The 1,151,871-nt window shown below is 44.4% G+C and overlaps 9 protein-coding genes, 2 long non-coding RNA genes, 3 other non-coding genes and 1 pseudogene across 26 annotated transcripts in view; 6 read left to right on the top strand and 9 right to left on the bottom strand.

Moving 5' to 3' along the window:
- Window positions 1-1,400: 1,400 nt before the first annotated feature.
- Window positions 1,401-109,055, bottom strand: SPATA13 (spermatogenesis associated 13). 4 transcript variants are annotated; one of them, XM_043891706.1, is made up of 13 exons: window positions 108,826-109,055; window positions 61,075-62,673; window positions 47,994-48,359; window positions 46,011-46,155; window positions 17,411-17,547; window positions 16,519-16,698; window positions 16,048-16,233; window positions 13,976-14,155; window positions 13,032-13,264; window positions 10,121-10,250; window positions 8,129-8,501; window positions 6,388-6,462; window positions 1,401-5,045 (listed from the first exon to the last, which is right to left on the bottom strand). In XM_043891706.1, the coding sequence occupies exons 2-13, from the start codon at window positions 62,518-62,520 to the stop codon at window positions 4,870-4,872; spliced, it is 3,627 nt and encodes a 1,208-aa protein (XP_043747641.1). In that variant the 5' UTR covers window positions 62,521-62,673; window positions 108,826-109,055; the 3' UTR covers window positions 1,401-4,869. The 4 variants fall into 4 exon arrangements, with proteins under 4 accessions (XP_043747641.1, XP_043747642.1, XP_043747643.1 ...); XM_043891707.1 differs by lacking the exon at window positions 108,826-109,055 and adding an exon at window positions 88,681-89,467; XM_043891708.1 differs by lacking the exons at window positions 61,075-62,673; window positions 108,826-109,055 and adding an exon at window positions 52,605-52,819.
- An 84,370-nt stretch (window positions 109,056-193,425) lies between these two features.
- Window positions 193,426-193,498, top strand: TRNAE-CUC. Its single transcript has one exon. It is a non-coding gene; the product is annotated as a tRNA-Glu (tRNA).
- An 86,456-nt stretch (window positions 193,499-279,954) lies between these two features.
- AMER2 (APC membrane recruitment protein 2) lies at window positions 279,955-289,980 on the bottom strand. The gene is made up of 2 exons (XM_043892401.1): window positions 289,240-289,980; window positions 279,955-288,924 (listed from the first exon to the last, which is right to left on the bottom strand). The coding sequence occupies exons 1-2, from the start codon at window positions 289,958-289,960 to the stop codon at window positions 288,044-288,046; spliced, it is 1,602 nt and encodes a 533-aa protein (XP_043748336.1). The 5' UTR covers window positions 289,961-289,980; the 3' UTR covers window positions 279,955-288,043.
- A 36,061-nt stretch (window positions 289,981-326,041) lies between these two features.
- On the bottom strand, window positions 326,042-347,350 carry MTMR6 (myotubularin related protein 6). 2 transcript variants are annotated; one of them, XM_043892094.1, is made up of 15 exons: window positions 347,206-347,350; window positions 342,637-342,753; window positions 340,986-341,148; window positions 339,426-339,583; window positions 339,121-339,249; window positions 337,557-337,691; window positions 336,788-336,901; window positions 335,332-335,464; window positions 334,472-334,581; window positions 333,941-334,066; window positions 331,396-331,445; window positions 330,776-330,976; window positions 330,265-330,396; window positions 330,045-330,171; window positions 326,042-328,232 (listed from the first exon to the last, which is right to left on the bottom strand). In XM_043892094.1, the coding sequence occupies exons 1-15, from the start codon at window positions 347,227-347,229 to the stop codon at window positions 327,972-327,974; spliced, it is 1,980 nt and encodes a 659-aa protein (XP_043748029.1). In that variant the 5' UTR covers window positions 347,230-347,350; the 3' UTR covers window positions 326,042-327,971. The 2 variants fall into 2 exon arrangements, with proteins under 2 accessions (XP_043748029.1, XP_043748028.1); XM_043892093.1 differs by lacking the exon at window positions 336,788-336,901.
- Window positions 347,351-351,293: 3,943 nt separating this feature from the next.
- NUP58 (nucleoporin 58) lies at window positions 351,294-382,185 on the top strand. Its single transcript, XM_043891890.1, has 15 exons — window positions 351,294-351,596; window positions 356,306-356,445; window positions 359,368-359,517; window positions 360,119-360,256; window positions 361,816-361,926; window positions 363,532-363,556; window positions 364,540-364,605; window positions 365,118-365,292; window positions 365,951-366,030; window positions 368,003-368,121; window positions 368,483-368,565; window positions 371,330-371,531; window positions 376,913-377,011; window positions 378,568-378,663; window positions 380,079-382,185. Exons 1-15 carry the CDS (start codon window positions 351,490-351,492, stop codon window positions 380,246-380,248), a joined length of 1,761 nt encoding a protein of 586 aa, XP_043747825.1. The 5' UTR covers window positions 351,294-351,489; the 3' UTR covers window positions 380,249-382,185.
- Window positions 382,186-397,080: 14,895 nt separating this feature from the next.
- TRNAG-CCC lies at window positions 397,081-397,153 on the bottom strand. The gene has a single exon. It is a non-coding gene; the product is annotated as a tRNA-Gly (tRNA).
- A 5,895-nt stretch (window positions 397,154-403,048) lies between these two features.
- LOC122686919 (phospholipid-transporting ATPase IB) lies at window positions 403,049-845,262 on the top strand. Its single transcript, XM_043892282.1, has 37 exons — window positions 403,049-403,267; window positions 463,741-463,885; window positions 495,414-495,513; window positions 495,950-496,048; window positions 496,845-496,890; window positions 497,557-497,597; window positions 500,979-501,052; window positions 504,060-504,129; window positions 505,414-505,541; window positions 506,747-506,858; window positions 513,945-514,110; window positions 517,591-517,718; window positions 518,547-518,624; window positions 521,348-521,436; window positions 524,046-524,090; window positions 524,858-524,933; window positions 526,590-526,695; window positions 527,052-527,134; window positions 528,637-528,686; window positions 529,312-529,381; window positions 531,173-531,257; window positions 533,678-533,817; window positions 535,233-535,371; window positions 543,012-543,076; window positions 597,600-597,772; window positions 651,724-651,907; window positions 655,829-655,939; window positions 701,593-701,667; window positions 708,916-709,038; window positions 710,974-711,052; window positions 727,040-727,101; window positions 728,664-728,720; window positions 730,077-730,184; window positions 792,640-792,728; window positions 799,986-800,090; window positions 838,674-838,765; window positions 843,612-845,262. The coding sequence occupies exons 1-37, from the start codon at window positions 403,192-403,194 to the stop codon at window positions 843,707-843,709; spliced, it is 3,567 nt and encodes a 1,188-aa protein (XP_043748217.1). The 5' UTR covers window positions 403,049-403,191; the 3' UTR covers window positions 843,710-845,262.
- LOC122687118 lies at window positions 538,086-538,192 on the top strand. Its single transcript, XR_006339021.1, has one exon. It is a non-coding gene; the product is annotated as a U6 spliceosomal RNA (small nuclear RNA).
- A 31,202-nt stretch (window positions 845,263-876,464) lies between the features above and the next one.
- SHISA2 (shisa family member 2) lies at window positions 876,465-881,965 on the bottom strand. The gene is made up of 2 exons (XM_043892266.1): window positions 881,626-881,965; window positions 876,465-878,656 (listed from the first exon to the last, which is right to left on the bottom strand). The coding sequence occupies exons 1-2, from the start codon at window positions 881,954-881,956 to the stop codon at window positions 878,103-878,105; spliced, it is 885 nt and encodes a 294-aa protein (XP_043748201.1). The 5' UTR covers window positions 881,957-881,965; the 3' UTR covers window positions 876,465-878,102.
- Window positions 881,966-915,858: 33,893 nt separating this feature from the next.
- Window positions 915,859-985,318, bottom strand: LOC122686664 (phospholipid-transporting ATPase IB-like). Its single transcript, XM_043891866.1, has 33 exons — window positions 985,218-985,318; window positions 982,321-982,420; window positions 979,854-979,952; window positions 978,706-978,751; window positions 978,033-978,073; window positions 976,369-976,442; window positions 973,497-973,566; window positions 969,503-969,630; window positions 969,046-969,157; window positions 968,571-968,736; window positions 967,347-967,474; window positions 966,122-966,199; window positions 963,423-963,511; window positions 962,358-962,433; window positions 960,220-960,325; window positions 959,557-959,639; window positions 959,168-959,217; window positions 957,293-957,362; window positions 955,118-955,202; window positions 951,977-952,116; window positions 950,330-950,468; window positions 944,401-944,465; window positions 941,435-941,607; window positions 939,448-939,631; window positions 935,283-935,393; window positions 932,882-932,956; window positions 930,224-930,346; window positions 928,945-929,023; window positions 925,362-925,423; window positions 924,381-924,437; window positions 921,431-921,538; window positions 920,864-920,952; window positions 915,859-915,955 (listed from the first exon to the last, which is right to left on the bottom strand). The coding sequence occupies exons 1-33, from the start codon at window positions 985,316-985,318 to the stop codon at window positions 915,859-915,861; spliced, it is 3,204 nt and encodes a 1,067-aa protein (XP_043747801.1).
- Window positions 985,319-1,019,778: 34,460 nt separating this feature from the next.
- RNF6 (ring finger protein 6) lies at window positions 1,019,779-1,030,085 on the bottom strand. Of its 4 annotated transcripts, none has more exons than XM_043892257.1 (5): window positions 1,029,885-1,030,085; window positions 1,029,158-1,029,237; window positions 1,026,390-1,026,600; window positions 1,025,207-1,025,302; window positions 1,019,779-1,022,581 (listed from the first exon to the last, which is right to left on the bottom strand). In XM_043892257.1, exons 3-5 carry the CDS (start codon window positions 1,026,580-1,026,582, stop codon window positions 1,020,858-1,020,860), a joined length of 2,013 nt encoding a protein of 670 aa, XP_043748192.1. In that variant the 5' UTR covers window positions 1,026,583-1,026,600; window positions 1,029,158-1,029,237; window positions 1,029,885-1,030,085; the 3' UTR covers window positions 1,019,779-1,020,857. The 4 variants fall into 4 exon arrangements, with proteins under 4 accessions (XP_043748192.1, XP_043748191.1, XP_043748194.1 ...); XM_043892256.1 differs by lacking the exon at window positions 1,029,885-1,030,085 and adding an exon at window positions 1,029,665-1,029,738; XM_043892259.1 differs by lacking the exon at window positions 1,029,885-1,030,085 and adding an exon at window positions 1,029,527-1,029,664.
- Window positions 1,030,086-1,043,984: 13,899 nt separating this feature from the next.
- Window positions 1,043,985-1,115,377, top strand: CDK8 (cyclin dependent kinase 8). 5 transcript variants are annotated; one of them, XM_043891847.1, is made up of 13 exons: window positions 1,043,985-1,044,699; window positions 1,066,652-1,066,727; window positions 1,075,796-1,075,906; window positions 1,079,619-1,079,759; window positions 1,095,362-1,095,419; window positions 1,097,715-1,097,846; window positions 1,104,619-1,104,747; window positions 1,107,218-1,107,287; window positions 1,108,147-1,108,219; window positions 1,110,787-1,110,884; window positions 1,111,555-1,111,633; window positions 1,111,751-1,111,909; window positions 1,114,094-1,115,377. In XM_043891847.1, exons 1-13 carry the CDS (start codon window positions 1,044,572-1,044,574, stop codon window positions 1,114,217-1,114,219), a joined length of 1,380 nt encoding a protein of 459 aa, XP_043747782.1. In that variant the 5' UTR covers window positions 1,043,985-1,044,571; the 3' UTR covers window positions 1,114,220-1,115,377. The 5 variants fall into 5 exon arrangements, with proteins under 5 accessions (XP_043747782.1, XP_043747781.1, XP_043747783.1 ...); XM_043891846.1 differs by having other exon boundaries at window positions 1,043,986-1,044,699; window positions 1,104,604-1,104,747; window positions 1,111,754-1,111,909; XM_043891845.1 differs by having other exon boundaries at window positions 1,043,988-1,044,699; window positions 1,104,604-1,104,747.
- Window positions 1,066,826-1,066,924, bottom strand: LOC122687123 (annotated as a pseudogene).
- Window positions 1,115,378-1,142,874: 27,497 nt separating the features above from the next.
- On the top strand, window positions 1,142,875-1,149,660 carry LOC122686833. 2 transcript variants are annotated; one of them, XR_006338909.1, is made up of 3 exons: window positions 1,142,875-1,143,078; window positions 1,148,401-1,148,488; window positions 1,149,605-1,149,660. It is a non-coding gene; the product is annotated as an uncharacterized LOC122686833 (long non-coding RNA). The 2 variants fall into 2 exon arrangements; XR_006338908.1 differs by lacking the exon at window positions 1,142,875-1,143,078 and adding an exon at window positions 1,143,329-1,143,435.
- A 196-nt stretch (window positions 1,149,661-1,149,856) lies between these two features.
- LOC122686832 overlaps window positions 1,149,857-1,151,871 on the bottom strand; it is a 4,474-nt gene continuing 2,459 nt past the window's right edge. Inside the window, exons 2-3 of the long non-coding RNA XR_006338907.1 lie at window positions 1,150,665-1,150,888; window positions 1,149,857-1,149,971 (exon numbers count right to left, since the gene is read on the bottom strand). This is a non-coding gene — a long non-coding RNA (uncharacterized LOC122686832). The remainder of the gene's footprint in view (window positions 1,149,972-1,150,664; window positions 1,150,889-1,151,871) is intronic.

Raw genomic sequence — 1,151,871 nt, 5'->3', positions numbered from 1 at the left:
CCACACATGCATGCATGTGTGCACACACGCACACAGCACTAAAAACATGCATGCGTGCATGCTAAGTCGCTTCAGTGTTAACCCTATGGGCTGTAGCCCACCAGACTCCTCTGTCTGTGGGAAGCCCAAGAACAACACGGTGAAACCTTTTTTCCAATCCCATATAATCAGATTCCTCTCTTTTCCCGTCAGTCTATGAACGCTGATTTCTGACTTAAAAATAACATCAAGAGAACAAATGCCCCAATGCTCTTTCTCCGAGAACAGCTCTGAGGGCTCCCCTTTGGGGTCTGCTGGGGCCCTGCCTCCTGCCCCAACCCCCCAGGAAAGGGGCGGTCCCTGAAGTTCTCCCAGAATCCAGATGTTTGCTCCCATGTCACAGGACACGTGCTGCCTTTTAGTGATGCTCCAAGTGCTTGCCTCCAGACCACACACCCCACTGGACAAGCACCCGTCTTGCTGCCTCTCTGGTGTCCAGTGGGTGGGTGGGTGACTCACCTGGACCCCTCTGAGGACAGCCCTGCCCCCCAGCCTGCTCCTCCCCCCATGGGTGCCCCCCTGTGTCACTGGCACCACCCTCCGAATCCACACCCCCAGCCCATGAGCATAAGCCCCTCTTTCAGCCTAGCCAAAGGAGGTGGGGGCAGGTGGCTATTCAGATAAAGAGTCAGCGGCGGCCTCTGTGGGGACCCCTTCCTGGTGACCGCCACAGCAACAGTGAGCCTTTGCTGACTTTCCCGAGCTGTTAGTTAGGGAGGGAAATTCCCTCATTTCCCCACCCCACTGGCCTGGCTCAGTGAACATGGCTGGCTGAGCCCCTCCGGGGAAGAGCCAGCAGCTGCCTCCTGCCCCTGGGAACCAGAACGGGCCTCCTCACTCAGGTTTTGTCTTCTCCAGTCTCTTCCCAATGTTTGGGGGCTTTTCTCCAAGCCGAGTGGCTCTGTTCTCTCAGAGACCTCTCTCTTCCACACTCACCCAGCCGTCTGACCAGGTCATTAATGGTGACTTTTTGCTGAAAAGAAATCTACCGGCATCCAGACAGGGAAGAAGTTGTAAATCCCAGAAAGCTTCCTAGATACTTACTCTCCACTTAAAATATGCTACACACACATATATGCATATACACTCATACACACGCACACACCCACCCCATACACTACACACACCCAAACACTACACACCCACTCATACACTCACACTACATACACACTCATACACTACACATACATGCATACACACTCACACTACACACCACCCACACCTCCCACACACATACCTACACACTACACACACATACTCTACACACCCGCATACACTCACCTATACACCATACATACATACGTAATACACCCACAAGCCACACACACACCAGGAAACACACACACACTCAAACGCATTACTACAGTTTGACAAATTAACTTTAATATACAGATACAAAACAACAAATGTAGATTCACAGCATTTACAAGAAATCATTCAAATAACATTGTAAATAAAATTTTTTTTACAAAAACTTCAGAGAAAGTACATACTTGTCGTACAAGCAATCTTATACAACACGTCAGCTGACAACACCTATGTCATCAGTTGGGAAGCTATCACTTGACCTCAACAGATAATATCGTCTTGATGTTGACGAGCTGGAATTAAAGGAACAGGGCCTGGAAAGCCTTGAAAAGTAAGTCAGTCAAACATGACGGATGCTGACATTTACAAAAAAAAAAATTGACCAATTGTTAAATCACAGTTACAGTATCTTCTAAATTCGTGCCAGATACCTAATAAACAAGAAGGTAATGTTAAGTTTGTTGTCACTATATGTGTGTCCAGTGTTTAAGTTCCAGGTTTTTTTCCGAGATCAGATGTTTTCTACATGTTATTTTCAGAGTCTCTTGGATTCCACCTTTGTTGCATACATCCTGAGAACAGCATTAGCCAGGTGACATTTTAACAGGAAGACAATTTGTAGGTTAAGATTATTATGGGGACAACTTTGGGGCAGTCTGAGCTTGTCGTGTACCCAGCATCCCTGGCCAGCAAGCCACGTTGATCCACACTTGTTGGCACTCAGTGGTGAGGGACATGTTTTTTTCTCTTCTCCCAGACAAACATTACACACTCCGGTTTCTTCCCTGGTTCAGGTGGTCGGGCTGCTGTGTCCCAGCTGGGTAACTGAGTTGATCTGCATCGAGAACCAGCAGTCGGGGCTTGTAGAGATTCCCAAATGATAAAGTGCTGGGTGGTGGCTTCAACCGAACATTTCTGTTGTGAAACAGGTTTTGGATTAAATGCACTTTTGCTGTGTCTAGACAGCAGCGATGTAGGATCTGAGAGATTTTCTGAACAGGCATGAAGCTCAGCCTCTGTAGTATGAATAAAAAGGCACGGCGATATCCAGAAATGGGGTGGGGGTGGGCAGATGGGGGATGATGATGGACATGTTTCCAACATCAGGTCCACTGGATGGGGAGGAGGGTGAAGATCAGATCAACTGAGAACACACGAGTCCCAGGAAGAGGCTGGCAAATCATGGCCACTTCTTTCAGTTTGCAAGCCAAAGACAAGGATGCTACTTCTCCAGGGCTTTAGAAATATCCTGCTTTATGATAGCTCACAACCTATTGCAACACTGTTCTACATTTTAGGCTTCATCAAAACTGAGAATGCTGCTTCGGACCTGAGGCCATTTCCCAGGTCTTTCAACAAAGTTAGCAGAGACTTTAACATAAGTAACAGAGTAAGCGAAATTTATCACGTTATTCTATCTTTCTGACAGGCAGGTCCACCCATATTATGCAGTGTAGGGTTAAAAAGAAAAAAAGGCAGGACAGGGAGAGTGAGATTTCCAGAGAAGTCCATACACAATCTGGACAGAAGGATGTTTGTTTTGACTCCCTTTCTCTCCAAGTGGGACACGCAAGGAATCAAGAAGGAAGTTTGGCAAATGTGAAAACAGTACCCTGGCCCATCTATTCTGCAGGCATCTGCTAATAAACCCAAGGCAGACACACAGATTTAAAGAGGTCAAAGGATGCTACATCCTTTTAAACATATTTTAGTGATTTTTCAGATCATCTGGAAACCCCAGCGGGAGTCATCTGGGATGGACATCTGACCAAGCGACGGCTGCTTGTACGGACAGGCTGGGGGTGGAGGTGGGCAGCCTGGGGCACTCATGGCTCCTTCATTGGAAAGCCCCAGGGGAAAGAAGAGAGGGGAGTAGGGAGTCAGGGATCGGACGGGAGACAGACCAGGGCTGCCAACAGCACCTCCAGCCCTTGGTCCCCATGCTCTGGGGGTGGGGGAGCTGGGGGAACTGGGGGAGGTCAAGGGAGATGAGGGCCCGTTGGGTGCTTCTACACTGGAGCTGAGTCCTCACTGGAAATGTAACATGAGCAACTGATTGGCCTTACTTCCTCAAAGTAATCCTCTTTTATTAAAAAAACCACCAACCATCCAAGCAACCCAACCGTCCACAACTGCCATATACACACACAACTCTTTAGCACAGAGCACCTACAGTTTCTGCTGGGGGGCCCCACGAGAAGAATATATCATTATGCCTTGTTAGTAAAAAAGGTCAGTTATATAAATGCACCTAGAATGGAGACGTCTATTCGAAAAGGAAACACACGCACACTCGAGGAGCCAAAGCACCTCCGGGGAAGCCCCCTCACAGAAGGGGCCTTCATCCGGGATCCGGGGCCCAAGGTGCCCAGAGGGAGCACCTCCCTGGGGGGCGGCTCTGGGACCACACCTGGAGGCTCAGGTATCCTCCGTGAGGACAGCACAGGTGTGCCGATGCTCAAGCAGAGGCCTGGTAGGAAAGAGGGACTTCCGTGCTTTCAACATCACAGAGAGATTCTCAAGCAGACAACGCCAGGGCCTGACTGGACCCCCACCTGCTGCGCGAGGACGGGCAGCTCTCCTCCCGGCACCTTTACAAGTATTTTCATCAACATTTACGAGGAGACAAAGGCAAGGGGGTGACCGCCAATAGGTGTCAGCCGCGCGGCCCTCGCTGGAGAAGACTGCTCTCTTTGGACCTGGATCTGTTTTGTCAGGTCCCTTTCATAAGAAACACATCTTCAGAAACCTGTCGACGTGTGCATCACCACACGGCTGGCACTACAGCTGGGGTACATGTGACAAACGGAGGAACGTGCGGGAAGCGGGACCCTGGAGTGCCCTGCATTCACAGCAGCAGAAGGTCCATCTGTGTCACTGTTGCTGGATCAGGAAGGACAGACGGACAGGCACCAGGTGCTTTCTGAGCTGCTGCGCCTGCACGTTCACTTTATGGTCAAACTAAGGGGAACAGGGTTTCTGTTGCAAACGCATGTGTGTGAGTAGGTTCGTGGGTTCTGCCCAGGGTGTGGCACGCGGGAGAGGACTTGTGTACACAGGGAGCAGCGGGTCCCCCTCCCTGAAAGCTTCCATGTCTCTGGGGCGCACTGGTCTGTGCACTTCGGACCCTGGACCGCATGCAGACGCCGCCCTGATCTCCCTACCACCAGACATGGATTCGGAAGACGCCAGGGCACCCTGGGACCCCTGCGGGGCTGCAGCACCCATCCCCCACACTAGAGGAGAGGGACAGCCCCTGCACTGCCCGCCCCTTCAGGACGGAAGGCCAGTGACCCAACCCTCCTCCTCCTGCTCCTCCGGGAGCACAGCGCCCTCGGCCCCGCCCCGAGCCCGGACCAGCTCGTCATCAGCGATGCTCCCGGGGCCCCGCCCAGCATCACTTCGGAGCCCGAGGGGGCAGCCGGGCCTCTGCTTCCCCAGGCGGGGCCAGGTCCTGTCCTCGGCTGGAGTGGGGCCCAGGGAGGCCTCTCAGCACCGGGTCCCTGGGCCGCTGCCCCCCGGTCACTTCCTGAAAGGGGCGAGCTTGTTGAAGGTGTGCCAGAAGAGCGACGGCTTCCTCTTGGGCTCAGCCAGGGCGAACACCTGCTGCTGCGGCAGGCTGCTGGGCACGGTGACGTGGCGCTGGTGGACCGGCCGCAGGCTCTGGAGCGGGGGCGCTGCGGGGCAGCCGCCATAGCCTGGGGCGGGGGTGCAGAGGGAAAGCCACTCAGGTCACAGGTCAGCCCAAAGGGAAGAGAGCCCCCCGCGTCCCCCGGCCGACCTCCAGTCACATTTCCCAGGAGGACCCCAACGGCCGTCCAACAAACCCACTCAGATGCTGCGTGCTGGACACTGATGGCCTCCCCGAGGCCTCACCTAAACCCCGTCCCCGGACCGCCTTGGGAGGCCCCGAGGCCGGGAAGGAGCCGGAAGCCGGGAAGGAGCCGGAAGCCCAGCACTGGCGGGGCAGAAAGTGGACGTGGCGTGGGGGGAGCGGCGGTGAGACGCGCTCGGTGAGAGCCCGGCGTCATCCGCTCACCGCCAGCTGGAGGCGTTACTGGGTTTCTCTGAGCCTCGGTTTTCCAGTCTCGGAGACAAGGGAGTACAGTGCCCACCGTGGGGGTTATGAGAGTTGGGTGAACGCAAGTAATGTGCTTAGAATCGCACCGATGGCTCATCAAAATGACCAGAACTGTTTCTTTAGAGCCGGCATTTTAAATCTGTGCACCGGTGGTCGGAAGTGAAGTGAAGTCAAAGTGGTTCAGTCGTGTCCAACTCTGAGACCCCATGGACGATACAGTCTGTGGAATTCTCCAGGCCAGAATAGTGGAGTGGGTAGACGTTCCCTTCTGCAGGGGATCTTCCCAACCCAGGTTGCCCACACTGCAGGCGGATTCTTTACCAGCTGAGCCACAAGGGAAGCCCACTGGGAAGCCACAAGGGAAGAACACTGGAGTGGGTAGCCTCTTCCTTCTCCCGCGGACCTTCCCCACCCAGGAATCTAACTGGGGTCTCCTGTGTTGCAGGCAGGTTGTTTACCAACTGAACTGAGGTGTAAAAAATCAGCTATAGGACCACAAGCTGACTGTGATGGTCAGCAGGAGAGGAGGACAGAACAGGGGTTCTGGAAGATGGGCTCTGTTCATAGCCTCCCTTGTCCCCTGGCAGGAGAGAGAGGACAACACGAGGGAACTCAGGGAAGGGGCGACCCCGGAAACCTTAGGGCTTCTCCCAGCTGGCCGCCCTGTGGAGAATCCCTCCCTTGCCACCCATGCTTCCGCTGGCTCAGGGGGCAGAGGTGGGGGCCTACAAGCCCCCCGCCCCAAGTTAAACCATCTTACAGTCGCCTCTGCACATGGGAGCACACACACTGAAGTCCATTCAGAACCAAATGCAGGTGGTTTTAAACCGTCTGTTGCTTTGATCCGTCATTCTTTTTAACTCACACTTGTCTCCCACTCAGAGTGGGTCACACGTCACAACCTCAGGCATTTCTCCCCATTTTAACTCCAACACTGACACACACACTCCGAAACTCACCTTTTGACTTTCCGTGTGCTGCCTTTTGAGCATTTAACATGGCGAGTTTCTTCTGATTTTCCGAAATTTCCATTCCTGGATTTAGACACAAATGTGGTATGTATTCAAAACTCATGAAAACATTTCAGGATAAAACTTGCACCAAAACCCACGTTAACCCTGAGGTCCTCTCTACAACCAGAGCAGAGAGCCTCAACTGTTGAGGAGGCAGAAGGGGCCGAAGAGGGCGGACAATGGACAGCCACACCGCCATTTCCCACACCAGGACCCCGTGCAGAGCGACCACTTGTGTAAAGCCAGATGGACAGACACACAGGGCCTCCCTCACTGTCCGCTCACAAGGAGGGTGCTGGGGGAGGCCAGACCACAGGCCCTGTGAAAGCTTGGCTTCACCCCAAGCAGAGGTGATGTCTGAGCCAGGGGCGCTGGTTCCTGCACCCTGATTGCAGATCACGTGGACAAGGGCCAAGGGCAAGACTGAGTAGGGCCGGGTGGCTGTGCTGTTCTGGGCAGGCCCTCCACCCTGAAGCCAGAGACCTGGGCTCTGCCTGTGCAGCTGGCCGGCCTGGACCCACTGCCAGGACCCCCTCTACCTTGTTCTAAGGTAGAGTGTCCTGGGCCTTGGTCCCTCAGCATACTGACTCCTGTCCTGACAGGCCCTAGGATCCCCTCCAGGCTCCGGACCCCAGACCCGCCCAGCCCTCCACCTCCTTCCCACTCTCCACGCCTGCCTGGTTCACGGCGTCAGGGTGCGTCCAAGCAGGAGACACCGGGCACATGCGACTGGCCAGGCAAGGTCGGGGTACCTATCTCACCCCACATGCACCTGGGCCACAGGCCTGCCGGACCCTGGAAGACACATGCGTTCCTCCCCCTCATCCGCTCGTCCACCCATCCCTGTCCCCCAAGCCCCAGCTACAGGAAGCACAGCTGTGCCAAGAGGGGTACGGCCAGGCCCATCCAGGGCAGAGCTGAGAAGCGGTCACTGCTCTGCCTGACTGGTGAGACCTAGGAGGCCTCCGATGGGTGAGAGTCTCCGTGGTGGACTCGTGTGAGTCAGGGGAGGCTGCTGAAGCCCCTCCTGGTTTCCAGGCAAGCTCCCCTCATGGCAGAGCAGACCGTGGCCCCTGAGGTCTAGGACCCCGTGGGCTGCAGACACCGCCCTTCACCCCACTGTCTCCGGAGCCCAGGCCCTGTCTCCATGTGGCCATCTGTGCTCAGACCCCGGCCATGCCCAGGGGTGGCTCTAGGCTGGGCTTGGAGACCTGGGTGTAGCGGGGTGGGGTGTCGTAAATACCAGGCCTGGCAGCTCCAGCCTGGGGGAGTGGGAGTGGAAAGACAGGAGGGGGCTGGGCAGGAAGCAGGGCTGCCCTAGCGGCCCTGAGCTCTGGGGCAGGGAGGGGGCTGCTCAGCCTGGATGGACGGGGCAGCGAGGTGGATGCACTGTGTGTGATGTGCGGAGCAGAGCTGGAGAGCAGAATTCAGGCTCCCTGTGCCTCTCCTGGTCTGGGGCGAGGGGGAAGTTACAGGCTTGGGGAGAGTGTTAAACTCTACTGGCCGTGCTCTAAGCTAAGAGCAGGCAGGGCCCTGGGCCTCAATTTCCTCATCTGTGAAATGGGGACAACCACTGGACCCACAGCACCTTGCCCGGTCGGTCTTGTCAGCAAGTTTGGGAACATGAGGACCTGCGAGTGGTTCCCCAGCCTCCTCCTCGTGGGGGTGAGCGGGGCCCCAGGCTCACCCAGCGCCCGGTCTTCCTGCACCCGTCGGCGCTCGTCCCTGAAGGCCTGCAGCCACCGCGCCTTGTCCTCGGGCTTCCTGGCGCAGAACAGGTGCACCTCGTCGCCTGTTGGGCTGACCAGCCTGAAGGCGTTCCTGAGGCCCGGCCCGCGGGCTCCGTCGCGGCCGTCCTCCAGATCCACCAGCTCCACGGCGTCCGTGTCGGCGCGGCCGCGGTAGTAGAGCACATCCCTGCGCAGCAGGTCCTTCTTGCAGAACACCAGCTGGTGGTCGAACAGGAAGAAGGTGCGCTGCTGGCTCTTTCCCTGCCGCGTGACGCTGGTCAGCTCCCCGGAGTGGATCAGCTCCGAGCTGCGCTCCAGGAGGTCCTGGCCCTGGGGGCAGGGATGCAAGCATGTCTGAGGTCGCCTGAGGGAAGGTCTCCTCCAGGTGCCGGGGGTACCAGGGGCCCTGGCATGAACCCTCTGCAGGCGGCCAGGTACATGGGGCCCACGTGTGGGGCAGGCCCCCAAAGGCCGGTCAGACCTCGCTGACAGCCTCCTCAGGTGGGGAATTTCTTATCTTTCAGACTCCATGAGAAAATGTGAGCGAGCCCGTGTACCACCTAAGGGGTCCCCTCTATCAGAGAGACCTGGTGAAAAATGCTGGGTGGAGGGACCCCACCGGGAGCCAAAACAGTAGCAGGCCTGGATGGATCCTGAGAGCGCGGCGGGGGGGGGGGGGGGGGGCCCCTGCGGCTGGGCGCTTAAGCTGCAGGCAGGGGGCTTCTGAGTCAGGCAGCAGCTCCCCGCATAACCAGCTCAGGGCCTCAGAGACAAAAGGCCAGATGGCACGATGCCAGCAAGAAACTGGTAAGCTTCTGACAACAAACGGTCCCCGAGACATCAGAGTGCAAGGGCAGGAAGAAAAACATACTTCTGTAGTATTTAGTTTGGATCTAACTCAACATAATTTTACGCTATTTGCTATGATACTGGCCTTTAACATTTTATTCTCCCTTGATCCCAGTTATACACAGTGTTTTTGGAGGTAAAGGATCCTGACTGTGAAATACTAGCCTGCAGGGATTCTGTGCCCCAGCTTCCTCACTCATGGAACAGGAGGCTGAGACCCAGGGACTGTGAGCACCTTGAAATACTATTTCTCTCCAGCACTCACTGCTGTCACCCACTTTAGTTAAAAAAGTTCCACTTCCTCACTGCTTGGGGAGAGTTTCGACAGCTGATCAGAGGCAGGACGCCCCCTGCTGGATCTCACAGCCATCTGCATGTCACAGGCTTGTCCTTGGTGATGGCCAGGGGCCCATTCTGCTCCCTCACCTTTCTGTGCCTCGGTTTCCCCATCTGTTAAATGGGCTAATAATAGTTCCTATTCCCCAGGACTGTTGAGAGGGTTAAACGAGTTCATATATTTAAACGGCTTATACCAGAGCCAGGCATGTGTGAATCCAGTACAAGTCCAAGCTCTAGCTGCTGTCACTGTTGTTTTTATAAATAAAAGTGTGCGTGTATGTGTGTGTGCGCACACTGGACCACCACTCAGGCCGTGTGTCAGTGCTACACTGCACCGCCTCACACGGTCCTCACCAGCCCTGCAGGTAACGCCTCTCCTGCCTGCCCCCCACCTTACAGATGGAGCATCCTTCTCGCCCAGATCACAGGGGACACGCACTCCCACCTCCACACAACCTGCTGCTCTAGGAGCGCTCTCCAGCCGCCCTCATGGAGCCCATCATCAGGCAGGAGGGGAAAAGGGTGTACCCAATAAACTGATTATTGGGTACTCTGAAGACACTCTTCAGAGTACTTCCCAGTGGAGGTGAAGGGTCAAGCATTTGACTGCTAACTTCAACAGTGTGAATCAAAACATCACACCATGGAAGCCAAGAGCAGAGGGAACCTATCACAGGTTGTAAAGCGTGTCATCCCAGCAGGGGACCACAAGTTGGGGATGGAGTGGGGTTCGGTGCTGAGGGTGGCGGGCTCCAACGTACCTCCCAGCCCACGATGGAAACCTGCCAGCGCGCGATCTTGTCTATGCTTTCCAGCTTGCGTTTCCGCTCATTGATCAGGCAGGCGACGTTCTTCATGGCCTCGTACGCTGCCTTTATGTTGTCGTAATCACTGCAAGGTAAGGGGTTAATTTTAACCATGTAACAGGCGACGGGCAATCGAGGATCCATGAAGCAACACTCTCCACCCCTGATTGTACCAAAGGGAGTAGGAACCAAGGGGAGTAGGAACACTGACAGCCTAGACAAGACGGCCTCTAAACAACAGCCATTGTTCCTCCGTGAGTAGGCTACAGTCCGCGTAGGCTAAGGGGGCCGATCAAATGCCAGCAGAATTTTCTGGAATAAGAATGTCATCAGCCGTTTCCCAGAAACCACAGTGAATGAAAGCAGAGGCCACAAGAAACAAGTTTTAGTCACAGTGACGAGGGGTGATTTTCATTAACAAAGAAGGGACAGGCCTCTGTTTTGGCTCTGGTCCACACAGAGCTAGTTTTCCCTGTAGAGTTCTGTGACGGTCACCACTCATTCCAGGCGTTCTGATTGGCTGAGCCTCATCTTACATGGGAGGACATGAGTGAGTTGTGTAAATGCTGACCGGCATTTCCTGTGTCCAAGCACCTTCATTTTTGGTGCTTTCCACACACTGCAGTCAAACCAAACCGCTATGTCCCCCTGCCCAGCAGCCCCTCAGACCCTGGAGACACCAGGAAAACAGAGGCTCTGATCTGCATACAGGCTGCAGGAGAGCCTGCCTGGGGCCAGAAAGGTTTACATGCAGGTCTTGTTCTGCATTAATACTTTCAGTTCAGTTCAGTCACTCAGTCCTGTCCGACTTTTGTGACCCTATGGACTGCAGCACACCAGGCCTCCCTGTCCATCACTAACACTTTGGGGATGTGGAAAGCAGTTGCCTGGCTAAGAGCTAAGTCTTTTCCCCCAGCACTTTCTTGTGTCTTCCAGGACAGACACAGCCCCAGGGTCTCGGGTGGACTAGACTGCAGTCCTTCACAGCTGGGGGAAAGCCTTGGGAGCAGACTCTGCTGTTTACCAAACATTCCCCACCCCACTGAAGCTCCAATACTTTGATCACCTGATGCAAAGAGCCAATTCACTGGAAAAGACCCTGATGCTGGGAAAGACTGAAAGCAAAAGGAGAAGGGGGTGGCAGAGAATGAGATGATTGGATGGCATCACCAACAATGGACAAGAATTTAAGCAAACTCCTGTAGATAGTGGAGGACAGAGGAACCTGGTGCGCTGCAGTTCCTCTGTTCACAGAGTCAGACATGACTTAGCAAATGAACAACAACCCCACCCGCATCTCTAGGCAGATCAGACCCCACTGTCTTCAGACGGAAGCAGAGCAAAAAAGAAGAACGAAGTGGCACATGGGGGTTGCCAAAATAACGGGAGCAACCCCCCCAGAGAGGGCTCCAGCAATAAGAAAAGTGTGCAAAATTACTGTTTTTCTACAAATTTTTCTGTACAATTCCAGAAAAGAAGCAGAATGTAATGGTCTTTTGAAATATTTGGGTTTGTCTTAGTTCAGATGAGGAAATGGCTTTTTGTCATTTCCTTTAAAATGATTTTTTTTTGGGTGAAACAAAGTATGCAAATGCTTCATAGTGAAAAACGCCCTTAAAAGAGAAAAATTAGTGCTGAAGGGCGATGAGTGCACCCCTGGTATAGCTTTCCCGTCTTTCAAGATGTTCTGCTTCCTAAGTTGCATTTTTATTTTTTCTGGTTCCTCATCATGATGTCTTTTTATTCTTTTCAAAAAGATTTCTTCTAATTTGTGACTTGCCTGACTTTGCTATCTTTTCTTTATTGAAGTTTTCTGATTTTCCCATCAGAAAAAGAAAAAAAAAAAATCACAGCTTCTTTTTAATTTTTTTCAACAAACTTCTTCCTCTTAGTCCTTTCATCTTGATTCTTTAAACTAACATCATTGTCTGGGCATGTCGATAAGCGACCCTGCTCTTCCCCTCTACCTTCCATCTAATTGTGAAAAGCCCCCTTTCCCAGGCCTGTCTCTCCACAGGAGTCCAGCGGCCGAGGACAGAAGAATGACCCGTCCCCTGCACCATGCAGGGCGGGCGCTGCCTGGAGAATCTGACTGCTCTCAAGGCAATAGACAGATGTTAAGCACAGTTGGTGGTCTGCTGCAGCAAATTCTTCTAGGCACTGTCCTCTCCTGGCTCCCTCTTCCCAATGGACCCAAAGGACCCCTTGTCCTTCTGAGGGCTGCAGGCAGAGGCAAAGCCTTGTGTTGCAACACAGATGTCAGGGACAAGGTTTGGTTTTCCTAAACACAGAAGCATTATCCTAAAATACTGCTGGGTGACAGCCGTGTCCCCACTAGCCCTCAGCTGTAGGCTGCTGAAAACTCATCGAGGGATCATTGCCGTCAGCAAAGGGCGCCAAGCAGCCCGGCCTGTGGGGGAAACCCTCACCCACATCCCGGAGCTGACTGAATAGGTGACAGCTGACATCCAATCACAGCAAGATCAGACATGGTTCTGTACATGTGGGAAAACGACAAGCTGCTATTCGTAAGCAAAGGATAATTTGGGGGGTCCTTTCAGGAGAATTCACAAATAAGCCCCAAAGGGAGGTGGAGCGTTCAGTAACCACAACCAGAAGCCCTGTGCTCAGAGCCAGAGGGACAGGGTGGGCAGGCTGGTTACAGGAGCAAGCAAGCACTGGACCAGAACCGGGTGGGAGCCCAGCGGGACTTCAGGAAACCGTGGACCCCACTCAACACACCCTGGAAACTGCCTGCTCCTTCAGGGGTCCTGTGTGTCCTCCCCCTCTATAACGGGACTCTGATTCCACTAGGCAATACAGTATGACGCAGGCGGCCCTCCACGTCCGAGTTTCTGCCCCCCACCTGTGCTCCGGCGCGGTGTACTTGAGCAGCTCGGCCAGCTGCAGCGGGTACTTGCAGATTTTCTGCACGGGCGTCAGCAGGAAGCCGTCCAGCGCGATGTCGATCATCTGCTGGAGCAACCGGCAGGCCTCGAAGAAGTGGCGGTAGCGGCGCTGCTGCATCAGGCCCGCCAGCTCCGAGCAGGCGCCCGGGTGGTTGTTGCAGTACTCTGAGTAGATGGCAAAGCCCTCTTGCTGGGGAGGACGTGGAGCTGCATCAGCTCAGGAGCTCCGGGCCCCGCGAGCGCGGAAAACACCAGTCCCCCGACCCCCATCCCACACAGGGGCGCCTATAGCACAGACTCCTCCATGTGGGAAGGGGTGGAGGGGAGGCTGCGGAGGACACAGCATCCCCCCTCCCCCATACCGGCCCCTTCCAAGGACCCCCAGAGGGTGTGGCAGGGACACAGGCCTCCCTGGGGGGCGGCGCCCTCCGTGTCACCCGGGACAAGGGGGAGGTGTCGGTTTCTGCCCTGGCTGCCTCCTGCCCCCTCCTCTCCCGGGCAGGTGGGTTTCTCCCGGTGACCAGGGAGACGCAGAGCCTTGCCTCGGGGTCACGGGCCTCCTTCCTGGGCTGCACCTGCTGTCCACGCGCCTACCTCCTCCCCGCTGCCCTGCAACCCGGACTCTCTGGGGGCCCCTCCCAGCCACCTCCAAGAAATTACTCCACTAACTCCAAACCCCAGAGAAGTGAGAAGACTTGAAAAAAATATAGACCTGGGGTATTTAGGTCAAGATGAACCATATAAACTAATTAACTTAATTTGCAAGTGACACCTCCATCCTATGAGAAGTTAATCAAACAAAGAAATAAAACAGAAAGGGACCCCTCTTCTTCACAAAGAAACATTTCTAAATTACTTAACTGGATGTGACGTTATTAATAAGAAGTAAAAGGTGACGTACGTGCTGAAGGAAGCAGGACCCTATTTCACTCAGATGAGGTTCCTCTTTATTGTACTGCTTCTCAAGGTCTTTCAAGAACTTTCTTTGAAATCTGTAAATGTCTTCAATGTTTCCGAAAATGGTGGCCAGTTGTGCAACCGAGAACATCGCTGTGTGCTTGCGACACTGTCTGATGTAGCCCTACAACACAGGAAAGCAAACTCTTTTCTATGAATCTAGGAATTCACAGAAATTATTTCAACAATACTGCTTTTGGGGGCTAAGAGCCATGGTCTTAGAGTGGGCTTTAAAGGAAAAAAAACATATATATATACACACACACACAATTTTATTTTTTATTTTTGGCTGTGCTGGGTCTTTGTTGCTGCACAAGCTTTTCTCTAGTTGCGGCAAGTGGGAGCTACTCTCGAGTCGTGGCGTGCAGGCTTCTCATTGCAGTGGCTTCTCTTATGGCAGAGCATGGGCTCCAGGTGTGTGGGTTTCAGTTGTTGAGGTGCAGGGGCTAAGTTGCTCCAAAGCACGTGGGATCTTCCCGGACCAGGGAACGAACCCGTGTCGCCTACATTGACAGGCAGATTCTTTACCACTGAGCCACCAGGAAAGCCCTAGAGTGAGTTTTAACTAGAGAAAATTATCTTAACCTGAGGGGGTCTCTGATGGGCTAATTATACTTCCATAGCTAAGATGTACCCTAAATACGTTAAAGACAAAAGGAAAGAGAAAACGTAAGTGTGGTTGGATTTATAATTCAAGAAACCACAGAAAGCTTCCAGGTTATACTCATGAAACAGGTGGCTTGGTCTCAAACATCAGAGCTCAGAAATTGGTCCTGCCACACCTTCTCTAAATTCCTAAAATGCCCGGGCTCCCATCCTTAACTCCACATTACAGCCAAAAAGGCCTGCCCAGCATAGACGCATTGCTGACTGTTCCCTGTCACAGTCCAGGGCCAAGGATGGCTTAGCAGGGGCTCTGCTGGCACCCGCTTTCTGGAGAAAACGACACAGACCTGGATTTCTCCAACCCAAGGCTGCACTGATGTCAGCACCGCTAATTCTCTACACCCTGGATGCACACGGGCAGGAATGGCATTAGGATGGAGAGGCCATGGACACCTACAGTTGTCCCCAAGCGGGCACGATGTAACTGCACAGACTGAACTGACCATGGCAGAACAGACCACAGGCTGCAGGGTGGCAGGTTGGGTTTACACCCCAACCCCGCTTACTCCTGGGCACCTGGGCTTCCTCGCCTGCCCTCGGGGTGCATGGACCCGCCCTGAGTGCTGCATGGTCGACTTAACCCAGGGGAGGGGCAAGGCCGAGCTCAGCAGTCATCAGCAGGGGCTGTTCCCCTAAAATAAGGCTTTGCTCCCTCAAGCGTGGGTTCCCAGGGGACAAGACGGCCACACATAAGCCAAAAGCTGGGGGTCCTTATCTGGGGGTGAAGCCAACCCTACAGAGAGGGGCGCACTTGGCCTGCTTCCTGCTAGGCTCTCTCAGCGGACGGCAAACTGCAGGGTCCGCATTCACGGTCAGGAGGCTCGAGTGACCAGGGTGGGCACAGGACAGTCTAGCACACCGCTGTACAGAATCCACAAAAACGGGAAATACCGCGGTGAGGGTGGGGGCGGGGGAGACTGTTGCCAACGGGATCCCGAACGCTGTAGGACAGAGCTGGGGTGTCACCAGAGGGTACTGTGTCCCTGCCTGCGTCTGGGTGAGACGGGCCCCACGGGGCTTCAGAGGGGGTCAGGCGGGTCTCAAAGGTGTGCCCCCCAGGACGGTCACTCGCTCTGAGTTCCCTCGGGTCTGGAGGGGGTGGCGGCACTGCACCCTGAGGACGGCGAGCCGTCCTCCCTGCCTGGGGTGGACTAGCAACTCGTGAGCCAGCTGCCGTGGGGGCGGGCGGGGCTCTGGAAACACCGGAGCTGGCATACGAGTCGGCAGGGAGGGGCCTCGGGTAAGGGGAGGGGCTGCGAGTAAGGGGAAGAGCCGCGGGGTGGGGCGGGGCCGCGGGGCAGGGGCGGGGCCGCGGGACAGGGACAGGGCCACTGCGTCGTCCAGGCCCACCTCGCAGATATCCCGGAGGTGCTTGATGTACACGCGCTCGGTGTCCATGATCTCCTGGACCACATTGGCCCGCATCTGCTGCTTGCTCTCGGGGTGCTTGTGGCGGGCCCTACCCGTGTCCTCCTCCTGCTCATCGCCGGGGCCGCCGCTGGAGCCCTCCGACAGCTCCTCCTGGTTGACGCGCAGCTGCGGCCACACGGGAGGGACAGTCAGTGGGGGCGGCACCGGGCCTGGGTCCCCTGGTTTCCACTCCCCAGGATGGTCAGGAGGGCAGCAAGGATCCTGAGCCCGCAGGTGCCCAGCCGAGCATTGCAAATGCAGCAGCGATGCCAGCTGCCCAGCTGACCCCCGTGGACCCTGCTCCACCACCCACCTGACCGCAGAGAGGTCTGGCTCAATGGGTGATGAGGAAAGAGTGGCCCTGGCACTGCGCCTGCTCCGCCCCGCCGCTGGAAACAGGAGGACACTCACCCGTACGAAGCTGGCCGGGAACCAGGCCTCCCTGTCTGCGCTGCGGCCCCACCACCAGTCCTTGTGCGAAGCCTCCAGGACCTGGATGACGTCCCCCGCCTTGAAGCCCAGCTCCTGTTCGTCCATGGTCACGTGGTCCCACAGGGCCTCCGCGCAGACCACGCTGCCATCGCCGATCAGCTGAAACGGAGAGGTGGGCGCTCAGCACCGAGCCCGGGGGGACCCTGAGTCCCCCAGCCCCCAAACGCCCACATGGATGATGCTCAAGCACCTGATATCACAGGACACGAAGGGGGAAAGAACCAGGGGGGCACCCTCACATGCTCTTAAAGGAACCCCTGAGCCCACTCAATCCCTAAGTCAGTCACCCAACAAGTGAGACTGTCTGGACTGTTCACCCTCCAGGGGGTTTCTGAGCCTCCAAACAGGCTCCAAATGAGCTCCCAAGGCTAGAGGGGCTGCTGCAAAGACTTTTGTAAAAAAAAAAAGAGCTAACGACGCAGAGGGGCAGAAAGAAGCCCGGAGAAAGGCGTGCTTCACTTTGGCTCTGCCACCTGCTAGCAGATTGCTCAGCCTCTTAGTCTCTGAGTGTTTGCCAAAACGTGGACAGTATCTAACGCTCGCTGCCCACAAGGGCTGTGAGAACTTTATAAAGGTAGGCAGGGCACTGCCTGGACCGAGAAGCCCTTTCCAGGCGTCATGATGGCCTTCTGACTGGGAGGGACCGCTTTGGTTGTCTGCAACACTTAATCACATAAATCGCCCTTGAAAATGCCTAACTGGAGCTCTCGGTGTTAGACTATGTTCACTAAGAAATAACCAGAGAAACAAGTAGGAGTGGATTCTAGGCCTAGACACACCAGCTGCCGCCATGTGGAAGGGACCCCAGTACCTCGTTGATGGCTAGCTGCTCCCCGCCCGGCTGCAGGTATCGGGGGTTGGCCCGACACAGGTCCTCGTAGCTGAAGTCCTCCTCGCTGCCGTTGTCGTCCACTAGGGCAGACGGCTCCGCACCTCCATCGGAAGAAACTGAGAGAGACAGAGCGATTTAAAGGACGCAGCTAATGGCAAAAATATAAGGACAAAACCTGTGAGCTCTGAGAAAGCGTCCTCGTGGGAAAGTTGTCATTTATTATCCTACCCAGAGTAAGAAACCATTAGAAAACGTCTACTGAGCTATCATAATCCAAAGATAGCAGCTGACGCTAGGAGGAGCCAGGGCTTCATGTCCCAGTGGGTGGGAAGGGGACACTTCGGAGACCACTTCGGACAGTGATGTGCAGGGTTATTCCCTGAGTCAGGATACTGAGCAAACAATGTGTGATATACTTGGAAATTTGTGTTCCAAAGTGGATGTAAAAGATGCAGTGTTTCTAAATAAGCTTAAGGAGGAAAACAAAGTTGAAAATTTATATATATATATCTGTTCTGTTCTGTTCAGTTGCTCAGTCATGTCCGACTCTTTGCAAACCCATGAACTGCAGCACGCCAGGCCTCCTTGTCCATCACCAACTCCCAGAGTCCACCCAAACCCATGTCCATTGAGTCGGTGATGCCATCCAACCGTCTCATCCTCTGTTGTCCCCTTCTCCTCCTGCGCTCAATCTTTAAGTGTCCTGTCACCATGTTTCCCTGCAAGGCACAGTGTGTGCTGTTGAATCAGGAGATGCTGAGGGTATCCTAAGTGGAGCCAAGCAGCTGGGCTTCCTGGTCGTCCACACAGCAAAGGCTGGGGCTCACGTGTCACAGTTAGGAGTTACCCAGCACCTTCTGAAGATGGGAGCAGCATTCAGGATGGACCACCTGGCCACTCCAATCTCCTTTCAGGATGGCGGACTCCTCGCCAAGGCTCATCTGTCACCGAGCATCCCTGTGAGAAGGATAGGGCCTCCTGGGAGAGGGGCCTGGCCCCTGACTGTGGACACACGTGGCTGCACTTGGGCACCACAACCTCGAACAAAGAGGGACTGGAGAGCAAGGAGGAGCCTGGGCAGGGGAGTGATGGGTCCCTGGCAATGCAGATAAAGAACAGGTGTTAAGAGTCTGAATTCAAGCCTGCCCACCTCCAGGCAGGGAGCCCAACCAGGCACCCCGTCTCCCTGAGCCCCAATCCTTCTGTTGTAAACAGTAGTCTCTTTCTTTTTGGAGAAATAGATGAGATAATGTGTGTCAAGTCCGTAGCACCCTTGATTTGTGGTTGGAACTCGCTAACAGGAGTGAGGGCATCCATGTTGGTGGGCTGGGACGCACAAGAGCGACTTGGCCACAGCTTGAAGGGGGTGGGGGTGTGGGCAGGAGACCAGTTGCGGGAGGTGGGTCAACTGCAGCAGGAGGAACCACCGTTCTCCATCAGACAGACGGCTGGAGGGCGGGGACGGGGTGTGAAATTCAAGGACATGTGGGTCCAGGTAACAAGGGGGCAACCAAGAGGATCAAGTCCACCTGGTTCAGAAAATCCCAGGTTACTGGGAGAATTAATGGGAAAGGGAGTCAGGGGAGGAGCTGCGGTGGGGGCAGGAGGAGGAAGGTTGGCCGGTGATGGCGGAGGGAGAGCCCTGATGATTCTTTCAAGGACCCACCAGCTGGCATTTCCAGTCACTTCACCCTCAGGGACAGGTCTATTTCTAAACTGTAGAAGCTGTTTTTAAAAATGAGATTTTTGAAAATTATTTTTAACTTTTTAAAAGTGAGATATTTCCTGTTCCTTACTTTGTACCAAGTCTTCGTGACCTGAGTGCATCTTACATCCTCAGCCCATCCCTCTGGACAGGCCATGTTGCAGGTGCCCTGCAGACACCTGCCTATCCAGGGCCGGGCTCCAGCTTTCCTCTGCCATTCCCTCCAACCCTGCCGCTTGCTCAGGGCACACCTCCCACGGTGCCTGCTGTGTGTGTGTGTGTGTGTGCACACGCACGTGCATGTGTGTGCGTGTGTGTGTGTGCGTGTGTGTGCCGTGTGGTCACCCCTGCCCTGTGCTGTGTCACAGTGCTCTGCGGTCTTTTCGGGGGTGTGTCCGGGAGTTGGGGAGAGGACCTGGAGGAGGCAGACACACCTGCTCTAGGCACACGAGTCTCTTAGCAGACACCAGGGAGGCAGCAGCGAGCCTGCAGCCCGTCTCCTACGGAGCCCTCGGGGAGCTGCCTGACCACAGCGCGGCGTTCACAGCTGACTAGGGAGGGGGGACCACGCCACCCCAGGTCTGTCAGAGCCCCTCGTCCTTCTCCCCTTGTGATCTTAACTGCCTTCAGGATCTTAAAGCCCCTTCTAAGTCAATGGCCCCCTGTGCTCCTGTACTACGGTTCACACGTATTTCAGGGAGTGGGGTTTCTCCAGTGTCTGCATGGGAGGGGTGCGGGCACATTCTGACTGTCTGCACAAAGCAGGGTTCCTGTCACCCCACACTCCTGCCCTTGGTTTCCTGTCACCCCACACTCCTGCCTTTGTGAGGGTTTCCCTTCTGAGGTCAGAACTTCTTGAGGGAACAGGCGGAGTCTATTCTTGTACCCCAGCACCCAGTGTAACCCCTGGCATGCAGAAGGCACTCAAAAATGCAGACTGCTGGTGAGGGAACTCAGGCTCCCAGGAGTTTAACTCCTCCTCTGGGGGCACAAGGGTCGGTGGAGGCTGAGTACACACCCAGGTCTCTCTGCCTACCATCCCCACCACCCTCTCCAGCCACACCCTATGCAGATCCAAGGCTGACTTCTGGAAACACAGTTCCCTCATGTACATGAGAACCCCAGAGCAGCGACCAACTGCCTCAGTGCAGATTCCTCTGCAGGGAAGCCCCATTCCCTGCCAGCTAAATGCCCCCCTCCCCCGCCGAGCCCACCCCGATGGGCAGACCTCCCCGAGCCCGCCCGCTCACCAGTGTCGCCTTCTCACCGAGGCCTGTGTGTCACCTGCAGACCCAGGTTCACACGGGGCCTTTCCTGGAGGTTATTCTGTGACCCTCTTTCTTGTCTGGTTTTCAGTGGTGACTTTTTATTTAGGGCTGTTTTGCGTGATGTGAATCTACTACTGATTCTCAAAATGCACTTCTGCAAAATTAGGAGAGATGAATACATTCTAATAATGAAAGAGGAACCTTAATTAATTAGCGTCCTTCTTTCCTTCCTTTAGTGGTAAAACATACATAGAACAGGCCGTCCCGGCCATTTATAAGTGTACACTTCAGCAGTGTTGACTACATGCACACGGTTGTGTGACCAACCCCAGAACTTTCTCATCTTGCGAAACTGACACTCTGGCCCCACTGAACACTGACGCCCCCATTCCCTGGCAACGAGCCTTCCGCCTTGTTTCTGAGCTCTGAACACTTTACACCCTTCACTGAGTGATGTCCCACAGTGATTTTGTAGCGGGCTTATTCCCTTCAGCACCATGTCCTCAAGGTTCACCCATGTAGTTGCCTGTATCCGATTTCCTTCTACTGCACCTGATACCGCGCTTTCTTCATCCATCTAAACATCCAGGTGCGTTTGGGGTGCTTCCGCCTCTTGAACACAGCAGTGCGAACACCTCCTCCAGGCCGTGCTCTGGATTCTCCTGGATGTTTGTTCGGAGGTGGGATGACCGGGTCATGTGGAAATTCTACTTAGCTTTCTGAGGCTAAATTTCTACTTAGCACGCTGCTCCCCATGGTGGTTGCGCTGCTCTATGTCCCAACAGGAGCACTCAGGCTTCCAAGTCTCCAGGTCCTCACCAGCGGCATCATTTCTTTTATTGAGTAAGTTATTTTTGTTCAGTCACTCAGTCATGTCCAACCCTCTGTGACCCCATGGACTGCAGCATGCCAGGCTTCCCTGTCTTCACCATCTCCCTGAGTTTGCTCAAACTTGTGTCCATTGAGTCGATGATGCCATCTTAACCATCTCATCCTCTGTCATCCCCTTCTCCTCCTGTCTTCAATTTTTCCCAGCATCAGGGTCTTTTCAATGAGTCCGCTCTCTGCATCAGGTGACCAAAGCATTGGAGCTTCAGCTTCAGCATCAGTCCTTCCAATGAATGTTCAGGGTTGTTGAATAAGTAGGTGTGTGAAAGTTATGTTCGAAAAGGATCTTGTGAACGGTGAGCAAAGACTGTTGCAAACTGAAACGGAAACCTCGACCCCTATGACAGAGGAATCTAAGATGGGACATGCTCGCTCCTCTGTCCACTGCGCCCTCACAGCTGCGGCCACGCCCAGAGAGGACGTCCTTTGGGTCTAAAAGACCTGCACACTCATGACAGCACACACGCCTGCAGGGACAACTCTGGGACAGCGGAGCAATCATGTGCAGACATTCTACACGTGCGTAATGTGAACTACCCGTGCTTGCTTAATCGCCACGGTCAACGTCCCCTGGAAAGGCAGGCATCCCAGGACTCCAGGGGCTGCGCCAGGCAGACCACCTTCCCCCTCACCCGCCCATCCCTCACACAGTCTCATCCTAAGATTCAGACCCGAATTCTTGCCTCCCCCAGGCTCTGCTTGCTTCCTGCATGCACCGATCTGAGGAAACCCCATCTACCCTTCCAGCCCTGGCCCAGCTCGGCTTTAGGAACATCCAGGAGAGACCACTGTGGCCAAAGCGGACGTGCCTTCGTAGTCAGGACTGCTGCAAACACGGTAGAGACCATGCGAGCTTAGACACAAACGCCAACGAAGAGCAGTGTTCACGCCCCCTGGGAGGGTGACAACTTCTGTCCTGACCTGGATTTCACGTTTGTGAGGAACAAAACCTGGCAACGGGCCCTCCAGGCGAGTTTTCAGGACATGTCAATACCGCCACCGATGGAGAACCCCGGACTGTAATACACGCCAAGGACAAGGCCCTCCCACGGGACCCCAAGTCCCGCTCACAGCACACAGGCCCCCACCCCTGTCCCAGGGGGAGTTTTTCTCAGGACACAGGTCTCTCCCATCTGGCCTAATTTTGCAGATTTAAGGGCTTTTGCTTAGAGTGACAGAATTTCAAAACCACAAGAGCTTGCTGGGGTCCCAGCCAGGCCCGGGCCCGAACTTCCCCGAGACGGCCTTTCTCTTACCTGTCACACAGGGCTGGGGAGGGCAGGTGACAGGCGAGAGGAAGGTAACAGCTGACACAGTGGGAGTCATAACTGGGCACCTGCCTTGTGGGCCACACGGGTGCGGACACTCAGCACCCAACGGGCAGAGCACTCTACAGGGGGTTCCCACTAAAACACAGGTCACTTCAGGAAAATTCCTGCACTTGGAATAATCCATTAAAAACACACATTTTAGGAAACCTGCTGACCCCTCAGGCTTCCTCAGGTTGGAGATAAACTGTTCTCATTTCCCATCTTTCCCATCTGAAGAGCAAAACAGCAAACCTGGATGGGTGGGCAGGTAGCCTATGCTCAGAGCCCAGGGTGGACTTGACAGGGTGCTGCTGCTGCAGGGGGCTGGTCCACCGGCCACATCCCTGCACCCAGGGCGGCCCCTGAGCCATGAGATGCCAGAGAGGGTGCAAACACGGACACAGGGGGCTTCGATGTCAGAACCACCCTCCCGCTGACCTCAGGGCCACACCCCTCAAGGGTCCCCAAACACCCAGGGTCCATGGCTTCCCATCCTGGGCTGGGGGTGGGGGTGAGGGTAGGGAGGGTTCAGAAAAACACAGACTCTGGCGCTGGGCCAGAGAGCCAGGTCCTCCAGGGGGCGGGGGCGGGGGCGGGGGGAGGAGCAGAAGGGGGCGTTTGCCGAGAATCTCTTTCCAAGTGATTCTGACACCACGGGTGCCCAAGCTCGACTTCCTCAACCCCAGTGCAGGGACCAGCCCTGGGATGTGTGCTGTGAGACTCGTCTATGCAGCGAGACAGGCTGGAGGGCAGCGGGCTCGGATCTGGCTGCTTCAACACCTCGGCTTCAGCCACTCTGTGCCAGACAGTATTCCCTGCTCTCAGCGAAAAAAGGACACAGTCCTTCGGTCCACACTGACCGCTCCACCTGGAGCGACGCCCCAACCCAGAAAGCCCATAAGTTCCCCCTCCTCCTTCCAGGCGCCGAGCTCTCACTCCCTGGTGAGGGGTGAGGTTGGGACTTCGCGCTCCTGCCTACATTCCCCATTCCCCCGCCACTGGCCAACCCCCAGCCAGCAGGAACAGTCTCTGCCTCTCACATCCTAGAAGCCTATCAGATTTACCCCTTTTGAAATGCTCACCATATTTACATTGTCCTTATAATTCATCGGCTTCACTGTAACACACCCCTGAGCTGTTCTGAGTCTCTCATATCCACCCCTCCTGCCCCAGCGCTGTCCTCGAGAGACCAGGAAGCCGGTGCTGGTCAGTGTCAGCTCACGCCTAGTTACAGAAGACACCCTTCCCGTTCAGGGCTCAACCTGACACCATCAGGACGGCCCCCTTATGCCTCACCTAGACTTTCAAACCATTCCACACACAGGGCAGTGCTCTGTGAGTCTTCTAAACACAGCGATGACAATACAGTCAAAAAGGACAGTTGAGTTGGCCGTGCTGCCCTCCACTGATAAACCCTTCATGATGCCCACGGGTCTCCTGGAAATGCCCCTCCCAGGGCAGAACTTCATGTCTGGATTAGACGTGGGGCCTCACTACCCTTGATGCCCGAGCAGTGACAAGGGTCACACCAAGATAGAGCTTCATTTATACCAAAGCCCCCAGAACCTCCCGATTTATACCAGTCCCCCCTCCGAACTGATTCCTTAGAAAAGACTCTGAAGAGTTGGGAGCTGGTGATGGACAGGGAAGCTTGGCATGCTGCAGTCCATGGGGTTGCAAAGAGTAGGACATGACTGAGTGACTGAACTGAACTGATGCCAAAACCCCAGGTGCCCGGTTCCTATAAACGGTTTAGAAAGCTTTGGCTCAAACCATTTGTGAGTATTTTTACTTCTCGATTTAAAGGCAGGTCATGCCCTGTGCATCCTCCATGCTCTGTAGCCCCTGGGGAGGGGCCCTTAGAGTCCTGAGGTGGGTGGGCTGGGGTTGGGCCTCTGTGCTCCTGGGGGCCCAGAGGCGGGACAGTCTCAGCCCCCAGTGCAGCCCTGGGTTTAAGCTCTGGGTCTCTCAGTGTCCTGCCACAAGCCTTGGGTTCTCCCCTGGGCTGGTCCCTTGGCATCTCTCTCCCCTCAGCAAGCTGCTGCTACTCCTCAGGCTCAGCTCTGACGGTGGCTGCCCGGGCCTCTGGCCGCGCCCCACTCCTCCACTAGGCGCCCCGGCAGCTCGTGCCCACTGCACCCCTCTGGGCTCCTGGCATTGCCTCGTAGGCGGGCTGTACCACCCTGGGAAGGAACCCGGCTGCTTTCACCACATCCCCGGGATAAACTCCATGTGTACCAGGCCCTGCGCTGGAAGCGTCTTGGAACCATCACTGTCTGTCAACACAGGAGCAAACTGTGGCTCCCAGAGGTGAAGGAACTGCTCCCCAGTCGTGGGGCTGGAATTCAAGTCCTGGTCTGTCCGGCTCCAAAGCAAGCCTGCTGGGCACCTGCCCGGGGCCTCGGCCTCGCTAACCACGGCCACAGGGCAGCGCTGACCGCCCACCCTCCCCACCTGCTCCTGCCAGGTCTTCCACTGGGGGGCCGCCAAACTGTCCCTCAGGGTCCCCTGCCCACTCGGGGCTCTCATCTGAGACAGAATCCCTCCAATAAGCAAGCTCTCCACTTGATTCTCTGCTGTTGCATCTGCGGTCATTTCCATCACGTTTACACACATACACACTTGGCACAGTGGGTACATCAGAGACAGTGCTGGGAACACACGGAACCATCAGGAAGAGAGACGACCCCAGCAGAGCCCGTGCCTTCCTTCGCTTGGCAGCCAGGCTCAAAGGTGGGCAGGGCGGGAGCCTGGAGCCCAAGGGCACTCGGGGAGGGAGGGCGCAGACCCCTCACAGGAGGCCTGGCCAGCTGCGCCTCCCAGAGTGTTGGGCTCGGCGCAGGGGCTGAACCCAGCTTCTCTTGGCCTACACACACACACACACACACACACACACACACACGTGGGAGGGAGGACCGGGCCCTGTGCCCGCCCGGGGTGGAGGAATGCAGGGGGCGGGCTCCATCGGCCGGCTGCCCTGGGGTAAACACAGGCGCACCCCCAGCCCAGGAGGCTGGCAGGCAGCCAGCTCTCCTCCACATAGGACCTGGGGCCACCAGCCACTCAGTGACAGGCACAGCCACTCGGCGGGCAGGCCTGAGCCCTGAATGCAGAAACCACTGGGCCACTTGTGTTTTTTTTATTCTGAATTTGCGTCAGTGAAGCCCTCACCACAGCCCTGTCTGTGCTCGGCCAGCACAGGGAGCCAGTGGAAACAGGGAAGGCCAGTAAGAAGCACAGGGTACTCGGTGCACTGCGGGGAGGCCCACGCTGCCCTCCGCTGTCACCTGTAATTCCCATTCATTCCAGGGTGAGCAACTGGAATTCATTTAAGACAAAAACTGAGACAGGACTCTTGTTTTCTTTTTTAAGCATCCCATTGCATGATGTGTAGTAGTCAGCCAGAATGCTTTCCATGAAGCATTTACTCCTTTAAAAGAATACGTGAGTTCCAGGTGATAACCTCCTAGTGTGAGAGAACCACCTTTCTAGTTCACCTAGGAACTAGTCTAGTGACAACACTCACAAAAACACTGAAAAGCAACGATGGAATAAAGCTGCAAACAATAACCAAGTCCTGGGTAGTAACACTTTTTGCAAACAGTTGACTATTTTTCCAAAATCAATTCACACCGTTAAACCTCACACACACCAAATTAGCAAGGAACACCCGTTATGGACCCCAACAACAATCCTCTGAATAAAGAAGTTTCATGTAACAGAAGCAAAGCCTAGCACAACAAGAACCAGATCCATAACTCATAAAGAACAATCCACCTTTGACTCTTGCTATTTTCTATTTCATACCAACGGCTGCATAACTCAAACCAGCCTCTGATTTACTGGGTCCACAGCTAGAACTTTTGAAATGAGTTTGAGCAAACTCTGGGAGATAGTGAAGAATAGGGAAGCCTGGCATGCTGCAGTCCATGTCACAAAAAGTCAGACATCACTGAGTGACTGAAGAACAACAACAGCTACAACTGCCCTCAGGACCCCAGGTCCGGACAAAAGACTGGCTCAGACACACACACAGACACACACACAACCTGACAAGAGGCAGCAGACAGAGCCCTGCAACTTGCAAGAACAGAGAGAGGATTCAGCAACACGGCCAGTCTGCACACATACCCGGGTGAAGGCTCTCCAGACTCCAGAATCTTCCCATTTCCCCCCTCGCCACCATCCTCGTGTTTGGGAAACAGCCGCGTTCAAAGCAGGGCTGTGGGGTGACTGAGCATCGCAGAGGATCACACAGGCTCTGGCTGCGGAAACGCAGAAAGCGCTTATTCACTGCTGACGCCTCTGCCCGCCTAGCCAGAGCCTCACAGCTCACAGCGCCCGCGGGCGGCTGAGCTTGCAGCCCAGACAGGACGGCGGGGAGGGAAGTCTAAACTCAGACCAGACGGCCGGCCAGAAACCTATCAGGAGCCCCCGGAGCCTCCGATGCCAGTGACAGCAAGGCGCCTGCTGCTTTTCATTATAACCCAGAAGCCTGACCCCCAGAGAGTTTGCAAGATGTGAGCTATCACACATAGGACGGATAGACAGCAAGTCCTACTGCAGAGCACGGGGAACTACATTCAACATCCTGTGACAGACCACAATGGAAGAGAGTATGAAAAAGAATGTATATAGTAATACGTATAACTGAGTCACTTTCCTGTACAGCAGAAATCAACACAACATTATAAATCAACAATGCTCCAAATAAAAAAGAAATAAAAGGGCTCAGGAAAAAAAAAAAAGGACCTATTTCACGGGGGAAGAAGCACAGAGGTCACTAGGTTCAAACTGTAGTTGGGATTCCACGCTCTGGTGTGCCAAAACCTTCAGCTTTGACATCACATTTATATTAACTGTAAATCTGTGAACTCACTTTAAGAGAGATTTTGTTTAAAAAATGTGTATGTATATGTGTGAATATGTGTGCCTTCTATATAAAAAGCATATGCATATCTTTTACTGTATAAAGTACCTGTTCTCTGTAGTGCAGAAAATTGTTCTTTCTTTGAAGAGGCTCTCTCTAGAGGACGCGGGCCACTTATTTCCTCTCTCATTTTTGTTTTTTTCCCAGTTGTCTACAGTGAGCAAGTCCTATTGTGAAACGACACCTACTAACAAACGGCTTCCTTCCATTTCCTCAGGACAGGAAGATGCTAACTTTTTACCTTCACGAGCAAGGAGACGACACGCGCAGAGTAGTGATCATGTGGTCGTCCCCCAATAAATGGCTGAAAACTGAGCCCATGTGGGCAGGCTCTGGGGTGGCGGACCCCCCATCTCACTCCACCAGCTCAGACCTTCAGGGGCTCGTGTCTGGTCTGCACAGTGGGGACAGCCAGCCTCCCACAGTGCTCCCAGGTTCCTGAGAACATGTGGGGATTAATAAACAGGACTGTAGCTGCTCTCACAACCTGAGTCTGTAATCACTGGCCGGTTCCCAGACTTCATAGCAGGAGGGGTCAATGGGCAGAGCTGCAATGTCAGCTAAGACACCCACCCTGACCACATGCTTCCCCAGAGGCTTTTCTTATCCTTAATTATCTGTGGCTGTTTCTACTGACTCAGGGCATCCCACTCTTAAATCCAGCTAAGGCTTCAATAAACTACAAAGAGGCAAAACTTGCACACATATGAGCACACACACTACACTCACAAAACTAGACTGGATTCAAATCCATCCCATGCAAATATATATATTTTTAAATATTTTTTTTATTTGTCTGTGCCAGGTCTGGTCTATATGGGGGATCTGGTTCCCTGACCAGGGATTGAACCCCAGCTCCCTGTATTGGGAGCTCGGAGTCTTAGCCACTGGACCACTAGGGAAGTACCCCCTTGCAAATACTTTTTAAAAATGAATTAAAAGAGTCAAATTTTTAAAAATGATTAAAAGACAGTCATTCACTAGGAGTGTATATGTCCTTAATCAAGGCAGCGCTTCATTGCAGGAGGGACTCAAAAGACTCCTCGAGGTTGCTTCTCAGAGCAGCTCACTGTCTATGAGGTAAGGTTGCTTCCCATAGGCTCCAAGTCCAGATTACGACACCCGTGTCACCTTGTTTAACACAGAATGTCCCATAAGGCCACAAAACCCTCGTTTCACAGTAACATGTACTACCACCCCAAAGGCTGTGGTCCAGCAGCACAGGGTGATCGGGGAGCTGGTGGGAAGTGAACCCTTGGGGCCCCATCCTGGCCCGTGGAATCAGAGCCTGACTCAGGTCTGAGAAGTGTTAATTCAGAAATGAGTGAAGCCCATGGAACGCAAGGGTGGACCTGGTTTTAATGAAGAAGTGAAACGCTGAATGCTGAGACACAAAGCAGGGAAATGCAGGGACTCATTCTGATGAGCACACTTTCTAACGGAGACTGAAATCCAGCAGGAGGCAAAGGAAATCCAGAGTGCTTTCATTTTCTTAAAAAAATAATTTTTGTTGTTGTTGTTGTTAAAATTGCAAGGTTTCAAAAAAAAAACAAAACAAAACAAAACCCTCTCTTGGCTGCATTTCCTTGGCACTGTCTTAACTTGGGTCCACGGCTCACTTTCACTCTCCCTGAGCAGCTTCTTTCCCAAGAACTTTTTCTAAATCCAGAGATGGGGTCAGGGAGATTAAGGTCCTTGGGATCTTAGGATTTTAAACCAAAGGCATTCGCTGAGTAAACTTACTTTATTGAGCACACACTCAAAACAAACATAAAGATAAAAAGAAGGAAAAAAAGTAAATAAACAAACAAAAACTGCATTAAATGAGGCATTTCCTTAAAGGAAGATGAACCAACAACACTTCTCAGATATTTTTGGAAGAACCTGCACAGGCAGTTTGACTTTAAGATTTAAAAAATTCTTTAGTGACTAGAGTCTATATTAACCAGATCAATAAGAATATTGCAACAAACATCTCAAGCACAGCTGAAAGAAGTCTTGATCTCCTCCATGCTCTACCCCCAACCCCCACCCCTGGGAATAGTCTATACTCCTTGGTTAAGATGCTGCTACAGGGTTGGGACTAGGATGTCACTAACCTTGACTACTGGTAGAAAGAATTAAGAAAAGGGTTGAGTCCCACTGGAGAGCAGAAAAACCCCAACTGTACATTAATATCAAATATTTGGAAGTCAGAGAGGATAAAATAAAAGTTGGAATCACACAGGATGTTATGATCATGTTTACTCTACAGATATAGAAGGAACTAAGGCTATTTTTGGCAGAGTGGCCCTAAGACCCACACACAGCTACACCCATGCACACAGTCTGGAAAAGGAGGGGGTAAGTTAGTGGTGGAGCCTCTGACTAAACCAGCATTCATCCCTTTACCCTCCAGGACCGGCTCTTGAGATGACCAGGTGGTCGTTAAGGCTGCACTTAGCTTAGAGTTACCGGCATCTCCTTAAGTACAAAATGGTTCAGGTCTTCTTACATGGCCACCTTACGATTTGGAACGGAAAGGTCACCAGCATGGGCCATCTGCTCAGCAACCAACGTTCCCAGCTGCTGCTTCACCAAAGCTGTAGCTCCCTGCATGGCGCAGAGACTCCCTTAACCTGGGAATATTCTAGAACCTCCCCCACCCCAGGATTGGGTACCACCCCACCACCAAGACCTGCAGGACAGCCACAGGGTGGTAGGAGGCAAACGACAGGCATGCTGTGCCCCGACCAGCACTACTGCCAGCTTCAGAGAGTGAGCTGCAGGCTGGGACGCGTCACAACCGAGGCGGCTCCTGCCCCCGCCGGACTGAGCTGCAGCCCAGACCCCCGGCAAGCACCCAGAGTCACGAGGAACACAACAAGGACTCTGAGTCCACCCAGTCGCTGCCCTCACTGCTGATACCCTAAAGCTGGGATGGGGGTGATTTCTGAACAGGAAGTGATCAGCTTCATCTACCATGAGTTACTCAGACTCACGGGCTTCCTTGTGGCTCAGCAGTAAAGAACCCTCCAGCCAGTGCAGGAGACCCAGGAGAACCAGGTTCAATCCTGGGTCGGGAGGGCATGGCAACCCACTCCAGTATTCTTGCCTGGAGAATCCCATGGACAGAGGAGCCTAGCAGGCTACAGTCCATGGGGTCACAGAGAGTCAGACATGACTGAGCGACTAACCAGTAACAACTCAGACCCACAGTACCCTTGTCTATTAGCATAAATAATGGAGTGTCCAGAGGGGTCCCTGTATTCTGAATGGATTACGGACAGACATTAGCACTAATCTTACAGGCCACAGTTACGCCGTTTTTGAGAGAAGCAGAACACAGAACAGAGACCCTCAACACAACACAACACAAAACGTTTTCTAGCCCACACGGTCGTACAACCAACCACAGACCCCGCTTTGGTCAGCTGCCTGCTGGCAGAGAGCAAGGCAGGCCCCACGCAGGTCTTCCTGAAACACTGCTCAGCAGCCAGACTCCTGACCACAGAGGGCAGGCCCGTCACTCCAACACACGGGAAACGAGCGCAGCTGACAACAAGGGGTAGTGAGAACCGAAGGCAGAGGCTAAGACGTGGGTCTTCAAAGCGGCTGCTTTTCCACTGGAGGTGCCGGGGGCCTGCCCACCCTAACTGACAGAAGATGCGCTCTCACTGCCTCGGTGAACGCCACCCCGCTCCAAAAACACCCCAAAGACACTGGTCCTCCCGGGCTCCTACTACAACCTGTAGGCTAATTCAGAAACAGATCCAAAACTCTCCCTTTAAAAGACAAGCTGCCGTCTCAACGGTGACGACCGAGACCTGTCCCATCTTCTGTAAACAACCACGTGGGGTTTCCAGCCTTCAAGGCCTGGGACACATTTCAAACATAACAAGAGCAAAACAGAAAATGGAGGAACTTCACTTTTGTCTTTGTTTTAATCAAAGGCAATTATTAGGCAAGGCCTTAAAAACGGACATACGGGTGAACTTCTGTGCACATAAACAACTTCTGTGCACATAAACAGACGCTGGAAAACATAGCACCTGGGAGACAGTGAGTGGGACGGGAGCAACGTGGGCTTTGGGGTCTGTCTGATCTGCTCTGATCGCCGGCTTCACTGTCTTATGACTTAAGTCTCACTTAGCTGAGCAAGAAAAAGCACGGCCTTAAAGTTTTTAAGCCTCAGATTGCTCATCCACAAGACAGGGACAGGCATGCAGGCCAGGTGCTTGGCTTGGTGGTGGTTTGCTTCACGTTTATCTCTTTTGCGCTCCTCCACTTGACTTTTAATAGTCTTTCTTTTCCTTCTCTTTTAAAAAAAATTATTTTATAGACGTACAGATGACTCACAACATTGTGTTAGCCTCAAGCATATGGCACAGTGATTAGCTATACACATACAAATAAATATACTCTTTTTCACCTTCTTTCCCATTACCATCTATTAAAGGGTATTGAATATAGTTCCCTATTCTTTTCTTTTTACAATCCAGTTCCTGAGACTTGGCATTAGATGCATGGTATTTTGAAAACTTTTTAAACTCTGTACTTCAGAACGATTGGAACAGATACATGTGTTAGAACTGAGAATGTTTTAAAGGTTAGAAAGATGAGAATTTCAAGAGTTTGATGGAAATACGTTAAAAAAAAAAAAAACACTTCATGATGTTTTTCTGAGACAGGAAGAACACCATCTTTCTTTAAAAAAAAAAAAAAAAACTCTTGATTCTGGGCAACGATAAGGCTGAGACAGCAGCCAAGGCTGCTGGAGCTGACACCTGTCTCAGACTTGCAGGCCTGTGGTCTAAGGGCCTGACGTCTACATCTGCAGGACTGGCTCCTACAGGTGGCACCCTGTCCTGGTTCTAAATCCAGACATCCACATGTTCTCACAGTGCAGTCAGCAGGGAGAGAATTTAGCCAGGACAGTGTCAGCGTCTTCAGGCAAAAAGAACAGAATCATCTTGATTCTTCAGGCAAGTGAACAGAACAGAATCATCTTGGTTCACAAATAAAAACAACCAGTGCCTGTGATCCCAGGCAGGAGAGCCTGAAATGGGATGGGGACAGCAGAGAGCCCGACCCAGCCCCATCCACGCATGACCGTCAGGGCTCCACCGTCCCCACCTTTCAACCAGCCTCCCTAGAGCTCCGCTACAATCACCCTCTCCAATGGTGCTGAGCAAGGACCAGACGACTTTGTATTTTCTCTCTGATTCCTCACTGAGAGAAAACTCTAGGAAAGCAGATGCAGACAGAGGTTATCCAGAGAATAAGAGATCAGACAAGGTTTTCTGGTGCGGCTAAAGTAAACTCAAGGCATCACACACCCTTCAGCACCTGCTATTGCTCTTCTTTTCTTCTTTCAACAAAAAGTTTAGGCATTTCTAGGACATACTCTGGGAAATTTCTGATGAGGCCTGAAATTTGGTCAAGAGAGTCAAAAGAAAACATTCGGTCGAGTTACCTTTTTTCCCCCCTAATAACCTGAGTGTCTGCCTTTTAGATGGATTTAACTGACATTTGGATAATAATTAAACAGAACACTGTCACACATTGACTCCTGGGTAACTCCTAGGGCTGTCTGTACACATTAGATTAAATGACCTGTCAACAGTTAAACTGCTGGTTACTGATGCTGAGTTAGTAACTCAGAACTCTGGCTGCAAATACAACCCATCACTACCTTGTCACCAGAATAATGACTGCTTCTCTTTACTGCAAACTTAGAGCATACCAGATCATTCTCACACATCTGCGGACTATAGTAATATTTCCTACTGATAGACGAAAACATTAAGACTGGGGTGTGAAATGACTTGTCAAGGTCAATGAGGGACTGGGACTCAACTCTGTTTTGTTGACCCAAATGCCAGTTCATAAGAAAATCAACGTTCATAACAATTACTAGAATAGAACAATGCCAGAATTATAAATAGGATCATCAACAACAAAAAACTAAGGCAAAAGGGAAAAAACCTATTTTTTTTGTTTTGACCACATAAAAAATTAATCTAAAGAGTCTTAACAAATTTATTAACTTCACAACAAGACTTTTCAAAATATATGACTCAGTAATTTATTGTTGCTGTTGTTTAGTTGCTGAGTCCTGTCCAACTTTTTGCAACCCCATGGACTGTCACCTACCAGACTCCTCTGTCCATGGGATTTCCCAGGCAACAATAGTGGAGTGGGTTGCCATTTTCTTCTCCAGGGGATCTTTGAGACCCAGGGATCAAACCCATGTCTCCTGCATTGCAGGCAGATTCTTTACTGCTGAGCCAGTAATTTCTTAAAATTTATTTGATTAAAAAAAAATCAGAGCTTCCCTTGTGGTTTAGGCGATAAAGAATCTGCCTGCAATGCAAGAGGACCCCAGTTCAATCCCTAGGTTGGGAAGATCCCCTGGAAAAGGGAATGGCTACCCACTCCAGTATTTTTGTCTGGAGAATCCCATGGATAGAGGAACCTGTCAGGCTATAGTCCATGGGATCGCACAGAGCTGGACATGACTGAGCGACTAATGATTAAATTGCCCCCACTTTCTCAATGTTGGGGCATTACATCAGAACTCTAAACCAAGGAATGGAACTTTCTGGTGTATACTTAACATGACTATTTCAAAAATATTTAATAAACATTGATATGGTCCTATTAATGAACTTTCACATATGGTAACATAAAGCCAAGATAATTTTTAATATAGTAGCAAAACAAATAGTTTTTAATTAGTCCTAACACTTACCGGAAATTTTCAGCTATCAAATTAGAAAACCAACACGGATAAACCAAACAGCTAGAACCCCTCCACACTCATACACAAGGTGTAGACTTTTCCCCACAACCTTGCAGACACCCTCTGTGCATCCTGGCTCTGCCCTCGCACTGAACTGAAACTGTTTTTCTCAAAACTAACCAGATCGTGGGCTTCCCTGGTGGCTTGGTGGTAAAGAACCCACCTGCCAATGCAGGGGACATGGATTCGATCCCTGATCCTGGAAGATCCCACACACCACGGAGTAACTAGGCCTGAAGGCCACAACTATTGAGCCTGTGCTCTAGAGCCTGGGAGCTGCAACAAGAAAAGCCACCACAATGAGAAGCCCACACACCGTAAGAACAGCCTGCACAGCAACGAAGACCCAGCCCAACCACACACAAAAAAAACACCCAGCAAGTTCCTAACTGCCGCTGGATCCATGGAGATGGCTCAGAGCACTCAACTTGACCCTTACCACAGATGACACGGTAAGCACTGCCTCGCTGGGGCTCAGCATCCTTGGACAACTGGACACCACTCACCCGTCTGGCCATTCCATTTCTATCTTCACTGTGGATTTCCTTTCCTTCACGGGCCCCCCAGTGCTGCCCCTCTTCTCACTCCACACACACCCTGCTGGTACCTCTCCCTCACCGGCCTGGAGAACAGTCAGCCATGTGTGGACCACTCCTACCCGATCTCCCCTCGAGCCTGGGCCTCCGTCCTCATCAGACCACATAGAGCAGGCGGGGTGATGAGATCTCCACCTAGCTGTCCCACCAGGTCCTCCAGCTCCAAGGCCTGGAACGGACCCGAGCCCTGCACCCTTGTGCTTTTCTCCTACGCTCCCCTTCACCCGGGTGCAGGGGGGTGTGCCCCCTAATATCCAGACAATGGCTGGACTTTCAGGTCTTTGTTTTTCCAAGAGAACCATCATGTTCCTGGTTAAGGGCTCTGTCCACTGGTTGTCTGCTCTGTCCCCAAGCAGATCCACAATCTAGCTAGTAAGTCACTGAATGCAAAGCAAACCACTTAAAACCCTCCTGTGGCTCCTGGCTCTCCCAGGAGGGACCCTGGGGAAGGCCCTGAGCAGGCCGTTCCCTCCCACCCGCCGTGGTCTGATCCCCGGTACAGACCCGCAGCTCACCCCGCTACAGCCAACAAGTGTGGCCAAGCTGCCTGAAAGGCCCACGTCAGACACAGTACCCCCACATCACGCCCGGAACTCTTCAACTTCTACATACAAAGGTGCGGCTGCCTCATCGGTGTCATCCCCGAGGACCAGAGGTCTCCCCGCTATGTGATCACGGGACGGGTATTATGCATGTGAGACCACGATGTGTCAACTGTGATGGCCAGTTCTGGATGCTTTTAAGTGATAACCAGAAGCAGTCTGAGCTCAGAGTTCCTGGTTTTTCGACATTTTACGCTCTCAATTCTTACCTGACTGAAATAATTTTTTAGCAATTCATCTTTATCAAGAGCTCAATTTTCTTAAACGTGAGTCTCTTCTGAGCCTCATATTTACATTTCATTTGCTTATGGAGCCGGACAAGCTCCATGACCGCAGTAATGACCACAGCTGCCACAGCCCGGCTGTAGCCATGCCCCGACTCCCGGTAAGGACACGACCCACCCATGAGAACAGTGGTGGGTGCTGTGTCAACCCTCCCACCCCCTAGCCATCCCAAGCGAGCCCTGGGCAGGAGCAGGCACCACCTGCATGGGGACACTTCCCTTTGGTTGGGTTACCATGTGGTTGGGTTAAGAAAGCTTCTGAGGGGTGACCTGACCCTGGGCTTCCCAAGCAGGCTCTCCTCCTGCCCCCGCCCTCTGTATAGGCTGCTTCCTGGCCTAGAATAAACACACCTCCAACAACAGACTCCACCTAAGTCCCACTCAGCCTTCAATCTCAGCTTTGGTGTGGCTTTCCTGGGAGAATCTGGGACTCCCTGGACGGGATCTGCGACCCTGTGGTTACACTCACCTCCTTGGGCGCTGCCGTGGCTTTCCGGGCCCGGACACCTGCCGGGGGGTTCTGTGAGCTCGGCGTCTGGCTTCCTGGGACCCGCCAGCCTACACCCCAGGGCCCCTCTTATCACAGGGCACCTGTGTATACCCACGTCATGCACGGCAGCATGTAACTGTGCTCTATGCAGCCATACAAATGAGGTGTCTCCTGACCCAAGGGCGAAGTGAAAATAGCTCGACAAGGTTTCGGGCACCCTGCTCACGTCCTGAAAAGCCACTCTTTATCTCCTAGTGGCAAGTCCCGCATCATTTCCGGATAATATTAAGCTCATCGACCTCATAAGGAGGCTAGGTAAGCTGGCTTCTAGAACCGACACTAGTTCCTAAGTGGGGAAAAGAAAACGAGCACCTACACAAGAAGATCTCCGGGTCTGAGATCCCCTGGGTGTACTGAGATATCAGTACACCCAGGGCCAAAATCAGCCGGGAGAACGGGAAGTTGCGGAGGGAAAAATGGCCCCGAGGGGTTATGGCAGCCGCTCCTTGAAAGCGAGGGGCTTCAGGGGCGGGGGCCTCTGGACACAAGCCTCTCCCAGTGGACACACCAGCCTTGAAACTGTGGGGAACGTTCCCTCGAGGAAAGCCTGGCGGGGAGGGGGCGACGGTTGGGGGAGCGCACGCAACCCCTCCCTCCCCGCCGGCGCGCAGCATCCCGCGCAGGACCGCAGGCCCTCCAGCGCGGCGCACCAGGACAGGGGGCGCGCGGCTGGGGTTTGGGAGAAGCCCCGGTTCTCGGGAGGCTTCCCCCAGAGGTCTTGGGGGTTTGCAGAAGGCAGGGCGGGTTGTCCGGGCCGCGAGCCCACCCCGCAGAGCACCCTCGGCTCAGGGCGGGCTGAGTTGGACCTGCCCCGGTGCGCCCTTCTCCACGGACCCGAAGAGCACAAGGGCAACCCTGCAGTGGGGGCGGGACCCCTGGGGGCGGCCAGGCCACACCCCTTCAGAGTTGGACCCAGCTCCCCCAAGGGCCTCTATGTGTTCTCCACAAAAGGAAAAACGGGGCATCTTGGGCTTCTCGCCACCAAGTACCTTATTTTGTAAATTCTTAATCCCCACTCTTATCTCTAGATTTATATTCTTGTTGTAGGCCCTGATCAATTGCCCTGCGGTCTGTAGTATTTTTTCATGCTTTCTCACTGACAGCAGAACTGGGAATTTTTAAAACCTCAGAGTATGTTTTTCAAAATAGCTCCTCCCTCACCAAACCCTGGCTCCTTCTAATGTGCTTCACGGATAGGTGGCCTGTTGTATAATTTGGGTTATTCTTTTGTAGAACAAGATGTTTTATATAAATATATATATACATATCAGCCTATATATCAAGCTTTTAAGGACTGGATTCTTTGGATTTTTCCACATGAAAAATGTACACGGGTGGTTATGAGTTTGCGCTTCAGGACTCCCTTGTTAACAGCTTAAATGATGACATCATTCTACTGAAGAAGATTCTGGCCTGGCTCATTGGATAGCTACCCTGATTTAATGTCATTCTCTTTCCTACCTTGTGAAGTGACCATATTACATTAGTAAGAAATTAAGGTATGAAAATAAAATCAAATGAAGCAATAATTTGAGTAAATTTCAAAATAGTTTAAAAAGGCATAAAAAGTCCAATCAAGTCAACTCATGCTTTTCTCCACTTTTTATAATTAGTTATCATTGTACCTAACCAAGGATCATCGAAAAAGCAAGAGAGTTCCAGAAAAACATCTATTTCTGCTTTATTGACTATGCCAAAGCCTTTGATTGTGTGGATCACAATAAACTGTGGAAAATTCTGAAAGAGATGAGAATACAAGACCACCTGACCTGCCTCTTGAGAAACCTGTATGCAAGTCAGGAAGCAACAGTTAGAACTGGACATGGAGCAACAGACTGGTTCCAAATAGGGAAAGGAGTACGTCAAGGCTGTATATTGTCACCCTGCTTATTTAACTTCTATGCAGAGTACATCATGAGAAACGCTGGGCTGGAAGAAGCACAAGCTGAAATCAACATTGCCAGGAGAAATATCAATAACCTCAGATATGTAGATGACACCACCCTTATGGCATAAAGTGAAGAGGAACTAAAAAGCCTCTTGATGAAAGTGAAAGAGAAGAGTGAAAAAGTTGGCTTAAAGCTCAACATTCAGAAAACTAAGATCATGGCATCTGGTCCCATCACTTCATGGGAAATAGATGGGGAAACAGTGGAAACAGTGTCTGACTTTATTTTGGGGGGCTCCAAAATCACTGCAGATAGTGATTGCAGCCATGAAATTAAAAGACGCTTACTCCTTGGAAGGAAAGTTATGATCAACCTAGATGGCATATTAAAAAGCAGAGACATTACTTTGCCAACAAAGGTCCGTCTAGTCAAGGCTATGGTTTTTCCAGTGGTCATGTATGGATGTGAGAGTTGGACTGTGAAGAAAGCTGAGCGCCAAAGAATTGATGCTTTTCAACTGTGGTATTGGTGAAGACTCTTGGGAGTCCCTTGGACTGCAAGGAGAGCCAACCAGTCCATCCTAAAGCAGATGAGTCCTGGGTGTTCATTGGAAGGACTGATGCTGAAGCTGAAACTTCAATACTTTGGCCACCTCATGCGAAGAGCTGACTCACTGGAAAAGACCCTGATTGGGGGCAGGAGGAGAAGGGGATGACAGAAGATGAGATGGCTGGATGGCATCACCGACTCGATGGACATGAGTTTGAGTAAACTCTGGGAGTTGGTGATGGACAGGGAGGCCTGGTGTGCTGCGATTCATGGGGTCGCAAAGAATCAGACACGACTGAGCGACTGAACTGAACTGAACTGTACTTAACCTGGCCATTTTCTCTCCTCTGTTGTTCTCCTTCCTGGGGAACAATTCAGACATCACTTGGTTTGCCTCACAGGAGAAAACTCATCTGAACTCGACGGGCAGGGTGGGTAGAAAGAGAAGCATGCATAGACACGAGAATAAGAATTCTGAAGGGTGATCAAACTGGACTTCTGACCAGAACAGGTAGACCAGTTACTGGAGGGAGGATGGCAGGAACAGAAGTAAGTTTGGGAAACTCAGGCTGCCATGGAATAAGCTGTCTTGGATGTAAGAGAAAAATGTCATAAAGGAAAAGCGCAGATGGCAGTGAAGACAGTTCCCTGAGAAAAAGTGAGCACGCACAGGCACAGCTGCTCAGACCCAAGGAAGATCAAGGGGCACAGACTCCATTGCCAATAAAGCCACAGGGTTTGGCCAGCGCCTCCCAGCCGTGAACTTGATAAAAGCACCACAGTGACTCACGGTGGAATTCTATTATCCAACACCACACCCGAGCAGTGGGTAAACATGACCCAGGACTGCTCCATGTCACCTCTCCTCAGACACACATGAGCCAGGAAGATGAGACGGTGCTCTAAGCAAAGGGAGAGAGAAGGGAAAGTTCTGGAAGGGAACGCAGGATGAGTTCACTTTCACCTAAAAGGTGAAAAGGTCTTCACCTCTCAAAAAAATTAAATTGCTACGTTCAAATCTCTACATTTTGAGAAATTGTTACTTGCGGGGCACATCTTGATTTGAAGATTTTTGAGAGCACCTGACCAGGGAGGAGGAAATATACTGTTCACTACTTTAAAAAGGTTTTATTCTAGAAGATTTCAAACAAACTCAGAAGTAGAAAAATTATATGATGAACCCTTAAGGATCAATATTTTATCAATCTTTTCCAACTAGTTCCCAATGACTTTTTGGATATTTTAAAGCAAATCTCGAATATATCATTTCATGCAACAAATATTTAGTATGCACCCAAACGAATAAGGACTGAAAAATAACTACACTATCATTATCATGATAATGAACAAAATTGACAGTAATTCCTTCTGTAAATACTGAGTCCATGTGAAAATGTCCCTCCTCATCTCAAAATGACCTTTTGATAGCTGGTTAGTTGGTATCAGAATCCAAACAAGGTCCACACACTACATTTACCAAACACAATTCAGATCAAACCAGATCTGTCCATTTGGGTGGCATCTACCAGGGATTCTGCAAGTAACACACAGCTCCTGAGCTGGGTGCATTCCAGTACGTTGGTGGGAGGGGAACCGGGCCCCCAGGCTGCCCATTTCTGAGGCAGCTGAGGGGCAAGCCTCTGGCAGATGGAGAAGAAGGGGTCTGGGAGACAGGAATACTGGAGCTGGACTGTCAGGTTCTCACCATCCCCCGGGCTTCCCAAACCATATGATGGACACGGCAGCTTCTGTTAGTGGGCCAGGGGCCAAGGGGTCCAGGACTCCCGTGGCGGTGGGAGGTCCACACAGAAGAGCAGATGTCCTTTCTGTCCTGGGGGGCAGGGCCAGCTTGGTCACTGGGATGGTCCCTCCCACCAGACCTCCGGCTGTGCTAAACTTATCACGTGGTCCCAGGGGACAAAACTGACGAGTGACTCCATGAAGGTGCTGCTTGATTGGTGGGGCAGGAAATCCCCAAGTCAATGGGCAGGAGGCACACATGAGCCGCCACCACAGGGATCCGGGGATCTCGCTCCACGCCCCAATCTAAACTGGTTCCGACTCAGAGCCTCCTCCTGAGGCAGAAGCCAGAAGACCGTGGGGTGGGGGGTCCCATTTCTACAACCCTTCCTTCCCGTGAATTCCTTGGTGATGGAGCCCCCAGGACAGGGCGGTCCCCCAGCATCTAAGCGATGCTCTGTCAGAAATTTCTGACTGAGAGGAGATGGCCTCAGTAGAGGTTACGCATGTGGACCAGAGTGAATGGCTTGACCGAGGAGCCCCTGGAGGAGCTTGGGAAGGACACTGTGGGTTACTGGACTGCTCCGGGGAGGTTGTCACTGGACATATCAGAACACGCCCCAGCACAGGAAACCACCCGTCCCATGGAAATCCACTGCAAACGAGGTTGTTTAACAACTGTGTGACATTATGTCCACCCCGCAAATGCCCATCTTTGTTCCTGGTCATCTTGATGCTGACTCAGCGGATTCAAAAAATAAAACAGCCCTGGTGGCAGAAACAGATGCCAAACCTGGGCTCAACCACGGTGTCCCCTCAACAAAGTTAATGATACAGTGCCTTGAAGGACCCAGACGGCTACTTGTGGGAAGCTGATTACAGTGGACCCTTTTCACAATAGGTGGTTTGTCTTTCCTGGAAGAGACACTTATTCTAGATTTGGATTTGTTTGTCTTGCCTATCAAGAGTCCTGCTAGAATCTCCCCGGAGAGGTTGCTGTTCACCGCAGCGCAGAAACGAAGGGGTCAACATGGGAGTTCACAATCACTTAATGATACACTTGCAAAGTGTTTTCTTTCCACCCAGTAACTCTGCTCTGTCAAAGCTGAATCTCTTCCCCTCTCAGGAGGGGCTCCTAGCAGTGTCCCAGCCCTGGTGCCGTTGGCTCTGAGCTCGGGCTGGGCTGGCGAGCCTCCTCGTGCACGAGGAATGAGCACCCGGGGAGCACGTGGTGTCCTCTGCGGTCCCTGCCACCAGCATTTCCCAATTGGACAAATGCGGCAACCTCCAATCAGCCTCCTTCCTCTGGCCTCGCTCCCCGACGGCCTTGCTCTCTGAAGCCCAGCTGGCAACGGCTTCCACTTCGCTTGGAACAACCCTGACTCCTCGAGACCTGTGATGCCCTGTCTATCCAGACTCTCTCCAGCCTCCGGGCTGCCCCGGCCTCCCCCGTCCTGGACTCCCAAGCTCCAGGCACCCGGCCTTCTCACTGAACCTCGGACACACCAAGCCCCTGCCTGACCTGGGCATTCGATGTTCCTTTGACTGGGACCTCTGCTCCCTCAGATCTTCGCTCCCTGCTCATCTTCCAAGTCTCGGCTCCAAGGTCACCTCCTCAGAGACACGAGGTCACCCTCCACCACTCCCACCTTCACCTTCTCCAGAAGGCACACTAGTGCCCGAGGGAGCCCTGCGTATCCACTCACTGCTCCTGTTTAAATGCGGGAACACACATGCTTCATGATGCTTTATTCTCTGCTTTACTCCAGCAGGGACAGTGCTGCCTGGCTCAGACCTGATGCTCCACACATTTTTCTTTCTTTTTTTTGTAGACTGACAGGTTTTCAACTAAGAGGGGAATAAAGGAGACCGTGATGACTAGAAGCAAGCAGGACCACTGCCAGCTCAGAATCTTGGAGAAAAGGCTTGGAGCACCTCAGAGGGCCAAGATAAGCACCAGGTGCTGCGAGGGGCAGGGGGTCTGGAGTGCGCGGAGACCAGACTTGCAGAGGGAGAGACAGCACGTGTGCCCCACCGCCGGCCGCAGAGGGGAGGTACGTCCTTTCCTGGTATCGCGCGTATGCACGCGTGATGTCTTCGTGTTTTCTGTTTCCTCTCCTCCCACTTCTTTCCACTGGAGACGTGTGTGCTGCTTAAATTTACTTCTGGCAAACAGTGGTGGGCCTGGAGGAGGGAGGCACCTGCTCAGAAGCCCTGGACTTGGAGACGCCAGCAGTGACCGGTGAGCCTCTGAGCTGCTTCCAGGGAAAGACTGAGAGGGTTCTCATTAGACAGGAATTGCTGTGCCATGACCTTTTAAAAAACGAATGCCTGGGGATTCCCTGGCGGTCCAGTGGTTAAGACTTTGCGCTTTCACGGCTGAGGGCCTGGCTTCAGTCCCTGGTCATGGAACTAAGATCCTGCAAGCATGCACCATGTGGCATGCGCCACCCCCTCCCCCCAAAGAACAACCTCCACATGCTTCACCCTTCTTCACGGTGCCCCCGCGGTATTACAGCTCTTTGTTAACTCATCGTCCCCGCACAAGGACCTGTGAGATGAAAGGGGCTTCGCTGTGCTCCCAGCACATGGCAGGCCCTTGGCAGACACTGAATAAATGAATGAATGATTTCCCTGCAGGAGCGACCTTCCTCCACCGCAGTCGGGGAATCCACACACCTGCCGCCTCATCCCTGGAGGACCCACCCTCCTCCTGGCCCCCGTGCCCTGAGCTTGTGGACCTGTCACCTGAGCTGGGGGGCTGAACCCCCTTCCTGGGACTCTGTCTCCTGAGTGAGTGACTCAAGGACAGATGGATGGTGTCCTCCTTGGCTCCTTCCACATGGCTTCCCAACTCCCAGGGGCCATCCTGACTGCCAGGCATTTCCTACATGCATTTCCAGCCACCCCATCAATTTTGGGGACATCTGACACCTTCCCAAGACAGTCTCTTTTTGCTCCAGCTAGGCAGGGTTAGTTTTTGCTACTTCTCAACAAAAGAACACTAAACTCAAAACAAAACATGGTTCCAGAAATAAGCTGTTTGTGTAAGTACAGGGTTGGAGGAGAAACCATCCACATTCCTATCCACCTAACTACAGTATTTTCACTTTTGCACACTCGTGTTAAACCTTTGGCCACATGTGAGCATGCTGCATAGGGCTGCGATCATGGTTTGTTATGGGCTGAATGTGTACCCCCCAAAAGATGCTGAAATTCTAACCCCCAGTACCAGCGAGGATGTGTCCTGATTTGGAAACAAGCTCTTCATAAATGATCAAGCTGACAGGGGGTCATTAGGATGGTGCCCCTAATTCTTGAGGGCACCACGTGAAGATGAAGGCAAAGACCAGGGAGATATAGCCAGACGCTGAGGTCAGGGGACCCGAGGCCGCCAGGAGCCAAGAAACGGCAGAGGGTCCCCACCTCAGGCCTTGGAAGGAATCTGCCCTGCTTCCAGCCTTCAGAATGGAGACAATTCTGTCCTGCTGATGAAGGGACCCAGTTTGTGGTACTCTGTGACAGCAGCCCTAGTAAAAAACAATATATGTGTGATTTTATTTCCTTTTTTCCCTCACTTTTCTCACATTACAGTGGTCACCTTCCCTGTCGTTACAGACTTTTTCCTGAAGATGCTGTAAGCTGTTTTGAAGCGGTCATCCATAGACGCCGAGCTCACTGTTCCACCGAAAGTGGACACTTGCTTTGACTTCTTTCCATCACAAGTAACGCTGGGAAGGACATTGTGCGCTCAGAGCCTTTTCTCTCCTTGTAACAACTTTCCTGAGATACATCACCGGACGCTGACGACTGAGTGGGACAGAAGGGACTGCTGAGCAGAAGGATGACCAACGATGCATTTGTCACCGGGGTCCCCAGGGCAGTGGGTTTGAGTTCTGAGCAGAACAAACGCTGCCGTGTGTGAAGGGAAGGAAGGAGGTTCTGGGCAGAGTGAGGGTGTGAGCCAGGTGGCGGGTAGGAGAGCGGGTGGGAGACAGGAGAGGCGCAGATGGCAGGTGGGCAGGGGGCAGAGCCTGTGAACTCCTTACGGGGCTGGGGCTTTATTCCAGTAACCACAGGGAAGTTTGCAGGGAAACGGCAGTAAGAACCGAACAGGAATAGGTGCTCAGAACCAGTGTGGATAGAAGCCGGGCCCGAGGAGAGGCAGGGGCCCTGGGATGAGGGTGGGGGCACGATCCCAGGGGCCCCACCTGCTCAGCCAAGAGGACACAAATCAAGAGATGCTCGAAAACTTCCGTGGCCCCCAGCCACCCTCCAATTCCTCTTTCTTGTCGCCCTGTCTGATGAGAGTTCAGACTGGGTTCCTCCTGGGGTAGAAACCAGGCTACCTGATGGTGGGAGAGGAGGGGACAATTCCTCAGCCATACGTTCAGGCCGATCGCTCAGCCCCAGGCACGGACCTCCCAGGACACAGTCCCAGGACAACCATTTCTGGGTCACTTCTCCACGCGCCCTCGTCCTTCCTCCTCCCACTCCCTGAAATCTAAGTGACACCGAGCAATACCCTCCTTCAAGTCTCCAGAAAGGACACTCTTTAAATCCCGCCCCTTCTGTGGCTCCGGTCACCACTGTCACATGGAGGGCGTGCCCTCCGAGGGCGAGCTGGCGAGGCCTCTGAGCACCCTGTCCCTCACTCATGCTCATGTGCAAGGCTCGTCCTCAAAGACAAGACAGAAAACGTCAGCACTGAAGTTAGCAGAGACTGGCTAGCTGTCCATTGTCTCTATTTAAAGAGTCAGCACAGCTCAGTGGTTAAAAACATGGGCCTGCAGTGAAAATTCTACCTGATTGTAGATTCAAGTTCCTTCTTTGCCACTTCCTGGGTGGTTTATCTATTTACTGTTGGGGTTTCTGATCTGTAAAGCGAGGATCACAAGAGCATCCGCCTAGCACAGAGCTGAGATCAGATGAATTAATCCTCAGAGGACCTGGGAGGGTGTCTGCCCCACAAAACTGCCCATCCTATCCCCGCCTGTGAGCCGGCCAGGCCACTGTCCAACCAGCAGGCTGGCTCAGACATCGGTGTCCGTGCTCAGGAACCTAAAGTCAGGTCGGCAAGTGTTCACTGGGTAAGTCCCAGGCTGGCATATGCACGGCTTTATTAGATAAAGTCTTCCATGCATATACCATCTATTAGATAAACAGTATGGGTGAATCTCAAACTCTCAGGAAGAGCTTTCAGAGGGTTAAGACAAATCCCCAGGAGCCCATTCACGGTCAGATCACCACAGCAGGAACGCGGGACCCAGACTTCTCAAGGTTAAGGTCACTGGGATGACGCAGAGCCCATAGGGCACCTTCTCTGGACAGGGGCGCCGGGCCTACCCCTGCAAAGGTGGCTCTGACACCCAGTGGGCCCAGGGCAGGTCAGACGGGCGCAACGGACCGGGCTCCCGGATTGAGCAACAACTCCACACCCGCCTCCAGGAGAGGGACCTGCCCGGGGGGTGCTGTGAGACTCACCGTTGGACGCTCTCAGGTGCCGCCGGCGTCCCACGCGGTCCAGCCCGATGGGGGTGCTCTGGGAGAAGGCGCAGGGCCGCAGCCGGGCTGACACCGCCCTGTAGGGCGGCACCTGGTGTGCGGGCACGGGCGGCCGGGCGGCGGGCTGCAGAGGAAAGGAGGGGTGGTGAGGAGAGGCAGGAAGTGGGGCTGGGAGCCTCGAAGCCCCAGGTCACGGCTGCACAGGCTCAAGGGCAATCTTCCTCCAACGCGGAAACCCAGTGCAGACCCCCAGGGTGTCAGGTTTTCAGCCACCGGTCGGGACACACCGCGGGGACACTCAGGAAAGACCCCGGTGGAGGAAGTGACAGCCCCCACCCACATGCGTCCAGCAGCACCCCCAGGGAAGCCGAGGCGGTGCCAGTGACTGAGGCCCGTGACAGTTCCTTCCCACACCGCCCCCCACCACACACACACCCACCCGCAGGCAGGGACCAGCATCTGTGGAACACAGTTCTCGTTCACCTTAACTAACAGGACAGTGAGCTTTGTCTAAAAGGAGAGTTGGTTTTCCACCAATTTAGAACCATCTATAGCCCCTGGGATCTTCCGTACGAGTCGTCCCTAAAACGACACTGAAGGCCATGTTGGTCCATGCTTTCCATAGGCTTTCTCAGTATTTCTCTACCCAGTTCCCTAAACAAGGTTAGGGGGCAGAAAATTATCTTACTATGCTCCTTTTGGATGCTCTGAAGTGAAAAACTATCTTAAGTGCTTAGATTGCCCCTAGACTGTGTTTCACATTAGAACAGATTTGCTTCCATTCAGAATCATTTCCTGTGATACCATGGTGAGGACAGCCACCTTCAGAATTATTTCCTCGCATATAGAGCATCTCAACACAGCAAAAAATCTGCAGTATTCTTCAACATAATCTGCTTTCACCTTGACTGAATTCAAATTAGTTCAATTAAGCAAGAGATTTTGGGGGCACTTGCTATAAATAAGCACTGTGCCAGGGTTATAGGGAGAATGGAAACAGAAAATCCAATACCAATATATTACTGCCTTTTCAAGAGAATGTGTGGGTTATTTAGGGCTTCCCTGGTGGCTCAGGTGGTAAAGAATCTGCCTGCAATGCAGGAGACCTGGGTTTGATCCCTGAAGAAGATCTCCTGGAGAAGGGAATGGCAACCCACTCCAGTATTCTTGCCTGGATGCCTGGATGCCTGGATGCCTTGCATGGAGAGAGGAGCCTGGTGAGCTACAGCCCACGGGGTCACAAAGAGTAGAACATGACTGAGTGACTAACATTTTCACTTTCTTCCGGAGTTATTTATGATATCAACTAGCAAGTTAAAAAAAGGAAAAATGAAACCCACACTTACTCATGTATGGTTCTGTGGACCCTTGACCATGGCTGGGATAAGACCTCACCAAATATAAACTCCTTCTGAATGGGGGCCTTTATTTAAATGTTTGTATCCTCAAAGGGCTTTCTGGGTAATTGATAAGCATTTGTTGAATTTCTAAAATATACTAAGGGAATAATATTAAGATTTTAATCTACTGTCAAAACAGTTACAAAGCTGCAGCTGACATGTAAAGAGTAATAAAATGGCAGAAAAAATTACTTTCTCATCTAGAAAAAATCAATTTTCTTCTTGTCTTTCCATTTTAGGGATAAATGGCATTTTCTTTCCAGATTTCTTCTTTGAGGAAGCTCACTAAATACACACGGCTACTTTCCCCAGATGATTCAGAACAAACAGCAAACCAGTTTCACATATTATCTGAGATCCCAGAAAGACAGAAGATTAGTCAGAGCCATCCAAATGTCAGTGGGTTAGTTCTAATTCATGCATGTTTTCAGAGTCAGGAAGAAAGGCTGTGAGCAAATGCCGCCATCCCCGAGGCAGAGAGAAGAAAGGAAAACGTGTCTGGGAAGTCTGCAGCGAGAGGAGAGAGGCCAGGAGGCCCTGGGGGCAGCACGCCTGGTCTTACTTGGGGCAGGAGGGTTTCCCCCTCCTCTGTCTGGCTGCTCCCATAGAAGCTGACCCCGCCGATCACAGAGATGGGGCGTCTTCTCGGGCCCCCCCGGGGACAGCCCCCGGCAGGAGTCTGGTCTTCAGGGTCTGTGGGGGCCACGCTGGGCTGGTGGTCACTGTCCGCAGTGTCCTCTTTCTGGGGGTCCATGGCGATTGCGTCTTCTGGGATAGACAGACTTCGGGCGACCAGCTGGCCATAGTCCGAGAGTGGTCGGGGCCTCGACCTCCTCCCAGACCCCAGTCTCCTCCTGGGGATCCTCTGAGCCTCCGTCCTCTCTTCTTCTGGTGGGGGAGCCTGCCTCCAGGACCCCTCAGTCACAACCTTTTCAAATGCGAACAAGTTAAGTAAGGGTGATATCGAGGAAGGCAGTGAGAACAAGCCCCCATCCCTCCCCACCAAGCTGACTGTGTGCCAGAAAAAAGTGACTGAAACATGGATGAGAAGAGGCAAACCTGTCTTTAATCGGTAGTGATTAAATTTCAGTAGTGATGTTTGTGACCCATGATGAACCATCATACAAGATACTAAGAAAATCAGTGCCCATTTGTTTATTTTTGTTTCCGTTTTCATTAGTCTAGGAGGTGGATCAAAAAAGAATTTCCTGCAATTTATGTCAAAGAGTATTCTGCCTGTGCTTTCCTCTAAGAGGTTTATAGTACCTGGCCTAACATTGAGGTCTTTAATCCATTTTTGGGTTTATTTTTGTGTGTGATGTTAGGGAATGTTCTAATTTCATTATTTTACATGTAGCTGTCCAGTTTTCCCAGCATCACTTATTCAAGACATTGTCTTTTCTCCATTGTATGTTCTTGCCTCCTTTGTCATAGATTAATTGACCGTGGGCATGTGGGTTTATTTCTGGACCTTCTAACCTGTTCCATTGATTGACACTTCTGGCTTTGTGCCAGTACCATACTGTTTTGATTACTGTAGCTTTGTAGTATACTTTTACACAACAAAGGAAGCCATAAAGAAAATGAAAAGTCAACCCTCAGAATGGGAGAAAATATTTGCAAAAGAGACAACTAAGGAGTTAATCTCCAACATATACAAACAGCTCATTCAGCTCAATGCAAAAATAAATAAATAAATAAATGGGTGAAAGTGAAATAAACATTTCTCTAAAGAAGACATACAGACAGACAAAATGCACATGCAAGGATGCTCCACATCACTCATTATTACAGAAAGGTGAACCAAAACTAAAATGAGGTTATCACCTCATACTAATCAGAATTCCTACCATCAAGAAATATACAGACAACAAATGCCAGAGAAGGTGTAGAGAAAAAGGAACCTTCCTACACTGTTGGTGGGAATGTAACTTGGTGAAGTCACTATGGAGAACAGTATGGAGGTTCCTTAATAAACTAAAAACAGGGCTGCCATATGATCCAGCAATCCTACTTCTGAGCACATATCCAGACAAAACTGTAATTCAAAAAGATACATTCTCCCCATATTCACTGAAGCACTATTTACAATAGCCAAGACATGGAAAGAACCCAAATGTCCATTAGCAGAGGAATGGATAAAGAAGATGTGGTACATATACATTAATACAACGGAGCATTACTCAGCCTTAAAAAGAATTAAATAATGCCATGTGCAGCAACATGGATGGACCTAGAGATTATCATAAGTGAAGTCAGACAGAGAAAGACAAGTGTCATGTGATATCACTTATATGTGGAATCTAAAAAAAGGGTACAAGTGAAGCTACCTACAAAAGAGAAATAAGAGTGACAGATATAGAAAACAAGCTTATGGTTACCAGGCGATAAGGGGAGAGAGGGATAACTCGAGAGACTGTGACTGACAGATACACACTGCCGCTGCTGTGGCTTAGTCACTCAGTCATGCCCGACTCCGTGTGACCCCATGGACTGCAGCCTGCCAGGCTCCTCTGTCCACAAGATTTTCCAGGCAAGAGTACTGGAGTGAGTTGCCATACCCCCCTGCAGGGGATCTTCCCAACTCAGAGACAGAACCTGGGTCTCCTGCATTGCAGGCAGAGTCTTTACCACTGAGCCACCAGGGAAGCCCATGTACACAACTACTATAAATAAAACAGATAAATAATAAAGCTCAGGTAACACAGACCTGCAGGAGAAATGGCCCGGAGGCTGCATTTGCTATCCAAGGCACCCTCTCTCAGCAGGTTCACAGACAATGTGTCTTAAGGGGACTGAGTCTGGGCTGCTGCTCGGCCCAACACCTGGGGACTTGGTATGATGGGGTGAGCACTAAACCAGATCAGCCTACTAACCAGCTGGGTGTGCCTGAACGAGTCACCACTAACCTCTCAGGATCTCAGATTCCAGACCAGACAACCCCACAGGTGGAGAGTCTGCCGCCCGGAATTCGACACTTCCCAAAGTCTCAAGTGGCTGTTTCAGAGGCAATGCCATGTACTAGGAGAACCCCCAAGGTGTGGGAGTGGGCAGACTTCTATCTAGTCCGCCTGGGCCTGGGGTTGGCTCTGTGGCCCCAGGCAAGTTGCCTGAGGTCTGCAGACTTGCTTCAGCCACTGCTCCCATCTGGGCGCTGGGAGGACAAAATGCAAACGTGAGGATCAGGGTGCCCATCCACCTAAGCCCTGGTGAGTCACTGTTCTCAAAGAGCTGTGCGGGAGAACCACCACGAGGGCTCAACCCACAGACCTTCCACGTCTGGGCTCAGAGCAGGCAGCGGTCCCTAGAAGCCTGGTGCCCTCAGCTCCTCCATCCTGAGACACTGTGTAACAACGATTTGAAAGTAAAACAGAACCCCACCCAGGGAGGGCTGGAACAACCAAGCAAGTCAGGAGACAGCAGGGCAGGCAGAGCAGCCACTCTGGTTGATGTCTCCCCACCCCCAAACCCCCAGAGCCCTGCCCTGAGGACTGGTCCAACGAGCCCCGCCTCTCGCCAATCAGTGGCAACTGACACCTGAAATGCAGGTCACGTACTTCTGATCTGAGACCCAGGGAAGTCTGGTGACTTGCTCAGGGCCACGCAGACAGTCAGCAGCAACAGACACCAAGTGTGGGCCTTGTAACCTGTCCCCACTACACCACGATGTGCCCATATGCCAAGACGTTGTTGTTTAGTCCCTCAGTCGTGTCCAACTCTTTGTGACCCCATGGACGGTAGCCCACCAGGCTCCTTTGTCCATGGGATTTCCCAGGCAAGAATACTGGAGTGGGTTGCCATTTCCTTCTCCAGATATACCAAGTCACCTCTGCTCAGAAGGGAGTGGGCTCTGGCAAACTCCACTCCCTTCTGACCCGCCAGTTCGATTTTTACAGCCCGGACGTCTATTCCAATTCAAGTCACCATGGATGGGGTCCAGAATACACCATGGCGAATGAACACCACTTTGAGCTGCAGACACGTAAGAACAGGCTTTCCTTTTCCCTGAAAGCAGGAGAACTTGGTTGACATAAATCCCTTCCCTTCCTTGCAAGGAAAAGGTACTCTTTTCCTTCCTACCAGGGAAGACTGACTCTTATCACTAAGAGGAGAAGCCCTCAGCTAAACAGACACCAGCACAAAACTAGCCTGTCTCTCACCTATTCTACAGGGTCCTCATCTTTCTTAAAAGTCACTCATTTTCCATAAGTGGCTTTTCCTACCTCTTTCCCCTGTTAAGATGCACTAACCACTTCCAGTCACAGTTTTCTGTGAACTCCCACTTATTCACATGAATAAAAGTCATCTTTTATCAGTTTAATTTGCATACCTCCAGAAAAAAAACATAAGAGGGTGTATTAAAACATTTTCCTCTGATGCCACCGGAAAATATGAGAGTGACTGGGGAAAAGTTTGTATTATTATTATTATTTTGCAGTATGTACATATAAAAACAGGCTATTATGGGTTGCTTAATTCATTTACTAAATCAAACAGCACAGACAACTTAAGCACACGTGAGAATAAACCCATTTATATCATCATCCTGTGACAAAAAGGTTCAGAAACAGCATGCTAGAAAAAACAGAAGTACAAAAAAATTGCAGACAATAAACTGATCACAAATCTACAGGCAGTTGTTGGTTTTTCTTTTTTTTTTTTTTTTGCACTTACGCAACCTGCTTTCCTCATTGATACAGAAAAGAAAAAACAGAGAGACAGACAGATGGGTTTAGGAAAACCAGCGGCTGTCTTAGATGATCAGGTAACAAATCCTTCTGAGAGCAAACACGCTCCAGGAAGCGATGGGGGCGGGTGAAAGGAAGGTGTGCAGAGGCAGGAAATGAGATGCTGGCTCCTTTAAGCTCATGCCCACAGGGCAGCTTGGGGAGAACCGGCTGTGGCTGTGCTTTGACACTGCGCAGCCCCACCGGAGACAGGAAAGGAGAGGGCTCACATTCTGGGTGGTACAGAATTGTGATACATAAAACCAAAATGTACACTTGACTCAAAGCAGAAGCCCAGAGGGAGGGAGGGACAGACGGGGAAAAACCCCTCAGACTGAAGCTCACATCTGAACAGCGAGGCTTTGCCAGAAGACACATTCCTTGCAAGACACATGTGAAGCATCTCGCAAATTCTAAAACTGAATCATTGAGCAAACTTTACGTACTTTGAAATACGGCCATCCAGGGGACACAGCTTGATTGCGACTCTTCCTAGAACTACAGACACCAGCGAGCCAAGACCTACCCCAACTCTGCTGCAGGCAGTGGCCCCCAAACGCTCTGAAGAACAGCAGGGAACCACATCCATGTTCTCCAAGAGTGTTCCCTTGCTTTAGAAACATTCTCTTTGAGTGTAGGTGGCCGGGCCGGAGCCCCACCTGGTCCACCTTCTCACAGTCCAGCAGCTCAGCGCAGAACCACCCAGGGCTCAGAAAGCCTGCCCTAGACCTGCCAATTCACACCCATCATCAACGTCTGTACACAGACTTGTGTGTGGCCTCGTTAACCCTTGCTTCCTAGTACAGTTTTAAGTACTTTCCCTAGGCTGTGGGAAGAAAGCTGGATATGGAGTCAAAAGAGAAATACTGCTGACTCTGTGTGTATGAGCTCAGTCGTGTCTGACTCTCTGTGACCCCATGGACTGTACCCGCCAGGCTCCTCTGTCCATGGGATTCTCGAGGCAAGAACACTGGAGTGGGTTGCCATTTCCTTCTCCTTGGAATCTTCCCCACCCAGGAATCAAACCTGCATCTCCTGCATTGGCAGGTGGATTCTATACCACTGAGCCACTTGGGAAGCCCTCAAAAGAGAAACACATGAGCAATTAATGCTTGTTCTCTCCCTGGAGAGTTCAACACTGGTGTTACAGACTTCAGTTGTCCTGACAGGTGTAAAACTGATGATTAAATGTGCTGAAAAGAGTCTGTGAGCCTATGGCCTTTGTAACTTGTTTGACGGGCAGAATAGGTAATTCATTAAAAATGCAAATATTAACGTTCACGCTGACACAATTTACAACCGATCATGCAGTTCTCTGAGCATAAAAAGACCCTTACTGATAACTATGAAAAATCTAGACTCTTGAGGTCTCCCCTCCCCTGCCTTCATAATAATCATTCAGAGGAATTCCATTTTGGGGACTTAACAACCACCTCCCCCCCCCCCGCCACCGTCCTACTATCTCAGAATCAATAGCAGCATAATGCAAGAGCTGACTCACTGGAAAAGGCCCTGATGCTGGGAAAGATTGAGGGCTGGAGGAGAAGAGGGTGACAGAGGATGAGATGGTTGGATGGCATCATTGACTCAATGGACGTGAGTCTGAGCAAACTCCAGGGAAGCCTGGTGTGCTGCAGTCCATGGGGCCACAAAGAGTTGGACACGACTGAGTGACTGAACAACAAAATGAACAACAAAGAGTTGGACATGACTGAACAACAACAAAAATGTTCCAAAATCAAGAACCGTGTTTTAGAGCTGAACATGACAGAAGCCTATTGTTCTTCTACACCTTCTTGGACAGGAGACCTTGTTGATGCCGTCTGAACTCCTCTATACAGAGACGGAGAGGAATCAGGATGCAGGGAAGGAGGCAGGGAGGCAGGGCTCGGCTTACTCTCTGGGGAGGGTGATGAAGGATGGTGTTTGTGTTCCCAGCGTCAGTGAACTTCGAGCCACAGTTAGCAGTACAGTCATGCCACTCATCAGCCCTAAATGCCTGCAGAATCCAGGAAACCAAGGCTTTCTGGATTAGAACACGGAACAGCACCTTCATAAACATGCCTGCCTCTGTGTTTCAGCTGAGGAGATCTCAGGCACCCCTAACTCGTCCCCCTCCCTCTCCAGCCAGCCCCACCCACGTGATGACTATGTTCTGCCATCATTCAGCCTCTCAGAAGGAATCTGTTCACGGCTCTCGTGGAAGCAGTAACTCTCTCCCGTGTCTCTAATCCACTTTCCATCCTAAGAGGAGCGTGGCTAAGACTCTCCTAAGACTCTCAGTAAGACACACATCAGATCATGGCTGGCGATTCAAAACCTCATCCTATGTGCCTTTCCAGCTCCAGCTTCACCAGCCACACCAAACAAGTCACTGTTTGCCACACGTTATCTGATGCAATTGGAAATGAGGGAACGGCTGCTCCCTCCACTATACCTTTTTGCCCCTGTCCACCTGGAAATTTCATCCTTCAACATTCAAGTGAAGTATCACTTCCTGCAAGAAAACCTCATAAATTCCCCTGGGCTCTAAGTTCTGTTTTCTGTGGCTCTGTTAAAATCACTGCTATATTTTTATAGGCTTGATTTATTTATCTGGGTGTCACATGAAAGCAGCTACTTACATTCTTTCCAAATGATCTGATTCTATCATCACATCCCCAAAGTCTGGGAAACCAGCTGTTAGAAACCTTCATGAATGGTTAAGGGATGAATGGGGATTGGTGGGTAAAGGAGCAAATAAGTGAGCAGTTCTGGGTGTCAAGGAAGCAGTTTTCACCCTACACCCAGACATGACTTTATAAAAAGAACTCGGGGGGGAGTCAGAAAAAGGACACGACTTTCCCAGGATTCTTTCTTTTCGGCAGCTCTCACTGATGATGACTAGATCTGTCACCCCTCCTTTAAAGGGACAAGAGTCCAGCCAATGAACTTGATTGGTCAAGTAAACCCTGAGCCTGGTGAGATGGCTGTTCAGCAAGAACACCCTGGTTAAGAGTCTGGGGCTGTGGGTACAGGGACCACGGGAGGGAAGTCACAACCAGGAGCGGCGCCTGGTGTTTCATGAGAATCTAACGTGGATGCTGCAAAAGATCTCCAGTGTGCTTAATTCAAAACTTGCAGTATAAGTATTTCAGATGAATAATTTATGCCTCAGAAAGAACAAATCCAGACGCGCAGTGGAACCACGCTGTAAGTAAACATATGACACATTTATGCTGTATATCAGGGACTGGATCAGTCACACACTGTGTCCAAGGGCCATCCACCCCACCTGAGGTTCTGACCTTCCGGACATGGCATGGCTCTGGCCCCAGAACCACAGGCCCACTACTGTCCACACAACTTTCTCTCTTGTGCCATCGGATGATGCACCTAAATTGCCAGGAGAGGGATGGAATGAAGGTCCTTAGCAAGCGGCCCAGCCCACCCCAAGCTGCCAACTCCACCCAGAAAACCAAAAGGACTCTGCTCTGGGCAAGGACCCGCGGAGGTAGGATGTGGTCCACGCTCCGTGGCAAGGATGCTGGATGCAGGGACAAGAGAAAACAGTGAGGAAGCGTGCAGACAGCAATGACGCCAGCATCTCAAAACTGGCCTTCACTGATCCCACCTCATTTAATCCTAAAAGCCGTACAGTAGATACTTTAAATTCTGTTTTACAGATAAGGAAGATGAAAGGATTGCACCAAAGATTGGGAAACCAGAAATGGTCAGAATGTGTTTGCATGCGCATCCCAGCAGAGGCTCCCCAGGCTTTGGTATCCCTGGAGGCCTGGCTTCAGGCCCAGCCACAGGACTTGGAGGGGTGATACCTTTTCCAGGCCTCAGTTTACCCAGCATCTAAAGTAAACCCAAAAATGCTGACCTTGAGAGGGCAGCTGAGAAGGACCTTTATTAACCGAACAAGTCGGATAAACAGAGGTTGTTATGCATACTTTTAGTTGGATGAGTCAATGACATTTTTAGAGTTCCAATGTGAGCTGGTAAAATTCCATCCCCCTCCTCCCTGAAGGGGGAGTAGCCATTGACGGTCAACATATTTTAGACCAAATGCTTTATACCACCGTTCCTCCTGGCTTGAAAGGTTTTAAAGCCATTTCTGGGACCTGGCGTTTGTACTCTACAGACGCTCATGTCCAGTTGATAAGAGTTCGGTGGAAACACCAGAGTTACAAGTCATGTTTAACTCTTTCAGGAGTTACCGCCTCTCCTTCCTGAACCAGGAGTTAGCTGGGCAGAGCTGGAAGAGAAACGCCCAAACCTAACCTACAGGACATCAGGACCACGACAAGCCTGGCTGAGACAGCAGGGGTCCACACTCAGTGCCTGACCTGTTCCCCTGCGGGCCCTGTTCCAGGTCCAGGTCACGGCTCTGAGGCACAAGCTCCGGCTGAGGCTCAGGGTCTGTGCCCTTCCTGTGCATGCTGGCTGGGCCCATTCCAGACTCAGAGAAACTCTGGCTGGAAGGTGGAACGTGATCTGCAGAGTTTAACTGGTCTGTACTGAAAGGACTGACTGAAGGTGGCAATTTTAACTAACAATGACTCTGATAACAGCTAATATTTATGCTTTGTTATTAGTAGTAATAATATCAATAATAAATAATACCATAGTTTTAATTATATGGTAAATAATATGACAAAATAAAACAAAATTTCTATTTATAATGTATAAAATATATAAAATAAATGCTACATGCTAATGATCTACAATATAATGTTTAAAATGTAAAACATATAAAATATATGCATATTAAAACAATATATGCTAATGATATTAATAATAAAGATATTAAGCTAAGCAATCTTAAGGTACTATCAGTATATTTCAGGCACTGGGGTATCTTTTTAAAGAATATTCATGTGTTTAGTTATGTTTGGCTGCGCTGGGTCTTCGTTGTTGCGTCTGTTGCTTCACTCTCCGTCCTTCCTCACGTGCTGGATTTCCTCCCATCGCTTCAGAGCTCTGTTACCTCTGAGATCTCTGTGGCAATAAATTCCTATAGCCTTCTCTCTGGTCATCTTTCTCCCCAGTTCTCTTTTTTTAGAGATGGTGTATTAACTTTTCAAACACACAGTTCTGAGCTTGGCCCTTCTCTATTCAAAGACATCTCTGATCCCTCAATGCTTATCAAGTAACATACAGATTCTTTATATGGAATCCAAGAATCCACAGTCTGAACCTAATGATTTCAGCTTGACCAGGATGGTTCCCCGGGACACCAAATCAAACTATTGTGTCCTGTTCTGTGAAATCACATAAAACCTCTGTGTCTTTGACCACTGAACTGTTCCACTTCCACTCTATAACTACCAGCAGAAATCTCACCTTCTTCAAACCAGATGTGATCACCCCTATTAAGCCTGCCTGGATTTGGTGTGTGGGTAAGAACTACAACCCTTGTGAATTCCCTCAGCATCACGGTTTTACCCCTTTTGGGGGGCTTAACTCACTCAGCGTATTCTACTATGACTTAGATACATCTTAGGTCATTGATCGTCTCCCCAACATCGCCCACTGTTCCTCAGAGCTATATCTGAGTGTCCGGAACCTGATGGGGACTCGGCAATTTGATCCATAACAGTGTAACACGGTGGGTGTCAAAATCAGTTCTAGAAAACACTGACCTTACCTGGCCCCTGTCTGAAGGAGTCAGGTCAATTGAGGATGGGAAATCACAAAAGGACAGTGAATAGCAGATCGCGACGGCCGCTGGGAAACACTGAACCGAGCGTTCAACACATAATTTCCTCAGTTCTTACAGACCTCCAAGACAGAGGGAGCTCTCCTGTGCTCTACCCTCGAGGTGTTTAAGGGTCTGCCCAATGCTGGGCATCTCTCAAACGTCAAACTAAAAGTCTGAAGCTCCATGTAAAGGCGTTACAATGGATTCTCATCACCTGAAAGAGCTCATCTGTGGCACACTCAGCACCACCAGGAACCCAGGCATCCTTTCTGCAGGACCAAGGACAGGGCCCTAACTCAGCCAGTGAGCTACTGGGTGACTCTGCAGGGACACCGGCAACCACACTACACCCTGTGCCTGCTCCCTTATAAGGAACAAGCATAAACGCTCAACTGCATTTTTCAACCAAGTAACAACTTCAGTTTCATTCCCCAGGTCATTGTTGTTACACGATGTTTACCACTAGGTGGCAGGAATACAATGCTATGGAGGTGATTTGGGGACACACAGTCTCGTTCCACTGTGTGCAGTTTTTCAAAGATTGCCACTTTTATTTCTAAATGATTCTAAGTTAAAAAGTTATTCTCCTTTATTTAAAACTGCATGATAATAAGCATTTTTTAAAATGTACAGCTTACAATCTTTTAAAATTCAACAATAACCATAGCTCAAGCTAGCTTTAAACGTTTAAGTGGAATCACACATACTACGTACGTACTAAGTTGCTTCAGTCATGTCCAACTCTTGGTGACCCCACAGACTGTAGCCCTCCAGGCTCCTCTGTCCATGGGATTCTCCAGGCAAGAATACTGGAGTGGGTTGCCATACCCTCCTCCAGGGGATCTTCTGGACCCAGGGATCGAACCCACATCTCTTGTGTCTCCTGCACTGGCAGGCGGGTTTTTGACTACTAGGTCCACCTGGGAAGTCCACAAGTGGAACCATACTATTGATAAACTAAAAAAATAACACAGTGTACATTAAAACATAGTAAAGGCTGATATTTAGTTTTATTGTGGCTATATAAGATTGACAAATGCTGCTTCTAACCCAGGAAGATTGGAATTGCTGCATTTTAAAGCAAGGTGCTTTCTGGTTCGTTTTGTTTGTACTTTGCTTCTAAATGACAAAATAAAAGAGGAGGTTTCATGTTATATTTTACAAATACTTCTCTGCAAGTAACACTGAAGACTACCAGCATACACAACATAAATTGGGCAAAATTAGTTTTTTCTCTATTCGACATTTACTTTAACAAGCACACATAAGAGGAAGTTTGACGTGCTACATGAGAATTTTGCAGAAATAAATGCAACCTAAAAATGTAATAAACATCTTAAAGAAAATCTGTAGCATTATCAACATGCATGTACTATTAACTACTCGTGTCCTGCTTTCTCTCTTCAGTGATTTCTTGTGGGTAGAAATTAAGTGACATAAACTAAGAACAGCAAATATAAATGTGAAATTGTTTAACAGTCAAAAATTACCCTGGGAAGTAACTAAGTTAGAAACTAACTCTTGAATATATTTAATTAATATGTGCTCAGGAATAAAATACTTTAATGGCTTTTAAAAATTATTATTAATTTTGTTAAACAGAAAATGAAATCCCCACCGTTAACACAAAGAACCCTCTTGACCACAGCAAATCCCTCTTGAGGAGGAGGGAGGTGTCCTAAAATTCTCAGTATGGCAGGACAGGCTGCTTGGTGTAAGGAATTACTGGTCATCTCATTATCCAGGCAGAAGTGAAGCCCAAACTGGCTCAGGCCTTGATGAATAACACAGCCCATGGCAGAGGCAGGACGCTTCCCTTGGCTGGCACTGACTCCCATTTCCTTACAAGGGCTCCACGGATTCCTTTTAGGAATATGCAAATGAGCAAGTGGTCATCAACAAACAGGACCTCCGGAAGACAGATTGGCCCCGAGGTCTCCATGCAAGCCTGAATCCAGAAAAAAGTGAGGCAGTCTCGCCCTCTGGCTACCCAGGGACCCATGAGGCGGACTTAGATCTCCTGAAAGCGATCTGTGGTAGGCTCCCTTTCGTAGGCTCCCTATAACGCAGCATTTACAAAACAGTCCAGAGGCTGCCCTGGATTCCAAGTTTGCTGCATCATCACGCTCTCTGCAGGCATGAAGGCAAAACTGAGGTCCTCTCTGGGGGCCAGTGGGAAGGAACTACTGCTGGCACAATTTATACTTGTGATATAGTCTAGCTTCCCTGGTGGCTCAGTGGTAAAGAACCCGCCTGCCAATACTGGAGGCACAGGTTCGATCCCTGGATGGGGAAGATCCTTTGGAGGAGGTAATGTCAACCCACTCCAGTACTTTTGCCTGGAGAATCCCATGAACAGAGGAGCCTGGTGGGCTATAGTCCATGGGGTCGCAAAGAGTTGGACACAACTGAGTGACTGAATAACAACAACCACACAGTCTAGGATCTTATGGGAAGAATCCTTTGCAATACAGACACAAGCATGCATCTCCTTTGCTCTCAGCTCTGTAAGGGAACGTTACTGAATGCATTTATAGAGTAGAAATTACACAGTAAGGCTGCCTGGATCCTTGACAGGAAATGAAAAGAACATTGCTCTTGGAGCCTTGACAGTTATTAGTGAATTTGATTCATGAGATGCTTGTGTTCTACTCTAAAAATAAGTACAATAACCATCATAAAAATTTCTCTGAGCTATCATCACTCAGGGTTGACAGGTATAACAGTGCACATTTCTAATTCACTCTTGGGAAATGAAGCCGACTTAGAACATGTAATGGCCTCTTAACAAAGAATCTCATTCACATGAACTCTGTTGAAAAGGACATGGAAACAGTTTAAAGCAGAAGGAGAAGGAAGCTCATAATAATAATAATGTCTCAAAGATTAGAATTTTGAGAGCCCCTATTAGCTGCATAGGGTACAAGAGAGATGCCTTCAACTTTTCTCCCAAATCTAGATCACAGCTGGGCTCATCTCTCCTGGAGGAACTGTGCTGTATAAATGCCACCTCCAGGAGCTTCACACAACAGCGATACATTTCACAACAAAGAGAGAAATCACTTCTTAACCTGAGAAACAGCAACCGAAGAAGAAGACTCCTGAAAGCAACACAGCTCGGGCGCTGCCTCCAGGCAGGTGAAGGGACCACCTTTGCCCATCTCAGTGGGAGGAGGGTGGCGCTGACAGGCACCTGTCCTGCTTGGCAGGCCACCAGGGATCCTTACCTCTTCTGTCTTGTTTTCTGGACCGTCCACCCCTCCAAGGCTGGGCTGAGCGTGGCCGCCGGCGCCGCTGTCCTCCTTGCCCTGGTCACAGGCTGCTGGCACGGCCTCCTGAGAGCACCCGGAACTTTGCTCCCTCTGGGCAGGCCCCTCGGCCCTATCCTCGCTGTCCGCTGAGCTCAGCGACAGCGCGCTGACACTGTTGGGACACTTGGCACTCGCTGCGTCGGGGCTCAGAGGGCTGGGGGGCTTAGGCGTGGTGGGCCTCGGGGGCCCAAGAGGGTGCTCAGGCTCCGAGGGAAACCGGTCGCCAGGTCCCGGTTCATCGGAGCCTCTGTCCGACATCTCCCGGGCCGGTGGGCTGGACGCAGAGCCCTGGGCGCGAGGAGCGGCACCTACTGGGACCGTTGCCCTGGGCGGTCCGCCTGCACCCACCGGGCCCGGGTCTCGGGGCTCCGCGCGCCCCCGTCCGCGCCCCTCGGGGCCAGCAGCCGCGCGGCGGGAGTAGTCATCGTGCAGCCGGCTGAGCGGCCGCGGCCCGGACGCTGTGCTCCCGGGGTCCCCGGTCCGGCCGGCCGTGCCACCCCCCGCGAGCCGCAGCACCCGGGCCAGGTCCGGCACCCGCAGCGGGCTCCTCCAGCGCCTGGGCCTCATGGGGGCCCCGCCTGAGCTGTCGGAGTCGGCGGAAGAGCCGCTCAGCGTCCTGCGAGGCCCCCGGCCCTCCTGAGCGCCCCGCAGCTCGGCCAGGTGCGAGGCGGACTTCCTCCGGAAGGAGCTCTTACCGAGGAAGGTCAGGCTGTCGGTGCTCTTGCTGCGCCGGCAGACACCGTTCCGCTCGGGCTCGCGCGCTGGGGGCTCCGGGGCCTCACATGCCACAGGCCCGGGGGGCTCCGGATCGAGGAGGCGGATGCGCCCCAGGCCGTAGGCACGACGGAGGCTCCGCGACCGGAGGGCGCCGCGCGCGAAGCCGTCGTCCGGATCCTCGGGGTCCGAGCCGTCGGAGGCGAAGCCGGGCCCCAGAGCGCACCTGCCCGCAGGGGCCCCCGCCGCCGCGCCGTTGGGGATGGACTTGCCCGTGTCTCGATCTGAGGTTCCTTCCTTCGCCGCATCCCACCCCTCCCGGTTTTGAATGCCCTGGAGGACCGAGGACTTGAGTTTTTTGAAAGAGCCCATTTTCCGAAAGGAGGCCAGGGCGTTCCACGTGGACGAGCTGCCCACGAGGCCGGCAGGCCGGGGCCGCTCGCGGTCGGCGCGTGTCCTGCCCGGGCCGGCAGAGAAGAGGCGCAGGATGCGGGCCGGGCTGAGCCGTGCCTCCCGGGCGCCCGCGCCGCCGCCGCTACAGCCGCCGTTGCGGCACGCCGGGTGGGTTCCCATGCCGGGGTCCTTGGGGTCAGAGATGGAACCAGGGACCGCAGCTCCGCGCCCGTGGCCGTTCTGCGCCGTGGTCATGTTGTCCGGGCCGGGGGCCCGCGGGCGCAGGTTAGCGCGGCTCAGACCCACGCGCGCCTCGATGTCCCCCGGCCCCACGCGCAGGCCTTCTTCCTGGGGGCCTCCAGCCTGGCCTTCCCGCCCGCCGTGCACATTGGGCTCCGCAGTCACCGCCTGCAGCGGAAACAAAGCAGGGAGTTAGCCCCGTCACGCCAAGAAGAACCTCCATCAGCGCAGGCTTGGCTATTTTGTTTAGGAGTTGCTAACAGAAAACCAGGCCTGCCGATCACATAAAAATTATTTTCAATTACACTATTAATGAAATGTTATTTTTTCCTCCTAATTCATAAATGAAATGGGAAGAATGCAAATTTTGCCTATGGGTTGTGCATTCCTTATGATGGTAAACTCTGAAATCCACCCGCATTTGTTTCCAGAAAACTTTTGAAAAACTGCTAGAATGAAAAAGCCAAGGCGTAGTTCAAGATTGTATCTTCTTGTTATTCAAAATAGAAGACATCATCAATTATCTCACATAAACACACACAATCCAACAATATTCCAAAATGTCACAGGGAAACTTGAACCAAGTTCAATTTAATGCAGCTCAAAGGAGGCGAGTGCTCAGTACACAGGAGGCCTCAAGCAAGGAGCTGTGATGTCAAGACAATGAGCTGCGTATTGTCTGTGAAATACCCCAAACTGTAATGACAAAGATGCAAAACACCCCGGGGGCCACCAGAGCAGGAAGGACCAAGCTGATTCGGCCTGAGGTCAGGCTCTGGGAAGGAAACCACATTAGAGGGGCCTCGGACCAAAGATGCTAACTGGCTGGGGGAGTACAGAATTGAGGGTAATACTGAACTATGAGAAATCCAGACACACAAATTCACATCAAACCAATAGCACAGTGTCTGTGCTCTCCCCCAGTGAACACGCGGTTCCCATGGCCTCTGCCCATCAGGCCAGCCTGGCCTTCCCAGCGAGGGAGCATGGCTCCCCTGCTCTCAGTGAAGGATCAGTGATGGAATCGAGGAGGGTGCTCATCATCGTTTTACCAAGTGCGTGCATGTCAGACCCCAGCGCAAGGTGCTTCGGAAACAATATGGCACTGGCAAACCTATGAGGTCAACAGGACTATCCCTGTTTTATACACAGTCAGATGGACGCCTGGGCAGGTTAGGTAAGTCACCTGAGGGTCCCACTGCTCTCCCACCCCAAAGGCTATGCTCTTCTCCACTGCTTCAAGCTAGGATTTGAACACAGGTGTCCGACTCCAAGTTCAATGCCTCATGACATTGTTCAGTCACTCAGTTGTGTCCAACTCTTGACGACCCCATGGATTGCAGCACGCCAGGCTTCCCTGTCCTTCACCATCTCCTGGAGCTTACTCCTGTGACAGAGCCAGTGGAGGCCTGTCCAGAAGTAAGTGGCTCTCTCTCCAGGATGATTTAAGAGGCGCTGACCACCCTAAGCACCTCCCTCACATTCTGTCGCAGCCCAGGCCCAAGGCTTGTCCGTCCCAGAGCCAGCCCTGAGATCCGAGCACGGTCTGTCAATTGTTGCTGTTGTTCAGTCGCTCAGTCATGTCCAACTCTTTGCAACCTCATAGTCTGCAGCACACCAGGCTTCCCTGTCCTTCACCATCACCCAGAGCCTACTCAAACTCATGTCCCTCGAGTCGGTGATGCCATCCAACCACCTCATCCTCTGTCCCCTTCTCCTCCCACTTTCAATCTTTCCCAGCATCAGGGTCTTTTCAAATGAGTCAGTTCTTCCCATCAGGTGGCCAAAGTATTGGAGTTTCAGCTTCAGCATCAGTCCTTCCAATGAATATTCAGGACTGATCTCCTTTAGGATGGACTGGTTGGATCTCCTTGCAGTCCAAGGGACTCTCAAGAGTCTTCTCTTACACCACAGTTCAAAAGCATCTTCTTCAGCGCTCAGCTTTCTTTATGGTCCAGCTCTCGAATCGGTACATGACCACTGGAAAAACCACAGCCTTGACTATAAGAGCCTTTGTTGGCAAAGTGATGTTTCTGCTTTTTAATATGCTGTCTTGGTTTGTCATAACTTTTCTTCCAAGGAGCAAGAGTCCTGATTTTATGGCTGCAGTCATTGTCCACAGTGAGATAACCCTGACTTAAGTCAGGTCCTGGAAGTCCTCACGACACCAGTCAAGACCAATATTTTGAGGGGCTTCCCCTGTGGCTCAGCTGGTAAAGAATCTGACTGCAATGTGGGAGACCTGGGTTTGATCCCTGGGTTGGAAAGATCCCCTGGAGAAGGGAAAAGCTACCCACTCCAGTATTCTGGCCTGGAGAATTCCATGGACTATATAGTCCCGGGGTTGCAAAAATATTCTGAAGACAATGTTAAAGGTAGAAGAGAAGGAGCAAGGTGTATACAGACCTTGAGGTCAGGTCCCAATCTGGCAAAACCCTCTCACGTGCAGAAAAAAATCCAACCTCATGCAGAGATCTCCTCTGCTCCTCCACTCCAGATTCTGACAGGTTCGTCTTCCTTTGCCCCTAGCTTGTGCCCACTGAGGGGGATTCCCAAGGAGAATCATAGTTAAAGGGTTGATTCCATCTGGGACCAGGGAGGCTCCACGGATGCAGACCCGGGAGCCTCTCTGAGGTCCACTTAGCCAGCTCCCTTCATCAGAAGATGCCCTCTGAGGTCTACTGTTCATAGAGGTAAGGGGCCTAAAGAGCTGGGGGTTGCATCTGAATCAACTGTATCAGCAACATCCCAACTCACCCTGGCACCAAGGCTGGATACAAAATCTACCACCAGCCGCAGAATGAACCTAACACCCAGCATTGCCCACCCATCCTCACCTACTCTGGGAGGGACAGGCATTGTGGCTGTTGCTGCTTCTCACAATCTTGAAATGAAGCAGACAACTTATGCCTACTGCCATGTCCAGTCATAGGCACTGAGTGCACAGTAGGTAATAATAAAGGTCCTGTTATGAGCTGCTCTGGACACAGAAGAGCAGACAGTATCCCCGCCTTGTAATCTGGCTGGACGAAGACAGTGTCTTGACACCACAACCAGAGGGCGCTATGAGACCTTCTATAACCAAGGACCCATGGGTGAAGCTGATCCTAAGGGTTCAAGGGGTGCAGGGAAGCCTTGCTTTCATGTTGGGTGGTTTGAGAATGTTCCATGGAGGACTGAGGGCCAGGTCTATGTCTAAACTGTCGCCTGAATCTTGAGTAAAGCCATTTCTGTCATCCTTGCTTCAGCACCATCTATAAAATAAGAGATGCGGACATGTATATGTATCTCTGCTGGCCTGTGGGAGGTGGGCAGGATCCATGATAAATTCAAGGCGGTGACATGGCAATGGCCCGTTCCAGGGGGGGTCTAGCACAGGTATAGGAAGCTGTCCGTTGGCCCCCAGATGGGGGATCCTCCAGGCTGTGGGACTCTCTGAGGTGAAACTGTAAACTTCTTTGCAAACCAAGATGACGGTTGATCCTACACTAAGGATAACAATGTGGCTGGAAGAATGGTTCGATGTAATAGTGGAAACTCAGTAAAAACAGGTTTAGAAAAGCCTAAACCTTCCTTGGTCTAACACTTTAAGAGTATCTGCAGGTGCCACCTTTGAGAAGCCATTGCTAATTCCCTAAAGTGAATTAAACCTGTTACTCTGTGGGTTCCAGTTGTTCAGTTCCTCAGTCGTGTCCAACTCTCTGTGACCCCATGGACTGCAGCCCACCAGGCTCCTCTGTCCATGGGACTTCCCAGGCAAGAATACTTGAGTGGGTTGCCATTTCCTCCTCCAGGGGATCTTCCTGGCCCAGAGATCAAACCTGTTCCTCCTACACTGGCAGGCAGTTTCTTTACCACTGAGCCACCCGGCAAGCCCAGGCGGCTCACCGAACGGCTTTACCAAAGCGTATTCTGATGATATATATTTATATTTATCATTTTAACAGATTCATGTGGCTGCCTTCAGAACAAGACTGCTTAACTCTTTGGGAGTAAGAACTGTGATTTGCACAATTATTCAAGTTTATATGGATGTGAATTTCGTATCCGTCTTTCTGCCTTACTAACATCTGTACCAACAATTCATCATTACATACCACCATGTTACTCTAACAAGAATTTGTTCAAATTTTTACAACACTAAAAAGTGTGCACTTAAAGCTTTATGTCAGTTTCAGGATCCAGTAAAATACATGTGTATCTGAGTTTCTAATTGGGGCAACACGCTTCTTAAAAGACCAGTGACTTAGTATTCTATGAACAACGTGATTGTTGTCTGTTGCTTGGAACGAAACTGAAAATCACGGAAAAAAGCTTTTCCTGGAATTTCCGAGTAACATACCAACTTGCATTATTTAGAACTAATACTTTGACCTCTATTCAGTAACAAGGGCTGTGATTCAATCAGTGGTTTTGTAGCCAGTCTTGTAAATTACGGGAGCTCAGCCAGAGATATTTATGAACAGAGCTACAAGAAAGAATTTTAGATGGGAATATTGTGAAATCCATTGTCTACCAGCTGGATTCTGGACCGTATGAACTTTAGAAGGGAACATTTCTTTTCATTTGTAATGAGAATTCTCTGAAAACAACCATGATCAGTAATTTTTAAATGAGAACTTGTACTTGAATTTGAAATTCAGGAACATATACCAGGCTCACGTACAAATAAGGAGGTTTTGGTAACACGTTAGGGTAAATTATAGAAAATGAGACACTGGTAGAAAACCCAGAAATCTGGATGCTCAGGGGTGAACGCACAGAGCCCTGAGTCACAGCTCAGAGACCAGGACCCGCCATGCAGCCACAACCGTGAAGGGGCAGCCCTGGCTGCAGGCGACCTGGCTCCAGCCCCACCACTGCCGCATGCTGGCCAAACCCCAGGGTCATCCCAGCCCGCTTCCTTTCCCTCCCCATCTCGCTGGTTTGGCCTGAGGTTCGGAGCGTTTCAACAGTCCTGGCCTTGCCCCAGGTCCAATACCTCCACTGGGATGGCTGGCTACCCTGACCAGTCTCCTGTCCTACGGTCTGACTCACTCGCCCCCCAGCCATAGTGTCCTTCCCGTGTGCAAACAGACAGGCACCGCTGTGTCGAGTGTCACTGGCTGCCCCTGGACCTCAGACAGAGTCGCATCTCAGCCCAGCCCGCCACGCCTTCCCTCTACGAATGAGGACGCTCGCAGCGACCCCTCTTCGTGCTGTGATGCTCTGGGCCCCTTCCTTGCCCAGAGCAAAGAATAACAATGGCTCTCAGAGCCATTCACAGCCACTCCTGTCTGTGTTGGGGAACCACGGTCCTCACACTCTCCTGACCAATAGCTTCCGGCCATGCTGGCCAGGGGGTGGGCCCGTGGGAGACTCCGGGTGGGGGGTGAAGGGAGACGCAGGGTTTCCCCTCTGCTCGGGTCTCAGCCCAGGGTTGTTCAGCGCCCCCTCCTTGGCTCCTACTCCTGGTGGGGTCCCTGCCTGTCTGAGTCCCCATTCCAGGGCCTCACTCCTATACAGGGGGGCCTGCACCTGGCCCCCCATTTCCCTCCAGCCTTGGGAGGCAGCACCTTCCCGCTGCTGTCCACCTGAGCTCTTCTGGCTTCTCTCGTCTCTCAGCTGAGTAAGAGGATTCCTCTATTAGCTTCTCTGTTCTGAATACCTGGAGATGCTTCTCCTTTCCTGACAGACATGCACTCTGCCTAACCATCTTTAACTCAAATCAGCTCTTTCTTGGGAGGCATGGTCTCCTTCCTCCCAACTCAGACGCCCCCAGTCCTCAGGGGGACCCCATGTGCACCACCATTTCAGCGCTCGCCACGCTGCTCTGCAGCTCTGGTCCCTGTCACACTCTCCATGAGGCTGAGAGGCAGAAACCAGGTCTTACTGAACTCTGTATACTCTGCATCCAGCCAGTGACTGACTATGGAAAGGGGGCCCACTGAGTCAGACCGTCCTCAGCTATGAGGCTGGCTGTGCACTGGCCGACGGTCAACATTGCCTTTCGCTGAGCTTGTTCATCTCACTCTCCCCTCCCCCTTCCTGGATGGTCCTTTCCTTCTCTCATTCACTCCAACATCTTTCCCAGAATCTTGCTGAAATCAAGACTCTAACTGGGAGCTCAAACTCCAGTCCCCCATTTTATGAACAGGTTGTGTTCTAAACGACTCTGCAACCACATGGACCTGCCATCCATGGACATCTCCAGGCAAGAATACTAGAGTGGGTTATTCTTTCCTCCTCCAGGAGATCTTCCCAACCCAGGGATCAAACCCAGGTCTCCTGCATTGCAGGCAGATTCTTCATCGTCCGAGCCACCAGGGAAGCCAAGAGTTACTTACGGGCAATCTATTTTCTCATAGATTCTGTCCAGCAAACCACATTTAGCGAATAATATAGTGATAATATAGTGAATTTAACCATAATTTATAACATTTCTTATGCACCCAAGATTCAACGGTGGGTTCTAGTTTCAAAGATGAAGGTCCTCCCCCACTGCCCATCAGCCCTTAACACAAGACTCTCTCTCTGTTCTTCCCAACCCCCATGTGCACATGTCAAAGGAAGCCTGTCCTTCCCCAGGGACCTGGCATCCTCAGCATCTTTCCAGGAGAAGATGGGGGAAGATGCTTCAGCAGAGTGGCGCTCTGGCTTCATTTAAGTACCCAATCATGTAAGTGTCTAAAAACTGAAAGTATAAACAAAACTGTAGCTGGATGAGACTGGATCACTGCATCTTCTGCAAGGGTGTGGATTCTGTACAAGGTGTGACTGGCTGGCTGGCCTTATCTGGGTCACTAGGCTAAATCGCATTCCTGCGGGTGAGAATGGGATTTCCCAGTGAGGATGGATGTTTGCTTTGTCAATTCCAAGGGTTTGCCAAGGCAGGCCTTAGGCCAAAGAGAGGAAAACCTTCCTATGGTCTCTGAAGTTGGGGGTTGGCGGGTCTAACCAAGTGTGCTAGGTAGGTCTGCACCTGCACTGGGCTTCCTGGCCGTGATCCCAACATTCAGCAAAATGCCAGCCTCTGAACCCCGTTCCTGCACCCCACTCCAAACCCGGGGTTGAAAAGGCCTTGGAAGACTTCAAGAGGGGCACCGCCAAGGAAAGAGCTGCAGATGGCCTTCTTGGTTCTCACACCTCCTCCCCGGACCCCCCTTTCTCTCTCAGAGAGTAAGTCTGCAGCAGCAACCTCCCAAGTTCACGGTGAGGACTACTTCGTGCCTGCAGCCACCCCTGAAACGGATGTCACCACGGCAACAGGACCTCCCGGTACGGCACTGACTATTCAGAGCAAGGAAGGTTTCCAGATGGGTGGCCCTGATCTAGAAGGCACTTTGAAGGTCACTGGAGCAAAAGCAGCGTTTCTGCTCCCGAGAGGCGATTTAGCAGAATCCGGAGCGGTAGTGACCGGGCTCACCCTGCAGGCTGCACGGAAGTTCCCTCAACACAGCTTGTATATCCAGCGCTTGGTAAAAACGTTTACAAGAGTATATATCTGTGCTGCGTGCACTTATTTTACCTCCTAAGTCCTTTGGTTTTGTTGTTTGCATAAAATGCGTCTCTGGACACAGACCCCCAGTTTACAGCACTGCATTTTGGAGAGGACAAGATCAGCCTACCACCCCATTTCCATCCAGTTCGGCCTCAGTTTAGGGGGTGTGGGAGCAGCCGTGCTGCCAGCCCTGAGGAGAGATGGACCAGAGACCACCTTCCCTTGCTCGTTCACTCGGCGGCCCACATACTCACGCTGGTTTTCACAGCAAAACAGTTGCTGGAATGCCTTGTCTGTCTGATTTAAACTGCCTGCTTCTAACTGAACTGACATGTAGCTGTTGGTTCACGGACATCCTCCTTCAGGAGATTCCCTGGCACCCAAGGGTACCAACGAGACCAGAGCAGTGGTGACCAGCCACTGTCCCTGAGCAGAGGCTCCCCAGTCATGCCCCCAACTCAGGGGGCCGAGCAGGAGCTCAGCGGGGTGGAGGAGGGGAGGCTGCTTGGATAGAGGAGGGGGCTGTGGTGATGAGCCCTCCCCGGGGACATCCTGTGTCCCTCTGCAGCTGAGGACCGAGGACCCTGGTCTCCGCAAAGGAAACCTCCTCTAATGAGGGGCCCCAGCCTTACTCCCGAGGCTCAGAAAAGCCAACAGCCCCAAGTGCAAGGAAAACCGGATGGAGGAAAAGACCGCACCTGTCTCAGGCCCTCACTTGGTGCCAATCCCTCAGCTCATGTTTATCCTTCAAAAAATGACTAGTGGGCAACTCAGGAGAGCCCCGCGGTGGCTTCTTTTGGGAGTTTACTATTCTTTCTACAACAGAGACTTGTGCCAGAAGCTTCCATGGGACCCTACGGCCGCTCCATCACCCGGCTTCTTGCCCAGGACCGCTGCAGGCAGGTGGCCGCCCCTGGGGCTGTGCACACTGAGGTCTTCCAGATGGCAAAGGTGACACGCCTTCTGTGGACGCGGCCCTGTCACTGTCCACTCTCCCTACTAACCCACCACTCCCTGCAGGGGGAGCGAGTGCGGGAGACCGGCCAGATTTCATCTCTCCCTCCAAACACAGCCCACAAGCATCGTTCTCTCCTCCCAGCTTCAGTCCTGACCCTCTCCCCAGCCTGTGCTCCCGGACTCCCCAACCTCACGCAGCGTCCAGCTCTGCCGGTGGGGGGACCAACCACCAGCCGGCCCGTCCCCCAGCCCCATTTGCTCGATGGGATGCTGCTGGCTCTCACAGGCCGGAAGCTTCTGGAAGCCCAAGGGAATGAGGCAGGGACACACATGAGACTCAGGAACACCTGGGCCCCACCCCCGTGACACAGGGCTCCATGATGTTCTCCATATGTCGGCCGCTCAGAGGGCCTGATGTGAAATGAGCACTACATTCTGTCTTTTGTGAAGGGTTCAAAACCAATTCAGGCGCTTAAAAAAAAAAACTAAAGAATAACAACGATGGAACTGTCTTGAACCTAAAACAAGGAGAGTGGGAGGGGAGGGGGCGGGTCTCCCTGGAGGCCCAGGAAGGTGAGCCCCAGGCAACCAAGAAAGGACTAGGTCTGTCCACCCCCACAACCACAAGCCACTGGGGGCTGGAAAGGACCCAAAGACCACAGACAAGGCCTGGCGAGACCCTCAGTGAGACCAGCCTCAGAGAGTTAGGAAAGCCTGCCCAAGTCTGATGGTTCATGTTCCTGACTAACGATCACTTCAGAACCGTAATGACACAGCATCACCTCGGGTCCCCACTGTCCCTCCTAGACCGAGGGCTCTGATGCGAGAGGCTGTGCCTCAGCAGAAACGTCTCCTCCCTGCCTCGGAGCAGTGACAGAAGCATCTCAGGACCATGTGCAGGTAATCCGAGTGCAGGCAAATCAGAGAGAAGCACCAGCAGCTTCCGATTAAACAGATCACCTGTGGCTTGTTTCGAGACTTCATCTTGTAACAAGAAAACCTCACTTGAGGCTTCATCTGTTTCATCCATTCATTCCGCCACTGGTGTCGGGACAGACAGAGGATGAGAGTGGGGACAGTGGACGCTGTCTCAGCCAGCTGGGAGACACATGATTAAAAAAGCGACTGTAAGGAAGTCTGCGTGGTTATGACACCCGGACAGGCTCCCTCAGGAAGCGACATCACTGCCAGGACTGCAGGGGAGGGAGGTGGGGGTACCTGCAAAGGTCCTCATTTATTGACTCACCTTCGACAAGAACTGTCTTTCATTCCCTCGCCCCACACCTTAAATGTGACAATCCGGTTTCAATACCGATCTTCTAAAATTAAGAACTAAATAAAGTTAAAGCCTTACACCTACTGAGGTTTAACAGAGAAACAGAACAGGCCTTTTCAACAATTACTGTTGATGTTTTGTGACGACTGCATTCTCAAGCTGAAGTCCTAAAACTGCCCTGGTGCTAAGCATAGCCTTTGACTGTCTCGATTGGGGTTGGGACATTTCTTGCTGTGTCTTATCGCTGTTATACTGTGTCCCCTGAGGGCTCTCCAGTACTGACACTGAGGTCAACATGGGCCTGTTCTGCAGGAGATTACAGTCTTGTCCAGAAAACACAAAAACATCACTAGAGATTCCCATTTTCTGGGAATTTTGTGTTTTCTGCATAATTTTGTAAAAATTTAGGTTAAAGAAATCCCTACATCCAACAAAAAGTGAGCATAGCATACATGTCAAGACTTCTGCTTGCCTTCAAACTAAACCGAGCATATAAATTTCTGCAGAAGGCTAAGCTTTTCTTAATTTTCTTCTCCTTCTACACTTAGCAACAGCCGTTTTCGGACAGCTAGTTGAAAACTGCTTAATAATGGAATTATTAGGTGTTTCTTTTGACCGAGGGGCTGCATAAGAGACTTGCTGAGAAGCCAGGGCTCATGAACTGGGAAGTTTAGGACCTTCTGGGCCAGGGTTGAACCCACTTGCAGCCAAGACCAGCCTGGAACACAGCTTCTTCCACAAGGCCTGATTCATGACTGACTAGGAGCAGCTCGCTTAGAAATGTGCATGTGTCCTCCAGGACAGGCCTGTCCTTGTCACCCTCAGCTACCACGTGTACCCAGAGTGTCTGGCAGCTGTTAGCAGCTCAATAAATATTTGATGAAACGTTCAGGGACTCCTTGTGAACACTAAGTCTGCATGCCTACAAAGTAACCCTACCCACCTGTGGGAGGGACTGCCAGCTTCTCTCCGGAACTAACTGTGCATTGTAAGATCCAAAAAAAGAGTCTTTCTGGTCTCCTTTCCCACCTCTCCACCAAGAAAAATGAGAAATAAGTCTAATAAGTCTGAGACTTGGAGGGGCCACTGAATTTAAGCCACAAAAAATTCTGTATCTCAATTCTCGCTTTCAAGACCTGGCCCTGAAGGGAAGGCCCCATGTCACTGTGGCCAGGCTCTCCCAGCACACATGAGCCACCACGTGTCACACACAGAGACCTGGGCCTCATGGCACGTCCTCAAAGGTGGAGTTCAAGGAAACCATGAGAACGAAGGGTCAGGAGTCCACCCTTTGCTGGATTGGACACCTGGCTCCTCACCAAAACAGACTTTCATGAAAGGAAGCTCGTGTCTGTGAGGAATTGAGAGAAGGAGGGAAAAGCAGCCCTATGGGCATGACTTCCTTTCCTGCCGAGGGATGGGGATGCCCCAGGAACCAGTCTGCATCCTCCACAGAAGGGTCTGCTGCACTTGGGGTGGGAGGGGAGGCTTGCAACGAGGCAACTCCTAATGTGCTGCCCAGAAACCCTCATGGAATCAACCAGCTGCTCCCCTCTCAGCCACCCCACTGCCAGACTGGACAAGGACAGGACACTTCAGCTCACAGACCCAGCGGTGGTCCCTACTCTGTCCTCATCTCCTGTGGAGGCTCCATCCCCTGCACTGAGTACAGATTTCTGATCGCACATCATTAGAGAGGCAAGCGGAGACACAGAACAGAAGACAAAGCCCACGTGACGAGACCTGTCACCATCTCCACCCGCATCTTCCCAGCAGGAACAGGGGGTCTATTATCTGTTATTCTGCATGATTTTACCTCCTACGCCCTTCAAGTATTAAACCTCAATTTTAATTTTCTTCCCCAATTTGCACACACACAAAAAAGTCATAGGAGCATTCTAATATTGTACCTCAAAGTACAGATGAGACTGGAAAATAGGAACTTAGGTCTCTGATGGAGGCCAGTGCTAGAGTCCATTGATTCTGCTGGCTGGATGCCCCTACCCAGTCCTTCTGAACTTGAATCTTAGAAGAACTAGAAAACAAACTTGCCAACACACAACAAAGTGATATCCTTACTTATTATCTTTTAAGAGCAAGAATACACTCAGACGTAGCAAAGAATATAGGGATCAAGTATTACAGAGTTACTTATTGTCATTGTATAAAAATGCATTTATGACAACATGGACAGACTCCAAAAGCTAAATGAAGCCTTAAAGGACACAGTGCAAGGAGACAGACATGGAGGGGCTTCCCTGGAGGGCCAGGGGTTAAGACTCGGCACTTCTAATGTAGGTGGCGTGGGTTTGATCCCTGGCCAGGGACTAAGGTCCCACATGCTGCGTGGCTCACACGCTGCTGGTTTCTAGCAACTCCAAGGTGTCCAGGAAGGATGACTCTGCAGACACAGGAAGTGGAGGCTGGGGGCTGGGAAGGAAACAAGTGGTGACCATAAAAGGCCATGAGGGTTCTTCTGGAGACCATGGCTGCATAGCTCTGTAAAATTCACTAAAAATAACTGACTTGTACGATTGAAGAGAGTGAATTTTATGGTATGTGGGTTATATGACTAAAGCTGTTAAAGCACAAAATTGACGATATTAAGCATGATGGCCTTGTGAATCGTCTAATAAACATTCCGAAGAGGATTTAGACACATAATTCAAGGTAAAGCATATATTTGCTCTAAGTGTCTCAGGAATGAACTTAGGTCGAAAAAGCCGGCATAACTTCCCAGGTCCCCACCTCAGAAACGCCACAAGGTTCCCATCTTCATCACCAGCAACCTCAGGAAAAGTCAAAAGTCTTTTCTCCTGATGGTTTTTCCATCACTTTTTTTCAGGGACTTTACAATGAAGATCTTTATGGCTCAGCTTTTGCCTGTTTGGATTTGCAGGAGAGCAATCCCCTTCCTGTGATGGGTGACTCATGGTCCACACCAGAGGCATGGTAAAGTAACCAGTAAAGCAACCAGGAGCTCTCGAAAGCAGGCGTGAGCCAAAGGTGGGGAGGCATCTCCGCTGAAACCCAGGCTCCAATGCAGATGGCAGGCTGGACCACCTCCCTGGGCATCTTGAGGGGTTGCCCAAGTGGGCGCCTGCACCCAGACAGCGGGGCTGCCGCATTTCAGCTGGTGTGAAGCCCCAGCCAGCTAGGCAGGCACACTCACCCACATTCACACCTGCCCACATGCAAGGCCTTCCTGGCCAGTTCCACATTCGACATTGGTTACAGGCTGAAAAACTAGTCCTATAAACCAAGCAGCCCCTTGGTTGGCTGCTCTGGGTTTTGTTTTCTGTTTGTAAAGGCTTCATCCTCATGCTCTCAGCTCTGTCCAGCCCCCAGCCTCCCCTCATCTTCCTCTCTGGTCTCCTCCTCCTGGGGACTGAGATGTTGCCCACTCTCCTGGTGCTGGTCTTGGTCCTAGTCCTCAGCTGTTTTCAAAGACCGGATTTCCAAGGATTAGAAACGATCGAGACTTCTGTTCAATGTCTCATTTTACCAGTGAGAAACCAAGAGAGCAAATCAAAAGAGCTGACACGTTTACAGTAGCTTTATTCACAGCTGCCAACATTTGGAAACAGGCAAGATGACCTGCTAGACAAATAAACTGTGGTGCGTCCAGATGGCGGAATAGTATTCAGTACAAGAAAGAGCTGAGCTATCAGCCATTTGAAAACACATGGAGAAACCTTCAACTGCTGCTGCTGCTGCTAAGTCGCTTCAGTCGTGTCCGACTTTGTGCGATCCCATAGACCAGCCCACCAGGCTCCTCCGTCCCTGGGATTCTCCAGGCAAGAATACTGGAGTGGGTTGCCTTCAAGCATGACACTAAGTGGAAGACAATCCAAAAAAGCCATATACTGGATAGCTCTCACTCTCTGACATTCCAGAAGAGGCAAAGCCTTGGAGACAATGAACAGAATCGGTGTTCGCCAGGTGTTACAGGGAGGGAGGGGTGCATGGGCGGGGCACAGAGGATCTCAAGCAGTGAGACCACTCTGTGAGAAGCTGTCCAGATGGGTGCTTGTCACCATACATTTGTGCCAACTCAGGATGGACAGCACAACCCCAAGAGTGAACCCCAAAGTGAGCCTCAGTTCTGGGGGACAACAAGGTGGCAGTCAATATTGGGTCATGGACTGGTACAACTGTGCCAGGCAGATGTGAGAAGTTATAAGCAGGGGAAAACTGTATGCCAGGCAGACGGATATTAGAGAACACTGTACTTTGTGATTAATTGTTCTATAGACCGAAAAATACTCTTAAAAAGAGTATAGATTTAAAATATAAGTAAACAAAGAGCTGCTGAGTGAGCGGGACGGTCAAGCCAGCGACACAGACCTTTACTACTTGAGAGCTTTATCCACAGCAGAGGGTCTCTGCTCATCCAGGTGAGCACCCAAAAACCCACCCCTTGGGTCAGTGACCACCTGACCAAGGTCTGTGAAGGGAGAACCAGCACCATTGCATCACCAAGACTCAAGAACACTTCCATCAAAACCCAACTCTATGAGTGTGTCATCCCAACCAGCTGATTTTGAGGTTCACAAGAAAGAACAAGGGTTGGGGAATCAGCAATATTCTGGGGGGGTGGTGGTGTTGGGGTGACAGGGAGGGAGAGACAGGTCCCAAGTCAAGGGCCTCTATTAACACAAGGTTAAAGTTGGATTATTATGTGAAATCAAGCATTTTAATTCCATTAGTGAGTAGTTCATTTAAGCCAGATGTGAACATGAGATTTTTATGACCCACAAGTGACAGGGGAGTCGGGGGACCTGCCCGGGTTTCCATGGAGGCTGGGGAGGAATGCAGCACAGAAGTAATTCAAGGGTCCCCTGGGAGCAACAAACAAAGCTGCTCTACAGTCACACCCCAGACGTCATGCTTATTCAGCTAGGAGATTGCGTAAAGCAAAGAAATGTTGAGGGATGTGTTTCTAGGCAAAAAATCAAAAAAGAAAACTGAGGGAGTGACAGGGCTTCCCTGGTGGCTCAGACAATAAAGGACTGGCCAACAAAGTAGGAGATCTGGGTTCGATCCCAGGGTTGGGAAGATCCCCTGGAATAGGGAATGGCAACCCACTCCAGTATTCCTAACTAGAGAATCCCATGGACAGAGAAGCCTGGCAGGCTACAGTCTATGAGGTCACAAAGAGTCGGACGCAACAGAACAACTAACATTTTCACTTTTTTTCAAGGACTGATAAGCCCAAAATTCACAGTGATGGTTACCTCTCAGGAGGGGTTGTCAAACTTACATATGTTACATATGTTCTTTGTACAAGTTAAGTGTTTAATAAACTCATTTTAAGAAGATACACAAGTGTTAGAAGGATAAGGCAGAAAACACTAATATAAATAATGTACCATAACAGGACTAAGTGGGTGAGGGGCTTCCCAAGGGGGCGCTGGTGGTAAAGAACCCATCTGCCTATGCAGGAGACATAAGAGACCTGGGTTTGATCCCTGGGTCAGGAAGATTCCCTGGAGAAGGGGATGGCAACCCACTCCAGTACTCTTGCCTGGAGAATCCCATGCACAGAGGAGCCTGGCGGACTGCAGTCCACGGAGCTCCCAAGAGTCAGACACAACTGAAGTGACTGGGCGCACATGAATGCAGGCAAGTGGTGGACTGATCACTTGGCATCAGAGAGACCTGTGTTCAAATTCCAACTGCAGGTTTAGCAGCCATTCAACCCTAAACAAGTGACACAGCTCCTACATCTGGAAAAGGGGGGAAACAGTAGTATCCTCAGCTGGAACTGGGTTAAATAGTAACTTGCCTGTTGAAGAGTTCAGAGGCATCTGGGAAAGAGAGGAACAGATCCCATTCGGACCACTGACCACGTGCCAGAAGCCATGGGAACCCTACAAGCACAGTCCCACTGGATTATCTCCAGGTCATATAGCAATAAACAAAGGAGATAGAATTTGAACCCACAGACAGTCTGACTCCAGTGCTAGGCTCCTGGCCATCAGGCTAGTCTTTCTCTCTGATAAAACTCCTATATTATTAATAGTGTTGCTTACTATCATAAACATTAGGTGGCTTAAACAATTAGGTTAAAAATTACCTATACATCGCTAACATGGGGATACTTGACACAAAAGCAATTTATTTCAAGAAGAACTCAAAGGTAGAGAACCAACTGGCCAGTGTGATCAACATTGTCACGTGACTCTCAGAAGTTCCAATACACTCAATTCTACGATAGGAGAAAACGATAGGAGCTGAGCTCCATCAAAGAGGCAACAGTCTTTCCCAGCCCTACCCTAACCTGTTCCCTGGGCAGTTAATCTGTGATAACACACGCAGTCCTAAGTACCACATTTTAGAAGAACAGAGTCACTGCAGATTGGCCTAGACAACGGTCTGGCACCTATGTCCTTTCACAGACGATAAAAGGATCCTGGGATGCTCAGCTTCTAATACAAAATTTAGGAATTTTCCTATGGAAGGAGCACAGATTTATTCAGATGTGCACCCTCTGGGAGAATCAGTGCATAGAATGCAGTCGTTTTAGTTCTGGGACAAAGAATTCATGAAGCATCAGGCGTCTAGCAGTTCAGGATGGTTCAGTGGCCACAGAGGGGCTTGGGGGCTGAACGCATCACCTCTGACATTCCTCCGCCGTAGGTTTTATGATCCTGAACAAACAAACCCCATCTCCTAAACATGCAATCCTTTCAGAAACAGCAGAAAGGGCCCTTAGGAAGGGTACTGCCCACCTTGGATACCTTGCAGTTATTGCTCCTTAGAGCTCTTCCAGTCCTGCTGAGTCCCAGACACCTCTCAGGGTCCACACTCTCATGACCACACATGGGACAGACCCACACAACATCTGGGACAAGAGCAGAGCGGAACAAAATGCACTGCTCACTTGCTGAACCAGACGTCCAGTTTTAAGTCCCCACAACACTTACTTAGGAAACTGTCGTGAACTGAGCCACCCCAAGAATAATGCTTCACAGTGACCCCAGACCACACTGAACGAGACGTCCAACCAGACCTAACCAAGCATACAATCACACTTACCCAGGCCCCAGATGGGAGGCACCCACAGACCTTGTCACCTGACTCTAAAGGATTTCAAGGTGAAGGGCTTCAGAGACCTCTCGGCAATTTTTCCTGTTTCTGGAATACCCAGCAAAGCCATCTGTCCCTGACATAAGCTTGCTGCCTGATTCCCGCATCCATGCCGGTATGGAGTGGGGAGGGGGGGAGGAACCTGACATGGAGCACAGTCACTTTAGAAACAAAACAAGTGTAGACAAGGGGATGAGGGGAGGAGGAGCTGGAAGAACAAGGCTCTGCTTCCAGGAAACCAAATGTCTGTCACACCCTGTGCACTGAGCCCCAGGCATCTGGTAACTTCAGTAATGTTAGTGGCCCCTCTCTAACCCTTACACACATTTTAAACAGCAACCAGAAACGGAAACCCAGAAAAGGGTGGCACTTTCAATACCACATCAGAGCGGGTCCCATAGGACTCCCCAAAGACAATCTCATTCTCCAGAGAATGTGCCTATTTTTACTTGCTATTTCCTGCTGATTAGGTGAGTCACAGGTTAATTTGTAAACTACCGCACAATTGCACTCATCTCACACACTGGTAAAGTAATGCTCAAAATTCTCCAAGCCACGCTTCAGCAATACGTGAATCGTGAACTTCCAGATGTTCAAGCTGGTTTTAGAAAAGGCAGAGGAACCAGAGATCAAATTGCCAACATCTGCTGGATCATTGAAAAAGCAAGAGAGTTCCAGAGAAACATCTATTTCTGCTTTATGGACTATGCCAAAGCCTTTGACTGTGTGGATCACAATAAACTATGGCAAATTCTGAAAGAGACAGGAATACCAGACCACCTGACCTGCCTCTTGAGAAACCTATATGCAGGTCAGGAAGCAACAGTTAGAACTGCACATGGAGCAACAGACTGGTTCCAAATAGGGAAAGGAGTACGTCAAGGCTGTATATTGTCACCCTACTTATTTAACTTCTATGCAGAGTACATCATGAAAAACGCTGGGCTGGAAGAAGCACAGCTGGAATCAACATTGCCAGGAGAAATATCAATAACCTCAGATATGCAGATGACACCACCCTTATGGCATAAAGTGAAGAGGAACTAAAAAGCCTCTTGATGAAAGTGAAAGAGGAGGGTGAAAACGTTGGCTTAAAGCTCAACATTCAGAAAACTAAGATCATGGCATCTGGTCCCATCACTTCATGGGAAATAGATGGGGAAACAGTGGAAACAGTGTCAGGCTTTATTTCAGGGGGCTCCAAAATCACTGCAGATGGTGATTGCAGCCATGAAATTAAAAGATGCTTACTCTTTGGAAGGAAAGTTATGACCAACCTAGATAGCATATTAAAAAGCAGAGACATCACTTTGCCAACAAAGGTCCGTCTAGTCAAGGCTATGGTTTTTCCAGTGGTCATGTATGGATGTGAGAGTTGGACTGTGAAGAAAGCTGAGCGCTGAAGAATTGATGCTTTTGAACTGTGGTGTTAGAGAAGACTCTTGAGAGTCCCTTGGACTGCAAGGAGATCCAACCAGTCCATCCTGAAGCAGATGAGTCCTGGGTGTTCATTGGAAGGACTGATGCTGAAGCTGAAACTCCAATACTTTGGCCACCTCATGGGAAGAGTTGACTCACTGGAAAAGACCCTGAGGCTGGGAGGGATTGGGGGCAGGAGGAGAAGGGGACGACAGAGGATGAGATGGTTGGATGGCATCACTGACTCGATGGACATGAGTTTGAGTAAACTCTGGGAGTTGGTGATGGACAGGGAGGCCTGGTGTGCTGCGATTCATGGGGTCGCAAAGAGTCAGACACGACTGAGCGACTGAACTGAACTGAACTGAACTGTGTCCCGTAGCGATGCAGAATATTTCTGCCTTTCAGAAAAGATAACCACAGAGGAAACTATTTTACTGCCTGTGGGGCGTTAGCCGGTTTTGTCTCCCACTCAGCAAACCTCTCAGCCTTTCCTGACTGTCTGACCTCTGCCCCCAGCACCCTGAGTCCCCTGCCCTCAGCAAGCCAGCCCCCTACCTTCGCTCATGGGGTAAAGCAGTCTCTGACACATACTCACCACGGATTTGCAGGTTACCCGTGTTTTAACATTGTGAAAATTGCCCCTTGATGTATTTAATCTATATTCAATCACCACGGTCCCATTACTCTTTTCCTCTATAATTTCCTACTGAGTCTGTGTTATGTAACAGTTTTTGTCATTATCCTCGTACACTCTTAACTATCTTATACAAATATTATAGATTTAGACAGCAGAATTAAAGATCAACTCTTCCTCTAAATACGGGTCTTTTTCAAAGACTGAAAAATAATAAAACATAAAAACAATAAGTTCTACCAGAGTTAAGGTTTCTAAGTAACAGAGTCCCCTTTTTCCAATATATCTGATCACTGTCCATCTATACTGGCACCTGGTTGCTCCCTTCAAACCGGGCTCCTTCTCAAATTGGTTCTCTTTAAATACTCCAGTCTAATTTAGAAATCATGCCTGTTACTGTCTCTCAAAATATGCTACTTTCTACTAATGTGCCGATTTCTTTAGATCGCAGATAACCTTTACTGAACATTAAGTGACACATACCGTAGCAGATGTGTTTGAACAAAGAGGCAAAGAGGAAAGCAGAACTGCGGTCATCTTTACTTGGCTCTCTACAACCCTAACCCCTGGGATGCTTCTCAAAATCCTCAATCCTCCGAGTGCTTTCACCCTTTGCTGTCTCTTGTTCATCTGTATTATTATTAAAGACGTTAGATTGCAGTATGCTACTTGGACCTACTTAGCTTCTGGAGCTTTTGAAAATGTCCTCTGCTCCACTCACCCTCTGACCACCCCAGATCAGATGCTCCCAGGGGAGCAGGATCCGCGGTCTGGTCACTCCTGTCTCTGCCCCACATGCAGCTCTAACAACCCTCTTCTCACCTGAGGACCTGGGCCTCACAGCGGGGTGTAGGGCTCCCGGGAGGAGGCCCGGGCTGGGCACCACCGGGAGACCAGTCTGACCTCTTCCCCAAACCCTCTCAGCACAGCCCCGGCTCCAGAAATTCCTAAGAACTTGACCGTGCCTGATCCCCTTGGCGGGGGAGCAAAGGGATGCTTAGAGTAGGCCACGTGACCCTAGTCGGAGCAAGCTCAGGTCCTTCCAGCTGTAAACTGTCATCTTCAATGAATCAGTCATGAACATTCAAGCCCCCCCCGGCCCCAGGTCCCCTCCAAGGCATCTCTGTGTCTTTTTCATTTCGTGTTGCCGTGTGCTTGATCTCCTCTATCAGGTCCCAGTGCTGCTTCCTCGAGTACCTTTGTAGGCTTTTTTGGGAGTGACATAACACACCACCATATAGACAGTGATAACCAACAAGGAAATACTGTATACCACAGGCAAATACACTCAATATCTTATAATAATCAGGAAGGGAAAGGACCTGAAAAAGAACACACACACACACAATAGAATCGCTTACACAATGCTGTGAATTAACTTTACATCAATTTAAAACACACACAAAAAAAAGAAAATCTGTATTAAAAATAAAAGAACTCCTTCATACTAAAAAACACATGGATAACATCTCTACACTTTTTTATCCCTAGTCCAGGGACCAATAAACATTTACTAAATAAATGGATGGTTTAGAAAGGACAGTAGAAAGCTGTCCTCCATAAATCAGAACATCTCCCAGCTGTCTTGTTGCTGCTTTTGGCTGCACCACACGGCTTGTGGGGTGTTAGTTCACCAACCAGAGATCGAACCCGCACCCTCAGCTATGAAAGCATGGTCTTAACCACTGCACTGCCAGGGAATTCTCAAGGTGCAGCTATTTTTAACTGTTCTTTAAGACTGTTTTACAGTAAGGTAAATGTTAGATAGCGACTATGTGAATATCACGAGACAGAATGCAAATTCACATGACTGTTAGAGACTGGAGCTGACACCTCACAGTGACCGGCCTCTTGACACCAAGCCTTCACTCTATGGCAGCGTATCTTCCTTCTCACCATGGTGACAGGGGCTTCACAGAGAAAATCCAGAGAAATACTGACCAGCACACCTCTCACCACATTTCAGCAACAGTGGAAGTTCTTGAAAATATTACAGTCTCCTTAAGATGTTCTGAAAACTGCAAGAAACTAAATGGTGCCACTTTAATTTCTTATTCAAATACAAACTGAGGCAATAAAATTGAGCTGCAGTTCTCCCTATAGAGCGGTCATTCAGATAATACAGAAAATGGCTAATTAACTTTCAATATTTATATTAAAAAGACACAAAGTTTACAAATTACCGTAGTACCCCAGAACACAGCCCCAGAGTCCTGCAGAGAGCTACCTGCCATTAATCTAAAACACCACTTGAGCTAATACAGTCAGTCTTTTCTTCTTGGCCAACTTGTTAACAGGTGTTAATATGTACCTACATTAACCAGTTTAACTTCTCCCAGCTTCCCTCTTGTCCCCAGGGAAGTGAAACTAGATATTGTTAAAGTGAAACCAACAGGTCAGTTGCCTGGAAGACAAAGAAAAAGAAACCAAAATCCTAGAAAAATCTCACCTCACAGAAAATCAGTGCCTGCATAATTAGGAGTTTTCTAGAATACTGTGTTGTTCTGGACAATAACAAGTGTTGACAAAGACATGGAGAAACCAGAGCCCTCTTATACAACTGATGAGAATGCAAAATGGAGCAGCCACCTTACAAAAGAGTTGGGCAGTTTCTAAAAAAATATATGAAATATAAAGCTATCATATGACTCAGCAATTCCACAGCTAGGTGTCCACCCAAGAGAACTGCAAACAAGTCCACACAAAAACTTATACATGAGTGTTTGCAACAACATTATTCCTAACAGTTAAAAAGTAGAAACAAACCACATATCCATCCACTGGTGGAGGAGGAATAAGCCGAATATAACGTACCCACAGATCTGAATATTCCTTGGCCATAAAAAGAAGCACTAATACCTACTACACATGGATGAACACTGAAAATATTGTCCTAAGTGAAAGGAGCTGGTCACAACAGGCAACATATTATGCAATTCCATTTATACGAAATGCCAAGAACGGGCAAATCCGTGGTGACTAAAAGCAGACCAGCGGTTGTCAGAGGCTGGGGAAACATTTATGTTAAAGGACAGGGCAGCCTGGCGTGCTGCAGTTCATGGAGTTGCAAAGAGTTGGACACGACTTAGTGACTGAACAATTGTTCACTTCCCATGAATTTAGCCATAATTCATCTTCACAAGAGACACTGTTTCACCTCCTATGACAACAAATGGAGCAGCCTGCAACTGACCTTGGGGAGTACAGAGGAAATCATTGATTCATGCCCAGCAGGTGAAGACTCCACATGCATTAAGCAGGTGGAATTTTTAAACAGCGTACAAGTGAGTCGGCCACAGAAGATACTTAGGTGCCAGGAAGGGGAAGTCCCTGTCCTTCCAGCTTGGCCCAGCGGCCAGCTTAGTCTGAACGCCTACGCAGTCATCGTCAGGACCACAGTTCAGGTTTAGAAGATGTGAAATAACCGTCCTTTATAAAGTCACGTGAGGGGGAGGCAGGATGAAAAATCAGCAGTCCCTTCCCACAGCCCGTGAATGACTCAAACATCCACAGGAACCAACTGCAGCAATATTGGGAGCCCGTGCCAGCCGCTGGCCACATCCCACCTCCCGCAAAGGGCTCGGGACCCTCCTGTCCAGGTCCTGCCCCGCTCCTGCAGGCCACGAGGGAAAGGGAAATCTCAGGGTGATTTTAGTTATATGGACTTTCCTTTCTTTAAAAAAAATAAAATAAAATCCTGTTTTGAATGACAGAGGTTGAGGGCACTGAGAAATGCACATTTAAACCACTGAACGTGTGGGCACTAGCCTGACACAACTGCATGTCAGCTCCACATACAACCGGGTCTCATTACTCTAGAATCTGCCCTTCAGGGCCCCTCTGGGTGTGCAGGGGGTGCTGCAGAGTCCATGTAACTGGAGGCAGCAAAGACCAGGAGGCACCGTGGGGAACCCCGCTGCTGACTTAAATGCGGACCCACAGACGGGAAGAGGGGCCTCTGTGGTCCCCTCTGGACTTCTCCCATAGACCACTATCCTCTGATGACTATCTCACAGTGACATTTGAAAACTCTACGAGGACAGGGCCGCGTGGGTGGCTGCCCTCCATGCTTCTGCCAAACTTCTGGAAGAGGAGGCTGCAGAGGATCGGGCAGCAGGCTGGCTGAGAACTGAAGCCGCCCAGCCACTCGGCAAGGCAGCCCCTGGACCCTCGAGGGCCTCTGTGAACCCCAGGCACAGCCCCTGTGTGACCTGAGGCCTCAGGGAAAAGGTCTGGGTTTGCCTGCTACCCTCCCCTTTCCTGGGACAGTGAAGGGATTCCTGGGTCTGAAAGTCTGGAAGCATGTGACCAGGGACAGCACAGGTGGCGCTGCCTTGAAAAAAGTAGTTTCCTGCCAGTGTCTCAACAGAGAGCCCAGCGCCTGCCGGAACGGTCTCCAGAAGGAAAGGATTAATAAAAGGCTCTTTGTTGATCCCGCCCTGTTCGCACAAACCCGCTCCTACCCGTCTGACCCGCACGAAGGCCCTTTTAACTGAACAGCAAATCAAGTGTGAGAGAATCACCTCCTTGATTAATTAGCCGATTAGAATTTCCTGAGGACACACAAACACCCAATGCATACGATTTCCTACCCTACCTCTTGGAATTGCTTTCTTTTTTTCCTCCATTTCAAGATGGATTTTTTCCCAATAGTTCTGTTGCCCATTTCAAACAAGCTGCCCCATGGAGGACTTCTGGAAAACCTGTATTTTCCACACAGAAGACAAACGTGTGCCCACTCCATCACCAGGCTTTGCTGTCACTTCCTGAAACCCAACGCTGCAGAATCCTGGTAGGTAACTTCTCTCCAGCGAGCAGGCTGAGCATAGAGGCCTGACTCAGACCCTGATGCCAACAGAAAGTCATGTCAACTGCAGCCCTCAGTCGGAGGCATTGCTGAGGTTCTGTCTGCGTGCAGGTCTCAGGGGGCCGGGCCCAGGGTTCATGGAGGACCCCATGGCTCCCAAGGGTCCAGGGGCCACGTTGCTGAGCAGTCCAGCCACCTCCGGGCTCTGCCCATCAGTTTTGCTGGGCTGTTGCACTGCTGTTCCACCCCCACCCCCCACACCCCTCGCCGTCTGAAGGTCACTTTCAGCCCCTACACTCCCAGTGCATGACCTTGACATATCCTTGACATGCTCTCAACTCCTGTCCTTAGTTGCACCGCTAATTTCCAATCGCTGGTGAGGCATCACATTTTCCTGGTCACTCCCCGGCTTCCTAATTTTCTACTTTTACCTTGAAGTTAATTCTTCTTCATGTGAGCAGGTGGAGGAAAGAGGGCTTTTTAGTGTCCACACAGGGAAACTGACAACCCAACTCTCTCTCCATTGGGAGGTGGTGATGGTTACATCATGTGTCCACTTCACTGGGCCACGGTGTCAGTTATTTGGTCAAACACTAGTCTAGATGTTGCCGTGAAGGCACGTTTTAATGTGATTAACAGTGAAATCAGGAGACTCTGAGGCAAGCAGATGGCCCTCCATAATACAGGTGGGCTTGGGCAATCAGTAGATGGCCTTACAAGACTGAGGTCCCCCAAGCAGGAAGGGATCCAGCCTCCAGACTGCCTTCGGTGCAAGATTGCGACATCGACTCTGGCTGGAATCTCCAGCCTGGCCAGCTGCCTACAGACTGTGCTCTTGCCAGCCCCACATGAGATGATTCTCTAAAACCAAGCATTTCTTTTGTCTCTCTCTCTCATATCAGGTTTGCTTCTTTAGAAGAAACTGTTAAATTCCAATAATTAAAGACCTTCAACAAAATGCCTCAAGCAGTCGTTAAAATGCAATGCTTTGTGTGTTAAGACAAATGACTTGCTTTGCTGTTGTTGTTCAGTTGCTCAGTCGTGTGTGACTCTTTGCCACTCCATGGATGGCAGCAGGTCAGGCTTTCCTGTCCTTCACTATCTCCCAGAGATTGCTCAAACTCACGTGCATTGTGTCGATAATGCCATCCAATTATCTCATTCTCTGTCACCTCCTTCTCCTCTTGCCCTCAATCTTTCCCAGCTTCAGGGTCTTTTCCAATGAGCTGGCTCTTCACATCAGGTGGCCAAAGTATGAGAGCTTCAGCTTCAGCATCAGTCCTTCCAATGAATATTCAGGGGTGATCTCCTTTAGGATGGACTGATTTGATCTCCTTGCAGTCCAAGGGATTCTCAAGAGTCTTCTCCAAGACCACAGTTCTTGGAGCATCAATTCTTCGGTGCTCAGCTTTCTTTATAGTCCAACTCGCACATCCATACATGACTATTGGAAAAACCATAGCTTTGACTAGACGGACCTTTGTCAGCAAAGTGATATCTCTGGTTTTTAATACAATGTCTAGGTTTGTCATAGCTTTTCTTTCAAGGAGCAGGTTTCCACAACGAGAGCATATTCAAAGACTAGATATGCAGAACTGTCAATAGTCACGATGTCAAAAATCATAGGCTACTAGTGGACTCAAAATTAAAGAAGGAACTCCTTTCAGAGGTAAAATCCAAGTGCTAACTGAAATTTGGTCCTTTCAAATCTCAGTCTTCTCTGCACTGGTTTATTTCTTACAGAATGGATTTTCAAGTAGCTTTAGAATAAATTATAGCCTTGAGTCAGAAAAATCTAAATTACAGGCCCCTAAAAAAATCATACACACAACAGAACATTGCCAATAAATAAAATCCCTTATGAAAAAAACCTTTCATAAAGCAAAGCAATAAAATTTTACTACAGTTACAAACAAAAGCATTTATGGTACAATCTTTGGTCACACAAACTAGTACCTACTTAGTGCCACAAACACACATCACAGTGAGGTGCCCTGGTCTACATTGTTAGGAAAGGCTTATATTGCATTACATAAATGGGGAGAATGCCCAGATTGATAATGAACACAATTACAGAGTAGGTCCCTGGAGAAGCAAAATACAATGTAAAACGAATGCACTTTTCAAAAGACTGACTCCCAGCGCCTGCCCTGAAAAGTGTGAGCTCTTCCTGGTGGAACAACTCATAGAAAAAAAAAAAGTGTTGGTTGCTAAGCCATGTCTGAATCTTTGCAATCCCATGGACTGTACCCCTCCAGGTTCCTCTGTATGTGGAATTCTCCAGGCAAGAATACTGGAGCCGGTAGCCAAGCCCTTCTCCAGGGAACAACTCATAAGTCCACTCAAATCCTGTAGCAGTAAAGCATCCCTCACTTTTGGTACATGCCACCACTTGACCTTAAACTCAGAACAAAAATAATGGGTTTTCCTTTAATTCCAATCTCCATTAAGATAACAAAAGAGCTATTTCATAAAAAAAAAAAAACGGCAGTCGGGCCCCATCCTACCTTTCCAGGTCTTCAAAAGGCCACCACCAGGGTCGTACCACACACAGTAGGGATGAATTTATTCTAGGTCCCGGTGGCTCCACAGGAGAGCTCAGACCATGAAATTATCAGAGCTTTGAACTTTGTCCTATGCAGCACACAAAAACCCACCAGTGTGATTTGTGGGTTTGTGCTGTGGCCTAGTATTAAGTTAATGTGTAACAACAATTACACATCAGAGAGGAAAAAAATCAACAAGTTAAATATATACTTCAGAAAAACCCAAACTGACAACAACAGCAAGTAAGTGGTAATCTTGGCAGTGCGGCGTTTTCCCCACTTTCCCAATGTGTCGGGTGCTTGCTTGTGACCAGGCGGCGGGCATGTGGATGCTGACATCTTGGCCCACCTCTGACCCAGTCAACAGGGCTGGGTTCTGTCCAACCGCGTAGTTTGAGTTTCAGAACAAAAGCAGTCTGATTACTTGGGTTCAGGTAGAACCAAAAATTCCTCCCAGAGGATTTTCTGTATGGAATTTCAACACCCAAATGAGTTTAATACTGATTTCTCAAAATGAGTCATTCTCAGTGAGCACAGAGCTCAGATACCTATTCAAAATCAGCCACTCATACAGGCTGTCAGTACTTGCCATGAATAAAGAAGAAACTAGTCATTATTTGAGATGATTTGAAAACAATAATGAATATAATTCAACTCTCAAAATCACTACATGCCTTTCTTCCTTTGGGGGCTTTCTTAGGTAGTGCGGTGGTAAAGAATCCACCTGCCAGTGCAGGAGACCAATACGTGGGTTCAATCCCTGGGTCGGGAAAATCCTCTGAAGAAGGAAATCGCAACCCACTCCAGTGTTCTTGCCTGGAAAATCCCATGGACAGAGGATGCTGGCGGGCTACAGTCCATGGAGTCACAAGGAGTCGGACACAACTAAGCACTGATCGTACACACACAACCAACAAGGACCTATTGTATAGCACAGGAAACTCTGATCAATGTTATGTGGCAGCCTGGATGAGAGGGGAGTTTGGGGGAGAACGGATACGTGTATGTGTATGACTGAGTCCCTTCCCTGCTCACCTGAAACTATCACAGCATTGTTTGTTGATCGGCTAGTTTTAAAAAAAATAAAATTAAATTAATGTACATCTGTGTTTACTAAGTAGTCTCCATTTTGTAAACCATATAAATCACATGTCTCACATCATTCCATCAGAAGAAAAAGAATCTCTCTGAAATCCTGTAATCTTTGTCAGAGACTCATAGGTGGACTGTTAAAGGTCTATTTAGGCTATGTGGGAACTTGATATATGTTAATTAATAAAACTGGATGAGGACCACTCAGGTGGACCAGTGGTTAGGACTCCGCCTTCCAGCGTGGGTGGTACAGGTTCGAACCTTAGTCGGGGAAATAAGATCCCACATGCCATAGGTTATGGCTTAAAAAAAAAATCTGAATGATTTGTAATATTAAAAAAAAAAAGAAAAAGTTGCCAGTGACTCCTCACTTAGCACTCTGTGTAACTTCTCATGACAGTCCTGTGAAGGAAATTAGCTTTTCCGGGTGACTTTTAACAAGTTACCTAACCTCCCCAAGTTAGTCTCCTTCACAGGGTGGGAGTACTAATAGCTGTTCACTGCTTTATGTAGGAAGTGAACCAAGACATGCAAAACCCAGGTAGCCCCATTTCAGAGGACACACACATGATCGTTTTAAAAATCACACAAACTCAGGGCAAAACCAGGATTTGAACAAATGCTCCAAATTTCCAGCCCCACGGCAGGGGGGATCGGGAAGGGGAACACATGTAAATTCATGTCAATGTATGGCAAAAACCACTACAATATAAAAAAAAAGAAAAAGAAAATAAAAATAATTGACTCAGTTGAAAAAAAAAAAATTTCCAGCCCCAGTGTGGAGAGGAGTGTGTGTCCCCTCTTCCTTCCTTAGTCCAGGTATACCAAAGGTAAGGCCGCCGCCAGCCAGTGGAGAGCATTACAAAGTAAAAAAAGCCTTCATTTGATCTCTGAAAACTTTCCACGTACAAAGAGTTCTGACTTTTGGACACGACGCTTTTCTGAGCACCAAGTTTTCAGAGCGAGGCCTCTCGGTCCGTTGTTCCCAGTTCTGCCTTCATCCTGGTTTGCTTTGGTGGCATTTTCCACAGAGAAGAATCATGTCTGCCCTGAAGAAAATCTGTATTCATTATAGTTGATTTATAGTTGAAAATGTATGTTCAATTTATCTGATTTTTGAAACACTCAGCCCTCTGCTAAAACAACCTCAACGTGCACATAACAGAAAATGAGATGAAGAGATTTAGATCTGTAAGACAGAGAGAGCCTTAGAGGATACCGGAAATAAAAACTCAGAAAAAGGCTTTAACCTTATCATTAGGAAGTCATGCATGCACATAGAAATCTTTCTCTACCATTGCTGGCAAGTTACCATGAGTAAGAAACCTATGTGCGTAGATGTCTTTCTTGAGAAGTTCCATACACCGTAATCTCAAATGCAGCAATACAGTAACACCTGTTCTGTGAGCTCCCACCCTCCTCCCTGCTCCACTCCACAACCCCCTACCACCTCCACCACCCTGCCAGCACAGAGGACAGTGCCTTGACAGCCACCGAGGTACCCGCCCCATCCTCGGAGGTCTCATCAGCTTTGTTTGGATGGACTAGGCCTGTATTACAAAGCACAACAGCACAGTGAGTCTTCTAATACAGATCAAACCTGCACAGCAAACTAGATTTAACCCCATTAGCAGCACCCCAGATAACTAGAAATGAAGGTTTTGACAAAGTAAGGGATACAGCTTAGGGAAGGATAAAGACAGGACCATCAAATCACAGCACTGAAGCTGCACTAAACTCATCTTCCCACTGAGGGCAGGGGAGGAAGCTGCCTGCCTCTAAGAGCTTCAGGCAGGATCCTAGAGACAGGTGGCATGTCACCCAGCCTGGACTCCTTCACAAGGCAGGATTCCTCCTACAGGGAAGAAAAACCCACAGAGGAGTTTTCCATAAGTAGGTGAATACTTTCAACACAGCCTTTCACTCGGGCATTTACTGGCTGCCAGGCTACACAAGGTTCTCATGAGGAATATGAGCGCACCACCCCGGAGCCGTCAGCTCCTCCTAAAGGCCAGCAGCTGTGCTACGCACTCCTCTGCAGAACCTCTCTGAATTCTCAGTGGAGCCCAAGGAAGCAGGTCCCCATCCTGGGCATCAGGTGAGGAAGCAGGGGGACTCAGGCCCAGACCGGCTGATTCTGCAGCCCATGACCTCTGGCATTTCCTCAAGGGAAAATGAAAGTCTTCTATAAGAGCTTCCAGAGACATTCCAAGGAATTATTAGGGAAAAAAAAAAAAAGAATGCTCTTTGTCAGAGAATTTAATAAGGAAAAATTTCAGCTAATCAGCCATTAAAATTAAGATATTGAACCAAATCATCTATTATTTCAAATACATATTAGAACCTGGTTATTTATTAGAGAAATATTAAATATGGCTAATATCAGCTTCATTCTCTAAAAGGAGCTTAAGCCATCAGGTATAAGTCATTATTTAGTGGTGCTAATAGCATAAACTATTGGTGGTTTTGGGGGAAAAGAGGAGTGACTGTTAGTGGGCATGATGATTTCTTCTTGTGTTCTAAAATTGACTGCAGTGATGACTGGCATGATTCTAGATATACTAAAAACAATTCCTCACTTTAAATGGATGAGAGGTAAGGTATGTCAATTATATATATATATTTTTTAATTGAAGTATAATGTTGATCAAACCAGTCAATCCTAAAGGAAATAAACCTTGAACATTCATTGGAAGGACTGATGCTGAAGCTGAAGCTCCAATACTTTGGCCACCTGATGCGAAGAGCCGACTCACTGGAAAAGACCCTAATGTTGGGAAAGACTGAAGGCAGAAGGAGAAGGGGATGACAGAGGATGAGATGGTTGGATGGCATCATCGACTCAATGGAGCAAAACCTGGGAGATAGTGAAGGACAGGGAAGCCTGGCATGCTGCAGTCCATGGGGTCACAGCAAAGAGTCGGACATGACTGAGCAATTGAACGACAACAGTTGTGTTTATTTCAAGTGCAGAGCAAAGTGATTCCATGATATACATACATACCTACTCTTTTTCAGATTCTTTTTCCTTACAAGTTATTACAAAATATTGAGTATTATTCTGTGTGCTACACAGTAGGTCCTTGTTGGTTATTGATTTTATACATAGTAGTGTGTGTACGGTGTGTGTATACATGGTACGTCTTAGATAAATCAGGTGACTTCCTGGAGCCTCACTGTCCCCTGTCTGTGCAGTGACTCTGGATGAGGACAACTGTATATATGCCAAGTATACTTCACAGAGCTGTTTAAAAAAGAAGCAAGTGAGGCTGCTGGCTTTGCTGTGGTGTCAATTCATTCCTTTTTTAAATTTTTATTTCATGTGGATTATAATTGATTAACAGTGTGGTGTTAGTTTCAGGTGGACAGTCAATTCATTCTCTTTTTACTTTTATTTTTAATCAGAGGATAATTGCTTTACAATATTGTGTTGGCATCTGCCATACAACAACATGAATCAGTCATAAGTATACATTGGTCCCCTCCCTCCTGACCCTCCTCCCCTCACCTCCCTCCCCATCCCACCCCTCTAGGTTATCACAGAGCACCAAGCTGGGCTTCCTATACGACACAGCAGTTTCCCACTGCCTATCTATTTCACATGTGAAAGTGCACGTATATCAGTGCTACTCTCTCCATTCATCCCTCCCTCTCCTTCCCCTGCTGGGTCCACAAGCCTGTTCTCTGCGTCTGCGTCTCTATTCCTGCCCAACAGCTCTCGCTCCCCTGGAGCTCAGACTAGAGATGACAACGGAAACATCCGTGACTAAGTAGGGAGGAGGGAGTCTCTTATCACCACCCAGATTCACTGCACAGACAGAAGGACAACGAGGCTCCAAGAAGTCACCTGATTTGTCTAAGGCTCACTGTGTCAGTCAGGCTAAAGGATGTACGCCCAAGCTGTCATAAGGGCATATGATCTCTTTCTTCCAAATATCTCTAAGAACTTGATGTCATAGTAAAGTAACGGTGAATCAGGGGAGCAAAGCAGAGTCCATCCCGCTCGGCTGTGATTAACTGAGAAAGAATAAAAGCAGTCGACTAGAGCATTTCCCACTTCTTTTTATCCTAGGAAGAAAGAGGATGTTCCTTAATGAAATGATAAAAAATAAAGTTTGAGCCTGTTATTTTCAACCGTTAATAGCTCATCAACCAATCATCTACCATTTATTTAGATACATGGAGCTTTCTTAGAGACTTACCAGGAAACACGGTAATGAAATTAAAGAGCTACAAGGTGAGGGAAAGAAGACAGGACCTTCTCCAGGGATCACGCCAGGTTCCTGTGTGCTTAATCTGTCCTTGGACTGTCCTGGCCCCATTAATCAAAGCAAGTGGTTTTCTGGGAAATAACATGCTTTTGTGATCTGAAAAAGAGATACTAGAGGGAAACTATGATGTCACAGGGAAAAGGACAGCAAACACTGTGATAAATTTAACTGCATTTTCTCACTTCTTGTTGTGTTACATGTAATAGAGTAAGGTCTTTGCTGCCCTTCTGTAACTGTACCTGGTTAAACAGGTTAAACTAACGGTGTGTTTACAAAACGACATGAGGTAACGTCAGTATTGACACTGATACCAGATCTGTTTGTACTTAAATCCAACAGCACTTATGTAGATATTCTTTATATAGTTATGCTACTGAAAAAATTACTTTTTTCAGTACACAAATTTTTTTTTACTATACATGGAAGCTTCTATTTCTGAAGAAACAATACATAAAAATGGATATAGAGTATAAAATTTATACTTGGCCTCTATTTTTGTAACAATCAGACTGAAGAAAGAAAAGTACAAAAGGAGTTAGGCAAATCCAGACTCCCTGCACCTACTTCAGTGTGTGGCACTTGGGAGACCTGCAAGAAATGCCAGGTTTTTAACTGAATGTGACTCCACAACAATGTAATAAAAATAGTTTCTCCACATGGTACACTTAATATTGTTGCTCAAATTTAAGTTGTGTCATCTGAAACTAAAATAATCTTCAAAATTTAATTTACTCTTCGGTTTCCCAGTAATCAGTCTTTATGGAAGCCATTGAGATTTCTAGGTTTTCTTCTGTGGGAGAATTAAAAATACTTGAGTCCATGTCTCTCTAGTTAATTTTTATATTCTCAAGAACTAGCACCACGTCTGGAACAGAGGAATTACTCAACATGTTTTTCAGAATAGATTAAAAATATAGCTTTATATCAATAACCCACCACTCTGTTCTAGATCTAATTAAAGATTGAATACTTAGTAAGCAGTGAGTTAGTTAACTAATAAATACTAATCAACAAGAAGAAACCTAACCAATCTTGAAATACCTCCAGTCCTGGTCAGCAACTCCAGCTATCTGACCTCTAATTTTGATGGAGATCTAGGATGGTTTTCATCAGATTTTCTAATCCTAACTCAACAGTGTAATGAAATGGTCCTCTGGTACCACATTTCCAATAGAGAATATAAACTCTACCCTCCCCTTGGATGGTTGTCAAAGTTGCCCTAAATTAACAATATGGATTGTTATGGATTTTCAGTCTCTTTATTTTTACCAAAAAATATGAATTAAAATTCTTCACTGTCTAATCTTCATTCCCCTTTCCTCACCGGAAAAAAACAAAAACAATTACTATTAACATCACTGCAACAAAATACTCCATTTCAGGATTAAAAGCATTAACCAACAGGATTAGAAAGGCATAGTACACTCCACCCTACAACAGCAGAATATATTCTTCTCATATGCACACGGAACATAGATCAAGACAGACAATATCCAGGACTATAAAACCAACTTCAAAAATGCTTAACTGAAATCATACAGAATGCATTCTCCAACCATAAGGGAATAAACTGAAAATTAATAACAGATGTGAGGAAATTTTCCAAACATCTGGAAACTAAACACACTTTTAAATAACCCACAGGTCAAAGAGGAAGTCTAGAGAGGAATTAAAAAAAGACATTTAACTGAATGAAAATAAAAATTAAATGTGACATATCAAAATTTACAGGACAGAGCTAAAGCAGTGCTCTGAGGAAAATTTATAGCATTAAATAAATACATAAGAAAATAAGAAAGAACTCAAATCAGTAGTCTAAATTCCCACTTCAAGAACCTAGGAAAAAAGCAAAATAAACCCAAAGCAAGGAAAAGGAAAGAAATATCAGTAACAAAGGTAAGAGCAGATATAAAAGAAAGCAGATAAATAGCAAGAATCAGTAAAACTAAGAGGTAGTTCTTTTAAAAGATTAATAAAGTCAACAAACTTCCTAAAAGATTGACTAAGGGGGAAAAAAAGATAGAAGAAACAATATACCAATATTAGGAATGAGATGAGATAGCACTACCCTCCCTGCAGACATCAAAAAGATAGTAAGAGAGTACTATGAACAACTCTACACACAAAAAATTGGACAACTTAGAGAAAATGGATCACATGCTCAAAAAACAAAAACTACCACATCTAATACAGTATGAAATAGATAACTTCAACAGATATTAACCATTATGGAAACGGAATTTGTCATTTCAAAATTAAGACGAAATCTCACTGAAGAATTTTACCAAGTGTTTAAAAAAGACCTAACATTAATTCCATCCTTTGTCACCCAGGAAATGAAAGGCATTTTCCATTCATTGTATGAAGCTAGTATTACCCTGATACCAAAATCAGATCAAGATAGTACCCTACAACACTACCAAAACCAACCAAACAAAAACCCAACTACAGACCAAGATCTCTCATGAATATAGACAAAAGAACACTTAATAAAACCTAAGAGACTATGAGTGAGTGGAGTGAGTGAAGTTGCTCAGTTGTGTCTGACTCTTTGCAGCCGCATGGACAGTAGCCCACCAGGCTCCTCCATCCAAGGGATTTTCCAGGTAGGAATACTGGAGTGGGTTGCCATTTCCTTCTCTAGGGATAGCAATATATAAAAATAATTACGCACACAGTCAAGTGGGTTCCATTTGGGTTTATTCCAGGCATCCAAGACTAGTTCAATATTTGAAAAATTAATCAATATAATTCATTATATTAACAGGCTAAAAAATCATAATCATCTCAATTGATAGAGAAAACACTTGATAAAATCCAGTCATCATTTAAAAAAAAAAGAGATCAATTTCCTCAACTTGATAAGGCACATCTGCCAACAACCTACAGCTAACATTATACTTAATTGTGAAAAGACAGGATGCCCTCTAAGATCAGAAAGAGGCAAGGACATTTGCTCTCACACTCTTATTCAACATAGTGCAAGAAGTTCTAGTCAGTTCAATAAGGCAAGAAAAGTAAATGAAAGGCGTACAGTTTAGAAAGAAAGAAATTAAACCATCCCTTTTTGCAGATGACACAATTATCCACATTGAAAGTCCCAGGGAATCCACAAAAAAACCCTAGAACTAATCAGCAAGCTCTACAAGGTTATATAATACAAGTCAAACACACACACACAAATTTTTTTTACTGTATTTCTACATAGCAATGAACACATGGGCATTGAAATAAAAAATACAATACCATTTACGAGTGTTCAAAAGTGAAATCTATGCAAACATGAACAGAAACTACATGGTTAAAACTGCACAGTGATGATGAAAAAAATGGAAGACTGGAAGATTCAAAATAGTAAAGATGCCAGTTCTCCCCAAATTCTAGCAGATATGAGAAGATTATTCAAAAATTTATATGAAAGCAAAAGGAACTAGAATAGCTAAAACAATGCTGAAAAAGAATAAGCTGGGATGAATTGGTCCGCCCAATTTCAAGACTCAAAGCTGTAGTAATCAAGACTGTGATGTTGGCTGAGACACATAGCTCAATGCAACAGAAAGGAGAACTTAGAAACAGACCTACACAAATATGCCCAACTAATTTTTGATAAAAGTGCAAAAGTCACTGAATAGAAAAGGCGTAGCCTTTCTAACAAAAAAGGGGGCTGGAGCAATTAGACATCTACAGGCAAAAACCACAAACAAACAAAAATCTCACAAAAAAATACAACCTACATCTCACACCTTATACAAAAGCTAACTCAAATGAGTCATTGACTTAAATGTAAAACTATAAAACTTAAAAAACAGTAGAAGAAAATCTTCAAGATCTAGGGCTAGGCAAAGAGTTCTTAGACTTGACACCAAAAGCATAATCCATAAAAAAGGAAAACCAATCAATAAATTAGACTTCATCAAACTTAGAACATATTTGCAAGCCACACATATCTAAAGAAGTAGTATCATCTTCAGAGAAGTGTGTTGCGTAAGCAAAGCAATACCTAACATACAGTATGATTCCAATTTTATAATATTTTTGAAATAAAATTATATGCAGGAAGAATTAGTGGTTGCTAGAGGTGAAGGAAGGAGTAGGGGCAGGAGGGAAGCGGGTGTGGATATAAACGGACAACACAAGGAACCCTCTTGGTGATAGAAATGCTATTTATCTTCACATAGCAAGGTCAACGGGCTTCGGCGTGGCTCAGCGGGTAAAGAATCTGCCTGCCAATGAAGAAGACGCAAGAGACATGGATTCGATCCTTGGGTTGGGAAGATCCCCTGGAGCAGGGCATGGCAACCCACTCCAGTATTCTTGTCTGGAGAATTCCACAGACAGAGGAGCCTGACAGGGGATAGTCCATAGGGTCGCAAAGAGTGAAACATGCCTGAAGCGACTGAGCAGGCGTGCACGCACATCAATGTCAATATCCTGGCCATGATGTTGTACACATCACATAAATATCACTGCATTATACCATGCATGTGAATCTACAATAATTTCAGCTTTTTAAAAAAACCTTAATCTTAAAGATTAACAAGAATGTAAAACTCCCCACGAATAGAATTCCATATTGACAGAACTCTCAAATCCCCACTCTTTTCTGCCAACTCTTGCCTCTTGTGTGTCAGATTTTGACTCTTAACAAAGGCACTCCAGCTAAAGAAAACCATCTACACACCACATCTGAGTCTTCCGTACAATCAGGCACCAGGATCTGGGTATTTTACAGAGACCTTCCTGACTGTGCAAACCTCATGACTGACGGAGGCAGGTTCAGCAAGAGAGCCCAGGACAGGTGCCAGAAGTGTCTGAGTTCCTGCGTAGACAGCAGCAGGTGGACGTGGCCACCTCCAGCGGGAAGCAGCAGGTTCTGAGACCAAGGCCACCGCTTCCCCATCTCCCTCCGCCTCTGGCCAAGGCAGCACTGAGTATATAGGGGCCTCTGCACTCCGAAAGCAACAGAGCCGCTGCCCTGAGACCAGGAACCATGCAGATCCCCTCCTGAGCCCTTAGCGAATGGATCCTGATGCGGGTCTGAAGTTCCCTCTCTTCTGAGGTGAAAGCTGTAGGCTCCTCCCAATGGCGAAAATACCTTTCCATCTAAAAGACCATGAGAAACGTGGTCCAAGCTATCTGAGTCCTGCAGCTGTGAGTCTGTATGAGGAAAAGAAAGATTCACTGACCAGGCATGTAGAATATGCATGGCTAGTCATCTCTAGAAACAATCCCATAAAAGAAACTCTCCTGTTTGAAAGAAAGGTGTGTGCATGCCTGCATGCTCAGGTGCTCAGCCGTGTCTGACTCTGTCACACCACGGACTGTAGCCCGCCAAGGCTCCTCTGTCCATGGGAGTCTCCAGGCAAGAATACAGGAGTGGGTTGCCATTTCCTTCTCCAGGGGATCTTCCCAACCCAGGGATCAAACCCACATCCTTTGCATTGGTAGTTGGATTCTTTACCAATGAGCCACTAGGGAAGCGACATACATAAAGAGCCATAACACTCATGAAACCAGTGTGGTTTTTGTTTTTTTTTTTAATCCTCTCTCAATAATGCAAACCAAAGCACTTCCCAGGTCTCTTCAGTTGAGCTGCAAGCATACACAGAGAAGTGGCTGCCCGGGTCTGGGTGACAAGGGACCAGAAACCCGCCTGTTGAGCCAACCTTCTGTTTCTCCTGGACTGATCTGCACAGATAGCCACTATCTTCACCTCAGAAGATGAGTGTTCCAACTGACACAAAGACTTCTTAAAAAATTCCCAGCCAGAGAAAAACAGATGCACTGTGTGGAGAGACCTGCTTCTATGGAATCGACTTTCCAGGAAAGCCTAGAAACAGTGCTGTCTGCTGACAATGGCATTTCCTCCTTCCTTAGAGACGACTCATCTCAGCAGGAAAGAAAAACCAGGAGAGATTGGTTGTATTCACCCACAAAAATAAAAACAGGCTATTAAAGTCCTAGAGGAGAAAACAAGCAAAACTGTACTTGTCTACTGGGACAATACAAATTCAGTAATCCAGCATGCACCAGAATTTAATAAGCCATTTTGCTTCAGAATAATTGTTGCATGGGGTTTGATTTAATTAATCTCAGCAGGCTTGGGAACAGCCCCCAGGAAGTCAATGTGATAAACCCCCTTGGACGTGCTGGTATGTCAGGGCGCCGCAGACTCACACCTTCAGGCAGCAGCAAGGGCGCTGTGCACTCTGACCCACCCACTGCCAGCCTTGAAATGCCAGGACATGCGCGCATCCCTGTCCCGTATGAAGGCTTCGGGCGAGCACCAACTCAGGGCGAGCACCTTGGATGAGGGTCAGAGTAGGAACAAAGACCAGGAAAAGCAGAGAGAAACACTGCTTCCTCCTACAAGGTGATCAGAAAGAAGGTCTACCGAGTTCTCTAAGCCTGAGTATTTTCTCCTAATTTTGAGTCGAGCCACAGGAAGCCCTGACCCACGGCAGAGGAGGAGAGCATAGACAGAGCGTCTCCACCCTTCTCCAGGGCTCCCCATTTCCGGTGGTAGAAAAGTCTAGCCTGAAAGAGAGCCCGGAGAAGGTCATCCTACATCACCGCCCTCCCACCCAGCACATAGATCTAGGAGGGACGGTGAGACTGCAGGGAAGGATTAGTGGAGACTGGGAAGGGCCTCCCCATGGCTGGAACCACAGCTGCATTTAGGAATGGCGCGTCCGTCCATCTCAATGAGCACCGTCATCATCCGTGAGCACAAGACACTCTGTCGGGCACATGACATTTCAAGAGCTACATCTGGACACGGGCGGCTCAACCCTGAGCAGAACGGTTGACCCCGATGCTGGTGGGTGAGGACAACTACTGAAAATACAAATTGACTTCCCTGGTGGCCCAGTGGTTAAGGCTCTGCACTTCCACTGCAGGGAGCATGGGTTCGCGCCCTGGTCAGGGAGCTAAGATTGCACATGCCTTGAGGTTAAAAAACGAAGAAAAAATACTAATAGGATCCCATCAGTCATCCAGATTCCACAAGCTGCAAGTTTACAAGTCAGTCTTCTTCCTCACCCCTTGCCATGGCTTTTCATAAAAAAATGAATCTTCAGAAGAAGCTGCCACTTTCCTTATTCAGAATCCCACAGCTTCATGTCTCAGGGATGCCAGGCGTCTCAACCTGACTTAGGCTCAAGGATACACTGACTCAGCACAGCATGTGTGTGGGCCCCACCCTAGACACACACACACACACACACACACACACAGCATGTGTGCGGGCCCCACCCTAGACACACACACACACACACACACAGCATGTGTGCGGGCCCCACCCTAGACACACACACACACACACACACACACACACACACAGCATGTGTGCGGGCCCCACCCTAGACACACACACACACACACACACAGCATGTGTGCGGGCCCCACCCTAGACACACACACACACACACACACACACAGCATGTGTGCGGGCCCCACCCTAGACACACACACACACACACACACAGCATGTGTGCGGGCCCCACCCTAGACACACACACACACACACACACACACACACACACACACACACACCCCCCAGAGGTCACCGCCAAGAACTGGAGCTGGGCCATAACGGTGAAGTCCCCCACGCTTTTCTGGGAAGTGCGGGACACCATGGTCCTGGCAGAGAGGCCTGAGGACGCAGAGGGATGATCTAACGCCAGCGCTGGACTCAACTTGATAAAACAAGCAGGCTCTTCAGTAAGACGGGCCACTCAATCCACTCTGGGGAGTTTAGGTTTGTTTCAGAAAAGTCAAAGGTAGAGAAAGCAGGCCTGGGAGATCTTAGAACAGACCATTTTAAAGAATGACTTTTCCCGTGTATTGACTTTTCCCGTGTATTCTGGGTTATTTCTTAACCTCATATTTTTAAAATTAAAACACAGTTTTAACTTTTCTCATTTTAAAAATCTAACCCTTTTGAATATAATTGAAGCTGTAGATATTCATATATTCCCTCCTCCTTTACTGTTTCAAATGAGGGGTTGGGGGATGTTATTTCAGAAGGATTCATGGAACATTTAAGCCAGGGCAATTCCTGTGAAGGCCTGTATTTCTAAAGGCTATTCAGCCCGTGGGTAACACCAGTGATAATGCTAAGGCCACACAATGGAGGCTAGTCTTTACCATAATACTGAGCCACTTGTGTGCCGGCCACACAAAAGTTTCCCTAGTGGTAGATTTTCACTTAGTCCTCGGGCAGCGGAACAAATAGAGTGAATCAATTATTTCTATTTTCAACACAGATTTAAATGTACTCCGGCCAACCTAAAGAGTAAACATCAGCTCCCTATATACCCTGCACAGCAAAAAACAAAACCAAAAACAGAATCTAACTTTTCCACAGAGACAGAACAAATCATAAACCTGAGATATGAATTCTCCTATTTCTTGTTTCTTTAATTGATTTAACCAAACCACTAGGACGGACTCTAGACTAAAAGAAATGAGAAACCCACAGACCTTACACTGGATGGTGGATTTCATCCTGAGAGTACTAACTATGGTCTCCAGCCCCAGGCAAACTGGATTTTAATAACTGGTGGGGATATTTTAGGATAATTGCAGCACGGGGTTTGATTTAATTAATCTCAGCAGGGTTCAAAGAAGGCCCGTGGAGTCAACATGAAAAACGTCCTTCAGAGGTTCTATTATTACAAGTGGAGTGATTATGTCACCAAAAGGTGTAGAGCAGGCTGCAGCTATAAACTGAAACCTAAAGAAACGCCTTCTACACGGTGATAGGTATGCTTGTCCTTCCACAGGAAAGAGGGGATAAAACCATCAGCTCAGGCTCGATGCAAAGCAGACGCCCATCAACAGTTACTGAATTAACAATGAATGAAGGTTGAAAGAATATGTATGACAGGGCACAGTATGCAGAAAGGTCATATGTTATTTAAGTAACTGCCAGAAATACACAATTTATGATATGACATTTAGATCAGAGAAGACAGTCTGGTGTAAAGACAGAGATGGAGATGTTTGGTGTGTTCAGGTGTAAAGAACAAGTCTGGAGGTGTTTGGTGTGTCTGAAAACAGGTGTCTAGGTACAAATGACAGATTAGGGCAGGGTCAGAACCCCGGGGTCGGGTGGGGAGCATTCTTACTGGAAAGCACTGTGCCTTCATGAGTTTAGAATCTGGTTATATTCCAAAGTCAAGTTGTTCTGTACAGAGGATGGAAGACGGTGCCAGTGCTGGGAAGGTGGGCCGGGGGTGGGGGCCTGTGTGCTCTGCTCACACAAGACCTCTGCAGTCCTGCCTGGAGGAGGCTCAGAGTCAGACCTGGAGATGCACTCAGAATAAGATGGAACCACCAGGAGAGCCCCAAACCAACAGGCCCTCAACAACTAGCAAGTATTCATGGAACAAGTGACAATGTCTGCGCTTTCTCCCCATCCCATCAAAAAACCATCAGAGCCTCCCCTCCCCCAGCTGACAAGTGCCAGGACCTCTTCTGAGCACCCTGTAAGAATGGACTCTCCCATCCTCATGGCAGCCTGTGACCAACTTCACTGCCCCTGAACAATCTAACACTATTTGGGGGTGGGAGAAGGCATCAATCTTTCCGAAAGACCCCCAGGTAATTGCAACACCCAAGAAAGTCTGAACCACTCAGTGAAGAGACGAGTACCACTATCTACACTGTTCAGAAAGGCAACTGAGGCAGAGAGGTCAAGGCCACCCCAAAGTCACACAGCTGGCAAGCAGCAGAGCTGGGACCTGAACCGTTTATCTGATGACCTTGAAACAATAGGAAATCATGTCAGGGAGCAGTGTTGTAGAAATAGTCTACGTCACTAGTAGGGATGAAATGAAGCAGGGTGGGCAAGGCAGTTGTGTGAGTGTACACAGTACAGAAACACAAGGACGGTGGGCGGCGGATCCCAGAGAGAGGTCTGACCACGCAGGAATGTGATCCCGGATCTTTGAAGGAGCAATGAAGAGCTGCTGTTTTTCATACATTCTAGAGCGCTGGTTCTCAAACTAGCATGCAAGAAAGTCACCTGGAAGGTGTTAAAATACAGACACATACCCCTGAGCCTCTGATTCTGGGGGCTTCCAGGGGGAAAGTCCTAGAATTTGCTTTTCTAACAAATACCCGGGAGATAGTGATTCAGAACCACTGCTCTGGGCACACGGTGACAGTAATGAATGAAGGGCCCCTCAATTCTAGGGGCCACTCAGAATTGTCTAAAGGTCCCTCATCGCCGAACTGGGGTCTGTCTCCCCACCTCTTATTCTGTCCCCAGAGGCTGGAATGCCTCCCTCTGTCAGCCCCTTCCCCAACCTTAGCATTCCTGTTCAGCCCAGGCTGTGGTTAGCACCTCCTCCACGAAGGCTTCCTGGATCCTAGGCTTCTCATGGACTCCCCTAAACACCCTCCCTGCAAATTGACCCCTCACCTGCTATGGGTCCCAGGACTTTCACATGCCAGCCTCTCCCCCCGGAAAGTGTGTGAACTTCCCTGATGGTAGGGATGTTCCTAGCATCCAGCATATAAACTCTTGAAGCCACAGAGTCCCAACACCCCAATTGGACAGGTTTCTATACCTACAGGTCAGTGGTTTTAGGACTCCGATCTACTCTCTCTCTTTATACCTTGTATGTGGAGGTGACTGAGCAGGGCCTGACCCTGTTTAATGTGACTGAGGTGTAACTGTGATACTCCACGACAAGACTGCTTACTGCTCCTGTTATATGAACCGCAATTTCCCTGAAAGCCTGTGATCCAGGTTCTGCTACCAGGAGCATACCTCCTCCCTGGCCTCCTGACCCCTCTGCTCTGACAGTAAAATCAGGGTTCTGCCCCCTGCACCTACCCAGGATGCCAAGCAAAGACCCCGGCTTCCTGTGGGCTGCCTCCCGCCATGGCCACTTTCTAGGCTAGTCATTTCAGACCTGTGTGCTATTTTCTCTGAGGACAGCCTGCCAATCTCTGTAACAGAGCTAGTCAGGGAGGGAAAACTCCGGTCCCTCCCTTTCCCAGATTAGCCAGCGGGGTCCTCTTAGAGCTCCCCAACTCCATGGCTAAACCCCAAGAGAGAATGGGGGCCCACTCAGATCTGGCCAGAGAAGATGTCCCAAGTCAGGCACTCGGTCCCTGAAATGACAGCGCTGAGCTCGCAATGCTTCCATGGTGACGTGGAAACAGGCGGGGGCTATTTCTGGCCAAGTAATCAGGTCCTCGAAGGTCCTAGAGAGGGGAGGGAACAGTCCTCTGTCTAGGATACCTGAAGATCACAAGCACAGGCTGAGGCATGGGGCGTTATCCGTGACCACAAGCGTTGACATGCCAACCACAGCAAATGGCCACAACCACGTTTGGACTACCTCTGTCCATCTGGGGCTCGCCACAGTTCCTGGCTTCCCCCAGTCAGCAAGCATACCCCCGGTCCAGGAGGAAGATGAACGAGGGTGCCTGGAAACCCCCCAAGGCCCCCACGCACCCCTTTGTATCCCCACCTTGGCTCAGCACCAGGAACCTTCTAGCTCGTAAAAGGCCCTGAGGACGCTGCTGCAGAGGGAGCTACAGGCTTCAGAGGAGACACGCTGGAGATGCATGCATGTGGGTCTCCTGAGCCAGGCAGTCCCACGTTCAAACCTCAGCCTTGACTCGTCTTATGGGGCTATAGCCATGAACCTTGACGCCTTCACCTATGCAAGGGAGCTGTGAACCTAACCTGCTCTTCAGTTACACAGTCCTCATCCAAACCACAGGACACAGACACGTCTCATCAGTTCTCCCAGGGACGCACAGACCCACCCATCTCATTCGGGAACATCAGAGAGAAGTTAATTACATGCAACATACACCTGAGGGCATCAGGACTGGATTCTGTCAAGAACGGCAGATACGGAATGGTTGAGCAATCGTGGGGAGGCGGCACCTTCCAGGTTCCCTGAGGGCTCACGGAGAAAGAGGTGAACCGGACAGCAGGGAGCAAAGCTGGGAACTGGGGGGCACAGACAGGAGTCCCAGGTCAGTGGGAGAGACGGGTAGTCAGGGCAGGGCCAACACAGAGACAGGCTCCCTGTCAACCCTATTTCATCTGAAATGCAGAGATGAAGGGAACCACGTGAGTACTAATGCCTTTCTACTAATGCAAGTAGAAAATGCACTCCAACATTCCAGTTACTGATTCTGAAACTGCCATGGATTGTACAATGTGCCTCGAGAAAGCAGGGTACGTTTGGTGTTCCTGCCTGATGTTCCGGAAAACAAAAAATACTTCTTTCTAAAACACTTGAATTTATACTTCTGTGTTTTTATGATCCCATGTATGCCATTACAAATCTCAGAAGCAAATATTCTTAAAATATTTAGCTTTCAGACAAAAAAAAAAAAAAAAGCCCACGGACAATTCCATCCGCAATGAATCCTCCTGCTGCCTCTGAGCTCAGGAAAGGGTGTGGGGGCGGGGAGCAGCACTCGGCTGCTCCGCACAGCAGGTCTCCGAGAGGCCACCCTGCCAGGCTGCAGAGCCAGGCATGGAGAGTCTGGCCCAGCAGCCAGCAGGTCGGGCATCTAGGGCCAGCCCTACCGTCCAGCTGCCTCCCTTGGACATGTCATTTTATTTCTCTGGGCCACGGTTTCCTCATCTGTGGAATATAAGGTCCCTTCTAGCCATCGAAGCAGAAAACTTTCCCAAGACTCTGCTTCAGCATCAGCAAAAGAACAAATACTTTCCTACAACTCACAGGAAGGCAAAGGAGATATCCGAACAAGGCTTTAAATTGTACAATGAAATGGAAACAAACGAGACTCGCAGCATCACAGGGCACTCAAGGACCCTGAAGCTCTGGCCAGCTAAAGTGAAACTGACCTCTCACTGTAGGGGCGGAGCAGCCGGCAATGGTCTTGGCGTGAAGCTTTCTCGAGCTCTCCTGTAGCCAAGGGGGCCAGCACTCCCTTCAGGAAAGCCAGCTGGAGGCCAGTCCAGGCAGTGTCTCCGTCTTTTTGAAGGACGGGAGACAACAGCTTTTCCCCACATGCAACCTTACAGGTACAGCTATTATGCCCTCCACTGCTGTAAACTGCAGACTAAATAAAACACACAAATAATGACCTTATTTCCAAAGCCAAATCCCAACCCATGTCTGAGTTCAAAAGTTGGTGTGGTGAGAAGAGGGGCTCTGGGCCTGGTATTTCACTTCTCCAAGCCTCCCTTTATCCATCTGTAAAATGGGGCTAGGAATGCATTGATGTTACAGGGATGTGAGGAGGATTCATGAGCTATTACTGCATGTACTTCCTCAGAAGGGTGCCTGGCTCCCTGTAAGTGCTCGATAACTGCTACCTAACATTCATATCAATATAAGTATCAACACAGCCAGAGAACTTGTCTACGGGTGGTACTACTTCAGCAAGAACACACACACAACCAGGAACAGGAAAGGAGATCCTTGAATCCACAGTAGTCCTGGGGAAGCTGCTGCCTCCTCCTGACACTTTCCGACATTCTGAAATAAAGACGTCTGCCAGGTGATGGGGGACCGACTGGAAGAGAAGTGGACAGAGGGATGGCGATGCAGGAGAAAAATCAGCAACCAGAGGAACTGAAACAAAGTGTGCACTGGAGGCGGGAAAAGCACAGGGAGAAACAGGTAAAATATAAGCAGAAGACACAGGAACCCAGGCAGAAAGGCAGACCAGCAGCCTGGTGGGAGGAGAATGGCTGATCTGGGGACCAAGGCAGGTGGGTGAAGATGAGAATGCTGGGTAAGAAACAGTCACATAAAACTCTAAAGGGTGGGGGCGGGGGCAGAGGACAAGGTTCAGAACAGGGAAGCACAGACAACAGGTCCCCAGGACACTGCAGGGAAGAAGCCTGGTAGAAGGGGGACACAGAAAAGGAGTGTTTGTTAGGAAGTGGGGGTGGGGGGATGCGGAATAAAACAGGTAACGTTTCTCTGCCTGCTAGAGAAGGCGAGCACAGAACTTGGGGACTTGGCAGGGATATAACAGGGTAGTAAACACCAGGCACGGAAAATGACCTGAGACGCGGGAGCGCGACGACAGGACCGGCGCGTGATACACGAATTCAGACGGCCTTGGTAACAAGTGCTAAATAAACTCAAGTTATTCTTCTATTCATCGACAAGACTGTCCAGTGCTGGGAAGCAACTGACCGAGAGAGTTTTGAGAGTTTTGTTTGTCTGCTTGGTTGATTTGGCTCTTTTTCCGCACCTGGAGGGGTTGGGGGAGGGCATTGCTCGGGCTCTGCGACAGCACAGCCAGATGGTGGCCGTCCGCTCAGGTCACCCGAGTTCCCCAGACGTGGGCGCAGCACGGGTCTGTGACCCCTGGGGCTGGGGTACCGACTCCCCCCACCACGCCGACCACAGTGGAAGGAAAACGGCCCTGGAGCCCACCCCTCCAGCTCGGGATCCCGCCGCCTCTCTCGGGAGATGAGGCCCGGGTCACCAGGGAGTGAAGTTCTCCAGCGCATCCCCTGGGCGGCGCGGGCGCCCCGCGCCTTTGTCCCTCCCGCAGCCCGCGGCGGGTCAAGTCTCGGGGGTCTCCGGGCGCGCGGGGCTGGAGTCCCACGATCCCGGGCCGCCCGGCCACGCAGCAAACGCACTGAGCGAACCTCACGCCCAGGCTGCGGGGCAGGCGTTGGGGTACCTCCGCTCCCGGACTCGGGCTCCCCGTGGACACCCGGGCGCCGACGCTGCGGACCGCCGGCCCAGCTCCCCGTGCCCCGATGCAGCCTCACCTACAGCGGCCCCGCTCGCAGGAGCCTCCGAAGTCGGCCGATCCTAGACGTCCCGGCGACTTAGGATCAGTCCTTCCTGGCCCAGCGATGCTCTGAGCACGCCGGGGTCTCGGAGAAGCCTCAGCTCCGGCGAACAGACTCTGGGCTGGCGGGCTCGGATGCGGCGCGAGGAGCGCGACGCGGAGCACACCAGCCTCGGCCTCCCCGCCCAGGCCACGCCCCCGTCGGGCCACGCCCCCGTCCGGGCTCTTCTTCCGCCCCCAGGCCACTCCACGCCGTCTACTGGCCACGCCCCGCCCGGCCACGCCCCCGGCAGGGCTCTCCTTCCGCCCCGTTGGGCCACGCCACGCCCTCAAACTGGCCACGCCCATGCCCACGCCCCGCCCCTAGTCGGGCTCTCCTTCCACCTCCCCCAGGCCAGGCCACGCCACGCCTGTCCCCTGGCCACGCCTCAGGCTCAGCTTTGCCTCCTTGCTTCAGGCCACACCTCCAGTTTGGCCCCTAGACAACCCCCCCAGCCCCACCCCTATCCCAGGCCACCTTGGCAGCAGTCCCGCTACCCCCACCATTCTCCCAACCATCCCAACCCCAGCCCCATCCACCACGAGGATATCCCATCACCGTGTCGGGCGGCCCTACTACACTGCCCCCCGACCCTAGCGCCTCTTCCCCTCGGCTACATGCCCCAGCCCGGCTCCCTTCCATCCGCAGCCAACGACTCCCCCCATACCAGCACCCCCAGCCCGGCCCCCCTAAGCTCGCCCCCCCCTACCCCCAAGAACTCCCCAGCCTCGCCTGGGGCGGAGGGAGCAAGGAGCATTTGCATCACCAGGGCCACTGCGGCCCGCAGTCCCCTGCCCCCATCTCTGCCCTGGAAGGAGGTCACTGCAGGCCGAGGCGCCCTGGCTGCCCTTTTCGAGGGGCGGGTGTTGGGGAGAAAACCCAGAATGATGACTTTTAAACCTACCCACCCTCCAGGACGCGCAGCTGGTCTTCCGTGGGCTGTGTGGGTGAACCCACTCAGGTTTCACCTTCCTGGTGGCTCAAGACTTAGTCACTAATTCACGCAAAAACCACAGAGGCAAAGGCAACCCTCCAGCGCTAAGATCTGGGCCCTAAAACTTCCATGATTGTTTCCTGATGTGCACCTAATGGAATTCATAAAATAAACACGTTCTTTTTAAAACTGCCATCTTTTAGATGATTCATTTCAGTGGTTCTGTGTGCCAGCACTATTATTATAAACATGTGTTCCTTTTATAATCAAAGAACAACCACCTCTATTAAAAAACTAAAGAACATATAAAAATATTAAATTTTGAATGTGTGTGGTGTTCTTCGTTGCTCGGTGGTGTCTGACTCTACAACCCCATGGACTGTAGCCTGCCAGGCTCTTCTATCCATGAGGATTCTCCAGTCAAGAATACTGGAGTGGGTTGCCATGCCCTCCTCCAGGGGATCTTCCCCACCCAGGGATGGAACCCAGGTTTCCCGCATTGCAGGCGGATTCTTTACCATCAAAATTAATTCTATATATGCTTTCTTGAAGAGTGAAAAACTCTTCTGTGTGACATTCAAATGGTGGCTACATGTCCTTATGCATTTGTCAAAACCCAGAGAATATACAACACCAGGAGTGAACCCTTATGTACTCTTTCATCATAATCTATCAGTATTGGCTTATCAATAACAACCAATGTGCCACAATGAGGCAAGATGTGGGTAATAGGAGAAACTCGAGGGGAGGAGCTAAGGGAATCCATGCCAACTCTCCTTTCCTCGCAGTCTTTCTGTAAACTAAAAAAACAGCCCATTAATTAAAGCACAGGCTTCCCTGGTAGCTCAGCTGGGAAAGCATCTGACTGCAATGCAGGAGACTCCAGTTCAATTCCTGGGTCAGGAAGATCCCCTGGAGAAGGGATAGGCTACCCACTCCAGTATTCATGGGCTTCCCTGGTGGCTCAGGTGGTAAAGAATCTGTTTGCAATGTGGGAGACCTGGGTTCGATCCCTGGGCCCCTGGAGAAGAGCATGGCAACCCTCTCCTTCTTGCCTGGAGAATCCCCATGGACAGAGGAGCATGGCGGGCTGCAGTCCATGGGGTCACAAAGAGTTGGACACGATTGAGCGACACAGCTCGCCAATTAAAGCACACACACCAAAATATTAATGCTCATTATCTCTGAGTGGTGGAAATATGAGCAAATCTTTGCTATTGTTTGGATCTTTATTGAATTCTCCAAATTTTCAACAATGAACATAGTTTTTAAAGCAGAAACATATAGACAGGCAATAGAAAATTTTAGAGAGCTCTCATGAAAGGCTAATATCAAATATTTCATTTTATTTCCTTTTTATTATTGAAATATAGTTGATTTATAATGTGTTAATTTCTGCTATACAGAAAAGTGATTCCGACACATACATATATATTATTCTCTTTTTAATATTCTTTTCCACTATGGTTTATCACAGAATATTAAATACAGTTTCATGTGCTATACAGTTGTTGTTGTTTAGTCGCTAAGTCATGTCTGACTCTGTGACACCATGGACTGTAGTCCACTCGGATCCTCTGTCCATGGGGTTTTCCTGGCAAGAATACTAGAGTGGGTTGCCATTTCCTTCTCCATATTTTATTTCTACTTTATATAACTTTAACAAAACCTGCAAGAAGCTCTCAAAGTTGTTAAAAATGACATCAATTTCAATATTGTTTAAAAAAAGCATATCAAGGACTGAATTGAGTTTTTAAATTAGATCTTCAGAATTAGCAAAAATCAGAGGAAAAATGTTTGATTATTCTCTTTAAAAAATTAGTATCTCAAAGGATCATCTCTGCCTGCTTGGAAATTGTCACAAATGTTTACATGAACACAAGAACACTGGCCCTCAGATAAACAGGTTTCTCTAGAGCTGTAAAGGCTTGGCCTGGAGGCATCCTGTCCCTGTGATTTAGCCCTTGACCTTTCTGGGTTTGTTTCTTCAGTGAAAAGGGAAACACCCTCTCTTGTTGTTGTTCAGTTGCTCAGTCCTGTCTGACTCTAGGACCCCATGGACTGCAGCAAGTCAGGCTTCCCTGTCCTTCACCATCTCCCAGAGTTTGCTCAAACTCATGTCCATTGAGTCAGTGATGCTATCCAATCATCCCATCCTCTGTCGTCCCCTTCTCCTCCTGTCTTCAATCTCCCAGCATCAGGCTTTTTCCAATGAGTCGACTCTTTGCATCAAGTGGCCAATGGATTGGAGCTTCAGCCTCAGTCCTCACAATGAATATTCAAGATTGATTTCCTTTAGGATTGACTGGTTTGATCTCACGGCCATTCAAGGGACTCTCAAGAATCTTCTCCAGCACCACAGTTCAAAGGCATCAATTCTCCGGTGTTCAGCCTTCCTTATGGTCCAACTCTCACATCCGTACATGACTACTAGAAAAACTACAGTTTTGACTATATGGACCTTTGTCAACAAAGTGATGTCTCTGCTTTTTAATATGCTGTCCAGGTTTGTCATAGCTTTTCTTCCAAGGAGCAAGTGTCTTTTAATTTAATGGCTGCAGTGTTCGCTTAGGCAGCATATATAGTAATTTCATGGCTGCAGTCACTGTCTGCAGTGATTTTTGAGCAAAAATACCAAACTTTAGCCCATGTAGGACTCCAGGTATCTTAGTACATGTGGGTGCTTGATAATTAATTGTTCCTGCCCTTTAAAATATACTTTAAAAAATTTTTAGTGGGATTCTCGAGCTCTTGAGGTAAAAGATACTTCTGGTTTTAGATTGTTAACTTGTTTGATAAAACAGGATGGTTCAAGAGAGAAATCACTGATTGACATGAAGCGGCTGGGTGTTGTACACCAGGACTGGCACTGGTTAACAGGCATCAAGAGTATAAATCACCAGACTTCTCCAGCTCTCACTTCCCTAACCTGTTAAAGGAGTGACATGGACCAGTCATCTCAAAGTTTCCTTCAGCTCCCATCATTCCACTGGGAGTCTCACTGTGACTTCTTTTTTTTTTTTCACTGTGACTTCTGAGGACAAAGACCCTAAATCTCCCACAGTGACCATTCTCTGCCCACAGGACCCGCCGTCACTCACAGCCCTGCAAACAAAGCTGACATCTGCATTCCACCTTCCCCACCAACGGGAACTTCCAAAGGTTTCTTTGGTCTTTTTCCCATCCTAGTGATATGCTGCTGCCCAGCTCTGACCAGCAGCTTAAACTCTAATTCTGTTAGGAAGTCAGTTCAAAGTTTCCACCAAAGAGAGAATGAACTACCACTGGCACTGATACAAACCACCAGCTCTTACCAAGTCGACAGTGCACTTTTTTTTTCACATGATAACCTCCCCGACATTATGTGTCCCTCTGTTAATATTTCCTGAGCACTTCCCATGCTATGTCCTTCACACTCGCTCCACTGAAAGATTCAAAGCAGTGCTTGGTGTACCATTATCTTTTGTTGTTTATGATGGAGTAAACAAAGCTCAGTAAAGTTGAAAGAGTCACCTACAGTCACACAGCTAGTGAATGATGGAGCTGTGATTTAATTTCATGTACCTGCTTTTAAACACTATGTAGAAAGCAGGACTGTGAGTGCCCAGAGTTCTGAAGGAGCATTGCTGCATTCAGTCTGCCCCTGGAGTTTCTCAGGAGACAGGACAGGGGAGGGAAGAGTTATGCCCTGAATGTTTGTATCCCTAAATCCTTATGTTGAAGGCTAACACCCAACGAGATGGTTTTAGGAGGTGAAGATGTTCAGATAACTAGGTTTATATGAAGTCATGAGGATGGGGCCCCGGGATGAGATTAGTGCCCTTATAAGAAGAGGAAGAGAGACCAGAGCCCCCTCTCTGTCCCTTTCTTTACCCACCAGGAAGAGACTATACACTAAGAAATGGGTGCCCACCATTCACCGAATCTGTTGGTGCCTTCATCTCAGACACCAGAATAACAAGAAATAAGTTCCTGCTGTTTAAGCCCCCAGGCTGTGGTACTTTTCATTGCAGCCTGAGCTGACTAATACTGTAAGGAAACTCCCTTCTCATTTCAGATTTTTCTTTTTGAGGAGCTTCCACAAAGTAACCCTTCTGGCCTCAGGTCCCAACCTCTGCACCAAAGAAGGAGTTGCTGACAGGTGGGAGGAACCCATTGGTCCATCTACCTTGATAAAGTGAAAGTGAAGATCACATGATTGTGACTGACTCTTTGTGACCCCATAGACTTGTAGCCTCCATCCATCGGGATTCTCCAGGCCAGAATACTGGAGGGGATTGCCATGCCCTTCTCCAGGGGATCTTCCCAACCCAGGTCTCCCAAGTTGCAGATGGATTCTTTAACATTTGAGCTACCTGGGAAGCTGCTACCTTGATAGGATAGACCTAATTTATTAGTGGTTTGACAGTAATTCTTTAGAAGCACAGAGGAGTCACTCTTTTCTAACCTCTCCACCCAGATATCACCAGAGAGCAATCTGGAGTCAGGGACTGTCACCTGCAGGGTGGGTGGTGGGGGTGACTTCAGTTCTATGCCTGGCTGGGGGGCAGGGGGCACTAAGAGCATATTAGTGAGAACTTTTCTCAGACCTAAAGTCACAATCTACAATTGATTTCATTCGCAATATCACTGACATTTTTATCTTCATCTGTCAGTCTCCAGTGCCTTGTTTCTTCATTGCTTATAGAGATGGGAGGGGATCAAAGAAGGTGGGTTGATCCCTTCAGTGCAAGGTAACATCAAGAGTCCAGGTCTCCGCTCCAGCCCTGGGGCTTCAGGAAGATGACTTAACCTCCCGGGAGTCCTCCTTATCTGTGAACACTGGGGTGGAAATCAACTGTGAAAACATCCCAGGTCAAAGCCTGAGTAAAATGGTAAAACCTGAGTAAACTGGTAAAATCTCAGTAAATGGAGACTCTTTTTATCAATTAGAATGGACAAGCAGGATTCACTGTCTTCTGTTCTACAGTGTATTAGACCAGATATCTAAGTATCCTAGAATGAAAAAATACTGTTTGGTATTCATGAAATTATGTTGGCACATAAGTATCTACTAGGGGGAAAAGAGGGAGAGTTTACCTGCTCTTTGCTCGGGAATGGAGCATGGAGCCCACAGGGCTGGAGGGCACCTGGCAGGGGTGGGAGGTAGACATGCTGGGATTCCAGTCCAGTGTCTGTTGCAGCGCCCTCCTCCTGTGCTCAGCGAAAGGACTGCTCTCACACCTGGGTCTGGAGGGAATCTGATGGGCAGGGCCACCCTGAGATGAGGAGAAAGAGAAGAGGAGAAGGAACAGAAAATAGCTTTCTCAGCTCTTTCCTGCTGCTCAGAATTGGGCTTTCCTGGTGGTGCTAGAGGTAAAGAACCTGCCTATCACTGCAGGAGACATAAGAGACTCAGGTTCGAGCCCTGAGGCCCGGAAAATCCCCTGGAGGAGGGCATGGCAACCCACTCCAGTATTCTTGCCTGGGGAACTCCATGGACAGAGGAACCTGGCCAGCTACATACAGTCCATAGGGTTGCAAAGAGTTGGACACGACTGAAGTGACTTAGCACACACATATAACTGAACCACTTTGCTAAATACCTGTAACTAACACAACATTGTAAATCAACTATATTTCAAGTAAAAAAAAAAAAAAAACTCAAGAGTCCCCACATAACCCCCTTCACTCCTCCCAACAGCTTCCCTTATTATTAACATCTTCAGAGTAGCACATGTGTTACAACTGCTTTACAATATGAACAGACCCCTGCTAACACAAGCCCACAGCTCACACCCAGTTTCTCTCTTCTTCATGTTATTCAGTTCTGTGGGTTTTAATGGATGCATCCATCACAGGAGAGCTTCACTGCCCTAAAGATACCCCCATGCTCAGGACTCCCCTGGTGGTCCAGTGCCTAAGACTCCATGCTCCCAATGCAAGGGCCCCAGGTTTCACCCCTGTTCATGCCACATGCCACAACTAAAGATCCTTCATGCTGTAACTAAGACCTGGTGCAGCCAAATAAACAAGTAAATATTTTAAGCGCTATTCCCTGTGCTCTACTGGTTTATCCCCCCTTTCCCTCTGACCCCTGGCACCCACTGGTCTTTCCACCATCTCCATAGTTTTGCCTTTTCCAGAATGTTGTATAGTTGGAGTCGTACACTATGTAACCTTAGGGAGCATGAATGACTTTACATTTGATGGCACTCTAAGACTTCAGACATGCATTTGTGTTAGCACAGATCAAAGAGACCTCTGTAAGGGCAGCAATTTTTTTCCTTCTCCTTTATTGACTTTGAGATCTCCCACAATACTTGGTACAGAGTTCTGTGCTGTGCTTAGTCGCTCAGTCATGTCTTATTCTTTGTGGCCGCATGAACCTCAGCCTGTCAGGCTCCTCTGTTCATGGGAATTCTCTAGGCAAGAATACTGGAGTGGGTTGCCATGTCCTCCTCCAGGGGATCTTCCCAATTCAGGAATCAAACCCAGGTCTCCCACATTGCAGGTGGGATCTTTACTGTCTGAGCCAACAGGGAAGTCTAGGTACAGAGTAGGCACCAGGTATTCAATAAAGCAGTAAATGATAATAATAATAATATACCATTAGTTATTATCATGTGCTTTAAAGTCTATTACAAATATGAAATAGAATTATTAAAAAAAAAAAAAAAACAGTTCCTAAAATCAGGGATCTCACTGTCTAGGCATGCTGCCAGCTCTTTTGGCTGATTTTTGTAAGTCCTATTAAAACAATCATTCTTTTCAACTCCAAAATTCTAAGCAAACTCCTAATAACCATCGCAGCCCACAAACTCTAATTTGAAAGGAATCGTATGACCAGTCTTGAATTTCAACTCTGACCAATCTCTTTCATTTTAAAACCCAAGTTAATCCTTTTTTTCCCCACCAACTTCAAAAGTACTGGAGAACAGATGGGAGAAAACAGAATGATTCATTGTTTACTTATAAGTAACCTTTAAGTAATGAACACATTGGGGAGACAGTGTTGTATGTCTGAAAAACTGGGTTGCATTACAGATCCATATTCACTAAGGAATATTCACATAAGCCTCTAGACCTGGATAGTGAGGTGGGAGGAATAAATGAATGTGCCAGAAAGATGAATTATAACAGAATCATATTCTTAGAAAGTAGTGATGGAGTCATACACTTACCAAGTCAGTTAAAGAAACTGGTTGCGAATAATCAATATTCTTGTTATTACTGCCACTGTGACTATTCAATGGGCTTCTCCAGTGGCTCAGAAGTAAAGAATCTGCTTGTAATGCAGGAGTTTGATCCCCAGGTCAGGAAGATCCCCTGGAGGAGGAAATGGCAACCCACTCCAGTATTCTTGCCTGGAGAATCCCATGGACAGAGGAGCCTGGCGGGCTACAGTTGATGGGGTGGAAAGAGTCAGACACAACTTAGTAACAAAACAACAAAAAACAACAAACAAGATAAGACAATAGCCTACTTAGGTATCTGTCTCCTTAGCAGCAATTTTATTTATCATTTCCTATCTTTAAATTAAAACCATCAAATTTTTTCTGTCGACCCACCCTCATGGAAGACACTCAGAGTCTCAAGGATGCTCTGTGCATGGGGGCAGGGGGCTGGCTGAACTGGAGAACTGTCAGGTCAGGTTTAGAGATGCTAAAGCTCCCTTCCAAGGCAGGAACTACCTTTCTGCTGGGGCTGGAGGCCATACGCTGAATTGGCCGTGGTCCCTCATGATCATTTCTGAATGGGGGTGGGCTTTGTCAGCAGGACCAGGACACCTGAGGCCCATTGTCTAAGGGTCCCACATTGTGTGCAGAGGACAGTTGCCGTGTCCCCAGGCGCACCCTCCTCCAGTCAGCCAAGATGCCCAATGCCGTTTTCTCCTCCTCTCTCCCAGTGCTCTTCAGAAAGGGACCCCACACCACCTCTCACCCTAAGTGTCTCCACAGCCTCTACTCAGCTGCAGGCAGACCAGGCCTCACGTTGCACCCATGCAATTTGGTGGACACAGGTGCTTGTCCATCTCCTTCCTCTTTCCCCATCCCCTCAGCTTTTTTTTTGCCTCAACACCCAGCTGGGGTTCTCTCATCCACCAAGTTGAATTCTCTCCTCTGTTTTGCTCACACCCCTAGCCAGCACCACCAACCCTGTTTTTTGTTCATGCACCTTTCTCTTTTCCTGGATTATAGCGGAGGCTTCCTGCATTACTTTGCCGACAAAGGTCTGTAGTCAAAGCTATGGTTTTTCCAGCAATCATGTATGGAGGTGAGAGCTGGACCATAAAGAAAGCTGAGAGCTGAAGAACTGATGATTTTGAACTATGGTGTTGGAGAAGACTCTTGAGAGTCCCCTGGACAGCAAGGAGATCCAACCGGTCCATCCTAAAGGAAATCAGTCCTGAATATTCATTGGAAGGACTGATGCTGAAGCTGAAACTCCAATACTTTGGCCTCCTGACGTGAAGAACTGACTCCTTGGAAAAGGCTCTGATGCTGGGAAAGATTGAAGGCAGAAGGAGAAGGGGATGACAGAGGAGATGGTTGGATGGCATCACCGACTTGATGGACATGAGTTTGAGAAAGCTCCGGGAGTTGGTGATGGACAGGGAAGCCTGGCGTACCACAGTCCATGGAGTCGCAAAGAGTCAGGCACGACTGAGCGACCGAACAGAAATGAACTTCCTGCGTTGGACAGAGAGCTTCCGGAAACATGAATTACGTCGTCTGCATCACCTCTCATCCTGTTAAGTTTGTTCCCTTTTGCTTCTTGTGTGTGTGTCACACAAAATGCAAAGTCATACCTTGTTGGCCATTAAAAGTTCATGTGCCGGAACCATTTTCTCCATAGTATACACTGGCACTTTAGCCAAGTCCCCCCTGCCCCAGAGCCTAACAAAGCTGATCTCGGACAAATACCTTCATTCTCCCATCTGTAAGCTGGGAATTGGAAGAAGAATTTATTTGTCTTCCCTTGCTCTCCTAGCTCAAATCTAGCTACATAAATGCTGACCTCCACCTTCTGACTCTTCCTACAAGGCTTGCGATTATTTTCATTACATTGGCGAACATTTCATTTGAAGTCCTCTGTGTCCTCAGATTAACCGAGGTGTGATGCTCGTGATGTTTCCATGAAGCATGGGGTACAGTGGATCATAGAGCCAGACAGACCTGGATTCAAATCCTAACTCAACCACTTGCAGTCATGTGACCAGAGGCAGGGGCTTGGCTTCTCTGGGAACTGAGTTTCTACTCTGCCAAGTAAGGATAACAAGACCTCAGCAGGCCAGCACTAGGGTGGCCTGGATAGGGCATGCACACCCTGTGGAAACACAAGGTTTGAGGCTCAGTGAGTGGTCACCTACCGCCCCATGTGCTAGGGGCCTGGTCCTGGATCAGGCACTTCTCCCCGACGTGATGCGACCTTATTTAGTTTAGGGCACCCGTGTGAGGTGGGCGTGATTATTCCCATCTCACAGATGAGGAAGCCAGCGAGGCTCCTGGAGCAGCCCTGGCCGCATGGCAGTGGGAGGATGAGGGGCTGCAGACTGAGCACCCAGTCTCCGTCCCTCCTGCCCCTCTGCCTGCCCTCCTCCTGGTGCTGCCTCGGCTCCCCTCCCGGGACCTAGACCCACATCATGGTCCCCCGGTGTGGGGAGGTAGTGTCTTCCAGACGTACCCAAGCCCAGAAGCAGTGTGGCGTCAGTACAGGGGGGCGGGGGGTGGCGGTGTTGTGGACTGAGAACTGCTTGGGCAGGAGGAGAGGCTGCTGGCTGGTGATGAGTCTCCGCCCACAGGACGCAGAGCAGGAACCCCAGCCCCGGCCTGTCTCAGGTTCCCCAGAGGCAGGGAATCGAATGGCCTCCTAAAGGAATCTTGGTCTGTGAATCATAATTCCAAACTCTAAGTCACTGAGTGATTTACCAAATTCCTGAGACTCCAGAGATTATAAAATAATAATAATAAAAAGAGCAATTATCTTTCAAGGGGCAAGTTTGAAATGTTTTACATATTACTGAGAATGGTGCAATATCTCTTCCATGGTATTTCTCCCCCATATGCATAGCCTCAGTCTAAAACAAGAAAACATCAGGCAAATTCAAAGGGAGGGAGTGACTGGCGGGGATGTTGTGAAATGGTCAAAATCATGAAAGGCAAGGGGACCCAAGAACCACAACAGTTTGAGGAAGCAGTTCAGTTGGCCAACAAAATGTAGTGGGTCTCTCCCAGGTTGGATCCTGAACCAGACGAGGGCATTTGTGGGAGAAACAGTGAATAAAGTGAGAGGAATTGTGTCAGAGTTAACATCCTCCTTGGATCACAGCACTGTGGTCAAGCCAGATGACATCAGGGGAAGCTGGTGAGTGATATAGAGGCCCTGTCCTACTTTTATAACACTTTTATAAGCCTAAAACTATTTACTGTAAAGGCTAAAAAAGACAACCAACCAACCAAAACTAGGTTCCCTACAAATTCTTAACACTGTCCAAAGCTGCTCTAACTTTAGGACTGCAAATCGTAATTAGCAACAAAACAAAACTTGCTGGATTGTTTTAGTGAATAGTGAAAAGATGAGGATGAAAGCTGCCTGGTATACTTTTATAATCACACAAGCTGGGTCATCTGTTTCTATGTCATGTTGAGCTCATTCCTGGAAGCGCTGTTTCTAGACTGTTGCTTCTACAAGGTTCCTCTGAGATGCCTGAGCCTGGGGATAAACAGCTCCACAAAGACCCAACACCCCATAGGTCAGCCCAAGTTAAGTAGCAGTTTTGAAGAAAAGGAAAACACCAGACTTGCCCAAAGTAGTGGTTAGTGTGCCCTGAAACAGCACATTATCGGCCACGAAGTGATGAATTCGGGAAAAATCTGAAAACATTCACTTCATGGTACACCTGGGTCTGTTGTTCTTACTCATCTGAGGCTTCATGGTTACTGATATAAAAGGCAACGATGGTTATCAGTTGTCCTATTTCTTACCATATAACAAATACCCATTAAATTCCTTCTGGATACAGGGCAGTGGGGCTGCAAGGACAAACAGGATGCAGACACATCCTCACGCAGACTTCATATTCCTGCAGACACTGTCTGTCCCAATCATGTTATATGGAGAAGCTCTATAGCAGAGGAACAGGCAAAGTATTTGTGGACCATGGTGGAGAGAAGAATTAGTTCAGTGGGAGAAGTCAAGTAAGGCTTTGAGGAATGAGTATGATTTGACAGGTATAGAAAGAAGTGTGGGCTTGTGCAATACCATAATCTGTTCAGGAGAGGGTGACTAGAATGTACAGGGAAGCAGGAAGTGGTTGGGAGATTCAAAAGCATTGGCTTAATGTTAAAAAGTGACCTTCATTAGAATTCCTCAGAATACTTAATAAGTTAACTTTTAAAATGTTAATTCTTATTGGTCCTCATCAAGATCATGCCAAAGAGAGACACTTCAGTGATCGTAATGTTTAAAATGTGGCAGAGAGCCCTCGGAGAAGCCAAGTGCTCATGAGGAAAGAAGTTAGAAAAGCAGCCCAGATTTCATGAGCCCACCCTCCTCACCATATTAATTCTGGGCTTTTTCACTTAGGTGAACTACAGAGACGCAAAAACAATCCCTGGCTTGACTTTGATCCTGAATGCCTAATAAACTACGGAGAACTATTTCAGAAGGACCTAAACACAGACAGAAACACAAATGAAACCAGACTTCTGAACAAGCACGTTTGACCTTGGCAGAGAGACAGTGGCTCTAGATCCAAGGTGTCCTGCTTTGACATCTGACCCTATTTGTTTGGATTCAAGAAACTCTCACCCCAGGTCTCACCAAACCTCCTGCTTATAAAGGCCTTTGAAGATGAAAACCCTATAGTTGAATCGCTAGTTTCACTTTCCAACATCAATGAGCCTTTTACATTTTGAAAATATCCTCTCTTCCTTCAGAGAAACAAAGTATGGATTGATCATCTGAGCATCTCCACATCCACCAGAGTTCTTGACCGTCCCTGAATCCAACAAGGTAACAATGGTTTGACTATAAACTAACTCTAACCTATACTACTAGGCTTGTGCTTACCAAACACAGAATTGAAGGACCTTACAAATATACATGTGAAAACAGAAGCAAATGGATTTATCTTATGGCATTTGTAGCTGTAGGTTATTAGAATTAGAAAGGGCCTTAAAGGTGGTCTATTCCCTGTGGTTACAGATTTTGGAACAAGTAGAGATACATGAATAAAGCAAATTGTTCTAAGTGACATAGTTAGGTGGTGCTAGAAACCGGAATATTCAGAGCAGTCAACTCTTGGTAGAATGTTTTCACCTTTACAGATGGCTGGAATTTATTTTTATAGTTCTGGGGGTTAGAAGCCAGTATCCTGAAATCTTAACAGCTAGTTTATATGCTTTTATTTTGTCAATACTAAACAGGAATACTTTCCTGATCACCTCTGGACCCTGATCAGGTTCAAGGTGAACAAAGTAAAATTTCAATAACACACAGTCACAAGTAGGCAGATTCTACACAGGGTGTCAGACTGTATAAAAAATGACCTTTACAGTGGGGAGAGGGAAGGGGGGAGGGCAAAAGAAGGGCAGGGGATTAAGAGACACAGACTCCTGGGTCATAAAATAAACTACAAGGATATATTACACAACATAGGGAATATACCCAATACTGTACAATAACTATAAATGGAATAGCAACTTTAAAAACTGTGAGTCATTATGTTGTACACCTGAAATGTATAAAATATTGTACATCAACTATATTTTAAATAAATAAACAACAAAAGAGTAAAAATTTTTAAATAAACATAATGGCACCAAAAATAAAATAAAATGATTTTCACACTGGTTAAAAAACAAAATGGCATTTAGTCGCTGGTTTCTAAGACCTGCACTGACAAGGCACACGAAATTCTCAAGCTCTGGTCTGAGAGTACACATACTTCTTGATAAAACTTAATTTTACTTCTTAATGGTATCATGATCATTTATCATTCCTCCTTGATAATAATACTTAAGTGTTAGTCACTCAGTTGTGTCTGACTCTTTGCAACCCCATGGACTGTAGCCTGTGAAGCTCCTCTGCACAAGGGATTCTCCAGGCAAGAATACTGGAGTGAGTTGCCATTTCTTTCTCTTGGAGATCTTCCCAACCCAAGGATTGAACCCAAGTCTTCTGCACTGCAGGCAGATTCTTTACCATCGTAGCCATAATAACACTTAAACTGGATTTAAAAGAGATCTTATTTCCAAATCGGTATTACACACCACATTCTATAACTCTTCCCAGTAAGACATTTCCCTGTTGGAGAATGAATTTCTCACAGAAATCCTAAGCCCAGTTCTGTGTTCCCAGTTTTACCAAAGAGGAGCCCAAGGCTCAGAGACACCAGGAAGCTGGATGTGGGCCCCTGGGTGAAGTGCTGGAAACACAGGACCAGAGCCCAGGCTCATCTTTGTCACCGTGATGCTGGGAAGTCTGCAGCACTGACCTTCTCAAAGTTGGAGGGCCCTTAAGAGCTGAAACCGGAGGACATGAGAGCTTTGCCAAGTTCACAGGGCAGTTACAAGGTGTGCAGACCTGTCTCAGCCACAGCCACACCTCTCAGAAGTACGTGGATTCACTGCACTCAAATCCACTGGGCAGCCCTCAAACAGATATTCCTTGTGAGCCCTGCGGGTGCTGACCTAATGCCTGGGCTCCCTGTCCGGACCCCACGGTCAACCACGGGTGGACACTTGTCCCCAGAGCACAGCCATTTGTCATGGAGGTTCTAGAATCAGAGCTTGTGGACCACACTTTCTGAGTTTCCCAGTCATTTCTGCCCATAATTGTTTATTTAAAAACACGGAATTTTTGTGGTCTGGCAGTGAAGACCGTTCAGGACCTCAGACAAAAAAATTTCCTGTTAATAATCTGCTTAGGAAAAGCTCTCTCCCACACCCCAGCCGGGCCACGCTTAATGCCCTCTGCACAGCTTCTGAGGCTCACACAGGGTCACCCCTGTGTGAGGGTGACCGAGCCTCTCCAGCCCGTTCAGGAAAGTGACCACATTGTTCTCAGGACATCAAAGATGTGTCTAAAAGGAAGCTCCCCATCCCCAGGTCTTTCAGATTCTGCTAGATGGGCAAACTTTTGTCTCAACTAATACGCTTGCCTCCAGGCAACAAGTCGACCCCTGCACAGAATCCTCCATCCACACCATGACCGTCTCCTTCTACCCCCTCCACCCAGCAGTGATGCTGAGGATTAGCAAAAGCTCCTCACTAGGGAAACTGAAATCCAGTAAAATTACTGTTAAAGTGTAAAAGCAACGCACGTGAGTCTTCAATCCTGTCTTTGTAAAAGGCATTGAACTCCCAATTTAGGCAATTATTTTAACCCTGAACAAATGTGATTGTATAGGACACACAGTCTTCAAACCTCCATGAAAAATACATATTTGTTTAAAATCGACGTGCTGTCTCTGACCCAATGGTTGTGAATCTGAGGAAAAGAGGAGACAGGAAAAGGAGCATTTTCTTTTTTTCTTCTGAGGATGACTATCTGAGTTTGCTAAGGCTGCCATAACAAAGTACTACAAACCGAGTGACTAAAACAAGACATGTATTTTCTCCCAGTTCTGGAGGTTGGAAATCCAAGATCAATGTGTCCGCAGGGCTGGTTCCCTCTGAGGCCTCTCTCCTTGGCGTGCTGATGCCGTGTGCCCCTGTGTCTCTACATCAGTCATCGCCTCCTGTGTGTGTATCTTCTCTGTGCAAACTCCCCTTTTCTATAAGAACACCCGCTGTATTGGCCCAGGGCCCAGGGCCCAGTGCCTGTCCCCGTGACCTCATCTGAACTAATTACATCTGTATTACATTACATCTGCAGTGACCCTGTCTCCAATAAGGTCACATCCTGAGGTTCTTGGGGCTAGGGCTTCACTCCCTGAGAAGGTGGCTGGGTGCTGGGACCTTCAGGTGCAGTTTTAGGACCACTGTGTCAGGACCATCCAGATGGCCTCACGCCAGGGAGGGAAATTCATCTGGCCCGAACCCACAGCCAGTTACACAGCTGTGATGTTCTCTCCACCTGTTCCTCCTAGTAGGGTCCCTCCAGGCACCGTCTTCCCTCTGTCCTTTGTGTGGACCATATGGTACCTCTCTCTCCCGACCTGGGCTCAACGTTCCACCAGGAGCCACAGATACTGCATGTTTCGGAAGGCATATGGAGCCAGCTCTCTCCCAGACCAGGACCACCCTAAGGGATCATCATAGTCAGTGAAGTGAGAGAAAAAGAAAGACAAATACCATATGATATCATTCATACATGGACTCTAAACTATGAAACAAGTGAGATGATGAACAAAAGAGAAACAGACCCACAAACATAGAAAGCAAGCTAATGGTTACCAAAGGGGAAAGGAGGGGGAGGATAAATTAGGAGGTTGGGATTAACATATACACAATACTATATATAAAACATAATCAGCAAGGATCTACTGTATGGCACAGGAAGCTATACTCTATATGTAACAATCTATATGGGAAAAGAATCTGAAAAAGTGTATAAGTATATGTATATGTAGGGCTTCCCAGTTGGAGAAGGAAATGGCAACCCACTCCAGTACTCTTGCCTGGAAAAATCCCACAGACGGAGGAGCCAGATAGGCTACAGTCCATGGGGTCCCAAAGAGTCAGACAGGACTGAGCAACTTCACTTTCACTTTCCCAGGTGGCGCTATTGGCAAAGAGCCCTCCTGTCAGTGACGTGGGTAAGAGAAACAGGTTTGATCCCTGGGTCAGGAAGATCCTCTGGAGAAGGGCATGGCAACCTACTCCAGTATTCTTGCCTGGAGAATCACATGGACAGAGGAGCCTTGCGGGCAGTCTACAGTTCATAGGGTTGCAAAGAGTCGGACACGACTGAAGCAATATCGTCATGTGTGTGTGTGTGTGTGTGTATCAGTTCAGTTCAGTCGCTCAGTTGTGTCTGACTCTTTGCGACTCAATGGACTGTAGCACGCCAGGCTTCCCTGTCTATCACCACCTCCCAGAGCTTACTCAAACTCATGTCCATTGAGTTGGTGATACCATCCAACCATCTCATCCTCTGTCGTCTCTTTCTGCCACCTTTAATCTTTCCCAGCATCAGTGTCTTTTCCAAGGAGTTAGTTCTTTGCATCAGGTGGCCAAAGTATTGGAGTTTCAGCTTCAGCATCAGTCCTTCCAATGAATATTCAGGACTGATTTCCTTTAGGATGGACTAGTTGAATCTCCTTGCAGTCCTAGGGACTCTCAAGAGTGCTCTCTAACACCATAGTTCGAAAGCATCAATTTTGCAGCACTCAGCTTTATAGTACAATTCTCACATCCATATTGGACTACTAGAAAAACCATAGCTTTGACTAGACGGACCATTGTAAGCAAAGTAATGTCTCTGTTTTTTAATATGCTGTCTAGGTTTGTTATAGCTTTTCTTCCAAGGAGCGTCTTTTGATTTCATGGCTGCAGTCACCATCTGCAATGATTTTGGAGCCCAAGAAAATAAAGTCTGTCACTGTTTCCACTGTTTTCCCATCTATTTGTCACAAAATGATGGGACCAGATGCCATGATCTTTGTTTTTCTGAATGTTGAGTTTTAAGCCAACGTTTTCACCCTCCTCTTTCACTTTCATCAAAAGGCTCTTTAGGTCTTCTTCGTTTTCTGCCATAAGGGTTAGGGTCATCTGCGTATCTGAAGTTATTGATATTTCTCCCAGCAATCTTGATTCCAGCTTGTGCTTCATCTAGCCCGGCATTTTGCTTGATGTACTCTGCATATAAGTTAAATAATCAGGGTGATAATATACAGCCTTGACATACTCCTTTCCCGATTTGGAACCAGTCTGTTGTTCCATGTCCAGTTCCAACTGTTGCTTCTTGACCTGCATACAGATTTCTCAGGAGGCAGGTCAGGTGGTCTGGTATTCCCATCTCTTGGATTCCCATCTCTAGAAGAATTTTCCACAGTTTGTTGTGACTTCACTTTCATATATCTATATCTATATATACACATATATATAAAATCATTTTGCTTTATTCCTGAAACTAACACAACACTGTAAATCAACTCTATTTCAATAAAGAAATTAAAAGATAAAATAAAATTAAAAGGATAATTGAAAAAAGAAGACTTAAGCAACTCCCAGTAGATAAGCTGTCCTTCTGCTTTGAGACTGGCCTCTGAATCAGAGCCACACTAGGTGTAGACTGGTGCCTCTGCCCCTGACCTGACCCCTTGTCAAGTTCCCCTGTCCCCAACCCAAGAACTCTGCTTCCTCCTGCCTTTTCTTTGCACAACTCAGGGACTATTGTCTGCCCTGTGCCCCAGTTCTGTGGGTAGGACTGGCCTCCCCACCCCGGCCATCTGCTCACATCTCTGGAGCCCTCTGTCCGGCCTCCCCTTGCTGTTCTGGAAACTCAGGTGCATTTTGGCCTAACTGCCACCTGCTGCCTGTCTTTGTATGATTATAGGGTACCTGCACAACCTGCTGTTCTTCCCTCACCTCAGGGGTGTCTAACGCCTGTGACTTCCTCCCTGGCCACTCACCTGCCTACCTTCCAGGACTGACTGCTCCATCTCCATCTGGCAAGACCTATCTCTAGCCGTGTTTCTGACATAAGTAAGGGCCAGTTTCTGCCTCTGCTCTCAGACGATATGAGATTATCAGTGCCTGCTTGGTGAGGTCACGGGCATATCATCACAATGGAGGGAATAAAAATAAATGAGTCTGGCCCTGACTTCTTAGAAATTTCCTTTTGTGGAAACTCCTCGATGTTTCCTTCCCTACACTTTGAGTTCCCAATACCACCTTATCCTTGTGTCTTTCTCCTAAGCCCAGCCTGGCTCAACTTTCTTAGCCCTGGTATTAATGATGCTTCCTATTTGTATACAATTTTTTATGCTTTCAAAATGTTTTCAAGTGATTTCTGATCTTCACCATGGCCTGTGACTGTCAAGACACTTCTCTAGCCCCCAATTCCGCACAGAGAGAAATGCTGCCCTGGAGAACGGTGGATTTGCCGCAAGTCCTGCCATGAATGAATGACTCAGCCAGAGCGGGGACTCAGGCTGCCTGCCCATGTCCCTTCTCACACAGGGCTGCATATGCCAGACTTGCATCCAGCTGGTCGCAAAGACTTTGTGGCTGGTTTTGCTGGCTTCACTCAACAGAGGATTTATATTTCTCCCATAACATGAAATTTGGAGCAAAACCACCGAAGACTGACATAGCAGCTCTATAATGTAATCAGGTCTCAGGTTTCCCTATATTTCTGTTCTGTCACACTTGACAAGACCTTTTCCACCCCTAAGTACCAGCTCTGCATTGTGGGGTGAAGGGCAAAGGGAAAAGATCAAAATGATGCCTGGCACTTACTTCTCCTCTGAGAAGCTTTCCTTGAAACTCTGGCCCAGGTGCTCCATCTGCATCTTATTGGCTAAAATGTATCACCTGGTCAATCATAGCTGCAAGGGAGTCTGGGAGGCTGGGTGTCTTAATCTGCACACCGATACCCTGAACAAACTCTGAGCTGTATAAGGAATGAACGGTGGGCTATGTGTGAGACCGCTGATGACCCATCTAATCTGCCTTCCACTATTGCCAAGTAGGAGCCATTTCCTTGTCCTCTCTTGCCCCAGTTCCCCACCCCCCTGACAGTGCTACAACATCCCAAGACAGTCAGACTCCACAGTTGTCACCTGTTTCTCAGCAAAACTTCTATCTCCCCAGAAAAGTATTAAAAACAACCATCTCTTAAAGTAATTAACACAACCCTAAGAAAGGTTCAGAGAATCTGTGTTCATCCCAGATTCTCTGTTGGGTTTCCCACTTCAAGTCCATGGTCCTATTGTTCTCATAAATGGTCAGAATGTCTTGTAAATTCCAACACAAATCCCAACACTGCAGCATCCAAACTGCATCTCCTGGATGTCTGAAAGAAGTAGCACAGAGTCCCTTTCTCTCACATGCTGGGATTCTGAGCTGTGGACCCTGCCCTCCAGGTGCTCTCTGTGTGGATGGCAGACATCTGTGTCCTGCTCAGCAAGTGGAGGGGCATGCGTGTCTGCAGAAGTTTGGGAGACATGCCAGGAAGGGGACATCTGAAGGGATGAGGCATGTGCAGCATGTGGTATGAATTCTTCTTCTCCTTCTTTTTTTTTTGATGTAAACAAATGCACAAGAACTTAAAACTGGTAAACTTTGGTCTCCTCAAAGCAGCCACTAAGTGAAGTTTAACAATGCAGCCTCTGTTCAAAGCATTCCTTTGCAAATGCAATTTATTCGAATTGCAAGTCCTTTTCTGGATTACTTCCAAGATTATATAAAAATCTTTGGAATTTTTCTCACTGGAAAATCCTTGTCCCTTTGGATGGGTTTCATATCTGGACATGGGGAACTGGTCTGGAGACACATCTTTGAGTCAGGATGGAGCAGGGAGCAGCCCAGCCAAGAACTCTGCCCACGCTCATCATCTTGCAGAGCTCACCTGCTGAGAGGCCCAGCTCCTTAGATCACATATGCAAAGCCCACTGAGAAGAAAGCAAAGCATTCAAAAGCAGGGGAAATTTGAAACGGGCCTTTATTTAAATCCAAGACAATAGTGTGCTTACCCGGTCTGTGGATTTGTCTTCTTGGCCAGAAGACAGGTATTTATGACTTCACATAGGGTAGGGGTTTTATCCTGAGAAACTGTTCAGCCTTCAGCACAGAGACTTCTTCCCTTATCTGCTCAGGGGGCCTCCATGTGAAAGGATTCATCCAAGGGAGCCAGTCTCCTCTGTGCTTCTGACCTTGCCTGCCTGATAGATGGCTTGCTGTCTCGACACCCAGTCGAGTTGAAATGTGGCCCATAAATCAGCAAAGTCTTCTCATCACTTCTGACCTCTCCCCCTTTTCTCTCCTCTGGTTACGTTTTCTCTCCTCCCGGCTGGATCCCAGGATGGTGGTCTGAGTCCTGTCAGCTACACAGACACTTAGAGGTCAGGTGTCCACGCGGTCCACCCCGGACACTGAGGACTTTTTTTCCTTTCGGCTCTGTAAGTGCTGGATCCCCTCACTCAGTCACCAGCACCATCACCCCATTTATGCAGAGCCACCTCTGCTGCCTCAGCCTGTGGCTCCAAGTGTGTGGACTTGGAGGGAATATCCCTCCTCCAGCGCCCAGCCCTAAGCAGGGGAATAAGGCAGCCCGAGGGTTCCTGGCCAGTGCCGGGCAGAAAAAAATTCTTCCTGAGGGGATGGGTGGGTGGGCAGCATCCAGGTGCCCCACCCACCTCTTAGCACTTGTCCAGGTGTAGGAGGAGCCCCAGGTGAGTCGTGCATTAGGACTAGACACAGGTCAGCAGGAAGCAGCATGCGACCCCCCCGGCTGGGGCTGGGCTGCAGGTCCTCCGGGGCCCTGACCCCAGGCCCGGGGACTCGGGATTTTCCCTCCTGTGTGTGGTCCTCGTCCCAGAGGAGGGCACGGGCAGCCCAGGCATTGCCCAGCAGGCAGGAGGTGGGCGCTGGGCTCTGATCCTGGAGGGGCTCTGCGGACAGAACCTTGTGCATCCTGAGTGATGGATGATAGATGTCATCACTCAGCCCCTGGGCACACACAGCAAGTACACAAAGCGCGGGCCACCAAGGTCAGAAATCTCCGCCGGGTTAGAAGCCACCATCTCTTCTGTCATCCAGACCGGAGAGCCCTCCTGCTTGGCTGACTCCAGACCGACAGCTGGCTGCGAAGCAGGACAAACTCAGCTCTTCCCAAGTCTAGGCTCAGGCCTCCAGCAAACACCAGGCTGAAACACCAGTCACACCCTCCACCCTTTTCCAGACCAGTCCCCATCCGTGTTTTAGCAGATTTTTTGAAAAAAAAAAAAATCCTGAAACACAAAAGGTTAAGGGATTGACCTGGGAATTCAAGGATTAAACTCAGGCCTGGATTCTTGTCCACCCCACCCCTCACAGGACAGACTTCCAGGATTCTTTCATCACTGGCTGTTCCTCTGACCAACCCCCCGCCGGCACTGTGTCACCCTGTCACTGCGTCACCCTGTCACTGTGTCAGTGAGGGCTGGGGAAGCGGGCACCGAGGTACACACAGGCCCCGTGACAGCTGGCACCACCCGGCTTTGGATTCAAGGCCCGTGCTGCAGAAGCCACCCCTTCAAAATCAATGATCCTTCCAAGGTCTCGGCAGGTGGATGACTCAGCCACAGGGTGACCGCAGAGGGGGCTTGTTTTCCAGGTGCTGAGCTTATTTCAGCGTTTGCAGAAGGCAGATTAGATGGGGCCTCTGCTAGAACTTTTCTATAACCATTGTTGTCCTAAATAAAGAAAATAACTTGATTTTGGATAGCAGAGAACGTTTTAAGAGTGTTCAGTTCACTTGTTCTCTTACCAGTTTTTAAAGATCAGTACATCATAAAATATAGTATTGAAAAATGTAAGCATAAAATTAGTGATCTCAGAAAGAAGATAAACTAAGAACTAACCTTTTGTTCATATTTTTAGTGGAAAATAAGCAGGTTCTTAGAATGTAAGGTAGGATGTCTTTATGCTTAAATCCTCTTTCAATATATTTTTTGCTCTTGCTTCCAGGAATCTTGTTTTCAAAATAAGGCCACCAGATATCACAGCAATAGGGAGCTGTAAAAATGCAGATTCCGGGCCTGAGAACAGTAGGTTCTCAAAGCCTTAGTTGGGGGCAGTGAAGCACAGGCTGGCCGGTTGTGACCTGAGGCCCAGTGGACCTTCCTGTTTACTCTGCCCACTATCAGATTACCGGGCTTCACCCTTCTCTCCAAACAGCTACCAGAAATCAGAGAAATCTGGCCAGGCGTGGGGTTAGAATACATTAAAGGCACTGCTGCAGAACAGTTTGAAAATCTTTACGGAGCAGGTCAGGCAGGTTCCCAAGCAGCAGGTCATTCCCCTCTGGGCCTTGACAGGTGCATGCAATGTAGTCACTCAACAGAGCATGGAAAAGTGTCCGATCAACCATCAAGAAGTCCAGCTCTAAGGGCCAGGGTCCCCATCTGGGACAGATCCTACAGGCCTGCTTGTGAAGAGAGCATTACCCCCTCCCCTCACACCCCAGGCCCCGGGGGGGACACACAATGATCTATAAGAGGTTCCATCTACCCAGAGTCTTCCCCTGCCAGCAAGAGTCCCTGTGACTTCAGAGAAAAACCCGCAGACACCAGAGACAGGCCTGGGGGGTGAGCCCTCCATTTACAAAGCAGTTTACAGCCCTGTTGTTGGTTAATTACACTGTCATTTCGCCAATAGGAGAGTGAGAATCACTTGGATGCAAACTCATCTGTGGAGAAAAGTAAGACATGAGTAAAGCCGTAGCAGACTTGTTTTCTATTTCATCACCATCTCTGACGTCCCACTGAGATATACAATGTGGTCATCTTGAATATACTGTGTACATTACGGGGCTGCCCGGTTGGTGCTGGTGGTAAAGAACCTGCCTGCCAATGTAGGAGACATAAGAGACACGGGTTTGTTCCGTGGGTGGGGAAGATTCCCTGGAGGAGGGCATGGCAACCCACTCCAGTATTCTCGCCTGGAGAATCCCATAGACAGAGGAGCCTGGTGGGCTACAGTCCATGGGGTTGCCTAGAGTTGGATACGACTGAAGCGACTTAGCACGCACACTCATTACACTCAAGTATTACGTTTGAATGTCAGTATCTGATGCCCTTTCCAGTCTCTGGTTTCTGTTCAGCAAACACTGATTGGCATGTACAGTGTGTATGGGATGGGTGAATGCTTTGTAGGTGAAAGAGATGCCTGCTCTCCAGAAACCCTCAAGTTCCGGGCTTGACAGGCTCTGCACTGGACTGGAAGTGATCTGTCACAATACCTCTCATTCCCAGAGCCCTGCCAGGGCCGGGTGGCTTCTGTTCCCCCTACTGCTCACCTGCTCCACCCCGCTGAGTCCTCAGAGGCTGCCCCGACTGGGCTACACCTGGGCTCTTGTGCCCTCGGGCTTCTGCTGGGTTTGCACAACTGGGAGCCCAGCCAGTGGGGAGGGAGGGGGCAGTGGGGTCAGGACCCTTGCAGGGCAGCTCTCCACCTCGGGGTCTGGCACAGCCTCTCCTGGGCCTGGCGCTCCACGGCTACCCCCTGGGTGGGCACTGCCCTGAGGCTTCCCTGCCCCGGTGAATGACTCCTTTTTGAGATATTTTTCAAGTCTCCCCCTCCTGCCATGCCTGACTAGCATTCCTCCCATGACTTTGGTGTTATTGAATTAAATTCTCAAATATCACAGTGAGGTGAGTATTCCCAACTTCACTTTACAGACCCTGGGAGGGACTCTCAGGTGGGTTAATGGATCTCCCGAGACCGCAGGTGGGAGAGCGGACTTGGGGGAAGTGAAGTCCGTCTCTGTTTGGCTTCACAACCTCTGGTTTTCCTGATCACCGTGAGAATCATCCTGTGTGAGAGAAGCCTCATGGAACAGATTAGTCAAGAGCTGCCAAGTTAGTAATAAAAATAATAATGCTTATTTTCTGGTCTCTTTCCCTGAGTCTGTCCAGGGAAATGTGGTCAGGCCATCACTGGCTTCAGAATATGGCTCAAGTCTAACCGTTCCCAACGGGGAAGCTGTCAGCTGACCAGCTGGTTAGAGCGCGGCAGTGGTGAGACCACGTGGAGCCCCTCATTTCTGGTTAATTTAATACCATGACGAACTGTGTCACAGGCCTCAGGCTGCACCCCACACCACAGGGACCCCTGCCCAGGCCAAGCACGCTTCACAGCCACAGACCCCGATGGAGTTGCTCTGCTGCCCGCCGGAAGAGGCGGCCCCTGAGGCACAGGGGCAGAGCGGGTGGCAGAACTGCCCTGTCACTTCCAGGCTGGGTCGAGGGGACGGCCAAGCTCCCCTGTCTGACCTGCTCTGTCCCTGGCTCTCCAGGGGCCACAGGTCCAGCCTGAAGCAGAGCTGAAGACGGCAGCTCTTCACTACAGGAGCTTCATCGCTGGGGAGAGGAGTTGTTTGAGACCCATGTTCCAGACTGGGCTTGCTGTCCCCTCTTTTTCTCCTTTATTTACTCTGCCAGTGAGCAGGCCAGATGACTATGGAGTGTCCACTATTTTCAAGGCAAGTGCAGGGTTCCCACACCCTTCTGCACCATTTCCTTGGGTTGCCCTATATGCTTCTGCCCCTCTTCTTACTCACCTCCAAAATGACCCCTCTCCTTCTTCCCCTTCCTTGGCAAGACAAGCTTCCAGCCCTGGAATCTTTTTTTTTTTTTTTTTGACTGCACTGTGTCTTAGTTGCTGCATATGGGATCTAGTTCCCTGACCAGGGATAGAACCTGGGCCCCCTGCATCAGGAGCTCAGAGTCTTAACCGCTGGACCACCAAAGAAGTCCCCAGCCATGGAATCTTGACAGTCTTATGAGGGAGAAATTCCTTGGTTAATAATTCAGCAGGGTGGCCTGACAGCTCTCCTGAGCTCTCCCTGGGTCATTAAACCACCTGGATGACAATCACAGGATACAGGAAAGAGTTTGGGTTGTTCCCTGGCTTCCCTGGTGGCTCAGACGATAAGGAATCTGTCTGTAATGCAGGAGACAGGGGTTCTCCCCCCCGAGTTGGAACAATCCCCTAGAGAAAGGCATGGCAACCCATTCCAGTACTCTTGCCTGGAGAATCCCATGGACAGAGGAGTCTAGCGGGCTACAGTCCATAGGGTCACACAGAGTCACTTTTCACACTGAACCCCTGGAGGGGTGGCTATGTTCTGTGTCTGTGCTGGAGGAGGATGATGAAGGAGGAACTTGCAGATTCCCCACCTTCCCTCCCAATTTCCATCAAGAGGCAAACGTCTTCCTCTCATTGCTATCTCCCCTCTGCCCCTTCCCTGGACCCTGAGGCTCCAAATGCCCCTTCCAGGGCTCTTGTCCCAACGCAACAAGGGGACTTAACTCCCATTAGGAACAGAACCTACAGGCTCCTCTGCTGGAGAATCCAGAAGAGGTGGAAGAGGAGCTTCCAGATACTAGCTCCAGAGTCTGTGCCTTTACAGCCACCTCCACATGCAAGTTTAAGTGATGGAGGGGTGGGGTGGGGTTGGGGCAGGCACTGGAGCCTTACAGAGGATGCAGAGCGGGAGGCAGAAGGAGGAGACCTCGGAGCCACGCGGGCACAGGGTGGACAGACCCCACCTGGCCACTTCAGCCTCTAAGCCTCCCCTCTGCCTCCACCCTTCCTCACCCTGTGAATGGGTTTCAGTTCCATTCATACTCTGACTCCATTGAGGGACTTACTCTCATAAACCCGGGCAGCCAGGCTGACACAAGGATGGAAAAAACAGCTGACACAATCCTAGTAACGTCTGGTCCCTCTCCAAACACTTGGACAAGTCTTGTAGAGTGTTAGAAACTAGCAAAAATGGGACAAACATTGACTCTATAACAATACATATGAAAAAAAAGAGAGAGTTCAGAGCGGCCTGACTCACCGCTGTGTGTCACAGGGGGCGACAGGAGGACGTGCACAATTCAAAATGACTGCATGAAATTTGCAAACGGAGGCCAAATGCTTCCTTGCTTTTGAGAGGCCCATGCATTGCCTAACATTCAGGTAGGCTTGTTGAGGGCCTTTGCGTAGATCCACTTCCAGAACTGCCATTTCCACCAGAGTCTGTCAGACAGCAGAGCACTCTAAGGGGTCCACTCTCACTGGAAGTTGGGGAAGGACAGGGAAGCCTGGCATGCTGCAGTCCATGGGGTTGCAAAGAGTCAGACACGACTGAGCGACTGAACAACAACTCACTGGGAAGATCTGATGTTCTCCTGCTGCCCTGGAGGGAGAAGTCCGGCACGGCCATGGTCCCCTAACCTCACAGACAGGGAGTGAGAGCGAGTTTTCACCGAGTAGCTAAAACACCCAAACATTCCAAACAAAAACTTAAAAACCTCCAGTCAGTTTCTCATCAGCTGTCTTCCCTGAAGAACTCAGACAACTGCTTTCCTGGTGACCTCACATGCATGCCTTTGGACATTTGAAGAGTCAGCCTCAACAGGCTGGACAAGGTGTTGAAGGAGATGGGTTATGACAGTGATGAGTCCCGGCCTCCAGGCATGCCTACTGGTGTGGATCCGAGCGGCCCAGCCCTCCAGGTGCACCCCGCCCACCAGGGGCGGCCACGCGGTTCAGAGGTCAAGTCTCCCAGCCACTTGAGCCATCCTTTCCCACGGCCCAGTGTGCCCGGCTTATCTCAAAAGCCGAAAACAGGAAATCTGTTATGAGTTAACAATGGTTATCTCTGGGTGGAGGAGCTGTAAGTGACTTATTTCTGCTTTAAACATTTCTCTATATTCCCCAATGGGCTTTCATAATTTAAAAAAAAAGCAAGCCTGAGATAACCCCTGCTTCCTATTTATCATTTGTTATCTTGCGTTTTTCTGTCCCAGGAAGCTTCCGCCCACCTTTCACGGAAGTGCCTATACATTTCCATTTGTGAGGAGAACACGGTAAACTTCTCTTACACGTGGTTCTGCCTCTTCTGTTCAACTGTAATTGCCTGGGTGACAAGGATTCCAAAACAGGGGCAGCCCCTCCGGCTCCTAAAGTTGCACAGAGACTTTTTAGCTGATACTTTGATTCTGAGTCTAAGCATTTAGTAATAATAACAACAGCATTTAGGGAGAGTTTATGCCAGAACCTGTCTAAGCACTTCAGAAGCACTAACACTGGATCCTCAAGGAACCCTTGGAGCCAGAGGCAGTCATTGTCCCCATTTCACAGACGATACTGGGAAGGCACAGAGCGGCATAGTAAATTGTCTGGCATCCCACAGTGAGCAAGAGGCAGGGCTGGAGCTGGAATTCAGGCAATCTGACCCCCAAACCACAGTTTACATTTATTAATAAAAAATGAGCATGCTAAATCCCTTCAGTCTTGTCTGACTCTCTGTGACCCCATGGACTGTATCCCACCAGGCTTCTGTGTCCGTGGAATTTTACCAGGCAAGAACATTGGAGTGGGTTGCCATGCCCTCCTCCAGGGGCTCTTCCCAACCCAGGGACTGAACCCTCATCTCACTATGTTTCCTGCACTTCAGACGGGTTCTTTACCACTAGCGTCACTGGGAATAAACTTTAACTTACTTTCCTTGCAGGCCCTCCTGTTGCTGTGCATGGTGGGGAAAGACCAGTCACACCATCAGTCTTCCCAGAAACAACAGCAAGGCCACCATGAGTAACCCAGTCATGGGCCAGAGGGGCAGGAAATCTTTTGCATTCTGCTGTGTTTTCCCACACAGCAGGACACCAGTCCCTTGATAATCACTAACTAGAAGTTTAGCAGAAGAGGTGGAAGGTGATTTCTGCAAAGGAGCAAACAACCCCCAGGGGTTTGCAGAAGGAAGGAATCTCAGAGCCAGAGAAGATCACAGCAGGGCAGGAGCTGCCCATTTCCACAAACAAACCCACAGAGGCATTTGGTGGTTGCTCCTTGCTGCCATGCTGGGGAACATAACTACAAGACGCGGGCTGTTTGATAACAGTGTCAACATCTGATGCCCCAGTGGTGATCTGGTGGGAAGAAATTCTGTCTAAAATGCCGAGGTCTTCTGCACTGGGATGCTTTTTCAAAGCGTTCTTCTGGGTATGAGTGGATGGACTCATGCGTATCCGTGGACCTGCCCCTGAGGGTCGCTGCTTGTCTTGGGCTTTGGGCAGCTGGTGGTGGTCCAGCCCTGGGGAGGGCTGTCTGTGATGGAGATGGGAGATATGACTCCACACAGGACAAGTTTGGACCCCCAGCTAAGTGAGGAGACACACTGGGGAAAGCATGCAGGGGCTCTGCTCTGAGCAGGTCCTCACTTCTCAGGGCCCTCTCTGGGGCAGCCACTCTCACCAAGCAGATGTCATCACAGATGTTCACCTCAGTGGGGCAAAAAGTTTCTGGAGAAGAGGCTCCTGTAACAGCCCCATGAAGGTGCTTCCCTCCATGCTGTGTCCACAGGAAACCATCCACCAGAGGCTGGGGAAGGACCAGCAAAGGTGAGTTTGGTCGTTATTTTTTTTCCTGCAGTATCAATGTGAAAACTTTTCTGTTGAATTTGTACAGAATTTTCGAGTTTTAAAATAGTCTCAGGTTTATGCTTGGCAAGACTTGATGAGAACTTAAAAACAACAGCAAAGAAGAGAACAAGGCCTGGGGGTGTCGAGCATCTCTCCAGCCCTGCTTCACACCTGCATGGGGCTGCGGGCATGTGACCTCACCCCTCTGAGGCTCCAGGGTTCTCTGTGACCTGGGAACCAGAGCTGATGTCTCCCTCTGTGGCATTAGATCTGCGTTCAGCTCTCGGTGCAATCTGAGGTGTCGGTCCCACTGCTCCGCTGTGAGGAGTGTCTGGTGTGCTGGAGGAACGGGAGCAGAACGCAGTGCTGAGGTCTTCCGGCCTCAAGGAGCCCCACGTCCACTACTTCTGTCTATGAGGTGTCAGGGTATCCGGCGGCTCCCTCCTGCTGAGATGCGCAGTGGGGTGAAGCCGACCAGTAGCAGAGCCATCATGCTCACGGAGATCCAGTGCTGGTCCCCTGAGGCTGGGGCGTGAGTCCAGCATGTGACCTAGTGGTCAGCCTCCGCAACGTCTCCACACTAGGTGCTGCCCCCACGGTGAACCCTGCTGGCCTGTGACAACCAACCTCGCCCTGCAGAGATGATGGTGAGTGGCTTGAGATGAGGTTGCTTGGACCACTGAGACACAGCGCTCGCCTGGCCCACTCCCAGGGGACGTCCGCCAGTGATATGGGAGCGCCCCAAGAGGCTTCTGGAGAGGCCGTAAAGGGAGGCACTGAAGCCTCCTGCCGACAACCAGCAGCTGCCTGCCTGGCGAGTGAGTGAGCTGCTCTGACGTGGCCCTTCCGCCTGCGGTCCAGCCCTCACAGTGGGGTGGCCTGAGCCGACATCTGACGTCTGGGGACCCTGTGCTGGAACCGCCGGGGCGAGCTGCTCCTCAGCTCCTGACCACCAGCACCAGATTACTGTTGTCAGTGCTAAGCTTTGGGGTTAACCTGTTGTGAAGTGAGAGGTAACAGTAACTTTCACTCTGGGGGCACCTGGTAACCCAGCTGATGACTGAGGTTGGCTCCCTCAGGGTCCCTTCCTGATGCAGGAAGTGCCTGAATGTCCTTTAGGAATCATTTATTTGGGGACTTCCCTGGTGGCTGAGACTCTGCATTCCCAATGCTGGGAGCCCAGGTTCAATCCCTGGTCAGGGAACTGGTTCCCACATGCCGCAACTAAGACTCGGCACAGTCAAATAAACAAAAATCAATGTTTAAAAAATTGTTTATTTTCACCATCTCGAAAGGGCAGACCTGAGGACCTCCAGGGTCCCTTCCTTTCCCGTGGTCCTACAAGGCAAGATTCCCTGTCTCCTCCCCTGAGAGAACAATGATTCTGGAAACTTGTCATCCAGACTCCAGACCCAGTGGGTGGGTGGGTGGGGGGGTGTCCAAAAGCAAAGCCAGAAGGGTTGGACTGATCTTGAGCAATTTTTCAAAACCAAAAATAAAAACTGGAAGAAATCCACCTGAATTAAAAAAAATAAAATGTGACTGAGGCAGCATCGGCCTTAAAGTCAGCGGCCTGGTGAGCCGGGGAGGGCCCTGCTCTTGGCTCTGTGATGTTCTGCACACCCCCACACACATGTATACTCACACTTATACAAACACCCACACACACACATATACTCACACACTCGCACGCACATACACCCACACACGAGTGCACACATACACACACACTGAATTGGCTCCCACACCCTCACGAGCTGGTTTCCAGTCAGTTCTAACTCTTGGAAAGCAACGAGGAAACACACAGTCAGACCTGACCGACCCCTAGCAAGAGGACCAACCATCGCTCCTTCGTCCACCTTCGAGGAGCTGCCCTCCAGCCTCTCCAGAAGATGTTCCAGCCTCGCCACACATCTGAGTGAAGAGCCCGACCAGGTCGACATCTGTCCATCAGGCTAGAGATGACCTGTGCGCTGCTCAGAGAAGCACTCATGAGGGGTGAACTCTTCCACATCCAGGCTTGTATGTAGAAGCCTCTCATGATTCAAATGACCTGAATGAGCAAACCCATGACCCCAGAGAACTCTGCAAACTGATAACACCCCCATGCTTCAGCAGGTGTTTCTGTAACTTGGGTTATTTCTTTGTCTTATTTAAGAAGGTAACTCCCTGGCTTTACAGAACTTATTAAACCACCAGTTCAAAAATGAATATCACCGCTGGCGATGGTTTGAATGAAAATAACTTTTGCCTAAAATCCTAAATAACTGAAGCAAAAATGCCTCGGTATGAGCACAAAGCAGTTTTGTTACAAAACTAAACTTAACAGTGGACGTGCTCCAGGTCGCCTGTTCAGAAATGTTCCGGGGGCACGTGAGGGATGAGGACCAGGAAGCACCCTGGTGTCAGCCTGTGTCCCGACGCTGGGGGATGCTGCCCTGGGCACCCCGGCTTCCAGGAAGTCAGGCTGCCCCATCTGGAGGTCATCAGAGTAAGGAACCCCTCCTGCTGAGTGGAGTCTGTCAGGATGAACTATAAAACAGTTCTGGAAAGTGAACGAGACTGCCTGAACCATACAGAGGGGGCCTTGGCATGGCTGGAGAAACAGCACAAGAGGGTAAGTGCATGGGTAAGAATCTGCAGCAACAGTAGCCAAGATCAAACACCACATCTCGACACTGAAGACCCTGCAGAGGCAGGCTGAGTTTCTGTCCCCTGAGGCCAGGAGTGGAGGAGGCCTAGGACTGAGAATAAAAATGTTGTTGCTCTATCAGTGAACAAAGGATGTCACAGCCATCAGGCCATCACATTATAGCCGCTGGGATGCTGAGCCCTGAGGGAACGCAGGGTGGAGATAAACCGGCTGCCCACTGCCCTTCTGACCCTAACACAGCACTGTAGGTCAACCATACTTCGAACAAAAAGATATGGAGGCAATAACAGCCCCCAAGTAAGGGAGGATTCCAGAGGGCAGGATCCACGTTAGAGAAAGTCCATGAGCATCTGAATGAAGATACTGGCAACAGACATGGAACAGAGAGATGAGGTTACAGTTTATTTTTGTTGGAGTTTAAAATTTTTTGTTAGTCTGTTTATTTTTATGAATAAAGCAGGAGTCAATATAAATTCTCAGATAACACAACATTTCTCAGACCTTGTCAGTCTAGTGTCAGTTCACCCAGTTCCTCACACCCTCACCTGAAGTTGGTTATAGACTAGGAAGGTTTGCTCTCCTCTGTGCAATCTCTTTGTGGCTATTATCACTCTATTATCACAGGCTAGATATTTATTCCCTAAATCCTTTTCAAGTACCTTGTCAACAAGGATATATTTATTTCACTTTGGTGTCCCCAGGATCTAGCATGGTAGGGGCTCAATAAAAGCCTGATAATAAAAACATTATGATAAACAACAGATATTATAATAGATAATTATTAATAAATGAAATGGTCATGTACCCTCAAACACTGCTCCTCCTCCGCCTTCTGTTAAGTATTAGCTAAACCGAGGCCCAGATCAGGGTAACAAGTGCTGGGGCTGCACTCAGCATGCCCAGCAGCTCAAGAGGGTCAAGAGGCTTAGAGCTGACCCATGGACTTATTTTAATATTCAGTGAATGTGGCCCCCAAGTGCAGTCCATGCCTCAGGTCTGTCCTCACATTTCCCTTATTCCTTGCAGAATCCACTGGACAAAGAGGGCTGAGGTCTCCCCCACAAGCATTTTCCTCCCTCTTTCCTGCTCCCTGCCCAGCGCTGGAGGGCTGAGGACTCAGCGGAAGCAGGGTTAGATGGCAGGGGACACAGTGACACCGATTCAATGCCCCCCCCCCACTTCCTCTGTATGAAACTAAGTTCCACAAGTCCTCATATAGCTAGAACTAAATTATTAACACTAGAGGCACAAACAGTTAAGACAAGATGGCCTATTAGGTTTGCAAGTTTAAAAGTATAATAACATCCAAGGTTGCAAGAAAATTAGTACTGGCCTAGGATGGGGGTGAAAAACTGATATAAACTTTCTGTAAGACAATGAAACAATGTGTGCCAAAGCCTTAAAAACATGCAACCCTTTCATGAAAAGATACTTAACAACACTATTATCAGAGAAGGGCAAATCAAAGCTAAAACAAAGTATCACCTCACACTGGTCAGAATGGTCATCATCAAAAAATCTACAAATAAACACTGAAGGAGATGTGAAGAAAAGGGAATCCTCCTACTCTGTTGGTGAGAAAGTAAATCAGTACAGCCACTATGAACAGTATTCAGATTCTTAAAAAAACTAAAATATAGAGCTACCATATAGTCCAGCAATCGCACTTCTGGGAAAATATCCAGAAAAGACAAAAACTAATTTGAAAAGATACATGCGCCCCAATGTTCGGTCAGCACTATTTCAATAGCCAAGACATGGGAACAACCTAAATATTCATCGACAGGTGAATGGATAAAGAAGATGTGGTACATATACACAATAGAATATTACTCCACCAGTCTCCATAAATAGAATGAAATAATGCCATTTACAGCAACATGGATGGACCTAGAGATCGTCATACTGAGCGAAGTAAGTCAGAAAGAGAAAGACAAATACCATACGATGTCACTTATATGTGAAATCCACATGAACATATTTGTGAAAGAGAAACAGACTCACAGACATAAGAAAATAGTTTATGGTTACCAAAGGAGGAAGGAGTGGGAGGGATAAATTAGGAGTTAGGGATTATCATACACACAGTGCTATATATAAAGGAGATAAACAACAAGGTCCTACTGTCTAGCACAGGGAACTATATTCAGTGTCTAGTAATAACCTATAATGGAAAGGAGCCCGAAAAAGTATATATATATATATATATATATATATATATATATATATATACACACACACACACACAAAAGTACACACACACACGTGCGCACGCGCTCATGAAAAGTGAAAGTAGCTCAGTCATGTCCAACTCTTTGTGACCCCATGGACTACACAGTCATGGAATTCTCCAGGCCAGAATACTGGAGTGGGTAGGCTATGCCTTCTCCAGGGGCTCTTCCCAACCCAAATCAAAGCAGGGTCTTCTGTACTGCAGGTGGACTCTTTACCAGCGGAGCCCCCAGGGAAGCCCCTATATGTCTATGTATGTATATATCTATGTATATATGTATGTATATGTGTATATATACACACATACATATAGACATGTGTGCATGCTAAGCTGCTTCAGCTGTGTCCAACTCTTTGTGACCTGATGGATTATAGCCTCCCAGGCTCCTCTCTCCTTGGGATTCTCCAGGCAAGAATACTGGAATGGGTTCCCATTTCCTTCTCCAGGGGAGCCTCCCAACCCAGGGATCGAACTCAGGTCTCCCACATTGCAGTGGGTTCTTTACCAGTTGAGCGACCAGGGAACACATTCAGTTAATACATATATAACTGAATCATTTTGCTGTACATCTGAAACTAACACAACATTATTAATCAACTATTACCTCAATAAAAATCATAGTAATAAAAGCAAAAAAAAAAAGTGCAACTTTTTGATTCAGTGATTTCACTTCCAGAATTTATCCCTAGGACATAGTGACACCTCATATGACACTAAGATATCCACTGCAGATGAATTTACTAGCTCAATTTATAATCAACCTAAATGCCTGGTAATGAGTCCTGGTTAAATGAATTGCAGTCTCTCCATACAAGGAAATACTATGCACGCATTTAAAAAACAGTAATGATGTAGGGAATACTTTAAGATACATGGCTAAAGAGGGCAGAAAACCTCCAAAAGAGAATGTATGTTTCAAGCCCTTAAAAATTCCATTGGTTTTCGCTCTGATTCACTTGGCTGACTCAGGACTCATGTACACACACAAACACACAAACGGACACACACACTGGAGTGGGTACAGTCATCAGCGGAAGAGAGATTTTAAACCTTTCTGGAAGACAGAGCCAGTGCAAGTGTGTTTATGGTTGAAACAGTGCAGTGAGCCGCGGCCCCGAACACAGCCCTGGGTTGGGTGGGGGCCAATCCTACTGGCAAAACCCCAGGGAAGCTCTGGGCTTGGGGCCAATGGGCTTAAAGAGTAAGAATAAAAGAAGGTGCTGAAAACAGGAACCGACTGGAAGCTCTCCTAGGGAACCTCAGAGCTGTCTTCCCAGCCCCACTGTTATGGAAACCAGGGGCATTTACTTCACCCAAAACGGGGGCTTCTTCTAAAAAGTTAAGGACACTGTCCAGAGAGAATCCCCACTCCCAGGGCAAGTGATCCTGCACAGACTCACTCAGGAGTGAGTTCCTGGGTCCAGAGGTCCCGTCCACGTGGACTCACTCCCAAGGGGGACATGCCTGTGAGGGGCAGGGCTGCACAGCCCAGGCAGCCCAGGAATTGACCAAGATCTTGGCTCTGACAATAAACAGGCTACATTTTACACCAAAGGGTCAAGTCCAATGTTGGAGGAATAAGAAACATAAGTTTCAGCCTGGGCACAAAATGCAAAGGTGACCCACAGAAGAACTAACTACACATAGTAATTATTAAAATTGGCAAAATAGTGCAAACAAACTTCTTTCATACCAGAAGCTCAAAAGATATACCCTAAAAAAAATAGATATACCCTAAGTTGATATATTATCTCACACGCTAGCAAATATATACCATAAGTTGATAACTCATCTCACACACTAGCAAAGTAATGCTCAAAATTCTCCAAGCCAGGCTTCAACAGTACGGACACCGTGAACTTCCAGATGTTCAAACTGGATTTAGAAAAGGCAGAGGAACCAGAAATCAAATCACAAACATCCACTGGATCATCGAAAAAGCAGGAGAATTCCAGAAAAACATCTACTTCTGCTTTATTGATTACACCAAAGTTTTTGACTGTGTAGATCACAACAAACTGTGAAAAATTGTTAAAGAGATGCGAATACCAGACCACCTGATCTGCCTCCTGAGAAATCTGTATGCAGGTCAAGAAGCAACAGTTAGAACCATACATGGAACAACAGACTGGTTTCAAATCGGGAAAGGAGTACGTCAAATCTATATATTGTCACCCTGCTTATTTAACTTATATGCAGAGTACATCATGAGAAATGCTGGACTGGATGAAGCACAAGCTGGAATAAAGATTGCCAGGAAAAATATCAATAACCTCAGATATGCAGATGACACCACCCTCATGGCAGAAAGCGAAGAAGAACTGAAAAGCCGCTTGATGAAAGTGAAAGAGGAGAGTGAAAAAGTTGGCTTAAAACTCAACATTCAGAAAAGATCATGGTGTCTGGTCCCATCACTTCATGGCAAATAGATAGGGAAACAGTGGAAACGGTGACAGACTTTAATTTGGGGGCTCCAAAATCACTGCAGATGGTGACTGCAGCCATGAAATTAAAAGATGCTTGCTTCTTTGAAGAAAAGTTATGACCAACCTAGACAGCATATTAAAAAGCAGAGACATTACTTTGCCAACAAAGGCCCATCTAGTCAAGGCTATGGTTTTCCCGGTAGTCATGTATGGATGTTGAGAGTTGAACTATAAAGAAAACTGAGCACCGAAGAACTGATGCTTTTGAACTGTGGTGTTGGAGAAGACTCTTGAGAGTCCCTTGGACTGCAAGGAGATACAACCAGTCCATCCTAAAGGAAATCATTCCTGAATATTCACTGGAAGGACTGATGCTGAAGCTGAAACTCCAATACTTTGGCCACCTGATGTAAAGAACTGACTCATTGGAAAAGGCCCTGATGGTGGGAAAGATTGAAGGCAGGAGGAGAAGGAGACGACAGAGGATGAGATGGTTATACAGCATCACCGACTCAACGGATATGAGTTTGAGTAAACTCCAGGAGTTAGTGATGGACAGGGAGGCCAGGTGTGCAGCAGTCCATGAGTCGCAAAGAGTCAGACATGACTGAGTGACTGAACTGAACTGGGATGACACAGCAGTGCATTTGACTGTGAATGCTCTCCCCTGTGGGTGTAACTTCCAATGTTTCATGTGCACGTAGATTTTCTCCAGCAAAACCCAGGTAACTGGGACTCAGTAGAGAGCCAGGGCCTTACAATTTTTTTTTGCCATGAAAGGGAGACTTCAAAAGGGCATTTGAGCACCCAGCCATCTTGTAATCATCTTGTGTTTCACTCTCTCCTTCACTTACTATATCTACTTTAATTTCTAGTATTTCCTTCCCTGATAGAGTTATAAGAGCTTTTTCATTCCCTCCACTACTCTGGAAGCCTGCATTCCTTACCTCCCCCTTTTCACCGCCTTTATCTTCCCTTCAAGATTATGCCTAATCTGAAGGTTCCCAGAAATATAGCTTTCAGAGAGGAAACGCAGCTAAAATCCTATCAGTCAATTCCTCAAACGTTCAAAAGGGCCCATGGACGTGCACACATGGTCACCTTTCCAATCTGTGTTCCCACATTCGCTCAAATGCACCGGATCCACTTTATCTGGGATCTTGAATGAATTTAGGAACAAGATTTTTCTTTTGTGTCTTTTTCTTGACAAGCTTACCTATTACTCCCATTTCTTTCAGCAGGTTCTTGGCTTCAGACCTGTCGTGTGGGGTCTGTGTAGAGGGGCCCTGGCCCTCACCTTGAACTTGCCTGTGTTTTGCTCAGGAGCCAGAGCCAGCCCTGTGGGACTGTTGGGACATAGATCTAGTGAGACACAACGCTGGGATTGTTCCGTGCACGCCGCCAGCTAACTGCCGGCTCTGCAGGGACCGTCAGGGCTGGTCTCCGCTAAACAACTCTTCCACCAACTTGCGAGGAAATCTCATGATTCCCACCAACACCAGCAGTGGGATGGTTCACCTCTTCATTTCATTTCATACGAGCAGACACTGAGTGTAGAGAGAAGATAATTCAGGTTCTAACAGTGAGAGAGGAAAGATCTGGCTGGTTAATATTAAGCAGATACTCTCTGTGGCTTTCACAGCAGAAATCTATTTTCTCAGAGGTCTGGAGGCTGGATGTCCAAGGTCAAGGGGTCAGCGGGGTTGGTTCCTTCTGTGGCCTCTGTCCTTGGGGTGCAGCAGCCAGGGTTTTCTGTGTCTTCACATGGTCTTCCTCTGCCCGTGTCTATCCTGATTGTCTCTCTCATAAGGGTACCGATTGGTTTGGGTTAGGGCCCTTCCCAGGGGCCTCGTTTTAACTGAATTCTCTCTTCAAAGGCCCCTTCTCCAAATACAGTCAGATTAGTCAGATTCTGAGGTTCTAGGGGCTAGGCCTTCAGCATACAAATTTGGGGGGACATAGTTCAGCATAACAGAGACTTTTCATTTTTATCCTAAACTTTTCACATCTATCCTATTCTCTGCTGGCTTATTTTAGCTCATTTCCTATACCACCCTTTTGCTTTTCTACTCCCTCAATATATATATATATATATATATATATACACACATATACACAAAATTTTTACTTTATGCTTAAGAAGAGTTGCTTCACAATGTAACAATGATGTGTTACAGGTATATAGCAAAGAGATTCAGTAATACCCATACAAGTATCTATTCTTTTTCTAATTCTTCCCCCATTTTGGTTATTACAGAGTATTGAGTAGAGTTCCCCATGCTATACACTAGGTCCTCACCAGTTATCTGTTTTATATGTAGCAGTGTGTGTACGTCGGTCCCAAACTCCCAGTCTATTCCTCCCCTCACAACCCTTCCCCCCTGGTAACTACAAGTCTGGTTCTCTATGTCTGTGAGTCTGTTTTTGCTTTGTAAATAAGTTCATTCATATCATTTTTTTTTTTAGATTCCACATTTAAGTGATGTCATACGGTATTTGCCTTTCTCTGTCTGACTTATTTCAGTCAGTATGACAGTTAGTCATGACAGTCTCTAAGTCCATCCATGTTGCTGCAAATGGCATCGTTTCATTCTCTTTAATGGTTGAGTAGTATTTCATTGAATATATGTACCACATCTCCTTCATCCCTTCCTCTGGATGGATGTTTAGGTTGCTTCCATGCCCTGGCTGTTCTAAATAGTGCTGCAGTGAATGTTGGGTGATGCACCCTTTCAGACCATAGTTTTCTCTGGATACATGCCCTGAAGTAGGATTGCTTGATCATAAGGGAGCTCTATTTTTAGTTTTGTGAGGAACCTCCATGCTGTTCTCCATAATGGCTGCACCAGTTCACATCCCCGCCAACAGTATAGAAGGGTTCCCTTTTCTCCACCATCCTCTGTAGCATTCATTATTTGTAGATTTTTCTCTGATGGCCATTCTGCCTGGTGTGAGGTGATATCTCATTGTAGCTTTGATTTGCATTTCTCTAATAGCGAGTGCTCTCTCATCATATATTTATTGAGCTTCCATATTACTGAGCTTCCACACACACTGACCTTGCTCACACAGTGCTTGGTGTTGGAGACACCATGATGCCTCCCATCCCTGAGCAGATGACATGTAAAAACATCGTAACCATCTGGTTAGCACCTTAAAGAAGGGACAGAGAATGTTTTGTGGGAATTCAGAGGACCAGCAATTCCTGCCTGGGAGCAAAGTCTGAGCAGAGAAGACGACAAGCAAGAAGCTTTTAAAATGACATGTGTGAGTTTGTGAGGAAGAGACACAAAGGCAACATCATAGTGGAAAAAAGACAAGGAGTGCCAAGTGCGCAAGCCTGACAGGGTATGCACAGCGCAGCGTGTAGTTGCCAGCAGGCTGAGGGCGGCGAGTGGACAGAAACGGAGCCGGAGAAGCGGGTCAGAGCCAGGCCAGGAAGTTAGGACTTGAGCAGAGGAAGTGGACTTACGTTTACAAACAGTAATTAACTAGCAAATTACTCTATTAAAACCCAGGTTTCTGAATATGTTCTAAGTGCAAAGCGCCATTGTACATCACTGAGCCTTGAGCCAGCTGGACTCCAGAGACCACACACCTTTATCTCACACTTGCCTTCCCCAGGTTCCCAGCACTGTCACCATGAATGAAAAATAGGAGTAGATGAAAATGAAGTCTTTTCTTTCCAAGAAACAATCGTCTCTGTGCCTGACGCCTATCCACGAACACAAGGATGCCCACATACATATGTCTATATAAAACACTTCCCCTTCATATGTGTATTTAAGGGAAAGTGTTGTAAGCACTGCTGGATACATGCCTGTTTTCACAATGGTCAAATTAGAACATATCTAAAAAGCTGGATGAGTTGAATTCTTCATTTTATAGGCTGATGGAAGCAGGATCCTTTAAATTAAGATGAAGTGAAATCAACTGGCCCTTTTTGTCAGACATCAAACAGCCCTTTCCTAAAAAGCCCCCTTTGTTCCTTATACTACTCAAAACAAGGCTGTTTGCCCCACAGGACCCTTTCTTACTGGAATCTTCTTAGCATTTACACACATGCTGGACAACCTCACACTCACTTTATATTGCTCTCCAGTGGTTTCAAATAAGTGATTTCCTTTATAAACCATTAAAAATGTAACATTTATATCTTTCCATTACCCATAGCACCTGCTGTACAGAAAATATAAGAAGGGCAAACACAGTACACAGTGCCAAATTCTCTATGGATTATGAACTCTTTCAATTCTTATAAAAATCTGTGAGGTAGGCACCATTATTATCTTTATTTTAAAGATACATCAAAAACTGAAGCACAAAGAGGCCAAGCGACTTGCCCAAAGAGCCATGGCTAAGTGGGCCCTGTGGGATTCGAGCTGAATGTGACTCTAGAGTCTGGACCTTGACCACACAGTTAGAAGGTCTCCTAAGAATTCATTCACACTCAGTACACATCTGAGCCCAGGGACCAGGGACAGGACTGACTCCTCTGTCCACTCAGCTGCTGGGGGCGGTGGAGGGGGGCAGGCAGCAAAGTGCTGGGCTCCCAGGACAGTGCCTGGCAACGCGTCTCACCGCGCGCCCAGCTCTGTCCTGGGCGCCAGGCCGCCCAGCTGTGCAAGGTCAATAGACCTGTGTGTGCGGCCAGCTCGAGGCCACCGACAATGACCTGCTTTCTTCTCCCGGGGCGTCAGCAACGACATCACCAAAAGGCTTTTGTTTTTATAAAAATGGCTCAAAGAGACTGCAAACGGCAAATGGTGGTTATCATTACTTTCAATCTTTTCTCTAAAACTATGAAGAATAAATTATAGTTAATAATATTAATAACAGCTACCATTTATTGAGCCCATGATATATGGCAGGTACTGGACCAAGTGCTTGATTGCCCTGTCTCATTTAATCTCCCCCAAGACCCCAAGCAGGAAGAACCAGGCTCCCACTTACAGACAGAGAAAGAGGTGCAGGGGCGACACCAGCAGAGAGAGCTCCCCTCCTCCTCCCGCCCCCTTCCTTTTCCTCACTCCTTTTCTGCCCTCTCCCCTCTCCCCAAAATGACTTCTGATCCTGTCCATTTTTCTCTCTCTCTTTATAAACTGAAGTATACATGACACACAGTAAAATACAACTTATTTTTCAGTGTCAATTTCATTTAGAATAAGATAGCATTACAGTTACATATTTTCTTTTAGATCTTAATCTCTTATGATGCATAATAAATCTTTACAATGAAATGGTAAGATGTCTGCTTTGTATAAAAATTTTTCAATGAGGGCATAGATTAAACAAAAACAGGACACATCTGTCCCCAGGTCTAGGTGGGGACATTTCTAGCACCTGGAGGACCCAGCCCTTTGTGTCTACATTTATTGCCTCTCAGAAAAACCAGTAAAGTCCTGGTGAAATCCACATCAAAGCGAGAGCTTCTGGGTGACAACATTCTTCTGGAGCATCAGATTTTATCAGCAAAGCTATCTATGCCTGAGGTGCATTTGAAATCAGAAAAGTTGTATGGGAATTCCTGGTGGTCCAGTGGTTAGCACTCTGTGCTTTCACTGCCAAGGGCCTGTGTTCAATCTTTGATCAGAGAACTAAGATTTCACAAGCCACGTGGCATGGCCAAAAAATAAAGAAAATAAAATTCTATCTTTAAAAAAAAAAGAAAGAAAGAAAAGTTCTTGACCCACCCAGGTTAGACTTCACTTGGACCTCAGAAGCTAATTTCAATTTCAATTCAATTCAGCAAAAGTGATTTGCAGGAATCCTCTTTAGGAGGACAGGCATTTCTAAAACAAGGTGCTCACACAGAGCCTCTCCTCCCGCCCCTCTTGCATCAGGCTGAGTGTGGGGGTGGCCTGGGGCGGCCCCAGGGCCGATAACCATCACATGGCCACTATTATCGATGCTGTCCTTGTTTATGCTATAAACATGGTATAAAACTTACTTGGAGATAATCATAAAATTCAGTGACATTTGACAACCTAAATAGTATAGAAAAGCTGGCAATAATCAAGGACTTGGCATGTTCTAAAGCAGAACTGTGTTGCAATTTTTTAAATACCTTAAAACTTTCTGCAAGTGTTAAGTAGAGTAACAGATTGCTTAAAAGTTTATGGATATGCTTTTTTTTTTTGGATAAACTGAACTTCTAGATTCTATCCTATTAGTTGATAAACTTCAACTCCATCACATCTAGTTAGACTCTAGAATGAAGAGTCTTTGTGAAAGAGACTGCTTTGTGCTTTGTGAGTAAGGTGGTGAGTTGGAGAAAATCAGGAGCAGGTGGAGGACCTGCTGAGGCAGAGCTAACCTGAGAGGGAGGGTCACTTCCAGTGTGTTCTTTTTAAATACAGCAGGATTATTTAAGGCCACTGAAATTTGAAAGGTTGCAGAAAACAAATGAAGTGATCGCTGAAAAGTGCTGGAGTCAGCCCCACATGCAGCAACTCCTCCTCAGCTAATAACCAGGAGAAGGCCACACTGGGCCTTCAGCCGTGTGGGTCAAGAGGCCGCCTTTGCTATTTTCTCCCCACAGGACTGAGGAGATGGCAGTTCTGGAGAAAGCGCTGCGTCTGTGAAAAAGGATGAAAATTTCCGTAAAGGGATGTATGCTTGAGAGCGGGCTTCTCCACAGGGAACGCTTATCTCAATCCTCCTTCATCCTTCCTCCCTGCCCCTCAGATGCCACGTCTGAATCGCACCTGGAGAATTCATGGGCCTGTTTCTCTGAGCGTGTGGTCTCATGTGATGCCGGAAATGTAGCCCCTGCATTTATTCAGGTGCTGGGAGGAGGCATGAGATAAAGGGGGTAAAAAAGCCTTTTCTGTGGCCCAGGTCTCTGGACAATGTGAGAACGCAGGGGCGATGGCAGCAAGCGCTGATTCTGGGAGAAGGAAACACACTGCTTCCTCTGAAGCAGTGATCCTGAGCAGGCACCAGGCTTGCGTGCATGATGGCTGCCCAGGGCACTCATTCCCGGGGCAGAGCCCGGCCTCAGGGCTCCACGCAGCCGGCCCACCCAGTGAACACTGTCTCCTTCTCAACTGTGTGTGGGCAGAGCCTTGCCAACCCCAGGTCCAAGGAGAGAACACGGTGGGGCAGAAAGACCTCTGCTCTGCCCCTGCCTGGAAGGGCTCTGAAAGTGATGCTGAGCTGACGTTTACCTTTGGAAGGATGTTTCCTGCCACTGGGAAATACCGCTTTTTACCAATTTTGCTGGATATATATGTACAATTTATAGTACATGTATAATGTATGCATATATTTACTTATACAGTTATATGTATACACAGATACCGACACAAGAAGTGAAGGATCACAAAGGATCAGACAACCATGACCCCACCAAACAAAACCAATAAAGCTCCAATAACTGATTCTGAAGAAATGGAGATCTATAAACTCTCTGATGAAGAATTCAGAATAATCCTCTTATAGAAATTTAGTAAACCACAAGAACACACAGATGATTAAATGAAATTTAGAAAATAATACAGGAACAAAATGAAAAATAGAAACATCAAAATAAAACAGATTCCTAGAGCTGTAGAATACAATAGCCAAAGTGAAGAATTCAACGGAGAGCTTTGCAAGCAGACATGACCGAGCAGAAGAAAGAAGCAGTGATCTGGAAGGCAGATAACGTGGACTTAACACAGCCAGAGGAAAAGAAAGAATGAAACACAAATAAGGAAGCCTGTAAGGCTCATGGGACACCATCCAAAGAAACAATATATGATCTCAGAAGGAAAAGAGAAAGGGACAGAAAGTATATTTAAATGGCTGACACTAATGGGGGAAGGTGGTCAAAGGGTACAGAATTCCAGTTATAAGATGAGTCAGTTCTGGGGAACCTAATGAATAGCGTAGTGACTACAGTTATAATCTTATTCTGTAAACTTGGAAGTTAGTAAGAGAGTAGTTATTAAAAATTATCACCACACACAACATGGCAATTATCTGTTAACTAATCTTATTGTGGTAATTATTTAACAATATATTAAGGGGGCAACAGAGGATTGAGATGGTTGGATGACATCACAGACTCAATGGACTTGAATTTGAGCAAACTCTGTGGAGATAGTGAAGGACAGAGAAGCCTGGAGTGCTGCAGTCCACGGGGTCACAAGGAGTCAGACACGACTTGGTGACTGATCAACAGCAACATATATGAAATCATCATGCTGTACGCTTTAAACTTATAAATGTTATACATCAACTAATCTAAATACAGCTGGGGAAAAACCTGTGTGGCAAATGAACAGTGACAAGGCAGCTTAGTTAGGGAGAAAACATTTGAAAGCCATTTATTTAATAAGGGATTAATATCCAGAATGTATAAAGAATGCTTACAACTCAACAATAAAAAAACAAATAGCTTGATTAAAAAATGAGTGAAGGACTTAAATATTTCTCCAAAGAAGATAAACAAAAGCCCAAAAGCATGTAAAAAGATGCTCGAAATCACTAATCATCAGGGAAACACACATCAATACAACAATGAGACTTCACCTCACACCAGTTAGGATGTCCATCATCAAAATGACAAGAAACGACAAGTGTTGGTGAAGATGCAGAGGAAACGGAAACCTTGTGCACCCTTCATGAGACTGCAAAATGGTGCAGCCACTGTGAAAAGTAGCGGAGATTCATCAAAAAATTAAAAACAGGATGACCACAAGCTGTAGCATTGGTACTCTGGGTATATATACAAAAGAATCAAAACCAGGATCTCACAGAGGTGTTTCCACTCCCATGTACAATACAGCTTTGTTAAGAGCAGCCAAGAAGTGGCAACAACCTAAAAATGTTCATCGACGGATGAATGGATAAATAAAATGGGGCACAGCCATACACTGGAATATTACTCAGCCTTAAAAAGGAAGGAAATCTTATCATATGCCACCACATGGATGTACTTGAGGACATACTAAGTGAAATAAGCCTATCATAAAAAGACAAACGTGGTATGATTCCACTTCTATGAAGTATTGAAGAAGTCGGACTCAGAGACAGGCAGCGGGACGTGGTTACCAGGGGCTGGGGAGAGACGGGGTGGGCAGGTTTTCTGTGGGTGTAGAGTTTCAGGTTCATAGGATGGGAAGTTCCAGAGCTCTGCTGTGTCACAGTATGCACAAGGCTAACATTACTGCACACTTAAAGATGGCTAAGACAGTAAATTCTCGGTTATATTAGTATGTGTTTTTACCACAATAAAAAAATAGAGTAACCGAATACATAGTAGTATTAAACAGGGTTAAAGAAACAAAAAAATTAAATCTGACAGCAAATATAAACAAACCATGGGTTAGCACTACAACATGAAAAAAAAATTCAAGCGCAGCAGGGGTTCTGAAATTGATAACAACTTATTGGGCTTCCCAGGTAGTGCTGGTGGTAAGAAACCCACCTGCCAATGCAGGAGACGTGGATTCGATCCCTGGGTCAGGAAGATCCCCTGGAGGAGGAAATGGCACCTGCTCCAGTATTCTTGCCTAGAGAATCCCATGGACAGAGGACCCTGGCAGGCTACGGTCCATAGGATTGCAAAGAGTTGGACATGACTGAAGCGACTTAGCACAAACACACCCATGCATGCACTTATCAAAGCAGAGGACGCTCATGGCATACCTGTGATGAGTGGTGTGTAACAGAAGCCCATCTCCTCCTCTGCCCTCTGTAACTATCCCTGGGGTTTCCCCACGCTGACCACTTCCCAGCACTAGCTGGGTGTCTAAAATTCTATTCAGTTCCGACACTGTCCATCTGGAGTGAGCACAGACCCCACTGTTCACAGGCTCCATCTCATAAGACCACACCCCACTGAGTACAGGCTGTCACCTCTGCTTTTGTTGATAAATTGGAGGTTCCTAAACCCCCCTCCCACCCCCTCAGCTTCAGTCATTGGCTAGAACAGCTCACAGAACTCAGGAACATGGTCTACTCACGGCATTCCCGGTTTATTTATAAATAATCAGAAATATCTGGATGGACAAGAACACAGAGCAAGACACTGGGGAAGGATGCAGAGCTCTCAGCCCCACCCTCTGTGTTCACCCCTCTCCCAGCACCTCCGCCAAACTGGAAACTCCCCAAATTCCATACCTTAGAGATTTACACGGTGGCCTCGTTACCAGGCAGGACTGGTCAAATCAGTGGCCACTAGTGGTTAACTCAACTCCAGTCCCTCTCTCCTCCCCGGAGGTCTGGTGTGGAGTTGATGTTCTAACCCTCAGTCACATGGTTTCCCCTGGTGACCAGTCCCCATCCCGAGGCTCCCCAGGACCCTAATCACAGGTCATCTTGTTAGCTACCAAAAACAAACAAATAAACAAACAAAAACTCGTCAGAGGGTTGGGTTTCAGGAGATGTGAGCCAGGAAAGGGGGCCAGAAGAAACCAAATATATATTCATCGTGATGTCACGGTGAGTGTGAGTAGAGAAAGGGGTGGGAGAGAAAGGAATAGACAAGAAAAGGGGAGGAAAGAGGGGTGAAAAAGAGAAGAGAGTGAGGGGAGAAGCAAGGGCAGTTTCAGTAGGCAAACCAGAGTCAGATGTTCATAGTCAGCAATGGATTTCTTTGTATTTTTGAAGATTTTCTAATAGGCGTGTAATATGACAGCCAGAGAAAAGAGGCTTTTAAAATGTGAAAGGACATCAGATTAAAGAGGAACAGAAGGGAGCCGTGGGCGGGGGCAGCTCTGTGGTCAGGGGCGCTGGCCCACGGGGGCAGCAGCTGTACAGTGAGTGGGCACAGGAGCCCAGGACCCCAAGTGAGGGGCAACCTGAGGGGCCACGGCCACGCGAGCAGCAGAGGCACCAAAAGTCATGCCTCACCTGCTGCGGGTTATCCCAGGTGCCCACAGGGATGTGGATTTCCCTCGAAAGAGGCAGGTGAGTCTTCATTTCATGTTATTCGTGCTCTTGAATGGTGGCTATGGGTCTCAGTAATGATGCTGCGATGCCATTGGTCACACTGAATAGATGCTTTCCCCTTCTCAATGCTGTGAAGCCCAGTGGAAATTTATATCAAGAGAAAGCACAAATGTACCCTTGAAATTACCATCCAAACACCAGCTTAAACACAAGCGGCCCTTGGCAGGAGGGTGAATCTTATCAGCAAAGGTGAAAAGTGTGGGTGGCACAGACAGGGAGCTCTGGGGAAAACAGAACTCTGTCCTGGACTAGACAGAGGCTTTTGAAGAGAACACAGAACTGGGGGATTTGAAAAATCAAAGTTCATCCCCAGCTTTGCTCCCTGGAGTTCTGTGACTCTTTCATCCTTCTCCGGGGGATGCATTCTCCGGGGCTCAGATTTCGTAAGTGACTTTATTTACGTATTTTTGGCTGTGCTGGGTCTTGTTGCTGCACATGGGCTTTCTCTAGTTCTGGTGAGTGGGGGCTACCCTTCGTCGCGGTGCTCAGGCTTATTTTGGTGGCTTCTCTTGCAGAGTACAGGCTCTGGGGCAGGCAGGCTTCAGGAGTTGTGGCGCACAGGCTTAGTTGCTCCTCTTCATGTGGGATCTTCTGGGACCAGGGATCGAGCTCATGTCCCCTGCACTGGCAAGTGGATTCTTAACCACTGGACCACCAAGGATGTCCCATAAGTGACTGTTCGAGACGGTTGAATAGAATCAGTCATCTCTCTGTATGTCTCCAACAGAACATCCTACCAGCACCATGCGAGGAATTCTATACACTGCATGTTCTCCTGGAGAGAGTTTACAGAGGGAGGGCTGAGAACCTGCCGTCAGCAGCACTTTTCCAGACACGTGAGTTGCAGAAAAGCAGAATTGTCTGAAAATGAAGTGCACGAGCTGACAGCAGGAGCAAACGGAAAGTCACTTTTCTCTCCTTTAGAGAGCAGGTTGGTGCCTTAGAGGGAACCGAGTGCAGTCTTCTTAAATGTTAATGCAGTGGGGGACACACATGTCACTTATGTCACTTAGTAAAAAGGTTTGGCCAGGAAATGGAAAGATAGTAAATCAGGAGAAATTATCTTGTCAGAGGCACAGTGCTCTGATGAGGTACTCCTAGGTTCCTTTAAATCTTTTTTTCTTTTATTATAAAATAAAACTGCTGCCCCACTGGGAGACTCCAGTGGGAATCCGACGTTTCTCCTCATGACTGAGCCTGGTTTTCTATATAGTTTATAAAGGGTGAAAATAAACATCTTTGGGTTCACTCAGCTATTCATTCTTCCTGAATTGCATGAAAGTCAGAAATGCTGTAATTCACTGTCTATTCGCCAGGATCCACTGTTCTGAGCCACTGGAGATGAAAAAGTACTACAGCAATTTGCCAATTTTAAAAGAGACCTTGTAGTTAGTGATCCAGGTCCATGATCAGGTAACATGACCACCCCAAAATGAGATGGACCTCAGAAGGAAAAGTTGCTAAATGGTTTCAACAGAAATGCAAAGTTTGGGCACATTTCAGACATATCCCTGAGGACAGCAGAAAGTCTGGCCCAAATGCTCTTTGAGGTCTGGTCGACTTCTCTTCTGCTAAATGGAACAGTGGTTGGAAGAGGCCACGTCACAGAGAAGCAAGAGTAGCTTTTGCTTGGTGGCCAGGAGGAGGCTATAAGATAGGTTTCTTTTAAAAACTTTGAACTTGAAAAGCCTAGCTGCTTTAAGAACCAGAGTCTAGAACATTAAAATACAGGACAGAGATACAGAGCAGGAGCCAGTTTGTGGTCGTAGTACCTACTGGACTGCGTGAACACACAAACTGTGTGCTTGTTACAATGCAGCCTCCTGGGTACCAGCTTTCCCTGTACCAACAAAGCAACATCTAGGACATGGGATTTGATTTTTATTAGTCACCCTACCAGAATTTTATATACTATAAAGTTTGAGAACCACCCTCTAAGAACTCCATGGAATTCCTAGTTTCTTCTCATAAGCAGCTTAATATTCCAGTGAGCACAAGACTGAAACACAAACCAGATACTAAATTCTTCTCTCCTTTCTTAACTGTTACAACCTCTGCTTCCTGGGTGTTTTCTGTCATGCAGTTCTAACTCTTCCTTCTTCTCTTGGCTTCTTTAAACCACCTTCCTAACTCTTGCTAGTCTTCCCTATAAACAGGTTAACTTCTCCGGCCAATCATATGTTTGGTCTGACTCATGGTCCTTCCTAGTGGTACACGCATCTTGTCATAGAAAAGGTTTCATGAGAGGCAAAGTGATAGATTTGTCTCTCAAAGAAGTGGATTTATTTAGAGATACACCTTGCACAGAGTGTAGGCCATTTCAGAAAGTGAGAGGCCTCAACACTGTTTTAAAACTTCTGTCTCTCATTGGCTCATCTACTTTGAAAATCTAAACCACAATCTTATCATTCAGGTAATATTGATTAGAATCACTCAATAGCTGTATGCAATAGCAAGGAAGTAATAAAAGTCTACTGGGGATGAAATAAATAAGTGAAGTAAACACCTAAAGCTTTAACTCTTCCCAGAGGGCCTAAGCATCCCCTTCCTAAAACTGCCTCTCTTCTAGCACTGCCTAGTGTCCCAAACACCACAGGACTATGATTTCCTGCTTGAGGAAAGGCACAGTCTCTAAAGAGTTCCTTAAAAATGTCAGTACTAAAAAAAAAAAAGGTCAGTACTGGAGAAGCAACTTCCAGAATAGTGGGGTAAGGACCTTCAAAGACTTCTATAAAAACAATAATAAATGAACAGATTTGCCCAAAACTCCCTTTTTAGAAGACTGCAAATAGAAGGATCACAATTTCTGAAGTATTTATTCAAGGAATATGACTGAATCTCAGTAGGAGCAGTGAGCGCTGTTGGTGCCTTGGGAGCTATCAGCCACAAGAAAACCTAGCAGCAGAATGGTGTCATGGAAGCTCCCTGGAAGGCTCCATTCTCTGGGTTTGCATTTATTCGACCTCGTTCAAAGCAACTTTGGCACAAGAAGCTGTATCCCCAGGGCGTGTATCAAACACAAACTGTGGCAAGTGTTTAACATGGTGGCCGCTTGAGGTGAAACCACTGAGATTAACAAGAAACTGAACAAAAAAAAGGGAAATTCTGGGGAATGTGACGTTTACAGGGGGCTTTGTAAGGCTGTGACATGTTACGGAGACTCTAGAAGGACACACGCATGTGCAGGGCTGTGTGTTTGTTGCAGCAGGGTCCTAGAAGGTCTAATCTCTCACCTCTGGCTAACAGACTGTGTTCAAGAAGGGAGGGATGGCGAAGGAAGAGATGTAAACCATCTGCTGGAGTAGTGAAAGCATGACCTAACATACAGAGAGCTCCTTATAAAAAGCCTGGAGATATTCCTTCAATGCGGTTAAGAAATCTACAGGAAAATCAAGCTAAGCAGAGACTCAGCAGGACTTGGCAACTGATGGGATGGGAGTGAGGGAGGAGGTATCAGGTCGAGGTTGAGGTGGTGATACCATTGCAGAGAGGAGACAGCAGAGCTCACATTTGTGGGGATGTAAGTTCACTTCCGACAGCTGATGTTGAGGCTGTTGGGACGTCCAGGAGGAGGTGTCAACAGTTAGACACATGAGTCTGATGATTGGGACAGAGATGAGACTGGAGGTACAGAAGTGGAAGTTCCATCAACATCAAATCCCATTCACAAAGCAGACGTGTGTGTGTGTGTGTGTGTGAGACCCCAGTGAGACCCAGCAAGGCAGCTGCCACCTGTGGGTTTATAAAGGGAAACGGGTGCAGGTCCAGACAGAGAGGTTCACATAAGTGTAACTGGGTGGGAATCTGACCCATTCTTAGAATCAGAGTCTCTGGGTTTTATACTTAGTTCCAATTTAACAAAATCCCCAAATTTTTTCTCACAAATTGTGGTCAAGCTCTGCTTCCTCCCACCTTCACGTGACTTCCCCACTGGAAATCAGTCAAAGCTCTTGGTTTTAGGGTAGTGTTCAAAATCATTTGAAACCTCACCCTGACAACTCTTGAACTGGCCACCAACAGGTCACAGGTAATCAGAAATTCATCTCCAGCTAAAGAACTGTGGACTGCATTTCTTCCCGTAAGAAAAATAAGCCAGGAGTTTCCATGAAGTTTTGACAGGAAGGAGATATTCCTTCAGTGCATTTAAGAAATCGACAGGAACCAAGCTAAGCAGAGACTCAGAAGTACTTGGTGACTGATTGGATTGGGATGAGGGAGAAGGTGTCAGAGGGCTGGGGGTCGGGTCGGGGTGCAGAAAACACTCGGGGCCCCGGAACCCACTGTTAGCCAGCCCACGGCTGCTGCACATGTTTAGAAGCACAGAGAAGGATGCAGATTCCCTTCCTGGGCATTCCATCAACTGTAAGGTATGCTTGTGAGCAACTCCTCCATCACCCGTGCACTAGCTCTGCCCCCTCCACGGTTTCTCTCAAAAGCAGCCGATCTGCACGCCTCCTTATTGTACCTGGGTGCCTGGTGCTCTGTTCCCTTGTTTCCACCCACATCCTACCAGTGAATTGAAATTGTTCCCTCCTTTCTTCTTTCATCCAGCATGTTGCTAAGTTACAGAGACAATTAGGAACAGGTCTGTGAGCTCATTACAATTCCAGGCATGGTTCTTCCCCCCACCATGCTTTCTTCTCTCTCTCTCTCTTCCTCCCTCCCCCCCACCCCCATCTCTCTCTTTCTTTCCGAGAAGCAGGAGGAGTGGGAGAAAGATGTTTCTTAAATGGAAATCAACCAGAACCTTCAGTTTTCTGAGCAGGCAACCCAGGTGGTGGGCACGGTGCTGTGGACTCTTGTAAACTGCACTGATGATGCCACGTTGCTGTGGAAACCCCTGAAATCCTCCATCAGATCCCAGCCCCATTTTACAGAAAGTGTCAGGAAGTTATGTGCACTCGGGACAAGGCTGCTGGGCCAGAGAGGAGGGTGGGGCGGCCAGGAGAGGAGCAGTTAGAACTTAATAAAGGTATAAAACAGTTGAGTGGAAGCAGTCTGTAGCCCAAGGATCAGCACTGGGCTGAATTCGTTTTTTCAAGCCAGGAAGCGACTCCCAAATTCCCAAGCAGCCTGTGCAGGAGAGAGATCAGAGGGAAGCAGAGTTTTAATCCACTCTGATTAATGAGTGAGCTCCCCTGACACCTGGGATATTATTTGAGCAGACAACGAGAGCAGACAGGTCACCGTCACCCTCCTAAGGCCGGCGCCAGCCTTGGCTGCTTGGTCCCGGAGGGTCAGGCGCCCTTGGCCCAGTCAGGCATATTCCACTTTGACCCTGTTGCATGCTTGTGGTCTGTGGTCCGGGGCCCTTGCTGCCTGGGGAGGCAGAGCTGAGCTGGCACCTGGGCCAGGTACCCTTTGTCAGATGCTGGGAGCTGTCACCTGTCCCCCGGGTTTCCTGCTGGGCGCCTGTCTCTGTCTCGTTCCCTGGAAGCTCTCCATCTGCTGGTGCAGAACTTGCTGGGTCCGCAGATTATTCACTGATGCCTTTCTCTCTTTGGACTGGAAGCACCCTGAGGCTAGAGAAACTGCCTCATCAATCTTGGCAGCTGTAACATTTCTTATCAAACAGATAGATGAGTTTTCACCCTCAAGTAGAAGCTGTAATTTTTGGCCCACCTTCATTCTGAGGCTTGGGCAATTACAATCATTAGGCATTTAGGTTTATTCTCTGAAGCCCTGAGGACAAATTGTATGAAAATGCTACTCTTATAAATTAAACAGGTCTCCAGAAAAGACAGCCTTTTCATACTGAGATCACTGATCAGTTAAAAAAAATTTTTTATTGAAGTATAGTTAATGTACAATATTCTATAAGTGTCAGGAATACCAATATAGTGGTTCACAATTTTTAAAGTCTGAGATGTTTTTAGTTTTAGTGCTGTTGCATTTATGTGAGAATAATACAAAGATCTCAGTTTTATTTCCACTTTTTTTAAAACTTCAAAGTCACTCAACCATATCTGACTCTTTGCCACCCCATGGTCTAGTCGTAGCCCATCAGGCTTCTCTGTCGGTGGAATTCTCCAGGCAAGAATACTGGAGTGGGTAGCCATTCCCTTCTTCTGGGCATCTTTCTGATCCAGGGATCAAACTGGTTCTCTTGCATTATAGGTAGATTCTTTACCAGGGAAGCCTATTGCAGTTGAGCATAAAAATGTCCATGGCTCTCTGAGCACCCACTATGCTGGGCAAAACTCTGCCCAGATTGTTGGCCATCTCAAGGTGAATTCTCTACCAATGTAGCCACTCCCTAATAACAGCTAGTAATGCTATTTCAATAAAACAGATCTAGCACATTACTGGAGAAGGCAATGGCACCCCACTCCAGTACTATTGCCTGGAAAATCCCATGGACGGAGGAGCCTGGTGGGCTACAGTCCATGGGGTTGCTAAGAGTTGGGCACGACTGAGCAACTTCACTTTCGCTTTTCATTTTCATGCACTGGAGAAGGAAACGGCAACCCACTCCAGTGTTCTTGCCTGGAGAATCCCAGGGACAGCAGAGCCTGGTGGGCTGCCGTCTATGGGGTCCCACAGAGTTAGACATGACTAACGTGACTTAGCAGTTGCAGCAGCAGCAGCGCATCACTAATTCCTAGTTTTCAAATCACACTGAGCCCAGCACCAGGGCCTGATATCAGCTCAAATCCTGCCCTGCAGAGGGAGAGCTGCATGTCCCGGGGGAGGAACTCAGCCTTTCTGTGTATCTGTCCTCACCTGTCAGCTGATGTTGGTGCACGCCTCACAAAACTGCAGGTATTTTGGATCCTGCACATGAAGCAACTGCCACGGAGCTTGGCAGACAGCAGGTGCTCGACAAACGGCAGTGACCTTAAGATTGTTACTGTTCTAGATGCCGACCCGATTATGCACAAAAGGTGGGGTTGGCTGAGGGTGCTCTGGTGGCGCTCGGTGAAGATAGATGAGCACACAACTTCTGACCCGTAAATTCCAGTGAGCACCAGCCCTGGCACAGGGCCAGGTGATCTAGGAGTGTTCATGGCCAGTAACCTGGGGTTTACCTGGGGAATGGCTGAGAAGCAGACAGGAAGAAGCTGGGGTGCTGTGAGGCTGTGTTAACACAGCAAACACAGCATGCTGTTTTCTAAGGTTTAAGTCACAGGATGAGATTTCACAGCACAATACTAATGATGTCGATTGAAACTGTCTACGTACATGGAAAAACACCCTATTTTTCTTTTTTTCCCCCTACTTTTCAAAGATGCATCTAAGGACATGTGCTGAGCACGCTGGAGAGGTTGCTTACAGGATGAGAGAGGAGGGTTCATGGGAGGGCACTGGGGATAAAGTAGAACAAAAGAATAAATAAAACAAGAGACAGGTCTTATACAGATAATTAGTGAACTTTGTATGACTAATGCATTCCTTAACTTCATGTCCAAAAAAAAACCACAAGCAGTGGTGTCTACTGTATGGACAGATTCACTTGAAACAAGTCAAATCATCATGCCAACCAGTCCAGTGGCAAGACCACTGAGAGTAACTGATGTTTTCATTCATTTTTATTGTCACAGTACTTAGCACAGCACCAAGGCTATAACAGACAGAAAAAATGAGTAAAACCAAATTTATTCCTTTATGTAGAACCAGGACTTTCCCTCCTTAACTTCCTGGGGGCTGACAGATGACAGAGAGGGAGTGTTGGAGAACTGCAGGGGGTGGGGGCAAGGATGTCTCCAGGAGACACTAGGAGGGGTGCTGGAGCTGGCTATCCAGCCCTCAAGAGGCGGGTCTACTCTCTGGAGGGAGACAAGACTTGCACACATGAGGCCAGTCAATACAGCCCGCCAGAGCACAAAGCAAAGCGCAAAGTTGACCAGGGCCTTGGACCCTGAGCCCCACAGACGCCAGAAGATGACTCTGGCTCCTTGGCATGTGTTACATGGTTCATAGTACACGGTACACCAGTACATGGTACATGGTACACGGTATATGGAAATGGTTCACAGTACATTGTACAAGCCACCTCCTGGTGTGATTGATGCTCTGTGACATCAAGGTCGTCGGCCAAATCCCAGACCTAACTGCAAATTTGAGGGGCAGCTCCCCTCTGAGATGACACATGGCTCATCGGAGCTAATGGATCCCAGGGCCGACGGGGCTCAAATCCCCAGGTGCTGATGCACATGGCGACCCTGACGTCCCCTCCTGCCCTGCTCTGCATCTGCAGGGTGACGGTAGGCCTCTGGGGCATTTTACACAATTCGAGGCAGTGAGGAGGCATGCCACGGCGGTGAGGTGAGTAACTGGGGTCGAGCAGCACGTCTAATCCTTTGCCTTAGTTTCTGACAAGGTACCTAATTAACCTCGTCACCATCCATTTATCCCACAGCAGAAAGCTTTCCAATTTGCTGCAATGCCCCAAGTTGTTTGCTCATTACAACAAAACTTACCAGGGTGAGTAATAGAATCTTATTCTAGGTGCTTCTGTGTTGACATACAAACGAGGGAGATGGGTGGAGGGCAAAGGTAAACTTGGTGCTAAAAGGGTTTTGGATTTAGATCCAAAACTTGAAGGTAAGGAACACAAGAAGCAAGATTTTCAGAATTCTCAATCTTCTTCAGTCTAGGGTTAATGAATATTTTAATTCAATTACTTCTATTTCTGGTGTTGTTTCTGATTTGGAGACAGTGGTGTCTACAGATCAATCCTGAAGCAAGAAAAGCTGTTGGGTCTTCATCAAAACATCTTAGCATCTTCAGAGAGATGCTGGTTGGGATACAGGTTGATTTTGTGATTTATTGTAAACAGTCTGTGAACATCCCCAAGGAACACCATCCTCACCAGAGAGTCAGAAGCAGGGACCAGGAGAGCACTGGCCTTCATGGCTGGTAGGAGGGACCTCCCCTCTGACCCTTAGGAGTCCCCCAGGATCAGACACCTGCATGTCTTACTGAGTCTCAAGTCAGAATGATCGACTAAACCTTCTAGGCAAGACTCCCTGAGAACAATCAGCAACCAGGTCAGCAAAGAGAGTTCAGCCAGAGTCCTGCAGATGGGAACGTTCAGACCAGGAACCCTTGCTTCTCTCTAACCCCTTCTGTATCACGAGGCCAGAGTGACCTTCTCACATCGTAACTGGATCACGTCACCCCCTCCCCAACTCACCTCTGTTTAAAACCCTTCCACAGTCCCCAGTGACCTTGGTATAAAGATAGAACTGCCCAGTGGATCACAAGGGCTTGGACAGTCGGTCCTTGTCTGTACCTCCAGCCTCACGTCCCCGACACAGTTTCTGCTCCTACGTGTCTCACACGTGTAGAGCATATCCGCATGCTTCCTCATGCCTCGAGATCTCTGCACACGATGTCCTCACTCTTCCACAGCCTCTACTCATCCTTCAGTTGTCAAGTAAATATCACTTCCTCCAAGAAGCCCTCCCCAATTCTCTGGCTACGTCAAACCCAATGACAGGCTCACAGTACTCAGCACCACACTCAGAGCAGTTGCTAGCTGTAACTCTGCACTTACTGGGTGTCAATAGGATTGGCTGCAGGACTGTAAACACCAGAAGGCAGAGACTGTCTGTCAAGTCGTGTCCCCAGAATCCGGAGCAGTGAGGATACAGGAGGTATTTATTTATTTAACAATTGCCTCGATGGATGAATGAACGAATGAGCAAACCAGGGATGAGACTGGACTTGGGGAAGAACTGGGAACACATGTAGCAGTCACAGGACTGCAGATTTAGGAATACACCTTCATAGACTAGGGCAATAGCTATTTCTAAGCACACCTTCCGGGAGATGGCGGTCTGGATGGACAGAACCGAGAAGGGCAGTGATTTACTTACTGGGGTCTCCCGCCGGCTGGGCCCTGGCTGGAGCCGCACACAGGTTGTTTCTGAGGCTGTGAGTGTCAGTCTGAAGGTGCACTGGGCTAGAGTCTTGGCTCCATCACTTACCGGAAGTGATTCTCCAGGCAAATCACCAAAGTGCTGGTTTCCTTTCCTCATTTGTAAAACTGGGTCATAACAGCACTGACTTCAGACCGTGACTGTGAGGTGTGAGTGAACACAAAGTTCTCACAACGATATTTCTCACATAGTAAACATGAAGAATATCACAGCTATTATTATCAACATCCCTGTTTCAAACAGAAGGAAACTGGGGCTCAGAAATTTCCGTCAGTTGGTTTAAAGCCCCACAGATCATAGAGGCTGATAAGACCTCAGACTGAGGTGTGTTGGTCCAAAGTCCTTGTTCTCAGGACCCTGTTGGCTGAGGTGCTGGCAGCACTGAGCCTCTGGGTGGAGGGTTTTGGTGTCTGCAGATGGGTTGGTGTGGACAGTGAAAGCAGCAACAAGCTGGGGTCCAGGTGGGCAGGCAGCCAGCATGGTTGCGGCCATAAGGGCCCAAACCCAGTCTAAGCCCCGGGACAGGTGATGGGACCGGGAAGCACCATGGAACCTGACAATGGCTAGGAGCAGCTTGCAGTAGTGGGGACGGGCAAGGTGGCTGGGGACACGGAGCCAGGCCCTAGAGGTCGTTGGGTCAAGGTTGGGACTCTCCCTGAGCCTGCGGTGGGCCTAGCCCCATGGCAGGGGGACTATGGGAGCAACTGGGGGGTTAGAGAGTGCTGGCCCTGGGTCAGTGGCCACATAGCAGTGGGGCCACCTCCTGAGGCCTCAAGCCAAGGGTGAGTGGGGCAGGGAGGGCTGCAATCCTGATCCCCCATATTGGAGTGGGCACTGCTCTTTGCTGGAGAAAGAGCAGAGCATTTGAAATCCAACAACACAGTACATCCCGAGCCTCCCAGTGCAAATCCACTTTACACATTCTCTTCTTTTGTTTCAGTAAGAACATGCTTACTTGTCAAATCAAGAGTTCCAGTTTGGGTTCAGAAAATTTGGTCCCTGTAACTATGGTCCAGCTCTATCATAAATTAAACCGGCTCTTGTGGATTGGAACTGGGATCCTAATTCTTATTTCTACTTCCTGTGGGCAAGTTCCAAAGAACTTTTGGGCAGTGCCTACCCACTGGAAAAATCCACTTGCTGTTATTAAGTTCAACTGTAATGACATTGTGTTCTTCCTCGACATAATTCCACTTTATCCACAAGGGATGGTACTTTTTAACAGAAAACAGCCATGGTGAAAACTGTGGCTTGACAAGGAACCCAGGATCCCCTCAACAATGTCTGAATTAAAGGGAAAGAGTTTGCTGTTTTATAACTGGAAAGCTAATCGTTCTTAAGAGCAGAGCGAGGTTAACGGGGGTCACCGCCTTGATGGCCCACCAGGCAGCCAGTCCTTGAGATGCAGAGGGGTCTGGTCTGCACATCGGGGGACCGCACTTGAACTCTGCACTCAGCCTGCCTTCCACTTGACGTCTATTCCCTTTCTGGGGGGAAGCAACTTCCCTTTGATGAAGCATAACCTTCTGGATTTTCTGATTTCTTATGAACAGAATTCTTCCCTCTGTGACCGGTCCCCCAACTCCTGTCCTACTGAGTTACCCCTAGCCTTAGTTCTTGCTTTTACACTCACTGCAGCAACTGTGAGCAACCAGAGTCACAACACCATACATGATCTTCAATTATAAAGCCTCAGGTTCTGCCGGTTTGTTTATCAGTTCAGTTCAGTCACTCAGTCCTGTCCGACCCTTTGCGACCCCATGGACTGCAACACGCCAGGCCTCCTTGTCCATCACCAACTCCCGGAATTTACTCAAACTCATGTCCATTTGAGTCAGTGATGCCATCCAACCATCTCATCCTCTGTCAGCCCCTTCTCCTCCCACCTTCAATCTTTCCCAGAATCAGAGTCTTTTCACGTGTCAGTTCTTCCCATCAGGTGGTCAAAGTATTGGAGTCTCAGCTTCAGCATCAGTCCTTCCAATGAATATTCAGAACTGATTTCCTTTAGGATGGACTGGTTTGATCTCCTTGCAGTCCAAGGGACTCTCAAGAGTCTTCTCCAACACCGTAGTTCAAAAGCGTCAATTCTTTGGCACTCAGCTTTCTTTATAGTCCAACTCTCATATCCATACATGACTACTGGAAAAACTATAGCTTTGACTAGACAGACCTTTGTTGGCAAAGTAATGTTTCTGCTTTTTAATATACTGTCTAGGTTGGTCATAACTTTCTTCCAAGGAGCAAGTATCTTTTATTATTTCATGGCTGCAGTCACCATCTGCAGTGATTTTGGAGCCCCCAAATTAAAGTATGTCACTGTTTCCACTGTTTCCCCATCTATTTGCCATAAATGGATGGGTTCACACACCATGATCTTAGTTTTCTGAATGTTGAGTTTTAAGTCAACTTTTCCGCTCTCCTTTCACTTTCATCAAGAGGCTCTTTAGTTCTTCTTCACTTTCTATTATAAGGGTGGTGTCATCCGCATATCTGAGGTTATTGATATTTCTCCCAGCAATCAGCCCAATATTTCTCATGATGTACTCTGCATATAAGTTAATAAGTAGGGTGACAACCTATAGCCTTGATGTACTCCTTTCCCGATTTGGAACCAGTCTGTTGTTCCATGTCCAGTTCTAACTGTTGCTTCCTGACCTGCATACAGGTTTCTTAAGAGGCAGGTCAGGTAGTCTGGTATTCCCATCTCTTTAGAATTTTCCACAGTTTGTTGTGATTCACACAGTCAAAGGCTTTGGCATAGTCAATAAAGCAGAAGTAGATGTTTTTCTGGAACTCTTGCTTTTTCAATGATCCAGCAGATGTTGGCAATTTGATCTCTGGTTCCTCTGCCTTTTCTAAAACCAGCTTGAACGTCTGGAAGTTCACAGTTCATGTACTTTTGAAGCCTGGGTTGGAGAATTTTGAGCATTGCTTTACTAGCATGTGAGATAAGTGCAATTGTATGGTAGTTAGAGCATTCTTTGGCATTGCCTTTCTTTGGGATTGGAATGAAAACTGACCTTTTCCAGTCCTGTGGCCCCTGCTGAGTTTTCCAAATTGCTGGCATATTGAGTGAAACACTTTCACAGCATCATCTTTTAGGATTTGAAATAGTTCAACTGGAATTCCATCACCTCCTCTAGCTTTGTTCATAGTGATGCTTCCTAAGGCCCACTTGACTTCACATTCTGGGATGTCTGGCTCTAGGTGAATGATCACACCATTGTGATTATTTGGGTCATGAAGATCTTTTTTGTATAGTTCTTCTGCGTATTCTTGCCACCTTTTCTTAATATCTTCTGCTTCTGTTAGGTCCATACCATTTCTGTCCTTTATTGTGCCCATCTTTGCATGAAATGTACCCTTGGTATCTCTAATTTTCTTGAAGAGATCTCTAGTCTTTCCCATTCTATTATTTTCCTCTATTTCTTTGCACTGATGACTGAGGAAGGCTTTCTTTTCTTTTTTTTTTCTTTCCAGTTTCTTTATTTATTTCTTTTTTTCATTTATTTTTATTAGTTGGAAGCTAATTACTTTACAATGTTGTAGTGGGTTTTGCCATACATTGACATGAATCAGCCATGGATTTACATGTGTTCCCCCTCCAGATCCCCCCTCCTGCCTCCCTCCCCATCCCATCCCTCTGGGTCTTCCCAGTGCACCAGCCCTGAGCACTTGTCTCATGCATCCAACCTGGGCTGGTGATCTGTTTCACCCTTGATAGTATACCTGTTTCAATGCTATTCTCTCAGAACATCCCACCCTCGCCTTCTCCCACAGAGTCCCAAAGTCTGTTCTGTATATCTGTGTCTCTTTTTCTGTTTTGCATGTTGGGTTATCATTACCATCTTTTTAAATTCCATATATATGCGTTAGTATACTGTATTGGTCTTTATCTTTCTGGCCTACTTCACTCTGTATAATGGGCTCCAGTTTCATCCACCTCATTAGAACTGATTCAAATGAATTTTTTTAATGGCTGAGTAATATTCCATTGTGTATATGTACCACAGCTTCCTTATCCATTCGTCTGCTGGTGGGCATCTAGGTTGCTTTCATGTCCTGGCAATTATAAACAGTGCTGTGATGAACATTTGGGTGCACGTGTCTCTTTCAGATCTAGTTTTAAGGAAGGCTTTCTTATCTCTCCTTGTTATTCTTTGGAATTCTGCATTCAAATGGATATATCTTTCCTTTTCTCCTTTGCTTTTCACTTCTCTTCTTCTCACAGCTGTTTGTAAGGCCTCCTCAGACAGCCATTTTGCTTTTCTGCATTTCATTTTCTTGGGGATGGTCTTGATCCTTGTCTCCTGTACAATGTCTCGAACCTCCATCCATAGTTCTTCAGGCACTCTGTCTGTCAGATCTAGTCCCTTAAATCTATTTTTCACCTCCACTGTACAATCGCAAGGGATTTGATTTAGGTCATACCTGAATGGTCTAGTGATTTTCCCTACTTTCTTCAATTTAAGTCTGAATTTGGCAATAAGGAGCTCATGATTTGAGCCACAGTCAGCTGCTGGTCTTGTTTTTGCTGACTGTATAGAGCTTCTCCATCTTTGGCTGCAAAGAATATAATCAATCTGATTTAGGTATCAACCATCTGCTGATGGCCATGTGTAAAATCTTCTCTTGTGTTGTTGGAAGAGGGTGTTTGCTACGACCAGTGCATTCTCTTGGCAAAACTCTACTAGCCTTTGACTTGCCTCGTTCTGTACTCCAAGGCCAAATTTGCCTGTTACTCCCAGGTATTTCTTGACTTCCTACTTTTGCATTCCAGTCGCCTATAATGAAAAGGACATCTTTTTGGGGTCTTAGTTCTAGAAGGTCTTGTAAGTCTTCATAGAACCATTCAACTTCAGCTTCTTCAGCATTACTGGTCAGGGCATAGACTTGGATTACTGTGATACTGAATAGTTTGCCTTGGAAATGAACAGAGATCATTCTGTCGTTTTTGAGATTGCATCAAAGTACTTCATTTAGAACTCTTTTGTTGACTATCATGGCTACTCCATTTCTTCTAAGGGCTTCTTGCCCACAGTAGTAGATGGAATGGTCATCTGAGTTAAACTCACCCATTCCAGTGCATTTTAATTCACTGATTCCTAAAATGTCGATGTTCACTCCTGCCATCTCCTGTTTGACCACTTCCAATTTGCCTTAATTCATGGACCTAACATTCCAGGTTCCTATGCAATATTGCTCTTTACAGCATTGAACCTTGCTTCTATCACCAGTCACATCCACAACTGGGTACTGTTTTTCTTTGGCTCCATCTCTTCATTCTTTCTGGAGTTATTTCTCCACTGATCTCCAGTAGCATATTGGGCACCTACCGACCTGGAGAGTTCATCTGTCAGTGTCATAACTTTTTGCCCTTTCATGCTATTCATGGGGTTCTCAAGGCAAGAATACTGAAATGGTTTGCCATTCCCTTCTCCAGTGGACCACATTTTGTCAGAACTCTCCACCATGACCCATCTGTCTTGGGTGACCCTACAGGGCATGGCTCATAGTTTCATTGAATTAGGCAAGGCTGTGGTCCATGTGATCAGATTGGTTAGTTTCCTGTGATTGTTGTTTTCTGTCTGTCTGCCCTCTGATGGAGAAGGATAAGAGGATTATGGAAGCTTCTTCTTCTTCTTCTTTTTTTTTTGCATTTATGAATACTTTTATTCAAAAAGTCTTCCCCAAATAGGGAGTTCTAAGTGATGCATTGTTTGTTGTTTACTCACTCAGTCGTGTCCATTTCTTTTGTGACCCCATAGACTACAGCCCAACAGGCTCCTCTGTCCATGGGCTTTTTCCAGCAAGAATATTAGAGTGGGTTGCCATTTCCTTCTCCTTATGGAAGCTTCTTGATGGGAGAGACTGACTGAGGTTTTATATATGTATATATGTATATATACATATGTATATATGTATATATATATTTTCCATTAACAAAAAGCTTTGTTTCACCCTTTGCACAAATGATATTGTAACAAGAATAAAGACACAAAAAGAAAAAGACACAAAAACATAACATCCATAAATTCAACTTTCTTTTGGAACACACACCTCCCCCATCCTGGCCCAACTGCAGACCTGGATGTAACTGGCCTTCATCTATTGCTCAGGGATGGAGCACCCACATGGCCCGAGATGGTCACTCTGCCCAGGAGGAGTTTGGTCTGCACAGTTTATAATCAGTGTGGCCATTGTATTTCATGAAACTTTAATGAGGAAAATGGGACAGATTATTCCCAATGGGACGGACCTACTCCTCGTCTGTGAAGCAGGCAAGCTTCGCACTGTGTTCATTGCCAACTCCTCATGTTTCTGTTCTGGGTGTGATACAAAACCGATATTGATAGAACACCTGGATTCCTAGCCCTGACTTACAACGTAAAATCCTAATTGCTAATGTATTGGGATCCTAATTTTCTACCTCGCTGCATTAACTATAGTCCAGTTACACACCACATTTGTGTCAGTTCACAAATCATTCTAGGATTCTGCTTTTGTACTTGGGGATCTCTGAGAACTTTCCAGAAAGAAAAACGTACATCAGTGGTTCTTATTATCTTAATGAATTCCAAAGTAAACATTTGCTCTATTTTACACATAGAAAAACACGTTTGTATGAGACAGAAAAAGCTCATGCTCAACTTTGTTTGGACAGCTAGATAGGGTCAGAAGGTCTTAGAGTAAATGTAGTGCTTGCTGCCATATTATTTCTCAGTTTTAGGTACTTTTTTCTATTCTAGTCTATTTTAGACCCTAATTTTTCAATAGAAATTCTTTTTTCTGCAGGGAAAACTTCTCTTTCACAGGGAGAGGATGTCAGTTAAGGGAGAAAGAAAGGTGGTGAGTGACTGTGAGGACCTGCTTCCCTTCCCATCTAGTAGTGACCTGTGTCGGGACCCGGAGCAGCCCCGGGATCAGCGGCAGAGCCGAGAGGCTCCGGTCCAGGAAACCTCCTGCAGGCGAGATGAAAACCTTCACTCATTTCAACTCCAGCTGAAATTACAGACAGTCTCCACGTTTCTTTGAACTAAATACTTAACTTTTACTAAGCTGGATAAACAACTTTGTCATGACTTTTTCAATTCCATAAAGTAGAAATGATGCCAGCATCACAGCTAATCTGATCAGCAAACTCTGGTATCAGAATATCACACGGTCATTAGAAACTGGAGAATATTTTAGCCATTATACTTAACTCTTGAGTTGATTTAGCCTCCATTTAGAATTGAGTTTAAACTGGCTCAATGGGAAGAGTTCTCCTATATTCACAGTTGTTTTCCTTTCAATGATATTATTGTAAGATTCTAAGTTGCCAGAGATCCACTTATGGTCCATCTATTGTCTTCCATTTAGTGACTCTGCACCTACAATTTTCTAATCAAAGTCCTAGTGATGGGGTGTAAACAGTAGGAAGCAAACACAGGCTTATCCTTTCATGGAGCTTACATTTTATCAGGAGACTGGTGGTGAACAGAAAGTTGAAGAATGGTAAAACGGTAGGGAGTAAAAAGATCTAGTCAAGGATTTAATACAGGGGCAGCGATGAAGAATAACCACACAGTCAGGAAAGGCCTTAAACTCAGGTGTAAATGGCAAGAAGGAATCAGCTGTCAGAGAGAGGTCAGAGGGACGCAGCCCAAATCAGGAGCAGCCCACAGAGCAACAGTCACCGTGACGCTCCAAGGAAGGGACCATTGCCCACGGCAGTGCGTTCAGAGTCAGAGGCTGCAGATCGGGGCATCTCGACTCACAGCCAGGCTGGGGCACTTGAACCTCAGTTACATTGCCAGATTCAAGCAGCCAGGACCAAGTTCCCTTACACTTATGAGGCTTCTTTCCCTCCATACATGGTTTTTATTACTCACATAATGCAACATAGCATCGGTGCTGAATAGCATGATTACCTGCAGAACCTAAATGTGAACTATCGGTACACGTCTGCACACCAAGCTCAGAATGGAGGTCTGTTACATGGAAAGCAAAACCAAGTGCCTCAAGAATAAAGGTAAAACCTGGGACTGGACACTGCAATAAATCAGAAGTGGGGCCTCATGTTCATACTTAACTCTTTCCAGATGAAAAGAAATATTACCACAACACATCTAACTGTGCTCATTTATATATAAAACACATTTCACACATCACAAAGGACCTTCCATTATAATGCACAAGTGACATTCCCAGACGAGCATCGGCGACACGTCCTGTCTATCCTGGTTGCTATCGTATAACGCTATAGACGAAGCACTGTGCAGTTCTCACTGGTACAATGTGGATAATAATAGTGCCCAACTCATAGGCTGGCTGCCAGGTTTAGAGGGATTCATATATGTCAGAGCAGTATCTTACATAGACAGTCTGTATAAGGGATAGTCATTATTTTTAGTATTAAGAGTGCTAGGTATATACACCCGTGTTCACAGTAGCTAGAAGGCAGAAGCAACCTAGATGTCCACTGATGGATGGATGAGTGGATAAGCAGAATATGTGTGTCCAGACAATGGTGCAGCCACAATGGAGAACCATATGGAGGCTCCACAGAAAACTAAATGCACAGTTACCATGTGAACCAGCAATTCCACTTCTGGGCATAGATTCAGACAAAACTCTAATCCAAAAAGACACATGAACCCCAGTGTTCACAGCAGCATCATTCACAATAGCCAAGATATGGAAATGACCTAAATTCCCATTGACAGAGGAAAGGATAAAGAAGATGTGGTACAGGTGTACAGTGAGATATTGCTCGGTCAGAAAAAAGAAAATGCCATTTGTAGCAACATGGATGCAATTAGAGATGATCATACTGTGAAGTGAAGAACGTCAGAAAGAGAGAGACAAACACCATATGAAACCACTTGCCTGTAGAATCTAAAATATGACAAATGAACCTATCTGTGAAACAGAAACAGACTCACAGACATAGAGAACAGACTTGTGGTTGCCAGGAGGGGTAGGGGAGCGAAGGGATGGATTGGGAGTTTGAGATTAGCAGATGCAAACTATTATATACAGGATGGATAAACAACAAGGTCCTACTGTACCGCACAGGGAACTATATTCAATGTCCTGTGATAAAGCATAATGGAAAAGAATTTGAAAAAGAATATATATGTGTGTAACTGAGTCACTTTCCTGTACAGCAGAAATTAACACAATCTTGTAAATCAACCATATTTCAACTTAAAAAAAGAAAGAAGATACTGTAGCCATGAAATAAGAATAGGATACATTTTTAAAAGAAAGAAACCATTTGAGAATATAAAAAATGCTTTACAATTGATAGTAAAAAAGAAAAAGGCTGAGTTTTCAGTTTCCAGGCTAAACCAAGTCTGGAATTTGGGAGATGGTTTGGTTTGGATGTGGGAGCTGGGGAGCCATTTGTGCGTCGGGTTTAGCGCTGGATGAGACAGTCAAGGATGAAATCTTGGGTGATGTTTAAAGAATATGGTAAAAGAAAAGGAGCCAGTGATAGACACTGAGGAGGAGGCATCGAAGGCTGGAGAAGAACCTGGACCAAAGCGAGGCCAGGGGAGGAGACTTCTGAGCTGCCAAGAGCATCATGGCACAGAGGGGTGTGGAGAGGGAGACAGAAGGGCCTCTGGTTTCGCACACAGACCCCTGGTAACATTCCAGCATGTAGTTTTATCAGAAGCTCGGGAACAGAAGCCAGCAGCAGGGGATTGAACTGTGTAGGAGTGGGAGGTTCGGGGGGCGGAGCACCGTCTACATGATCCTGTGATGAGGTCTGTTTGTCAACCGAGGGGGCACGTCACAGGAGCCCTGATGTAACAGGGCAGCTGACGTCTGCCCCATGGGCACCCATGGCGGAGGTGGGCCTGCGAGGGGGTCAGTCTGAGCATCCATCATGGTGTGCCAGGCCATACACAGGCTTGCTTGTCGATTTCCCTTTCTGTGTCTCCCTCCATCTTATCCAGTATCTTTTCAAGGCTTCATTCAATTTATCCAGGCATGAAAATTCTAAGACCGTCTCAATCCAGAATAGTTCTGAAAAAGGGCACTTGCTTAAACAGGGACAATGGTTTTTTTTGGGGGGAGACAATGGTTTTTGACAGTGGTTCAGGAACTTTTAAAAAAAATTAATTTGCATCAGTGACTCTAGATGTTTTGTTTTGTTTCTTTTTCCTAGGGTTAGTCACAGCCGCTTCTTGTGATTCTGAGAAAACTTTTACCATGTGACAAAGAATAACTTTTTCCCTCACATACTTCTGTGTTCAACTTTAGTTTCTGCAATTCACTCTTACTATCCTTGACTGGATATGCATACTTCTTTTATTTTCTATAAACAAAATGAGAAAAGGACATATGAGTTGAATTATTAATATAGCAGGCACATGTTGCCAACTAACTCTGCCAACAAAACCATCAATAACATGCTGCAACCAACTGCAGACCCTCATTTCTTTAAGTCCTCTGGCTACTGGAGCCCCAGGGACAGCTGTTAATAAAGTGAACGCAGAGAGGCCCCTCTTGCTCAAAAATTATTTAAAGCCTCACGATGTTAAAACTTTTGCCAACACAACAACAGAGCCAACAGTCTTCTGGAAAGATCGCAAAGTGGGTGATGATGCCAAGAACCTCCTCCTCACTCCCGCTGTCATACATGGGGCAACAAAACATGTCAGTAGCAAGGATGCCACCTTGGATGAGCACGGTGCCATGAGCTCCAGACCACCGAGTCAGACCAAGGTTCACATCCTGGATCCATCTTAAAGAAGCAATTGAGCACGTGGGGTGAGGCCGTGCCGCGCTCAGTCCTGTCCGGCTCTCTGTGACCACAGACTGTAGTCCGCCAGGCTCGTCTGTCCACGGGATTCTCCCGGCATGAATACTGGAGTGGGTTGCCATGTCCTCCTCCAGGGCCATCTTCCTGACCCAGGGATCAAACCCACGTCTCCTTGCATCGGCAGGCGGATTCTTTACCACTGGGCCACCTGGGAAGCCAGTGGAGTGAGGCACTTCCGTCCTAAGGCTTAGGACTCTGGGGAATCAGACCCGCTTCACAGACTTCTTATGAGGTCTGAACATGGCAGCCCAGGCACAGGCTTTCTCTAGAGCCCCACACAGAGGCAGTGGCGGCATGGCTGTTATTGCCCTCGGGTACGTCCATTGATGCTCTTCAGAGCAGACTGAAGCCTGGCTGCTGTTGCTTTGGTTCTGCCATCTGCCGTCTGCCTTCCTGCCCTCTGCACTTGCCGCCCTCTGTCCCACGTGTCTAGGTGAGCTCTAGGCTTCCGTGAGTCTCCAGATATGCAGACTTCCTTCTAGAAAGGAATGATTCTGCCATGTTCAGGCAGTTCAGAAGGTGGGGGGGCGCGGTGAGGTGCTGGTTGAAAAGCCCACACAATACCATGCATTTCTAGTGTGAATCCTGTCCTCTCATCATTAAGGAGATGGTGTCTTCAGCCAGGTGTGGTTCACCTGCCCCCTGGCCCGGGAGGATGTTTTATTTCCCCGTCATCCGAGTCTGTGTTACCTGCTCACACTCCTCCGTGCCCACGCTGCTCTGAATGGTCAGGGGAGCTCTGTGTGGTTTCCTGGGGTGAGACTTGCTTCAGGGCTACAGGGGACAATATACCCAGAGCTCCAGTCTTGCTTCCTTCTCTCTGTCTCTGCACAGATCTGGGGAGTGGGGGTGGAATCCAGGGAGACGGGCCATCCTCCAGTGCCTGCTGTCGTCCCCCACCCCACCCCACCCCACCCGTACCCGCTCTGGAGCTCGGCACATGGAGGATCTCGGACATCACCCCGACTACGCAGTGGCCTCAGGGCCTGATCGCCTCCTAAAAAAGTTTTTTTCCTTTTTTTTTTTAAAGTTTTTTTCCTGAACAGACGTCATTGAATATGTTTTATGTCCTGTGTGCATTATTGGACAACCCACTGAGAGGTATAGCATCCCGGAGTTTTACTACCGAATGATTTACTAGCTTTGTCGATCATGAAGTTATATAATGTGATGAAGTTCTGCAACACACTGCAGGGGTCCGTGGTGCTGGGGCAGGACTATGACAGCCATGTCAGGACACTCTGAGGTGCTCTTGGCTGAAGGCTGGCTTGGTTTTCCTTGTTTCCCACGGGGCCCCACAGGGCCACGTCACTCAGTGTCTTCCCGTACGTGTCTGTGTTCTCCGCTGACATGACCTTCAAGATGGGATGGACAAGGTCTGTTTTGCTTACTACTTTCTCACCAGCATTCCTGCCGTGCCTGGTCTGAAGTGCTGGTTGGTACTGGACAGACAGATGGATGGATGGATGGACAGATATGGGTAGATGGATGGTGGAATGGATGGATGGATGGATGGATGGATGGATGTCCTGAGATTCAGCATGGTGTTTGGGGTGAGGAATACACCATGAGGTCTGATGTGGGGGCCTAGAGATCACTCTGCCCTGGCATAACTGACTCAAAGAGATGTTGGAATCATCAGAAAGGGATCTTAGGTAGATAATTCTCTATTTTGGTAAAACTGGCAAAGACAGTACAGGGGTTTCCTGTGCGTTCCTTACCCACCCTCCCCTCTTACATGTGTCAGCCCACTGTCAAGGGCACTTGTCATGACTACATGACCGAGGCGGGTGCCAGGTGCGACCTGAGCCCCGTGTGGATTTAGACACAGCCATCGACCACCCTTCCCTGTGTCCTAGGCCCCGAACCTGATGCCACACTGCATGAAGCTGTCACCTCTCCTTGATCTCCTCTGGTTTGGGATAGTTTCTCAGGCTTTTCTTATTTTTCATGACAGTTTTCAAAAAGAATTGTGAAGTAGTTTATAAAAATTTCCTCCAATTTGAGTTTGATGCTTTTCTCATTATTAGACTGAGCTTGGATCTGGGGGAATTCTCGCATCAGGGGTACACACATCCTCATGACATCACTGGTGACATCAGCCGTCCTCCCCTGACTCAGGCAGCACTGTGAGGCTGTGAGTGACTCTTTTCCTTTTGATTTAATTGCAGTGCTTTATATCCGCATGTCATTCCATCACTAAATCACAAGATGCGGGCTTGATGGAACCACGAGACACGAGCCATTTTCAGCAGTTTTTGTTGCTTTTATGCTGATGTGCTATGAGCTTGAGAACTTCCTCAGTTTTCCGGGATAGAAAACTAGGTTGACTCACTGGGGAAGACGTCTGGACGTGGGCCTGGTGCAGCCGACAAGCAGGTGCAGGAGAGACCAGAGAGGAAGAGCTGGGAGGGTGGAGGTCGTGACCGAGGAGAGGAGACCCTCAGGTGGAGCAGCTCCGGGTGTGGCCACGGGAGGCCCTGGGAGTGGAGGCAGCGCCACCTGGGATGTCAGGAAGTGTTCCAGATGCTGGGATGTGGGCTGCGGGAGGGGGTGACGGGGACACCAATTCAGATCAGCAATAAAGAGGGGCAGGCAGCTTCCTGACCCCACGATGGGCCATGGGGAGGAGGCCTCTGTTCTGATTTGTTTTACAAAATGTGAAACTGAAGTCGAGGGTGCTGACCCCTCTTCCTGCCCCTGAGGTTCCGGGGGCTTTGGGGCAGCGTGCTCCTGGGTGACAGCTGGGGTTCAGGCCAGGCGAGGAGGTGGAGGGGCACCTAGTGGTGATGTAGGCACTGTGTCTTTCTGCAGCCAGAGTACAGAAGGCAGGACAGATCCCCCGGGAGGGAGGTACCTGGGCCCTGGGCCGGTGAAGAGGAAGTTCAGATCAGCTCAGGGTCAAGACCAGAGGATAGCAGTAAGCCAGAGGGCTGGTATCTTGGGCTCAAGTCCAGAGTGACTGCGGCTCATGGACTCATCCCATGAATATTTATTGGGTGCATCCTTTGCACCTCATGGTGGCTTGGCAACAAGAATGCAGAAGTGAGCAGCACAAGGTCCCTACCACGGGGAACTGCCTTCACCTGCCTTGCCAGACACTCAGAGCAACGTGCTTATTCTCAGCTTCACCTGTCTCCTAGAACAAAGCCACCAAAACACACAGGCATAGATAATGATCTTTTAAGCACTGAGTATGCACAACTCAGAAGGTGAGTCACTAAGAGAAGCCAGCTTTCCATTCACTCAGGTCCACACGGTATGGGTATTCTCCACCTGCATCCGGACACTCCTGGCTCTGAGTGGACAACAGTGAATGGCCAGATGACACCACCACCTCCACGGAGCCGATGCATAGCACAGGAGGACAGGGCGCCACAGGAGGGCGTGGGAGGCGCACGCAGAGGGAAGCCTGCACCTGCCACTTCAATTCTGAAGGTGTCTGCACCTTCATCGTATAAATAATCCGTGATAACTCTCCCTTTGTTGACGTATTCACGTTTGAAAAATCCTTGTAAATGCCTACATCGTGGCCCACATGATAATCCATTCCTGAAAGGGTTCTGGTTCCCAGCCAGGTTTCAAATAAGCCATGAAGAAACTGAAGGAATTGTTTTGGTCTTTTAAAAAAAATTCTTGTCTGGGTCTGGACGGTTGAGTCACCAGCCCCCAGATATTACAAACATGAGACCAAAGCATTGCCCTAAGCGTATCTGCCGGGCTCCGGAGTTCCCAGGCAAAACAGAGCCGGCAGAGAGGGTGACGGCAGGCAGGGGCCTCCCCTGGCCTCTCGGGGACATCAGCCCTGCAGGTGTGTGCTTCTCGACACCTGGTGGCCGTGCAGAGAAGTACCTGCTCCTGCCACTACAGCAAGCAGGCGCTCGGGTGGCAAGCTGGCTGACCCTCCTCATGAGTCCAGGGTGGAAGCTGCCCAGTCTCATGGCTCCAGTGAGTGGAGTTGGGGCTTTGTCTCACAGATCAATTCTACCTGGACACTAACATGCAGCAGGTCCAGGCGAATCACCCACAAACCATGAGTGCTGAGAGGGAGTTCCAGCGGCTCATGGTTCACTAGGCATTTACATCTAAATGCAGTAACTTTCCAGATTCTATCCTTCATCTTTTATCAATCATGGCACTGTTTTAGGAAAAGAAAACACAGTGAAAACTTACACTCCAGCCTCAAAGAAAAACAGGTCAAGACAGTCTTGGAGAAGCGTCTCAGCCAGGGCCCTAGCTCTGAAACCCTCTGCAAACTTAACTCACACAAGACCTTTTCTGCATTTCATGATAATAAAATTCAAGCCAGCAAAATGTTTTTGCTCCTCAAACACTTCATGTTGTATATCTAAAATGAAAATATCACAGAGGTAAAGAACGTTGTGCTGTAGATACACACAGGTCTTATAAACTGAAAACAAGATGTTAAAAGAGACAAGAGATTTGCTATTTTTTAGCCTAAAGAGCAGCAAGGGAGGCAGAAAATTCAAAGGAATTAGGAATCAGAGCTGTTAAACCAAGTAGAAGGAAAAAAAAATCAAAAGCCAAGGTTCTTATTCCCAAAATATCCCTACAGGAAGCTCAGTGGAACAATTTTCCGTGGAAAACAGGAGGCATGTCTCATAAATAAAGAGCTGGGCAGGGCTGTGAGTCAAACAAGGAACCCGGATGGAGGAGGGGAGGCCACCAGGCGAGCTCCGGGTGTGGGCCTCCCGACTTGAAAAGTGGGGGGTGAAGGGTCCAAGGCCAAGATGCTGAATATCTATGTCCTTCTTATAAAATGCGTCTTTCATAGAGAAATTAGTCACATTCTATGTTTCCAGAGAGTCCCTCATACTAAGAATCTCTTACACCATCCGTCTCCCCTTGTCATCAGGCTGGTGTCCATGGAGACCAGTTCTCAGTTGGAAATGGGGGAGTCAGGCAGAGATGCTCTGCTGGGGGGTCCTAGCAACCTGACTGGAACATTTGTTTCTCACATGACGGAAAGTACACACACACACACAAACTGCACCAATAGGAAGAACTCTTACTGAGGTAAAGGCTCATTCTGAATTTAAATGTAAGATCATTTCTTAATGACAACCAAGAAACAAAAATGTTAGCATCAAAAAGAGACTTTGGAATCAGGCCTGGCCCTCCCGTCCTTCCACTGGGAGCCGTACAGAGAGCACAGACCCGAAGGGCCCTGAGGCCCAGCGCGGATGGGTGGGTATGCCAAAGCCCAGCTCTGCCTACAGCCATCGGGGCTCCTCACCGACCAGGCGTGTTCCCATCCATCCGTGGGGAGAGGAGACGCTGGGGAAGAGAACGTGGCACAGGGGACCCAGGGACCCAGAGATGCACGGTAGGGGCTGGACCGGGATGAGGAGCGGGACCGGGCACTTGCCGTCTGCCCCCCTCAGCTCCCCCCCAACTCTGGTCCTGGAGGACCAGCCACCACAGTTTCGTCCCCGTGATTCTGGCGGCGCTGCCCCGCTGCATCCAGGCCGGACCCTCCTCTCACCGCCTGCCCCTGAAGCTGCCCGCTTTTCTTAAGGTTCAGCTCAGAGATCTCCCCCTTAAGGAGCCTCTTCTCTCCTCTCCTCGTCCCTCGACCCCCGACAGGGACTGTTCTCTCCTCAAGACTCCATGTACGTGGCCAGCGGACACAGCATTACTCACGACTTCCTTCTACTGACCCCTTTCCCAAAGATAACCTCTCCCTCCATCTCTGGCATATTTATGTGCATCCCAGGACCCCCGAGTCCCACTCTTGGGCATCCTCCAGGAGCCCCCAGCAGGAAGCAAGGGGTGTGACCTGGAGCCAGACCCTGTTGGTTGCACCTGGTGAGGCTGGTCAGAGCCTGCAGGGGTGAGTGTGCAGGCGGCGGGAAGGGGACCAGGTAGGCCGCCCGGAGGCCACCCGTGAGGGGTGCTGATGCCACATGACAGGCTGCACCCGGAGTGCGTGGAGCTGGGGGACTGTGACAAGTGTCAGTGGGGCCACTGTACAGAGCTGGCACAGGGGTGTGTAGGATGGGGTGGGGTGGGGTGGGCAGGGACAGATTTGGGGCCTGAGGATCTTTCCATCTCTTGCAGGTGAGGAAAGATCATCCTCCCACAATGTCAAGACGGAGACAGGTGATCCTGATGATTGCAGACACAGCCTGTCCTCTGGACTGGAAATTGCATCTGCGGGTCACGTCCTCTCGGCAGGTTGCAGGGACCCTGCGACCAGGTGCGTCCTGTGTGGGAGAAGGCCAGGGAGAAGCTAGGGGGGTGGGGCCAGAGCATGTCCCTCGGTTCATGATTCTCACTCTCTCCAGCGTCAAGGAAACCAGAGCAGAGGCTTTCCCACCACATCTCAGCTAGTCCCCAGCAGGTCAGGCTAGAGCTCAGCTTAACTCACAAGCCCCTCACCCAGAAGATGGTGGTGGGGAAAACCCTCAAGCACATAATTCAATGACTTAGTTCAACAGCTAGTGAGGAGCGTGTTTCTAAATAACTGGAGGAAATAATTTCAAATGCTAATATGATGACATTAACCTGGCAGCCATTAAAAATCCATTATGAAAATTTCATCAAAATTATCTGGGAAATTTTAAAAAAAGCAAGTAGCACATCTCTGAGAAGTGAGGAGGTCTCCCGGGACATCACAGAGGCACCAGCGCGGGTGGCTTCCCTCCAGATGTCGTGTCTGTGTGGTACAAACCAGCGCAGCCAAACGTGGGCAGCATGTGGCTCCTGCCCGTGGACACGGAGGGTGGGCTCAGCCCTGTGGCTTACAGACACCGATCCTCAGCACGATGCAGATCCTGAATTTGGAGCTGGACAAGGCGGTTTCATGTAACATCAGGAAAGTACATCACCATCTCTGCATTTTTAAACCCCTGACTGAGACACAGCACAGAAAACGACTTCACCTCACTGAGTTCTTGCCCGAGGCCGAGACCCACCCTGCTGCCCTGGGCCCCAGGCCCCCCTCGTCCTGGCCTGGATGGCCCCTGAGTGGTGCTCCATAGTCAGAGCCTGCCTCCAGTTCTACGAACACAAGGCACCTTAACTGTCCTGCCCGAGTGTCTCTGTTTCACTTCACTGTTCTCGTCTTATCACAAGGATGTTGGTTTCTTTTTTTTTTTTTTTGGATGTTGGTTTCTTAAGAGGACTAGTCCAGCAGGCAAACTGGGCTCTGGGAACCTGACCAGTCAGCATTATCAGGTTTCAAGGAACCAGAACACACTGAAGATTTTCATCTCTTTACCAACTGAAATCAGCTTTATATCTGTTTTCTAATATCTATTATAGACAAGGAAACGTAAAAGAATTTCTCATAAATTCATGGTATCTGACTTCTACAGATGGTTCAGAAAGAGTCTGAAAACATCTGCAAACAAATATAGCCAGATTCACCTCTAGTTGGCTCGTACGATCCCTGCAGGTCTGTCAATGCTGGTTCCTCAATAAAAGTAGTTTAGGAACTTTCTGCAGAATATAGACACATGCAGAGCAGGTGCAGAGGCCTTGTGTGATAAACAGAGCTTCCATGCTCCCTTTAAAGTTGTGTGGTTTTTTTTGTCTGTAGTATTCTGAAGCGAGTCTCTTGGCAGATAATACACAGGAAGTCATGATACTGCCAGACTGCACTACAACAATATTGCATTTTTAGACCTTACTATGACCACTTACACTGTCTTGAGGATTACTCCTGCTCCTGCTATTGCTGTTTTACAGCAAAGGAAAAGCAATAAGCAGAGAAGCAATATGTTTGTTTTTAGGCAGGAGGACCCTTGTTGGGGTTGACCCGAAAGGGTCGATAACCATTTCTGAACCCTAATACTGAATTTTTGTAGCAAAGATTTAATAGTCCTGTGTTTACTCCATTATTATTGACTCCTATCTTAATTTCCTTTTCCTACATCCTTTGGGTTTGTTGGTTATTTTTTCCTTCCAGCATCTTAAGGTGAGTTCTAGCTTGTATTTTTAAAATTTTGTCTAGAGTCAAGAAAGCATTTAAGGCTATTTCCTCTAAATACAACTTTCCCTCGACCCCACAGGTTTGGTGTAAGTTTCTTTAGTTTTAACGCTCACAAGACGACATGTAACTTCTCCCTTGACTTCCTCTTTGCTCTGTAGCTACTTTACGAGGGTGTGCCCTGATTCCTAAGTACTTTGATTGGATCTTTACACAGTTCATCTCATTTTATTGGATTTTGATGAAAGACCAAGTGCTCTAAAATCTTGACTTTCTTGAGCTAGTCGAAATGTCCTTCCTCATCAAGTACCAAATTGGAAGGCAGGTATGCTTACCACTAAAAACTGAATTTTACAAATTTTGAAAGACAAAACACCTAAGGGAAAATGACATGTTATGTATTTGTAGGATACAAATTTCATATGTGTTAATACATGAGATTATGGACGTGTGCAGACCCTATGCACCTTTGATTGTTTAAAGTACGCTAGATCTGCTGAATTGCAAAATAAGAATATTTATACTCACTCATTATATTTGTGCTTTATTGAATTCTGCTTATATTTCTAATGAAAGTGAAGTCGCTCAGTCGTGTCCGAGTCTTTGCAACCCCATGGACTGTAGCCTAATAGACTCTTCTGTCCATGGGATTTTCCAGGCAAGAATACTGGAGTGGATTGCCATTTCCTTCTCCAGATATTTCTAATAGCTTTTGCCTTATTTGTTAGGTCCCATCTGTTTAAGGCATGCAGGCACCTTACTTCATCTAAACAATGTGAAGGTAATGTTAACAATGCATCAAATGCATTCATCACCTGGGAAATGCAGGTTAAAAGCTTCACGAGCTGTCACTGCACGGCCATGCGGTGGGAACACCAAACTGAGAAAGCAGACCACGCCAAAGGTGACAAGGAAGAAGAGGAACCCACACTTGTGTGGGGGTGTAAACTGGCACAAGCACCTTGGAAAACTGGTAAGACTTGTCACACTCACCAATCTGCAGACCCTCAAGTCAGCAGCTATACCCCCAGGTGTTTGTCACACGGAAACACGTACACACATTTACTGTAAGACGCGTACGAGAATGCCTACAGCCAGTTTACTCATAACATCCCCAAACTGGAAGTCCAAACCTCCATCCTCAGCAGAACAGACACACACATCTGGTGTCGTGCGGTAGACATCTGTGCAGCCACAGGAATAGACAAACCATGCCCTATACACACCAGGCACGAATCTTGCAAACGTCCCGTCAGATGAAAGAAGCCACACACGCAAGAGAGTGCTGGGCTCACTTGTGTAAAATCCCCACACAGGCAAAGCCAAGCTGTAGTGTCGGAAGTCTGGACAGTGGATGGACACAATTCTAGGGCGGAGTAGTGACCAGGAGGGGGCAGGCGGGGACCTGGGGCTGTTTCTTGGTCTCAGTGCTAGCACCTGGGAGTGTTCAGCATGTGAGAACCCCAGTGGCTGCCTGCACACATCTCACTTGAGCACCTCTCTCTGTGTGTGATATCTTCCACCAGACTCCAAGGAAACGTGCATCAAGTGCTGCACAGAGCATCTCTTTAATTTTGCTGTTGTCGTTAAATGGCCAGCACTGCCCATGGGGAAGGCGTTATGATCCCATTTCACAGATCAGCCAGATGAGACTGAGTGCAGACCACACACTTCGCTAGAGGTAGATCTCACAGAGGGGCGGTGGAGCTGGGGGTACTCTAGTCTCTTCAGTTCCTTCATCACTGTGACCACACGATGGCCTTGTTGAAGTCAAGAGCCTGGACTGAGGACAAATATCAGGAACCCAGTGTGCAGATTATTTTTGTCTACAGGGTCTTCCCTCAAGAAATTTCAAATGAATTGCTTAGAGATGGTTCAAACTAAAATTAACTGTACCATTAATTAATGGTACATCTACCTTCCCAGCTTCCCTTCCACGTTGGTTTTAATTTAATTCCCCATTGTCATAAAGCCTGGTATGGTTTATAGTTTCATTGTATACAATAAATTTCTTTCACAACAAGTTTTTACTCTTACAGTATCTGTAATGATAAAAAGAGTATATTATGTGATCCACCCAATTCCACGTAATAATATTACAGCTTTATTTAAGGCACTTGATGTGTTTATAGTAAATTAAACTCAGATCAAAAAATGTTTATTCAAAATGTACTGCCTATTTTCACCCTGCCTATTCCTAAAAAGCTTTGGTGCATAATAAAAGGTAACTATAAAATAAAGCTGAAATACATGATTTAAAACCTCACAGAAGGAGAGGAAATTAATTCAGGATAATACAAGGGCCGAGACTGAATATTAAATTCGGCTCTAAACATTCTGGAAGACAAGAAGTACACAAATCTCCTAATCCGATAAAAGGAAATAGACCCATTATTCAAAGAAGACAACTTTCCAGATACAAATTTCCAAGAGGCACATCAAAAACATTGTACAAAAGATTTGATAGTGAGTAATATGTAGATGTAAAGTGATATGAAGAAGTCCATTTTAGGAGGAAAATTTTACAAACAGCCTTGGATTTTATATTTAGAGAATGAGTTCTAAGGAAAAAACAAAAGAAAACAAACAGAGATTGTGGATTTTACAAGGCGGCAGAGACCTGCTGGGTTGACCAGGCAGCGGCTGGGACAGCAGGTCACCCAGGGGTCACTCAGCAGTTTTGGGGTTGGACAAGCCCCATCCTGTGCCTCAGTTTCCCTACAGAGAAAAGTGAGAATAACACTTACCCTGCAGCCTCACATTAAAGCACTTGGGGAAATGTTCAACCAGTATAAACTCATCATCTGACTTCTACCAGCACCATCAAATTGGGGGGAAAACCCACAACTCATGTTTCCAAGGCTGAGAAGCAGTTAACATCTGTCTTTCTCCTTGCAACCTTTGTCTTGAGGGTGATGTCATTTGTTCCACTCACTGTCCTTTGCAGCTGTGTCAGGAAGGCGTTTATTAGAAAATATCAATGGATAATGAATCAGTGCAGACTTAAAACAATGCACCGTTTCCTGCTGAGTGGTGCTCACCCAACGTTCTGTCCTTCCTTCCAGGACAGGACTCTAAACACAAAAATACCCCATTTAGAGTTATGAGAGACGTAAAAAGTGGGACCAAGTTCATGGAGGACTTTATCCTCCAGAAGAGTGTGCTCCTCCAAGTTGACAACCATGGAATCCCACCTGGAAAATCCCAGGTGGGAAATTCCCAGGTGGGAATCTGACACTGTGTGTGCATGTGTGACATGTATTCATGTACTGTGTTTTCACGTATGTGTGTGCATGTAACCCTCAAACACGAATCCAGAATCTGAGTGACAGAGGATTCTCTTCTCCCCCAAGCATCACAGACTCAATGGACATGAGTTTCGGTAAATTCAGGGAGACAGTGAAGGACCGGGAAGCCTGGTGTGCTGCTGTCCATGGGGCTGCAAAGAGTCAGACACGACTTAGCAGTTGAACAGCAACAAGACAAGAGGCTGTCTGAAATCCCCAAACTGCAGGGGCCACTGGAACAGGAGAAGTCAGTGCTGTGTTTGGTTTGATTTTTAAAAAGACATTATTTGAAAGCTGCTAAGACCACAGACCTTAGAAGTCCTCATCACAAGAAAGAAAAAACGAACTCTGTGAGTTCACAAAGTTAGCTAACCTGGTAGTAATCACTTCACACTCTATCAAACTATTAAGCTCTAACCTTAAACTTACACAGTATCATATGTCAACAACATCCCAATAACACTGGAGGGAAACCAAGGCTGACATTTCACCACCAAAACTTCTGCACTACGTGTACCACACATAGTCTCGACGTGTCATTGCCAAAGCAAATGTCCACGTGGGTCAAGCAGAGAAGTAACACAGAGTCATCAAGTCAGACAGGGGGTTAGGGAGGAGGCCCAGCTGGGCTGGGACATCTCTATGATGTATACCGACGAAGGACAGAACCACAGCAACACAGAAAAAATGCACTTAGGTTGAGTGAGTTTGTATGTTCCACAAAACTGAGCCACGACTGGCATCCTTAACCAATGAGTGAAGTCACTCAGTCGTGTCCAACTCTTTGCAATCCCATGGACCGTAACTACCAGGCTCCTCCGCCCATGGAATTTTCCGGGCAAGTGTACTGGAGTGGGTTGCCATTTCCTTAACCAACAGCCATGTGCAAAAGGCTTCACTATTGACTTACACCAGTTTAAATGTTTACACATATCAACATTTGCGTCATCCCATCAACTGTCACACTGCTGTGAAAGCTTTGAACTTGAATTTAACAAATAGCAGATTGCTCAGTAGGTGAAGAATCCACCTGCCAATGCAGGAGATGTGGGTTCATCCCTGGGTAGGGAAGACCCCGTAGAGAAGGAAATGGCAACCAACTCCAGGATTTCCAATGGAAATCCCATGGACAGAGGAGTCTGGCAGGCTACAGTCCATGGGGTCACAAAGAATGAGCCATGACTGAGCAACTAACACACACACACACACACAAAAGCAGCAGGATTTCCTAACCCAATCTCAGGTTTGTATGTTTCCAATATTTGTAAACCTTTGGCCTATACACTAGCTGATGAAACTGATACTGACTTTTTTGCTTAGTTCTATATAATGACATCTTTTATACCAGGGTCGTTTAATTATGTGATTCTGATTCTGAATTTAATTTGGACATAGGCATCAGTCAAGGTTTTCAACTGGGAAAACAAGAGTTAAAATGATGTGGGAAAGAAAGGAAGGAAGGAAGGAAGAAAAAAGGAAAAGAAGAAAGAATATATAAAAAGATAAACAGCAAGGACCTATTGTATAGCACAGGGAACTATAGTCAATACCTTGTAATAACATATAACGGAAAAGAATCTGAAAAAGAATACATATATATATATACATATATATATATATAGCTGAATCACTTTGCTTTACATCTGTAAATTAACTATATCTCAATTTAAAAGAAGAAAAGAAAGAAAGGAGGGAGGAATCAAAGCCAAAAACTCTTTGTATCAAAAACACAGGTCAAAAATCCCTTTAAAAACCCCAGTAACCTGTGTAACATTGAAATTGCCAGGAGACTATACAAAGAGAACATGTCACCTTTACGATGAGAATCAAGATTTCCCAGTTTTCTATGTGTTCCAGCACACTGAGGATTGAACCAAGCTAAGTGGATGCACTTGAACCATCCAGGCTCCATCCCCACCCCACAAGGTTCCTATAGGTAGAGCACAGGTTGCTCTATTCGTTGTTTCAAAGAAAAACCGCTTTTGCTGCCCTAGTCTAAAAGCGGCTCTGCAGGGTCTGCCTGCATCTAAGCCCACGCCGCCCTCTCTGCTCCCACCAGCACTCAGGGCTCCTGCCAGACCACAACTACAGTATTTCAGTTCATGCTGTCGGAGAAGTTCATGTAATCGGAGCAAGTTTTTTGTGACTGGATAATCACAGTCTCTGATCTTTATAAAGGAATTATAATCAATGGTTAGCAGGAGCCGGAGAGATTTAAACTATTAATAGATTTAAAATTGAAGTGCCTTGAAGTCCTTATTTTCCGCTTTCAACTGGCAAAATTTGCACCCAGAACAGAGAAATCCTAGCTGGACTCTCACCAGGGGACTTCCCATTGTTAACACTGAGCTTTGCCAAACTGGTCCAGCCCGGCTTCCGGCACTGCCTTCCCAGGACCCGATGCTGGGTTCACAGCGCCTTCAACACCAGCAAGCGGCGCCGATTCCTCCCTTCCGACCCCGTCCTGTCCGAGCACACAAAAGCGGAGTCTGCCGGCTTCTCTGCAGGGGGGTGTCATGAGTTTCCATCCCAAGCTTTAATTATTGCCTGTGTCCTCTTAAAAGAGCACAGACTTTGTTTCAAACCTTGGCTCAGCCACCTAACACGCGCGGGAGGTCTCAGAACCCCACTGCTCAGAGCCACGGCTCCCTGGTTTGGAAGAAGGGTGTGAGTGTGTGTGTTCAGTCATGTCAGACTCTTTGTGACCCCATGGACTGTAGCTCACAAGGCTCCCCTGTCCATGGGATTTCCCAGGCAAGAATACCGGAGTGGGTTGCCGTTTCCTTCTCCAGGGCATCTTCCTGACCCAGGGATCAAAGCCATGTCTCTTGCATTGTCAGGCGGATTCTTTACCATTGAGCCACCAGGGAAGCCCCTTGGAAGAAGGGTGTGTGTTGTGTTGGTAAATACACCCCTGCCCTGTTCAGAGCCTGACATGTCGTGAGCAGGTTGTTTTCCTCCTCTGCCCACTCCTGGACCAGCTCAGCTGCAGCAGTGCCCCTTGCCATTTCATTTGCTGCCCAGTATCTCCGCAGGGTCTGAGTTTGGGGAGTTGCTACCCAGTGGGCTTAAGTGGAAGTTTAGGAGGGTCGGGGCTGAAGATGCCAGGGGGACCAAACGGTGCTTGTGGGGTCAAACACACAGCCTCTCCCACTGACTAGAAGGGGGCTTTCTCAGAGCAAATCCATGAGGACCGCATTAATAGTTGCCAGGAAAACAAGTCCCAGCAGAAAAGACAAAGGACCAGGACCAACGATAGAAACTGCCCCCAGTCCTGGGCATGGCTGGGAGAACAAATGCAACCTACTAGAGACAAATAAGAAATGCAGAACTGATGCATCCCTCAAGTGGATAGAGCAGCGAGATGCAAGAGGAGGGACCGCCAGGAATGAGATGTAAGACATCCTGCTGAGAATAAACTAGAAAAGTTGCCTCTGGTGAGATGATAAATAGCAGAGACATCACTTTGCTGAGAAAGGTCCAAATTTTCAAGGCTATGGTGTTTCCAGTGGCCATGTATGGATGTGAGAGTTGGACTATAAAAAAGGCTGAGCACCGAAAAATTGACGCTTTTGAACTGTGGTGTTAGAGAAGACTCTTGAGAGTCCCTTGGACTGCAAGGAGATCCAACAAGTCAATCCTAAAGGAAATCAGTCCTGAATATTCATTGAAGGACTGATGCTGAAGCTCCAGAATGTTGGCCACCTGATGCAAAGAGCTGACACACTTGAAAAGACCCTGATGCTGGGAAAGATTGAAGTCAGGAGGAGAAAGAATGGTGAGATGGTTGAATGGCATCACCAACTCAAAGGACATGAGTTTGAGCAAAGTCTAGGAATAGTGAATAGTGAATGACCAGGAAGCCTGGCATGATGCGATTCACAGAGTCACAGAGTAAGAAACAACTTAGCGATTGAACAAATAAGTCTAAGCACAAGTTTTTAGATGCAGATTTTTGCACATTAAACTGTCCTAACCCCTTCTGTGTTTTCAGATCCTTAAAAGTTGTGAATCGGCTTCCACGTTGGTGACACTATCTCGAATTTCTACTTCCGATTCCTATGACCACCTGGCATTTCCTCCCTCCAGGAAGGTCCAAGAGGGGCGTTGACAAGCCCCACATTAAGAATAGCTGATGGAGGGATGGCGGGTAGCCCAGTGACAGCGGGTGCAAAGGCAGGACTTAAACAATCGAGAGACTGTTTTAGAGCCCTGGTGACATCACACACTGTGAACCTTTTATTCATCCTCTGCCCGGGATGGAGAAAGAAGGGGTCACTAATTACAGAGGTGGCGGATCAGGGAGCATTCGGGTTTTATAGCAGGACCTGCCCTCTCCTTGTCTGCGATGGTGTAAACAATAACCTTTTTATTGTCTCTGATGAAGGGTGCATGAGAACGGGCAGGATGATAACAAAATCACCCCATTCCTTGCCACATCACTGGGCTGCCTGTCTGGGCCGTTACCTGGATGGGGAGCAGCTGGTTCTCTGGATTTGTAGCTCGCGTTTGCGGCTGAGAGTACAGGGCCGTGCCGCAGGTGAGGCGCACAGATCTGACAGATCCGCTCACTTTTTCAGTGTCTTGCTTTTTGATAATAACTGGGGCTTCCTAAGCCCCAGGGAGTCATGAATTAGATCAGAGGTTGGCAAACTCTGGCCTGGGGGCCAAGTACAGCCACTGCCTGTTTTTGTTAACTAGATCTGAGCTTGGACACAGCCTCGCCCTCTGTCTACCCGAGTCCATCTTCCCTGGCTGCGTCCCTATAGCAATGGTAGATTGAGTAACAGCCACAGAGATCATACAAGCTGCAAGAAGCCTAAAATATTTACTGTTAGCCCTTTACACAAAGAGTTCTATGACCTCTTGCTTGCTTCTCAGCAGAAAGGAGGTGCCTGACTAACCACATGTCCTTCTTGCCTGGAGCTAGGGGCGTGTTTGCACAGGATGGATGAAGTCAAGGGGCAAACCAAGGCTTCTCTTCCAAACATAGACCCCCTGGGATTGCAAAGAAAAGATGACTGAAACTCCCACAGAAACACACAGCAGAGAAAACAACACCCACTGGCCCAGTCCAGGATGGAATTGCTTCTAGAGCTGAGGGTCCAAAGGATGGGACTGTCTCTAAGACCCTTCCTGACCTTGTGATAATAGATCTTGGGTTGAAAATTCCCAAATGACCAATCTGTTGAGAGTCTAGTTTAGTTGTCATTAACCTTTTTATGGGGGAAAGAGAGGGTCATACTTCTGAAAAATGAGATATACAATCACAATTTTATTTGCAACTTTGGGAGGCTCTTGGACCCCCAGAAGCCAATCCATGAGCCCCAGATTAAGAAACCCTGATCAGGAACTTCCCTGGTGGTCCAGTGGTTAAGACTCTGCACTCTCAATGCAGGAGACCTGGGTTCAATCTCTGGTCAGGGAACTAGATCCTGCATGCCACAACTAAGAGCCCACATGCCACAACTAAGACCTGGCATAGCCAAATAAATGAAAACAAACAAACAAAACTCATTGACCAATTCACTTTTTTTGCTAGTTGTGGGGAAAACAGAAAAAGTATTTTACCAAAAGCACTGGTCAAAGAGCCTGTTTCTAATTAACTTAATTAACAATTAGCAAGCTCTTGCTTGGCAATTAATTTAAAAGTAACAGCATCTAATCAGTGCCAAACAAGTGGTGCAGACAACATTATCTGAATTGAGAGAAGAAAGAGATCATTGTTGTTAAGTAAGATGAGGAGAATTCACAGAAATAATGTGATTTATCTGAGATCTGAGAGCAGCGAAGTCTCAGGCAAGCAGAAAGGGGCAGAGGGTACAGGGCTTGACCTACAGACAAACTCAAGGCTCGGAGAGCCCTGGGTCTTGGTTTCTTACATGTGGGCCCCAAGCAGAGAAGAATCTAAAACATCCCTAAAAGGCATCATCCTAAAGAAACAACAGATTTTAGGCATCAGAGGAGATGGCTAGGCAGTAAACTATTCCAGATCTCACACCCTGACCATCAGCACTATCAAGATTTGTGTTCATGCCAACAACCTATCTTGGGCAGAGCACGCTTGCATGGGTCTTTGGCTTAATGCTCTGCTGTTACTTTCTTAAAATTTCCAATCATTTTAAATCGAAAGGACTGCATTTTTATTTTGCAAGGGGCCCCACAAACTATCTTCTTCTGTTTCCTCTTATTGTTCAACTAAGACAACATATTGCAACAGATTCAGATGAAATACAAAAGATCTGAGGGTCCAGCTGAGTTCTGCTGAGCCAGACGTTAAAGGCGTCTGCAAAGCTTCAGAACAGTGACACACTCCTTACTTCTTTTCCTCTGTCTTGAAAAATATACTTAATTCTCATAAAAAATATGTTATTTAGGTTATGGGATTCTTACTGTGCCTTTTAAATAAATTAATAAGTATTTTGAAAACATCTCAATTTTATTTGTTTCGTGTGGCAAATATTAGTCGTCTAGCCCATTATAAACAAAAGCTCTTTGAAATCTTTGGTTTTTAAGAGCAGAAAGGGGGTCCTGAGACCAACAGGCTTGAGAATCCCTGCCTCATAAGAATGGAACACACTCAGGAGCATGCATCCTATTAGCCCTGTTTCTCTGGCTTGTGTCTGCTCGTGTCTGCTTCTTGCTTCTTCTAAGTTAGGCTGTGTGCCCAGAACTCCTGCCTGGAGGGTTCCCACTACTCTGTTCCAAGTCTCCATGGCCAAAGCTAAACCAGGTGGCTTAAGAAGATCACATAAGGAGAGCACACTTGAACTGACAGAGAAGTGGCCAGTATTCCAAATCACTTTATCTCTCAGGACCTGTTAGAATTCACTATTAGCCCACAGTGAGCATGATAGCCTCTAACCCAAGCATTTAGCATGGAATGATTGAATCCAACCATTTTCATGTAGAATTTGGTCTCCTATGTTATGTTATGTGATCCAGAGCAGAAAGGATAGTAGTTTTTTTTGTGTTTGTTTGTTGTTTACTTTAAACTCCACCACTTGGCAGTAACTGTATCAAGAAGAGCAGACTAGTAGATTTTGTAAAGAAGGTTCCCCTGGGTTTGAACTGAGATTATTATACTGCTGGATTTCTCAGCTGAGGGCCCCTCTTGACCAAGACTGTAAATCCCAGAATTTCCCAGCATCATTCCAGGAGTCTAAACAGTCTTTTAAACAGCTGCTGAGTGTCACTGGTCTCATGATTCCTTAAAGGAATTTGTCTGTGGGTGGGGGAAGTCACCGCCCATGAGTCTTCATTAAATGTTGAAGGCTGACTATGGCGATGAAAGAAACAGGATGGAATTCTCAGAATCTCGGTGTTGATAAACAGTCCCCTCTTCCATAAACAAGGACTTGCTACAGCAAACCTAAGGCCTCCATCCTTCTGTTCAGGGAAAAGCCCATTCTTGATAAAAGAAAAGGAAATGGGTGGTTCCCACAATTGCAGTTACCCAGGCTTCCTGGTCTCACCTTTTTCTTCAGATTGGAGTATTGCAATTTTGTGTTAGTTTCTACTGTACAGGAAAGTGAGTCAGCTACAGGTACACATATATCCCCTCTTTTTTGGATTTCCTTCCCAGTCAGGTAACCACAGAACTGAGTAGAGTTTCCCTAGATATACAGTAGGTTCTCATTAGCTATCTATTTTATACATCGTATCAATAGCATATATATGTCAATCCTAATCTCCCTATCCATCCCATCCTCTCTTCCCACCTTGGTATCCATATATTTGTTCTCTATGTGTGTGTCTCCATTCAAGTCCTGCAAATAGGTTCACCTGTACCTTTTTTCTAGATTCCACTTATGTGGATTAATGTATGATATTTGCTTTTCTCTTTCTAACTTATTTCACTCTGTATGAAATAAATCTAAGTGCATCATGTCTCTGAAAATGGCACAGTTTCGTTCTTTTTATGGCTTACTTTAACATGTTTCTTCTGGCGCTCACCTCCCAAGGCTCCACACAGGTGGAACCATAGGTCTCACCTGCCAAAAGGTAGATGGCAAGACAGCCAGAGCCAAGGTGATTTTCACCAGAGCCACACCAGCAATATTCTAGACAGAGCTGCCCCTCACCAGACACGAGACCAGGGACGCCAGGCACCCACAGCCCTTGACAGCCAGGGCCAGGGACCCAGAGCCTTGCCAGCCCCTGAAACTGAGGCCAGATCGGCTGCTCTGCATCCACTTTCTCCTAAGCCCTCCTTCACATCAGGTCAAGTACAAAGTCAATTTACCATCCTGAGCAGGAACCAGGAGGTTAGCAGGACATGTGGGACCGGGCAAGGCTCCAGGAAGACTTGTGAGCACAGATCCCGTCAGCATCCTCAGGAGTGGAAGGCAGTCTCCCGCCAGGACCTGAGGATCCGTCCCTCGACCCTGTCGTGCCCTTTCAGCCCCATCAAAACACAAGAGTGAGCAGCAGCTTTCCAGCCTCTCAACTCCACTGCTTTGACTTTCGTCTCCATTAGATTTTGGAAATTCTACTTTCCGAGCTGTTTCTGTTCGATGCGGTGGCTTCACACACCGTGCATAGGCTGGGTAAGTGGTCCTGCTCCCAGAGCATCCAGTCCAACCTCCTGGGTGCATCCCAGGGGGACCTCCATCCCATACCTAAACCCTGGGGACCTTCTGTGGGCCCACAGAGTTAAAGGCTTTTAAACAGTTAATTTGATGCCTTCCTTAGCTAGATGAAAATGTGACTTTCTTCTTTCTCTCCATTAAACATTTTATTAAGTGAAACTTTGCAACTACCCAAATTGAGCCAAACCAATAAATGAGTCAAATACCTAACCCCGGCCAGATCCACATCAAATACCTCAGTGTTCCCAGTTTGGGTGACCCAGAAAACAAAGATGAAGCCTCAGATCGGCTGACTCAACTGAGCTGCCCTGAACTGAACCATGAGGAAGCCCATCAGCCAGAACCTCGGCGACCCTCCAGGGCAGGGCTGCTGGATGGACCAGCACGTTCAGGGTCCATCCTGTTTCCTCCAATTTGGGTCATGCTTAGCTCTCAAGTGTCCGGTTACTTTGGAGTTATTCTGCTCCTGAACCAGACGCTCCCATGCTCCCCAGACTCCAGAGTCTTATTTGCAATCCCAAGCTTCCGCGTTTCCATCGTGACAGAAATAAGCCAGCAGGCTTTCCTCAGCCAGCCACCCCGTGAACAAACACAAAATGAAACCCAAGGTGTTTGTCATTGCTCCCTGGGAAACCACTGGCAGAGGCAAAGGGGGCTGACCCCGGCCACACCCTCCTCCTGCAGGGCCACGTGAGTCACTGTGAGAAGCCATGCCCTGTGTACACAGCACACAGGGTGACTGGGTGAAAAGTGACCTAAAAATGGAGCAGAGGGACCCGGAGAAGCAACTGCCCAAAGAGAAGCCTGTCCACACAGTGCTAAGACCCTGGAGACCCGGGAGTCAGTTTCCCCGGCCGGGAATGTTGCACGCAGTGCAACAAGTGAAGAATGCTCCACACAGACATAAAAAGAGAATTTTCTAGAGTTGACTGAGATGATCAGGTCCCCAGGGCAGGTCACCATCTTAGTCATCGTTGCATCCACGACACCTGGTGTACTGATCCTGCAGACACCCGACGTGTGTTTATCACTGTCCTTTCTGATTATTACAAACATTAATTTTGTTGGATATTCCCCAGCCTGGACAGAGGAGCCAGGGGGCGCTACAGTCCATGGGGTCCCAAAGTGTCACTTTCACTTTGCTTTACTTTCCACAGCCTGAAGACCATGTAATTACCTCAGGTCACTTAATTTTTCTTTTTCTGATTCCAAGTTCACCAAGCTGGTAACAGATGTGTACCTCCACCCCACCCCCATCTTGCCATCTGGAAAATCCCTGGAGTGTGGATGTAGGGATTCTGGTCCACCCTTCACTCTAAGTCAATACATTTGTACTGGAATCCCGGCCTCTGAGATGTATCCATATGAATCAGTTCTCTAGAATCAGATTAGCTCCAGGTAAACTGATACAATCGAGTTTCTGAGCCAGTAAAGCCAACAAGCTCCTGGTCTGTGCTAAATCTCTCCAGTGACCCCTGCGGCAGAGGGCAGCTCCTGTCTAAACCATGGGCCTGGCCCGGCTCCAGCACCACGGCTGTCCACTGGAGGGCTTCCCACCAACAGCAGGTCTGATTGTGGCATAAATAAATAAGTAAATCACAACTAAACACATAACAAGCTTTAACACTTTGGCTACTTAGTACAGTAAAAGGTATTGAGCAATGGAAGCGAATGCAACAAAGTGGGTGAACATGCAGGCTTTGCAGATCACAAGAGCTAAGATCGTATTTTGGGTTGTTAACTTCTGAATTTAAGCAAATTACTAAATGTTTCTGAATCTTGATTTTCTCTGTGGAGTTGAGGTAATAAGGCTACCTATTTCGTTAGGTTTGAAGGGGATAATCTACACCATCCTTTGACTGCTGGCAACAGAGTGGACAAGAGAACCTAAAAAGCATCTCACTACAGAACACCTAGGAATGCAAGAGTCGACATTTTTTAAATCGTCTTTTAAAATGCATGGATGAGTAGCCAGAGAGTACAGCATTCCTATGGAATCAGGAATGAAGCTGTAGGACAGATCCAGGGAAATGAGAGATTACCGACCATTCATCTAGCCTTAAGGGCCGAGAGCGTCAATCTCAGCAGAAGCCTGGGTGGTGGGGGGGTTAGTTCAGGTGAGAATCGGAGGGATCAAGAAAGGCAAGACATATAATAGGCTCTGCCCTTCAGAGAAATGTTAATAGGGAAACATAAACACCCTACAATCAGCAGGCGAAGGAAGCAATCATCTGTCTTGGTTTGGCTTTCAGAGGAAGGGAAAAAAGTCTCCCGACCTGGGTCGTCAGATACAGCAAATAAAAACACAGTGGGCTGCAGATTTCCTTCCCTGAATGTGAAGGGCACAGAACATCAGACTTCTAGAAGAATATATGTAGGAGACCCTGACTTTGGGATAGGCGAGGAGACTCACAAGGAGTATTAATCATAAAAAGAAGAAGACAGAATGCATTAAGAACTTCTGTTCCTCAAGATACTGTAAAAACAGTCGAAATATCAACTCACACACTGGGGAGAAGATATTTGGGGTTTACATAATAGACAGAGAATTAGTATCCAAAACATATGAAGAACAAGCAAGCCAATTTTTTTAAAAAGGACAAAATATATGATCAGATAGTCTACTGAAAAGAAAGGTAAATGGCTAATAATTATGTAAAAGGATGCTCAACTTCCTTAGAAGTCATAAAAGGAAAATCCAAATCATAATGAGGTACCATTTTATAACTAGTAAACTGCAGAAATTTGTAAACTGAGAATACCGAACTTCAGTGATAGCTACTTCTGGTTTTAAGTACGAATTAGTACAAACGCCTTGGGAAAGAGTTTAAGATTATTTATTATAACTGAATAACAACTCCAGTATAATCCAGTAACTCCTAAATGGATGCCCTAGGAATCTTGTACTCAGATTCTGGGAGACATGAACAGAATGTCCACAGAAGTGTGTCTGCAACAGTTAAGACTGGAAATAACTCAAATCTTCATCTGTAGGAGAAAAAAGATGCACACACATAGCTTCTGGGATTAAGTACAACACCAAGAAATACTTTAGTAAAAATGGATATGCAGTCTGGTTGCTAAAAAGCAATTAGAAGGAAAATGTCCCTCTGTTCTAAAGAGCAGCCTTTATTGAAGACCCAAGTCTGTTTGAACCATCTCCACCTGTTTTTTGAAGCTATTGTCCTGTAATTGAAGTTATTGTCCTGTTCCTTTTATATAAAAGCCCATACCATACATTTTTGCTTGAGTTTAATTCCAGGAAAGTTTCTGATTCTGCATGTGTTCATCAAATGGGAAAACATCCTGGCCACAGATTTTCAAAGCCTCTCAAAGTACTCTAAGGAGTACTTAGTAAAGACAATTGTCTTAGTAAAGACAATCAAAGCATCTAACTATGAATCATTTTTAAAAGATCACTTTCAACTACATTTTAAATTCTAAAAATGCTTCATTGAGTTTGTAAAACTATGAGTAATAAATATAAAGATTTGCTAAGAACCCAAGCCTAGCATGTGCTCAGTCAATATTTGGTGAATAATGCCTAGGAACAGGGAACGCGAACATTTTGCCTAAATCTAGCCCCACTGACCTTTAAACACTACTGGGACATGCTATGGGCTTGAGACCCACTAGGGGACACCGCAGGTAGCAAAGGACACGCTTCCCACCAGGGTTCTGCAAGCACCGGCCAAGGGTTCACCTGGCCACACTTTGACATTCAAAGCAATAACAGACAAGTCCTCCAGCATTTATGGGTCATCACAACGCATCCCCACGTACCTTTTCTGCCTGATATTCTCATCATCACCTTCGTGTGACCTATGCTTCAAGCAAGCCAGATTCTTCAGCGTTCTCTACACTCACACGGTTCTCAGCACTTAGACAATTTCCCATCTCCATCTATCACACCCTAGAAGCCCCCCTGCCCCCCACCCCATCTCCATGCCATTCTTAAATGCCACCTCCTTCACCCTGACTTTCTGGGTGCCATCTCTCTGTTCTGAAACTCCATAGCACTTTTTTTTTTAACAGTTCTTATAGATCATGTTCTACAGCTCATTTGTAATGCAAATGTACATACATACAAACATACACACATTTACGAAACATTTGAATTCTTTATCTTTATATCCCCCTTTAAATGAGTACCTTGTAAATAAAAGCTTAAAAGAATTCATTGAATTTAACTGCAATATCTATCAGTTATATGCATATATTTTGTTTTAATAGGAATCAAAAACTATGTCACTGCTTATTTTTCAATACATCGCATTATATTTTGAAGGTCAGATTACCTGAAGCATTTACCTGGTTTGTTGAAGTTCAAATGTTTCATTTAAGGTTCAACAGCTCCCTCTGGTGGCCATAGAAGGAAACTGGGTTTGCTGGCCATGAGAGGTTTAGTCAAGCCAGCATTTCAATTTACTTTTCAAACTTGAATTTGAAGTGATTCTCAATCAATTTCAGTTTTGAGGTTATCAAAACCTTCAATTTTGAGATTGCCACTGAGTGATAAATTTTATTTGGCATAAAAGTGTCATTTTTAGGCCAGGAATAAACGTAAGCAGTTATTTGAAATTTAGGTCAGTGCTTTCCATTTCAAACAACTGTAAACTTGCTTTAAAAAAATATTAATATAGTTTCATTTGAGTTGTCATAAAATACTCGATTAAGGTTAGAAAGCAAAAGTTTTCAGACTTTTTCCATGCATGGGAGTGAATAAATCTGGGAATTCAGTGAGAATACAAATAGGTTTCTGCTGTCCTTTTTCCTACTTTGGAATAATATTAACTGCAGAGAAGTTAAAAGCTCAAGCATTCTAACAAGACAAGCAAATGCTTAAGTTGGAAATGGAACTATTTCTTTATTATCTTTTTGGTTTTAATTTCCAGGAGAAGCTTTATTCAGATGAAATACTTTTAAACATTTTAAATGAAACTTATAACCATGCATTCAATTGATTCAGCAAATATGACATATATTGGGCATTGGCTTAACTGGGGTTGTCTTGGAGGCTGGAGGGGACTAATTTTAAAAAGTAAGCATGTTCCTTGCCCTCTTGGAGCTTACAGTCTGGGGTTTTATTGGGGTGGGGAGAATAAATAAAAAGTAAATGTGCAGTATAAGTGCTATGAAGAAAGAAGGAAAGGCAAAGAGACACCCCTTGGGGGTAGACGGAACATGCTCTTCAGGCCAGCTTGGTCCAACGCCTCCACTGTGATGAGAAGCCCTCTGTTTCAAGTGAATAAAACAAAGGAATAAGCCAGGAAACTATCTATAGGAAGAGCTTTCCAGGCTATGAGAAGAGAAAGGCCTGGGGCAGCAGAGCCTGGCGTGCTCAAAGCACAGCAGAAGGGCCAACGTGGTTTCACCTGAGAGGGAGCAGGTGAGATGAACCGGAGAGGTGGGCAGGGCCAGGTCACTTAGAGATTGGCAGCCGGAGTCAAGGCTTTAGCATGGGTCTAAATTACTATGACACTTATGGCTGGACTTTCCTCGGGGGCATGCTCTACGTTCCTTACTCCTCTTGAGGAATGAAAATAAACTAGCCAATCTAGAAGGATAAAACCAAGAAAGTTATTCCTGGCACCAATTGTTCTATTATTTATTATAGGACATGGAACAATTTAAAACAAAGAACTAAGTAACATCCTAAACGTTAAACCCACAGTACAGCTCCCACTGAGGTCCAAATCCCTCAGGTCACTGTGCCTATAGTGGGATGTTCTTCATGCCAGCAACTCTGGCTGCTGGGGGCTCTGCACTCAGGGGGGCTTCCTAGCAGGGCGGCTGGAGTCTACCTCGCACCATGAGAGCAGAAGCTTCAAGAAAGGCAGAGAGTCTGAATCCTGACATGGACAAAGCCCCAGCTGGCCCGAGGATTCCAAAGAGGGGCTCCTGGGAGAAAGGGGTGGCCATTCTGAACCCCTGCCTTTGCTGGCTCTTTCCCCCTGAATTCCCATGGTTGCATAGAACCTCTAAACTGCCAGGGGGCCCAGCAATTACTTCCAAACATCACACTTTTAGAAATGCTCCTATAGCATTTTATTTTGAAATAAAATCTAATCTCAGAGGCAAAATTTTCATTAATGATATTTATTCCTAATTGTGAAGGATGTACAAGGGAAAAAAAGGAAACCCACTGTCTGATACGTTTGATGCATTTAGCACATGACATTTAAAAGTGTTTGATATGGCTGAATAAATACATTTCTTAACGATGTGTTTATCAAAAAACAAAACAACAAAAAACATGTAGAAATTATAACTGGTTCTACTGCTATCAAATTTGTAGTGATTATACAGTTTTAAAAATACATACTGCATTTCTCTTTCATAAAAGTCATAAACCTTCAGGCTCCCTCTTCTTTAGAAACACACTGACTTTCCCTCAGTACCACCCAAGCTGTGACCTCACGCCTCTGATATCCACCCACTCAGGGGCTGGGTCGGGGCTTGGCATTCACCTTCATCTTGAACACTGAAAACATCCTCATAAAACAGACCGAGTACCTTTTAATAGTTTATCATACTTCTTTTCACCTGAGTGTACGCCAGGTGATTTTGAAGTAAGATACAAAGATTTCTGGTTATCCATTCATATAACATGCAAAACTTTGGAATCCAAATGCCATAATGTGATTTTTCCACAAACCAAATAGTTAAAAATTCAAAGAGAAGATATTACATTGGCAGAATACAGGAGAAAAAATAGCCTCTTCATTTCAGGTCAATTGCAAATGGTAAATTTACATTTCCGGAAAGCTCGATGGTGCTCTAATTAATAATCCTGTTTGAACTTCAAACAAGCCAGTGATCTCTGAGCTGATAAGCTGTACCTTAGTCGTCAGCAGTAGCTATTAATGGATAGACCTTTTTGGATTTCTGACATATAAATGTAATCTCAAGCTGAACTTTCTAAGTTTTGCATTGTTGAGCTTGGTTAAAGTGCCGTCCACTTTACTTGGGAAATAAGGAATACAAAGGGCTATTTCACACAATAAGTAAATGGCAAGTAAACACCTTACTTGTTAGCTGGGAAATAATGCTAATATTTAACTGACCCTCCACATCACTCGAAATCACTGTACCACATTCACTACCAACCTCTCACTTAATAGAATTTCAGATAGTTACTCACAAACTGTATTTTCTCTGTGTTTCAATGGAAAACCCATGGAATGTAGCAGACTTACGGCTGCTCCCTGCTCTGAACGAAGTCTCTTACCTGTATCGGTTCTTTTTTTATGGGTGCTGTCACACAGATGTGTTACGTGTTTTTTCATTTATTGTTTAATGTTTCTCCTATCCAGAAGTGAGTCTGAGTATGGTGGCTGCATATTGGAACAGGTGATAATTATGCAAGACATGCTGTACTGTGGTTTAGAAGGTCAACTCAAAAGGTCAAGGGAGTGGAAGTCTTTATTAAGCAGGAAAGAAATGTCAGTTATGCCACTGTGTGCAGAGCAAGGAACCCACTCCTCCATTGACAAAAATGCCGAGGCTGTTACTTCTTGTGTCTCGTAGGCAACTTTGATGGTCTGTTGACAAATCTGAAAGAATGTGCAGTCCTTGGGAAATGCCCTTCTAAACACTGTGTCCTCAGCCCCTTCTCGTGACATTTACCAGCTGTTTTTCATGTGATTATTTGTGACAATTTGATGAACTCAAACCTTCCCCACCCCCATGTCCCTGCTCCAAGAGTGATCCAAAGACAAATTTCTTCCCTCACCCGGCAGGACAGCTCTGTAACTGCATCTCTTCACCAACCATCGCATAATCCACAAGCATCCTTAAACTTGTTTTCACTTCATAATTGTAAATACTCTCTCTCCTGCTTCAGTCTGAGCCCCTGCCTAGGACCCCTCAGTCTAGGCACTAGGTGGGCATTCTGTTGGTCTAAGACACCAGGCAATTCTCACGCTGTCCAAAACGAGCCCTGACTCTCACCTCAGAGCACATGCACTTCCTTTAGGAACAAAGTTTCATATGTCCATCCAGATCAGTTAAACATTATAAAAATGTAAGAATTAAACCAATGTTGCAATGTGAGCACTTATACAAGCTGTCCAAGCGCAGAATTTCTTTTTACTGTTAAATGCTGGTGTCATCAAAAAAAAGAGAGATTGAAAAATCATGAAACATATCTACTACCTCCCCAGCTTCAGAGAAATCTCTCTCACCCCCCAAATAGCTGGTGCTTGAGCAGAGTAAGTGAACTTAGTCTCTGAGCCTAATCTGCTGTTCTGATGTAACCACTTGCCCTCATCCCAGGCTGCTGTGAGCAGGGGTGGGCTGAGTGGGGGTGGAGGGTTCTATGGGAAAGTGCCTTGGACCCCTTGGAAGGGACTCCAGTTGGTTTCTGTCCCTTTCACTAAAAGATATGCTTCCTGGGTAAATTCTTACTTGTCTCAGCCTCATGGGTTTGAATCTGTGGTCCAAGAACATAATGTGTGTGGTCTGCTGGGGGCAGGGGGATGCTCGATGTACAGGTGATCCCCTCCCCTGGCTGGGAGTGTCATGGGCAGAAGCCGGCACCAAGCGTGGGGCATCTGGAAGGGGCTTCCTGGGGGTGGGGGGCGTTGCCTCCTATTTGCAGGCGGGTCTGGTTGGCATCAGTGTGCACGATACACTTAAACAAAGCAGCATGTGCGCACCACCGACACGGTCATGGCCTCGTTAGTAGGGGATCCGCTAAAACCATTCACAAAAACAGTCTTACGTGTAAGACTGATGCCTGGACAGGAAATGCCACCAAGCAGACCCCAGGATGTTCTGTCCTTCTGTGCGAGGCCACGAGCCCTGACCTGCGGGCACACAGCGTCAGGCGTGGAATCCTGAGGGTCCTCGTGGGCCACGCTGGGGGGTGGGATGTGTTCATGACCTGCACAGAGCTGGATCCTTTCACCCTTCATGCAGCAACTCAGTCGTTGATGTTTTCAAGCCACATCTTTTTTGGTGCCTCCCGTCTTTCCCGAAGGCACAGGTGACAACACCGTTGTGGGGGGTCAGCACACGACACGAGTAAAAGTGAGATGTCCCAGCTAGAAATATGACCAGACGAAGATGCCCTTGAAAATTACACTTTAAAATGAACACAGGCTGGTTCAGAGCAGAGACATCCAACATCGCCTTAAGTATATGACGGACCCCAGGCCTGGAGAACCCGAGTACAGCAGACAAGGGACTCAACCAATGTGGACAACATGGAACCAGGCAGAGCGTGCTGGGAAAAAAGGCGAGCATGGCAGGAATGCACACTTGGGGGCAGGTGCGTGGGTATGAGGAGGGGGCCACACGTCTCAGGGACAATAACATCGCTGAGAATCTGTGAAAGTGACAACAAACTATCACTCTAAACACCGTTTATGTGTCAACCAAGTCTTCTCAACAACTGCAGGAGGTAGGTCTGTCTGTAAGCGTCTCCATTCTACAGAGGGGTAAACTGAGGCCACACCATGAGGCAGTATCAGGAGGTCCAGTCCCTGACCACGGCCCCACCTGGCCCCTCAGCCCCTTCCTCCTGCCTGCAGGCTCACAGAGCCACCCCACCGCACAGAACCAGCTCGTCCCCCTGGGTCAGGGTCCGGCAGGAGACTGTATGGCCAGATGGCCAGTGTCCTCTTCCATCTGTGAGCTTGGCTGACCTGAGGCCATCCCAGAAATGGGGGTACTGTGTTCTAGCCAACAAATCAGGTTTCTGACCCCTATGACATTTCGAATTTGCATCAGTTGATCTCAACCAGAACCACCTGAGGCACTTTTGAAAAAATGCTAATTAGATCAGAGTCTCTGGGTCTTCCCTGGTTGGCTCCGTGGTAAAGAATCTGCCAGTGCAGGAGACACAGGTTCGATCCCTGATCCAGGGAGATCCTGCATGATGCTGAGCTGCTAAGCCTGAGTGCCAAAACTATTAAGCCCCTGGGCCTAGAACCTGTACTCCACAATAAGAGAAGCCTGCGCACTGCAACTGGAGAGTAACCCCTGCTCGCCACAACTAGAGAAAAGCATGCACAGCAACAAAGACACAGCGCAGCTAAAAACAACAAATTAATCATTTAAAAAAATCAGAGTCTCTGATTGAGGAACCTAAGCACTGGTATTTTCAAAGCTCCCCACATGGGTGTGCATGCAGGTGGGACTAAGGCCCAGCCTGAGATGACAGAGGGCCCCGTAGCTGTGAGTCAGGGTCCTGCAGAGATGCAGAAAAGGGACATGTTATAAGGGTTGGTTCACACACCACGAAGGCTGATGAGTCCAAGAGCTGCAGTGTGAGTCTGGAGGCTGGAGGCCCAGAGGCCTGAAGGCCGAGCTCTAGTCTGAGCCTGCAGGAGAGAGCAGAGCCGTCCAGCTGGATGACAGAGGGGCAGGCTCTCCTAGCTCGGCCCTGCTGTCTGCTCAGGCCTCTGGGAGACCAGACGAGGCCCCCATATTCGGAGGGTCATCCGCCTTACTAAGTCCACCACCTCAAATGAGAAACTCATCTCGTCTAGAAATTCCATCCTGGAGACACCCAGAATAACGTTAACCAAGTGTCTGGGCACCCTGTGGACAAACGGGCACATGGCGTTCATCACCGCACAGCCCTGCTCACACAGCGTCTGCCTGTGTCCAGGTCTCTTCTTTGGACATGTCTGCACATAAAATCCTAAGGGCTATGCTGTCATTTTCACTTTCAGGGCATTGCCTGTCAGGATAAATGGTCACACATCTTTTCAATGACACATCCCAATAAGGAAAACTGTTAAAATTCTACACATCCCTATACACACTTATTTATTCATTTATAAATTATATTAAGGTTCTATTAGATGAGGAGATATATACATTCTGATACATTCTGAGAGGCCCTTGGACAGTAAGGAGATCAAGCCAGTCAATCCTAAAGGAAATCATACCTGAATACTCATTGGAAGGACTGATGCTGAAGCTGGAGTTGAAGCTCCAACACTTGGGCCACCTGATGCAAAGAACCAGTTCACTGGAAAAGACCCTGATGCTGGGAAAGATTGAAGGTAGGAGGAGAAGGGGGGCAACAGAGGATAAGAGGGTTAGATAGCATCACTGATTCAATGGGCATGAGTTTGAGCAAACTTCAGAGATCGTGAAGGACAGGGAAGCCTGATGTGCTGATGTCCACGGGGCCACAAAAAGTCAGACAGGCCTTAGTGACTAAACAACACCACTCTGACATACATACAGATGCACATCTATGGACATAAATATACGTGCATGTATGTGTACCTGTGTGTGTACACACATTCTGACACTTTCTGCCCACCCAAGAGTACTCCTCTCACTCCCACTTTGGAGATGACAGGTGTAGACGACGCACTGGGTCTTCGATGTCAGGGTCACTGCCGACTTCAGGCTTCTTTGTGGGCGGCATGAGGCTGGGTGCCTGGAGCACATGGTGATGTGTGCTGAGACATCACATGGGGCAGAGGTCTGACGGATATGCCTGTAATTAAAGGAGCCATCTTACTCTCGGCCATGCTGATGCTGCTGGAGGAATTTCAGGGCTTGCGCTGAGACCTCTAGCTGTTACCTGACTCCCTGGATGTGCTCCTGGGACCCTGGGGTCAACGTGGCTGTGACCCCGAGACCCGGCCAGTGCAGCCTGCACTCCAGAGTCCCAGGTGCCAAGAAGCCATGGAATCTGGGGCTGTAGGGCCCTCCCCAGGCCTGCGAGGGGTGCTGGCAATCGGGTCACAGGTCACTTTGCTTTCTTTTTCTGAAACTGCTTCCCCCTAATTGCATTCTTTTCAGGCCTCGTCATACCTGTAACTACCGCTGCCAACACCTTTCCCTGGTCTGTGAGCACGCGTGAAGGCCTGCTTTGTTGTTGCTGTTCAGTCACCCAGTTATATCGGACTCTTTGCGACCCCATTGACTGCAGCACACCAGGCTTCCCTGCCCTTCACTATCTTCCAGAGTTTGCTCAGATTCATGTCCATTGGGGTCAGTGATGCCATCCAACCCTCTCATCCTCTGTCGTCTCCTTCCTCTGCCCTCAATCTTTCCCAGCATCAGGGTCGTTTCCAATGAGTCGGTTCTTTGCATCAGGTGGCCAAAGTATTGGAGCTTCAGCTTCAGCATCAATCCTTCCAGTGAATCAGTTCAGTTCAGTTCAATTCAATCACTCAGTTGCATCCGACTCTTTGCGGCCCCATGGACTGCAGCACACCAGACTTCCCTGTCCATCAACATATTCAGGGTTGATTTCCTTTAGGACTGACTGGTTTGATCTCCTTGCACTCTCAAGAGTGAAAGCCTCATATTTTCCGGCTATTTTTCAGTGCATCCTGAGTTATACATCATCTAGTGTTAGTGCACCCACCTTTTGAAAGATGAGTAAGTCCTAAATAACATTAAAGCACACTGTGACAATAGATATACTTCCTTTTGCATGTAACCTCTTCCATAAAGCCTCCTACAGCTCCCACCTCCTAAAGTCTGTCCCCTTGATAAAACTGTTGTCACGGAGCCAGCATTTGGTCACTGTTGAAGAGCAGGTCTCACTGTTCTTAGACAAAGTTCCTGTTCACAGCAGTTCCAAAAGCCTCCCACAGGCTGTGGAAAGGATGCCAAACCAATGCAAATTTTCAACAACAGCCAATATAGAGAAGAGGGAGGAAAAACTCAACAGCCCAACTGAGACATGAACAAAGGAAATGAAGATGGCCCCAGTGAAAGAAAATGCAATGGCCCCGAAACACTCAGCATTTATTCCAGACATGAGAAAAGTCCATCACAACTGTACCGAGATAGCATTCTCCACCACGAGATGAGCAGAGATGAGGAGTTTGGTGATGCCGTTTTTAGTGAGGGGCGGGAAGCAGGTGGTCTCTGGGCTGGGTGCAAGTGGGGACTACATTCACAGAGGACAAATTGGCAACAGCTGAAACTTTATGATGCCTGTAACATTTCATTTTAGCAAATCCATTTCAAGAAGTTTGTTTACTGGATAGCCTAATGCAGGTGTCAAATGATCTAAGTTCGCAATTATTCACTGAAATACAGAAATAACCTGACCTCATCACTGGAGAGCTGGTTTATACAGTATGCTACAGCCATAGAACAGAATGCTAAACAGCCATTAAAAAGAATTAAAAAGGTGGAACTAACACAAAAGTCCATCTACAGATGAATGGATAAAACCAATGCAGTATATACATACAATGGAATATTACTCAGCCATTAAAATGAAATGACATTCTGATATATGCTACAACATGGATAAATCTTAAGGATATTATGCTAAGTGAAATAAGCCAGACACAAAAGGACAGCATTTGTATGATCTGCTTACTTTCAGAGGGCTTCCCAGGTGGCTCAGTGGTAAAGAATACACCTGCCAAGCAGGAAACAAGCTTTGATCCCTGGGTTGGGAAGATCCCCTGAAAAGGAAATGACATCCCACTCCTGTATTCTTGTCTGGGAAATCCCAAGGACAGAGGAGCCTGGTGGGCTACAGTCCATGGGATTGCAAACAGTTGGACACGACTTAGCAACTAAACAACAGCAACAACTTATTTTCAGATAGCTGGAATAGTCAAACTCTCAGAGACAGAAAGTAGAATGGGCTTAACCAAAGGCCAGGGGGAGAGGGAGTTAGTATTTAATGGGGATGGAGCTTCAACTGGAATGATGAAAAGTTCTAGGGATAAGTGGTGGTGATGGTTGCATAACAAGGTGCATGTATGTAATGCCACAGGAAATTTTCATGTACACTTGAAAATGGAACATTTCATGTTATGTATATTTTACCACAATAAAAATAAAAGAATGAAAGAGTGTTCTTATGTACTGATATGAAATACATCATTAATATATCATCACATATCAAATACATCATAATGTATCAAGTATAATATATTAATATCATCTCTGAAATATATAATTGAGTAAAAATAAAAGATCCAGAATACTATGTATACCATCTCATCACCTGTGTAAAAATAGAGGGGAATAGAAGAAAACACACTTCCCTATATAGGTGCAGACTTTTTCTGAAGCATATGGAAAAACTGGAAATACCAGCCATTCCCAGGGGTGCAGCTGGGTGCCCCGGAAAGGTTAGTGGGGTGAAAGGCTGCAGGAGAGAGGAGACTACTTTTCAGTAAATGTTGTTTCATATCCTCTAACATTGTAGCATGTAAATAAACTAAATAAAATTCATATTTAAAAATTAAAACAAAAATTTTAAATTAATACACTTTCAAATTTTTTCAATAGTTTCTTCTTGCTTTCCTAAAAACTCCATCTTTCCCACTATGATAATCCATGTTTAAATGATCAGTTTATTACAAATATATTCTTTAGTAAACTATTTGAATATATCTTTATGTTCAAGTAGCAATTAAACTATCAGGAACACCAGATTTTTAATATAAAAGAGGCTATTGACTCCTAAGCTTCCAATTTTAGAGTTCCACTAAAAAGTATAGTTTTTATAAGAAACTCTATCATTCATTAACAGTTTTTGAAAATTCTTTCACTTCTCTCATTTTTTAACAGGAAAAAAAGAGTCTTAGGTCATTGTCTAAAGGAATTTGCCCTTCTTTTTCTTTTCTTTTTAAACAGATTCTCATTGTTGATGGCATTTTAATTTTTCTTGCTTGTTATCTTCATATCTTAATGTATGGCTTGCAGTGTAGCTTTGAAGATTGGCCAATTTGAAATTAAAATTTGTACAGATATTATTTATTGTGGCCAAGAAAACTGTTTATACTTTAGCTCATCAAACTATCAAACTTCCCAAATTCAGGGTTTCACCTCCCAATTTGTCAACACTTAATTGCATAACCAAATTATTACTGGTCAAATCATGTCTTTCAGGGGGAAAAATGCCTCATTCAGTGGCTGATTGCCTGAGTTGGCTGAAGACAAACAGTGTTGGAAGAATGATTTGTTTGGGCAGATTCCCAGAGCTAATAGTGATTAATACACTATTTAATGTTAGAAATGTTTCAACTTTACTCTGAAGAATATATTCCCATAATCAGGGGAACCGCTGATTTTCACAACATTCCAGTTGTCTTTTATCCCACAAAAAGTGTGTGTATCTCAGAGGCAGTGTGATTTCTTGTTTTCAAGTTACATACATATTCAAGATCTAGACAGGAAAAAAATTTCCTTTTTTCCCCCGTGAGGTTGGACGCTAGCTCTGCCATTTAGTCAGTGTGCCCTCTGACAGGTGACAGAATTTCTCTGTGCTTCACCTTAATAACCCCGACAGAAAAATTACAACAGCCCCAAGTGCTGTGTAATTTCTATAGTAAAAGTCTGGATCATAGTCAGTGCTCATTCATGTCATTTCCCTTTCTTTATTTAAAAAAAAAGATATTTTTTTATACTAAGAATTAAGTGTATCCCAACACATTTCTTAAAATTGTAACCAACACAGTCAGAAGTTTTGTTAATTTCTCCCATCTGGGTGTAACACTGATGAGACGGAATTAGTTATCTAAGCAAAGTATTGAGTTAGAATTCCTCTCCCCTGATACAGGGAAAAGAAAGAAAAGTCCACTGCTTGGATCTGGGGCAGAAATCAAGGAGAAAACTGTATATATGTCTCATGCTGATGCTATGGGTACACTCAGCTCATAAACCAAAATATTCTTACTTAACTACAGGTCAAAATATGCATTTTCCCTAAGATTTGCTTAACTGGAAGCTTTCGTGGATTTATCTTTTTCCTTTCAAAATCAATACATATATAATTAGAAAGGGAAAAAAATGTTCTAAAACACCATGTTTACTACCTAGATAGAGACACAGCCATTACAAAGAAACCTGATAAACAAGACTCCAAGATGATAAATTCCATAAACTGAGAGATCTATATTCACTAGGCAGATTCAATTAGCTTCCATTTAGTTCAGTCCTCTTGTTCATTTAAAGTATAAATTCAAAACACCAAAACTTTTCAAAATTCCCTACTCAGTGTAAAATGATGAAAATTGTGCTTCGCTTTGTGTCTGCTGTAACTCAGTGGACAAGGAGATCCTTCCATGTTTCCAATCAAAGGAAATGCCAGGCACTTGAGCTGGGGAAACATCCCAAGATGCTTTCCTTGAGATGGAACGTAATAACCACAGAAACAGTCTCCATGGCCTGATGGTTTCTCAAGGCTGAGATCTCACAGCCAAGACATGGAAGCCAAGCGCATCCGGAGACAATTTTATTCTTACAAGGCATGAACCAAAAGAATAAGTTAAGGAAAACTAATTCTTACCTCTACACCTGTCCTGGTGACACTTTCTCAGGGTTATGTGTGGATTCAGGGGGGTGAGACCATCACTGACTATGACGGTCTCATGGGGCCACCAGGAGACTCACTGATGGGTACTTGACAAGCATTTGGGGTTCTTAGAGGTGACACATTCCATTTTAGGCTGCCTTTTAGAAAGAGCAGAATTCCAGAACACAATGAAACTTCAGAAATCATCTAATCAAGTCCCTCCTCTTAACAGATAAAAAAAGATCTATGGGAACTTGGCTTGCTAAAATATGTTAATTTGTGTTAGAGATGACACGTTCACCCAGGTCTCCCCACCTTCCTCTAATGCTCGTTCCGCTATGCCTTGGCTTTCCAAATAAAATTCTCAGCTGCCCTGATCTTCACATCACAAAGGCTTGCTGCTCAAAAATACATTTCACCTGCTGCAGGTTCAGAATACATTTTCTTTACCAATAGGATAACAAAACAGATCCTGGGCCAGCCCCAAATACCTAGCACAAGCAGAGGAAGCAGTTTGGCACAGTGTATAAAGAATCCACCTGGCAATGCAGGGGACATGGGTTCGATCCGTGATCTGGGAAGATTCCACATGCCATGGAGTCACTAAGCCTGTGTGCCACAACTTCTGAGCATGTGCTCCAGAGCCCGCACATCCTCACCAGTGAAGCCTGAGTGCCTAGAGCCCCTGCTCCACAGCAAGAGACGCTACCACAGTGAGAAGCCTGTGTACCTCAATGAAGAGTAGCTCCCACTCATTGCAACTAGAGAAAAGCCAAAGCCCATGCAGCAATAAAGACCCAGTGCAATGAAAAGCAATAAAACAACTTAACTCCCTACAACAGAATTGACTACGCAAACTTGAAGTGTCAGCAACAACGGAATCAGAGACTCAGCTTTCCCTGCCCAGGACCCTCCAGCTGCAGATCTCTGCTGACCATCATACAGGGGTTCTGGGCCCCTGTGGGTGAGGAGTGGGGAGTTCAGTCGTGGGGCGTATGGGCTTCTGGGGCCATAACCCCAGGGGACACGCCTGTATCCCAGGGCTGGCCTCCCAGCAACATGTGTTTTTCTCTCCCTCCATCTCCTGGTAAGAGTCAATTGCCGGTGCCCTATCTTGTCACCACCTCGGGTTTGGACGAGGACTTTTCTCCTCTCTGCCCTGCTGTGGCCGTCCACACAGCCTCCTGTTCTTATATTGCCTACATATCCTTCTGCCCTTGAAATGAACACTCAGGCAGTCTTTTTAACGGCTTTCCAAGGATTTGTGAACTCTATCAGTGAGGAGAGAGTAGAAATGACTCCCTCTTCTGCTCTTTTGGCCCTGTTCCTCCTGTTTTTCCTTCAAATCCTGATGGAGTCCCAGAAGCATAAAGGCTTCAAATGCTGTGACCAGATCCACTTTGGTGTAAACATGTCCAGCGAGCATGGAACAGTGGAAAAGCAAGAAAGGAACAGGTTAGGAGATTGGGGTGATGGGTACTTGAAGAGGATTCCCATCTGGGAAGCCATGCTGAGAAAGGGGATGCAGTTCCCTGGCTGAGAACCCCTTGAGCAGCGGTTATTGCTGGCTTCCCAGGGCGCTCAGAAGGAAAGAATCCACCTGCCAATGCAGGGGACCTAAGAGACTCAGGTTCAATCCCTGGGTCAGGAAGATCCCCTGGAGGAGGAAATGGCAACCCACTCCAGTATTCTTGCCTGAAGAATCCCATGGAGAGAGGAGCCTGGCGGGCTACAGTTCATGGGGTAGCAAAGAGCTGGACACGACTAAAGCAACTTAGCACGTGCACTCTTATGCTTGGGTGCACGACAGGGCCTCTGATTGTACTTTCTTATTTTTCACATCTGTTTAGCCTGAACTAGAGTATCAGCTGCTTGAGGAGGAAGCCCATGACATGTCTTCTCATGTCCTGCAGCCTAAAAAGACCGTGAGTCACTCATGAATACTCAATGAAAGCCTGGGAACTTCCAGGCCCCTTCAAGGTCATGACCTTCTCCAGTAACTGAAGGAATGAGGGGTACTTCACCAGGCCAAAACCTGGGGTGTCACAGTCAGCCACGAACAGTAGTTTCTCCTTGTTCTTCACGCATCTGTGTTGGCATCTTTCCTCCTAACTTGAGGGGAGTGCCTCTCAGGGGGGGTTTAATTAAAAGTGTTCTAGAACCAGCCGTTGAACAGACCAACCCACCTTCTGGACCTGTGCCAGCCAATTTGCACAACTGACCAGGGAGAAACGTCTGGCTTGAATCAGAAGGGGAAACACACAGTTCTGCCCTTCAGGAACTTGCACTAGCTTCCAAGGCTGACTTTTCAAACTCCAGGCGCTGGCATCCAGCCCCTCACTAATGAAGTACACTTTGCTCTGAGAAGGAGGCCTTCTTTTTCGGCTGGGTTAACAATAGCTGGTCCACACAAGCCTGTTTCTGAACCCACCCATCATGGAAGCTGCTGGATCCCATCCAAAGAGCTCATCTGGAAAGCTGCTGGTATTCCTGGAAATACATTCTCTGGTATGGACATTTCAGATCAGAGTCCGCGGTCTCACAATTGGAAGTAAATACAACAGCCATCAAAAATCATGACTCAGGACAGTGCCATAAAGACATAAAAGTGTCCAACTCTTTGCGACCCTATGGACTATAGCCCGGCTCCTCTGTCGATGGGCTTCTCCAAGCAAGAATACTGGAGTGGGTTGCCATGACCTCCTCCAGGGGATCTTCCCAACCCAGGGATGGAACTTGGGTCTCCCACATTGCAGGCAGATTATTTACCATTTGAGCTACCTGGGAAGCCCCAAAGACACAAATAACAACACACAACTTAGGAGAGTCTGGGGCAGCTTTCCTGGGACTGTGACAGCAACAGATTCCTCACAACAGACAGGGTTCCCATTCAATTTACCAAAAAGAGCAAAGAAATGAGCTATTAATACTAAGACTTTTAGCAAATGACCAGCTATTCTAGGCAAAAAAGTGGACAGCCACACTCTACCTTTCCTGAAGGCACAATAGGAAGGACATCAGGGAGACAGACAAAAGTCCTTTGAGAGCCTGACAACTGGTGAATATTGAAATTTCTGTTGCAGGAAATTCTGGAACTTTCTTGGGTCATCTTGAAACCTTGCCTGGATTCCTGCCCCCCTGAGGCAGGTCCTGTGGGGTCCACCCATGGGCCAGCACTGGTCACAGCATTGCAGGCTTCCCTCTGGACCTGGATACTCTATGACCACAGCATTTTAATAATTTGAGCCTTTGCAAGCATTCCAGTTATAAACTTGTAAGTTGTTCAGTGCCTCAGAGAAAACCTTCAGATTCTTCTGGCCACCATCCCAGAGCCTAAAACACAACACCAAGCATATCTTGTTAGAAATAAGCATGGAAAATGCCATGCAGATGGAAGGCTGCCCTGGCTTTTATCTTCATGGCTCTGAGGGTTGTAAAACCTACGCTTCCTTGTCCTTTCAGCACTGTGACTTCGTGTGTATAGGATTTATCATGCTCCACAGGCAATGCATGTGACTCAAATTAGTCCACAGCTCAAAAAAGGCAGCCACATCTCACCTAGCAGGAAACATGGGGTCATGATCAGCTTCATCTGCCCTGTCAAAACGTGACAAGGAAGCTGGCCCTGCAGAGGTGAGAGTAAAAATAAACTATGAAGCAGGCTAAACACAGAAGAACTCAGTTCTGAATCTCTTTGTTTTCTTTCCAGTGGAATATACTGATGTGAAAAATTGCCGCAACTCACCCAAACATTGATTGGTGCCAGAAGAGAAAACTAATGGGAAGCATACAGCAATTGAAATAGGTCTGGTCTTCAGAGTCATAGACCAAGTTCACTTTCCTTAGTCTCTATTATGGGATAAAATGAGCTCCCTTAAAATTCATATTGTTGAAGTCCTAAACCCCAGGACCTCTGAATGTGACTGTATTTGATGGGACCTTCAAAGAGGCAATTAGGGTAAAATAAGGTCAGATGGGTGGTGTGCTAAGTCATTTGAGTCGTGTCTAACTCTTTGCGACCCCACGCACTGTAACCTCTCAGGCTCACTCTGTCCAAGGAATTCTCCATGCACAAACACTGGAATGGGTTGCCATTTCCTTCTCCAGGTGATCTTCTTGACTTAGGGATCGAACCTGAGTCTCCTGCATTGGCAGGAGGACTGTTTACCCACGGAGCCACCTGGGAAGCCCAAATGGGTGGGCCCTAAGCCAATATGACAGGTGTTATAAGGAGAAGAGATTAGAACAGAGACACACACTCAGAGTGCAGACAAGAGGCAGCACCATTCAGCCTAAGGGGGAGTTCTCGGCAAAAACCAGCCTTGCTGACTGCCAGCCGCCAGAGCTGTGACACGTGGTCTAAGCCGGCCAGTCCGGGATACTCCATTACAGAAGCCCAGTGGACCAGCACACCTCTCTCTGGGTCTCCTCGCTACCAGTTCTAAACACTGGCTCCTTCTTTCATAGACTTCATTTCACTCTTTTTCTAACTCTTACTTTCTTTTGCTCCACTGAGCCTGGCTCCATCTCCTCCTTTCTTCTTTCTGCTTCTTTCTTGTCTTTTAAAAAAAGGTTCCCTCCCCTTTTTCCCAGACAGAGGTGGAGCCTAGGGGTGGTAACGGGGAGACAAAGGATTTTGCACACAGCCTAACTGGGTCTGTCAAGAGGCTCAGGCTTGGTCCCCAAAGCACACGGGTGTGTCTGCTTTGCAAGGGCATCACGCAGAATCACCTGACCTCATCAGAAGATGTGACTCTCCCTTTCTGGGTGACTCTGACCAAGTCACTCAACTTCTCTGAGTATCTGTTTTCTCATCTATTAAAAAATGGTGATGCAAATTCCTGTGAAGAGGTTTAGGACAACTCTCCCCAAACGTGCCACTTTGGCACATGGATTGTTTTGCACTGAAGACAATAAGGCCCCAAAAGACTTAGGAGGGGCTTTTGACCTCCCCCTCACCTGGCGCTAGTGGTAAAGAATCCACAGATCCTCTTGCAGATGATGACAAACAATGTCACAGGGAGTCCTGTGGATGGACGTTGGTGATGGTCACACAACAGTGTGAATGCATATGGTGGTTCAGTGGTAAACAACCCACCTGCCAACACAGAAGACCTAAGAGACCTGGGTTCAATCCTTGAGTCGATAAAGATACTCTGGAGAAGGGAATGGTTACCCACTCCATTATTATTGCCTGGAGAACCCCATAGACAGAGGAGCCTGGCACACTACAGTCCACAGGGTCTCAAAAAGTCAGACGTGACTGAAGCAACTTAGCATGCATGCAGCTTCCTACAGGAATTTAGGCTGAGGCCTGACTCAGAGAGAGGGTTATTACAGAGAGAACTTTTATCTGAATGACTGATCTGTACAGCAAAGCAACTACCAAACTTACCAAACATCTGTTTTCTCATTGTCCTGGGAATGACCCCTTGCCCATGGAAGCCTCAGGCCCCCATCCCTTTCCTCAGCTCAGGATGTTACAGAAGCCTCAGCTCCCAGACTTGTCCTTGGGTCTCACATCTTTGGGGCTCCTCTACATATATAACTAAATTTGTTTTCTCCTATTAATCCTTCTTATGTCAATTTAATTATCAGATTAGACAAACAACCCAGAAGGATGGAAGAAAAAGTTTTTCTCCCTGACACTTGCATGGTTGTTGTAAGGTTCAATTAAGATAATACACTGGAAAATAATTTATGTACTAGTCACCATAACTCTTGTTAATTCTTTTCTTACCTTTTGCCATCATCTATAGTTAATTAATTTGGATAAAAATTTCTATCTGCAAAGTAGGTACTGCCTAGAATTTTAGAGTGTGGTGGCATGAAAAAAACTTAGAATTTCTATGACTCTGAATATACATATTTTAAAGGATTATTTCTACTCTATATCTCATTGACCTGATAAAGTTTATTTTTGTTTCTCCTGCCAGTTAATAATTATGAAGAATGTTGCACTTGGTATTAAGAGGAGGATTCTAAAGACACAAAAGATCTGGTTTCTGTAATCTGTTCAGGAAAATAATATTTTAACTGTAAAAACACTTAAAAAATATTTTACAGTGGTTTTCAGGGCTGTGATGGGGTGTAGGTAGCCAAATCTAACTGCAGGTCAAGCCAGGTACCTGAACTTTCTAGGACAACTTTTCATAAGGCAATTTCCAATTATCACCCATCTAAAGACAATGCCAGGAAAGACTAACAAATCTGATTGAAAAGATTTAAAATCAGGAAAGATAATAAAAACATGAATGATAACTAAGTATACATTTTGCTTTAAAGAAGTTTAATTCTGTAACAGTTTGTACTTTAGAATACACAAGTACCTCCAATATCTTTAAAACATGATTTTAATAACCAGATCTTAATTTTCTTATTAACCTCTTAGGAACCCCTAAGAAAAAAAGATTATTGATGATAGCAACAGTCCAGTTGCTATCCAGTTGCAACAGTCCAGGAAAACCATACCTTCTTCAAAAATGAAATTGAAATCTGATTTTTGAAATACCTTGCTTTAGAAACAGTTCAACCAAAAAGAAAATTACATAGGTTTCTTTTTTTTTTTTTTTTGGTGGAAATTCACAAACTTCAAAGATAATTTGGTTTGTAGGGACATTGGGTCAAATGGTTTAATGCTTCAGAAGCAGGATGTCATAGCAACCATGTTTGAATTTAGATCCTGACTTAACTACTTACTGACTGTAAGTCCTAGGGAAAATCACTGTACTTTTCTGAGAATCACCTTCCTCATATTCTCAACGGGTACCTTTGCCTCGAGAGGGCAAGCATGGTCAGGGCACCACCTCCTTTCAGTAACAGAGGCCATTCTGAGTGGATTCCTAAGTGAGAAAGTATCATAGTGGATTCGGATCACTTACCAGCCTTCACTGCTCCCGAAATGGTGAGTTTTTCTAATTCATCTTTGTCCCTCTCACCACTCACTCCTTTTCTCTCAAGTCCAGCAAGGTACACAGCATGGATTAGAACCCCAACCCATGTCTGATGAATGAATACACGAATAACTAAATAGCACATAGATAAGTTTAAAATGGAGGCAGAGGAAGAAAGAGCCTAGTGTGTAGAATACATCTTAAGTACTGGTAGCAGATCCATGTCTTTGGCAAACAATTTAAATCTGGAGAAACAGATGAAAAACACCAAAGAAAAACCCCTCTTAGCTATAGGAGGATAAAAGGAAAAGAGAGTAGGTGCAAGTCCTACTGTAGCTGTCAGTCACTGCTTGGAAAATGTTATTCAAATTCTTTGCCAATCTTTTTCTGTAGTGTATAGCTAAAACAATCTTTTAAATAACAAGCCAAAATTATTCAGCACATTTACATGTAAGAAAAAACCCAATGAGGGTCTTTCCTGCTGGTCCAGTGGTGAAGAATCCATCCTGCAATTCAAGGGACATGGGCTTAATTCCTGGTCCAGGAAGATCCCACATACCTTGGAGCAACTAAGTCAGTGGGTCACAACTACTAAGCCCGTGCTCTAGAGCCCAGGAGCCACACCTACTAAAGTACGGGTGCATAGAGCCTCTGCTGTGCAAGAGAAGCCACGGCAACGAGAAGCCTATGCACCACTACTAGAGAGTAGCCCCACTCGCAGCAACTAGAGAAACCTCGTTTGCCGCAAAAAAGCCCCAGAGCATTCAAAACATTAAATAAATAAATAAATCTTTTTTTTTTTAAGGGAAAAAAGAGAAAGTACCCGGGGCGGGGGGGGGGGGAGGGGGGGGGGCAGGGGGGGTGGAGAAATGAAGTTAATTCTCTCACATACTTTTAAAGAGTCGTGTCTCTCTAAAACATTTTAAGATGCAACTGTCTGAATTTTAATATTATATGTGCTTTACTTTTGCAAAGATTCTTTATTAATATGCCCAAAAGGCCGAAGGCCCATTCGTTTTCATGAATTCAAACCAGGTTCTCGGTTTAGTTTTTTTAAGTGATAATAATTAAGGGATATCCACGTAAACGAAGAAACAAAAATACTTCTTTTTGTTGTTGCTTTAGAAAGGATATCGTCTAACTTTTTCACGTCTTCCTTCTGACCACAATCCAAGTATTTTCAAAAACAGAGTATTAAAGCATCGAGTAGGCGGTAGCCTAGAAGCCTGGTTACCTAACAGCGCTGCCAATAGGCTGCAGTTAGCCCGGAGCCAAGCGTCAAAGAAACACCAGACTTTGTGGCTGGTCCTCTGAGCAGCTACTGAGATGCCGCGAACCCCTCTCCGTGTTCCTCCGTCGTCTGGCAACCCGAGCACGCCGCGGCTCGACCCCGCCCCCGCTGCCACGGCGACGCACGCCGCGACCGGGCCCCGCCCCCGATGCCATGGCAACGCAGGCTGCGGGTGGTGCTCGAGCCTCCCAGGCACAGTTCCGCGCTTGCGCTGCACCTGCTGTGGCCGCGGCAACTTCTCAAACCTCCGACTCGGCCAGTGCTGCGGCCGCGCTCTCACGCCGCTCCTTCGCCTACTCTCAGCCTCCCTTTACAGAGTGGGCACGGACGCGGGATTTCAACCACCTGCTGCTTGGCGGTCCCCTTTCCAAGAGTGAGGGCAGAGGGACCGCCGGTGCAGAAACCCGCTTACCTTTCTCAGCATCCCTCCACGTCAGCGGGGTCTCCGGCGGGATCGCCCACCCCGCGCTGAGGTCGGGTGGGAAGGAGGTCACGGGGAAACAGAAGGGGAACTCGGCCCCGGCGGGCGCCGCCGCGAGGACACCTGCGTCCCAGTCATTTGCACGACAAAGGGGAGACCTTCGGCTGCTTGGGCGGGAGACGGTGAACCGGTCCGGCTGCTACCTTCCCGACCGAGTTCAGACGGGCTCCGAAGGGCTGTTCAGACTCCACGTTTCCGAAGCGACCAACATCCAGGGGCTCCTCTGCCGGGGCGAGCACGCCTCCGGGGCTCCGGGCTGCGCTATTGTTCGCCGGCAGTGCAGGGCGTGGTGGAGGCTGGGGGGCGGCCGGAGCCGTTAAAGGCCGACAGAGGTTGAATTTCTTGCAGGGCTTTCCTCTAGTGCTTCCTCCCAGCCCCTCGCTGCTGCATATTCATAAGGAGGCGGGGCCGCTTGCATCTCTTTTGAATCCTCGGGGTTGATGAAGTCCAGGCGAAGTGGAGATGATTTCATTTGGAAACAAACACTAAGAGGAGGACAGGGTGGGGAAGGAGTAACGTAAGTAAGCAAACAGAGGGGTCCTGTTTCAGTCACCCCCCCAGCCCCCCAGGCATCCAGGGCCCACACATGCACACACAGGACCTTCCTCAATTCCTGAACGGAGCAAAGGAAGCTTCAAGGAGAGTCTTACTAAGTCCCTTGGTCCTAGCTGCAGTAGTAGACTAATTGGGGAATTTGACTGGGGGCACGGATTTTTAACAGATGATTTGATCTATGTGCTCCTTCCTCATGCCAAAGAGAGCAGTTAAAAATTATATATGCAGACCTTACTCATTACATCCATTTTATTGAGTTTCATTATAATTGTCTGCTTTTAATGTAGTGCAGCCCTCCACCAGGCTTTAAAAAAAAAACAAAAAAACAGATTTTTCTGGGCTTCCCTGATGGCTCAGAGGTAAAGAACCCATCTGCCAGTGCAGGAGACACAAGTTTGATTCCTGGTGTGGGTAGATCCCACAAGTATCAGAGCAGCTAAGCCCATGCACCACAACTACTACCACAAATTTCCCTAGACTTAACAAGTGGTCCTCCAAAAGGGCTTCTCTTTCCTCCCTGAAATGTCCACCAGGGGCATCATCACTGAATTATATCACAGACTTCAGATCTAGCTGCTCCTCATAGCACAGGTGGTCCCTGAGGAGGTGACCTGAGGAATGCAGAAACTCTTCTGCTTAACACTTGACCCCCAAACGACCTGCTTTCACCACAGAATTCACTTCTCTGTGTTAAAGTCCTGTAGAGAAATCCCTGTTAAGATGTAAGTTTGTTAGCCAAAAGAGGTGACCCGAGCTCATTTCCCCTCACTATTTACAGCTGGTTAGACTTGTGGATGGGCTTCCCTGGTGACTAATCAGTAAAGAATCTGCCTGCAATGCAGGAGATGCAGGAGACACGGGTTTGATCCTTGGGTTGGGAAGATCCCCTGAAGGAGAGCATGGCAACCCACTCCAGTATTCTTGCCTGAAGAATCCCATGGACAGAGGAGCCTGGCAGGCTACAGGCCATGGGGTCACAGAGAGTCAGGCACAACTGAAGTGACTGAGCACAGCACAGACTCATGGGTGTTAGAAATCCCCTCATTCTGCAGGTCCTCACTGCTGCCTATCTACTAGTGAGCAGTGGGTGCTGCGGAGGCAGATGACAATGAAATAGCCCAGGGCACTGCCCTGGGAGCCAACCTTCTAGTACCAGACAAACTACCCCAAACAAAAAGTTACAGTTATCATCACTGCAGAGAAAAATAAAGCCATGTAGAAAGGCAGGTGCTTGAGGCCCAGAGGGTACAGCGGTGCCATGACTTCCTGGACGGAACCAACTGAGATTGAGTCCAGGTGTTCTGACGGGGTTTTAGGCTCGTTCTGTGGTCACCAACTGTGTGGCATTTTGAATTGCCCTTCTGAGTTTCTGTTTCCTCTTAGAGCAAACAAACAAAAGGCTAGGCTACCTTTTTAGTGGTTTTCAGTGGTCAGGGAAGGTTACTGTGCTGATGGCAGGCACACGGAGGGGCAGAGGGTCTGACGGTGTGGTCAGATGGTCAGTGCATGGATGCTGTGGTCAGATTACTAGGCGAGACCCTTCACCTCTGAGTCTAGTTGCCCCCGTTGTAAACTTGGGTAATAATATCCACCTCAGACATGCTGGGAATTTTAAATAAAGGGACAAAAAATAATAGGATTAGCTATTGTAATAATGTCTCACCTTCTGAAGGGCAGCCCACTGGCATATCCTTGAAAGGGTGTTTGCTTGACTATGAGAACTGACGTTGCTTTCCAGCCTTGACCCTTGTCTCTAGTCTGTCCTTGCAAAGGGAAGTAGAATGTGAGGGACAGGCTAAGACCTACGGATGCCCCTCTGGCACTCTTTGTGCATCATCACTTGGCCGCAGTCACCTCTAATCATTGCACAGATTCAAAAGAGAATCTGAGCACGGTTTTCCTTAGTGCTGTAGTCACTTCTAGAGAGTTAATAAAATCACTGTGAGACATAAAGACAAAAATACACCCCCATTCTATTCTAATCCGATGCCCTGCACATGCCATGCATGTGTTGTAAGTACTTGCTAACTGTCCTGTTGACCAGCCTTTCTTCTTGCGTTGATTCCTGTGAGTGACTCTGAAACATGTTTCTCCATTGTTTCTCAGGGCCCACTGTGAGGAAGGTCTCTGGTGCTGGCCATCAGTTTGTCTGTCAAAGCATGCAGAAGGTGCTTCTGGAGTTAAGATCACCCTTCCACAAATGATGAGGAAGAGAGCAAAGATGCAGAAGAGGGAGGGTGGGGAGGCCTAGCCATGATGAGTTGGCTGCCCTGTGACACAGCTCTGAATCAGGAGCACTGGGACCTGGAAAAGACGGCCGGCCAGGCGCCCACCCCAGAGATGCCATCTAGACCTCAAGGAAGTAGCTGAACCCCAATGAGGCTCCTCATTAGCATGTGCTAAACCCAGTAAAATGTTTGTGCACTTGTCTGGAGATCTTCAATCTTATCAGGAACACAGTACTTTGTTAGGTACTGTTGGCTATGAGGTTTGGCTCAGTGACCACTCTTGTTCATTCTTCGGTACTGTGATCATCTGTGGTCAACTAATTTGGATAGATATTTCTTCTGCATTTGAAGTACACAGAAATGCACTGTATTCCCTCCCTGGATTCCCAAGTTTATCGAAAAGAAATGTTAGGCTAATTATATAGGAAGATCTTTATCTAAGCCACAGGCAGGCAGAAATACACAAGGTAGAATCTCTCCAAATTTCAGAATGTGATGTTATTCCCATGAATTGCTCTAATGCATTATTGGGACTTGAATCAAACAAGAGGAAATCAAAAGTGGGTAAGAAAGACTCATATCTACTGCCCTAAATTATTCTAAGCATCAAACGAGCATGTTACCTTGGGGTCCTAAAAGTCACTTTTTATCATTTTCATTGCATACCCCAGAGAAAAAGACACATAAGCAAAACTGACAAGCTCTGACAGTGTCGTTAACCACCAGTGCCAAACTTGATCACTGTAGCACAGGATTCCCCTTGTGGTTGTGCTACTCCGTACAAACACCTGCTGCCCTCCATCTACCAGGTAGACTCGGAGGGGAGGGAAGCGAGATTGAATTTGAGGTTTCTTAGCAAATTAACCCCAGAGTGAGCCCTTAGGAACTGTCAGTCAGATTTCCCCCAAAGCATTGATTGTGTGCATCACTCTGTTGCTTTTGAAGACATAATAAGTCGTTACTCTCCACTTTGACTTTTGTTCACTCTTTCATTCAGTAACAGTCAATCGAGTAACTATGTATAAGGCAAGATGCTAGGCACCTGGGGAGTTTTTTTTTAATAAAGCAATTATCCATAAGGACATAAAAATATAGTGAGAACATAACATCTATGTGTATGTCAATTTTCTATAAGTTGTTTCAGTGTAGCTTTAAAAGATACACAGTGTGTTACAAAAACACCATAACTATGCGTGGTGATGAATGTTAACTAGACTTCTTATAATTATTTTGCAGTATATACAATATCTGGGCTTTCCTGGTGGCTCAGTGATAAAGAATCTGCCTTCCAGAGCAGGAGACCCTGGTTTGGTCCCTGAATGGGGATAATCCCCTGGAGTAGGAAATGGCAACCCACTCCAGTATTCTTGCCTTGCATATCTCATGGACAGAAGAGCCTGGCAGGCTACAGTCCATGGGGTCACAAAGAGTCAGAGTCAGACATGACTGAGCAACTGAGCAAAATGATGGCATATACAATATATATATCAAATCATTATTTGTACACCTGAAACTAATATAATGTTACATGTCAACTGTATCTCAATTTAAAAAATAAAGGGCAATTTCCAACTAAAAGAGACACAATTTGAGGAATTATGTGAAACATGGTTTTATAAAGCCAAGAATCCAATTGTAATATAAATAACAGCCTTTACTTGATTTTTAAGTTGGAATACTGGTATAAAACACATTTGTAAAGTTGAGAGGAGTCTGAGAAATGGCAGATTTCTTCCTGAAAGTTTTCCTGAATGACCTGGGTGGGGAAAGGCAATAGAGATGATGAGGGATTGGACAAGGACATGGAGAAAAGAGGTGGGGAGATGGCCAGTGTGGGAATGGGGACCCCCAAGAATGGGGAGAGATGAGGACACCAGGTTCAAAGGAGCCTCTAACTCAAGGCAGAGAGGTTCTGATAAATATGATTCAATGCCCAGTGTCCCCTGAGACAGGCTGGAGGCTATGATCGGTGGTCATAGGTCAGGACTCCCATCCTGGCAGCAGAACAAGCACAGATGTTAGTTGTGCAGGAATTGTTGCCATGGGGCTCAGCCCGGGTACAGGAGGGTCAGACAAGTTCAAGGAATGTGGAGAGAGAGTAAGTCAGCTCAGGAGGAGACGGTTGGGAACAGTCTCCAATGGACACAAATCAAGTAAAGGCTGTTACCTGAGACATGAAGGAAGTGAGATGAGCTGGGCTGCTCTGTGGGGGAGACTTCCAGAAAGAGAGCCAGCAAGTGTGCGAAGCCAGAGACACACAGTTTAATGGGCTAAAAGCATCGGGACTCACTTGTCTGCTCATGTCCTCTCCTTTCCACTAGAATGAAGCACCACAGTTTACCCAGTAAATTGAAAATTCCCCCACAAAGCCTTAAGAGATTTAGTGTGTCTCTGAGATTATAGTCCAGAGCAGACTGTTATCTTTCTTTAAAGTGTAATCACATAAGTAAGACACGTGGATTTTAAATGTACAGTTTGATAAACTTTGATAAATGTGTACACTTGTGTAATTACCACCTTAATAAAGACAGAGCAGAAATTTTCCGCAAGTCCATTTCTTCTCTCCCGCTTCTCCCCTCAGAAGCAACCACTATTCTGGTTTCTGTCCTCACAGATGAGAGGGGACTATTGTTGGGCTTTATCAGAACAGAATCCTACAATATGTACTCCCTTGTACCTGGCTTCTTTCACTGAGTGCACTGTTTTTGAGTTTCACCCACGTTGTGTACTAGGAGTTTGCTCTATTCCATTGCTGTGTAGAAATCATCTTGAAATGGACAATTAATGTATATCAGCAGACCTTTTTCATATCACTATAAGTATCTTCTCAATGGAAAGAATCTCCTGTTTTAAATTTCTCATCTGTTCGCTGTGATCTTGTTCCTTGGATACAACATAGGCCATCAGATTCAGATATAAAGTACCTACTTTCTCTTACTGACTCATAGATACACTGATCACATCCTAGGCCAGAGCTGTGGGCACTGATGGATGGGCTCAGCTCCCCCGTGTTGATAATCAAGGCCATCTGCTCTGGACTGTTATCTCAGAGAGACGCTAAATCTCAATTACAAGGCAGAGCTTCCATAAGCTGAGCGGATGCTGACAGACTGTGGAGCAGGGGAGTGGTTTTGTTCAGTTCAGTCGCTCAGTCACGGATGACTCTTTGTGACCCCATGGACTGCAGCATGCCAGGCTTCCCTGTCCATCACCAACTCCCGGAGTTTACTCAAACTCATGTCCATCAAGTCAGTGATGCCATCCAACCATCTCATCCTCTGTTGTCCCCTTCTCCTCCTGCCTTCAATCTTTCCCAGCATCAGGGTCTTTTCAAATGAGTCAGGTCTTCACATCAGGTGGCCAAAGTATTGGAGTTTAAACTTCAGCATCAGTCCTTCCAATGAATATGCAGGACTGATTTTCTTTGGGATGGACTGATTTGAGCTCCTTGTAGTCCAAGGGGCTCCCAAGAGTCTTCTCTAACACCGCAGTTCAAAAGCATCAATTCTTTGGTGATCAGCTTTCTTTATGGCCCAACTCTCACATCCATACATACATGACTACTGAAAAAACTATAGCTCTGACTAGATGGATCTTTGTTGGCAAAGTAATATCTCTGCCTTTTAATATGCTGTCTAGGTTTGTCATAGCTGCAAATGAAGAGAGCGACCAGTGAGGAAAACTGGAGCACTCTGCTCTAAAAAGAAAAAGAAAAAAATATGTCTTCTGGAAATAAACATAAAAACAGCTATTTATAAGGGCACTATGACCCCTGAAAATGACCCCACACCACACAAACCCTGACCACCGCTGCACAAGTGCCAGATGGAGGGAAGATCTAAGAAGACTCATCAGGAAGAGAGCACAAAGACCCTGAAACCATCAGGGCTAAAAGACCAATCTATAATGGTTATTTTATTTCTATATATTAACACCAAGCACAGGAAAATGACCTTTTAGAAACAAATATAGCACTCCTAGAGCAACCGCAAAAACAATGAAATTAGTTAAAAAGCCAATAGATTAACATTTACTAAAAAAAAAAAATTGTTTAATACATAAAAGGCAGGGAAAAGGACTAGAGGGACTTTTTAACTTTTTTGGCCATGCCACACAGCTTGTGGGACCTTAGTTCCTCAACCAGGGATTAAACCCAGGTAGGTCCAGGGCAGTGAAAGTTCTGAATCTTAGCCACTGGACCACCAGGGAGATCCCTAGTGTGATTTTTTTTATAAATAGAGATAAAACAAATAAAAAATCATCAGGCAACATAAATCCTATCAATAGTTAAATGAGTATATAGTCATACTTTGATTTTGATGGGACTTGCATAATTGCATTCATTTGCCAAAATCATAGAAATCTGTGAATGTTATTGAATGCAAATTTTCTTGAAAGATGAAAAATTCACATCTAAAAATGAATATCCTTCAAGTGTGAAAATAACAGTCAGGGAAAGAATTCAGTAGAAGCACCTGACTCCACCCCCAGGAAGGCTCTGCACCAGCTGTACCCGTGGGCTCTCTGGTCTTGCCTCTGGTTGAGTTTGGCCAATGGAAAGCCCCAACTAGAGCTCTAAGGTGGGGGGAGGAAAGGGAGGAGGCATATTTATTTCTTCCTCTGCCGCTGTTCTCTCTGATGGGATCACAGCAGGCTGGTGGTGTCCCTGAACCAAGGTCACAGTTCCTGCCTCCAAGGGGACCTCTGAGTGTGGGATACACAGTCCTTCCTTGCCCTCGACCACTCACACTTGGTGTGTGAATGGAGGCGCTGAGGCCCGCTGTGCACAGCCCAAAGGTACTAATTCCTCTGCCCTCTTGCTTCTATATTTTGTTCGCATTTTTGTAAATATCACGTTTCTCTTCTTTATCACATGAAGTTATCCAACTTAAATCGTGTCATTTCTTTACTTATGGAGCCTTTACTGATACAGAACCCAATCGAAATTGCAACAAAAAAGGAAAAATACATCAGAATTAACAAACAAGCAATTGCAGAAGTTATGTAAAGAAGATTGCAAAATCCACAGAAGACTTAAAGGGAAAGACACCCATGTACTTGGATGGGAAGCCTCAATATCATAAAGACATCAATTATTCCTCAGCTAATTTGTAAGTTAAATGCCAACTGGTACTTTCATTGTTGTGTCGCTATTATTGCTATTGTTTCATTTTTATATAAACAAACCAGTTTTATCATTCATATTGAAAAACAAACAATAGCTATGGAAACTCTGAAAAAGAAGGGCAAATAGTAAAACATAAAATTATCACTAGTTTTTAATAAATCCTATGGTACTGACCCATGAATAGAGACACCCATATAATTAAACAAAATTCTAGGAATATATGCAAATACTTGTGAAAATTACAATAAATTTTGCATCTCAAATCAGTGGGGAAAAGACTAGTAAATAAATGATTTGAGGACAGCAGGTAGTATTCTGGGAAACAAAGGCAGCTGAACATTTTAACATGTATTGGGAGAAATTCCAAATGAATCACAGATTTAAATGCAAAAATGGAATCATGAAAGTATTAGAAGTATCATGAAAGTATTAGAAGTATCATGAAAGTATTAGAAGTAAGTTAAAGGTGTTAGATGCTCAGTTACATCCAATTCTTTTCGACCCTATGGACTGTAACCTCTGTCCATGGAATTCTTCAGGCAAGAATACTAAAGTGTAGCCATTCCCTTCTCCAGGGGATCTTCCGGACCCGGGGATGTAATCCAGGTCTCCTGCATTGCAGACAGATTCTTTACCATATGAGTCACCAGGGAAGCCCTATCAGAAGTAAATGTGAGCCCTGTTAGAAGGCCTGTTAGAAGCAAGGGAATTTGCTATAACTGTGGAGTGGTAAAAGTCTTTATAATTATCTTAAAATCTAGAAGTCTTGACAAACATTACTGAACATAGATTCCAAAAAACTAGTAGTAATGTCTAAAGATGAAGTGGGAATAAAATATTAGGTTCCCAGAGATCCATAAGAAAAAGACAACCCAATATAAAAATGACCAGAAGAACAATTAGAAGGAAAAAAAAAAGAGTTTTAAAGGCAAGAGAAGATGCCCAACTTTTCTCATAATAAAAGAAGTGCGAATTAAAACAACACTGAGAAATCACTGTCCACTTATCAGCAAGAAAACTTAGAAAAATGACAAAGGAGTCCTGGTGAGGCTGTGAACAGAGTTTCCTCTGTATAGGGCTCTTAGGAGTAAATTGGTGACACCTCTACAGAGGGCTGTTGAAAACATCTATTAAAGTTCAAAATGCATTTACTCTTTGATCTAGCTATTCAATCCCTGGATATTTAGTCTGCAGACATATTTGCACAAGTGCAAAATTATGCCTACATAAACTTTCTATCTCAGCATGTTTTTAATAGCAAAAACCCAAACCCCCGAATAATCCAAATATCTAACCACGAAGAACTGATGCAATAAATTAACACATATTTATTTCCAGGTGGTAAAGAATTCACCTACCAATGCAGGAGATGCAGGTTCGATCCCTGGGTCAGGAAGATCCCCTGGAGTAGGAAATGGCAACCCACTCCAGTATTCTTGGCTAGGAAATCCCGTGGATAGAAGAGCCTGGTGGGCTACAGTCCATGGGGTCTCAAAGAATCAGACATAACTGAACAACTCAGTGCACATACATCTATAAATTGCAATATTTTGCAGCCTGAACACACATGGAGAATGCCCTCCACTTACCGATATGGCAGAATACTCATTGGAAATGTTAACTGAAGTAAGCAAGATTCCGGGGAGGGTGTGTAGTGCATTACAAATTGTATGAATGAAAAAGGAGAGGAAAGTAAGAAAGTACAGATTTATAGTTGCTTGTATATAAACAGGAATACTCTGAACAACAAGGTCTTACTGTATAGCATGGGAAACTATATTCAATATCCTGTGATAAACCATAATGGGAAAGAATATGAAAAATAATATATATATGTATCTCTGAGTACACCTGAACCTAACACAACATTGTAAATCAACTATACTTCAATGAAATAATTTTTTAAAAAAGAGTACTTTGAAAGAACAGGCAAGAAACTAGTCAGAGTGATTGTCTGAGGGACAAAGGTGAGAGGTAGTGACGGCTAGGTGGATGAAGAGTAGAGGTGGGAAGGCGATTTGCATCATTTACCTTCTGATATTTTGGGAAGTTGAACCCTATAACTATTACTATATCCTCTATTCAAAATTTTCAAAACATAGAGACTTCCCTGGTAGTCCAGTGGTTAAGACTGCAAGCTTTCAGTGCAGGGAGTGTAGGTTTGATGCCTCATGAGGCAACTAGGATCCTACATGCCATGCAGTGCAGCCCCCCAAAAATAATAATGATAATAAATAAATAGATAAGTTCTTATTAAAAAACATTGTTGTCATTGTTGTTTAGTTGTTAAGTCATGGCTGACTGTTTTGCGACCCCATGGCCTGTAGCCTGCCAGGTTCCTCTGTCCATGGGATTCTCCAGGCAAGAATACTACTGAGTGGGTTGCCATTTCCTCCTCCAGGGGATCTTCCTGACCCAGGGGTTGAACCTGTGTGCCCTGTATTGGCTTGCGGGTTCTTTACCATTGAGCCACTAGGGAAGCCATTAAAAACATTAAGGTATGTTAATCTTAAAAGTAGGACCCCAGAATGATGAATACTAGCATGTTACGTCAACAATTGCTCCTTAATTTAGCATGGGTTCTTCACATCCCTGGGGTTTACAAAGTGCTGTGAACACTTTCTGTTCTCATCCAGAGAGAACCAACAAGAGCAGGTCTATACCCTTTGTTCCCAGCCCGGACGCTTATTCCTCAATTCTGACCCATCTCAGGACTCAGAGGCAGGAGAGCCGCCCTAGGAATGATCCACTTCCCGTCATGTCGTGGGGATGCCCACGCGCGCTGGTTTTTGCAGGACTGTTGAACTTCTCTCTTTGGACGAGTTAATAAGTGCAACTGCAACACATTCAAGCTCACCACACAATTCAGCACCATTGCCGAAAAGAGATAGTCTTTAGTTTAGCCTGACAGCCTGTGATTGGTACTTTTCCTTTTTTTTTTTTTTGCATAAGAACCTACTTCATTCAGCCTTATTTGTGCATATGACTGACTGCCTTAAGTTTTATCTACAAAAACATCCAGGAGGAGGTGTTTTCTACAGGTCGTGGGCTCTCCAGTAGATGAGCATTCAAACCTGTCATTAAATCACGAAATGAATAGAAAGCTCCACAAAAGGAGAGGGAAAGCATAGGAGTCAGATGTGTGAATTTATTTTTCGCTTTATTTTGGAAACCATGGTGACTGAGAGCTCCAGTGAAGCCATCCAATACACCAACAATACTCCAGCATCAACTCAGGTGCATGTTGGAAGGAATATATCCCTTTGATCTATTTCTTTTCCTATTGGACAAAAATCAATGTTTGCCAACCACCATCAAGGTTTTCTAATATAAACCAAGTAGGTTTATAATAAACCAAACGGACCAATAGCTGCCCAGCAGAAATGACCTCCTGATGCGTAGCCTAGCCTTGTTCCAAATGCCTCCGTGTCCCTGGGCGTGGGATTACACCCTGAAAACTTCTGGAAATCTGAAAATGAAGTTACAGATTGAATCATAGGTCTCCATCCACTGCCACTCCACCCACAGGAAGGAATAAAAGCTGGTCTGTTTTCACGTCTTTGTGAATCTGCCTTCCTATCTATTTATACACTGAAATGGCTTTACTCTGCTGCCTTTCTTTGAAAGAAAAGAGCATTTTGCATTTGTTAATGAGGCAGAAAATTCATCACACATCTTAAAGTGATCACACCATTCTTAGCACCTGCTTTTTTCAAGACTGCATTCTTCAAATGATGTGTGTATTCCTAAAAAGCTGGGTATGAATCTAATTTTTAAAACTTTAATTGAATTTTGTATTCATGAAGACCGCTATTTAAAGAAGCTCTGGAATGAATTCTTGGTAACAAGGACAGACTCTCCTAATTGATCCTCTTTGTAGGACTGGACCTTAAAGGATTTTGTTAACAGAATTATTTCAGATTGTCAATTAATAGATACATAGCTACATTAAGTCCCAAGATCAAGGTTGTTTATTTTTGAGTGTAAAGCTCATAATTAACATGCGAATTCCCAGTATGACCCCAAGAGAACAAATATATACTTATATTATTAACATTATGTATTTGTTATTTATTTTATATAGTTACACATTTACTATATAGTTATACACTATAAAGTAGAATGTATTATATATAAATTAAAACATAATATTTTAAAAACCCACATAATATGTATATTAACAAAGTAGGAAGGAAAGAGAAAATTTTTCATTTGAGCTATTTTTTCCTACATTTTAAAATTTGGGATCTGATTGCCAGTCCAGGTTTCATGCATGAGACAAGTGCTCAGGGCTGGTGCACTAGGATGACCCAGAGTGATGGGATGGGGAGGGAGGTGGGAGGGGGGCTCAGGATGGGGAACACATGTAAATCCGTGGCTGATTCATATCAATGTATGGCAAAAACCACTACAATATTGTAAAGTAATTAGTCTCCAACTAATATAAATAAATGAAAAAAAAATTGCAGATCTGAAAGCTAGCCTTGGAAAATTATTAATTTTACTGATCTTTCTCTACCTTTTCTGAACTATGATTTTGGTATCTCCCAAAATATTTCAAATATGAAAATCACTTTTTTCATCCAAAATAATAGTGCTTATTTTCAATATTCATAAATGAAGAAAATACATAACTGCATAATGAAAAATAGCTATTATAAATTCAGCAACTTTTTAGAAAATCATAAGATTAAATTTTATGTTTTTTTAAAGATAACTAATCAAGATAAATACACAGATAACTTTTGAAATCTAGTTAAATAGGGGCATTCTTGGTCTTGATCACAAAGGTAATCACTTTAAACCACCTGGTTTTTCAAGACCACTTTACTGAGATGTGATGGACACACAAAAAGCTGTACACACTCAATGTACACACAACTTGATGAGATGGGGGATAAATACATACCCCTGAAACCTCACCACAAACAAGGCCACGACTTATCCATCACCTCCTCAAGTTTCCTTCTGCCTCATTTATTCATTTATTTGAATTTCTTTCTTTTCCTTTTGCAGTAAAAGCACTTAACACAAGGTCTGCCTCTCACCAAATGAAGCGCAGTGAGTGTTGCTGACCACGGGCCCTAGTTGTACAGAGCAGATCTCCAGCTTACTCAGGGCACAACTGAAATCTTGTATCCTTTCACTGATATGGCCCCCTCCTTCTCCCCCTGCTCCCCTGGGCTGCTGGTGCCCACGATTCTGCTCTCTGGTTCTGTGAGTCTGACTATTTGGAGAGCCTTGGGAATGAGACAGCATTTCAGCTGAGCCTTTAAACATGAGTGAGATTTGGATAGATGTTAATACTAAAAAGGAAGGTAGGTGTTACAGGCTAAGGGAATTTGTCCAAAGACAGGTGGCTATTCACCAAATCTCAGAGTTGTCTCCCTTCCCTGGAATCGAGTTGTTTCTGGAAAGCAGCTGTCCTCCCAGCTCCCTGTTCCATCTAGAAGGGGCCATGTCATGAATCCTTGTCCACGCTAGATACAGGGACCTTTCCACTGTCTGTCTCCTCATTTCCTGGAGGAAGAGCAGTCGCATCCATTAAAAGAAAGAGAAGCCAGAGACAGAAGCTTTGGCCCAGAGTCTCTCCAAGAACAAAGCTACTCACCAACTAGTAACACAAACTCCTTGAACTGGAAAGAAAAGAAAGCACGAAGTGAGGATCCAGGCTATGGTCCTGTCATTACAACACACTACATTTATCACTCAAAGGGGGAAGAGCCATCCAGAGATCCTTAAAGCATGAAGCTTCTAGTTGGTTAAAATGTTGAAAGAAAAAAATACTCATCTTCTAAATCTCTGTGGATGGTAACTGCAGCCATGAAATTAAAAGACACTTGCTCCTTGGAAAAAAATCTATGGCAAATCTAGACAGCGTGTTAAAAAGTAGAGACATTACTTTGCCAACAAAGGTTCGTATAGTCAAAGTTATGGTTTTTCTAGTAGTCATGTACAGATGTGAGAGTTGGACCATAAAGAAGGCTGAGCGCTGAAGAATTGATGCTTTCAAACTGTGGTACTGGAAAAGACTCTCAAGAGTCCTTTGGACAGCAAGGAGATCAAACCAGTCAACTCTAAACGAAATCAACCCTGAATATTCATTGGAAGGACTGATGCTGAAGCTGAAGTTCCAATACTTTGGCCACCTGATAAAAAGAGCTGACTCATTTGATAAGACCCTGATGCTGGGAAAGATTGAGGGCAGGAGGAGAAGCGAGCAACAGAGGATGAGGTGGTTGGATGGCATCACTGACTCAATGGACATGAGTTTGAGCAAACTCCGGAAGATGGTGAAGGACAGGGAATCCTGGCGTGCTGCAGTCCATGGGGTCACAGAGACACGACTTAGTGACTGAACAACAATCTTCACTACACTCTTTCCTTAAAATACATCCTTTGGGACTTGGGAGGCATTTAGAAAGGGCACAGCATGCAAGTTGAAGGCAAGGGAAGAAAGGGCTCCCCTGAAAGGATAACTTCATTGCGCCCTGTGGCCCGAGGCTGCAGCTGACAAACCTCAGGTTTATTTTTTAGTTTCCCCTGGGCTGTCCGTGGCCACCCCTTCCACTGGGAAAACTGGGTCATTAAATGGTAAGCACAACTGTCCTCATTTCCAAAGCTCTCTGGGGGAGCCCCGCCTGGGGCACCACTTGTAACAGAAGAAGGCAAAGCTACCAGGGTTTTCTGGGTGATGTGAAAGACGGGAGATGCAAGGTAATTAGGCTGCTCCAAGCAGACCAGAGTTCATGGATGGGATAGGCCTGCCTTCAGAAAGATAGGCTTGCAATTCAATAAGGAAATTAATGTCAAATCAGATTATATCATTAGACTTAAGCTGACACTAGCCAGTTAACATTTAACATTAGCCTTTAGGATACGTCAAGTCTAAAACAGTCAAAAGAAGAAGCTTCTAAATAAACAGGGACTCCTCTCCAAAATCACATGCCCATTAAGACATATACAAGACTGCACACAGATCTCTGTAATGAGCCACTCATCTGAGGCCGGCACACTCGTGTATGTTGATACGAAGCCCTGGAGACAGATAAAATCAGACAAACATCGGATCTATCACCTGGGATAATGGCATCACTGACTCCATGGACATGAGTCTGAGCAAACTCTGGGAGATAGTGAAGGACAGGGAAGCCCAGCGTTCTGCAGTTCATGGGGTCATAAACAGTCAGACACAACTGAGCAATTCAACAACAATAATGGCTGTTACAAGAATATAACATTTTTATTGTAAAAACTAAGCACCTTGGATTAAAAAGTGATCAGCTACCTATCCTGTCTTTTGGCTTTTATTTCCAATCGAAGGAAAATGGTGACCAAATACCAACCAACAGTCAACCTAAAGGAGAGAGATCCTGAGAAGAAGGCTTAGAATACACTCTGCCAAGGACCTGTCAGTGCTCCTGCATCACCAGAATTCACCATGAGATGCCATGTTCTCATGAATTATTGCTTAAGCTGTTTATATATAAATACGATGGGTATCATTTTAAGGGGAAGGCTGCGAAGCTTTTGAGACAAGCCTTCTCCTGCAAAGGCAAGAAGCTGCATCTGTCAGAATGGGGCTATCTCTGCGGGGTGCTGTGCTCCCCTGGCCCAAGGAACTGGACACCCAGGGCCTCCATCAAGGGCAGCTTGGCAGGTAAAGCCATGACTCTCCGAACACGCCCGCCTAAGTAGACGGAGCACACCTCCACCAGCGCACTTAGACCAACGAGACATGCAGGTGGCTTTACAGCGTCTGTTCACGTGTCACAGGCTCTCTGTCTCACGTAGCATCAGCAGTATTTGAGGAGGAGACAGAGCTGTGTTTTCAAGGGGCAGGAAGTGAGTAAGCAGGGAAATCATTAGGCAGCTTCCAGTGGAATTTATTAAAAGGATAGTATAGGCACTACACATTCTAGAAACATACCATATGACCAGTGTACCGCCAGGACGCACGTGAGAACATGGACCAGGATACTGGCTGCAGGGACCAGGCACGTGCATCTGAGTAGGAGGTAGGAGAGAAATCCATCCTCTAAGGAAATGTCACAGCATTTAAAAATTACCCATTTCCTTCTAATGCATTTTATAAAATAGTTTATGGAAGAAACTTCAAAATCAGTAGGCCACCAAGAAGAGCCTAGGTAGCCTGCCAAATTGGCATGAACTGATATTTTGCCAGGTCTGCAGTTAAGGGACAGAGGCTCACCTGCTAAGTATCAATATTTAAAAGCTATAAATATTAAATGTTATAAATCAACGAACAGCTAAATAAAATATGGTCGAGCTATTTTCCTTCTTTAAAAACAAATTTTTAAGTTTAACTCTCTGGTTGAAAATGGAATGATTAAGTTCAAAATGGAAAATGATCGTAGCCCACTTATCCATTGCCTTGTCAAATAAACCTTCATAACAAAAGAGTAGAAAAAAAGGTGTAGAGTTATGATTTTTATGTTTTGGATTTAAGTCCAAAAGTCACTGTTTATGTTTTTATTATCAAGCCATTTACAGAATTTCTGTTCTTCAACAATAATAAGCTAAGGGATTTAAAATAAAATGTAATGGTAGTCAAAGTGTGAAAATTTCAAGTATATATGGGACTTCCCTGGTGGTACAGTTGTTAAGAATCCACCTGCCAATGGAGGGGACGTGGTTTCCACCCGTGGTCCAGGAAGATCCCACACGCCTTGGGGCAACTAAGCATGTGACCCACAACCACTGAAGCCTGGGCACCGTATAGCCCTTGCTCCCCAACATGAGAAGCCACTGCAACGAGAAGTCCGTGCCACAACTAGAGAATCACCCCCGCTCGCCACAACTAGAGAAAGCCTGAACACAGCAATGAAGACCCAGCATCAGTTCAGTTCAGTTCAGTTCAGTTACTCAGTCATGTCCGACTCTTTGTGACCCCATGAATCGCAGCACACCAGGCCTCCCTGTCCATCACCAACTCCCAGAGTTTACTCAAACTCATGTCCATTGAGTCGGTGATGCCATCCAGCCATCTCATCCTCTGTTGTCCCCTTCTCCTCCTACCGCCAATCCCTCCCAGCATCAGGGTCTTTTCCAATGAGTCAGCTCTTCGCATGAGGTGGCCAAAGTACTGGAGTTTCAGCTTCAGCATCAGTCCTTCCAATGAACACCCAGGACTCATCTCCTTTAGGATGGATTGGTTGGATCTCCTTGCAGTCCAGGGGACTCTCAAGAGTCTTCTCCAACATCACAGTTCAAAAGCATCAATTCTTTGGCGCTCAGCTTTCTTCTCAGTCCAACTCTCACATCCACACATAACAACTGGAAAAACCATAGCCTTGCCCAGACAGACCTTTGTTGGCAAAGTAATGTTTCTGCTTTTTAATACGCTATCTAGGTTGGTCGTAACTTTCCTTCCAAGGAGTAAGCATCTTTTAATTTCATGGCTACTATTACCATCTGCAGTGATTTTGGAGCCCAACAAAATAAAAGTCTGACACTGTTTCCACTGTCTCCCCATCTATTTCCCATGAAGTGATGGGACCAGATGCCATGATCTTAGTTTTCTGAATGTTGAGCTTTAAGCCAACTTTTTCACTCTCCTCTTTCACTTTTATCAAGAGGCTTTTTAGTTCCTCTTCACTTTCTGCCATAAGAGTGGTATCATCTGCATATCTGAGGTTATTGATATTTCTCCCGGCAATCTTGATTCCAGCTTGTGCTTCTTCCAGCCCAGCATTTCTCATGATGTACTCTGCATATAAGTTAAATAAGCAGGGTGACAATATACACCCTGTTGCTTCCTGACCTGCATATAGGTTTCTCAAGAGGCAGGTCAGGTGGTTTGCTATTCCCATCTCTTTCAGAATTTTCTACAGTTTATTGTGATACACACAGTCAAAGGCTTTGGCATAGTCAATTAAGCAGAAATAGATGTTTTTCTGGAACTCTCTTGCTTTTTCAATGATCCAGCGGATGTTGGCAATTTGAGGCAGATATAAATAAATAAATATGTTAAAAAAGTGTATATGATAAAATGAGTAAATGAAAAAATTAAATTATTTTAATGTACATTTTTCAAAAAAATTTTATTAGAATATATTAAAATTGCTTTTTAAAATCTAAAGGCACCACTACAATATTGTAAAATAATTAGCCTCCAACTAATAAAAATAAATGGAAAAAAAGAAACACAAACAAAAAACCTAAAGGCAATATATAAATTATTAGTTAATGAGTATCAAAAACTTTTAGAGTCAAAATTTTTAATCCAAAATAAATCAAAGCTGAAAATCATATTCTTTCCAGAATTTCCCTAAATATTAAGCATTATTTTAAAGGATATAGATTATACATATATAAAAACATAAGACATATATCAATATTTATGAAAATAAAGCTATTAAAGTCTAGTGTTTGATGTTCATCTAGTTGCTAATGTAAGGAGTTGATAAGTACTTCACACATTGTATATACCCACATACAGATATAGACACATCTGTGGGGTCTTTGGAACCTCCCAGCATCTTGAGGACAGGTGTCTGCGACAGTGACAGATGTTAAGTACCAGCCCCTGCCCCCAGGGCCGGGGAGGGTGTGCGGCTGGGAAGTGGACCTGGGGCCCCGCATGTCCACTGGGTTCCCACATGTGCATCTGTGCATTTATGATGCTTCAGAACCTCGGCCAGGAAGGAAGGACATGTGCCACCCCCTGAAAGAGATGCTTTGTTACAGAAAATCCACTGCACGCCTGATGAGAGGAAGCCTTTGATAAGTTGTTGTTTAGCCGCTAAGTCGTGTCCAACTCTTGCAGCCCCATGGACTGTAGCCTGCCAGGCTCCTCTGTCCATGGAATTCTCCAGGCAAGAACACTGGAGTTGGTTGCCATTTCCTTCTCCAGGAGATCTTCCTGACACAGGGATCAAACCAAGTTAGATGTCTTTTCTCAAAACACTTCATCCACCAACGACCCCTGACCCTCAATTCCTCCTGTTAATCTGGAGCAAGGTCCACCTCTAAAACCAACAGCCACATCCCCAGTTTGCAAGCATTACGATGTAAAAAGCGAGTTCCCTGCGGCCCGAACCATGCTGCTCCAAGAGCAGCTGCTGCTAAGGCCAGGCTAAGCACGCGGATGCAGCAGTGTGGGCGGACCTTCGGCGCCGTCACCGGTGGGGGGCGGGGCCTCCCGGCCCAAGTCTAAGCTGGCTCTGCTTAAGGAGCGCTACAGCCAGAACTATAAAGCCAGCCCCGTGTTTCATTTTGAATTTTCTAGTAGCCACATTTAAAAATAAAAAGAGGTGAAATTCGTTTCAATAGCTTGTTTTCTTCAAGCCAATACAGCCAAAATTCATTATTTTAATGTGTACTCAATACAAAAATGATTCATGGGATATTTTACCTTCTTTTTTTAAAAAAAATCAAACTAAGACTTCAAAACCCGGTGGTAATTTTGCATGTATAGCACATCTCACTTCAGACGGCCACATCTAAAGGGCCTGGTAGTCACAAGTGACTAGCGTCACATTCTAGACAGCACAGGCAAGGCATCTACTTCCCACACCCATTTTTTAATGTCTTTTTTTTTTCAAATTTATTTAATGGGAGGTAATTGTTTTATAATACTGTATTGATTTCTGCCATGTATCAACATGATACTACCATATCAGTATGAATCAACCATAAGTTGGTAAGAATCATAAGAATCAACCATAAGGGAACCATGAGTCCCCTCCCTCTTGAACCTCCCTCCCACCTCCCAGCCCACCCCACCCCTGTAAGTTGACACAGAGCACTGGGCTTGAGCTCCCTGCATCATACAGCGAGTTCCCACTGGCTGTCTGTTTTACGTATGGTAATGTATATGTTTCAATGCTACTCTCTCAGTCTATCCCACCCTCTTCTTCCCTCGCTGTGTCCACAACCCACACCCATTTCACTAGAACAAAGGAACACAAAAATCTTCTCTGAACAGAAAATAATGACTACCATTCATGAAGTCTTTACTTGACCAGGTACCATAATAGGTATGCTATACTAATCCTCTCATCTAGCTCACTTGCAGGTACTATTTCTTTAAATATTTTAAAGATCAGGAAACAGACAAGAGAGTGATGAGGCCTTGACTGAGGAAGAAGAACATCTCAAGTCCTAGACCCTGCATTCCAGAGCCAAGGATGCCACTGGGATAGGACAACCCCTGAGCGCTCTGCTGCACTCAGTTCCCCAGACACACTCCACAGAAAGGAATCAGGAAATGAGAATATCATTTCAATGTCTTTGCCCACTACTGACTTGTTTGCATGAGCCCCATTTTGGATTATCCCTCTTGGGCTTTTCATACCAAATAAAAATGGCACTGCTCCCCTGCCACCCACCCTCCAATGCAGGAGCCAAGAGAAATTCCACGTGAGGGCTCGTTTATTCCAAGGGTAGACAGCCAAGTGGGTTGAGAAATTAGCTCCTGCTTGGATGCAGGAATAATGAACTTGGCATAAGGACTCAGCTGGTTCTTAATCTTGTGTTAACCAGACATTCTGGATGTGCAGCAGAATTTTCATCAGGCCTGGGGATCATGCCAATGTTAAAAAACTGGGGCAACTTTGCAGGTTAGATCACTACCCAGATAGCATCCATCAGTGCAGAGTCCTGTGGTAGGTTGGGCAAACCGACAAGGTACACTAAGAAGAAGGATTTCAGCTCCCCTTCTCCCCGCAAGACTAAAAGATATTGGGAAGTAAGGTGGGTCAGATATCTGTTAATAAGACTGAACAAAAAAAAAATCTGTAGAGTCAGGATTTTTCATGTAAATAATGTATTTAATCAGTACAGCTTTACAGCATAGTTTGAAATAATCAGGAAGACTGACACCTCCAACTTTGTTCTTTTTTCTCAAGTTTGCTCTGGCTATTGGAAGTCTTTTATGATTCATACAGATTTTAGGACTATCAGTGGGCAAAATTTCTTAAACAAGGCACCAAAAGCAGTAACCATGATATAAAAGATTAATAATTGATTAATAAGTTAGCCAGGATAGAAAAGATTAATAAGTTGATCTTCATTAAAATTAACAACTTCTGGGAGTTCCCTGTAGGTCCAAGGGTTAGGATTTGGCACTCTCACAGCTGTGGCCTCAGTTCAACCTCACAAGCCAAATGGCACAGCAGGAAAAAAAAACGTTAAGAATTTCTGTTCAACAAAAGACAACATTGAAAGCAAAAGGGCTAGTCACAGAGGGGGAGGATATTTGCAATCCCTTCCCAGGTTGTGCTAGTGGTAAAGAACCTGCCTGCCAATGCAGGAGATACAAGAGACCCGGGTTTGATCCCTGGGTCAGGAAGAGCCCCTGAAGGAGGGCATAGCAACCCACTCCAGTATTCTTGCCTGGAGAATCCCAGGGACAGAGGAGCTTGGTTGGCTACAGTCCATGGGATCAAAAAGAGGTGGACACAACTGAAACGACTTAGCACGCCTGCAAAATGTCTGATGAAGTACTCATTTCAGACTATTCAAAAAACTACAAAATAACAACAAAATTCAAATTCAATTTTAACTTCTTTTTACCAAGTGAGGGAAAGACTCAGCAAGCAGTTAACAAATATCCAAATAGAGAAAAAGTACCCAAAAGATGTTGAACATCATATATGGTCATCTGCTGCTGCTGCTAACTCATATATAGTCATCACTACAGCACAAATTAAAGCCACAGTGAGGTCACTACACCCCCACCGGAAGGGCTTAAAAGGGCTGACAGTACCAAGTGGGAGGTTGTGAAACAAGTAAAACATGAATATTCTGCAAGTAGGGTATTAATGGGAGCAACCGCTCTGTAGAACTGTTTGCTGCTGCTGCTGCTAAGTCGCTTCAGTCATGTCCGACTCTGTGCGACCCCATAGAAGGCAGCCCACCAGGCTCCCCCGTCCCTGGGATTCTCCAGGTAAGAACACTGGAGTAGGTTGCCATTTCCTTCTCCAACGCATGAAAGTGAAAAGTGAAAGTGAAGTCGCTCAGTCATGTCCAACTGTTTGTGACCCCATGGACTGTAGCCTAACAGGCTCCACTGTCCATGGGATTTTCCAGGCAAGAGTACTGGAGTGGGTTGCCATTTCCTTCTCCAGTAGAGCTATTTGACATCCTACAAAAACAGGATGTATGTATCATGATCCAGCATTTCCACTATATGTGTCCACCCAATGTAAATGAGTTCCTGGATCCAAAAGACGTGGACAAAAATGTTCACAGCAGCTTTATTCATAACACCCTGGAATGGGAAAATCCAAATGCTTATCAGAAGAATGGATAAATAAATAATGGGATATTAAAAATGGAGTGCTACACAGCTGTGAGAAGAAAAGACAAACTCTGATGAATGCATTTATGTGGACAATGTCTGAAGATATTTTGCTAAACAGAAGAAATCGTAACTGGAAAGATCCATCTCCATGATCTATTTATGTAAAGGTCAAGGACAGGCCATGGTCATCTATGGTGACAGAAAAGGAAGAGCAGCAAAACTTTGCAGGGGCGGGAAGGAAGCCTTGACTGAACAGAGACAGGGCTGATGACTTTCTGTGTCTGCATCTGGGTGGTTGATCAGTGAGAATATACATGTTTAAAAATTACACCTGAAACTAACACAACAATGTAAATTAACTCTACTCAGATAAAAAAATTTTTAATAAAAATTCACCAAGATGTACACTTAGGATGTGTGCACCATATTGTTTGTAAGTTATATGTCAGCTTTTAAAAATTAAAGGAGGAAGAGAAGAAGTGAGAGCAACACATCCCCTTGAGAATTGCTAAACCAAGTACCAGCCCTAGTGACAGGAACTTCAGTACTGCTCGAAAAACAAGAAACCTTCTTGGTAAGGAAAGCATGACACTCAGTCCTAATTAATTGCCTACAAGTGCAAGAACACATGCTAATTAGGTTTGTAGTGTGAGACAGAAGAAAGAACAGTGTTGAGTTTGAATGGGATTGAACTTCCCTGTCCTGTGACTGTCTTTGCCCTTCACCTATGTATTTTGCTTCTGACTCAGTTTGCTTTTGATCAAAAATAGAAAATCCAACTCCATCTGGGTTACACTGCTAAGGAATGTACTGTCTCCCTAAATGTACAATCCTCCCTAGGACTGGCTTGGTTGGTTGACAGTCGCAACAAGGAATCCTGCTGCTGTTGCATCTCGCCTCTTTATCATCAACAGTGTCGGAGGCAGTTTAAGCTAATTATTTCATGGGGGTGAGACAGTTGCATGGAGGCTACATTCTTCCTCATCCTTGTGAGAAGAACTGCTCCTGAAAATCTCCCCAGAACCTCCAGCAAATCACTTCTTGTGTCTTCTTGGCCCAAGTTTTGTCCTAGTTCCATCCAAACTAAGCATTGGCTGGAGTGGGGAGTGGGGCATGGGTGAGTGAGATGACCAAGATGGGTTTGATGGGTTTGATCTAAGGAGTGCCAACTCTAGGGCTGATGATGGGGTGGAGAGTGGGGGGAAATGCAGGGCTCTGTTTAGAACTAGAAAGGCAGGGGCTAGAAAAGGCATATGTTGGGTTGACAACCAATGATACTCAAGACAGTTTCCTCAACAAGATTTTAAGCACCAAGGTAGCAGTGGAAGTATTTATCCCCACAATATGGTACTGTCTGGAGACCATGGAAGATAGAGAACAGGAGACAGGTGTGTAGCACCCAGAGTTTCACACATCAGAGGAACAGTAGCTGATACTATCAGCTAACAGTCCAGAGATGTGGATGAGGTTTCCAAGAGTGCCCCAAAGTTTAGAAGAGTAAGGAAGACAACAGCTTCTACTGGACAGAGCCTTGTCCATATCAACCCTGTAGACAGTGAGCTAGAACAAAAGTCACAGCCAATCAAGGAGGACCGGGTAACCTGCAATGGAGTCAAATAAGAAGGCAATATTTCTTTCCCTTCTCCCTGCCCTCTCAGTAAAGAGTCTGGAACACGGTAGGAGCAAAAGTCTAGCTTGGAGGTTGGAGTAGGCAAATGAATTGAACATGAGCTTGAAGTTTAAGTATGAACAAGTCAGTGATAACTTAGGTGTACACTTTCATAACAGCCATATATATGTATAAAATTCACACATCATAAACTTCACCCTCTCAAAAAATGTAATTCAACTATTTCAGTCAATTTCCAGGGTTGTGCAGCCACCACCACTGTCTAATTCCAGAACATTTTCCTCTCTCCAAAAAGAAACCCAGACCCATCAGTTACTCCTCATTTCTTTCTCCCCTTAAGCTTTGGCAGCCATGACCTACTTTCTGCCTCTATGGATTTGCCTGTTCTGGACCTTTCACAGAAAAGGAGTCATACAATATGTAGCCTTCTGCATCTGTCTTACATAATGTTTTAGAGGTTCATCCATGTGGTATCATGTGCTGAATAATATTCCATCATATGGATGTACCACATTTTGTTTGTACTATATTTTCAGTGTACAAGTTTCACACTAGTTTGTAAATTTATTCTTAAATATTAAATATTTTAGCCTTTTTATGAAGCTATAGTGAAATCATTTTCTCAGTTTCATTTGCAGATTTTTAATAGTTAGTATACAGAAATCCCTGGTGGCTCAGTTGGTAAAGAATCCACCTCCAAAGCAAGAGACCTAGCTTTGATCCCTGGGTCAGGAAGATCCCCTGGAAAAGCAAATCACAATCCACTCCAGCATTTTTGCCTAGAGAATCCCATAGACAGAGGAGCATGGCAGGCTACAGACCATGGGGTCACAAGAGTCAGACATGACTGAGAACTAAACCACCACCATCACCATACAGAAATACAATTTATTTTTGCACATTCATCTTGCATCCTACACAGGGTATAAGTTTGCTGAAAGTCAGTGAATCTTACCACACATGCATTTCACTACACAAAGTTTACTTCAATAAACAATATGTAATTTTAAAGCAAGTAAACAGGACTTGTTTTTAGAATAAGACTGTTATAATAACTGGAAATACTAAAGGTTTATATAACTGGACTGGCTCCTCGCAGAGAGAAAGGAGTGGTGATGTTCAACAGAGCACAGCTAAGGGCTATTAATGGAAAAATAAAGCCGTTCAGTATCGATTCTCCAACGAGTGAAGACGACCCACTACATCAGTAACCATGGTGATAACAGATAGCGTAGGCTATTCTCTGCATTATGCTGACATTTACTTTGCCAGAGCACTCTCTCAATCAAAAAGGCGTTTGTTTCCTTTTAAAAAATACGTACTGTCTCTGTGTCAAACGCTTATTGAATTCGCCTCTGTCATAATCAGTGAGCACCCAAGTCCCAGAATCTTTGGGCTCGGTCCTCCTGTCTTAACCGCTCCCATCTCCAGGCACCTGGGGCAGAAGCAGCGCCTTTCCTGTCCCTCCAGCCGTGTTGTGAATGCTGAGCCGCTGCTGTTCAGTACTTATTAAGAGAGGTTTCGGCTGTCAATCAAGAAATAAGGCTCTTTGGGCGCAGATCTTGTGAAAATACAACTCTGACAAGTTTTTATAACTATTGAGATAGGCGGGTCCGCTTCTTGCTGTAGTAAAATCTATTTCTTCTAAAGAGTTCATGACACTAGAGCTCATGACACTAATGAACCTTAGTACCTATACGATGCTTCCTGGGCCTTCCAGAATTTATAAAGAATGCTTCAAGATCAGAAGCTCCTGGAGATGTTGGTCTTTGAGCTTTTATACCTTAAATTAAAGGAAAGAAGGCCAGATGGATAAAATGGGCTCCATGGATCAGGAACACTTTGTCAATGACAGGATGGTTCATCTTTCAAGTTCTGAGGTTTCAGCAGATCTTAGTCTAAAAAATCCTCTGCAAAACTAGCCAACATTTACTTAAAACAACCTGTTTGTCTTTAGTCTTCTAATGTGAACTGCTATCACGTAAAAAATCTAGGTATTCTTAAGATGATTACAAATAATCACCCTTCAAGTACATTTTATAAAAAATTAAATTAACATTTGTTGAGTGATGCATTGTTCTGGTGTTTTTATATATAATCTTCAGCTTAACAAAAATTTAAAATAATGAAAGAAAAAAATGCACTTTACCTGCCAAGTCAATTCAATAAATTTATGTTTGTTAAACAGACAACTAAAACATTGTTCATATACACTCCAGTTTTTTTCTTAATATTTTAAGCTTTCCAAAAATTACCGTAAAGGCATCAAAACCTAATCACAGTTCATCCTTCTGATTTTCCCACTGAAGGACAAGAGAAGAAAATTCCGTATCTGTCATCTAAAATCTATTAGTAACTATTTTGGCTAAGCCTTGAAACTGAGATGCCACAGATCAATTACACAGGTATGAGCTGACATTTGCTTCCTGCCAGGGGCAATATGCACAGGTAGAAAGAACAGCTTTTCTGAATCTTGTTGCAGAAGACAGTGTTCATGTTTGTAGGAATCTGAGATTTATGACTCTAGAACTAAAAGCTGTATGTTCCAAGAAAGGACTCAGGTGTGGGGAGTCTCTGGAAGTCCCACGTTTCCTTGGTGTGGTATCTCTTCAGCTGTCTTGTCTGGGTGTGCTGAAGCAGAGAGAATGCTCTTTCTTACTTCTGGCAGAGTTGGGCAGTAGTCAGGGGAGGAGGTAAATCCTTAATCCTCTCCCAATGCCTCCAAAAGAAGGTGAAATGTTACACCTGAAAGAGCCCTGAGAAGCCCACAGCCCTTGTCAAGCAGACAAGGGAATGAGGTCAAGACTGAAAGTGACTTCAGTTGAAGCTTCTGGACCCTTTGTCATCCCTGCATTTCCATATGTCATTTAGAGATGATACCCAAAAGTTTTGCTGGTGGGACTGGAACTTGGGTCCTTTTCAGTTGAGACAAGGAAAATGCAGAAATGATGTCTCGTGTGTGTGTTCTTGGGTGTGTATATGTTTTTATGTGTATGTATGTGTTCCTATATATATGAGTGATAGCAAAATAGCACAAAACATGCAGAGAGTCACTGACAGTAAGAGCAGTATCCCTTCCAAAGAACCTCCGATCCTCTCCACCGTGGCCCTCTAAGGAGTCACAGGTACACCCAGATGAATGAGTGTCAGCCCAAATGCAATTTCCACCTCGCAGGACCATCTACTAAAGTAAGGTGCCCTCTGCTTCACAATGGGCTTCAGGATCTGCCAGCCACAAACAGCTAGATGGAGACCAGTTGTTTTTAAAATACCACTGACATCCGGGTCACGTCGGTCTTCCGGGTATTTCCGATAGGGCTTTCTATGCCTCTTTTTTTCGGTTACTTTTTAAAAAAAATAAAATAAAATGCCACTGAGTTGGACTTCACTGTTATCCCAGTGGTTAAAAATCCACCTGCCAATGAAGGAGACATGAGTTCAATCCCTGATCTGGGAAGATCCCATAAGCTGTGAAGCAACTAAACCTGTGCATCACAACTACTCAGCCCACGCATGTAGAGCCAGTGCTCCCCAGCAAGAGAAACCACCACAATGAGAAGCCTGTGCACCACAACTAGAAAAAGTCTGCATGCAGCAAGGATGAACCAGCGCAGCCAAAAATAAAATAAATTAATTAATTAAGTTTAAAAATAAAAAAATTAATTAGTTTATACCTCCCCAGCGCTGATAGCTCAGTTGGTAAAGAATCTGCCTGCAACGCAGGAGACCGTGGTTCAATTCTTGGGTTGGGAAGATCTGCTGGAGAAGGGATAGGCTACCCACTCCAGTATTCTTGGGCTTCCCTTGTGGCTCAGCTGGTAAAGAATCCACCTGCAATGCAGGAGACCTGGGTTTGATCCCTGGGTTGGGAAGATCCCCTGGAGAAGGGAAAAGCTACCTACTCCAGTATTCTGGCCTGGAGAATTCCATGGACTGTATAGTCCATGGGGTTGTAAAGAGTCAGACGTGACTGAGAGACTTTCACTTTCATACTTCCCCGGGTTTGATCACTGGGTCAGGAAGATCTGCTGGAGAAGGGAATGGTTACCTATTCCACTAGAATTTCCTGGAGAATTCCATGGACAGAGGAGCCTGGTGGGCTACAGTCCATGGAGTCACAAAGAGCCAGACAAGACTAAGCAACTAACAATTTCACTTTTCCACTTTTTTCAGAATATTTACATTAACAAGAAGAGCATATGCAATCCCATCTAATAATGTCTTTCTTGGAATAAAGTTAACTCCTATGCTGGCAATAAAACAACCAAGTTCAGTCTTCCCTTATCTAAGAAAAAGACTGGTGTCCTTTCTGAGACACCCCAAAACACAGAGAACCCCTCTTACCAAAAGTCTACATTTGATAGATTCCCAACATTTCAGTTTCCCAGCTCTTGTAGCAAAAGCAAATTTCTAAGCAATAGACCTTATGCCTTGTTGAAGCAATAAATTTCAACAGCACATGCAATATTTATTTTCTGGAAATTGGGATATAAACACATGACACTTGGATTAGAAATATAGGAAAGGTGTTTTCCCCTGTTTCTCACATTTTATGATTCAAAATTATTGAGTGAAAGACTGATCTGTTACTATTTTTCTATGTAAAGTGATTGTTTTTTACTGGCAGTGTGTAATAATGGATTCTGGTAGGAATGTGTCTGCTCAAATGTGAATGTCCTGGATACAGTCTGAGATTATGGCGCAAGTGTGTCTCACTGCTGCCATCTTCTGGAGATTTCAGTCTCTGCAATATTGACCAGACCGTTTTAAAAAACCTCTGAATAATTAACCTCACTTAATGAAAAAGCCAACATGGCTACACTTGTGGCTTGAGGTGTGTTTATGGTGCAAAAGCTTGACTACCTGAAACATGGAAGAAAAATCACACAGGATTGATCATAGAACAGAATGTGCGATTCCTACTCTGTCCTTTAAGTGATCACCATAGCTCGTCATAACAGTCAACAAAAGAGTTCGAAAAGCAGTACTTGGATGCAATCTCAAAAACGACAGAATGATCTCTGTTCATTTCCAAGGCAAACCATTCAGTATCACAGTAATCCAAGTCTATGCCCCAACCAGTAATGCTGAAGAAGCTGAACAGTTCTATGAAGACCTACAAGACCTTCTAGAACTAACACCCAAAAATGATGTCCTCTTCATTATAGGGCACTGGAATGCAAAAGCAGGAAGTCAAGAGTAACCTGGAGTAACAGGCAAATTTAGGCTTGGAGTACAAAACAAAGCAGGTCAAAGGCTAATAGAGTTTTGCCAAGAGAATGCACTGGTCATAGCAAACACCCTCTTCCAACAACACAAGAGAAGACTCTACACATGGACATCACCAGATGGTCAAATTCTTTGCATGGAAGATGGAGAAGCTCTATACAATCAGCAAAAACAAGACTGGGAGCTGACTGTGGCTCAGATCACGAACTCCTTATTGCCAAATTCAGACTGAAATAGAAGAAAATAGGGAAAACCACTAGACTATTCAGGTGTGACCTAAATCAAATCCCTTACAATTACACAGTGGAAGTGACAAATATATTCAAGAGATTAGATCTGATATACAGAGTACCTGAAGAACTATGGATGGAAGTGCGTGACATTATACAGGAGACAGGGATCAAGACCATCCCCAAGAAAAAGAAATGCAAAAAGGCAAAATGGTTGTCTGAGGAGGTCTTACAAATAGCTATGAAAAGAAGAGAAGTGAAAGGCAAAGAAAAAAGGAAAGGTATACCCATTTGAATGCAAAGTTCCAAAGAATAACAAGGAGAGAAAAGAAAGCCTTCCTCAGTGATCAATGCAAAGAAATAGAGGAAAACAATAGAATAAGAAAGACTAGAGATCTCTTCAAGAAAATTAGAGATACCAAGGAAATATTTTATGCAAAGATGGGCACAATACAGGACAGAAATGGTATGGACCTAACAGAAGCAGAATATATTAAGAAGAGGTGGCAAGAATACACAGAAGAACTATACAAAAAAGATTTTCATGACCCAGATAATCACGATGGTATGATCACTCACCTAGAGCCAGACATCCTGGAATGCGAAGTCAAGTGGGCCTTAGGAAGCATCACTATGAACAAAGATAGTGGAGGTGATAGAATTCCAGTTGAGCTATTTCAAATCCTAAAAGATGATGCTGTGAAAGTGCTGCACTCAATATGCCAGCAAATTTGGAAAACTCAGCAGGGGCCACAGGACTGGAAAAGGTCAGTTTTCATTCCAATCCCAAAGAAAGGCAATGCCAAAGAATGTTCAAACTACCACACAATTGCACTCATCTCACACGCTAGCAAAGTAATGCTCAAAATTCTCCAAGACAGTCTTCAACAGTACATGAACTGTGAACTTCCAGATGTTCAAGCTGGATTTAGAAAAGGCAGAGGAACCAGAGATCAAATTGCCAACATCTGTTGGATCATTGAAAAAGCAAGAGAGCTCCAGAAAAACATCTACTTTTGCTTTACTGACTATGCCAAAGCCTTTGATTGTGTGGACCACAACAAACTGGAAAATTCTTAAAGAGATGGGAATACCAGACCATCTTACCTGCCTCCTGAGAAATCTGTATGCAGGTCAAGAAGCAACAGTTAGAACTGGACATGGAACAACAGACTGGTTACAAACTGGGAAAGGAGTATGTCAAGGCTGTACATTGTCACCTGCTTATTTAACTTATATGCAGAGTACATCATACGAAATGCCGGGCTGGAGGAAGCACAAGCTGGAATCAAGATTGCTGGGAGAAATATCAATAACCTTACATATGCAGATGACACCACCTTTATGGCAGAAAGTAAAGAAGAACTAAAGAGCCTCAGGATGAAAGTGAAAGAGACAGCGAAAAAGTTGACTTAAAACTCAACATTCAGAAAACTAAGATCATGGCATCCAGTCCCATCACTTCATGGCAAACAGATGGGGAAACAATGGAAACAGCGAGAGACTTTATTTTGGGGGGCTCCAAAATCACTGCAGATGGTGACTGCAGCCATGAAATTAAAGGACGCTTACTCCTTGGAAGAAAAGTTATGACCAACCCAGACAGCATGTTAAACAGCAGAGACATTACTTTGCCAACCAAGGTCCATGGTCATCTGCATCACCATCTTCGTCATCACCTTCATCACCTCCTCCTCCTCCCGCTGTGCAGGTTACAGCCCATTTCAGGAAAGCTCACTGGGGGAATGGTCTGTGCCTAGGGTCAGGTTGAGGGGGTGGACGGTGTCTGTTTCCAACGAGGGCCATCAGTGCCGGCTGAATGCTCTGCAGCATCACCGGGTGCTCTCTGCTAGGAAGAACTGCTACCCCATGCCCCAGCTTGGCCTCTGGGCCCCACGCTGGCTGGAGCCCATGTTCTGGGGCTTTGGAGCCCCTCTTCCTGGTGGACCTGTGCGGGCCTCGCCCCTCCTCATCTCTGAGGCCTGAACTCTGGGATTTACTTTTCCAAGGACTGTTGGGGGGTGTTTGCCACAGTCCTGTGGCTTCTGTAACAGCAAGCCATGTAGGAGAACAGCCTTTCCAGCTAAACAAACCCATGTTCCTTTGTTCATCAAAACACGTACACACCAGGTCCTTTTCCACAAGTCAGGGTGGCAAGCTTCCATCTCACCTTAGCTCCAGAAAGAAACAGAAGCTCAATCAAATGCAGGCAATTCAGTTCAAATTCAGTCCCAGGACACCAACATGTTGCCTCTATTTCAGGGAAGGCCATCACTGGAGGATGTGGCTTCTGGCTGTGGAAGAGTAGGCATCCTTGTGCCAGACCTGGGATGAGGGGGCTGTGTCCATCCCATCCAGGCAGGGCTGCCCCAGGTAGCCTGCAGCCCAAAGGGGCGCTGGAGCCAACCCTCAAAGGAGGAGGGGGGCAGGGCTGCCCTCCCCATGTCACCATCAGGACCAGAGTGGATGCTGAGGTTTAAACTAAGGCACTTCCTCCACCAAGAATGAGACACCCCACATGAGAAGGACCCTCATCCCAGCACATAATATGCAGCTTTCACAAGTAAAGCAAGAGTTTCACCATGAAAGGTAAAACTTAACTTCTGTGTCGAACCAGCCTCTTTAACTTGGTGGTAAAGGGCAGGTTCTAAGTCATCAACTGACAAAGACAGCAGGGGTCATTCTGAACAAATGGGTTTCTCTTTAGAGACACTTGTCCTTCAGTCATATGACCTCCCCCAAATCATCCTCCTTAAAGAAAATGACTTGAGTTTTGATAAGCACCTTAGAAACACCGGTGTCAGCAGATGGTGCTGGGCACCTGGGTTTACTGAGTGAGGGAGGGGTTTAGTGGGAAGGCTGCCAGGCCAGAAAGGCTGGTCCTGGTCTTGGCTGTGTGTGTGTGTGTGTGTGTGTGTGTAGTCAGCAAGTTCCTTCAGCACTGGAGCCAGGGGTTCTCAAACTTCAATTTGATGACAAATCTCCTGGAGGGTTTATTAAAAATGCAAATTCCCAAGCTCCACCTCAGAGCTTCTGACCAAGATCAGGAACCTGATTTTTAAATAAGTGCACCCATGTGATTCTTAGGCAGATGGTCTCTAAGCCATGGTATACGTGTGTGCTCAGTAGTGTCTGACTCTTTGCTGCCCCATGGACTGTAGCCCGCCAGGCTTCTCTGTCCATGGCATTCTCCAGTCAAGAATACTGGAGTGAGTTGCCATTTCCTTCTCCAGGGGATTTTCCCAACCCAGGGATCAAACCTGAGTCTCTTTCACTGCAGGTGGATTCTTTACTGCTGAGCCACTTGGGATGCCCCCTCTGGGCCACAATTTGAGAGAAACTGTGATTGTTCCTCGTGGGTGAATTTCAAACCAGACCCTCCCTCTGCGACATCTCTATAACATCACCTGGGAAATTGCAGCCCTTGCGCCGGCAGGATGCTTCTGTGGGTTAAACTTCATTATCTCCAGGATGCCTCCAATACCCTCCAGCAGAATGGTCTAGATTCCTTCCTGGGTGTGTAGAGCACGTGTGCGCAGAGTCTTGTGGGCTTTTTATGTCACACCCTGTGTTCCATTCTCACCATCCTCTTTACATGTCTTTCTCCGTTTCCACCCAAAGCCAAATGCTTCCCTGAATTTGGGGTTTTCCGTGATATCTGCCAGTCACATCTCAGCAGATTCTCTTTGAGCCCCTGCTGTGTCCATTTCACTGTGAAAACCGTCAGCCACAGGCACAGCCTGGGGGTGGCCAGCTTTGCCGTGGACTTGGGGAATCACAGCCCCTCAGAGTCCTCAGGGCCTGGCCCCGGCCCTCGGTCTTGTCCCAGCTTTGCTCAGTGGTGCTTTCACTCCTGGTCTGGCTGCCCGCAGGCTCACTGCCCTGTAACTGGCTCTGACCTGGCCGACGTCATCCATCCCCGATCTCTGGACGGGGACCAGGGGCCACACCTGCATGCTGGTCTCCCCCAGACACTTTCCCAGGGGCTGGCTGGGAACACGATTGATAGCCAATCTCATTTCAATTCTTCCAAACTTCCCAACACAAGATACCCACACCATCTGTGTTTTACTGAATTCTCATCCTTTCCTCTTATTCCAAATCAAATCTACTCTCCTGCCTGCTCCCACACATCAGTAAGCCGACAGGATGAAATAAATGTCTGCAGAACCAACAGGTCCGTGATTAAACAAGGTACTGATCAGGAGGGTCACTGGTCGTGGTAGCTAATCCCTGATACTTGTGGCGATGAAGACCCCCTTAAAACTCCCCTAAAAGTGCACTTGACCTTGACCAAGTGTCATCAGCCCTGGGGCTACTCATGCTGGGCCTTTGGAAGACCAGGTCACATTACTGTGCTTTGAGTAACTGTCATTTTCCCATTAAAATAAACATATTCACAGAGTCTTCTTTCTCTTAATAACACTCTTTTCTGCTACTTTGTGGCTGGGATGCTTACAAGTTTGTTAGTTGGTACCAACACACAGAGAGGCCTGATGGTCCCATATTCCTGGATTTGGGGGAGTTTTAACAAAGAGAACTGTGGGATAAATACTATTTATTTATTCTCATAAGTCCGTGGGATAGCTGTGGCTTGGGCATCTTGGAGCAAAGTGAGGTGTGGCCTGTGACCAAATGGCTCTCTCAGAGTGGAGATGCTTTCACACCCTCCTCACAGGTTTGCTGTAGACAGACTGTAAGTGGAAGCATAACAGACCCAGGCTGGTGGGTGTCCAGGGGGAACAAGCCTACCGCATAAGGCTCTGTTGTACTGTATCTATTCTGGGGGAAAATGACTCTCCTCAGTGTGTTGAGATCTGAGGACAGCTCTGAAACGCTATTCACATGAGACACTCCCACGGTAGGAGATGTGGCCTGAGTCATGGGAGCCAGTGGGGCAGATGGAGTGATGACCGAACTGGGATGCTCCGTGTATGCAGCGTCCACCTTCCCGCTGCTGGCAGGCCAGCCGTGTGGATGGAGAGGTGGATGCTGCGCACGGGCTGCACGAGACTTGGATCCTGAAGGCAAGGCTTTTCTGGGGAGAGGGTATGGAGGCGGCACGTCCTTAGCTCCTAGCTTCTCAAAGTTGGCAAAACCTGGGCTCTTTTTACAAGTGTGGTCCTGCTCAGATCCATAAAATTCAAAGGTGCATTTCATCAAGACCTCCAAGCAGCTCACACGCACATAACAGCTCAGCGGTGCTGGCCCAAATCTGGGAAGAAGGCACAGCCAAGGATGGAGACGAGGACTGGAGGGGAGGGACCACAAAGATGAGCCGAGAAGATGCTGATGGGGAGGATGTCTGGAGCATGGGGGCATCTTGAGCTGAGTCACCTCGTCACACTTTTTCTGGGATCCTCACAGTCAGAAACCATCTGCCTCTGTAATTCCGACAACAGCTAACACTTACATGGTGCCAGACATGCTTCCAGGCCCTGCACGTGTATCAGCTTGTTTGATCCTCATGACAGCCACGAGGTGGTGACTACTAGTATCCTGCAGATGAGAAAACTGAGGACTCCCTCATGCCCACACAGCCTGCAGTTAGACCAGGATTCAAACCTGGGTGCTGCCATCCTGATGCTATAGGTGTCACCACTGTGTTCGAGGCCAAGTAGGAGCTCAAGCTCTTTGCATTTGCTTTTTGTTCTCCTTGGAGTGTTTGTCTGTTTAACAGACAAACAGAAAGTTTGTCTCCTCCTAAGTTTCAGAAAGAGGAAGGGACAGGAGTGTCCTGGACCATCTCCTCCTCTAGCCCTGTGTTGTGTGAGCTGGCGGGCCAGGAACCGAGTTCGGCTTCCAGTGAGTTTTCCTTCACCAGAGGTGTTTTAAAAACCAGACATTTGCACACAAAAATCCCCCTGCTCACATCTCTGCCTCCAGATCACCACAGTCCCCACCACTCCCTGATGTCCTACATGAGGCCACTTCGTGGGCTCATATCTGCTATCTCCCCCTCGACACAGCATTTCCCGCACCCCGTGCCCTCCTCTGAACTACGAGCTCATGAGAACCATATCTCCCAGTTGTCCGTGTCCCCCTACAGCCCAGCACAGGGCCTGGAGCAGCCAGATCAACGATCCCTGCTCTGAGCATCCATGAGGAGCAACATGGGCAGAATCAGGGCCCCGAGGAGTGGAAGCAAGGGCAGGGGAATCAACGCAAGAATCCCTGACTCAGGGAGGAGGCTTTCGTAAGATGACTGTAAATGCTGGTGATCCAAAGATAAATCCCAACTTCAGAGCGAGCAGCTGGGAAATCCCCCTTCCCTTTGAGTCAAGCCCCACGCCTGCTCCATGGAAACCTGCCGTGCTGTCTCAAGTAGCTGATTTCTTAATAAGCGAATGCATTTTCTGCTGTCGCAGTCTCTCTCCTTCGCACACCATCTGTCGCTTTGCGTCTCTACAAATGGATCCCTTCCAAGACATCACAGGTTTTGAAGTGGGATGAATATGCTCAAAGATGCTCCACCGCCAGGAGGACTGTTCTGTCCCCCACCCTCACCAGAGCCGGCAAAGACCTCCTTACCCTTCTCCGCTTTTCCAAAGTGTGAGCATTCATGACTCATGTGTGTGCACACATGCTAAGTCACTTCAGTCATGTCCAACTCGTTGGGACCCCGATGGACTGTAGCCCACCAGATTCCTCCGTCCATGGGATTCTCCAGGCAAGAATACTAGAGTGGGTTGCCATTTCCTTCTCTAGGAGATCTTCCCCACCCAGAAGTTGAACCAGAGTCTAATATGTCTCCTGTGTTGGCAGACGGGTTCTTTAAACTAGCACCACCTGGGAAGCTCTCGTGACTCATGTACTCAACACTAAAAGTGAATTTTTAAGGGAATATAGTCATGTTTTTTTAAAGGACAACACCAGTAAAGCTGGTCTCACTGTGATTTGCTGTTGGAAAGACCAAAGTCCCCATATTTTCCACCTGTCAATTGGATTCTGGAACACAGCTCTGATAATGAAAGATTTAATACTATTTGCCACTAGTAGCTAAGTTCCAAAGGGGCTTCTCTGATGGCTCAGTCGGTAAAGAACCCACCCACCAATGTAGGAGACGGGATCAATCCCTGGGTTGGGAAGATCCCCTGGAGAAGGAAATGGCAACCCACTCCAGTATTCTTGCCTGAGAAATACCATGGAGAGAGAGGAATGGTGGGCTACAGTCCATGGGGGTCACAAGAGTCAGACATGACTTAGTGTCTAAACTATCACCACAGCTAAATTCAAAAAATAAGTCTCTGCTTAAAGCAAGTGAATATTAGAAAAGGACACCCTTGTATACTGTTGGTAGGAATGTAAACTGTGCAGCTGCTGTGGAAAACAGCATGGAGATTCCTCAAAAAATTAAAAACAGAATTACTGTATGATCCAGCAATCCTACTCCTGGGTATATATTTGGAAAAAATGAAAACACTACTTCAAAAAGATATACACACCCCCCACTGTTCCTAGCAGCATTATTTACAATTCCCAAGAAATGGAAACAACTGAAGTGCCTATAAATAACTGACTGGATAAACAAGATGCCATATATACTACATATAAAATATATTAATATTATACATACATATACACAATAGAATACTATCTCAGTCATAAAAAAAAGAATTAAATGTTGCCATTTGCAGCAAAATGGATGGACTTGGAGGGTATTATGCTAAGTGAAATAAGTCAAACAGAGAAAGACATATACTGAATGTTATCATTTACATGTGGAATCTAAAAAATACAACAAAGTAGTAAATATAACCAAAAAGAAGCAGACTCATAGCTATAGAGAACAAACTAGTGGTTACCAGTGGGGTAAGGGAAGGACAGAGGGGCAAGACAGGGGTAGGGGGTTAAGACATACAGACTAGTTAGGTATAAGATAAATAATCTACAGGGCATACTGTATGGCACAGGGAATAGAGCCAATATTTTATAATAACTATAAATGGACTTTAACTTTTAAAAATTGTGAATCACTATATTGTACATATGTAACATACAATATTGGATATCTATAATACTTCAATAAAATAATAAAATAAAAATAATAAAGCAAGTGATTAGTTCACATAGAAGAATTGTGCAAGGATATTAACTATTCTTGCAGCTCTTCCTTCTACTAGGAAAGTATCCAAAGGGAAAATCAGAGTCGGGTTATCATTTCTGGAAGGAAGAAAAATGAGCCTCCTGCTGTGGAACACAAGATGTTTATTAAAGCCTGAAACCCGAAATTGTCTCATTTCTGTCTCTTTGCCCCATCCTCACCCCCTCCTCTCCCAAACACATCCTGCCGACTAAGCCTTGAACTGTGTATGTGGTCATGTTCGTGCCATTCTGTGGTGTCGCTCTCTGCGTCCCTGACTGCAGCCGCCCAAGCACCAACCACTGAGTCGCACTGTCCCGGCTCTACCAGCTACGGCCAAGGGCCTCACTCTGCCAGCTGGCTGTTTCTCGATCTTACTCTCTGAGTTGATGCAAAACATCTAGAAAGGGACCTATGACTTGTTTTCTTAAGTGACATAGTAGATTAGTCCCTTTGAAAAGGATGGACATTTTCCAAAAATAATCCTGATGGGACAAGACCCTATTTTTAATATGTCTGTCTCAGATGTGTCCTAGAACAATGCATTTTGAACTTACAAGTTCATTCACTAGAAAAAATGTTTTGAAGGTAGTGAGTTCTTAACCTGCATTCCTGCGGTCTCTCATCTGTAAAATGGAAACAGTTACATCCATCAAAGAGTGACTGGAAGGAGAAAACAAGTGGACACGTGAACAGCATGAAAAGCACCACACGTCAGCCTTATGTACATACATGCTGCCTCTCACACACAGTTCTGCTGGAAAGTGCTCAGCATGAAAACCAGGGTCCGCACCAGGAACATATGACCGGCTGTCTGCGTAAGTGACTGTGGAAAAGGATACTCAGCAGGTATTCTGGGTATCCATTTTCCTTAGTTCTCTGCAAACAGTCACCTGGCTGAAGCAGCCAAGGTTAGGGATTCAAGTGATGGAAAAGCTGGCAAGGGTCTCCTGTCTGTTTGAGGAACCAGTGCGTGGAAGGAAAGGACACTGGCTCCTATAGACTCCGGTTTCTGCCAAGGTCAGTGAGCTCTCCTTATTCCTGGTCCCATCATTAGTGATGGCATCAAGGAAAACAATGGCTTACATTTCCACTTCAATCTTCCCACAAAAGAGAGCTCAATCTGATAAGGCAAAATGCTACCACATCTCAAAGCTCTCATTACATAATTCAAAGAGAGTTTAGGAGCTTTTTAAAATTTCTCTTCAATTATTCATAACAGACATCTTTGAAATATTTACACTCCTTTCTCCAGTGGTCAGAGGAGAATGCTGATGGAAGGCGTGCTGCTGCCTGGAAGACACGCGATGCGATGCTGGGGGCTGGAGGCAGGCAGAGGGGTAGGGGGAGATGGCCTCCCCACCCAACCTCGCCACCCGACCTCCCCACCCAACCCAATGCTTCTCGTTCTACAAAAGGCTTGCTCTGCTTTCTGAAACTAAGATCCAGGTTTTAGCAAATGGGATTTATTTTATCTAATGTTATTCTTGAGGAAGAGCCCTCAACCAAACCCAAGCAAACACGTGAAAAAGCGGGAAGGTCCTCCCCACAGCAAATGAGAAGCGGCTCGTTAGCAGATCATGGGGATGCTACTACCCAGACGCTAGTGCAGCTGGTACCCCTTCTGAGAGGGGATGATTCATTACCATGGTTACTGATGCCAGAAATATTACCTTCTGCAATCAGCACACACAAAGATCCTTTAAAGAGAGTGTAAAAATTAGAGCGCTGTCAACAATTAGTGAAAATTGCCAACGGGCACGGAGGCTGCACTCACACAATGCTGCTTTCAGGGCCGCAAAATGGGGTGGGGGTGGGGGGGCGAGGGGGGATGCACCACGGCTGCATCAGCCAATCTGGCTGAAAGCAAATGAGACTCTCATGTTCAGGGAGGGAGCAGAAGGCCCCACCCACAAGCATTTCTGTACAGATTTGCTGCCAGTCACATGGACAAAGTGAGCAAAAGGCCTGATTGGTCATCTCTGAATGATCAAGCTAATTAAACTCACAGTCAGTTTATTTTAAGTTGTAAAAATGGATTAAATTTCTTTTTTTAGACCAGTTTTAAGGTTACAGAACACCCCCTGTCCCCACCCCTACAAACTCCCCCAGCATCAACAACCCCCACCAATGGTCCACTGGGAACTGAAGATCCATCATGGACACATCTTTATCACCCAGAGTCCATAGTTTACCATGGGGCTCACTCTTGGTACAGCACATTCGATGTGTGCTCAGTCGTGTCTGACTCTTCGTGGCAAATTCTTTACCACTAGTGCCACCTGGGAAGCCCGTGCATTCTGTGGTTTTGGGCAAATGTATAATGAAATGTGTCTGCCATGAAAGTACCATGCAAAGTACTTTCAATGCCCTAAAATCCTCCATTCTACTCCAGTTGATCCCTCCCTCCCCTCTAACTCCTGCCAGCCACTGGCCTTTGTACTGTCTCCATACCCTTTCCCAGAATGTCACAGAGTTGGAATCATGCTATATGTAACCTTTTCACACTAGCTTCTTCCACTCAGCACTATGCATTTAAGCTTTCTCTATGTCTTTTCATGCCTTGATAGCTCTTTTTTCTTTAGCACTGAATTATATTCCACTGTCTGAATCGACCACAGTTTATCCATTCACCGACCAAAGACATATAAGTGGTTTCCAGATTTTGGCAGCTATGAACAAAGTTGCTATAAACATCCACGTGGATGGACCTAGACGTTATCGTTTTAAGTGAAGTGACTCAGACAGAGAAAGACAAATATCACACGCTATCACTTATTTGTAGAATCTTTAAAAATATGTAAATGAACTTATTTACAAAGCAGAAATAGACTCTCAGACATAGAAAACAAACTTAGGGTTACCAAAAGGGATGGGGGAAGGGAGGGAGAGATAAATTAGGAGTTTGGGATTAGCAGATACGAACAACTACATATAAAACAGGTAAACAACAAGGAATGGCTGACTAGCACAGGAAACTATATTCAATATCTCGTAATAACCTATGATGGAAAAGAATCTGAAAAAAATCTATATACAGAATATATAACTGAATATAAGAAGGTATAACTGAATCAGTTTACTGTATACTTGAAACTAACAACATTGTAAATTAACTATACTTTAAAAATTTTTTTAAATTTAAGAAAGAAATGAAAAAAAACTGCATGCAATTTTTTGTGCAGAAAGAAGTTTTTAACTCTTTCAGGTAAATACCAAGGAGCATGATTGCTGGATCAGAGGGCACAGGGATGCTGAGTTCTGTAAGAAACTGCCAACTGTCCTGCAAGTGACTGTACCATTGTGCCCTCCCACCAGCATGAATAAGATTCCCCCACAGCTTTTGCAAAGTGCCTTGGAAGATGCAGTGTATTATAGTGATACATCATTACAGACCAGTGCTGTTACATCTCAGTAACAAAATAAGGATAAAGAAGTTCAGGGAAAGGAACTGTGGCTGTTAAATGATGACAGTTTCATTTTCAACTGCAATGGATTATTTCCCAAGTCTTGAAATGGGAAGACAGACGAACTCCCACAAGAAAGCTTTGAATGGATGAGTCATTTCCGTACTTATTTTATTCTATCTAAAGAACATCAACACCTAGAGGCCACCCAGTCTTTCATAAACTCTAGTCCAAACCCAGCACATCCCAAAGTCCTACCCTGCTCTACCGAAATGTCTGTGGTAGAACCTGGATTGCATAAAACTCTAATTCCTATCACGATCGCTCACATGTTCAAAGGACAGAAGTTCACTTCCAGCAACATCATTTCTTCATACACCAGTTGTTAAATCAATTTGTAGTATCAATAAGATAATAACCTAACTATAGGATAAAAGTGATGTCACATTTTGTAATATAATCTTCAAAGTTGGTGAAACTTCTTTATGTCACATTTATTATCTATTCTTTAAAGAAAGAATAGCAGTTTATCAATACTTAATTAGCTGCTAGGATGTGACTTGATAAGTACAGGCACAGATACATTCTGTACATGCGTGTGTGTGTGCCCAGTTGTATCTGACTCCTTGCAACCCCATAGACCATAGCCTACCAGGATCCTCTGTCCATGGGATGCTCCAGGCAAGAATACTGGAGTGGGTTTCCATGCCCTCCTCCAGGGGATCTTCCCAACCCAGGGATCGAACCCACATCTCCTGCATTACAGGGAGATTCTTTACCGCTGAGCCACTGGGGAAGTCCCATTCTGTACACACACACATACAAAAGTAGATAGATGTATGTATAATGTGATCTCCAACTGAGCAATGTCTTCTTTTGTTTATATTGTCCACTTATCCCAAGAACCTAGACAAGTGTCAGCACATCAAAGATAACCATATAGTTTTCTAATATACACACACACACACACACACACACACGTGAATGACTATGAAGGCTCCCTCCCTCCACCCTTGAATTCAAAGCTCTTCATGTTTTCTTTCTTTTCTTTCAGGGAGAACACCTGCTCACCCTCCCTCAGGGCTGTAACTGTGCTTTGCAGGTCTGGCATCCCTGGCCCCCCAAGAACCCACAAGTGCTCACCTGATTCTTGCTCTTGGATCTCAGGTTTGATTCTGGTCCACTTGTCCCCACCTTGGCCCCCTGGGCTGCTTCTGCTTTGCCTCAGCTCCTGGGTCCCCAAAACCAGCTTGGAAAGAGCCCTTGCTTCTTCTCTGCTTCACTTTGAGGTACTTCTTCAAAGCTCCAAATAGTAGCTGAAAATGACATAATTGATCTGGTCTCGTCAAGCCTTACAGCATCCTTGTTAGCTGTTCCTTGGTATTAATGGTTGATATTCAAATCAATGCAACTAAGCACTCTCAGGGAACAAATGCCCTTGCACACTATTGCATGGTCAGCCAGAGCAAGACTGGCCAAAAGCCGTAGACCAGCTAAACTGCTGGGCTTGCTAACACAGTAGCTCCCAAACAGAATCCACTCAAAGGGGATTCAGCAGTCACTAAACTCTGCTTTTTTTTCTCTTTTAAGCAACTACATACATTCTGAGATTAACCAGGCTTGAGTACAATCATGTGCTTCCTGCTGTCTGGGGCAGAGGGTCTGGGGAGTGGCATAGGACAGGATGATGGGGGTGTTCGTCTTTCCAGTGCCTGCTCTGTCCCTCACAAAGTCAGGCTGACAGGGTTTGGCTGGCGTGGACCCCCTGTAAGGACCCACATTTCTCCACCTCAAAGGAATATCAGGCCACCGCTGGTCACGAAGACACCTGGGAACAGACAAACTTCCTGGTCAGGTCTGTCTTAGGAGACAGCTCCACAGTGCAGGCAGGGGCCTGGCTGGCAGCCTAGCACAGGGAGATTCCCATCTCTGATGTGTGCTACCTGCATCATTTTAGGAAAACTTCATAACTTCTCTGGGCTTCGGCTCCTGTCACTGTAAAATGGCAAAAGTCATCGCCACACACATAGGCTGTGACGAGGCGGGTACCAGTGAGCATAGAGTATGGGGTGCACAGGGACCCTGGGGTTCTGCCTGGACCATTCACCTACGGTCTTCATAATACCTGGATGGACCAGCCCCACCTGGCGACCTCTGTGCACACTCCGTGTCCCTCGGGTGCCCTCAGACCAGCTGCAAGTTGCAATAATGCGAAACGTGAGTTTTATTCAATATTTTATGAGGATACAGTAGAGAGGCCTCAGCAGCCAGTGCCCAGTAGAAACAATACAGCTTCCCTGGTTAACACCTTGGAAGTTTCCCTTGACAGTCATCAGCATCACATCTGCTTCTCTCCCCACAACACAGATTTGAAAGACCTTGGTGATCCCCTGCTCCATCCAGGCCCAGGGTCAGCTCCACATCCCACACTGAAACATAGGGCCCGGGGGTCAGCAACTTCCTGTCTGGCAGCTGGTGTAGACTTGAATTCCCACAGCCTTGACCCAAACGTCACTCTGGGGCTCCTCGGCTCTCAGAGAAGGAAAACACAGGCAACTCCGACGTGAGAAGGACCAGCTTCCGTCACAGCTTTTCAGTTCAGTTCAGCTCAGTTCAGTCGCTCAGTCATGTCTGACTCTTTGCAACCCCATGGACTGCAGCATGCCAGGCCTCCCTGTCCATCACCAACTCCCAGAGCTTACTCAAACTCATGTCCATTGAGTTGGTGATGCCATGCAATCATCTCATCTTCTGTCGTCCCCTTCTCCTCCAGCCTTTAATAATTCCCAGCATCAGGGTCTTTTCAAATGAGTCAGTTCTTCCCATCAGGTGGCCACAGTATTGGAGTTTCATCTTCAGCATCAGTCAAGTCCTCACAGTAAGGTGGGCTGAGGGCTGCCCATGCAAGCCTACCACTGCATCCCGACATGTCCAGCCTCTGTCTTGTGTGTCCGGGGCTTTAGGACCACAACTGCTTTTCTGTCCCCCATGCCCTGCACTGGGCAGGTGCAGTTTAATGAGAATACTGGATGCATCCAGATCCCTCCATCACCCATGACATAAAGTGAAGCGGAGTGTGAGACCTGGACTGCCTTTGAGTAATCCAGCCGCAGGCATGGTTTCCTGGCAGGACGGAGCCCCTCGCCCTTTTCCCCGTCCCCCCAGCCTCCCTTCTTCCCTCGGGTGTGTGGGCGGCTTATCTCCTGTTGCACCTGCTCCCGCCTGCAGGCCCAGGTCTGTGCAATAGTGAGGGGTGGAGTGTAAGTTTTGCATCTTCCTGCTCAGTGCTTGAATCTCGGGTCCCCTGCGTACTAGTGGGCGAGATCCTTAACCTCTTGGAGCCTCAGTTTCCCCATCTGCAAAACATAATAGTATTACTTCTCAGAGGGCTGTGGTTCAGACACAGTGTCTGCACAAGGCACTTCCCGACAGAGAAGAGAGTAAGGATCTGTCCTGATTCGGACAGAGCTGAGTTTGGGGTTCCCTTACCACCTGATGGGCTTTATTTCAAGGGTCAGCCACATAGGCCTGCACATCGTCCTCAGGGGTCACCATCCCCTCCCCGACCACATCACTTCCTGCCCATCTGGACCTCGGGATTTCTCTCTCATCACCCCTTGTTTTCCTCAGTGACCCTCAACTAGGGCAATCATTTTACCAGGTCCCCCACCCCAGAGGACACTGGGCTCTGCCTGGAGACTTCTGTGGCTGTCAGAGCTGGGGGGCTGGGGAGTGGGATTGGTGTGCTACCGGTAACTGGTAGGTGAGGGCATCAGACAGCGAACGGGATAGGCCCTGCCACCGAGAACTGTCCAGCCCCAAGTCCTGCTGAGCTGGGAGGTCTAAGACCTTGTATCCAGAGGTATATGCTCACAGATGAAATGGCATTTTTTATTAAGTGGGGAAAAACATATTGTTTGGAGGCACCTATGTAAGTGCACTTGTGGACAAATTCTCTGAAAAGAAAACCAAGACCTGTTATCAGAAGAGCAAGATCTCAGGTGACTTTTCTTGATTTTAAAATCTTCCTATAAGGTGCTTGGGCAACAAATAAAAAAGAAGAAGAAATTAATTATTCTAGAGTGCGGCACAAGATTCAGCTGATATTTAAAGATACTCAGACTTGGAGACTCAATGACATTCAGACTCTCTTCTTTTAACCAATGGGTCAATTTGTCCCCACCCCACACACACTAAGAGACACCAACATTGGCAGGGGGTAGGGTAAGAAAGTCCATCCAGGTGAAAACAACTTAAGTAGGGTTTTTTTATTCATTTAATTTTTACATCACTGTTCATTAAACCAGAAAATGACAGTGATTGCCATGACCAGTTAGGTCCATTTGGACAAAAATTTTCTGGTTTGACTGGTTTTTCCTTTAAAAAAATATTTTTTCCCCAGAAATTGTTTTGTCCTGCTAAGTCATTAAAAACTATCAAACCAATCTGTGTAAAACAGAACCAAAGAAATTTAGTAGCTCAGAGGGGGAAAGTCAGCACTTAAAATCCCTTCCACATTATGGACAGACAGCATCCATAATCAGAAAAGGAAAAGTAACAGGACCTTGATAGTGAAGTGGCTGAACACGAGAAGACATTATTAAATCAAGGTGAAAAAGGATTCCTACATATAACACAAAAGGTTAATCAGGGCAAGACATTGAAAAGCCCCATTCATTTAGGCCACAGAATGGCTTAGATCTCCAAATACTATTAAAGAACCAGTTACACCCCATGTTTCTTGTTAGCCAAATACGTGAGACTCGGTAACTGCTTTCAGCCACTTTCAGCGTGTTGTGTTAATTTGCATGTGATTTACATACACTCTTCTGCAGGCAGATTATGTTTTTCATAAGCCTGAACTTTTCATTATATTTTTTTCAAAGAAAAGAATCCATTGACTAATAATGTGGGTGTCTTTCAGCTGTTAGTTGTAGCAGCTTTTGTTGTTCTGCCTCTAACTGCTGGATATCAGCAAGCTCCTGAATTGCCCTTTTGATTTATTTACTAACACTGATCAAGGCAAGGTAACATGACACTCCAACCTTTAATCTTTGAGATGGTTCTATAGGATAGGGCTGAGCTTAGTTCCCCAGCAGAAAACACCAAAGTTATGAAATTATAAACTGTATTATTTATGAAAGAGGAATTTTGTCTTGACAAAAATTAGCTTTCAGACAGTATTCTGTAATGGGTACAGTTAATTTGATCTGCTCATTCTACCCTGTCTAGTCTTGCAGTCTTGCAGAAATAATCTGTTTATTTATTCATTGATTCATTTTTGCTGCACTCCACATATGCTTCTGGGAAGAACACACATGTATAATACACACACACACACAGAGTACTTGATGTGATAAAATTGAGGGAAAAGACTTAGGCCAGGGAGAGACTAGAACACAGAATTCAAGCCATGCAATGCTATGGAGCTCCCAGTGTGGGCTAAAAATTTGGTGCCAAGCTTCTCAGCAGTCAAAGCAAAAATCACTCCAATTATTACAAGATTCACAGAAAAAAAAAGCAGTTGTTCAGAAGTAGAGTGTTTCTTGATTATGAAAACTGAAAGAACATTCTTGTTGTGCCTCATAATGGCAATTTCTTGAGAGATTTGTCATATAATAGTAACACTTGTGTCTTCTGTCTCATTACTGTCTGCACTTATCTGTGCTGTTTCCAAAACAGGTTAATAGAACACAATTTTGAAAAAACACTGCCCTAGAGAAACCCACATATGTACCTAAGAGCATTGTTGCAAAGAAACAAAATAAATGTTCATCATTAAGAAAATGCATAAACTTTTATAGCCATACATGGGAATATAATACATCAGTTGAAATAAATGAACATATCATCATCAACATATCTCAAAAATATTGAATCTTAAAAAGCAAGTTCGGATATGACACGTACACTTTGTCTCCTTGAGTAATACTAGATAGTGACTATAGACACATATAATTAACAAAAACATATAAACTTGGGTGGGAGGACACAGAATAATTTCAGGATAGTAATTTCCTTAAGGGCACAGAGAGAAGGATGTGGTGGCAATGAAACTGAACACCACGTGGGGGACAGGACAGCAGGCCACTTCTCCTGCACCTCTAAGACTCTCTTTAAACACAGATATGACACAAACTTGGCAAACTAATTAACAGTCTAACCTTGGTTGTGGGCACTTCAATGTCTGTTACATTTTTCTCTGAACTTTTCTGTGTATTGAAATTTTTAATACATAAATGTTTATGTTTAAACATAAAAAAATTAAAAGAGTGAAAGTGAAATTTGAGGACAGAATTTGAGGGATGGGATCTACCATGAGATCTACCATGAACTTTATTCTCTGGGTATTCGAAGTATTGGAGCAGAGGGCAGTCTTGCCAGAGCTGTGCTCTAGAAAGATTGTTCTACCATCCACATAGCATTGATATGAAGGAGGAGGGCTGGAGGCAAAGAGATCTGCTTGGGAGTTGTTGAAAAATGCCCGCTATAAGAGAAAGCGTGCAACCTACCACATTAGTTAGGAAACATACATATATTTGCTTAAAGTAGGTAAAGTATCATGCTGTCACTCTTTCTATGATACATACTTAATTCCACGCTTATCCTTTGATGTCACAGTATCAAAGTTATTCCACAGGGATTATGGAACACTCACTGTCCCATTTCACCACCAGGATCAATGTTTCTTGACTCAGCTGTAGATCTTTGAAAGACAAGACTTCGTTATTGCAGGGAATGAATGAGAAAAAATGAGACTAAGGGTACAGAGGGGATCAAGAATCTAGAAACATATTTGCTGTGATTAAAAATACCCTAAGGGGAGCGACATAAAATTAAAATTGAAAGCAGAGTTTGTGGGAATTACATGCCAATTCACTGGTGGCCCAGCTATTTTAAGCACTGGCTTTGTTAGGTGTGATTAACTCGAGTCCTAAGAAGGACTCATCCCAACACCCCCTGTTCCTCCTTGTTTGGGGATCATTCCAAAGCGTGTCACTACACTTCCCCCAGGAGTAAATGTGCCGGCACAGAAAGCCTTGAGCCACGTCTGCTCCAGTCTGTGATCTGCGTGTGCCCCAAAACAAGGCCCTCCATGGGCAGGTCGGGAATTTCCCATGAGTCAGTGCACTGTTGCTGACATAGAGCACTTAGTTAATACATCCTGGCTAGAAGTGTCTGCAGTGGGTGTATTTCTACCAACATTTCTGCTTTCTCCCCTCAAACTCCAAGTGCCGCTAAAAAAAAAAAAAAAGTCTCATTACTGTGCCAATGGACTCAACTGTGTATTTGTGCTATCTAACCTCAGGGCCCTTGCACAATCCTTTAAGTCATATTTCAGTCCCCTCCTCTGGGTCCCCGCTGGCTGTTTCAGACTGTAGGTCATCTGAATTCCTCCCACTCTCTGGTCCTGACAGCAGAAGGCTTCCCTTTCCCTTAATTAAGGACATAGGAGCCCTCTTTGTGCTAACGCAGGCTCACCTATACTTCACACTGATCACCTGCCTCTTCGGCGTCAGCCTCCTGCTCTTCCTACCCCTCTGAGGATTTGGTTTGATCGTGGCTCACGCAGTCTTTAGGGCTGGAACACTGGACCCAGAGCTGACTCTTTTACATGCTGAAACCCCTCAGCCACATGACTGGATCAGAGGCGGTCACATGTTCTGGGGGCTGGCCAATCAGAGCCATTCAATTCCCCAGGGCACAGCGATGAGTTCAAGGATGAGCTTAAGATCTGAACTGGCCTAGTCCAGGCCAATGCAGGACTGAGGCTGGACTTCCAGGCGGAAACCTCTCCTCTTGCCCTGTGCTTGATCCCAAGAAGAGGAGCAAGTTGCCAGGGACTATCAACTGCGCTGAGAATTGGAGCCAACATAAAGGAGAGAGGGAAAGAAGCTAGCTCTGATGGCCTTGTCAGAAGTCCTGGATGCAGCCCTACCTGGGACTTGTTTTCCTTCTTTTAGTTTTTACTTTATATTGGTGTGTAGTTGATTATCAAAGTTGTGTTAGTTTCAGGTGTCCAGCAATGTGACTCAGTTTTACACATACACGACATGACCAGCAGCTTTCCTTTCTGCCTGAGCAGGGTTTCCTGTCCCTGTTGTTAGACAAGCCTGACTGGTCCAGCTGATCCAGGGCTCCCCCCACTCCCCAAGGCAGCCCCTGCCCTTCCTCTCCAGGCTCCACACCCGCTCCTATTCACCCTCAGCAGGCACCTGCCTCCTCCTCCTCGGAGAAGAGAAAGCACCAGGCACAAAGAAGGAAGAAAACGAAGAATAAAGGAAGGGAGAGAGAGAAATGGAGAGAGACAGAGAGGGGGGAGTGAGGGAGTGAGGGAGGGAGGGTTGAGGAAAGAAATGAAGATCACTTCCCTTTTTCCTGAAGATCAAGCTGTCATCCTCTTTCTTCATGTATTTGTTTCAAGAACATTCTGTACCCCTACCCTTCTCATCCTCCATTCACTCCTCAGCCTGCTGCAATTAGGATTCTGCTCCAACTTTCCTGACGTGGCCAAGCTCAGTGACCTAATTCCAACATCTCTCTACTCTGGAACAGTGATTCTGCTGATTTATCCTCCTCAGAATGGCCCCTCCAGCAGCACCCTCCCCCCCACCCCCAGAGATCTCACTGTTTCTCTCTAGGGCTCCCTCCTCCACTCTCCACCCCTCAAGCCAACAGGGCAATGGCTTTTAGGGATGACAAACCTACTGAAAATTTGGCAGAACCTATGGTTTCTTTCCCTAGAAATGTGTGCTTTGCACAGTATTGGTCAAGGTTGTTAGAAACAAACAAAGGGTCTTCTTGGGCTAGTTTAATTAGAAAGGACTTCCCTAAGAGGTCAGAGTTCCCATAAGGGTTGGGAGGGTGAAACTTCAGGAACCTGAAGCCACACCCCAAACCCCTTTGCCTCTGCCTGGGAAGAAGGAAGGCTTACAGACGGAAAGCCACCACCAAGTTGCTGGCACGAAATTGCCACCAGCTCTGGCAGGAACTGTGCCGGCAGGGGGGTGCCTGCCCACCACTCTACGCTCATGTCACTCTGTCCCAGATCAATCACTTGTGAGGCTCACGGGGCCCCAAAGGTAACCCAGTTTCTCATCAAGGTTGTTACAGCTCCTCTCACTGGCAGCACGTGAATCTCAACCAGAATCCAGGCTTTGACTGGGAGCAGGAAACATTTCCATTATCCCAGTTCTGCACAGGAGGAGGGGCTGGTGGGGGAGTGCTGGCTCATCAAGCACATGGAGCCCATGTACGTGTACATGCAACACCCAAAGACCAGTTTGAGAACCACGTTTTAACTGTTAATTCTTCCTAGTGCCTTAGTCAGGATCCTTTTTTTGGTTACAAGTAGAAATCAACTTGAGTAGGAAAGGGGACTTATTGGCTCAGTCACAGAGTGAGTTTGGTCACACTGTGTCCGTGAACTTGGGCACCATAATTGCTCACTCACTCACTCAGGTCTCTGTCCCCTCTCCACCGTGCCTCCCTATGTATCTCTCAGGTAGGAGTTCCCTGCCATAAATAGGAGATCTCTTCCCATGTCCCCAGCACCAGAGCAACCCTGGCAGACAAGGAACCCATTTCTCTGGTAGTTTTAGCAGAAGACCTAGGGTGATACCTCAAAGGACCAGGGAGCCAGGCACCCCTCCTGCACCCACCAGGTGTGACCAGGGACTGCTGAGTGCCTGAGGAGTGTGTCTGGGTGGTGTGTCCAGCCCTAGGTTCAGAGTGTGGGGCTGTCTGTACATGAACAGGTCAGACTGATGGGCGGGCATGGAGGTGCTCCCCCAGGAAACAGTACATTGTTACCAAAGTGGGGAGAGCAATGCTGGGAAGGCTAATTCAAGGGCTGTCCATCACACCAGAATTCTGTCTCCTGCCTCCTGGTTCACATTCCTTCTGGATAACCTCAACTACTTCTGTGATTTCAAGTGCTGCCTTGATGGAGGACCTGCTTCTCTGATCATTTTCATCTGAATTTCAAGTCACTGAAGGATACTGTCCAGTCCACAGGGATTTTTGAGAAGGGGTGGGCACTGTGGTTTCCTTTTTGGTCAAAGGCAACAGTAAACAACACCCAGAAATGACTCCCACCACTTCTGATCCTCTGCTGGAAATGGGATTACATGTATTCACTGGTGGATAATCCAGCTCACCTTGTCAAAAGGGTGGACACAGGTGTTTTTGTCCATAATATTTAAAAAATGTATTTATTACTGCTTCTCCAGGAACAGAACTCATTTTTAAAATTTATTTATTTATTTTTGGTTTCACCAGGTCTTCATTGCTGTGCTCGGGCTTTCCTTATTGCAGTGAACAGGGGCTACTCTCCAGCTGCAGTGTGCAGGCTTCTCTTGCTGTAGTGCATGGGCTCTAGGCGGGCAGGCTTCAGTAGCTGTGGCATGCGGGCTCAGGGGTTGTGGTTCCTGGGCTCTAGAGCACAGGTTCAGTAGTTGTGGTGCACAGGGTTACTTGCTCCACGGCACGTGGGATTTTCCCAGATCAGGGATTGGAACTGTGTCTCCTGTATTGGCAGGCAGACTCTTTACCACTGAGCCACCAGGGAAGCCCCAGGAGCAGAACTCTTAATCCTTGAGATCTTCTATTGAGATATTCAGTTAGTCATTTCTCTCACTTAAAAATGTTTTAAACTTGTGTGTTTATTTGTGTTCACTGTTACTCATCACATGAGAATCTGCTGAAATTTATGGTGTTGGGGATGCTATCATCTAACAGCTCAAGGGGGAGGGAACAATATAAATGGATTTTTCTGATATGAAATAGAGTGGATAACTGAAATTATAGACACTTTGTGTTTCCCTAAAATATGAGTGACTCTCACCTGAGTCTGGGCACCTCCTGATTGAGGAGAGCTGGACCCCATGCTTTTCCCTTCGAAGCCCCTATAGAAAATGACAACCTGTCCATGCTACTGTCATGGAGGAAGGAGGAAGAGTCTGTGGACAACCACAGGGCACTTGGTAAAAAAAATTACATTTTCATCATATTATACAGTTATGTCAAAAAATAAGATAGGAAGTATCAGGGAAAATATGTAATACTGATTTTCTATCAAACTTTTCAATAAAATTTCTTCAAGAACTTAGCTGAGAAAGTCCAGGTTGCTCTCCTGGATGTGGTTTGTGTCTGTCAGGGTTTCAGCCTCACTTGGCTCCACATTTCTTTTCAAACCCAAGACAGTCACCATCAGGGAGAAAATGTGTTCATGCAGATGGGTGATAAAAAATTGAAAACCATTTTGCAAAGCTTTCAAACATTTATAACGGTTGAGATTAGATTTTAAAAGTCAAGAGCTCAGCCTTTTCTTTCATGATGGAAGTTCTCGGAAGAAGAGCAAGTGGATTTTGAACCCAATTGGACTTTTTTGACACTAACAACTTTGAAATGTGGAAGCCCTCCTTTGCTTGTCTCATGGGTGTGAAAGCAGTCATGCTGGGGGCAGTTACACTGCAGAAAGTGTCCTCAGTCAGAAACAGACAGAAGCACTCTAAGTGGGTGGACAGACAGCACTGGGCCCACCTGGTCTCGTCTACCCCAAGTCTGACTGCACCCTGGGCTGTAGAGCCCAGCTCCCTGCCCTTTCCGGTCCAAATGCCACTCACAGCTCCATGCTTTGTCCATCAAATGGGCAGCAGGTGACTGAGCCTGGGTCACCTTGCCTGCTCTTTCTATCATGTCAGGGAACCCAGGTTTTCTCATCCATCCTCAGACCTGTGGGTACCATATGATGATGTCATGACCCCCATCCTCTGCCCCAGCCACACTCTACAGACCTCCAAACCAGAGTCTGGTGAGTCACTCCAGACACTGCCAGGCTGCCCAAGGGCTGAGGGGATCTGGTCCTCCCGGCGGACCTCTGAGGACTATCCAGTTAAAGCCATAAGCAATAAATCTTTAAAGGCTCAGAGAAAGTCTCCTAAAATTAACTCAAATCAAGCATAGCTGGTAGATCAACTAGGTATATAAGCTATAAGAACATAGTATCAATTTTTATTTCTTTTATTATAGATAACATAATAAAAATAACTTTTGATAATGTTTTATTTCGGGCTGATAGAATCAAGACTTTCTTTTCATTGTGTCCTTGCAATGCTGCTGTCCACTTCTGACACTAGACATGCCAACTGAGCAGTTTTCTGCTCTTTCTCTGCTCACCAATCAGGAGCCTATACCAAGAAGCCCCAGTGTCCAGGGATTTTGTTGGGGCTCATCACATAGGTGATTCAGTCATTGGCCACATGGTTGAACTCAGTCTCCAGCCCCTTCCCCTCTGTGGAAGTCAGGAGGGCAGCTCATATCACGGGGCTCAGAGCCCCAACCCTCCAATAACATAGCCAGTCTTTCTGGGTGATCAGTCCCCATGCTGAGTCAGCTCATTACATAAACTCAGGTGCAGCTGGAAGACCCACCGTGAACAAAGACAGTCTTATTACTCAGGAAATTCCAAGGATTTCAAGGCCATCTCCCAGAAAGGAACAAAAACTAGGCATGTTCTTTATAAAACAATCCCTGACTACACTAGTTTATCAGCACAACTCTCCGAGATAAAACAGATAGTACATTGATTTTTTTCCCTAAAGGAGAACAAATGAATTGTTGGGAAGGTGATTCCGGGTTAAAGGTCAGTAGGCAAGAAGGTTATTAAGGGAAAAAAGAGCAAAGAGAATAGTAAGAAAGAAGGAAAGATTTCAACTAAAAAACATAATCAGAAAAGATCCATTAGAAGATGCAAGTCCCTGAAATGGGGACACTTAGACCATGGGGAAAGGTGGAGCCAAGTAGGGTTTCACCTGTTACTGCTGTTTAAAGACCTACAGGTGGACGGGGATCACTGTTGCGAGGTCAGAACTCTCTGAAGCAAAATTCTGGGCTTGGACTCACCCATGGATGAGCCCCCCCGGAGAAGAAACTCCAGGACACACACTAACCAGACACATCCTGGTGAGTGTGGCATCAGGCCAAGAGTAAGACAACAAGACGTGACAGGAGGCTTGTGAAATGCAGTCCCGTGGGCAGAAGAAAGATTTAGACACTTGTTAAGAAGCACACTGCCATCTGGAAATAAGTACGTGACATAGATCAATGAGGAACTGGTGTCTTCCAGGAAACACTGAGGGGCTAGCTGCTAACGAAGAAAGATCTTTCTAGATTCTCACTCAGTTTTTGTGTGCCCAAGTGGAGGGCCTAGGAAATGAGCAAAGACAAGAAGCAAAAATGTCAAATGTACAGGTTCTCATTTTCTTCCAAAGTGAGAAGCTTGAGAAATAACCTTCAATTCAGTTCAGTTCAGTCGCTCAGTCATGTCTGACTCTTTGCAACCCCATGAACTGCAGCACGCCAGGCCCCCCTGTCCATCACCAACTCCTGGAGTTTACCCAAACTCATGTCCATTGAGTCGGTGATGCCATCCAACCATCTCATCTTTTGTTGTTCCTTTCTCCTCCTGCCCTCAATCTTTCCCAACCTCAGGTTCTTTTCAAATGAGTCAGCTCTTCGCATTAGGTGGCCAAAGTAATGGAGTTTCAGCTTCAGCATCAGTCCTTCCAATGAACACCCAGGACTGATCTCCTTTAGGATGGGCTGGTTGGATCTTCTTGCAGTCCAAGGGACTCTCAAGAGTCTTCTCCAACACCACAGTTCAAAAGCATCAATTCTTCGGCACTCAGCTTTCTTTACAGTCCAAATCTCACATCCCTACATTACTACTGGAAAAACCATAGCCTTCACTAGACGGACCTTTGTTGACAAAGTAATGTCTCTGCTTTTTAATATGCTGTCTAGATTGTCATAACTTTCCTTTCAAGGAGTAAGCGTCTTTTAATTTCATGGCTGCAATCACCATCTGCAGTGATTTTGGAGCCCCCAAAAATAAAGTCAGCCACTGTTTCCACTGTTTCCCCATCTATTTGCCATGAAGTGATAGGACTGGATGCCATGACCTTAGGTTTCTGAATGTTGAGATTTAAGCCAACTTTTTCACTCTCCTCTTTCACTTTCATCAAGAGGCTCTTTAGTCCTTCAGTTTAGTTCAGTTCAGTTCAGTTCATTCGCTCAGTCGTGTCCGACTCTTTGCAACCCCATGAATCGCAGCACGCCAGGCCTCCCTGTCCATCACCAACTTTAGTCCTTACATTTGTGTAATTCTGTACAGACCATTTCCCTGAAGTCAGAGACCTTAGTTGTGTCTATCTGGCATCATCTTCACTAAATAGTAATTGCTTCCCAATGTCTGGACATTTGGCAGCTGTGTTACCCAAACATCATAGGGCTTCCCCAGTGGCTTAGCGGCAAAGAACCCGCCTGCCAATGCAGGAGACGTAAGAGATGCAGGTTCAACCCCTGGGTCAGGAAAATCCCCTGGATGGGGCATGGCAGCCCATCCCAGTATCCTTGCCTGGAGAATCCCATGGACAGAGAAACCTGACTGGCTACAGTCCCTAGGGTTGCAAAGAATCAGACACAACTGAGTGACTAACATACACACAACCCTGTTTTACCCAAATGCCTGTCCGTGTGGCCCATGCACAGTGAGGCCAAACCATTCCAAAACATAGGGAGTTGGGTGCTTGTGCCTGAAAAAGCCCAAACTCCCCAAAAGCTTTCATCAAAGCCCTTTTCTAAGAAAGGTGAGGGAGGGGCATTGTTAATTGTTATAAACCCCTTGCTATCGGATCCTTTATTCTTGAGGTCAGATCATGGTCAGGTAACCAAACGTAATTCCCTGTTCGGACAAGAAAGAGCCAGATCCCAAGCACAGCTGTCGCCCTTCCAGGTCCCAGTCCTGACTGAGAGGAGGCAGAGCTCAGCTGGCGGCTCCCTCAGAGCCAGGTCCCCGGACACTGCCCAGGTGTCAGCCCTGAGGGAGAAAGGCTCCCAACCCAACAGGCCTTTGGACTCCTCAGGCAGCCATATAGTGGAGGTCAGGTCCAGAAGACTGCATGCTATGCCTGTTCTGTGAGGTGGCAGAGGCAGGGATGCAGAAAGAGTAACCACCTCAGGGTCTGGGCCCTGGTCAGAGGGCAGCCCTGGCGAGGGCTCTGGAGCCCTGCAGAACACAGCCCCCAACCTGTTTCCTGGGCTTCCCCAGCTCACCTGCTGGCCCTAGGCCAGGTGAACCAGAAGGACCTAAGGAAGAACGCTGGGGTCCGCCTCTTACCTCACTCTCCTCTTGAGGACCACTATTCCACTGAAGGTTGACAGAATGGGCTGCTAACAGTCGCTCCTTGACAGGTGGTTGCCCGTGGGAGGGGCCACTGCAGCTCCAACCAATGGCTGAGCAGGACCACTAACGGTTGCTTCTTGATAGTTGGTTGCCTGTGGGAGGGGCCACTGCAGCTCCAACCAATGGCTGAGCAGGACCACTAACTGTTGCTTCTTGACAGTTGGTTGCTCGTGGGAGGGGCCATTGAAGCTCCAACCAATGGCTGAGCAGGGCCACTAAGAGTCCTTGGGTAACCTTTGCCTGGTAATGGGGAGAGGGTTTGTAAAGTCAAGTACCAAAGTCCACAGTGCTAAGGTCTGGGCACCACCGCCCTCTATGCCAGCTGCAGACTCAACACTTGCGTATGTGTACTCAGTCTGTCAGTCATGTCCGATTGTTTGTGACCCAACATTTAGATAACTGTCTTGACCACCATGTGTCTGGTCACAGCCCTTGAGGCTGCCAACCCAGCAACCATCCTTGACGTCCTCCACAAAGACACGGTGTCATCCCTGAATCTCTCCTAAGCACACTTAGACTTTTCATTTCAGAGCGATGTGTCTCAGAATAACACACTCTGACCCCTCTCCTCCTCAGCAGGCTTCACTCTCTTCACCAATCAAAGCAAATTCTCTGTTCAAGAAAAATTCAATTCCAACACATCAAGTTTTAATGTTTATAAATGCCCCTTTTAGAAAAATAGAAGGAGCTAAATTAACATATACAAAAATATGTACTATGTCTTTGACACCTGCCTTTCTGAAAGTTAATCATGGTACAACTATAGTGTAGATTCAATCTCATTACCCTCCTTTTATAGAGCAGGAAACTGTGGCTCAGAGAAGTTCAGGAAACTGCCTGAATTCACACAGCTGGTAATTGTCCAAAGTGAAAGTGAAAGTTTCTCAGTCATGTCTGATTCTTTCCGACCCCATGGAGGTAGCCCACCAGGCTCCTCTGTACGTGGGGATTCTCCACACCAGAATACTGGAGCGGGTAGCTGGTCCCTTCTCCAGGAGATCTTCCCAACCCAGGGATTGAACCCAGGTTTCCAGCATTGCAGGCAGATTCTTTACCATCTGAGTCACCAAGGAAGCCTGGAATTCAAACTGGATTCTGTTTGATTCCCAAACTCTGTCTCTTTTTACCAACTTCACCACCTCAGAGATTTTAGGAAAGTCACGGCATCCCTGGGCTTTAGTTTACTTATTGCCTCATGAAAGAGGAATTTGGTTTGTTCTTGTGAGGTGACTTCTGTTGAATTCTAGGAAAAGCGGAAAGAGGAGGGTCGAGAAGAGCTGGGAGAAGGGGGAGCAGACAGGGCGTCGAGATTTTGTGAGGCTCATGTCTCACTGTTTATGGCTTTGTGTCCACTTACTGTGACTCTTCTTTGTGATGAATCACAGCTCCCTTTGGAAGTGTGTGCTTATCGTGTTCTATAGATAAATTTGAGTTTTTCTTCTTATTTAAGAGAAACGTAAGCAACTGCAGTATGGACAAACCCATTCTACTTCTAAGAGAAGTAGACTTTCAAACAATCTAGGCAGACTTCAATTCTTATTTTTCAAACAAAGTGGTGCAACCTCATTATTCATCACATTAAGTTTCAGAAGTACTTGGATTTGAATTACTAGCCAGATGTGGTGAAAACATACCCCTCAAACAAAACTGAAAACATCTCTTCAGAAAGATTCTAATTCGCTACTGCCTACAGTCACACGCAGCAGGTGAATCCAACTCACAGGGGATTATAAGGAACAGAGGTTTTCCTAGTAAAGGCTCAGAAATCAGATCAGAGTCAGAATAAAAAACAAGCTTTTCCAAAGGCATTTGCTCAAGCCAAACAGTAACTTTGCACCTGTTCGCAAACTGTGGAAATAAATACGGGCCTCCTGTTGGTCAAACGTACACACCACACACAGCACACACGAACCACACACCCCACACATATACACCACACACACACACTACACCCACACCATACACACCTCACACACCACACACACACCACACAATACACTATATACACACACCACACACACCACACACACCTCCACGCACTTCACTCATATCACACACACACTACACACACACCACACACACACCACACACACACCTCACACATATACACTACATACACCTCACACATACTATACACACCACACACACCTCACAGACTACACACACAACACACACACACTACATACACACCCATTGTACACATACCACACATACCATACACACTTCACACACACCACACAGACCACACACACACCACCACACACACACACACATCACATGGTCATTATTGTCATCACTAGTATAAACTCTAAAAATTAAAAGAGAGTGGAAATAAAATTTATCCTGGAAAAATAACCACCAATAGAATTCACATTTAATGTAAAGAAGCAACAAAATTTATTGACTGAATTAAACACAACATTTAAAATGGCAGTGCTGTACTTTCATTTTAAGATGTTTGAATGAAGAAAAGTGCTATTAGTCCAAGCTTCTTACATTCATTAAAGGAGTGACTATCAAAACCAGCAACATGCACAGTGATACATATGCACGAAATGGAATTATATCAACAAATATACAAAATACCCAAAATAAAATATTTACAGGTTTAAAAATATAAACATTGGTTCATCTATCCCATTAAACCATTGGAGAGGAGAAAAAGAAAAGACCCTATTGTTATTTAGAATCCTTTTTAAAAACAAGTCTTAAAAACATAGAGTAATTTTAGGAGACAATTTCTGATATTGGGGGAGTTTAACATTCTATTATAAAAATAATATCTATAAACCTACTAACAACTTTCCTCCTGTGCACAAAAATAATACAGCCAAAAGCTTGTCCTCAGAGATATGCTTGACTTTCAGGAAAACTAATTTTAGAAATATGGAGTTTCTTATTTGGATTTTCTTTGTCTTTATTTTCAACAACCTGCAATTCCCTATATTAAACCAAGATATTTTCTATAAATAACTTGGGCAAAACTGAAGTTAGCAATGAGCGTGGTATGTAGCTGGAGTCCATTAAAAGATGACAGGAGTTTATCTTGTCTATAACATCTAAACCATTTCCCCTGATATTCTTGGGAAAAAATACTACCATCTGATCCTTCATATTCAGTTAAATGCACACAATGTTAGACATTATTTTGTTAGAGTTTTTCCTCTTCTATTTAGAAATAACTCTATAGTGGGGCATATTTGAGAAGGTTTACTAATTTCTCCAGGCACCCTGAGTCCATTTCATTTTATGACGTGATAACGAGTATTTCTTGTGTGTCAATTTAATGCCCCTGTGTCATTTGATCAGTTATTTTTAGTATTTTCCTTTTTAGTGTATTAGGTAGGGATCTGAAAAAGTTTATTATGCCTTTAACAACCAGTGACCTAGGTTATATTTTATTAAAAATGATCTCACATAGAGCAGAAAGTTACTCTACCTAATTATTGAATAACTTCCAAAAATTACTCCAGTTTACTATTCAACACAATGATCACCTGTGATTAAATTCTTTCACTGCTTCTCATTAAAAAAGCATTTCACCAAGTGTGGGCAGCCCATATATGAATAAAATAACCTCTTTAATTGTGACAGTGATGCATTTCAAAATGATTTTCCCTAAACAATGACACTTGCAACTTCATAGAATCAGAGTGGAAGTAAACAGGCTGTAACCTGCCAAATTCACTATTGAAATTGCTTTTGTTGGTTTTTATTATATAATCTGTCATCAGATTATAAAATCTGTACGCAGACCTGCTAGCATGCAGTAATTGGTGCATATGGCTTAAATTTTTGACTGGCCAGGTGAGGAAAACAAAAAACAACCCTGCTAGCTCCGAGATCTGCCTTTCAGACTTGCATGTACAAAGGCCATCAAATAATTAAAAAAAAAAAAATCAAGTTCACTTTTAACTGAAACAGTCATCCTTTTAATGGTATCCACCATCATAAAACTCTGGTTTGACTCTTGCAGTTCAGAACTTTGATCAGTTTCTTAACTAAATCACACATAAATTTAATCGGACTTATAATTAAAGCACAAGCAATAGAGTTAGATTTCTGGTCCACATTCTGTCAGTGGCTTGCTAAATTGCTGCCATTTTCCAAAAGGAAAAGATATTTTACCTTTGCATCATTTTCCTCCTCGATAGAACAGAACCAAGCCCCACCTTGCCTGATTCTTCTGGACAGAATGTCAACAAAAACAGAGCACCATCTCAGCTCACAATAAATCCACAGCATAGGTTTAGACTTAGAGGTGTGCATGAAATATTAGTTGAATGAATGAACAAATCAGAAAATCCAGGCCAGTATTCAATGACCAGAGACAGAACATGGGATGTACTACTTTCGCAAGAGCCAGGAGTTTGTCTCTGCAGTTCAGAATCATGTTGAGGTGGATGTCACTCCACCAGCTACTAGTTCAACAAACAACACAAGACACCCAGAACCAGCCTAGACTGGGCTTAAGGTAGAAAAACAAGTGAAACGTGCTCAGCATGACTGAAATCCTATCAGGGCAGAAGTATCACCATGACAACAGAAGAGATGTCTGTCTACACTTTTGAAGTTAATCCCAAGAAGGTGCAGATCCCTCCCAAGCAAGGAGGATTGTCCGCCTCTAAATGGTACCCAGCGGCAGCCTCCCCCCGGAACAATGCTGAATACCACCGTCTCCGACACAAAACCAATTCTCAGCTGCATGACATGTGTGAGCTCTTTCTCTATTAAAAGTCAGCTGTTGATGAGATTTAGCAGTTAGCGCTTGTATTACTGTAAATCATTAAAGACTGTCTATCCTTGTCCTGGGTGAAGAGAGAAAAAGAGAGGGATGGATGGAATGAATAGGATAGAAGTAAACCAAAAGAATGAATTAGGTATGCTCTGTGAGGGAGGTAATATCACTTAACCCACATGGCTGTGAGAGGACTGAGTAAATATTTGTAAAGCTCCTGGAAGGGGCTGGCATGACGTACTTGACAAATGTTAATTGTTTGTATAATTACTATTCTTACTTTTAGAGGAATATGTGTGTGCGTGCTAAGTTGCTTCATTCGTGTCTGACTCTTTAAGACCCTCTGGACTGTAGCCCGCCAGGCTCCTCTGTCCATGGGATTCTCCAGGCAAGAACACTGGAGTGGGTTGCCAGGCCCTCTTCCAGGAAATCTTCCCAACCCAGGGATTGAACCTGCGTCTCTTATGTCTCCTGCATTGGCAGGTGGGTTCTTTACTACTAGCGCCACCTGGGAAGCCCTTTTAGAGGAATATGTTTGACTTAATCCATACCACCCTTGTTCAGTCTCACTGCATTCTGCTCCAACCCACAGACTATCAGCAAAATAAATAAATAAAAGTATAAAATGAAATAAAGGTGTTTCTAAGGAATATTAAGAATGTCTGATTCCAGTACAGCTATGTGTGAACTCTGAACTGAATGGGTTTTTATTAAGCACGAGATCCAGTATAAGCCCCTTGAATATGTGTTGCATTGAGTTAAAGTAAATATCAAAATCAGATGTGGCCACTTTCGGTTCTGGAGGCTTAGTGGCTATTTTAACCTTTTGTTTTTCAGTTTGAGAAGGAATTGCTTTCCATAATCATGAAATGACCATTCTGAATCAGCCCTTAGAAACATTGTCTGCGGAGATAACTGTCCTCGGAAGTGGCTATTGTTGCAACAGATTTCCTCCTCTCAGTGGTCATCACAGTGAAAAGGCTGTAAGAGGCCATGCAGGGTGGCCTTCAGACAACCTTCAGAGCAGGACAGGGTTTGCCCTGAGGAGGGACCACATGCCCAAATCACCTGTTACAGCTCCCTCCCTTCAACAAGTATTAATAAATGTTGGCCTGTGGTTTTCCCACCTGAGAAACCAGGCTGCCCTGTTAGTCTTTGGCTCCTAAACTCCTTTAAAATATTTGTGCTTACAAAATTGAAGACTCCTAAACAAGAACGGTGCTGTTCATCCCTTGGTCTGCCTGGCTAGCGGAAGGGAAGTGGGAATAGGGCTGGGGTATTTCAGTTTCTCCTCTTATTTCACCCAGGTACTTCTAACAGGCCATCCCCAATCACATATGGATGTGAGAGCTGAACCATAAAGAAGGCTGACCAAAGAATTGATGCTTTCCAACTGTGGTGCTGGAGGACTCTTGAGAGTCCCTTCGACAGCAAGGAGATCAAACCAGTCAATTCTAAAGGAAATCAACCTTGAATATTCATTGGATGCTGAAGCTGAAGCTCCAATATTTTGGCCACCTGATGTGAAGAGCTGACTCATTAGAAATGCCTCTGATGCTGGCAAAGACTGAGGGTGAGAGGAGAAGGGGGTGACAGAGGATGAGATGGTTGGATGGCATCACTGACTCAGTCAACATGAGTTTGAGCAAGCTCTGGGAGATAACAAAGGATAGGTAAGCCTGGTGTGCTGCAGTCCATGGGGTCACAAAGAGTCAGACATGGCTGAGCGACTGAACAACAGCAGCAGTGGTAGGAAAAAAGAGGTAACTGTGATGCTTTTTCCTTATGTTTAATGGTGTAAGATTCTTGGATTAATTTTTTATCAGTGATAAGGGGAGCTGAATATACACATGAATGTAGAAGCCAAGCACAGGGGGCCACATCCACATAGTCTTAATGCAAGAGAGAAATCTAGAATGTCTGTGAGCGAGGACCGAGCTCCACTGTGCAAGTGTCAAAACAGGCGAAGATGCTGAGCAGCATCCCAGTCTCTGCTCCCTGAGGGCACCACGGAAACAGGATAGAAACCAAAGGAGAGATCAGAAAGCTCGCAAACCAGTCTCTTCAGCCAAAGTTAACTGTAAAAGGTCGCTGAAAATTAATCTGACAAAGAATGTAAATAACAGAAACTCAGCAAGTTCAGCCAAAGACACCACCACCACTAATACCATCTTTCTACTCTGACAACTGTGAAGGTAAAGGGTTATGTGAATATTCATGGAAGTGCCAGTATACTGGCAGAAAACTATTTCTGAGATTAACGAATAAACCCTTAAACTCCTGAGTCATCACTTTCATAGACATCACACAATTTGTATTTAAATAGGCAGATAATTTGTGGGAAATGGAGTTAAAGGAAGTCTTTAATGTTCTACATTCCATTGTTGTTATTAGATGACATAATGCAAATCTACTTCCTCTTGAGATGATTCAAAATGCTCTAGGGCTAATGGAAGCAAGAAAACCTTAGTAAGAAGCACAGGGGTTCGAGCCACACTGCCTAGGTAACACAGATGCTGAAGTCAGGCTGTCTTTCTGCCAAGTTGTTAAAATGACTGATAAATGGAGGGCCAACAATTGATTTGGACCTAGAGGATGAGATGGTTGGCTGACATCACCAACTCAGTGGACATGAGTTTGAGCAAACTCTGAGAGACAGTGAAGGGCAGGGGAGCCTGGCACGATGCAATCCATGGGGTGGCAGAAAGTCAGACATGATTTAGCAAATGAACAACAAAACGATTTGACTTTTTCCTACAGAAGTTGGCCAACTCTTTGACTAAAGGGTCTCAACCAACTATCTTAGCATTATAGATTCACAGGAAAGGTGTCAGCAGCCCATATCCAATCCTTTCCTTTAAAAAAACAGCAAATATGGCCAAATTAGGTAAGAGCATTAATAATTACTGGAATGTAAATCTACTAAAATTCTAGAATACAATCTCTATGAACATGAATAAGAGAAAGTAGCCCTTGGCACAAAAAGGCAATGACAAACCCTTGTCTGTGGTTGGAAAGGTTAAGACACAGCTCCCTACACTGGTCTTGATTTCTCATCAGTGACTGAGGCCATTTTATTCATTGCCTGAATCCTTCATTTGACTAGTGTGGATGGAATTCTTAAAGATAGAGAGTTTAAAAAAAAAAAAAGTAAAATATATGGGAAAAAGAACAGGAAAAAATAGTTTAAATCTTGTATAAATGGTTCACTGACAGGCAAGGGGAAATTAAGGTAAACTTTGCTGACATTTTTCTTTGCTAATAAAGATACAACATAGAGGTACAAATGTAGAAACAAGTCCCAAAACCGTGAAAGCAAAACTAATTTGTTCCAGTGCTTACAAAATAGATAAATAGGTTGTCTTCCTATTACAATATTCTCATCAGTCCTTCAGGGCTTCATACCTTCCCTGTGCTATTGAACAAACAGAACTCTGTCATGGATTCAGGCTGGGGAGACTATAACCCCTGCAAGAAGATGCACAGGAAGAAAAGAAAGATCCTTTGTTTTACAGTTAGAAATAAAACTTATGTTCCTCCCCTTCACTAGGGGGAAATGGACATATTTTGAGTCTAAGTAGTATTATCAGCGTTGAATCGAATTCAAATCCCTTTCCCAAGACAAAACTAATCTCTAAGACATCTCCAAGTTCACGGTGAACGCCTTTGTCTGTTGGTTGTGCACAGCTGAGTGCCTGAGCGCGTGTGAGCTGCTTTATGAATTCCTGGTGGTATATTCAGACTGCTCAAGGCTATGTCAGCCTATAAGACCTCATCGACAGACATAGGAAATTAAATATTAAAACACTACTTTGAAATAACATTAAGGATCTGACACGACGCAATAAAAGCCAGTAATCTGAATAATAAATAAATTCAGTCAATCTCTACCACTTCTTCTAATGGAGTCATTGCAGGTTTAAAATGGGGAACAACCTGCTTTGTGCTATTGGCTAGGATTTGTATTCCTTTGATGTCTGTTTATTTTGTGACTTCTTTCATATTATTAAAATAGATCTTCATATACTTGCCTTATTCTTTCTTTTATAAAACAGAAAACAAACTTAACAAGCATGTACTACCAGTTCATTACTTAGGGAATCTCCCTGGAAAATGAGAGTTGAAGAGAAGCGTGCATGTCTTTTATGTGTGTGTGGTTTCACTTGAATACGAATCTCCCCAATACCATGAACCATCTCCTAGTAGAAGCTGTGATCTTTTGATTAAATACACTGAAATGTTTCAAAGAAGATATTTTATAACCATTAGACCCTAATAGTATTCTAGGAAAGGCTTCAGTTTATCATTCAAACTATCGAGGCATATGGTAACCCTTTCTGAAATAAATGCTTCATCTAAAATAACAGAAAACACACATATAAGTAAATCACTTTTCAAAAATAATCTTGGCACACAATGTTAACGATACATAAGTTTCCCAGTGTCATATTCTTAACATATGTGGCTCAGTTCTAAGTCATAAAGAAGAAGTCAATGAAAAAACTACATTTTCTATTGTTTTTCTTTACGTGTTCCTCGTTTTGGACTCCTCATACTGAGACATGGTTGAATACTAAATTTTTATAACCAAGGTAAAAATCTCTGAAAACCAGGGTTCAGGGTGAGAAACAGACTTTTACCCAAGACAAGGCAGAACCATTCCTTTGGGACATCAACACAATAAATTTTTTTTCCCCTACACTGAAAGCCAGAGAACCCTTATAAAACAAAAAGAGAACTGCTTCTGTTTACAGTACATAAAAGAACATCAATGGTTTGGGAGCAGTTACGGTGTCTAGCTATAAAACCAGATTTTAAACTGGAGGTTACTGACATATTATAAAAGGTTAACAGCTGGATAATCTGTAAAAGATGCGTTATCTACACATGAAAAGGTTACAGTTCATAAATGCTAAAACACTGTGTCTGTTGGCATTTAGTGAAATCTTGCCCTGGTCCTCATCTCTGCACTGGGTGGGGAAATAAAAAAAGAGAGAGAAAAAAAAGCCCTGCTCTGCTGAGGTTTTTATTTCTCCCCAAACAAATGATCTAAATAAACCCACCAAACCCAAACTCTGTGATCATCTTAGTGGTAGATATATATCTATTTGCATACCTAGCAACTGAAAGTACAGCAGGTTTTCTGCCCATCAGTCCTGCCTCTGCTCATCAGGTAAGTACCTGGCTCTTTCAGCTTTGCAGGTGTTTCCCACACAGTGATACAGCAAAGGGTGTTTTTGTTTTTGTTTTTCTTTTTTCCCCTGGAAAGGAAAAGGAAAATAAGGAAGTAAAGTGTCAGGAAGAGGAGGGCTCCTCTCTGGTTCTTCAGATGGTTCCTGGAGGCCCGCTGGACGGTGACACAGCCAAATATCATGGCATGATGCTTCCTTAGGTTGGGTTAAGTCTTATTTTCTGCAAAGGCAAGTAAAGGTGACTTCCGAAAGTTCGGTGCAATGAAGAAAAAAAGAAGGGGGGGGGGGCGCATTTTTAAAAAGGTTAAAAAAAGGAAAAAAAAAGTGCTTGAAAAGAATCCTCAGGGAATTATCTGGAGGGGGAATCCCGTTGTGCAGCATTCCCCTGCCTGGGGGCAGAGCTCCTGGGTCCAGGCTCCGAGTGGGGACTGTCGGCAAGGCCTTTCTCTGGGGACGCAACATTTGTCCGAGCAGTTTCCAGACAAAGCTGTATTCCTCGACATGCGGCCCCTCCACCTCGGCCTCGGAGACCTCACAACTTTTTGGCACTATCGTGGCACGCCGCGGCCCGGAGGGTGGTCCCAGCCAAGCCCCGGCTGCTGACCCGGCGGACCAGCACCTTGGACACCGGGATTTTGGTTCTGGGCAGCTCGCTCCTGGCTGGTGGCTGGTGCACCACGGGGTGGCTGGATGGCAGGTTCGCCAGATGCTTGATGCTGACGGGGATCTTGGAGTCCTTCAGCAGGCTCCCCGGCGTTCGCAGCGGGCAGGTGATGGTGACCGGAGACACAGGCTTTAACCGGGAAGAGCAGGACGTCTCCTCGCTGGCGGCGGGGGCGGCGGGCAGGGCCGCAGGGCTTCCATCCGGCTCGGCGGCGCAGAGCTCGTGGAGCGCGTCGCCACTGTCGCTGTCCCGGGGGAGGCCCGTCTTCCTCGCGCCGCCGTCCTCCTCCGGCCTGGGGGTTGGGGAGTCCCAGTAGCCCTCGTCGCTGTTGGGGACGCCTTCCTGCGGCTCCTTGTCTGGGTGCTTGGGTTCTTCCTTCGGGGGGAGCTCCGTCGGGACCCGGTGGAGCCTCCGGCGCTTGACCGAGGACGCGTCCTTGGTCACCTCCGCACACCTGGCTTCTTTGGGGGTCTCGGGAGCCACCTGCGCGTCGGACGCCGCCGCCGCCGCCGGGGCCGCTCCTCCCTGGGGCCCCTCTCCCCGGTCCTCGGTCTGGGACAGCATGTCCCAGAACTCCTGCAGGTAGGAGTCGTCCGCCTCGGCCGGGCTCGCCATCTCCTCCCCGCCTCCCTGGTAGGCCACCACGCCCGGCGGCTTTGTGGCGGGGCCCGGCTGGCCCGGCCCGGGGGCGTGCTTGGCACAGCCGGGCCCGGCATCGTCCTCGGGGTCTGCGATAATATCTCCGCAGCCTGTAAGAGAGTCAAAGCTTTTCAGTGAAGTCACGTCAGAAAACATCAGACAAATACGATCTGCCGATGGGTCGGAGGGCGGATCGACCGAGGAAGGGTCGGGGGCGGCGGGCGCGCGGCCGCCTTCGGAATCTGCCCGGGGCGCCGTCTCTGCCGGCGCGGCCCCAGGCCCCGCGGCGTCCTCGGCCGGCCGGCCCTCCCCGGCGCGCGGCTTGGGCTCGGGGGGCGCGCGGGGCCGCTCGGCGCGCCGCCCGGGCCCCGAGGCGCCCTCTCCCGGGGCGCAGGCCGGCTCGGGCTCCCCCGCCGCGGGCTCACCTGCTGGCTCCGGCTGGCGCGCGGCCGCGGGCGCCTCCTCCTTGACGCACTCCAGGCTGGCGGTGAGCGAGCCCGGCCGCGCCAGGCCGCCCGGGGCCCCCGCGCGCCCCGCCGGCGCCGCGTCCTGGGGCCGCCGGTCCTTCCTGCGCCAGCGCACGCCGCCCAGGAGCCCCCGCAGCCCCCGCTTTTGTCTGCCACCGGCCTTGCCCGCGTCGGCCTGCTCCGCCCCGCCGCTCTCGGGCCGCCCGTTCTTCCGCAGGAGCGAGAAGAAGCTGTGCGACTTGGCCACCGAGCCGCCAGCTGCCGGGCCCGCGCCTCCCGGGGCCGCTCGGGGGGCCGCGGGGCCCGGCCGCGCCCCGTCCCCGCCGCCCGCGCGCGGCTCCTCGCGGCGGCCGCCCTCCAGCGCCAGAGCCTCGGCCAGCCCGTCGTGCGTCCGGCTGCGCACCAGCCCCGCCGGCCCCGCGCCCTTGCCGTCCCCTTTGTGTTTGACCCCGAAGATGCTGGGCATCGCGCCGCCCGGCTTCCTCTTCTTGAACAGTTTGAAGGCGGCCTTGTTGATCTTCCCCGACGGCGGCTCGGAGGCCGGCGGCTCGGCGGCGCGATCACAATGCAAGTCCATCTCTACCGCGAGGGTCCCGGCCGCGGCCCGCGCCTTCCTCCCGCAGCCCCCCGCGGCCGCGCGCCCGCCGCTGACAGCCGCGCCGCGCCCGCCCGTCTCCATGGCGACGCGAGCAGCCCGGCGTCAGCGCGGCCCGCGCCCGCCCGCGGTCACCCGCGCTCTGCATCCGCCGGCGGAGCGCGGGAGGGCCGTCTCCCCTCCCGCCGGGGCTTATATAACGCCCTAACCCACTTCGCGGCCGGCTCGGCTTTGTGCTGCGGCTTTTCTGCGGCAGAGCCGCGAGCTGATTGCAGAAATTAAAGGCCCGTAATCTCGGAATGCAAATTCCACCCAGTCTCACCCACCTTCAGATTCCTCCTTCCGGCTTGCTCTTTCCAGAAGCCCAGTCCGAGGATCGAAAAATGCCCCCCACATGGACAAAGAAAGCCACGCCAGCACAAATCGCGGATCTCTCCCATCAGCCATCCCGGACTTCACGACTCTTCGTGCCTTCCCCACACCCTTCATGTCCCTCTTTATCTCTGGGATACCAAGCGCGGCTGCCCAGGTGGCACAGTGGTAAAGAATTCGCCTGCCAATGCAGGAGATACAGGTTCGATCCCTGGGTGGGGAAGATCCCCTGGAGGAGGAAATGGCAACCCACTCCAGTATTCTTGCCTGAAGAATCCCATGGACAGAGGAGCCTGGTGGGCTACAGTCCATAGGGTCGCAAAGAATCAGACATCACTGAGCAACTGAACAACAGCCACCACCACCAAGCCCTCCAGGCACAAAGGGTATCTGTTTACATCAGTCTTGTCCAGGGTGGAGCACGGTCTCCCAGGGGATATGGAGTCTGTGTTACTGTGGTTCTTGTTCGTGCCCCAAAGGCATGGGCCATTAGTCAGATACCAAAAAGCAACTCTCTGCCATGCAAGTGCAAGTTCTGCAAGGTGGAAGTGGACTGGTCCTGTGGTACAACCTTGGCTTTTATCCCAGACTCCAGCTACTGGGGCTGAAGTCACAGAAGCCATTAGCCAGTCTGACCAAGCTGAGGATAGGGCACCCAGTTTGAGACTCTCAGGTCCCCTCCACAGGTGGTCCATGGAGTCCAGGGTCTACCCTCTCCTTTTCCATCCAGCAGGGCTCAGGCATGACTCCTGCTGCTGCTGCCAGGCCCGTTCACCATCTCCCACGGCTGGTCTGTAGCCACCTCCCCTATGGGGCAAGAAAAAGCCTGGCAGGGTCCCTGAGTGCCACTTGGTCTGGCTGCTTGATCTGGGAAAAGGGAAATCTTGTCCCACATAACAGCCCAATCTGGAGATCTTTGCTATGTTCTGACTTTGAAAGTGGCTGCTGATATCTTTTTGTGGTTTAACAGCTGGTTTCTTTTTAATCGCTGAAGAATGTTCAGTTGTACACACGTGCCACAGTTTGTTTACCCACTGAGTTGGGTTGTTTCCAGGTTTTGGCAGTATGAATAAAGCTGCTTTAGGTATTCATATACAGGTTTTTCCATGGATGTAATATTTCTAGGCATTTGAGTAGACACCTAGGAGTACAATTATTAGAATAAGACTAGTTTTGAATAATTTGAATATAAGAATAGTTGGAATAAATTGAGTAAAACTGTTTACCTGGGTGAGAAGCTGCCTAACTGTCTTGAAGCCGCAGTACAGTTTTGCATTCCCGCCCATCGTGAATGAGCATTCCTCTTGCTCCACAACGGCAATTGGTGTTGCCAGTGTTCTGGATTACAGCCATTCTGATAGGTGTGTGTTGGTATCTTATTTTAATTTGTAAGTTCCCATATGACTTGGAGCATCTTGTAACCTTGACACCTGATTTGATGATCCTCACTGAGGGATTATTAGCAAATAAAGAAGAAAACTGGAGAAATGCATGAGGAATCATTTGGGAGCCCACCACTGTCATTGTCACCATCAACACCATCAATTCTTTTCTCATGTGTCTTCCAACCCACCTTTGCCCTAAGATTTTCTCTTAGCGGAGCCACCAGAATGTAACGTGGAGAAGGCTGGGTGAGGAGTGTGGCTTCAAGCCACAGTGTGGCTGCCAGAGGACCTGCCCCTGCCACAGCATCCCTATTAGGGAGACTGAGGGTTCTATCCTAAATTTGCATCAGGTCTTTAAAGGGATAATGTTTAATCAGTGAAATTTGAAGTGATATTTGACCTGGGACAAACACCTCTCAAGGACAGCCCCAGCTTTGCCCTGACCCTCACCCAGGGTTCATATCCCAGGCCTGACCCTGCCCTCCAAGAGATGTTGAGGTCCTCTTGTGAGCTGAGACCAACAAGGTGACATGCACAACTGCCAGGAGCGCATGAGTGGGTGCCCCTTGCAGGAATCCTGGCCAGGAGGGTCCCATGCCCTCTTTCCTGGGGGAGGAGGGGATGCTCTGGGTCAGGGCTGGCAGGATGAGAGCTAGAGGGTCTTGGCACAGACAGTCTCAAGCTAGATTGAAGTCCTTATGTTTTCTTTCTCACATTTTGATTCTTGATGGCTTCCCTGGTGGCTCAGATGGTAAAGAATCTGCCTGCAATGCAGGAGATGTGGGTTCAATCCCTGGGTTGGGAAGACTCCTGGAGAAGGGAATGGCAAGCCACTCCAGTATTCTTGTCTGGAGAATCCCATGGACAGAGGAGCTTGGAGGACTGCAGTCCATGGGGTTGCAGAGTCGGAAACGACTGAGTGACCAACACTTTCACCTGACTCTCATTTTGATTCCTGACTTCCCCGAATATCAGCTTTCACTATGGTTTGATAGCTGTTCAGAGTATGTACATATTCAGAAGATAAACTCATTCTAATGAGTAGATGCAGGTGTAAAAAGCCCAGCATGACTCGTGATTTTCTGCATTCACCGGGTGCACAGCTGGGGCTGCTGAGGGGACAGAGGTCTGCCTCGAGGAGTAGGAAGCCACAGGGGTTCTGGAATGGTCGGAGAGCTCAGCCCACAAGCTGCTCTGGACGCAACAGGTCCTCGCTCAGACGACGTCCCCTCAGCCCAGGCCCCATGGCTTTGTACCTGGATCCTGGAGCAAGAGTGCCCAACAGGAGACCAAATGAAAACAAAATGAGTGTTTCTCCGAAATGCCCCAGGGGCCCAGGCGCAGGAGCCAGGTGGCAGGGGGCAATGCTGTATTTGGGCAGTGGCCGTGCCTTTCCGGTGGCTTCTGGTGATGGCTGCAATCATGGTGCCCCTCGGCTTCTAGACACTTCGTCCTAAACACTGCTCCCATCTCCACACAGTGTTGTCTCCATCTCTTCTTAAAAGGACATCAGTCACGTGGGTCAGGGGCCCACCTCACTCACTCCAGCGAGACCTGATCTTTAATTTACATCTTAGTCACATCTACAAACACCCTGTTTCCAGTAAGGTCGCATCCCCAGGTGCCAGGGGTTACGACTTCAGCACACCTCTGGAGGGACACAATTCCCCTCGCAACAAGTGTTTTCAGTGGTGCTGACAGCACCAGCCACGCCTCTGTTCTTTGGCTTGGTCACCAGTACCCGGGACACAGATGTCCACGCTGGTGACTTCAAGTGGATCCTGGGCTGCTCCCGCAGGTGGGGGCCCTTGGCAGACGTCAAGATCATGGGTGGCACTTGTGGAATTGCCAGCAATGAGGGGACAGCACTCCTACCAGCCAGTGTAAACAAGAAAGTGGGAGTGGGCTGTGATACCCTGGGGAGCCTCAGATTATCAGGGGGAACTTCACCCAGTGATCCTCTTTTCTCCTAGTCTGCTGTCTAGCTGGGGCTACTCTTGAGAACATTCAGTCCAAAATGAACACAACATTGTTAATCAACCATACTCTTATATAAAATAAAAAGTGTTTTTAAAAAGAAAAAAATATTCCATCCCAGATTGCAGGGTGGGGCGGGGTCTCCCCAGACTCTTGGCACCAAGGTGGCCACAGGGAGGCCAAAAACAAGCAGAATGAGGTCAGGTAGCAGAGGGCATGTGGACAGACGCCAGGCCTCACACTTGGATGAGCACACGTCGGGGAAGGCCAGGCTCAGCCGCAGGAACCATCTAATCCTAGCGGGGATGCAGACTAGACCAGAGTTCAAGATGTGGGCCCACTGGCATGCATGCGGAGGCAAGACACAGGAGTTCACGAATGTGAGCCCGGAGGGGCTGCAAACAACCAGCCAAGCCCAAGCCCCTGGCCCCTCATTGAGCTTGTGCATCTGGCAAAGGAACTCCTTCCTGCCAGGAAGCAGCGTCACACATGCGGTAGGTCCAGCATTCTGAGCCGACACAGGTCACCTCTGAGCCCAGGTACACCCTCTGCTGTTCCTCACTGCCACCTCTGCTGGGGGAATCCCCTCGTCACCACCACGTGGAGGCCTTGAGTGGTCATTGACTCCCTTTCACATCTGTCTCAGAGATTCCAAAAAGCTCCCCTGCTTCCCCCACCCCTGCCCCACATGATACTACCTCATCCTCGCCTGCCAGGATGGCATGGGGACACACACAAGGACGCTCAGCCCGTGGGGTGTCCTAGCCCCGCGCCTTTGGGGTGGACCTGGGTGCAGGGTTAGCCACACGCTTCAGAGTTTATTTCACAATAAACTTAGCTTCTAAAGGTGAGTCTTCTCTGTTCTCCTGCATGTCTGCCTACCTATTCTAGTTTTCCGGCTCTGTCCCATCCGCTATGCACAACACATAAACAGTGGCTCTCACACTCACACTCTGTGTTCCAGCGAGTCTGAGCACAGCCCCTGAATAGCTGCTGGCCGTCTGCATCTGAACCACTTCCGCTGTCACCTGGGGTAGTATTGCCCCGCCCCACCCCACACAGCTTAGGATTCCTATGCACGCTCTCCACGATGGCAGGGACCCCAGGTCCTCTTGGTTTCTCTGAGCTGCCGCAGATTCCCACAACACGGTCAGGCCATTTTCTACCCAGCGTCCATCGTCTTGCCCAGGGCCCGCCCCTCAGAAGTGGGCTTTGACTTTGGGGAAACCAAGGCTGTGATGACAGCGAAGGGTGTGGTTCTTCCCCAGCAGGTACGCAGCTCTGTCAACTCAATAGGAGGCCGATGAAGCTCTTTCTGGGGCCGCCGTCTCCCTGTTTCGAGTCACGCAGGTGGGTGGGTTACTTCCCTTGGTGTTCTAAGGTGTTACTTGGAATTGTGCTGGCTTCTACAACAAATAGCTCCCCAAATATCATGACTCAACCCAATAGAGGACTACTTCTTGCTCACCCTCCGAGTCCCCGGCGGATGTTCAGGTCATTGGAGGTGGTCTCCGCCACAGGATCTGCAGAGTCCCAGCTGTCTTGCCCCACTGTCTTCTCTGGGGTCCGGTTGCTGTCTGCATCCGGCTGATGGGAGGCGGGCAAAAACCCTGGGAGAAGCTCCGACTGAGACGCGGTGCATTTCACTTCCTTTCAGGGTCTGTTGGTGACAACTAGGCATGTAGCTGCATCTAGTGACAGTGAGAGTGGGAGATCCCGTCTCAGCCGTGCCTGGCTGCATGCCCACAACTGTGGAAGGAGAGAAGAGATTCGCGCGGACAGCTGGCAGGATCTGCCACCCACCCACCCAGCCCCAGCCATGTGAGGAAAGGAAGCTTCCCACCCCCAGGGGTTCATCTGCCTTCCTGCCTCCTCCTCCGTGAGCCATGTGGGAGATCCCAGGACCTCCGGGCCCACACCCAGTTCTCATGCCCTGTAGCCTTCTCCTTCAAAGAGAATATTCTCTGTTAAAAAATAAGTGTATCTGGAGAAGGAAATGGCAACCCACTCCAGTATTCTTGCCTGGAAAAGTCCATGGACAGAGGAGCCTGGCGGGCTGTAGTCCATAGGGTTACATGACTGAGCATATGTGCATGAGGGTGGAGGGAGATGGGTTAGTAGCAATAAACTGGTAGAACTAAAAATAATAATAATAAGTATATCTAGTAAATGTTTGAAATGGGCTTCGTAGGTGGCTTAGTGGTAAAGAATCTGCCTGCCATTGCAGGAGATGTGGGTTTGATCCCTGGGTCAGGAAGATTCCCTGGAGAGTGTTATGGCAACCCACTCCAGTATCCTGCCTGGAGAATTCCATGGACAGAGGAGCGTGGAGGGCTGCAGTCCAGGGGTCACAAAGAGTCGGACATGACTTAGCAACTAAACAGCAACAACAATAAAATGTTTGAAATAGGCTAAATTAACCACCTGACCATGGTTATCTTAGGAAGGGTCCCCATGCCGCCTTAGCTGTACCATTCGAGTTTATGGAGCATCTACTGTGTGCCTGGAGGTTGGCAGAAATCAAGCATGATGCCAGCCCTGGACACTGACCAGGAGACTCGTCACTGTGACCCTTATTCAGTATGAAACTCTCCACCTGGCCAGATTGACGTGACCTGGTTCCATCTCAGTTGTGGACCAGTGCGATGGGGCCTTGGCAGTTCACATGTTAGATTTCTCTCCTTTGGAAAAAACAAAAAACCAAACTCTGTGTTTACCTCCAGGATGGGTTAATCCCCAAACAGCCCGACGCAGTGCTTGTGCCCAGACGCTGGCCCCTCCTGGGCTTGGGGCTTAGCCCCTGATCTGGCTTCACGCGGTTCCCATTTGTGTTTTCTTTGCCATCCACCACCACAAGGGTACTTTTTTCAAAAGACAGACATCTTAGCAGATGAATTCATTCTGGGATGTTTCCCGGACACACACCAGTGAGCTCATTAGCCCAAGCTAATACCAGGAGGCTTCCCCGCCCCCTCCCCTCTTTTTCCTTTTTCTTTCTTTTTTCCTTTTAGTTTGCAGCAAAGAGCAGGACCACGTGATGTCCTCCTCTGAGCTCGCACTAGTTGGGGCAGCAGGGACTAAAATCACCCGCGGGAAGGGAGGGCTGGGCCCTTCCTCTTAGCCCGCTTCTTAGGAGTGTCTGCTTTTGTTTAGCTGATGACAGAAGCGCATACAGGAGATTTCTAGGTCAGCTACTCTCTGCTCTAATGAAAGAGAAATCGAGCCAAAGAGCACAGCAAAACCGTGGCCTGGCTTTCTGGAGTGCCTTGTCTGATTACCCAATGATTACGGCTCAGACAAGGCAGGGATTAACCCCCGAGGTGGGACAGATGGGGAGCAGTCTTAAAGCACCCCACAGGGGGTTGCAGGCTGAGCAGCAAAGTGACCACCTGTCCCCATCTCTTGGGTCAGCCTGTCCTCATTCGTGGCCTCAGGATCGCTGTCCTTGAGGCCCAGGTGTAGAGCCAGTGACTGCCCCTGGCTGGCTCAGGACCCCTGCCTTCCTGCGTCTCCGTCCCCATTTTCTGCTCTACCCTAGAATGACCTGGTAGATTTGTTCAGCTAAACTGCCAGTGACTTAGGGCTCGGGGCCTTTGGGACCAGGGCTGGGACACTATCAGATCGTAGCGGACGGGACGGTTTCCATCCAGGCCTCCTTTGCTTTGTGAGCTTCTGAGTGGGCAGCTCCTTCCTTTCCTGCCCTCCAGGGGCCACCTGGGCTGCTTCTGTGTCTCGGAAGCTGGAGACAAGTGAACTGAGATCCGTTTCATGTCTTGTGCCTTTTCGCTTCTGCATTTGGGAGGTCAGGACAGTCTGTACAAATCTGGGCAAGGAAGTCCAGGGTGACCGCACAGGCAGGAGGTTGCTGTTAGCAGCCCATTCAATAATCAATAAACTATCCTTGATCCTTGAAGTGATGATGTTGACCTTGTGAGGATGGGTCCAGGAATATTCATGCTTGATGAGAAGACATTATGGCAAATTGAACATGTTGGGTGATCTCAAATTCGTAACGATTTAGCCAGATGAAGATTTCTTTCTTATCTCTCTAGTTCACATGTGCTCAGGAGCAGTGCATGGAGCAAAATGAGGGCCTCTTCCACTGGAGACATGGGACAGAGGACCTCAACCCTGTGAACAACAGCCCATGCACAACTGCAAGGCCCCCAGGAAAAGGGCCTCTGACATCCCCAGGCAGCTCACTCTGAGTCTGGACGATGCAGCTCACTCTGCGTCTGGACGATTTCACTAGAGACATTTTTAATAGAGTTGAATTATTTTGTATCTTATTATTATTATTTTGTATCTTCCATCCCTTCGTCCTCATTCTACCCCAGGTTTTAGGGAACAGGGATTGTTCTAAGTGATTCTCATGTGTTAAATTATTTAATCCCAACTGTCATCACATGTTTTACAAAAGAAACCGGGACAAAGAAGTTTCATGATTTGCTCCAGATCAAATAGCCAGAAGGTGGCCAAGCAGCTGGCTCCACAGCCTAGCTTCCCAATCACTGTCTGGTAGAGTTATTGCTAAATAATGTTTCTCTCCAAAACCTTAGTTGTTTAAAACAAGGCTCATTGGATTGGCTCGGCTCAGAATTCTGTGGTTTGGATATTTCAGGAGGGCTTCGCTGGGTGGATCTTCTGTCCCACTGCTATCAACTGAGGTCCCTCGAGGACTGCGGTGTGATGGCACTAGAACTGGGACGGGAGGGTGACTTCACACATGGCACGTGGCAAGGACAAGCCAAAAGGTTCCACATGACTTTTGCCAAATGACCGGTGAGTGCTTCTTTTCATGACAACTGGACCCCCAAAGCAAGCATTTCAACCTGCAAAGGCAAAAGCCGTATGCTTGCTAAGACCCAGAAGTTACCTGACCCCACATCCACCGAATTCTATTGATTTAACAAGTCTCAAGGCTGCCCAGCTTCAAGGGGAAGATAACCAAACTCCACCAGTTTATCAAAGAATGACAAGGTCATAACACAGAAGAACAGGTGAGGTGAGAGAGGGTGTTGTGGCCACCTGGGGAAACACCATCTACCAAAACCATGCCACCACACTGCATCTCCGGAAGAGAAGTTCATGCAACTTACAAGTGATACCTCTCCAGGTATGCGAAGCTCTCTCTCAAGTCTCTCTGAGCCTTCTTGTCAGCTTAGCCTTCTCATTCCAACAACTGTTCCTTATGAGAGTGGGACACACGCTGTCCTTCTCTGACACACCCAGGACATAGTGTCTGGTTCCAGGCTGTGTCTCAACCAAAGGACCATCATCCATGTGTTATAGCTGTGGATACAGCACTAGGAATTGGACACCGTCTCACATGGCAGTTCTGTCACCTGAAATTCTCTGTCCCCCATGCTGTACTTGTGCAATTGTTTCCAGGGACCCAGGTTAAATTCCATCTTATGAAATCCAGCCTGGCCCTCTGATTCACTGAGCCTTTCTGGATCTCCATCTTGTCTGCCACTGTATTCACACCCCTTCCCAGCTTTCAGTCAAATGTATGTTTGACTCACAACTCACCTCCTTCTTCTGCATCTTCTGCCACATGACCAACAAACCTACTGGCCTGTTCAGAGACAAGAGCGAAGCTCTGAGAACCACCATTTGAGCCTGTCTCCATGTTACAATCTAGCCATGAATCGGCAGCTTTGCAAATGGATGGGGCAGTTGCTCGGGGAGTTTGGGCTTCAACCTGCCCTTGCGTGCAAGCCACCTCTTTCTGTCTTGGCATAAGAGCCACTGCTGGCAGTTTGTTCAGGTTCCACAAACTTCCTGCTCCATGACTTCCCCTGGTGTGCAGCACAAGGATTTTAGTCGGTCGGCCTGGATTGCTTTATGGAGCCCCTGTGGACTCCTGACAATGGCAAATCCTCCCCTCCCCCAATCATCCCTTTAGCATCCCATGCTGGACCCCTGCCCCAACTTGTTCACCTGCTGCCTTGTCTGGATGTCACCGCACTGTCCACCCATCTCCAGCCCTTCTCCTGGGCTCCAGAGCCCTTCAGAGAGAACCTCGGGGATGCACTCATGGAATTAATCACAGCACCACAAGTCTGATCCTCTTAAGAATCTGGGTCAGCAGACATAAAGTTAGAGTAGCAGGTGCTGCCAACTTTTTTTCTAGAAACGTGGGTTTCTGCTCCCCTCAAAGAGAAGGGCATAGGTTCTCCCTTCAAGCCACTTACAGTCTAGTTCAAGGGTGCATGCCAGTAACAATCATATATTTATAAAAAGAATATAATTGCTACCTTTATGAGGGTGGAAGTGAGCCATGACAGGGTTTATAAGACAAATTACTTCTACTTGGGCAGGGAAAAAGCTTGTTGGAGGCAGTGGCATGTGGAGTAAATCCTAAATATCTGTTGAGCACTGGCGGAGATGCAGAGAGATGGCTTCTGCTCTGCTGCTTATAAGCCTATCCATTCGGGACATTCTTGAGAACGGCCAGGTGACAATGTAGCAGATTCTTTAACATCCTGCTACCATTTGATCTCGTGCTGGGCTCCCCTGGTGGCTCAGGTGGTAAAAAATTTGTCTGCAATGCAGGAGACCCTGGTTCAATTCCTGAGTCTAGAAGATCCCCTGGAGAAGGGAACGGCTACCCACTCCAGTATTCTTGCCTGGAGAATCCCATGGACAGAGGAGCCTGGCAGGCTATAGTTTATAGTGTCACAAAAGAGTCGGACATGACTGAGTGTGCAAAATCCAAGGAACTCATCCACACACAAAGATGTTCAAAGTGTTATTAAAATGATATTGCTGTTGAATGGAAGGGCTTCCCTGGTGGCCCAGTGGTAAAGAATCCACCTGCAATGCAGGAGACCGGGTTTGATCCCTTGGTCAGGAAGATTCCCCTGGAGGAGGGCATGGCAACCACTTTGGTATTCTTGCCTGGAAAATCCCATGGTCAGGGGAGCCTGGAGAACTACAGTCTAGAGGGTCACAAAGAGTCAGACTTGACTTAGCGGCTGAGCACGCATGCAGGCTGCTGAATGGAATGCTAGGCAGCCAGCAAAAGACCATGGTGGATACAGACCTGACCTCAGCTTAGGGATTTAAGAGGCCCTCACTTACTGACCTAGGTATACAATTAACATGCTCTGACTCTCCACAACTGGTGAAAATGCAATCCTTTCCTGATAATCGTGTAAATGACCAAGACTTTCCTTCCTCCCAGATGCTTTTTTCTGTCTATGCCCCCTGTCTGGGGCTGCCCAAACTCAGCTTCCACAGCCCCCCAAGCACTTTATGCTTTGGGCGACCTTACTGACATTGTGGGGATGAGCAAGGGGGCTCAGATGAGGCCGCTGGGAGTCAGCCCACTCTCAATTCCCTAGTGCAACAGACAGGTCAGTCCCCATGTTTCTCCAGAGCTTTTTCCCCAAAAAGGAGGCAAATTTTTCCCTAGAAGGAATTCCTGTATCAGTTGCTAATAATATACATTTCCCTACTTACATTAGTGTGTGAGGAATTTCTCGTGACATGGGAAAATGCTTATGATAACATGAGCTGTATGTGTTAGTCGCTCAGTCATGTCCGACTCTTTGTGACCCCTTGGACTGTAGCTCTCCAGGCTTCTCTGTCCATGGAACTCTCCAGGCAAGAATACTGGAGTGGGTAGACGTTCCCTTCTCCAGGGGATCTTCCTTATTAGTGTGTATATATTAATCCCAACCTCTGAATTTATCCCTCCCTGGTATCTTGCTGTCTTTCTGGACATCAAAGATGTAGAAAAAAGTGCTTACCAGTAAATAATCGAAACATGCATGCATTATGTGCAAAACACACGTACTAGAGACCTCAGCCTCCTTCCTGAGTAGAAGGGTGTGGCAGGACCTGGGAAGAGAGATAGAGAAGCAACCAGAGCTCAGATGGTAAGTTGTGTCTAGTTCATCCCACAAAGCAGGGCCAGCTTCGTAGCACAGCCAGTATCACAGGGCCTTGCTGGCTAATGGCCCATCGTTGCATCTTGAAATTGCTGATACTTTTTGCACAGGGGAGCCCTGCATTTGCATTTTGTACTGAACCCCACAGACTCTGTAGCCAGCCCTGCTGCACAGCTCAAGGTCCCAGGAGTAACAGAGAAGGTCAGTGGGGTCTCTCCTGGAAACATTGTTGGCGGCGGCACTGTGGGTCCAAGCGCGCCAGGATCACAGGGTGTGGCCCCCTGGGCGGCCTGCAGAGAGGTCCATGGAGATGAGCTTGGGGAGGGCCAGGGGCTAGCCAGACGGCCGGGTGAGCTCTCCTTTTGAGGCCGGCGCCTGGGAACAGCTGCTCACTCTGCCCGGTTGAAGAATTTAGCTGCAAAAAATCTAATTTGGAACTCCCTAATTAAGCTAATGAAGTCAAGTCATTTTAATCTGTTCTCGGTCCAGTCCTGTGTCTAATCCTGGAATAAATAGATAATTGTGACTTTGTGGCATATGTGTCCTTTTTTTGTGATATGTGAGACAGGCAACATCTTATTTGATTTTTTTTTTTAAACAGTTAGAAAAGGAACTGATTTTCCTTAGCCTTGAGTGTTTGAGATGAAGTGAAATTGCAGTACCTTTAAAATACGTCAATCATACCCTCATTTTACATTTATTGATGACTACGAACCAGTTATGCCCAAACAGCCCTTTAGTCCTGAGAGATCCTATGAGGTCCACAGGTTTTTCTTTTTAAAAGAAAATTTATGAACAATCAATGTTCATACATATGACATCTCCTGAAACGGGCTGAGGTTAGTGGAAGAGAGGCCAAGCTCTTTCTGTCCTTTGGCCTGGAGTTCTACAAACTAGGAAAATTCACTCACTAACCTTTAAACTGTATCAGATTATTTCCCTGAGACACACACATCTTCATAATGTCAGGAAAACCTGTAAAATCCAGAGACAGAGGGACCCTTGATTTCATCTGTCCAGTTTCCTGCCAATCACGATTGCTCCTTATGACAAATTGCTACCTTTCCTCAAATAACAGAGATGAAGTCATTCTCTCCCCTTTGGAGCTGATTGCTTCATTTTCTGAATTTTTTAGTAGGAATCCAAACACTAGGCCAGTTACAGGCATCATCTATTTCTCTGTTCGTGCTCAACTGCTCAGTCATGTCTGACTCTTTGCGATTCCATAGCCCGCCAGGCTCCTCTGTCCATGGGATTCTCCAGGCGAGAACACTGGAGTGGGTTGTCATTCCCTTCTCCAGGGGATCTTCCTGACCCATGGATCGAACTCGTGTCTTCTGTGTCTCCTGCATTGCAGGCAGATTTTTTACCCTCCGAGCCACTGGGGAAGCCCAAGGATCCAAAATGCCTCCCAGCATAAACTAAAAAAAGATTAAATATCTCTGCTGGAGCAGGTTTCTATCACTCCACTGACAGAAAGCAAGCAGCATCACTGTGTATTTTGGAAGGAAGATGTCTCCTGTGTGTGGACCCTCTGAACAAACAATGGCTTGTGTCCAGCCTTCTGAGTGACCCTATGCAGGCCCATGGAGGGCGAGCAGTCCCCGAGATGAGCCCTGTAATCAAGACTAACCTGTTAGCACCGAGTTCCTAAGGACCCCAAAGTGAGGAAGGGCCGATTCAAGGAAGACATGCCCAGAGGGGGACCTTCCGAAGCCTGAGGATGGAGAGAGAAGATGGAGGGCAGAGCTGCCTACGGGTGGGAGCACCCTGTGGACTTCCCCATCATCCTGTGACTCCCCCCAGCGACACTGGACTCTTTCAACCGTGGACAGCAGGGACCCCTGCCCTGCTTGACTGATCCAGGGCACCACATCTCCTACTGGTGACCCCAGAGTCCTGGGCTACCTCCACACTCTGCTGTCCCTCACCGGGGATTTGGACAAAGACTGTGAGGTAGACAACTTGGAGGGGGCACACTGGCCCCCAGGACAGAGGCTCCCCAGCCGTGTATCCCTGGAGAAGCCTCTGAGCTTCCATTTAGGTGGACAGAACCAGAGGGTTTTCATGAAGCTTTGAGAAGGAAACCTGGGGGACCAAAAATAACAGAGAAAGACAAATAGCTTTTCTTTCCTATTTTAATATTTGTCACTGAAGAGCCCCCTTGTTTATAACCCTCAGGGCATGTGCTCAGCTCCCATGACAATGCCACTGCGGAGCCAAAATGTGAGCTCAGACGCATTGTCAACCGCAGATGTGCGGCAGGGTCTGGGCGGGGGGGCCCCAAAAGGGGGGGCTGGTGTCAGCTGAGCACGAAGCAGTGGCTACTCTGTGCCGTGGACCCTGATCACTGCAACGGTCCAGCTGGGGGCTTTTCACGTGGTGCTGGAGAGCCCACAACAGAGAAGATTCTGGGAGACAAGAGGAGAACACAGCTGAATTTGGGTGATGAATTGAGTCTGGTTTCATAGAGAGACAGGGAGCTTCTCTGCAGTCAGGCATTTGCTGAACCAAGAACGAGTTCCTACTGTTGGCCAGTGGACACGTCACAGTGTCCTCTGGGAGATGACAGATGCCCAGATCATATTAATATTTAAGCTGATTAAAGATTTGTAGTAGCTCAGTTTAACCATGTCACTAGACTCACATCTTTTACTTCTACTTTAATTTTGAGGTTAAAATGAGAACCGTTGTGAAAACAAGCATGGAATTAATTTCCTGTCATCTTTCAGGAGGAATGTGACATCAGTACCATCGCTTGCACGGCAGGGCTGTCTGACTCGGTGAAAGTCGAGAGTCAGGCACTACTTTAAGGCTTTGGAAGGGTGACTCTTCTAGTGACAGAAGCTTTCCATTTAATTTTTATCCTCTGTTTTGTTGTCTGTATTCACAGCTGAGCTCCAGATTTCATGAGAAGAGGAATCAATTTGTTTGCATCTACGATGCCTTGCACAGTGCCCCAGAAGCACATAGTAGCCACTCAATAAATACTTGTTGAATGTATGAACATGAATGAACATAGTTCCCATGAGGCAGGGAAACTACGAGGCATATTTTTGGGGCAGAGTTTCCATCTCCTGCCCTTAAAGTGTGCAACCTGGTATTCTGGGATGCTTCTGTCACTAGGAGAGGCACCCTTCCAAAGGCTTAACATAGTGCCTGACACTCGACTTTCACCGAGTCAGACAGCCCTGCTGTGCAAGTGATGGAACTGATGTCACACTCCTCCTGAAAGATGACAGGAAATTAATTCCAAATGGACACGAGTTTGCACAAACTCTGAGAGATAGTGAAGAACAGGGAAGCCTGGAGTGCTGCAGTCCATGGGGTCACCAAGAGTTGGACACGACTAAGCGACTGAACAACAAAGGAAAGAAAGATAATTTTTTCAAAGCTCATACAAGGCTGACCGACTTAATTGACAAATGGGAGTGTCTCACATTTCCTTACGTATTCAGTTAATGGACTTCCCAGGTGGCGCTCGGGGTAAAGAACCTGCCTGCCAATGCAGAAGACATAAGAGATGTGGGTTCGATCCCTGTGCTAGGAAGAGCCTCTGGAGGAAGGCATGGCAACCCACTTCAGTATTCTTGCCTGGAGAATCCCATGGACAAAGGAACCTAGCAGGTTACAGTCCACTGGGTTGTAAAGAATTAGATATGGTGAGGAAAGGAATATAATATTTGACTGTAAAATAATTAATTTCTGTTCAGCAAATATTACTACAAATAATGTGAAATGAAAATTATAACCTTATACAATAAAATGATAACATCCTAAAAATTTAAGAATCAAATCACTTAAAAACATGCTAAAATGGTAACATTATAACATTTATTTTCGATGTTCCAAATGTAATCTCCCCAAACTGAAGTACTTCCATCCCCACAACATTCGCTGGAACACAAACCACCTTTCCCCAAACCACCACCATCAGCAGATCCTCCCATCTCCATGGAGAGGGAAACTGAGGGAACCAGCAGGATGCAGAGCCCATCTAGGTTGAGCTCTGCGTCCTGAAGGAGTGCAGCCCTCCAGGCCCAGAGCTGGGCTGCCTGCTGGCTCCTCCACCCTCTCTGGACAGGCCTTTCACAAAGCTCTTCCCTCGGCCGTGGTGCTAGGAAGCTTCTGTCCTGTGAGAAACAGTCCTGGAGGCAGAGGCCAGAAAGGGGCGGTCTGCACTGGCTGAGACGCCAGCAGACCAGTGCCCCGGCACTGAGAATTCTGCCCCTGTCTCTCACTCAGGAGTCCATTCAGAAGGGAAAATCATCTTTAGAATGGATATTTTTAAAGGAGAGAAGCCATTTGTGACATGAACATCAAAGGACAAAAATTATCTAGTCGAGAAAGCAGAACTTCTTTGGCATCTGGGCTCTTTTTTTCCCCCCAAAAAATAATGCATTAGAGAAACACAACCGAGAGATCGATGACGTCGATACAGACATAGATAAGAGGAGATTTCTTAGAGGAACTGGCTCCCATGGATATGGGGGTTGAGAAGGCTCAGGGTTTCCCAAACCTACTGGCTGTCTTTGGAGGCAGATAGGACATGTGCAAGTTATTCTAAAGATGGAATGCAGCTAATGGGGGGAAATGCTTAACAGAAGAACACAGCTAATTAATATGCAAGCAATTATATTCTTGGAAAATCACAATTTTGGGAAGAAATGGTGGAGCTTGGGAACAATCATCAGTGGCTGTTAAAATCCATCAGGAGTGACGTGAAGACCTGAGAGACCCATCCCACAAACGGAAGGCAAGGGGAGGTCCCGAGTGGGTCCTGATTTGAATAAATGAATCGAAACATTCATTTTTGAGCCAAGAGGAAAATCGAACATGAGTTGCCTCCTAAATATTAGATGTTGTGGGAATATTACTAAGTGTGGTTGGGCGTGATAACAGCATTGTGGTTATGCTCTTTTAAAAATGTTCGTATGTAATAAAGACACACGCTTAAGTAGCATCAGTTGTGATGCCATGTCTGGGATTTGCTTTAAAATCCTCCAGGAGACATCGCACAGGGGAAGAAGAGGTAAAACACAAAAGGTAGAATACTGTTGATTTTTAAATGGGGGGTGGTGGTTATGACTCTATTCTGTCTACTTTTGTGTACATATGAAACCCATGTCCACAAAAATTAAAGAAAATTTTTGTGAACAAGCTAAAGCTTCTCTCCAGCCGGTTCAATTCCAGCCTGAGGACAGGAGGATCTTCCATCTCACCTGGGGATTGGGGACCCAGCCCCTCCTCTGGCCAACAAGGCAGAGGCTTACTCCCCCTCCCCCGACACCCTACTTCCTCAGCTGGGGAGGGGGCCACACTAAGGACCAATACAGCTCCCAAGTGTGGTCTGGGGTATGTGCAGGAGAGAGAGCGGGGTGGGAAGGGGGTAAGGTGAGGGATAGGAGGGCAGGGGAGGAAAGAGAAAGGGCTGTTCCCTCCGTATTTGCAGGTAACACTTAACAGATTTTATGATACTGCTGTTTTCTGCTGCTGAACACTTGAGCAGGTTACAGCGTGGCTTATTTTAATTAGTCTGAATATCCCTGCACCGGGTGGGAGGTTAATTTAATTTTCACCACTGTAATAGACTAATCGGATTCTCCTCCTGGGGAGTTTGAATGTGAAATACAGAGACAGAGTTAGCAGAAAAGACTGGAAGCAGAGTGAGGAACCGACCGTACCAGGCTCTCCTGCCCTGAGAGCTGCCATGCGTTCAGACTCAGAAAGTCAGGTCTGCTCTGTCCTCCTGAGACCAGGGACCCAGACCTCACATCTCCATTTCCTCCATATCCGTTAACAAGCCCTCCTCACACAAGGTGACCAGATGAAAACCTTTTTTAGCACTAAGAGAGCTCACTAAGATCATTGTTCATTACTTACTGTTTTTTAACCCTCTTCAGTTTCTCAGGTGATGCAGTGGTAAAAGAACCCACCTGTCAATGCAGGAGACAGAAGAGAAGGGGGTTCAATCCCTGGGTCGGGAATATCCCCTGGAGGAGGGCATAGCAACCCACTCCAGTATTCTTGCCTGGAGAATCTCATGGGCAGAGAAGCCTGGGGGGCTACAGTCCATGGGGTCGCAAAGAGTCAGACACGACTGAGTGACTGAGTGCAGTGCAGTGTCTTACTTCTCAGTTTCCATCCTGAGTGAGTAAGTGAAATACGTCCCAGCTCTCTGCTCATGAACCACATTGTTGCCCAAGATTTGGTCTGGATGGTGTGGCCTGTGTGGCCAAAAGTGGAATTCACTCCTTTGTTCCATTAGGGAACCATTGACCAAAACTACCCACCTTGGCCACAGGATGACAACCACTTGCCCGAGTTGTCCCACAACAGAAGGGCTCAATACAGAGTGCAGTGCTGCCCCGAAAACTAACCCAGAGAATTAATCTGGAGAATTCAGGGTGAGGGACAGGAGGCAGGGGAAGGAGGAGGGAGGAGATGATTTGCCCTGCCAACTTCCCAGAATCTTTTGTGCTGGAATCTGTCTTAGCTGAGAGATGCGTGAACCACCAGGAAGGACCCTGAGTCATCAGATACAGTCCAAGCAAGATGATTGTCCAGAGACAACCAAACCATCACCTTAAAACCAAACCCATCACCATAAACCAAACCTATCACTGCAAAACAAACCCATTACCTTAAAACCAAACCCATCACCATAAACCAAACCCATCACCATAAAACCAAACCCATCACCATAAAACCAAGCCCATCACCATAAAACCAAACCCATCAGCATAAAACCAAATTCATCACCATAAAACCAAGCCCATCACCATAAAGCCAAACCCATCAGCATAAAACTAAATTCATCACCATAAAATCAAGCCCATCACCATAAACTAAGCCCATCACTGTAAAACTAAACCCATCACCATAAAACCAAGCCCATCACCATAAAACCAAGCCCATCGCCATAAACCAAACCCAGCACTGCAAAACAAATCCATTACCTTAAAACCAAACCCATCACCATAAACCAAATCTATCACCATAAAACCAAACCCATCACCATAAAACCAAGCCCATCACTGCAAAATAAACCCATTACCTTAAAACCAAACCCATCACCATAAACCAAACCCATCACCATAAAACCAAGCCCATCACCATAAACCAAACCTATCACCATAAACCAAACCCATCACCATAAACCAAGCCCATCACCATAAAACCAAACCCAGCACCATAAAACCAAACCCATCACCTTAAAACCAAACCCATCACCATAAAACCAAGCCCATCACCATAAACCAAGCCCATCACCGTAAAACCAAGCCCATCACCATAAAACCAAACCCATCACCATAAAACCAAACCCATCACCATAAAACCAAACCCATCACCATAAACCAAGCCCATCACAATGAAACCAAACCCATTACCTTAAAACCAAGCCCATCACCATAAACCAAACCCATCACCATAAAATCAAGCCCATCACCACAAACCAAGCCCATCACCATAAAACCAAACCCATCACCATAAAATCAAGCCCATCACCACAAACCAAGCCCATCACCATAAACTAAACACATCACCATAAAATCAAGCCCATCACCATAAACCAAGCCCATTACCATAAAACCAAACCCATCACCATAAAACCAAACCCATCAGCATAAAACCAAATCCATGACCATAAAACCCAAGACTGCAAGCCACATGGCAGAGCAGTCCTCCTGGGTCCCCTCAGCCCAGGGGTTCCCAGACTCCAGGATCTAATGCCTGGTGATCTGAGGTGGAACTGATATAATAATAATAGAAATAAAGTGCACAATAAATGCAATGCTTCTGAATCATTCCAAAACCATCAAACCATCCCCCGAACCCCAGTCTGTGGAAATACTGTCTTCTCTGAAATTGCTCCCTGATGCCAAAAGGCTGGGGACTGATGCTCACCCTACTGCTCTCTGTCTGGGTGCATCTTCCCAATCTGCCCTGGGTATCAGGTTAGGGGGTGTCTCAGGTGAGCAAAGTGGCATCGAGGTGTTACCAGTCTATCTGGAATATCTGACACTTTAGGAAAGAGCATGGAAAGACCAAAACCAAAAACAAGTGAACTATGAGGGAAGAAACATTCAAAAGATCCTTACTGGCTCCAGAGAAGAGGAAGAAAGAAGAAAGGGCAGTGAGGCGTCTGTGTCTTGATGGGGGTGGGCAAAGACGTGGGGGTTATCCGGGCGTGCACCTCAGGCCCCAGACAGCAGGTCCTCTCCAGACAGGCAGCCGGTCCAGGGGACAGCCTGAACTGGTCCTGCCAGCACCTCCAGTGCAGAAACACCCCTCAGCCCCTGAGGCTTGTAGGATTGGGAGGGGAGCCTGCTCTGTGTGCCCTCGGATGGGGGTGGGGTGTCCAAGGCCCAGGCAGCTGGAATGAGGCTGCACTCTGGACAAGGGTGGCCGTGTGTTTGGCGGTTCAATCTGAAAGATCATGAAGGTATTTTATAAGAGCCAAGTGCTGGTCATGGAGTGCCTGCAGAGCCATGTAGGGGAGTGAGGACACAAGTGTGTGCCAGCTCCCCGATGTGCTCCGAGGGAAGGTTAAGTGGCTTCCTAGATCGAGGGCTTGGGCCACGGTTTCCCGGCTACATTTTGAATCATTAAGGAGAAGGATCTTCTGAGGATAGTTGGCTCCGTGACTCAAGGCCAAAATGGAAGCCTGAGCACCAGGCTCGGCGGCTTCCCTGACGTGACTCCTCAGGATGTGGCATCACTCAGAGGCCCGCTGGTTCTGGACCTGCTCACATCCTTCAGACCAGGCCCTGGGTCACGGGCTCTGAGCACGTTTTTAGATAAGAATCACCAGAATGATTTTTCTTACTTTTAGCAACTGTGGGCCCTCACACTCAAAGAGTCCTGGTTCCACGTAGACAGGGCAATAGAGACAGTGGCTCCCACTGTCCTTTTGGGGAACCTCTCATGTGCCAGGTACCCCAAGAATTGAAGGAGGGAAGCTCTGCTGACCCCAGGCAGTGAACCCTGCCCCCAGGCCCAACTTCCTCCTTCACAAACTGGGGACCAGGGCCCCTGAAAGGATGGGTAACTAGTATTGTCACATGTTCAGCCCAGGAAAAGCCTTGAAAGCTAACTGTCGTTATTGTTCACCAGAGAATAGGGCGGGGCGGGGGGCATGTGGGCCCTTGATTGCATTTACTGATTTACACGCATCCTCGGTGGACGAAGGAGGAAACAGGATTGGCAGATGACGACACCAAGCAGGATGTCAGCCTGGTGGCGTGAAATTGTCCGAGTGTTGTCAGGGTGCTCTCAGCCTGACTGTCCATCTGGCCTGTCCCCCGACACTGCAGTGATCTGAAGGAGGAGAGAACAGCCCCATTTAGAGAGCGGCTGGGAAACGCCAGAAGCAGCTGCCCTTGGCCAGCCTCACCCGCTCTTGGGAAATGGGCGCCACAGAGTGGGGCCCAGCTCTAAGCTGGGAGCCCAGTCCCTCTAAGCGTCTGATCCTTACATCAGGTGACAGCAAGACTTCCTGCACACATCATCTATGGGTAATGATCCAAAGATGGAAGGAGATGCTGATCAATACGGTTCCTGGTGAAGTCACACAGACAAAGTCTTGGGGGTTTGTTCTGGTTTTGCCCAGCGATAACTCTGAGCCATGGTTCCCACAGAGCAACCCCAAGACCTCAGTCCAAATCCCCAGCATCTCCCAACCCTGCTTCCTCATCTGTGAGGTGGGCGAGAGCCTGTGAGCCTCAGCAGGCTCTGCTGTGAGCCCTAGCATTTACCCAAATACCATACGTATGCCATGATTCCCCCTTTTTCTCCCTTTAGAGGCCCTGAAAATTGCATCTCTGTTTGCCCCAGAGCAAGGGGAGGATTATCGCTGTTGTTCAGTCGCTCAGTTGTGTCCGACTCTTTGCAACCCCATGGACTTCCCTTTGGCTCCATGGCTTCCCATGGAAGCCTTTGCACACCAGGCTTCCCTGTTCTTCACCATCTCATGGAGTTTGCTCAAACTCATGTCCATTGAGTCAGTGATGCCATCCAACCATCTTATCCTCTGTCGTCCCTTTCTCCTCCCGCCTTCAATCTTTCCCAGCATCAGGGTCTTATTTCCAATGAGTCAGCTATTCATATCAGGTGGCCAAGGTACTGGTTTCAGCTTCAGCATCAGTCCTTCCAAACAATATTCAGGGTTGATTTCCTTTAGGATTAGTGGTTTGATCTCCTTGCAGTCCAAGGGACTCTCAAGAGTCTCCTCCAGCACAGTTCAAAAGCATCAATTCTTCGGTGCTCAGCTTTCTTTATAGTTCAACTCTCACATCTGTACATCTCTGTGTGCCCCAGAGCACAGGGAGGACTGGATCTTTCCAAAGGTTGCACGTCTGTTCAAATTCCATCAAGGACCCTTTCGCACACATCACTGGTGCTGATGAAACAGGGCAGGGTACAGGGTTTCCTTCCTGGGCCATTCTCGGCAGAATGGCCCAGGTAGGGCATTGGCCTCCCCGCTGCACGTGCGTGTCCTGTGTGGCTGCCCACATGCCTCTGATCTCCCGAGAGCTGCTCCAGAGAGGAAATATCTGACTGATCAAATGCTCCTGGGACAGTGATTCTACACGCTTTGATATAAAATAACATTTATGAAATACCCCAGGCTTTGGGTTGGAAGTGAAACATGAGGGTCATGAATGTTTCATCTCCTTCATTAGGCACAGCATCCCCGTGTCCCATGAAGCAGGTCTGCAGCTCCATCTATCACATTATTCTGTGCTGATCTGGAGAGCAGCCATGAGACCCTTCTGCGAGAGTGATGATTAAGGATGGAGTTTATAACTAGGAAATACAGAAGCCCATCTATCCTCGGATACTTACAGAAGTGCTGGGGGCATGAAATAGGATGGTTTGGGGTTCTGCCCCCTGGAGCTGCACTCTGGATGAAACTGTCTTGAGCCCACAGGGCCTGGGCAGGGGACCCCAAATCCCCCCCTTCCTCTGCAGGTCTCCATCCCTCAGCTGCTGCCCCCAGGAGCCCCACTTTGCAGGATGGACTCTCCCTGGGCTCTGTAAATCCAGTTTGATGGATCACTGAAGCATTACCCCCAGGTCTCTGCTCAGTCTCCTCGGCAGAAGGCTGAGTCCTCAGAGCCTGTCCTTTCTTCCCGCCATCCTTCCAGAACAGCTGAGGACTTACAGGGCCTGTCCGGATGGATGGAGAGGCATTGTGCCCACACCCTCTAAGGGGTCCTCGCTCCAGCCCCTTGTTCCATGCAGGCTTCGACCTGCCTGTGGGCTGTCCCCAGGGAAGGAGGGCACAGCTAGGTCCTGACCTCATGCCATAGTGGAAGGGGTCACACGGGGGACCAGCAGCTGGGGACCAGGCTTCACAGAAAAGGTGTCTGGCAGACGAAGCAGCAGACAAAGATCTAAGTCACCACTGGGGACATCTCCTGGTTTATCATGGGAGGTGGTGCCGACCAGGGACAAGTCAAGGGTGCTGGGGTCCTTTTCACTCTCTGAGAGGCAAGTGATCTGCTTGCCATCAAAAGGATGCTATAAAATGAAGATCCTGGATGGGACCTCTTCCGTGAAGCCCTCTTGGATTCCCATCAGCAGGCAGCATGAGGGGAAGGAAGCCTGAGAAACTGTTGATGACCAGAGGAGGTTACAGGGACACGACCCCTAAATGGAACCAAGGATAGGGTCCTGGAACAGAGAAGAACATTGAGGGAGAAAATGATGAAATTTGAGGACAGAGTGCAGTTTAGTGGTAACATGCCAATATTGATTCCTGGGGCAAACCCCACTGCAGTGAGATGCCAGCAATGGGGGAAATAGGGAAAAGCATCTGGGATTCTCTCTGTATCTCTGTTGTAAAACTAAGGTTATCCTAAAGTCAGGCATTTCCTAAAAAATTAGATGAGACTGATCAAAAACCAGTATTAAGCCATTTGTATAAGTAAGACTGAGGAGGAAATTCTCCAATGGTCCAGTGGTTAGGACTCCCTGCTTCCACTGCAGGGGGCACAGGTTCAATCCCTGGTTGGTGAACTAAGATCCCACAAACCACATGGCATGGTCAAAGACAAACAACAACAACAAAAATGCCAAAAACAAACAAACAACAAAAACTAAGGAATAGACAGACCAAAAAAATAAAAAAAACTAAGCTGAACAACACCTGGACCCTGTTATTTCCAAGACCAGTTAAGACAACACAGATGGAATCAAACGCAGACAACAACTTTGCCAAATGCCAATTAGCTCAGATTTGGGACTCAGGACACTCAAATGATTGGTGGCTGTACATGGAGTAATTAATTATAAAAGATTAACTAGACTATGATTCAATTTAAAGTTTGAGTTTCCAATCGTGCTGCCTTTTGACCTGGGGAATCCCAGTTGAATGTGTCTCTGAACTGTGAATTTACACTGGTAGTGACAGCCCAAGAGCCTGAATGCAATGTCCCCCTCCAGGAAGGGGTGACCAGTTGGCCCCACTCCTATCTGCTGCCTGATAGCAGCACCAGCAGCGTTAGCTAATCCTAGGTTGCAGGAGCTGAATGAGGGTGTACATTTCAAAGGGCTTCCCTAGTGGCTTAGCCGGTAAAGAATCTGCCTGCAATGCAGGAGACCTGGGTTCGATCCCTGGGTCATGAAGATCCCCTGGAGGAGGAAATGGCACAACACTCCAGTATTCTTGCCTGGAGAATCCCATGGACAGAAGAGCCTGGCAGGCTACAGTCCATGGAGTCACAAAGGGGGATAGGACTGAGCGACTAACACTTTCATCTTTTTTTTTTTTAAACATTTTAGAGCCTTAACTCTAAAAGTGCTGGTGCAGATGATATGGGTGATGCTGAGGGGGAGGGGCTGCACTTTCCCAGGGCCGTTTCACTGTGGAGATGGTCCTTGCATGCTCTCTGGGCCTTGGCAACGGGGTTGTGGACTTCCAGTCCTGCTGCGTCTGACTGGCAGCTCAGTGGGAAACCCAGCTCAGCACAATGAAAGCCCTGGTCCTCCAGGCCAAGGCAGGAACACCCGCAGCTCCGTTCCCAGGCCTCCCACAGAAGGGGGCGGGGGCGACGCCAGGGGTGCTGTGAAAGTGCCCTCCTTCCTGTGCCCCGCAATTCAATTTCCCATCACCCTCCCCTCTCCCCTCCCCCTCTTCAGCAAGTAAGCACTGGAACACTAAAAGTGGTATCGTGGTTTTGACAGTGGGTTTGATTTTGTCTTCCTAAGAAAGGATTCGTAATGAGAACAAAGGTTCCTTTCATCCCATTCTGGCTCGTGGCACACAAGAGGACTGCTGGCAGGGAAGAGGTTACATCCCCAGTCCCCAGCGAGGGGCTGGGATTTTAGTCCCCACTGAGGGGCTGAGATGTTATTCCCAGTGGGCCAGGGGGGCCATTGGAAGGTGCTGTCATTCAAGAACGGTGTGTGCTCAGGAGCACAAGAGGCCTGCCTGGAATGAGGGGAAAGTTTATGGGCTCTATCTTCTCCCTCATGAATTTTTCATGACACGGTAGGAAATTCAGGTCAAAAGAAAGTGACTCTTACCTTTAAGGTCAATTTCAAGCAGAGTGACTTCCTCAACCTGCAAACTGCCCTGTGAGCTGGAGTTGTGAGGTACACGTCCCAGAATGAGGAAGAGGGAAAATCATATGGGTGGGAAAACTGTTGTTCAATCACTAAGTCGTGTCCGACTCTTTGTGACCCCATGGACACAGAGTATACCAGGCTTCCTTGTCCTTCACTACCTTCCAGAGTCTGCTCAAACTTATGTCCATTGAGCCGGTGATGCTATCTATCCATCTTATCTTCTGCCCCCCCCTTTCTCCTTTTGCCTTTGATCTTTCCCAGCTTCACGGTCTTTTTCAATGAGTCAGCTCTTTGCATCAGGTGGCCAAAGTATTGGAGCTTCAGCATCAGTCCTTCCAATGAATATTCAGGGTTGATTTCCTTTAGGATTGACTGGTTTGATCTCCTTGCTGTCCAAGGGACTCTCAAGAGTCTTCTTTAGCACCACCATTTGAAAGCACCAGTTCTTCTTTATGGTCCAACTCTCCTGATGCTTCATCAGGAAATGCTTCTTTAATTGATTGTCTGGGGTTTTCATAGGCAGTCAACAATACTGTCTGTGACTTTCCGCTCCATTTAAGTAATTATATATCTTATTTCCACTTGATCTAAGTGCACTGCCCAGAGATTCCAGGAAATGGTAAGCAATGATAGCCATATCAGACATCCTTGGTTCACCCCCAGTATTGATGGAAATACTTCTAAGGTTTCACATTGAAGTCAGCTGCTGTTTAATGAAGCTACATATTCTGTACAAATGTGCACTTTCAAATCTCTAGTGTTTTAAGGCTTTTTCTTATCTCAGTAGGGCAAGAGCCTTGAATTTCACAAGTCTCTTCAGCCTCTAATGAGATGAACTTTTCCTTTTTGAGTTATTCATTTATTAATATATTAATATTAGTGTAGTTATTCTTGTATTCCTATAGTCAATTTTACATGATCATAATAAATGATTCCTTAAATGTGCTGTTCCATTTAATTTGCTAGTATTATATGTAGGATTTTCACCCATGTTTGAAGCTGAGGTTGGTCTACAGTTTTCTATTCTGGAATTTGGGAAAAATAAATCTTTTAACAAAAATTTTGATAATTTTTAATTATTGACCTATTCAAGTTTCCCATTTTATCCAGTTAAATTTTTTCCCATTTATTAGCATTTATTGTATTTTATAATCTTTTCAAACTCCCTTATACTTATCCATCCCTCCCTTCAACAACTATTGTGTTTTGAGTTTACAGATCCAATTCCTAAGGAGTCTGGCAGGGAGATATCACATTTTAGGTATAAAATCACTGTGCCTAGTTGTTGGTTTAGGTGCTGGTGATACAGCTGTGAAAATGCCAATAGAGCTTCCATCCCAGCGGGGTAACCATAGACAAAGTAAACAAATTGACTGTAGACAGTGGCATGAAGAGGACAAAGGGGGGACATGTAATGGGGACAGAAGAGTGGCTGCCTGGTACACAGTGCTCAGAGGAGCTCGGGTTTCATGGGAGGTAGGCCTGCGAAGGCCTAGGGCCAGCACTGCCAAGGCTCCAAAGCCAGAAAAAGCATGGCAAGTTAAAGAACAAAAAGAGGGCAGGAAGGAAAGTCAGGCAGGTGATGAGAAAGGAGGCCAGACACAGGCACAGAAGAAGGCCCTGTTGGGCGTCACTGGAAGACTGGATGGCTGCTGAGGGCAATGGGAGGATGCCGGAGGAGTCTCTGCATGGCTGGACAGAATCTCGTGCACACCTCAAGAAGGGCAGTGTGGCTGTTGTAGGGGTGTCGGGGCAGAGAACCAGAGTGGCCACGGGGAGACTCGCTCGGGATTGAGTGGCTGTCCAGGGAGGAGATGAGGGTGTGGCCACGTCCCTCCTCTCATTTTGTTTTAGTTCTTCATCTACCAAGTAGTTATTCTGGAAGTTTGCCTGCTTGATCGCTTTCATCTAGGAAACAGCTCTTGGCTTTCCTGATGCACTCTCTTCTGATGTTCTCTTGTCAATAATTCATCAGTGGTGTTCTGGGCTCTGTGATTGCTCTCTATTTCTTTTGACATTCTGTTCCTTTTGCTCTTGTCTGAGTCTTAGCTCATATGTGTGTTGCTTTCTTTAAAAACAAAAGCATTTAGAGACTTCGATGTATCCTGTTATCTGATAGGTAGCAAAACCTTAGTTCAGTAGACATGCCAGTTGGGGTACTAACATGGAAGGCCCAAATTTCACTATATCAAGGTCCAACATGGACAACTGTGGTTCTTTCTGAATGCTCCCAGGCTTGGGAACTCTCCACCCTACTGAGATGGAGCAGGATCCTGTGGTCCTTGCTCCCACATCCTCTGCCTGCCTTTCATTTGTGAAAAAACATCAGCCAAAGAATAAGTTTAATCAGAGAAGAAAATGCAGAATCAAGGGAAAACAGTCCAATAAGACTAAGTAATAATAGTTTAGTCAGTGGTGGTGGTCAGTTCAGTTCAGTCACTCAGCTATGTCCAACTCTATGTGACCCCATGGATTGCAGCACGCCAGGCTTCCCTGTCCATCACCAACTCCCAGAGCTAGCTCAAACTCATGTCCATCGAGTCAGCTGTGGTGGTGGTGGTTTATTCGCTAAGTCGTGACTGACTCTTGTGACTCCATGGACTGTAGCCTGCCAGACTTCTCTGCTCAGGGATCTTTAGTTCCTCCTTAAGGGCTATAGATACTATTCTGAGCCATGTTCTGTGAGCTGTCTTATAGAGACTGAGATCCCCACCAGGTGGAAGACGTTAGCTACATGATGACCACACCGTAGTCACGACATAAGCTGCTACAATTCTGAGAACTAGCTCCAAGGAAATTGGAAAAAACCGACCTGGAACTGAAGATTATATCTAAAACAATCAAGATGACACTGGTCAGACCACCCATGATCAATTTCAAGATGACTGTCAGAGCTGCCTGTGCTATTTCTGCATGTAGCCCCCTCCCGCAGCCTATAAAAGGACTTGCCCCCTGACTATCAGGGGAGGGAGTCAGCCTTTGGACAGGAGTCTGCCCCGCCCACTTCCTGGGTTGCCAACATCCAAAATAAAGCAAACTTTCCTTTCCACTAAACTGGCCTCTCTCTTGGCTTTTGAGCAGCGAGCAGTGGATCCCACTTTCAGTTACACTATGGAACACCGATGGCCTACCCCAAATTAAATGCAAATCCCAGATAACTGCCCACCTGTTTGGTGCCAGGAAACGCATGTTAGGCTCTAAACCAGAAGCCAGGGACAGGGGAGCCAGGGCTGCACACACCTGCTGGGACAAGGCAGCAAGGCCACCCCCACACACGGGGCCACGGAGCCGAGGGGAGCCGATGGCAGGAGAAGTTCCATGCAGGAAGGAAGACCAATCACATCCAAGGTCCCAAGAAGACAGAAGGGGGGGGCAAAGAGAATGGGCCATTGGAGGTGGCAATGGGGAGGCCATGGCGGGGGAACCCCTTTTGGATGGCGTGTGTTCTCACAAAACACACAGAAGCCAAGCCATCACCTGGAGGAAGGAGGCTCCAGGGAAGGTTGGAGAATTATAGGAAGGTGGCCCTAAAAGTTTTCAAAATTTTTTTAGTGATCAACATGGTGTGTGTGTGTGCTTGCTTCAGAGAATGCAGGAATACAAGTTAGATAAATTGCGCCCTTGTCTAAAGCCACTACCAGGAGAGAGAACCCTGGGTTGCCAGCAAGGTCCCTGGGTCCCCAGGTCTATGGAGGCAAATTCAGTGCCCCCTCCAGTCCTGAGCAAAGCAGAACCACCCCCTAGTTACGGCCTCATCTCCCACCAGGAAAACAGACTTCACATGCTTGGAAATTGAATTTCATTGATGTGAAATACCCAATATACCTTTCCCCTCCGATGTAGCTCTGTAATTGTAAAAACTAGTGGAGACTACTTCACAAACTTGCTTCTGCTTTTATTGAACACGACACGACTCCTCCCTCCTGGTGAGCACACGTTTTTAGTGATCTCTATCCACAGCCCACTTTCCTCTGTGGGTCAAGGCTCCTCTTTGAATGTACCCCCACCCTACAGGCGGGCTGGAGAGAAGTCAAGGACATAAATATTTGAGGTGGCTAAAAGCAGGTTTTCCCTGTCAAAATACTGTACTCCACCACCCAGAGTGAATCCAGACGTTAAAAGCCTTCTCTTGGAACCCGCACGCCCCCAGACGACACTTGTAACCTTGTCACTGGCTTTCTGTGGACTGCTCTTTGGTGACCGACTCTCCATTACAGGAGTAAGCTTCTCTCGCACACACAATGTCAAGTCCCCACAGCAGGCTGCTTTTAGACAGAATCTCCAGAGTGAATGCCAGATGCTAGAATCCTATTCTCATTTACAAAATAATCAGGTATTTGACTATCTGACACTCATTTGGTTTCCTGACCATGTTAACCATGAGTTGTGAACCTGGGAGGTTGACTGTTGGAGATAATGTTTGGTGTGGGTCCTTCATCATCGCCACTGAACTATACTGCACAGGCTTCTTTGTTGGGACCTGCCATCCCAACCTGGGTCTCCCTTCCCCTCCCCGAGAGAGGCGTGATGGGCAGCTGGGTGTAGAAAGTGGCTTTGGGAGGTACTCACAAGAGTGGAGGGAAGGGATTTCCCTGGTGACCCAGCAGTAAGGAATCCGCCTGCCGAGGCAGGAGACGCAAGAGACCCGGGTTCAATTGCCGGGTTATGACGATCCCCTGGAGGAGGGCATGGCAACCCACTCCAGTATTCTTGCCTGCAGAATCCCATGAACAGAGGAATGTGGAGGGCTGCAGTCCATGGGGTCATAGAGAGTCGGACATGACTGAAGCGACCTAGCACGCACACATGCACGGAATGCGGGAGCCTGGAGGGAGGCGGGCAGAGCAAAGCCAGCACAAGGCTGAGTTCCTGGGGCCCCCTGCGCCCCAGACCCATGCAGGTTGCCTCCCTGGACTGTCCACCCAGGAGGGGCCCAGGAAAGGTGCTGACCCACTGGCTTCCATCCTTCACCATGAGGGTGTGAAATCCTGTACTTCCCAGGTCGGGGAGGGGCATGGGGGGAGGCACCAGGGGAGTCTGACACCCGTCCCATCACACCCTTCCTTCCCAACATCTTCCTAAAATATAAGCTGATTTCATACCTCCCTGTGTAAAATCCCCCAATTCATAGCACCCACCATCAGAGCAGAGGATAAGGCCTGTCTGCTCCGGCCACCACTGCCCTCCCCACGGCGCCCCACTGCCCCCCGGCTCCGTGTCAGAGCCCCCGTGTCACCTGCACTCAGCACCCTTGGCCAGCCCTTGTGTTGGTTCATCCGCCTGCCTCTTCTCCACCAACTGGTGGACTCCACTCCTCATCTGAAACTCAACTCCATCACCACTTCTGTAGAGCCTTCCTGATTCCCACACAGCTAGGCCCCCAGCTAGACCCACAAAAAACCAGCTAAGGCTCCCTCCTCCTTTGTTCCTGTAACAAATAGGAGGAATAATGTACACAACTCTAATTCCACCTGTCAACAGTCTTGATTACATGCCTGTCTCTCCCCTACCATCTACCCTTGAGTGCACAAATCTCTATGTCTTATTTTTGTTTTTTTAGTGCCTTGAACAGTGTTTGACTCGTAGGTCACACACAAAGTATTTCTTGAATGACAGCATGGATTTGTCATGTAAGGAATCGGCCACTTGGCTGAGTATTTGATGCAAATGTCACTCAAGTGCAGGCAGGGAGGAATCAGAAACCTGTCCAAACAAAGTACACCTGGAAGGCACACCATCAGGAGGTGACCCGGCAGATATAAAGAGCTGAAAATTCATTCGTCTACTGTTTGTCTTCACTGAAGACCGCAGCTTTCTGCTTTCCCTATTCTACCCTTTAAAATATAGTCCTGTGAGAGCAACTGCTATAAAGTGTATTAGTTCAACATCCCCAATAACTTGCAAATTCTTTGAAGGAGGCACTGGGGGGAGGGTAAGTGGACATGATGACCATGCAGAATAGAAAATTGGATTAAAGTACTCCAGGTGACAACCAAGGAAAACAGCACCAAACACAGGGTCATCATGCAGAGGATGGTGCTTTGTAGCAACTGCAAAGGAGGAGCATTAAACATTTATTAATGTTGCTCATTTTCAGAAGCCATTTGGCCAAGAGCCACCTGGCCTGCCTCCTGGAGCAGTGGCCCTGGCCCCGAGGCTGCCAGGTGGCTGCCAGGAGGTTGCCCTTGGAGCATACTTCCAAGGCCTCCAAGTGGAAGCTGCCACACGGCATAAGGGCTTGGAGCCCAGCTGAAACATCCCTGCTAGGATCCTGTATTCTCATTAGCTGGTATCAACATTCAAATTTTAAAATCCTCTCACTGCCAAGCTCTGTAAGATACTAAGATATTTAGATTAAATATTCTGCTAGAATTATGAGGAAGGGAAGAGAAAGCATATTAAGAAATAGTCATCCTAGCAAATGGGGGAAATGACAGCCTATTTGAAAATTAAAAGTATCGTTCTTGGTATACATCAATATTTGAACATGATTCTGTTTAATTCCTTTTAATGCCATTTGAAACTAGAAAGAAATGACCCTAAAAAGGCTGGGGCTATATCTCTATCCACCCACCCAATCAATAAAGCTCTACTGTCCAACTGCTGGGCTCCTGGCCATGTGCCCTGAGCTGCGGATAAAAAGAGGAAGACGCCCAGTCGTTGAGAGGCTTGTGGTCCGGGACCAAGGGCGCTAGGAACTGCTCTTCCCTTTCTGTTCCATCCCACAGGCTCTGTGTGCTTGGGTTTTAAAAAACAACGATCTTTAATATACGTCCATCCTTCTAATGGGGAAGTTATATAGACAAGAATTTTGTTTCCTTCCTAGTCATAAGTGCAATCTGCCTCCGTGGTCTCTACTTATGCATCTCCCTTCAGTCGTAAAACCACTGAAGTCTGATTTCTGCCTGTACTTTAAGGAGGCTTATGTTAGTCACGTTAAGTGGTTTTTTTTCAGGGAATGGGATACAAGGGGGATGGAAGGGCCGCACAGAACAAGACTGAGGTGTATGTGAACAGCTGGTGACAAGCAGTGTGCCTGACTCACCTCTCGCAGACCTCACACGGGCAGGAGTGGAGGGAAGGCAGGCCAGCCTCCCTGCCCATCATCCCAGACTCCCTGAAGTTCTCTCTCCATCTACCCACTGCTCAGAAGCTCTCCCTCTCTCTGGCTCCTGCTAGCCTAAGACCCTGCATGAACCCCTGGCTTCACCTGCTATGGCTCTGCCCCAGTCCTCCTTTCCCCTCAGATGCCAAGACTGCACATCAGTTTCTGCCCGATGTCTGATAATTTCTAAAGACGGCATGATTGCACAAACTGAAGGCTCCAGGATTTACACCTATCTGCAGGAACTCTCTTGTGTACTAGCTTGCAGTTGGGTAATTATTTACCAACAGAGGGCAGGAAAGCGACCAATTTAATCTGTGAAGCTTTGGGAAAGTAAACAGAGGAACAGATGTGGGTGAGCAAGACCCCACTGGTTAGGTTTTTGTTGCCCCAGACAGCGAGAACATACGACTACGGAGCATGTATGATGTGGCAAGTCCAATGCAATGATATATTAACCACACCTAAGATGTATATATATATTTACACACAAATACACACATTTTGAACTATTTGAGTAAAAATAAAAATAAATTAAAAATAAAAATTAAAAATTTGGGTAAAAATTAAATTTAAAAAATAAAAATCACTGTTTTGTGATCATGCAATGAAATAACTGATTCAGGCAAATATTAGTGGATAAGTTGTTAGAGAATGGGATATCCACATCCTGCAGAGCACCTGCTAAATCCAGAGGGGAAAAATGCACCTTTATTTGGAGAGATCAACCAAGAGACCAAATCCAGCATCAGCACAGCTGACAGTCTGATGCTATACCCTCCAGAGGGATTCAATATGCAGTGCACAGCACCTTTCCTAAAATGCTTAATCTGAATCTCACCTCGTGCCTACTATACAGGAGGTACAGCTGATGGAGGAGTGAGCGGAACTACACCTGGGGGAACAGTTGGACAAGGGCAGAGTGGTACTTCACACCTGCTCTGGTTCAAAGCATCAGTGCCAAGGGGCAAAGGTCAGGCGACTGTCTGAGGTGGAGACAAAAGAGCTCCAGCCAACAGCACTGCCTGAACTGTTACTGGACATGAGTGCAAGCATCGTAAGTAAAAGGCCATCTGGGGACGGTGAAGAAGCGGTCTTCAGATGCAATCAGACTCGCTCTCTTCTTTGGTGTGTCCGTGGTCTCACTGTTCCTGAAGGGCCAGGTCATCTCCAGTAATAAGGTGCCCAAACTCTCAGTGGCTCAGAACAAAGGCCTCACTCTCACCCATGCAGTCACACACACACAAGTTTCAGAAGTAAGACGGTCCCCAATCTACTGCTCTTTGTATAAGAGCAGTTCAGTTTTTCTTTCAGTAATGAGAGACACTGCTTGAGGATCAGGGTAGATGATTTAGGGCAGTGCTCCTCAAAGTGGGATTCTCCTACCATTTTGCATCAGAATCTCCAAAGCATTTTAAAATGCTTTATTGCTATATAAATGTTTTTAACTCCACAGTCCCAACCCACACTTGCTGAATCAGGAGCTCAAAGCCAAGGCTTTAGGAGTCAACAAACTAGATTCTGAAAGTGGCTTTTAGCTACACATTCCACTATTTTACAGAAGTTGCAGTGCAAAAGGATATTCTACTTGTTCAGTGATGAGTAGCATTAACATTATTTATAAAAATGGCAGAATTCATGTTTTTATTTTATAAGATGGCCAGCAAAAAGTATATACTTCTTTTTGAGATAATCAGTCATTCTAAATTACAGGCTTTTTTCTAGTATAGGTTCTTAAAGCTTATAGTGACCTTTTGGTTTTGTTTTTAATTTTTATTGGAGTACAGTTGATTTACAATGTTGTTAGTGTCCGCCATACAGCAAAGTGACTCAGTTATACATACACATACATCCACTTATTTTTAGATTCTTTTCCCATACATGTGCATGTGTGCTAAGTTGCTTCAGTCATGTCCAACTCTTTGTGGCCCTATGGACTCTAGTCCACCAGACTCCTCTGTCCATGGATTCTCCAGACAAGAATATTGGAGTAGGTTGCCTTGCTGTCCTCCAAGGGATCTCACCGACCCAGGGATCAAATATGTCTCTCATGTCTCCTGCCTTGGCAGGCAGGTTCTTTACCACTAGCGCCACCTGGGAAGCCCCTTCCATATAGGTAAAGGGACATGTTTTTAAAAATAGGTTCTACATTTTATTTAGAATGTAGATATTTAAGCAAGATATGCTAATGCCAACTGGATTACTACACAGAAAAGCCAACGACATAGCTCAAACCTGGGGAACGAAAGTGGACCAATGTCAGTAACAGTCTGCAGCTGCTCTGTAGAGCACTTGCAGGGGACAGCAGGCATTTCGTCTCACTTGGGATGCCAGCTGGAAAACGTCCAGTATTCCAAAGCTGACCTTCTGCACAAGGGGGAGAAAAGCAAAAACCACTGGCTACACGCCCACAGGAAGGCCAGTGTCCGGATAACTGACAACGCCAGGTACTGGGCAGGGTGTGAAGTGGTAGGAAGCCTCAAGCATTGCCGGTGGGAATGCAGATTCCCACATGCAGAATGCAGAAATCCTTGCTGGTGGGAATGCAGATGCAGTACAGCCTCTCTGGAAGACCGACCTGCAGGTTCTTGCAACACTGGGCGCGCTCCTCCCCTACAAGCCAGTGGCCACACTCCTGGGTTCTCACCCACACAGAAACCTGAACACAGATGCAGATGTTCACATCTGCTTTATTCCTAACTGCCGAAACTTGGAAAGCAACCCAGATGTTCTACAGTAGGTGAACGGATAAATAACCTGTGGCCCATCCAGACGATGGAATATTACTCAGTGCTAAAAAGAAATGAGCTACCAAGCCATGGAAAAAAAAAAACAAAAAAACTTAAATGCACACGACTAAGTGAGCGACTCTGTAGCCAACCTGGAAGATTACGCACTGTATGACTCCGGCTGTATGACATTCTGGAAACGGCGACACTCTGGACACAGTAAAAAGATGGGTGGCTGCTGAGTGCTGGGGGGAGGCGGGGATGAACGGGCGGAGCACAGAGGACTTTTAGGGCAGTGAGACTGCTCTGTGTGACACGATAAAGGTCAATACATACATTTGTCCCAATCCACAGGATATGATACCGAGATGAACCCTAAGGTAAACTGTGGACTTGGGGTCATTACAATGTGTCAGTGTCTCATCAGCCCTAACAAATGTGCCATCTGGTGGGGATGCTGACGATGTAGGAAGCTGTGCACGTGTGGGGCACAGGGAGTACAGAAAATCTCTGGACTTCCCCTCCAGTTCTGCTGTGAACCCAAAACTGCCCGAAAAATAATGGTCTTAAAAAAAAAAAAATTGAGGTTAACTACCCCCTGCCCTGCTACCCCACAAACAAACTGGAAAAAAAAAAGGCCTTCCATCCATCTTTATTTAGTGAAGATTTCCCAAGCTACTTCTAGCCTAACCAACCTGCTCGAAACACCCTCATATAAAGTCACACGCTTCTCTGTCAGGCACCTTCTTCCTGATTACATGCAGGTTGGCCTCTGGGGAAGACCCTGCCCCTTGAAGAAACACACCCACTGGACACCATGTTCCATCGACGTTGAGAAGGGCGCAGTAATATACTGATGTGACATCAGGAAGTGACAGGATCGAAAGGAAAATGCAGTGACATTATCAACTGTATCTGCTGAAACTTTCAGCCCTCTATGGTTATTTTAAGTATTTTGAAAATGATTTCTATATATGTTACTATTTATCAACATTCACTTTTGAAACGTGAAATGCTCAAACCTTACCCTGTGATGACTGTGTTATATGCAGGTCATTTTGCCTAAGTGAGGGAAAAAACGTACCACAACTAGATCCCATTTGTTTAAAAAAAAAAATTCAATGTAAAACATGAGCATTTAATTACCTTTAAATAATATATGTAATAATGTACATGCTATACACTCCCAAACACACTGAATACAAATCCAATCTTATAAGATATACACAATCTACTTTTCATCAACATACACCCTGTAGGTCACTTAGGATGTTAACGGATTTCTCAGTCCACATGTGAGCACATGAACACACATATATATGCCTCAAGTTGAAGATGAAAACAATAAGCCAAAGAGCTGAAGATAGGAAGGGTGCTGTGGAAGATCCTAAAACCACAGTCAGCACCTGGAACCAGGTAACAAGGCACAAGAGCTTCCCTTCTATGGTCACAGAGATTAAGTTTCTCATCCCAGGGCTCAAATGTGGAAATAGACTTGGCTAAATCACAGACTATACGTTACAGTGTGTTTCTATTACTGTTAAAAAACAAGTGTTTTTCTTATTACATAATGCATTACAGAAAAGCACTGAAAAAATAGGATTAGATAAGCTCATACAATAAAGCCTGTTTTTCCATTTGAAAAAGATGTTTATGTTTAAAATCAATATAACAGATGTAGGTATAATAAAAAGCAGAAGGGATCCTATGCAGATTTCCTAGTACCCCTGAATCACAGCTTGTGTCACCCACATTGAATTTTCCATTTTAAAGCCAGCTGGGTGATACTGTCAACTGAAAGTAATTTTCTTTTATTTTTTCTTTTTCTTGTACTTTAACGATATGTACTAGTACAGAGAATAAACAGTTACTGTAACATGGCAAAATGAAATTCTTCCCAGCATTGAATTTTTTTGTTAAACATTACCTTTGTGTTAATTTTCCTTTTTTCTCTTCTATGAAAACAGAGAAGAAAATAATGTGTCACAAAGAAAAACTCATGCAACCAAGCAAAATCTGAACTATCTGTACTCCCTTTTTTAAACCCAAAGATTCTTGAGTAAATTGAAAACTTATTCTAGGAAGAACAATTCACTGAGAGATAAAACAGTTTGCAAATATACATATATGTACTGTTCATTGTTTCTAATAACAATTTAGAGCTTTAGCTTTGTAAACTCACACAGTTATCCAAGGAATAAGGCCAACCACAAAATAAGAATCAATAGGATGCAGTAATCCATTCAGAAAAGACGATCAAATCTAAGCACAAGAAATCAACAATTGAAGCTATGAATAATAAGTCATGAAATGTAGCACTAAACAAATAGTAACCAGAATTAAACTGCCAGTTTGGTTGTTTTGACTCCAGAAGTGGGACCAGTCACACCTGAGTTTGGCAGTGTCCCTTGACCATGTCTCCGTAGGGCCTACAGCTCTTGCGGGTGTGAGAGCAACCCCTCACAAACACAACCAGGCTGATCAAGCAAAACAGAACAAACCATTGCTCTTGGCTATAAAACCTAAGAGTGTTATAATGATTAATGAGTAAACTGAGGTTTTAAGGCTTTCTTAGAAATATTTTTCATGGCACTTCAACAATAAACACCACTGATAGGCAACATTTGCAAACACTCATAGTTACATAATTGAAAGTACATGCCATGTGAATTATTAAGTGAAGGACGGCTTTGTCAGTTGAGTCTTCTGGCAATCAAATTATACTTATGGAAAGCTATTCATGTTTGGCTGCAATTAACATGTAAATCATATAGACAGGTCACTTTACTAGTATACAGTACAAACTGTGTCTGGAGTACATTGGCCAATATATCACCTGCTTCTTACAGAAATGAAAGTCATTCATTCCTTGCTAGAAATGCAATTAAACTGACTTCTCTCACAAGAGTAGTTGTCACCCTGACTTCAACGATTAACCTGTTAAACTCTAGGATCATTATTAGGCAAATTCCTTGCATCACGCACACAGACCACCCTCACAATAATCACACCGCCGGCAGCCAGAAAGCCCTCTCCAGAAAGCCCTCTTCGAGCCTAGCAGGTCATCCTGGCCACGCCATACTCCAGGCTGACCACCGCAGGCTCGGCTTTGGAAAACTCGTCTGCGTACTCGCTGTAGCGGTTATCTGCAGGGCTACTGCCCTCTATAGTTCGAAGAACATCGTTCACAGGCAGCAGAGCCTGCTCCTTGAGACTCAGGGTGGCTTTGAGGGCGGGTGATTCAGGACGGACTGAATTTAACAATTCCTTGCTGAGAATTCCATCTGTTTGCTTATTTTTACGTTGCTTAATTTGCTAGAACAAAGTCAAATTTGAAAGAAATTATGAGCTGCACACTCCACATGTTCAATATATACTAGATAAAAGCTAGAAAAAGATCCCGCTTTTGCAAATGCTCTGTTTATGTAGAATGCAAAATTAAATCTCAAAAACTAAAATCTAGTGTAGGTGAGACAGGACTGAGAATCCGAAGAGGGTCACTAGACCTTCATATCTGAAAAGCACATACATTTCCTAGAAAGGATAAAAAGTAAGCATTTTACAATGTAAGAAATATGTATGAGACGGTCACCCTGAAATCCCAGCTGTACAATGTGACACGCACACTCGTTTAGCTGAAGATCTGCTGGCCTGATGAGCTTTGTTTGTGGTGAGCCTGCACGGGTCTGTTAGGCGTGCACAACAGGCGCTAGAACACGACAGAGTTTTTTATTTTAACAGATTTTAAAAGAATTCATTGGCAGAGTTCACACTCCACAGATCCTCGGACTGATCTCCAGATAACCTTCCTGTGCCACCTAAAACTAGGGCCTCTCGGACAGGTCACTCACACGGTCGTGGCCTCCTTATCTGAGAGCCGACCAGCAAAAGCCCTGCCTCAAAGGCAGACAGGACAGTCTCACTGAGATATAACAACTGGTTAGGCTTTTTAAAAACATGTACTTACTGATCCTTTTTGGCTATATATAATGGTAAAGAGATGTTTTAGGGTGGGGAAGGATTTCTTAAAAAAGATATTAAAAAAGGCGTAAAACAAAGACTGATGAATTTGACTATATTAAAATTCACAGTATCTATACAAAACACACCATCAAGAAAATGGAAAAAACAAAGACTGGACAAAGCCATTAGTAATATATTTAACTAAATAAGAATTAGTGTCTAGTATATAAAGAATTCTTAGAAACTGGTAAGAAAAAGGCAAATACGCCAACAGAGCAATGAGTACAGGTTTGAACGGGCCATTCGCATGCAGAAAGGGAAAAACCAAATGGCCAACAAAAACATGAAAAGTCATCCAACTTCACCTGTTGTGACAGAAATCCAAAACTGCAAATAACTGAAATGTCTAGTGTAGCCGAACTGACAGACTGTGCCACAGTCATACAAGAGAATATCAGGTAGTAGTCACCGAGGAAACAGATGAACTAAAGGTCCATGTACCAACATGGACAAATTTCAGAACAATGTAGAGCAAGGTGAAGCATGACAGTGTGACAGCCTTTGTATAGTTTTAAAATGTGTGGTTCCTGAAGCGGAGTGAAGGGACTGGGCAATCGTGTAGTTTGCTGCCCTTTATAGAAAACTGTTTTCTTCTATGTTTTCTCAATACATAATAAAAATAATATATTAAACCAAAAAAAGCTTGTGATAAATTGTTTGTGGATACAAACATATATAGAGGAAGTATAAAAACATGGGCAGGAGGGACCAACACCAGGCTCAGTGCAGTGAGAGCGGGTGGGAGCACGCAGCAGCGGCTCGCAGGCTCTGCAAACAGATCAGTAATGCTCCTTTTCTTCAGAGAGAAACAGGAAAGATCTGAATCAAATACGACAAATGCTAAAATCTCACAAAGCTAGGTGGTGAATACCCTAATATTCATTATATCTCTTTTTCCTATATACTTCAAATATTTGAATATATTTCAAAATTCAGAAAATGTGATTTGAACCAACCTTTCAAGGCAGCGGAGATCTGATTTTGAAGCAACCATAGGTACTCGTGAGATTTCTATATATACTGATTTACACTGAGAGCACAAATAAGGATTTAAACTAACTTAATATTCCAAATATATCACACAAGATGCTTCAGAATACTTACAGATTCTAAGTCCTTGATATCTTTCTCTAACTGCTTATTCTGCTCATTCATGTTCATAATTATATTAAATACAGACTGCCTAGGATGCAATGTTCGATCAAACTGGTGGTACATGTTTCTCCAAAACCTTTATGACAAAAACAGACAAAAAATAGAAAATTTTTTTCAACAAATTGAGAAAAATTGAGTATAATTAAGTATTTCAATAATGCCACCTTACTTAAAATTGAAAGACACTGTATTTGGCTCCAGAACTGCCGATTTCTGAGACTGGGAACCGTAGAGAGGGTTGAGGTACTTCTTCTGGTCATCCAGAAGAAATGGCCACAGGGAATACGTCTTCTCCTTCAACCTGATGTGATGAGATAAACATGAAGACCTTTTCCAGAGACGCTGATACTCTCCTATAAAGCAGGTAATCATTTCCCACACAGGTTTAATTTCCCCTTTTTCTTTTAGTCACAGTCTAACCTCACCTCTGAATTTTTCACACTTAGGTTATACATACTTGTCTGCACAGACACCATACTTCAAAAGAAATTTTTAACCATTAGCCAAGAGTGTGAGGGGTGCTCAGAGCTTACTCAGCTGCAGAAATACAGACAGCAAAATATTCATGTTAAGACCCAGTTCTATATCATATTGTCAAGATAGTTTAGGTTCAACTACAATTTATGTTAGACCTCAGCTAAATAGGGAAAAAAAAAGCCCATTTCAAACAACTGTCTTACTTGAGTTCTTCTCTTTCCTTCTGACAATTCCCAATAAAGTTTCCAAACTGGCATGAATGGATATGTTCATGGATCTGAAGAAGAAACGCTTCATTGAACTCGAAGGCTTGTGGAAACTGTTCAGTCAAATGCCACACACACTCCAAGAACTGAGTAAACACCGGCGAGACTTCCTTTGGGTCACCATCCAAATGGCCACACCTACCCCCCAGAAAGTACAAGCTTTTGAAAATGGCACTGGAAGAGGTCAATTGTTTGGGTACTGTTAAATTTAAATACATACACCCCCATCCAGAAAAAAAAAAGTCCTAAAACATTGTTATATTGGCATTAAAAAAACCCCCAAAACCTGTCATGTTTCTATTGAAACAATTTATGAGTTTTTCAACCACAGTGTAAAGGATCTATTACATTCTAACCACTACAATCCAGACAAAAAGGAAGGTAATTAAACTGCCATGAGAATTCATGAAAGTATGAGACTTGAAAAAAAATTAAATCGGTTTTCATACAAAAATTCACACCACTCTCATTTCCCATCATGAAGAACCAGAACATTCTAGTCATCTAAACTAGTTGTATTAATTTTACAAAATACCTGAATGTACATTGTGACTTACCTCTCTGAAAACTTATGTCCAAAGGAGATCCAATCTTTTTCTATTAAAACCTTAATGAGAAAAAGTAAAATCCATTTTACAACCCCCTTCAATTCCTTTTTTGTTTAGAATGGATTCAATCCTGTCATCTTAAAAACACATTACTTTTTAAACTTATGGTGGCAAATAAAACTGTTTAAATTATAGGCAAAAACCAGCAAGAATCTGAATTACAGGTTGGCCTAACAGAAAATGAAAATGATTCATAAAAAGAAGTATAGTAGTCTTGTGACTTAAGTTTATTTTTTTTCAGTTGCATTTAAATACTATATTTTAAGTGGAAAGCATGTTATAAAACATTACTGCATTTTGTATGAGTGATGATGATATATGTACAGAAAAAGGTTAGGAAAATGCAAACCCGGAGGTTACCAGTGGTTACTGAGTGGTAGACAGGGGTGGATGGTTTAAATCTTTTGGCTTACTGTACATCATTTCCATAATATTGATACTTAAAAAAAAAGAAAAAATAATGGTAAAGAAACCAACGAAAAGTTTATATTCAAATTCAAATGTTGATATCTAACCTCTTGAATGAACTCTGTATGTTTTCTCTATTACAACTCTTATTAAAATAGTAGGCTTCTAATTATTTTCGGTCTAATCATAACAATATTATCTTTGTAGTATTTAACATACTTTCTAATCTCATTATATAATCACCAAGTACATCCTTTTCGCTGTCGAAGTTGTCACTTTCAGCTCCTCTCTGTCCTGAATCTCTCCAAGAGGCTACAGCACTCGAGGGTAAGGTGCAGAACCTGACGTCACAGTGCCTGGGCTCAGATCCTGGCTTCCCTACATTCATGCCCCGCAACTCCCAGCACCTGTTCTTCCACCTGCAGCCCCGGACTTTACCGTGGGCTCCTTGCCACCCTCTGACACACTCACCTCTGAAACTTAACTCAGTACCCTTCTCACTAAACTCACTCCTCTGCTGTTCAAGTGAAGAGCAGAGTCGCACAATCCATCCTGCTCCTGAGCCCTGAGCCTGAGCACCATCCTAGGGGAGGACTCTTCTCTGGCACTACCTCCAGTCCCAGAACAGCTCTTACGCTGCTGTCCTGACCTCCCTGGAGGTGGACCCAGCACCCTCTCCTCCATCCACCTGTGTAGCACTGCCTTAGCTCTGCCCTCTTTTCTCCGTAAGCCGTCCTAGCAGCTTCCAGCAAGTCTCCAAGCCTCCATCCCCACCCCTCTGCCTTCAAGACATCAAGCCATTTTTTAAAAAACAGTTCTGAGCACGTTACTCTTCCTGCATTTAACGGCTCTCACCACCCAGGGAGGGTGAAGTCCAGACGCCACACTTTTCTTCCTCAGGCCTGTAGCCCACTCCGCTCTTCTGCACCCGGCCCGCCCCTCACACAGCCTGCAGGCCCCTGCAGGAGCCACGCTTTAGTTCTCACTGCTCCTTGGTCTGGGAGGCTCTCACACAGGCACTGGTCACTGCTTGAGTTCATCTGGACATCAAGACAATGAAAGCGAAACACGGCCAAGGAAACATCTTGTCTCACATGCTGGAGGCAAGCGGAACTGCACTTTATCAGCAGCACTTCCACTTGGCCTGTCCCCGATTCAATATGTTGGCGCCACAAACACAACGGTTCTGAAAGGGATCTGGGGGTGTCCAACCTTCCCCTGCTAAGCTGGCACTGTGTAGAGTAATTCTAAACCAAGGAAAACTGTTTACCAGCTTTTCACTTATGTACCTGCCCTCAGTTAAGATGCAAAGTTTGAAAACACAAGTTAATCTGATCATATGTTAAAAAGGTATATAAAACCCAGGGGCCAGGGTTTCAGGGCCACAAAACAAAATCTGTCCAGCTATAAACTGTCTCTTCAGATTTAAAACAAGCTTCCTAATGTGTACCTGGGCTTCCCTGATAGCTTAGAAGGTAAAGAATCTGCCTGCAATGCAGGAGACATGAGTTCAATTCCTGGGTTGGGAAGATCCCCTGGAGAAGGGAACAGCAACCTACTCCAGTATTCTTGCCTAAAGAATCCCATAGACAGAGGAGCGTGGCGGGCTACAGTTCATAAGGTTGCAAAGAGTCAGACAAGACTGAGCAACTAACACTTAACACTTAACGTGTACCTACGACTGAGAAAATGAAGGTGTGTTAAATACAAAGTTTCCTCTGGAATATAATTTATAAGTACTCTTACCTATGTCTTGTCTTACTACATTATTTACATTTGTGAGATTAAAAACAAGGGAGAAATGCTGAATACTTCTATTGCAATACTTTGCAGGAGAAAAAAAAAGTTTAAAACTTTTTGTCAAAGAGATGGCACAAGAAGAAATTCGTCTAACGCAGGGTTTCTCAGCCTCAGCACCGCCGACATTTTGTGCCAGGTACCCCTCTGCTGAAGGGTTGTCCTGTGTGTTACAGGACATTGCCAGCTGGCCCTCCACCAGCTGGAGCCCAGGTGTACCCTGCTCTTTAGACGTAAACATCAAAATGACTCCTGCTGTCTCCCCTGGCCTGGCCAAGCAAGCCCTTACCATGAACCCTCTGATCGTCCTGTAGTAGGGATCCAGCAGGAGAGAGCCCAGGGAGCAGACCTGCGAGGTCCTGTCCCAGCCGTCAGAGCAGTGCACCAGCACACTCGCGCTCTCAGCCGCGATTGCCTGAAAAGACAGACCACACACTTTGATTCTACCAGGACACATTTTAGGTAAGTCAGTAAGTTCTACTTACTCAAAAAACCAGATTAGCAGGTATGCATCATGAAGAAGAGCTAGGGTTGCAGTGATAATGCTGTCAGAGCATAATCTCCAAAAAACAAGACAAAACACAAAACAAACAAAAAACAGACAAAAATGTCATTTCAAAGCGCTGGGGAATTTCTTTTGAAGCTCCTATATTAACTGCTATATGATATTTTTAAAGCTCCAATTAAAGTAAATCTCACTACAGAGACAGAATGTAGTAACAGCGATCTGACTGGGAAGGATACGAGCACCCCACAGAATGAACCCATTCCTTCCGAACCACGGAAAGACCACGATCGAATGTGAGTGGTAAAGCATTACTTTGGCTAAGAAGATCGCAGCGTCCATCACAGCTTTGATGTGGCGAAGCCATCCTGAGCTCTCCAGACCAGAGTAGAAATCGTTGACGGAAAGCCCTTTGGTACCGTTGACTGCAAGGAGAGAGACAGTCCAGTTAGGTAGGAGCCTGAGTCCCCACTTCTATTCAAGAGACCCCCAGGGAGCCAGCTGGAGAAGACACAACAAACAGGCTAGACTCTTCATACATGGAGACATGCTATTAAAAGCTCATTAATGGATTTTTGGGTACATTTTTCTGTCACTCCTTGTGCTTTGAAAAGAAAAAAAAAGTTCCAATGTCCCTTTTAAAAAAATCTGCAACACAAGCGTTTAATTAAAAAGTCTGATATTTTAATTTTTTAAATTCCATATCAGGACTGGAAAGATAGCCTAATATTTAAACAGAACATTGTTATATATTAAATCTTCATGGTACTGACTGATGAAAATATCTAAACAATAGTATTTTTTTGTAAAACCATTAGAATTATACCACCCCAAAATATAGTAGCCACTACTGAAATATCGCTATTAAACACCTGAAATGTGAGTATTCCAAACTAAGATGTGTTGCAAGTGTAAAAGACACCCTAGCCAATTTATAGGACTTAAAGAGAAAAAACCAAAACATATTTTACTAATTTTTTACACTGATTACATGTTAGCATAATGTTTTTAATATATTAGCTTAATTACATTATTAAAATTTATTTCAATTGTTCTTTTTACACGTCTGAATGTTAACTACTAGAAAATTTTTAAGTATGTAACTTTAAATTTTATACTGTGACAAGCATTGTTTCTGTTGGACAAAGCTGCCTATAGGCATGCAATAATCGTACCTTCCAATAATTTCTGAAGGCTGGACCGCATGACATGGATATTTTCAATTCCAACAAACTGAAATCTAATATTAGAATAGTTGTCTTCATTTTCATAACCTTTTCCAGCTGCTCTGTTGGCCATTGCATTCAGCTAAAATTTTAAGTTTTAGAAATTTAGAGACAAATTGCCTTTCTCTTTTAACTTAATTTACCAAATATCATGAAAACACTAAATAAACCACCTTTTAGCTAGCAGAGTTTAAAGGAACTCATCAAAATTGAATGTGTTACCATTTTTTAATAATTGAAAAGTATCATCTATATTATTCAAAGTACAGAGGATCCTATAACAACACGCTTGCTACGTAAGGATCAGACAAGAAATTCCCTACGCATAATTCATGAAACTGATTCATATGTGTAGTCAGTCTTCCATATGTTTGTAACATTTCAAAATTTATAAAAGAATTATCTCCCATCTAAACTTTACACGATTCAGGGTTGAGCAGAGCTGTTACAGAATGAACTTTCAGACTCACTTCAGAACAAGCCTGGAGCACCTGATCACTCAGAAAGCCAAAGGGACCCTGAAGCACAGCTGAAACATAGGTCAGGTCACTTGGGATCAGATTACACAGTATACCACACAGCATGCAATGAGCTAGCCTGATACAGTTCCAAGAACTGGGCCCAAAACAACCTGATTTCTAGGGAGAAAAGACTGCCTATGGGCCCATGGTCTTAGGTTATTAGATCAAATGCTCTCAGAGGTTATTATCTGGCATGTTTAATTCTTTGAGACTGGGATTTCCTATGGTGTGTTATGATATTTGTCAATAGTCTTAAGGAGTTGGATGAAACAGAACCTAAACTGGAAGAAAAAACTGCTTTTCTTGCAGTGGACTGGGGCTCAGGTTGGTAAGAAGTACAGTTACATTGTCTACTGACTCACTGGTAATTTGGGATCTATGATAACTAAGGCAAGACTTAGATATTTATAAAATGCTTCCACATTATTGCTACTCAGGTTTAACCAGTAAAACACAACAATCAAATAAAGATATACATTTTTTGTGTGGACATCAATTATATGAGATATTAGTGCCTGAGAAACAAATCACCCTCAGACCTCATGTTCAGAAAGTTTTAAATTACAGTCATCCTTTATATCTAATATTACCTAAAAATAGTGCAATGCAATTAAGCCACTCAAATTATACTAGGAAGTAAACCAAAATTTTTCTTACAAGAGATAACACCAACACTCTTGACTTCTAAGAAAGTCTTTTTTTTGTTAAACAAAGATTATCAAACTATCAATCTCTAACTTTTAATACTTAATTTACACAAGTTACTCTTATCTTCTTTTTCTCCATTATCTTTTGTAAAACTGCATAATGATGAGAATTACTTCTAAAACAGCTAATGATTCCTTTCAACAAAGCTGCCTAAAATTGTGTTTTGTATCGCTCACTCGCTTTTTCTCATCGCTTTCTCTTATTTTCTCATCATTCCAGATTTTTGAAGAAATCCTCACTATAATTCTGCCAATGTCCTTTTGTGTAGCCCACCAGCTCTGCACACGATGCTACAATAAAAATTAAAAGTAATGTTAGCTATTACTGTTGAGGATTTTAATTATTTTAGTTTCAGGATCCTACATGAATTGGTTGTTTTACTGCACTGACAAAAGGAAAAAGGGATTCAGACATTTGTCCCAAAGATAAAAATTTATCTTGACATGATAGATACCTAACAGAACAATTGTTTGTTGTTCACTAGTTCAATGTTCAACGTTCAACTAGTTCACTAGTTCATTTCTCTAGTTCAATGTTTCTTAAGTTAGCTCACTGTCTATTTTCCTTATTTTCTTGAATATTCCATATTAAGGAACATCATTTTAACACAAAGTGTTTTGCCAATTAAAAATTCAATGAAAAGTAGTGAAAATTTCTAATTTTCACAACATACTTCACAATAACATAATGCTGATATACCATCTAGAGCTCCCGATATAAAATTCAGCTTTCCTAAACTTGTACATATATCAGAAGACATAAAAAATCACCACCTGGGTTACTGGGAACTGGGTCTCCTAAGTTGGTATCCTGTAAAAGATTGACTTCCTTAGCCTCGGTTCATTTAAAACTAGGATTCAGCATGTTTAACATGGACACAGTGCCCGGCTCCCACTAACTGAATCAGCAGAGACAGTGAACTGCCAGGCTGTACTGGACACATACTCTGGGTCTGGTGTCCATGACGTACATGTAGCAGTTGGCTGGGTTGGCCTTGCTGATGGCCTGAAGTAAGTGTTCATCTTCGAGGCACCGGGCACTGAACCCTGACAGCGGCTGACTACAGCGACAAATGGCAGCCTAGTTATAGAAAGAGAGAAAGCAGGTTATCTAGAGAAGTCTATAACACATCTTGAAAACATGCTTAAAAGAAAAAACCCACAGTTAAAATTAAATGTGCAATCTGTTTAAAAGCTGACAGGACGATTAGATTTCCCGGTGACTCAGATGGTAAAGAATCTGCCTGCAATGCAGGGACCTAGGTTCGATCCGTGGGTTGGGAAGATCCCCTTGAGACAGAAATGGCAACCCACTTCAGTGTTCTTGCCTGGAGAAGTCCACGGACAGAGGAGCCTGGGTTGCAAAGAGTTGGACATGACTGAGCGATTAATACTTTCACTTTTAACTTGGAAATCCTATTTGTATTAAATACTTTCCAACATATTGACATTTACCTAAGTTTTCTCAATACTCTCTTCTACTAAGAAATCTGAATACCTCCTTACTCAAGAGTTTGATGGAAAAAAAAAACAAACCAAAATCTTTGGTCCTAAGAAGTAACAACTGTTTGATTCCCTATCAGGTAACCTAACCAGATACCTGCATTCTGTGCTCTGCGTTACAAGATTCTTTCAAGTTCAAGTAAGTAAATTAGTCAATAAATGTAGAACAGAATTTTTAAAAATAGCAACATTTGAACTTTCACCTTCCAAAGTCATTCCGATATCTAATTAGAATCACTGACGTTTATATATAATGAGACTTATGAGAAAAATAAGTTTCAATTCAAATTTGGTTAAAATACAGTCAATCTAAGAGGGCAAAAATATCTATAATAAGCCGTGTGTGTTGGATTATTTACTGTTGCTTAAAGTCTTAAAAAAGATTTCTAAGATTTAGACCCATATACTTTTTCTCCAACCTCATTCTTAGTAACTCCAACTTGACCCTACCCAAACATTACAATTATAGTATCATGAGGGAAAAAAGTACACGTAAATTCACATTCACACAGTTTAAACTCACACACAAAATAAGATCATGGAAATTTAAGAAAATAGTAGAAGAAAATACAGATTGCCTGAGGTTTTTTTTCAGATCTATTTTCTGTAATTGTTAAGTTCAGCCCAGTTTTCCAATTAAAAAAATGTACACAAATATGGATGTGTCAAACAAAGGCTATAATGAGAGTGATAAAACTCCTATGAGTTTTCTGTGAAAAGTTGATGAGGAACTTCTGTTTAAAGTTTTATTTTTTACCTCTTGCTCCCTTCTAAAACCCGACTAAAATTCTAATAAAGGTGAGGGGAGGAAGGTGACAAGTATGAAAGTTTCCATATTTCAGGATAATTTTGTTTCAAAATTTCAGAAACATAATCAAGGGAAAGGTCAACACTTCTCTATCGGCAACACTGATGGTGACCTCTAAGTGTAGAGATGGGTATTCTTTTGGACACCTAGACCTGCAGAGGACTCGTACCCCACTAATAAGGTCAGAGCAACTCCCTACCTCCTTACTCTGGTGGTAGTAGGAGAGAACAGGAAACCTCCCCTTGCTCCGGAACTTGGAACTACCAACAATTATTGGTTTGCTTGCTATTCGGGGCACATACAGTTCTCTGGGGTAAGTTTCACAGATCTGTAAAAATCAAACAAAACACAATGATTCTACTCACGGTTCTAAAACCAGGTTAAAAATCACCTTTAAAAACCTCTAAAACTCACTAAATGCAAGAACAGTAAAAGTTCCTGCTCTGACGGTCCCTGACCCCAGCACCTTGTATTCTGAGAACCTCCAGAGAGGGAGATGGGTACCTTGTAGTCTCGGTTGGCGTCAGACAGCTGCCAGTTGGTATTGGGCACTCCCATCCTCTGATACTCCTCGGTGAGGTCAATGAGTTCCCATCCCTGCAGTCTTTCGGCATCGTTTTGTTTGGGATTGTAAGAGAACGCATAGAGATCTTCGTATTTTGCTACAGTATACAAAACACATGAATGTTAAGAGGCAACTTTTAGGACTTAGGACACTACAAATGAGAGTAATTTTTCAGTTTTATCTATTTAAAAAATCTTCAAAGAGACAGCTAACATCTGAACATACTACAACTTAACACTTCAGTTCTTTGAAATGGATGATTATACCTAAAGGCACACATATTGATCTGAGATTCAGTTTATAAAATCAGCAAGAGCTAGTAAACAATACACACGCATTAAATACTACACTGCAATATTTCCTTTTTCTCAAAGTAAAATTTTAAAGATACAAGTAGACATTCCCCAAATGGGATGTGAACTGGAAGCCCAGTGTGCACTTAGTGGAAAGCCAGAGGTGGCATGCAGAACCTGAGGCAGCACACACCCCACCACGGGACAGTGTGGACCCAAACCAGCAAAGACTGTGTAGAGCTCAAGAGACCACTTCCTCCTGAACAAGGCCAAGCCCCAAAGTCACAGGGCCATCCCTGCTGTAAGACGTGGCTGCCCTGGGGATACTGGGATCAATGGCACAGGCTGCAGGGCTGGGAGAGGGGAGTGAGCGTGGACCCGCTCCTAGACCACTGCCACCCAGGTGTTCCACACAAAGGAACATTCAGGAATCTGTGTGCTTCACCACCAAGAGACAGCAACAGATTCCAGCATGTCCTGGAAGGAAGCCTGCAGACCCCAGGGGCATAAGCAGTGATCTGATTCCTCCTTAGGGTGTGTCACACCCTCACTGCCACCTCTGCTAAAGAAGAGGTCAACCCCACAGGCTCCACTCCCCTGGATTATATGTACTAACCCCACTGCTATCAGAGGAGGCTGACTGCCCTTAACTGGAATCAATTTCCACATCATTTCTCTCGGTTGTGAGATACCCACTTAAAAAAAAAAAATCTGTGCTTCAGGTGATCAACAGACTTTGAAAACATCTACATAAATCTATGGTTTTTCAGTGGTTTTAAATGTTTCACACTTTCCTTATTATCACCCCTTCTCTGGGCTTCCCCGGTGGCCCAGTGGTAAAGAATCTGCCTGCCAATGCAGGAGACTCAGGTGTGAACCCTAGGTCAGGAAGATTCCCTGGAGGAGGGCATGGCAACTCACTCCATTATTCTTGCCTGGAGAATCCCATGGACAGAGGAACCTGGTGAACTACAGTCCATGGAGTCACAAAGAGTCAGGCACGAATGAGCAACTGAACAACAACACCTTCTTTGGAAACCAGTCTTATAATTCAGAAGTTTCTAACTATTTATAGGCCAAATTTTTTGGAATGACCTTGACTTAAGAGTAACTTAAAGTACAAAATAACAATAATGAGATATTTAAAAAGCAGCTTAGAGAATCCACGTCAATTGAGAAGTAAGCTTTGGTCCTGAAGAACAGCACCTTGCTTTGACAGCTGCAGCAGAGAGTTGTAAATATCGTGGCAGTCTCTCTCTCTGGGAACGATGAAGTGCACAGTCCGGAAGTTCTTGCACTGGATCACCAGGGGGCACCCAGAAGTCGTCAGAGCGAGCTTCTCCACGGAGGCAATATGGTGGTGCAGTATCTACAGCGCAAGAGAACATTCGCTCATCGTCATACCTTCAAAGCACTCAGCATCTTACTCTGCTAGAGAGCAGAAATGTTAGAAACGCCTCCTCAAACAGTCTTCAAGGTTACACACTCAAACTTAAGCTTTTAAACGACCAAATGCCCGTGCCAGAAACATGCCTGATACCTCCCTACCACTGTACCTGTTCTACACACAATCAGAGCTTGAGAACAGGACCCTAGAAACATCTTTGTACCCTGTCCTCTTCTCTCCATCTCCACCATCATGGCCCTGGGTGCAACGTCTCCACTGGTCCCACTAGAACTACTGTAAAGAGCCTCCGCAGGCTCTCTCCATAGCCACTCTTGACCTTCTCTAAGCCATCTTCTACAAGGCAGAGGAGTGACCACTGAAAAGCAATTAAACAGTTGACAAATGACCCAGCAATGCCACTCCTGGGCACACACCCAGACAAAACTACAATTCGAAAAGACACAAGCACTTTATGTTCACAGCAGCACTATTCACCATAGCCAAGACACAGAAACAACTGAAATGTCCATCGACAGATGAATGGATAAAGATATGCTTTATACAATGGAACATTACTCAGCCATAAAAAAGAATAAAATAATGCCATTTGCAGCAACACCGATAGACCTAAAGACTATCATACTAAGTAAGCTAAAAAGAGAAAGGCAAACACCATATGCTATTTACATGTGGAATCTAAAATATGATAAAAATCAACATACCCACAAAACAAAAATAGGTTCACAGACATAGAAAACAAGTTTGTGTTTGCCAAGGGGGCAGAGAGGTAGGGGTGGAAAGAAGTGGGAGTCTGGAACTAGCAGATGCAAACTATTACATATAGGATGGATAAACAACAAGGTCCCACTGTATAGCACGGGGAACTATATTCAATATCCTGTAACAGATCATAATGGAAAAGGATATATGTATGTATGTAAACATAAAGCTGAGTCACTTTGCTGGATGACAGAAACAAACACAACATTGTAAATCAACAATACTTCAACATAATTTTTAAAGATAAAATCAAATAAGTTAAAAAAAAAAAGGCAATTATAAAAAAAGCCGTCTAGTCATGCTATTCCCCATTCCTCTGCCTCGATTCAAGTCCCCCCACATCCCTAAGTTGTGACAACAGCCGTCTTTCGGCTCCTCCGACACAAGCTCCTTCACACAACACTGCGCTGCCCCCACCTGCTGGGATGAGGCAGCTCTAACTCTTCACCTGGGAACTTCGAGTGCTCTTTCTGGGCTTCACTTTCAATTCACCACTGAGAAAGAATGCCACTCACTCCAGTGACACCACTGTTTTATTTAAAGAGGAGGGCAGATGTAATCACGTGACTGAAATTTCCTCAGTTGAGACAGCCAGCTAACAGGAGCATTGTTTTGCACATGTTCAGAGAAAACAAGGCGCGAGTCCATTACTGTAATTACAGTGACGAGTGCAGCACAGGCCCGCCTCACCCAGGTTTCTTTCTGATGAGCATCTATGAAGAGCAGATGTGTGGCCGTGAGATACAGCGTTCCTGTTAACGACTTGTTGCTGGTACTGAACCGGTCAAGTAACTTCACTTGCTCAACCTGAAAAAGAGAAAGTGTTATTTCTCATTACAAAGTCATATAAGTTCTTCTTCTTTTTATCTCAGTACTTAAATGTACAGTTTCAAACTGCTTCCTCCTTCTGTTCAAAAAGATGAGATTACTTAAGGTTGAAAGTTAAATTTCATATATCTTGGGTAATATATAAGCCACCAACAACATTGGTATTACTTACAGCAACAAATACAGCCTGCAGAGAAAAACCCTGTAAGAAATTTAACATAAATATGAAAGGGAATCAGGGAGGAGGAGTGTGGTATAAATAAGCAAAAACATTTTTTTGTATCCAAGAGTCAATGTATTTTGTACGTTGGCAAGTCAAGAAATAAATAAGGTTATTATCCAGGGTTAGGAAAGTAAACTACCACTGCTCAGGACTATTTCTTCCTTAAATAAAAATCTAACTTTATTATACCACACACTTCTCATCAAAACATAAACATCTTTAAAACAATGGGATCAACTACTGTTGACTCCTCCTTAACTGTGTGAGGCTCAGCTGAAAAAGGACACTCTGGTCAGCCAACAGTGATACCTGGATTTAAAGCTCATCTGTCTTATTTCCTGCAGCAATTAAAGCAAAGTGCTCTAAAGAAAAGAGAACTAACGCATATACATGGAAGTAAAGGTTATTATTAAGTATCAATGCTACTCAAGCAAATGATCTGTGTTTTTAGTAATAACCTTTGCACATGCATTTATAAAAAAATGGGGGCACGTAGCAAGCTAAGAAGAAAGCATCACTTTTGAAATAACTCAATTTGAGCCTCAGTGGGATCAGATTTTCAAGGGATATTCCATTCTTTAACCAGCTCTAGGAAGTGGTCTTTCATACACAGAGCACCAAGGAAAATCCTCCCATTCCATTCTGTAACGTTCCATTCACAGCAAGCAGCACAACACCATTTGGCATCAACGTATGATGTCAGCCAAAGCACTGGGGCCTGGCTGCGGAAAGAGGATGCATAAAAAAGGACTGCTTCCGCACAGTTCCCTTTGTTTCCTGGCAAGACTCTCTTTAGGGCAAAGTTAGAGCTCAAAGTGTGAGACAGCTGCTACGCTGCTCACAAATACAGCCTGGAAACGCACTTTCAGAAACGCAAATTCAGACTTGACGTCTTTATTGACACTATACAGTTAGTAAGCCAAATGTGACCAAAATAGGATAATACATCTGATCCTAAATTTTAGAACTATAAAGCCATCTAATTACTAGTCAGCTAAAATACTTTATCTGGTACATCTCTGGTTAGTAAGCAATAATTTTTTAAAAATGACTAAAACAGTACAAAAGACAATACAATTTCTTTATTTACTTATGTCAAGAAGTTGTTTGTGGAAGAAAAAGCTCTTAGAATTATTAAGATTTCTGAATTAATATTAATACACTTGAACAAACAGACTGAAAGCAGAGAGGCAATGGAAAAGCCACTGTGTAGTTTGTGGGTGAGACAGCTTTGAGGTAAATCTAGGCTCTACCTCGGTCGCTTAAACTCTTGAAGCTGACTTCCTCTTCATCCGTAAATGGAGATAAAGTCCCCAAAGGCAGCGGTAAAAGATCAGGGATGATTTTGTATAAATTAACATATTTGGGAATTGTAAATATTTGAAATCACATTGTAGAGTTGGCTATTCTGACATACCCTTGCTCAATAAAAGGTAATTATTACTTCTCAAATACAGCCAGTCTGAACAACACAGAACAAATCAGTAGTTACACAGTTACTATTCTGACAATCAATTCTTGATCGTGACTAAACCGCACAGGTCAAAACAGCTAAATAAACTGAAAGCAATTCATTTTTAGTTTTCAAATACTTACAGTTACTTTTGCAGCAAATTAACTGTCCAGGTGAAGGCTATGTGTAATAGAAACAAAAATCTTTTAAGAATAATTTATTATTTAGGGGGATATCCAGCTCACTGAGCAACTCTCAGAATGTCTGTTCAGCTCACTGTTGTGGGCCTGACACGTAACAGTACCTAGGAAATATCTGTTTAACTGCAGTTCACTCACAGGCACTTAAGAGAGCAGGAATGGTCTAAAGCTAGAAAAATAACCCAAAGAAATAAAGCAGCACACTTGAAAAGTAACGTTAATAAGAAATTAGTCCGAGATCTTTTAGTCTTTAAAAAAAATTCATAAAAACACCTTAGTAAACCACCAGTATGCATCCATTGTGAAAAGGTAAGACATAATTAAAGTCCGTCAACTGGTAGTTAAAGAGAAACATCAGACCAAATGAAAGTCATGGGCAAGAAGCTTAAGAGCATGAGGGCTGCTACAACTACAGAGACAGAAACAAAGGTACATATTCATCATAAATTTCAGGTGAAAAGCTTTAAAATAAGCCAAGGGATCCTAAACATTTTCTAACATTCTGTCCCCTCTCACCAATCCTGAGGAGTAGGGTTTGCTCTGACTGCTTCAGTTCAGTTCACTCTTTACTATTTTTTCATTGTGTGCTCCACACTGTGGCCAGCAGGATGAAAGATGCAATGAAGAGGTTCATCTGGGCACAGGAGGAAGTCATGGTGCACACAGCTACTACCTAACACACACCCGGAAACTGGAAACCAGGACAAGACCCTGGTCTGAGTGTATGCTAGTCCTCTTCTCCACCTCTGCACCTTCTACTACTTTGCCTCTTTAACTTAGGCACCCTCTATCTTCAAACTTGAAGTGGCAGTAACTTGAATTCCAGAGTTATTTTATCTTTCCTCTCTTAAACATACAAAGAGAATTTTTTTCCAGTGGGATTACTTTTTAGCATCTTTAATTTTATTAGATACAGCATGTGCCATGTTTTTCTCTTTTTTTTTTTCAATTATTTTTATTAGTTGGAGGCTAATTACTTCACAACATTGCAGTGGGTTTTGTCATACATTGACATGAATCAGCCATGGAGTTACATGTATTCCCCATCCCGATCCCCCCTCCCCCCCCCCCGACCCGATTCCCCTGGGTCCTCCCAATGCACCTGGCCCGAGCACCTGGCTCATGCATCCCACCTGGGCCAGTGGTCTGTTTCACCATAGATAATATACATGCTGTTCTCTCGAAACATCCCACCCTCGCCTTCTCCCACAGAGTCCAAAAGTCTGTTCTGTACATCTGTGTCTCTTTTTCTGTTTTGAATATAGGGTTATCATTACCATCTTTCTAAATTCCATATATATGTGTTAGTATGCTGTAATGATCTTTATCTTTCTGGCTTACTTCACTCTGTATAAGGGGCTCCAGTTTCATCCTTCTCATTAGAACTGATTCAAATGAATTCTTTTTAACGGCTGAGTAATATTCCATGGTGTGTATGTACCACAGCTTCCTTATCCATTCGTCTGCTGATGGGCATCTAGGTTGCTTCCATGTCCTGGCTATTATAAATAGTGCTGCGATGAACATTGGGGTGTACATGTCTCTTTCAGATCTGGTTTCCTCAATGTGTATGCCCAAGAGTGGGATTGCTGGGTCATATGGCAGTTCTATTTCCAGTTTTTTAAGGAATCTCCACACTGTTCTCCATAGTGGCTGTACTAGTTTGCATTTCCACCAACAGTGTAAGAGGGTTCCCTTTTCTCCACACCCTCTCCAGCATTTATTGCTTGTAGACTTTTGGATAGCAGCCATCCTGACTGGAGTGTAATGGTACCTCATTGTGGTTTTGATTTGCATTTCTCTGATAATGAGTGATGTGGACCATGTTTTTCTTTAAAAAAAAAAAAAAGCTTTAATATAAATCCACCTTAGGAAGGTTTGTGAAACATTTTAATGATATCCATCTCATTCTCCCTGGGATAGATGAAGAAGACGGAAAAGAAGATGTTCTTTTCCCTACAGGAGCTGTAACTTGAGGATGGGCCACAACTGACTGATGGCTTCGACAAAACGCGAAGGGAGAATCAAGGCTCACAGCTGGTCCTTGTCCTGATTTTGTTAAAGGCTCCGCGTGGGCCATTCAATGCTTCTGATCTCGACTTGTTTTCCCCTTCCCAGCCCTAAGTTGAAGATGAACTTTACTGCCGACGGTCAAGCAAGTCGCCGATATTCCGATGTCACCCCCTTCCGTTTTCACAGCTGTCCCAGGATCACAACCCTAGTAAGTGCCCTTCACACACAACACTGAAGCGAGGGATTTCGTGAGCTCAGCGGCAGAGCGTTTCCCTCAGACACGTTAAGACGTGGGGTCACACTCCCCTTCTCCGGACCTCGTCTGTGCAGCTGATTGAACTCTACAGACCCCCGAGCTTGAAGCGGCGCCGGAAACCGCCACCCCAGGGAAAGTGAGGTGGAGCAGGTGATCGGGAGGGGAGGGAGGCCGCTGGTCCCTCGGGACTGACCGCAGGCCCCCGGCGCCGAACGCCTGACGGAAAACCCGCCCAGGCCGCCCGGCCCGCCGGGCCCTCCGCCGCGAGCGGCCGCCGTGCACCCACCTTGGTCGTACGGATGTGCTCCATCCCGACTAGGCGCCCACGGGCCGCCGCCGCCGCACCGTGAAGCAGAGGACCCCAGACCCGGGCCGCACCACCGCCAGCCCGCCGCGCCCGCCGCGCATGCGCCACCCACCCGCCGTCTCCTGGAAACACTTCCGCAAACCCCGGAGCGCGGAGTGGGCGCGGCGCGGCGAGCAGAGCGGCAGCGGACTCGCCCGTGGCCCGAGGCGGGACGCACGGCGCCCCCTGCTGGTGGAGGCTCTCCGATCCCCGGGAGAGTGTGGTCCTCTCCATAGCGACTGGCCCGCGCTTCTACCCGGTGGACGAAGTTGTGGGGACCGACCGTGCAGAGCATTCGGTGGGTGAGGGAGAGACGGGGAGTCCCTGGAGCCCCTTTACCCTATCAGGGGACGGCACCAAATCTCGATACTTCCGCTTTTGTCTGAGCTGCAGTTCTTTCACGAGAATCTCAGTTCAGTCGCTCAGTCGTGTCCGACTCTTTGCGACCCCATGGACTGCAGCACGCTAGGCCTCCCTGTCCATCACCAACTCCTGGAGTTTACTTAAACTCATGTCCATTGAGTCGATGATGCCATCCAACCATCTCATCTCATCTCGTCCCCTTCTCCCGCCTTCAATTTTTCCCATCATCAGGGTCTTTTCAAATGAGTTAGTTCTTCGCATCAGGTGGCCAAAGTACTGGAGTTTGAGCTTCAGCATCAGTCTTTCCAATGAATATTCAGGACTGATCTCCTTTAGGATGGACTTGTTGGATCTCCTTGCAGTCCAAGGGACTCTCAAGAGTCTTCTCCAACACCACAGTTCAAAAGCATCAATTCTTTGACACTCAGCTGTATTTTATGTAGTCTTATCTGAATCCAGCACCATCTCCAGTATTATGGGATTGTGATGTAAAGCATGGTATCTCCACAGTTTAATATCATCATCTCTTAAAAATTATGTGATGAGTCCAAGCAAGTAAAAACCTTTCTCTGTATTATTTTCCCCCAAGGTTTTGTCATTTTCTCCATTTCACATCTTCATACATGTATCATCAAAACTCTATCTCCCCGTTCTCTTCTCTTGTCATTTCTCATCTTTTTTCAGTTTTCATAGAGAGGTAACAATACTAACACTAATGATTACCAGGTGACAGAAAGAGTACCAAGTGCTTTATCTGTATTACGGGGTAAATACTATTATCCTTCTCATTTTAAAGACGAGGAAAGTGAAATACAATAAAGTAACTTGCCCAACATCATGCAGCAGATAAAGCCTAGATTTCAGAGGTAAAGCCAGACAGTCTGACTCTAGAGTCTGTATTCTTAACACTGTTCTGTATTGATTTGTTTTTCAAAATCCATTAAAATTTCATTTGTGGTAATCTGATAGGCTAGGAGATGAGTCTGTGCTTCTTTAAAAAAAAAAAAAAGGAAAATAATATCTAAAATAGAAAATCAAGGGACTTCCTTGGCAACCCAGCAGTTAAGATTTTGCCCTTCCAATGCAGGTGGTGCAGATTTGGTCCCTGGTGGGGGAGCTAAGATCCCAATGCCTCCCACCATGGCCAAAATAAATGTATGGATGAATAAATAAAATAGAAAATTGAATTCCATAAAGTACCAAATAACTGAGAAGAGAGTGAGGACTTACAAGTGCAAAATGGAAGGGAAAGTGTGTACGCAGAAAGGTAAGCAGGATGCAGAAATTCCTGCCAAAGGGCCATTTCCAAACCAGGTGAATTTAGTACCTCTTTTGACGCTCTTGCAGCACCCAAAGTCCAGGAGTCAAAGTCTAGGGCCCACCTCAGGTAGTGAGCACAATGGGAGATTTTACCTATGTGAAGCCAGGACCAGAAGGAGTCTCAACCACTCCAGTGCCCAGAATACTGCAGGAAATTTACCTTAACATTTATTGGATAAATTTATATAACCTAGTTCATCCCACCTAAAAGACTTTCAAAGAAACCTTCAGGTTGTGAATATCATTTTAAACGTTTGGGATTAGTGCCTAGGAATGTAAGAGGGCAATAGAGGATGAGATGGTTGGATGGCATCACCGACACAATGGACATGAGTTTGAGCAAACTCTGGGAGATGATGGAGGACAAGGAAGCCTGACATGCTGCAGTCCATGGGGTAGCAAAGCGTTGGACATGACTCAGCAACTGAATGACAGCAAGGAATGTTAGCATAGCAAACACAAATCCCTCCCTTTTTTTTTTGGTGAAATGCCACTCTATAATAAAATTTAAATAACCCTCACAATTAATTTTCCAGGGAAAATCATTAGTCACCATAAAAATAACTAGCACAAGAGGAAACAATTCTTAAAGAGATAATTTGCAAGAACAGCATAAGTGGCAATGAGAGTTCATAATTATCAGGCTTAGTTTGTAAAAAAGAAAATTATGCTCCTTATGCTTAAAGAGATCAGACTTGATGAAAATATCTGCAGTGTATGGGGGAAAAATAGTTTCTTAATGATCTAGCAGACATGAAGAAGAACCAAATAGAACTTTTATAAATTAAAAACAAATTTTTTTCCTTTAAAATAAATTTTCCTCATTTTAAAAATTAATTTTTATTGAAGTATAGTTGCTTTGACTTCCCAGGTGGCTCTGTGGTAAAGAATCCATCTGCCAATGCAGGAGAGGCGGGTTCCATCCCTGGGTCGGGAAGATCCCCTGGAGAAGGGAATCAGAACCCACTCCAGTATTCTTGCCTGGAAAACCCACGGAGAGGAGCCTGGCGGGCTACAGTCCATGGGGTCACAGAGCCCAACAGGACCGATCCACTAAACATTTCGATTATGCACACGCACAGACACACAGTTGCTTTACAGTGTTGTATCTGGTGTCTCATTATTAGGGAACCAATCCTGTCATGATGGTCCCAGTCTCACGACCTCATCTAAGTCTTATTGCCTCTCTTAAAGGCTCCATCTCAAATAACTACCAGGACATCGGGGATTACGTTTTCAACATGTGAGTTGCGGAGGGACACAGTTCAGTGCATATCAGGTAGTCCAAGCTCAAGGCAGGAGAAAATGCTGCATTAAGGGGAGCTGTGACATGTCAGGTTATAAAGATACGTCACGTATAAGCCACTGAGTACCACACGGGAAGAGTCATTGGGTTTCTGATCAAGGCAGTGTCCTGGTGGGAACTGTTTTGGAAAGCAAATACGGCGGTTGCTTATAAAATGTATTTTAATGGGGGGGTGGGGGGAAACACCAGCAGGTAGGAAAATCCTTTGCAAGAGTAACGTGACAACCTCTGATGGAAAAACAAGGTGCACCCGCATTTGGTGCACCTCAAATGCACCACCGCCCGCAAACCTTTCCTCATCCTCCTGCCAGAGGGAATATCCACTTTAAAACCCCGTTTTTCTTATGTGTAAGGTTTGCTTACGGAACCCTTACATCGTCCTCGCTTCGGAACTTTTTTCGTCCGGTCCACTGCGCATTTTCCCTGGCAGGGGGCAAATATAAGCAATAACTGAGATTCAAGAAAGCTGAGCGCCGAAGAATCGATGCTTTTGAACTGTGGTGTTGGAGAAGACTCTTGGTTGTCCCTCGGGCTGTAAGGAGATTCAACCAGACCATCCTAAAAGAAATCAGTCCTGAATGTTTACTGCAAGAACTGATGCTAAAGCTGAAGCTCCAATACTTTGGCCACCTGATGCAGAGAGCTTATTAATTTGAAAAGACCCCGAGGCTGGGAAAGACTGAGGGCGGGAGGAGAAGGGGAAGATAGAGTATAAGATGGTTGGATGGCATCAGCGACTCGATGCACATGAGTTTGAGTAAACTCGGGGAGAGTTGGTGATGGACAGGGAGGCCTGGCATGCTGCAGTCCATGGGGTCGCAAAGAGTCGGGCACGACTGAGAGACTGAACTGAACTGACTGAGATTCAACAGCCATACACGAAAGAAGATACAGAGCACAAAACCAAAACCGAACTGAAACCAAAGCACTGTCCCAGCGGTACCTCCGGGCCCCGCCCCCGTCCGTCCCAGGGCGCCTTGCGCGGCGCGCTGGCCCCACCTCTTCCCAGCAGCCCCTGCGCGGCGGCGCGCTTCCGGAGCTGCGTGCGCGCGACCAGCTCAGACGTGGGCGGTGCGGCCTCCACCGCCCTCAGACCTGTCTTCGCGGCTGCAGGGCTCGGCGTTCGCGCCAGGTCGCGGCTAGGCGGGAGCGATGCTGCCCGGCTGGCCTGGACCTTGAGGCGGGAACGGCGTGCCGACCCTTTAGCTTGCCGACGGCGCGCGGAGCCCGCAACCATGTCCACAGGGTTCTCCTTCGGGAGCAGCACGCTGGGTTCCTCCACCGTGGCCGCTGGCGGGAGCGGCACGGGTGGAGGTTTTTCCTTCGGGACCGGGACGTCCAGGTAATTGCAAGCGGTCTCTTTCCCGGCGGGGCTGGGGGCAGGCGGCCTTGGGGGCCGGAGCCTGAAGGCGGGGTGAGTAGGGGTGGGGGCCAGCGGGAGGCAGCCTGGGGGACGAGGGGCCTGTGGAGGGGGGGCGGCCTGGGGGGCGAAGGGTCTGTGGGGGGCGACCTAGGGGACGAGTGGCCTCTGGGGGGCGAGGGGTCTGTGGGGGGCGACCTGAGGGACGAGGAGCCTGTGGGGGGCGACCTTGGGGGCGAGGGGCCTGTGGGGGACGGCCTGGGGGACAAAGGGCCTGTGGGGGCGCCCTAAGGGGCTGGGGACGGCCTGAGGGTCGCGGGCGGCGGGGGTGGATGGCCTGGGTGGAGGCTCGGCGGCGGCATCGCGACTTCTCTGGGTCCATCCCGGCGCTCTACTGCGGCACCAATTGACTGTCAAGCGGCTGAGTGGATCTCAGCTTGTTGGGGTTAGAAAAAGACAATAGGAAATTTTAAGGGGGGAAAATGTCAAGTTTGTCCCCGATAGTTGAGACGCCGTTGCAGGATATGTGGTTTGGGACGTTAATGATTTCCTAGTTCTTTTAAACACGGTTTCAAACCTTTTGTGCTTCATGGAACCCTATCTGAGTTTTTGTGGGGTTTTTTTGTTTGTTTGTTTCAAATACTTGTTACAGCACTTATTGGCTGTAATTTCGAACAGTCTCTGCAAATTAGTATAACGCAGGTGAGGGTGTTGTGTCGACTCTCATTGTTCTTTACTTGGCTTGTAAAATGTAGGCACCACAGTCGACGTTTTTGTGGCGCCTGCTACCCACCTCCCTACCCCAAAGTGTGATCGGCTAGCTGATCTCCAGAAGGAAGCAGTATAAGATAAAGATCTTTTCAATGATGTGAGATTTAATCTTAAACTCAATCTTTTGAATATAAAAGTGGAGGAGATCATTAAATTAAGAGGCGTGTGTAGAATGAATTACAAGATAGCTCCTGAAACTTGAAGAATGTGGCTGTAGATTATCAAGGCCAAAAAAACCACACGGAAACAAAAGCTATAGCTTTGTCTGTACCAAAAGGGGAACAGCCTGTTGTAGGCTCCTCATTTGTAGAACAGGTTCCTGTGTAATAGGCTCTCTTTTAGGCGGTAAAATAAGTCCTGTTCTCCTGAAGCTTACATTCTTATGAAAATACTTAAGATTCCTGCCAATTTCTCAACCAGTGACCTTTCTCATGTTAGATGAAAACTGCTTCCATCTTCTACTTTGATTAGTTCCCTGGAATCCCAATTGTCTCAGCTGCATTCACGTCAGCTTTTTTTTTTAAAACAACATTAAATTGTTGTTAATTAAAACAATTAAAAATTGTTTTAATTTTTTAATTGTAATTTAAAAAATTTTAATTAAAAAAATTTTTTTTTCCATTGCCTTTCATCAGTGACTTTCAGCTGTTTTCCAAATGAAATAAAAATGAATCTTACCATGGTCCACTGGATCCGTTCTGGACATCCTGAGCCCACCTCATTTGTTTGCTCCAGTTTAGTAATCTAGCTAGGTGCACTGTAAACAAAACAAAACCTGCAGGCACACCAATAAGTAACTGAAACAAAGTTTCAACAAAAGATACTACAGTTACACTTTGATATTTTCTATGCACTTTGATCTTTTGATCTTTTCTCTTTTTCTTTTTTGACCTGTTACTCTTGTTTCTTTTTTTTTTTTTTCCTTTTCTTTTTTTTAAATGCTGGTTATTCTCCTGTGGTGGATCCTTATCTTAGTTTGAAAAACACAACTTGGGCATTTTCTCAGTTCCTCAGGTGAAGGAGGGCCAAACCCCTTCCAACTTGAGGGCAGTTCCCTGAGCTGATGCCTGTGTGGGCCTCCGGTGGTTACAGCCCAGGGAGGTTTTTCAAGACCTGTCAGCAGAGAGGGGTCTCCGTCCCTTACCTGATGTCAGAGCACTTAAATAGTTGTGGTCAGTTCATTTCATTTTTTTTTTGACTTGTTTATTGTCTGATCTCAACAGTACAGTGTAAGCTCCATGATGGTGGTGATCTTTTCATGCTGGTTTTCCGAGAGACACTGAGACAGTGGAGCTCAGTACATACTTGTTGAATGTGTGTGCATGTGCTAAGTTGCTTTGGTGTGTTTGTTGCAACCCTATGGACTGTATAGCCCAGCAGGCTTCTCTGTCTGTGGGATTCTCCAGACAAGAATACTGGAGTGGGGAGGGGGGATCGAGATGGGGAATACGTGTAAATCTATTGCTGGTTCGTGGCAATGCATGACAAAACCCACTGAAAAAAATAAATAAATAAATAAATTAAAAAAAAAAAAAAAAAAAAAGAATACTGGAGTGGGTTACCATGCCCTCCTCCAGGGGATCTTCCTGACCCAGGAATTGAACCTGCATCTCTTATGTCTCCTGCATTGGCAGGTGGGTTCTTTACCACTAGCACCACCTGCATGAATGATAAATATTTCTCTGGTTGGGAACTTCCTGAGGGCAAGGTCTTAAGCTAATTTATCACTCCCAAGACCCTGTGACAGTGCCTGGTCATATAAAAGGACTTTTATAAATACTTGTTGAATGATTGAGTAATAAACTAGAAAATTTTATACACGCTTTAGAAAGTCTTGGGAAATTAATAAAAGAAGAGATAGTCTAACACCTGCCTATTGAAGTACTGGTTTGGAGACCTAACATTCTTTTGGGAAATCATTTTGGGGAAGTTACTCTCCAAGCTTCAGTCCCATATCTAGGGTTGCTGGGTGAAATGAGTCGGTTTACTCTGTAAATGTCACCTGTTAGTTTAGCTCTGAAGTCCACAGTAAGGCCAGCGGGGAAGGTAAGATTCCATTCTGGATCAGTCTCAGTCTCCTGGCTTTTCTACAACACGTTCTGTTGAGGAATTGGCAGATAATTATATTGTTTAAGACAGTAATTGATTAGGTCTGGGGTAGCTTTTTGTTTTTCTTTCAGTGAACTTCTCTGCCACAGAGAAATTTCTCCTTTGCTTCTCTGGTGAAGTAAGATTTCACTTTGATGTATTTTCTTTGGTAATGTTTTCAACTTTATGAAGTTGTGAAACACTTCATTGTGTCTCCACTTGTCTTGAATTGTCATGAAATTTTAAATACCTGTCTTAAATGTGCATACTTTCACTATATATCTTTTGTATGTTCATGGGAAAGCAGCAAAAACATGGAGTTGCTGATTTGTTTCGGAGCAAGGGGAGCATAATAAGCATTTTCTTAATTTGATTCTGTTTTGTAAAATACAGTTTGATTCAGTTGATTGTAATTGTGGGTGAGACCTAGCAGCCCTGCTCTGCCAGTCCCCTGTGCTTATATATCCCAGGGGCACGTACACGTTGCTGATGAGGAAAGACACAGGGTGCACCTTCTCCTTCTTCCTGCTCAGTGCTGATGACTGATTTCAAGCTCTCCTTCTTAAGAAGCTCTTCCCTCTCCTTTCCTCTGACAGTGACCTCCTGGCATAATGCGGTGTACATAGTATGTTTAGTTGAATTTATAAGTGCTCCTTATGATAACAGTAGCAACAACATTTATTGAATGAAGTTAATGTGCTCTTCATAATCTTTAAATCTTTATAGGAAATCCCTGTTATTCCCATTTTGCTTATGAGGAAATAGAGGCTCAGAAAGGGTATGTTACACAAGTGCCAGGAGGTTGGAGGGCTGGTACTGGAGCCTGGCCCAATCACTGCTGCCTGCCCCCTTTAGTTGAAATGCTGCAGGCTTTGAAGATTCTTTTAAAACTGACCTTGGGTTGTGTTGTGGCATTTATGTCTATGTGGAAGAGCAGAGAGAGAAGAAATAAAGATTTGGGCATAGGATGAACGGGATTTCCCTTTATGTTATACAGGTTATAATCACTCTTAATTCTCCTACATATATTGAAGTCTCAGATTGTCAAGATATTTTGGCTTGTTTTCATAATTTGTTCTCCCATTTATAGATAGCAAATTTGAGCCTCTGCAGCTTGCTAAGAACGGTTGAAAAGCTGTGAACTTTGTTCCCATCACTTGTCATTGTCAGCTGCTCTTTTTTAAGCTTTCAGAAGCTCTGAAGAGCTCTGACTTCTGCTGATTTCACATTGCCGTGGTAGAGGGTAGTTTTGCTTTGCAGGTTCCTTGTGCCAGGACACATCTGTTTGTGTCCCTCACCCTGAGTCCTGCTGGTGGTAATATAGTGATAGAGAGGGGGTGGAGACAACTTAGACTGACTTTTCTCTTTCTGGTCATGTGTTTTCTGTAGCAGTTGGGGAAGGACAAATGAGCTTAGCAGTGTGAATCGTACATACTTAGTTAAAAAGGAGAATGATCCACATTTATAGGATTTCCTATGGTTGTTTTAAAATATGTCAGCTTTCAAACAAAAACTAGTGAGAGCAGAATATATGTGATCCTGTTTATAACTCCTTGGGAGTTATAAAATCCCAAGCTGAAATCCTAGCTGCTCTAGATCCTACTTTTCTTGAAGACTGATGTTGCCTTTTTTTAAGGGTGGGTTTTTTATATGTGGATTTATTATTAAAGAGAAGAGAAAAATATTTGAGCTTGGTTGGTTAAAGGTAAATTGTTAGTTATATTTGTAGCCTGTGGAGATGAGTGAGATACTAACTTCGAAGAGCTAGCTTGCATTTCTCTTAAACAATATTGGCTCTAGGAGACTTTTCTTTGTGTTTTTTTATAAACAAGCAACCCTTCTGTGGGGCTCAATTTTGGGACCCTTGGGAGCACCTCCACTCCAGCGACGACATCTGCTTCTGGTGGCTTTGGAACCAGCCTCTTCGGATCTAAACCTGCCACGGGGTTCACTCTGGGAGGAACGAGCACAGGTAAGGGGAATCGTCACATTCTCAGGGAGTGGGTTTCGGATATTCATTCTTTCCAGGTTCTGTCCTCTGTCTCCTCCCTTTACAAGAATCATCATTGAGGGGGGAAAAAAAAAGAATCATCATTGGTGGTAGACTTAAAAAAAATAAATACTGACAGGAAAAGCCATACAGGGATGTGGGATTAAGGGCCAGAGATAGGGCCAGCCATTAACTGTGATTTACTTCAGTGAAGGAGGGACAACACACATACATCTAAGAATGAAAGAAAATAAATCTTTTTAAATATAACAAAGTAATTCAAAAGTTTATGTTAGATTACACAACACAGTGTTTTACATTAGTGAAGATTAAGTCAGGTTTAGAGTTTGGACATTAATTTAGCATATATGGGACAGTCAGCTTCCTATTTTGCTGTAACATTGTAATTTACATCCCTAAGAGATGTCTTAAATTTTTTTTACTATTAGAAACAGTTGTTTCACTAGGAAAGGGCAGGAGGTGAAGCTTTCTGGTAGACATTTTAATAATAATTTAAAAAAATTTTGTTATAAGCCAAAAATATGTTTCACTGGAGCCACCATTTAAAAGTTTGCTTACCTTTGTCGTCTGCCCTCAGAGCCTCTGGGTCTCTGTTACCACCTTTGGCATTGAGCTGCCAGCCTCACTGTAGCACTTCCCACGGCTACACAGAGATCATGGAAGGACTGTAGGAGTAACGTGAGTGTGCCTCTTGAGACAGTGCTGGTGTTTTGTTGGGAGTAGCTTTTTTTTTCTCTTTGCTCGATTTTGTTATAGGCAGTAGTTGCTTGCATTTTACAACTCAGTCCCTAAGTAAGCAAATATATACAGTTTGTAATAAGGGAACCAGTGCTGTAGGAAGAATGCTGGTGTTAGATCACGATTGTGGTGGAAGATACTGTGTTGCCCGTCAGTCTCACCAGCAGTGTTACAGCTCCCTCAGGGTGATTTCAAATCCTCCCCTATGACAGGGCAAAAGAGTGCAGTCTTCCACTGATGATCCAAGCTTATTTCTCTTTTTGTCCCCAGCGAAAACAACAACTATAACTACAGGATTAACTGGGTAAGGGTTTCTGAGGGGAGGTCCCAGATCCGTGGTTTTCTGCCCTTTCCTGATCTCTCACAGAGTTGGGATATAGAAGACAGCATGCGAGGACCTGATACAGATAACAGATACTGACTTCTCAAAGAACTTTTCAGTATTTGAGTATTTAAAAAATTAAAAAATCAATGACTGTGTAATACTTTTCTACTTCAGAAAAAAATTTTAAATACAGAATTTTTTGGTCAAAATTTATTTCACAGTTATATTTCAGTCATTTAAGCCCTTTTAATGGAAAAAACGTACCAAACTTTAGGCAAGAAGTCTTGGAATTAGGCGCTGGTTGTACCAAAAGGAGTTGTGAGACCTTAGACAGTCATATCTGGCAGCTTTTAGTTATCTGTCAAAGGAGAGTATTGGAATGAAAGGTTTTAGATTCCCTTTCAGCTCTCTACTATCATAGTTGTCCATCATGATATGCTGTCAGGAATGTGGGTAACCAGGGCGACAGTTGCCTTGACCTTGATGCCAGGGAATAATGCAAAAAGATGAGAGGACAGTGAGGAACCACAGAAGTTAATTCATTTAGTTAAATGCAGCCTTAAAAGTGAAATAAATTAAAGATTGGTGGACTTTCTTTACTTGGATGCTGCTTGCCTGTTATCCACAGAAAGCATGTCTGTTTACCACTGAAGTTTTAGACAGGATTGGTTACACGGTCAAGCAGTTGGCTCCTCTTGTGAGATTTGAAAACCTGTATGTGTCCGAAGCACATTCCCCTGGCAGGGACTCCCTGGGCACTGATAGAGGAGCGGTGGCGGGGGCAAGCCAGTAGCACGGTTTCTGGTGTTTCTGGTTTCTTTTCTCTTGGAGAAGCCAGATGCAGGTCATTCATAATTTCTTTATGTAATAATTTTGAGCTACTGCTTCTGGCTGTGGCCTTGAGTCTGCATGCTTTGAATACTGAGTTTCAGCAGATTGTGATGGAGGTGCTGGTATCTCTGAAGTAGAATTGACAGAATGCAGGAGAGAAAAAGTATGCCACGGATGTTCATGGTCTCTAGTTTTAGCAACCCAGTTAGTTGACTGTGGGGATTTAGGGAAGTTTTTACAGGGAGGCCTGTGGAATCCAGAGGGACATAAGGCAGAGATAACTTTGGAGACTCAGGTAGATATAGACTTAGACCCATGAACCTACAGTTGAGATTCCGAATGTGGGCAAGATGTTTTAGGAAGTGAGAGAGCAAAAACAGAGCCAGATACAGTATGATTTAGTAAGTGAACAGAGATACATAACTAGTATGTATCTCTGTGTAAAGTATCAATAGACAGCATGGGGAACTAAATTCAGTGTCTCGTCATAACCTGTAATGGAAAAGAACCTGAAGGAAATAGTATGTATTTATAAAACTGAATCACTTTGCTGTACACTTGAATCATTGTTAAATCAGCTGTGCTTTAGAAGACGTGAACTGAGGAAGGAGACGGACAGGAGGGACTGGAGGAGCCGCATGGGGAAGAGAAGAGAGGCTGGGCTCTGATAGAGGAGCAGAGGAGGAGGGTTGCCAGCAGCAGAGGAGGTGTTTTAATTTGGTCTTGGAGAAGGAAGACTTTTTCTGTTGAGTATAAAAGAAAGGAGGGGAAGCACTATTCTAGGTAAATGTGGAGATGGGGCAGAAGGTGAACTCCAGTATCACCACCTCAGTTGGATTTTCCTCTTCATTGTTCACTGTGATTTGGTGAATGCTTTTCTCTCATTTATAAGTGCATATATCTAAAGTAGGATCTTAGACTTTTAGGGTCCTGATTGATATCGGTATAGTATACGCACGGTTATTAAGATGGGATTCTTTTTAAAACAGGAACGGCAGCCACGACATCTGCATCTACAACAGGCTTCAGTTTAGGCTTCAGTAAACCCGCAGCGTCCGCCACACCCTTTGCGCTGCCCATCGCCTCTACCTCGGCCAGCGGTCTCACGCTCTCGTCTGCACTGACGTCCACTCCTGCAGGTGAGGCTGATGGAGAATAGTGGCATTTTCTGGTTTTACTCTCATTTCGTTCAGTTAGTGAACACAGGTGGCCACCTTTAGAAAAGGTAACTTCAGTTGGGAAGATTTTTACTTCAGTCATTCAGCAGTGTTGACGCACTGAATACTGGTTTGTGAAGATCTGCCTTGAGCACTAAAGCAGCAGAGGCCCTCAACAGGGTACTGGATGAGAGGTCATGTGTGAGTCTGTTACTGTCTGCTTTGTTCTCAAGGAACATTCTGGTGACGGGAGGATGAAGACCGCATAAACCTTGCCTGGTTAGGAGTCATCTGGTCTTTAGTGTGGAGTTGGTAGTCTGGGTTGAAAACTATTACTGTCTGCGCTCTCTCACCTGATACCATGTTAGTATTAACCAAAGCCTATGCTTGTCACTGGTTTTTGCTTTAAAGGTACTATTTCTCTCTATTCTTAAGTATGTGTAATGTTATCTTTACATTTGAATAGTTTTCCCCAAGAGCCAGTTTTATCTTGACATCAGTTTAAGAAAATGCTTTGTATTTTCTATGATGTTCTTAGAAATGATGCTTCTTTTTGAAGTCTTACAGTTTTCACTTTTTATAGCATCCACAGGATTTACCCTGAATAACTTGAGTGGAACAGCAGCTACAACTACCACTGCCTCAACAGGCCTCTCTTTAGGAGGGGCCTTGACTGGTTTGGGAGGCTCACTTTTCCAAGGTACAAGCACATCAACATCAGGTAAATGGTGACACCTACTCTCCAGAAGAGTGAATAATAAGTTTTTCATACATAATTGGATATCTTTGCCATATTTTAGAAATAAATTTTCTCAACATTGACTAGATAAGGAGACAAAGAAGGACCTGTTTCAAGAGTTAGTAAACTGTTCCAGAGAAACTTGTCTTTTGAATAAATGGCAGTTGGATAGTACTGAATTGTTTAGCCTCTAAATTCACTGTGAGAACTTGACCTCCTGACCCAGGTTCTGGGAATGGCTTTTTGTTACAGATGTTACGAAAGGGTATTAGAGTGCTTTGAAGGCAAGGCATTAAGAGCAAGTATTAAATGATTTTATTAGTCAGTTTTGTAGGTGTCTCCTTTTTTTTTTTTTTGGTGTCTTCTAATAACCAAATCACTAGCTTACTATAGCATACATTTCTTTGCAGGATAAATATTTAAACATCTTTCCCAAAGATTCTAGTGAGATCAAAACACAAAAGCAATAGAAGAGTCAGGGTTGCTTTTGTATCTCGGTGTTGTTTCGGTTGACACAGTATTCAATGCTTGCTCTATGTTAGGTTAACCTAAAAGTGCCATTGATTTTTTTTTTTTTTAATTCATAGCATTTATCCAACTGTGTGTTTTCCACACATTGTCAGGATTTAAATCCAGTTTTCATTTATCCCATGCTCTTACCCAGTACACCTTGCTGTTTTCTGTTTTTTAAAGTAAATAGCATCTTGTCTAAAAAGAACACACTTATGTCAGCTTGAGAATGCATGGGTTTAAATGATTTACCAGGGCAGGGTCTTTGAAGTTTAGACTTGATTCACAGGTGTACATTGATGACCTAAGATTAACTGTAGTCTAGCTCTTCCACATCCTTTTGTCTGTGAAGTAGAATTTAAATAAGTGAAGTCTTTTTTTTTGTTTGTTTAATCAAAAGAACTTGAGAATGTGAAATTTTGATGTTTCAACTGTAAGTTTCTATCAGTTCTTTAAAATTCATTAATAGTAAAGCTGTTAGCTTTGTATTATACTAAAAATCTTATAAATTCATGCTAGATTATTTCTTTTTCCCCAGCTTTGTTGAAATATAATGGACAAGTAAAACTGTAAGATATTTAAAATGTACAACTTGAAGATTTGACTGTATACCTTATTTCCCCCATCAAGTTAATTTATACATCCAATATGGATGATTTTGAAGTATAGAATTCCAAAGCATGATTGGAAGACAAGAAGTAATCACCTGAAAAATGTGCACACTAAAACTACTTTGATACGGTTTAAAAACATCAAATAAAATCGAGTGTCCGTGTATATCAGTTAACAGATATATTCTGGCCCTCTTGATAAAAATCACATCATCCAAACTTACATATAGCACTGAATCCAAGTGAGATTATCAGTCTTTGTCCAAAGCATGCTCTGGACTTGTTTCTTTTTATTTGTCTAAGTCAAGCATGATGATAAGCTGGGATCCAACTTAAAGGTGTTAAGTGTGTTGGTCATTCGGGTAATTCATTATATATTAGGGTGAGAAACTTTATCAGTGATGTTTGGCTTGTTTGTAGGACTTGGACAGAGTGCTTTAGGCCTGACTCTGGGAACTACAGCAGCTACTTCAGCCGCTGGCAATGAAGGCCTCGGAGGTATAGATTTTAGTAGCTCATCGGATAAGAAGAGTAAGTAATGTTACTGTAATTTCACCTTCTTACAGTCTTATTGAGGGAATTATATTCCTGTGTCTGAAAAATTATTAGTTAAATATTCAATAGGGAAATTTTTAAGTTTGCATTATATTTCACAAATTTTGTGTGTGTTATGCATTTAAGATTTTATTTTTGTAAAGGACTGAGATTTGTATGTGCATTTGTCTTATGTAACTATCTGAATGTGTATATTAACACACATTTTAAAAATCGGGACCATGACCCATGTATTGTTTTGTAACCTGTTTTTTCTTGTGTAATATATCACAAGTTTTAATCAGAGTCAGTAATTCTTTACAAATATTTTAATGTGCTTATCATCAGTTTTCTGACTGGATGCATCATCATCCAGTCAGCCATCATCCTCCAGTCAGTGTTTCTCTCCAGACCTTTGCTTTGGGAAATGTCACTGTACTGGGCAGCCTTGCAGAGAGAGGCAGTGTGGTGTGATGGCCAGCCCGTTTGCTGGCCGTAGATCCTGGCTCAGCTGTTCACAAGCTCTGTGACCATATTCAAGCTCTTTATCCTCTTGGTGCTTTATGAAGTAGGGGAAGTAACAGTCCCTGCTTCATAGGGTAGGTTTGAGGATTGTAAAACCTTAGCAGAGCCAGGCACACAGAAAATGCTGTTTGATTTTATTATGAGTTTTTGTTCATATTTTGGTTATTTCCTTAAGGCAGATACCTAGAAATTGAATCATTGGCTTAAAGGGAGGGACATTTTGGAGTCCCATTGTATGTATTGTGAAAGTGCTTTCCAAAAAGATTTACTCACCAACCAGTATGAAAATGCCAATTTTCTCCAATCCAATACATTGTGAAATTTTTTCTTTGTGGTTATTGGTTCTGTGTGTGATTTGTTCTGATGAAAGCATGTTCCTCCAGAGTGCATACATACATACTGCACTGAACCTCTTTGAAGAACTTAGAATGACATAATGCATGAAGTTGTAGGATATTCAGTGTCCTATATCTGTATGGAATTTTTAAATTGGACATGGATTTTATTATTAGAAGTTACTATTATAGAAGTTACTATTATTACTATTATAGGGTGAATTACTATCCTGAAAGTTGATAAAGTCCTGTTAACCCTAGAAGATTTGGATTTATTTTTATTTGAATGAAAAATTTTAGACACAAGGTCCTATCTTGTTTTTACTTAATTTTCTTTGTAGTAATTCCATAATTCAAAAATAGCCTTAGATGTTTTAGTAGCTTATTTTTGTATTCAGATGGAACAGCCTGATAATAGGGCTTTAAAAAGTGTCAAATAAAGCTCTCAGGAGTTAAACTCCTCAGCAAGAAGATTTTTCAGGGAAGAGAGTTGAAAATGGAAGCTTCTTTCCCTTGAAAGAAATACTTGCAAATCAGCTGTGTAACCATTATAAACAGTTATATATGTCTGTAACATGCTATGATTGGAGCGTGACAAGTAATGACATCACATACTGTTGTAAGAGGTAATCTAAGAAATCCTTAACCATTTCTACTCTTACCTTAGTTTATGTTAACTTATTGTATTTGGAATACACTGATAAATAGCATATTTTTACACAAAGCTTTTTCAATTTTCTAGGTGATAAAACAGGAACAAGACCAGAGTAAGTTTACAATTTGACTTCTAAAATATTTTAATTAAAGAGTTTACTTATTAAACTGTAGGCAAATGGTATTTTTGGAAGTAAATGGAACCATACACACATTTAGAAGAAAAATTATTTTGAAGTTTTTGTGACAAAATAATAAACATAGGCTCTGGAGAGATTGTGAAAGGTCAGATATTTGAGAAAATTATAACTGTTTCTTTCTACAAAGTAGTTAGCTTTTCCTCAAATAATAAAAATAAACACAAATATATGTAGTGTCTCTTTACCTTCTTATAAGTATTGAACAACTCATGGAACTTTACTCTTGGACCACTTTTTATTTATATATACAAATTAAACATGTATATGTACCTTTTCTTTTATGTGTAAATTACTGTGCCAGCACCATTCACTTCCTGATGTTGAAGAGGGAGAAGGCCTCCATGTACTTTATCTGTATGTTTGAAGAGTTTCATTTATTCCTGTCTTTGTTAAGTAGTCTTGATTCCTTTCAGCTACCCCTAGGTCTTATTTTGTTGAAGAACAAATTGAAGTTATAAAATAATAAAAGTATTGTGAGCATCTCACTGTGAGAAGTTTGGCAGGCTTTCTTTTCTTTAATGAATGCTGTAATATTTTTGAACTGAACAAAATGTCAGTCCTGGGATTTTGGAGCTGGAGAAACTTAGTTTAATATCTCATCCCCCCCTGCAGTATTCTCTGATTTTTTTCTGAAACATTTAGTCAAATGCACCTATGTGTACTTGTAACAGATGCCAGTCTTCTTAGAACAGAAACCTCCATGTCAGGTGAATTGCTAGTTATTGTGTAGGTCAGGAAGTTTATTACTCTTTATAAGGAACTTTAAAATCATCCAGGAAAGCTATAAATAAGGAATATTTGCTCTGTTTTCACATGCTTTAACACACACTGTAGTAGAATTCAACTGCCAGCTTCGTATGATCTCGGGTTTAATGGGCCTGTGGCATCTTTCTCAGGGACAGTAAAGCACTGAAGGATGAGACTCTGCCTGCTGTCATCTGCCAGGACGTCGACAACCTCCAGTAAGTGCGTCAGGTGTCATCAGGAGCTAAGTCAGACTCCAACGCGGGCGGGGGTGGGGGGTGGGGGTGGGTTTCAGGGGGACCATATCCTCCTCCTCCTGAGCATTTAAACTTTGGAAACATTGGAATGCCTGTAGAAGTTAAAGAAGCAGAGCAATTGAACGAAGGAAATAAAGGAATTAAAATTCTGTAACTGCCATTCTGTGAACTGTAGGTGAATTTTTTAATAGTTGCTTCTCAAAACACTCGGACTTAAAACTCTGACCAATGTGTGGTAAATGTACTTTTTTTCTGTAGAAAACCAAAGGTGTATTTTTTTTTTTAATTAAAGTACTTATTTTAATTTATTTATTTGACTGAACCAGGTCTTAGTAGTAGCATGTGGGATCTAGTTACCTCACCAGGGAATGAACCCGGACCCTCTGTATCAGGAGCACAGAGGCTTAGCCGCTGGACCACCAGGGAAGTCCCCAAAGGTGTATTTTTTTTTAAACTCAGTTTTCTTTTTTTAGGAAATTTGTGAAGGAACAAAAACAGGTTCAAGAAGAAATTAGTAGAATGTCTTCAAAAGCAATGCTTAAAGTCCAGGAAGATATTAAAGCTCTGAAGCAGCTTTTGTCACTGGCTGCCAGTGGATTGCAGAGGAACACTCTTAATATTGACAAACTGAAGATAGAAACCGCTCAGGTAAACTGAGTGTAGTTTTGTTGTGGGGTTTTTCATTTGTGTTTGGTTTTTTTAAGTAGAAATAGGTCTTTTAAAAATTATGAAGTTTCGTGCATAAGAAAACCACATAGCACATGTACTTCTAAATTACTGTAATAGTTACTGGTTTTTATTGAGTGCTTACTTTGTATGAGGCAGTATTCTAAGCAATCTAGGTATATTAACCCAGTGATTTTCCACAGTAGCCCCATGAGGTGGCGTTGGTTAGAGGAGTAGAACCTGTAGCAAAGGGCTTGGTACACAGTGAGTGCTGCTGCTGTGGTCATCCTCAGGGTTATTTACCTTGTTTTTGTACAACAGTGTTTTCTGTGGTTGTGTAGTACAGGTTTTAAAATAATGTCTGTATCTGTGGATGAATAAAATTCATGAATCCTACATAAACCCATAGTTTAAGATAGACCAGCAGTTCATTTTACATTTATTATGAAATTTGTTCTTGAAAGTATAGTTTGTTCTGCCTGAAAGGAGGTTTCAGCACCTTGTGAAGGAGCTTCAGTCATAATATGTTCTCACAGCATATGAAGCTCTGAGAGTGGCTTTGTTGAAATCCTGAGATGGTTGGTATTTTTAGCCTGACTTTTAACTGGCTTTTTCTTTTTTAAAACCTCTGTTATATTAGGAGTTAAAAAATGCTGAAATAGCTTTAAGAACCCAGAAAACACCACCTGGATTGCAACATGAAAATACGGCTCCTGCTGAGTAAGTTAAATAAATGTTTGTTTTTAAAATAGCAGAACAATAAAAACAGTATACAGGCCATGGATTTCTTAGTTCACTTTTTAGCGAGTCTGGGTACTTTGTGTGAATTTTTAAAATGTAATTCTCATAATAATTCTAAGAAAGTATGTCACCCCCATTTTACTGGAGGGTAAGTGAAAGCTAAGGTCGAGCTTTCCAGCACTCTTCTGCAGTTGCACTTCATACTGTTTACAGGGTCTGTTCCACTTGATTATGTTGTGCAGGTAGTAGGAACTTATGATTATACCATAAGTACTTTCAGTTTAAAAATATTTTTATGATAGTCTCTTCCTTAAACAGGGCATACTAAGTATAGTTTAACCCTTTTATTTATTTCCATAAATTTATTTGCATCCATAACTTATTTGCATACATAATAATCTTTAGGAAGAAAAATTGTGTAGATAAGCAGTTTGACAAATCTACCTGTACCCAGCTTGTATATTCATCTAGTTTCCATACATGTGATATATATCTTGTTGTCTGTTTCCATATCCTTTTGTGTTATGCAAGAGGACAATAGTGAGCATTGTTAGATGCTTGCCATACACCACCTGGGTGCTTGGCTCTTTCCTGCCAGATCTGACTGCACAAATCCTCTCCAGCTGTCAGAGTCCAGTCTAAGAGATGGGGAGCCTGAGGCACGGAGATGGGAGTCCTGAGCTTCTGGGTGGGCGGGGTCCGTTGGACTCCTGGTCCCTTATTCTTTTTTTTTAAGTTTTGTTTTGATTTCAGCTTTGCAAAAAAGTTTCAAGAATAAAACCCAAGAATTCTCACATATCTTTCACCCAGATTCCCCGAATGTTAGCATTTTTACTGCAGTTGTTTTGTTCCTTGCTGTCCATGTTTATAAACACATTTCACCTGTGTAGAGTTGTTTGTCGAAATGATGCCCTTGCATGCCTGAGTGCTTCGGAGTATATTTCTTCAACATAAGGATATTCTCTTTCATAACCACAGTGCAGTGGTCAAACTCAGGCAATGACAATGATGGTGATAACTCCTGTTGCTTTATTCAGATGAGCATGGAGTGAGCTGCTTTGCTGGACTTCCTCAGTATCTTATCCTGCTGTCTTGTTCTTCAGTCTGCCATCAGAGCTAATTCTGAAATGGGTTGAATCATTATTTTCCACTGTAAAAGCTTTCACAGTTCCCTATTTCTTATAGTCAGTTCCAACTGTGTTTCATGCTATTCAAGGTCTCTTTTTATCAATCTCGCATTCTCTGGTTATGTTTATCAGAATAGTAATTGTAATTGTATACTCCTGTAGTACCCTGTAGTGTTTTCAGCCTATAAATAGTACTTCCAATTATAAATATAAGAACTAAGTATTTGGCTGTAAAATCTGGTTGACAATTGCACTTTTTTAAAAAAACTTTTTCTTTTAAATTTTAGACTTAAAGTTGTAATACTGGTAGTATAGTACAAAGAGTTTTCTTCCACTCCTTACCTGTTTCCCTTACTGTTAACATATTGCATAATCATAGTATAATTATCAAGACGAGGAAATTCACATTGCTACTGTATTAACCGAAATATAGAATTTACTTGAATTTTACTGTCTTTTCCACTAGTGTACTTTTTCTGTTCTAGGATTCTTTTCACATTGCATTTAGTTGTTATGTCACTTCCAGTCTACAACATTTATTCAGTCTTTTCTTTGATGACCTTGACATTTTAAAGAATATTAAGTTATTTTTTAGATTATCCCTTAATTGAGATTTTTCATGATTGGAGTAAGGATATGCATCTATTTTTGATACCTTGATAACTTATAAATTTGAGGTTTTGTTTCAGAAATACTTGTGTCACTTAAAGGTACATCGTGTCATCAGACTAATTTAAAGGCCATACTTAAACAGAGAGCTTTTTGAATATGAAGGAAGCAGTGTTTTTACACCATGGTCTGACTTGGTAAATGTTCTCATGTAGCTACTTCAGGATCCTGGTTCAGCAGTTTGAGGTGCAGCTCCAGCAGTACCGACAGCAGATTGAGGAGCTGGAGAACCATCTTGCCACCCAAGCGAACAATTCACATATCACCCCACAAGGTAACATGCTTTCTGTGGTCATTTTTTTAATAGTGCTTTTAGTAGTTGTCTTAAACTGCCATAAGACAGTTTCCTTGAAAGTCATTGATTATATCTTTATTTCTTACAAATATGAAATGCTTTATTATGAATGATTATGATATAATGGGCAGATGTCCCGGGTCCCACGTCTCCCAGATTACTGAGAGAGAGAAATCCTTCTCTCAGTCTGTTCTGCTGTCTTCTCCCGTCCTTGGAAGTATTGGTGTAATTTTTTTTATCCTACACGTTAACTGTGCCAAGAAATGGACTCAAGTAATAGAAGAATAATATTGATTGTGTTATATATGTATTTGTGTGATAATATGATTTTCTTTTATAGATTTGTCAATGGCTATGCAGAAAATTTATCAAACATTTGTAGCTTTAGCTGCACAGCTTCAGTCTATTCATGAAAATGTGAAGGTGAGTTCTCATTCCTTGTTCATTTATCTGGACATCTGTACCAAGTGAAGTATTTGTTCATTTGCAGGACAAAAGTGTCCATGCTCATCATAGAAATAGTTCAGATTACTTGTAAGTTAAAAAGACCAACTCTGAAAAATATGCCCAGACACAACCGGGCAAGTGTTCTGTGAAGTGTGTTAACTTTTTCATCAGCATATTGTAAATGACTTTCCACATTCATACATGTACTTGTTTGCCATCGTTTTAGTAGTTAAGCAGGATTTTGTTGCATGTATGTGCAGTTTGTTTAACCCATTGTCTTTTGTTAAGACATTTTGGTTTTTCCATCTCTTACAGCACTATAGAAGGTAAACATTCTTAGTAGCAGAAGCATTTCCCACTGCTTGAATTTTATGTGTGTTTTAAGTGTTTATTGGACCCTTCATTATAAAAAAACTTGCTAACACTTGTCCCTTCTAAACACAGGAAACTGTATTTATGAAATAATAAAAATAAAAAAAAATTGTCACTGACTATTTTGAACCTTGTGTAATATGTTCATTTTTAAAAATTACTTGGGTGAAATAAATATAGGTATACTTTACCAATCAAGCAAATGTAATTGGTCTTTCTTGGATTTATATATGGTCAGAGAAAACCTTTTAAAATTCAAAGCATCCTAACTTGAATCTAGATAAATTCTTAACTGTATAGATTAGAATTTCATGGAGATTACCAGAGTTTTTGTTTTTATTCTGATGCATGGTAATAGAATTTTTTAACTTTAACCACTTAAATCATACTATTTTTGAAGTGATAGCATAGTTCAGACCTTTTGCTTTGATTGATTAAAAATTTTAAACCAAATCTTTAAAATAACTTCAATTTTTTTTATAACTTAATTTTAAAGGAGGAATTTTTATTAAATTCTCTTGAAACTTTGTAATAAGTGTTTAGTTTTTTAAAGTGCTGAAGGTGGTTCTGTCTTGTTACTTTGAAGTCTATGTTGTATTTGGACTAAGTAGTACCACTGGGTCAGGATTTTCTTCAGTGCTGTTTAGCAAACCACCTGTCTTTAGTCTGTGCAACTAGGAAAAATTTGTATAATGCATCAAAATACTTCAGTTGTCACACTTTAAATTTCATACTTCACTATTCTTTTGGAACCCAGCCTAGCAAAATTTCCTCGGGGAAAGGCCCTAAGGAGATTTATTTCTGTTAAGAGAAAAAGTCGACTTTGGCAGACTCAAGAGCTGAACATACTGTAGATAACAAATGGTGTCTACTATCTCAACTCTCCGAAGTTTACAGAGTGTTGGGACTGTCACCTGTGCTTTCTGTGGGGTAGCAGGATAAATTTGGGCAGCTAAAATTTTCAGTTCAGTGTGCCTCCTAATTAAAAAAGTTTATGAAGGAAGTTGTAGACGTAAAGTAGCAACTGGCTTGCATGTTTGTTGCTGGGTTGTTGGTGGGGTTGTTTTTTTTTTTTTTTTTTTTGGTGAACTGGTGAAATTTTTCAACCAGGCATATGCCATTCAGTTTTCTGTCGGTCACACAGAACTGAGGGGGAAATGATTGTTGTATACACTTTGCTTTGCATGGTCTCATTTGAGATAATTGGTGTAAGAATCTTGACTTTTTTTATATTTGGAAACATCAAATAAAAAATGGGGAAAAAAAGTCTATGTTGTGCAGATATTTTTCTTCCTTGTCTTATTATGAAGGTTTTCAAATATGTAAAAAGTAGTATAAAGTTGATTTATTTAAGCAAAACTCTTAAGGAAAGTATTTAATAATTCCAGGGTGAAACAGAATCATTCCTATTCATAGCCTTAATTAAGGAAGATGTTGTGTTGGGTAATCCTACACATCTTATGAACTTGGTAATTTTTTTCTTGGGCTTCCCTGATAGCTCAGTTAGTAAAGAATCTGCCTGCAATGAAGGAGACCCCGGTTCCATACATGGGTCAGGAAGATCTGCTGGAGAAGGGATAGGCTTTACCCACTCCAGTATTATTGGGCTTCCCTTGTGGCCCAGCTGATAAAGAATCTGCCTGCAGTGCGTGAGACCTGGGAAGATCCCCTGAAAAAGGGAAAGGCTACCCACTCCAGTATTCTGGCCTGGAGAATTGTATAGTCCATGGGGTTGGGTAGAGTCAGGCACGACTGAGCAACTTTCACTTTCACCATGTTATTCTCACTGTAAAATAATCAAACAGTATTGATAAAGTATACCCTCCAAGCTCTCTTTGCTTTGGTGACATTTTAATGTGTCACCTGCACCTTTTAAAAGATATTTAACATATATTTTTTAATATATATATAATAAATATATATGCATATATATGTATTTAGTAGGCTTTTTTTTTTTAAGCTCTTTATATCTGAATTACCCAAAGGTTGGCTATTAAAGGGGAAATTGTCATGAAAAATTAGAATATTTAAAATGGAATTTTCGATATTACTCTGCTTGTCTGCAAGCTCTCTAACTTATTTTAAAGAGGGCCTCAGGAAGCCAGAATATACAGGCAGTTGATTGTAAAGACATATGGCTAAAAGCAGGAAGACACTATACAAAGGTGTGGTAGAACTCTCAAATTCACCACTTCCCACACCATGCGTGTGCAGTGCCAGCACTGTGATTGGCAAGTTGGATGAAGTGTATGATGCTGGCAGTGTTTTTGATCTGTCTTTGCTAACTTATTGCATGGTTATATTCACCCTCATAGTGTCAAAGTCAACACAAGACGTGATTAACATGTTCTATTTTTCATTCCTGTAGGTGCTTAAAGAACAGTACCTTGGCTACAGGAAAATGTTCTTGGGAGATGCTGTGGATGTGTTTGAAGCCAGGCGAGCAGAAGCCAAGAAGTGGCAGAATGCACCCCGAGTCACTACTGGACCCACCCCCTTCAGCAACATGCCAAACGCAGCAGCCGTTGCCATGGCTGCAACTCTTACACAGCAGCAGCAGCCTGCTACAGGTCTGAATGCATTCAAGTTATAGCTTCTTACTGTTAAAGTGCAGAACACTGATGTGCATTTTTATGAGTCTTCCTTTTGTGTTAGCACTGAAGAAATTTCTGAGTAACTGTTCCAGTACAGTCTAAAAATTGTGATGGACACAATTATAAACATATACCTGATAAAAACACAGGGTAGTCTTAGCAATAATTAATTATCAATTAGATACTGAATATTGTGAATTTACTTCATGTTATTTGCTGTGTTGCTATAAATGCCCTTTAGAACATGGTGTTTCACTACTGAATTACATTTAAGAACAAATTCTAAATTTGTGACTGTATCGTATATTGTTTTAAAGTCAGAGGTAAAGTAGCCAGAGGTTGCATTCTTCTCTCTGTGATGCTGACAGGCGGTATGTTCTCGCATGCAGTGGTTACAGAATGCCCACACTCAGGATGAAGTATGTCTTTTTTGACTGAAAGTGTGTTGAGAGCAGTAGGTTCGTATAATGACTGAAAACAGAACAGGCCTTCTTAACCAAATTTAGAAGAAAGTACATGCTGGAATTGTTCATACCTTTCAAATGAACAGAACAGTGGCAAGAGCAGGAAAAAGATGTTTTGAATTGCTCTGGATTGTGCGTGAGGTATGTGCTGGGAGGAGCAGATGAAATAACTGGGGAGCTACTGGAGAGCAGATAATTGTAGTCCTTGGTTTAATTTCACTTCCTATGAGAGAGACATTTCTGTGGTCCAGTTCTGCATGTTTAGTTTGGCCCTGGGTCTTTCAGAGATTATTGTCTTTTTATTTCTGCAGTCCCTGTTTTGTCAGGCTTGAAGTGTGACATAGAGAAATACAGTCTTAATGGATACTGATTTTTTTTACGCATTCATACTTTTTTTTTTTTTCATTCATACATTTTTGAATAGTGCTTATGAGTTACTCTATAGCATGTGTCTTTCTGAGAGTTCCATAGAGTCCAGTAGTAGGTTATCATGTACAAAAGTAAAAAAATGTGCATGTCTAGATTACATTCAGGCTGCCTCTACAGGAGAAGCATTCTCTGGGTTTTACTGTTGGCAATTTAAAAAATTGTTCTTCACACTTGGAGATGACAGAGTTGACTTAACCATCAGTGAATGGCTGATAATGGCTTTATGCCAAGTCCCCCACGTTCCATGGCTGGACCCATGTGGACAGTGGCCCACATAGGCACTGTGTAGTAGTTCTCTAGCTGGCTAGGGTGTAGGACTGCATTCTTATATTACAGAGGGAAAAAGTCATTGTGGCATTGGTTCCCAGCAGGTCGTTGTGGGGTGGGTAGAAATCGAATCAGCCCTGCACTGGTGCCTTCAGTTCTGATGATTTATTTAACCAGCTCATCAAACTAACTGTAGTACTAGTTTACTTTTCAGAGCAAATATTAATTCTAAAATAGACCAGAGAAAGCAGTACTTGGTTAGGTATTCTTTAAACGTAAGAGATTTCTATTCTAATCAGTAAAACCGAAGAAAAGTCAGTTATCTAAGCTGTTATGCTATAAGGGTATTATGTTCTGTGGTGTACGCTAAAATTGAGGTAAAGTCACTTGTTGGATTTTTGTTTTATACACTTTCTTACGTAGGCAGTCTCGAGAGGTTTGTAGGTTTCCCTGCATACGTTTTGGGCTTAGGAAGATACTTGTTCATTCTTTGAGTGCCTCCTCTGTGTCAGACTCCAGGGATAGCAAGGTAAACAGTAGAGATGTGTCTGTGCTCTCTGTAGTGGTGGAAAATATTAGCTTAATTTAGAGGAACCATCCTGAAGCACCCTTTGCTCATGTGCTTGGGTTCTTTTAGATCTTTGCCAGGCTTTGGGGACACTGACTGCCTTGTACCTTCCCTGCATTTGTGAGGCCCATCTAGGGCTTTCTGATCAGGTGGCAGGAATTGTAATTTATTAACCTAAACAGTCTTACAGTGTTTTCATTTTGCATTGTATGGATTTTTGAACTGAGAAGCTGAACAATAGTGATGGTTGTGTGCTGTCTTCTTGGTTCCCTTTTGTTTCTCTGAGGGTCTCCATGCTCTGTGGCGCATCCTTTCATGCCTCTCTGGGTCAGTCAGGGTCCGCCGCTTGAGTCATGTCGCCCACCACTGGAGTGAGCCTGAGCAGCTGTTAGATGCATGCAGCCCGTTAGAAACCCCTCTTTATCGCATCGTGCTTTGTACTCATCTCTTGTTCCTTATGTCCTGTGACTGGTGACATCTTTAAGTGCCAGTAACAGAATCTAAAGACCATCTAGGTGAAGCTGGGTGAGGCTTGTATGCTGTTTTTAATCAACCCTGTTGGTCTGTGCAGGGTTTGAGTTGTCAGGAGGCTTTGCTTCTGTTTGCATATAGGTTCTTGACTTTATTAATGTAAAAAAAGCAGACCGCTTCTTAGGCTGCTACCTTCTGAAGGTGCATTCTGTGTAGTCTTTCTTGGAGGTGGAAGTATGGACGTCAGTGACTTCATGATCCTCCTTCAATGTCTTTTAATGAAAAAAAAAAAAATAGACCTAAGGCCTGTGTGATTCTGGTTATTGCTTCTGAAAGCTGAAGAGAATTGATGACAAACTCCGCAGGCTATTTATGTATGAAGTTAACTTCATATGTGGATAGATTACGTGCTGGCATATCTGGAGCACGCTGTCCACCATGCTTCTGAAGCCTCTTAAAAAGCTTAAGACATCGACATTAGGCTTTTCAGTGTAATTTTTACTTAGGATAGATTGTTTTAAGCTAATGAACTGGGATTAAGTTTTGCTGTTGTGTTTTGATGCTTTTAAAAGTTCTTGATGTTTACATAAAAAGACTTTTCTCATGTGACTTAACTGCTGTTTTTAAGGAGAGCTGAGACATTTTGTTAGGAATTCCTACTTTCTAGCTTTTAGTGTAGGTTTGGACATTTAAGGTGTATTGCTAAATAGGAAACTTCTTCATTTGAGTTTCTTGTGGTTTTACAATTTTGTTGTATGTAATAACCAAAGGAGCATTCCCCACAAAATCAGTGAGCAAAAATTTTCAAATCGGGGAAAAAGCAGTTTTTGTTTTTTAAGAAAAATTATTACTTTAAAAAGTATGATTTAGGAATAACCATCCTAATTACATTAGGTATTTTGAATGATCATTCAAAATTATAAAAGAAAAATTTAGCACTTTAGTCCTTTTCCTGTGAATTCAGTTTTACTTTTAAGAAAGTAGAATTTATTCTGAAAAATATGAATTAAAGTGCTAACTTGATTTTGTTATGTGTGAATATAATATACAGTAACTTTTGTAAAATGTTACTCTACATGAAGGTTTCACTTTGGGCAATCACTGGGATATGTTACTACTAACTGGGTATTATTTATGGAACTAAGAGCCTCTCATTGAATGACTAATGACTATTCAGATTTTGAGACAGACTTCTTGAATTGTTTACGTAATCTTTGCCTGAAGGATGTAGATTCTGCTTTCTAAGAGTGAAACTAATTTATATGGTGGCCAGAGTGTAATATATGCTAATACTTTGGCATGGGAGATATTTATCATGAGTTTTTACTATTAAAAAATGTTATACATTTGCCTACTAGTTTTATAAATGATGTTGCCTTCAGAATTTGTGTGAAGGTACAAAACTCAAAATATCATGTACCTGTTGTGCAATGGAAAGTCTTGTCATTCTTAGAGTTCTTGATTACCTATATCCTGAATATTAATGATTAGAGTTGCTCTTAAAAGCAGACCCGCACACAACGAAAAGCATGTTATGTGAGTAACTCTTGGGACTTGTAGGGCTGAGGGCTGTGGTGTACATTATGCTCTAGGGTCTTCCACCAGCAGTGCCTCCTATGAACACGTGACACTTAAGTCTCTCAATGTTAAAGAAACTGGACGTGTGTTTTCTACATAATACTTCTGTTAGAAATAAGAAGGTAATATGCTTAGTTTCTTTTTCATATAGTAACATTTTACAAAAGAGCTGCTAGGCAGGTATTTTATTCTCAAGTTGATCTCAAACTGGATGTAAAAATTTAAATCTTTTCTAATTTATTTTTTAATAGTAGTATAAGAACTCTGGCTACTGTTGGTCTTTATTTTCTGGGTAGAAGCTATTTGGAAAGTCCAGTTTCTGTCCCAGTGTAGCAAAATGTAGTTTCTTAGTTTCTTTTTTCTTCTTTCTTTAATGTTTTATAATTTTACACTACCTTTTTGAATAAAGAAACCTCATTATTCACTGAACAACTTGAAGGCTTTGATTTCTTTAAGAAGTCTAAATATCAGTCTGTATGTTACTTTGGCAGTTCCCTCAACTTTGAGATGCACTGATCACTGTGCTTGAAAAAGACAAGACTGAAGATTGTACTATGAAATTTATCAAATAATTTTCATAAATTATCAAGTGAGAGATTTTTAGATTTTTGTATTCTGCTTAGTTTTAAAAAAAAAGTAGTTAAAAAAGAGAGGCTAGTAAGTTTGATGCTATTCTTGCCAAACAAACTCAGCCAAAATCTTTAACAAATGGGAAAAGGATGACTTAATCGTTTTGCATCTGAGTACGTTTTCCAAAATGTTGAGAAGAAACTTCTGAATTGAAATCTTGAATGTATTGAATCTGTCAAGGTACACAGCAGTGCCTTTGTAAATGTTCATTCTCTATCTTATTTAATCAGGTGATAAGTGGTGTGATGTAGCAGAGCCTAACAGTAGAACTCAGTTATCACTTTTTGTGAACAAGTTGGAATTGTCATGTTACTGTGTAATTGATTTGCTTTAAAATGAACAATAAATTTAATAAAATAAAACATTGTCTTGTTTTTTTATCTATTTATTTATATCATTTATATTTTCTGTAAGAAATCATGCCTAGTTTTTGGTACTTACACTTATGAAGTAACATGATGGTTTTGCATGTTAGTGTCAGTCTCCTTTGATCAATTGGGACTTGACTCTAACAGTAAGGAGCTTATTTTAAAAAGAAAAAAGTAAAAACCTTTACTGATTACAGCAACTAATTTTAACAGAAAGCAACTGGGGAGATCTAAAATCATTCTAGAAGAGAAACTAAAAGAACTATAATTTACAATACATTAAAGATTTCAAATTATTTAGTAGGTTAAACTAACACTCTTTTCGTATGGTAAGCCTCTTTTGTCTTAAGTGTGAACAAGTTAATTTTTTTTTAAATTTATTTTTGAATAGGTAAATCTGCTGGGACAGATAAATTAGGCTGGGGAGACATCCTGAAAACTAAGTTTTAGCAAATAGAATTTGTTAAAAATAATGACTGTTCATTTTAAAATTAATTTCATAAAGAAACTTTAATCTTGAAAGAGTAAGGCAAATTTGTTTTTTTTCCCCCCCATTTTTTTTTTTTTTTTTTTTTATACCAGGGCCACAGCCATCTCTGGGAGTTAGTTTTGGAGCGCCATTCGGCTCAGGTATTGGCACTGGCTTGCAGTCAAGTGGCCTAGGTTCTTCAAACCTTGGAGGTACACTTTAACTTTTCTCGTATTGCATTGCACTATGATACATTCGAATTGCTATTAGCCTGTAAAAACCTCTAAGAGGATCTGCTCTTTGGGAAGTTAAGGTTCTATCTGGCCAAAAAAAAAGGATTCTCTAAACATATCAGTGCTTTTTAAAATTATTAGATCTAGAATTTTAAAAATCATTTCCTCTCTGAACAGTAAATATAAAAATGTATTAAAATCAAATGGTAAGGGTGTTCCTATTTTCAAAGCAATATGCTAAAATATGAATTTGGAAATTGCTTTTTTTTATTAAATTAACTTTAAAAAGTTAGTTGGAGTTCAGGCTACTTCTGGACAGACATTGTCCTAATCATCTTTCTTTTCTGAAAATGCAGTGCTTTAAATGGGGAAATAATTGTATCATAAATTGAACAACCCAACTTCTGTCCATTTCTAAGCACTTTTGGCCTATTTGCCTTTATGTATACTTCTATACATAAGCAATTAAGTTGATTTCAATAGTTTTTATAACGTAACTAATTAGCAAGGAAAGCCTTCTGCAAAATATGCTGAAGTACAAATGCATTCCCAATTCTCTGGTGTGGGTATTTGTAGGTTGATTGTATTTTGACAGGTGCACTGTCATGTAATGAGTAAGAGTCCCTTATTGCCATCAGAATATATCATCATAAGAGGTGAAGCTTATTAGCTATATGGTTATGTAATATATTAGACTGTGTTAGGAATTATTAGAATTAATAGCAGACAGCATAATTCCTGTGGTCTATATTCCAGTTTGTCACCATATTTCATAGAGTTACAGGCAATAATACTGTCAAACTCAATAATTTAGATAAACTATTGCAAAGTAGGCAAAGATGATTTTGAATTTCATTTTTTGAGCACTTGAAACAAGTCTTCAAGTACTTAGCAGACTGTGCTCTAGAACTCTATGATGAACACATGTTCTTTATTTAAATTGTGACTAGTGTTGTTAAGAGCAAACCATGCTGCCCCCACTCCCAGTTTCTCAGGGTTGCATTGCTGGTACTGTTGCAAGAGCCTGCTCTTCCTGCGTAGAATTAGTGACTGACTCTCGTGTGGTCATGCACTTTTACAGTGGTAAACTTAAGTGAAAGTGTTTTTGTAAAAAGGAGAATAAAATTACTATGCGGTACATTGTGTTTAAATTATCGTGCATGTGCTTATTTATGAATTTAGTCTTTTTTCTTTTCAAAATGAAATAACCCCTATAGATATATGTATATGTATTTGAGGAAAGTCATACTTAAATGGTCACTGAAATTTCTAGTCTGTTTGGGAGAGAAAGTACTATTCTTATTTTTTTATGGCTTTGTTCTTTAAAAATTACTGAGGGGTTGTAAGCTTAGTCTAAGTAGAGCTAAATGTTTTATTTGAGAATTGATCTAGTTCTTCCAGAAGTCTTAGACAAAGGGGTAAATAGCAGGTCTCGATAGGGCCGTGGTTTCGACACTGTTTATTACTGGGTGTGGCTTGTCGGTACCCTTTCACCTGTGTTTTACCTCCCTGTGTCTCTCTATCACCCCCACTAGGCTTTGGAACTAGCTCTGGTTTTGGATGCAGCACCACAGGGGCCTCCACATTTGGATTTGGAACAACAAATAAACCCTCAGGAAGTCTTAGTGCAGGTTTGTGTGTTTTAGCCTGAATTTCAGGCCATTAGGTGCATTATTTTAAAAGTATAAGTGTTGTTACTTCCAATATCAAAAAAAGATCCCTGATTCAGTTTCTACCCCTGGATGAAGCCTACAAGCCCAATATTCATATAGCTTTCTCTCTCATACGCTGAAGGTCGGCTTAGTAGAACCTTTCTAACAACTTAAGTTTGATATAATAAATAATTACAAATGCTGTTAACTATGTAGAGATTATTTTGAACCCTAAGACTAGTTTTATGCTTGAACAGTTTTTCTTTCATTATTACAAAAATAAACCCATTGTGAGTTTTAACCCAGTTTTTATCATTATTCATTCAGGAGAATAATTTTTCTCCTGAAGAGATACAGTTACATAAGTTATAAATTCTTTAGTTGCAAGTCCCTCTGATTTTAAGAATACCAATCCTACAAATGATGATTAATTGGATGCTTTGCTTTTGAAATAGATATAATCTTTTGACACTTCTAGTAGAGAATTCCATCTGCTTGTGCATTTTTTTCTGTATTTATAAATAATGACTTGTTATATTTTATTTCTTTTTTTTATTTATTTACTCTTTGTGGTCTCGCAGCACAGCTTGTGGGATCTTAGTTCCCCAACCAGGGCTGAGCCCAGGCCCTTGGTAGCGAAAGTGTGGTAGATTCCCAAGCACTGAACCACCAGGGAATTACCAGTAATGACATATTTTATTGTACAATGCTTAGGGATTAATAGCATGCTTAAAATAACAACAATTTAATGTGGATTAGCTTTTTAATTGAGGAAATTTTAAGGAAATTCCATTTAAGTAGTGTTTAAATTCAGTAGTTCCTAGGAAGTAAGACAATAGAATTCAGTGATATCAGGATTATAATTTAAATATGATATGCTAACATTAATTAGCTAGGCAGTATTTGATCTTAACTATGTGAAGGCTCTTATAAAATAGTAACAATTGGTACTGCTCTCCCATGTATTCTTTGTCCTGAAAGTTGTGGTTTGAGGCTTTCTTAGAGGACTTAGAGTTGTGAGGGTGGGTCCAAAGGCCGGGAAAGTCTCTCCTCTACATTTTGGTAAAGTGTATTTGGATGGCTAAGGAGGAAGGCACCTTGGCATATTTAATTAACACAAAAGTGACTGCCAACTTGAAGTTTTCTGTTGATTTCAGTTACTTGTGTAAGGTTTCTCTCTTGGCTTGGATCACTCAACTTGTATCTATAATAGGGCCACTTAGTTGTCAGCTAAATTATTTTTCTGTAAAATTCCATGTTAGAAATTTAGGGCCCTAAGATATTTGCTGTTTTCATGGGCTATATATTCTTTCAGCTAGAGAATTATCCCCATTTTTTACATTTGTTTTTGTGACTTAACTTCTGATATGAATATTTTCTTCCCTAAACATAAGGCTTTGGCAGCTCAAGTACATCTGGGTTTAACTTCAGCAATCCTGGCATCACGGCATCAGCGGGTTTGACATTTGGGGTGTCCAATCCTGCCTCTGCAGGCTTTGGGACAGGAGGACAACTCCTTCAGTTGAAGAAACCTCCAGCTGGAAACAAAAGAGGAAAAAGATAAACCTATGAGATGATGTGCTGAGAGAACCCATAGCAGCATCATTCATTCTCTGAGTCTATTTTTCTAAAGTTGATGCAGTAAATAAATTGCATCCCAGGAGATTTATAAATTTTTGATATTTTTCCTTACTTCTGGAATTTGAACTCTGTTCTTGTTTGCCATGCTAAACAACTTTTCTCTTTGTGAATTTGAAACCTAGTTGTATATCTTTCGTTATTTTGATTCTCAGTGTAAGAAATATTCTTATTACATCGCTGATTGGTAAAACCTACTACTAAACCTAGTGTTTTAGCAATGTTTTTGTTGAAAAGGTTTACATTATGTGAATATATGCACATTTGTTTCTTATATGGATGTTATGAACTCTAGGACCTATACTAGAATCTGTGTGTTCCTTGACAAAAGGCCTTTTGAACTACACTGCAGGGCATCTTGTGAATATGTATGTAAAATATATACAGGATAATACACACAACCGTGTGTGCATATAAAATATATATTTACAGACCTACAACTTTTGCCTCAGACTGTTCCCCTTTTCTAAGGGTGTTCCATTTTTCACCTTTTATGCTTCAAATCCTCAGTGCTTGTAGAATGAGGAGCTAAAGGTACCAGGTCATTATAGTTACTTGCTTAAAGACTTAGTGAAATGGTTACTGGTGTAAATATTGGCCAACTCAACAACATTGCCCCCAGTCTGCCCTATTTTCGTTTCCACCTTAATCTCAGCAGCTCCTCCTGTCGAAGGCTGCTGTGAGACTGAGCAGACATATCTGTCAACAACTTAACTCCCCTATGTATTCTTATATCCAAGATGAACCTTCAGGAGCACCTTTGAACTCCAGACTGGTGTCTGGGGGCAAAGAGCTTTGGAGCCAAATTGATTCTATGCAGGTGTAGGATGCACTATTGCTTTAGTGGAAACTTCTCTAACTATTCCAATACAGAGTTCTTTCTTACAGGGCTATTGACATTGACACCAAATGGAGTGGCTTATCAGCCTCTTTTATGTCTTAAGTAAGTGCATAATTTGAAATAGAGAAATGGTATATTTTAAGAAAAAAAGTATTCTCTGTAGCAACAGTAAACTATCCCCTGTTTTAACAGTGAACAGACAGCTCCAGGTAATAACACAGAGACATGTCAGGTTCCATCTGTGTATTATTAGTATTAGTGATAGAGAGTGGGTGAAAAAGAGAGCCCGTGGAAAGAGAACTGCCTTAGCCATGATTTCAGACAGAAACCGTTATGTAGACCTATTTATCTTTCAAGTACAGTTTTCAGGTGAGATGCTGAACATGGAATTTCATTGAAAATAGTTTAATTTTTTATATAGAAGGTTTTGTACATAATGTGCATCAAGTGAATATTTTCAGAATCATTTTCACCAAGGCACCTTTTTTTCTAAAATAGGTATTACATACAATATATATACATATATATATATTTTAGTATAATGTTAGTTGGGTTTGACAAAAGTGTTGTCAAGTCTGTTTTATTTATCTGCATATATCGATGATTGGCTTTTGGAATTGAAGTTTTTGCACCTTGATGCATTAAAATAAGGAAAATGCTTTGTTTCTGAGCACTGAAGTTGTTTTTATTTTTTGCATACTTCTCTAATACTGCAGTCCCCAGATCCAGGTTTTGGGGAAGGGTAGGAAAACATGTGTTTAATTAAATACACAATTATAGCAAACTTTTTTTAAAAAAAAAAGGACATTGCATTGTGCTGCAAAAAATCTGGATATTTATATTTCTTGGGTTTTTTTCTTTGTATTTTACATTTTAATATGTTGACCATTGGGACTTTGTAATGAATCTGTTTGTGACAGGAGTTTAAATGTGTTGTCCCCGTGTTCACTGTGTCCCCACTCTGTCCAGAGCCTGTCATGATGTAAACAATAAAATTTACTGTGTCAGCTGCTTTGAATCTTTATAGGCGTCAGTAGTCATTCTTAATACATAATTTCCTTATTATTCCTTATTATTTCCTCTTTCATTCTCTGGTTGGTTTTTGGTGTTTTGTTTTCACTGGTTTATACATCTTGCTTTTTTAAAAAAACAAAAACAAAAGGCTGAGCACAAGATAGCAAGTACTTCATCACTCACTTTTGTCTTTGCAAAATTATAAAGACATTTTAAATTATAAACAGAAATACTGAGTGAAAAGTGAAAGTTGCCTTCAACTCCTGGGCCCCAGTCTGACTCTCTTCCGCACAGTGTCCAGTCTTCGAAGTTTGGTGTGTATCCTTTCAGACCCTTTAAAAAATGCCTTTCAACTTGTGTACAGATGTTCATTCTTTTTCTCTCATTTTCTCACATTTTATCCTTTTCCTTTTTTCTAACAAGTGGCTTAAAGGTCTATGTATTCCGTGACTTGCCTGTCTCTCCTTGAGTGGCGAATCAGGGACATCTCTGCACGTCAGTCCGTGGAGACTGACTCTTTGCTGACTGACCATGGCATGGACGCCGGGTCATCCGCTCTAGCCGCTCCCTGTTCTTCCCAGTATTTCACTTTTACAGAAAGAGCTGCAGTGAGTATCCTTAAACATGACAGTTGGTGCTCATGTTTAATGCTTCTTTGGGATTGATTCTAGAAGAGGAATTGCTGAAAGAAGCATACAGAATGTATGTTTTAATGTCAGACTGCCTTCCATAAATGCTGTATAAACATGCTCCTGCTCTGTGAGTGCCCGCTTCCTGTCTGCAGCCCTAGATAACCATCAGTCTTTTAAGTCCATGTGAGCTGGAGCTTTTTAGCATAAATGCTAGTTATTTGCATATTAATGTAGTTGCATATTAATATCCTGTGTCCATTTTATACCAGATGACTTGGGAGTTTTTTTCTTAATGATGTCTGTAGGTAACATAATCTAACATTTTTCTTAGGAGACAGACAACTCCTAGCTGCCTTTCTGGGAGTGAGCTCAGCTTCAGATCCCTGCCTGGAACCTGTGTGGTCCCTGGCAATTTCTTTTTTAGACCTCAGCTTCAGCACCCGCAAAGTGAGGACAATAAAGACATGTGGTCGTATGAGGGCTGTGTCTACATGAGGCACTTGAGTGCGATCCCTGACCCTGTAGAGCCTTGTGTTGGGTTACTGCTCTAGGACCTTTAGGGTGTATCTATTTCGTCAAGTTCGATTTTTTCTTAGGAAAAATACTTCTGGGATTTTTTTATTAGGTTTATGCAAATGAAGTCTGTACCTGGGGAGAATCAGTGTCTTTCTATGTACCACCTGGTATGTGCATTTTTTAGGTCTTGTCTTTCAGCAAGGTTTTCCAGTGTGTGTTAGCTCCCTGATGGTTTCCCCTAACAGCTTCTTAACTCTATTTCTCACTGAGGGTCTTCATCCTACAGTCAGTACAAGGTCATTCACATTATTACAGATGCAGATTAACTGTTCTTTTGTGATAATATAGTATGCCCAAGTTATGTACTACTAATCCCAAATAGGGGCTTCCCAGGTGGCTCAGGGGTAGAGAATCTGCCTGCCAGTGCAGGAGACGTGGGTCCGATCTCTGGGGTCGAGAAGATCCGCTGGAGAAGAAAATGGCAACCCACTCCAGTATTCTTGCCTGGGAATCCGCATAGACAGAGGAGCCTGGTGAGCTACAGTCCAGGGGGTCGCAAGAGTCAGATACAACTTAGCAACTAAACAGCAATCTCAAATAGTGTCTTTGCAGCAAGAGAATCTGAATGGTGCCTCCAGAAATTTTGCAGTGGGGATATTTCTGTGTGGGACATATTTGAGTTGGAATGGTTTATCAACAGACAGGCAGCATCACCTTCTATGAGCCTTGCTGCAGCCTCTCACTGTGGATGAGCCTGGCTGCAGTGTGCCTTCTGGAGCACACACCGCAAGGTGTTACTCAGGTAACATTACTCCATAATGTGGACCAGTGTCCTGGGAGCACCAGGGAGTGCAAATGTGAATCTCACTCACAGTCGTGTCTTGCTTGTATGTAGTCTGTAATGGGCAGCGCACTCAGAACTTTATATACTTGACCTTGTTTAGCCTCATTTCTCTCAAAAGCAGAAATCTTCCATGTCTAGATGAAGGAACAGGATTAAATTAAGCAGCTTCCATGAGGTCGCACAGCTGTTAAGTCCTGGAGCTGGGGATTTTCTGTGATACAGGATTTTCGTGTCCATCCTCTCCATAACACTAAAGGTCATGTGATGATTTTTACAGTAGGGTTACACACCTGCAATAGACTAGATCACGGCAGGTGAGGTGAGTACAGAGGTCTCTGTCATATGTGGGGTCTAAGGAGTGTTCTGAAGATATGGGAGTGCTTCACAGCCTGACCTCTACTCCCACCCACCCCTTTGGGCACCCTTGCACACCATGGCCCTTCTAGGACACCATGTCCCTTCCACCACTCCGCTTGTGCACCAGCCATTTCTGTGAAAGTGAAAGTCACGTTCGACTCTTTGCGACTCTGTATGGTCCATGGAATTCTCCAGGCCAGAATACTGGAGTGGGTAGCCTTTCCCTTCTCCAGGGGATCTTCCCAACCCAGGGATTGAACCCAGGTCTCCCACGTGGTCTGGAGTAAATGTTGGCCTTTCAGTGCCATCTTTTCTCACCCTGAACACACACCTGCAGTCTGCGTAGACTTTGGGTCTCAGGGTGCACGTAAGGAATTACGTGGTTTCCTTGATGGGTCTCTCTGTCTCCCACTTTAGATTGAGTAGTCCCAGAACAGGAACCCTGTCCTCTGTTGTTTTGGTTTGGTGTTGTATCAATACTTACCATCTCATTGAATTTCATAAATACCTCTGAATTAAGTAATTAGTACAGTGGGAAAAGGTTAGTTAATTTGGTGACCCACTGCCAACCTTTCTCTGGACTTTGGAACCACGCTGCTGGTGTAGAATTTTGCTCCACCACTTACTAGGCATGTGACCTTGGTCAGGTTTAACATCTTTGTATCTCTTTAGTAAAACAGCACTACTGATGTTCCAGGTTGACTATGCAGACTAAAATGAGTTAACTTAGGTAAGATGAAAGCTAAGCATGTAATAAGTAGTATCTACATGTGTCCTAGTACAGTCTAAACTATTTTTTTCTTTTTCTCTCAGGCAACAAATCACAGGTTTTAACTGGATTTCGAAAAGCCAGTATGACAGAAGTCAATGAGCTAGGAAGAAAAATCCAGTTCTGAGCAGGCACTGAGTCAGCAAATGTCTACTTTGCAAGAAACTTCCAATTGTCATCTTGGGAATCTCATTTGTCGTAGAGTGAGTCTGATCAAGATTTTTAGAACTCAGGAAAGAAAGCTCGCCCCTGTTGTTTAAGGACAACCTAATGGATTATATACCAGATCCTAGGAGTGTTTAAAGCAATTGCAAGCAGCCTGCTAATCCAGTGTATGCAAGGAGTAGAGGAAAATTCACAGATGGAAAAGGGAAAGCTGACCCAAAACGCAACTGGCCAAGTAGAGTGAATTAAATGTTTTTAACTTTACGCAATTCATACTATTTTTTAAAAAAGAGCTTTATTGAGGTATAATATACATACCATAAAGTGAATGAAGGGTGTGTTTCAGTGGTTTTTAGTGTATGGACAAAGTTGGGCAACATCACAGTCTAATGTCAGAACACATGGGTGTGTGTGCTCAGTCGCCCAGTCATGTCAGACTCTCAGCGACCCCGTGGACTATAGCCCAACAGCCTCCTCTGTCCATAGGATTTCCCAGGCAAGAATCCTGGAGAGGGTTGTTGCCATTTCCTTCTCCAGGGTGTCTTTCTGACCCAGGGAAGTCCTGGGGTCTTTACTGCACCTGAACATCTTTGCCACCCCAAAGAGAAACCCCATATACATTAGCAGTCACTTACCGTCACCACCACCCCAAGGACTCGGGACCGTTCATCTACTGTCTGTTTCTACATAATTTGCCTATTCTGGCCGTTTCATATAAACATGACTAGCTTCTTTCACTTAGCACAGTGTTCCCTAGGGCCATCCATGCTGTAGGAGACACTACTTTATTCCTTTTTGTTGCTGAATAATATTCCATTGTGTGGATATAATCTATAATCAAATGTATAATTTTTTTAATCAAACATGATTAAATCTGAAGGACAGAAAGAAACTGGAAAAATATGAATAGAGTTTTAGGAACCTGTGGTATAATGTTTAAAAATCCAACGTCCGTGTGAAAAGACTCGCAGAAGGGGAAGAGATAAATGATGGAGCAGAGACTGCTGCTGCTGCTGCTAAGTCGCTTCAGTCGTGTCCGGCTCTGTGCGACCCCATAGACAGAAGCCCACCGGCTCCTCCGTCCCTGGGATTCTCCAGGCAAAAACACTGGAGTGGGTTGCCATTTCCTTCTCCAATGAATGAAAGTGGAAAGTGAAAGGGAAGTCGCTCAGTCATGCCCGACTCTTCGAGACCCTATGGACTGCAGCCTACCAGGCTCCTCCGTCCATGGGATTCTCCAGGTAAGAGTACTGGAGTGGGGTTCCATTGCCTTCTCCAGGAGCAGAGACTACATGGAAATAAATAACAGCCAGACACTTTCTAAACTGGATGAAACACATGCCTTTACAGACTCAAAAGGCTCACCGAACGCCGAGCAAAACAAATTCAAAGACAGTCTGCCAGATATAGTCAAACTCCATGAGACCCAAGATAGAGAAAAAAGGGGACTTTGCTGGTGGTCCAGTGGTTAAGACTCTAAGCTTCCACTGCAGGATTCAATCCCTGGTCGGGGGACTAAGATACCACATCATGCATGGCAAAAAAAAGAAAAAGTTAGTATAAGAAAATAATAATTAGAATAATGATGAATTTCTCCTGAGAAAACATGTCTGTTAAGAGCACTGAAGGGAAATGGATGCAGATGTATGCTTACGATGACTCAGAGGCCAAGGGTGTTGGGGGAGACTAGGGAGGGTTTCCAGTTACTTGATCATGGCCAAGTTTATAGCTGTGCTTTCCAACACACTAGCCTCTAGCCTTGGGTGTCTATGTAAATGCAAATTAACTGAAAGTAAAACTGAAGATGCGGTTCTTGAGCCAGGCTAGCCACATTTGAAAGCCGTGTGTGACAAATGACCACCATACTGCACTGCATAGATCCAGGATGTTTCCATCATCACAGTCCTACTGGACGGTGCTGGGTGCATGCCCACGGGAGTGGGTACTGACAGAGACTCTGTGGAGGAAGGGAAGTTAAGGGACCCTGAGGCCAGGGTGCTGTGAGGACTATGTACACGGATATTGGAGTCACCCAGAATCTCCCAGGAGTAGTACTGGAAAGAGTGGGATTCAGAAGCTAAAGTCTTCCAGGAAGGAGAGAGGAGGAATGACCCAGAGTAGCCAGTGGTGCAGCCTCATGGCCTGAACTTTGGAGCGCAGGGATTTTTTGAAAGCACGAGGGAGGTTGGCCCAGAAGCATCCTCTGGCAGACACCTGTCTCCTGGCCAGGTGTAGGGGATATGAGAGCAGGCTGCCAGGGAAGCAGCGCCCTGGGGGGAAGGTGGGTTTCCGTCAAAGCGAGAAGACGAGAATCCGGTTCTGAGGCTGTAAGGGACTTTGCTGAGAACTGACCTCCACTGCAGACACAGAATTCAAGAACTGGGGAAGGGTGGGTGATAAGATTAGGGGTCAATGTGCAAGGGTGTAACATGTTTAAGTGTCAGGCTTGAGGGGTGGGTGGGGAGTGCTGGGGTAGCACATTGTTCAGTCGCTCAGTTGTGTCCCTCTTTGTGACCCTACAGACTGCAGCATGGACTCTGTGACTCTGTGGACTGCATGCACGCCAGGCTTCCCTGTCCTTCGCTATCTCCCAGAGTTTGCTCAAATTCATGTCTGTTGAGTCAGTGATGCCATCCAACGATCTCATCCTCTGTCATCCCCATTTTTGTCAGTCTTTCTCAGCATCAGGGTCTTTTCTAGTGAGTTGGCTCTTCACTTCAGGTAGCCAAAGTATTAGAGGGTAGCCAAAATATTGGAGCTTCAGCTTCAGCAGCAGTCCTTTCAATGTATATTCAGGGTTGATTTCCTTTAGCATTGACTCGTTTGATCTTCTTGCTGTCCAAAGAACTCTCAAGAGTCTTCTCTAGCACCACAACTAGAAGGCATCAGTTCTTCAGTTCTCAGCCTTCTTTATGGTCCAACTCTCTCATCCATACATGATTACTGGAAAAACCACAGTTTTGACTATATGGATCTTTGTCAGCAAAGTGATGTCTCTGATTTTAATATACTATCTAGGTTTGTCATAGCTTTTCTGGATCAAGCGTCTTTTAATTTCATGGCTGCAATCACCATTTGCAGTGATTTTGAAGCCCAAGAAAATAAAGAGTTTCACTGTTACCATTTTTTCCCCATCTATTGGCTGGGGGGATGGGACTGGAAGGCATGTTCTTAGTTTTTTTGAATGTTGGGTTGTAAGTCAGCCTTTTCACTCTCTTTCACCTTCATTAAGAGTCTCTTTAGTTTCTATTCCCTTTTTGCCATTAAGGTGGTATCATCTGCATATCTAAGGTTTATTGATATTTCTCCCGGCAATCTTTTGATTCCAGCTTGTGATTCATCCAGCCTGGCATTTTGCATGATGTACTTACTCTGCTTATTTTCAAACACATATGCATGCTTCCCAGGTGGCACTAGTGGTAAAGAATCTGCCTGCCAGTGCAGGAGATGCCAGAGACATGGGTTTGATCCCTGGGTCAGGAAGATCCCCTGGAGGAGGGCACGGCAACCCACTCCAGTATTCTTGATGGGGAATCCCATGGACAGAGGAGCCTGGTGGGCTACAGGCCATGGGGTCGCACCGAGTTGGACATGACTAAGCACATACTTCCCTAAACGTTTCATTTAGCTTGTTTTTGAGTGTTATAAACATGCTACCTTGTATGTAGTCTGCAAATTGCTTATTTTCTCTCAACATTATATTTTGAGGTTTACCCATGTTATATCTAGGTATATCTAGGTTCGTGAATTTTCATAATGGTATAACATACATTGTGTAAAGCTCACTGTTTCTGTCTCCTGAGGGTGGAGCTTTGTCATTCCTACACCGTTTTCTATGATGAACCCATGAACATTACCAAGTGTGTTCCCTGATACACCATGTAAGAGGGTCTCTGAGGCAGGGACCTACTAACTGATTGTGACCATGGCTCACAATTAGTGAGCCATGAAAACAAATTAACAGAATGCAACCAGCATCTGTAGATTTCAACCAGACCTGACATGTTTCAGTAAGCCCCAGAATGAAGAACAGACAGTGTACAGAGGAGGGGCCTGGTTGAACATAGGAGAATCCTCAGAAAAGCCATATTGTGGACCAGGGTACATAGCCTCACAGATGCTATCATGGCAAAGCTGAGAAGATTCTAGGACTTCAAACACCAGGCTTCTGAAACTATTGGATCAAAGATGATATTTACCAAGAGAATGAATGTGTGCTTTGAACACAATTATTTAAGCATTCTAGCAGAGACGGTGCTTCCAGAAATGTGAAGAAAAATGATCAACCACAAATGAAAGTGGAGAGAGAGGGGCACATGGATTCAGCTGGAGCATCTGTCTGCTCTGCCCAAAACGAGTCATTTGGGAAAAAGTATAAGCTTGAGACAAAAAGATAAGCACACGTCCTTCTATTCCACCATTCATCATGTCTCAGAGCTATGGTTTTTCCAGTAGTCATGTATGGATGTGAGAGTTGGACTACAAGGAAAGCTGAGCACCAAAGAATTGATGCTTTTGAACTATGGTATTGGAGAAGACTCTTAAAGAGTCCCTTAAGACCCTTAAGAGTCTGAGAGCCAACTGAGGAGGGCCAACCAGTCCACCCTAAAGGAAATCAGCCCTGAATATTCATTGGAAGGACTGATGCTGAAGCTGAAGCTCCAATATTTTGGCCACCTGATGCAAAGAACTGACTCATTGGAAAAGACCCTGATGCTGGGAAAGATTGAAGGTGGGAGGAGAAGGGGACGACAGAGGATGAGATGATTGGATGGACATCACCGATTCAATGGACATGAGTTTGAGTAAGCTCTGGGAGTTGGTGATGGACAGGGAGGCCTGGCGTGCTGCAGTCCATGGGGTCGCAAAGAGTTGGATGCTACTGAGGGACTGAACTGAACTGAACAGAAACATTTGTGGACAGGTTTTTGTGTGATTGCAGGTTTTCATTTTTCTTGGTAGATTCCTAGGAGTAAAATTGCTGGGTCATATGGTAAGTTTATGTTTAACTTTTTAAGAAACTGCTAAAATGTTTTCCAAAATTATCGTACTGTTTTACATTCTCACCAGCAACATATGAGGATTTTAATTTCTATCCACATCCTCACCAACACTTGTTATTGTCTGTTTTTTATTATAGCCATTGGGGTTTTAATTTGCATTTCTCTAATGACTAACGATGTGTAGAATTTTAAAATGCGATTCTGAGCTTTTGTGTATCTTCTATTCAAACCTGTTGTGTATTTTTAACTTGGGTCATTTGTCTTATTGAACTGTTCTGTGTAAGTCCTTTGCCAGATATATGATTTGCAAATCCTTTCATAATGGAGTTTTTTGAAGTGCAAGCATTTCTTATCTTGAGGAAGTCAAACTCTTTCCTCTTTATAGACTGTGTTTTTGGTATCCTAAGAATGCTTTACTTAATCCAAAGTCACAAAGACTTTGTTTTCTTCTAGAAGTTTTATGGTGTTAGTTTTTATATTCAGCTCTATGATCTATTATGAGTTAATTTTTTTATGTGGTGAGATGTAAGGGTTTAAATTCACCATTGTGTATGTGGATATCCAATTGTTCCAGCATCCCTTGTGGAAAAATGTTCTTTTGAGATGTGTGGAGTGAAAAGACGTTTACCTTCTTCCTAGGTACTATATAGATTTGTTACAGCGTCCCTGAAGAGTTTGTATATCAGCTGGCGTATCTATAGTCATGTTCATACACGGTTTGTGTGACTCTACTGATTGTCTCTAGTTAAAATAATGCTCACAAAGTTAACAAGTCACTTTAAAAACTGGGTGAACATCAAAAATCATCAGTCGCCTGTAATTGCAAACTGGAAGCAAATTGGCAGTGTTTCTACAAGCTCTGCATTCATGGCCAGTTCACACCATATCCACCCAAGTGCTCCCTCTTCCACTGGATGCTCCTGCTTTCCTTTGCATCTCCTATTTCTTCAAGGTGGAGGGGAGAGGAAACTCTTAAGTTTTCCTGAAAGACAGCTGGGGAGGATATAATGAGTCAGGACTGCCTTTCCGGCTGTGATGGCTGGTCGGGCGGGCAGGGGAGGGCAACTTCCTTTCCCAGCCTGTTTTCCAGATAATTCTGCCTTAAGGTATGGCTGACAGAGGGGTCCAGGTCCACTCTCTGCTCAGCTGTTCCCTGGGCTTTGATGTCCTGGATGAGAGGTTGCCCTCTGGAGCACAGGCATCATGCTGTACTCCAGACCCCGCATCACGCGAGGAACAAACAGCACACCTGGAGCAGACCCAGCTTCAGGATGCTTCCCATCCCCGTGAGCATGTGTGTATGCAGGTTACATCACACACCACACATGCTTGTGTCCCCCCCCGAGTGCCTGCCTTTCTCAGGGCCTTCGCTCACCCACTGTGGTCACTCTCTGGGGTTCTTTCTGTCTGAGCTCGAACGGAGCAGTTCTGACTCTCAGGTCACTAGGGACAGCGCTGTGACCACAGTCAGCAACCCGGGAACTCAGAGTCCATCCTGATGGACCATCCAGATGAAGGGCTGCTCTGTTCTCTGTTTAAGCAAAACAGAGATGGTCAGATTGAATCTAAGGCAGTTTTCTCAGAATGGGGCAGAGGCCATGCATATCAAAACCACCCAGAATGCTTGTAAAAAGGTAACTAACCATGACTTACTGAATCTGGTTGGGGGAGGGGGCTGTGTAGGTCCTCAGCTCCTGGGTTTAGTAAGAGGTGCTTTTCTTTGCAGAAGCTTAACTTAACCTACTGGTCCAGGGGATGTCACAGAAGGACATGTAGAACTGACCACAGTTGACTGCTGTTGAATGCAAGTGTGGCTCTTGGTCCTTTGTACGAAATGGACCTCATTATGTTTGTAGTCACTGCATTTCAGAGTTTAAAGAGACTTACTGCTCATCTAAATAAGGCCAATGGATACACAGTGGCTTGCCTGAAAAACCCATTTTTCTTTATTCCATTGTCTCCTTAGTGGCACATCTGTAAAAGTGCTCAAATGGGATGACAGACCTTTCACCCAAAGGTAGAATGCAACTCATAGAAAGAATTGTGAAAGGGAAACGGGAAAAAGAGAATTATGTATTAGTTATCTTTCAAATTCATCTAAACATGAAAAGTTAACTTTCTCTGGTGATGGAGAATATTCTGAGATAAGCAGAAAATGCTGACATAAATGTGAGTCTGTGAAACTTGTTTTACTAGACCTTGTAACTGAGTTTAAATTGTGAAATCAGATCTTAGTAGAAATCACATATTTAAAAGCCTTTATAAGTCTCTGAAATTTCCTGTTGATGTTTGAAATTTATCTTAGGTAGAAGGCTACTGCTTGGCTACTGAGACACTGAGTCCTAAACTTCCTCTAAGAAAAGGAAATAATCGAGAAAGTATTTGAGGAACTGTGTCATCCTTAAAGTTAGGAAGAAGTTACCTTATTCATGGACAATTATATAAATGACAATAAGATACTGGTGGGGAATTTGTAGTGGATGGGCATTCTTTATGTTCAAGGTCTTAATTACTTCCCAGGGAGCATCACACAATGAACATAAAAAGGTCCAAACATACATAGGATACAGGTTTAGGGATTTGCGGTTTGTGATGGGAACACCATGGCCAATATACCAGCTGATGCTCATAAACACATTTCGTTTTTGAAATAAAAAACTATTGAGACACTTTGAGAAGCTTGGCTGTTGCTTTGTTTTATGTTGACAAAAACAACCTATACGTGGGCTTCCCTGGTGGCTCAGCTGGTAAAGAATCCGCCTGCAGTGTGGGAGATCTGGGTTTGATCCCTGGGTTGGGAAAATCCCCTGGAGGAGGGCATGACAACCCACTCTAATATTCTTGCCTGGAGAAGTCCATGGACAGAGGAGCCTGGTGGGCTATAGTGCATGGAGTTGCAAAGAGTAGGACACGACTGAGCAACTTTCACTTTCATGCATCTATACACAGCATTCTTTATAATAGCAGGTTCCAGGCAAATCTGCTGGCAAAGAACAGAAAGATTCAGGAATGGTACAGGGATGTGTATTAATCAGTAATATTTTGGTTGCCAACAATACAAACATCATTGGTTTCAGGAGTGTTTGCCATACTTCAAGCTATGTTTCCTAGCTTTTTCCTCCCTAGATCCTTCCTATGTAAAGCTTCCAGAGTTGCACATTATCTGAAGTAAAAAAAAAGGAATTTATTCAATCACATAAAGTCCAGTGAGTGGACTGGGTTTCAGAAAAAGCTGGACCAATCAGGTCACACAATATTATCAGAAATGAATCTCAGGGAATTTCCTGGCAGTCCAGTGGTTTGCACTCCATGCTTCCATTGCAGGGGGCACAGGTTCAATCCCTGGTCAGGGAACTAAGATCTCACAAGCCACAGGTGTGGCCAAAAAAAAAATGAGTCCCAGTCTTTGCTGCCTACACATGGTCTCTCCCAGTGGTACTAAGACGGCTGCTGGAAGCCCCAGACTTCACATCCTTCTTATAAGTCCCTACAGTCCCTCTGTCCTCAAGTTTCTCTCTGTAAGTCTCTCTGTAAAGCCCTCTAGTTCCCCCTGCTTGGATCACCTTTTCCCCTGGAGGTAAAGCCAGGTTTCCAGGGAGACTTACTCTGGTTGGCCAGCGTGACTTCCCTGGCCACATCTTTGTGGGAGAGGGAGCCTGAAACATTGTTAATCTCTCCCCCCGAACTGCTGGTAGTAAAAGATGACAAGTCACAGATGTCTGTCCACTGAGGGTTGATGAACCTCAGAGTTAGTGGAATATGAGTTTTTACTCATATCGTATGTGAGAGTACATGTGTTCAAATCTGTAGTTACCTTTTTAAAAAAAAAAATTGGAATGTAGCTGATTTACAGTCTTGTGTTTCAGAGTACAGCAATGAGATTCAGTTATACACATACATATATCTATCCTTTTTCAGATTCTTTTCCATTACAGGTTATAACAAGATAATGAAATATTGAATATAGTTCCCTGTGCTGTACAGCAAGTCCGGTTGTTTATCTGTTTTATTTACAGGACTGTGTAAGTGTTAATCCCAAATCCTAATTTATCCCTCCCCCCAAAGCAATATTTACCTTTGTTGGTCCTTGGTCAGCAGATGTGAAAGAAAATACAGAAGCTTTAGTAAAGTCCTTCATTTTGTTTATATAAAACTGTGCTTTTTGTTTGTGCTATTACAGCTTCTAGATTTTTTTTTTTCAATCTCTCTGTTGGAAGACCTCTTTGGAGCTGCAAGAGAGGAGAGTAATTATGAGTGTGGCCCCTCGACACAGGTGACAAAGAGTTCGCTTTCTGGCTCCATGTCCTGCCTACCTGTGCGATCTTGGGCAAATTATTCAGCTTCTCTAATCCTGCATTTCCTCATCCACACAACAGAGGTAAAAATGTGCTTTCCTCTTTGTGTTGTTTGAAAATGAAAAGAAAACATGCAAGCAAAACTTTGAGCTTCTTGCTGCCACGGAGGAAGCACTCAGAAGTGCTGTTGTTATCAGTATTATGAAACCAGTTCATCTGCTTTTATGCCTGTTGGCTGTTCATGGTTGCCAGGTTGCCCTGTTAGCTGTTGAATTCCCCTGCACTCAGCAGCAGCTGCTGCGTTTCCTTCAAGAGGGGCTTCATTCCTGACCCCACCACCCTCAGGCTCAGCCTGGTCACCAGCACCTGCTCTGGTCACTGTCTGAATCTCACCCAGCGCACTATTCTTCTCTGTGGAATTCCAGCAAAGCGACACCTCTGAGCAACACCTCGTGCAAGAAGACACTTTTTCTTACTGTATTGTGAAAAATGGAAATATACCAACAAGTGTAAGAAGGAAATAAAAAACACCACCCAGAGGCAATAACAGCTAACATTTTAATACCTCACTCTTCAGATATGGGGATGCGTGTGTATATATATGTATACACACACACACATATGTAATAAATGAAAGTGAAAGTGTTAGTTGCTCAGTTGTATCTGATTCTTTGTAACCCCATGGACTGTAGTCCGCCAGATTCCTCTGTCCTTGGGATTCTCCAGGCAAGAATACTGGAGTGGGTTGCTATTTCCTCCTCCAGGGTGTCTTCCTGACCCAGGGATTAAACCTGAGTCTCCCGCATCGCATTGCGGGCAGCTTCTTCACTGTCTGAGTCACCAGGGAAACTTTCTATATATGTGTATTCAAAACTAGATCACAACATACACAGTGGCATTTTCTCTCTGTTCATTTAACATTTGACATTCACTTAACATAGTATGGTTTCTCAAACCATTAAATAGTCTTCAAAATTTTTGTTTTTAAAGAGAATCATTTTCTAGAAAGAATTTTAAATTATTTAAGTGCTCGTTCTTTTGTTGTTGTTATTGTTTTCCATTTATTTTTATTGGTTGGAGACTAATTACTTTACAATATTGTAGTGGTTTTTTGCCATACATTGACATGAATCAGCCATGGATTTACATGTGTTCCCCATCCTGAACCCCCCCTCCCGCCTTCCTCCCCATCCCATCCCTCTGGGTCATCCCAGTACACCAGCCCTGGATGCTCGGATGCTCGTTCTTTTGCTGTTGGGCTTGCTTTTCAGTTTTTTGCTATTAGGAATAACATTATTATGAGTATCCCAGGACAAGCATCTAAAATACTTGCTTCCTTTATTTAGTATTTTATTTTTTTTGGTTAGGTGGTGCAGCTTTCAGGACCTCAGTTCCCCAACCAGGAACTGAACCAGGCCACAGCAGTGAAAGCCTGGAATTCTAACCACTAGGCCACTGGGGAACTCCCTTTTATTAGGATTTTATTTTTTTGGCCACACCACAAGTGTGGTGTGCTCTTAGTTACACAAGAGCAAAAACTGAACCTGTGCCCCCTGCAGTGGAAGCTCAGAGTCTTAACCAGTGGACCGCCAGGGAATTCCCTTTATTAGCATTTTAAAAGTTGTGGTCTAGTTTCCCTGAAATATATACATATATATATATATTATATATATAACCTCTCTCTGTATGCATGTGTATGTGTATGTATATGTATATATATATACACACATATATGCTCAGTCACTCAGTCATGTCTGACTCTTTGCAACTCCATGGACTGTAGCCCACCAGGTTCCTCTGCCCATGGAATTTTCCAGGCTAGCATACTGGAGTTGGGTGCCATTTTTGACTCCATATATATATACACACACACACATATGTACATATATATATACACACATGTATACATATATGTCATATAAACACACCACAGTTTCTATATCAACTCATCTATGGACGGGCACTTAGGTTGCTTCCACATCTTGACTGTTATAAACAATGCTGCAGTGACCACAGCAGTGCCTATATCTTTTCAAATTAGTGTTTTCATTTTCTTCCAATAAATACCCAGAACTAGAATTGCTGGATTGTATGGCAGTTCTATTTTTACTTTTTTGAGGACCCTCCATACTGTTTCCATAGAGGCTGCACCAGTTACATTACCACCAACAGTGCATGAGGGTTCCTTTTTCTCCGCATCCTCACGACCACTAGTCCTTTCTTTTTTTAAACAAAACATTTATTTTTATCTATTTGACTGTAATCCTGTCTTAGTTGCAGCACACAGGACCTTAGATCTTAGTTGTGGCATGTGGGATCTAGTTCCCTGACCAGGGATTGAACCTGGGCCCCCTGCTTTGGGAGCACAGAGTCTTAGCCACTGGACCACCAGGGAAGTCCTGTATTTCTTGTCTTTGTGATGATAGCTATTCTTACATATGTGAGCTGATCCCGCTGTTTTGATTTGCATTTCTCTGGTGATTAGTGATGTTGAATACCTTGCAAGAGATTTTTATAGACCAGAGAGAGCAGGAACAAGGAAGTGATACTGGGCATTTGCTGATCGGTTAAGACAGGGTGGTTGTTGTTCGGTCACTACTTTCCTTGTAAGGAACAAAGGGAAGTCTTGGAGCAGACAGGAAACTTGTGTTGAGCAGACAAGCCCTGATGGGTGGATGAGGCTTTCCTTTTCTGGGAGAGTCAAGCATAGAGCATAGAAATTTTGTTAAGTTTCGGTTTGCTGATGTGGGGCTTGGCGTAAGCAACTCATCTTGGGATTAATCTGGTTATTTTAACATTTGTTGTTCAGTTGCTTGGTTGTGTCTTACTCCTTGCAACCCCACGAACTGCAGCAACCAGGCTTCTCTATGCTCCACTGTCTCCTGGAGTCTGCCCAAACTCATGTCCATTGAGTCTGTGATAACCATTCTTTATCTAATCTTTTGTGTCTTGCTTTCATTCAGCTTCCCTCATAGCTCAGTTGGTAAAGAATCTGCCTGCAACGCAGGAAATCCTGGTTCAGTTCCTGGGTTGGGAAGATCCCTGGGAGAAGGGATAGGCTACCCACTCCAGTATTCTTGGGCTTCCCTGGTGGCTCAGTTGGTCAAGAATCCACCTGCAATTTGGGAGACCTGGGTCAATCCCTGGGTTGGGAAGATCCCCTGGGGAAGGGAATAGCTACCCACGCCAGTATTCTGACCTGGAGAATTCCATGGACTATGTATAGTCAGTCCATGGGGTCGCAATGAGTCTGACACAACTGAGTGACCTTCACTTTCATTCAACATCAGGCTGTTGAGATCCATCTTGTTGTATACATTGGTAATTGCAAATGCATCCCTTTTTACTGCTGAGTCATATCCTATGAATATATTGCAATTGTTTATCCAGGTACCTGTTGGGTTATTCCCAGTGTGAAGTTGTTATTGTTCTTTAGTTGCTAAGTCATATCCAACTTTTTGGGATGGGCTGTAGCCCACCAGGCTTCTCTGTCCATGGGATTCTCTGGGTAAGAATACTGGGGTGGGTTGCCATGCCCTCCTCGAAGGGATCTTCCCAACCCATGGACTGAACCCATGTCTGCTATATCACAGGCGGATTCTCTACCACTGAGCCACCAGGGAAGCCCAATAAAACTACTATTAATATCCTCTTACAAGTCTTTTTGTAAATATGTGTTCATTTCTCATGGGTAAGTACCTAGAAGTGGTATCTCTGGGTTTATGGAAGGTGGATATTTAACTTCTACAGGGACTGTGAGTGTTCCAGAGTGGTTACAACATTCTACACTCTCACCAGCAATGTCTGAGTTCTGGTTGCTCAACACCCTCCACAATAATTTGGAGTCATTTATCCTTGACATCCTGTGGGTGTGTAGTGGACTACTGTTTTTTTTTTTTTTTTTAAATTGGAATATAATTGATCTACAATGTTGGGTTAGTTTCAGGTGTACTCAAAGTGCATCAGTTACACATGTATCCTCTTTTGAAAAGATTTCATTCTCAAATAGGTCATTACAGACTATGGTGTAGAGTTCTCTGTGTTGTATAGTGGGTCCTTATTACTTGTCTTTTTTATATATAGCAGTGGGTGTATACCAATCCCAGTCTCCCAGTTTATCCCTCCCCTCATCCTTTCCCCTCTGGCAACCAGATGTTTGTTTTCTACATGGGTGACTTATTTATGTTTCGTAAATAAGTTCATTTGTACCACTTTCTTAGGTTCCACACATGAGCAACATCACATGGTATCTGCTGTGATGTGCATTTTCCTGATGATGAACAAGTTGGGGCTGTTCTTTTAGTTGTGAGCTGCAGGAATTACTTATCCACTCTAGATCCAAGTCCTTGTTGAAAGGGTGCATTGTGAATATCTTTTCCTGGTCAGTGGATGGTCTATTTATTTTTTTGGCAGAAGAAATGACGTTTGATGATGTTCCATTTATTAGCTTTTCCTTTTCTGGTCAGGGCTTTTTGTGGCCCAGCACAGGAAGTATTTTCTCCTCCATTTTCTTCTAGAAGTTCTGCTTAGGTTTTCACTTTTAAGTCTGCAGTCCATGTTGAGTTAATCATTGTGTATGGTTAAGGGGGTCAAGGTTATTTTTTTCCTATAAACATCAAGTTGTCACAGCACCATTTATTGAAGACTACCTTTTCCCTATTGAATTGCTTTAGTACCTCTCAAAATCATTTCCCCACACGTGCAGGTATCTGTTTCTGGGCTCTGTCTACTACCATGTCCACACTCCAGTGTCTTGAGTAGTGTTCACATTCAAGTAAGACCTGAAACCAGGCAGTGTAAGTCATCAGTTTTGTTCTTTGGGAGCCTGAATGCCTTACTTTCAGTGTGAAGGTTCTGCACATATTCCACTAATTTTTCAGTAAGTGTTTTATGATTTTGCTGCACTTACCACTAATACTTTATGAAAATCACAATTGCTTCCTGGTAGTTCTGATAGACTATATTTCCCAAAATGGCTGCAACGGTTTCCAATCCTCATGCTCTTGCAGACTCCCGCCACTCTCCCATCAGTAGATGGGGTCTTCTCTTTCCTGTCCCCTGGGACTGACTGGGCCCTTGTGGCTGTTTCAGCGAACAGGATGTGGAGGGAGAGATGGTGCATGATTTCCAAGCTTAGGTTGGAAGGGCTGACAGAGTGTCCACCTGCCTCTCTTTCCTGGGACCCCTGGATCCAGCCAGCATGTTGTGAGGAAGCCGGGATTACCAGGAGTGGCCATGTGCAGCGGTCCTGCTGCAGCCAGCATCGCAGCTGGAAGTGAAAGTGAATGAATGACTGAGGGGGAGGGCTTGCCACAACTACCACTTTGTCATCAGGAAAATAGACGGGCAGTTCTACTGCAGGTTGCTTTTTCTTTTCTTTTTAAATTTTATTTATTTTTATTTTTGGCCACACTAGGTCTTCCCTGCAGCTCTCGGGCTTTCTCTAGTTTTGACGAGCGGGCGCGACCCTTCCTTGTGGTGCGTAGGCTTCTCTTGTTGTGGAGCTCGGGCTCTAGGCTTCATGGGCTGCAGTAGTTGTGGTTCATGGGCTCTAGAGCGCAGTCTTGGTAGTTGTGGTGCATGGACTTAGTTGCCCTGAGGCATGTGGAATCTTTCTGGGCCAGAGATGGAACCCGTGTCCTCTGCAATGGCACGTGGATTCTTTACCACTGGATTGCCAGGGAAGTCCCATATTGCTTTTTCTATGTCTGGTGTGGTCCACTGCTCTCTAAAAACAATGGGTAACATTGAAAAGAATCTGGAGAAGAGTCTTCGAAATGCACTTTGCAGAGTTCTTAAGAAGGAACAGGGGAATAAAGATTTCCATTGATTGCTCTTCCTTCCCAGTTGTTGTTCAATCAATAAGTTGTGTCTGACTCTGTGACCCCATGAACTGACCCTTTGCCTAATCCTGTCAGAGTTGCTCTTTGGTTTGTTAGTTTGTAAATAACATCAGAGGAGAGCCTGAAAGGAAATTGGTCTGGGGACCAGAGGGAAAGGAAGGATGTTAGGGACTGGTGGCTTTCTGTGTCTGGATTTGTTTGTTCCCTAAACTGGGGAGCAGAGGTGTGCATGCTAGCTATACGCTTATCTGTGCCTTTTTACATGCCATATATATGCCTTTCCTTTACAAATATCTATAGACATGCATCACATATAAACGTGTGTCTGTGGCTAGTTGTGTCTGACTCTTTGTGACCCCATGGATTGTAGCCCGCCAGGCTCCTCCGTCCATGGGATTTCCCAGGCAAGAATACTGGAGTGGGCTGCTATTTCCTCCTCCAGGGGATGTTCCTGACCCAGGGATCGAACCCTCATCTCCTGTGTCTCCTGTGTCTCCCACAGTGGTGGGTTCTTTACCATTGAGCCACCTGGGAAGCCCATCCATATATAAAAGGTAGACATGTATATGTATACCTACTATGAACAGTTTTAAAAGGAAGTGAAGTTTTAATTTGAGGAAAATAAAGGCTTAAAAAATGGCTTAAAATCTTTTTAAAAAAATTTATTTATTTATTTGGCTGCACTGGGTCTAGAGAAAGAAATGACAACCCACTCCAATATTCTTGCCTGGAGAATCCCATGGACAGAGGAGCCTGGCGGGTACAGTCCCTGGGGTCGCAAAGAGTTGGACACAGCTGAGCGACTTTTTCACTTTTGATGAACATTTAAAAAGGAAATAGGGTTTTAGCTTGAGGAAAAGAAAGGCTTAAGAAATGGTTTAATGTCTTAAAATATATATGTATACACATATGTATATACATATATATATATTTCTTTGGTGGCACTGGGTCTTATCTGCAGCCCGTGGGGTCTTTGACGTTCCCTGTGGCAGGGAGGTTCTTTTAGTTTCAGCATGTGGGCTCTTCAGTGGCAGCATGTGAACTCTTAGAGCACGTGGGATCTAGTTTTCTGACCAGGGACTGAACCCGGGTCTCCTGCATTGGGAGTGAAGAGTATTAGCCACTGGACCACCAGAGAAGTCATTTGAAGTCTTATTTATAAATTTATAAAGATGAACTCACTGATAGAAACTTTTAGGATCACCCCAACAGCTGTGATGACCTCCTAAGAAAACATCTTCTGCCACCCTGAAGTTCAGCCCTGCAGTTCAGAACAAGTCCTCTTCCTCAACTTCCTGCTAAAGGCTCATTGCTTATCAGGAACCTGTTTTGTTTTGTTTTAGGGCCCAGGATAGGCAGGAATCCTACTTGAAGCTGAAATTCCCAGCCCTCAGTTTCCAAAGCAAGTTGTCCATTCCTTCTGCATTTTTTTCTAAGAATGGAGGCAGAGGCCAGCCAAGGGGGAGCTTGGCACCACATGGCTTTGCGTCTGGGGGAGGATTCTCTGTGCTGAACTCTGTTCTTTTTTTTTTTTTCATTTATTTTTATTAGTTGGAGGCTAATTACTTTACAATATTGAAGTGGGTTTTGTCATACATTGACATGAATCAGCCATGGAGTTATACATGAACTCTGTTCTTGACAACCCTGATGTTTATGTTTTTTGAAGCTTAACGATCGCATCAGTAAATGCTGGGGCAGGCTCTTACTTACATCGTTGTGTGTGTGTGTGTGTGTGTGTTTGTGTGTGTTCACTTTGAGGTCAGAATTTTATCAGATATTAAACAGATTGTGCCCCCCTCCCTCACCCCCTCCTTTATGGAACTGTGCCCAGGAGGACCAAGCCCAGTTTCAACATTAAGGTAAAAACAACCAAAGTAGATCAAGTGATCTTGGACCAGTCCCCTCACCCCTCAATGATTCTGTTTCTGTGGCACAAGGTGTGAGTGTGTGTATGTGTGTGTGTATCCGGCGTTAAGTGATGCCCACATGTCTTATAGCTTTAACAACCCACCAGGTAGAGCTGGAGGGAGGTTGTGTGGTGGTGGGGGTGGGGGTGGTGGTAGGAGTCTAGGGACCCAGGACTTCACTGGGGATAAGGCTACCATCGGGCACCTTAGAAATACCTGTTCCTGTGAGGTTCCGCATAAGGCCCCAGCAGACCGGACACGGAGGAAATGGAAGAACAGAAACTGCGGGGGAGGGGGCGTAAAAAGAGAAAGCACGCGTCCTGACCGCCTCACATCAGCGCCCTACGGCAAGTGCAGGGAAACCAGAGACAAAGTCCCTGAGGGGCGCGCGTCCCCGAGGCGAACCCCCAAAGCACGGATCCCCTGCCCCGCCCCGCGCCTTCTCCGCACCTGCAGGCGCCCCATCCTGCGTGACGTTCGGCTGCTTCCCGGAGCCCTGGGCTCCCCCCCCGCACCCCGCGCCCGCAGCCCGCAGCCCCGGCGCCGCCGCACTGGGCGCCGCAGCGGCACGGAAGGCGCAGCCCCGCGCAGAGGCCGCCCGCTCCCGTCCGGCGCGCCCCCCATGGCCCTCGGGCCGCCGGCCCGGCGCCCAGCCCCGCGCAGCGCCCGCGGGGGGCGCGATGTCCAACGGCCCCGGCCGCGCCCAGGCTCTTAGGATGTCCCTGCCCGGGAGGCCGCGGATCCGCGCGTCCGTGGGTGAGAGCGGGGGCGCGGACTTGGGGGTTCTGGGCGGGGGCGCGGGCGGAGTGGGGGGGCGCGGGCGGGGCGGGCCAGGGGCGCGGTCAGGACACAGCGCCCCGCCCTCCGTCCGCGCCTCCGACCCCTCCCAGCGCTGCGAGGCCCAGGCCGGGGGTGGGGGCAGGTCCCCCCGGGATGGGGAAGCGAGGGGTCCGGCTCGCCTCCAGCCCCCCCATCTCTCCACCCCCACCCCCGTCCCCTCTGCGGTGGGCTCGGGGCGGGCGGCGCACCAGCATCTCGCCCCTCTGGCCTCGCCGCGCGTCTCGCTGCCGCAGAGCTGGGGTGGGGGGCGGCGGGGCACCAGGCGCTGTGACTCCCTGGGGACCCCGCGGCCGCGCGCAGCGACGCCGGAGCCGCTGACCCCCTCCCTCCCCCCACCCCCAGGGGCCGCCCGGCGCCCCCGCGAGGCGGCACTGCGCCTCGGAGGCCCGGTCGTTAGAGCCACACGCAGCCCGGCGCGTCGAGGGCGGCCTCGGGCCGCCAGTCCTCAGGAGCCGTGTGTGGTTTGTTATGTAAACGTGTGTAGGGACCACAGGCTTGTGGAGCTGGGTGTCACGTGATGGTGATACAGGATGCTCTATCGATACCCTTCGATCATAACATATTGAAAGGGCGCTTCTAAACGATTAGATTTCGTGCCACTTCGGGGCTCTTGACAAGTTTGTAGGTACATACAGGCAGGTGCAGGGTTTGCGGCTTGCAGCTGGGGTCGCTGGTAGTAGTCTCCCGCGGATTTTGTTTGAGAAAATAGGCATATAAAAATAAGTGACTTCCCTATTCCTGTGGCTGAATAATGTGAAAGGGAAGCAGCTTATCAGACAGTCTAGACTGGTGTTTCCGAGGCTTGAGTGATGTCGGGGCACCTTCGGAGTCACTTGCAGAGAATCCCAGCGGCCGAGGATAAGGGGGCTGATGGGCTGAGACCAGACTGCCGGAGTCCCGGGTCGGGGGAGGGCGGATGGTCCCTGTGTGGGTGCCAAGGGGGAAGGGGGTACAGCTGCCTTGTGTTTGAAGGTAGGACCTGCAGCATTTGCTCATGCTTAGGATGGAGGGTGTAAGTGAAAGAGGAGATGCAAAGTTGGAGGTTTTGGGTCCAAGAAATGGTTACTGAGATGGGAAAAAGTTCAGGAAGAGCAGGGTTCTGTTTTTTTGGGGGGGAGAGGAGATCAGGAGTTTGGTTTTGAACCTGTGAAGTGCCAGCCAGAGAGCCCAGTGGAGAGAGGCAGGCTGGTGAGGAGAGGAGAACCATGAGGATTGCCCAGCAGGATGGGCTCTCAGGATGGGGTTTGACCAGCACTCACTCAGGCTGCCATCTGGAAAGAGTCCCCAGTTTGCCTTCAGGCCCTGCTCTTGCTCTGTCGGAAGTCTTCCTGATTTTTGAGCCAGGGGCCTGTGCTTTCATTTGGCTCTGAGCCCTGCTGATTACGTAACCCATGTGTTTACATGTGGGCAAAACGAGAGGGGTCCTTGCCCAGAGCCCTGGGCACTCCACGTTTCAAGGTCAGGGAGATGCAGGCGGAAGCAGGGGGCTGCGAGGTTTGTCAGTGAGCTCAGAGGGAGCTGAGAGACCATGTCCAGGAAGCGGGGTGTCTGGCTGGGCCTGGCATCACCCCAGGCTCAGGACAGGTGAGGCCTGAGAATCATCCGTTTGTTCAGCAGCAGGAAGGGGAGGGCATTGGTGACCTTGCAGGACTGATTCTATGTGATCCCGGGAAGAATGTCCATAAGAGACAAAGAGGACAGGCGTTGGAAACAGCTTGACCAGAAAACTCTTTGGGGTGAACTTTGTTGCTAGGGAGCGTGGAGCAGAGGGGGAGTGGTCGCTGGGGGAGGATATGAGTTCTAGAAGGCCGTTTTAAGGCTAATGTGACAGTTGTACAGTTGTTGGCATGGACGTAAAAGCCAGGGGAGAAGGGAGGGCAGTGTTCTGAGATTCAGAGAAGAGAGCACGTCATCAGGGTGGAGCAGTGGAGACACGTCCAGAGGTGGAGGATGGGGGGGCCTCGCTCTTGGATAGGCTGCGAGATGGGAGTTTATTTGGGGTCTATTACACTTCCTGGAGGCTCAGATGGTAAAGAATCTGCTTGTAATGCAGGAGACCCTGGTTCGATTCCTGGGTCAGGAAGATCCCCTGGAAAAGGGATAGGCTACCCAATCCAGTATTCTTGGGTTTCCCCGGTGGCTCAGATGGTAAAGAATCCACCTGCAATGTGGGAGACCTGGGTTTGACTCCTGGGTTGGGAAGATGCCCTGGGGCAGGGAACAGCTACCCACTCCAGTATTCTTGCCTGGATGATTCCCTGGACAGAGGAGCCTGGCAGTCCTACAGTCCACAGAATTGCAAAAAGTCAGACATGACTGAGCGACTTTCACTTTTTCACTACACACTGTGTAAGGAAGAGGGAGGCCTTGACAGTGTGGGCTCTCTGGGGCACACATTTGAACTTGCCTAAAGGGCCTGTTGGGCCTTCCCAGGTGACACTAGAGGTAAACAACCAGCCTGCCAATGCAGTAGATGTAAGAGACATGGGTTCTATCCCAAGGTGGAGAAGATCCCCTGAAGAAGGGAATGGCAACCCACTCCAGTATTCTTGCCTGGACTGAGAAGCCTGACGGGCTATATTCATGGGGTCACAAAGATTCAGACATGACTGAGCATGCATCCAAAGACTAAAAGAAAAAAGGGGGGGGGGATTATTCACAAATTACAGTTTAAATTGGTTTTGCTAGTGCCTAGCAAATCTTAGCTACAGTCCATGGGGTCGATAAGAGTCAGACACGACTGAGTGGCTTCACTTTCACTCTTCACTTTCATGCACTGGAGAAGGAAATAGCAACCCACTCCAGTATTCTTGCCTGGAGAATCCCAGGGACGGGAGCCTGGTAGACTGCCGTCTATGGGGTCGCACAGAGTCGGACACGATTGACGTGACTTAGCAGCAGCAGCAGCAGCGAATCTTTGGGGTTTCTATATTGATTGTGTATCCAACAATCTAGTGGGCTGTCTTAAGAATTTTTTTTTAATTAATTTTTTATTGAAGGATAATTGCTTTAGAGAACTTTGCTGTTTTCCGTCAAACCTCAACATGAATCAGCCATAGGTATACATATATTCCCCCCCTTTTGAACCTCCCTCCCATCTCCCTCCCCTTCTCACCCCTCTAGGTTGATACAGAGCCCCTGTTTGAGTTTCCTGAGCCATACAGCAAATTCCCATATGGCTATCTATTTTACATATGGTAATGTAAGTGTCCATGTTACTCTTTTCATACATCTCACCCTCTCCTCCCTTCTATGTCTATAAGTCTATTCTCTATGTCTGTTTTTCCATTGTTGCCCTATAAGTGAATTCTTCAGTACCATTTTTCTAGATTCCATATATATGTGTTAGAATACGGTATTTATCTTTCTCTTTCTGACTCACTTAATTCTGTATAACAGGTTCTAGGTTCATCCAACTCATTAGAACTGACTCAAATGCATTCCTTTTTATGGCTGAATAATATTCCATTGTGTATATATACTACAACTTCTTTATCCATCATCTGTTGATGACATCTAGGTTGCTTCCATGTTCTAGCTATTGTAAATAGTGCTGCAATGGACAATGGGGTACATGTGTCTCTTTCAGTTTTGGTTTCCTCAGGGTATATGCCTAGGAGTGGAATTGCTGGGTCATATGGTGGTTTTATTCCTAGTTTTTAAAGCAATCTCCATACTGTCTTCTATAGTGGCTGTATCAATTTACATTCCCACCAACAGTGCAAGAGTGTTCCCTTTTCTCCACACCCTTTTCAGCATTTATTGTTTGCAGATTTTTGATGAGGGCCATTCTGAACAGTGTGAGGTGATATCTCATTGTAGTTGTGATTTGCATTTCTCTAATATAAGCAATGTTGAACATCTTCTCATATGTTTGTTAACCATCTGTATGTCTTCTTTGGAGAAATGTCTGTTTAGGTCTTTTCCCCACTTTTTGATTGGGTTGTATGTTTTTCTGGTATTGAGTTGTATAAGTTGCTTGTATATTTTGGAAATTAATCCTTCGTCAGTGTTTCATTTGTTATTATTTTCTCCCATTCTGTGGGTTGTCTTTTCACTTTGCTTATAGTTTCCTTTACTGTGCAAAAGCTTTTAAGTTTAATCAGGTCCAACTTGTTTACTTTTGTTTTTATTTCTGTTACTTTAGGAGGTGGGTCATAGAGGATCTTGCTTTGATTTATGTCATCAAGTGTTCTGCCTTTGTTCTCCTCTAAGAGTTTTATAGTTTCTGGTCTTACATTTAGGTCTTTAATCCATTTTGAGTTAATCTTTGTGTATGGTGTTAGGAAGTGTTCTAATTTCATTCTTTTACATGTAGCTGTCCAGTTTTCCCAGCACCATTTATTGAAGAGGCTGTCTTTGCCCCATTGTATATTCTTGCCTCCCTTGTCAAAAATAAGGTACCCATAGGTGTGTGGGTTTATTGCTAATCTTTCTACCTTGTTCCATTGGTCTATATTTCTGTTTTAGTGCCAGTACCATACTGTCTTGATGACTATAGCTTTGTAATATAACCTGAAGTCAGGAAGCTTGATTCCTCCAGCTCCATTCTTCTTTCTCAACTGCTTTAGCTATTTGGGGGTCTTTTGTGTTTCCATATGAATTGTGAAATTTTTTGTTCTAGTTCTGTGAAAAATGCCATTGGTAAGTTGATAGGGATTGCATTAAATCTGTAGATTGTTTTTGGTAGTATAGTAATTTTCTCAATATTGATTCTTCCTATCCAAGAACATGGACTATCTCTCCATCTGTTTATGTCATCTTTGATTTCTTTCTTTAGTGTCTTCTAATTTTCTATGTACAGTTCTTTTGTATCTTTAGGTAAGTTCATTCCTAGATATTTAATTCTTTTTGTTGCAGTGGTGAATGGCATTGATTCCTTAATTGCTCTTTCTGATTTTTCATTGTTAGTATATAGAAATGCAAGTGGTTTCTGTATATTGATTTTGTATCCTGCAACTTTGCTAAATTCACTGATTAGCTCTAGTAATTTTCTGATTCTATCTTTAGGGTTTTCTATGTACAGTATCATGTCATCTGCAAACAGTGGGAGCTTTATTTCTTATTTTCTGATCTGGATTCCTTTTATTTCTTTTTCTTCTGATTGCTGTAGCTAGGACTTTCAGAACTATGTTGAATAATAGTGGCAAGGATTTTGATAGTTTATGGATTCATTACAACTTTCAAGCCTAGGTAGTCTCAGTATCTGCCGATAGTCATTTAGTTTCTTCCTTTATAAATGCTATAATATTTTTTCCCGTTTGATTATATTTGCTAGTACTGCCAATAAATGGTTACCGGAAGTGCAATAAGGGGATGCTTCCAGGATCTTGTGCTTCTGGAGTGTGAAGTTTGCTCTCAAGCTGTAGTTCTGTTACACTAGGGAGGGACTCTTGCCCTCCTACCTATACCCGGTTCAGTATGGGCAAAGGCTGGTTTGCTTGCACCTTTTAGATAATCATAAGAAACCAGAAAATACATCAAGATTCCTGGTGGTTTTGGGGGTCTCTCCCTTTCACCTCTGGAACTTTGTGTTGATTAAAGTGAATCATGGAGCATCTATCAGAATGGCTATTATGAAAAGTGGTGACATCACCAAACACGTGCCAGGGTCCAGAGAAACTGGATCACTCATACCTTAGTGGTGGGCAGGTAAAACGGTCCAGCCAACCACTCAGGAAGAACGTTTGGCAATTTCTTACAAAACTGAACCTGCAGTGTCCTTTGACATAGCAGTTGTACCCTTGGGCATTTATTTCAGAGAAACAGAATCTTCCCTTCACACAAAAACTTGTACATCAATATTCATAGCAGCTGCACTAGATGGCCAAAAACTAGATGTCCTTCTGATAGCCAAAAACTAGATGTCCTTCTGTGGCTGGGTGATTGAACAAGAACTGTGGTGTCTCTGTACCAGGGATCACTGCTGAGCAATAAACAGGAACCTAGTACAGCAATATGGGTGGATCTGCAGAGAATTCTGCTGAGTGAAAAAAGTCCAGTCCCAATAGGTTATATGCTGTCTGATCCCATTGATATAACATTCATGAAATGCAACATTGTATTAATAGAAATGGAGAGCTGGCTAGTGGTTGCTGGGGTGCAGGAGGGTGCAGGGGTGGGAGGGGTACAGGGCAACATGGGCATCCTTGTGCTGATGGGCATTTCTGCGTCTTGAGTTCCTCCATGTCAGTATCCTTCTTGTGATGCTGCCTTATAGTTTTACAAGATGGTGCCACTGGGGGAACCAGCTGGAGGGTACATGCAATCTCAATGTTGTCTCAGTTTTAAATGGTTTTATTTATTTATTTTTTTAGCTGCACTGGGTCTTGGTTGCTTTAAGGGCTTTTCTCTAGTTGTGGAGAGTGGGAGCTGCTCTCCAGTTGCAGTGTATGGGCTTCTCATTGCAGTGGCTTCTCTGGTTTCTGAGCACAGGCTCTAGGGGGCATGGGCTCAGTAGTGGTGGTGCACAGGCTTAGTTTCTCCACAGCATGTGAGGTCTTCCTGGTTGAGGGATCAAACCCATGGCTTCTGCATTGGCAAGCAGATTCTTTACCACTGAATCACCAGGGAAGCCCTCAGTTGTCATTTCTTACAACTGCATGTGCATCTGAAATGATCTCAAAATATAAAATTTAATATACAAAAGTAAGGCATAGTCATTTTTCATCAGCTCAAATGGTTAATTGTCATGTTCCAGGTCTTGTGGTATATTCCCATTGAAGACATTTGAATTATGCTATTATAACTTCCATGATAGGATGTTCCTTCAGGGCAATTAGATTGCCCACCACCTTTGTCTGTAACACCACGGAGCCTCTGTGTTTAAGAAGCTTTGTGCTTGGCACGTTACCTCCTGCTTGATGTATCTTGGCAGGGTGTGAGCAGGGGTGAGCTTAGACAATAGGGTACTCCCTTCGAAGTGTGCTTCTCATTTTTTGCAAACTAGCAATGAAGGGATCAGCGGTCAGGGTCTGCTTTCAGATTATGTGCCAACAGACATAGAGAACAGACTTGTGGTTGCCAAGTGGGTGAGGGGTGGGGAAGGGGTGTCTGGGAGCTTGAGCTTAGTACATATAATCTATTACGTATAGACTGGATAAGCAGCAGTTCCTACTGTACGGCACAGGGAGCTGTATTCAATGTCCTGTGATCCACCATAATGGAAGAGACTGTGAAAAAGAATATACGTATGTATAACTGAGTCACCTTGCTGCACAGTAGAAATGAACACATTGTAAATCAACTAAACTTCAATAAAATATTTTTTTAAAAAGACTTCATGCCAAGCTGCATGTGCTAAGTTGCTTCAGTCATGTCTGACTCTTTGTGACCCTGTGGACTATATAGCCCACCAGGTTCCTCTGTCTGTCTATGGGATTCTCCAGGCAAGAATACTGGAGTGAGTTGCCACGTGCATCTCCAGGGGATCTTCCCAACCCAGGGATCGAACCTGCCTCTCTCATGTCTCCTGTATCGGCAGGCAGGATCTTTACCACTAGTGCCATCTGGGAAGCCCTCCAAGCTGCATACTGTTGAGTAAAATAATTCTAGGGTTGTTATTTCTCACCTACAAGACATCTTTGACGCCTGTCTTAACCTGGATATGAGATCTTACTTTGGTCAGCTCAAATATACTTTGTGCTGGTGTGTTTCAGACATTTTCCCTGGAGATGAGACTGCTAAGAGGGGGCCTCCTGCCTCTATAGAACTTACAGTTTGGTTGAGGTGGAGCCTTTCAGTTTGGTGAGGGAGGCAAAGGGGAAACAAAGTCATTGATTTGAACAGATATGTATGGGGGCCTGCTATGTGCTGGGCACACGGGATGCATGTCCTCACAGATGGTGCACGTGGGTGAGCAGGGAATCAGGCGCTGAGTGTGTTGGTGGGTGTGCGATAGGGGTGAGAGTGAGGACGGACAGGAAGTGGAGGTGTTTTCCGTGGACAACGATGTCTGGTGATATTGGGCAGCAGTTTACCCCTGCCTTATTCAATGTGTGCTGTGTTCTTAGTCGCTCAGTCGTGTCCAACTCTTTGTGACCCCATGGACTGTAGCCCACCAGGCTCATCTGTCCATGCAGATTCTCCAGGCAAGAATACTGGAGTGGGTTGCCATGCCCTCCTCCAGGGGATCTTCCCCACCCAGGGATCGAACCCAGGTCTTGTGAATTGCAGGTGGATTCTTTACTGTCTGCACCACCAGGGAAGCCTTACTGAATGTATAGATTGGCAAAGCTTTAGCCACAGTGAGCAGGCAGGAGGCACACAGACCAAATACCAACCCCAGAGGCTGACATCTCTTCCAGAAGAGCCCTCCAGATCCACACCCCACCCATCCATCTTGTCTGTGGTCTCCTGGTCTTCAAAGGTGGTTTTAATTTTGTTTTGTTTTAAAAAGCGTTCCTACATGGATCTAGATTTACCCTAACGACCTGCCCCAAGTTTTAAGGGGAGAATGAGGAGAACTGGGGCAGCTGAAAGGGCGAAGACCACAAATGTAAGGACTGGAAGAGATCTCAAAGTTTAATCCCCTCATTTCACAGAAGAGACACCAACCCCAGGTGTGTCTTGCTTGCTAGTCAACTTCCAGCAGGACAGCTAGTTTCCAAATCCAGGGTACTTTCCACCACTTCCAACTTGCCTAGTTCAGTAGCAGACCTGCATTCACAGAACAGGTTCATTCATTCTGTATTGTTTTCTGTTCCTCCAGTGGAAATAAAGAACTAGGTCTAATTTCTTCCATTTTCTGTACTGTCTATCCTGTGGGTACTCAATAAATTAAGATTTGGCTGAGCTTTGTCATGCATTATTTTTGAACTTGGTCTAACTTGGAAGATTCCTAGAGGTCACACATATATGGGGGTTAAAACATCAGGCTTTTGGGTTAGAGAAAAGTGGATTTAAATTTTGATACTCATTTGCTACCTGTATGACATTACAAAGCTTTCTCTATTTCTACTACCAATGAGGATGAAAATAAAAAATGTGTAGTTCATGGAGTGGTTGTGATTAGTGAGTAATATGTATAAAGGGGCACACATTAGTTACCTGGCCCATTAAAAAGAGGGCTTTGTGATCTGATTGAGCTCATATTGGCATGTCTGGTCTTTCTCAGGCTGCCCAGCATCAGCCAAGGTTCCACCACCTACTTATCCTGCAAACAGCAGAATTGGCAAAAACTTCCGTTGTTATTTTCTTGTCTGCATCAAATGATGGAGGCTTAACTGGGAGACGACTGCATGGTCGTCACTGGTTAATTTGTGTTCTGTTTGCGCTGTTGTCCGGTGTGCATGATTACCCAGCAAGCACTCTGATTTCCATCCTCTGATGTCTCTGAAGGTTGTCACCTTCTATTAGAATCAGTCTTCCCTCCAAGACTGTTTTCTACCCAACAGGGATCAATAAGCACATCAGTTGTTGACTTCTGCTATTTTATCATTCATTGATTTTACTTTACAATGGATGCTTTATCTCAAACCCTAATCTAACATAAGTGCCAGCTAGACAAATGGATTAAGTTAAAGTTATTCTCTGAAAAGGTTCCAAACATTTGTGGGTGGTGTGTACAGAGCACTTCTAAAGATGGGTCTCTACATTTCCAGTCTGGGTCTTTACATGGACTAAATATAACCTCTGGTCAATACCGCACTGCATACAAGGTGTTATTTATGTCCTTTTAGGCTGTGACAGTGCTTAGAGCAAATGTCAACAACCGTTAAGAAAGGCTAAAAATAAAAGTGATCTCACATCCGTGCCCTGGGAGCTTCTCTCCACCATCAAGGACAAAGGCAGAAGCAGGACCTTGGACAGAGCCCTCACCTGGACTTGAGGATGGTTGGTTACACTTGAAAATACTCTGACAGTGGAAGGGACACAGTCCCCCCACACAACTGCTTGGGTCTGCATGCGTAGCTGTGTTCCTATTGTTCCATTCATTCATCAGCACGTGTGTGCATGTGTCTGTGTGTGTCTGTGTGTATGTGTTGTTTCTGTGCACGTCTCTTGCTCTGACAGCTCATCTCTTACCTTGCTCAATGCCTCTCTGTACACACTGCTTTATTTAAAATAAATAACAAAAAAGAACTTACTGTATAGCACGGGAAACTCTTCTCAATGTTATGTGGCAGCCTGAATTGGAGGGGAGTTTGGGGGAGAATAGATACATATGTATGTATGACTGAGTCCCTTTTGTGTTCAGCTGAAACTATTGAAACATTGTTTGTTAATCAGCCATGAAAGTGAAAGTGAAGTAGCTCAGTCGTGTCTGACTCGTAGTGACCCCATGGACTGCAGCCTACCAGGCTCCTCCGTCCATGGGATTTTCCCGGCAAGAGTACTGGAGTGGGTTGCCGTTTACCCCAATACAAAATAAAAAGTTCAAAAAACCCAAAAAAACCAAAGACCCAGCACAGCCAAAAATAAATAATTTTTTTAAAAAAATTGAACCATAAAAAAGGAATCAGGAAAAAAAAAAGGAATCAGAATCTAATATACCATCAAATTTCACCTAAAAAAGACCCTAATCTTGATTAACTTTGATTTAGAGCTTATATATTTGCAAGCAAGTTTTCCAGTCATTTGTAACCTTATGCCAAATGGCGCATTTCCCACATTCTGGTGGGGCGTTTGGGAGCCCCTGTTTCCTTTCCTGTCTGTTAGCCATCAGTGGAACCGAGGATCCTGGGTTTATGGTAGTATTTTAAGCACATTACCAAGACTGGTCATCCGGGGAACCAGGGTGAGCAAGTGACATGTCGAGTCAGCACTTCTCCCCTCTGACGTCGGGAATCTCATTCCACCTCCTCAGTGCAGAGATGCTTGCTCTTCCCAGTAGCTGATACCTTCATACCAGGAGATACTCATGCATCTTCAGAGCGGGGAGTGACTCGCTCACTGCGGGTGATTTATTCAGGTCAGGGCGCTGCAGGATCAGGCCTCTTATCAGCTATTTTTAGCCTCATCATGCTGATACTTATTTAAGATTCTTCAGTTTTCTTTTCTTTAATGCACTGAGGAAGCATAACTCTGGTTTTAAAGCTACAGAATTTTAAAAAATGTTTATTGAAGCAGAGCTAATTTATAATGTGTTAATTTTTGCTGTATAGTAAAGTGATTCGGTTATACGTTGACATACATTCATTTTCATATTCTTTTCCATCATGGTTTATCACAGAATATTGTTTATCACAGAACATTGAACTATAGTTCTCTGTGCTGTGCAGTAGGGCCTTGTTTATCCATTCTGTATATAATAATTGGCATCTGCTAATCCCAAACTCCCAGTCTACCCCTCCCCACCTCCTTCCCCCTTGGCAACTACAAATCTGTTCCCTATGTCTGTTTCAGTTTCATAGATAAGTTCATTTGCATCTTATTTTAGATTCCACATCTAAGTGGCATATGATATTTGTTTTTCCCTTTCTGACTTCTCTTAGTGTGATAACCTCTAGTTGCATCCATGTTGCTCCAAGTGCCATTATTTCATTCTTTTTATAGCTAAGTAATATTCCACTATAGTTATATACGTACCACACCTTCTTTATCCATTCCTCTGTCCATGGACATTTAGGTTATCCATCTCTGAACCCCCAGAGAGGTAGTTACTGTATATCTAGCAACCAAGCTTCCGTCCTCTGGAATCTCAGGGACTCGCTCAAGGGCCAGGTGTAGCCGAACCAAATTGCCAGACGTGTCCGATTGTGCTGTTTCTATTGTGTGCCCTGCCCTACATGTCCCTTCTCTAAAGCGCCCTGCTTGTTTTTGCTGGTGAGAATAACGGAGAGAGGCTCCAGGTCTGCTCTGCACTCTGTTCCTGTGGCCCCCTTCCCGATGCCTGGGTCCCAGGGTCTCATTGGGGTCCACTTCTGAGTCGGGGCTCAGGCGATGTTTCTGGAGGGGGAACAACAGTGTGGGCAGGTGACTGAGAGGAGCCGCCTGTGAAAATGAATGGGACTGGGTGGAAACACGGGATCGATGAAGACTGCAAATGAAACAGACGGTTAGGGGCTGAGGGAAATGCCAGCCTGAACCAGGGCAACATTAGAGATGAAGAGGGAGGATGGTTATGGAATCACAAGCTGGAGAGACAGGCCAGGCATGTGAGAGGCGAGGAGACACTTTCTGAGGGTGAGCAAGGAGGAAAGCTGTATTTCCGTCTTGCTGGTCTGATATCTGTCCCTCAGAGAGCTTGGGGTTTCTGCCCAGAGTCAGACATTATCAACGCTGAAGGCATCCCCCAAGTCTGTGCCATCCAGTGTGGGGCCAGCAGCCCCATGTGGCTACTGAGTGCAGTAAAATGAACCAGAAACAGCTGTTGTATGAGTGGAAAATACACACTGGATTTTGAAGACCCCTTACAAAAATGGAATGTAAAATATTCATTAATATTTTATGTTATATATATTGAAATAATATTTTGGCTATGTCAGGTTTAATAAAAGCATATCAAAAATTATTTTGCATATTTCTTTTTACCTTTTGTAGTGTGGCTACCAGAAAATTTCAGGTTGCATATGTTTGATGTTGCATTGTGTTTCTGTTGGTAAACAAACATGGTTACCAGGGGGGAAGGCGTGGTGGGCAGGGATAAATTAGGGTATTGAGATTGACATATACTCACTGAGATAGACATATACAAAGTTGGCCACCTGATGCAAAGAGCCGACTCATTGGAAAAGACCCTGATCTGGGAAAGATTGAGGGCAAGAGGAGATGGGGGCGACAGAGGGTGAGATGGTTGGATGGTATCACTGACTCAATGGACATGAGTTTGAGCAAACCCTGGGAGACAGTGAAGGACAGAGGAGCCTGGCGTGCTATAGTCCATGAGGTTGCAAAGAGTTGGACACGACTTAGCCACTGAACTACAACAGCAAAAATATGTAAAATGGATAACTAATAAGGACCTACTGTATAGGTCTCTATAGAGTCTATAGAGTCTATAGACCTCTGTAGAGGTCTCTATTGAATAGGAACTCTATTCACTACTCTGTAATGACTTATATGGGAAAAGAATCTAAAAAAGTATACACACACACACATATATATATTTAAAACTGATTCACTTTGCTGCACACCTGAAATGAATACAACATTGCAAATCAACTATATGCAAAGAAAAAAAATTTTTTTAATGATAAAAAATATTTCTGTTGGATAACATGATAGATGATCTCGTCCAAATAGTTCTGATTGACTGTTCATGGAATTGCAGACTTTTTGGAATAAAATCATCTGGCAGTCCAGCGCCCACATTTCCAGGTGAGGAAACCAAGGCTGGGAGGGGTGAAGCCAGGACCCACTGGAGCTCCAGGTCAGTGATGGAGGCCAGGACCAATGCCTTCAAGCTCCAGCCGTGTCCTTGTCAGGGTTATTTTATCTTCCTCTTCCACTGAGTGAAAATCCCCCATGGGCATAGTCTAAAAGATCCACCTAGAATTAATTTAGAAAACAGACTGGGTCATAATACTGCAAAGGCCTATTATATTTCTTTGAACCAGTGGCTCAGTTGAAGACTCTGCCTGCAATGTGGGAGACCTGGATTCCATTCCCTGGATCAGGAAGATCCCCTGGAGAAGGAAATGGCAACCCACTCCAGTATTCTTGCTTGGAGAATCCCATGGACAGAGGAGCCTGGTGGGCGACAGTCCATGGGGTCACAAAAGAGTCAGACACGACTGAGTGACTCACTTTCCCTTTCACTTTCAATCACTCATAAAATTTAGTTGCTTGAGAGTCTTGGTTGTCAGGTATTATCCTTCAGTCTTTGCTGGGAGGATCTTCAAACATCATGCACTTGGGATTTACAGTTAAATGGACTTTTGACCACGTGTTGTGCTGTCTATGGAGAGCAGCTGACAATTCGGTCTGTGGCTCATCTTTTCATTCTGTGTCTTTGGCAGAGCACAGGTTTTTAATTAAAAAAGAATTCAACTTATCAATGTTTTCTTCCATGAATGATGCTTTTGTTGTTTCCAGTTTTCTTTGGTAAGGTTTTCCCTTAGTTTTTGGAAACTTGTACAAGAAAACCTATTCTTCTAGAGGGTGCCTTTAAGTTATAAAGATAGAATACACATATTTACTTATTTTTTTTCCTGTAACAGCTGCTAGAATTAATCAGTATATAGATCCCTTCCCTCTCCTCAACGAGCCCCAAGGACAGCAGGAGGACTAGCCGTGGACACTGTCTCCCCTCCCTTTCACTGCCTCCTTGCTGACATCTCTTGCATCTGTTCCACACAGCAGGGAATGGGTACCTACTAATTTCTTTGCTTACAGATCTTCCTGTTTGTGTTTCATTTCTCTCATTGGAAGAGATCCCCTAAGGTCTCCCAGTGACCATCTGTGAGTGGTAAACTGATTCTTTTGTCCCTGAAAACACTTCTGTGTCCTCCTTGCAACTGAGGGATAGTTTTGCTGACTACAGAGTTCTAGACTCAGAATGCTTTTCCTTCAGCACTTAAAAGATACTGCTTCTTTATCTTCTTCTACCTGGACTTGCTGATAAGAAACTGGCTCTCATTCCTTTGCAGCTAAGCTGGTTTTTTATTTTTGATTAGTCTGAAATATTTTTGTCCTTGATGTTCTCAAATTTTGGTATGACAGCCTCAGTATTTCTTTTTTCCATTAGTTAAATGTTCCATTCTGGGAAGCTCTTGCAATCTGAGAATTGTGTCTTTCTTTGGAGGAAATTCTCGTGTTTTCACCTCCTTTGTCAGTTCTTACCGCCTCCCCTCTGCTCCTCTTCCTCCCTGCAACCCTAGTTAGGTTGCTGTTGGTCCCTTCCCCAACTCCAATTTGATTTCTTAGTTCTCCTTCCCCCCGCCCGCCCATCTCTTTATGCCCTACTTGGGGAGAATTGCTTTGAGTTGCCTTCCAGTTCAGTAATTCTCTCTTCAGCTTTTCTTCTTGTCAGTTCTTCATATCTATTGACTTTTTGTTTCAACAATTAGATATTTTATTTCCAGAGTCTCTAACCAATTCTTTTTTGTAACAGTCTAGTATTGCTTTATGGATTGATTACTCCCTTCCTGGAAGACATAAATTATACTTGCTTCAGAGTATTTTCTGTTCACTTTATTACTGAATGTGAGTTCTTCTTGCTTTCTTCTTTTCATGGTGTGCATGCATCTTTGGGACTCAGTGATTCCAGAACTCTTTTTTTTTTTGAAGTTGAGAGTCACTGGAAGGGACAAATCTGGCTACTGGGACCGTCCACACAGACTTCAGTGAGTGCAGGATGGTGGGATGAGCTGCCAGGGCTTCCTCGTGGCCGGTCTGTTGAGTCCTGTCCTCGTCAGCTCTTCTGTGTACCCTGTGAACCGGGGACCCCACCAAGGGAAAACTGCTGGCCTTTCAGTTCCCAGAGGGCCAGTGTTTCAGTGGGTTAACCCTTTCTAGGCATTGGGGTCACATGCCCATGCGGGTTGTCTGTTCCACTTTTTCCTTTCTTTACTTCAGAGCGTGTGTGCTGGTTGAGGCTGGAAGCCAACCAGACACTCTTTTCTCCTTTGATTGGACCTGTGGTCTGGGCTGAGCACGAAAATACTTCTGTGTCACCCTTTCAACTGAGGGCTAATATTGCTGAATATAGAGTTCTAGACTGGAAATGCTTTTCCTTCAGCCCTTGGGAGGCTGCTTCCTTATCTTCCTCTACTCAGATTTGCTGATAGAAATCTGATTCTTTTTCCTTTGCAGCTATTTTTCTTTGTAGTTTCTAATATTTTCACCCTTGATGTTCTCAAATATCAATATGATGGCCTCAGTATTTCTTTTTCTGTTAGTTAAATGTTCAGTGCTGGAAAGTTCTTTCCATTTGAGAATTGTGTCTTTCTTTGGGGGAAGTTCTCCCCATGGGGTTTTTAGCTAGATGACTGCTGCTGTGGGGTTTGACCCTGACCCCTCCTCGCTAGGTGTCCTTGGGGAAGTGACCTCTTCTTCAGCACCACTTTCCTCACCTGTAAAACACAGTGATAGTCCTCCCTACTGCCTTGATTACTGAAAGCACTTCACACTGCCTGAAACTTAGTGTGACTATGAATTATTATAAAATTTATAATTAAAGCAGTGACTTGAATGTGATAATGTAATTATTTCAAGAACAATATACTAGGACTATAGGGCCCTTATCATCCAAGTTTATTTTGTTTATAACTAGATCATTAGCTTCTCTCTGTATAATGCGAGCTCTGTCTGTGTGGTTACAAATGTCTTTGGAAAGTCATATGTCAATCTTAGTGGGCTTAATTTTTAGAACAAATTTTTTTTGAATTAGAGTTTATTGGCACTGTCATGTTAGTTTCAGGGGTAAAGTGAAGTGATTCAGTTTTATATATATACAAATAATAATATAGAGAATATATATATTATTTTTTAGAGTATACATATATGTATTTTCTTTTTTAGAGTGTTTCCATCATAGGTTATTATAAGATTTTGAGCAGAGTTACCTGTGCTGTACAGTTAGTCCTTGTTGGTTATCTATTTTATATATAGTAGTTTGTTAATCCCAAACTCTTCATTTATCCCTCCTCTCCCCTTTCTCTTTTGATAGCCAAAAGTTTGTTTTCTATATCTGTAGGACTAAATAAATTCATGTGTATAATTTTTCTAGGTTCCAGATATAAGTGATTCATATGATTTTTGTCTTTATCTGACTTACTTTAGTTTGTGTGATGTTCTCTAGGTCCATTCATGTTCCTGCAAATGGCATCATTTCATTCTTCTTTTTTTTTAGTGGCTGATTAGTATTCCATTGTATATAATATGCCACATCTCCTTTATCCATTCTCCAGTCAATGGACACAGTGGGCTTAATTATTGAAGAGCATTAATCAATTCTGCTTATATTAGCAAGTGCACAGGAGAATTTGTCTCTTCCTGTGAAACAACATCAGTTTCCCACCTGAGGATGGTGCTTTGGTGAATTTAGGAGAATCTATGACATGAGGCTGCAGGTGGGGGTGGGTTTAATGAAGAAAGGCGTTTGCACGCCTGTTTATCATACTCAACTTTGGACTGAAGAAGTCCCCCAGATATTTCATTTATCTGTTTTTTAATGCAAATAAATACTTATTGAACATATCTCATCTACGTTATGTCAGGCAGTGACCTGGGTACCTCGTTGTGGATGAAGGATGCACAGGACTACATGGTCCGTTTCTAAGGATTTGATCATCTGGGGTAGGGAGATAAGAGCTGGGTATGTCATGAAAAAATAATGAAAAATAGATAACAATTGTGGCAATCATAAAAGAGCTGCCCACAAGGCATGATTGATTGCTGAATGGGTTGCATGGATGATAGAGGAACACTAGAGGCACAGAAGGGTCATGGGGAGCTTTTTAAAAAGAGTTTATTTATTCTTTAAAACTTTTAAAAAAGTTTATCTGTGTTGGGTGTTTGTGGCTGTGGTGGCTTTTCTCTAGTTGCGGCGAGCCGGGGCTCCTCTCTAGGTGTGGTGCTTGGGCTTCTTGTTGTGGTAGCTCCTCTTGTGGAGCACAGGCTCTAGGGTGCTCAGGCTTCAGAAGTTGCAGCTCTTGGGCTCTAGAGCACGGACTCAGTCGTTGTGGCACACTCACCCACCATCTATCGTAAGGTACAATATATAAGTACCTGGCCTAAGAAATAAAGCCACTTCCCAGGTGGCTCAGTGGTAAAGAACCTGCCTGCCAATGCAGAGGACACGGGTTCAATCCCTGGTCCAGGAATATATCACATGCCACAGCGCGACTAAACGCTTGTGCCAGAACTACTGAGCCCATGCACCCTAGAGCCTGAAGTCTGCAACAGGAGAGCAGCTCCCTACTCGCTGCATCTAGAGAAAGCCCGTGCGCAGCAGCAGAGACCCAGCGCAGCCAAAAGTAATACATAAATTATTTTTAAAAGGAAGACATAAAGCTATCAAATTCCAGGGCACGGAGGAGCAGCCAGCACGTCCCTGGCTCCTCTGTCCTAGTGCCGAGTCCATACAACGTGAGGTGTGGTCACCCTCGGGGCTCCACCTGGGAACAGAAGCACGGCCGGCTGGTGCCCCGGACCCATTGTGGAATCTGGGCTGTGGTGCTGGGGTCTGGACGGGGGCCCCAGCGGTGGAGTCGGGAGAGGAGGGAGACCTTTATAGAATTGTGCCCATACAGTGTGGTTGATACATTTTATTGAAAGCTGTGGGTGAGGTTGAGAGGTGGCGATCTGAGTGCTCATGGGCTCTGTGACTGCCAGCTCAACGATGGGCATTTTATGGTTTAGTGTCTTTTTCCTATGATCATGTCCTCAGCTGGCGTTAATGGTAACTCTTATTCAGTTCCCTGGACGACTGCTGCGCACGCTGGGTTAATACGGAGATAAATCGGCCGCATGGGGCCGCCCAGCTGGGAAGTGAGACGGAGGTCCTACCTGCCCTAAGAAGCATGTTTTCTTCATGAGATCTGGACACATTCTCGCCCTTGCAGTGTTGCAGAGTTGATGAGGATAATGAGAAGCACGCTACGGCCCTTTAAAGTGCTTCAGTGTTATAAATGAAGGATGGTCGTTTCTTTTACTCAAAGTGTTAAACATAGGATCTGCAAATAACTGGTGTGATGCTGTAATTGAAGCGACATTTTCTTACGGGCTTTCAGCCTGCCTCACTAGAGCAAGAGTGTGTATCTCTCAGGTTATAAATTGAACCTGAAAAAAGGGCTAGCAGCAGTATTAGTATTATTATTATATTTTAGTTTTAGGTCGTGCTGTGGGGCATATGGAATCATAGTTCCCCAACCAGGGATTGAACCCATGCTCCCTGCGTTGGGAGCTTAGAGTCTTAACCACTGGACTGCCAGGGAGTCCCCTGTATTGATAAATGCTTACTCAGGCGGACTCATTGAAAAAGACCCTGATGCTGGGAAAGATTGAGGACAGGAGGAGAAGGGGACGACAGAGGATGAGACAGTTGGATGACATCACCGAATTAGCTCCAGGAGTTGGTGATGGACAGGGAGGCCTGGTGTGCTGCAGTTCATGGGGTTGCAAAGAGTCAAACATCACTTAGCGACTGAACAACAACAGGCTATAATAGGAATCTCTTGTTTCCTTTAACTGGCAGCCAAAAACTTTCTTTTCCAAAAGTCACTGTTTTTCATCCCTATTCTCCTGCTTCAAGCTATTTCCACCCCCCCGAGCAATTAATATAGTATAGGCTAGATTTCGAGGGGCAAAGATAAGTGCTTTTTGTTTCAGGAGAATAAGGCAGCAGATGTGTGCATGAGAGCCAGGTCATCAGCCTCAAGCAGGTATCCTGGCCACGGGGCCTCTGTGCTGGAGGGTGTCTGTGTGGGTGAGAGGGTAGGCTTGATGGACGGTGCCCTTTGAAGTCAGCCTGTGTTCCGTGTTGGTTTGCCGGGTGCTGGCTCCTGGGACAAGTGTGGGATTTACTGGTTCAGTCTCATTTATTCTCTGCCTTTCAGTAGAGAGTGGCTGAGTCTGGCAGAATGCCAGTTCAGGACTCTGGTGGAAACAGAGCCCTCTGAATTTTAAGTTCCCCAGGCCCACCTAGGGACTATCCAGGTGGTGCTAGTGGTAAAGAATCCATATGCCAATGCAGGAGATGTGGGTTCGATTCGTGAGTTAGGAAGATCCCCTGGAGAAGGAAATGGCAACACAGTCCAATATTCTTGCCTGGAGAATCCCATGGACAGAGGAGCCTGGTGGGCTATAGTCCATGTGGTCACAGAGAGTTGGACACGACTGAGCAAATGAGCATGCTCATAGAGGCCCACTTACAGAGGCCTCCTTGATAGAATGGTTCTTGTTCCATGGAACCTTCTGTCTTGGTTAGTACTATTGAGCTGGAATAGTACTGGAGCCACAGAAAATATGAAGAAAACCATCCTTGAGTGGAATTCGTGGAGTCGTATGAGTTGTAAATTCTGTCTCCACCTTTGCCAGGAACTAACCAGGCGACCTTGAATCAGTTTTCAACTCTTCTGCATCCAGATGTTTGCTTCCAGGCCAGCTTTCTCCATACTGAGGTGGGGGGTGGGGTGGGCACCATGTTTCCCCAGAACCCAACTGGAACACGTGGTCTAGAGGCATATTTTTCTAACATACATTTATTTTTAAAGGGACTGTTGCCCACTGATTTGAGGCATTTGGTAGCTAGTTTCAGCCATGACACTTTGAAGATTAGGGCCTGAGAGGCGTAGAGACCTTGACGTTGGGGATGTCCAAGAAAACTCTATGTATGATTCTATAATCTGCATGGAAGTTATCTTCATTGATCACAGGTAAGGAATCCTGGGATCATGCCGGATGCAAGGGCGCTGGTTGGTGTTCTCGTCCATCCACTGGGACAGTCGTTGAGTACTTGCTGGGTGCAGGTGCTGATTAAGTGCTGACGCTGTGCCGCGGGCCCGAGGGATCCAGATGAGTAGACGGCTTGTTCAGGGTGATAGGAGCTATGACGAGGAGGGGAAGGAGGGATGTCTGGGGTGGGGGGGGCGCTCAGATGAGGTGGTCAGAGGAAGCTCCATGTGAAGACTGAGTCTCGGAAGGAGGGTTTTGGGGTACATGAGGGCTCAGGGCCCAGGAAGCAGCCTGTGGGGGCTGGATACATCTCGTCTGGGGAGCAGGAAAGCCCAGCTTCCTTAACAGCTTGAACTTCACCTGCAAAGTGGTGGAGGATCCTTTGAAGGATTCTAAGGTTCCACAATGGGTTTCACACTAGAGAGTTTTGACTCTGATTCCACTCTGGAGGGGGGCTTCCCTGGTGGTTCAGATGATAAAGAATCCACCTGCAATGCAGGAGATCCAGGTTTAATCCCTGGGTCAGGAAGATCCCCTGGAGAAGGAAAAGGCAACCCAATCCAGTATTCTTGCCTGGAGAACCCCATGGACAGAGGGGCCTGGCGGACCACAGTCCGTGGGGTCACAGAGTCAGACACAATTGAGCATGCACACAGCATGCAGCCAGGTTTGTAGCAGAGCAAAGTAAAAACTCTCCAAGTATTGTATTAGCGTCTTATTAATGAGTTCTATTTATGGGTTTTCTGTATTAAGCCTTTACCTTAAATCTTCTCTCTCCCAAAATAATCTTGGCCTTATTTTAAAAACAGTTTCATTAGGGAATCCTCATAGCTCCTGTGCTTTGGAACAGCTCTCATAGTTCCTGGAAACCCAACTTGTGTCTAATAATTTTAGGAAACTGATTTTATGTCTCTTAGTTTTGATTTCTGATTATAGGTAGAGAACAAGACTGTGATCCTCTTGGAATGTTGCACAAGAGGCAGCCTAAATGTAGAAAAAGTGAGCTTTCTGAAAATATGCAAAGAATCATAATAACACTTTAGTAAAGCATTGTTGTGGTGCTTGATTTTAGTATCTTCAGTTATATGCAAATTCCTATATCATATTGCAGAATTGTTATTTGAAGATCTTTCTTTTTTAGTTTTCTCTGCTCCTTCTGAACTGATGTATACCCTTTCTTACTTTGATATTCCTGTAAAGCTCACTTTTTCTGCAATCAACAATTTCTGGAAATAACATTGCTGGCTAGACCAGCGGGCTGGCTTTCATTCCTTCTCTGCCCTGATGCACACTCTGTCCGCTGCAGTATTGACTCAGAGTCTGCAGGCTTAGTACTAATGTCGATTGTGTCTGTTTACAAAAAAGGGATTTACTTGGGCCTCATTTCCCTCTGGGGAGGAAGGAGACGGTTACTGACATTTGTTTATCAGTCTGAGCATGATCATTACAGAGCGTGAAAAATACAAACAAAAGGACAAGCTCTCCGACATCCAGGGCTCAAGATCTAAGATGAAAAATTGCAAATACCATAGCAAATAGCTAAGCTGAAATGAGACAGAGATGGTGGAACAGATAACCTGGAAGAGTGAATGGAAAAAGTGATTTGACAGGATAATAGTGCTTTATTTCAGGTTCTTATAAATCATGACCTTCAGGAAGAGACAGAGGTCTGTGCCAAGCATGTCGAAGCTCCGGTCTAACAGGGTTGCTGCCTCTGAATTAGAGGGTAACTGGGAAAACCATGGAAAATACTAAAACTTTAACATTCACCAAGGAAACAGGACACACTGCCCAGTCTTCAGGAAGGACTGTAGGCCTCAGTTGGCCAACAGGGGTTAAGCCATTTTCCTGTTGCACCAGTGTGCTGCATGTGTGCTAAGTCGCTTCAGTTGTGTCTGACTCTTTGTGAGCCCCTGGCCGTAGCCTTCCAGGCTCCTCTGTCCATGGGATGCTCAGGCAAGAGTACTGGAGTGGGTTGTCATGCCCTCCTCTAAATCGAACACATATCTCTTCTATCTCTTGTGTTGGCAGGAGGGTTCTTTACCCCTATCGATACCCAGGAAGCCCAATATCTTGTCGTATTACAAGGACTAGCAGGGACCAGAGAGGCCGCCCCCGGGGCAGTGCTTTTCCAGAATAAATACGAAGCCCACTGCAGTGGGGCTTCTGCTTGGCCCCCACTGCGGGGCCTTTGTTCACAGCACACATGTGGCCGTGGACTTACATGTGTAGATGAGTTTGTACAGACATTACTTCTCAGGCCTTCTCCCTCTTCACGAGAATGGTCTCTCCAGTTTTGAGTCCTGAACTCACTTTGCCTTCAAAACCTGGCCCAAGGCTCTTTCTTCTGGGAAGCGTTTCTTCTTCTCATCAGTGTGGATATAACTTTTCCTAAAAGCCCCATGCACCGCTGTCTGTTTCTAGGGAGACGTTCGTTTGCTGTCTTATATTTATTTACACTCCTGTCTTTCCCACTGGATTCTGACTTATTTGAACTCACAGGCTGTATCTTCTTCTCCCTTCCGTTCTCAATGTCTTGCATAGCGCACAGCATGAGAGTACTCTCCCAGGAGATGTTTGCTGGGGAATAAATTAGTTCTAAATAAAGCAGAAGGATTGGGGCCCTAGTATAGCAGATCGTGTTGAGTCAGCACATGGTTTTCAGCTCCACCCATGAGGAGGGTGGGCATGCATTCTGAGAAGCCTGTCATCAGGATTGGAAGGTTCTCTGTCACTGATGAGCCCTGCTGTGGCCTTACCCCTTGGCAGCCAGCAGAGCCAACAGCATCTTCCCAGGGATCACACTTGGGAAAATTCCCAGAACAGGCTTTGCCCTACCCCGGGCCCACATCTTACCTTCATGTCTCCGTGATCACTGCTTCCACCATCCTCCTCTTTCTGGCTGTTCACACCTTCACATGTGGGGTCCTGAGAGGTTCACCCAGCTGCCTGTTCTGTTGTCAGCATGCCTGCTTCCTAGCGACACTGTCTTCCAAGAGTGCTGGGCTCCTGCCCACTCCCAATTAGGTTCTTCCCTTACCTCTTCTCTGGAAAAATGCCCATCGGTCAGTATGGCCAAAGACAACAACTTATTTATAGTGTCGTCAAGCATATTTTTAGTATCAACTTTAACAACCTCAGATATGCAGATGACAGAAAGTGAAGAGGAACTAAAGAGCCTCTTGATGAAAATGAAAGAGGAGAGTGAAAAAACTGGGTTAAAACTCAACATTCAAGAAACTAAGATCACGGCATCTGGTCCCATCACTTCATGGCAAATAGATGGAGAAAAAGTGACAGATTATTTTTTTCTTGGGCTCCAATATCACTGTGGATGGTGACTACAGCCACAAAATTAAAAGACAACTGCTCCTTGGAAGAAAAGGTATGACAAACCTAAACAGAATATTAAAAAGCAGAGACATCACTTTGCTGACAAAGATCCATATAGTCAAAGCTATGGTTTTTTACAGTAGTTGTATGTGGATGTGAGAGTTGGACCATAAAGAAGGCTGAGCACTGTAAAATTGGTGCCTTCAAATCGTGGTGCTGGAGAAGACTCTTGAGAGTCCCTTGGACTATAAGAACAAACCAGTCAATATTAAAGGAAATCAACCCTGAATATTCATTGGAAGGACTGATGCTGAGGCTGAAACTCTAATACTTTGGCCAAATTGAAGGCAAAAGAAGAAGGGAGCAGAGGATGAGATGGGTATATAGCATCACCGACTCAATGGACATGAGTCTGAGCAAACTCTAAGAGATAGTGAAGGACAGGGAAGTCTGGTGTGTTGTAGTCTATGGGGTTGCAAGAAGTCAGACATGAGTGAGTGTGCATGCGTGCATGAGCACACACACACACACACACACACACACACACACACACTCACACACGCAGTGTGGAGTTCAAACACTTCTTTTTTAAAACAAGAAAATGGAGGCTGGAAATGTTCCATGACCAGTGACCATGAGGCTTGTGGTCACCTCAGGAGAGGGCGTCCCACCTGGGAGACCTGCTTCTCCATTGCTGACCATTTGCTCTCCATTGCCTGGCCATTATTTCAGAATAAGAGTTTTCCATTCCTAAAAGGCCTTGTGCTGTAATCCCTCAATAACCCTCTGTTTTCATTTCTGTTTCTTTGATCCCTAATGAGGTTCATCATTTTCCTGCCAATGAGCTGAAAATCTTTCAAAGTGGAGGCCTTGTTCTTGCCTTAGTGGCTGCAGCGATGAGGGCAGGGATTGGCCAGTGTCTGCCGCGTGGCCTGGCCGTGATCAGAGCAGACCCGTTGGAGAGGAGGAGCCTGGGTGGGCACGGACCTGACCTTGACTTTCACGCTGTGACACTGAGACCCACAGGCACCCAGTGACTTTTCAGGGCCCAGGGCTGTGCCTGGGAACTCCAGACCCTTGACTCCGTGTCTGTCTTCTTGAAGGACTGTACTTCTAAACAGGAGCATCAGTTGCATAGGCTTTAAAAGTAAATATAATATGTTTTAGGAGGCGAAGCTGGCTGCTCTGTGCCCCAGGACACATTTAGAAGCGTCTGCATCAATCAGTCCTTGGAATCATCTTACTTCTGTCACTTTTCCATAAATTGAGTGCTTCCATGTAGCTTACTGAAGCCTCCTGTATGTTAAGGACCCTTGTCGTGTATTAATTCCGTGCTGCAAAGTCTCAGAATCACAAATGTGGCTGAATTTCATTGCCTTGTCTTGGTTAATACCTAATGTACATTTTGTTCTCTGAGAATTGCCCTTGGTTGCTTTTAATTTATTCCTTCCTCGTGTGCCCTCACCACTACCCAGCTGTTCTTCTGTCTCTTCATTTGTTCTTTTGTCAGTTCTTGGCCCAGGGCATGCTGAGCAGGTATTCTGTAAATAATTGACAAGGAGCACGTATGTATTTGGAATTTTCAGGGATGAAGCCGAAGAGCATGGTGCTCTTGTGGATCAAGGAGATGCGAAAGATGAATGGTTTCCGGGAGCGGACACTCTGAGCATACATTCCTGCCCAAACACTAACGTGTCTTTTCAGTCCACTTAGAATTTAGTCTAAAGCCCATCACAGGTGCAGGTCCTCTGTGACCAGCCCTGGGACCCTCACTGACTCCCTGCCAGCCTCCTGCTCCTGCCTGCACCCCCAGCGCATGGCTTCCCTGATGATTTTCAGACACTCTGGCCTCCATCGGGACGCTGTGCACTCACAGGGCTGGTTCCTACTTCCAGCATCTGAAACTGCGCTCCCGGCTCACCCTCTGAGCCCTTAGTCTCTATGTTTCTTCACTGAATATGTGATATGTGTGCTGTGTGCCTGCTGACTAGATCTCAGGCTCCACGAGACAGGCATCGCTTTGTTTTGTTTTTTGGCTGCACTGTGCAGCTGGTCAGATCTTAGTTCCCTGACCAGGGGTCGAACCCGTGCCCCCACTGCAGTGGAAGCTCAGAGTCATAACCACTGGACCATCAAGAAGTCCCCGGGCATTGTTTTTTTAAAAGTTAATTTTTATTGGAGTATAGTTGTTTTACATTCTGATATTAGTTTCTGCTGTATAGCAAAGTGAATCAGCTATCCATATATCCCCTCTTCTTTTTGGATTTCCTTCCCATTTAGATCACCCTAGGACATGGAGTAGAGTTCCCTGAGCTATGCAGGAGGGTCTCGTCAGTTATCTATTGTATACATAGTAGTGCAGCTATGTCAATCCCAATCTGCCAATTCATCCCACCCTCCTTTTCCCACCCCTACCTCCCCACCTTGGTATCCATGTTTGTTTTCTACATCTGTGTCTCTATTTTGGGTTTTGTCCACTGTTTCTGATACAGAAAACCAGTATTTGTGAAATGAATCATTGGGATTATCTGAGACTCTATTGCGATGATGAAGATTCCTATTAAAGCTCAGAGTTTTGCAGCTGCACATTATGGCTGCAAGGGTGCTGGCACCATGCAGGTAGTAAAATCCTAGGATTTCCCTCATGGTCGCTCACTGGGTCTGTCTGTGTGGCCCTTCCCCCCAGCCCCGCCCCCAGCCCGAGCCCATTTACCTTTCTGGATTTCACACGAAGGTCTCTGAAAGACTCCAGGGCAGATCCAGACACCAGACTCGGAAGGTGAGAGCCCTGCGTGCTATTCTCATGATCCGGCATCCGGCGACAGCAAGACGAGACACGCGTGCCCTTCCAGACAGCTCTGCTGTCCACGTGCACATCTGCTTGACAGGAAGCTGAGTATCTGTCTTCCCCAGGCCCTCTCCAAATGGGCTGATTCTAACCCCCTTGGGGCCCGTTCCTGCCATCCTTTGGTTAGCTTGTCACATCACAAGACGTACATGGCCCAGGAGAAGCCTGAACTGTCCATAATTCTTGCAGAATGACTAACTGCATTAATATTTAAAATTAATCTCCAAATGGTTTCCTGTTCCTTTACTCCTTTCTTTTATTCATGGGAGATCCTCACAGCAGCCCTTCTGCTTTTAGGTTTGAAAGTATTGGGACAGACACGTGTCAAAGGCCTTGACTTGGTCCTTGTGACCTGTGGTTCTTCTCGTCATGGGAGGTCTGGGCTCTCTCCTGCTCAGGACTGTCACCAGGCTTAAAACTTGGGCCACCTTGGGGGGGTGTTTTGAAAACTGGTTTCCAAATTAAGTGATGTCATTTATCAGCAATTCAATTACAAAGTGAAAGCACTTCATTTCTTTCCCCTGTCTGAAGACCCCATCTTTGCCTCTGGGACTTTTTGTCCTCAGTTTCACAGAATTCATGGCCGTTTCTGGAGGCAGGTAATGATTTCAGTTTCCCTAGGTTAGGCTCAATGTGGCATTTCCATCCATCCTTAGCCTGATGGTATAACGGGGTCTCCAACTTCTGGGATGCTGTGCCCTGAACACACGGTGAGGTACCCCCCGCCCCTGGTGCTCCGCCCCAGGTCCTGCCTTCTTGGCCTGGGCAGAATTTGTCACAGTCTAACGCCATGATCTTGGTCAAGTTAGGCTGACATTCAGTTTCTTTGTCTATAAGATGGGATGATTGTATTACACCCGAGAATTCATTCATCAGCAGATACATGGGTTTCGATCTTCATGGACACTGCTTAACTCTTATTTAAAGAATTTTTTTTTGGCGTATAGCTGATTTACAATGTTGCAGTAGTTTCAGGTGTACGGCAAAGCATCTCAGTAATATGTATTCATATATCCACTTCTTTTTAGATTCCTTTCCCATATAGGTTATTGCAGAGTACTGAGTAGGGCTCCCTGTGCTATACGGCAGGTCCTATTCTCTGTTTTATGTATAGTAGTGGATAACTCTTCATTGGGTGATTCATTTATTCATTGACTCACATTTGAGTTTGCTTCTGGGAAGAATTTGAGACAGCCAGGTAATAATAGCATTTGCCTTCACAGCATACAACGCACTTTCATGAAAATGATCCTCTCTTGGTTATCATAACATTTCTGTGAGGCAGGTCATTTAGATATGAGGCTCAGATGGTAAAGAATCTGCCTGCAAAGTAGAAGACCTGGGTTTAATTCCTGGGTTGACAAAGTACTCTGGAGAAGGGAATGGCAGCTCCGGTATTCTTACCTGGAAGATTCCATGGACAGATGAACCTGGCAGGCTACAGTCCATGGGATTGCAGAGTTGGACATGACTGAGCAGCCAACACTAACTGTAGATGCCCCTTCCAATAACCCAAATTTGATAGTTCGATAGTCCAGTCATCCTGTCATTCAGTTGTATAAAGATTCCATTTCAGCGATTCTCAGACTTCAGTGGCTATAAATGTGGAGTCTGTTTAGAGAGGAGATTTCTGACTCACTGTTTGGGGTGGAGCCCAAGAATCTCCATCATAACAAGGAATCATAGCTGTTCTGATCAGGGGGCTATTGGCTGCACTTTGAGAAACACCGTGTCTCCGACAAGGGTGCCAGACACAGCAGAAGTGCTCATCCAATGCTTATTGATTTAATCTATGGACAACCGATCTCAAGTCATATTAACCGTAGAAACAGAACTAAAATTTCTAAGTAGAGATGAACATATGACAGTGTATTCAGTGACATCAGCCCCTTGACCCTAGAGAGGTGACCTCTTAGCCTACTGAACTGCTGGCACCCCTCAGGGTTGTGGTCCAGCCTCTTACCTGCAGATCCTTTATCTGAAGCGTGCAGAAATACCCGGGTGGCTGTCTACAAGGTTTGTGTGAGGATTGGCTCAGATACGCATGTCAAAGCACTTCATACGTGATCGTGTGAGCATATGTGTTGTGTGGTCCCATCCTCATTGTTATGTGGGCCATCACCTCCATCCCAGCTATTGATTTTGGTCCTTCCTTATATGAGAGTGAAGGGGGCAAGGTTCCTGAGTCAGATCCTTCTTCTAACTCTTCTTGTGTGAACTGAATAGATTGCTGAACTTCTGTGATTCCCCCGTGGTCTCATCATTCAAACTGAGGTAACAGTATTCACCCCCTATGTGCATGTATGTGCGTGAGTGTGTGCGTTTAGCCACTCAGCCTCTCTTTGTGACCCCACAGACTGTAGCCCGCCAGTCTCCTCTGCCCATGGGATTTCCCAGGCAAGACTACTGGAGTGGGTTGCCATTTCCTACTCCAGGGGATCTTCTTGACCCAGGAATTAAAGCTGCATCTCCTTCGGCTCCTACATTGCAGGCATCCTGACCACTGAGTCCCTGGGAAGCCCCTATTCACCCTGCTAGGATTTTGTCTTGTGGCTCAGCTGGTAAAGAATCTGCCCGCATTACAGAAGACCTGGGTTCCATCCCTGGGTTGGGAAGATCCCCTGGAGAAGGGAAAGGCTACCCACTCCATATTCTGGCTTGGATAATTCTATGGACTGTGTAGTCCATGGGGTCACAAAGGGTCAGACACAATTGAGCGACTTTCATTTTCAGGATTTTGTAAAGTTGAAATCAGATGACATGCAAAGTGCCTGGCATGCAGCAGGCCTCCTCCAAAAGTGAGCTTGCTTCCCTTCCCTGCCGGTAACCTGGCTCCACTGACCTTAACCTCCTCCATCGTGGGGAGGGGCTGAGGGGGAAACACGGACCCCTGTGGCATCCACATTGCAAAAATTCCATGAAGTTTAGCTGATACCTGAGGGACCTCTCACCAAGGGTCTCTGAGTTTCTGTAACAGGACTGGCTATGACTCAGAGAGATAATAGTCTGTGGGAACCATCAGGAAGTTCATTTTCTTCCATCAGCCACAGTGTATTTAGTACAAGCACTGGTCCTGTGCAGGCTTCTAGATAGTTGTAAGACTTAATCACTTGCTTTAGGGAGCTTATATTTAACTGGATATATAAGCTTAAAACGGGAGATTCTACAAGAGCAAAATACAGTCAGGGGCTGTGATGAAAAATAATGTAAATAAGTGATAATAGCTATAGCTGACTCTCCACTTACGGTTCTTAACAATCCTAACTAAGGGCGACCTTGGCCAGGACTCTCCTGACAGTTGATGGAAGCAAAGAACTGATGCAAATGTGTGAGTAGTCCTGGAAAGCATCATCAGAGATAATTTGCGGAGTGTGTGTGTGCACACAGTGGCCCAGCAACTAAGTCATCTTCCAGGGTTCTGGGGTTTTCCACCTAAGGGTTTGCAGAAAAACCACCAGAGATACAGCCTTCAGACAAAGCTTGGGAGCATGTCCAAACTTGACTCATTTGGAGGATAGGAAGAGGGCCAAAGGGAGTTCATCCTTGGGACCCTTTGAAAAGAACCACTTTAGGATGAATTGCCTGGAAGTGGGTTGCCTCAGGCAGGACCCCAGCTTGTGTGAATGGCAATCAGTTCAGTTCAGTTCAATTGCTCAGTTGTGTCCAGCTCTTTGCGACCCCATGGACTGCAGCACACCAGGCTTCCCTGTCCTTCACCAACTCCTGAAGTTTACTCAGACTCAAGTCCATTGAGTCAGTGTTGCTGTCCAACCTCATCCTCTGTCGTCCCCTTCTCCTCCCATCTTCAATCTTTCCCAGCATCAGGGTCTTTTCAAATGAGTCAGTTCTTTGCATCAGGTGGCCAAAGTATTGGAGTTTCAGCTTCAGCATCAGTCCTTCCAGGACTGATTTCCTTTAGGATTGACTGGTTGGATCTCCTTGAAGTCCAAGGGACTCTCAAGAGTCTTCTCCAACACCACAGTTCAAAAGCATCAATTCTTCGGCGTTCAGCTTTCTTTATAGCCCAACTCTCACATTCATATATGACTACTGGAAAAACCATAGCTTTGACTAGACAGACCTTTGTTGACAAAGTAATGTTTTTGCTTTTTAATATGCTGTTTAGGTTGGTCATAACTTTTCTTCCAAGGAGCAATAGTCTTTTAATTCCGTGGCTGCAGACACCATCTGCAGTGATTTTGGAGTCCCCCAAAATAAAGTCTGACACTGTTTCCCCATCTATTTCCCATGAAGTGATGGGACCAGATGCCATGATCTTAGTTTTCTGAATGAATGTCGAGTTTTAAGTCAACTTTTTCACTCTCCTCTTTCACTTTCATCAAGAGGCTTTTTAGTTCTTTGCTTTCTGCCATAAGGGTGGTGTCATCTGCATATCTGAGGTTATTGATATATCTCCTGGCAATCTTGATTCCAGCTCATGCTTCCTCCAGCCCAGCGTTTCTCATGATGTATTCTGCATATAAGTTAAATATGCACGGTGACAATATATAGCCTCGACGTACTCCTTTCCCTATTTGGAACCAGTCTGTTGTTCCATGTCCAGTTCTAACTGTTGCTTCCTGACCTGCATATAGATTTCTTAAGAGGCAGGTCAGGTGGTCTGGTATTCCCATCTCTTTAAGAATTTTCCAGAGTTTGCTGTAGTCCACACAGTCAAAGGCTTTGGCATAGTCAATAAAGAAATCAGAAACCAGGATAAATTGAGGGGGTGGGGCAGGGGGCGGGCAGTTTAGCTGGAGCCAAGGCCAGGCTGCTGTGGAAGGGAGGTCTCTTTTGTTAGCATTTTACAAGTTGTTTTTTCAGAAATGGGATGTGCCAAAGATTATTACATTGAATACTAGACACACTTTAGGTGCAATATTGTGAGTACAAAATAAAACTTAATCGGATGACCGAAATGGACTTCACATTGAATCTATAAAGTGACATGCTTTCAGGATCACAGTCATTGATCTTAGTAGAGCTCAAATGTTAAAGGGTGAATTTAAGATTTAGCTGGGATAGGTAAAACCAGCTCTGTACAAACACCTTTTATCTTTACCTTAGGTCCACAGAATCTCTTCAGGGTTATTTTATTTAAGCTGTGCCTTCCCTGTATTTCCAAAACTTTGCTCCAAGTTCCAGGTCTAAATGTGTCTATTGTGTAAAGTGTGACAAAACTCTAATCACGTTCTTTAAGAAATGACCACTCTTAATAGAAATGCTCACATATTGAAGTCTGGGGAAGTCATTCTGGCTTACACATTAACTTGATTTTTATGCCAAGTGAAACAGCCTGCTTGTGGCCTGTCAAATGCTTTAATTACTAAAGAAAAGGGCACATTGACCAGAAGTAAAGAATGTCTGTGTTTAAAAATGAAAATAAAGATGAAATGCCTCCCTCCCTGATCCTCCTTTGATGATATGCCTTCCTTCCCAGGTGCCGAGGCCCTGTTGACTCGCTGTGCGCCTGCTGATTTTTTTTTTTAATTGTTTCTCTGACTTGTATCTGATAAGAAATAAAGCTGTGCTGAAAACCCTGCTTCTCTGGGGCAATTTCTCAGAGTCGTCCGGGAATCAGGCTTGCGGGCTCGTCTTCAGTTTGGTTTAAGTAAGACCATTTTCTGTTCCTGTTACTGCTTGTTTATTGATCATTTTCATTAGCATAAAATGCACAGGTCAGGTTGAACTTCCCAGGGATCATTCTCTTAATGGGCTGGGATTGCAGTGGTTCTCGGGTGCTTGCTTGTCAGAGCATTTTGTTTGTGGGATTCCTCCAGAGTTGTGTTCCCCAGTTTGTGTCGGGGAGCATAGTGACTATTCTGACATTTGTTAACCTGTTTCTCCGTAACTTCCAGTTTCTCTTCTCCTTTTAAAAGAGGAGTAAACTGTATGGCGACCTGAAAACAACACAAGTACTGATCGCTGGTTTTGCCTGCACAGAACTGGCAGTGCACAGCGGGGCAGAGAAAACAAAAATAGAGCTCGCTCAGTCACCATGTGCCGGCTCTGTTTGGTGCCGTGGAAATCCGAGATGGAGACTGGGTGTGTGTTTACTGCTGAACTGTGGGGCCTGGCAGGACTGACAGAGACAGCTGAAGTCCCTTGGAGGGTATTTGAATCTCTCTTTTTTTTTTTTTGGCTCTTTGTAAATTTATCACCACTTTTCTGTATCATGTAGTGTCCTTCCTAAAACAGTGGTACTGAGCAGTTACTGGGAGGGGATTAAAAACAGGTGCAGGACTGCAACCTTGACTTCTGATCTCAGGAAAGACAAGGCAGCGTCATCATCCTCTTCTGGATTGTGAGATGGAGGAGGGAGCTGGTGATCAGTGCCTCTCCCCGCTAAAGCGTGTCTTCCTTCCTAAGATGTATCTTACAAAGTAGACATTCATTGTGTGTGTGTATTACATACAATATACAACGTGTAACACTTATCATATTAGTTACATGATATAAATGTCTGTGTTTCCTATATATAATCTATAATCTCCTATCTTGATGATAAAGCCTTTGAGGGAGCCGGAAGACCTCAACGACATTCATTTTATATGCTTCCTCTAAAACAAATTTTAATCGATGTGTTCTGATGCAACTTTTATTTTGGGAAGAAGCCTCATGCAGTCACAACAAAATGGGAATTGATTCCCCCCAACTCCCTGAGCTCTAGAAGACAATCTGAGGTTATCTGAAATTCAGTTAAGCTGTAGCTTGATTGCTTCTAATTTAATAGGAGATGCTTCTGAGAAAAAAATGCTTGTAGCATTTTTTTATAAGTTTAACTTGTCATTAAATTATTACTTATAGAAAAGTGCATGGTTTTTCTTTTTTATTTTAATCACATGCATTAAATATACCCTTTTAAAGTGTACAATTCACTGGGTTTTACTACATTCAGAGTCCCATGGCCATCACCACATCTAATTCCAGAACATTTCCATCAGCTCCAAAGTAACCTTGTACACCTTAGCAACCCCTCCTCTGAACCCCTAGTGGTCACTTACCTGCTTTGTCTCCATGGATTTGCCTAGTTGGGACATTTCTTGTAAGTCTTAGGATATGGGGCTTTTTGCATCTGGCTTCTTTGACTTAGTATAATTTCTTTTTAAAATTTTATTTTATTATTGGAGTATAAAGGCTTTATAACATTGTGTTTCTGCTGTGCAACGTGAATCAGTCGTTGTTCATTTGCTCAGTTGTGTCCAACCCTTTGCGACCCCATGGACTGCAGCACGCCAGGCTTCCCTGTCCCTCACCATCTCCCAGAGTTTGCCCAAGTCCATGTCCATTAAATCGGTGATGCTATCCAATCATCTTATCCTCTGTCGCCCTTTTCTCCTCCTGCCCTCAATCTTTCCCAGCTTCAGGGTCTTTTTCAGAGCTTCCTTGGTGGTTCAGATGGTAAAGAATCAGATATATGTATACATATTTCCCTTCCCTCTTGAGCCTCCCTCCCACCTCCCCATCTCTAGGTCACTACAGAGCACTGAGGTGAACTCCTTGTGTTAGACAGCAGCTTCCTACCAGATATCTGTTTTACACATGGATATGCAGGTCAGGAAGCAACAGTGAGAACTGGACATGGAACAACAGACTGGTTCCAAATAGGAAAAGGAGTGCGTCAAGGCTGTATATTGTCACTCTGCTTATTTAACTTCTATGCAGAATAGATCATGAGAAACACTGGGCTGGAAGAAACACAAGCTAGAATCAAGATTTCCTGGAGAAATATCAATAACCTCAGATATGCAGATGACAACACCCTTATGGCAGAAAGTGAAGAGGAACTAAAAAGCCTCTTGATGAAAGTGAAAGAAGAAAGTGAAAAAGTTGACTTAAAACTCAACATTCAGAAAACTAAGATCATGTCATCTGGTCCCACTACTTCATGGCAAGTAGATGGGGAAACAGTGTCAGACTTTATTTTTTTGGGCTCCAAGATCACTGCAGATGGTGATTGTAGCCATGAAATTAAAAGATGCTTACTCCTTGGAAGGAAAGTTATGACCAACCTAAATAGCATATTAAAAAGCAGAGACATTACTTTGCCAGCAAAGGTCCGCCTAGTCACGGCTATGGTTTTTCCAGTGGTCATGTATGGATGTGAGAGTTGGACTGTAAAGAAAGCTGACCGCTGAAGAATTGATGCTTTTGAACTGTGGTGTTGGAGAAGACTCTTGAGAGTCCCTTGGACTGCAAGGAGATCCAACCAGTCCATCCTAAAGGAGATCAGTCCTGGGTGTTCATTGGAAGGACTGATGCTAAAGCTGAAACTCTAGTACTTTGGCCACCTCATGCGAAGAGTTGACTCATTGGAAAAGACCCTGATGCTGGGAGGGATTGGGGGCAGGAGGAGAAGGGGACAACAGAGGATGAGATGGCTGGATGGCATCACCGACTCGATGGGCATGAGTTTGGGTAAACTCCGGGTGTTGGTGATGGACAGGGAGGCCTGGTGTGCTGCGATTCATGGGGTCGCAAAGAGTCGGACACGACTGAGCGACTGAACTGAACTGAACTGAATGTATATATGTCAATTGTACTCTCCCAATTTATCTAGCCCTCTCCTTCCCCACCCCCTGCCATGTCCACAGGTCCATTCTGTCTGTGTCTTTGTTCTTGCCCTGCAAATGGGCTCATCTGTACTATTTCTCTAGATTCCATATATATGTGCTGGAGGCTTCCCAGGTGGTACAGTGGTAAAGAATCCATCTGCTGATGCAGAAGATGCAGGAGACTTGGGTTCAATCCCTAGGATGGAAAGATCTGGAGAAGGAAATGGCAACCCATTCCAGTATTCTTGCCTGGAAAATTCCATGGACAGACGAACCTTGCAGGCTAGAGTCCATGGGGTCTCAAAGAGTTGAACATGACTGAGCATGCATGCACACACATGTGTGTGTGTTAATATATGATACTTATTTTTCTCTTTCTGATTTACTTCACTCTGTATGACAGAGTCTAGGTCCATCCACATCACTACAAATGACCCAGTTTCACTCCTTTTGATGGCTGAGTAGTATTCCATTGTATATTACTTCTTCAATGTACATATCTTACTTATCTACTCATCTGTCTATGGACACTTAGGTGGCTTCCATGTCCTAGGTATTGTAAATAGTGCTGCAGCTGCAGTGAACATTGGGGTATGGGTGTCTTTTTGAATTATGGTTTTCTTAAGGTTTATGCATAGTTGTGGAATTGCTGGGTCATAGAGTAGCTCTATTTTTAGTTTTTTAAGGAATCTCTATGCTGTTCTCCATAGTGGCTGAACCAATTTGCATTCCCATCAACAGTGCAAGAGGGTTCCCTATTCTCCACACCCTTGCCAACACTCGTTATTTCCAGTGAAACTGTTAGTTGCTTAGTCATGTCCAACTCTTTTCCACCCCATGGACAGTGGCCTACCAGGCTCCTCTGTCCGTGGAATTCTCCAGTCAAGAATACTGGAGTGGGTAACCATTCCCTTCTCCAGGGGATCTTCCTGATCCAAGGATGGGATTGAACCCAGGTCTCCTGCACTGCAGGTGGATTCTTTACCTTCTGAGCCAGCAGGAAGCCCTGTTCCAGTTTTTTAGATAATAGCCATTCTAGCAGATGTGAGGTAATACCTCATTGTGTTTTTTTAAATTGAAGTGTAGTTGATGTACAATATTACGTAAGTCACAGGTGAACAATAGTAATTCACAATTTTTGAAGGTTACACTCCATTGATGTGCTTAGTAGCTCAGTCGTGTCCTACTCTTTGTGACCCCATGGACTGTGGCCCACTAGGCTCCTCTTCCCATTTCTTTTTCTCCAAAAAATGAGATGAATTAGAAAACACAAATTTGGTAGCAAATTCAGCCTTGTTTATGCTGAGATTTTGTTTCTGTTTGACAAATTATTTATTTCACCATAGTCCTTTTGTAGAAGGGTAGTTTATCCTTGACTGAATTCTATACAGTCAAGAACACTGGATCAGATAGCCTATCCATTCTCCAGGTAAACTTCCCGATCCAGGAATCCAACTGGAGTCTCCGGAACTGCAGGTGGGTTCTTTACCAGCTGAGCTACAAGGGAAGCCCACAATCTATTTATAGTTATTATAAAATACTTGCTATATTCCTTGTAGAAGATGTCCTTGTAGCTTATTTGATACATAAATTTGTAGATACATAAATTTGTAGCTCTCCCAACCCCTAAATTGCCCTTCCCCCTTCCCTCTCTCCACTGGTAACCACTAGTTGATTCTCTTTCTTGTTATAGTCACTAGTTTGCTGTATTTTTTAGAAGCCAGTAAGTGATATCATACAATATTTCTCAAGATAATGGTAATTTATTAATCCAACATTAATAAGGCATTAAAAAGAATAGTAAACTACCCTTCCTATTTTTTCAAATCATAAAATGTTTGCATTTTTGAAAATATGAGAACAGAAACAGAAATAAAGAAGAAAACAGTCGTCTATGTTCTAAAAGCCCAAAGAAGATTACTACTAACATTTTGGTATCTGTCCTCTTAACAGGAAATAATGAGTTTTAATTCTTTGCTTTCACTGGTTTGCTGTATTTGTATTTTTTTCAGAGTCACAATCTGAAAATCTTAAATCAGTGCGTGACTCTGAGGCTTTCTGTGATCCTTAGTGGTTTTTAACCAAGGGATAATTAAACCTTGAAAGCAGATGAGAAATAAGAGAAGTTCTGGGTGGGAGATTTATAACCTAGAAAAGTCCCGTAAGTATTTAAGGAAGAAGCCTACCTCTAAAAACCTTGTGTTTTCAGTAAGAACTTTTAATTGTTATCAACTTTGGGGGATGATTTCTTTATTTTTATTTATTTATTTATTTATTTTTTATTATTATTATTTTTTTTTTCCAGTGGGTTTGTTATACATTGATATGAATCAGCCATGGATTTACATGTATTCCCAATCCCGATCCCCCCTCCCACCTCCCTCTCCACCCGATTCCTCTGGGTCTTCCCAGTGCACCAGGCTGGAGCACTTGTCTCATGCATCCCACCTGGGCTGGTGATCTGTTTCACCATAGATAGTATACATGCTGTTCTTTTGAAATATCCCACCCTCACCTTCTCCCACAGAGTTCAAAAGTCTGTTCTGTATTTCTGTGTCTCTTTTTCTGTTCTGCATATAGGGTTATCGTTATCACCTTTCTAAATTCCATATATATGTGTTAGTATACTGTAATGTTCTTTATCTTTCTGGCTTACTTCACTCTGTATAATGGGCTCCAGCTTCATCCATCTCATTAGGACTGGTTCAAATGAATTCTTTTTAATGGCTGAGTAATATTCCATGGTGTATATGTTTAGAAAGATTTTCACTTTCTACAAAAAAAGATGAATTAGAAAACACAGTCTCTCTCAGCTTTAAACCAAATTTGGTAGCAAATTCAGCCTTGTTTATGCTGAGATTTTGTTTCTGTGTGACAAATTATTTATTTCACTATAGTCCTTTTGTGGAAGGAGAGTTTATCTACACATCAATATGGCACGCTGTGTCTCAATTGAAAAGAAGGGAGAAAATGGGCAATAAGAAAAAACAGAGGTAGTAAGAAAAAAAGAAGAAAACCAGAGATCAGAGAACGAACACTTGGCTCAGCCTTTAATCAGCAAAAACAGAAAGGAAATGTGCTGTATCCTGAGAATTAGTGTCCAGTCAAGGAGAAACTCTGCCCTGGGGCCACCGAGCTATTTCTGATACTGAGGTGAGAATGGGATTTCTCTCCTGGGGTGCAAACTGGCGCTGTGATCAGGGACCACAACCTCCACAGCATCCCTGAAGAAGGTGCAGCCCTCCCGGTGCTCATCGTGTGTGCCAGGGCTGGGCAGGGACAGTCCTGGGGTAGTTCTTGCAAATGGTCCCCATTAGATGTATCTGGAGCTGCCTCAGGGTCTCCCTACCAGGGAGGTGGTGCTACATCTTCCTTGGGAGGTGGGAGATGCTTCAGGACAGAAGTTACAGAAGGCAACACTGTTGGCTTTGCTGAGGGTGTCCCCGGTGTCTTTGTGAGGAGCTCCAGGCTCAATCTGGCCACTTTGTATAAGAAAGAGCCTCTGAGGAAAAAAAAAAAAAAGAAAGAGACTCTGATTTGTGCTATCACTTATCACTTTCAGGGATAATGTTTGCTGCTGCCTCTGCACATCCTTGATGCATGACAGGCTTTAAAAATGTCACAGGATTCTAACTCCCTCTACTGATTTTGGGTTTCAACTAGGACATATCCCATGTATGGTTTTGTTTATTATGTTGAGTTCGAGGACTTCTGTATATTTTCTAGATGTCAGCCAAAAGCCATCATGCTGAGAGATCTTTCCTATCTATGGAGTTGGAGGATTAAAATCCAAGAGTCATTTTATTTATTTTTAATTGAAATTTAAATAATTTGCAGTGTTTTAATTTCTGCTGCATAGTAAAGTGATTTAGTTATACATATATATATATATATACACACACACATATACATTCTTTTTCTTTTAATATTCTTTTCCATTAGGATTTATCACCGAGTATTGAATATAATTCCCTGTGCTCTACAGTAGGACCTTGTTGTTTGTCCATCCTATGTATAATAGTTTGCATCTGCTAACCCCAAAATCCCAATACTTCCCTCCGTAAACTCTCCTCCCCCTTGGAAGGAGAGTTCTCTGTTCTCTGTGAGTCTGTTTCTGTTTCATAGATAAGTTCAATTGTGTCTTATTTTTTTTTTTCAATTGTGTCTTATTTTAGATTTCACATCTAAGTGACATCATGAGATATTTGTCTTTTTCTGACTTAAAATGACATTCTCTAGGTATATCCACATTGCTGCAGGTGGAATTGTTTCATTCTCTTCCATGGCCGATCTTATTCCACTGTGTATATGCACCACATGTTTATCCATTTATCTGTTGATGGACATTTAACTTGTTTCCAAGTCCTGGCTGTTGTAAATAGTGCCGCTGTGAACATGGAGGTATAGGCATCTTTTGGGATTATAGTTTTGTCTGAATATATGCCCAAGAGTGGAATTGATGGATGGCACTTCTATTTATAATTTTAAAGAACCTTCATGGTGGCTGCACTCGTTTACATTCCCACCAACAGTGTAGGTAAGTCCTTTTTCTCCACACCCTCCAGGAGCCAGTTTATGGGAGGAGGTTAGCCAGGGAGAAACTGCGGTTGCATGTATCACCCATTTGCACCGTCCTTGTAAATGATGTGACGTGGTACTCGCCTGAATTTTGCAGGAAGATCGGTTAGCTGGGAGGCGCTCCAGGGCGGCCAGGACAGCCTGGGTCTTGGAGTGGCTCTCCCTGTGACTCGATCACGGACTCTACGATCAATCTTCAGATGTGACTGGGAAGTACAGCCAATAAGACCTCCTATTGATTGGAGGGTTTACTGTAGCAGCAGGAAATAGCACTGAGTAATATTCTTCCCTCCCTTCCCCCCCCCCTTCTCTAATTTAGTAGGTATAAAGGTTTGTTTTTAAATCAAAAATTCCCCCGCTCTTCAATTCCACGTGACACTCTACTACCCCTTAGAGTTTCTTGTGCTCGAGAGCTGTGTTTCCTGCCAGGTGAACTAGAGCAGGACAGTTTCAGGTCGTAACACAATTCTCCCAGATTATCGTGAGATCAGCCCTGAGCTCTGCTAATACTCAGAGACCCATCAGTGGTTACTGCCGCCTTAGTCTCCATGTGTCCGCATAGAGGACGGAGCGCCATGACCCTGGCCCACAGCTGGAGGAGATACTGCTCTATAGGTAATGAATACACCTGCAGCTGCTGAGCAGAGATGTAGCCCACACAGGAGTGCCTCATGGGGTCCCGCCGAGGAGCAGCAAGGTTTTGAGTAAATGGTTAGTCTGTAGTCAGCAATTCTTCATTCTTATGCCTTCTCAGTACTGAGCATGTGTCATTTAGCTTAAAATGAAGCCGAAACAGCCTTGATGATGATATAGGGAATTCTTTTTATTTTTCCAAATGTTAACCAAATATTTTAAAAATATTTGTTGAGAGCCTTGAAATAGCTTTTTTGTAATGCAAATATTTAGACGAAACCTTGAATTAGATAGTACCTAGGACAGAGGTTACATGTGAAAATGATCTAATAATATTCTGTGGTCTTGGAATAGGTTTCTTTACCCCTCAGCAGGTGAAAGAAATACTATAAGCTCGAAACTTTATGCTTCCAATTGGCAGGAGAGGAAGTAATTTTAATGTTGAGCATTAAAGATCCCCTATTGTTTTGTGTTTTTTTGCTATTTCTTTTAGTTTAAATATCATGGTTAGGTATTTAATTTGCTTTGGCAATGGTGATGGAATGACTGCTGAAGTCTAAAAATCCAAAGAACATGAGTTGAACTCTGAGTTTCTGGGCAACTTCTTTTAATTGGTAATAATTACAGCTGTTAACTTTGGCTACCTCATGCGAAGAGTTGACTCATTGGAAAAGACCCTGATGCTGGGAGGGATTGGGGGCAGGAGGAGAAGGGGACAACAGAGGATGAGATGGCTGGATGGTATCACCGACTCGATGGACATGTGTTTGAGTAGAGTCCGGGAGTTTGAGATGGACAGGGAGGCCTGGCGTGCTGCGATTCATGGGGTCGCAAAGAGTCAGACATGACTGAGCGACTGAACTGAACTGAACTGAACAGCTGTTAAACTGTAGCTGAACAGACTGAAGCTGTTTGTCAGGATACTGTGCTCTTTTTTTTTTTTTTTTTAAGATATAGTGCTTTTGGCAATCAAGTATTTTGATCCCTGCTCTGTTGTTAGAACCACAGCATCAGGACCTTGAGTCCAGAAGTGCTAGTCGTTTACTCCAGACCTGTGTGATGAGGTGTTGCTCCGCCAGGTACCATGAAGTAGTCTAGGAGCTCTCTCCTCCTCATTCGGTCTGCTATCCTGGCCTATCTGCTCATTCACTTTTTTTCTCCATCCTAACTATAACTTGGGACTCAGGTTTCTACAACCTGATGCAAACTATTCTTTCAGACATACTTTAAGTATTATTGGATGACCAAGAAAACTGCTGTGGTAAACACCCAACACTAAAATGTCATGCTTTGCATATATACGTTTTTCAATAATTAGACTGGACTTTTAAAAATTGAGATTATTGACCTATATAACATGTTAGTTTTGGGTATACAACATAATGATTTGATATTTGTATGCAGCTAAACGGATCACCACAGTGAATTTTATTGACATCCGTCACACATAACTAGAAGTTTTTTCCTGGTTGTATTCCTACATGTTACAAATGAAACCTACTACTCTCATGGAGGAGATGAGGAGTTCAGAGTGGTATGGCTGTAGCTGGCTACTCTCATAGAGACCTAGGACAATGGTGGTTGCCAGGAGCCTGGGGCTAGGGGAGGCAGGGAGTCAGTGTTTAATGGGAATGCGTTTCAGTTTTGCAAGAGAAAGAGTTCTGGAGTTTGGCTACACAATGATGTGAATGTACTTAACACTTCTGTATGCTTAAAGCACATATTTCTTAACCATTTTTACCACAGTTTAAAAAAAATACATGAAATTGTGTGTATCCATCATGACTCGATTTAGCCAGTTTATGGGGTCAATGCCGGAATGGTAACCCAGACTCCCTCCCCATCCCATTCTCCATCCTCACTCATTGAAATTTTTTTGCTATTTTACGTTTCTCCTTATAAAATACTATATAACTCATTTACTCTGTCTCCCCTACCCCAGATTGTGAGGGCAGACCCTTCTGCCTGTTTTGTTTTCGCTGTAGCTCTCATGTCTGGAAGGGTTCCTGGGGACCAGCCAGGTTCTATTGGTTTCATTGTTCTGCATGTGTTTCTCTAATTTTCCCAGCACCATTTGTTGCAGAGACTGTCTTTTCTTGGGTATTCTTGGCTCCCTTGTTGAATGTTAGTTGACTGTAAATGCCGTGATTTAATTCAGGGCTCCCTATTCTGTTTCATTGGTCAGTATTGAACTCCTTGTTAACTTTATTCTAGAGCTCACTGAACTGCATTTCTGAATTTTCCTTTAGCTCACTGAATTTCTTCCTAATAGCTGTTGTGAATTCTTTATGTTAGATTGCAATATTCCATGTTTTTGGGTTTAGTTGCTGGAAAATTGTCATTTTCTTTTTTTTGTGATACTGTACTACCATGATATTTCATAGCCCCTGGCGGAAAGTGCCCCTGCTGCCACACTTGAAGTCTTGGACACCTTCCTTATTTAAACTATTCTTCACTTACTTTGATTCTAATAGTTCAAATAGTTTGCTAGTTAGGAGTCTCCTTGTTTTCCAGGAGGTGGTGTTACAGCACAAGTTTTTGGTTTCTGTGCGCTGACTCCCCAGTAAGGTTGGGAGTGGGCACGTTAAAAACAGACCGAGAGAAACAAAGGGTGGGGGCAGAGTGGGGTGAGGTGTGTCTGTGGCCCTTGGGTGTGCCCACACCTGGTAAGGATGGCGGGGGGATCCCAGAGGTCAGTGGTGGTGCTCTTGCCTCCCAGGACAGACAGTAGGGGACACGCTCCTCCAGGGTTCTTCGTCTAATCCACTCCCTCCCGTCCCTTTCCCTCCCCTGGTCGCTGTGGCCCATCCTCAGAGAGCAGCTGGTCCTGGCGACCCCATGCACCACCTCCACCTTCCGCCGCCTCTGCCAGCGGTTGTGCCCATCTACTGCCTGGTGAACCGTCTCCTCTGCCCCCGCTGGCCCCATGTCCAGTCCCCTTGCCCCACAGCCTCCTCCGAGGTCCGGTCCACCCACTCTCAAGTGCACAGATGAGTGCATCTATCAGTGTCCTGGGCTGCTAAGCAGAGATGCTTTTTCAAAAAAATTTTTTATATCAGAGGATAATTGCTTTACGATGTTGTATTAGATTCTGCCACGCAACAATGTGAATCAGCCGTAAGCGTACACAGATTCCCTCCCTCTTAAGCCTCCCTCCCACCACCCCCCACCCCCCACACCATCCCACCCCTCTAGGTTGTGACAGAGCACCGGGTTGAGCTTCCTGTGTTATCCAGCAACTTCCCACCAGCTATCGGTTTTACACATGGAAGTGTATGTACATCAGTGCTCCTCTCCCAATTCGTCCCACCCTCTCCTTCCCACTCTGTGTCCACAAGTCTGTTCTCTATGTCTGCATTCATGCCCTGAAAATAGTTTCATCAGCACCGTTTTTTAGAGCCACATGTATGCATTAATAAATAATATTTGTATTTTTCTTTCTGACTTCACTCTGTATAGCAGACTCTGGGTTCATCCACTTCACTAGAACTGACTCATATTTGTTCCTTTTTATGGCTGAGTAATATTCCATTGTATATTTCTTCCACATCTTTTTTATCCTTTCATCTGTTGATGGGTATCTAGGTTGCTTCTGTGTCCTGGCTACTGTAAATAGTGCTGCAGTGAACATTGGGGTATATGTGTCTTTTTGAATTATGGTTTCCTCAGAGTATATGCCTAGTAGTGAGATTGCTGGGTCATATGGTGGATTTATTACTAGTTTATGAAAGAAATGGCCAAGGCGCTGTTTTCCCAGTTATAGATATCCATGAATCCATGAGCTTCCCAGATAGCTCAGTGGTAAAGACTTAACCTGCCAAAGACTCAATCTGCCAAAGACTCAACCTGTCAATGCAGGAGACATCTCCCCAGTGCAGTTTTCATCTCTGGGTTGGGAAGATGCCCTGGAAGAGGAAATGGCAACCCACTCCTGTGTTCTTGCCTGGAGAAATCCCATGGACAGAGGAGCCTGGTGGGCTATGGTCCATGGGATTACCAAAAGAGTTGGACATGACTGAGCACACACATGGATGTCTGATTAGTTGTAAATAACAGGGAGGGAAAAGAGGAATGATTTGCACCACCTTGATGCTGCCTGAACTTTTTAAAAACCCTGTTTCTGCTTAATGTTAAAAGAGGATATGTTCTGTTTGCCACAGCAAAGGGGGATAATAATTTGAGAGCGGATAGATTAACTTGGACTTCAAACCTTTGTCCTCTTTCTGCTTATACTGTTGAGCGTAACTTCCCTGGTTTGCCCCTCACCTTTCCTTTATGAGCTTTCAATTATAAACTTTTTTCTTTTTTAAAAATTGAAGTATAATTGACCTACAGCTTTGCTAGTTTCAGAGGCATGACATAGTGATTTGATTTTTTTGTGCATCTGAAAATGCTCATCATGATAAATCTAGTTACCGTCTGTGGCTGTACAAAGCTATTACAATGTTATTGACTCTGTTCTTCTGGCTGTACACTTCATCCCGAGAGTCATGTTGAAAGTTTGTAGCTTTTAATCTCTCCCACATATTTTCCTGCTCCCTCCACCTTCTTCCCCTCTGGCAACCTCATGTTTGTTCTCTGTATCTGTAACTGTTTCTGTTTTGTTACGCTTGTTCATTTGCTTTTTTCGATTCCAGATATAAATGAAATCAGTATATTTGTCTTTCTCTTGTCTTTATTTTTATTCAGTTTGACATACTTCCTGATTTTCCTTTTCATTTCTTTGTTTGCCCTACAGTTTAAAAGTGTGTTTTAGTTTTCAAATATGTGGAAATTTTCAAAGAGCTTTGCATTATTGATTTCTAATTGTGGTCAGAGAACATGCTTTGTATAATTTCAGCCCTTTTAAAGGAGTTGAGACTTTATAGTATAAATGTGGTTTATCTTGTCGAATGGTCGACCATATGCTTTTGTTGGGTGGAGTGTTCTGGAAGTGCCAGCTCTGTCAAGTTGCCTTATGATGATATTCAAATTGCTGCATGGTTGCTTGTTTCACTGTTGAGTTCTCTTTCTCCTTGTTGTATCAACTGCTGAGACATAATCAAGTCTCCAAGTATACTTGTGGCTTTGACTGTTTCTACATATAAGTCTGTTAGTTTTCGTTCATGTATCTTTGAGTAAAGGTGTAAATATTTAGTGTTAAGTCTTCTTGGCTAGTTGAGTCCTTCATCTTTCTGAGTGATGCCTTTTACCCTGGCAAAATTGCTGTAAAATCTCCTTTTGCCTGGTGCTGTTGTAGCCACACGTTGCAGGGAAAAAAACTCCCTCAGAAGGACAATGTAGATAGCGGAGTGCAGTTTATTACTTCACTAAATAAGCAGACTCCATCTTGGGCCAGACTGTGGACTTTGAGTTATATGCCCAGTATCTATGGAAACGATATACCAACTGGAAAACCAGGCCCCCAGAAGGAAGAGCCCCAGGGCTCTCCATCGCCTAAAAGAACACCCTGATTATCTGTGTAACCAAATAGAATCATACATTCTACTATGCTTATTGGGGTATGACCACAAGCCTATTGATAATTGTCTACTGTTAACTCTCTAGGCTTAAGACATATGAGTTATGGGTTAACTTTGGTTATATCTTTCTTCTTCCTTTGTTCAGACTAGTTTCAGGGAATTTGGGGAGGTGGGTTTGGGCACATACACTTAGGGTATATAAGATCTTCTCAAAAACTGGTCGGGGTCCTTGGCTAAGAGGAGACTCTGCCTTGGGCCCCCGGGTGTAATAAACTGCACTCCACTATCTGCATCGTCCTTCTGAGTGAGATTGTTTCCTGGAATGCGTGGCTACAACAGTTCAGTTGCTCAGTCATGTCCAACTCTTTGCGACCCCATGGACTACACAGTATGCCAGGTTTTCCTGTCCTTCACCATCTCCCGGAACATGCTCAAACTCATGTCCATCGAGTCAGTGATGCCATCCAACCATCTTGTCCTCTGTTGTCCCCTTCTCCTTCTGCCTTCAACCTTTCCCAGCATCAGGGTCTTTTCTAATAAGTTGGCTCTTCTCATCAGGTGGCCAAAGTATCAGAGCTTCAACATCAGTCCTTCTAATGAATATTCAGGATTGATTTCCTTTAGGAAAACAGTTTAGTTCCAAGTATAATTTGAACAACATACTTTTATGTTATCTATTAAAATTTTTAAAAAAATTTGTACAGAAATGTCCCATTTACCTAATATATTTCCAGTTTTAGGCATCCCTTTGTGTGTGTGTGTGATCTAAGTTTCTATCTATATTCTTTTCCTTCAGCCTAAAAATTCCTGTAACTTTTCTTGTAGTTCATAAATTCTGTCGCCTTTTGCTTTTCTAAAAAACAAAGTCTTTATTTCTCCTTCATTTTTGAAAGATATTATTGCTTGGTATAGAATTCTAAATTAAGTTAAACTCTTTGAAGATATTTTTCCATTTTCTTTTAGACTTGCATAGTTTCTGATGAGAAGTTTGAGATACTTCTTTGTTCCTCAATATATAATATGTCTTCTCTGGCTTCTGGTAAGATATATTTATTCCAAGCTTTGTCATCTGAATGTTGTCTGGCTTCTTTTATACTAAAAGGGAAAAGGGTCAAGTCTTGTTTCTGGGTCAGTCTCAGAGTGGATGAATGTGTTAATTTCTTCCTCCCTACAGCCCTTCACAGGATGTTTCCTGCAAGCTGAACAAAGGTATGGTAGCTTAATGCTCATTACATGGGAGGCAGGGTTCCCAGAGATGGGCCATTGTGTGCAATTTTAACTTACAGGGAACACTCCTGTAGTGATTAACTTGTAATAGCATACCAAGGTTCTTCCTTATTGCATCAATACCTATTGTAAGACACTTTGGAGAGCTATAATGGAATAGTCTTTGGTCTTTGGGTAATTTATGACTATACTTATCAGTCCTCTAGCCAGGAGGTTTATACCAGGAGATTTGGGTAATTGACAGGGTTTGTTTTTTATTTTTTTTGTGGTGCATTGCGTCCAAATTTGAGGGCGACCTTAAACCTGGAAAATATTTTCCAGTATGAGCTGTGACTCCACTGTAGGAAAAGAAGAGTTTGTCAGGTCAGATTGTGCAATATACAAGTGAACTGCTTTTTTGTGCAAGAGAAATATGGGACTTAGTTTAGAATTCTAAGGTATAGGAGCAATATGGTCAGAAGGACTAGTGGACGCGGGATACCCTTGTCAGATGAAACTTATCAGTGGATGGGGGAGAGGAATTCCTGGTTGGAATATAAAGTAAGTAAACAAGAGAGATTCTTGGGAGAAATGCGTCTTGACATAAAGAGAGTGATGCGTGTGTTGAGGAATTCTAGTAGCTGATATTTAGACACTTCTGTGTTATGGTGGTGTGGTTAGTCACTCAGTCATGTCCGACTCTTTGTGACCCCATGAACAGTAACCCACCAGGCTCCTCTGTTCATGGGATTCTCCAGGCAAGAATACTGGAGTGGGTTGCCATTTCCTTCTCCTCTTATGGTGCTGAAACTCTTTTATTTGACAATTACAGACATAGAGGTTCATGGAATCGTTAATAAAAAAGCTCTGTGCTTGTAAAATTTGTCTTTGTTAACTCTAACACCTCTCAGGAGGACCTATCAGTGTTTGGGGTCAGGGAGATTAAGAGATTTGTTATGAGGTCTGGAGGTAGGATTATGACGTTGGGTTAGACAGACTTGAGTTCATTGTAACATCTGGTGTCTGGCTGTGATGAGATCATTGCATTAATAGTGTCAGCTCAGGTGGGAAGCTTGCCACAGGCTTCAGCAGCTTCGTATTTACAGTGAGGCTGAAATTTCAGCCTTAGGGAGTGGCCGCTTGACAGCTGTCACCCGTAGCAACAGGATAGGAGAGAACTGAATTGGGAACCATGTTACCCTGGTAGCTCAGATGGTAAAGAATCTGCCTGCAATACACAAGATCTGGGTTTGATCCCTGGGTCAGGAGGGTCCCCTGGAGAAGGAAATGGCTACCCACTCCAGTATTTTTGCCTGGAGAATTCCATGGACAGAGGAGCCTGGCCAGCTACAGTCCTTGAGGTCCAAAGAGTCAGACTTGACTGAGCGACTAAGACTTTCACTTTTCAACACTTGAACTAGAGTGAGGCACTGCTGATGATAAGCTGTGTGTTTCAGGTGGTTACATCTTATGTATCTCTCAAGGAACTCTTTTTGGGGGATTGGATTTAATAATTTTTATTTTGCTATAAAACTTAATTGAACTTGCCTGGTGGCTCAGAGGGTAAAGAATCTGCCTGCAATGCAGGAGACCTGGGTTCAATCCCTGGGTTAGGAAGATCCTCTGGAGAAGGGAATGGCCACTCCAGTATTCTTGCCTGGAGAATTCCATGGACAGAGGAGCCTGGTGGGCTACAGTCCATGAGTTCACAAAGAGTCAGTCACAGCTGAGTGACTTTCACATAAAACATAATTAAGTTTAGAATGCTGACTTTTGACTGAAACTATTAATATCATTTTGTTTCAAAACTGTCTTAAAGTTATTCTTAGAGGATGATGGTAAAATTCAAAACAGAATGCAAATTTGTCTTTCAAACTGAAAGTTACTTAGGGGCTTCCCAGGTGGCTCAGTGGGTAGAGAATCTGCCTGCAATGCAGGAAACACAGGAGATGCAATTTCGATCCCTGGGTTGAGAAGATCCCTCCTGGAGGAGTGAATGGCAACACATTCCAGTATTCTTGCCAGGAGAATTCCGGGAACAGAGGAGCCTAGTGGGCTACAGTCCATGGGGTTGCACAGAGTTGGACACAACTTAGCAACTGAGTATGCATGAATAGGCCAAGATGCTGGCATGTTTCAACGATAGGCATTGATGTGAAACACGCATTCCTATTGAGAAGTGTGACTCAGCCAGGTGTGAGCAGGGGAGGTTTTGCTGGGCCCTCTGTGTCCGCCACCCCCTGTCTGTGGCCTCAGCTGGGGCTGGAACCGATTTCCTGGTGGCCAGTGCCTGTGAGACACCAGGGTGGAATATGTGTGTACAGACCAAACACTGACCGGAGACTTGGATGAGATGGGGAGGGGCGCAGGTGTGTGTAAGAGGTGCCTTGCTTCCCCTCTGCAGGTGGGTCTGAGAGGAGCTGCTTCCGAGGAGGAGGTCTGAAGGATGGGGAGGGTTATCAGAGCTGCTTGTGTCGAACTGCAGAGGAAAAATTCAACCTGTAGGTGTTGGGCTATTTGCAGAGTTATACTTCATGTGTGTGTATGTGTGTGTGCGTGTGCACACTCAGTCATGTCCAACTCTTTGTGACCCCATGGACTGTAGCCCACCAGGCTCCTCTATCACTGGGATTCTCCAGGCAAGAATACTGGAGTGGGTTGCCATTTCCTCCTCCAGGGGATCTTCCTGACCTAGGGATTGAAGCTGCATCTCTTGTGTCTCCTGCACTGGCAAGCGGGTTCTTTACCACTGTGCCACCTGGGAGTTACTCTTTGCCCCATTTTCTGTTTTCTCCCAGGTTGAGTATGCTTACCCTGTGATTGTTACCGGGATCGTAAGGGTTAACATAGATAAAATGCTTAGACAAGGCTCAAAAGAAGATAGAGGTGCTTCTTATCATAACCTCATATCTATGACCTCGTGACCTGATGGAGACAACGGACGTGGCGACACCACGTTGGCAGAGGGGCTCGAGCTCCAGATGTCTGCGTCTTCTTGGCGCTGCACTGCCTTTTTAGCGATTTCCCATATTCGAGACTTTCTCACTTCTCTGTCTGAGAAGAAACGTGATACACAAAATGTCACATCACTAGGAAAGTCGTGAGGAGCCATTACACTGGGGAAGAGTATCTTTTGTATGTGACGAGTTCGCCATGAAGATGGATGAGTTGCCTCCTTCAACTCTGTGCATCATTTTCGAGGTTACGTTAAGATTGTTGAAAGTACAGTGTTAGCTTTGCTTGTCACCATGGGTCATGGGACCCTAACAGACTGGTTTGCATGTGACACTGGGTGGTGGCCGATGCACATACACGTGCCTTTCTCTTGAACGTGGCATCTGACTTGTAGGCATTCAGAGTCCTAACGGCCATGGGAAGATGAGAAATTCCCGGAGAAACCTCATGATGCTATACCTCCCACCTCTCAGGGAGAGCGGGGACAGGGAAGCATGGATTTTGGTTACGAGGAGTCTTTGCAGGTCAGTTTCTCACACTTTTGTCATATTTACAGCAGATGTTGGGAGTCTTGACTCAGCATTTTCTAGCTTGAAGATGAGATGCCTCAGTGGGTTTTTAAAGGGTTGTTTGAAATCCAGAAGGATGGTGTCAGGGCCAGGCACTCAGAAGCTCGCCTCTGTGTTTGATCTTCTTGGGATAGAAAGGAGAGGGGTTGGGAGAGAAGAAACATTGGACAAGAGACATCTGAACTTTTCTCCTCTGGGAGCCAAGGTGTGGGGGACACATGAGGGTAAAACTGAGAGCTGATAGGTTTCATTTTCTTGAATCACCTGCCTGACTGTCGATGAGGTCCGGGAGCTGACTGGAAAGCCTCTGGCCAACCAGAGGCTGGTCCTGCATGGCTGCAGGTGGATGACTGATATGAGCAGCCTGGATTCAGACAATGGCAGGGTGGCGGTTTCGGCAGACGGAGCCCAGGTGAGGGGCAGCCTCCTGGGGACACGAATGCCCCCTGAAGGAGCCAAGCCAGACCTGTCACCAGCTGTAGCCACAGATTGCAGCAGGGGGCCTGGGATATCACCCTGTAAACCAGTGGAGACAGAAGGCATCCAAGGATCTGAGCTCTTCCCACGCCCATGCCCTGCCTGCCCCTGCCCCATGCTATCTGAAGATGAGAGGAAGAGGGTGAAATTCTGGCAGCCAGAACATCTTTCCTCAAGAGATTTAACACCACTTACATGAACTTTAAAAATTATAAAATTGGACTAAGTTCCAAAGAGAACCGGATATTGCCCTTTCTCCCCCAGGTCCCTTTTGGGTGGTACCTTAGGGTCCAATTTGCAACTCCTCAAATTCAATCTACATTTTCCTCTGTCCACTTAAGACAGGATGTGTTGTGGTCACATTCTGTTTGTTCGTTGGACACATTTATTGAGCACCTTCTGTGTCCCGTCACTGGGGACATGGAGGCGACTGACATGAGCAGGCCCCTGCTCGTGGAGCTTACAGCTAACGCTGGAAGTCAGAGGGTGAGCAAACTAGTTTCCTAGGCGCAGTGAAAGGAAGGATGCGGCCTCAGGGAAGGACTGAGCTGAGGAGTGCGGTGAGATGGCGGGTTGTCGGGGCTGTGATGGGATGGTGTCGGCAAAGCCAAGCCTAGAGGAGCAGATCAGGTGGAAGGAAGGGCATGTGCCAGCGCCCTGGGGGACAGAGCTGAGGAGGGGAGAAGGCTGCTTTGAGGGGAGGGGAGCTCCAAGACCAAGGGAGAGATGGGTCACCAGGGTGCTGGAGAGGAGCATGGGCTGTGAGAACATGGGCAGCGAGCCTGTGTGCCTTTGGCCAAGGTCTCGGGAGTCTCAAAACACGTGTGTGTGTGTGTGTGTGTGTGTGTGTGTGTGTGTGTGTGTGTGTGTGTGTGTGTGTGTGTGACGTGTTTAGTCACTCAGTCATGTCCAGCTCTTAGCAACCCCATGGACTGTAGCCTGCCAGGCTCCTCTGTCCATGGGATTCTCCAGGCAAGAATACTGGAGGAGGTTGCCATTTCCTCCTCCAGGGGATCATCCCCACCCAGGGATCAAACCTGCGTCTCCTGCACTGGCAGGCAGATTCTCTACCACTTAGCCACCAGGGAAGCCTAAAACACCTAGAATAGGCAAGCTACAAGTTCAAACTGGCCCTCTCCTAGGATTAACTGAGCAGACTGTGCTCACACATGTTGAATTGGTGGTGGGGTTTAAAGTCTGTCTGTAATTCCAGCCCAGTTTTGAGGCCCAGGGAGTGATGGAGAGTGTCCAATTCTAGCAAAAGGGGGACTTGCTTCAGAAAACTCACTGGGCTTGTATTTTAAGTCTCAGTCAATCCAGTCCGTGTTGAAAAACCCTCTGAATTGAATATTTGAAACATAGCTTTTCTTCTTTGTTTTTAGTTATTAAATGTATTTCCTTAAAAGTGTACTTTTTTCACCTTTACTTAGCCACTTTATTATAGTCTTTGTTGTTGTTATTTCTAAACTTTAAATTTTTAATTTTCTATTGGGGTATCGCTGAGTCACAAGATTGTAATAGATTCAGGTGCAACTCAGCCATATAAATACATGTATCTATTCTCCCTCAAGCTCCCCTCCCATCTAGGCTGCCACAGAACATTGAACAGAGTTCCATGGAAAGCATACTTGTTTTAATTTACATGATGGATTTTAAGGTGTCTGTCTCCCTGGGTGGCTCAGACAGTAAAGACTCTGCTTGCAGGGTAGGAGACCTGGGTTTGATCCCTGGGTCAGGAAGATCCCCTGGAGGAGGGCATGGCAACCCACTCCTGTATTCTTGCCTGGAGAATCCTATGGACAGAGGAGCCTGGCAGGCTATACAGTCCATGGGGTCACAAAGAATTGGACATGACTGAGCGACTAAGCACACAGGTATAAAATGAGCTTCAAGGAACAGCCCAGTCTGTGTAGCTGTGCTTATTGGACACTAGGCTTCGGGTGACCGTGGCTCACCTTTCACCCACCAGCTGGAGCCGGCCAGGCTGTGCATTAAGCATCACTGGCTTGTGTCTCTGCTCGTGTGATACTGTTCCTGGAAGGCTCTGCACTTTGTCTGCACAACCAGATCATAGCCATTCTTAATAGCTGAGTGCAAACTCTTCCTTAATGAAATTGCTCTGGTTTTCTGGCCGGCATGAGCCTGGCAGTCACATTTGTCTTCTGAATTCCCAGGTTATTGGTTCTTTCTGTTGCCTCTGTTAAATGTAAGCCTCTGCCCAAGCCTCTGTTAAATGTAAGCCTCTGCCTTTCCCCTTCCCACCTCCCGGCAACATGCCTCTGTCTGGGAGATGCCCCATGACTCCGGGTGAAATGGTGCCCCACAACATCTTAAATTGTAAATAGTCCATGGCCCATACTTACCCCTCATCTTTTCTTTCCCTGAAAAGAGAAACTAATAGGCATTTGCAGTCATGAGAGATCCTGACTTGTTGGTGTATTTCCTTTGAAATCTTGGGTGGAAGTGGATCACAGATGCTGTGTTTGGGGAGATGTGGTTTGCACAAGATGGGGTCTAGAAAAGGCCCCTGAAGTGTGTCTGTCAAGGCGAGAAGAGGCACATTTGTGCAGTGTTTTCATTATGTTGACTTTATTAGGAGAACTAACAGCCCCAGTGCCTCCCTGGCTACCAGACTGCTCTGTGTCTGTCTTGAAGGTTTAGAAACATCTTTGTTAATGTGGGTAGATCCTGGAGTTGAACTCGAAACTCCTTGGGAAGGAAAGAGGGTGTGTGTGTGTGTGTGTGTGTGTGTGTGTGTGTGTGTGTGAGTGTGTGCGCGCGCACGTGTGCACATTCATGTACCTCTTGTTGCAAAGCTCTGTGATGACTGCAGTCTTTTCTTGGAAATCTTTCTGGAGGCAAAAACCCCCCATCTTTACATACTTTACAGGTACATAAAAATTAGGAAAATAACATAACCAACTTAAAAAATTTTTTAAAATATTTTAATAGATACAAAAATAGTCAACAAAATGTGTTATTGAAATATAGTTGATTTACAGTGTTGCATTAATTTCTGCTCTATGGAGTGTTTCGGTTATATAAGCATATATTTTCATATTCTTTTCCATTATGGTTTATCACAGATAATGATATCCTGTGCTGTACATTGTGGGCTTCCCTTGTGGCTCAGCTGGTAAAGCATCCGCCTGCAATGCGGGAGACCTGGGTTCAACCCCTGGGTTGGGAAGATCCCCTGGAGAAGGGAAAGGCTACCCACTCCAGTATTCTGGCCTGGAGAATTCCATGCAGAGTTGAACACGACTGAGCAAGGACCTTGTTTATCCAGCCAACTTTTAACTCATGTGGCCAAAGCCCAAGCACCTGTGTTGCCAGGAACTCGATGTCCTGTCTTTTTGATAAAGGAGAAGTGTAATCTAACTTTTCCTTGAGATGGGGGTTGGGATATAGTCAGTTTAACTGTGAAAGGACTTGGTTTATATGAGTCAGCACAATCTGGTCTGAAGAGGGCCTAGGATGGTTCATGCATTTTTTAGACTTTGGTGTTTAAAAAAAGAGACTGAGGCCACATGTAGCCCCAAACCTAAAATATTTACTACCCAACCCTTTGCAGAAGTTTGCCAGCCCTTGATTTGTGTATTGTTTTGTGGCTGAAGAAACCAGGGCTCAGGGGGGCTGAGTTCATGGGGCAGCCGGGCCCAGTGGAAGGAGAATTGGGTCCAATTGTCTGCAGGTCTGGCTTTTAACCCTGCTTTCACTGGACCTACCTAATACATTTCTGTGACTGTTGAAGTTTCCCTTTTGACTCTGTCATCCTAGAATTCAGAGTGGTGTCTGCAATGAGATTCAAACACTAACTACCAGGAGTTGGTCAAACTGCACAGGTTAAGGACACAATTCTTTATGTCTGTCCTCAGTCAGACACCAGCTGCAAGGTCTGGGGTCCCCAGAGCTCCAGCACTTATGAGCAAATGGCTACAAATTCAGGGTTCCCATTGACCTTGTGATTTCAATAATAAACTAGAATAACTCAGAGCACTCAGGAAAGAGTGTTATTGGTTGTTCAGTCACTAAGTCGAATTCAACTCTTTGTGATCCCATGGACTGCAGCATGCCAGGCTTCCCTGTCCTTCACTATCTCTTGGAGTTTGCTTAAATTCATGTCCATTGAGTCGATGATGCCATCCAACCATCTCATCCTCTGTCGCCCCCTTCTCCTTTTGTCTTCAATCTTTCCCAGCATTAGGGTCTTTTCCGATGAGTCAGCTCTTTGCCGACCTATATACAGGAGTCCCATAAAAATATGGGAGACCCAGGTGACCAAAGTATTGCAGCTTCAGCTTCAGCATCAGTCCTTCCAATGAATATTCAGGGTTGACTTCCTTTAGGATTGACTGGTTTGATCTCCTTATGATTATAGTTTTATCGGACAGGGTACCAATCAGGACTAGCCTATAGAGATGGAGTGAGGCTTGGGAGGTTCCCTGTGGGAAGCTTTCTCCAGACACATCACCTGAGCTTTGGTGTTCATAGTTTTATTGGGATTTCATGAAAAAAGAAACTGGAATTCTCCAGGCAAGAATACTGGAGTGGGTTGCCATTTCCTTCTCCAGGGGATCTTCCAGACCTCGGGATCGAACCTAGGTCTCCTGAATTGCAGGGAGATTGTTTACCACTGAGCCAGGGAAGCCCATTCATTACACGGGTGTTATTAATTGGCCACATGACTGAACTTTCATCTGAGATAACTTTCTACCTGAGAAACTTCCCTGCATAACAGGGTGCAGGGCGACCTCTGTTTCCCAAACTCCTCTGCTTCCCGTGAAAGGTCTTCCTTCGTGTCCTGACACCCCCCTGCCCCCTTAGCTCAGGATGTTACATAAGCTGCAATTTCCTGGCTGAGTTTTGGGCCTCATATTTTTATGGGACTCCTGTGTATAGGTCTCCAGTCCCCATGTCTCCCCCTGAGCTCCCATCCAGGAGGTCAGGCTGATGTCAACTGGCTCAATCCCCAGCCTTCCAATCACACGGTGCTCCTGGCAGGTTAGCCCCCATCCTAAGACTGTCCAGGGTCCACAGGAGTCACCCCATTGGCATAAACTCAGGTGTGCTCAAAAGGTTCCAACATGAACAACAGATACTCCTATCACTTGGGAGATTCCAGGGGGCCAGAGCCTCCCCCTGGGAAGCGAGGACTAAGACCAGCTGAATTCTTGACTGTGCGACAGTGGCCGAGGCTTGACACTTCCCACGGAGCTGGGTGGCAGTGCTGCCAAAAGCCTTATCACTTTAACAGGCTTCTGACTTAGGAAGGCAAGAGTCTTTCCCAAGAATTCTTTCTGTGTGATAGTAAAACTTTGCATGCGAAAAGGCAGAAAAATGCTCCTTCTGTCCTTGGAGGTTCTCCAGTTGATCTAGTAATCAAATTGACATAAGACAGATTAACAGAAAAACAAATCATCTCCCTGGGTCCCATGTCAAAGTTTCCAGGAGGCAGACTCTTACTGGGTCAACTCGGACCACATAACTGCATAGCCCTTTGTGTACCCAGCTGATAGGAGGACAGGGGCAGAGTCGTGGACTAGAGAGAGCCCCTGCCCTCATGGCCCTGGCTGTCCATTGCCCAATCTGGGTTGCTCTGTGCTCATCTGAGTCTGTTCTTTCCTTTTACTTTGGCTTCTTTCTCAGTAGATGTTTCCTGAGTTCCTGCTGACACCAGGTTTCTGTATATGGGGGAGTTGTAAACATACACTTTGATTTTATACGGTGGTATTTTCCTAGTGCATTAACTCAGAATTCACCTCACAAGTCTGAATTTGAAACCTTGTTCATAATGTGCTTTGCTATATATGGTACAGCATTCTCCTTAGGCAAGACATTTTTAACAAATCATGTTAGTTATTTTCAAAATATTAATGTCTTTCTCCAAAGCAGGATTGGGTCACGATGCAGCCCCTGAGCTAGAAGAAGGTTATCTGAGTCCTGGAGGTGGGATGAGGAGGTAGGGACAGTATTTCTACTTAAAATTCCAGATTTGGCCCCGTAGTTGTATAGAAAGGTGAGCTGGCCTGATAGATGACATGTACTTGGGAAATCATTTGCTTCATGTTTTTTCCACCAATTGTGTCAGTAATTTTCCACCCCAATATTTATGATCCAACATTGAAATACTTATTAGGGAAAATTTGTTTCCATTCTTATTTCTATCAGGGATTTTTTTTTGGCCTCAGTCTTCTCTTCACACCCTCAGTTATCCAGTATTTCTTCTTCTTTCTGGTCCACACATTTTGTCCAAAAGAAGTCACACAGAATTTTCTTTTGAGCTGTTTCTCATGTCCATTGTTTCCCCCTTCTCCATGCAATAGATGCTTTTATCATTTTGCTTCTAGATGGTTGGGCTTCCCCAGTAGCTCAGCTGGTAAAGAATCTGCCTGCAATGCAGGAGACCCTGGTTTGATTCCTGAGTTGGGAAGACCTGCTGGAGAAGGGATAGGCTACCCACTCCAGTATTCTTGGGCTTCCCTTGTGGCTCAGCTGGTAAAGAATCTGCCTGCAATGCGGGAGACCTGGGTTTGATCCTTGGGTTCAGAAGATCCCCTGGAGAAGGGATAGGCTACCCACTCCAGTATTTTTGGGCTTTCCCAGTGGCTCAACTGGTAAAGAATCTGCCTGCAATGCAGAAGACCCTGGTTCGATCCCTGGGTTGGGAAGATCCCCTGGAGAAGGGAAAGGCTACCCACTGCAGTATTCTGGCCTGGAGCATTCCATGGACTATATAGTCCATGGGGTCACAAAGAGTCAGACACGACTGAGCTCCTTTCACTTTCACTCCTCAACGGTGAAGTTCATTTTCTGCCTCAGGTACGCTTGTCTCCTGCTTTGAAACCGTCTGTGGTTCATCTGACCTTCAGATGAAGTTCAGGTTTCTTCCCCTGGTGTTAAAATCATCCACAGTCTGGCCACTGACTATTTTTCTGAGTTTCCTGTCTATTATTTCCCGGTTTGGATGCTCAGCGCTGGATTTTGCCATTCTCAGTTGGCCCGCCCCCCACCCAATGCACTTTGTCTACGGGGCCTCTGTCTGAGGTCTTCTTGTCCTCACCCAGATTGTCCTCCTTTTCCCTACTGTAAACCTGGCCCAGAGGTTAAGGCTCTGAGACCCTCACATTGTTCTGACCAGCTCTCCGCCCTTGGCACAAAGTGGCCGCTGACCTCTGACCCCGCTGGCCCCTTCAGGTCCCCTCTTCGTCACTTGGTCCTAGTCACTGCTAACTGGGGTTATGCTGGTTAACACTTTTGAGAGCAGGAGCCAGCTTTTTTGTTTTTGTGGTCTCACCTGCATCTCACCATGGATTCCCAACCGTGGCTACCCATTCATATCACTTTAAGAAGCTTTAAAAACAAGAGGCACAATCGGTGAGGGCTGGACCCAGGAACTGGCTAATTGTGAGAGCTTTTCTGGTGATTGTCTGCAGCCAGAGTTGAAAGCCACTGAACGAAGACCAGGTGAGCTGCTCTGCCCACAGGAGCGTGTGGGGCTTGTGCCCTTGCTGCCCATCACCGCATCTCTGCCTGGAGAATTCAAAGCGACCCTTTACATGACTTACTCAACCAGCAAATACAAGTGCCCTTCATGTACCAGGCACTGTTCTGGGCGCCAGGTCCCTGTAGTAGACAAAACAAGTCTCTGCTGCTCTGGAGCTTCTGCTCTTGGCCTTGGGGAGACAGACCATAAATAAATAATGTCAGGTAATGATGACACCGGCTGTGGAGGAGAACAAAGTGGGGTGAGTGGGCAGAGAGGAAAGCAGCACTTTTGTATAGGCTGGTTTCAAAAATATCCTGTGTCGGCCTTAAATCAGCAAATGCTTTAAAACCAGCCTCCTCTGAGGTCCAGCCGGATTGAAGGTCCTGCTGCTCTCTGCTGCCCCCTGTGGACAAGCAGGGAGTAGAGCAGAGGGATGCCAGACAGTGAGGGCTACAGGGGGTGATCTGAGAATGGGGGGTCGGGTACTCAGACCTACACCCAGCTTGTGACCAGGGACCCGGTTGTGAGCATGTCCCATGAGAGCATGTCAACCCTCAATAGCCAGTGTTACACTGGGGTGTCCCCATCTTAGGATGCAGATTGTAACAGGATTCTAATCACTTGAAAAAGGTGATAAATTTACATAGCTCAAACTGTCTACTTCAAAACGTTTCTGAGCATGAAGTGGCTGTGTCTGAAGTGAGATGCCTGTTACCTAAGTTCTGCGACACCTGTTTCCTTTATAGGTGGGACGTGCGGCAGGTACTAGAGCACAGTAAGTGTTAGTCGCTCAGTCGTACCCGACTCTTTGCGACCCCATGGACTGCAGCCCACCAGGCTCCTCTGTCCATGAGATTTTCCAGGCAAGGATACTGGAGTGGGTTGCCATTTCCTTCTCCAGGGATCGAACCCGGGAGTCTCCTGCACTTCAGGCAGATTCTTTACCGGCTGAGCTACGAGGGAAGCCCAGCTGAGATTTAAGGAAAAGGAGAGAGGCCTCCGTCACCTGCAGGGCACTTATTTCTGTGAGCCTGGACTTCAGGGCCTCCTCCCTGAAGGTCAGTTCTCAAGCTGGGTTGCCCTGTCCAGGGAGGGAGACTGCCTTGTGGTTGGAGGTGTGTGTGTGTGGGGGGTGGTGGTGTTGGGGGGTAAGCCCAGGGAAGTGGTTTCAGTAATGGTTATGTGATCATTCCCCTTGCTGACCCCTCCTCAAGTGAAGGTGAGTGGGGAGTTTTAGCCCAAGAAAGGGTTAGCTGTATGGCTGAAATCGAGTCTTAATGAGACAGAGGGGCTTGGGTCTTAACCACAGAGACTTGGGATGCAGGCTCGGGGTAAGGCTCGCTTGTACCCTTGAGCTGGGATGGGCAGTGCTCTGTGGTCAGGTGGCCAGGGGCATCTGCTGGTCTGTGCAGGCTAAGCTGGGGGGGGGGTGGTGCAGGGCTCTGCACTGAGGTTTGGGAATTTCATCTTGAAGCACAGAGGTGCCCCTTCTCCTGGGCCCGAATGCAGGGCACACCCCCTTGCGGTTCCTCTCGCGGTTCCCAAGCACAAAGGAGCCAGAAAGCCTAGCTCCAGAATTCGGTCTCCGGGCCTGGAGGGGGAGCTCGCCCGGGGGAGGGGAGGCTCTGGTCTCTGTTCCCCACATCCCCGCAGTCCACGGGGGCCCTGCCTCCAGCCGTGCGCCCCTCACCATCCTCGCCGAGCCTGCGGGTCTGGCGCAGGGGCTGCAGGTTTGGGGAGGGAGGATGGAGAGAGGAGGGGAGGGGGAGGTAGGGGGGGAGGGACGAGTGGGGGCGGGGCCGAGGTTCCCACCCCCGGAGAGGCTCCTCCGCCTGGGGACCAGCGGGCGGGGCGGGGCCGGCGCCCGTCTCCAGGGCAGCGGAGGGACTGGGTGGCGCGACGCCCGGAGCATCCTTGCAGCTAGTCCCCGCCCGCCGGTGCTGCCGCCGCTGCCCTGCGTGACTTCTTTGTGTTTTGCGTTCTGCCCGTGCCTCTTCTCCGCAGGACCTGTCCGTCCTCCTCCGGGCTACAAGAAGGCAGACGATGAGATGTCCCGGGCCACGTCTGTTGGAGACCAGCTGGACGCACCAGCCCGCACCATTTACCTCAACCAACCGCATCTCAACAAATTCTGTGACAACCAGATCAGGTAGGCGAGGGCGGCCCAGTCGGAGCAGTTCATTAATTCCCCCATAGGAGGGGGCTTGGCTTCCTCCGAGACCCCCGCAGGAGCCAAGCCAGCCCCAACCCGTGTCCCTGCGGCCTCCAGCCCCATCCTCTCCCCTCCCCACTCAAGCCCGGCAGTCTATACCCGCGTTTCCCACTGGGGTGTGGGAATATACCTTTCATCCTTCTGTCCTTTGCGTTGGTTCTGTGTGCAGGCTGTCTGTGAGCCTGAAGGATGCTTGTAGGCTTCTGTCCTGGCAAAAATAAGGTTTCTTCTCTCTCTTCATCCCTGAGTGCCCTCCCAAGAACTCCCCCATCCCGTTTTTAAGCCCATTTTTTAGAGACAATTTAAGCCTGTTTTAAGCTCTCCTTAGCAATTTGCCGACTGTAATGTGGCAGAGTGCTTTATAATGGATCCCTCTTGTCACAAGAACTTGCATTCAGCTCTCAATGCCCAGAACATTTGTTAAGAAGGCTTTCTTTTCTGGGAAACTTTGCCCAGAGTTAGCGGGAAGACGGATGAACACTAAGATTTAGATGCCTGCTCTATGCCGGCAGCTCTGTTGGACGCTTTAGTTACACTAGCTTTATGAAACCTCATCACCTCTAGAAGAAGACAGTCTTACCTTCATGTGAGGAAACCGACATAGGAAGATAGATGTTAAAGGACCTGTGGCCATTTAGCTACCAAGTGGCAGAGCTGGACATAGAACCCAGCCTGTCTGGCTGCTGAGCTCAAAGTGTTTGTGCTGTGCAAAGCTAAATCTTTTAGGCACGGAAGCTGGCCTGTTTGCAAATTTCATTAAACTTTCAGGCTTCGACAACTTTATCCCTGGGAGGGACTTCAGAGGATGTGGTTCTGTGAGTGGCTCCGAACCGTGTGCTCAGGTGCAGAGAAGGGTCATGATGGGTCAGGTTTGCCAGTACTGTGTGTGTGCGTAACTGAATCCCAGTCCAGAGCTCTCTCTTGAAAGCTGTGGCTAAAACTTTGTTGTGTGTTGTGTCACCCTGAAGCCTTAGCACTTGAACTTAGCCTGAAATCTTTATTCAGAAAGGCCTGGCTGTTGGGCGTTATTGCAGCTTCATAGGGTTGGGGGTAAAATAATGGTGCATATCCTGTGCAGAAGTGACACTTATTAAAAGAGTGTTAGATTATCCTGACTTTATTTTGGGTTTTAAGAATGGCCATTGGGGCCTATTTTTTACTTAAATGTGTAGCTTGGAAGAACAACTGAGGCCAAAATTCAAGGATGAGTGGGTTTGGTTTAAGATGCAGAGCAGCGCACATATGAGTTACTGCTTCACCCACCAGGATAGCGCTAATCAAAAAGACAGTAGCAAGTGCTGGCAAGAATGGGGAGAAATGGGGCCCCTCCTACATTGCTGGCGGAAATGGAAAGTGGTGCAGCTGCTTTGAAAAACAGTTGGGCAGTTTCTTAAAAGGTTAAATGTAAAGTTACATATGATCCAGCCATTCGAGGTGAATATACCCAAGAGGAAGGAAATCACACATCCACACAAAACTGGGTGCAGATGTTCATAGCAGCTTCATCAAAGTGGCCCAAAGGGGAGACAACCCAGTTGTCTATCAACTGACAAATGAATAAACAGAATGCGGTACGTCCATACAGTGGAATGTCATTTGGCCACAAAGAGGAATGTAATACTGCAACATGGATTAACCTTGAACACATTGTACTAAGAGAAAAGCCAGTAACAGGTCTCATGTATGATTGCATTTATATGGAGCATCCAGAAGAGGCAAATCCATTGGGACAGAAGATAGACTAGTGGTTTCTAGGGTGGAGGAGGAGGTTGGGAAAAGGGGAGAGACTGTAATGTACGTGGGGTTTCATTGTGGGGTGATGGATCCATGACCCTGTGAAACACACCTACACCATCCAGAATCCTGCATTGACAGCATAATTCCATTTCCTCAGACTTTGTCATGTGTTTCTAACTTTAAGATGTTTTCAAGTAGTGTTTTTGCTTTGTTGTTCAGTTGCTAAGTCACATCTGACTCTTTGCGACCCCTTGGACTGCAACACACCAGGCTCCCCTATCCTTCACTATCTCCCAGAGTTTGCTCAGATTCATGTCCATTGAGTCAGTGATGCCAAGCAGCCATCTCATTCTCTGTCATCCCCTTCTCCTTTTGCCTTTGATCTTTCCCAGCATCAGGGTCTTTTCCAATGAGCCAGCTCTTTGAATCAAGTGGCCAAAGTATTGGAGCTTCAGCTTCAGCAACAGTGAATATTCAGGGTTGATTTCCTTTAGGATTGATTGGTTTGATCTTGTAGTCCAAGGGACTCTCAAGAGTCTTTTGACTAGTTCCTTAATTTCAGTATTCATTTGTGGATGCTTAAAGCTGGGAGAAAGAAATAGGGGTCTTTTTTTTTATTTTGGGGAGTCTTTGTTTTTTGTCTAAATTCTCTAGTTTCCATGGAAGGTGAAGATTTTTAAATGTCTAGGTAATGGGGTCTCACAACCTGTTCTTTAATTGACTCACATTGACTTTTAAAAAAATTTTATTCATTTATTTTTTATTGAAGTATCAATTGATTTGCAATGTTAGTTTCAGGTGTATAGCAAAGCAATCAGTTCTACACACAGCTCTATATATACATGTATATGTATAAATCCTTTTCCAGATTCTTTTACACCATAGGTTATTACAAGATACTGAATATAGTTCCCTACGCTATATAGTATGTCCTTGTTAGATCTATTATATATATATATAGTTGGGTGTATATGTTAATCCAAAACTCCTAATTTGTCCCTCCTCCCATCTTTCCCTTTTGGTGACCATAAGTTTGTTGTGTATGTCTGAAGACTCACTGACTTTTGAGACTGATTTTTATATCAGAGATTTCCAGTGGCTGCTTGATATACAGTTTCATTTGTACTTTTTTGGAGTGGGGGAGGACTAAATGGGAGTATACCATAGGTGGAATAAAGGAATAGGAATAAAAAAAATAGGAATAAAAAGAGGAATAAAGTAGGTAGACACAATCATTCCTTATGTGTGAGTGTACAATTGAATTAGTTAAATATTCTTACAGTTCATACGGTTTCTGAGTTCATGGCTTATACTGTGAGAATCGGTTTCAGAATACATGGAATAGGCTTTTAGAAATTAAGGTGTGTTGCCTGCTGTCCTAGAATACGGTCTTCCAATTTTTACTTTATCTTGACTTTATTTAATTAGGAATTACTAATGGTAATGTGACTCATAGTTCATTAAAGAATTGATTTTAAAGCTTCTTGGCATTATGGTTTAAGGATTTTATAAAATGTTGAGCAACATTGTTTCAGCACTGGACCATTCATTTTATAAAATACTGATTAAAAAAAATAAGGCTTCTTATCTTGGTCATGAATGTTTGCTGAAAGTTGATAAAGCTACTGAAAGGGATATTTTCATTAAAGGGAGTTGATAAAGGATTTCTTTTTCTTAATAGCTTTTTCTTGAGAAAACACTGATGGATTTTCTTGGTGGGTCAGACAGTGTCATTCCAGGCAGTCTGCATCTAAATTGAGGCTTTTGAGAAGAAGGGACCACGTGATTGGTGGAGGAGGGTGTTGGGGTTGTCTGGCATATTTGACACTCTGCCCTTTCGAAGGCTGGTCTTCCCTGGGACCCAGCTGTCACTCACCTTCCCCCATCCCAGGGCCTCCCTGGATTGGAACCTGGTAATGGTGACAGTTGCTCTTGACCACCTTCGTGGGCAGCTGGTGTTTTGACTTCGCTAGAGTGACTGGAGTTTGCCAGGAAGGGATATGGTGGTTGGGTGTTTGGGGAGGTTGGTGACGGCAGGATGGTACCATTAGAGTAGGGATGGACGGTCTGGGGTTAGCATTTGGACTGGTGTGTCTGTCCAAGGAGAAGGCGCCACCAGGCTAGTGGGAGTGAGTTCACTGCCTGGGTTGACTGTGGCCTTGGCGGCCCCAGGGGAATGCCAGTTGTCGTGACTCAAATTCCAAGTTGTTTCCTGAAATTCTGGGAGGGTCTGTGCTATGTGAACAGATGTCTCTCTTAACCTTGTTCTTGAAACTTGACACCAGCATTTAATTTGACCTGAAGCAGTGGTAGGATGAAGTTTTCCATTACTGAAGCCAGTGAATATAGATTATCATAGTTATAGAGACACATAACATGGTCTTTTCTTGTGTGTGTGCTGTGTGCTAAGTCATTTCAGACGTGTCCGACTCTTTCTGACCCCGTGGACTGTAGCCCACCAGGTTCCTTTGTCCATAGGATTCTCCAGGCAAGAATACTGAAGTGAGTTACCATTTCCTCCTCCAGGGGATCTTGTCGGGATTGATTTTTCTAGGACCTTAACTGTGAAGACAATAGTTGTCTTCCATTATCCAGAAATGGGTAGATTTTGCAGTGTAATTATTACATCTGTACATGTACGATTATACGTATATCTACTTTATAAGATTCCTTTTCTGAAGTGTACAATCACATCGCCTTTAAAATTGGACAGGTTTATTGAGAGATAATTCACATACCATATAATTTCGCCCATTTAAAGGATACAGTTTTGTGGCTTTTAGTATATTCAGAATTGTACATGCATCACCACCACTTCAGAACATTCTGTCATTTCTCGAATAAACTGTTCCCATGGCTGTCATATCCTAGTCCCTTTCTCTCCAGGCCTAAGACAACCACTAACCTACTTCCTATCTCTGTAGACTTTCCTGTTCTGGATATTTTATATGAATGATACCATGTCCTTTAAGCATTTTAAGTTAAATATTAAATGCTTATAGAAAGTTTGATATTTAGAGAAACTTGGTATTAATTATTCTTGATGGAGAATAATTAATTTCATGTATCTATATCTTAAATGTTTCAAGTTAAATTTTTTTCCAGAAAATATCTTCATGATTTTATTGGTCAAAGGAATGGGCAATGTTTATACCATCAAGTTCAGTGCAATCTTTTTATGTGAATGTCAGCACACCATGTAAAACAGTGAGTATCAAGGCTATCAGATGGTTTTCTCCAGTGTTTGAAATGAGGTCTTCAAAGCAAGTTAGGAATGTTTACAGATACTCAGTTTTGAATGAGTCATTCACTTCAGGTAGGAGTTTTAGGTAGGAAAACTCTTCATCAAAGCAGTAACTTGAACTTTGCCAAGCTATTGCATTGCTTTAGGTTCCTTTGTGTTGAAAGAAATTGACTTCATGCGAATATTCTGTTGGTTTTGCCAGGATAAGATTGAAATAGAATTTTGCCTTTATAGAAAGGAGAATTGAGTACAGGGTGGTAGGTCTTGTAGCATCATAGTTGTATAATATTCTGCTGGGATCCTGATGTCTGAGAGGATATTTTTGTCTTAAGTGGTGAAGAGAACAGAATCATGTTCAAAAGCACTTTGTGCATGAGTACGGGTGGTAAGTGATGATACGGTACCAGCTCTAAGACCGTGGAGGACTTCGAGGAGCAGTGACTCTTCCTGGGCGGCTACTGCTGCAGAATTTAAGTGGGATCTGGTCTCACAATGAAGGTGCTTACAGTTTAATAGAGAAAGAATACCAAGATGCTGTTAACAACTCTAACTTCCTTTTGATTCACGTACAGATTGTTGTATTAAGAACCATGGTTTACAGATCTCACTTGAGATAGTTATCCTTGTCAAGATTGGTGAAGGTATATAAAAACCCTTATCAAGAATAGTTGATTAAGAGCTATACAGAAACATATATCTATTCTATTTCAGGTTCTTTTTCTAATAGGCTATTAGAGTATTGAAGAGAGTTCTCTGTGCTATAGTAGCACCTTGTTATTTATCTATTTCATATAACGTAGTATGTATATGTTAATCCCAACTTCCTTTGCATGTATCTTCCCATCATTTCCATAGAATTTGGCCAACGAAAGAAAGTAAATTCAATGTGCAACACCAGCCACCTCCTCACCCCAAATAGTTGATTATGTTGAAAGCATTGCATTTACCTACTTTCAAATGACCAAGATTTTCTTCCATTTAATGTTCTTTTTATTTTTCTGTTTACTTATTTTTTTAATGAAAATTGTATGTATTTAGAAAGTGAAAGTGTTAGTTGCTCAGTCATATCTGACTCTTTGTGAACCCATGGACTGTAGCCTGCCAGGCTCCTTTGTCCATAGGATTCTTCAGGCAAAAATACTGGTGGGTTGTCATTCCCTTCTCCAGGGGATCTTCCTGACCCAGGGATCGATCCCTGGTCTCCTGCATTACACATGGACTCTTTACCATCTGAATCATCAGAGAACCCCAATATAAATATATTTTTAATTTATTTTAAATATTTTAATGAAAATTGTATGTATTTAAGACATACAAAATGAGATTTGATTTATGTAGTGAAAAGCTACAGTTTAGCTAATCTGTTCACATAGTTACCATTCACTGTTTTTTAATTTAGAGCCGTATGAATGCATGCTAAGTTGCTCCAGTTGTATCTGACTCTGTGAGACCCTATGGACTGCAGCCCACCAGGTTCCTCTGTCAGGAATTCTCCAGGCAAGAATACCGGATTCTGGTGGGTTGCTGTGCCCTCCTCCAGGGGATCTTCCAGACCCAGGGATCAAACCCACATCTCTTACATCTAACCTGCATTGGCAGGCAGGTTCTTTACCACTGGTGCCACCTGGGAAGCCCTTGGAGCCATATATTTAGTCTCCAAACCAGGCACTCCTATCTTATATTTCCTGAACATGAATGTCACAGTATACTGAGAATCCTTACTTTATACAAGCCAGTAGCAATTAAGGCCACAGAAGCTGCTTGTAATTAGAACTCTTACCAGGTTTGCACCACTGGACAAGGCTTTTGAGGCATTCTGCAGGCAAAAGCATTCAAGCTCAGGGCCTCTGGCATTGTATAGTTTGGTAATCAAACACTTGAGCTTTCTTGAAATATATTATTTTTAGAAACAGAAAACCCTGTCAGCCTTGGGCCAGTTTTGTATTTGTTTCTAAGGAAACAGCAGATGTCTAGGGGAGTTGACTGGGGTGATTTCTCCATCAAGTTGACCTTGTATGGGTAGATCTGGTGCATGTTTTGAATTTAATATTCAAAACTAAATATTTTTCAAAACTAAAAACACAGACTAAAACGTCTGTGCCATTCTGATCTGTAAAAACTGGGAAAGGTGCTGGGTTTCAGTTCTGGTCACTTACTTATTTCCTCTCATTCCTGATCGCAGATTTTGTTAACTCGTAACATCCTCTGTGAACTTAGCACTTCTGATCTTTACCCATGAAAAGAATGAAGCATCAGGATTTGTGAAAAATGCAAGTTAAAATTAACATAACTGGAGGAGACTAGGACGATGTGACAACTAAATGCAGTATCAGTTCTAAATCAGATTTTGGAACAGAAAAGGTACACTGGAAGAAGCAGTGGAATTTTTTTTTTTTAATTGAAGTATAATCGATTTACAGTGTTGTGTTGATTTCTATTGTACACAAAGTGATTCAGTTATACATATATATACATTCTTTTCCCTGTCCTTTTCCATTATGGCTTATCTCAGGATATTGAATATAGTTCCCTGTGCTATACAGTAGGACCTTGTTGTTTATCTGTTCTATATATAATAGTTTGCATCTACTAACCACAGACTCCCAATCTATCCCCCTCTCCCCCTACCCCCTGCCCCTTGGCAACCATGAATCTTTTCTCTATGACTGTGAGTCTGTTCTGTTTCACAGATATGTTCATTTCATGTTGTATTTTAGATTTCACATATAAGTGATATCATCTGGTATTTATCTTTCTCTTTCTGACTTAGTATGATCATCTCTGGGTCCATCCGTGTTGTTACAAATGGCATTATTTTATTCTTTTTTATGACTGAGTAACATTCGATTAAATGTATGTAACACTAGTGAACTTGAACTCTGTAATTTGAGGTATTCTTATGCTGATGCCATTATATTAGTTTTGATCTAATTTGATCTAGATTATACTCTGGTGATTGAAGATACCGACATGGGGGCAGGGTGAAGGTTTATGGCAGCTCTGTACTATATTTGTAACTTCTGTGACTATAAACTTATCTCAGGATAAAAATATATTAAAAATGAACAAGAACTGTCTGGGAGATTAGGAACTAAATGGTCAACTCTAATCTTTCTGTTGGATGCTATGGGAAGTGTTGGGTCCTTATTGGCGAGAGCTGTGTGTTTGAAGGGGAGGTAGTCAGGGAGACTGGACTCCTATCTTCACACGTTTATCCTGATGCTGTCCAGACAGGGAGACAGCATCCCCTTAACTGGCAGTACTGGAGCTTGTCTCCATAACGTCTGCTCTAGCTGTATTGAAGTTGAAAAAGTAGAACTGTGGGCTATAGAAAATGGTGCAGTCAGAGTTCAGTCTTGTGAGCTTTTGTGTAGTGATCTAGAAAGTAGCATCTAAGTGTTCATTCTACTACTTCTGGCTGAATCACTCAACAGACAGCAGAAGCTTACTCAGAAATGCCAATCAGCAGCCCTTTCAAGAGGGACAATGCTTCCAGAGAACAAAAGGCGAGGGCTGACCATTGCAGAGAAATTTCCTGAAATTGTGAGGTTGAGTTTGATCATTTAAATGCTGATCTACCCTTTTCTGCTAAATGAAAGCCTCGTCACAACTCAGACTGTAGGCTTTTAGCTACCCTTGCGCTGTGCTGTGGTTAGTTGCTTAGTCGTGTCCGACTCTCTGTGACCCCATGGAGTAGCCTACCAGGCTCCTCTGTCCATGGGATTCTCCAGGCAGGGATACTGAAGTGGGTTGCCATGCCCTCCTCCAAGTATCTTCCCAACCCAGGGATCGAACCCAGGTCTCCCACATTGCAGGTGGATTATTAGATGTAATTAGGGAGAGATTTGGGGTTGAGTTTGGGATGCTGTGATTCATCCTTCAGAGAAATTATTCTCTGTATCCTCGGTATTCATCCTCCACAAGCTCCTGGAGAGTGTTGGCTGGCTCAGGCTTTCAGACCTGCCTGAGATAGGATGACATCTGGGGAGGGGCCCTCCCTCTCTCACATCAGCTCTGCATCTGTATCAGTGATCTCCACACTTTTCTGATCACATGGCCCATCAGTAAAACTTTTTACCATGAACCTGTACTATGTCTATTTCACTATCTGTCTGTCTGTGTTACCGGGCTTCCCTGGTGGCACAGTGGTAAAGAATCCACCTGTAATGCAGGAGATCCAGGTTCAATCCCTGGATCAGGAAGATCCTCTGGAGAAGAAAATGGCAAACCACTCCAGTATTCTTGCCTGGAAAATCCCATGGACAGTACAGCCTGGTGGCTGGCTGCCCATGTAGTCGCAAAAGAGTCGGACGTGACTGAGTGACTAACACTTTGACTTGATGTGTGTTACAGTTATCTGAAGACCCAACATGTATTGACCAAGATTTCTTGGTTAAGAATTGTGGGTGTCAATCCATATCATTGGTAACTTTCTTGATTTTTAAATACTTTGGGCTGATTTATCAGATTGGATTAAATTATGCTAACACAACCTGGAAACATGATTCTGAAGAGCTTTTCTTTCCTAGAAGTGCCAGTTCTGCTGTCTGTGGGCTTGTCATTAGTTTATCATTTTCAGTCTGCAGTTTGCTTCATTGCATCAGCCTTCAGCCCCTTGTTCTTTTTGGGAGGGTTAGTTGGGTTGAAATGAGAGAAATTAATCATCCATGCACCTAGCTGGACATGGAAACTGAAACACGCCGTGATAAGCAGAGAGAATGACGAGGGAGGGTCCCTCTGTTACTCCCTGTCTTAAGTCATCTCAGCCGCTGAGACAGAACACCGTAGACTGGGCGCTTACACCTCAGGGATGCATTTGCTCACAGTTCTAGTGGCTGGAAGTCCAAGGTGAGGGGGCCAGCAGGGTCAAGGTCTGGGGAGGACTCTCTTCCTGGCTTGCAGACAGCCTCCTTCTCACGTGGTGAGGAGAGAGAGAGAGCAGGCTTTCTCGGGTCCCTTCCTGCGCAGGCGGCAGTCCCATCCCAAGGCCCAGCCTCATGACCTCATCTCAGCATCATCACCTCCCAGTGGCCCCATCTGCCAAGGATGAGGGCTTCGACCTGTGGATTCAGGGGACACAGTTCAGTCCACAGCACCCCACCCGCACTGTTAGGGTGCTCCCCTTGCAGCTGGGGGTACCAGTGTCAACACATTCAGTAAATGTTAGTAAAGCGTACTTTTGGAGGCGCATGTACACATAAGCTGTAAAACTTCCTCCAGCACTCCCCGGTGGAACCATCTGCTTTAGATTCTCTTTCTTGGGGAAAACCTGTCCTGCCCATTCAGCCTCAGCAGCCATAGACTGATCACTGAAGGGAGACTTGAGTGCCGCTTCCAGGCCTGTGTTGGTCTGTACGAGGGAGGGTGTGAGCCCCCTTCTGTCAGGAGTGATGTACGATGGGGTGGGCTAGGGGGTGGCCTGTGGCTCTGAGGGGCGGGGGAAAGCTGCCTGCAGGTGACCAGTGAGCTGGGTTGGAGTTGATGTTGGAAGGGCAGAAAGTCTCGGAGCCACGTGTGTGCCTTTCAGAAACCATGTGGATGATGCTTGAGTGCCTGGAAGGGCCAGGCTCCAGCGGAGTGTTGGCCGCAGCCAGGAAGGCTTTTTTTTTCAGGAAGGCTTTTAAAGGGACAAGTGACAGCGATCACTCCTGTCTGAGACCCTTCTGCCTGACTCAGTTACATAAGGGATTATTCCTTAAATTGGATAATTAAATTGGATAATTTAAGGAATCAAAAAATTCCTCCTTTATTTCTGCTCCTGCAAAGGGTGGAGGTTTTGAAAGTATTGTCTAGCATATGAAATGTGTTACCGAGCTCTGACAGTTTAAAAATAGAGCTCTTTACTTGAAAAGAGGAAGGCTGTCGACTGAGTAGTGTATACTTACTTCCTTAATATTCCATCTCTGTTAGAATAGTTAAGCCTGAATTTTTAATGTCGCCATTACAAATTAGAGTTCATTAATCATTCTAGTGTTGATATATCAGAATAAATGGAAGTATTTCATGAAACAACCATGGTGAGGGCAGACAGAAACATGGACTTCTCTCGGTGTTCCTTTTTTTGCCTGTCAGCTGTCACAGGATTTCACTGCTGCTGCGATTTCAGTAACATTTTATTCATTCTGTTTCCTTAGATGTTTCAAGATAAATAATTTTAAGGACAGGAAGGCATGTGTGTGTGTGTGTGTGTGTGTGTGTGTGTGTATGTGGATTCAGTTATTCTCTATATGGAGGTCTTGATATGAGTCAGCCATGTTTATAAGCCAAATATTGTCACTATTTTGCAGTCAGGAAACTCCAAGGCAAAAGATAACAACATGGGACATTCCTTCTGATGTCTTAACCAGTCTCTTTCCTCCATTCTGTGTAAACGTGTGTCCATGCACACCCCTTCCCCATACCAGAAACTCTCACTTACTGCTTACAAATGAACACCTGTTGGATAAGGCAGAAGGGTTGGAGAAGTTATCTACCATATTTTTGCCCTTAAAACTGTACCTGAAAACTCTAAAACTGCATGCTCATGTTGAACTTTGAGGACGTGTTGAGAAAGTTTGATGTTAATCAGCTACTGACCATTTATTCATGTTTCTAATTCCAGTTTCTGAGGACAATGTATTTTGACTTTTGTGGTCCATTTGATGGTCTTTCTTTGGATGGTTCATGGACACAATATAGTGCTGCAAAGGTTTGTTTCACTCATACACTTAACCTAGACAAGAAACTATTTTTTAATACAGTGCTGGTGTTTGCCATCAAGTAAAATAAATGTTTTACAGAAACCAACACATGACATCTAAGGATTGTGGAATATTGGATTGCTTTATTATTTATTTATTTATTTATTTTTGGATTGCTTTATAAGAAAGTTAGCTGACTTGATTTTAATTCATAATCCCTTCTATATAAGTAGTCTGCAGATACTGATTTAACATTCTTCACAGCCAAATATGTTTTTGCACACAGTGGTTGAAGACAGATTGATTATGTACCACCTGTTCTTTTGAACTGTTTGGGTAAGGGACCTCATGAATTTTGGTGTCTTGAGATATCGTGATTAGAAAAAATGAATACAATAAGAAAGCCTAGGGTTTTTGAGAAACTCATATCCTGTTTACTTTTTGAAATACATTGACTATTTAAAAAATTAGCCTAAAAATGGGTCCACAAACGTCCATGGAATAATGTTTCTGATGTACTGAGTAGCGTAGTGGTTGAGTGATACAGCTTTGTCATAACATCTGAGGTGTATTCTCTGCTTAGCAAGAGTTGGAAGATAGTCTCTGACAAAGGGGTGAGGGTGGGGGAGGAGTGTATTGGGACTTGGGGATTGGAGATGCAAACTATTATGTATAGAATAGATAAACAACAAGGTCCTAGTGTACAGCACAGGGAACTATATTCAGTATCCTGTGATAAACCATAATGGAAAAGAATATGTAAAATAATATATATAACTGAATCACTTTGCAAAGCAGAAAGTAACACATCATTGTAAATCAACTATACTTCCACAAACTGTTTTTTAAAAGTGAATTGTCAAAAAAAAAAAAAAGAAAAAGTGAATTGTCTCTAAAATCTTTTTGCCAGGCTTATGTAGCCTGTAAATGATGAAATACATTTTTGTGAAATCTTTGCAAAATGGCATCAGTGCCAGTGGTCACTTTTTGCCCTCAATTTCTTGTTATTATGATACTTGCACTCCACAGGCTGTATTGTGCTTCTCATTTCCTGTCGTAGAGTTGGGGAGACCAGGAGATATAAATCACCAAAAATAAATAAATAAATAAATAAATAACCTTACATTGCATAAGAAGGGGTAGGGCTCTGATTTCTGTTGGAAACCAGCACTTGGTGATTTTGAAGGTGGTCTCATTGTCACCCTGTCCTGCAGAATAGAATATATGCATTCCGCCCCCCCCACCATATTCTTTTCCATTACTGTTTATCCCAGGAAGGTTTCATATCACGGAAGCCTGTCTTTCTTGTTTCACATCCCCCCACCTGCCTTGGCAAGTCCAGCCCCTCTCAGCCCCACAACGCTGCACTGACTTTTCTGTTGGGGAATGAGCTGGTTAGGTTGCATCACATCTATCTTCATGGTTGACTCCCGAGCTCCTCTGTATCATCCTTGATGGCAAAGTCCATCCACTCTACCCAGCATCCTTCCCAGGACCCAGTCCCCATGCTGGCCAGTCGGAAGCTGGAAGTCTTTGCTGACTGACTTTGCTCCACAGGTGAAGGTTGGAACCAAGCAAAAAATAGGAATTGGCTTCACACATTGTTCTAAGATTTCACTTTCTACTTAATTGCTTATCGAACAGAGCTGAACCCCCAAAGCAATTACTTAAACCTTGGAAATTGATGTTTTATGTGGTTTTGATGTTTTGCTTTTATTTATGAAGTACTCTTGAAAGGTGGAGGGTATGCTGACTTAAATACTTTTCACATCAGTTCTTCAGACTTAACAGATTGATATTTGCCCTCCAGGGTGGGTGCCTTTGGGATTTAATGTGATCATTGGCATCCTTAGTCATTTCTGTCCTTCAAAGTTTAAAATGTGTTCATTCGACAAATTTATTTTTAGTCCCTAGTATACCAGTCCCTGAGCTGCCACTGGGGATATGATGGAAAAGCAAGGCATTTGTGACTTGTCTCCACCCCTCCCCCTTTTTTTTCCTGCTTTAGCTTTTTGGGTGGGTTTGGGTGCAAGTGATGACTGAGGGACCACACATTTTGTCCAGACCTGAGTCCTACTTAATTGTTTATCAAACAGAGTCAACCCCTCAAAGCTAGTTGTCCTCTGCTTTCTGGCTCAAACCCTCAGCCCCTTAGCAGAGGATTTCTAGGAGCTGGAGACTCAGATAAGCCTTCATGGCTTTTGTAACATTTGCTCCCATGGCACCTTCCTTTTAGGCTCTCCTTGGGGTATAGACTTCGCACAGGCAAGGGGGCTAGGTTCCCATGTCCAAGCCTTCATCCCAAGGAGAGGCTGGGTGGGAAGTGTGGGCAAGGCAGAGCTGGGATCCCCACTTCACAGGAAGACCTGCAAGGAAAGGGTCTGTAACTCACCTGAGCCTCACAGTCCATGGAGGACTAAGGAGCCATCTGCCTGAGATGCAAACAGTAAAACCAACTAAAAGTCTGTCTGCTGTGCAATTGTCTCGTGCACCAGCAGTGGTCAGCAGTGTTGGCAATAAAAATACTCCTCCCTGAAGAAGTCTTCAGTTGAACTAAGGTCTAAACAATTGCAATGATGATTAGGTTCAATTCAGTTCAGTCACTGAGTCATGTCCGACTCTTTGCAACCCCATGGACTGCAGCATGCCAGGCTTCCCTGTCCATCACCGACTCCTGGAGCTTGTTCAAACTCATGTCCATCGAGTCGGTGATACCATCCAACCATCTCATCCTCTGTTGTCCCCTTCTCCTCCTGCCTTCAATCTTTCCCAGCATCAGGGTCTTTTCCAATGAGTCAGTTCTTCGCATCAGGTGGTCAGAGTATTGGAGTTTCAGCTTCTTTCATCCATCAGTCCTTCCAATGAATGTTCAGGACTGATCTCCTTTAGGATGGACTGGTTGGATCTCCTTGCAGTCCAAGGGACTCTCAAGAGTCTTCTCCAACACCACAGTTTAAAAGCATCAATTCTTCTGTGCTCAGCTTTCCTTATAGTCCAACTCTCACATCCATACATGACTACTGGAAAAACCATAGCCTTGACTAGACGGACCTTTGTTGGCAAAGTAATGTCTCTGCTTTTTAATATGCTGTCTAGGTTAGTTATAGCTTTTCTTCCAAGGAGCAAGCGTCTTAATTTCATGGCTGCAGTCACCATCTGCAGTGATTTTGGAGCCCGAGAAAATAAAATCTGTCACTGCTTTCAGTGTTTCCCCATCTATTTGCCATGAAGTGATGGGACTGGATGCCATGATCTTAGTTTTTTGAATGTTGAGTTTTAAGCCAGCTATTTCACTCACCTCTTTTACTTTCATCAAGAGGCTCTTCAGTTCTGCTTCACCTTCTGTCATAAGGGTGGTGTCATCTGCATATCTGAGATTATTGATATTTCTCCCAGCAGTCTTGATTCCAGCTTGTGTTTCATCCAGCCTGGCATTTCACATGTTGTACTCTGCATATAAGTTAAATAAGCAGGATGACAATAAACAGCCTTGATATGCTCCTTTCCCAATTTGGAACCAGTATGTTGTTCCATGTCCAGTTCTAACTGTTTCTTCTTGACCTGCATACAGATTTCTTAGGAGGCAGGTCAGGTGGTCTGGTATTCCCATCTCTTTAAGAATTTTCCACAGTTTGTTGTGATCCACACAGTCAAAGGCTTTGGCATAGTCAATAAAATAGAAATAGATGTTTTTTTGGAACTCTCTTGCTTTTTTGATGATCCAACGGATGTTGGCAATTTGATCTCTGGTTCCTCTGCCTTTTCTAAATCCAGCTTGAACATCTGGAAGTTTTTGTTCACATACTGTTGAAGCCTAGCTCGGAGAATTTTGAGCATTCCTTTACTAGCATGTGAGATGAGTGCAATTGTGTGGTAGTTTGAACATTCTTTGGCACTGCCTTTCTTCAGGATTGGAAGGAAAACTGACCTTTTCTAGTCCTGTGGCCACTGTTGAGTTTTCCAAATTTTCTGGCATATTGAGTGTAGCACTTTCACAGCATCATCTTTTAGGATTTGAAATAGCTCAACTGGAATTCCATCACCTCCACTTGGTTTGTTTGTAGTGATGCTTCCTAAGGTCCACTTGACTTTGCATTCCAGGAGGTCTGCCTCTAGATGAGTGATCCCACCATTGTGATTATCTGGGTCATGAAGATCTTTTTTGTATAGTTCTTCTTTGTATTCTTGCCATCTCTTCTTACTATCTTCTGCTTCTGTTAGGTCCATACCATTTCTGTCCTTTATTGAGCCCATCTTTGCATGAAATGTTCCCCTGGTATCTTTAATTTTCTTAAGAGATCTCTAGTCTTTCCCATTCTGTTGTTTTCCTCTATTTCTTTGCATTGATCACCGAGGAAGGCTTTCTTATCTCTCCTTGCTATTCTTTGGAACTCTGCATATCTTTCCTTTTCTCCTTTGCTTTTCACTTCTTTCTTCACAGCTATTTGTAAGGCTTCCTCAGACAGCCATTTTGCTTTTTTGCATTTCATTTTCTTGGGGATGGTCTTGATCACTGCCTCCTGTACAATGTCACGAACCTCTGTCCATAATTCATCAGGCACTCTGTCTATCAGATATAGTCCCTTGAATCTATTTGTCACTACCACTGTATAATCATAAGGGATTTGATTTAGGTCATACCTGAATGGTCTAGTGGTTTTCCCTACTTTCTTCAATTTAAGTCTGAATTTGGCAATAAGGAGTTCATGCTAGGAGCCACAGTCAGCTCCTGGTCTTGTTTTTGCTGACTGTATAGAGCTTCTCCAACTTTGGCTGCAAAGAATATAATCAATCTGATTTTGGTGTTGACCATCTGGTGATGTCCATGTGTCGTCTTTTGTGCCATTGGAAGAGGGTGTTTACTATGACCAGTGCGTTCTCTTGGCAAAATTCTGTTAGCCTTTGCCCTGCTTCATTTTGTACTCCAAGCCCAAACTTGCCTGTTACTCCAGATATCTCTTGACTTTCTACTTTTGCATTCCAGTCCCCTATGATGAAAAAGACATCTTTTTTTTTTTTTTGGTGTTAGTTCTAGAAAATCTTGTAGGTTATCATAGAACTGTTCAGCTTCTTCAGCATTACTGTTCGGGGCATAGACTTGGATTACTGTGATATTGAGTGGTTTGCCTTGGAAACGAACAGAGATCACTTTGTCATTTTTGAGATTGCACCCAAGTACTGAGTTTTGGACTCTCTTGCAGTGATGATTATTTAGCTTTAAAGATTGTATTGGGCTGGGTTGGCCAAAAAGTTTGTTTGGGCTTTTCCATAAAATGTTATAGAAAAAGCTGAATGAACTTTTTTGGCTAACCCAACATATATGTAAAATGCATGCACATATATGTTCCAAGCTAACACATTTTTAAATTACTTTATTATCTTCGACATGGGGATCAACTAGGGACAGTCCCAGGCAACCCTCTGGCCCCCATCTACTGCATACAGACTAAGTTAATCAAAATCTTACAGCTGAAACTTTTTCATAATTATTCATTGTTTGAAAATTTGGAGACCAAATCAAGAAAATAAAAACCTAACATTAGTGGTATGATTTAGTAGTTGTCTAAATTACATTTTCTGCAGACATTCCAGTTTTCTTAAATTTTGCCTGTGAGTTACTTGACAATTATGGACATAAATATTGTAGTAGCCTGTAACCGAAAGATCCAAGTTCAAGCCACTACGAAGATATAAAAATGATTGAATGAATAGTTGTGCTTTTTTGGTACTATAATTTTAGTACAGAATTAGCCATGATTAGATAAAACTTGATCACAACATTTCCTGTCTGTTTCCTGGTCTGTTTTATATGTTTTAATTTCATGATTGTTACTGAAAGTAATTTTTCAACACAGAGGAGGGGATTGTTACATCCTGTGTCCTTTGGGTGTAACACACTGGATGCAGGCTGGCCTGGCCCGATCCTGGTCTCTCGCTGTCCTTGACCGTGGACCCCATCTCCTGTACCTGGGCAGGTATAGTTGACCATAGCGCTCTGTCTTCCGGGCCTTAGTCTCCTCCTGTGTTAAATGAGGGGCTGGAAGGAGATCTTTCAAGGTCTGTTTCACCTGTGATCTGTGGTGACTCGATGCAGAGCCCGTGGCCTGGTGTGAGGGGAACAGGTTTGGTGTGACCTGTGAACCCGTTTCTGCTGTGACACCCCCCCCCACACCTGCCATCCTTAGCACTGGAGGTGGGTGGGATCGGTTTCTCTTGCTGGTTGGCAGACGTTGCAGGTGGCCCGTGGGCATGTTGTGGATTCCTTCTTGTTCCCTCAGACTAGGAGAGAGAGGTGTGCCTAGGTCTCCCTTTGCACTTGGGAGGAAATAGATTCTCTGTAGGTCTTGGAGTTCCTTTGTTCACACTTTCACATCAGGGATCCCCAGCCTCCAGGATCTGATGCCTGATGATCTGAGGTGAGGCTAATGTAATAATAATAGAAACAAAGTGCTTGGTAAATGTAATATGCTTGAATCATCACGAAACCTTCCCCCCAGCCCCATCCGTGGAAAAATTGTCTTCCACACAACTGGTTCCTGGTGCCAAAAAGGTTGGGGACCACTGTTTTACATGACATTCTATGTTCTTACCTATCCAGTTAGTCTGATAATATCATCAGTCTCCTCTTGTCACAGATTTTTTGGCCAATGTGCTCAGGATTTTTGCTTGACTTGCTTCACACTGTGTCAGTACCTAGAATTTACCACGCTGGTGGTGACTTGGCTCTAATTGGTATTTCTCAAGTGTTTGTTGCTCAGTCGTGCCCGACTGTGACCCCCTGGACTGTAGCCCACCAGGCTCTTCTGTCCATGGGATTCTCCAGACAAGAATTCTGGAGTGGGTTGCCATTCCCTTCTCCAGGGGATCTTCCCAGCCCAGGGATCATACCCAGGTCTCTTGCATTGCCCATTGATTCTTTTATCTTCTGGGCCATCTAGGAAGCCCACAGCTTTATGCATATTGGTTGTTCTGGCCTCAGACTTGATTTTGGTGGAACAGAACAGCCTTTGCTTTCTTTTTGCTCATGTTTGTGTTATTGCTTGTGAACTTGTTCTTACTTTTTCTAAGTGACAGACTCCTCACAGAGGGACACTTGACCTCTCTGTGTTTGTTTGGTCTCTTTGCTTTCTTGTTTTTTCTGGACTCTCAAGCATGGTTGTGGACGCTCATCATGAAAGTACTAACCAAGTGGGAAATGGGAGGCAGAGCCATCAGCTTGGACCATCAGCGCTGACCTGGCAGGTCTGGGATGGGCCGGCAGGTGAACCCAGAATATGTTGGTTCAAGGAGGGCTTTTATGGTAGAGGTCAGGGCTGGAGGTGGACTTGGTGACTATGTGCACCCTGGTGGCAGTTTGAGATATGGAAGTGAGTGGAGAGATGCTCAAGGACGTTGAGCAAGAGAGGGTCCCATCTAAGTGCCCATCAGTGAAGGAGGGAAGGTGGTCCCCAGGGAGGAGGCCCTCTGGGGAGGGAGGTGGGCAGGAGCCCCTTCCTCTGGGATAAGTCGATGAAGAGAGGTTGATGAAAGGGAGAAGATCTGAAGGATTTTAGATCAAAATAGATCTTGCCGCAGAGTTTTGAGCCTGTTCATAGTCTAAGGGGTAAGCAGTGAGGGAGAGGAGAGGAGAGCAGAGATGTTGACTTTTCTGATAGTACCCAGTCCTGGAGGAGGCACTGGGGGTTAAGGGGACGACCGTGGACTTGGACAGGATGGGAGAACCATCCCTTCCCAAGGGAGGATGGGGAGGGCGGAGCTTGAGGAGCTGGGGCAGCTGGTGAGCTGGAGATCCAGGTGAAACAAGTCTCATTACCCCAGTGGCCGGGGGCGGGGCACAGCCTCGGAGGAAGGGGCGGGGCTTGTGGGGAGGGGGCGGGGCGGGAGCAGGGCCCCGGAGGCTGGGGAGGGGTCTGTCCCCTCCAGAGGGGCCCAGAGAACCCAGGGAGACACGTGGGTCACTGCACAGTGGAGGGTCTGCTGGGCTTTGCTTCCTGGAGTAACATGCATTAGTGTTTTCTAAACCTTTGTTGAAAAAGAACGCTGAAATGAAGTAAAGAGACCAGCCTGGCTCTGAGGCAGTAGTGACTTCCGGGTGTGGTAGAGACCGGCTCCGAGGGGCTTTGTGGGTGGGGGAAGCTTTGACCTTCCTGCCACTGCAGAGGGTTGAAACATGAATAAATATTTAATTAGGTTTCCTGGGAACCAAACCGCCGCTGCAGAGGGTATGGAGGCTGGTTTGGCAGAGACGGATGGGAGAGGCGGGTGTGACAAGAGAACAGGGAGGACGCAGACTGTGTTTGTTTCTTTGTTTTCATTTTTCGAGGGGCAGGGACTCTGGTACCCGTGAGCTTTTAGAAGAGCTTTGCTTTTCTGGTGTTCAGAGGACCTTCATCTGTGTTTACAAAACTGAAAACAGAAGGACAAAATCTGATCTGAAGCTTTTGACATTTTTATAATTGTTTTGAAAAGCAGTCACCTCTGTCTTCCCGTTTTCTCTTTTGGACACCTTCTGCCCACATCCAAATTTCTAGAAGAAATTTGATGGAAGTACCTTTCGATTTGACACCAATCATAAAAATTTACATGGCACAGCTGTTCTTGAATTATGACGCTGAAAGAAACATTACCGAAAGATCAATGAAAAATAACCATATGAGAGGAAAGAATGAATTCTTTTTATATTTTTTTATATAAAAACTGCTACAAAATTGTTGTGCGAGAATCAATTTAAACAATGAAATATGGGGAAAAGCTTTATAGAATACCACATATTTAATAAAAAATATTGTTTTCTGGATGTTAGTGTAGTATATACCAGCTTTCATGAATTATTTGGTAATTCTTTTCCCCCCTCATTCTAAATAAGTATTCACTTTTGTACTTTGTTTTGTTCTGGTGATTTTGTTTTTTTTTTTTTAAAAACTGAGATTCTCAAGTTGTATGCCTATTATATACAAATCATATTCTCAATCCCACAAAATCTGGATCTGAATATTTAAATGAGTAAATTAAATGAAAAGATGAGAAAAAATTTTAGGATTACTTAGAGCTCAGATGATAAAGAAGCTGCCTGCAATGCAGGAGACCCAGGTTTGATCGCTGGTTCAGAAAGACCCCTTAGAGAAGGAAATGACAAACCACTCCAGTATTCCTGCCTGGGAAATCCGATGGACAGAGGAGCCTGGTGGGCCGCAGTCCACAGGGTCGCAAAGAGTTGGACACGACTGACCAACTAACAAATTCACATTCAGGAATGAACTAGAATAGTTTATTTTTAAAATGTTTAGTGGCCACAAGTCAGTATTGTTGTTGTTCAGTTGCTCAGTTGTTTCTGACTCTTTGCCACTCCATGGACTATAGCACGCCAGGCTTCCCTGTCCTTCACTATCTCCCAGAGTTTGCTCAAACTCATGTCCACTGAGTTGGTGATGCCATCCAACCATCTCATCCTCTGCTGCCTGCTTCTTCTCCTGCCTTCAATCTTTCCCAGCATCAAGGTCTTTCCCAATGAGTCAGTTCTCCGCATCAGGTGGCCAAAGTATTGGAGCTTCAGCTTCAGCATCAGTCCTTCCAATGAATATTCAGGACTGATTTCCTTTAGGATGGACTGGTTGGATCTCCTTGCAGTCCAAGGGACTCTCAAGAGTCTTCTCCAACACCACAGTTTAAAAGCATCAATTCTTTGGTGCTCAGCTTTCCTTATAGTCCAACTCTCACATCCATGCATGACCACTGGAAAAACCATAGCCTTGACTAGACGGACCTTTGTTGGCAAAGTAATGGTTCTGCTTTTTAATGTCTAGGTTTTTCATAGCTTTTCTTCCAAGGAGCAAGCATCTTAATTTTATGGCTGCAGTCACCATCTGCAGTGATTTTGGAGCCCAAGAAAATAAAGTCTGTCACTGCTTTCATTGTTTCCCCATCTATTTGCCATGAAGTGACGGGACCGGATGCCATGTTCTTAGTTTTTTGAATGTTGAGTTTTAAGCCAGCTTTTTCACTCACCTCTTCCAAGGAGCAAGTGTCTTTTAATTTCATGGCTGCAGTCACCATCCGCAGTGATTTTACTCAGGGTTGATATCATTTAGGATTGACTGGTTTGATCACCTTGCTGACCAAGGAACTCGCCAGAGACTTATCCAGTGAATTCACATGGACCAACTATTAAAATTAAATAAAATGTGAACTTTCTTCATTAAATACTGGTCCTCTGAGGCTTTGTTAGGAATGACTGAGGACCCAGGTCTGGCTCAGGCTGGATGGAGCAGTGAGGTTTACCGGCAGAAACGCCGCTGTGATGACCAGCCAGCAGAGGGCGCTGCGTTGCTGTTGTGCGGGGTGCGCGTTCTCCACCTGCAAGGCAAGCACAGGTGGTTAAGGGAGTGGGTCTTTGATGTGGCTCATTGAGCCCACCGCTAAGAGCAGATGGAATTGCTTTTTCTCTCTCCCCCCTACCCGTCCTCAACCCCCCACCCACATTGACACACGCAGCTGAAATGATTGTGTTGGGAAGGCATGCATAGGGAAAAGCTTGCAGGGAAGATGACCCCTTGGGCTGTTGGCTCAGAAGAGAAGGATGTGGTTTGAGAAGAAGAAAGAAAGATGTTCTAAGAATTTGGCAGAGGATGACAGGAAGCAAGGGAACTGAGGAAGAGCTCGATACTCTTCAGAATAAATGATTTCCATTTAAGGGGGAGGAACTTTGCTCTTGTTGCTTCTGTGGGCTGAGTTACAGGGTTGAGGCTCCCATCCTGAAAGCCAGACTGCTCTTCTCAAAGGGACCAGTGGAAAAATGCCTTGTACCTGGGTTTCTGGGCTGATGTCCGCTCCTCATTAGGCTCATGGAGGGCAGTTTAAAACTCCCTTCCTTTTATCCCTCACCAGAGGCCCAGAAGCTGCTGGCAGAAGAGAGTGACCATAGCAATCACTGTCAGAGATGAGTGTCAATAGATTGTTTTGTGCTAGGAGGTACTATGTGAATAACTTAGGTCTTCAGCCTGATTTCATGTTCTAATAAGCAACTCCTTATATGCGGCCATTCCTGAAATTAGCTTAAAACAGAAGAACCGATAGTTCCCTTGACAGTTACATCTGGGTACTATTCTTATTTAAAATATTTATTTATAAAATCATACATGAAGGTAGTTAAAAGTTCAAATGCTATAGAAGCTTAGCATGAAAATCAGTAACTCCAGCCTCATCTCTCCCATTCTGATTTTACTTCACCAAAGGCAACCACTGTTTTTAATTCTTTTGGTGGTTTCCACCATGTTTCTAAACTAGATTTAGAAGAAATCTCTCTGAATTCTCTTGTAGATGGATATTTAACTCATTTGCTTTGGGATGAATTAATGAAGCAGTGTATCATGTTCGTCTCTTTTCTAATGCAAGTTACTTTCCCTGTGTTATTTTTCTACTGGAATTTTTTTTTACATATCAATTCTTATTTTTCCATCAGAACATTATATATTTATATTTTGCAGCCTCTCACTGTACCTTATTTTTAAAGTGTTTTTATTTTTTCTTCTATCTGTACTGAGATATAACTGATGTATAATACTGTTTAAGGTGAACTGTTTTGACAACATATTTTACATCTTTCTGTGTATTCCTTAATAATTATTGTGGATATAGACATCACTACTAATGTTTTTAACCTTCCTACTAGCTTTATATATGGCTGATTTATTACCTTTACTGTGTACTTTCCTTTTGTGGTTGTTCAGTTGTTCAGTCAAGTCTGACTCTTTGTAACCCCATGGACTGCGGCACACCAGACTCCCTTGTCCTTCACTATCTCCCAGAGTTTGCTCAAATTCATGTCCATTGAGTCAGTGATGCCATCCAACCATCTCATCCTCTGTCGTCCCCTTCTCCTCCCATCTTCAATCTTCCCCAGCATCAGGGTCTTTTCCAGTGAGTTGGCTCTTTGCATCAGGTGGCCAAAGTATTGGCACTTCAGCTTCATATTTGCCTTAACTAATAATTTTTTCTTTGGTGACTTTCATATTTCTAGTTGTGGCCTTTTCTGCTTAGAAATGTTCCTTTTACAATTTTTTATAAAGTTAGCTTGGTGCTGAACTCTCCATGGTTTTGCTTGTCTGTAAAACTGATTTCTTAATCAAATCTGAATTCAGCCTTGTTGGATTGAATAGTCTTGGTTGTAGGTTTTACCCTTTCATCCCTTGAAATATATTGTGTCACTCCCTTCTGGCCTGCAAAGTTTCTGCTGAAAAGACCCGATCACCTTATGGGAGTTGCCTTGTATGTAACTTAAGTTGCCTTTCCTTCGCTGCTTTTAATATTCTCTTTAATTTTTGCCTCATTGAAATTGCAGTCTTTCTTGGTGTGTTCTCTCTGGGTTGATCCTCTTTGGGACCAGAAGGCCACAGTGCCTCTGTTCAGTTCAGTTCAGTTGCTCAGTCGTGTCCGACTCTTTGCGACCCCATGAATCGCAGCACGCCAGGCCTCCCTGTCCATCACCAACTCCCGGAGTTTACTCAAACTCATGCCCATCGAGTCAGTCATGCCATCCAGCCATCTCATCCTCTGTTGTCCCCTTCTCCTCCTGCCCCCAATCCCTCCCAGCATCAGGGTCTTTTTCAATGAGTCAACTCTTCGCATGAGGTGGCCAAAGTATTGGAGTTTCAACTTCAACATCAGTCCTTCCAATGAACACCCAGGACTGATCTCCTTTAGGATGGGCTGGTTGGATCTCCTTGCAGTCCAAGGGACTCTCAAGAGTCTTCTCCAACACCACAGTTCAAAAGCATCAATTCTTCGGTGCTCAGCTTTCCTTGTAGTCCAACTCTCACATCCATACATGACCACTGGAAAAACCATAGCCTTGACTAGACTGATCTTTGTAGATCCCTCTCAAACCACAGCTCATTTTCAGAAGGCATCTTAGAGGTGAGTAGATATCATTTTTTGCCAGAAGCAGAAAGGAGTCTATTTCAGGGGGAAAAAAATCGCCTTAGCTAATAATTTCATTCCTCAATTTTAAACACATGGCATTCTTTCCTACTATTTTAACGGTGCCTGAGTAGGCAGAAGTATAACATGTGTGTGTCCATTTCACAGTTGGGTGTCAGAAGCCAGGTCCCCTTGAGACTGGGCCGTTGTTGCTCTCAAATCCACTCGTGGAGACTTGACACCCCTCATGTCTCTGTGTTAAATTTCAGGCAGTCGCCTCCGTGGTTGTATTCACTTCTGGAAAGTCCAGTTGTATCCTTAGCTCATCCTGCATGTAAGAAATTGCACAGAACCCAAAAGGAAATCTGTCACTAAAATTGAACATTTGGATTAAGTTTGGCAATTATGTGAGAAGTTGACAAAAATAAACTAGAGCTTCAGGTGGCTCAGTAAAGAATCTGCCTGCAATACAAGAGACGCAAGAAGCGCAGGTTCGATCCCTGGATCGGGAAGATCCCCTGGAGGAGGGCATGGCAACCCACTCCAGTATTCTTGCCTGGAGAATCCCATGGAGAGAGGAGCCTGGAGGGCTACAGGCCATGGGGTCACCAACAGTTGGACCTGACTGAGTACATGCATGCGCACACGTGCACACACACATCCACACAATGATGAAGGACAGACAGACTTTTGCTTTACACCAGCCCTGAGTGAGGTTTCTGTGTGAGCCCTGCACCCTGATTCCACCTCCTCCTGGTCTCCGGGTAGCTGTCGCTCACTGCTGAAGCTCACAGACTCTGCCCACTGGGAAGTGACCTCTTGGACTAGTCACGTGCCCTCCCCTTGCGACCCGCAGCACCACTGCCTCCTTGACTGAGGGCAGAGATGTGCGCGGTGGACTTGGATGCTTCTGTTTTTATAACTCAATGTCAGAGTCTGGTCACACCTTGTTTGACATCTAGGGCAGCCTTAATCCTTCCCTTCTGAGAGGGCTTGTTGCCCTGGGTTTGGAAAGAATATAGTGAATTCTGAGCAAAGGGCCAAGGGTGTTGTAATTCAGTGGACTGACCCATATTGCTTTCTTTCTGTGGCCCAGTGGTAGGATTGGGCCTCAATTGTGACCACTTCTGTGCTTACCTGCCTTTAAGACAGATAGTTTCATAAGTATCTGCTGTTTTTTTTTTTTTTTTTTTTTTACTGAAGATGAGACTTCTCATGGAAAAGGATCCTTGGAGATTTGTGATGCAAAATTGAATGAGTCTCAGAACTTCTTTCCATTTGATTTTACCTCATAAAGTTCACACGTTTTCTTGTAAAGCAGATGAATCTAACCTACTCTTTCATGGTGCTGTGTTTAAAGATGTTAGCCATCAGCATCTAACGTCAGACCTTTGAGAATGCTTACCTAAGAGTTTTCTGCACTGAAAGACTTGCTTGGCAGCAAGTACCATGCTCAAGATGCTATCTTCTCTTTGTTATCTTCTTCTCAGTCCATGTTTCTATGGAAAATAAATTGCTTTATGGCCAAAGCTATTCATTGAATAATGTACTGAGTAAAGAAAACCAAATTAGGAATGTGAAAGGAACAAGACTCTCATGCTGTTTAATAGAAATTATGAGGGTATCTAACTTTCAAAGGTTTATTTATAAGCTGATTAAAATTCAGCCCATTTTTCTCATTGAATGTGTGTTATAAAGATTAGGCTGATCTTTCAGCTGGCATGATCTATAATAAAGGCTATAAATAATTATAGCACTAATAGCACTGCTGGTCTCATGACTACATTCTGGTCCAGGCAATGAGGCCAGGCAGTATTTAGCACTTGTTTCCCAGCTATAGACCAAAAAACCAGAGAAGTGTTGAAAATAAACATGTCAACATTTTGAAATGAGTTAATTAACCTCTGATGTGCAACTGGTAAAATTTTAGTAGTTTAGTAAAATGAGGTAAAACTTTCTAGTGGTCTTATATTCATGTGGATGGGCACTGGTGATTAACAGGGATTTTTGCATTTGAGATTTCCAGAATATAATTTGGGAGGGGTGGTTGACAACACACCAGGAGTCCCAGCCCGGGGAGGGGATGGTGGGCCTGGCCATCTATCGGCATGTCTTCCTGGGTGAGCCCTAGGTGTGTGGTGAGACCAGGTGTCAATGAGAATGGCAGGGGGTCTCCTGGGGGCTTTGCATAGAGTGATCTGGGTTAGAGAATAATGGACTCTTAAGGGGTAAATAGGGCTTTCCTGATAGCTCAGCTGGTAAAGAATCTGCCTATAATGCAGGAGACCCTGGTTTGATTCCTGGGTTGGGAGATCTGCTGGATAAGGGATAGGCTACCCACTCCAGTATTACTGGGCTTCCCTGGTAGCTCATCTGGTAAAGAATCTGCCTGCAGTGAGGGAGACCTGGGGTCGATCCCTGGGTGGGGAAGACCCCCTGGAGAGGGGAACGGCTACCTACCCCGGTATTCTGGCCTGGAACATCGCATGGACTGTTCCATGGAATAAATGGAATAAATGAATGAAGGGGTAAATGAATGAAGCTGTTTATGAGGACATGAATGACTGAGGACATGTCTTCTTCCTCCAGTAATTCAGAACTTCTTTCTCATTGAGTATGTGAGAGCAGAAAGGTGGAAAGTCTCCTGCAGGGAGCTGGGGAGAGTGGAGGGTATCAGAACAGGGTGTTAGAGCCCCTGGTCAGCTTAAAGAGGTGAAGGGGTTTAAACAGGCTCCTGCTCTTCCAGTAAACATTGAACAGCTCGGGTACATTAGGCTCATGCAAGAAACTTATTTGTGTGGGGCCAGAGAAGGAAAACACCCCAGTGTGTGTTTACTGTTCACACGTAGAGTGTAAGCTAGTTTGGTTCCTGGGTTTCTGGAGGCTTGTTATTCAGGGAAGTTACACTTTGAGCAGCTGTTGAATTTTTAGATTTGCCTTTGGAAATCAACTTGAATTTTTCTCCCAGCTGAAAATTCGCACTCAGACATCATTTCAGGGTTGGTCCTGGGGCTGCCTTCTGGAGGTCAGATTCTGTAAGTGCTTGTGACTTGTGATGGGTGGGGAGCCCCCGACCCACATTTCTCCAGGCCCTATTTTCTGATGGGTTATTTCCCACACTTGCCACATTGTAAGAGTTTCCGCAAGGTGTGTATCCACCGCACATGTAGCCAAGTTCCTGCCCTGCTGAGTCAGGCCCCCAGAGAGGCCTTTGCTCACAGGTCACCTTCTCAGCGACATGGTCCCTTATCACCATTGAAAGTAACCTCTTCCCCCGCCCTCCATCCCTGGTCTGTTTCCCTCCATGGTATTCATCATCATCTATCCTGCCATGCATTGGTTTTTAAATCTCACTTTCCTCTAGAATGTAATTCCCTTGAGACTATGGTTTTGTGACCCTCCGGTTTCCCACAGTGCCCGGCCCAGTGCCTGGTACATAAATGGGGCTCGGGACATACCTGTGGATGCATGGGTGGATTTTTGTCAAGCCCCTGGTCATTCTTCATGTCACCCGATTTCAGGAAACACTGGTTTGACAGGTGTTTAGATGGACTGAATGACAGGGTACGGTTCTGTTTTCTCCTGGTCACTTCTCCCCGTGCCCCAGGCCCTGTGGACTCGCTCAGTGCCTGAGATTCGCTGGCAGCCGACGCTGGGCCAGGTTCTCAGGGGTGCTGCTGCCTGCAGACTGAGGGGGAACGTTGTGGGGTCAGTGAGCTCACCCCGTGGACAGACTCTTCTGTTGGGAAGCTCTTCCTTCACCCTGGTCATCCTGTACGTGTTCTTCACCCGGGGCAGTGATGGTAAAGATCTCCCATCCCATTACATCATGTAATGTTCAGCTGGACTGAACTCAAATGTGAGATTTGAATACGTCTACCTCCTCAGGGGTAGCTGCCACTCAAAACTGTGGTCCTCAGACCAGCAGCTCTGGTCTCACCTGGGAACTTGTTAGAAATGCAAAATCTGAGACCCACGCCAGACCCACTGAATCAGGAAGTTAGTTGCTCAGTCATGTCTGACTCTCTGTGACCCCACGGACCGTAACCCACCAGGCTCCTCTGTCCATGGAATTCTCCAGGCAAGAATACTGGAGTGGGTTGCCATTCCCTTCTCCAGCAAATCTGCCTGACCCAGGGATGGAACCCATGTAGCCTGCATTGCAGGCAGATTCTTAACCATCTGAGCCACCAGGGAAGTCCCACTGAATCAGGATATATATGCGATGGTTAATCTTCCATGTCATTTTGGCTGGGCCATGGCACCTGGATATCTGGCCAAACATGTCTCTAGATGTTTCTTTCAAGGTGCCTTTTGGATGAGGTTTACATTTAAATTGATGGGCTTTGAATAAGGCAGATTACCCACGGTAATGTAGGTGGACCTTGTCAGATCAGCTGACAGCATTAATGAACAAAGAGTCATCTCACTGAGGAAGAAGCAATTCTGCCAGCAGATGGTCTACAGACTTGAATCGCTACATCAGATCTTCCCTCAGGCCTCCAGCTCTCCAAAGCCTCTCCTTCTGGGTTCTCACGGAGGCTTCATTGCAAACACACAGTTGAGTGAATCATTGGCTGTTGGTGATTGAAATCAATCTCCAGTCCCTCTTCTCTCTTAGGAGGGGGCAGGACTGAAATTTCCAACCCTCTGATCATGTGGTTGGTTCCTTTGGGAACCAGCCAGCATCCTAGGGGCTTTCCATGAGTCACCTCATTGAGGTAACAAAAGATACCTTTATCTCTCTCTCTCAACACTGTGGCAGTCCCCAGGGTTTTGGGAGCTCTGTGCCAGAAACTGGGATGAAAACCAAATACATGTTTCTTGTGATGAAGGACAATATCACAGCACCTTACGCAGAAGAAGGCTAAAGATAACTCAAGGATGATGGTAATCACCGTAAAATGAAACCCCAGGCTGTGGTCCTAGGTCTTCCCTGAGGCAGTGGCCGCAGATAGCCCACGGAGCCGCTGCTCAGCTCCATCAGGTGGCCTGTGGCTGCTGTGCTGTTTGACTTGTCTGCTTTCATGTTTCCTTCTGTCCTCCCAGGTTTGGTCACTGTTAGGTCTTTAAGGACACGGTCTTAAGGACCTGTGTCTCAGGTGGCCTGTCTTCTGAGCCCTTGGCTCTTCTGTCTGGTGCTTCTAACTGAGGTGTATTTTCAGTTCAGTTCAGTCATGTCCGACTCTTTGTGACCCCATGGACTGCAGAATGCCAGGCTTCCCTGTCCATCACCAACTCCCGGAACTTGCTCAAACTCATGTCCATCAAGTCGGTGGTGCCATCCAACCATCTCATCCTCTGTCATTCCCTTCTCCTCCTGCTTTCAATCTTTCCCACCATCACAGTCTTTTCTAATGAGTCAGTTCTTCGCATCAGGTGGCCAAAGTATTGGAGTTGCGGCTTCAGCATCAGTGTATTTTAAACCTAGAAAATCTCTCGAGACTGTATCTCAGATAAGAGTTGGCTTCAGAAGGTGAGCTAGGACTCAGGCAGGTACTTTTATGGATGAGCCTTTGAGCAGCTAAAGGAGGCATGGTTAATTTTATCCCTCAGATCTCTAGTTCAGGCCTTTTCATTATTTCATGGTTCATTGATTATCTGCTATGTGCCAGGAATATACGAAGTCAAAGTTGTTTAAAAAAAATTCAACTGAGTGAATTTTAAAGATCTTACTGGCTTTATTCAATGATTCATGAGTTGGGCAGCATTCCATTGAGCAGATAGAAAGGAGCTCTGAAGAGCTGTGCAAAGTGGAAGACTTTTATAAGCAGATAGGAGCAGGCAAAGAGGCTGCTAGCAAAGAATAGGTTGTTGGGGACAAAGTCACCTTCCTTTGGGGGGACAGCATGGGGGTCTGTCAGGCAGATTACTCCCGAGTGCTCGGCAGGTGACTCCAGACTGGTTGAGAATACATTCCTGAGAGAGGCTGAAACTCATCCGTTAGATCTGGCATTGAGTCTTGGTTTGGAGATGTGGGCTGAGCACTAGTGACTCCATTTTGGGTCTGTTAGTTCTTTTTTTTTTTTTTTTTTTTAGTAAAGAAAATAATCTTATTATTCCCAGAGTCTATTCTGGGAGTAGATAAATATAATACAAAGCAAAGCAGAGACTGTGTAACAGAGGTGTAAACACCACACTATGACTTGGGGGAAGAGCCTTCGAATTGGACCAGACTTCATGGAAGGGTAAGATGGGTAGGACCATTTAGTCCTGGAGACACCACATGGAAGCGCAGGACATTGGCCGTGGAAGCTGGAATGTGAATGACCGTGGCTGACTGAAGGGTGTGTGGAAGTGGCGTAAAGTGTCTGTGGTGAGTGCTCAGAGAGGTACATTAAACAGCCAACCATGCACCTGTTACCATGTTCAGCAGAGTTGACTTTCTACATTGAATCAGCGACTGTGTAATGAGAATTCTAGTGCATCGCCAATCCCAGGGTGATAATTCTCCCTTGATTGTGAGTTTCTCAGTTGATGCTTCACCTCTCTGTGTTCATATCTTACTGCGTTGGGAACATGTGCCTCTTTCTGTTTTGTGACCTTTGACACATGCCTTTATCTTTAAAAACATCATTTGCACACTCACTCTGTTCACAGCCCGAGGCTCCCAGAAGGTGGGTTCATGTCCCTGCTTACACTGTGTGGCAATAATCAAACACATATCCATCAAAGTCTGAAAGCCGAGATCACATCAGAAGATTTTCTTAGGAAAGGTGTCTTTTTACACAATGAAGCTTCGTAGGAGTAGGCCAGCACAGCAATCTTCTTATCCTGAGTTTTGAAATATTTTGTTCTTACAGTTACTCGTGTAATTTTGGGATCTTTGTTTTCATTGTGTAGAATTTCTGTCTATACCTGATAGCAGTGTTGTCCCTTGCCCTCACAGTACGGCCAAGTACAGCGTGGTGACGTTTCTACCTCGATTCTTGTACGAGCAGATCAGGAGAGCTGCCAATGCCTTCTTCCTCTTCATTGCCTTATTACAGGTGACGTTTATTTAAAATTCATAGCTTTAATTGCATGCAAAATAAGCTCTTGCTGAAAGGTCACTTAACTGAGAAAGTGTTATCATACTTGATGAAATTTGCTTCCTTCATCCAGTCACTGTTTGCATGAATGCGATATTTGCATAAAGGTAGAGTTCTTTAGGTGTTTGCTTAAGGGAATTGCAGTTGTGAAAAGAGGCATTGAAATATGATTGTGGGGTCCCACTTTAACCCTATTTTTGTTCCAAACACAGAGATGTCGGGTAAAATTTTAAAGACATGTAACACACTTAGCTAGATTTTAAAATAAGGTAATCACTTTGCAACAGAAAAGGAACAAAACTACAGAAGAGTGAGGAATGTGCGCTGTATTTTCTTTTTCGTGGAGAAGATTGTAATGTGCCCAGTCCCTACTTGTGGTCTTTTTATCTTACAGCAAATTCCAGATGTATCTCCAACAGGAAGATACACCACCCTGGTGCCATTGATCATTATTTTAACCATCGCAGGCATCAAAGAGATTGTAGAAGATTTTGTAAGTTTTTGCTTTCGGCTAATAACAACACGTATTGACTGTAACTTACAACTTACTTGTTGCTTTGGAGTCTTTCAGGAAGAAAAATTGGTCTGTAGGCTAACCAGCCTCTCAAGGCTTGTGATGGTATTTTGGGGAAGAAAATGTGCACACACACTGTCTGAAATACCCATACAGTGGGACAGAAGTAGTTCAGTCTGTGTTGACTGATGTCAGGTTGTCTAGGGTAGCAGCACTGAGGTTATTTTTACAAGACTCTTCTCCCTCTCATCCTTGTGTCAGTGTCTCCAAGTTCACTGGCTCATACTCTCCTCTGTTTTCTGTCTTCTTTTCAGGTTCTCTCTTCTCCCTTCCTCTCTGTCTGTCTCCCCCTCTCTCTCATACGTGCACACACATTTTTTCTGGAAATAGATAAATGAATCAATGCAATATAAATCAAAGCCAAGGTACTTTATCCATAAAGTTCTTTATTAATAAAATGAACTCTGTTGTTTGTTGGTAATCATGTAGAATAATTCTTTTTGTTCAATCTAAAATAATCTAGGAGTAAAAGTTTTATACTTCAAAGTGCTTGTTCCTTGCTATAGCCAAAATGTAGGCATTTAAACCTCATTTATTGTTACTGTGTTAGCCTCTGAATTTAGTGAGTGACCTTGTCCATCGAACTGAATTTTAGGACATTAGTGTTCCTGCCAGTTGCCTTCTTTGTCCTGTTTTTGCCCAGTCTTATTGTTCGCTGTTTCAGTTATTCATTTGAAACTTTTGAAACTAACATCTTTCTTCCTTTCTGTAACAGAAGCGACATAAGGCAGACAATGCAGTTAACAAAAAGAAAACCATAGGTAAGATTCCAGGCTGACTCACTTTTTCTGCTAGAAAACTTAAGAACAAGACTTGCACTTAAGGAATTTTAAATTGGTAATTAACGGTGTTGAGATAAATTGAGGGAAGTAATCTATAAAATACATTAAAAATAGCAAAATGACAGATGAGTCCAACAGAAGTTGAGTCCTGGTAGTTAAGATTTAAATAGGATTTGTGTAAAATTTAAGAAAAGATGGTAGTTTTCAGGAGCGAGACATACTTTGTGTCTGTAAAAAGTCAAAGCATTCATACTCTGGCTTTGTAGTTGCTCCCTACCTCTGTCTACTTATTCTAGCATTTCTAGAACAGTAGCTCTGTGTTATTAGGGGGTGCATATGTGCTTTGGTAAAATCTTATAGCAGCACAGTGATGTACTTTACTTCATATGGGCTAAATATGCATAGATGTAACTTCCTTGCATATACATGTATTTATGTGTGTTCATTGCTGAATATATGGTATGTAAGTACCCTGATGGGGCTCTGTTTTGGGGAGTGGTGGTGTTACACCTTTATGTCTAAGGATATGGTATATTGGAATTAATAAGTGGAATTTTAAAAGAAGCCTTTTGGAGTTTGGAAAGCTGATTTTATTCTGATTATCACCAGTATTAACCAATACATTGTTTTGTTTTTCTTTTTTAGTGTTAAGGAATGGTATGTGGCAAACCATTGTGTGGAAAGAGGTAAAGACTGATTTTATTTTTTTAAATTTATGTATTTTAATTGGAGGATAATTACCTTACAATATTGTGATGGCAGATATGCCAGAAAGTACTGTCTTGGAGACTTGTAATTAATTGTTACTGTAGATTTTGGAGTACGGTTTGTGTTAGGACACAAGCCATGTCCATTTCAGGTAAGTGCGGCAGGGTGGTTTTCCCCTGAGACTTCCCTAGAACGGGTGTGTGTATCCTTTGTTCCTGGATCTTCTAGGTGTTCCCCCATGTCGGCTCAGAGCTGGGAAATTCATTGCTCTTGATGGATGTTTCTGAAAATTCACAGCATTTTCTAGTTTCTAAACCCAGTTCAAGAAACATTTTCCTCTGGTCTTCTGTTGCTATCTTAGTGTCAGTTCAATTTTTTTAAGATTTTTTTTTTTTTTTAACTTTTGAGATTCTCACTTCTGACATTTTTGGTGGAAAGGGTTTGGGACTGATTAGCACTAAATTTGAAGTGATGGAGTCGGGGTTTGGAATCGTCTTGTGTTGGTCCTGAGGCTGAGAGTTGTTGATGCTTTTAGCTTTACAAGAGCAAGAAGGCTTTGCATCCACACGCCTGGAGGTTGGGGTTGGCAGGGCTTGAGAACGGCCTGGTGATTTGGTTGTTGCTAGTGAGAAATAGAAGACTGAGAAAGGATCTGCTGTGCCATCTGGGTATTTCATGTCTACTAAAGTTGGCTTTTTCAGGGAGTGTCTGTTGTGACTGGAGCTTAACGGTCACAAGATGTTCTTGGAGTGTGACTCATGATTCCAAGATGCAAAGCTGACTATCTTCATTTCAGAAGAAGACTGTCTTTTAGAAGGGTGACTTGTAATAGTTTCTCTCGCTAAGCATTTAATAAGCAACGTTTCAAAGTGTCTCTATAACCTTGTGAGTCTCCAGGATGCCCGAGATGTGGTAATGCAGCCTTCATTGTAGTTCTTTTCTTTTAACTTTGTTGCTGGCGATCCATTAAGCCCCCTGGTAGAGCACCTTAACCTGGTAGACACCCAGAGGTCCTGTCCTGTAAATACTAACTGATCTCACTTGGATCTCATTAGGAAGTGGGATGGCCCTCCGTCAAGTGGTTGGAAATTCTTGCCTCCACAGAGGGTGGCAATGCTCCCAGTACTAGAGAAACTCGAAAACCTCCCAGGCACTGAGGAATGGCTTTTCTGTCCCCAAAGTCCCTGCTGCCACTCCCCACCTGCTCTCCGGAAAGGCAGTCATCCTGGCCAGAGTGGAGAATTATTTGAATTTGGGATCTCCTGACACTGCTTGAAATTGGAGCGATGAGCTCAGAACTTTGGATCTAGGAGCGGACGGATTCAGATTCCTAAATCTCCTTACTGTTTCCCACACACGTTTGCTGGAAGAGGAGAAAAAAACAAAACAAATACCTGTTATATGCTTTGCCACATGCATTTTTATTTCAGTTAAAAATGCATTGTGCTTATTAATTGGATCTCTTAGCATGGACCAGACTTCCCAGGTGGTGCTAGTGGTAAAGAACCTGCCTGCCAATGCAGGTTAGATGTAACAGACATGGGTTTGATCCCTGGGTAGGGAAGATCCCCTGGAGGAGGGCATGGCAACCCACTCCAGTATTCTTACCTGGAGAATTCCATGGACAGAGGGGCCTGGCGGGCTGCAGTCCATGGGGTTGCACAGAGTCAGATATGACTGAGCGACTTAGCATGAAGCATGAAGAGCATGGACCAGAGGCAGTCTTAGGTGCTGAAATGCAGATAAGAATTAAGCCTGGCACCTGCCCTTAGAAGGGTTTTAAGTGGTCAGGCTTCAGCTGGCACCCCAGTTGCCTGGCGGGCTGGTCCAGTGATGTCCTGGACCCCTCTCTCAGACCCTTTTATCCAGCAACTCCAGGCTGGGGCCTCAGAATTTGCATTTTTAAGAGTTCCTCGGTGAGGTTGATGCTGTTGGTCCAGGGATCCCACTCCAGAATCACAGGTGTAGTGGAAGTGATGGGCAGGTAAACAGGATGCTGTGTGGACACTGAGCCCTGGGGTGAGGCCTGCTTCAGATGCCCAGGGCCGTCAGGGAGGGACATGTGGTCTGGACCCACCGGTTCAGGTCAGGAAAGGCTTGCTTCACAGATACTGCAGTGAAGAGCTAACTGGGCAAAATTAGAGGTGGTGGAGAGCCGGTGCATCCGCAGAGCTGCTCAGAGCGAGGCTGAGAAGGTGTGAGAGGACAGGTGATGAGAGGTTCGGTGATGTGTGGGGGGGATGGGTCAGGCGTGGGGAGCTGGCTGCCTCGCGGGTCCCCAAGCAACATGACTCAAGCCTGAGACTTGTAAGCTGGACTTGGCCGTTCTGGTTCTTCAGCTGCAGCGGCAGCTTCGGGGGCGAGTCTGTGACCCTGGCTCTTTGGCGGGACCTTCCTCTGCGCTTATTCAGAACTGTGAGCAGCCCTGTGAGGCAAGAGGGGATTCAGGGACCGATGGGGGGCCCTTTACCCCCTTGAGAAACCTTCCTCTAGATATCTTACACACGTAAGGGACGACCACACATAAGAACACCAGATAGAAAACTATTTTCAAATGAAATTCCAAATAAGTAGTTTCTCGTATATAAAAGACTTCTTAGTACTTTTTTTTTTTAATCTAAGAAGCATTACTACCCCATTAGCAAAGACAAGGGAAAGCCATAATTTCTCTGTCCTCCCACTTTGAACTAAAAATAAAAAAAAAAAAATTCATGGCCTTTTTTCTTTTGAAAACATGAGTAATTTTCCTTCCTAGTTTTTTCCGTAACTAATTGCTTCTGATTTTCTTCTGTGTAATTAAACTATTCACATAAAATGTTTTTACATTAAGAAAACATTTTCAGTTTTCGTAAGTACTTTTGCTTGTGCTGGTTGTCAAAATAGGTGTGTGTCATCTTTGACTTCATTATGGGATCTCCTATAATTATTTGCCTTTCTTTTGCCTTTAAATTGGATATAAATGTCAAATGTTTACACTCACAGGGAAGGGGTATCCCTGGGGAAGGGGGATTGATCCAGGCAGGCTCTGGATCTGTGCCCTTAGCCACTCGCCCGGCTGTCCACAGCCGTGGGGATGGACATGCGTGTGTTTGTAAGTGGATGAATAGCTGTGAGAAGGTGAGACCTTGATCGTTTTGACTCATCTCTCTTCTCCTGCTCCTGCATTCAGCATCATTGTAAAAAGGCAGTATTACCATTCGTCTGTATTGAAATGTTTTTATTCTTGTCGAGGAAAAGAATTTGAGCTTCTCTGCCTTAAACATCATGGCACAGTTACACAGTAATTTTTCCTCCAAATGTTTAGCCACTTTGCGCTTTCTTGTCTCTCATGCGTCTGTGTCCTTGTCCCCGGGTTCTAGGTGGCCGTGGGAGACATCGTCAAGGTCGTCAACGGGCAGTACCTTCCAGCAGACGTGGTCCTGCTCTCCTCCAGGTCAGGTGGGCTCGAGGGACGGCTTTGGAGTCGGTGTTGAGAACAGTAGGGTGTCGCCAGGAGCCTGGAGAGGACTCCGGTCGCCTTCCGCCCACCCCCGGGTCACCACCCCCCCAGGCTTCTCCTCTTTTACTCCTTTGCGTTGTCCTGCCTTCACCTTGCCCTTTTTCCTGAACTTTTCTGTTTTTTGACTCGTTTTCATCTCATGTCTGTTCTGGGCTGTTACTTATTGGTAGGGAAACGTTTCAGAGCAGCGGAGTGATGTGTTGAGTAGCGTCCAGGTCACAGAGTCTCTGAAACTTGAGGCCCAGCTCTGATGGAGGGTCCAGCCCAGCAGCCTTCCCCAGAATCCAGGCCTCCCTTCGCCAGAGGTTCAGCGACCACAGGCATTTTTCATCATCCATGTGACTTGCAGATGGTCCATATTTTGCCCCTTTTCTGTCCAAGCATCATTGCCTTGTTTTCTAGGTAATTTGTGTCACAGAGGTGTCATCACCAAGGAGCATAAATGATAGACATCTCAGTCCTTGACTTTCCCCTGGATGATACATAAAAATATCTGTCAGAGAAGAAAAGCCCAAATCAGGATAAGAATACACTTGAACTTGAGCTCAAGGTTAAACTAGATGCCGTACTGATGTGCTGCTGGGAATCAGCTGTCACACTGGGTGTGTGTGATTTGAGCGCAGACAGACTTTCTTTTATGGGGCCGAATCACTCATTTTGTCAGATTTTAAGCCTTAGCATGGATTTTCCCCTTGAGATAAAAAGCTTAGTAAAAGCACCCCAGGCCTGTAGAGAGGGAAGAGCACTGTATACACGGGGGCAGGGCTCATGTTTGTCCCTAATGATCAGTAACCAAGGAACTCTCAGAAATAGTAAAACGTTGATCGCTTGATAGTTTGGGTTATGAGGGCTGGATGTGACCCTCAGAAAGCCTGGTTTGAAGGCAGCGTGTCTGAGCAGACGTCGCGTTTCCCATATGCTCGTTGGCATTTGTGCCAAGCCACCTGCTGAGCCCGTTATCGCATCTAATCTTCCCACCGACCCTAGACATCCCTACTTGGTCCATGAGAAAACAAGGGTTGCAGAGGGGACAAGGGACAGCTTACAGAGACCACCCCACCAGGAAGGGCAGCACAGGAGACTGTACGTGGCCGGTGGTCACAGCATCTGTTCTCTTAACCCGAACTCTGCTGCCTCGACCTGAATATCCGAAGTCGGGGCATAGTCTCTGCCATGCTTACGTTTCTTCTTTGAATTTTCTGTCCTTGAAATTAGGTGTTTTGATTTAAAAGTTGCCTGTAGACGTAATAAAAACTGTAGAAAGAAAAGGTCTGCAATCCCCTGCCTTGGTTTCTCAGCTCCTCTGGCCATGATCTTCAGATGCCATGTGTGTGGGCCTGATCCAGGCAGCTCTTGTGGTCAAGGGCAAGTCAGCCTCTGCTGGAGTCCAGCCCCAGCAGGTCCAGGAATACCTAAGGGATGAGTGGTGTCGACAAGAAGAAGTACACGAACTCTGGTTGCAACGCAAGAACTCGTCTACTTTATTTTTTAACAGCTCAGATTATATAGAATTATTTTTCTTGCCTCCCCCTTACCATCACCCCATGTTACATCAGATGTTGGTTTCATACTCCCATCAACATTTTCCCTCATATCTTTCCCAGTGACTTCATCTGGAACAATCCCGATTACAGGTTTTTACCTTGAATGTCCCGTACATAGTCTTCTTGCCTCAATGGCCTAACATTTTCATTCTGACAAAAACAATGTTCCATAGATTCCAGATATAGTATGAATTCTTTGGACAATAAAACAATACATGGGAAGGGTTACAAAAAACATGTTTGACATTTCTGAGAATAACCCTGACATTTTTCTTTACTTGAGACCACAAAACCTCAATCTACAATATTTAACTATGAAGCAGCAAAACACCTCTAAAGCAGCAAAAACACCTCTATTAATAGTGAGGTAATGGCAGTGAGGCTGGTTAATATAAATCTTCTATACTATTGAAATCCTATGCTACATATTTCTAATTCTACAAAAATACCCTTAATATTCTATGTTTATTAAGGGAATGGAAACAGTGGACAAACAGCAGCACTGAAATAGCAACAATGAAAACCCTCTTGACCAAAGAACATTAACCTATCATACATCTACTTCTGAATCTAAATGCCTCTACTCTTTTCTAATCTAGAACATTATAATCTTCTAAGTAAGCAGCCAAACTATGCCTGTGGCCTTTTCCTTTTTGGCTTGGTACGGTGCTTATGGTCATGTCCTGGGCTGAAGCAATCATGAGCATTTCTATACCGTGGAAAACTACACTGACCAAATCCATGGCTACATACCATCCTTTCATATCTATTTATCCAATGAGGAGGATCTGTGAGATATCTAAATAAACCGTTCATTCCTGGTTGCTCATAAGGCTCTCAGTGACCTGGAGGCATGGTGGGTCTAGGCTTTGGGGGAGAATTCCTGATAGGCTTGGGCTGTCCCGGGGAGGCCTGATTACTACATATTACATTTCCAAGATTTAGAAGAAAGCACAACAGTAAGACAGAAAGAGAAAGGGGACAAACTGGGTCCCCGGGGCGACCTCGAGGGGAAGAGCTGACTTGCAGGTTCCTCTCTCGTCTCGTGACCTTGTCATGGCCTGGGTGCGTCCCGGCGGCTCCCGACAGGCCTCCGACTTTCAAGGTCACCTGAGCCCACTGGGCCGGTCTTAGCTGGGACATCTTGTGCTTCTGTTCATCCTCCATTACTTCTGCCCACGTGGGGTCAGGTGCTGTTGTGTGGGGTCTTTGTGGGCGGATCACTGGACTGGAGGGTCCGTCTGTCTTCCCAGCCAGTCACTGCTCCCGCGGTGGTCGATTCTGACACCCCTGTGAGGGTCCGTCAGCAGAGTTTCTGTGGTGGAGGCTCTGTGAGCCGTGAAGTGCCGGAGTGGACCTTATTCAACTTGGCTGTTTTGTTTTTTCTCTCTCCTTAGTGAACCTCAGGCAATGTGTTACGTTGAAACAGCCAACCTGGACGGGGAGACGAACCTTAAAATACGTCAGGTAACGTGGCCCTTTACCACCCTCATCATCACAGAGCCCAGATTGTAAAGGTGCTTCCCACAGGTTAACCGTCGGTGCTGTTTCCAGTGGGAACAAAATGTTCTGTCACAAAAGGTTATGCCTTCACCCTGATGGGATCCATGGGAAGAGCACGGTCAGGGGAGGGATTCCTTGGGAGTGATGACAAAACTAAAGCAAGTGGGCTTCCTCAGAGCACAGGCCACACAGGGAGCCATGTCTTGATTTATATCTTACTGGACTTTCCACCTGGTCGGGTGGGAGGAAAGGGATCCTGGGAGAGGCCGTGGGCAGCAAGTGCAGTGGACAGAGGATCCAGATGGTCTCCGGGTGCCTCACTGGACTCTGTTGTTTTCATGGAGATTCTAATTCTAGAGAGTAGTATATTAGATTTCCAGTGTACAAAATGTCCATGCCTAACATAAAGCTATTCTTACCATATATTTCAATTATTGAATGGAGATTAGTCTTTGATAGAAGAGTTTTAAGTCTCAATAAACAATGATTCATATTGACACTTCAGTTTTCTGCGGTACCAAGCTGAATTTGATGCTTCTGTCCACATAGTTTTCATTTCTGTGTTAGATATTTGGCATAGACATTTTATTTTTCTCATTAGAGAAGAGTTACAGGGCATTAGACATCACAGTGTATTAAAGGGGCACTTTATTCTGTGTTTATGGTCTTGTCAGGATACTGCTAATGAAGGATGCTTTCTGTAAGGTGTTTTGGTGTGCTAATTATCATACGGAAGCTCCAATACTTGGCCACCTGATGCAAAAAGCTGACTCAGTGGAAAAGACCTTGATGCTGGGCAAGATTGAAGGCTGGAGGGAAACGGGACGACAGAGGATGAGATGGTTGGATAGTATCAATGACTCAATGGACATGAGTTTGAGCAAACTCTGGGAGATACTGAAGGACAGGGAAGCCTGATGTACTGCCGTCTATGGGGTCTCAGAGAGTCAGACAGGACTTAGTGACTGAACAACAAATTATGACTTTAGTATGAATGTGTCAGCATAGTAGTAGAGTCTTGACTTCCTGCTTTATTGAACTTTTTTGAACCTTTTCTATTCGGTTGCTGTGGCCAAAGCCACCTATGATCCATCCTGAGGGGTTGCTATGTTTGAGGAGCCCCCTGTCCCAAAACTATTCCATTTTAGTTGATTCAGGCTTCCCTTTGGATTAACAGTAGGGGTGCTGCATGTCGTTCCTAAGCCTGGAAGGTTGTGTTCAGTTTCCTCTTGGGGTTGAACGTTTCAGGGTTTGAGTCACACTGTGGACATGCAGACAAGGGAGGTGCTCATGAAGTTGTCCGGGACCATAGAGTGCGAAGGGCCCAATCGCCACCTCTACGACTTCACCGGGAACTTGAACTTGGATGGGAAAAGGTACCGCTTCCTCTTGTCTTAGTGGTTTTTATTTTAATCTTTAACGTGACTTAAGAATTATATATAGGAGCTTTGGGAAATATCAGTTTGTCTTCTGGCTTCATAATGTTTTAAAACAAGATTTCTCCATGTTGAGCTTTTCTCGAAACACCATTTTAATCAATTTAAGGCTTCCCTGAAATTTAAGGAAAGACCTGATTTTTGGCAAGAAAATGTCACAAGGGTCTGAAATGAGGTTCACAAAACTGGCCTGGTGTGTCTATCTGTGTGTATTACCCATCAGGTAAAAGACTAGTTGGTTTTGAGTGCATGAAATTGTGCAGAAAAGCAGAAGAGAGGTGTCTGAAGTGTATAAAGGCTAACAGCTATTAGAGAAACATCCTTTTCATTTATCTTTTTGCTTTCTTCTAAGTAGTCTATGCTTTTAGCAAGTTAAATGAAAGGAACAACTACCCTTCCATTAGAATGTTCACTGCCCTGTTGTCTATATTCTGTCATCCTTGTCCTCTTGGCACTTGTTTTATCATTTGAGTCATTTTTTGTCATTACATTGGGGTGCAGTGTCTCTCCTCTGCTCATCTTTCATCATCATGCCTCTTACTAGTGCTCCCTGCCTTCATATTTGAACAGACCCAAAGGGAAGGACCCAGCCATAGGAATCGACCTAAGATAACTCTGACAACTCTAAGCGTGACAGCTTTCTCGGTTTCACGCAGTCCGCAGAGCAATTCTGTAGACTATCTTTTTTAAATTTCTAAATTTTCACTCAGGCTTTTATTTAATGAAGTCATCTTTGACAGATCTGATAGTATAGCTTTGGTGTTTTTTTTTTTTATTTTTTTCTTATAATCTATAAACTGACTTTCCCAAATGAATAAACTTCTGGTTATCTTAACAAGTTCCTTTTTGGATATTGAGTTTCCTAATAGAGTTATAAGAGACACTATTTCCTCTTAGTGTTTTAAAGGAAAAAAAAAAGAAACATTTTCTGTATTGATGAATGGATGAGGTCAGCCTTTCTGTGTGGGTCTCTTTCAGGGTAGATTAAGCCAGTGGTAACCTTTATGGCTGCTGTGTCCCAGTGAAATAGTCCAAATGTGACTAAAGAAAACATTTCATTTATTGTGGGTTTTTGTTTAAGGGGAAAACTTATGCTCATTTTTTTGGAACTCTCATTGAATATAAATGTTGTTTTTTGTTTTTAGCCCCGTTGCCCTTGGGCCGGACCAGATCTTATTGAGAGGCACACAGCTTAGAAACACTCAGTGGGGCTTTGGCATAGTTGTTTACACTGGACATGACACCAAGCTCATGCAGGTAAAACATTTCTGTGCTGAGAAACAATGCCGATTTTAGTCTTTTTTCCTGTTTTTTTTTTTTTTTTTTTTATGGAGTAGAGGAGTAGAGGGTGTAAAATGCAGATGTTGCCTTTAAGAGGCTCGAGTTTTGTCTGTGAATCTAAATTTGGAAAGGAAGGGCCTTTATTTTGGTTCCCAGGTGGTTTCTCCTGGTTTTCTTTTATTGTATCAGGTATTTGTTACCTCTTGCCTGAAATATCAACTGTCTTTATTTTCTGGATCTAGTGGGACAATCAGTCCTCGTCTGTTTTGTCTTCAAATTCAAGGGGTGGGGGGATTTGTTCTAACTTCTTTATTTTTCTTTCTACCTCTCCTTCTCACACGATTGATTAAGATTTTATAGGAAATTGTCTTATTTAACTAAATTGTAGGCAGTTGAAAATCAGCTAGTTTTGAAATTATGTTTGTTCTTTGTATCCTATACCAAAGAGAAAAAGTACTAAAATGGTTTTGTTCTTTCTCCCTGTTCATTTTTTTAAGATTATTTGTGAATTTATAGCCTGTCATTCTTTTATGACACATTTTGCCAGATGACTTTGAAATCCTGCATAAACCAGTGTCCCTCCATGTTCTTTCTTACATTGCTTAGCTATCACTTGGCATCTTACTGGGCTCATGGTTGTTATTCATCAGGATTGGCTTTTCAACTTGTCTGCCCTTTTGTATAACCCCCGAGGCGCATATTTGGTGATGTTTTTTGATTTAAAAGTGTTTAGTGGCCACCATGCACCATGTCTTGTGCCAAGCTGTATGGATACAATAGTGAAAGGCCCAGTCTTGCCCCCCGCCCCCCACCCCCCAGAGAGTTAGATAGACTGAGGAGTGATGGGGATTATAGAGTGGAGAGATGATTGTGTGATGCAGGTCATTACTGAGGGTCATGGGTCCATGGGGACTTTCCAGGTGGCTCAGTGGTAAAGCGTCCACCTGTCAGTGCAGGAGACACAAGAGATGAGGATTCAATCCCTGAGTTGGGAAGATTCCTTGGAGTAGGAGATGGCAACCCACTCCAGTATTCTTGCCTGGAAAATTCCATGGGCAGAGGAGCCTGGAGGGCTACAGTCCATGGGGTCACATAGAGTTGGACATGACTGAGCAGGCACACACACACACACAGTCCATATGGAAGGCCAACCAGCCCAGGTTAGGAGGGTTGACCAGATACCAAGAAGCACATTTTAGACGTTGAATTGAAGAACAGAGACTGTTGTGTTGGTCCACTCCTGAAGGTTAAATGATATAGAAGGAGAGAGTTAGCTATTGATTAGGACCAATGGGGTGATATAGCCCAGTGTCTACACCAGCTGGTCACTGCAATGCAGACAGGAGAGGAAGGTCGAGGGGTTAGAAGGGCTGAGACTCACTGAAGTGGAGGAAGATTGCTGAGTGACAGGCCTCTGTGCAGGGCGCTTGGCTTTGACCTCCTGGGGAAGAGGGTTTGTGGAGTGGAGACCCAGACCTGATCCCCGGAGGGTAGGATGCTAAAGGAAAGCTGTTGGAGGCCATTGAGGAGTGATGGACGACACAGGGACCACAGCATTTGGTGACCGTAGGATGAGGGCCAGGTAGAGAGGACGCTGAACGTGGCTCGAGTCTTCAGGGAGTGGAGGGAGGGGAGAGTTGGTGGACTTGCTGGGGGAAGGGGCAGAAGGCAGTGTAGTCAATGCAGGAATGTTACATGTGGGTTTTAAATGCAGCACTGGAGGAAGAAAGTGTCACAGTATTAGCGGGTCCTGAGTACACGCTTAGCAACACTGTCTTCTGCAGCATGGGAGTCTGCACGGAGACCCCTCTGCCAAGGGGACCTCCCTGGAAGGGGTGGGTGAGGCAGGGGCAAGGAGGAGGGCCTAAGGGCCTAGGGCAGTCCTGGTCTTGGAGGCAGGCGGGTTGCTGCAGAGGCTGCACTGGGCAGGAAGGGTCCGTGGCCACACACAGAGAGAGGAGCTGGTGAGTGCTGAGAGGCAGCTCTTGAGTGGATGAAGACTTGCACTTACCTGGGATGCACCTGCTCCAGCCTTCCTGTAGGTCCTCACCTGTCCACCAGTGCTGATCAGAACACGTGAAGTGTGTGGGTTTTGAGTGGCTGTGTGGAAGACCTGATCTCCATGAATAGCTTAGCACCCTGCCACCTGGGGAGGGTCCTCACCCTGCCCCAGCCTAGCATCAGCGGCCAGAGCTGGAAGCTACGCCAGCCACACTTTACCTCCGTCTTTATGATGAAGTGACAGAGCACGAGGCACCCGCTCAGTATTTGGGCAGGGCCCTGAGACTAGTTTTCAGGTTGTGCATTTTACAAATGTCACTGCTCTCTAAGATTCCTTGTACCCTGAGTGGTTCTTTTTTCAGGGTGCAGTACTGTTTCTCTATGGAAATCTTGGACTTCCCCGATGGCTCAGTGGGTAAAGAATCCACCTGCAATGTAGGAGACTCTGGAGATGCGGGTTCTATCCCTGGGTGGGGAAAATCCCCTGGAGAAGGAAATGGCAACCCACTCCAGTGTTCTTGCCTGAAAAAATCCCATGGGCAAAGGAGCCTGGCTGGCCACAGTCTGTGGGATCACAAAGAGTCATACGTGATTGAGCGACTAAGTATGCTGTTTCTCTAGATCATGTGTTGGTGATACAGCTTTGTAACTAAGGCGTAAGAGATACTTAAGTGACACTCAAGAATGATTCTGTCCTCCCTTTGGTGAACAAGGTACACTCAGTGAACTCATGAGGTCTGTGTCCCTTGAGTGTGCTGGGCACCTTCCTTTCCTCTGCATGTGGTAAGCCTCTTTGTAAGGCTTCTTACACGTTGACTGCTCCAGTGCAGAATAATGGAAAGCCCCAGAACAGCTGTGCTAGGGTTGTTGTGCCTTTAGGGCTAAAACAACAAGTAAAAATAATGAGTTTTTAAAAGGAATATAATATAATACACGTAGCTGGAAGCCATCCTGTTTGTGAAATAATATTTCCCGTCTGTACTTGTGCTGCTTGACCACAGAGAGGAAACACTGTTGCTTTAGGGTTCTTCTTTCTGTTTTTTCAACTCTCACCTCAATGTCTTCCACTCTTCAAAGTGCCCTCATTTCATGTTGAGAGTACTTACTGGTAAAAATATTTCAATGTCTGATGTTTTTGTTGTTTGATTGAATGGGAAAGAGATACTGTCACATTAATAACAGCAAATAGTGCCCCATGCATTGTTCCAAGGAACTTGCATTTATGAACTCACTGATTCCTCACAACGGTGCTATGAAGAAAATATGAATTGTTGTTCCCATTTTCTAGATGAGGACACAGGCACAGAACCTAAGTAAGTCACCAAAGTTATATTCCCAGTAAGAGAGAGCTGGGATTTGAACCTAGGCAGTCTGGCTCCTTGTTCTGACTAGTACCCTGCTGACTATTTTCTTAGAAGGGAATCAGGATGGGGAATACATGTAAATCCATGGCTGATTCATGTCAATGTATGACAAAAACCACTACAATATTTTAAAGTAATTAGCTTCCAACTAATAAAAATAAATGGAAAAAAAATGAAAAAAAAAAAGAAGGGAATCAAACAAAGGATATCAAATCAAATCAGGCCTAAAGTTCAGGCCTGATTTAAGATTTTGCAAAATCTAACATTTTGGCCTGTTTCTATCTAGAACTCCATCACTCAGAAGTAGCAGTATTTTCTGAGAATTTTGGAGAGAAACTTATATCAGGTTCCTACTTGCATTATTACAGGTTCATCACTACAAGGAGAAATGCTCAGGGAAGGGGGATGAGCAGGTAGACCTAGTCTCCCCTAAGTGCGTGGGCTGAAACTGGAAGTTTTGGGTTTTTGCTCTTGTGTTTAATGAAACACAACTTCTCTTAATCCAGTTAACTGGCTGGGATTCAAACACTGGGAAAGATCAGAAATTAGTAAACTTACAGAGTCATAGAAATAATGTTTATTGTAAATTTTTTTCCTACTTGTATCTCCAATGAATGTTTATTAAAAATAACTTTTAAAAGGTTGGGGTAGGCAGTCTTAAAATGGGTCTTCTGGATCTTGCCATGAGGCCAAAGGTGATGTGTTGACCCTATCAACTTTGATATGATATTTGATAAGTTGGCCTTTACTGATGGATTTCCATTTAGATTCCAGAGGAAATTTTTAAAAAAATCTTCAAAGGATGAATAATTTAGTGAACTATAAAGTGAAACTAAAGTGAAGCTCCAAAATCACTGCAGATGGTGACTGCAGCCATGAAATTAAAAGATGCTTGCTCCTTGGAAGGAAAACTTTGACAAACCTAGACAGCATATTAAGAAGCAGAGACATTACTTTGCCAACAAAGGTCCATCTAGTCAAAGCTATGGTTTTCCCATTAGTCATGTATGGATGTGAGAGTTGGACTGTAAAGGAAGCTGAGTGCCGAAGAATTGATGCTTTTGAACCGTGGTGTTGGAGAAGACTCTTGAGAGTCCCTTGGACAGCAAGGAGATCAGACCAGTCCATCCTAAAGGAAATCAGTCCTGAATATTCATTGGAAGGACTGATGCTGAAGCTGAAACTCCAATACTTTGGCCACCTGATGTGAAGAATGACTCACTGGAAAAGACCCTGATGCTGGCAAAGATTGAAGGCAGGAGGAGGAGACGACAGGATGAAATGGTTGGATGGCATCACCAACTCAATGGACATGAGTTTGAACAAGCTTTGGGAGTTGGTGATGGACAGGGAAGCCTGGCGTGCTGCAGTCCATGGGATCACAAAGAGTCGGACACAACTAAAAAACTGAACTGAACTGAAGGTGAAATGGAGAAAAGAGTATACATGAAGGAAACGGTGCTATGCTGTTTGGATTCTTATAAGACTACAAAATCACCAGCTTTGCAACTCCTAGACTCCCCAGCCTCACAGAAAGCCACAGTAACAGCAGTCTTGGTTTTGGGGATAGAATTCAGAGAAGTTTCAGCCTCCTGTGGTCTGAGATTCTCTATGGAATGTAGGAATGAGTCGCCTCTCGTTTTTATCTCGATTTTGTTCTCACGTTGTGACTTTGTGGTCTTATTTTCAGGGACATTTTCATCCTAGCTCTGTTGGGGTCAGATAGATTGGGAAGAGGGAGGGAGAGAGTGGACTCGAGTTGATGCCTTTTTTATGGCCAGTCAGTGCCCTGCAAGCATTCCGATCATCTGATCTTGCGAATCAGTGTCGCCTGTAGAGGGACAAGGCTCAGGACTCATGGAAGGAGACTGTGGAGTGGAGCTCCTGCCACCTCACCCCCGCTGTCCTCTTCTGGCTTTTGCTCTGTCCTTCTCCAGGAAGGGTTGTCACCTCTGCTGTATTGCTGTGTCAGTTTCCTGTCGCTTCAACAACAAATAGCACAAATGCCGTGGCTTGCGACTACATGAAGCTCTTACATGACGTTCTGTAGGGCAGAGGTCTGATGAGGGTCTCATCCACATTGTGGTGTTGGCCGGTAGCCTTCCTCTTTAGAACATTCCAGGAGGTTCCAGAGGAGACTCCTTTCTTGCCATTCCCAGCCTCCTAGAGGCTTCCTGAATTTCTTGGATGGCAACCCACTCCAGTATTCTTGCCTGGAGAATCCCATGGACAGAGGAGCCTGGTGGGTTACAGACCATGGGGTTGCAAAGAATTAGACAGACTGAGGGACTAAGCCCGTCCATCTTAGGGATTTCCCTGATGGCTCAGTGGCAAAGAATCTGCCTGCCAAAGCGGGAGACTCAGGTTTGATCCCTGGGTTGGGAAGATCCCCTGGAGAAGGGAATGGCAACCCACTCCAGTATTCCTGCTGGGAAATCCCATGGACAGAGGAGCCTGGCAGGCTATAGTCCGTGGGGTCATAAACAGTCAGACAGGACTGAGTGACTAAACAACAATAACATCCATCTTCGGAGCATCAACACTGCATCTCTTTGGCCATTTGTCTGTAGTCATATCTCCCTCTGACCATAGCTGGGAAAGGATCTCTTCCTTTTCTGCTTTTGAAGACCTAAATAATTAAATTGGGCCCATTTGGAGAATTCAGGTTAATCTCCCTAAGTCAGACCAGAAAAGCCCCTTTGCCATGTAAAGTGACATATTCATGGTCCAGGTCATCCTGAGGAGGAATGTTATTCTGTTCCCCACAGCTTCCTTCAGAGATTTTTAAAAAATGACTTTGAGTGAATACCTGTCCAGTGCAAACAGTTGTGTTGACTTTTCCACTGCAGAGGATATGTGGTTCCAAAGGTGATGTGCAGTGGTCCTCAAATCTGGTCTTAATGAAGCTTTCTGGACTCACTCGCTTACTGTGTAGCTGGGCTGGTTTCCCCACCAGCAGTGAGAAAGCAGGCCATGAGCATTTACAGGCAGCTGCACTGTCTTTCTGCTTTTGTCGTTGCTTCCTGCCCATATTCTGTCTGTGGTTAGGAACTTAGGACTCTGTTCAGAATTCTCCTGGCCCCTCAAGCTTTCTTGACTCTTCTTTGTTCCTGTTCACAGCTTTCCAAATGAACTCTTCATCTATCCATTTCTTTTTGACACCTACTGTTCTATTTTGCATTATTGATGTGTGTGTTTGTGTATGTCTTCCCCACCCCCGCACCACCCCAATTAAAATTTGAGCTACTGAGCTTAAAAAATAGCTCATCATGTATTAATTACAGAGCTATGTTATTCTTTTGAAGCTTCTAGATTTTCCTGATGTAGAATCTTTGTTTCTCTTAAATTAGCAACATCTTGATTTCTTTAAAACTGGATGTAAATGATGTAGAACCTGCCATGTCTAAGATCATACAAGTAGCTAATTTTTTGTTAAAATGTAGTCATAAGAAGTACAGACTGAATCCGGTAAAGTTGAGACGATTTTTAGAGTGTGTCTTCTGTGTTCTTTATGTAAAACTAGATGTTGATTGATTAAAGGTACTACTTTAAAATTTCTTTGCTTATTGGGCAAAGAAAACATAGTCTTTTTATTTGTTGAATTTGGTTAACTTGCCTCCTTTTCCCCCTCCTCTTGGCCCCTGAGTGTATTCTGTGTATTCTGTGACCCTTATTGATTTTAAATGCTCCTGTGCAGAATTCCACCAAAGCCCCTCTCAAGAGGTCGAACGTGGAGAAGGTAACCAACGTGCAGATCCTGGTGCTGTTTGGCATCCTCCTGGTCATGGCCCTGGTGAGCTCGGTGGGGGCCCTGTACTGGAATGGCTCTCAAGGAGGGAAGAACTGGTACATCAAGAAGATGGGTACGTGCTGGGCGGGCTGCTTGTTGACATGGTCCATCCTTCCAAGTACATGCCATCCTTCCTTCTTCTTCACCCTTGGGCTGTTGTACACAAAGCCCATCTTTGAAGAACCGGAAGAACAGGAGTCTCGTGATAAAGTGAAGGTGGACTCATCTGGGGATTGTTGTATATTCACATGATTATTTCTTAAAATTACTTATGTTTTGGCTGCACTGGGTCTTCACTGCTGTGTGCACGCTTTCTCTAGTTGTGGCAAATGGGGGCTCCTCCCTAGTTGTGGTCCGCGGGACCTCCTCACTGTCATGAGAAGGCGCACGGGCTCCAGAGCCTGCGGGCTTCAGTACTTTTGGCACGTGGGCTCTGAAGTTGTGGCACATGGGCTCAGTTGCCCTGAGGCTAGTGGAATCAGACACGTGTCCCCCGCACTGGCAGGCAGATTCTTAACCACCGGACCACCAGGAAAATCCCAGATGATTCCTGTTTGATTGTTAGTGTTGGAGTTATTTTCTTAGTGGTTGCTTTAGGACTTAACAGCATATGTCTTAATTCCTCAGCATCGACTTCAGATTAATACTAACTCAATTCCAATAAAATACAGAAACTTTAGTGTAGGTCCATTGTCTCCTCAACTTTGTGTTGTTATTACCATGTGTATTACATCCATCTTTGTTATTAAGCCAATAATACAATGTTGTACTTACTGCCTATGTAATTTTATGTCTCTTAAAGAAGAAAAAGAAAAAAAATGAGTGTATTTATAGAGTTGTTTCACTTTAACTTACTTATTTACTCTTATTCCCAGTTCTTTTCATTTCTCCCTGTGTATCTGAGTTACCAACTTGTCATGTCTTTGCTTCACATACCTTGTTTCCTGACTTCTTTTTGCTGACATGTATTTTACATCGAGGCTTCCCTAGTGGCTCAGTCAGTAAAAAAAATTTCGCCTGCTCTGCAGGAGACTGCTTGCAGTGCAAGAGACATGGGTTCAATCCCTGGGTTGGAAAGATTCCCTGGAGAAGGAAATGGCAAGCCACTCCAGTGTTCTTGACTGAAGAATCACATGGACAGAGGGGATGGGTAGGCTACAGTCCACGGGGTCACAAAGAGTTGGACATGACTGAGCAACTAAACCACCACTGCCCTGTTACATCTAGATATGTCCATCGTGCAATTTTATAATCTTTTACCACTTAAAAAAATCCACGTGGAAGTATAGAACATATGTAACTATATTCTTTTATAAGTACTATGTAATTACCTTTGTTGCCCTTGTTTCTTTATGTGCATTGAATTGCTGTCTGGTGTCACTTCCTGTTGTCCCAGAGAATATCCTTTGTTATTTCTTGTAAGGCAGACTGGATAGCAACAAGTCATCCCAGGTTTTTATCTTGGACTTCTAGGGGATCAGCATAGCTTGGAAGTCAGCCAGTGGGTGGTCAGAGGTTGTCCTGACCTTCCCTTGAGCCAGTGAGGGGCCAGTTGTTTGATCTGTGTGTGGCTTCGGAGTTGGCCTCACTGATGGGAAGTTTAAAATCGACCCCACATTCAATCAGGGACTAGAGGCTCACAAGGACTAGTCCAGTCTCGTGAGCAGGTGGAGCCTTGCACATGGACCTGCCCTCCGGACCACCAGGGCTGGGTATAATCTTAGCTAGTTTTCCTTGGCCATCTTTCCGTGGAGCTGCCTGTTTAATTTCTATCTAGTCTGCTGGTTTGTTTGCCCCCACTAGTATTGGGAGAGATTGGTCTTCCCTGATCAGGGATGTCTATTGTTTTTTCACAGTGCCCTGGGCATGGCAGTTTGGTGCTCTGCTTCAGATACTGTCGGATCCCTCAGGCTGTTCCTCTTCTGACAGTCTGTCCCACCCTGGGATAGAATTTATGCAACTGGGCTGGGGTGGGGGGATGAGAGTTGCCAGTCCTCAGGGCCCTCTCCACCTACCACCCAGGGCAGAACTTAAGCAACGTGGATCTGGGGGAGAGAAGGGAAAAACAGACTTTGGCTTAAGTGCCAAAGTCTCCCACTCATTGAGATTGAGCAGTTATTCTTGAATTCATGCTTTTTAATTTTTTGTGTGCTCTATGATTGGTTTCTCAGCACTTTGAATGCTTGTTTTGATAGTTTTGTCTAGTTTTATGGCTTCTTGTTTTGAGAGATTTGCTAATCTCCTTCCACAGCAATTCCAGAAAAATAAGTAAAATTTAATGACAAAATAAATAATGATAAGTTGAGTAATACATTTGAATATTAAACTTTGAAGTATTTTCTTGGGATAATTATTATTCCCACCTTTCTTTATATTTTAGTTAAACTGATGAAAACATTTTTTTCCCCTTTCCTAGTTATCTCGTATAGAAAGCTCACACATTTTGAACTGCCCAGGAGGACTCTTGTTGCCACTTTACTGATGGAAAAAGGCACTGGGACTTCCGTTGTAGGTTGGGTCAAAATTCCTTGATTTTGGTTCTTAAAACATGGATTTCAACCATGTTGTATGTTTAGCTTCAAAAGTGAAGACAGATGAATCTGTATATGTGTTAGTTGTAGCATGTCGTGGTTTCAGTACATAAGCAACAGTGACACTGTACTGATATACAAACTTTGTGGAAACTGTCATTTAAATTGCTCAGCTGACAGCAAACTCCAGTACTAGCTGCATGATTTACAGTGAAGAATCTACTTATTTTTGGTTCCATTCAGCGCTTTGTGCCTTGTTATCCTTAGGTTGAAGTCTGAGTAGCTCCAGTGAAAGCCATCAGACTTCACATTTGTGCCATCAGGGTCAGAGCTTTGACTTCAGAGAACTTTCCTCTTTGACACTCAGAGACCCTGTAGCTCCCCCTCCTCTCCTGGTCCCTCCTCCTGCCTTAGCCGATTCTGCCTCAGATTCTTCCTTTAGGGACCGTGTTCCATTAAGACATTCTTTCCCTTGTCTTCTATAAATAGGCTCAAAGCTTCCTGTCCGCCTCCCTGTCTGCACCTGTTTCGCCTGTTCACAGTTGCCCCAGTTTGATCGATTCTCTGGGGTGTCCCCAATACACTCCTACCTTAGTGAGGTTGTAGGTATTCCTACAACCGTCTCAGACGCCTGTCCTCTTTTCTGCATCCTTTTCAGTTAGTTGCCTTCTCGCCATCCTCCAGAACTTGTTTTAAGCCTCCGTTCTTCTGGATGGTTTTGAGTGACTGTGACTGTGCTTTCCCATTAAACCCCTGCTGCCGTGGTGTCTGCATGCCTGTGAAGTCCTCTTTAATCGATATCTCCTGCTATGTGATCACCTTGGCAGATGGCTTACTTCTGCTCACCCCCTTCCCCCAAAGCCTCCTATTGGAAGCCAGCTCTTTATTGGAAGGAATTGTGTCATCACAGCCTTGTGTATCCACAGTTCATGGCACAGAGCAGGTGCTCAGTAACTATTTCAACTTGAATCTCTAAATAAACGGAGACTAAGCTATGCACATATTGTGGTTTTCTTCTGCAGACGCGACCTCAGACAATTTTGGGTACAACCTGTTGACATTCATCATCCTCTACAACAATCTGATTCCCATCAGTCTGCTGGTGACTCTCGAGGTTGTGAAGTACACACAAGCCCTCTTCATAAACTGGGTGAGTATCACACAGGGCTGGAAGCAGAATTGCTGGGGACGTGTCACTTCCTAATATCCTGTTGGAGCCTTAGTGATGAAACTGGGCCTCCAGAAAAGGAAGAGCATCATTGATTTATGATTTGATCTGGGATTTCACTGCCTAGAGACTGGGCAAGGTTGTCCCTGAGCCAGTGGTGGTGGTGACTAGTCACCTAGTGCCTCAGTGTCCTGGGCCATGAAACAGGCACGTGCTCTCAGGAGCATCAGTGGGATAATGGAGAAGAAGGCAAGCAGGTCCCTGTCTTCCAGTGTGTGGGGATGAGTGGCTGCAGCTGCTCATGCTGTATAGTCTCCCCAGTGCAGAAGGAAAGCTCTCTTAGGTGTGTCTGCTTAAGTGTTCTTTATATCAAAATTCACAGTGACAGTGAAGTTGGGTTCTGTTGCAAGAGTCCAGGAGGAATTTTCAAGGACCCTGCCATGGTTGTGAAGCTCTGGACCTCAGCAGCTAGTATTTGATGACCAGACACTTTCATGTGCATTTTTTTTTTTTTCATGGGCATTTTTATTTGCGCTTCACAACAACCCTTTGAATGAGGTGTTAGCTAAGCTCAGAAGTATGAGTTAGTCTAGGTTAGGAAATGATCATCTGGAAGCCAAATCTTCTAGATATAAATCATGTTTTCCCCTATATCTCAGTGTTTCTGTACATAAACAGACCCTGTATTTTTACCACTAAATTAAAAATTAGCATTTATTTGAGTTACCTGTTTTGAGCTTCTTCTTAATCTAAATGAACGATGGATGGTGGATATTTGCTGAAGTCCTTCCACTTTTTTCTCTCTCTCAGGACACAGATATGTATTATCTCGGAAATGACACCCCTGCCATGGCCAGGACATCAAACCTTAATGAAGAGCTTGGCCAGGTGAGAGCCTTTTGGGGACTTTGGGACAGTGATGTGAGCACAGGGGCAGACAAGTGTTGGAAGAACTGTGGAGAGATTGTGCAAAAATAATTCTCCATAAAGGTGGTTTTGATGTCTGAAGAGCTCTGTAGTATTTGAAGGTATTATTCAATACAAATGTTAATTGATCTTGACTTGCTTTCTGAGGCATGGATAGATCTTATCACCTAGAAGATCTTATCACCTGCAACACATTCAGTACAAAAAATATAGTGCAAGGTCACTTTGTATGCAAGATTGTTAATCAGGAGCAAATAAAGGGAAGATGATGGTTAAGATGCTTGGATATTGGGTTGTTATTCTGTTGCTAAGTTGTGTCTGACTCTTTGCGACCCCATGGATTGCAGCATGCTAGGCTTCCCTGTCCTTCACTATCTTCCAGAGTTTGTTCAAACTCATGTCCATTGAGTCAGTGATACTATCTAAACGTCTCATCCTCTGTTGCCCCCTTCTCCTTTTGCTCTTAATCTTTCTCAGCATCAAGGTCTTTACCAACGCGTTGGCTCATCGGGTCAGGTGGCCAAAGTATTGGAGCTTCAGTTTCATCATCAGTTCTTCCAGTGAATATTCAGGGTTGATTTCCTTTAGGGTTGACTGGTTTGATCTCCTTGCTGTCCAAGGGACTTTATGTGGGGGCTAATTTGAAGGACATAAATCCATAAAATCTCTCACATGTTCCAGATTTTGTCTCTGTAATATTTCAGGGACCCAGTTTCTTTTCTACCATCAGCCCCAAACCCCTATTGCCTTTTTACTGAGTTACATTTTGCATTATGTCCTCATTGTGAGTTGAAATCACTCACAAAGTCTAGGTCTGTTGAATATACTATAATTACAGATTATAATTTCATTTTATTTACTTATCTTTTAAGATTCTCCTAACAACCCCATGAAGTGAGTGCAGTATGTATCAGACTAAACTGGCCTTCTCTTTGAACCCTGCTGCAGTCTTCCAGCAGAGTTAATTTACCTCTCTTCAATGTTTCTGCAATAATCTCTCCAAACATAAATACAGTAAAAAAGAGTGACAGTGATATGTGTCTGTTTCCAGATTTCTGAGCCTGTTCAAGGGGGTGGAGACGAGGTCTTTGGTCATCTTTGCCTGCCTTCGTTACTTTAGCATAATGGTTAGCGTACCTTTGTTCTCAGATGCTGTTGAACTGGACCCAAATGAAGGATTCAATGTCCTCCAGCCCCTACAATGAGATAGTTCATCCTAATTGGGAACAGGAAAAGTTTGCATGGGGAAGTAGTTCTGAGTTGGAACTGAAAAGACAAGTCAAAATCCAATAGGCAGAATAGAAAAATCTTAATTCCTTATTATAAAATTGTCATTTTAAAATATTTTGATATCATCTTTTAACTTTTAAAAAAGAAACAGGAAGAGATACTGCTTTTTGAAAGGCTGATTCTACTGAACTTTTTATACCCCTAGTCTTATATAAAGCTTATATAAAAACTTGTTTATGGTTAAACATTCATTACTTTAATAGTGTACTGATTTCATATTTCTGTGTACTATTTGACTTCTTTAGGATCATTAATAATCATTACTTGAAGGCACTTTAAAAATAATTCTTAGTATTTGCTTATATTGTATCAGTTAGGAAAAGTCTAGAGTACACAATTCTTGTTATTAATCTGTCTTGTATAAAAACAGTGCAGTGTGACTTCCCTAGCACGGTTCTTGGGAATTCCTGGAATCCATCTCACATCCAGCCGCAGTCATGACCCCTCTTTAGAAAGTCACTGAGAAACGGGAACTTTACTGGAGATAGTTGTTAATTATGCCCCCTCACTAATCTATGATGTAATTTCCCAGAAAGTTAGACATGGAGTAATGTTACTTATCTTCTGGCCAAACCCTTATGGACGTGGACGTTGAGTCCCAGAAGGCTGAGGTGACTTTTCCAACGTGCACGATGCAGAGGCTGACCTGGACTCCCTTCTCCTGTGGTCCTGAGTTCTTTGCCCTTTCCCTCCTCGGAGCACCCACCCAGGAGGCAGAGCGCGACCACACATGTGCGTGTGGGCTCATCTCTTGTGCACTCAGTTAACCATATCCAAGTGGTTTGCTTATTGACTTTCACAGGAGTTCCTCTTTTCACCTTTGTATATTGAGATCCTAGCACATTAAATCTGTAGAACTCTGTGCCTTAGAAAGTTGCATTAATCTGTTGCAGTGCCATGCTGCCTTTAGGTAACCTCGCTATGAGGGTGGCTGAAAAGCTTAGTGTTCTGTGCTATTTCAGGACATGCTTTCTTAGTAAAACCAAGGGATGGAGTTTTAAAAACAATTATTGTGTGGTTGCCACAGTCTGAGTTTGTTGTCTTGATGTATTAAACACAAGAATGAATTCTGTGTAACTGTCATTGAGATGCCTTGTGGCGAAATTCAGTGCTTACTGATATTAAATGGATTCAGGGCTGTTACTAAAGTCTCTTTTGTATGTTTCCACACACTTGGAATCCAGAATTGTGGTCTTAAGCTTTAAAATATATTAGTTTTATAATATATAGTTATCATATATAACATATTTAATTATAAAATGTGTTTTGCTTGCCTAAGGAAATTTACCTTTGAAAACTAATACAGATTTTTAAACATGTAGAATAAAAGACTTCACTTATGTGTCTTTGCATGTTATTACATTCTTGGCATTATATCTTTCTCTTTGATTTAGGTAAAATATCTATTTTCTGACAAAACAGGAACTCTTACATGCAATATCATGAATTTCAAAAAGTGTAGCATTGCTGGGGTAACCTATGGGTGAGTGTCTTTATAACTTACTGAATTTTATTTGTATTCTTCATCAAAAGAAGTTTATTTTTAGCCACTTAGTCAAATACCTTGACTTTCTGATACTTTGAAAGGGTATTTATAAGGGATTTGGTTTCATAATTACTACCGAAGATATTTAAAACTGAATGAGTCCCAATTTAGAACAGTTAAAACATGGTTATTTCTATAAATACTAACCTATGAGAAATCTCAAGGAATATGTAACTTTATATTTCCAATCTATTAAGTATACATCTTAACTACTTCATGTTTTGATCTCAACACTTTCCTTTTTTAAAAGGAGCATAATGCATTTGGCTATGTTCTTATTTCTCAAGGTTTTGTGAGTCTGTATAAATTTTAGAATTGTTTTATTTCTGTGAAAAATGCCTTTGGAATTTTGATATTGATTGCATTGGGTCTGTGGATTTCTTTGGGTAGTATAGACATTTCAACATTAATTCTTCCAATCCATGAGCACAGAATGTCTTTCCATTCATTTGTGTTGCTGAATTTCTTTCAGTAATGTATTACACTTTTCAGTATATGATCTTTCATTCCTTTGGTTGAATTTATTCCTAGGTATTTTCTTCTTTTTGATGCAAGTATAAGTGGAATTGTGTTCTTAATTTCTCCTTCTGATAGTTCTTTACTAATGTATAGAAATGCAGCAGACTTTTGTATATTGATTTTGTATCTTGCAACTTCACTGAATTTGTTAGTTCTAGCAGATTTTTGGTGGAATCTTTTAGAGTTTTCTATATATAAAATCATATCATCTATAAATAGTGACAGTTTGTTTCTTCCTTTTCTATTTGGATACCTTTTACTTCTTTTTCTTGCCTAATTGCTGTGGCCAGGACTTCTAATACTATGTTGAGAAAAAAAATAATAAGAGTGGGCATCTTTGTTTTATTCCTGATCTTAGAGGAAAAGCTTTCAGCTTTTCACTGTTGCGTATGATATTAGCCTTGGATTTGTCATATATTATATGGACTATATTTATACTGGCGTACATTCCTTCTATACCCATTTTTCTGAGAGTTTTTTTTCATTATATGTGAATTTTGAATTTTATCAAATGCTTTTTTTCTGCATCTATTGAGGCAAATCTATTGGGGTTTCCCTCATAGCTCAGTTTGTAAAGAATCTACCTGCAATGCAGGAAACCCCAGCTTGATTCCTGGGTTGGGAGGATTCACTGGAGAAGGGATAGGCTACCCACTCCAGTATTCCTGGGCTTCCCTTGTGGCTCAGCTGGTAAAAAATCCACCTGCAATGTGGGAGACCTGGGTTTGATCCTTGGATTGGGAAGATCCCCTGGAGAAGGGAAAGGGTACCCACTCCAGTATTCTGGCCTGAAGAATTCCATGGACTGTATAGCCCATGGGTTCACAAAGAGTCAGACATGACTGAACAACCTTCACTTTCACTTTCTTTCATTGAGGCAATTATATGATTTTATTCTTCATTTTGGTAAAGTGGATGGTGTTGTCATATTGATTTGCAGATACTAAACTGATCTTCCATCCTTAGAATAAATCCCACTTGATCGTTGTGTATGACCCTTTTAATGTATTGTTGAATATGGTTTGCTAATACTTTACTGAGGATTTTTGTGTCTGTTATTCAGGGATATTGGCCTGTAATTTTCTTGTGATGTTCTTTTTCATTTGGTATCAGGGTAATGCTGACCTTGTAAAATGAGTTTGGAAGTGTTCCCTCCTCTTCTATTTTTTGAAAATGGTTGGTATTAATTCTTCTTTGAATGTTTGGTAGAATTCACTAGTGAAGCCTTCTGGTTCCAGACTTTTGTTGGGAGTTTTTAAATTATTGATTCAGTTTCTTTAGCAGTAATGGGTGCACTCAGATTTTCTGTTTATGTTATATGTTTCTAGGCATTTATCTGTTTCTTCTAGGTTGTCAAATTGGTTATCATCTAATTTGTTCACAGTTGTCTTTTGTGATACTTTTATTTCTGTAGTGTCAGTTGTAATGTCTTCTCTTTCATTTCTGATTGAGTCCTCTCTTTCTTGGTGAGTCTAGCTAAAGGTTTCTTCACTTGATCTTTTCAAAGAACCAACTTTTAATTTCATTGATTTTTTTTCTATTGACTTTTGAGTCTGTATTTCATCTATTTTTGCTCTAATCTTTATTTCCTTCCAACTTTGAGCTTTATTTGTTCCTTTTCTAGTTATTTTCGGTATAAAGTTGTTTGAGATTTTTGTTTCTTGAGGTAGGCATTTATTGCTATAAACTTCTCAGAATTGCTTTTGCTGCATTCTGCAAGTTTTAGTATTTTCATTTGTCTCTAGGTATTTTTGGATTTCATGTTTGATTTCTTCATTGATCCATTGGTTGTTCAGTCACATGTTGTTTAATCATCACATATTTGTGAATCTTCCATTTTTTGGGGGTAATTGAGTTTCAGTTTCATATCTTGTGATAGGAAAAGATGCTTGCTAGTTCAGTTTTCTTAAATTTACTAAGACTTGTTTAGTAGCCTAATGTATGATCTGTGCCGGAGCTTGTACTTTGTGTGAATACCTGTGTTTTTGATCACAGTTCTGTAACTACGCTGTTTCTCTCTCTGGCAGTCATTTTCCAGAACTGACAAGGGAACCATCCTCAGATGATTTCTCGTAAGTATATTTTAACAGTTCTTTATACTTTAGTGGGAAAGGCTTTGGAACAATTTTATATTAGCATTTCTCACCTGATTATTTTGTAAATAAAAGTTGCATGTTATTTCAAGAGAGAACCAGAATAAAAATGAAACATGAGGATGGTTTTAGAAGTCCAATCGTGCTACAGGGCTTTTAACAAAAATACCCAGCTATCGGTCTGATACGTCCTGCTCACTTCCCACTTCCCAGCATAGTATCTTTAAGGTTGTAACATACATGTTGTAGCATGTATCAGAATTTCATTCCTTTGGAAGGCTGAGTAATATTCCATATATATACACCACATTTTGTTTGTTAATTCATCTGTTGTGTGACTGTCTGGGTCCAGCACGGTTGTGTTTTAGTTGTTCACCCGTGTAATGGTGGGCTACACTCACTGCCCAGAATCATGAGAGAGGATTGTGTCATGTGTTGCCAGCCTGTGGAGAGATCAAAATTCAAAGATTGAAAGATGGTTTCTACTGAATGCTTATCAGTTTTGCACGACTAAAAAATTATTAAGTCAAAACAATGTAAGTCAGGGACCATCCTTATTTTGTTTATAGTCAGGTGTGAGATTTACTGTCTTGAGGTTTGAAATAATACACAATATTTCAAATCTTTAAAAGTTTAATATAAATTTATAGATTTTTTTATGTGTGGTTCTTTCTGAAGACAGATTTTTCCTAGATTTGAGTTAAAGGAACTTTGGAGCTGAGTAATATCTCCTATTCTCTTCTCAGCCGGATTCCTCCTCCACCTAGTGATTCCTGCGACTTTGATGACCCCAGGCTCTTGAAGAACATTGAGGATCATCATGTAAGGGACATCATTCATTTCTGGGACATTAAACATTTTATGATGCACTTGCATTCATGTATGTATGTAGCATCTTGAAAGTTGCTGTTTTGGAACTTGGGGAAGAGAAGTAGCTTCACTTCTATGGTGTTAGTACTTTAGGAAAATGATCAGTTTGTGAAGAACACTTTGCGTAACTTAATTTGAAGCCCAATTAAGTATGTAGTGAAGTTATAAAGTAAGCACATCAAGATGAATCTGATCATAGAATTCGCTAACATTTCAGATTTCTGTTGTTTTGTAAGATTTCTGCAAGACTGTTTCTTCATAGTTGTGAATCTAAGAGGTCATGTATTTTGAAAAGTAATTACAGTATCTTTTGGTTAGGATCATTTAGGAAACAAAATATAATATGCAGGATTTATAGCATCCTATGTATGTGCTAGACATTTGAAGTATATTTCCTTTAGCACCTGAGTCACCTCAGAGAGATGATGGGGAGTTGCATAGAAAACTTGACTTGACCAAAAGTTACCCAGCAAACAGATGGAGAAATGAGAGTCAGAATCTTAATCTGTTGGATTCTTAACTGTAATGTCACATTCTGAACTATTGTGGCAAACCAGGATTTACTGCTGGTCCATATACATGCATTTTTGTTCTAAAGGCTATTCTGAAAAATACTAACTTTTTCAGTGATCAGAACATTTTACAACCAGTTTAACCAGTATAAATTAAACCCAATATGACTTTTCTAAAAAAAAAAATTCAGTTTTAAAATTAGGTAAACTCGAGCAACATTAAAACTTCATCTTTCCCAAATTTTGTGAAGAGATAGATATACTTAAAACGTTCTCTGAATTTTCAGCAAAGAAGTTTGCTATACCATATTTCAGTTAGTGCCTATTTGTTGATGCTAGAACTTTCCCAGCAGTGTTCTGAGATGTGAGCATGGAAGGCACCCATGCTTCCGGGCTGGGATGCAGCTGTCCTGCTTCAGCCCCAGAGATGCTGGCCAGGTGGTCCAGGCTGCACAGAGGATGCTGCTGAAGGCCGTGCTCTGTGTCAGGATCACAGACGTTGATACTGTCCTTTCCTGGGTTTTGGTCTCAGAGGTAGATGGCGCTACTCGGCTAGAGGTCCTTTAAGCAGAAGAGTGGCGTCTCAGAAGAACCTTCTGTGGAGGAGGGGAGTGTTAATTAAGGATGTTAAAGAAATGAGCACCTGTGAGGACTTGCTTTCTGAGAAAGGACTCAAGCGTCCTCAACGTGTGTTAGGTTGAGAGTGATAACGCAGATGGATGGCTACAGTGGTCTGTTCACATTGGGATGGTGAAGGGTAAGAAGGAAGTACAGGTGACAGCAGCAAAGGATTTAAACTGTCAAACAGCAAACTGGCCAATAAGACTCATTCGTTTAGAAACAGTTTAAGGGCTTAATTCACATCAAACACCTTGCTGGGTACCAGGAGTAGGGGGGGTTGTGAGCCGCAGGAGATGGGCCAGATGCTGAGCAGGTGTGAATGGAAGGGTGCCTGGAGTCCACACCGGGGCTCCTGACCTCTCTTCTGGGGGGAGCAGGAGGGGACCCCTGGATTCTAAGCAGGAGGTCCCTTGAGCCTGACCCTGAAGTAGGTCAGGGGCGTCCTGACAGCCACTGACCTCGGCTCCGTTTGCAGCCCACAGCACCCTGCATCCAGGAGTTCCTGACCCTGCTGGCCGTGTGCCACACCGTGGTCCCCGAGAGGGATGGGGACAGCATTGTCTACCAGGCCTCCTCCCCAGGTGAGACCCCGCGGCCAGGGTGCTTGTTGCCCCCTTCCCCAACCTCTGGGCGTTTGCGGTGCTGTTGCCGGCCCTGCCAAGCCTCGCCGTCTGTCTCCGGTCTCCCGCTGGCTGCAGAGGGTCCTGGGGGACTAGTTCCAGGCCCATGGCTTCTCCTCTGAGGGAGGCGCTCCTTTCGGGGCCCTAGTAGTGGGTGAGGAGCGAGTGGGCACTTTCTAGGTCCTCAGTCTTTACTGCACGGAAGACCAGGTGTCTGCCGCTGGTGTGGGTCTTTTTCATGTGAAAAATAACACTTGCTGAACAGAATGCTATCCTTCCCAGAGACGAGTCAATGCCTCCTCTGTTCTTATTGACAGACGAAGCTGCTTTGGTCAAAGGGGCCCGGAAGCTGGGCTTTGTCTTCACAGCCAGAACGCCCTACTCTGTCATCATCGAGGCCGTAAGTGACAGCCCCAGGCACCGCCGGATGCTCCTGGTCACCTGCTTTCTGGAAGGCTGTCTGTTAGATATAATACATCTGTTGTAATTAGGAGAGCTGGTTGTCTGAGAAACTAGGCGTGTTGAGAATTGACAGGTTGTGTGGTTCTGCTGGCTCAGTGTGGTATGTTTTTATGTTGTTGGCTCAGGGTTGTGTTTTTGCATTTCTATCATCTTTCTCTCTCAAAGGCACTACCCATGGTCTTCTACCCGCTGATGTGGAATAACGTGCAGGAGAGAACGTGGGAAGCCTGATACTGGGTCTGTGGTTGTTGGGAATAATTCCCTATCCATCCCCTGCCCCAACCCCATCCTCAGGGGTGGGTCTGTGTCTGTCTCTCTGAAGCCCTTGGTCTCTGACTGTGGTCTCGGGCTGGCAGAGGATGGTGTTGTCACTTAAATTTTTTTTTTTTTTTTGATATGGGTTTTTTTCCACCCTTGAGATCAAGGAGTTTGATTTTTTCTGAGTTTCCCTCTCAAGGAGCTAGAGGGAAAATTTGGGGATAAGAAAAGGTTTAAATCAGGAATGAGGTCGGATAGGGGTCTTGGGGTGGCGTAGGGACACGGGTGGGTGGGACGGGTGTTTTCTGTAATGAGCTGAGAGGGGCCATGCTCACTGTCTTGGTGGGTGAGGGTCTGTGGGCAAGTCCTCTAAAGATCCCCACCCTCCATTTGGGGAGGACTCATGGCTCTTTACAGCTCTTAGCTTTCTGCATCCTCGGATCTCATGGATGTGTGTGAAGTTCATGTCCATTTGGTGTAATAAGTCCATGTTGTTCCTGACCTGGCGGCAGTCCATTCTTTTACTTACATGCAAAACTTATAAAATATCATATTCCAAGTTGTTTTCAGAATTCCCCTGAATTTGGAGTGTGGACATTTGGTAGCAAAACCTAATGGGACTGCCACGGGGCTGCGTCTGTTCTGTGTGACTCTCAGCTAGCCACATGTCTTGCTGCACAGGCTACAGTCCACGGGGTCACAAAGAGTTGGACATGACTGAGTGACTAATACTGCAGAAAACCCATGTGTTGTATAACAGGGTGCAGTCCCAGTCCCCCGGGAATGTAGTGGGATGTAGTGTGTGTATATACTTCTACGAAATGTGAAAAATTCTGGATTCGTGAGCCTAACTGGTCCCAGGTTTGGGATGGACCCATGTAGCTCTTGTCCTTTATTTGTGTGTCTTGGAAGTGACTCTTGTCACTAGCTAGTGGGACGGTCACTCCTGGTGAAGGAAATGAGAAGCTTCCCCCAGAAGGGGGCGCTGTGACCCTACCAGACTAACTGCGGGGACCCATACAGGTTGGAAGTCTGACCGGGAATAGATGGAGAGAATGAGGATGGAGGAGGGAAGGGGAGGGGGGCAGGTGTGTGTAGAGAGGTTTGTGAGTGGGGAGTCGGTTGTTTTGAGATGTTAATGCTTCGCACTTCAGGTAAGAGCTTTTTTTTTTTCCCCTCTAGATGGGACAGGAACAGACATTTGGAATCCTGAACGTCCTGGAATTCTCCAGGTATGTTTCTCTTTTCTTAAACTCTCTCTATATATACTGATCAGCAAGAAGAAGAATCAGAGGGAGAGGGCAGGTGCTGATGGAAGATGTGCAAGGAGGCACGTGCTGCGGGGGGGGGGGGGGGGCGGGTGGCGCTGGGGAGGAGCCATGGAGGGACCTCAGTGCTAAATCACGAGGTTCTCAGAATCCATCATCTCTTTCCACTCCAGTCAAAAGAAGGCAGGATGAGATGCTTTTGAGTGAAGTGGGTTTGTATTCAATCTTCCCCTTTGTTACTTGGCATGTGGCTGGATATTTTTGAGCTGTGCAATGAGAGTACATGGACAGAGTATCATAAGAAGAAAATTAGATGCACAGAGGAGGCACTCAAGGTCTCCATTTCTGTCTGTCCTGCCATCAAGAGCTGTGCTAGTGAGTCTCCCTGGTAGGGAAAAGAATAGGTTTATGTCCTTTATATGTAAATAAGAGAGTAGGAGGCACACCAATTTCGACTTGGAGGAGGAAGGTGGGGAAGATGGAGATTGAGGCAGCCAGACCACCTCTTGGGCTGCTTACTGTTTAATCACAGGATGTGATCCTGTAAAACAGCAATGACAGTTTTTTCCTTTGTGTCTTTACTCTTAAGCGACAGAAAGAGAATGTCTGTGATAGTGCGAACTCCTTCAGGACAGCTTCGACTCTACTGTAAAGGGGCTGTAAGTACTGGCTGATGTCTGCATGGTGGGGGACCCCTGCTTCTCCCTTACCTGCCATTCTCAGCACCCCTCATGGTCACCCAGGTTGAAAGGCTCCCAAAGCTCAATGAGAGGTAAAAGCCCTCTGACCGTGACGGGGGCTCAAGCCAGTGTGGCTAGGACAGTCAGTGGTTGGTTTCAGAAACAATAGCTGGCTGTGTCCTCCAGAATCCTTGGCATGTGATTTCTGATTGCTGTTTTCCACCCTTGCGTTGTGGCTGTGACAGATGCAATCATTTGTGTTGACCTATGATCTTCTAGGGTTTCCCAGGTGGTAAAGAAGCCCCTTACCAATGCAGGAGATGTAAGAGATGTGGGTTTGGACCCTGAGTCAGGAAGTTTCCCTGGAGGAGGTCTTGGCAATGCACTCCAGCATTCTTGCCCGGAGAATCCCATGGACAGAGGAGCCTGGGGGACAACAGTCGATGGGCTCGCACAGAGTCAGACACGACTGAAGGGTGACTTAATCTTTTAAAGACTCTGGTGTGTCTTTTTTCTTTAGTAGTTGCTCTCAGTATTTGTGGTTTTTATTCACCAAAGAGGCTGTGTGGCAGGCTTGAGGCAGTGTCCATCTGTGGTCCATCATCACGTCTGGTCCCCTCTGGTTACTTCCTACATCAGGCTTTTTGTCCTCTCTGCCTCCTGGTCATTGAATCTAAATTTTTAGGGAAAGATGCTGTTGTTTATGAGCCTGACTCACAAAACTACATTCTGTAACACTGTGGTCTTATGTGTTGAAGGAAAGCTTTATTAAGCTCAGTTCTTGAGTCTGTGTCAGGAACTATGAAATAATAGTAGGATCAACGATGTGTTGGAAACCTTACTGATCTTTACCAATTGTGGGAAGAAGTATTTGAGGACACTGTGACCAGAGTTTTTAAAAGTGGGCAATGTGTGTGAATTCTAAAGGCATCCTATGTGAATTCATTGAGGTCCAGATTATGTTAGGTTTGCAATGTACCAGTCTTCCCTGTTCTTCACCATCTCCCAGAGTCTGCTCAAACTCAGGTGAGTTTGTTGGTGATCACTTGAGTCAGTGATGCCATCCAACCGTCTTATCCTCTGTGTTCCCTTCTGCTCTTGCCCTCAGTCTTTCCCGGCATCAGGATCTTTTCTAATGAGCTGGCTCTTTGCATCAGGTGCCCAAAGTATTATAGGATTTAATTTTTTTCCAACTTGCCTCCCCTCAAACCAAACTAGATTTCTTAAAAACTTTGGGGGAAGCCTAACGCTGTGCCGTTTGTAACATATTTTCTGCATGATCTGTAGCCTGCAATCCTCCAGCCCTACTTTTGTAGGTCGTGAATAATCCCTGGGTGATGAACTGTCTATACTGTGTGTTCTCAGCTGAATTGGATTCTGTGCCGGGCAGGTTGTGCCTGCCCCCAGGTGGGAGTCCGGCAGCGCTAGGAAGAGACCCTACACTTGAACAGTGTAGGCTGTGTGTTTATGCTTGCCACTTCTGCAGAGGGTATTATAAACTCCACTGTGAGCTTCACAAACCTGGGTGAACATGGGCCCCTTTGTGTCCCTGATTATGTATCCTCCTGACACCCGGGGTCCTCCCTGATTTGTGGACCCACAGCCGATTTGCTTTCCACAGCTTATGACTGCATCCAGCCCAGAGCTGTCCTTCCCCTCCCCACTCAGGCCTGCACTGGATGGAAACCAGGAAGCCAGAGCTGGGCTTGCGGTGCTGAAGGGTCAGCTGGCCTAAGGGTGTGCCAATTACAGCGTTTCCCTGTTTTATAGGATAACGTGATTTTTGAGAGACTTTCAAAAGATTCAAAATACATGGAGGAGACTCTCTGCCACCTGGAGTACTTTGCCACGGAAGGTGAGTGGAGCTGGAAGTGTTATTTCTGCCGGCACAGCCGTGCTTTCAGGGCCACTCTGGTGAGCCTTCGCATTCACGTGTCATCTCTGGGCAGCGCTTGGCTTTTTCACAGGCGGATGGTGGTTTCGTGCCGACCCCGTCCCCACCTCTGGTGTTCTGTGCCCCTGGCAGTGACAAGAGTTGAGGCCCCAGACCAGCTGTGCTCTGTGACCTACACGGGGACCCCCCAACTCTTAACCCGAGGGATGCGGGTGAGGCAGGTTCACACCTGATGCTGCACAGAATCATCTTCTAGTTCATAGTCCCTTTCTGGGAAAACTCCCCTTGTCGTTGTTTTCCTTATGACACTGGCTTACCCTTGATTTCCTGTGAGAATAACCCACTGAACCCACAGAGGACAGGAAAGGAGTTCTCTGCAGGGCTTAGACAGACTGATGTCCGGCTCCCCTGCACATGGGTGCGATGAGAACCGGGCCCCTGCGTGAGTGCCGGCCTCTGCTTCCTCATCTCCCTGGGCTCCCCTGGGCATGTGTACCCACGTCTGTGCACACACGGGGATGTAGGGGAACACACACATGGGCACACACATACACACATGGGAGCACACTCACACAGGGACACATGCACACATGGGAACACACACGCATACAGAGACACATACACACACAGGGACATAGGGGAACACACCTGGGAACCCACACGCACACATGGGAACACACATACACCTGGGAACACACTCCCACACAGGGACACATGCACACATGGGAACACACACGCATACAGAGACACATACACACACAGGGACATAGGGGAGCACACCTGGGAACACACACGCACACATGGGAACACACATGCACACCTGGGAACACACTCCCACACAGGGACACATGCACACATGGGAACACACACGCATACAGAGACACATACACACACAGGGACATAGGGGAGCACACCTGGGAACACACACGCACACATGGGAACACACATGCACACCTGGGAACACACTCCCACACAGGCACACATGCACACATGGGAACACACACGCATACAGAGACACATACACACACAGGGACATAGGGGAGCACACCTGGGAACACACACGCACACATGGGAACACACATGCACACCTGGGAACACACTCCCACACAGGGACACATGCACACATGGGAACACACACACACACGTGGGAACATAGTCCCACACAGGGACACATGCACACTCACACACATGCACATATGGGAACACACACACACACGTGGGAACATACTCCCACACAGGGACACATGCCCACGTACACGCACAGCCTGGCTGATTGAAGCCCGTGTCTTTTTTTTTTTTTTTTTTTTATTAGTTGGAGGCTAATTACTTCACAACATTTCAGTGGGTTTTGTCATACATTGATATGAATCAGCCATAGAGTTACACGCATTCCCCATCCCGATCCCCGCTCCCACCTCCCTCTCCACCCGATTCCTCTGGGTCTTCCCAGTGCACCTGGCCCGAGCACTTGTCTCATGCATCCCACCTGGGCTGGTGATCTGTTTCACCACAGATAATATACATGCTGTTCTTTCGAAACATCCCACCCTCACCTTTTCCCACAGAGTTCAAAAGTCTGTTCTGTATTTCTGTGTCTCTTTTTCTGTTTTGCATATAGGGTTATCGTTACCATCTTTCTAAATTCCATATATATGTGTTAGTATGCTGTAATGTTCTTTATCTTTCTGGCTTACTTCACTCTGTATAAGGGGCTCCAGTTTCATCCATCTCATTAGAACTGATTCAAATGAATTCTTTTTAACGGCTGAGTAATATTCCATGGTGTATATGTACCACAGCTTCCTTATCCATTCATCTGCTGATGGGCATCTAGGTTGCTTCCATGTCCTGGCTATTATAAACAGTGCTGCGATGAACATTGGGGTGCACGTGTCTTTTTCAGATCTGGTTTCCTCAGTGTGTATGCCCAGAAGTGGGATTGCTGGGTCATATGGCAGTTCTATTTCCAATTTTTTGAGAAATCTCCACACTGTTTTCCATAGTGAAGCCCGTGTCTTTCGCGTGGTAGCGTGGTGGGCCTCTGTTGCTGTCTGACAGGCGTTCCTGCTCCCTGGCCCTGGCTCCTGGGTGTGGGTCGTACCCAGCTCTTGTCCTGCTCTGCAGCTGAGGGCTCACTCTTGTGGCTTCTTCTCTACTGTCAGCATCTGTAGAAGAGCTGATTTATATTAAAATAGAATTGCTTTTAAATTCTCTTTTTGAGCGTGTGAACATGGAGTCAGAGTGACCCTACAGAGCCGATGGTCTGTCTCACTTTTGCACGTGCCAGTGGGGTCGCACGGTGTCCCCTGGGGGTAAGCCCCCTACTGGCCCACCACCAGCGGCCTCACCGAGAGACGAGAGACGCCGGGGCTGTCTTACAGGCTTGCGGACTCTGTGTGTGGCTTACGCCGACCTCAGTGAGCGGGATTACGAGGAGTGGCTCCAAGTCTACCAGGAAGCCAGCACCATCCTGAAGGATCGCGCTCAGCGGCTGGAGGAGTGCTACGAGATCATCGAGAAGGTAACCGCACTTGGCGGGGTTGTTATTGCCCAGTGACACCCAGCAGGCAGACAGTCTGTGAGCAGGACTCCTTTTGCTCTATCTGCACAGTGATGTTCTCTGTCTTATGAGTGTCTTAACTCACCATTAGCTCTTTTTGTTTTTCTCAATAGGAAAGCGCAATTGATTGAACACAAAAATTGGCAGTCTGATAACTTACTTTATGACATATTATCCTTACATAACAGTTACCTGATTATTTGAAACTTTTCGTAAAATGAGTTCACTAAATCAATGAGGTACATCAGTGAAGAAAGATACACTTTGGAAAAACTAAAAACCAAGTAAAAAGTCATCATTAGTTTTTAATCGTTTCTCTTCTTTAAGAAACCATCAGTTTTTATGGGCTACTGGAAAGGTCTAGCCACCCTCTGCCAAACATTCGTGTCTTAAGTATCTGGGTCAAAACAGCATCTATGACTTTCTGGGCTGGCCTGAGATGAGGCTTAATGAGATTAGTTGACCCTGTTGAGTCTCCTGGGCCGATAGAATGCCTAGGCTGGTTGGACATCATACCTTCTGTTCTCACACTTACTATCCCAACATGGTTTGAGCTCTGCCTTTGCTGTTCCATGTTGCTGGTGTGGATTTTGTTGTTATTTCATTCTCCCAAGATGTGAATTAGCTTTCTACAGGCTGATCCCCTGAAATCTGGGAGCCAGATTTCAACCTTTTGTTTCATGTCAGCAACTGTTGGTCTATCCGTTTTCCAGTTTCAGTAGCTTCAAAGTCATTGCTTGCTTGCTTTTCTCATTCCTTTATTTATTTATTTATTTTAATTCACCTTTGCTTTTTCCCCCCTTGTTTGTCATTTTAATGAAATTTGGGTGCAGATGGAGCTGAATTCGCATGTCCATTTACCCTGATTCCCTGAAGATTCCAATATTTACTTTGTGAATCATAAAGCAATTAAATAGACGCAGTACCCATGTGGCCCCATGCTAGCGGTGGGCACTCAGGACATCGTTGGCTTGCTGGTCACTGAGTCATTTCTTCTCAGGCATTAGCTGGACCACTGTCCTTGGCTTGTCAGTGAAGTGAGAGGGAGGGCTCAGTCCTGTGAGTGTCCCCAAGGTGACCTGCCCAAGTGCTCTGCTGCCAGAGGGTCTCTATCTCAGGATGCCCGGGTACCCAGAAGTAGATGATGAGTGCTAGCCTGCGTGTGTATGTGGGGAGTAGGGGGCTCTAGCCTTGTGGATGGTTTTGAAATGCCACACGTGTCTATCATTAATTATCTGCAAACAAATGTTTCATGTAGAGGAAATAAGGTAATTACTTCAGAACATTTTGACCGCCTTTCGTTTGTGAGGAGTTTTGTCATTCATGCCACTCTCACATGTTTCCCCATCTTTAATTGAAGCTGTTTTTCAATCCAGAATCTACTGCTACTTGGAGCCACCGCCATAGAAGATCGACTTCAGGCAGGCGTGCCGGAAACCATAGCAACTCTGTTGAAGGCTGAGATTAAAATATGGGTGTTGACAGGTGACAAACAAGAAACTGCTATTAATATAGGTAATTCATTTAAAAAATAATTGCCTGATGCTGATTTTTGTCTTGTATTTTTAAAGGCTTGTAGAAGTGTCCATGGGCTCCTCAGACACACTGACAGATGGTGTTTTATAGAATTCTTCATTCACAAGGTCGAGAAAAGTTTACTGAAACCAAATTAACATGCTCTTTATGAGCATTATCTGCCTGTTATAAATATTAAAACTATGACACCTTCCTGAAAAGTATTTAGACACACTTATAGGGCTTCCCCAGTGGCTCAGCAGCAAAAAATCTGCCTGCAATGCAGAAGACACAGGAGAGGCCGGTTCAATCCCTGCGTTGGGAAGATCCGCTGGAGTAGAAAATGGCAACCCACTCTAGTATTCTTGCCTGGAAAACCCCATGGACAGAGGAGCCTGGTAGGCTACAGTCCATGGAGTCAAAGAGTCAGACACAACTGAGCGACTGAGTATACATTCATAAAACTTAGAGAATTCAAGAGTTGATGACAGCTTGATTTTCTTATTATTTTTGATATTCTTCTTATTCTTGATATTCTTATCTTTTCACAAAAATTTAGTCTCAGAGACTAAGCATATTTTCATTGTTTAAATATGCATTACTATTTTATATAGTTATAGCCATTTTAATAATTTTTACCTATTGATATGTTTTTTTAAGAGGCTTGCATCTTTCCCTTCCCTGTATGAGTTGACAACCTCTTTGGTTGCTGAGTATTGCAGAAATGAAAATTGAAGAAAGGGAATTTGAGTCCAAATGACTTGATGAGTGTTGCTGAAGATGGCTTTGTTTCTTGTTTATGGCTGAGTAGTATTCCACTGTGTCTATACCACTGAGTTAGGGCATCAGTTGAGCCTGTAGAGGATATAGTGCAGATGTCTAGACTTAATGTTAGACTTGTCCGCATCAGACCATAGGCAACGGCTCTGAGCAGCCTGAGGTCGTGCTCTAGGTAGAGGACAATTGTCAGCCTCTGTTCTAGTCCCATGTTCCCCAAACATTCTGTGATATGAGCTGTTATCCGTCTGTTTCCCACAATATGGACTGGATATTTTGTACATTTGAGTGCATCCTATGTGTATGTTAGGGTACCCAGAAGGTACTTGGGAAGCAGATCAAGGGTCTGGCAGTTCTCCTTCTAGCTGGAGTAAGGAGAAGAGTCCCGAGAGCCAAGTGCTGTGCTGGGGGTCCTTTCTCTACCATGTCTTTGGTCTTCACACATCAGCAGTCTTACAGCCCTGGAAGCGGGAGACATCAGAGTCTACAAGGTCTCACGCTACTTAATGACCAAGCTAGTTAGTGCCGGGTCTTGGGGCCATGAGTCCTGGTGCAGGAAGCATTTTAAACAGATTCACACAGCTTTCACGAGCACGCTTCTCCAAAATTTGACTTTGAAAACCCTGGAGAAGGTACTTTATTTCATGCATTCTAAGACACATGTTGTTTTCATATTTCACTGCCTCCAAAGTTGGAATGTCTTATGACTGTTAACTCTTATGGTTTTAACTGGCAATGTTTCCCTTTAGAGGTGACATTTGGTGTTTGGTGCTATTGGCTGTCTTTAGTATTTGCTCTGTCTATCTCTTGTCATTTATCTACCACCTGTCCAGCCATCTGTCTATCAGATGTTTGAAAACTTATTTAAAGCATACCTTTTAGTTTGTATGAAGATAAATACATGTAGTCAAATTAAATTCCAGGATATTTGTCTTGTATGAGCTTATGAATATTAGGTAGACACAGTCATCCCGCGTGTGACTTTGAGGTCCTTTGGAACTGGCACAGTGCCAGGACTCTGCAGTGCTGTGCTTGAAACACACTAGTGAGCTGTGTTTCCGGGAACTGGCAATTCTCTTGTTTAGCCTAAAAATTTAGCATCAGCTATTCTAAAGTGAAATTTCAGCTGTAGCCTTTGTGAATCATTTAGTTGTCATTTCCTATTATGGCTGGATGAAGCATCTATTACGTAGTAAGAAAGTAGATGTGAGGTTTTCAGAGTCTATAATTTTCTTCTAATGGAGGCAGCATAAGTGAGAACAAACTCCGAATGCATATTCCATTTTAAAGTCATCATGCTGGGAGCAGCTTTCATTGTGAACCATCTGAGCTGGAATTCAGACTCCCCCTCACCCCCCACACACACATTTTGTTGTCATTTGATACCTTGAAACCACTTCTGTAGTCTTTTGCAAGTTTAATTTCTGAAACCCATGAACGTGGACTTGCCCACTGGCAGGAGGATGAGTCTGGTTGTCGGGCGGTGCTGGGGGAGCACGGCCCCGGCCCCAGTGACACTCACAGAAGAGTCAGGTGCGTGGTTTCTTGATGACCTGCAGCTCCGTAGTTGCCAGATGCTCCCCTGTAGACTGGGGAGCTTAGATTCCCAACTTGGGGCCTGAGTGAATCATGAGACCAACTCAGAAATGAGATAGATGAGAAAGTACATGCAGTGTAGGTGCTGAGCATGGCTGGCGTTCATAGTAGTTACTCAGTGAATGTGCGCATGGTGGTTGGCATATGCTAGCTAAGTCCTCTCTGTAAGTCTTACATCCCTTTGAGATCGACATTATCCCCTTTTAAAGATGAAACTGAGGCACAGAGATACCAGGTATCTGTGGCCTGGGCCACACCTAGCCTGAGAGTCTGAGCGTGTGAACTTGACATGTGATAGTCACTTCCCAGAAGGAAAAATGTGCGTCAGAAAGACCAAGGGAGTGCTCGCTTCAGCAGCACATCCACTAAAATTGGAACAATACAGAGAAGATTAGCATGGCCCCCGTGCAATGATGACACGCAAATTCGTGATGCATTCCATATTTTTTATATATGGCATCTAGGAAAAATGGTTCTGAAGAATTTATTTACAGGGCAACAGTGGAGAAACAGGCATAGAGAACTGACTTATGGACATGGGGAGAGGGGAGGAGAGGGTGAGATGTATGGAAAGAATAACATGGAAACTCACATTACCATATGTAAAATAGACAGCCAGCAGGAATTTGCTGTATGGCTTAGGAAACTCAAACAGGGGCTCTGTATCAACCTAGGGGGTGGAATGGGGAGGGAGTTTCAAAAGGGAGGGGATATATGTATACCTATGGCTGATTCATGTTGAGGTTTGACAGAAAACAGCAAAATTCTGTAAACAATTATCATTCAATAAAAAAATTAATTAATTAAAAAAAAAAAGAAAGACCAAGGGAGGCTCCGTGGGTGAGATGGGTTTAAAACTTGAACTTCAAGAATTTGTTTCAGACAAAGAATGAGCATAGCACAGGTCAACGATGGCAGGGTTTGCAGGGTTTGTGGTGAGGTACAGTTGAAGCCTTTCTGAGAGGCATCTGAGGATCTGGCGAGAAGGGTGCCTGGGTGTGGTTCTGTGGACAAGCCTTCAACATTCTGGCTTTCTGATGGGGAAGGTTCTTGAGCCTTGACCCAGTCTGGAGGAGATTGAGTTCCATCTGTCATCGTCCATTTTTGACGTCTGGAGCTATGTTCCACATGCTCACACTTGAACATCGGGTGACCAGATTCTACCTGATATCATTTAGAACCAACAGCACACTTGTCGAGGATTTGGACCAAGGTGAATCCCTCTGTCAGGTAGTTTGTTGAATCCCAGGTTTATGGTTAGTAAGAATCAGTCATTCCTAACCCTTCCAGAGGGCTTCCCAGGTGGCGCAGTGGTGAAGAACCCACCTGCCAATGCAGGAGATGTAAGAGACACGGGTTCAATCCCTGGGTCCAGAAGATCCTGTGGAGTAGGAAATGGCAACCCACTCCAGTATTCTTGCCTGGAGAATCCCATGGACAGAGGAGCCTGTGGGCTAGAGTCCATAGCGCCACTAAGAGTTGGACATGTCTGAAGTGACTTAGCATGAACACGAACCTTCCAAAAGTGTCCCTGAAGAAATCTGGGTTGAGCTATCTTTGACAATATATGCTTACCTCAAAAAAAAGACACTGATAGTGAGTTCCCAGAGGTTTGGTTTGGTCATATTTTCTAGTGTGAATGATGGTTTTATTAAAGTCAGGTCCTGCTCTAAGTACCATAGATGCTGTAATATTTTGATTTCTTTGATTCTACTCAGGTAGCAGAAAGACTCAACACTTTTGTGGTGTACTGTTAACTTCAGCCCTAGTAAAGAGTGAAATCCCAGAGGGCCCCTCCTCAGTCATTTTACGGTCGTCTTGTTAGATTGTGAGATTAAAGAAATAGACCTCAATTTACAAGAGTAGATTGACATTTCATACCTGGCTCTTCTCCAAGAGTTGATCTCATTTTATCCAAAAACATTAGAACTCAAGCACAGCAAACTTGGATTGACATAATTTAATTTGCCACATTAGCTAAGTCACATTTAACTGTGTTAAACTTCCATGGTCTGTCTAGAGCAAGTGTTCTGTGTGATAATTCTTTAGGCAAAATCTTGCTTCGTTTTCCAAATTAAAAAAAAAACAAACCTGTTTCTTCTCAGAAGCCTTGAGTTCTGTGTATTTAAATTCATGAACCTGTCAGTGGTTTTATTTATTACCCTCTCCCTGCAACGGATAGAAAAATACTTTGAGCTTTTCCATAATATCTTTATGCAGCTTCAGTTGTCAAGTGGCATTTGACTTAAATTGCAAAATGTAAAATCAAGCGGCAGGCGACGGCTTAAAGATTACAGCTTGCTTCTGCAGCTGTTGTTCATATCAAAAACTACCAGCAAATCCTTTCACATGAGTTATACTAAATTTGTAGCAGTCTCTGTTGTGTGGAGTTGCTGGGAGTTTCGGGGGCAAGGGAAGAAAAATGATAAAAGTTTCAATATCCCTGTTTGTCAATGAAAATAAAATCTTGACCTCCCTTCTATACTTCACCTAAGAATTTACAGGAAGGAAGAATACATTTGTAAAATTTGGGGGAAAGAAAGTTCAATTATTTCTATCCTGCTCTGTAGAACTTTTAATGGCATCCTGGGAAACTCATTTCTACTCATCACTATTGTTAAAATACAGACTTGAACAAGTTTGGAAATGCTCTATGCAATGGTGCTGTGTTTCCTCCTTTTTTGCCCCTCTCCCCCTCTTAGAGGTTTAACAGGTGTTTGCTTGTGTGGTCCTGTTATTTTTGACTTAGTTGTTTTCACTTTAAAAACATTAATAATATGTGGCGGTTGTAACCAGCCAAATAGTCTCATTCCCTTGAGATAATTGTTATTAACTGCCTGGACTAGGTATTCTTGATGGTATTCTTAAAAAAATTACCACTGGATAAAAAGCCGTAGTTTCGTGCTTGAAAATTTGTGTTCTGAGATGGCTGCTAAATATTCTTGTCAAATGACCATCATTCGTGAAGATTATACTTCATATATTCCAAAATAACTAATAAAAAAAATAATATACTTCATATATTCCAAAATAAACATAAATATTTATCACCCCCCCCCCCCCAAAAAAAACCAAGGTTTTTCTCATCTTAATTTTAGTCTGTCTTGAGTTCTATTTTGTGCTTTTTAGTAGTGCTTTCTGAGGATGAAAAGAGAGCCTGCCGGGTAGAATTGAGCACATACGCACAGTAGCTCTGTGACTTGTTCATCCGTTAAATGCCTGACGTCCTTTCTAATAAATACAGCATCTGTGGGAAGGGTTACTTTGGCTCTTCTGTGGAGGACAGCCCTGGCCCCTGTTGCTCAGGGAACAGCATGGGTTAAGGCCCTTCATGTGATGGTCACCTGCATCCTTGCATGAAGGGTGATGTCCTTCATGCTGATAACTTGTTCCCTGTTTCTGTGGTCAGTGGTCCATTATTGCTGTAAGGGCCACTTTTCTAGGTGGGAGGACTCTCTTCTTGCCTTTTCTCAATGAGATCAATTGAGTAGGGGTTGGTGGTGAATGCATGTTGTTGCCAGCTCTCTTGAGCAGGGTGATTTGAAAGAAAGCCCAGGGCCCCTATAAACACCCTTGGACTTGGGATTGACTAAGCCTCTTGATGAAAGGGAAAGAGGAGAGTGAAAAAGTTGGCTTAAAGCTTAACATTCAGAAAACTAAGATCGTGGCATCTGGTCTCATCACGTGATGGGAAATAGATGGGGAGACAGTGGAAACAGTGTCAGACTTCATTTTTTTGGGCTCCAAAATCACTGCAGATGGTGACTGCAGCCATGAAATTAAAAGACGCTTACTCCTTGGAAGGAAAGTTATGACCAACCTAGATAGCATATTAAAAAGCAGAGACATTACTTTGCCAGTAAAGGTCCGTCTGGTCAAGGCTATGGTTTTTCCAGTGGTCATGTATGGATGTGAGAGTTGGACTGTGAAGAAAGCTGAGCACCGAAAAATTGATGCTTTTGAACTGTGGTGTTGGAGAAGACTCTTGAGAGTCCCTTGGACTGCAAGGAGATCCAACCAGTCCATCCTAAAGGAGATCAGTCCTGGGTGTTCATTGGAAGGACTGATGCTGAAGCTGAAACTCCAGTACTTTGGCCACCTCATACGAAGAGTTGACTCACTGGAAAAGACCCTGATGCTGGGAGGGATTGGGGGCAGGAGGAGAAGGGGGCGACAGAGGATGAGATGGCTGGATGGTATCACCGACTCGATGGGCATGAGTTTGAGTAAACTCCAGGAGTTTGTGATAGACAGCACACACAGGGATCCTGGCGTGCTGCGATTCATGGGGTCGCAAAGAGTCGGACACAACTGAGCGACTGAACTGAACTGAACTGACTGAGGCCCACCTCCTCCTCTTCCCCAGAGCCAGGGGATTTGAAGGCAGGAGTCAGAAGAGGCTCTCAAAGTCTGAGTAGGAAAGAGCTTCATAGAAATATATTCAGCTTCTGGGAGGAAAAGTGGGAGAGTACCTGGCTTAAATTAACCTACAGAGGAGAGGTACTGTTGTTTAAAATGCAATGGGAATTATTAAGAATTAGCACTGAGATACTTTATTCCAAACCTTTTTTAAAGCTCGTTTAATTTTTGAAATGGGATTGCTTTGAGCTTCTGCAGGAAAAGTAACTCTGTGTATCATAGGATTCCTTAGAAACCTGCATGAGGATTGAAGTAAAAGTGAAAGTGTTAGTCACTCAGTTGTGTCCAACTCTTGGCGACCCCATGGACTGTAACCTGCCAGGCTCCTCTGTCCATGGGATTCTCCAGGCACAAATACTGGAGTGGGTTTCCATCCCTTTCTCCAGGGGATCTTCCCGACCCAGGGATCGAACCCGGGTCTCCTGCATTAGCAGGTAGATTCTTTGCCGTCTGAGCCACCAGGGAAGTCCCAAGCAGGTGAGGGACTTAATGTCACAGTAGGCGCGTTTATGGTGACTGAGGAGGACTTTTGGGTTCCATTTGTCTCCAAAAGTGTTTGCTGTTGTTCTAGAGAACCCAGAGCTCCTCCTACTGTTCTACAAGGATAACAGGGATAAGGGAAGATCCACAGAAAACTGATAAGTGTTTATGCTATTTCAGTCATTAGTTATGGAGACCTTCTTGAGCAGCACGGGGCACGCTCTGCTCGGTTCCTCTGGGTGAGCCCATAGGCTTAACATGGTCGTCAGTCAGGTGCAGGAGGGGGACTGAATTCAGGTCACTCTGAACATGGTGCGTTCCTGGCGGGGATGGTTAATTCACGTATCTTGTTCTTTTTTTCACTCTAGGTTATTCCTGCCGGTTGGTGTCACAGAACATGGCCCTTATCCTACTGAAGGAGGATTCTTTGGACGTAAGTAGCTTTTCAAAACTTATATTTGATATAATTGTGTTAAACCTTTTCTTTATTTTATCTAGTATGGCTGATAAGCAGTGTTTATTTATTTTACTGAAAAGCAACTGAAACTACTTGGTGTGTTTTCTGTTTTTGTTTATGAATGGATGGCATAAAGTCATATCTTTAAACATCAAAATAGTGAGTTTAGGACATTGCTTTGTGAGCTCCATGATGATGCTTTGTTTTACTCACCTAGAGTTGTACATTTATAATGGAGTAGTCCCAGTCCATCCTAAAGGAGATCAGTCTGGGTGTTCATTGGAAGGACTGATGCTGAAGCTGAAACTCCGATACTTTGGCCATCTCATGCGAAGAGTTGACTCATTGGAAAAGACCCTGATGCTGCGAGGGATTGGGGGCAGAAGGAGAAGGGGACGACAGAGGATGAGATGGGTGGATGGCATCACCGACTCGATGGGCATGAGTTTGAGTAAACTCCGGGAGTTTGTGATGGACAGGGAGGCCTGGCGTGCTGCGATTCACGGGGTCGCAAAGAGTCAGACACGACTGAGCAACTGAACTGAACTGAACTGACTGAGTCTTAGTGTGGCTTGACTTCCTGTTAGGATCTCCATAGAGGAGTGATGGTCAGCTCAAGTGTTGCTTGCTATGGAGACTTGCAGAATTTCCTTTCTAGTTTCAAGTGTCAGGAGTTGTCTCTGTGTATATGACAGTTGGTTACACAGGCTCAAGGAGAATGGAAGAGACCCCTATTTGCCCTTTCACAGTCTAAAGCCACTGGTAAGACCCTGGCTGGGAGCTGATTTGAGGGTCACCAGTGGTCTGCTTGGCAGTTTGATAAGATACCAGGAGCTCAACAGTGAGGTTCCATTTGTAGGTCACTTAACAAGAGCTTGTTCCTGGCAGGCACCCATGGCAGTGCTTATGGTCAGTGTGTTATATATAAACGCCAGCACTCCGAGCAGGTGTTAAGGTTAGTTACACTTGTAAAGGGGGGAGATGTGCGACCTGCAAACTGGGGATGTGAATCCTCCTGTCAGGGCCAGGATGTGGTGTACCCGTTGAGGATTCCAGGGGCGGAAGTCAGGGGTGTCTGTACCTCTGAAGGCCTTCATAAGTTGATGTGGATGGTCTCTGCTTTTCCTCCCTGGGATGTGGTGCTGAGTGAACCACGAGAGGTAAGAGATGTCACTGATCACTCTTCTGTTTGGATGAGCATTTTCTTTTCCGTCTTTCAAGATGAGGGCAGTCTTAAATGCATGACTCAAGAACATGTTGAAGAAAAAGAATCCCTGGGCAGATAAAAACCCAAGCTTACTGTATAAGTAGGAATAGGAGTCTTCTTTCTTAGAGATGAGCTGTCTGCTCTCATTGGGTAAATTCTTAAGTTACCACTGTCTCCTTCTCCCGGTGTAATCATCTACTTCTTCCACTTAAATTAGAATCATAAACCTCATGGAAGATGTTTTAGTTCATGTGAACTTATTCATTTGATCTGAACATTATTTTATTGAGGTACTCTTTTCTCTTATTACCCAGAACTTAAATTTTCAGTGTAAAATAAAGCGACATATTAAAAAAAAAGAGAAAACTTTCTGTAAGGGGTTAATGAGAAGTCAAAATGGTTTTCTCTGCTGTCCATGGTGATAGTCGCTTGCCATAAGTGGTTATTAATTACTTGAAATGTAACCAGCTTGATTAAGGAACTATCAATTTCAAGTAATTTAAATGAACATGTGTGGCTAGTGGCTACTGTATTGGAAGACAGTGTAGGTCATTTTCAGTCCATTTGTGCAGGGGTCAGCAATTTCTGGCCATTGGTCCAAATCTAAGCTTACCACTTTTTTTTTTCCTCTCAGTTTTATTGAGACATAATTGACATACAGCACTGTACATGCTGGGCTTCCCTGGCGGCTCAGACAATAAAGAATCTGCCTGCAATGCACGAGACCTGAGTTCAATCCCTAGGTTGGGAAGATTCCCCAGGAAAGGGGATGGCTACTGACTCTAGCATTCTTGCCTAGAGAATTCCATGGACAGAGGAGCCTGGCAGGCTACAGTCCATGGAGTTGCAAAGAGTCGGACGCGACCCTGTATCCGTTTAAGGTGTTCAGCAAAATGACTTACCTGCATTATGAAATGATGACCATAATACACTGAGTGAATGTTATCTCCTAGATACAAAATTAAGTGGAAAAAATATTTCTTGTGATGAGAACTCTTAGGATTTACTCTTAACAAACTTTCATATATAACTTACAGCAGTCAATAAATAAATTATATTTATCATGTTGTACCTTCCAACCCTAGTGCTTATTTACTTTACAACTGGAAGTTTGTAGCTTCTGACCACCTTCCTACACTTCCCCCTCCCTGACCCCCCACTTCTGGTACCCACAAATCTGATCTTTTTCTATGAGTTTGCTTTTGAAATATAATTGACCTATAGCACTGTTAGTTCCTGTTACACAACATAGGGATTTGACTACCTGTTTTTGTAAATAAAGTTTTATTGGAAAACAGTCATTTACATATTGTCAGTGGTAAATGTAAGTAATTGCAAAACAGAACAAATGGTCCATCAACCCTCAGCTGTTGGCTGTCTGCTCCTTTGCCCTCCGTGATCAGAGGGAAACTGACCCCATTCTAGTTCCATCGTGTGCTATTGCTGCATCTTCTAAAACAATGTTTTTTGAACTGTTAAGAAGCACTAATAGAGAAGTAGAATCTTTGGCTAATTTGGGGGAGGGGGGAGATCCAGATTTATAAATAATTAAGTACGTGTCCCTACCATGAGTCTTGTGCGATTTTTAATATGCTTATCACACTGTGAGTCAGGCAGAGGGTGATACAGAATATTTTGTTAACCAAACTTATTTAACCACTGAGTTTCTTTTTTGATGAGTAACTCTGTGATAGCAATACAGGTTTAGAAATGCTGATTTTAAAAATATAGAGATTTCCTCTTTACAGATGTGATAAAGTAAAAGCAAATAAAAGGTTACTGATACTGATAAGAAAACAGAAAAACACATATTTAACTTCAGAATTTATATGAAATCAACAGATATTTGAGTGTCTTAGTAGGCCAGGCAGATTGCTAGAATTGCAGACACAACAATAAATGACAGTGTAATCTCTACGCTCAGGTTTATATTTTAGCTGAGAAAACAGCCCTTTAGTATTGACTTAATTAAGCTTTTTTTTGTGACAGTTGCCACAAAGGAGAAGTGTAAGGTAAGATGCTAAGTACAAATAGTTAGGGGGGTTCATGAGCTGTCTTGGCGAAGGATGAGATGGTAAATATTTTAGGCTCTAGGTCACAGCTGCTCTTTTCTTCCCCTTTAATGAGAAAGCAGCTGTAGATAGTACACACACAGGTCACCCATACATAGATGTGAGCGTGCCCCATTTGCATACATACATCTGTCTCTTTGTACTCATGTTCTTTAACACATTTATTGACCAGGGGATTTTGTAGACACTAACACTTGTGGCCATAATACCTCTCTGGTCAATAATGATTAAGTATTTTCCAAAAATGACTGTACAAGTCATAAAGAAAGTCTTCATGACATTTCAGAGAATTGGTTATCATTTGGCTTGTTCTGTGAATCCAAGGTCCCACACCAACAAATCAGTGATTTAAAAAAAGTTTATTATAAAACTTCCCTGGTGGCTCAGCTGGTAAAGAATCCACTGGCAGTGTGGGAGACCTGGGTTTGGTCCCTGGGTTAAGAAGATCCTCTGGAGAAGGAAAAGGCTACCCACTCCAGTATTCTGGCCTGGAGAATTCCATGGACTACAGTCCATGGGGTCGCAAAGAGTCAGACACGACTGAGGGACTTTCACACTCATAAAAATCTGTACTCTTGGAAATTTAAAAACTACACTCATAAATAATTCAAGAGTCAGAGAGGAAATCACATTGGAAATTAGAAAATACTTAGAATGATTTAAAAATACTTTGCATCAAAATCTGTGGGATTTGAATTTCCCAGAGAGAGAAATTTGTACCATCACTGCTTATCGTATAAAAGAAGAAATACTTAAAATTAGTAAGCTATTCATACAATTTAAGATGTTAGCAAAAGAGCAAGATAAGATCAACAAAACTGAAAGTGGATTCTTCAAAAAGACTAATGAGATTAACACACACAAAGCTGGTCAGGGAAAAAAAAAATGTTAGGAATGAGAAAAGAGAAATAACTCCAGGTAGAGACAGCAGTGATTAGAATAATATGAATGACTCTGTGTAAATAAATTTGAGGCTTAGATGAAATGGGTAATTACCTAGGAAAAACATAAAACTTCAGACTCGAGGAAATAGGAAACCTGAATAACCCTACAACCGTTAAAGGAATAGTGTCATGACTTCTGATTTTTCCTCCAAAGAGAATACATTATACTCTAGTTTTGTCAAGAATTAAAAGAGCAAACAGTTCCAATTTTATAAAAAGTCTTCCCAAAAAATACCAAAAAAAGTCAATACTTTTCAGTGTAGGTTGATGTTTGAAGTAACGTTTGGATCAAAAGCAATAGGGGCAGAATGGTAAAGAAAAATTGCAGATCAGTCTCAACTGTGAACGGAGAGGTAACATTCTTTGATAAAAGATCAACAAACCAAATCCAATAATATAAAAGAAATCAGACATATGATACAGTTAGGTTTAATTCCAAGGCTGTAAGCATGTGTTTTCTTGAGAAAAAATCTACTGTTAATATACTTTACCTCATTAACAGATAAAAATAATACAGTCATCCAATTGGATGTAGAAAAAAATTTAGTATTTATCTTTAACCAACAACAGCAACAAACTTTGAATCCTGGAGTAGGTGTGCACTTAACTTGATAAGGTGCATCTACTGAAATCCTATGTCAAATAACTGTATTATTCACAGTCAATGATGGACTCATTTTCTCTAAAGTAGAGAGATAGCATGTTCCCGCCAGGAGTCCCTTTTATTGCTAAATGTCCTGTTATTGCCTAGATGTCCTGGGTTGCTAGATAACTTTTTAAAGAAACAGAACATTACAGATGATTGAAGCTTCATTAGTTCTCCTTTATCCATGGTCTAAAACCTTTGGGTTCCTTTGCCATCCACGCGTGTATCTATAAGCTATGTCAAACCTGGTGTTGAAGCTTCAATTTTGAGATCGTATTTTATGTATCTCTGTGCAGTTTGCTTTTTTCACCTGTGTTTTTGACACTGACTCGTGCTGATCAGTCTAGTTCTAGCTCATTGCCGAACAGCATTGAAAACTTGGTGGTAGACGTGTCGGATTGAGTTTCCATTTTTGTGTGGTTGTGAGTGCTGCTGAGAACGTTGCACGCATGTGATCTCTGTGCCCCCTGCACCGAGAAACAAGTCCAGCTCCTCAATGTGCACACTCACTGTGTCCCCAGGTGATGCTTCTCTCTCTCTGGGGTGGTTCCACCACACACTCCTCCTCCAGGCGTGTGTACAGGTTTCCATGACTCCAAACCCCATTTCCGTGGATGCTCCATCCATAATACAATAGGCACAAAAAGATGTCCATTTCCCGTTATCTTTGCCGAAGGCTGACAGTCACCTCTTAGTGGGTCTTTTTCGTACTGCTTCCTGACTGCTTGGGGAAAGTTTTCAGCGTGCTCCTCCACTCTGATTTCTCACAAGAACTTCTGGGGCCTATGTGATGAATTATGTTGTCAGTGTGTGGAACGTCATTTTCTTCTTAAGGATTGTGGACACCACATGCTCTCCGTACCTTTTTGGTGGTCTTTTTTTTTTTTTTCTTTGTGGGTAAATGGTTTCTAAAGCAGTTCTTTTCCCCCAGATAAATGAAGACGAATCCTTCTTTGTTGCCATTCTTCAGTGACCACTTAATGAAACCGAAATTTTAAGAGCAGTATTTGGTATAGCTTATCTCATCAGATTCTTCGAGTCCCTGAAGTTACCTGTTGGGGATCCAGAAAGAACTTCTAGGCTGCCCCCACCTCTAGAACATTTATTTTCTGTTCCTGAATCATGAATCCTAGGAATCACTCTTTGTTCCTTCAAAAAAAAAAAAAATTAGCAAATCTAATAGATTGAATTAGGTTGTAGGGGACAAATTGCTGTGGCCAACCAAGCACATATGGCTCCTATTGAAGGTAATCATAGTAACCCTTTGACACGTGTGGCAGCTGCTGCCAGCCTCCAGCCAGGATCTAGGCTTAGAGGGCGGTGCACATGTAATTTAAGCAGTAACCTCGAGATTAAATATGTCATTGACAATGATTTTGCAGAATAAAGCTGAAGCCTGCTGTATCTTGAAAAGGAAATTATTTCAGACGTATAAATAGCTTACTGTACAGTTTAATTATAGTCTTAGTAGTAGACAAGGCTCAACTGATGAGTCTCCACAAGGAGATTCATGTAGGACTGAAAATCTTGCTGCATTTGTATGGAAATAGCAAAAGCTATAATGCCAAGTGGAATGTAACACCAGTTTCAATTAATTTTGAAGTTAATTTTTTGACTATAATTGTACAGAGAGTTATTATTCCATGACCATGTACAATTTCTTTATCATTGTCTAATAGATTAATTTAAAGGTCTTTTCCTTGTTATTTATGTGGCATTTGCAGTATTTAGATATTAGGTTTTAGTTTTAGAAGTTGATTGTCTTTATATATTATTATTTTTTTGACTGCACCTTGTGGCTTGTGGGATCTTAATTCCCTGACCAGGGATTGAACCTGGGCCTCACAGTGAAAGCACCAGGTCCTAACCACTGGACCACCAGGAAATTCCCTTGATATCTTTATTTAAATTCTGGGATTTTATGTTCCGTTGAATCTGAATTATAAGCACTTTTCAATATTTCAGTTCTTTCCATTGAGAATTTACAGACTAGTTTTGAAAGTGGGTGTTTATTTTAAGGGTTTGGCCAAATAGAACTGAAAATTGGTTCATCTGACAAAAACTCCTAAGTTGGATGCCGAGACAAGGACAAGATATTTGCTTACCAACCTGATTCTTTGTTGGTGTTACCTCAACTTTGTTGTTGTTTTTTTTTTTTCAACTTTATTGTTTATTGTGGTTTTCTGTATGGATTTCTTGAATTTATTTTTGTTAGAATCATGCGATTTACTGAATTACTTGTATTTTCCCATGGTTTTTCTTCATTACTTTAGAATTTAAAAAAGTGAGTGTGATCTGGTGAGAAGATTTTAAGAAACACCCCTCTTCCTTCACTCTTAGCTTCTGTGACCTTCCCCTCATCAACCTTATTATCTAGACTTAAAATATACATGATGGATAAAGAAAGGAGTGGATTTCTAACTGTTTTGCAAAAGAGCACTTGGTGGTGTGATGCATGTTTGTGTTTAAAATTCAACCGTTTCTATCCATGTAGCCTACTGAACCCCTCTGCCTCATGACACATTATTTATATTAGTTAATTTATGTGTTCCTATGTTTTATATTATGAATTTAAACAATACAGAAATTGATTACTGGTCTGGAAATTACGTGCAAGTGGCCAGCATGTAAGTATGCCATATTCACAAAAGCAGGTTGAGAATCTAGGGCTTGTTGCCTGTCCTGTAGAAAATGTGTAGGAGCTGAAAGATGGTATGAACTTGGATGGATATTTGGGTGGCAGTGGGGAAGGTGATTCCGTTTTGAACTTTAGAACTGAAGCTATTTCTTGTTTCTAGTTGTGATAGGTCTAAGCTTAACCAGCTCTCCTGCTGAAAATAAGTAAGGCTGTTGAATTAATATTTTTATACGTGTTGAAGAGAAGACAGGTGAGGAATTCTCAGATAAAACTGAAGGAAGAACAGAAGCCTTGTCCTGAAGGCCTTCGTGGCCATAGCCTAGGAATCTGAGTGAGCCGGGGCGAACCTGGCTTCCTGTGGGCTTGACACTGGGTTCTTCTCACCTGTCTGGTGCAGAGTACTCACAGAACTAGGGCTGAGAAGTTGAAGTTTGTATTTTGTACAGAAAGAAAATGGCCTTGGGTGGAAGACCTAAGTTGCACAACAGACTAAAAAGCAAAGAAAGTGTAAAATGAGTGATAAAGCCTAGATTAATACTGAATGTATTCAGTAGTACCTGGGGATATAGTATCAATTTGAAATATCACATGATGATAGCCTACAAGTTGAAGAGTGGGAAATAGATATTAGTTGGAAACCCTCATGTTGTTTGGAAATAGTTTTCAAGCAGAAATTGCTTTATGGTTGATAGAAATCTTAAGACTAAACAGCTTTTTCCTCCCTTTTAAATAGAATAATGGAACCAAATGTTCCAAGTAGACACTGTGAATGCTATCGCTTGGTACCTGTCATCAAGGGGGAAAGTTGGAAATCAGTAAACCAATGATGACATTACTTTTTATTGAAGTATAGTTAATTCACAAAGCTATGTTAGTTTTTGCTGTGCATCAAAGCAATCAGTTATATATATATATTCCTTTTTATATTCTTTTCCATTATAGTTTATTATGAGATATTGAATATAGGTCCTTGTGCTACATAGTAGGACTTTGTCATTTATCTTGTTTATATATAGTAGCTTGTATCTGTTAATACCAACCTCCTAATCTATCCCTCTCCTGCCTTTCCCATTTGGTAACCTTAAGTTTGTTTTCTATGTCTGTGAGTCTGGTTCTGTTTGGTCATATGAGTTCATTTGTGTCATATTTTAGATCACACATATAAGTGATATCATATGGTATTTGTCTTTCTCTGATTTCCCTTCATATGATACTCTCTAGGTGCATCCGTCCAAATGGCATCATTTCATTCTTTTTAATGACTGAGTTATATTTCATGTATATATGCACCACATCTTTGTTATCCGTTCATCTGTCAATGAACATGTATGTTGCTTCCATGTCTTGGCTCCAATGATGACATTTTAATTTTATTTCAGTAAAATTGTATGAAACTATAGGGGGAAAAGAGACCTAAATAAATGAAAGAATCCTCAAGGAATGTATGATCATTGTGATGGGGAGCTGGTTTGAGGGCGTTACAGTGAGGGTTGAGCCGTGGCCCTGTGGAAGGATTATCAGTGTTGCTGTCTGGCCTGTGTTTTATTGCTCCTCTTGCTATGTTAGTGGGACTGGTCCCAGCGTCCTCCACTCTAGGCTCCGCATCCCCAGGGAAGGCATCTTATCCTACTTACTGTTATGTCTGCTCTCTTCTCCAGTTCACAAGAAGGTACCTTGAGATGCATCAAGAAATATTTACTTAATAATCAGGAGAGATGCTCTCAATATAATTTGTTTTGTGCATTAGTAAGTATAAAACCTACTTACGTGTCAAATATCAGATTTCTTAGTCCCTGGGCTGAGTGTTGGTGGAGACATTGGAAGACAAATTAACCATTAGACTCAATTAGAACTAGACTAAATAGGTTTACTTCACTTTTTTTATTTTCCACAACCTGTTTTGCTACTTGGTGCTTACTTGCCATTGTCTTGGATTTTTAAAATTAGTATGTTTAACTCCTAAAGTATTATCTTGGGCTGATAATGCTTATAAATGTCAATCTTGGAAATTCTTGAGGGATTTTGCAGAACAGAGAGATCAGTTCCTTTCTCGTAAGTACAATTGTCTTAGGTTTTATTTAATGCACTTTCATTTTTTTACCAAAATCTAATTCACATACAGTTAAATTCACCGTCATTCAGTCTTATTTCTGTATTATGAGACATACTGAAACATGGAGTTTTATTTTTGTTTCAAAGTTTTGAGACAATAAAAGAGGAATTCTTTCTTTAAGTAAGCTCATACATTTTGTTTTAAATTGCATTCATGTGGAAAATACTTACCATAAATTTAGTTCATGGGACAAAGTACATTTTCTGTTCGTCCTTTCTATAGGAACTCCATTAGGTCATTTCTAATTCTGAATTTGTATCAAAATCTACATAATGGCAATGAATAAATGATGTAAAATACTTATTCAAATAAAAGATTGAATTCTAGAGAAAAAAAAACACAAAAAAGCTTACTGTGTAATCTATGTTCTTCCTAACGAGAATCATTATGGACAGAGATCTTCATAGATTTTTTGGTCAGACCCCAAAGTCCATTTTTTTAATCATTCCAGCTACTGTTGATATTTATCAAACGCAGTCCTGATATATGTGAGGAAATTTGGGGGTGGGTGGCAGGTGCAATTGCTTATATAACAATGGGCTCCCCTCGAAGTATTTGAAAATCTGTTTCTTTTGAAGTATTGGTTGTCAAAATTAGAAATCGTAGAGAACAAGTTTGTACTGAATCTAGAGCAAATTTACCCCAAAGTTTGTCTTTAAAATCCACAGTGGGCTTTGAATTTTGTCCTGTGGACATGATTCAATTACACCTTGACCCTGTGTTATTTTTATAAATAAAGATGTTCGAGGAATTTATGTGGCAAGTGTGAGATGTGTAAGTGGAGCTAAGCAGATTTTGGGCAGCTGGCCTGTTTAGTGCCTAATGGAGAGAAAAGAAACGGAAAGAACCAGTGACGTAAGCAGTCTTGTGAGGGGTAATGGTGAGCAGAAGCCAGGAGAGAGGGTGTCACAAAGCAGTGGGGGTACTGATGAAAGAGAAAGACAAATCCCACATGATATCCTTGTATGTGGAATCTGAAACATGACACAAGTGAACCTCTCCGTGAAACAAACAGAATCATGGACCTTAGAGAACAGACTCGTGGTTGCCAAGGAGAAGGGGAGGTAGGGGAGGGAAGGATTGGGAGTTTGGGGTTAGCAGACACAAGCTGTTACATATAAGATGGATAAACAGCAAGGTCCTACTGTAGAGCACAGGAACTATATTCAATATCCTGTGATAAACCACAATGGAAAAGAGCATGAAAAAAATGCATATGTATGTATAACGGAATCCCTTTGCTGTCCAGCCGAAAGGAGCACACCTTTGTAAATCAACTATACTTCAGTGAAAGCTTTTTAAAAAGTGGTAATGTTGAGGTATAACATTATTATATTTTGAAACCTAGAAAAGCAATGAATCTTGTCCTGCCTCCCCTTCCTACCCTTCTCCCCTCTCCCATACTTTGGGAAAGGGTGAAATAATCTGAAACAAATGTTTATAGGAGTTCCTATAGGGTCATTACAGACCTAAGTCATCATGTAAGAGAAAAATGGATTTGCCAGGATTTTCTCATTTAAACATTTGTGTGTAAATCTGTTAGAGATATTCTCAATTAAATGTCTTTGCTATAAATTATGAGCCATTGAAGTTTAAAGAATATATTGTAATATGCATCTTCTCAGCCCCCAAATTAAACTTGAACATGAGTTCAACTGGGGTCCAGTCATCAAGAGACAAAGTGTTCTTTAAGAAGACAAAACCTTGTTCTGTTTGTTTCCTTTTTTTAAAATTATTTTTTGAATAATATACTTGATTTACGACATTGTGTTAGTTTCTGCTGTAAATCAAAGTGATTCAGTTACACATACACATGTATATACATATATATACACACACACTCTTTTTCATATTCTTTACCACCATGGTTTATCACAAGACATTGAATATAGTTCCCTGTCCTGTACAGTAGGGCCTTGTTTATCTAGCCTGTATATAATAGTTTGCATCTGCTATTCCCAAACTCCCAACCCATCCCTCCCCCACCTCTCTTCCCTCCCTTGGCAAGCATAAGTCTGTTCTCTATGTCTGTGAATCTATTTCCGTTTTGTAGATAAGTTTATTTGTGTCATATTTTAGATTTTGCTTATATGTAATTTCATATGGTATTTTTCTTCGTCTTTCTGAGCTCACTTTGTGTGATAATCTCTAGGTCCGTCCATGTTGCTGCAGATGGCATTGTTTCATCTTTTTATGGCTGAGTAATATTCCATTATACATCTGTAGCACATCTTCTTTATCCTTGCATCTGTCAGTGGATGTTTAGCTTGTTTCCATGTCTTGGCTGTTGTCAGTAGTGCTGCTGTAAACTTAGGGATGCATGTATCTTTTTGAATTTTAATTTTGTCTGGGTGTATGCCCAGGTGGAGAAGGAAATGGCAACTCACTCCAGTACTCTTGCCTGGAAAATCCCATGGACAGAGGAGCCTGATAGGCTACAGTCCATGGGGTCGCAAACAGTTGGATACGACTGAGCGACTTTGCTTTCACTTTTCACTTGCATGCATTGGAGAAGGAAATGGCAACCCACTCCAGTGTTCTTGCCTGGAAAATCCCAGGGACGGGGGAGCCTGGTGGGCTGCCGTCTATGGGGTCATACAGAGTCGGACACGACTGAAGTGACTTAGCAGCAGCAGCAGCACACCCAAGAGTGGGATTGCGGGATCATACGGGAGCTCTATTTTTAGTTTTTTGAGGATCTTCCATAGTGTTTTCCATAGTGACTGCACCAATTTACATTCCCATTGACTGTGTAGTAGAGTTCCCTTTGAGAGAAACTCCTTCTTTATCAGTCCCTCAAATGCAGTCCTTGAAGACATCATTTAATGAAAAGGGTGTTGAATCGCAGTCATGTGAATAGGACTTAAAAGACTTGGCTCTTCACGCCCAAAGTTCCCTGCATGGTGTGAAATGATTGGCCAAAATTACCTGTGCTGCTACAGTGATTGAACTCCGGCTGCTAAACGAGCCCTCAGGTCTTTAAAACTGCACAGACCTCAGCAATTCAGAGATGCCTGAATTATGCTTTCTTGTGGGATCCACCATCCGTGAGTTCGAGCAGTAGGGAAGACGGTCTTGGAGATGCCAGGTGATAGGTGTTTCCTTACAGCTTTGCTGCCTGGCACTTGTGTGTGAGGTGTGGGCTCCTTCCTCAGAGGGGAGATTTGATTCCTTCGCAGGTCTGGAAAAGCTGAGGTTTCTTGAATTGTTTGACTTTTGCTTTGATTTTTCGATTGATCTCTGAGTATCTAGAAATTAAATGACTTATGAACCGAAAAGTGCACATTGGTATATAACTCAGTTCCTGTTATTTAACTCTCCCGGCAGCTCTGTCTCCCTCTCACACATGTGTGTATTGGGCATTAAGGAAAGAAAAAACTGAAAGAGATAAAAGTTGGTAAACAGGAAAGATGATAAGGACCCCGAGAGGCCGACTACCTGGGTATTGCAATCAACCAGAGGGACGGTGCCCAGGAAGGTCCAGCCAGGCTTAGTGGCGGTTGGTTACAGACCGTGCCACACTGTCTGATGCTGTTAAATGTTTAAAGTGTAGGAGGAAGTTCTTCTTTCTATCACAGCGTTTTTAGTAATAATTTTATTGTTTTGATATTTGAGAGAGAACTTAAGATATGCAGGGAAGGGAGAATATAATATTGCAGTTCATGTGGCAGCCACAGTTTAATTTTATGACAAAATCACGGACTTTAGAAAGGGTGATGTATTTATGGAACTGAAAGCTTTGTGTTGGCAATTTCTTTCAAAGAAAGCGATTCTTATTATTCTGTCATAGACCTGCACCACCCTCACGCTATTAAAGACACTGTTTCCCCCTTCCTTGAGAAGGGAACTGGGAGGGAAAACCAGGCGTAGGTTGTTTCAGTGCTTGCCTTCCAGGGTTTTATTTCTAAGTGAATGGAGACCATATGGTCACATAAAGCTGAAGCTAGGAGGTTCAGAGCTTTAATTTTGTGGCCTTGAAACATTTCCAGTTTCGCTCACAATTAGTGGGAAATAATGTGTTCATAGGACAATTTATAACTCAAACCCACCGTGTGAGCCCCACAGGCCAGGTCTAGTTACTGTCGTGTGTCCAAAAGAAGTGGCAGGTCTCCGTAGAGATGGCCAATCAGAGGACTCTCTGCCCTTTCCCTCTTTATCTGACGACATTTATTTGGTGTCACACTGACGTTCCAGCGTCAGTTTCCTGGCCAGTGTGTCCCAGCCGTAATCCTCATTTTACACACAGGCGTGTTCCTCCTTCATCCTTCATGGATGAAGCTTAGCTCCAGGCAAACAATTTTAAGTGCTGGAGCTTTGCCTTGCTCACTCAGCCAGCAGTGCTCGTGTCCTCTGATGAACAGAAAGCTCTTCCAGGTATTTCCTAGAGGGAAAGACTCTGCAGAAAATCTGGAGGCAGCCTTTATGTTGATACACGTAAAATCCGCCGCTTAGCCGTGCATTTTGGTGGTAATCGGATAAACGGAGTGATGACTGAGTGCTCCAGCTTGCTGATTGGCTGGCGAACAGGGTGTTTATGAATCCTCCAGACACACCAAAGGCCAGTGCATCATTTATTGAGAAGTTGTTCGAGTTCTCTTTCTCCTCCTTCATTTTAACTTGCACAAGTGGTTACTGCTCTTGGGAATGACTTGGGAGTGTTTCCTGGGGATTAAGTCTGGGTATGAGACTTAGGCTGTGCTGGAGACCGCAGGCTTCACGGTGAAGGGCCTCTCTCATCGGAGCTTAATCACAGCATCTTGAATTGTTGATGGTGGGTTTTCAGAGACCACGGGAGCTAAGAGCAATTTCCTTTTCAGTTTCTGACCCAGCAAGTGAGTAACTTTCCCCAAGTAATTGTTCAGTAAGAGAAAAACACATGTGATCTTTGCAGGGGGAATAACGGGTCTTCAGAACTTAAAGCAGCAGCGTCCCCTCCTGCAGGAATGTTCGTTCGTGCTCTTCATGCCCTAGGCCAGTGTGCCCAAGGAGCTCAACTTTTTATTCTCCTGAATTTGTGTGTAACTTACCACATGTGACTGGTAGCTGCCTCATCAGGCAGTGTATTAAATAGACTGAGAATATTTTTAAAGACCGAAGATAGTTCTGAAAGTGAAAGTGTTCGTCACTCAGTCGTGTCAGACACTTTGTGACCCTGTGACTCCTCTGTCCATGGGATTCTCCAGGCAAGAATACTGGAGTGGGCTGCTATTTCCTCCTCCAGGAGATCTTCCTGACCCAGGGATCAAACCCCGGTCTCCTGCATTGCAGGCAGATTCTTTATTATCTGAGCCACCAGGGAAGCTCCAAGAATACTGGAGTGAGTAGCCATTCCCTTCAGGGGAGATTTAGAGTATTTTTAAAGACCAGAGATAATTCTACCTGCTGGAGATAATTCTAAGTAAACTTAGTGTACTTAGGTCCATTCCAGGATACATTTATATTTTTGGTCCTGAGTTGATGTGAGGAAGAGGCTTATGTTTTTGAGATCATCTAAACTTACTCTTTATGCAACATCATTTTGTCCCGTGCTGGGTGAGGATGATGACATTGACTTTTGAAGAAAAAGCTTGCTGCTCATGTGGGAGAAGAGTAACCTGGTGGGTCGTACTTCATTCACAAGCTGAAGAGAGCAAGGCTGTATCTGTCTTGGGCATTATACAGTCTCACCTGAGGATGGATTAGCTTATAGTGGCCCAGGGAACATGATGACAGTGTTTTTATTTTTATTTTTTTTTTTTTTACTGTTTTTTTTTTATTTTTTATTTTTTTATTCGTTGGAGGCTAATTACTTCACAACATTTCAGTGGGTTTTGTCATACATTGATATGAATCAGCCATAGAGTTACACGCATTCCCCATCCCGATCCCCCCTCCCATCTCCCTCTCCACCCGATTCCTCTGGGTCTTCCCAGTGTACCAGGCCCGAGCACTTGTCTCATGCATCCCACCTGGGCTGGTGATCTGTTTCACCATAGATAGTATACATGCTGTTCTTTTGAAACATCCCACCCTCACCTTCTCCCACAGAGTTCAAAAGTCTGTTCTGTATTTCTGTGTCTCTTTTTCTGTTTTGCATATAGGGTTATCGTTACCATCTTTCTAAATTCCATATATATGTGTTAGTATGCTGTAATGTTCTTTATCTTTCTGGCTTACTTCACTCTGTATAAGGGGCTCCAGTTTCATCCATCTCATTAGGACTGGTTCAAATGAATTCTTTTTGACGGCTGAGTAAAATTCCATGGTGTATATGTACCACAGCTTCCTTATCCATTCATCTGCTGATGGGCATCTAGGTTGCTTCCATGTCCTGGCTATTATAAACAGTGCTGCGATGAACATTGGGGTGCACGTGGATGACAGTGTTTTTAAAGCGCACTTAAAAACTGCTGCTACCGTCAACTTGGGTACTATCCGTCTACTTCTTCCGGTTTTGTGCATTCACAGCTCACCTGGTTTTTGCCCTAAGGTGCCTGTCCTTCACCTCGCACTCTCTTTGACCTGGTGGGCTTCTGCAGGCTGTCGTCAAGGTCACAGCACAGGGGTAACTCATGGGGGAGGGTGGGTGGGAGGTAGATGGACGGTGGGATCCTGGGCTGCGAGGGGCAGTTCTGTGGGAGCATCTTTGATTTAGAGATTCAGAGGAGGTGTGGACATCTGTGTCTTTGTGATGCAGGACCTTCTTGAGTCCCCAGCTCAAGGGGGAAGCTCTCTTCTCAGGCGAATGGGGGTGCCCTGCTCACCCTGCAAGTTGTCACTTCCGCAGGGAGGGGACTCTGGAAGATGCTCTCAGAGTCTCACGGTTTATTTACTACCGGCAGTTTGAAGCTTTCATGCCTAGGTGACCAATTTTACGTAAAAGTGCTGAGTCATGGGAGTATATTTAGTGTCTAAAATTGTTTGGCTGATTTCCAAAGTACTGAAAAAGGGGGTCCTGGGGATTGGTTTCCTCCAGCCTCTACTTACTCCCATTGGCAAAGAAAAATGAAGTTTTATTCCTCTGGAGCTTGGTGACATCCATTATTATAACCTTTATAGATTGAGGTTGATCTGACCTAGCATGCTCTGTTTTTACAAACAGAGTCAAGATTGAGGTTCCCCAAGTGTCCACACCAAGTAAGTAACGACCTCTCTTTAGAATGGCATGTAAAGACATGTATTGCTTCCTGGAGTATTCATTGTATATTCCATGTTCACTGCTCATAGTCTGATTTTAAGGGGATTCATCCTGTAGTGTGATTTCAAAGAATGAAGAGTGAATACTATCCATCATTAGTCTGAGTGGTTTGAATTATAGCTTTGTCTTCCTTTCTAGGTGGCTTATCTGGTGGCTTAGTCAGTAAGAACCTACCTGCAATGCAGGAGACCGGGTTTGATCCCTGGATCGAGAAGATCCCCTGGAGAAGGGAATGGCAACCCACTCTAGTATTTTTGCCTGGAGAATCCCATGGACAGAGGAACCTGGTGGGCTAAAGCTCATGGGTTCACAAAGAAAGAGGTGGGAGGTGGGGGCAGGGGGAGAGGAAGAAGGAGAGAATGAGAATATGAAATGCATCAGCATGTGAGTAAGATCACATCTTTGACTTTTTATTGGGTTGGCCAGCTAGTTCGTTTGGGTTTTTCTGTTTCTGTCTAGCCCAATAGAAATCTCAGATGTTGGCATCAAAATTAATTTCTTACTTTGCCCTTTCAGTAGCAGCAGTAAAATGACATGTGATCACAGTAATGACGCTGTAATAGTCACTTGCTGTCAGTTTGTCTCTGGGAGGACAAACTGTGCACTGTAGGAATGAGGTGTGGGATAAGGTGGATGTAATGTAGCATCAGCAAAATCAAGATTGTAGTCAAGAGTACCTTGCAAATATTATTTGTTGATGGAACAACCACCTGAATATTAAACATGATCAAGAAAAAAGGAACTTGAATGCTCTCAAAATCTGCAAAACTTCACCCCAAAATGTAAGAACTTTAAGGATTAACTCAGTCAAGCTTGACACAGACCTGTGCTGTCTCTGCTTTTAGCTACAGATGTTTTAGGAGACAGTGTCCCCAAACAAGTCTTCAGAAAAGCCGTCGGTTTTTCTCTGGGAACCGTTACTACGGTTGGAAACTGTGCTCCTGATGGAGCAGGCAACAAATCAATTGAACTCATGAATATTAATTTCTAAAAAGTAAATACTAGGTCTCTAGCCCTTTAAAATGGTCACATTCTGCTTTAAACTACAGTAAGCGCTCTTAGTGGGTGTGGGTGTTCAGTTCATCCAGCCTATAAAGTGATCGTTCAGAAATAAAATTCTAACACATCGTAAACTTAAGCTACATCTAAACTGTGAAAAAATTCAAATTTTAATGAGAAGTAGTTCATCTTAAGGCTTTTCAACTATGACTATAACAATCTCTTTAGACTCTCTAAGGAAGTTGAAACTGATGTTTTCTTTTAAATCCTCCTGTACCAAGTAGTGGCATGAAAAATAAGTCCATGTTTGGTTTGCTTGGGCTTCCCTGGTGGCTCAGAGGTTGAAGCGTCTGCCCGGAATGTGGGAGACCCCGGTTCGATCCCTGAGTTAGGAAGATCCCCTGGAGAAGGAAATGGCAGCCCACTCCAGTACTCTTGCCTGGAGAATCCCATGGAGGGAGGAGCCTGGTAGGCTACAGTCCATGCAAAGAGTCGGACACGATTGAGCGACTTCACTTCTTTCACTTTCCTGTGGTGGTACTTTTGTATTCTGTCTTCAGTGGAAAATGTTGGAAAGAAGACTTGTGTCAAACCTTTCTTCCACTTGCCTCCTTCCGCTTGTCTTTTCAAGTTGACATAGAATTGCAATTTTAACTCTGGTCCCTGACCAGCTAGGCCTCCCAGGGGAGTTAGGGCCCTGAGGACTAACCTCTTTGACACTAACCATCATGGCTAGCCATTGGTTTGGAAGTTGTAATCATAAAAAACACAATTACCTGATCATTAGCAAACACTCTTTTTTTTTTTTTTTAATTTTAAAGAGAAGGATGGAAATACCTACTGAAATTGCTCTGAGGAATGTTCCTTCTAATTTAAAAAAAAGTACCAGAAACAAAGCTAGGGGGGAAAAGTGAGTTTGCATTGCTGTGTGTGCACTGTCTCTATCTGCCTAGTGTTTATCAGGTTTTACTACATGGTAGGGGCTTCGCTCTGTGCTAGGGAGGCAAGCTGTCATCATTAGGGTCACCAAGCTCAGTTCAAGGGAAAACGGACCAACAAAATGTTTTAAAAATGCAAACTCATGAACCTAGAGAGGGCTGTGGAAATAAGGGGGGATGTGGACAGGAGTGGGCTAAGATCGGCAAAGGTTAAGGCTGAAGAAATGAATTGGAGAGAAAGCATGGGGTGGGGGTGGGGAAATGAGGCTTAAGTTCCTCCTTAAAGAAGGTTGCCATCATGTGCAGAGTGTCCTGCTGTAATATCTGTACCCCAGGCTATGAGCCGTGTCCATGAGAAAGAGCGATTGTGGCTGAAATTTTGTAATTTCTCCTTAAGGTCTCCTGTATACTTTTAGATTTATTTCTGGGTATGTTATGTTTCTCTATGTTGTGATAGATAGTGACTTCTTCCAAATTTTATTTGCTACATATACATTGCTGGCATTTCTAAATGGAATTTATTTAGTAGGTTATTTTGTGATCTAGGAACTTTGCTAAACTCTAATATTCTAATGTAAATATTAGTTTTTAATGAAAATGAAATGTTTTTAATGAAACATTAAAAATGAAATGTTAGTTTTTAGTGAAAATGATAATATACCCTTTGAATGGCATTGTGGTACATCTTCCAAGTCCTCGTGGTTTATCCCCTGTCTTGACCTACCTTACTGACTGAGTCGTCCTGCACATTGCCAAATAAAAGTAGTCAGGGGGCTGGTTTTGTTTTTTCTTGTCTGAATTCTTTTCAAGTTTTACCTTTAAGAGTGATGTTTATTATAGGTTTTCTGTAGATACTCTTTACCATGTTAAGATGAATGGATGTGAGTTGTATTAGATTCTTTTTGTATATTCATTCGGAGGATCTGTTGATTTTTCATCTTTCATCTTTTAATTTTTGAGCTACAATTAATTTTCTAATATCTTTTCATTTATTTATTTTTGGCTGTGCTGGGTCTTCATTTCTGCAAGGGTTTTTCTCTAGTTGTGCAGCGCGGCGGTGCCTCTGTAGTCGTGTGTGCTGGCTTCTCATTGCAGAGGCTTCTCTTGGTGTGGAGCATGGGCTCTAGGGTGTGTGGGCTTCAGTTGTTGCCGCTCCTGGACTCCAGAGCACAGGCTCAAAATTTGTGGTGCTTGGGCTTAGCTGCTCCGCAGCATGTGGGATCTTCCCAGGTCAGGGATTGAACCTGTGTCTTCTGCATTGGCAGGCAGATTCACTGAGCCACACTGGGGAAGCCTGGAAGTACACTTAATTTTTGAGCTACATTTGCATTTATTCAATATTAAACCACTCTAGCATTCCCAGAAATATCCAACTTAGGATGAATTACATTTTCTATTTCTTACTGACTTTTATTTGCAAATGTTTATTTAGAATTTTATATCTATATTTACATGTGTAGAAGGAAATGTCAACCCACTCCAGTATTCTTGCCTGAAAAATCCCATGGACAGAGAAGCCTGCTAGGCTACAGCCCATGGGGTTGCAAAGAATTGGACACGGATGAGCAACTTCACATACTTTATATGAGTGTAATTTGTCTGTGATTTTTGTTTCTCTCTGTTGTCCTTGTTGGATTGTGATATTGGTTACATAACACACAATAAGTTCAGGACAAGTTCTGTGTTTTTCTCTGATGGTTTGTATAAAGCTGGAATGACTTTTTTTTTTTTTTTTTACAGTTTGCTAGAGCTCATTTGTAATTTTCTTTGTGGAAAGATTTAAAATACGGAGTCCATTTCTTGATGATTATAAGATTATTCAGTTTTCTTTTTCTTGGAAAGTCAGGTTATTATGCTATACTGTTTTTCAGGGGATGGGAGTTGCTCATATCGTTCAATTTTCAAATTTATTGACTTAAAGTTATTCATAGTTATGATCCTCTTAACTTTATGACTGAAGTGCCTCTCATTTTAATTCAGTTTGTTATTGATTTATTTTAGATCTTAGTGATCAGAGCAATATTACCAGGGACTATGTTAGACTTTTCAAAGAACAGACTTGGGCTTTATTTGATAGCCGTTCTGAAGGGTGAATTGTACACATCTATTTCACTCTTGTCCGTCATAATCATTTTTCTCATTTCTTATAAGTTATGTATTTATGAAAGATATTAATCATTTAACACAATTTCCAACTTTGTTGTAAATGATTTTCTCTGCTATTCTTCAGTATTCAGTCAGATTTTTTGTTTGTAATTTCTCCCTTTATTTTTAGACCTGAAAAGCCATCTTCTATCTAGAAATTAAAGATTTAGAAATTTCTTCCAACTTGATTTTACTTGTATCTCTAATGAAACTCTAACCTGAAGTGTTATTCTGACCTTGGATATGAAATAAGATTCTAAGATTCAAAATCCCAGCTTTGTGATCAAGTCACCCGAAGCTAGTCCACCTGGTATTAGTATCTAGAAGACAGCTCAAAGGACACAGCTCAGAATATTGTCTCTAGCCCTTGATGGGGAACCAAAGGGCAAGATCATTTATTTAATGATGAAACTATTGCTATTTTGTTTTAACTACTTTTTCTATATTTCCTCATTTTTGTCTGATTAAATTTATTCGGACTAAAATTTGTCTGTAGACGAGAGGCAGGTGGAGGACATGGCAGGGGTAGTGGACTGTCCTGGGAGGAACCCACAGGGTCGGTCTTGATCCATTTCGCAAGCTCAGATGCCTCTGGGGTGAGATAGGGACATACATGAATGTGGTGGCTGGGTGGGGACTGTCACCAGGCAGAACCTTTTCCTTCTAAAGGTTCAGCCACCGACTGGTGCCAACCATTTGTTTCATGTAGGAATTCAGGCCCACCGTCCCAGAGTCTGATTTTTCAAAAGAAGCAGAAACTTAGATTTTTACGTAAAATCTCTTGATTTTGGCATGCTGGAAATGATGTTTTAGGAGCACTGCATGGCCCCAGTAAATCATATCTTAGGATCCAGGCTTAAAACCATCTGTTGGCTTTCTTTGAAATAGGAAGAACACATTTACTATACATGTAATGCAGGAATACTGAGGGTGTCAGGTGACGTTACTGGAAGCTCTGAGTGAAGTGGCCTGAAGTGGACTAGTGAGGGTTATTGTGGGCTGGCCGGTCTACTGTGGGATGCCTGAGTTATTCTGGGCACCCGCTGTTTGAGTGAATACGTAACTCCGCCCACAGTTTCTCGGTAGAGCAGTTGCTACAAGTCAGACTTGGCCCAATGCAGCCGACGCCACCCTGTAAAATGCTTGGAATGCTTGTCTTTTGCCTTTTAGTGATGTTTCCCTTGTCAAGGTTCAAGGATTGGGTTCTTCTCTTCTTCCGTGTTCAACTGATTGCATCATCTGCTAAAGGATCTCAGTTTTATGGGTCAGAATCCCAAAATCAGGGGAGTCCTAGGGGCGGACAGAGACACCCGAGCTTGCAGGACCCCCAGACCTAGGCGTGGATAGCAGACGGTCATCTTAATACATCAGAGCAGGTTGAAGTGACTGCTTGGCCTCTTCAGCAGACAGTTGTTTGGCTTGGGCTTTTGTTAGATTCCCTAAGTTGAATTACCTGAAAAATGTATGTGACTTTGCAAATTGACCGTATAGACAGAATTACCAGCGTCCAAGCCACAGGCACCCACACTCTCTCCCCCAATGGGGTGGCTACTCTGCTTTACTGTTTGACGATCGTGCCTTCCTTGGGTCTTTCCATCTTCTTGATAAAACTACCAAGATCCCTGATCACAGATTGCCCCTGCTTTCTGACAGCCCCCAATCCAGAGAGAATGCGAGCCTTCTGTGAAGCTTTCCCCAAATCAGCTGTCAGAACTCAACCTGTAACAAGCCCCTCCTGGACCTGTTCTGGAGCACCCCCCCCACCCCCACTCCAGTTCCCATTGCCTGTTGGCCACCTGATTCCCACAGGCCGTCCTGGTGATCTGCAGGTGAAGGGCATTGACACCTGTGTAAGAGTGGATGGTATTATTACATCATTACTTTCATTACTTGAGAAACATTAGAGGCAGAAGGACACATTATAGGAGAAAGTTTATAAAGGGAGATGGATGGTAAAAACTGAATGAATGATCCATTTCATTAAAAGCTGCTTCACACATGGTCTCTCGTCCAGGCTATGAGACCTGGAGGGGAGCGGGGTGGCCTCTGCAGGACTTGGGAGAGTCAGGACATCTCAGGGGCGGAACTGCAAACGCAGCGATTCTCAGTCAGGAGGAGCTGATGACCCTTGGCAACCCAGGTCGAGAATGTTCTTTCCAAAAGCTATCGATTGTGCTGATTACGATCCTAGCAGGTTTCAACCTGCTGTCCAAGTCTGGAACTTGAGACAAGTTAAGATCAACAAGCATCTTGTGGTCGAGTTTCATTTAATTAGCGTTCACTGCCAAGTCATGGTTTGGAGGCCGACTTCCATGCCAAGTATGTTTCAACGGTCAAGGTAGACAACCTCCCAGTATATGCTGCCTTTTACCCAGATCGGTTAGCTGGTAGACCCAGTCCAGGGGGGTGGACCCTGGACCGACCCTTCCAGCACCACTGCCTGTAGGGCTCTTTGCTGCTGATGCATGAAGACAAAGCGAAGCCTATGAGGTGGTGGAATTAGGGAAGCCATTTGGTAGGCTTTCCCCAAAGCCAGAGTATTTTTAGTCCTTTATCAGGACAACTTTTTTAAAAAATGTAAGCTGACTTTTATTTTTTCAGGTCACTTTTCTAGGAAACAGGCAAGGTCCTCTCTCAGGCGCTGGCAGCTCCCTTTGTGAAAACGCAGAGCCTTCTCTTGCCAGCTCTATTATGTCATTGAATTAATAATGTTGTAAAGACGAAATCAGAAGTCAATTTGGCAGCTGTGCCTTTGGGGAAATTTTTGGAAGAGTGACCTTCCATTTTTAATAAGCATGTTATTACATTTAGAATTGTATTACTGAGAGCTGAGCCACCCTCCTGAATTTGCTATTAGCCATTTTTTCCCCTTTTATTTTTAATGAACTAGAACCAGTCGAAGCCAGTTGTTGCTAACAGGACGCAGTCAGAAAGGAACTCAATCTTTTACTGTCAGGCCCTTTATTTCAGACAAGTTTAACTCTTCCAAATGTTAGACTTAAAGAAGTCTTTCTAGACAGCATCCATTTCTTTTTTAAAAAATTAAAGTGGGATGGAAGAATCCTTTTCATTACTTTCAGTACCTGTCCTCATGCTTGAGCTTTCTCCCCTAAAGTCAAATACATCATCTTCATTGAAATCTTGTGATTCTGAAATTCGTGCGGAAAATAAATGGGCCAGAGAGGCCAGTAGTGTTGGGTTGGCCAAAAAGTTTGTTCAAATTTTTCCATAACAGCTTACTTAAAAACTGGAACATTTTGGCCAACCAAATATATTCTGAAACAACAAATCTGAGGGGAGGGCTTAACCCATCAAATACTAGAGCCCAAGTTAACACACTGATCCTTAAAACAGTGTGGTGCTGGGGACACATAAAATAGCAAGAACCCATAAGGCAGTCGAGAAATTGCCAGCTAGCAAGTTGAGTCTATTTTATTATCAAAAATTACTCCCAAATAAGACATTGGAACTCTTCAGGAGTGATGGTGGCATAGAAAAATGGCAGTTTGGAGCCAGAAACTTAGATCCCACACCATAGACCTAAAACAAACAAAGAGTGCCCCCACATTATCTAATGATAACAAATCATCAAACTATAGAGAATATCATAGAAAATAAAAATAGACTATGCTCAGGTGTGAAGCAACAAACCAAGTCATAAATCTAGAAATATTCCCTTGTTATCTCAAGATACCCTTGAGAGCAGGGCCTATCAGGTACTCTTGGTTTCTGGCAGTTAACATACCTACCCGGTTAAAGCCCACACACTGGCAAGGGTAGGTTAAAGAATGCGGTAAATGAGGAGCCATTGTCTGAACTAGCCTGTGGGGATGTGTAAGGAAATGTACAAAAAATTTAAAATATGCTGGGATGATTACAGGGTGGATAATTTTCAAGGAAAATCCCTTTAACATATTTGCAGCAAATTGGGAAAAACAGTAAACTAAGCAATATGATTATATATGCTTTTTAGCTTCTGTGAAGTCTTTGATCCAGCAACAGGTATATTATTTTGTTATCTGTTTCTCAGGTGGATGATGATGGCAGGATTTGTTGAGTTCTCATCACATGCTGGATGCTTTTAAAATGATTACCTTTGTTCTAAGCAACTGTGGGGCTTCCTGGGGGGCACAGTGGTCAGGAGTCCACCTGCCAGTGCAGGAGACATGGGTTCGATCCCTGGGTCAGGAAGATCCTCTGGGAAAGGAAATGGCATCCCACTCCAGTATCCTTGCCTGGAGAATCTCATGGACAGAAGAGCCTGGTGGGCTACCGTCCATGGGGTTGCAAAGAGCCGGACACAACTCACACACTCAGCACACACATACACAGCAATTGTATGAGATATCTGTGTTTCTGAATTCATGTTAACCGTAGATCTGTAGTAAGAACTGATGTGTGTGCATGCACATGGGTCTGAGAGAGAGAGAGATGTGTGTGTGGGCGGTGGGTGGGGGGTGGATTTAGAATCCTCTACTGAATCATGAGTTCCTTGAAGTCCAAGAATATTATGATACACAAGTTCTCTGACACAGGAACACACCTGACCCACCTATCAGATACTGACTATAGGACCATGTCTTCTACTCTTTCATTTCCGTAAAACCTGCTGCTGCCCCACTTAATCTAGATGGATCCAAAGCTGAATAAATGCATAGTATTAAAGATGAGAAATATTTTTCTACTTATACTTTTCTTGATTCAGATAATATTCATTCATTCATTTTGCTTATTGACATATAAATGGGTCTTTTGGTCCTCATTAGGATAGACCAAAAAAAAGAAAAGGATAGACAAACAATTTTTGTTGTTGACCACAATTATTATGTAGATCGGGAAGATCTGCTGGAGGAGGGCATGGCAACTCACTCTAGTATTCTTGTCTGGAGAATCCCATGGACAGAGGAGCCTGGTGGGCTATGGTCCGTAGGGTCACAGAGGGTCGGACACAACAGAAGCAACTTAGCACGCATGCACATTATATAGATCGTTGAGTGGGGTCAGGATTATCTTTTCTCTTGTTTATTAGCCTTGATATTTCAGTTACATACTAAATCAAGTGAAAACTGCTTGAAGGAAAAAGGGGGGAACTTAAGCAGGATAAAATCAATTTGCATAGCTCTGGAGAGGCTATATGTCACTTCTGTAAAGCAGGATTTAGAAGATGTGAGATGTAATGTCTGAATCATGAACCATGTGACTCTACTTAGCACCCATTTCTTACATCCTGATGGACACTGACATAAAATTAACCCCATTGTTTGGGACTGAGGAGTAAATTTGTTGTTTGTATAAGAATGTTTTAAAAATAAGTGAAAGTGGAAGTCACTCAGCTGTGTCTGACTCTTTGCCACCCCGTGAACTATATAGTCCATGGAATTCTCCAGGCCAGAATACTGGAGTGGGTAGCCATTCCCTTCTCCAGGGATTCCTCCATCCCAGGAATCAAACCCAGGTCTCCTGCATTACAGGTGGATTCTTTACCAGCTGAGCCACCAGGGAATAAGGCATCATTTTAAAGGAGAGAGAAGGATATATGCTAATCAAAGTGTTGGTGTGAGGTTGGCGTTGACACACGTGCAATCACTGATGTGAACTGAGAACCAGTGGAAACGTGAGGATTCTGTACTTTGACCACGCTTGTTTCCATCATACTTGAGGCAATATAGGGTAGCGATTAGCCCAAGAATCCTGAGGTCAGATGGTCTGAAACTGAATCTGGTTGTAGTACTTTGTGACTGTGATCTGGACCAAGTTTCTTAAACTCTCTATGCCTAGACTTTCCCTACTATAAAATGGTGGTAATCATAACACCAACCTCAGGATTATCAAGTGAGTTAAAATAGGCACACGAGCACACTGCTGTATTTAAAATTGATAACCAACAAGGACCTACTGTATAGCACATGGAATTCTGCTCAGTGTTATGTGGCAGCCTGGATGGGAGGGGAATTTGGGAGAGAATGGATACATGTATGTGTATGGTTGAGTCCCTTCGTCATTCACCTGAAACTCTTACAACGCTATTAATTGTCTATGCTGCAATACAAAAAACAGGCACTTGATAGCGTATTGTCAGCACTATGTGTTGGCTACCGTGACTTGCTGTGATGAATGGGCAGAGATTGACTAGGACACAAAGGCAGCTCACAGCATCAGAGCTAAGTGTTTTTTTGTGGGCTGTATCCTTGATAAAATTTGGTAGTTGCCTACAATAAATGATAACGGAAAAATATATAAAAAAGAATATATATATGTATAACTGAATCACTTTGTACAACAAAAATTAACACAGCATTATATGTTAGTAATAACTCAATTAAAAAAAGGTTTAGTAGGTGCCCCAAGATGGCACCCCATTTTTCAGAAAGAAAGTACCTGTAGGCCTAATGTGTGACCGATTGGAACCTATGTGCTCACCACCCCTGTGTGAGCTTCTGGATCTTTGTTCTTTTCTAGCTTTGCATGTTGAATGTTGTTTTCTTAATTGTATTAAACAGAAAAGAGGTCGTACTAAGTTTTAGATCCTTTGGTATCAAAATAAGAATGTTCTTGAAATGGTCTGTCTGAGAGAGAAACCTGACTGGAAGTTAATAGCGAGTCATTGCAAGCTGAAATGAATTATTCTAAGAAGTGTGAATTTACAGTCACTGTTCTAAAAGGGAATTAGTGATTAACCTAGAAAAAAAAATCCCTTGGCAACAAATAAACCTTACACATCGAGGTGAAAGTCAAAGTATTAGTTGCTCAGTCATATCCAACTCTGTTGTGACCCCATGGATTGTAGCAAACCAGACTCCTCTGTCCATGGAATTCTCCAGGCAAGAATACTGGAGTGGGTTGCCGTTCCTTTCTCAAAGGAATTTTCTGACTCAGGTATTGAACTCTGCTCTCCCACATTGCAGGCAGATTCTTTGTTGTCTGAACCACCAGGGAAGCCCTCACATTGAGGTTCCTGTGTGTACTTGTCTTTAGGCTGCTCATGTCCCTTAAAATTATTAGCTGAGGGTTCTAAGAAGGTGCTCTTGAAAAAGTTTATAGAAACCTGGATCTGTGCTGAAGGTTCTTCTGGGAACTGGGAATATTTGCTTGTAGCATCTGTTACAATGCAGAAGAAGACCTTCATACACAGATACTAGCTCATTTCCAAGTACTCTGTCAGTGAAAAGATGGCAGCAGCCCAAATGCAGAGGATCACCCAGAACTCACAGAGTCACTGGTAGGGAGCCAGGTGGACACCTAACCAACCACCCTGCCTGCGCTTTGTGCTGGCGTCCTCAGCCATCAGTCCAGTGAATGTGCCCTGGCATCCAGAAGAGGGACACAGTGGCCTCCATCTGGCCTTTGGAGGAGAGTGAGCCTGCGGGAAGAAGAGCATCCCAGCCAAGATCGCACACAGCGCATGGCAGGGCCAAGGCTCGCATCACTCAGTTTGGAGTAACTCCAGAGCTGCCGAATCTCCTGAAGGTGCAGGTTTCATAAGATTCAACTAATGTGTCTACAAGGTGATTCAATGCAACCAGGAATATCTGCCTGTAGAAAAGACCCTGATGCTGGGAGAGCTTGAGGGCATGAGAAGAAGGGGACAGCAGAGGACGAGATAACATCACCAACTCTGAGACGTGAATCTGAGCAAACCTTGGGAGATAGTGAAGGACAGGGAAGCCAGGTGTGCTGCAGTCCATGGTGTCGCAAAGAGTCAGACACAGCTTAGCGACTGAACAATAACAAGCATCCTGTTATAATGCAGAAGAAAATCCTGATATGTAGATGCATCAGCGTTTTTTAATTGATGTATAGTTGCTGTACAATATTATATAAATTACAGGTGTGCAATATAATGTTGTTGTTCAGTCACTAAGTCATGTCCGACTCTTTGGGACCCCATGAACTGCAGCATGCCAGGCTTCCCTGTCCTTCACCATCTCCTGGAGTTTGTTCAAACTCATGTCCATTGAGTTGGTGATGCCATCCAACCATCTTGTCCTCTGTTGTCCCTTTCTCCGCCTGCCTTCTATCTTTCCCAGCATCAGGGTCTTTTCCAGTGAGTCGGCTCTTTGCATCAGGTGGCCAAAGTATTGGTGCTTCAGCATCAGTCCTTCCAATGAATATTCAGGGTTGATTTCCTTTAGGATTGACTGGTACAATAAAGTGATTCACAATTTTTAAAGGTTATACTCCTTTTATCATTATTATAAATCATTGGTTCAATGGACATGAACTCGGGTGAACTCCGGGAGATGGTGAGGGACAGGGAGGCCTGGCATGCTGAAGTTCACGGGGTCGCAAAGAGTCAGATACAACTTAGCAACTGAACAAAAACAACATGGTAGCTCTACTTTTAGTTTTTTGATTTTTTTTTTAGAAACCTCCATATTGTTTTCCACAGTGGCTGTACCAATTTACATTCCCATCAACAATATACAGGGGTTTCCTTTTCTCCACACTCTCTGCCACATTTGTGTTCTTTTTGATGCTAGCCATTCTGACAAGTGTGAGTTGATATCTCATTGTGGTTTTGACTTGCATTTCCCTAATGATTAGCAATGCTGAGCATCTTTTCATGTGTTGTTGGCTATCTGTATGTCTTCTTCGGAAAAGTGTCTGCTTAGGTATTCTGCCCATTTTTTAAATGGAGTTGTTTAGTTTTTTGATGTTGAGTTGTATGAGCTGTTTAGATATTTTGGATATTAATACCTTATAGGTCATATCATTTGCAAAGATTTTCTCCTATTCAGTAGGTTGTCTTTTTTTGTCGATGCTTTCCTTTGCTATACAAAAACTTTTAAGTTTAATTCAGTCCTGTTAGTTTATATTTTGCTTTATTCCCCCTTGCTTTAGGAGATGGATCCAGAATAGTTTGCCACAGTCTAAAAATTTGCATTCTACTTCTTTGCCTCTAGGAGTTTTATGGTTTCTGGTCTTTTATGGTTTTAGGTCTTTAATCCGTTTTGACTTTATTTTTGTGTATGATGTTAGAAAATGTTGTAATTTCGTTATTTTACATGTAGCTGTTCAATTTTCCCGGTAACCGTGCTGGCTAGGTTTTTTAATCCAGTTGGATTATTAAGCCTTGCATAATCATGAAATGTGTGGTAGAAAATTTAAGATGAACAATGGTGTTTCTTTCCTTTGACTTTTATTGGCTGGTGGGAAGATCATCATAGGCTTGTAAGCAGAATGTTTACCCAGACCAAGGCAGGTGTGCCTTCCTGTTCTCAAAAACTGGCGTGGTATGACATGGGCTTTAAACTTCCTGGGAAGAGATTCTCTGGAACTTTGAAATTGTCGAATCTTAAGAATAGTAGTTTTGAAATGAATGATTTAAGGTTAAATTTTGCTATCTCACATATTGGGGTTTATTATCATAACTTTGAATTTTTTGGCTTATAAGTGGATATTTTTTGGTATTTTTCCTCTTTTCATTGTTATATATGTTAAACTCTGAGAGTCTGACACCAAGCTGCAGCAAAGGAACATGCATTTTAACTTTGCTTTCAGAAAGATTAGGGCAAAGGAATAAAACTTTGAGATGGATTTGCAACTAGGTTATCTGGTTAGAGGCAACATCAACATGATCCTAGGACTTCTGATGTCTCTGTAGAGCACCGGGAACTGTACTCAATATCCTGTGATAAACCATAATGGGAAAGAATATGAAAGAAGAATGTGTATATATAATTGAGTCACTTTGCCATGCAGCAGAAATTAACAGCTTTGTAAATGTGAAAGTGTTAGTCCCTCAGTCATGTCTGACGCTTTGTGATTATAGCCCATGGATTGTAGCTCACTAGGCTTGTCTGTCCATGGAATTCTCCAGGCAAGAATATCGGAGTGGGTAGCCATCCCCATCTCCAGGGGATCTTCCTGACCCAGAGATCAAATCTGGGTCTCCTGCATTGCAGGCAAATTCTTTACCATCAGAGCCACCAGGGAATTCCCTAAATCAACTATACTTCAGTTAAAAAAATTAAAAAAAAAAAACAACAAGCACCTGTTAACTTCAAAATGAAGCCTCAGCTTTAGTGGCTCCCCTTCAAGTGCTCCCTTAACCCAGCCTGGTCTTACCAGCCCACCAGTTCCCATTCTGTTCTGCTGTATTCATAGTGAGCCAGTCACCATTGCTGGTGTAGAGCCTAGGGGTCTCCCCCTTGTCGTTCCCTTTTCCCCATGTTTCCCCTCCCTCACCTTCTCTCCTTCATGGGTCTGTAATCTACCTGTCCCTCAACATCTGTCTCAGATGTCAAATCTGCTAGCTGTGGAGGATTGGAAAGTTTTGTAAAAGAAACATCTACTTAAAAAAAAATTCCTTATTACTTTACTACTTTTTGCTCTTAATGTTCCAGTGTCCTGTATTGTAGTTATTTTTGGTACACATGTTTTCGTATTTACTTGTCTATTATATATCACACCTCAGCCTGTATCTTCTAGAAACGGACAGAGGAACAGGATACAGTTTTGTTCAGTAAGGACCTTGTAGGCTGTAGCATCTGCTTCAGATGGGTATCAGCTTGGAGTTAGTATATGCCAATCTGTCTGTCTCTTATCTCTTTCTTTGACTATCTCTTTGTATGCCTTAGTCTTGTTTGAAGATTGCTATTTTTTTTTTTCCTATAGGGCATCAATACAAGATGCCCAAGGAGATTCTGATTCTGTTTCAGCCTGTCTTTACAGGCCACCGTAGAACAGGTTGGAGTAGGAAATGGCAACATGCCCTAGTATTCTTGCCTGGAAAATTCCATGGACAGAGGAGCCTGGCAGGCTACAGTCCATGGCATTGCAAAGAGTCAGACACCATTGAGTATGCATGTGCTAGAGCAGATACGTCAGGCTTTTTGTCTTTTCTGACTGTATTGTCCTAAGCATTTCTGTAAGTACTAGCCTCTTAGAGCATCACTTGACAAGGTTAGTCCGTTTCTCTTTGGGGCTGGATCTTGGGGATGGGGCGATATTCTTTTCTAACATATTTGATATGGGAAGTCAGATCCCAAACTATAAGGAATATATTTTTTAACATGTGTGCTTTCTTTTTTTTTTTTTTTTGAGAGGCCCTAAAGTTTCCTTGCCTCCAAACTTATTCTGGCTGCTGTTTCTTTTCTTCGTTCTCTAAATTCATTTGTCAGCAGCATTTCTGGAGCTGCCTCTTCCAGTTGCCAGACGTGGGCCAGTTTGTTCCTTTGTGAGTGTGGATGCATCTGACCTTTGGATGGGGTGAAAATCTGTACCAATGGGTCCTGGTTCTGCCTTTTGGAGCTAATATATTCTTCTAATTTCCCTCACATATGATAGCTATTAAAACATTTTGAGACTGTGAACATGCTTATTTAAGACCGGAAGAGCCTGGGTCATAGAGGAAAGAGGAGGCAATTACAGAGTGGGAGGGGAGTGGGATGGGACAAGCTCCGGTGGTTTCAGGGACTTTGGGAGATGTGAATAATACAAGGCATTGTGGAAGAGATGGAAGAGGCAGGACAGGGACAAAAATTTTGTTCCTGTGGTAGCTTTTATGGTCAGTATGCCCTGAAAGCCTCTGATGACTCAGATGGTAAAAAGTCTGCCTGCAATGCAGAAGACCCAGGTTTGATCCCTGGGTCAGGAAGATCCCCTGCAGAAGGAAACAGCAACCCACTCAAGTATTCTTACCTGGAAAACCCCATGGACAGAGGAGCTTGGCGGGCTACACCCCATGGGGTCGCAAAGAGTGAGACATGACTAAAGGACTAACACACACACACACACATGCCCTGAAAATAATCTCTCCAGCTTCCATCTTCAGAATGAAAATGAGCATGGTATTTTAGATGGAAAATCACAGAATTCCCATGTCAGCACTGTCTTTCCATGTGACCCTGCTCCTGTCCTACCAGCAGAGGAGGACTAGAGGGGAGACTGAGGCATTCCTACATTCTCAAAGCTCTGGCTTTGAGATCATACCATTTGCATATTTCTGTTGAGATTCTTACCAGTGAATGCTGATGGCCTTCTGTAAACTCATAAGGGATTCTATTCAATAATTCTTGTTTAACTTCCCAGAGACCAATTGCTGTAACTAGAAAGCAATGACTCTCATGTCTGTACACCACAGAGGAAATGAAATCTCATTACTCCAATCCTGTTGTGTATAATATCGATGTAATTATAGGAATGGAAGTAAAAAATATACTGTAACTAATGTGATCCTGAGAGTCATACAACCTTACTAACTAATTGACCTTAATTTCATGACATTTACAAATTGGCATTTATCACTCCCTGTTCACCCTGCTTTGTTCCTCCAATAAGCTAGGTTTCTTACTCTAGACAAAAATGGAGTTGGAATCTTCCATCTACTCTACCCAGATAGCTCTTCATAAGTGGGAAAAATGGTTTAGGCTTATAAAGAATACTTTACAACAGTGGAGTTTACAAAAAGAAAGGAAAATGGCTACTGAACTAACGGAAAAGGAACCCCTTACTTTGAAAGATGTATTTATTTGCTTTTGTGGTCCTAGTTTTACTTGGTCGCTTAAGTGGACAGGAGAAATACAAAAAGTGAGATCAGGGAACAAGTGAAAGACGGTGTAGGACATTGGTTGGAAATTTTATGGTCCATGTGCTGCTTTGTCCTCCTGAAGCTTGTGTTTTAAAGTCTTGGTGGTTCAGCAGGAAACACCCAGAAGTGTGACTGCAGCTATGGAATCCATCATGGCTATACCTTGCCTGAAGAATGATGCCTTCGGGATGGTGTTGATGTCTCAAGTTATAACCGAGCCATCCAAGGAGCTCCATTTTCTGCCCAAAGTAACATTTCTGCACTGAGAGAAGCCTCCAGATCTCTGTGAAGGGAACAGTCATCCTGGTCATAGTGCCTTTCCAGGGGTCCTTTGGAAGGTCCAGATGTCAAGAAACTGTATCAGTTCTATGAGGACCCTGGGCACATTCTAAGAAGCTTGTTTTATTTTCAGCCATGTGTGGAATAAAGTATGCAAATTAGGTATTTTTTTTATAAATCATGACTCCTCAAATAATGGTTTTTCCATTCCAGGCAGTTTTCGGCCTCCAATCAAGTCATTAGGTCCTGAATTGGTTGAAACAAATTAGCTTTTAAATGCCTCTGATTCCTGTTGGCGCCCATATTTCAGCAGGAGGAGGTTACCATGGGCTCCCTGCCAGGACAGCCCTCTTGTTTCTGCCTCGCCTAGTAGGTGGTGTATTTGTTGCTTTATAATCCCTGTAACAGACTGGAGTTTCCTATTCTTTTTTTTTTTCTCTGAAGAGTATAAAATTACTATCAGATTTGGAGAGCAAAATGAGACTGAGACTTTGAGAGAAAGCACATTCTCTGGCACAATCTCCATACCCTGGAATCCTCAGTGGCACATTTCTTCCCATTGCTTGGCTCCCGAGAGAGTAATACTTGACTCCCTTTTCAAAATGGCAGTGTGACTATAGCTCTAAATAGCATGGAATTGGGAGCAGTGCTGAAGTGAGAGAGGCTTGAAGCTTGAAACCGAGTCTAAATTGTTTCCACTGGCCTCAAGAAGATCATCTCATGGGTGGGCTTTTGAAGGTACCAGATTCACTGGTTGTGTTTCTGAGTGGTTTGAAAGCAAACTGTAGTCATCAAGTGAATATAGGGAGCCATGGACGGACCCTTTCATTCTTTCCCTTCCTCCTATTATTCCTGGAACTATTCTGGGACCAGGTGGGGGTGAACCTGCTTTTTCTCCCTCCCTTTGTCCCTCATGCCGATTCTCCCCCTAAATGTGTCCACCTGCTTGTTAGCATCAGGCTTTACAAGGTATGTGAACAGATGAAATGGACATGGTCCCCATGAGGTGGAGGGGAGGCCTCCTGGGACAGAATTTGGGGAATGGCAGCAATGCATGTTACATGTCTGTTGTGTCTGTTGTCCTGAAAATTTGGGTCATGTGACCTGAAATGCCAGGTGGCTGAGCGGGAGCCAAGCTGTCTGTCTGTCTCCAGGACCAAATGCCCTGCAGTTGCCAGTCTGAAATGCTTAAAGACGTCTGACATTCTTCCATTCCAGAAGGCATGTCGTGTGTACACATGGTCACTGTTGAAGTTGAGCCTAGTGGATACATGAGTTGTAGAACAGGACAGACCGAATCGCTGCAGGCCAGGTACATGCCTGCAATATTTTTAAGATGCTGGCGACTATGTGGAGGTTATGTGTTTTATCAAGTAGGTTCTCATTTTAATATCTTAGGAAATGTGATGACATAACCTTTTCTCACTAATATCTTGTGTGCTTTTGGTAGAATGTGAAGTCATTCCTCCAGAAGTAGGAAAGAATTATGGAAGAAGGCTGTCTTGTAAACAGATTTTAGCAGATTCAGACATTAACTTTTGTTCTGATGAGTATGTTTTGGAGAGTGAAGGTGTTTGGAAGAGTGTTGAAAATCTTCTCCTGGGCTCTGCTGGAGTTCACGAGCTGAGTATGCTTACTTTCGATTAGCAGGTCTGAGTGCTGCGAATCAGTGATGCAGAGGCTCTAAAAAGAACATTTGATTTTTAAATTTTATATTGGAATATAGTTGATTTACAATAGTGTATTGTCTCAAGCATACAGCAAAAGGATTCATTTATACATATATGTATATCTATTCTTTTTCAGATCCTTTCCCCAGAATATTGAGTAGAATTCCCTGTGCTGTACAGTAGGTCCTTGTTGATTACTTTATATGTAGTGTAGTGTGTTTATGGTAATCCCAGATTTAGTCAGTTGTAGTGAGGTGGATGAACCTAGAGCCCGTTATACAGATTGAAGTAAGTCAGAAAGAGAAAAACACATGTCATTTATTTATGATATATATACATATATATATGGAAGCTAGAAAGTTGGTACTGATGAATCTATTTGCAGGGCAGGAATAGACACAAATGTAGAGATCAGACTTGTGGACACAGCAGGGGAAGAAGGTGTGGGATGAATTGAGAGAGTAGCATTGAAATATACACATTACAAATGTAACATAGCTCGCTAGTGGGAAGCCACTGTATCGCACAGGGAGCTCAGCTCAGTGCTCTGTGACGACCTAAGGGGGGCGTGGGGGGTGGGAGAGAGGCTCAAGAGTGAGGGGATATATGTATACTTATAGCTGATTCATGATATTGCACAGCAGAAAGCAACTATCTTCCAATTAAGAAATAAACCCCAATCTCCTAATTTGTCCCTCCCTACTTACCCCTTTGATAACCATAAGTTTATTTTCTATGAAAAAAAAAAGAACACTTTTAAATGGAAATCTCCCAGTTGGTGCTTTCTTCCTTTGATTTAGGTTACATAAACTCAATTACTATAATTACATTACTTATTTATTTACTTGGTTATTTATTCATTTGAAAAATCAGAGTGCCTTGGAGGATAAGTCTTCCGACAGAGAGATAATGGTTATAAGCTCATGATCTGATTGGAAGTACAAATCAGGGGATTGAAATTTCAAATTAAGGGGTAAGTTTCCAACTTGAGAGCTCAAGCATAGAGATCGTCAGATGTCCTTAATGTTCACGGGCATCCAGGGAGGGGTGAGCTAGGTTGTTTTTCTCATAGATCTTTCTGCATTTGCTTCCCTCAGTAGCTCGTCACCAAAGTTGAGTTCTACCAGGAAAGTGCAGACCTTTGTGTGAGGCGGAAGGTGGTAAATAAGTCATTTCAGGGGAGTGAGGTCCAATCTGGTTTAGAGACCACTGTGAGCAGTACCTGAGGATATCCTGACCATTTCCCTGGCAGCAGTTGATTTTACATGAGTATATCATAAAACCTAATACCTTCTCCCAGCCTCCCCATACTTCAGAAATAGATTGTTTTATGTGTGCCAAACTAAAAAGGCTGAATTTTGCCAAAATGGAAAGGAAAATGTAGAAATTCCTATTACATGATTATCTTACATTTTATATATCCTGTCTAGAAAATAATAATTTTGTGTTTGATTTGATAAAATGATGAACTTAGTAAGGGCTCAAAATCTCTTACTGGTAGGGTTAGTCAATTGAAAATTCAAATTTGACAAGTTAAAGCTCTCAAATGGAAAAACATCTTATGGTAAAGAATCTGCCTGCAATGCAGGAGCCCCAGGTTCGATTCCTGGGTCAGGAAGATCCCCTGGAGAAGGAAATGGCAACCCACTCCATTGTTCTTGTCTGGAGAATACCATGGACAGAGGAACCTGGCGGGCTACAGTCCATGGGATTGCAAAGAATTGGACATGACTGAGCAGTGGCCACCGGACTGGAAAAGGTCAGTTTTCATTCCAATCCCAAAGAAAGGCAATTCCAAAGAATGCTCAAACTAACGCACAATTGCACTCATCTCACATGCTAGTAAAGTAATGCTCAAAATTCTCCAAGCCAGGCTTCAGCAATACATGAACCGTGAACTTCTAAATGTTCAAGCTGGTCTTAGGAAAGGCAGAGGAGCCAGAGATCAAATTGCCAACATCCGCTGGATCATCGAAAAAGCAAGAGAGTTCCAGAAAAACGTCTATTTCTGCTTTATTGACTATGCCAAAGCCTTTGACTGTGTGAATCACAATAAACTGTGGAAAATTCTGAAAGAGATGGGAACCAGACCACCTGACCTACCTCTTGAGAAACCTATGTGCAGGTAAGGAAGCAACAGTGAGAACTGGACATGGAACAACAACTGGTTCCAAATAGGAAAAGGAGTGCGTCAAGGCTGTATATTGACACCTTGCTTATTCAACTAATATGCAGAGTACATCATGAGAAATGCTGGGCTGGAAGAAGCATAAGCTGGAATCAAGATTGCCAGGAGAAGTATCAATAACCTCAGATATGCAGATGACACCACCCTTATGGCAGAAAGTGAAGAGGAACTAAAAAGCCTCTTGATGAAAGTGAAAGAGGAGAGTAAAAAAGTTGGCTTAAAACTCAGCATTCAGAAAACTAAGATCATGGCATCTGGCCCCATCACCTCATGGGAAATAGATGGGGAGACAGTGGAAACAGTGTCAGACTTCATTTTTTTGGGCTCCAAAATCACTGCAGATGGTGATTGCAGCCATGAAATTAAAAAAACGCTTACTCCTTGGAAGGAAAGTTATGACCAACCTAGATAGCATATTAAAAAACAGAGACATTACTTTGCCAACAAAGGTCCATTTAGTCAAGGCTATGGTTTTTCCAGTGGTCATGTATGGATGTGAGAGTTGGACTGTGAAGAAAGCTGAACGCCAAAGAATTTATGCTTTTGAACTGTGGTGTTGGAGAAGACTCTTGAGAGTCCCTGGACTGCAGGGAGATCCAACCAGTCCATCCTAAAGGAGATCAGTCCTGGGTGTTCATTGGAAGGACTGATGCTGAAGCTGAAACTCCAATACTTTGGCCACTTCATGCAAAGAGTTGACTCATTGAAAAAGACCCTGATGCTGGGAGGGATTGGGGGCAGGAGGAGAAGGGGACAACAGAGGATGAGATGGTTGGATGGCATCACCGACTTGATGGACGTGAGTTTGAGTAAACTCTGGGAGTTGGTGATGGACAGGGAGGACTGGCGTGCTGCGATTTATGGGGTTGCAAAGAGTCGGACATGACTGAGCGACTGAACTGAACTGAGCTACTAACACACTTTCAATGCTCCCAAATGGAAAAATGTCTTATCTTCTATAGTCTTGTGGTTTTTGTTGTTTTGTGTTTTTAAGGAGTTTAGGAAACCCCCTATTCTTCTTTTCATTTTTCTTTTCCTAGTGCCTTGGTGGTGGAACAGAGTCCTCTCTTTCTCCTCCCTTCTAGAGAAAGAGAAGTCTGCTCAGATTGCCTCCAGGGGCGCTTGGCTAGTTTCCCTCACTGGGTCCTCAGCATACTACCTGCACTCCTGCTGAATCACACTCATCTTTTAAAAAAAATCTTCTGTTGTGGCATCACCATAGTCTAGAAATCTGCCCATTCCTGTTGCCGCCAGCTGTGCATGGGTATTTAAATTAAACACTGCTGAAAAGTTAGTTCCCTGGTTGCTTCAGCCACATTTCAGGTGCTCCATGGCCATGTATGGACAAGACAGAAGAACACTGACATCCTCACAGAAAGTTCTATTGGTGATGCTGGTCTAATGTCCATAGCAGTTTCCTGTTCTGTAAAGCTTCACGTGTAAACACCTTAACCTGGCTTCTAAGCCTTCTGCAGTCTTGCTGTTTGTACAGACTGAGTATGACTCACTATCAGGTGGTGAGGAAAACCCAGGGGCTGGAGCTCCCAAGAGACTGGGTGGAACAGATGAGGCATCTCATTCCTTTTTCAAGAATGAGTGGTGTTCCAAAAGGCAGGAGGTAGGTCTGAGGAAAGGTGTGAATGGGAAGGTCAGTTTCAGACATGTGGAAGATCTTGGTGAAGTATAGGGAATAAAGGGCAACCTCTCAGGCTGTTTCATCTTCCCAGAACGAGGAGAATAATTCCCACTCTCTGAACCACTGCAGGCTGATGGGTGAAGGGAATTTGTGTGGAAGCATTTTTTTGTTGTTGTTTAATTGAAGTCGGCATCACAGACTCAATGGACATGAGTTTGAGCAGACTCTGGGAGATGGTGATGGACAGGGAAGCCTGGCGTGCTGCAGTCCATGGGGTCACAGAGTCACACGACTTAGTGACTGAACAACAAACAACAGCAGTTGATTTTACAATGTTGTGTTACTTTCTGCTGTGCAGCAGAGTGACTCAGTTATACACGTGTTTACGTTCTTTTGTTCTTTCCCATCCTGGTTTATCACAGACTGTTGAATATAGTATCCTGTACTATACAGTAGGACCTTGCTGTTTATACATCTTATATACGCTGGTTTGTATCTACTAACTCCAAACTCCCAGTCCATCACCCTCCCTGCTTCCCTCTTGGCAACTGTAAGTCATGGAAACAGTTGGTTTTAAAGTGACTGATTCTTTACAAGGGCTTCCAGGAACACTGGGAATTCTAGATGGGCTTTCTGGAGAACAGAGTCTTTGAAGCTTAAGAAACTGGAAAATAAAAGGAAAGATCTGTGTTTAGGCAGCTGGACGTCCCAAGGTCCAGGGCCTGAGGGTGGCAAAGGCATTGCAGGCTGGTTGTCTATGTGTCCTGTGACTCCGGACACATGAGAACCTGTGTCTTCAGTCCATTCTCTTAGAGCTGCTGTGTTGGATGGTGAGCTTGGCCTAAGTTCAGTTCAGTTCAGTCACTCAGTCGTGTCCGACTCTTTTTGACCTCATGGACTGCAGCACGCCAGGCCTCCCTGTCCATCACCGACTCCCGGAGTTTACCCAAACTCATGTCCATCGAGTTGGTGATGTCATCCAACCATCTCATCCTCTGTCATCCCCTTCTCCTCCCGCCTTCAATCTTTCCCAGCATCAGGGTCTTTTCTAATGAGTCAGTTTTTCGCATTAGGTGGCTGAGGTATTGGAGTTTCAGCTTTAGCATCAGTCCTTCCAATGAAGGACTAAGTGCTGACATGTTGAAAGCTTCGTCACATATTGGATGCAGCATGAAATATTTGTGTTCCCCTCACTCATGTTTTCTTTAAGTTTCCAAGCTGTGGTTACTCCAGAGATGGATAGGTGTGTGACTTTGGGTTAGCAGCCTGACCTGTGTGCATTCCTACCGTCCTGGCCACTGTGGGCTCCTGGCAAAGCCGCCCTGGCTGGCAAGGAAGCAGCAGGGAACCCTTCTCGAGGTTTCCAGGGCAGCTCCAGAAACAGTGGTTTCTCCCAGTGGAAGAAGAGACGTGGTCCCGGTAGGAAATGTGGACGGCCCTGCTTGCCCTCCATAGATTGGCCATTCCATTCCTTCTCTTTTTACCTCCCTCCTCCTCCTTTCACCAAGACCAAGCACCTGGGTCCTCAAGAACTGGAAGTGTGTGAAAACAGTGATCTGAGATGGCAGGAGACAAGGGGAACCTCAAGGCCTGTTCCCTTCCATGCACCTTTCAGAACAGAGGGAACGAGGGGACAGCTGTGGGTTGACAGCTGGACACATGGTCTGTGTGACTAAAACAGGCTGAGTCTCTAGCGAGTGTGCTGGACCATAGTCCAGGCCCTGAAGAACACTCTGGTCCTTGGCTGACGCTGAGAAGCAAACCATGTCACATAGAAGCAAGATGAATGTGTGTCGGCTTCTGCTTGTAACTGTGTGTGTAACTGTAGCTGCAGGAACACTAACGTGGGGGGAACAACTTGTGGTTGCTGTTCTCTGTGACCCAGACAGTGTGGAAGGAAGAAGTACTGTGGCAGTTTTCATGAAGATGTGGGCACCCTGGCCACAGGGGCTTCTGGAGTCCCCCGTCGGCCTTGCCCCTTCCCCGTGGGTCTGTGTTTAACTGGACCCTCCATGCCCACTCCTCCCCAGACACCTCGCAGTTCTGAGAGGGGGTGTGACCAGGCCGCAGCCCGGCCCTGGGACCCCTGTGCCCTCCAGCCGGAGTGGCCCGGCCTCCTGGTGTGCTCCCCAGCCACTGGTTTCCTTACTTGTGCTGCTGCTTTAATTGGCCCCAGTTCTCTTCATCTGTTGCGAAAACTCTTGAAAATCATACGAGAGTCATTTCCCCCTTCTTTACTGGGATTCTTTTCTGCACGCGGTGCACGGCTGGTGAGGAGACCTGTGCCCTCTGCTCAGTTCTTGGCAAAGCCATCAATTGGTGGGTTTCTGCGGGGCGACTGATCACGTTACACCCGAGGAGTGCTGGACCTGGTTAGTTCTCAGCTGCAGGATATCGTTCCCCAGAGTCCTCAGGCTGGGGGGCCTGCTCTGAGGGTTCCCATGTGCCCATGGGTTTGCTGCTGCTCCTGTTTAGTTGCTCAGTTGTGACCCCGTGGACTGCGGCACTCAAGCTCCCCTGTCCTTCACGGTTTCCCAGAGTTTGCTCAAACTCGTGTCCATTGAGTCGGTGATGCCCTCCAACCATCTTGTCCATGCTGGTGAGTGGCACTTTGTAATTGGCCACAGACCCCCGCCACTCCTCAATGTCAGCTATACTTTTATAACCTGCCTGGTGCCCTGAGGTCATTTATCTGCACATAGATACATTTGTGTGCAGATAAATGACCTCCCAAAGCACATTTTCAAGTTCTTCCTAACCAAAAGCCGATAGACAGGCAGATTTCTATTCAGTTTATTCAGTTGTCCCTTGACCCGTTATTAGAGCCGGGGTTAGGGGCACCTACCCCTGAGTAGCTGAAGATCTGTATTCTACTATCTCTGCCTCAAAAACAAAGAAATGGATGACTCATTCAAATGCACAAAGCTGAAACGTTTGGGATAGACTCAAACCCTCCTTTTTCTGATTTCACATTTCGTGATCTCTAACAATATCAAAATTTTTCCCCAGTTAGTTAATTTAAAGATCTATAAAATGAGAATATAAGCACTACATTTATTGAAAACCCTATAAATGTTTAAAATTCCATATAAGTAGACCCACACAGTTCAAAACCCATGTTGTTCAAGATCAATTGTATTTGTATTTATCTCTCCAACTATCTTCTGATAGTGGTTTAAAATGAACAGTTGAGGGGACTTTCCTCATAGTCCAGTGGTTAATTAAGACTCCACACTTGCACTGCAGGGTGCATGGGTTCGATCCTTGGTCGGGGAACTAAGATCCCACATGCCAAGCAGCATGGCCAAAAAAGAGAAAGTTGAAAATGAAGAGTTGAAACAACATTCACGAAAGGAAATAAAACTGCTGAAGGATAGACTAGGAAGGCTTAGGGCCAGGATTACAGATTAACTGCTTTATTAGTCTGTTCGTTGGTGGCGTTGATCTTAATGACTGTGTTTAGGGCGGGAAGCTTGTATGCTTCACACTGACTGAGTGAACAGCACTGGTATTGAGTGACCCTGGTTTCACTGCTTTTGATCTTACTGGACAGATTTTTTGCTGCTAGGTTTCCCTTCTTCCCCAAATGTTGCTGAATTAACACAAGCAAAATCTTCTCCGTTTCACATCTCTTATTTGTTCTCTTGAAAGTGTTGATTTCGCGACTGGCTACAGCCTGAGCCTGGCTGGCAGTGGTGTGATCAATTCCTCCCCACGTTCCTCTCTGTGGTCAAGGGCTGTCTTCTGGAAAGGCCGTATCAAGTTCGTCCTCTGTTGTGAATGAAAATAATCAGTTGGTGAAAGCCCAGAATTAGAACCCTCTTGGTATATTTATTTCTGTGTCTCAAGAATTCTGATTTAAAGCAGACATTATTTCAAGTCATGTGAACAGTAGGTCGTTCAGGAGTCTTGGATGAATCAATGTTTTCTTCCCTTCTCTGTAAGAAAATGTATTTAAAGTAAAGGTCAAATCTAGCCTGGATTTAGAACCTATTAAATGTGGGTCTGGAGGGAAGAGCTGCTACTCTTTTAAAAAATTTTCTACATAGTTTTCAAGCACTAGGGACACTCTGGTCTTCTGCATATCATCATTTCACACTTATTTCTGGTGTTGGTATTTTTCTTTTCTGCTGGGCTGTAGCACAGATACCTAGTGAATTTGAGCCCATGTGGGTCTTTGGGCTTGCTCAAAGAGTAAATTGTTGAAGGAATAATTGTTCAAGGAATAAATTAAGCCTTTAAAAATCATCTTGGAGGAGTTTATTAGGCTTTGAACTGCATCTGAGAAGGATGGATCAGTGCCCCTTGTTTGATTAAGAGGCTCAGAAGTCAAACTCCGTGTCCATCCGTCCTGCCCTCCCCCGATCCCTCCAGCCGCCCCCAGCTCCATGAAGGTGGTCTAGCTATTGTTGGAGGTGATGGCCCCTCCCACAGCCTTACTCTGTTACCAGCCCCCCTGGTATTTCTGCTCCAGAGAAATCTCCAATCCCACACTTCCCCAGCCCAGCCTCGCCCTCTGTGGCTGTTGGCACAGCCCCTTGGCTGGTCTTCCGCTCCCCACCCACGACTCCCTTCCCTAAGCGCTCCTGCTCAGGAAAGGTTGGAGCATACTCTACAGGGTAGGCTCAGGAAAAGGCCATGGGGAGGGCATCAGTCCAGGGAAGAGGTCACCTGTGGAAACGCGACCGTTCCTATGCTCTTTACTGATTTATTTGGTTTTATTTTTTCATTTTTCAAATGCGTATGCAGTGGAGTACACCCCTGGCTTTTCTGACCAGAGACTATCGCTTAGAAAGTGTTTAAGTCTGCAGCAGTGTCCACGAAGACATGAGATGTTTTCCTAACAGAGCTGAGGGTTTGTGGACAGCTGGCCTCTCACGTGACAAATTCTTCTCCCAACGACTGCTGATTCAAGGAAAAGTGCAGAGGACCTGTGGGCAGACTCTTTGCAGAACCAGGCCGGGGTGGGTGGTTCCAGTGGCAGCTCTGGTGGCAGCTCTGATGGCAGCCAGGCCCAGTCCTCCCCCTTCTGTGGTCCTGCCTCAGTGCCCCCAAATGAGAGCCCATGGTCCCTTATTCTTCCTGTGGGTGACACTCTTCACTGCCCGCTTGCACAGCCTGCAGCTGCCACACATGCCACACACAGATCATTTTTATGATCTGCTTTCACTGTTTCTCTTTCAGAAATTTTTTTTACCCTCTCTGTTGCTCACACAAGTCTAAACACAGTCTGGACACATTATAATTCCTCTCAGAGTCCAGAAGCCTTTAGAAATAGGAAGTGCAAAGGCCATATCCTCGAAATATTAACATTAAAAGCTTAAATCTCCAACGTCAGGAAATTAACTAATATTATGATCATTTTTTACATGGCATCCATAAGGTTTATTTTAAAAGTCAGCCTGTGCTTTTAAAGAATCTGGTCTCATCGTACAACAAATCAGTAGTTCAAGAACAGAGATGATTTTGTAGTAGTTGCAATGTGCTCCGCGTGAGGACGTGACAGATGTTAGCATTTGTCACTGAGGAGCAATTTAGGCCTTTAGTTTGTAATTGGTATTTTATCTGTTTTTTTAATTGAAGTGTAGTTGATTTACAATGTTGCATTAGTTTCAGCTGTATGGCAAAGTGTCAGTCAAACACATATGTGTCTGTATGTGTATATGTCGGGCTTCCCAGGTGGCTCAGTGGTACAGAATCTGCCTGTGATGCAGGAGACACAGGAGACTCAGGTTTGATCTCTGGATCGGGAAGATCCCCTGGAGGAGGAAATGGTAACCCACTCCAGTATTCTTGCCTGGGAAATCCCATAGACAGAGGGGCCTGGCGGGCTACAGTCCATGGGGTTGTAGCGTTGGACACGGCTGAGCACACTCCAAGCACATACACATGCCCAGAAATACCTAGACTTATGAATTTAATATATAAACTATACAAATATTTTATAATAATCTACAAGGTAAAAGAGTCTGAAAAAGAATCTAGAATATATATATATATATGTATGTAGAGAGAGGGAGAGAAGAATATATTTTCTAGATTCCTTTTCAGATTCTTTCCCCTTATAGATTATTACAAAATATTGACTATAGTTCCCTGTGTTATACAGTAGGTCCTCGTTGAGGTATGTTATGTTTCCTATGTGAGATTAATAGCACTGTCTTCCTTTGCCAAAGTTTACCTGATGTAGTTAATCACACAGTTCATTAGAAATATTCTACCAACTTTTTCTGTAATACTTTTCTTTTTGCATTTCTCAGCTCAGTCACCATTGTATTTGCTTTGGGCATTTTATAATTCCTCCAAGAACCAAGGCAACTTTGAAATAGTTAAGTGCAATGACTATATCATAGATAGGTTATAAGTTAAAAATGTAAATCTGGAAAGGTAAGGAAATTAAGCAATTAAGCTGAGGTTGTTATGTGGAGAGTAAAATTGTTCCTGGTGAGTGTCTTTTTTTGTGTGTGTGTGGTTGGGGAGGGGGATAAGGCCCAGGAATTTTGGAGTCCAGGAGGTACTTTAGTGATAAATGTGTTATTTGTGACTCTTTCAGAATCACTGACGATACTTACATCTTTTTTTTTCTGTTGTATTTGTGTGTGAGTTCTTTATCTTTTTATTTTTAATATTATTAAAGTCTAATTGATTTACAATGTTGTTACGTTTTGCTGTATAGCCAAATGACTCAGTGACACATACATATGTTCTTTTCATGTTCTTTTCCAATATGGTTTATCACAGGATATTGGATGTAGTTCCCCGTGCTCTACAGTAGGACCTTGTTGTTTATCTATTGTGATGATTGTAAATATATGATTCACCATGTCCCCAAAATAGACAGCTACTTCCTGAGACCCAGTCTGGACAGATGTGTGAGAAGCAACTGTTGCGTGGAATTATAGAGGGTCATTTTCTACACAGCTGAGTGATCACTCACAAATGCGGATGTCACATTCTTCTTGCGAGAGGGTCATGCTTTGAAGTCATCTCTTAAAGAAAAAAGTTATCTCTTTTCTCCAACATTGCCAAAAGGATCCATAGCCAAAATTCAAGTACCAAATGTTTTTTCATGCATCTACATTATTTCTGAGATCTTATTATACACAGTTGGGCTTCCCTTGTGGCTCAACTGGTAAAGAATCCGCCTGCAATGCGGGAGACCTGGGTTCCATCCCTGGGTTGGGACGATCCCCTGGAGAAGAGAATAGTTACCCACTCCAGTATTCTGGCCCAGAGAATTCCATGAATTGTATAGTCCATGGGGTTATGCAAGAAACATATCTGTTCAGTCTATAAAAGGATTCCTGGTGCTGAAACCAAAATCTAGTTTTCTGGAAGAAAATAAGTTAAGCATATTTGGGTTGCTGCTTAATATCCTTTGAGAAGTAAAAGGAAGTACATATTTTCAGGGAGTTTTTTAACCTCAGTGATGTGAACTGTGTTAACAACTGTTAGTCGAACTTTCTTTCAATAAATAGTGGAGACTGATAGTTTTCAAACTTCCTAGGCTCTGAAGCCTCAGTGAATAAATGGTCTCTTTCTTATAAATGATACTTGTGGGTCAGTGGCTGCCGCTGGTTTCTTTCACATGCCCCACTTGCTGAGTCTCTTTTCTAACACTGCTGGGGCTGCCTTTTCAGGAAATCATGGATCTTTGTGGATGTGAAATGTAAAAAGAAAAAAGAACCTGAGAAAATAGAATGTTCTGGCCCTGAAGAGAGATTCTTGGTGCTAGCCTATGTACATGGTTGTTATTAGTCAGTCAGTGTTAGTTGCTCAATTATGTCCCATTCTTTGTGACCCCATGGACTGTAACCTGCCAGGCTTTGCTCTCCAACTCTCCAGGCAAGAATACTGGAGTGGGTTGCTATTTGCTTCTCAAGGGTTCTTCCTGACCCAGGGATCAAACCCGGGTCTCTTGTGTTGCAGGTGGATTCTTTACCATCTGAGCACATTATCCTACATAATGTCCCCCGTGTATTATGTGAATTATTCCACTGCACTTTGTTGCATGTCATGAATTCCAGCAAATAGAAGTGTGTTTAATTCTTTAAGCATCCAAAGATATTTCAAACTGTTAGTCATTTGAGAAATGCCAATGAAAACTACTAAATCTAACACTACCTATCCATTAGAATGTCTGACATTAGCAAGACGGATGGTGTCAGTGTGGACAAGGATGAGCCATAGTTAGAAAGCTCAGCTGGGACTGGTGAGAAGGCAAAATGATACAACCACTTTGGAAAAGATTCTCAGTTTTCATAAAGTAAATATGTATGTGTTCTATATGTATCTGTATAGATGGTAAGACAGAGTAATTCCAATCTGAGAATCTACCAAAGAAAGATAAAAATGTATGTCCACACAAAGACTACTATACAAGTTTTTATAGTAGAATTAATTCAAAATATCCTAAAACTAGAAACAATCCCCATGTGTAATAACAGGTGAGTGAATGACTGTGGTATAGTCATACATTGGAATACCACTTGGAAACAAAAAGGAATACACTATTGGTAAGTGCATAAATATTGGACAGATCTCAAAAGATTAGGCTGAATGGATAGGTGAGAGAGGAATGACTAAACTCTGCTTCTATTTATATGGCTTTCTAGAAAAGGGAAACTGTAGTAACAGAAGTGGCCAAAGGCTGGCAGAGGAAGGGATGAAATTGCCTGTGGAATGTCAGGTGGGGACATGTTGGAGTGATGGAGATCTGTATTTTAATCGTAGAAGAGGTTACATGACCAACCTATAGAGAGATTCTTGGGGCTGGCCTATGTCCTCCATTGTTATCATTGTTTAGTCCCTCAGTTGTGTCCAACTGTTTTTGACCCCATGGACTGTAACCCACCAGGCTCCTCTGTCCATGGGATTTCCCAGGCAAGAATACTGGAGTGGGCTGTCATTTCCATCTTCAGGGGATCTTCCCAGCCCAGGGATCGAACCCACGTCTCCTGCATTGGCAGGTGAATTCTTTACCACTGAGCCAGCAGGGAAGCCCTGTTGTTATTACCCTACACAATCCCTGTGTACTACTTGAATTATTCCTCTTCATTTAGTTTTATGTCTTGACATCCCTTTGTATTCTTTTGGCAAAACTCATTGAATTGTACACTTAAAGTGGCTCAATTTTGTGTTAATTATAACCCAATGAAGCTGATTAACAAAACCAAACCAAATAAACCTCTGGATAGGCTTTTGTGCTTGTGCAAATTTAGTAAATTGGGTTGGTTTACTCTGAGATTAATTTTTTTAAAATCGGAAATGCAAGTATTCTATAGGAGGTGGAGATGGCCAGTGCAAGGAAGGGCCTGATGGGAGTGGGGGATGGGGTAAAAGGTGATGTGAGGATACCTGACAAGCACCTTGTGTTTGTATTAATAGCAAGAGACCACGTGATCTCTTGAGGATGTTTGCTTCATGCCTGTGACATATCATGCGTTTTCCCTGAAATTATTTGTGTTATAGGAAGTCTTTGAAATGTTACACATCTAACAGATTCCTCTTCTCTTGAACCCTTGGGCCATAGGATGGCCATGAGCCTAAGAGGCTTGTGAGCCCAAAGTTCCCTCAGGAGAAGGTAGTTCGCCCTCGAACGTGAAGGCTGTGCAAGTTCTTGAGTGTGATTTGATCGAGTTGCCGGCCCTGAAATTCAAGCCATCTGGGCTTTTCAGCATCATCAGCTCTGAGCGCGTTGGAATTTACAGAACATCAACATGAGCGCTGAGGCAGCTGCATCTCAGACATCCCTTAGGATCCTGCCAAGGTCAGGGAAGGGGACAGTGAGCCGTCTGGACAGAGTTCAGTGCTGCTGCACGGTTTAATTTTGAGGAAAGATTCCTGCTATCTGCAGACTGGAAGTCATGCATCCAGGGTCTAGAAATGGTCGTCTCTCCCGGTTTGTTTATTAAGTCTAAAGTCAGAACAGTAGCACCACCTTCCAGATCCCATCTGCCTGTAGGCTGAGCGGAGTGCACTTCAGCTGTGCTCAGGGGCCATCTGATGAACATCTGATCTGTGAATCTGCAGAGGAGAACCATTTCCTGAGATCACAGGGTAGCACTGTCTATGTTGTTTATCTAATCATATTGAAAAACCCGGAAAGGCAGAGGCAAGCACTGACTTTACTGATAAGAAGTGCAGGGTTCATTGTACAGCACTTCTGGGTAAAAGTGTCTGGTGTGACTCAGGGATCAATCTTCACTCAGAGTTGCCCACTTTTGGCTTTAAGTCTTGTGTGCTTTTAATTGTGGAGGAAAATGGAGAATGTGTATGAAAAGCTGGAAATGTAATTTTTCATAGCAACACCTAAAAGGCAAATTCTAATGAAGAATTTCGGAATGTTTCGCATCTTTCAGGCAATGAAACCCCAGCCCCAATTCCCTCTGCCCCTCGTAACAGCCAAGTCTATTGTAACTTTCTGTAATTGGTTTTTTATTAAAATAAGAGAGTGTAGTATAAATTTTAGCAACTAGGCTAAATAGGTATTAACAGGCCCTGGGATCCAACCACAATTTGTAACATCGTTCCTTTGGGAAAATGGATTCTAAGTGCCCCATAACTAACTTACAAATAGACTTTTGAATCATAGTCCATTTGAGAATAAGGAACTGTTTGTGATAGTAATACCTCCGATTGGCTTGCTCCAGAATTACACAGAAGGGACCTATATTCTGCCACACATGTGTGGTGAGCTGAGCTAGTCTGGGTTTGATCAAAGATTATTGCTGAGTGGGCATTGAAAGCATAGGAATTAAAACCAAAGTAGAGACTGGGGACAAGTCAAGGGTGGAGCTGGAAGGATGGGTCTGGAGGGGGTTTAGTGGTAGGAAAAGTTTTTAATCTCAAAGGCACAGGTGTGGTTCTGAGCAGATGAAATGAAGGGAGAACAGGTGACTAGGGAGGTTAAGTGTAGAAAACATTGAAAACGAAAAGGCTAGGTAGGATAGGAGGAGGAAGGTGAATCAAGAACCAGTCATTCTTTTTAAACCTGGAAATATAAATTATGTTTTAATTGGTTTGCAAATATTCTTATTAAATTAGAGACGGTAAGTTATACCCTTATCTCTTTTATAGTTGATATTATTTCCCATACATTTATAGATTTTACTGAGAAGTGTTAAATCTAGTGGCATTCTTTAAAAAAATGAAAGAATGTCATTTGTAGCAATATGGTTGGATCTAGAAATTATTATACTAAGTGAAGTAAGTCAAAGACAAACACGACTGACATCACTTATATATGAACAAGAATAAATACGTGGAATCCAAAAAAAGATACAAATTATAAATGAACCAATTTATAAAACAGAAATAGACCCATATTCATAGAAAGCAAACTCATGAAGAACCAGTAATTTTTAAGGAAATATAATGTCAAATGTACCAGGAAGGCTGGATAGCTCACGTCTTCCAGACAAACAAATGCCTCTGAGACCTATAAATAATCTCTTAAAGATACTACACTGAAGGATTAGCTGAGACACATTCATTCATTTACGAAGTCAGCATATTTACTGAGCAGCTGCTCTGGGCTCGCATGATCTGAGTTTGGCAAAGGAAGTTTCTGCCTTCATCAAATTTACAATTGAGTACAGTTCCAGCCAGACTCAAAGATGAGCCAGAGCTGGCTGGGGCAGAATGTTGGTGAGACCTATACTCTGTCCTTAAGAATATTAGGTTTTTTATTCACTCTTCTGTGTGTGTACTTGCTACCCTGACGGTACAATAGGACTTCCGGGGGTATATATGCCCCTAGAGCGTAGTAGGTACTCGAGTAACCACATCTTGGTTGGTTGATGGTAATAGGTCTGACTCATGTAATTGCTTAGTTGAACCCTTTTTATTCATGGGGAAACTTGTATTTGTTAATGTACTGCACTCTTTACCAGTGTATGAGAAATTGCCCAGTCAATGGAATATGAACGTGAAATCTCTCTCTTTTTTAAAATGTTTTTTAGTAACATTTAGTGTTCTTACTGCAAGTGGAGAGCTTGGTTGCCCTGTTTTTACAGGGTGTAGCTCAGCATAGCCAATGGGCGCCACCTGCCCCAGTGGCCATGCCCTGCTCACCCCATTTCCATGTATTCATGGCCTTGTCTCCCATGTTGCACATATCTGACACCGCTGTTGCCACGCTGGAGTAGAAGGCTCATTCCAGACAGTAAATGTGATGGGTTGTTGGCTTGTTCAGTGACGATGTCCTCCTGGTCCTTTCATCTCTGTGTCCACTACTCCAACAAGAGTGCTGCAGCACCCGTGAATTCACCGGGTGACCTTCTGTCTTGGCTCAGGCTGCTGTCACAAAAGTACTTAGTCTGGTGGCCTAGACAACAGGAGCTCTCTCCTCATGGTTGTGAAAGCTGGAAGACCAGGACCCAGGAGTAGAGCCAGTGTCTCATGTGGGCTTTCTTCCTGGTTTGTCTTCATGAGGGTTGAGAGGGGAAGGAAGAGAGAAGTTCTCCTGTCTCTTCTCCTAAGGGCACAATGGGGTTATTATGGGCTCATTGAATTCTGTCCTTTGTGCGTCTTATCTCGGGCCACTGTCCTGCTTTTCCCCGTCTTGAACCCCCAAGGGTGCACAGTCAGGGGCAGCTGTGGTGGCTGATGGTTTGATGGACTGCAACACCCTTTATATACTGATGCGGCAGGTGACATTTTTGGCCCATACCATCTTGGGCCTAGTTGGTTTTAACCAGTTTTATTCTCTGCAGCTTCTTTCTAAAACTTAGATAAGAGCAATTGATTGACATTTGAGGGAGGGTTTGGGGTATGAAGGGCTTCCCTGGTGGCCCAGTTGTTAAAGAATCCACTTGCAATGCAGGACACCTGTGTTCAATCTCTGGGTCAGGAAGATCCCCCAGAGAAGGCCACGGCAACCCACTCCAGTGTTCTTGCCTGGAGAATCCCATAGACAGAAGAGCCTGGCAGGCTGTAGTCCATGCGTTTACACAGAATCGGACACGACTGAGTGACTAACTTTCACTTCAGGGTATGATTCCAGGGGAGCAGCCTTGGTAACCCTGGAGCACGTTTTATCAGCACGTTTCTGCCATCATGTGCCCTTTGCTCAGACTTCTTCTGGGCCCACCCCCCATTCATGCCTGAACCTCTATGGACCACATCTGCAAACCCAGTCTCATCACTATGGTGAGAAGTTTCCCAGGAGGGTGCTCTGGCCACTGTGCACTGACCCCGGCAGGCATGCTCTCCAGAATTGCCTGGACCTGTCTCAGTTCCCCTGGAGGCATCTCCAGACTGCCAGGCTGGAGTTTCCCTAAGTGGCTGGAATTGTCTTCTCTCCCTAAATTCTGAAGGACAGGCTGTTGGCACAGATAAAGTAAACATAGATGTTTTGTTTGAGATTCAGAATTACGCAACTCACCAAGAGTAAGAAGCATAAAGTGTCCTTTATTTTTATTTTTAGTAGGAGTCCATTTAACTTTTTTTCTTAGAGCATTATTTTATGACTTCCTCTATTACCGTGTTGACAAAGCAGGTCTTGTCACGGATGGCATTTATTCACCGCCTGAAGTGGCAGAGCTGTGTGTTTTCCTTGATGTGGGAAGTTCTTATTGAATAAATAGTAACAGGAAGAGGAATGGGTTTGACTGGAGGCCTATTATGTGCCAAGTGGGTTACGCTGAGCAGCTCATTTTTCATAAGAAGGGCGCTATGAAGTGAGTATTCTTAGCTTCGTTTTACACTTGAGGAAACTGTTATTTAAAGAGGTTTTGCATCTTGCCCAAGGTCACAGAGGCAATAAGGGGAGAGTTGGGACCGGACCCCAGGACACTTGACCATAGAACGACAATTGTGCCTTAGATGCATCTTTTTTAAAATTAATTTCTACTGGAGTGTAGTTGCTTTGCAGTGTGGTTGTTTCTGCAGCATAGCAAATCCTTTTTTGATATTGACAGCCTCCTGTTGAGAAGGAAAGCTGAGCAGTCAGACAGTAGAACCTGCTTCTCACCTTGTGACGGTGGCTGATCCTCAGTTTAATGAGGGGTAGAAGAATTCCAGTTCATTCTACATGTTTCTTAACTGTACTCTATGTTATCAGATGACAAATATACGTATATGTCACTTAATAGCCGAAGGACAGTTGTCCAAACAGAGTAATTTCAGCTGACTGGTGTGCATCTCTGATTAATTTAAAGCAGGTTTTTATTATGAGCCCCAAATATCGTCTTATGTTTGAACTGGATATCCTATTCGTAATCATGAATTCCCTTGGAAGATCAGAGCATCCTTTTTTTTAATCTTAAAAATGATGCTCTAATGAACTTATGGTTGCTGGAGGGAAAGGATGGGGGGAAGGGATACTTAGGGAGTTTGGGTTAGACATGTATACACTTTTTCTGTTTAAAATGGGTCATCAGCAAGGAGCTGCTCTATAGCACAGAGAATTCTGCTCAATAGTTATGCGGCAGCCTGGATGAGAGAGGAGTTCGGGGGAGAATGGATACATGTACATGCATGGCTGAGTCCCTTTGCTGTCCATCTGAAATTCATGCCATTGTTAATTGGCTATACTCCAGTACTAAAATAAAAAGTTTAAAAAAATGGTTCTACACTTTAATTCCATCTGATAATAGATATCACATGAAAACAGTTACTCGGGCTGGTAGTAATGTTTTAAAAGGTACTGGTGATTTCATTTGCTTGAATATTTTTTGTAACATGAAAAAAATGATCAATTCGTTTCTTACTCCAATGATTCATGAAGAAAAATGGTTTAATCTGCAGATCTCAGTAAAGAAAAGGAAGGGACCTTTTGTGTTATTTTTATATCCTCTAATTTCTTTTGCATGCTTTGAAGATGACCTTGTGTAAACTGAGAAGTTCTTGACATTTAAGTTCCAGCAATGTTATCACCCTCACCCCCACCCCCGCCAAGAAAAAACATTTGTATTTATAGAATTTCCTGTTCTAGGAACACCAAGAATAATGTGTATGTAGGTAAAGGAGGAGAGAGAAAGATAGTCACAGGAACCTTAGCAATTAAAGTTCCAGTGGAAAAGAATTTGGATGCTCTAGGTCAGCTGAAGATGGCAACCACAGTAGGTTATTGTAAATTACACTATGGGGATGTTTTCACCCATAGCACAGACCTAGGCTGTGGTCTGTTGTAATATCAATAGGCCAAGTTGAGCTGTGTTTGTATGTTTTACGTTATAGGGGGCATGTTTTCATTTTAAGGAACTTACTTTGGATTTCTGGGTCTTTTTTCTGCTGTTTAAAAGCTGCTGCTCTTTCTGCTACCCTGAGATGTAACACCCCGCCTCCCCCCACCCCACCGCCTTGTTTCAGGCCACCCGGGCGGCCATCACCCAGCACTGCGCTGACCTCGGGAGCCTGCTGGGCAAGGAGAACGACGCGGCCCTCATCATCGACGGCCACACCCTCAAGTACGCGCTGTCCTTCGAGGTCCGGAGGAGCTTCCTGGACCTGGCCCTCTCGTGCAAGGCAGTCATCTGTTGCAGGTAGGTGCCAGGCTGTCCCAGGCTCATGCTCTGACTTGTCCATGTCCTTCGTTTACGTAAAAGAACCACACGTGGGAATTCTAAGGATGAAGTTTCGGGGGGCAAAAAAGCAAAACAACGATACAGATTCAACCGTCCGTTCACAGATTTTGTGGAAGGCAGTCAGTGGTTTTTGCATTTTTGTTTTCTCTACTGTCTTCTGAGAAGGTAGAAGTGATCAGAGCCAGGCTGTCTTGGCAGGCACACTGTGGTGTCTGTGAGGTGTCACCACCCGAGGGTGTCACTCACACTGTCTCACGCGGAGCCGGAGGTCACGGTGAGAATGTCACCATCCCCAGCAGCTGCCACGATGGCCAGGGAGCCACCACCCCGCCGCCGTGGTGAGCAGAGATGCACCAGACACCACCAGAAACGACACGGAAAGTCTGGTAGGCTCTAAGTCCCAGCACATGTGCTCTAATGTCATGGTTTTTCAAAGGGAAAGCGAAACGAGCCCGTTTGGGTTTCTCAGGGGAGAGCAGGAATGCCTTCCAGGCTCTACGGGAACTCACACTCCGCTTGCCAGGTGCTGGACACCAAAGGAAAACATCTTTCTCCCCTTCTGACCGTGGCTGCTCCCTGAGGCCTCTGTGTGTCCCACCTCACTGGATCCCTCACCGCTTCACAGGAAGGCGTTCACCCTGGAACTGGCACGGAAGGAGGAAATTTCAAATTAAATACCGTTACTGTATTTAATAATACAAAATAGAAGCATTAATTGAAAAAAAAAAAAAAAAGAACCTGGGATGGTGCAGTTTTACCTACAGAAGATGTTTCTTGGCTGGTCTCACATTTAAGATTAAGGGGAAAAAACCCACATACTTCTCTTTTTTTTTTAAAGTGCATCTTTCAGTTGCTTTCTCTTCATTGAGAATTTAAACTTTAATATGTGACTTCAAATATAAGGTTTAACCTTCCATTTAAGGTTGACCGTTTCATCTTTAAAATGTAATAGTTATCAAAGTTACCCTTTTCTCTAATAATAGAAGAAAATAATTTTTTTTCAGAAAATAATTTTTCACGGACATTGTTTTGTGTAGTCTCCCAGCAGTATTGATTCAAAGACTGGCAAAGGCTGTGTGAAAATGGATAAATACTTTAAAGAAATATTTTAGGCAGCAGAAAGATGGAAAATGGAAGAATTTAAGATTTTGCTGAGATTGGAATCACACTGTTTTGCTAATTACACATCGTTATACTAAGATCATGGCATCCGGTCCCATCACTTCATGGCAAATTGATGGGAAAACAGTGGAAACACTGACAGACTTTATTTTCTTAGGCTCCAAAATCACTGCAGATGGTGATTGCAGCCATTAAATTAAAAGATGCTTGCTCCTTGGAAGAAAAACTATGACAACCTAGATAGGCTATGGTTTTTTCAGTAGTCATGTATGGATGTGAGAGTTGGACTATAAAGAAAGCTGAGTGCCAAATAACTGATGCTTTTGAACTGTGGTGTTGGAGAAGACTCTTAAGAGTCCTTTGGACAGCAAGGAGATCAAACCAGTCAATTGTAAAGGAAATCAGCCCTGAATTTTCATTGGAAGGACTGATGCTGAAGCTGAAGCTCCACTATTTTGGCCACCTGATTCGAAGAACTGACTCATTGGAGAAGACCCTGATGCTGGGAAAGATTGAAGGTGGGAGGAGAAGGGGACAACAGAGAATGAGATGGTTGGACGGCATCACTGACTCCGTGGACATGAGTTTGAACAAGCTCTGGGAGTTGGTGATGGACAGGGAAGCCTGGCGTGTTGCGGTCCACAGGGTCTCAAAGAGTTGGATATGACTGAGCAACTGAATTGAACTGAACTGATACCAGAGTATTTTTTCATGTGCTTAAAATTCTAGGAAAGTCATCATCTGGGCAGCAGTACATTTAGCGATCAGTGTGGATGACAGCTTACTGTTGTTGGCAGGGATGTTGGCATTTATTTATTGAGATTTCAAATGAATAGTCTGCTAGGGTGTTTACTGTAGGCTTGATATTCACACTGTATGTTCCTGGACATCATAGGAGAATAGAGAGAAGACTGGTCTTTGCTTTCAGTGCAAATGATGAATGTGTGTTTGTAATCCTTGCTTCTGGTATCTTCCTTTACTTCTCTTGTACTCCTCTCCTCCTTGAAATCAGGCCTCCTCCAGGAAGGCCTCCATCTTGCCATATGCACAGCCTCTCAATTCTTTTCTTAATTTGTCCTCAGCATCTGATGTTGAGAGCCACTGCCCGTTGGATTCTCCTCTATTTCCATGACACCTTTCTCTTCTCCCTAGTTTTGTGTTTCCCTCATAGGGCCTTTCACACCAGCTTTGAGACTCCATATTTTCAGCTTTCACCTTTGGCCCTGTTGTATTTTCAACCCATGTCTCTTCCACACATGTGTCCCCTTTGCTCTTACAGCTCATCTGTCTTCTCCATTAGAGATTCTCAGTGCTAACTTCCCACTGGATCATCTGGAGAGCCTAAGACAATTTCTTTAAAAAGTTAAGCATAGAATTACCCCCGTATGACCTAGCCATTCCACTCTTGGGTAGCTACCCAAGAGAATTAAAAAGAGGTAACCAAGCAAATAGTTGTGTGTGCATGTTCAAAGGAGCACTAGTTGTAATGGCCAAAAGGTGGACACAACCCAAGTGTCACTTGATGGATGAATGGACAAGCAAAATGTGGTCTGTCCATACAATGGATGCTTTTTCAGCCATAAGAAGGAATGAAGCACTGATACATGCTGTAGCATGGATAAACCTCAAAAACATACCCAGAAAAATAAACCAGTCACAAAAGACTGTGTATTATAGGCTTCCATTCATGGGATATATTCAGAATTAGCAAATCCACACAGAGAGAAAGTGGCTTAGTGGTTGTCCAGGACTGGGGGAGGAGGAATTGGGAGTAAGTGTCTGGTGGATATGGGTCTCCTTTTGGGGATGATGAACGTGTTCTGAGACTCCACAGCAGTGATGCTGCACACAGCACTGTGAATGAACTGAGCTATTACACTTGACGTGGTTAATTTCATGTTAACTTTGCTATTGTCGTTCAGTCAGTCAGTTGTGTCTGATTCTTTGCGACCCCATGGACTATAGCACACCAGGCTTCCCTGGCCTTCGCTATCTCCCAGAGTTTGCTCAAACTCATATCCATCGAGTTGGTGATGCCATCCAACCATTTCATCTTCTGTCGTCCCCTTCTCCTCTTGCCCTCAATATTTCCCAGGATCAGGGTCTTTCCCAGTGAGTCAGCTCTTTGCAGTCAGGTGTCCAAAGTATTGGAGCTTCAGTTTCAGCGTAAGTCCTTCCCATGAATATTCAGGGTTGATTTCCTTTAGGATTGACTGGTTTGATCTCCTTGCAGTCCAAGAGACTCTCAAGAGTCTTCTCCAGAACCACACTTTGAAAGCATCGTTTTTTTTGGCCTTCTTTATGGTCCATCTCTCACATCCATACATGACTACTGGAAAAACCATAGCTTTGACTATACAGACCTTTGTTGGCAAAGTGATGTCTCTGCTTTATAATACACTGTCTACGTTTGTCATAGCTTTTCTTCCAAGGAGAATGTTAACTTAACTTAAAAATATAAACAAATGAACCAAAGAATTCATCCATGGCAATGACATGTTTGTTGAATGAAAAAATGGAATGTTGAATGGAAGTTTTATTAATTCATTTGAATGAAATCTTTGTTGAGAAAATAAGCAAAAAAAGCCTGAGCCCTAGACCCTATCCCAGGATAATTAATGTGGAATTCTAGGAATTTTATGAGCCTCCGGGTGGTTCTGATGAATAGTCAGGGTTGAAACTAGATGACCTCCCCAGGCTTTCTGTCCCGTGCGACCTCTCCCTTGAGCTCCAGCTTGAGAGCTGCTCCATCTGTGTCTGGGGTTCCTCACACTGACATTCTTGGGCACCTTGAGTTGGAATGTGACTGAGTTGGTTACTGTCCTCTGGGCTGTGCATCTCCTTATCCTTGTCAGTCTTCCCACTGGTTTTCCAGGTTTACTGTCTCAGTGGATGGTACTCTTCTCCATTACCAGGGCCTTTTTGTAGCAGAACAGTCATGATTTTATACCCAAGGAACTTTTAGAGAGACTAAACTACATAGACAGATTATGACATCGAGGTCAGAAATTGCAGGCTCAAAACTTATTCTTGAAAAGTGTTGTCTTGATTTTTTATAAGTGAGGAAATGAAAGCCTCAGACAAACTACATCATCTTGCCTATGGGTTCAGTGAGTGATGGAGGCATTATCCACTTCTGAGTCATGAAGTTGTCTGTGTCAGAAAATCGGTGGTCCTGTGTTTATTACTGGGACCAAATGTAAGGTTTGATTTTTAACACATTTTTCAACCCATAGAATTTGTTTGAACCTACTCAGCATACAATTTTGTAGGATTTATCATTCCCCAGAGTGCTTCCCAGGTAGCGCTAGTGGTAAAGAACCCACCTGCCAATGCAGGAGTCTGAGAGATGTGGATCGATCCCTGGGTTGGGAAGATTCCCTGGAGGAGGGCATGGCAACCCACTCCAGTATTCTTGCCTGGAGAATCTCATGGACAGAGGAGTCTGGCTGGTTACAGTCCATGGGGTTACACAGAGTGGACATGACTGAGGCGACTTAGCAAGCACACACGGAGGGATAGCAGGCATGTAGAAAATGGGTTGAAAGAAGGAATCCTCTGTTCTCCCCTGTTCCCATTACCTAAAATGACTATTTATCTTGTTTTCTTATTTTTCCTTTTTCTGTGAAGCTCTTTATTCTGGAGAGCTTCAAAATGGAGATCAATTTTGTAGGCACAGATGAGAGTCTGGGGACACTTTGACTTCTTGAACTTTGACAAATTTAAAAGTTTATCTTGACAGGAAGAGAGTCATGAAAGAATCATCAGGGCCGGCTTTGTGAGGGAGCTGGTGGATGGCCCCACCGCAGCCCCCTGCAAACACGGGGTGCTCACAGCCCCAGTGCCGCCACCCGGGCAGAGGTGATTTATGGCTCTGTGTCTCTGGGCAGGAGATGGAGTGGAAGGAAAACATCACAGCAGAGATTTACCCTGGTTGTGCAAATTAGGCATCTCAGAAGGCATCGTTTATTTTCTCCAGTGTGTTTAGACTTCTGTCTTTCAGGAAAGATGCAAAGATAAACAAGTATGTACCTACTCTCATACCATGGGAGTAAAGATAGTGCAGAGGAGAGCGCAGAGTGGGTACGACCAATGTTTCTGAAAGCTTTGGGGGCTTATTTTTCTAAGAGTGATTTATATTTCTTGTAGAGAGAAGTCAGAAAGTGCAGATAAACAAGAAGAAAGAAAACAGCATTCCCAATCCTGTAGACTAGAGATAAGCCTTTTTAGCGATCAGTGTCTAAATGTACATCTTTTTCAGTTGAAATGGCTTTTCTTGGAAGAGGGTTAGATTGTCCACAATATGTGGAGTGCAAAGATGTTTTAACAGTATTTATGGCAAATAGTAACATAAATGTGTTATTTAATTTATTCCTCATTGCTGAATATTCAGGTTAAGAGGGGTTCCCCCCTACCCTCCACTGATTTAAGTATCACTATGAATAAGGTTGTTATAGCTCAGTCTTTGTAAGGATGCTTGATTTCCATAATATAATAGTGGATTCAAGAGGGAGCAATACAGAAATTTACAAAAATGTCTGTGCCTTTCCTCTCGGAAAGCCAAGTGATGACTTGGGTGTGGTCAGTGGTCACTCTCTGGTTCACTGGTCCACTCTCTGGTCACCCCCGGCCAGGACAAATGTGCTGTCCTCTGTTTGGGCAGCAGAGCTGGCCTTTGTTAGTCTCGCCTAGAAAGAAGAGCAATTGAGAAACTATTTTGTGTCAGGACACGCATATGCAGAATCTAGGGAGAAACCACACTGCATTTTTACCTGCTGACAGTGTCATTCCCACAACTGGCTCAGTCTTACACTTTCTGAACTCCCTGAAGCTCCAGACTCACTTATCCAAGAGGTCTGTGCCTCTGTCCCCCCGGGAAAGGAACTGTTTCTTCCCACTCAGTCTCCCTCCAGCTCCGCTCTCCCATTAATGAGGCATGATGGACTTTGAGACGTCTCAGGGCGCTGTGATTTTGCATGGGGTGTCTTTCAGCCTGTGAGCCATCCACAAGAATAATATCAAAGCAGAGCTCGGATACACTAATTAGAATTGTACCACCGATCGTGTTTGGGTTGGCCTCGATGTTGGTAGGGATCCAATTGTACACTTGCAAAAATAAAACTTTTCTTTGGTTTCTTTCATGATGTGATTTCTCGGCATCCTACGTGTTTGGTTACAAGTCAGCTTCCTCCTTGGACCTTTTATTCCAGAGAGCATTATTAACTTGTCGAGTTGTAAGTCTATCCTTGGGTTGTTTGTATTACAGCTTAAGAGTATGTCAGCTCGTTTGTTGATTAAATGCAATTAAGGGAGAATTCATTTTTAGACAGGTTTTCTCTTTTTTTGGTTAGCTCTAGCATGAATGCTATTATTTGAATGATTACAGCAATTTTATATGGTCCTAACTGGCTTTATTGTTACTCTGCTATAGAGTGCTTAGGTGTAATGGTTCTTTGGCAACACATTGAATGAAAACAATTTCCAGAAGCTCAAAGTTTAAGAAATGTTTTTCTACCCACAGTTTTACTAGTGTTTCTCCAGAATGAAAATGAGATGGATGTAGGTTTTGTAATGTATAAAAAATTCCTTATGTTAACCGTTGTAGAGACTGGCATATTTGAAGGCTTCAGAGTATTAATCCGAAATAGTGAAAGGAATCCCTTTCTAAACATTCCATCTTAGAAAAAAAATTTTATTCAACTTTTGGAAGCCAAAGATAATTTTGACTATGACTCATGTTTAGAAATGGACTATTTTCATCTTAAGTAACTATTGCAGGAAATAATTTATGCTAATCACTCTGAGATCAACTTTTGACTTTTAGAGGTCTCTGATATGTTTGATTCCCCTCCAGCTAAAAGTTATCTGTTACCACTGTTTACATGTAACTCCTTCCAGTGAGACGTAGAAAAGTGAATTAACCTGTCAACTTAGTTGCTTGTGTCCAGAACTAACAAACTGATTTGGTAGACAGATGGCTTTTTATAGTACATGTGATAAAACATGGGCAAATATTTTAGTATAGATTCAGACTGCAGGAAAATCCTCTTTAAGAAAATCTAGTATAAGTAATTCAAATGAAAAGTTGGTACTTACAGCATGACAACATGATAGAAATATCTACTGGGGGACATTTGATAATAGGGTTTGATCTATAATAATATGCTGTGTTATTGGAAACATCTCCTAGAAGAAAATTCTTTTTAGTTATAAAATTGGTGTTGTATCGCCTTTCATCTGTAAGGAAAGTATTATTCCGAACATTTCTGAAAAGTGGTTTATACGACAAGAGTTCCCTTGGATTGGTGATCTTCACATCAGTGTGTCTACATAGAACCTCAGGTAGAAAGTAGGCAGGGGAAGGATGATGGAGACCCTTTTCCTTTTCGGCAGTAGCCTAAGAATTATGGTAACAGGATTCCCCAGCTCTCCATCCTTCTGCTCTGCTGCTTCCAACACCCGGCCCAGCAGGAGATGCCAGAGGAGCCCAGAGACACGTCACGTCTCACGTTTTTTTCCTGGGTTTCTTCCTTTCCCCCCTTTCAGGAATGATTAATTCGCCGGTGCATGTCATTTTTGACAATGCTGCTTGCCAAACGAAACAGGGTGATATTAGGTCAAACCATGGTCCAAAGTTCTGAAATAGAAGCTCATAATGTTTGGCATCTTTCCTACTATAAAAACAAACCAGTGGAGGACAAAGTCAAGAACAGAGCTCAATTAAACATGTGGAATATGTCGTGAATATTTATGTCCCCAGGTCTTGCCTTGTGATAGTATTTGTACTTAAAGTGCCTTTTTTTTCCCGTTTCCTGTAAAGTCGTCCAGAACGTGTTTCATTAATACAAGAAAGTGTCATGTTAACTTTCATTCGGAAAAAAATCCCACTTCTCCTGACAGCACTGATGTCTTTCTGATTGAGAATATGCAAAGTAGCTCTTACCTTAATTGGTCCCAAAGAAAATTATGTTTTCCCTTTCCCTGTCTATGTATCTGATGCGTTCCCTCATTTATCACCTCTTGAATTATCGATGCCTTCCCTGTCCTCATCTGACAGCTAGGATTCCTCCGATGACTTTGAACATCATATGGAGTGCTCCACCCTGAAGTTTCACTGTCCCCCAGTTTGAATAGGAAGGATCAGGGTTACAGTTTGCATCCACAGACTGAAGGCGTCTATGTTTCTGCTTGTATTTTCCAGCTCTATTAAGGTGTAATTGGTATATAGAAACCGCACATAATTAGCATATGCAGTTTGCAGAGTCCAGACATATGTATCTACTCTTTTCACCATCACCACAATCTGGGTAATTAACATATCCACCACCTCCCAGGGTTTCCTTGTGTCCCCATTGGCGTTTTTTTGCTTGTTTCTTTTGTTTGATGTAGTAAGGATGCTTAGTGTGAGATCGACTCTGTGGGCAGATTGTCAAGGACCTCATCGTGAACTCCAGCAGATCTCTGGAGCTTACTCATGTGTTACTGGAAGTCTGTACCCACTGGACAACAGCCCCCTGCCCCTCCATCACCACCTTTCTGTTGTTGATTACTATGAAAAGAAGAAAGTGAAAGTGTCAGTCGCTCCGTTGCAACCCCGTGGATGGTAGCCCGCCAGGCTCCTCTGTTCATGGAATTCTCCAAGCAAGAATACTTGAGTGGGTAGCCATTCCCTTCTCCAGGGGATCTTCCTGACCCAGAGATCAAACTGCCACCGCAGGCAAATTCTTTACTTTCTGAGCCACCAGGGGCTCTACCATTGACTATTTCAGACGCCTCTTGTAAGAGGAATCGTGCAGTGGTTGTCCTTCTGGGACTGATTTGTTTCACCAGCTTAACATCTTCCGGGTCCATCCATCCTCTGTGAGGGCAGGGTGGCTTCTCTGCTGTGAGCCCCCGAGATTCCATGGTGAACTTGAGAGAGGATGCAGGACAAGGGAGAGACTGCAAGACAGAGAAGAACATTGACATCTTTTGTTTCTCAGAGTTCTTGATATGATATTTATATTCCGTCCCACTTTGGATTACAAGCAGAATTGTGAACAGGAGAGAAGTCAGATTGGTGGAGTCAAGTTGCCAAATTTTGGAAGCCTGGGCTTGGTTTGAGTTTTCTGATTGGTGATTTCAGAGCTTTGTTACCAGGGTCCTCTGCATAGCTTTGCTGGGTCAGCAAAGGCTAAGAGCTTTTGCTGAAAGTCTTGCTTTCTGCTGTTTGTTGATCAGCTGACTGAGGTCTGCCAGCCAGTGGTCTCCCGTGGCTGAGTTCTGGATAGGCTGGCAAATGAGAGAGCGAGGTAGACAGACAGACAGCCACTCTCACCCAAGTACTCCATCATTTGACATCCGGATCATCTGAGAAGAGCAGAGCCAGCCTTTCTTCCTACTAAGCAAGTACTCATTGTGGCATCCTTTCAGTTGGGCATACCAGCCATTAAAGACCAAAGTAAATACACCAGCTTGAAGACAATCCTTTCACAAATATGCAAGCATCAAGTTAAAACCATCTGTCAATCGTGTTTTTCCTTTTATTTGTTTTAATGAATAGGTGTTGTTTGAATATACCAGAGCCTGAAAAATTAGAAGTTTTATGTTATCACAGTATTTTGTCAATGCACGGATAATTGAGGCTTAAGTTCTTATTTTTTCTTTATAAAACCATGATGAACATAAACTATTGTCCCTGAAACAAAAGATAGCAACAATAAGGGAATAGATGCTTATTTGTAGACTACTGAACATGTGAACATATAGGTTCAGTGTTCTTCAAACCCTAATGGTTTGCGTCACAATAGGAAGTTTGAATGATCAAATCTGGGAACAAATGCAAGATTAATATAGAAAAATATTTTGAAATATTTGAAAAATGGAAGAAAAATGTTGCATGGTGTTCACTTACTTTCATGGCACTTGGGATCTGGGTTTCTATTCCCATATAGCTGTAATTGTATATTAACCCATGAGAGTATAAACACAGCTACTTAAGAATAATAAATAACAACTGCATTAGGGCTGGTACCAACATTACATGAAGTTTAAAATATTTATTATCAGAAAAGTTAAAGAGAGAAGGCAGGGGTTGGTTGTGGTCCTATTTGTGTTTCCTGTGTTTAAAAACTGTGTCTGAATCTTTAGCGTGAGTCCACCCTTGGGGGCCTTGCCGTATTTCTTTTGTATCTGAGGTTGTCTTGTGCTAAAGATTTCTCTGGATTCAGTGTCATGTTATTTAGAAAAAAAGAGAAAAAGAGGGCTTTTAAATATTTTCTAGACCTGCCAAAGTCTAATTATGGTTAGAGTTAATATTTTTATATATATTTTTAATTGAAGTATAGTTGATCTACAATGTTGTATTAGTTTTAGGTGTACAGCAAAGTGATTCAGTTTTATGCACATACATATATTCATATCCCTACATACACACACACACACGCATATATATATATATATACCTTTTCAGATTCTTTTTCCATATAGGTTATTACAAAATATTGAGTATAGTTCTCTGTGCAATACAGTAGGTCCTTCTTATTTATCTGTTTTATACATAGTAGTGTGAATGTGCTAATTCCAAACTCCTAATTTATCCCTCTCCTCCACTTTCCCTTTTTGCAAACCGTAAGTTTTCTATGTCTGTGAATCAGTTTATGTTTTGTTAATAAGTTCATTTGCATCATTTTTTTAGATTCCACATAGGAGTGTTATAATATTTGTCTTTCTGACTTAGATTGTTTAGTATGATCATCGCTAGTTTTCTATGTCTGTGAATCAGTTTATGTTTTGTTAATAAGTTCATTTGCATCATTTTTTTAGATTCCACATAGGAGTGTTATAATATTTGTCTTTCTGACTTAGATTGTTTAGCATGATCATCGCTAGTTCCATCTAGCTGCAAACGGCATTTGATTAGTCACTATAGTTTGTGCAGCTACAGGACGAAAACAAGAGAGAAAGACTCTGGGCTGCACACAGAGTCACCCTGAGCTTACATACAATCTGGGGGAAAAAAATATAAATAAACATAGTATGTCTTTAGAAAATATATAAAATAACGCATGTAAATGATGAGAGCTGATTGCAAATTAAATATCATACAGTGGCAAGTTCTAGTATTTATCATTGTAGTTTGTTTGATCAGTGGACGTTTTCTGGAGGAGGTGAATTCCCTTTGCAGCTTGCAGAAGTGATGGAAATTTGTAACACGGGGAGAGGCTAGTACTATCCTCCTAGGGGGTCAGGCAGGATCTGAGTGGACAGGACTTCAGGAGGAAGGTGCGTCACAGCTGATGCAGTATGGGACACCAGGTGACATGGTTGGCATCTTTCATAGAACAAATGTTCTATGAGTGTTCCTTTTTGATTGCAGGAGGAAACTGGAATGTTCTGTAGTTGATTCTGGGGGGCCCTTGCCTTTCTGTATTAATTTCCTTGATGTGTGAAGTTGCACCAACAAGCAGCCACTGAAAGCCTGTGCTCTCCTCTATCAACTTGCTGTGTTTCCATCAGCTGCAAGTCGCAGGGCTGCTCTTTGTCTTTGGGTTTGTGAGCCAGGCTACTGAAGCTGTTCCCCATGAGAAAAGGACTCTGAGCTCCTCTCGGTTTGCACAGAACATGGGGGTTTTCACCTCAAGGCACAGAGACCATCCTCATCGGTCAGTGCCGCTCCCTCTAGGTCTCTGGAGCCAAGAGGACGAGCCCTGTAGGAAGTCCCTCTCTCTCCATGCAGGCTCAGAAGAGGAGGAAGTGCCAAGGAAGGTGAAGCATCCTCCATAACTCAGTCCCCCTGTCAAGGTCACCGAGAGGCAGGGCTTTGGGTAAGGTCAGGCTTGCTTACTCAGTAATGAGCCTATTCAGGGTAATGTGAGTATGCTGCCTGTATCCAGACCAATTGCATGGGTTTGCTGGAAGTCTACAGACTCTAGGGGACTAGATTACAAGGATCTAAGCGGCTCCCTTCATGCTCTGCTTGAGACCACAGACACAGTGAAAGGGAATCTAAGTGCTATGGACACAATTATGTCCTCCCAAAATTTAACTGATCAATTCTAAAAGAAATCAACTCTGAATATTCATTGGAAGGACTGATGCTGAAGTTGAAGCTCCAATACTTTGGCCACCTGATACAAAGAATCAACTCACTGGAAAATACCCTTTTGCTAGAAAATATTGATAGCAAGAGGAGAAGGGGGCGACAGAGGATGAGATGGTTGGATGGCATCACCAACTCAATGGACATGAGTCTGAGCAAACTCTGGGAGGTGGTGAAGGACAGGGAAGCCTTCAGTCCATGGGGTCACAAAGAGTCAGACATGACTTAGTGACTGAACAGCAACAAAATTTGTATGTTGAAAGCCTAGCCCCTAATTTGACCATGTTCACAAACAGAGCCTTAGGAGGTAACTGAGGTAAAATGAAGTCATAAAGGAGAAGAGGGTGACTGAGGATTAGATGGTTGGATGGCATCACTGACTCAATGGACACAAGTTTGAGCAAACTCCAGGAGATAGTGAAGGATAGGGAAGCCCGGCATGCTGCAGTTCACGGGGTCGCAAAGAGTTAGGCATAACTTAGCGACAGAACAACAAAAACACAGCAACAACCTGATCTAATATGCTTAGTGTCCTTGTAATCGGTACCAGAGAGCTCTTTGCCAGGTACGCACACAGGGAGAAGGCACTGTCTGCAAGCCAGGAAGCAGCTCTCCCCAGAAACCCAGCTGGCCAGCAACTTGATCTTGGACTCCCAACTCCAGAACAGTGGGAAAAATGTCTTTCTGTTGTTGAAGCCCCCCAGTCTGTGGTACTTTGTTTTGCCAACCTGAGCCAACCAATACAGTAAGCTTAGGTCTCCATACTGCTCAAGCTAATTAATAAAATCCTCAAGTCTGAGTTTGTGTATGTAAAAGGATTTGCGGGGGTATGAATGATAGGTGAGTAGAGTTGCGTGAGTAGGAAATAATAGCCTTAAAAGTATTTCCTTGTGAAATAAACCAGGAACTGCTTGGAATGGAAATTTATGCCGTTCCAACAGAGCATATGGAGAAGGAAATGGCAACCCACTCCAGTATTCTTGCCTGGGAAATCCCGTGGACAGAGGAGCCTGGTGGGCTAGTCCATGAGGTTAATAGTTGGACATGACTTAGTGACTAAACAACAACAAACAGCAAAGGATAAGTTATTTCAGCTGATAGATGGGAAAGTGAGGGAAATCTTCATGGAACTGAAAATTTAATACTGTATTTAGTTCACTATACCAGTCTCCCCTTAAGATTATCCTAAGATTAACTTGATTTATTTTGTCTTAAGGTACATTTAGTAACTTAATCCTTAAAAATCAACATGGTGATCACTGTACACAGTTCCCTCCTTTCCCAGAATGATGTCTGTTTCTCTTACTAAGTTCCCAGCTTTGTCAGTTCATCCCATATTTCAGTTTTTATGTCAGCTTTGAGAAGCAGAAATTGCCCCCTCTGTTTCCAACTTGAAAGGCACGTTTACAATTCTGTGTAAAAAATTGCATCATTCTCACTGTGTCTCTGTTATCTGATAGGACTAAGGGGTGATTTTCATTGGCTTCGGAATTTTTACCAGTTATATATATATATATGTATATAATATTATTCAAGCATACCTTTGTGTATGAAAGGGTGCTGACTTAGAACCAATTTACATTAGCCCACTAATTTTCAAATTCCTGAAATTAATCAGTCTGATTTGGAGTGCCACAGCTTTCATGTAGATATTTTAGGGAAAATAAATATCTTACTGCCGTGAGCTAAGGTTCTCAGGCAAGATTCTGGAAGAGTTCAATTTAAATCTAGCAGCTGCTAATGATTTGTAAATTTTCCCTATTTTTACCTTAGTGCCTTTCCTGTGACCATCCCAGAAAGTTCTAGAAGTCTTCTAAAGATTAATTCAAATGTAGGTCACATTGTGTGTCTTGAGTTGAAAATCAAGACGAAATTTGCATATGTGTTGAATGAGTTAAAGGTACGTAGTATAAAAATATTCCTGCCCAATACCTCCTGGGGCTCCTGGTCTGTTCTGGGGACACATCTGTACAGTTGCAGGGGAGGGAGAGGTGGTGGAAACAAGGTCTCACATGTGTTTCCATGCTTGGGTTGAACGTAACAAGTCACACACTAGGTGGGTAGAACGGAATTGGTAAATAGTCTCCTGGAAGGAAAGATGTCTTTAGGCGTCATTGTCCCATAGGTGCTGTTTTCGCCTGTGAGTTTTTCATTTAAAGTGTGTTTCCAACTGCTGGTGACAATGCCAGAGATGGGCAGACTGAAAAAATGGTCACTCTTTCATTTATTCAGCTCATTCATTCATTCATCCATAGTCAGTCAGATCTTGAGTAGCTTGGATTAAGGAGTTGAAGAGAAATTCACAGATTTGAGGGCGGTCAGGATGGAAAATGGAGAGGACTCTAATTAAGTATGAAAAGTCAGAGTGAAAGGAGCAAATTGTCAAGAATGGGACCAGGGATTCAATATTTTATTGGTAATGATAGCTATTTAATGCTGAGAATGGGATCCCTACTGAGCAGCTTCCAGGCATCATTTCACATGATGTCCAAAAAATTCTTTCAAGATGAACACTATCACCACTGCCATCAGACAAGACCAAGTCTTAAGGGTATAAAGTCACAGGCCCCAGATCTCAAAACTGTGAACCTTGATCAATAATAGTTCCTCTTACTAGTGTGCTGGACTTCCTTTCACTTTGTCAAACTCCTCTTTTCAAAAAGTATCCAAAGATGGAATGAAAGAATCTATAATAACTCTAAGTAAAACTTTTTCAAAGAAGGAAAGCTGACCCCTCCCCCAAAAAAATTTCCCATAATCTCACTGACTCTGTAATGTATGATGATCTTTTGGTGGCTGTGCTTGATTTTGGGGGGATGAACCCTAATCTGAACACTTCTCTTTGTATAATTGACCCTAGTCACTAGAGCATGTGCCCCACTAAAGTTCCTTCTGGGGTGGGCAAGGGCCTGAGGCACACAGTTGGAATGAAGAATTGAGATCAAGCTTGCTTATCTTTGGCATTTTAATTTCCTCCCTTTTACTGCATGATATATATTTTAATGATAGCACTTTAAAGTCCAGGCTCCCAAGCAAAAGAAAATGATATTGCATGTAAGGACTTGGGGATTAAGCAGGGGGGTCCTGGGGCCTATTATAGGGGGCTTACTCCTCCCTGATGTCACATGTGTCCCAAGATCTTTTTCCCTTGATGTTGGGACTGGTTAGGTCATGGGATTTTATCTGTGTGGTGATGTCCTAAATTTTTAGAGTGGGATGGTGATGTCAGGGAAGTTGGCCTAAGATTACTTTTTTTGTCATAATGATGAAATTCAGCAACAGTTTCTAAAACCAAGCATTTGTGTCATTCCTTGAGTTGAAGGGAAATCTTGGATTATAAAATTTATTAAAGAGCATCTTAGTATCTCGGAGACTCAGGGTCAGAAGAAAGTTAAATGACTAGACAGTTTGTTTTGAGCTTTGTTTCCTTTTTATTGTCCTGCTGTTCTGAATCTCTTGGTTCTTTTTTATATGTTTATTGCTCTTGGGGTTACGAATGCCAGCTAGTACACAAAACTGAGAGCCTGTTTGCTGTTGTTTAGCTGACACTGTGTTAAATCTGGAGGAATATGTATTTGTTTTGCCCAAGGGAGCTACAAAAGTCAATATATACTAAAAAAAAAAAATTAAAGAAAGTGCTGAAGAACCAATAATAATCTAGGAAACATCCTCCAAGACCAATACAGAGGCCAAGCCTCCTAAAGCAACGACTTGAGGAAATGAAAACAGGTAGGTTTTTTTTAGCTAAGAATAACAATGAGAGATTAAAACAATAAATGCTGGAAAGGGTGTGGAGAGAAGGGAACCCTCTTACACTGTTGTTGGGAATGCAAACTAGTACAGCCACTATGGAGAACAGTGTGGAGATTCCTTAAAAAACTGGAAATAGAACTGCCATATGACCCAGCAATCCCACTGCTGGGCATACACACTAAGGAAACCAGAATTGAAAGGGACACATGTACCCCAGTGTTCATCGCAGCACTGTTTATAATAGCTATGACATGGAAGCAACCTAGATGTCCATCGGCAGATGAATGGATAAGAAAGCTGTGGTACATATACATGATGGAATATTACTCAGCTATTAAAAAGAATGCATTTGAATCAGTTCTAATGAGGTGGATGAAACTGGAGCCTATTATACAGAGTGAAGTAAGTCAGAAAGAAAAATACCAATATGGTATATTAATGCATGTATTTAGAAATTAACGCATGAAATTTAGAAAGATGATAATGATGACCCTGTATGTGAGACAGCAAAAGAGACACAGATATAAAGAACAGACTTTTGGACTCTGTGGGAGAAGGTGAGGGTGAGATGATTTGAGAGAACAGCACTGAAACATATATATTATCATATGTGAAATAGATGACCAGTCCAAGTTCGATGCATGGAACAGGGCACCAGAGCCAGTGCACTGGGACAACCCTGAGGGACGGGATGGGGATGGAGGTGGGAGGGGGGCTCAGGATGGGGGACTCATGTACACCCGTGCCTGGTTCATGTCAGTGTATGGCGAAAACCACCACAATATTGTAAAGTAATCAGCCTCCAATTAAAATAAATTAATTAATTAAAAACAAACACACACCAGTACACTGTTCTAAATTGATCTTTCAGAAGTTGGTTAGAAGTAAAAACATACGAACATGGGCCAGTTTAGTGAGTGCTCTGTTGTAACTGGCTTCTGGCTTAGATGAGAACAAACTGAAGGAAGGAAGGAATGAGTGAACAAAGTTGGTACACAATGGCAGAGGGAAGAAAGGACTGCGCCTTGTTCAAGTGTAGAATCACGCACGTGGACTCCGGTGGCACCGTCTGTGTGCAGGGTCTCCCAGGCTGTGTCTTCTTCTGGCTCTTTTGAGTTCAAATGTGGGTGAAACACTTGGCCATCAATGTCTGCGGGCGCTGTCACCCGGACTTCCTTCACTGGGCCCTGCTGTCCTGGGACTCCAACTCAGGCCCAGAGAAAGACTTCATCATTGGGCCTCAGGCTTCAGTTCGGAAAGTCTCCCTATTTCATTTCTTCCAGAATAGTTCCACCGCATCACTGCCGTGTGCTGGCTGGACAGCTGCCCTTTCTCCCTCAGGGATGACCACAGCAAAACAAATACTGCTGTCTCACACCCGGGCCAAGAAATGGAACCGAATCAATGGTGCTGAAGCCCTCTGTACCCGAGACCACACCCCCTCCTCCCCCACGGAGCTGACGGTGCCCACCCACCTTGTTTGCTTGGCCAGTTGCCTTCCTCCCAGTTTCTTCCTGTCTGTGACTCACGTTGCTTCCCTGTATGTATGTTTGAGTGCGGCGTAAATGGAGTTGTGCTGCAGCGTGGCCCATTTTGTTCAAGGTTGTTTGCATTTAATCTGTGATTCGTGTAGCTGTGGTAGTTTATTCCCACTGCCACACAAATGCCCATTGTATGAATATCCCCATGACTTATTTTATTATTCTCCCGTCAACAGGCATTTATTTGGCTTGATGGCAGATTATTACACATACACACAATGTGGATATGGAAATAGTAAACGTCCCTTTGTGCACATGTACAAATATTTTCCTAGAGTGTAATGCTTGGGAGTAGAATTTCTTGGTAGTGGGGAATGTGCGTTTTCAACTTTTCTAAATAGTGCAGAATTGCTTTTTCAAGTGAATGGTCAGCAGTTTATAGAAGTTTCCCCAGATCTACATACATGCTAAGACATGTATTTTTTTTTACTTTATTGAAGTATGGTTGATTTGCAGTGCTGTTAATTTTTGCTATACAGAAAAGTGGTTTACTTGTGTGTGTGTGTTTGTGTGTGTGGTGCTGGTTTAATTGCTAAGTTGTGTTCGACTCTTTGTGATCCCATGGACTATAGCCCACCAGACTCTGGTGTCCATGGGATTTTCCAGGCAGGAATCCTGGAGTGGGTTGCCATTTCCTTCTTCAGATGTGTGTGTGTATTCATATTCTTTTCAATTATGGTTTATCACAGGATATTGTTTATAGAACTTGTTATTTATTCATTCTGTATATAATTGTTTGCATCTGTGAATTCCAAACTCCCAGTCCATACCCCACACTGCCTATCCTATGGCAATCACAAGTCTGTTCTCTAAGGACATGGATTTTTAAGGTGTTTAACTCTTGTTCAGTCAGTAATTTGTATCTGACTTTTTGTGACCCCATGGACTGCAACACACCAGGCTTCCCTATTCTTCACTATCTCCCCAAGTTTGCTCAAACTCATGTCCATTGAGTCGGTGATGCCATCCAACTATCTCATCCTCTGTCACCCCTTTCTCCTTCTGCCCTCAGTCTTTCCCAGCATCAAGGTCTTTCCCAGTGAGTTGGCTCTTTGCATCAGGTGGCCAAAGTATTGGAGCTTCAGCTTCAGCATCAGTCCTTCCAGTGAATATTTAGGGTTGATTTTCTTTAGGATTAACTTGTTTGATCTCCCTGCTATCCAGGGGACTCTCAAGAGTCTTCTCCAGAACATGTTTAACTCTTACCAACCTCAAAAATGTGATGCACCTTATCTCCTTGTCCCAACTTTGCTCCCCACTTGCTCATGAGAGGCGTTCCTGTATTTTTAGCAATGCTTTTTTTTGCCTTACAGTCTCATATCTGATACTAATTTAGCACAGTAATGAGTTCTCTTTAGTGAGCATCTGCCTGGCACATCCGTCCCTATCCTTTCACTTCTGGCTCTTCTGTGTTCCTTTTAAGCATCACCTAGCTGGCTTTTGTTAGTTTACGGTTTGTAACTCTGTTGGGAGGGTCAGTGTAGCTGGAGAGTGTGGTCGTTTCCCGGAGGCTGTGGTGATTTTTCGCTGCTGTTCGGGTGAGTGAAGGATGGGAGGGATGAGTTGACGTGTAGCACCATCTGTGCAGTGATCCAGGGTGAGGAAGTCATCACTGGAGGCTCATCACTTACCCGTGAGAATGGACCCAGAGGTTCGGGGCAGAGTCTGAGTGTGGTGTCATGTGCCTGTCTTGCTGACCAGGGCTAGAGGTGGTGACTGTTGACCGAGATGTGGTCCGAGGGCCTTTTCAGACCCAAGGTTCACTGCAGACACTGTTCCTCTGAGGTGAGCATTCCCAGACCTGAAGGATGGAAGATTGGGGCAGGACAACAGAGGACTCACTCTTGGGTGGATGCAAGTATGGAGAAGCAGGGAAGCCAGGTCCCACAGCTCTGTCGCTGGGTGCTGGTGGCAGAAAACTGTGCATCTGTGGTCGCCAGGCTGCTGGGTGTGACTCCCAGACACATCTGTTGGCCTGGACCAGACACGGTCGGACGGCCGCCCTGGGGCCTGCCCTGGCTGAAAACCTGCCACGTGCGTTGACCAGGCCTCAGAGTTTATTACCGAAACACTATACTCTTGGCCCCTTAGCTGCTGGACCCTTCATCCCACCAGCTTCCTCTCTGTCTCCTCCTGCTGATATCACCCTGGTTTGTTCCTGATGGTCACACATAATGATGGGTCCCCATTCCTGTTTCAGTTCCTGTATCATTGATGATGTTCTTGTTTCTGGTGTCAGGAGGATGCAGCCAGCCACAGTGGGGATATGCTGTGAGTTTGCAAGTGGTGAGACTGGGAAGTCAGATGAACTGGGTTTCCAACTCATAGACCCATCGTGTGCCTTTTAAGTCCTAGAGCACGGGGGATCAATGTGATACCTGTGGCTCAATGTCACATGCCAGGGCAATGACACACGCTGAGTGCTCATCACGTACCGGCTGTTACGCAAGACACTTTATATGTAATTTCATTTGTGTGGCTACACTATTTTTCTAGAAAGCAAGCTGAAGCTCAGAGGGGATAAGTGACTTGACAAGCACTCTCTGAGCCCATGTTCGCCTGTGACATATAGATACACATTTAATAGAAAACTCTGTCAACATATTTTGGACCTATTTATTTCAAAGGCATCAGTGGTGTTTATTATTTAAAGAATTATTAGATAAGAATTATTTCCCAAAGAGGACATACTGGATATATAACAAAAAAATTTCCTATATATACAATATTTAGGATATATATATAGGGGGGAAAAGTTTCCAATTTGGGTGAAATAGATCATCATGTTGTGTTGTCCAGAAGCTGAGGCAAACTGTTTAGAAGGCAGACAGGACTCGGGAAGCTGCAGTGGGTGTGGGAAGCATGACAGGGATAGATGCGAGGAGGGCAGGGAGCCCCTTGCAAGCTGGGCGGTATCAGTAGTTTCCTCTTGATGCTGTAACAAGTCTCCACAAGTTCAGCAGCTATTCTCTTATGGTTCTGGAGGCTCCAGAGGAGATTGTTTCCTTGTCTTTTCCAGCGTCTGGTGGATGCGGAATTCGAAAGGGTTTCTGTTTTATTTATTTATTTTAATTGGAGGCTAATTACTTTACAATATTGTGGTGGTTTTTGCCATACACTGACATGAATCAGCCACGGGTGTACAGGTATTCTCCATCTTGAACCCTTCTCCCATCTCCCTCGCCATCCCATCCCTCAGGAGGGTGGGATGATTTGAGAGAATAGCATTGAAATGTGTATATTATCATATGTGAAATAGATCGCCAGTCCAGGTTCGATGCATGAGACAGGGTGCTCAGGGCTGGTGCACTGGGATGACCCTAAAGGGTTCCTTTAAATGAGAAACTCCTCGGCTTGTGGCCCCTTCTCCTATCTTCAGAATGCATCATTACAGGCTGCTTCTGTCATCACGTCACCTCCTCTGCTTCTGCAGTAAACTGTCCTCAGTGGACGGCAGTGATCACATGTAGAGACCACACAAATAATTCCAGATAATCGCTCCAGCTCCAGCTCCTGAACTTAATTATGTCTGCAGAGGTCCTCTTTGCCATAGAAGGTAACATTTATGGGTTGCAAGGATTAAGATGTGGGCGTAAGCTTTTATTCAGCCTAGTATCATTGGCTTGAAAGGACAGAGAAGTCATTTAATGGATTCCAAGGAGACCTTTCCATGAGAAGGCTGGATTTCTAGGGGCTGGAGGAAATATCCAGCAACAAGACAGAAATGCTAGGAGGCTTTGTAGGGAAGAGCAGTTAACAGCTTACTGACCAGGGAGGAAGTAATACATCTTGTGTTCAGTTCAGTCGCTCAGTAGTGTCCGACTCTTTGCGACCCCATGGACTGCAGCATCCAGGTTTCCCTGTCCATCACCAACTCCTGGAGCTTACTCAAACTCATGTCCATCATGTCGGTGATGCCATCCAACCATCTCATCCTGTCATCCCCTTCTCTTCCCGCCTTCAATCTTTCCCAGCATCAGGGTCTTTTTCAATGAGTCAGTTCTTCTCATCAGGTGGCCAAAGTATTGGAGTTTCAGCTTCAACATCAGTCCTTCCAATGAATATTCAGGACTGATTTCCTTTAGGATGGATTGGTTTGATCTTGCAGTCTTGTGTTACCGGAACGTTATTGACTGGAGTCATAGCAGTATCCCTTATCTAAAAAATCTCCAGCCACAGACATTAGTTTCTGCAAAAACTCCCCGGTCATAAAGTGTTAAGCATCAGCTGGAGGAGGAGAAGTTGGGCGGACACGTGTGTATACATTTCAGCTCCCTTCCTTTGTCTTGATGTTCAGAGCAGTGCCTGGTACCTGTAATACCACATCCCCACCCTCCTCCAGCTGGGGCAGGGTGTGTGCACACGTGTCCTGTCGGACTGGGGTGATCAGAGCCTCACAGAAAACCTGGCCCATCCAGGGTACATTTTTTTCCCCGCAGCTCTCAGAGGAAAGTCTTTGTGTATAAATTAACCTCACTGTGGTATGATGGAGACTGTAAAGGTCACCTGAATTTTCAAGGTAAACCATGAAACTCAAAACCTTTTCAAGCTTAACCCTCCTGTGACAGTTTTCCATACTCTGAGGAATATTGTTTATTGCACTGAAATATTACAGGAAGAAGTTTAGGGCTTTGGGGGTTATGTTTGGCGTCATGAAAACCTTGGTTCCCACAAGATGCTGTGCACAGCCAGGGAAGTAATTCTGTCCGTGGTGTCATTTGTGTCAGGACCAGAGCATCCACCACGCGGTAGGGCTGTATTTGCAGTATAGAAAAGCAGACACCACGGGCCTTTGAAGAATTTGAGACCCTCTGTCCTAGAGGACTGGGAGTGCTCGCAGCTGAAGTCAGCCCTTACCCAGAATCAACTTCCCCAGAGGGAATTTTCCAGACTTACGCAGTGGACCAGTAATAAAACACAAACTGTAAAGAGTCCTCCGGCAACAAAAACACGTGGGATGTTTTCGTATATAATATTTCACACTAAATGTAATTGTAGATTAGTTTTTATAGAGAAAATATTTATTGAAGCCAGATATGCTTAAATCCTTTCATTTCCTCAAGTATGACGGAGCGCTGGGAATATGCCCCTGTGTAATTTCCTACCGGTTCGCCTCAGTTACGGACAGAGCATGAACCCTGAAGAGGCTGCATGTGGGGAAGAACCCAGATGGAAACCTTAAATTGCCTGTAAGCCCTCTCTTCTGAGGTTCAGAGTCACAGTGCACCTGTGGTCCCTGGCCCACTCCCCAGGTGTGGCCCTAGCCCTTTGCAGTGGGAGTGGTGGGACACTGTGGACGTAGTATGGGTGGACGTAGTATGGGCTGGGGGCATGATATGGGGGTGACAGGCATTGGTTTGGTGTCTTGGGAGCATGGCAGGGGTGCTGTGGGTGGGGTGTGGGCAAGGCAGGAACATGGCATGGGCATCCACAGAGCCCTCTCCTGCTCTAAACTGGCACATGGTCTGTTTAGTTAAACCTTTGTCAGATTTAGTTAAACCAAAACCCATGTTTGTAGTCTTTACCAGACATCAACATTCGCACCAATATTTTTTATTACTTATTATTAAGTACTCATTATTAATAATGTATTATTGTTTAGAATTTAACAATGTCTAAATGGCTGGTGTGAACAAACTTAGCAGCTATAGTTAGGAGGGTACAGGTTCTGAACCTTGTCTCGTCCACCTGCTAGTTGTGGGGCCTCATCAAGGAACTGACCAGAATCATGTATTGGGTCTCCTGTTTGATGCGGGGACATCTGCCTCACAAACCCACCTGTGCAAATGTGAAGTGCCCAGCACACTGCCTGACTGATGATATTACCTGTTTAATAATGGAGGTAAAAGCTGCAGTGAGGTCTTGCCCAGTATTACAGGAAGAAGTTTAGGGCTTTTCCTCTGAGCTTCTCATCTTGTGCTGAAACCACTAGGACAGATGGCCCCTGATTTATGATGGTTCAACTTACAGTTTTTTGACTTTATGATGGTGGGAAAGTGATATGCATTCAGTAGAAACCATACTTCAAATTTGGGGTTTGGATATTTTCTCAGGCTGGAAATAGGGGGTCTGATCCTCTCGTGTGATGCTGGGCAGCACTGGTGAGTGAAACTCCCCTGCAATCACAAGGGGACGCACCTGACATTGCTGTCATGCAAGATGCAGACAATCATTCTGTTTTTCACTTTTGGTACAGTATTCAGCCAATTACATGACTTGCTCAATGCTTCAGTATGAAATAATCAGTGCGTTAGATGAATGTGCTCAACTGCATGCTAATCTAAGTGTCCTGAGCATTGAAGGTAGGCAGTGCTAGGCTGTGGTGTTTGGTAGGTTAGGGGTATTAATGCAATTTCAGTTTACTGTATTTTCAACTTGATGATGGGCTTATCAGAACATAACACCATTGTAAGTTGAGGAAGATCTGTACTTAAAGGTCATATTTCTTTTTAGGACAACTGAGGATATTTGAGCCATGAAATGGACAGATAAAAGGTCCTTGCCTTAGGGAACAAATGGACTTTGTAAGTGGTCAGGATGGCATCATACTGTCAGCAGCAGATATTTGAGTTGAGCATCTGAAATCCAAGTGGTGAAGCATCTGAGCCTGCAAGAAGGTTTGGTGCTGTGTCCCCAAGAACAGAACCACTAAGATCTTCCCCGCCACCACCCCTGGTCTCATGCTGTTTGCACAACTGTAGCTTTCAGGTCGAGGTTCTCACTGCATCTCTTCGGTGTGTGTGGGGAGATCTGGAATTGGCACTTGGGTGTGCATGTCTAGGCATGTGCCTGAGACTGTTGTGAGGTTCCCACTGGATTCTCCTTGGACAGTGACTGCAGGCAACGCTGACTCTGAAAATTGTTTTTCACAGGGCAGGTATAGCTTCATCTTAGCCTTATCAGATGGGTCTCTTCCTGTTGCATTCATACACCCTCAAGGCTAATCTTGCTTTTCTCTCTCTCTTTTCTTACAGAAGATTTCACTGGTCTATTGGGTCGCCCTCACAGGAGCATGTCCTTTCAACTTAGAGTTTTCATCTTTTCTGGATATATGCCCAGGGGTGGGATTGCTGGAAAGCCATAATCGTTAAAATATCAATCAATTGAATTCTTGTCCTGATTTCTGCTTTCTCTTTCCAAACTCTTTTGGCCACAGACTGCTTTTTATTTGGAGGAAGACCTGTCCAGTCTTGTACTTCCATTTTTCTGAGTCAGAGTGCTGATTCTATGAGAGCTCATGTAAGACACTTAGGGTCACTGCAATAGTTAGTGGAATGTCTGTTGCAAAAAGTGGAATCGAATGCTTTCTTGATCTTAGGGTGACACCATCAACACTGGAAAACCAGACTTTTTCCACAGGTGGGTAGTGCCTCCCCCTTGGAGCTCTGGTGTCCTTGTAGGGTCCCCAGTGTCACCCCCCACTGGTTCCCCTTCCTCTTCACCATCCCTCTTGTGGTGCTGTACCTGGGGCATGCTGCTCAGTCTCCTTAACATCAGGAGAGAAAACAAGCTTTTCTCTCCCCAGCCCAAAGAGCTCGACTTTTCCTGGAGGAACGAGAAACCCCTGGTCCAGTCATTAGGTTTGGAGGAAGGAAGCCCTTCTCCCCCTGTACAGTGTTTGGAGGCTGGATGTGTGGATGGTCCCATGTGGATGAGATGTGCTCATGGGTTTCCAGGGATGAGCAGCATTGCATGATGGGAGAGTGTCTGGACCTGTGTGGCCACATGGAGACTGTCACTCACCATGAGTCCCTTGGACAAGCTGTTCACACTTCAGACCCCTATTTCCTGATTATAAAGTAGGAATAGGCTCCACCATCTCCAAGATATTGTTTATTGTTCAGAAATTGTAGATAGTATTTAAATTTCAGTACCTAAGAGAAATAAATGAAATCTCTCCTGAATTTACTTTGGGTTTATAGCTTGTAACCAAGAATATTCATTGATGTCAATGAGTCATTTCAGGAAGTGCTTTTTAATTTTTCTGTGGGATTATATTTGACTTGAGATGTTTTATTTTCATGGCATCCTGACTTGTGAAGGATCTCAGCCTATCTATGAGCTGAGTTGGTCTAGCAAACTCAGCGATAACAGAATGGATGCTGTCTTTAATGAGTTAATCAGTGAGGTCTCAGAGGGATAAAAATTATGGAAAAAAGTACATAATTTGCCTCAGTAAAAGAGCTAACTTATCACTGAAAAGAATACCTCATACCCAGTATTATTGCTGATTTGTCCTACAGGTGTGAATACACTCAGAAAGCGTAAACATTTGGAAGTTATTGAAAATTTATTGGAAATGTAGTACAGAACTCCCACCCTTTCTTTGTTCCTGTCCAAAAATCGAGAATTATTATAGTTGGCTGGGATTTGTCTTATATCTCAATGGTGTCATTTCCCACATGTGAGAAAATTGAATAGGGTGGATTGGAGAATAATAGGCTGTTAAACAACAGTTTTACATGCTTTTAGGATGAAATACGGGTGGTAGGAAATGTGCGTTGTGAAGTCTTCAAGCTGAATACAGGAAGAAGCTGACCCACAGCAGGTGTTTTGATTAACAGAGAAGTTAGTTTATAGCATAATAAAGAATGGCATGAAGGATTATATTGCCCCCCAAAATAAGACAGATTTGGAGTGGAGTGGGAAGGGGAACAATTTCTCCCTCCCCCAACTATAGAAGTAATAGATATTAACTGCAGAATTTGGAAAAAGTGCAGAAACTAGAAATCACTAATGGTGCCACCATTTTCAGACAAATACTATTGTTTCCTTATAACACCCTTTGCTACATGTACTTGTATGTGCATGCACACGTGGGTCTCATTTCTCTTGATGTACACAAGGTGTATCATGCATTTTCCACAAGGTCAAATAGGTCATCAATGATGTGAGAAGATTGGAAACCTAGGTCAACAAGACCCAAAAGTTCTACTCTTTGTGTTAAGAACTTTTCTCTTTTCGTTTATACTAATCTAGAAGCTACTTATTTTGTTCTTTGTACTTGGTCAACCCTCCTACTTACTGGGTTTTAATAGTGTTTCCAAAGGATGTGTTGTTTAGTGGTTGCAAGTATGGAATCACTTAGTCTATTTTATACATGAGCCCACTTTAATCAAAAGTCAATCCGTCGTGATCCAATGAGGTAGCTTAAGAATTTATCAGTTCCTTCTCATTTCTTCAAATAGAGCCACCCAGATTCTCTCAAATGGCTTAAGGACCTCCTGAAAGTAAAACTGTAAACCACAAATAGTGTTTAGCACCCTTTGATGTCAGCAAATTATTCCTCCTACCAAATTTCAATACCTTGTGGCACAGCTTACCCCATTTCCTTTAGATTTTTCTCCCTTGGAGATGGGGAACAGCTGGTCAGCTCTTCTGTAACATTACCTTTCCCCAGTGTACAGAAAAGACCAAGTTCCCTCTAACTTCCTCTTCTTGTTAAACTTCTTTCCATCCTCTTTTGTCATGATGAGCTGACTCTGGACTCCTCGTATATCATGTCTGCCATGTGGTATGCATTCCATAGATATGTTCAATTGTATATCAGTATTGGTTGTGAATTGTTGTGTAGATAAAGCATCACTTTCCCTACTTTTTCTTTATCTTCATATCCTTTTCTGTCTTCCTGGTTCATCCTACTTGGAAAGGCCCCTATGTCTAACTGGGAATGGGAACTAGGCCCACTCCTAAGACAACACTTGGGAAAATCAGAATTTGATCAAGTCCGGACGAATGGCCTTTCCTTCTGCAGGTTGTGTCTGTAGGACAGGTTGTGTCTGTAGGAAGTGAGTGGTAAGCTAAACATAGAACAGTTGGCAGCATAGGTCTCTCTCTTATCTTTTGAGCACTACTTTGCACAAAGCATTTCGTCTCTTAGCAGGCATTTATTGGGCACCTGTTATGCTGCAGTGGGTGAGGTTACTGGGACTTTAGGGCTGCTCAAGACAGCTCTTACCTTGAGTTCATAGCCCAGAGGAGGGATGGCATGTAATGAATACTGGGTAGCATGTAATGAATAATCATGACCTATTGTGATAGCTGTTTAATAGAGGTATGATCAAGGTGCCATCATGGCAGAAAGGAACACATGATCAGTTCCATCTGATGGTCAACTGAGACTCAGGAAGAAGCAGTTGACTTGGTTCCCAGTGCACCACCTAAAATTCAGTTTGATTTATTTAGTTCTGTGGTTCCATCCGCCTCCTAGAAGGTGGGTATTGGAAATCCTTGCATAGGCAGCTGGATCTATGGATGGGAAATTGTTGGCTATGAAGACAGAAGTGATTATAGATGTAGATGAAGCCTGGGGGGCCATATCTTAGGGGACACTGAGTGAGAAATAAGAGTTGAAGGCTTTTGATGCCAGAAAAATGACTGACAGCTGGGGCAAGGTGATGAGAAGAAGGTGAGGTGGGGGAGGGAGGAAACCAGGGGAGAGTGGATGGGGGTGCTTAGAGAGCTGGAGGTGAGGCTGACCGCACTGTGGCAGGTGGATTCCTGGCTGTGGGTGGGCCATTCCTCCATTAATTCCAAGTGCAATGCGAGGGTGAGGGATGACAGGGGTGCAGGCACTTGCAGATGTTTAGAGAGCAGCCTGGGAGACACCCGTGCCAGTGTGACCTGAAGCACAGTCTGCATTGAGGGTTGGCAAACCTCTTCTGTAAAGGGTCAGATAATAAGGATCCTAAGCTTTGTATGGCTGTGGGTGCTCCATAACAAGTGAAGTGGGCTGTGTTCCAGGACGTCTGTGCTTACGAGATTGGGTGGTGGGCTGGAATTTTGACCCCCGGATTACGAGAGTGCCCATGTGGAGTTTGCCTTTGAACATGTACCCTGTGGCCCTGTGACACAGAGCCCTGTGGAACACTAATCAGAAGATAAAAACTGGGAAGAGGATTTCAGCGTTTGGGGAGATGTGTCAAAGTCAGCTGTCACCGTGACTGTCTAAGTGCTGAGATAACAACCTTGTGGCCCGTCAGGCAGGGGGACGTGTAGGGGAGGGGTAAGCCAGAAGGAGGGACGCAGGTAGATTGGAGGGTGAATAGAAGGTGGGCAGGTGAGCACGGGGGTCTTTACCAAGTCCAAATGCAAGGAAACAGACCCTTGCAAAGGTAAAACAAATTACCCAAATCTGAGCCCAAACTCAAACTCAGGTGTCTGTGTATAGTTAGTTTCTTACTGTACCCACCTGGGCCCTGATAAATTCTTTTGGTCATTTTGTTACATCACACATTAAGAGAATCTTTTCCTGTTTTACCAAGGATAAGTCACCCATTGGTCTCCTGTGTGCAGGTAAAAGCTTCTCTTCTACAAGTCATCCACAACAGACTTGATAGTTTATTTATTTTTTTAAAAAAATTATTTATTTTAATTGGAGGCTAATTACATTACAATATTGTAATGATTTTTGCCATACATTGACATGAATCAGCCATGGGTGTACATGTGTCCCCCATTCTGAACCCCCTTCCCTCCTCCCTCCCTCCCCATCCCATCCCTCAGGGTTGTCCCAGTGCACCGGCTTTGAGTGCCCTGTTTCATGCATTGAACTTGGACTGGTCATCTATTTCACATGGTAATATACGCGTTTCAGTGCTATTCTTTCAAATCATCCCACCCTCGCCTTCACCCACAGAATCCAAAAGTCTGTTCTTTACATCTGTCTCTTTTGCTGTCTCGCATATATGGTCATCATTACCATCTTTCTAAATTCCATATATATGCATTAATATACTGTATTGATGTTTTTCTTTCTGACTTACTTCACTCTGTATAATAGGCTCCAGTTTCATCCACCTCATTAGAACTGATTAAAATGCATTTCTTTGTAATAGCTGAGTAACATTCCATTGTGTATATGTACCACAGCTTTCTTATCCATTCGTCTGCTGATGGACGTCTAGGTTGCTTCCATGTCCTACCTATTGTAAACAGTGTGATAGTTTATTTCTATAAACTTATTTTCACATCCAGAGACCAGATGACCCTTTTTGTACATAGGGTGCTGCTGGCTGAGTCCTAAGACCATGTCGTACTCTGGACCCAGAGTGTTAGGCATGTCAGTTTGTTTAATCTTAGATCAGCCCTCTGATTTCAGGAGTGTTGTTTTCATTTTACCCACAGGAAAGGCTCCAAGATACCCCCAGAGTAGGTGGTGGCCCAGGATTTAGATCCCCGGGTGCTGAAACTTCGGCACGGACTGCAGATTCGGAAACACAGATGTGATGTTTCTGTTGTCTTGTCTGTTCCTCTTGTTTCTGCCTGTCCCCTTGCCCCACCCCCACCTCCTTTTCTGATCGTTGCTCTGGTTTCATCTTTAAGAAGGTTGTAGGGCTGTGGAATTTTGTCATATCCTGTGTTCTTATTTTGAGGTCTACCGCCATGGCTGGGCTTCTGAGCTTAGCCAGTAGAAATTAATGGGAATGGTTCGTGATGGGGGGAGGTGGGTAAGGGGGTGCCCAGGGCAGGAAGTAGAAAGGGATTCGTGGTGAAGAATGGGGAGGGGGCCGCGCCTGGGGGCCCCTCTGAATGTGTCCGTGTACCCTAAACACATCTGTTTTCAGCTGGCTCACTTCTGCTAACAGTTTCTCAATTTACATACGTAAGAACTACAGGCAAAATGGCTGGAATCAAGGCTCGTACCACCTGGATCTTTGCCAGCTTTTATTTCGGGCTGACAATATTTTGGATGTAATACAAGATTTATAGTTGTTTGTTTCTTCTAATGAGGTGGCAAGATAAGGCTGCATCTGTTACAGCTGTTCAGAACAGGATATCTGAATATTGGTTTCCTTTACATAAAGAAACATGAAACATGAAAACGTAAAACTTTACAACTCTGAAAATCATGGGAATTATTGAGCTGATGATTGGTCTCATCATGAATAAACTTCTGTTACTGTGTTGGAGGGTGTGGAAGGGAGACATGAGGCATGAAAGGGTAGACTGGCATGTGAAATTGGTGAGTAAATGTTCTGTTTTTTCTCTCAAACTTCTGGGGCAAAAGTGTCACACCCTGCATTTGAAGAGGGTCTCCAATGCCTGCCTAAGTGCCTGCTGGTCACAGGATGAATGCTGGGGTGCCATTCCTCACAGCACCTGCCAACACATGTCCCAAAGGCATCTGCAGCACTGGGTGTGTCCCCCTTGCCTCCCAACTTTATCCTAAATGGAGCTTATTGATGTGATGCTCTTGTTTGCAGGAGAAATTCTTTTCTCCTTCAATCAAACCATATTGAAACAGAGAGAGAAACAGGAGCTGAAAGATTTAAAGGTGAAACTTGTGGACATTAACTTTTTTCTCTGTAACTAGATAACCAAGAGGTGCAAGTCATCATGATACAGAATAGAAGGAGGCTTTCTTTCCTTCTTATTTTTCTACAGTACTTTTGACCCTGTTCTATTGCCAAGTAAATTCAACTTGGCTTGGAGAAGAGCCACACAGATGGAAAATAGTGGGAAGACAGTAAATAAATGTACGATAAATGGCAGGGTTACCACTGTAGCTTGACGTTACGGGGATTTGTACGATCGATCTTATTTTATCTCAGGAGGAACAGATTTCATGTTAATGAGGTTGGCAGGTGGTCTTGAATCATGAGATTTCAAAAATCTGGAAGAACAGAACTATTATAATTATACCTTAAGGATTAAAAATATAGGCAGGAAATAACAAAATGAGATACAGCTTGGAAAACGCAGACTAATACAACTGGGGGAAAATAATGTAAAGTGCAGGATCCAAGTGAACAGAAGAAATGTGTTCTAAACTGCCAGAGAGCAACAGTATTTGGAAGTCTCCATTGGACTGTGTAATACACTACAGAGGACTAGCCATCAGGGCCACCTACGTTGCATATCCTCAATAAAGAGTTGCTTTAGTTTGCAGAGAGATGACCAGCAGTGCTGAAGTTAGCTTCCATCATTTCACTGTTTAAGAGACAAGGAGATTGGAAGGCACTGATTGGTAGATGTTCGCATGACCCTAGGGAGGATGCAAATGGAGATGAATACTAAACTGAGACCATGATCATGGGGTCGGTCCAAAGAGATGGACCTCAGAGAAGTTCAGGAGGCAAAGTCAACAAGGTGAAGATCCAAGAAGGAGGGGGGAGAAGTTGAAGATGGCGCCACCCCTGGGGCAGCAGGTCACGGTGAACACCCGCAGGAGAGGTTGTAGGAGGCAAGTCAGAGTTTGCAGAGTTGGCAGTTGACTTTTTGCAGAAGCTAAAAGTATATTCAATTGTAGGAGTTTCTAGTATCCAAATCAATGCTTAGGTCCAGCTGGGTTGGTCTAGCAAACTGAATAATGTGTTCGAGGTTGATATGAAACATCAGTTATTACGTTGCATTGACCTTTGACCTTTCCTCCCCCAAAACTGAAAAATGCAAGAATCTCAACTTGGGCGAAACAAGGGAAACCAGTTATTTAAGTATCTTTTTTCTTTTCACAAGACTGTTTCATCACCTTTCTTTTTTTAAATTTATTTATTTTTGACTGCTGGATCTTCATTGCATCGTACAGGCTTTCTCTAGTTGTGATTGGTGAGGGCTACTCACCAGTTGCGGTGCATGGGCTTCTTGTTACCATGGCTTCTGTTGTCGTGGAGCACAGGCTTCAGTAGTTGTGGCACATGGGCTTAGTTGCCCATGGCACGTGATATATTTCTGGAATCAAACCTATGCCCCCTGCATTGGCAGGTGCATTCTCAACCACTGGGCCATCAGGGAAGCACCCACCTTTCTTAACTACAGCTACAGTAAATAAAGCTATTTCAGTCATCACACATTTAAAACCATGTGTAGTTGCTACGAACTACCTAAGAAAACGGCTATTTAAAAGAACACTTAATGTAAATTCTCATAATTTTGGGTTTGTAGGATAGACCTTTGTCTGACAAAGAATTAGTTTAAAAATCAATGAATTCTAGGATGTCATGGGAACTTTGCTGTGTACTGGATGTAAACCTCACATTCTAAGGACATTGATGATGTGTGAGGTTGAAATCAGATTGCTGCTTTGTTTCTTAAGATACTGGAATTTTCCCCCTTGATAGTAATTAGCAGCTAATGGGCAGAATATCCGGAATAAAAGTGTTCCTAGAATAGCTGAAATACACATGCAAGCAAAATTTTAGCTTTTAAGTTTAAAGTTTAGGGATGTTGAATTACTGACATTCAATTAAAATACAACCTTTTACAAAATGAGGCCTGGATGTCATGGTATTTTGGGGAAGAACACTGAACCCCGAAACCAGGAGAGTTGTGTTCTGCAGTTGGACCTGCCCTTTACATGTGTGAGCTCTGACGAGGCTCTGGTCACCTGAGGGGACGTGCCTGGGCATCTCTCCGCCTTCATTGTAGAGATTTCAGTGTGGATGCTCATTGAGGGAAACCCCAGCAGCCTTCCTTCCAGGTCTTTCTAAGAGTCAGTTTCTCAGAGTGCGTGTGAGGGTACATGAGATAAAGTGCATTGCTCATGTCCGCAGCGACCACATGGATAAGGCAGGCCGCATACGGGGACACCGTAAGGAGGAATTAGGACAGGTGAGGGGCTGGGAGTCGCTGAGGCTCTCTGCTTCACAGAGTATTTCCTGCTCCTCTCACCATCATTGGGGTCTCCCCTGTTGGCATCGTTTATCTTTTCAGGAGGGGAATCCAGAGTAGGCAGTGATGCCCACACGTATTTGACTTATTTAACACCCCCTTTTTTATTGGCAGTGAATCTTTGGGGCCTTTTACTCTGAGGACTGTGCCTCAGTAAGGGAACCTATAACCACAGATTTTACAGTAGGTAGAGGAAGCAGAGACTTGGAAATGGCCTTCAGAGGCTGACAAGAAGGCGGCCTCTGCCCCTTTCAATCTGAAGGATATGGAATGTGAGATGGTGGGGGGACCAAGATGGCGGGCACCCTAGTATCACAGGACTTCCTGGAGGAGCTAGGTTCCAGTTTGGGAGGTGGAGGGATCTTGAAGAGGTGGAAGATTTAGGGGTGTTGTGGATTGAGTTGTCTCCCCAGATCCTTGTGTTGAAGTCCAGACCTGCCCAGTTCCTCAGACTGTGACCTTAGTGGGAAGAGTCATTCTTATGTAATTAATTAAATTAGTTAAATTAAGGTGAGGTCAGTAGGATACACCCTGATCCAGGATGACTTTATATAAAGGGGTAATTTGGACAGAGAGAGGAACATGGTCAGGATATCATGTGATGATAAATACAGAAGTTGGAGCAATGCTTCTGCAAGCCAAGGAATGTCAACAGTAGCCAGCAAACCACCAGAAGTGAGGAGAGGGGCCTGAAACAGTCTCCCTTGGAGCTTCAAGAGGAACCTGCTGACCCCCTGATGGAGCCTTCCAGCCTCCCGGCCTCTGACACAATACACTTCTGTTGTTTAAGCCTCCCAGGTGTGCACCTTGTCATGGCAGCCCCAGCAAACTCACCTAAGGGGAGACGGTGACACGAAGAAGTTCTTTCTTTTAATTTATTTCTAATTGGAGGATAATTGCTTTACAATATTGTGTTGGTTTCTGCCATGCAACAACATGAATCAGCCGTAGATATACACATGTCCCCTCCCTCTTGAACCCCCTCCTACCTGCCCCCATCCCACCCCTCTAGGTTGTCACAGAGCACCATTTAAAGCTCCCTGCATCATACAGCAAATTCCCACTATTTTACATACGGTAATGCATATGTTTCCATGCCACTCTCTCAATCCATCCCACCCTCTCCTTCCCCAACCGTGTCCGCGAGTCTGTTCTCTATGTTCTCACCCCAAGATCCCTGCTGAGTGGTGGACAGTCTGGTCATGGGAAGGAAGCACAAAGAGTCAACTTGGGGGTATGGAGGAGATGAACCCAGTGTGTGTGGGTGGTCACGGAATCTGGGAACACAGCTCCACTTTCGCATGTGGCATCTACCAGTCACATTTTTCATTTGTAATGGGAGACCTTGCATCAGCTTCTGGCATATGTTGGGTTGGAAAAGAAACATTAGACCAGTGTGTGCTGGGGTGTCCAGCAGCGCCACTGAAAGGGTTCTGTGGCGTTTTGTTCTAAAGCTTTCAACAAGTTGATCAATTTCACCCACTTCACCTGTTGCTGAGTTTTTCTTAACCTTAGCAAGAATGCTAATTAGTTGTGAAAACCTATATTGATGAATGAGGTGAAGGCCCTTGAGAAGCATGCTTTCTGTCAGTTAGCAGTTGATTTATTCATCGATGGAATGTCCTTGGAAAAAGCATTTTGGGTTAGAAGGAAAGTATTCTGAAATGCTGTAGGATGTAAGTTAATCCTGTGACTACATCTATTACTTAGGAAGGAAAAAGTTTGTACTGTCTTCTAGCATAGCAGCAATGTTTAAAGTCATTCGTTATCTTCTGTGGATCTGGTAATTTTTAAAAGCTGCCCAAGTGGGATGCATGAGACAAGTGCTAGGGCCTGGTGCACTGGGAAGACCCAGAGGAATCAGGTGGAGAGGGAGGTGGGAGAGGGGATCGGGATGGGGAATGCGTGTAACTCTATGGCTGATTCATATCAATGTATGACAAAACCCACTGAAATGTTGTGAAGTAATTAGCCTCCAACTAATAAAAAATAAAAAATAATTAAAAAAAAAAATAAAAGCTAACATCTTCCAACAAGTGCCTCAGTCTTGTGAGAAGGAAGAGACTGAAAAAGCTGAACTCATAGAAATGGGAGCAAGAAGGGTAGTTGTCAGGGGCTGGAAAGGAAGGGTGAGGCGAGATGTCGGCCAGGGAATACAAACATGCCTCTGTCAGATAAATAAGTTCTGGGGACCTAATGCACCCTAGGTATGAATTTTCTTAGACCATCGTCCAACTTTTCCTGACAGCAGTGGGAAAGGAAGTGTTTCCTGTGTAAATAAATAAGTACAGTTTTGACATTCAGTAGCGTTGGCACCCCACTCCAGTCCTCTTGCCTGGAAAATCCCATGGACGGAGGAGCCTGGTGGGCTGCAGTCCATGGGGTCGCTAAGAGTCGGACACGACTGAGCAACTTCACTTTCACTTTTTACTTTCATGCATTGGAGAAGGAAATGGCAACCCACTCCAGTGTTCTTGCCTGGAGAATCCCAGGGACAGGGGAGCCTGGTGGGCTGCCGTCTATGGGGTCACATAGAGTCAGACACGACTGAAGCAACTTAGCAGTGGCAGCAGCCGCAGCAGTGTTTATTATTAACAATGTTTGGTACCATTTAGTGCTCTGCATTGTTGGCAATCTCTTTGAATTTCAACATACCGAATGTACATAGAAAACAAGCATATGGTTTCAAACTACTCAACTTATAAACCAATCTGAATGCAGTAGATTTTTGTTTTTAACCCTGAAACTATCAGTGGAATATATTTCTTTGTTCTCTTCTAGGTTTGCTTTCACCCTCCCTCTGCCCTCCTGGCTGTCTCCTCTTCTGTGTGTGTGTGTCTGTGTGTGTGTGAGGTTCATTCTACCCAAATATGCAGGGGTGTGGAGTCAGAGACACTGCTGGGCAATAAATGCTGTGTGTGGTTTTGCACATGTCATTTCAAAGGCACTTTCCTTGGTCCCTTCAAAAGGACTAAGATGGGTGAAGCGGAGAGCTTAATCTGTATAAATATGGTTCCGTAGTTTGAGATTATGGGATCATTTCAATTGCATCTGTGGTAGTGATAATTAGAAAGTAATTGCAAACTGTTAATTAGATTGAGAAAGGAGATGAGACTGTGAGTTCTAGCCCAACTGTGCCCTTATTATGTGACCTTGGTTGGAAATCTCAAAGCCACTGTAGTCAGAGTGACTTGCGTCAGATAATGTAACAACAACCACATTACAAGGCGTGCTGTGAAATTGATGTGTACCTGTCTGGAGAGAAATACTGGAGTTTTCTTCATTCTTTGCTAATTAGACACAGGTTGCTGTTCAGAGGAAAGGATCTTAGATATTGTGTTGGCCAACTCAATATGTCTTTCAGGGATATAGTCCCATGTCCTGCAGATGATAAAAGGTAAACTGTAAGTCAGAGAAAGACAAAGTCTGTGTGCTATCGCATATATGGAATCTGAAAAAGCTGAACTCATAGAAATGGGAATGAGAAGGGTGGTTGTCAGGGGCCGGGGAGCAGGTTCGACGGGGAGATGTCGGCCAGAAAATACAAATATGCATTTGTAAGATAAATAAGTTCTGGGACCTAGTGCACAGAGTACTGATTGTAGCTAAGATGCTCTATTATATACTTGAAAGTTGCTGAGAGTGGATCTTAAACATTGTCTCCACAAAAAAGAAAAAAGAAATGGTAATTATGTGACATGATGCAGGTGTGAGCCAAGCTAATAATTTTACAGTGTATCATTGTACCAAATCAACATGTTGTACCCCTTAATGTTACATATCAATTATATCTCAGTAAAGCTGGAGGGCAAGGGAAATTAACACCTTTCGAGAAAACCCTGAAAAACCCAGTGACTGTATGGTTGTGTTAAGTGGTTGCGGGGAGAAAGGAGGAGAGTGCTAGGGCAGGGACCCACCTGTTCTGATTTGGCTTTGGAATTTTCAAGATAAGGAGGGAGCATGGATGGTATATAATTTACCTTCCCACTTGTTTTCCTCAGGCTGATGACAAGCCCTCTGCTTTATGCTACAAATGGCTTGATGTCAACAGGAGTCACGTGCCAGTGACAGGGAAACCAGCCTAAAATTTAAAGTCAAGTCCATTATACTATTAATGTATCTTTATTTTTGCCCATCTTGTTTCCGATACCCTACGTGAGGTGCTTGAATTCCATTTGGTGTCATCTTCAGGATTATCTCAGGAAGACCTAGAATATTTCATTTGCTTGGTCTAAGTCCACTGATGCTCTGTGTTATATCCACCTATGACTGAAGGTGGAATTTTCCTGGCAACTGGGGATGTGCCGGAGAATTTACATGTAGAGGAGTATGAATTCAGATAGGGCAGAGTTGATACAAAGATAAGGTAATATTTAAGGAACGAAATGACTATTACATGAATGAAGTAAGTGCCAGTGTCAATTCCTAATGTGATTAGGACTTTCATTGCTTCTTCTTTTCAAAAATAGTTTTTAAGCAAGCAAAGAATACCTGAGTTTTACCGTCCTGTTCAGTTTCCTAGAAATGCAATATTTTTTTTGGTGCCAAAAAATATATTTTAGTCAAAGAAAATAGTGTTGTTGTAGGAGTAGATCTCCCTAGTTTGGACAAAATGCTGAACATGGGGCTAGATCCCACATGTCTGTGATTCCCGGTGTTTTCACCATGCTCTGGGTATCTTTTGGGGCCAAGTTCTCATTCTCCTGCAGTGAGCCTTTGTTACAGCTTCATTTGTACCCCAGAGACTGCTGCCATTGAAATAATGCTTTTCAGAAAAGACCTTAAAATCCACATAATGTCATTCATGTTCTTCATGTTTCTAGCTGCAACTGGTGTGCTCGCTGATACCCTCAAGGCACTAATGATAAAACCGATTCAAGTCCAAAAACCTAAAGACAAAACTCCAGGCGGAACAGGGCAGACTGATCCAGAGCTCTCAGGCTGTTGGTGGGCTCTGCAGTGGACTTGGGCTTCAGGCAGGATGGGTGACATGGCGTGGGCACCTCCCTGATTATTGAACTTGGGAAAGGAAAAAGAGTGATGCTTGCCCACAGTTAAAGTTCCTTACAGTAAAGTGTCCCAAGAATTTGAATTTGAACTTGGAAGGACTTCAAACAGTCCCTTTCTGTACACGTAACGTTCTCTTTTTTTAAAGGAAAATATTTGAGATGACTTTGTTTCTTATGGGGCTTCCCAGGTAGCTCAGCAGGTAAAGAGTCTGCCTGTAATGCAGGAGATCCGGATTTGATCCCTGGGTCAGAAACATCCCTTGGAGGAGGGCATGGCAACTCACTCCAGTATTATTGCCTGGATAGATGCCAAAGACAGAGGAGACTGGCGGGCTACAATCCATGGGATTGTAAAGAGTCAGACATGACTGAAGTGACTGACACGTGTATATTGTAGGTGTTCAAATACTTGTGAGATTATACTATGTTCTCTGCTCATTGGTTGCACACTGAGGATCAGGTTATCAAAAGGAAACTTTACAGTGCATCCTCTGCCCTGGATGGACACTGTTTACACCTCAACAACAATAACAATGAACAGCAAAGCAAGCATTTCCTCAATAGCTAAAACCTGAGAGTCCCAGCTCAGAGTGTTGAGAGAGAATTGCATTTAAGTCTGAGCTGTATAAACAGGTCAGAGTGAAAGCCAATTTTTACAACCAGAGTGAGAATCACTGTGGAGTAGATATTTCTTAATTTCATATTTTAAACATTGTGGTGTCATCTCTGGCTCTTCCATCCGGGCTTTCAAAACACCCCTGTGACCAGAGCGTCTTGGATCGGAGGCATTTAGTTCGTTTAGGGGAATCCCAGGCTCCGCTGGGATCATGTTCACATCTCCCCACTTCCTCTGTAAAGTGAGACGCTTCTTTCTCAGGTTTTCTGATCTCACCCAAGGGTTTTCCAATTGTTTTGTTTTTTTTTTAAAACAAGGGAGGATGTTACCATCTTCAGAAAGCTTTAGAAGGGTAATTTTCACATGGGAGAAAGGAAAAATAGGGATCAAGAGATGCATCCATCTCATCTGTAACCCTGTTATTTTATCCACTAGTAGTAATAAGGAATTCAAGCCTGCTAGAACCAGCTTAAGCCAGAAAACACGCTGCTACATCCATGATCCTTGGACTCATACAAGGGGCAGGCTTTTGGGCAAGTCAGAAGAAGAGTCAGTTTTCTGCATTCCCCAGTTTTTATGGTCTTTCCATAGAAGAGTTTCAGGAATTCTATTTTAATCTTCTGGCAGAAGTAGTAAAGGGCATTGTGATGTCTCACATCCCGGAGGACCCTTGCAGGAGAATAGCTGCCCTGGAGGCCGCTTCAGAAGGAGTCTTTAGGATACAGTGGCATTGATGTGACCCTGGAGGTGATGTGCCAGCATGGAGGGGAGCTGGCCACATGGAACATCTCCCAGGAAGAGGGACCACTCTGGGGATGGTCTAGCGAGGACCAGTGCAGACTGTGCAGTGAGGCATGTACCTCGTGTGGAGTTTTGATACCTGCTTTGTGTATACTTTTGTTTCAGCTTAAGACCCTGCAGGCATGCCTCATCACCCCCATTGTACAGACCAGGAAAGAGCAGCAGTGAGCAATACCATGGGCACAGAAATACATTTAAACATAATACTGAATTAACTAAGAAATGTTCCCCGGGGATATAAAATTAGCCAATTTTGATTTTCTAGCAGGTTGACATTTTTAGCTGGTTCTATTCAGGTATTTTTCTATAAGTACAATATGTGAATGAGTTTTGTTTCATTACAAAAGGATTCACTGGGTTTAAAAAAAAATCAATTCAGCTAATGATTGAGAAAATCTGAGGGTTCATTTCTAACGTGTTTGTAGTGCATTTTGATTTGAAAGTCAGTTTGGTTTAAATTCAAGTTTTTTAGTTCATAGAAAAAATTATTCAGTAGAAAAAAAAATATTCAGTAGAGATCTGTTTGAACTTTAATAGTTTTAGCTCTGTGTTTTCAAAGCAGTATGTGTAGATAGTACTATACATTGTAAATGAGCTAAACAGTTTGTGAAAGTTTCACTCATAGTAAAAGTTACTTTTTGGTGAAAGGAGACAGTGAGATTCTCCCCTCACCACACACACACACCCTGTGCTGTTTCATGTTGAAGATTCTTCAGCAAACTGGCCAGCCTTCTGCCAACCCATTTTGAAGGATCTTTGAAACTGACCTGATTTTTCTCCTCAGTACACATCTGAATTTTCTTAAGCGTTTGGAACTTTTTTTTTCTGTTGTAAATGTTATATAAACTCTTTGGTTGGACCCTTGAATGAAATGTTATGACATTTAAGGGGAAAAAATCCTATAAGCATTAGTCAATGCAAGCTATTTGTTGCTTTTTCATTCGACCCCGTCCTGCTTTCATCCTGACATACACCATCCTGGAGGCAGTGGCCGCTTGTTTAATTGTTTAGCACAGAACGTGGTTTGATCTCTTTCTTGTGCTTTCAGTCCTGGTAAATTAATCAAAAGAAGTTACTGCACTGCTGGGCATTAGCATGGGTTTAGATGTTTCTGCCTCAGAGCCTGTTCATCAACTAAAATGCTTTTAAGCCCCAAAAGGAGAGTAAACAGTATGGCTGTGACCACTTTGAGGTGACCTATGACCTGTGACCTGCTTGCATTTGTGAAGGGGTCTGTTTGTATTAGCAGTTATTTCTGGTTTGGGTTATAGCGTTTTCAAAATGTCTTTTCTGTTCTTTCTCTTTGAATGTTTTTAGTATTTGCAGAGAGCCAGCCCACCATCATTCCCACATGTACATACCATGGGCGTTTCCATAGACCTACTGCATAGCACGGGAAACTTTCTTGCATGTCTTGTAATGACGTATAATGCAAAAGAATCTGAAAAAAGAATATATACATGTGCATAACTGAATCACTTCACTGTACACTTGAAACTAATACAATATTGTAAATTATTACACCTCAATTTTTATAAGGGCTTCCCTTGTGGCTCAGCTGGTAAAGAATCTGCCTGCAATGTGGGAGACCTGGGTTCAATCCCTGGGTTGGGAAGATCCCCTGGAGAAGGGAAAGGCTACCCACTCCAGTATTCCGGCCTGGAGAATTCCGTGGACTGTATAGTCCATGGGGTCGCAAAGAGTCGGACACGACTTCCACGTTTAGAAGACATAGAGGTCAGAATATAGGAACCCAGTTTGGTTCTATGCCAAGATTTTTAAGAAGTTTGAGAGTTAGCATAGGTAATCAGTGTTTGTCCTTGAAAGACAATGCAGTTATAACACCATAGAGAGAAATTATCAGAACAGTTTTTAGTAACATCCAATTGTGGGTCCTTAGCATTGTTTTTCCGTCCAGTAGATAAGAGTGGACACTTTTATTATTGTTGGCACATTTTGTGCTAAGCATTGTACCAGGCACTGAGAATACAAAAGAAAATCATCTTTAATTTTTACTTTTTGGCTGCACTGCACAACATGTGGGATCTTAGTTCCCCGACAAGGTATTGAACCCTGCCCCCTGTTGTGGAAGCTCAGAGTCTTAACCACTGGACCACCAGGGATGTCCTCCTAAGGAGAGTCATCTTTGCCTTTAGGAACTAGACAACAGAAACAGGTCACTTCAGGGTGATGGGGTGAGGGTTCTGATTGGGATATTTACCAGGGGACCACAGGAGGGTAGTGGAGGGTGGCTGGGCTAGGCGGGTGGGTGGGCCAGATATGGAGAGTCACTGGGACAGACCTCTCTCAAAGAGGAGGTGACCTTGGAACTGGTCTTCAGAATGGGCAGAAGTGAGCTGAGGGGAAACAGGAAACTGCAGGTTCCGGTGGGGAGGCGTTGATCAGGAGAAGAAGCAGGTATAGGAACGTGAGTGGGTGGATGGGTGTAGATGGTGCGTAGTTCTGGGCGCCAGAGTTCTCAGAGGGAGGCGGTGTCTGGAGGGAACAGCCTTGATGCAGGGGATGGTCGGGAAACCTCTTACTTCAAAAACGGGGATTTATTGTAATTTAATATTGTGATCTGCACTCAGAGAAAGAAAGGAGAGGTTCTATGTTTGAAATGTTAATTTGCAAGTCAAATGCAAAAGAGAGTCAAAAGAGAAAATTAAGCTAGGTATACCCAGGAAAACACAATTAGAGATATAAAACACCATAGTCTCCTCAGAGTCCATGACTCCTGCATATTTTTAAGTTTTGTTGAGATATAATTGATAGACCAAAGCTGCACACAGGTAGTGAGTACAGTCTGAACTTGGACATATGCAAACAACCATGAAACCATCACCACCATCAGGGTACCAGACACACCCATCATGAGCAAAGCTGATCAGGGATCCTCCTGAGTGGTGAGCTGCTGGCTGTGGGCTCATTCCTCGTGGGGAGAGGCAGGGTGTTTAGGAAAGGGTCCACTGGGCATAGTAGTCCCACGAGCAGAGCAAGGCTGCGGGGTGGACAAACCTGTGATGCTTGCTCAGATTTTTTTAAAAGGAAGTTTTGATCATTATGGAGAAAAAACAATTACTTCAAGTAACTATAATAGTGTCTCCTTAGTTTCTGTTCCTTAGTTTCTGTGTCCTTGGCTGAACTGTGATGTCCTGGTCACTTTCGTTGTCCCCCGCGACTAGGGTGACAAATAAGCAGCTCTTATCTCTCCTGTTGGAGTGTGGCATCCTGGGGGCAGGGGTGGGGAGTGGCTCACCGTGGGGGTCTTTGGCCCTCCCATGGGACTCTTCCCCAGGGTGGGCCTACAGCTCATGTGCTGAGAGAAGGCACAGACCAGGTAGGTGCCACCTTGGAACCACAGATCAGAGACATGCTGGCAGGACGATCACAGCACATGTCAGATCACTGGGTGAGTAAAACATGCAGGTGAAGCTGGGAGGTGGCATCACAGACAGACCAGGGGGTGCACATGGGAGCCCGTGAGCTGGGTGATTCTCCTGGGTGTGGTCCTGCAGCTGCCCACCCCCACTCGACAGCCCCCCCCCACCACACACACACATATAAAACCCTCTCCAGCTCCTTCAGCCAACAGCTCAGAGCTGAATCCTGGGAGTGCTGGCAGAATGTTCTAGATGTGTGTGTGTGTGTGTGTGTGTGTGTGTGTGATAGGCCGCTTCCTCTTCTCTTGATGAGCACAATACTGCCTTGCTCACAGACCAGGGTGACATGCAGCTGTAGGTGCGGAGACTCTCATTTTGGTGGCATAGGTCCATCCACAAGTGTCGTGAGAGTGGACCACGTACCCAGGAGTGTGGTGACCACCGGTGTTATGTTGGGAAACAAGTGTGGTGTTGCCTTGGGGAGATGGCAGCAGGAACACCAGCCTCAGTGTGGAAGGACAGGGTCTCCATGCCTGTGATGTCACTTCCCAGCTTGTCTCTCAGGGACGAGATGTCTGAGAACTGGCAGCCCCACCAGGGACCCATGATGATGCTCTGGAGTGAAGGATCTCCCTGCCTATGAAGGGTGTCCTTTTCCCCTGGGCATGGTGAGTGAGTGTACAGGAAAAGAGGTACCACACCTGCATCAAAACAACCTCCTCAAATTCAGGACGAGTCTATTTCCTTGATTAACATGCATCTGGAAGAAATAGAAAATGGCTATTTCCGATTACCATTAAAGTGTACTAAGCCAACATTCGTGTATATTTTTCTCTCCTACATTCACTCAAGGACTTGGAAAGAAACCACTTCCCTTGCATTTAGCACTATGCCTGTGATTTATGGACTTCCCAGTTGGCGCTAGTGGTAAAGAACCCACCTGCCAATGCACAAGACACAAGAGATGTGGGTTAGATCCCTGGGTTGGGAAGATGCCCTGGAGAAGGAAATGGCAACCCACTCCAGTATTCTTACCTGGGAACTCCCATGGACAGAGAAACCTGACGAGCTTTAGTCCATGGGGTCACAAAGAGTCAGACACGACTGAGCGACTGAGCACACACACACATACATACTGTGTGATGTATTCTAAGAGCTGCCGGGCACCCTGCAGGTACATCTGATTCAGTGAGGATTGATGTCCCACCTTATCACTGCAGCATCTCAGCAGCTGGGGGGATGTCTCTATACGTCCAACTTAATTGCCAGATGCATTTATATTGGTCAAGCAGTTGGCTGCAGTCTGTGTAGCTGGATTATTAATATATATATTCTTTTGTTCAACTAATGACCTAAACTTTATAGCATGTGGATAAAAAGTGTCCCCAAATGTGGAAAGGAAACTGACAGAGCATGTTGGTGTCTCATTAAACTAACTGGCCCTGGCCTCTGGGGATATCTGTGAGCAAGTCAGACAGAGTGGGCTTATCCCCATGCTGATGGCCCAGATCCATCAGGCGGTTATCTCTCCAGGAAGCAGCAGCCTTCTGTTTGCTTCTTAGGGAAACTCCAACTTTTAAACATTTCAAACAGAAAAAAAACCCTCTGTGATTTTTTTTTGTATGTGTGGGGGTGTGGGGGAGGTGCTGCTTTTGCAAATATGACTTAATAGGCTGCAGCCAGCTTCTTGGAAACCAAACCATCTTTTCAGTAGTGTTGAAAAGCCCTTCCCTTTGACTGAAAATGCCTTTGACTTTAGAAGAACTCTGCTTAGAGTTTTGTGGCTCTGTTGAGCCCCATGTGAGTGAGCACATAGTGGGGAATTGTCTGATGGCACAGAGGCATACATCATTTTAGCTCTTAAAATTGTATCAGAGATGAAGAACACATTCACGTTCTAATTTAAAGTCTTCCTGTGACTTTAATCATCACCTCAGAAATGAAGTGCTTTTTAAATTTCTGTTGTGTTTTACTATGAAAGTGAAAGTGTTAGTTGCTCAGTCATGTCCTACTCTCTGTGACCCCATGGACTGTAGCCCGCCAGGCTCCTCTGTCCATGGGATTCTCCAGGCAAGAATACTGAAGTGGGTAGCCATTCCCTTCTCCAGGGGACCTTCCTGGACCAGGGATTGAACTGGGGTCTCCTGCATTGCAAACTGATTCCTCCTGGTGTCTGAGGCACCAGAGACCAGCAGATTATCTCTGATATAAGAGAAAAATCACAGATTTTGTTATTTAGAATCATAGGGTAATTGACAATGGCCATCTGCTGGAGGGGGTAGTTTTGTTTCTGACTTGTTCACTAATATTATTTTACATAGCTAGGGCTATATGACATTATTTTATATGTTTTTATCCCTTTTCTTTGGAAAGCATCAAACTGGGTCTATAAACTTTCACTTGTATTAATTGCACCCCAGCTGGGTTATGGTTTGCTGTTTTGTCTTGATTTTGGAGCTGAGAGCAAGAAGGAGGATGATGTGGGGTCTCAATGAAGAGAACCAGGCTTCCATGTTTGAGGTCCCTTGGGGAGGAGGTTGTGCTTGTGGCGGCTGCACACAAGTTAGTGGTGTTTGTCATTGATTCTAAGGAACATGCCTAAAACAGGCATCGTTTTAGGGCATGAGGATGGAGTGGGCTCATTGTACAGTGGTGAGTGTTCCGAAAAAGCTGGCATTATTTCACCTCCATCTTCAGATGCAGGCCTTCTGCTCAGCGCCCCACTTCCTCTGGGACAGAGCTGCTGAGCAAGGGGAGCTGACAGTGACAAGGTCACTCATTCCTCATTTGCTGTCTGCTCCATGCATATCCGTCCCCACAGCACACAGCAGAGGAGATTCCATCACTTCTGCAGCCTTGGTCACGAGAGTAAATGAGCTGAAGCCCTTGTGTGCCAAGCACATTGTTGGGCATGTGGACAGTTGAAAAAGGGGAGACGTTGTCTTCACTCTGCAAGACCTGAAATCTTGCTTGTGTTTACTTACATTCATATTCAGTAGGTATGAATAGTAGCGTAAATGATTATACTATTTAATGGGTTGGTATAGAAAGAAACTGTATAAATTATACATGGAGATGTCCGACACAGGACTTTAGGGGAAGGGCTAATAAATTCAATAAACCATCAGCAGTAAGAATAAAAGAGTTTTCCTTGAGCCAAACTGAGGACTACAGCCCGGAAGCCTGATTCCCAGATGACTCTGAGAAACTGCTCCGGAGAGGCAGGGTTCTCAGCACAGTTTTATATCTTGTCAGAACAAAGAGCATTCAACAAGCCAGGGGTACATTTCTTCAAGGTTTCAAATCACAGACCAGCCTGACATCCACAGAAAGTCAGCATGACCTTGGCACCTGGGAGGGAGACTTATCATCAAAGGGGGACCAGCACCGGCATCCCAGGAAGGGAGGCGTTTAATCTTTATGTTGAACGTGGACAATTCTTCACTTCTGGTCAGTGTGTGCTTTTCCTTGATAATTAAAGCAGATGTACAGTGTATGTTTGATAGGCCACAAACAGGCTGTTCTAGTTAGCATCCAATTCAAGTCAACTCATTCAGGTGAACTCAGAATGACTTCCCCAGACTGCAATATGTGAAGATTTATTTATTTTTATTTTGAAAAACAGGCTGGTAGAGATTTAATTTTATATACCATATAGTTCCCCTCTTTAACATGTACAGTTCAGTGGGTTTTAGTATATTCACAAGTACGCAGCCATCAGCCCAGTCAACTTTAGAGCGTTTTCATCACCTCAGAAAGAAACCCCTTTAGCTGTCACCCACTAACCCACCAAAGTACAAGCAGGAAACCGAGAACCAGAGGACAAAGTAGCGTTGTTGGAGTTTTGTTACATTGCTTGAAAAACAGATTAGGACACAGAAGGTTTCATACTTTAGAGTCTATCTGTAGTTCAGTAGGTCCCCTACACACAAACCTTCAAGTTGCAGACTTTCAAAGATGCAAATGTGCATTCCATAAACATCAGGCATGAGTGACATTAGACCTGGCCCTTCATCTCCAATCACTGACGACCCTTCAGCTCCACCATCTCCCACCTCCTCTCCCCACCCCAGTTAGTAACTCTTCTTGTCTGTTCACTTGATGCCAGCCCCTGTGTCCCAGCTGTTGTACTGGACTACTGTACTTTTCAAGGCACAACACTATAAGATTCAAATGTTTTCCTTGTTTTTTATGCACTGTTCATGTGAAAAGCGTTACAAACCTATTACAGTATAGTACTATGTAGCCAATTGTGTCACTTGGGTACCTAGGCTAACTGTTGAACTTCGAACAAATTTGACTTAACAAATACGCTCTCAGAATAGAACTCATTTGTATGTAAGGGATATATTTACCTATTCAGTTTAATTAGACACTGTGGGGATGAGTGTGTATGTGTAAATGAACTGAAGAGTTTGGGTGTTCGCTCTGACTTTGTTCGCTGTGACACTGATCTAGTCTCATGCCCCCGACACATTCTCTTGGTTGGGGCCCACTTTAGTCCCGTGTTTGGCTGGAAGGTGGGTGGAATCATAAGGTTGCATCAAGGCTCTTGTGGGCCAGGAACTCACCCATCTTCGTGGAGCTCGGAGCCCCTCTGTGGGAGCAGCCCCCCCACATCTCAAGTGTCTCAGCTGGAACTTCCTTCTCTCTCCCCCTGACCCCAGTCTGGTGCCAGCCCTACCCCTGCAGTCAGGTGTCTGGAGAGTTCTCTCTTGGTCCTCGTTACAAGCTCAGCATCAAGGCGCTCTGCCCTGAGGCAGCGTGGCCCTACCAGACAAGGTGGACCTGGCAGGTGCTGGCGTCACCGACCCACTACCAGCCTGTAAACCAGCAGGCTTGATTCTTTGGCAGTGGTACAAGAGGTTGTGAAAGGTGGTAACCTGATACATGTGGTTGTCGGTGAATTCATTTCCTCTGAAAGTACCAGGTGGAATCAAAGGTTGTGATTTGGGCTTCTCTGAACAGGCAAACGAATCCTCTTAATCTTGCACTTTCTTTAATCAAACTGCAAGACGAATATTATTCACTTAGCATGCTAAGTGTGTCCTTGAACATGAAATGAAAACTGTTCATTATAATTAAGAAGGAGGAAATGGGGAGCTGTGTTTGAAGTCCCAAAGAATCATTTAAAAAATGGATGATTCAGCAAATGTTCATTTATTACCTGTTATATTTGGTGCTGTAAAGCAGGTCCCGAACACTGGGTAGCTCAGAGCCCAGTTGTGGAGACAGAAGTGCATAGCTGACTGCATTTCAGGTGAGGCTTTATCTGAAGAAGCACTATGACGATGGCCTCGATCAGCTTGAAGAACGAGTTACAGATACAACTTTGCAGAAGACTTGGCTGACTGCTGTCATAATTCATTTCCTCTGGGGGTGCACATGCCTTAAGGCCCACGTCCTTCTTTACACAAACCCCCATGGGTGTCCACTATGCCAGGTGTGCCCACCAGCCCAGGACCTCCTGCCCACATGCCTGATGGCTGGCCATATCTCTTTTGATGGCAGGCCGTAAAGTCCTCTGTCCAGGACTTAAGCAGGTGTCCAGAGCCATCAAGAATCATTTTCGTGCTCTGTTTGGGGAGTGGTAGAATGCTGTTGTTGTTTTTTCCAGTAGCCTTTATTTTTAGAAGTTTTAGGCTCACAGGAAATGAAGGAAAGGTCCGGATATCCCCCTGTCCCCCTGCACCACACATGCATGGCTTCCCCCACTATCAACATCTATCGCCCACCAGCCACAGCTGATGGTAGGATTCAGTGTTGTACATCCTATGGGTTTAGATGAATGTACCTCCTGGTTTACACACATTTACTTGTATGGTCATGAAAAGGGAAGCATATCATTTCCTGCTATTGAGACCAAGAATTAGTGGTTTTTATTAAATATGTGTTGCATTGCATGCATGCTCAGTCATGTCTGACACTTTGCAACCCCGTGGACTATAACCCACTAGGCTCCTCTGTCCACAGGATTTTCCCGGCAAGAAGACTGGAGTGGGTTGCCATTTCCTTCTCCAGTTTATTAAATATAAGCTTTGAGAAGGGTCTGCGTTATTTAAAAGAAATACCTTTGTTTAATTCACTTCTATTCCCACCCAACAAATCCCACTCTCAAATTTTTTTAAAAAAAGGGCATGAGAGAGAGGCATTGATTTGTGCACTAACCTCCTAGGCGCGGGAACCCGGCCTGGCTACCACCATCCCCGGGCCTCTCAGCACTGTTGGCTGTCTGGATTAGGTCTGGGATGAAGGTCAGTGGTGAAATGGTTGCCTTCTTTTTGCAGAGTATGAGCGGTTACAGCTTGCCCTGCTTGTTGATCATTAACCAGGTGGGGGCCTTTGTTCCAGGCACAGGTGATGGGCAGGTGTGATTAAGGGTATTCTCTTAAGCACCTCGGTCGTCATTCATTTTCAGCCTTGCGGCATCTCACAATGCCTGGTCCTGATGGAGCCGTCAGCTTGCTCCGAGACATCAAAACTCAAGCCCTTCTCAGCTTTCCTCCCAACTGTATTTCCTATACTCACCTGCCCTGGAGCTGAGGCCAGGCATGCTGTTTTGAAATAGTAGTGAAATTTACAGTAGGGAGTAGTTAATGTATGTTAGCTTCAAGGAAGCAGACACTCCTGAGAGGGTCTTGGGGGCCTTAATAAAGCATTTCAAGGAAGCAAGAGTATCGAATTTATGCTTTTTGTGCTAAAAACATTAAGGTATTTAAATGTGTTATTCTAATCCCGCTTGCAGCCTGGGAACAGGAGGATCCTATATCTTTTATTTAAATCCCAGCCTTCCTCGACTGCACCTAGTAGAGGAAGAAACAGATGCTAACCAGTCGACTTCAGTGAATATAAAAGTCAGTATCATTCACAACATACAGCCTAGTAAAGTTTTTATAAAATGCGGTTACCCAGATCTTAATCGATTTGACACCATTTGGTGTCGATGTTGGGTTTTCAGAAGCCAGCCTCCTGTCTGAGCGCCTCTTGAGTTGCTCTGTGATAAAATTGTCATGGACACAAGTGCAGGTGATAAATCCTGAACCCACAAGCCGGGTATCCTGATTTCAAAGGGAGCCGTTTCTCAGTTGCAGAGTAAGCTGATCTTCAGCCAGGGTGTCCTCCCTTCACCAAGAGCACTTCTAAAAGCCCGAGTAACCCCGGCAGCATTTACAGCCCTGGTGCAGGATCAGGTTATAAGGGTTTTGTTCTCTTAATAAAGAAGATCAGGTTCCCTCTGACTCGCGCTGTGGGATGGCTGGTCTGTCCCCCCAGAGGCTGGGGAGCAAGATGGGCCATTAACAGGCAGGTAGTCACTGAGGTCAGTGATAAAATTAATAGATGGCCTCATCTCCACATTAGGTGATAGCATCCTTCCTTTTAAAATTCCTGTTTATTGAGGAAACTTTCAGCATTTGGAATCAAGATGTAGAGGCCGTATAAAGATGACCTCAAGGGCCAGAAAATCTCGTCTTGACATTTTTCACCCTTAGACCTTGGGTAATGCATCCCAGTGAAAGTGGCCAGGCGAGTTTGTTTTTCAAGGTCCAACACTAAACATAGGAGAGTCAGGACTGTGTTTTGTGCAGTGTGTGTGTGTGTGTGTGTGTGTGCAGCTCTAAGATAGTCAGGGACCCCTCCGGATTTTATATGATTACTAAATATTAAATATCGAATGAGGTAAATGAACCTTTTAAACAACAATGATATTATCAGTGGAAAAGGTTGATGTATTGTTATAGCAGTCAGTTTATATAAATAGTATTTTTTAAAAGCCTCTCAAGTTCTTTTTTTGCTTCTATTCTCCCCCCTTCCTCCTTTTGCCCCCTCCCTCCCCTTCCTCCCTCGTCTCCTTTTTGTTAGAGTTTGAAGGTGAGCTCAGCTTCAGCTTTTGAGAGTTGACTTCTACGTGAAACGTATTTTCTGGAGCGTGGAATCATTTTTACTTACCAATTATGGAAAATGAATACTTAGGCCATGTTGAAAATCATCTTTGTACCTATAGGATGCTGCAGAAATGTTACGTTTTCTATAGTTTGAATTTAATATCTGCCCACATATATGTGTTAAGTTCCTAAAGTGACTGTAGAATGGTCCCAGCAGGATATAAAGCAAGATGACAGGCTACCTGCCTGCTTCCCCCTCAGCCCCCACATAGCCAGATTTGTCACATTGTGCCCAAAGCACACACTCAACCTCCACTGTCATCAGAAGAAGACTGCCTTATGGCTGAAGCTGGCAAAATACAGGAAATGTTATCAGAACGTGTGCATTTCAACCATACCAAAATAAGTAACGGTGCTGGCACACCTGGGCTCTTGGCTTCATTTCTTAGCAAATTCAGTGGCATGGTGGCCTGTGTGTCATAGCATTGGCTGGCCAGCATCAGGGTTCATCGTTAATTCATGCAGATGTTTGTCACCAGTAATGAAATTCTGCATTTTATTTAGTCAGCAAGTTCAGTGCCTATCCTACTAGCCTCTGCATTGGTCGTTATTAGCAGTGCGAAGGCACTCAAGTGTTGGAGATTTCAATAGCGTGTGATTTCAGACTGAAATCCTTGTGCAGAGAGCAAATACCCGCTGAAATGCTTAAACAGACCTTGTTTGGAGGACTTGCACCGCCCGACATCCTGAGAGTGTTTGTAGAGACTTGGTAAGCCAGTGTCTGCTCTGCCCTCCAAGTGCCTGTTTAAGATGATACTCAGGGCCTCACCATCGGCTTATCATAGTCAAAGCACAGTGATGGAGAGAGGCCCGGGGTGGAGGGGTGGGGGAGTGGGAAGAGACCAGGCTTATGTGCTAGCCTGTCCTAGGAGAGCCCTACGAGAAGCCGAAGAGCTCTGGCAGCTATGTGTCACTAACAGCTGTCACAAAAAGCCTGTAGTAGTCTATAATGTTTCCAGGGATGTTGGCAGAAAACAGAAATCAAGACCCTTGGCTTGTTTAGTCAGGAAGCTTGTAAACAGTGTCCATTCCTGGACCACAGGCGGTGGGGGGAGGGGGTGCTTTTATCTACTTCCGAGGGTGCCAAGTTTAGATCTTACAGAGGCGTCTGGTCATTTTTTGAGTGCTTTCATTCGCCACGTTTCTAGGTCTGTTACTTATACGGAAGTTAATGTATTTTTGTGTAGGTCGAAGAGTATTTTTTCCCCTGTTATCCACAGTATGGTTAGAGATGTAATTAATCTTAGAACCGTGATTGTGGTAGTTAGTCCCCATGGATTGAAAGTCCACGGTATGAATCATTGGATTAGCAGTGAGGCTGGGGTGAGGACCAGGCCGGATGAGGAAGGAAAGGTGAACGAGACAAACAAACACACCCCACATAAAGGATGTGCTCAGTCACACTGAGTATATATTAATTAGGGTTCATAGAAGTAAATACAATTGAGGGACGTGCTGGTGGCCCCCTTTGTGGTCTCTTATCCTTCTTGCTCTTTTATGAGGTCAGAGAAGGAACAGTAACTTCAGTCCTATGGCATTTTTTTTTTTTAATAATTAAAATGGTTTTTATTCCTTTGTGTATGTTTCCATATTTTTATTTTTATATTATTTTAATTTATTTTTTAATGATTTACAATGTATCTTTATTTTTTTATTTTTTTTTATTTTTGCTTGTTTGTTTGTTTTTTATTTTTTATTTTATTTTTTTCATACATTGATATGAATCAGCCATGGATTTACACGTATTCCCCATCCCAATCCCCCCTCCCACCTCCCTCTCCACCCGATTCCTCTGGGTCTTCCCAGTGCACCAGGCCCGAGCACTTGTCTCATGTCCTATGGCATTTTGAAGGAAATCTCCCCTTTTACATTACCAATCAGATGTGGTTTTGAAATTTTTTTAACTTTTATTTTATATGGGAGTGTAACTTACAATGTTGTGTTAGTTTCAAGTGTACCAGAGAGTCAAACATGACTGGAACAACTTAGCACACACGCACCATAGACCAGTCATTTTGAAAAGTAAAAGTGAAAGTGTTAGTCGCTCAGTCGTGTCCACTCTTTGCGACCCCATGGACTGTAGCCCACCAGGCTCCTCTGTCCATGGAATTCTCTAGGCAAGAACCTGGAGTGGGTAGCCATTCCCTTCTCCAGGGGATCTTCCTAACCCAGGGATCGAACCCGGGTCTCCTGCATTCCAGGCAGATTCTTTACCATCTGAGCCACCATGCTTTATTATCTGGTTTTATACTCTGAACAAACACTTCATCATAACTGATGGTGCTGTGTTTTGGACCCCATAGATTTATACTGCTCTTTCCCCCAGGTGGGCTATGGAAAAGAGCCCACTTTCTTTGACTCTCCGTGGAAATAGCCCCTCTCAGGTACAGGTTGCACACCATCTCCTTTGGGGCCGGGCTTCTACAAGTGCGGTGTCAGTGTACCTTCTGTCCTGGGTCTGCCCGTCCTAAGGCCTTCTGCCTTGGCTGCCCTTCAAACGCTGCCTCCATCTCCAGGGTGGAGATGGAGACCTCTTTCTTCTTTCCTCTCACACTAGTCCTCTTTTCTGCACTTCTCAAGCCCTGCCAATTTTTCATTCCCTTTTCTGAAAGCAGGTTTTGTAGAAAATTCCCTTGCCCGTCCTAAGTTACGTATGATGGACGGCAAAGCAAAACGGATCTGTGCTAGTTTTCTGATTTATTGGGAAGACCTATCCCAAGACCTCTGTGAGCATCTCGACTGCCTTTATCATCCGGGAGGGCGGGCATGCCCCAGAGGAGTTTGCACATATAGCTCCCGCCTGGTGGTGTGATTACTGATGGGCTGTGTTTTGCGTTAGCTTGAGTTGTGTATTTCATTTGTGAAGCTGGCACATACTTGAAAGCCGCAAGCTACTGTTTTCTGAAAGCTTCTTTGCACATGAGCCTAAAACCGTCTGTATTGGATTTGGAAATTATCCAGTAACTGCCCTTTTAATGCAGCGAAATGTAGATTACAGCTGTTTCCTCTGGAAGGCCGTGTAGAGTCCTAACTCGTCTCTCTCCTCCTCCAGGGTGTCTCCTCTGCAGAAGTCGGAGATAGTGGACGTGGTGAAGAAGCGGGTGAAAGCCATCACCCTGGCCATCGGGGACGGTGCCAACGATGTGGGGATGATCCAGACGGCCCACGTGGGTGTAGGCATCAGCGGGAACGAGGGCATGCAGGCCACCAACAACTCGGATTACGCCATCGCTCAGGTGAGCTGCGTGGTCGACCAGCCGTCACATGTAGTTGACAGAGTCCACTGGGCATGAAGGCCAGCTGGCGCTTGACCTTCAGTCCAGTCCTTCAGCCGCCCCTTTGGAGGCGGCATGGAGGAGAACCCACCAGTGTAGCTGGGTTTCTCTCTTGGCTTCATCTTGTGTAGTTACGAGGCCCTGTTCTGCGGTTTGGGTTTCTTTTTCGGCTGTGGGAAGGGCCAGGCTTTCTGTTGTCCAGGTGAGAGGTCATTTCCAACAGATGAATCTCTGATTTTATGATAATAGTCTCTTCCCCTGAACCCTGCAACCGCTGCATGTTCTCTTCCAGTGTCCTCCATGCCCAGGGATGGCTGTGCTTGTAGCACCTGTTCTCTGCATCCTCCCTCCTGGCATCTCCCCCCTGCCAGAAGGTGCTGGAACCCTCTGTCTCACGTGGCACGTGAGGTCGGGGGACTCAGTGACTCACAGGCGCTGCCCTCTTGGCTGTGCCGCAGGGCTGCAGGGCCACTGCTGGCAGGGGCACGAACCCCAGGCTTGGGCAGCGGTCCCCCCGTGGTCAGCAGCACAAAGCTTTTGGCAGTTCGGCCACATCCAGCCTGTTCCTCTCTGGTCTGTATGATTCAGCAGAGGCTCCTGACAGACTTAGCAGCTCCTGCCCTAGCAGTCGGAGACCAAACGGAATGTCCACTCCTCAATGACAGCCCCAAAGTGAAGGGAAGCGGCCAAGCTCCTGCCCCCCTGGGATTTTCACCTAGACCATCTTTGCTGCCTGACCATCCGGGAAATCTAGGTGTCTCAGAGAACACAGACCGTTTCCTCCCATCTCCGATCACAGTGTGCGGGGATTAAATGCCTACTGGTTGGCTCAAGTCCCCTCGTGTTCCTCCGTGTTCAGTCTTTGGGAGAATGCATTAACCTTATCACATGAGCACAAGTAATCATGGCCTTTTCCTCCTTGAAGCTGAAATCTGGGGCTGCATGTTAAGCGTGGAAGAACTTGTTGCAAGCCCAGGGATGCAGACTGGCCTTCTGTACCTTCAAGGCCCCACTTCCCGGAGGGGGGCTCTGCTTAGATGCCATCTCAAATCCCCACCACCCCCCACCCACCAGCTAGTGGTTTTGCAAATGCAGAGAACAGCAGGATCCTTATAAATCCAAAAAGTGCATGAAATCCACCTTGTTCCTTTTGTCGATTTTAAATGAATCCTCAAGATGATGACTCACGTAGGTGGGAGAAGGAATTCAGACTTTATAGGTGGGAAAACTGGGCTTCCTTTACAAGAGGTGACCTACCGCGGGTCCCAGCCCCCAGGGTCAGAGAACAGTGGACCTGCACGTGACCTTGGGGAACTAGCCCCGCGCACCTGCCTGGTTCCTTTCCAGAGTCGACTGCCCCAAGGCCTATGGGACTTGCGCTTCCTGCAGGCTGTCAGCACCTGGAGATGTTATGCACCCCAGCATTATTAAATACTTGAGTTATAGCATCATATGGCTGGCAGGGGTCTTCAGAGGTTTCCTAGGAGCTCCAGGCAAATATTTGTCTTTTTCTTGCAAATGTCGAGGGAAGGGAGATTCCGTGACCTGCTTTATTGAAACCGGACTAATAGGATGTGGGATCTGGAGCAGTTGGTCTCTTCAAATTAAAGGCAAATCAAAATGACAAGCAAATCAAAACTAAAGGGCAGATACAGAGGGCGGCAGGGCTTTGTGATTCTGTTTGGGGCTTTTCTTGTCCATCCAGCCTACATCACCTGTGCTGGAGGAGCTGATGGACAGCCCCAAAGACTGAACACAGAGGAACACCAGGGGTCTCTAGCCAACCAGCATCCCTGCGTGTCCCTCCCGTCCGCCATCCTGTTCAGGTGTAGACAGGGATCCCGTTATTTCGGGTCTGCGTTCTGCTTACCTCATACCCTCCTTACCAGGATGTTTCCTCTGCCATAATTACTAGGTAGGACATGCCACAACTGACTGAGTTCCTTTGGTTGAAGTTAATAAAGTGATAAATGTCTTTGGTCAAAGTTCATGCCTTAGCACTTGATCTGTTTATTTTAATGTGGATGAACACATTTTTGATTGGATTCTTGAGAACGTGCCCTGGAAAGTTATATCCAGAAGGAAAAAAAGGTTAGCTCAAAGACTTGTCCTCAGGAAAATTATGAAGTCAGCAAGCCCTGGTCCTGTTTCTCCCCAGCTGTGCTGTGCTGTGCTGTGTCCACGGGGTGGCCCCAGGCTGCCGACTGGCCCGCTGGGGCCTCACTGTGCAGGGCCAGCCCGTGTCATGTTGTGTCTCCAGCCCTCCGCTGCCTGTTCTCCTTGGGGAGAGTCATTTCTGCCCCCTGCCTCCTTAATGTTTTTTGAGCAACCTCATGAAAACAGCATTTTGATTTAGGATTTTTTTGCTTTGTTTTCTGAAAAGAAATCACTGTAGTGCTAAGCTAGGGCCTTCTGGATGGTTCCAACAGATGTTCTCTGTACTCATGGAAGGTTGAACGCCAGGGTGTCCAGGTCAAATACAAACTTCTTCTTTATTTGTTTAGCCATTCCCTTTGGAATCCTTGATGACCCTGTATGGGGAGCTTTATTTCTCCACGTGTACCCATTCCCACCACTCCAGAGTCTCATTCAGCTTTTGGAGCCACATGTAGACAAGCCATCTGCAGAAACTCACCCAGATGTGGTTCGCGTGGCTTGAGCTCCTGTCCTTAGTGTTAACACCAGCTATTGTGTGGCCTCCTCTCGAAAAAGTGTTTTAAAAATACTGTATCTTTGGCCAGTCTTTCTTTTCTGTAGATGGTTAAATGTACCTTCAAAAGTAACCTAAAGTTAATAGGAAGTTGACAACAGCAGAACTCCTAGTATCTGTGCATGGTCCTCTCGTGGGGAGTGATGGATGTAAGTTTGTGGGCTGCCCTGCGACTCAGAGCAGGAGGTGAGGTTTTAGTTCAAGGCAACCAAGGAGGACTCAGTGCCAGGAGAGGCTAATTGAATACATAGGAACCGTGAAGTGAAGCAGGATCACCCCTAATGATGCATACTGCCAGAACACGCCAAGACTATGACCCCAAAAACAGCCCATCTCCCTCCCTCCGGCTCCTTGTTCACAGTTTTGGAGGCTTTTGTGAATTAGGACCCAGAAGACAAAGCCAGGCTAAGGGGAGGCTGAGGAGATAAGATTGGAGTGGTGTCCAAAGACCCCCTGCCCCGAGGAGGATTTGAGTATTTTATTGGAATATTGTTGAATATTTCATACTGCAAGAGCTAAGCCATTACATCACTTTCAACTGCAAGAGCTAAGCCATTACATCACTTTCAACTTGGTGTCAGCTGCGTGTTGATGTTTTATTTGGACGGACGACTACATCACATTTCAGCAAGAGGGGCTCGCTCTTGTTGGAGGCCAGAAAAAGGGGAAGGAGATGGGTCTAGAAGTGGAGGGCAGAGTGTGTGTCTCTCTGTGTGTAGAGTGTCATTGTCTCGCACCTGCAGGCTGACAGTGGAAATAGGAACAGGTAGTGTCTATATGCGCATCCCTCTTCTTAAAAGGATACAGGTGCATGACAGTCCCTGTCCCTTGCTCCTGTTGTCATTACCAAATTGGTGATTGAATAGAAGCATCTTATTTCACTGCTCTTTTCTTCCAATTTTGGTTGGTCACCTCCTTTTAATAATTAATATCCTAAAAGCATTAGAGTAAATAGAACTTCACAAGACAGCAATCTGAAGTCTAGCTGTGTGACTGGGGAAAATCATAACTCTGTAGCTTAAAGAGGAGATCTTAGACCTTCTCACCTGGCCTGAAAGCTGCCTCTAAAGCGAGTGGTGTTCTTAGTCACCAGCAGAATCAGGGTTTGTCCACTCCCTTGCCTGTCTTCTCCTCCGAAGGACATTCCAGACCCTCTTTCTTTCCTTTTTCAGTTTTCCTACTTGGAGAAGCTCCTGCTGGTTCACGGTGCCTGGAGCTACAACCGGGTGACCAAGTGCATCCTGTACTGTTTCTACAAGAACGTGGTGCTCTACATCATTGAGGTGAGCACGGCTGGCCCCTTCCTTCAGGAGGAGGGTCCTTATCAGAGGGACCTTAGGTGACTTCAAGGAAGGGTTTTGTTCAGGGAATACTTAAAAGATGTTTCCCTGATGTGTGGAGCCTCTTTGAAGCTGGGGACACCTTCCAGATCTAGTTTCGCTGGATCAAAAGTCAGACATCCATGGCTGCCTTCTGCCTTCTCTCTCCCTGATGGACAGATGGACAGGGCAAGGCCCTCTCCTCTGAGTGGCCCTCCTGCTGTCACTCACACCCTACCCCACCCCCCAGTGGCGGGAGCCTGGGCGGCAGATGTTGGCACCTGGCGTGGTGAGCGCTGAGACGTTCCTAGGCAACCCAGCCTGGTTTTTCTTCACTGAATGGAAGGGTTTCTTGCTGGATGTCTCACGGACTCCGCAGGCTTCCTGAGCTTTTGGTTCTTGCTTCTGGGACATGTGGATGTTGCTGCTTTAGCCGGGAGGATGTGGGATTGAGTGGGGAGAAAGCCAGGAACATAATTAAAAATGTCTCAATGAACGCATTGAGTCGCCAGCCTGTTTTTCAAGATGCAGATTCGGTTATAAGTGAAATACGCATGCTGGTTGGAGGGACCGGTGGGGCAGAGGTGCTGGCCCAGGGACGAGTGGAAAAGACACTTCAAGTTCCGCTCCGATGGGAGCACCAGGCGCCTCGTTCCTCCTTCTTTGGAGCAGCTCTACTGTAAAGGTGTGGCCGTCACGACTAAGAGATTTCCAGACGTGTTTAGGAAAGAGGCAACAGGCAGTCACTCTGGGGAAATAGGGAAGCAATGGTCATTGTGTGTGGTGCGGGTTATTTTGTGTCTGGTTTCTCCACTCTTGGCTGAAATAATAACTGAGGCATAGATCCACTGTTTCTGATGTGGTCCCTGAAAAGGCTCAGCTCAGATCGTGGACACGGGGTTTGCTAGTGGAACTGCGGTTAACCGTTTCTTGACCAAATCATCTGATCCTTCCTGTTGAAGAGTCAGCTCAGACCTAGAGGTTTGAATCCCTCCCTCTGTAGCCAAACTCCTACCAAGTAGTTTCCCCAAGTTGCACAGGTTGTTCACTGCACAAGGCTGCCCAACCAAAGCAGCTGAAACATAGGAAAACCTAGAAGAAGGGATATGTTTTCTTACCCCTACAAAGGGCAGCCCACTTGCCTCATCTGCTCATCTGGTGCTGCTGTGTTCAACTCCACCCTCTCTGAGTAAGGGCTTTCAGATGTTACCCACCATAAATGCTGTGGTTTCTGTCTTCTTTCTGTCCACATTCTTACAGTTCCCTTTGGGTGCTTAAAGATGTTTGCCAGCCCCCTCCCCACAGCCTTTTCTGCATCTGTAGCAGGAGTCCCTCCTGAGTGTCACTCGGGGTCACAGATAATTGGTGCTGTGGTCTGGGGCCAGGATCACTGAGGCCCTGGTGTCAGCAAGTTCCCACATGTCAGCGTCTCTCACGTGCATGTTCGTCTCTTGGAGCTGCTGGCTTCAGAAGCTTGCTCAATAATCTGGCTTTCCTCATGATCAGCACATTACAGATAGTCTAGACTTCTTATCAGAACCGTCCCCATGAAGCCCCAACCCTGGAGCTTTCCAGAGCTTCCTTGGGGGCCCTTCTTAGTCACTGACACCTACTATCTTGGCTTTTTCCTTTAAAAAAAAAAAAAAAAGCTTCCAGTGAGCTGACTCTGAGACAAGTACAATTTCAGTCTGTCTGAAAAATTCTGTTTGGCAGACTTTCAACTCTGAACGTGCCAGGCAAGTTCCTTACATTAATATTGGCTATTGTGGCTGAGCCGCAGGGGTTAAACAGTCTTGCATAATCAGGCTTTTAAAACATTCTATATAAAATACAGTGTCTCCACTGCTCTGTGCCCAATTTTCTCCTTGGTATGGCTGGGTGATCTTCATTTTAAAATAGGAAACGAAATCCTTCCTGAGCCCAGACAGAGCACTGACTCAGACTGCATCTGCCATTGCTGCATAACCTTCATGGCATCAGTGGGTGTGCTTCAACATAATTCAAACATAGGAAAGTACTACGTGCATGCTGTTTTAGTGTATTTTGAGCTGAAAGATCAAAGATGGTATAATTTGATTTGTTCATTTGCAATCAAAAGTTTTGCATTCTAAGGGTTACCTTGTAGCTAATTATTTATGTGAGAATAAATTAAATATATTGTGTATTTTTCTTAAATGGTTTTCTTATAACTCAAGAAGAAACTCTTTGCAATAGCCAGGATGTTCTCATCTCAGATGCCCTGTGATACATGTAACTGTCACCTAAAATACAAACTTGAAATAATTTGCCAACTAAAAAAGACATCAATACAAAGGTGTCATGCATGTACACACACGTATCTAGCCTTAGTCATTAGTAGGAGAATCATTTGTTGTTGTTTACTTGCAAAGTCATACCCAACTCTTTGTGACCCCATGGACTGTAACCCGCCAGGCTCTTCTGTCCATTGGATTCTCCAGGCAAGAATACTGGAGTGGGTTGCCATTTCCTCCCCCAGGGAATCTTCCCAACCCAAGGATCAAACCCATGTCTCCTGCATTGCAGGCAGATTCTTTACCACTGAGCCACCAGGGAAGCTATCATGACTTGAATTACCAATAAAGGTGTTAGACACAGGAACCCTTGACAAGTTTGAAGAGAGTAGTTGAATTCATTCACTCATTCGTTGCCAACAATTTGGAGCACCCATGCTCTAAACTCTGTGCCAGGCAGTGGGACTGCTCAGATGTATGTTTCAGAAAGCCCATCCTGCCTGCATTAGAGATGCTTGAATGGGCAGACATCACTGTTTTAAAGTATAATTAATACACCATAATATATACCATTTCTTGGTGTACAGTTCCATGAATTAAAACAGGATTTTTATCATTAGAAACTAACTGGCGGCTTTCTGTCTGCCTCTCACAGATGATGACAGACAAAAATGTCACAGAGAGTCCTGTGGATGGAAGATGATAATGGTTGCAAAACAGTGTGGATGTATATGGTGGCACAGTGGTAAAGAACCTGCCTGCCAATGTAGGAGACAAGATGTGGGTTCGATCTCTGGGTTGGGAAGATCCCCTGGAGGAGGAAATGGCAACCCACTCCAGTGTTCTTGCCTGGACAATCCCATGGACAGAGGAGCCTGGAGAGCTACAGTCCATGGGGTCACAAAGAGTCGGACATGCACAACTGAGCACACATGTGTGAATGTATATATTAATATCACTAAACTACACGCTTGGAAATGGTTAAGATGGTGAACTTTATGTCAATTTTGCCACAATTTTTTGCTAAAATGTTAAAGAATGTCACAAGCATTTGGCTGCTTTAGTCACATTGAGGGGAAACCAAAAAAATGCACTTCAGCTTATTGAAGGCTTGAAAGACAACTTTACACTTAAGTTTTTTTCTTTCATTTATTTTTATTAGTTGGAGGCTAATTACTTTACAATATTGTAGTGGTTTTTGCCATACATTGACATGAATCAAACCAAGCAGATGCTGAGTTTAATGGCTGTGACCAGATGGACCATACTTCTCAGAAGGAGAAACCTTGTCACGGGGCTGGCTTGGGAGGGGGGTGGCTTCACAAGCCGGCCAAGCAGGTGGGACCCTGATCAGCCAGTTGGAGGGGAGTGTGCCCTGTGTGTCTGCATTCAGGGCAGGAAAAGAAATGGAATTTGCAGAAGCCAAGGAGGGCATGGGTGGCCACTGGAGTGGCCAGAGGAAGGGCCTGAAAACCAGACAGGAGCTTTGTTGCTCTTGGAGGCTGGGATTCGTTTTTCATTCTGGAATAGGCATGTTCCACAGTAAAAGCAGCTTCAGAAAATGTGTCTGTCAGTGTGGCAGGCAGATGGTAAGCAGAGACCTTTAACATACTTCTGTAGTTTTAACCTGGGGCGTGAATCCTGGCCATCATGATGGTGAGCAGTTGGTGGTTCCTAATACAGAGACCAACCACAACATATAGATATCGAAGTGAAAAAAAAATGGGAATTTTTATACCACTAAGAGTGAATGCCTACTTATTTTTGGCACCACATATAAGAAATTTTAATGTTTTCTTGGGGTTGTTAAATTGGTATGGGATATGGGCCAGGAAATGGGGTGCATATTAGCCTGGTGGTCTGGAAATATTATCACCAAATGAGAAATAGAGATTTAAACTATTGCATTTTGGGATCGTGGTAAAGAACCCTCCTGCCAACGCAAGTAGATGTAAGACACACAGGTTCGATCGCTGGGTTGGGAAGATCCCCTGGAGGAGGGCACGGCAATCCACTCCAATATTCTTGCCTGGAGAATCCCATGGACAGAGGAGCCTGGCGGGCTACAGTCCATGGGGTCGCAAAGAGTTGGACATGACTGAAGTGACTTAGCACGCCCACACGGGATCCAGATGAACAAGACAGAGCCCTGGCTCTTGGAGTCAAGTGAGGGGACACAAAGAAGAGCACCCACCACTCAGACGACTTCCAGGAAGATGCTTGCAGTGAGATCTGTCAGAAGGCGTGCTTCACATCCAGGAAGGGTGGCAGCTTCCAGGTTCTAGGACGAAGCAAGTCAACACCTGAAGGATGAGGAGGGGCAGGAGGGGAGCCCACACCTGCCGTTCCCATCCCATGCCCTATTTATTCCAGCTCTGTAGAGAAGTAATACAAGTAAACAATAGGGGGAAAGTGCATTTTGTTGGGATTTTATGTTTCGGTGAGAAGGCGGCTGCAGAACTTGTTAGACGTGGGCTCAGGACCAGCTTTTCAAAGCCTAGTTGGTTGCTGCTGGTCCTTAGAGCTGGGAGTGTGTTAGCAGAAGGTGAGGGGAGGAGAAAGGGAGAAGAGCGGTCACCAAGCCAGAGAAGTCTTAGCAGTCCAGAGGGATCCCCCCACCAGATACCCGAGCACTTTGAACTTTATAAAAATAGACTCTTACTGCTTTTTACAGGTGACAATATATGCTTTTTTAATGATGTTTTCGCAGCTGCTTTACCTAAGAGGATCGTTATAAAGATCCAGCGTTCTGGAAGAAAAAAGTATTCAGCCGTGGCTGTTTTAAAAATTGAGTCTCTAACTCCATAAAATGTTTAAGCCTCCCTGGAATTAAAAAAAAAAAAAAAGAGGCGCAAGTCCAAAAACAAAAAAAGACTTTGAGAGCTCTACGGTATGCATTATTCCAGGTGACCACATTTCCCCACCATCTGGTACTTGGGCCAAAAAAAAAAAAAGAAAAAACAAAACACCCAAACCCAGCAAAGTGTCCAGCTCATCACGTCTGGTCTGCATTAAAGTTCACAGGTTCCAACTCACTTCCCTTCCTGAAGGCCTCCTGCTTCCAGAGACAGCTCCACCCAGGGCAGTACTGGGTGCTTCTCTATCCACCAGATCGGTGGGGACGTCCAGGCACAATGAGTGACCAGCACCCAATAAACACACACTCGACTGAGCGGGTTTCAATAGCGGCCAGCCTCTAGGAAACTGTCAGGCTTCTTGGTTTTCTCTTTTGTTTGTTTTGTTTTTGTTTTTAGGATAGAAGAGAAGGTTTGCACTTTGTACTGTGTGTCTTGCCTTTTAGGAAATGCCTTTCTGATCTAACCTTAAATCTTTCCGGGTGGAATTTTCACATGGAGAAATATCCCCTCCCAGTATTAGTTAATTCATTTTACAGTGTGTCTAATCTCGTCTTTTGAGAGTGAAGTATATTGATTGCATTCTTTACACACTTTATGGGCTTCCCAGGTGACTCAGTAGTAAACAATCCACCTGTCAATGCAGGAGACGAGACGTGGGTTCGATCCCTGGGTTGGGAAGATCCCCTGGAGAAGGAAATGACAAACCACTCCAGTATTCTCGCCATGGACAGAGGAGTCTGGCAGGTACAGTCCATGGTGTCACAAAGAATCGGATATGAATGAGCACATGAGTACACACACTTTCCTACTCAAACTAACTTCTATTTCAGCTGAAACTCTCAAATAGATTTTTCATTCTCAGGAAGTTGATTTTACCAGTTAGGTTTTTCTTTTTTTTTAGGTTTTTCATCTACTGTTTTTTTCTTGCCATTTTCCTCTGTTTGATTTGCTGTCCTGAAATGCATTTTTTTTCCTCTCCTTTCTTCTGGCAGTAGAGACTGGGTTTCCTAAAACTGTTGAAACCAAATTTCCTTTCATTTTTACAGTTAATTTTGGGATAATGTCTCGGCACAAATCCATTGTGATTCCTACCTGTCCGTGTTTATCTCTGTACACTGGGGGACACTGGGCTGAGCGGGTGTGGTGGAAGGTCCAAGATCAAGGGACTACCCTCGTGGTCCAGTGGTTAAGACTTTGCGCTTTTACTAAAGGGGACATGGATTCAGTACTTAGCTGGGAATGAAGATCCCATATGCCACATGGAACAGCCAAAAACTAATTTTTAAAAAATTTTTCTAAAAAATGGAGAATTTGATTATAGACCCAGAAGATACAAAGTGACATCAGAAGGCACCTTCTGTAGACGACGAAGTCGGCAGCGGCGAGGGGGCGGTAACAGTAACAGACAGAGTGTATTGACTGATGATGTGTGACTCCAATGGCAGAAAAATCTTTTCCATTATAGGTTACAAGACATTGAACATAGCTCCCCGTGCTCCCTATAGTAGGTCCTTGTTGTTTACTTTATATGTAGTAGTATGTATTTGTTAATCCCAAACTCCTAATTTATCCGTCCCCGTTCCACTTTCATAACCATAAATTTTTTGCATCTGTGAGTCTACTTCTGTTCTGTAAATAAGTTTGTATTTTTTTTTTAAGATTTCACGTAGAAGTAATAGCATATGATATTTGTCTTTCTCCTGACTTCACCTAGTATGATGATTCCTAGGTCCATCCATGTTGATGCAAATGGTATTACTGCATTCTTTTTTATGGCTAATATTTCATTCTGTGTGTGTGTGCATGTTTATATATATCAGATCTTCTTTATCCATAAATGTTTAACTTGCTTCAGTGACTTGACTGTTGTGAATGGTACTGCTATGAACATTGGGGTGCATGTATCTTTTTGAATTAGAGTTTTCAACTTTTCTGGATATATGCCCAGGAGTGAGATTGTTGGGTCGTATGGTAGCATGGCTCATAGTTTTAAAATATCTTTTATAGGCAAGTAAAATATAATTACTTATGGTAATGCAATTCATCTTTCTTTTTCTTGTACTTGAGAGTTTTCTGGCTTTGACTTTTAGTTGAAATCATTCCTATTAATAAGCACCACATTAGAAACTCGTCTTCCCTTCAGTAAAGGCCTGTACCCTTAAGTAGTAGCTAATCTCTGCTGCATTCTGACAGCTCATTTGAGCCCCGGTACTGGTTTTCCAACAGGTGCCCTTTCCTTCTTATTTCCAAGGTCCTGGCAGACCCAGTAGACTGTTTCAAGAAAGCTCAAGAGTAATGTATATATTTTCTTGCCTGATCTTTCAAACGAAGGGAAACAAAGTAGATTAGTGCAATCAGATGCTGCCAGTACCTGCAAAGCACGCCATTAAAAGAATATTGATTAAATATTGGCCTCTTTTATCTGGGGATCATTGGATGAAGTTTATCATTGCTCCTTAACTAAGCTGCATGTTGTTCTGATAATCTGTTGTGGGACACTTGTCAATTTGAAAATTGCTTTTTCATAACATGGGCTATTAATTAGAAGCTGTTACCTCCTCATTAGCTTCACCTAATTAGTTTCCCTTATTCCTTTGAAAGTATTTATTAGTAAGGTATGCCATTCTCCTATTTTATAAGGTGTAATTTACATGCACAAAATTAATACTTTTTAGCATACAGTTCTGTGAGTCTTAACAAATGCATTGCTATTCTCGGATATAGAACAGTATCATCATTACCCAAACCTCCCTCAGCTCCCTTTGTATCAGCTTCTACCCCCACACCCAGTCCCTGGAAATGACCGGTCTGGTTTCTGATGCTATAGTTTTGCCATTCCATAGGCATATAACTGCATAGTGTGTGGTCACGCTGGCTTCTCCTTGCAGCATAATGCATTTGGGATTCATCCATGTTGTTGAGAGTGTCAGTAGTTTATTCTTTTTTATTGCCAAGTAGTATTCCTTTATGGACTTCCCTGGTAGCTCAGCTGGTAAAGAATCTGCCTGCAATGCTGGATACCTGGGTTTGATCCCTGGGTTGGGAAGATCCCCTGGAGGAGGGCATGGCAACCCACTCCAGTATTCTTGACTAAAGAATCCCATGGACAGAGGAGCCTGGTGGCCTACAGTCCATGGGGTCATGAAGAGTTGGACACAACTGAGCGACTAGGCACAGCACAGTATTCCTTTATAGGAATAGAGTTTCCCGTGGTTGGGGAGTTCTGGAAACCCAATCCCAGGGGTGGAGAACCAGGGGCCAGAAAGTCAATGAACTCCAGGTAATATCATAGTTTAAGGAAGGGCTGGAGTCAAGTTTGACTGGGATGACACTGGCCATAATAAAGCAAGATGGTGGTAATGGACGGGTGAGTCAGCCTGGCGAATGTTGTCTGCTTAACCTCTCTGGGAAGAGAAAGACCAGAGGCCCACAGAATTGTCTCCTAGAGCCACACTTCCATCCACTGTCTGGCTGGGCACCATCACCATGGCAGCATTGGCCATGGCCAGAGGCTCCACCTGGGGGCTTTGTCTCCAGCTTGTGCCGTGCAGACTAAGCCCCAGACCACTCCCAGCCTCAGTGTCCTTCTCTGTAAAATGGCGATAAGATAGCCCATGTATCAGAAAGTTGGTGAGGATTAAGTGAAATCACCATGGAAAGCCTTTAGCCAACCACATAGCAGCCCTCACATCACATCAGCCTTTAGCATCCCTATAAGTTATTTCATATCTGATACGCTTACAGCTACACTGTGTTCACAGGCTTGAGAGGCTTCTTGTCCCTGCTTCTCCCCAGAACAGGAATCTAGTTTTCTAGTCCCCCTCCCCCACAACAGGAAGCCTTCTGGGGAGGAGGCATGTCTTCCCTCAACTGCTTCTGTAGATGCTCTGCCTTGAGTGTGGCTCTGATTATATAATCCTAAACCCTGCAACTGTGGATAATCACTGTCGAGCAAAACAACCAAGACCAAACTGCTAGATTAACTGGAAGTTTGCTTGCTTCCCATCTGTGCATTGCTAATAATTGAGGTGCTGATACATTGTTTTCCAGTATTGTGGGCCCCTGTCCATAACTGAGAAAGAGTTCTTCTAACATTATTTGAGGTCTCATCTGCCCTGACCCAGAGTGGCCCCTGCAAATTTCATCACGTAGCCTAGACCCCTCAGTGCTTACACACTCTGCCTGAGTTACATCAGGAGCATTTAAATGAAACATTAAAACTGCGTCCTCTCCCCAGTCCACTCTGCTGGACTTTGCTGGATGGAATCCACGTGAGAGGGCTTCTCCCCCAGAGTATGAGATTTGCCGGTTTCTTTCAAAGCCAGGACATTTCATGTGAACTGAAGGTCACTCTCCAGGCTGTAAAGGATCAGGATGCCTGTCTGCTTTAGAAGCCAAAATAATCCTATCTCTGGTTGCCTGCCGATCGCCTGAAAACACACCCTCCTCTCTCCTCATGTACAAACTGGGTGGGAATTGTGCTGTCAAAAAGGTAATGTCAGCACTTTCAGGTGGGTAAAGTGCTGTGTTGATCTTGGGTGTTTTCCACTTATAGTTTTAAAGCATCCAGAAGTTCTGCCAGTTACACCTGCAAAAAGGTGCTTTGAAATTCACCTGCTTTGGGCTCTCTACCATAAGAGCAAGTTACAGTGAGATACTGGTCACCAGTATGTGTTGGAATGAAAATAAAAAGTAAGTTTTCCTGGGTTCTTGTTGCTATTCTTGCTGCTGAGCACATTTTAAATCTTTAAAAGTTGGGTGCATTTGGTATAGCCTGACTTTTTTGGTGGGGGAGGAGACTTGCCAGAGAAACCAAAAGGCAGTGCTATAAAGCATTCCTGTGCTATTTGATGGGTCATAGTAAAGGCCGCTGGGGTCCATTCTTATAATACTATTGTTAGCTGATGTAAAACATTTGAGTTAGTGCATTTGACTTAGTGATTCTTTCTGGAAACATTAAAAGCTCATAGTAAGTACTTGTAGTATCTTGTTACTTTATCCTCAAATGTATCTGAAAAGACTGATGGAAGACTCACCACAGCAAAGTTATACAGCAGCTGTGGGTTTTTTCTCCCACCTGAATCACACCAAACAGATGGCCCTTGTTTTAACACGGATCTCCTGGTTGCATCTTTCTCGAAGTTCCTCCCAGAATAAGCACTGCCATAGATGCACAGGAGCCATGTGTATACAAATACCCTCAGAGCTTGCCTGTCTTTCCTATTTCTCTTTGTGTGGTCTGATAGGAATCTGTCTGTGATGGAAATTCCCTGGGACTCCTGCCACAGGAACCCTCACTGGATGTGTCTTCCTGCATCCCTCCTCTTGTCTTCCTCCCTCATCCCTCCTTTTATCGGCTACTTCCTATAACGACAGCCAGCACCCTGCTTCAGGCCCAAGTCTGTGCAGAGAGGAGTCATGAGTGATGATCTGCTGCTTCTCTTTTCTATCCTGTTTCTGTGGCATCTGCCACAATGTATGATCCCCCTGGTGGTATCAGCCTATATCAAAAAATGCTAATCAGTGGTTTCTAAACATCAAGCACAAATGGAAAAAAAAGAACCCTCAATTCTATTTAAAACAACTAAGTGTTATTGTTGCTGATTAAGTTGGTAGAAGGAATTCTAAAGAATACAATTAAAATGATATTTAAAATCAAATTTTTCCACCTATGATGAGTTACAGAAATATTTGTCTTAAACATTAACATAAGGATATATTCAATATCCTGTGATGAACTGTAATGGAAAAGAATATCAAAAAAGAATATATATATATGTATGTATGAATCACTGCTTATAACAGAAATTAATACATTAAAAATCAACTATACTTAAAAAAGATATATTAAAAATGAACGTAAGTGTCCTAAGCTAGAGTAAGAAAAGTACTACTATGAAAGTCAATGTGAATAAACAAGAAGACCTTCCCACTTTTGGATATGAAGAAATATGCATACATACACACAGACATTCAGATACATACATACATATGCATACATATCTATATATAATATATGACAATTAGAGGGGCTTCCCTCATAGCTCAGCTGGTAAAGAATCCACCTGCAATGTGGGAGACCTGGATTTGATCCCTGGGTTGGGAAGATCCCCTGGAGAAGGGAAAGGATACGCATTCCAGTATTCTGGCCTAGAGAATTCCACGGACTGTATAGTCTATGAAAGAGTTGGACACAACTGAGCGACTTTCAAATGACAATTAAAGTATCAAAATGATTATTTACTTAGACAAGGAAATGCTGAAGATCATAAGAAAATATAAATAGGAGGAAAGAGCCTGGAAATTTTGAAAATAAGGGTGTTAAGAAGGATTTGTCATACCAGATGTTAAACATAGTATAAAAATTATAGCAATAAAAGCCACTGGGACTGTGGATGGACAGAGCAATAAAACTGGATAGAGAAAACACACACAGATCTGAATTCCAGCAGGGTCTTTGAGTCATGATGAAACTGGCATTTGAAATGAGTGGGTCCAAGATCTTGACATAAATGCTAATGGGCAACAGGGAGCCATTTGGAAAAACTATTTCAGTGGATTGGTAATTCTTTACTGTTGTCACCAAAGTTAATTCCAAATGGATTTGAGGTTGGTTGGCTGATTGGCTTAAAAAACCATTTCATGCTGTGGAAAGGCAATGCAGTCATGTGGTTCTAAGCTGTAAAACCCCATCCAAGTGAAGAATATAAACCTGCCTCTGTCTCTACTCGCTCTGCATCATTGCCCCCTGCCCTCTGAAGGGGTCCCTCATACATCTTTCTGGCATTTGTTTATGGATACTGGATTATATGATTATTCACCATTGTGTGTGTGTGCACATGCGTGCTTAGTCGTGTCTGACTCTTTGTGATCCCATGGCCCATAGCCTGCCAGGTTCCTTTTTCTAGGGATTTTCCAGGCAAGAATACTAGAGCAGGCTGCCGTTTTCTCTTCCAGGGCATCTTCCCAACCCAGGGATTGAACCCATGTCTCTTGTGTTTCCTGCATTGGCAGGCAATTTCTTTACCACTGTGCCACCTCGGAAACTCACCATTAGGCCTTCTTTTTTTGCACAGAAGGCCACATTCTACTGACCTCTTCTGTACCCACTTTTGTGACATAATGTATCCCAAGAATCTCTCCACATAATACTAGAGGGCCTCCTCAATCTTCTTCAATAGCAGAGTGTTCAATTAGGTAAATAGCTTATTTAACCAGTCCCCTTTTGATGGGCACTTGGGTTTTTTCCAACTTCAACATTTTCCTTTAACAAATTATGCTGCAATGTTGGATAAATTCCCAGAAGTGGGACTTCCATGTTATAGGGTGAATGCATTAATAATTTTGATAAACACTGTCATTTTCCCTTTTCAAAAAAATTTTTTTCTAGCGGCTCCTTATATATCATGGAGGTTAGTGTGTGGTATGAGTTGCAAGTATTTTATTTTTCATTGTAAAAGATTGGAATCATTCTAAGCTATTAACTGCAGGTTAGGATTCCTGAGAAGGAGATTCTGAAATGTGGTTGGCATGAGGGGTGTTTGTTAAGAAGTGCCCTTGAGATCAGCATCTCTCGATGGGGGGGATGGAAGCTCCTAGGAACTATGACTCAGGCAAATGTATGTATGGGACCCTGGGTCAGATGGCTGACCAGGGGCAGAGCCAGGAGGGGACCACAGGCCCTGCTCTTGGTGGGGCACAGATACAGGCTGCTGCTTCCAAGGACAGTATCTTACAGGAGGCCCCAGCTCAGGAGACATGATTCCTAAAGAAACAAGTGGGAGGAAGCAAACAAAAGCAAAGAAGGAAGGCTTCCTTACGAAGAGGGTGTGCAAGTGAGGCTCAGAAGTTGTAAGCAGGTCTGAATGGTTGAAAATTAGGAATAAAAGAAATGCCTAGAAATGCAGCAGGAGTGAAGGTAAGCCTCAGGTATGGGCGAGTCCCAGCATTTTAAACATAGTAGCAGTGATGTGATGAGATGTACGCTTCTGAAAGATCTTTCTGGTAGCAGTTCATGTTGATGGCTCATAACAGAGCAACAGATGCTGTTTTACACAGAGGGCGCCACCAATGTGTCTTCTAAGTCCTGTGATCATCATACAAAGTGCCCCTGTCACTCCTGAACTAAGCCCTGGGACTGTGTTTCCCTTCCCTGATTCAGGGTGGACTGTTGTAACACGCTGAAGCAATAGATGTTTCTGAGTCCAACCTTGTACTGCTCTCCACACTCCAGTAAATTGGAGATGACTTGTCGGGGCAAGGAATAGTGGCTTTATCTGGAAAGCCAGCAGACTGAGAAGATGCTGGACTCCTGTCCCAAAGAACCACCTTCCCCGAGTTTGATTTCAGGTTTCTTTGATATGAAAAGGGGAGGGATGTGGTTGGTTGATGCAAACTTCTTGATGTCAGGATCCTTTATTCTTGCCATTGTCCAGGTAAGTCAGGTTATAATAGTCCTGTAAACCCTTCAACAAGACAAATTATTCTCTGGCAACTTTTTATATCTATATGAATGGAAAGTTCTATACCTTTAAAGATCAGAGTCTTGAAAATAGGCTCTCCTGAATATTTCAGGCTACAGGCAACATTCTTGACTTGTAAAAGCAAGAGAATATAAAAGTTAAAGAAACAGACCCAATATGGAGTCAGATTTGTTCTCCCCTATTACATGGACACCAGGTGACTTCCAAGGGTAAAGCATAAAAGGGTCACTACCCTTGGAAACCAGCTGTCCTGTTGTAGGAAGACCAGGGCAAAGGGTAGGGCACATAGAGCCTCAGCTGCCAGCCCCACGCCCAGCTGATGCCAGGGTAGTAGAGCTTGCTTCCTGCTGAGCCTGCCAAGGGGCAGATCTGTGAGCCATATTCGCCTCGTCCTCACTTAGAGCCACTAAGTCTTGGGAGTAACTCATTAAGGAACCCCAATCACTGGGACAAATAGCTATGCCCATTTTGATTTTAATTAGTGCCCCATCCAGCCAACAAGTTTTTTTTTATCTTTTGGTTCATGTTTCTTTGAGCCAGGCACTTTGGGCAATGCTGTGTTATGTATTAATACAAACAGGTTATTCATCAAAAAGCAGCCTGGTTACAAGGACCCCGTCACCAGGAGACGTAATGATTAGGCACACGTGCTCTGCCCTGTGTCCTTTCCCCCTGGACCTGCCGAGACACTGAAACCATCCGTGTCCCATTGACAGGACAGTACCAGGTCTTCCTCTTGCCGCACAAGTCTATGCAGTTGTTAAAGACTCATGGGACCGTACCTGGAACAGGGCCAATTTTACTGTATATAAATTACATCTAAAAATAAATACAAATAAGTGGAGAGAGAGTCTACTAATTGCTTCCTGATACTTGAATCAGGTCAAGCACTGCATCTATCAGAAAGGCCTTTCATTTATATTGAACTTCTCCCCTCCTGTCCTCTTGTTGCTCTCAACGTGCACGCACGCGCGCACACGCAGGCATGCACACACACATTCACATAGAGTTTGTCTCTCTTTCATAATCTCACACATTTTTTGTTGTAATGTAATTGCTTTCTAATTTGTATTAGTTTCTGCTGTATGATGAAGTGAATCAGCTATATGTGTATGTATATGTCTATATATATGTCTATACATACGTATGTCTCCTCCCTCATGAACCTCCCTCCCACCCCACCCCCATCCTACCCATCCGGTCAGAGCCCTGAGCTGAGCTCCCTGTGTGATTCAGCAGCTCCCCACTAGGCAGCTTTCACACATGGTAATGTATATATGTCAGTGCTACTTTCTCATTTCATGCCTTCCTTCCCCCCATGTGTCCACAAGTTCATTCTGTACATCTGTGCCTCCATTCCTACCCTGCAAATAGGTTCATCAGTTCCATTTTTTAGATTCCATATATATGCGTTAAAATATGGTGTTTGTTTTTCTTTTTTCTGACTTAATTCAGTCTGTATGACAGGCTCTGGGTTCATCCACATTACTTCAACTGACTCAATTTCCTTTCTTTTCATGGCTGAGTAATATTCCATTGTGTGTTTGTGTGTGTGTGTGTGTGTGTGTGTATCACATCTTCTTTACCATTCATCTGTCCATGTACATCTAGGTTGCTTCCATATCCTGGCTATTGTCAATAGTGTTGCGGTGAACATTGGGGTTCGTGTGTCTTTTTGAATTAAGGTTTTCTCAGGTTATGTGCCCACTATCTCACACACTTTCTTATAATCGTTTTTGATGGGTAGGCCTGCTAAGGCTGGTCCATACACCCCTGCCTGGGTTTTGATGCAGCAGACAGAACTGTGATCAGAAGATTGATTCTATAACTTATAAAACTGGGGAACACTTGACCAAACCAAACTTTGTCTCCTTGACCACAGTCAAAGCCTGGGAAAGTGATGCAAGCCCTTCACATGTGCATATGTGAAGAGCATTAGGGAGTTTTCTCTCGTTCCACTTTCTCATCCTTGAGAGTTTATGTGTTTCAAAGGTTTTGGGGCAGCAATTTATTTATGTTCCATCGGGCTATCACAGCTTCATACTCCTCATTATTTTTGAGTTGTAAGAAGATAGTTAAAATGCTCATATTTCTATACATTTCCTTAACTTTCAAATGTGAATACAGTAAATAATAAACCACAATTCAAAGATGCAAACACCTCCTGTGCCCACATTTAGCATATTTAGTCAATTTCTTTTCCATTCTCACTTAATGACAGCTGAAGAAATTTCTTTAGGATGACAGATCGTCAGCACATTGACATAGATTGCTTTAGTTGTATATTTTTGGTGGGTATAAATGATTTTTGAGTGAGTTTTTCTCACAAATACAATAATAAGGAAAAGGATTGTTATTCCATGTACCAAACTTACAGAATTTTCCCCCCTTTTTGTGGGGTTATGGTTAACTCAATCTGTACTTAATAACAAGTATTTTACAAAAGAAAAAGGAAATTTGGAGTTTGCTGAAAAGCATTCTCACATTTACAGAAATAGACCTGTGAGTAAATAGTAAAGGAATCATCTGAATCTCCTCGGCTGAAGACAGAGGGAAAAAAAATTAATAGTTTAGAACTGTTTCTTCTCCTTTATTATATTTTGTTACTTGGATAATGTGTGAGCAAAGAAACTGATCAAAACATGGTAGACAGGGCATTTCCTTACATTTATTTGTGAAACTGAACTGAAATTTGTTGTTGGCAGGACAGTATTTCCCTAATATATCTATTTGGAGAATTATGATCACTCTGAGATCCTGAATCCTTGACTAGGATCAGGGGCTCAACTTGTGTCTATGACCCAGTTATGATCCGAGGTTCTGGAATTTGCTCAGGAAGCAGGCTGTTTCTGCCTCCGAAAGTTTGGGACCATCTCACTGGAAATGGCCATTGTGTTGCCCAAAAGCATCACCTGCCTTGATTCCTTTTAAACTGGTAAGATTTTATAGGACATGGACCCAGGGAGGTGAAAACACCATCACATGGATGAAGGTAAATTTTGTGTAGCAGAGAAAGCAGTTTTAATTTTCCTTTGGAAAATAATTAACAGCCACCAGAGACCATGAATCCTTCAACAACTGCCCACAAACGGCGAAGGTTCCTTGGCAGGGTTCTTGGTGGGTCATTGGTGGAGTTTTTTTGGGTGAATCCAGGAACATCCTGCAGGATGTGGGTGCCCCATAGACCTCCGGCTCTCAGAGCCTGATCCTACCCGGGGAATCTCGGGTCTCTGACACCTGCCCACATCACCCTGACCCTCTCCTGGCTGGCTGAGCAGGAGGCTTTATCCCACCCCTTAGTGGATGGAGGCCCCGGGGCATCATTACCTCACTGGTCACAGGAATAAGAGAGTCTGGAGAGGTGACTTAAAATAACGATGATAGTGAATTGAAAAAGAATGTCAGAATGAAACTACTAAGACATACTTGCAGATATGAGTGCCATTCACAGCTTCACTTCTGACCCCGAAACTGTACATGGTGGCTGAGCTGTACCCTTGGGCTTCACCTGCATTGAATCCTTCTTTTTAGGTGAAGTGTAGAGTGGGTGGGGAACCTTTTGAGACTTTATTTGCAGTGACTGCCCCATTTTAAACCTGTATTTTAAAATGTGATGACTGTGTATTTTTAACGACCATGAGAAAGCTTCCTTAAGATAATGACATTTTTTATACCACATAAACTCAGCTCTGTAAATATATGTGCATATAAAAAAGAGTAGACGGGCAAATATTAATATATCCCCATACTCACATTTGAGTAAATGTATGGGTGATTTTTCTATGTGTTTTATAGATATTTTTAAATGTCTCCTAAAATAGCATATTGATTGGCTTTATATGCAGAAAAATGTCATTTTAGTTTGTACATGTGTGAATAGATGCTCTAATGAAGAGGGTTAGGAGAAAGACAACCAGAAATTATAGCTGTCATATGTATTAAAAACAAAATCACGCCCCAAATCCACTGAAACTCAAGTAGGCCATTGCAACAAAAATTAGGCTGTGATGGGGAAAGTATCAGGGAATCTTATATTATTACATATGTTTTGCTGTCAATCATACATATTTATTTACAGTTTTCCCTGAAAGATACATACTGTGAAAGTTTTTCAAAGTGATACTCACCTTGGCTGGATTTAATGAACTCTCTCTTCAAGGGTCTCCAGTGGACACTAGGTAATTTACACCTGTGCATGAGTTGAGTTCTGAACACATTCAAATATAACAAGAAAAACTTGCCCTAGTGAGGGGTAAACAAAATAGCTGCATTGTACCTATTTCAATCGTTAATTTCATCTCACTTTCATTGCAGTCAGGTATGTTGTCGTCTGTTGAGTTCTTCTATATTAATTTGCTCCTTTTTGGTTTTAAAATATGCTTGTGTATTTAAAAGTTTATGCTTGTAAGCTGGTTATAATAATAAGTGGCATGTTTATAAAAAGCTTTAATCCAAAGAAACTGAGGGACACTTTTACCTGCAACTATATAGACTATCAAGCATATATACTTATTTGGGGGGAAATTTGATGTATAGGTTGTATTAGTATAGATTCTACTTAAGTTCTATCTTCTACTTTAGGTGCTGGAAGGGCCAAACTAGTATTATTTGATGGTTTGAGTGTGTGAAAGTAGAATCTCCAAGGGCCTATTGACTGTTTCACTACCACTTGCGATGGCACATTTTATTTAACATCACATGCTGAATTCATAAAAATTAAACATCTTGATATTAACTATCTTTCTGCATTTCAGTGTCCTCATTACAAAATAGGACTTTCTACCCTAAATGGTAGTTGCAGCAGTTAAATAGTATTGACGTGTGGGTGCTTGATAGAGTCTAAACCCCTAAACGCCCTGCCATACGAAACACAGAGTCATTCTGGCAGGCAGTTCTGTGGGGCACGACAGGAGTTCATCCCTGGAAAATCGTCTAAAGCAGGTCTGCCTCCCCAGAGGGCAGATGGAGGCTGAGCCGGAGCCTGGAGAGGAGTCCAGGTGAGGCGTGCTCCCAGCGCAGCTGCATCCAGGTGGACGAGGAGCTTTTGCTCTGTGTTTTTAAGGACTCGGCCCTAAGCAGCGCTCATACTCAAGGATGTCAGCTGCTCTTATAGAAGGCAGATGAAGGGCACGGCGGCAGTGTTCATTACAAAGGGTTGCTCTGATCCTAAGAGAGCAGGACAGCGACTCTTATTCATGAAGACAAAATTCAGACCTCCCCAACAGAGCAGCCAGATCTTTGAGGAAATATAAAACGTTTTCCAAAGGAAGTGGTAAAGGTGAAATATTTTCTGATGACTCAGTATATTCCACGGTAAGTACAGTCACAGTGTGGCAGACATCTGCCGTGTGTCTCTGGGTACCATCCACTGTTTTCAGTGCTTTACATGTATTCACTTATTCCCAGATGGCGCTAGTGGTAAAGAACCCATCTGCCAATGCAGAAGACAAAGGAAACTTGGGTTGCATCACTAGGTCGGGAAGACCCTCTGGAGGAGGGCATGGCAACCCACTCTAGTATTCTTGCCTTGGAGAATCCCATGGACAGAGGAGCCTGGTGGGCTACAGTCCATGGGGTTGCAAAGAGTTGGACATGACTGAGCAACTTAGCATGCACACACACACGCCCTATTAGACTTTCACGAAAGGTGATCCCCATTTTACATGAAGAAACCAAGGAGCATGCAGGTCAGAAGTAATGTGTTCATAGTCAAACGATGGCCAAGCCAACATTTTAAAGCAGACATACTGGTTGTAATGAATGCACACATCGCATCTGAATCTATATCTCTGAGACCAGTGAGGATAAGGAGAAGGCATCTGTGCTGATCTGGGAAGAGTGTAATAAAAACACAGGAACATGATTATAAAACCACGAACTAGATGGCAGGTCAGTCCTAAGAAGTCACACCAGAAATTATGATGCAATAGCTTGAATCCGGTCCAGATGTCTGATAGAATCCTTTTCCTGGAGTTTTCAGAAATCCTGCATATGATTTCAGGTGCAGCTACTTATTTTGACGTTAAAGGAGTTATATGGCAGGTTCCCGAACACCTGGAGGCACTACATGGATTCCTTTTTCCTAAAAAGCTGTCCCTTGGGAGGAAACGGCTGACCTGAGACGTGGAGCTCTCTCTCACAAAGGATGTGTGTGTCTCACATTGAAGGAGGACTTCAGCTGTTGCAGCTGGACTGAGCTTTTCCGTCTCAGTCCTGACTTCAGCCTGCCACACATCTCCATCCTTCCTTGGAAAACTTGACCTTTGTGGAATTCTCAGTGAGCAGTGGTGAGAGAATCCACGGGGCGTCGGTAGGATATGGTTTCAGCAGCAGAGAGGGGCTTGTGATTCGAAGACCTCCCTTCAAAGCAGTTACTTGCCCACTCTGTGCTGATTCCAGGAAGAAGCAGCAGAAAGCATCTTTCTGGGTCAAGAATCACTGAGACCCTCAGCAAAAGTCTTCCATTCAGACACAGAAGCAAACTCTGAGCCTAACCTTGCTTGGTTCTCTGAGGTTTGTCTGTAGAATACACTGGACTATTGTCAGAATAAGATGGCTTCAGTTGCAACCAGAAAAGAGCCTGCCTATGAAAGAGAATTAAAGTGTGCTTGGAGGAGGGTGCGGGGGGGCTCCACCTCTGAGCTCTGCCTCCTCTTCAGGTTCCCCTGGAATCTGCGCCCCCTCTCCTGGGGACAGCTGTGGAGCCCAGGGCATCTCTCTCTTTAAGGCATTTTCTGTGCTTGGTGGGCTGTCCAGACACACTCACCTGGAGTGGGTTAGCATTCTGACCCAAATGAAATGCCCCTTGTCTCCCAGCTTCCAGCCAGATCATCTCCAGCTTTGGGATTGCTTCATCACTCCAGCCCAGCAGCCACACACATCAGTCTTCTGGAAGCTCACATGGGTAAACTCTAATCACTGCTGCTGTTAAAAATCTACCTCCTATGTCCCTGTCTGTGGGTGGTTCTCTCATGAAGGTGGCCAGGATGATCGGGGAGGAAGTGCTGCTAAATCTTCTTCCTCCTTCTTCCCGGAGGACTGGGGCTTGCTTTTGGAGAATTTTTCAGTATGCCTTGAAACTTGAAGATTGTTAAGTGATTGGATGTGAACGGATATTACTAGACAAACTTAAATATTAAAAATGTGATCTGTGTGGTAACCTACATTAATAAGAGAGTCATCATCTGGATACTAGATGTTAAAAACATGTTTTTCTTTAGAGACACCTCCCATGATTGTTAAAAATAGGTGTATGTTCTCTTAGAACTTGTCTTTACAAACACACATGGTGAGTAACTGAGGTGGAACAAGTGATCAGTATTCAGTCAGGGAGGCTCAGTTCCCACGGGCAGCTTCGCGGAGACCTTGGAGGCCGACAGCTCTGTTCTGGTTCCCCATCCCCTGGGAGCAGACAGGCGCAGTGAGAGATGGGGTGATGAACGCCCTGTCACCACGTGCCAACTTCCACAAAATAAACACATCGAATGACATAATGTCCTTTGCAGCAACATGGATGGACCCAGAGATGATCATGTGAGGTGAAGTAAATCAGAAAGAGAAAGACAAATACCATATGATAGTACTTATATGTGGAATCTAAGAAGACGACACAATGAACTTATATTACAAACCAGAAACAGACCTACAGACATAGAAAACAAGCTCTGGTTACCAAAGGGGAAAGGGGTGGGGGAGGGATAAATTAGGAATTTGGAGTTAGCAGATGAAAAAGTGAAAGTGTTAATTACTCAGTCCTGGCCAACTCTTTGCAATCCTATGGACTGTAGCCTGCCAGGCTCCTCTGTCCATGAGATTCTCCAGGCAAGAATACTGGAGTGGGTAACCATTCCGTTCTCCAGGGGATCTTCTGAACCCGGGGATCGAACCCCAGTCTCCTCCAGATTCTTTACCATCTGAGCCACCAAGGAAGCCCATTATATATAAAACAAACAATAAAGGCCTACTGTATAGCATAGGGAATTATATTCAATATTTTGTAATAAACTATAATGGAAAAGAATACCAAAAAAAATGCACATATATCTGGATCACTTTGCTGTACATTTGAAACTAACATAGCATTGTAAATTAAGTATACTTCAATTAAAAATAAAAAATAAGCTAACAAATCTTAGGAGATATGAATTACATGGGTTTTTTTTTCTTTTTCATTTATTTTTATTAGTTGGAGGCTAATTACTTTACAATATTGTAGTGGGTTTTGTCATACATTGACATGAATCAGCCATGTAGTTACATGTATTCCCCATCCCGATCCCCCCTCCCACCTCCCTCTCTACCCGATCCCTCTGGGTCTTCCCAGTGCACCAGGCCCGAGCACTTGTCTCATGCATCCCACCTGGGCTGGTGATCTGTTTCACCATAGATAATATACATGTTTCGATGCTGTTCTCTCGAAACATCCCACCCTCGCCTTCTCCCACAGAGTCCAAAAGTCTGTTCTGTACATCTGTGTCTCTTTTTCTGTTTTGCATATAGGGTTATCATTACCATCTTTCTAAATTCCATATATATGTGTTAGTATGCTGTAATGTTCTTTATCTTTCTGGCTTACTTCACTCTGTATAATGGCTCCAGTTTCATCCATCTCATTAGAACTGATTCAAATGAATCCTTTTTAATGGCTGAGTAATATTCCATGGTGTATATGTACCACAGCTTCCTTATCCATTCGTCTGCTAATGGGCATCTAGGTTGCTTCCATGTCCTGGCTATTATAAACAGTGCTGTGATGAACATTGGGGTGCACATGTCTCTTTCAGACCTGGTTTCCTCGGTGTGTATGCCCAGGAGTGGGATTCCTGGGTCATATGGCAGTTCTAATTCCAGTTTTTTAAGGAATCTCCACACTGTTCTCCATAGTGGCTGTACTAGTTTGCATTCCCACCAACAGTGTAAGAGGGTTCCCTTTTCTCCACACCCTCTCCAGCATTTATTGCTTGTAGACTTTTGGATAGCAGCCATCCTGACTGGCGTGTAATGGTACCTCATTGTGGTTTTGATTTGCATTTCTCTGATAATGAGTGATGTTGAGCATCTTTTCATGTGTTTGTTAGCCATCTGTATGTCTTCTTTGGAGAAATGTCTGTTTAGTTCTTTGGCCCATTTTTTGATTGGGTCATTTATTTTTCTGGAATTGAGATGTAGGTTTTAATTGAAAAAAAAATGCAGTAACCCCAAGTGAACTTCCTTTCCTACACAAAATATATGGAGATGGTAAATGTTTATTGTCCTTTTCTCATGAAAACGGCAGATTGTGAAGCAACATAAGACATAACCATTGTGTGTGCCCGTCCTGATTTTATTCGTAAAGTAGAAAGCTTAGATGTTGGATATTAACTTAGCAGGAGAGAAATCTGAAAATCAACTCATTTTTAGTTTTGTCGTAAAAATAAACCTCCAGCCTTCCACCTGGAAATTTTTTCTCCTCCAGTTGCGAGGAAGAGAAATGAAGTTCTGTTTCCCTTTGATTCTTGCGTCCCTTTCAGTGGTTACTGCCTTGCTAGGCATGCAAGTTGTCATAACCATGTAGTGTAAACGTACATGAAGTGATGAAATACTCCTGCAGAAAGGGAGGGTGTTGTGTTGTCCTAATGAAAACTAATTTGTTTCGCTTTGGAAAGACTCAAAGGTGGGGGTTTGTTTTAAAGCTAATTAGATAGGAGTAAAACAACTGAAAAACCGGTGGATTTAAAAAAATATCATGAAGGATTTATACCCAAACTGCCTTGCATGTTTTCTCTTTACCTAAAAAAAAAAATGACTCTGGGCATTTTGTAACTTACAGTATGGACATCTTGTAGTGTCTGTGTGTGATGGAGAAGACAAAACTTTGTCTCGGAGAGGAGTTCCTACCAGCAGAATCACGTTTAGTGAACAGATTTACGTTTATATATTCTCAGTTGAACAAAATATTTATGTATTGGGTTTGATTCATTTTTGATTAACTGACTTACTGCAGATCTCAGGCAAACCAGATGACAGGATTGTAACAGATTGCTAAAATGAGTTTCATAATATAATTGAAACTGAATATTAAAATTATAATTCAGTCTTTGGGAGAACAATTAAATCACACAGTCATTTAATGGAGGTTCTTTGATGTCAATTTAAGGAATTTGTTGTTCAGTCACTAAGTCATGTCTGACTCTTTGCACTCCGATGGACTGCAGCATGCCAGGCTCTCCTGTCCTTCGCTGTCTCCCAGAGTTTGATCAAACCTATGTCCATTGAGTCAGTAATGCTATCTAACCATCTTGTTCTCTTCTGCCACCCCCTTCTCCTCCTGCCCTCAATCTTTCCCAGCATCAGGGTCTTTTCCAGTGAGTTGACTTTTTGCATCAAGTAGCCAAAGTATTGGAGCCTCAGTTTCAGCATCAGTCCTTCCAATGAATATTCAGGGTTGATTTCCTTTAGGTTTGACAGGTTTGATCTCCTTATTGTCCAAGGGGTTCTCAAGAGTCTTCTCTAAGGAATATCCCATAGTATATAAGTATATATATGTATATTCTTAAATAGGATATTTGTAGAGACTTGGCCCACATGTGAACTTTTTTTAGCTACAGTCATTTAATAAATATCGCACAGATGACATATGCTGCCTTGCTCTCTTGCGTTTGTCTAAATGAGCCTCTCAACCCAAATGCCCCTTGCCTCTTTGCTACATTTGAGTATTGAAATGCTGCATATCCTTTCAAAACCAGATCCAGTATCACCTTTACCTGCAGGCTCTTCTAGGTTCTCCATGTGATGCTACAGCGGACCCGTGAAACTTGTCTTGTGGCTGGTACCTCAGGTTATTACCTACTCTTTGCCTTAGCTGGGGTTGGTCGCAGTACTGTGTTTTCCAGAAGTGTGTTACAGGCGATGCATCTGAGAGCATACTTGCACTTGGGTGTAGGTTTGTCTTCACCCAAGACCACATCTCCAGTTTTTCTGAAACACTGTCTTTAGCGCTTTTGCTTAACTCCCATTTAAGAGAAATACTGTGAAGAGCAGCATGAACTTAGGTATTGGAAGAGACAGCAAATGATCAGAGCAAGCATGAACAGATCCAGCTCTTGAGAAAAAAACACATTAATAATATTCAGCTGCTGAAGTGATGCCTTGCATGTATAGAGCACTGTGTACTTTAGCAAAATGTTTTGCTTAAACTTCAAAAGCCTTTTAGTGTTTGCCAGGAGATTTTTAAATGCTTGTATGCATTTATCATCATTTTCTGGGAGTGAGGGGGTGCTGTGAGGAAGGGTCGCTTTGATGATATTAACAGGATTCTGGGCTAGGAAGTAGTGTTAGTAAAAATTACAATATGTATTGAAAGTGTGAAGATAGAAATAAGTGGTGCCTGCTTGAAAAACTGTAAAACTTAGAACCTACAAGGAATGAGGAAGCTCATTTTAACTCTGAAGTAGCATCTCCATATGTTTTGGAGTTTAATTTTCTCTGATATTAGCCAATTCCATGTAATGAGTTTTAGCTTTGCAATTGTATTGATCTCACAACTCAATAGAGAAAATGGTTGTGTCTGCATTTATAGTGCTAGTGAGTGGGGCTAGTTTTCCTTGACAGATGGGGGCCCCAAATTGTCAAGCCGTCTGTAAACACATTCTAAATCTAAAAGTATCTTTAAAAGTGAGCTCCCCCCTTTTTTTTTCCTTTAAGACGGGGTTTCGGTTGGGCAGGTATTTTGCTCTAAAGGTGCTCTTTAGGGAGTCTGCACTTGGTGTGGCCTGGCTGCCCAGCTGACACAGACTGGATTTGGTGGCCCTGCAAAGACTTCTTGACTCAAGTTGTGCAGAAAAAATGATTTCTGTGAACCTGAAGTCACAGCCCCAGGGGACTTCTAGTATAAAGAAAAGGCAGAGGCTCGTTGAGGTTTATGAAGCTTGTTTAGGAGAAAAATGAGGTGTTAGACACAGCCACCAAATTTTCAGCATCAATTAATAGTGCTGAAACACTCAGGTCTTCGGTCCAAAATATAACCATTTCCAACTCACCAATATTAACCATTTGATTGCCAGCTTCTGGTTTCTTGATTGTTACTTTTTAGTGCATGTGTTTTAGATACTTGGCTAAGAGTTTTGTTAAAATATCTTTTCTTGGGAATTCCCAGGTGGGCCAGTGGCTAAGACTCTGCGCTCCTGATACAGGGGGGCTGGGTTCAATCCCTGGTTAGGGAACTAGATCCCACATGCCACAACTAAGACTCTATGTAGCCAAATAAATAAAAATAAATGTTAAAAAAAAAATCTTTTCTTGTTTAAATTCTCATGTCCTACAAATTCTGACTTTGCTTTAGAGATAGTTACTTAGAGATTGCTTACTTTTTTCTTATTTACCCTTATTTAAGAGTAGGGAGGTAATATATCTTTGATTTGATTACAGAAATCTGTAATATGTATAATTTATTCCAAAGCAAAGATTGCTTTTTAAATTTCCGCATGCTTGGGACCTAAAACTGTGCCTATTGGTGGAGTGTCTGTCCATATTTCACATTGAAAACCATACTGGCATTTCAGAAATTAAGTACAAACTGTTCTTATAAAATGGCATGCAGCATATAATTTTGAAAATGTGGAAATATTTAAGTTACTGTCTTGATGAAGGCTATAGCTATTACAGCATTTTTCTTTAACTACAGAAGAAGGTCTGTTTACAGGAAGAGGCAAAAGAGCCAAAGCTCTGGTAGAGGCTCGACATTTGGGAGTAGTGGTAGAAAAAAAAATAGAGCCAATACCACCATCAAAGCCTCTGACGACCTCAAACCTACTTCCTGTCTCTGTGGATTTGCCTCTTCAGGACGCTTTATTATGTAGGTGGAAAAATTCCATACGTGGCATTTTGTGTCTGGCTTTTTTGGGTCAGCATGAGGCGTTCAAGGGTTTTCCATGTTGTAGCAGGTGTCAGGACTTCATTTCTTTCTGTGGCAAGTACTACACCATTGTACGGATAGATCAAATTTTATGTATCCACTTGTTAATTGATAGATATTTGAAATGTTTCTACCTTTGGTCTATTATGAATAATACTCCTGTGGACTTTCATATACAAGTATTTTGTACAGACATGTCTTTTCAGTTCCCTTGGTGTATACTAGGAATGGAATTGTTGAGTTGTGTATACAATTGAGACAGAGAAAGACAATAACTCTATGTTAACACTTTGAGGAATGGCCAATTGTTCTCCAAATTAGCTGCACCATTTTTCATTCTCACCAGCAATATCCAGGGATTTCAATGTCTCCATACCCTCACCAACACTTGTTACCACCCTCCTTTTTAGTTATGGCCATCCCAGTGGGTGTGCAGTACATCAGTCTGGTTTTGATTTCCATTTCCCTTCCCTGGTGGCTCAGATGGTAAAGAATCTGCCTGCAGTGTGGGAGACCAGGGTTCAATCCCTGGGTCAGAAAGATCCCCTGGAGAAGGGATTGGCTACCCAGTCCATTATTCTTGCCTTGGAATTTCCTCCCACTCTGTGAGTTGTCTTTTCACCTTCTTGATGGTATACTTTGAAGTATAAAAGTTTCTAATTTTCACAAAGCCCAATTTATCTTTTTCTTATTTGTCCTTGTTTTCGGTGTCAGATATACAAGCAACTAGAGTTTCCCTGATGATTCAGATGATCCGCCTGCAATACGGCATACCCGGGTTTGATTCCTGGGTCACAAAGATGCCCTGGAGAAGGAAATGGCAACCTACTCCAGTATTCTTGCCTAGAAAAATCCCATGGACAGAGGAGCCTGGCAGGCTGCAGTCCATGGGGGTCCATGGGGGTCGCAAAGAATCAAACATGACTGAGCATCTAACATTTTCACTTCACTTCACAATGCTTTCCTTGTGGCTCAGCTGGTAAAGAATCCGCCTGCCAAGCAGGAGACCTGGGTTTGATCCCTGGGTTGAGAAGATCCCCTGGAGAAGGGAAAGGCTACCACTCTAGTATTTTGGTCTGGAGAATTCCATGGACTACAGTCCATGGGGTCACAAAAAGCCAGACACAACTGAGTGATTTTCACTTTCACAATACAAGAAACCATTTTCTAACTCAGTTCAGTTCAGTCTCTCAGTCGTGTCTGACTCTTTGCGACCCGATGAATTGCAGCACACCAGGCCTCCCTGTCCATCACTAACTCCCGGAGTTTATTCAAACTCATGCCCATCGAGTCGGTGATGCCATCCAGCCATCTCATCCTCTGTCATCCCCTTCTCCTCCTGCCCCCAATCCCTCCCAGCATCAGGGTCTTTTCCAGTGAGTCAACTCTTCGCATGAAGTGGCCAAAGTACTGGAGTTTCAACTTCAGCATCAGTCCTTCCAATGAACACCCAGGACTGATCTCCTTTAGGATGGACTGGTTGGATCTCCTTGCAGTCCAAGGGACTCTAAAGAGTCTTCTCCAACACCACAGTTCAAAAGCATCAATTTTTCGGTGCTCAGCTTTCTTCACAGTCCAACTCTCTGGACTCATATTTTTTCCAGGTGTTCTATAGGTTTAGCTCTTATATTTAGGATCATTGTCCACTTTGAGTTAGTTTTTGTATAATTTCATTCTTTTGCCTGTGACTATCCACTGGCACCATTTATTGAAAAGACTATTCTTTGCCTCATTAAATTGTCTTGGGATGCTTGTTGAAAATCAGTTGACCACAAAATGAGAGGGTTGATTTCTGAGTTCTCAATTATATTCTATTGATCTATATGTCTAACCTCAAAATTCTTAAAATAAATACCAATAGTGATACAATTAACTTGGTCACATTACTTATTCCTTGTGGAAAAGAGAGGATGGAAAAATATCTGTAATCCTGTCACTGGGAATGTTTTGCCATATTTCCCTTGAGTGAGAGTTGGACCATTTAATTCCTTTAAAGTTGTTATTCTTACTGTTTTTTTTTTTAACTCAGTCTGCTTGCATTGCTCATTTGTTCTTCTGCACTCTGCAGAATACAGAGGAAACACATGAAGCAGCAGGACCCCTAGGATCACTTCACACACACACACACACACACACACACGCAGGAAGGGAAAAGGGGTTGTTAAATTTCCTTTTAATATTCTATTCTTTGTTGTTCCCTGACTCACTGAGTGCAGTACAGTGTCCCTGCACCAGCTGTGCACTCAAGTCTGTCTCTTAACACACTTTCAGAAATATTTTCATGAGAGCTTTGAATCACAAGTTACCTTAATTTCAGGGCAAGAAATAAGAGCATTCTGAACAACATATAAACCTTTTTTGAACTTAAGTTCAAGCTGATTTCTTGGCTCCCCAAAGACTTTTTTAGACCTGAAATACCTACATAAAAGATATTTCTGCTTGAATTTAAAAAACCTTCAGATAGCTATACTTTACTACACATGATTTAACTTTTAGGTACCTCCGTGACCTTACAAACAAAGAGATCTCTTGAGAACTAAACTGGGAATTCATATTTTCAGAGAACTGTGAGAGATTTTTCAAAAAGTTGAAAGAGCGCTAAGGAATTCACATCTCAGGAGGAAGGACTGTGTCCTTCTTAAGAGCCAGATGTGAAAAACACATGTAATATTTTTTAATGTATTGTTCTAGTGAATATTCACATGGCATATTTTAAATGATCTGACTTTGACAATGGCTTGGCTTGTATGTGAAGTACTGGCTTTAAATGATCAGAAAGGGAAAGACTGCTATTTGAAATTAAAATCTATGTTGTTTTACCCTCTCAAACTTCACCTGTCCAAGAAAGGTGTTGATGCTTTCATCTCAAAACCTAGCCTTGCTGCTCTTCCCTCCCCCTCCTCTTGTGGTCCATTCCTGTCCACCTGTCTGCCTCTTCACACCACACTCCCAATTACTTATTAAGCTCCAGCAAAATTACCCTCTGTCCTGTAGTCTAAACAGATTTACCTCCTCTTCCTCTCTAACTGGGCTGATCCATCTCCCTTTGAAAGGTGATTGTTCTCACCTCCATCTCACAACACCCTGTTTATTTTCTTCACTGTCAGGACCCTCTGATTTGTATATTTTCCCCTTTCTCCTGTGTCTCCCACTAGTCAACAGTTGCCATGGAGGCAAGGACCATTCTTTCCCCCTGAATCTCCAGCACCTGGAGGAGAGCCTAGTACATGGTTGGTGCTTCATAAATACATGCCCCACACATGATCACAGCATAAGCAGTGAGCTAAACCCAAAGTCAAACCCCTGGAGAGTCTGCAAGAACTAGCCTCTGTGCAGAGCCCTAACTGATGTATTGCCATGGAGTGGACCGTCCATACCTCCCTCTTCCTAGGGAGCCCACTTAGCTGACCTCCACCATTCAAATGCAGCAAAGTCATTTCAGTTCTGTTCGGTTTTATTTTTCCCTGGACTTTGAACCCCAGAAAAGTCATTATGACAGCTTTCCTTCAGCTCTGAGGGTTTGTGATCTTCATTCAGTTCTAACTGAATGAAGGACTGTTGTACTGAAGTAATGTGGAAAAGGCAGGTTGCCTGAAGGAGGCTTCGTGTTGCTTCTGATTTTAGCTGTGCTTCTGGCCTCAGTGCTGATGAACTGACACGAGATTCTGCTTCTTTAGATGGCAAGTTAGAAGTTACAGTGTGAAGGAGCGCGCTGACTCCCCTGTCCGTCTTGGTAGGAGCTGCTGCCTGTCTTTGATGCCACAGCTGAGGCTGGGGCCTTGTTTGGGGTCCTGAGCAGCCTTTACTGTCCTTAATAGCATTTATCACATTCAAGATGCCAATTGATTGTCCATTCTGTCGTCATCCTAGCCCCAGCCTGAAAAAAATCCTTGAGACCAGAGAACACATCTGTCTTTTTCTCTAAACTGCTCTCTCTCTAGAATACATCCCTTTCCAGCCTGAAAATGCTGACATCTGTGATGCGTGGACCCATTTTCCAGCAGTAGTAACAATGTGACTTTGCTGTAATAGTAAATAAATGCCCAGAAAATTCAAATACAGGGATGTGAATGGCTCAGTGAGAATGGCTCAGGTATTGAGAAAGAGGGGCGAGAAGAGAGAGAACAGGAGAAGCCAGTTTGAGCTTTCAGCCGCAGAATTGCAGACAGGTAGCTTGTTTCCGGAGAAGGCAATGGCACCCCACTCCAGTACTCTTGCCTGGAAAATCCCATGGACGGAGGAGCCTGGTAGGCTGCGGTCCAAGGGGTCTCTAAGAGTCAGAGACAACTGAGCGACTTCACTTTCACTTTTCACTTTCATGCGTTGCAGAAGGAAATGGCAACCCACTCCAGTGTTCTTGCCTGGAGAATCCCAGGGATGGGGGAGCCTAGTGGGCTTCCGTCTATGGGGTCGCACAGAGTCGGACACGACTGAAGTGACTTAGCAGCAGCAGCAGCGGCTTGTTTCCTGGGTTGGCAACTTGAACTTTTTAACAATTATTAATGTGATTATGGTGTATTAGCTTTTACCCTCACATTGTTGATGATCTTTTCCAACTTCTTAGAAATATTCAAGAATAGGATTATGACCATCTTTACATTTTATTCATCATTTTGTTTTCAGTTTGCCCTATAAATTTTGTTGGAGTTAAGGATTTTAAGGGACGAACAATAGAGTTATACAAGATGTTTGTTTTTTGCTTCCCCTAAGAGGAAAAAAAAAATACCCACAACTGTATTAAAAGACTCTCCTGTCTTAAGAGGCAGCTATTTTCCTGGGTTTTTTTTCCCCCCTCTTAATTATATAAGCTGTGCTGAGTGAGATGTAATAACATGATTTTAAGTTGATAATTAGTGTTTGGAAGGCACTTGGCAAAGAAATAAGCAGCACTATCAGTGGCATAACCTTGGCAGTAGAAAAAAATGCCTATAATCCAATGTCAATACAGAGATAAAAAATTTATACCAGGTTGTCAATAATTTGAGAATTAATGCTTCTGGGAAGTAAAACTACATTAAATTTTCTAATCAAAATAAAACATACAGTTTACTTAAAAGTTGAAGTCATAGTACCTGTAGGCATAGGGTGTCTATATAAGTATATACTTATATATACTGGGAGTGTGTATGTATTTACATTCCATTAAAGATCATAATCTTTACCACTACTTTTATTTCTCCTCTGGTCATAATTCCAAGAGAAAAACCCCTTTAGATGTTTCTCCTGGAAATTATCTTTGTCTCTAATGAATGTGCTTGTGCTGTGTGCTGGTTTGCCTGTTTCACACCCCACCTCTGACTTCCCATTTTGGTGGGTAAGGAATTCCCTCCCCCACAGCCCTGCCCTCATCCCCCTCCTTGCTTCTAGGGCACTTACATCTATCATGTTGTAAGTGCATGGACCCATGTTAACCTCTTTAGAATGATGTAAATCATGTTTGCTCTAGAGCCAAGAAATGTGTTAGGATTAATTTTCCTTTCTTGCTCAGGTTTCAGTTTTTCCTGTAGTTTCTGAAAGCTGTTCTTTTTTGCCTCTTAACTGAATTCTGCACACTTCTGATGCTGCACAAAATACTCTCCATGTGCTCCATCCTGTCGTTTATTTTCTTGTGTCTGCTGTCCTGTCTGTCCACCCTCCTTCCCTTCTGAGGTTCTCGTCCTCCAGGCTCCATCTAGATGGTCCGTTCCTTCTGCTGTGGAAATTTGTCTCCTGGACCCCTTGTCATCTTTATTCTCAAATTCTTCGGTCATGTTCCTGATGCATAAACATCAGTAGATTCTTAACAAGTGTTAATTGGGTAGTGTATTTCTGAGACATTAGATAACCAGAAATATCTTTATTTATTTATTTTTTTTACTGTAATTGGTTGGTAGATTGGCTAGGTATAAAATCATAGGCTGAAATTCTTTCCCTCTCAGAATTCTATGTGTCTTTTACCTTTCTTCTGAGAGAAACTCGAGGCAATTCTGATTCCCAATCCTTTGTACTTAGACTCTAGGATATTTTTCTGTCTTCTCATTATGTTTTGTGTTCTGAAATTTGCAGATGTGGGAAGCGGGGAGGACCTTCTTTCCTTTATGTGCCTTTTCAACCTAGAGACTGGTTTTCTTTAGTCTGGGAATTTTTTTTCATTGTTTTTTTATTTTTATTTTTTTAGTAATATCCTCCTCAATTTTCTGCATTTTGTCTTCCTACAGCTTAGTCATATATCAAACCTCGGGTTTATCTCCCAAGCAGATTGTATTTTCTTTGATTTTATTCTATCTTATTTTTTGCCCTCTTGGAGATTCCTTGTCTTATCTGTTAGCCCTGTGATTGAGGTTTTTTTAAATGTTGATCTTTTTATTTCTTTTTAATTTGTAAGTGCTTTATTTATTTTACTCCGTATTTTTATATAACATCCTGACCTTAGTTTATAGGTGAAACATCTTCTCATATCTCTTTGAGGATGTGAAATAAAATTTATTTGAAGTTTTCTTTTGTTCCCACATTTCCCTTCATTTTATGTGGTTTTCTTTTTCTGTTTTTGAAAGCTCTTCTCAGAAGCTCCAATGTGTGGTTTTAGACTTTCTTTAATCAGCTCTTTTATTTCTTATTTACATATTTTAATATTCACCTAATAAGGTAAACATTGAATAAGCTAAGACATTTCAGACAATCATAAAATTAATATATGCTTATAGTAATTTGACCCTTGGATCAAAGGTGACAGCATTTTCTGTTTATCACATTTATTCTCATCTCCTGAAAGAACATCTCAATAAGTTATGAAAATAATGGATAACAAACTTCTTAGCAAATCTAGTTAATGACAAGCACTATGCCTGTTCCTTTACATCCTATTGTGAGAGTTTTCTTTCATGGAAATATAAAAAATGCATCATTATTACTGCATACGTGCATATATCCTTGGATAGCTATCAAGAGATCTTTCTCAGGAAGGAATTCTGGAATTTTTCCAAGATGTTAATAATTAATTGAGTTATATATTAGATTCAAGTTAAATTGTATATTAGCTTATTTAGTGTAAGTCTAAGACTGACAAGTATCTGCAATAAGAAAAGCTATTTTGAGAATTTAACTCCCCATAAAATACATACCAGGCTATAATTAATGCCTTTAGCATTTGCTGATACTCTATATTAGTGTTTATATTAGCCTGTCTATATTAGCCTTTTAGAAAGATTGAAAAATGTTTCTGCTGGTTGTTAAAACTGTTATTCTGAACCTATGCTTAAAATAACTTCCCAGGTGGCACAATGGTAAAGAATCTGCCTGCCAATGCAGGAGATATGGGTTCAATCCCAGGATCAGGATTCCTCCTGGAGGAGGAAATGGCAACCCATTCCAGTATTCTTGCCTGGAAAATTCCATGGACAGAGGAGCCTGGAGGGCTATAGGATTGCAATCCATAGGATTGCAAAATAGTTGGACGTGACTAACCACACATACACATGTGCTTAAAATGGACAAGTTGCTGTATTAGTGCCCCAAAATTATTTAAAATTATGTTCTAAATATGAATCGTGCCACAATTAAATAAAAGGCAATAAAATGCCATCATAGTAGCTCGATTGCTATGAATTTATTGAGGAGATATTTTCCCTTCTGAAAATAAAAGCTGAGGGCAAAAAAAAAGAGAGAAGAAAAAGGGAAAAGTACTCAAGAAGGTTTTCCATGCTCATTCACCAGCATCACTCTGCCCTGTTCTGACAACTTGGTGAGGCCTGGGGCGAATATGTGGTGTTGATTGAGAGAGGGGATGCTCCTGGTGATATTTCCCATATTAATTCACTCAGATCCTGAGATTAAACCTACTGAAGCAGCTCTCAATATGGGACCTTTGAGGAAACTGCCACTTGTAAGGGTCCCATAGTCGGGAACTTTGAACATCACAGTTGGTACAGAGGGCAGGGTAGGAGTGCTTTTACAAACCATCGTTTTAGCTTTTGTCTCATGTAGTTTCTTATCTGATGGGACAAACAAGGATGTTGGGCTAACTTGACCTCGTCTATAATGTTTTCCCCTATAGCTTCCCACCCTTCCACCCACAACCCCAGAGCGATTGTTCGGGGCCAGACTGTGTGCCTTGTTCTGGCCAGTCTTATATAAGTAAATGCCTCTGGGTGGACTTCCAGAAGTGCCTGGCCCATGAGCAAATATTTACTCAGCAGTGAAATAAATGAGCTATAAACTTTAAGTGCCATTTATAAAATTTAATGCAAAGTGCCTTTGCTTTGCTTCTGTGTTTGACCCTTGACCTATAACTGTTGCTGACACCCAGAGGCCCATCCATGGGTTTCTTCTAACCCAGGGTCCCTCACTGGATGTCTTCTACTCCCGTTGATATGATTATTACCTATTTATTAATATTGAAAACATTTTCCTTATTTAGATTCTCCCCTGAGCATCAGCCTTGCACTATGGATTTCTCCCTGGGGAGTCAAGCCCACAGGTTCTGTGCATTTAACACACCCCCAAAACGAACTTGTCTTCCGCCCTCTCACCTCCAAGCTCCACCTCTGGTTGTGGTTATTACTAACCATTAGGGAAATGCAAACCAAAACCACTATGAAATACCAATTCACACAACTCATACCCATTAAGATAGCTACTATTTAAAGCACACATACACACAGAAAATAACAAGTGTTGGTGCAGATACAGAGAAATTAGAACTTTGTGCCTTGCTGGTGGGAAAGTTAAATGGTGTAGCCACTGTGGAAGACAGTATAGAAGTTCCTCAGAAAGTTGAACCATACAATTCAGCAATTCCACTTCTGGATATAGGCTCAAAGGAATCAAACACAAAAACCTGAATAGATAGTTGGACATCAGGGTTCATAGGAACGTTATTCACAGTATCCAAAAGGTGGGTGCAACCCAAGGGTCCATCTGTGGATGAAGAGATGAGTAAAACATGGTCTATATATACAATGAAATATTATTCAGTCTTAAAAAGGGCTGAAATTCTGATAATTGCTACATTGTAGACAAACCTGGAAACTACTGTGCCTAAAGGCATAAGGCAGACACAAAAGAACAAATATTGCGTGATTCCACTTATATGAAGCCACACACACACACACACACACACACACACACAATAGCTTCAGTCATGTCCAGCTCTCTGTGACCCCCATGGCCTGTAGCCCACCAGGCTCCTCTGTCCATGGGAATTCCCAGGCAAGAGCACTGGAGTGGTTCGCCATTTCCTTCTCCAATATGAAGCCACAGGAGTAGTTATTTCACAGAGACAGAATGCAGAAGAATGGTTACAAAGGGCTAGAGGGAGGAGGAAATAAATGGGCAGGTATTGGTTATGGGAACTGTTTCAGTTTGGAACAATGAGAAAGTTATGGAGATGGATGGTGGTAATGGTTTTACAACAATGCCAATGTACTTAACGCCACTGAATTGCACACTTAAAATGGTTAAAATGGTAAATTTTGCGTTATGTGTATTTTGCCACGGTAAGATACACAAGTGCATATTGAGAGAGTTGCAGGCTTGTATATGCATGTTTCTCTAGGGCACTTCTCTAAGGCAGTGTGTGCAGTGCTGTTCACCTTCTTGAAGAACAGCTGTCTGATGTCCTTCAGAGTCTGAAGCCAGCCCTCTCCTCTCACCTCATTTCCCTTGTTCTAGCCACCTGGAAATTCACATCTGCTAAAATTACATGCAAGTCTTTCCTCTGCCTTTAATGTCCCTCTGCCCCTGTGAGTTGATGATGGAATCTGATACTTCAAGACCCAGCCAAGTGCCTGCCACCTTTGGAAAAGCTGCAGTGACTCCTGTAGACAGAATCCATTTACCAAAGAACTCTTCCATCCTTCTGATCCATCCCAAACTTGTCCTCAACCAGAGTGAGGTCTTTAAGGGCAGAGACATGTCTGCCTCACCTTGGTACCAGCTACACATAGCACAGAACATAATTTGAAGCAGGGTCTTAGGAAATAGTTCAGTAACTGAATTTTTAAAAATACATAGTATTTTTCTAATCCTTCTCAGAGGGTAGACAGTCCTTTGCCCCCACTCTCCAGAACAAATAAATAAGGAAAAGAAATGTCACACCTCGCCCAGGTTGCAGGTGTCAGATGACCTGTGGAGGTGGAGGAACAGCATCAGCGTTCTCTTGCCTCCTTCCAGTCCCCGTCTGTGGAGCCAGGCCTTAAATCTTACCGTTCATATGTTAGGAGCACTCCTTTATTGGTTATAAAACACACGATCCCAAATATTTGCCATAGGTCCTATCCATAAGTGGAATGATCTTATTCATATTTCTGCTACCCCTTCTGCAATAAACCCCCTGCCACTGTTCCAGCATCAGTTATCCCAGACGAAAGGCTCATTATTTCATTACTAGTCTCCAGGGCTGTTTGGTCTCGTAACACTGGAGCACGGGATTTGGGCTGAGAGTCTAAGCCTTGAACTATTAAAAAATGTAAGTAGTCCTTGACACAATTTGGAGCGATTACTTTCTATTGTGCCAAGAATTCCTTATTAAAAATCAATTTAATTGTGCATACTCCATCTGGTTGGTATTATGGTTTTTATGGGAAGGAAACACGTTTCTGTATTTACCTGATGGTCTGTAAGACAAGCAAGTCACTTTGCAGAAAAGGAGGCATTTGGTAGTCCTGAAAAATTAAGGAGACTTTGAGGTTGTTTACCAGATTTCACTTTACTAACTTTTGGGTCTTTTGAGCTATAAGGCTTAACATCTTCGATCATTTGGGATTTTAATGGAAAAGAAAATGTTTAAACTGAAGCAAGAAAATTGCTATCTGCAGATCATATGCTACATTTATTTGCATGTAACAAAAATGCTGTTGACATTCTAATCTCTTAAACATAACTTAGGTGGTCACATTAGTATTAATTTGTGTTGTTTTATATTAAAAAATTTTGGATAATGAAAGGTGAGAGGCTTACTCTTGTCTGCTGGGTTGGTTTCAACCATATTAACGAAAGACTGTAATATTTCAGCTTAAAATACTGGAGGAAAATGTTTTTAGAACCAGTGTGGTTGCATTTTGTTTTGTGGCATGTTTTTCAAAGCAGTTTCTATCTTAATTTAAAAAGGAGACTTAGCTTCCTTCCATGTTATGGAAGACTGAAGACTGAGATCATTCTGTTAATAAGTTTTATGAGCTTCTTACATGCTTGTAGTTGTGAAGTATTTTGTTCCTGTCTCAATCTTAAACCGTCAACAGCATGGTTAGTTGCCATGAGTATTGATTTGATTCTGAATCGCCTTAACGTCAATGTTTAAAAAAAGAAATCACTGATTTGTTATGCAGGGTCTACTGTTAATAACTACAGCAGTCTACCAGACACCTATTTGGTAGCAGTCGCAATATTGCAGATCGTCTCTGCCCTGATTTTGTCACTTGTGAAATGCAGACTGTGCCTTTGTTGGGACCGCTAGGAGGTTTAAGGGAGTTACTCCACTTAGAGTGCTCAAAGGTTCTGTGCAGAGTAAGCATCAAATACGCATTAGCTTTTACGGTCATCGTCAGAAACAACGATGACAGTTCGGCAGTGGGCGGTTTTCTTTCCATTTATTTCGTAAAAACAAGAAGCATGAGGTGAATTAAGGAAGCTTCCCCGATCACAGAAATTCAGTGGGTGGAATTGACATCATCTCTGGCTGCATGCATCCCTCAGGTAGCAGGGTAGACAGGTAACAAGGCGACAGAAAGTACAGGAGATAAATGAACATGGTGAAATGACAGAGAGTAACAAGGTGTTTTCTTCTATGAACTTCTTGAAAGGAATGCTTATTTGTTGTGTGGTAGCAATGTGTACAGAAAAATAGCTCCCTCCTCATCCACCGCTATTTCTGCACTAATAGTCACTTCCATGCTTTTTTCTGCATTCGTAGAAATACGTAAACACGCAGCAATTTTGTTGTGGTTTTACATGAGGTGGATTCTATACACATCACTGTGTCACTTTCTTGTGTTGGTTTGCCTTGAAAAATAAATCACCAGAAGTTTTGAAAGCATGTGGTGTTTGCTGTTAGCATTGGGCCTGTCCAGGACTGGCCTAGAAAGAAAAAACCCCGTCGTTTTCAGAGATGAAGTCAGCCTGTTTATTACCATAGTCTTCATTTAATTCTGACCACTTAGTCCCATCTTTATTGGACAAAACGTCTTGAAGGGGGAGGTTTCTAGGGTATTTTGCTACTACTTGTTTTCACTAAGATTTTATTTTTTTAATGTGGATCGTTTTTAAAGTCTTTATTGAGTTTGTTACAATATTGCTTCTGTTTTATGTTTTGGCCACAAGGCACCATGTGATTTTAGTTCCCCAACCAGGGATTGAACCTGCACACCCCGAATTGGAAGGTATAGTCTTAACCACTGGACCACCAGGGAAGTCTCCCTACCTAGTGCTTTTTTTTTTTTTTTTACTGTTCTATTTTTCTTATTTCTGATAACTCTTAACTCTATCATAGCACCCCTGAATTATTTTCCCTTGTTTTCCTAACTACCTACCTACAAACTTACCTGTTCATTTTGTCTTTTCTTTGGTCAATTCCATGCTGATTGTCTGGCACACATTCCTTCATTCACGTACATACAGATTTTACATTTTAAAAGACAGACTTGCTGCTTTCACTCCCTAATAAAGAACTTCAAGGGATCTGTTTTTCCACTGTTAACAGTACTGCAAAAGAAGACATATTTTAACATACAGGTGCTTTTATTTATGAGAAATGAACTTCTAAAAATAGAATTTCTAGGCGAGGTGTGTGTTTCTTTTCTATCCTAATACATATTGCCAGATCGAATTCCAAAAAGACTGTAGTGCTTTGACTTTGATCGGCTCAGACCCATCTGCACATCAGTAGATCACAATGTTGCTGCCACTTTAGTGAGGAACTGTGGCTGATTTATTTAACTGCTCTCTGGAGGGTACTTTTCCACTTCAGCCCTCTACCGTGGGTCTGGGAAGAGCAGAGTAAACCGTGGAGCAGGTCCACCCGTTCCCAGGTGAAACCATCACCCAAGCCTGTGGGCTGGGGGCTCAGACTCTGAGCGGCAGCAGGGCTAACTGCCGAGGTGGTACAGTGGCGGCCGGGACCCTAGACAGGAGTCTGTGCAGTCAGCCAGGACGGTTACTGCATTCTTGGCAGAAGGGCAGCAGTTAAAGCAAAAAAGGATCTTTTTCCAAGAAGGAAAAGCCATTTAATAAGTTTGGGTCAGTTTGCTCCTAACAGCACTGCATTTGAACAGGAGAAACCCCAGGAGCTTGGCAAAGCATGTTGCTGGCCAGCCTTCCCACCAGCTCACAAGTTTGAGGCTCTCCGGGCAGAGCCTGGCTCTCCGCTTTGACTACAGCCATTTAATATCATTCCTAGTTAACAGCAGAGTGAAGGCGGAGGAATCTTTGCCCTCTTAGTCCAGAAGAGTAAGATTTAGTGACTAGCAAGCCGTAGTCCAAGTAACCCCACCGCAGAGGGGCGGGCAGTCTGTCTGCTCTGCGGGCTGTGTGCCTAGATGTGCGGCTTGGAGCCCCGGTACTCCAAAATTGACATTGATGTTTATGAATTGGGCAGTGCTTTCTCTCTTAGTAGATGAATCAGCATTTGTGTCTGACTAACCAGTGTGAAAGTCTGATTTTATAGTGTGTCAGGGAGTTGTCGTGTACCTGTCTCGTGGATAAATAAAGTAAAAACTCAGTACGTTTATATAAATATTTTAAAATACAGTGTGTTCTACTTTTTCCATTTCACCTAGGGAGATCTTGCCAAAATAAAATCAAGTTTGAGTGTTTACAGCGTAAGAGAAAACCAGCTCATGGATTTTGAATTTAGGAGAATTGTTTATTTTTGTTTTAATTTTTTTCCTCTCCCAAATAAATATTTCTAATGAAATAAACAGATCTGATCATCTAATGATGGATTATTTGAATGAAGATGGAAACAAACTTGGAAATGTTGAAAATGAGCTGGCTTATACTATTCAAAAAGCTGCAGCACCTGCAATTGATAAAAATTAGTACAAACATATCAAAAATCTTGGAAGAAACATGTGGCTCAGTCAGGGCCAACTTGGACAGAATCATAACACTGGCTGCTTAGAGGAAATAACTCAACATTCAGCTAATCAGGGATGTTAATCTGAAGTGAAGATTGAAAATTGTGACTTGGTTAGGATTGCTCAGGGCGAAGGTTAACGCTGAGAAAGACATGCTTGATTTCTTAGGATTTTTTTTTTTCCTTACTGTGAATTTCAACAACTAGAATGTCACAGTTACACAAAATTCACTGTCTTTAAAGTGATATCTCAGTGATAATTTATCAAGATATATTCTGGTTTAGGGATCTAATTTTGTCCACTTTTGCAGTCACATCCATTGCTACCATGGTCTCTAAGGTGTAGGGCCTGTGGTTCTATGTACGAGGTCAGCCCAGAGGGGAGTTATTCAAAACGAAGCAAAGCTTACTGAACCCCCACCTTGTACACACACACGTCCAAGCATGACTTCCTGCAGTCAGTCATGTGGCGTTATTTTGCTTTTGACAAACATGTTACAATATTATTTTAAAACTTTATCATGTTGACCTCATGAACCTATTTCTTTCATCCAGGCTTTCTCCGCAGTGGCACTGTTGACACCTTGGACTAGACAGTTCCTTGCTATAGGGGACTTTCCAGGTCATCCTATGATATTTAGCAGAATCTTTGGTTTCTGCCCACCAGATGCCGATAACACACTCAGATGGTTTCCAGGCGTGGTCAAGTGTCTTAGAGGCAAAATCAACCCTAGTTGAAAATAACTGCTTGAAACAGTTATCTAAATAAAACACGGACATGTCTAAAAAGTTCACAGAGGTATGTGAGTCTCCATACTACCCACCTAGAGACCACTTCTGCTACATCAAGATAATGAATATTAACAATTTCTTAATCTTCCAGAAATTTGTCATGCATGCAGGAGTGTATCCATCTACTCCATGTAACCATGACCATTCAATATGTACCCTGGTATTTTTCATGTAACACTGTATCAGTGAGAGTTCAGTATTACCATGGGCACAGACCTATATTGCTTTTTTAAATGTCTGCCTAGTATTTCTTTGTTCTAGATGAATTATATCTATTTAACCATCCTCCAGTGTACACGGTGGATCCTAGTTTCTTATCCTTCTAAATAATGCCATGGTAACCCCCTAGTATTAATATTTTATGTTGAATGCTATATGATTATAGCTTTAAGATATAGAGTATGTTCCTAGAAGTGGAATTGCTAGATCAAAGGAAAAATATATGAAACATATTTGTGGACAGTGCTGTATTGCCACCTAGGTATGAAAGTAGCTGTTTTCTCAGGTCGTCAAACTTTTAAATCTTTGACCATTTGTTGGGTGAAAAATGATATCCCTTTGTGTGTATGTTTCACAAAAAATGAGATTTCCTACATTTATAAGTGATTTTGTGTCCTGTGATCCCCCTGCATGTGCATTCTTGGCCTGTTTTTCTAACAGCTTGTTGGGCATTTTCTTCGTCATTTGAGGAACTCTTTATAGAGTAAGGAAATTAGATCTTCATAGATGTTACAAATAAGTATTTATATATACTGTTCATCTTCTTTCAGCTTTATTAATGTTTGTCTCTATAGAAGTGTTTCAAGTGTATTTCTCTTTTTGTATGATTTCTGAAAATTAATGTCATATAGAGTCTATTTCACATACAAAAAAATAACTTTTTTTCCTGCTGTCTCCTAATGCTTTGCATTGGGTGTCATGGTTAAGTATTCAAGCCATCTGTAATTAGTTTCAGTATATGGCATGAGACCAAAACAACCTAAAACTTTTCCCAAATACTGTGGTAACGTTATATATTAAAGGGCATTTCAACAGAGTGAGATAAATGTGGCTTATGAACCAAATGCTGTTGACATAATTGCCTTCTGTCTGGGTTCAAAGTAATGAAGCTGGATCCACCTTTGGCACTCATAGGAACCAGTGGAAGGCCATTACCTCTCTGTAAGGAAGGACAGTGACCTCAAGATGACAGGCGAGGGCCTTGTCCGTTGTAGGATTTTGTAAGTTGGGGTTATGAATTCAATCTTATTTGAATAGTGTTTCTTTTTCACATTTCTCTGGTACTTAGCATATATTTGGGGATTCATATTTTTAATCCTTTCCGCATTTTTCAGTGTATTATTAATGTAACAGACATATTTGGTATTGCTTCTGTCATCACATTTTATGTTATGTTTTCAGCTCTTGCTGTTTCCTTGGTTTCTACCTTTTGCTGAAATTCTCCTCATGCTTTATTTCCCTAAGGGCTTGTGAACACTCACTGCTGACTTCGGGTATTGTCTAACTGTGCTGGAGAAACATGACACCAACTTGACTTTTCCCCTTGTAGGCTAATTGGTTTTCCTGCTTGAATATATTAAAGAGTTGAAACTACAAAAGTCATTAACTGATACATCAGGGTGCCCATGGCTGTTTATCTTTTTGTAGCTGTTGTTTTGTTTTCTGGGGACAAAGGGTGTCTTCTGTACTTATTGGCTGAGTAAGGTTTTAGACTGTTTCAGGAATTTTTCTTCTATTATATCTTTGAACATTTGTTTCTAGTCTACGTTTTCTTTAAAGGTACACCTTTTCGGACTTTTGTTGTTATATGTGGAAGGCTGTCAGTTTCTCCTAAATTCAGTGTTAACTTTTGTCCTTTGCCCACCATTTTTCTACTCGAGCCTGTCCTTCCCAACCCAGACTAGTTTCAGCAGTGTCCATCCTGAGTTTTGTTTCCCGTTGTGTGTGTGCTCAGATGCTCAGTTGTGTCCAACTCTCTGTGATGCCATGGACTGCAGCCCACCAGGCTCCTCTGTCCATGGAATTCTCCAGGCAAGAATACTGGAGTGAGTTGCCATTTCCTCCTCCAGGGCATCTTCCCAACCCAGGGATTGAACCCACATCTCTTGCATCTCCGGCATTGGCAGGCAGATTCTTTCCCACCAGTGCCATGTGGGAAGCCCATTTTTATTTCCCTTTATGTGTCCTTAATCTGTCTCATCAGCCTCTTATTATTTGTTTCCCTCTTTGGTATCTTACACATCTTGTTCCAGCTTGTTTCAGTGAAAGGTCACATCTTCGTTGGCTCTTTTAGGCTTGTCGAGAGCATTCAAAATATTTTTCTATGCTTTAAACTGGTTCTTTCTATGGAGATTGTTTCATATTTGGCCATTTATTTATGCCACATTATTTAATTTATTTTTTGTTATGTTGTAGTGACGCCTAGGGGAGGGGACCTCAGTTTTTCAGAACTCTTTCCTATCAGTGGTTTGTCTCTTCCGCCTGGGTCACCTGTCCTATTGCTGCTGTGACCACCTCCCTCACCACCGTTTTTTCTCTGCAGGTGAGTTGGAGGCCTCTACACCTCATGGTGAATTTCTGTGTATCACAGCTTTCCTGTTAGGTGAATCTGCATTTATTTCCTTTTGGTTTACCTCAATTAGCATCTGCCACATTGATTGCCCTTTGCTCCCTACTGGGCCCTGCCATTCTCCTCCTCCATCACTCACGAGGAGAGGAGGCATGTATGTGTATAGTGTGCCTGCTATGTTAAATCAGTCTCAGGACATCAGTCATGACTCACCCCTACATCAATCTCACCCTCTAAATAAGAGCTGATTCTGCTCTTTCTGGGCTTGTTTCACCTCTTTCTTGGAAACCTTTTTACTCTGAAGGGTTTAAAAAAAATTTTTTTTTCTGTTTTCTTTTAATTAATTAATTAACAAGGCTGTGTCAGGTCTTCGTTGTGGCATGTGGGATCCTTTCATTGCTCCACCAGATTCTCTAGTCGGGGCTCACAGGCGCAGTAGTTGCCGTGCACAAGTTTAGTTGCTACGCAGCATGTGGGAGTCTTCGTTCCCCAACCAGGGATCAAACCGAGGTTCCTCGCATTGCAAGACAGATGCTTACCCACTGGACCACCAGGGAAGTCCTGTCTCTGAAGGTTTTGTCTGCTGTTGACGTTCTCGTCTTATTGATCAGTTTCTATTCTATGTCATTTGTAGTTTTAACTAAGGCTATCTCATAGTTTCACTGAAAATAGCTACTTCTTTTTTGTTTTCAATTATTTTTGCTGCTTTCAGTTGCTATTAGGGAGGTCAGGGAAGTAAAAATATTACTACTCTACTGTCAACAAAAACCAATAAATTAACTGAAATAATCAATAAAATAGTTCTGTTTGCTAGGTATTTATCAATGTTCACTCAGTTGTGTGAGAAAAGGACAAAGAAAAGTATAACACAATCTTGGAAAAATTAGGTTAAGACCCTTAAAACACTTTAGAATTGTGTTTGTATCTTGTATGGATCTGGACTCTCATTGCACTAAAAGTTTGGTTGAAGTACTGATTGCCGGGGCCTCACATGGTAGGGAAGCCATGTGAATAAAACTGTTGTTTTAGGGGTGGCTAATCTTTAAATTGGGTTTCCCAGGTGGCTCAGTGGTAAAGAATCCACCTGCCAAGGCAGGAGATGCAAGAGATGTGGGTTCAATCCCTGGATTAGGAAGATCTCCTGGAGGAGGAAATGGCAACCCCTTTCAGTATTCTTGCCTAGAAAATTCCATGGACAGAGGAGTCTGGTGGGCTACAGTACACGAGGCTGCAAAGAGTCAGACACGACTGAGCACACGAGTACTTTATGAACTAAGAACACATGTGACCAACAGTGGAGTGTCTGGTTTTTTCTTTTTTTTTTTCTTTTTCACTTTTATCTATTTGAAAGCCCTACAAAGATAAGTCATATTTATCAAGTCAATTTTATAGGGAAAAGAGCATGAAGTAGAGATCCTTCCCGTATTGAGAATGTGCTGACACGAAACATTAGATATAAATTAAACATAAATTGCTTTTCTATAAATATGTGCAGGCTACCTCTTAAAATCGATGAATGCCTTCAATGTACAGTTTCCTTAAAATGTTGGTGTTTGTGATGTTGGGAATCTGTATTTTATGGAAGAATAACCTCGGTCCTCTGGCTCTGTGTCCCTAGGCAGCTGTGTCCAGCTGGTGGTCCACATTCCCCAAGATTCCTTTAGTGAATGGAAACATTTAGGTCAATATTGATATAAAACTTCATGAACTTCCTTCTCTTTCAGCTTTGGTTTGCCTTCGTTAATGGATTTTCTGGGCAGATTTTATTTGAACGTTGGTGCATTGGCTTGTACAACGTGGTAAGTAAGCACTCTCCCTCTCCCTCTGACAGCATGCAGGGCCGCTCTGTTTGTGTCTGGGACGCAGAGCTAAGTCCCTCATCTGCATCTACTGCTCACATACATCTTTAGGGCCTCCGTTGCTGCCACACATCCTGCAGAAGTACAAACTCCCCACACATGGTTTCAATCATCGCAGATCATTCCTGAATAACCCCATGAAATTATTAACCCATATATCTTGATAATAGACCCTTGTTACCTCCTGACTAAATGCCTGGGCAACATTTCCATGTTTGCAGCTCCAGAAAAAAAATTTCTGAACTGTGTCTAAACTCATTCAGCTCCATAATTTCGTTTCTGAATCCATCAACCCAGATGTGAATGTACAAAACCTAACCTGGTGTCCTTTCTGCCCTTCTTAAAAGCATATGTGTCCGTGTGGATGGACATTTCCTCCCACAGTTAGTGCTAAAGTAATGAGTTCTGACTCCCAGCTCCTGTGGCAAATGGTCTTCAGTTTATTTGCTATTTTTTTATGATTTTCGAGTTCTCATTTCATTACTTGACTGTAACAAATTCAAAAGCTAAAAATAAGTACCAACTATAGGCTAACATGACTAAGTAGCTACTTAGCCTTTTGTTTTCCTGGCAAGGGGTGTAACTTAAGGCACCTTTCTTGAATTGTGCTTTCACACTTCTGTTTTGGACCCTAACTCTGACATTCTCTGCCTTGGGGGAGTTTATACTCTGAAACAGCCATCATAGGTAGGCATAGATGGAAGTTACCAGACATACAATAATATAAATCATGGTGCTATAAATATTTAGAGTTTGTATATACATTTGTGGCTGGATATTCAAGTCATCCATCTACTCAGTCCCCTCTTTTTTTTTTTAAGTAGCCACTCTGCTAGGTGCTCTGTATTTTAATAAAATACTGCATGCAACACATAGAACACACAGCTTCAGCCCTGTAGAGCTCAACAGATGAAGAGGGTCACATGTGGAGACTAAGATGGTGCTGAACCAAGTTCAGATCTTGGTTGGTCAGTTGATAACTGTGTTACTCACCGCAAAGTACACTAGTACGTTTTTTGCTAATAATTGTGCCCCCAAAGGCAAAAGTGACAAGTGGAGAGAACAGAGCTGAATTGATGGCCATTTATCACCTATGCTAGAAAAGCCACTCTAACCACCTACCACATAGAAAGGGCCTCCCCTTGGGCAGGTTGTTAACTTTGCAGGACTTAGAAGTGTTTTGAGTAGGTTAAAATTATGTGACCATTCAGGGGGAAATATACTGACTGCTCCACAGTGATTTAGTATTGGAAAAGGCCAACCCTGGCCCACATACGTATAGTATTAATAACTGGAAGGCTGAGACCTAAGAGACTGTGCTTTAGCACTAGGAATTGAAATACACATCACTTGGTTACACAATAAAAGGAGTTTAGGCCTGCTTTCATGCTCAGGCAGAGCATTGAACCCTCTCCTTAGTTCTCTGCCATATTGGGCAGTTCAGGTTCATCCAGCAAACTCGTAGCTGTGATACATCAGATGTTGATGGGCTGTGGGACTGTGTTGGTCAACGTGGTCCTCAGATCACATGCATGAGCATCACCAGGATTTCTTTGATAATGTGGATTCCTGAGCACCGTCCCAACTTAACAAAGAGTTTCCCAAAGATACTGAGAAACAAAATAAAATTTTTAGCAAAACTTTCTAGCAGTGGTTATCCACATTAAAGTTTGACCCCCTAGGGTTTGGGATGTATTTTTTAACTGTAACTTAAAAATCCAGAGGAGAGAGATTATTGCAGCTGAGAAGTGAATTCCCAGGTGAAAAGGTCCTGTTACCACAGTGTGGAAGTCGGTCACCAGGAAGTGGTGGCAGAGAGTTGGGACAGTCAAGTCCAGTGGGCTCAGAGGGTCATTGACCTCGCAGTCCATCACGGAAGGGCCAATGCTTTTGAGGACTGAAAGTCTGCTCGCCTCCCTTGGAAATTGTCTTGGTAACTTTTGTTTGAAATAAATAGAAACTTAGGGAAAAGATGTAAAAAGGTATACAGAACTGTATGCCTTCATCCATCAGTTATTAGCATTTTGCCCCCACTGGCATTCTCTCTCAAGACACTCACATGTGCACATATAGTCAAACACATGCACACACTGCAACACATGTATTTCTGAGCTAATTGGGAATCAGTTAAGACATCATGTCCCTGGGACTTCCCTGCTGGTGCAGTGGCTAAGACTCTGCTCTTCCAATGCAGGAGACCTGGATTCAATCCCTGGTCAGGGAACTAGATCGCACATGCTGCAACTAAGACCCAGGGCAGCCAAATAAATAACAAATAAGCGATTTACTAAAAAAAAAAAAAATTTTTTAAGACATCATGTCCCTCTGCTTTATCCTTAAGTGCACAGCTGGTAAGACCAGTTCTCTTATGTAATCACAGTATGATGATCAAAATCATGAAGTTTAATATGGCTACAACACTGCTGTCTAATCTGTATGTACCTGCATGCTAAGTCGCTACGGTCGTGTCCAACTCTTTGTGACCCTTTGGGGTATAGCCCGCCAGGCTCCTCTGTCCATGGGATTCTCCAGGCAAGAATACTGGAGTGGGTTGCCATGCCCTCCTCCAGGGGATCTTCCTGACCCAGGGATCAAACCTGGGTCTCCTTTCGCTCCTACATTGCAGGCAGATTCTTTTACCACTGATACACTGGGGAAGCCCTTACCAGCCCATATTCCAATTCTGTCATTATTCTTCTGTTTAGTATTTCCTTCCTCTCCAGGTTGCTCCACAGATACCCAGGGCAAGAGGCAGTTAGTGACATCTGAGACAATGCTAGTGACTGCTTTTCTGGGCTGGGGTCGCTCTTCCCATTTTCTTCAAGCAATATTGCTTTTCCTTCTTCAGTACTTAACTCTTCATGTTTGATTCGCCAAACCAGCTAAAGCAGCAAGTTACTGTTTCCCAATTTAATTCTCACAGAGCTGAATTAAATAGCTCTGAAACTAACTTCAGATTCCTCCATATCCTGAAGTCATGGATCAATGCCATCCTATTAGATGTTAATTATATCCACAGTCAAATTTCTACATCATTTTATTTTATGGGTAGAATGAGACCAAAGAAGCCACCAGTGACAAAAGCTACCATGATCAAATGGATTTCAGTTACATTTTATCCATTTTTTTGTGTGAAGAGATGACTTTTTAACAACAAAGAAATGTATCCGACTTAATTTTATCAAGCCAGCAGAATTTGAAGAAAACTGATCCCAGCTTCACTTATAAACAGAAATGTACAAATTATAAATAAGGTGTCAGCAAATAGAGTTCAACAGTGTATCAAAAGGATAAAATATTTGACAGATAATTGGTTTATTTCAGAAATGTAGGAGATTCAAAACTTTAAAAAACTTTCTAAATATCACTGTATCAGCCAAATAAAGAAGAAAAATGTGATCCCATCAGTAGATGCTGCAAAAGTTATTGAGTCAATCCAAATGTCAGTCCCAAAATAAGGAATCTAAGTAACATAACATAGAAGGAAGTCAATCGGCTATAATGCATACTATTTATGAAAAACTAGTACCATACTACCATAAATGGTAAAATCCTAAAACTGTTTCATTTTACATAAGAAATTAGTCAGGGATTCCTGTCATCACTATATAATTCAGCATTGTTTGGGAATTTTCAGCAACTGCCAAGAAAATTAAATAGCTATTACAAATACTAGGAAAAAGTAAAATATTTCTGTGCTCATATAAATATGTGAACCAAAAATGGCTGTGTAAATATGTTCATATGACTGTACATCTAAAAAGCCCAAAACATACCAGTAAAGAAATGATAGAATTATAAGAAAATTATAAAATTGTAAGATTTTGATTGTAAGTTATAAATCTATAAGACAATGATAAATTATAAGAAAATCTAATAAGATGACTAGATTCATAATAAATACATGAAAACCAATAGCTTTTTCTGACCTGGCAGTCACTAGCTATTTTTGTTTAGTATTGCAGTGAGATTTAGAAAAGGAAGGAGAATAATAATTCCTTTCAAAATAACAATTAGAACTCTACATTTCATAGGAATAATTTTTGTACTGAGGACTTCCCTTGTGGCTCAGCTGGTAAAGAATCTGCCTGCAATGTGGGAGACCTGGGTTCTATTCCTGGGTTGGGAAGATCCCCTGGAGAAGGGAAAGGCTACCCACTCCAGTATTCTGGCCTGGAGAATTCCATGGACTGTATAGACCATGCGGTCGCAAAGAGTCAGACACGACTGAGCGACTTTCACACAGTATCATAAAAAACTTAGTATCAACCCTTCCAAAATTAGTATGTAAATTTATGTGATTCCAATTAGAATCCTGATGAATGATTGTTTGGGTGGGAGAGGATAGGGGAAGGGAATTGCGTAAAATGATATTGAAGTATAAATGGAATTAACAGGTGCCTGCCTAAGAGTAAATATGCAAAGCATGTTCAGAAAAGAACAATCAGAGGGTAGACTTATCTAAACATCAAACCGTGTTGTAAAGCTGCCACAACCGCATCAACATGGTACTGAGAGAGTTGGGCAGATCAGTCAGGGAACTTAGCACTAAATCCCAGTTCTAGCTTCTAGATCTGTAACATGTGAGAGTTTAATAAGTAAATGTCCAAGGTGATATTTTAGTGTGGTGAAAAAGTTTGGATTGTGTTCTCAAAACTGGCTATTTATAGGGAAAAAAGTAAAATTGGACTCCTTTCTTATCCAGCATAGATACATTAATTTCAAAAAAACAAAATTGAGAGGTAAATTTGAGAAGTAAAACTATAAAAATCCTGCAAGAAACTCCTGACGTAATTGCATGTTGAAAAACTCTTCTTGATCTTATAGAAATTCAAAGCATTTTATATGACAAATGAAACCGTAAAGAAAGCCAGTAGACAAAAAGTGTATTTGGAGGAAATTTTATAATAGAAAGACAGAGTTCAAGAACTCTTAGAAAAGCAGATAAACCATGAATTGAAAATGGACAAAGGACCTGATGTTGCGCACAATTCCAAATCCTCACATCCAGCAAATACATGAAAACGTGGTCAGACTCACTGGTGGCCCGGGAATGTTTATTTTTAGAAGTAGTCAAATCTTCAGTTTTTCTAAGTGGAGAGTATTAAATAGAATATAACAAGCAATTGCTGATAGGAAAGCAGGGAAAAGATTGTGTCCTTCATGAAAGGAGAGAGAAACCATTGGGACGTTTTCTGAAAGCAGCCAAGCAGCATCCTATGAAGTTAAAAATGTATTTGTTTTTTAAAATCCCATAGCCCTACTTCTGGGAATCCTTCACAGAGAAATAAAAGATATAGGATAGATATTATAATATATTCTAGGTGTTTACTACGTGATGGCTGTGGCAACAGAGAACTGGAAACAAGATGAATGCCTATCCATAGGTGATGGTTGAAAAAATATGGTCCACTTATAGTATGAATTATTATGTGAGCATGAAAATGACTGCTTTGGGGTCAAACCCTGGGAACTTGGGGGCTTCCCATGGTGTTTTGTTTAATGAGAAAAATACAATGAAGAAAGTGTGTATGATGGATTGTTTCTGAAAAACGAGTAATGATCCCTGACGTGTGTGTGTGTGTGTGTGTGTGCACGCACACACACACAGTACAATCCAGGTGAGATATCTGGCAGGTGGTTAGCCTGGGGATGCAGAGGGCCAGAGGATTTGAAGTAGGTAGGTGGAAGTCAAGTGAAAAAAGGAAAAGAAGAAACAGCCGGCTGTGTACATAATGTGTGGATCGCTCCTTCAGCCCGACAGTGAGGGTGAGTTTATATATACACTGAGTGTGCAGCGCTTCTGAGATGTCTGTGGGGCACCTTCCTGTAGCGTTTGTCATTGACATCTTTTTCTCCTTGAGATCTTTAGAACATGGACATCCCGGGGCTGTTCTCCTCTGCTCCCAGTTGAAGGTGGAGCCGGCCAGTTTTCCGGGCCTCACCCCAATGCACTCTGGTTGCCTTGTCCCAGCAGACTTAGGACAGGCTGACTCCTGGCCAGACATCCAGGCTGCTGGGAACTGATATGCACTCAGCACTTTCTCGAGACGCACATTCAGTTCTCATGGCCCCCAGAACTTGGCGGGCTTGAGGGTACGGATTTGGTCCATGCCAAGCAGAGAGCGGCCCATGCTCACACCCGAGGAGGAGGTGGCCCGTAGATATGCCAGACTGGGATGACATGCTTGTTCTAGCCCTCTGCTTCAGCACCCAGCTTTCTCTTTCCTGAACACAGATGGAAGCCTGTCACATGCTATGGAGGACAGGCAAATGTCAGCACCCTCTGCTCAGCATATCCAGAGGTCATTCTGTCTCCATCGCAGCCTTGTCTCCTGCCGTGTCCCCGGCCACCCTGGATGACCTCCAGGTCCCCCCAAATGTCCTGTGTGTGTTTGAGCCTCAGAACTTTGTGATGGGTGCTCGTTCCGTGGGGTTGCTGCCCCCTGTCCCCTCCCACTCACACCCCTCGCCATCCTGCCAAACTCTACAGGTGCAGTAGCTTCCAGGCCAGAGGCTCTGTGGTCCAAGCATCCTTCCTTGGCTCCCCCGCTTCCTGCATCATCTCCCCAGGAGTGACTTTGCAGAGCATGCTGTTGTGTATGTATGTTCTGTGCCTGTTGCCAGCTGCCGCGTCCCCACCTCTGCAGTAGACAGAGTTCCAAGGGGTCAGGGACCTGCTTCTTTGCCTCCTTCCTTCCTTCTGTTCTTAAATCTCTCCCTTCCTGGGGGTTATCACAGTATCTAACCATCATGTATTCCCAGTAAAGTGAATGAGTAAGTGGGTGGAGGACATTGTGCTTCCTGAAGAGTGAGCAGAAAATCAAGGTACATGGGGCCTCGGCTCCCACAGAAAAATACCCCCACACCACACAGAGCCCAGCGTGTCGGGTTCAAAGTCACAGCTCAGCTGCAAAGGAAGGCAGTTACTCCTTGAACCAGAGCTCTTGGCTAGTCACATTTTTAGGATGTTGGTCTTAGTGTTCTGTGTCAATTTGTTTTATGCTGATTAGGCAACAGTGTAAAATGACCTTTCATTTATTTTCTCTGATGGGAGGGTGTCCAGGGAGTCCCTGAACCTCGGGTTTGGACTTGACCTGAAGTTATGGCGTCGTCGCGTCAATCTAAACCTCCGGGGCTGCAGGAGTCGGAAGGGCCTCTGCTAATGGCTCACTGTTATCTCCGCAGATTTTCACGGCGCTGCCCCCCTTCACGCTGGGCATCTTTGAGAGGTCTTGCAGCCAGGAGAGCATGCTGAGGTTCCCACAGCTCTACAAGATCACCCAGAACGCCGAGGGCTTCAACACCAAGGTGAGCCACGTGTGCACATGGGACCCCTCAGAAAGGCTGGAGACCCTGCCGATGCTCGGAGGGAGCGCTTGAAGGAAGGCAAAGCCCCAGACCTCCCCCAGGATGGCACACCCGGGGAATCTGAGCTGCCTGACCAGGCAGGAAGCATCCAGTTTTCCTGTTTAACAAAGCCTTCTTCCCCACCTGCACCCCTGATGGCCACGTGGCCAGTGGCCCCCACACCCCGAGGCCTGTAGGATCCAATCCTCCCCCATCCCATCGAGCCCCGTCACCTGGCACGGTCCTCGCTCCATCACTGCCTGGTTCTCAGTGACAGAGAAATATTCCTTCAGGAGAATTGGCCAGAGGTGAATGCAGGAATCAAGTCAGACATGGCTGTTGTTTCTCAGTCTGGAGAATCGGTAAAGAGAAGACATCTAGACAGACAAGGAGTAGGGATCCAGGGCTGAGCTGAGCAGGAGCAGGCTTAGGTGTTGCAGGGTCCTCCGATCAAGAGTAGCCAAGGGGTCTGGTGGGTCACTGGCCAGCCAGCCACATCTGGGGGGCAGCAGTGAGGACCCACCCTGAGGAGGGCAGTTGCCCAGCTGGGCTGGAGGCAGAGATGCCCATATGCCTGCATTTGCCATGTTTCCATCTCCAGTGTTCATGCAGGAGGGGTTTCAGGGGCTGGAACTGAGGTTCATTGCCCCGTTCAGTTAAGACAACAGGTGCTGGTTGAGTGTGTGACCCGCCTGTGTGACCACTGCCGGGGCCTGAGATAGGGTCATCTGGGAGTCCTGGGCAAAGAGCAGTCCCTGAAGACCTTGTTCTGAGCCAGGTGTTGTGACAGTCCTCCTTCAGAGCGGTCTCATGTTCTGGAAAGCATGATAGCTGTGTCCACATCTGGAAAAAATACGAGGGATCCTGCTGGATCTCGTGTGTTCCACACACAAGGAGATGGGAGTGACTGATTGTGTTCTTGTTCACGGTGGCTCTGTCCATGAGAAATAGGGTCTCTTTGTTCAGCGTGAACAAATCTGTGATCAACAGAATCAAATCTGTGATCTACAGAGTTTGAATTCAAAGGCTGCATGAGGTGGGGGTAGGGAGTGGACCCATTGGAAAGAGCAGAGATGAGGGTGCTCGGAGACTAACCTGTAGGCATTTTGAAGATGGGGGGGTGGCATGTAAAGGTCAGGGAAGAGATAGGGAAATCATCAACATTAAAGTAGGAAGATCTCATTGTCTTATCATTTCTCATCATTTTCAGTTGTCCCGTCACTAGTTAAGAGCAAGCAGTTCCTAGTATGATGTGTAGATTTTTAAAGAAATTCAATCTGGCTTTAGTAATTCTTTCATCTCAGGGTTAAAAGCATGATTGAAATGCATTTATGAATCTGTAATTTAGAAGAAACTACTGGTTTAGAACTAAAGTTCTGTTATTTGACCTTTCAAGTGTTAAACAGAATCTTTAACTCTGAATGATACTCATCTAAATCCTAAAAACCGAAAATGGGAGGGATATTCAGGGGTGAAACAAGAGAGTGAGCGTGCTGTGTGAGAATTCACATGTTAAATGTTTTTAATGCTTTCCAAAAGGATGGTTTCAGTCTCTTCAGTCCCACTGTGACCTGTTACCCCTTTTTTTTTGAGTGATGGTAAAATGTTGCTAGCTTGCTTTCAGTTCTAAAGGAAATGGATCATCATTTATTTTTCAGATGTGGGTAGATCGTATATTGTCCTGTGTATATGTGAATATCTCTTTAGGTCTTTGTACTCAAGGAATATTATCTGGAGACAGCCGGCTCATTTGTAGCTAAAAAGGAGGAAATTGGTTTTTTCCGCCTTCTGGAGCTGGAATTGCCGCCCGCATCCCTGACAGTGAGGGGCTTGTTGAGCCACACAGAGGTCAAGAGTGTGGGCAGTTCCTGACAGCCTTGGTCTGTTTTCCCTTAGGTTTTCTGGGGTCACTGCATCAACGCCTTGGTCCACTCGCTCATCCTCTTCTGGTTTCCCATGAAAGCGCTGGAACATGGTAGGTAATGGCTTCGTGATTCAACTCTCAGCAAGTAGCTTTGCAGCCCCTCCACGCCAGTTGTTCACAAATTTTTTTCCCAGTTCCACAGGCCTAGAGATCACAGGAACAAATTTCAGAAGAAAAACATACATAACATCTAATGAGAGCTAGTCTCAGGCTTTATAGCTTGTAGGTTTCACCCCTTCTGGCTCTAAGAACCCATTTTCTTTCCAGTTGCCTGGAGAGTTTAAACACTAGGAATTTGAAACTTTATTTTTAATAACCATTTGAGTCAAGGATCTTGAAGAAAAGCACTTTACTATAATGAAACATCAATGCCTCTTGCCTTCGAGTTTGAAATTTTCTGTTAATTACTTGGGCTTTCGTTTTCCAAACCTGACGCACCTCTATGCCAAATAACTCAAATCTCATGAGGGTATAATTTTATACCCTGTCTTCTGAAAGTCTCTTTTCCTTGATGTACACTTTTCAAGCAAATGTTTAAAGTTTGTTGGAGGCCGGACTATTCCAGTTGGTTTTAACGGTTTTCTGCTGAGCTGGAGGAGGGTATGCTTGTTTGCATTAATGCATCCAAAATATGGCTTCTTAAAGAGACATACCTTTTAATCTCAAAAAATGAAAATGTATTATGAGAATGTCAGTCTATTACCCCTCTCAAATCGTAATAATACCCCTGGGGAAAGTTACTCCAAATGTTGACTAGACAAGGCCTCTGACTGTTCAGAGAACCAAAGGATATGAAGTTTCCAAGCTTCTTTGTCTGTTCTTCCAAGCTTCTGTGTCAGTGGTTTTTGTGCTTCAAATGGACATGATTCATCCTCACTGATGTGCTTTAACCTGTCAAATACTGATTGTTAGAGAAAATGCATGCACAGCCAATGTGTTATATGTCTTATGACTTATGCTGTTTCATCAGACCTCCTTTTCTTTCAAGGGTCCCTGAGTCTCTTGCTTACTTGTGTGTGTGCTCAGTCGTGTCTGACTTTTTGTGATCCATGGGCTGTAGCCTGACAAGTTCCTCGGTCCGTGGACTTTCCCAGGCAAGAATACTGGAGTGGGTTGCCATTTCCTACTCCACGCCTGAGTCTCTAAATCAGAAAGTAAAATTTTTTGCTTCTAGCCTCACCCCCAAAGGGGCATTCTAGATGAATCATTCTTTGGACGGTGATGCTTTCCCGTGATTCATCTTTATGTGTTGCTGTTGTGTAGTCGTTTCAGTCGTGTCCGACTCTTTGCGGCCCCGTGGACTGTAGCCCACCAGCCTCCTCTGTCATGAGATTTCCCAGGCAAGACTACTGGAGTGGGTTGCCATTTCCTTTACATGTAGTGGTCTTAATTTATTGGGTTGGCCAAAGAGTTCTTTTAATTTTTTCATAAGATCATACAGGAAAACCAAACAAACCTTTTGACCAACCCAATATTTTGAAATGATTCTGTGATTAAGGGCTTACAAAAATAAGAGTGTTGACTGTGCTTTGTATTAGAAGCTCTGGCAGTTTGGTGATAGTGGCTGTCTTTGTATCAGGCTGGGCTGGTGATGGGAGGCAGTTTGTCTGCTGCGCACAAGAGCGGGTTTGGTACGTGTCCTCTGGTCCCCAAGCCCAGCCTTTTGTGCACAGGAAGACTTGTACTCATACTGACTCTGTGTATTATCTCTAGGCCCACCACCCTCTTATGTCTATGCAGACTCTGTAAATACACAGTGCTTGCTTTGGACTCATAGATATTTTGCAAGATGGTCCTTTACTTGCCCGCTTCAGAAGGAACTAGTGTGACCCCATCTGATCAGATGGTTTTCTGATCCTGAGTCAACATTATGTGCTTTGAGATGGTGGCTTGTAGTTTATGATGGGATCACTATTGTTTACCTAGATCACATCATATAAATCCATCCACTCTCCCAATGTGGTCTGTATTTAAAAGAAGATAGATCCCCAACAGTTACTAGTTTACCTAAGAGGTGTCACCAGCTAAATTTCAAGTTAGCTTCCACCACATGGCTTCCCTGGTAGCTCAGTTGGTAAAGAATCCCCCTGCAATGCAGGAGACCTCGGTTCAATTCCAGGATTGGGAAGATCCACTGGAGAAGAGATAGGCTACCCACTCCAGTATTCTTGGGCTCCCCGTGTGGCTCAGCTGGTAAAGAATACACCTGCAATGTGGGAGACCTGGGTTCGATCCCTGGGTTAAGAAGATCCCCTGGAGAAGGGAAACGCTACCCACTCTAGTATTCTGGCCTGGAGAATTCCATGGGCTGTATAGTCCATGGGGTCGCAAAGAATCGGACACAACTGAGTGACTTTCACTTTATCCACTTCATTCAGATTAGCAATTTGCCTAGCAACCAAAAGGGTGACTTTTTTCCATTTTTTAATCGCCATCATGGTTAGCATCATGATTTCATCATATTTATTAAGCCTTCTGCATAGAGGTTTTCTTTTGCTTATATTATAAACAGTAACCTTTTGACTGAAACTGTTGAAGGTGAAATGAATAGCAAGTGTGAAGTCTATCTGGTAAAGAACAACAGAAGACTGTTGATGCTTTTGGTCACTAGTTGATATCCTCTAGCAAATGGAATGAATATTGTAGGATTCATTTCTAAATTCTCAGTATTAGTACACCACAAACATGTTTACAGTGTCCCTCAGCCCTATTCTTTGATGTGATATTTATCTCCAAGGCCCTGTGATAGAGTCTAAGGGTGGTGGGTAAACGTGGCAACATGGGTCTCACCGTCAAGGCATTCAAAGTCTGGTAAGGGATGCGGATAATTCTAGTACAGGCAGAAAGTAACTCTCAAGTAAAATCCAGAGGAAGTGCTCTCAGATTGCAGGGGGCTGAGAGAGATGTCCTTCATTTAGGATGACTCATGGCTTGTTGGAGGGGATAAGGTGTAGGCTTAGCCTGGAAGTCCAGGCAGAGTGAGATGCGAGGGTTGGAGGGAAGAGCTGAATGAAGGGGGCGATTCAGGACAGATGCGGAGAGTTTAAGAAGTTCATTCCTTACTGGGAGGAAGGCAGAAGAGTTGGAGAAGGTGGGTGAAAACTGGACTGCAAAGAACTTGGAATGCAATGTTAAGAAGCCAAGATAACCCTATATGCAAAACAGAAAAAGAGACACAGAAGTACAGAACAGACTTTTGAACTCTGTGGGAGAAGGTGAGGGTGGGATGTTTCCAAAGAACAGCATGTGGTGAAACAGATCACCAGCCCAGGTGGGATGCATGAGACAAGTGCTCGGGCCTGGTGCACTGGGAAGACCCAGAGAAATCGGGTGGAGAGGGAGGTGGGAGGGGGGATCGGGATGGGGAATACGTGTAACTCTATGGCTGATTCATATCAATGTGTGACAAAACCCACTGAAATGTTGTGAAGTAATTAGCCTCCAACTAATAAAAAAAAAAAAGAAGCCAAGACTCCATTTGGAATAATTGAACAGTCAGTAGCATTTAGATTGAGCTGAGTATTTCAAGCAGAGCAGTTTTGGGAAGTTGAATCCATCATATCTTGTAAGGCCGATAGTAGAAGGAAAACTGATAGCAGGAGTCCTGGTTAGGTCTCCAGCTGTTCCAGGGAGCTTAAGTAGGGTTAAACCTGGGACTAGGGGCGTGTTTAGTGAGGGGAGAACTTGTTTTGAGAAGTCCTTCAGCAGAATCATGGCAGACCTGTGATGTGCCGGGTGCCAAGGGCGTGGTGGACATAAACGCAGCTTGTCTTGCTCTCTGGGAGCGTCTGTGAGATCGGAGCTGACAATCGGGAAGAAGAAGATGTTAGATGATCAGGAATTATGCATGTAATTGCTTAATGGCCAGTGTGCAGTGTTCTACAGGCTGCTGGGGAGCTTGTAATACCGGGACATAATCTAGTTGAGTGGGTCAAGGAAGCATCTTCTCCAAGAAAGTAAGTAGTACTTAAGTTCTTAAAAAAAGGAACAGGGGGTGAGCAGGTGGGGCAGGGGAGGTGTAGGGAAAGTAGGGGAGAAAGAGCATTCCTGACAGGGAGCGCAAGCACACGGGGCTTGTGCTGCCCAGGAACTGGGAGAGTCCTCGGGCAGTGGCCCCCAAGGGGATGCAGGGGATGGACTCGGGACCTCGTTCAGCCTTTGGCGAGCACTTCCGGACCCTGAGCTTCCCTGGCCGTGGACAGCGAATCCCCTCCCTACCGCCTCCCCCCCTACCCCCACCCCCCGTCCTTGTGCAGCTGTGAATCAAAACATGACTACACACATTTCCAGCATCCCCTCTGCATCTGCAGCAGCACCCTAGTCGAGAGGGCAGTAGCAGAGGGGTGTTAGGTTGAGGGTCAGATCACTAAAACCCAGATGGGGCCCTTTTTCAGGGAGAGGTTTGGGGTGGGAGAGTTACACCCCAGACTTGCCTCTGAGGAAGACAAGACAACCGTGTAGAGAAGTGCATGAGGTCTGGCAAGAGCACGGGTCTTTGTGTATTTGGTTTTTTAGTGGGGGGAAGGAAGTCAGAGGGGGAAATCAAAAAGCTTGCAAGTTTGAGAAGAACCAGGATGTGGCAGCTGATTTGATTATTTGTTCACGGGCTGATTGCCCTAAATAACAATGAGCTCCTGTTAACACTTTGAACCACCCCTTAGAAGGAAGCATTCACCCCGCTCCCAAAGAAGTGTTGGAAAATAGCTCCAATTTGAGACAAACGAGGGCATCGTCAAACCACGGGGACCCTGATCTCACAGAACAGTGCTTTGGGCCCCCCACTCCCGCTCCAGCCCCAAGTCCTGCCGGAAGCTGTCCGTCAACCACGGGCTACGCTCAGCCCTGAGGACCTTTGCTCGACTGGGGGCTGAGATCCACAGAGCGGCTTGGTTGCAGTGCTTTATACTCTGTGGGCTGCATCGTCAGTGTGGTGGATTTTACCAGGAAATTCTCTCCAGGCGTCCTGGAGAGAGGCTTAGGTACAGACAGTGCTGGTCACCCCCAGCATCACTGTTGGCAAGAAACGTTTCTGAGAGGTGCTAGCCCATCGATCATTCCTTAAGAAGTGTCCAAGAATTTTGCTTTGCTTATTTCTGCGTGGTTTTGGATAGAATTTTCAAAGCAGTGCTCGGCTGATGGAGTTTGTGATGATTCATTTCAAGTTTCAAAATACATTTTTCCACTCCAGCAATTCTGTAGTAAATCACATTTCTTCCAACCATCACAACCTTATGCTCATGGCCATGGCCAGTCTGCAGCTCCCACCCTTCAAACTTAAACGTGATTCTAGGTTAAAACCAGAGATGTCACCTTTGCAGGGACTGAAATTCACCAAGACTTTGGTGTTGGGCCACTCTTGGACTTTCCAGTGGTGTATGCAGTCTGCATATTTGAGCAATCCTCCTTGAAGTGGAATGTGGTTATTGGCAAATCCGTTTTGATTTTTTAAAAAGGAAATTTTCAGATTTTGTTTTTCTTGATGGAATTTAAGAGGGAAGGGATAGGAATATACTTAGCATCAGAGAAAAATGCCTGAAAAAAAAAGATTTATTCTTGATTCCTCCCTGTCTACATTCTGGAAACCATCCCCATCCCTTTCCAGAAGAAATGCAATGTAGATACTTATTGTATTGGCACTAATTAAGCAACAGGATCTCTGAACATTTTTGGAGATGGCTACATTATATTTTCTAATAAATGTGCTGCTGTGAGACGAGGCATGTTTTGTAAACTGAAATGATGGTATACCCGTAGAAAATGAGATGTAGGGTACTTCTCTCTGCCTGTGGCAGTACTGGGTCATTTTAGCTTGAATTATTTATGACCCTATACCTGTTACTATAAGCTTGGTTATTTTTATGTCACGAAAGTTTCACATTAAGCTAAACTGGGGTTAGATTGCCCTTGTTCTCTGAGATTGCATCTTCTTAAAATCAATTACTCATTCATTAAAAAAAAAAAAGACAAGTGACTATGTCCTTTGTGCCCCGTCCCTGTTGGCAGATGTAGTACAAGTAGCAGCAGGCAGATTCCCTGCCCTCATGGAGCTCACACGGGACAAAGCAGGACTGAACAGAAAGTGTAATGACAGGACGATCAAGGTCAAATGGTATGTGTTCCAAGGACCACTGATCTGGCCCCAGGTTTGAGGACTGCCCCCTAGAGGATGTGTTACATAGTCGAAGGATGAGTGGGAGGAGAGAGCTGGGAAGAGAGTAGGGAGGGAAGGGTTTCAGGCTGTGGGAATAGCATGGGTAAGAGGCTGTGATTCAGAGTCAGAGAAGACATGTGTGGGTAGAAGACTGAGAAGCGAGGCTGTGAGATTGATTGCCTAGGGATGGTAAAGGATGGAGACCAAGAGATCAGACCTTTCCCAGTCTTGGGGACTAGTGAGCCTTTTCACGTATAAGTTCAGTGGGAGCCACTGATGGGTTATAAGCAGAGAGCCAAGTAGCTGATGAATTTCAATGTGACCCCACTGGCCAGAAGGATTTTTGGCATCCAGCTGGTTGGCTGTTGCTTAGGTTGTATAGTGACAGTGTCAGAGAGGTGGACGGATTAGAGGGCTACTAAGGGGGCAGAATTGGAAGGATCTAAAATCACTGCAGATAGTGATTGCAGCAATGAAATTAAAACACTCTTACTCCTTGGAAGGAAAGTTATGACCAACCTAGACAGCATATTAAAAAGCAGAGACATACTTTGCCAACAAAGGTCTGTCTAGTCAAGGCTATGGTTTTTCCAGTGGTCATGTATGGATGTGAGAGTTGGACTGTGAAGAAAGCTGAGCACCGAAAAATTGATGCTTTTGAACTGTGGTGATGGAGAAGACTCTTGAGAGTCTCTTGGACTGCAAGGAGATCCAACCAGTCTATCCTAAAGGAGATCAGTCCCAGGTGTTCATTGGAAGGACTGATGCTGAAGCTGAAACTCCAATACTTTGGCCACGTGATGCGAAGAGCTGACTCATTTGAAAAGACCCTGATGCTGGGAATGATTGAGGGCAGGAGGAGAAGGGGACGACAGAGGATGAGATGGTTGGATGGCATCATCGACTCGATGGACATGGGTCTGGGTGGACTCCAGGAGTTGGTGATGGACAGGGAGGCCTGGCGTGCTGCGATTCATGGGGTCGCAAAGAGTCGGACACGAATGAGCAACTGAACTGAACTGAACTGAATATTGCATTAATGAAAACTTCCCTGGTCTATCTGACTGTGTGTGCATGTGTGCTAAGTTGCTTTAGCTGTGTCCGACTCTGTGCAACCCCATGGACTGTAGCCAGCCAAGCTCCTCTCTCTATGGGGATTCTCCAGGCAAGAATATTGGAGTGGGTTGCTGTGCCCTCCTCCAGTGGACCTTCCCAACGCAGAGATCAAACCTGCACCTCCTGCAGGGCAGGTAGATTCTTTACCACTGAGCCACCTAGGAAGCCAATATTTTCTCAAAAAGATAATAATAAACTGTACAGCTTGGACTTCTTCGTTGCCCCAAAGTGTGATTCATTAACCATTTCTATTTTGCACTGTTGACAACTTCTGTAACCTGACTGTGTCACATGTATTTTACACAGTTGGGTTTGATGTAACACTGTAAAAAGTATGAGCCAGAGTTCCTAGATTTCACCTTTAGAACTCTGCCAAGAGGTTGAATCAAGGTGTATTAGGGTAGGAACAGCTGCTGCAACAAACAACCCCCAAATATCAAGGGTTTAGCCCAATAAAGGCTAATTCTGCCTTGTGTCATCATCAAATGGAATAGTATATTGTACATGGTATATTGACACTGTTTTCTATTTTCTGCATTTGTGATGCCCTGGTATTAGGCACCTTGATCCTGGAAAAGGTCAGTTTTCATTCCAATCCCAAAGAAAGGCAGTGACAAAGAATGTTCAAACTACCACATAATTACACTCATCTCACACACTAGCAAAGTAATGCTCAAAATTCTCCAAGCCAGGCTTCAACAGTGTGTGAACCGTGAACTCCCAGATGTTCAAGCTGGATTTAAAAGGCAGAGGAACCAGAGATCAAATTGCCAACATCCATTGAATCATCAAAAAAACAAGAGAATACCAGAAAAGCATCTGCTTTGCCTTTGACTGTGTAGATCATAACAAACTGTGGAAAATTCTTCAAGAGATGGGAATACCAGACCACCTGACCTGCCTCCTGAGAAATCTGTGTGCAGGTTAAGAAGCAACAGTGAGAACTGGACGTGGAACAACAGACTGGTTCCAAATCAGGAAAGGAGTACATCAAAACTGTGTATTGTCACCCTGCTTATTTAACTAATATGCAGAGTACACCATGAGAAATGCCACGCTGGGTAAAGCACAAGCTGGAATCAAGATTGCTGGGAGAAATATCAATAACCTCAGATATGTAGATGACACCACCGTTATGGCAGAAAGCAAAGAAGAACTAAAGAGCCTCTTTTTTTTTCATTTATTTTTATTAGTTGGAGGCTAATTACTTTACAATATTGTAGTGGTTTTTGTCATACATTGACATGAATCAGCCATGGATTTACATGTATTCCCCATCCCGATCCCCCCTCCCACCTCCCTCTCTACCTGATCCCTCTGGGTCTTCCCAGTGCACCAGGCCAGAGCACTTGTCTCAAAGAGCCTCTTGATGAAAGTGAAAGGAGAGTGAAAAAGCTGGCTTAAAACTCAACTTTCAGAAAACGAAGATCATGGCATCCAGTCCCATCACTTCATGGGAAATAGATGGGGAAACAATGGAAACAGTGACAGACTTTATTTTCTTGGGCTCCAAAATCACTGCAGATGGTGACTGCAGCCATGAAATTAAAAGACACTTGATCCTTGGAAGAAAAGCTATGACCAACTTAGACAGCATATTAAAAAGCAGAGACATTACTTTGCTAACAAAGGTCCATCTAGTCAAAGCTATGATTTTTCCAGTAGTCATGTATGGATGTGAGAGTTGGACTATAAAGAAAGCTGAGTGCCAAAGAATTGGTGCTTTTGAACTGTGGTGTTGGAGAAGACTCTTGAGAGTCCCTTGGACTTCAAGGAGAACAAACCAGTCAATCCAAAAGGGCATCAGTCCTGAATATTCATTGGAAGGACTGATGCTGAAGCTGAAACTCTAATACTTTGACCACCTGATGCAAAGAACTGACTCCTTGGAAAAGACCCTGATGCTGGGAAAGATTGAAGGCAGGAGGAGAAGGGGACAACAGAGGATGAGATGGTTGGTTGGATGGCATCACCGACTCAATGGACTCATATGAGTTTGAGCAAGCTTCAGGAGTGGTGGTGGATAGGGAAGCCTGGTGTGCTGCAGTCCATGCGGTCACAAAGAATTGGACACAACTGACTGACTGAACTGAACTGATCCTGGAGAGACTATGTTCCCAGTGTTGGCTGATCCCTAGAGCAGACAGCTCCCCTGCAGGCTTGCCTTTGATATCCAGCCAACAGTTCTGGGGCCCCCAGACATCTCTGTATCTTACTCTCTCACACCAGACTAACGTTCTCTACCCTAAATCACCCTGGACCAGGTATCACATAGCTAGGGATCAACCTTGAACCCAGAGGCTGTTGAAATTATTCACACTATCCAACCCTGAGTTACACAGTGTACCTACCCTGCCTTGTCCATTTTATCCCGTGAAAACCCAAATAAAAGCTCTGGGTCATGTCTTCCCCTCTCCCCTCCTGCCTGACCCTGCTGTTTCCCCACGTGGCCCTGCCTGACATCCTGTGTGTCCTGTTTTTAGGCATCCTTGAGTGTAAACTTTGCCCTTCATGACCATCACATCCATGTCTATTTCTCTTCTGACACCTGGTTAAAACAAGCCCTGGGTTCATCTCCATAGTGGTGCTTCATCTGTTCATGGCCCCCGAGTTCACCCTTAGCCTCACACAGGGACAGAAGAGGGCTGGGAGGACTGATGGCTCTTAACCTTCTCTGGCAGGACAAGATCCATTACTTCTGCTTGGCGAGAACTAGTCACAGGGCCTGCCTAGGTAGGAAGAGCCTCGAACTGTCCCTAGACTCTGCTCCTGGGAGTCAGAAACAAGCCTGTGCCTACAAGATGGCTGTTTGACATCGACAGGCAGTCGAGCTTATTTTCCATGATTTTCACTTCCTTTTTAAAATCTATTTTTAGTAAACAAGAATGAAAAAAGAGAAAGGTTGAAATCTGAGTTTCATATCCTTAACTTTATCCAGCAGAAATGTCAGTACAGAGGAGAAAATCCAGAAAAAGGCTTATATAACCAGGAACTTAACCCAGTGCTGGTTCTCAATGTAATTATAATCACTAACACTTGTATAAGCTCTACCTTTTAGAAACGCCTTTCAATAGTGTATGGCACTCTACAGAGAAAGGAAAAATGAATCTTCTCTTTATGAATATACAGCATCAGAAGCAAAAAGAATCATTTCAGTTGTCATACAGACAGTGAAGACATTTGAGCAGGATGACTTCTAAGTGCATTTGTAAGTGAGTTCTTTGACACTTGGAAGACATTTTCACTCTTGATATTCATCCAGTAGTAGCTGGTTGGCATTGTACTTCTGAGCCTCTGCCATCTTAAGAGGCCCCAAGAGTGAGATGGGGAGAGGAGAGCCTGTTAATGTGCTGGAGCAAGGGCTGCTCTGAATTGGTGCTGCTGAAGGTTAGAAGCTCAGACGCTAAAGGATCCACTTGCAAAGCAGGAGACACAGGTTCAATTCCTGGGTCGGGAAGATCTCCTGGATAAGGGAATGGCAACCCACTCCAGTATTCTTGCCTGGGAAATCCCACGGACAAAGGAGCCTGGCAGGCTGCAAAGAGTCGGATACGACTGATTGACTAACACACACACTGAATTGGTGCTGCTGAAGCAAAAGGTTGGAAGAAAGAGAACAGGAGGGACTTGGCATCTGCTCTCCAGCCAAAATTCTTGGCAGGTGCCCTGGTGTCTGTCAAGGGAATGGTGCCATCTCCCTAATTCTTCCTCTGGAGTCAGATGTGTGCTCGATGCTGTGATTTTGAATCCAGTCCTCCACAGGTTCTTAACACACGAAAAACACATGTATGCATTCACGCCATCTGTTTTCTTGATTATTGAGCCCTGGCTGCACAGGACTACACTGTAACTTAGGCTTCAGATTTTGCTTTTCGTCAAAGCCCTCTCTGAACACGTTTTTGTGGTTTAGCCGGGTCATAATGTAGTGTGTTTAACGAGCATTTCATTGAAATGGCATCTTTATAAGATGTCATCAGCCTAGCCCCTTGGAAGCCTCTGAGGTAAGTTCCCCGATCATTCTGCCTGTTTAGAAAACAAGACAGACTTTCCCCACAAACATTCTTGGAGAGCGTTTTACATGTAGCGTTTGGGGCTGTCACTAGTCACTGGAGGGTCCATGTGGGTTTGTCGTCATTGTTCACACCAGTCGGTTTAGTGTCTGGGTTTGTCAACCTCATTTGGCTATTCCTACATCATGCTAGTCCCTGACTCCAACCTGACTTTGTAGATAACGTAAGTCTGGACCAACAGGCTGGGCGGCTGCTGAGGGTCTGTGGGTCCTGAAGCCACAGCATGATTTCTGCCTGGAGGAAAATGAGTGGCTCTCAGGACAGGGCTTCAGGCTCCCGTAATACCACCTTTGATGCACACGGTCATCCCATCATCGTATCAGATTTTACCCCACATGCAGCCCCACCAGGTCATTCTATGTGTGACCAACAAGTGAGACAAGCATCTTTCCCACTCTTACGGCTTCTTTTACCTTGCGGAGCTCTTTCCCTGGACCGCAGGGACAGGGAGCACACACTGTCTGCCCTTGTTTCAGCTCTCGTGTAGGGAGAGCTGATCCTCAGTCTCGATCTCCTGGCTGACCTCACATGGTCCAGTGAGACGCTGCGGGGAGTGCTGACACAACAGGCAGCCCACTTCCCTCCTCTTCCCTCGTCCCCCTGCCCCCTCAATCCCTCTCTCCCTCCCCCTCCCTCCCCCACCCCGCCCTGGGCCTGCTGGGCCTTTGTGTGCTAGGGATGGTTTCTACTGGGAGATGCTCAACGTCATGCTGGTGAATAAAGGTGTGTTGAGATCACCTCTCTCCACCTGTGCATTGGATGGGTTTCTCTTACTGGGACCTTCTCAGAACCTGGAATGGCTTGGCTCCAGCTGACGTCACCGCCTGATGCAGCGCAGGCATCCACCCCTATGTCTCTAGGTGGATGTATTTCCTTTTGTGCCTGAGCTGTCCTTTCCCCTCTCTCTGCCCCCTTCCTCCCTACATCCATCTGTGCCCCCTGTGCTGCTTCATCTGCAGTAATCTTATCATCGCTTACATAGATGGTGGATAAATATGTTCTAAAGGCTGGCTTGGGAACCCAATGACTTACCTTGGTTTAGGGGTTCTTTATCTCCTATTTAAAAAGTTACTTGAGTTTTAAATACCCTGCTAAAATGAAAACAGCTAAGCTACAGGAAAGTTGTTTTTCTGAGTAGAGTGGTGGATCTTAACAGTACTGTTAAAATTAAGCAAAACAGGAAGAAATAATTTGTGAGTAACGTGCTGCAGAAATAATAAAGTGGACAGTGCAAATGGACTTTTCCAGCCTTGAATTATAAGCCAGCTGTAGCTTATGAATGTGTTCATTCACCAATGATCGTTTAAGAGTCGGTGTCTTTTCTTCAGGAGGATGCTACTGGCAAATTTTTCATAAGAACTGATTCCAACAGGTATTTCCCTCTAAAGCAGTCAAAATATAACGTTTAAGAGAACACACTATTTTGTGGGAATTTCCCCAACAGGGCGGGCCAAGCAGTGACTTGTGAGCTGTGTAGTGGATGCTCTTTTCCGAGGCTGTTGGTATGTTCAGAATCACAGGTTAGTTTGGGAATTTCTCATTCAAGGAATGAATTATTCCCAGATGGTATTAGTTTTGATTGGGCTGGGAGATGCTCTTTCCTAAGCAGAAACTTAGAACGCAGTGTTGAGTTATCCTTGAAAAATGATGAGTTGGAATAGTAGGGTTATCTTGGCTTCACTAATCTTAAGTATATTCAGATGAACTCAGGTGCAAGCCAGTTATTTAATGCCAGTAGCATTGTACTGTCATGGCAAGGTAGAAATGCACGCCTTATAAAATTCTAGAAGCTACAGTTAGAAGAGGTCCCTGGGTTTCACTACGTGTTTCTTCAGTTTGTGCCAAATTCCCAGCATGGTGGTCCATGGTCTTAAGCGTCTCCATGGAGATGCTCTCTCCATCAGTGAGGTCTCGGCCCTGGAGGTGATCCCAGGGTTTGCCCCTTTAAAGGCCATCAAGCAATGGCAGTTCCATCTCTTTGTACCAAGGCCTAACCTTACTTCTCTCCTGATGGTGTGAGCTGTGAGGTCCTAACATACTCTGCTCCTCAGCCTGACTACAGACGAGGGGCGTCCCCTTCATTCACCACTCTTATTTCAGGGTGTGTTCTCTGTATTTGTTCCAGCTCCTCTGTTTTCTTTCCTCTAACACTGTGATTCTCAACATGGGGAATGTTCCCCAGGGGACCTTGGCAGTGTCTGGAGGCATTTTTTGTTGTCACAACTTGGTGGTGGATACTACCGGCTCACAACCAGGGAGTGGGTCCTGTTCTCATCCTGTGGATGGAGACCAGGCAGGCTGCCGAACACCCTCCCATCACAGGGACAGTGCCCCCCAACTGAGTGGGGAAAATGGGCCCCGAAGAATAAAAGAAGACAACTTCAGGGGGAAAAATAACTAGATTAAGAAGAATTCTTTTGAAATACCAACACCTAATGGGAAAGGAACTTTCTAGGAGAGAAATAAGGTGGAAATAAAAGTGAGATTCACGTGGCAGAGATTCTGCACTTTGGGGTCCATTTCTCTCTCTCAGTTAGTGAGAACAATGTCTTATTTCCAGAGTTCACAGTTTCTCACTCAGAGTATGGCCTCACATGTCATTTAGCTTCTCTTTGCTGCCCTAGTTTCCTCATCTGAAACATGCAGGTCATATTACCATTTCATAGCATTGCTGGAGCATCAAAGAAGTGTTAGGTATTTTAGTGTTGTGTATTAGCAATGCTAATAGTCATCTATTAGTATTACATATATTAGGAAGCATACTCATGGAGGTAAAGTGCTTAGAACAGAGCCTGTCTTATGCTTAGTAACGTAATTTCTATTTTCAGTGTAGAATTAACAAACAGTTTTCTGTTCATTAAGTGTATATTCTTGAAGTATGAAGCACATTCTAAGTCCTCCATATGTAGATAAATGCTTTGTATGTTTAATTTCTTTTAGCACATGAGTCAACCAGCCTTTGTAATATTACTGTCGAAAGGAAATTCAGAAGTTGTCAAACCATAATTGTAAACCTGGTTTTCAGCTTAGCCTCCCAGCCGTTCTAAGTCTTCCATCTGATCAGCATTTTCTCCAGACTCCATCAGGGTTTTGTGTAGGTAGAACTCAGGGCCCTCAGATCACTGCTCATCTCAATCAAATGTCTTTTATTCATTTGTGAACTCAGAGGGCAAGACTAAGAATAGGAAATCCATCTTGAGCTAAAACAAACAGGAGGTAGTTTGGAAACTCTCAGTTTAGGTCTGTAGCTAACACAGCCCGTGATGTCTCTTTGAGGATTCATCTGTCCTTATCCACCAATTTTCTTACCAGGACTCAGGAGAAAGGGAACACCCTGTGGCTGGATCCAGGGTCCCATGACGATCATATTTTACCTGTGATGTACTTTGTCATTATGGTGTTTGACAAAACTAAATAGATTTTGATACTTTCATGAGTCAGATTCTTCAACAAACAGATGGGTAAATTGATGAGCCCAAATGTACATGTACAACAGCTACTGGGTTAGAAATTTGAACACGAAAATCCCTGTTTACTTGGCCTATAGGCCACAGGTCTAATTTGGGTATAAAGAAAGAATAGAAGGAGATTGGTGGTGTCACTCAAATAAACCATTTCTGATTTTAAAACAGGTTTTCAACCCTCAAGGTAAAAACCAGACTTTTCACAGCAGGCTAGCTGACCTGAACTAGATAATTCTCTTGTGGCTCAGCTGGTAAAGAATCTGCCTGAAATGCGGGCGACCTGGGTTTGATCCCTGGGTTGGGAAAATCCCCTGCAGAAGGGAAAGGCTATCCACTCCAGTATTCTGGCCTGGAGAATTCTATGGACTGTATAGTCCATGGGATCACAAAGAGTCAGACATGACTGAGTGACTTTCCCTTCACTTCTGTCTTAGTGATCATTATGTACGTTGGAAAATGGAAAAGCTACAAAATTAAGGCTTCACATCCTAGTTATATTGTCCAGGCATCTCGCATTGAGTGTTTGCATTTACAGGCTCCCAGTAATTCACATAGAAGTTGATGGAGAGCATGAGTAGTGAATGTCCTCCAGAATTCTGAGTGCAGTCATCGTGGACTCATTTTGTATCACATAGTTATCTCTGCTACTGGCCTACAATGCCAATTTAGCAAAAATTAAAGACAAATGGCAAATGAACACGCAGAGACTGTCTAATACTAGCACCCACAGAAATAGATTTTTTGGTTGTTTAGTTGCTTGGTCATGTCCGACCCTTTGTGACTGATCCCATGGACTGTAGGCCACTCTGTCCATGCGATTTTTCAGGCAAGAATATCGGAGCGGGTTGCCATTTTCTTCTCCAGGGGATCTTCCCAACCCAGGGATTGAACCCATATTTCCTGCATTGGCAGATGGATTCTTTACCACTGAGCCACCAGGGAAACCCAGAGATAGATTAATATGGTTTTATTCTATTCCTTCTTCTAATAGACAAAGAGAAATTTTAATCTGTATGAAAAGTGGTTGGTTGGTTGGTTGGTTTGTTGGAAACCTGACTTTGTGTGTTTGCTTCATTTGGAGAAAATGTAAGATGAAGAAATTCAGAGTTAGAAAGAGGAGGCATTAGAATCACAGATGATGTGACAAATGTAAATGTCTCTAAAGTTCTCTTTTTACATTCTGAGTAAAACAGACTGCAGCGCTCTACATGTTAATTGTAACTTCTTTGTTTTTCAGATACTGTGTTGGCCAATGGTCATGCCACAGACTATTTATTTGTTGGAAATATCGTTTATACGGTAAGTTTGCCTGTTTATTGAATCTTTTTTAAATGGCACGTGTGTGGGTTCTCTCTTTCTGTCCCTTTGTATAAGGTCTTTGTCATCATTATTTCAAATCTCTGAAGTATATATTATAGATTCCTTAAAGATTGGGGGCAGGAGGAGAAGGGGACAACAGAGGATGCGATGGCTGGATGGCATCACCAACTCAATGGACATGAGTTTGAGTAAACTCAGGGAGTTGGTGATGGACAGGGAGGCCTGGAGTGCTGCGATTCATGGGGTCGCAAAGAGTCGGCCATGACTGAGCAACTGAACTGAACTGAACTGAACTGAACCGAACTAAAAAACTGCAGCCTCGAAATTAAAAGACTCTTGCCCCTTGGAAGGAAAGCTATGATAAACCTAGACAGCATATTAAAAAGCAGAGACATCACTTTGCCAACAAAGGTCTGTATAGTCAAAGTCATGGTTTTTCCAGTAGTCGTGTACAGATGTGAGAGTTGGACCATAAAGAAGGCTAAGCGCCAAAGAATTGATGCCTTCGAACTGTGGTGCTGGAGAAGACTCTTGAGAGTCCCTTGGACTGCAAGAAGATCAAACCAGTCAATCTTAAAGGAAATCAACCCTGAATATTCATTGAAAGGGCTGATGCTGAAGCTGAACCTCCAACACTTTGGTCACCTGATGCAAAGAGCCGACTCATTAGAAAAGACCCTGATGCTGGGAAAGATTGAGGGCAGGAGGAGAAGGGGATGACAGAGGATGAGATGGTTGGATGGCCTCACCAATTCAATAGACGTGAATCTGAGACAACTCCAGGAAATAGTGGAGGACAGGGAAGGCTGGTGTGCTGTAGTCCATGGGGTCACAAATAGTCAGACATGACTTAGCAATTGCACAACAACAAGCTCAAAATGGTTGTAAAATGCTTACCTTGTATTTTAGTGAAGTTTATGCAAAATTCCCTGGTGGGAACTTCCCTGGTGGCTCAGAGGATAAAGCGTCTGCCTACAATGCGGGAGACCTGGGTTTGATCAATGAATCGGGAAGATCTCGTGAAGAAGGAAATGGCAACCCACTTCAGTATTCTTGCCTGGAGAATCCCATGGATGGAGGAGCCTGGTAGGCTACAGTCCACAGGGTCGCAAAGAGTCGGACACGACTGAGCGACTTCACTCACTCACTTGTGTAAAGTTCAGACTTCAGGACAAGGGATCAACAGACTTCCCTCAGTCTTTACATGAACATTTCACACCTACTTGTGAAAAATCAAAACAAGCAAAAAAAAAAAAAAACAACACCCTACATTGAGAGAAGGTGATTTCTCCCTAATCTTCCAAGCTAAAGAAAAGGGGGGAGTAATATTACTTATGAGAAGACAATCACTAAAGTAAGGCCTTTTTTAAAAGAAACCTGCCTGTAAGTTTCCTAAAACTTACCCCCAGGAAACTAGCTCCCAAGGTAGCATTTCCAAAGTCCAGCTGCTGGAAAGAAACTGCCCCTGGGGAGGATGTGGGGTTTCTCCTGGTTGAAAATACAAGGATAACACGTTTCCCAAATTCCTCTTTCTTTCACAGTATGTTGTTGTTACTGTTTGTCTGAAAGCTGGTTTGGAGACGACAGCTTGGACAAAAGTAAGTTTTCTGTAGAATTATTAATATTTCTCTATCCAGTATAGATATTTTTGTGGCATAGTATCTTTTTAAAACCCAGGAAAACGGTAAGCAATGTCAAGCCACAGACTTTAAATTTTTGCATCTAAAAATTGTGGTTTGATATTTATCAGGGCACATTTGCCATCCAAAATTCCCTAATCATTTGCTAGGCTCTTAATACAACTCTAAGCTATTAACAGCTCATTTCAAATATGTATGCACATTATAAAAATATATATATATATACATACAAAGAAAATACAGGACAAAAAGGTGAATTTTTAATTTCCATAATTTTACCACCAAGAGGTAGTTACTTTTAACATTTGCTGTATTATCTTCTAGACTTTGTGCATTTATTTTAATAAGATGAAGCTTTACAGAACATAGAGTATTGTAGCCTTTTTTTCACTTAAAAATATATCAACATTTTACATGCTTTAAAATGTGCTTCTGCAAAGTCGTAGTTCATGATTAAAGAGGATTGAGTTTTATCAATATCCCATCACTTATTTAATCAGTCCCCAATTTGGGGCATTTTTAGTTATCTCCAACTCTTGAGGGTTATGGCCAATGTTTCATGGTTGTCTCTGCTGTTTACAAAGGCTTCTAATTCTGTGCTGATTACGTAAGAGAGGGGTGGGAGGTAAATATGGAAGCAGAGAATTGAGACAGAGACAATGAAGCCAGGTGATGGGGGATGGTGGCTTAGCCTGGGGGTTAGAGCAGGCACTGAGCTGTGGTCAGATTTTTTAAAAAGCTGACAGAGGCTCATGATGGATTAGATCATGGAGGAAGTCAAGGATTATCCTATTAAGAGGACAAAGGAGAAGAAATTCACAACCCAGTAGATGCTCAGAGTGGTGTTGTTAAGATATATGTCCATGCCAGATTTCTTTTTAAGTTCTTTAGAAAAGAACAATTGAAGTCTCAGAATGATAAATAAAATGACCTTGGTCGTTTTGTCTGTCCAGTACCCTCTTACTAGATGAATGAGGCCTTGTTTATTCAGACCAGGTTGGAATGCACACCAGTAAGGGACGGGCGGGATTCTGCTGGCACCATGGGGTGGGTCTAGGGGACCATCAGCAGTGGTGCAAAAAGCACTTTCCTCTTCAGAGTGGTTTGGGGTCACTAGTTACTTAAATTCACCGTTAAATGCTCTGAGACAAGAAAATGAGAAAGATCAAACTCTCCAATGACCAGTGACTCATAGAAACCTTTCCATAAAGAAAAGTGTCATGGACCAAGGGCTCCTGCAGTGGGGCGGGGTCGGTCAGGTGGCTCCCAGGCCCGCAGATGGCCCTGTTGATGAGCGTCTGTTTCCTCCTGCAGTTCAGTCACCTGGCCGTCTGGGGAAGCATGCTCATCTGGCTGGTGTTTTTTGGCATCTACTCGACCATCTGGCCCACCATTCCCATCGCTCCAGACATGAAAGGACAGGTCAGTGCCACTAACTGTCAGTGGGCGTCCTGGGTCTCAGGGTGGGGATGAACTGCAGGACAGGCTGGTGTTGCCTGCTTCTGTCAACATGAATCTGGTGGGAAACAAACCACAGCAGAGCCCCTGGAAGAGGTTGTCCAGGCCACAGCAACAGCATTTGAAATGTTCACAGTTAGGTAAACTGTTGACATAATTCCTCTGACCTACCCAGCGCATCTGCATTTCCACAGTGAATTCTGTTCTCAGGTGTATGGTTCACAGACATGGAAAATGGGAGATGATTTGAGTCGTTCATGATTATATTGGTTGCAATTTCAATAGTGGTATTATTAATACTTTGAGTAGTTGACAATGTCACCTGTGAAAGAGAAATCTAACCACCTTATGAACCAGATCACTAGTTAACCAGAATTTCGCACTGTGCATCTCTTCATCGAGAGGCTGAGATAGAAGACCTTTATGCTCGTTTGTATTTTGTTTCATCTTTTATATTATCTCCGTCTAGTGTTTGCCATGGAGCCTTAAGATCTTCAGATCCCACAGGAGGGGTCTGGCGGGGAACTTGAAAGCCCTGGCTTCCAAACCCCCTAGTTTACAAATGAAGCTGTAAAACTTGCTTTCCAGGGAAATGTTTCAGGGTTTATAAGAGAACATGTGATTTGTGGGAAGGGACACAGAATGTCTATGAAGGAAGACATTGCATTCCCTGTTCTCTTTGCATTCAGACCCCTTTGGAGGTCTCCTTGCTGACTGTCCCTGGTTGGGCTTGTCCAGGTCAGCAGTCCTGGTGCTGGGGAAGCACCCCAGCTGTAGTCTGCTCCCCAACTCTACCTGCCAGGCCTACCTTGTTTTGTCCCCACTTCCAGGCCCGGAGCACACCACAGGGCCTGGGCAGCTATTCGCAGGGGGCATGCGCTGGGTCTGCTGAGGTTTGCTCTGGGTCATCCCCCCAGATTTGCACGAGGGTGTCTCTGGTCAGAACCAAGCATCGGAAGAGAGGGCTGTGGGTTGCAGGATTCTTCTGGCTCCTGCCCCACACTGATGTATTATAGGGGCAGGCCCATGCATGGCACATCAGGCTGCTATCTTTACCTCACTTACTCTGCATGAATGAACCAGAACTCAGGTCTCCCAGGTCTAGATATACGCCTGGCAACTGTTTACTGTGAGGTTATCGGGGTGGGCTGCTTGCCAGTTTTACTTGGTGAATCCATTGATGTACCCTCGGGGGCCTGGGACCTCCTCTGAGGTGCTGAGCAGGATGGATGTGTCCTAGAGGGGCGACTTGTGTGTCCCTGAACACAGCTTTGCCTCCTATAAGGCACCAGGACAAACATGTAACATACTTTTCAGGTCCTTCCCAAATCCAAGCGGTATAAGAAGTTACAGAGCAGTGAATGAATCAAGAAGATCGTTGTGTAGCAAAACAAGCATTTCCCAGCAAAGATGCTTTGTACCCTTCAATCAGTTCTTTCTGTTCTTGAATTTATTTTTTTATTGGAGGATAATTGCTTTACAATATTGTACTGGCCTCTGCCACACATCTACATGAATCAGCCATAAGTATACATATGATCCCTCCCTCTTGTAACCCACCCCCCCACCCCATCCCACCCCTCTAGGTTGTCTCAGAGCACTGGGTTGAGCTCCCTGCATCATATAGCAAATTCCCACTGGCTGTCTATTTTACATATGGTAGTGTATATGTTTCCATGTTACCCTCTCAATTTGTCCCACCCTCTCCTTCCCCGACTGTGTCCACAAGTCTGTTCTCTGCATCTGCATCTCCATTGCGGCCCTGCAAATAGGTTCATCAGTATCATCTTTCTAGATTCCATATGCATGGGTTAATTAAGCAAGAAAACTATCCATAATGATGATCACTGGGTAAGGCTTGGAGCCTAAAGTATCTGCTTCATGTTCTTGCCTTGTGGTTAAGGGTGAGTGTGACCCAATAAACATTTCATTGGGGGGATTTGGGGCAGAGGATGATAAAAGGGACAGCAGCCAACTGCAGAGGACAATCTTCTAAATTAGAGGAGAATGACAGCGGAAGGATGGAATCAGCTGACAGGTGACTGGTTGACAAAGACCCCTCCTTTGAAAGCCCCTCCCCAGAGAGATGTTCCAGTGACCCCTCTGTGTTCACTGGCTCCCGTAACCCAATTCAGATGTGCGTGAGTTGGGCTGGTCGCCAATTCATCAGGAGGTTGACCTTTGACATGTGGAGGGACCATTCACTGTGTAGTCCGAGTTGCATGTTCTTTTGTGTGGTTCAAAGGTTCAATGTAATGATGAAATTTCCATAGTTGGGGACTTTCTGGAAAAAAACCAGTGAGCTATTCCTGTCATCCAAGAGCAAGGAATTTGTAATATTAAATCATGTTTCGCTTAGGTATAAAAGCTTTTTTTTTAAACATAAACTACATCATTTCAGCTTTTAGGTTGGTTGGTCTATTTCCATGAGGCAAAAGATGTTGTTCTGAAATCGCCCGTCACTGGCTGAGTCCGAGGTTTTCATTAGACGTGGAAGGCAATTTTACTGTAGTTTTCATGTCCAGGGGCTGCTGGGTGGATAATCCATAGTCTGTGTTGAAAGGACTATTTCTTATCTCTGGTCTTGAAATTGAAAATATGGCCAAGTCACATCCATCCCTTTGGTGCTATGCTGGTCCTGTGGACTGAATGTTTGGGCCCCCCTCAAATTTGTGCTGAGGCCCTGACCCTCTCTCCAACATGGAGGTGGGGCCTTGGGGAGGGACTAGAGATCAGATGAGTGGAGAGACAACCTCAGAGACAGCTTGCTCGTTCTCTGCTGTGTGAAAACCCAAGGATCTGAAAATATATATATCTGAGTCACTTTGCTATACACCTGAAACTAACACAATATTGTAAGTCATCTGTCCTTCAAATTTTAAAAATGCCTGATGGACACAGCAAGAGAGGGAAAAAAATAGATGCAAGAAGTTAGACATCTCCCACCCAGAAGAGGGCCCTCACCAGAGCCCAGCCAGGCTGGCACCCTGGCCTCAGATACCCAACCTCCAGAACAGGGAGAAATACATTCCTGCTGTTGAGAAGCCACCCACTTTGGGGTATTTTGTTACAGCAGCTTAAGCTGGCTGAGATGGTTGGCGAAGGCTTTCGGGTGATGGTATTCTGGAAAAAAGACTGCATTTTTAAAATTATTGTTGTTATATTATTATAAGATTGTTTCTAGTGGTTTTTATAAACATTTTTTGTAGGTCATGGGCAGTCAGGTTTTGGCAATGGAACGCAGTTCTTTTGAGTCGTAAAATTAAACTAGTCTCTGAAGGCAAATGGCATTTCTTACCAGGAGTCAAAATAGAATTACCTGAGAGACATGCCTCCTCTTCTTGATCTTTCACTGATCAGTTATTTCCTCAAGCCTTTATAGATCGGAATATTGTGACTTAAACTCCCATTTTTTTTGACTAAAGAGTTTTAACGTTTTATGGGTTCTTTTTCACTTTATTTTCAACATTCTATAGGTTCTTGAGGTGAAATTTCTTAGTAGGGTCCACTGACCACCTACATTTGAACCATCTGGGCTGCTTGTTAAAATGACAACCTCTTTCTCCACCAAAAAAATATGTACTTGGAATACACACACACAGAATCAGAATCCCTGAGCATGGAGCCCCAGCCTCTGAATTGTGATAAATCTCCAGGCTATTCTTCTGTTTAAAGCTGGAGCACCCCTGCTCACCGCACCTAAAATGTGACCCCTGACATTTAAGCCAGCGCTGGGGGTTCCTGGAGAAGACGGCGTCTGAATGTCCGCAGCAGCCCTGCGTCTCTGAGCGGTGGGCCCATGAGCGCCAGCAGGTGATGTGGTGTCTGCTCTCAACCCCATGCTCTAAGCAGCAGATTTTACCCAAAGACATTACCTTGTCTGCCAGAGAAAAGTGCTCCTCGCCGACTGCTCCTTGCTTTTCCTTTAAAGTCCTTTCCATGGCTAGTAAAGAGGGAAAGAAACCTTCACTTCAAAGCCGACAAACCGCTAACTCCGTCTGCAGTGCCAGGCTCCAGCCAGCTTCTGGCAGAGGGCAGTCTTTTTTTTTTTTTAATCCAAACCCAGGAACGGGTTTACTTTTGAGTTTTATATACACACTTTGTATACACAATGCAGATCCCAGTGGACTAAGGGTGAACGGGAAGGGGGAGTGGGTCTGGCTGCCTCAGTGCCATCCTTGGATGAAAGCGATTAATTCCTCATCTTCCCTACGTGCTGGCCTTCTCTGGACTTTGCAGCTGAGCAAGGTATCAGGCGCAGGCATTTTCCATATAAATATAAAAAAAGGGGTTTTGTTTCCAGGTGTTAAGAGGTACGCCGAGAAGCTGAGGTAAGGGCCATCTCTGCTCAGAACATTCCAGAATGTTTGTGTAAGGCCGAGGCTGGCCTGCGGGCCAGGAGAACCCATGTCCTCAGGTTAACTGTTGTGGCTTGGGACACCGCTGTTTGTCCCCAGCACCCACCTTCCCTCCTGCCTTTGCTGAGGGGCCCAGTTCATATCCCATTCTGGCCCTCTTGGAAGAACCCAGCCCCTTAGGGAGCCTTTCCACCCCTCAGTCCAGTGGGGAGCTTGTCCCCAACCCCATGCTGTCGTGCATGGCTCAGAACCCTGAAGGGGGATGCAAAGAAACCTTCACTGGGGTTCCTGGCAAAGTCGCATGTCTGCTCCTGAAGCCCATTGGAGACTTGGTCTGCTCTTATGCACAGTGGGTAAGGTTGCCTGGACTTGTTCACCACTGGGAGAGATGCCAGCTCCAGAATCAAACTGCTGCGGTGAGAGAAGGAATAGGGAGACCGAAACCAGCAAACGTCTGTTACGCGATTGTCCAGACAGCAGGTGCAGCAGCCTCGAAGGCCACCCCCAGTGCAGGCCCCCCCAGGAGCATCGCCCCGGGCTGCCTGGCCTCAGTGAGAGGCAGCTGTCAGCCTCCTGTGGACGGAGCTTTCTCTTATGTTTGCAAGTATAAGGGCAACAAAGAAAACAGGTGATTTTTAAAAAGCAATCATAAGGCTTTAATATCCCAAGTTTTATTTTACTCAGACTTAGGTATTTATAGATTTGTTTAAAGATTTTGTAAATAATTACTTGAGTGTTGCAATTATGAGTGTTTTAGATGATAATATCCCAGAAACACCTAATGTGAATATCGTAAATTCATTGGAATTAATCTTTTAATACAGCGATATTGAATAGAGTTGGTCCTATTTTTCCTAAATAACATATTTCAGGAGCCTGTGGCCTGACTAGGGTGAGACATGGTCATCCCGGTAAGGCAGGAAGTCCCATCAGTAGAAACTTGCCTCTTGGTTTGAAATAACTTCCTGACACCTTCTTTGTACAGTGTACTTCTGTGTGGAACTTGGCCAAATTATCTGTTGAAGTCCAGTTTACATTTTGGTTTTCAATTTGTGCATTTTGTGTAATAATAAGACTGACGTCCAAGGAGGAACTTGCTGTTTCTAGATGGCATGATCTGAAAAAATAGCAATAGAAATAAAATTAAGAGGTTAAGGACTTTCTGGTTTTTATGTGTCTGGCCTCCAGGGTTTTTGCATTCATATACGTTTACCTCTTGAAGGCTCCCTACACGAATCCCTGTCTGAGTTACTCACTAGAACTGAAAAATAAATAAAGAAAACTATAACAAAAAGCTCTTCACTAACAAAAGGGAAATCAAAAACAGTCACTTGACCAGGGCTATCTAGATGAGTTCTCACTATAAATATAGGGCTATAAATATCTGGGCTCTAAAAATCAGAAAATTCAGGCATTAGAAAAGAGTTCTATCAGAAATTGGCTTTCAAAGTCATTATATGTCACGCCAAATTGTTTCTGTTTTTCTTTTCCTGATTACCAAACAAGGAAGAAAGTGTGCTTTATAAAATCCATTTGCCCCTCAAAGTAATCCAGATTCTTCCCCTAAAGGAATGCGACCAGCACCCACTGGATCCTGGCTGCTTCCTACAGGGTCTGTGGGATCAACTGAGGTCTAGGTTAATGTGACCCGAATCAAACTTCTTTCCTATTCTCTGCAAATCCTAACAGTGAAAGTGGGATGTGAATTAAATTAGCCTCGTGCTTAAGAAATCGATCAAGTCAGTTGTCCTTAAGAGCCATAATTATGTTATTTCTGAGCCTTAGTTTTGTCAAGTATGAGAAGGAGATAATATGGGACTTCCATAGTAGCTCAGTGGTAAAGACTTCACCTTCCAGTGCCAAGTGGGGTGTGGATTCAATCCCTGGTCAGGGAGCTAAGATCCCACATGCCATGGGGCCAAGAAACCAAAATATAAAACAGTAAAAATACTGTAACAAATTCAACAAAGACTTTTTAAAAATAGTCCACGTCAAAAAATCTTCCTTGTCCTTCACCATCTCCTGGAGCTTACTGAAACTCATGTCCATCGAGTCGGTGATGCCATCCAACCATCTCATCCTCTGTTGGCCCCTTCTCCTCTTGCCCTCAATCTTTCCCAGCATCGGGGTCTTTTCCAATGAGTAACAACAGATGATGTCTATTGAGAAAGTACTATGTCCCAGACAAAATATACATTCAAGTAAATATGCTCTGCCTGTGAAATTACGTGTATAATAAATTGGCATTAGTTCATCTGATAATTCACTCTATAGCCATATGAATAGGTAGGGGCTTCGAAAGAAAGAAACCAGCAGCTTGGTCAGGCTGCGGAAGGTAGCTGGGGCTTCCTGAGTCCCCGGGATCTCAGGGTACGAGCCCCCACACACTGTCATTACGGTGAGCACCTAGGGCAATGCTTGGTGCAAACCAGGGATCAAATAGGTGCCAGTCACTTCTTAAAAACTTCTTAAAAATTTGGTTTTCTTAGATTGTATCTGACGTGACTTGACCTGCAGTTTCAGAGAATTTTTCAAATATAAATGTAGAATTTCTACACATACTTCATATTTAAGCAGCAATCGAGAAGAAGGGGGTGACGGAGGATGAGATGGTTGGATGGCATCACCAACTCAATGGACATGAGTTTGAACAAACTCCAGGAGATAGTGAAGGACAGGGAAGCCTGATGGGCTGCAGTTCATGGGGTCACGAAGAGTGGGACATGACGACTGAGCGACTGAGCAACAACTGCCTATGAGCCCTAGTCAAGCCAGTTTCAAACAATGGCCTTTTTCTAAGCACATTATAAAAAGCCGAAATTTTCTTAGCCCTGCTCTCTGCGCCGTTCTCTCCATTCTGGAAGTTTGTTTTATTTTGGCCTCTCGTTTCAAGGATGCTGTGTGCTAATTCAAGACTGGACGACTTTGATTGCGAGTTCTTTTTCTCTGGGGTTAAAGGTCTGGTGTTGGTGTTGGCGTTTGCCATTCATTCTGATGTTAATTTTTAAAATATCTGTCAGCAAATTGAAGTACACATTACATGCTGATTTTGTTTGTTTGGAATATTTATCCTCCACGGTCACAGAGGATGTTTGATGTGGTTTTGAACTTTTCCTTTCTCCAAACATGTGGAAATGTGCGTGGGGAACTCTGGGGTTGAAGTTCTCTGCAGGGATTGACTTCTTCTCAAACATCTGTGAAGGGAGATGCCTGTCTGGGGACCAGAGCTGTAGTTCTCCCCACCACCCACCAACATCCGGGTTCTTTAGGTTTATTCTATTTAAGAGATAGAGAGGTGCCTGAGAAAGACCAGCAGATAAAGAATTCATGCAGGAGAAGATAGGTTGGGTTAGGCTAAGAAGAGAGAAAACAGAATCTCAGCACACTATTATACATGTACCAAGTTTCCCTGTTTTGTGTGAATGAGGATGCAAAGCTCTTATTGACAGCATCCCAGAGCACCAGATAGTGGAAGGACTTAAAGCAGGTGAGAGCTTTAACTGTTGTTGCCATGGGTGCTACGAACTATCAGATGTTCATCGAAATCATATGCCTTTTGAGTCGGATTAGCCAGCTGTTGTTTTTTTTGCATTCCTTTGGCAAAAGGCAGGAAAAGAGAAGTCTAGGTTATCTGTGTCCATGTCTGTAGGGCACTTTCATCCACATATTTTTTTAAGTAAAATTACTGCAGTGTGTTTTTTTCTTAATTTTTAAGATTTTTTATTATGGAAAATTTTAGACATACCATAATGTAAACACACGCCGTTAGCGTGGGACAAGGCGTCTCTTATGAGGAAATAGTCACTGAGTTCAAAGTCTTACTTGATAGTACTGTGGGTCCATCCTAATCCAGCACCCTGTTCTCCTTTGTCTCCAACTTTGTTTTTTAAAAATATCTATTAAATATTTTATGTATTTATTTCCCCCAATTTATCCCACTCTGCCACCTTTTGCTTTGAGTAATCATAAATTTGTTCTCTATGTCTATGATTCTATTTTGTGAATAGTTCATTTGTATCCATTTTATATTCCACATGTAAATGATAGTATATGGTATTTGTCTTTGACTTAGTTCAGTTAGTATCATAATCTCTAGGTCCACCCACATTGCTGCAGATGGCATTCTTTAGTTCTTTTTTTATAGCTGAGTAATATTCCACTGTATACATGTACCACATCTTCTTCATTCATCTGTTGATGGATGTTTAGGCCATTTCCGTGTCTTGGCTATTGTGAATAGTGCTTCTGTGAACATTGGGGCTCAGATATCCTTTCAGATTGTGTTTTTCTCTGGATGTATGCCCAGGAGTGGGACTGCTGGATCATATGGTAGTTCTAGTTTTAGTTTTTTAAGGAACCACCATACTGCTCTCCCTAGTGACTGCCCCAGTTTACATTCCCACCAACAGTATGTCAGGGATCCCTGGTCTTCATAAAGGATAGGAACAGAATGAAGGGCACATGTGGATGTGCTGGTCCTTCTCAGGGTGCTACAAACTATCAAATGTTCATCGAAATCATATGCTTTTTGAATTGAATTAACCAGCCGGTGTGTTTGGCATTCCTTTGGCAAAAGACAGAAAAAGAGAAATGGAGGCATCTTCCCCCACTCCACCCAGCGGCAGCATCTCCTCACCTGTCGCCTGCCCTATGTCCCTTTTCCCCTCCTCTGGTCCCAGCCCCCCAGTCCCATCCCTTCTTTCAGAACATGCACTCAAACAGTGCTGGTTCTACTGCTGCTCTGCCTCTGGGTCTGGACCCACCACCTAGGACTACTCAAGCAGGATCTTTGTCTCGTGTACAATGGGATTGATTCAGGAACAGCGTGGTGTCCCACCAAGGCCACTTAGAGATAATTAACGGATTATTTATAGAAACTAAGAGGGAAGGGAGGAGCTCTCTTGCTGCTGCATTTGTTGTGTATTAGGGATGTCATCAGTCTCGAGATGCCATGGGCCACTGCCAAGAGAGACTGGGGATGAATCGAGCACAGAGGAAAGCCAAAGTGAGAGATGCTGGTATTGAGTGTGCACCTGGATCAAGCTCTACCAGAAGCTAGAGTGATCTGTGAACTTCCAGATACATTAAATCAATATATACCCATTTTTGCAGAAGAATACAATTCAAGTTGGCTTTCTGTTACTTCTGAAAAGGGTTCTAATTAACAAAAAAATTACTAAGTTACAGACACAAAGGATAAAATCAGCTGGGTCAAGCTAAGGTAAGGAGAACTCTTCCCTTCTGGGAAACTGGTTATGTTGTAGAAAAGCAGCTGGTGGATTTCCCTATTGTGCATCTTGCGTCGGCAGTCGGAGAGTCAGAGTACCAAGGGAATTTGCCTACTTTTGTGGCTTTCCTATGCCCTTCTCCTGCCACGCGCCCCCCCCCCCCCACCAAGAAAAAGAAGACATGAAGTGGTTGTTCAAAACTGAGATGGAAGGAAATAGAAGTTTTTCTAAGATGGGCCTCTTTCTCTCTGCAGCCAACAATTCAACATGGTTCAGAGTCACTTGGTCCTAAGCAATGCTGTCCTATAGAAATATTAATATAATGGAAGACACATTATAACTTTGAATTTTCTAGCAGCCCCATTAAAAAAAAAAGGGAAATGGAACAGGTTGTTAGCTTTATTAATATAGTTACCCCACCATTTCCAAAATAGTATCACTTAAACATGTAGTTGACATTTAAAGAAATTGTTAAAGAGGTAATTTGCATTGCTGCACTAAATCTTTGCAAGCCAGTGTATATGTTGGACTTGGAGGGCATCCCAAGGCAGGCTGACTCAATGGCAAGTGCCCAGTAGCCACATCTGGACAGCAACTAATGTATTGGACAGCCCAGCTCTTAAACAGCAGTTTCACGCTCCAGAACTAAATTTAGTGCAGGCAAGATTAAGAGGTGGGAAGCCCAGGCTCAGATAAGACTGGGGCCTGGGAGAAGCCTGGCCTCCAGGACCTTCCTCTGCAGCATGGTGTGGGTGTCTGACTTTGATCTCTGTCACCTGCAGTGAAAAGGGTCTTACAGGAGGTTTCCCCTAAAGAAGAAACTCTGGGGACCCTGGAGCTGCTGTTCATCACTGCTCATTAATTGCTTTAAGCAAAGTGTATAAACCAAGACTTAGGAAACCTGGATCTGACTTCAGGTGGTTTTCCCAAAGTGCTGGCTAATTCCCCGGCCACATCTTCCTGGACGTGGGATGGAAGAGGTCAGGATGGAGGCCTTTGGTCACTTTTCTATGATGTGGCAGCCAGCTGAAAGGACTTCCCTGGTGGCTCAGTGGTAAAGAATCCACCTACCAATGCAGGAGACATGGGTTCAGTCCCTGAGTGGGGAAGATCCCCTGGAGGAGGAAATGGCAACCCACTCCAGTATTCTTGCCTGGAGAATCTCATGGACAGAGGAGTCTGGTGGGTTTCAGTCTGTGGGGTCACAAAGAGTCAGACACGACTGAGCATGCACACAGAGGCAACCAACTAAGGAGTCATAGAGTCACAGTAACCAGCGCCACCAAAAATAAACTAGATCTGTTGTGAACAGGGGGTTAATTTGTTCAGCAAGTGGCAATTTCAGGTAGGATTCTTAATTCCTAAGATTGTATGAACCTCCATCCTTTTTTTTTCCTTCTAGAGTTTCAGGCCATCATTCCAACATCATTGTGCTGGATACAAGCTCTACTGTTTCTACCTCCTAAACATCTCTTACCTTGTCCCCTTCCATCCAGTTCTGCTCCCACGCAGTTAATTAGTGCTACAGAATTTCATGCCTGGACCATTGCAGTAGAGTAGCCTCATGACTGGTTTAATAAAACCTGTCTAGACCCGTTGTTCTGTGCAGCCAAGTGACAATGTTAGTTGCTCAGTCGTGTCCAACTCTTTGTGACCCCATGGACTGTGGCCTGCTAGGCTCCTCTGTCCATGGAATTCTCCAGGCAAGAATACTGGAGTGGGTAGCCATTCCCTTCTCCAGGGGATCTTCCCCACCCAGGGATCAAACCTGGATCTCCTGCACTGCAGGCAGAATCTTTACCATCTGAGCCACCAGGGAAGCCCTTTGCAGCCAAAGTGGCTTTCAAAACAGAAAACTGATGGAGTTGTCCCCCTGGCCTCCCAGTGTGCTCAGGGTAAAACTATAGGGCATTTGCCAGGCCTGCTTGTCCAGCGCCCACTCCCGCCCCGCCCACACTGGCCTTCCTTCACTCCTGTGTGGGCCCTGTTTAAGCTCCCACAGTGTAAATTGCTCCTGCCCCCACTTCCTAAATGCCTTGGTTTCTACCTTGTACGGAGCTAGGGCTCACCTGGTATTCAGACCTCTGATGAGTCATTTCTTCCTGCAGGTACTTTTTCTTGTGGCCTTGACAAGGTGAAACCCTCCTAGGTGTGTGTTCTCTTAACACAACTTACCTCTCTCCCTTGCACTTAGCACAATTAAAAATCTACCTTTGTGTGTGAGATAATACTTTATACACATTAGGATAGCCACTGTTTAAAAAGACTCAAAGAACAGCAAAGGCCGGCAAAATGTGGAAAAATGGAATCCTTGGGCATAGTTGGTGGGCATGTAAAATGGTGTGGACACTGAAAAAAAAAAAACAGTATGGAGGGTCCTCAAAAAGTTAAAGAATTACCACATGATCCCATAATTTCACTTCTTATTCCTGAAAGAATTGGAAGCAGAATCTTGAGGTATTTGTACACCCTTGTTCAAAGCAGCAAGATTCACAATAGCCAAGAGGAAGGAGCAGCAAAGTGCCTGTTGACATGTAATCAGCTACACAAATGCAATCTGTCCATGCCATGGAATACTGTGTAGCCTCTACACAGTATGGGTGAATCCTGAGAACAGTAGGCTGCGTGAAATAAGCCAGTCCCAAGAAGACAGACACCTTGCGGTTCCCCTGTATGAGGAACCTGGAGTAGTCAAAGTCATGGAGACAGAAAATAGAAGGGGATGCTGGGAGGGGAAATGGGGTGCTGTGTTCAATGGAAACAGAGTTTCAGGTTTGCAAGATGAAAACACTGTAGAGATCTGTTGCACAACAATGTAAAGATAGTTTACACTGTTGAACTTAAGAGGCTTAAGATGGTAAATTTTGTGTTATTTTTATCACAATTTTCAAAAATTTATATTTATGTGATTTCATAATTCATATCAATTTCTTCCTCTAAATTGTAAGCTGATGAGCAAAGTGAACGCTCTTCAATATGCCTTTAGTGCCTACCTCTGCTTTTTCCTGGCATTCAGTAAGTATTTAAATGAATGGATTAATAAAGCAGAATTAAACACCTCTCCTGTAGAAATGGAGAATGGATTTCACTTTGTGTAATAGGTGCTTAATATCTGTTTATAGAATTGATAACAAAAGCAGATGCCAAATAGTCAAACATTTGGAAATAGCCTGGCACAGGATGTGCATGTAAGAAGGGATTGGTTAGTTAATTTACCATTTTCTGAAGTGTGCTCAAACAACCAGTGCACGAACCATACATTTTTCCCACCCAAAGAATGATTTCTAGATTTAAAAAATTTTTAAACACTTCCAGTTAAAATTGTAGTTGAATAATTTTTAGCTACATGGGTGATATCTGTGGTAAATGTTGTTGATGTTGGTATTTGTGTAGGGTTAATATTAAGGTTTAATTACTTAATGAAAATGGCTGTTTCAGAGCAAATATTAAAGGAAAGGTAAATGTGGAATAGAGATGAAATTTTGAGTACCTAGTTCAAGGAAGTACTAAGCTAGTCATTTTCCAACAGCTTTATTACCGGAGATAAAACTGATGAAGTTAGTGGGTCACAGATAGTTTTAGCAGAAATGTAAGTTCTCTAAACAAAAGCATGATCAGACAGCCTTTTCATTATTCTGTTGAAGGGATTGGTTATTTTTAGAGTAATAAATACAAGCACATAGTTGGGGAGGAGGTTTTGGTCAAGAAAATGTCATAGGTAGAGTTTCATTAGCAGCTGGCCTGTGATAAATCTGAGATGATTTCATGGAAGAAACAGACCTTCTCTGGGGGGTTTGTGCCTTTAGTCAAAAGGGGAAGCATTCCAGGCTTGTGGTTTAAAGTTGAAGTGGATCTGACACCAAGAACCACGTTGGGACGTAGAATTTCAGTGTCATGTAAAGTGATATTACAAGAAAGTAAAAAGTTTGATTTGTACCCAATACAGCATCTTCATTAAAAGAAAGAAAAGCGGTAGGTACGGTGATTTCTATGTCCAGTGAAACCAGAAGAAGCAGCGGTGGGAAACAGACGGATGGAGGGGGGCGTGATTGATACGGGAAGGACATGAGAAGTCTTAGTGTGATGGAGAAGGCCAGGTGGGGCAATGAGGCTGGAAGGAGAGGGCTTTAAAATTTCACCAAAGGAAATTACAGGGTTGTTGAGAAATTTTCCAAGACATGGCATCAAGAAAGAATGAGGGTGACCATAAATAAAGGTCCTGTAACATAATGAGTCTGGGTTTTACCTTCTTATGATCAATGTGGGAAAATTAATTCTTAGAAATGAAAGAAAATAGAGGGCATAGGAGTTTCATTTTTTTTTTACTTTCTGACAACTGAATCATTTTAAATGAATAAAATTGCAGCCCTTGTCTAAGCTGTTAAAAAAAAAAAAGTCTTCATTCCACGATCCAAAAATAATTAAACATTGGATTAGAACATTACAGCAGTTTTCTGTTATATAAACTTATTGATTCTAAATGAGATTTAAAAAAATCTGAGATGATCACAATTTTAGAAAACAGCTTATTATGCCAGAATGGTTTGTTTTGAACTGGAAATGTAAAATCAAGGAACAACTTTAGATAATTAACAAAGTTGTCTACTTGGGGATTTGCTCATTTTGTTAAAAGAAAAATTGGTCCTTTAGATTTTCAGTGTTTTCAATGGCTTAGATCTAGTGGAATAATTGAACAAAGGCAGTATTCTCATACAAGGCACAAATGTGAATTCTATCCAAACCTTCTAAGACCTTCTTCTGGCATAGGTCTTAGTGATGGGTTACCATCTTCTAGAGGCCATTTCAGGCCATTTGCCCCCCCAAAACTTATTTTTTTTTTAAGAAAAGCAATTTGTCCTTTATTCTTCCATATATAGTAGTTTTATGTAACTACCAAGATAGGGGTTGTCATTTAACTTTTTATTTTATGTTGGAATGTAGCTAATTAACAATGTTGTGATAGTTTCAGGTGGGCAGCAAAGCAAGTTAGCCACACATATCCATGTATCCATTCTCCCTAGAGCCCCCTCCCATCCAGGCTGCCACATAACACTGAGCAGAGTTTCCTGTGCCCTACAGTAGGCCCTTGTTGGTAATCCATTTGAAATATAGTTGTGTGTACGTGTCCATCCCAAACTCCCTAACTATCTCTTCACCCCATCGTTCCCCCCACTGGTAACCATAAGTTAGTTTTCCAAAATGGAGTTAGTCATTTTAGAAAGTTGCATTTTGGGGCCAGGTCATCCACAGAGCCCCAACCCTCTTTATCCCCCAAACTTTTGATAGGGTGAAATGAGTTTCCAAAACTCAAAACTCTAAACAATGAACATCTAACTGATAAAGTGATGTGTTTGAAGCTGTCCTGTGTGTGAATTCTCTATGTCGCTTTGCTTTGTTTCACAGAGAGTTGTTTATATTCGGTAGTTTTATATACCTCCTGCCTTCTTTCAGGCTACTTCTTGGTTTTCCCTTTGATGTCCTGTCATGGTCGCCCCCTGCTCTTCCATCTGACTCTGGGTCTCGGTCAGTGGTTGCTTCTATGGGGTGTCTCCTCTCGTGTGTCTTAGAGCAAGTGCCTTTCTAAACTTTTGTACGCTGCTGTAGTGGCGTCAGATTAAATTAATTTATAGATCACAGTTTTGCCCGGGTGTCTTCTATCAAAATCTGTCTCCGTGAATTCTGACATCACTCTGTAAGACCCTCAGCCCCCTCAGACATAGTTTAGGAAGTGGGCTGTGCTCATTAAGAACTCAAGAAGGACATAATCCTAGAGTCAGAAGTAAACCACATATAGACATATAATTACCTAGAGCTTGTCAGGGTCCATAGGAACTCAAAGAATGAATTTCCTTTTCCTTCCGCTTCAAGGGAAACCAGCAGCTCATCCGTAGATGGTTGTCTCTTGGCAAACATGCTCTGCATGAAGTAGGGCTTCCCTGGTAGCTCAGATGGTAAAGAACCCCCCTGCAATGCGGGAGACCTGGGTTCAATCCCTGGGTTGGGAAGATCTCCTGGAGGAGGGCATGGCAACCCACTGCAGTATTCTTGCTTGGAGAATCCGTATGGACAGAGGAGCCTGGTGGGCTACAGTCCTTGGGGTCACAGAGTCGGTCGTGACTGAACTACTAAGCACACACATGAAGTAGTTAGACATTCCACCAGGTTAAAAAGTGTAATTTCTCTGTTTTTTCAGGATTCTGTCAAATCAGGAGCAACCAAAAAAAGAGAAGAGAAAACATACGATTAGCATTATTTCATCATATTAATTAAAACACAGTGGTAGTTTCAACTTGAGCGGATCAGTCACTAAAACCAGGGGAAGTTGCTCCCCTATTGTTAGTCTTTACAGAGAGACCTTAAGTGGGAATGAAAGGTTTGAGATGACTTCTGGCTTTGCAGCAGAATTTAGGCATTGTGAGGATCTTTCTAGAATACCTTTAGATCAATTCATGTAAAATTTCCAGAAGAATCTTCACAATAAGATACCATTTTTCCTCTCCCAAGAGTTACTAAGTGTCTTTACAAGTTCTGTTTCTCTAAATGAAAAATGCAATCCCATCTACTCCTGCATGCCCCCTCCTAAAACTACTCAGAATAAGTTAATCTTTTCAACAGAGCAGCCAACTTTTCCAGCAAAGGAATTTGCAGTCTTTGTGGTTTGGTTAGAAAGGTGGTTCATTTTACCAGTTTCTCAAAGAAATATGTTCCATGATAAATTCAATCTTTCCTCTAAAAAGAAGCTCCCCAAATCTACTTTTCTGCACAAATTTCGACATGTGGGGCTTTCTCTCTTGAAGCAGCCAAATGCTGAGTGTGTGTGGACCTGGGCAAACAGTGCTGGGTCCAAGGTTAAGGATATTTATTGCTGGAGGCATTACGTGTATTCGTATCCAGGAAGAGCAAAATCCAACACATTGACAGTGGTTTTGAAATATATTAATTTGCCTTCTCTTGTCTTGGGGGAATGTTTCTCTCCCCACTCCCACTTTTAATCCTTTTCCACACTTGGTAGAATTCGGAAGGATTTTTGCCAGGAGTAACGAGCAAAGGCAGACAGTGTGTGAATACACAGGAGAGCTGCTGGTTTCATTGCAGACTTCAGAGAAAGTTCCATGCACTCTGACTCTGGCTTGGCATGCAGGAAATTCCTCCAGGGTCTGCCTGATGCAATAAACAGACCTCCTGCATCTAACCACATCCACACCAAAGTTTCTTATGTGGGGTTCCTTTTGCTCTTTGTGTAAAAGTTAAGGGTCCCAGCATTCCTATTCCAACTCCTCTAACCCCTATGCTTTGGAATTGGCGTATGGCTGTGTTTAGGGGTTAATAGGCCTTGGGGTTTAATAGGACTTATTCTGTGTTATTTATGCACACACAGAGAAGGTAGACGCAGGAAATGGATTCCCTGTGGACACGCTTCTGAGAAACCTTACATTATGTCGGGTTTATCAGAAGGCTCACGGGGTCACTTTTGCCTTCAGGTGACTCACTGAGGACAAGGATCATTATATGCAGTGCAGGCGAGTTTTTCCGTAATTCATGCAGCCCCCAGCCACTGACAGCCCCAGTGTCACTGAAGAGAGGGCTTGTTAGAAATGCTGAATCTCAGGCCCTAGTCTCGAACTACTGGACTGGAGTCTGCATTTGTAACCAGAGTCCCAGGGGTTTCGTAGGACATTAAAGGGGAAGAAGCCTGAGTTAGATCCCGGCCACCAGAGTCCCATCCCAGTAAGATCGCCCGAGAGCGTGTGGGGCAGAGAGGAAGGAGGGCGGGGAGGACATCGGCTGAGTTAAATTATGCTCATTAATTCAATTTGAGGCAGGAATGTGTGTAAATAAACGCTGGCAGCTGCAGAGGCTCCGTTTCCTGCCGGGCTCAGGCTGGAATGCAGGGACCAGCGCCTCAGAAACCCGACTGTGGACCTGCGACCACCAGATAATGCAGAAGAGATGGTCTTGCCCTACAAGGGAGGTTTTCAGGTCAGCGTTAAGTGCCAAACCAAGTGGAGCTGGAGAGGGCTGTGCCAGCTGAGATCGCCTCAGTTATTTGAAAAGATGAAACACCCTGGACAGCCCCTTCCTCTTCCTTTAAATCAATGCAGATCAGATTTCCAGGGGTTCAGATAAGTGGGACAGCGGCCGGTCCCACACAGCCTGCTGGCAGATAAATGACCTGTTCACATCGCCCCTTCCCTTAGAAAGCTGAGTCCCTGAGAAGCAGGGAGGGGAAGAATGAGTTTTAGAACAAGAGCATCCTTGGTACCATAAACCTGTAAACGTTGACAGGGCTGGTTCTTGGCATTTGATGTTCATGAATGGTTTGGGGGGATGGAGCCGTCCTCCCTGGATCGTGTTTATTAAACTCTTCGTGCCATGCTGGGCAAGGTGCTCACTTACATATTGCCAGGTGGTTCTCGTGCTGTCCTTTGTAGGAGCTCGTTCACTGCTGTGTGTTCCAAAGAGACATCTGTTTCCCAGCTAGTAATGACTGGTGACTCCTTGTCCCCACTCAACAAGGAGTGGCTGTCCAGAGAGGCAGATTCTTCTCTCATTGTATCTGCAAATGTTTTCTTAAGCCTTCGGTGCCCTTGCTGATCAGAAGGGCTCACCCAGTGCTGGGCACTTTATTGAAAGCTTCAACTATTTAATCTTCACTACATTTTCCATTTCCTAGGCAGGAAACCAAGTTCTGGTGAAGCAGAGGAACTGCCGTGGTTGCTAAGTCAGGGAGGGAGGCAGGATTTGACCTTGGGCTGCCTTGAGGGCCCCTCTCAGCCCCGGTCACCCTCCCAAACACAACCCCCCTTAGCCCCTTAGCCTGCCTCCCTGCCACTGCCTCCCAGAGGGCTTCCTGCCTTCTCTGTGCGCTGAGTCCTCTGTGTCATTTATTTATGAAAAAAGGTTATCATTATTGTTGCAGACGAGTGTGTGTGCACATCCCTCACTCACTGGACCGGTAGGGGTCTCAGGAGAGGGCCTGGCTTAGAATGGGCTGGCAGTGGTCAGAGGTGGCTCCTCCTGAACGCCCCCAGCCCCGAGTCTCCATCCTGTGCTGTGCCCTATCCAGGGGTGGGGGGCGGTGAAGGGGGGACTGGGTGATGGAACTTGACCCTGAGTGATTCTGGAGGGGCGAGGAGAGCCCTTGGCCCTGGGCTTCGTCCCATGTGTGCTTACTCGCTTCAGTCATATCGGACTCTGTGACCCCGTGGACTGCAGCCTGCCAGGCCTCTCTGTCCATGGAGATTCTCCAGGCAGGAATACTGGACTGGGTTTCCGAGGGCTCTGTCGAAGCTGCTTTGAAAAGCTAGAGAGCCCCCTCCCGTGTCGGCCACTCCAGGTAAACTGGAGAAAACATCACCAACCCCTGAGTAGTCTAGCCCTAACCCAGAGAAGTCTGTGTCTGATTATCTACTTTCTTTCCGTTGATTCTGTAGTCTTGTTCCCTAGAAGTCATAGCCTGAGTGGAGGGAACTTCAGTCAGGGTATTTGTGGAGTTGAGGTGCTTTTTCCTCTCTGAAAATTGGCCTCTGACGCAGCCGTGGGCATTGTTTCCATGCTTGCCCCGATGGCGTGTTTATTTACCTAGACCCACACAACCTCTCTCACCCTGAGTAATCCAATATTAATTTGTAATAACCAGGATTTCTACTGAAGGAAGGGGTTTGTTCAGGAAAAGCAAAGGGAACTGAAGACTCAAAATTCCAGAGAGAAACTGAAAACCCTACCAAAGAGGGACTGGAAATGTCTAAGTTAAGAGAGCCATCTCCAACATAACACAGCATTATAAAAAATTTTTTAATTAATAAAAATAATAAATTACTTAAAATAATATTTTTTTTAAATTTAATTTTTGAAAAACGAGAGCAGCCTCCCAGAGCAGCACATTACTGCCCCTCTAGCATATACCTTTGTTTTCAAGTTGCATTTGCTCTGAAGGGAGTTTTCTCTCTATTATAGTAGCTAGTTCTGAAACTGGCAAGTAGTGGTACGTCTTCTCTGAGATGAGGTTATGTGTTTATGCACCCGTATTAATCAACAATGCCATGTTTTCTACCTTACCTAATACAAACCCTATCACACCCCTCTCCAAAGACGTTGGATCATGGGAGATGATGGTGAATTAAAGTGATGCTGGGAAAATTAGGTCATAAATCTCAATCCGCTCTCATTCTGGAAGATTCTCTGGACTTGGTGACTTTGGGCTCTGGCTGGACTTGACTGCATGTGCTTTGTGTGTGTTTATAGCAGGAGGGCATTCGTGCCCTGGCTTTACACGCAATGACTGTTGGACATTGTCCCACGCTCTGGTCTCTCTATTTTAGGCCACATCTGGAAGCATAGCCTGACTTTTACAACAGGTTCCTGAATCCAGATGAGGGAGTTACACGCAGCTGCCGCCGTGATGGCCCAACACGTTCCACGTGTGCTGGGTGCTGACCGTGGGAGAGGGGTGGACCCCCTGGGTTTGACCTCATGGGCAGAGAGCCTCCCTGGCCACTTGGGGAATCTGTGCCAAGCAGCAGCCCAGGGCATCTTTGTCACATCTGGTAGCTGTTGAGCGGCATGTAGGAAAAATGTTCTGAGACTCAGGGCCTCCTCTAGTGGGACTATCAGAGATTTACTGCCATGAAAGTGGAAAATTATGAGAAAAACATGAGGAGGCTTCCATTTGCCAGGCCCTTTGTGTTCCATAGGCTTTACAGATGCGACATCACAGGTTGTTTATTATATTATAGAACCCATTTTGCAAAGCAAAGGGCATCCACTTCAGCTGTTGACAACACCCAGTCAAGAGGCAGACAGAACATTTTCCCATGGAGTGGTTGACTCTCCGTTAACATCCAAGTGGTCTCGCCAAACATCCATGCTGTGTGATTACATTCGTAGAAAGTTCAAAAACGTGGTGTTAGAGGTCAGGGCAGGGGTTACGCTTGGGTGGAGGAGGAGTGAGAAATGGGAGAGGCCTGAAGACTTGTTTGCTGAGTTTCTGGGGGCTTCCATCAGAGTGCTGTGTTCACAGTATTTGTTTTGCAAAAATGAAAGCCCGTTTGCAGTATACACATATCGTCTGCGCACTCTGTTAGGTACATGTTTTATTTCGATCAAAACTTTACATTTATAAGTATGACATAAGGACATGAGGATAATGTTCTTTCCTCAATCTGTCGTGCTTAGTCACTCAGTTGTGTCTGACTCTTTGCAACTCCAGGGACTGCAGCCCGCCAGACTGTTCTGTCCATGGAATTTCCCAGGCAAGAATACTGGAGTGGGTTGCCATTTCCTCCTCCAGGGATTTTCCCAACCCAGAGATTGAACCTGCACCCACGTCTCCTGTGTCTCCTGCATTGCAGGTGGATTCTTTACCCACTGAGGGATCAATCCACCTCTCATTAGTAATAATTGCAGATGAGAGGAGAGAGGAGGCTGCAGATCGAAGTGGCTGTTTCTTGCAGCACTGGAGGTGGGGACCCCATCAGCTGTGTATTATCTGATGACCCTCCCTACGAAGCTTTGGATTGTCTATGGAGGGTCCCAGATTGGTTTTTTGGCTTGGGTTTTTTTTTTTAAATAATAAGCATATCAATATGTTTTTTAACCTCAGTAGAATGCTTTTGAATAAAAGCTTCTGTTGCTGCTTCTGCAGTGAATAATCTTCAATGTCCCTTTCAATAGGCTGATTGGAAATCGGCACCATGTGGGTGATGATCACGGGAAGGGCAGCACGGCCCATGGTGAGTGGGCAGAGAGACAGGAAAGGAACAGCCCCAGGGAACCCAGCATTTACATGGTGGGGTGGGTAACGGCCTTCTGCCCACCGAAGATAGCACAGGATAGTAGGCAGTTCATGGGCTGTAGCCCGCCGGGCTCCTCTGTCTATGGGACTCTCCAGGCAAGAATACTGGAGTGGGTTGCCATGCCCTCCTCCAGGGAATCTTAGCCACCCGGAAATCAAACCCGGGTCTCTTGTATTACAGGCAGATTCTTTACCATCTGAGCCACTAGGGGACCCCTAGGCAGTACTGCGATGGCTGTATTAATAGAAAGCTGGGTTGAATAATTCAGTCTTTTTATAAAAATGCAATGGCTACATTGAGCATCTTTTCATGTGCCTTTGGTATCTGTATGTCTTCTTTGGAGAAATGTCTGTTTAAATCTTATGTCCCTTCTTTTTCCCCTTTGGTACAAGTTTGTTTTCTATGTCTGTGGGTCTATTTCTATTTTGTATATAAATTCATTTTGGATGAACTTTTTGGGAAGTTCATTTTTTTTTTTAGCTGCCACATATAACCAAAGTTATATGATATCTGTCTTTATCTGGCTTTCTTCACTTAATATGATAATCTCAAGATCTATCCATGTTGCTGTAAATGGTATTATTTCATTCTTTTTTATGGCTGAGTAATATTCTGTCATATACACACAGCCATACTAAGTCGCTTCAGTCTTGTCTGACTCTTTGCAACCCCATGGACTGTAGCCCACCAGGGTCTTCAATCCGTGGCATTCTCTAGCCACTGGAGTGGGTTGCCATTTCCTCCTCCTGGGGATCTTCCCAACTCAGAGATCAAACCCACATCTCTTGCATCCCCTGCACTGACAGGCAGGATCTTTACCCTAAGCACCACCTGGGAAACCCATATATGCAACACATCTCCTTTATCCATTCATCTGTTGATGGACATTTAGGTTGCTTCCATACCTTAGCTATTATAAATAGTGCTGCAGTGAACATTGGCGTGCACGTATCTTTTCAAGTTATAATTTTCTCCATACGTATGCCCAGGAGTGGGATTGCTAGGTTGTATGGTAACTCTATCTTTAGGTTTTTAAAGAACTTACATACTGTTCTCTATAATGGATGCATCAATATGTATTCCCATCAACAATGTAGAAGGGATGAACTAGGAGTTTGGGCTCAGTATATACATACTACTATATGTAAGATGGATAACCAACAAGGACCTACTAAATAGCACAGAGAACTATATTTTATAATAACCTATAAGGGAAAAGAGTGTGAGAGAGAGCTTACACATACTCTCACACACACACACACACATACATGAATCACTTTACTGTACACCGGAAGCTAACACAATATTATAAATCAACTGGACTTCAATTAAAAAATAACATTGAAAAGAAAAATGAAATAACTTTGAGTCACCATGAGATTCCCTATCTGAGATGTTAGAGCAATATCCTGACTGAGAGTTCAGTAGCACGACAGTCTGCTTCAATAAAGAACTTTAAAATACCTTGTATAAATTTTCTAAAACTAGATGATAAGAATTCTTTTTTTTTTTTTCATAAAGAAAAAGTGCAGAAAAGGCTAAAAGCAAAAGGACAGTGACCACACAGAGGCTGTGAGCAGCAGCCTCTCGGGGGTCAGTGGTGCGGGGGTTCATGCAGCATCAGGGTAGGAGCCACGTTACTGGACCAGTTGATGTGTCTGCCTGTGTGAGTTCAGCGGCCCTTCTCAGGGATGGAAAGTTTACTGGAATAGATCAATTCCCCCCCACCATATGTTTAAGCTTATGGGCAAGTTCTATTTCTGATGCTTCCTTTTTCTTTTTCACCTTAATATGGCTTTTTTTTTCCTATGACCCGGCTATGCCAAGAAGCAAGCCATTTCAGCTTCATCACCTGAGAGACTTCTTCTACAAAGGAATAATGAAGTGTTGTCTGAAGCCCATTTCAGACTATCATTTGCTCTGCTATCTTGTTGCTCTTACTGTTCTGATCTTCCCCATTTCCTAACAGAGACCTTGTCTCTTTATTGCTACTAAATTTGCTTTCTCATCATTTGTCAAATATGTCACAGAAATGATTTTTCAAAGATAATAAAAGGTTTCATGATTTCAGGAAGTTGAAAATCCTGGGGGCAGAGCATTGTATGAACAAATTTTGTTGAAATCACTGCCTCTCTGCCTCTTGGCTGGAGGACTCTTGAAGACGTGGTTTCATTTCTCTTAAGAAAGTCCCTGACATGTGGTCTGATCATAACTCTGTTCACACTTGCTTGAGGCTCCGTGGCGGATGAAGAACGTGTTCTTTTGGAAGGACTATTATTTTAGGCTCAGTTTGGGCTTTTTATGCAAACCTTAGCTCTTTTCCTGTTGGATATCATCAATACCGTTTCCGCCCCCTCCCTCCCTGATACAATGACCTCTTCTTCACCTTCATGGTGGTTGATCTCTGGGCAGCATTTGATCCTGAGTCTTGTAGAAATTCTGTCTTTTGCTTCTGAAACATAGTTTTTTTCCTATCTTTCTTAACTGTTTCTTACCTCCATTTCAGTGGCACATCCCTAAAGTATAATTAGTCTGAAGGATTCTTTCCTTATTTTATTTTAACTTTCTCTTAGGTTACAGTATATATACCAAAGTCTTTAACTTCAGCTAAAAACTAATAACACCTAACTATCTGTCTTTCAGCCAAAGCTTGATAGTTGCCTGCAGCTTGATTTACTTTGAAAATGGAGACAGGTCTTTTTCACCTTTTGTGTCTCTCTGAATACTTGACAGAATACCTGGTACATAATAAATATTAGATGGATGGAGAACATTATCACACTGGTAAAAATTTAATTAATACTTAATTAAATTAATTTCTCTGTTCAATTTTATGAACTTCTTCTAAGAGTGCTCAGTTGCTCAGTCATGTCTGACTCTGTGACCCGATAGACTGTAGCCCACCAGGCTCCTCTGTCTATGAGATTTCCCAGGCAAGAGTACTAGAGTGATTGTCATTTCCTTCTCTAGGGGATCTTCCCAAGTCAAGGACTGAACTCGTGTCTCTTGCATCTCCTGAATTGGCAGGTGCCTTCTTTACCACTGAGCCACCTGGGAAGCCAGTCCCTAAGTAATGACATGTTGAAAGATGAATAAGGATGTTTCCTTTCCCAGACTCTTCTGCCCTCATGCCGTGTTCATTATTGATACCTTTTTACCTGAGGACCCACCTCTCACACTTCTTGTACAAGTGCTTCTTTGGGGATCAAGGTGACACTTTGCAGAATAGTTTTTTCCTAGATTCTTGTGGGACAGACTGCTTTTGAACTTCAGTCTGCGGAGCTGAAGTGCTGAAACATTTGGGAAACTTTTTTCCTAGGGGGAGATTTTTATGGCCAAAAGTGAATCTTCCATAGGGCTGAAGAAAGACCTATGAAATTTAACTTTTAAAAACAAAGTTGTGTTTAAGTTCTGTGGAAACAGAAGGTACTGCTTAGACAGAACATGGCAGATGTTATGAAAATTTGTTTTAAAGCATTTCCTTTAGGTTAAGTCACGTTTGCCAAATTATAACCTGGAACGCATTCTGACAGCTCAGCAGAGCGCACAGCTGAGGGTGTGCGGTAGCCACGGGTTTGGGGAGGGGAGGGCTGCCCATCGTTGTTAGAGTATCACGCTTCTCTTCCTGAGACCAGCAAGCTCCCCGGTCTTTGAGATCTACCTTTGTCTAGTGAAAAGTGTGTTTTAATAGACACTCTGGGCTTCCCGGGTGGCTCAGCTGGTAAAGAATCAGCAATCAGGTAAAGAATCAGCAATTCGGGAGACCTGGGTTCCTGGGTTGGGAAGATCCCCCTGGAGAAGGAAAAGTCTACCCACTCCAGTATTCTGGCCTGGAGAATTCCATGGACTGTGTCCTTGGGGCCGCAAAGAGTCTGACAGGACCGAGCGACTTTCACTTTCACTTTTCAATAGACACTCTACTTGGCTCTCACTGGAGAAAACCATAGATTTTCTTCGATGTGTACTTGATATTTCTTTAGGGCAAATATCTCAAATAACTCAAAAATGATCATGTTGAGAAGCCTACAGAATCCAGAATGGAGTAGATTCAGGGATGCTTCTTAGATCTGAACCATTGGGTCCTGCCACCACCCTCCTTAATCCCTATGAATTGTCAAAAAAAAATATTATGGATAAACAGTAAGGTCCTACTAAACAGCACAGGAAACTAGTCACTCTCCTGTGATAAACCATACTGGAAAAGAATATGAAAAAGAATGAATGTGTGTGTATAACTGAATCATTTGCTGTCTACTTGAAACTAATACAGTGTTGTAGATCAATTATACTTTAATAAAGTAAACTTTAAAAAATAAAGAGCGATCTATCGACTTTAGGGGACTAACTCTGGAGGGGTCACCGCTGTTTCTGTCTCTGCACTCAGGTGTCTGAGTGTTTCCCCAGGAAGGGCCAGAGTAGCCCATTCTGGGAAAAGAACAAGAAGCAGAAAGACCACTGATGGTTTTCTTTTGTCTGACTCTTTCAAAAGAAAGCCCAAAGTAAGGTCTCTAACAGATTGATTGGAATGGTGTTTTGTTGTTGTTGTCTGCTTGATTTTGAGGCTTCATGTCTTTTAGAAAATGGATGCGTGTGACCTTGAATGTCTTTTTATTGTTTTCTTAGGAGGTGGTATCGTTTAGGTTCTTACCACGTAGGGCCTATCCAGGTGTGCTGCGGCACTTCCTTCATTATAAGACATTTATCTGGGCTGGAAGAGAGAAATTTCCTTGATGCCTATGGAAAATAGGTGAAAAGTCCCGGACACTGTCTTTTCACATGTCTCAGTGACTTTTCTTGTTCTCCCACCTGTGTTACTGAGATGCTCTGGGAGGTCTGTGCCCACAGAGTGCAGGGCTGTCTCTCCTACGACTGGAAGCTTCTCCCACGCCCTCTCCTCTGCAGCGCCTCGTCACCAGCTCAGGTCACTTGTGCTGGGTCCCGGGCCAGGCTGCCCTCACGTGAAGCCTTTATGGGGGACTCAGCTTCTCTATTCTGGTCTCGTTGGTTCCAGGGAGATGCTTGGAAGAAGCAAGAAAATCAGTGAGCATCAGAGTTGGGGTCTAGTTGAGAGAAAAGTCTGACTCCCCTTGGATATGACGGTATCCAAAACATGAGCCACCCTGAAGCAAATGCCAGTGCAGTGTTGTGCTCAGAGGTGGGGCCCAAGAAATGAGCCTCCACGGGTCTAAGGAGGAAGTTTGGAGGGGGGCGGTGAAGAAAGACAGAGAGATGGCCACCACCCTGGGATGGCAAAGAAACTGGCTAAGATGGGTGACTAAACAGGGTCAGTGAGATTTGCTGAAGGTGCCAGGCCTGGAGGAAGGGATACTTCTGGAGACTTCTGCCAGCGTGGGCGGTGCTGGAAGAGGGTGATAAGAGCATTGGGCTGGGGATCTTGTAAGTAGCGCTGGGATATGAAAGTTGAGAGTCTGAGGAACGGGAAAAAGAGAAATGGGCTGAGCAGGAGGGGCTTTGGGAATTTTGTGGGATTGGAGAACTTTTCTGAAGGAAGGAGCTCCAGCAGCATCTGTTCATGTCCAAGAAAAAAAAAAAATTACATGTAGTATTTGTAGTTGACATACTTTCTCTGCACGTGTGTGCCTTTAAAGGAATTAAATTGTATACTCAGGAGATGTACATTTTTATGTAAAAATGTATCATAGCTATGACTACAAATTCATAGCTATATTATATACATGGAAAGTATGATTCATAGAAAAATTATATCAACTAGATAGGATCAAATAAAATTTTTAATGATTCGTTTTTCTATTGTTTTTTGTATATGGATCTTAGAAGCGGGAACTGAGCCGTTTCACAGGTATGTTTCTGAGAGGAGTGAATAGCCAGGCTTTAAATTGCTGTTGATAACAAAGCAACTGTGCTGGACGGCTGAAGTTTCAAAGTCAGATTAGATTTCACTCTGGAGAGGCCTCTTCCAGCCTCTTGGCTGGGAAACTCTCTCCGAACAGGATATGGTGATTATTTGTAAATGATCATTGCTCCTTCTGACAATAGCTCATCCCCAAGTACTCAGAGGGCCGGCTTTGAAACATATACAGATGATTTGAATGAAAATATCATATGCGCAAGCATACACAATACTAGATGACCTACCAAATTGGAAGGTGACTCACTAAAGATAATTCTAAATAATTTAGCTGTGTTGACCTGGCTTTGGGATCCATTATGCGACTAGCCTAGTATTTATAGAAAAAGATAACAAAGTTAAAAATTCTTGGCAAAAAAATGAAACAAAAGCATGGAGTTTGGGAAAGAATAATGAAAAAGTTGAGCAGGAAGGGGTGATTCCTCAGCGGACAGGGACCCATCTCTCCCGCCAGCATCTTGTCGTTTCAAGAGGCAGATGCAGTTCCTGCCAGAAGACATTATCTGACTGCAGAGTGATGTGATAATGGTCCATCTGGTCTTCTTTTAGTTACACGTTGAAGCTTCAGTCATATCTCTGTACTCGTCTCCCCAAAGCCTCGGGGGACATTGGACATTTCTCTTTACAAACTGATTGGGTTATCTGTCCAAATGATGGGCATTTTTGAAATAGGAAATCCAGCTTCTGCCTATAGAATCCCCATACCTGGTGGACAGAGAAGAGTGTAAATACTACGTGCCTATACTTAGATTTTGGATCGTGGGTATTTGAAACAGTCTGTTATATCTGTTCATTGGAAATGCCCAGTACATCATTGCTGCAACATCCACCCCCACTCTTAGATAGTGACCCCATGCCCATGTCCAGCCCAGACAGCATCCTGAGCCTCAGACTGACATTGACTGGGCACAGCTTTTTCAACTGGTCACTTCCTCCTAAATGTCTCTTGGTCTCCAGGCCTCTCAAAATCAACATGTCAAAGTAGTAACTCGCTTTATCCACCCCCCAACACACACACGGACACACGCGGGCACACACACACATGCATGCATCAGAGGGCAGGGGGACAAAGCAGAATAAAAGGTGTTTCTTCTGCTGTGAGCCCTGTCTTGCTTTCAAGTAACCCAAATCAGGGACTCATTCCGGCTTCTCCCCGCATCACTCCTGTATGCACACCTCCCAAGGTCGGCAGCAGGACCCTGACGTTTCCTCTCCTAGTTTCCTAGTTTCCTCTCCTTGACGTGGCCTGGCTGCCACTTCTGTCCTTCTTCCATCCATCTCAGCGCCCCCAGCCCTCCCTCCAGGCCCCTGCTTGCCAGCTGTGCCTCTCATGGGTAATACCCTTACCTTAAACCTCACTGTCTGAAACTTTTGTCTTTTTACTCCCTTTTAAGGCAGATCCTTCCTAGTTGCTGTGGTTGTCATTCACCCTCTGACTCGTGTCTCCGGCCTCTGATCACCTCTCTGCCCTCCACCTTTGCCTCTACAGCCCATCCGTCTGCCCCTGTTGGCTTTTCTTCCAGCCTGAGAGCGCAAACCCTCTATTGCTTCCTGGCTTCCCACCTTTGGTCTCCCCTCTCGGGACCCACACAGCAACAGCCTTGACTTTTATGAAAGCCTGTTCTCATGGTCCCTCTGCCCAGAATCTGCAGAGGTTCTGTTATTTCCCTTGCACACACCTCCCTGGTTTTCCCAGCTCCCCACGGCCATCCGCTGCCCCTCTGCACCCACTGCCCAGTGTCGGGGTCCCCTCCCTCCTCCCTGCTCTGCCTCCCTGTGACGTCTTCTGTGCTCCCAGAGGAGATGCTCTGCTGTCCTCTCCATCCCTCTTTCCACCCAGACACTCTGCTTCTCCTTCTTGTTCTTGTTCCTTTGCGAATACATTCTACACAATCTTTGCTTTGCTCTTGCTTTTTTGCTTAATTATCGAGATGAATAAAATGAGAGCCTTCGGTTAGGAGACTCTGGCTCCTGTGACATGGTTCAGCACTGATGTGGGCCTGGTTGAGTTCTGCATCCATGTCTGTTTCTCCCCAGGACTTCCCAGGTGCAGTGGTGATGAATCCGCCTGCCACTGAAGGAGACGCAGGTTCAATCCCTGGGTCAGGAAGATCCCCTGGAGAAGCAAATGACAGCCCATTGACCTGGCGGGCTATGGTCCATGGGGTCGCAGAGTCAGACATGACTGCGTGACTGACTACACACACTGTTTCTCAATGGTGAGCACATCTAGGCGTGGAGCAGGGCTCCTCAATCAGTACAGGTTGTCAGGCAGTTAAAACAGGGCAGAACACATTCAAAGAGCTAGGATGTTCCTGCGTTCCAACAAATGATAACTTTCAAAGGGAGCTCAATTAACCTGAAACCTCCACTTTGATAACCATTTACATTAACACTAGTTTGGAATCTTGGCTTCTTCTGTGGGTTTCTCCTTGACAGAGGCCTAAGATGTCTTCTTTATTTTTCTTGCTTGTCTCATTTATTCAGTAAAAGGGTTTATTGACTCAACCATTCAACAACCGTTCCGTGAATACCTATGAAAGGGACACGGCAGATTCCTAAGTCTGCTTTCAACGGCACCGTATCAATGACATTTTCTGAAGACAGACAAAAGCCTTACTTGATTAACAGGCCTCAGAGAGATATTTTTTATTATTCCCTTTTTGCCATCACAAGCTTTCCACATGCCCCTCTTTTTTTATCTCCTACCTTTATTTCCCACCCCAGGTTTGGTCCCTGTGCTTTCGGCTCTCAGACATCAGATGACATTCTTAAATAAACACAGTAGATTGCAGAGTAAAAAGAGATTTTCTCAGAGTCTGGGATTGACCAAAGCGTGACCTGGTGCAGCTGGCTCTGAACAGAAGTGGGGTCTTACAGGTAATTTTCAGGAGTTAAGGTGTCATGTTACGTAGCTGTGTCCTTAGGATTTTACTTACTTCTGCGTCCTTGATAGACTTTCTTCAGATCATGGTTCTTTGATAACAAATCATCTCTATGGTCTAGTGCTGCCCACTACTAGGCTATCAAGATTGAAATAATAACTACCGTGATTTGACATAAACCTTAGAAATCTCTGCTGGAGCCAGTTCCTCCATGCCTGATGGTTTCCTATTGAGACAGACTTTCTTTGCTTCTGCATCTATAGAGCAGATCTTTCATGCATGGTTTTGATAGTGTCCTTTTTTAAAATGTAAATATAGTTGATTTACAATGTTGAGTTGATTTCAGATGTGCAGGAAAGTGATTCAGTAACACAAACATATACTCTTTTATATGTAGTAGAGTGTATCTGTCAATCCAAACTCCTAATTTTTCCCTGCCTCCACTTTCCCCTTGGTAGCCACAGCTTTGTATTCTATGTGTTTTTTGCATATAAGTTCACTTATATCTTTTTTTAAGATTTCACACGTAAGTCACATCATACGGTGTTTGTCTTTCTCTGGCTTATTTCACTTAGTAAGGTAGTCTCTAGGTCCACCCATGTTACTGCAGATGGCATTATTTCATTTTCTGTGGCTGAATAATATTCCGTTGTATAAATATACCATAATTCGGAAAGATTCACAGGCTCCAGTGTTCACTGCAGCACTGTTTACAATAGCCAAGACATGGAAGCAACCTGTGTCCATTGGCAGATGAACGGATAAAGAAGACATGGTGTATTTATACAAGCGATTGTTCCTGTGAGTCATCAATCCCGTGGGCTCACAGCCTGGTGACTCTGCACTGCGCACTTTGGTTTGTGGTCACAGTGATGGAGGGGAGCTGAGCGGGGTTTCACCCACTGAGTGGTCTTGTGCAGCAGGGGCCGCGAGGAGCCGAGAATTTCCCCGTTGGTCCTTAGGCTGCTCCTGGACACTTTCCCGTTTGCAGCTTCTTGTCTGGTAAGGAGGTAATGAAGCCGTGATTGGCCTCCCCGTTCAGGATATCCCCGAGGCCCAGGCCCCCTGGGTGTCGTGTAACAGCATTCCAGGGCAGCTGTGCCATTGTAAGGCTCACTGCACTCAACAGATTCCAGACACCCTCCGGCCACTGCTGCGCTGAATGGTGAATTCAGGCTTCGCTGGGTTTGGGCCTCAAGGGGGCTGAGCCAAAGCTGACATGACTTACTGTTCAGACGACAAGTACCAAAGAGGGAAAACAGTTCAAATGCCAATGAACTGCTGCTTTCTTCACAAGAGATTGACTTCCCAGGAGCAGCTCTCAGGCAGCCGGGAGCCTGGTTCCACTGACTTCAACAGCATTTCTGTCCCTTGGCCTTTCTGTAGACGGGGCAGTTGACTCAATGATTCTTAATACTTTTAGTGTGTGACTTAGCTTTTATATAAGCAGCCAATAAAGTAGAAAATTTTCTTTGGAAAATAGGAAAAGCAAACAGTGTGAAGAAATACTAAAGAAAGCTAAATGATTTATTCATGGCTTTAAGTTGAATTTATGGTATTAAATTTTTAGATGGTGTAAAATAAACCTTGAACTTTGAGAGTTCTTCTTTATCAGTAATACCCATATGCTAAATCTTTATTTCAATCTGATGTAAGCTGAGTAGAAGAGCTTTGCAAATAGACATTGGAGTTGCTGAATGATTTATCTTCTGATTGTTTATTTACTTTCCTAAAAAAAGGAAATCCTAAATACCCATTTATGTTACTATAATTAAATCATCCCAAGGTAATAGTTTCATAAGTTTCTAGGGGGCTTGGCTGGTGGCTGAGATGGCACAGAATCTGTCTGCAGTGCAGGAGACCTGGGTTCGATCCCTGGGTCAGGAAGATCCCCTGGAGAAGAAGAAATAACTACCCACTCCAGTTTCTTACCTGGAGAATCCCATGGACAGAGGGGCCTGGCAGGCTATAGTTCATGGGGTCATAAAGAGTCCAACACAACTGAAAGACTAACACTAAGTTTGTAGAAAAATGTAGCCGGTAAAGTCATTTAACTGTGACTTATTATCCATGTCATATTTTGTTTCATATTAATTTTTAATCATTTTAACCATTTTTACACGTACAACTCAGCGGCATTAAGGATATTAATAATGCGTGCAACCATCCCCACTGTTCACTTCCAGACTTTTTTCATCTTCCCAAACAGAAAGTCTGTCCCCTTTAACTCCTCACACCCTCTCATTACCCAGCCCCTCTCTGTCCTTCTGTATTTGCCTAGTTTAGGTACCTCTCGTGTAAATAGAATTATACAGTATTCATCCTTTGTTTCTAGTTTATTTCATTTAGCATGATGTGTTCAAGGCTCAGCCATGTTGTCGCTCATATCAGAAGTTCATTCCTTTCAAAGGCTGAATCACATGATTCCATTAAATGCTTCATAGACAAGGAAAAAGGTTTTCCTTGACCCTCTTAGAGTTGCTAGTTGAGTCTGAAAATTAAACTGAAAAAGACAGGTTAGCAGGAGAAGTGTTAGTCACTTAGCCATGTCTGACTCTTTGCAATCCCATGGACTGTAGCCCACCAGACTCTTCTGTCCATGGAATTCTCCAGGCAAGAACACTGGAGTGGGTTGTCATTCCCTTCCCAGGGATCCTGACCCAGGGATCAAACCCAGGTCTCCTGCATTACAGGCAGATTCTTTACTATCTGAGCCCCCAGGGAGGCCCAGCAGGAGAAAAGCATGCAAATTTATTTGAATTTTATTGACTCAGAAAACTTCATAAGGAAATGAAGACCAGAAAAAATGGTTAAACCTGAATGCTTTTGTGCTGAGTTTGGTGAAGAGTGGGCTTCTCAGATAGCTCAAATAGTAAAGAATCCACCTGCAATGCAGGAGACCCAGGTTCAATCCCTGGGTCAGGAAGACACCCTGGAGGAGGAAATGGCTATCCACTCCAGTATTCTTGCCTGGAGAATCCCACGGACAGAGGAGCCTGGCAGGCTACAGTCCATGCAGTCACAAATAATCAGACATGACTAAGTGACTAATACTTTCACTTTTCACCGGGCGAAGAGTGGAAAGTTGTGCTGAGCAGAGTGGGAGTTCAGGGTGATGAGCTGAAGGGACTCCGCATGGCCTGTCTGTCGGATCCCTCTGTGTCCCTGCTCTTTAAGGACGTACCTTTCATGTGAAGGTCTTTTACCCACCTCAGGGGTGCAAGGCGGAGGTTGGAGACACATCTTGCTTCTGCCACATGTTTGCAAACTCCTTCAGCTTAAACTATTCATTCTGCCAAGGTGCCATAGGTGAGGATAGGGTGTCCTCAACCCCATGAATACAGACCAGGTTTTATTTATCTATCATCTGTTCATGGACACTTGTGTTATTTCCACATTTTGGCTGTTGTGAGTAATGCTGCCATGAACAGAAGTGTATCATTTCTGTTTTGAGTATTGACTTGTCTTAAAATGGGCTTCTCTCTCTTTTTCTTATCATGGGAAATACTTTTTGACAAGAAACATCAACTGCGTCTTTCAAAAGGGGTCCAAGATTGGCCTTTTTACTCTTGTTTCCATTGAAACAATAACTTCATGGGTATAAGCGTCCTGTGTGAGGGTTTAGGTTGACTAGTTAGAGGACTGTGTGAGTCTTCACACCTTCCTGTAGACACCGTCTCAACCTTTGAGGCACCTACAGATGACTAGGTAACTATGGAGAGAAGACAGTTAGCCCACTTTAGAGGAGGCTAAGATCTTTGAAAGGTGTGTGTGTCAGTGTGATGTTTCATGGGTGAACAAAAGATTCCACTGTTTTCCAGGAAGTATATATTCCAGACCTTGTCAACCTGGAACCTCCCTGGAGCCTCAGCTGCCAGAGTCCCTGCGTCCAGGCTGTAGTGCTCAGACCAGGTGGCCCTGAGGGTCCCCACAGAAGGGTAGTCTTCTTGTTGTTAAGTCGCTAAGTCTTGTCCAACTCTTTGCAACCCCATGGACTGCAGCATGCCAGGCTTTCCTGACCTTCACCACCTCCCAGAATTTGCTCAGATTCATGTCCGTTGAGTCAGTGATGCCATCCAACCATCTCATCCTCTGTCGCCCCCTTCTTCTCCCATCTTCAATCTCTCCCAGCATCAGGGTCTTTTCCAGTGAGTTGGCTCGTCCCATTAGGTAGCCAAAGTATTTGTTTAGCCAAAGCTGAAGAGTTTCAGCTTCAGCATCAGGCCTTCCAATGAGTATTCAGGATTGATGTCGCTATTGGATCTTAGCAACCATACAGGTGAGCCCAGTAGGGTCAGGTGGAAAGCTGTGCTGGGAGCCAGCAGACTCAGTTGTGGGTTTTTTCCCCTCTCTCTCTTAATTCCTTTGTTTGAAAATCGCGCATCATCTGTATGTAGCTTGTGCTTCCATCTGTATCAGTACCTGGAGAAAGTGTTTTTGTTTTCCAGTTAGGAAAACATATACTGTTCTGCTCCCGGGGTTGAATGGAGGTGGAGGTCTTCACTCAATATCCTCAAATATTAATACATTAACAATTGAGCTTCTGGCAAAGAATTGTGACCTTTTTCAAATGATCTGAGCTGTCTGGTGTATGTCACATTTTACCTTTTTAGAGAAGTGCTAATTCATGTTAAGTCCGCCTGAGAGATTTGTTTAATGAGCAGATTAAATGCATGATTATCCCTGTCTTAATTTTTTTCTTTCTTTTTTTTTTTATTTTTTGAAGGAAGGGCTTCTTGTGATGCCCTCTTCTATTTGGCAAAGGAACACAGAAGGGTCTTTTAAAAATTACCCCTGCAGGGTCAGTGGGACCCAAGCTGTTTGCTTCATTAAACCCCAGTGGCTTCTTTCTAGCCAGACCCCTCCAAACAGCCCTGACACAATTGTATCTAAATTAGCATCTGAGTGACCCCCTTTCTCTCCTTTTTTTTTCCAAGCCCCAGCTGACAGGGATTGGGGAAAGATGTTAATTGGTTGGGCCTGGCTCAGAACAATAGACTTGCCAAGATGACAAAAGGACTAATGTTTCTTTCAATATGCACCCGGATTCACATAAGTACCTCTTTTAATTACCAGGAATTATTGTAATGCCTGGTCAATGGAATAATTGACCCTCAACAGCTAGAGCTTATTCTGTAATAAATAATGGCACAGGCCTCCTCAGAGGCGCAGGTACTAGGGTGATTTTAGGGCACTAAAAAGAGATTTTCCCAGCCAGTGTCCCGTGATGTACCAGGGCAGCCCAGTGGGGGTCCAGAGTAGGGGCTCATTTAGGCTTAAGCAGGAGGAAGTGTGCTGAGAGCAGTTAGAATTTACCCTGAGAATCATAAAGGGATGAGGGAGGAGCTTGAAGGGAAGGAGTTAGTAGCTTGGCAGTTCAGGACCCATGTGGTCAGCGACAGGGTGGGGGTCGGAGGCTCCAACCCAGGTGGAAGTGAAAGTGTAACTTGCTCAGTCGTGCCCAACTCTTTGTGACCCCATGGACCGTAGCCCCCCAGGCTGCTCTGTCCATGGGATTCTCCAAGCAAGAATACTGGAGTGGGTTGCCATTCCCTTCTCCAGGGGATCTTCCCAACCCAGAGATCTAACCCAGGTCTCCTGTATTGCAGGCAGATTCTTTACCATCTGAGTCACCAGGAAAGCCCAGGTGGAAACATTCCAAAACCTTCCCTTCTAGGCAGGAAAATCCGAGGCTCATTTCCAGCCTGCACCTCAGTTCCTTGTTGTGTAAGGCTCTTAAGACTTGGTTGACCTTTCAAGGACTAAACCCTCATCACTTGTCAGGGTTTCGCCATGACAAGTCTTACTCCCTGGGTGGGTCTTCTCCAGTCTTCTGAGCAAACTTAACTTTCTCTCTATGCCCACCCATAGCTCTGAAATGCTCAGATTGCTAGAAGAACATCTATTCTACTTATTGTTGCTGTTGTTTAGTTGCTAAGTTGTGTTTGACTCTTTGCGACCCTATGGACCGTAGCCTGCCAGGCTCCTCTGTTCATGGGATTTTCCAGGCTAGAGTAGTGCAGTGGGTTGTCATTTCCTTCTCCAGGAATCGTCTATCTCATCATTAATTTGTTGTACATTGGTCAGGGTCTAACCAGCAACAGAGAAGTCAGGATCATTATTTTTAAGTGTGTTTTTTTTTTTTTTAATTTGAAGAGATGGTTGTGGCGGTAACACAGGGGTTGAGAGGGCAGCCAGAGGTGAGCCACAGTGGAAAGTGCCCGCACCCTAGGCTGCAGGGTGGAGGGGGGGAAGGGCTAGACCACTGCACAGAGCAGGAATCCTGGCCGGTTCACCTGCAAGAGCAAGAGCCCTTTGAAAACACAGCCAGTTCTGGAGACATCCAAGCAGAGGGGAGAAATCCTGGCTTCTCCTACTCCCCACCCTGTCATCGCTTGCCAGCGCCTCCCTCCTGGCAGACCCCGGCTGGAGCTCCCAGGACCTGCAGCCCGCAGGGGTCAGTCCGAGTGCAGCAGAGCAGAGCAGGGGCTGTGCAGAGGCCCTGAAGGCAGACAGGACCAAGCACAGATAGCGGCTGTGTCTGTCTCCATGATATACTCTGAGCTACTTAAAAACAGGGACCTCATCTCGCTTGCTTTTGTAATCACAGCACCCAGCACCAAGTAGGGTTTAGTGAATATTTAAATATTTGGTGAATTGGAGTGAATTCTTGAGTTTCCTTCCAGGACCAAAATGATGTTTTCTCTACCCCTCTGCTTCCATTTATCATCACGTGGAAGCAAAAACATGAAACATTTCCATGAAATTTGTCTTTCCAAAAATCATAGGGTTTTGTGTCATTATTTACTTAAACCCAGGCTCTCGTTCCATTTCAACTCTGTTCCTTTATTACCGTGAAGCCAGTGCTATTTATCAGCTCTGAGTTCGGTTTTGAAAACATTCTCCACCAACAGTGAGTCACGTGAAAATAAAGGAAGGGAAACCGAGTTGTGGGCTTCATAAATGCTAACAATGTGAGAGAAAAAGGAAAAATGACATTGTGGGCAATTTTCACATCAGTCATCCTAAATACGCCTTTGAACCAGCTCCTTCCCCAGCTGTGACTGGGCTCCCCTGGACCACGCAGAGCATATCTTTCAGAGAGAGAGGCCACATGGGCAGGGCACAGTGGGTGTGGGGCTGGAGCTGTGTAGTCAGGCTGCCTGTCTGCCTCACTGGTCCAGCTTTCCCTCAAAGGAGACATGTTCTTTCCCTCAAAGAATAAAGCCATCCCAGGGCAGCCCATGGTCCTGGCACACAGCAGTCACCCTCCTGCTTGTAAATCAGCCTCACCCTGCTGAGATATCACCTGGCTGCTGCCCAACCTACAGACTGGGTCTGTCAGACAGCAGGATTCAACTTAAAATGCTCCATGGGTAAAATATACGAACAACAGGGACCTCCTATATAGCTCAGGCAACTATATTCAGTATCTTATAATAACCTTTAGTGTAAAAGAATCTAAAACAATACATATATGTAACTGAGTCAAGTCACTTTGCTGTATACCTGAAAATCAACACAACCTTGTAGATTAACTATACTTCAATTTTTAAAAAATGCATCATGGGATCTACTGCATGAAGCATAGCATAGCATGCATGCTCAGTTGTGTCCAGCTCTACCACCCTGTGGACTATAGCCCACCAAGCTCCTCTGTGCATGGGATTTCCTAGGCAAGAATACTGAAGTGGGTTGCTATTCCCTTCTCTAGGGGATCTTCCCAACCCAGGGATGGAACCTGAGTCTCCTGTGTGTCCTGCATTGGCAGGCAGCTTCATTACCACTGACCCACCAGGGAGCCCTACGTGAAGCATGTGTCTGAGCAAAGTTGGAGGAACCTTTAGGGAACATCCCAGTCCTTTCCTTCCATGAGGAAATGGAAGCCTGGAGAGTCCTGGCCAGTGACTGAATGGCTGTGTACCCAACCTGGAATTCGACTTCGGCTTTCAAGTCATGTTTTTAATACAGTCTCCAAAATTTTACATTGTTCTTCTTACTGGAAGATTCAGGTGATCTCATAGTCAAGACCAAGATGTTGAGAAAAACTACATGTGTTCATTTGGGAAAAAACACCAAGCACGTCTTGACTAAAGTTTTCAGCATTCTGGGAAATGATTCCTTCTTCTCTTTTCCTTGATTCCTTAAGTGTGGTCTTTACACTGAGGGTGGGGGAAAGGGCTTGTGAATCGTTTTTCAGGAGTAAACTAAGATGTGAAATTATACACACATATATCATGACTCCTAACTCCAGATAATTTTAAAGTTATTGTTGTTCAGTCGCTTGGTCATGTCTGACTCTTTGTGGGTCTGTAGCACATCAGGCTTCCCTGTCCTCCACTATCCCCCAGAGTTTGCTCTAACTCATGTCCATTGAGTCTGTGATGCTGCCCACCATCTTATCCTCTGTTGCCCCCCGTCTCCTGCCCTCAGTCTTTCCCAGCATTCAGGGTCTTTCCAGTGAGTGGGGTCTTCACATCAGGTGGCCAAAGTATTGGAGTTTCAGCTTCAGCATCAGTCCTTCCAATGAATATTCAGGGTTGATTTCCTTTAGGATGGACTGGTTTGATCTTGCTGTCGAAGGGACTCTCAAGAGTCTTCTCCATACCACAGTTGGAAAACATCAATTCTTTGGCACTCAGCCTTCTTTATGGTCCAACTCGCACATCTGTACATGACTACTGGAAAAATCATAGCTTTGACTAGGTGGACCTTTGACAGCAAAGTGATGTCTCTGTTTTGTAATACTCTATCTAGGTTTGTCATAGCTTTCTTTCCAAGGAGCAAGCGTCTTTTAATTTCATGGCTGCAGTCACTGTCCGCAGTTATTTTGATGACTGCTAGGTGTGTACATACACACACTTGTTTTAGTAAAATAGAGGGAATCCAGTCCATTTTCTGGGACTGTTCCTGGCATTTACTTGTATTCCCATGAGACAGGCTTCCTGCCCCCCAGGACTTCCCGCTCCCTAGCCTGATAGTTGGACACTGGAAACGGCACCAGGGCTCAGAGCCTTAGCCACTGTTACAAACTACAGGGAAGTCTGTAAGATGGAAGCTATTCTTTGGAATTGGAATTAGGAGCTGGTCACAGACTTGGGTGAGACTAGTTGATGGGAACGTCATCAACGCTGACAGGCAAGGACTTGATGAGGCAGTGTCCTCCTGGCTTCCCAGCCTGGATGAGAACACTCACACCCCGAGCCCAGCATGTGGGAGAGGGGCCTCACTTTCCCCTGCACACCCACAGAAACAGTCTGTGTTTCTGCCTCTCCTTAAAAAAGGTGGCGTCCCTGTCTCCCAGCCCACATGATGGGGAGCCACCATCCTCTCTCTCTCAGCAGGCGAGGCATCACAGAGCCTGGGGTTTCTGTGTCTGAAACATTGCCAGGTCTCCCGGCGTGCTGGCTGCCTGACTCAGTAGAATTGCACCATTTCTGGCCAACGAGGCCCAGGGGTCCCCATCCTGCAGCTTTGCCATTTACCCCAGCATCTCGAACTCCCAGTCCTTCCTTTGCCTTTAAAATAGTCCTTTTCCCTAACGTTCCCAACACTTTCTTATTTTCACTTCAGTTCAGTCGCTCAGTCATGTCCAACTCTTTGCGACCTCATGGACTGCAGCACTCCAGGCCTCCCTGTCCCTCACCAATTCCTGGAGCTTGCTCAAACTCATGTCCATAATGTTGGGGATGCCATCCAACCATCTCATTCTCTGTCATCATATTTTACTGTTCCTTATTTGTGCCAAGGGACAAACGGTGAGGGTTCAGAGGGCAGAAACTCTGTCTTCCTCCTGGTGTTACAAGAAGCAGCACTGTTTTCCCCACTCTCAGACACACAATAAAAGCAATGACTAATGAATAAGATCTAACAAAGTTCAACAGCAAGGCTGTAAGACTTTTCTTGCAACCGAATAAGCTAATGTAAGCAAGTTTCTAAAGAGAACTGTTGAATCTTCCCCCCACCTTTAAAATATATAAAAGATGATCAGATACTAGAAAAGCTGAACTGAAAGTAATTCATATCTGCGTGTTCTGTTTAATTTATTTACCTATAAAATTGTGTGCTGACTTGAAAGACTTCAAAGCCAAAATATGTTATTTTGATGGAATATGTGACATGCTGTGGCCCGGTACAATATTTATAGTTTGAAAGAGTAGTTCTCGGTGTTTATTTGATCAAATGTGTATGAAAGTGAAACGTATATTGAACTAGGTTTCTAAACCAGAAATAAGTTAAATAATTTCTTGAGGTAGTGAATATTTTTCCTTTCCCGGCTTTATTTCTTCAACTTCTGAAATGTAAAAACAGTGACACCCTTGTGTGAAGTCTGGAGGGTAAGAAGTAACTTCATTTAAATTTAAAGAGTAAGAATTAGCTGCATTTTCAGAGTTTCAGGATCAAACAGAGAAATCCTGGCATGGTGATGGCCTGAATCTTATCTATATAAATAAGGAGGTGAAACTGTATTACAAAATGGATGCAGTCTTCAATTGTAAAATTCAGTGAATGGGTCTGTCATCTTAACCAGTAACATGTGATTTGGAAATGTCTCTGTGGCCAGTTTGCTGTTGCTTGTTAGGAGTTTTCAAACATTCAGAATTTTACTCCAGCATCCAGAATTTGGGTATCTGAGTATGTCTGGGGGTGGGGGGCAGACGAGCATGTAGTTTAGGATGAAAAGTGACTTTACAAGAGTAAGAGTGATCAGTATTAACTCTTGTCACGTTGTTTGGGGAATTAACAATGACTGGTGACAAGACGATGAGACCTTTCGATCCTGAAGTTGCTGTGAACCCCAGACGGAAGGAAACCAGTCGACAGCTCTCCCGTTACAGAGCTGCACCTCTTCCCAAGATGACAGAAAGGAACATGTGTTTGCAGTCAGTGGGCAGGGCCGTGGGTTTCCTGTTATAGGCAGCTGCTCACTGCTTCCTGGACGGCCACCAAGTGCTCCGAGGTTATAAATAAGCAATTACTGGAACCCCTTCAGAGACCAGGCAGAAGGGTCAGTGATTCCTGGCATTCTTTCTTTGGCCCGCCACTAGAATTCTGATGCCGAGGCGCATACGCCTGTGTGCATCCAGAGACCCCATGCTTCCCAAACCGAAGGGGAGAACCATTGGTCTGCTGCACATTTGTTGCTCATCTGTTGGCATCAGGCAGCTGCCAGCCAGCCCCGCTGTCCGCCTGCAACATGGGCTAATTCTGATCCCTGTAGCCTCGCTCGCATCACTGGACCCAGAAACTCACCTAGTAGAAACCCAGAGAACGCCTTCTTTCCCAGGGACCCAGTCTTAGACCCTGTGCTGAGTTGATCTGGATCTGAAGTGGGGTGTCTTCTTTCTATTACCAACATGATGGGGAAGGGACAGCTCCAGACTTGGTTACCCTGTTTACTTTACAAAGCCAAGGAAAGACCTAGAAACACATGTCTTGGGAGGAACGCAGAGTGAAAAAGAGCGCCCCTCCTCACATCAGAAAAGGTCACCAATTATCATATTTGGCTGAACAGTGTAGTCAAGTTTTCCCACAACCAGATCCACTGCCAATGCCCTGCCAAGAGCAGCAGCCACAGGCTTGCAGTTCAAGGAGTCTCCTAAAAGAGCATTTTATTAAGATCTTTTATTTCACTTTCAGGGAACGTTTATTGTTTGCCCTCCACAAGCCAGTAATCAGCGAGGCACTGCAGACAGTAGGCGAGGCCGTGGCCTCCGCCACCGAAGGCTGGTCTAAGCTCTGAAAAGCGTGAAATTCAGAGTGTGCAAAAGCGTCTCATGTCTTTTACTGTTACTTTTTTTTTTCAAGTTAAGAAAAGTTACCCTCTCCATGACCACATCCATCCAGGCACCATTTATTTTAGAAAAATGATTGAGACTGAAATCCCAGTGATGAAGTTCAGATGACTTACATTTCAGCCTGGAGGTATCTTGATCTCTGGCCTCCACTTGTCTGCTGTAAAATGGGGATGATGTTAGGCCCCTTGGTACCTGGAAGTTATCATAACAATGGCCTTGGAGGTCCTGTGTGTATTAAAAACACTGCCCACATCCAGAGATGCTCTGGATATGATGGCTCTGATCTTAATCTTTTTGGAGACAGAGGGTTGAATCGTTTCATTCCTTTCTGGCTTTATTTTTCTGAGAATATCATCTAGATAGGATTATGTAATTCTAGCATTTTCTGTGAAGTTGTTCTCTGGCTGCATAAGACACTCCAGAAAACAGCAGTATGGTTACCGTGTCTGGCTTTTTAATGGATGTGTGTGTGCTAAGTCTCTTCAGTCATGTCCAACTCTTTGTGACCCCATGGATTGAAGCCCGCCAGGCTCCTCTGTCCATGGGATTTTCCAGGCACCGATACTGGAATGGGGTGCCATTTCCTCCTCTAGGGCATCTTCCTGACCCAAGGATCAAACCAGCATCTCTTATGTCTCCTGCGTTGGCAGGCGGGTTCTTTACCACTAGCACCTCCTGAGAAGCCATAGCATTATCAGAGGGCACTTCTCTTCCAGGTGGCTGGCTCAGGTAGGCAAATACACACTAGCCAGTCAGCAGTCCTTCAGCTCACCCTCTATGTCTTTGCAAGAATCAAGTATTGGTCATGTCTATGGTTTGCATCCCATCAAACATGCCCGGCTCCTTCCCAATTTCCTCCTGTAGGTCCTAGACCCAGAGGAAGAGCAATGGAAGGCTTGACAAGGACGATTGAACTGCAAACAGCAGACCTGTTAACATCCACCTTCATTTCCTAGGGTTCTGTAAGAAATGACCACATGCTGGGTGGCTCAGACAGCAGAAATGTTTTGTCTCGTGGTTCTGGAGGCTGCAAGTCTGAGGTCACGGTGTTGGCAGGGTTGGTTCCTCCTGAGACTGAGGGCGGGTCTTCCCCAGGCCACTGTCTCCTTGTTTCCAGTGGTTTGCTGGTAATTTTTGGCATTCCTTGTCTGGGAGAAGCACCACCTAATTCCTGCCTTCATGTTCACATGGCTTTCTCCCTGTGTTCATGTCTGTGTCCACACTCCACCTTTTTTAAAAGGTGCTAGTCGTAGTGGATTAAGGTCCCATCCTAACCACCTCATCTGAACTAGTGACGTCTGCAGTGAGCCTATTTCCAACCTTCTGAGGTTGGGAGGTTCTGGGGGTTATGACTTTACCATGAGAATTTGGGAGGGGTACAGTTCAACCTATAGCAGTGTCATAAATTGATTTTACATTGAGATAGTTTTGCTTCCTACTGTGTATAATTCTCACTGAGAACTAACCAGATGAAGGACTGGATTGTGCTTTTTTATTATTATCTTTTGTAAAACTGCAGAGCTAATGTAGTTTGATTCAGTTAACAGAAATGTTTGGAAGAATGAACTAGTGAACTGAAAAATGGCTTGGTAGTTACTTACCCTGACCCCAGAAAGCCTTAGAGGATCATAGGAGCAGTGGGTGATGTGTGTTCCCAGATGCCCCCAGCCTCCCTCTCCTCTGCTGACTTCGTCTTTCCCATTCCTTTTCCCCACCCTCCATCCTCCCTGGTGTGCTGGGCCCACAGCTTGTTCTAACAGAAGCGTATCAATGCTCGTTCGGTACTGGGCTCCCCTCCCTGACCACGTGGCTGGCCCTTGTGCTTTGAGCCCCACCATCACAGTATTTCATCTCTTCTACTACTCAACACTCTGGAAAAGGCATGTAATCTTAACTTTTAAAAGGTTAAGGTTATGTATTTTGTCACTTTCATTGGACAAAATGTAATGACTTCTTCATTTCAGAAGTGTTTGGTTTTTCTCTTTAAAAGTCAATCAGAGTTGACATCTGGGGGACCTGCAATCATGTTGTTGCTGTTCAGTCACAATGTCACGTCCAGCACTTTGCACCACCATGGACTGGCTTGCCACAGACGCCTCTGTCTTCCACTGTCTCCGGGAGTTTGCTCAAATTCATGTCCATTGAGTTGGTGATGCTATCTAACCGTCCCATCCTCTGCTGTCTCCTTCTCCTTTTGCCTTCAGTCTTGCGCAGCATCAGGTCATTTCTAGTGAGGTGGTTGTTTGCGTCAGGTGGCCAAAGTATTGAATCATACTCAGTCTCAAAATAGGCAGGTGGCTGTGTCAGGGTTCTGGGCTCTTTTTTTTGTCATAATACCAAGTAGCATTTATCCAACTGTGGGAGCTGCTCTTGGGCCAACAGGGCCAGAAAAGAAATAGTCTAATGCTCACTGGAGTAAATGGGTTCACATTGGAAGTGTGTGTCTTGGCACCCGAAGATTTAAAAGGTCTGAGTATTCATAAGGTCTTATCTAAGCCACTCACTGGTTATTAGTTCTTCACATTAAAAAGATGTGTAAGTCCTCAGAGGTCCATGATACATCTGGGCTGAGTAAGTCTGAACCTTTAAAAAAAGAATTGGCACATTGAGTTTGCAATTGAAAATTCAACGGTTCCTTCTTCTTGGGGTTCTATCCACTCAGAGCAGCGCAGCCCTTCTGCTGCACTGTCCCCCAGACCACAGCCAAAGCCCAGATAAAACTGTGATCACCGCATGTCCAGAACCACGTTTGATTTCGCTTTACGTGTACACCACTCCTCTTCTTTTGCGTCAAACATTTTACAAGGGCGAAGACGGCTTTGAAAGCAGAATGCCCACATTTGGTATCCCTGCCTTCATTTTTCTTATGTTTTGGCCTCAATCACAGTGCTTTTAATATTCATGAAGTCTGAAAAAATAAACATCCTACGACTATTTCCTCTGCATGGAAATGTTATGGTTTCAAACCCCAGGGAAAACAATTGGGAAGTTCTGCAAAGCCACATTTTCTCCCTGTCTGCTGGAAAGGAGCTCCGGCTTGGCAGAGGTACTTCCTTGACACTGTGGGCTTCCCAGAGCAGATGACAGGGAGAGGGGGTGCGGGGGCGTTGGGGGGGGTGCTTATTAAGGAAGGACAGGGAGTCAGCAGACATGCGTATTAGCGTTTTTAAGTATTCTCTTTGCCATCATAGATACTAGAATCCTTTTTTTTTTTTTTCTTTTTTAAGATCTATTTATTTATTTATTTTTGGCTGTGCTGGGTCTTCATTGCTCTGTGGGCTTTTTCCTCTAGTTGCGGCGAGCTGGGGCTACTCTCCGCTTGTAGTGCATGGGCTCCTTGTTGCAGTGGCTTCTCTTGTCATGGTGGCTTCTCTTGTTTTGATGTGTGGACTTCAGTAGCTGCAGCCGTGAGCTCAGTAGTTGCGGCTCCCAGGCTCCAGAGCACCGGCTCAGTTGTTGTGGCTTAACACGTGGGCTTAGTTGCCCCGAGGCAAGTGGCATTTTCCCAGACCAAGGATTGAACCAGTGTCTCCTGAATTGCAAGGCAGATTTTCAGCCACTGGACCACCAGGGAAGCCCTAGAATCCTTTCAGTTGATTCAAAATTATGTAATTGAGGGAGGTAGGAAAATATGTATTCCACTTATTTCTCTGTGTTCAAGTGGAAATTGTTGACAATATTTCTCAGTCTTCTTTCTTTCCTTTAAGCCTACGTTCATATTTACACCCTAAAATTAATTCAGCCAGTCCCTTAAATATTTAAAAGGAACAAAGAGCAAAAACTCCCCACGAATTTGAAAGCTGACCATTTAAGAAAAAACAAAATGAGTATTCAACTGGATTGGCCAAAACGTTTTTGGGTTTTTCCATACAGCAAACGGAAAAACCCAAACTTTTTGGCCAACCCAATAAATAGTTAAAGGGGAATTGGTATCAGAAGTGGTGTTTCAGTCATGGAACGTGGTCCTAGGTTTCCATGCTGGAGTCCAGCCCGGCAGGTCACCCTAAGTATAGACAGGTTCTCCTCCATGTTGCCCAGAGGACACTGCCACAGTCCCTACTTCTCTCCCACTCTCCCTCGCTTGAGCTCTGTCCGAGGATGGTCCCGTGTGCCACACTGGTGACCGAGCCGTCACCACCTTCATGTTTCTCTTCTCCCAGCTCCTCTGTATCATATGTGTTCTCACCTCTGTCTCAGGAGCCATATGATTGCTCTGTTCCCTCAAGCTAACTGCCTCTTCCCCAAGTTACATTGCCATAGCTGACTCAAGTGCCATTAGCAACCTCTTTGGTTCCTATCACTTACCACTAAGGATGCTAAGGAGACACATATTCAGGGGGCCAACTCCCTGGTTGCTGGAAGTGGTCCTATGAGCCAGAATTAGCTAGTGGTCAGTGGGGACATCAACCAGGGCCTTCCAGCATGAGGGGAGCTGGATAGGCTGCCTTGTCTTCCCTCCTGGAAGACAGATGGAAGGTCTAGTGCTGTGGCTGCCATCTTGGGGCCATGAGGCCACAGGAGAGAGGAAAGAAGAAAACTAACGCTGAGGGTGATGGCACCGAGGCCAGAAAAACCTGGGTGCTCTGGATCATGGCAGAACAAATACCTTCTTCCAGAAATGTTGGGGGAGAAAAAGTCAAAATCAGTCTTCATTTCAGCTCTTACTCTATGCAGTCCAGAAACACTGACTTTCTTCCTCTTCTGCACTAGAATGTGAGATTCTGGAGGAAATTGTGCCTTGTTGGTCTCCCTTGCTAGATGCATTGGATATACTTGTAGGTGAGCTCCTTGTTTTATAATAAACTCACCTGCAGGGTGCAGACCTGACATGTCTAGCTTCTGTGACAGCAGACCAGGGGTAGGACCAGAGTATGGTATCATCACAGCTGGTGGGCAGATGCTGTGGCCTTCAGAGAGGCACAGAGAGGGAAGAGGCCCACAGTCATCCCGTCTCCCCGGCCAGGTCAAAGGAGAAATGACAGCCCAGCCTGGGGATTCCTTGGTGCCTGTTTTGTTGCAGCTTCCCACAAGAAACCTTTTCATCACTAGAGTCATCACAGCCCCCTCCCCACAAAAGAAAGTAAGATGGAAAATTCTCCCTTCGGGTGGACTCTGAGCATTCGTTGAGGCTGCTCAAGCAAAGAGCAAACCAGAAGGCCTGCACCTTGTGGTCCCTGGCATCAGAGGCCCTGGGTTTTCTTTCTGCCTAATTTTCATATGCTCGTGAGCTGCGGGAGGCTTAATTAAAACTGCAGGGGAGCCAAAGTAAGCGCAGAAAGGAACTGTTTTGATGCTTCAAAACCCCAAGCAAACAGAGTGTGGATTATTCCATTAGGCATGCTTATAGGATTTGTCCTGGGTGTTTGGATTGCTCCAGGCCTGCTGGGGAAGTCAGTCGTGGGCTTTAGAGCTGAAAGGAACCATATTGAATGCCCGCAAATTTCACTTTTCATCTTCCCGGCGAGGTTTCCCATTCCCAGTGCATTATTGTGAGCCATGTGCGAACTTTTCCTCCAACTTCTGTTTACTCAGCTTTCCTTCCGCTGAGGCCGGATTACAAGGCAGGGCCGGCCCAGCTTTCCTGCCTGGTTTGGCGGTCATGATCTCGGATTCCTTGCCTGCTTTTCCCTGCTGGTCTCTAGAGGCTTTAGTAAAACCTGGGTTTGCCTGAGAAGCAGCACAGCCCAAGGTTCAGAGCACAAGGTCTCCCAGCTGGACTGCTTCTTGTCTGTGTGACCTTAGACGAGTCACCATTCTTTACGCTTTGCTGCGTCATCTGCCAAAGGCGGATCGGGGTGGTGGAAACTGTCAACATCTTAGGGTTTGCTGTGTTCCTTCACTGAGGAATTATCACCAAAATCACAGTCTTACAAGCCAGCACCATGTCTTCCAGGGCTGGGGCATGCCGACCTGGGAGTGAGCACACTGCCCACCCCTCAGAGAGGATCAGTCAGTCATCGGCTCAAAATGGACCCACGTGTTGAGGAACCTAACCCGATCTGACTGCTGGAAAGCCAGGCCAGGGGAGAGGTTTGCCTGATGCCAACTGAAGAATCCTTAAGAGCCCGGATGAAAATACTGAGTATTAGCTGCTGAAGATTTAGGAACTGGTGGTACTCTTGGGCCCGGCCTTAGCTTTCTTACCAGATATTTGTACCCCAACCAAGACAACAGTGTAGATTCTATAATGTATATGACTAGCCTGTGCCAGTGAACCTGTTAATAAGGGGTCACCTATGACATCAGCCACTGAGGACCCACCTCCACCCTCAGGAGGCTTTCTGTCTAAAGAAGAAGATCAAGCAATACATGAGCATCCCTAAGCACAGAGCAGAATCACAAGGCACTGTGGAAAGCGGGTATACCCTGAGGTCTGCCCACCTGGACCAGGGGGTGGTTCTTACCTCCGGCTCTGGAGGGAGGACACATGACCTCTCTGGACCAGATTTCCCCATCTATGAAACAGAGGTGAATGCTATTGTTGCAGGGCCATCTGTGTGTGTTAACCCAGGCGATAGCAAGTGACCATGTAGCTACACACAGTAGTCACGCAAGAAGTGGCAGCAATAGAACTGTCACCGGTATAGATGAACACAAGGAAGGAAGTAGATCATTCTGCCTGGAGACACCCAGGGGGTGATCCTTGAACTGAATCCTGAAGAAGGAAGAGGAATTCTCACTGTTAGAACCATGGCAGAGGTGGGCACTGTCAGCCAAGCATAAAACAAGGTAGGCAGAGGCCGCTCACCCCCCCCAAAAAAAAGAACCTTGAGGATTTGGAGAAATATAGACAGTCCATGTGGCCAGAATGCACAGCTGGGCATGCAAGGCCAAGAACTGGGTCTTGAATGAAAGACCAGAAGTGGCCTCAGGTGCCCTTGTAGAGAGTTAGATTTTGCCAAGTTTTGCAACGTGCTGAAAAGCCCAGTGCCAAGTACCCTATTAGGCAATTTATATACGGTTGTTGTTGTTCAGTTGTTAAGTCATGTTTGACTCTTTGTGACCCATGAACTGCAGCACACCAGGCTTCCCTGTCCTTCACTATCTCCTAGAGCTTTCTCAAACTCATGTCCATTGAGTCGGTGATGCCATTCAACCATCTCATCCTCTGTCATCCTCTTCTCCTCTTGCCCTCAATCTTTCCCAGAATCAAGGTCTTTTCTAGTGAGTCACCTATTTGCAATCAGGTGGCCAAAGTATTGGAGCTTCAGCATCAGTCCTTCCCATGAATATTCAGGGTTGATTTCCTTTAGGACTGACTGGTTTGATCTCTTTGCTGTTGAAGGGACTCTCCAGAGTCTTCTCCAGCACCACAGTTTGAAAGCATCAATTCTTTGGTGTTCAGCTTTCTTTATAGTACTTGATGCCCAAATTCACCCTCCAAGGATAAGATAGCCCCATTTTACAGATGTGTGCACTTGAGCTCAAGGAGATTGTCACTTCATCATTCAACTCACTGTATTAACTTTTGGGGAATTAGGCAGGCTGCCCACCTGGCAGAGGTATCTCATATTTCATGTTCAATTGTGTTGCCTTACTTTTTGTTTCATGTTTACCCACTTCCCCTTGGATGCATTTGGAACAAAGCAATACCACAAATAAATAAAATACACCATCTCCTCTGATGGTGAGACTTAAAATAGAGTTGGGTCACCCTCACCAGCTGGACCGCTGATCAGATGGGGTGGAGCCCTGCTTCTCTGTTAAAGGCAAAACACCAACACAGAGACTCATGTTTACTTTGGGTCATATTCTCTCCAAATAAATCAGGCACCCTGTTATAAAACTACACATTCTATTTTTTTATGGTAGGTATTAGCTTGAGTGCAAAATAGGATAATATGAAACATTGGGCTGAGATTGAAGCTATGAATTTCATGCAATTTTGTGTGTCACCCAGAAAGGAATAAGGCCCAAACCAACCTCAGATGGATGGGCTTCCCAAATGGTTCAGCAGGTAAAGAATCCACCTGCCAATGCAAGAGACACAGGAGACTTGGGAAGATCCCCTGGAGGAAGAAATGGCAACCCACTCCAATATTCTTGCCTGGAGAATCCCATGGACAGAGGAGCCTGGTGGGCTACAGTCTATGAGGTTGCAAGGGTAGGACATGGCTGAGAGACCAAGCATGCATGCACACAACCGCAGATGTAGCATCTTCAATTAAAAGGTGGTAAAAGCACACGTTCACATCAACCTAGGAGCTGGGGTATCTGACACACCCTAGAACCCCGAGCTCTGTAATCTCCACTGCTGCTGTGCACCCAGAATGCTCACCATGCATTTATTTTGGATGAGTTCTAAACAGGTGTTTCCTCTGGGCCGCAAGTGGTTTAACTCAGAGCCTCGCCACGTCCGGCGTGTTCAGCTGGAATCACAGAGCGGAGGCCATGCAGGCCTGGCGGCTTCTCTGTGCGATGCTGACGGCCGGGACTTGCCAGTTCCCACGCTGGTCAGCGCTGGACACAGAACAGATGTTGAGGATTACAGGGGAGGACTTGGGGAGGCCGTGGGCCCAAGCATCTGCGGAAGTAATTTATTGTGGGGACTGGACAGGCCCCGTGGAACCTGTGATGAGAAGTTCTAGGAAATAAGCCTCAGTGGGCCTGCAGATCAGGGTGCAAAACAAACCTTCTCCCTGTGTCCTTGGATTGAAGGAAAAATCGTCCATCATCATCTACAAGTCCAGCTAAACAGGGAAGTGAAGAAACCCTAATCCCACAGATACTCATTCAAATTCTAAACTGTGAATTAGTCAGTGAGGTCCTGACTCATCAGAGCGGTATCCTCTGATTGATTCCACGTGAATCACTGGGAGACGGTTGGCAGGGTCCCGGAAGCTTGGTGGCCCATCCCTGGCCTGGCTTCCAGGAGTCTCTTTTAAGGCTGGGGTCAATTTACCCCAGGATTACACAGAGTTGTTTCTTCTGCCCATTTCTGGCCATCCTAAAATTCGTCTGTCCAGCTGCTCCACCAGCGGTACATGTACTGTTGTCTCATCCTCGGCCTGCTTTCCAAGATGCTGTGAGTTAGAGGCCCAGAGCATACGATGCTCTAGGTGACAGTTTCAGTATCTGCGCAATGACCATCAGTGAGCCCCGGCTGTTTCTTAGCACTGCTGTATGGAAAGCTAACCGGAAGACAACTACATTAAGCGCTTCTGGGTCACCCTCTGTGCGGGTAATGGACTTCAGTCTGATTTCTCATACAATTCAATTGCATTGGTCAGTGCATGTCAGTAACTGTTGTTGGTTTAAAAAATAAAGTCATTTAAAGAGCCACAAAGAAAGCAATGACATGATTCGAATCACCTCAGCCAGTAAGACTCATTGAAGAAAAATTTAGAAATAAAAGTATTTAAATAGGGACTGTAAGTGGAATAGAACTCAATACTTTTTTTTTTCTTCTCAGATTTTTCTCTTCCATTAGGTCTGTTGCCAACTTATTTATAGCCTGTTAAGGATTTCAGAGGGCTTCCCTGATAGCTCAATTGGTAAAGAATATGCCTACAATGGAGGAGAGTCCAGTTTGATTCCTGGATCGGGAAGATCCGCTGAAGAAGGGATAGGCTACCCACTCCAGTATTTTGGGCTTCCCTTGTAGCCCAGCTGATAAAGAATCTGCCCCCAATGCAGGAGACCTGGGTTCGATCCCTGGATTGGGAAGATTTCCTGGAGAAGGAAAAAGCTACCCACTCTAGTATTCTGGCCTGGAGAATTCCATGGACTGTATAGTCCACAGGTTCACAAATGGTCAGACACAACTGAGTGGTTTTCACTTTCAAGGATTTCAGTAGAAAGAATTACAGGCAAAGATGTATGTTCAACTATTACTGCCTTAGAGTTGATATGAATTTTTTGTTCTTTGTTTTTTTCTGAGATTGTAGTATATATGTTGTGTTTTCTGGAGGTAAACATATAAACATTTGTGCTAGGGAGAAAGCAGGTAGTTAATATGGAGAACAAAGGAATGGTGATAGGTTGCTAACAAATGTTTTTAAAGAAAAAAGCAGATAAAGGAGACATAAAATTGTATATCATTGGCATGAATTTCCATAATGAATAAACAAGTAAAAGTTTGAAAAAAAGCAAAATGGATCCTTGGAATAAACATTGTATAATTCAAAATCTCAAATGCATTAGTAGAATTCATTCACACAATCAGCTAGGAATTTTTTTTTTAACAGTGCCTCAAAGTAGCCTAACTGTTTTTGTTTTGTTTTTTAAAATGAGAAAGAGGGATAATTATTGAGTTTTGTTTCTCCTCTGAAAGCATCTTCATTTCTCCAAAATTAATATAAGACATTTCTGTAAAAGAAAAGAAATCCCACAGTGCCTTCAACAATATTAAGGGAACAAAGACCAAAAAAAAAGAAGGTCTAAAATACCATATGATGTCACTTGTATGTGGCATCTAAAATACAATACAAGTGACCTTATCTAGAAACAGACCCACAGACGCAGAGAACAAACCTGTGGTTGCCAAGGAGGTAGAGGAGGAATGGACTGGGAGTGTCGGATTAACAGATGCAAACTACTGTCTATAGGATGGTTAGACAGCAAGGTCCTACTGTACAGCACAGGGTGCTATAGTCAATATCCTGGGATAAAGCATAATGGGAAAGAATATGGAAAAGAATATATATATGTATATATATAAAATATTTGTATTGAACTCTTAAAGAAGAAAAGAAAGTCTAGATGATTTTATGAAGAGCAAATGCTATCATATGTTATGTACATGACAACCCAGTTCTAACATGAGAAGATGCTGAAATGTAGTAGGCTATCTATAGATAACTAGGTTAAAGAAGAATCAGTCAAAAGCATTCATGTGCTATTGCATCTATGAATTTTTAAACTCGGGAAGCTATATTGAGATAAAATGAAATATATGGGAAAGGGAAACATGGCTGATATGTTTCTATTAGAGTGCAATGCAAAAATTGCATCTGCTTTATGTAAATTTTCAACAGTGGTAAAGAAAGTCAAAACTACATTAATTAAATTTACAGAGCCAAAAAAAGGTGAAGACCCAGGAGGTGAGACATAAAAATACAGATGGACTGAGAGAGATGAGAGGAAATAGACAGACCTTTACAACATGATTTTCAGCTTAGAAATATGCACGCGAGTACGATGGGGAATACTAGCCAAAAACAGATAGCTGGGTTAAAGGAAAACTTAATAAAACGTTGAGTCTGAAAAACCATACAGACCAAAGCCAGGAAATTACACAGTTGTGGATCCCGCAGTAACTGTAAATTAGCCCCATGGCATGTGTGTAATATTTCATATTCCGGGATGTGATGCTAACTTTCGCGGATAGACGTGTGTGTGTGTTTCATCTGAATTATGGTTGTAACAGGACAGAGGTGAAACAGGATGTGTGATGGGTCTCCTGCTCCTTTTCCCAAGTCATCGGGAGCCTGGGAGCCTGAGGAAAGACTTGGGAGGAGATAGGCTTTTGTTCAGTGTCATTATTTATCGGAGGAGCTCGAGGGTTGTGTCTTGATAATTGTGAAGTGCCGTGTGTGTCTGGGGTCTTGGAAAGTTGCCCTTAGCACCTCTGAGTTGACACCGGCCCTTGAACTTCCAAAGTCACACCTTCCGCCCCAGCCCTTCTCTGCACTCTGCTGGGACCACTCTCACACCCTGTCCTCTTGATTATTTCACCGCCAGGGCTTCCATGATAGCTCAGTTGGTAAAGAATCTACCTATGATGCAGGAGACCCCAGTTCGATTCCTGGGTCAGGAAGATCCCCCGGAGAAGGGATAGGCTTCCCACTGCAGTATTCTTGAGCTTCCCTGGTGACTCAGCTGGTAAAGAATCCTCCTGCCATGTGGGAGACCTGGGTTCGATCCCTGGGTTGAGAAGATCCCCTGGAGAAGGGCACAGCTACCCACTCCAGTATTCAGGCCTGGAGAATTCCATGGACTGTATAGTCCATGGGGTCGCAAAGAGTCGGGCACAACTGAGCAACTTTCACTTCACTTTCATTTTACCTCCCAAGGTTCTCTCTCTCTCCTATCCCGTCCCCCCGCTGCAATCTCATCTTACTGGACAAGCTCCATCCGGCTCTCCTCCCTTCCCCCCATTTCCTCATGCTATCACTGTACCCCGACCCCCATCATCCTCCCCCTTATCATCCCTAAAATCTCCTCACCTCAGAATCCAACCCCATACTGGACTCCTTCCCCCAAGGCTTCACTGAGTCTTGATTCCTCCTTCCGCTCCCCACCTGCTATTGTAGGAATCACTCAGATGATAATCTCAAGCCTTTCCCCACCCAGTATTCCCTTTCCTCATGATCTCATATATTTCCACAGATTCACCCATCACTGGGTACAAACGAGCCTCTGAATAAATAGAGCTAGCCCACCTCTCCGGTGAGAAGGCATAGCCCTGGGGTCAGACGGCTGGGTTTGTAACCAAGTCCAAGTGCACACTGCTCACCTCACAACAGGCCTGTAAATCCAGAGAGGAGTTGCTGGGACAAGGAACTGCGACTTTATCTCAAAAGCCAGCAGACCGAGAAGATGGTAGACTCATGTCCCGGAGAACTGTCTTCCCAAAGTTAGAATTCGGGCCTCTTTTATCCTAAAAGGGGAGGGAGTAATGTCAGACATTTCCTGGTTCCAGCTAGACTCCAGAGGGGATGTATTAATTTCTTCCTGCCCACAGTCGTTCACAGGTGGGTCTGGTCAGGATATTTCCTGTGACCTAAACAAAGGTATTTTAACTTAATGCTCATCACCCACAAGGCAGAGTTCCCAGAGCTGGGCAGTTATATATGGCTTATAGACAACGTCCCTTTAGTGATTAACTTGTAATAGAATGCAGAGGACCTCGTCTGTAAGCTGGGAGTTGCCATAGCGCCTGTCTTACCTGGATGCGGGAGGATGGGGGAAGCTGACTATGGAAAGGACTGAGCACACAGCAGGCTCTTTCCTTGTGGTCATGGCCTTCCTCATCCATCTCCACGTGGTGGTCATTACTGGGAGCTCCAAGTTCTCTGCAAAACCGGAACTTTCTGCAAGTCCACCTCATTCAGCCTCAGGCTGGGGTTCCACCTCCCCTTCCTTACAGGCTCCTTCTTCTTCCTGCCCACCGCCTCTGTTGCCCTCTGACCAGTCAAGGCTCACCTTTGTCCCCCTGGCTGTTTCAGAGACCCTCTTTCTGTGGAATTTTTCAACCTGGTGACAGATTTCACATGGAGAGACAAAGGATGTGGAGTCAAACCCCCAGCTTAGCTGAATATTGAATATTGAATGTTGACATGCCACTTCCTTCGTATCTTTTCAAAAATAAAGTGTTAGCCATGCTGTTGAGTCTTCCTCATGGAACTCCCTGTCTCATTCCTCTTGAGCTAGAAGTATTCTCATTGCTTTCATGTTTACTATTCTCATGCATGTAATATGTATGTAGAAAATATAAATAATGGGCAATGTTGATTTTTGCAGGGTTTTGGAACTTTATATAGACTGTATGATATATACTCTTCCCCTCAAAACTGGATTGCTTTGGTTTTTTCCAAGACTGGTTTTTGAGGATTATCTATAGTGATGCATTTGTAGCTGACTCATTTTAGTCCTGTTTTCAGTTATATAAATATGTGTGTATGCGCTCTGCTGCCACTGCTGCTAAGTCACTTCAGTCGTGTCCGACTCTGTGCGACCCCATAGATGGAAGCCCACTAGGCTCCTCTGTCCCTGGGATTCTCCAAGCGAGAATACTGGAGTGGGCTGCCATTTCCTTCTCCAATGCATGAAAGTGAAAAGTGAAAGTGAAGTCACTCAGTCATGTCCTACTCTTCGTGACCCCATGGACCATAGCCCACCAGGCTCTTCTGTCCATAGAATTTCCCAGACAAGAGTACTCGAGTGGGTTGCCATTTCTTTCTCCAGGGGATCTTCCCGACCTAGGGATCAAACCCATGTCTTCTGCATTGGCAGGCAGATTCCTTACCTGATGAGTCATCAGGGAATCCCCCAGTATAAATATGCCAGAATGCATTTCTCCTCCTATTGACAAACATTTAAGGTTTTGACTTTTGGTGAAGTTCAATCACCAAAAATGCTGTAGTAAACATTCCTGCACAGATTTCTGTATCTGGTTGTGAACATATATATGTATAACCAGAGCATACATATAACCGGAGCATATGTATGACCAGGATTGGAATGCCCATTGGAAATCTCTTAGCCTGTGGCTTTTCTTTAAACTCTGTTATGTTGTGTTTTAGTGCAAGTCTTCCATTTTAATGCACACTCATTCGTTTCCCTGCATATTTTTTGCTATTTCATATCAACTTTTCTAAAAGCTAATCAGGGACTCTCCCACCTTTTCTTCCATAAGTGTTAAGTTTTGCCTTTCACCTGGAGGTCTCTGATCCAACCAGAAGTGATCTGTGTCTGAGCCTCGAAGCAGGTGGAACCGGATGTTTGCATCTGAACGAGCTCCTCCCCCACGGATTTGCAGGACTCCTAACCTCTGGGTCTCTAGTACTGTCACTGGGATTCTGCACATCCAGGCCCCCAGTCACTGGGGTTGCGTCTGAGGGGTAGGGTCTGAGCAGTGGGTGGGGGTACTCTGTTAGCCAGGCTAAGAGGACCGTGAGCCTTTGCCTACAGGTGAGTGGCTTGAATATAGAGCCTGTCTGAGATGGTCCATAGTCTACTGCAAGGGAGGTTTTGTCCCTCTGCAGAGTCTCAAGAGTCCTGAGACCTTCAGTATAGCTAAGGCTAAGTGTCTAGAAGCTGGAATCTCTAGAGAACAATTGGGTCATCCACTGGTAGCCTCTTTTCCACTTTTAAATTGTTGTTGTTCCGTTGCTAAGTCATGTCTGACTCTTTGTGACCCCATGGACTGCAGCACGCCAGGCTTCCCTTCACTCTCTCCCAGAGCTTGCTGAAACTCATGTCCATTGAGTCAGTGATGCCCTCCGACCATCTCATCCTCTGTCAACCCCTTCTTCTCCTGCCTTCAATCTTTCCCAGCATCAGGGTCTTTCCAGTGAGTCAGCTCATTGCATCAGGTGGCCAAAGTATTAGAGCTTCAACTTCACCATCAGTCCGTCCCATGAATGTTCAGGGTTGATTTCCTTTAGGATTGACTGGTTTGATCTCCTTGCTGTTGAAGGGACTCTCAAGAGTCTTCTCCAGCACCACAGTTTGAAAGCATAAATTCTTTGACACTTGGCCTTCTTTATGGTCCAGCTCTGACATCCATACATGACTACTGGAAAAAACCATAGATTTGACTATATGAACCTTGGTCATCAAAGACCTTCTTATAGAAATGATTGTTTCCTAACCTGTTGATGCCAGCCAAGATGCTGTGAAGACTAAGATGTTGGTTTTGCTTCATAGGTACCAACCTTAATAAGACTTGTCCTACTGAGAAATAGTAAGGACCATGAGACCCACTCGGACCCACAGCTGTTCCAGTACCAGACTCTTGTTTTTATGGACATGGCACTTTGTTGTCTGTTAATTTAGACAATGCACGCCTGCTCGCTGGGTCAGCACATTGCATCACCCTCTGGAACAATGACATTCCCATGAAATAGCCCAGTTATTAAATGCATCATTGAAAAATGTTGCATTTTAAGCAGAATGGAAAAAGACAAGGTCAGAAAAGTTGCAATAGAGTAGGACTTCTGAGCCAAAACTTGCAGCTGGATTATACATATGTAAAGGCTTGCAATTTATTAAAATAAAAGTTATTGAAATGCTAGCAAAATGGTAAAGAAAATACTAGAAAATTATGAGGAGCCATTAAAGCCACTGTCTGTTGAGAATATGGATCTCAGACCACAGGAGAGGCCCTGGCACTAGAGTCAGAGAGACCTGGGTTCAGATCCTGACTTAGTCCCTTACAGGTGAATTTGAATTGGCCACTTGTCCTTGAGCCTTAGTTGCCTCATCTGTAAAATGGGAGCAGTTAGTGTATCTCTTGCAGGGGGTTTTTGTGGGGCTTAGAAACAATATATGTGGGAGTGCCCAGGAAGAGAGGTTTAATAGAAGAGAAGCAGAAACCAAACCCATCTCTTACACAAACCTGAGGCAGGTGGTGTCACTTAATGAAAGTAGGAAAGGCTAGGGGAGGAGTGGGGAGGTGGGAGGGTTGATTTTCAGTTACTCAGTCAGTTCAGTTTTAGATGCTCAGTCGTGTCTGATTCTTTCCGACCCCATGGACTGCAGCACACCAGGCTTCCCTGTCCATCACTAATTTCAGCTGCTAATACACGTCTATTATTTGGGAAGCCCCTGTGGGGAATTTGGAGCTGGTGCAGGGTGTGTTGGCAGATCCTTGTGTACATCCAGCAGTGTGTCCATGGAGATGAGAAGGTGCCTGCAACACACATTCTGAGTGGGTGGAGATGAGGCCCTGGAGGCATGGATGGCCCTCCTCCTTCCCCGAGTCTCTACAAAGGGACCTTGAGGTTGGTACGTACCGAGTGCTCCAAAACCTTGGAGAAGGGAAGGCAGAATAGTTGTTGCTGTGAAGTTTCTAGCTTCAAGAAATAAATTTACTTTAAAAGTAGAAAGCATAGTTTTCATTTCTCAATCTGGTCCTGGGGATGGGTCATTTGCAATTCTCGTTTGGTTATCATAAACTGTTTATGAAGTCAGATCTTTTCTTCCCAAGACTCTTTTTTTTCTCTTAAAAAAAAATAGCAATCTGAACTTTGGTTGGAGGAGCTGTAAAAAGTAACAGCAAGAGTGAGAGAGAGAGGAAAAAATTGCGGAAGGGCTCCCTGGAGGGCTGCAGGCTGCTGTTCAGTTTCAGTTGCAGTTGTCAGAGGTAAAGAAAACAGTGGAGAAAATGTCTCATCGAGAGTCCCGGGCTGCTCTGCTCCAGGAAGGCAGCAGAGGGCTGGAGCGCAGCCAGAGGCCGGGCGGGGGCTCAGACACGGTGCCCCGCGCCAGCCCTGAGCTCACTGGCGGCTCTAAGTCATCTTACAGGCAGAGCTGTTTCCAGATCAGATGTTTGGGGGTTGGGAGAGCTAGGAAGACTTCAAGGAAGGGAGGAGCACTGGCTTATTTTCGAAGGTTTGCTCGGGGCTCTGGTGGCATGGATCATCTGTGAGTGCAGCTGATAGTGAGCTGGGTACCACAGGCCCTCGAAGGGAAGAGGTTCCATTGTCCTGGTCCTGGCCACTCAGGGGAAACTGAGGCAGGCAGAGGTCAGTGGCCCCATGCAGGTGTCACCGTCTAAAGCTTAGAGGCACAGCTCCCTCCTGGCTCTGTGTGAACCCGAAGACCTTGCTCCGTCCACCTGCTCAACTGCTGAGAAATCCCCCAGAACAGCAAGAGTTGGTAGCCCGAGGCTGCCACCCAGGGGCAAGGACTCTGCCCCCCCACCCCCAGCAAATGCTCTCGGTGACTCATGGAGGAGAAGAAGACGGTGGTCCTGTCCCCAAGGGGAATCCTTCTTGTCCCTTCTGTGTCCATTCTGGGATCTAGATTGAGAAGCACCCCCAAGAGATCAAGTGGGTTGGAAATATGGAAACCTTGATCCAGGTAGGATCCACCTGAAACCTGAATCAGCGAAACTGTAGTGTGATTGAAGCCTGGTGATCCACGGCCCCTCTGTTTCCCCCCCAACAATGCCCACTCCTGCCCCTCTAAGCTCCCACCTCAGGGATTGGTCATCTAATGTGTAGTCTCCACACCAGATATGTATTCTTGACTGTTAAGTCCACTTTTCTTAATTAATGAAACACCTCTGACAGTGGATGAGGGAGACACACATACCCTGGAAGTCCAGGGATGTATCCTGTAGCATTCGCTGCATCTCCAAGTTCATATGTATTTGAACACTCTGGTTTTACCAATATGAAATGATCCATTTTTCAAATCTTTGGGCAAGATTGAAGATCCAGGAAAATATGACCTTTTAATCAGGTGGTTTTTATTCTAATTTAGAATATACGTGTCTTTCAGGTCCCACTTGGAGTTTTAAAGATACTCTAATTGCCCCAAGGAGTGATTGCTGAGGCCTTTCTTGTGGGATGAAGGATGTCCCAGTTGGGATGTGTGTCTCAGCGCACACATCATATTAATTACCTGGTTCCTGTTGTCTGCCTCTTCATCCATGGGGAGGTGGTCCCTCACCAGGTCCCTCCCAAAGGAAGCCCCTCGCCCCTCACACATAGGGAGGGAGTTGGGTCCCTGGGGAGGTTGCAGTATTGATTTTCTTCTGTAGAAAAGGGACTGGGAAGAACGATTTATGGGAAGTCCTGGCCACTCGGTGATGCACCAGGCAATCTAGGTCTCCTCCTCCAGGTAGGGGAGCAACTGCCGTGGATGCCTCCTGCATGGCTATCACGGCGTCCAGAATCCACCCCACAACAGGAAACACAGACTGACCTTGCCCAACTCAGGCTCCTCCAGCCTCGTTTCTAGAACCTTCTCTCGTCTGTCACCACATCCGTGGGTGGCTGGTCCTGCGCACCATGGACACTGTGTGTGTGTGATGAGGAGCCCGCAGAAGTTTCTGCATGCTCTAATCCCTGGCCACTTGTTTCACGGCACCCTGGTCTGTCCAGATACGGTGCTGTGCTGTTACATCCAGACCGTCTCTACCCTCTCTGGGCTCTCACCAGCTGTGGCAAGCCTCACCTTCCTCTGATTTACTGCAAGAGGTTCCTCTGCATCTGGCATGTGTGCTCAGTCGTGTCCAACTCTTTGTGACCCCATGGACTGTAGCCCGCCAGGCTCTTCTGTCCATAGGATTTTCCAGACAAGAATACTGGAGTGGGTTGCCATTTCCTTCTCCAAGGGCTCTTCCTGGCCCAGGGATCAAACTGGAGTCTCCTGCATTGGTGGGTGGATTCTTCACCACTGAGCTGCCAGGGAAGCCCATGCATTTGGCACCCAACCCAAGAGTCCTCACTAGCTAAAGATGGGTTAACTGAGGGTGCCTTCTTCCTAATGGGGATGTTAGCACATCAAAAGGATGCCTCACTCAGTAGTGTATGTGGGTGGGGAGAAGGGAATAAGTAATGCTGTTTGTCACCTAGTCCAGTTTAATAAACCTTTTTTTTTTTTAATGCTAAGAGAATAAGAACAATCTAACTAAATCTCAATTTCAATACCAATAGCTGTGGCCTTGGCAGAGATTTCAGTACCTCGAACTTAGTCAATATGTGACAATCAAGACACTAGAAAATCTTTCTGGAGACACACCCTCAAAATCAATTATTTCCACAATATGTTTTAACAGCTCCAAGTTTTAAAAACCAACGACAAAACCATACTTCCAAATTCCCACATAACCTTTGTCAACTGGGTTCAAAGATTATTTTCCTCATTTCCCTCAGCCATGAGATTCTTACTGATGTTTCATAACCCACTTTAAATAGCACATACATGATTGTTATCAAATATTATTTTTACTTTTCTCAAAAAGCATTTCCCAGCTTTATTGAGACACAGTTGACATCTAACATCGTATGTCAAGGGGTACATACAGCATGTCGATTTGATCTACGTACGTCTTGAAAAATGATTACCATCACAGCATTAGCTAACACCTCCAGTTTATCAGATAATTGTCATTTCTATAAGACTTTATTTTTAAGTGACTGTATTCTCTGATAAATATACCAGCCGGTAATGATCCAGGATGTAGTAGCCCCACAAATGTAGCTTTAACAAGCCCGCCTTCTGCTGCTCCATCAACCTGGGATAGGTTTGGAGGAGGAAGGCGGGACCTGCAGAAAGAACCTGGATAATTCAGCATCTCCCTGTGGTTTGCTTGGGCTGCTGTGGCTGGGCGGGTGAGTTAAATTTTCCTTCTGTGTTAATGCTTTCTGTATGAGAAATGGGAACTAGAGATAGCCAAAGAGCTATGAAAACTGCAGTGCACTCCCTCTGAGAGACCTCTGCATGCGTTTTTCCTGACATGTGATCTCACGGTGGGTCCAGTGGTCGGTGGTCTGCATAGTCTCAGTGGATCAAGACCTGGAGTGATACACTGTGTTTGAGGCCTGTGAATTGTTTTTTCTAAGCTGAGGAGATTCCAAAACAGAACACACAAAAGCCATCATATGCATCAATGTATATGGACATATACACAGCATGTAACACTTAAAGAGGCAGTGTAACTCTGGGTGGGCAGCATCGGGAGATTGCGTCTCAGGTTCAATTCTGAGACTTGGGCTAATCCTGCTTCCTTTCCCATTCCCACTCCTGTTGCCGTGAAGGGGTTTGAAGTGCTTTATAAAAGAGGAGACAAAACTCATCAACCTATCAGGGTGGAGACAAGAGCTGATGGAGATCATGATGAGGGGCTCTCACCACCAGTTGGTCCCCTTGACATTCTTCCTGAGTGTGTATTTCAGCTTTCATTGAACTTAATAACCTTCTTTTGCTTAAGGGGTGTTTTATACTGATTGAATTACATTTCTGTCTCTCAGCAGTGTTAATGCATGTGTCACTTCTGGTTTTTGCAGGCAACCATGGTTCTGAGCTCTGCGCACTTTTGGCTGGGATTATTTCTGGTTCCCACCGCATGTCTGATCGAAGACGTGGCGTGGAGAGCGTAAGTGAGAGATTAAGTGATACCCCAGGTCTTGTCCTGTGTCCTCTATTAGTCTTTAGCAAGCCCCTCCGTAGGGTGTTAGATGCTGTGAGATTTCTGAAGTCACAGGTCTCCTGCCACCTGCCATAGCAGATATAAAGGATGTTGGCTTGTTTTGTTTTCTTTTAACCTGTGCTTCACCTTGATAGGAGAATATAGTAGAATAGGAGTCAGACTGTGTGAATGTCAAGAGAGGTGTTGCTTGTACAGGATTATAAGGGAGAATTTCTGAGTACAGATCCATTCCACCAGGGTTAAGAAGCGTAACTCAAAATTCATTGATTTTTTTAAAAAAATTTAGCTGTGTTGGGTCTTAGTTGCAGCACACAAGAGCTTCATCGCATCATGCAGGATCTTTCTTTGTGTTGCATGAAGTCTGCAGTTGTGATGTGAACTCCATAGTTGCAGTGTGAGGACTCAGCTCCTCCAGGCATATGGGATCTTAGTTCCCTGGCCAGGGATTGAACCAGCATCCCCTGTATTACAAGGCAGATCCGTAACCACTGGATCACTAGACAAGCCCCACAAAATTCATTGATTTTTATCAATGCTGAGTGATCACAAATATAGTCTGGCTTTAAACTCCATGCTTAAAGGGAAATTGTGTGTATATGTACGTCATTTCAAATCACCAGATGCTTACAATCAAGTAGTCTTTGTTTTTCCAAATTACTCCCAGTAAGAATCCTTCAAATATAATTTTCCTGAAGTGTCAGTTTACAAGTCTATGAGAAGATTAATCACAATGACAAAATTATTACATAGGTTCAATAGGAAATAACTTATGCTCCATTTTTATTTGTGTTTCAAAATATATTATTTTCTAACTATCTTATTTACAATGTGAAAAAAAGCTACAAGGTTTCAAGATAAAATTTATTTCATCTGCAAGGAAAAGAAGGAATACTGCAAAAGAGGTCAGGTTAATTTTTGAGGACAGGGTTAGACCTGATGACTTATACTGTTGCCAACTTCCCTGAAAATCGAGACTCCTGGATTCGTATTACTTTGGGCAAAGCATAATTATTTGGCGTCTCTAAGGTAGAGAATTGAGACTTAATTCCAAACCTTCCAGGAGAAGACATCAGATTTTATTTTTCGCTCTCCCTTCCTCCCACACTCAATGAGAACTGCTCCTACCTGATAGGTAGGAGTGTATTTTGAAAAAAATCTTCATCTTGGCATTATCTTGACAACCAATGATCTGCAGAGAGAGAAGGTGGGAGAGAGGATTTTATAGCACATATTTTGGGTGTTTTCTTTTTTTCCTTCTCTTCACTAAGCTTTATAACTGTTAGTGAAAATTAAATAACTGTGATTTCTCAAAAACTTTGATTTATCACTACTCCCATTTTATCTGCTAAAACTGTGTTCTATAAATAGCAGAATTTGAATCCTTGGAAATCAAACTATGATATCCAAGAAAGATGTTTTCTTAATCTAATAAATGAACTGAAAGAAAATCTGAGTTCTATGACTTGTGCTCATAACACAGCCCAATTATGGCACAATACATTGTCTTGCCAAATTTCTTCAGTTTTGCAAGATCATCAAGTTAGTTTTAGGTAAATAGAATGTGGTCTTAATTACATCAGATCACTTTTTAGTGTATAGTTTGAGACTAGTAACTTGATTGTAAATTAATCTTGGTCTCTTTTAATTCAACTATCAAATTAATGTCATGAAAAAATTTTATTAGTACACAATTTTAAATTTATTTTTAATTGAAGGATAATTGCTTTACAATATTGTATTGGTTTCTGCCATACATTTTTTGCTGAGACTGATATATTTGCTAAGTGAGATGCTGGCAGGAGTATCTTTCTACCATTTCAAAAGAGAGTATTTGCAGATTGTAATATCTCTGCCACCTCCTCTGTTTTCTGGATCTTTTCTAATACATTCCAAGGAAGAGTTCCCTGTCTGCGTGAAGCAAATTATCTGTCCTCTCCAACGGGATTTTTCTGGGGGGGGGAGGTTCCTGGCACTGTCAGATTAGCGCTATTTACATTTTAACAAGGACACCGCTTCCAGCTCCACCATATGGAAAGGGAAGTCACTTCTTTCCAAGGCAGTTGCCAACCAGGTAGGCACAGGAAAGGCCCCTCTGAATTCCAGACCCATCTCCTGAAATGCATTTTTGTCTCATTTAATTTGGATTGTATGGCGTGTATAGCCTCTGACCCAGAGTGTTTGCCCAAAATATATGACCAATAATACATAGTTAATGTCTAAACTATAGTTATCCCTCTCCTCAAAAGCAAGAATTCGGCAAGTTTCTTTGGACATTTTGCTTCTGATCAAGGAGTCCATCTTTTATCTCCTATTATACTCCCAGCCTGAAATATTTATTGTTGAGTCAAGTAAATTCGGGGGCTTTCCTGATATCTCAGCTGGTAAAGAATCCGCCTGCAATGCGGGAGGCCTGGGTTCGATCCCTGGGTTGAGAAGATCCCCTGGAGAAGGGAAAGGCTACCCACTCCAGTATTCTGGCCTGGAGAATTCCACGGACTGTACAGTCCATGGGATCACAAAGAGTCAGACACGACTGAGTGATTTTCACTTGACTTCACTTCAAGTAAATTCAGAGGCTTCTCCCAGGGAAAGTGTATTATGAGTTGCTTACCTCTAATGAGGCCATGATAATTACCTGTCATTTCTCTTTCTTCAGCTTTACAAAGCTGTCCTGTTTTTCCTTCCTACACAATGAACAAAAATATTAATCCCAATTGTCCAGAAAATTGCCCGTCATTTGGTTCAGACTGTAGAATGTTTCTTGTCACGTGATGTGCCAGGCTGCACCCTGGCCTCTGGAGAAGAGAGCTTGTGTGACATGATAGGGAGTCAGGGGCAGCTGGAGGGCTGGCTCTGATGAATCAGCTTGAGGCAGTGTCTGGAACCTTCTGTAAATTTGCTGTGATTCTTACATCTTGCCTTGGGCCAGTCTTAAGACCTTTTAGTTTTATTTTGAGATTTGGTGGTTAACTCTACTTTGAAAACACTTTTAAATTCCAGCGCAAAGCAGTCCTGCCTTTTCACATACAGGGAGTCCCTTACATACAAACGAGTTCCATTCCAAGAGTGTGTTTGCTAAATCCAATTTGTTCATATGTCCAACAAAGTTAGCCTAGGTACCCAACTATAAATAACATAATCAGCTATATAGTACTGTAGTGATCTATAGTACTCTTAACACAAGTAATATATAAAAAACAAAACAAAAAATAAAACATTTTTAATCTTACAGTACAGTACCTAGTAGTACAATAGCAGGCACACAGGGACTGGCATCGAGTGAACAGACAAGAAGAGTTACTGAGCAGCAGAGGGAGAGGAGGTGGGAGATGGTAGAGGTGAAGGGTCGTCAGCAGTAGGAGGCGGGAGGCCAGCTGCAGTGGCCCTCACACCTGACGTGGATGGAGCAGGTGCTGGCTCTGTGCTGGAACCCAATACACATTCTCATCTTTGAAAGTTCGCAACTTGAAGGTTCGTATATAGGGGTCTTAACTGTGCATTTCTGTGCACGCAGGTTGCTCTGTCTTCCTGCATTTTCCCTCTTTCTTCACCCAGTCTCTCTCCCATTTTCAGGACCTGCACAGTTAAGCGTAAGGAAGAAAAAATAGCATGAGGCAATTTGGTGATTTTTTTCAGTGAAGTCTATCAAATTTCTGAATGAAAATCCATTATTAAACTATGTTAAGGCAGATTTGGACTTCGCAAAAAAAACTTCTTCTGTTACTCTGTTAACCAGAATTTTCATGAGGGACTAAACTAAAACATCTTTTATTAAAATAATTGATGATAGATGCTACCTGGCTAATGAATATTTTTATTAGATGCATGCAGTTTAAATTATCCAGAACTACTTTAATATCCTTTAGCTCACGTGCTTCCAAAGTGTTTACCCATGACAACATTCTTAGGTAAGCTCCCATGTATTTATGCTCATAAACCAACAATTCACTTACGTTGCTTTATAAAAATAATATAAAGCTCAAGGCCACAGAACTCAGGGACCCATCTCTTTTTATCTAACTGTATCTCCTATACCTTACCAGTCAGCACACAGTACATTCGGCAAGTCCAGAATGACTTCATTTCCTTATTATAATCCCCGATAGGCAGTTAAGTGGAAATAAAAGGTAATAAGAAATTTCTGTGTACAACGGGGCCTTGATTAAAAAAAAAAAAAAAAAAACCTTCCAACTAGACTAATTTCTTTTGAGGCACATTCTATTTACATTTTCATCCACATTTAGAATCTAATGTTTCCTTCTGACTTGTTCTCCTTCCATAAGGAAAAAAAAGAAAAGGAGTCCAGGAAAAAAATTTCAGAAACAAGAAGATGAAAAGTTCAGGGTTTTAGGCCAACTTACTTATTTCAAAAATCTCTGATAACCTGGAGAATACCTTTCACTCTCTCTGAAGGTTCAGTGTGGACTGCCACACACTCTTACAGGGTCTAAGCATCCCCACCTGCTCTTTTGTGCTCACCTGGCCTCTGGACATGGGGTTGGGGGAGGAGCCCTGGGAAACAGCTGTCCACAGGTAATTGGGCTCACTCTGCCCAAGCTGTGATTCAGAACAAACCCAACCCCAGCTCATGGTGAGACCTGATTTCCTTGCCAGTGGTTACTACTTACTGGCTGGCTTTTTGAAACTTAGAAGTATTAGATTTTAGTCGATGACAAATGTAGACTTTGGCAGGGGAGGTCTTGAATCATTTCTCTAAGTAAGGCCTTATTAGGTAAAGATTCTTGAAGAAAAATATTTTTAGCTATTTTTATTTATTTACTTGATTGCACTGGGTCTTAGTTGCGGCACGTGGGATCTTTAGTCTTCGTTGTGGCATGTGGAATTTTTAGTTGCAGTGGGCAGGATCTGGGATGCCCTGGTGGCTTCTCTGGTGGTAAAGAATCCGCCTGCCAATGCAGGAGACTCAGGTTTGATCCCTGGTTCAGGAAGATGCCCTGGAATGGCAACCCACTCCAGTATTCTTGCCTGGAGAATTCCATGGACAAAGGATCCTGGTGGGCCACAGTCCGTGGGGTCGCAAAAGAGTCAGACACAACTTGGGGACTAAACAGCAACCACAAATTCAGGATCTAGTTCCCTGACCAGAAATTGAACCCAGGGCCCCTGCATTGGGAGCTCAGAGTCTTAGCCTCTGGACCACCAGGACAGTCCCCAAAAACATGGTGTTAAATTGCTAGCATCAACTCTACGGCAGTGCTCCAGGCAGGAAGACTAGCCATGTTCTCATACTGGTTAACTTCCCAGGCTGACTCCCGGGAACTAGCCTTGTGGAAATACTACAAAATTGCTGAATAACTCTTGGGTATGAATGCATTCTCATCTACTGGGGACGTAAACAAGGCCTAGTAGAATCAACATGCTTACTTCCTTCTTGAGCGATTTTATGAATGAGTGAAAACTGGCAGCTTCAGTCCCGTGGGTCAAAGTCTCTTTTCTCTTGGCCCAAGGTGTAGGTTTCTGGTGCTCTGTGCCCTGTGGTCCAGCCTTCCTGTTTCAAGCCTACTTCTTCGTGTTTCCCTTCCCCTACCCCAACCCAGAGAATAACACTAGGGGCTGGTCTAGAGGTTGATGAGCACTGCTTGCTCTGTGGGCGAGAAAGAAAGAAGGAAGGGAGGATGCTGGAGTCAAGACATTACTGAAACAGTAAGGACAAGCCAGACACACTCCACAGGACCCGTGTATCTGGGGTGAATCCAAGTCGAGTGGGGCTGGCTGTTTACCCAAATGGCTCTTATCAATACAGCCCAGAAGCCCAGTTGAGATCAAAGGTAGACGTTGGGCCTGGCATATTCATTCATAGTGAACAGTGTCACGTTCTTTTTGTCTTCTTTCCAGCAGAAAGTTAAACATTTTCTCATTTCTTGTTTAAATGAAAATTCCCCTGTCTCCGCTTTGAACTGCAGTGTTTTAATCGCCCCTGAGTCTCAGAACGCTGCTTGGTGTGGTTAAGGAATTATGTGTGAAAACTGTGTGGTTCAGTTCTTGTTTCCTGTGGGGAAATGAATGACCTACACTTACACAGAGCCTCCGCTCTGACTCTCCACCGGAAATGAACTTGGGGTGTCAGCAGACAACTGGGCGCTGTCTTCCCAGACTCCTTGAAGGTGGAAGGTGGATGGGAGCATGTGGTTCCGTGGAGCAGCTCAGGTCTCCAGAAGGTTCCATTGCGTTGTGCCATGTCTTTGCAGACACACTCAATTTGGTTCTGATTCTGTCTCTGAGTCTGGGTGCTTGATGGGCAGCCCACATGCACTTCTGCAGAAAAACTAGAAAAAGTTTTTCAGAAAAACACTGCCCTGTGCTGCTCTGCTAGAGTTGTTTGCTTTTTTACAGTTTCTCTTTTCTCATTTCTAACCTGTATCTCCATCAGTGCCCTTTCTTCGCCTGTATGGCTTCCAACCAGCCATTCTCTGTTTAATCTCAATTTTAGGAAGACCTTTGCAATCAGACACCTATTGAAACATTGTGAGGTGTTTCTTAGTTTAATCAGGAGAAGGTGCAGGTAACTCTTTCCTCAGGTCAGGGAGAGAGTTTGAGATTTACAGGCTGGAAAGGCCAGCCTGTTTTGCTACTGTGTTTGTTGTTTTACGCTGCTGAGGTCTGCAAGAGAAGGAAGGAAATCTGTGCCCGGATATTTGTGTTGACCCAAATTTCAGATCAAGGGTTTGGCGTGATGACAGTGACCTCTGGCATCATTAACTCCATTTTGCTGTGACTTTTTTTTACCCTAAAAGGAGAGAGAAGACTGTTTCCCCCGGGCTCTTGACCTTACAGTTGGGGCACAGTCCAAAGAACCTGCATGTGTCCACTTGGGTGAGGATTAGAACATCTTCTGGTCTTTAGGTCCTGCAGTAGACAGCTTTCGAGGTAGACCTGTGACCCTGCAGGAACCCTGGGCTTCTGTCTTGACTTGGAGGACATAAGCCAGCTCTGCAGCCACAAGCAATGCTCTTAGGGGATCATTTGCTGACACCCATGGCCTGGGCCCATTCCGCAGGACTTGGGGTGCTTCCCAGGTTGCAGAGGTGGAGCCCTTGCCAGGCACAGGGCTGGCGCATGTTCCACGGTGTCCCTGAGCCCCAGCCCGGGTCAGAGGACATCAGAGAGGGCCCATGGGGGAGCAGCCTGTTGTCACGGCTGAGTTCACATGTCATGTTCTTCTTGTCTTTTCCTTGGACACAGGGCCAAGCACACCTGCAAGAAAACACTGCTGGAGGAGGTGCAGGAGCTGGAGACGAAGTCCAGAGTGATGGGCAGAGCAATGCTCCGGGACAGTAACGGAAAGAGGTGGGCAGCACCAGGCCAGGGTCCCCAGGACCCCCTCTCCTTTTCCCTATCTCTCCTTCTGGGGTTTCCCTTCCTCTTCTTGGTTTTCAATGTGAGCACATGATGGATGAAATAGAAACCATGCCCTCTTAAGGGCAACATGAAATCTGACTTTCAGGTCCCTGGGCCTGCCCCCAGGTGAAACAGAGCCTTATATGGGGTCTGGACATGCAGAAAATAGAAATAGCATTGTGATCTTCAGGTGGAGAAGTGCTGTGTCAGCAATATTAGCAAAGCATGTTTAAAAGCCAGGCTTTTTGCTCTCAGCCCCAGTGATGTGCTAAATGGTATCTACCCTGAAGTTCTGCTCATCGAAGAATGCATTTTGTGTAGATTCTGTTCATTCCAAGTATACCCAGGGTTTGTTTTGTTTTTGATGAATTATTTTTTGCTCCTGGTGTTGAGACAGCATCATGTGACCTACTGGTTGGTCCAGCAAAGCAGGGGCTGCCCCCTCCCCCACCCCCCTTATTTCTTACAGAGCCTCAGTGGCCCCTACTCCTCCCCTAACTGCTGGGCATGTGAGTAGGTTTGGTTTAATTGTGTGTGTTAAAATGTTATCAGATTTCATCTGGTTAAAATTTACTGAAGGAAACTGACCTGAGCCCAAGGACAATGTGGTAATAGGAGGTAATAGGTAATAGGAGGCCTTGGCCACCTTAGGGGCACGGAGGTCCAGGAGATTATGAGCACGGCTCCCCTCTAACTACTTGGAAGGGGTCCTAGAACTAGCTACTCAAGAAACAAAAATCTAGAGGTGGAGTACTTCCAGAGACTCTCTGATATTTATGTTCTGTTTTATTTAGGTTCTGTCTTCTTGTACCATCTTTCAAAGCAATGAAATCAAAGCATTTTTGTTTTGTGTTGCTTTTAGGAAAGGGAATGCAAATATTTTGAGAAGTATCAGGAATATCATCTCAAATGGCTAGATATTTTAGGAAAGGGGCTGAAGAGTATAGGATTGAAGGCTCTGTGGTTGAAGTTGTGATTTTTTTTTGTGTATTTATGACATTTTTCCTGAGTCCATTAGCATAAGACTTTATCAGTCAGCTGGACAAAAATCTCTGTCTGAAGCCGTGACTGGTGGGGGCAGGATTGGGCTTTCAGGTGGTCTGTGTATAACTGATACACAGGCCACACAGCTAAGGGTGAGCAGGCCTCTTCTGCCCGTTGGACAGCAGACACAGGGCTTGTGTCTAGGTTGTCAAGGACCCACAAAATTCTTTAATCTCCAAAAATAACATGTCCATAGCTTCTAAAAATAGGGAGATGCCTCTGCAAATTGAAATTAATACATGGATGTCAGTCTTAATAACTGTCAAGCGAAATAAGCACACTGTTTTATCCTATTTGCAAAAAAATTTACAGGCTCTCCTGTTTCTCAAGAATTCTCCCATATATACACAGTGATTGCTAAGAGATCATGAGTCATTTCTGAGGACAATGAGACTTTCCAAGCAAAATTCTAAAACTCTTCTCAAACATTGGACAGGAAAACATTGCAAGGAAGGCAGTGTAAGACAGCCCTTCACCAAGTCTGAGCTGACCTGGGCGGGATCTCCGGCCAGTGGGGTCCTCAGAACAGGCCTGGATGGGGGGTTAGCGGCACAGGGGACGTCTGGAAGACGCGGCGATCCCAGGCGGCCTCTGGCTTGAGAAGTCGAAAGAGGCTGCCCACTGGAGACAGGGTGGAAGACAGAGCTGTGAGGATGGGGATGCACAGAAAGGATGAGAGCCTGTGTGGCGGAGGCTCGAGTCAGGGAGGATGTGTGCAGGGAGGATCACAGAGCTCTGAGCCTGCGTCCGAATCCTGGCTCAGCCATGGCGAGCCCTGCAGTCTTGGGCGAGAGATTTCCTATAAGGAGACTATCTTCATCTGTTAGAGATGGAGACTCATGGAGGGTGGGAGGTGTTAGAATTTATGAAACTGAGTTTATGACAAGTGACAGCACATTGACCAGTGCTGTGATCAGTTGCTGAGTCCTGTCCAACTCTTTGCGACCCCTGGACTGTAGCCCGCCAGGCTCCTCTGTCCATGGGATTCTCCAGGCAAGGATACTGGAGTGTGTTGCCATTTCCTTCTCCAGGGGATCTTCCTGACCCAGGGATCAAACCTGAGTCTCTGGCCAGCAAAAGGTCGGGGGCTGGGCTTTGGTTTGGTAGGAAGGTTGTGCTATTGAAGGGTGTCGTGGGCTCTCAGCTTGTGGTTGGTTAAAAAAAAAAAAGTAAATTAAAAAATACTTATTTTTTGTGGAAGTATAGTTGATTTACAATGTGTATTAGTTTCAGGTATATAGCAAAGTGATTCAGTTATACAGACATACACATACTTTTTCAGATTCAAAGAGAATGTAATGTCTAAAAGCAGTTAACTTGTTCAAAGTTCACTTTCATATGTTCAGGTGGATCAAGAGATAACCGGAGTTTAAACGTGGTCTCTGCCTCCTGCATTTTGGAATCTCTTCCCTGAGCACGCTGTAAACTCCTTAAGGGGACAGTCGATTAGGTGGGTGGAGGGAGGGTGTGAACATGGGTGTGCAGGAGGAAATGTGGGGTCACAGCTTCCTTTCTCCCAGATCTGGCCTCACACTGGGGCTCCTGGAGAGGTTAGTTCAGCGACTCCAGGCCTCCCAGCACCTCTCACTCCTGATCCGCCGCCCCCCCCCCCCCCCCCCCCCCCCCCGGTGGCTCCCAGATTTCCTGGGTGGTCCATGGGCAGCCTGGAGAGGCAGCTGCTCTGGAGAGAGGACTCTGCTCTCCCAGTTGTTCGTCTACCACCTGCCTGGCTCCTTTCACTCCCGCTTGGACTCCCTACTGCTAAGGAGCTGCTGGGGGAGGTGCAGCCCGGGCTGGGGTGGGGGCTGCCCTGTCCCCGCCTCTGAAGAGTCACAAACCGACTCCCTCTTTGAGAGACCCTGAGTATTTTGTCTCTCCCCTCACCTCCCCGTGCCTGCTTCCCCGCCCCATGTGATATTTGAGTTCGTCCACGCCTCTCTCTCCAGCTGTCAGTCTGGCACGTAAGGAAGCTCTGTAAATATTTGTTTTCTTTTAATTGAATTAATTTCTTTCTTTTTGGCTTCACTGGGACCTTGTTGCTGCTCAGGTTTCTCTAGTTGCGGCCAACGGGGACTACTCTTCTTTGCGGTGTGCAGGCTTCTCATCGCAGCGGCTTCTCTTGCAGAACATGGGCTCTAGAGCGCACGCTCCGTAGTTGTGGTGCACAGGCTTAGCTGCTCCACAGCATGTGGGATCTTTCCAGACCAGTGGATTTTTAACCACTGAGCCACTGGGGAAGACCCCGTAAATATTTGTTGACCGAGTGGAAATGCAGAAACCCAGTGAGGTGAGGAAGGTGAACCTGCCGCATTCTGGCATCTGGTGCCAGGGCGATCGCTCCTGTTGAAAGTGGCCACCGAGGGTGCAGGCCGTCACTCAACCTCTAGTGACAGGGCCCTTTCATCTGGTGGCTTGAGAGAAGCACAGACGGGGATTCTGGTCCTCCCCGGTGCCCCAGCACCCAGGTGTCCTGGCTCCATGGCCGAACCCTGCCCGTCACTGTCCCTCAGCTTAGCTCTGATGCCCAAAAGAGGGCCCCTTGAGCACAGCCTGCCAAATCCTAAAAGCAGGTCCAAGTCACTGGCAAAGTCTAACGAATAGCCACGTCTAGCCATTTTTCTCAGGAACGTGCTCATAAGAAACAGAACCAAAATCTTTATGCATCAATTCCAAAACCCCTTTTGTGCCAAATGACCATTTTGAAATGGTACCTGGAGATTCCAAGTACCCCTCTGTGCCCCTAATTCATCCAGTGAAAATACCCAAACATTTTATTGATCTTATCTAAGCCCCCAGACTTTTGCATGATTTTGGTAAACCTTAAAGTTTCATGAAACGGTTTCTGCCTTCTCTCATGAGTAGAATCAGCTTCCAAAATTAACCTGTGTGATTTGGACATAAATCAGCCTGTTCTCATGACTTAGAGAAAAGAAACTGAGAAAGAGAATTAGGTGTCTAGAAAGTATAATGAAGTAAGAAATGCCAAGGGGATGAGCAAAATGATTTCTCTTGATTTTCAGTTTGTTTTTTCTGGGTGGAGCATTTTTCTCACCAGGTAGTTTGTGTACAGTAGAGATGCTAAGAACTTACAGATATTTGGTTGTTCAGAACACCTGTTGCCAACCCATATTCCCAGTGTTCTTCACCAGAAGATAGCCCTACCGTTCTGCCTATGGAACAGTCTGTCATGCACACCGTTACTCTACATGGTCTTAAAAATGAGCTAAGTTGGAAGAATTCCTTGTTTCAATGTTTTGGTAATATCTTTCCCTCTTTATTACTTTTTTAAAAAATTGAACTAGAGTTAACTTGCAATGTTGTGTTACTTTCTGCTTATAGCAAAGTGACTCAGTTATGCATTTATACATTCTTTTTCATACTGGTTTCCATTATGGTTTCTCTCAGGATGTTGAATGTAGTTCCCTCGCTGTACAGTGGGACCTTGCTGTTTATCCCTCCCTCTTTATTCCTAATGAATAACTCATGCATTTTTTTTTTTTCCTGCTGGAAGAAAATCTACCAGTGGCCACTTCCTTTACAAATACAGTTCAGACAAATGCCTAAAATATCATGTAAGGGGACAAGCTATTGTTTTTTCCCCTTTACATTGTTTTTCTTCCTTGGTGTGTAGTAGGGGGTGTCCTGGTGTTTTAGGTGTTTCGTCAAAGCAAGAAGAAAGGCTGGGTGTGTTTGATGCAAACGCCTAGTTTCCCAGCTGTGCCTTAAGTCTGAAGGAGCAAGAAGGAGGCCCCAGTCTTGTCCCAGACCTTTCTGCTCATCAGAGTTGGCAGGAGGCGGGTGGGGTGGACCCTATGCTGATCTTCTCCAGGTTCAAGGTCAAGAGTTCTGGTCGCTGCCCCTGCTTTGGGCCAGCCAGGTGGTGGAATTCTTTCGTTTATGTGCTTTCCCCAAGCCCGCTGAGGCCTGGGTAGAGGAAGCCATGCGGATGGTCTCCTCAGGCCCTAAGCTGTCACCGCATCCCCCACGTGGTTTTCTGTCCTTTGAGAGCACTGATGCACAAGCTTCAATGTCCCCCACCCTCCCACCCTGCCCCTCCTGAGCCAGCGCTCAGGGGAAATCTAGACACACATCTGCCCCTCAGAAATTCCTCTCTGCTCCTCTGTCTGGGCCACAGCCTCCTCGTGTCCCCCAGCGTTCATCACATCAAGGCTGCTCCGCACAGCCAGGACACGGTCCTCGCTGGCCATCTGGGCCTCCTCGTGGAGTGTCATCTGCCCAGAACCAGAGGACAGAGCCTGAATCACATCAGCAGGGGTTGTTTTGTTCTTTTTTTTTTTTAATTGAAGGATAATTACTTTACACTATAGTGATGGCTTTTGCCATACATCAACATGAATCAGCCATAGGTATACATGTGTTTCCGACCGCACCCCCCACCCACGTCCTGAACTCCCTTTCCCACTTCCGTCCCCACCTCATCCCTCCAGATTGTCACAGAGCACTGTCAGCAGGGTTTTCAGACCAAAAAGCTCATCCACTCCACCCCAGGCCACACTCTCCCAGGCTCTTTTGAAATCAGTTACGTTAAAAACAAAACACAAAAACTGCCCAATACATTTTGAGTGTGTGCTCTTACCAAAAAAATATCCATTATGCTTTGATCTTCAAATGGAAATCCTTTGATTTTTAAAATGATGTTTAAAAAGCTATTTGGTTTCGTCATTCCTCCAAGGCAAATTGGGTACAACTGCTGAGTCAAAGATGAGTAGAAACAAGGCCAAAAATAGGAAACGACCAGCTCGATTGTATATTATTCTCCAATATGGGTTTTATATCGTTTCAGGAAAAATACTTTCTTTCTCAAAGTATTGGCTGCAAACAACACATTCATTTTGTTTCCTTCTCCACCCCACTCCCCACACTTTCCCCCCTAAAATATCTATTAGTTGTTTTATTAGCTAAAAGGTTAGGAAATTATGCCATCATTTCAATGAACCTCTCCAGGCCAGGTGGCAAACTTCTGCCTCCGACACCTGGGTAAGATTTATTTCACTTCCAGCTGCATTTTTTCCATCGATGTGTCATAAAGCTGGGGAGGAAACACAGATTGTGGAGACAGACAGACCTGAGTTGGGCTCCAAGCCCGGCTGCTCACTGCGCTGTGTGACCTTGGCTGAGTTACAAACGTCTCTGAACTTTAGTTTGCTTATCATCACTTTGACTTGAGGTCTAAATGAAATAATCCATGTTAAATCTGTAGCACATGTAGAAGTTCAGAAAGTGTTAATACTCCTGTGTCTGTAATTCAGAAGCAGAACCACAGTTCAATTCCACTGGATCTTTGGTTTTCTCGGAGGGCTTGGAGAAACATGGGAGTCGGATCCTCGTCCTGCAGGGACCCAGCCCTGAGGACAAATGCTTCCTCCCCCGGACACACTGACCTTGCTCCCTTGTTCCTGAGTCTTCCCACTATCCTGACATATGCCTGGGCTTCCCTGAGTATGTTCATTTCTACAGTTTTCTAGATTATTCAAATATTCAACAAACACAAGAGTAGAGAGACTAGTACAAGGAATTGCTGTGTACTCACTGCCCGGGTTCCACAGTCTCCAAGATGTTGCCACAGTTGTTTCATCTAGACCCTTTTGTTGTTGTTCAGTCACCAAGTCATGTCCGACTCCTTGCAGCCCCATGGACTGCAGCCCCATGGACTGCAGCACGCCAGCCTCCCCTGTCCCTCACCGTCTCTCGGGGTTTGCCCAAGTTCATGTCGACTGAATTGGTGATGTCATCCAACCATCTCCTATCACCCCTTCTCTTCTGCCTTCAATCAGATACGCCTGTTGTTATAAATATTTTCTTTCTTGTTTTCAGCCACGCCTTACAGCTTGCATGGTGATCTTAGTTCCCAGACCAGGGATTGAACCCAGGCGCTCAGCAGTGAAAGCGCCGGAGTCCTAACCACTGCAGTGCCAGGGAACTCCCCACTCCTGTTTTTTCTTTGCAAATCCTAGACATGACAGCATTTCACCCTGGCATACGTCAGCATTTGGCTCTAAATATCCTACATTATGGGCTTCCCTGGTGGCTTAGACAGTAAAGAATCCACCTGCAATGCAGGAGACCTGAGTTGGGAAGATCCCCTGGAGGAGGGCACGGCAACCCACTCCAGTATTCTTGCCTGGAGAATCCCCTTGGATAGAGCAGCCTGGTGGACTGTAGCCCATGGGTTGCAAAGAGTTGGACACTACTGAGGGACTGAACTGAACTGATGACTGATACATCTTATCCTTGTTTGTGTTGTGACATAGAAACATTGTAACTCCACTGCCTGTTATCACCTCTAATAATTAGCAATCATTTTTCAGTATCAGTTGATGCTCAGCCCATAAAGATTTTCTGGGTCATCTCAGCCCTGTCTTTTTAGGGTTTTATTAGGTGTGTTTTAGGATCTAGGCGAGGTCCACACATAACATGTGCTTGCTCTGTTTTTTAAGTCTCTGGATCTCAAGAAGCATCCCCCCTTGTTATTAATGCCATGGACTTGAAGACGTGATGCCCCATTTGATTTTCCTCATCACAATTGTCGCTGCAGGCAGCAATTGGCACTTTCCTTCTGTACAGAGTGGGGAGCTTGCCCTCTGGGAGGTGGACTCACGCCCCTGTCATCCAACTAATCAGGGGCTGGACCCCATCTTCCAAGTCCAGGGCTCTTTCTAGGAAGCCAAGATAGTGAGAGTCACTGAGTGCTTCAGTTTCTGAGTTGACCTTCCTCAGAGTTCCTGGAGAGCCTCGGAGCCCCAGAGACCAGGAGGGAGGCCGGTCCTAGAGCGGGAGCCCCATCAGAGGCTGCAGACCAGGGTCTGACATCATGAGCAGGGCTCTGCAGGAGCTGGGGAGCCAGGGGGTGGTGGCTTTAGGCCCCTAAACGCAGAAAGAACATGGGGCAAATAGAAAAACCATACCCTCGCTTAGAGGAACACAGAAGCCAAGCAGCTGACCACTGCAGAGGAGAGAAGGGCAGGGAGCTGATGAAGACTGCTCTGTTTCCATGGGCTCAGAGAGAAGCAGCCTTGTGAAGAAAGATGGCGTCCGGCCAGCATCACCTTCCAGGGGACTAGCGTGTGCCTAACAGACCCTGAGCATGGGGAAGAGCCTGGGGCAAGGCCGAGCACCGGCAGGTCTCTCAGTTTAGACACCAGGGAGCCTTCTCAGGGGAACAACCAGCAAGAGAGGCAGCAACACTCCCAGGTGAGACCAGGGAGATGTCAGAGCAGGCGAGGAAATGCATTTGGGGGACAGGGAGAGTAAATGACCCAGAAAACGACAGGAGGGCTGATGGGATGACCCAGACAGGGATTTCTGGGAACTGTTTTGCATCCTGGGCCCAGGGAGGAGGGGATGAGGGAATAAACTCTTAAGGAGGTGAGAGACCTGACTAGCATGTGGTTAATGAACACCTAAGCCGCCCGTGTCAACTAGAATTAATCGGCTCTGTTATTAATATTTTATGATGCTCCATCCTAAGGGCCCTGTTGTTGTTATGGCCTGGTGTTTGATAATTAGGAACAACTTTTTTGAACACCATTTGTCATTTGTTTTAAAGCAAGAAATAGACTTCTGGTCCACCTTGGGAGGCAGGCTAGCTATGCTGAGATGTGCCCAGAATCTAGCCACTGGCCACAGCTTGATGAATGATGATGACATCTTTACAGGACGCCTGGAGAGGGCTGGGCAGGAGTGCTGTTTCCTTGCGATGTAGGGAGACGAGGTAATGGGTGAAGGCAGATTCAGTGTTGATCAGTGGTTTGCTGGCAACAGTCCTCATTCTATTTGTCAAATGACTTAAATATGTTTAATTTTTTTTTTGGATTATGACTTAAGTTAGCTCAGTGTCAACTTTTATCTGCCAATAAGACCCCTTTTCAAAAACTTTTCACCCATGAAGTTAATGTCAGTAACGACCCAGGATTGACAGCTTATAGCATCCTTTTAAAACTAACATGAACTATTTTAATCCTCTTTTTTGAAAGTTGACTTTATTAATATTTAAGCCATCTGAGCAACAAGAGAAGCAATCAAGGGTGGACGTAAGACTTCTGTTTTGCTTGTACAGGTCATATCATTTGAATGGTGACGCTTCACATTCCAGACAGAGATTAGTTCTTCTCCACCTTAGAAGATCTCTGCTAATTACTTTCCTTTGATTATCGGTGAGCTGTTTGCTTTCTGTTTGCCACCCCCCCAACCCGTCTCCCCTGCCTCCAGCTGATATGGGAGCAAAACATCCCAGCCAGAAACCAGATGACCTAGAATACCTGCTTTGAAACGGAGCCACAGTGAGATGTTGTCCAGGAAGGACCGAATGCTACCGCCTGTTTCACTCCTCAGTTCTTGGGGAGGCTGAGGAAAGAAGTGTGGACTTTCTGGTGCCCTGCCAGTGGGTTTTGTGGTGCAGTCACGAGATTATTGAATCCCCCAGTCATACTGGACTGTTGCAGGGGGAAAGTTGAGATGCGCTGCTGGACATTTTTCGCTGACATCCCATATCTGCTTCTGCACTGATACTGCTCTGAACATATCACCCAGGCCCCAGGCATGGGTGTTTGTGTCAGGTGAGGCGGCCCCATCTGTACCTGGCACCTGTAAGGCCAGTCGAGGCCCATTTGTTGTTGATTTTCAGTCGCTCAGTCATGTCCAACTCTTTGTGAGCCCATGGCCTGAAGCACCCCAGGCTTCCCTGTCTTTCACTGTTTCCCGGAGTTTGCTCGAAAGTGATGTCCATTGAGTTGGTGACGCCATCCAACCATCTCATCTTCTCTCACCCCCTTCTCTTCTTGCTTTCAATCTTTCCCAGCAGCAGGGTCTTTTTCAGTGAGTTGGCTCTTCACATCAGATGGCCAAAGGATTGAAGCTTCAGCTTCAGTCCTCCCAATGAATATTCAGGGTTGATTTACTTTAGAATTGACTGATTTGATCTCTTTGCAGTCCAAGGGACTCTCAAGAGTCTTCTCCAGCACCACAGTTCAGAAGCATCGATTCTTTAGCCCTCAGCTTTTTTTATGGTCCAACTCTCACATCCATACATGACTACTGGAAAAACCATAGCTTTGACTATACAGACTTTTGTCAGTAAAGTAATGTCTCTGCTTTTTAATACACTGTCTAGGTTTGTCATAGTTTTTCTACCAAGGAGCAAGTGTCTTTTAATTTCATGGCAGCAGTCACCATCCCCAGTGATTTTGGAGCCCAAGAAAATAAAGTCTGTCACTGTTTCCATTTTTCCCCATCTATTTGCCCAATTGGTCACAGGTAAATATTACATCGTTGACCCTGAGATTGAGAAGAACTTGGAGAATAAATTTCCAAGACACAAGAACTAGGAGATGGTCACTGTCAGAGAATCACTGCATTTAGTGATGGACTGAGTAGTGTCTCTAGAGAATAAATCCTTCTCTGGGCCAGGACACAGGACACAGGCATGACTGCTTGCTAATCATGGTCCCTTGGTTTTCAGCTACTCAGGGACCTCAGCAAAGTCTCTGCTTCCTAACAAGACACTGATAACATGGATCTTCAGCATGTTTTCTCTCTCATGCAATTAGCATCTACTCAGGGCACCATGGGTGGTATAATTGGGATAATTGGGAGTTCACACACTTGCTAATGAGTCACCACATTGGCTTCCAAACAAATAGAACCAGTGATCGGCTTACTAGGAGACAAGTCTGAAGTGAGGACCCGCCAGACCAGGGTGTGGCGTAGGGCGAGACAGATTTCTGCTGTGCTGAGGTTCACGTTCCAGTGCAGGTGACAGAGAACAAACAGAAAAGTGAACAGGAGGAAAGGAGGAAAATGAGGCAGAGCTCTGTGCTGGGGTGAGACTGGCAGGGCTGGAGTGGCAGCAGAGCCTCTCCAGGTGACGCTCATCAGAGACCCGAATAAAATCAATACACACAGCCAACAAGACAGAGATCTGAGGAAAGAGCCCTGCTGGCTGCAGAGAGCCTGGTGGGAAAGCCAAGGGGGCTGTCTGGTTGAACCGGGGCCTCCTCAGTGCAGGCAGAGTCTTCTTGCAGGCAGAGTCTTCTCGCAGGCAGAACCTTCTCGCAGGCAGAACCTTCTCGCAGGCAGAACATTCTCGCACGCAGAGTCTTCTCGCACGCAGAGTCTTCTCGCAGGCAGAACCTTCTCGCAGGCAGAACCTTCTCGCAGGCAGAACCTTCTTGCAGGCAGAGTCTTCTTGCAGGCAGAGTCTTCTTGCAGGCAGAACCTTCTTGCAGGCAGAACCTTCTTGCAGGCAGAGTCTTCTTGCAGGCAGAGTCTTCTTGCAGGCAGCAGGGTCTCTTGGGGGATGGTGAGCCAGCTCAGGGGACCAGGGTTTCAGTCACAAGAGCCAGGGATGGGTCTCAGCAAGGGGACTGCAGGACCCGGTTTTCTTGAACATGTGATTAAATTAAAAAGTAAATTTTAGGCACTCATTTAATTTACTGACAAACATAACTTTTCATCACTAATGAAATTTTTAAAATTTAAATTCTACCATAGATTTCTTTTTGCCAGTTCATCCAAAATAATCACAATTGTTAGATATTCAAGATATCTGTAGAACAATAGTTTTGTTTATTAAAGCCTTGACATACCACCCAGAGGCCCTGTATCATCCTGACTCTGTGCTACTTCTTCAGAAAGCATTTGTCTTTTTTGAAAAGCACATAGGACAGGAACTCGGTGGAAGCACTTTGGTCCCGTGAACTTTGGGCTTCTTGTCTTGGTGGCATCTTTTCACTATCCTCACAAATATGTAGAAAGCGGGAGAACTGTCGAGGCTGGAGACCGAGGCCTCTGCCTGCTCCATCCAGGCAGCATCTTTCATTCAGCCTTTCTCAAAACGGATGAAAGATGCTAAGGCCCTCAACGGCAGTGGTGTCCGGCTGGGCTGTGTGCTGGCTCGATGGCCGTGGTGCTGAGTTCTTTGACCGGCATCAAAAATAATGTGTCCTGGAGCCTCTGAGATTCCCCAGTGGCTTTCCAAATTAAAATCCAAGGGAGCTGCTCACTTGATAACCCAGGGAAATACTGCACCTGCACGTCTGCTCCATCTGGTCCCTGCTTCTTGCATCTGGAAATCATGCCGCCCTGATCCAACGGCTGAGGACCATTCCTGCCATCCCTTGGAGGTTTTCGCTTGAGTTTCTTCAGTGCTGGGAAATGAGAACACCCTTTCATCCTCAGAAACAATCGATATGTGTCTGTGCTGTTTTGTAAGGAATGTCTATGGGCAGAGTGCACCGTCTGATTCCAGATAAAGGTTCGTCTTGAGCATCGTGAGGGAATTCGCCTCTCAGCCCAGCAGACATCCTTCTTCCTCCTTTGATCCTTACGATCAACTTCTTCTTCTTCCTTTTTGTGTGGTATTCTCAAAGGACATAACTACATCATTCCATCAGGGTTACTTCATAACTGTGTCACTTCTGTGTTCCCTGCCTTCGTTTCTTTCTCGAAGGCAGCAGCTCATACTCAGCAGAGGTTTCGTGGTTCTGACTTTTGTTCTTTTATAGCCCTGCTGGAGCGCGGCCAGCCCATGACATCAGTAGACATAGCGTGGAGGCCGGGAGACGCACCTGCTGGGGATCCACTTGGATTTTCCTTGTTGCTTTCATGTTCATGTCAGCAGCAAGTGTTTTCACATACCTAACCACTGATTGATGTTGTTAGGTATATACACACACATATACCCAGCCAACATTTCTCATCTACCTCTGCCATTTACAAGAACAACAAAAGAACATCTATTTCTGTTTTTTATTGAAATATAGTCAATTTGTAATGTTACTTTCAGGTGTAAAACTTAGTGATTCAGTATTATTATAAGTTGTATTCCATTTAAAGCTATTATAGATGATGGTTATAATTCCCTGTTGCTCATTTATTATATATATAGTAGTTTGTGTCTCTTAATCTCACATCCCTTCCTCTCCTCTCCGCTCTCCCCTCTGCCCACTGGTAACCAGTAGCTTGTTTTCTGTATCTGTGAGTCTGTTTTTGTTTTGCAATATACATTCATTTGTATTATGTTTTAGATTCCACATGTAAGTGATATCATACGGTAATTGTCTTTGTCTGTCTGACTCATTTCACTTAGCATAATATTCCCCCGGTCCATCCACATTGCTTCATATGGCAGAATTTCATTCTTCTTATGGCTGAGTAGCATGTCATTGTGTGTGTGTGTGTGTTAATCCAGTTGTCTATTGATGGGTACTAAGATTGTTCCCATATCTTAGCTATGATGAATAATGCATCCTTGAACATTGGGGTGCATTTACCTTTTCCAATTAGTCTTTTCATTTTCTTTGGATATATACCCAGAAGTGGAGTTGCTGGATCATATGGTAGTTCTTTAATTTTTTCAGGACCCTCCACACTGTTTTTCATAGAGACTGCACCAGTTTATTCCGTACATTCCCACCAACGGTGCACACTGGTTCCATCTTCTCTGTATCTTCGCCAGCGCTTGTTGTTTGTTGTCTTTGTGATAACAGCCATTCTAACAGGTGTGAGGTGATAGTTCACTGTGGTTTTGATTTGCATTTCCCTGATAAGTACCATGTTGAGCAGTTTTCTCTGTGTCTGTTGACCGTCTACATACCTCTTTGGAAAAACTGTCTATTCAGGTCTTCTGTCCATTTTTTAATGGGGTTCTGTGGGGTTTTTTTTTAATACTGAGTTCTATATGTTGTTTATATATTTTATATGTGATATCCCTTGTCATTCATATCATTTGCAAATATTTTCTCCCACTCAGGATGTTGTCCTTTCATTTTATCAATGGCTTTCTTTGCTGTGCAAAGAATATTTCTACTATTTATAGGAACAACAAAAGAAAAATGAAGTAACAACAACAAAAAAACAACTCTAGAGTTTTCAGCGATATTTTGTTCTCTCAAAACTCTGCTCAACCATCAGTGAGCAGTACAGGACATAATACTCCCTTGATTTTTTTTTCTTCCATAAACTATTACCATTTTCGTCCAAACTCTTACAAATGTTTTGCACAAAATACCTGATAAGCAAGTAGAATCCCACTATTTTTAAATGCCTGTGAATAGGCATATCCTGTTGTTGAAGGTCATGTTATGAAAAGAGGTTTCTCTGACAGAACCTTGGTGCGATTTCCTCCTAATGGCTAGGGGTCAGCTTGGATAAAAGTGGAGCTCCCGAGAGTTTTCCACATGGGGCTGCTGGTATGTGTTTGCTCACCCAGAGATGCTGATGATGTTGTCCTTCGTGGTGATGCTAAACCAGGCAAGAGCCTATACTGAGTCCCTGTGTTTTGCCAGAGATCGTTGTGGGTGGTATAGAAATTCAGGGAGGGATGGCAGATAAGCATGGGAATACAGTGGGAAGGTGCTGTATCAGTGATGGAGAGACTGCCCAGAGAGCACCGTGCGAATTAGGATCTGCCCCTGGAGAGTGAAGCAGGGGAGGGATCTGGCTGTAGGGCAGATGTGAAGAGTTATCCGGGCACAGTGAAAAATGCAGAACAAGGGCTGAGAAGTTAGGTCTCATAAGTAGGTGGAGGGCCAGATCATATGACCTGTGGGGCTTTATTCTGTAAACCACAGGGAGCTGTCGACAGCCTCACTTGGCCTCACTTACGAGAAACAGCCATAGAGTGAGATCCTCTGAGGAGAGAGTACTGGCCTTTCTTCACCCTGCTTTGTGCAGTGTGTCCACGCAGAAACAAAGTTCAGATGTCCCCAGGAGTCCTCTCCACCGGGGCTGTCCTGGGACGCGCATATTTCATCCAGGAGTATTCCAAGGTCACCCTCAACCCCACCCTAGAATAGCTTACAACATAGGAAGGTTTTCTCACCGTGGCCTCACACTGTTTTTGAGAAAAGAAAAAGTGCAGGTGAGTGACTGCCTTGCAGAGAAGCCCTGAGCACACATGCAGTGTGCTCAGAACGCTGTCTCCGGAGCTGACTGTGACCTGGCCTCCATCCTGAAATCACGGCACCAGTGGGCATGTTGTCACTCAGGCAGGACCTGATGGGTCTACTCAGCCAGGAGAAATAACATGTGCTGGTTGTTTACAGGAATGGAGAAGGTGTTAAAATCCAGACTACTACTACAAATCACATCCAAAAGCAGGTTTTAAAAAGTAAACACTAGGTGTAAGTTCCCTATGCTATACGGTAGCTCATTGTTGATTATTTTCTGTATAGTAGTGTGTATCTTGGGCTTCCCTGGTAACTCAGACAGTAAAGATCCACCTGCAGTGCAGAAGACCCGAGATCAATCCCTGGATGGGGAAGATCCCCTGGAGAAGGAAATGGCAACCCACTCCAGTATTCTTGCCTGGAGAATCCCATGGACAAAGGAGTCTGGTGGGCTTATAGTCCATGGGGTCACAAAGAGTCAGACACGGCTAAGCGACCAAGCATTCACTCTGCACTCGGTGTGTATCTGTTAACCTCAAACTCCTCGCCCCTCACCTTTCCTCTAGCAACCACAAGCTTGTTTTCTAAGTCTTTGAAGCTGTTTTTGTTTTGTGAATAAGTTCATTTGTATCTTTTTTCTTTTTTTTTTTAGATTCCACATATAAGTGATATCATTTGGTATTTGTCTTTCTCTGTCTCACTTCACTAAGTATGATAACCTCCAGGTCCTTTCATGTTCGTGCAAATGGCATCATTTCATTCTTTTTACGGCTGAGTAGTATTCCATTGTATCTATGTGCCACATCTTCCTTAGTCATTCCTCTCTCGATGGATGTTATTCTTTATCTTAGAAAAATAGCATCGCTTCCCAGAGGCACAGATGTGTCATACTCTGAGGTTTCAGCATTCTCCCTTGTGGTTTATGCACTCCTGAAGTACAGGGATCAAACACTGGAGATAGACTATGGTTTTTAGTTGCTATTTCATCATCTTTATGGATGACCCAGAGAGAGGCCAGGTAATAATATATGAAGAGTTAACTTTAAACATTTAATATACTCTTTAAAAAGTTCATAATCCAGAGGGTTTTTTTTTTCCATTGGAAGAGAAAAGGGAAACCTGTTTTCTCTCCTGCGCCCCTTATACTTCTCTTCTTCATCACGTCCTTCACACACTGTCCTAGTATCAGCTGCCAGGACTTTCCCACAGGCTGTTGGCACCCAGACCAAGGTGATCCGGTAGACCTGCCTGGGCAGCCTCACCCTGTTGGATATAGGTAAGTCCTCTCAACGAGGGCTCTTCTTCAGACTGCAAAGCGTGAGCCAGCAGTGATGCAGACAGTAATCTTATTTTGAAATTTTGAAAGCGATGGTCTGCCAGAAACACCAGCAAGTTTAGCAGCTCTCCTACCTGGAAGAAGACAGGGCCTCTTCCAAGAAGACTCTCTCTGGGTCATCCGTAAAGATTATGAAATAGCAACTAATAGCAACATCCAAGAAACATCACTGCTGTCTACATACTATCCTACAAAAAGAGAAAACTGAAAGCATATTTTTAAAAAGTAAGAGTTTATTTAAGCAAAGTCAGGGTTTAAGCAAAGTCAGGGGTTCAGCCAGGCCGGCGGCTTGGCCATGGGAAATAGAGTTGTTAGTCTCCAGAGAGGATTCTGGGAAATCTCCAAAAATCTGGGAAAGCTCCAAAGTGGCCGTGCCTGGTAGCAGAGACCTGTCCCCCGGGAGTGATGAAGGGGCCCCGCCAAGACACGGAGCGGGGCTGTCAGTCTCAGCCAATGTCCAGGCCTGTCCCTCGGGGTTACAGAGCTCAGACGCCACCTGTGCCCAAGCGTGGAGATGCTGGGCCCTGGCACGGGGCTGGGGACAGGCCTGGGCTCACCCTGCAGTCACCCCGCTCACCTTGTCCCCAGGCGCTGCAGCCCAGCACCGCATCCCACGTGGAACACAGTCATCCGAAAGGGAGGGCAGCTGGCGGCTTTTCCCGAGTCTCCCCAGGACTTGTTGTCACAGTCCCCTCCCCCACTGGGGATGCGGTGGGGGAGGATGGGGGGAGCTTCCCCCACGTGCTGGGAGTGGCCGGCTGGACTCTGGGGGCTCAGGACCATGAGTGCATCCCCCTTTGTAAAGTCTTGCTTACATTACAAACCCACCTGGTTCCCAAACGGGTTTTAGGCAGCTCAAGACCGTGACTCAAGTGCTCTGTTTAAAAACCAATTTCTTGAAGTCCTCCGGCTCTCCCCGTAGGCTGGGCTGAACGAGCAGAGACTCGTCTGTGGTCTGAGGTCTGTAAAGAAACAGAGAATGGTCTGAGGCTGCAGGGCCTCCCCGGTTGTTCTTACCGGGTGAGGTTATTGTCTTCCCCACCGATCGGCAGGAAGGCAGTGCCCACTCCACCCTTGCCTCCCTGGGGGCACCTGCCCGCAGACACCAGAGAACAGGGCAGGCTGCACCTCCATCCATCATTATCTTTAATTAGCATTTAGGAGGTTAATCGGTAGAGAAGCTCATCTTTCTTTAATTATTTCCACAATTGAGTCGGGGGACCCTGTGGCCCCTTCTGAATTTTTCTGTGTGTCTGCACGCTGATTTGAATCTGTGAAGTCAGGTGTTCATTGCCCAGACCCTGTGTGTATTGGAGGGAATGAAAGTGGGGTGATGGTGGAGGGGGGAGTTATTTTATTGTAATTAATTTGCAGCTTCATGGGCCTCCTGGGAAGTTGGCTACCTTAAAACAAAATCACCATCATGAGAGATATTGGTGGTTTCATACTTGATTCAACTCTGCTCAGGTTCTAATAGGCAAATTTTATTTTTCATTTAAGGGCAAGTTCACATTCAGGGACTTTAACTGATTTCAAAAAAATATGATGAAGGCCCTGTCTGCATGCCTTAACTTTCACAAACTGGCTCCTTTGTTCGGTCAGGTTAACTTTCCAGTATTTTACATGCTGGGGCTGCTAGCCTTACCCTCGGGAAATTAGACTGTAGCCCAACAGGCTTCATTGTTCAAACCCACCTTTATTACGTGGTTTCCACGCCCCCGGCTTTTCTCCAGAACCCTGTGTTACGTCAGTCCCTCTTCCAGCTGTTACCTGTAACCATCAAAAATCACTCACTGCTGCCTTCTTACAAAAATTTTATTGGAGTACAGTTGCTTTACTTTGCTGTCAGTTTCTGCTGTACGGCAAAGTGAATCAGCTCCACGTGTACATCTATTCCCTCTTTTTGGATTTCCTTCCCATTAAGGTCACCAGAGAGCACTGAATCGAGTTCCCTGTGCTGTAGAGTAGGTTCTCTCATTATTTATTTTACACTGGGTGGGCTTCCCTGGTAGCTCAGTGGTAAAGAATCCGCCCGCAATGCAGGAGACCAGGTTCGATTCCTGGGTCATGAAGATCCACTGGAGAAGGGATAGGCTACCCACACCAATGTTCTTGGGCTTCCCTTGTGGCTCAGCTGGTAAGAATCCTCCTGCAATGCGGGAGACCTGGGTTCAATCCCTGGGTTGGGAAGATGCCCTGGAGAAGGGAAAGGCTACCCACTCCAGTATTCTGGCCTGGAGGATTCGATGGACTGTATAGTCCATGGGGTCACAAAGAGTCAGACACTCCTGAGCGACTTTCACTTTCTTACATGTAGTATCAACGGTGTATGTGTGTCAACTCTATAATCTTCCAATTCATCCCGCCCCCGTCATAGCCATACATTTGTTCTCTATGTCTGTGTCTCTATTTCTGTTTTGCAAATAAGATCATCTATACCATTTTTATAGATTAAACATATATGCATTAATATACGGTATTTGTTTTTCTCCTTCTGACTTACTTTACCCATATGACAGTCTCTATATCCACATCTCTGAAAATGGCACAGTTTCATTCCTTTTCATGGCTGAGGAGTGTCCCATTGTCTATATGTACCACATCTTCTTTATCCTCTTCTTTATTCCTCTGTTGATAGACCTTTAGGCTGCTTCCACTGTTGCCTTTTTATAAATATTTTTCCAAAGTTCTTTTCCCTCCTTCATTACATACTGTTCCTACAAAAAGAGAAAACTGAGGCATCTTTTTAAAAATCAAGAGTTTAAGCAAAAAAATAAAAAATAAAAATCAGGCAGCAACAGAGCAGAGTGGAGCTGGGGAGAGGGGTGTACTCAGAGGAGGGGGAGAAAGGCAAGGTGGTTGTTGACTGGCCATCGCTTCAAGCCCTCTCGGCTGCTGGTGGATTACGTGTCCTGAGATTTTAATTCCTAACCTTGATTTGGGCCAGGGACCTCCTCATTTATTAATTTTGCAGCCTTCAATGAGTCTGTGCTTCTGGGCATCATCTGAAGGTGCACCTTGGACTGGGGCCATGATGCACGGTTTCCTGACTCTTCGCCAGACTATGGGTCTGCTGAGAAGTGCCTGCTCTTCTTTGGCCAAATTACAAAGTAGACTTGGGAGTCCTGTGGGCCTGGAAATTCCCTTTTATAGAAAGAAGCTCCTGTGACAAGATCTTGTGAGGTCGTGCCAGGTACCCCCTCACCCCTCTGCAAGAGGAAAGCTCATGGGGAAAGACGTAGGGCTCTGTGGCCTTGCCATGCCTGTCTTTGTCTCTGCTTGGTGCTCTGGCCCAGAGTCCAGACTCTCTTGACTCCTCCAATCCTGCAACAAATAGTTCCTAAGCATCTGCTATGGGCTAAAGCACTGTTCTGGGTGCTGGGTGCAGAACTGTGAACAAACCCAAATTCTAGCCCTCCTGGAGCTGACACCCAGCACGGACCACAGACGTCAACACCAAGTCTGCAGTGAAAGTGGGATGAAGGTAAAGCAGGGGACACGGGGATAGAGAGAGGAGGGCATTCTCACGTGAGTGGTCCTGGGGCTGCTCTGAGGGAGCTAGGGGAAAGGAGCCACCTGGAAGGTGGAGACTCTGGCATGGGTAACTGTCTGGGGTGTCCCAGGAAAGGCCAGAAGGCCCTGTGGGGTGGAGCAGAGGGAGGGAGAGGTGGCCGGGTAGGATGCTGGGTTGGAGAGGAAGCCAGGGTCCTTTAGCCAATGCTTCTGAGCAGGTAAGAGGCAGGTCCAGTGGGTGGAAACAGAGCTTTAACAAAACTTCCTGCCAGTAAAGCTGCCTCTTGCTGACCCACACGCTGCTGTATCATTGCAGTCCTGTTCAGGCTCGTCCTTTCCCCAGATGCCCGTCAGGAAACGCGTGGAGCCTGGACCATTCCTGACTCGCTCCATAACATCTGGGGCTCCTCAACCCACTGAGCCGCTGTTCCCTGAGGCCCCTCCGGGTCAGCCAGGTGCCCCTGCTAATTTATCTGTTCCTCACAGCCCCAGGACTCTGACCTAACCTCACCGTGGGCTCTCCGACTGACCCACGGAGCTCAACTCTGTTCGAGGGGAGCCTCCCACCTCACTGCAAGTCCTGGGATGGGAATGGTTTCCATATGTGCGGGGCTGTCGATCCAACTCCACTTCGCCTGCTCTAATGAGGTCAGACGGCTCGGTGGAGGTGGACAGCTGCTCCCTGGGGCAGGGCTGGCGGGGGATGGAGGAGGGACCCCCCCCCCACCCCGCATCCCGCTCTAACACAGCTCTGAGATGCAGCATTCGCCCGACTGCTTCAAAAGGGTAACTGCAGACAAACACAAAACAGGAGGGAATGCGTAAAACTGAGAGAGACTTTTATTAAAACTTTTTATTTGGAGAAAATTGCAGCTTCACCTGCAGTTGTAAGAAATAATTCAGAGAAATCCCACGTACTGTTAGTTCCCCTGATAGTGGTGGTGGTGGTGATGGTTTAGTTGCTAAGTCATGTCTGACTCTTGCGACCCCATGGACTGTGGCCCGCCAGGCTCTTCTGTCCATGGGATTCTCCAGGCAAGAATACTGGAGTGGGTTGCCATTTTCTTCACCAGGGAATCTTCCCGACCCAGGAACTGGACCCAGGAACTGAACCCAGGTCTCCTGCATTGCAGGCAGACTCTTTACCGACTGAGCCGCCAGGAAAGCCCTCCCCTGATAGTAACATCCTGCAAAAGTGAAGAAACAGTCTCACAACCAGGAATAGATTCAGTCATCTATACCTGATACGGACGTGGTCAGGATATAGAATGTTTCCATCACCACAAGTTTTCTCATGTCATCTTTTTATAATCGAATCTACTCTTTTCCTCTGCTTAGCTCCATCTCTCTGGTCTCTATTTCTATAATTTGGTCATTTCAAGAAAGGCATATAAGTGATCCTACAGTATGTAACCTTCTGGCAGTGAGCTTTGTTTATAGAGCATAGCTCTCTGGAGAGTCACGTGTGTCGTTTCGTGTACAGTACTTCCTTCCTCTTAATTGCTGAGTAGTATGTCATGGTATGGATACACCGAGCTTTGTTAAACCATTCACCTGTTGAAAGATACCTGGGTTTCTAGATTGGGGCTATTATGAATAAAGCTCTTATAGGCATGTGTGTACAGGTTTTTGCAAGAACATGAGTTCTTCATTTTTCTGGGATAAAAGTCCAGGAGTACAACTGCTGGGTTTATGGTACTTGCATGTTTAGGTATTCCCTCTTTGAAAAAATATCAACCATTTATTTAGCTCAAAGTTCTGTGGATTGGCAGCTTGGGCTGCATGTTAGTCCAGGCTTATCTGATCATTTTTTTGGAGATACAGTTTAAAGACATAAACTTCATCATTTTAAAGTGTAAATTCAGTGGTTTTGGTATATTCACAATGATGTGGTATGTTTGGTGTTTTTAAGGAACTAGTGGTCAGACCACATAACATCCCTACCAGTAATGTGTGAGGAATCCAGTTTTTCCAGATCCTTGCTGGCATTTGGTGTGGTCCCTATTTTTATAATGTTAACCATTGTGAAAGTTGTGTAACAATAACTCATTGTGGTTTTAATTTGTATCAACTGATACGATCATGTGATTTTTCCTTGCTTATTTTGTCTGTACTCTCAACTGTTGGGAGAGGCATATTGACAGATTCAACTATAACTGTGAGTTTGTCTGTTTTTCTTTTTGATGTATTAGTTTGGGCTTCACACACTTTGCATCTCTGTTGGCTGGTGCACAGACATTCATTTACGATCGCTGTGTGTTTTAGGTACACTGACTTTTTGTCATTACATAATGTCTTTCCTAAAAGATTTCAAATCCTGAAAGATAATGCTGTGAAAGTGCTGCACTCAATATGCCAGCAAATTTGGAAAACTCAGCAGTGGCCACAGGACTGGAAAAGGTCAGTTTTCATTACACTCCCTAAGAAAGGCAATCCCAAAGAATGCTCAAACTACCGCACAATTGCACTCATCTCACACGCTAGTAAGGTAATGCTCAAAATTCTCCAAGCCAGGCTTCAGCAATATGTAAACCAAGAACTTCCAGATGTTCAAGCTGGTTTTAGAAAAGGCAGAGGAACCAGAGATCAAATTGCCAATATCCGCTGGATCATCGAAAAAGCAAGAGAGTTCCAGAAAAACATCTATTTCTACTTTATTGACTACGCCAAAGCCTTCGACTGTGTGGATCACAATAAACTGTGGAAAATTCTGAAGGACATGAGAATACCAGACCACCTGACCTGCCTCTTGAGAAACCTGTATGCAGGGTCAGGAAGCAACAGTGAGAACTGGACATGGAACAACAGACTGGTTCCAAATAGGAAAAGGAGTACGTCAAGGCTGCATATTGTCACCCTGCTTATTTAACTTATATGCAGAGTACATCATGAGAAACGCTGGGCTGGAAGAAGCACAAGCTGGAATCAAGATTGCCGGGAGAAATATCAATAACCTCAGATATGCAGATGACACCATCCTTATGGCAGAAAGTGAAGAGGAACTAAAAAGCCTCTTGATGAAAGTGAAAGAAGAGAGTGAAAAAGTTGGCTTAAAGCTTAACATTCAGAAAACTAAGATCATGGCATCTGGTCCCATCACCTCATGGGAAATAGATGGGGAAACAGTGGAAACAGTGACAGACTTTATTTTTTGGGGCTCCAAAATCACTGCAGATGGTGATGGCAGCCATGAAATTAAAAGACGCTTACTGCTTGGAAGGAAAGTTATGACCAACATAGATAGCATATTAAAAAGCAGAGACATTACTTTGCCAACAAAGGTCTGTCTGGTCAAGGCTGTGGTTTTTCCAGTGGTCATGTATGGATGTGAGAGTTGGACTGTGAAGAAAGCTGAGTGCCAAAGAATTGATGCTTTTGAACTGTGGTGTTGGAGAAGACTCTTGAGAGTCCCTTGGAGTGCAAGGAGATCCAACCAGTCCATCCTAACGGAGATCAGTCCTGGGTGTTCATTGGAAGGACTGATGCTGAAGCTGAAACTCCAATACTTTGGCCACCTCATGAAGAGTTGACTCGTTGGAAAAGACCCTGATGCTGGGAGGGATTGGGGGCAGGAGGAGAAGGGGACGACAGAGGATGAGATGGCTGAATGGCATCACCGACTCGATGGGCATGATTTTGAGCAAACTCCAGGAGTTTGTGATGGACAGGGAGGCCCAGTGTGCTGCGATTCATGGAGTTGCAAAGAGTCGGACACAACTGAGCGACGGAACCGAACTCAACTAAAGTCTTTCACTGTCTGGTACTTTTTCTTTGTTCTCAAATCTACTTTATCTTATGTTAATATAGTTACTCCTATTTTCCTTTGATTAATATTCATGTGATGTATTTTTTCCATCCTTTTATTTTCTTTCTATAGCAATATATTTAAAGTGTAAGTTTCTTGTAGACAGCATATCATATCGTTGGGTCTGGTTTTGTAATCCATTCTGCTACCCTGTGTCTTTTAATTGGCATATTTAAAGCATTTATATTTTATGTATTATTAATATGTCTGGGCTTCGTTTAACATTTTATCTTTTGTTTTCTATTCTGTTTTTCATTTTTCTGTTTTTTCTTCTCATGTGTTATGTGAACATTTTCTAGTATTCCATTTTTATTTATCTGTTGTATTTTTTAGTATCTCTACAGTATAGTTTCTTTCTACTGGTTGTTCTATGCATTATATTATATATACGATACTAATCTCAGCCTACCGGTGGTGTCATTTTACCAGTTTGAATGAAGTACAGGAATCTTGCTTCCTTTTATCTGTTTACCCACCCATATTTATAATATTCTTAAATATTTTCTCTACATGCATTCAGAACCACATCAGACCGTACGTAATTTTTGCTTTAACTTGTCAGACATAGTTTGGAGAATTCAGGAGGGAAGAGAAGGCTCATTATTGTACCCATATATTTGCTTACCATGTTCTCCCCTGATGTGCTGAAATTCCTTCTTTTATTATTCCCTTTTTGTTTTTAGAACTTCCTTTAGCAATTCTTATGGGGTAGTTTTGGTGGTGACAGATTCTCTTAGTTTTCTTCCCATCTAAGAATGTTCCAGTTTCTTCCTCATTTCTGAAAGGTATTTTCACGGAGTTGACAGTTCTTTTCTTTCAACACTTGAAAAATATTATGCCGTGTCTGGCCTCAATCATTTCTGATGAGAAATTCTTTGTCATTCGAATTGGTTTTCCACTATAGGTAGAGTGTCATTTCTCTTTGGCTGCTTTTTAAGATCTTTTCTTTGTCTTTAATTTCCAGAAGTTTAATTATAATGTCTTGGCCTGGCTTTCTTTGGGTTTATCCCAATTAAGATTCATGGAGCTTCTTGAATCTCTAGGATGATGTCTTTCACCAAATTTGGGGAGTTTTCAGCCTTTATTTCTTGGAATGCTTTTTCAGCCCCATCCTCGTTCACCTCTCCTTCTAGAATTCTAAAGACATGAATGGTTATGTTGCCAGTTATAGTCCCACAGGTCCCCAAGACTCTGCTAATTTTTCCTTCAGACTGTTTGCCTCTCTTATTGAACTCAGATCATTGCTTACTGCCCTGCCTTCCAGTTTACAGGTCGGTTCCTCTGTCCCCTCTGCCCTGCCATCAAGACAGCCCATCCACCATGCTTTTTATTTCAGTGATTATGTTTTTGAGCTTCTAAAATTTCCAATTGGTTCTTCTTCTATTTCTTTGCTGAGGCTTTCTTCTTTTTTTCCATTTGCTTTTAGCGTGTTCATAGTTGCTCACTGAAGCATTTGTATCGTGGCTGCTTTAAAATCTTGGCCAGGTTATTCCACCGTCTCTGTCATCTTGATATCGGTATCTGTTGATCTCTTTACATTCAATTTCTCAGTATAGAACCTTTCAAATAAAACCTGGACATTTGGGTGTTGTGTTATGTGACTCTGGATTTATGGCAGGTTCCCCCCAGCCAGGCAGAGGTGATCCTGGACCCCAGCTTGGTCTGTGTTGATGCCAGCAGAGAGCAGGTGTGAGTTCCTGCTCTCTGCGTGGTCTCCAGTGATGCTGCAGGGCAGGTGGGGAGGGGTCACAGGTAGGTACATCCTTATCACTACTGGGTAAGGATGAAAGTCCTGATTCTCCATTAGGCCTTTTCTGATACCACCCGCCAGTGAGGAGAGGAAGGATAGAAGTCCATTCTCCCCTGTGCATCTCCCAACATCTTCTCTGACATCACAGGGGCCAGATGCTGGCAGGGATGAAAACCCCAGGTCCCTGCCTTGCCTCCTCCATCACGTACACAGTAGGGCTTCAGGACACCTTGTCACAGCCCCTTGAGGGTGGAGTCCAGGCCTCCCTTGGTTTTTTCTGGCACAGATGGGAGCAGAGTCACAGCTTCTTCCATGGTGTGTGATTAGAGTGGTTATAGTCTAAGAGTGTTCTGTCTTGTGAGGCTGCAGCCTTCCTGCTTCTTTGGCAGAAGACAAGAGGGCTTTCTTCCTAGGTGTTTCTGGCTGCACCCCTGGGCATTTCTGTGTTGCCAGGCTCTTCCACTCTAAGTCTGGAATCTACGAGCCAAAAGGAGAATCAGGTTTCTCATGCCCCAAGGTTCCTAGCTGGTCTTCCACCTTCTCTCCACCTTTTCAGTGTCTTCATATGTTTGCTTGACATGTGATGTCCAGGGTTTTCAGTTGTACTTTACAGGCAGAATAGAGAAAATGCATCTATTTTATCCTCTTGGAGGCAGAAGTTTCTCTGGGAATTTTGTTTTTAACAGCCTTTTAAACATTTTAAAAGTAGACAGAATATGATAATGCCAATTTTCAGGAGAAGCATTTTTGCCAATTTTAGCTAACTTGCTATTTCAGGTAAAGGACAGTGTAGTTGCTGGCTGCCCATTTCTATCTCCTTTTGGCTTTCCTCCTAACCTCACTGGTTTACTTAGATTCCCACCCCATGAGCAGGCATGGTGGAAGAGGATTTACATGTATCTATCTTTGCTGTGGGATCTTTTCAATGTCCCCTGCCCCTCCTCTTGTTAAAAGTTTCCCAGGCAGCCCTATCCATCACCACCGTCACCTCATGCACACTACCTGTGTCCTGAGCCAGGCTGGTTGTCAACAGACAGACCTCACTTGTCTTGTTTGACTTCAAGGAGGTATTGTATAATAGCTTTTAAAATTTACTTTTAATTGGAGAATAATTGCCTTACCATGTTCTGTTGGTTTCTGCTATACAACGACGTGAATCAGCCATAGTATACATATGTACCCTCCCGCTTCAACTTCCCTCCCACCCCCACCCCCCAGTCCATTCCACCCCTCTAGGTCATCACAGAGCACCGAGCTGAGCCCTCTGTGCGATGCAGCAGCTTCCACTAGCTATTTTACACACCGTGATGTGTACATTTCAGTGCTATTCTCTCAATGCGCCCCACCCTCTCCCAGTGTCCACAAGTCTGTTCTCTACCAGACCCCCCCACCTCTTTTTGAGGTTGCAGATCCACTGTTTCCCCTGTCAAGTTCTCCACCCAATTTGGGGCTACCACTCCTTGGTCACACTCTTCTTTTTGAAAAGAAATCACCCAATCCACACTATAGAAGGATGAGATGTCTTCTGATACCCAGAATGCGCCCCTTACCCACACTGTCCAAAGCCTTGTGCAGAAGAGAAGAAAACAGACACTGCTGAGACAAGCCTTCCTTCCCTCCACTCCCCAGTTTTGATGGTCAGAGGAGACTTGAGGCCTGGGAGGACGAGAGCAATCTTTTTATTTGGGGAATGGAATTTGTGTTAAGTTAGTTAACCTTGAACTCTATCCTGTCCTCAGCCCGACTGTCCTCCAGCTGTTGCTTGCGTCTGAATTCTTTTCTTGACAAAACACAGTGTCCTGTCTCTGTAAAGGCCACGGAACTGTTTTAATTCTCGCTCATGGTGTTGTCGAGGATCTAGAGGGGGGCTTTCCTCTTCTCAGAGAGAAGTGGGATGATGTCCCTATTCTGTCATTTCTTTACATTGTTGATGTATTTGGCCATGCTGGGTCTTGATTGCTGCATGGGCTGCTCTCTAGCTGTGGCACTCAGGCTTCTCCCTGTGGCTGCTTCTCTTGTCGTGGGGCACAGTCTCCAGGGTGTCAGGGCTGCAGTAATTGTGCCGGTGGACTCAGTAGCTCCGGGGCTCAAGAGCCCAGGCTCAGCAGTTGTGCATGGGTTTAGCTGTCCCGCAGCCTGTGGGATCTTCCCAGACCAGGGATCGAACCCGTGTCTCCTGCACTGCCAGGCAGATTCTTTACCCCCGATCCCCCAGTGAAGGCTCTCCATTCTGTCATTTTAAAAGAAGAATTTACTAAAGAGGAATTTTCACAGCTAGTGTTGGGACACCCGCTGTCCTGAGGTCAGCGGCAGGCAGTGTGGACAGACAGCCTCAGGACGCAGGGCCCAGTGATGGAGTCATGGGGCAGACGCACAGGGCGGTGCCAAGCACAAGGGTGGGTTTGTGTGTGTAACTGTGTCCCCTGTTCTCAGCCAGGGTGGGCACTGTGGAAACGCAGAGAAGACAGAAGACCTGGTCCCTGTGTGAGGACGAGCCCTCCAGGGGAACACGCAGAGCTGCATTGGTGTTTCTGAGAGTCTCTGCTCACAAGGCCTCCTTTCTGCCTGTTCTCTGTGGTTCCTGTAGGATAAGGGGCCGGGAGAGCGTCTCTGATATGGCCCCCTGCCCCCAGTGCCTCAAAGGCAGCCCAGGAGGAGAATAATTCACCACCATCTAATAGAGTTTATGAGGGCTTCCGTGGTGGCTCAGTGGGTAAAGAATCCATCTGCCAGTGCAGAAGACCTGGGTTCGATCCCTGAGTCAGGAAGATGCCCTGGAGAAGGAAATGGCAACCCATTCCAGTATTAATTGCCTGGAGAATTCCATGGACAGAGGAACCTGGTGGGCTACAGTTCATGGTGTCACAAAGAGCTGGACACGACTGAGCGACTAAAGCATCACCACCACCATAGAGTTTATGAAGGGCTCCTACATCCAGTATAGAACACCTGTCTTATTGGAATCTTGGGCTGGAAATACTGGGGGTTTTTTTGGTGGTTTTTTTGTGGGGTTTTTTTTGGGTTTTTTTGTTCTTGTGATTTTTCCCTCATTACATAAGTGTATTTAACTATGGTGAGGGTTTTTTGTTGTTATTTTGTTAGGATTTTTACTTTTTAATCCTACAAAGGCCTGGGTAAGTCTGGAATGTGATTGAGCCCCAAATTTCTCATTTCCTAATGTTAAGATTATAATGAGCCAAATAAGTTACCAATTGAGGCCATGAAGTTTCATTCCCTGGGGATCTTTAAAAGTGGGTTCTAATTTCAACAGTCAGCTAGCTGGGTAGATGCTTGGCCCTACCTGAAGGTAAGGGGACTTTGGATTAGCTTTTATCTTGAGGAACCCATCAGATTTATGTTTTGAAGACAGTCCCGCAGTCATTTAAAAATAAGTTTCTAAAAATACCTGTTTTTTTGGCTGCTTTGTGGCGTCAGCTGTGATTCCTACCAGCTGTAACTTCTGTTGTTGTTCAGTCACTCGGTTGTGTTCAACTCTTTGCGACCCCATGGACTGCAGCATGCCAGGCTTCCCTGTCCATCACTAACTCCTGGAGCTTGCTCAAACTCATGTCCATTGAATCAGTGATGCCATCCAACCATCTCACCCTCTGTCATCCCCTTCTCCTCCTGCCTTCAATCTTTTCCAGCATCAGGGTCTTTTCCAGTGAATTGGCTGTTTGCATCAGGTGGCCAAGGTGTCAGAGCTTCAGCTTCAGCATCAGTCCTTCCAATGAATATTCAGGGTTGATTTCCTTTAGGATTGACTGGTTTGATCTCCTTGCTTCTCCAGCCTCACAGTTGGAAAATGTCAACTTTTGACAAGATCTAAAGCAGATTCATGGTTCTTGCTGTACTCTCTATGGTCTGCTCTGCACCAGTGATGCGTGTGTGGTTCTAGCAGGAGCAGCTTCCCGGCAGACACGTGGGCATAGGTTTATTATCCCCCGAATAACACTTGCCAGCTCTCTGCTCCATCCTGCTGCTGCTCTTTGAGACTGGAGCACACCAACCACCTCCCCCGGGATGTGCCGGCTTCGCAGCAGTCTGCCTGAGGGGCTGCATGAGATGGGCTTTCGCCACCGTCACTGGTGTTTCCCTGCACCTTCCACAGTGGGGATAGAGCTCAGGCAGTATCTCTGCCTAAGCTGCAACGGACAAAGGTCAAACAAGCACTAGACTCCATTCCCCCTCCCAACTCCGGTGGGGAAGATAACCCATAAAGAGGGCATCATTACCAACCCTTCAGGTGAGGAGAGGGAATTTTGCTCCATTCAGAAGCCAGCCCCCTTTTAAATTTAGTTTTATTTTTTAAAATGTTACTGAAGTAGAGTTGGTTTACAATGTTGCATTAATTTCTGCCGTACAGCAAAATGAGTCAGTTATACATATATATTTTTCCATATTCTTTTCCATTATGGTTTATCACAGGATACGAAATATAGTTCAATATAGGACCTTGTTTACTCTGTATATAAGAGTTACCGTTCTAAGTGTACATTTCAGTGGCATTTAGTACATTCACCCGCTGTGCAGCCCTCACCCCTGTCTCGTTACAGAACATTTTCATCTCCCCAAAAGGAAACCTCAGATGCTTTGAGCAGACCCTCCCCGCTCCCTTCCCCTTCCCCCTCCGCTCCCTGCTGCAGTCCCCACCCACTCTTCTGTCTCTGTGTAGCTGCCTGTTCCAGACACTTCATATAAATGAAACCAGACAAGACGTAGCCTACTGGGTTGGTGCCTTTCACTCACCATAAGGTTTTCAAGGTTCTTCCATGTTGTGCATGTGTCAGTCCTTTGTTCCTTTTTGTGGCTGAATAATATTCTATTGTATGACTAGACCACACTTTGTTTATCCACACAGCAATTGATAGATATCTATCTGGACTGTTATTATGAATAACACTGCTACAGACATTGGTGTACAAGGGTATGAGTCCATTTTTGGTTCTTTTGGCTGTTATGTAACCTAGGAGTGGAACTGCCAGTTGAGATAGCAATTCCACATTGAAGTTCCTGAAGAACCATGGCCGCGTCATTTTACAGGCCCACCAGTAATGTGCTAGCGTTCTAATCTCTCCACGTGCTCTCCAAGACTTGTCATTATCTGTTCTCGTTTTTCTTATAGCTGCCCTAGTAGATGCTAGGTGCTATTTCTTTGTGGTTCTGATTAGCATTTCCCTTTGTGGTTCTGATTAGCATTTCCCTAATGACTAATGATGTTGAGTATCTTCTCAGGTGCTCATTGGTCATGGTGTTTCTTCTTCAGATAATGTATCCAAATCCTTTGCCTGTTTTTGGTTTGGTTTGTCTGTCTTTTTGCTGTGGAGTTGGGATTATTGATACATTCTGGGTACTAGGCCCTTACCAGATACTTGATTTGTAAATATTTTCATTCTGTGGTTGTCCTTTCACTTTCTTAAAAAAATTTCGATTGGAGTATAGTTGATTTACAATGTTGTATCAGTTTCAAGTGAACAGCAAAGTGATTCAGTTATATATATATGTATTTATATGTATGCTTTATATGTGTATTATTACAGAACTCTGAGTAGAGTTCTTTGTGCTGTACAGTGAGTCCTTGTTAGTTATCTATTTGATATATAATAGTGTGTACTTGTTAATCCGAATCTCCTAATTTATCACTTTTCCCCAAGTTTCCCTTTTGTTAATCTTACATTTGATTTTGATATCTGTGAGACTGTTCTGTAACTAAGCTCCTTTGTATCATTTTTATTAGGTTCCCCATCTAAGTGATATGGTATTTGTCTTTGTCTAACTTACCCCCGTTGATGTGATCATCTCTAGGTCTATCCATTTTGCTGCTAATGGCATTGTTTTGTTTTTATACCTGGGTGTGGCATAAGCCCTCTTCAAGGAGGGCGCCATTAACCCCACCATAGAGCCACCAGAACTTACACAGGACTCGGGAAACAGACTCTTGGAGGGCACAAACAAAACCTTGTGCACACCAAGACCCAGGAGAAAGGAGCAGTGACCCCACAAAAGACTGGCCCAGACTTGCCCATGAGTGTCCAGGAGTCTCTGGCGGAGGTGTGGGTCAGCAGTGACCTGCTGCAGGGTTGGGGGCACTGAGTGCAGCAGTGCACACATGGGACCTTTTGAAGGAGGACGCCCTTATCTTCATTACCTCCACCATAGTTTGGCCTCAGGTCAAACAACAGGGAGGGAACAGAGCTCCACCCATCAGTAGAAAATTGGATTAAAGATTTACTGAGCATGGCCCCGCCCATCAGAACAAGACCCGGTTTACCCCCCTCAGTCAGTCTCTCCCATCAGGAAGCTTCCGTAAGCCTCTTATCTTTCTCCATCAGAGGGCAGACAGACTGAAAACCACAACCACAGAAAACTAACCAATCTGATCACATGGACCACAGCCTTCTCTAACTCAGTGAAACCATGAGCTATGCCATATAGGGCCACCCAAGACGGATGGGTCATGGTGGAGAGTTCTGACAAAACGTGGTCCACTGGAGAAGGGAATGGCAAACCACTTCAATATTCTTGCCTTGAGAACCCCATGGACAGCATGAAAAGGCAAAAAGTTATGACACTGAAAGATGAACTCCCCAGGTCAGTAGGTGCCCAACATGCTACTGGAGATCATTGGAGAAATAACTCCAGAAAGAATGAAGAGATGGAACCAAAGCAAAAACAACACCCAGTTGTGGATGTGACTGGTGATAGAAGCAAGGTCTGATGCTGTAAAGAGCCATATTGCATAGGAACCTAGAATGTTAGGTCCATGAATCAAGGCAAATTGGACATGGCAAGAGTGAACAATGACATTTTAGGAATCAGTGAACTAAAATGGACAGGAATGGGTGAATTTAACTCAGATGACCATTACATCTACTATTGTGGGCAAGAATCCCTTAAAAGAAATGGAGTAACCATCATAGTCAACAAGAGTCTGAAATGCAGTATTTGGATGCAATCTCAAAAACTACAGAATGATCTCTGTTCGTTTCCAAGGCAAACCATTCAGTATCACAGTAATCCAAGTCTATGCCCCGACCAGCAGTGCTAAAGAAGCTGAAGTTGAACGGTTCTATGAAGACCTACAAGACCTTCTAGAACTAACACCAAAAAAAAAAAGATATCCTTTTCATTATAGGGGATTGGAACACAAAAGTAGGAAGTCAAGAAATACCTGGAGTAACAGGCAAATTTGGCCTTGGAGTACAGAATGAAGCAGGGCAAAGGATAATAGAGTTTTGACAAGAGAACACTCTCGTCATAACAAACACCCTCTTCTGACAACACAAGAGAAGACTCTACACCTGGACATCACCAGATGGTCAATACCGAAATCAGATTGATTATATTCTTTGCAGCCAAAGATGAGAAGCTATATACAGTCAGCAAAAACAAGATCAGGAGCTGACTGTGGCTCAGATCATGAACACATTGCCAAATTCAGACTGAAATTGAAGAAAGTAGGGAAAACCACTAGACCATTCAGGTACGACTTAAATCAAATCCCTTATAATCATACAGTAGAAGTGACAAATAGATTCAAGGAATTAGATCTGATAGAGTGCCTGAAAAACTATGGACAGAGTTTCATGATATTGTACAGGAGGTAGTGATCAAGACCATCCCCAAGAGAAAGAAATGCAAAAAGGCAAAATGGTTGTTTGAGGAGGCCTTAAAAATAGCTGTGAGAAGAAGAGAAGCAAAAGGCAAAGGAGAAAAGGAAAGATATACCCATTTGAATGCAGAGTTCCAAAGAATAGCAAGGAGAGATAAGAAAGCCTTCCTCAATGATCAATGCAAAGAAATAGAGGAAAACAATACAATGGGAAAGACTAGAGATCTTTTCAAAAATATTAGAGATACCAAGGGAACATTTCCTGCAAAGATGGGCACAATAAAGGAGAGAAATGGTATGAACCTAACAGAAGCAGAGGATATTAAGAAGAGGTGGCAAGAATACACAGAAGAACTGTACAAAAAAGATATTCGTGACCCAGATAATCACGATGGTGTGATCACTCACCTAGAGCCAGACATCCTGGAATGTGAAGTCAAGTGGGCCTTAGGAAGCATCACTATGAACAAAGCTAGTGAAGGTGATGAAATTCCAGTTGAGCTATTTCAAATCCTAAAAGATGATGCTGTGAAAATGCTACACTCAATATGCCAGCAAATTTGGAAGACTCAGCAGTGGCCACAGGACTGGAAAAGGTCAGTTTTCATTCCAATCCCTAAGAAAAGCAATGCCAAAGAATGTTCAAACTACCCCACAATTGCACTCATCTCACATACTAGCAAAGTAATGCTCAAAATTCTCCAAACCAGGCTTCAACAGTACATGAACCATGAACTTCCAGATGTTCCACCTGGTTTTAGAAAAGGCAGAGGAGCCAGAGATCAAATTGCCAATATCCACTGGAGCAAGAGAGTTCCAGAAAAACATCTATTTCTACTTTATTGACTATGCCAAAGCCTTTGACTGTGTGGATCACAATAAACTGTGGAAAATTCTGAAAGAAATGGGAATACCAGACCACCTGACCTGCCTCTTGAGAAACGTGTATGCAGGTCAGGAAGCAACAGTGAGAACTGGACATGGAACAACAGACTGGTTCCAAATAGGAAAAGGAGTACATCAAGGCTGCATATTGTCACCCTGCTTATTTAACTTATATGCAGAGTACATCATGAGAAATGCTGGGCTGGAAGAAGCACAAGCTGGAATCAAGATTGCCGGGAGAAATATCAATAACTTCAGATATGCAGATGATACCACCCTTATGGCAGAAAGTGAAGAGGAACTAAAAAGCCTCTTGATGAAAGTGAAAGAAGAGAGTGAAAAAGTTGGCTTAAAGCTTAACATTCAGAAAACTAAGATCATGGCATCTGGTCCCGTCACCTCATGGGAAATAGATGGGGAGACAGTGGAAACAGTGACAGACTTTATTTTTTGGGGCTCCAAAATCACTGCAGATGGTGATGGCAGCCATGAAATTAAAAGATGCTTACTCCTTGGAAGAAAAGTTATGACCAACATAGATAGCATATTAAAAAGCAGAGACATTACTTTGCCAACAAAGGTTCGTCTGGTCAAGGCTGTGGTTTTTCCAGTGGTCATGTATGGATGTGAGAGTTGGACTGTGAAGAAAGCTGAGTGCCTAAGAATTGATGCTTTTGAACTGTGGTGTTGGAGAAGGCTCTTGAGAGTCCCTTGGACTGCAAGGAGATCCAACCAGTCCATTGTAAAGGAAATCAATCTTGAATATTCATTGGAAGGACTAATGCTGAAGCTGAAGCTCCAATACTTTGGTCACCTCATGCCAAGAGTTGACTCATTGGAAAGACCCTGATGCTGGGAGGGATTGGGGGCAGGAGGAGAAGGGGACGACAGAGGATGAGATGGCTGGATGGCATCACCGACTCGATGGGCATGGGTTTGGGTAGACTCTGGGAGTTGTTGATGCACAGGGAGACCTGGCGTGCTGCAATTCACGGGGTCAAAAAGAGTCGGAAACAACTGAGCGACTGAACTGAACTGATATAGATATATATAAATCTTTTAATTTTTATCCATATAAAGATTTATATAGTTTTAGCTCTTACAGGGAGGCCTGGTGTGCTGAAGTCCATGGGGTCACAAAGAGTCAGACATGACTGGGTGACTGAATAACAACCACAGCTCTTACATTTAGGTCTTCGACCCATTTTGAGATACTTTTTGCATGTGATTGCAGGTAAGAGCTCAACCTCAGTTACTGCAGACCCATTTGCTGAAGAGACTTTTTTCTCCTCATGAATGGTCTTGGTACCTTGGCCAAAAGTCAGCCAACCATAGATGTACAAGATTACTACTGGGCTCTTAACTACACTACACTGATTTATATGTCTATAAATTTTAGGACTTCCTGGTAGTTCAGTTGTTAAAAAATCTGCCTGTAATGCAGGAGACCCCGGTTCAATTCCTGGGTCAGGAAGATCCACTGGAGAAGGGATAGGTTACCCACTCCAGTATTCTTGTACTTCCCTTGTGGTTCAGCTGGTAAAGAATCTGCCTGCAATGTGGGAGACCTTGGGTTCGTTCCCTGGGTTGGGAAGATTCCCTGGAGAAGGGAATGGCTACCCACTCCGGTGTTCTGACCTGGAGAATTCCATAGACTATATAATCCCTGGGGTCACAAAGAGTTGGACACGACTGAGTAACTCACTTTCACTTATAGTTTTATAGTAAATCTTGAAATCAGGGGGGCAGGAGGGGAAGGGGACAACAGAGGATGAGATGGCTGGATGGCATCACCGACTTGATGGACATGGGTTTGGGTAGACTCTGCAAGTTGGTGATGGACAGGGAGGCCTGGCGTGCTGCGATTCATGGGGTCGCAAAGAGTCGGACACAAGTGAGCAACTGAACTGAACTGAACTGAAATCAGGAAGTATGAGTTCAATAATTATGTTGTTCTTTTTTCAAGATCCTTTTTACTACTTGGGGCCCCTTATAATTCCATGTGAATCCTAGGATAAACTTTTCCATTTCTATTTAAAAAAAAAAGTTGTTGGAATCTTAGCTAACTGCTTTGGTTAGAATGTCCAGTAAATTTGTTGAATAGAAGTGGTAAAACAACACAGCTTTGTCTTGTTCCTGATCATGAGAGAGATGTCTTTCACCACAGAGTATGATGCTAATTGTGGGTTTTTCATAAATGCTCTGTTGAGGAATTTCCCTTCTTGTCTTAGTTTGCTGAGTATTTTTATTATGAAAGGGCATTGGACTTTGTCAAATGATTTTTCTGTGTTAATTTAGGTGATCATTGATACTGTTCTTTCATTCTATTGATGTGGTGTATTATATTGATTGATTTTTGTATGTTGTACCACCTTTGCATTCGGGGATAAATCCCATTTGGTGAGGTTGTTGGTGGTAAGTTTAGTCGCTAAGTTGTGTCCAACTCTTGCGACCCCATGGACAGAAGCCCACCAGGCTCCTCTGTCCATGGAATTTCCCAGGCAAGAATACTGGAGTGGGTTGCCATTTCCTTCTCCAGGGGATCTTCCTGACCCAGGGATTGAACCTGGGTCTCCTGCATTGCAGGCAGATTATTTACTGACTGAGCCACAAGGAAAGCCCTTGGTAAGGTTATATAATCCTTTCATTATACTGCTGAATTTGGTTTGTAATATTTTATCGAGAGTTCTCTTTTTTAGACCTAAATTATTCTTTCCTAAGTAAGCTGTACTCTTTTTTTTCTTATTATTAAGCAGAATTAACCAAAGCAAATATTTGATTGTGTTTTCTTCACCTTTCTTCCTGTCTTCTTGAGTAGGTGACTTTCAAACCATATATAGATAGCAGAATGCTGGAAGTGGTAAATATTATTCTTATACCCCTTTCTGTCTTGAGCTTTTCCAACACTTGTAGGGCTTGGTACAAGAGTGCAAGTGGAGACTGTGTCTGAGTGTGTGTGTGAAAGTAAGTCAAGCTGACGAATAACCAAGCACCATGATCAGCATACCTGCATGAAGACTGCAATGCCTGGTGATGCCCAGAGAGTCTGGGAGCTGCGGATTGTGCATTTGCTCAGCCCTGTGGCTCAGGGTGGTGGTTCAGAGGGCCCAGGACAGTTCATTTCCCTGGAAGGAAAGACGATAGGGCGGGGAGAACCAGTGTGAGGGGAGAGGGAAGCGTGTGTCCTCATTAGATGTCTTCCTGAGGTGCGCAGGCTGAGGCTCGTCCTTCCAACCAAGATAATCAGACACTGAAGTCTTTAGTGCACAGTGAAATTCAGCTCGTAGGTCTATGGAGAGGAGCTGGGCCCTGCTCCCTCCGCATAGGCCCTTGAGGGAGCATGAAGTGGGCCCTGGGCTCAGGCCTGGACCACAGGCAACCTCGGCTTCTCCTACAACTTCCATCGTGGGAAGCGGGGCAGAGCAGATTGGGGGCTGGGGAGGGGGCTGTGTGCGTTGCCATAGAAAGTACCACTCAGCAGATGGTTTAAACAACAGCAGTGTTTTCTCATGGTTCTGGAGGTCAGAAGTCCCAGAGCGAGGTGTCTACAAGGCTGGTTCCTCCAGAGGTGGTCTCCTCTGCTTGTAGGTGAAGGCAGTCTCCTCACTGTGTCCTCACTTGGTCGTCCCTCTGTGTATGTGTGTCTTGATTGCCTCTCCTCATAAGGACCCCGTCAGATTGGATTAGGGTCACCCCAACGACTCCATTTGAACTTAACACTAGTTGCTCAGTCGTGTCCAACTCTTTGCAACCCCGTGGACTGTAGGCTGCTAGGCCCTTCTGTCCATGGGATTCCCTAGGCAAGAATACTCGAGTGGGTAGCTATTCTCTTCTTCTAGGGATCTTCCCAACCCGGGGAGTGAACCCAGATCTCCTGCGTTACAGATGGTTTCTTTACTGTCTGAGCCACCAGCGGACGCATTTGAACTTGATCAGCTCTTTAAAAGCCCCCTCTCCTAATCCAGGCCCATCCTGGCATCCTGGAGGGTTGGGGCTCCCACAGGTGCAGTCTGGAGGGGCCCAGTCCAGCCATCACAGACAGCGTGGGCAGCTCTGTACACCGTGATCTCTTGAGGAAAGCCTGGTGATGTCCCCCCAACAGGAGGAAGTCAGGGCACTGTACCACCCCGAGTACCCCCCACCTTGATCTGCAAGCATAAAACCCAGCTGTCCTCAGGGGGGACCTCTGTCTCCCCACAGCAGTGGCAGCGTTGGAGGGGATCATGTCTGGAGAAGCAGAACTCCTAATCCTTATGTTTTCAAAGAAAATGCACCTTGGTGTTCACTGTGGTTCTAAAGAAGCATCAGGTTCTGCAGAAAGAAACCATTTCCTGCTGGGTCCCCAGGGTACTGGGGGAGGTTCCAGGCCTGGAGGGGATGGAGGGTTTTCATTCACCAGAGCCACAGTTCTGGTCCCCTCCGGGGTGAGGCTGGTGGGGCTCCAAGGTGTCCTGCACAGGGTGGGCCGGACACAGGGCCGCTTTCAGAGGACCCAGTTCACGGGGTCGAGCAGCAGCAGGCAGCATCTGTGTGGACGGGCGGCTGGTGAGATGGGGCATTCTTCTGGATGGGGGCAGCTTCTTCCTGGTCTGTTTCATCTTACAACCTGAAGTCGCCCTCCAAGCACCTCAAGGAGGTGTCCACGGGGCCGGAGACTGACCATGTGTGCTGTGCCCCCAGGATGAACGAGCGAGACCGGCTGCTAAAGAGGCTGAGCAGGAAGACGCCACCCACCCTCTTCCGGGGCAGCTCCCTCCAGCAGTCCATGCCACGTGAGTAGCCCCCCAGGACAGGGGGGATGGGAGGAGCCTACGGCCAGGCTGGAGCCCCACATAGGAAAGTAGAATTGGTGTACCTGGCCCCTGGCAGGGACAGCCAGATGGCAGGTAATTCCCCAGGACCTAGTCAAGTGTCTGAATGACATGGTCCATAAACTTAAAACTTGGATATGGTTAAGATCTGTGTGTCAGCCTCCCAGTCAGATTCTTTCTAAGATGGAAGTGATGTTGCCTTTGCCTGGTGCCCTCCAAGGATGGCCCCGCGCTCTTGGCAAACTAAGCAATGACAATCACTAGCCCCTGCCTCCCCTGGCCCTGCAAGTGGAGGCTTGGCCTGGTTTCTGCCAAGTGGGGTCCACGGGGATGTGCCAGAGGCCAGGGGAGCAGGAGACACGAGAGTTCAGAGGGAATGGAGCTCAGGGAGGTGGTGGGCTTACCTGCCTCAGGACACCTGGCCGAGCCTCAGATCAGCGCAGCAACTGATCCAGCACCGCCCGGGGCTCCAGAGCCCAGCCAGGGCCTCTGATCCTCGAGAGGGTGAGTCTGGAGGAGGCGGGATGGTGGGCTCCCAGGTTTGGGGTCGCAACTTGGAGCCGGGCTGCCTGCAGTCCTGTCCCATCTCTGCCCCTCTGTGACCTCAGGTGAGTTAACGCCTCTGTTTCTACACCTGTAAATCAGAGAGGACGTGAGAACATACTTGGGTTACTGGGATGATTCTCTGAGGTTGTACATACAGAGGGCCTGGCACAGAGCCTAACAGTAAGGAGTCTGATAAATGCTAGGTATTACTTTTCTGCCACTAATCGAATAAGTCTGAACCACTTCCATATTTCTTTGAACGTCTGTTTTCTCACCTGAGGGGAAAAAATGGAATGATGTCCATCTTACACAGTCTGTGAGGCCGCATGATGGGCGGTGCACAGCCCACGAGGAACAGGAGCACTGGCTCCATAAACACAGGTCTTGTGCTGTGGAGCCTCAGACCAGAGAAAGGACAGACAGGAGAGCAAAGACCACTCAAAGACCCATGCGGTTGTCTGGCAACAACCGGAAAGGCTCTTAAAATAACTAAGAATTGTTTTCTGAATTCTCCATATTTTGAAGGACAAAAAAAATTTTTTCTAATGAACAAGTACAAAACATAGGCAAGCTGCTAAAATCACACCATGTTTTAAAGACAGTCAGCAACTAATAGTAAGACCCTGATGGACAAGGGGGTGTTCTCATCACCCACCCCCAGAGAAGACCATCTTGCATCAGGAGCAGCCCCCGGCCTCAGTGTTCCCAGGAAACCAGGAGCCCAGGTCCTGGAGTACTTGTTCCCGGGGACCGCATGTACAAGGTGTCCGCAGCCCAAGCTCAGTGTTCCCTGGCCGGTCTGATCTCTTTACCGTCCCCCTGGTCTTCCCACATTCTACTGCTGTGAGGACTCTTCCAGACAGGAAACAGCTACTTTCCCTAAGATGTTATCAGAGCTCAGCGTTGAAGGAATGCTACTTAAGGGACATTTTATTCCAAAATAATGAAAAAACGACCTGATTTTATGGACTTCCCCAAATGTTCTACCAGAAGAAGACAAAACAACTAAGCAGTGTGTCTGCCCTCCCACCTACCTGAATGCTGTCCTCGGGTCCCGGCCGTGGCTGAGGTCAAGGAAGCCAACGCACCAGCCATTAAGTGTGTTCTCCAGGCCCCCAGCATTCCTTCCCGGCTCTCAGGACTTCCTGGAGATGAATGATGATGGGAAATGCTAAGAGCCAGGGCTCCCCCCTTCCCCGTTTGAATGCAGATGGCAGTTACCTGTTCATCTGGAAGGAGCTGTGAGCGATGGGGAATCTTGGTCATACTGGGCAGGTGGAGGCTGGCTGGGTGGTTACTGTCCTGGTGGTTCTGGTCTAACCCCTCCCAGGCCGGGTTTCCAAGAGGAAAATGTTTATTTGAGTCACAGAGCACCCTTGTTCCTAGGACCGCCATCCTTTCTTTCTTGCAAGTCCACTTAGCCTCAGTTGAGGCTGAGAACATCCTGGTGGATGCCCCCGGGGGAGCTGGTGGAGGGGACTCCAGGAGAATAGCTTTGCTGTCTGACCAGAAGCTTCCCTGGAAACCCTTCCCACCCCCGAGGAGCCAAGCTACTCCACCAGATGGCCCTGTTCCCGTGAGCCCAGGAGGGCACTGCAACTGAGTCCCCCAGGCGCAGGCAGGTCTGAACAGAAAACACGAAATAAAAGATAAGGCTGCAGCCCTTCCCCTGGAACAGGGAGTAGACCACTCCAGACACTAAGGTCCTCTTCCCGACAGGACATTCCCAAGCAATGTTTACTTGTACCTCTCAGCAAGTCCCCTTCACTCCAGCCCATCCACCACTGGAGAAGATGCATTAAAACACAGTTACCAATTGTTTTGTCTGGGCTGATTGTCAAGTCAGGCTCCTAGGTTCCTGACCTGGAGTGGAGGCCTCCGCTGGGGACGCCAAGGGTAGAAGCAATTCTGCCTGCAGGAGAGGGCTCTGTCGCCTGGGCACTGCCAGCCAAGGGCCCGTGCTGGTGCCCGCATGGAAGACTCGAGGTGGAGGCCTCATCTGGTACAGGCCATTTATTTTACAGAAGAGTAAATCCAGGAGACCGAAACCTTAAAGGGCACCAGTTCTGTGGCCAAGCAAGGACTGGAACCAGCCCTTCTCACCTGGGGCCCCGGCCCTGGGCTCCAGATCCCTTGTAAAGGTGGGGCGGGGGGACAGCCAGCTTTGGATGGAGAGACCCGTGGCTGCCTGCCTCCCCCAGTAGAGGAGCAGCACTTACATACTAAGTGAAGTAGGTCAGGCAGAGAAAGACAAATATCATAGGATGTCACTTACATGCAGAATCTAAAAAATCTACAAATGAACTTGTTTACAAAACAGGAACAGAATCACAGAAAACAAACTCATGGTATGGGGGTAGGGGGGAGCAATAGGACAGGAGACTGGGACGGGCGTGTACACATGACTGTATATAAAATAGACAAACAAGAGACCTTACTCTATAGCACAGGGAACTCTGCTCAATACTCCCTAATAACCTAAATGGGAGAAGAGCTTAAAGAATAGATACACGTGTATATTAAAAAGCAGAGACATTTTACTTTGCCAACAAAGATGCATCTACTCAAGGCTATGGTTTTTCCAGTAGTCATGTATGGATGTGAGAGTTGGACTATAAAGAAAGCTGAGAACCGAAGAATTGATGCTTTTGAACTGGGAGAAGACTCTTGAGAGCCCCTTGAACAGCAAGGAGATCCAACCAGTCCATCCTAAAGGAGATCAGTCCTGAGTGTTTATTGGAAAAACTGATGTTGAAGCTGAAATTCCAATACTATGGCCACCTGATGCTAAGAGCTTACTCATTTGAAAAGACCCTGATGCTGGGAAAGATTGAAGGCGGGAGCAGAAGGGGTCGACAGAGGACGAGGTGGTTGGATGGCATCACCGACTCAATGGGCATGAGTCTGAGTAAACTCCGGGAGTTGGTGATGGACAGGGAGGCCTGGCGTGCTGCAGTCCATGGGATCACAAAGAATCGGACACAACTGAGCAATTGAACTGAACTGAACTGAACACATGTATAACTAAGTGCTGTCCACCCAAAACACAACTCTGTGAATCAACTATACTTCAATATAAAATAAAAATTCAAACAAAAAAGAAATCCAGGATGATACACAGGCAAAACTCCTGATTTCTTGTTCTTCTTTAAAGGACATGATGAGATAACAGCACCAGTGAGAAGTCATAAACGTGTGGATGGGAGGCAGGCTCTGGCCTGGGTTGTCTTTTGCTCAGAACGTCTTATCTGGCTGTGGGGCGTTTCTGGACCCCTGACCCAGGAGGGTCGGTAAGCAGAGAGGCAGTCTTACAAATGTCCCTCCAGTGGGAAAGGCTGGTTAGGAGGGAGTGTCCTGCCTCGGGCTGGGAATGCAAACTCCATCCCAGGAACACAGGACAGAGCTGCAGGGGAATGTGGGCCCTGCCTGGGCTTGACCCCCAGCTCTGCCACCTTGGGAAAAATGACATCACCTGTGCCTCAGTTTCCCCACCTGTGACATGGGAAGAGCTCTCACCTGTCTCCTAGGGCTGTCAGGAGGAGGAAATGAGCCATGTGTGCTTAGCATAATACATACAACAGTGCCCGAGACACGTAGCATTTAATAATTGTCTACTGTCATCATCATTGGAAGTGGGAACTCCCTGGGGATCCAGTGGTTAGGAACTCCAGGCTGTCAATGCCAAGGGCCCAGGTTCAATCCCTGAGTGAGGAACTAAAATCTCACAAGCTTTGTGGCCAAGAAAAAGAAAAAAATCGTTATTGGTACTGGTTGCAAAATCTAGTCTTTATGTAGCCACTGGGCCAATCATTAAACTCCTCAACTTTATCTAGTGATCTTTTTCTTTATTTACACGAACACACACTCGCTGTAATTTATTACCGGTCCAGATCCGTGCACGTCAGCCAGGCAGGCTCCCAGCACCATGTGCGCTCTGCCAGCCTTTCCTGTTAGTGTGTTTACGGCTTCATGAATTACCGACTGGCCTGCGGCTCGGGGCGCATTGGGATGTTTCCCGCAGAGGACGACTTACCTTTCCCCTTGATGGGTGGTGGGAAAGTGCAGCCATGGCCCAGTGACCCACAGATGATGCCTCACAGGCTGCGCTAAATGAGCCCTGCCCAGCCGCGTCAGCACCCACCCCTTCACGGGGGTCACAGGGCCCTGGACCCCCATCCAAGGCTACAGAGCCGTGGTCTCTCCCCCCAAATGCAGCTGCTCTGAACGCCCCTCCTCACCGGCCCCTGTGCTTCTCTTGCAGATGGGTACGCCTTCTCCCAGGAGGAACACGGAGCCGTGACTCAGGAGGAAATCGTTCGCGCCTATGACACCACGAAGCAGAAATCCAGGAAGAAGTAGGACGCTGCCTCCCGCCGGAGCGCAAGAAGAGACTCATGGCAGCAGCCAGAACACCGCAACACGTCCTGTGGCCTTAGCCCGTCCCTTCGCTCCGTGCCCTGGCGAGCCTGGACCCGGGCCGCCGGGCGCCCCACGCCCTCCCTGCTCGTCCGCCGTGCTCGGCCCGACTCTTGTTCAAACGTTCAACTGTGCGCTGTGAGGTGTGAAATTAAAACCATTACGTTTCCCCAGTATTTACACATCCGTCCAGGTGGCTCTGGGAGAACAGGGAGAGGCCTTCATGCTGCGTGAGGAGCCCAGCTCGGGGGTCGGATACCCGCAGGTTTGTTCCGCAGGCTGCACGGAACCTTCCCTCAAGGTGGACAGCCCGCTGGCTTTGATGTCCCCTGTGTTTGTATGAAGTTGGCATCATCATCTTGATTGCAATGAAGTCATAAACATAGGTATCTGGGTGGTAAACCTGAGAAGAACTTTTGGAATCTCAGTCACAGTCTCAGCAGGGCAGAACCGCCAGGGTCCACACAGTCTCCTGACCCCTCCTGCCCGGCGCCTCCTGGCCGGGCGCCCCAAAAAGTCCTGCTGCATGGTTGGCCCTGCGCTTGGTGCATGGCAGCTGCGGGCACCCGCTCCGACCCTCACCCTCCCTCCTTCTCCCCCAGATTCAGAAACGGATGCAAGAAACCCCCCTTCTTCTCTATCTAAAGAAACAGCAATTTGCATATATTCCAAGTGTTTATCTTCCTCTTTCTGGCAACAAGGAGGCCTGCGGGTCAGGGTGATGTGGACTTGATGGAGCCCTGCCTGCTCTGCTCAGGCTCGCAAACCTCATTTTCTGGCCTCCAGACCCCTGGACCTTGGCACCTGCTTAAATTAGAACCCACACTCGTTCTCCTGGGAGTTCAGAGCACATTTTGGATTTCGAGTAAATTTACAGCACGTCTCCCCAGCAAAGGAACACACCAGTCGCTCCAGACTCTGGGAGGATAAATAGCCTAGTGAGGGTCCCTGAAGGTGCAGAGGAAGACAGCAACTGCAGGGGAGTGGCGGCAGAGACACCGAAGGAGGACGCTTTTCCTGCAAATCGCAGTAGAATTCTGAAATCAAGCCCAAAGCCCAGATAGTCGTCATGATCAGCCTACAGTGTCCACAGGCCTGCAGTCTTAATTGAACAGAGCTCCAGATGTTCCAAGCAAGCGGCCTTTCTTACCTGGACAGATTTTCCTTCCTATCCTGCCCGTGTTAGATGCAAGCAGCTGTCTGAATAGGAGGGTCCCTGATTCCAACACGGGGTGGGGGGGTGGGGGTTGGGGTGGCCACGTGTCCAAGTTCTGAATGGGACAAAACCCCGGTGCCTTCAGGCGGGAAGGCACCACCTGGAACCAGCCTGGAGGCATGTCCCCTGCTTGCAGCTTTGTTGCCAAACCAGCTATTTGGATGGTGTAACATCAATACTTCTGGGCAGCTGTTGCTGGTTAAAACGACACAGTTCCCCTGGGGAGGGCCGTGCTAAATTACAAAATGAAACAATGGGGCATTTTGCTTCCTCGGCTTCTTTTCAGAGCATCCGCATCTGATTGGGCATTGAGATCATTTAGGGTATAATCTGCCTGGCTTACAGAAAAGGAGAGGTGATGAGAGCCCAGAGAGGGCTCCAGGGCAAGCAGAACAGCACAGCAAACAGGCGAGGTTAGGAAAATTGCCCCTTCTCCCTTCCCAAGGTCTGAGACATTTTAAACACTAGGGCAACCAGAGAGAGGAGAGGTGGAGGACCCTTGAGCAGGAATCACAACAAAATACATGCCTGTAATTAACACACAAAGTCAGGCAGATGTCCCACCTTCACACACAGGAGGAGGAAGTCCTAAATACAGAGGAGAATTGAACCTTTGGATTGAGCTGCGCTAGGCACCCAGGACAGTTTGGTGTCATCTGGGAACTAAGCCTGGTTGGAAAAGGGAATTCAAACATCTGGGAACTAAGCCTGGTTGGAAAAGGGAATGTCAAACATTTGGCTGGCTCTTGAAGCCTTCCGAATCAGATTTGCGAATTACTGCGTGCACTTTTTTAGGGCTTTATGGTTTTCATTTTTCACGTTGAAATACAGTTCCGAGTTTTCTGAGATTGAAGTATATTTTCCAGCTCTCTTGAGAAGTAGACTAAACAGCCTTTGCAGTCATGAAAGATGCACAGAGAAGGAAGCACTAGAGAGATGCCTTTCTATTTATTCTCTCCCACGATTAAGATATCTTGTAGCCAAATGACTAAACTGGGTGTCCGGGAGGAGCAGCTGTCACTGTGTGAGATGCATGACATTCAGCTGGGGCGACTCGGGCTGTGTTGTTTGTCCTATCTTTAAATTGAGGTCAGAGTGTCGCACACAAGCCCTTCCCTGGGAGCAGGGTGGGCCGACTGAGCTCCACGCTGTCAGCTCCGTGGAGATGCCACCTGGGACTTGTCACTCTGCCACACGGAACGTGACACAGGCCAGCAGGTCGGCACTGCAGGGCCTGACATTCGATTGGGCTAAGATTGCAGATCCCACTTGGACCCAGTGCTGGGCTAGCCTGGTACCCAGACTGCTGATGCGCATTTGAACCTCTGCAGACAGAAGAGAGTAGCCTCCCCAGCTCTTAGCTCTGCACCGGCGAGCATGGGTGGGTGTCTGAGAGGAGAAGATGAGAAAGCAGAAGAAATCAGCCATTTCTGCTGGGCTGTTGGGATTAGCCTGTGATCACCAGTCTGGGGGCTTGGTCATAGTGTTTGGGTGTCACTGATGGCTCTAGTCTCTAGGCAGAATATTTCAGACTTCTTGACCAGTGTTACATTCTCCCATCTCCCAACACACATACACACAACAACAACAACAACAACAAAACCCTGTGCTTTGGAGAAAGGAGATGCTGTGCCTTTAACATTTGGAGTGAAACCCTAACATGGAAGCCTGGGCTTTGGTGGACCACAGCTGAGAGCTCTGCTGGTCTTTGCTTTCCCCTGACAAGGCTTTAGGTCTTGCTGTAGGGAGCTGGCAGTGAAAATCTATAATCACTTGTCCAGAAACTGTGAATCATGAAAAAGTGAGTATAAGTAACTAATATCTGAAAATGCATATGGATATAATATTATCAACTATATGGTTGAATTTTCTTTAAAGAAAGCTCTAGTCTATCATCTCATTGTTATAACAATGACCCTTTATCTTTTTGAACCATAAAGAAGAGAATTTTCTATCATAGTCCCACTCCTAGAGATTTACATTCTGGACCACAGGTTGAATAGAATGTTTTCAAAGCTCTGCTCTAAGATAAGGTGGTCTTTAGTTTTGAACATGTGGAAGAACTACACACATTTCAGCCAGGGTTTGAATTACTGCCCAGGGTCACTGTCCCCAAGTATCTCAAGGGTGATTCAGGCTCAGCATTTGAAATGTAGCCTTTATTTCCTGGGAGCCATAAAGAATTTTAACAGGGAAACTGGTTAAGCAGAGCCTGAAATAATGTAGCAAAGAAGAGAGTTTATCGGGTCAAGTTAAAGGATGCCACCCCCCGCTCCATCATATTCATTAAACAATTTATTCATGCAGATGCTTAAATTAGAAAATATACAAGTGATGGAGACAGTGAAAATAAAGCATCCCTTCCCAAAAAATAGAGCGATACAGCAGAGGCTCTATGGTTTTAAGTCTGTTCTTGGTCTCTGTAAGTCTTGGGGGAAAATTATTTTGCCTCATATTAGCCATCTTTCCATCTTGAAGAACTAAGAGGACAGTTAGAAGATTTTCCAATGGGTCTTAGAGGTCAGGACCTGAGATCCCATGTGATGACAAATTAACAAGTGTTCCCAAAAGGAAGGGACCCATGATACTCGACGTATCAGACTCTTCACTGAGTTTTTCTTGTATCCTCCAGTGCCCAGCAGCCCACGCCTCCACTCTTTTTTACAAGAGCTTCATTTAATGCCAGACCTCCAGCTCCGGCTGTTTAAAGGGCTTCTGGTTTTTTGGGTCTACACGGGAATCCTTTCGGCGAGAAGAAAGCCCTGGGAGCCCACAGCAGCTCCAAGCGGCTAGAGCTGTGAAACAAGCAGCAGTGGAGGAGGGGCGTGCGCCCCTCTGTCCCCACACCACATAGAGCCCATACCTGTCACCCAGCAGAGCCCCCTGCTCCCCTGATGGGGGTGGGGGGTGGACAGGAAGGAGACAAGAGAGCGATTCTTCTGACACCCAGGCCGGCTCGTTTTCAAGTGACAATCTCTCGTCCGAGTTGCCTTAGCGATATCTACTCCCAGGCATCAGACCAAGAAAAACACGCTCCCGAGATTAGCCCATCAGCATTTCTCCTGACCTGGTCACAGAAAGGAGACCTGTGCATTTTAAAAGCCGGGAACAAAGTGTCAGGTGGCTTTGATTTATGACGGAAGAGGAAGAAGCAAGTGGAAAGACTGGCGCTATCCAAATAACCCTGCCCGGGGAAACCCGGGGTCAAGAGAGCCTTCTCAAGAGCCTCTCACAAGCCAGCCTGACAGTGTGGAGAAAGGGCCAGCAGGAGGGGGTCCGCCTGAGGGTCAGGATGTGAACCCACTTCCTTCCGAAGGACCGGAGCCAGCCGGGGTCCTGAGACGGCTGGGCGTGCAGCTACAGGCAGAGCAGGAGACACCAGGTACAGAACAGAAAGACAACCTGCCTTGTCTCAGGGCCTCCCTCCGCCCCACGAGGTCCCTGCACAGGGGAATGCGTTTGCGGTTTTCCATTAATAAAGTCAACCCAAGTCCAGTCGCTCTTAGTCCACCTGCCCTCTCCCGGGTGGCTGAGCTGGGAGGTGTGTTGGGCTGCTACCCCCAGTCCCCCTGCCCCCAGGGCCTACAGCCCTGACAGGTCACCCTTCCGGTTGTGGTCTGAACGTGCCACCCTGCAGTGTCTCCTTCACTTGGGCAAAGCCACGTGTTCTCCTTTCCATTGTCACATCTGTGCTGCCACTGCTGAGATGGCATTTGGCTGGGAGATTTCATCTGGTTATGCAGAGGGAAGGGGGCACGGGGAGGGGGGAGCTAGCTTAATTGGCTCCCAGCAGAGTAGGCAGCTCTTCTCTGGAGTATAGGGGTCCTGTCCTCCCCCTCTAGAAGTCTTACTACCGTCCTCATGTCCTATTAACGTCCTCTGGTTGTTAAGTTACAGCAGTCTTTAGCCAGAACAGGGGAGCCAGGGGTTCCTCGTGGAGTGAATACAAATGAAGGGCATTTATTGGTATTTTGGGGAGGGGGGGTTGGAAAATGTAGTGATGTGTGGCTTTGATCAATCCTGTTGACTGGTGTATGTCTGCACAAACCTGTTTCAAATAAATCTTTTGTTAAAGTAAATGATTGGACTAGGCTGTATTTGTGAATTTCTTTCCCACTAATAAGCAGCTCCTGCCATAGGGACTTTGGCCTATTACACAGAGGTTTTGTCAGCAGCTACAGACTACACACACACCCCCGCATCCACACACACACATGCTCTGCCTCCTGAGCTGACAGCCTGGAATTGCTGTAAACGGCGGGCATGCAGAGCGATCTGAATTGCAGATGAGTGGGAGGCCAGGCCCCCTTTATGAGAAGCAGGTCCGAGAGGCCTCCCTGAGCCAGACTGACCAGGCAAAGGGGCAAACTGTGCACAGAAGCCCTTCTCTCTCAATCACTTCATTCCCTTTGGTCCATCCCAGTTCCCTTGCAAACTGAGATGTGGGAAGTTCAGATTCTGTTGTCAAGTGTGAAGTCATGACACTGTCCTGAAAGAGGGTCCAAACACGGCATCCGGAGAGCGACCGCTTTGGCATAATGAGGACTTTGAGCTGAAGGCGCCTGCGAAACAGCAGGTGCGGGAAGGGCTCCCCACCCCCGCTTTCCACCGACAGTCAGGCCCCAGCATCTCTGTGAGAAAGGGGCCCTCCCTCCCTGCATCATGAAGAGAAGGACGTTCTTGCCACCAGAAATGGGCGTGGAGACAGTCATAGGCATGGACAGACCATCTTGTGAAATAACCCTGATCCTCCACAAGTTCCCCCCCTAAATTTCCTACTCACGTCCCACAATCTCTCTTTCCGTAAAACAGTAGATGAGCTGCTGGGGTCTTCATTTTCCTCCTGAAGGCTCCTATGTGCACATAAGAATGTTAAATAAATGTGTGTGCTCTTCTTCTGTTTCATGTCAATGAACCCGACCAACCACAGAACTGACATTATTTTCAAGAGCGTCACGAGACCACTCATGTCCCTGCAGGCACAACATGTCGCTTTCGGGCAAGCATCCACAGCCCCAGAAGTCCCTCCCTGGGAGGCACAGTTCACATGGCCCAGGCCATGGGGAAGCTGGGTTAGGGGAGCTGAGGGCCCAGAAGTCAGCTTTGGAGCACAGGGGAGGGAGCATCCTTGCTGGAACCCCGGCCAGTGGCCTGCCTGCCTGGCTTTGTCTGGGCAGCTCCACACGTCCCAGGGGTGCAGGGCAGGGAGGAAGTAAAGCATGCTGGATACGGTTCCCTGCAGGACCTGAGGCCAGAACCCAAAAACCTCTTACCTGTCCACTTCACATGGGTTTCCCTGGTGGCTCAGACAGTAAAGAATCCACCTGCAGTGTGGGAGAAGCGGGTTCAATCCCTGGTTGGGAAGATCCTCTGGAGGAGGCAATGGCTACCCACTCCAGTATTCTTGCCTGGAGAATCCCATGGACAGAGGAGCCTGGCGGGCTACAGTCCATGGGGTCACAAAGAATCAGACACGACTGAGTGACTGACACATTTACTATGACTCTGAGACAGGCTCTGGGCCCCTTTGCTGCAGTGCCTGTCACCTGGACAAATGTCTCCTCCAGAAACAGGATACAAAGAAACAATAAGGGACTAAAAATAACTTAATGCATCTGCTTCACTGATTATGCTAAAACCTTTGACTGTGTGGATCACAACAAACTGGGGAAACTTCTGAAAGAGATGGGAATACCAGACGACCTGACCTGCCTCATGAGAAACCTGTATGCAGAATAAGAAGCAACAGTTAGAACTGGACATGGAACAACAGACTGGTTCAAAATTGGGAAAGGAGTACATCAAGGCTGTATTTTGTCACTCTGCTTATTTAACTTACATGCAGAGTACATCATGCGAAATGCCAGGTTGGATGAATCACAAGGTGAGGTGGAATCAAGACTGCCAGGAGAAATATCAACAACCTCAGATATGCAGATGATACCACTCTAATGGCAGAAAGCAAAGAAGAACTAAAGAGCCTCTTGATGAGGGTGAAAAAAGAGTGAAAAGCTGACTTAAAACTCAACATTCAAAAAACTAAGATCATGGCATCCAGTCTCATAACTTCATGGCAAATAGATGGGGAAAGTGGAAACAGTGAAAGATATTATTTTCTTGGGCTCCAAACTCACTGTGGATGGTGATTGCAGTCACAAAATCAAAAGACACTTGCACCTTGGAAGAAAGGCTATGACAAACCTAGACAGTGTATTAAAAAGCAGAGACATCACTTTGATGACAAAGGTTCATATAGTCAAAGTTATGGCTTTTCCAGTAGTTATGCATGGACAGGGGAGCCTTGGCAGTCCATGGGGTCATAAAGAGTCAGATACAACTGAGCAACAAACACATATCCGGACACACACATGTCTGGATGTGAGTTGGACCATAAAGAAGGCTGAGTACTAAAGAATTGATGCTTTTGAACTGGGTGCTGGAGAAGACTCTTGAGAATCCCTTGGACTGTAAGGAGATCAAAGCACTCAATCCTAAAGGGAATCAGTCCCGAATATTCATTGGAAGGACTGATGCTGAAGCTGAAGCTCCAGTACTTTGGCCACCTGATGCAAAGAGGCAACTCATTGGAAAAGACCCTGATGCTGGGAAAGATTGAGGGCAGAAGGGGAAGGGGTGACAGAGGATGAAGTGGTTGGATGGTATCACCGAGAAAACTGCAGGAGATAGTAAAGGACAGGAAAGCCTGGTGTGCTGCAGTTCATGGTGTCACAGAGTCAGACATGACTTAGACTGAACAACAGCAATGTGCAATTAGGGCAAGTTATGGACAATAAAATACCAAGAGACCAAAGAACCCCAACTGCTACTTCTGAGGACCCAAGAGCAAAAGCAGGGTACTGCGCATGTCCCCTGCACTCAACACCCTCAATGGGTTGGGCAAACCCCACCTAAGCCACCCTCCAGCCTGACCCCTGGACACACCCCTACCCTCACCCCATATAAGGGACCAGCTCACCACCTCCCCTTGGGGAACAAGTGAGTAAGGGAATCCCTTACTTGTTCTTGCTCCCCTCTGCTGCAGAGGGGCCCCAATAAAGCCCTGCCTGAATTTCTTGTCTGGCCCCTGATCAGTTTCTATTGCCTTGAGAAGGCCAAGAACCCTGGTCAGTATCAATTCCTCCTAGATAGGCCATGTGCTGTTAGAACTGGACTTGGACAGGGGTCATGACCTTGGTGGCCCCATCTCCTGGCACGGTGGGGAGAGGAGGCCAACCTCACTTCCAGGCAGAGTTCTGCAGCTTTTCCTCTGCTCTAAATAGTCCTTGCTTTCTCTTTTAAAAAAGTCATGCAAAACAAGATGATTTCATGCAATCAGCAGCAAAGTGTTAAATTCCACCCTTTGTCATCTCTTGATCATGTCTACAAAAATCTGCCTTTGCCAATGTGCTCACCAGAATGAACCTGAGCCACCAAGGCCAAGGGCAGCTGATGACAGTGCGCAGACCCTACCTTTCTGCCTAAAGCAGCGCTCTCTAGAATAGTTCTGTCTCTGAAAAAGACTCAGGATGCTCTGAAAAATCATTCAGGTTCCACTGTGTATTTTCAAAACCTTTACTTACAATATACACAACATGAGGGACTGAAGTATGGTCAGAGGAACACAGCACACGGCAGAAACCTGCTCCAGCCTCTAACATCTTCTGCCTACGCTCTCTTCCACATAGGAATCTTTCATGGGGACTTTCCAGCAGTTGTTGCAAAGCTAGGCAGTCGATGTACCTGGGTCTATAATTGGAGGTGTGGGACTTAATCTTTTCCCAAAGGAGGACTGAATAAAATCCTCCACTTACCAAAACCAGAAGCACCAAACCACATAGTCCAGCTCCCAGACACTGAGGTTTTCTTATTTAAAGGAGGCCACACTTGCTCCTCAGAAGAAAAGCTATGACCATCCTAGACAGTGCATTAAAAAGCAGAGACATCACTTTGCCGACAAAGATCCATACAGTCAAAGCTGTGTTTTTTCCAGTAATCATGTACAGTTGTGACAGTTGGACCATAAAGCTAAGTGCTGAAGAATTGATGCTTTTGAACTGTGGTGTTGGAGAAGACTCTAGAGAATCCCTTGGACTGCAAGGAGATCCAACCAGTCCATCCTAAAGGAAGTCAGTCCTGAATATTCATTGGAAGGACTGATGCTGAAGCTGAAACTCCAATACTTTGGTCACCTGATGCGAAGAACTGACTCATTGGAAAAGACCCTGATGCTAGAAGGTGGGAGAAGAAGGGGACAACAGAGGGTGAGATGGTTGGATGGTATCACCGACTCAATGGACATGAGTTTGAGCAAATTGCAGGGGATGGTCAAGGACAGGGAAGCCTGGTGTGCTGCAGTCCATGGGGTCTCGAAGAGTCAGACACAACTTAGCAATCGAACCACAACAACACACATAAATAAAATAACTTAAAATTCCTGACGCTGCCCTCAAAGCTCTGTCTTCATGCTCGTCTCTCTCTGCAGTGCACAGTCCTTGACCTCAGACTGCAGAGTGACGGGTGCTGACAGCAAGGATTCAGGGCTGTCCTAAGAGTCACAGCCTTGGCCTGAGCCCTGAACAGAGAGGGTCTGTTCTGTCCAGTATCTACAGAGTTTGTCTCAGTTGTTCACAGTTTAATGCTACCTGCACTGTCTCCTCTACTCTAAAGAATGTGTGTTTTGATTTGAAATACTCTAATTGCTGAGAAACTCTTCCTGATTCTCTTCCAACAAAACATCTGTGCATACGTTAAGTTTCATTTAACGTAAAGCCCTTCTGCTGACCAGACACCTTGCCCGTGGCCAGGCGAGATGGGGGGTTACATTGGGTTGTCCCCGATCCTTCCCAAATGGCCCTGAATGGGGGGCAAGAGTAGCTGCTGTGAGTGGAAATGGACCTTCAGCCAAGAACAAAGTCACCCTTCCTTCTCAGTGTTATTAAGAGAAGCCGCTGCCTGCAAATTACATGCAAAGGTGGCTGCAGGTAAAGCCCTTGAATTTGTTTCCATATTACATTTAAAATTGGATGGGGGCAGGGGAAACCCTCATGCATCAGTAAAAGAAACCTCCTCCCAGCAAATTTATTTAATACTTTTGCTGAAAACATTTTAATGGAATCCTGCTCTCCAATTTATTCGGTGATAAGCCCCGGGGGGTTTACTGCAGACCTGGGACCCGGGAGTGGTGGGGGGCAGGCGTTCCACCACCACCTGCCCCCCCACATGAGGGCCCCCAGGGCAGACACAAAGGACACTTCTGGAACCACGTGGGCATGGTGAAACAGGGGCTGGTTCCGAGGTGGGCAGTGAAGGAGACAGATGTCCGCGAACACAAATGAACAAAACTTCTTAACCTTGAGAATTTGGCAGAGCAGCTCTGACAATGCTGTGAAGGTATGCAAAGGCTGGCCCACAGCTTGTTTCTGAAGACAGGAGAAAACATAATTCTGGCAACTGCATGCAGGAGGGACGGCTCAGGGTCCCTTGGGTCCCAGCTGCCCAGACAGCTGTTTGAGAACCTGGGCCTCCCTGATGAGGTGGCTGAGGCCCAGTGCCTGGGGAGAAGCCAGGCTGGAGGCAGAGGTAGAAGACCTGGGCCCTGCCATCCACATGGGCGCCACAGCCAAGCTCGGAAGCAAGACCTGCCAATGACCCTGAGTTCTGCTGTCCAGGGATTTTTGGCCTGCAAAGTAGTCACATACCTGCATAGCTGCTCCTGAGCCATCTTCCCAACCCTGGAGAGGAGCCAGAGAAGCAAAGTCCCTGCCTCTCGGAGCTTATCTTCCAGGGGGAAGCAGAGACAGAAAGAGGGATCCAACAGCTCAGCCCACAGCACAGACACTGCCCCGACAAGACCACTCAGCCCTGAGGGCTTGTAAGAACCCCATTCCTTTCCCACGTAGCCGAGGCGGTAGGCTGAGATGTAGGACAGGGGTCTGGTCAGGTCACAGCATCCTTCCGCCCGGTCCTCCCACCACACCAGTGTCTGGGCAGCTCCTGGGTCCCTTCTACAAAAGCACTAACTCCGCCACCCACCATGGCCCACCTCCTCACAGGGGCAGCACTTAAGGGGGACACAACACCCAGTCCCAGCAAAGGGTGACCACCCTCTGCACCAAACCCGGAGCCACATCCCACAGCCCTGAAGATGGTTTAGTCCCACTCAGCCAACAAGACTGTCCTTCTCTATTAACCTCCATAAACCCACCTAACACTGTCCACAAACACAGCAGCACCTGTCAAGGGCCACTGTTGAGTCTCTCAGTCCCCAGGACTAGAAAACTACTGAAGATAAGAACAAACAGAATCTCAGTAAAACCATATCTTACAGAGACATGGTGGCCCAGAGTCTGCTGGGGACAAGGATAGACATGCATGTACCCCCTCTTCCCTGCACCCTAAACTCAATAAAAGACTCAGACCCCCAATCTTCAGTGCCAGCACTGCTCCATGCATCTACCCCTTTCCTCTCGTGGAAAGTGAATACAAACACTCTTTTCTCCTCTTGCTAATATTCCTGTGAATTCTTTCACAACTTGCATCAGCTCACCTAACACTTTGGTGACTGGAGCGGGGAGAACCTCCACTAACTGAACTCCTTTCACCTTCACCTCTGGCTTGACCTTCCTCATCACCCACCGAGACATCCACCAAACTAAAAGTTATTCCCTTTGTTGGGGCTTCCTCTAGGGAGATCAGTGGCAGAATCTGGGTGGCAGAAAGCCCAAGGTCAGGTCTTCCAACCATCGAGGTCTAGGTTGGAACATGGCCTCTCAGATGCCCCCATCCATCTTCCTTATGTCTCATTCAATGATCCGATTCATCTCTGACTCAGAGTGAATCCTAGGTTGTTCAAAGAGGGTGGAGGATGCTTCTTCTGAACCCCAGGATTCCCAGAATGGCCCCATCTCCCAAATTCTCTCTTTCCTCTTCTTCCTAGCTGTCATTATGGGCAACTGTCAATCTGCCCCAGGGAAAGACTCCCCCTTGGGATGTCTCCTCAAACACTGGAAAGCTCTCAGACTAGGCTTCCCTGGTAGCTCAGCTGGTAAAGAATCTCCCTATAATGCAAGAGACCCAGGTTCAATCCCTGAGTGGAGACGATCTCCTGGAGAAGGGAAGGGCAACCCACTCCAGTTTTCTTGCCTGGAGAATCCCATGGACAGAGGAACCTGGTGGGCTACAGTATATGGGGTCGCAAAGAGTCAGACACAACTGAGCAACTAACACTTTCACTTCAACCTGGACAACCTCAGACCCAAATGAAAGGTCTTCTGGCGCACGGCTTGGCCTCAATATACACTGGGCTACTGGGAGGTCCAGCCCCAGGACAGCTGTCTCACCTACAACACTATTCTCCACCTCCATCTGTACTGCCGCCACCTTGGCAAATGGTCTGAGGTTCCTGACGTCTAGGCCTTCTGTCAACTCACTCAAGACCCCAAACTGTGGTCCTCATGCCACATGTCAACATCAACACCACCTGACTTCCCCACCTCCAATCCTGAGCACCTCCCTCTTTCTGCTCCTTCCCCCCAGTCCCCTCAGCCACATCCTCCTCCAGCCCCTGGAAACCACTGAACCCTTTTCCCAGACCAGGACCCCCAGCACCCCCTCTTCCCTACCACCAACCGCTCCTCCACCAGCCCCCAGTTCTCCTTCTCTTCCCCAGCACACCCGGTCTGGATGTCCCCCCCAATTTCCTCTGGAGTCAGCCCCCCAAGTTCCTTCACATGAAGTGCGTGGTTCCCAGGGAATCGTTCGTGTCTGTGTTCCTTTTTCTATGTCTGATCTCTCTCAAGCTAGGCAATTTCTTGGAAGACCCCACCAAATTTACTAAAGAATTTGAATATCTTACTTTAACTTAAGACCTTTCTTGGTGTGACATACATGTCATTTTCCCCACTTGTACTAACACAGCACAGCAAGCTAGAATCTGGTCTAGAGCCAGGGAATATGGGGACGACCTTAACAGGGGCCAACTGATGCTCATGTGCCGGGACCCACGGTGGTCCCTGACAATGCCCCTGACTGAAACTACCAGGAAGTGTCAGGATAGACAGCGATGGGCCCATGTGCTTACCTGCCTCACCGAAGGCATTAAAAGGGCCACCATCAAGGCTGTAACTATGACAAAAGTAAAGAAATTACTTCAGGCCCAGATAAAAACTCTGCTCTTCTCCTGTCTCATCTTTCAGAGGCTCTATGCCTTTTCACCAACTCAGAATTAACCTCTGAGGAAGGCAAAGCAATGCTGGCAATGTGTTTCATCTCCCAACTGACCTCCAACACATGTGGAAAACTCCAAAAATTAGAGAAGGGTCCTCAGACTCCCAGTTTGAACTCAGAGACCAGTTTTTAAGGTCTCTAATAACCAAGATGAGGATGGCTGAGAGGGAGCGAGACCACAAGGGTCTCGAGAGCAGAAAAATCTCTCTAAACGCTCACCTCTGCAATAGATCAGAGGCACCCACCAGGCTAAGAATCGTCCGAGGCCCCCCAGCAGCGACAAGGAAAACAGTCACTGGGCCCTGACTCTGGCTCCTACTCCTGCTGCAGACCAGGGGGCCCTGGAGTCAAGATTACCAGGAAAGGTTGCCCACATGACCGTGCCCACTGTGTGAATGAACAAGGCATGAGGCGAGGGACTGCCCGCCCTCGCCATGAGGAGAAGGGACAAAATCCCCTTCTGAAACCGGGTACCCTCTTGCGAGGACCCCTCCACCCCCATGATCTTCAAGAACGTCTACCATCTTCAGATTGACGGCCACGACCCTGGACCTGGCTCCCTGACATGAGATCAACTAAGCCTGTGGGACTTTCCTCGTGGTCCAGTGGTTGAGAATCCACTTATAATTCAGGAGACATGGGTTCCATCGTTGGTTGGGGAGCTAGGATCCCACATGCCTTGGGGCAACTAAGCCCATGACTACTGAGCCAGCATGCTGCACCCAAATATCCAGTGTTCTGTGACTAAGACTCGACACAGCCAAATAAATAAATAAATAGTGGAGTTGTTTAGTTGTTAAGTCACGTTCAACTCTTTGTGACCCCATGGCACGCCAGGCCCGCAGGTAGATTCTTTTCCACTGAGCCACTGGAGAAGCCCATATATATATAAAAATATATAAGAGTTTTCATGCCTCTACTAAGACCCAGCAGTCAAATAAAAAAATATGTGCGTGTGTGTGTATACACACACGCACATATATATGTATTTATTTTTAAAGAGTTCACATGCCTCGACTAAAGATCCTGCATGCTGCAACTAAGACCGGGCACAGTCAAATAAATATATTGTTTAATCGACTTGGCCAAGCCTCGGGTAACTCTAACCATAGAGGTAAGAAAGTCAATTTCTTAACTGCTACTGCAGCCACTTACTCTGCTCTTCCCAAGTTCTCAGGTCCCTTGATTCCCTCACCCATCATCATCATCACAGCAGAAGGCAAACCTCAACCTACACTCCAAACCTCTGACTCACCACGCTCACTGGGAGACCAGATCTTCACATTCCTTCCTCGTCCTTCCCAGCTGTCCCATCCCCTCCTAGGCACCCTCGTAAGCCTCCCCCCAACCCTGTTTTGGACCAAACTAAAGACTGAACTAATTCTACATCATGAGCCTCCTTCCCTGGAGTCTTTAAGAGATGCTCCCTCTGATGCTCAGCCCTCTTCTCCCACAAGAAATGCTTAAACAGGTTCCCTCAATTATACAGAGAAGACTCTTGAGAGTCTCTTGGACTTCAAGGAGATCCAGCCAGTCAATCCTAAAGGAAAGCAACCCTGAATATTCATTGGAAGGACTGATGCTGAAGCTGAGCTCCAATACTTTGGCTGCCTGATGTGAAGAGCCAACTCATTGGAAAAGACCCTGATGCTGGGAAAGATTGAGGGCAAGAGGAGAAGGGGGCAACAAAGGATGAGATGGTTGAATGTCATCACCAATTCAATGGACATGATCTTGGGCAAACTCTAGGTGATAGTGGGGGACAGAGGAACCTGGCGTGCTACAGTCCAAGAGGACACAAAGAGTCAGACATGACTGAACAACAATGGTATGGGACATTGACACCCCCAGGAGGACCTCTCACCAACTCCTGTCACTGTCACCAGGAGGGACCCCTCTTGCTGTCCCTGCTGCTCTCAATACCCTATAAAACTGGAAGATCTTAGGGGACACACACCCCTCATTCACACATTTCTAAACTCTGGACTCCTTAGACCTAGCAACTCCCCTTATTACACCCCTGTTCAACTCGTTAAAAGGTAGAAGGCACGTGTCGTCTAGTACAGGACCTAGCTATGATTTATGAGGCAGTGGTCCTTCTCCACCCTGCAGTCCCAAATTCCCACACTGCCTCAGTTCTCCTAACACTCAGGTCTTTACTGTCCTCCATCTAAAAGATGCTTTCTCCACCATCCCTCTCCCCCGAGATTCTCGAAATATATTTGCTTTTTTATGAATGGACCCTAACACTCTCCGCTCCCAACAACTCACCTTGCCCTCCCTTCTCCAGGGATTCAGAGATAGCTCCCACCTCTCTGGTCAAACCCCCGGCTCTGATCTATCCACCCACGGCTCCTGAGCAGCACTTCTCCTCACTGTGTTGACGACCCCTCCTCTACAGCTGGACCACCGCGCCTCCCTCACCAGATCCACCGCCCTCCTCACCCGCCGAGCTCTGTGAGGCTACCAAGGTCTTCCTTCTAGAGCACACGTCAGTCCAGTCACAGTTGGATTCCCAGGAATTTCTCTCATCCCCAGGACATCACGCAGTCACTACTCAACACACAGAACTCACAGCCTCTCTCCTTCCACCTCGGAACTAAAAGGAAATCAGGGCCTTTCTGAGCCTCACTGGACACTTCCACATCTGGCCCCTCACTGTGGCCTTACAGCCAAACCTCCTCCTGAGGCCCTCTCCCCAGTCATTCCTCCCCACTGCTCCAGCCCTGGCCCCCCAAACTTGGAGAAGCCCTTCTGGCTATACCCCCCTGAATGAAGAGGAATCACCCCACAAGTCTTAGGACAAAAACACAGCCCTGATTTTAAAGCTGTAGCTTAATTCTCAAAGAACCAGGATACCACAGCTGAAGGCTGGCCTCCTCCGAGCAGAGGGCAACAAACTCACTTCTGGACAGACACTTCCTCTCCCCACACCTCACCAGGTGATGGACATTCCAAACAAGGCCCCTCAGTTTCTCACCAACAGCAGGATTACTCAATATCAAACTCTCTTACCCGACAGTCCGTCACTCATTGTCTCTCTATGCACTCAGTCCTCAACGTGCCACATTCCTGCCAGACTCCTCTGAACCCAAATCCCCAGAACACTCTGGTGTAGAAATCCTGGAACAGTCCACCACTGTCCAATCTGACTTAAGAGACACCCCCATGTCCTCCCTGGATAACACTTGGTTCACCAGTGGCAGCAGCTATATATATGATCAGTGAACAATGCAAAGCAGGATACACTCTCGTCACCACCACCCGAGTAAGAGAGAGCTCCCCACTGCCACCCAATACCTCTTCCCCAAAGGCTGAATTAATAGCCTTAATTAGAGCTTTACAGGCTTCCCTGGTGGCTCAGATGGTAAAGAATCTGCCTGTAATGCGGAAGACCCAGGTTCGATCCCTGGATTGGGAAGATCCCCTGGAGGAGGACATGGCAACCCACTCCAGTATTTTGCCTGGAGAATTCCATGGACAAAGGAGCCTGGCGGGCTACAGTCCATGGGGTTGCAAAGAGTCGGACACGACTGAGTGACTAGGCATGGCACAGAGCTTTGCAACTAGACCTTGAGGTCTAGAGACCTTGAGGTCAACAACACATAGATTCTAAATTTGCCTTCCATCTCCTTCACTCACATGCGCTATCTGGAAAGAAAGGGGCCTGCTCACCACCCAGGGGACCTCAAGTAAACATGCCCATCTTATCCTATAACTCAGGCAGGCAGCTCCATCATCCATTCAGGTGTCAGTCACGCACCGCAAAGGGCAACAAGAGACCCAGTGCTCAGAGACTAAGGCAACAGCACAGTCGACAAAGCAGCCACACTGGCCGCCGCAGGGCCTCACCCTTCCCGCCAGGCTCACTCCAGCCCTTCTCCCTCTCAAGATGCCCTGCATGTTCACCACTCTGAGGCTGAGGTGTGCTCAGAACCAGGAGCTCCTCAGGACAGGCCACAGTTTTTACTCTCAGGAAAATGTTGTTGGGTCAGCAAGAGGCTGACCCACATACCACTCTCCACATGGGCACAGAGCCCTGAAAGGTTCTCTCAGACCCTCTTCTCCATTCCGCTGACTTAGAAGTAGAACTAGAAGATGTCACCTCACCATATCCTATCTGCAAACGAGTGAACTCCTGGAGACATCTAAAGACTGTGCCGTCTCTCCCAATCCAGCAAATAAGAGGACGCCTGCCAGGTCAGGACTGGCAATTAGACTTCACCCATATGACCACCCATAAAAGGTGCAAGTACCTGTTAACACTCGTAGACACTTTACTAGGTGGACCAAGTCCTTCCCACTACACCCGGAAGGGCTTCTGTGCAACTCAGGCACTTCTGCAAGAAATTATCCCTAGATTGGGTCTCCCCACTTCTCTCCAGAGTGACAGTGGCTCGGCTTTCACCTCTCAAATTGCCCAACAGGTGTTTCAAACTTTAGACATTAAATACAAACCACATACAGCCTGGCATCCCCAACCTTCAGGGGAAACCAGAAAAGGCTCCCTCTTCTCTTCAAACAGCAGTCCACATCCTTTTTGGCACCAGGGACCAGTTTCATGGAAGACAATTTTTCCACAGACTGGGGGGATGGTTTGATGGTTTCGGGATGATTCAAGAGCATTATATTTATTGTGCACTTGTTTCTATTATTATTACATCAGCTCCACCTCAGAAAAACAGGCATTAGGTCCCAGAAGTTGGGGACCCCTGCCTTAAAAAACATCTCACCAAGTTCACCTTGGAACTCCATCAGGGCTGGCTAGAACACATTCCCCATGCTTTCTGACTCCAGATGACTCTGAAGTCCCGCTTGCACCTCCATCCCTTTGAACTCATGTATGACACTCAGCTCTTCTTATTCTTTTTTACCATGAGGACTCCTCCTCCAAGCTCTTAACCTCTCAGCCTTAAAACTAAACTTAGAACCTTTCATGGACCCATGCTAATAGATACCTACTCCAACCTCAGGTGGTGCTGGTGGTAAAGAACCCACCTGCCAATGCAGGAGGCGTAAGAGATCTGGGTTCCATCCCTGGATTGGGAAGATCCCCTGGAGGGGGCATGGCAACCCACTCCAGTATTCTTGCTTGGAGAATTCCATGGACAGAGGAGCCTGGCAGGCTCCTCTGTCCATGGGGTTGCACAGAGTTGGACATGACGACTGAGGCGACTTGGCACGCAGCACGCACCCCGACCTCAGGACTTGCCCCCACCCACAATCCTACAATCTGGGGACTAGGTCCTCTAAAAGAGCCTCCATGCACATACCAACCCCCCTGACCTCCTGCAGAGGGTCCATTTCAGGTACTGCTCACACCTCCGACAGCAGCCAAGCTCTCGGGACATCCAGCTAGACCCACCTGTCATGACTCAAGCCCACTGGTCCCCCTGCTGTTTCCCCTACATCAGTCAGCAATCATCTGCCTCCAAACTATGGGTCCACCAGAACCCAGAGACCACCGAAACCCAGATACCCAGGGGGGCTTACGTGGGTCTTACTCTCTTATTTCCCCTTCTACTCTTTATAATCTTGCACAGCGGCAGACGTAACCCTTTTCCTGTCCCTGGAGGGAAGTTCCCAGCCCCTGCTGGACCAGGCCTGCAGATGGCTAAGACAGAATGCTTGTTCTCTTTCTCACCTTGTATTTGACCATGCTCTTTCATACCAGCCACCCGTCAGGGGCCTCTCATCCATCGCCCTTCCTTCTGCACAACAGAAGAAACCACGGCCCTCCTTCCAAAGGCCAAGGGCTCGCAGCATCACAGCTGCTGGCTGTGTGGTACCACTGGTGAGACAGGCTCCTCTGGGTTCCCAGGACCCCCTCAGGCAACTTTGTCCCTACTCAGGCCCCCCACCCTGGTCAGGGCCCTCCCACCACAGTGGCATTTCTGACATCAGGCTGTCTCATGGGTCCACTTCCTCTAATGCCCCTCCCCATCCACGGACCCCTCTTCCAGGAGGTCTCCTTACTGATTGAGTCACCCCGGGTACGTTATGGCCAGCACTACCTCAGGGGTGGTCCCCTGGCCTCACACCCAGACCACATCTTCACCCCCAACTCCTCCCAACTGCAATCAAACTCTCTACCTAAACCCTCTCTTGACATTGGGGCAGAACAAGAAACAGAGCTAAAATAAATAATTTTCCCAACCTAGGGGCCTTCCTAAATCGGGCATCTAAACAATTCCATCCTCCTTCAGTGACTAGTCACAGGACTTCTATTTGTCCTCCTATCAGTTCCACTGACTTTCATCTGACCTCCTCTCCAGGTAACTCCTGGCACCTGCCCTACACAGCTAGGTGAAACGAGGACCCATCACAAACACATCAGCTCCTTCCACAAAAAGCAGGGGCTTTGACTTTCAAGGCTAGCTTCTCACCTGGGAAAAGAACCTGCAGCCTCCCCAAGGCTTCTGCCACCTTAAGCCCTCTGGAGGGAGCCCTCTGTGTGTAACCCCCACACAGGCCCTGCCAGAAGTGTCAGACGTGAACGTCTGCTTTTCCACAGCTCCTGCAGCCCGATACCCCTTTCAGCTAGACTGCACTTCCTCTGTGGGACCTCGGGACCTCTGTACTCCTCCTAACTGGATCGAAAGCTGCACTGTTGCACCCCTATCACCCCAGAAGAGCAGCCACACCAGGACTATGCCTCCCCCCACCTTTTCAGATGTCAGATGAAAGGACAGCCTCTGTCAGTCCTAGTGACCGTGGCTGCAGCTCTGGCTTCAGGCACTAACCGTGGCTATCTTGTACTCTTCCGTAACTGCTCTGCTGTCTCCTCTGCTTCACTCCCTGTCTTGTCTGGTTTCTCCTCTCCTTCACCAAGAACTGTTTTCCTGCCCTTCCCCGCCCCCCACCCCCATCACAGGTCAATTCAATTCTGAGACAACCCTCCAGGGCCCCCAGGTGGGGACAGCTCTGCAGCCCAGCTCAGAAGACGAGCCTTCCGTCCTGATTCCCAACAGAGGGGCCATCTAGATTCTATGTAACTCTTAAGACTAAGTTAATATTCAGAAGCTTCTGCTGCTGTTTAGTCGCTCAGTCGTGTCTGACTCTGTGCGACCCCACAGACTGTAGCCCATCAGGCTCCACTGTCCATGGGATTTCCCAGGCAAGGATACTGGAGTGGGTTAACATTCTTCCTCCACGGTATCTTCCCGACCCAGGGATTGAACCCGTTGCCTGCATTGGCAGATGGATTCTTTACCTAGGAAGCCAGAATATTCAGAGGAGGGAAATATAAACCCATCTAACACTGTTCACAACAGAGTAGCACCTGTCAAGGGCCACTATCGAGTCTCTCTCAGACCCCAGGACTGGAAAACTACTGAAAACAAGAACGTACAGAATCGCAGTAAAACCACATCATACAGACACGGCAGCCCAGATTCTGCTGGGGACAAAGATAGACATGCACGCACCCCCTCTTCCCTGCACCTGGTCCCCTAAACTTGATAAAAGTCAGACCCCCATCTCTGTGCCAATGCCACTCTAAGCATCTGGCTCTTCCCTCTCTTGGAAAATGAATTTCTCCTCTTGCTAATATTTCTGTGGATTCCTTCTCACTGCACAACCTTCTCCATGAATGGACATTCACATCGGCCACACAGTAAGTGACCAGAGAGGGGACAAGTGTGTCTCTTCCCTTCCCCAGCAGACGGCCGTCTGTCTGCTCACCAGAGAATCGCCACTTCAGCCAGAGTTCAGGGCCTCTGGACATCCAGGCCCACTGCCCACTTGGGCTCCCTGCTTGCCCTCCCCCCGACCAAGACCCACATCCTCAGAGCCTGGTTCCCACAGCCTCCCCAGGGCATGGCTCAGACCGCAGGGCTCACAGGCCTGCACCCATAGCCCGGAGTCCCCAGGCCCCGCAGCCAGAGGGCTTACAACGAGAAGCCCGTCCTCCCAGGATGACCGTGAACTTCCCCTGCAGTACCCATTGTGTGATGGAAGGACTTCGACTAAGAATCAAAGCCCCCATTTCATGAGCCTGGACACCTGTCCACCTTGTGACCTCACAGAAGTCACTGACCCGCCCCCCTCCACACCTCAGTTTCCTCATCTGCAGGACGTGGTCCACGCCCCCAACAGCAATGGTGAACACTGTTGCTGCGAGTGACACCCTAGGACCACACGGCTGCCTGCAGAGATGCTGAAACATCCATACCAGGTGATAACTAGCTGCATCCCTGCCAGTAAAGCAGCAGGTGGGTCCACTCCACCACCACCTCTGGACCACCTCACCATCCAGCAACTAGAGGGGATACCTGCCAGGGGGCAGGGGGTGCTCCTGACCCTACAAGGCACTGGTCCTTTGTAATGAACCCATGCCTACTGCTCATCAGATTTGTAAATATTCTCAAAGTCACAGCTGGTTGTGAGACTCTCCATTCACTAGTGCCAGAACCAGGCTCCACGCTCGCTGCTACAAGCTAACAACGCAGACCAACAGGGCATCCGAGGAGCTCTGCCCAGTGGAGAAGACAGACATGCAAACACACAGTGCAGTCCAGGAGCGTTCGGGTTGCCTGTTACCGCGGAACAAACCACCTCCGAACTTAGGCTCAAAACAACAGGCTCCTCAAAAATTAAACAGATGTTAAGTACGATCCAGAAACTTCACTTCTGGGTGTGTATGTGTGTGCACTCAGTTGCATCCGACTCTTTGTGAGCCCTGTGGATTGTAGCCCGCCGTGGGATTTTCCAGGCAAGAATACTGGAGTGGGTTATCACTTCCTTCTCCAGGAGATCTTCCTCACCCAGGGATTGAACCATGTCTCTTGCATCTCCTGCCTTGGCAAACAGACTCTTTACCACTAGAGCCATCTGGGAAGTCCCATTTCTGGGTATATATCCAAGAGAATTGAAAGCTGGGACTCAGACCGATATTTACACACATTATTCTCAACAGCTCAAACTGAAAACGACACAAGTGTCCACTAACAGGCGAACAGATACATAAATTCATCTGTCCATACAGTGGAATATTATTTACTCTCCAAAGGAAATCCTGACATGTGCAACAACACGGATGAAGCTCAAAGACATGACGCTAAGTATAAAATACCAATAATATTTTCCCACAGAACTAGAACAAATAATCCTAAAATTCACGTGGAACCACAAAAGACCCTAAATTGCCAAAGCAATCTTGAGAAAAAAGAACAAAGCAGGTAGTATTAGTCTCTCAGATGTCACACTGTACGACAAAGCTACAGTAAACAAAGCAGCATGCTGGAATAAGCACAGACACACAGATCAGTGCAATAGTAGAGAGCGCCCAGAAATAAACCCACACACCGATGGTCAGTCTATGACAAGCAGCGGGAATACACAGTGGAGAAATGACAGTCTCTTCCACAAATGCTGCTGAGACACTGGAGAAATACCTGTAAAACAATGAGATTAGAACTTCCTGGCACCACATTAAAAAAAATAGACTCAAAATGGATGAAAGACCCAAATTTAATACCTGAAACCATAAAACTCTTAAAAGAGACCATAGGCGGAATACTCGTCATAGATCATACCAATAGTCTTTGGATCCTAAGGCAAAGGAAACCAAAACAAAAATAAATAAATAAGACCTAATTAAACTTATAAGCTTTGGTAAGGAAAGGAAAAAATAAGAAGACAACCTACAGAATGGGAGAAAATATTTGTAAATGATATGGTTGATGAGGAATTAGTATCTAAAATATACAAACAGCTCATACAACTCAATATCAAAAAAAAAATTTTTTTAAATGAACGTAAGATCTGAATAGACATTTTTCCAAAGAAGACATACAGATGGCCAAAAGGCACATGAAAAATGCCCAACACTGCTTATTATTAGAGACATGCAAATCAAGGTGATGAGATATCACCTCACACCAGTCAGAATGTTCATCATCTAAAAGTCCGCAAATAACAAACACTGCAGAAGCTCTGAAAAAAAAAAAAAAAAAGAACCCTCCTACACTATTGCTGGGAATGTAAATCAGCACAGCCACTATAGAAAATGGTATGGAGTTCCTCAAAAAATGAAAACTAGAGCTACCATATGATCCAGCAATTCCACTCCTGGGTATATATTTGGAAAAAAATGAAAACACTAATTTGAAAAGGTACATGCACCTCAGTGGTCACAGAAACACTACTGACAATGGCCAAGTCATGGAAACAGTCCAACTGCCCATGAACAGAGGATTGGATTAGGAAGATATAGCACACATGTGCACACACACACAGTGGAATATTATTCAGTCATAAAAAAGAATAAAATATTGTCATTTGCAGCAATGTAGACATACCTAGAGAATCTTGTGCTTAGTGAAATAAGTCAGAGAAGGACAAATACTGTATGATATCAATCATGTGAAATCCAAAATATAATACAAATGGATGTATATGCAAAACAGAAACAGATTCACAGAACTAGTGGTTCCCAGTAGGGAAGGCAGTAAGAGATACAACTACTCTATATAAAATAGCCAAGCAACAAGAATATATTGTACAGCACAGGGAATTATAACCATTATCTTGCAATAACTTTTAATGAAAATAAAATTATAATTCACATGAAACTAACATTGTAATCAATATTAGTCAACCAACTATACTTCACCTGAAATGAATATTATAATCAATACTAGTCAATCAACTCTACTTCAATAAAATATAAATAATAAAATCATCCCCCTCCCAAAAGTGGAATGGTGGTCGTCAGGGTCTGGGTAAAAGAGGTACAGGAAGTGAGTGTTTGGGGTAGAGTTTTTGAGTTTGGGAAGGTGAAAAAACAGTTCTAGAGATGGATGGTGGTGCATGTTTAACAATATGAATGTCCTCAATGCTACACTTAGAGAGAGTCAGAGTGGCAAATTTTGTGTATTTTACAATTTTTTTTTCAAAAAGAAGAAAAAGAACCACCGTTTCTTTGGCTTGAATCAGTGATTTGCACAGAGTTCAGCAGCAGTGACTGCTGACGATGCTAAGCCATCACCTGGGAAGGCCGCAGTGGCCGAGCCGCCCGCGCCTCTGAGCCTCACGGGCGGCCCCGCAACCTGGTCTCACCTTGTCACCAAAACAGGTCCGCTTGCCGGACATGCTGTCAGGAGCCACAGCCCAAGGGACACTGGGGTTTGCAGCAAAGAGGGGTTTATCCAAAAGGTCCAAGAGGATGGCAGAACAAGCCTCAGACTAGCTCTCCAGAAGGTGAGGCCGGGGTATTCGTGGGATGAGGGATGGAGACGCAGGAGGCGGGCAGCACCTGCTCAAGGTGGGGTTGAGGTCCTCTGACGTCACGAGGTCAGGAGGACACGCGGGCCGGCCCAGCCGGAGGGCAGGTGCTCCTGTCAGGACCAGTCTTAACAGGCTCAGCTAGAACTAGACACAGCTGACTCCACGGTCACTAGGAAACCTCTTGTTGTTCAGGTTCTCTCCAGTGGAGGACATGCAAGTCCTTCCTAACAACAATTAAAATTACCTTGATTTCTGAAAGGTAGTCACAGGTGAAATGGATTTAACTCATGGTTACCCACAGTTTCAGTGACTCCAACTGTGAATCTGCCTGCAATGCAGCAGACACCGGTTCAATCCCTGAGTCGGGAAGATCCCCTGGAGAAGGGACTGGGAACCCACTCCAGTATTCTTGCCTGGAGAATCCCAGGGATAGAGGAGCCTGGCAGTCTACAGTCCATGGAGTCTCAAAGAGTCAGACATGACTGAGTGGCTAACATTTTCACTGTCACACCCACAGTTTCACTCTCACCACAGTCAGAGGTCATTTGTGGCAGCTCTGGCGTCCAAGAGGAAGAAGTCGAAGCTAAGCTGAGGTCCGGCCTGGAGACACCACAGAATCACCCCCCCAAATGCCGTCAGTCAGAAGCCACAGAGCCCCTCGTCCCCCAGATCACAGGGGAGGGGACTGACAGCCCCACCTCTCCGTGGAAGGAGTTCTAGAGAATTCGTGGCCCGTATTATTCCAGCTCAACATAGAAGTGAGGTGTGTACAAGGTACTGAAGCAGTGTGGGCACAAGATGCCTCCCTGAGGATACATGAGACTTTAGGAAAAGGAGATGGTCTCACCCAGGAAGAGGTAATGGATGTGAGAACAACTTATACACCATGAACTGTTCCACCAATGCATCGTCAGTGACAGAAAATGTTGAATTAAGACAAAGCTTTCATCATACAAATGAGCTTGTTTTCAAAACAGAAATAGACTCACAGACTTAAGAGAACGAACTTATGGTTACTATGGGGGGAGGGATGGAGGAAGGGCTATATTGGGAGTCTGGAATTGACATGTATGTACACACTGCTATATTTAACATAGATATCCTCAGAATCAGCCTCCCTGTGACCCCTTGGACACCGGTCTGCAGGTACCCTCTCTCTGATCATGGTGGGTCCTCCAGCTCCTAGATTCCAACACCCCAGCTTCTTCCCTTCACTTTGACCCTGGGGAAGTAACTGCCTCGAGTGGGTAACAATTCTGTCTCCCTCTGAGTTATCTCAGCATCCCCTTCTGCTGTTCCAGGCCTCTCACACCTGTTTAACCAATTCCTGTTTAACCAATTTCTGTTAAAAATAACTGGTGTGTCAATGGCCATATCTATTATACGAAGGCAAATATATACAAACATATCTTACACCATAGCAACTCTACTTCTGGAATTCCACCCAAGAGAACCGAGTGTTTTTGTTCACCAAAAGACAAGTTTCAAAATGTTCCTAACTGCGTATTTCTAACAGCCCCAAACTGAAAATAAACCATGTCCACCCACAGTTTTTTCAGTTGCTAAGTTGTGTCCCACTCTTTGTGACCCCATGGACTGCAGCATGCCAGGCTCCTCTGTCCTCCACTAACTCCATTGACAGTAGAGTTGATAAATAATTACACTTACACTGCAGTCCATGGGTGGAATAGTACACAGCAGAGAAGAGGAATAAATAGCCCTATTCAACACTAGTCATAACATTGAGACACAGAAGAGTACATACTGTGTGATTCCATTTGTATGAAACTCAAAACCAGGCAATGCTAATCATTGGTGATGAGAGAGCACTTATTTTCTAAGGGTGCTATCAAGTGGATATTTTCTATTCTTGATCTGTGTGATGGTCCACTGTGATGTAGAATTCAGATGTGTGTGCTTGGTTGTAATTCAGTGGGAAATTTTAATGTTTCAGTCCAGATTGTGGACTGAACCGTAACTGCTTCAAAGAGATGCCAAGTGGCAGAGTAGGAAGGCTTGGTAGGAACCACCAAATCTAGTAGAGATGCAAGGAACAGACAGAGCCTGGGAATTTACAAAGCAACAGCAAAGTAACGCAGGTATTCGGGGTGTTATGATGAATGGAAATGACTCCAGAGTCAGAGAAGGCCAGTTCTGCACAAGTCCGCTGTGCATGCGTGATGTCGCAGAGTCGTGTCTGACTCTTTGGGACCCCATGGACTGTAGCCAGGCTCCTCTGTCCATGGGATTCTCCAGGCAAGAATACTGCAGTGGGTTGCCATGCCCTCCTTCAGGGGATCTTCCCGACCCAGAATTCGAACCCAGGTCTCCTGCATTGCAGGTGGATTCTTTACCACGGAAGCCACCATGGAAGCCCATACAAGTATACTAGGCAACCCCAAAATACAAGAAATGTAGACTAACCCAGGTAAAACCCGTTAGTGGTTGAAACAAAAATAAGGGAAATATCCTAAGCTGGTTCTCTTATAAAGATGCACATATATACTTATGTGATATACTTTGTCAAATAAGGTATATATTTCTTTATATGGAGCAGGTTAAAAACACCTGAAAAGAAGTTAAGTTCTATGTGTATCACAGAAACCTACTGGATGCCACCAGAAGTGTATGATGCCAGGTCCTCCATCCACATGCCAACCATAGGAGGTGGGTGTTAATCGCCTTTTACAGAATTCACACCAAGGTTCAAAGACTGGCAACCCTCCTCGAAGGCCACACAGCAGGTGGCAGAAATGGGTTCAAACCTGGGCCCATCTACTTCCAGAGTGGGTGGACAGAACCAACTCTATCAAAACAGGAAAAGCTGAGCCCTGCAAACAAATTCCAGTTTCAAAATAACAGTCAAGGACCCCGAGCAGAGTCATGGATGAGACAGCTTCATATAGTAAGTCATTCCGGTTCCAATTTCCCCTCTGTGCATTCTGGACACTTATGTGCACACACATGTGGCAATTGTATATACATGATACAGACGGTAATCAGACTTCTACAGCTGTTATGGCTCCTGAGTAAATAATGTCTCGTGTAAACTATGGTTTTTCTAAATGGAAAGACCTGCATTTCAAGATGTGTGAAATTAAGATGCCAGTTTTATGTTTAAAATTGATCTTAAATCTGCCATCATTTTTACCCCTTTTTATCATCTCTCACCAAAAAATTTTTAAACATTAATTCTAAATTTCTTGTTCTTGATTTGAATCTATGTCCTTCAGTTTTGACTGTAAGTGTTGACAGCATTCTGAACATTTAACTATGAAAAGTAAAATGACCATTATAGCCAACCCCCTACATTTTATCTCAAAGTACTGTGGGTTATAGCTAATATTAAAAAATACCAAACATTCTAGACAGGAGGGACTATTTTTCCAGGGCTTTATCTTTTCATCTTTCACTGACAAATCTGCAGGACACACGTGTGCCCATGTAGTGCCATGATTTTCAGGAAAGGGGTTAATAATTTCTCTTTGTCATCTTTCACTTGCCCACCTGAAAGGTACTTAAATCATGTTTTCAATTAAGAAAAAATTCTCAGAAGTCCAAGAAATTTTCTATATAAGTATTTTGGAATGAATGGGCCGATGAAAATAGTTCATCTCTGGTTCTTAAAAAAGAGAGAGGGGGCAGAAGGACGGAGCTGTCCTCCTTGCTCTACTATCTAAGAAGGGGAGGAAAAGGAGGATCACGGCTGATGACAGGGAATGGGGTTCTCGCTCGTGTGCATGACTCATTCTTCCTTGCAATATATAGGCTGCTCAAAAAATGCAAGGGATCTACGAGCATACGTGCATGTGCTCGCTCAGTCGTGTCCGACTCTGTGTGACCCCGTGGACTGTACCCGCCAGGCTCCTCTGGCCATGGGATTCTCCAGGCAAGAATACTGGAGTGGGTTGCCATTTCCTCCTCCAGGGGATCTTTCTGACCCAGGGGTCTTCGGCGTCTCTTGCACTGGTGGGCGGATTCTTTACCGCGGATCCACCTGGGGAGCCCTGTATGAGCACAAGACATGTGATTTCCCCAGCGGCCAGTTCCGACCCACTGCCGGGCTCCTAGGCCTTCCTCTGGTTTTTTTAAGTTCCTGCGGCCACCCACTCTGGGTCTGGGGATTCCTTCACAGCTTCCTCAGACACTGTGATTTGTTCCTGTTCAAGATGCGAAGGAAACAAACAAAATAGGGAAGCGATCACGATAAAAAGTGCCATCCGAGCACTAACCAGGACAGACCCTGCTTACCGTCCAAGGTCAGATGAGATCAGGCACCTTCACCTTGAGGGTAGCGTACAGACTTAGAGAACGAACTCAACGGTTACCGGGGGGAAGCGGGAGGAAGGGATAGTTAGGGAGTTTGAGATGGACATGTACACACGGCTACATTTAAAATGGAGAACCAACAGGACCTACTGAATAACACAGGGAACTCTGCTCAATATCACGTAACAATCTAAATGGGAAAAGAATTTGAAAAAGAATCCGTTCAGTTCAGTCACTCAGGCGTGTCCGACTCTTTGCGACCCCATGGACTGCAGCATGCCAGGCCTCCCTGTCTATCACCAACTCCTGGAGTTTACTCAAACTCATGTCCATTGAATCAGTGATGCCATCCAACCATCTCATCCTCTGTTGTCCCCATCTCCTCCCACCTTCAACCTTTCCCAGCACCAGGGTCTTTTCAAATGAGTCAGTTCTTCTCATCAGGTGGCCAAAGTATTGGAGTTTCAGCTTCAGCATCAGTCTGAAAAAGAACAGATATATGTATATAACTGACTCACTTTGATGTACAGCTGAAACTATCACATTATTAATCAGTTATACTCCAATATAAAATAAAAAGTTAAAAAATTGACAAAAAATTTAAATAGAATAAAAACAAAAGACTCCCAACAAATTCAGCCGGCCACAGCTGCTGACACCTGACTCACTCGGCAGCAACTCATCAAGTCAGGTGCCTGAGACACTGGCCTTCCCTCCTGATGACTGACACAGTCAGTCTCATTTCTGAGCCCGGGGAACCCCTCTCCCCAGATCCCACCAGCGCACCGCCCTCTCCAGAACAGGCTAGGAATAGATGGCGTCAAACACCCATGACTCATTTTAATCTGCACTTTGACAGACTAGAGGAGGACCAGGCCAAGTTCCTGGGAAGTCACAATGTTAAAGTCAATTGTAAATAAACGTATTCCTTTTATACACTTAGGAAGTTTAAGCAACCAAAAGCAAGCATCTGTGCATTAATTTAAACCACTTTAATGAATAGCTGGGCACGTGTGTGGTGGGAAGATGTTATGTAAGCGAAAGACTGCTTTGAATTTGCAGGGAGACACTGTCAAAGTCTCGAGAGAAAAAGGGACAAAGGGTGATCGCTGTTATTGCGCAGGGGCCACTTGAGGAGAGAAAACAGTATTCCAAACTGTCTGAGCCCCACTTGTAGCTCTATTTAAACCTTTCTCCAGGTGACTAGTGGTAAAGAATCCTGCCAATACAGGAGACATGGAGTTCGAACCCTGGGTTGGGAAGATCCCCTGGAGGAGGGCATAGCAACCCACTCCAGTATTCTCGCCTGGAGAATCCCATAGACTGAGGAGCCTAGCGGGCTACAGTCCATGGGTTCACAAAAAAGTCTGACGCAACTTAGTGACTAATCAACAACTTTTCTCTCGTGTGCCCAGAACTTCTGCCCTGCTTGCCTCGCCAACCCCATTCTCACCTTCGTGCATTCCTCAGGAGAGAGATGCTTTCGGAGGAAACTTAAATCCTAATTTGTAACAAAACACAGAGAAAATACAAGTCACAGAATTCATGGAGCATGACAGTACAATCTTGAAAAAATGAGCTCAAGGTAAATTTAATAAATGAAATATGTCCTTAGTCATGAGTCTAAGGACTTGATTAGAAGCGGAAGTCTGGCTTCAAGGTGAGCATTGCAGAGTAAACACTGGAAAAACACATTTGTCTCAATGGTCTTCTCGCCACTTTGACTGTTGATATTCTTGTTAAAATTTAACTTTCCCAGCGGCAGCATTAGAGATAGGAGATGGGGAGTTTCCAGGTTCTCAGGTGGATGCCAAGACCTAGTTAATTTCTTCCCTGCTGTCAAAGGATCTAACTTTCTTACAAACGGGAACCCCAAATGGCCCCGAACCATCATGAACCAGCCAACGCTGAAGTTTTCCACACAGAGGATGTAGCACTGACTATTTCCTGTCTGTATGTGCTCTTTTTCTTCTCCCCACGGTTTACAATGTTTCTGTGGGGTGCCCGTTACACTTTACCAGTTCTGATTTCCTGGCAGTAAGGCAGGTATACCAAAACCAGGTGTTTGAACGTCTTTATGGATATTTTGTCAGCTACATTTCTCCGGTTTTGACCAAAACTGAAGAGACCTGAAGTTGCTTCTAGGGATGTTATATTATTTTGAAAGACCAAGTAGCATTCATTAAGTGAAAAACTCATTTCCTTCATTAAAGTGCACTTTTGCTTGAATCATGATATTGAAAAGAAGACAAAGTCAGACAGTCTCGTATAGAGAAGCAGGCGCCCTCCATCTCTGTGTTTAGAAAAGGCTGCTGAGGACGCTGCATGGGGACTCCAGCGCCAAGTAACGATGGACTGGACTGTGTGTGTGTGAGTCACTCAGTCGTGTTCAACTCTGCAACCCCCCAGGCTCCTCTGTCCATGGTGATTCTCCAGGTAACAACAGTGGAGTGGGTTGCCATTTCCTTCTCCAGAGATCTTCCCAAGCCAAGGATTGAACCCTCATCTCCTGCTCTGGCAGGTGGATTCTTCACCACTGAGCCACCTGGGAAGCCCATGGACTAGATTAGGGGTTGGGAAAGTGGAAGTCGCTCAGTTGTGTCCAACTCTTTGTGACGCCATGGACTATATAGTCCATGGAATTCTCCAGGCCGGAATACTGGAGTGGGCAGCTTTCCCTTCTCCAGGGGATCTTCCTGACCCAGGGATCAAAGCCAGGTCTCCTGCATTGCACTCAAAGAACCCAGGCAGATTCTTCACCAGCTGAGCCACAAGAGGGTGGGAAACCATGGCCTCATGGCCTAATCTGGCACACTGGATTTGTTTAGCCCTAAGGCTAATAATCAGAGAAGGCAATGGCGACCCACTCCAGTACTCTTGCCTGGAAAATCCCATGGACGGAGGAGCCTGGTGGGCTGCAGTCCATGGGGTCCCTAGGAATCGGACACAACTGAGCGACTTCACTTTCACTTTTCACTTTCATGCACTGGAGAAGGAAATGGCAACCCACTCCAGTGTTCTTGCCTGGAGAATCCCAGGGACTGCGGAACCTGGTGGGCTGCCGTCTATGGGGTCGCACAGAGGCGGACACGACTGAAGCGACTTAGCAGCCGCAGCAGGGCTAATAATAGCTTTAATATTTTGAAATGGCTAGGGAAAAAAAATCAAATCAAAAGTAGAGTATTTTGTAACATGTGAAAATTACATAAAATTCAGATTTCAGTGTCCATCTATCAGGTTTTATTGGAGCCCAGACACGCTCATTCATGTGCCTTCTATGGCTACTTTTGTGCTGTAATGGCAGAGCCGCATAGTTTTAGAGACAACAGGCAAAGGCTAAAATATTTACAATCTGGCTCTTTACAGAAAAAAAAAAAGTTTGCCAATCTTTCGTCTGGGCGATCTCTGAGGCTCCTTTCACCTCCAAATTCCTAGGAATTTTACTTCCTTAGATAAGCTAGAATCCTCCGTCAAAGACAAGGTACAGAACACACATTAGCCTGATAGTACAATGACCCCAGAAGGACTGCTTATTTAGTGCTGTCAACATTTCCCAAGATACATGTAAAATGACACCCACTGACTCAGAACACACCATCACTTTCCCAGATATTAATCACTTTTAAAGGCAGGCTCTTGGTTCTAGAAAGCAGTACTTATGATTTTTAGCAATTTTACTCTATTAACAGGTTTAATAGACCATCTGAAAAATTACCAAGTAGAATGAAAATTTAAAAAAAAAAACAACTCTCCTAGGAATTCATCCCATAAAATATTTATTAATAAGTAAAATGATTTTCCCCTGCCTTTGGTTATTAAGAGGTTTGATGGAGTATCTTGTTGACACCAATTGCCAACAATGGTTTTACATTATTCAGTCATGAGATAACAGGTAGAGATGCACATAAGCAATCAAACAGGTAGACAGATGATTAATGACAGATAACCACAGATACAGATATAAATATGTAAAAGACCATACCTTATGACCATTTAATTACAAATCTTGGTTTTGCTAGCATTTGGAAATTTACTGGCACACATTTTGACTTATTTCTTATAAGTGAACAATACACAAATAAAGTCGCTTGAGATTCATAATTCACCACGCTGGTAATGAATACAGTGCTTGCTGAGAACCGAGAGAGAGGAAAACAAGAACTAACTTTGTGGGGAAGAAAGACAATATCTACTTTGAAAAGCTCTTCTCAACTTAACAGTCCCTCTTGCTTGAAAAATAAGACATTTTGATAACGACAGTATAAAAAGCCTATGATTTGCACAGTAAATCGTATTTATGGTTTAAATTTCATCCCAAGACTGGGATTATGGCTGAGAAACGATACTAAGTATCTTTATAAAGCATGTGAGTTTTTATAGGGAAAACAAGAAAATGTTTTATCAGATCTAGGCAGAAAGGCTGATGTTATAACATTTATAACAACAGTAATGACCTGCACTCAGTACCACATAGACATGGAGATCTGAACATCAAAGAGAATGAAAGCCAAGCCATACCACACGGCAAAATTAAAAAGTAACCTGGAGAAGTAGCAGGTGATAGAGTTTATGATTTCAACACAAAAACAATTACTTCTTCTCAGATATCAATGTAAAGCCAGAAATTTAAAAGATACAATCAAGAAGGGGATGAATGGTTTTATTACTACACCATCCACTACTTCAAGATTAAAATAATCCCAGAGTTCTGAAATGTCATCAGTTAAGAACTATACAATTTCTTTCAGTCTTTTTTTTTAATGTAGAAAATCACTTTGTAATAAGATCTCTACACAAGGTAAAAAAGCACAAAACGGACCCCCAAAAAGCACAAAAATAGATAATATATATATCTTTTTACAACAAATTAAGATGTGCCTGGGAAATACTGAGATCAAGGACTAACGTCTGAGTCCAGGTTGGCTGCCTTTTATAAGAACTGTTGTTCTTGGCATCTCCCCTAAAACCTTAGATGCTTATTAGAAACCGGCCCAGGTAACAGGGAGGGAACAGCAATTCTGATCTTGTACAAAAAAACAGAAAAAAGAAGTTATAATAACAAAATAATAAAAACGCTCCATCTGTTTACAAAATTCTTTTGACAGCCATACCTCAAGGGCACTTAAAGGCTTACAGGTGTCACGGAGCCGTTGGTAACGACACAGGTATCTCCAGGGACTGCTCTTTCCCATCGTAAATCAATCATTAACCAGGATAAACAAATCTAGACAGGCTAATGTGGAGAAAGATGTTTTCATACAGTTTGGGGGCAAATGAAGCCATCCAACAGAACCGTGCCATAAGCAACACCGCCAGGCACAGACTTCCAGGCTGGCATCCTTCCCAAGCCCACGCGCCCGCTCAGCCGTCTGGTCCAGGCCCCGGCCGCCCTCTGAGTTACACGGTCACCGCTGGGTACATCTTCTGTTCACTGTTAGTGTGAGGGAAGGGAGCCTGGAGCTGCCTGTAGCCCGTCTGCAGCCCATCCAGGAACGGGGGCACCGGGGTCAGGGGCACCGAGTCTGGCTGCACGGTGTACCCCACGAAGGGCGGGTGGAGGTACTGCCCCTGATGGGGCACAATCTGGGTGGCCTGCTGGCAGTTGAGCACAGAGAAGTTCGTGGGCATGTTCACATACACGTTGTTCATGGTGCCCTCGGGCAGGCAACAGTTGGTCTGGGACCTGGTCGGGGGTGCCCGGGCCCCCGAGTTGGCGCTGGAGCTCGAGCTGGCGGCCGTGCTGGACTGGCGGGAGGAGGAACCCCGCGAGGTGCTGGCACTCGGGATCATGGGGATGGTCTCCACCAGGCGGGGCCCTCCCGGGGCCCGGCTCAGCTGCGGTTCCTGCTTGGGCCGGAGGCATCTGCAGCAGCAGGCGGCCACGAGGGACCCCAAGACGATGAAGGCGACAAACACTGACCCGACGATGAGGAAGGGCACGTAGATGGGGACTGAAGAAAAGGAGAGAGATATACCATGATGACTTCCTGGAAGGAGGCAGTAAAAATCTGAGGACTTCCTGGAGGGATGCAGTAAAAATCGGTGATGGGCAGCAGAGGTGAATAAATGAGCCGCGCCAGTACCCAGAACCTCGGGACCGCGGCCGGGCTGGTGTGTGCGCTGATCGGCAGCGCACAGCATAGGAAGCACCGTCTTTATCAGGAGCTTAGGAAAAGGGGGTGAGGAATAGGACCTGCCTGCAGACTCAGGGGTCGGTTCCCAAAGCAAAGCTGTTAACGCTGACAGCTAGACTCACCAATCACAACACTCTTTGAGGCAGATATCCAATTTAGTAAAAATATGAGTTTTGCACATTGAGTTTATTCTAAAATTTCTACAGTAACTGCACTGCCCACATTTCAGTCTGCCCTAAAGTTTGTGTGGTCTGCACAGAAATGAGTCGATAGTATTTCAAAATCTTTTTTCTTTTCCCCAGAAAGTTATTTGCATTCCTTGCAAACTTCTTTGACCATTTTTTCGCAGGTTCTTGTTTCACAGGCAAATAAATCAAAAATTTAGGTCACATCCTAGTCACAACCATTTCCAAAAAGAGTTTGTAAGGCACAAAGGTCAAAGTAGGGTTTTAAGGGAAAAAAGCCCTCCCATACACATTTGCCAAGCTGAAGGCTGATAACTGGGAGGCGGTGGGGAGGGAGCAGGGGAGCTGTCCAGACAATGGGTCAGCATGAAACAAGGTACCCAGGAGGACAACTGTCTCCAGGGGCACCAAGAAGGGCCTAGGCAGGACCAGGTGGTGGAAGAGGAGTCACAGGCCTGGCTTAGGACACTGGATTCTGTGTGGAAAGCCCCAGGGAAAGCCATAGAACATATAGCAGTGGACATCGTACCTAGCCAGTAAGATTTATTCCAGAAAATAAAACCGTCAAGATAAAAATACACACTTTCCTAAAATCAGTAGTGAGCTCCATTTTTAAAATTATTTTACTTACAAAGATCTTGGGGGGTGTTGTGGGCCTAGCACTATGGGGTTTCAGAAGCTGGACACACTGGCTTGATGGGGTCTGTGGGCCCCACCCTACATGACCATGTCTTTTGAGGTATTCCTTCCCATCTCCCTGACTATCTGATTGGACATGAGGACAAGGACTGGTCCCACCGGTCTCGGTCAGTACACGGTCCAGGAAGATGCGCAGCTACCCGGCACCCGAGGGCAGAGACTCAAAACACTCTCTTATCCTAACTGTCCACTAAGGCAGCGGCTGTTCTAACCATGCTCCTCTGACAGCACTGATATTTCTGGAGTTGGTGTTTCTAGGACACAGAACCACACAGAGTCACAGAAAAAAGATGGCTTGTCAGTAAAACATACTTTATTAAGCATGTAACCAAAGGCTGATGATGGAAGATAACATTTTCTAAATTAAGATACCAGCCTTATATGTTATTGAGAAGTAAACGAATTAACAGTTAAGAAAAAGTACCCCAAACGTTATAGTATAACTAACTGAAAGCAGTTTAAGTCCACATAATGAGTTTTGGGGGGAAATAACTGTTCTCTTTCCAGGATTTTAATCAGAAGCCTAAATAACTATGCAAGGCAGAGAAGGCAGTGCTCCTAGAAGCCCTGGAGACTGCTTGATTAGACATGCTGTCCTTACTGAATGCAGAAGCGCAGGGCTTTTAGGAAAACAGATCCAAAAGTGCAACTCAGAAGGCATCTGCTCACACGACAGGATTGTGAGAAGCCGGCTGCCCACTGACTGGTCCGCAGTCACCGCAGCATCTGGGAGGCCATCTACAGCCAACTGGGCAGCCGGCGGGAGCCCAGTGCCTTGGCTCCTCCCTCCAGCTCCAGGTCTGCTCTGTGGCCACACACCCAGCTGCACTGGGCTCGCCTTCCAGGACAGCTCCTCGTCTGGAGTCACCCTCCCTTCTCCTGTTCAGAGTCAAGGCAGAGATCAGGAAGGGCGGCTAACAGAAATGTGTGACTGCAAGGGGAAGGACACCGAAAGGAGCTGCCACTCACAAGCCCAGCCAGTTCTGGGAAGAGTGACCAGCAGAGCAGGGCTCAGGCAGCTGGAACCCAGGAGGCTCGGGGTGCAAAGTCCTCTCCTTCTCAATACCTGCCAAAGAATCAGAGGAGATGCCCCTCCGGGCTACAGGTGCCCTGCCACCTCCATCGGACCATGTCCTCCCTCCCTGGACACATCCTGGGTGGACCCTCGAGGTAGGAACGGGCCTTGGAGGCTGGTGACAAGCACAGGAGGTGGAACCTACCAAAGGCTTTCAGGCGTATATTTTTCCAACTCTAACTTCGGCAATTTAAAAAACTATAATTAAAAAATCAAAGCCACAAAGTGCAAGACTGGCAGCGCTCTGATGTCACACGCACCAGGTCTGACGTGGTAAGGAGACCCGGCCAGAGGAGTGTGTCTTAGGGAAAGCTAAACTCTCCCGGGGTATGGGGGCGCCGCGTCACCATCACCCCGGGGAAGACCCCGGAGCTGTCTCCCCTCCGGGGAGCCCTCGAGTGCCCCCGCCAGGACAGGACCCTTTGCCGGGACTTATATTCATGGAGACAGGAGACACGGGGAGGGGCACAGAGACCCCCGGGGAGGAGGAACGTGGGGCTGTCTGTGGCCAACCCTGACTTGCATGTTACGATCTTGTTTGTTTCGGGAAAAATCCAAGCCAAGCCACCCTAAAGCTGACAGATGGGGCAACTGAGGCCCAGGGCACTACACCGGTGTCCGGTTCCGCACACATTAAAGGCTGGGCCACAGTGCAGACACCGTCCCCCGCCTACCGCCCCCCGCCCCCCCCCCCCCCCCCGCCCAGTCCAGACCCCAGGCCCGCAATCGCAGCCTCCTAACACCGCCACCCCCCCCTCCAGGCTCGCGGGGCCCGCCGGCGAGCCAGCGCCCCTTCCGGCTCGCCCTGGCCGGCCGGGTCCGCCTACCTGCCGAGCCGTCGGGGCCGTCTTTGTCCGCGCGGCCGGGCTCGCCGGCTCCCTGCTGGCGGTCGTTGTCGCAGCCGCCCTGGTCCAGGCGCGCGTCGGCGCTGGAGCAGCAGTAGCGCAGCGCGCAGCTGCCGCAGCAGATGGTGGCATCGCCGCCGTCGAAGCGCTCGGGGCACTGGAAGCCGAGGCGCCAGACGCCCTGCGCGTCCAGCCAGCCGTGGCAGTACTCGCCGCTGGCCAGCGCCCCGGCCGCCAGCAGCGCGGCCAGCAGCAGCCGCAGGAGTGAAGTGGCGTCCGGGGAGGCGGCGGCCGGGTGGCGGCCGGCCCACATGGCACCACCCTGGGCGCAGGCGGCGCGTCTTCCGAGGGCGCAGAACCGACTCCGGCGCCCTGGTCCCCGCGGTGCCGAGGCCGGGTCCTCTTCGCCGAGTGTCGGGTCCGCGGGTCACCGCCCCCGCCGCGACGTCCGGGACCTAAGCCATGCCCTCCCTCGGCCGGCGGCGCGGTCCGAGCAGAGGCAGCCTTGGACTCGTGGGCACTCGCCGACCGAGCTCTCCGGGTTACGAGTCAGAGGGTCCCCGGGGCTGCCGTGGCGCAGCCCCCGGAGGCTTCACCCGCGACGGGACCCTGCCCGTGCATCCCCGAGGGGACGCTCACTCTAGCCGGACCACCAGTGGGCGCGCCGCGGCGTACCCAGAGCCGGGGCGCTCCGCCGAGTTTAAGCCCAAGGGTCCAGAGTGCGTCTCTTTGCCTTTATACCCCGCGCGGGCGGTGAGAAGAGCCCAGGAAGCCGGGCAGCGGGCGCAGGGCTCCGGGCAGCAAGTGCAGCGGTCGGCCGCGCCCAGCCTTCTGCGCTCCGAGCTCGGTCCGCATGGCTCCGGCCGCGCCACCCGGGCAGCGCACCTCCCCACCACCCGGCGGCAGCCCCCACGATCCGCTCCGCGGCCGGACGGTCGGTCTCCAGACGCTCGCGGGCGTCCGGGACGTAGATGCGGGTCCGTCGCGCCCCGCCGCGGTCCCGGGAGCCGGCCGGGCTGGCGGTGGCCGCTGCTGCTGCTGGGCGCGGATCCAGGCGGGCGGCTCGCCCCGCTCCCCTCCTCTGCTCTCCGGCCGCGGCCAGCTCTGTCTGGCGCTCCTTCTCCGCCGGCTCTGCGCCCTTGCGGGGGGCGGGGGGCGGTGGGTAGGGAGCGCGCACAGCCGGGCGCCTCCCACGGAAGTCTTGGTCCCCCCGGGCTGCGGACGAAGCCGAGCGCAGGGACTCCGCGCGCGCGGCTCCGACTCTGGGGCCCGGCGGCTGCGCTGCGCTCTTAAGAGGGGCGGGCGCCGCGGACGCGCATGCGCGCTGGCCCACCGCCCCCCTGCTCCTGCCTCCCCGGCCGCCCGCCCTGCACCTTTGGACTCCTGCGGCCGCGGGCGGTGGGCTGCCGGCTGGAAGGCGGGCGGGAGACCCGGGCCGGAGCTGACACAGTAACAGCAGTCCTGGCAATAAGGACAAACTAAACGTGTTTCTGCAGGTCTTAGGCATTCACAGTTCAGTTTGATTCTCAAAACTCCCCAAAGAAGGATGATAACTGCGCTCCACTTGAAAGACACTGAGAGTTGTCGCTCAGAATCACTGTCCCACTTAGTTCCAGGCCCCTGCTGTCCAGGCCTCGGCCAGCCACGCACGGACCGGGGGCCGCGCGGTGGGCTCGGGCCTCTACTAGGTGGGACGGAGAATGCCCCAATGGGGCCTCCTTCCCATGATTTGTGTCGCTTCTTGTCTTTCTAAATTTGCGCCGAGCGATTTATTGGACCCAGGCAGAAAGGTGCCTGGGCCCCACATTTGGCCCCGGCGGTGTAGACAGCTGTGGGAGGAAGCAAACAAGGCTCCTGACAGACCCTCAGCGCGGCTTTGAGGAGGAGAAATTGATAGCTGCTGACCTGCGGAAGCAGCAGTGACAGGTGCTGACACTATTAAAGCCGCCAGATTATTTTTAAAAGATCTGGTGACCCAGCCAACAAGGTCTGCTAGTCAGCAACCTGAAATCTAGGCCTCATCTGACCAGAAGAAGAACCTTGCATTGTGCTGGCCTTAGTTTCCTCCTCTGTAAAGTGGAGCACAGAACCTGCAGGGGTTTCCGAGGTAGCACTTAGGGGTAAGGAACCTGTCTGCCAATGCAGGAGACATAAGAGACACAGGTTCAATCCCTGGGTTGGGAAGATCCCTTGGAGGAGGGCATGGCAACCCACTCCAGTATTCCTGCCTGGAGAATCCCAGGGACAGAGGAACCTGGTGGGCTACAGTCCATGGAGTTGCAAAGAGTCAAAGACAACTGAGCAACTTAGCATACACACACACACACACACACACACGACCCACAGAGGTCCCTTCCAAGTCCATGACCGTGTAACACAAGGCAGTTTTATTCACAGCGCTTGTGTAGGCTGGGCCACCTGTCCTACTCAAGTAGGGTGGCTACCCTGCCAGCCACCACACAGAATCAAAGGAAAAAACCTACCCTACGCCCTGGAAACAAACATCTTACTCTTCAGTAAACCTCTCTCTAAGCACTGCACTTTACTTCATTTCATTGTGGGGAGGCGTGTATTTTTAGCTTCAGAAAATTGTGCATTTAAATGCACCAGCCAGGAACTTTTCTAAACCGAGTAAATTAACAAAATTTTAATATCAAATTATTTGTTCCACAACTACATGCTAAGCAGTCTCAGTGTACTCTGGGTTGGGTACTGGGGGTTCTCCAAAAAGCCAGACATCCTGGCCATTTCCTCCAAACAGAGCTGAAAGTCAACGGAAATTGGACAGAGACACAAAGAACTGACTAAGCAAAGATGGTACAAGTATTATAAAGCTGAGTGGTGATGTCCAGAGTCAGTTTAAGCACATAACCTGGGGGTGGGGAGGTGGGTGGGAGGGTCAGAAGAATCATCAGAGCAATGGCATTTGTCCAGATGAAGTGGAGGGAAGACTCAGGTGTTAAGATTGGGTCTTTTTCTTAGAAGATACTATGAGCAAATGTTTACTGAGTGCTTCCTCTATGCTGGACACAGGGCTGAGTTTTACCTGAGTAATCCTCACAGCAACCCCACAAAGAAGACATAATGACTTGCCCCACTTTACTGGTGAGGATAGCCCTCGAAATCCTTACAAACAGAAAGTGACAGTTTCCTGGACTCCAAAGCCTGCCCACTATGCTGCTGGTCACCAGGCTCCACTACAAAAAGCCTGGAATGAACTTCAGAGTCTATACCAATGACCAGATGGTTAGGCAGCATTATTTTCCTATGGCACCATAAAATAACTAGGGTGGTGTTCAAAGGTTTAATCCTTTACCTTGCTTTTTGTCTTGGGGCAGGGGGAAATGCAAGGGAACTGTCCATTTCTTCAGACAGCACCTATGTCATATCTTCCTTCCACTATACATTTATCCACTTCTCCGAAACACCCACCATTTGTCAGAGTTTACTAATAAAGAAAGCAATGTTGGTCATTTTCATATGGAAATTGATTTATGAGCTGGTGATACCTGAGCCTAAACACAAGTTTTTCCCAAACAGTTCACAACTTAGTCCACAACCAGCAGACTTGGAAGTGCAAAGCTTTGAGCAAATTCATCCTTTTTTTTTTTGCATTGCTGTGTTCCTGTAATCCCTAAAAGTGAAGGAGTGGCCTCTCCTGTGATTGCTCAATGTGGTGGTTGACTGTCTTCAATGCTCATGGAGAGTTTATACCACTCTGTTCCTCAATCTGACTTGATTTTACTTTTTCTTTGTGTATCTAGTATGTTGTACTGAAGTTTTATAAAATAAGTTGTCAGGTACTTACTGGGCATCTCTGTGAGAGGTGCTACCTGAACATAGTAAGGTGGTGGAACTCCTTCCATAAAAAATTCCCTGACCATCCTCAACAGATAGCCTTAAACTATTTTACTAGTCTCTTCTGAGCAGCTGTAATTAGTTATCAAAATATATAGGTAGTAGTAATAATAATTTATTATAATCAAAACTAAATGTCAGGCAGTCTGCCAGAGTAGATTTAAACACCAATGAAGGTGTGCCCTTTTAAAAAGTTGAATTCTATAGACACTAACTACAGATTTTTCAGTTTGTTTTACCTTTCAGTCTGTGCCTATATACAGATATATGTGAATAAAATGCAATTATTTAAAAACAAATTTCTGACACATCTTCAAGAGTACAAGTACAAAGTCACAGAACTATAGAAATCATTACTTATAACTTTGCTAACTGGACTTGATGCAAATCATATGAGGGTAGTCATATTTCATTTGTCTGGCAGTTCTAAAACTTGCAAGATCTACAGTGATTTTCTATAAATTTCAGGAAGAGCAGAAGGTCACTACCATCTGCACACCAGTCAGCAGTCTGTTTAGGAAGAATGTCTTTCCCTGGGTTCATTCGCTTCTTTCCGTCCCCTTTTATAAATGGGAGCAGTAATGAAAACTCACATTTGGTTTACCAGGATTTCTTTCAAGTTAAAGTGTTTGTGTTAACGAATGAGACCACAAACCCAAACAAATATGCTAATTTACCTTTCTTTAATTTTGTCTTGTGGTTACCTAACCTCATCTGAAAATAAAAATGGTCATAAAACTCTGAAAAAAAAATTCCTGTTGTTTTAAAAGTTTTCATCTTTCATCCTCCTGTTTTTTCCTTGTAATTAATACACTGACTTTCAGGAAAGTAATTTCCATATTTAAAATTCTTTTCCTTCTCATCTACTATTCACTTTAAACATTTAGCATACTTCTCTTCCTGCCCCACCCTCATCCCTAACTCCACAGTTTAATGAACCATTTTTATGTTGATTTTTCTGTTTACTAGTGGTATATTTTCTTTTTGAAGATATGGAGTTAAACACCAGCCAGGACTTCCAGTAATGCCAGAGTACCTGAAAGGGTGACATAAATAAAATCAACACACCATCAAAAAGCCTGCAGAAAGTTTTTGCAAATTATATGAGAAGAGTCTAGTATCCAGAGTGTATATACAACTCAAAAGCAATCCAATCATAAAAGAAGCAGAGAAGTTGAATAGACATTTCTCTAAAGAAGACAGTCTGACAAACGCATGAAAAGACGTTCAACATCTTTAGGGATCTTCCCAACCCAGGGATCGAAATGGAGTCGCCCACATTGCAGGCAGATTCTTTACTGTCAAGAGCCACCAAGGAATCCCAGTCACTATCACAATAATACTTCGCACCTACTAGGATGGCAATAGTAGTAATACTAAAGATAATAATAAACAGAAAATAACAAGTGTTGGAGAGAAACTGGAAACCTTGCACTTTGCCAACTGGGAATACGAACCACTGTGCGAAGCAAGTTGACGGTTCCTCAAAAGTTACAGAATTGCCTATGACCCTGCAATTCCACTCCTAGGTGCACACACCCAAAAGAGTTGGAAACTTGTGTCCATACAAAAAATTGTACACATAACAGCACTATTTATCATGGTCAAAAAAGTAGAAACAACTCAGTGTCCAGCCACTGATGATCAGATAAACAAAAGGTGGTCAATCCATACAACTGGAATATTATCAAGTACTGACACCTGCTACAGAACGGATGAACTTTGAAAAGACTATGGTAAACCAAGGAAGCTAGACACAGTCAGACACCTCTGAATGTAATTCCTACCCTCTAAAATGAATGCTGCAAGTTCTCCATTATGGACTTCAATTATGACCCTCCCCGCCCCCCGCCCCCCACCAAATGCACAGGCTGAAGCCCTAACCCCTCAATGTGACTCTAAGAGGACAGAGGACGCTGGGGATGAAAGCCTTGGAAGGCAGGCTCAGAGGGAGGGAACTCCTGATTGGAGCCTCCCAGGGCCCTGCCTAACTGAATCCTTTTGAGGCTGAAGGTGAGAGTGGCTTTGCAATGAAGGAAGCTGAGAAAAGAAACAAGCTGTTTCCTGGGTGTCACCAGGTGAAACGGGAAAGTTTGCCATCCACAGAACCAGTGCCAGAAACTTCCATCATTTGCAGTGTTGTGGGGGGTGGGACATCACCAGGCCTTCCCCAAGCAGAAGCCTGGGCACTGGGGCTCTGGGTACCACTGAGACCCAGGGCTGGCCCAGCAGGCTGCCAGCTTCAGTGGGTACCACAAAGGTGAGTCTGAGAAGCTCAGTCACCCAAGGATTCCCTCAATGGAGAGGACTTTCCAGGTGGGGCAGGGCTGGCCCTTGCAGAGCAAGACAACCTGGAATCATGTCTAATGCTATGTAGTATGAAAGGATGTCATTTTTATACAGAATTCAAATTTCATATCTTTAACTTAATAATTCAGAGGTCACTTTGAGCCCATTGGTTCCTTGGGATTTCTCACTCTTAAGATCATTGTTTTTATATGCCTGGGTCATAGGGAAAAAATCCCATTCATCCTGGGTGTTTAGATTTGACATAAATGGGAATTTCCTTCATCAAAGCTGCCTTACTAGTCTCCTGGTGAAAACATAAAAAGATAAAAGAACCATTGTGCTGCTTTTTTGAGCAGAAACGGGATGATGGAATTTACAGTGCAGCCTCACAGCCCTCATAATTACCCCTGTCCAAACACTTTAACTTTTCCAAACTGAGCCCTCCCCCGTGTTACGGTGTCGACATTTTTTTGGGTACCTTTTGGATTAGTATGAGATTTTCCTTGGCTTTTGCAAGAAGTCAGCCTCTCAGGAAGCAACTGAATTAAACTTCACATTTGTTTAAAAGACCTTGGATAACACCCCACATTTGTGTTTCCTCAAAATGTCTTCACTAAAAGAATACAGGAAGAATGTTCTGTATTATTCAGAACTCATCTGTAGTATTCAGATGAGCGGAGAAAGGTTTGATGAGTCTGTGTCCCATGAATCTAATTTAGCAGCCCAATTATACTTCAGACTCAAGTATTTCAGACCATTTTGCAGCTTTGCAGCATTCAGGGCACTGCTTGCTTGATATTGTAAGTTCTCAGGTAATGTAACTGTTCTCTGGACAGTTTCCAACTGGCTAGCCTTCATTACCTAATTAGAAGAAAGGGTTGTTTTATTTTTTTTAATGTTTTTACATTAGAACATATGCTTGAATAGCTCAAAGACCGAAGCTCCGTCAGCTAATAAGGACCACTGACTACTGAACATCTGGTATGTGCTGGGCATTGTGCTGAATTCTTTGATTATCATTACAGTGTCTCTCCTAATAAGTTTACTAAGAAAGCATTTTAAAAAGGTTTCTTCATCCACTTCTCTAAAATTTCCAAAGAAGTTAAAAAGGAATTTCCAGCCTACACAGAATGTCATCCAATTAATTTTAACACAAGTATCATTAGCATTCCTTTCGCAGTCTTTATGGTCAACGAACCAGTTACTAAGGTGACACAAATGAGATGTCTTAGAAGACGACAAACCGCTGGCATTCTTAATTTCGATCACCTTTTTGGTGCACAGCAGTTTGGAAGTAGGTTGACTGACTTTAGAGATAAGTCCAGAAGAAAATATTTAAAAAGTGGAAAGCAGGAGAGTATAGAAAGACTTCAGGTGATGAGCTACTGTGACGGAGGGAAAAAAAGACGCTGGATTTGCTTCAGAACACCCTTTAACGATGTGGGCTTACAGAGAAAGCAGACTAGAGCAAGTGGAATCAATTCACGGAGAGCGATACTTAAAGCACATTGTCTAACCCGTGTAGGTGCAGAAGCAGGAACACGGAGGATGAAAATAGGGGGTGAAATTGCCTAGCCCCTACCTTCCTTAAGAGCTTGGGCTTCCCTGATGGCTCAGGGGAAGGAATCTGCCTACAATGCTGGAGACGCAATTCCCATCCCTGGATTGGGAAGATCCCCTGGAGGAGGAAATGGCTATCCACTTCGCTATTCTTGCTGGGCAAATTCCATGGATGGATGGAGGAGCCTGGCAGGCTACAGTCCATGGGGTTTCAAAGAGTCAGACACGACTGAAGTGACTGAGCACACATACTCCAGCCTCGGAAGAGGGAAGGATGTCTTAGAACAGCTGTGCCATAGACAGGGCCAAGACCGGTTACTCTCTCAAGATTCCTTACTAGTATTTCCTGACTCTTACTATGCAATGTGTAGTGTCAGGCTTATAATAAAGAAAACAAATGTGGTTCATCTTTGTTCCTATGACATCAGTCAAGCTTCCTGACATCCTTCAACAAAGAAAACATTTTAAAACAAAACGTTGCCTCCAAAAATGTACCTGGTATCCCATCCCTGTAATAGTTTAAAGTTTTGGAATAATATGCATATTTAACACTTTTGCGGGGGGTGGGGGAGAGACAGTAAGAAGGTGACCCCCTGCTTGAGGGCTATCTTCAGACCTGGTCTCTGTCTGTCTGCAGAAGTAATGAGACTCTAGTTCCTGTGCATTCAGAAGGCAACCAGAGTGGGTTTCAGATGTAGGCAATTTACATTTATAGACCAGGTCAAGCAAACTGGACAGTTTAAGTGAGCACTGAGTGAAGGGGAACATAAATGTGTTGGAGCCAATAAGTGGCGTATTTATAGAGTGCAGTAAAACCGGTATCTCTCACTCCATGTGGAGAAGTCCTGCCAAGTGAACACAGTGGTTCTGATACTGAGTGCTGAAGCCATAGGAGAGGAGAACTCCCAACGTCCACAGCTCTATTTCAGACGTACTTGCACATCCGATATCCTCTTGGTATGGAATGAACACTAAGTGCTCAGAAACAAAACAAAAAAACAAGCAAACAAGCGAAAAAAAAAAAAAAGCCCACTTCCTTCTGAACTCATTCATACATTTCCAGAATCTGCACGGGGCTGCCAAACTCAGTCTGATTTTTGAGAAAATATAATCCATATGTTGCCTGATAGGAAGAGAAAGATTAAGACAGACTCCAAGTAATAAAAATATGAGGAACTGGCTCCCAGCACAGCTCTCGCTGCTGTTTTCTTCATCATGGTGGGTCCTGTTCTGGTCGTCCTGGAGGTAAAGCTGAAGATTGGGGCTGGTTTTACTTTACTTTACTTGGAATAGATCTCGACCCCCCGGCCCTGAGGCACAGCCACTTGTGGGTTTGGGTGTGAGGGGGAGATGTTCTAGCACAGGCAGGGATTATCCTGGCTGAGTCATGGATGAAGAGTGAGCAAGCACACTAAGTTGGAAGATTCTTTTTAAAAGACAAATAAAGAAAGCCAAAACCTAGCTCCTCGCCTTTTCCCGTGCCTCTCTGGAAGAATTCAGACACACTGCCACGTCTCTGGTCACTGGAGACTCTAAGATTCCTCAGACTGTGAACACTTGAGATTCAGATTGCTGACACATATCAAATCTTCAAACTCCCTTGATTAATGCTCATGACTTATCATTTCACAGTTGGCTGTAGGTTTCCGCCAACTCCAGTATTTGAGTGTCTTTTCCTACGAAGTAAGCTAAGGGCAGTGTCAGCGCTGCTGTTATCCAAATGATAAAATCATGTCATATCTGACTGACTCTGTAAACTAGGAAGCTTGCTTTTTGTTTTTATTTTTTACTTGCAAATAACTTCAAACTTGGAGAAAGAGTTGCATGAATAAGAATGGCATACAGCACTGCTCTGTACCCCTTTACCGTGGTCAGCAATTTTTCACATTCAGGCAATCTGTCTTATGGCCAAACAGTGACTCACAGAATGGATTAACCCCGCTCCTTCTGATCTGGGGTGATCTGCCATACAGACACGAAGACCAACATCACAGCACCAACATCACCAATTGTACACTGCTTGTTAGAACAGACCCAAGTCCCATTTTCTCATGCTGGTGATTGATTTATACATTTCCTTATTGTCAACAAATTGTTAACTCTCAATCGTATGCTTGTTAAAACACATCATTGGAGGACCCATTCCTGTTAGCTTGGCTAACTTCACATGTATCTGGCTGCTGAACTTTGGGCTCAAGGGCTAAACTGAAGAGTATGACTCCAGGCCTTTCAAAACAGAGGAAAAGAATGAAAGCCGTAAATGTGCCAAGATTTCCCATCTTGGCTCTTGAGCACCATCTTCTGGCTAAAAGTTGTCCATAACACAGTTGTTCTTGAATGGGAAATTCCAGTCATCTGGAAGGCTGCAGTTCATGGGGTCTCAAAGAGTCCACACAACTGAGCAAGTAGCACACTTTCAAGACAGTTAAACTGAACACACCGACTGGTATAACCAATAATGCCAGTTCAGTTCAGGTGCTCAGTCGTGTCCAACTCTTTGTGACCCCACAGACTGCCAAACACCAGTCTTCCCTGTCCTTCACCATCTCCCGGAGTTTGCTCAAACTCATGTCCATTGAGTCAGAGATGCCATCCAACCATCTTATCCTCTGTCGTCCCCTTCTCCTCCCGCCTTCAGTCTTTCCCAGCATCAGAGTCTTCCCCAAGTAGTCAGTTCTTTGCATCAGGTGGCCAAAGTATTGGAGTTTCAGCTTCAGCATCAGTCCTTCCAGTAAATATTCAGGACTGATTCCCTTTAGGATGGACTGGTTGGATCTCCTTGCAGTCCAAAGGACTCTCAAAAGTCTTCTCCAACACCACATTTCAAAAGCATCAATTCTTCGGCATTCAGCTTTCTTTATTGTCCAACTCTCACATCCATACATGGCCACTGGAAAAACCATAGCTTTGACTAGATGGACCTTTGTTGGAAAAGTAATCTGCTTTTTAATATGCTGCCTAGATTGATCATAACTTTTCTTCCAAGGAGCAAGCGTCTTTTAATTTCATGGCTGCAGTCACCATCTGCAGTGATTTTGGAGCCCCCCAAAATAAAGCCTCTCACTGTTTCCATTGTTTCCCCATCTATCTGCCATGAAGTGAGGGGACCAGAGAGCATGATCTTAGTTTTTTGAATGCTGAGTTTTAAGCCAACTTTTTCACTCTCCTCTTTGCTTTCATCAAGAGGCTCTTTTAGTTCTTTGTTTTCTGCCATAAGGGTGGCGTCATCTGCATATCTGAGGTTATTGATATTTCTCCCTAGCTGTCAACTAAAAAGATGTACAACTTGAGAGTTGCGAGTTAAGTTTTATTTGGGGCAAAATGAGGACTGCAGCCCAGGAGGCAGCACCTCAGATAGCTCTGGAGACTGCTCCAAAGAGGTAGTAGGGGAAGGTCAATATATAGGATTTTGTTGAAGGGGGGGAGTTCAATACCATTAAGCATTCCTTTAACAACAAATTTTCTGCTAGACACGAGGATCTGATGTCACCACGAAGGGGCTTATTGCTTTTCTAGATATGAGGAGATGCAAGGATTGAGATCATAAAATCTGTTCTTAAAACGTCTGTCTAAAGACCTGTCTGACCAGATTGCCTGGAGCGCAGAGTGCCGTACTCCACCCTGCACCCTCTCAGGAGGTGTTGACGGTCAGCAGCTGCAACAGTGCAGGGTTCGGTCTCCGCAGAGGCAGATGGCGAATGCCTTTGTTGTACAGTCATCGGCAACAATCTTGGCAAGTGCCAATTTGTAGTTGACATGGCCCCCTTGTGGTCATAAATCCAACCATACTTTGACCATTTTGGCCCGCACTGCTGGGGAGGCTTGTTTCCAGTTCTGAAGAAGGTTTTAGCTGATAAGCCACTCAATGTGCTATTACTGGACTAGGTCTTCATAGTTAAAGATCTCTGGACACCTGTCTTCTAGTTATGGCCCAGGAAAGTATTCCCTATCATTGCATCTTCCCATATCTAGGAACGCTTAATGGTGTTGAACTCCCCCCTTCACCAAAATCCTATATATTGACCTTCCCCTACTACTTCTTTGGAGCAGTCTCTCAGAGCTATCTGAGGTGCTGCCTCCTAGGCTACAATCATTGATCTAAAATGGAACTATACATTTGACCAACTGCTTCAAATCTAGTCATCATTAATCTGGTCGGAAGCTCGGTCATACACTTGGTAATACAAGAAACAATAATCTTGTAAAACAGGCAAAATAGTAAAGTTAATAACATTAGTGGAATTACAATATTTTATTCATGAGCATCCCACACCAAACCAGCATTTTAAAAGATCATCAAGACTAGGGAGTGGGTCACCTAAGGCAGAAATCTGATTTTTCATATGATTCATCAAATGTGTTATATTAGAGGATTCATCAGGTATAAAAACACAACGTTCAGTTTGAATTTTGGCACAGGTGCCTCCCTGAGATGCTGCAAGGATGCCAAGGGCCATGCGATTTTGTAGCACTTCCTTTGTCATCATAGAGACCTCAGAGTTCAACAGGCTAATAGCCTGGTTACTGTCATTTAAAACTTGTTGAGTGAAAGCTGTTAAGCCTTCGATATGGACAATTACATCCTCTAATCCTACTGGAGGCAAAAGAATAGCTGCTAAGTGGTCATACCAGTGGAATACAAACCGTTTGACCCATCGGGCTCACATCAATGGTAGATTGGCTAGAGTTACCTCTAATTTGTTATGTATAAGACCTTGCATCCATGAGAATCCCAGGGTACACTTTCTTATCCATCCTGATGGAAGCCAAGGCCATAAATTAGTACCACAAATCCACTGAGTTCCATTAGGTGCAACCCAGCAAATCTCTGGTCGTCTGAGCCAGTCAGTTCCATACTCTCTAAGGGTATGTAGGCATTGTTTGTAAGGCAACCAGCCTAGTTTCCTGATATTTCTAGGTTGGTCATCTTTAGTATGATTTAATTGTCCCCAACATAGGGGAGCTTTTAAACTTAAATGACCATAGCCTGGTGTTAACCACATGGATCCATCCCATAATCGTGGAAGTTTTCCTTTTAATAGACGAGACGTTACAGTTTTTGATTGCGATTTAGCTTGTTGCTCTGAATGAGCTTAAGTAATCCTAACAGAAAACTTAAACTTATGGCCAGGGTCAGAGCAGGTATTATTAATTGGCCAATTGAGAGGATCCCATCTAGTAATATCAGGAGTAGACAAAACAGAGTTGAAATCTCTCTTTTAAAATAAATTTCCTAAGAGCTATCCAATCAGAGCCTTGAAGGGGAGATCAAGGCAACTCAGAAGTACTAGATGCAGTTAACTGGCCACAAACCAACAATTGGACTGATTCTTAAAATGAGCACAGGATTGTACCCATGCCACGAAAACATTTGATTCATATGCAAAGGCCCAAAAGTCAGGAAAACATTATAAATGATCATACGGGTCAGGTCCAGCATCTTGGGCAAGCTGTCTACTTGATGTCGTCGTCTTCTCATCCTGGAGTGAGTGCAGCTCCTCCTCTATTTGAGCATTGTTTTGATGTGAGTTTGAGATCAGTAGCCCTTTCTATAGTCCAGTCTGGAGCAGGGGCCCCTTTTTAGTGGGAAAAATGAAAGCAAGAGTCAATTCCCTTGGATTTCGCTGCATGTGAGTTAGTTAAGAGTACCTGATGAGGGCCTTTCCATCTGGGTTTCAGGGAGTCCTTTATATGATGTCTTTTCCAATACACATGATCTCCTGGTTGCAGATCATGCGATACCTTATCTTCATCCAAAGATAGATTACTATGATGAGCTTCAGAAACAAGTTTAGAATGTTCCTTTAGGAGTTTGATTAAGCCTTTTTGATAAGGTAACATATCTCCTTTTAATAATATAGGTTCATACAATCCTTCATCTAGTCTCACTGGTCTCCCAGCGACAATTTCAAAGGGAGACAAAGGATGCTTCCCAAAGGGAGTAGACCTTAGATTGAGAAGAACCAACAGAAGAGCCTTTGGCCAGGGTAGGGAATAAGCATCTAGATTTTTAGCCAACTGAATTTTAATTGTTCCATTTGTACTTTCCACCAGCCCAGAGGACTGGGGATGGTAAGCACAAGGGAAATACTGCATAATTGGCCAGATTTTGCAAATTTCCTTAACAGTTTGTCCGGTGAAATGGGTTCTCCTATCACTATGTATTTCTGCAGGGACTCCCCAAATGGGAGTCACTCTTTCTAAGATTAATTTGCCTACCAACTGCACAGTGGCCCTTCTGCATGGGAATGCCTCAATCCAATGTAAAAATATGCAAACCATGACAAGTACGGACTGGTAACCTTGACAGGGGGGCATCTGGATAAAATCGATCTGCCAAATTTCAAAAGGGCCAGCTAGTCATGGAAAGTTTCCCTGAGAACTATGTAATGGCTTTCCTGAGTTGTATTTCAGACATAAGTTACACCTAGAATAAACTTTCTGAGCTATAGTGAAAGATGGCTTCCAATAAAATTGTTTACCCCACAGTATCATCTTATCTGGGTTCCAGTGAGCCAACTCATGAATATATTGTAAAGTGGGGTATTGAGCTCCAAAGGGAAGGATAGGCTTTCCATTTGGGCCTATCCACAGCCCTTTATTGGAGTCAAACCTTCCTCCTTTTTGTTTCTAAGTATCTTTTTCTCCATTTGGAGCTGTTTTCTGAAAATTTAACAGGGTGTTAGTAAGATTACTAGGAAGCTGAAAAGGGAAATAAGTTGTTAATTGATTATTATCATTCTGCAGAGCTGCTGTTTTGGTGGTGTGATCTACTAAAGAGTTCCCTTTAGCTTCTGCAGTGTCAGCCCTTGAATGACCTGACACCTTAATGAAAGCTAATGCACTTGGTAGCAGAATTGCATCCAACAATTCTGCAACTTGTCTCCCATTTTTATAGGTTTCCCTGCAGATGTTAAAAATCCTCTTTGTTTCCAAAGCATGCCAAAATCATGTGCCACCCCAAATGCGTAAGCAGCTCTTGGAGTAAATATTAGCAGATTTCCCTTTTGCCAGCTGGCAGGCTCTGGTTAATACTATTAATTTGGCCTCTCGGGCCGAAGAGACATCAGGTAAGGGACCATTCTCAAGGACTGATACTGGAGAAATAACAGCATAACCAGCCTGGTATTTCCCCTGAGGTCCTCGCAAATATGACCCATAGGTGAATAATATAAAATCAGGATTATCCATAGGGCTTTCTGGGAGGTCAATCCTGGGGGATGAAAGATTGTCAGTTAAAAACAATACAATCATGTTTTTCATCTTCGATACCTGACTCCTCCAGCAGCAAGGTAGCTGGGTTAAGCTTCTGTGAATAGTCATATTTGGCAAGAGCAAGACAATCTCATGGGAAGTCAGTCTACTTGTTGAGTAATGTGTGTGATGAGAATTTAGTAAGGCTTCCACAGAATGAGGAGCAAAGATAGTGAGGGGGACTCATGACTGTCTCTTCTGTGATCTGACATAGCATACCCCGGAGGCAAGGGGGGAGGCCTCTGGCTACTGAATCTAGCTGTTGGCTATAATATCCTATGGGCCGGTAGTAACCACCATGTGGTTGAGTTAGTACTCCTAGTGCAGTTCCCTTATTTTCATGAACCAAGAGGAAGAAGGGCAGATCATAATTTGGATGCCCCAGGCCTGGGGCCTTGTTTTTTTAAGGTCTCCGTGTGGCCTCAGAATGTTCTGCATTCCAGCAAAGTGGTTCAGGTTGGTCCTGTTTGAGTAGGTTATATAATGGTTGAGCACTTAAGGAAAAACTTGGAATCCAATTTCTACAGTAGCCTGCAAGTCCTAAAAATCCCCTTAGTTGTCTTTTTTGTCTTTGGGGCAGGGAAGGCCAGAATGCCCTTCACTCCATCCAGATCAATCAGAAGCTCTTCCTTAGAGATCCTATGTGTCATGGTCCAGGCACAGGTTGGAAAAGAATTTCCAGACATGAGACAGAATGAGAGGGAAATAAAGTTTATTAGAGTGGGAGACACTGTTAGAACAGCGGGCCAGCTCAAGGGAGAACCAACGTTGAATAGGGAGTCCTTAGTCCACTTTTATACCCAGGGTACAAGGAGTGGGATAGGGGTCTTGCAGGTCATTTGCTGATTGGATGAGGCATGTATACTGGGTGGGGGAAGAGTAGGGCAAATACCTTCTCCCTATAGGGTAGGAGGGGAGATAGGTTATACTGTTCCATTAATAGTTACAACATGGGGGAGGGAAGGACGATAAGGGTCTGGTTTTTCTGTTCCTGCATTCCAAGACCCTCCTTGGTTTTATCTGCTCTTTTGTCCTTGGGTCATCACCCTACGTCCTAAATATTTTACCAGTCTTACAGAACTGCAATTTTTCTCTCGACACTTTATGTCCCTTTAAGGTTTCTGGAGTAAATACAAGGTGTCTTGCTGGCTGTTTGTCAAAGACTTTGAACACAGCAGCAAATCATCTACATATTGTATCAACACGGACTTATGAGGGAAGTCCAGAGCATCTAGATCAGCTTTCAATATCTGGGAGAAGTGGGGCTTTCAGTATATCCTTGTGGCATTACAGTCCACGTATATTGCCACTCATTCCAAGTAAAGGCAAAAAGATACTAATCACCAGGGTCTACAGGGACACTAAAAGCTGCACTGCAGAGATCTATCACAGAAAAGAAATTACTGTCTTTAGGAATCCACGACACTAAAGTATGGGGGTCTGGCACTACAGAATGTCGAGGGATAATAATAGCATTGATAGATGTCAGATTCTGTACAAATCTCCAACCCTTGCCATTTGGTTTTCTAACTGACAAAATGGGAGTGTTACAAAGGCTTGTGCAAGGCACAATGAGCCCTTTCTTGATGTAAGCTGATATTAAAGGTTTTATTCCTTCTATGGCCTCCTGCCTTAATGGATACTGGCGAATATTGGGCAGAGGCTTATCTTTATCTACAGTAATTTTGATGGGGGATGCAGAATGTATTCATCTGTTGTCAGCAGAATCAAGTGCCCATAATTCTTTAGGTACTAAAGGCTAGCAACCTATCTTGTTCAGCATCATCCTCATCATGAGTCACAAACATTATATGATGAAGGAAATCTGATTGTCCTTTAGATCTAGAAACACTTCTCCCTCAGAAATAAAGGAAACACGGGCTTCGTAAACTTCTAATAGGTCTCTACCTATCAAGTGAACAGGAGCACTTTCTACTAGAAGAAAGGAATGTCTTCCCTTAAGTTTCCCTATGTAGAACTCTAAGGGTAATGATTTAGGAGCCTTAATAGGCGCATTAAAAGCCCCTACCATCTGTACTGAGGTATCACTCTGAGGGAGAGTGCCTTTAATTTTGGTAAGGCTTAAAACTGAAAAGGTGGCCCCTGTGTCTATTAGGGCTTTAATTGTTTCCCCTTTTATAATCATTTCTACTTCTCCCAGAGTATTAGAGAGGAAATGGGGGGAAAGCTCCCCACGTTCCCTAGGAGCAGCAGCCCTATTCCTGTTTAACTCGGAATTCTGGTCTAAAACCCAGTTCTCCCTCTTGCCTTTTTTTTTTTTTTCCCCTCTTAGCTTACAGTTCATTTTCTGATGTCCTGGTTTTCCACAGTAAAAACAAACTCTTTGTTTTCCTCTCAGTTGAGAACTAAATGGGGGTTGGTTGACCTTCAACTGGCTTTGAGTACTTAACTGGCACAGCTGAAGGTTCATGATTTTGGTAGATAATCCTTTTTCTTTCTAATGGTTTTGAAAAGTTGGTCAGCCAGTGTAACGAGACCACTGGTATACAACACAGACCAACCTATATTGTGTCTTTTGACCAAAGTAGCCAAATCCTCATCTAAACCTTCTAAAAAGGTGGAGTTAAGCACGAGGTCATTTTGGGGGCTGGAGAATGATTCAGGCGTCAAACCCGAATATTGTTTAAAAGTTTTTTTCAAATCCCTCATAATAATCTGGATTGATTCATCTGGTCTCTGCTTGCACTGTTGAATTTTTGTCCAGTCCTCAGTCTTTGAAAAAAGCTCTGGGATAAGTTCGAATAATTTCTGAGCCAATTCCTTGCATTTAGTATGAGCCTGTGGACTGTGGGATTCAAAATTCATTAAGGGGTGTTTCCATCTGGCTTTCTCCATTCCCTTGCTTTACTTTCAGAAACTAATAGCTGTATTAGTTGATATAGATCTGAAAGCCCAGGTTTGTAGGCCTGGATGGTTAATTCAGATTCCTTAGAAAATCCCAATGGATCCTGACTGGGATCAGGAAATTCCTTAGCGATGGCTGTAAGTTCTGTACTGGTCCAGGGTGTGAAGGTCAACACTGAGGATGGGTCACCTCTCCTTGTGATAGGTTTCTCATTAAAGGGAGCCATAATCACTTCTGATTTTTTATTCTCCTTTGCTGGGGAAAGAGGAGCAACAGGAGGCTGAAGGACAAAGTGTCTGGCAGTTCACAGAGAAGAGGAGCAGAGGGAGAGACAGAGTTAGCAGCAGTGGCTTTTCCTAGTTCTGATATCATATCAAGCAATTTTTTGTTGGTTTCCTGCAAAGAAGTTACTCTATTATTTCCTCTTTTAGAAGCTTCTAGATACTACTCAAAGCAAGCATTCCATTCAGTCTGTTTGATCTTACAGCTGGCTTTTTCTAGTTGTGCATGCAAAAATATCAATTTTGGAATATCAAAAGAATGCCAGTTTGGTCATTTTAAGTTAGGGTCTCCTTTAGTATAAATTCCCCAATTAACTAGGTACTTGCAAGTATGAGCTCCGTACATATTGTACATGAATTTGGCTGGGGTGTGGGTCGGCGGTTGGCTTCCTGATGCCCCTGCTTTTTGATTCTGCAAGATTCTATTTCCCATTTTAAGCTGAATTTGTCCGGATAAAAATCACTAGTGAACTGGTGTAGTGGGCGCATGTGCTGCTTGTGAGCTTAACTCTTCTAGGAGTCACCCTAGAGTCATTTCGGCCCTCTTATGTGTCTCAGATTCTGCCTCCAGCAATCTAAGACCACCGTGGCTGCTCAGGTTGCTAAATGGCCAGTTCTTATGTGCAACCCCTGGACGAGCAAATATTTTAATTAATGAGTGGGTTTCCCTATGGGACCACTGCATGGTATGAGGACTAGGCCTCCACCACTCCAGTAAATTTCTCCATCACCTGAGAAAACCGTAACCGGCCAGGAGGAGTCTTGTCCCTTTTCTTCAGAGCAAAGCTCTCATGTATTTTCCATACTTTTATCCCAACAAATGCTATAAAGACAGCTGAATTGAGGGAAAGCGTCAGATCAGCCTCTTACCTGTGCTCTCAGCCAAGATCATTCAATCCTCTACAATGGAGTGACCTCAGGACCTTTCCAACCGAGCCCCGGGTATACCTCGATTTCTTTCAGTCGAGGCCCCCGACCAGTACCTTTCCACGGGCTGGGTGTTCTGCTGGGTTTTTTCACCCAGCCTCCCACCCAGTATCTCTTGACTGGGTGGGAATTTCTCAGTATCTTCCAACTGAGCCCCACTCAGTGTCTAGACCATGAGTGGTTATGCCCCGGATATTTCACCTGAGCTGCCCCCCTCCCCCCCACTGCATCTTTCCAACTGGGAGGGGGCAGCTAACCTGCTCCACCACCAAATAAAACTCAGAATCTCAACCAACACAGGAGATTCGAGAACCAGGAGAGATTTACCCAAATTCGTCTGGATTCCCCAAGAAGGCGAATGGGCACAAGGGGCCGCTGCTGGTACCAAAGCTCCGGTTCCTCATGGAGTTCAGGTGAAGGAAGGAAGTCCACTCTGGGTCCCTTCATGGTCACCAAAACTGTCAACTAAAAAAATGTACAACTTGAGAGTTGTGAGTTAAGTTTTGCGCCTGGATTCCCAGAGCATCCTGGGTCTCTGTATAGCCTCCAACATGCTCACCACCAAAACTTTTGTTTCTGTAGTCACCAGACAACTGACCCCCTGTACCGGTCACCACCTCTCCCAACAGGCACCTCTGGTAACCACTGCTCTGTTCTCTTCATCTGCTCTGCTCACCACATCCACGTTGTGTGTCTGGGGGAAACAAACTTTCTCGTGAGTAAATATTTGAGTGAAAGAAACTAAACTGATTGGATAGAAAAGAAGTTCTAACAGTGGTTTCCAGTCGCCTGGGAATGGGTCAGAAATGCAGATTCTTGGGCCTATGGAGACAGCAGTCTGGACTGAGGCCCAGCAATCCATGTTCCAAGGAACCCTCCAAGGTTCTGATGCCCCTGGAGGCTGAGCAACATCGGGTAGGAGGAGGTGTCTTTCAAGGAGGACTTTGCTTCTGCATACATTTTAAGTCTGGGGCTTGTGCTCAGTTCAGAGAGGAATCGAGAGCTCTGACCTTCCCAGCACTTCCAGAGACTCTGGGAGGACTTGGGGGGGGGCGTCCCCATGGCCCCAGCTCTATGCCCCCAGAGGCTCCTGGAGGACTTGGGATCCCCCTGGTGCCTGGCTTGGTTTCTGCACAGTGCAGGGGTCAGGGGAAGGAGCCGGGCCTCCGGTGGTCTCGTCACTCGGCCCTCGCTCCCCCCCGCTCCTTAAGCTTAACCCTCTGGCTGCCCCGACAAGGTCAAAGCACCTGGTGTGTCATGCGAAAAATATTCCCCAGCAACGTGCTTGGCCTCCAGCTGTGAAACTGATTAGTGGCCTTAAAAATTCCCCCAAGAGTCTCTACTGGCAGCTGTAGTTGCTATTTTAAAACAGCAGAAGCATGTGTGAGAGAGGAAGGGAATTGTGTGTTATGTACAGGAAAGAGGTAAAAAAACTTTCCCTCCAAGTTAAAGAATGGCACATCCAGTAGAAGAAACGTGCTTTTTGTTGGAATAGCCTAACTTTTAGTTAATTGTGATAAAGCTATTTCTGAAATCAGTATCAGGAAATTCAGCTGGTTGGGATTCAAGAGATTGCGGGATTAGAAGACGAGAAGCAGCCGCTACAGATGCGAGGGAAGGTGGGCTCCTTGTTGAATGCTCGGCCAGGGCAAGCTGACTACATGCATTCAGGAACTTTGTCTGAAATATAGGATGGAAATCAAAAGTGCCTGATACAAAAAAGATAATGGTTCAAGTGATTACTCAGACCTGGATTTTTTTTTTCCCTCTGCCTTCCATAAGAATGAATTTTAAAACTCCAGTTTATGGACCACTCATGGCCAGAGAACCCAAACTAAACCTGCAGAAAAGTTCAGCCCTGGACCTGGCCAGAAGTCTATTTATCCGGCAAGGGTTTACTGAGCATCTACCAAATGGACAACACGCATGCAGCCCTGGAAATGTGAGTGAAGAGACTCTTAGTCCACAAGATGGAGACAATGTACGTGATGTTAAAACAGGTCCAAGCAGAGCTCAGAGGAGACTGGAGGGAGGCATCTAGGTTGGGTGAAGGAAAGAGACGGTGCATTTCAGGTGGGACTGGAGCTTCTGCAAAGGCACATAGGTCTGAAAACGGACAGCAGGGCATCTTGACTGGATGAACCCGTGGAGAGGCGCTGGAGCCCCAGGCAGGGAGGAGAGATCAGGCAGGCGGATTCTGCAGGGGGTCGGCACGTGGGTGGGTTGGGGCAGGGGGATTCAACCATCTCTGGCAGAGTTGCCAAGGTTACGTCATTGTGATAACTCTACTGGGATCTGAAGATGGCCTAGACAGGTGAACTAAAGAGGGCAAGGAGCCTGATCAAAGACAAGAGACACAAACTAACATTTGTCTCCTGTTAGTCACAGGATACGTCCTAGTTGTGCCCACCATGAAGCTGATTCCTTCCCAACCGAAACAGGCAGACACCTCTGAATCTCTGAGGTGGGCAAGCATAAAATTCACTGTTTTCAGATCACTGACTACTTGGAAGAGGAAACTAACCATAAAGCAATTATACACCAATAAAAAAACTTTGATAAGAAAAACAGACAAACCACTTTTGAAATTTCTCATCATTCAAGAGGGTATAGGAAAATTATTTTAATCACTGGGTAACAGGGCTAAAAATGTTGAATACTACTGTTTCCAAAGCACCTTTTATAAATTCATTCAGGTAACTTGACAATGAGAAGGCAGCGACAGAGGATGAAAGGAGTTTTGAGTAAACTCCAGGAGACGGTGAAGGACAGGGAAGACTGGTGTGCTGCAGTTCATGGGACTGCAGTCACACACAACTTAGTGACTCAACAACTACGTAACAATTATTGAACACAATATAGTGCCTACCACCTGCAATTTGTTTGAATTACTGGCATCTGTTTTCCCAGTCAGTACTTTCTAGGAAGTATTTCCTACTCTGTGCACAAAGGTACCATTTTTTCCCCCTAAAACCCTCTTTAAAGTGAAGTCGCTCAGTCGTGTCTGACTCTTTGTGACCCCATGGACGGTAGCCTACCAGTCTCCTCCGTCCATTGGATTTTCCAGGCAAGAATACTGGAGTGGGTTGCCATTTCCTTCTCCAGATCTTCCCGACCCAGGGACTGAACCCAGGTCTTCCTCACTGTAGGCAGATACTTTACCGTCTGAGCCCCCAGGCAAGTGGAAAACCCTCTCTGAACACATCCTAATACCTTGAAGTAGAAGGAAGCTGCATGACCAGGATGGAACGCTCTTCTAGGCCTCAATTGCTGCTCTGGGAGTAAATCATGTGAAACAAATATTCACTGTCAGCCCAGATGTTTGATTTGCTGTTAATACACAGCCAATTTGATTCTCACCCAGTGCTAGGGGGGAAAGAGGAATAGAAAAATATATAAACTGTGGACAAAACAAACGCAGATCTGGTAGGTGGAAAAGCTACAAACATCAACATTGGACATGTCTTCTTTCTTCCTATTCAGGGAAAGTGCTACTGACCAGAAGGAAAAAGATCTCTCCTGCCCCCTACTGTCTTTCCATCTGACTTGGCAGCATTCTAAAATTTTTGAATCATTATTTCAAGGGAAAGGATTTCTGTAGATTTTTTCCCTGACTCAGAACAATTTCTAGAACAGTGAATGAATTTTAATTCCCCATCCTTACTTATGAGATATTTTATGAATTAACATGCATGGATTTGAGTAACTACCAGGAGACACAGGAGGACAGAAGAGCCTGGTGTGCTGCAGTCCACGGGGTCATAGAGACACGACTTAGCAGCTGAACAACAACAACAAATGACGGGAGGTTGAGTGTTTGCTGACGGCTGTGTAGAGCTGGGAGTTTTGAATGTTGCTTTAACCTAGTTTAGATCTAAGGCGGTCAAATAAGCAACTATCAAAACAAACTAACAGAAAGGGGCCATTAAAAAAAATAAAGCCCCCTTCAGAGAAATAATCAAAATAATGTGATCAGAAGAGTGCTGAGAAAGGTCTGTATTTATTTGCTGTTACCACTTGCACTAGAAGCTTCAGGAATTTGATGTTTTAAAAGTTCAAATAGCTAAAGAACATGAACAAAACTAAAAGCCAGACAGCAGGCTTCTGGGAAAGTATTTTTCATGCATGTGATTTTGGTGAGAGGAGGAAACAGAACACAGGGCTCAAAGAATCAGTTTCCTTACTTACCACCTCAAGAGCCACATCTCCATCTCTTCAAGCCTGAGGTCTGAGCACCGCAGCAGGTGTGCACCTGACATCCCAGGAAGGGTTTGTTTTTGCACAATTTGGACTGACCGTGGCTGAATGACATAGCATCCAAGAGGTCCCACAGATACAAAACACTGGTCTCCCAGCGACAACACTAAATAATCAACACCACAATCAGCGGGAGGTCGGATCACTTTGAGAAGCTGGCTCCCCGGGTGCTGGGGTGGATTCTGCTGGGATGTACCCACCCAGTCCTCTGGGACATGCCTAGGGGATTACCTTACTGCCAGTCTCCACCTGTTCCACCCCTCCAGCTTCCCTCTGCCCAAAGTCACAAGGCACTGCTTTTCAGAGATGGATTTGTGCGGCTGCCCAAAATCTTCCTAAGACTTCACAGCCAACAAAACCATATCTTATCATGATGAGGTCACCCATCTGTTTTCAAACAGAATCTCTTGAAAGGCAGAAGAAAACTAAGTGTGCCTTTACTGAATAATACTCCCCCTTTGACTTGGGTGAACCCAAACAATCAGAAGGATTTGCTTCCATTGAAGCTAGAAGTTTTAAGTCCTCAACCTTGCACTTGATGTTTTCCTGGTCCAGGGAGGACACCCTCACGACCCCAACACTTCTGCCCGCTCCATACGGGGCAGGTGAAAACAGTAGCCAATCCTTACTTTTTCCAAGTCAAAGGTGGAGGATGAGGAGTAACACAACCTTCAGCTATGCACATTAACTGCACCACGGAGGAACTGCAGACAAATTGTTTTTGTATCACGAGGGGAGGGCAGCACGCTCCCCACGGTCTAAATCCCCACTGTCTAAATCCAAAGGCTTCTTGAGGCCCTCGTCTGCCCTGAAAAGCCCAGGGGTTCAGGGCTCCCCTCTGCGAATGCAACCCAGCGGCTTCCAACAGCAGGGCCACCCCAGAGACCCAAGGCACGTACAATGCTCTTTCCGAACTGGGCACCAAGCGTGCACCGCGGACACGGCTTTCTAGATCCTAGCCACTCTCATGAAGCTCAGCCAGACCTGGGCGCCTAAGGGGCCAGGAAACTAACGATCGGCTAGCAGGTGCGTCCGAGGCCCCGCGCGCTCCTCGCGTGCAAAAACCCATAGTTGGGCGCCCGGGCTAAGTCTCCCCTGCGGGCCAGAGCGCATCGTGCTCGTGGAGACCCCAACTGAACTGGCTGGCTGACCCCGCGGCGAGTCGGGGAACAGCTGAATTTTCAAAGCCGCAATAGCCGGGTGCGCCGCGAATTTGAGTCTCTAACAAGCCCAGCTGTGCGTCCCCGCGCAGAACAGCCGCGAGCTTGGACCTCGGAAGAGACATGCCCGGCTCCGGCTGACCCACCCCTGGGTCCGAGGACATGCGATGCCCAACGGGGTGTCGGGGCGCTTCTCCCCTCTAGTGAACGCACAAGCACGTGCAGCGCACACACCTGTGCACACCCCTGCGCCCACCTCCGTCTCCGCTCCCCGTAGCCGCCCGCCGCAGACCTGCTCACCTGCGGCTGCAAGGGGGTGCACAGAGGGAGGGAAGGCCGGTCTCGCCCCTCCAGCGCCCGAGTCGCCCCCGCATCGGTTCGAGCCCCGACCCTTTCGAAGCCAGTCACCCCGTCCCCTCCTAGGTCCGGCTGGCCCGGCGTCCCGCACTCAACTGGTGGGGCTGGAGGGACCAGGGTTGGTAAAAAGAGTCCAGGAAGCCGCGAACTTAGGGGGCTTTTCAGGAGCTGGGAAGAGGTGTGGCTGCCGAGGGACGCCCCTTGCTTGAACTTTGGGAGCGCCTCGGGAAGCCTGCTTCCTGCCGTCGGGTGTGGCGTTCGCCTCGCGAACTGGAAGGATCCGCCGGCTCTGCGTGAACCACCGGGGACTGCAGCCCGCGCGCACTCCCACGCCCTCCCAGCGCGCGCCGCTCCTCCCCGCTCGGCCCCGCCCCGCGCCGCGCCGGCGCACCTGCGCACGCTCCTTGCGCCTGGATTCCCGGAGCATCCCGGGTTTCTAGCCACCTGCGCAGAAAAGAGGCGGCCTAGAGGTGAACGTGCAGGGAATCCGTGCTCTGCCGAAACAAAATTCTTGAGCAGTGACTTGTCCAAGGGTATCTTACTCAACTTTTGTTTGTTTTTGGTTTTCAGAGTATTAAATGTGGCTGCTGTCTCTGTGCACAGTTCATAAATGTAAAAAACTTTAAGGTAACTAGACAAAAATACCAACGTGAGAGGTTCAAAACCCAAATTCAGAGCGTGGGTGTACAATCGTTTATTTGCCGGCGAATATTGTGTTTCATTCTATTAATACTAGGTTGTGGATCAGTAGTGGACCAGGTGCAGACATCCCCCGAAAGGATCAAATCCTCGCGGCCGCTTGAAGCTGAGGCTGGCCTATGTTTCCAGGCAATGGACAGACCACCTGGTGTCCTAGTTCTTAAGAAACCAATCAAACAGCAACAGTAGACGGAAAGCTTGAGCAACTAGCCTTGGAAAACGCAGGCCAGCAAGAGACCGCACATGTCTTTAATATTAATAAGTTCCTTTCCACAAAGAAGCCTCCCAAAAAGGCTTCCTGCCCAGAAATGAAGTTTTAACAAGGAGCTTTGGAACAAGACATTTTCCCAAATAATTAACATAGGATGGTCCATCATTGGCTTGGTTTTTGGTCAGGAAATCTTTTCTCAGTAAGCCTCACTGGCTGGAGAAAGGATATTTTTCAGGAAACAAGTGAGATGCTGTCAAAGTAAAGTAGGCATGTAATACTTTTTACCTAAGCACACTGTAACCTGCATGGTGTCAGGCAACTTGTTTTTCCTGTTTCCTGCTGGTACCCCTAGCAAAGTGTGCAGCCTGTACTATCTGCATAATAAACTTTTGCTACAATCACATAAAAGCATGGACGTGGTAGCTTTGAAATGTCTGAATTTATCACTTTTGAAATAGGTGATTAAAAAACTTCATGGTTTTATTAAGATATAATTTGTATACCAGAAAATCCACCCTTAAGTGCATAGTTCAGTATTTTTAGACTATTACAGAATTGTGCAACTAGCACCACCATCCAAATGTACAACATTTTCATCACTCTCAGAAGACACATTGTGCCCCTGAGCAATCGCCCCACCTTCCATTCAGCCCCTCCACCCCCAGCCCTAGGCAACCACTAGTCTACTTTACATCTGTAGATTTGCTTATGACTTTCTTGTGAATGGAATCGTGTTGTATGTGGCCCCTTGATGTTGTTTAGTCGCTAAGTTGTGTCTGACTCTTTGTGATCCCACGGACCATAGCCCACCTGGCTCCTCTGTCCATGGGATTTCACAGGCAAGGATACTGGAGAGGGCTGCCATGCCCTTCTCCAAAGGATCTTCCTGATCCAGGGATCGAATCCATGTCACCTGCATTAGCAGGTGGATTCCTCACCACTGAGCTACCAGGGAAGCCCGTGAGCCGCCTTAGGACTGGCTTTCTTTTTACTTAGCATAATGTTTTTAAGGTTTTCCATTTTGTGTGTGTTTCATTCTTATTACAGCTGAATAACATTCCATCTTATGGCTATACCACATTTTATATCTTTCTGGATAACTTTTTGAGGTATTTATGGGCTTTTCTCCCAGTGTTTTCCTCGTTGTCTTATTTCCATTCAAACAGGTCTCAGGATTTTCGGTTTGTTTCCTCAAGAAGGGTCTTTGGCAGCACAGAAAATCGACTTAGTTTACAAAAATTCTCGGTCTTCACTTCTAAAAACTCAAGAGGTAGAACAGGGCTTGAGGAAGGGTGCTCTCTACCTTGGACTACAGGAGAGATCTGAGAGACATCTCTTTGTCCCCTCAGAGTGCACTGGGTAGACAGTGTGCCCTAAGACAGGAATGTTAGACCATGGGCATGGGGGTCCCAGCTCCCCAAAGGCTCCGGTGCACTATCCCTGGCACAGACGCCTCATAAAATGGCCAGGCCAAAAGAAAGCACGTGTCTTTAATGGTGACCTGTGTGGGCAGATGACAAAAGAATGGAGGAGCCTAGTGCTTTGCAGCATCTGAAACCCTGGAGAGTTCATACACACCTGAGGCAGAATCACAAGAATGACTGAGAGTGAAAAAAAAAAAAAAAAAGAATGAGGTTGAATTTTCTACTGGCCCTGATGTGCGGGGGAATCAGGGGAGGATGAGACACAGTCATTCTCGTACGCCTGGTTTTGAGGCTCAAGGTCAGTCTACACTATACTCGTTACATGAGTTCATTGAAATCAAGAATATGGTGCACTCTCATACTTATCAGATAAAACTCCAACATAACAGGACAGGACATTCTACTTAGAAAAATGTTTTATATGCTGCCTGCACCCCTTAGTCTGTGACTTTCCTGCATGACCCCTTTCCAATGAAGCAAGACAAGTTTATTATGCGACATAACATCCTTGACATTTTTTCCCCAAAACAACCTGTACCAAAAGTTTAAATTTTGGTAAAACATAATACTTTGTAATTTTATACTTCAGACTCAACTGATAAATCATCTCACAGCTACAGGAAAAATAAATAAATTAGGTAAAACATTGAAGACAAATTAAGAAAAAGCACATAGGGTTCCCCATCATCTATACCCAAGGGTAATGATTTAATCAGTATAGAAATAACAAACTGGCCAGAGTCACAGGAGTGTTGAGGAACGTTGGCTCATTGCAGCTGTCCCCAGAACAGACACAAAAGGGTAGGACCCAGAGACCCAGCTCTTACTCAAAGGTGGCAGAAGGAAAAGTCCCCTGGAGGTTGCTTTTGGTGGTGTCGTAAGATCGGACTAGTTCTTCCTGAGAAATCACAGCTCGTTCTACCTGAGAAAACGCATACCCATCTGAAAGAGCAAAGCATGGGGGATGCTGTTAGAAGGCAAATACGTACAGTGAACATTCTGGTGACAGAAATCAAAACCCCTCCCTGACTGGGACACATTGGCCACCTCAGGCAGGGTGGCTGAGGCGGGGAGAGTGGCGAGGTCTGGGGAGGGCTTGGCGTTGGGGCAGTTTGCAAACCTAGCTGCGTCAGAACCACCGACAAAGACTTTTCTGCATCCATCTTTCTGGGGCCAATGGATCTGCATGGTTGGACATGGCTGGGTGCTTTTTAAAGTTCTCCCAAGGATTCTGATGTGGTGCCCGATGCTCCTTGAGAGCCATGTCCTGGAGGATGCAGCCTGGCCAAGGGGCTCAGGAGCTCGTGCCTGTCTCTATGGGGCTGTGGCCCAGCCTAGTCTGAGCAGCTCAAGAGGGGACCCACAGGCCCCTCACTACATTTTCCTACCACCATTCAAGAGAAGAGGCCCTGGAACAGTCTGAGTCTTGAAACTAAAATCTACAACTGAAACCCAGAAAGGTAAGTTTTGAAGCTGAAAACATGCTGGGGGACAACATGCAGTATTAATAGTAAACTTGGTTAAAAAAAAAAAAAGGTCCATCATGCTGGAAATGCCTCTGTTTTAAAATTTAGCTGATTTAACTAGGAATTCAAAGTGGTTTACTTGGGTTGACGTGAATAACAGGGTCATGGGTAGAAGTTCCCAGAGGGAATAACTCATTGACCAGCACTGTCTCTCTGGGAGAGTCAAGCCTAGAATCATTTCTGAAAGAGATATCGGCTCTCATGGGGCAATGAGGAGAGCTGACGATTATTTCCTCTCTTCTCTAACTTCTGACCTTGACAGGTCAGACCTAGAGCAGTCTCACATTTGAACAAAATTAATACATTTAGATTAAAACATGACCCAGAGCGAGCACATGCTGCTTCCACACACTCCCAAGGTTTACTACGGCTCACCGATGACAGTGGATTTACTTGTGAGTGGCCATGCTCTTTAGAAGCAGAAAAAGTAACTTGTGTCCACGTGTTGTGAACTGGCTTATGTGCTTGTGTGTGGAAGGAGAGAGGGATGTGGTGGTCCACAGCCTTCTCTGCATGGAGAGCCACCCCGGAACTGGTGAGAAGCCTAGTACCCCGCATAAAGGCAGGACCAGCGGTTCTCAAACTAGAGTGGGCGCCACCACCAGAGGGTTGATTCAGTGAGTCTGCAGTGGGGCCCAAGAGCCAACAGTTCTAGCAACTTCCCAGGTGACACTTCTGCTCCTGGGTTAAGGACAGTGCATGGAGCACCACTGTTTTAGGCCATTTTCACCACAGTCTTGGAGTGCATGCAGGTATCAGTGGCTTCCCACTGCCAGGGATGACCTTCCTCCCACTCGGGATGGCTCCACCCAGAATCTCAAGGTGGAATCTGGGTTGGCACTTCTCGGGTGTCACGGATTCTCTGCGCAGCTGTGGGGACAGGAGGGAGTGCCCTTGGCAGCAAGTCTCTGAGAAGATTTTCTGAGGACAGAGGCCTCCCCTGCCCAAGCAGAAGTCCAGGCTCTGTCGGCAATGCAAACTGCCAAAGGTGGAAAAACCACTGTCCTTCACTTTATCTCAAATGTTCTAGATGCAGAAACATGGAGGGCTGTAAAAAATAAAAATGTGAAAGCAGCCCCACCTTGTAAAATGAAGATGTGTTCACATTTTAAATGGTCTCCTTGTTCTGCATTAATGGTTTAAAAAAATTCAGGCGGTTACCTACCTTTTTAAAAATGTGGTTAAATGCATGAGGCATAAAGTTTACCATCTTAAGGATAGGAAGCGTCCAGTCCAGTGGCACAGAGAACAGACACAAGGCTGTGCAGACACCCCCACCCTCTGGCCCCGGAACTCTCTGCCTCTCCCACCTGAGACTCCCCTCGCCCCACCCCTGGAAAGCCTGCTCTCCCTCTGAGAATCTGACTGCTCCGGGACCTCATGTCTGTGGGGTCACACAGTACCTGTCCTTTCGTGTCTGGCTTATTTCACTCAGCATGCGCCTTCAAGGAGGAGGCCCTCACGTTTAACCGCCCCTCCTTCTGTGAGTCAATGGCATCTCCGTGTGGAGTGTGTGACTTACGTGGGGCACCTAGGTCCACAGAGTTGTTCCGGAAAACCACCTTACAGGACCTGGGACTCACAGACCTTTGGAGATCCACCTCCTCCACCTTGGGCCTAAATCAAACACAGACTGACTTTAGTTCGTTGCATACTAAGTTGTTTTAGTCATGTCTGATTCTTTGTGTCCCCATGCACTGTAGCCCACCAGGCTTCTCTGTCCATGGGATTCTCCAGGCCAGGATACTGGAGTGGGTTGCCATTTCCTACTCCAGGGGATCTTCCCAACCCAGACATTGAACCTGCATCTTTGTGTCTCCTGCATTGGCGGGCAAGTTATTTACCACTAGTGCCACCTGGGAAGCAGATTTAAAGGGATTTGTTGGAGGAAAAAAAAGTTTCAAGGTAAAAGTGAAAAAAAATCTTCCTTACCACTTGGAGAATATTCTTACATTTAAAATAAACTGGATATTATCCAGACACTCTCGGTAAGATGCTTCTTCTAAAATAGCATTTTGCTGTGAGCATCTCTTATTTTATTGTTTAGTCATTAAGTCATGTCCAACTCTTTGTGACCCCATGGACTATAGCATACCAAGCTCCTCAGTCCTTCACTATAGCCCATATATATATATATCCCACTATTACTCAAACTCATGTCCATTGAGTTGATGATGCTATCCAACCATCTCATCCTCTGTCACCCACTTCTCATCGTCTGTCACCTGCTTCTCCTCCTGCCCTCAATCTTTCCCAGCATCAGGGTCTTTTCCAATAAGTTGGCTCTCCACATCAGGTGGCCAAAGTATTGGAGCTTCAGCTTCACCATCAGTACTTCCAATGAATATTCAGGGTTGATTTCCTTTAGGATGGACTGGTTTGATCTCCTTGTTGTCCAAGGGACTCTCAAGAGTCTTCTCTAGCACCACAATTTGAAAGTGTCAATTCTTTGGCACTCAGCCTTGTTTATGGTCAAATTCTCACATCCGTACATAACTGCTTCATGTATAGCAGAAATCCTAACTGATTTCTCCAAAGAGCTGAACTGGACAATGAATGTCCTATTCCCCTCAGGCCTCTAAGAGTACCTTAGAGTTCTTATGGCATGTATTTTCAAAATCTTTGTCCCAGTTTCCTTTTCTTATGGCAAAGCCATCATCTAGAGTGGTTCAAGACTCTTTTTAAAATTATTTTTTAATATGACAGCACTGGGTCTTCATTGCTTTGCACAGGCTTTCTCTAGTCATGTGAGTGAGGGCTTCTCACTGCAGTGGCTTCTCTTTTTGTGGCACACGGGCTCTAGAGTGCACAGGCTTCAGTAGTTGCAGAGTGTGAGCTTAGTTGCCCTGCAACATGTGGAATCTTCCCAGACCAGGGGTCAGCATATGGGATCTTAGTTCCCGGACCAGAGATCAAACCTGTGTCCCCTGCATTGGCAGGCGGATTCTTAACCACTGGACTACCAGGGTAGTCCTGGTCTGAGACTCTTGACAATGTATGTCAAGACAGGTCAGTTCTGGGCATGAGAGCTTCTCCAGATCCCAAGGCTGACTAGGGGACCACGCAGGAAAGCCAACAGCGAGAGAACCGAGAATCTTGAACTCCTACAACTTTTTAATTTCTTGCTCTCCTCCTTGGTGAGCTGATGATTTTCTATAGTGATAAGTGTGATTCCTCTTTCTTTACTTTTGTGTATTTAATATAAGTTTTTGCTTTGTGGCTACCATGAAGCTTACACAAAACAATTTATATTGGTAACAGTCTGTTTTAAGTTGATAAAAACTCAAGTTAGAGTGCATTTTAAAACTTCACACTTTTACCAACATGGGTTTGATCCCGGCACTGGGAAGATCCCCCAGAGAAGGAAATGGCAACCCACTCCAGTGTTCTTGCCTGGGAAATCCCATGGACACAGGAGCCTGGCGGGCTACAGTCCATGGGGTCACAAAGAGTCGGAGACAACCTAGCAACTAAAACAAACAACAACAGTGCTGTAGTATATTGATGTTGCAATTTACATATTTTTATCTTGTGTATCCATCAACAAATGGTTGTGGTTTTAGTAATTTTAACTACTTTTGTCTTTTAACTTTCACATTAAGTGAAGGTTTATAAGTGATTAAGCTCACCACCTTCACATCAGATTATTCTGAATCTGACTATTTACCTTTACCATTTAGATTTATACTTTCACATCTTTTCCTTTTCCTTCTTAGTGCCCTTTTGTTTTGGCCTACAGAAGCCCCTTTAACATTTCCTTCTCTCTTTTTGACTGTACTGGGTCCTCGTTGCTGCACGCGCACTTTTATCTAGTTGTGGAGAGTGGGCTCTCCTTTCTAGTTGCAGTGTGTGGGCTTCTCATTGCCGTGGCTTCTCCGGTTGTGGAGCATGGGCTCTAGGGCGCCTGGGCTTCAACAACTGTGGTGTGTGAGCTCAGTAGTTGTGGTGTACAGGCTGAGTTGCGCTATAACATGCGGTGTCATCCCGAACCAGGGGTCAAACCCATGTCTCCTGCATTGGCAGATGGATTTTCAACCACGGCTGCCAGGGGAGTCCCCCTTTGAAGACCAGTCTAGTGGTAATAAATGCCTTCAGCTTTTGCTTGTCTGGAAAACTCTTTATCTCTTCTCCACTTCTGAAGTATACCTCTGCTGAGTGAAGTATTCTTGGTTGGTACTTTTTTTCTCCTTCAGCATGATACCCTACTCTCTCTCAGCCTGGAAGGTTTCTGCTGAGAAATTCTCTCATAGCCTCATGGGCATCCCCTTCTGTGTCATGAACTTCTTTTCTTTTGCAGCTTTGAGGAGTCTCTCTTCATCTTTGATTTTTCACAGTTTTATACATATCAATATATATATACATATAAATACATATTTATATTTATATGTATATATTTATACATATCAATATATATATATATATTTCAGATGATAAAGAATCTGCCTGCAATGCAGGAGATCTGGGTTTAATCCCTGGGTCGGGAATATCCCCTGGAGAAGGAAATGGCAAGCCATCTCAGTATTCTCGCCTGGAGAATCCCATGGACAGAGAAGCCTGTTGGACTATAATTTGCTAATGAGTCTCAGTGAAATATTTTAGGGGTTGAATCTGATTGAGGCTTTCTTATGGCTTTATGTATCTGAATATGTAGATGTATTTTTTTTTAATTCTCTTGGGTAAATACCTAGAAATGAAGGTGCAGGGTCACAGGATAGGTGTTTGCTTAAACGGATTAGAATGACCAGTTATCCAAACTGATTGTGCGAGAGTCCTAGCCACTCTTCATTCTCATCACACTTGGTACTATCAATCATACATATTCAGTAGATGCCAAATACATGGATATTTGTTAATCACCCCATTCATTTGCTTTAGATTTGCCTGTACTACAATGTTGCTTCCCCCTAGAACTTTTAAATATGCTTTTGGGTCTCTTTACCCAAGCCACACCATCAGTTGTTTTCCATCCTTTCCTTTAAGCCTAACAAAGCACTTAAATGTAGTAGGTATTCAGCATATTCCAAAGATTGATTCTTTGCCTTAGAAACCCCGCAAAAACACTCCAGATTCAGAGAATGCTGACTGGAAACTCCAGGTTACTCCCAGGCCTCCAGTGAAAGCCCAGAACAAACATCTGACATGGTTACTGAGTAGACCCGTGGTCCTTTCACTCAGGACAGCTCCCAGGTTATGTCAAGCAGTTGGAACTGATCTCTCTCTGGAGCTGGTGTGCATGCAGAGGTTAAAGTCTTGATGAGAGGAATGAGATTTCCTGACAAGATCCCTGCCCTGGGCATGGGATGTGAGGAAGAGGAAGTGAGGAGGACCTCAGGATTTGGGGCCAGGAAGCCATTGATTGAAAGGAAGACTGTGGAGGGGTGCAGCAGAAGAAGGGCCTGCCCTGCTGGGGATTCGATGCTCAAGATTCCAAGAGGACCTGGGAAACCATGGCGGGTCAATCCCCATACCCCTGGGAGGGAAAGGGGAGGAGGGGGAAAGAAAAGGGAAACAGGTTTTTCACAAAAATCAGGATAAAGGGAACTGCCTCACCTCCGTGCAGAGTCTCTGCGAAGTACCTGAACTCCACTGCTTTCCATCTCCCGAACGTCCTCCAGCAAAGTTCTGTGGCAGGTGTTTCTAATCCTGTAAGAGACGGAAAGAGAAAAGGGACATAACACATGCGCTCTGCACACTGGGAGTGATGGTTTCTCCCCTCCTGGATGACAGCTGGACACCCCTTGGCTACAAGCAGTGTGGAGGGATGCAAGGCAGCATGTCCTGTCTGCGTGTGAGCAGCAGCCCCTACTTTTCTGGAAACTGAGAGCATTACTGCTGCTGCTGTTGCTAAGTCACTTCAGTCGTGCCTGACTCTTGGCAGCCCCAGGGACTATAGCCCGCCAGAATCCTCTGTCCATGGGATTCTCCAGGCACGAATACTGGAGTGGGTTGCCAAGCCCTCCTCCAGGGGATCGTCCCAACCCAGGGATCAAACTCTCATCTCTTATGTCCCCGGCATTGGCAGGTGTATTCTTTACCACTGTGCCACCTGGGAAGCCCCGAGAGCATTACAGATTTGGACAATGTGAATTAGCAACCAGCCACCTCAAACACTGATGACTGACTGTGAGAGCCTGGATGTGTCTGGGTATGTGCTGAGCCTGCACACCACAAATACTGAGTCTGTGTGCCACAGCTACAGAATCGTCGTGCCGCAACGAGAGCGCTCACGTGACACACCTAAGATCCTGCGTGCCAGAACTAAGACCCAATGCAGCCAGATAAACAAATAAATATTTTTTTAAAATTTTTATTAATTTCATGAGTTCTTTAACATTTAAAGTGAAAGTGAAGTTGCTCAGTCATGTCCGACTCTTTGCGATCCCATGAACTACAAGCCTACCAGGCTCCTCCATCCATGGGATTTTCCAGGCAAGAACACTGGACTGGGTTGCCATTTCCTTCTCCATTTACATTTAAAATTACCTTCAATATTGGAGACAGGGATTTCTAACACCTTAGTCTTTTCCCCACCCCCTTTCTGTTAGATTTAGTAAAAAAAAAAAAAAAAAAAAATTGAGATCTTCTAACAAGACCTTCTAGAACTAACACCAAAAAAAAAAAAAAAAAAAGATGTCCTTTTCATCGTAGAGGACTAGAATGCAAAAGTAGGAAGTCAAGAGATACCTGGAGTAAAGGCAAGTTTCACCTTGGAGTACAAAATGAAGCAGGACAAAGGCTAACAGTGTTTTGCCAAGAGAATGCACTGGTCATAGTAAATACCCTCTTCCAACAACGCAAGAGATGACTCTACACATGGACATCACCAGATGGTCAGTACCGAAATCAGATTGATTATATTCTTCACAGCTGAAGATGGAAAGCTCTATACAGTCAGCAAAAACAAAACCAGGAGCTGACCGTGACTCAGATCATGAACTCTTTATTGCAAAATTCAGACTTAAATTGAAGAAAGTAGGGAAAGCCACTAGGCTATTCACTTATGACCTAAATCAAATCCCTTACGATTATACAGTGGAAGTGGCAAATAGATTCAAGGGATTAGATCTGACAGACAGAGTGCCTGAAGAACTATGCACGGAGGTTTGTGACATTGTATAGGAGGCAGTGATCAAGACCATCCCCAAGAAAAAGAAATGCAAAAAGTCAAAATGGTTGTCTGAGGAGGCCTCACAAATAGCTGAGAAAAGAAGAGAAGCAAAAGGCAAAGGAGAAAAGGAAAGATATACCCATCTGAATGCAGTTACAAAAAATAGCAAGGAGAGATAAGAAAGTCTTCCTCAGTGAACAAAGCAAAGAAACAGAGGAAAACATTAGAATGGGAAAGATTAGAGATCTCGTCAAGAAAATCAGAGATACCAAGGAAACATTTCATGCAAAGATGGGCACAATGAAGGACAGAAATGGTATGGACCTAACAGAAGCAGAAGAAATTTAAAAAAGGTGGCAGGAATACACAGAACTATACAAAAAAGATCTTCATAACCCAGATAACCATGATGGTGTGATCACTCACCTAGAGACAGACACCTAGAGTGTGAAGTCAAGTGGGCCTTAGGGAGCATCACTACGAACAAAGCTAGTGGAGTGATGGAATTCGAACTGAGCTACTTCAAATCCTAAAAGATGATGCTGTTAAAGTGCTGCACTCAATATGCCAGCAAATAGGGAAAACTCAGCAATGGCCACAGGATGGGAAAAGGTCAGTGTTCATTCCAGTCCCAATAAAGGGCAATGCCAAAGAATGTTCAAACTACTGCACAATTGCACTCATTTCACAGTCTAGCAAAGTATGCTCAAAATTCTCCAATCTAGTCTTCAACAGTATGTGAAGTGAGAACTCCTAAATGTTAAGCTATGACAAACCTAGACAGCATATTAAAAAGCAGAGACATTGGCTGCCGCGCAGGCGCGGCCGCCCCGGTGGAGTCGCGCGGCGACACCGGCGTAAAAAAAAAAAAAAAAAAAAGCAGAGACATTACTTTACCAACAAAGGTCCATATAGTCAAAGCTATGGTTTTTCCAGTAGTCATGTATGAATTTGACAGTTGGACCATAAAGAAGGCTGAGTGCCAAAGAATTGATGCTTTTGAACTGTAGTGTTAGAGAAGACTCCTGAAAGTCCCTTGGACTGCAAGGAGATCAAACCAGTTAATCTTAAAGGACATCAGTCCTGAATATTCATTGGAAGGACTGATGCTGAAGGTGAAGTTCCAATACTTTGGGCACCTGATGTGAAGAACTGACTCATTGGAAAAGACCCTGATGCTGGGAAAGATTGAAGGCAGGACGAGAAGGTAACAACAGAGGATGAGGTGGTTGGATGGGATCACCGATTCGATGGACATGAGTTTGAGCAAGCTCCAGGAGTTGGTGATGGACAGAGAGGCCTGGTGTGCTGCAGTCCATGGGGTCACAAAGAGTCGGACACGACTGAGTGACTGAACTGAACTGAACTGACCGAGAGGAACCAGAGATCAAACTGCAACATCCATTGGATCATAGAAAAAGCAAGACAATTCCAGAAAAACATCTGAGTGACTGAGTGAGTGAAGTCACTCAGTCATGTCTGACTCTTAGCAACTCTATCAATTGTAGCCTTCCAGGCTCCTCCGTTCATGGGATTTTCCAGGCAAGGATACTGGAATGGGTTGTCATTTCTTTCCTTCTCTAGGGGATCTTCCCCACCCAGGGATCAAACCCGCATCTCCTGTGTCTCCTGCATTGCAAACTGATTCTTTACCCATTGAGTGATTGGGGAAGCCCAGAAAAACATCTACATCTGCTTTATTGACTACGCTAAAGCCTTTGACTGTGTGAATCACAGCAAACTGTGGAAAATTCTTCAAGAGATGGGAATACCAGACACCTTACCTGCCTCCTGTGAAACCTATGTGCAGGTCAAGAAGCAACCATTAGAACTAGACATGGGACAACAAACTGGTTCAAACTGGAAAAGGAGTATGTCAAGGCTATCTATTGTTACCCTGCTTTCTTAATTTATATGCCGAGTGCATCATGAGAAATGCCGGACTGGATGAAGCAAAGCTAGAATCGAGATTGCCAGGAGAAATATCAACAACCTCAGATATGCAGATGACACCACCTTTATGGCAGAGAGCAAAGAGGAACTAAAGAGCCTCTTGATGAAAGTGAAAGAGGAGAGTGAAAAAGCTGGCTTAAATCTCAACATTCAAAAACTAAGATCCTGGCATCTGGTCCCATCACTTCATGGCAAATAGATGGGGAAACAATGGAAACAGTGACAGACTTTATTTTCTTGGACTCCAAAATCACTGCAGATGGTGACTGCAGCCATGAAATTTAAAGACACTTGCTCCTTGGAAGGAAAGTTATGACCAACCTAGACAACATATTAAAAAGCAGAGACATTACTTTGCAGACAAAGGTCCATCTGGTCAAAGCTATGGTTTTCCCAGTAGTCATATATGTATGTGAGTTGGACTGTAAAGAAAGCTGAGTGCAGAAGAATTGGTGCTTTTGAACTGTGGTGTTAGAGAAGACCCTTAGAGAGTCCTTTGGACTGCAAGGAGATCCAACCAGTCCATCCTAAAGGAAATCAGTCCTGAATATATACTGGAAGGACTGATTTTGAAACTGAAGCTCCAATACTTTGACTACCTGATGTGAAGTGCCGACTCATTAGAAAAGACCCTGATGCTGGGAAAGATTGAAGCAGGAGGAGAAGGGAATGACAGAGGATGAGATTGTTGAATGGCATCACTAATACCATGGACATGAGTTTGAGGAAGCTCTGTGAGATGATGAAAGACAAAGATGCCTGGCGTGCTACAGTCCATGGGGTTGTAAAAAGTCAGACATGACTGAGCAACTGAACAACAACAAATCTAATAATATTGGCTCAGACAATGAAGGAATCTGCCTACCATGCTGGAGACCCAGGTTCAATTCCTGGCAGGAAGATCCCCTGGAGAAGGGAATGGCTAACCACTCCAGATTCTTGCCTAGAGAATCCCATGGGCAGAGAAACCTGGTGGGCTACAGCCATGGCGTTGCAAGAGAGTCAGACACGACTGAATGTCTAACACTTTTTCAATCTAATATTTAAATGTTCTGGGAGAATTGGATTTGAAAGACCCCTATGTCAAATTTTTTTAAAGTAAAGAATGACTTTCTAATTTCAATATTTCCCTTCTAGTTCTTATTTTATCATTAATTCTTAATCTGTGATCATCTGGTGTCACCTTTTGTTTCCTGTAAAGTAGATAAGAGTTCCACACTGAAGAGTGACGAAATGGACCTCTTTTCAGAAAAAAATTAGGAACTTTATAATATTTCTACCAAATTTCCCTCTCATACATTTGATTCCATCTTTTTTTCCTAAATTGATTGCTGTTAAATCTCGGCATTTTCTCCCTTTATAAGCTCCATGACATTTAATATTCACAGGGTGGCATTAAACTAAGTGTTTAATTTGAGAGCCATACAATTATAAAGGATAATTAACTATGATAATATATTCTCTGGTTACCACTTCATTTATCAACTTACGATTTCCACGCTACATTTTGAATCAGGCACACAATCGGGACTATGAAAAAACCCAGCCAAAAGTGTGGACACATCAGAGCCATATTGACCTGCGAATAAGCAGAGATAAGGGACATTTAAATAAGAATCTTTTAGTTTGGCGACAATGAGTACAAAGAGCAGCTTTTAGTTTCCTCCCCTCCACAAAAAAAAAACAACTTGGAGATGTCAGGAAAGGTACGGATATGAATCCATATGACTGCAGTCATATGACTCTAGAACTACTAAATCAATTAAATAAACAGGTATATAAAGCCTAAATATAGTATTAACTAACTTAATACCTTCATTGAAACGTTCAAAATACAAAAACAGAATCTTGAAAGCAGCAAGAGAGAAGTAAATCACCACATACAAGGATCCTCAGTGAGATCACTAGCAGATTTATCATCAGAAATACTAATCAGGCCAGAAGACATTGAGTCCATAAATTCAAAGTGCTAAAAGAAAAATACTATCAAACAGAAACCCAGTTTCTGGCAAGACTGTCTTTCGAAAGTGGGAGGGAGAGATTTAGAGCACACTCACCTGTCCTGTCATCTCAGGAGCAACAGCAACAGTGGGCCAGAGGGAGGAGTAAACCGCAAAAAACCCCAGCCAAATCATTATGCTGCCCCAAATGGCGAAATGGGTAAACTGCAGACGGAAGAGTAGCAGAAATATTTCAGCCTCCTCTATTTAAAAGGACATTTTTAAGAACTCTATTAATCAGCTATCAAAATCCATTTGCCCAAATCATAAGTTCTCATAAGAATAAGTTGATCATTTTTCAATTTGTTGGTATTTGAGACTTCCTAACATCTTTCTCAGAATACTTTGCTATGAACTCAAGGCACCATTGTATGGCAAGTATCAAAAACAACTATACTTTGTTCACCCAAGCCAAGTGGTGTTCAGAGTCTTCAGCATAAAGATCAACTCTCAGTAGATGTGGTTCATTACAATTGGTGGGTGATTTAATGAGACTTGGGCTTCTGTCTGTTTATTAATACAAAGTTTTTCACAGTAAAAAATAATTTAAATACAAATCATTGAGAGATAAAATTTGAATGTATCATACTTGCTCCATATAACTGTGGAACAATGGCAGAAGTTGTGATCATTAGACTGACTCGAACTGGTAGGTTTTGTGTACGTATCAACAGTATATGCCATTCTGGCTGAGACTACAGCTGAAGTACCACTGACCAGGCCTGAGTCTGGGAACTGGTACCAGATTCTCCAATGATAGGTGCTAAAACAGTAGACCCTTCTGTGGATCTGTAATCTGTTGCTTTGAGCAGTTGGTGTTAGCAGGAGAATAGTGAGGAAAACGACTTAGCGGACCTGTGTTCTACCCTTGGCCACAGTGGGTACACCACTTAAACTGAGCAGGCCTAAGATATATTATCTATAATAAGGCAACTGGCTAGACTAGATCAAGTGTTCTTATCCTAATTGTTTTTGTTTAGTTGCCAAGTCGTGTTCGACTCTTTGAGACCCTGTATACTGTAGCCCACCAGGTTCTTCTGTCCATGGGATTTCCCAGGCAAGAAGTGGATTGCAATTTTCTGCTCCAGGGGATCTTCCTGACTTGGGAATTGAACTTGTGTCTCCTGTGTCTCCTGAATTGGCAGGAGGATTCTTTACCACTGAGCCACCTGGGAAGCCCTCTTATCCTAATAGGATTTTGGTTCTTTTCCTTAATATTTTGTTCAGAGGTTACTAAGTAATGAGCAGTATACTGAACAAAAACTATAGAGAAAAAACCCCAAATCTGCTACTTCTCCAAGTATATTATTTGCTTAGGAGTCATTTTCAAAGGCACTTTTTCACACTCCTTAAAAATAGCCTCTAACCCAAACAATTCTTTCTCTGATTAGAGTAAACAGAACTGGTCTCTTGAGGACTCTGTCTCATGATAACACAGATGATGGAGAAGAGGATCAGTTTGAGCTATGAACTTCAAAGTCTCCAGAACTGCAGTGAGTTTTCCTGTAAGAGTTCCCTTAGAGTCAGCATCATGTATCATATGCAATGTGAGGTATTCTGTGTGGCTTCGAGAGTATTTTCGGATGGGTCTCTGTTGGGATCATCACCTTCTGGAGGCAGCCAGCCCCCACTGCTGCTTAGAGTTGTGTTCTGTGTCTCTCTGCCCTTGCTCGCTTTCTGCACCTGATCGGTGGCTTCCAGCATCACCCTCCTCCCCAGTGAAGACACTGCCTCCTCAGCCCTCCCCATAGGCAGGGCAGCATCAGCGCAAAGGTGAGAAACAAGCCCTTCTCTCTCCTGCCTCCATCACCACTCCTTCTTAGCCCCCAGGTGAGCTGGAAGGCAGGAGCCCAATCCATCTTGGGCCAGAAGAGACACCTCGTGTAGTTCTAAGTGTGCTTTGGCCTTAGACTATTGCCTTATTCACAAATGAGGTTCAGTATACGCAGATGACAGAAGTGGTCTATGCTCCATTAATATGGTATAATACAATTAGATTGCCTTATAATTTGTAATAAAATGTTTTTTCTCATAACTCCTTGGTTCCAACTTAGTGTTGGGGTCCAGTAGGGATGGTGACAGTCAGAAATCTGAATTGATTGCATCAGAAAAGGAATATATCATAGGCTGCATCAACTTAGTTCTTCAAAAGTGACAAACATAAAAATTCATTTTCTCTCAGAAACTTTTTGAGTACAACTTGAGGCACAACTTATTTATAAATGTAAATATGTATGTGCAGATACACATACAATTTATTTAAACTATTGATGTCATAAAAACTAAAATTCTGCTTAATTTATCAGAAATTACACTTCTAATAGTATCCTGAGGAAATCATTACTCATATCTGTAAGTACATCTGTATTGATAACAGTATTGATTATATATCATTTACAGTAACTAAAGTTAAAACAATTTTCTAAAAATAATGCAAAATTTTTTAATAAATACAGTAATGCAAATAACAAGCACCCATGTGCTGAAACATTATTCCATCAATTAATAAGGCATAAAAATTGAAAACTTGGAAAAACATTAAAGATCTGTCATTAAGTGAAAAAAAGCAACTTGTAAAATATTAGGTACATTATAATCTTGTTTTTATAGAGGGGTGGGGGGAGACTACATAGAACAAAGACAAAGAAGCCAAAATGTCAACATCATTGACACTGAAAGGAATAAGCGATATGTATTTTCCTTTTTTCTGTATTTGCTAAATTCTCTCTTATCATTCTGTACTTGGATAATAGTGAATTAAGGGTCTCAATTAATGTCATGATAAATTGAATCTGTTTCAAACGTAAGGCAGGAAAATGAATATTCGACAGCCATTAGATGACTAGTATGCCTTTCCTCTGGTTTAAATCATCATTCAAACATGTAACACAAGAAGTAAAATGTGGAGACCAGGAAAAAAAGGCTTATTACTTTTCTGAAGCTGAAGAAGGACATCAGCATGCCAACAACTATACTATATTGAGGAAATATCTTAACAAATACTCACTTTATTCCAAGACAGCGTCTCCAAACCAGCTTTCAGACAAACAGTGACAACAACATACTGTGCAAGGCGCCAGGTGCAATGCGAAGGGAAAGAGATTGGAGAAAAAGTATTAAAACTTTCCATCAGAATCTGCACCTCTGCACCTGCTTCCTGACCCCTCACCCCATGGCTCTCCACCACGTCTGCTGAGCTGTGATGTCATTAGGTTGCTAAGTGTTTTGCTGCATTTTAGTAATAGAGAAAATGCTACACTTTTCAATAAGTGTTCCTTATTTGGCAGCTCTGTACCATATGATGAAAATCCCATGCTTATGTTTTCAGCTCTTCTATTTATATTCTTTATGAGCAGTGTGGAAGATCTGACTCAGATTAGAAGTGGATTACAATCTCTTGTGACTGTGCTGACCTTCAAAGCAAAAACTGCAAAACTATCATTTTGCTGACTAGATCAGAAAGTGTGATATGATCACGTCCACTGGCCTTGAACTATGGTGGAGAAGCAAATATTTCTATCACTAAATTTCTGCCAACTCTACTAGGGATAAATAGCCAAGGTTTTTCAAGATTCACAATACCCTCTGATCCAGAAATTACACTTCTGGAAATTTATCCTAAGATATAGTTACTCATGGGCACAAAGAATCATCTTTGCAGCATTGTTCATAGTGGCAAAGGATCTCAAACAACCTTCACATCCACTAGCTGAAGACTAGTTGAATAAACAATGGTGAGTTATCTACACAAGCAGCCCTGAAAGGCAGACTGCAAGTTATGTAATGACAAGGCAAGTTATGTAATGACAAGACACAGAAGAGTACCGCCTGCATGAACAACAACAAATGTATATGCATTTCACGTTTCTAGAAACATAAATAATGCAACCATTATAACAGTGCCTTCTTGAAAATCACTACTGTCACTAATGCTTTAATTGTTTCATTAAACACTAGGAAAAGTGACAATCTACATGGATGATCTTACCGTATATATAAAATTTCCAAGAAACAAATAGTCTGTAGTGTAACCACCTTGCGAGACCATATCTGAAAAGTGAAAAAGTTATTTTTTAATCTTTACAGAGTCTGAAACATAGATTTTTTTAAATTTATTTTTACTAAAGGTACCCACACTGGACACCAAAACTGTTTATCAATTATTGGTCACATTTCTCAAGTGCTCTGTCAGTGACAACAATGCTAACTTTGCCTACCACAATTGTGATATTTTTTTCCTTTTCTTACATCCTCCAAAGATAGATTTAGAAACAAATAAATAAATTGCAAGGATTACGTGAATGTGATTATTAAACCTAGTGTCACATGCCTCTAAACATCTAGCAGAATCTATAAATCAAAAGCCCAGGGACTTCCCTGGTTGTCCAGTGGCCAAGACTTTGTACTTCCAATGCACGGGGCCAGGTTCAAGTCCTGGTTGGGGAACTAGATCCTACATGCCACAACCTAAGACCCAGTGAAGCCAAATAAATAAATAGATAAGAATAAATATTTTTTAAGAAAAAGAAAGTTTTTTAAAAGCAATCCAATTAGTGACACCAAGTAGCAAGACAGGGATTTTAAGGATTTTTGTCATCACATTTTTCACACTATTTCTTCTCCAGGATGACTAAAATAATAAATCTAACATATAACTTAAAGTTAAAATAGAATTTCATATACTTTTTAACTATTCTTAAATCTGCTGTAAACTTACAAATTTCATTCTAAAGGGTCAATATTATCTCAAGATTAGGATAATTTCTTAAGATCTTCTTTACACTTTTAAAAATTCTCAGTAAATATTGGTGGACCTGGTCCTGGTTGATATAGAAATTTTTAAGTGCAAATCCCTGACCCTTAACCCCAATTCAGGTAGCACACCCATATATTTAAGGCTCACTTATTTTCCTGATTTATGTTTTCTTCTGATTTAGAACTCACTAAAACATGCAATGTCTACTCAGTTGCTCAGTCATGTCCGACTCTTTGTGAGCCTTTGGACTGCAGCCTGGGCTCCCCTGGTAGTGCTAGTGGTAAGAACTTGCCTGCCAGTGCAGGTGACGCAGGAGAGGCCGGTTCCATCCCTGGGTCGGGAAGATCCCTTGGAGAAGGAAATGACAACCCACTCCAGTATTCTTGCCTGGAGAATGCCATGGACAGAGGAGCCTGGCCGGTTGCAGTCAATCAGTGCACAAAGAATCAGACATGCTAAGGACACATACAACGTGTATGAAGTTGTATATCAAGGTTTCAATTTTTTTTTGTTTAAATATTAATGATGTTGAGCACGTATTTATTAGTTATTTGTCTATGTTCTCTGGATAAATGTCTATTAAAATCCTATGTACATTTTTAAAAATTGGGTCATTTGTCATTTTATGTTGAGTTATAAATCTTCTCTATTTACTCTGGATACAAATCTTTTGTTATCTGTAACTTGTGTATCCTTTGCTCCATTCTGTAGATTGCATTTTCACTTTCAGCTAATTTGACACTTTCCAGCTATTATTTCCTTGAATAATTTTTTTTTTCTGCTTCATTGGTTTTTCTCCTCTTGTTCTGGTATACTCATTGTGCTTCTGTGGGTGTGCTGAAAGGCATCTCACATTCTCTAATGCTCTGTTCATTTTTCTTCACTCTTTTATCTCTGGTCTTCAAATTGTGCTGTGCTAAGTCACTTCAGTATTGTCCAACTCTTTGAGACCCTATGGACTGTAGTCCAGCAAGAATACTGGAGTGGATGGACATGCCCTCCTCCAGTGGATCTTCCCAATTCAGGGATTGAACCCACGTCTCATTACATTTCCTGCATGGACAGGTGGGTTCTTTACCACTAGCACTGCCTGACCCTTATTAGCTATTGGTCTAACTTCAAGTTTGCTAATCCTGTTTTCTTCCAGTTCAAATCTACTGTTGAGCCTCTCTAACACATTTTTCGAGTTTTTGGTCCTTTTCAACTCCAGGGTTTTCATTCAGTTCTGTATCTATCTCTTTCCCTGGTTCTCTCTGGCAAATCAGTTGGCCTATGATTTAGCTTGTTGCTAATGAAGAAGGGCTACTGTTTTTGAGAGAATCCTTAGACTTGAACTTTCCCCCACTTTGTTTTGAATAGTCATCTTATTTGGGAAAGAGTTTTGGAGCTCTTTTTTACCACTGGTAAAATCTTGGACCCAGTACTTTTGTGCTAGTGGTCTAGCACAAAGCCACCAGTCTTCTTGGGCTTGACTTTCCCAGAAATTCCCTGCCCTATGAGTGAGTTGTGATGAGAGTGACCAGGGCCCCAGTGTTCTTGGCCTGTCGTGCATGGGGTAGAAACTCTGTCCCGTGAATGTTAGTTGCCCGGGGGAAAGGGAGCTCTATCTCGGCCACACCCATCAGAAATCTGGCCTCTTCAGAGTTGGAGGGATGAGAATGCTGGTGGGCTGCCCTTCCTGTGAGATGGGAACCCTTGACTGAGAGCTGACAGGAGCAGTAGTCCCATATTCCTGTCCACACCTGCTCGGAGTGGACCTTTCATCCGGCCAGGCTACCGTGGGGAAGGGAGGGAGAGGGTCATGGCTCAAGTGATGCAGGCTCTTGATGCTCTTACTGAGTTACTTAGTAGACTGATAATCTTCCTTGCCTTTTGGATAATTTTCAGGGAATTTACAGAGTTGTGTTTTTATAGTTTTGCAGCTTTGGTTTTTTGAGGGTGAGGAGCACATCCAGGGAGCTCTTCACACTATCATTCTGAAAGTGGAACTAACTCTTCGTCAGCGTGTTACTTTGCTATATTATCATCACTTGAAAATTTTGCTCATTTTTTTTTTTTTTGCTCATTTGTTTTATAAGGAATGCCCTTAGCAATATAATGGCAGATTTATTTTTTTAAATACAAATGGACATAAATACACACAACCAAGGCTCAATTAAACAAAATATATGCCTAAGATTAGGACATGTTGCTAGTACTATCCAATAAAAATTAGATCTGTTTAAAGGAAAATAATTATATTTCACACCTTAATTTGTGGCTATGAGCCCATTACACATCAGTAACACACTTCATAAATATATCTCCTACTTCTGGATCTACTTATACACAAACCAGTTTGGCAAAAAAGTTCACGCATAATGTTATTTGGAAAACTGTATGTCCGGAAAAGGAGACCTAGTCCAATAATAAAATATAAGGTTAAATTTCTATATGGCCTGCTGGACTTGTTACAGTTTAAATTGAAGCATAAAGTTTGAGAAATGAAAGCAATAAATATAGTAGACAAAAGTTTCAAACTCACTAACAGAGGGAACCTATGACTCAGTAGAACTGTTGTGCTTTCTACCAGACATCCTGACTCAAATATTTATTAAAAATTAACAATAAAAGCACTAAGTTACAATTTATACATATCAGAAGCAAGGAGAATGGGCTCTAAAGGCTATCTGTTAAATGTTCAAACTACAATCTGTTAACCAGATTGCACTATTAGTTTAGGTGAACATATATGAACCCATATTTTTAATCCTACTTTTGCTTTCTTCAGTTCTATCTGTGGACACACACACACAGAAAACAATGAAGTTACTACCATGCTCCAGCATTTTTGCAGGCAACCAGAAGAGAATGAATGAATGGACAATAGCATTTATACTTTGAATCCAAAGCACCTAAAAGAAAACAAAGCAAGAAAATCAAGATAGTATCCAGGTCTAACTCTAAAAATATGTTATAAAGTTATGCTATATGTTATAAAGTTTATTTGCTGTGTGAAACACAGTTACAAAGCTAAAATGTCTTTCTGGAGACTAAAAATTTCCATGTCTTTAGTCTCCTTTTAAAAGAAATGACTGTGAAATTATAGGGTAATATCATTTGAAAAACAAATTTAATAAATATAAATATGTAGAATTCAAAGATAATGTATTTATTATAAAAACATATAAAGGCTTTAATTATCTAGCAAAAAAGAACTAATCTAAAGAAATAATTAAAAATACTTTCAATCTTTAAATTATAGCATTTAAAATATAATTTAATATCATATTTTACATGATACACCCTGTATTTTTATATCTATACCCTGACTGTGGTCAAAATAATGTTTAATATACCATATACAGGCATACCTCAGAGATATTGCAGATTTGATTCCAGACCACCACCATAAAGCAAATATCATAATAAAGCAAGTCACGTGATTTTTTTAGTTTCCCAGTATATATAAAAATTATGTTTACACTATACATAGTCTATTAAGTATGCATTGTCTAAAAATCATGTATACACATCAATGAAAATGCTAGCCATCTTCTGACAATACAGGTTTGCCACTAAAGTTCAATTTGTAAAAGAAAAAAAAATAGTATCTGCAAAGCACAATAAAATAAGGTATGCCTGCACAGTTTTCTTAAAGGATATCTCAATAATATAATATCTCTGGACTCAATCAAAGAAGGGTGCACATGGTTAGGATATGACAGAAAAGTAACAAAAACAATTCTTTGTTCATTCAATTCTAAATACACCAATTTTTTTTTTTTTCATGCTTGTGGGAAGACTTACAGATGAGGGACTAGAGAAAAAAAAGAGTGTGGAAAAAACATCTTTGGCCTGCAACTAAAATTTCCTGGAGTAAGCACAGCACAGCACAAAGCAGTTTTTAGGGAAGAAGCTGGTTCAAACATAAAGCTAATGCCAGACTGGAAGACCTTAGGATTCACGGAACCTTGGGTAGAATACAAAGAAATATGGCATAGGGCTGCATTCCCTGTGTTTTTTAAATTATTTTTCCTAAAGCATGAGAAAGGAAAGAGACAAAAGTACCTTTTGGAGGGAAGTTGAAAGATCTGCAATAACCTTCTGCTTACCTTTATGTTGAAAATATCACCTGTCTGAGAAATTCTGTAGAGTTGTGGGTACCTGAGCAGGCTCTCCTGACTACAACACCGTTCAAAGATTCCGAGGGTAAAGGGTGGCAGTGACGTGAAAATCTACATAGGAAACAAGAACCTATTAAAAAGAGCTTTCAGTCTATATCTGAGTGAGTACTGTGCCAATGTCATTTTCCTGGCTTTGATAATGTATTGCAATTACTAAGGTATCATTGTGCCGGAAGCTGGCTGAGACGCCTGGTGGTTGTTGTGTCCAACTCTTTAGAAACCCCATGGACTGTAGCCTGCCAGGCTTCTCTGTCCATGGAATTCTCCAGGCAGTAGTACTGGAATGGGTTGTCTTTCCCTTCAGGGGATCTTCCCAACCCAGGGATCGAACCCAAGTCTCATACCTCCTGCATTAGCAGGCAGGTTCTTTACCTCTAGCACCACCCGGGAAGCCCTTATTATGGGACTAATTCATCCTTATTGTTAAAAGTATGACTTACGTAAGGAATTTCCCCAATATCTTGTGAAATAGGTCTTCCCCAACAGGCTAATGGGAATACAAACTGTTCCTAGCCCTGAGCAAGCTCCAGAAATCCAGCCCGTTGCTTTCCATTGGCTTCCCTGGTGGCTCAGACGGTAAAGACTCTGCCTGCAATGCGGGAGACCTGAGTTTCCCTTAGCTCTGAGTACACTTCTCTCATGCACATACGGATAAATCCTCAACCAGAGGCTCTAGGGAACAGCTGCCCACTTCCAGAAACACTGTGTCTCTGTATTTCTCTGTGTCTGCAACTCTTTCCCTCTCTCCATTTCTCAGTACAGTTTGCCCATCTCTGATCTTCTGTCTGGCAAATTCTAGCTTTCTTGGCCCACTGAACTCTACCCTCTGTGTATTCAGTTCAGTAAGACAGCTGGGCTCCCCTGTGGGCCCATCTTCCTTCACTTTGGCCTATAAACAGGCCTGCTCTTGTGATCACGCAATGAGCAGCCTGGCATCTAGTGCCTGAAAACTATTGTTTCATACATTTTTTCTGCTATTCTAGTTTTTTCTGTAGGAGGGTAATTCCTATAGCATTAGTCATGCATGAGCAGTAGCAGAAATAATATATAACCTCTAGAAGTATGAGCATGACAACTCATATAAATTTAGTTATCAAATAAGTAGACAGAGTCCATCTCTGGCATTGCCAGTAACTATTATTTGGAATGTCCTGGTCTTCATTTTTTTTCACCTATAAAATATACTTGTAATGGGATGAAAGTTAATAAGTCAATGGATATTCAATAGTGTGTCATCATATTTTATCCTCAGTTGTCCGTAATTATTTAAATTTTCCACTGGAGTTCCAGTTGGCAAGATTCCACTGGTCAATAGCTGTGGCTTATGTATTCATAGGGATTGTTCTCACCCAGAGGAGAGACTCTGCCACTCTCTATTCCTGTCTCTAATGAAACTTCAAAGAAAGTTTATCAGTTTTGTCCTGTGTGACCAAGAGCCTGGCAGAGACAACTCTACACAGGACCCAAGCTTCCCTGGTGTAGTGCTCTGACCATTGAGCACCCAATGACTTCTATTCAGTAACTTCAGTCTGTTCTGGAATTTCAGCTCCCAGAAGACAGACCTTTAGGAGTGAGTGCACAGAGCATGCAGAATATAATGTCACTGCAATAACACAGTGCACAAGAGAGGTCATGGGATACTTGCTTGGGAGCCTCATTTTTATGTTACGTTTCCTAACTTCTAACCCTTTGGTGGAATCATAATACAAGAAAAATAAAACAAAGCAAAAATTAAAAGGCCATGTGGGTAAAAAGCCACTTAGTCTTACTGTTTACTAAATATCTAGTTTTTTAATTCAAAATAATTCAAGTAATGGTATGTGACTATTTATTATTAGAAGATCCATTAAAATGGAAAACTGTATTTACTATAGGCTTGATATAAAAATTCAGCATTTAATACAAGCACAGCATGTTCTATTTCCATAAATACAAATTTTCTACCAAGAGGCTTAAGAGGACATGGAATTATACTATAAACACACATACATACACACAGACACAAAGAGAGATAAATCTAAATTACGTGTATTAAATGCAATGGGTTTAGGAAGAGTTCAGCAATTTTTACTTGACTTAAAAATATGAAAATGTTGTACAGGCAAAGTTAGAAAGATTCTGAAATATCAATATTATAAAAAATACATTGCATATAAATGTTGTGTGCATGCTTGCTAAGTCTCTAGTTGTGTCCAACTCTTTGCAACCCATGCACTGTGACCCACCAGGCTCCTCTGTCCATGGGGATTCTCCAGGCAAGAATACTGGAGTGGGTTGCTATGCCCTCCTCCAGGGGATCCTCCCGACCCAGGAATCAAACCCGTGTCTCTTACATCTCTTGCACTGGCAGGCTGAGTCTTTACTACTAGCACCACCTGGGAAATATCATGTAGTTACTACAAAATGATCTACCATGATTGAAACCATGTGTGGGGAGTTTGTGCTTCTGCAGATTGTGTGGCAGCAACAGAGGCCCTAAAGATGTATGTGAGCCATGGATGCAGATGAAGGACTTAGCTCTGCGTCCCAGGCACAAAGAGCGCAGCCCCACATGCCATCAGAGAGAGAGGGAGAGTGCTTACTTACCACGTTGTACAAGCTGATGCACCAACGTTCAAATATAATCTGCCCAGAAAATCCATTAACAATGGCGAACCAAAGCTGAAAGAGAAGGAAGCCAAGTGCACCGCTATGTCAGTGCTGACCTACATACACTCGTATAGTAAAGTCACTCTGGGAAACAGTTTGGTCGTCTCCTTTAAGACTAAACATACATTCACCATACAATTCAGCAAATGTACACTTGGACGCTCACCTTAAATAAGTGAAAACTTGTGTTTACACATAAACCTATGCACATGTCCACAGCAACTTTATTCATGATGGCTCCAAACTGGAACCAACCTAAATGTCCTTCGACAAGTGAACAGTAAACAAGCGATAGCCACCTGTGCCGTGGAGTACTACACAGCAATCAAGAAGGAAAATGACTGCCCATGCAGCAACTTGGATGGATCTGAAAGGAATTATATTGCGTGAAAAAAGTCCAGTCTCAAAAGTTACATGGTGTATGATTGCACTTTTAGAGAATTCTTGAAAGAACTCCCTTACAGGAAAAGAGAATAGATGAGCTACTGCCAGGGGTCAGGTGGGTGTGAATATAAAGGGTAGCATGAGGCAGATCCTGTGGTGATGAGGCATGTTTGTATCTTTTATTGGAACAGGCCTGTATCTTGATTACTCTGGTAGTTACATGAGTCTACACAGGGATAGAAGGTTACAGTGACACACATGCACACACACACACACAGACACACACGTGCATGTAAAGCTGATGAAATCTGAATAAGTTCTGAATGAGTTGTACCAATATCAGTTTCCTGGTTTCATATTATCCTGTGATTTTACATAAGGTGCTATCTTTGGGAGAAACTCAGTGAAGAGTTCACAAGAACTCTGGTAAATATTTTTTATAACTTCTTGTAAATCTATAATTATTTCAAAATAAAATGTTTAAAAATGTATTTCCACAGGCAAATTTAAAGCTTACACAGATATTTTTAAAGTTAGGTTGGTAGTTACAAGATTCACTCCCATATTTTGGCTATTGTAAATAACGTGCCCATGAACAGATGAGTAGATACAGAAGGTGTGGTATGTATATACAATGAGATATTACTCAGCTATAAAAAAGAAAGTAATTCAGTCATTTGCAACAACATGGATGGGCCTAGAAAGCATTATGCTAAGTGAAATGTCAGACAGAGAAAGACAAATACTCTATGTTATCACTTGTGCATGGAATCTAAAAGACAACAAACTAGTGATTATAACCAAAAGGAAGCAGATTCACAGGTATAGAGAACAAACTATTGGTTACCAGTGGGGAGAGGCAAGTCGGGAGGGGTGAGGGAGGGGTATGGGAATAAGAGACACGAACTACCCTGTGTAAAATAAGCGTGTACATTTGAAATGAACATAATATTGTAAATCAACCATTAAAATGAATTTTAATCCATTAAAAACTATTAAATAATCATTTTAAATTAAATAAGTAGCAAAGATATATTGTTCAGTACAAGGAAACATAGCCATTATTTTAAAATAACTTTAAATGGAATATAATCTGTAAAAATACTGAATCACTATGTTGTATACCTGAAACTGTAATATTGCAAATCAATGATACTTCAGTAATAAAAGAAAGATTCACCCCAAAACCCCATTACCCTTATACACTACACACTAGAGAAAACATGCTTTCTCAGAGGCAATAAAGGTATGACAAACTTTAAGATTCCATGAAAACTGCAGTTATGGAACTCTTCTTTGGTCCACTTTCAGTAAAAAAAGAGGCCCTGCTGCCAGGCGTTCTGCCAGTGCAGGGGACAGGAGCCGGGGTGGGCGGCGGGGCGGCTGCAGCGTGGGAGCCACAGCTCCACAGCCCCCAGCACGGAAGGAGAGCAGGTACAGGTTCTTTCCATGGTATTTTCTTGACAAGGAAGTAACACTCGTGAAGTTTTCTTGCCCCTGAAAACTTGCTTTAACTACCAGTGCTAAGTACAGCCAAGACAAAAGGAAAGAGCTGGTGTTTGGAAGAACAAGGCCCATCCCGGCCCCTAGTGGGATGTTAGGAAGACAACAACAGCCTTGGGACCAGATTTCCAGCGTCAGGAGGAAAACAGTTCAAAAGCCCAGAGATTTCTGATGCCTCTGATAACTAGAAGGATCTGGAGCTGGCAGAGACACACTTTGGTTCCAAATAGGACTTTCTTTTTTTTTTTAAACAACAGATTATGTCAGTAAGTCGTCGTGATGTTGGACATATTTTGCGTGCCGTTTTTTATTAAATTGATTTTATGTGAGCCACAACTTATATAACAGCATTATGTAACAGTACTTAGTGAGATAAATAAGGAAAACACTAAACTATCAAGCTCCACATTAGACAAGACCTCACACCTCAAGGAAAGAAAGCATTCCTTACCTCAATGATGTATAACACAACATTCTTATAGAAACAATACAGTATGCATTTGGTCACTCGAAAATAATTCCAAGCTCCATGAACCAACAGAAGCTTCTCCAAGTAGCTAAACTAGAAAACAGAAATAACAATCAATGAAGTTCAAAGGAACCTACCATTTAGTGACAAACCCCACAAAACGTCATTTTCCCAGGGTTTGCACCTCAGCAGTTCCCACTCCACAGGACAGAAGCAGAATGAAACCTACTCCCAGACAACCTGACAGGACTCTTCAGTATAAAGGAGTTTTTCAGATCTCTGTGAAATTAACTTTTCTTATTATTAGAATAAATAAATAAACATCACTTTTCTGCCCAGCAAATCCTGCTTATATTTTCACTTGTCACATACAAGGCTTAGAATTTGATCTGATCCACATCTAGGACCTTAATTGTGAGAAGGGACTCAGAATTACTTAATGAAATAAGATCCTGGAAGCAAGAACATCATTCAATGATTGTTCTGTCTGAGCAGGTGCATGTAACAAAGTCTTATAGGAATCAGTTCCCCCCATTTCCTATAGTAAATATATAAAGAGAAAAATTAAAGTTTAAAAGGAGGTAATGTGTGATTTCTGCAGCACCTCTCAGCTGTTTTCCCTCATCTGGATTTTCCTTTTCCGTAACACTTAACATCTTCAAACTAAGTGAGCAGGGCTCACAGTTCACCTGTTCACTGATGGATCCCAAATACCCAGGAACAGGCCTAGGGTGTGAGAGGCACTCAATAAACATTTTTTTTAGGATGAAAGAATATTCAGGAGCATTATTCCACAAAACAAGGCAATTCAGTAATTTAGTGACTATGAAAATTAAATACTGACTTTAGAGTGACATAAGTTTCTATATATGGGGGAAAAAAACCCAGCTTTTCAAAAAAGACTGCTCAAGAGTTTCAAACAGGATGGTCAGGATGGGGAGGGACATGACAAGTCATAAAATGCATAGCTACACTGAAACAAGTGAATTCAGGAGGGATGGCTTTTGTTTTCACCTAGAACGTGATATTACAAGTCATTATAGACAACATTCCTATTTTTGGCTTTCCAATGATTTATTTACAGGGAGAAAAAAGGACATTGTAAGTCAAAGTTGTATTTCTTGGGATGGTTTTAAAATATTAAGAAGTTTGGAGAGGAAGAAGGGAATAATTTACTCTTTTCTGAGAATAAAAAGATCTAGACTGTGAGCAAAGTGTTACACTGGTCCTCTCTGAGGAAGGGAGAGTCATGCATTGCAAGAAGTGAAAAGGAAAGACAACAGACCCTCGTCAGCAGTCCATCTAAGGGCGGGGGGATGGGACCAATATAGGAGAATGTCCGATATGGACAACATTCGAGGGAGTACGAAATGGCCCCCACCATGGCGGACAACCTCTCCCTCTCTCCAGTCAAAGTTACTCTCAAGGAAAAGTGAGACAGAAAAAAGCTGATGGGGCTCAAAGTGGTTTCCTTAACCTGAAATAGCATGTTAATAAAAAGGGGGGGCAGAGCATGAGTCAGACTAGTCTCTTGCATTAGTGCCTGGCTTCGTGAGGCGACTTAGGTGGGTGGAAGGGAGAAAAGAAAGCCCTGGGATCCTGCACTTTCTGTCTGATCATGATTGCAGCTGTGATTCTAAACCCCTGCAAGATATGGTATAAAAAGAGAAGTGGAAGAGGAACTAAAGCGCCTCTTCATGAAGGTGAAAGAGGAGAATGAAAAAGCTGGCTTAAAACTCAATGTTTAAAAAAACTAAGATCATGGCATCCAGTCCCATCACTTCATGGCAAGTAGAAGGGGAAAAAGTGGAAACGGTGACAAATTTTATTTTCTTGGGCTTCAAAATAACTGTGGATGGTTACTGCAGCCACAAAATTAAAAGATGCTTGCTCCTTGGAAGAAAGGCTATGACAAGCCTAGACAGTGTATACAAAAGCAGAGACATCATTTTGCCAACAAAGGCCCATATAGTCAAAGCTATGGTTTTTCCAGTAGTTATATACATATGTGAGAATCGGACCAAGGAGAAGGCTGAGCACCCAAGAAAGGATGCTTTCTAACTGTGGTGGTGGAGAAGACTCTTGAGAGTCCCTAGGACAGCAAGGAGATCAAACCAGTCAATCCTATAGGATATTAACCCTGGATATTCGTTGGAAGGACTGAGGCTGAAGCTTCAACACTTTGACCACCTGATGGGAAGAGCCAACTCATTGGAAAGACCCTGATACTTGGAAAGACTGAGGGCAAGAGGAGCAGGAGGCAACAGAGGACGAGATGGTTGAAGGGCATCACTGACCCAGTGGACATGAATTTGAGCAAACTCTGGGAGATAGTGAAGGACAGGGAAGCCTGGTGTGCTGCAGTCCAGGGAGTCACAAAGAGTCAGACATGACTTAGCAACTGAACAACAACTTAAAAAGAAAGGGTTTCCCAGGGGGTTCAGTGGTAAAGAATCTGCCTGTAGTTCAGGAGAAGCCGGAGACACGGATTTGATCCCTTGGTCAGGAAGATTCCTTGGAGGAGGAAATGGCAATCCACTACAATATTCTTGCCTGGGAAATCCCATGTATAGAGGACCCTGGAGGGTTACAGTTATGGGGTCGCAAAGAGTCAGACACAACTGAGCACATATACAAGGTAAAATACAGTGTTTAGAGATGTACAATTGGATAAATTGTAAAGACAAAGAGGAACTTTAAGATGCATAAAACTACGTGAAAGGAGCCAATGTGAAAAGACTACTGTGTGATTCTGACTATATGACTTTATGGAAAAGGCAAAACTACGGAAACAGTCAAAAGATCAGTAGTTTCCAAGAGTTATGGTGAAGGGTGGAGATGAAGAGGTGAGGGTTTTAGGGAAGTGAGGCTGCTCTGTGTGATACTATAATGGTGGATATGTGTCATTGTACATTTGTCCAGACCCACAGAATGTACAACACAAGGAGAAATCCTAGTGTAAACTATGGGCCTTGGGTGATAATGACCTGTCCTGTAGGTTCATCAGTTATAACACATGAACTGCTCTGGTAAAGGATGTTGCTAACAGGGAAGGCTGAGGGTGTGGGGGCTGGGGGTGTACAGGAATTACCTGTACTTCCTGTTCCATTTTGCTGTGATGCCAAAACTGCTCTAAATAAACAAAGTTGAATTTTTTTAAATGCCTGCCAAAAGGCAATAGTATCTCCTTAAGAAAAAGGGAGGGGCGGGGGTGGATAGGACTATTTTAAGTCTTTATCAAGAGATACCACAAAGCAAAGCACACACAGATTGGAGAGACTGGGGACCTGGAGGTTATACGAGCAGAACTACAGATTCTTAGTGGCAGCAGTTTTGAAAATTTCAAAGCTGGAAAGGGGAAACCTTTACTGCTGCAAGGGCTTCTCAGGTGGCATTAGTGGTAAAGAACCTGCCTGTCAATGCACGAGACGTAAGAGATGTGGGTTCGATCCCTGGGTTGGGAAGAGCCCCTGGAGAAGAGCAAGGTAACCCATTCTAGTACTCTTGCCTGGAGAACCCCATGGACAGAGGAGCCCGGCAGGCTACAGTCTAGATGGTCCCAAAGAGTCAGACACAACTGAGGTGACTTAGCATGCATGCATGCATTACTGCTGCAAAATGCATCAGCACAAAACTAAGGAGATAGGGTAGAACCTCTGTATTCTTTACAAGCTATTCTATTACAACAAAGGATGTTGCCCAGAAGTTTAAATTACACATAATGGCCCATCTCCAGGAACCCTGCCTCCCAGGGGAAGCTAAAATACCTATTGGTTCAGCTCACAGCCCACCTGTGAATGGCTGCAGGGAGGAAGAAGTTAACACATCCCCCTCCAGAGGCTGACCAGAACCAGGACTTTATCCCCTCCCCTTTTAGTATAAAACAAGCCTGAATTCTGACTCAGGCAAGATGGTTCTCTGGGACACCAGCCCAGCATGTTCTCAGTCTGCTGACTTTCCCAGTAAAGCCACTACTTCTTGCCCTAACAACTCCTCTCTCCATTTATCAGCCTGTGAGCAGTATAGCCTTCAAACAAGGTGCTGACAGTTTCCAACTGAAAGCAGCTTAGAGATCAGGCTAAACCTTGGGGGTGGACCCGAGGTCTTCAACACTCCCCATGTCCAGTTGGCCACCCTCACCACTGACCTGAGCAATGGCATAATCAGAGTTGTTGGTGGCCAGCATGCCTTCATTCCCACTGATGCCCACACCCACATGGGCCGTCTGGATCATCCCCACGTCGTTGGCACCATCCCCGATGGCCAGGGTGATGGCCTTCACCTGCTTCTTCACCACATCCACTATCTCAGCCTTCTGGAGGGGAGATAACCTGAAAGAAAAAAAAAAAAAGAAACAAGCATGTTTTCTTGTTTTATTTTGGTTCATCTTATTCATCCTGTTCTAAAAGGCTTTACAAAGGAGTCAGCAATAATCCACATACAGTCACATTTAAATGGCAGTTACCGGTAAATTTTCCAATTCATTAATTAATTTCTTTACAGATACAAGGAAGTCCCTACCCATCACTCATTTATTCAGTCAGCAAGTTAGACACACACTTCTATCAGAAGCAATAAGGGCACACAGGGTTTCATATTCCAATAAGCAAATGACCTCACTTATTCTCTTCCCTCAAAACAACTCCTAATAACTAATTTAAATTTAACCTTTTCAAACGTCAGGTGAGATTATTATAAACTGAGCAGATAGAAGGTTTCTTTGCATGTTTCTAGTATGTTTCATAACATGCTCCAAAATGAGCATGTTTAAAGTAGAAACACAGTTGAAAAAAAAAAAAACCTTCACTTCATAATGAAGAGAATATACTCAGTTAACATCACTACATTGTGGGTATAATATGAACATTTTCTGAAGTAGAGGTGGTCAGAAACCATTTGTAAGTCTAGTTCTTATCAAGTGACACTGGTTCTTTTACTGGAATACTTGCACTGATAATCGCTTCACCATTTAGTCTGATGATCACTTTCATGTTTAGACTATGATATTTGTAGAGGGGAAAAAACTAATCACTTTAATTAATCTCAAGTTTGACTCTTCATGTGTGTGCATGCTAAGTCACTTCAGTTGTGTCCAACTCTTCGTAACCCTGTGGAGTGTAGCCCACCAGGCTCTTCTGTCCTTGTAATTCTCTAGGAAAGAATACTGGAGTGGGTTGCCGTGTCCTCCTCCAGGGGATCTTCCCAACTCAGGGATTGAACCCGCATCTCTTACATCTCCTGCATTAGCAGGTGAGTTCTTCACCACTAGCATCACCTAAGAGAGCCCCTGACTCTTCATATCTTAATTCAAATTTTAATTCCATCCTCTTGGCAGTCAAGTTCTCCACATATCCTCAAGTCCTTCACTCACTCCTTAATGCAGTTCTGTACCCTTTACCAAAGCTCCAAGTATGTTCTGACCAGTTAAGAAGAGAACTGGGTGATCACTATTCTGATTTTGGATCTTCTCACTCATATATGAAAATATAGCCTAAAATAACATTAGTCTTGTAATAACCATCTGTTAACTGAGCAATAGTCAATTACTCAATAACCACTCACAAATTCATTTTCCTCTAGGTCTCAGTGGTTTCAAATTTGCTCCTCCCTGTAAATGACCAGGGCCTTTGTTGTACCTGGACTTCCCTGTGGCTCAGACAGTAAAATGTGTATGCCTGCAATGTGGGAATCCAGGTTCGATCCCTGGGTTGGGAAGATCCCCTGGAGAAGGAAATGGCAACCCACTCCAATACCCTTGCCTGGAAAATCCCATGGACGGAGAAGCCTGGTAGGCAACAGTCCATGGTGTCACAAAGAGTCGGACATGACTGAACGACTTCGCTTTCCTTTCCTTTCCTTTTGTTGTACCTAAAAGATTTCTTTCATTTGGCCAATACATCAATAAATAACGTACCAAAATAATGTACCACTAAAAAATTATAAACTGCTTTTGAGTAAATCTTAAACCTGATAATTAGAATTAAATTCAGACCTTGCATTTCAGTTTGAGTGTATATTTTCCCAGTAAGGTAGTTTGTCTCTGAAAAAAACTTATATTTCGATGTCTATATTTTCTTTCCATAAAAAACTACGAAATATAGCAGGAAAAAAACCAACAGTGAATATATTCTTACCTACAACATAATACTGTTCTGCATGAGAGGGCCAAATTAAGGAAGCACTTCTTAACTTCAACATGGAGGGCATATTTCAATGTTTTACCATCTATGATTAGGGCCAGGTCATTTTCTTTACCTAACAGTGCTCCAAGATCTTGGCAGTTCTGATTAATCACCTGTTGTGTTGCCTTAAACAAAGAGGGGAAAATTATCTTTTACCATTTTTAATATAATTAAAAAGACCTTTTGAGTCAAGATAGTAGATTAAGGCATATGTCTGCCTCCTTGTTCCCTTTGAAAATCTCACAGAAACTAAATTTAAAAGTAGATAAATAACATGAAAGTATGCTTGAGATCATTAGTCATCAGGTAAATGCCAATCAAAACCACAATGAGATACTACTTCATACCCACTAGCATGACTAGAATTAAAAAGTCAGATAATAATGTGTTGATGAGGATGTGAAGAAATCACAGTTCTCATAGACTGAAGGTCAGAATGTAAAATGGTGCAGCAACTTGGGAAAATAGTCCAGGAATTCCTCCAAAAACTAAGCACAGAGTTAGTGAATGATCCAGCAATTCCACTTATCAGTGTATATACATTCAAGTGAAATGAAAACATGTCTGCACAAAAATTTGTACATGAATGTATAAGCAGCAGTATTATTCATAACTGCCTAGAAGTGGAAACAAGCTGATGAATGGATAAATACAATGCAATATTCCTTAGCTATTAAAAAAAGATATGAAGTACTATTGCCTGGTACAACATGGATGAACCTTGAAAGCATTATGGTAAGTTAAGGAAGCCAGTCACAAAAGACTGCCTGTTAAATGATTTGATTAACATAAAAGCCCAAAATAAGTAATTCATTGAAACAGAAAGTAGAGGAGTGTTGTTTAGGGGTGGAGCAAGGAGGGTCAGGGAGATGACAGTTAAAGGTACAGAGTTTCTTTTACAGATGATGAAAAGTTTCTAAAATGATTCTGCCATTGATTGCATGTATCTGTAAATACAGGAAAATCCCTTGAATTAAGCTGGTTAATTTTATGCCATGTGAATTACATCTCAATAAAGCTATTCTTGAAAAGGTGTGTAAGTAAGAGAATTTTTAGTTGGAAAACATGGAAAAGTGCTAATAGCAAAGAGGAAGTTCAGAGAAATTTTGGGAAAATTTTAAAAGATGGGAACAGAATAATGGGGTGAACTTCCATAAAATTGGGTATCAAGGTTCTAAGAGAGAAGGAAATATGCCCAGAGCATTCTCCATCGCAAAAGCCTAGCCTCCGAGGTTAAAAACTTTACCAGAGCCTTATCCCACCTGGAGGGAAAGTCATTTACCCAACTCCAGCCCCATGTGGTCTCCTTGTCTCACCTATGGGGAGAAAGAAAGCACTAAGAAACACTTAAGACAAAGGGGTACAGTTTCTCTTGAAGACTGAGATTTAACCTAAGATTATAGAGCTTCCCTGGTGGCTCAGATGGTAAAGTGTCTGCCTACAAGGCAGGAGACCAGGGTTCAATCCCTGGATCGGGACGATCTCCTGGAGAAGGCAATGGCAACCCACTCCAGTATTCTTGCCTGGGAAATCCCATGGACAGAGGAACCCGGTAGGCTATAGTCCATGGGGTCGCAAAGAGTTGGACACGACCTCACTTCACTTCACTATAGAACACTTCCCTGCCCACATACCTTAACACCACCCCCCCCCCCATTGGGCTGTAAAAACACTGTGGAAAACACTGTAACAGAAATGAAAAATATCTTTTATGGACTCAACAGTAGACTGGACACAGGTGAGGAAAGAATGAATGAACTTGAAGAAATGTCAATAGAAACTTCCTAAACTGAAGCTCAAAGAGGAAAAGAAGAGAAAACAGAACAGAATATTCAAGAACTGTGGGGCCATTCTAAAGATCTAACATACAAACACTTGCAATACCAAAAGGAAAAGAAACAGAGGACAGAAGGAAAAGTTTGAGTGCTAATAACTGAGAATACTCCAAAATTAATTACAGACACAAAACATAGACCCAGGAAGTTCAGAAGACACCAAGCAAGATAAATGCCAAAAATCTACACCCAAGCATATCATAATAAAACTGCATAAAACCAAAGGCTAAGAGGAAATCTTAAGAATTCAGAGTGGAGGGAACACCTTACCGGTAGAGGAGTAAAGATAAATAACAGACTTCTCGGCAAAAAGCTTGCAGCCAAAAAGAAAGTAAAGTAAAACATTTGAAGTATTGAAAGAACAAGAAATCCCAACCTCAAATTCTATATCCAAGGAAATTATCTTTCGAAGTGAAAGAGAAATAAAGACCTTCTCAAACAAAAACTGAGAAAACTCCTCACCAGCAGATCTGCTTTGTAAGAAATATTTGTAAAGGTTTTTCACAGAGAAGAATAATGATCTATGTCGGAAACTCAGATCTACATTTTTTAAAAAAGGAAGTGTGTCAGAAAAGGAATAAATGAAATATATTTAAAATTATTTTAAAATGAGTCTAAGAAAATTATACAGTAAAAAATACTTTATAAAACTAGCCTTTTAAGGGCAAGGATGTTCAATATTGGATTCCAAATTCCTTTCATTCTTGCAATGTAAATGCATTGATCTTTTCAAACTTTTCATAAAGACTGTTATATAGACAAAATTTTTTCTCTTTTTTCCATTGTAAAAATGAAGGATCTGAGTCCTGGATTTGGTATGACACTGGGGTGGGTGGGTGGGGGGGTGGTGATTAAAGGACTAGACTCACACAGAGAGAGGAATAATGGGAGCCAGGGGTGACAAGGAATAGAAAACCAGTAAAAATTTCAGTCTTGGGAAAAGAATCTTGGGACAAACCTAGACTTTCCAATGGACTTGAGTGAGAGTTAAAGGCAACCTTATGTAGGTTTTAAGGAGTTGAGTAACCTTCAAGTAACAAGTTGGTTACATTCATATTAAATATATATTTAAAAATTACTTACCTCTAATGAATTTGCATTCAATTGGATACGCGGCATTTGACCTGATAACAGTTTACAGGAATAAGCTACAAAGAAAGAAATAAAGAAGTCATATATCTGAAGGCTCAGTGCCTTACATGAGCTCATTTAAAAAAAAAATCTATTTATATTCTTCCTTTATCATACTTTCTGCCTTATGACTATTTCAAAGCCCAGTGGCTCAGCACAAAAACTCAGCAAGAAGCAGCAGATGGATAAATTTCTGATAATTTTGAAAATTAAATTTTTTTACATCAATAACTGATGATTCTTATGGGACAAATTTTCTAAAATGATTTAAATCTTCATACAAATCAGTTTCATGAGAGTTGGAATTTAAATATAAATTTATACAATATCATTTTAATGTTTTCTTTGAAATTTCCTGAAACTTGTGTAGGTTTCAAAAACAAAAGTAACTCCCTGATTTGCATATAATTCAAAATGCCTATATGTATGTTTTCTACTGTAGTCAGTACAATTACAAGGAGAAAATAATTTTTCAAGGCTCTTCATTAATTTTTGGTTTATCTGACACTTCCTATGTGACACTTCCCATGTAACACTTCCTGTGTTCTTTTCCACAGAATATGATTATCATTAAATTCCTATTTTGAAACTTGTAGGTATTCACTTTGTCTTGTTATATTTTGCAAAACTAGAGATACTAAGATTTTCAAAGAATTCTAGTGACTTCCTGACATGTGTTACTGTAATTTCCACTTACATTTTGTCACAAGTTACTGGGGAAGTTAACTGCCTGAATGCTGGCAGCTCCTGTCCTAGCAGTCAGGTTAGAAAGTTAATATTTGTGCAGGTGCTCAGAGACACAAACCAGACATAGACGGGAAAGCCAGCTTCCCACCAAGGATCCCGGTGCTGCCCCCATGAGGAGCCCTCTTCCCTGAAGCCACTGCTGCCCCCACTGGCTGAATCCTAACAAAGGCTAAAAAGTTTCCATGTATTATGACCAAAATGCAAATCAAATCAGCATGCAAGTTCTGAGTGCTTACTGGTACCCAGCTTTATGCTGGCTGCTAAGGAAGATTTACAACAGAATATGTGATAAGCCTCTTAAAACCCAAGGAAGCAAAGCTAACACAAAAGAAAACAAACCACACATACATTCCAATGAATGTAACCAAATGTAATAGTACATTTGCTGCTGAAGTCAAGAGGCCGCGGATTCATGTGGAATCATGTTATCAGAAAACTTTCAGAAGCTAATAGAACTAGAAGCTGGTCTAGGAAATATGTTAAAAATGTGTGACAGTAGTTTTTATTTCTTGCTGTTGACAAAAAACAATCCTAACATATTTGTTCCTGAACGTAAGCCTCCTGCTAAATTCTTAGCCAAATTTTGTTTGAAACCAGTGTCAAGACTATATGTAGCCTTTTAACTGTACCATGTTAGCCAACTTTAGCTCCTGGAGAGATGATGGTAGTTAAAACTGCCACAGTATTCATAAAGGCAGGAGCTAACATCTATGAAGCCCTCACTCTATCTAATACACCAGCTTAGAAAAACCTTCACAGACTCCCTTCCACATAATCATCCCAACCAGCAGAGGTGTATTGCGACCGTTTTAATAATGAGAAAACTGAGGGTTAGAAAAGCCCACAAAGGCATGGGCTCATAAATATAGAGACAGAAGATTCAGGTTCAAACCTTGGTCTTTATAACTCTGAAGCCTGACTTTTCAACCATTATGCTTGCTATGCATTTCTCTTCAATGATGTTGGCTCTCAGAACCAGCTCTCAATCTTTTTTCTCTTTGAATTATTCCTCAGCTGTTCAAACTCATGAAAGGAACACGAAAGCTCTCTAACTAAAGCCTATTGCTTTTCTGGGGGGAAAAGCAAGAGCTCAGAAAGCCTCTAAGAAAACAAATTATATCAGCATACACCAGGCAAAGTTGACTGACTCTATCTTTCAACTGGTCTCCTCTGCATAAGTAGCCTCGAAGGGGAGCAGTAAAGTCCAATCTGAGAAGGAAATGGCAATCTACTCCAGGATTCTTGCCTGGAGAATCCTGTGGACAGAGGAGCCTGGTGGGCTGCTGTCCATAGGGTCGCACAGAGTTGGACACGACTGAAGCTACTTAGCATGCATGCAAACATTGGAGAAGGAAATGGCAACCCACTCCAGTGTTCTTGCCTGGAGAATCCCAGGGACAGAGGAGCCTGGTGGGCTGCTGTCTATGGGGTCGCACAGAGTTGGACACGACTGAAGTGACTTAGCAGCAGCAGCAGCAAAGTCCAACCTAGGACCCAGAACTTAAGGTCGGAGGATAGCAACCTGCACTCAGTCAACAGACATATATTGTTTTGCCCTTACAAGATGTTACACATTAAGCAACGGTTATAAATCAGGATATTTCATATCAAAGCACAGAATTGCGATTATCTTCTAAGAGCTAAAAACCTGTGCCAACAGTGGGTACTCATTTCCAGAAGGCATGGCTGCTCTGGCTGCCCCTCCAGGGGGGCCAGTGCTCCCCCATGGACTCCCCCTCCAACGTGTGTGTTGCCTTTTCCCTACACATGTATGATTGTCCTCTGCCCACTACATGTGTGTTCTGCCCTTCACTCTAGTTCTGCCGGTTCTTCCCTGTGTTTTCAATCCCTGCTCTAAGAAACTGGAGAGAGTTTCCCTTCTTTTTTCAAAAGCACCATGGTTACTAAACAGTCATTTGAAAATATGTACAATTCAATAAAGCAGTTATTGAATCAATCCAGTTATTGAACGCAACTGGATTGAACGCAATCCAGTTATTCTGAGTAAGGGGTCCTTCATGTGAATTGTAGATTTCTGGTAACAAAAATAAGTCTCTTTCGATAAGTATAAAAACTCTGCTCTTAACAGTAACTGCTGGGTCTCATCTAGGTTGAGTTTCAGTCCTGAGCCAAAGAGACTATTGAAGTCTCAGGTAAAGCCAATGGTTTCAGGTAGCGGACCTGGCAAAGATGTAATTGAGGAAGGTGGTAAGAAAGCAATTGTCCCTTTTTATGGTGCGGGGCCAGCTGAGCCTCTTCACAAGATATGCACTAAGTTACTGTGGTCATTGACTGCATGGTTCTCAAGGAACATGGCAAGGCACATTAAAGCAGAAATGTGAAAGAGCTGGAAAAAGGAGAGCATGTGGATGGTACGTTTCCAAATGTTTGCCAGATGGATAAGTGACTGCATGGTGGTCGGACCTGCTTTGTGAGTCTTTCATAATTACATTAATATCTGACATTCCCAGAGGACTTGCTAAGTGTTTTGCAACAACTTCACGGGAGTTACCTCAGGGCATTTTCACAACTCTATCAAGTAAAAACTATCATCCCCAATTTGCAGGCAGGAAACTGATGTTTAGAGATGAAATAGCTCCTTCAAAAACAATCAACACTTCATCAATTCTGTTCTCTTCCGGCTACCACCCCAGGTCTCTGCTCCCTTCACAGCAAAATTTTTTGAAACAGTCATCTACTCTTACTGCACCCATATCAATGAGGGCTGACAGATTAACCCACCAAATGTGCCCCAAATTTATACTGGCCCTTGAAAAATGCTGGAGGTAGGGTGTTAACCCACATACAGTCAGAAATCCACATGTATCTTTATAATTGACCCTCCATATCTGTGATTCTTGGGCTACAAGGAGTCCCTTAGACAGCAAGGAGACCAAACCAGTCAATCCTAAAGGATCAACCCTGAATATTCATTGGAAGGACTGATGCTGAAGATGAAGCTGCAATATTTTGGCCACGTGGTGCAAAGAGGCAACTCGTCAGAAAAGACCCTAATGCTGGGAAAGATTGAGGGCAGGAGGAGAAGGGGACAAAAGAGGGTGAGGTGGTTGAATAGCATCACTGACTCAATCACCAATAGTCAGGTATGGATGTGAGAGTTGGACTATGAGGAAAGCTGAGCACCGAAGAATTGATGGTTTTGAACTGTGGTGTTGGAGAAGACTCTTGAGAGTCCCTTGGACTGCAAGGAGATTCAGTCAGTCCATCCTAAAGGAGATCAGTCCTGAATATTCATTGTAAAGTCTGATACTGAAGCTAAACTCCAATACTTTGGCCACCTGATATGAAGAACTGACTCATTGGAAAAGACTATGATGCTAGGAAAGATTGAAGGCAGGAGGAGAAGGGGAAGAGAGAGGATGGATGAGATGGTTGGATGACATCACTGACTCGATGGACATGAGTTTGAGCAAGCTGCAGGAGTTGGTGATGGACAGGGAAGCCTGGCGTGCTGCAGTCCATGGGGTTGCAAAGAGTCAGACACAACTGAGCAACTTAACAACAACAATCTGTGGTTCTGCGTGGTGCAATACTATCATATGTGCCATTGGGGGGAAAAAAATCCGAGTACAGGTAGTCCTATCAAGTCCAAATCATGTGATTAAAGGATCCAATGGAGTCCCTCCCCAATATTTCCCATTACAGCCCAGTACAAATGACTGCCATCTCTTGTATAGACTTATACAAAAGTGTCCTAAATGATCTCCTGCCTTCCATTTACTCCAGTTTCCACACAACAGCAAGAAGATATTTTTAAAACACAAATCAAATCATATCACTCTCCTGCTCAAAACCCTACACATTTCTTCCTGTGGCCTGACAAGCTCTCACCTCTGCTTTGCTCCCCATACTCCACCCATGTTGGCCTTTCCATTGTTGCTCAGATAAGACACCAGAGCCATGTGCTCACCATACGTTTGCCTGGGACTTTCCCAGTGATTGCTCCTTCTTCCAATCTGGGCCTCTGCCTCAAATGTCACCTCCCTAATGTGTTTTCTGTCTCATTACCCCTCTATCCATGACTATTCCATGCTTTGTTTTCAGTCTTAACACTTACTGCAATAACATTACAACAGTTGCTGATTTGCTTGTTAATTTTTTGTCTTGTAGATGTAAGTTCCTTGAGGACAGAGACTCTACTACTCAATTTTTCATTCCCAGATCCTGGAATTTTCTGGCACATAGCAAGGGTTCAATATTTGTTAAATGAATGAATATAGAGTTGACAAATTAGCAGAAACATAGTTTAAAGGGTGTCCAATGAATACAGGGTCATTTCATAATATGTGTTAGTCTAACCAGAGCTGGATACCATGATGATCATGAAAAAAATTATAATTTCAATCCCTTCTTATGATCAACATTTACATATTCATGGCTAAAAGTTGATTTTTAAATTCCTTTTCCTTTTTTAAATATTTATTTATTTGGATGCAGTGGATCTTAGTTGTGACATACAAACTCTTTAGTTATGGCAGGTGGGATCTAATTCCCTGACCACAGATTGAACCCAAGCCCCCTGCATTGGGAGTGCAGAGTCTTGACCACTGGACCACCAGGGAAGTTGCTCAACTCCTTTTCCACACATCTGAACCCTAAATACCATCAAACAGTGAAATAATAATAATAATCATAATAAAAACTATAAAGTCAAACAAGTGACATCAGAGCTTAGAAAAAAAGAAACACTAACCCAATATTCTGATAATGATTACCATGTTTATGAATAAACATACAATTCAAACACAGATATTTGGATTCATTCAGGTTTTTCTGTAAGATTTTATGGAAAAACCAAGACCAACTTTTGGCCAAGCCAATATATACTTCATTAGAGAAAAAATATCATAACTTCAAGTATCAAAGGAAAAGAACAAGAAATTACATATGACTCATGGGCATTCTGCATTCTATTGTTTCAAGACGGTGAAGGAAAGATAAGAGTTTGCTTTGTTTGTTTGAATTCTGTGACATGTGATGGCAAGATTTCACTGCACTATACTTTCCTGAAGAAATAAAAAACTAGTAACTATTAACAACCATACATTCTTAACTGTATATTTAGGATACATATACAACCAGGCTTTTAAAAAACATTCTTTGTGTCTGTTACCTATGTTAATTGCAGTTTCTTGTTTATCTCCTGTCAAGACCCATATTTTTATGTTCGCTTTCAATAGACTTGTTATCGTTTCTGGAACACGTGCTTGAAGGCGATCCTCAATAGCCGTGGCTCCAAGTAGTAGGAACTTCTAGATGTTTTTGGGAAGAGATAGTCATTATTGCTAATTAAAGATAAAAATATATCGTTTCTTGGCCTTTTGGCTAAGATCAAGTGTAAAGATAAAAATATTTTATGATGGAATAAATAGAGCAAATTTTGATAAAAAAACATGTCGTCTAATAATTTATTATGCAAAGTCCCATATGTGCATACACTCATACATTTTGTTCTAGTTTCTACCACTGATCTGTTTGTCCCTATTTCACTATAGGGCTTCCCTCATGGCTCAGGGGTAAAGAACCCACATCCCAATGCAGGAGACACAGGTTCGATCCCTGGGTTGGGAATTTCCATTGGAGGAGGAAATGGCAATCTACTCCAGTATTCTTGCCTGGAAAATCCCATGGACAGAGGAACCTGGTGGGCTACAGTCCATGGGGTCACAAGAGTTGGACATGACTTAGCAACTAAACCACCACCACCATATAATGTATAAACCCTTCCACATGTATAGGCCCTTACTTTTGTCTGTAAGGAAAATTTAATAATTTTCTCCATAAATCTCTTATCACCAGATGGTTTATAGTTTCTCTTCCTATTGTGAAGTATTGGTCTACCACTGGAGAGAAGTGGTTACAGTGTTATTTGAAAGTAGACTTTTCAAACTCTTTGACAATCACTAAAAACATTTTTAAAGGAAGTATGATTGATATACTAAAAAAGAGAGCAAGAAAGCAGATTATATATAATCCTCAATTAGAACCAAAGAAAGCAGAAAAAAAAGTGGAAAAAAATAAAAAGAAAAAAGTTGGAACAAATAAAAATAGTTACAAATATAGTATATATTAAACTAACCCTCACTATAAACATGGCCTAAATGTTTATAGTGGTCTAAATACACCAATTAAATGAGGGTTAGGTTAGGTTAGGGGCTTCTCAGGTGGCTCAGTGGTAAAGAATCCACCTGCCAATGCAGGAGACGTGGGTTCAATCCCTAGGTTGGGAAGATCCCCTGGAAGAGGGTATAGCAACTCACTCCAGTATTCTTGCATTCCAAGGACAGAGGAGTCTGGTGGGCTACAGTCGATGGGGTCATAAAGAGTCGGACAGGACTGAGCAACTGAGCACACACACACACACACACACACACAAATACATACAACAGGATACTACATATATAATACACAGAAAAGAACAAAGGGAAGAGACTGGAACTCAGCCATTAGCCCAACATTTCAGATGATTGTTATATGTTAATCTAGCTTATTTTTCTATAATAAACATGTATTTCTTTTCAAGTGGGAAAAGCCATACAGAGGATAACAAGATTGAAGCGACTAGGATACGATTCAAAACAGGGAGAAATATTTTGAATAGTTTAAAAGACATTTTATGAATTCTCAATACAATAAGACAGATGTATACTTCAGAAAAAAATTTACCTGAGCTTTTAACATGACACCAAGATATGACTACATTGATAAGCTCATTTTCTTCAATTGTGCTGGCATGGACAACACATATGGGGTACATTACCTGTTCAATTCTATCATAACAGTCTTCCAGACTTTGTATTCTGTCTTGTACCACTGTGCTGGCTTTCTTATACATGACCAGCCACCGCTCATACTCTATTTCAGTTAAGTCTATGTAGGCAACACAGAGAGTTCTCAGACCTGCAAGAGAGAGATCACCTGGTGAGGCTTCCAGTGATTGGATAGAAGTAGAGAACTTGAAAACAAAATCCAAAAGTGTTTCAGAGCCCATGGAACAATACAGGCCTTCGTGTGGCCCTTCCTGACCCACCTGGTCTCCTTACTCATCTTCCCTCCTCCCCTCCTCCTTGCTCACTGTAGTACCCTCGCTGGTCCTCATATTCCCCAACATTTGGACCTGCACATCCTATACCCAGAATGCTTTCTCCTGAGGGCCTGTCATTCTCTCTCCCTCCCCGCAGTCTCTACCTAACTCACCCTACACAGAGAGCACCTCGTCGCTCTGTCCCTTTACCCTGTTTATTTTCTATCCACAGCACTCCTCGCCCCATGACATCATCTATCACTGGCATATTCTCGCAGGACATTAGCTGTCTATGTTTTGTTCACTTCTGCCCTGGAAGCTGAAAACACTGCAGGGCACTATATAGATGCTCAATAACTATTTGTCGAATGAAGGAAAGAATAAGAGGCTTCAGTTTCCAGCATTAAAGTAAGCCCAACAAATGCTGAGATAACAGAAAATTAACTTGAATCCCAAGAAGTTCAAGCTGGGTTTAGAAAAGGCAGAGGAACCAGAGATCAAATTGCCAACCTCCTCTCAATCATAGAAAAAGCAAGCGAATTCCAGAAAAACATCTATCTCTGCTTCATCGACTATGCTAAAGCTTTTGACTGTGTGGATCACAACAAACTGTGGAAAATTATTCAAGAGGTGGGAATACCAAACCACCTTACCTGTCTCCTGAGAAATCTGTATGCAGGGCAAGAAGCAACAGTTAGAACCAAACATGGAACAATGGACTTGTTCCAAATTGGGAAGGGAGTACATCAAGGCTGCATATAGTCACCCTGCTTATTTAACTTATATTCAGGGTACATCATATGAAATGCCAGACTGGATGAAGCACAAGCTGGAATCAAGATTGCCGGGAGAAATATCAATAACCTCAGATATGCAGATGACACCACCCTTATGGCAGAAGGCGAAGAGGAATTGAAGAGCCTCTTGAAGAAAGTGAAAGAGGAGAGTGAAAAAGTTGGCTTAAAACTCAACATTCAGAAAACTAAGATCATGGCATCTGGTCCCATCACTTCATGGCAAATAGACAGGGGAACAATGGAAACAGGGAGAGACTTTATTTTCTTGGGCTCCAAAATCACTGCAGAGGGTGACTGCAGCCATGAAATTAAAAGATGCTTGTTCCTTGGAAGAAAAACTATGACCATTCTAGACAGCATATTAAAAAGCAGAGACATTATTTTGCTGACAAAGGTCTGTCTAGTCAAAGCTATGGTTTTTCCAGGAGTCGTGTATGAATGTGAGAGTTGGACCATAAAGTAAGCTGAATGCCAAAGAACTGATGCTTTTGAACTGTGGTGTTGGAGAAGACTCTTGAGAGTCCTTGGACTTCAGGAGATCAAACCAGTCAATCCTAAAGGAAATCAGTCCTGAGTTGGAAGGACTGATGTTAAAGCTGAAACTCTAATACTTTGGGTACTGATGCAAAGCACTAACCCACTGGAAAAGACCCTGATGCTGGGAAAGACTGAAGGCAGGAGGAAAAGGGGTCAACAGAGGATGAGATGGTTGGACAGTATCACCAACTTGATGGACATAAGTTTGAGCAAGCTCCAGGAGTTGGTGATGGACAGGGAAGCCTGGCAGACTGCAGTCCATGGGGTCGCAAAAAGTCGGACACAGCTGAGTGACTGAACTGAACTGCAAAGACATGCCTGAAAAAATTTTTTAATCGGATTGTAATATTTTAGGTTAATTGTGGCAAAACATTCAAACACTTGAGAATTTCCTGTTTCTCTGCAGAACAGTCTTCTCAGGTGGCTCAGCGGTAAAGAAGCTGCCTGCCAAGCAGTAGACAAGGATTCGATCCCTGGGTCCAGAAGATCCCCTGGAGGAGGAAATGGCAACCCACTCCAGTATTCATGCCTGGGAAATTCCATGGACAGAGGGGCCTGGAGGGCTACAGTCCATGGGGTCCCAAGAGTTGGACATGACAGAGCCACTGAGCACACACACACAACTCTCTGCAGAAGACCTATCGAAGTTGTCGTCAATATAGTCCCCATATGCTTCTACCTATTGCAACCAACCTACAGCACAGTTATATTTTCAGAGACCACTAAAAGATCCAAAATGTAAACTTGCAAAATATCCATACTCTCACACAAGACACACATGTGTCTATAGGAAGCAGCAGTTTGTAAACTAAAAGGAGAAAGTGGACTATAGTTTTCAAGGTACTCTTAGTCAGTATTACTCCTTGCTTTTAAAAGCACCTATAAACCTTCCAATGGATGTTGTTCTTATTCAAAACTCACTCAAGGAATGTATTTCATAAAGAGATGGATGATAAGTCAAAATCAGAAGGATAAAAGAATGCAGGAAAATATCAACTATGTCAGCATTCTGAATTATACACAAAATTATTAACTTCAAAACACACAACACAAACCAAAAAAAAAAACCAAAAAACCTCTCTTTATTTCCAGTTCAGTTCAGTCACTCAGTCGTGTCCGACTCTTTGAGACCCCCATGGACTGCAGCACACCAGGCTTCCCCTGTCCATCACCAACTCCTGGAGCATGCTCAAACTCATGTCCATCAAGTCGGTGATGTCATCCAACCATCTCATCCTCTGTCTAGAAATAGATAATAGACTGAAGACACTGCTTTAGGAATAAAGGAAGAGCCTACAAATGTAAAAACATACATTTTAGTGTTTGCAACTAAGCACAAAATACTGTTGGAGTGGAAGAAAGGGAAAATAATAAGACTGCCTGGACAGGGCCTGTTTGGGAAACCATTTATTTTTAACCAAACAGAAGGCATACAAGGTCTCACATACCAACAAACTACCCCAAGCACGCACTGAGGCTATAATTTCAACAGTTAAGGACAACATTACAAAAGGGAACTCAATTCTAAATAAGTTTCACTTACCTTCTTTAGCAAAATTTTCCAGATGGACTAATGTCTCCTGCACAAAGAGAGAATTTTCTGAAAGTCTCTCATAAATCACTGAATCCTATAGGAAAAAAGCCACACAAACACACACTGTGATTAACATCTTATCTAAGCCTGATAATCTGAATTACAAAAACTTTTATCATTTTTTTTTTGTTATAGCTCATAGAAGTGAAGGAGCTCAAGAAGCCCCAGTGAAGGCACAATTCCAGGAAAAAAGATGTTACATACAGAGGAACAAAGACAAGGAACAGAGCAAATATCTCATGGGGACAATGCACGTGAGAAGCCAGTAAAGCAAAATCTTTACAGCACTGAAAGAAGAAAATGGTCAGCTTAGAAGTCTATACTCAGCAAAAATTTACTTCAAAAGGTTAGAAAAAATAAAGATGAAATACATATTTTCTTTCTGACTTAGACTGAAAAAATGTATCACCAATAGATCTATGTTATAAGCTATAGTAAAGGAACTTCTTCAGACAAAAGATTATTATACCAGATGGAAATATGAGTCTGAAGAGCGCTGGACATGGTATTGGCATGTGCATACATATATATACATGTGTGTGTGTATATATATATATATATATTATTTCTCTCATTATCTAATTCTTTTTATTCGAACAAGTTGGACAAAGTTAATAGCTGTAAAGTGTGAAGCTTGTAACATTTGTAAAATTAAAATGTATGACCAGCATACCAGAACGATTAGGAGAGAGAAATGGAAATATAGAATTATAAGGTTCTTGTACTATATGTGAAGTAATATAATATCACTTGAAGGAGAAATGTAATAAAGATACCTATTATAAGCCACAAAGTAGCTACTAAAATAAAAACTTTAAGTTTTAAAACAAGGAAATTGGAAAAACAAGTTCAAGAAATCCAAAAGAAAGTATAAAATAAAAAAGAACAACTGGAGCAAATAGAAAATAAATGGCAAGATGATATATTTACACCTAGTCATATAGATAACCATACTATATAAATGGTCTAAACATCAGTTAAAAGGCAGAGATTTCCAGAACAAATTTAAAACACTAGACCCAATAGCATGCTCCCTGGAAGAAACACACTTTAAAGACACACATACACACACACAAACAAAAACAAAGATTGAAAAAAAAAATAAAGAAGACTTCCCTGGTCTTAAGACTTTCTTAACCAGTTGTTAAGAATCTGCGTGCCAATGCAGGGGATATGGGTTCCATCCCTGGTCCTGGAGGATTCCACCTACCGTGAAGCAACTAAGCCCCATGCACCACAACAAGAGAAATCATGGCAATGAGAAACCCACACACCACAGCTAGACAGTAATCCACAACAATGAAGACCCAGCACAGCCAAAAATAAATACATAAAATTTAAAATAGTAAAGAGACTATGACAAACGATTTTTCCACAACTAGGAAAAATTCCACAACTTGGATGAAATAGAAAAGTTCTATAAAAACCACAAATCAAAGCTAACTAGCTAATTAGAAAAAAATGTTCTGAAGAGCTCTATATTATTAAAGAAATGGAATTTGAAGTTATGAATATTTCCACCTCAGGTCCATGACTATGTGCTAAGTCCCATGAATCCTTTTAGAGACTCCCTGAAAGCATAGTGGTAGCCTTGGGAACCCTCATCACAGATGAAAAACACATGGAAGAAAGTTTGCTATCATCAGTCATCATGGAAATGTAAATTAAATTCACAGTGAGATACACACCTATCAGAATGGCAAAATTAAAAAGACTAACCAGGCCTGATGTTGGTAACAACTGCTGGTAAGAATGTAACTTCAACTTGGTGGTTTCTTAAGAAGTTGATAGATAGCTCCCACGTGATCCAATAATTTTACTCCTCAATATTTACCAGTGAGAGATAAAACTATGTGTCCACAGAAAGAGTTGCAAACAAATGGTCACAGGAGCATTACTTGTAGCAGCCAAAACTGCAGATCATTGGTTCTCAAAAAAATAGCTGAGTGACAGCGCGTTTTCACTGACATCAAAGTTTAATAAAATTCTGGTAGCATTTCAGTGGGTTTGGCGGCCTTGAGAGGGACTTTTCAACCTAATGCTATCAACCAACAGTGGTAACAGCACATACAAAGTAACGACATTTTAAAATTCATTACATGAATGTTGAATCCCAGTACTTACGGCTCCTTTGCAGTAGAGCCGTAGCTGTCCTTCAGGAGTTCGGACAATTATAGACATCCTCTTTCTGTTACTAAAACAATATCGAAAGTATTGTTAGTTTCTGTTTTCCTCAGTATGTGGAGCTACCACCCAAGCAAAAACTCAAAGTCAAAAGGATTCTAATTGTCAGAATCCTCAGCTGCCTATGGCTAAAAAGGCTGGCACGTTTATTACCACCCTCCTCTTCCTTCTTTACTGACTTCCTTTAACTGAAATTCTGATTATAAATCTCCACCTTCTTCTACTACTATTCTTTTCTTTCATGGGAATTTACTTACACAAGTATATACAATAGATCATATTAGGATATATTAGATTAATATGTACTATTATAATATAATATAGTGCATGATGCATATATAATGTAACATCTTTATGTATTATTATACATACACATGTATTATACAACATGTATATTACTTAAAATACATACATTTTATATACATGTAATGCGCTTAATATAATGATGAGAGAAGGGGAAAGCAGGCCTGGTCCTGTATGATTTTCAGTCCTCACACCATCTTCATCAACTAGACCTTTCTGGCCCCATTTTCCTGCACAAGATGTTAAATTGCTGGCTCAGTAGATGCCAGAATCTTTTGAATGTATAGTTCTGTCTCAAAGCCCTCCAGATTTTGTGTGTGTGTGTGTGTGTGTGTGTGTGTGTGTGTGTATTATAGCTATCATAGAACCTAAACTCACTGCTTTTGTTCCTGATTTAGGAGCCCAAATCGGCTTGAAGATCTCCTCTCACCTCTGTCCTCCACACACAGCCACAGTAAACTGGCCGAGACAGTCCTTCCTCCTCACCAGGTCATTCGCCCACTCTTAACTCTCCTTCCACCATTCAGTCACCAGCCCAAACCCCACCTCCTCGCACAGGCTCCCAGGCCCCTCAGAGGTAAACCTCCATCTCCCGGGGCACCACAGTCTCTATCAAGTCATACTGTTCAATATTTTTTATCGCCCTCAACATGAATGGAGCAGAGGCCGCACAAACAGGCGGTCATCAAGGCCACCTTACTCCTCGAACAGTTCTAGAAAAATATTTTTAGCTTTATAGACTGCAATGCACACCACGGAGATGAAAATACATTTTTTTAAGTTCTTTAGCTTTTCTTTGAATTTGAGCAAACTCCAGGAGATAGTGAAGGACAGGGAAACCTGGTGTGCTGCAGTCCATGGGGTCATAAGTTGGAAACGACTTAACAATTAAACAGCAACTTCTCTTTTACCTCCAGAGGCACAGATTGGTTGACAATACCAAGGACTTTGGAACCAGTATACCTGGATTTCAACCCTGATTCTCCCACATATTTGCTTAGAGACATTGAGAAGGTCATTTAAATGGAGCCCCAACTACAGGTCTTCCAAGTGGTATGGCCATCATGGGCCTCAGAGGACAGTTCTGAACATGTCCTACAGACCAGATGGGCTCGCAGTCATTACTTCCTCCAGGTTTTCAAGCTCTTTCAAAAAAATAACTTTATTTTCCCTCAGGAATAAGACTGATCAAGAAAAAGATGTTCAAGATTGGAAGAGAAGTAAGAGGTTCATAGAAATGATGGCCAAAATGAGAGGAGGAGGATCTCCTTCGGGGAAAAGAAAATCTTGGTAAAATTGAAACACTTAAGCCTCAGAGAAGAGTGTTCCAATTAAAATAATTATCATAATGAGGCCTAGAGAAGCAAGAACTGAACTGAGATGCAAGGGTGTGTAGAAGCTAACTAGAATTTCAGGATTCTGTTTTTAGGTTTTCATTTACAGCCAAATCTCAGTTGAATAATCAAAGAAGAGCCCTGGAAAATGCACACACAGAACAAAAAGGCAACTTACCTAGAAAATTCCAGTACATTAAGTATTTCAAATGTGAGTTCTTCTCCCATCTACAGGAAAATAAGACAACATATTCTTACCTTAGGAAAAAAGTATTTGTCTCACAAAGTAACTCACTCTCCCAATCATGAACAAGTTTCACCCTCCAAATACATATCTTTTTCAAAATAAAGCCTTCCTGCAAGTCTGATGAGATGATGGTGCCCTCCTCTGGTAAGAATATTGTTTGCAACCTGGACAATATTAACAAAAGTGCTTCCTATTGCGACAGATTAAGACTGAAACACCTCTCCAATCTAAAATGAGCATGATTAGAAAAATTGTACACGTGTGTCTCTGGATGAGCAGGTGCATGTAAACTGCTAGAAAGTACATCAAGTATTACTCACAGCTTCTATGGTGACAGCGTTCGGCATCCTTGCGGTGAAAACAAAGCCAAGTTTCTTGGCTCCTTTCACTAAAGCTGCTTCATCTGTCAATAAAAGGCCTGAATTAATGGAGATTGAGCAAGTGTATTAACACTATACTTAATTTAATACAGATTTCTCCAGCAGTAAAATATCATGTCATTCTTTAGAACTTGGGGTTTTCTACCCAAATGTGTTTATCAGTGCTTCTAGGTAAGCAGAGAGTGTTGACAGAAAAAGAAACCCAGTTAAGTGGGGTCAGTGGGGCTAATCCACCAGCCTGGAATTAAAACACTCTCCTCCCGCTCACTGAGGTCCTCTCTGTTCTCCACAACACTAGTAGTACTTCCATAAAATGTGCATGGCCATACCCGGCCCCGTGCCTGGGTACTGACGGTAACCTGCTTCTAGGCTCCTGCTCTAAGACCACCCCCTGCCAGCCTTCTGGGCACTTTGGGGGTGTGTGGGGTATGTGGAGAGTGGGAGCCCCAGAGCTTCAGAGTGGCTCAGAGCTATATACGAATGCCCCAAACCGGTAAGAATTTCAGGCAAGGAGAAAGGCAGGCACGACTGGGGATCTGTGATGGCCTCCCTTCCTCTGTGGGCTCATCACCTGCCAGGTGTTCACAGGCACACGGCACCTACCTGGAGAGGAGGCCTGGTAGCTTATGTTGTTTCCCTCTCTCTCTGGAAAAACAGTGTGGCACACACACAACAGAGTAAGAAATTCCTTTATATACTCTTTCGTGGGCTGTAAGAAAGGGACACAGCTGATAACTCTCTTCCAACCTGCCCCTTGAACTCAAAAGTCCTATATAATCTGCATATATATATATATATACACGAAGTAAGATTTCGCTTCAGATCCATACAGAGTAAGGCACTGGCTAGAAACCATACCACACATTCAGAATGTGTTTGTGGAGTGGAGGCTGAGTCAGGGGCAGAGGTGGGGGCTGGGGCGACCACAGGGAACAGGAAGACCGTGCTCTCTAGGGATGTTTGTTCTCCCTGGGGACGCAGGTGTTCGCAAAGCTGGAGGAAACAAGAAGGAGGTGTGATAGGGAAGTCAGGGGCATATTTTAAGGAGGTGATGCAGAGTACACCATGCGAATTGCTGGGCTGGATGAAGCACAAGCTGGAATCAAGATTGCCAGAAGAAATATCAATAACAGATATGCAGATGATACCACCCTTATGGCAGAAAGCAAAGAAGAACTAAAGAACTCCTGGATGAAAGTGAAAGAAGAAAGTGAAAAGCTGGCTTAAAACTCAACATTCAGAAAACTAAGATCATGGCATCCGGTCCCATCACTTCATGGCAAATAGATGGGAAAACAATGGAAACAGTGAGAGACTTTATTCTTGAGGGGGGGGGGGGCCGGCTCCTAAATCACTGCACATGGTGACTGCAGCCATAAAATTAAAAGACACTTGCTCTGGGAAGAAAAGCTATGACCAACCTAGACAGCATATTAAAAAGCAGAGACATTACTTTGCCAAGTTTGTCCATATAGTCAAAGGTATGGTTTTTCCAGTAGTCATGTATGGATGTGACAGTTGGACTATAAAGAAAGCTGAGCACCAAAATATTGATGCTTTTGAGCTGTGGTGTTGGAGAAGACTCTTGAGAGTCTCTCGGACTGCAAGGAGATCAAACCAGTCAATCCTAAAGGAAATCAGTCCTGAATATTCACCAGAAGGACTGATGCTGAAGCTGACACTCCAATACTTTGGCCACCAGATGCAAAGAACTAACTCATTGGAAAGGACCCTGATGCTGGAAAAGATTGAAGGCGGGAGGAGAAGGGGAAGAGAGAGGACAAGATGGTTGGATGGCATCACCAACTCAATGTACATGAGTTTGAGTAAGTTCTGGGAGTTGGTGACGGTCAGGGAAGCCTGGCGTGCTGCTGTCCATGGGGTTGCAAAGAGTCGGACACAACTGAATGACTGAACTGAACTGAACTGAACTGACAAGGGAAAAAAAGCATATTTAGATGTTTAACTTAAGACCTAAATGGAAAAGTTAATTGTGGGTCTGTGTTCAAGTGTGTGGTGGCACACACCAAAGGTTGTAGCACTTTCCCAGGACCCAAAATCAGGACACAGATTCATCGTTTGTGGAGCTTCAAGATAAATGTGGCTCCAACATCTTGAGTGTAGGGATCAGAGACACAGAATGAGGTTGGAGACAGAGAGGACCAAAGTAGTGAGTCAGGATTCTATCTTAAATGTGGTGCCAGTCCTCGGAAGGGTCTTAAGCAAAGGAAGAACATGTACAGGTTTTATATTTTAAAGATCACTTTTATTTATTTTAATTTTTGGCTGCTCCCCAAGGCATTTGGGATCTTAATTCCCTGACCAGGGATTGAACCCATGCTCCCTGTGTTGGAAGACAGAGTCTTAACCACTAGTTTACTGGGGAAGTCCCAAAGATCACTTTTATTTTTAGAAGATCAAGATTTCCCATCAGCTAGATCAATATCTTAAAATAGATAAGTGAAGATATTGATTGCATGCTATAGAACCAAAGAGTTTAAAAGCAGATAGAGATAGGATTTCACAGATTGCTACATAGTAGAATATTCCTATATAAGGTCTGAATTCATTCATACTCAAGTCAAGGCATAGCTCATACTTTTCATGTTAAATCCCTTGCTTACTATTTAATACCAAAAACTTTTCAAGACCCTCTCTCTTTTCCTTTTAGGAAAATACATGTATGTTTGAAAGTTATATAACAATACCCTGTCAACATAGAGGGAAAATAGCAGACTTACATGATCATTCTCAAAGTTCTGCAACAATGCTGGGTCATTGAATTCATAGGAGTCTGAGATGGAACAAGGAGACTGACTGAAGAAGAACAGATAACATTCATTTTAACTAAAAGTTCCTGGTAGTACCAGTCAGCAATCACACAGACCTAAGTGAAATATAGCCCCATATTCTGTTTTCACTAAATCACACTTACAACTAGTAAATATTCAGTGTTCTGTCAGATTATAATTCCCTGGTGGCTCGATGGTACAAGAAACGGCCTGCTAATGCAGGAAATTCAGGAGACACGGGTAGATCCTTGGGTTGGGAAGATTCCATGGAGAAGGGAATGGCAACCCACTCCAGTAATTCTTGCCTGGAAAACTCCCACGGACAGAGGAAACTGGCGCGGCTACAGTCCATGGGGTCACACAGAGTCGGACATGACTGAACACACAGGGCCCCCCACCATGTCAAATTATACAACTTTCCAGACCTCAAGCTGCATTAGAAAATGCTTAAAGTTGTGTTGAAAATGGTATAGGTATATAGATTCTGAGGCAGAGGAAATTGCCACCAACACAGTAAACTGAAGAATAGATTCTGGGTTCTTCAAAACATGGGAAAGATCTGTACCAGGGAGCTTCCTGAGAACTGCCACTAGGGGTCTGAACAATGCGGGCTGTGTGATTGTATGTCAGTGCTCCAGTATGATAAAACATCCAGGGAAAAGGAACACCGGCAAAGGAGAGAATGTTATCTAGTCACCTTAAGTCTTTTGCACCATCACTTTTGCTTGACAGATCTCTAAGAGAAAGTGAGGGAGGAAATATGATGATTACAGGTTATAAATATAAAACTCTTTAGGAATTCTAATCATGTTTAAAAGTAGACGTAAACCATATTTTAGAAAATAAAGACACTGCAAGTTTTCATTTAAGGTATGTTAAGTTGCAATCTCATTCAGACATAGCTATAGTACTAGAAGTTCAGATAAGTTCTAGAGTAAATGAAGTCTACTTAATTTTGTTAAGAAAAAAAAAAAATGGGAACTTCCAACAGAGTATGGCAATAAAAACACTTACCCATACATTATACCAGCAACACTGCACTTCTTAAATGTCATAATATTGCAAGTGAGGGTTCCTGTTTTATCAGAGAATAAGTATTCCACCTACACAAAGAAGAAATACATTTTAAATTTAACTAAATGAAGAAAAACTTAACATGATAAATGACATAATTTAAAATGCATTTTAGAGAGCAAAGATGGCATTCTTTCTCTTTAAGCCCTCAAATTATGTGAATTTTTAGAAAACAAGGATTTCAATCTATAAGAATTCTATCTTTAATATCTACTTCTTTCAGAAGCCATAGTCTTCTCTTTGTTTTACACTGGAGATGAAATTCTACGGTAATATGCAAAGTAAACTTCAAGCCATCAAACCTAAGAAATTCAGAAGTCCAAGTTCATTTTCCTGACATAAGAAATCTCATGAAAAGTACCTAGAAAACATTAAGTAGCTAGATTGGTATTGATATACCAATATATATGTATACCTCAGATGAAAAAGAAAAACAGACTCAAAGCCATTTTAATCATGATCATGAATATAATGATCATTTTAAAGACAAATGGAAATTTTGTAGGTGATCATTTCTGTCCAATGAACACTGCAAAGCAATGTGGATTTAAAGTTTCAAGATCTTTGCATTATTTGGATAGACAAGATGGATGCTATTTGTTATGTAAAGTCACCAAAAATGATAATAAAAGGCAGAAATTTTCACGTATGCTTTCAGAAACATTTGTTTTTATTTTTAGAAACAACTTATTTCTGTATATTGGTTTTTTATCATGCAACTTTCCTGGGTTCTTTTTTTATTATTGCTTACAGGTTTTTGGTGCAGACTTTAGGGTTTTTCTATACATAACATGTCACATGTCAAAAGAGACAGCTTTAATTCTTCCTTTCTGATTTGGATGCCTTTTATTTATTTTTCTTACCTAACTGCCATGGCTAGGATTTACAATACTAAGTTGAATAAAAGTAGCATTTTTTTAATGCTACCCTAACAAGTGGAGGCATCCTTGTTTTATTTTTTTATCTTAGAGGAAAAACTTTTCATTTTTCACTGAGTATAATTTTAACTGTGAGCTTGTTGTACACACCCTTATTATGTTGAAATATGTTCCCTCTGTAGTCATTTTATTGAGATGTTTATGAAACATGGATATTGAATTTTGTCAAATGCTTTTTCTACATCTATTGCATATATTTCTTATCCTTCATTTTGTTTAAAGGGTGTATCACATTGGTTGATTTGTGCATATTGAGCGAGTCTTGTATTCCTAGAATAAATAATCATGATGTATGATCCTTTATTAATGTTGAATTTGATCTGCTAATATTTTATTGAGGATTTTTGCATCTGAGTTTATAAGGGATATTGACCTGTAATTTTCTTTTCTTGTGGTGCCTGTGCATCCATGCATGCTCAGTTGTGTCCAACTCTTCGCAACCCCATGGATTTTTGTAGCCCACCAGGCTCTTCTGTCCATGGGATTTCCCAGGCAAGAATACTGAAGTAGCTTGCTATTTCCTTCTCCAGTGGAATCTTTGTCTATGCTGGTAAATGATGAAACCAGGATTCACACTCAGGATGTTTGACTTCAAAATTCTGCCTTTTACCATAATTTATATGTGGCCTCTAATTAATTGAAAGATAGAAAATCATAGTCTGGTAAATACATATATAGAGACAGAACATAAAGTAGATAGAAAAAAGTAACAACTCCAGGTCTTTCTTCCTTCAAGTTCTGTACAGCTCTGAGAGTTGTTGCTGCTTTTTTTTCAGCCTTATTATATTAATAGTATAATTGACAAATAATCTTGGGAGTTTTTAAAACTGAATTTAAACTTATAAAGATGCCATTGTCATTTAAAAGGCAACCAACAACTGTCTGTTGGTAACTGGGCATCATTCCCGCCTTTCTATTGTAAGGCAGGAATAGAGGCCGGAGGCTACTACGTTTCTCTGGTCTGCAGATTAGATTCCACCATTGAGAGGCATTTTCAGTGAAGATCCAGAAGCTCTTCTGCTTCCCTTCTGGCAGCTGTGGGCAGATGGATTTGGCCGGTATGAAATTTCACAACAGCCTGTGGATGCTCCCCTATAAGTCACCTGCCTTAAAGAGGCAGAAACCCAGCCATCCCCCAGATTCCAGGGTCCCTGTGGCTCCCTGGAAGCTACCTGAAGCCCTGGGAGCCCCCAGCAGCTTTTCCCACTTGTCCCACAGCTCTTTCATTCTTCTACCTCCCTCCCAGCTCTTTCACTCTCTCGTAAGCACATAATAACCTATATCAGATATGTTCTACTTGTAACCCATTATGCAATATTATTAATAATTGGAACAAGTTATATTTCTAAAGCTTCACAAGGGTGTCACATTATCTATGGGCATGCTCAGTCACTTCAGTCATGTCCGACTCTCTGCGACCCCATGGACTATAGCCTGCCAGGCTCCTCTATCCATGGGATTTCCCAGGCAAGAATACTGGAGTGGGTTGCCATGCCCTCCTGCAGGGGGTCTTCCCAACCCAGAGATTGAACCTGGATCTCTTACATTGCAGGCAGATTCTTTACCATCGAGCCACTGGGGAAGCCCCATATTACCTCTAGCCCACGGCTAAATCTGGCCATTCAGCTCTGCACACGCTTTCCCTAGACCCACCTCCTGTGGCACTCCTGTCACACTGCCCAGCCCTGGAGGGGTCCTCACCTGCCCAAGCTCTTCATTAAGATTGGATGTTCTGGCCATGGCATAGACATTACTTCCCTTAAAATGCATATCTTCATCCTGCAGGAAACAAACAAAATAGCCAAGCCACACAGACAGAGCTAGGCTCAAAACGCCTTCAGGAAGTCCATACGGCCACTAATCTGATGTGCTTGACACTTATAAAGAATTCACAGTGGAGAGTCCAGAATACTTGGGTTGGGACGCATATATGCTAGTTTTTCACATGGGTTGGCAGAGTCGATTCAGGAGAAGCAGAGCCATGTAGAAACAAAGGTCAAGGTGATTTGGAAGATGCGGTTTTCAATCCTGGCTGTGCCTCAGGCATGCTGTGTGGCCTTAAGCATGTCTCAGTTCCTACGTCTATCAGATAGGGTAGTAGCAGGGACCTCCCTCCTGGCACTACTCAGAGCTACTGCAAAGATCAGATGAGAACATGTTTGAGGGCACTTTGTCTAATTTTGTGGTTGCTAAAATAATACTCCCTTTCAAATGATGATAGTTCATCAATATATTGGGAGGATCCTGTTAAGGTGACATCCAGAAAGAATTTTATTTCAAAGAAGAAACCAACACAACATTGTAAAGCAATTGTTCTCCAGTTAAAAAAATAATAATAATACAGATCAGTAAATGCAAACTACTATGAATTACTGTGTGCCATATGCCTGAAACTAACACAACATTGTAAATCAACTGTACTCCAATAAAAAAAGAACAATATGAAGACAAAAGAAACCTTAAAGTGACAACCCTACACAGAGATTTGAAAATCTGTTCAGTCACAACTGACAAAGTATTAACTTCCATCAATACATGGTTCTAACCTAAGAAATATTTTTCTTAATTTGAAGGAATGCTGAAATGCCATTGTTTCTGTCATTCTTGCCAAGCTCTGTAAATCTATTGTGAGTCTATTGGACTCTCCTTTGTGCGTATCTTAAGTTTTAATGGTTGACTGTTTCTCTACACTTGCTACTAAGCCTCTATCTCTTAAATATTTCTGATCATCTGGAAAATAGATATATAGGGAAACTGTTGTGTCCTCAACAGTGAGTCAAAGGCGTCCAGGCACTGCTGAGTCAGCCTTGGCTTTTGGCCTGTCAGCTGCACCGGCCCCACCACAAGGACTCGGTCACACTGATTTTTGAACCCAAAGCCATAACCCAAGAGAGAACTGTCTTAATTTCCTGAATTTACTACTCACCCAGTTTATAAACAGGGCCTGGATGTATTTCACAATTTCCAGAGTGACCAGCAGACTAATGGGGATGAGATTGTGGTACAAGATGATGAATACCAAAAGATCAAACCCAAAGCTGTGATAGTCATAATCTGTGGAAGAAAAATCAGAGGAACCACGTTGCAGCTTCAGGCGATATCTTTATTCATCTGTGTTCTCATTATTACTTTTTTAAATTGTGGAATTTTTCTCCATGGAAATTATTATTAAGAGTATAATTAAGTGGACACAGATATAAGATAGTTTTTAAAATATTAGCTAAGTACCAATCAATCATGTAATAGGGTGCATAGAAGCATGGGGATACAAATTCTAATAAGACTTAGATCCTGTCCTCAGAGAACTTCAGATAGCTTGAGAAAGTGGGATGAGTCAGGAAAGACAGCGGGACGAACTCTGTGAGGTGTGTAGCAAAAAAAAACACAAAGCTGGAGGCACAGAAACGGGTCTTGGATAAGGTGGTGAGCAAAGCATTGAAGAAAGGAAGTTGCTAAACACAGCAGATGAGGAGGGGGTGATGAGGCGGACTTTTTAAACTGTATATAACAGTAGGTTTGAGGGCTTCGCTGGTAGCTCAGTGGTAAAAGACCTGCCTGCCAATATAAGAGACCCAGGTTTGATCCCTGGGGCAGGAAGATTCCCCTGGAGAAGTAAATGACAACTCTTTCCAGTATTCTTGCCTGGGGAGTCCCATGGACAGAGGAGCCTGGTGGGCTACAGTCCATGGAGTTGCAAAAGAGTCAGACATGACTTAGGGACTAAAGTAACAGTAACCGTAGATTTGAAGCTAAAGAGATAATTATTATAATGATTTTTTAAAACCCAGGGAAAGAAGTAAAAGATATTTTACTTAAAAATATCTAGAAATTGTTCAGAGGATCTATATGCACTGCCTTATATATGTCTTCCTGACAACTTGCATCTCAGACTTACATATTAAATTTATATAGTTGAATTATGGGAGGAAGAAGTTCTAACTAAATACAAAGGAAGTTGTAAAAATGCTGGAGGTTGGTGCTTAAGAAGGAAATGTTCTATTTCTAAAACTCATTAACCTTCAGTTTCTGAAAACAAACAAGTAAGGCAAAAGCGCCAGCCTCCAGTTAGAACGAGAGCCTTCCCTTTTACATGAAAACATGGGAAGTAGCTTACAAAAGCGGCGTCTTCCTCCCATGCTCTGACACTTACCTTTCTTCCCGATGTACCAGGGCTCTGCTCTGTACCTGTCTCTCCAGAATATGGCTCCCACACAGCTCACCAAGGACATGACCAACAGCAGCAGGAACAACACCAGGATCTGCACGTTGGTCACCTTCTCCACCTTGGATCTCTTGAGGGGTGACTTGACGGCATTCTGCATGGTAGCAGGCAACCACACACCAAAAAGGACCACAAACAAGCAAGACAAGTGAATTACAGTTTGATGGTGAAGGAGGCTAAAAACTGCAATGGTCAAAAAGTACAACATCTTTTGCCAAATCACAGATGGACTGAAAGTGTGCCCATGGCTTTCCACCTTGCTTCTTGGAGCATCACTCTCTAGTTCACAGGAAACAGATCCACATAGCAGATCTATCATCTCAAAGTCCAAAGTCCTAGGGTTCCTAAAAACACAAAATGTTGTGATTTGGGGCAATGCTATTTGTCACCATAGATTATTTACCTGCATGAATTTAGTTTCAAATCCAGTGTAAACAACTATGCCCAGGATCCACTCAGTGTTTTTAAGCTGTGTACCTCTCAGCAAGACCTGGTCAGGCCCAATTGAAATAGGGCTAAAAAAATAAAAAGAGTATTAGTAAATTACCACAGAACTTTTTATTTTCACAATGTAAAACAAACCTAGACTTTCACCATATATATATATATATATATTTCCTTTGTCAAGTTTAACTTTCTGGAAAAATAGCAATAAAAACAAATGTGTCTTCAAAGAAAGTATCTATTTCTAAAACAGCACAGAAAAAAATTGCTTTGTTATCCATTTCTCACCATTCCAAATATATGTAGGTTAAAATTTTTAGAGAGTAAACAATCTTTATACTTAGAGTGACTATAAAAGTTATTGTCAGGGAAGATTAAGTGGACAAAAAAATGTTTGAGAAGGAAAAAAATGATACCTTTTACTATTTAGGTACAAGGTCCCCACAAAACTGTTGAAATGAAAATTAGGCCCTTCACATTTTATTTTTCCAGATAGGCTTGACAATTGCTTTTCTGTTTTCATGGCAGCTGTTTCTGACAAAGCCTACAAAATAAAATCAAAGGAGAAAATGAAAACAGAATTTTCAAGACAAAGTTCAATGTCTCTTGTTGTTCTGTCGCTCAATTATGTCCAACTCTTTGCGACCCCATGGACTGTAGCCCGCCAGGCTACTCTGTCCATAGGATTTCCCAGGCAAGAATACTGGAGAGGGTTGCCATAATGGCTAATAAAAGAATATTATGAAAGTCAGTGTCTGAAAGTCACTGTAAGTGACTTTGGTAAGTCAGTGTACTTACCAAACAAAAAAAAATTTATATCAAATGCTAACATAAACTTTGCTAGAAGGCTTTGCCATACCAACATTTTGCAAATAATTCTAATGAGGTCAAAAGAGGTATGAAAGTTAAGTTTCCATTGCCTTGAAGTGAAATTATAATTATCACAATCAAACACCATGTAGTATTTGATAGATTTATGCCTGCAACTGATGATGTTCAACTGTGGATCACACTCTGACTAGCAAGGATCTAGAACAATGATTCCAAACTTCTGTGTGCATCAGACTAACCTGCAGTCATGGTAAAGTACAGATTACAGGGCTGTGCCCCCAGAGTTTTTTTATTCAGTGGGTCTGGGGTAAGGCACCAAAACTTGCATTTCTAACAACTCTAACAGGATAGTGACGCTGCTGGTCCAAGGATCACACTTTGAGAATCACTCATCGAGAAAATGCCTCATCCCAATCTCTCAGCCTTCCAGAGAGAAAGGGCAGATCACCTCCAAGAGAATTCAGAATCAAATTGTCATTAGTCTAACAATAGGAAATACTTAAAGACAGAGGATTTTATTTTTAAGTACTTAATTAAGAGACCTTTAAATCTAGAATGTTACAACTTTCTAATTTCAAATAAATGAAAGTTTAGCACAAATATTCTCAGGCATGCATACAAAGTCTTAAAAGTTTTGACACTCAGGGACCTACATTGAAACAGTTTGGGATGAACTTCCATTCAACAGAAGATACCTTAAATAAAGTCTGAAAGCAAGTTACCAACTTGAAGAAGACATTTGCAACACATACAACTGATATACCTATTATGTGCTGAAAGTGCATGAAGAGATTCTATAAATCAGAAAGAGAATGAATGAATGAAAAGTGTATTGAAAATGTTAGTCACTCAGTCGTGTTCAACTCTTTGTGACCCCATGGACTGTAGCCCACCAGGTTCCTCTGTCTATGGAATTCTACAGGCAAGAATACTGGAGTGGGTAGCCATTCCCTTCTCCAGGGGATCTTTCCCAACCAGGGGCTGAGTCAGGTCTCCTGCATTGCAGTAGATTCTTCACTGTATGAGCCCCTAGGGAAGCCCCCAACAAGAACAAATACATCTCTTCATTTTTTTCTCGTCTACTTTCTTTGTTGTTTAAATTGGGTAGTTTCTATTGTGCTATCTTTCAATTCACAGATTCTTTTCCCCAGCCCTTACATTCTGCTGTTGAGCCCAACCCCTGAGCTTTTTTCATTTGGTTGGTTGGTTGCTTTGGCGGTTGATTTGTGTGTGTCTGTGGGGGGAGAGGGGCTAGTTATTGTATTTTTAAGTTTTTAAATTTCCAAATTTCCTTGCTGAGACTGTTTCTTTGCTGAGACTTTTGTTTCAAGCATTTTTGTCATTGCTCATGAAAGCCTTTTTTCTAATGTCCCCTGAAGTGTCTCTGTCAGATAATGCTTACATTTTTTGTTATTTTGGTGTTAGCATCATGGGTTGTCATTTTTCATTGAGTTTGAGATCCTTCTGGTTTGGGGTATGGTGAATAAATTTTGATTGAAAACGGACAGCTTGCCTATTACACATATTATGTTACGAGATACTAGATAGATATCATTTAAACCTTAGCTGGCTTCCTCTGGCACCTCTCTGACAGGGGATGAAAGTGCTATCTCATTACTGCATGATGGGGGATAAGAATACAAGTTGCAAACTTGACCTTTTTTGATGGCCAAGTTGGGGGGGTGGTCAGTTATAGCTGAGCAAGGGTGAGAGCCCTTGATCTCCCTGTAGACCTTCAACAACACCTCCCTGGCGTGAATGGGTTGCAATGCCTTGTTACTACTGTCCACATGGTCTCCTGATCCTAAAGGAAATGAACCCTGAATATTCATTGGAAGGAATATCTTTCCTATCTCCTGGAGTTTGCTCAAATTCATGTCTATTGAGTTGGTGATGCTATCTAACCACCTCATCCTCTGCCACTCCCTTCTCCTTTTGCCTTCAATATTTCCCAGCATCAGGGTCTTTTCCAATGAGTTGGCTCTTTGCATCAGGTGGCCAAAGTATTGAAGCTTCAGCATCAGTCCTTCCAATGAATATCCAGGGTTCATTTCCTTTAGGATTGACTGGTTTGATCTCCTTGCTGTCCAAGGGACTCTCAACAGTCTTCTCCAACACCATAGTTCAAAAGCATCAATTCTTCAGTGCTCAACCTTCATTATAATCCAACTGTCACATCCATGTGTGACTACTGGGAAAACCACAGCTTTGACTATGTGGACCCTGAGATAAATGAGGCCAAAGAAAGAACAGGGAACTCGCCATCACACTGTTCACAGGGTCGCAAGGTCCTGCCATCTGGCTTCTCCTCTCAGTTTTTCAGAGTCTTGTTTGTTTTTTATATAAAAGCCAAAGTCTTTAGTTGTACTTAGCAGGAAAAAATAGGTAAAACAATGTCTACTCCATCTTCACAGAAACAGAAGTCTGTAATTGAATTTTTAAAAAATCAGGTAGGTACCAAACTATTACTATGATTAGCACTGGGGACAAAGGTGGGATTTGGAAAGTGCCAGAGGTAAAATAAACTCATTTTCTCAATTACTTTTACAAAGATGATAGATTTAACAAATTCTAAACCTGTTTTCTATTTTCAAATCAAATTAAAGTTTGCAGTAAAGGTAGCAACAGACATGCAAATAATCAAATATAAAATCAGGTACTTCCTTACTTAAGCAAACTAACAGAGCAAAGATCAATGTCCTTTTCTCCATTAATGAAAAGATAATTGAACACTGCCTCTGCCCACTCATAATCACATGCTAATCTAAAGTTCAGATGGTAGTTTTAAAAGCAATGGTATATAAGATCATCCAGTGTTCATTTATATCCCCTTTTAATCTGGTTATGGACAACTTCCCTGGTGGCTTAGCCAGTAAAGAATCTGCCTGCAATGCAGGAGACCTGGGTTCAGTCCCTGGGTTGGGAAAATCCCCTGGAGAAGGGAACTGCTTACCCACTCCAGTATTCTTGCCTGGAGAATTCCATGGACAGAGGACCCTAGTGGACTACAGTCCACAGGATGCCAAATATTTGGACATGACTGAGCGAGTAACACACTTTGATCTAGTTATATTTAGTCAGGACAGTTTTATCATCAATCATCAGCAGAAATATCAAACTCAAAACAAAATGCATAAAGGTGTGTCATCCTTTATGACCTGAATTTTATACAATACGATTTTTCTTGCAGTAGTGAGTGACACATTCATGTAGTTGTTGCTTATTCTTTTGAAAGTACCTTCTAAATATCTCATGAGGATAAATTACATCTATTTAAATAAATTATATCTATGTAAATAAATTATATTTATTAGTGGTGAGACCATTTGCATCATGAAAAAAAAGTAAATTTGGTACATGACAAAACTTGACACTGTGGACTCAAGTATAAAGTTAGGAATTAGAAAGACATCTCAGGACTTCCCTGGTGGTCCAGTGTCTGAGACTCTGGGCTCCCAATGCAGGGGGCCCAGGTTCTATCCCTGGTTAGGGAACTAGATCCCATGTGCCACAACTAAGAGTTCAGGTGCCGCAATTTGGACCAGGTGCAGCCAAATAAGTAAATAAAGGTATCTTTACCTGTCGTATTTTTAGATTCGTCTCTCCATCCAGATTAGATGTTGCAACAAAACACGTTGCCTGAGGTTCACTAAAGAAAATAAAACGAGTAATATTGAATCAATATCTCTCCAACAAATTAATTTCCCAATAACTGTAACCATGAAATATGATCTACATCAGTAAGGATTCTTCAGAACTAAAAGGACCACAACAACTACCTTGCCAGTGGATTTCAGCAGTGTGATCCTACAAGCCCAAGAGTCCTAATCACTGGGCCATCAGGGAATTCCCTAAAGTTGGTTTCTGTGTAGAAAGGAATTTCACTTTTTGCTGTGTGGGTAACCAGTTCCAAAACATTACTATTTAACAGCCCGTCCTGTTACCACTGGCTTCCCTGGTGGCTCAGATGGTAAATAATCTGCCTGCAACACTAGAGACCTGGGTTCAATCACTGAGTTGGGAAGATCCCCTGGAGAAGGGAATGACAACCCACTCCAGTACTACTGCCTGGAGAATTCCATGGACAGAGGAGCCTGGCAGGCTACAGTCCATGGGGTCACAAAAGAGTCAGACACGACTGAGCAAATAACTCTAACTCTAACTCCTGTTACCACTGAAGCAGAGTGCCACCACTGTCACACATCAAAGCTCCAACATGTACAGATGTGTTTCTGGATTCTCTATTACCTCCCATGATCCTAGTTTTTCTGTTCCTGTGCTAATATTAACCCGTCTAAACTGCTACAAATTGAAACCCATCTCTTTAAATGAAGTCAGACAGCTACCCTCAAATAATTCTTTTCTAAATTTATTTTTAATTGGAGGAGAATTGCTTTACAATGTTGTATTGATTTCTGCCATACATCAACATGCATCAGCCACAGGCATACACACGTCCCCTCCCTCTTGAAGCTGCCTCCCACCACCCCATCTCACCCCCTTTAGGTTGTCACAGAGCACCAAGCTGAGCTCCCTGTGTTACACAGCAACTTCCCATTACCTATCTATTTTACACATGCGCACTGTTGCTTCAGCCATGTCTGACTCTTTGTAACCCTAGAGACTGTAGCCCGCCAGGTTCCTCTATCTATGGCATTCTCCAGGCAAGAACAGTGGAGTGGGTTGCCATTTCCTTCTCCAAGGGATCTTCCTGACTCAGGGAACAAACCCACATCTCTTATGTCTCCTGCATTGGCAGGTGGGTTCTTTACTGCTAACGCCACCTGGGAAGCCCCATGGTAAAGTATATATTTCAATGCTCCTCTCTCAATTCATCCTACCCTCTTCTTCCCCTGCTTTGAGTTTGCTCTCTATGTCTGAGTCTTTATTCCTATTCACAAGTGCCTTGACTATTCTCAGCCCTTTGCTCTTCCAAATACATTTCTATTAACATTGTCTTTGACTTTCTGTATCTCATGATGTCTTGACATCTTACAAATAGTGTTGGCTGGAGAGAGACTGCAATTCTCAAGGGCAATTGATCCTTAGAGACAGAGTAGGGCTCTACCAGGAGTGTGCCTTCACATGCAAACCAACCAATCCTGAGTCTATGCTCCCTAAACATCTACTTTATCTAACTTTCACACACTTGTGCTCTAAATCATCCCAGGGCCTGGTACTCGCCAACAGGAGACCTATAGCCCAGAGCCCAGCAGAATTAGCCAAGACTGTTGTTGCTGCTCAGTCACTAAGTCCAGTCCAACTTTTCATGACTCCATGGACTGCAGCAGGCCCAGCTTCCCTGTCCTTCACTATTTCCTGGAGTTTGCTCAAACTCATGTCCATTGAGTCAATGATGCTATCAAACCAGCTCATCCTCTGTTGACCCCTTCTCATCCTGCCCTCAATTTTTCCCAGCATCAGGGTCTTTTCCAATGAGTTGGCTCTTAGCATCAGGTGGTCAAAGTATTAGAGCTTAAGCAATCCTAAATGGTTCACTCTGCCCTGCCCTGACTTTCCTCCAGAAATCTCACTAAAGGCTCTGACCTCGGCTTCCTCTCTCTCTCGTTTCTACCTCCTGACCAAATGCAATGCCTCCCCTTTGAACCCTGCATGGCAGGGCATCTTGCCCTCTCTTGGGAAGTATAATGACTCTTCTCTCAATGGCATTGAATATCATCATTCAATCACCTCCACAAGGTCAAATCCCACAGGTACAAATTAGATATTTATAATCAGCTCATCGATTCCCATTAAAATATGTTTGATATTTTGGTTTGAATGGCAGTAAGCTTTTAGATCAGTCTGGCGGGAATTGACATCTTTATAATATTGAATCTTCCTATCCAAGAACATGATATATTTCTCCATACATTTAAGTCCTCCATTAAGCACTTGCATATGTTTTGTCAGATCTGTTCTTAAGTACCCTATCATTTTTGTTTCTATTGTAAAATATATCTTTTTATTACATGACAATAAAACAAGATAATAAGTGTAAAATATTTTAGATTTGTTGAATGTCTATAGAAATTGTAGAAGAGATAGAATTAACCTAAGAATCAGAATAGAAGAAAATATGTCCAGGGAAATTAAAGATCATAGAAGTATAGAATAGCAATCATCAATCTATGACCCAAATGCTAAATCTGGCCCCTGCTTATTTTCATAAATAAAGTTTTACTGGGACACAATCATTCTATTTGTTTACATTTTGCCTTTGGTTGTTTCTGATAGTACAGAAAAAGACCTGAGTAACTACAACAGAGATTGCATGGCCCACAAAGCTGAAAATATTTACTATGTGTCCTTTTACAGAAAATGTTTGCAATCACTGGTGTCCAGTATAAAGGGATGGTGAAAGGAGTGAAAGAAGAAAAGGCCTTTGGTTTTTTTGTTTAATTTCTATTTCATAACAAAAGTTCCTTAAATGCCCACTAACATAACTAACCTGGAAGAAATCAGGACCATGTCTGCAGGAAGGAACTGCCCATTGGTGGCCTTCACAATGTCACCCACATTAACCTTTCAAACCAGGAGAGAAAACACAGAAGCATGAACTTTTAAAAGCACAATTAAAAGCAAAATCTGTCAAATATTCTCAAGCATAAGATGAAAATCCTGGGGCCATCCTAATAAATTCAGCTACATTAGAACAACTGAATCTCCTGATGCTTTCACTCCTCCATGATATCTTCCATATAAATGCTGTCTTGTACCCACAGCAACAGGCTGTGAACCGTTGACTTTAAGTCAACATCAAAGCCTTTGACAGTGTGGATCACAACAGACTGAAAAATTCTTAAAGAGATGGGAATACCAGACCATCTGACCTGCCTCCTGAGAAATCTGTATGCAGGTCAAGAAGCAACAGTTAGAATTGGACATGGAACAATAGACTGGTTCCAAATTGGGAAAGGAGTACATCAAGGCTGTATATTGTCACTCTGCTTATTTAACTTACAGGCAGAGTACATCATGCGAAATGCTGGCCTGGATGAAGCACAAGCTGGAATCAAGATTGCTGGAGAAATATCAATAACCTCAGATATGCAGATGACACCACTTTTATGGAAGGAAGCGAAGAGGAACTAAAGAGCCTCTTGATGAAAGTGAAAGAGGAGAGTGAAAAAGCTGGCTTAAAACTCAACATTCAAAAAACGAAGATCATGACATCCAGTCCCATCACTTCATGGCAAATAGATGGGAAAACAATGGAAACAGTGAGAGACTTTATTTGGGGGGGGCTCCAAAATCACTGCAGATGGTGACTGCAGCCATGAAATTAAAAGATGCTTGTTCCTTGGAAGAAAAGCTATGACCAACCTAGACAGCATATTAAAAAGCAGAGATATTACTTTGCCAGCAAAGGTCCGTCTAGTCAAAGCTACGGTTTTTCCAGTAGTCATGTATGGATGTGAGAGCTGGACCATAAAGAAGGCTGAGCACCAAATAATTAATGCATTTGAACTGTGGTGTTGGAGAAGACTCGTGACAGTCTCTTGGACAGCAAGGAGATCCAACCAGTCCATCCTAAAAGAAATCAGTCCTGAATATTCATTTGGAAGGACTGATGCTGAAAATGAAACTCCAATACTTTTGCCACCTGATGCGAAGAACTGACTCATTGGAAAAGACCCTAATGCTGGGAAAGATTGAAGACACGAGGAGGTGACAACGGAAGATGAGATGATTGGATGGCATCACTGACTTGATGGACATGAGTTTGAGCAAGCTCTAGGAGTTGGTGATGGACAGGAGGCCTGGTGTGCTGCAGTCAATGGGGTCACAAAGAGTAGGACTAGACTGGGTGACTGAACTGAACTGAACTGACTTTAAATGTTCCATGCAGTGACATGGGGGTAACACCCAGGCACAGTGGAGGTGTGTAGACCTCTAGCCAGGCCAACTTAAGTTCAGATCCATTTCACTCCTTCTTGGCCACATAACTTTGAGCAAGAGGCTCGTTTTCTTCGATTCTATACTTCCTCATAAACAACAGCAACAAATGGACAATATGATGGTTTCGAAAGACATGCTTCACAGATAAAAATCTGTTAGCTTTAAATATGGTAGGTGCTTATGACTAAGTTAAGCATTAAATTACATTCTTACCTCTTTCCACAGAATCATTTGCCATGCATTCTGTCTTAACACTGAAGAAGAAACAGCTATGTATTCAGTGTAATAAAGATAACTTTCCCAAAAACTACAGGCATTTCTTTATATTCTCTTTGTTAATTTAACTTTTATATAAACTGAAAGAGTAATATGCACTTTAGCAAAAAGAGCAATATATATAACATAACACTATAGGATAATATATATTATAATATAATATAAATAGACAGGCAGATAGAGGCTGTATTAAGTCACTTCCAATCCCAAGAGAAAACAGTTTGCTGTTATATGCTAAAATACTGGCTGTAGCCTGAAGAGTAACATTTTTCCAATCAAATACAGAGATAGCACATATCAAAACCAGGACTGAGAGAATATGTAACACCCAGATCTTTTTTATGGGCATAAGAATTGTTAAAAAACAAAAAAGAATTGTTCATATCCTGAATACTCTACCCTTCCCCACCTTTTATCTTTCCTTTTATTCTAGTTAACTTATTTACATGATTCTAACATATGGAAATTGAGTTTCCTTCTGGTTTTTGCTATTTATTTCTATATTTCTTTAAATACCAAAATGTTATAAAACATATTACAAGTATCTACTTGATGAATTTGGATATTTTCTTAGAGTGAAATAGGGTAAAAGCTAAATCTAATATCTTACCTATTGTGTTCTTTGAGTTAACTAATTTGTCTGCCATATGTCGTTTCTGTTACAGGAAAAAAAAAAAAAAACCATGCTATCAAAGTTTGAAATGAATCATTCAAATCACAATACAAGACACAGTGGGCTTAAAAAGAATCGAGGTAGTAAACCTAACTATAAAGCAGGTTTTTGGCTATAACTGATTTCACTTTCCTTTCTCCTTTACATGACTTCCTAAACTGAGGTGTGCCCTAGGGGAGGCCAACGACCAACGTGGTCAAGTGTGGGACATCTAGAACCAGCTTGCCCTGGTTGACGTCCCAACTCTGCCCCTGACTGTGACAGCCTCATCAGGTCATTGACTTGTCTGTGCCTCAGTTTAAATGAATTCACACATACACACACACACACACACACATACACACACACAGATATATTGACACATAGCACAGTGCCTGCTGCATAGTAAAGTGCTTACTTGAAATGTTAGCATTTCATGTGATGTTTGTAATGACTATTTGGCGAAACACATAATTGGCTATGTCGAATATTGCCCCAATATAACCAAAAGCTTTTAAGTTTGAAAAATTCTTTCACACTATCAACCAATTGAAAGGTCTAACAGATTTAACTGATGACATAACAAGCTGGTAGGAGCGAGGCAGAAACACATGGATGACACCACTAGTTATTTTAGAAACGAGCATTAGGACTGTAGGTGAGGAGGGGGAGACAACTCTAGAGAGACCCCAGCTGCAGCAAAAGAAAACACTGTTAGCTATCTGTCTTCTTTTATTTTTCTACTGAAATCTGCAGGTGCCTGTAAAATCACTCCTCTGCCAAGGTTATAGGAAAAACAAAGTAAGACGACAAAGTTGTGTGCACATCCTTCTCTGCCATCTAGGGTTCTCTCCTCTGGCTGGATTATGTCCCCAAAGATACTATCATAGTTCTCAGAATAGATATGAAGTCCTGCTGGTCTGTCAAATACACATACAATTAAAAACGTGAAACCTCAAAACTTTAATTCACTCTTCATATCAACTACAGATTTAAAGAACTATACAGTTCCAACCAGTAGCCTGAAAAAAAAAAAAAAGAGCAAGAAATACACCTCTTACATTCAAAGCAGTGGTTTTGAGAGCATTTACTAACAGTAAACTTACATAATCTTCTACAATCTCTTTAATGCCTGAAATTACAAGAATAACTAGCAGAGGCACCAGAGTTGTGTATTTTCCCGTCGGAGATACGTCTGGAATTTGCTGCAAAATAGAGTTACACTATTAATTTCTTAAGTCCTTATTATATTTTGCATATATTGAAAGTTACACTGCTAATGGCACGATCCAGGATGTGACAACAACAGACACATTAAATATAAAGGCAAAGGATTCAGGATACCAAAATCAACCCTGGAGTGTGACACTAAATACTCAAAGTCAAAAAGTCCAAGTGTTAGTCGCTCAGCTGTGTCCAGCTCTGTGCGACCCCATAGACTATGCAGCCTGCTAGGCTCCTCTGTCCATGGAATTCTCCAGGCAAGAATACTGGAGTGGGTTGCCATTCCCTTCTCCAGGGAATCTTCCAAACACAGGGATTGAACACTGGTCTCCCATGTTGCGGGCAGATTCTTTACTACCTGAGCCACAAGGGAAGCCCAGACACTAAATGTTATACACTACAGAAAAGTCCCCAGAGCAATTGCTTAATGACATTTCAGTTATTGTGTCACCTTTCTAATATTATGTTTTGGTTGAGACAGCGCAAAACCTCAATGTTTAAAATAGCATCTTTGGGGGAAATTCCTTGGCAGTCCAGAGGTTAGGACTCCACACTTTCATTGCCAAAAGCTTGGGTTCAATCCCTGGTCAGGGAACTAAGATTCCACAAGCCCCACAGCCAAAAAAATAAAGTAAATTTTAAAATAATAAATAAAAGAGCATCTTTTCAAAATTGCTAAATCCAAATGATCAGCTATCTTAATCTTACTTCTTTTTGAGAAAGGGGAGAAATTTTTTGGAGGCCCAGAAGAATAATGTTTCCTGGGTACAAGTTACCTATAGACAGTGCTCTAGGGCTACCCGCTACTGTCTAAATTGTGAAAAATAACGTGATTGAAACTGAGGTTGTAGTTGCTTTCTGATGGATGCAAGCCTAAGTGAGGTCTGGGGTCTGACCCTTTAGTTTTCCAGATTTAGACAAGTTCTTGTTCAGTCACTCAGTTGGGTCTGACTCTTTGCAACTCCATGGACTGCAGCACACTAGGCTCCACTATCCTCCACTATCTCTGGGCATTTGCTCAAATTCATGTCCATTGAGTCGGTGTTGCTATCCAACCATCTCATCCTCTGCCATCCACTTCTTTTACCTTCGATTCTTCCCAGCTTCAGATCTTTTCCAGTGAGTCAACTCTTTGCATCAGGCGGCCAGAGTATTGGCGCATCAGCTTCAGCACCAATCCTGCCAGTGAATGCTCAGGGTTGATTTCCTTTACGATTGACTGGTTTGACCTCCTCGCAGTCCAAGGGACTCTCAAGAGTCTTCTCCAGCACCACAGTTCAAAAGCATCAGTTCTTCAGCACTGGGACTTCTTTATGCTCCAGTTCTCACGTAATTACTGGAAATACCATAGCTTTGTATATATGGACCTTTGTCAGCAAAGTGATGTCTCTGCTTTTTAATATGCTGTGTAGGTTTGTCACAGCCTTACTTCCAGGGAGCAAGCGTCTTTTAATTTCACGGCTGCAGTCACCATCTGCAGTGATTTTGGAGCCCAAGAAAATAAAATCTGCCACTGCTTCCGTGTTTTCTTCTGTTTTCCAGGAAGTGATGGGACTAGATGCCAAGATCTTTGTTTTTTTAATGTTGAGTTTTAAGCCAGTATTTAGACTATATTTCCAGATGTGGGCCTAGGTACACTCTCTATGCTGCCTTAGTTTTTTTGCTTGCTTATTATTTCTTTGTATAATAGTACATATACATACACATAGTTCAGCCTTAAAAGAAGGAAATTCCATTATATGTGACAACATGGATGACCCTTGAGAAAATTATGGAAGTGAAAAAAGCCAATCACAGAAGGACAATACTATATGACTCCACTGATATGAGGTATCTAAAATAGTCAAACTAACAGAATTATCAAGGGGAACAGTGGGTGCCAGAGCCTGGTGATGGGGGCGGGGCAGTGGCCAGGGAAGCAGGAACAGCAAAGGCCCTACAGGTAATAGCACTTTATTGGAGATTGGAGACTTAAAAGTTTAAGGTGCTAGACCTCATGTTAAGTGTTTTTATCATTACTGGGGGGGGGGCGGGGGGGGGGAGATGTTATTTTAAACTAATATGAGGTGGTGAATTGTATCTTTCAAAATGCAGTAAAATTATCTTATTATAGAGGTGGCACAAATGACAAAAGTCACTTCAAAATACATCTCATTAATTCATCTACTGTTCACCAACATGTCTTTCAGCTGAGTAATGGAGTTTAGTGTCTCACTGAGTAAGTTAAATATTTTAAGTAGAGAGTTCTCTTTACAGTGCTTAAACTTATTCTCTGATCACACTCATGAGATTGTTATACCTTTTTTACTTCTTAGAAATCTGAATCTAACAACATGTTCAAAACATCACCTGCAATATAGTGATGAACAGGAAGAAGGCGTTGGCAGTTTTGCTAAACTGCAGATACAAATATCGAGGGAGAAACGACCACATGCTGTACTTGGCTGTGCTGTGGGTAGAAGGGTAGAAAGTTAGAAAGTTAACCTTCTGAACTCAGTAAACACCAATGGAAAACACAAAATCTGGTTATAACTCAGAAGTGGATAAAACATTGTTTTAAAATGCTGAGCCTTTTCTAAAGATATTTTGTCTTTTTTGACAGCATTCATTGTTATTTTTTAAAAAACCCAAGGTAAAAGAAGAATTTCCCCATTTCATGAAGTACTGTGAATACACAGGCAGATGTGGAGAACCAAGGATCTGAAAGCAGAGAGCCACATGCTATCTAGACACATGGATGACTGAGTCCCTTTGCTGTTCAACTGAAACTATCACAAAATTGTTAATCAGCTATACTCCAATACATAATAAAAAATTCAAAAGAAAAAAAATAAACACATGGAAAGGAGAAGGTAATAAGGAACACAACCTGGTAATGAGCAAAATTTTGATATATAAAAATATAAGTTCTGTTCAGAAAGAAAGCACTATAAGACTGAAAAATGATAACCAACTAGGAAAAATATATTTGTAGCACATAGGAAAAAGAGGCTAATATCTCTAGTATACAGTGAGTCTTTAAAAACCATTAAGCAAACAACATTCACCATAATATAAAAATGGATCTAAAGCATAAACAAGTAATTATCAAAAGAATAAATACAAGTGGCCAGTAAACATAAAGCAAGCAAATAAACCTCTAATAATCAAAGGAATAAAAACAAATAGAGGCTTTTGCTTCTTACACCGACAACTGAGTGACTGAGCAGTCCCGGCATTATTAGCAAGGACATGAGGAAACATGAGCTCTCAAACTGATGATGTAGGTGTAAACTGGCATCATCTCTGGTGAAGGTTATTTAACATGTATAAAAGTATAGACAGTATGTCTTTTGGTCTAGGATAATGTCTCAGTCTATTTGAACTGCTGTAACAAACATACATAAACTGGGTGCTTTATAAACAACCAACATTTATTTCTCACAGTTCCGGAGACTGGGGGTCTGAGATCATGGCACCAGTAAATTCAGTGTCTGGTGAGTATCCACTTCACCACTGACATTCTCAGTGTAACCTCACATTGTGGAAGGGGCAAGGCAGCTCTCTGGGGCCCTTTTATAAGGTCACAAGTCCACTAATGAGGACTCTGCCCAAATGACCCCATCATTTCCCAAGGGCTCCACCTACTAAAACATCACATTGGAGGGCTAGGATTGCAACATATAAACTTCGGGGGAATTCAGACCATGACAGAGAGATGATAGGTAGATATGAATGGTTTAAAAATTTTAGCTCTATAAATCCAAAAATATAAAGGATCAAATTCTTCAAATATTTTTGTAAAATCTATTGAAGTATGGTTAATTTTTAAAAATGTGTTCTGGGTACCTCGCTTATCTTTCATACTTTCTTTTCATATACTCCTTATATTCTTTATTATGTTTGGATTTGCTGGATATTATGCATGTTATTTTACCAAACTTTTGGAGTTTTGAGATAGGAAATTTAATATTTCTTCTTTTAATTCATCCTCATTGAATTTGAAGAATTCCTTAGGTAGGATGTTTTTGAAAGACTCATGGACTAAATAGAATTAATAATTAGCAATCCAAAATTGTTCTTCAAGTTCATTACATTTAATAACTTTTAAGACTATTGATACACAAAATAATTTTATAAATATTAAAGCCAGAGCCAAATTTAAAAGAGGTTAAGTTTCTTCATCACATGCCTTTTAAAAAGCAGATGTTTTATTCTCCCTTCATTTAGGACGTAGTCCTCCAAAGACCCAGTATTACGGTAGTGGGTATACAATTCTGTTTTCCACCAGGTGTGGCCTTAGGTTTGAGTTCCCTTCTCCCCCTGAGCACGAAATCTGAAGCCCTAAGTCACCAGAACTGGGCAGGTGTCCTCAGAAACCTGAGGTGTCCTCCAAAACCAGCCACATCTGCAACCTTGACCTCTTTGGGTTCCTGCTTTGCCTTCATTTTTGGCTTCAGTGATATCCTCTTTCTCTTGCCGAGTCAATGATGCACATTTTTAAGCTCTTTGGTTAGTTAGTTAATAGTGAAAAAGCTTACTGACTACTGACCTCATGTATCCAACCTCTGGCCTTAGAGCATGGTTTTAAAAAAATAAAGAATATATATGTGTGTGTGTATATACGTATGTACACATATATATGTGTGTGTGTGCATATGTGTGTTAGTTGCTCAGTTATGTCCAACTCTTTGCAACCCCATGGACTATAGACCACCAGGTTCCTCTGTCCAGGAAGCCTCCAGAATACTGGAGTGGGTAGCCATTTCCTTCTCCAGTGGATCTTCCTGACCCAGGGATAGAACACAGGTCTCCCGCATTGCAGGTGGATTCTTTACCATCTGAACCACCAGGGAAGTTATAAACATATATATGAAAAAAGTCCCTTTTAGGCTTTCATCTAAACTGCCTCTGCAGAGTTTCAGTACTCAGCTCAGTGAATTCCTCAGGAAGCAGAACTCTTCCTAGCTAATACTCATTCCCCAGTGGGTGATGGTGGGTGGCTCCCCTGGCGAGGGCTTTGCCCCGCTCCCTTGCAGGTGGTTTTGCTAGAGCACTCTCAGACTGTGAATGGGGACAAGTCAGAGCAGACAGCGACTTCAAGAAGCCTCGAAGAGGAGGTGAAGACAAATCCTGTTCTCTGCAGTGAGTTCCTCCAGGTTCAAGAACACTGCTCTAGCCTGGAGCATCCATACAAAGTGTTGTTTATTGGGAAGACCACAGCCTCCTCGTTCCTCCTTCCTCTCCTACCTCCACAGTCTTCTCACCTGATGGAGTTTTTGCAGAAAGTGTTCCTAAGGGGTTCATTGAGGTAAATGGTGCGGGCCTGTGGCACATCTGCTCCTTGCAGAGATTGCCTCAAGCCCATCTTTTCCTCCACGTCCAACAGCCCCCAGAGATGCGAACAGGTCCTGTGGCAAGAAGGCACCAAGACGTTACATGGAAACTCAGGTGAAGGCAGGCTCCAGGGAGGACAGCGGGTACTCTGTGTATGTGTGTCTGTGTGTGTGTGGAGGGGTTACACACAGCTTCTCTTGAGTCCCCTGGGGAGGACAGCGTTCTTTGCTCCCAGGGATCATGACCTGGGCCAAGAGAGGTAGAGCAGCCTTCCCCTGCTGCCCTGCATAGAGGGGACAGCCGGACTGCTTCACAACTCACATACCCCACCTCTCCCCAGCCCCAGAGGCTCTGGGTGGGCACAGGGCCCAAGAAACGGGTGAGGAACCATGAATTAGGACCCAAAGGCTGGACCCAGAATGAGGAGGAGGAAAGAGACTGAAGAAAGGGAAGCAGAGGGGAGGATGGGATGGGGACCCCCCCTGAAGAGTGTCTTAGCTAAGGAGCAATGGCTCCCAGATCAGAAACCTGAACCCTGACCAAGATGACCTTCATCTAGACTAAAGTCCAAACAGTTGTCTTTCTGCCTGCAGGCCCTTGAAGTAACTTTTCTTTTTTCTAAAGTATTCTCTTTAGATAACCTGTAATTGTAACTAAACTTACTCTATGCCCTTTGAAATGTATGTAAATCTCAAAAGCCCTTTATCAGCTTTAAGATTCAGGGAATCTTTCTCAAGGACCTGGGATATCTCTGAAATGCAATCATCCAGGACCATAGACTCCTGACTTCGGCTGAGGCACTGCTCAAAGCTGGAAAACTCCCTCCTGTTATGAAAGGGGAGAAGCTGTACTTTTCCTTTGGGTAAAATGAATGTTCAAACCCTGGATTGTCCACGATCCCCCTCTTCCCCACCTCAGCTCTTAAAAATCCCTCTCCAGTCCTTTGTGTCAGCTGAGTTGAGCTCTGTCTCCCTTCTTTCTGCAAGAGTCTTGAATAGTCTTCCTTGTCTATGTAGCTTTCCTACTCGGACATCTAACTCAAGAAGGAAGAAGGTTTTTGACCAAAGGGCCAAAGGTAGCTTTGTTTGTGGTGAGGAGAGGCCAGCCTGGGGAGGGGCTCTGCCCTGCAGGCCATCCACACTGAGAAAATAACTCTGTATGTGTCCAAACACCCACATTGCCCAGATTTGTCAAAATTCTTTCAGCTCAGGGTTAAAGTAGATGTTCAGATTCTCTGGGTCAGGGATTCGACCATCATAATTATAGCTTAGTCCAGGTATTTCTCTTCCCATATTTCACTAACAAAGTATCCATGAGTGAGGGGAAGATACAAAAGAAACACAATAAAAGAGGTGAATGACAGCTAAGCTGCTGCTGATGAATGTAAACAAAGCTCTGGGTCTTCACCCAACCAGAGACCTGTGTCATCAGGGCTACCTCGTAAAGCCTGCTGACCTGCAACCTAAGGGAAGGTTGCCAGTGGCCGACTGTTCCCACTGGGAAGGGCCAAGCCTAAGACAAAGCCCCTGTGCACCCATAAGGTGCCTCCTTCCTCAGCAGGTACCTGGTCAGGAGAGTGGGCCAGGAAACTGAGCAGTGGTAGAAAGTGATCCAGCACAGGATCCATGCAAAGTTATGCAGCCTTTTGCCCAAAATATGACAAAGTAGGAGGAACAAAAGACAAAGGGAATTGTTGTTTGCATATCAAAAGAATTAAGTAACAAAACACATAGAAAATGCATTTACTTTAAAAGAAGTTAAATTAGCCATGATGAAACAAGAGCTCAAAAAAAATCATTTTTTAAAGTGATAATAGAGACTTTCCTGGTGGTACAGTGGTTAAGACTTCACCTACCAATGCAAGAGGTGAGGGTTCGATTCCTGGTATGGGAGCTAAGATCCCACAGTGCCTTCTGGCCAAAAAACCAAACCATAAAACGGAAGAAATATTGTAATAAATTCAACACAGACTTTAATAATGGTTCACATTAAAAAAAAATCTTTAAAAAGTAAAGTGATAATAAAACTTCAGAAGAATTTTAAACTGACCTGAAAGAGCTCAGGGAAGAAATGAAAGAGAAAAATACCTTAAGAAAATGAAAAGCTACATTGAAGCAACTCAAATAATAGCTGAAAAGAGGGGGTATGCTGCACATACTACAGAAAACTAAGCAAGATGAAATTTGAAAGAGCACAGAGGATAAAGAACTGGAGAAAAATTATAAATTTAAGACAAAGTATATCGAATGTGTGTATATTTGTTGTCCTTGAGAAAGAAAAAAAAAACAAAAAAATTAGCTAAGCAGTTGCTGATGCAAATAAAAAATTACAAATAAAAATATCCAAAGCCATGGTAGAATAAGCTTGTCATTAAAGACTTTTCTTTAAGGGGCATGACATGATTAAGGAAAATCTGATACAAAACAACCAATGCCCAATGCCAAGACACTTCCTGACAAAGTTTGTTGGACTTTAAGAATAATGAAAAACAGATCATTATTCTTTTTTTAAAAAAATCATTATTTCATTTCAATCAAAAGCTAGATTATTCAATGCACTTATTTGGCTGCATGGGGTCTTGGTTGCAGTACTGGGGAACCTCCTTGTGTCTTGTGTTGTGCAGGCTCCAGACCACCAGGGCTCAGTTGTTATAGCAGACAGGTTTAGTTGCCTTGGCATGCGGGATCTTAGTTCTAAGAATAGGGATCAAACCCATATCCTTGCATTGCAAGGTGGATTCTTAACCACTGGACCACCAGGGAAGTCCCCTAAAACCAATTTAATCACCTACAAAATTTGGAAGGAAAGGGAATACTGGAGCCACACTTATACTCTACCACTGAAACATTCAAGCCAGAGACAGAAGATTGAATATTCCACCAAGAAATGAATGAAAAACTTTGGTAATCAAGACTAGTAGGAAGCAGTGATTTATTTAGACACAAAAGTAAGGCTTTAGATAATGGTGGGCAATCTTATTGTGACCAAACTCTCTACGGAAACATTTTAAAATGCTAAAAAAAAAAAAAAAAAAAGCCAAAATTTTAAAGTTTTTTTTAATGCATTGAATAGTCAAGATAAAAGCTATTATTGGGCAAAAAATCAGTCAAAAGCAAAAAATCCAGAGAAATAGATGAAAAAAATCAAAAAGCACTTTTTCCCAGAAGAAATTTGCAAAGTCCTACTAAAGTTAATTATAGAGAAATAGAGGGTATATAAGTCAAGGCTCAGGTCCTGAAAGGCTTAGGGAATTTGAAAGAACCCTATGGTCACACAGATTCATCTCCTGAGGAAGGAGAGAGAAAAAGGGAAGAGGGAAAGAGGAGGAAGGGAGGGAGCGAGGGAGGGAGGAAGGAAGGAAAGAGACAGAGAACACATCCTGGAAGGCTACAACTTCTGGTGGGCTGGCTGTCTAGCAAAATAATCCAAAATGGAATCACCAGAGTTGAAAGAAACGTCAAGCTTTATCTAAAAGGGTTCAACACTGGTAGTGCTAGAGGTGACTGAAACAAATAGTCCACTCCAAAGAAAAATACCTTCATCCTAAGCCTCATAAAATCCCCACAAATTACTCATTGAGGATAAGGAGTAATATACAGCCAAAAAAGAAAGCAAAGCATCATAAATAATCAGCATTATGAATAAAAGATGGCAGAAACTGCCCACTAAAGATTTCAAATGCTTGAGTTAGAAGGTACAGATTTCTTTAGAAAGAAAATAACCATATAAAAAAAAGCACAAGCTTTAACATACCTATATGGAGAGAAACTATGAGAAGTAACCCGACAAGTGTGAAAAAGAATCAGACAAAACCTCTATAAATGAGGGAAGTCATAGTCAAACTTAAAAATTTAGTGGACAAATTTGGCAGCAGATAGGCTGCTGCTGAAAGTGAAAATAATAAGATGAAATAGAGATCTGAGAAATTATGAAAAATACAGCTTGGGGAAGGGAATAGATGGAATATACATAAAGAAATTCAAGTAAATAAAGTAAAATGATCTAACAAAAATTTAATTGGAGTCTCACAGGGAAAAGAGAGGAGAAAAAAAAATGGAGCGGAGGCAATATGTGAAGAACCAATGGCTATGACTCTTCCATAAAAGCAAGAAAACCAACAAGTCTTTATAAGATAAATAAAAACAAAATCATACTTACACATGTAGTAAATACAGAAAACAAAAGTCAAAGAAAAAATCTTAAAGTTAGCCACAGAAAAATAAGAGGGGAAGCAGGAACTCTTCCCAAAATATTCTATGAAGCCACATTATAGTCATATCAAAACCAAAGTCATTATAAGAAAAAAATGGTACAAAATACTTTATAAACATGGACACAAAAATCTTTAGCAAAGTATTTAAAATCTACCACTATGCAAAATGATTACACATCATAACTTTTGTAGGTGGAATTGTGTTTCCCCACCAAAGGAAACATTAATATATTGACATCCTGACCTTGGAGTAGTACCTCAATGTGATCATATTTGGAAATAAATTGTCTAGATCTGTTTGGGCCACTATAACAGAATACCACAGATAGGGTAGCTTATAAACAACAGAAATCTGTTTCTCACAATTTTGGAAGCTGAGAAGTTCAAGATCAAGACACCAGTGTGATCACGTTCTGGTAAGGACCATCCACCTGATTCATCCACACAGCGCATTCTGTGTTCTCACCTGGAAGAGGGTCTATGGTGCCTCTGGACCCTCCTTTATGAGGCAATAATCCCACTGATGAGAACTCCACTTTCATGCCTAAGCTCCTTCGGAAGGCCCCACCTACAAATACCATCACCTTTGGGGGTTAGGATTTCAACATATGAATGGTGGGGAGGCAGGACACAAACTTGAAAACCATAGCATAAGTTGTTCGCAGATTTAACTAAGTTAAGATGATGTCATTAGGATGAACCCGAATCCAATGTAACTAGTGTCCTTATAAAAGAGAGACATTTGGGCTCAGAGACAGACATACAAATAAGGGGAAGATGGGCAGAGACGGCGAATGTCACGTGAAGATGGAAGTAAAGAATGGAATTCTGTTGACACAGGCCAGAAACGGAAAGAACAAAGAATGATCCTTCCCTACAGGCTTCACATCGAGCATGGGCTGATGACACCGTGATTTCAGACTTCTATCCTCAAGAAACATGAGACAGTAAATCTCTGCTGTCCTAAATCAGCCATTTTGTGGTACTTTCCTGTGTCAGGAAACTAATGATGACCATGTGGGGACTGGTTCAAAATTGGGAAAGGAGTACATCAAGGCTCTATATTGTTACCCTGCTTACTTAACTTACATGCAGAGTACATCATGCGAAATGCTGGGGTGGATGAAGCACAAGCTGGAATCAAGATTGCTGGAGAAATATCAATAACCTCAGATATGCAGATGACACCACCCTTATGGCAGGAAAGCAAAGAGGAGCTAAAGAGCCTCTTAATGGTGAAAGAGTCAAGTGAAAAAGCTGGCTTAAAACCCAACATTCAAAAAACTAAGATCATGGCATCTGGTCACATCACTTTATGGCAAATAGATGGGGAAACAACAAAAACAGTGAAAGACATTATTTTCTTGGATTCCAAAATCACTGCAGATGGTGACTACAGCCATGAAATTAAAAGATGCTTGCTCCTTGGAAGAAAACCTATGACATACCTAGACAGCATATTAAAAAGCAGAGACATTACTTTGCCAACAAAGGTCCAAATAGTCAAAGCTTTGGTTTTTCCAGTAGTTATGTATAGATGTGAGAGTTGGACCATAAAGAAGGCTGAGCACTGAAGAACTGATGCTTTTGAACTGTGGTGTTGGAGAAGACTCTTTCGTCCAAGAGTATACCTTTCATCCCTTGGACTGCAAGGAGATCAAACCAGTCAATCCTAAAGGAAATCAGTCCTGAATTGGAAGGGCTCATGTTGAAGCTGAAACTCCAATACTTTGGGTACTGATGAGAAGAACTGACTCATTGGAAAAGACCCTGATGCTGGGAAAGACTGAAGACAGGAGGAGAAGGGGATGACAGAGGATGAGATGGTTGGATGTCATCACTGACTCAATGGACATGAGTTTGAGCAAGCTCCAGAAGATGGTGATGGACAGGCAAGCCTGGCATGCTGCAGTCCGTGGGGTCGCAAAGCATCGGGCATGCCTGAGTGACTGAACAACATGTGGGGTTAGAGTTAGGTTGAATGAAGCAAGGTTGAATCATTTGAAACCAAAATAATGAAACTTGTCGAAAGACTGAAAAGCATGGTAATGATGTCAGTAGATATAGAAGAACTATTTGACAAAATTAACATTAATCAATAAAATCTCTCAGCAAACCAAGAAAAGAAGGAAATTTCCTCAACCTGACAAAGGATTTCTATGAAAAACCTGCAGCAAATATCATACTTAATTGCCAAAGACTGAATGCTTTCTCTGTAAGACTGGAAACAATACGAGGCTGTCCTTTCTCACAGTGTCTATGCAGTGTTGTAGTGGAGGCTTTAGTCCGTCCTGCCTGGCCGCAGGTGCCCCTGGATGAGGCCGCCCCGCGTGCCCCGACCGGTCTTATAATCAATGGATAAAGTGGGGAAAATGTGGAATAACTTCAAGTACAGGTGTCAGAATCTCTTCGGTCACGAGGGAGGAAGCCGTAGTGAAAATGTGGATATGAACTCCAACAGATGTTTGTCAAAGAGAAAAACATCAGTTTAGGAGACTCAGCTCCCCAGCAGCAAAGCAGTCCCTTGAGAGAAAATGTTGCCTTACAACTAGGGTTAAGCCCTTCAAAGAATTCTTCAAGGAGAAACCAAAACTGTGCCACTGAAAAGAGGACTTTCCCTTTTAGCCTGCAGTACATCTGCCATGCAGTCATCTGTAGATGCACGACATATGGTGGAATTGATGGGCTCCCTTTACCATCGATGTTACAGGATTTTTTAAAAGAGTATCATTATAAACAGAAGGTCAGAGTTCGCTGGCTAGAACGAGAACCAGTCAAAGCAAAGTAAACCCTCCTGTCCCCCAAGGGCATTAACTAGATCTGCTTTTATGTGCACCAGGCAGTATACCTATAGCAAGCACACATATCAGTGTTAGGTCTTTCAGTCAGTATGTAAGCTTAGTGTTAGTATCTGTCAGGGGCAATCTGCTGTTACTTTTACTCAGTAAATTGGTGCCTATTGAGACAAGAAGGGGTAGAGCTACAGGTATTCAGGAAGGCTGCAAAGACATTTTGCCGATTTAGCTGGCAGTTTGGTTTTTAATGGCTGTAGTAACTGAGTGAAGCAACTCTGGGGCATTTGCTATGAAGAATTCTATTTCTTACTGAAGAACAAATTATTAATATTGAATGAGTATTTCAACGGTATGACTAATGTTTGAAATTATTATTTTTTCTAAGAATTTTTCTATAACCTTCCAAAAGTAGTGATGTTTATAGTTACTATAAGTCAAGTTTGGAAGTCCAAAAAAATAAAGATTGCCTTCCTTTTAGAAAAAAGAAAATGCAATTTTCTGGCCACAGGGGCATAGTGCAGTTCATGTAAGTGTTGATATAGTTTATAGTCAGTCTCCTTTTCTCTTCTGCAAAAGGTACTGGTAAGTAAACCAGGTTTTCTAAGTAGTAGTTCTTAAAATTTCAGACATATAAAAAGTTGTAATAGAATTTTATTTAAGGCCTTACGTATTCATTTTTTTATGAGTGCTTTAACTTAAAACGCATTGGAAATAGCTGCTGCAAGGTAGGCCTGCATGTGATTTTTTTAAGTTGACATGTGCAGTCGAGTTGCTGGTTGGTTAAAGTTGGGTCTTTTTCTATGCCCATGATGAGTTTGTGAACCATGAAGAAAGTGAGACGAGACGATACCCAGACAAGTCAGATGATACTAACTACAGTGGTTGCTGGTCATTGAGATTATTGTTAAACTGTAACTCATAATTTGGATGGCAGTATTTATCTCTTTGTTGTAAACTCTTATAGCTGAATTGCTTAAGTACAAGTTATAGAATTTCAGTGCACTTAATTTTTAATGGAAAATCTGAAACCTAAATTGCTGATTTAAAAGGTACTGTACAACCATTGTATCTGTAAATAACTTTACTTAGCTCCTTTTTGTCACTTAGAATAGTATGCAGTACTACTTGAGTGAACTATTTTGGACGTAATATCAAGTTCTAGTGTTTGCTTCTTAGTATTGAACCGAATTTACAGTCTGTCTTAGACATTTTGCACTAAAGTAGTCAAATCCGTTCTCGTGTCTTTCTGTTAATGTGCTCTGTACCACTGGTGAGTGCTTCCTAGTTTCCTTACCTGCTGCTACAGAAAGTTATTTTACATCCCAATGGCTATCGCCAAGGCCAAAAAAAGGAAAGCTATATTTGTATGTAACACTAACCCTTGGACTGCTAATGTATGTTTCTGCTTGTTGTGCCTTGTTACAGCTGCTTTTTTGTGCTAATAAAGTATGTTTGGTGTTCTCCTTGTAAAAAAAAAAAAGACTCACTGGGACTTCCCTGGAGGTCCAGTGATTACAGCCCTATGCTTCCACTGCAGCGGGCAAGGGTTCAATCCCTGATCATGGAACTAAGATCCCACATGCCACTCAGCGCAGTTTAAAAAAAAAAAGACTTGCCAAGACTATGTAAACACTTCTTTACATGTGACAACTACTCATGGGACATGATACAGTAAGTGCCCCCACAGGATTCATGAGTTAGCTGACCAGTTTATTCTCCCAAGTAAAATGAGATTTTTAAAAACTGTATAATATGAAAGGGCACTTCAAGACAATGCTGAAGACATAAAATTTCTTGTGTTGAACTAATACCCTGTTTTTCTAAGTTACCTTGTATCAGCAAAATAATTTTAATATACATTTTCGGCAGAGGAACAAGTAAACAAATTTTCATTTCTAATTAGGTATGTGTGAGTCTGATAGTTTTTACAGGATGTAAGAAGCTAGAGAATACATGGAAAAAATTATAAAACATATAACTGCCATATCATCTTACTTTTGATTATTCTTGACATTACAGAGATGATATTCCATCCATACAGATTTATATTATATATTAGGTAACCTCCTCTGCTCTGTTAAACTACCCTATGTCTTAGGGGAGAACTGGAGAGAGAGAAACCAGAGCACAAGGGTACCTGAAAGTTCTCATTCAGTCAACAGATACTTATTGAGCACCTGGAACGTGAGAGCCACTGGCTTAGACTTGACCACAGGTGATAAACATGACCGCTTCAGTGGAGCTTCCGGCCTGAGGTGGGAGGAGAGCTTCTCAGGACACTTCCAGGAGCCTCTTAGCCGAGCAGCTCCCTGCGACTCACCAGCAGACAGTCTGGACTTTGCCAATCTTTCATTCTTGTCCCTGCTGGCTTCCAGCGCCAATCACATGTCTGGATAGTAACCCCTGAGCATAGGTTACAAGGGATGAGAAACCTATCTGATGGATAGGTTACAATCCATGAGAAAGGATGAGAAAGAAAGGGTCCTGAACTCTATGGTCCCCCCACCACCACGGTTCTAGAGCACTGCCCACAAAAAGACCCAAAATCTTGAAATAAATACATTAAAATGCATCCACCTTACATTTCATTAAGGAAATATATCATAATAAGTAGTAAAAAATCATAGGTATATTCATCAAGCTGTTAATATTTTATAAAGTGCCAAAAAAAAGACACCTTCACACTTTAACTATAGGTGCATTGACTACTAGAAACAGTCAAAATCAGTGATTGTATAGAAGTAATAGCACAGGTTTTCTGACGCATATAAAATTGTATGACTGAAATAACTAAAGAAACAGAAGAAGCACATCCTAAGTGCTGAGTGTCCAGAGTGCTATCAAGTCCCCCAAGCTTTGGTGGGTGAACAAGTGCTGAGGGGCTGTCGAGCCTTCTGCACCAAGCTGGCAGCTCACAGCACCTCCCAAAGCGGGACAGACACCTTCCTCCTCTCCACAATAATGGTGATACAAGGTTATCTTGTGGGATAGGCTTTGCCAAGGGCTCAGGACTAATAAGGGCATCCCTGGTGGCTCAGATGGTAAAGAATCTGCCTGCAATGCAGGTAGACCCAGGGTCGATCCCCGGGTTGGGAAGACCTGCCCCTCCCCGCCCCCTGCAGAGGAGAGAATGGCTACCTACTCGTCTTCTTTCCTGGAGAATTCCAGTCCACAGGGTTGCAAAGTCAGATACAACAGAGCAAATAGCACTTTCACTCATAAAGGGAAATTAGAGCAGAGCGAGGAACAACTTGAAACTCATTTGTAGAAATGTGGACAGACCTAGAGACTCATACAGTGTGAAGTAAGTCAGGAAGAGAAAAACAAGCATCGTATATTAACATATGTATATATAAAATCTAGAAAATGGTACTGATGAACCTATTGCAGGGCAGGAAGAGAGGTGCAGATGTAGAGAAGAGACTTGCGGACAGAGAGGGGAAAGAAGAGGATGGGACAAGCTGAGAGAGTAGCACTGACATAGACACACTACCGTGTAAAACAGCTCGTGGGAAGCTGCTGTCTAGCCCAGGGAGCTCAGCTCGGGGCTACGTGATGACCCAGAGGAATGGGATGGTGGGCAGGAAGGAGGCTCGAGAGGAAGGGCATGTGTGTAAACATACAGCTGATTCACATTGCCGTAGAGCAGAAACTAACACAACATTGCAAAGCAATCACTCACCAATTTAAAACACACACACCCAGATGCTTGAATGGTGCTCTATCCACAGCTTCGCCCCAGGTCTGCCTTGAATGTCTCTCTTCTTAGCCCTGACCTGGAGCACCACTATTGAGAAGCCTTATCTCCCCAAGAGGGGGTGGGGGGAGGTCATTGAGTCCTGTCCTTTATCCTCAAGTTCTGGACCCTGGACCCTTTTCTGGACCTGCTAGGGAGAAAAAAAAAAAAAGAAAGAAACACAAATAAACAAGAGTAAGTTACTAGTTCAGCAGAGTTCAGCCCAAGGCATAGGAGACAGCAGCAGCCAACTGTCTATTCTCACACTATTTTGTCTCCCCCAGATTCTATGGAAATAACTGAAAACCAGCTTCCCTCATAGCTCAGTTGATAAACAGTCTGCCTGCAATGCAGGAGACCCCAGTTCAATTCCTGGTCGGGAAGATCCCCTGGAGAAAGGATAGGCTACCCACTCCAGTATTCTGGCCTGGAGAATTCCATGGGGTTGCAAAGAGCTGTATACGACTAAGCAACTTTCACAACCAGATGAGAACAAACAAAGGCCACTTATTCTGAACTTGCTTCTAGAGAGGAGTAAGCCAGCATCATTGGCATTTTTGCTGAGACTGAAAGGCAGGCAGAGGAGTGGAAAAGCTTCATAGTAGAAAAATGAGAAGGCTTCAGGGGCACCCTGACTGGAGGCTACTGGCACTGAGAAGCTGCAGATGTGTGTGAGAAGCAGGGCTTCATACGTGGTTGGTTATGCATGTATGTTTGACTTTCTCTAGTTGGTCCTAAATTGGGAGTGGAGATGAAAATTAGAAAAGCTGTCAGGAATCAAGTCCTGGTTGTGTGGGGGCAATTGTTATAGAGGTTATTGTTTGTTTTCCTGGAAGATTACTAGAGATGAAGGTCTGACTTCCTCAAAGTCTGATTTGTAGCTAGCAGACTGACTTCCTGGGCTGGTTACTGTGCATAATACGTTGATTTCTGGGCTTGTTGCTGCAGACTATGGTGGGAGTTCTGTCTTTACATATGGGTCTGGCCATGTCTGTTTGCATATCTAATCTCTCAGTTCAAAACTTCACCCTGGCTCCTAGGGGCCTGTGGTGTCAAGGACAGAATCTTTAACAATATATATGACCCTTCACCAACTGGCCCCTTATCTGGTTTTCTCTCCTGTCACTTCATCTTTTCACATGAGTATTGTCGACTAAAAAAATGTACAACGTGAGAGCTGGTTTTATCCAGGGCAATATGAGAACTGCAGCCTGGGAAACAGCACCTCAGATAACTCTGAGAAACTGTTCCAAAGACATAGGGGGAAAAGACAGTATATATGTGATTTTGGTAAAAGGGGGAGTACATGCAACCAAGCACATATTTTTTCTGTAGAAAGTCTCTGCAGGTCTCGTGAAGCTTCTGATAGTCACGAGAAACAGTCGTCATCGTGAAGGATTTTAGTGCTTTCCTAGATATGAGATGATACAAAGAATTGGACTCACAAAATGAGCTCCTGAGAATATCTAACTATCTAAAGACATTTCCTGCCAGCTTCCTGGAACACAGAGCTCCTCATTCCTGCTCTCCACCCTGAGCTCCTTCAGAGGGTGTTGGAGGTCAGCAACTGCCATGGCACATGAGTTAATCCTTGCAGAGGCAGAGGAGAAGCACCCATGGCAGATGCCAGTCTGTGGTGGACAGAATTCAAAAGCTGGACCCATCAGCATCCCTGGGGCACGCAGAGCCCCTCCACACCCCACGCCCCTCCAAGCACATGCCGCCTTGTCTAACGCTGCCCTCCCTCGGCGAACTCCTGCTCAGACGTCCCCTCCGCCCTGTGGCCCTCCCTCCCCTCTGGCCATCCTGTATGGCCCTCTCCTATGTGGCACCTTACCTTGACATACTAGTGTTCCCAGTGGGGGATTTTTCTCCAGGCCAGACCTTGGCTTCCTCAAGGGCAGGAATCGTGCCTTACGATTTGTTTCTGCATCTAGCAAGCATCAGAAGGAGCTCAATAAATCCCTGTGGAATTAATGAACAAACAAGCACAACTAGTACTGGTATGGACCTTGTACGGCTCACAAGAGGGAGCGATCACATCAGTGCTGGGAATCTCTGTAAAGCTGTCTGCTGCAGAGGGACAGAAGACTTTGATAGCTCTTTTGCCCCCTCCCCCAAAAAAGTTATTTATTTCTGTCCTACCCTTCCTGTCCCTCTTGACTCCTAGGCAAACTGGGAGTGCACATACACTTTTAGTTTCTTCCTGTAGTCACAAAAGAGTTTTCCCACTGCCAGGCACCAGGCTCTCCGAGAATTAGAATATCGGTTGGAGTGACGTCAGTGCTCCAAGTGCTAGGACAAGGCTGGCTTCCGATTCCCTGTAATCACCTCAACCGAGGAAGTTTTGTGTCCCTGGATGAGTCTTAAAAGGGAATGTTTCATGTGCATGCATGATAAGTTGCTTCAGTTATGTCTGACTCTTTGCAACCCCATGATCAATAGCCCACCAGGTTCTTCTGTCCATGGGATTCTACAAGCAAGAATAATGGAGTGGGTTGCCATGCCCCACTCCAGGGCATCTTCCCAATCTATGGGTTGAATCTGCATCTCTTATTCTCCCACTTTGGCAGGAGGGTTCTTTACTACTAAGCTCTACCTGGGAACCCCCAATGTTTCATGGGTTTGTTGCAAATAGGAAATCAGCACTTCCTGGAATGAAGAGTCAGCCTTCCCTCCCCGAAATTTGTAAAGTCGTACATCACAGGCAGCACATGTGCTAAGTGGACCCAGTGCAACAGAAGCTCAGGGGTCAGGAGGCAACCTCTAGAGTCTGGGTGGAGAGGACACGAGGCCGTGCCTTCACCCCATGCCCAGCCTGCACCCCCAGCCGGCCCTCCAGGATGTTCTGCCACCTGGTGGGAACAGTGCAGGATGATCCTAGGGCCGGCCAGCTTCCAGACAGTCCCCCAGGAGACTTACGGATACCCTTCCTTGGAAGGGCTGCCATAATAAAATGCCATAGACTGCATGACCTGAGTGATTAAAGTGTACTTCTCACAGCTCTGGAAGCTCAAAGTGCACAATCAAGGTGCTAGCAGATGAGGATTCTTCGGAAGCCTCTCTCCTTGGCACACAGACAGCCACCTTCTCACTGTGTCCTCACGTGGTCCTTCCTCTTGGACATGCATTCCTGGGGTCTAGGGTTCTAACCTTTTCTTTTTATAAGGATACCAGTTATAGTGGATTAAGGCCCACCCTAGAGGCCTCATTTTAACTTAATTACCTCTTTAAAGGTATCTCCAAATATAGCTGAATTCTAGGGTACTGGGGAGTGGGACTTTGGGGCAGACAATCTAGCCCATACAATTTCCAAAGATTCTTGCTAGCAGCCAAGGAGTTCGCTACCAACCAAGGTACTTATTCTCTGAGTCAGGTGCTTTTTTTGTTGTTTGTTTGGGGGGTTTTGCTTGTTTGTTTCACTTTTTGGTCTCATGGAGTGGCATGTGGGAATCTCAGTTTCCTGGCTGGGGATAGAACCCGTGGCCCCTGCAGTGGAAGCGGGGAGTTCCAACCAATGGACCACCAGGTAAGTCCATCAAGTGTGTTTTAAGAGAACACTCTGACCCAAAGAATAGTGACTTCCCTCTCCAACCCCCATGTACCCAGGCACACTCAGCCGTCCTCCCTGAGGGCCTATCACATGGCCCTCTCTAAGATGAAGCTTGGCTTACTTGTCTTTGGTGCCCTGGTTACTACCACAGCTAGAGGCATCCTAAGGAATTGATTTCAGACACACCTTGTTGCAGACCAAGAGCCGCCTGAAAGCAAGGAAAACTGGGCAGTGAGGAAGCAGCAGAGGGTACCAAAAGGGAGTCAGAGAGGGTGGACAATTTCCTCACTCTCCTAGTGACCCCTGGGGCAGCAGCATATGCCTCTGGGTTATACCAGGATGCAGGGCAATTTCCACCTGGAAGATGTGTAAGGAAAACAATGAAAATGCCTGCTTTTTTACAATTTTCTCAGACTCATATAAAATTCAAGATTCTCGAGGCAGTGTGTGTGTGTGTGTGTGCATGCGCACGTGTGCATGTATGTGTGTTTGACAAGAAAAGGGTAGGAACACACTTTCACATTTCATGGAAAGCCAGCAGTGGTCATGCTCTGGATGTACCTAACTGTCAGCCTTGGGACATAAAGTTGTCCACATCAATGCCTTAGAAGTGAATCTTAAAGACATGGCCAAGAGGAGGCGAAACCTGCTAAATAGGCAGTGGTGGTTGTCTGAGGTGTGAGGTCCAGTGGAACTAATGAAGAGGATTGAAGATGGGAAGAGGGGTTGGCTGGTCACTCTCTGAACTGAAACTCCACCTTCTAGTCAAGATCAGACATTTTCATGTGGGGAAGCTTGTCTTCAGGGTTCTCTAGTCTCTACTTTTCCTTTCACTTTAAGCATGCTCTCCCAGTCTCCCCTTGACTGTTACAGATTCAATTGTGTCCCCCAAATACACGCTGATGTCCTAACCCCTGGTACCTGAGGATGTGACAGTATTAGGAAACAAGGTCTTTGCAGATGTAACCAAGTTAAGATGAGATCATTAGGGTAGAACATAATCCAACATGACTCGTGTCCTTACAAGAGGAAAATGTCATGTACAGACAGAATCACACAGAGTCAGTACCATGTGATGATGGAGAGAAGAACTGGATGTGTCTACAAGCCAATGCACACCAAGGATTGGTGGTTACCACCAGAAACTAACAAGAGGCAAAACAGGATTCTACCCAGAACCTCAGGTGGAGCAGAGTCCTGCCGACTCTTTGATCTCAGACTTCTGGCCTCCAGAACTGTAAAAGAATACATTCCTGTAGTTTGGAGCTACCTAGTTTGTTGTAGGGTGTGGATAACTTTGGGGGAGCACTTTTCAGCCTATCATCATGGACTCACAGTTTCTAAAGCATAACTCAATACTCCATCCAAAGATCTTATTTCTAATGTGTAAAATAGGCCCCTCTGATGCACAAACGTGCATTCTTTACCATGATTTAGCAGGAAATGCCTGAAAACCCAACCATGACCCCTAAAAAGTCTAATATTTGCTCCCACAGCTCTTCATGCAACAATGCTAGCTGTCTGGCAAATTGCCCTCTGTCTAACCATTTTACATTTCCCTGAGGAGTCTTCTCACATACACCCAACTGATTAACTTCATTTCCTCTAGCATAGAAATTAGTGAAAGGAATACGTTATAGGAATATATTAAGCTTTGTGCCGGGAGAGAGAGCTTCCCAGGTGGCTCAGGGGTAAAGAATCTGCCTGCCAATACACGAGACCAGGGTTCAATCCCTGGGTCGAGAAGATCCCCTGGAGGAGGAAATGGCAGCCCACTCCAGTATTCTTGCCTGGGGAAATCCCAAGAACAGAGGAGTATGGCGGGCTACAGTCCACAGGGTCACAAAGATTCAACTATGACTGAGTACACATGCTCAGTGCTGCTGGGAAAGTGATACTAGGAAAGACATATGGTCTTAAGAAGAAATGTTTTTGAAATATGTAGCTTCAAAGAACAGAGCAAATCTCATAAACGACTGACCTCTGGAAGTAAAGCTTCTATGAGATGCCCAACCATCCTCCTAGGGGAGATAACATCTGGGTCCCTTTAGTTTCACCAGCAACTACAGTTACAGTTTCCTTTAGATGAACGGTGACCCAGTGGACCATAGAAAGTTTGAGTCCTGTGAGTTTTGTGGTTGCCTTCTGTTGATCATGTGTACTTTGACTTCAGATGTCATTTATATTTAAGAAATTCAGGCAGCCGGATTCTGCCATAGGTCAACTTGAAAAACATGCACAAGAACGTCAATATCCTGTAAGCCACTGCACATTTACTATCCATGTAGGACGGAAAGGTCATAGATGTCCTCTGAAGTGATTTATTTCCTAAATTAAAAGAACAAAAAAAAAATAGAAAAGACATCTAAAGTGTGCTTCTTGGTGCCGGCTAACTGTTGTGACTAAGAAGAGCACAGAGACGAGGTCAAATACCTTGCTTCACATTTCAGCCAGCACTTTGCACAGGGAACCACAGTCAATATCCTGTGATAAATCAGAATGGAAAAGAATTTTTAAAAATAATATATACATATACACACATATACATATGAACAGAATCACTTTGCTGTTTAGCAGAAATTAACACGACTGTAAATTAACTGTACTTCAATTTTTAAAAATTAAAAAAAAAAAAATCGCAGCCAGCAGTGCAGCTCCCTGGCCTGTGATCTTGGCCAAAGGAGTCACTCTCACAGATGAAGAGCAAGGGCCTTGCGAAGTTAAGATGTTAAACCAGGAATGTGACGCTTTTAGATGCCAGGCGCTCTCCTCAGCACTCTTAAAATAATTCCTGAACATTCATTCGACCCACACGTGGGCTAGACCATCCTTCACTCGATTCCAACGTGGACACTGAAGACTGAGATGGAGCGTCACGTGAGCGGTGAGCTGTCTCCACAGGAAGCAAGGCCGTCCCTAGGGTCCCCAGTCCAACTCCCAGCATCAGCGGCCGCGGGGACCGGGAACGCGGGCGGCATTCCCACGGGAGGGGACGCGGGGACACAGGGACACAGCCTGCGGCCCGCGCCTTTTTCCTGTCACCGTTTTCTTCAGGCGCACCGGCCACGTGTCCGACGCTGTTCCTTCACGGCCCACTCGAGGCAGGGTCACTAAGGAGGAAACTAAGGCAGGGAGCGGCCCAGCTCGGCTTCGCCCGTGCGTCCTGCACGCTCCTCCGCGGGTCCGCGGCTGTTGCTCCGGCAGCCTCCCGCACCCCGGGCTCCTCAGGATGAGCTGTCACGCGAGAGGAGTAGCCCCAGAAGCTTGACAGAGCGCCGCGCGTCCGCCCGGCTCTGCGCCTGCGCAGTCAGCGCCCAGGGACCTCGGCGGCGCGCCCTCTGCTGGCGCCTAGGGGCACCGCCTAGCTGCCAGGAGCTCCAGGAGCAGGTCCCAGCATCATCACCCAGCACCTAGTGTGGTTCCGTCCTTTCCCCCAGACCGGGCCGCAACCCCAGGAGGGAAGAGCCACGTCGCGGTGCCCGCCTGGGGCTAGAGGAAGCCCAGCCAGGGCTCAGAGCTGTTGCTGATGATCAACTGATCATCTAGTTAAAATAGTGTCCTCTAAGTCTCTCCATCGTAATGGCACCTTCTTTCCATATATAACAAATCAGTAAATAACACGCAACTCGGTATGCCACAGGACCCGAGTATAGTTCCAAAAAAGAATTCCTTTGGTGACCTCGAATAAGGAAAGTGATGGGAGCGTTGGGTGGGGTTGTAATCTTTGACAAAGGAATTCTGAGAGATGTGTTCCCTTAGGAGACTGTGGTTGGACTGTGGGCTGCCCACATAATATTCCTGCTTGACATGTGGCCTGGAAGTGAAGTAGAGAGATACAAGGGACAGTGAAGGAAGCTTCTATCAGGCATGAGAAGCTCACAGTCAGTGGAATATCTAAAGCAATTCTACCTTGTCTTTCTCCCCTCCTTTCCCTACCCTACCTAGGCATTTTGGGGCAGTTGTGTATATTTGCTAGTGCTTGTTATTTGGGAATCAGGGTGAGGGATCAGGACTCTTACCTGCTTATGATCATTTATTTCTTTGCCTATAACCCCAACAGACTGCAATTTGAAGACACGGGCAGCTTAGATTCTAAAACATATTAGTTTTTGCAGAAGCAGAAATAGAAAGTAAAATTGAATATGTTGAACAAGTAGTTTAAAAAAACTTGGAGAAATAAAAAATGGTGACTGAATTATTTATCTACAGAACTGGAAACTGTAAACAATTAGTGAACAATTGCTCTTTTGATTTACATTACATGTTTCAGCCCTGTATCTCACAGTCCTATATCTGACTTTGCTGGAAACTCATACACAGGTCTTTAATGTATTCCTCAGACTATATGATTAGTCTCCCCCATTTCATCTGCTCCATAAAGGTATTTACAAATTTGTTCAAATACTGAACTATTTAAGTCCAAAAGACATTTTATAGAAATCTGTTACACTTTTACTCTAGAAGTCCTCAAGGCTTAAAATACATAAGCCTATTCAGTTCAGTTCAGTTCAGTCGTTCAGTCGTGTCCAACTCTTTGCGACCCCATGAATCGCAGCACACCAGGCCTCCCTGTCCATCACCAACTCCTGGAGTCCACCCAAACCCATGTCCATTGAGTTGGTGATGCCATCCAACCGTCTCATCCTCTGTCATCCCCTTCTCCTCCTGCCCTCAATCTTTCTCAGCATCAGGGTCTTTTCAAATGAGACAGCTCTTCACATCAGTGGCCAAAGTATTGGAGTTTCAGCTTCAACATCAGTCCTTCCAATGAACACCCAGGACTGAGCTCCTTTAGGATGGACTGGTTGGATCTCCTGGCAGTCCAAGGGACTCTCAAGAGTCTTCTCCAACACCACAGTTCAAAAGCATCGATTCTTCAGCTCTCAGCTTTCTTTATAGTCCAACTCTCACATCCATACATGACCACTGGAAAAACCATAGCCTTGACTAGACGGACCTTTGTTGGCAAAGTAATGTCTCTGCTTTTTAATATGATATCTAGGTTGGTCATAACTTTCCTTCCAAGGAGTAAGCATCTTTTAATTTCATGGCTGCAATCACCATCTGCAGTGATTTTGGAGCCCCAAAAAATAAAGTCTGACACTGTTTCTCCATCTATTTCCCATGAAGTGATGGGACCAGATGCCATGATCTTAGTTTTCTGAATGTTAAGCTTTAAGCCAACTTTTTCACTCTCCTCTTTCACTTTCATCAAGAGGCTTTTTAGTTCATCTTCACTTTCTGCCATAAGTGTGGTGTCATCTGCATATCTGAGGTTTTATAAATTTATCATATAATATACATGCATATATGTAAACGTAGAGAATATCTCACCAACAAAACTACAAATAATATAGGAATTAAATTATTTTTTAAATGATATACTGGGATAAGTGCCAAGGAGAATAAAGTTTCGAAAGATCAGCGAAAGTCCTTCCAAGGAAGTGGCCTTTAATCTGAAGGATGTGCAGAAAGGAGGAGAAGTCTTTGTCTGGGGAAACAAAGCAGAAGTGTGAAGTGTCATCTGGGCAGAGATTTCTCTCCCTAAAGAACTGCACATGGTCCATGTACCTGGAGCCTGCGGGGAGGAAGTGAGGCCGGGTGGACTTGGACAGGTCCACTGCGGACAGGTCACGCAGAGGCTGCAACCTGTGTAAGGATTTTAGATTGTATCCAAAAATGCAATGGGGGGGGGGGGCAGTCACAGCTTTTAATCAAGGGCAGAAATTCAAGTTGATTTAGGGAAGCTTCCATTTCCCTTTTTCATGCCCTAGGTTGCCTACAGCAGGTCCAAGAGTCAGGCCATTACACGCTGCAGAATGAGAGTTCAAAACAAATAAGCGGGGCGCGGAGGGTGGGGGTTGGGGAGCAAGCCCTCAAGACAGTTCTGGAAATCTGACGGCCGGAACCTGAGCAGCTTTGAACCGCTAAAGCTCCAGCAGTTTGTTCAGAGCGCCTTTTGGACCCGCCTATCCGAGCGCGAGCGCGCGCGCGCGCACGCCCAGCACCGCAGATCTTGACGAGGCCGCGCCTGGGGCAGCTGCTCCTCCGCCGCCTTCCCGCGAGGCCCTCAGGCGGGTTGCGGTGACATGTGGGTTTTACGGTCGACCCGCGACCCTCGCGCAGGGGCTTCCCGGGGACCTCGCCAAGTCCGAAGTTCGCGGGCGAACAGTGATCGGACCACAAGCCCGAGAACGGCTGGTCCCGCCGCCTTGGCCCCGCCCCCCGGCCAGGCTGCGTTGTGTCCAGTCTTCGGACTGGGAGCCCGCCGGAGACGCACGGGATGGGGAAAGGCCTGGAGAACCGAGCCGGCCCCAGGAGCGGTGAACGTTTGGTGGTCAGGCGGATAGCCTTGGGGATCGCAGGAGAGGAGAGTTCCCAGGGTGCCTGGGGTGTTGGTGTGAATGTCAGCTCTGGTGTGCAAGAAATACCGCACCTCTTAATTTTCTGCATCTCACTTTATGACTCCTCTGAGCCACGTGCGACCCACCCTTCCCTGTCCCCTTCTGATGGACTGGGTACAAAGTTAAAATTACACTGTGTTTTTTGCTTGTTTTTTTTTTTTTCTGGGGGGGGGGTCCCCTTCCCAGGAATTAAGCCAAGTTCTGGAAGCAGTGATTTTTGTGGGTAAACGCATGGTTAAGTAACTTACCCGAGGTCCCATTGCCAAAAGTGGCCCTCAGAATTCAAACCCAGACCGCTCAGATTCCAGAGGCTATGCTCTCAACCAACATGCTAGATCCGTCTCTAAAATGTTTAGTTTCAGCCATATCTGATGCCAGCTTGGGACCACAGCGCCCTGAACTACAAGCCCACTGGACTGGGAGTCAAAAAATAGGACTGGCAGTCAGCAGGTAGCCTAAAGCAAGACTTCAGTTTCCCCCTGGAAGAAACGGGTTTAGTATAGATGATTCACTTGGCTATACAGTAGAAACTAACCCAACGATTGTGAAGCAACTATATGCCAGTGAAAATTAAGAAACAGGGTTAATGTCCAAGGTCTACAAATTCTAGGGCGTGTAACTAGTCATTGGCAGGCCAGCATGTAACCTATTCTAAGGGTGATGCAGCGGCTCCAAGGTGAAGTGGCCTCATCACCACTAATGGGAAACTGGATTCTGTAAGAATAAATGGTTGGTGGACAAGGTGAGAATGGTGAGAGATGGTGAGAAATGCTGATGGTACAAGGGAGACGATTAGGGCATTTGCCACCTTCACCACCAACAGCCAACCCCCCACCCTACCTCCCTTCATACAGACTCCACACTTCCTAGTTGAAGAACTAAGGTCCCGCATGCTGCATGGGGTGGCAAATTTAAAAAAAAAAAAAAAAAAGAAGGAGAAGATAAGTAAATTAAAAACCCCTCACTTTTGGAATAGTTTTCCTGGTTCTAATCCAATCCCTCCTCCACCAGGGTAGCATTATGGAAACTTAGATCTGGAAAAAAGCCTTAAAGGTCATTGTATTAGTTTTCCACCAAATTTGATGGATTGAAACACAATACTTTATTATCTTACAGTTCTATGCATTTAGAATTCCAACAGAAGTGAAAAAAAATCAATGCAAGTTAAGAAAAAATCAGATAGCCAGGCTGTGATTGTTTCTGGGGGCTCTTCCTGGGTTGGTGGTGTCTTTCTTGCCTTTCTTACTTCTTTAGAGGCTAACTTTATTACTTGGTTTGTGACCCCTATTCTCCTTCAAAACTAGCAATATTGCCTCTTCTGACCCTTCTTTACATCTTCCTCTGATTCTGACCTCAGTGGGGAAAGCTTTTCTGATTTTAAGGACATGGGGTTAGACTGAACACTCCCAACCCCCTGCCAATAATCCAGGATCATCTCCCCACTTTAAAGTCCTTATCTTAATCACATCTATGAAGTCCCTTTTGCCATGTAAGGTAGCATTCACAGGTTCTAGGGATTCAGTTCAGTTCAGTTTAGTCGCTCAGTCATGTCCAATTCTTTGCGATCCCATGGACTGCAGCACACCAGGCCTCCCTCTCCATCACCAATTCCCAGAGCCTACTCAAACTCACCAATTGCGTTGGTGATGCCATCCAACCATCTCATCCTCTCTCATCCCCTTCTCCTCCCGCCTTCAATCTTTTCCAGCATCAGGGTCTTTTCCAATGAGTCAGTTCTTTGCATCGGATGGCCAAAGTATTGGAGTTTCAGCTTCAGCATCCGTCCTTCCAATGAATATTCAGGACTTATTTCCTTCAGGATTGACTGGCTGGATCTCCTTGCAGTCCAAGAGACTCTCAAGAGTCCTCTCCAACACCACAGTTCAAAAACATTGCTTCTTCCACACTCAGCTTTCTTTATAGTCCAACTCTCACATCCGTATATGACTACTGCAAAAACCATAGCTTTGACTGGACGGACCTTTGTTGGCAAAGTAACGTCTCTGCTTTTTAATAAACTGTTTAGGTTGGTCATAGCTTTTCTTCCGAGAAGCAAGCATCTTTTAATTCCATGGCTGCAGTCATCATCTGCAGTGATTTTGGAACCCCAAAAAATAAAGTCTGTCACTGTTTCCATTGTTTTCTCATCTATTTGCCATAAAGTGATGGGACCAGATGCCATGATCTTAGTTTTCTGAATGTTGAGCTTTAAGCCAACTTTTTCACTCTCCTCTTTCACTTTCATCAAGAGGCTCTTTAGTTCTCTCTGCTGCAAGGGTGCTGTCGTCTGCATATCTGAGGTTATTGATATTTCTCCCAGAAATCTTGATTCCACCTTGTGTTTCATCCAGCCTGGCATTTCTCATAATGTACTCTGCAGGTAAGTTAAATAAGCAGGGTGACAATATACAGCCTTGACATACTCCTTTCCCAATTTGGAACCAGTCTGTTCCATGCTAAGTTCTAAATGTTGCTTCTTGACCTGCATACAGATTTCTCAGGATGCAGGTTAGGTGGTCTGGTATTCCCTTCTCTTTAAGAATTTTCCACAGTTTGTTGTGATCCACACAGTCAAAGGCTTTGGCGTAGTCAATAAAGCAGAAGTAGATGTTTTTCTGGAATTGTCTTGCTTTTTCAATGATCCAGCGAATGTTGGCAATTTGATCTCTGATTCCTCAGCCTTTTCTAAATCCAGCTTGAACACCTGGAAGTTCATGGTTCACACACTGTTGAAGCCTCGCTTGGAGAAGTTTGAGCATTACTTTGCTAGTGTGTGAGATGAGTGCAATTGTGTGGTAGTTTGAACATTCTTTGGCACTGCCTTTCTAGGGATTAGGACATGAGTATCTGTTGGGGAGGGTTGTTATTCTGCCTACTTTCTGCAAGAAGGAATCCCCTGACACATGCTGTTTTGAGTACTTCCACTGACAGCGGGGAGGTTAGTACTTTATGAGGCTGCCGAGGGTTCAACTCTAATCACCTCTAATCTACAGGTGATGACCAACTCTAAATGTCAGAAGATGAGTATGTTCAGTGCCAGTGTTCCCATGCACAGGTCTTTGCCTTCGGAAATGCAGAAGAAAACCCAGTCTGGTATCCCCACTTACATACGTCCATGTGGTATTCTTGAAATATTTGAAGACAGCTAGATGATTTTGCTGTCATTCCTCAGTTGAACAAACTGGTAGAACCTATTATATGTGGGTTCTATTCTAGGCTTCAGAGATGGGGGAATTTATCAGCCCAGGTCTTTAACCTCATAACACATTACTTCTGGTGAAGAAAACAGGTGGATGATCCAACAAACAGTATTAGCATTGCCTTGAATACACCAGATCAAGGGTACCAAAAAATTCTTGAAAGAATGGATTTTTAAATTGCATTTATTTTTGGCTGTGCTGCCTGCTGCACACGGGCTTCCTCTAGTTGTGTTTAACCGGGGCTACTGTCTAGTTGTGCGGGCTTCTCTTTGCAGTGGCTTCTCTTGCTTCAGAGTATGGGCTCTAGGGAGAGTGGGCTCAATAGCTGTGGTGCACCGGCTTAGTTGCCCCTCAGCATGTGGGATCCTCCCTGACCAGGAATCGAACCAGTGTCCCCAGCATTGGCAGGCAGATTCCTAAAATCTGGACCACCGGGAAGTCTGAAAGAATGTTGTTGTTTTGTTTTGTTTTTAAATCATGTAAATAATGATTATAGGAAGAAGTTAGAAACTTTGTACATATGTTTCATATTTCAGGGTTGTTTTTGCTTTGGATTATAATGGGGGGAACATCAGACCCTTCTCATACCCACAGTCCTCTGAAAATCTTACTCTAGCCCTGAGGGAGAGAAGATTTTAGTAAGATAGAATAGTTTCAATCAGAGTAAGCCAAGATGATTTCTTGGAAAAAGTTGAGACTTCCAAGATGAGTGGATTTAGATAAATAAAGCCTAGAGGAGAAGCCATGCTGTAAATTTCTGCTGACGCCATGGCAGCCAGAGAAGACGGGACTTGTGCAGATAATCCTTTCAGTTTGGGCTGTGGGTCGAGTATATTCAGACTGTTTTACTGCTTGTTTTTAAATAGAAGTCTTCTCAAAGGCACTGAGAAGACTAGGAATTCTGTGGCGATGGGGTAGCACAACACCTCCCTCTCTGCAAAGAGCCTGTGAAACAAGAAATAACCATCTCTACAGGCTACAAACCCGGCAGCTAACACCCTTTGTGTGTTAGTTGCCCAATCATGTCCAATTCCTTGCAATCTTATGAACTGCAGCCCGCCAGGCTCCTCTTTCCATGGGATTTTCCAAGCAAGAATACTGGAGTGGCTTGCCATTCCCTTCTCCAGGGGATCTTCCTGACCCAGGTCTCCTGCATTGCAGGGGGATTCCTTACCTTCTGAGCCACCAGGGAAGCTCAAACACCCTTTAGCTTCCTGTGATTGAGTTTATCTGAGTCTCCAGCAGAGCTCCAGGCACTGGCAACCTGTACAATCTGGGAGGTGCTCTGGAGGGTGAAGTTTATCAAGTCGTTTGTTCTTAGCCACTTAACTTCTACCCTCTTCCCCTTGGTCGAAAAATATCCTCTCCATGTGCATTCTGGAAAGTGTAATTTGCATTCACCTTGTGTACTGCTCCTTCTGAAATATAGATGAACTGAAATACTGTAAATAAACATAACTAATTTTCACTCCAATTTCCTGACAGAAAATGAAAATCTGGTTGTTGTTTTTTCTTTTCAACTCAGTTTTCTAGAGACTCTGCAGCTGACACCATAACATTGAATGTTCCCTGGTAGACTGAATTATCTGTTGACTTCATCTCTTCATTGTTTAGAAATTGGTGCATTTTATAGTTAACATTTGAGGTCTCCCCTTCAGCTTTCTTATTTGAATGCTTTGTTGCAAAATAATCATTTATGTATTTTTTTTTTTTAGGCATGTTTGCCTTTAAGACTCAGAATAATTCTGACTTCTTTGACTCCAGGTCAACTTCAGCCATATTTCCAAAGACCTTCTTAATGATTGCTGGAAGTGTTTCTGGCATTGTTTTGGTTGGAACCAAGTTTGTATCCTGTGAGGATAATTTCATTCTCAGTGATTCTTATTTTTAAATTTTGTTTGGTCCCTAAGAGGGTATACTGAGTTGAAACTTGAAATTGCATTATAAGTGAAGACAGGGTCTAAAATGAGAACTAAAAGATAGTGCAATGCTGTCTGAGTAAACAGTGAAACAATAGTGGTATCATTCTTTTTCAGTTCTCTATGAGGTGCTGGAGAACTCTGCTCACCCTCTTCTTTTACTACCTGTATCAACTCAGAGAACTTGGGCCTGATAGTAGCAAAGATCAAGTGGTTCCCCTTCCCTTAGGGCAAAATGGAATCTTTCTGGGGCAGGTGACCATGTGTTGGTTTCTTTCCTTATTTATGCATAGGTTTGGATGTTTAAAAATGTAACATGATTAAGACAATTTAAGCAAACCAAGCTCTACCCATTTAATGTTCACACATATTGTAAAAAATAATCAATAACCTAACCCTCAAAGCATGTCCTTAGAGGAATTTTTTTTCTTGGGTGCAGTAGGAGAGTTGACAGGCTTAAGTTATGACCACCACAATATCACATCATTACTGATATTGTAGCCACAGACAATGGGCAGGACCTCAGAGAACACAGGAGACTCCTCCAAGGAGATTTGCAGGAAATGGCAAGGAGACTTTGAGAACTGGAGATCACCTATGAGGAAGAACTGTAAAAAATGGTTTACTACTGTTAATTTTACCCGATTTGTCACTGTTCACCATACCTCTTCCCCACAGGATGGCATGGCTGGGGGGTTCCTGGGCTCGGCACCGGTGTCAACAACAACATTCACATTCTTTGGTCACTTAGCATGAAACAAAATTCCAGAAATCCAAGATCTGTTTCTGGTACTGCTACTGGGCCTTTTGATTGATATGGGCATATTATTCATTTCTCTGTACTTGAGTTTCTTCCAAAATAAACATAAATAATCCTTACCTAACCTATTCTCAAGTTGGTTTGAATATCAAATGAGACATGAAGCATGAAACCTCTTTGGGCAGATGAAATGTCAGAAAATTAGGATGATGTGCTGATGAGTAGTATCATCAGCATTCCAGAGTGGGGCTGGCACCCTCTCCTTCCTTTCCAGACTATTGGCAGTAAGAGAGAATCATATCATAATCAGACTGGGGGAGTCCCATTAGCTTTCAATATACTGCTATTCATGAAACAAGGATCAAAGAGTTGTGTGGCTGTGCCAGCTTCCTGAAAACCTGGGAAGCACTGTGAGTCCAAAAGAGGCATTCATTGTTAGAGCTCAGAGGTGGAGTGCTTTAACAATGATACAAGGCAGTTTCTTATCTCTGCCTCAGAGCATCACTAAACACCCGCCCCAAACAAAAAAGGAAAACCTTTAACTGATTCTCAGAAGCACAGACTTTGCAGAAAAGCTGGAAGAGAAAGGGTCAGTGAGCAAGAATAAAAATAGTAGAGTACATTTAGGAAGGAAAAACAGAGATGTCAGTATCACCCTGGCAGATACAGAACAAATAATGAACAAAAGTACCCCAAGGCTAAGCCAAATGGCTCATAAATTGGATATGAGTCAGCAACAGAAGTCCTTTCATTAATTAAGCTCAGGACTGGGGATGATGTTAACAATATTTATGGAGGACCATGTGCTGGGGGGGGTGGGCGGATTTTAGTGTATACATGCATTATCTTCTTTAACCCCACTAGGTGGGTATCATTGTATCCATATTTCACAAACCAGGAAAATGTTGCCCAGAGCATTACAATACTTGCCCAAGGCCTCCAAGCCATCATGTGGCAAATTTGGGACTTGAGCTGACATCTGTCACCCAAGTCTGTGTTCCTAATCAAGACTGTCAGTTGCCTCTCTGAGAGCATCCTGTTCATGGAGGGCAATGGGCACAATTCTGGGCTTTGGCAGAGGGACTTGGCAAACCTTAAGAGGATCCTGTGGGTAGAAGTGAGAGGAATAAAATTATTTAAACATGGGAAACTGCTCAGTAGGTTAGTACTTAGGAGTCATTGGTATGAATTACCTCTGGGTTTACTGCTTTCTGGGCTATCCAGGTGACTTAGTGGCAAAGAGTTCGCCTGCCAATGAGACCTAAGAGACAATGGTTTGATCTCTGTGTCAGGAAGATCCCCTGGAGGAAGAAATGGCAACCCACTTAGTATTCTTGACTGGAGAATCCCATGGACAAAGGAGCCAGGCAGGCTGCAGTCTATGGAGTCTCAAAGAGTCGGATACAACTGAGCAACTGAGCACACACACAAAACTGGGAAAGAGAGCTAAGCTGAAATCCATAGGAAAGTTAACTTACCTCATGACAGTTGAGGTTAAGCAATAGAAAATGGTTACTGGTGGTTTGGGAGAGAAGCAGGATTCCGACTAAACGAGGATCCAGTTGTGACTGTTTCTGGAAACAAAGGATGCTGTGTGTCTGTGGCGACCATGCAGGTATACCATGCAAGAGAGCCTGCAGTGGGGACACAATCGACCGACAGCCTCCAGGTGTCACCCTTTGGGCTTGCCGAGGCTTCCAGGTCCAGGCTGCTGTTCTTTCAGCTGCCCCAGGTAATGACTGACCTGAGCAGGGACAAGAGCTGGGCCATCCTTGCCCAGTGGGGGCCTCCCCTGCTGGCCCTGATGATGCCCCCTGAGGTTCCTCTCCCAGAACCACCCAGTGGTCTGAAGCTTCTCGTCCCCCAAGCCGGCTCCTTCCCTCTTGTCTGAGGTGTGAGACATGCAAAGTAGCCTGGAGGTTACCCTCACCTGCTCCTGCTCTGACCCTTTTATCCTTAACACGTGCTTCCCCAGTAAATCTCTTGTATGTATAATCTTTGGAGGAGGAAATGACAACCACTCCACTATTCTTGCCGGGGAAATCCTGTGGACAGAGGAGCCTAGTGGGCTCCAGTCCATGGGGTCGCAAAAGAGTTGAGTACAACTCAGCGACAAAACAAAACAACCACGATGTGTAAAGCTGTCAAATGTGTCTGCTTCTCAGAGACCCAGTCTAACAGCATGCTGTGTTGGGAGAGGAAAGTAATCTTTTGTCTTTAAAAGTAGGCTCTGCAATTAACTGAGACATTTGAAGGGCAGGCTCCCGGGGGTTAAAAGAGGATGTGCTTAGATAGTCCACCTTCTCCTAGGACTGAGATTCTATGAGTCTGTTTCTGGCACTGAAATATAACAGAGGTTGAATGATCCTAGTTTATTTCATTTTTTATAAGTTATATGACCCAAGAAATATGACCTTAAAATGTTTACCTGAACGATAATGAAAAATGCCTGAATGACATCTTTACTGTCCCTGTCACCATCTCTGATCTGAAACCTGCACGGCTCTAGCAGATGCTGTTAAAGTTACTGCAGAAGTAAATGCAGCCTCATCTTCATTTGTATTAGAAGGCCACAGATCTGAGGACCAGCTTTGGAACTGAATTGAATCCCAAAAGCAATGTGATGAACCAGCTCAAACTTCCCCCACTCGAGAGTCTTCAGAGATGTAGTGCTCAAAATAAAACATATCAAAAAAATATATATATATACTTGCTGAAAGTATTTGTGGATCTACAATTATCACAAGGGCAGAAACATCAGGGCCTAATACACTCAGAGTCACTGAAAAGTACCCTCAACCTGTCTAAAGACATCAAGGCAACCACCACTGCTGGCACACACAGCCACATTCTCTGAAACAAGAACATTTGGCCTTCTCAACAAAAGGCAGCTCTGGTTTCCCAGGAAATCACCTCCCACGTCTGTGTTGACAGATATCTAAGGTCTCTGATTTCCAATGTTATACAAGGTTGAGGGGGAGACCCTGCTGACTCTGCAATGGAAGCAAAACCACCTGCTTCATTTGGAGCACCATTCCTACACGATGTCTTCTTCCTCTGGCTGGAGATTATTCAAATGGAGAGATGCAGGAAGATGAAAAGTTCCTTGTAAGTTCTTGCGTGAGAGGATTGATAATATTCATGAAAAGCCTTCAGATGAAGCCTTTTAACTCTGATCTTAACGCAGCATCTTCAGATGTCTCCTATTTAATGGACTAGATCTGATAGACAGAGTGCCTGATGAACTATGGACGGAGGTTCATGACACTGTACAGGAGACAGGAATCAAGACCATTCCCAAGAAAAAGAAGTGCAAAAAAGCAAAATGGCTGAGGAGGCCTTACAAATAGCTGTGAAAAGAAGAGAAGCAAAAAGCAAAGGAGAAAAGGAAAGATATGCCCATTTGAATGCAGAGTTCCAAAGAATAGCAAGGAGAGATAAGAAAGCCTTCCTCAGTGATCAGTGCAAAGAAATAGAGGGAAACAATAGAATGGGAAAGACTAGAGATTTCTTCAAGAAAATTAGAGATACCAAGGGAACATTTCATGCCAAGATGGGCACAAAAAAGGACAGAAATAGTATGGATCTAACAGAAGCAGAAGATATTAAGAAGAGGTGGCAAGAATACACAGAAGAACTGTACAAAAAAGATCTTCACGATCCAGATAATCACGATGGTGTGATCACTCACCTAGAGCCAGACATCCTGGAATGTGAAGTCAAGTGGGCCTTAGGAAGCATCGCTATGAACAAAGCTAGTGGAGGTGATGGAATTCCAGTTGAGCTTTTTCAAATCCTGAAAGATGATGCTGTGAAAGTGCTGCACTCAATATGCCAGCAAATTTGGAAAACTCAGCAGTGGTCACAGGACTGGAAAAGGTCCGTTTTCATTCCAATCCCTAAGTAAGGCAATGCCAAAAAATGCTCAAACTACCGCACAATTGCACTCATCTCACATGCTAGTAAAGTAATGCTCAAAATTCTCCAAGCCAGATTTCAGCAATACGTGAACCATGAACTTCCAGATGTTCAAGCTGGTTTTAGAAAAGGCAGAGGAACCAGAGATCAAATTGCCAACATCTGCTGGATCATCAAAAAAGCAAGAGAGTTCCAGAAAACATCTATTTCTGCTTTATTGACTATGCCAAAACCTTTGACTGTGTGGATCACAACAAACTGTAGAAAATTCTTCAAGAGATGGGAATACCAGACCACCTGACCTGCCTCATGAGAAACCTGTATGCAGTTCAGGAAGCAACAGTTAGAACTGGACATAGAACAACAGACTGGTTCCAAATAGGAAAAGGAGTACGTCAAGGCTGTATATTGTCACCCTGCTTATTTAACTTATATGCAGAGTGCGTCATGAGAAACGCTGGGCTGGAAGAAGCACAAGCTGGAATCAAGATTGCCAGGGGAAATATCAATAACCTCAGACATGCAGATGACACCACCCTTATGGCAGAAGGTGAAGAAGAATTAAAGAGACTCTTGATGAAGGTGAAAGAGGAGAGTGAAAAAGTTGGCCTAAAGCTCAACATTCAGAAAACTAAGATCATGGCATCTGGTCCCATCACTTCATGGGAAATAGATGGAGAAACACAGCGGCTGGGCTCCAAAATCACTGCAGATGGTGATTGCAGCCATGAAATTAAAAGTCGCTTACTCCTTGGGAGGAAAGTTATGACCAACCTAGACAGCATATTAAAAAGCAGAGACATTACTTTGTCAACAAAGGTCCGTCTGGTCAAGGCTGTGGTTTTTCCAGTGGTCATGTATGGATGTGAGAGTTGGACTATAAAGAAAGCTGAGAGCTGAAGAATCGATGCTTTTGAACTGTGGTGTTGGAGAAGACTCTTGAGAGTCCCTTGGACTGCAAGGAGATCCAACCAGTCCATCCTAAAGGAGCTCAGTCCTGGGTGTTCATTGGAAGGACTAATGTTAAAGCTGAAACTCCAATACTTTGGCCACCTGATGCGAAGAGCTGACTCATTTGAAAAGACCCTGATGCTGGGAAAGATTGTGGGCAGAAGGAGAAGGGGATGAAAGATGATGAGATGATGAGATGGTTGGATGGCATCACCGACTCAATGGACATGGGTTTGGGTGGACTCCAGGAGTTGGTGATGGACAGGGAGGCCTGGTGTGCTGCGATTCATGGGGTCGCAAAGAGTTGGACATGACTGGGCAACTGAACTGAACTGATTCATCTCTTTTCTGGATTCATCCTTGTAATATAGATTATGCTTGATATCTTTCTGGAGCAGTCCTTCTCTATTCATCCTTGAGACAGAAAAGATGTATTTGCACATGGAAACATGACATAACAGTTACAAAATTAGAAAAATATCTTTTCAGGGACCTCCCTGGTGGTCCAGTGGTTCAGACTCTGAGCTTCCAGTTCAGGGAGCACGTGTTCGACCCCTGGTTGAGGAAATAAGAGCCCACGTGTTGCACATGGGGTGTGCCCCCCAACACACACAAAAAAGAAAGAAAAATATCTTTAGGAAGGAGTTAGATTGAAAATGTCTCAAGGCATTTCTGCTTCTGTGAATGCAGGGTGTGGGAAGAGCACAGGTTTGGAGGCAAATAGTCCTGTGACTGACTCTCTAAACTCTGCCATCTACTGTGTTAAATCAGAGGTCCCCATCCTTTTTGGCATGGAGGACTGCTTTCATAGATTTTTCCACAGACCAGGGTGGGGGAGGGCAATGCTTTCAGGATGATTCAAGAACATTACATGTATTGTGCACTTTATATCTATTATTATTATCATCAGCTCCACCTCAGATCATCAGGCATAAGATCCCAGAGACTGCGAATTACTGCCAATTAATTGGCAATAATACTTCAAGGAGCTCACGGGAGATCTAAATTATGAAGTCACATTAAAGATTTAAAGAAAAATGACCTAAGAGTGGATGAAAGATGATCAAGTCACAACAATGCTAGTTGAAATTATAAAACTCTGCGATACAAGATGGGGAAAGGATGTAATATGTAAGAAAGTGAAAGTCACTCAGTAATGTCCAACTCTATGATCCCATGGACTGTAGTCTGCCAGTCTTCTGTGTCATTGTAATTCTCCAGGCAAGAATACTGGAGTGGGTCGCCATTTCCTCCTCCAGGGGATCTTCCCGACCCAGGGATTGATCTCGGGTCTTCTGCATTGCAGGCAGATTCTTTACCGTCTGAGCCACCAGGATAGCTGGCTGGAAAGCTGACAGAAGTTTGCAAGACAGCCACACTTTACAGAAGAGGCTCTAAGGACATGTCAGGGAACCTAATATTCAAATGGAGGATTTTAAATGATCTGTTCCTTTCTATATTGGAAGCACAAAGGGTACAATCCTTTCTGAGTAGATGCTATAAATAGATAGAGCCTTTGTATTTGTCATGGGACTTGTTTACTGGAAGATTAATGAAATTATTAAACACTTCTTTGTTCCCAACTAGGATACCAATTTACCACTCATTAGGCATTCCTGCTGCTTTCATGGAATTTTCCATACTACCCACCATCGAATTTCACATCCAGTGCCTACCTGGGATCTCTCTGCATGCAGGTCCTCCCACAACTTGCAAAGCACCGAGGATCTACGCGCTCTCATTTCTCCCTGACCCCTGCTTTGTTCATTTCCCCATTTCTTTGTTTTCTTGATTTTCCGAATTCGTCAGAACAGGGAGCTAGAACTTCCTAAGGAAAATTTCATCTGAGCAGTAACTGCTGGATTTAGTCTCTTGTTATGTGTGTGTGTGTGCTCAGTTGTGTCTCTTTGTGGCCCCATGGACTGTAGCCCACCAGGCTCCTCTGTCCATGGGATTCTCCAGCAAGAACACTGGAGTGGGTTGCCATTTTCTTCTCCATGGGATCTTCCTGACCCAGGGATCGAACCTGAGACTCTTGAGTCTCCTGTATTGGCAGGCAGATTCTTTACCCCTATCACCACCTAGGAAGCCCATAGTCTCTTGTCATATTGGGGTCAAATGTTCACACTCAAATGAGTGGGACAGATACGTGAACAGTTTTGTTTCAGGTAAATGTCTACACCGGCCAAGCTTATAACGTGTCCTCCCTCCTGCCTTCAGAGATGCTTTACCGATGACCTTCCACCTCTTCACAGTGAACAAGAAACAATGAAATAATGTCTTTTTTTCCCCAGTATTTTTCTGCCCTTTCTTTCCAGTTTCATTGCCATTACCCTGGGTTAGATAATAACTGGTGATGATGATGATAATTGGTAGTAAAAATTTACAGCAATTGTTCCTTTATTGACTTTTTGCTTCCAATCTTTTTCGACTCCACTGGACTCGGCACCACACCAATCTTCCCAAAACATGAAAAATGATCCCACCCTTCGCCAATGTAAGTTAGCAAGAGACACCTCAAGTCTGTAAAGTAAAAAGTCCTTAAGTCTGGTATTTCAAGTCTTCAGATCCAATTTCTGAGTCCCATGTCCCATGTGTGCATGCCCTACATAAACCATTTACTCCAAAGTTACCACCTTTACATAAACTTTTCACTCCAGCTGTGAAATACTCTTCCTAACGTCTGTTCATGTATCTTACTGAACAAAATGCATTTAATCGCTAACTGGAAAGGAAAACAAAGTCTTGAGATATACCTCAATCTCACAGAATTGGCCTTGAGGTACTTGTTCTTGTGATTTTGTCCAAGCAGTGTCACCACAGGAAACTGTCATTTATTAATGATATGAACAAACATGAAAGTCAGAACAGTAACTCATTTTATTAACCAAGTTTCCATTTCTAAGAGCAAATATGTCTTTCGCATGAGAGGGACTCTGTCTCTCCTCTATGGAATCCTTGACACCTGTAACAGTGCCTGGCATCCAGCTGATGCGAAATATCTATTTCTTTCAGTGAATAAACCACAGTGGACCAACAGAGAATAGTTGACATGTTTTAATATTTATTGATAGAAACAGATCTTCAATGCATACTTTGTGTTTGTATAAATTCTACATTCTCTTAACTTTTGTTGTCATTGTTTTATTTAGAGTCTTTTTGGCCTCCAAGTAAACTTAACATAGTATCTATGCATTTGATTCTTTACAGTTTTTTTTTTTAAGATTTTAAACTAAATTTGAGAAACCATGCATGTTGTACATTTTACTTAATTTAATCCAAAAAATGGTTTGCACTTTCAAAAAAGTCATGAAAAGGCAGAACTCAAATAACCTCTATGCTCTAAAATGTCCATGTTCCATTTCTGAAAAAAAATACTTGTTCAGTGTTATATATTGCTTGCTGTCTAGTAAGTCAGATTGTCAGAAACGCTTCATAAATTATCTCTATTTTTAAATATCTTAATCCACTTCCTCCCAGAGATGATCTGGCAAATATTAAATATTGTGCCATATGCAGTAATAGCCCAACAGCTTAAAATAAGAAACAAACCAGTAGTTTTCAGACTGAATATTTTAACCTTAAAATTATATACCTATATATACACATATTAAATTTAAGTGCTGCATAATAAATTTAACATTTCAAGTAACTTAAGTGCATTGAGCAAACATTCAGCCAGGGACTCTTTCATGAAGACACTGTCCTTAAAATGAAAAGTTAAAGGAAGGCTTATTTAGACACCAACGTCTGGACACAGTATGAAGCCTATGGGACCTGAAAGTCCAAGCAAAACCCTGCAGGACTTTTCGGACAAATACTGACTTGTAACCTACCGAACTGTGCAGATACAAAAGTGCTTAGCATGAACAAAATTACCAAAATAAAAATATTTGGTTCTAGCAATATTAACTATTCTGTACTTTAGGATAATTTAACATTTGCATTTTAAACTTTCTATAAATTTACTCTTTTTAACAAGTTAAAAAAGCACACAAAAGAAATAGTTCAAACTATAATTATCTGCTATTTTTCATCCTGGTAAGCGCATCACAAATGATTCAAGAAAACAAAGCCTGAACACAGCTCCACGGCGGTGTGCTTCTGAGGGACTCAGGGCGTCACCCACTGTTGGCTAGGCCGGACCCTAAGACAGGTTGCCGGCAGACGGGGCAGGTGCAGTTCTCGGAGAGCCACCGGTCGATGCAGTGGATGTGGAACTCGTGCATGCAGGGTAACCGCCTGAGCTTGTTTCCGGCCACGTAGTCGCTGATGCACACACTGCAGGCCTTGCCCGGCTCGCCGTCCGCACCGCTGTGCTCGTAGTTCCGGGTGGAGAGATTGTCGATCTGCTCTTTGGTTAAACCACGCGTAGGGTCGTCATCGTCCCCCTCGTTAAGCAGGAAGAAGTGAGCGAGGCGAAGAATGGGTAGTGTTCCCGTCTCCACTAAGTTACCTGAACTCCGCGCAGCCCGGCCCGCCATGGGGTCGCTGGCTAGTGTATGAGGCGGGGTGAGCTCCACGCGGGCCAGTCGGCCCCAGGGGGCTCCTCCCAAGGGAGGGCCGGTGGCCCCACCGGGGGAAACCGCGTCTGAGCGCAGCGCCGGCCCGTACGGCCCATCACTCTGCGCCTCTGACTCTGACTCGGCCTCCATGAGAGAACTCAGCTCACCAAAGCCAGTCATAATCTGCCTTAGGATTGATCTCAGCGCCGCGGAGGACGGCTCGACGAGCTCGTGCTCAGCCACTCTGCGCAGCGGCACGGTGATGGTGCTCACGTAGGTGCGCATCCCCGAGCGCTCCTGGCGTGAGATGCTGCGGTGGAAGCCCCCGCTGTTTCTCTCCAAGGAGATCCGGTTCTCCGCCAGCCCTACCCGAGACCGAGTCCTGTTGGCGATGCTGTCGCGGTCGCTGCTCTCTCCGGGACGAATCCTCCTCACCTGCAGGTCCAGGGTGATGGTCGGGTGTCGCCGCACAGCCGCGGGCAGCCTGCTGAGCTCCTCCTCCTCTTCCTCTTCCACCGTGATTCTGGACACGAGCCTGGAGTTGGAAAAGAACGAGGACGCGGCCCCTCTGCCTTCTGGGTCCTGCTCCAGGAAGACCCGGGTTACCCCTCTCCTCCTGACAGACCGCCTGGTGCTCTGCTGGGAAGGCCGGCTCTCTCTTTGTGAATTATGGTAAACTGTGCCACTGGGCCGCTGAATCGGCGACCGGCTCCGACTCCTGAAAGTAGACCTTAGTCTTATGGGCTCTAGTCTTTGGTTTGTATTCCTTACTGTGACGTTGGTTCTGGTCCCATTTTCCCAGACATGGGCCGCTCCAAACCGCTGCCCTTCCCTCTGCCTGAGTTCACTCCCACCTGATGGGGTGCTGAGATGAGTGAGGGGAGCACCAGGTCCAGGACTGACAGATGCACCCCCAATTCCATTTCTTAGTCTTCCCAATGGAGACAGAGAGCCTTCAGCTGAGCTCTGCCCCCCGGAGCCAAGGCGCATCCTGGGAATGCGGGCACCGCGGCTTAGATTCCCTGCAGCCTGGCTCCTGGTTCGCCTGGCCACAGGACTGCTTGGTCTCTGGGGCCCATCTGCAGCCTGATCTTGGCTGACATCTGAGAAGGGCATGCCCGCAGAGTCTTCGCCATCCATTTCAAATCCTCTGTTCTCGTGGTTGATGTGGATTTCCAGACTAAACCGAAACTCTCCACTGTGCGGGTTGGTTCGACTCACAGCTCTCCAGGTCTGGTTCCCATTCTGCCCACTTCGAGTTGCATTTCCTGTGCGAAGAAAGGTGTTCAGCCACTCCAGCAGAGAATCTTCATTCGAATTCTCTCGAGGGATTCCTGAGCCTGGAAAGCAAACCAAATCAACTTAACATCAATTCCTGAAATCTATCTTTAGATTTTCATTGAAAGCTTGTAAGATAGTTTTTATTAAATTATATTTAAGAACATCTGTGCATTTGAATGAATGAAAAACAGCCAAAAAGAAAATGAACTTTCTAAAAGAAAGGTGTATACTACAAACATACTAGAATACACAGTGTGAATTAACATTATAAAATTTTAAATACTATTTGTGCAGAGGGGTGAAGAAATCTTAACTCTTGCTTTCTATAGGCCTATTATTGGCAAAATATTAAGGCAAATGAAAACTATAACCATTACCAAAACTGTACATTTAAACTGCTTTATTCATATGGCAATATTAATAAAACATAGCAACAAAACATAGATAATTCACTTGAATTTGTAGAATCCTTTTGGGAAAGGTAACTGTTTTTTACAACTAGGTATTTTGGTAACCTTAAGAATCTTGTTTCTTAGAAACTGCCAAAAACATATAGCTCAAGAACTGTGGCTTTATGAGTAAAATATTAGAACCATATGTCTTTATGTAAAGAAAGGAAATTTTAAGCATTTAATTCAGTTCTCTATGGCTATATCCTTATCTGCAAATTTGAGATAATAATAGAATAGATGTCAGGGGATCATCATGAGGATAAAAGAAGACATGGTATATGATTAATATAACATCTGGTATGATATAATATCTGAGAAAGCACTCAATAAATGTTAGCCATTATATATAATACAATAAAATACATTTTCTGTTCATTTAGAATGTGAGCTGCATGAAAACAAACAAGTTTTGTCTTATTTTGTTCACTGTTAAATCCCCAACCTCTATTCTATTTGGTAGAAATCAGACTCTCAGTTAGTACTGCTGAATCAATCAATTTAGAAATAACTGTGCCCCTGATAAACTTCTTTGACTATGACAGTGCTACTGTGGGAAGCTTACATTTTCTGTTTTTAACCAGTGGGTTATTAAAGTACAAAACTCATTGAAAGGCATTGTGATGCATATTAACTACACAGACTTTACCCTTAAAGTCTCTTCTACTCAAAAACAGCTATTAAATGGGACTGCTTTTATTTCATTACTGCAATCTCTCATAAAAAATGTTCTTTATTAAAGTTAAACCTGTTAATCAGCTGCTGATTATCAGTAAAATAAGCAACTTTAGCCATAGTCTAAAAATATAAGCTATTTCATTTGTGATGAGTACATTTTCCATTAAAACATATCTCAAAGGACCAGTCTTACCAGCTATACTCATACAGTACAATCTGCCTATACCAATGTAAAGAAAATAAGAGTTAATATCCACTTCCCATTTTAATTTGCAAAGAGATATGAGTAAAGAGCAGGTAAACATTAACTCATTCTAAATGCCACTTCTTAAATTACTAGGATGTAGTGATGATGATGCATGAAAGCGGTCACTCGTATCTCACAAAATCTGTGGTCCCTTCTTCCACTGTAAATGCACTGACGGTCCTGGGAGCAGCCTGGCAAGCAGGGTGTTCACAGGACTGAGTTCTCATCAACAGAACTGGAGTTGGAAGAGAGAGAGCTCATTTTCAGGCAGGTGCCTGCGCGTCCCTCTGGACCTAGAACTGCCAGTTGGAACCTAGATGTGGTGGTGACTTAGCTTGATCATGAAGGGCGCACCCCAGAGCAGCAGCAGTTGATGTCCAGTAAACCTTTCTGCAATAGTAGAGGTGCTCTGTCTCTGTGCTGTCAGATACAGAAGCCGTTGGCCACATGGGACTATTAAACGCCTAAATGTGGCTAATATGACTTGAGGAACTGAGTTTTCAGTTTTATTAAATTGAAATAGGCCCATGTGGCCAGTAGCTACTGCACTGTGTGGACAGCACAGTTGTAGAACCACTCTGCTGGCTGGGTGGGTCCCAGGAGGCTTTATGGAGTAAAGCGTGTCTGCCCTGGACTGTTAACATGAAAGAGGAGTAAACTTGTATCTTCCTGAGCCAATGCCCTTGGGGTTTTTAATAGTCTTCACCCTAATTTATACCATGATCTTGATATAATATGTGAAACTACTACTAACAAATACTTGTGGGGAAGGAAGTGGTAGGGTGGACCTTAATGCTGGCTTTACTTTTAATTCTATACACTTCTGTTTAGTTTGAATTTTTTTTTTACAAGCAATTTGTTTATAAGAACTTCTATCATGACTTAGTCTCTTTTCAGTAAAATGATATAACAAACACAAAAACACAGCAAAGCAACAAACAGGTTTCCCTGACTCAGTCTTTCTGTGTTGTTCTGTATAACTTTTTAAAAGCTAAGCTTAGTTATATTAATTTAAACATAAAAACTAGTCCGTGCATTCTAAAATTAAAAAGAATTCTGCTGGCAATTAATATACTACTTCATACACAGGAGCTCCTGAAGGCAACGGGTGTATAAGACATCTTTATATGCAACCTCTGTCCTGTACTGTCAAACTGTACTGCATAGCATATAATTTATAAATATTCCCTGAATGAGTATCACTTTAAATCTGAAAAACACTAAAAACCAACGTCAGACAAGGTCCTGGAAGCTCATGTCTGCAATTACTCCATTCAAACCTGTTCCTTATGGAAAGGAGTCCATAGTACCTCTGGCATTTGTCCCATTTCTCAAGTCAGGCTGAGATGCTATTTGTTCCTTGACACCATCTAACCGCTGTTGTAATTCTTCTGATGTTATTTCTCCTAAAAAACAGAAAAATGCTCACTGAAATCCAAATTTTTAAATTACTAAGTTTTATGAAAACTTATGGTCAGACTAATCTTTAGCAATCTGTGAAAGACATTCTACTGTTTTCATTTCTGTAAACTGAAAACAGTAAAAACTGTTTACCTGATGCAAATACACATCATTTTGGTTGTTTCATTTATTAATGTTTTATTTAAATTAAAATAAGATTTAATTTGAATCATTAATAAAGTGCTCCCAGCTGATATACTTAGGAACCCATAGGCTATAATTCTGTAGGTTTCTGTCAGAGGTAAAAAGAAATTAAGAGGGGCATATTTCTAGAGAAAACTTCAGATCTTTACTTGAATTCTACCTAGTTCATTATATGGGTAATCCTATATATAGTATGCAAATATGCAACATACAAATATATTACATACAAACCTGCAAGTTTCAACCAGTTCATTGTGAAATTAATTTGTAAAAAAATCATGGAGCACGTCTGACTCTGGGGGAGTTATTAGTTCAACTAAATAAATAAACAGTAACACCTCAAATGAGTTAGAATCAGGTTTGAAATGAATAGTATTTGTACAAATATGACTTAAGAGAAATAGGACCACATAGGTAAATACTGAACACTATCATGTACATGAACCAGTTGGTTTGTTTGACACTTGTATAACAGTGCTATATATTCAATATTCTTGTTTAGTCGCTAAGTCATGTCTGACTCTTATAAGCCCATGGACTGTAGCCCACTAGGCTCCTCTGGCCTTGGGATTTCCCAGGCAAGAACACTGGATTGGGCTGCCATTTCCTCCTCCAGGGATCTTCCTGACCAAGGATCAAAGTGAATCTCCTGCATTGGCAGGTGGAGTCTTTACTGCTGAGCCACCAGGGAAGCCCCAATATTAACCTACTTATGACATACAGAAGTATGCCAGTGATTTTTCTATGTTGTTATGTTACAAAGCTCTTGAAGTCACCAAAACAGTACAGTGTATTTTGGAACAGGGAAGATGGGGATAAAAACCCCTCCTAACGCTGAAACTTTTAATAATGCTGAAAAAGGTATTTTCTCTTTTACCTATCCCTTACCAGGAGTGCCTAAAAGATTATGGTCTCTCATCAGCCGGTAATCTTCATCATTGAGATTGTTGATAAACTGGTAATAGGCTTCTTCTCTGTGAAGACGCTCTTGCTGCCACCTTCTCTCATTTTCTTGGTGATGCTGGTCTTGGGATGAGGTTTCTTCACCACCATCATCTGATTGAGATCTAGATCGATTCATGCTGAGACTCCTGGCTTTCTGTTCAAACAATAAACACAAATTCAAGGTATTAGTCATGGACTGACTAAACACATGGCTTCATGTTTAACTTGGTTTTTTCATTTTCATTTTAAAAATCTGCCCAGTACTCAAATACTTTCATATGCCAAGTCTTGCAGTGAAAATCTTACATGTAAAATAAGTATCAATACCAACTGCTCCTAGGCAGTACAACACAACTGGGCCTACTGCTTTGCCAAAAGCTGTCCTTGAAGTTAGAATGGATTTGGTTTCACCACACATTTCTCAAACTTGAAAACCAAAGTGATCATCTCACTTTTTAACCTCTGACTCTCTTGTAAAGTTGGTCTAATATATTCCAAATATCCGAATACTTCATGTTGGCATACAGATTTTAACCTTGAATTATGCAGTCTTTACTTAATAAGCAAAGGACTACTGGGTATTGGGAGGGTATCATTTACATTTATTTCCAGTAGGGGTTTTCTTTCCAAAATAAAGTTCATAAATGTAATATTACCCTCTTTGCATTTTGTTGAAGTAAAAATAAGTTAGCTGAACAGACCTGGAGTTGACCTCTCTTACACCTCACAGGAGACAATACTACATGCACAGCTCTGGGGATCCTGCAAGCACATCAGAGCTTTTGTGCCTCTCCATAAGAACCTTGTTCCTAAGATTGGAGTGGTTAGTCCAGAGGCTGCTGAGTGCCAGTCAAACTCCCTGACCTTGCTGAGGCAAACACTGCTTTTGGATTATCCTGAAATGTCATTCCTGAGAAATTTACTTTTAAACCATAAGGAAATCAAGGGAGGAATTACTTATTTCATAAATATCTTAAAATTTCTTAAACATATCTAAGTCGTTAAAGCTTTAGTTCTCAACTGGGAATGCATATCAAACTCACTTGAGGAAATTTATCAGAATACAGATATCCAGAGTTCATCCCCAATCCAGGTCAGAATTTTCCAGGGTAGGGCCCAGGTCTAACTTAAAGAGCTAATTTGGGTGTTCTGTGGCTGAAATGGGGATTCCTGAGTGATGCCAGTGGTAAAGAATCTGCCTGCCAATGCAGGAGATGTAGGAGACACAGGTTCAATCTCTGGGTCAGGAAGGTTCCTGGAGGAGGGCATGGCAACCCACTCCAGTATTCCTGAGTGTGGGTTCTGGAGAATCCCACGGACAGAGGAGCCTGGTGGGCTACAGTCCATAGGGTCACACAGAGTCAGACATCACTGAAGCAACTTAGCATGCATACATGTGGCTGAAATAAACCATTCCTTGGTACATATACACCATGGAATATTACTCAGCCATTAAAAAGGATTCATTTGAATCAGTTCTAATGAGATGGGTGAAACTGGAGCCCATTATACAGAGTGAAGTAAGCCAGAGAGATAAAGACCAATACAGCATACTAACACATACATATGGAATTTAGAAAGATGGTAACGATAACCCTATATGCAAAACAGAAAAAGAGACACAGATGTACAGAACAGACTTTTGGACTCTGTGGGAGAAGGCGAGGGTGGGATGTTTCGAGAGAACAGCACCGAAACATGTATACTATCTAGGGTGAAACAGATCACCAGCCCAGGTTGGATGCATGAGACAAGTGCCCGGGCCTGGTGCACTGGGAAGACCCACGCGGATGGGGTGGAGAGGGAGGTGGGGGGGGGATCGGGATGGGGAATACATGTAACTCCATGGCTGATTCATGTCAATGTATGACAAAAACCACTACAATAATGTGAAGTAATTAGCCTCCAACTAATAAAAATAAATAGAAAAAAAATAATAAATAAATAAATAAACCATTCCTTGACAATTTCCAGTATGTCACTAACAGATATGTATAAGACAGCATATAACTTAATAGAAGCTAGAGGGTCAAATGACTAGGGGGGTAGTGAAGCAACTGTTATAACAATGACTCAGTGTCTAGCAAGCAAACTATTGATATTTTGGGTTTCCCCGGTGGCTCAGTGGTAAAGAACTGCCTACCACTGCAGGAGACTCCAATGCGATCGCTGGGTAGGGAAAGGCAACCCACTCCAGTATTCTAGCCTGGGAAACCTCATGGACAGAGGAACCTGGTGGGCTACAGTCCACGGGGTCACAGAAGAGTCCGACATGACTGAGCAACTGAGCAACAAACAACGAATTTGTACTTTAAAAACAAAGTGAAATTAGCCTACGAGTGTAACTTATTTTAAGAATTAGCTACTATCCAATCTCACACACAGTCTAACATTAAATTACAAGTTTTTTTTTTAACAGTGATAACGTCATTTTTAAAAGGTCTGTAGCACCATGTAATCATATGCAAATGAACATTATCAAAAGTTCCCTATTTCTTTTCATGTTCAGCATGGTCAGGACTAGCCCATCATTAGCAAAGAGCGTATTTGGTAGGTACGGCAGTAATGTGACTTTTGTATATTAAACGATTAAAAAAATTTGAAACCTGTCACAAGACCAAATTAAATTAGTATTGTTTAAAACTTTTGAGCTTCTCCTCAAAAAGGTAATTCTCTCGTACAATTAAACACAATTAAATCCAAGTGAATACCTTATTTTCCTTTCAACATGCTTTTAACATACGCAGTGGTATCCGTCTTTCCATTGTTTGTGTTTTTGACGGCTGCTCATCTGAAGCGGTAAAAGAGAGTGAATGAATTTAGTCTAAGGCCTCTGGGAAGGCGAGGAAACGGGCTAGCCGTCTCCAAACTCGGCTGCAAAGCCGAGGCAAAAATCTTCAGTAAATTCTGTGGAGAAACTCACCTAGAAAATGAGATGCCCGACAACTAGGTCATGAACCCCCGCCGCCCTCCCCCGCAGCAGAAACTAGGCCTCTCCCAGAGTGATAGCTCCTCTCAGGCCCTTCCTTCCCACACGGCTCCTTCTCGGAGGCGGCCGGGCTTGGGGGCCTCGGACTCACTTCTCAACCTTCACTTTCTCGCCACCCCTGCCCTCCGCCTCCGATACCGGCTCCTGTCCTGGCCGTTGCGACGGAAGCGCGCGCCGGGGATAGGGTCCCCAGAACAATAAACAAACCAGCTCAAAGGGCCCCACCAACCTCTTCCCAAGCCGTCCCCGAGTAACGAACGCTTCCCCTGGCGACCCAGATTCCCGAGGGAGGCGGCTGACAGACTGCGCCTCAGAGCCAATCACCGGCCAGGGCGGTGCAGCGGGCACGCGGGTAGCCAATCAGAGCAGAGGCGGGGCTCCAGGCGGTGGGGTGGGGGCGGTGTCTCCCGGAAGTTCGCGGGAGGCCTGGAGAGTTCCTAGGAGCTCACCTCGCCGGCGTTCGGTCCGCTTCCCTTCAGCTGACGGGAGAGAAGCGTGCGTCCCGGAGGCTGTGACCCGACGGCGGGCGGGGCTCGCATCCGCGCCTCTGGAGGCCGCTGCCCTCTGTGGGCGTCTGCTGAGGAGAGGCCTCCTGCTGTGCCGCGGGACTGTCCAGCCTCCTCTGGAGGCGGGACGGCCGGGCCACGCCCTGCGCGACTGGAGATGCTCGCTCCACCGCTGCGGGGCGCACGCCGGTGCGACCGGAAACCGCGTCCGGCGGGGCCCGGGAGGCGGTGTCCAGCGTTCCGGCCCTCGGCGCCGGCGGTCTCTGGGCCGCTCTCCCCGGTTGGCACGAAGCCCAGCTGTCGGCTCCTATCCCTGGATCGCCTGGGTACCGCGTAGCTCAACACCCAGCCGCTTTCCCGTATCGCTTGTCGGAAATTGCCAGCCCCCGTCAACTCTCGAGTGCTTTTACTCCTGTTGCTTCACCTTCCCGCTAGGAAGGCGCGTTGAAACTCTACCCACAGTCGTGCCTCTGGTTTTATTTCTGAGATGCGACGCTTTCCAGACTCGCCTCACACCACTCGTTAAACTCTTGAGTCCCTGCTCAGCCTGGCAGGGGCTCCCCGACTTCCCTACGGTCCAGAAGACTCAGTCACTGCGCGGGTGCTCACACTGCTGTGATTCTTCAGCTTATTCATTCATTCATGGCCTTAACTGGGGAGCCGCTCGTCGATCCCCGCCATCACGCTGAGCTCCTAGGTAACAAGCCGGTGTGAGCTTAGGAGTCCATGAGCTACCAGTGTCGTAGGGGTCGACGGACGTTTGTTGGTTTGCTTTTTAATTGGCATAGTTATAGAGACTAAAAATGGAAATATATAAATGATGCCGCCTGCAAGCCCCATCAGTCATCTCTGCCGCTTACTGCTACAGACTGGACTCTTCTTGGTGTCTGGGAACTACTTGAAATTCAATCTTGGGAACTCCTAGGCAACCCCAACCCTACTTTTACCTAATTTCCTTTATCTCCCAGGACTCATTTCATATCTCATGGTCAAAGGTTTTTTTCTCTGATACTTCTGACTTGACACTAACACCAACCTCCAGACACACATAAAACTAGGCCCATGTCCCTTGTATGGGCGCACCCATAGCTCCCTCTGTGTAAATGTTTTATCATTTACTCATATTGCTGTTCAATCCCTAAGTCTAGTCGGACTCTTTGTCACCCAATGGACTGTAGCCCACCAGTCTCCTCTGTCCATGGGGATTTTCAAGCAAGAATACTGAAGTGGGTTGCCATTTCCTTATCCAAGGATAACAAATATTTACTGGGTGCCACTAGGAATTAGGTGCTAGTGATAACAGAAGATGAGACCAACCAGGCCTCTTGCCCTCCTTTTCAATTGAACAAGACAGCCACTGAGCAAGTTCCTACAATGATTTGATTTTCTGTTCATTTATAGGTCTCTCCCATCTAAGGTCCAAACTCCTTCCATTAGAACAAATGGTTTCCTTCATTTTTATAGTCCCAGAACTCAGCACAGGGCATGGCACAACAAGCCCCCCAGACAATTGCATGGATGAGCAGAGAAAAATGCACTTTTGAGACTTGGCTGGGAGACCAGTGGTTAGATCTCCACGCTTCCACTGCAGGGTGCACAAATTCCATCCCTGCTTGGGGAACTACGATTCTGCATGCTGTGCAGCATGACTAAAAAAAGAATGCAAACTTTTTACAAACAGGATTAATGCATGTTAGTGCAACGACCTCAAGAACTGTGAGTACAAGTTTGAGAAAATCACACGTGAGACATCTAAAATTCAAGCAGAAATCATTTCAAGTATCTAGATGAGTTTTAATGAGCATAATACTCCCTACCCTAGGAGTAAAAAAATATAAAGTCTAATCATGTGATTTACCATGTGGAAATTTCTACAGATTTCTGTGGATAGACAGTCAGGTCATGTACTGAACCTGAATCCAGTATCTTGCTTCAGTTTTGTAGCCTAAGATAAAGTGACTCTACAAGGGTTCTAGACATGATAACTGGGACAGAGAGACGGATCACTCTGGATATCTGTATTTCTAGGTCTTATAACCTGCCAAAACCCTAACCCTAACCCTAATTAATCTTGTTTACTATAGTAGTACCTGGCCTTTTTTGTGTGTCTTTTTTTTTTAATTTATTTTTTTATTGAAGGATAATTGCTTTACGGAATTTTGTTGTTTTCTGTCAAACCTCAACATGAATCAGCCATAGGTATACATACATCCTCTCCCTTTTGAACCTCCCTCCCATCTCCCTCCCCATCCCACCCCTCTAGGTTGACACAGAGCCCCTGTTTGAGTTTCCTGAGCCATACAGCAAATTCCCGTTGGCTGTCTATTTTACATATGGTAATATAAGTTTCCATGTTACTCTTTCCATACATCTCACCCGCTCCTCCCCTCTCCCCACGTCCGTAAGTCTATTCTCCATGTCTGTTTCTCCATTGCTGCCCTGTAAATAAATTCTTCAGAACCATTTTTCTAGATTCCGTATATGTGTGTTAGAATACGATATTTATCTTTTTGTTTCTGGCTCACTTCACTCTGTATAATAGGTTCTAGGTTCATCCACCTCATCAGAACTGACTCAAATGTGTTCCTTTTTATGGCTGAGTAATATTCCATTGTGTATATGTACCACAACTTCTTTATCCATTCGTCTGTCGATGGGCATGTAGGTTATGTGTGTCTTTTAGCTCCAAGACTTTTTACAATTAGGAATAAAAAGGTATAAAAGAATTAAAACCGTATCATTAAAAGGATCTTCTGTATGTTTTCTGTTTTATGTACTGAAAATGTTTAAATTATTTTGGCTTCTTACAATGACAACCTTAATTGAAATTTAAAATCCAGTTCATGGGGTCGAAAAGAGTCAGACATGACTGAGCAACTGAACAACAATAAAAGGGCATTGCTTTGGGAAGGTATTGGCTTTGGGTGATGAGTTAAGATCCCAGCAATACCTGAGTTGAATCTCAAAGAGGTGACAGGATTTAGAGAAGTAAAGAAGGAAGGGGAATGTGGATGAGGGAGGGAGGGGAATGGTGATTGTTTTAGAGAGAATCAATAAACGTGTCCTACGTAGCCATTCTCAACCTTGAATGCCCATTAGGATCACCAGGGAGCTTTAAAAATCCCAGTGCTCAGTTTCAGCCCAGATCAATTACACCAGAATTGCTTGAGTGATTCACCAGGTATTTTCAATGGACACCCAAGGTCGCAAGCCACTGTTTAATTGGATGGAAAGCAGCATAGGAGAAACTGGTTAGGAACCATAGTGGAGACTCAGAAGAGCTCGGACTGTGGGAAATGTAGCTATGTGGAGCTAATGAATCTAATTCTAACGTTTCCACTGCAAGCTGCCTTGAGGTGTTTTCATCATGGCAGGTTAAAGTAAATAAAGACTGAAATATTAGATAAAGGAGCTAGGCTGTAGGCGGTGAAAGGTCACACAGGATCCTTGAAGATTTCTGAGTGGAGTAATGATGTAAATAAAAGAGCGTTTTAAAATTTAAAAAAGATGTAGGGTTTCACAGCAAGAAGGACAATCATCTGATGGAACTTGACCTTGGGCTAGTAAGGGGAAGGGCTATGAAGGGTGAAAAAGCCCCAGAATTTCTGAGCATGGAAACAAATAACCTTACATATCAAGTATCAGGTGGTTGCAGAGGTGACCTAATCGTGTTTGTGTTCGATAGAAAGAGCTCTGTGCCTCATAGGAGACTCATGATTGGACAGGAACCAGCCAGAAATGACTCGGCTTTTCTGAGTAGCATGGTCCAGCTATTGGGAGGGTGAAACATATTGGAATGAAAAGCCAGAGTAAGATATTAAACCTCGAAAAACTGACATGAAACTAAATGGTGTTCCTATAGATTACTTGCTACACTGTGGTGTAGCAAAATATACTTTGAAATGAAAATTAAAGTCATATGCTTATTCAAGAAAAAAGGTGTCCAGTAGAGGGATAAAAGGACAATATTATATTCCTGAACATCAATTTAAAGAGGTAAATTTTCTTTAATAGTTACAGAACACGAGAGCAGAATTCATCATCAACAAATGGGAGAAAATTTCAGCTTGCGACATTCTTACCGGTCACTGTAATGGGAATCTCTTAGCTAAGAAAAGTAATTTTTTAACCTGTTATATGTGTTTTTCAGCTGTCTGTTTTACTTAGTAGGTATTTGATGGAAGGGTCTTGGCACCATACATAGACATTAATGAAGCAACGGATGAGTGTAGGCATTTTTTAAATTATTTTGCAAAACATTAAATTAAAAACATCAAGCTAGTGTTATAAAGAGGGGAAATCCTGTCTTCATTTCCCTTCTGACCCAGCTTAAATGTCATGGTCTGTCCTTTTCACTCACTGCTGCCAATAATCCTCACTTGCCAGCCCTCATCTTGTCATCCTAACCAGCTGGCAGGGCCCTAATCCAGGATGAATCCAACATCTGTCTTTGCCTGGTCTCCACCTGGGCTGTTGAGTGCTGGTGTCAAAAACCTCACAGCAGGGCAGACAGATACTGATACACTGCGTGGCTGCACCTGCAGATGGGCCCCTGACATTGGCTGGAAGTCCTAGGACGGTCTGCCAGCCATCTCTCTGATTCCGCCCAAAGGTTGTTTCAACCTGCAGTCTTTTCAGGTATGAAATCATTGCTTTCTCTCCTTCCACACCTGTCTGCTCATTCACAGCAGGCAAACTTTTACCATATAGAGAAAACCAGCGCCATCTGAAAAGGAACTACTTTCACCAAATCTACAGAGTCATATATATCCATGCCTGGGTAGTCAGAAAAGCATGGATGATATGTTGCACTTCCTACTCCCAAGAGGTGAGGTCTACTTGCCCAGTCTTTGAAACCGGGCTGATCTTGAGTCTTGCTTTCACCAACAGAATGTGGTAGAAGTGATGCCATGTAAGTTCCAGAGCCCCAGCCTCAAGAGACCTTAACCCTTTAACCTTTGCCATTTAAGAGCTTTCCCAGGTGATGTAGGAAAGTGTGAGACTGGACCGCTGAACCCCGCCAACCCCCAGAAAAGCAAGGAACAATCAGTTTCTGTTTCACACCACTGTGTTCTGGGGTTGACTGTAGGGCAGCAGGAGATCTGTGAAAATATTTTGTGTCATTTTCTCCTCCTACCTTTTAACCACAGAGGAGATGTTCAAGCACAAGCTTCCCCTCTCTGGTCCAGTCTCTCTTGCTAGTTTAGGGGTCCACAACTATTCATCAACCTCACTAATCCCTTATAACCGGTTCCACTGAATTAAGGAAATACCTCCAGTCTCTTGTGACTAACAGAGCTTCCTTCAATCTTATGTTCACTCCCAGTTTTAGCCCTGATGCTGTAGGCTCTACTCATCTCCCTTTCACAGCTAATGTCCTGAACGAGACTTGTAATAGCTATCATACATGAACACTTACCATAGCTAGGCACCATTCTACATACATATATTATTAAGTGCCTTAACTATGACAATTACCTCAAGAGGTAGTTACTACTATAATTCCAATTTTGCAGCTGAGAAAACAGAGGCACAAGGAAGTGAAAAACAAGGTGCCCTGTTGCAGGTCTGGGTATGAAAGCCGGATTTTGTGGCTACAGTCAGTTCTCCTAACCATTCTGCTATAAAAGCATCTACACTCTGTTCCATTTCCTTACTTCAAACTTAACTCTTCCACTCAATGTAGACTGGCTTTGCCCCCATCTTACCACCAAAACTGCACTTATTATCCAAAACAACCTATGTAGATAAGTCACAGGCTCTTAGTGCCTCCCCCCAAAGAAACTGGCTCTTAAGAGGCCCCAAAATTCTTAGCTATTACAATGGCTTGTGGTCCTCAAAGTGCCATGGTAAACAGATACACAGTGTATCTGTGGTATTAACATTTCATAGGGGTGGACAGTTAGGAAGCAAAATGTCTAAAAATATTCCTTGGGGGGGGGGCGATAATTTTAAAAGAGGTTGAGAAACACTGTGTAAATTAAACACTATACTCCTTATCTTGCTTTACTTCTTGACAACACCCAACACTCTTGACCATTCCCTTGTTCTTCCTTTGTCTTTTGTGACATCACTCCCCTTGATTCCCCCAAATAACCCTCTGGCTGCCTCCTCTCAGTCTCCCTTTCTGGCTCCTCCTCTCCCCAGCCCTGGATGTTGGAGGTGCCCTGGGATCTGCTCTGTTCTCAGTGTAACACTTTGCAGGTGATCGAGCCAATTTGTACAGCTGATGATTTCCGAATTTTTATCTCCAGCTATGATCTCTCTTTTTAGCTTTAGTCTCCCATATCCCCCTTCCCACTAGGAATGTTCACTTATATTTCTGCAACATCTCCTATTTGACATGTCCAAAATGGAGTTTTTAACTTCTCTTCTAAACTTGTCTCTTTCAAAGGCTTCCCCATCTCAGTAAGTGGCAACATCTTCAGGGGTCATCTTGATTCCTTTTTCTTTACATCCCTTCCAACAATCAGCAAGTCCCCTATCTATCTATCTACTTGCCTATCTATCCATATATCTGTCTCTCAATCTTGCCTTCTACAATCCATTCTTAACATAGCAGCCAAGTTGTTCTTTTCAAAGTAAAGACACCTGGTCACTAACCTGCTTGCAACCTTCCAGTCACTGAAGTTGCTCAATCGTGTCCGACTCTGCAATCTCATGGACTGTAGCCTACCAGGCTCCTCCATCCATGGAATTTTCCAGGCAAGAGTACTGGAGTGGGTTGCTATTTCCTCCAAAATAAAGCCTGTGGCCTAAAAGGCTTCCCTGGTGGCTCAGTCGGTAAAGAAGCTGCCTGCAATACAGGTAGACCCCGGTTCGATCCCTGGGTCAGGAAGGTCCCAAGGAGAAGGAAATGGCAACCCACTCCAGGATTCCTGCCTGGGGAATCCCATGGACGGAGAAGCCTGGGTCAGGAAGGTCCCATGGAGAAGGAAATGGCAACCCACTCCAGGATTCCTGCCTGGGGAATCCCATGGATGGAGAAGCCTGGTGAGCTACAGATCATGGGGTTGCAAAGAGTTGAGTCGGACACAACTGAGCAACTAACAAATGGTTCTGTATGAGCTTGCCCCTGCCTGCCTCACTGTCCTCATCTCACACAACCTCTCTCCTCATGACACTCCTATCACACAGCCTTGTTTCTATTCCTTGGCTCCTGGCTCAAGGTCTTTGTACTTGCTGTCCCTCAGATCCATCCATCTGGACCACTCTGCCTCCCTCCCCTTGGCAGCTTTTGCCCCTCGTCACTCAGGTCTCCCCTTAAGCATCACCTCAGAGAGTCTCTGGCCATTGACCTAAGTAATCTCCTCCTGGGCCCACTTTCCATCTCACTGCCCTCTTTCATTTCTTCATGGTACTTACTTAGAGCATTCCCCTTTCTCCTGTGAGCTCTTTACCCTCATCTTCCTCATCCCTCTGAATGAAGGAGCACTGTATTCTTATATAACCCTGCCTCCATGGCCACACTTCACTGGTCCAAGATGGGCCCCTGACCCAGCTGGTCCAGCATCTTTCCTGGGATTTTTAGAACTGGAATTGAGAAGCAAAGCTGATTCTTCTCTAATGACAGGCATCTTACATCAAATTCAGGGACTGTTAGTGGTCATGTGTCCAGTCATGTGGAGGAAATGACTCTGTAAGAGCAAATGACACTCACATGATGAAGGGAAGAAAGTTATTTTTGAAAGTGTTCTTTTTCTTTTTTTTTGGTTCTGGTGTTTTCTAGGGTCTAAATTAAATTCAAGATGCTTATAGAGTTGAGAAACTTTTTGCATCAGTATTTTCTTTGAAAAATTATAAAAGACTAGACAGATTGAGCCTGCTATTTCTCGTGTCTAACATTACACTCAAATATAGATGCTTAATTTGTGCATTTTGATGATAAAGGTAACGAACACTCAACCTGTAGAATGGGAGAGTAGATATTTTCCATTTAAATCACTTAGGACTAGAATTGAGATACTGACTGAGAAAATGGAATTAAAAGTTACAGAGACAAGTGATCAATGCTGAGAAGACTCAGTAAGACTTTTAACGTTCATATGTCATAAAGCACCAAAACCTTTTGCTGCAAAAAGCACATGCTCAGAGGAGGGGCTGAGGAAAATGTCAAATGTTTTAAAATGACTTGCTCCCCTTCATATTATTATTAAGTTTCATTTAAATCTTTATAGAAACCAAGCCAATGCAGCACATTCTAATTCTTTATAATTATGCAAACTATGTCCTGGGCCCTGTGTGGAGGCCTAAGATAAGTTAGAGACTTGGTCATTAAGGTGTTCATTAAAGGAAAGGTTTTTTTTTAAAGTACATAAAATAAATGGCTGGGCTTCCCTGGTGGCTCAGTGATAAAGAATGCGCCTGTCAAGCAGGAGAGTAGAGTTTAATCCCTGGGTCAGGAAGATCCCCAGAGAAGAAAATGGCAACCCACTCCTGTATTCTTGGCTTGGAAATTCTATGAACAGAGGAGTCTGGTGGGCTACAATCTGTGGGGTTGCACGAGTCAGACACAACTGAGGGACTAAACAACAGCAGCAAAATAAATTACTATCATGTAACATGGAACAACAGACTGGTTCCAAATAGGAAAAGGAGTACGCCAAGCCTGTATATTGTCACCCTGCTTATTTAACTTATATGCAGAGTACATCATGAGAAACACTGGGCTGGAAGAAGCACAAGCTGGAATCAAGATTGCCGGGAGAAATATCAATAACCTCAGATATGCAGATGACACCACCCTTATGGCAGAGAGTGAAGAGGAACTAAAAAGCCTCTTGATGAAAGTGAAGGAGGAGAGTGAAAAAGTTGGCTTAAAGCTTAACATTCAGAAAACTAAGATCATGGCATCTGGTCCCATCACTTCATGGGAAATAGATGGGGAGACAGTGGAAACAGTGTCAGACTTTATTTTTTTGGGCTCCCAAATCACTGCAGATGGTGATTGCAGCCATGAAATTAAAAGACGCTTACTCCTTGGAAGGAAAGTTATGACCAACTTAGATAGCATATTAAACAGCAGAATCATTACATTGCCAACAAAGGTCCATCTGGTCAAGGCTATGGTTTTTCCAGTGGTCATGCATGGATGTGAGAGTTGGACTGTGAAGAAAGCTGAGTGCCAAAAAATTGATGCTTTTGAACCATGATGTTGGAGAAAACTCTTGAGAGTCCCTTGGACTGCAAGGAGATTCAACCAGTCCATCCTAAAGGAGATCAGTCCTGGTGTCTATTGGAAGGACTGATGTTGAAGATGAAACTCCAGTACTTTGGCCACCTCATGCGAAGAGTTGACTCATTGGAAAAGACCCTGATGCTGGGAGGGATTGGGGGCAGGAGGAGAAGGGGACGACAGAGGATGAGATGGTTGGATGGCATCATTGACTCGATGGACATAGGTTTGAGTAAACTCCGGGAGTTTGTGATGGACAGGGAGGCCTGGCGTGCTGCGATTCATGGGGTCGCAAAGAGTTGGACACGACTGAGCGACTGAACTGACTGAAGGTAGCCAGGCTTCCCTCATGGTTCAGGCAGTAAAGAGTCTGCCTGCAATGCAGGAAACCCAGGTTCAATCCTTGGGTCTGTAAGATCTTCTTACAGAGCAGAACAACCCACTCTAGTATTCTTGCCTGGAGAATTCCATGGACAGAGGAGCCTAGCAGGCTACAGTCCATGGGGTCGCAAAGAATCGGACATGACTGATGCGACTTAGCATGCACACATATGAGGGAACCATGATGTTTCTATGTGAGTTATAAAGCAAGTGCAATGGTACCAGGGCTGGGGTAGGAGTTCATGGGAGAGAAAGGTCATATTCAGTTGCCAGAACCAGGAAAGGCTGCATGACTGACTTAGGCATTTGAGCTGTACCTTGGAGGATGGGTAGGCCTGCAAAGGTCAGAGATGGTATGAGGAAGCATCCAGCCTTTGAGAATGGGACAAAGGCATACTTGGCATGGGCACGAAGAACAGTGAACAGCAAATGAAGGCCTGAGCTTGGAGGGTTGGCAGGAAAACAGCAGAACGTCTGTCTATCGGCATCGCTGTGCTGGGGAATTGGGAAGTTCAGGGCACCGTATGGTATGTTCCGTTTCAGAAATTTTAAGTTTGAGATGACAGCACATTATCCCCTGAGGCTGAACAGGAGGCAGTGGAAATGTGGGGCTGGTGTTTGAGAGGCATGTTTAGACTGGAGATGTTAAATTTAGAATGTAAAGAACCACATTTTAAGAAAAGAAGCACAAGCATGACTTGTGCGTTGTCTGGAACACGGACCAACGAGGGCCAGAGGTGCTCCAGGGTCACTGGAAGTCGTCGTGGTGCCATGAGATGTGACATCAGGATGACCCGAGGCTGAAATCAAACCGAAACGGGAGCCCTTAGGTCCCTGATATGTTCGATTCAGTCAAACAACAGTTAAGTCTGAAGCTGATTTCTCTGATCCTTCCCTCAAGTCTTGGGAATACAAGCATGAGCCCCAAGGGCTTCCCAGCGCGCACTGCTTTGGCTCTGTGGGCCACTTTTTCACTCCTGTAATTGAGGTTCCATCTGCTGCCTCTTCCTTTCCTTTAAGCCTGGACACAGGCTCCAAAGGTAAAACCGGCTTATGTCTTAGGGATGATAGACGGGAATTACCACACAGAAAAGAAAAACCTCAAGCTGGATATTAGCTATTACTGCTCCTGACACATTAGCCAAGCTCCCCTCAGGGACCCTAGTGGCTCTCTCTTCCTTTGCTCCCTATCCTGATGCTCTGCTAAGGGGCCAGCTCACTTCACACCCCTGTGTGCCCCCAACCTAGAGTCCAGACCTCTAACTCACACCATAGTTGCAAAGAGAAAAGTAAGCCTTTCTCTTCCCTGGTCCAAGGTGGCCTTCCTTTCCTGTCCTGGGATTACTCACAGTAGAAACATGGCTAGCTTGACTACAGGAGTCATTTCACCATGTACATGTATATCAAAACATCATGTTGTGCCTCTTAAATCCATTTTTAAGAAAAAAAACAACAACTCAGGAGCTTCCCTGGTGGCTCAGTGATAAAGAATCCACCTACCAATGCAGGTTCAATCCCTGAGCTGGTAAGATCCCAGGGGATTGAAGGAGCAACTAAGCCTGTGCATAGAAACTACTGAAGCTCCAACTCGACAGCCCGTGCTCCACATCAAGAGAAGCCACTGCAATGAGAAGCCCGTGGACCGCAACTAGAGAGTAACCCCTGTTCACCACAACCAGAGAAAAGACAGCACAGCAATGGAGAACCAGCACAGCCAGAAGTAAAATATATAAAGAAAATTATTTAAAAAACAAACAAACTCAGTTTCTGCACAGGGATGTCTGTCTTATCTTCATCCATAAAATGGATGAAGTCATAAGAGTAGTCAAAAGTCATTTGAAGAAGTTGGGGACCTTCAGGATTTAGGAATATCGTGTGCAGGGGATGTGGGAAGTGGGTACAGGGCCAGGGTGGGGGCAAGCCCAGTCCCAAGCTTCTTCACAACCTTTTCTCTAGCATCGTGGTTTGGTTTCTCAGGATCTATGAGTAAATGATTGCACAAAAAAACACATCATTCGAGAAATACAAAATGTATAAGCTTCAGGAAGAGTCTATTCTAAATTCGTATTTAGGAAAAAAATTAAATTCTTTATGCAAAGGAAAAGTCCTGCTAGAAATCCTCCAATTTACATCAGTGAATAGAAACATCTAACATCCTAATCATGAACGCTTACCTTTCTGGAGCACTTACCCTAAGCTGAGGTTTTTTTTATTTTTAATTTTTTGGTCACGCTGTGAGTCATGTGGGATCTTAATTCCCCATTCAAGGATCGAACCTGAGCCCCCTGCATTGGAAGCTCGAATCTTAACCACTGGACCACCAGGGAAGTCACTGAGGTTTCGTATATCTCCATTTTGCAAAGAAAGGAATTCAGGGACCAAGGACACACTGCTAATAAATGGTACTGCTGCTGCTGCTAAGTCACTTCAGTTGTGTCCGACTCTGTGCGACCCCACAGATTGCAGTCCACCAGGCTCCCCCGTCCCTGGGATTCTCCGGACAAGAACACTGGAGTGGGTTGCCATTTCCTTCTCCAATGTATGAAAGTGAAAAGTGAAAGTGAAGTTGCTCAGTCATGTCCAACTTGTAGTAACCCCATGGACTGCAGCCCACCAGGCTCCTCCATCCATGGGATTTTCTAGGCAAGAGTACTGCAGTGGGGTGCCATTGCCTTCTCCAATTACTGGTACATCAAGATTCAAATCCGGGTCTCCCTGACCAGTCAGTATACTTAAACACTAAATAGTATTTGACACACTAGGAAAAACAACTTTGTTTAAACCAGTGGTGAAGTCACTCTTTTCTCCTGGGAAATTTATTTAAGAGCCCTTCTGAGGATTTTTCATAAAATGGTATCATGGTCATCATTTGTACATAGATATTTTTGACACAAATGTCCTTACTCATTAATTCAACACATGTTTCCAGTTTCTCTGATAGCACAGTTGGTGAAGAATCTGCCTGCAATGCAGGAGACCCCTGTTTGATTCCTGGGTCGGGAAGATCTCCTGGAGAAGGGACAAGCTACCCACTCCAGTATTCTTGGGCTTCCCTGGTGGCTCAGCTGGTAAAGAATCTGCCTGCAATGTGGAAGACTTGGGTTCAATCTCTGGGTTGGGAAGATTCGCTGGAGAAGGGAAAGGCTACCCACTCCAATATTCTGGCCTGGAGAATCCCATGGATATAGACGTTTTTGACACAAATGTCCTTACTTACTAACTCAACACATGTTTACTGCACACCAAAATCAAGCCATGATACTAGGCATCAGGAAATATGCAAATACTACTTCCTATAGGAATTAATAATCTAGCAAGGAACAGGAAGTAAAAGAACACAATCTGATGAATACCATGGGAGAGGTGAAAAAATTGGTTGGAGGTTCAAAGTGGAGAGACAACGTGGGGAGCTTTCGTGAAAATGGTAGCAGTTTGGAAAAATAAATATAAACATAAAATTAACATAAAATCAAAAAATGAAAAATAGACATCTAAATAAGGGGGATAAAACAAAATGAGGTATTATTATCAATATATCAGCACTGGGACTTTCTTGTTGGTCCAGTGGCTAAGACTCCACACTCCCAAATGCAGGAGTCCAACGTTCCATCCCTGGTCAGGGAATTAGACCCCACATGTTGCAACTAAAGATCCTGAGTGCCACAACTAAGACCTGGTGCAGCCAAATGAACAAATATTTTTTTAAAAAACGATAAAGATACCAAGATTCCTCCAGCAGACACCTTTCCTCCCTTAAAATTATGAACAGTTTTTATGGATTTAGATCCATTGCTGTAATCATAGCTAAAAATGGCTATTCTTAGGAGTAGTGGTGCAGAAGGCCGTACTCAAAGTAACATCACCTCTGAAAGGACAGTCGTCTGTCCCAAGAGTGCCACTTTCTAGGGGCAGCGTGGCCACTCCCAACTGACTCCCTTTTACTGATCTTTGCAATGCGTGTCAGCACATTGCTATCACTGTGCAGCCCTTATTAGACCGTGAACGACAAGATTTCCCGAGTGATAGTCTGTGAGCCGTTGATCAATAATTAGACTTATTTTTCTTCGATAACGATAGTGCCCTTTAAACTCTGAAGTTCGGAAGCGGCACAAAATGTGATTCTAACACAGACTAGACTCCCTCACGCTTAAATTTCTCTAGTTAAGTTTCTGGCCCAAATCTGACTCTAGCGACAACGCTGTTAAAAAAAAAAAAAATTTTCCAAGTGGTCATCGAAACGACTCCCCTCCTTCTGGACTACGAATCCCATCGTGCATCGCTCCCACCTCCCCCCCTCGCGGGGGGGCGGAGCCGAAGGCGGGGCGGCCACGGCGACGGCCGGTGCATTCTGGGTGCTGTAGTCTGGAGCCCCGGCTGCCGCCGGGACAGCCCACGTGGTGCTGGTGGCGGCTGCTCTGGGCAGCGGCTACCGCGCTAGGTTCACGCGCCCCCTCGGGGAGCGAGGCTCGGCTGGAGCGGTGCGCGGCGCGGGCGGCGGGGAAGGCCGAACGGCCCGGGTCTTCGCGACGTTTTTGCGACAGCGCGGCCGCGTTCCGCGAGTCCCCGCCCTCCGCTCTCTGAGGAGGTGCCGGCTGTTGTGCGGCGCTGCCTTTCTGTCTGAGTGGACGGGAGAGCGAGCGAGGGAGCGAGCGACTTAGGGAGCGAGCGTGAGCGTGTGTGAGCGCGGCTAGGCGCGAGCCTCCGAGGGAGAGCCCGCCGCGGGGGCCGAGCGCGCGGCCGGAACGCAGGAGCCGGAGCCCGCGGGGACAAGGGCAGCGACCGCACTCCCCACCCCCAGCCCCGGTCCTTTGCCCTCCTGCGCCCCCGGGTTCCTCGGCGTGTGTCCCCCCCACCCCACCCCGGCCGGCCCCCGCCCCGCCGCCCCGCTGGATGTCCCCGGCGCCCTCGCGGGGCCTCCTTTTGCTCCTGCCGCCGCGGCCGGGCCGGCGCTGCGGCCGCCGGGCGTAGAGCGGGCGGCTTCCCGGGGGCCGCGGCTGCCGGAGCCTCCCGGAGGGCCCCCGCCCCCGCGCCGCGGCGCCGCGACCCCAGCTCCCCGGCCCCGCCGGCCGTGACAATGGACTATGACTTTAAAGTGAAGCTGAGCAGCGAGCGGGAGCGGGTCGAGGACCTGTTTGAATACGAGGGCTGCAAAGTTGGCCGAGGCACTTACGGTCACGTCTACAAAGCCAAGCGGAAGGATGGGTGAGTGTCGGCGGGGCAGGTGGGCAGCCTCCCGCGGGCCGGGCTCCTGGAGGACATGGTGCCCGAAGGGGGCCGAGCCTGCGCGAGACCCCCACCCCCACCCCGCGAGCCGCTCCAGTGGTCTCCGGGCGCCGCTCGTCGGGAGGAGGAGCGTCTGATCCACGGGCTCTGTACTTTTCAAGGGCTTTGGTGCCAGATTTCTTTAAATGTTGCTTTAAAATGTCAGCTTAAATGATCTTGGAGGGAGGGGTCGATTTATTAGGGGACCCTTTACCCGCCTGCGGATTGACATGCATCAGCCCGGAAGGGAACCTGGGATCCTTTCCCTCGCACAGGTTGGTGATGCATTTAAGACCCCATTTGGGTTTTATTTGTGGGGAAGAAAGCAGCAAGTCCGTGTGGTTCTGAAGAGTTCCTCCCGGTGATCGATCACCTGCGGCAGAAACGTAGCAGTTGCTGTTTCGCTATCATTAGCTGCGAGTTTTCCTAGAACAATGAGGATTTGGTGCAGGGTGGGTGGTGGGGAAAAAGGCGAGTGACTAATAGGGGTGTCTTATTCAGAGCCCCCCACCCCCAGTTTAGCAGTTGGCAAGGAACTTTAAATAGTCTTTTTGCTTTAAATGTTCTTACCTAGAAATAATTAAGTCTGTGGCTGGTAATGGTCCCAGTTTAGTTTCCTAAACCGGCAAGTGAACTGTTCATTTTTCCTTTGTCAGTAGATGAATGTCTTGTAATGTTGACAAAAGAGAAGACATTTCTTAGTTGAGAAATATAATCTGTTAACTCCTAGTTTTCCTCTTGTAAAAACGGATGTTGTCTTTCCCACCTTTGACACTATAGGAAAAGGCTGGAAAGGACGTCAAAGCTTATATAATCTTTAGATTTTATTATAAACAAAGTAGGTTTACTTGAACATCACTCTTAGTTTGGTTAAGCTGCAGTTTAACGTTTAAAATAATTGCTTTTTTCAACAGATTAGATGGGAGGATATGTTCAGAACGGTATTAGTGCTTAAAAAAATGAAACCATTCGTAAAGCTGAAGTTACCTGGGTTGGGGGGAAGCCATATTTATAAATACTTCAGTATTCTCAATATTGGAAAAGGAAGGAGCTATGTATTCAATATTTTTCTTAGATTTACTGGGGTATCTTTCTAAAATACCTTAAAATGGACTCTAAGGAAGAAGATAGTAATTCTAATTAGTTTGGAATATAAGTTTCAGTGCTTGTATGCAGCAATAAAGCAGTACTGGTATCTGCAAAGATAGGGAGTTGAAAACTTGATCCTGTAGGTGCTGCATGTATTCAAAAGTACTTTTTAGTGGAATGGATAGTTGGGTGACATTTGAGAAATCACTGTCTGGAGATACTGCTGACTCTTGTTTAATTATGTTTCTCATTGAAGTATTACTCTGTAATAAAGTACATATTTAAAAAATTATCCTTGTTAACTTCCTGTACAATGTTTTTAAGAGCCTTATACTCTCTCCCTGTCCCCCAGTATTATGTAATTTGGGGCATGTTCATAAAATGCCCGATCCCATGAGGTTAGACATTGTAGTACATTTGACCAGTCTGTCATCTGTTCTATAAAATTCTGGTGACCTTAAATTCTTTTTGATCTCTCTGAAAAAAAGTTCTATTTTCATAAATTACTATTTTAATAAAACATCTAAATTAACTTTGAACATTTTATTAAAAACTGTAATGTTGTTTACTGGCAGGAGGTACTTTTGACCACATTTTATGTCTTCTGGTCAAGTTTTCATTTAGGATAACTTTAGGAGATTTAAATTTAATATGTACAATTTAAAAATAGTTGGATGTAGGTATATGAACATTTCTTTATTAATGATAGCCAGGTAGCATTGCATTTGTAAACATTAACTTTTTGTTTATAATTCCTTGGGCTTGTTTTTCAGTGGCCATTAATGATTTTGTTCATAGGAAAAACTTTTTTAAAAAATGGATCAAATGTCAAGAGAGTTTTAAAATTACTTTCAACAGTTTCTGTGTTCCAAAGGGAATATTTTTCGGTTTGGCTTCTTATAACCTCACTCTGGTAAAATGCAGTATTATATTTATGAAGCTTTTTTGATCTTATGTCAGTGAAATGTAATTTAATGCATTTTAGTCCAGGTAAAATAAAATTTGTGGCTATTTAATCTTTTATAAAAAGATGATCAGATAGTTTGGTTCTAGTATTGATTTATTTTCAAATGAAATTATATATTCTGCAGCTGAGATTTCAGAGAACTCTAGGATCCTAGACAGTAACACCTTCAAAGAGAGTACTCAGATTTAAATAAAATGAAATAAATTTTGTTTTGATGTCAGTTCATTTCAGTCACTCAGTTGTGTCCGACTTTTAGACGCCATGGACTGCAGCACCCCAGGCTTTCCTGTCTTTCAGTATCTCCCAGAGTTTGCTCAAACTCATGTGTTTTTTCAGTTTTACAGTTGAGGAAACGGAGATTTAAAAGGTGAAACAAATTTGTCCATGATTACATAACTAATTAAATATCAGAGCTGGAATTGGGGGGTTACAAGCAATCTCTTACTCCAGACCCATGCTTTTATCCATCATGCTTTGTATTAACATAAATATAAGCATAGTCATGGGGATTTGGTGTTTTAGGGAGTCATTCAGAAAACATGAGTGCCTTATTCCTGGGCTAGTCTTTTTAGTTAACTTACACTTTCTTAGTATGTTTCTGAACAATCTTAGTTTTTTCTAATGCTGCAAAAGTAAGTATATAACTATGTGGGTGTTTCTGCTTATTGTGTGTGTGTGTGTGTTAGGATGAACTGTTAAGTTGGGGAGACTGGAGAATTGAGTATGAGTTCAGACTCTGCCTCTGATCACCAGTGTGACCCTGGGCAAGTCATTTGTCCTTGTAGACCTTTGTTTCTTTATTTCTAAGATTACAGGGTTTCAGTTGATAACTTTTTGGGACTTCCTAGTATTGTAATTTGAAGAAGTAAAAATCATGACTAGAAAATACTTTTGCAAGATCAGGTAAACAACTACTAAGACAAAAATTTTACCTTAGGCAGTAATATACTTCCATGTTTCTTAGTCTCATGCTTTAATGTGGATTCTCATCAACCGCCAATGAGAAGACAGGTAACTTCCAAAGACTTGTCAGCTCCCACACCTAGCATGTCTTTTATCCCACTGTAGCATCCCCTCCGTTTACCTGTGAAGGTACCAGGTTCATGTGGCTCCCCCACTATTGTGCACCACTCATTTGGTGGCTAGCATGAGAGACTTCTCTGATCTGCACTGATGCTGTGAGTCGGCTTTAATTCCTTAACTGTGATCAGAACTTGGTTGGAACCCTATCTTCCCCTGAAGGATTCTGATAGTTTTGTTCTGAATATCGCTGAACCCAGTATCTAGCTTGAATTTGATATAAGTATTTCTTTAGATGTCAGATGTGGCAAATCCAGCATGTAATAATCCCTGCTACTGGGGATTTTGCATGTCCGGTAAGGAATATTCCTTGTAACATTTAAAACCTGTGATGGGAAGGGACAGGCAGAACATTCATTGTGCGTTTCTTACCTGCTGGCCGTTGAACTTACCTGTTTTAGATACTCAGTGAATTCAGATCCACAGGTTAGGCCTCTCTGAGGTGTCATTCTTAAATCCGATTTTCTTAGTAGCAAGACTGGCAAATTAATTCATTTGGATTTGTTTTACAGTTTCTTCTAACATCAGTTTCTTCTAACATTGAAAGAAGTCCATCCCCTCATTCATTCAGCAAATATTTACTGGATCCTTCTATCTGCCAAGCACTGTCCAAGGTATTGACAGTGCAAAGATGAATAAAATACTCCATTATTTGAGAAGATACCTGCTGAGGAAACAAACATGTAAATAAGCTGTAGTAATTGAACAAGCACTATGATAATCAATACCAGGTGCTCTTGGGACACAGACGTGGAGCTTCCAGCTTCTCTGCTTTCAGGGAAGCCCCTCACAGAGGGCAGCACTCTGTTGACCATGAGAGGAAAGGGAAGGTCTCCTCAGAAAGGACATTTCAGGAGGACAAAAGAGTGCTTTCTGTTGTGCTCTTAGACCCCAGCACAGGCTGTGGGTTTGGATTCTTTCTTCCCATGCCTTCCCTCCCTGTACCTGTCTGTTGCCAGCGTCTTCAAGCTCCTGCTGCGTGCGTAGTGCTCCACACATGCGCTGCAGATGTTCCCTTGTCTGCACTGAACCTGATGAGGCCCCCAATTCAGCACAGGGGTAACTTTATCAGCACGGAGGTGGCGCGGTGGTGAATAACCCCGCCTGGCTTGGGAAGATCCCCTGGAGCAGGAAATGGCCACCCATGCCAGTATTCATGCATGAAAAAACCCCATGGACAGAGGGGCCTGGCGGGCTGCAGTCCACGCGGTTGCAAAGAGTCAGACATGACTGAGCACCTAAGCGCACATGCACACAGAGCACATTCATTGTCTCTGAGGCAGTTTGCCACCTTTAGAACATTGGTGCATCAGAGCACAAGCTGCCTCTGAAGTCCAGGTGTCTGGTTTGGGAGTAGCGCTCACGTGTGAACTGCCACGGCAGGACAGCCTTTGGCTTATGACTCCCAATGGTAGATGATCTTCCTCTGGCCTCACTTCTGTTAGGAGTAGGGAGCCAGAATTTTCTCGCTGCTGAGATGGTGGTGGCAGCAGTTCAGAGGGGGACTTCCTCTTGCTGGGACTCTCGGTGGTGTGAAGAGGTGGTAGGGAGGGGGCTTCCAGCATACTGAATATCAGCCAGGAAAACAGAAATAATGATATATTATTATAAGTTATTGTTGGTCATTTGCAAACTTACCTGCTTTTTCAAAAATTTGTCCTCTTGGCAACTGTGTCCAGAATTATGATTTACAAACACTTGAAATAACCATATGTAAGGGAACTGTATATGCCAAATCAGTGTTGATAAATATATATTTTTTCCCCTGTGGCTAGTGTCATTTTTCTTGTCATGTCTTACATTGTTGAATGAATCCTCGTCGTCTGGGTTTTTTTTTTAATGCTTTTTCTGTTCTTAGCTGCTGCTAGAGAATGGAAATCCTACTGTCCTTAGCTCCTTCAGAGCAGTTTGTATATCCTTTCCTTCACAGCAGCTTAAGTAGGCCTTGGCCATCTTTTTGAAACTACTGTGATGTTTTTTGTCTTTAAATATCTCTTGTCACCCCAAGGCAGTTCTTGAAGTTGTCACTGAAAAGTGACTTTCACTCGTTATTTTGATCTTAATACTTAAAGACCCTTTAGTATAATTTCCTCAAGATTCTTTAGTGTAGTGATTGTCAAAGTCACAAATCCAGCCCCTGCTGTAGTAAGCTACTTTTACTGATAGAGTTATGTCATGTCGTTCAGGTGTGTCATCGCAGAACAAATGCCCCTTTTAAAAACAGATATATCACATACCATAAAATTCACCCTTTCAAAGTGTGCAGCCCACTGGCTTTTAGTCTGTTCACAAAGCTGTGCCATTATCACTGCTATCTATGCCGGAACATTTTTCTCCTGTCAGAAGGAACTCCACATCGGTTAGTAGTCGCTCCACAGTTCCCCTTATTCCCAGGCCCTGGCAACCACTCACCTACTTCCTTTCTCCATGGATTTGCCTATTCTGAACATTCCATGTAAATGAAAGCACACAGTATGTGGCCATTTGTGTCTTTTACTTAGCATAGTGTTTTCAGTATTCATCTGTGTTGTGCATGCATCAGTATTTCATTCCTTTTTATGGTTGAAAACTATTGCCTTGTATGGATAGTCCATGTTTTGTGTATCCGTTTATTACTTGGTGGACACCTGGATTGTCTCTGCTTCTTGGCTGTTTTGAATAATGCTGCTGTGAAACTTCATGTGCGAATTATTGTGTAGATACCTGTTGTGGGTTCTCTTAGGCATATACCCAGAGTCATATGGTAACTGTTTAGCTTTTTGAGAAACTGCCAAATGTTTGAAAGCAGCTGAGAATCACTTTGAGTCTCTCTACCTTGACTTTGGTTTAGAACCAGGATTTGTCCTTTGTCCGCAAGCCCTGGACACCTTAATTTCCAGGACACCTTGTTCCCAGGACATTGAAGACACACTAGTCTATATCATAGTGATTCTGAAATTCAGATTAATGCAACTGCTCCTCGTCCATTAAATCAGACTGCCCTTCTGAACTTATTCTCAGGCAGCACCTGTTGCTGGGCATTTTTTTCCCTCAGCTGAAATCGGTTCTGACATCGGTTCAGAAATCCTAACTACTTTTTCTTAAAGTACAACTCCAATAATCCTCTCTTCACTCATCACCACACAACACATAGTTAGCTTTTCATAGATTATTCTGTAACTACTTCAGTGTGTATGTGATTACTGTTTATATGTCCTTTGGGTCTTTTCTGGTGAATGTTCATGGGTTAGATAGTATAAATTTCCTCTAGGGCAGTAATTGTGTTCCCCTTACTTCCTGGCATATTGCCAAATGTTGACAGGTATTTTAATATTTTTTTATTTTTGGTGTACCTAAAATTGATATCTGAAAATTTTCCTTTTAAAATTGCTAAACTTAAAAACTTGAGCATATTTTGAAATAAAAAAGTAGTGTCTTGTGAAAATACCCACAGAAGCTAAATTTGATGGGCTGGCTAAATTAATACCAGGAACAGACTTGAACAAAACCAAAGGCCAGATGCAAGCTTTGTTAATTGAAAAAAGGTATTTGAAAAATTGAGCCACTACAAAAAATAAAGTATTTTCTAAAGTATACCTTGCCAATGCATCAGTTTAAATGGGGATCAAACCTTTATTTTTAAACTTAAGGAAAATATAATTAATCTCAACCAAAGTTGGCATTTAATTTTATTTAAGCTCTGTGATTGTTTCATATTTGAAATTTTCTTTTGTTATGTGAATAAATTATGCAGTTTAACAGCTGCTCAAGGTAACTCAAGTTACTCATCTTTCCAGACAAGCTCTTTAAAATGTATAACTTTATTATAACCCATGAGTTCTAGTAAACAGTCATCCTAAGGAGAGGAATTCCTCACATCAGGATGCCTGCTGTGAGTGTTTCGATACACCTGAATTTTATAGGTTGTCTAGAGAACTAAGGGATTTAAAAAAAACCCAAACTTGTCAAACAGTGGTATCATAGTTTATATTAAACAAGTCAGTATTTTGGGGAAAAGAGGAGGTAGGTATTGAAAAATTATTTTTATGTGGCTTGTTTTAAGGAAAGCCAATAAATCTCATGAAAATTTTAAGCTCATATAGGATAAACACATTTGTTTGGAGCTTTTTCACTTTATGAAAGAAGTCCTTTAAGTAAGGGATCTATCCTAACAAACTTATCCTGGGACTCAGTTTGCAAAAAATTTCAATTTATACACAGTTCCCAAGAAAGTGTTAAGCACACAGTAAGGAGTACTTAACATTTGTTTTCTACTGCTGACTTAACATTGAAGGTTCTTTTAAATGTAAAATTAAATCATTTAAATATTTGACATTCCATTATAGTTTCTCTTTAGCTGTAATGGGGGGAAGGCAAATTTGTGTATTTATAGTTTATTTGGTAGCTATTCACTGAATGCCTGTAATATGCCAGGTTCCAGGTTCTGTGCCAGGTATGGGTGATTCAGCAGTGGACAGGCCACAGTTGTAAGTCTTTAGGGAACTTAAAGACTTTGAGGGGCACAAGCAAGTAAACAGTTACTTGTAGTAAGTGGGATAGGGCTGTGGTGGAGAAAACAATGAATGAAATCTCCTATGACCTTACATTTTTCATTCGAGAGTATTATGCATCTTTCCATGTCTGTGAGTATAGCTCCAAATCCTTAGTTTTAATCATTGTGGGCATCACATTATTTTGATATACACACAGATTTATATGTAAATATGTATCCAGTTAACCAGTTCTCTAGTGATAGATGAAATTTAAGTAGTCTCTAAATTTTGGCCATTGCAGTGAGCAAAGAAGCTCCTAGAAAATATGACTACAGTTCTTCAATATAATATCAAGTTCTTGCAGTGGAATTTTAGGGTCAAAGATTGTATTCTTTCAACAGGTATATTTCTGTTATAAGATTAGATTATAAAATTAATAAGCTCTCAGGATAAATAATCAAGCAGAATGTAAGGCTATGCGGGAAGACAGCAGTCCCCCTCTTTAGGGACAGTCGTTGTCAGCCTCCTGTGTGTGTGCAAGTGGAAGCAGGTGTATGTCTGGGTCGACTTTAAAATTTAATACTTCATTCATTTTAAGCAGATAATACATGCGTATGTAAAAAATGTAAGTATACTGAGGAAGTGAAAACTTAAGTCCTCTCATCTCTTTCTCCTCCAGTCACCCATTTCTTCTTGCAGAGCTGTCCACTTAGATGTGTTTCTTGTGTATGCAGTCCAGCTTTGTGGACACAAACATCTTTGGACTTAGTTTATGGTATTATTTTTTATGTGTAACTCTTATTTTTATGAAGTCACATTTATCAGTGGCTGCTGGGTTACATGTAGAAATTAGAAAGGTCTGTATGTCGTCATCTCTAAACACAAATTCTTTGATGGCGTATACGTATGTTTTGTTCCTTGCTTTTCTCAGTTTTTGTGTTCTGAAGATGGCTACAGTCCATGGGGTCGCACAGAGTTGGTCGTGACTGAGCGATTGAGCATGCACACAACAGCCATAATCAGTTCACTTCAGCAGCTTGTCATTCTGTTTTATGAACATACTGTATTAGTGATACACAGATCCAATTGAAGACGTTTAGATTGTTTTCTTTGCTTTTTAATGCTCTTAAACAGTACTGCAGTAAATGTCCTTTATATCAGTCTTTGCATACAGCATTCTCTCAGGTGGAGATAGAACTGCCCAGGTCCCCAGAGCCTTCCCCATAGGGAGGTTTGCTGTGGAGGATACCACTGGCAAGGAGCGAAGTGTGCATGAAGCAAGGGAAGCTCCCTCCTGGCTTCTCTCAACTGTTTTACAGACTGATCAGCGTGCCAAGCACAAGTGATACATGACCCCAGCACATCACTGGTAGACTGCTGCAGTGCAGGTCAGTTTCCCAGGAGTATCTCTTTAACAGGCCTGGGCTTCAGGCTCTTCTGAGATCCAGTCTTATGTCCTCAAGAAAGTTTGCACCAATTACACTGTCATCCAAACTCCCAAAACAAAACTTAATGTGGAAGGAAGAAATGGGAATAAATACAATAATAACATGTTTGAATCATGGGGGTGAAATGCATTGTAGAGTCAGAATTGTTTCGATTGTTCTTTTGGAAACTTTGCTGTAGGTTTTCTTTGCCTGCATAGTCCTGGGTATTTTAGATTGCTGGTTGTCATAAAGAAATTAAGACTTGTGGACATTTAAAATTACAGTCACTATGAAGTTCACATGTTATTTTATGTTCACATTCATGAGATTTCTCTGTTCGGCTGAACACTGCTGCTGACCTCTGTTCCTGTCCCATGTGCCTGGAGCTCTTGATGCAGTGTCTCCTCCAGCCACCTGTTCAGCCCTGACTGCGTGTACTCCTCTGTTGCTCAAATGATCTTTCTCTCTGTTTCCTGTTGCTTGACTTTGGTCATCTTTTCATTCCCTGACCAGCAGTGACCCAGTCTTTTCCTTTTCACCCCTTTTGGCTTGCTTTTTTTCTGTTTTGTACTGATTTTGACTTTGACCTTGTTCTTTGTTCCCTGTCCCCTGTCTCAGTCGTATTCCCCTCTGGGCTTGCCTCTGTGGACAGAAAGCTTGACCCTCTTCTGTTGCCAGTGGAATTGCTTAACTTTGTGTATTCAGCAGTGGTAATTGTTTATGTTGGTAGGCAGCTGATTATAAGATAGTTCTGATGTGTTTTACGAATTTGGAAGAGATTTTTTTTTAAAAGTCTTAAGCTCAGCTAAACGTGTTCTTCATGTACATAATATCTGCTCAACAGAAGTCGGAAAGTACTTACTTCTTATAGGCAGATAAGAAGCTGAAAAAGTATGCAAACATTTCATCTTTTTATCTGAAAATCTATTTTAGTACAGATGCGTCCCGCACTTCTTGAGAGTTTAAACCAGATAAGATACCCTGGAACCGAAAGTTACTATTGTCCTGTTTTTAGCCAAGACTAGCTAACCTCCTCAGAGCCTTGACTTGTGCTTGGACGTGCATACGTGAAAAACATAAAGAAGCCTGTCAGAGTAGCATACACATCTCCTACTTCACCTGTTGCTCTTCTGCACTTTTTTTTTTTTTTTGAAGGGATGGAACCATTAGGTTCTGAAAGGTGATTCAACCTGATGTTAACTTTAAATGCTTGAAGTTTTCAATGCAAGCCAGAAATACTAATCAACCTTACCACTTTTTAACCTTTATTTGACTTGGATCATGTAGCATTTGCTCTATTTCCATTGCACTTTGTAAAACTGAACTCACCCAATTTAAGTATGCTTGCTGATTTTCAAATCAGAATGCAGCACAATTACGTTTTTCCTTGGTGAAATTCTGTACTATGATTATCCCTGAAATGTTTTGGAATGTAAGATAACATTTGTTAAAATAGTGACTCATTTTTAAGTGTTTTAAAAAGTACTTTTGAGTTAGTTGCAGTGTATTAAGTAGAGAAATTCAATACTAGTTGTCTTCATGCAGAAAATATTAGTGAAAGCTATCAAGAAGTTATACATTTTTATACATTAATAAAGCTTTCTAATAGCTTTATTGAGGTATAATTCGCATACCGTCCAGCTCACCTGTTTTAAGTGTACAGTTCACTGTTCTTAGTATATTTACAGAGTTGTGTGGTTGTCACCACAATCTAATTTAGAATATTTTCATCCCCCCAAAAGAAACCCTGCACCCATTAGCAGTCGTTCCACTTACCCTCCAACCCTCCAGCCTTAGGCAACCGCTAATCTGCTTTCTGTCTGGATTTGCCTGTTCTGGACATTTCATTGAAATGAAATCATACAATATGTGGTTTTTTGTGACTGGCTTCTTTCACTTAATGTAATGTTTTTAAGGCCCATCCATGATTTAGCATGTATCACATTTTGTCTGTCATTCATCAGTTGTTGGATAGTTGGGTTGTTTCCACTTTTTTGGTTATTATGAGTAAGGCAGCTATGAACATTGGTGTGCATCTGAGTCCCTTCTTTCAGTTCCTTGGATATACATGTGCCTAGGATATACATACAAATGTGGAATTTGGATATACACTTAGGAGTGGAATTTCTGGATCATATGGTATGTGTATGTGTCCTCAGTGGCCACACCATTTTACATTCCCACTAGCAACCCACAAGGGTTCCAGTTTCTCTACATCTTTGTTAACACTTTCTTCCCACCCCAACCTTTTTTTTTAATATAGCTATCCTTATGGGTGAGAACACTTAACTAATTTTTATTCTCATAGCAGTATTAGATATGAGATTGACATGCAGTATACCAGCTGGATCAATTCATTTAATCTTTCTGAGCACTGTGGATTTCTTGTCTATAAAAACAGATTCATCCCACAGAGATCCTTTGTATAGTATATGATAAAGCATGTAAAGAAAGTTTTCAGGCTCTCATAGGGCCATGTAAATTATACATATTTTAATGTATTTATTAAATTAATCTCACTGGTTCTATTGTTTGTGGTTCCACTATTTCTCCAGTGCCCAATTATGCTAATTTATATTTTTCAGGAAGAATTTGTGATGTTTATTAGTAGGCAGTTTTCCTAAATATGTCTTTTTGCAGATAGTAACTTACAGTGCGTCTGCCTATGATGTCATGGTTGTGTTTCTGAGAAATCTCTTACAAAAAATCTCTAATGAAAACAGCTCTTTCACTGGGGTATGGGTGCTAGAGGGCTTTTGTTGGACTTGGCTGTGATATAACTATTTTTGTAGTTGTATTCTAAGAGGAATGCATCTGTTGACTAAACAGGACAGAAATAAACTTTGCTTCCTTACCATTTAGTCTACTCAGAAGGTTGCGGTTCCCCAACCTTTGTCCCTGATTGAGCAGTCTTCCTACCATTGCCAGTGGTAAAAGAATAAAAGAATGCTTGGGTAAACAAAACAATTTCATTCCAGAAGAACACCCAGACAGTCAAACAATGCATCTGTGTGTGCATATTCTTTGCATGCAACTATTATTTTTCCTGTTTACTCTGTGCTGATTCCAGTTTGCATCGTAATAATGCCTTTGTGTAGAGACTTTTCCCCCCTAATTAATTGGTGATGTTATAAGCATGTTGTGTTGTAAAAACTCATGCTATAAGAGACTTGCCTGTATTTGCCAGTACAGGGTAGATAGTAAGTACTGTAAATATTTGTTGATTTCAGGTGACCAGACGACCCATTCTATAGATTGAGACATTTGTCATTGCTCTAACTCAGTGCAGTGTTGATGCCCAGCTCAGTAAACGGTGCTTATTGATAGGATCTGGTTGTACCAATACATTTGTTGTTGTTAAAAGTGTGTGAGTGGGTTCCAGAGAATTGCAGGGGTAGTTATCTCTAGAAAAACACATGTGTCGAGGGGTTGAGCAGATGAAACAGTAGTCCCCTCCTTATCCAGATGGGATACGCTCCAAGCTTCCTGGCAGATGCCCGAAACCTTGGATAGTAGCATATTTCCTGTGTTCTCTCATATACTAAATGTACACAGCATGGTACACTGGACAGAGAAGTGATCCTCATCCTTGGCGAGATGCAAGATTTCATCATGCTGCTCAGGACGGCATGCAGTTTAAAACTTACGAATTGTTTATTTTCCGTTTAATATTTTCAGACTGTGGTTGACCACGAGTAACTGAAAGTGCTGGTAAGGGGGGACTACTCTGTTCACTGTATCATTAGACCGTGTGTTGACAACAAAGTGGAAAATGTAATCCTACCATTGTACAAAATCATGAGACCTTTTTGCTTTTGACAAGCATCGTCATGTGGTAGGAAGACAAGAACTAGAGTAGCTCTGGAGAAAGGCAAATATGATAAAATGATTGGAGAAGAGTACCATAGTATAAACTGAAAGGATTTGGGTCTTTCAACTTGGAAATTGAAGGGGTAGATTTGAAGTATAGTCAGCCCTGGGCACAGAGTGGAAGGTCAGGGGTATTGTTTCTAGGACCCTTTGGATGTAAAAAATTGAGGATACTTGTTTCCTTTTTGGGACTTCCATGATGGGAAGTGGTTAAAACTCCATGCTTCTGCTGCGGAGGCTGAGGGTTTAATCTCTGGTTGGGGAACTGAGATCAATCACATGCCACTTGGTGTGGTGAAGATTTTAAATAAATAAATAGAATGATGTAGTGTTCACACATACATGAACTATGCATATCATCCCATATACTTTATTTTTTAAGTGGAATATAATTGCTTTACAATGTTGTATTCATTTTTACTGTACAACAGGGTAAATCAGCTATGTGTATACACATATCCCCTCCCTCTCGGGCCTCCCTCCCGCCCCCCTTCCCACCCTCTAGGTCATCACAGAGCGTTGAGCTGAGCTCCCTGTGGTATGAAGCTGCTTCCCTCCACCTGTTTTACACATTATAGTATATATATGTTAATGCTACTTCCAATCCACCCCACCCCCTCCTTTCTGATTTGTGTCCACAAGTCTGTTCTCTACATCTGCACCTCTATTCCTGCCCTATAGGTTGATGAGAACCGTTTTTCTAGATTCCGTATATATGCATTAATATACAATATTTGTTTTTCTCTTTTGACTTACTTCACTCCGTGTGACAGAATATAGGTTCATCCATATCACTATAAATGATCCAGGTTTGTTCCTTTTCATGGCTGAGTAATATTCCATTGTATATATATACCGTATCTTCTTTATCCATTTATCTGTTGATGAACATTTAGGTTGCTTCTATGTCCTGGTTAAACAGTGCCACAGTGAACATTGGGGTGCATGTATCTTTTTGAATTATTATTTTCTCCAGGTATATGCCCAGGATTAAGATTGCTAACTCATATGGTAGCTCTGTTGTTAATTTTGGGGGACCTTCCTTGCTCTTCTCCATTGTGGCTATACCAACTTACATTCCCACCAGCAGTGCAGAGGGCTCCCTTTTCTCCACACCCTGTCCAGCATTTTTTGTTTGTGGATTTTTTGATGATAGCCCTTCTTTCCTGAAGTTGATTGTGCCTTTTCTCTTGATTTCCAACCACTCAGAATGTTAACTTGTTAAATCATAGTTTTTACACACAGTTAAATTTTTTTTACCTCTTCACTATATTTTAGTTTTGCATAATTAAAAGGTTGTAGATCTGTGAATGCTACAAATCTTGAAAGTTCAAGTAGTCTTTTGTTTTTAAGGTATCATCTATTTTCTTGGTTGTTCATAGAATATGTAACAACAGCTTGAGTCATTATTGAACAACACTTGCCATATAAAGGATAATCTGTCATAGCTATGTAAACCATAGCTATGTAAAATAACCACGGTGCATTTTTTCTTCATGAAGCACCTGTATAATTGCTCTCATAGCTGTTTAAGTTAAAACAGTACTATGGCCAGTCAGTAACTTAACAACACTAAAAAATTATTTTCTTCTTCCTCTTCCTCTGCATATATGTAGACACATGTATTTTGGGATGTGTATATGTCTATCTCATGTATGTGAAAGTTTTTATCTGTGTAGGTGTACATGTATATATATGTGCATGTATTTACATATGCATTTTAAATATATTTACAGTAATGTGATCAGATATTACTAAATGTGGGGCTTTCCATCAAAGTAAACAACCAACCCATGTTTCTTAAATCGTCTTCCCAGTGTCATTTTTTTGAACACAGCTCTGTGAAGAATAAAGTTATAATCATGGCATCTTGACTTCAAGAACTATATTTTGGCACTGGTAATTTATAATCATTCTTTTTCTCCTTAATATTCGAGCTAGAAGAAATGAGCAACACTGAAAAGAGAAATTAATGTGTAATCCTTTCCTCCCTAATGACTGGTCTTTCCTGCTATTTTGCATATCTGCCCATTTATTTCTGCTTGGCCCCAAAGATTTTCTTCTTAAAAGTAGCATCACATCAGGCATGTGAATATACCTGAACATTTAAAAATATTCACACACACACACAAAATTCATGTGTTGTACTCCAAGTATACATTTAGTGGTATCTGATCCTTTTACTGTAATCTTGTAACTAAACAGACAGAAAGGACCAGGAGTTTCTTTCTAGTCTCCAAGCTTAGAAATACTTTTTAAACTTTACGTATTTTTTTTTCCAAACAAGATAAAGATGCATTTGAAGTATGAGAGCTAACAAACTGAGCTTGAATCTCTCATGATAATGCAGAGGAGAGAGATTCATAGCTAAGTTTACAAGAATCTCTAACTTCCTGGAGCTTGGCATCTGGAGCTGCCGAGAAACCTGGAAGTAACTCCTGTTGGGTCTGTCTTGCTCACTGGTATATCTTAGGAACCGTAACAGTGCCAAGCACAGGAACGACCCCCCAAATCAAGAGTTAGTAGTTCTAATAATCTTTTAAATAAACTAATGTAATTAACCAAAAAGTTGCAGATTTCATTTGTCAGAATGACTGAAAGAGCCAACATGTTAACCTGAAAAGGAATTTTAAGCAAAATGTAGCATGGCTAGCTAGAATGTGTTCTCTGAGAGCTGACCTGATTTAAATGAAAGGGACTGTTGTTTCAGTTTGCTTTAATGCATTGTAACTTCATGTAAGATAATTGGGTATCCTGTATGATACAGGCCGCAGGAATGCACCAGTACTAGAGTTTATTGGTCTGCTGCAGCAAGGGCGGGCGCACACCTGGCTCCCAGAGCAGGGGGGTCTTCCTAGGTGAGTGTGGGTGGAATGATTCTAAGGAAGAACTGAGGAGGAGACCACCTATGGGCTGGATCCTGTCGTGGGGTGGGTCGTTTGGTAATTGGGTGCTTCAGTATTCTGCTCAAAGCAGGAGGAGTGAAGCAGAGCTGGGTCCTCATCAGTCAGAGCAGTCATTGCTCAGAAAAGGGCCGTTTTAGTCCTTTTGCCATTCTGCTGTAGCCTTGGGCGAAACTCCATTTCCTGCTTGCCTTTTCTACTGGCCTTGCCACTAATTTCTGAGGGATATCAGAATTTGATTATCAGTGGGGTTTATTTTCACTTTCTCAGGCCTTATTTTTGGCCAGATTTAGCCCTGGAGGACATTGTTCTATGAAATCCAGCTCTCTGTGCTGGGATTCTGCTGACCAGGAGACTGTTCGGAGAGCCTTAGCTACTGTTAACTGAAGTCAGTATTTCATGAATACTTCTTGTTGTAAGGTTAGTTATTGAGCCCTCTGAAGTAAAGGTGGCTGTGTACTAGATGACTCTGGAGATGACATCTGAGCTCTAGCACACTGGCAAATGCTGAGAGATTATTAACCACTTGTAATCCAAGCACCAAGGTCCCAAGTGTGGTTTTGGCGCAGACAAACTATCCTAGGTTTGACATCACAGGGGCTGTTTGTCTTGTTTACTGTTTTTAGTTGGCTCTTTGAGAGAATTGCTTAGTACTTGAGTGCCCAAGAACTAGAGTGAGCTGACTTGCACCCAAAAGAATGGCTACAATTTCAACAGTTGGCCTGTTTGCAAATTTTAGTGAACTTCTGAGCAAATTGTAGCCAGGAATAAGACTCATGCAAGGAGTGACTTGGGGTGCAAAGAGCAATATTATGGGTATCATTGTTAGAAACAAGTGTCTGTTAACAATTCAGAAGTTTAAAGCAGCAGAGAGGATGGGAAAGAACTGAAAAAGAGCATGCAGATTAAAGCCTGACAATCTTTGGTTCTAACTATTTAGATTTTGTTCTGAAATTCCTGAGTGTGGAAGCTGTCTCTCTCAGGCCGCTTGATCCAAAGGTCTCAGGTAGAAGTTTCTCATTCTGAGATTGTCTTCTGGATGATTCTTAGGAATCCTCAATTTGGGTCTCTAGCTTGACAGTCTTCCAGTAATATGAGGAAGTGGTCTGTCATTGTTATTGAGAGCTGTGGATCCACGGAGTTTTACTGCAGAACATGGCAAGGCCATTTCCATGGGAGCACAAGTGCAGTCTTTCCCTAATGTTGCTTCAGAAATAGCCAAATACCTAATCTGAGAGCATGTAGAGCTGGTTAAGTATCTGGCAAGGGAAGATCGTTGTTTACATCAGTGATAAGGTTGAACAGCTCTGGAAAATTATTACATTAACTAGAATTATTACATCACACAATTTCTTTTTTTGTGATGGAGATAATTAAGATATAGTCTCTTAGCAACTTTGAAGTTTATAGTACACTGTGCTGTGCATAGATCTCCAGGATTTTTTTTATCTTCGGGTTGCAAGTTTTATCCTTAAACAATACCTGCCCAGTCCCTGAGCCCCTGGTAACCAGTCTTCTGCTTTCTCTATTTACAGGAGACTGCACATGTAACTGATATTATCTGTCTGATTTATCTCACCTAGCATAGGGTCTTCAAAATCCACACATGATCCGAGTTATCACAAGTGGCAGGATTTCTTTCTTTCTCATGGCTGAATAACATTGATCCTTTTTAGGTGGCCCCATTACCCATCTTCACTGGATACTTGTAAAATCTGCCACTTGTCTCCACTTTTCTGAAATACCTAAATATTGTGTCTTGATGTGGGTGGGCTTTCATTCATTTGGAATGGGAACTCATTGAACCCTTGCAGTGTTACAAATCCTGTCCTTCAGTTGCTGGAGTTTTCTTGAATTACTTTGTAAGTTTTCTGCCTCTCTTTTGTGTTCTTTTTTTTCTGGAACTCCTAATTATTTGGATTCCCTGGACTGGTTCTCTGATTTCTCTTGTTTTTCTTTCACATTTCTCTGTGTTTGACTGCTGCTTCTTAGGCTCTCTCCTCAATTTATCTTTTGCCTAGCCAGCTCTGCTTCCAGAGGGATCTTGTCCTCTCAGGTCTCAGCTTTGAGGATTTGACTCCGAAAATCCAGTTGGTGCTCAGCTTTCTATCAGCTTCTTCAGTTTTTTTGGATCCTTGTTATCTGTTACTGTTTGTCCACTTTTGTTCTAGTTTCCATATTTCTATGCCATCTTCTCTCCCATTTTTCTTCTTTACAAGTTTGTGCCTTTTCCATATTCTTAGTAGGCTGTAGGAGGGGAGTCAAGTTTGATATGTGTTCAGTACTCTGTTTTACCAAAACACTGCTCATTTTTGTAAGCACTCCTTTGCAGCCATTAACTTACCCGCCCCCCATCTGTTAAAGGCAAGTGTTCATCATGGCTGTACCCTCTTCTTTATGGTCATGTCACATGACACACTTTCTCTAGCTTTGTTTGCATATCTTTAAATGTAATAATGTTCTCTTGTCATCCTCATTTGTTTTGTACACTCCTTGAGGTGAGGCACACATACTCTGCATCCTTTGGAGGCAGCTGACGTGAAGTCCTGCTCCCACCCCTCCTCTGCAAGCAGGTGGACCTCAGGGCTGGCCGCGTGTTTCCATGACTTTACACAGCTGCTGCTCATCTTTGCTCTTCTCCGAGCAGCCAGACCCTGCCTGTACTCAGTATTTTTGTTCATGCTGTTCCCCCTTCCTGGGGTGTCTCATGTAACTACTCATTTCTTTCCCCAACCCCTCTTTCCTTTCCTGACAAGCTTCTTTAGTCTTAAGACCTTCTGCTTAAGTATACTCTTGTAGAAGCTTTCCTTCAACCCTTCTAGGTATAGCTGAACATCCCCTGTGTTTATAGTACTTTATATAGAACCCTGTACTGCAGTTATTATTGATAGTCTGACTACTATGACTAGATTGTGACTCTTTCCTCTCTAGTGTGCCTTTGTGGTTAAAGAAGTGTGCTCCACACATCACCAAGTACTGTTATATTATGACGGTAATTAGGTGAGTTTTAAGAGATGGTTGCCTTTTTGATAATTACACATCTTTTAAGGTTTTTTTTTTTAAGTATTCTCCCATTTACCTTTCTTTTTGATAACTTTTTAAAAAGATAAAACATGTAACTACTTGGGGTGAGGGAGAGAACTGATTGCAGATTCAAATTTTTTTAGTTCAGTTTGAAGAAATTTTCACAAGGCGGTTTTTAAAGAAGATAAAGTCCAGAGGTGGTTGTTAAGGGGGTGAATGAGTTAGTCTTTGGTTTTTTTCCTTCCCCACTGCTCATTCTCTCCACAGAGGGCTCTAGTTTAGGAAGTCATCCTCAGCAGTAGATATAACAACCTGTTACACTCCTGGGTTGACCATCTGTTTAAATTAGTGCCTTGCACATGAACTATCTAATCCCTGGTGGATTTATTCTGATCCCAATTTCATTTTGGTTTTGTGTCACTCTCTTTAATGTCCCCTTTAAGTTTTCAGACATCATTCCGATTTGGTGAACATTGAGTACAGATATTCTTAATGTATTTTTAATATAATGTGTGCTTTGCTGGAAAGTACTTGTAGATCTGATTGTCATAAAACAAATCTCTTCAGAAAAATAATGTCATTGAGATGTGTTTTTGCAACTAAAAATAAGGTGTAAATGTTATATAAGCAAAGATAAAGTCAAGCAAACTTAATAACTTAAAATAATAAAGTGCTAAATAAAATTAATTGATTTTCTAAGGAGTTACCCTTTTGTTCAGTCAAATCTTCAGTCTTTTCAGAGCTCCAGCTCTATCACCCTGCCCTTGCTTTTAGTATTTGACCTAATTTCCAACATCAGAAAAATATGAAAGCCATCAGAATGAGAACTCCCTGGCTTTTGCCTCTGAACCCACCCCTCTGCACCTGTATCCTCCTTGGTCTTCTTGTTAGTGATACGATGGAGGAGCATTTGATCTTGCTTGCAATCTAGTTCCCCCCCCACCCCGCCCTCACTCCCAGCATTTCAGTCTCTGCTTTTCTCGTTTTCCCCTCTCGTTTCCTTTTCTCTGGGCTCTTCCTCTCGGTACTTAACATACTCGAGTCTCTTACATCTTAAAAAATGTTTAATCTTGTGTACTACTCCAGCTGCTGCTTTATTTTATCACCTTCAAAGAATCACCTACGTCTTAGTTGACTTAATGCCCAAGTCATTGCTCAGCCTTCTGCAGTGTAGACTCTGCTGCTGCGTCACTGCAGCTATTTTTGCCTAGTCCAGCATCCCTCGGTGACTTCATCATTGCTAAATTCAGTGGACGCTGCTCAGTCCTCACCTTACTAGGCTTCTCTGCAGCTTTGGGTACTGTTTACTATTCTGCCCTTTTCTGAAATTCTTTTTCTTGCCATTCCTAGTCTCTGATCTCCCCTCATGTGCTGTCCTGACTTGGATGATGGTATGTATACTCTAATATCTTCAGCTTTCTCTTTGGACGGGTCTGTTCAGCTTGCCACTCCCACGTAGGTGTCTCACAGGCATCAGACTCAGCCTGCACACAGCGGAGCGCTCATCTTCCTGTTTCCTCTGACCTCCTGTGAATGATGCTGTTAGCCTGTTCCCTGAGGCAGGAGTCATCATCTGTGACGACTCCTCCTTTCTCACCCCCAGGATTCTATCCTGTGGGCTGCGGTGCTGCCTCAGGTGGCTCCAGCCGTCTCTTCTGCAGCAGCCAGCATCACCTCTCACCTAAGTCATTCTGACACTGTTGACTTAACTGATCTCTCAGCCTCCTGTCCTTACCACCCCCACCCCCACCACACACACCTCCCTAGCATTCAAAAAAGGTAGGCAAAGATGTTTTCCCCAAAGGAGGATTGCTATTCTCCTGTTTAAAAATCTTGAATGGAGTGTCTCCTATTGTTCTTGGAATAAAAAGACTTGTATGATCTGGTTCCTAATTATATCCCCAGCTTCATCTTCAGTTATTGAATGTGACTATTTTTCAAGTGCTTTTCCCTCTCTTCAGGTGGTACGGCACACTGTGTTTCCCTCTTAACACACACACACAGCACAGTTCTCAGAGTGTGGTCTGGGAAGCCCTAGGTGTCCCAGAATCCTTTCAGAGGATCGGCAGAGTCAACACTATTTTCATAATAGTGCTGTATTCTTTGCTTTTCTTCACTCTGATTCTCATGAGTGTACAGTGGCTTTTTCTCAAAGGTGACATATCAGGTGATTGATGCCGTTGCTCTCTGGTGGCTAGTGGATATGTGCTTTTGTAGGCTGTGTTTTTAACAGTTCCCATTTTTAAATTCTAAGAGGGTTAATACTGATAGACCCTCTTCAGGGTCTTCAGTGACACCCAAGAGAGAAAAAGGGTCCCAAGTCCAGAAGGTCTGAGGACTGTCTTTCAGGCCTTGGTTAGTTGGGATTTCCTCTGAGGAGACTTGGCTTGGGTCTCGACAGCGTGACTTGGGTCACCTCTGCGGGTTGTGCCTTAGCACATGTCCTGTGGTGGGTCGGTTAGTTACCTCTCACTGCCGGTACACACAGAGAGCTCCACCATGGAGGTGGAGCCCCAGTCAGTCCCCAGTTCTGGAGACAGGGAGTGCTCAGCAAACATAAGCTGAGTGAATCTGAAGGTATTTGGGGATATGAACTATAACATGTTTTAAATCATAATCATTTTGTACTTTATGAGAGATGCATTCATTTCTTAACTATTTTGACCCCTTAATATCTGAGTGGGTTTTAAGAAAGCAAGTTTTACTTTATATGCGTTGTGTACATGTGCACACATGTACACACACAGACAGGGAAGCGTATACATATTAGAGCAGAAAGAACCTTACTTGTTGGCAGTCAGGAGCTTCATTTTGGAATCTTCTTTCTCTTCTGTGCAAATAAGCATAGAGCCTTGGACAGGTCTTTTTATTCGGTTGAATATAACTTTCTTCATCAAATAATGTGATTGTGCTGGATTATCTAAAACGTTTTTCCCATGTGAAATTATGTGATTATATATGAAGAGTGTCAAAGTGTATGTGATTCGTATTTCTTTATATAAATCAAAATGCATGTATATTTAGATTTATTTATATATTAAAATCACTTTGTTTTCACAGGAAAGATGATAAAGACTATGCTTTAAAACAGATAGAAGGAACCGGGATCTCTATGTCGGCATGTAGAGAAATAGCAGTAAGTGAAGCTCTTTTTTATCATCATTATTATCAACTGACTTATGCGTGTCAATTATATAGGTCTCTGAATTGTATTTGTCACAAACACATTAACTGAAAGTTGAGAAGTATTTTTCGTGTCGTCCTTGCGCAGGGGCCATGCTAATCTTCTCTGTATTGTTCCAATTTTAGTATATGTGCTGCCGAAGCGAGCACGAGAAGTATTTTTCATATCAACTATTTAAATTTATGTTTTCCAAAAAATGTCACTAAATAGATAAAGGTCCAGTTATTCTTATTTCATTGTGTGTAATAAAAGTATTTATTATATGTTAATTCATATAGAATTCGTGTTTCTATTTTAATAAGATGAAATTATTGCCATTACTTATGAACTTAAAATGAGATTATTTGATTTTCATTGTTTCTGTCCATTTGCATATGTAAAATTATATACCCCCCTTTTTGGAAGCATATCCTTGCCATATGGTAATTGAAATCTCATTTTGATTCCGAAGGAAAATATTATTCATGTTAATGCATTACCAAATAATTATTCATACATTTAAAGTGAGATTTTACTTCAGTTTTTACTATTGGGAAACTATGGGTCCAGACTTATCTTTTCAGTCTCTAGTCAGAATATTCTAAAATATGTATTATAATAGTCTTTACTTTTATTGCTTTCAGCCCTCTTTCTACAGATATAGGCTGTTACAGCCTGGAGGTATTAATTTAAATAATTTTACTCAATTTAACAGCTTCTATACCATTGGGTTTTCAACTAATAGTCAATTATTTTGTATCATATTGACAACAACTAGACCAAGTAAAAGTATAGAAACTTAGAAAAGTCAAGAACCCTGGCCTTAAGTGTTTACACACTGATGAGGAAGGAGACTCATAACTTATAGGAACAATGTAACAGACACTATGATAGAAGTGACGGAAAATGGTATATGTACATAAGTAGAGAATCGAGGAAGTGTTCTTGCCTTGAGAATCCCAGGGATGGGGGAGCCTGGTGGGCTGCCGTCTATGGGGTCGCACAGGGTCAGACACGACTGAAGTGACTTAGCAGCAGCAGCAGAGAATCGAGGAGGGTTTCAGATTTTGGAGGCGATGTAAGTATTACCCCCACAAGGGAGGAATAGGAGTCAGATGGAGGGCGTTCTTAACCAAAGGTATGCTGTAATGAAAACTATGTTTCATTTCATTGATAAAATTCTCATACCCTTGAATCTTGAGGTAAGATATCTGTTCATTAACTGTCAGTTCTGCAACTTCTACTATTCTCTGTGTTCCAGTCAGTTGTAAAGGATTAAAATCCATTGCAGTATGGTGAGTGATGTTGGGCATCGGGATAGTGATGACCTTCGGAGGGGCAGAGAGGGAGCAGAAGGACAGACAAGCGGGCTTTCAGGATGCTAGTGATGTTCCATTTCTTGATTTTGCCCTGGGTCTGGTCATGTGGGTTTCATGTGTGAAAACTCACTGAGCTGTGCACTTACCATTCACGTGCTTTCCTCTGTCTTTATTATTCGTCAACAAAAAGTTTTTAAAACAACTCTCCATTCATTTCAGAAACATTCTTAGCTTTTTATCTGTGTTGATAATTGTAAATGCAGTTAAGCACAATAAGGAATACTCCTTATTTTTATTGTACTTGATCTTGGTTCTTATAGCTAAGGTGAGCAGAAATTTTTAATTTTGATGACGTCTCATTTGCTAGTTTTTTCCTCTTATGACTTGTTTTCTGTGTCTGGCTGAAGAAATCTTCATCTGTTTGCTGATTGTGAAGATATTTCCCTTTGTTTTCTTCTAAAGCCTTGCAATTTCAGCTTTTATTGTAAGTCTGTGATCTGTTCACTTTATTTCTATTTGTAGTCTGATGTAATGCTTGAATGTCTCCTCCCCTCTCTCCATGTAAATGTACAATTGTAGCATCATTTTTTGAAAAGACTCTTTTCCATTGAATTCCTTTGGCATATTTGTAAAAAATGAAATGACTGTAAGTGTTGGGCTATTTCTGGGCTCTATTCTGTTCCATTGATCTCTTTGTCTCTCCATGGCTGATTCCAGATCACTCTGCATCACACACATCAAGACTTGAAGCGAGGTGGTATAATGCCACCAGCTTTATTCTTTGGATTCAGGATTGTTTGGGCTATTTTAGGTTCTCTGAATTAGCATATACATTGTTGAACTGGCTAGTCATTTTTATTTCTAAAAAATGCCTGCTGAGATTATGGTTTACATCAGTTCAGGGCGAACTGATATCTTAATAATACTGAAACTTCCAAGCCATGAATCTTAAGAAGGTATATTTTCCATTTTTAAGGTTTTTACAAAATTTCTGTCAATAATGTTTTATAGTTTTTTAGTGTGGAGGTTTTACATAGTTGTTAAATTCATTCCTAAGGATTTTATGTTTTCTGTACTATATATGTATTATTTTAAAATATTTTCTTCTACTTTGCTTCTGTACTTAGAATATATTTTTTTAATGTTATAAGTTTTTTTAAATCAAATTTATTTAGATTTACCTGATTTACCCACTTACTTACCTATATTTTTTCTGAGTATTTCCTTCATCCTTTTTTTTTCATATAACTTTATTTATTTATTTTTGGTTGTGCTGGGTCTTCGTTGCCACGTGGACTTTTCTCTGGTTGCGGTGTGTGGGCTTCTTATTTCAGTGGCTTCTGTTGTTGTGGAGCACAGGCTCTAGGGCACACAGGCTTCAGTAGTTGTGGTGCACAAGTTTAATTACTCTGTGATATATGGGGTCTTCCCAGACCAGGGATCAAACCCATGTCTCCTGCATTGGCAGGCGGGTTCTTTACCACCGAGCCACAAAGAAAGCCCTAAAATGCTATATATTATATAAATTTTATTTCTAAATTCACTGGTAGGTTTGGTGATACCTTGGAATTTCCTACATACATAATTATGTCATCTATAAATAGGAATAGTTTTACTTCTTTCTGTCTGTATGCGTTTATTTTTTTCCTTTCCTATTGCATTGGCTAGAACCTCTCAGAAGATGTTGAATAGTGGTGAGAGCCAGCATCTTACTACTTGTTCCCAGTCTTGGGGGAAAGTGTTTTCAGTGTTTCACCATCAAGTTAAATGCTAGCTATAGGCTTTTTATGGATATCATTAGTCAAGCTTTAGGAAGTTCACTTCTTTTTTTTTGTGTGTGTGTGTAAATGGTAGTGAATTTTGTCAGATGCTTTTTTCTGAATGTCCTGAAATGACTGTATAGTTCTTACTGTTATATTGGTTGACTACATTGATTACTTTCCTAATACTTATCCAATTTTGCAGTTTTGAAATAATCCCTGCTTGATTATATATATCACTTGCTTTGATTTACTAGTGTGCTGTTAAGGAGTCTTAGGTCTTCTGAAGAATGTTAGTCTATGATTATCATTCTTGTAATGCCTTTGTCTTCAGTATTGAAGTTGTGCTGTCCTCACGGAACAGGTCAGGCAGCCTTTCTTCATCCTCTGTATTCTGATAGTTTCCGTGCAGTTGGCAGTTATTTTTCCTCAGATGCTTGACAGAATTCACAAACCATGTATCTTCACATTTAGTATTTTGTGTTTAAGTTGTGTTTTTTATGTAATTTTTTCATTTTAAGTTATTGAATTTACTGGCACAAAGTTAAGAATATTCTCTTACTATCTTTCATAAATGTAGCTTCTAGAGTCGTGTCCCTGTTTCATTGTGGACTTGGTAATCTGTGTTCTCTGTGTCATTGATTTTTGCTCTTAAACTTTTATTATTTCTTCTACTTACTTTTGGCCTGCTTTTCTTATCTTCTTAAGGTGGACCATTAGGTCATTGATTTTTTTTTTTAAACTATTCTTTTCTAATATAGGCAATTAAGACTATAAATTTGCCCCTAAGTTATGTTTTTCTTGCAGTTTTCTCTTGACAAATGTATTATTATCATCACTTAGTACAATCTCCATTTTCTTTGAGTTTTTTCTTTTATTCATGGGTTATTTAGAAATATATGGTTTAATTTTTAAATATGTGAGGCTTTGTGGATAGTTTATTGTTGATTACTAGTTTTTTCCCCCACTACTGTCCTCCTTGTTCCTCTCTTAGCTCACCGCCTCACAGGGTTGCAAAGAGTGGTTAAGACCCTACCCAGATTACCCAGGCTCTTATCTTGGCTTTGGACTTCCCTGATAGCTCCATTGGTAAAGAATCCGTGTGCAACGCAGGAGACCTGGGTTCAATCCCTGGCTTGGGAAGATCCCCTAGAGAAGGGAACGGCTACCCACTCCAGTATTCTGGCTTGGAGAATTCTGTGAACTGTATGGGGTCATGGCAAAGAGTCGGACATGACTGAGAGACTTTCACTTCACTCGTTACCCTGGCTTTACCACGTACTTGGCTTGTAGGACCCAAAGCAGGTTACCTGATATCCCTGTTTTAGTTTCCTCTTTGTAAAATGAGAGCAGTGGTATCTCATAGGGTTTCTGTGCATGAGGAGTGTTGGTCACTTCTTGGGGCACGGTGAACTCGGGGTACCTATTGGCTTCTCAGTAGATGCCAGTCATCACTGCGGCAGCCACAGTGCGTAGACAGCCTGCCCACTTGAATTAATCTGCTGCCGGAGGACTTCTGTGGAAGGTCTCGGCACATTTTATATCCTGGGACCTTGTGTAGCACCTACCACAGGGCCTGGAGTGTGGCAGGTGTTGGGTAAACGAGCCCTGCCAGAGCTCCCTGGCCCTTTGGAAGTGAGTGAGTGTAAATATTTACTTAGAGGCAGCTCCTCACAGAGACTCGGCTCCAGCTCCAATCCCTCAGTGACCCAGCTCCCAGGAGAGCGTGTTGTACGAACTCAGTAGTAATAGCTATTTACTGTACTATTTGCCCGGGCTGCCACAACAGAATGCTACAGACTGGGGGACTTCAACAACAGAACCTTATTTTCTTAGTGGTGGAGGGTGCCTGCACAGTTGGCTTCCTGTGAGACCTCTCCTTGGTTTGCAGACGGCCACCCTGCTATGGCCTCTTCACGAGGTCATCTCTCTCTGCGTTCTAATCTCCTTTTCTGTAAGGTCACCATTCTGATTGGATTAGGGCCCATCCTACTGACCTCATTTTACCTTAATTACCTCTTTAAGGGTCTTATCTCCAAATAGAATCATTCTGAGGGGCCGGGGATTAGGGCTTCAACACAAGAATTTGCAGACACAAACTCAGTTAAGTCTGTAACACTTTTATTACTACTATAATAATCATAGTTACTTACTAGTAAAATCATTGCCCTCAAAGACTTAATATTTGACCAATCAGATGGATTTTCTTTAAAATAGAAGTGAATTGATTTTTTTGATGAAAGCATTGATGTTAGTCCACAGTTCAGAAGACAGAGGGTTTGTTGATGATGCCCTTTAGCTGATATATTTTGTTTATTCATAAATTCAGTTATTCATATATTCACCAGGTGTTTAATGAGTACCTTTCAAGTACCAGGCAGTGTGCTTGAAACTAGCAGTCCCGTGATAATCAAAACACAGTGCCTGCCACTGTCCAGTTCACAGCCTAGTATGTATTTAAAATCTCTGTGTCTCTGGATGAAGGAGAATTACCGCCCCTGGGGGTAGGTCTTAGGAGGTGTTGATATGAGACCACAGAGTGTTGGATTTGTATTTTAGAAATTAATTAGTTAACTTCAAAAGCATTTAAATCCTGATTCTAACCACTACTTATGAATGTGACCTTGAGCAAATTATTTAATCTCCTTACACCACTGTTTCCTCTTTGTAAAACAGGAGCAGTATAAATATTTCATAGGGTAATTCCTGATGGAGTGAGAGAGCGCATGTCACCTACTTAGTCCCGTTCTTGGCACCTGGGAAGAGCTTGGTAAAATGGTTGCTGCTGTTTTCTTTTTAGTACAGGAACTCAGCCTCCTCTCAGAGGTGAGATTCAGGTGACACCTAAGAATAACCTACTTGTATGTAGGTTTCTAATAATTTGAGAGAGCTTTTGCCAAAGCTTTGGAGTTTGTTTGTTATAATTTCCACCCTGCTGGTTTCCAGAGAGGATTTGAAATAGCTGCCCAGCTGAGAAGTGTGTTCCAGTTGTGAGGTAATGGAGAAAACACTGACCCAGAACTGAGATGAACTTAGCGCTAGGTCCACTCTTCCAGCCAGCTGACTGGTCCCCAGTGACCCCAAAGCCCCGGCTTTCCTGTATCAGATTCTTGGCCTTGTTTGTTAATTAGCAAATAGTTTTAGATATTGGCCTTAAGTTTCAGAGAACTTGTATTTAATCTCTAGAGTTTCATAAGTTTGAAGTTTTGTTCTAAAAGTAGAAATATATAACTTGAATTTAATCTTGTTCCTAAATAGAATAATCATCACTTTCCAAAGAATAATTGTTCATATAAATGACTTCATATATAGTCCATTCATAGTCTGTCTTTTGTGAATTCATTTCAGAGCCCCTAATACATTATTAACATTACATTTACTTGATAGCTATTTTGGTGACAGTATTCTTATAAAAGATACTGAAGTCCTAAGTTCTTAAGACCTTGACTTTCTCACAGGTCTGTCATGTCTTTGGAACACGTTTGCAGGGCACGGTGTAAATCATTTCTAACTGATAAAGACAGAATATCAGGCTTCATGTGAAGTTTTTTCTTATTGTTGCTGTTTTATTTGTTTTTGCTTAGTGGAGGGGGAATGCTGATGGATTATTAGGGCCACTTGGGTTGCTAAATGGAGATAAAATATGGAGATACAAGGTGTTAATAGAAGAATGTCCTTCTCGGAGATGACAAGGGTTAGTAAGCCCTTAAAGTGTGTTCTACTTGGTTGTTTCTATCTGTATAAGCTCTTTATTATTTTATGAAACATTTATAAAATTTTAATCAACTTTACTTTGTAATGTAAATACCTGAGAAAATAGGTACTGTATCTCACAGAGTTACAGATCTTAATTCTCATCTGGTATTCAGTGGTGATGAGTGTTATTTTGTTGTATTTTCTAATGTTGCTGTTACAGTTGTCCCTTTGTATCCATAGATTCAACCAACTGCAAATAGGAAATATTCGGGGGAAGAACTTTCCAGAAAGTTCCAAAAAGCAAAATTTGAATCTACCTGCTCCAGCAACTATTTGTGTAGTGTTTACATTGTATTAGATATTTTAAGTAATCCAAAGATGATTTTAAGTATATGGGAGGATGTGCATAGGTTATATGCAGGTATTGTACCATTCTACATAAGGAACTTGAGCACTGGGGGATTTGGGTACCCATGTGGGGTGGGGTATTGGGGTATCCTGGAATCAGACCCCCTCTGATATTGAGGGACAACTATAGTTAGTTTTTCAAAGAATTACAAACTACAGATTTGTTTTAAGTGTATTGTTGTGTGATGTCAAAACATAGGCAACTAGTGTAATGAGAGAAAATATTTGTAAATCATATACTGCTAAAGGATTAATGTCTACACTATATAAAGAAATACAACTCAATAACAACATCAAAAAACCCAGTTCAGAAATAGGCAGAGGACTTGAATAGACATTATGAAAAAGACTTGAATAGACATTTCTCCAAAGAAGATATACCAATAAGCACATGAAAAGATGCTTAACACCATGAGTCATTCGGGAGCGCAAATCAAAGCCACAGCAGATACCGCATCATACCTATTAGGACGTGGCTATTATAAAAAAAATTTAGAAGGTAAATAGACGTTGGTGAGGGTGTGGAGATATTGGAACTCTCAACACATTGCTGATGGGAATGTAAACGGTGAAACTACTGTCAAAACCAGTTTGGTGGTTCCTGGAAAAGTTAAACATAGAGTCATCATATGATCTCGCTGTTCCCCTCCTAGGTATTTACTCAAAGAACTGAAAGGAGGAATTTGAGTACCTATACACCAATGTTCATAGCAACATTATTCACAGTAGCCAAAATGTGGAAATAACCGGTGACTGTTAGCTGATGAATGAATAAGCAAGATGTGTATATATGGAATGGAATGTACTCAGCCATAAAAAGCAATGAAATTTTGAAATATGTTACACCATGGATAAACCTTAAAGACTAAGTTATGCTTAGTGAAATAAGCCACACAAAAGGACAAATACTGAATAATTCTACTTACGTGAGGCACCTAGAATAGACAAATTCATAGAGACAGAAACTAGATTAGGGGTTACCAGGGGCTCACAGGGAGAGAAAAGTGGGGAGTTATCATTTAACGGGTACAGAATTTCTGTTTAGGATGATAAAACGGTTCTAAAATGGATGGTGGGGATGGCTGCATAGCATTGTGAGTGTGCTTATGCTACTACTGAATTGTACCCTTAAAAATGGTTAAAATGGTAGTTTCTTAAAAATTTATTTATTTAAAAATTTTTTACAACATAATATTTTAACATTATATTTATTTTTAATTGAAGGATAGTTGCTTTACACTATTATGTTGGTTTCTGCCATACATCAACATGAATCAACCATAGGTATCCATATGTTCCCTCCCTCTTGAACCCACCTCCTACCCCATCCCACCCCGCTAGGTTATCAGGGAGCACCAGGTCGAACTCCCTGTGTTATATAGCAGCTTTCATTAGCTATCTATATTACATATGGTAACGTATATATTTCAGTCCTGCTGTTTCAATTCGCCCGCCCTCTCCTGCTCCTAGTGTGTCCATAAATCTGTTCTCTATGTCTGAGTCTCTACTCCTGCCCTGCAGATAGGTTCATCAGTAGCATAAAATGGTAATTTTTACATTACATGTATTTTACCATAATAAAAACATTAAAGAAGGAAGCCGGCTGAACAATAACAACAAAACTGACAGATTTACACAATTATATCTTTTCAGTATCTTTTGCCCACAGATTTGTATTCATTTGTATGGGCATCTCAAAATTGTATTTTGAGAAAATACGTTTAAGAAAATGGGTATTTATTAGATTTTTAGGATTGAGTACCATTAGGTTTGTATTGCCTTTGAGTTACAAACGGTGTAGGGTTTTTCATGTTACTTTTATGACAAAGATTTTTAATGACTCCCCTTTGTTTTGCAGCTACTTCGAGAACTTAAGCACCCAAATGTCATCTCTCTTCAAAAGGTGTTTCTGTCTCACGCAGACAGGAAAGTGTGGCTTCTGTTTGACTATGCCGAACATGACCTCTGGGTAAGGCGCACCACGGTGGATGTGGGGCCATGGTTTCAGTCGGGGATCAACAGGACTAACTGGAGACAATTTGGGGAGCTCATCGTAGTATTAGATATTATTTTAAGATAAAAGGGATCTCAGAATGCAGTTGAGAAAGTATGAAGGCTAGAGTGTTGCTTTGTATTTTTACTTTTGTTCTTATCAGTTTGACATACTGCAGAGAACAAAAGAATCTGAAGAGTATAAACAGCTCTTCAATATTGTTTCCTAGCTGTGGATTTTGACAACATAAAAAAAAGTAACAGTAATAACTGTTTTGTTGTAAAATTTAAAAACAGCCTATTTCCTTTTATTCTGTAGCGAAGTGAAGTCGCTCAGTCGTGTCCGACTCTTTGCAACCCCATGGACTGTAGCCTACCAGGCTCCTCCATCCATGGGATTTTCCAGGCAAGAGTAGAGGAGTGGGTTTCCATTTCCATGGGAAGGTGATAATACCTTGTGTAGGGACCTGAGTATGTTGTATTTATTTGGAGAACTAGATTGAGATTTGGGCTTCCCCTGTGGCTCAGCTGGTAAAGAATCTGCCTGCTATGCAGGAGACCTGGGTTTGATCCCTGGGTTGGGAAGATCCCCTGGAGAAGGGGAAGGCTACCCACTCCAGTATACTGGCCTGGAAAATTCCATGGACTATATATATATAGATATATAGTCCTTGGGATCTCAAAGAGTCTCACACAATTGAGCGACTTAGATTCACTCACTCAGATTGGGATTTAGTGGGCCTGTCTATTTGTCATATGACATAGGGCAAATCTCTTAATGACTCTGAAGGGGTAGCTTCCCCCATCTGTAAAATATAATACTTTTACTGCTCTTTTTTACAAGTAAATAATATCCAGTATTGTGTCAAGTTAATTAACTACTTCACTATTGTGAAATACATTTTTCTGCTATTTAATATGTAATATGTTCTTTAAATATTTTGCTATATTTTGCATCCTGTCTATACTTACTGAATTAGCATGGCTGTGCATTTATTGAGCTAAATAAAAAGAGAAAACATATGCAAGGGATTACAGTATCCTGGCTCAATTTCAGAATCTTCAAAATAATTTATCTTTTCATTCAGCTGTAGTTCGTAAATGGAAGTACAAACTTTTGAAATAAAGCTAGCACAAATCCTGGTAAAACTGTAACAGGAAATTCGCCTTCTGAAAGTAGTGAAAGTTTCAAACTCTTTTGCTAATTTCCAGGTGAACCCTCATTTTCGTCATTTTAACTTTAACAGACTCCAGAAATTGAAACTTAACTTTGGTTTCATATGCTTTCAGATTTTTTTTTTGAAGTTTTTTTGTATTGTTTGTAGATTGCTATTTTACATGACTAAGTGTGATTTGATTCCATTTATTTTTATATAAGTTACCTGGAAAGAACTATTTTCGAACAGAAAATAGACACATGAAATTTTCCCTGTTTTATGAGACTATTGCCCAAGGTGCATGATAGTTTTTGTTGGCTTCTGTTATTGTAAAAGAAATCAAATCAAATTCAGATTCTGTTAATAAAAGTTCATTAAATTGGAGTGGCCAGTATTGAACACTCATCATATTCAAATGTAATATAAAATCAAATTATATAATCCAAGTTTATGAGAAAATTTCCAGGCTAGTTGATAAGCAAGATATGTAATAAGACATAGTTGAGCATAGGAGATAGTATTGTATTCAACATGGTTTCTAGCAAAGCTGGTATGTAATATTTAATTTTATGTGTAGATATAATAATTATACTTTCATAAAATAAGCTGCATGTAATGTGTGTAGATGGAGAAGGAAATGGCAACCCACTCCAGTATTCTTGCCTGGGAAATCCCAGGGTCAGAGGCACCTGGTGGGCTGCCATCTGTGGGGTCACACAGAGTCGGACACGACTGAAGTGACTTAGCAGCCAGCAGAATGTGTGCATAGAGTCACCATTGGCTTTATCAACTCATTTAAGCCAAATAAGCACTTTTAGTGCTCATTTTAATAAAAACCAAATGATGATTCAGTTTACTAAAACTACTCTTTATCCATTTTATTTTCTTATTTTAATTGGAATATTGAAATGAATTAGCTGGGGTAAGGCAGCAAAGGGCAGAAAGAATAAAAAGTCATTTTAAAAAATTACTTAGGTGTTGGTGAAATCTTATGGTATATGTATTGCATATTTGTTATATAGCCCAGGAATGAAAATGAAGGTAAGAGATTTCCCCACTGTAGTTTTTGTAGCTATAAAATATTGGTAAAAAAGTAATTTGTAAATACCCTAATGAAAATACTACCTAAAGAAATGTATATAGCATCAATTGATTATCTTACCTCCTGCACATATTTATTCCTTTCATTCTTACTCTGGCAGGTTTTAATTTTCTTTTTTTAATGTATCTTAATTTTTTTTTTTAAAGCTCTGAGAGCTACTGGTTCTTCTTAAGGTGATGTGACTTGATTGTCATTTCTTTGGATAGGTGACAAAACAGTCTAAATTATTAAGACTTACTATAGCTCTGTTTTGTTTGCCTGTTCTTAAGTACTTCGAAAAAATGACCGAGAAGAAAATTAAAATAATATCATGCTGCTACTAAAGGATAGATTAATCATACTAAATTGATTAATCATACTACATACTACATTAATCATACTACATACTACTAAAGACACTAACTGATAACCCTTTACCTTCCCAAACATAGGCCTTTGCTCTATATTTTTTCTTTGGAAAATAAAACTCCTTCACTCATTAGTCATTAGTTACTTCTTACCCATTTTCTACTTCTATATATGGCTTAAGAAAAGAGAAATGGAAAGGTAAGTTCAAGAATACACCTAATATGCAGTCAGATACTGACCAGGAGTCTGCTCTTGTGTATGTTAGATGTAGGCCTGTCAGTGGTACACACAGTAGAGTTGGCTGCAGCCGATTTCTAGATTTTCTTGCAGTTTGAGAGTGCTTTCATTACAATGGAGAAATCTGTCGAGAGTTTGAAACAGTGGATCTTGTTTCTGTTGAGGTACATTTATTTGTAAAATGATTTTTCTGTTTATAAACTGGCATCATGTTTACTGGATGTCCACTAACATTATACCTAGAAAGCTTTGCTGGATGTTTCAAGGCCATTTTTCCCCCCTTGTCTGAAGCATTGATATTTCTAAATATTATATATGACCAAAGATATGAGCTGGTCATTTACATATTATTCCTTTGTGCGTCTGTGTACTTAATTGAAATATTTTTCCATTGGCTTTCTTTATAACCCAGTTGTGGTAAATAGGTACCACACCTATGCTATGTCAGCCAGCCAAAACTCTGTTCTTTTTTTTCTTTCTTTCATTTAATACACATTTTATTCACTGCAGAATAACAGGTATTTGTTTCTTGAAAATTTTCACTAGATAAACAGGTCAAGTAACTCTGAAAGTAATTTTTAATTATACTTTAAAAATAAAATCACATTACTTTCTACTTCTTTGTTGTCATTTATTTTCTGAGGCCCTATCCCATGCTCAGGAAATGACATTTTAGCTGTAGTTATTTAAGGTTATTTATGCTATCCAGCAGAATGTGAAATGATATTTTCAGTATCTTTGGAAATCGCTGAGTGTTTCCTTTTCAGTTAGGAAAATATTATTTATCAAACTATCTTTCCTTCTTTTCTTTTTTAAGCTTCTGGTGATATTTTTCTTTCTTTCAGCATATAATCAAGTTTCACAGAGCTTCTAAAGCAAACAAGAAGCCAGTTCAGTTACCTCGGGGGATGGTGAAGTCACTATTGTATCAGATTCTAGATGGGATCCACTACCTGCATGCTAACTGGGTGTTGCACAGGGATTTGGTAAGTTGAAACGTAGTTAGGTGTAAGCTAGAAAGATGCACTTCAGAGTTGGGTGATGTCTCTAGATGTTAGCGCTGTACAGGCCTGCAGACCTCACAGGGGAAGCAAGAATGCTGCGGTCTCAAAACGAGCCCAGCCTTGTGCTTTTGTGTGATGTCTCCTGCTTCGGGACATATATTAGCTGATGCTTAAGAGGTGAAAGAGGCCACACTGGTTCCGCTAAGCATTTAAGTCTGTAAATAAAGCATTGGCTTGCTTTATATTGATTATTAGATGCCAGATAAACTCTGGAAGTTGGTGTATTTATGAATAACTTGAAAATACAACCTTTGGAGCCTACTGCATATGAAGTTGAATATTAGAAGAGGAGTGTTCAACTGCTCATTTTTTGAACCCCACTATATTAGTAGCAGTCTCTCAGCCAGTAGCCTTTATTAATCATGATTGAATACATTATTAAGAAGCCTTGCCATGTTAAGGTACACTAAATTCTTAAAAATTCATAAACTTCAGAAATTGACTTTATTTTTATTTTACATGGCAGAATAGTGTATGCCCTTTAAAAAATGTATATTATTAAATTGTTGATTACATTGTGCTTGTTCATGAAAGCTTTATATATTTAAATCATTTAAATTTCAGATTCCTGTTTACCCCTTTCATATTGCATAATTACATTGTGCTTTTGTTGTTCTTTTCTTTGTAAATGTAGTGACTCTAGTGAGGTTTGTAGCAGTGCCTTCCTTTCAAGCAGTTATAGACACAGCGCTGGAAGCTGTGGCGTGGTCTGTGATCACATGTGTACGTAGGAGGCTTCTCCATCCTGATGAGGTGGAGCCGCTCTGCCCTCACGTGCGTGCTCTTTGCCAGGTGCTCTGTGTTTAATGCATTCGTCTCGCCTTCAGTCAGGTGTTTTAGTTTCTGGTTCTTTCATCTGTCTTCAGTAAATCTCCTTGAAATACATTTGGTGGCAGTTATTTTACCTCTAGTTCTCAAGCCTAGAAAAAGCATTTACAGTAGGACCAAGTAACACATCAGAAATTCGGTTAAAATAACTTTTTCTCTTATGCAAACTTTATTTTTAATAAAATTAGGATATTTATAAGCAGTGAATTTATAGAACATAAATATGAAAAATCCTTTGTCTCTTTATGAAAATGAAAATAAATTTCAGCTTTTAGAAGAGTCAGCTTAGGGAAAAACTGTTAGTACTTTTGAGCTCCTGACATTTTTCATTATTTTAAAAGAATATGGTTAAAGGGCATTTTTCTCCCTTAGAGTTAAATATGCTAAAATAATGTTATATTTTTAATTTAAATGTTTTCTCATCACTGAAATATGTATGTTCATTAGATAAACACAAACTGATTTTTAAACCAGTATTTAATTTTTATATTAATATGTAATATACCTCCTCTGTTCATGGGATTTTCCAGGCAAGAACACTGGAGTGGGTTGCCATTCCCTTCTCCAGGGCATTTTCCCAATCCAGGGATCAAACCTGGGTCTCCTGCTTTGGCAGGCAGATTCTTTACCATCTGAGCCACCAGGGAAGCCCCATAATATACCTGAACTGCTTATATTAGTGTTAACTACACTATGAAATAATGAAAGTAATGAAAATAATGAAAGTAATGAAAATCATTTTGAAGTCTGGTTTCTTTTGGGAGAGTTCTTTCTATTGACACAGCCTGAACAGTTGTCTTTGGCATAGAGACAGTGTCAAGCAGGTCATTTCAGAAGTCTGTGTTGGTGGTGCCCCGGGAGACAGGGGGCGTGGAGCAGTGCATCCAGGTGCAGGTGACAAAGGAATGCACTGTCTGCAGCTGATTTAAAAATAATAATGGAACACTTTATTATTACCAGATACTGGCAATTCTGAACAGTATCGGGGTAAAATACTCCTATTCACTGAAGTCAAATCCCTCTTGCTACTGTGCCCCTCTTGCTAGGCCACTGCCATCTGTTTAGAAGTGTGTTCATCTACAGTCTTTTCTAAACTGTAATCAATTATTTGTCTGCTGCTGCCTCCTTTGACTTTCCCGTCTGAAGCATGGTTTCCTGTAATGTCAATGCTTGGCTTCTTAGTGCTCTTTCTAAACACCTGACCCTTCTGTGCATTGCAGGCCCACTGAACCATTCTCTCATTGAAGTGATAACCTCTGCCCCTAGGCTGGATCTTACAGGTTCAGGTCCCTGCCTCTTCGGTTCTTGAAGGAAAGATTCATAATCATAGTTTTTATTAAAATTGTGCCTACCTTCCTGCCAACTGAAAATCAAATTTTGGAGTTTGATAGTATATGATTTTTCAACTTTAGCTACATAAGATATTCATATATGTAGTATTAAAGTATTTACTCTGAAGAATATTCTTTAGAAGCTGTATGACATGACCTTTTTTAAAATCTTTCCTCAAGCAGTTATTATTTGCAGCATAATTACTAGTTAATTATGTTCATTGCTCCTTTTCAGTCAGGTTTAGATGAAATGAGGTGATACCAACCTTAGCAGGTCTACGTAGATTTCTAATGTTAAGAATTGGACCAGTTGGTTAAGGTGCTGACTTGCCACATGAAGCTTCATGTTAAGATAGAAAGTTAACATAGACCCCCTAAAAACACCATTTGAAAATAGTCCAGAGTGTTACTGAAACTTCTGCTTAATAAAATTGGCTTTATTGTTAATAGAAATACTGATTTGAGATGATAGAGTTATGGAGTTCTTTGATTGATATGTATAGTTAACTTTACCATTTAATAAAGGTTAATTTTATCACTGCTGATCATTATGTAGTAGCAAATCAGTAACTGAGGTCTGTCATCCTCCACAGGAAATAGAGACTTAATAATTCTGAAACTCTTGTTGGGCTGAATGTAGTAATAAGTACACATGTGCAGATCTTCTAAGAAATGGGCTGGAAAGGAAATCTATGCAGTATTTGTGAGATAATTTATGACTTCAGAGTAAACTGGAGAAAGAAATAAAAACAGTGGTGTGTGTAAGGTAACTTTACTCCTTCTTTGGGACTACGCCCTTCCACTCTCTTCTTAGTCTCCTCTCCTTGGAAATGAAAGTTGTTTGACTAGCAGTCTCTAGTCCTGATTCTGGCATTACTACCTGTATTAATCATTGTTCTCCAGAGAGAAACAGGTCTGTGTAGAGAGAGTGGGTTTGTGTGGAGGGAGTGAGGTTTCTCCTAAGCACTTCCTTCAGGCAGTTGTGGAGGCAGGGTCAGTCCAGAAGCTGCAGGTCAGGCTGGCAGGTTTGGCAGACCCAAGGCAAGAGTTGCAGTTGAGTCCAGAGTCAGTCCCCTGGCAGAATTCCTTCTTGTTTTGGGGTGAAGCTCACCCACATTATGGAGGGTGATCCCACTTAAATCAGAGTCCATAAATTAAGTGTCAGTCTCATCCAAAAACACCTTGATAGAAACATCCAGAATAGTCTTTGACCAGATGTGTAGGCGCCTAACTATGGTCCAGCCAAGGTGACACCCAAATAGCCATCCTATTCAAATGCATCAACTGAGACACACGCAACTTGGGAAAAGGTATTTCAGGGTTGTGTTGTCTATATTCTCCCCCGCCCCAGCCCCCCAATTATCTGCCTACATAAAATAGTAGTGTTTTGTTGTGTTAAGGAATAGTAAGGTTTTTTGGGTTTCTTTGGCATATGTACCATAAAGAGAAACTAAGTGTGAAATATTAGGAAAGTTTCAAGTAAAGATAGGTTTTAGTGACTCAAAATAAGGACAAGTTTGAAGTCCATTAGCCTGATTGGTTGGTGGTTTTTTTTCTGAGCCCAGTCTAGTAAAAAGCTTGAAGCACCAGAGTCATATTCGATCCTTTTTGTGTAGAAGCCAGGCTTGATCCAGCAGTGGTGACTGAACTCCCCTTTGAGAGGTAGTCCTCTGGGATTGAGTTAGAGCACATGGGCAAGGGTGTGACCATCAGTGATGCCATTGGGACCTATTTGAGGATGTCCAGCCAGTTCACTGTCTAGGCTCTATCAATGGAAATGATTTTTTTTTTTTTTTTTAATAAAACTTTCTAAATTTTGTCATTGTTTTCTTGTGCAATTGTGAAATTTCAAACTCAGTAATTTTTCTCTTCCTAGGAAAAATTCTGTGATAGATTAAGAATTTGAAAAACACTTCTCACCAGTATGCATGCTGCCAAATTGAAGATTAAAAACACCACTATGGTCTGGCTCCATCTCCTGTTTTTCTTTTATCTCATTCTTTATATTTATTTTCCAGTCAACCCAGAGGTTGTCCTGCCTGTCTGAATGCCCTCCTCCCTTCATCTCCAGCATTTGAAATTCTATTCATCCTTTAAAGCTCTGCTCCTGCTACCTCATCAGAAAAGCCCCCAGCACCCACCACCCCAGTCACACTAGCTAAGAATGAGAATGTTTACTTCTAAACCCTGTAGCATAATTTTTAACTACCCCTGGGGTGCTTACTAGCTGGGTAATTGTACTCCTCTGTCTGATGGTAAGTTCCTGAGGGCAAAACCTGGGACTTCTTATGTCTTTGTAGACTTCCCAGTGCCTGTGGAATACACAGTAATGTATACAGTATTGCTTACACGGGGTGAATGAACGAACTAGCCCGTCTATAACAGAAGCAAAGCGGTCTCCAAGGTTATTCCCCATAGCTTATCGCTGATGTTACCTGACACTTCTCCGTATCTAGGGATGCACACAGACTCTGCTGCACTTCTTCCTTTCACTCCCTCTTATCTCTGCTATGATTTAGTGCAGTGAAACAGTGCAGAAAAAATTATTTTCTATTCATACCACATTTTAAGTCCTTTCAGCAGCCTTCTTCTTTCCACTGAAAAGAACTCAGCTCTTATCAGTCAGTTCAGAGACCATTCAGCTAATGACAGTGATCTGTTGATCTCATCCATCGCTCCCTTCCTCTCCTCCAGATATTTGTTCCGCCCAGGGAGACCTATTTCTTGGCCCTTTGTCTGTTTGTTCTGATGTTCACTTTATGTCATTTATTTTTTCCAATTTTTCTCCTTTAATCTTAAGGGTGGAACATTTTCATCATTGTTGATATACATCCGTCACTTTTTTCTTTCCAGAACTTCTGGAAGTCCCTTCTGTGTAAATTATTATTTAATTGTTAATGGGGTTGGGGTGGGCATGCCTCTTTTCTGTACGTTCCAACTATTCTGAACTTGCATCGCTGATGTTTCACTTTAATCCTACATTTAGCAGACCAGGTCATTTCTAATCACAGTGTCAGTATTTTAATTTCTAGCTGATAGTTCTTTTAAAATTTTCTAGTGAATTCATTGTTGGCTGAATTTTGTGCTTTTTGTTGAAAATATTCATTCAGGTATATCAGACTTAACATAGAAATGATTTACAGTCAAATCAGACTTGTATTTAAGTAAATATTAAAGACTTGTGCTTTTGACTTGTTTCCTAAGGCATTTAATAGAGAGTAAAGAAGTAGTTATTATGACTTACCTGTTTGCCATTAACTTTCATTAAGTATATATCAGTTCTCATATGGTCATTAATGTGTTCCACTTTTAAAAAAATCTAGTATCCCCCCCAAATTTCATTTTAATTACTACTTTAATGATTTTTTCATAGTGGTAATTAACTTGGCGCTCCCAGGCACATAGGCTATATTTTCATCCTCTTGCACCAAATGGATAATGTAAGATATACTAAACTTTCATAATTTTTTTCCTTTTTTTTACTTTAAGCTGAATTACAAGGCTGTATGTGAAATTTGGAGTGTTTTGGAGTATCACAGCTATCTAAAGTTGATCACTTCTGCCCTAAAACAATTCAGAATATTTTCTTTTGGAGGGGAGAGGGGTGGGTATAGCTCAGTGACAGAGTATTCACTGCAAAATAGGTTCTTTGTTTTTTTGCGCAGTTTTTTGACATAGTAAAATTTCCTAGAAAATAAATGTCTGCAGAGATTTCCTTTGGAAGTATCCCAGGGGGATGTCTTGTCATGTATAGTATGTGAGGTGAAATAGCCCAGTGGGCCATTGCATAAACATGTTTATAAAATGCTCGAGCTATTTCAGAGCTTTAATCTGGCTTATTAAAAAAAAATCTGATAGTGCTGCTACCTTGCAGTTTATTTTAATTATATTGGATAACTTGGAATGACTTGGTGGTGGGGGCAGAGGTTTAACTGTGTTTGGTGAAGGATGAGTTGGTTTCCTAGCAACTGTTCAATATGCTCAAAATCTCGGAGTGAGCCATTGACTCAGACTCAGCATCATAGGGCCTACTTCATGACAGCACCTAATTACTGATTATAACGTGATGAATTATTGGGGTGTTTTTGATCTGATTCTTCTTATTTGAGTAAAAGATCACCTGGTTTGTTAGATTTGCTTACTAATACTGAAGTTTGCAAACAGTAATATAATTAGTTGGTTTGCTTGGGATTTTTAGATTCATTTTCTTATTGACTGCTGAGCTCTGTAAAGGAAGTGGAAAACTCAGAAGAGAAGAGATTAAATGACCTGATTCTGGTTACTTAGCTAATTATTTTCAAAGCTGGATCTCTGAATTTAGGGATTTTCCCCTCTAGGTCAGTGATTTTTAAATTGCAGGTTGTAAGCTGTGAGTTGGGAAATCACACAACACAACCAGCCTTTTTAAATTTTTTTAATGGAATAGAGTAGGACAGAGCAAATATCAGAGTACATCATATGTCTTGAGGGAGGTTGTTGATTCATGAAACTTTTGTTTCAGTTGTATGTGTGTGTGTGTGTGTGTATAATTTTAAATTTTTTTAATGGACTAGAGCAGGACAGAGCAAATATCAGAGTACATCATATGTCTTGAGGGAGGTTGTTGATCATGAAACTTTTGTTTCAGTTGTATATGTGTGTGTGTGTGTATGTGTGTAATTATGGCCATAATAAGTGATTCTCTTCCTGTGGGTTGTGTTCAAGAAGGTTTGAAAGCCTCTGGTCTTACACTGTTGCCAAAAAGGTACTTGATATGTTTAGGAAAAGGGAAGATCAAGTCTGTAGAAAATACTTTATTCTAATTATAAGTACTTTAATATTTTATGCAAATTTCTTGATATTGATAATAAAATCATGTTGAATAGCTGTAGCCCTGTAGGGAATATGTTTTTCTAAGTAGGGTTTATTTATAGGTGGGAGAATTTCAGGCAAGTTTCACCTTCCTCCTTTAACACCTTTCTGAATTTTCTAATAGTTTGCAGTTAACATGTTATAATCATATAGAAGGAAACAGAAGAAAATACCTATTTAGTCTTTTGTTAAAGTTCACACATAATATTCAGTGTTGTTTAGTGTATTTGTTTTATGTCAGTAGAGGATGGTTGCTATTAAGGGGAAAAAAGCCATGCATACACTTTTTTGTCTGCCTAAAAGGAGGGGCCAGTACATTCTTTAGGGGACAGGGGAAGCAGAAAGGACCTTGACACTGTCCAAATGCTGAAAGAAGCAAAGAAACAAATTGATTGGCCAGCTGGGAAGAAAGGAGACTGTGTTCAAGGCCTCTGTTCTCACTGCTATTGTTGCTCCTTTTCTGTGCTTAGCTTCCTAGAAATGAGTGTTGGGAATATATTAAGCATGTTTCTTTAAAACAGATTTTTTGAAGAAAAATGCTTTGTGATTGTCAGGATCAATCACTGCTTATTACTTGAGATTTGCTTCATTTACTGGGAATAAATGGAATCTCCAAGGATTTACTCTAATTTTCTTATTTGTCTAATTATATAACTAGGAAAACATACAAAATTGTATCCATAAAATTTAGGCTTGAAGATGAAACATAGGTTTTATTGATAAGAATGAGTTAAGGCAAACTAAAATGAGGTTTGCATTACTTTTGGTTAACATAACAAATATTGTGTTTGTTCTGTAGTAAGTTGACTTAAATGACAGTTGGACAGTTTTCTTTCTTAGAAGTATTTGATTATAAACAGTACCTTTAGTTTCTTAACATATGCCACATTTGTGTAATTTAGATATTGAGCATGCATAATGAACTGTGTTCTATTGTTTGTAAATAATGAAAAAGTGGCCCACTTTTACTAAATAGTGCAGCTCCAGACATTGTACCTGCTTATGTGGGCAGACTAGAAGTTGATTATAAAAACACTATGTTGCTTAGTTTGCGTGTGTCTTCTCATCTACCTTCAGATTCTTGATGAATCTTTTCAGACACTTGATCAGCAAGATGCTAGAATCTTTTTTAAGTCCCATTTTTCACCAGACAAGACAGATATTCTAAATAATTTAATTGAGCTTTAAAAAAAAAAGTGAAGATGATATTTTTGAGTAATCCTGAAAATTGGCTAGAAATAGAAGATTATCCGAGTTTTAAGTCACATATATCTTTTCTCTCTTTTTTTTAAAACATAAAATGAAGCCAGACCCATATTTTTGTCTCTTTGATAGAGAGTGAAATATCAGGTTGTTTGGTGCATAATAAATGTTCAGTCAGTGCATTTTAGTTCCAGTCCATCATTAGGTTGCCTTAGGACTGTGAATAAGTACCTTAGGTTCGCGAACTTTATCCATTTCACTTACTGGTGTATCTTTAGCACCCAGGATAGCACATACTAGCTGCATGATAAATATTTATTGATTGAATAACTGGATTCTTATCAGTGCTATCTTCAGAACATATTTCAGATTGAAGAAGACTCTTCAATCTGAAGACTCTCCTGTAACTCTGATTTGAAGTAACACAACTGGCCATTGGTCCCAGTCATCTGACCAGCATCTTTTCTCAAAGAAGAGTCAACTGTAGTGCTTGTTTTCAGGGAGAAGATGCTGTGGGAAGAGTTAGCCAGGAGGAAAGGGCAGATGAGCAGGGATGATGCAGTCCCCCTAGCTAAGTCTCTCTGGGTCTGCCCAGTGGACAGGTGCAAACTTAACAGGAAGATTTCAGACCCCCTTGATTTCAGGGTGTGGGTTTGGACTTCTCAAGTGAACTTCCAGGTCTGCTCATAGATTTCGCTCTTTCCTGTTCATTGATCCTACAGTAGCCTGACCTCCCACTGCACAGTTGAGTTTTTTGCAGTCCATTTCCTGCCTCTTGACTTTGCTTCTTATCGTTTCTATCGCTGCTATTCTAATCCAGGGTACTTGGATTACTGAAAAAACAAGCACGTGATCGTCCCTCCTTGCAGTCTTTCGTTTCTGTGGTCCAGTATCTACGTAGCAATCAGAATGACCTCTAGAAAGCAAAGCACACCATGTCATTCCCCTTCCTGCAATTCCTCAACAGCCTTCTAACTTGTGAGACAGGTAACTCAGAATCTATCCTAAACACAAACCTAATAAATACAGTCGGTCAGTGTCACGTATAAACATTTTTGCTTATATCTTAGATAAAATATTAGCGAATAGGATCCAGAGGAACATTAAAAGATTACTATACTCCAAGTAAAATGAAGTTCATTTCAAGAATGTGAAGATGACTCAGTATTTGGAAACCTGTTGACAGAATTCATATTAATAATGCTAGGAGAATAACGCTATGGTTATCTCAGTAGTTGTAAATGTAAAACTTTTGCAAAATTCAGTGTTTGACAAAATTTAATATTCATTTCTGGTTGAAGTTCTTTATAAAAATGAGGAAGGAAGGAAACCTGTAAGTGTGTAAGCAAGTCAGCAGCTGTTATCCATCTGACTTCTCTGTTACCACTGTTACCTGACAATGTCCTAGAGCTCTTCTGGTCTAAAAGCAGCCTAAGGAGCTATGGTAGGGGAGGCTAAATAAAGTAGGATCAATATAGTAGTGCTATGCATTTATTTATTATTTGTTCACTGTTAAGTGAAGTAATCAAAAGGGCTTTTCTAAGGTATTTATATACATGTAATAATATAGATTTAGAGAGATCTGGAATTATGTCCACCGAAATGTTTGTAATGACCTAACTATGTAAGGTGAAGTTTCAGGTAAATTTTACTTTTGTTGTACTTTTCTATATTTTAATCTCCTACAGGAATCTATATTTTTATTGGTTTAATTCTTAAGAAGCTATTACTAATAATAAACAGTTTTTTGATTTGTAAAAGGCATAAGTGACTGAAATCTAGATAAATGATTAAAAACAAATTAGGGGCATCTCTTAATTTGTGGTATTAAGAATACCACAAATAGGGTGATAGAGAAAAATCATCTTGGTGGTATTATCCAGTCGTACATGGGTACCCTGCCCCCAGGAGTTTCTACTTAAGTCACTTCAGTTGTTAGTCACTGTTAACAGATTATAGTGTTAGCCATCATTATGTTTTGGACTTTTAATATATCAAGCATTGTATTCTTTTATGTACATTAGCAAAATTTATCTTTGCAACACTAACTTGTCATTATTTTTGTCCATATTTTATAAATGAGAAAATGGAGGTGAAGGTCATGGAACTAATAGTTGATGGGATCCTTGATTTTTTTTTTTTAGCCTATTCTAAAGCATTTAATCATACTTCCTCATCTTCAGAAGTCTGTTGTATTCCTCAAATGTTTAGGGGAAGAAAAAAAGTTGAGAACTCTGGGTCTAGAGTCTGTGTCTGTTCAAATATAGAAAAAAATCAGAGTATTAGATAAAATATATTTTATTTCAAGGGACTTCCCTGGTGGTCCAGAGATTAAGACCCTGCCTTCTAGCACAGGGGATACAGGTTTGATCCCTGATCAGGGAACTAAGATCCCACATGCCACGGGGTGTGGCAAAAAAAGTATGTTTTATTTCAAAAGATTGAAACACATTTTATAATAGCAGGATGCTTGAAATAATGAATATACACCAAAAAACTTATGATTTGTTCAATTTGGCAGTTGTGTAGAAGGAATTAGGAATATATAATTATGTACCTTGGTATACTATAAATCAGATTGTGACAAATTTGTTTAAATAAAGAATAAGCAAAAACTATAGAATGAAGCTATGTGATACAGTAGAATTGCTTGGCATTTAGGGACATTTAAAAGAATATATTTTAAAATATGCATTACCTAGGAATCCCTGGTGATCCAGCGCTTAGAACTCTGCACTTCCACTGCCTAGGGCCCAGATTGAACGTCTGTTTGGGGAACTAAGATCCCGCAGTGTGCACAGCACAGCCTAGAAATAAAAATATATATATAAATAAACATTCAATAAAAATGTATGTCTAGAAAAATTCAGTGTGTAGTGCAAGATAAAGATATACATAATAAGTATTCATAAAGATACAGATTCTGCATTCATCTCTCAGAACACAAAACTAGGAGTAAAAGCAGAATTGTATTTTCTTAACAGGTAGACATCATCAATTGAAAAGTGTCATTTGAAATACAGATCAGTGTGTATTGTGGCACACAGTAATTAACAACCAAGCTGAAAGTTACCAGGTGTCCAGAAAGTGCGCCACCAGGTTGTGTTTACAGTGTGTGAGTTCCAAACAAATCTTGGTGAGCAGCACTTGACAGGTTACTTGTGCATCGCTGTCTTCTTTTCATAGATCCATTAAAAATCAGCTTTTCTTACTGACTCAGAGTCTCCATTTTGCCTTGATAAGGTCAGTGAACATATGAAGACCCTGGCTTCATCCCTAGAATAAAAAGTTTTTGCAGTTAGCTTGACAGAGATGCCAGCGTTGTGCAGTTCTGTATCTGTGTGAGATACCTCTAATTGATAATGGCAGTTTCCTGACTAGCCCAGGTCCTGTCTTTCTCAAGATGCAGTTCCCGGCAGCCCTTAGTTTTCTTCCAGAGTTGGGCCCTTAAATGAAACCAGTTTACCATCTCTGCTGTTTGCCAGAGTCATCAGTGTGATGTTGCCCAGTGTGACAGAGTCTGGAGAGCAGAAAGTCTCACCAGGAATGGTTATCTCTGTAACAGACATTTTTTTTTAGGAAATGGCAGTGGGGACTTTTTTGGAGCACAACAGCATAAAACAAGAAGAAAAGCCGTGAGACTGTAAAACGGGCATGCTCTTTTAATTTCAGGTTGGCCAAAAAGTTCATTTAAGTTTTTTCATACCAACCTAATACAAAATTAGTTTTTTTTCTGGGAGAAAGAAAACAAGAGAAAGGCTTGTTTCAAGGCATAGTTTCAAATAATCAAATAAGTAGATTTCGAAAAGTATTTCATCCATCTGTTTCATTGTTCAGCAGGCAATACAAGTATCCTGTAGTCACTTTTGTGAGTAAGATAACTATTCTTGAAGATGTTGTCATGATGCTATAATACTTTTAAGTCACATTGGACCTTTGCTGTATGTAGCAGCAAATAGTTTAATGGGGGATGTGCCTCATCAAAATGTGATCAGCAAAGTTCTATATGTTCTTTTAAGATGATTATGTTTGGTTGCAGTTTACTAAAGTCATGACTATTATTGTGTTTTATCATCAGTGACTTGGATGGTTTGGCCCTAGGGCTGCCAGGTTCTCTCACTGATAGACAAAGATGAAAGAAATTAGCCTTTTGGAGGATATAATATTGTCTCGGTGTGGCATTAAATACTAAAACAAAAATCAAGTCTTTCGAAGTCTTCCTTAATGCTGATTAAAAATACAAGAGTATTCATATCTCTGTGGCTTTTCTGCCATTTTCTCTTGAACTTTCCATTAGGTTACATTCTCGAAAGAAATGTAGTGTGGAATTTGTCTCCTAAATCAGACTGTCACTCTCTAGGGCCTGTGGAATGGCAGCATGGGCGATCCCATGGGGAGCGACTCACTGCTTATAAATAGTGTTATTAAAACAGCACTTAACACTGTTCTCTTTTGTTTCTGATTATATAGCATGCCACAGCTGAACTTAAATCCACTGATTTAAGTCTGCTTAGCGCCTCAGCCCTGAGATCTACTTCAGGTCGTGCAATAGGCAATGAGTTGTCTCGTAGAAAAAGTTCTAATTATTAGCTGGAGCTTTGGCCCCAAATCCTAATACCAGGCAAGACTTTGACGGAGAAACTGTTCCCAACCAAGGCTCAGAACCAAGCTGCTTGGGACATGGCCAGTCCATTGAGTGTATAATACAATGAAGACCAAGAGAGGGTTTTTTTCCCCCCTCTTTGCCTAGTAGCAGGCTAACCAGTACCACCCACCCCAGCGCTTCTCAGATCTGAGCCCAGCTGCTGAATGAGTAAGAAATCAAAAGAGGGAGTTTTCCCACTCTATCTAGGATAGAAGGAAGAAAGAAATGCCCCTTTGTGCTTGTGCTTTTATCAGAAACGGAAGTAATCTTTTAGGAGCACTTGAGTGCTAGCAGAATTCTTCACAGCAAGCCAGATAATCAGCTGGTAACTCTGGAGGAAGGAGTGGTGTTCGGGATGCGGTGGAGGAGTGATGGGTGGTGGCAAGAGTCTGACTCTTTAGAATCTTTTAACTGTATGTGGCCTGTGTATAATCAGGGTGTATTCGCATATTATATCTTTAAAAGGCGAGTTGAGAACCAGATGTTGCCAAGTAACACAGAGGAAAGGAAAGTTGTTGTGGCAGAAATACAGGGCCAGCACTGACGTAGTTGTGAACAAGGTCTGACTAGTCACAGAACAGGACTGTCATGCAGCACATTTGTGGCAGAGCCGTGCCCTGGGGTGGGGGAGTGGTCCTGGAGCCGAGCTTGCAGGTGCCTGGCGTCCCACCATGAAGACTTCTACCTATTCACAGCACAGGATGGGGGGGAGCCGTGAAAGGTGAAGCATTTAAGTAATAATAAAGCACAAGAAAAGGGCTCAAAGAAACTTGTGAAAAAGTTCATCCCTACCTGTCACTAACCTTTTTTGTTCTTCTAGTCCTGACTCATCTCACTTTTTTTTTTTAACCCAGTTGTAATCACAGTGTGTCTATCATTTTCTGTTCCACTGTTTTCCTAATAATTTTCCCCTGTTACTGTGGAAGATTTTAAGCAAGGGGGAGACGTGATCAGCTTTGTCTCTTAGGAAGTGAGCCCTGGCGATGGTAGAGAAGGCAGAGTTGGTGAGAGGAGAATCAAAATGGGGTTCACGAGGTGGCCCATGAGGAGAGAGTTCTAGCCCAGACGTCAGGTCCCCTCCTGAGCCCCACCCCCGGTCAGGTGCCAGGCTGCCTATGCCTCTGGGAGGGCCCACCGCTGCCGTCACATTTCACAAGCCTCCCTGAGCCCTGGTTTGCCCTGGAGCAGAGCCTCATCTGGTCTCACCGATGGGCAGTGCTGTTTGTGGTTGGCAGCTCACGCGGCTCATGGGGAGTGTTATCGGCCCTGCACTTCCTTGTGCTTTGCCCTGCTGTCTCGAGGCAGGAGCGGGTGTGATGAGAGAGGTTCTGGAAACGTTTTCTTGAGCAGAACATAATGATCATGACTATGGTGATACACATCCATTTAAAGCTGGCTGTATAAATCACTCTCAGCAGGGCATGTTGGGAAGGGGGCGGCTCTGCTCAGGGGCAGGCTGGATTCTTGCTGCCGCCCCAGCTCATCCATCGCACTCAGGGCAGGCCATTCACTCTCTCTGGTGCCGTGTTTCCTCACCTGAAAAGCTGCAGAATTTTCAACCTTTGAAATGTGTACACTGCCTTTTTAGCAGTGTCTTTTCGCTGAGGATAAAGAAATGATTTTGATCTTCGGTGGTTGGTAGAGTAGTATCCTGGAAGTCACATTTTCTCAGTAATAGCATAGAGGCTGTTGTTAAATATGGTCAGGGGAGCCTGTGACCTGGTTCCCACTGTACACAGCCTTCATTAAGAGCTTTAATTTGATCTTCACGATTGCTTTGATCCACGTTTGAAAGGCATTGAGCTCGGGTTTCGCTCTTATTTGGCAGACTGGTAAAACTGCAGTCAGGTCAGGCGGACAGCAGGATGGCGGCCTGAGAGAGGTTGTGGCTGCCGCCTTCCCTCCTCCTCTGCTTCCTTCCCTTCTCCCTTTTCCTCAAGAGGGGCAGCCCTTACATTGCATGTTAGTGTGGTAGATACCACCATAACGGATTTTAGATGACAGTTAATCTTGCTGTTTTTAGACATTTTAAAACTGTTTGAAGTATTACTTTTGTAAAATCTCATTTTAATATGCTAGTTTCCTTTTTTATTTAAAAATGGGAACTGTCCAGGTCATGGAAAATTTCTACTACTCTGCTAACTCATTTAGAAAAGGCTCTTACATTGATTTCTCTATAATTTGTTTGAAACATAGATGTATACTATGTGGTTTCCAAAAAAAAAAAAAAGCTATCAGGTGGCCCCGTCCCTGTAATTAACTTGCTATTTTAATAATACAGTATTATATTTGAAGATACATTTCCCCTTAAAGTTGCAGGGCATTTTATATAATTGAAAGAGTTAGAAGGAAGCAGAGCATTGTAACTTTCTGCCAGAGGTTCCACAGTAGTGAAAGCAGACTGATAACAGCGCCAAGAAAAGCCCTCGCTCTGCCTGGAGAAAGCACTACCATATTTGGCCTTCATGAAGTTGCATATTACTTGGCATACACACACACACACACACACATACATAAAGCTTCTTTGGTGACTTCCTGTGTTTGATTTTAATTTTTGAGTAAATGTGGTTTTTTTAAAGGTGGATTTATGTTATATTGGCATATTGTCTATATTTAAAAGAAACCACTACTGTCTACTGAAAAAAAACACTATTTTGTTTCCACAGAAACCTGCTAATATTTTAGTTATGGGTGAAGGTCCTGAGCGAGGAAGAGTAAAAATTGGTATGTTATATCTTTGATAAGTCACAGCGTAGCACTCTTTTAAAACTTTTGCAGGCAGCTTTATCACTTCTAATTTTTGCTGTAATAATATGCATTTATTCATATAGTTCCATGTGATCGAAGCCATTTCTAAAGAGTATACATTAAAAGTGAAAAATGTTTCACACTCTCGAAAGGTGTCAGACAATCTTTAGAGACTGAAGTGTTCTAATTATAAAATAAGCCATGTGAGTTTCTTAGAAATTTTTTGCCTTCATTAAAAATAGCCTGTAGAGGTGAGTGGCTTCTATCCCTGTTAGAAGCCAACCTCGCCTTTAGTCCTAAGGGCGTACAGCAAACTACTAATCATACCATCCCTTCTGTTTCCCTGAGCCGGTCGATCCGAACATATCCTTCTGTTAGCCTCATTTAGGTCAGGGATTACAAACTAAGAATACCACTGAGGCTGGGTAGGTTCTAACGAGCCTTTGCCTGAAGGGAAAAGAATTAACGAGCTTTCTGTACCTCTGCATGTTTTCTAATAGCTCTGTTTTCTTATGTATCAGTGCAAAATTTTACCCATTTCTGGTCTGATAACTTATAAGGGTAGAGCTAGATTTATTCATCCTAACTATTTTTTCATTGTCATTTGCAAGTTGTGTTTGTGACATTTATTTAGTTTGTGTGTGGATAGAAGAAATGTAGTAACCAAATTATCTTAATTTTAAAGCAGCAGGGTTATGGGAGTATATAACAAAATAAATAGGAATTTCTGATTGCCACATTTAGTATAAATTGGGATTGTCAGCTGATTTGTACCACTTCACCAGCAAAGAAAAGCCCAGGTGTTCCCAACCCTTCTTTCTACCCTCCCCTTTAAATCCTCCAATCCCATTTTCTCCTTCTAATTAGACTCTGAAAATACCCTTGATACAGACTGCAAAATTCTTGACAAACATTTGATGCATCTCAGAATGCTCCTAGTCAATTGGCTTGCTTTAAGAACCAGGCCCTGTTGGTCCTTACGTAGTGTCAGACACCTGTTAGGTTCTTAGGTGTGCATTTAGCAGATTTCATCCAACCAGCGTGGTGGCATCAAATTCAAATGTAAGTTCAAAGCACGCACAGTCTAAAAGACCCAGCCAGACAGTATTTACAGATGTGTTCGCTACTGTAAGACTTTGGGAAAATTTATATATTAAAAATAATCTCGTTTGGAATTATTTCTGTGTCACATATATGATGTTGACATATATGTGGGATATGGGGGATATCAATAGCCTAAAGTAATCACACTTAAGATACATTGTTCTGTAAATCAGTATTTAGTAATCTGACTCATGGTTTTAGTTCTTTGCCACATTTCTGTGTTGGTTTTTTTAACCTCTATAAGTAGATCGATTAAGGCCTGCTTCATTAAAAATGTGTATTAGAGCAAAATCAAACAAACAGTGGATGAATCTTGAAATTTTTGAATAGGTGGTATGACTAGTGATTGTTCATTCAGTGTGTATTTGGCAGCTCTGTGTAATGACACTGTACTTGATGTTCCAAGGGATAGCGAGACAAAAACGTTTTTATCTGTAAGATCATGGTTCGTTAGGACAAACAGCTTTGCCTGAATAACTGCACTACATAGTAAACTGTTCGAAATGCTGTGAACTGTATCTCAACACAGCTCCAGCTCTGAGATACGAGTTGTTGACATTTGTCAAATCAGTTTCTTCTGCCCTCAGTTTCCTCATTTGAAAAAGGAGGTGATTGAATTATATGATCTTTAAAGTCTTTTCCAACTTAAAAAAAACAAACACAATTCTTTAAAATTAAAGAAAAAACTCAGCCCAAATAAATGGGGGGAAATAGTGGTATTGTCATACTGTACATCAGCTTACGCCAGTGAGCATGCTTACTGATGCAGATAATGGGAAGCCTCACCCTAACTGATCTAGTTCCCTGGTACTTGTGACCAGTAAAAAGAATGAACATGCGGCTGGCTGCACAGCCCTGTCCCCCTGGTGGTAAGACAGATGGGAGAAATCTGCCCAGAGGAGTAGGGTCACCCTGGACCTCAGGCAGCAGAGTGTGTCTGTAACCCAGTGGCAGTAGTTTGCAATGAATGAAGATGTCAACCTTGGCTTATATTTAGACTTCTGAAAGGGGTGAGATGTTTTGTTGGTTTTTCTCCCCGCAGAATTCACGTTTTTCATAGCTTACTAAGTAATAATAGTAAAATTAGAGTCATCAATTATATTTGTAAAAATCAATTTACTTAGCATTGTTGTTGTTATTATTATTTTTTTTTTTTTTTTTTTGCAGCTGATATGGGCTTTGCCCGATTATTTAATTCACCTTTGAAGCCTTTAGCAGATTTGGATCCAGTAGTAGTTACATTCTGGTACCGAGCCCCAGAATTACTTCTTGGAGCAAGACATTATACCAAAGCTATTGGTGAGTAGAACTAATAAAAGTTCCATGACATTTTTAAAGTGGCCTTGTTGTTGTGAAATATACGTATGTCTGTATGTTTTTTAGGTCAAGTGATACAGAAAATTATAAAAGTAAGAGCAAAAACTAACATAAAATTCTACTGTCTAGAAATACCATCATTGGCATTAGGGGTATACCATTCCAGACATCTATTTCTGTTAAATAAACAGATGCTAAAAAGATTTTTAAATATATGGGCCCATACTATGAGTAAAAACTATTTTAAGTTTAGGTGAAAAAGAAAAATAAACACAATGAAATTTCTGAATCATTGAACTTCAGACAAATATTTCTTTTGCCTAAAGAAATACTAGCTTCTAAAAGATTTCCCTTAAAATTAGGGAAAGGAAGATTATGAAAATAAGTAGGAGCTGAGAACATGGTCATTCACTTTGCAGTTTTTATTAGTATTGATTATCTCCCTGTATGAAGAATTAGGAAATAAGTGCTCTTTTACTTGTTCCCCCACCAGCCTCTCAATTTATAAGCTCTCTTAATAATACCAGTCATTATCATCATCATTATTGTTATCACTTTGTTGATGTTTACAGCATTTATTTTCTGTTTGCGAGCCAAAATGCCCACTGTTGTTTATACTTAACTACATATTGTAATGGACTTGATAGTCAGCTACAACAGTCCTTTTATCACAGCTATATCACAATCCTTTTATGACATCTTTATTCTGCTTCATTTTATTTGGTAGAATTTTATCAAGTAGTTTTTTCTTACATATTTTGTCTTTACTTTTTTCCTGTTTTTGTATGCCTTTATTGCTTGCTTGTTCTGCATTCTCCAGAATGGTATTAAACCCATTTTTATTTTATTGGATAACTCATCCCCAACTCTTTTATACTTTGCTCTATTCTGGATTGATTTTCAGCTTGCTTTTTCCTTTTTGTGTTCATCTGGGTTGGATCTGTTTCTTTCTGGATTCATTATTTCATCCCTTACTTTGCTGCAGAATATTCTCAAGTAACCTGTCTTAGAGGTAAATTTTCTAGTTCTGTATTTCTGAAAAAAAGCATTTGTCATACTTTACAGTTTGGCAGGGACTAAAGTTACAGATTCAAAGTGATCTTCCCTTAGAGTTTGGTGAGGCTGCTCAACTGTGCTCTGGCATCAGTATTGCTAATGGAAGGTCTCATGTGGTGGTGGATTCTGTGGGGTTTTGTGTTTCCTGAAAACAGAGGATTTCTCATCCTTGTGTTTCACACTGATTTGCTGACCACCTACAGGCCCATTCAGTTCAAAGTTTATATCCCGTGTCGGTGGAAAATTCTCTTGAAGTAGACTTGATTTTCTCTTTTGTGTTTTACTTCTCTCTTTCCAAAGCTGAGTGTAGGCAAATGTCGGATTTCTTGGACTGGATCCTTTATACCACTTTTCTGCTCGTATTTTTCTACCTTTCTTGTTCTCTGTGTTTTCTTTGTAGTCACTCTCTTCATTGATTTGTCTTAGTCTCCCTTTCATGTGGTTAATATTCTTCAACGGTTAGTTGACCCTTGATAGCTCTTGCATTTAAGGCTCAGGTTGCAGAGCGCTGCCTGGGGACCTAGTGTGCGTGGATCAGAGAGCGCCGAGGCTGGTGGCTTTACTCAGAGTGATCCAGCCGAGAGCGGCCATTGGTGGGGAACCCTGAATGCCAGCATGTGCAAGTCTTTGCTCTGAGGACTTTCAGATTCTCTATAAGGGAAAAATCCTCCAACCTTCAGCCCAGTCTAGCCTGGTAGTCTCACTGCATTTGGGAAGTGGGGTGGGTGGTGGTCCACAGTTCCAAATACAGTCTTTGTATTTGATATTTCCAAGTACAGAATCTTCCCTGAGTTGTGCAGGACACATCTGCTTCCCATCCAACAATAATACTGTGGACTGGGGCCTTGTCTGAACTGTTTCCAGAAATGTTTTTATCTGTATGTCTGCTCAGTCAGGTCTGCACACGTGTCTTCATCCAGGTCTTAGTCACAATTCTCCCTCTTGAGGGAGAACTTCCTTGGTCACATCATCCGCCTTCCCCATCCTGGTAGCTGTATGCAATGTCTGAAATCCGCTAACTGGGTGGGCCGTGCCCAGCTGTCACTGCTGGAGGCCGTTGCCTGCATGGCCCCGGGTGAGAAGTGGCTCCTTGCCAAGGAATCCCTGATGGTCTCTTTGCACGCTCTGTGTTACTGGGCTTTGCTGTCACTTCAGTGTGTATTCAGAGGGGAAAGGAGCGGTGGTTGTGCTCTTTCCCTCATAGCAATCTTGAAGTCAATGTGTCTTTCTTCTTAAGACCTTTTATGTTCACTAATCTTTACATCTGCTTTGAGATCACATTTTACTGTATAGAAAAATAAAGATAGATTATTAGATATGGGACTTTTCTGTGCTATTATTGCAATCTTTCTACAAATCTAAAATTATTCCAAAATAAAATATTTTATGTTTTAAAAAAGTCGATTAGAAGGAAAAGGAAAGATTACTGAAGCTAGTCCTGTTTTTCAATGTATATTACTACCTAAAGCATACATTTAGTTATCTTTTTTACAAGTGTATTCTAAATGCTTAAGCATGTAAACTAATATCAAAATAGCTTTTTTTTTCCATCTAGAAAATGAATATTTAAAAACAGTGCTACTTTTGGTAAGACATATTTAAAGACTATACAAATAAGAAAGTAATTATCAACTTGTAGCTGCTATTAATGGAAAACTTGAGACTGATTTTTTTTTTTTTTGAGACTGAATTGATAGAAATTGAGGAAAAAATAAACTGTCACATAGGTTTGTGACTCTGGCTCATCATTTATCTTTTTCTATTTTCTTAAGAAGCCCATTTTTCATTGTGAACATTGAGATCTGAACAAGCTGTTGCCATCCAGAGCAGTTTAGTAGTTCTATGTCAGGGCTGTTCATCACAAAGCTGGGCTCACCAGCTATTAGATAGATTCCCTTGTTCAGATGGGTGCATAATTTGGGTAGTAAAAGGCCTTCCTCCTCATTAACATCAAAAGTTATTGGATAACTATTAAGCTTTTTAAAACTTAAGAGAAACCAAAATGAATGGAAATTATGTCATTTACTCTTAAGGGATCTCCATCCATTTGAGAAACAGAATGAATATGTGTGGAAAATATGTTGCCATCTTTGAACAGCGGAAGCTTAGCCCTCTGACTTGTTGCCTTAGCTCTGCCACTCTGGGGGTTGGGGGACGATGTGTCCTTCACAACCTCATTTTCTGAAGACAAGGATTTAGCCTAAATCACCTCTTAGGTCCCTTTAACTCTAAACATTCTGTGCCCTTGGATAGACTCCACTGCCTTCTGGGGTAGGAAGAGCACAGCGGACTAACGTGGGGGCAGGTAACTGAGACCAAGGTCCGTGCCTGTCCCCACGAGAGTGCCTGGCCTGGCCCAGAGTAGTTCTGGAGAATGCTTTCTTCCAGTGAGGTTTGACAGAAAACAATAAAATTCTGTAAAGCAATTATCCTTTAATAAAAAAACAAATAAATTTTAGTAATAATAAAAAAAAACTAAAGTGATAACTGCATTTAAAAAAAAACATTGGATCAAAAAAGTAATGATATAGGATCTTACAGATTGCTTTTTCATTTGAGAGAGAAAAATCATACATAAATCACTTTTATATACATTTTTAAGAATAAAATCCACAGTGAATCCACTGTGAATCTAGTGATCCACTAGAATCTACAAGTGAAAAATGAAACTTCTACCTTGCTTCCAGTCTCTCCTGCACCATTACATTCCTCCTGCTCCCCAGATGGGTAGCCTAGGGGTGCAGTGAGGTTCTCAGCTAGGCCTCCAGACCACTGTCAATGCACTTCCCTAGCACATGGACTTCCTGAAGCAGATAGAGGAACCTTTGTGGTTGAACTTACATATTACTAGCTGAATATGTTCATTTTAGTCACATCACTGAGAAGGCATAAACCTGCCAGTGGAGTTGGGTGGGTCGTGTTAAGACTAAGGTACTAACAGGCATCAGGAGAGCATGGGGGAAATGTGAGCACATGAGCCCACCTGTTCCCAGCCTTGCTGCACATAGGTCTTAGTGCTGTGATCATTCACTTCCTTGTAGGAGACTGCAAGCTGAGTCATTCAACCCGAGAGAAAATGATAGACTAGTCAACGGAGATAGGCTCATTACTCATGGGGACAAAGTTTAATTCAGTTTTGAGTGTTGAGGGTTTTGTTTGATTGACTTTGTGGAGAAGGGTGCAGGAGGGGAATCAGCTCTTTAATTAATTGTCACTAGGGCAGTCTTAAAAGTTTTTCTAAAGTATAAACTTGAGTGAAACGGGGAGAATGAGAATTTACTCTTGCATTAAGGTAGAGGCTTATAATTACTGATTAAAACAAATTTAATATATCCCCCCCTCCCCCCATTTGGGTCTGCGTAGCCTGCCAGTTGGTGTCTACTTTGCCTGGTTAGCTCCATAGCTACACATGAGCATTACAGAATTTGAGAAGTAGATGGGGTTTGTGTGTTTTTAATTTGAAAAGTTTTTCTAGAAGAAATTTGACAGGTGAGCAAGAAGGGACTTTCTTATGAATTCAGCACAATCTGAAAAAATAGGCAAGGTAGGAGAGACTTGTTGACAAAGATTCACAAATTTATCTGAAGTAACAGCCTGATCAGCGAAGTCAAATTCGTAATTATTGTTTGGGTCAGGATTTGAAGGAGGGAAGGATGGTGAAATTAATAACAGGTGAAAGATAATAGAAAAGACATGAAGAGAGAAGTTATATAGGGTAAAGTTAAGCAAGTTTCAGTATTTTTCCTACTTTCTTGACTTTTCTTTTAAAGCAATGTCGAGTGAGGGTAGTTAAACTATTTACTTACTATTCATCTTCCTTTGCATGTTTTATTTTCTTTGTTGGGGTTTTTCATTACCAGGCTGAGTTGGTAACAGTGTCTCTTGGGTGCCATGAGTAGGGTTTTAAAGATGCACACTGCCCCACAGGCCATCTCGGTGACCCCACTTAGTAGCTTGCCTACCTTCTTCCTTTGGATTGAGACGATCAAAGGTCACTTTTCTGTGGGGTTCCCACATAAAAAGAATAATCACAAAATAATTAACTTTCCCGTTTACTTTCTGACAAAGAAGATATCCTGGCTTATATTTCTTGAGGAGACTTTTTCATAAGGTGGTGTTGGCCTGATTTGGTTCTCTGATGGGGGAGAAAACTGATGAGCAGACAGTGTCATTTTTGAAATCACTTGCTTATAGTCTTGCTTGTAATCTTAAAGTAAATAGAGGTTTAACTAGTTATTTTGAAATACAAGTGTGGTAATTTTAGATGAAATATGTATATTCCAGTTTTAGATTTTAGAAATTCCCAGTTATTGATTAACATTTTTTTCCCTCACTTTCTATTTAAGTGACCATTATTAACAGGTCTGAATAATCAGCTTTAATAGTGGTTTTAACTGTCCTCCTATAGTTATTTAGGGCTTCCTTTGTGGTTCAGCTGGTAAAGAATCCGCCTGCAATGTGGGAGACCTGGGTTCAATCCCTGGGTTGGGAACATCCCCTGGAGAAGGGAAAGGCTATCCACTCCAGGATTCTGGCCTGGAGAAGTCCATGGACTGTAAAGTCCATGGAGTCACAAAGAGTCGGACACAGCTGAGCGACTTTCACTTCACATAGTTTTTATGTTTGCCACAGGTATTGGTTAGATCAGTGAGACACTGTTTACTGTCTGCTGTGTGCACGGCACTGTCCTGAGTGTAGGGAAGTTGCCATTGCTGGTTTAGGGATTTGTTAAGGGTAGAAATGGAGTATCTGCAGCTTCAGATTATAAATTGGCATATTTATCTTTCCTCTACTAATAGTCCTATTAGTAGGAATTTAATATGAATGAAAGTTAGCCTGTATCTTAAAGTAAGTGAAGGAAATTTGTTGTATACAGAGAAATCCCTTTGCCTGGCTTTTAAATAATTCTTATGAAGTTATAGCCTCTGCCTATTGAAATGTAGTATTTTGCCCCATATTTTCTTGTCTTTTAAACACTTAAACTTGCAAAGTCTGACACTGCTATAGCATGAAGAAACCCTTTGAACAGAAAGTCCTTCCAGGAGAAATGCTATTTTGTTAGAATATTTGAGGCCAGGCGTTGTCTTTTTCCTGTTGGAACAGCACCTTGCTAACTAGTTCTAACACAGGAGGATAATTATTAAACTTTATAAGCTAATAAGTCCATAAACTAGATAAAAAATAATATTTTTTACCTCAAAAAATGGTGCTGATTGTTTTCAGCAAGTATGCCCAATTTCCAAGGCTGTTTGGGTTTTCTGTTTGTTTTTTTTGTTTGTTTGTTTAGTTTTGTTTATTTATGGTTCCTATGCTCCGTGTGCAGCTTTGTATGTATTTCACAGATAAGGTAACGTTTGAAGCACTTAAAACTCACCAAAAATTTTAGGTAATAAGTTTGATTGAACCTGGACTGAAACCACTGGGTGGGATGGAGGTATAACAAGGAATGAAAAATGGGTGGATGGGGTGGGAATATATATTTACAAACAATATTTTTTATATTTATAATTGCTTAGGATTTAATATGACTTATTAGGGGAGAAAAAGAATGAAAAAACACTCCCTGCCAAGATAAAGATGCATTTTCTTTTGGAAAGAACCACTTTATTTTCCTCCTTTCTTTTTCTTTTTTCCTTTCTTGTTTTTTTTTTTTCCTTTCCTTTTTCTTTTTTTTGTTTTAAAGATATTTGGGCTATAGGGTGTATATTTGCAGAACTACTAACGTCAGAACCAATATTTCACTGTCGACAAGAGGACATCAAAACTAGTAATCCTTATCACCATGACCAGCTGGACAGAATATTCAATGTAATGGGATTTCCTGCAGGTACACATTATACTTTTGTTTTTATTTTTAAACCACTGTTGTTTGAACTTAGATGTCTACATTGAAAGAATATGTATTTTTAGCTGATGAAAGCTACTCTTACTCAATTCTCTATATTTATGACTTGCATTAATCCAAGACCCATAGAAATAGCAAAATTTGTAGAGTTCACATATTAGCATAAAAATATTTATGGGTTTCTTGAATTTGAGGAGTGTATTTTTGTTTCATTTCGGTTTTTGGTTTTGTTTTGTTTAATATTTAAAATGATAAAATATTTGCAATATCTGTGTTTAAAAAGTGCCTTTAGTTCTCACCATTGGCAACTGAATAGAACTCAGGAGCATGTCTTTTTGTCTGACAGCACTTAATAGCAATGTCATTGTTTGGTATTTGAATGAAGATTTTGAAGACTTTCTACTTGAAACACGTTGTATTGAATCATAGCATTTTTTGCTCTTTAACCCTTGTCAGTAAGAACATTCTTTCCAGTTAGAACAGGCAGGATGTGAGTGAAGGCCCAGCCCTGCACAGCGAGCGGGCCTGCTCTGACTGCCACTGGGAGGCAGTTGTTGGGGCGTCTCGTCACGTGCTTTAGAGCTCCAGCCCCAGCCCAGTCCTTGTGCCACAGAACAGAAGTCCATCACTCTCCTTTTGAAATGCCTGCATAGTTTTGGCTAGTCAAGTACTTATTGTTGAAATAATAATAAGTTTATTATTAATAAATATATTAATTTAAATATCAATAACTTATTATTGAAATAACAGTGAGAAACAATAAGCTGTTTCTTATTAGGAATTTTTCTCAGGTCAGTGGCTCAAAACTAATACAGAAATATCTGGGAATTATAATTCCACATTCCCTTTAATTATCAGTAAGTGTAAAGTACCCACCTTTGTCCAAAATTGACCAACATTTCTACAAAGATTGCTATGTTGAGATGGGAGTTTCATTTATTCACTAGATATTTATTGAGCACCTGCCATGTTTCAGGCACTGTGTTAAGTGTAAAATATTGTTGATATAACAGACGTGATTCTTGCCCTCTCGGAGTTGACATTGAGCTGCTCTAAGTAGAATGTTGAAAGAATAGGAGTGGTTTGAGTAGATGGAGAAGAATGGCCTATTCTTCCCACTTCTGAATGCACTCATCATTTCAGGGGTCCCCTGGGGAAGGAGCCTGACTTACAGGGGCTTGGAGGAGGGGCGGCCTCCACAGGAGATGGTTCTGAAATGGTTCTTAGGGTGTGGTTCCACAGTTGGGATCCGCTTATAGGGAATCTGAGAACCAGGCAATAAAATTTAGATTTGATGTGCTAAAGAAGGAAAATCTATGATAAGTTTTTGAGCACTAGTGCTGTGGTTTGTGTTCTATTTTAGAAAGGTTTTTACGGAGGGGTATGTAAAAATTTAAGAGGGGTAACTGAAGTCAGGAAACCAGCTCTTATCTGCAGCAGTACTCCATGTGTAAAGTGTTTTGGATGGAGAAGAAAGGATAATGGCATAATTTTTTAGAGTAAGCCTGTAATTGGAAGAAAAAAATAAAGGATTATCTCAGGATTTCTACTTGAGAAATTGACAGAAATAAAGAAATTGGAACAAGAAAGTAGTCAAGGAGAAAATTCCATTTAGAAGTATATATTTAGTTTACAATATGTGGTATCTGGAGGCTAGATAGCAGATATTTTTATAAGCCACTTGAGAGAGAAGCTAACCTCTGGAGGTCATTTAAAAGCTGAGGTGCTGTGAAGCTACCTAGTAGAATGTGGGCACCTGTGGACTCTTAGTGACGCCCCCTAATGGGGACAGCAGGCTTCTCAAACTGCGTGTGGTGGTTGAATAATTCTAATGCCAGCAAAAGTGACCAAGACGTTTCCACCTGATGGGTCCGGTAGCTGAGGTTGCTTTTGTTAGTATTATTGAAACTAGCCCAGGTACTAGCTGACTTGTTTACATGCTCGTACATCCTACTCTGTGTTTCAGACAGCTGTAACTGCTTACCACATAAGGCAGTGTTATTTAATAAGGGGAGTGTAAGGAGGGCCATATAAAAAGGACAGCTTACAGCTGCTGAGGGGGAAGATAGTGCATTTATTGTTGAAAAGATCAGTTGCTGGATTAACCAAGACATGGTGGGACGAAAGTGGTTTTACAGATAAAAATATAACTATTTAATAATGGAAATATTTGTTTATAACTTGTTGGTATCTTAGTATAGAAACTGAGATAACTTATAGTAAAACATAGAGAAAATAGACATTTTAAAAGTTTAAAAAAAACGAGAGAACACAACGTATGGAGAATGCATTTACAGTTAAAGATGTTTACTGCAGCTCACCATTCATTCGAAGTCTGTGCTTTCAGGGAGGTTAAAATGTAGGACATGTAATGAGAAGTGAAGTCACCTTTATTAAAGTTCCTGATAATAGGAACGTAGACAATATAAAATTGTATCAATGTGTTTCACAGATAAAGATTGGGAAGACATAAAAAAGATGCCTGAACATTCAACATTAATGAAAGATTTCAGAAGAAATACGTAAGTTGGCAAGAAAATAGACTGTTGGTTTTTGCTTTTCTAGAATACTCAGGATAAGATTGAATACTCAGAAAAAAAAAAAAAAAAAAAAGATTGAATACTCAGCATGACAGACTACTCTGTTAAATTTTTTAACAGACTAGAAGACTAGTCTGTTAAATTTTACTTATTTACCGTAATAAATGTTTTTGCATTGTGGTAGTCTTCATTTCTTAAGATGCTTGAATGGTGATACAAGAAGGTAAATATCTAATAGCAGCAACTGATTTGGATATGAAGAAAGAAGTCAGTTCATTTCTTTCCATATTTATTACTTTCGGGAAGCTCTGCATCTGTGAAAGGTATCACAACTGAAGCAGTAAGAGACTCAAACAAACCAACCTTTGCTGGTAGCCACCTGCCTGCTCCTCCTGGCTTGGGTTGTAAATTTAAGCAATTTTTTTAATAGAGAAGAAGGAATGGCTCATCTGTTTTCACAGCAGGAACAGGGAATTGGGACATGCAGTTTATAGACCTATATGACATATGACTGTTTTAAAAATTTGTATTAAGCTTACTAGTAAGGCTGAGTTCAACTCTTGACCCATATGTTATTTAAGATCATTGTTGCGATAGCATTCATGTGAACAAAAGCTAAGCAGTCTGAATGTTATTCATGAAATGTTCTTGCATTTAATCAGTGGTATCCACTTAAAAGTGACTCGTGGGAGTCCTGAATGAAGTGTAAAATTGATTTAATACCATTTTCAGTGTATGTTCTGTGTTGGTTATGATTAAAATAATTCTGTTCAGAAAATTTTACCCAATGTGGAATTAATCTCAAATCTAATATAGATATTTCATAGTGTTTCTCTTTCAGGTATACCAACTGCAGCCTTATCAAGTATATGGAAAAACATAAAGTTAAACCAGATAGTAAAGCATTCCACTTGGTAAGTTTTAGAGAACAGTACTAATGAACTATATTTTTCCCACCTGTTTAACCCAACCTGACCTTTTTGACTCAATTTCTGTGGTTACTCAGTATTCTTAGAGTTCTTTAATAGTAATACTAATGGAGAGTTCTTGTTGGTGTGTACTAGTAATGATATCAAAACCCAGGTTTTTCCAAAGCCAGGTTTGACAGCCTTAATGTTTGATTACATTTAATTTTCTAAAGACAGTCATTGAACCAAGTCTGTCACTTTTTTTTAATTCTGTTTATTGGTTTTCACCAGTTATTTTAAAATTTCAAAGAATCAAAATGAAAACAGTCTTACTGTTCAGAAATAAGGTTTAGAGATTATTTTTTAATTTCAGTCCTTTGAAAGGTTGTTTACAGAATTTTAATTCCCAAGGTGCCGCTTATAAACTTAGCTGTTAAAGGTCCATCAGGGATGCTGTGCGTAGTGTGCTTCTTCTGGAAGAGTATGAGAGACGCAGTGTGTAGATACTGCACAGTGGGAAGATGATTTGACCTAGGGTCCAACTGTGCACTATCAAGGTGACTTGTGACACTATAGTCAACTGTTGTCAAATTTGTTTACAATGAAATCTCCACTTTTATATTATAACAATTAAAAATGTTTTTCAGTTTTATGTTTTTCAAAAGAAAGTAATATAAAGGAGGATTGGGGGAAGCATGTTGTATTTTGCTTGGCTTAAAATTCTTTTAAATCCTTTTTTCCCAGTATTTTTTAAGTAAGTTCATTAAACGGGAATTTTTCTACTTTGAAAGGATTAAAATTTCCTTTAGTACCAGGCCACTTGGCAAATATTTCTTCCATTTCTGCTTTTTCTTCTTCTACTCTTCTGCTCCTGCAGTAATGTTTTACCATGTCCTGTATCATACATTTCATGTCTAATCAGCAACTTAAAAGACTGTGCTCAACTGACCATATTACCACACAGTTGTATTATTATCCAAATCATGGCTTCCTGTAATATACTTAAGATAGTACCCAAATTGGAAGGTAAGTTAGACCCTTCAAAGTTACGGCCTTATTTATTCTAACAAAATGCTGGGGACAGTGGTAGAGCAGGAGTCCCGCCATAGGGGGATTGCCTTACCCCCCGCCCTGCTCACTGCTGCTCAGGCTGGTCTGAGGTCTCTCACCACCCCCACCACTGACACTCCAGAGACCAACTTTCTTTTCCACTCACCTGCTTGTTTTTACTAGGGTAACTGTCTTGCGTAGTCCCATCCGAAAGCTCTAATGTAATTTCGTTAAACCTGTTGATGAGTGTTTTAAGTGGCAAATCCATGCTTTTCCTTTCAGTCTCAAAATAGAATTGTGCTTCTACTGAAATATCAGCTCATTGAAATTAAACTCTCACCATCTCAGCATTTCATCTGCATTTAAACATATCTTCTGTCCTTTTGTTCTTGATTGTATCATCTCCCACCGTCGCCACATGTTCCATGGTTTTCAGAGCGTGTCCTAGTCCAGCAGCACCAGAGTCATCTGGGGCTGTTAGGAAGTGCTCCCAGGCTGATGCTGGAGTGCTCTGAAGCCTGGAAATCATGGCGTTAGGTCAGAGATATAAGCCAAGAGACCATCATTTAGATACTATCTTAAATAACATGTTACCTCAAATGTTCTACTTCATAGAGCCTTCAGTAAATTATATTTCAACCAGAAGATACTGAATTTTCACACATTAGTGTGACATTTCTGTAAGTAATATTAGTTATGATGATGATGATAGTAATGGCTAAGACTTATATAGTGCTTTCTTTGTGCCCAACACCATTATAATTGCTTTCTACATATTAACTCCTTTAATTCTGAAAATAAACTTAACGATAAAAGGTACTGTTTTTAACCCCTGTTTGACAAGCAGGGTTACAAAGTGGTTAAGTAACTTGTTTCAAAGTCACTCAGCTAATAAATGTAAAGTCAGGATTTGAAGCCATGCAGTCTCCTTGGCGTCTCCACTCATAAGCACGCCCGTGTACTCTGGTTCTGTGCCAGGCCCCACATCTGTCTGTAGCCTGGTGCGCACTGTCAGGAGAGCGCTGTCCAGCAGGGCAGTCCTGAGCCATGCGCGGCTGCCATGCTCTAGAAATGGACCTGATATGACTGAGAAATTGACTTTTAAAGTTTAATTTAGTTTCGATTCATTTGGATTTAAATCTAAATAGCCACATGTGGCTAGTATATTTATATTATAAGTTTTCCCTTTAATAGAAAAATAATAACTCAAAGAATTTTAGTCCTGTTCTAAATTGGATATAGCAATTTACATAATGTAGGGAAAAGATCGTTGGTTTAGAGTAAGAAGACATGAGTTTACTTCCTACAGGAGAACCAACTGAGATAATGAATATTAGAATGACTAAAATGTGAATTATTACATTACGTGGAATAATTGGGGAACTTGGAGGGGGGAGTTAATTTGGGGTAATAAATGCTCTCCCTAGAGGTATTATTAATTTAAAAAAATGCCTCCCACAAATGTGCCACAGGTATGACTATGAGAAGTAAAAGAGTGATATGTTTATGATTTGTGGTTTCAGCTTCAGAAGTTGCTTACCATGGACCCAATAAAGCGAATTACCTCAGAGCAGGCTATGCAGGACCCCTATTTCCTAGAAGACCCGCTTCCTACATCAGAGTAAGTGATCAGTTTGTTCACTCACCAGCCCCATAGACGGTTTTGGTGCCTGCTTTCCTCTAGTTGTCAGCTCCAAGTCACCATCGCTCTTGTATGGGGACCCAGAGGAATCCTTATGAGAGGCGGAAAGTGAGCTCTGATGACTGAAGTGTCCTCGGGTTTTACAGCTGGCGCAGTGCTGGCATCATTTGCCTCTGTCATTTGATTAGTGATGGGTTGGTTCCACACACTGTCTGCCTCACTGCTTGCAGTTACAGTTGCAGACTCCATCCCCAAGTACATTTGTGTTTCCATTCTTTCTTTTCTTTTAAATGTAGCATGGAGAGTAAAAGAGAAAGTTTTGTTTGACTAATCACATTCCTGCCAGAATCTGTCTCTTGTTTGTGATGATAAAAAATGACCACTGGGATCAAAGAAGAAAGCAGAGTCCTATCGGAGTAGTATTGATTATTTATACAGTGAGCAGCCCTCCCGTGGCCTGCTGTCACGGCAGTGGTTAGAAGAAGGGACATGCTGTGTCACAGTTGCATGGAAGATGCTTATTACATCACAGATAGAGGGATAGAGTCCAGACTAAAAGATGAAAGCAAGAAACCACTTACATACAGCATTTGAAATACTGGTTAGTATACCGGAAATCCTTTTTCTTTTTCTTTTTTCTTATGATCAGTGTTTTTGCCGGTTGTCAGATCCCTTACCCAAAACGAGAATTTTTAACAGAAGAAGAACCTGATGACAAAGGAGACAAAGTAAGTATTAAAGTATAGTTGGCATCTGGCTTTGTTCGGTGCCCCCATGACTTCTGGCATGGACATCTTTGGTTCTCCCTCTGAGTTGAGCTGTGTCTCTCTGTTTAACCAATTGAGAAGAACCAGCAGCAGCAGCCGGGCAATAACCACACGAATGGGACCGGCCACCCAGGGAACCAAGACAGCAGTCACACCCAGGGACCCCCGTTGAAGAAAGTGAGAGTCGTCCCTCCTACCACTACCTCAGGTGGACTGATCATGACCTCAGACTATCAGGTACTCAGGCTGTCTCGCAGTGATCTGCGTGTCAGTACTGTCTGTCGGCTTGTAAGCACTGGGAAATGCGACGTAGCTAAGAAAAGACCCACCCGTGTGTGCCAACACATTGACAGGAAGAGCTGTGGGCGTGGAAGGTGCCCGGTGGTACAGTAGAGGGGGCTTAGCCAGACTTGGGGTGATTGGACCTCAATTGTGCCGTTGGTTGGCTCTTTGACCCTGGACACGGCTTTAGTTTCTCGTCTGTATCATGAGCCGGGCGCACCTATCCTGCCGCTGCTGCGGGGGCGGCTGTGGTGACCCTCAGCATCTGGTTCATGGGGGTGCTCAGGAAGTGGTGGGTCTCATTTCTGCAACCCCATCCAGCCTCAGGGGGGTGGTTCAGATCTTCTCGGTGTCTTCATTTGTCGGGTGTGGGTGGTGGTTAGTGTGAGGCTGTAGTCAGGATGAGATGAGACAGTGTGAGCTAATGGTAGTGGCCGGCCGGACCAACAGTCGTTTGATAGATGACACCAGTCACTGTGTTCATTATTATTATCATCCTTAAAACTCTTAGTAGTGTTCACAGTGCGCAGTGAGTACTTGCTAAGTGTCGGTGGTGGTGCTGAGGAGGTGACGCGGTCATAGGAAGGGCTTGTCGAGACAGGTGTGCAGCTTTTCTGTCCGTGTGGGACAGACCTTCCTTCCTCCAAGCAGTATGGTAGCTGTGAGGTAAGCGTTACTGGCAGGAAACTGGGGCTCGTGGAGGTTGAGCCCGTTCCCTCGCTTACCCCTTGGGCCGGGGTGCACTCAGGACGCAGACTCAGACCTGCTAGGCGGTTCTCTGCGTCCTCTGCAGTGACAACAGCAGACAGACCCATTTTTGAAAACTGTATTCCTTGTTCTGATCCTGTTCCCATCTGGTCTGGATTCAGGGTGGAAGTGTACTGAAAACTTGACCCATGAGAATTATTTACCTACTGAAAGAGAGAGATTGTAATAAATGGATAAGGCTCCCAGAGCCTGCGGCTACACGTCAGGAATTAGATCGGAGCTCTTCACGTGGTTCATGGGGGGTGCAGCCTAGCAAGCCCTGGGGATCCCTGTTTGCTGAGCGGTGACTTTCCTGCAGTGAGCTCAGTGAGCAGGGGTCTCCAAGGCAGGCATCTTGTGAGCTCATGGTTGCTGCTCCCCTCCCCACCTGGGAGACGAGCGCATCTCCGGCACACGGGTGTGTTTGCACACAAGGTGTGCATCCTGAGTAGGAAGCGGGGGGTGGGGGGGGTCTCTAACCTTTGCCACTGAAACCAAGGAAATGCTCCTGTGTGTCTGTCTGTTGACATAATTGTGGTGGTTTTTATGAGTGATTTCAAAACTAGTATTTCTGACTAGTTTTACCTGTCCACTCTCTTTAAAATGTTATTTTTGCTAGGGTTGGCAGAATTTCGAGTTATGTGATTTATTAGATATCTCTGAAAGAGCAAAGTATTAAATTATAGTTAATCTTCCATAGTGTGTGTTTTGGGGAGCCAATAGCATGAGAGAGACGTGCAGGGCTGAGAATATACCTATTGGAACTAGAGGTGTTTGAACTCTGCCTCTTCTGCTGCCTCTAGAATTGAGAATACCACTCTTCCTGTATTTCAGTAACTGTAGCTTTGCCTTCGTATATTGCTTGTAGCTGAAAAACAAGGTTCACTAATTTATAGGGCATAAAGATATCTAATGCTGAAGAAGTAATTCTCTAGTTTCCTTTCTTGTCATGTTCATTTTTTATTCTTCAGTCATGCATGGGTGTTGAGAGTTTTCTATTGAAAACACAAGTATGTAGATTAGCTTTGAATTTCTTCTATGTATACATCATTGAGTTCAAGAGTAAGTGTCCCAGACAAATTATTTATCAGGTAGATACGCGAGAGCATGAAAGGGCGTTCCTGTTAATAGAATGAACCACGCAGCACAGGAGTAAGACTCACTTTAGTGTTATTTATCAGCAGTACTTCTGACCTTCATAAAGAAAGGCTAACCCTAAAAGATTTTAAGGGTTTTGTTGTTTTAATTCTAAAGCCAGTACCTAGCACAGGACCTTTAAAGTTCTTACTGCCATAAAATAAGTGACATTTCAAACACACAGAAGCCTTGCTGGCCTGGGATGCAGCCAGCCCACAGCAACACCGAGTCATGTCTCCTCTTCTGCTTTTCCAGCGTTCCAATCCGCATGCTGCCTACCCCAACCCCGGACCAAGCACATCACAGCCGCAGAGCAGCATGGGGTACTCAACTACCTCCCAGCAGCCTCCACAGTACTCCCACCAGACACATCGGTACTGAGCTGCGTCGGACACTGCCCATGCACTGCCGCTGTGCCGCAGGCCGCCTGCCGCTCTCAGCGGGAGCCTGGGATGGGCGATGAGAATGTACTGTGCAGCCACGTAGTCAGATGTCCGGTAGCCGAGTTCCACCGCTTTTCACAGATTGGGGTAGTGGCTTCCACGTTGTTGCTGTCTGGAGTTAGGCTTGAGAAGAAAGTGCTAGCACAGTTTGTGTTGTGGGTTTGCTACTTCCATAGTTTACTTGACATGGTTCAGACTGACCAATGCATTTTTTTCAGTGACAGTCTGTAGCAGTTGAAGCTGTGAAACGTGCTAGGGGCAAGCATTTGTCGTCGTATGTGGTGAATTCTTCCAGTGTAACAACATTATCTGACCAATAGTACACACACACACACAGAAGTTTAACTGGTACTTGAAACACGCAGTATACATTAACTCAACGAAGTAACCAAGACTCAACGTGAGATTATTTCGGTACACCTTTCATTTCAATGTCTTATCAGTGGGTTGATTATTTTCTACATTAATCAGTGTTCTTTGACCAAGAATATTGCTTGGATTGTTTTGGAAAGTACAAGAAGCCACATAGTTTTTCCAGGAAGGTTTCAAAAAGTCCCAAAGATTAATTTCCAACTTCTGAGTTTGTTTTTATTTTCAATCTATGACTTGACTGGTATTAAAGCTGCTATTGATAGTAATTAAATATGTTGTCATTGATATAAACCTGTTTGGTTCAGCAAACAAACTAAAATGATTGTCATAGACAGTGTTTTATTTTTCCTGTTGGTGTTGCTGATTTGTGAGCATGCTTTAAGATGAAAAAAGCATGAATGATAACTTCCTTAAAAAGGTGCGGCATCCGATTCAGATATTTTGTCCTGATTTTAAAGCTGGTTGGTGTAGTGCTACTAAAATTTTGTTCAGTTCATTTACTTTTTTTAAAACTTGTTCGCACGTTGTTTAGGGTGCCCTTACTTCAGCAAAGGAGAAGGAGTAGGAGAGCCTTAGAATTTTTGAGGAAAAAAGAAAACCTATAACATACAATGTACTGTATCAAACTATTTTACATGAATGACACAAGTATTCTGAATTTAAAAAATTGAACATTGTTAAAAACAAGGTGTTATGTAATAAATTTATTTTTCATAAATCAAAATATGGAGTCAGCTGTATTTTTATGTACACACAGGTGTTTTATTTTAAAAATGTACCCTAACAAGTGGCCTCTGAGGAAACCTTTTCAGGTGTTTTCATTGATAGTATCTGTATCTTCTGCCTCCACAATGAAGTGGTGGCCTAAGGTTTAGATACAAATTCATTTCTCTGTTACACTTAGTGCAATAATATAAGATGAGAAAGACACTTTTCTAACTGAAAGACATTATCATGAGCCTTCCCTTTCTAGAATAATGCCAAAATCTGTGTTATGCTGAGCCCATTTTGTTTTATCCCAAATAATTATTTGAGAGGGAGTACCTCCTTCACAAAATACAGAAGATTAAAAAACTAACATATTCTTTTCTTTAAAACTCAATGCATTGAAATACATTCTAGAACATTTTAAGAACTGAGGGATCCTGAGTGGCCTTGACCCTCACGGGAAGGATAATTTTTGGAAGCTGAGTTTGTGTTTCCGTGTTAGTTCTTCACTCACACAAGGGACAGATCTGAGAGCAGGGCCCCCACCTCTGGGTCAGCTCCATAGACCTTTTACCAGAATTTCCCTTCCTCTCTGATTGTCTTCTGTTTTTTTCTCCCTGCCCTCAGTGCCATGCTTTTCAAACTCATGCACGCGAGAATCGTCTAGAGCTTTCTGTCTTAGGGCTGGTACCTGAGGTTGATTGGGTAGGCTTGGGTGGAACATGGAGTCTTTGATTTTAACCGGGTCCGCGGTTGGCTCTGATGCCCTTGTTGAGGGTTGCCCAGGAAGAAGAATGCCCCCAGACTGCTGTAAAGCCTGAGCGAATGTAGCGGCTCAGTGACTCGGAGAGAAGGCTGCACCACTGTCTTTTCCTCCTGCATGAACTTCAAAAAGCCAAACCCACGGCAACAAGTTCCTTTCTGGGTGCTGGAAACTCCGTGGACACGGGTCTCGGATGCCTTTATTCCTTTATCAGCCTCGGTTCTCCGGGTGGTGCTGCCCAGGCTTGCCGGTGTCCTCCCCAGGCTGCAGGTTTTTGTACTTGGTTGCGTCTGTGACAGGTGACACACATGCCCGTCGCAGTTCTCTGGCTGGCCCCCTGGCCCCATGTCTCTGTACAGCACCTCTGACACATAGCTGTTTTCTGTCCCTTCCCCCTCCATCCCAGGCCTCCCCTCTTCACACTTGCTCCCTGGCTGCGATGCCCAGATTTCCACCCTGGACCTCACTGGCACATCTGAGCTGTTACTAGGTTCCCTCTGGACTGAGCACATCCAAGTGCAGACTCCCACCTCCACTGACCCGCCTGTACCTCCGCCTGACCGGGATCCTCCCGCCCAGTTGTCTGGGCCACACGGCAGCCTTGGCACATCTTCATACACACGCGCACCCGCTTCTTAGCCCTGTCCACCCCACATGCGACTTTTCCTGCAGGGACTCCCAGCCAACACCTCCTCCCCTTCCCTGCACCCCCAGTCTTCTCTGCTCACCCCCTCCAGACGGCCAGACCCCTAACTGTCCCCACCAGGCCCCGCACGTCCTCCCGCGTGTCCCCTGCCCCATCACCCACCTCCTCCAGCTCCAGTGTGATCCTCCAGCTCCAGTGTGGTCCAGGTCCAGCTGTCCCTGGAGCCTGCCTCACGGGTGTCGTCTCGAGACTTTGACACTTTCTGTTCCACTGCATCTGTCTTCCCCCAGCTTTTTGGCTTTCTCCCTCACCTCTCTGAGGTCAGCTCGAATTGTACCTTATCAGAGGCTCCCCTCTCCCCCCACCGCCCACTTGCTCTCTGTATAAAACAGCCTGTCCCTGCCTTCCCCACCAGCCAGCATCCCGACCCCTTGGCGTGGCTTTGTTTTCCTGCATCACACTTACCATCACCAACACATACTTGTGTCGTGCTTATTCTACTCCTCAAACATAAACTCTACAAAGACAGCTTTTGTTTTTCAATAGAAGTATAATGAACACACACACTGTGTAAAATTGAAGTGTACAGTCTTTTGATTGGATGCCCATGAGCCCGCCTGTATGACATACTGGAAGAGGCAGAAGCACGAGGTCAGAAAACAAAACCGTGGTTGCCAGGGGCAAGAGAGAAAGGGGTTTGTTTTGGGGGGTTTTTTTCTTCCAACTTTTGGCTGCCACCTGTGGGATCTCAGTTCCCCAACCAGGGATTGAACCCACGGTCCCTGCCTTGGAAGCGCAAGTCTTAACCCCTGGACCACCAGGCGAGATCGGGGTTGACCACAAAAGGACATGTGGGGGTTGCTTTGGGTGATGAAACTCTTCTGTGTCCTGATTTCTGCAGCACAAGTGAACGTGAAAACCTGCAGAACTGAGCAGGTGAATCTTAGTAGTTATAAATTTTTCCTTAAAAAAAAAATAAATAGAAGGGAAAAAAAAAAAAAAGACCAACAAATCTAGTGTTGGCAAGGATAAGAAACAACTGGAATTCTCATACATTACTGGTGGGAATATAAACTAGAACAGTCACTTTGGAAAACAATTCGATGGTTCCTTATAAAGTTAATCGTATACTTACCATATGATCTTGGAGTTGCACTTTAGTTATTTAACCAACAGAAATCAAAGCATGTCCACACAGTAGCCTGTAGATACATGTTCAAAACACCTTTATATTATAGCCCACAAATGGATGTCTGTTTATAGAGGAATAGATAAATAAATGGGGGAAAAGTGTAAACAGTGACAAATTTTATTTTCTTGGGCTCCAAAATCACTGCAGACAGTGACTGCAGCCATGAAATTAAAAGACACTTCCTCCTTGGAAGGAAAACTATGAATGACCTAGACAGTGTTTTCAGAAACAAAGAGATCACTTTGCTGGCAAAGATCCACAATGAAAGCTGTGGTTTTGCCAGTAGTTGTGTACGGATGTGAGTGGTGGACCATAAAGAAGGCTGAGTACAGAAGAATTGATGCTTTTGAATTGTAGTGCTGGAGAACCCTTGAGAGTCCCTTGGACACCAAGGAGAAAAAAACAGCCAATCCTAAAGAAAATCAACCCTGAATATTCATTGGAAGGACTGATGCTGAAGCTCTAATACTTTGGCCACCTCATGCAAAGAACTGACTCATTGGAAAAGACCCTGATGCTGGGAAAGATTGAAGGCAAGAGAACAGGATGACAGAGGATAAAATGGTTAGGTAACATCACCAACTCAATAGACATGAATTTGAGTAAACTCCAGGAGATAGTGAAGGATGGGAAGCCTGGTGTGCTGCAGTCCATGAGGTCACAAAGAGTCAGACACGACTTAGTGACTAAACAAGCAAAACAAGATAAATTCAGTGAAGTAAAATATTCAGCAATAAAAGTGAGCATTTGGTAGAATCTTGATTGTATGGTGATTCTGTGTACACATTATACATTTTTCAAAACGCATCAAAATACAGTTTAAATTGGTGATTTGTATATCAATTGCACCTTAAACTTGACTTAAAACCCAGTATTTGTAAACCTTTTAACACATACCAAATTTATAAGCATACATTAAATGTTAATTATTATTAGTGTCCTCTCCATATGGAAATAAGATTTTTTTCTTAAGACATAATATGACCTAGTTCTCACAGGTAAGTTAAACTTGAAGTCCTTTCATGACCAGTCATTTCCTCACCTCATGAAGCAGAGTAGAGTGTTTAAATGAGCAGACGTGGCATTAGTGCATCAACGATTCCAGGGCCAAAATTATATAAAGATCCCCCTGAATTCAATTTTCATTATGAAAGTTTTCTTTTTTAAGTCTGCAAAGACTAGGGCTCCAACTTTTCTGAAATATTACTGAACAGGACTTCCCTGGAGGTCCAGTGGTTAAGACTCTACACTTGCAATGCAGGGGCGCAGGTTCCATCCCTGGTCAGGGAACCAAGATCCCACATGCCGCACAGCGCGGCCAAAACGCTAAAAAATGTTACTGAACAGTTAATAGTCTTCCTCTCATGTGGGGAGAGCTGTGTGCTTTCTCATAACCCAGATGTTCTTCGAGGGATCAGAAGTACGGAACTCATTAGACATTTACTGAACATTTGGTAGCCTGGGAGGACTTGGAGCCAAACGAATGAAACAGGCCATGGTTGCCATTGTCAAATCCTCAGGGAACTTACCTTAGTCGAGGAGTCAGAATACACAGCAGCGGGAGCCATTAGTGGCTGCATGGAGGGTCGAGAACTGGAACTGTCTTAAGGAGAGGAAGCAGCATGTGGGTGGGGTGTCCTGGGGGGCGAGGGTTGGTGTGACGCAGCAGAACACAGGGCTTGCAGTCAGAAGACCTAGGTCTTGGCTCTGCTGGTTCCTTCATGTCAGCTTTGGTCGTCATTCAGCTTTCCCGAGCCCCTGTCAGTAATAAGAATTGTAATAGTAACAGCGATGCTTTCACTGTCATAGAAATGCTGGAAGGCAGCGTGTAAAGCAAACTATATCACTCTTCAAAGTGGCACGATTATTATCTCAGCTGGACCCTAAAGTAACACTGAACACCCACCGTGTACCAGGTGCTACGTGAAGCCTGTTACACACTTACAAAAGTTTTGTGAGTTAAGGATCCTTTTCCCCATTTTACAAACGGGAAAAATGAAGTTTGGAGAGACCATGCCCTGCTCATAGTCAACTGTGTGACAAAGTCAGATTTGCTTTATCTCAGCTTCCAGTCCTCAGAGAAAGGAATGAGCCCAGGATGGTCGTGGCTGATGAAGTGTCTACTCCGTCCAGAGCATACAACATGTCCTGTGGCATGGAACCAGAGATGAAATTAATGAACTTTCTCCAATAAAGTCATTTCTTGGTGTGCTTTCCCATTTAAATTACAAAGTACAGAAAGAATTTGTATTTTACTAGTTACTGATGTCTGTTGAAAGCATACTCAACAATATAATGGATTTTAAAAACTGATGCAGGTTTAATTAATAGGCCCTAAAATCAGCTTGATTAATAAGCGGTAATTGCTTTTCCAGTTGAGTGTCTCCATTGGCAGAAAGAGAGCTCTACATAGGCAAAAACAGACAAGTACAGTTTGTCTCTGAAGCAGTCAGAAGCTCTCACTATACCAAGTTATACTGGACGCCCTGTGCCCCTGTGGGCTGCTGCTTCCTCCGGCCACTGGGACAGTGGGCTGCAGCCATGTTTTGGACAGGTGCTCTGTTGGGACCCCCTCCAGACTCAGGATGGGAGGGGCAGCTGGCGCTTATAGGGTTTGTTGTTTATTCACTCAGTTGTGTCTGACTCTGCGACCCCCATGGACTACAACATACCAGGCTTCCCTGTCCTTTACTGTCTCCCGGAGTTTGCTCAAACTCATGTCCATTGAGTTGGTGATGCCATCCAACCATTTCATCCTCTGCTGTCCCCTTCTCTTCCTGCCCTCAATCTTCCCCAGCATCAGGGTCTTTTCCAATGAATCGGCTCCTCACATCAGGTGGCCAGAATATCAGGGCTTCAGCTTTCTAGTGTGCTATACTTCCACTTTCATTTTCTTTTGTTGTCTTTGCTTTCGGTGGGTGTCAAATCCAAAAAATGATCACCAGGATCACTTGTTTGTGTCTGGTGAACAGTAGGGATCCAGTTTCATTCTTTTGCATGTGGCTGTCCAGCTTTCCTGACCCCATTTGTTGAAGAGACAGTCCTTCCCGCGTTCATTCTATATTCTGGTCTCCTACGTGGTAGATCGGTTGATGGTGCACGGGTTTATTTCTGGGCTCTATTACATTGATCTCTATGTCTGTTTTCATGACGGCACCATATTGCTGTGATTACTGTAGCTTTGCAATGTATTTCAAAATCAGAATGTGTGATGCCTTTAGCTTTGCTCTTCTTTCTCAAGATTGCTTTGGCAATTTGGGATCTTTTATGGTTCCATACAAATTTGGGGATTATTTTTTTCTGTTTCTGTGGAAAAAATGCCTTTGGTATTTTGACAGGGATTGCAGATTCCTCAGGTAGTATGACCATTTTAACAATATTAATCCTTTCAAACAATGAGCACGGAGTATCTTTCCATTTATTTTGTTTCTTAACTTTCTTTCATCAAATTGTATATAGTTTTCAGTATACAGATCCTTCACTACCTTGGTTAACTTTATTCCTAGGTATTTTATTCTTTTTGGTGCACTGTAATGGAATTTTCTTCTTAATTTCTCAACCGAGTAGTTTTTTACATTGGATGCTGGATATTTTGAATTTTGCTCTGTTGGTTGCTAGGGTTATATTTGCTTAGGGTTAAATTTTGTTTTGGCACACTGTTAAATTAACTGTATCTTTTTGATACTTGTTTCTAAGCTTGTATATCAAGTCTAGCATGCCTTTCAGTCTAGAGCAAATTAGGCCCCACAGCTAAAGAAATGTCCTTCTGAGAATTCTGCCAGAAGGCCCAGCTGCCGCTCTGACTGGTGGGAATACAGACGATTTCCAGCCTGTGCGAGTCTCAGCTGGTTGAGGCCTCTCAGGCCCGCGCTGGCTCGAGCGGACCCCCATGCAGATCTCCAAAGCAGCCTCTCCTTGCCCCTCCCACTCTGCAGTCCGTTGCTCTTAAATTCCCTCCTCCTCCGCTCCCATGCACTGTAGCTGTTATCTGCTCAGAACCCCAAGACCCCTGGACTTCACATGGATTCTTTCCTGCACTGGGAGCTTCTCACACACCAGCTAAACTCCCGTTTCTCAGGGAAACAGTACCGTGCTGTCCACTGATGTCTGAAAACCAGCTTTTAAATGTATTTTACCCAGTTTTTGGAGTGTGTAAAGAAGGGTAAATCTGGTCCCATTACTCCATCTTGGCTGGAAGCACGGTCCGCACGTGGAGACAGTTGGGCAGGTAGAACATTAGGCAGATTGACTGGATTTATTGGTATTGTGATATAAGTGAGTTTGACCTTGATAAGACAGTCCATACATTTTCCTAGAGCTTCCCTGGTGACTCAGTGGTGAAGAATCCGCCTGCCAGTGCCGGAGACATGGATTCGATCCCTGATCTGGGAAGATCCCCTGGAGAAAGAAATGGCAACCCACTGCAGTAATCTTGCCTGGGCAATCCCGTGGACAGAGAAGCCTGATGGGCTGCAGTCCACGGGGTCATAAGTGATTTATGTAAGGCTTGTTTACAATATGTATACCTGACAACTGTAATCAAGTATGTCACAACCCCAAGAATAATAACTAAGTACTAAACCTGTTCAATTTCTTTGTCTCTGTTTTTAAAAATCATTCCATCAAATGACCTCTATAACCATCCGAAACTATCATTTTAAGGTCATTTTATACTCGACTTGCAAGATAAATTATAGGGTGTCCACTTAAACTTGAATTTCAGATAACCAATAAATTTTAATGTAATAATGCCCCAAATATTGTTTAAAACATACTAAAAAAAATATTGTGTATCTGAAATTTAGATTTATCTGAGCATACAAAATGCCCAGTTAAAATAAGAATACAGATTTTTCTTTGTTAAGTCTGACAACCCTATTTGAGAACAGTGCCTGCCTCAACTAATCTTGTCAGATGATTCCTTCTATTTTGAGGGATAAGACTGAGAGACAATCTCACTTTATACTTCAGCTTTAATTTCCTCCATGATTTTCTTCCTAAGTATATAACACCATAAACCCTCTTAAATGTATTTCCAAGCATTTTCCTTCATTGGAAGGTGGAAATTAATTCAGAGAATAAAATATGAGAAGACTCAATTCACCAATTCTCTGAATATGCTACCAGAACCCATAAAAACATTATGTGCTTAACATGGGTTTGGACTGGGTGAGTATGTTCATTTTTCTTCTCATATTTTCAGCTTCATTTTCCCTGAGTCTTTGGCACACCTGCATTTTTCAGAGGCAAATGTCATTTTTCTCACCAGCATCCTGACCCCAGAGTACAGGTCCTTCCTAAGCCACACCTGCTTGTGAGACAATTTAAATGGCAGTCATAGGATCCAGGAAGAAATGTAGGATTAAAGAATCTGTTTAATGAAATTGATGGGGGTTTTGTTTTGTTTTATTTATGTATTTACAAAAACAGAAGTCTTGAGGGCTGAATCTCTTCATAAAACTTAACTTGTTTCCTTCACTGGTTCTTGGGTATGGTAACAATGATGCCTTCATTTCCCCTCGCTATATTATTTAGAAAGAGTAATTCAATTCACCTCAGCACTGTGGAATCCTGGCAGGGTGTCAGATCTTTAATAACTTAACTCATTCTGTCACTTTATTGAATTAGCGGGGGGAAGAATAATGTTTGCCACTTTGAATCCTGTTTTAGAATCCGCGAAAAAGTGCCAAGTTCATCTGTGGCTCCTGGATACCCTCGGTTAATATCAAATTGTACCCAGCTGGAATCATTTCCTGTGATTCAGAAAATCTTTTTTGTTCCATTCCCCAAGGATACAAATTGGAAATAAAGGGATGAAACTTGGAAGTAATGCAATAAGACATCCCTAGGAAGCATGAGAATCTTAGATTAACCAGTCTGTGAGTTTAAGATCTTGCCCAGATGTGCTGGAAATACCCTGTCTACACTATGAAAATATCCACCGCCTTCTGTAATTCAGTGTTTCTTCTCTTGCTCCCCTGTTTGCTCTCTTCTTCTCCTTCCCTTCCTCCTCCTCCTTTTAATGTAGAAAAGCAGCTGCTGGTCTTGTTGGCAGAGGACACCTCTGGTCCTGAGGAAAAGTTGAGAGAGCTCCCTGCTTGGAGGCTAGTGCAAGGTGGGGGCAGTCAAGTGCTTGGTCCAGGAATGTCTTCATGCCCTGGCTTAAAAAGTTATTTCTGCCAACGCATTCCTGTCCCTAAAGCACATCCTCGCTCTCCTCTCCAGCACAATTCTTTCCCTACTGGCCAGAAAACTGACGTTAACCAGAGCTCAACCAGCCCTGTCACCCTCTCCCACACCAGTTACTCATTTTTATACGGAAGGAGATTTCATGTGTGCTGAGCCAAGCGTTCTTAAAGAAATAATTTTTTGAAACATTAACAAATGGCATTTTCTCGGGCTCTGGTTTCTCCATCCTTAAGGGCAAGTGCACCCAGGGCCCATGTGTTCATAGCATCCCCTCTCATCCAGTAACTGTCAAGCCAACTTGAAACGATGCCCAGAGCTCTCTCCTTTGTTACTTGATTTCTTTCACAGTGTTTTATACTGAGGGATGACCCATGGTCCAGAGTCAGGCTGAAAATGGGCCATCAGCTCTGTGCCTGAGGGGATGGCACATTCTGGAGGAAGAAACGTGGGACTGTGTTCTGACCCGTGTCGGGCTCTTGGGGCAGTGTTGGGGGGTGGGTGGCGAGGGGCTCAGGTTTCCCCATGTGAAGCAGGGAGCGTGGGGAGTGACAGACATGCACGGCAACTCCAGGGCTGCCGGGCGAATCCCAGGCTGCGGCTGGCACCTCCCCAGAGCCCTGGTACCATCTGCGTGGGTGAACCGAGCCTCCAGAGGGTCTGGAACGGGGCTCCCTCCTGAGCTCACAGCACCCCTCTGTCCACATCACCAGCCTACCTTCTGTGAGCTTCACTGGAGCGGGAATCCAGCCTGGTGTGCCTCGCCGAGGGGTGGGACCCGCATGGCAGCGGGCAAAGAGGGGCACTGGATGATTACCTGTCAGTGAATCGAGTTCATCTGTGACAGCAGTGTTGACAACTAGTTTCTGGTTGACTTTTCCCCCCACAGTGAGCAGAACTCAGGAGTAGCAAGTAGCAGGGAGTAGCAGACACAACTAAAAATTCTGAGAGGTCAAGTGTCTTCACTTCTACAGTCATTTGAGATAGATTCTGAGTGCTTTTTCTCTTCCTGGGGGATGTTGCTTCGATATCAAAAATCTTTCTATTGTTGCTAGCTACTAAAAGCATTGGACATTTCCAAGCACAGTTAAGAATTTGCCCTCACGTCATCCAAAATAGATAACTAGGGACACAATTCCCCCTGCTCCTGTCGCCCCGAGAGGCCCCACAGCACACAGGTTCTCAGGGCTTGATCTGGGTGTGGTTGCTTTGGTCTCTGATCCTAGAAAAATGTTATGTTCCTTCATGTTGGAAAAAAAAGTATTCTGCTGCCTTTGAGTCAAGGAAATTCTTTCTTGTTTTCCTGCTTTTAAAAAAGAATTATATTTTAATTGAAGTATAGTTGATTTTCAATGTGTTAATTTCTGCTGTACGGCAACGTGATTCAGTTATGCATACATATACACTCACTTCTTAAAGTCCTCTCTTCCATTATATTTACCACAGGATACTGAATATAGTTCCCTGTCCTATGCAGTAGGGCCTTGTTTTTTATCCATCCTGTAGATAAAAGCTTACATCTGCTAACCCCAGCCTCCCAGTCCGTCCCTCCTCCATCCCCCTCCCCTTGGGCAACCACAAGCCTGTTCTCTATGTTCATGCGTCTGTTTCTGTTTCGTAAAGAGGTTCACGTGTAAACAGTAAACAGATGTACTCCTGAAGCCATTTCTGAGTTGGTTTTTGGCTATTTGCAGTGGAAAGGACTCTGGATACACCAGCAAGCCACATGTGCGGTCCTCCAGCAAGCTGGGTGTGGGACCCTCCTACCATCCTACCTCTTCCATTTACTAATTATTTACACATGTGCTTCATTTCTGCAGGGTTATATACATGAAGTGTTCACTGATATTTATCACGTACGAATTGCAAATCTAAATGTGTCAGTAGATGATTAAATGTTCACTCGCTTTTGTTCTCGTGAATATATTTTTCCCCGCTCTTTTAACTTCTGTGTTTCTCTCTTGCCCCTGGGCATTTATGAGACTGTCCTGCTCTATGTGGAGAGAGAGGTAGCATTTTATTTCTTGGTGGTGCGTCACAAGCGTGCTCTCTGGTCACAAAGCCCTCTCACGCTCCCTTCCAAGTGATTTATTTCTTCTCAAGCTGTACAATCGCAGCCTTGTGGGGAGAGCCCGCCACTCCAGACAGCAGCGGTGGGTTAGAAAGGTCTGTCTTTCTCCCAGGCAAAGCCTCCCCTGCATCCCTGATTACGTCTCAATGATGCTCTTATCCTCACACACAACCCGCGCTTTCTCAGCCTACCGGGAAGCACTTGATTTGTGTCCCTGCCCGGAGGACGGGAGGCAGCCGCCCTCGGAGGGTGGTCATACAGCCAGGTGAGCTGTGGCTGGGGAGAGGGTGAGCCTGAATGCTGAAAAGCTTTGGTATCCAGCCAGCCTGTTCACTGAGGAGGCTGCTCAACCCTGCCTGGGAAACTGCATGTGCAGGCAGAAAAGGGCTCGGACACTTGCAAATGGGGACACTCGGGGTGGCTCTAATTGTCCACCCCAACAATTAGAGGGTGGGTGAGGGGGGACAGTCGTGAGGGGGTAGTGCCCAGGGTAAGGGCAGCCTGGAGAAGACAGACCTACAGACAAGGGTGGACGAAGGTTCTCACAGCACCATCAGGTCTTGCGGATAGAGTGCCTCAGGCCCCAGGGCCCACAGAGGACCAAGTTCCCTCAAGCTGTAGCTTAGATTTTGTCAAGAGATAAGGACAGCAAGTGAGCTGGACAGTAGAACCAGGTGTGCCCAGGGGGACAGACGTCCTGATGGAGTCTTGACCAGGAGAGATGACTCTGTCCATGGCCCCGACATGCCCGCACCCTCTGAGGATTTCGGAGGGTCCAGTTCCCACACAGTCACCAGGGTGAAGATGGAAGATGGCCAATAACCATGGTGTTCAAGTCTCCTTTGTCTGCTCTTGAAACCCCATTCTCTCCTTGAGACCACCTGGACATCGAGTTAGGTTCCCGGGATGAAGGTGAACACCTTTGTGTATCTGGAGGTGGAGGAGGGGAAATGGTCTGTGTTGCAAGTTGAATAATATTTTAAGTTTTTCTCAACCAACTTCTTATTCATAGAAATGTCATCATAACTCGTTTTCCTAAAATGAGAAAATTTGTAATGCAAACTCATCCTGTGTTTAAACACTGGGGACTCGAGAAGCAGGCCCACCGGAAGGGCTGGGAAACCCTAGAGCGGCTGGATTCGACTCCTGAGGTCGTCCTCCAGGTGTGGGCCAGACCCGCACGGACCCCCGGCCCTCCGGTGGCTTCCGTGTGAATCCTGCTCGCTGTGCCAAGTCCTGCCACATCCAGTGGAGGCCAGAGTCAGCCCACAACCCTGTGGATGAAAGAGGGCCAGGACCTCCTGGAGGAAGTGGCCATGACATGTGGTGATCACAATGGCCTCCAGACACTTCCAGATGCGGACCCTAGTATGTGAACCTGCTGGAAAGCCAGGCCTCTGGTCTCCTGGCCTCGCTTACCAGGGGTGTGCGCGGGCGCCTACAGCACCCCCCAGGCTCCCTGGTGCCTGAGGAGCGTCCAGTGCAGACCCTTCCACGCTGTCTCCCGGTGAAAGTCACAAGTTCAGCCCCAGAGGAAACTGATGAAGGGTAGAAACTGCTCATCCTGCAATCTTAAAATTGCGTCTATCCCCACTCCTCACACCCACCAGGCCCCAGGAATTAATCTGTTTTGTTTTGTTTTTTTCTTTTTAATGCAGTAGTTATTTCGTGTCTGGCACAGTTAAATGCATTGTATGTGTGCAGGCGTGACAAACTCGTTAATTTGTTAAACTGTGAAATGCTAAAATATGCCAATATTTTTGTCACTGCTTTGACATTCCTCATTTTTAAAAACTATATCAGGTGATTTAATTAAAAAGAAAAAAAAAAGGAACCCGCTTGGCCTTTTTGAACTGCAAAGAGATCCTGTCTGGCCTCAGTGGAACTCCCTTTGACTGCTCGCCCTTTGGGGTGAAGGGGTGAGCGCCCCCCCACCAGAGAAAGGCGAAGGCCGTGGAGAGCTGGGCTCCCAGATCCAGTCACTTCTGCCTCATTCACTGAGAAATTATACTCAGTATATTGGGTATACATACCCAGGTTACCCTGGGACGTTGTAAATTTTGTCAATAAAAACCTTTCGGAAATTTGCTTTCTTTCTTGTGTTATAAGTCAAATGTAGAGACAGACAGTAGGGTGGGGTCACCAGGGGCTGGAGATGGGGGAGGGAGTTACAGTTTGGCAAGAGTCCTGGGGATGGAGGGGGTGATGGTTACCCAAGGAAAGCATCCCGAGTGGTTAAGATGGTAACTTTTCTGTTATGTGTGTTTTACCACAATGAAAAGGCGCAGGAAGGAGGTGCAGTCTGTGGGAAGGAGAGAGGGGAAGGCAGCTCCCTCCAGCTGGCCTGACTCACCGCTTCTCCCCCTTCACTTTCTCTTCCCGAAGCCCAGCGCACTCAGGGTCACCAGCAAAGCACCCGCAGAGGCGCCGCCTGGGACGTGACAGTGAGGACTGCCGGACGGGCCAGACTCTGCGGCCACACACAGGTCTCTCCCCGCCGTAGATGAGGCTCTGCTCTAGGCTGGGAACCTCGCAGAATCAAGCAAAGAACCCGAGGTTTTTCACCATCACATCCCAGGCAGCACCTCTTTGCGGGTGCTTTGCTGGTGACCCTGAGAAAGTGTGGAGGGTGAGAAGCGGTGAGTCAGGCCGGCCAGAGGGAGCTGTCTTCCCCTCTGTCCTGCCCAGGAACCAGCCTCCGCCTCCCTCGGACTGCACCTCCTTCCTGCGCCTTTTCATTGTGGTAAAACATACGTAACAGAAGAGTTACCATCTTAACCACTTGGGATGCTTTCCTTGTGTAGGTGGCCTTCCCTTAGGTTAACCTGGTTATCGAGAGCACCCTTTCTTGTAATTCTGGGGGTCACAGGGCAAGATCCACATCCCTGAACCAACAGGTCCCAGTCAGAGCTCCTGTGATGTTTCAACCCTGGTTAACCTCCTAGTTCCCAGCATCTCTCACCCCATTCCCGCCAGCACCCCCACACCCCCACCACTAAACCGTTTGTCTGCTTGGTTTTCTGGGGATGACAGAGCACCGCCTGCCGGGTACACACACTCTCCAGCCGCCCTTGTTGGGTCCGGCAGAGCCTGCCGGGACCCTGAGCCCCAGGACTGCACCTCCTCAACCCCCACGCCCTCAGGATCACACGTAGCCCCCCTGCCCAGCATGCCCATCCCTCATGCGTCGATCTTCGAACCTGTTAGTTCGGCACCAGGTCACTGGATGATAATGGATCGTATTCCCGCCTGTCTCCCCCCAGACTGTGGGCAGAACGTGGGTTCAGACCTACCGCCATCAGGCTTGGTGTGGGGAGGGAGGCATGCGTTGCTTCTGTGACCCTGGGGCCTTCAGCCGGGTGGCTTCAAGAGCAGGCTCCAAGGACACTGTGATGGCTGAGCCTGACAGCTCAGCTATAGTTTGACACCTCTCTTACAGGTGAGGCCCCCCTTTTACAGATGGGGACCTGAGAGGTGCCACTGACCAGCTGCAGTGTGGGGACTTGAACCCAGGGTGAGCACCCACAGGCCCCAGTTGGGAGTCCTGCACGGGGGCTGGAAGGGGGTTGGTGGTCCCAGAAGTTGCAGGGTGGGAGGCAGGGGGTGCCCACCATCTGGGCAGTGCCTGCCCAACTTGCAAAACATACACAGCGCTGGGCAGGGCCTGCCCTTTCTGTGGCTGCCCAAAGCTCTGGTCAGTTTCTCTGTGGCCTTAAAATGATTGCCATGTTCAGTTTGTATTTTAGCTCTTGTGAAAATGAGGGGAAAATCTTGGTTGAATCAGGCTGTAAATCTAGTGTTGTTCACTCCTAATGGCAATGGCCTCTTGATGAAAATGAAAGAGGAGAGTGAAAAAGTTGGCTTAAAACTCAACATTCAGAAAACTAAAATCATGGCATCTGGTCCCATCACTTCATGGCAAATAGATGGGGAAACAATGAAAACAGTGACAGACTTTATTTTTTTGGGCTCCAAGATCCCTGCAGATGGTGACTCGACTATCACCGACTAGATAGACATGAGTTTGAGTAAGCTCAGCGATGGACAGGGAAGCCTGGCGTGCTGCCATCCTTGGGGTCGCAGAGTCGGACATGACTGAGCGACTGAGCCGACGGAATGGCAGTGGGGGCAGTGCTGTGTGCTTAGTCGCTCAATCATGTCTGACTCTTTGCGACCCCATGGACTGTAGCCTGCCAGGCTTCTCTGCCCATGGGGATTCTCCAGGTAAGAATACTGGAGTGGGTTGCCATGCCCTTCTCCAAGATATCTTCCCATCCCAGGGATCGAACCCAGGTCTTCCGCATTGCAGGTGGACTCTTTACTGTCTGAGCCACCAGGGAAGCCCTGGTGGCAGAGATATTTCCACAAGTGAATTCACAGGTAATCACTAAACCCAGGGCTTGCCAAGGACTGCAGTGTCAGACCTTGGAATTCATGAACACTTAAAACAGACCCAGAGAGAGCCAAAGAAGAGTGGGGAACAGTGTGACTCAGATTCCTAGTCTCGCCCCCCACCACAAAGAGCTGGCTTCTAGGCTACGATCAGGAATCTCTATTTTCACTTCCCCAGTGATTAGATGCACCAAGGTTGGGAGCCAGTGGCCCTTTGCTGTTGCTGTTCAGTCACTCAGTCAGATCTGACTTTCTGCAACCACATGGACTGCAGCTCGCCGGGCTTCCCTGTCCTTCACCATCTCCCGGAGTTTGCCCAAACTCATGTCCATTGAGTCGGTGATGCCATCCAACCATCTCACGCTCTATCCCCTTCTCCTCCTGCCCTCAATCTTTCCCAGCATCAGGTTCTTTTCCAGTGAGTCAACTCTTCCCAGCCAGTGGTCCTAACACCCCAGAAATCAGCCCCTCACCCCAGTAGGCCCCATAAACAAGTGAGTGAATGGCTCAGGCTGCACAGAGCAGTGGAAAGAGGCTTGAGGGGAGTCCAATCCTGGCTCTGCCCCGTCTGGGGGTGGAGGGCGGGGAACAGTGTTGACGCAGTCATCGGCCTCAGAGGACTTCAGTTTTCCGATCTAGAGATAAGAAATTGGACAAAATAATCCCAAACTGTTTCCTGTTATGAATTTATCTGATTCCCATGAGATCTGAATTTCTTATTATTCACCGAGAGTGAAGGATATTTTTAAAGGAATGGCGGGGGGTGGTCAGTCCCTGAGGGGAGTTGTCATGCGTTTAGTATCTCGTTCTGATTCTGCTCAGGAATTTGGCAAGACCTCTGTCCGGCTCTCTCATTTCCCTTCCCTTCTGAGTGGAGGGGCGGTTATGTCGGTGACCCCTGACCCTCAGGCTTTGCTCAAGTCTCAGAAATCTTCTGACTTTCCTGCTCTCTCTTTCCCTGGAAACACCAGAATTGCCGTTTTCAAACCTGGCTGTATATGAGGGTCACCTGGGAAGCTTTTGTACGCTTGGGCCCTAGCCCCCACAATTGAATTAAGACCTTGAAGAGAGGCTGAGGCATGTGTTTTTAAAGCTCCCTGAGTGTTTGAGATTCACAGGGTGGAGCCAGCTCCCCAGGGCTGGTCTGAAAGCAGGGGTGACTGGGTGTCCAGCTTCCTCTTTACCCAAGTAAGGGGGAGTGAAAGTGTATGAGGCTGAATTGGCAGTGTTGCCAGGGCTTCTTGCCTTGGCCGACGTGCCAACGTTTTTAGATATACCGGATCAATATTTACAAGATCAAGTATTAAATAGACTGTAGACATGAAATGAAACACCAGGCCAACTGGCGCCACCACTATCCACCAGTTGACCAAGTCAAGTCTCCTGGGGTTCATTTTTCTCATTTGCAAAGTGAGGCCCACATTTCCCTCTGGTTATTTGGTAGATCAAATGGGATAATGTGTGTGAACTGGCTTTGGAAACTATCAAGGGCTGTAAAAATCAAATTGGTTTAAGCACCTTGTATGTAGAAGGAGTTCACATATTCAACTAAAGTTTTGTCATTTCTTCCCATATTGACTTACATATGTATTCAATGCAATAGCGAAACCAAAATCCCAGCAAGTTTTTTTTTTTTTTTTTTTTTTTTTTAATAGATCAATAAGCAAATTCTAGAATTTGGATGGAAATGCAAAAGACCTTGAATAGTCAAAACAGTTCTGAAAAAGAAGAACAAACTTAGAGAGCTCACATTCCCAGGTTGTAAGCAATAGTAATCAAAACAGTATTGGTGTAGAAACAGGCAAGTAGTTCATTGAAATAGAGTAGTGAATCCCCAAACAGATCCACAGTATCTGGCCAGTGGGTTTTTGATACAATTGCCAATGCAGTTTAATGGATAAAGGATAATCTTTCAACAAATGATGCTAGAACAAGCAGACAACAATATATATATATATGTATGTTTATGTGTGTGTGTGCATGCGTTTATGTGCTAAGGCACTTTAGTCGTGTTCAACCGTTTGTGACCCTATAGATTGTAGCCTGGCGGTCTCCTCTGTCCATGGGATTCTCCAGGCAAGAGTCCTGGAGTGGGTGGCCATGCCCTCCTCTAGGGGATCTTCCCGACCCAGGGATCGAACCCGAGCCTCCTGTGCTGTGCTTGGTCGCTCAGTCATGTCCAATATTTTGTCTCCTGTATTGGTAGGAAGGTTCTTTACCACTAATACCACCTGGGAAGCCCATGTATATATATATATACACCTTTACCTCATACCATTTACAGAGATTTGCTTGAAATGGAACATAGACATAAATAAAAGCTGAAACTATAAACTGACTAGAACACAAAGGAGAAAAACCTTAGTGACTTAAGGCAAGCAATGATCTATTAAATAGCACACAGAAAGCAGAAATGAATAAATTAGATTTTGTTAACATTTAAAACATTTGCTCCTTCAAAGAAGAGTGCTAAAAGACTTAAAAGCAAGCCACAGGCTGGAAGAAAGTATTTCCAAAGCATGTATATACAAAGGACTCAACATCCACAATAGATAACACATACAACTAAAGGAAAGGAAAAGAAATAACCCAATGTTTTAATAAAACAGATGAAAGATTTAAAATATATGTAGTGGTAAAGCTATGTGTATGTCAAATGAACATGTGAAAAGATGCTATAACCTTGTTAATCAATGAGATACCCACTAGAAGAGCTAAGAGTAAAGTCTGTGGCAAAGTTCTAGAGTGAGTGGAACTCTTGTGAATTAATGGTCAGAATGAAAAACATTTTAGTTACTTGGGAAAACAGTTTGGCTGTTTCTTATAAAGTTAAACATACACTTTCCATGGGATCCAGCATCTCCACTCCCACCATATCTCCACAGCAAATTGCATTCAAATGTGATCAGCTTTGTTCATAACTGCCCCAATACCTCCAACGTTCATTAACCTGTGAATGAATGAACAGATAGTGGTATATCCATACAATGGAATATTACTCAGAAAGGAAAAAGGATGGGTTAGATTCATATGCACTAACGTGAATGAATCCTTAAAATATATTAAGTGAAAGAAGTTGGACACAAAGGCTATGGACTATTTTATTTCATTTACATGAACTTCTACAAAAGGCAAAACTATAGTGTTAGCAGTTTAAAGGTTGCCAAGGGCCAGGCGGTTAAAAGGAAGGAAATGAATAGAGGGGTCTGAGGGCACTTTAGGAGAGATGGAAATATTCTCATGATTGTGTTGCTGGTATACAACTGTGTATTTGTCAGTACCCACTGAATTGTTTCAATAAAAATGGTGAACTTCATTGTCTGTAAGTTATATTTCAAGGAAGCTGACCAAAGGAAATGAAGTCTTTTCCCTTGTGCAGCAGATAAAGATCTGTATAAGGATGGAGAGGCTGGTTCTAACCAGAGAAGGGAGAGCAGGTTAGAGAGTATTTGAGTGAAGTCTTGAAAGATGGATACATAGCTATTTGCCAAGTAATAAAGGGCTTCCTTGGTGACTCAGATGGTAAAGAATCTGCCTGCAATGCAGGGGACCTGGGTTTGATCCCTAGATCAGCAAGATTCCTTGGAGAAGGGAATTGCTATCCACTCCAGTATTCTTCCCTGGAGAATTCCATGGACAGAGGAGCCTGGTGGGCTGCAGTCCATGGAGTCACAAAGAGTCAGACATGAGTGAGCAACTAACACTAAAAAAACTCTAAAGGAGGGAAAACAATGCCAGCCAGCAAGGGCAGAAGAACAACACCTCGCAAGCTGGAAATAGCCAGACAGATTCTAGGAAATGCAAGTGGTTAGTTGAAACCCAAGTTTCCAGGAAGAGCATGTCCGGAGGTGAAAATGTGGTTGGCAGTTAAGCTTGTAGGGTCTCATACCTCGTACTAAGGCACATAGGCTTTATCCTGTAAACAAAGAGAACTCACTGAATACTTTGAAGCTGCAATAGACACATTCTGCTTTGGGTTTTGTAAATATTACTCTGGAGGCAGGGAGGAAAACAGATTGGAAGGGACAACAAGATAAAAAAAAGCTGAGAAACTGATTAGAAGACTAATAAGACAGAAGAAGAAAAAGAAGAAGCCTCACAGATACTGAGAACAGACTAGGGTTATGGTGGGGAGGGGAGGGAGGGGTAACAGAGTGGGGGAGGGGGAGGTGCAAACTGTTGGATGTAAGATGGGCTCAAGGATGTCTGGGGAATATTTTGTAATTCCGGTATTTTGTAATAGCTGTCAGTGGAAAGTAACCTTTAAAATAATTTGTATTTAACAAAGACTACTGTCGTCATCCAGATAAGATAAACCAGGAATTTTGTTCTGTGGAGCAGCATGATGCAGAAGGGAGATTTATGAGGGGCCCTGAGGGAGTGAAACTGTACGGAAGGTGTCCGAAGGCGCTGCAGGAGAGAAGGATGGAAGGCAAAAAACTCGGACAAAGATTTTACCTGCAGGCTCTTTAAAGAGCAAAGTGATGCTTTCGGGTGCCTCGATAGATGTTTGCTTTGCTGATGCAAACAGAGCTCGTCTCTTCCTTGAGGAATAGTGGACCCTCAGGGCCACCCTCAGGTGTACGCCTGTGGTCCCTGCTCCAGACCCTTCTCCCCCGAGCTGGCCCCCTCCACTGCCCCGTGGCCCTTCAGCTGTCTCTGACCCTCATGCCTCTGCAGAGGCAGACCACAAACAACTCGTATTTTGGTTTTCATCTATTTTGGTCTTCATCTATTCCTGGTTCACAGCTCTGACAGCCTTGGAATTTCCTGATCGATATGAGCCATGGGAGGATCTTTTGTTATAATAATATTTGGTCTTTTGTCCTCAGTTCCTGAAATTGCTTCAGAGCCATCAAGGTGTAATGGGTATCTTGTTATACATAGTGAGACCCTTTCTACCACTGCTGGGTTTATGTTGATGAGGTGACTCTTGGAAGTGGGGGTGCAGGTTGCCAGGGGAACAAACCAGGAAAGGGGTGGAACTTTCAGCCCCACCCCCTGATCTCCAGGGAGAGGAAGGGCTGGAGATTGACTCAGTTGCAGATGATTTAATCATGATTTGATCAGTCGTGCCTGTGTAACAAAGATTCCACATAAACCCCAAATGATGAGGTTCAGAGACCTTCTCGGTTGGGGAACCCAAACCCTTCCATGTGCCACCTTGTTCAAGGGGCTTGCCCTCCTGCAGCCCTTCGTCTCGCTGTTGGTTTGCATCCTTTAATATCCTTTGAAATAAACCAGTAATCTCACTAGTAAACAGGTTTCCTGAGTTCTATGAGCCACTCTAGCAAATGAAGGAGGGGGTCGTGGGAAGCTTTGATTTATAGCCAGTGAAATCTCCCATCCACACCTAGGCAATCCCATGGACAGAGGGGCCTGCAGGCACAGTCCATGGGGTCACAAAGAGTCGGCGCGACTGCGCGACGAAACACCAACACCAATGAGAATGCCAAGGAGATCAGACACCGTGTCACCCTCCCCGCCTCCTCCCTGGGGACAGTGCCACTCTCATCACCCACCTCGAGTTTTTTTTCAGATTCTGTTATGACTGTTATTTCCCTCTTTGCAATATCATTCTGACTTCTTTTCACCGTGTCACATGTCAAATTCATTCACACTGAGCTGGTGGCGCAAGTTCTCCCTAATGTAAACCTTCAGTCGAAGAGGATGACCCGTCCTTGAGTTCTGAGCCCAGGATCTCGGGCTCTGTCTTACTATGGGAACTGAAGTCCTTCCCCCGCCCGCTGATAACACTGTTTATCCTCAAAGGAGAGAAAAGCAGGTTTTCCCTCATGGGCCAGATGATGTGTCATGTAGAGTTGTGAAGACTCCCTGATGGAGATCTCAGCATTGGAGGGCCAGGCATGCTGGTCACAGACACCACTGACGTGGGGAGAGCAGAGCCCAGTGTCCTCAGCCGCCCTGAGGACGTCTTTCAGCAGATATTTGTCTCCGAGTTGGTCTGACATTTCTGCCGTTTGCAACGGAGCCAGTGGGACTCTGTGTTAAGTGAGGAAGCAGCTGGTCGCCCTCTCCTCCACTCAGCCCTGAAATGTTGTGAAATTCCTTTGTTTTCAACAGCCCACGCGAGGACCTGAGAGACTCGATATTCTTACAAAAAGAAAGCTCCTTTTTTCTTGGCCGCATCATGCAGCCTGCAGAATCTTAATCCCCTGACTAGGAATAGAACCCATGATCCTGTGTAGGGAGTGTGCAGTCTTAACCACTGAACCACGAGGGAAACCCCACAGGCAGCTCTTAAATCACAGCTGGGTCCTGGCCTGAGAGCTGCCAAGAGCGTTCTGTTCTGTGCTTCTCTCTGCCTCTGTTTCTTTCTCTGAACCCCTTTTCACGTGTGCGTGTGTATCTGTGTGTGTGTGTGTATGACCGATGTTTTAATAACACCCACCATGTTTAGGATAAAATGTATTTTTATCATAGCTCCTTTTAAAATTAAATAAAAATTCTGAAAGGTCAAGGAATGTGTCATAGGCGCATGAGGAAAGAGCAAACCTCATCCAATTAACAATAAAAAAGAAGAGCAAACCTCAAACAGCGTATCTGAGAAAAGCTGCTTCCAGTCTGGCTTTAGGGTTCCTGTCTCCACAGAACCTCCCATTCTGGTGATTGATGGACAGCTCCTTTTCCCGAGTAAGAAACTGTGGCGCGCGTTACATGTGGGGTCACGTTCACTCAAACCGTAAGGAGCCTTCCTGTCCAGTTCTTCTGAGTTCGGATGCTTGAGCTTCTCCCCTGGGGATGGGACCAAGGGCTCCTATAAGCTCAGAGAATCCACCACGAGCCTTCATACTGGCAATGACGACATTTCTAAGCAATAGATACAACAACCCAATGATACACCACTCCGTAGAGAAGGCATGATTTTCCAGCTTCAGTAAAGGTATTTTTTTTCTTCAAGCATAATTTGTTTTTCCTGTTTGACCTCATCTCATTCTTCGCTGAGCTATGGAGTCAAAGCTTATTAGCTCATTAGCTAAGTCAGGCGGGTTAGGGGACGTATTCACTCCTTTATCCCATCTAAGACCTTGAGATCATGCTTCCAGCCTCTTGTCCTCAACAGTCTCCCTTCCAGTTGACAAGAAACAGCTATAACAGTCATAATTATAAAGCAGAGCTCTGACCAAGCTCAGCTCCCTGCTCAAATTCTTCTGGTTACCCCTGAGGTTTAACCTTGCATCAAGACCCTCAATGGCATGACCCTGGTAAGCTTCCAACTTTATCTCCCAGGCAGTGGTCACCTGCTCCTGGTCTTTGTCCCTGGATGCCAGTCGCTCTACCTGGAATTCCTCCTCCCCTGTTCCTCCATCTCTAAATCTACTCATCTTCAAAACCAAGTACATGAACTCTGTTCTGAGCTTCCCTAGCTATAAGTAATTGCACCTCTATTCTCTGAATCCTCAGAATACATTTCTTTTGCGACACATCACATTCTGCCGTGTATTAGACACATTTGTGGAAAGAAGGAGGAAAGCTAACATTTATTAGATCAATCATTGCATTAAGACTTTTTATTAGCTCCTTCAAGGTTTACGCAACCCTGGGAGGTATATATTATTACTCTTTGTTACAGAAAATGAAACAGTTGCTCTGAGTGGGGCTGTGAAATTGAATTCTGATGGCAGCCTTCACATTGGTGCTCTTTCTACTCCATAGCGTGTATTCCTTAACCTCCTCTGGATGGTGACCTTCCTGAGAAGGACCAGATCTTCATCTTCACACACATCAAGACTCCGGGTGCGGGGCTTGCCACCCGGCCGGTGCTCTGAAGGCACCAGGACTGAGGGCAGGCTGGGCTGACGGCCCGCACTGCTCCTTCCCAGCTCCCAGCTGCGAAGCGCAGCTGTGCATTCCAGAGTTACACGTGCTGCCATGACCTCCCCGCCCGTGTTCTGCCTGCTCTCCGTGTCCTACTTAGACGTCTGTGATTGGCAAGCTGTTAAGTACTCTTTTGTCCAGATCCTGAGCATAACAATCAACCGATGATTTCTGGGGATGAAAACAAGTTGTTTTTCAGGGTGATTTTGTGCTGCTTTTTGGATCAATTCTGCTTGCATTTCTTCCACCCCATTTTAACAGCCAGAAATTGCGTATAGAGGGTGACATCACCGTTGTATGAAAATTATGTGTGTGCAAGACCCTAAGCCTAGAAGGGCCTATTTCACTCCTCCTGTCCTGCTCCCACCAGCTCTCCCCCGTGCTAAGTCACTCAATTGTGTCCCACTCTTTGTGACCCTATGGACTGTAGCCCGCCAGGCTCCTCTGTCCATGGGATAGTCCAGGCAGGAATACTGGAGTGGGTTGCCATTTCCTTCTCCAGGGGATCTTCCCCACCCAGGGAATGAACCCGTGTCTCTTAAGTCTGCTGCATTGGCAGGCGAGTTCTTTACCACTCATGCCACATGGGAAGTTCCAGCTCTCCACTCCCCCCCCCCCGCCCCCGCCACAACTCTGTTCCCTGCCTCCTCTGCCCCCTCCCATCCAGTTGCCCAGAGCATTCTCTGCCCACCTAGTTGCCTCATTCTCTCATTGTCCTTCCAGCCACACCCGCGGTCCTGACTCTCTCCGCCCAAGCTCACTTGCTCTGCTGTTTAGCTCATCCTGAGACCAAACAGCCGTTCACCGAATTGCTACATCAACTCCTTACTCCTTGTTAAGCTGTACTTTATGGAGTAACTTAATTGAATAAGTAACTCTCCTGGCAGGAACTCAGACACCATGGTTTCCTAATGAGAAAGGTATGTTAGGGCAAGGGGGCTTTTCTCAGAGTCCTCCTGGGGCACCAGCAGCCTGTCTGGCTGATCCTGTCCACACACCGTCCCCGCCTCCAACACTCAGCACGAGGTTTGCAGCAGGAAGTAGCAACAAGGAAGGCCCCATTGCTGCCCTCTTACCCATCTGATAACGTGATGTGCGGTGACTCACACACCAGGCTTGTAACACCGGTGACAAGAGCAGCAGTGACCGCAGCCCTGTGGGGCTGGGAATTCGCCCAGCCTCAGGGTGTCGGCCAAGGAGCCTCAGTGACCAGGAGGCAGGAATCCCGCCTGGCTGACTCCTCAGCTGGTGACGCCTCTGACAGGATGACGCATGCCCCATCCTGTCCCTACACCTCCCCACTGCTCTCTGAGACCAAAGACTGGGCCCCACAGAGACTCCAGGGCTCCTGGGCAGGGCCATTGCCAGGGGGTGGGGGGCGGAATCCACACTTCAGGGCCCTTGCACGTGCTGGGCGAGCAGGACCCTACACATGCCTTTGATTTTTCAAGCGTGCCAAGGAGTCTCTGACTCTCTGGGTGTGTTGCTTTGATATTGGAAAATCCTCATTTTGCCTCCAAATTCATGCATTCAGCTCCCCCCTCCGCCGCCCGCCCAGGCCCTGGATTTACGGCGGTTGGATTTCATGGGCATCAGTGGCCCCGAGCAGCTGTCGTGGGATTTCTGACTTTTGGACACTGGTTCATTTCCCACAAAGAGCTCCAGGGACATCTAAGCCCTGGGATGTTCCCCCTCTGGCCTCCCTCTCTCTGCCCCCAGCACGTAGGTTGCCCAGCTCTAGCTCCAGTTGTTATGCGCTCCTTCAGAATAATGCTGTCCATGTTTATTTGTAGCTGTTTCTCTGAGTCACAGTGTATCATGGGATGAAATGAAACGCTAAGAAGTAAAACTGGTCTGTGTGCCTCTGGGTGATGCTGTTGCTACTAGCCTCTTCATGGATATGAAAATTATTTTTATTTGTATCAGGTGATAGGTTGAAAAAAAGTGGAAGTTCTTGATGGGTTAGGAATTGGCCAGATAAATGTCAGACATAGATAGACAGATAGATAGAACTACCTTACACTCACATTTTATATGTCTATCATCTATCCATCTATATATGTAATTATGAGTGCGTGTATGTCCTCAGTAGTGTCTGACTCTTTGTCACCCTATGGACCATAGCCTTCCAGGCTCCTCTGTCCATGGGAGTCTCCAGGCAAGAATAGTGGAGTGGGTTGTCATGACCTCCTCCAGGGGAATCTTCCCAACGCAGGGATCGAACCCACGTCTCTGTGTCTCCTACATTGCAGGCGGGTTCTTTACCGATGAACTACCTGGCAAGCCCATATGTAATTATAGAGAGGTGCTGTTTTCAAGTACTAAATGACAGGAGGTCAAAACTCCTTTTTCTTTAAGGAGAAGGCAAACCCAGGCTGTGAGGCAGAGGAGGCTATGCCATTCTCCCAGTGGAGGTGGGGTCTGAGCTCCTTCACAATTAGGAACAGTTGTCATGCGCCGGCCCATGGCACCAGCACTGAGGAGGCACCCAGAGCCTCATCAGTTCAAGAGTGAAGCAGATGTTCAGGGCTGTCCCCAGGACTGGCAGAGGCAGGCCCTGGCCAGGGCTGTGCTCACAAGGTGAGTCCATGCCAGGCCCCCCTGAACTGAACAGGGACTCCCCCCAAACTCCGGCAGTGCAGGCTTTGCCAGGGTCCAGCACTTGTGCACTTGACCTTTCAGGAGCAAGAGCAGGAAATAACCCCCAGCAGCAGCAGCATTCTTGAACATGAGGCCCAGCAGGGCTGACTCTGCTGGCTGTACTGAGGGGCGAGCAGCCCTGAAAGGTAGTCTCTGAAGCTCTGACGTTTCGAACAGAGTCTTGATCTCTCAGAGGCATTGTTATGAAAAAGCACAAGTGTGGTCCTCCCTTCAGAGGCGAGATCCTCTCATTCAGATGCCAGTCTGCAGCATATAATCTGGTAAACTTGCTGAGAATACAGATTCCTACCTCCCACACCGAATTCTGACATGGTAGATCTGGAGCAACTGATGCTGAAGCGGAAGCTCCAATCCTTTGGCCACCAGATGCGAAGAGCTGACTCATTAGAAAAGACTCTGATGCTAGGTAAGATTGAAGGCAGGAGGAGAAGGGGACGACAAAGGATGAGATGGTTGGATGGCATCACCGACTCAATGGACATGAATCTGAGCAAACTCCAGGAGATAGCAGAGGACAGGGAAGCCTGGCGTGCTGCAGTCCATGGGGTCTCAAAGACTTAGCAACTAACACCACCAAAGGTCTAGAGTGGGTCCTGGAATCTGCATTTCAACAAGCAGCTGTCCAGCCAGATTTGGGGACACTTGCTTGGACAGTCTCTTCCAAGCTCTCATTTCTAGCTCTCAGGAGATAGCAGAAAAGGAGCAGGGCTGGGCGGTGGGGACTGTGAAGGGTGCGGTTTCGACTGGGAGCCCTGAAGCTGGACTGCATCTAGTAGCTTGCACCTGGACGCAAAGCAGCCAGCCTTGGCACTACTCTGCCAGTCAGTCACTGGCTGCAGGCTGCCCGGGGGTGGGGACAGCAGATGCTTCTAACCATCCCCAGGATGAGTCAGATCTGGTTTGACCAAAGACAAGTCTCCAAAGAAGGGGACACCTGTGAGTCCATAGCAGCCAATATTCCTGGAGGCTAGGGGCAGGGTGTAGCCCAATAAGAGGGGCCTGGGAGGGGCTCCACTTTGCCCCCTGGCTTTTGTGTTGGCCAGGAAACCAGATAACCAAACTGGCTTGGGGGATGTCATGCACAAATTCTTGTGTCCCCCCAAATCTATATGTTCACATCCTGACCTCCAAGGTAATGGTCTGAGGTGGTGGGACCTTTGAGAGGTTATTAGGTCAGGAGAGTGGAGCCCTTGTGAATGGGAGGAGTGGTCTCATTAAAGGGACCCCAGGATGAAAACCACAATCACAGAAAACTAACCAAACTTATCACACGGACTACAGCCTTGTCTAACTCAATGAAATCATGAGCCATGCCATGTAGGGCCACCTAAGACCGATAGGTCATGGTGGAGAGTTCTGACAAAATGTGGTCCACTGGAGAAGGGACTGGCAAACCACTTCAGTATTCTCGCCATGAGAACCCCATGAACAGTATGAAAAGGCAAAAAGACATGACACTGTAAGATGAACTCCCCAGGTCGATAACTCCCCAATATGCTGAGATGGCTGGATGGCATCACCGACTGGATGGACATGAGTTTGAGTAAGCTCCGGGAGTTGGTGATGGACAGGGAGGCCTGGCGTGCTGCAGCCTGTGGGGTTGTAGAGTCGGACACCACTGAGCCACTGAACTGAACTGAGAGAGCCCCCTACTCGTGTGAGGACACAAGGAGTCTGTGGTCTGCAACCCAGAAGAGGGCCTCATGAGAACCTGCCCAGCTGCACGCGGATCCCAGACGTCCAGCGTTCCCAGCCGGCAGAAGTCAATATCTGCTGTCGAGAAGCTGTGGGTCTCAGCAAACAGGGGACATCGGGGAGCAGCGGGGGTGGTCCTCCCCAAGGGCCCGGCTCCCTGGCTCACCACCGCTTTTCACGGCTGGCTTTAGAAATCACTGTTCCCACGGCAGGTTTTTCTGCTTCCCAACCAGTTCTTGGTTGTGTTCGGTTTGGTGGAGTTTGCTGAAAAGGTGAGTTCTGGGTAACCGAGCTGCAGTTCGGGTCCCCAGCCGGCCGTCCCTGTTTTAGGGTGCGGGATCGTCACGGGGGAGCGGGGGCCGCCGTGGCGCGAGTCCCGCCTTGGTCAGCGCGGACCGCGCGCCCCGGGGAGGCGGGTGGCCGTCCCCACGTGGCCTCCGCGGGGCCGGGAGGGTCCGGACTCGCCCCCGTGCCCGCGCCCCTCCCCGGGGCGGGGGCTGGGGGAGCGGCCGCTGGGCTGGGCCGGCTGCTGGCCCCTCCCCTCCTCCCGGCGCCGAGCGTGACCGTGACCGTGACCTTGTCCCCAGCGGGGCTGCGGCTCCAGCGGCGCGGCGCGGGGCGGTGTCCAGGTTGCCATGGGAACCAAGCCCGCCTTTGGGCGGGAGGGAGGGCAGGGTTGGGGTGCTGCGCCCGTGGCAGGGGCCCCACCCCCAGGTGTCACGCGCGGGGTGGGGACGCGCGCAGGGGCGGCCTCGGGGCGGGCGAGGCTGGGGCACCCCGCGCACGCGGGGCAGCGTCCCCGGGGGCCCAGGTCCCCACCTGGACCCGTGGGCGCTGCGCGTCCGGAGATGCGCGCGGGTGGGGCGGGGGGAGCAGGAGGCGGGCTGCCTCTCCCCGCAGCATCCCGCGTTTGTGGTTCCTGGGGTCCCCGTGGCGTTCGGTGGCCGCCAACTACTCTGCGTCTCCCCTGAATGCCCCATCCCTTAAGGTTCAGCCTAATTACCGCCTTTCCGTTCGCCCACAGTGACACCCCCGCCCCCCATGATGCACGAGAACTCAGTCTGGTAAACACCTTTCATCTTTGCAACTGGTTTCTTTTGTGGGCTCCTCTTCATGTGCCAAAATGGGAGATTAAAAAAAAACAACAAACTCTTGTAATACATAAGCATTGTAGAAAAATTAGATATTACAGATAAGCAACAGCCAGAGATTTGACTAAAATAATCTAAATCTTTCCACCCAGGGACAAGCACAGTAACCTGGATTCCTGACCTTAAATGTAAATATGAATGTCCTTTAGAAACAAATTTCATTCTCATTATACATGTAGCTCTCTAAACTGCTTTTCCATCACATGTATGCTGAACATCCTTCCCAGTAGGAGAGAACTAGAATCCCTGGTATCTTTTAGGATGGCTGTGGAGTACCCCTTTACAACCATAGATAGATCACTGTATTTTGTCACTTATTTAGGAGGTGTGCATTATTTTTGCTATGCTAAACACTGCAGTGAATCACCTTGTGTGTATATCTTGGTGCACAGGTTTGCTTGCTTCCCCAAAAAAACTCCCAGAAAGAGAATACTACAAAGACTGTGTTCCTTACAGGGACTTTTGCTGCATCTCGCCAGATTGTTCCTTCAATGTACCTGTTTATGGTCCCTTCGATCTGAAAAAGCGGTCGTTTTCCTCATACCCATGCCAATACTGGTTATTATTCTTTTAATTTTTTTTCCAAACCAGTATTTGAAAAATGCATTCTTGTAATGTTTCCTTCCATTTGTTTGATTACCCATGAGATTTATCACTTTTGACACGTACTGGCCATCTGTATTTCTTATTAATACTTTATCAAATGCCTCTTTAAGACTACCCTTGGCCTTTTTCCCGTGAGGGTGTTACTCACTTTTTGTTGATTTGTGCAAGCTTTCTACAATCAGTTCTCACACACCTCTACCCAGAGAACACTCCCCTTGACACATGTGAGAAGTTCCTGCGTGAATGCTTTCGTGAAAATGCTATTGAAGTCAGGTTCCTTCCCGATGGTCTTTAAAGGAGAGAGGCCCCTCCCTGAAGGCAGGGTGGGGAGCTAGGGGGTGTTCCTTGTGTGAACTGTTGAAACTGGTACTAACTGAGAGGACTGAGCCTGCGTGTAGCAAACAGGACGTTGGTCCCTGGTTGGACACTGGACCCAGAAACTGTGACGCGGGGAATTCAGTGGTGCTGAATTCACTTGTGTTGGCTTCACTGGAGGTTCCCCCAGGCTGGTAACATCAGCTCAGAGGCCTCCTTAGGAATACAGATTCTCAGGCCCCAGTCCAAGAGACTTGTAGGCACTTGTGAAAGTGAAAATGGTATTTGCTCAATCATGTCCAACTCTTTGTGACCCCATGGACAGTAGCCCTCCAGGCTCTTCTGTCCGTAGGATTCTCCAGGCAAGAATACTGAAGTGGGTTGCCATTCCCTTCTCCAGGGCATCTTCCTGACTTAGGGATCATACGTGGGTCTCCTGCATTGCAGGCAAATTCTTTACTCTCTGAGCCACCAGGGAAGCCCATAAGCTCTTGTAAGATTTGGTAAAATACACAGACATAAAATTTCCCATCTTAACTGTTTTTAATACAGCGCAGTGGCATTAAATACATTCATACTTGTGCAACCGTCACCACCATCCATGCATGAAACTTCATCTTCCCAAATGGAGACTCTCTCCCCATTAAACACCAAGTCCCCGTTCTCCCCGCCCCCAGCCCCTGGCAGCCACCCTTCTGCTTTCTGTCTCCGTGAATTTGCCTGCTCTAGTCCCTCAGGTAAGTGGAATCGTACCGTGTTTGTCCTTCTGTGTCCGGTTTCTCTCACCGAGTGAAGTCTTCAGAGTTCATCCCTGTTGTAGCAGATGTCAGACTTTCCTGCCTTTCCAAGGCTGAATAATATTCCATTGTATGGATGGACCACATTTTTTCTGTTCATTCATTCACTGATGGAGCTGAATGCATTCTGAGGTGCTATATGAACAGGGTTTCCTGGGGACGGGATGCAACACAAATTGTAATCAGCATTTCTGAAGTGGGCTTTGCAGCAAGTTCTGGGCCACTTGCCCTACAAGCCAGGCCATTCTTCTTCCACTGTGTTCCATCACACCACAAAGACAAGCCAAAGCCCCAAGGGCTGGTCTCAGTGAGTGAGCCCCACAGATCTTATAGAAGGTTTTCGAAAAATACAAATTCTTCATTTCCCCCTTTCTACCCAGCTCTGCCCTCCACCCACCCCCACCACCATCAGACAGCAGGACTGAGTGGGTATGAGAATGTCTTGGCTGGGGCCAGGCCTCCTCAGCTGGCCCAGTTCTCACCCCTGCCCCACACCTGTGGTCTCTTCTTTCCTCCCCCACTCCCTGCACCATGGTACCATCTTTAATCTGTTATATATACTCGCCTTCTCGCCTTTGGAGTGAGAACTCTGAGGCTAAAAGCCTGCATTCTGTAGTCTCTCCTTCAATAAATAGTTATTGCATGTTACTCTGTTCAAAGCACTGTTCTCCTTTCTGGGTACAGACTGTACAGCTGGGAACAAAAGAGACAAAAGCCCCACCTGTATCAGCTTTCTTATTGATGGGGACACAGATCATAAACAAGATAGGTGAGCACGACTTTGGCTAGAGATACATATTAAGTATGAACAGTAAAGCAGGGGAGAGAGGTAGGAATTTGGGAGGTGATGGTGACTTTTTAGAGAGGGCAGCCAGAGCAATCACCACTGTTATGCAGTTGACCATGGAGTAGAAATGGGAGGAAAGGGAACAGACATGCGCATGGGTATGTAATAGAGGAGCACATGCAAAGGTCCTGGGGCAGGAACCTGCTGGATGCCTTGAAGAAGCATCAAGGAGCCCAGTATGGTGGGGACAAGCAGGTGAGGCAGAGGAGGAGAAGATGAAGCCAGGAGAGCCAACAGGGTCAGACCATGCAGGGCCCCGCAGACCAGTGCTGCCCAATAGAAACATTCCAGTCATGTGGACTTCTCTATATTCCAGTAGTGGTACTAGAAAAACAAACAAACAAACAAAAAAGGTGAAATTAACTTTAATATATTTTATTTAACCCAGTATATCTGAAATATTATTTTTTCAATATATGTTCAAATTACTGATGAGACATTTTCCATTTTTTTTGTACCACAAGGATGGAGCCTCCAGGGCTGGGGGAAGCATTGTAAACAGAGACAGACAGACAGACAGATCCCTAAGATGATTCCTCACGTAAGCACTTGGTTGTTCAGTCACGTCGCTAAGTCGTGTCCAACTCTTTGTGACCCCATGGACTGCAGCACGCCAGACTCTTCTGTCCATGGGGTTCTCCAGGCAAGGATGCTGGAGTGGGTTGCCATTTCCTTCTGACTGAACTAAATGAAACGAGGCTCTTACAGTGTCCTTTTGAGGAAGAGAGGGTAACACATTTGTTGAAGTACTTGCGTATTCAAGAAAATTCCGGGGGAGTTTAGACAGTGAAGTAATAGTGAAAGAGAGACAGAGTTATTCTCGGTCGGCTGCTCAGCATATCGGAACGGTCCCTCTGCCAGGTCTGGTTGGGTGGTTATATTTCCCAGGTCAGAGCTGGGGGTCAGAAGGAGGGGCTGTCACCAGAAAAGGCTAGAACTCAGAGAGGGGACTCCCTCCGGGTGAGCGGAGCCCCTCTTACTCCCTTTGGTGGTCCCAGGCGTTTGCTGCAGGAAAGACTGTTGTCAAAGGGGCCATTTGTCACTTAATGCTTCCCGATGCTTGACCCAGGGTTGACGTCTCAGGACTCAGTGGGGCTCATTCTGGTCAACAGCTCCCCCATCCCCATTAGATTCATCCGGCATCCAGGCCAGAGACGCAGAGTTACTTGTTCATATTTTCTTGATAATCTAAACGGAATGCTTTTTAAAATTTGTTGGAATTTTATTTTTAATTTTTTAAGTATTGTTGATTTACAGTGTTTCAGGTGTGTGTGTGCTCAGTCGTATCTGACTCTTTGTGACCCCATGGACTGTAGCCTGCCAGGCTCCTCTGTCCATGGGATTCTCCAGGCAACGATACTGGAGTGAGTAACCACTCCCTTCTCCAGGGAACCTTCTCTACCCAGGGATCAAACCCACATTTCCTGCCCCTTCTGCTACTTTGCAGGTGGGTTCTTTAATGCTGAGCCACTTGGGAAGCAAAGTGATTCAGAATGGACGTCAATTTCCTAAAGTTGAAAAAGGGTCAAATTCAATTCTGCGATTGTATTTACACACGGTTAACATGCATCCCCAGCCTCCCAGGCCAGGGTGTCTTGGATCCTGGGCAGAGCCCGACCCCAGGAGCGAGCAGGGCCTGCCCAGGGAAGTGGGTTCAGCACGTGTGTTTGGAGGGAGGGTGAGGTGTTGGTCGATGAGAGTTCACAGGTGGATGCTGAGGCTGGAAAGGAGATGCTGAGAGGGGTGACCGCAGAGAGGAGCCGGGACCAGGGACAAGTGAATCGACTGCTGGCCCAGGTGGCTTGAAAAGTCCCCTTGGAATGTGCTCCGTGTATGTGGGACCCACTTTATCATCACTTGTGTCGGCTTCACCCACAGGGTCATGGCTCGTTTCTGATATGGGAAGCATCACCCTTCTGAAAGGAAGACAGTTCATGAAAATAGCACTTCCCTGACAAGGTGGCAGGTGAGGAAATGGCCTGAACATGCATCCCTTACAGATCATGTTAGATTCCCCAATGAAAGTGCACCCAGAGGTATAAAACAGAATATTCACATTTACGTAGGTTTTACTTTGGAAAGCACTGGACGCATTTTCTTCCCTTCATGGATCTGCCTCTTTTTCATGTTCTGCCTGTCAAGTGTTACACATGTTTGTCACCCACCCATGTATGGGGTGTGTGGACATCAACGAGGAAGCCAGCTGGGGTGAGAGCAGGTGGTACCATGTAGCTCCACGAGGGGCCGGCCCTCCTCACGGGACACCTGGCGGGGCTTTCACGGAAGTCAGACGGCCGTCAGCCCTGTGGGAGGCAGGACGCTATCTTAGAGAACAGATACTCGGTGGTACCCAGACGTTTAACCTCCTTGTCAGTGGGGATGCTTGTTCCCAAGTGCTGGTTGTGTGAGTCAGCGAGGGCTGCTGTAACAAATACCACAGGCTGGGTGGCTGAAACGGCAGCCTTTTTTTTTTTTTTTTTTTTTTTGAGGTTGGAATTGATTATACTGGGGCAAGCGCAGCAAGCCTGCCATGGTTGGGTTAGTGTTCTGCCCTTGGAGGCAGCTGAAACCAGGTGCCTCCACCCACCACCTACATGCAAAGAGTAGCAGGCATTTAAACACAGATCTGGAGGTTGAACGTCCAAGATCAAGGTGTGGGCAGGGTGGGTTTCCCCTGAGGCCTCTCTCCTGCTTGCAGACGGCCGCCTCCTCCCTGGGTCCTCAGCTGGTCATTCTGTGCGCGGTGGTCCTGGGGTCTCTCTGTGTTTTAAGAACACCAGGCAGATTGCATTAGGACCCCTGAAGGCTTCATTGTAACTGAATCCCCCCTTTACAGACCCATATCCACACTCAGTCTCATTCTGAGGTGTGAGTGTGCTAGGGCCACAACAGGTATCCCCAGCAGCCACTCTGTACTTTCTATGTCAGTAAGACTTACTGATGCCAGTAAGGCATCCGTTTTTCTCAAGGTTATATGCATTTCTACCTCTGTCCACTAGAGGGCAAACTTTAAAAGTGCTTATTTTCAAAACGTTAGTCTTTATTTTTAACCCTTTCTTGCCTACATGGTTTCTTTTTAAAGGGCTTCCCAGGTGGCTCAGTGATAAAGAATCTATCAAAGCAGGAGACACAGGTTCGATCCTTGGATCAGGAGGATCCCTGGAGGAAGAAATGACTACCCACTTCAGCGTTCTTGCTTCGGAAATCCCGTGGACAGAGGAGCCTTGGCAGGCTACAGTCCATGGGGTTGCAAAGAGTCAGACACGACAGAGAACTTACCCACTTTCTTTTTTAAATAAAAAAATTGTCAGAAACAGATAAGAATATGCTGTTTATTGACATCAATTATTAACAGTTCAAGTCTCAAAAGGCTCTTCTTCCCTTTCTTTGAAAGTTCAGCATCATAGACTGAGATGATTTCCATTCCTGATTGGGGGTGTCTTGACAATCTAAAAATCAATGCAAAAAGGAAATTGAGGAGCTTGGTTTTTAGGGGTTCCTGGGAGGCTTTTTCATGTTTAGTAGGCAAAATGGGGGTGGCATGAAGTCTGACGCCAGAGGTTCCATCTTTTGATACTAGGGTACAGAATGTCTGCGTAAGACATGAGTATCCGGAGAGAAGCTGAGCACATGTCAGAATTGACTGTGGCCAGAATGGCAGTAGTGGTAAAGATCCCGCCTGCCAGTGCAGGAGACATAAGAGACACAGGTTCGATCCCTGGGTCGGGAAGATCCCCTGGGGAAGAAAATGGCAACCCACTCCAGTATTCTTGCCTGGAGAATCCCATGGACAGAGGAGCCTGGTGGGCTACTGCCCATGGGATCACAAAGAGTTAGGCACAACTGAAGTGACTTAACACAGAATGAACAGGCAGAAAAGAGCACAAATACAATGCCAAGTGCGGCCAGGAGCTGAGGGTCAATGGAGAAAGCTCTGAAGACAGCACAGAGCACCAGAGCTGCAGAGGCTAGAGAGGGGATAGGCAGAGGGTCCCGGGCCTCTGGGTTCACATCTGTGCAATGGGCACAGAGCCGCAATTCACATGGTGGCTGGCCAGGAGGGTCCCCAAGAGAAGCAGCATCCGTGTAGCACCAAGAACACAGTACGGACCATCGCCATTCCTCTTCCCTCTCTCGCCCACCTTCTCACGCTAGGCTTTCCCTTCAGCCCCCCTCCGTGGCATTTGTGCCCTGGAAGGAGTGTGTGCATCAGGCATCCCGTTGCAGTCGTCGGAGAGGGCGGAGGGTGTGGTGGGGACAGACTGCCTCCCAGAGTGGGAGCTCCTGGGTGCTGGGGCTCGAGGCAGACTCAGGCTGACTGGCGGCGGCAGCTCTTTCAGAAGGCACATCCAGGCTCGCGCCAGCCCTGCAGGAGAAGCAGAAACGACAGACGGGCTGGCCTGAGGCCCGCGGAGCCTCCTGGGCCCCAGGGTCCATGGCACCAGCCAACCCCTTCACTGCAGGCACCGTGGTCAGAGGACGGTCCTGGTCTCACCCCTGGCTTCCAGCTGCTGCCTCGTCCTTTCAATCACCTTCCCCTGAAGATCCTTCCTTTTGGGTACTTTTCAAAAATATTCTCCGTTAGCACATAAACTACTGCTTATTTTCCTTTTCTAGTCTTTATGTTTCCCTCTGGTCTTTGGTTTACATCATTATCCATCTTTAACTGCCTTCATTTCCTTCCAGCCACTGTTTAAAATTGTTCTGTTTATCTTTGCCTCAACTTTTATCTTTTAAAAATTCCTTTTATTGTGACTTATAAATCATTTTAATTTCTTAATGCTGACATGCTTTTATTATCCACATTTTAGTTTTCACCTATCTTAATCATTTTCTCCCTAAAAACAAAACATCCTTTTGAATTTACATCTTAACATTTTGTCCCTCTTAATCTCTTTGCTGTCATTGTTGCTGTTCCTTTGAATGTCTTAGTTTGGGGTCGTTTCTGCTTTACTCTTTAACTCTGGTTTATACACAGCGGGCAAGATATGTCTGTCTCCTGACTTGTCTCACCTCCTCTGAAAGAGCATCGCCTTTGCCACGTGGCACCATACTGGTCATTTTGCAATTGAGCCCCGCCCTGTAGGCATTTAGCTCAAGTGAATTCAACTGTAGGGACTCGAGGAAAACCATGCCTACAAAGCGTGGGTTCTGTCGGCCCTCCCCACCGTACACATATGCCCTGGAGTGTGGATCTGGGCACGTGTGCACCCATTCTGATTCTCGTGCTGGAAGCATCGCATGCTGGGGGCATCTCACACCCATGTTTCGAGCAACAACCGTATTTTCTGTACAGCCTGACCTCGGAATGCAAGCCACGCTGAGTGCTTTCTCAGTGATGAGCAGCCA

The sequence above is a fragment of the Cervus elaphus genome, chromosome 30 (genome assembly GCF_910594005.1).
Source record: "Cervus elaphus chromosome 30, mCerEla1.1, whole genome shotgun sequence".
Taxonomy (NCBI): Eukaryota; Metazoa; Chordata; class Mammalia; order Artiodactyla; family Cervidae; genus Cervus; species Cervus elaphus.
The sequence above is the reverse complement of the archived record's forward strand: the minus strand, read 5'-3'. Positions and strand labels throughout refer to the sequence as shown.

What these genes read in the sequence shown, in the direction of transcription:
- SPATA13 (XM_043891706.1), bottom strand. Translation starts at nt 62,520, where the DNA reads ATGACCACGGCGCAGAACGGCCACGGGCGCGGAGCTGCGGTCCCTGGT. An exon ending in AGCAGCTAGCCATCAACGAG is followed by an intron (nt 16,699 to 17,410) that starts GTACTGGGGTCC and finishes TCTCCGTTTCAG; the next exon opens with CTGATCGGCGATGGCAGCGT. An exon ending in TTTCCATCGTGGGCTGGGAG is followed by an intron (nt 8,502 to 10,120) that starts GTACGTTGGAGC and finishes CCCTGCCCCCAG; the next exon opens with GGCCAGGACCTCCTGGAGCG.
- AMER2 (XM_043892401.1), bottom strand. Translation starts at nt 289,960, where the DNA reads ATGGAGACGGGCGGGCGCGGCGCGGCTGTCAGCGGCGGGCGCGCGGCC. An exon ending in GCGCCAGCCGGAGCCAGCAG is followed by an intron (nt 288,925 to 289,239) that starts GTGAGCCCGCGG and finishes ACTCTCTTACAG; the next exon opens with GCTGCGGAGATATTATCGCA.
- MTMR6 (XM_043892094.1), bottom strand. Translation starts at nt 347,229, where the DNA reads ATGGAGCACATCCGTACGACCAAG. An exon ending in AAAGCGATGAGAAAAAGCGA is followed by an intron (nt 335,465 to 336,787) that starts GTGAGCGATACA and finishes TTAAAATTTTAG; the next exon opens with CTGAATGCAATGGCCAACAG. An exon ending in CCTTCAGAAATTATTGGAAG is followed by an intron (nt 334,582 to 335,331) that starts GTACGATTATTG and finishes CTCTCCTTGCAG; the next exon opens with TCAACGGTACCAAAGGGCTT.
- NUP58 (XM_043891890.1), top strand. Translation starts at nt 351,490, where the DNA reads ATGTCCACAGGGTTCTCCTTCGGGAGCAGCACGCTGGGTTCCTCCACC. An exon ending in AAAACAGGAACAAGACCAGA is followed by an intron (nt 363,557 to 364,539) that starts GTAAGTTTACAA and finishes CATCTTTCTCAG; the next exon opens with GGACAGTAAAGCACTGAAGG. An exon ending in CAGGACGTCGACAACCTCCA is followed by an intron (nt 364,606 to 365,117) that starts GTAAGTGCGTCA and finishes TTCTTTTTTTAG; the next exon opens with GAAATTTGTGAAGGAACAAA.
- LOC122686919 (XM_043892282.1), top strand. Translation starts at nt 403,192, where the DNA reads ATGTCCAACGGCCCCGGCCGCGCCCAGGCTCTTAGGATGTCCCTGCCC. An exon ending in TAACAAAAAGAAAACCATAG is followed by an intron (nt 496,891 to 497,556) that starts GTAAGATTCCAG and finishes TTTCTTTTTTAG; the next exon opens with TGTTAAGGAATGGTATGTGG. An exon ending in GCTACGAGATCATCGAGAAG is followed by an intron (nt 533,818 to 535,232) that starts GTAACCGCACTT and finishes TTTTCAATCCAG; the next exon opens with AATCTACTGCTACTTGGAGC.
- SHISA2 (XM_043892266.1), bottom strand. Translation starts at nt 881,956, where the DNA reads ATGTGGGCCGGCCGCCACCCGGCCGCCGCCTCCCCGGACGCCACTTCA. An exon ending in CGGCCCCGACGGCTCGGCAG is followed by an intron (nt 878,657 to 881,625) that starts GTAGGCGGACCC and finishes CCTTTTCTTCAG; the next exon opens with TCCCCATCTACGTGCCCTTC.
- LOC122686664 (XM_043891866.1), bottom strand. Translation starts at nt 985,318, where the DNA reads ATGGGCTTGAGGCAATCTCTGCAAGGAGCAGATGTGCCACAGGCCCGC. An exon ending in TAACTCAAAGAACACAATAG is followed by an intron (nt 978,074 to 978,705) that starts GTAAGATATTAG and finishes TTTCTTCTTCAG; the next exon opens with TGTTAAGACAGAATGCATGG. An exon ending in GTTATGATAGAATTGAACAG is followed by an intron (nt 950,469 to 951,976) that starts GTAATGTACCCC and finishes AAAAACATCTAG; the next exon opens with AAGTTCCTACTACTTGGAGC.
- RNF6 (XM_043892257.1), bottom strand. Translation starts at nt 1,026,582, where the DNA reads ATGAATCGATCTAGATCTCAATCAGATGATGGTGGTGAAGAAACCTCA. An exon ending in TAATCTTTTAGGCACTCCTG is followed by an intron (nt 1,025,303 to 1,026,389) that starts GTAAGGGATAGG and finishes TCTGTTTTTTAG; the next exon opens with GAGAAATAACATCAGAAGAA. An exon ending in AAATGGGACAAATGCCAGAG is followed by an intron (nt 1,022,582 to 1,025,206) that starts GTACTATGGACT and finishes TTTGCTTTCCAG; the next exon opens with GCTCAGGAATCCCTCGAGAG.
- CDK8 (XM_043891845.1), top strand. Translation starts at nt 1,044,572, where the DNA reads ATGGACTATGACTTTAAAGTGAAGCTGAGCAGCGAGCGGGAGCGGGTC. An exon ending in ACATTATACCAAAGCTATTG is followed by an intron (nt 1,097,847 to 1,104,603) that starts GTGAGTAGAACT and finishes TTTGTTTTAAAG; the next exon opens with ATATTTGGGCTATAGGGTGT. An exon ending in TGTAATGGGATTTCCTGCAG is followed by an intron (nt 1,104,748 to 1,107,217) that starts GTACACATTATA and finishes TGTGTTTCACAG; the next exon opens with ATAAAGATTGGGAAGACATA.